The sequence below is a fragment of the Cygnus olor genome, chromosome 20 (genome assembly GCF_009769625.2).
Source record: "Cygnus olor isolate bCygOlo1 chromosome 20, bCygOlo1.pri.v2, whole genome shotgun sequence".
Classification (NCBI taxonomy): Eukaryota; Metazoa; Chordata; class Aves; order Anseriformes; family Anatidae; genus Cygnus; species Cygnus olor.
In genome coordinates, this window is record NC_049188.1 from 3991091 (window position 1) to 5061179 (window position 1070089).

At 46.4% G+C, this 1070089-nt stretch overlaps 25 protein-coding genes and 9 long non-coding RNA genes across 92 annotated transcripts; 17 read left to right on the plus strand and 17 right to left on the minus strand.

The window, feature by feature from the left end:
- The first annotated feature begins 5232 nt into the window (after window positions 1-5232).
- Window positions 5233-15208, plus strand: P2RX1 (purinergic receptor P2X 1). Of its 2 annotated transcripts, XM_040532110.1 has the most exons (13): window positions 5233-5569; window positions 8074-8221; window positions 8687-8758; window positions 9038-9107; window positions 9520-9616; window positions 9964-10044; window positions 11561-11702; window positions 12158-12288; window positions 12603-12693; window positions 13277-13342; window positions 13899-13991; window positions 14414-14461; window positions 14703-15208. In XM_040532110.1, exons 1-12 carry the CDS (start codon window positions 5433-5435, stop codon window positions 14456-14458), a joined length of 1173 nt encoding a protein of 390 aa, XP_040388044.1. In that variant the 5' UTR covers window positions 5233-5432; the 3' UTR covers window positions 14459-14461; window positions 14703-15208. The 2 variants fall into 2 exon arrangements, 1 of the variants encoding a protein (XP_040388044.1); XR_005813876.1 differs by having other exon boundaries at window positions 5249-5569; window positions 13899-14461.
- A 6860-nt stretch (window positions 15209-22068) lies between these two features.
- Window positions 22069-118169, plus strand: CAMKK1 (calcium/calmodulin dependent protein kinase kinase 1). 5 transcript variants are annotated; one of them, XM_040532107.1, is made up of 18 exons: window positions 22115-22180; window positions 23167-23210; window positions 23736-23823; window positions 62522-63068; window positions 72175-72222; window positions 73617-73670; window positions 80788-80839; window positions 81421-81554; window positions 82136-82172; window positions 84526-84547; window positions 86349-86437; window positions 100577-100776; window positions 101494-101547; window positions 103140-103213; window positions 106960-107047; window positions 109943-110071; window positions 111111-111214; window positions 117632-118169. In XM_040532107.1, exons 4-18 carry the CDS (start codon window positions 62613-62615, stop codon window positions 117702-117704), a joined length of 1614 nt encoding a protein of 537 aa, XP_040388041.1. In that variant the 5' UTR covers window positions 22115-22180; window positions 23167-23210; window positions 23736-23823; window positions 62522-62612; the 3' UTR covers window positions 117705-118169. The 5 variants fall into 5 exon arrangements, with proteins under 5 accessions (XP_040388040.1, XP_040388041.1, XP_040388038.1 ...); XM_040532106.1 differs by lacking the exon at window positions 23167-23210 and having other exon boundaries at window positions 22069-22180; XM_040532104.1 differs by lacking the exons at window positions 22115-22180; window positions 23167-23210 and adding an exon at window positions 22211-22450.
- Window positions 118170-126337: 8168 nt separating this feature from the next.
- MIS12 (MIS12 kinetochore complex component) lies at window positions 126338-127498 on the minus strand. The gene has a single exon (XM_040532111.1). It carries the CDS (start codon window positions 127326-127328, stop codon window positions 126702-126704), a length of 627 nt encoding a protein of 208 aa, XP_040388045.1. The 5' UTR covers window positions 127329-127498; the 3' UTR covers window positions 126338-126701.
- Window positions 127499-127660: 162 nt separating this feature from the next.
- On the plus strand, window positions 127661-133169 carry DERL2 (derlin 2). The gene is made up of 7 exons (XM_040532970.1): window positions 127661-127796; window positions 127986-128051; window positions 128320-128393; window positions 128836-128929; window positions 129427-129622; window positions 130242-130332; window positions 132240-133169. Exons 1-7 carry the CDS (start codon window positions 127704-127706, stop codon window positions 132343-132345), a joined length of 720 nt encoding a protein of 239 aa, XP_040388904.1. The 5' UTR covers window positions 127661-127703; the 3' UTR covers window positions 132346-133169.
- A 1303-nt stretch (window positions 133170-134472) lies between these two features.
- Window positions 134473-146638, plus strand: DHX33 (DEAH-box helicase 33). 2 transcript variants are annotated; one of them, XM_040532976.1, is made up of 12 exons: window positions 134473-134588; window positions 135241-135401; window positions 136117-136344; window positions 137020-137190; window positions 138129-138314; window positions 138969-139080; window positions 139452-139611; window positions 140372-140460; window positions 141015-141142; window positions 141706-141909; window positions 142670-142756; window positions 144074-146638. In XM_040532976.1, exons 3-12 carry the CDS (start codon window positions 136186-136188, stop codon window positions 144380-144382), a joined length of 1605 nt encoding a protein of 534 aa, XP_040388910.1. In that variant the 5' UTR covers window positions 134473-134588; window positions 135241-135401; window positions 136117-136185; the 3' UTR covers window positions 144383-146638. The 2 variants fall into 2 exon arrangements, with proteins under 2 accessions (XP_040388910.1, XP_040388909.1); XM_040532975.1 differs by lacking the exon at window positions 134473-134588 and adding an exon at window positions 134741-135018.
- Window positions 146639-148151: 1513 nt separating this feature from the next.
- On the plus strand, window positions 148152-152404 carry LOC121058039 (complement C1q binding protein). The gene is made up of 6 exons (XM_040532977.1): window positions 148152-148419; window positions 148562-148712; window positions 148977-149064; window positions 149618-149713; window positions 150599-150721; window positions 151964-152404. The coding sequence occupies exons 1-6, from the start codon at window positions 148167-148169 to the stop codon at window positions 152111-152113; spliced, it is 861 nt and encodes a 286-aa protein (XP_040388911.1). The 5' UTR covers window positions 148152-148166; the 3' UTR covers window positions 152114-152404.
- Window positions 152405-154018: 1614 nt separating this feature from the next.
- On the minus strand, window positions 154019-156339 carry RPAIN (RPA interacting protein). Its single transcript, XM_040532928.1, has 7 exons — window positions 156256-156339; window positions 155991-156158; window positions 155634-155757; window positions 155007-155121; window positions 154772-154835; window positions 154527-154661; window positions 154019-154063 (listed from the first exon to the last, which is right to left on the minus strand). The coding sequence occupies exons 1-7, from the start codon at window positions 156337-156339 to the stop codon at window positions 154019-154021; spliced, it is 735 nt and encodes a 244-aa protein (XP_040388862.1).
- Window positions 156340-156470: 131 nt separating this feature from the next.
- NUP88 (nucleoporin 88) lies at window positions 156471-166367 on the plus strand. Its single transcript, XM_040532974.1, has 17 exons — window positions 156471-156747; window positions 157518-157687; window positions 157846-157971; window positions 158138-158224; window positions 158803-158979; window positions 159301-159484; window positions 159900-160050; window positions 161078-161176; window positions 161335-161425; window positions 162412-162513; window positions 163125-163283; window positions 163711-163836; window positions 164320-164385; window positions 164603-164683; window positions 165031-165157; window positions 165627-165745; window positions 166141-166367. The coding sequence occupies exons 1-17, from the start codon at window positions 156490-156492 to the stop codon at window positions 166202-166204; spliced, it is 2187 nt and encodes a 728-aa protein (XP_040388908.1). The 5' UTR covers window positions 156471-156489; the 3' UTR covers window positions 166205-166367.
- A 240-nt stretch (window positions 166368-166607) lies between these two features.
- Window positions 166608-219168, minus strand: RABEP1 (rabaptin, RAB GTPase binding effector protein 1). 2 transcript variants are annotated; one of them, XM_040532971.1, is made up of 18 exons: window positions 218947-219168; window positions 200249-200377; window positions 197926-198129; window positions 196544-196704; window positions 190161-190280; window positions 186687-186822; window positions 185696-185874; window positions 184597-184722; window positions 181579-182046; window positions 179506-179610; window positions 178634-178750; window positions 177300-177398; window positions 175730-175870; window positions 174811-175000; window positions 174490-174545; window positions 173441-173539; window positions 172680-172796; window positions 166608-170723 (listed from the first exon to the last, which is right to left on the minus strand). In XM_040532971.1, the coding sequence occupies exons 1-18, from the start codon at window positions 218978-218980 to the stop codon at window positions 170622-170624; spliced, it is 2583 nt and encodes an 860-aa protein (XP_040388905.1). In that variant the 5' UTR covers window positions 218981-219168; the 3' UTR covers window positions 166608-170621. The 2 variants fall into 2 exon arrangements, with proteins under 2 accessions (XP_040388905.1, XP_040388906.1); XM_040532972.1 differs by lacking the exon at window positions 218947-219168 and adding an exon at window positions 217476-217523.
- A 20515-nt stretch (window positions 219169-239683) lies between these two features.
- On the minus strand, window positions 239684-256862 carry IFT22 (intraflagellar transport 22). Of its 3 annotated transcripts, XM_040532128.1 has the most exons (6): window positions 256858-256862; window positions 243152-243216; window positions 242794-242873; window positions 242590-242679; window positions 241694-241896; window positions 239684-240760 (listed from the first exon to the last, which is right to left on the minus strand). In XM_040532128.1, the coding sequence occupies exons 2-6, from the start codon at window positions 243188-243190 to the stop codon at window positions 240612-240614; spliced, it is 561 nt and encodes a 186-aa protein (XP_040388062.1). In that variant the 5' UTR covers window positions 243191-243216; window positions 256858-256862; the 3' UTR covers window positions 239684-240611. The 3 variants fall into 3 exon arrangements, with proteins under 3 accessions (XP_040388062.1, XP_040388060.1, XP_040388063.1); XM_040532126.1 differs by lacking the exon at window positions 256858-256862 and having other exon boundaries at window positions 243152-243288; XM_040532129.1 differs by lacking the exons at window positions 242590-242679; window positions 242794-242873; window positions 243152-243216; window positions 256858-256862 and adding an exon at window positions 242113-242498.
- On the plus strand, window positions 244115-432084 carry COL26A1 (collagen type XXVI alpha 1 chain). 7 transcript variants are annotated; one of them, XM_040532123.1, is made up of 17 exons: window positions 244115-244274; window positions 254704-254788; window positions 256001-256434; window positions 281026-281148; window positions 290775-290878; window positions 385692-385753; window positions 399421-399574; window positions 402317-402361; window positions 405486-405602; window positions 407010-407162; window positions 413029-413121; window positions 414629-414690; window positions 417181-417243; window positions 420981-421025; window positions 422733-422777; window positions 423440-423524; window positions 426961-432084. In XM_040532123.1, exons 3-17 carry the CDS (start codon window positions 256400-256402, stop codon window positions 427131-427133), a joined length of 1359 nt encoding a protein of 452 aa, XP_040388057.1. In that variant the 5' UTR covers window positions 244115-244274; window positions 254704-254788; window positions 256001-256399; the 3' UTR covers window positions 427134-432084. The 7 variants fall into 7 exon arrangements, with proteins under 7 accessions (XP_040388057.1, XP_040388058.1, XP_040388054.1 ...); XM_040532124.1 differs by lacking the exon at window positions 244115-244274 and adding an exon at window positions 249195-249257; XM_040532120.1 differs by lacking the exons at window positions 244115-244274; window positions 254704-254788; window positions 256001-256434 and adding an exon at window positions 257855-258212 and having other exon boundaries at window positions 290781-290878.
- Window positions 303466-310492, minus strand: LOC121057656. 2 transcript variants are annotated; one of them, XR_005813881.1, is made up of 3 exons: window positions 310453-310492; window positions 304114-304281; window positions 303466-303723 (listed from the first exon to the last, which is right to left on the minus strand). It is a non-coding gene; the product is annotated as an uncharacterized LOC121057656 (long non-coding RNA). The 2 variants fall into 2 exon arrangements; XR_005813880.1 differs by having other exon boundaries at window positions 303466-304035.
- On the minus strand, window positions 417252-498043 carry LOC121057655. Of its 3 annotated transcripts, XR_005813877.1 has the most exons (4): window positions 497835-498043; window positions 481345-481474; window positions 421202-421358; window positions 417252-418602 (listed from the first exon to the last, which is right to left on the minus strand). It is a non-coding gene; the product is annotated as an uncharacterized LOC121057655 (long non-coding RNA). The 3 variants fall into 3 exon arrangements; XR_005813878.1 differs by lacking the exons at window positions 417252-418602; window positions 421202-421358 and adding an exon at window positions 464708-465932; XR_005813879.1 differs by lacking the exons at window positions 417252-418602; window positions 421202-421358 and adding an exon at window positions 479237-479606.
- LOC121057654 (3 beta-hydroxysteroid dehydrogenase type 7-like) lies at window positions 436217-449686 on the plus strand. The gene is made up of 6 exons (XM_040532130.1): window positions 436217-436386; window positions 437629-437790; window positions 441072-441180; window positions 445177-445276; window positions 445519-445681; window positions 446707-449686. Exons 1-6 carry the CDS (start codon window positions 436332-436334, stop codon window positions 447153-447155), a joined length of 1038 nt encoding a protein of 345 aa, XP_040388064.1. The 5' UTR covers window positions 436217-436331; the 3' UTR covers window positions 447156-449686.
- An 8111-nt stretch (window positions 498044-506154) lies between the features above and the next one.
- MYL10 (myosin light chain 10) lies at window positions 506155-601255 on the minus strand. Of its 4 annotated transcripts, none has more exons than XM_040532133.1 (8): window positions 600958-601255; window positions 556877-557056; window positions 520410-520496; window positions 517611-517686; window positions 516033-516137; window positions 512351-512429; window positions 507239-507287; window positions 506155-506473 (listed from the first exon to the last, which is right to left on the minus strand). In XM_040532133.1, the coding sequence occupies exons 3-8, from the start codon at window positions 520443-520445 to the stop codon at window positions 506375-506377; spliced, it is 444 nt and encodes a 147-aa protein (XP_040388067.1). In that variant the 5' UTR covers window positions 520446-520496; window positions 556877-557056; window positions 600958-601255; the 3' UTR covers window positions 506155-506374. The 4 variants fall into 4 exon arrangements, with proteins under 4 accessions (XP_040388067.1, XP_040388068.1, XP_040388065.1 ...); XM_040532134.1 differs by lacking the exon at window positions 600958-601255 and adding an exon at window positions 579018-583159; XM_040532131.1 differs by lacking the exons at window positions 556877-557056; window positions 600958-601255 and adding an exon at window positions 528079-528108.
- On the plus strand, window positions 517386-530200 carry LOC121057659. Its single transcript, XR_005813882.1, has 3 exons — window positions 517386-517486; window positions 519274-519381; window positions 529717-530200. It is a non-coding gene; the product is annotated as an uncharacterized LOC121057659 (long non-coding RNA).
- A 25145-nt stretch (window positions 601256-626400) lies between the features above and the next one.
- On the plus strand, window positions 626401-632807 carry LOC121057989. The gene is made up of 3 exons (XR_005814050.1): window positions 626401-626446; window positions 628918-629133; window positions 629824-632807. It is a non-coding gene; the product is annotated as an uncharacterized LOC121057989 (long non-coding RNA).
- Window positions 632808-638004: 5197 nt separating this feature from the next.
- Window positions 638005-640462, minus strand: LOC121057897. The gene is made up of 2 exons (XR_005814006.1): window positions 640374-640462; window positions 638005-638586 (listed from the first exon to the last, which is right to left on the minus strand). It is a non-coding gene; the product is annotated as an uncharacterized LOC121057897 (long non-coding RNA).
- Window positions 638377-908591, plus strand: CUX1 (cut like homeobox 1). Of its 25 annotated transcripts, none has more exons than XM_040532621.1 (26): window positions 638377-638586; window positions 640374-640457; window positions 688687-688797; window positions 746780-746827; window positions 760540-760618; window positions 773874-774011; window positions 777358-777481; window positions 779456-779532; window positions 780348-780414; window positions 812237-812285; window positions 823227-823331; window positions 826436-826624; window positions 831795-831853; window positions 836583-836631; window positions 837663-837759; window positions 838845-839516; window positions 840485-840550; window positions 841930-842031; window positions 844054-844874; window positions 846305-846470; window positions 847108-847164; window positions 863423-863725; window positions 865218-865280; window positions 868175-868363; window positions 873205-873469; window positions 878366-889769. In XM_040532621.1, the coding sequence occupies exons 1-26, from the start codon at window positions 638377-638379 to the stop codon at window positions 879081-879083; spliced, it is 4908 nt and encodes a 1635-aa protein (XP_040388555.1). In that variant the 3' UTR covers window positions 879084-889769. The 25 variants fall into 25 exon arrangements, with proteins under 25 accessions (XP_040388555.1, XP_040388560.1, XP_040388556.1 ...); XM_040532626.1 differs by having other exon boundaries at window positions 839151-839516; XM_040532622.1 differs by lacking the exon at window positions 847108-847164.
- On the minus strand, window positions 760803-768783 carry LOC121057896. The gene is made up of 2 exons (XR_005814005.1): window positions 764432-768783; window positions 760803-762837 (listed from the first exon to the last, which is right to left on the minus strand). It is a non-coding gene; the product is annotated as an uncharacterized LOC121057896 (long non-coding RNA).
- A 9060-nt stretch (window positions 908592-917651) lies between the features above and the next one.
- SH2B2 (SH2B adaptor protein 2) lies at window positions 917652-940106 on the plus strand. 2 transcript variants are annotated; one of them, XM_040532942.1, is made up of 10 exons: window positions 917652-917730; window positions 918368-918493; window positions 926534-927421; window positions 930458-930559; window positions 934114-934205; window positions 936373-936467; window positions 936646-936819; window positions 936939-937132; window positions 937253-937424; window positions 937835-940106. In XM_040532942.1, exons 3-10 carry the CDS (start codon window positions 926561-926563, stop codon window positions 938146-938148), a joined length of 2004 nt encoding a protein of 667 aa, XP_040388876.1. In that variant the 5' UTR covers window positions 917652-917730; window positions 918368-918493; window positions 926534-926560; the 3' UTR covers window positions 938149-940106. The 2 variants fall into 2 exon arrangements, with proteins under 2 accessions (XP_040388876.1, XP_040388875.1); XM_040532941.1 differs by lacking the exon at window positions 917652-917730 and having other exon boundaries at window positions 918193-918493.
- A 3583-nt stretch (window positions 940107-943689) lies between these two features.
- PRKRIP1 (PRKR interacting protein 1) lies at window positions 943690-951851 on the plus strand. Its single transcript, XM_040532953.1, has 6 exons — window positions 943690-943857; window positions 944475-944553; window positions 945994-946094; window positions 946870-946955; window positions 948771-948838; window positions 951119-951851. Exons 1-6 carry the CDS (start codon window positions 943738-943740, stop codon window positions 951232-951234), a joined length of 570 nt encoding a protein of 189 aa, XP_040388887.1. The 5' UTR covers window positions 943690-943737; the 3' UTR covers window positions 951235-951851.
- A 411-nt stretch (window positions 951852-952262) lies between these two features.
- Window positions 952263-957404, minus strand: LOC121058028. The gene is made up of 2 exons (XR_005814061.1): window positions 955295-957404; window positions 952263-953422 (listed from the first exon to the last, which is right to left on the minus strand). It is a non-coding gene; the product is annotated as an uncharacterized LOC121058028 (long non-coding RNA).
- ORAI2 (ORAI calcium release-activated calcium modulator 2) lies at window positions 954285-970234 on the plus strand. Of its 7 annotated transcripts, none has more exons than XR_005814060.1 (6): window positions 954296-954382; window positions 955036-955217; window positions 957411-957651; window positions 963115-963651; window positions 967318-968862; window positions 969496-970234. XR_005814060.1 is itself a non-coding variant. In XM_040532948.1 (6 exons), the coding sequence occupies exons 4-6, from the start codon at window positions 957421-957423 to the stop codon at window positions 967324-967326; spliced, it is 777 nt and encodes a 258-aa protein (XP_040388882.1). In that variant the 5' UTR covers window positions 954296-954382; window positions 955036-955217; window positions 956500-956537; window positions 957411-957420; the 3' UTR covers window positions 967327-967955. The 7 variants fall into 7 exon arrangements, 6 of the variants coding, with proteins under 6 accessions (XP_040388886.1, XP_040388884.1, XP_040388882.1 ...); XM_040532948.1 differs by lacking the exon at window positions 969496-970234 and adding an exon at window positions 956500-956537 and having other exon boundaries at window positions 967318-967955; XM_040532949.1 differs by lacking the exon at window positions 969496-970234 and adding an exon at window positions 956418-956537 and having other exon boundaries at window positions 954298-954382; window positions 963115-967955.
- On the minus strand, window positions 963895-972738 carry ALKBH4 (alkB homolog 4, lysine demethylase). Its single transcript, XM_040532943.1, has 3 exons — window positions 972259-972738; window positions 971415-971612; window positions 963895-970946 (listed from the first exon to the last, which is right to left on the minus strand). The coding sequence occupies exons 1-3, from the start codon at window positions 972721-972723 to the stop codon at window positions 970305-970307; spliced, it is 1305 nt and encodes a 434-aa protein (XP_040388877.1). The 5' UTR covers window positions 972724-972738; the 3' UTR covers window positions 963895-970304.
- Window positions 972739-974484: 1746 nt separating this feature from the next.
- On the plus strand, window positions 974485-988925 carry LRWD1 (leucine rich repeats and WD repeat domain containing 1). Its single transcript, XM_040532940.1, has 15 exons — window positions 974485-974618; window positions 976792-977026; window positions 978066-978185; window positions 979625-979777; window positions 980989-981129; window positions 981747-982088; window positions 982721-982847; window positions 983094-983203; window positions 983669-983876; window positions 985476-985548; window positions 985636-985776; window positions 986100-986197; window positions 986757-986918; window positions 987534-987658; window positions 988556-988925. Exons 1-15 carry the CDS (start codon window positions 974539-974541, stop codon window positions 988694-988696), a joined length of 2256 nt encoding a protein of 751 aa, XP_040388874.1. The 5' UTR covers window positions 974485-974538; the 3' UTR covers window positions 988697-988925.
- A 132-nt stretch (window positions 988926-989057) lies between these two features.
- LOC121058027 (DNA-directed RNA polymerase II subunit RPB11-a) lies at window positions 989058-990881 on the minus strand. Its single transcript, XM_040532954.1, has 4 exons — window positions 990727-990881; window positions 990511-990600; window positions 989991-990165; window positions 989058-989326 (listed from the first exon to the last, which is right to left on the minus strand). Exons 1-4 carry the CDS (start codon window positions 990777-990779, stop codon window positions 989291-989293), a joined length of 354 nt encoding a protein of 117 aa, XP_040388888.1. The 5' UTR covers window positions 990780-990881; the 3' UTR covers window positions 989058-989290.
- A 3354-nt stretch (window positions 990882-994235) lies between these two features.
- Window positions 994236-1003745, minus strand: LOC121057882 (ras GTPase-activating protein 4-like). Of its 2 annotated transcripts, none has more exons than XM_040532601.1 (20): window positions 1003602-1003745; window positions 999498-999554; window positions 999132-999245; window positions 998706-998767; window positions 998491-998620; window positions 998186-998267; window positions 997923-998054; window positions 997742-997833; window positions 997539-997662; window positions 997285-997438; window positions 996881-996945; window positions 996585-996697; window positions 996320-996506; window positions 995747-995884; window positions 995355-995666; window positions 995140-995277; window positions 994928-995063; window positions 994719-994839; window positions 994560-994624; window positions 994236-994419 (listed from the first exon to the last, which is right to left on the minus strand). In XM_040532601.1, the coding sequence occupies exons 1-20, from the start codon at window positions 1003664-1003666 to the stop codon at window positions 994298-994300; spliced, it is 2409 nt and encodes an 802-aa protein (XP_040388535.1). In that variant the 5' UTR covers window positions 1003667-1003745; the 3' UTR covers window positions 994236-994297. The 2 variants fall into 2 exon arrangements, with proteins under 2 accessions (XP_040388535.1, XP_040388534.1); XM_040532600.1 differs by having other exon boundaries at window positions 999498-999599; window positions 1003602-1003741.
- A 1113-nt stretch (window positions 1003746-1004858) lies between these two features.
- LOC121057750 (uroplakin-3b-like protein 1) lies at window positions 1004859-1006605 on the minus strand. Its single transcript, XM_040532335.1, has 6 exons — window positions 1006447-1006605; window positions 1005807-1005959; window positions 1005503-1005734; window positions 1005341-1005417; window positions 1005129-1005258; window positions 1004859-1005052 (listed from the first exon to the last, which is right to left on the minus strand). The coding sequence occupies exons 1-6, from the start codon at window positions 1006490-1006492 to the stop codon at window positions 1004950-1004952; spliced, it is 741 nt and encodes a 246-aa protein (XP_040388269.1). The 5' UTR covers window positions 1006493-1006605; the 3' UTR covers window positions 1004859-1004949.
- Window positions 1006606-1006919: 314 nt separating this feature from the next.
- On the minus strand, window positions 1006920-1008684 carry UPK3B (uroplakin 3B). 2 transcript variants are annotated; one of them, XM_040532333.1, is made up of 6 exons: window positions 1008536-1008678; window positions 1008154-1008303; window positions 1007853-1008072; window positions 1007678-1007754; window positions 1007374-1007494; window positions 1006920-1007108 (listed from the first exon to the last, which is right to left on the minus strand). In XM_040532333.1, the coding sequence occupies exons 1-6, from the start codon at window positions 1008591-1008593 to the stop codon at window positions 1006934-1006936; spliced, it is 801 nt and encodes a 266-aa protein (XP_040388267.1). In that variant the 5' UTR covers window positions 1008594-1008678; the 3' UTR covers window positions 1006920-1006933. The 2 variants fall into 2 exon arrangements, with proteins under 2 accessions (XP_040388267.1, XP_040388268.1); XM_040532334.1 differs by lacking the exon at window positions 1008154-1008303 and having other exon boundaries at window positions 1008536-1008684.
- Window positions 1008685-1011110: 2426 nt separating this feature from the next.
- On the minus strand, window positions 1011111-1045095 carry DTX2 (deltex E3 ubiquitin ligase 2). 5 transcript variants are annotated; one of them, XM_040532336.1, is made up of 11 exons: window positions 1045004-1045095; window positions 1039729-1040101; window positions 1035144-1035729; window positions 1027996-1028054; window positions 1020591-1020722; window positions 1014580-1014666; window positions 1013491-1013561; window positions 1012657-1012815; window positions 1012404-1012565; window positions 1012000-1012089; window positions 1011111-1011474 (listed from the first exon to the last, which is right to left on the minus strand). In XM_040532336.1, the coding sequence occupies exons 2-11, from the start codon at window positions 1040030-1040032 to the stop codon at window positions 1011250-1011252; spliced, it is 1875 nt and encodes a 624-aa protein (XP_040388270.1). In that variant the 5' UTR covers window positions 1040033-1040101; window positions 1045004-1045095; the 3' UTR covers window positions 1011111-1011249. The 5 variants fall into 5 exon arrangements, with proteins under 5 accessions (XP_040388270.1, XP_040388271.1, XP_040388273.1 ...); XM_040532337.1 differs by lacking the exons at window positions 1014580-1014666; window positions 1045004-1045095 and adding an exon at window positions 1040223-1040241; XM_040532339.1 differs by lacking the exons at window positions 1020591-1020722; window positions 1045004-1045095.
- Window positions 1028798-1030752, plus strand: LOC121057753. Its single transcript, XR_005813943.1, has 2 exons — window positions 1028798-1028886; window positions 1029352-1030752. It is a non-coding gene; the product is annotated as an uncharacterized LOC121057753 (long non-coding RNA).
- Window positions 1035739-1039722, minus strand: LOC121057754. The gene is made up of 3 exons (XR_005813944.1): window positions 1038076-1039722; window positions 1036949-1037956; window positions 1035739-1036859 (listed from the first exon to the last, which is right to left on the minus strand). It is a non-coding gene; the product is annotated as an uncharacterized LOC121057754 (long non-coding RNA).
- Window positions 1045096-1051263: 6168 nt separating the features above from the next.
- SSC4D (scavenger receptor cysteine rich family member with 4 domains) lies at window positions 1051264-1061519 on the plus strand. The gene is made up of 10 exons (XM_040532929.1): window positions 1051264-1051275; window positions 1053934-1053966; window positions 1054246-1054498; window positions 1054686-1055144; window positions 1055198-1056193; window positions 1056833-1056913; window positions 1057185-1057262; window positions 1058329-1058640; window positions 1058672-1059262; window positions 1059410-1061519. The coding sequence occupies exons 1-10, from the start codon at window positions 1051264-1051266 to the stop codon at window positions 1059724-1059726; spliced, it is 3132 nt and encodes a 1043-aa protein (XP_040388863.1). The 3' UTR covers window positions 1059727-1061519.
- Window positions 1061520-1070089: the final 8570 nt, after the last annotated feature.

The following is a 1070089-nucleotide window of genomic DNA, read 5'->3' on the forward strand; positions in this document are numbered from 1 at the left end:
TGAATGTCCCTGCTTGGTCCCACCTGGGTTTTTTCTTCTTTGCCCCTGTGCGGTGGCACTTTGTGGACGGATGTGTGGGATGATGGAGCAGAACTTCACCCCGTGCAGAGCTCACAGGGGCTTTTGGGGTTACTGTCTTCAGTGAGGAAGGGGATGCAGGGGGTCAGCTATGCTCCCTGGACCTGCCTTCTTGGTGCCACTCAGCTTTTGGTAGGAGCAGGGCATTAAACAAGCCAAAATCTGCATGGACCAGCAGTGATGGGGGCTCAGGTACCATGGGCTGCTGTCCCAGCCGTGGGTGCTGCTGGGTCCGTGCAGGCACGTGAGACCCAGGGGAGGCAAGCAGCAAGCCCTCGCTGGGTGGCTTCGGGCTGGGAATGTGCTTCTGGGTTCATTATGGGTGCCTGAACAGCCTGGTATAGAAAAATGAGTTCGTGCTTTGTAGCAAAAGGTAAAATCATTCAATCTGGGGTGGGGGGGAGGAGGGGATAGAACTGAGAGAAATGAGGTTTCCTATTTTGTTATACAAGAGATATTTTTCCACTGAATTTCCCCTTCCCAAGCCGTGCCTCATGACCAGCTGCAGCCAGCCAGGTGTGCCGGGAGGCTGCGGTCAGGCTCGCCGCACGCACGCCGTACCCTCTGTCCGCACAATATTGGGCTGTTGTGTTTTATACTTAGGAAATGACAGAAATAAAAGCAATTTTACCAGACAACTCTGGATTTCCTGTTGTTGTTTGCTGTTTGGTTGGTGGTTGGTGTTGCTGCTGTTTCCCCCCCTGCCTGTTCGTGGCGGATTTGGGGGGCGGCCGGGAGCCCGCGGAGCTGCGCGCGGTGCCTGAGGGCATTCTTCAGCCCTAAAAGGAGCTGTGCTCACCAGATCGGGATTTCTTGTGGGTTTTCAGAGCAGCCAAACTAGAAATGGAGCTGAGCTTGTCTCTGGCATCGGACGACAAAGGCGAGATGGAAGGAGTGGCATGATACGACTGTTGGGAATGTTTAAAGTACCAGCTAATTCGTTCGTGGGGCACGAGAATACAAATAACAGTGCTAATTTTGACTGCATCCAGAATAGTCCTCACCTTAGCTCCCCCGGCTGAGTAGGTTTGAATAAGCCCTGCCATGATCTCCAAAAGAATTAATAAAGAAAGGATAATTAAAGCAATTGGCCTCCTCTGGGGAGCGGAACAGGATGCTTGGGGCCATGTGTTTCCATCTCCAGATCAACCACGGCTCTCCCCATGGTCGTATTTTGAGTGGAAACTCCTGCCACAGCTGGGGTCGTGCTTCAGAGCAAATCCGGGCTCATGCTGGCATCTGTCCGTGTATGTTTTTGTGGGGCTGTTGGCCCCACGTGCCCCTTCTGAAGGTTACAAGCAGGAGAAAGGTGCCATGGTGGTGATGGGATCCCAAGATGTGGAGCACCCGTGAAGGCTAGGTTTTGGAAGAGGACGTTGGTTGGCATCATCCCCCCAAACGTGCAGTCTCCAGCCCGGCACAGACCAGCACCACCACCGCTGTGCTGGATGTAGCCCTCGCACCGGCTGCTCCTGAGGCTGCGGCATCACCTCAGCACATACCGGTGAGCACAAAATGCCCTAAATCCCCCTCTTTGCATTGAACCCATCCCTGGACCTTTTACCCTTGAGGTTGCACGTGTCCCTGGAGGCATGGGTCCCAAAACAGGTGCTACACCCGAAATAACCCCATGGCTCTCCGTACCCCGTGTGGCTGAGCGTGTGCCCATGGCTACGATGGGAAGGGGGGCACCAAACCCGCCAGTACCCACAGCATCCCAGCATCATCCATTTGCCTTGGAGCAGCCAAACCCACGGGCAGGGATGCGGGTTGTCACGGCAACCGGGGATGCAAACGCTGCTGCTGCGGGCTGAGCACCACCGAAAACATCCGTCCACACCAGGGCGTCACGGGGCGGGCGCGGAGAGGAGCCAGCGCTGCTGGGAAGGAGCGAAGGGAGGTCAAGGACAAGTTAAAATTGGAAAGAAAGCTGAACATGCCGTTTCGTAGACCTCGCTCGCTCACATCTGCCAGTTTTTGGTTTTTCTTTCCCCGCCCTCCCCATCGATGGCGGGGCGGTGGGAGCATCTCCTCCAGCTGGCAGGGGCAAAGGGGTCCGTGGCAGCCAAAATTGCTGGGAATGGCCACCAGGTCATGGGGGCTCTTCCCAGTGACCTGGCCAACACAGGTCCCCTTTTGCACCCACCATCGTATTTTAAATCTACTTGCCACCGTGTTTCTCCCCCCCCACCCCCCGGCCCCCAGATTTGCAGCGTGCTGCGCATTTTTTGTGCTGAAATTCGGAGCTCTGTGCTGGAAGCTGCCAAGCGTGAGTCTGGATTGTGTAATGAGCTTCATCTATTATTATTCCCCCCTCTCTACTGCAACCCCCCCCCCCCCCAAGATTTTTTTTTCAAAAAGCAGCGTCTGAGAGCCTGGAAAGCCCTGGGAGCTCTGACCCTGGCTTTGCTTTTCGGGGTGTGGGCAGGCTCGTGCCCCGCATGGAGGCTTTCAGACACCCCCTTCATGCCCCAGTGGCTCTCCATCCTCTGTGCCAGGGTCCCACCTTGAAGTGAGGGTGCCCTCGCATTTCCAAATATCTCCGTTAAAAATATAAAAATACCTTTTTTTAAAAATTATTATTTCATTTTGTATTTTTCTCTAGGCAGCCCCAAGCAGAGGTAGAGTTCAAGGAATGGGGAAGGAGGAGCAGCATGGCCAGGGATGCCCTCAGGTCGGTCTTCAGCCCTCGTTGACCCCAGCTCTGGCCCAGCGGAGCTGACGGGGGCGCTGGATGCGGCCAAGCGCAGTGCTGGGGCCGGGCAGCACCAACCACGGGCAGCATTCAGGCCTGGTCCTGGGCGTGAGTGCAGGGTTACTGGGGCTGCACGTGCTCTTGCTGTGTGCACGTCACCTCCTAAAGTGCAGCACACTCTCCTTCTCAATACCTGCCTGTGCCCTCTGTCCCCACAGTGTCCCTCTCCTGCCCTGCTTGGTCCCAATTTTGGGTGCTGCCAGCACGAAGCCCAGCTCGGTGCAGAAGGACCGTGGAGGAAGTGGCCAGGCACTGCAGGAGCTGTGGAGCCGCCCGAGGTCACCACAACCCCTGGGCTGCACCACACCTGCAAAGCACCATTTCCACTGATTTATTCTTGTAAATCTTTTGCTAGCCCTTGCAGCAAGGTATTAGCCACAGGAGACTGTTGCAGACAAAAGCGAGCCCTGGTGTGGGGACGTCCCAGCACCTGCACAGCATCACGGCCCCATGAGCTCAGCATCTTCCTGCGGGCATCCACCTTCCCTGGGCAGGTAGGTCCCACACCTTCACCAGTGGCACACCACTTCCCTGCGGTCACCACTTTGCAGACAGGGCGTTGTTAACAGATCACGGCATTATCATCTGGGGAAACGTCACTGCAAATAGGGGGGGGATGGCACCGGGGCACGCCAGCCAGCTGGCACTGCCTGTGCCACGTTGCGCTGTTGTGGGGCCGGTAGCCTGGCAATGCCAGCCCCCGGCCATTAAATCCGTGCTGTAAAGCAATTTAGTGAGCATTAAGCCCTGGGAGGGAGCAGCCAGGGGAGAGGTGTGAGCGGTGGTGACGTGAGCTGGGCGCAGCAGGAGACGAGGTTTCGGAGCTGGTTTGCAAATGTTGGGGTGTCGCAGGCAGGTGATGCCCAATGCCAGCACTGCCACGGGGTCTGCGCCACGGCTCCAGGAGGGAGTAAACTGGGTGATGCCCGTTATCTCCCGATGGAAACTATTTTAGCTAAATCCATGCTCTAACCATTTTATTGACTCCAAGTACCAGAGGAAGGTTAGAAGTGACTCTTTTACAAGTCATTTTGCTGTTAAATTTAGCTGTCCTATTTTCATTATCCCCATGGCTTTGGCAAGGGTGAGCAGCCTTCCCTAAAAGGCCTCGTTTCATACAGTAAGTTATTTGCTGCTCTCCTGACAGATATCTAAGCTTATAAGGTTTGTCTGCTCAGCTCAATAGCAGGATCAGCCTTCAATCTGACACGATTAGCATCAGCATTTGCTTTTGGCCGCCCATCTGACAGCTTTCCACGTAGCCCCACAGTGGGGAGCTGGGATGGGGCCGTGCCACTGGAAACGTGGAAGCGTTGGAATTGGAGTCCCGAGCTCCTTGGGGCGCCCAGAGGCTGCAGATAAATGTCTCGCCTGCCTCCCCACCACGCTCCCCATCGCCCAGCAGTGCAAGCGGTTTGTTCTGCTGCTTTCACGCTTGTCGGGGCTGCGCCGATGGGGCAACGCGATGCCGAGCCAAGGGCAATGGGCCGTGACAGGTGATGTCAATAGACATGGCCTGGAAAGGGGGGATTCCTCCCGGCAGGTTCAGCTTGCCCACGTTTCCCAAAATGTTTTCCCTGCACGGGGCAGAGAGGAGCCGTGCTCGTGGCTCCCGAGCCCCGTCCAGGCGCTGCCTCCCGCGTGGCTGGGACATGGCGGGGAGCAATGGCACTGCTGGGGATTTTGGGGGAGAGCATCCTCCATTCCCCCCAGCCGGTCCCAGTGCTCCCCAACAAAGGACCCCCCACCAGTGCCCCATTCCCAGGGGTCCCACATCCACAACCTCTGTGCTTTGCCCAGTGCTGAGCCCAAACCCCACTGCAGCGATGTCAGGCCCCGAATTTCAGCCCAGCACGTTCAGCTCCAGCTCCGCTCTGTGCTGGCCACGTACCGCAGTGCTGCAGCATCCATCGCTCGCTGTGGGGTGTGCCCACCAGCCCCGCTCCCAGGGGCCTTTCAGGAAATGCTGGAAATGCTGAAAATGCTTCGAAATGTGCCCGGATCAGCCCCTGGGCAAGCGCTGGGAAGCAGCCAAGCCCCAGCAGGGTGACCTCATTGTGGGAGGGGGCCAAGCCAGGGGTCTGGCTGCCCCACGGGCTTGTGTCCCCAGTTCTGGGGTTCAGTGCCCCCACCTGGGGGACTGGGGTGGCCTCTGGGGGGATGGAGCAGGACATGGGTTAGGGACAGGGACAGGAGATGCACAACCCCAAACATCGAGGGGGCAGAAAGGCGATGCCCTGACCTCACTGCCTAAAATCCTCCTCCGGACCCCCCTGTCCCTGCCCAGACCCCCTCTGCTCCCCGCTCCCTCCCTGTCCCCAGGGAGGGCCCCTGCACCCTCCCGCACCCGTCCCACCCCCGCTCCATGTAGGGCACCGCTGCACCCAGCCCAGCGCTTATAGGAACAGGAAACCCCGTCCCCACGCAGAGGAGGAAGCCCGACAGCCCGGCCGAGCACGGAGCAGCCCCGATAGCATTTTTATTATTATTTATATTTATTTATTTTATCTCTCTGCAAACAGAGGAGCGACGGCGGGCACGGCCCAACCCGCACCGCGGCGAGCAGCGGGGCCGGTGGCGGCACAGCCCCGGTGCAGCCATGGGGCAGAAATGCATGGAGAAGGTGTCCTCCTTCCTCTTCGAGTATGACACCCCTCGCATGGTGCTGGTGAGGAACAAGAAGGTGGGACTGACCTTCCGGCTGATCCAGCTCATCGTCCTGGCATACATCATCGGGTAAGGCTCGCCGGGGCACGCTTTCCCAAATTAGCACTTTGCCACCACGTTAGAAAGGAACAGGGAGGAAGGGGCTCCTGTCTCCCCTATATCTCAACACAAGGGGGTTTTGCCAGTGGTATCACATCCCCCTGCCCGTTGGCACGCATGCTGTGTCCCGCCGTGGGGCTGAGCCCCGTGTCCTCCACATCCCGGCTGCTCAGAGGCACGAGCCCTGCCCAGCCCCAGCGCTCGCTGAGCCGCCTCCAGCTGCTGCTCCAGCTGCTGGCCAGCAGCCTGAGAATCTGTTGTTATTTTTATTTTTCTTTATATGAAATAAGAGGCAGCTGGGGCCAGCGCGGTGATTTGTGAGACCCAGGCGGCTGCAGACAGGGCCATAAATTTCCCTGTCCCCTCCCCAGCTGCTGTGGGGCAGGGACGCGGCCGCACTCCAAAGCCCTGTTTTGCTTTGCTTGTACGAGGCAGCCCCGAGAGCAGCTCAAAAAAAGGGCAGCGAGCCGGGCAGGCGGGCTGGAGCTGCACGAGGACACGTGTCCTTGGGTGCCCCAGGGCTCACGGAGCTGCTCAGAGCTGGCTTCAACCCTTGGGATCCTTCCCGCAGCAGGAGAAGGCACTGGGGCTGCAGTAGTGAGAGGTGGTGGGGCACGGGGTGCTGCGTTATGGGGCTGGGAATGATGCAGAAATCATCGCTGTGCCCCAATGGGCTGGAGAGCAGCACCTGCATCTGGCAGCCAGGAAGGACCCATGGTAGGAGGTTTACATGGAGAAGGGGTGCCCAGCTGCTGCGGGTAGAGCAGAGCAAGAATTGGGGGAAAAAATGGGTATTTGGGGAGCACAGGGTGGCTGGCGCAGTACAGCAGAGAAGTGGCCACTCCTGGGGCTCAGAGCGAGCTCCTGGCAGCTGTAGGGGCAATCCCAGCTTCACTCCAGCTCCCCTAGAAGGGGGGAAAAGCATCCCAGGGGCTGCACCACGGCAGTGGGGTCCTGCATTGCTCCTGCCCAGGTCACCAGGCAGCTCTCAGCCCAAACCGCCAGCTCCTGTGAAGGGGGAACACGCAGGGGCGGTTGCTTGCAGCAGGATTTCCGAAGGAACTATGGCTTAAGTAACCCAGCTAAAACAGGCTGGGCAGCAAGGAGAGATCAGCAGAAAAACCTGGAGGGGTGATGAGCAGGGGCAGAGGAGAAGGTGTTGCCGTAATTCCGATGTTTTTGCTGCCTTGGTGGGGTTGGGATGTCCTGGCCCCCGGCTGCTGGCATCCCTCAGTGCCTGCACCAAGCCGTAATGTTTGAGATTAGCTCTTCTTCGAAAGCAAGCTCGGCAGGCAGATATTGATTTATTTGCAGTTATCTCAGCTCCATGCCCCGGGCAGCAGGCACAGGATGCGTGACCGTGTGGCAGCAGCGGGGACATGAGCGCGGAGGAAGGACCGGCCCCCAGCTGCAGACAGCGCTGCGATAAGGCGCTATCGCTGCCAGCCGGGCAGGCAGTGCTTCGTGGCTTTGGCTTCCTGAAATGTTTGCATGCAAGGAGGCTTAGATGATGGCAGGATGGGGCAGGAGGTTGGGTGACACCGCTGGGGGATTTTTGCCCCCTAGGCAGTGCTTGAGGCGGCGCCAGCAGCACAGGGAGATGCTGCCCTGCTGCCAGGGCTCGGCGGCTGGGATGGGGCCACATCCTGCCCTCCCGGTATAACCCAGTACATGTTTAAGGTGAAAAAGGCGAGTTCTTCAGCAGTGCCCCGTTTCTGCCCTCAGCCCAGGGTGCTATTCCCTTGGCTTGGGACACCCATCGGGCTGCAGACCCCAAAGCACCATCCCCAAAATGTCCGGCAGCCGCAGGGCAGAGCTCCAGGCGGGGACAAAAACCAGACCGCTCCTTTTTTAGTGCCGGCAGTGCTACCCAACATGGTAGCTTGCCCATGTTTATAGGCTCCCTGAGTCAGACTTCATCCAGCGGCAGCTTGTTTATGCCCTGGGTTAAAAAGCTCCAGGAGCTGGCCCCAGCGAGCTGGGCTATGCGGGCGATCAGGAGGCAGCAGCACGAGGGATGCTGCCCACAGCCCCTGGCACTGTGGCTCCCTCGGCTGGATGGGGAACTGGTGGCCCTGGAGGGGCCCTGGGCTCACCCATGTCACAGCACTGGAGGCAGCAATTTGTGGAGAATATTAGTGCAGTGGATCAGGATGGACCAGGTGGGTTGCTGAGTCCAGCAAGGCTTCAATCCTAAATGCCCTCCAGACCCGGCTCTACCTGCCTTTGCCTGCCCTCAGCCACAAAACGTATCCCAAACCCCCAAATAAATGAGCCTGCAGTCAGCCAGGTCCTGCAGCTCCCACACACCGTGAACATGGGGTAGGAGAGCTCAGCAACACGTCCCTGGGCCCTCTAGCAAGAGGAAATTTGGGAAGTAATTGAAGATGTCCTGGAGCACAGGGAAACGCTCGCTGCATCTGCCCTGTCCCGTCCTGTCCCTGCTGCACCCACCGCTCGCCTTCCTCCCCCAGGTGGGTTTTCCTCTACGAGAAGGGCTACCAGTCACAGGACAGCATCGTCAGCTCCGTGTCGGTGAAGCTCAAAGGCCTGACGCTGACCAACGAGAGCGTCTTGGGCCCGCACATCTGGGACGTGGTGGATTACGTTTTCCCACCGCAGGTAAGGAGTCTGGAGGGGCTGGGGAGGCTGCTCTCACCCCAACCCCATGGAGCAGGTCCTGGTGGGGTCCTCGGTGCTGGCTTTCCGTGGGGCCACCCATGGCACAGCTTCTCCCTGCTGGAGAGCACGTGGCTCCTGCCACAAACCTTTCCCCATGTCGTCCCCAGGGAGTGCCCGATGCTTGGTACCCCCCTGGTTGATGGGGCACGTTTGATGCTGCCCCCACAAGGCTGAAGGCTCCTTTGGTGCCTCCAGGTGTGGGCAGCAAGGGCGGACTGGTGACACCACAACTCCCCAAGGCCACCACCAGCTTCCCACGTTGGGACCCAAGGAAACAAATTTGGGGAAGAAAGGAGCCGCCCGCCTGGCCATGCACCGGTGGTTTCGGTGTCCCATGTGGAAGGGGCTCCTCCGCTCCCCAAAAACACTGTGCTGTCTGTCAGCTCCTTGGCTGTGTCTCCGCAGGGGGACAACTCTTTCGTGGTGATGACCAACTTCATTATCACCCCTGGACAGAAACAAGGAACCTGCCCGGAGGTAAACGCCCTGGCTCCCTTCAGCGGTCACCGTGTCTGTAACTCAGGGGGCTGAGGTGGTGGCACCAGTGAAGTAATTCTCCTGAAAGCGAGAAGTTTAGTAAAAGCATGAGCCTTAAAGCTTAAAAAAGAAACCCCTCACCCTTTTCTCTGCTTAATTCGGATGCCTGTGGCTGGGAAGCGGTGTATGGAGGAGGCTGTTGCCCTGTGGGGGGACGGATGGACGGAAACCGTGGGGGGTGATGGTGGGACACAGCGCTGAGCGGCTTTCCCCAAACAGCTGCCGGATGCCGGGCTCTGCACGAGGGACAGTGACTGCAGCAAGGGGACGTACAGCCGTCAGGGACAAGGTACGGCACTGCTGCTCCTGGTGAGCACAGCGAGCCCCAGTGGGGCCACGCAGCTGGGGGGGGCTGTGTGGGGACCTGCCCCGGGCCACCCGCTGGGGGGGCTGCGGGAGGCTCTGGCATTCCCAAAGAGCATCCCACCTGGGCTGGCCCTGCTGTCCTCTTCCAAATGATGTCTGAGCTGCAAAAACATTCCTGACAAAAGGATAATCAAGGAAATTAAATGTTTCCCCCTGACTTACAGCTTTCTAACAACCGATTGGCCACAATTAATCGCCCTTTTAATAAAGGGGCACTGTTTTGTTTTTTGGATGGCCATGGCAGGGCTGGAACCCCACCCAGGTCCACCAAATCCCGGTGTTGAGCTGGGGTTTCCCAGTACCCAGGGACGTGAGCAGCTCTCTCTGCCCCGCAGGGCTCATGACGGGCAGGTGTGTGAATTTCAACAGCTCGGTGAAGACCTGCGAGATCTTTGGCTGGTGCCCTGTCGAAGTTGACTACCACGTTCCCAAGTAAGCAGAGATGCTGTTGCCCCATTTTGCACCTAGCTGGGACTAGAAGCACTCGGTGTAGGGCAGAACAAGCCCAGACTCTGTGGGTTTCTGCCAGGACAGCCCAGGTAGGTGCTGCCTGATATCCCCGGGAGGTTGTGTCCCTCCTGGCCTGATTTTCTCCTGGTGGCTCTCCCCTTCTTTGCCGGGTTATCCAGGCGTGGCCCAGCTGCCCTCAGAGCAAAGTCATTCTCTGCCCATGAGCTGTTCTCCATCTCCAGCCTCCATGGGCCACTGTGAAGCACCTCTTGGCATATGCCAAGTCCTTTCCTCCTTGCCATGGACATGTGCCAATGCTTGTTTTTCAGCCCTGCCCTCCTGTCAGAAGCAGAGAAGTTCACCTTGTTCATCAAGAACAGCATCACCTTCCCCAGGTTCAAGGTGTCCAGGTACGGGGAGGGCTGGGGGGAGGACTTCTGCTTGGCCGTGGCCCTGAGGGGAAATCAGGGGCAGAGCTGGGTGCGTGACATGGGGGTGTCATCCCTCACCAGCAAGCCCAGCACTGGCCCAGCTGCTGCCCCCTCCACCACCAGCTGAGCCGATAGGAACTGAGCCATCTCCCTCCAAACCCATCCCAGCACAGCTGCTGGCTGCAGCTGCAGGGAGGGGGCTGCTGGAACGAATGTCCCTTGAGTTATCTTCAAACCACCTGCATGAAAATGCACTTTCTCTGGTTCTCCGTTTTTCTTCTCCCTATTTTCCCCCCACTACAAAAGCAGTAAAAAATTAAATATGACCATAGGGTGTGAGCAGCCAGGAGGAGCCTGCTGCCCCCCCAAAACAAGCAGCAGTCCCCGTACCCTCACCATTACCACTAGGTCCTGCAGCAGGGCATGGGGCCAGCCCGTCCAGGCAGTGCTGGATGCTGGCATGCATCTAAGAGGATTTATGGCACCACCGGTCCCGTAGCTGATTTGGAGCAAATTAGGAGCAGCTATTTGTGCTGAGCATAGCGGATTCCTCGCTAAGCCAGTCGCATCCCCGCTCTGCAGCCGAGGTTAAATGCCCCGGCAGTGTGGCATGTGTGGGGCTGCCCCCCAGGGGGTGGTGGGACCCTCAGCAGCAGCAGTGTGAGGTGGTGGCAGGGGCTGCAGGGGGGACATGGCAGGGGACAGCAGGGCCTGGGAGGAGAGGGTGGCCGGAGCCAGCCAGGGTCAGGGGGAACTTCCTGCCTTTGATCGCTGCTGCTAATGAACTGCCGAGCAGAAGGGGTGGGACGGGACTGACCAGGGCACGGGGCTTGCAAAACCATCCAGGGCAGGGAGGCTTCAGGGAAAGGCTATTTTTAGGAGAAAGGGCAGACCCGGGTGGCATGCAGGACGTCATCCTTCCCTTTTCACCCTTTCTGGGCAAGATGGCAAAAAAAAACGGCTAAGTGTGGGTGCTGTGGGATGCGCTGTCTGTGATTTGTCCCAGATGGAAACTGTCTGTGCTGGGAGCATTGCTCGTGGATGAGGAGAGGAGAGGAGAGGCGAGGAGAGGAGAGGCAGCTGGGAGAGGTGGTGGAGGCTGCCGGAGGGCTGGCAGGCCTGGGGGACGAAAGAGGGGCTGCAAAAAGAAGTGAGGGTGGTGGGTGTGTGCTGAAACATGGGTTGGGGCTGCATGCAAAGCAGCGAACCCAAAGCTGATGTAGAGACCACTCGTGGGAGAGAAAACAGCAGAGAAGTGTCCTCCACATGGGGAGGTTCAGGAGGAACAGGCCCCTGGTGGGGCGGGGGAAGCCAGGAGGGGCTGGAGGAGAAGGTCTGCGCTCCACGTGGGGATGGAGGATGAGGCCCAGTGCCTGACCCAGCTCTGAAGTGGCCCGGCTTTGGGCAAGGCCTTGGACCAGGGCCATACAGAGCTCCTTTCTCTTACAATTTTTTCAGCTCTTCAGAGTCTTTCTCGCTCTCCTTTCATTCGCAGGCGCAACTTGGTGGAGAGCGTTACCAAGCAGTACCTGAAGAAATGCACGTACCACAAAGTCACCGACTCCCTGTGCCCCGTGTTTGACCTGGGCTACATGGTGAAGGAATCGGGTCAGAATTTCACCGTCCTGGCCGTTAAGGTACTGGGCGTTTGGAGACATGCCTTGGGACACGGGGGGCCGGCTGAGCTGCCGCTGCTGCAACGAGGGGTGGGATTTCCCAGGGGCTTGCATGGCAGCGGCAGAATTAAGTCTCTTAAAGATGATGAATCTCCTTGGACGTGGCCTTTTCTGGTTTAATGACTGATGTGTCAGGGTTAGGCCATGGGGCAGGCAAAACTCATGGGCAAAATCGGACAAGGAAGGGCCACAAAGACCATTGTTGCTCAGGACCATGCCCTGGGCGTAGCATGATGCCCAGGAACAAGAGGGCATGAACTTAGCCGTACATCCAGCATTTAGGACCAAAGCGAGCATCTCAGCATAGGGCATGCAGCCTAATGGGGAGCCAGGGCACCTGGTAGCACCCAGGGGGGCCACCTACGAGGAGGGACGGGGTGTCTCTGTGTCACCCGGTGCTGCTGTCCCCGCTGCAGGGCGGAGTGGTGGGCATCACCATCGACTGGAATTGCGACCTCGACTGGCCCGTCCGGCACTGCAAGCCCATTTACCAGTTCCACGGCCTCTACAATGATGACAGTAACGTCTCGCCGGGCTTCAACTTCAGGTGAGGGCACCCCCCTGCCTCCCCAGGCAGGGTCTGAAGGTGGGGGTTTGGGGGATGCCACAGCACTCAGCGGGTGGCAGTAAATCCAGGACTGCCCTCCAAAATAGGTGCTGGCTTTGCAATGCCAGACAGCAGTGCTTGAAGGAATGGGATAGGAAGAGAGAACCCAGTCCCTCAGGGTGTTAGGAGAGGGTCAGGAGCATCCCCTGACCCCATCCTGCTTCGCATCCCACCAAGGTCCCAGTGCTGTGGGGTGGCAGGGGGTGGCAGACACACGTTAACAAGCCATTAATGTCCCCTATCTCATGGGATAGGTATGCCAAATACTACAAAGAAGATGGGACAGACAAGAGGACCCTGTACAAGGTGTTTGGGATCCGGTTTGACATCCTGGTGAACGGCAAGGTAAGGGCAGCTGTGCACGGGTGTCAGCACCACCGTAATGCAGTGTCAGGTCCTATGGGGCCAGTGATTCCCAGGGGACACGGAGGGGAACCCGTTGTATGGGCTGCATCTATCAGCTGCAGTTCAGCCTGTGGTTTTGTCCCAGAACAAACCCACTTTGGGGGTTTGGGAGGACCATGGAAAGTTGAAACCTTTCACTGACATTTCCAGAACACTTGAGTTTATCTTTTTTTTTAATTTTTTATTTTCCCCTCTCTTTCTTCCCACTGGGAAAGAAGGCTTTCCTTGTGGTACTCCCACTGGCAATATTTAAAGGGTATGCATTCTTTTTTTTAGTTAAAAATACGGGATGCAAAATAATTTCAATTTGTGTCAGCCTAAACCCGAAATAACCATATTTTTCTGTTCGACAAATGAACTTAAAATCAGCTCTTAACCAGCTCCTGTTTCTCTGGGTTGTGGGGAATTTCGTGGCTGGAGCTGCTACAGGGCTTCTCAGCTGAGCCCTACCTGTGGCTATTGCAGCCTTCTCCTGCTGTGAGCTCGTTGCAGCATCTCACCGCTTCCCTCTGACTTCATGCAGGCGGGCAAATTTGACATCATCCCCACCATGACCACGATCGGCTCTGGAATTGGTATTTTTGGAGTGGTAAGTTTGGGTGGTTCCAGCCCCTACTTTGTGTCTCTGATTAGTGCCCTGGTCATGAACAGGAGTGGGAAGGAGCTGCCCCAGTGCCCCGTTAACGTGGGGAGCAGGGACCCATGGCCATGGGCTGGAGGGAGCCAGCGTCCTGCTGGGCGAGAGGAAGGTGGGCTGGGCAGCCCTCCTGACAGCTGCATGTTAGGTTAGATACATTGCTAAGGGGTCTGGGAGGTGGTGAGCAGCATTTCATGCAATGCACAGCCCCGAGATCCTGTTTCGTTATGATCATTAAAGACTTTGGCACGACCCAAAGGGTGCGTACGCTGCATGTACCCAAAGGGGAAGCATTTAATTTCTGTTGAAATTGCCCGGTGTCAGTCCCAGCAAGCTTCTTTTCTGCCCTAAATGGACTTTTGGAGGATTCATGCTCTTCAGCAGCTGCCATCAGTGGCCTGAAGCAGAAGTGACCCGTTTGTGGGAAAAACTGGGACAAACTGGGAACACAAGAGGGCACAGGTGAGCTGGGAGGGCAGCCCCAACCCTGCCTGTGCTCTGATTCAAGGCCTCTGTGCTCTGCGACCTGCTCCTGCTGCATTTCCTCCAAGGACGGGACTACTACAAGCAGAAGAAATTCAAGTACGCGGAACAGGAGCCTGTGAGTACCGGCACATCCCTCCCTGCCGAAGGCTCTCGGTGGGCGAGTGTGGGTGCGTGCGTGGTGATGCCATGCCAGGGACCACGTTCATGTCGAGGAGTGCCCAGGCACCTTCCCGAGCTGCTGGGAGCCCCAAGCCCCTGGGGCTGTCCGAGGCTGGGAGCTGTGAGTCTCCCCTCCAAAATTACTTTCTGCATGACCCGCTGTTTCCTCCCACTGCTCACTTTCCGAGACCATCCTCATGACCACGGGATGTTTCCCGTCCTTTCATAGGAGGCGGAAACAGGTCCCCCCCAAATTCATCTGGGAATATGCTCACATGCTGGGGGTTAGGAGCTGGTGCTTCCCAGCTGCTTGTTCCCCTGCTGTTAGCAGGGGCAGGTCTGTAAAAGAATTATCGTTTTCTCTTCTTTAACCCCCAGTCAAAGTCGCATAAGAAAGGGAAGGAGCTGGACAACACGCAGTGAGAGGTGAGTGGGGTTCCCCAGCCTAGCTGGTGTATGGTTATGGGTCTCAGGGGGTTCCTAAGGCCCTGGGAAGGGCACAGGGTGAGAAATAGCAGTGGGCTGTAATGGCTGATGTGGCATCTATGCTTCCCGGGGCAGGCAGGGTGGGGATGTGGGATGGACACTGGGTTTTGGACAGCAGCGTCTCTCCAGGAGGCGAGTTGGGGGCAGGACACCCGAAACCACCATGCCTCTCTCTCTCCAGCATCCACGCTGACCGACAAACCTGCACCTTCTTCCTCCTCTTCCTCCTCCTCTTCCTCTCCCAAAACACGGTCGTCATCCCCAGCCCCAGCCCCAAGGCCAGCAGGAGCAGCATCCAACGCCAGCTCACGTGAACGCAGCACCCTGCAGCCAGGGCAGGATCTGGCCGGCCCAGTGCCCTGCGTCTGGCAGGGCTTGCTGTGATGCTGGGGTGGGTGACACCTGCACAGGGCACAGGGGTCCTGCACTTGCTACAGCACCCACAGGACCTCCACCAGCCCTGCCTGGGGTGCCAGGGCCATGCTGGGGTGTCCTGCACCCCGAGCCCTGCAAGAGAGCATCGCTGCCTTCCCTTCCCCAGCAGTGCCCCTGAGTGGCTCCAGATTGAGGAGAGGGGAGTGGAAGGAGAGCTGGCAAAAGCCATGCGCAGTCCCCAGCATGGGAAAGAAAGGGTTATTTTGTGAGAATGTATTTTATTAGAAAAATAAACCTTTAGTTTTTCTACTACATCCTTTTGCAAAGCCCATGCTTGCCCTGGGCAGGACGCAGGGTACATAGTGGTTTTCAGCACTGGGGAGTCTGTGCACGCAGAGGAGCCCTGCAAATCGGGCTGGAGCACCGAGCCTCTGCGACAGAGCTGGCGCAGGCTCCCCCAGGCTTTGCCCTCCCATGCAGGGCCCCTGGGCCTCCGGCCGCGAGCACAGCTTGTTATCAGCGTTGTCACTTGGGTTTCCGTCTCAGACAGGCCGGCTGGCGGGGAGCCACGGGGAGCTGCTGCCCTGCGCCAGCTCTGCCTGCTGCTGCCCACACCAGCGGGGTGAGCAGCGCTGCCCCTCTCAGCTCCTTGGCCCCATCTACAAAAGCACCCTGAGGAACCCCTGCCCCTCTGGGCTCTTTGCCCCCAGCTTCAAAACTGCCCCAAGCAGCCCCTGCCCCACGCTGCTGGCTCTGGCCAGGGCTCTCGGGTTGCACCAGCTCAGACTTGCTGTGCTCTCTCTTCGAGGGTCTGACCTCTTTTTCGGAAAAGCTGAAATTTTGAAATTTTGAAAAAGCTGACATTTCGTCAGTTCAAAACTGGATTGCAGCTGCCTTGGGGAAGTCAGCAGAGGGGCCGTGGGGATGCTGGACCCCTTGCAGGATGGGAGCAGGCACCAGCAGCACGCAGGGTACCTGCAGCGCTCTGGCTCCTATGGGACATGGGCTGCAAGAAGCTTCAATTTGGCCACGAGGTCAGCAGAGTTAACATCAAGCTGTCCATCCCCCACTGGGAGGTGATTTGCTCTCAGAAGGATGCCTCAGCTTTCAAAAAAAAAAAAAAAATCTATTCTTAAGACTATTTTTAAGGTTGGGTGTTTCGTTTCGTTTTTTCACCCTTTCTCGTGCCGCTGCCGTGTCAGAGCGATGCCAGGTGCGTGCACTGGAGGTGCAAAGAGCACTGGGGGCAAAGCTGGCCGGAGCCCGGAGGCCTTGGAGCCAACTGGGTGGTGGCAGCCCCACGCAGCGGGTGCGGTGGTGCAGCTTTCTCTCCAGCTAAGCCTCAGCCAGCAGAGGGGACTGGCAGACCGCTTCTCACATCCACGCCTGGCAGAACTCGCTTCCCGGGGATCAGAGGCAGCGAAGCGACAGCGTTCAGGTTCACCTCTCACACCCGTTTAAAGGGGGTCGATCTGCAGGCAAAACTGAAAATAGCCAGGGCAGGGCTGCAGGTGGAGCAGGGGATTGGTTTTGGCTGCTTTATCTTTCTAGCTGCTTGTAATGCAAAGCCTCTCTTCTTTCCCAAGGAAGTATTAAAAGGCAGAATAGGAAATTAGGAGAAATGGTACTTGTACACGTTTCCCTGTAGTTGCCATTCAACACCTCTGAGCTGGGATCCCTAAAAGTCCCAAGATTGCTTTAAAAATCACGGGAGAGTTTATTTTCTTTTCTATGCTTGCTTTTTACAATACATGAGCTTTGGGGATCCTTGCCTTTGCCTTTCCTTCACCAACCACCTCCAGCAGGACGAGAGGCTGTAATTTGAATTCTTTTACCAACACAAGTTCCTTGCCCAAGCCAGCGACCCCAGGGCCTGCGGCTTTCAGGTGGAGACCATACAGAGCAGTCGGCGTCTGGAGGGAATGCAGCAAATGTCTGCTGTGAATGGAAACCAGTCCCCTGTGCAGTGTGAAAAGGTCGGGAAAGCCCACGGCAATTGCTACGGCTCTGCTTTGTGCAGGAGGGGCTGGAGCTGGTGCTCGGGGGGAGAGCGTGGAGGAAAGGCTGGGAGCCCTCCCTGGCACGGTGCTCTGTTGAGCACTGCAGCTCCCAGCCCCTTCTCCCGTTGCCTTTCAGTTTGGTAAAACCCATGGCAAATTGCTGAATGCAGGATTGTAGGGAACAGTTAAAGGTCTGCAGATGTTAAGTGCTGAAAAATGGAACTGATGATAGGTTTCAGGTTGTCCTGAGAAAGCTGCTCCCTGCGGCGTGCTGGCAGCTCGGGGCATGGAGGTGTTTCAGCACAGACCCCAGCAGGGGCAGGACCATCCTCGCCCCTCGGTTCCGACCTGCTTTGTGCTGTTATAAAAGTTCGTGTGCTTGGCATCCACTGTGGTCATTTGAAGCTGTAAAAACATGCCCAGTGCCTCCTGTGGCTCTCTGACCTCTGAGCAGCAAGCACAGCACCACAGAAACCCAACGGGACTTGGTCATCGTGTGAAGACCCCTCAATGACAGCTTGCTGTGTTGCTTCCTACTTGTGCTGTGACAATTGGGGGTGTTGCTTTTTTGTTTGTTTGATTTAAAACGCTATTTACCTGAGTTTGGGCTTTTACAGCATCATTTACCTATTAGAAAAGTCCTAATAGAAAAGTAACCCTCAGCAAATTAAGCACTGCCTCCCCTGAGCTAGGAGTGCAGTGCTGCTACTCCCGAGTTACATAAAGGGAAACTGAGACACAAGCAAATAATTTCTGAATGTGAACAAAGACGTGGTGAGCAGCTTCTGCCTCCGAGCAGTTATTATTACTGGTGAAGGTTACCAGGTTGGACCTGCAACAAATATATCTTTTCCTCCCCTTGGGCTTGGTTACTCTGACATAAATCAAGTGGCACAGCTATTCTGGAAGGGAAATTGCAAAAAAAACTTATTCTGCAATAATTATGCTGGCTAGTGATTCTGCAGAGATGAGGGATGGTATTTCAACCTCTGCAGAGCTGGCAACATTTAATCATTATGTTTGCGCACAATTCCCAGCACAATGAGGCCCTGATTTCCACCTGGTGCTTCTAGACACCGTAACGATGCAAATTGAAAATGATTAACACTAAAGAAAGAGGCGGCCCCTTCCTCTACAATCTCTCCTATCTCTAAGCCCTCTCATTCCTTCTCTGGCAGAGGAGGCTCCCGTTTATTTTTAACTCAGCCCTCCAGATAGGACATTCCTGGATTTTTCCCTAAAAAAAGCACCTGCCTTTCTGGTTACACTAATTCCCATTCCCTCTTGATTTGGGAGAATGTTTTCAGCTGGATAAATCCTCCGACTGACACAAGCGCAGGACCGACAGGATCATTTCTGTCCTCCCAGCACTAAATGATGATTTTATTTCCCTTTGTCCCAATGACACACGTTCTCAGGCCGGACTGTGCCGTGTGGGGAAATGTCCTTCTCTGCCACCGCCACGTTGGACATGTGCAGGGCAGCCTGCAGCCGTACTGCCAGCCACAGTACGGTTGTTACAGCTCATTTTCGCTGCTGCCAGCTCCGCTGTACTAATTATGCCACGCTATTTTCTTTCGCTTTCTTTGGTGAAGTGCTCTCTCCTTCTGTTATCTATTCCTAAATGCTTTATTGCCTTATTTTAGAAAGCATAAAAGTCAAAAGTGGCCAAATGGATTCTGAATATAGCAACCGTGAAGTCGACCGAGCAGCTCTTTAGCAGCGGTGAATCAGGATGGCTGCAGCTAACAGAGCTCTGCTACTGGCACCAGCATGGATCCTGCTCACTTCTGCGGTACTGCAAAGACATTTGGCCTAAGCTGTTCTTAAAAGAAATGCAACTCTTTTTTTTTTTTCTACCTAAGCACACCTGTGAAATGTCTGGGGAAATGTAAAGTCTCCCTCTCGTGTCTGCAGCTCAAGGACAGGTTAACCACCCCTCCGGGCCCTGCACCCAGAAAACACATGGGAAATACTAAATGCCAACCATCCACACCCAGCCACTATTGAACAAAAATACCAAAGTCTTATTTTAACATTGTTACAGCCATTCTGGCCTAAGCATCAGATAAACATTATTCGGGACTCTTTTTGCACTGGTCATTGGTGCTTTGCAGTGCAATCACTTGTGTCTTATGAAAAGGGAAACTGAGGCACGTGGGTTTTGTTTTCTGGGAGAAATAGCAGCTTGGGACTGAGGTTTGTTAACCAGGTTACTGCATTAGGTCAAGTGCTGGCAGTCTTTGCCAGAGGCAATAGTTTCAACCCCTGCTGTTGGTGCTAAAACTGTTTCAGACAACCCTGGTGATTTAAGCTGACTGATGTTGAAGGAGACAGGTCTTATGGGGACAATCCTCATCACTTCCCAAACATCATCATCCAGACATCTCAAAGCCAGAAGTGAAGCAACCCAAATGACCTCTGAAACCCCTGAAAACACTTCTTGGCACTGCTTATAACGGGAAGAGCTGGAGGCTGAAAGTTTCATTGCTCAAGAAAAGCAGAGATCAGTCTTTGCCTGGGGCACAGGGGCTGCACTGTGTGGGGATTTCAGGCTCCAGGACTCAACAGGGCCCTGGCCAGGCGCCTCGTGGAGCTTTGTCTCATCAGAGCAGGATGCCAGGGATGTAACCCAGCTGCATGACTGAGCATGCACGGGACCCTGCAAGGCCTTACGAGAGGTGGATGTCATCGCTGTATGGGCCTTTTTCGTGCTTCTAGGTGATTTGGAACAAGAATTAATGGTGAATAGCAAAGAAAGTGCCAGGATTTGGATGTGAAGCCTGCCTTCATTCCTACCCTGACCCTGGGACCTAGCTGGCATCTCAGCAAGGCCCTGCAGGCTGCTGCACCCCCTTACAGCGGGTCTGTGCTGCCCCACCTTCTGCTCAAGACCACCACAGAAGCAGTCAGGGCCTCTGGTTTTACCCAAAATGAGGCTCCGCTGCCCCATGCAGAGAGCAAGCATGGCCTGGGAGGGCAGTGCAAAATGCTGGAAGCCTTTTGTGCCAGGCTTTGCTGTTGAAAGCAGGTCCTAGACTTGTCTCGCTTCCTTATTTCTGTCAGAAGGGCCTTCTGCACGGAAAAGGAAAAGAAAATGTATTTCCAGATGCTGGTGATCTATCTGAGGGTGGAGAAACTGTCCCAACTGCTTTCCTTCAGAAACCATGCCCTCTCTGCATCGTTTATATTTTTGTTTCTGTTTCCCTGTTGTGTTTGCTGTAGGAAGGAATTGTGTACCTGAAGTGCAAGACCGGACCCAATAATATTTAAAGACACGAAACCACAGAAACACCGGCAGAGCTATAAATAAAATACCTTGAAAGGGACTAACCGTCAAATTGCCAATAGTGAAAACTAGCAAAATGGAAAAGATATTTTTGGTCACTCTAAAATGTCAGCCCTACCACCCTTCCTCTTGTTCACATCACACTGCTGTTCACCAGATCCCAAAGCTCTTCTCTGCCCCAGTGTTTCTGGCTCATGGGGGATCAGCTCCACTGGGTTTTCTCCCTGATGATCCCTTCTAGGTTTCTAACACAGGGATCTTCTAGCTGAATGTAAGAATTCTCTAATAATCAAGCTTACAGTCATGCATGCACTCAACTTCTAGCTTGCTGGTTAAAGAGAAAACAGCCTGGTTTTGTTTGATTGTTTTTTCAAAATAAATAAGAGGGCAGAGAAAGTTGTGGTCATATAATGGGATCCATTAAAATTGCCAACAAGCCAATTTAAAGATTAATAGTAGGCAAATAATCTCTCAGATGTTTCAAGAGAAAATCAAAACATTTCAGTTCAAAATATTTTGACTGCATATTGGCAGATCTGACAAATATTTTAGGTAGTAGTGAAAGGGCATTAACCCCAGATAAGCATATTCATCCGTATAGTGCTGCTCAGCTGCTTGTGGTCTACCAAGGTGACAAAGCACATTTCTACAGAAAATGCAAGACTTTGATGCATACAGTAAATTCTGACTAAAAGACATGTATCCACAGAATGAGTAAGGGAAAAAGTTCATGGTCTTTGCACAACTTGCAGAGAACTTTGGTGTTTTAGTGATTTTGTGCCTTAATTACATGTTGATACTTCTCTAAACACTGTGAAGACAACCTGACCAAGGTCTTTTTGGAACGGGAAACAAAAAGTTTATAGTAAACTACAAGCTGTATTATTAACATGCTGAGTTATTTTGCAATATGAAACATGTGTTAATAAATTAATTCATGTCCAAAGCAGAGGGTTATTTGAAACCCACTGGAAGTAAGTGCAGGACTTTTTCCATCCGCTTGTCACAGCAGGAAGGAACAGCAGTGTGCCACAGGTTGAGTCAGGGTGAGGATTTAATCCAACTCTTCCTCTCAGGCTGAAGCCAAGATCTCCTGGTAGGGATACTGGCTGCGAGTGGGGTCACAGCAGAGCCCAGCCACGAGTCACTAGGCACAAGATTGGCATCCTCACCAGTCCTGCAAGAAATGCACCTCGTGGCTGGCTGCGGGGCTGCAGTGGGAACCCCTCGACCCAGGCGCCCAGGGCCAAGTAGGTAAGAGAGAGCTGGAAGGGGATGGAAATAGAGCCAAAATGTGAGTCATAAAACCAAGGGCATCTGCTTGCAGGGACTCCTCGAGTGGAATCTGTTGACGTGCAGTGTTTCTCTTCATCACCATAAAACTTCAGAAAATGTATATGTGGTCAGGGCTGGCTGTTAGTGGTCTGGAGCCTGGGCGAGGGGACATCTGGCCGTAGTGGGATGAGGGGGAGCAGCATCCCTGTAGCAGCACCCTGGGGTCTGTTGTCCATAGATTTGTGCCCAGTGCTCCCCACCAATAAGCACACAGAGTCAGAATCTACACGAAGACCTTTTAATTAACTACTTAATTACACAGCTCTGCCCCCTCACAGTCCGTCCCTCAGCCCGGAGCAAGAACACCCCCAGATCATGGGGACCCTGCGCTCCCTGTCAGGCTTCCCCTGGTTAAAAACCCCCCAGGTGCTCTCACACCCCACCCCAGGTGTGCTTCTGGTCCTACACCACACGTCCAAAAAAAAAAAAAGGAGGGGGGGCAAAAAACGAGTGTTTTTGCCTCAAAACCCCCGCCGCGCGGGGGACCGAGGGGCGGGCGGCGGCCCCGTCTCGCCTCACCTCAGGGCGCCGCCAACGGCCGGCGGGAGGCGCGGCCGCCGCCAGCCAATGGGAGCGGGCGCGCGGGCGGCTCTGTACCGGCGGGGGGCTGCGGCGGGTTGCGCCCGGCAGCTGCGGGCGGCGCCGGGCTGCGGCGGGCAGGTGAGCGCGCGCGCGTGAGGCGGGCGGGAAGGGCGGGCACGCGCCCGGCGCCGCTCCGGTCCTGTCAGGCGGGGCTGAGGGGCCCCGCGTGAGGGGAAGGGGCTGCTGTCGCCGCCGCTTCAGGCTGCCCCGGCCGCTTCCCCTCGGCCCCAGCCGCAGCCCCTCGGGGTTTTCTTCCCTCCCCAGAGGCCTGAGGCAAGAGGGGAGCCGCGGGTCTCCTCAGCGGGCGGCTGTGGAGGGCGGCGGGGGACTCTGAGGGGGGCTCCTGAGGTAAAGCGGGGGAGTGACAGCCCTCAGTCCGGCCCCGGGGGGCTCGGAGCCGGGCTCTGGGGGCAGCCGGCCCCGGCTCTGTGTGCCCTGGGTGAGGTGCTCCGTGAAGCGCCCTGCGGTGCGGCTGGAGCCGGCCGGGGAGGCCCGGGGGAGCGGGGACTCGCCCCGCTGCTTGCAGCAGGCTCCGTGGCTCCGAGTTGAGCCCGCATCGCTGCTTCCCCTGAGGCGCTCGGTAACTGCTTCCCTGCGAGGCAGCCCCGGCAACTTCGGTTTGGGCTGGCGTTTGACGTGGGGTGGCTTGGAAGCACATTGAAGCAGCAAAAGGCAAGCGCAGAGCCCTTGTCTGCTGTTGTCTCTTCTGCTTGAAGAGCAAAGCCCAAGGCAGGGAGCTGGGGCCGTGCTCCGACGTGGCCCCGTGCATGGAGCAGCAGGACAAACCCCCGTGCATGGCGAGGGTTTGTTTTCCCCGCGTGCTTCCTTGGCTCCTGCCTGGAGAAGGCCAGGTCTTAGCAACCGGGAGCCTGAGCGCCGGCCTCTCCTCGTCCCGGTGAGGAGCTGGAGCATGGCGCTGCTCGGTGCGGGCTGGGCTTTCGGTCACACTTAGTGCTGAGCTGCTGGGTCCCGGTGGTCATCAGTTTTGAGACAAGCTGTGTTCACTGTCTCGGAGTGCTTCTGTTCTGGAGCTGTCTCCAGCTATTTCTTCTCCTTGCTTTCAGGACGTGTCTCACTGACGAGCTGGTGTGCTTAGTGCTGGGCACAGGTACGCGTGCATATCTTGCAGAACAGCTCCTGGCCCAGCAGAGGGTGGGCAGAGCTGCTCCCCAGGCTCGCCCAGCCCTTCTGGGACACACGTCAGGGCAGATGTGTCTGCCTGTCCCAGCATTGCCCCAGAGGATGATGAGGTGCTCCCACTGCTTCACAAAACTTGTTTGTGCCTTACTTCTGGTGTGGGTTTCAGAGCCAGTGCCTTCCTAACTTAGGTGTTCATTAAGCTGTAAATGTCTTGGCCTGTCACAATGTTCTTGCGCTAACCAGCTTTCAAAGCCCAATTTTACTTTGCTGGGAAGGGCTTAGGGGATTTCTCTTCCCCAGGGGCTGTTGTGGGAGAGCTACAGTGGGAATCTCAGCCTGCAGTGCAGGGCTTGGCTGGGGGCTTCCTACTCCCACAGAAGCTGTCTTTTTATTTTATTCCTCTAAGCTAATAAAATATTATCAAGCTCCTGTATCTCTGAATGAAATGCTTCTGCAGAGATCAAAGGATGAGTCTCAGGTTGTTTTTCTTTAGGTCTGGATGAGAGAACGGCAGAGGAGGGGTCCCTGCGAGGCTGCGTGCCACCCTGCAGCAAGTACAGTCTGCAGCAGCTGCCAGCTCGGTGAGTGCAAGCATATTGAATTCTGCCTGTGTGTACACAAACCTCAAGCAAACACCCTCTTTCCTCTAAGAGGAAGAACATCTGTGATATGCTGGGGGGTGGGGGGTCCTCGAGAGGTTTCATTTGTCTTGAGAAAGTTGTGGGACGTGTGTCTTTATCAATAAGCATTGTACACCAGATGCAAAAACAATTCTTGTCCTCAGCATGCCAGCGGTAGCAGTGCAGGCATTGCCTGTCTGTGCACGGTCTGACACTCTTCAACTTCTCTGCATAATGGGATGGGAGGCTCTGGGTGGGGAGCAGCTTGTGTCTGTTTAGGTTTTTTGTTTGTTTTGCTGTGGCATCAGCTGATGGAGCTGGGCAGGGAGCAGTGGGGTAGTACTGCAGGCCCGAGGAGGTCTGACTGCAGTGCTGGCCTGGGCATCAGATGAAGAGTTTTCAGCTTGTATCCCCTTCACAGCACACCATCGCAGCCCTGTGATGGATGCTGATGGAGATCCTTTCTCTCCTCTAGCATCTGTGTGGGTGGTGATCTCCCTTGCAGTTTGAGAGCTGCTGCTAGCCCCAGCATAACTCTGGTCCTGCTGCAGCAGAGGAGGTACTGAAAAGGGCAGCAGAGCAGCGGTGGTTGCTGGAGGAAGAAGTTGGAGCAGCAGTCACCGCAAGAGCTTGTGTGGTTTAGGCGCTGGCTGGGTTTGAAGAGGTGGCACTGTGCTGCTGAGCATGCCCCTGTGCTTCAGCTGAGTCTGCTCGCCGGAGTGCTGCCTGTCGGTGTGTGTGTCCTGAGGTTACCAAACATCGTGTTAATCCAGGTGTGTGTGCCAGCCTCTCGAACTGTGGAAGGAACGCTCCTGTCTGACGGCCGGATCTTCTGTGGGGTATCAGTACTGACCTTAGGAGAGCCTTTGCAGACTCACCGCTACCTGGAGCAGGGGAAGGAAGAACTTCTTTTGTAAGAGGCTTCAGGAAAAGCTGCTACAAAGGTTGGGGGAGCTGAATGGTTCCTTGGGGGGCCATTAGCAGGGTGCGTGGGGTCTCCAGAGTGTGTCTCTGAGAGGATAAATCTGGTGCAAACCAGGGCATCCTGAGCTAGTGGAAGGAAAGGGACGTGTTGGCGGGGAGCTCGGTGTGAGGATAGTGCCTGTGCTGGAGGTGTGCAAGGCAGTTTGCTTGGTAACATCTGAAATCGATGCGTGCAATTAGTCTGCCCTGGGAAGGTGCCTGGAGAGAGCCCCTGCCCTGAAGTGCAGGTAGCTGTTGGGTGGGTGAAGTGTGGATGGGTCTGTTCAGCAGCTGGAAGCCCCAATGATGCGGGGGGGGCAGGCTCTGATGTGTCAGGGGGCACGTCCCCGCTGTGCATGCAGACGGAGCCAAGCAGGGTGAGCAGGCAAGCGGCGGGAGGGCAGAGGGTTTGCTTGAGGCCAGCAGCAGAGGCCGGCTTTGGGCAGCACCAGGCTGTTGTAGCAGCTTTCCTGACACCTGCGAGGGAAGATGAGCAAATGCTGCTTCTGGGTGGTTTTTGGTGCCCTTTAGCTTGTGGGCTGTGTGACTCGTGGCCCGCCCTCTGGCAGGTGCTGGCTGCTGCCACCCAGCCCTACCAGTGCTGCCCAAGTCTGGCAGCGGAGTCCGACCCTTTGCTGAGGGGCCGTGAGGAGGCAACTTAACCAGTCAGACACAGGCCAAAAGCAAGGCTTGGGTTGGCGGTGTAAAAGTGGAGTATAAATCCAGTATGAGGCAAAATGTTCTTGGCTTGTGCCTTAACAGATAGGAAAGCAGATGTATCTTGGGAAAAGTAACAGTAGCCCTCACCCAAATCCTTCCACTTACCCTTTTTTCCTCGTGGCTTCAAATTCCTCTTCTCTGGTTTCCAGTCCCTTTTTTGGTGCAGGATGTCACTTGCTTCTCAAAGCAAGTTGGCCCAACGTGCAGGGAGGTGACCATCAGCAAACTGCAGTTAAACAAGTGGAGTATCCGGCTGTAAACGTGGTGAGGATGAGGAGAGCATGCAGAAGCAGTTGCTGACATAACTCAGTCCTTGTGGCAGACCTGAAGCCTAGCACCGATGCTCAGCAGCTAAAGCGTCAAAGCACTGGCTGCGGTGGATAAATGAATGGTACCAAATAGTCACGTAGTCAAGCGTGCTGCTTTAATTAAGACTGGTTAAGCTTAGCATGTCTGGAGAAAACTGTCTGAAGTGCTCAAAAGAAAATCCTGATAAATTGGGATAGGATAATAGTGGAAAGAAACTGCGGTGACTTCAGAGCTGCGTGGGAGGGCGGTTTGTGGTGCTTGGTGCGGTGTTAGTAGGCATGCAGGCGTGTTCCAGCACCCAGAGCTCAGATGTTCCCAGACTTGTGTCGTTAGACACGGGTGGTGGCTTTAAGGGTTGAGTCTTTTTGGTCACAGAGAAACAGTGAGGGACACTTGCACCAGAGCAGGTTCCTTTGGAAGCATTGCAGAAGGGTCAAGAAACGGAGCCGTGCAGGATCTGGGCAGCGGTGGCTGCCCTGTGCCACCAAGCACAGTGTGACTCATCCCTGGAGCTGCCCTTCCTGCACGTGGGGGCCCTGGTGCTGGGCTGGGGGAGAAGTCACCAGGTGACAGGCACAGGGCGGAGGAGATGAAACCAGAGGTGTGGGAAAGCAGGAGAACCCCGCGGGCTGCTAGGGAAGGCTTCTGCCTTGCTTCCAGGGCTGCTATGAATTAACAGGGGTAACTTCTTTTTTTCCAGAATTAAACTTCAGGCTATCAAAAAATCCATCTGAAAATCTGACAGACTTTCCTATTTTCCTAGTTTTCAGCTACTGAGGTGGTGTTTTCCAGTCTGTTTTTTTCCTGTACCCTATGAAAATACAGTCATCTTCCAGTGCTTACCATTAATGACAGGGTGCAACCAAGCACTTCATAACTTGCATCCGTAACTTGCTTAGGGGTTTGCGTACTGGACTTGGTGGTTGCATTTCTTAGTGGGTCAAGACAAGAAACATTCTTCTGTTCCATTACAGTCTTCAGTTTTATTTTTAGCATAAGTGATATGGGCAGAAACAGATGGAGAAGTATAAATATTTGTCATAAGTGTCAAGTACACGACACTGGAGGATGATTTCGGTGCTTCCATGTGCTCGTGTCCCTGGATGGGGAAGTTCTCCTGAAAGGTCACAACCTTCTGAGGACGCAGCCTGAGAGGGAGGGCTGTCCCGTGGCAGCTGGGAGCTTCGCATCCCAGAAACCTGCTGGTTCAGGGAGTGGACCTGGCTGAAAATAAATCCCTATATTTTATTTCTTGATGGAAGCCACCTCGTGAGCTGAGTCATGCCTTGTGATAAAGGTGTGGTTGGTTGAGGGCTTGTTTCTGTTGGGTGGCTGCCCTGGGCAGGCATTATTTTAGGGTGAGTACCTCTGAGAGAGCTGTGTGTCTTTTTTTTTTTTTTTTTTTTTGCCAGAAGCCACGTGGGATTAATTTAGCCTGTTTGTCTCTGGGGTAGTTTCAGTGTTTTCTGCAGGCTGGTGGCTGTGTACAGGGAAGGCTCTGAAGTGTTGTGATTAATTATTCAGCATTGTTTGGAGTTTATGGTGAAGTTGTTAGCTAGTTAACAGTGACTGCTCTATTTATTCTGGTGTGAGTATAAACAGTGAGCGTGATGTGCCGCTCTGCTGGGGCAGCGCTTGAATAGATGCCTTTTGGAGATGGAGGCATCCTTCCCCTCCTTCCTGTTCCCAAGCTGTGCTCTCAGCAGAGCAGCTTCCAAGCGGGGACGCCCAGAAACCTAGCCCTCTGTTCTGCTGATCCTAGAGCTCAGTGGCAACAGTGTGCCAGTCTCGCTGCCTCACTCCTTCTGCAATCGCCTCTCCCTGGCAGCCTCCACTTGCTCTCACCGCTGTAAGCCAGGAGGATCCCGTCCCGTCCTTTTCGGCTGGCAGCAGAGCCTGGGTTCTCAGCAGGAGCCCTCGCTGCAGAGCGGGGAGGGGTAGAAAAGTCTTCCAGCGGTGGGAAGCACAGAGCTGTGTGCTGAGGCGGGAGGACAAGGACACCTCCCTGAGCCCCCTGGTTCCTATGCACTATTCCGTGCATGTTTCTGGGGTTGGCTGGCTGTTTTTTTCAGCCGAGTGACTCCATAACTGTTTGACAACGTGCTAATGGCATGTTTTGGAGGACTGTTTGGTCTGTCTTAAACTGTACGCGGCAAGACTCCTGGCTCGGCACAGCTGTGCAGATAACATTCTCTTCAACTTCAGAGGGAAAAAATTCTTGCCTCTGGTGCTCTTGCTTTACGCTGATTTCTGCTGCGGCTGTTGAGCTCTACGTGTGCTAAAGAAAAGCAAGGCCTGCAGATCCACAAAGCTCTGAACTGGAGAGGGCTGGTCTGGTTTGTAGGATATTAAATTAACACAGAAGACTGAATCGGTTTCTCTTTGCTGCAGATTTCCTTGGTAACACGAAGCCCCAGCTCAGAGAGAGACCCGAACACCGAGTACATAGCAAGGGTGTTAAACGGGGCGGGCATGAGGGGCTCAGCTGGGGTGGGAGTGAGGAATAAAGATGTGCTGTGGAAGCCCAGGCTGAATAACACCTTCTGAGGATGTGTTAGCGTTGGATTCACAACTGCTGGTGGCTGTGGTGCCCATCAGTCACACCGAGGAGTTTCAGATCGTGCCCTGGGCTTCAGTCCCTGCACCTGCAGCTTGGTGCTGTATTGGGGCAGTGCTCGGCAGTCAGCTGCTGCTCTTCTGGTGGTGGCTGCTGTTTTGTGGTGACACCTGTGGTGCAGAGCTCATTCACAACTTTACCTTGCAGTCTTGTGAGTGCAGCAAAAGGATCAGTAACCCTGCAGTTTGGCTTGGCTTTGCCCTGCTTTTTCGTGGCCTATTTACCAACTCAGACTGAGCCCTCCTAGTCATGGTAAGGAAAGGCTTTACCACGGGTGTCCCCTTCCCTCTCCCACCTCTAGGTAGTGGCTGAGTTTCTGTTCTAAAGAACAGAAGTAAGCCTTAAAAACGCGAAAGAGCTGGTGATGACAGGTTTTTCACCTGCTTTTATGCAGGTAGCTTGGGCACTGCCTGCTGAAGCCCCCAGTTGCAGGTTGTCACAGCTGCAGTAGATAAAGCAGAGGAATTGGGCAGCAGCAGGGAAAAATGTGCCAGTGTATCTTTGCAGAGCGCTGTGTGCGTGTATGCTCACCTGAGGCTGGCTCTAATTACCAGCCCCGTGCTGTTCTGCTGCTGCGTCCAGCTCTGTTAACCTGCTCCAAACTAGCTCCTGCCTTTGTGCTTCCTCACCATAGCAGTGGCAACACGCGGGCATCACCAGAGCTCCTCCTGGGCTAGCTACAGCTGGTGGTCTTAGTCTGGCCTGCTGCTTTGATGAGCGCTCTCAGAAATCGGGGTGCTCAAAGGGACCCCTGCCAGAAGACACAGACACAGACACAGATTTCTAGGTTGGAAGAGACCTCAAGATCATCGAGTCCAACCTCCGACCTAACACTAAGTACTCCACTAAACCATATCGCTAAGCTCTACATCTAAACGTCTTTTAAAGACCTCCAGGGATGGTGACTCCACCACCTCCCTGGGCAGCCCGTTCCAATGCTTAATAACCCTTTCGGTAAAGAAGTACTTCCTAACATCCGACCTAAAACTCCCCTGGCGCAACTTTCGCCCATTCCCCCTCGTCCTGTCACCAGGCACGTGGGAGAACAGACCAACCCCACCCCCACCTCTCTACAGCCTCCTTTAAGGTACCTGTAGAGAGCGATAAGGTCGCCCCTGAGCCTCCTCTTCTCCAGGCTGAACAAGCCCAGCTCCCTCAGCCGCTCCTCGTAAGACTTGTTCTCCAGACCCCTCACCAGCTTGGTCGCCCTTCTCTGGACTCGCTCGAGCACGTCCATGTCCTTCCTGTAGCGAGTGGCCCAAAGCTGAACACAGTACTCAAGGTGCGGCCTCACCAGAGCCGAGTACAGGGGGACAATCACTTCCCTAGACCTGCTGGCCACACTGCTTCTTATACAGGCCAGGATGCTGTTGGCCTTCTTGGCCACCTGAGCACACGGCTGGCTCATATTCAGCCGACTATCAAGCAATACTCCCAGGTCCTTCTCGGCCAGGCAGCTTTCCAGCCACTCATCTCCCAGCCTGTAGCTCTGCTTGGGGTTGTTGCGCCCCAGGTGCAGGACCCAGCACTTGGCCTTGTTGAACTTCATACAGTTGACCTCAGCCCATCGCTCCAGCCTATCCAGATCCTCCTGCAGAGCCTTCCTGCCCTCGAGCAGATCGACACACGCACTTAGCTTGGTGTCATCTGCAAACTTACTGAGGGTGCACTGGACGCCCTCATCCAGATCATCGATAAAGATATTAAAGAGGACCGGCCCCAGTACCGAGCCCTGGGGGACACCACTAGTGACCAGCCTCCAACCAGATTTGACTCCATTCACCACAACTCTCTGGGCCCGGCTATCCAGCCAGTTTCTAACCCAGCGAAGCGTACGCCAGTCCAAGCCCCACGCAGCCAGTTTCTTGAGGAGAATGTTGTGGGGAACAAGGAGAATGTTGTGGGGAATGGACACAAGAGGTGAAGAGGACCTGTAGCTGCTGCTTCGTGCTGGGTGTCTGCCACCAAGCCCTCCCTACCCCTTGCACCACCCTAGCACACAGGGCCTTGTCTTTTTGTGGGCAGGGAGCTGGAAGTTGTGTGAGCTGCCTCCTTGTTAGGAGCCTGGGATGGACGTTGTCTGCGGGTGAATCAGGGCTCCACGAGGGAAGGAGGCTTCCTTGTTGCAGCGTGTGAAAAGCGATGGACGTAACACAAAAGGAGATGGATTTGCCCCTACAGGGCGTCAAGTACTGCCCTGGAAAAGCGTGTTCTGCTGCTTCAGAGCTTCTCTCCCTGTCTCCTGTGAATGGCTGCAGACTGGTGTGGAAGAACTGGGGGGAAAGGAGTAAGAACTGGCTTTGGATAGTGGTAATACGGAAGGCACAGCTGTGTGCCAAAGGGATCAAGCGAGCTGAAAATGCAGCAGGTCCTTGACGCAGCGTTCCTGTGACCAAAGACAGACGCTTACAGTTCCCATGCCTATGGACAGGCGTGTGTGGCTGGACAAGTCAGGTCTCTGTGCTGCACTCCCTCACCTGGCTCTGCTCCTGCTGCCTGGGCAGTGCTGTTCTGTGGCGGTGTCTGTGCTGGAGCAGAGGGTGGGGGTCCTCTTGTGCTGTGTGCCTACAGCGGTACGAAGACAGAAGGCTCATCTACTGTCCTCTTGCTGTTTTCCTGTGGCTGATGAGATGCTCTGGTGCTGCAGTCAGGAAAGACCCCTTCTACGGCTGTCAGGTAGCTTGGTGACAAAGGTTAACAATACCTGAGGCTCCCAGCTCTGCGAGGCAGAGCATGCAACGGACCTGAGAAGGGTTTTTGCCTTGTAATGTAAGCACCTCAGCCCCAGGCTGGCAGGTGGGGCTGGAGAAATGGGAGGTGTCTGAGTGCAGCTCGTCATGGAGGGCCTTGCTGAATGCAGAGGGACCAGGAACGTGTGCCTCTGCCTGAGGACTGGGTTACGGGGTCACTGCGCATGTAGGGTGAGACTTGGTGGAGCTGTGAGAACAAGGTCCTCTGGCTCGGCTTGTCTCGTGTGTGCAGCATTGGCCGAGGAAAGGCTGGGGAAGCGGGAGCATGTGAGGAGAGGGGGAGGCTTTATGCAAACGTGGGAGGGCTGCAGCTTTCCCTCTGGAAGTGCAGGTCAGCCCAGACCATATAAAGGTGCCGTGTGGGCTTTGCCTGCCTTTGTTCTGTGGTAGTGCTCGTGAACCTCAGTGCTTTCAGCTGGCAAATCAGGCCGCGTCACTACTGTGCACTACACATTAGAGAGATCAGGCATCTCTGCCCGCATGTTTCCGTACTCTAATCAGGCTTCTGCCTTTTCCTTTCTCATGCAGTATTGATGGGAGCAGTGCTTGCAATTTGCCTTGAAGCGATAGTGAAAAGGCATGACTTACTCATAGCGATTGCAGGAGTTCATTCCTTACTGCCAGATGGACTGATTGAAGTCAGGCTGCAGAGTGGAGCTGGCCTTTTTTGTAAGGATCGGAGCCTTCGCTTTGCTGCTTCAAAGGAACGGAAAAGTGGCCATCCAGAACGATAATCGCAGATGGGAAAGGGCAGTACGTGATCACACCTCACCTGGGGGAACTGGTTCTGGTGTAGCACATGCTCCTGGCCACTGAATGAGTGAGTAAAGCCAGTGCTGCTTTCTCCATGCTCTTCAAACACCTGCCTGCTTGCCTTGTGGTTTCTTGTGCTAAGAGCCCTGTGGGGACCAGCGTTGTCTTGGTACAGCATGAGGCAGAGGTGGTAACTGGGCTTGAAATACTCTGGCAATGGAATCAGCCTCCAGATCCGAGTTAATGAACCACAGATGCACTCAGAACACAAGGCCCCGGGGCTGTTTGTTAGCAGTAATGTGTCCGGTTTGTCCCCGGGGCAGCGTGTTGCTGGGCTGCTTGGCTCAGCGCCTGCCCAGCTCCCCGGGAAGCCCCTTCCCTCTGCACCCGGAGGGGGCCTGGCCATTGCAGCTCCCAAGGCTGACGCGGGTCAGAGTGGAAAAGCAGAAATAAGTGGTGTGGCTGCAGTGCCGAGGTGTTTTTGCATTTCTGGTGTGAGCTGGATACTAATACTTGGGTTCACTGAGGTGTGTTGTGGCTTCTGCAAAGTGCCAAGTCCATTAGGATCTAATGGAGGAAAGGCAACCTCTCAGAATCCTTAATATTTGGAGTTCTTTAGCTATGAAGAAGTACTTCCTTGCCTTGAAATGTTCTCTTGCTGTGAAATCCATTCCAGTCTCTAGGACAGCGAGTCTCCTTTCCCTCTCTTCCCATGCCCCAGGTTTTATTAACCTAGAAATGTGCTGACACTTCACCATTAAACTGGTTTCTAGCCCGTTGAGGAGCTCTGCAGTTCCTTTGCGAGCTGTCAGTGCGGCTGCATGCAAGGGGAGAGGATGGCTCAGTTTATCTCCTGGGGTCTGCGTTCTTCCTAGCCGATGGCTTTTTGCAAGTCTCTGACGGCAGAGAGCCGTGTCCATGTGTAGGTGCTCCCCTCTGAAGGAAGGGTGTGGGGAAGAGGCATTGAAGAGAATCGCATCACTGTGCTTTAATGCATTTATTTTGGCAGCGCTGTCTGCCTGCGGAGGAGCCGTCTCAGCAGACAAGGGCACTGCTCAGAGCCTCACCGCAGCGTCTGTCCCACCCTGGGGACCTGGGGGCCGCTCGTTGCCCAGGCAGTCCGTCACTCTCAGCAGGCAGCTCAGGACCCTGGCTGCGCCCTTCCAGCTCCGCTCCCCGGCAGCTCGGCCTTGCTGCGGGGGGCCCGAGGGAAGCCCCCGTGGCCGGCAGGAGCAGGCACCGGGCCTGCGCTGCTCAGGGTCAGCACTCGCCAGCAGCCTGCTTGTATCTCTGCAGGTAGCACCTTGTAAGCAAGGTCATCCCAGCCACAGCTTGCTTACTGATGTTGAAGTGGCATTTCAGCATCGATCTGTCTTCTCCAGAGCCTTCTGAACACTTCCTCGGCCCTGGTATCTCCTGGGCTGAGCCGTGCTGGCAGCTGGGAGCTCCAGTGTCCAGGCGGAGGCACCTACAGTCAGACAGTGCTGAGGCCGAAGGACTCTCTCGATGGCCTCTAGCCTCACAGGGCCTGGTTCTTCCTGCCCTTCCCAATCCTGCCGTCCAGCTAGGCAGCCGTGTGGAGGCTCACCAGGGCCAGAGGACTCCTGAGCAGCCCCTGCATGCAGGCAGGCAGCCAAGGGCTGCCCGAGGCTGCTGAGCAGGTGGAGGTGTGGAGGAGGCTGCCCAGGGGGAATCTGAAGAGACTGAGGGGTTGCCCCAAGGGTCTGTGCTCCTTGGGTCTCTTGTCTTTAGACCTCCCTGAAAAGTGCAACCCCAACACCTCCCGGGCACACGGAGCACCTAGTGCTGAGGGAAGGACCTTCCTCACATAAAAGCCAGATGGACGGAGCTGCTCCTTCCCACACAAAGCAGGCAGCTGTTGGGCTGCACCACCTCCCGCAGATGCCGGGGAGCAGCAGCTGCACCTGCCCTTGGTGCCAGGCAGGGCCTGCATCCGGCTCTGCAGCACATTAAATCACGTGCTCTGATCAGAGTCTCTCTTCTGTCAAGCTGTTTGTTCTAGCTACATTCTTGTCTGCTTAGAAACTTGTCCTTTTTCTAGCCTTTTTCAAGCTCACCTACCAGAGAGAGCATGAGAATTATCAGTATTTAGGCATACAATAATGATACAAGGAAAATAAAATGAAGGGTTTTAATTATATGGTTTTCTTAATTCCTTTGATGTAAAGGCTGGTGGAAGCTAAGTGGATTCAGGGCTAGACTGGCATAGGCATCTGGGGGAAGGGACTGCAAACGAGCCTAGCCAGCCAGGAAATTGCACGTTTAAATATAGTTCTCAGTAGGGTCAGCAAAACACCCGGGGGGTGAGTTAAGAACAAAACTTGTGCCGTAATGGGTTCATTTAGCTGCAGACATCTGAAGGGAAGCAAAAAGGGAGCCTGGGAGCGAGGGAAGCAAAGCGAAGGGTTGGTGTCCCATCTGATGGGCAGCTGTGTGCTGCTGCAGCTCTCTCCCAGGCAGCAGCATCCTTCTCATCCTGCGCTGGCTGCTGCACGGGCTGATGGCAAGAAACTGCTGAAGGGATTTCTGGTTTTGGGGTGGTTTCCCGGGAGGCTGTAAATCCCTAGTTCCCGTACCACAGTAAGGCTGTTGGTGCTGCTGTCAGCCGTGGCACGAAGCACGGCCTGGGTCATCCCGTTCACCTGGTGGTAGGAAGGTGGGAGCAGTGGCTGCCTTGGTTGCCCTACGTGAGGTAGGGGACAGCTTTCCCTGGGAGGCTGCTGCTCTCTTCCCAAATGGGTGAGTGGGACGGTGCTTCCCACCCCCCTGTGGGCACAGACCAGTTTCCGTGCCCTGTTGTGCTGGGGCAGTGACTGGAGTTGGTGACAGGAGCCTGATTCATCCTGGATAAAGGGAATTTGGGGAAGTGAAGCTCGGCGTTTGTCCCTTTGGAAAGCTGCAGCCGTAGGTGTTGTCCTGCTGGGACCTGTGATACTTCCAGCAGAGGGACAAGATCAGTGTCCCCTTGGGCACCTGGGTAAAGCAGGGTGTAAAGCAGGCAGAGCCCAAGGTGTAAGGCGCTTCCTTACACCTGAGTAACCCTTAACTGAAAGCCAGCAGTGCTCTTCAGTTTGACTCAGAGTTTGCCAGGAACGGAGCCTGATCCTGACTCGCTCCCTCTGGAGGGCTGGAGAGCTGTTGGCCTCTCTGGTTAGCTGGAATGAGACTTCACAAAAGCTGCGGACCCACACGGGAGGGAAGCGGTGAGCTGCTCGCCTGGCCTGCAGCCTTTCAGAGCTCTGTTTCTGTGTCGTGCTCCCTGGGTGAGCTGCACGGAGCTGAGTAAGGAGCTGTGTGTGCAGCCAGTGCCTCGAGCCCTTCTGAGTCAGTTGTGGTGTGCGTGGTATTTGGGGACCTCGACGACCTGCTGGAGACCCGTAACTGGGTGACACTCGCCTTGTGACTTAAAAATGGCATGGAAGGAATGCCGTGGGGTCACAGAGATGGTTGAAACCTTGAACTTGGAATACGAATGAAAGGAAGTGCAAAGGAAGGAGCAAAACTCTTTTGAATTTGGGAGTATAATTCGCCTATGAGTGGTCTGTTTGTCATGGGTGCTGCGTATTGTCTGACTCTCCTGAACAATCACACCTTAAAAATGGTGGTCCTGGGTCACTGCATGGGGTTTCTGTGCTGCTGCTCCTTAAAGCTAGCACAGACTTGGTAGGTTTGTTTATGCAGGTGCCAGCTGGGGTTCACTCTCAGGGAGTTCAGCACCCCCTTAAAAGAACCGGCCTTTTAGGGACAATTTCTTAAGCTTTCTTTGAAATGCCTGCCTTGCTGATAAGCTCGTAGAGCTGGCGCGTGCCTGTCAGCGTGTCCTACAGCTCTAAGCACAGTGGGCAGCGAGCTCTGCACTAATTGGTGCTGTTGCCACGCTATTGAGAAGTTGTACTCACTGGCCAAATTTTCAAGTGCCGGTCTAGGCTCTCTGCCTGGATGTCAGGAAGGGGAAACTAATTATAGTGTGAAACCAGGAGAGCAGACCGGCCTAAGGGAAATGTCATTAAGGTTCTCCTCAGGCCCTGGGTCAGCCTGTGTCAAATCACAGCTGTTATCAACCTCTTAATTTCTTCCTCCTTCAATTTAAATTACCACCAAGTGTTTTCTTGGAAGTGTAACCACCTTTTATACCAGGAGAGTGAATTCTGGCTGTTTCCTCTAAATCCAAATTAGAGAGGTGGGGCTGGGATTGCCGAAGCCAGCAGGACAGTTTCTCGCCTTGCCTCTCCTTCTTGCTCTGTAGCACTGTGCAGAGCTCTTGTGTTGGCTTCCTGGGGGCTCTGCACTGGGGTCTGCCGTGGGGCAGTTGGGGTTTATCCTTTCCAACACTGCAGGAGGGGTGGGGGGGATGCCTGAACTTGTGTGTGGCCATCACGTACAGCACATAGTGCTCTCTGTGCAACGTGTGTCACGCCGCAGAGCTCACTTCACTCATTTTTAAGCTGTTAATGGCTGCACCACCCTGTCTCCAGCATCTGCTACTGGCCCCCAATGGAGGTAGATACGTGCCCTGACTCAGTATGGCTTGTCCTGTAAACTCTGTCGTCTCTTCTAGATGCTCATGACCCACACCTCAAGCTTAGTGCTTGTTCAGGAAGCTAGAGCAGCCCTGAGTCCATAACACGTGTGTTTTGTTGTTCTCCCTTGCAGCTCCTTCCTGAGATGGGAGATCTCGGCATCAGCTGGGGCCATGAGGTGGGACTAGAGCCATGTAAATCAGAACTTGCTTTATAAAAGAAAGCATATTCCAGTTTTTAACCTAGTTTCCTTCTGAAACCAGACCCTGTGGGGAAGATGAGCCACGCATATGCTGTGTGTCTGTCGTTCCTGTCTCCCACCCCGCCACACAGCAGCTTCCAGGTCTTTGTTCTCCTGAACTCGAGTGTCTGGCGCTGGTTAAGGCTTCAAAGACGTGTCACAAGCTGCCAGGGAAACGCTTGGCTGCACAGACAGGGAGGACGTTACGGTGAGGGGCTCTGTTAATTAGTCCTGCTCTTCCCAGCACAGGGGGACGTGGTGCTGCTTCTGTCATCTTCAGTCTCTTGCCTGCCACCCACACAGCGCCCTCATTTCCATCAGCCTGTGCTGCTCGGCCCTGAAGGCTCCTCGTGGTGGGACCCCCTGGGGCCGGGCAGCTCTCCTGTGGTTCAGGCCTGGGCTGCGGGGACACCTGCAGAGCCGCTGCACGTCCACTGCAGCGGAGCAGAGAGCTCAGGAAGAGCAGGAGGCTGGGAGCCATGGCACAGGTAGCCTGCCCGCAGCCTAGCGCAGAAATCTTAGCTCAAGATGTCTCCTGCCAGCAAGGCTGGGCTGTGTGACGCTGCAGCAGTTCAGCTGGGGTTAACATGCATCCTCTGGATGATCCAACCGCTGCTCCTGAGACCAATTTTTCCCCTTTCAGAGTTCACACTGAGGGTTAATATAGCAAAGAAAAATCCCTAAAACATAAATAATCCGCTAGTCTTCAGCTGGGCGTAGCTCTCCAGCAAAGAGGATTTGCAGTGCTCCGTTGTAACACCTGGTCGTCCTCCAGCAGCGCTGAGCCCCTGTTGTGCAGAGGGAGGAAGGTGCTGGGTGTCGAGGTCGGGATGAGCGGAGCAGGGACAGGTCCAGGCACAGACGTCCTGCCTGGGGTCCGGAGCGACCTGAGGGAGCCAGCAGGATGTTCGGATGTGCTCGTGAGCTGGGCGACTGCACTTCCACTTGGGTGCTGGCTAATAAGGAGTGTAGCACGGGAAATAAAATCCTCGGAGGAGATTTAATGACTGGGGGGGATAATTGTGAAGTGCTTCAGAATATTAACCAATAGCTGAATGCATTTAATTAGCTTAATGAAGCTGGGTGCCTGGGCTCTTTTTTTAATCAAACAGATGGGCAAAACATTATGCACGAAAATGAGTTCCAAATACAATGAATGTGTTTAATTAGCAAATAAAAGATGGAAAGGGTTTGTTTTTCAACTTCGAGTGAGAGATTCTTCTTCACTGAGTGCTCTCAAAAGCAGCCGTACGTGCCGTGGGTTCCCAGCAGTCCCAGGCTGGTGTAATTTGGAGTGGTTTGGGTGTTTGGGGTTGGGAGCCAGGTGCCAGCCTGTGGCTGGCTGTGCCGGGGGGAGCCGTGCCGTGCTGGTACGCCACGATGGCACAGAGCCTTCCGTGGGTGCTGCCGTGGGCTGCGTTCCCCAAGGGCAGGCTCAGCAGTAATGCTGCTCAGCCTGCAGCTCCAAAGCCTTTTGCCTAAGGGTTCGTACGCCGTCACCTCTGCTCTGCAGAAGGGGAAGGGAGCAAGCAGTAACCGGGGCTACGCAGCGAGGGTGTGAGTTGGGTGTGGGACGTGGGGTGCTGGTGAAGGTGCCCTCAGTATTCGGGGCACCAGGGGAGCGTTTCACTGACGGCCTGGGCTTGCTTCATCCGTGCCTGGAGGACGTGCAGCCACCTGCCTGTAACGCTTCTGGCCCCAGCTGAGGGCATCACCTGCTGCTGCTGGTCTCACTGGCCTTGCTGCAGTGCTGGTGGCCGTCCCTGCAGGTGCCAGGACAGCACAGGACGCACCTGCCACCTCTGTCCCACGGACAGCCTCGGTTTGCTCTGGGCTGTGCAGAGGATCTGTCCCCATGCGTACAGCCACGCACAGCTCGCACACACCGTAGTGCCCGTCTGTAACGAGCTGCCTCGTGCCACAGGAGCTTGTTGCAAATGAATGACCTCCCTCTCCCCACGAACCTCCGCACCCGTGTGGGTCTGTAACGTAGCTCTGTCGTATCACCGAGTCCTGCCAAGCCTGCGAGCGTTTCCTCCAGCCTCGTCTCCTAAGCCGAACAAGCCCTTTTGATATTAAGCCTATAATAATAACACCTTGTAGCTAAAGAGTATGTTTTTCCCCATTAGCGGATTACTCAGCGCTCTGTGCTTTTGAGGTAGTGTTTAACAAAAGCAGAGACTTTCCCAGACTATATTTAATTAAACAGGGCTCCGAGATCTCTTCCGCTTCATTTCAGTGCTGTGACTGTATCGCTCTGCGGTCTCATCCCCGCGGCAGCCAGGAGTGGAGTGTGTGCTCTGCCCGTGCTCTGCGTGTGCTCAGGCCAGTGAGGGGCCCAGCGGGACCCGTGGGTTCCCTCTGCTCCCGGTACCTGTGGGGAACGCGGCCCTTGGGCCAGCCTCTGAAATCGAGCAGGTACCTGGGCCGAACCGTGCGCCCTGTTGAAGTGACAGCCCAACTAAAGCGCCTTTAGCTACAAATAAATTTGGGATCTTAAGTTCTACCTGCCTCTTTTCTGAGGCTAGTGCAGGTATAGGAGCGTTTGGAGCATGATGGCTCGGTTGTCAGCAGTTAGGTACAAAGGGAAGCTTCAGTTTGGAGGTTCCTTACTTCTGCCTTAGGAGATTTCTGTGAGCAGATGGTGATAGGCTCTGGTTTTGCTTATCATCGCAGATTATTTGCCAGATAACTGTTGTGACTAATGCTTTGGCCTGTAGACTGTTTGAAATCCCAGAGTCAGGTTTCTGGTAGAAATACTTGTGTTTGCAAATTTTACAATCTGTTCCTGTGCGCAGATGTCACCGCTAGCAGGGGGCTGCTCCCCTGTGGCAGGTGCCCTCAGCTCCGCAGCAGGGGGGCAGCCCTAAAGCAGAGCCCCCTTCCCGCAGCAGGGTCAGAAGTGGCACCTTTGTGCCCAGTTTTGGGTTTATTGGATTTTAGAGCTCCTTATGGCTGAAGCCCCAACCTCGGCAGGGCACTGGTGGCAGCACCAATGAGGGTCCTGCAGCCACCAGCTTGCCTCTCCCCCTCCTGAGAGGCTACTGTGATTTTTTTATCATCTTCTTCCACCTCTCCCTTCTTTTAAAAAAAGAAAATTTCTCTCAGATGTCTCTGGAGAGCTGGCTACAGTAGCTGCTTGACTGATTTATTCTAGTATTTTAACATTTACTGGATTTACATAACAGCCAAACAATCTGTTTCAGGAGTTTAATATAAACCCAACTCCAGTGAGTCACATCCATGTCAGTAATAATGCAAGGAGAGGCAGCTGGGGGAGCGAGGAGGTGACTTTTTCTAGGTTTCTGCATGGGAATATCTGGCTGCCTGAAATATCTCTGACGCCTTGCAGCCGAGTGACGCTGCCAGCTCTCCTCCACCATCGGGGATTTGTTCTGAAACTTTGAAAGGTCAGTGGGTGCGTCACGCCAGCGCTCCTGGCTGGGCTCAGGACCCTCCTGAAGGTACCCAGGCGGTGCTGGTGCCCTGGTCGCTCCCCAGCCACGTTGGGTGGTCGGTGCCAGGTGAGCTGGGCTTGTTCCTTTGGGGCTGTGGGAGTGAGATCCGTCGGGATGAGTAACAGCAGGGGGTTCCTGCAGCACAGCACGTGGTGTGCTGCCTCGAGTCCTGCCCAGGCAGAGTGATTCCGCAGCTCCCCAGGTTGCCCCGTGCGGCCGTGTGAATGCAGCCAACCTCTGGGGCAGCCCTGCCGCGGGCAGCCTGGCCCGCCCTGCTCCGGAGGCTGGTGGGGGCAAAGTGCGGTCAAGCAAACCAGGTCTGCAAATGGAGCTGGCTTTTCGGGGAAGCCGCAGCAAGGGGCTGCAGGAACAGGGTTGCTGGATTAGCGTCCGCATCGCCGCCTGCGTTAGAGGCTGGCTGTTCAGCCAGGCAAGCGCTCCTCTCCCTGCAGCTTGCCTATTTGAATTCTTGTCTTTAGGATGGGAACTAAATGCTGGCTGATGAGATCCATTACAGCACTAATTTTAGAGCATGCCAAACACTAGGAAATTGTTTTCACCCGCCGGTCTCATTTCTCCTTTGTTCCACCCCCCCTCTTTGTGAAAACTGCCGTTGTCATTCTGCTAAATGTCTGGTGATGGATGTCCTGCTCGCTGGGATCTTCGGGCATTCTCCTTCGAGCCCTTTTCTGATGCTTCTTCACTCAGCCACTTGACACTGCTGTTCGAAAAGCTCTCTCGGGGCTGCAGGCACTCCGTGCAGCCTCGGGCAGCCGGTGCAGGATGCCAGCGGAGCCTCCTGCAAGTCCGGGGGCAGCAGGGGAGGCAGCTTCCGAGTGGAATTTCTTATCCTTGGGTGTCCAGGGCTTTACAAGCCCTTCCAGCCCCACCCCAGCCTGCTTTCTTGATGAGCAAGAGGAAAATATGAATTTCCCTTCAGTGTGCAGAAAAGTTTAGGTGGCGATCCCAAAGCTTCAGCACTTCTTCTTGGCACTGATGAAAACCTGAGTCATTGCTCAAGAGGATGGAGCAGGCAGAGAGGGAAATTTAGTTAGGAACTGAAATGCTTGATCAATGCCAGAGGGAACAATAGCGCACAGAAATCTAGATTTCAAATGTGATTGCTTTCTGTTGGCTGGAACCTCGCAGGGGCTTGAGAAGAGCCTGGACGTTTAACTGGTTGTCTTCACTGAAAGGTGGCCGCAGATAGCAGTGCTGCTTTTAGCACTGCTCTGCCTCGCGCTGTTTAGCAGAGTCTTATTGTGCTCTAGATTAAAGCTGGTGGCAAAAGTCCAAAAAAGTGGTTTCAACCCCTCCAATTTTCAGAAGGTCTCTGGAATATGTTTTTGCAGGGGTTTGGCAACCAGCTATCCCTGCCAGCAGCTGCTGCAACCATGAGCAGACAGATCTGGGCCTCTGAAAATCTGCGCGCTCCTGCCCCATCTCCCCAGCCTCATCTCTTCTGGAGGCTGGATCCCTCCACGAGAGCTGTCTGCCTTCTTGTGCCCCAGCCTGGGGGGAGCACTGCCTGCTCCTAGCAATTATTTCATGCCTTCCCCGGCTGTGCTCTGCGCCGCACGGCTGCTCAGAGGTGTCAGCCTGTGGGAATTCGGCAGGCGAATGTCTTCATAGTCGGCCTCTGTGAATGTGGCGGAGATAAACCCTTTACTGAACTAAATGTGGTAACAGCTAATCCCTTGGAAACAGTCACCTGGGCCCTGCGCGATGAAAAGAGGCTTTGCTGCTCTGATTAACAGCGCTGGCAAGAACATTAACTCACTTTTCCTTGGAAATGAAAAGCACCTCTCCAGGAGCGTTGAAGGGATTAGGTACCAGCAGGAATATTAAGGTAGGTTTTTTGCACCTTCCTTCTAAATGTGGCGCTTTAAAAGACCGGTCAGCCCTGATGGGAAGGGTGGGTGCTGCTGCTCGTGCCCTGGAAGAGGGCACTCGCTGCGGTGCAGAGGCCAGCACGAGGCGGGGGGCACCGAGGAGCGCCCACAGGAGGGCTGCACATCCCCAGGAGGGCTGCACGTCCCCAGGGCACGTCTTCTGGCACCAGCCACCTGCGCTGGGGCGTTCAGCTGGGGAACAGGGCTCAGTGCTGTAAACGAGCCCGGTCAGCCTGCGCAGTCACCGCCTGAAGGACTGGAGCTCCTCTAATCCCCACTAAGAGCCAGACGGCACTGACCATCCCCAGCCTGTTCTCCAGCAGGTGCTGGAGGCCTTGGGGAGCATGGTGCTGTTCTGATGGTCTTGGCAACTCTGCTGTGGTTTTTGGGTGAGGTTTGCACTGATTTTTTTAATTTTTTTTTTAATACAACTCTTGCTTTCAAAACCCTGTACTAGAAATCCCACCTACATTGAAAACAAAACTCTTGTGCTTTAGTGAAGGCCACTTCAGGCTGGGTTTTGAGGCCAGGCTTTTATCTTGGTGCTGCTTTCCACGAGGCTGCGTGCCCCAGCGCTGAGCCTCTGCCCTGGCAGGAGGGAAGCCTGCCCAGCGAGCTGTGTTTGATACCGAAGGCTGTTCAGCAGCAGCCCGGCTGGCTGAGGGGATTAAAAGCGGTGTATAAAAGATTTCTCTTTAAAATAATGAGAAATCGAGAAAAGAGTAAACACTTGTATTAAGTATTTGTTGTTCAGAGCAGGTCTGACTACTTAAAATACTTCAAAAATCCCGTTGCCTTTCAACCCAGGTTTCTCCTTCCGAATTTCTATTTTAAGTAAATAGCACAGGGTTAGCTCGGAAGGGAAATGATACCAGCGCCGCTATTCAAAGGCTGCTTCGCTGGCTAGGTATTTATGGGAGACATTCAGAAATGAGCAAACACTTGAAAGTCTATGTATTATTTATTATTGTAGCTGATTAACAACCACTTGAAACCTTTTGGTTGGTGTCACAGCTCTCATGCTCCCCCAGGCAGTGCTCCGGCAACGTATGTGCTGGGACTTGTCTCGGTTAAACCTTGCCAGAGATGAAAGTGCCGCCGTTGAGAGTTGGGGCTCTGAGAGGTGGACGGTGACAGCACGGCACCGGGTGCAGGTGAGTGAGATCTGCACGGGGGCAGGACCAGCGAGACACCTGGTGATGCTCAGCCCCCCGAGCCCTGGCCGTGGGACTGCTGGCCCCGCTTTGGGGAGAGGTCAACGTGTCTGTGTGGTGAGGTGGTGCCAGTCAGGAGTAAAACGTGACTCCCAAGCATCGGGCTGCTGGCAGTACTCCGGCTCCCTGTCTCTCCAGCGCTGATTCCTCCTCGGGAGCGGAGCGGAGAAGTGCAGAGTGATTGCTTGAAAAAAGGAGGTGACTCCGACCTGCCCCAGCCGTGCAGATGGCTCTGAATCCATGGGCTCGCAGGGCTACACGGCCAGCTCCACGTCCTCCTGGAGTCATCGTTAGATATTGCAGGAGGTGATGCAGCACCACCTCCCTCCTGCCCGGTTCCCAGCGTGTGCCTGGGAAACCTCGTCAGCTCTTGTGCAGTCCCCGGCGCGCTGGGTGTGTGAAGCACAGCTCCCGTCCGGCAGGCCCTCCGAAAGCAGCGTGTGCTCCTCAGCCTGTGCTTAGCTCTAACGAGAGCTTGGCAAAGGAGGCGTGTTCTGAGGTAGTTAATTTCATTCTAAGCTGCACATCTGGCGGAATAATGGGATAAAACCCAACTGGAGGGGGAAGTGGGACTCTGTCCTCTGCAGAGGCAAGCGGCAAGCTGCTGTCTCAGGGCCCGAGTGATCCGATGCGACGACGGCCAGGTCGCGATGCGGTTTTATGATGTTGTGCTCGGTGGCAATGGGAAGAGCCCCCTTCCCCTCACTTTGCTATAGCAGCCTGAGGTGAGCCCTTTCCTGCGGCATCAGCCAGCCGAGTCTGAGCTGCCCCACAGCAAGATGGGCATTTAATCACCCTGCAAAAAAGTTTGCAGACTGCTGCCATCAGAACATTTCCATAACCAAACTGCTCCTCCGGGGGGAGAGGAATGAGGGGGCCTGCAGAGAGTCATGAGAGAGAGAGATGTAGGAAAATGCTTTTTATGGATTGAATAATTTTTGGTGCAGAGGCGGCAGTGTTGTATTTAATTCTAATTCGGGGATTTGGGGGAACATGTGATTGACACCCAGCGAGGAGAGCAGGATGCTGTCTCTCATCAGGTTGCCGTTCCCACACCGCGTTTACCTGTCAGCGCTCCCGGGGAGCCCTCTCCCCCTGGGTGCCGTTTGCCTGTTCGCCACAAGACTTCCCCGCAGCCTCTCGCAGCTTCCCAGAGCCAGCAGCACTGGAGGGGCCCCGTCAGCCCCCGCAGCTGCTGGGAGCTGCGTCGGGGTGCCTTCGGCTTGGTTCTCTTCAGCTGGTTTGCCGTGGCTGCGCTTGGGTTTGATTTTCTCCTTCAGTGTGCGCTGGTGGGCAGGAGCCTTCTGCCTTTAAGTCACCCGGTGGCTCGCTCCTACCAAGTACACCTGAGCCACCCGGGCTCTCTCAGGAGAGGAGGGACTGCTGGCTCTCTTGTCATTAAAAGGGCCAGTAGGAGTTTTGTTTGGCTGCTGTGTAACTTTCAGCCAAATTCTTCCTCTTGGCCCTGTCCATTCAATTGGGAGCGCGCCGAGTGCTGTGAGCCTGAGCAGCCTCGTTGCAAAGTGACCGAAGCGCGGGGCACTTCGGGGAGCCTCTAGTTACTGCCGTGCAGGGCTTATGCTGATAACAGCGGCAGAGATTGAGCCCAGTCCCCAGGGAGCTTCCAGGAGTCTGATTAATCAGTTTAACAATGGATCTGGGCTTTGGTATGGATCTTTTTCATGAGAGTCATGTTTTGTCCCTCTCACAGTAGCTGCGGAGCACGTAAGCACAAGCACTGCTGCTGCCCTAACTGGCTCCAGGTCTCTCCGTGTCCGTTACGTTACGGCTTTGCAGGAGCAGCCGTCACCATGGCATCGGAGCGCTTCCTGTGCCAGAGCCACCCGATAAATGCATCCGTACACGTGTGCACGTGCTTTTTTTGGTCTGGTGGAAGCTGCGAAGACATTCGGCTGGAAAATCGTGTTTTTGCACGGTCGTATTCCCCAAATAGTTAGCTGTGCAAATAGCTCTCTTCTGCTTGTGCTGGTTATGGCTCTGCTCCGCATGCCGCTGAAGAGAGGCAGCTTTCCACAGAGCTCTGAACCAGACCCTGTGCGAGCAGGATTTTGCATTTCGTTTGTGGTTCCTATCACAGGGATGGCAGGGCAAGGTCCCGCTTCACCAGTGCCGTACCAAGACAGAGTCAGTGACAGCCTGACTTGAAGCCTTCTCGTCTAAAGGTCAAGGTATAGCCAGGGGAGGGCAGGAATTAGCAGTCCTGTGGTGGGGAAGCAGGAAAGAGGAGCAGGGAAAGAGTGCAAGTGGTTCACCAGTCCCTTGTGTCCCATGGGCAGGCCACAAGTGCTCTGCCTGGCTTTGACTTTCTGAAAAATGCAGCAGCAGCACAGGGAAGCAAGGCACTGAAAGCGAAGAGGCAGACGTTCGCAGTAACAGGACCTCAAGGCGGCGTGGCACAAGGTGCAGGGCGGCGTAGAGCTGGGTGAACCAGGCTGCCCAACGTGCACTCGGAGAAATGACATTTACAGCACGGGCTCCTTCCTCTCATCAATTCACCTCTTCTTGAATGCACGCGGTGATTGCTTCTCATGTGAGTGCTTGTAAAAACGGAGCTCCCTCAACAGAGCCGAAATGTTTATGTGAGTTAATGACTTCGGAGAGCTCTGGTTGTTTAAAGATGGAGTGGCGACCAAGTTGCCTCGGCTGCAGCCGGCAGCACTGCGTGGAGCAGATCCAGGGCAGGGGCAGCTGCTCCCACCTCGATCCTTGGGGAGTTTTGTCATCCTGTCTTTACTAACACGTGGGAGGGAGCCTTCCAGGGGTGAGAAACCCGTGTGAAGTGGGCAGCCTCCTTGGGACCTGTGCTGCCGCAGTGCAGAGGTCAGCAAAACCTCACCGCTGATTTCCAGTTGGAGCAGGGCGAAACCCTCGGCCTGAAACCATGGACTTGGGAGGGCTGGGTCTCCATGAACCGCTTGGTTCTGGGTGGTTTCCTACAGGTTATTTCCTCTCCCCAGCCCCTCGGTGTTCACTCCCAGGCAGGAGCTGCAGCTGTGCGTGAGGGTGGCCCTGGCAGCGGCCCGGCCTTGCCCGCCAGCCTGGTGCAGACAGCCGAGGGAGCATTGCAGGGGTGAGGCTGCCCTTGTATCTCCACAGCGCGCTCCCAGGGAAAGGGATTAAGGTGCCCTGATAAAAGTAAGCTCCTTTCTCCCTATCTCCCTCTCCCCAGGTGCAGCTGTTGGCGTGCTGAGCGGATCTGTCTGCCTTCGGGCTGCTTGCCACCACAGCCAGAGGTAGGTGCTCGGAGCGCGGTGGCAGTGAGGCAGCCGCAGCCCTCCGGCAGCCACTGAGCGCCTTGGGCAGAGGCTGGGGGAGCTGGGGGCTGCTGGGGAGGTCTCGCTGCCTCCTCCGTTCTCGGGAGAGTGGCTTGGAGGGGGACAGGCAGGCAGAGCGGTTATCCCAGCGGGGAGCAGACAGATCTCAGGGTGCCCTAACCATCCAGGAGCGATAATTGCCCTTTATTTTGAAAGACGCCTTGAGTGGGAGAAGGGACGTGTTTGCAGCAGTGAAGTGCAGTGCAGGGGAGCTGCTGTGCGCTCCCCTTGAAGGCTGTTGGTTTTCCCTCCCCCCTCCTTAATGCATCCGATCCGACCTCACGGGGAGCAATAGAAGACGACCTGCCAGTGGGATCTGGGCTGTCAGCTTAATTCTGCGTGCGAGCTCCTGTGCAGGCGTGTGTCAGTGCGTGCCACCCTGTTAGCAGCCACTCTGGGGGCACAGCTGCCAGGCCCGGCTTCCGCAGGCAGGGGCTGAGCCGTCAGTCCCGGAGCCCTCACCCTGTGCGTCCCCCCGCCGGCAGCTTGCGGGCGCTGAGCACCGGCACGTCCCTCACCACCCCCCTACCTGTCCCTCGTGCGGAGTTGCGCTGTGGCCGCGGGATTTAGCACGGGGTGTTGCAAGGTTTCCTCTGCGCCAAAGGGAATAATGGAGACAAAGCAGCCTCGGCTCCGCGGAGGAAAGCCGGTGGGGCTGGTGGCCGTTAACATCATTAGTCTGGCACAAGCAAACGGTGAGTTCTCTGCCTGGTGAGAAATCTCTCTTCTTTTCTATTCCTTTATACCTAAAGTAGGGCTGGCCGGTTCTGTGAAAACCCTGCTGCGTTCATCTGGGTGTCTGCTGAAAGCTTCACAAAACCTAAATGTTGTGTGTCCCTGAATGGCAGCAGAGCTGTGGCCGTGTGGTGCCAAGCCCTTGGTCATGGCGTTCAGCTTGACAGACCAATTTAAATTGTTTCTGTGAAGTTATTCCACTTTTTGGAGGTTTTTATGTGCTGCACTAATTGAACGTGGAGCAATGAGCAGCCCCGTAGAAAGGCTGGACTGTAAAACGGGTCGGACAGACCAGTTGTTTCTGCCGGCGTGGGTCACCTGGGCTGTTTGGGCACGTTTTGCACACTTTGCTTACTCCCTGATGGTGGCCCAGCCGCGCCAGGGCCTTTGGGGAGGGAGCTAGACCCGCTTCTGATCTTAAGCTCACATCTCCACCTGTGCCCGAGTGCTCTGTTTCCCTGCCCGTGGATGCATCCCACAGGATGTTGGTGAGGATGTGTGCATGTTAATTTTTGGGAGGTGCCGAGTTTCCTCCGGAACGGTGGGATGTTCAGGAACCATTTTAACTCGATGCTTTTGCAGCTTCGTGTAAGAGCTGTGTAAGAACAACAGAAGGATGTCGGAAGAGTCTGGCTGCAGCCTTGGCACCTGCCTGCACGGAGCCCCGCTGGCTCCGGGAGCTGGGGCTGTGTTTGTAGGGTGCTGAGCCGAACGTGAGGCTGCTGCCGGCAGCCTGTACACGTTTAACCCAGGCATTAGCTGAGGCTGGAGGCGTCTCAGAAGCGGACTTTCAGAGCACTTTAAAATGCAAGCTCACGACTTGGCTTTCCTTGACTCTGCAGCACAGGGTTTCTTAGCAGTGCGCTGCCTACCTTGGCGTGAGGAGATCAGCAGCAATTACCTGGCTTCTGGAATGGGAGCCCCTGCAGGACCTTAGAGTGCTGCGGCATTACCATACGAAATGGACAAGCGATTTAGGTAATGAAACGATTTGCATTTGGTCATGAATTGAGTGAGACTTCGAGAGCTGATGTGCTTATTCATCAGCTGACTCACGTCTTAGTCACTTGAGAATGAAGTGCTTCTCCTTTTGGGTGCTTCCAGAATGGCAGGGGTAGAGATGAGCTTAAAATTTCCACCCCTCCCTTCGATATTTTTTTAAAGTATCTAAAAAAAGAATGATTGTGGGAGGGAAGATAATACAATTAAATCAAGGCCATGGGAAAGAACGTGATGGGGTGGTTTGTGAGACAGAAGCTGAAACAGCTCTCTCTGCCAAGCAAGGTGCGTCGCAGGACTTAGCCCGAGTTTTGTAGCAGTGCTCGAATTTGGGTCTTGGCTTCCCGGCCAGGCAGAGTGAGCTCATGCCTTCAGTCAGACTTCTCAGGCTTTGTTCTCAGGGCACTTGAGCGAGTCCCCGTTGTAAGTACAAGTCTGAGCCTATTCTCCCGTGCCACCAACAGCACATAAAAGCTTGTTTAGATGGGAGCTGGCCCCTGAACCACTCTGAAGATTGCTGTGCAAATAAACTCTGCTGTTCTCAACTTGTATTTGTAACTGCCTTTTTCCATTACAAGACCATTGACGAGGTTGACTTGAAACCCACTCGTTCAGAAACGTGCACGTGTTTAAGCAAGTGAATAGGATATCTGAGAACCTGGGGGAACAATGAAAAATGACTAGATAAACCTGGCAGTGGGTTATACATCAGCAAGTAAACTGAGGTTTTCCCTTTTTTCCTTCTAATCTTCCAGCTTCTCTTTCTAATGTCAGTCCCCCTGCAGCAAATACAGCACAGGCTACTCCTCCTCCAGCCAGCTGAGCTCGGCGCGGCACGGCGTGGTCTCTGCACCTCGCCTGACCCGTGCAGCTGCTGGCAGCCCAAGTGGGAGAGCTGCGCAGAGCGGCACGGGGCGCTGCTGACGGGTTAGGCGTAGGCTTTGCCAAGCTGGGAGTGGTAAAATTCTTACCAGGGCTGCAGGTGTCAAAAAGGATGCGCTGACCATCGAAACCAGGTCGCTGATCACAGCTCTGGTGCTGATGGGCTGGTTTCTATCAGGAATGATGATGTGGGGCTATAAAAAATGATGCTGACATCTACTCCTCCAGCGGTGTGTCCAGTTAGAGGAAGAGTACAGAGGCAAATAAAGAAGCCAGGGGTCAGTAATGAGAATTTGGGGCTTCTCTCAGCGACCTTTGCAGAGCCGTCTAAGCCAGACCGTTTCACCCCGACTGCTCCCGCTGTTCTCCCACCCCAGGGGAATAGGCAGCGTCTGGAGGATGCAGTAGGGGAGGGCGGGTGGCAGATAGCATGTAAATGGGAATTTCCCAGTGAAATGCATTAGGCCACGGTTTCTAAACCAGGAAGCGGAAGAATGGGGTTTTATTGTTAAACAGAACTGGTGAAAGGAAAGCCAAAAATAGTTTTCTTGTGAGTGTCCTGTGGCAGGTACTAGAGAATAATTCACAGGCTTGTGGGCTTTAAGGTCCCTGTAGCTGTAAGCTAGATCTCCTGGGCCACAAGCGTGGCTGACTTGCCCAGCAGTCCGGCTTGGAGAATTCAAGTACAGAGGAAGGTACCGCTTCCTCAATAAGCTTCCCAGTTTGTTTTGCTTTTAGTAATTTCAAAAGAAGCATCTTTGTGTTCTGTTTTACAACTTAGCTAATTTGCAAAACTGTTCCTAAACCTCAAAGGCAATAGATGATTGTATATGTGATAGTATAATAATAATAATAACAGAGGCAAATGTTAGTGATTTGGTGGTGTTACTGGTCAGAAAACCTTCCAGGTGAGGTTGCTTCGCTTGCAGGGACCGCAGGTAGAGCTGCAGATGCCTCCAAGGGTGGGTTTATTTTTCCTTTCTGCTGAGCAGTTGCTGAGGTTGGCTGTTCCTGGCATCCCTTTCCAAACGGGCGCGTGGCTTCCAGCCATCAGCGAGCGATCGGGACGTCTGGGAGAGCGCTGCGCTCCCTGCGCCCCCGTGCACCTCTCGTGGGCTCGAGCGTTGCAAAGCAAACCAACCCCGGTGGTTTAGGGCCTGAGTGGGGTGGTGGAAGAGGAACTGAGCAGGAGCTGCGTCGAGGGGCTGCTGGAGCATCTGCAGCATCTCCGGGACGCGGGGCTCACGGTGGCTCCGGCCGTGGGTCACGTCTTGCTTGAGCAGCTTGTGCGGGTGGAGGGAAGAAAGCTGGGCAGAGGTGGGCCCCACCTAGGGGATGGATGTATTGAGAATTATTTCCGGTGCTCCTTTGGCCTCAGGAACAGCTGGAAGTGCAAATGGGGAGGCCAGCACAAGTGTCCTCCGCCCCTCCTGGGACAGGAGCCCTGGGACGGCTCCGTGGCTGGGCAGCACTCCTGTTCCACACGTGTGACACACGGTCACCCAGCTGCTCACATGAATCTAGTTCCTCATTTTTGAGGCTGCGTTTTTCAGTGCTGTTCACACTTCAGCACGGGAACGTTGTCCCTCCTGACGTCCTGGGACTGTAGTTAAAGTTCAAGTGTGTGCTTAAGTGTTTTGCTGGAGCGGAGCCGACATCTGCAGCACAGAGACGAGCAGCATGCGGTGAAACTCGGTGGCTGCACCCAGACTAATTGCTCCGAGACGTGTCCTGGAAGGTGCTGAGCACCCTGGCGAGGAGCCAGCAAGGCTTTTAAACACATGCTTTCCTTTTTCTCCGCGTTGTTACCAGTTTTGTTCTTTGATTTCTCTCCCCCTGGCAACCAGGAGGATATCTGAGTAGCTCGAGCTGTGTAACTCATCTCCCAGCGACACGCTGACCTGCGCCGCGGGGATGTCTCCTGGGACGGCTGACGGGAGCAGGTATTGCTGCCGGTGTCTGAGTCCATTGGCTTTAGGTTTTCTTTTCCTTTTCTGTGCTCTCCTGCCGGGCATGGGACAAGCCACGCTGCACGAGCAGTGGTCAGAGGGCGTTTGCAACCCACATGCCAGGTTTCCACGTCTCTGCTTGCTATGAAACTGCACAGACTATGGTTGTTTCCCTCCCTCCCTTCCTCTTAACCTGGATTTGTGTTCTCCTGCCTCGGTAATTTTTGGAGGCAAACTGGGAAATTCGGGTTGTGTTTCAAAGTGGCATTGCCTGCAGTGCTCTGGACAAGGGGTCTGGGGTCAGCTTGCTTGTGAGGTTTTTAGGGTGGTGTTCTTTAGCTTTGCCTGCTGTGCGCACAAGAGGTGTTACGGCCCCAGCTGGAGACCAGGAAGGAGGTTTTAACTCTGCAAAGAGGCAGCCCGCTGCGTTCTGCCATCGCTGTTAGCTCTGCCCCTGCTTTTTAAGCTGTGGCAGCTCCTCGGTAGCTCAGTGTGCTTCTCTGAGCCGGGAGCAGGGCTTGGCTGTGGAGCGGGGCTCTCCTCCAGCTGCCAGCAGGAGGGTGAAAGGGTCCCCCCCCCTCTTGGCTCGGGGTGCGGTGGAGCAGGGGGTGCTGGCTGACTTCTGTACCTTCTTTCCCCGAGGACAGGCTGTGCTGGCTGCGAAGGATTGCAGGCTGCTGGCTGTCTGCGGCCTTCCCCCGGGAGGCAGAGGGGCGGCAGGCTGTCTGCAGGGCAGGCTCATCAGAGCCCTGAGTGCCTCTGGCTTCCCTGAACCCAGCCGCAGGCTTGATGTGATTTGCAGGCGGGATCAGCTCAGACATTCAGGCTGCTGAGCTCTCGGGAGAGCAAGGTACAGCTGTGGCGGCCCAGCAGGTGAAGCAGGCTGGCAGCCTGTGCTGCCTTCCAAAGCACACCTCCCTCAGCAAAGGAACGTCTTCGTACCAGCGGGATTGCTCCTCTTCCTCCTCTGGGACCTGCTGACCCACAGCGTGCCTTTTTTTCTTCTCAGTTGCAGCTCTGTGGAGCCGACACAGCCGAGGGATGGCTCACATCTTCTTCAGATGCCTCAGAAAGGGTCTGGCAGGTCGGGTACAGCTTGTGGTGCTTTTCCTGAGCCACAGCAAATGGGGACACTGCCGTGGTGTCCCAGGGCTGCCGGCACCCCAGCTGTGGCTGCCTCTTGGTCTTGGGCTTGCTGTGCAGAGCCAGAGTGGAAAGCGGGAGCCCCAGGTGGCATTTTTGTGCGTTTTTCCAGGTAAAGCTGCACCTGGAAAATGTCTTGAGTAGGCTGCGAGGCCTTTTTGTGCTCTGACAAGTGCCCCAACTTCTGGAATAGCATTACAGGGACTCAGAAGAACAGCTTTGTGCCGCAGCTTTGGCCTAGCGCCTTGCTGGATAATCTCCAGTCATTGACCTTGGGGCTTTGAAAGTGCATTTTGGCTTAGAGAGCTAAAGCTTGAGGCCTCAAAGGAATTGGGAAAGCTGCTACCCTTCAGATCTCCAAGCAGCAGAGGTTCTGTGTGCACGTGCCAGGGGAACTGACGGGGGTCACCTGGCTGGGACTCTGGTGGCTCTCCATTGTCTCGCATCCCTGGAGCCTGTTCGCCCTGCGTGGGGAGCCTCCCAGCTTCTGCCCTTGGTCTTGTGCAGGTTAACTGGGGCCAGGCTGGGGTTTCTAAAGAAGTGAGGATTATCAAAAGATGGGAGTTACTCATGTGGAAATACTGCAAATAATTTGAGCTCTGGTTTTGAAGTCCATTTGTCTTATAGCTGCTGCTGCTCTTGTCTCGTTCCGTGTAGTTCTCCCTTGATTCACCTCCCGTCTCGGGGCATGCCGCAGACCTTCAGCACGTGGGCGCTTAGAGATGGGTGCTGGGATTATTTCCCTGATTAAAACTCTTTGCAGAGATCACCTTGAATGGAAATCTGCACTCATATTTGAACCGCTGGGAAGAAGAAAGCCTGTTGTGTTCTGTGCTGTATGTTTTTATTGGGGATTGGCAATCCTAGAACAGCTGCAAATTAATGTTTTTAAAATGCTGGAAAGACTTTTCACTGCGGCCTCTCACAGAACTGAGCAACTTAGATACATCCCCTGGAATACCTCCACATCTCTCACAGGCAGCTGAAAGCTTTTTCCTTATCTGGGAGGAAGATAAACCTCTAAGCCCAACATGTATAAATGTGAACTTGTTCTGTCTGGCGGCTTGTTCCGTTTAGTGTGGATGCTTTTTAGACAGCACTGACTTCAGCAGCTGTCTGTGCTGGGAGATCTGAGGCTGCCGAAGGTTTGTGATGCTGAGCTGCTTCACTGCGCTGCTGAGCTGTGTTTATGTACATTTTCCCCAGTCCCACTTTGCTGCTCCTAAACTACCCCAGCCTTGTTTTTCGGTGATTTGCTTTTATACCATTAAATCCTCCCATATTGTGCGGCACCGGGGGATCTGAGCTCTGCCAGCACCTCAAGAGCAGAGGAAACCAGCAGTTGGAACAGGAAGGTGCTGCTGGGGAGGAGGCAAGCAGGAGCTGCTTCCTCAGCTGAGCCTGAGAAAAAACGCTGGTGAGGCAAATAAATTGGAGAGGGGAGGAAAGCAGCGGCCTGGAAGCGTGCAGGCTGTCCCTGCTGGGTGCCGGCGTGCAGCAGAGGGCCGAGACGCCGCTGTCGGGAAAGAAGCCTGTCTGTGCACTTCTGGGTTGCTGGTTCCCTTCTCCCTGTTTCTTTACTTCACCAGTGTGCACCGCAGGCTGAGCTGCTCAGGATGCCGCTCGGGCTCATGGGGCCTCGCTACGGAACATACCCCAGGCAGGGGCACTCAGGCAGGAACACGGCTGCGGTTGAGCTGGCTGCAGTCGTTGTTGGGAACTCCTCGTTTGCCTGTAACCCGAGCAGGCGTGATGCGGAGAGCTGACAGCAATGCCACGCAACCTGTTTGCTGACCAAGACTTCTGTAAACTCATTCCTGCAGGAGGAGGGTGGCGTGTTTTCCTCCCTGCTGCTTCTCTCTGCAGCTTTTCGGTTCAGCTGGGCAGAGGAGGAACCCTCAGACCTGAGCTGCCAGCAGGTGCGGTGACTGCTGGCAGCAGGCAGGGGAGAGGGCTGGGAGAAGCCCCAGCCCCATCGGCACGCTCAGAGACGTGTGCTCCTCTCCCTTGGCCTCCATCAAGGTGAGAGAAAAGCCCGGAGGCAAACGAGCTACCTTGGTTACTTTGCTTGCACAACAACCTGTTTACACATCCTTTCTCCAAAAAGAAACGTAGCCAAACATGAGAGCTCACTGGGAAGAGCAAACTCAGGCCTGGCAAGAGGAAGGTTTCCCTGCTGTGCTCAACCCGTGCCTTTCCCCTTGGCAGGGGAAATCTTTGCTTTGGGGGAACCTACTGCTCTGTCGCACCGCCCAGGGGACAGGGATCACTTCTGCTCTGGGGCTGGAGCGTGGGAGCTCCGTGTGCCTTGGAAAGCTGGGTTTGCCCTGTGTTGCTGGAGGCCAGGGCCCTGCAGGGCTACGAGACGAGCGCGCCGCTTGCTAGTAGCCAGCAGGAGGGGCAGAGAGGGGAACTGCATGGACGTGCTGGGGCAGGGCCAGCGAGGGACCGTAAGGATGGTGCTGGGCTTGGAGCATCCCCCAAGCAAGGAGAAGCTGTGACAGCTGGGATTGTCCAGCCTGGAGAAGAGAAGGCTCAAGGAGATCCCCATGTGTGTACATGCCTGACGGGAGGAGACAGGAAAGAAGCCAGAGCCAGATTCACCTCTGCGGTGCCCAAGGAATAGACTGGAGGCAATGGGCACAAGCTGCAATGCAGAAAACTCCATTTAAAAAGAAAAAATATATATGTTGTGTTTTTTTTTTGCTGTGCAACAGTAAAATCTTTGAACAAATTTCCCTCGGAAAGGGAGCAGGAAGGCTTTTCCTCGCGGTCAGCAGAAGGTGGGCGCAGCCAGGTGCAGCGCGTGGTCCCTGTGGCTCCTGCTCTGTGGTTGAACTTGTGCAAACAAACACCTCCTGCGCAGTGCCGCGGGCTCCTGGTTGTGCTGGCCAGCACGCAGCCCCAGCAGGGAATAATCCCAGACTTCTGCCTACACTGGTTTTCCATTCTTCAGGATCCCAGCCTAGAGCGAGGGAGCTGGTTGCCTGGCTGGAGGCTCCCCGGCTTTCCTGGATCCCTTCCTGGCGGCTCAGCTCCTCAGGAGTGAAAACCAGACCTCACGCTAAAAGCAGGGGGCAGATGCCCTGTGTTGTCCGCCCCTGCAAAGCTGTTGGTGTGCTGCCTTGCTCGGTGCCGTGCGTTGTGCCTTCGGTTCTATTTCTCCCTTATTCTCCTCCCTTTCTCTCCATGCTGCAGGAGGTGATAGAGTTAGACCGTGCCCGTGGAGGCGAGGACCGGTACGCCATTCGGCTCCCCTTGAATTCCTCGTTTCAGTTTGTTCCTCGCTGCGTCTTCTCTGTGGCAATTCCGAGGTATCGTTACGGACTGCAGCGGCAGATGGCTCATCTGAGACAAATCCCTTACCCATCAAACAGCTTTTTGCTTTAACTGCCGTTTACCTTCGCATGGCACAGGCATTTGAAAAGTCATTATTGCAATGAAGACCCTGAATATTAAAGACTCCCTGACTCTGAGGTGGTTATTTTGCTCGTGAATCGATCAGGTCTGGCTGCTGCCCTGCTCGTTAATACTTGTAAAATAATCTAGCCCTCTCAAACTTCATGTAATCTGACATTCTCGGTTATTTTTTGAAGCACCCCCTCGCCGGCTGTTTCAGTGCCACCTCCAGCAAGCTGTGCTCCCCGCCTCTGCTGCCCCCTCTCCAGGGACTCACTCGCGCTGCCTCTCAGCTCAGCAAGTGACAGTAACCGTGACACTTCGCCTCCTCCCTGCTCAGCTTCAGCTCTGAGTCTTCTCCCTTGCTGCACAAATTCTGCACTGACCCTGCAGGTAGCCCCTGTGCTGTGAGTACGCGGTGCTCGTGCCCACCCGTGCAGCCTCGGGCTGTAGCAGCGTGTGCTTTTGTTGGTGGTGGCCAGAGGGCTTTTTTCCTGGGGGTTATGGGGTTCAGCTTTTCCTGTGCAAGGTACAAGTTGCGTTTGGAGTATTTCCTGCACTCCTGATGGCTTTTGGAAGAGGAGGTTTGGGAGTGCAGGTTCTGAGGTCCAGGTCAGTCGGGATAGTGCCAGACGGGAGCAAGAACGAGCAGCTTTGGAAGCCAGGGCCTCCTGAATTCTTACTCTCTTCCGATATCAAACTGTGATTTACGTATTCTTCAGCTGTGTGCATATCACCAAGCCCAACTCCTCTTTACTACTGTCTGTAGGGTCCTGTGGAGGTAGGGCAAATGATCCCGTATGGCTGGGGACAGCTGCTGCGTGGTCACACAGCACGACCAGGCTCGGTGCCCTCGTCTCACACCAGCCTCCTCCCGTCCTTCCTGGCTGCGGTGTCTGGGGCTAACGTCAGGCCCATACAGCGCCTGGGCTCCTTCCCCTGCAAGGCTTTTGTCTCTTGTCCCAAGGGCAAACGGGATTTGTTATAATCTGAGGTCAGCGGCAGGGGTGCTGTGGCTGTGCGGACCTGGCTGTTGGGCTGTGCCGGGGCTGTGCCGCCTCCCAGGTGTCGTAGGGGTGGCGAGGGGAAGCGTTTGTTCCGCACGTTTTGCTCGCAGTGATGCTGTGTGGGCTCGATGCCTCCCACTGGCCATTCCCCGTGCCTCTTCGGCTGTGACTTGCAAACTAACACACCTCTAATGCACCCCGTCGAATGAAGGTCCTGGCAGGGCTCCCGTTTTACCCGCGTTACCTGGGGTGCTCAATATATGTATTAATATGCTTAATATCACTGTCAGGTGGATTTGGCAGTCCTCAGTGTTTTCTTGCCACAGGAATTTCCTTAAGTAGAAACTTTTTTCTTCGGAGTAATTTTTGGTTGATTATTGCTTACATATGCAATTAGTATAATTGCATCTGATTAAGCAGATGTATTTAATCATATAATTAGAACGTGGGGCGAGGAAATATAATGCAGTCGGGAAAGCTTTTGTAAAACTCCCTGAGCTCAGCGCGCCGTGCGCAGGGTGGTTGTTAGCGCTCCTGCCGTGGGCTGGTAGACTGGAGGTTTTAGTTCAGCATCCTAGTTATTTCCAAAACATAGCTAAATGTGCTATCAGTTACTCCCAGCATTGGAATAATACCCTTCGTGGAGTAAAGGCTTTTTTTTTTTTTTGTATGATGACATCAGGAGCCTGCTGTTGAGCTCAACCCCAGCATCTCACATCTGCGTGCATGCCTTGCCCCAGGAACATGAAAGCAGCAGAGCTGGCTTCTTCACCGAGGGGGACTGAGGAAGAGGAGGACGAGGATGGAATAATGTGTCCTTGGGGTGCTTGTCCTTTGTGGCTCGGGGACTGGACTAGTCCTAAAATGCTTCTTGAACCCCCCTGCCTTGTTAAGGCACGTAGACACTAAGAAAAAGGAGGCAGAAATGATGCGTTTCCCAGGCGAAGAAAAGTGGCCGGGAGATGTTTGTTGTCATTCAGGAAATTTAACAGGGGCAGGGGCCTGAACGCTGCTTTTCAAGTGTCTCACACAAGCTGGAATTGCAGAAATACTGTTTCTTGTCATTCAGCGGTTGCTTTTAAAGCTGTGCTAGGAGCTTCACAGAAGTAATCAAAGTGCCTCTCTTTTATGATCTAATTTTCAGCTGTGGCACAACAGCCAGGCTCACTGCCAAGGACTGGGGAGAGGCGAGGAAAAAAGACTTGAATTATCAGAGCAGGATCGAGTGATTTCTCAGCAAGACATGACTGTGCTCTGAAACAAAGGCCTTGAAAAGCACATGTATGGTGTGTGTGTAAAGCACAAACACTGCGCTCCTATTTAGTGTTTGGGTTGTGGGAATTTCTCCTGGTTTTAGTCGGGGTCTGTACCTGAAGCAGTTTACCCTTTCGCCAGTGGGCACGCGGGCTGCTCTGGTGTCCGGCTGTGCTGGTTATCTCTGCAGGGGCTGCAGGGACTTGCTGTCGTTGGCTTCGCAGGTACATGAAACAAACCCCTTGGTTCTTGGTGTCTCACGTGGGGCTCGTGGCAGCTCAGCTGTTGTTCTGGTGCGTGAGAGACAAATCCCCCATCAGCTTCTCCATCCTGCAGGTGTCTGAGCAGGCTGGTTGGTATTTGGGTGTGTGTACGAGGTTGTTGGCATCAGGGTGATGCATGTGCATCTCCCTCGTGTCAGGGTCATGGGCTGGTGCTCAAAGTCCTGCAGACCCAGCTGCAGAAAGGGGAGCTCAGGAGACACTCCGGGATGGAAATAGCCGTAGGCTGTGGTGTTTGGTGTGGAGAGACAGCCCGGGCTCTGAAAGGGACTTGCTGACCTAATATTTCAAAAATGTCATCTGAGGAGCACTTCAGGGCTTGGCTGCCCAGCCTCGGACTCGCCGCTTCTCTCCTTAAAGGGAGTTTCTGGCGCTGGCTGACAGCAGCAGAGCAGATAATTAATCCTTGCTGTGCTGCTGCGGGGGAACACCGGGAGGAAACCTAACACAAGCAGCAGGTGAGGCGAGGAGGGCTGGGTGTGCCCAAGGCAGGGATGGATGCCAAGGGCTGGGGGACTGACCTGGAGGGTGCTGGTGATGGAGGTGACATCCCGTCTGCGGGTCATCCATCCCAGTACGTGGCTGGCTGTACCGTTTGGAAAACTTGCCCTGATCCCTGACCTTGCTACTGTCTATCAAAGGAGCAGACAAAGCCTTCCGTGGTCTTTGGGACCTCTCTTTTGCCTGTGGTCAAGAGGCACCAAATGGGGTCAGCCTTCAGGCAGCGCCGTGGTGCGACATGCTGACATGCCCCACACTGTCCCTCCGGTCCCCACGCTGTTGTGGAGGACACTGCGGGCACCTGAGGAAGTCTCCGGCTCTGAGCAGGGGCAGGATTGCTGCCTGGGTGCTTCCCGTGCAAACTGCAGGTGTGGTTCCCGGTGCTCTCTTCTAGTGCAAGGCCCCTCGGTGCCTGAGCACAGGGCAAGCGTGCGCTCAGGGACAGAAAGGGGAAGTGGGACGGGGCAGGCTGAGCGCGGCATCGTTCCCCTGAGCCTGGGAACTGTGGCACATGAAGCTGTCAAGTCGTCTTTCTGGGTAGTCTGAAGCAAAATCAGGAAATGAAGCTGGAGATGCCGAGCCCAGGGCCCTGTAACCTCCCCGTCCCTCCTGCGAGAACGTTTCTCGTTAGCCAAATGGAAACACCAAGCAGCAAACCAGCTTTACCACCTCTCATTTTTCAGACAATGCTTTGAAATACATTGTGGAGCAGCAAAATTAATTACATTTGCTCATCTCCTGCTCCCACGTACAATACAGAGACATTTTCTCCGGAATCATATTCCCTCTAAAAGCTTGTTTTCTGCCGTGCTCTGCTCAGAGCCTATGTGGGAAACGTGCAGCCACTTGATAAATACACTGCGGAAAACACCGGCGAAGCGGCTGTCTGCCTGCAGGAGAGGAATAGCTGGAGGGAGAACCAGTAAATAAGGTATGTGTAAGTGAATTAATTCTGCTCATATAAGCTTGTTCGCAGCTTCAGTTCCTGTCTGGAGCAGAGTGCCCTGCTCTGCAGCACCAGTTCGCTGTTTGGGATCGGGCTGGTGACCGGGAGAGGAGCGCCGGCCCTGTGCTGCAGCAGGAGCCCCTGGAGGGCAGTCGTGGTGTCCGGCGGTGAGCTGCCGTCGCAGCGAGGTGCGCTCGTGGGGCGGCCTGACCAGCTCTGCTCCTTCCCCTTCGGTCTTGCAGAAAGAAGTGATTGCCTTTTGTCCAGGGCATCCTGCACAGCGAGGCTGCTCTGGGTGCGACTGCTCTTGTCGCTCAGAAACCATTCTTTTCTGATAGACTTCGGGAGGATTTAGCTGTGAAAAGGAATCCTTCAAACCAGTAGAATCCAAACCAAGCCCAACTGTACAGATGAACAATTGTTCTCTCTGAGTCTTGCTGGATTTCTTGCAGAATACTTCTAGCAGCACTGCGTTGTGTTGCAATGCTGTAGGGACCTGTTTGGTTTGATCCGATGGACTGGTTTACGGGGTTGATGTGAAGTTGTGAATTATCCGAGGATTCGCTTTGAAGCATTACACTTCAGGAGGCAGGCAGGTGAGCTGTGTGCTGCCGCCTTCGGTTGGTGCTTCGCTGTGTCCCCAGTTACAGTTCATCTGGCTGAAGAGAAAGTGCAGCGGGAGCTGGAGTGATCGAAAGGGACGAGAGAGACTCGCAGCCCAGCCCTGCAGGTGCTGGAGCACAGGGAAGGTGGCTTGGGAGGCAGTGGGGCAGCTGGAGGCTTGCCATTTACCCTGACCTGCTGGCCCTACGTCAGGCCAGAGGCTTTCCAAGTGCAGCCCTCGGCTGTCTGTTCCGCAGGCAGCAAAGCTCGGCAGGTTTCACACGGGTGTGTTTTGAAGGACGGGATCGGTGCTGAGCCAGCCTGGTAATAAGGACAAGCTAGGGAGGCTGCGGCCTGGTAACGGGAGTTGTAGGGGAACGTGGTGTGGGGCTAGGCGGAGAGGGGAGGTCTCGCAAAGGGGATGGCGCACTGGTTTTTCTGTGGGTTTGGGGGCTGCGTGCTGGAGCCCCCGCCCCTTCCCCTGCTGCTGCTGTGAGCCACCCCCCGCTGCCTGCCTCCTGCTCTGGAAAGGATTTGTGCTCGGGGACTGAAGGGTTTAAATATAGTTTTAATAGAAGCTTTTAAAGCTGATTTCACCATTTCATTACTGCTCTGAGTGACTGACGTTTCTGTCAATTTGTTTCAAACATGCTACGGAAAAGACAGGAGAAGGGGGGAAGATTATTCCGGGATGGAGATGGAGAGGAGGGAGGTGAAGAGCGGGCCTGTGGGGAAGAACATGTTGGGGGTGGATTTTTCCTCCCTGTGGCACTCGGTGCACGGCGTGGTTGGCAGGCAACCCAGGGCTACGCCTGCCATCCAGGTCTTCCTCCAGTTTCTGTACCGACATAGAAGGTTTGCTCGAGTTTGGCTGCCGTGCTTCTGCAGCGCGCTCGGAGGTCGTTCTCTGCAGCAGCATTCAGCTGGAGATGTTTACCGCAGCATCGCTGGGCAGCTCCAGGCCAGGCTCGACCTCTGCTCCCTGCTCCTGCCTGGGGAGCCCGCCGGCGTTCCCAGGCTGGTGGCTGCCCGCGGCTTCCTGAACTCACCTGGCCTCCCCTTCCCTGTGTAAACTGAGCGTAGCTGGCATGAAAACAGGGCCATGTGAGTGTTATCTGCCTTGTGTGGATATTTATGCACCGCCTGCTTTGCTTGTAGCAAACCAGAGGTTGCAGTATCTCGGTGGTAAGCCTGCAGTTCATGGATGCAGCCCGGGGTGCGGTGAGTAAAGCCGCGGGGGTCCCCCCGCTGCTCCCAGAGGTTGGCAGAGCGATCGGGTGATGTGTGCGGCAGCAGGTCATTCAGGGCTGGCAGCCGGGTGCTGCAGAGGATCGTTTCCTGCTCTGGACCCCGCCGGGAAGACTGAAATCTCTGGTTTAGATCGAGACTGAAATTAGCGTGCAGGAAGCGGTGATTTTATTCGGCAGCTTTGTGTGACGTCTTGTGTTGTGCAGGCCTTTTCCAAAGGAAAAGACAGAGCCCACATGCCGATGATCCTAAAGCTGTGGTGAGTTGCAGCTCCGTGTAGCTTTTACGTACGGTGGGCAGTGAGGCTGATGCGTGTTTGCATGTAGGCTGCAGCCATGGGGGCCAGGGCAGACCCCAGACCCACAGACCCGCTTTTAAATCCTGCCTCGGCTGGTGAGGAAGCTGCACGGACTGCTGGGGAGTGAGTCGGTGGCCGTGGCTTGGCTTCCAGGCTGCTCTGTGACACCGCGGGGCCGAGCAGGGCAACGGAGCCTGCTGCGGAGCCCTACATGGTTGTGGACTTGGTGTGCTGCGTGCTGGGTTTGGACGCGTACCAGGAGCCCTTGTTCCCTGTAAGTAAGAATTCAAGAGGCCATCAGGCTGACCCTTTACCCTTGGCTGGGGGAGAAGCCGCACTTCCCTGTACTGTAAACGCGGGCTGACCCGCTCGAGCTGCAGGAGGAGAAGTTCTCGTTGTCTGCGTGTCTGGTCGCACTCAGATAAGATCTCATCCTTATCGCTCGTGGAAGTTTTTGCAAGTAGCGCAGTGCTTGGCGTTGCCTCTCCTTCTGGGTGACGCCGTTTGCTTGCAGGCTGCTCGCGCCTCGCCTGCCCCTCTCGGGGAAGGAGCCGGGGCTGCCTCGGCTGTGTCCGTGCTGAGCGCCCGTTACCGCCGTCACCTCTCTGTGTTTCCTTCCAGGTGTCTCGTGGAGCCGCTCCTCCGTGCCACATGCTGCCGGTGAGCGCTAGCGTCGCCGCGCTCCGCAGTGCCGCCTGAGCCGGCCCCAGCGATGGGGGACTCCCCGACCAGCGCGGTGGGCAGAGGCACGGACGCGTGCTGCCAAGACACGCAGGTGGAGCTGGCGGAGCGGGTCGCAGCCATCGCCGTGGCTGTTAGCCCGGACAGAAGTGACAAAAATGGTGAAGGCAACGCCGAAGAAAACGACGCGGTCTTTTCTGAAAACATAAAAGACATCCAGAGAAACGGAGTCAGCAGTGACGTGGGAGCGAACGAGTTCCTGCCCTCCCAACAGCCAGATGATGCTCACTGGAGGCACGGTTCCAAGAGACCTCTCGCTAGGCCTGTCCTCTCCAGCAGGAAGTTGTCTCTCCAGGAAAGATCATCGGGAGGTTATTTGGCTTCGAGCAACCCTCCAGGTTTTGGTGCTTATGCCACGGGGCCGTCACCGCGGATAATGAGGAGACCGACGATCGAGTCCAATCGGGTCTCCATCTCGGATGCCGAGGTAGGCATGTTGCATGTTCTCCCCCCTAACTGTGCTGTTGGCGTACGGTAAGCTGTAACTGCTCACGGGAGTCTGTAGTCTTTTAAAGGAGTAAATCTTAAAGCAGTGTTTATTCTAAGCGGAAAAAATCCCTGAAACCAGGGATTATACTTGCTTGAAACAGCTGAACACCTTTATATCCATCCCCAAACCTGACACGTGCCTTCTTCAACCCTCACCGGGCTGGGACCCCTGGTGTGTAGCAGTAGCATGCAGGAGCCCCGTGAGGCTGTTCAGAGAAAGGGCTGTGGCCAAATGGATTTGCTTTGTGTCCCTGCAGTGCACGCCCTTTGGGGGTTTATCAGTCAAGGCAGCTTTGCCGCTGGTATTTTATGGATTTAAGCTTCTGGAGATTATGTATCTCCTATTACGTTTTGTCATTATTGAATGCATGATTTAATTTTATAAAGAGCTTAAATGCACTGGTGTTTCCTGCTCCTGTAAGGATTTTCTCTTGTCTCGGAAGCGTTTGCATGGCTTTGTAACAGCAGAGGTAGCTGAGGGCCGTGACCTCGTCCTTCAGAGGGGTTTCTCTGCTGCCTGCGGCCCCTCCTGCCCCCGTCCTGCGGGGCTGTCCCACGCGGGCGGTGCAGCAGGGCCGGTGAGGGAGTGGGTGCAGATGGAACTGAAACTTCAGCAGGGCTTTCTTTGAAAGTCAAGTGTAACAGAACTGGAGTAAATGGGCATTTCTTGAAGCAAAAATGTTAAGTCCTACTGGCTGGGAGGATTTTTAAGTAGGGAATGGGCTGACTGGGGTAGCAGAGAGGGAATGTCTGCCTAGTGGGGCTCGCAGCTGGTTTGGGAAAAAACTGTCTCGTGCATGTTTTGTCCCCCAAGCCAGGGCTGCCCCTGGTCCTGGGCACTGAGCAGGACGGAGGCAGCAGGCGGGCTCAGGAGCAGTGCCTGTCCGACCCCGACTCCTCCTCGCTGCCGATGGGGAGCCTGGTGCCCAGCGTCGTTCTCTGGTGCTGCCACACCGCTGCGGTGCTCTTGGGTGCTGTGATGCCCCTGCTGCGATGCCTAAATCCCACTGCGGGTCCTGCCCTGTGTCCTAAGCAGCCAAAATCACCGGAATTGAGACCTGGAGCCTAACATACACGGCTTAGTGCTTCCTTCCTGCAAGCAGGTGTTTTCCCCCGTACGTCTGAGAGGACAGTGCTGTGCACATGCAAATCAGCCACTGTCCACTGGGAACGTTTGCAAGTCACGGTAGCTGTGAGGTGGGTGACGGCTGGGAAGTGGATATCTGCATAAGATGAGCTGCAGAGATTGCAGCTCCTCTGACGACAGCCCTGTGCTTTAATAAAAGCTTCAGGAGGGCGAGGAGCCAGCTCCTGGGAACGGACGTGACCGGTGTGCCGGCGCTCCCCTCCTGCAGTGCTTGGCTGTGCCAGGAGCGGGGCTTGTCCGAAATCTGCTTCCAAGTATCTGCAGTCGAGTGCGATTCTAGCACGCTCCAGGCTGAAAGGAAATAGAAAATCCTCCTTGCACAGTGTTTGCATCTCAGGGAGCGATCGTTACTGCCTTGGGACGGGAGATGCTCGGTTAGAAATGCAGGTGCGGAGCCCTCCGTTCCCTGCTCCCGCAGCAGTCAGGCAGCTCTGTTTTTAAAGGTCACTTTGCTGTAACTATTTCGAGCCTTGCTCCAGTGCGGAGGAGATGCTCAGCAGTGCTGTGCTTATTAGAAGCCATCACTCGTGTTAATGGGGAGCGCTGCAGCAGCAGGCGGAGGGGAGGCTGGGCAAGAGCTGTGCGAGGTGCTCAGTGGCACTCGCTCCCCCAGCAGGGCCCTCGGGAGTAGCTTGTAGGGCCGGGATCTGTACCCTGTAAGAAACAGCGAAAGGACTGGGAAGATGCACACTTGTTTAGGAATTAAGTCTGAGGCTGACCACTCACTAATGAAGAATAAGCATGAAATTTGTGACAGCAAGAGGAGCACGCAGCCCAGCTCCAGCAGCCGGTGTGCCACCCGCCAGGTGCTGCCGAGAGCCTGCAGCACGGTGCCCGTTCTGTAGCTGTGTGGGACACGGGCAGTCCAGACACGAGCTGCACGGCTGGCCAACATGCAGCGGGAACTCGGAAGAGAAACGGGGAGCAGATCTTAGGTTGCTCCGTGCATTTGTTCGGTACGTTGGTTGTGAGCCGTGAGCGGAGCCTTGCTCGTGAGCTGGGAGGACCGAGCAGAGCCAGGAGATGGGGCAAAGCTTGTAAGAGCTACTGGGGACAAAGTGTTGGGGCTTTCGGTCCTACGGGGAATAAAATAACCCTGCGGTGAGAAATAGAATCACGGTGTGCTTAGCAGCAGCTGCCACTCTGTTTCCTGCTGATCATTTTGATGCTCAGACCCCCAGCGAGGAGGGAGGCTGGCAGGTCGCTGACACCTCGCCGGTCCCGGCGTTGCCCCTGCCCTCCCTGCCTGTGACCCCTTTGCACATCTGGTTCGAGGCAAGCACCACGTTTGTACCCCAGTCTGTCTCTCACCTGCTTAGGGCCCTTTGGGTGGCTGCTTTGTCCTTGCACTGAGAGCAGTGCCTTCCTGGTGGCAGGACGCCGTCGCGCTGGCTGGCAGCTGCAGTTAAGTTTCAGCCTGCACAGAAACGAGGATGAGGTTCGTGAGCAATCAGGCGTCTGTCGGCGGTACACGTGCAGGTACCATCCATGGGCCAAGGCGGATGGCACGGCCACGTATCCAAATTCCCTGTGTGGTGCCGATACTGAGCTAGGGCTGGATCTGCTTCCCCTCCCCGGGAGCGGAGCCTCGCTGCCAGCAGTTCCTCTGCCTTCGACCAGGAGAGGTAACGCAGGATCGTGCTCTGGGGAGGCGGGCTGTGACAGACGTGAATTTGCTGCTGCTCTCCTCCGAATTACAGCAGACCCATGAGTTCATTTAGCCGTGCTGCTGAGCTTTTTACCTCTGATTTAATACTTGTTCACAGTTCAGGAGGAGCACTTACACTCACGGACCCGAGGCCCCAGAGCCGAAGCTGCCTCGAGCCGTGGGCTCTGCCCCCGTCCCCGCACCCCGCGGCCAGCCCCGGCCTTCGGAGGGGGGCTGCTTGTGTGGGGCCTCCTGGGCTGGCCGTCTTGAGGCAGGGCCAGGGCTTGTTGTCTCATACAGACAGCTCATGCTCAACCGAGCAGAGCCACCAATTAGCTAATTGCCCTGGGACGAGGTGTTGGCAGCTGCTGGTTTCTTGCAGCCGCTGCCGACAAGCCTGGAGCTGCGATATTAACTCGGCAAGGGACGTAACTTGTTCTGCTCTCCTGGCAGTGGTGTTGTGCACTTAATTAACCCAATCTGCCACAGCTCCATGAAAATGGATCCGCAATTTTCAAAGCACAGGGTGTGAGGCAGGTTCCCTGCTTGGTTCCCCCCTCTCTTAGGCTCTCGGTGGCCCGTCCCCTGAAGGTCCTTCCAGCCCCGTGCTCCTGCTGGGAGTGCCCATGAGGCTGGCGGGATTTTTCCTTGCTTTTCTCATCAGAGTTTCGCTCCACCAAGGGAGCGGCTTTGCCTTTAGCTGTGGCACAGAGTTATTAGGCTGAAGCTATTAAAGGTGCATCGCTCTGCAGAGCTCAAGCACAGGGCCCAGAATTTAGGTCGCCGGCCCGCACTGCCTCTGCCGAGGTGTGGTACTGGCAGCGTGGTGGAGAAGAGGCCTTTCCATGGGGTTGCTAAATGTACCTTAAGCTTCACTGCTCGGATGAGGGCCCGGCCCTGGTGCGTACCAGGAAAAGGGCGAGAGCCTGCGAACAAATTGCTACAGCCCTACAGGATCTCGTCGCTGGGTCTGACAGAGCGTGGCCTACCTGGAGTGGGTGCGGGTGCTACCTGCTGGGAGCTTGCATTGGAAGGTGCAGTGCCGCTATTTTATTTGGCCATCCCAAGGCAACCTTTTGAGGTAGCCGAGAGAACTTCCATTTGGCGAGCAGCTAGACAGAGCTGTCTTTTTTCAGACTTTCTCCCCAGAGCTGCCCGCACCGTCAATTGCTTTATCCTCCTCCAGTCTCTGCTGAGTTCTCTTTCACACGTTCCCTTTCTCTCCCCTGGATCCATCCTGGCAGCCCGGCGTGGTCCTCCCAGCCCTGGCAGCAGCGTGGTGTCTCCGCCGGGGCTCAGCACCTCGTCCTGCAGCTCCCCGCTGTGTGGGTGGCCCTGCATGCTTGAGCAGGAGCGCAGAGGATGAAACTTTCCCTGCTTGGTGCTGCTGCTGACCCGAGCCCAAGGCTGGAGGGTGAGCTGACAAAGGGAATTTTCCTACACTCCAAGTCTGCAGCTCATCCCAGAAAATAAATCACGGCTCCGTCCTTCCTTCCCTTGCCTTTCCATGGCTTTATCGTGCGCCTCCTGCTTGTCTGGCCGACTGCTTGCCAGCAGCTGGTGTCGAGAGCTGTGAGAGGCGGTGCTGGTGGTGGGCTACACCCAGGTCTTCCCTCAAGTCCCTGGAGCAGCCAGGTTTTCTCCCCAAGGTTGTGATTTCCTTGCTGTGCACCAAGATAACCCCCCGAGGGGCTTGGGCAGCCGTGGGGCCTGGGTTTCGGCACGGCTGGCCTCCCTGTCCAGCCCCACCAGTCCCCGGACTCGTTTCTTGTAGAGGTCTTGCTGTGGGGCTCAAGCTGCGGTTCTCTTGAAAAGATCAAAGATAAGTGGGAAACATTCCTTCAAAGGAGAATCCCCCACGGACGTTGCTAATTTCTTTTCCTAGGACTAATTAACCTTTATTTAAAAGTTACATTTCCGATTTACCTAAAGCTCGGTCTTAAGGGTGTAGGGTGGAGAGGAGGAGAAAGCCCAAAGCCAGAGCTGCGGCGGGGCTGCCTCTGTCCCGCTGGGCTCAGCACCCTCCCTCGGGGCTCGGAGGGGCTGGGGAAGCTCAGCTGCCACGCTGCACGCTGAGAAAATACAAAGCACGGAACTGTGCCGGCAGGTTTGGAGCTGAAGTGTGGAAGAAGACGTCTCTGTTCTTGTGGCCTCTCTCCAGATGAGACTCCGGGCACCCAGCGGGCGCCTGGGATGCTGCCCCCGGGTTTGGAGGGCCGGGTGGGTGAGCCCAGGCTGGTGCTGAGCTTTGGCGTTGTGCTGCCTGCACGGCCCCAGCAGGTCCCGGCGCTGGCTGCGAGTCCTGCGCCTCTTTTGGGTCATGTTTCAAACCTGGCTTTCCTACCTCCATGAGCGCTGGGCCTCCTGTGCGTCCTGCTCTGTCCCTTAACAGCTTTCTGATTCGTATTGACTGCTGCCCCCGATGCCCCCTGTCTGGCTTGTATTTTCACTTAGGCTGTTTTTAGAACTGCTTTCGCTTCCCCTTCCAGCTGGGATGATTTTAAAACAGCGTTGTCATCATTAGTGACTTGTAGTTCCCAGTTTTCCTTCCCATGCTTCTCTTTAAAATGTATCTTGATGAAACTCAACTGTTTGAATTCGGCTTCTTTTAAGGACGGAATTTTTCCCGGTATCTGTATGTGCGGCCAGCCTAACGATTTTTGAAGACGTCTTCCTTTGGACATTAGCCCTGGCTCTTCCTTTCCACTCCATCGCCCCCCTTGGGCAGCGAAGGTGCAGTTCTCAGTTCCTTGGGGTTTGTCACAGCGCTGGCAACAGTGGATTTATGGATTAGGCCCGCACTCTGGCCTCTACCTTGCTTTATGACTTTTTGATTGATTTCTGTGTTCTCTGTAGCTTTGACCTCGCCTCCTTCTCTTGAGCAATACCTTGGACATGCAAACAAAGGGGGCACCTGGTTTTTAAGGTGGAACAATTACTGCACACTGGGGTGGGCACCGCACACTAATTTACCCACAGCTTTCATTAAAATTTCATTTCATTTCACTCATTCATATCGTATTTATCAGCAGTTGCAGTTACACGGACGTGATGCAATCAGCAGGGCCGTACAATGTTATCTCTAAGAACACTTGGCCCAGAGGTAGGGGTTGGTGTCTGATAAAGACGTGGTACAGCTGTCCCGCTCCCAGCAGGAGCCCAAACACCAACACAACAACAACGCTGCCAGTCTGCAGTGACACGTGGTGGGAGTCACCAGAGCTGTGAACTATGGTCTTTCTGCAAGAAGAAAAAGAAAAAAAAAAAGGTAAAAAGCACCTGTAATCTGGTTTGGGTTTTGCTGAGTCGAGCTCCAAGTGCCCAGAGCGTGGCAGAAGGCAGGAGGCTGCTTTGCAGCAGGCGTGGGTCCGGCTGGGGACTGATGCAGAGCTCCGGGGCCGTGCTGCAGAGCCGTGCCCTGGCATCAGCCTTCCCTTGGCCCCTCGCGTGGTGTTCCCACTGCAGTACTTCTGCAATTCTTTCCAAGAATCGTTCCCCCAGTGTCGTGGCATCGCCTGTGAGCCCCGCGTGGCACAAGGGAGGAGCCCAGGAGGTGGGAGCGAGCCCGGTGAGAGTTTCCCCATCTCTGCGGCGACGCCGTTCTGCGCGGGGCAAGGCCGGGGGAACACGAGGCCGAGCACGGGGAAACCAGGCCAGGAGCCATCACCAGAAACTGCTCCTGCTTAGTGGGTGAAAATCACCCCAACGCCAAGCACAGCCCCAGGCTGGGAAGTGAATCTGCTGACTGGGGGCTTTAGGGCAGCTGTCCTCTGTGTGTCTGTACCTGGGGTCCTGCATCCCTCTGGGGAGGGCAGGCCTTTAAAATTCAGGGAGCTTTTCCTTCTCCGTACGTTTCAGTGGCCTTGTGCTTTGCGTCTTGTCTTTTACTCGTCTCCTCTCTTGCTGCTTCTAGTTCTGATTGATTGGGTTTTGCCTTTGGAAAGATTTTATAAGCTTTGCTAGCGGCGGAGTTAATGCACTGCTGTGGCTCCATTACTCACTGTTGGCTCTTTCTCCCTGTCAGGGTGGTGGAAAAAAACTTCCTTTGCTGGAAACAAGATGAAGATTTAAATCATTCCTTGTAGTCCTGACAGGGCACTGCTTGCAAGCTTAAAAAGTCATCATTTCCCCGGTTCTTCATTCTCCTTCACTGTGGTGATGGCTTGCGCTGGAAGTGCTTTCTGCTTCGTGGGGGGGAATTGCCCCAGTTACCGCCCCCTGCACCAGTGCCCTGATGCACCTTGAACAGACCAGTTCACACCCAGTGATGTTTGTAATGGAGAGGATGGGGCTGTGACACCTGCCTGTTCTGACGTGCGCTGGGGGTGCCTGGCACCCCTTCTGCTGTCCCGGTGCTGCTGCTGCACATTGCAGGGCTATTTGGAGGCTTACGAGAGGTCTGACCAACCTGTCTGCGGGTTTTGTCTCAGCCTCGTTCACAAAGTGCCAGGCGTGGAGGCTGGGAGTGAGTTGCCAGCCTGGTTTAATGCTTGGCAGGCCCAGGGAGAGCTATGGTTTCTAAAAACACTGGGGCAGCGTGGCCTAAAGCAGCACACACCGTGCACACCGCTCGGAAACTCTCCCCTTCCCTCCCTCCGTGGCGTTTAGGGCTGTCCCCTCGCTGAAACGCTGGGTTAAGTCAGGACCAAGGCAAAAACCACTGCAGCGTCGCCAGATCTCTCCTCGACTGAACATTTACAAAATGCTGAGCCTGGGGCACCCGTTTTCCCCTCTCCTGAGGGATGGGGGCTTGGTGGTGCTCCAGGGGGATAAGGGGCGATGCCTTTGCACTCCCTGGGTCCAGCTCCTCAGTGCTGCAAGACCCCGGTGCCCTGGGCTGTGGTCTCCGTGCCGCTGCGGGCCCTTTGTGGGCGCACGGGAGGTGTGCAGGGCAGGCGTGTGGAAATACAGGTGCTTGGGCTCCAGCAGAATGGCGTCTCACCTGAATTTTTGGAGGAGCACTGCCAGGGTAAGATGGACTTTGCAGGGTTTCTTTTCTTGTTTTTCTGCGAGACCGACAAACCCCCAGAAATGTTGCGGTGCTGTAAATAATTCCGTTCCTCAACATCTGCTCCTTCTGCTACGAGCTGCTGAAAGGGCAGCCTGACCTTCAGAGCCAGCGGTTCCCAGGGAGGGCAGGGGAAATTGAGCCTTTATTACCAATGTGTGTGTCAGGGCTTCGGTTTTATTCACAGAATATAGCCCCGTGGGCTCAGCTAAATGGTGCCAAGGCACAACCCAGCTGCCGACAAGCAGATAGCAGGAGGAGATGCTTGAAGAAAATAGATGGAGCTGAGCAGACACAGAGCAACCTCTTGGCTGACTCCTCGGCACCCGGTGGTCTGAGCTCTGTGGCCTCCAGTGCCAGGAGCTGGTTGGCACCTTGTCCTCAGCGTACAGACTCCTCGTCCGTGACTAATCTCCCTGCCGTTGTTGCTTTTTAACTCGCTCATGTTTTCAGCTGCCGCAGCATCGTGCAGCCAAGAGCTGCAAGGGTTCACCCGGCACCAGCGCGAAGTCTGATTTCCTTCTTGTACTTAATGAGGACGGAGGGGCCAGCCCCAAGCGCAACGAAGCTGCAGAGCTCTTGCTACCTCGGTGGAAAAAAAACATCTTCCTTTAGGTAGTGCAGTGCTAAAGGGAGCCGCGGATTTAGCATGTGCGTGAATTTTTAGCAGTGCATTAATTACAACCCTGCCAAGGCCATCCGTCTGCATCCACCACCCATCAGCTCCTGGAGCTGCGGAGCTCGGTGGCTTATAAACCAAGACCAGGCCTGCTTCGGGGTGGTTTTATTTCAGTACTGTCAGCTGAGGGGAATCCCTTATTTGTTGCGTTGCAGAGGAGCGTGACTGCGTTTTCTCCTCAAAGAGCAGCCCGCGATTCGCCTGGGGCCTCCGCGGGTGCAGCCAGGCTGCGCCGGGTGTTTGTCCCCGTGGTACGAAAGCTGCTGTCGGATGCGGTCGGGGACTGTAAAGGGCCAGGGTGCGTTGGGCTGAGCCTGGCGCGGCGCCGGTGCCTCGGGGCAGAGGTGCTGCCGGAGGTGCTGCAGCACGGCTGGAGCTGGAACTCGGCCGTGGCAGCTCCGTCCTCAGCCGCCAAAAGTGCCGCGCTGGGAGCGTAGCGGGGAACGGTTTAAGTGAGGCTTAGCCTTCCGTTGTTCAGCACGCTGCCTCTGCTCGGTACTGAATCAAACTCGGTCACTTCCTTTTACCAATACCCTAATTTTCTTCTCCTTTTGATCCACAGGACTGCGTGCAGTTAAACCAGTACAAGCTGCAGAGTGAAATAGGCAAGGTACGTTCCTGGAGCCTGTTTGTCGCAGGCGACCGCATGCACACACGTACGTACGGGTGGAAAGTCTGTGCCAGCCCCAGGGGTTTTACTGGTCAGGCCTTCCTGAAACCTGCGTTTGTTTTCTTTGGGGCTTTTATGTTTGTTTGTTTGCCTTGTTGGTTTGAGCAAGTTTTGTTCAAGGTCGAAGTGGAACCACTTCCTCTGGAATCTGCATTTGTTTCCCTTCCCTCTGGAGGTGGTTAGGTTGGCTTTCTTCCAAGGGATTTGCTTGCCAAATGTGACACTAAGTGCTTGTGATGCATAAATACAGCCCAACAAGGGGAAAAAAAAAAACAACAAAAAAAATCAGGGCAGGTGTTTGGTCCCTGCCAGGACTAGTGCAAGTTTTAATTTCAGTGAACGAGCTGCTGGTTTAGTTGTAGTGCCTGCTTCAAAGACGCGGAACGGTTCAGGAGAGATTCCTCCAAAGTTATTTGGAGGTCCGGGCTGGTGAGCAGCTCAGACACCTGCGTGCGTGGACGCCTGCCAGCGCTGCAGATGGGTCCACCAGCAACTCTGCTTTCTGGAAGCTTTTGCCTACTGCTTTGCAGTCAGCGTGTTGCAGTCGAAAGCAACTGCACGCTGTGCTGCAGAGACTTTCAGCGCGGGTTTTATTAGTTCAGACTCCTCTGCAAAGCAGGAGGCCCCAGGCTGGGAGGGGATGCGCCCTGCCGAGGCGCGTGGGGGATCCAGCAGGGCGTAAGGCTGGGGGCACCGCGCTGCCTGCTGGGGGAACCACCACGAGGTGTGCTGGCCGCTGAGGGCTGGCTCCGACCGACGGCTTTTGTTGTTGGCTTCAGTCTGGTTGAAGCAGAGTGCGAGGCCTTCCCCCAGCAGTAGGCTTGCTCCTGCCTCCTTCCCTGCACCCCGAGGTTAGCAGAGGGCCTGCTGGACCTGCTGTCCTGGATCAGCTGGGCGGCTTGTCCATCTCCTGTGGGACCTGGACCTTCATTCCAGCTCTCCTTGAAGTCAAGAGAGGTGTTTTGAAGGCTGTGGTGTTCATCCCACTCGTTTGTTCAGCAGACATATGTCAGGGTGATACCTCGCAGTAGTCTCCTGCTGAAAATGGGCTTGAGCAGGAAAGGTGTCCAGGCAAAGTTTCCAAACTTGCACCAGAAATAATCTGCTGAAATGATTCGATCTCCTCCCTCCCCGTGTATGACTTGAGACAGGCAGCGCCTTTGTCTCGGGGCAGGAGGCGATGAGCTAGCACGCACCTCCTCCAGGCATTAATCCTCAGCAAATGCCCGTGGCGCCATCAGGGCTGCCAAAACATGCAAGGTGGTGCTCTGCCAGCCTTCAGCAGCAAGGAGACAAGGTGCTGAGCTGACGGTGCAATTTGTTTTTATTTTTAGGGTTCCTACGGCGTTGTAAAGCTGGCCTACAACGAGAACGATGACAAGTATTATGTAAGTGTCTCTCTGCTTTGCTCATTGCTGCTGCCACTGCTCCTCATTCCCTTCTGCACCCCTGAGAGCCACATCCCCCTTGCCTTGCTGCTTTTAGCAGATGCATTTCTGATCTGGGCAGCACGCAAGGCACCAAACATCCCCGTTAGGCAGGGAGCAATGTGCTGCTGGCTGCGCACCTGCTTGCACGCATGTGTGGCGAGAGGGAAACCGGGTGGGCTGCGTTATGCAACACACAGGGACCTCGGAGGCAGGCTGCAGAAGCGTGCTGCTGAGTTGTCTTGACATTTCTGGCTATGAAGCAGGTCACCTGAAATCAGAGGCGTGTGTGGGCGGTGGTACTCAGCACCTGCTGTGCGTCGGAGGCTCAGCCTGCAACGAGCGCGCCTGTTTCCCGAGGACACAGGAGGGTTTAGCAGAAAGATGCTGAGCAGTGCCTGGCTCTGCGGTATCTTACCCCCTTGCAGGATGCCTCCCCACACACTGAACGGGGATGCAGTGCAGAGAGCACTCAAATGCTTTCCTGAGCTGAAGGCAGAGTTGAAGGGTTTGGGCTTCAAAAAGGCTGCTTATGCAGAAGGCTCCTCATCTGTCACTCCCATTTCAGAGGCAGGCAAATCCGAAAGGTCCCAGCTGGGGTTCCTGCAAAATCCACTGGCGGAAAACACGTTCGTGTCCCTCGGCTTGCCCTGCGGCAAGTTTTGTGTGGGCTGAGAGCAGGAGCTGGGCAGCTGGCGAAAGGAAAGCTGCGTGTGGAGGTGCCTGAGGGCTGGGGGAAGCGGCTTGCTTTGAGCAGGTTGTGCTGGGTGACGGGCGGGTGTCTGCTGAGCGGCGCCGGCCAACCCAAACCCAGCTGCTCAGCAACGTGTCGGTGCTGGGGCCAGCACGTGGCAGTCCTGCTCTCCCTGCTGCGATGGAGCAGCCTCGAGGTGGTAAGGGGCCCGTCAGGGTGTCTGGGCAGATTCGTGCACTGCTGCCTGCCCCAGTGCACAGCCGCCGGTCCGACAGGGAGGGGAGTAGCAATGTGCCGTGGGGACGTCCTCACTCCCGTGGGGCTGGGAGTGACTGCAGTCAGCCCTGCTGTTCCCCAGCTGCTTTTTTCCCCCAGCGCTTGGATTTACAGGTGACGTGCCAGGCTGGAGGGCCTGGGTGGGAGTTGCATGCCTGTCTGTAGCCCTTCTGTGCTAGCATCAGGCACGACATTGCAGGAGGAATACCGTGAAACGAAGGATGGAAGAGATGAGACAAAAATCTGGAAGGGGTGCCCTGGAGCTGGCCCAGCAAAGGAACCGCAGTTCTATGATTCTTTCCATCCCCTGTGCCTTCCAGGCTGACTCACCCAGCGCCCTGGAGCGCTGAGGTTGCCACCAACTCCCTTCCTCTGCTGCCCTCCCACCGCTCCCTCTGGTGCCTGGAGCAACACAGCTTTGCCCTGCATCTCTCTATCCCCGCAGCCTGACCAGGGTCAGCAGCACAGAGCGGGGAGCGCATCACATCACATCACATCACATCACCTTTATTGCTGTGATCACATTTTTTCTTTGAAAATCATAACCTTTATGTTTTGGCACTGGCTTTCAGTGGCGGGAGTCGCAGTGCTGCTCAGAGGGGCAGGGCAGTCGTCACACTGCGGAAGGGGAGAGGTGGGTGTGGAGCATCGCGTGCTGCCTCTGTCCGTGTTTTGGATGAAGGTTAACGCCTGGGATGTAGATCTAGCTGGTCAAAGCCAAAAGGGAAAGCCTGTGTCCCGCCTAGCCTGACGTGTGTTAGTTAATCCCCACTTAATCTCCATTTCTTCTTCTAATCTAGACAAACGCTTTGAAGCTGCTGCAGCCGGAGTGGCTCCCGTGTCAGGACACTTCTGTGTCAGCCTCGCCACCCGGTTTGATGCCCAGCCCGGCGCCGCAGGGATGTGCTCTGTGGTCTGCCCCGCTCCTCTTGGTGTGGGGTCGAGGCAGGGGCTGGGGCAGACTGCAGCAGGGACCTGCAGCCACCTGCATTTCATTGCTGTGCACGTAAGCAGAAGGGAGGGGAGAGGGCAGATGGCTGCCCTGCCGCCCTGCAGAGGACAGGCTGCGACGCTAATGCCTGAATTTCGTGTGCTTTCTAACCTTTCGGCTGGGGCAGTGGGAGCTTTTTCCCTTCCCCCATCCTTCCAGGGGCTCGTGCTAATGTTTTCCAGAGGGGGAGCCTCTCCCAGAGAGACCTCCACTTTCCCAAGACGTGAAAGCGGTCCAGGGGCTGGCAGGCTTTTTAAAGCTTCAGAGAAGCCGGAGCAAATTGCATAATTAGCTAACGGTTGCTTAGCTCCCTGCGCCTCCCGGTGCGTCCGACCGACGTGCTGCTTCCAGCGCTGAGATAACCTCCACGGGGCTCTGCCTATCGCTCCTGTCCGAGGCTGCTGCAGCACACCCTGACCCACCGCGACAGGTATCGAATGCAAACGTGTGCTACCAGCCACTGCTAGGAGCAACTCTGGTTCTGGGGAGGGTGTTTTCCCCCAGATCTGGCTCTGGAGGGTTGGTTTTGTCTCAGTGGTGTAAGGCAGTAACAGATAACGGGAGGAAATCAGTCCTCGGTTGGCATTTAGTGAGCAGCCCTACTGGTTGATTCACGTGGCACGAGGCCAGGACGCTGCTGCCTGCTTTATTTTCTTTAAGCAAGCGTGCTGCAATAAAAAGGAGCAAAACTTTAAAGCAGAAGGAATGATTCTGGAGTGTAATTCAGAGCGTGACACCCCGATTCTTGCTGAGGGACAGGGCCCTTTGCTAGTTCTTTGCTTAAATGCAGAATTTGGAGGTACCACGAATTGAATTTAGCTCCTGACAAAGTGAGTGGAAAGATTTCTCTTGCTTTAATGAGTCTTGGGTCTGGCCTAGAATTAGGAAAAACTCTGATCGCCACATCTGGGAAAAATGTAGATGGGCTGTATTTATTTTGTGGGCTGTTCTACCTTCCATTAATGATGAGAAAGTGCTTCCAGGAGCTGCTGCGAACAACCGCAGTGCTGGGAAGCTGCTGATTTACACCAGCGGATGCAGGGAACACGTCAGCCTGGGGAAATGGAGCAGCCAGCACCAGGTACGTGACCGGTGCCCCCTCCGAGGAGGAGACCCCCTGGGCGGCAGAGCTGGCTCCCGGAGCAGAGACCCCGCCACGGCGCTGGATTCTGGCTGCTGGGGAGTGCGAAGCCGCTACAGCAGCGTCGGCAAGGCTCTGCCAAGGAGCTCGTCACAGCTGGAAAGGTTTCGGTGTCACAGTTTGCAGGAGATGCTTTGACAGTGAGTAGGGGAAAAAAGGCAAAAAAAAAAAGCCAAGCTCTGCAAAAGAGCAGCAAATAAAAAGCGAAGGCAAATGTGTCCAGGCGGAGATGGAGTTTGGAGTCATTGTGCTGGTGGAATTTGATTCTGCCATGCCTCAGGTCATGTCTCCTTCCTATTTCCAATCTCTAAATCAGCTTGCAGAGAAAAGTGGTTATGATGGACATTTGTTACGCTAGCTCTGGACAAGAGCAATAGCATGGGAGGTTGTCAGGGAGTTTCCATTTTTTTCCTTTTTTAATCCGGTTTCCTAAGAAACAAGATTTGTGTGGTCGTGCGCTCTGCCTGCCTCTACCTCCCGACCTTTGCATCGAAGGCTCTTTTCTACCGAGTCGCAGTGGTGGGGAGAAGTTCCTCCCAAACTGATGAACCCAGAGAGCTGAATAAAGTGCTGCTGCTGAGGAAGAGTGGCCAACAGCAAGCCTTGAACCTTGCCAGCCCCTGGAGAGCTGGGACACGGAGGACGGTGGACGGGAAGGCACAGCTCCCACGTTCTTCACCTTCGCTCGTACCTGCTGTTGAGCTGCTGCCAGTTCTGCTGCAGGGCACTCAGGACCAGGGAGATCATTTCTGGCTTCCTCTCACAGCCCGTGCTGTTCAGAAGCAAGGAGCTGGATCACCCAGGGTTAAAGGGGGAGCCAGATTTTGGGGGCCTGGCAGCCGAGCCTGTCTGGTTTAGGCTTTTCTTTACCCGCACAGCATTTCTCTCTCCTGGCAGAGCCGCTTAGCCACGTCGTTGTCAGACAGGACAGGTGGAGAAGGGCTGGGAATGTGCTCTGATCCGCTCAGCACTCCCCCAGGGTGCTGGATCACGGTCTAGCAGAGGATTTAGGTGGTCAGTAGCGAGGCTTTGAGCCACATCCCACTGCCATGGGAGCGGCAGGTAAGGACCATGCGTAGGCTTTCTGCCCTTGCACGGGTTTGGGTCCCTTGCAACGCAAGTCCAATTGAAATGACATCCAAGTTACCAAATAAAATGCCATCCTGAGTGTTGCGAGAGCATCACAAGGCACGAGTGGGAAGTTCCCTGAGCTCACTGCTTTGTCACCCTCCTCCCCCAGCTGAGGGACATTTTCCTGTCGCCATCACCAGACGGGGGCTTTGGCTTTGAGGCCTCACTGTTGCGACAGCAGCTGTGTCCCAGGCATCCCTCCTGGGGTTTATTCACGTAAACCTGGGGTCTCCTTCCCCTGGGTGTCCTCACAAAACTGCTTTGCTGTGGCTTCAAGCTGCAGGGTTGCTAGGAGGGAGAGCGGGAGACTGAGATAATAAAGGTACATCAGAGAGGAGCACGGGGTTCCTGCTGCCTCTCGGAGGGCAATGTCACGGCCTGTGCCCACGTGTCACTCGGAAGGAAGGTGGGCGCAGGGCGCGTGTAGGGAAGTCTCTGAGGCTCCCTCTCTTCCTGAGGAAGCCGAAGCAATGCTTAGCAGTGCGAAGGGAAAATCCCTCGGCCTGGCTCTGAGCTGATTCTTTATCAGGAAGGCATTAGCTGAGTAATTAGCTCTGCCTGCGAGTGGAAATGTCACTGGCACTTTGAGACCCGTGAGCCCGAAGGAGCGGTTTGCCGAGCATCCCTGTGCTGTTCCCATTCCGTGCAGCTACAATTAGTGGGGAAGCCTTGCCCTGCCAGCTCCTGCTGTAATTAGAGTGAAGCTTCTCTGCCGTGTGCGCTCGTCTCTGCTCTGGTGACAGTTCAGTGCCTCTGGCCTGCTGCACGACGAAGTTTGTTCTCCGTCCCCTGTTTCTGTTTGGAAGTGCAGGGGGTAAGGTGCTCTCTTCTCATCCAGCCCTGCTTGCATGATAACAGACACCAAGGCTTTGGAGGTGGTGTGAGCACGTCCTGGCGCCTCTTCCCTGGCCGTGGAGGCGGCTTGTAGTCAGCTTGCCCACAACACAGTGACCCCCTCTCGTCTCCCCGTCACCCCTCGTAGCATCCTGCAAGGAGCCCGGCTGGCAGCAGGAGCTCTTGTGCCCTCCGTTTCTGTCCACAAGAGCAATTTGTGTCATCACTGGTGCCCCTCTCTGTCCCTTATGCTTCCTTCTGACCTTCCCCGAGCCTCCCTAGGCAGGACTGGGCTGATGCAGCCGTAGCGGGGTGCTGGTTCAGCTCCTGGGGCTGGATTCCCCACGCAGTGGTGCAGCTGGGTCTTTTCTGCAGCAAACTGCGTCTTCTATTTCTTGCTTCTCTAAAGTCCATTGCCAGAAGGCAGAGAAGACTCAGGTGGGCAAGGGGAGCCTTCTCCTCCTGGGCTGGAGCTGGTTGAGAGAGAAAAAGGCGTACAGCACCCTGCAGACTTCCCTTGTGGGGAGAGAAAGGTAGGGAGTGTGGGAAGTCCTCTGGGCCCGGCCGTCCTCAGAGGAGGTTGTGCACATCCTGGATCCCCTTTCAGCAGACTGAATCACTTGGCTGCCTGTGTTGGACACGGCCTCATGCTAACTGAGAGCTGAGTCCTGAGCCTGTCTCTCAACGCCATCGTTCCCAGCAGCTGGCTCAGGAGCTGTCAGACAGGACCGAGAACCACACTGAGCCACTTTCTGTTACATGGCTGCAAACCCAGAGGGTTTTGCTGGATCAGTACCGAAAATAACGACTGAGTATCACGAGCTGTGAGCCGTGGGAGCACGGGTGGGAGCGTGGGACGTGGGGCACGTGGCAGCGCTGCTGCCAGCAAGAGCAGCTCCAAGGAGCTCTCCAAAACGGCTCGGTGACCTGCCCCTGGCGCGTGCATTAAATATGGGCAGTGTGCGGAGCCTGCCCCCGTGGCATTCATGCACAGTTCCTTGGCATTTGACTGTGTCCTCTGGGAGTCCTTAGCTAATTGTATTTCACAGGGCTCATCCTGCTGGGAATGACAGATTTGGATGCTTAATTAACGGGAGTAACTACCCCTCCTAGGGGACGGAGCTAGCGGCCGTCCCAGCCCCTGACAGCAGACTGTTTTCCTAGGCAAGCCGCAGCAGGAGCTGGTTTCTCCTGACGTACTGCTCTCCTGGGCCCCGCGGGGCTGTCGGAGCGGCCCTCGGGAAGGTTGTTAATGCACGGAGAGGTGGAGGCACAGAGACTGTTTGTTAAACTCAGGCTGCCTTGTGTCGTGCTGTTAATCCCAAGTGGATGGCAGAAAAAAACAACACTGACGCTGCAGGGACCCGTGCGGTGTCTCGCTAATGGCCCAGGGCATGGCGGTGGGTCACGCTGCACGTCCCGTGCATTGCTCTGGGGGTGTGAGAAAGGCCTTGCGGGGCAAAAAAAAGGTCCGTGAGAATGCACGAGGCATCCCCAGGCAGTGCAGAGCTGGGGAAAGGGCTGTGTCCTCACCTACCCCGGGTGTGTGGTGTAGGCTGAAGGGATGTTAGTGGTGTGGCTGTGATGCTCCAGCTCTTTTGCTTCATAGACCTTCTGGCGAAGCAAAACATCAGGTGGAGTAGCCTGGAAGCTGCTCTGACCTGCAGCATGGCCATACCATCATCCAAAAAGCAAGTTACGTAAAGGTCTGCTAGAGGAACCCACCTCTTCCCTTACGCTGTGGCCCTGCGTGCAGAAATTGGACTCCTTTTCCTATGTCCAATTTAAAATAAATCAAAACCAGTGTTTTTTTTCCATGGGAAAAAGATAAATGAAGCGAATAGCAGTGCCTTTAGGAAGGCCTGTGGTGGCCATCTCTAACCAGGAGCCTTCTGCCCTACACCGAGGGCAGACCCGAGGCAGCCTCTGATGCCCAGAGTGCCCCAGCCTCACAGCACCGAGCGTTTGGGCTCTTGGGTGGTCTTAACACTTCTTTTTCCTCTTCCTTCAGGCTATGAAAGTCCTCTCCAAAAAGAAGCTCCTGAAGCAGTATGGATTTCCACGTGGGTATCTCACACTTGGAGGTCTGCCTGCTGTCCTCAGCCAGGCAAACCTCTGCCTTGAAGCGCTGCCTGCCGGGGCTGCGGGACCTGGCCTCGTTCGAAAGCTCCCCAAGTAGTTGGGGGCTGCTTAAAGTACAGGGGGTAGTGAAAGGCCAGACACAGATAAATTCAAAGCGCTCGGTAATTAGGTTCCTGGCTTTGATTTTCGGAGTCTTTGAAGTGCTGGCTCTTCCCCGTTCGCCATCTCTGAAGCCTAACGAAGTGCTGGGAGTTGGGCAGGGCAAGGCAGGCCCCCTCCTCCCAGGGGCTCTTCTACCCCCTTAGCACCCGGCCCCAGTGCTGGGCCAGGGGATCTGGCAGACAGGCCAGGCTGGGCAGCCAGCAGGAGCTGGTCTAAATGTGGCTTGGCAATCCCTGTTCAGGGTGGGGACTGTAATGCTTTGGGGTGATGATAAGGTGAGGAGATCTTCCCGAGCAGCTGGGGGTATCCTGCAGAGGGGCCAGCAGCTGCTCTCTCCTGCATGCCAAGTGCAGTTCTTCCTCAAAGCGAGTCCTCCCTCACTGTGTTATCACATCTGCAGGTCGGCCTCCTCCTAGGGGGTCTAAAGCATCCACTGGAGAGCAGCCAAAGCCAATGGCACCGCTGGACAGAGTCTATCAGGAAATAGCCATATTGAAGAAGCTGGACCACGTCAACATCGTTAAGCTGATAGAGGTGAGCTACTTCTGCAGCCTAAGCCACACTGAAACAGATCTGGTTTGTGTTGTGGCAAGAGGACATGTCTTCAACTGCTCCTACTGCAGCCAGAATTGTTTTAAAACAGGTGTTCAATAGTTAGGTTGGTGATTTTGAGTAAGATCATAGCGGTTGTGTACGACAAACCAACACGCTTATCCTGGGCTTTGGTGCTGTGCTGAGTGAAGGCAGCTGGGTACGCTGGTGGAAACAGCAGCAAGCTCTGACCGGTAAACTGGGGTGTAGACAAGCCTGGGAAGGTGCACACGTGCCAGGCTTCGTTGCCATTTTTGATAATGGCTGAAGTCAGACCAGGATAAGCAGTTTCTACAAATGTAGGTGGAAACCCTTTTTTTTTTTTCTGGTGACAGGAAAATCTGTGTCCTCCAACACCCTCCTCCCCTCCCAGGAATCTCTAAATATCAGCACAAGTCTTTCTTAATGCTCTGCAGCTCAGCACAGTATACAGGGAGCAGTAAAATGTTGTTTGATTAAAAACAACTCCTTCCGTGCTGTTTTTTTTACTCCCTCTCGCCTTATCTCTCTGTTATCAATTGCAGGTCCTCGATGATCCTGCAGAGGACAACTTGTACATGGGTACGTGAGTCCTTACGCGTTAACAGAACTGTCTGGGCTTTAGACCTAGTGGTGCAAGTAACTCGTGCTGGGACTCGGGGTCAGTACCAGGAGGAAACTTGTACCAACTGGAGCAGAGTTATTTCTTTTGAAAAGTTAAACACCTGTAAAGGCAGCTGAACTGGCAGGCCCCCTTGCATTGAGGGTAAGGCAGCCTTGTGTCTGAGCAGAGCTGCACGCATCCCCTTGACATAATGACACTATGACAGCGGCTCTGCCCTCCTCTCTGTGTATGCCAGAGCCAGGAGAGGAGGGAAAGGTGCAGGAGGGCTTCTTGTCCTCTCAGTCTGAGGTTCATCTCTCTGAACTTCTGTACACTGCGGATATTGGTAGTGACTCAAGCAAGCTGTCTCAGGATGTTCCCTGTGACCCCTGCAGACACGCTCACCTCCCTGATGAGCCTTGAGACCTTCTTAGCCTAATCCTTACCTTGGATGTCCCGATGGAAGGTCACAGCTGACTGTGCATTTATGCCGAGGGTGGGAAACTGCCGTCCATTTTGTCTTCCTCTCCCTAAAAGCTTGGAGGTGCCCCGATTTGGGCAAAACCCCAAGGGACAGGCCTGGGAGGGACTAGGGTGCCAGAGCTGCTGAGGTGATGACATCTGCCCCTGTTAAATCTCTGCTCACCAGTAGCGTTCCCTGATGACAGGCTTAAAGGCTGCTTCTCATGAAATAATTATGGGATGCTTTTTAAGCTGCCTGTGCAAGGCGTCTCTGCCTGGCAAATGAAGCCGTTTGCCTTTGAAAGGCCAGTGTTCCCTGTTGTCAGAGCCCCGTGGGCATTCCGGCAGCATCCCGAAGGTGCCAGCCAAGGCAGGCACGTGTGCTGTGAGGAGGGCGACTCCACTGAATGAAAATAAATGCGAGGCAGTTCAAAAATCTGCAGAAAAGCTAAAAAAACAAACGGAAAAAAAACCTCTCCCTGTGGAGCAAGATAACGGTCCCAGAAACGGCAGCAATAGCAGCAGGACAAGTGGGAAGTCTCGTGGTCCCGTTAGCACTCCAGAGAACAACCAGAGAAAGCGGGGTTTGCTCATTGCTAATTACTGCTAGCCGTAAGTGCTGCGAGTACCCTCCTGCTGCATGCTCAGTGGGAAGAGGCAGGGGATGGAGGGTGCTGAGAGAAACCAGAGCAACCTGTGCTGATACGAGATGGCCGAGTAATGCAGCGCTGCTGCTCACCGCCACAGCTATAAGCAGGGCCACTGCGTGCTTCAGGGAGGGCGTTCTGCCAGGAGCTCTTCAGAGGTGCAGCAAATCCCTTAGTAATTTGTGAGGAAAGAGCTCTCCCACCAGGTAATGGCAGATAGTTTTCCTGACACCACTTCTGGCTACACCCTACACGCCTGGCGCCAGGACCTTTAATGGGAGCAGGCTGTGCTTTTTCGGATATGGATGCAGCCCTAGTGTGGTGCTGGGTGTGTTTGGCTTTTGCAGGGCAGGAGCTGAGTGACATTGTGTCTGCTTTAGTTTGTAGAAGGGGGCAGAGGAAGGCTTCCAGCTGGCTCCCAAAGCATTGTTCCCATCACCGCTGCTGTCATGCTCCCTGTGGTTTTGTACCCCAGCTTTTCGGTAGCGGAGATGTCAGGGGCTGCAGAGGAATGTTCCCCTTCTGAGGGAGCAAAGGGGCCCAGCCTGGGGCTAGGAGACCTCAAACATCTTCCTTGTTTTTCTGCAAGTTGCTTCATATCCTAGCATTGCTACCAAGCAGTACTTGGTAAAACCCCAGTAATTGCTGCCAAAGGACCAGAAGAACACCCAGGGCTGGGGCAAGTCCCCATTTAACCCCCCTGCTCAGACACACAAACTCACATGCCCTACAAGCCTCAACTCATGCCAATAAATCCTCTGCAATTGCACCTGCCAGGGGGCATTTACCTCTCTGATAGCAGTGTAGCTGTGCTGCTGATTGACACAGCTGAAATGGAGCAATGTGTTCTTACAGCATCTCGTTTGGTATCAGCAATTTAGCAGAAATATCACACCAAACACCCTTCCCGGCGGTACCGAACGAGGCAGGACTCAAACCAGCAAGGGCTGACACCGGGAACAACAGAAGTGTGGTTGGTAAATTAGCACCTGCCGTCTCCCTGCGTGGAGCTGGCAGGAGGTGGGGATATTTGTCTTTGAAGAGATGAATATTTTCATTTTGCATCCCCTGGTGTCCTTGTCATGTGGGAAGAAAGAAAGGTGAGGGAGATAAATTGATTTAGCAGGTATGGGAATGGATGTGTTTTTATAGGTGCTAAAAAATGAATAAGCCTAGTTCTCTCTTCTGTGATTCATTCATGGTTTGATTTGCTTCCTTGCAGTGTTTGACCTCCTAAGGAAAGGGTAAGTAGTCCTCCTGGGATCACTTGTGTTGAAATTTTTGGTGTTCACTGTTAGCTTCCTGGGTGAAATGGAGATTTCGATCTGCACAGTGGGGCGAACCGCTGCCAGCAGGCAGGTGAGAGGAGACGACCCAGCTGCAGTTGCCTTCGCACCGTTCCAGCCTGGGGGGATGCGGCAGGTTGTAATGGGCTCGGAGGAAATGCCCTGGCGTCAGGCTTTGCTCCAGAACATAAATGTGGTGCCACATCCCTATTAGATGCCTGGGAGAAAAGCTTTTTTAGGGCATACTGTACGGGGGTAGCAGCCCCATCTTGCTCTGACTAGGAAGGGCTAGGAAGTTCCAACAACATTCACTTGCCACCTGCTGCCTTACTTTGCCCCCAGCATGACTCTATCACAGGAGGCTATTTTGGTAGCACATTTCCATAGCAGGAGCAGGGATACGGCACTGGGAGTCTCCTCACCACTTTTTGCTGCACCTGGGCTGGGTCTGCAGCTCTGCAGTCACAGCAAGGTTGGGATTGCTGAGCGTAGGGTGGGGGAGATTCCCCAAGGGCTTATTTCTCTCTCCAGCCCTGTGAACGAGGCTCCCGCACGCTGCCAGCTCCGGCAGGTTGCTGGTGAGAGGCTCCCAGTCTCCCTGGTGACCAGGCTGATGACTCTCCTGGAGGAGAGGGGGAGAAAAAACCTCCTGTGATCAGCCGAGGCCGGGACCAGGGAAGGTGCTGCCTGGCCGAGCGCAGCCTGCCCGCCCCTAGCAGAAGGCAATTAGACCCCGTTAGCGGCTCTGCCAGTCCTGCCGCTCACATTACCAGCAGAAAAATGTGCATGAGGAGGGAGGGGAGGCAGTGGTTAGAGAACTGCAAATTGGAGATGGTCGTCTACCAAACGGCAGCAGGGGGGAAGAGAGGAATGCTGCCTGCAGGTTTTTCTGCTGCTTGCTGAGGGGAAGAGCCCCAGAGCCTGTTTTTGTTGATGGGTTGTTCTTGGCCAGGGTTTGATGTGGAAGGGCGGTGTCTCAGGAGCGCTCGCTTAAATCTAGCCTGCTCAGTGGGCATGTGTCCAAATGCAAGGTCCGGGGTAAAGCTGCTGAGCAGAATTAACCCCGCAGTGCAGTGAAGCCTTTAGCTCCTGCTGTTCGTCTGCTGGGGAGCAGAAGATGCTGACCGGCTCGTACAGCTTCTTTGCCCTCAGCTTTCTGTGGGTCAGGCAGAAGAGGGGCTTCTAGAGGAGAGGATGTGCATCTCTGAGCAGTGGGCACGCCCCGAGGGAAGGGGAGAAGCTGTTAACCAGCAGTTAATCCTGGGGGTAGTGAGGACCTCGTGGCTCACGCTGATGCAGGGCTGTGCAAAGCCACCGCTCACCCCTAGTCCAGCTCACTAGTCTGCGCGTCACAGCATCCAGAACGGGTGGCTACACCTCTGCTCTGGGTCACTGCACTGCTCTGAAGGAGCCGTAGCTGTGACGTTCCCAGTGCATCTAGCTCCTGGTGCTGTCGGCAGGGATTAGGGGTCACTACGAACCTCAGCCCCTAGAGAAGGAGGCCGAAGCACTCAGCGCTGGTGGAAGCGGGTCCCCTCGGTAGCGCAGTGTGGGGGAAAATCCCAATGGCCCCTCCGAGTCCCAGGAACCCTCGGAGCTCCCTAAGGGTCTGAAGTGGAGGCACCTCTCCTGGACCTTGATCCTGGACCTGCTGGGAGCCCACCCCTCAGTGGTGGGGCCGCAATGATGCAGAGTGACATGAGAACCCCTATCCATTGCCGTTTACAAAGCGCTTAGTGCCTCTCCCTCTTTCCAACAGGCCTGTCATGGAGGTACCAAGCGAGCAGCCGTTCAGCGAGGACCAGGCCCGGCTCTACTTCCGAGACATCGTCCTGGGCATCGAGTACTGTGAGTACCACCACCACTGACAGCGCTTCACAGAGCGTGTGGGTCAGCCTCCTGTTTGCCTGGAGAGAAACCTCTCAGCACCAGTGGGCTGTCAAACGAGCCAGCAACGTCCCCTCTAATTGTACGTGACAGCTGGTGGCCCTGCTCAGCTCGGGTTTATCAGGCTGTATCGCTGATGCCAGGAACAGGCACTCCTTGGAAAGGACATTAGGAAAACAGTGGCTTGCTTTTTTCCTCTTTTTATCTCTTCTTGGAGAGAGTCTTTGAAAGCAATGGCAGTGCTAGGAAAGAGGCATTTGTAGTGACATGGGCTGAGTCAGTAGCTTCAGCTGGAACAAATCAATAATTTGTGGGGTTTGTGTCTGGGCTTCTCTTGTGACCTGTGCCTGCAGTGGGAGGATGCCCATTAAGTTGCCAGGAGCTTTCTTTTCTATAAGATAGGCCTCTGCAAGTAGCACGTGCAGCAGAGCTGGGCAGTTATGGGTGCAGGACACATCCGTACCACCCAGGGGGTTGTGGGTCACAGGGCGTAGGTGGCTTTCTACAGTGTTCAATGATCTCACCATTGACTGGTTTCTCTGAACGTCGGTGGACTAAAGAATTGGCTGTGGTTGGATGGCTGAATGTGAGGAGGAAGAGCCAATACAGCTTTTTCAGAGGGAATTCTTGCCTCTCAGATCTGTTAGTTTCCCAGAGGAGTCAGCACAAATGTAGATAAGGTGATCCTGTCACTACAATACACTTGAATTACCAAGCAGCTTTATGAGCTTCTGTTAACAGATCCGGTCAGAAGAAACTAAGTCGTCTTGGTTGGCTGACCTCTTATGGATTAATAACTGGACAGATGATCAGGAAAGTAGGTACACAGTGGAGAAAGGTCACTAGTGCAGTTAAATCTGAATCTGTAACGTGGTCTGGGTTGTTCAATATGTTCCTAATGACCAGAAATAGGATGGAGTGCAATATGGGAGGCTGGTGACGATACCTCCTTGTTGAGGATAGTCATTATTAGAGCTAACTGGCAGGAAGATGCCGTGATAGTGAGTGCTGGTATGGTAAAATGGCAGATAAAAATCCATGTTGCTGAATGCAGGGTAATCTATGAGGGAGAGAAACAGCACTAAAAATATGTACGTCGTGACAGGCTCTAAATGAGCTGTTCTCACTCGGTCTTCATTCTGGAGAGTTCTCTTGGAAATGCCAGCCCATTACTTAGTGACAGTCAACAGAGCTTACAGGGTTTGGGGAATTATTGGGAATGAAATAAAGAAGAAAACAGAAAATATCATTATGCAGTTGTTTGGATCTGTAAGAGCTCTTAGATACGAGCAGGGAATATCTTGAATGCTGTGTACGGTTGTGCTCAGCCTGTCTCGCAAACCGCTCTCTAGAGCTGAGAATAGCACAGAAAGGGTGATCGGGATGATCCTGTACAGAGGGGTGAGATTAAAGCTCTTCAGTTTTGATAATTATCACAGGATACGTACGGCAGAGGCATACAAAATCCTGTGTGTCAGGGAAGAGGTGAACACGGAATGAATCTTCTCTGATGGAAGAACCGAGGGGTAGCAAACAAAATAATTAGGTAGGAAGTTGAAAACAGAAGGAATTACTCTTTCATACAGCGGGTAATTAAACCGTGACATTTATTGCTAGATGAGATGGCAAGTGCCAGAACGGAATGGGCTCAGAAAAGATGAGACAACTCTGTAGAAGGAGAATCGAGGGCTGCTATATAGGAGAATGCAGGCAGTTTGCCACTGGGAACGCGGGTACTGTACGCTTTGCATCTGTCTTCATAATGCTTTTCTCCCAGCTACTGACCCTGGCAGGAGACAGGGTGTTGGGGTGGGTGGGCCCCTGCTTTAGGGGGCTGCATCCTCAGCTCTGCTCCAGCAGCTTTATTACACCATGCACGGGTTATTGCTGCGCTGACCTGACCGCAGGGGTAATTGTGCTGTGCCCAGTTCCCTGAGGCTGGTCTAGGTTAGCTTGGCATCTCTCAGACATGGCGACTGAAAAATCTGGCTTACTTTGACAGTGCGGGTGCATGATTTTGGAGGCAAATCTGAAGTCAGGGCAGCTAGCAGGGAGGGACAAGGCCATTTAATCAAGCAGTTGTCATCCCCAGTCAAGAAGCAGCATGCGAAGCGTGAAAGGTCAGCCACTTGCGAGACAGAGAGCTGTGCCGCATCCCGGTGTAGTTCAAGGTGAGAGGTTTTTTAGCTGGCTCAACCTCAGTAAATACTCGTTTCTCTCACAAATAAGAGGGAATTATTTCAAATGTGCTTTCAAAGAGCCAGCATGCAGCTGCGTCGAACACAAAAGGAACAGTTTGTGCTGCCGTAGTGCCTTGGGCCATGTCTGCCTTCGTTCTGCCAAATCTCAGGTGGCCCCTGCAAGCTCAGCAGTTCCCCAGAGTCGGAGTGAGCCCCTCGCTTTCCCAAGGCTTTCATTAAAGTGTTCAGCAGGTTTCAAACACCTGCAGAGAACAAGATGAGCATGGTGAACCTTGCCAAAGCAGAGGAGGGCGGTTTGCAGTATGCTGGTCCATTCCCACACCGAGACGCAACACCACCTCATTTTGTTTGTCTGACCTCACCGGGAGGGGACCAGCCGGTGGGTGGGAATGCAATCGCTGCTCTTCTGTGACTGTCCAGAAGCTTCCATGTGCTGAAAGCTGCCATAAGCAGTCAGGTCACCCCAGGAAGTCAGCAGAAACGTATATATGAATGGGAATGGGAAGCTCAGGACTGCTTTGCAGTAGAGTTTGAAGGGCAAAGACTGCAGCTTTTTTATTCTCATCAGTATTCACACTGTAGCAGAACCTGTGTGCCTCAGCAGGGAGATCCAGGCTCTGCTGTGCTGGATGCTGCTGGCGCCTGCTGGCACCAGAAGAAAGTTTAGTTTAGAAGACAAGCCAAAAAAAGTTTGTGTTTCCTTCAGCAGAGAGGATGGATCTGGACAATAAATTATAGGATGCCCAAGCACTCACAGCAACAGGAACAATGGGATGCTTCATTTTGGGCTATTGAGTAAGCACTTATTTTATTAGCAAATGAAAGTTAAAAATGATGTTGTGTCAGAACTGCTGGATAAATGCATGGCAATTATTATGTAATTACAGGGAGAAAGTGCACCGTTTGTGCACGCTGAAGGAGAAGTGTTGCCAGGCAATCTAGAGATTGCAAGGTAATTTTAATGTAAGCATACATAATTGTTAGGTAATTTGGGAGAGTCGATAACCATGCAGCTGCTAGAAGCTCGCAGTCGTCACAGCAGCAAATGCATCCTTGCTGGCTGGGTTTTATTAAATTAGAAGCTGCAAAGTGGCTTCCTGTCGGAGCCTGCGTTAATCCAGGCTGTGTGCGGTGCAGGGAAGTGGCTGCAGAGGCCACGCAGGTGGGAAATGTGCGCTGGACTTCAAAACTACAGGGGGTGGCGCACAGTCACTGCGTGTCTGCAGGGAGCGGGCTTCTCATGATGCTCGCCTGTGCGTTCAGCAGCCCTGGGGAGAAGCATTTGGAGTGAGACTGGTCAGCGTGATGAGAGCAGGTGGAAAGTCTGGCGTAGGCTAATAGGCAGGGAGGGATGCCCCGAGCAGCTTCATGCTTCTTGGGAAAGCCCCTCAGCCTGGGGTGGCACAGTGCCACCTTGCTTTATCAGCTGCTTTTCTCTGGGTTTCTATTTTTAGTAAGTTTAATGCTAGGAAGTGCACTCTGGTTATAAACACAGTCTCAGCCTCATTGAATGATCAAGAAAGAGAGGCAAGAGACAAGGCCTGAGAGGAGGGGCGGTGTGCCCACGTCAGAGTATCCCTTCCTCTGGTCCCTAAACTGCTGGGAAAATTTTTTAAGCTGAAGTGTGGTAGCATTACCAGCTCACCTGTTGTGTTTGTGTCCTAAACCTGTGCTCTGTGCAGACTGCTTCAGCAGTCATTTAGGCACGTGCACACTTAATTCACATCCTAGTGAAACGGGCCCAGAGAAGAAAGTGCTTCTCCTCCTGCTTGCAAGACTTTCCCAGTACCAATGGTGTTGAATGCATCCGCACGCAGTGTGGAGGCAGTGTGTTGTAAGTGCCCCTGGAGTGGTAATTTAAGAACGTACTTAAGTGTTTTGGGTAGAAAAGTTTTGCTGGATTATCCGTGTCATTAAGTAAAGCATGTGCGTAAGTGGCTCTGAATTGTGGATACGTGCAGTTACCTCCCTTCCCTCTTGTAACTTGCCTCTCGTAGTGCTTATCTGGGGTTATTTAAGCTTCAGTCTCCCTCCTGGAAAGGCAAATATCGCTTTCCCAATGACACTCAGCAGGAATGGATGTGCTGGGAGGTGAGGAGTCACTGGAGGAGTCAGCAGCCACGGCAGGAGTCAATCCCAAAAGCTGGACGGCGAGTGGGGTGCTCTCTGCAGGGCCGGGCAGCTGTACGGGGTCAGCCGAGGTGCCTTGCAGCCAGACCCGTGCTCCGCCAGGCAGGCGTACGGCTGGGCTTCAGCACCCGTGGCTCAGGCATTTCCTCGGCCAGAGATCGTCTTTTTATCTAATAGCCGCTGATGTTTTTTTCCACTAATGAGTTCAGTCCCTTTTTAAGCTTGTGTAAATCTCCAGCATCTGCTACCTGTTTACGTGCTGTGGGAAGCAGTCCCTTTCTGGGTCTGAGTCTGGTCCTGCAGGTTTCAGCTGATGTCGGGAGTGAACAGAAACAATCTCACCCTGCCCATGCCCCCCTGGTTTTATAGACCTCCATCACATCTTACATCAGGGGTGTCTTTTCGGGGCTGCAGAGTCTTTGTCTGTACCATTGTTGCAAAATCAAGTGTCCTTCCATCCCTTGAGCGTCCATTAGGAAAAGCTGGCGATCCTGAGCCCCCCAGGCCTTATTAATGACGGCACTACAGTATTTCAGAGTTGTTTTCTACAGTAAACGTGGCTGAAAATACTAACTGTAGGATTTCATATCTCCCTCCCCCCATTAAAGCCTACAGTTTTCTGGACAAAGACAGGTGTTCTGCTGTGCTCTGCTTACTCTTTTGCTCCTGATATCTTGGCGGTGGTGATATCCAAATACAGGTTGGACTTCTTGAAGGGAGTGAAGTTTCCTTCTGGACTGACTCGGGGTGACTGGTATTTAATAACTGCATGGTAAATGCGTTTGCTGAAGTGCCGGCGTGTTTGGCGTGACGCCGCTGTGCTCTGGCAGGTGACCAGTGGAAGCCAGTACCAGGTGAAGCGTGTAACGGGAGGGTTTTCTGTCATTGTTAGGCTGCCGTCTGTTGGCAAGAAGTGTTTTTCTTGTTGTGAGCAGACAGTTGGTTCAACACGAGGAGCAGACACCTGAAACTCTTCTCCAGCGGTGGGAGATGGACGCTGAGCTGCAGGAGAGGTACGGGGGAGAAGCCTCTCCCAGGAGAAGTGATAAGGGGTATGCCAGGGGTATCCCAGTTTAGGTTCAGGACTGGGGTAGGAGTAGTTTTATTTAGTAAGAGCCTTTTGTTTAGTGAGGCATAAGAATAAGCAAACAAAAGGTCTGTCTGAGCCCAGCCCTGACAATAGCCAGGAGCAGCCACTTAGCGCAGAGCAAGCACGCAAGCTTGACCCAGGGGAAAACCCTGCTGACTCGCATAGTCAAGATGAAGTACAGAGGCCATCCCTTCTGCTATTTAGCTGCAAGCTCATTACTTTGTCTGGCTCATGAGAAGCTGAAGCAATTGCTGTCAGCATGCCTGAAGGGAAGAAAAAAATATTTTCTCCCATGTTCTGTAGAAAAAGCACAATTTCCCTACTGCGACTGTTCCTAGGGAAGCTAAGGGTAGCAGTTCCGGTCCTGTGTGCAGAGGAATGCTTGTCTCATCTGTATGAGCTACTGGGTTCAAGGGAGGGTTGCATACACAGCTAGAGGCATCGGGAAGTTACCTTTCCGGGATCAGTTCTCTGCTGCACACCCATACAAATGCCTGGGAAGCTCCAGTCCCAGTGTGCTAGGCCTGGAGCAATAACGAGACGCCTGACACGCTGATCAAAGCCGCCTGTCCTGAGATAAGACTTTAATCTACTCAATCATCAATCTGTGAGTATAATTTCCATTGTTTTAAAAGGAAAGTTAAGCAAATAAATCAACAGCCAAGCCAGCACAGGCTTCTCTCTTCTGAAGGATATCGTCTGCAACATGAGCCAGAGGTAAGGGCTATCAGGCAGCAGTGGTGTAGGTGGATTTGGTCTGTGGCTCTTGGCAGGGGTGAGCTCCTCAGGCCTTGTGTTGGCAAGGCTCAGCAGAGATTTGTTCTGTCACAAATCCGTGATGGAGCTCGGATGGGTTCCCAACCTGTTGTGCTCTCCTGTGACTTCTGTTGTGGGTTAGCCCGGCTGGCAGCCAAACACCACACAGCCGTTCGCTCACCCTCCCCCCTCCCTCTCCGGGATGGGGGAGAGAAACGGGAAAGTGAAGTCTGCGAGTTGAGATAAAGACAGTTTATTAAGACAGGGAAAAGAATAACAACAACAATAATAATAATAATAGTATTAATAGTAATAATGTGTACGAAATAAGTGATGCACAATGCAATTGCTCACCACCCGTTGACCGACGCCCAGCCTATCCCCGAGCAGCCGGCCACCCCTCCACCCCGGCTAGCCACCCCTATATATTGTTCAGCATGACGTCAGATGGTATGGAATACCCCTTTGGCCAGTTTGGGTCAGCTGTCCTGGGTCTGTCCCCTCCCAGCTCCTGCTGCATCCCTAGCCTGCTCGCTAGCAGGACAGAGAGAGGCTGAAAAGTCCTTGGCTTGGTGTAAGCACTGCTCTACAACAATTAAAACATCAGCATGTTATCAGCGCTCTTCTCATCCTAATCCAAAACATAGCACCCTGCCAGCTACTAGGAGGAAAATTAACTCTATCCTAACTGAAACCAGGACAACTTCCCAGCGAGCTGCTTAACCCAGCTGTGCCTCCTTCTGTGTGTGAGCTGGGGACCTGCTCCCTCCCCGTTCCTGCGTGGTGCCTCCACAGGTTGGTCCCCCCTTCGTATGCAGTGTGTCGAGGGGGAGCTTCTGACTGCAGCTCCAGCTGCAGGGTGCTGGGTGTTGTGAGTGACACCACCAGGAGGGGGACTGGTTTGTGTTTTGTCATGGACAGGGGAGCTCTGTCTAGATACAAACAAACAACAACCTTTTAATATATGTGTTGTTGATACATGCTTGATGAGGACTATGTGTAAGAGTAATTAGCTGGCGGAGGAGATCAGAGATGTGCTAGAACCTTTTGTGAAGGTTGGGCAATTTGTTGTTTGATGCAGTTACGTAAACAGTTGTGCTTGGGGTTAGCAGCAGCCCAGGGTACAGGCTCTGCGGGGTGTTTTGGCGTGACTCACTGCATGTACCCCGCTTGTGACGTTCCCAGCGGTCCCTTGAACACTGGCACGTGTGTAGCCACAGCAGGAAGCTGCGTGTGTCCTCTGTGACCATGGCGTGCTCGTGTGGTTAGAGGAGAGGTGTAGAAGGCAGCCTGAGTGACTCCGTAACACGCTGTCCCAGCTGGGAAGGCTGAGGATCCCTCCCTCAAACCAGTAAGGCAGTGGGACTCATCCTTCCAGCAGGCTCTACTGAAAGGCCTTGGCCAGCAACACATTCAAGTGACAGAGGAGGGATGGATGCAGCAAGAGGACAGTGGAAAGCGGTGAATAGAGAAAATCAGACCCAGGATCCTCACCTTAGCCCCCGGACAAGACCCCTGAAATGAGCTGAGCGGGGGAAGGAAACAGCCCACTGCATCCATTCCCCTGGCTCAACGAGGAGCACTGCAGACAAGCAGAGAGGCTTACCTCAAAGAGCAGCCTCTGGTTTAGACTCTGGATGGTGGTGCAGCAGTTTCCTTGGGAGGGTGTTAAATCATTTCTTTGCTACAGGAGTGATGTGAGCGTAATACTAAGCAGATTCTGCAGTAGCACCATATGGGTTGCTTTTGCCCTTGGATGGGAACGGGATTCTGTTTTTAATCAAGTATAATTCAGCATCAGCCTCAGTAAATTGCAGGATGTGTCAGTGCATTGCAAAGTTTTATATATATATAATTTTTAAATGGGCTTTTAGCAACTTAGTATGAATGTGCTGGAGCCCTGAGGTTTGCAGAAGGAAATGCAGTGAAAGGCACCTTTTATAAAAAGGGCCAGGGGACAATCTCTTATTTCTCTTTTCACAGAGCTGCTGTCTCTGCTTCCTCCTGGTCTTCCCTGGCTGTTTATAGGCAGGCAGGTCCCAGGTATTTGCTTCTGAAATAAAAGGACAGCCTGTTTAGTCTCTGAATAGCCTGCGGTATCTGGAAACGAGGAGCATTTCTTGTGTGTTGCAAAAAAAAAAAGCTGGCTTGTCCCACCAAAGGCAGCAAAGGGAGTGAGCAAAAAGAGATGATTTGCTCAGCAGAAAGATTTGCTCATTTGCTAATGAGCGGTGATGGAGCAGGGTGGCAGAGTGGCAGGAGGCCTGCAGAGAGCCCAGGCAGGGCCACATGCTGTGCACGCAGATCGGAGCCAGCTGGCCCAGCAGCAGAAATCCTCTCCAAAATCCGCCCCTTTCCCCTGCCCCATCTGCTGTACCACAGCCGCCGAGGGTTTGCCCTCCTGCTGCCTTTTGGTCCAGGTGCTGCAGTACCTCTGGCCCACGCGCTGTGGGTTATGGCCGGGAGGCTGCAGGACCTCGGCCCAGTGCCTTCTGGAGAGGCCGGGGTGCAGCTGGGTGGTGGGAGCCTCCCGGGGGCAGTGTGCCTGTTAACAGCGGTGATGACACTCGCAGTGATGGGCTTCTGCGGGATTTTCGTTTTGTTGTTACTGGCCCTGACGAGTGCAGGTTTAGTTCTGCAGGGATGCTCACCCAGTTCAGAGACACATAAGCCTCTGCTTTCCTTTAACACCGTTCCCATATCACCCGCTGGCTTTTCATGGAGATGATGCTCAGCACGTACCAAAACCGTGCCCTAACAGGGCATGTTTTGTAGCCTGGAAGTACAGATTCACTCCCTGGAGGTTCAGCACCCAGAGCTCTTGCAGGCTTGGAGCCGTCTGATGGCAGAGTACAACCAGGCAGCTGCAGCAGCCTCTTGAAGGAATTTTTTCTTGTGGTATAGGACCAAGGTGAGATACCGTGTTTGTGGGGCTGATAAAATTTAGGGAGAAGTGGGTGCAGGCTGGCTGAAACTGTTGGAAGGCTTTGAGTAATGCAGGTGCAGCTGGGGAGGCTTGCAGAGAATCCATCCTGGGACAAGGTCTCCTGCAAAGACCAGCCGCGGGTCACAGGCACCTTTTCAGGAAGCCCTGGCTGCTTTTTTACTGCTTCTGCTTTCCAGGTTAGACTTCTAGGTGTGATTTCTGGTACCTTTGAGCTCCTTGGGGCTCTAGGGTTTGGCCAAGTCCAGCTTTGGGCTTGTGTGGCCAGGCTCGCTAACACAAGCTGTGGTGGAAGTGCAGTGCATGCTCCCTCCCCTGTCGTGCCTGCTCTGTGAGGCTTAGCAGACAGGTATTTCTAATGCACTTTGGGATCTTTGCCTAGGAGATGCTCTACAAATCCATGGGATTGCTGTCCAGATGCAAATAGGCCTGAAATACTGTTACCTTTCCACGGAAGTGAAGGATGGGTCTAATGAAACCAAATGTAACAGAGTGCTCCAGAATCAGCCTCTGGCCTGAGGGCTCTGTAATATCTTACATTGTTTCATTTTCATTAGGAAGCGGTATTGATTTATTTTTTGAATTGGGTCTGTCAGCACAGCAAGTGCAGGGCATCCTGGAGCTTAGGGAAGTTGGTACAGCGAGCTGCTGACCTCTGCTTTTAAGAGCAAAATCATTTCCAGACAACAGCAACGACGGGGACGGTTTCATCAGTTTGTCGAAGTGACTTCAGTGAAGCTCTCTGCTTTCACCAGTTCTGCATCGATTTCAGCTTCGGGAAGGATGCAGATGAGGACCTGTACGTGGGAACTGGTGTATTTTGGCTGTTGGTGTCCCCCTTGTGCATGGTATGTGGCGTGGTGGGGAGCAGCAACGGGATGGTCCTTACACCGGCCACATGCAGCCAGCACCCACGGCTCAGAGCGCAGTCGCGCTAGAGCTGCCTTCTGCCTGCTTTGGGACCGTTCCTGTAACACTGCAAGCAAAGAAACCAGTGCGCTGCTGGAGCAGGCGTCTTGGGGCAGAACAGAGTAGCTGGCAGTTCCCTCTTGGAGGAATAGGATCAGCTGAGGGATTCCCAGTTCCCAAGGAAGGAAATAAGGGGAGGTCCTGGGCTGATTTAAAAAATAAATAAATAAATAATCCCCAAACTCTCATGGAGCAAGTGTAGGTGCAGCAGTACAGTTATCAGCAAAGCTGATAATCAAAGCTACGTTCCTTTAAAGCACGTTTGGGGTTTTTATTTAGATGTTGAGACTGCTTTTTCTTCCGCACTGTGCCCGATGCAGCCCAGCTTCTGCTTGCTTCCGGCTATGTCAAAACATGTCCTTGATGCCAAGGAGAGACAAGTGGTGTGCTCCTGGGGTCTGCGGTCCTGCGCTCCAGTGACACTAAGCAGCAGTTTTAATGAGGCTGCCTTTCAGCCCGGCTGCTCTTACATCTGCAAGGGGGGAAAGTTGCTCCCAGACACCTCGGGCTGGTGAAATGAGAGGGTTTACTTGTGCTGGGGGTTGCTTTTCACTCTATTTTGTCTGACTGTGGCTTTCAGCAGCCCGAAGGTGGCTCAGCGAGCGGTGTGCTCCTCGCAGCGTTGTCCCTTCTGTGCCGTTACTGGCAGTCCGGAGGGCACTGGTATTTCTTGGGTTTTATTTCTGAGGTGCGTAGCTCTCCGTCTGCAGTTTTGCAGGGATAACGCCGCTGTTTCCTCTGCGTGCTGTACTGGAAACAGGGATCACACCGGTTTAATAAGGACCTTTCTGGCCAGACAACCCCAGGCTCCTCTCACGTTGTGTAGCAGCAGTGCCTGTGTCCCCGCAGGGACGTCCCGTGGTGTGGCTGCTCTGCCTTCAGCCAGCCCTGCTGTAAACTGCCAGAGACTTCGAGAATTGTGCTTCTTCAGAGCAGAAAAGGGATTTTAAGTTGCCTTCATCAGGTTAGCAGCTCCATACCAAATTATTTCCTGGCAGATGTGAGCTGATGCTCTTCATGTTTGTAGGTGTGATGGAGCCTCATTCATTTACAGCAGCTGGTTCTTGGTGCACAATTTCTGCCCCTCTCTCTTCATGGCTCTTACCCTGCACAAGGCAGCCAGACAGCAGAGAGGATGTGTGGGTAGCTCAAGTTTTTCAGGCCAGCTGGCACGAGACCTGCATTGCTGTCACTCACACTGCACGGCGAAGCAGCGTGCTGTGGGTTGGGTTGGGCCCTGCTCCCTGCATCGCCGTTCCTAACCCGGCCACCACTTCCCCTCTGCGCCCATCGCCTTCCCATCGCAGTTTGCTGCTCTTTAAATCGTGTGCCGGGGTTACTGACGCTGCATTGCAGAGCCCTGGGACGTGTCAGGCTGACTTCTGTAAGCACAGCCTGGGCTTCCCTGCTAGAGGCACTTGCACCGCTTTCCTCCTCTAAGCAGTCCAGGTCAGACTGTCCCTGTCCCTAAAGCTCACGACAAGCACATGGAGGTTCTGCTCTGGAAGGCACAAATGTTCGTTGCCCCTCGTGTTCGCCTGCTTTGGTTTTTGCAGAGGTTGGGCTTCCTAGCTCTTCGTTCAACGTCCGTATCGCTGCAGTGCCCAGACCGAGGTGGGCACTGAACAAGCACAGAGCACCTGGCAGACAGCCCACACCTGCTTTCATTGGGCTGCACAAAGGCAGGGAAGGCGTTTTATGAGATAAATAGTACGGGGGGAGGAAAATAATAAAAATTTCGGAGTACCTGCTTCCCGAGTGTAACTCCTTGCATTTTCAGACTTAGCTCCAGGGATGAGCTTGTATGGTCCATACGTTTTTGTGGTCATTTAGAGGTGTTGGGAAGCTCAGCTCTGTGGTACCAGGCATGTTCCTTAGCAGCCTTCACCCAGACGCCTCCATGAAAGACAGCTCACCATTTCCTGAAGGGAAACGTCGCTTCCCCCCCTCCCCGTTTTCTCTTTTTCTTCCTCTCCCTCTATTACCATAACGAAATGTCAGCCTGCCACCAGCCGTGCTGCACAGCAGATGTCTCCTCGTAATTGCTGCTGTTACAGGGTGTTCGGTGTTTATCCTGGCTGTCTAGCCAGGCTGTTACAACGCTAACTGGCTCACGTCACAGCACAGACACATAGCGGCTGCACATCTGGAAGAGGCTGTAGCCACCAATGCTGTTAGCTGAGGCTCTCCAGCGAGCTTTCTTCTGCTGCGGCTCGAGATCAGCTCTTAGGGGATGGAGCAGCCCACTGAACCTGCGGGTGTGCGTGCTGCTGGCGAGTGCTCCAGCCGTGGCACGCTGCTTAACGTAGCACGTTTGAAATCTTGCCCTTCCAGCCTCGGTGTGCTGCCCGGATGAGTTATATGAAGGTGATATATATGCAGATCTCTGCATCTCTTTGAGGCTCTCTGTCGTGTGCCAGGGATGGCACCTATCAGCAGTGCTTCAAACTCGGAAGAGGTCCTTGCAGAAGGTCTGTAAGTGTGCCTTCCCCTCCCCAGACGTGGCTGCTGGAAGCTGCCTTGGGAAGAGCAGAACAGTTAGGGGAAATTAATTCACGCTCCTAAAACACAAGCTGGAGTGCTCTGGAGGGCAGGCTGCTTTTGTGGCAGTGTGCTGGCCAGCTTTGTAAGCCACAGAAGGGTTAGGCCAGCATTTCCCCCCACCCAATTGCATGGTTCCTACAAGATACAAAAAACGCTTATGGGGAGGTGTGAAAGCAAACCTGCTGGATTTGACAAAGGAAATGTGAAAATGGGAATTGAGGCTGGGGGAAAAGGGAGGCTGCAGGGTCCTGTTCTCCTGGGAAAGGTGGTAAAGACTAGAGCATTTCTTTTCCTGTTCTGTAAAGTCTCCTGTGTTTTCTGCACTTCTGCTTTTGGGGCCATTTCATGTTCTGTAAGATTTTTTGGTTTAAATTTGCTCTCTATGTTCATAAGAAGTCAGCCACTTCCCTGCAACTCCCCGCTGCGTCTTCCCCCAGCAGCCCAGACATGGCTTTATTGCAGCTGCAATATTGCTTCCCAGATAGCTTGTAATGAGAGGGATTTTTTTTTTTTCATTTTCAGTGTGTCTTGGCCTCCAAGCTCTTTGCAAGGGTTTATTTCATTTTGGATGTACAAGCAGTTCCGCTGGTGCCTGCAGTTGACCTCCTGAAGCTGGGACAGAGCTGGAGTCTTTTAGGCAGCCCTATAGAGCGAGAGGCAGACACGGAACAGCCTTTGCTTAGGAAGGGCTCCGTGGTAGAGGTTTGGCCATGGGTCTGGGTGTGAATGTGTCCAGAGTGCAGTAGTGATTTGGGATGATGAAAAAAAAAAATTTGAAAAAATATTGAAGTTTATGTGCTTGTCCCACTACAAAGCATGGCTAGAGAGAACCTGCCATTTCTGGCGTGCTGGCACGAAGCAGCTGAGGATTGCTCCGTGCTCAGAGGTATCTTTTGACCTGGAAACACCCCTTGATTTCTGAGTTGTCTAGGCTTGGTGCTTGGCTGCCAGTTGTCATATTTTGCCTAAATATCTCCTCCGGGTCTGTTTCATTCTGCCTGTGGTTCTGCTCCTTTTGCTTAGCTTTACGGCACCGCAGTTTTGAATTAAGTGAATTGAAAATTAACCTCTCTGTCTGGAGCCCATCAGTCTTTAATACTGCAGGCTGCCCGGCCCATCATCTGCTCCAATGAAGCCACACAAATCTGCAAGGTTTGAACAATTTGCTTCTCTAACTGCTCTGCTCTGTGCCACTGCTTGGGTTGTTTCTGGGCTCATGTGTGGTTTTTTTGTACGATTGCTGGTGACAGATGTATTTCTCTGAGCGTCATGCTCTGGTGTACATCCCAGCGAGGTGCTAGAAAGGAATGGCTATAGGAAATGGCATTTGTGGTACATTATTTTTGCCTACATAGCAGCACCTTTCAGGGATGTGTGGGCCTGCACTTCTATTTGCACCCTCCTGGAAAGGTTTCCTGTGAATATGTCAGCTGCTGTTGCAGACCAGATTGCTGTCTCTTTTTTAGTGCACTACCAGAAGATCATTCACCGGGACATCAAGCCTTCCAACTTGCTCTTAGGAGACGATGGGCACGTCAAAATCGCGGATTTTGGAGTCAGTAATCAGTTTGAAGGGAATGATGCCCAGCTCTCCAGCACAGCAGGGACACCAGCCTTCATGGCACCAGAGGCCATTTCAGACACTGGCAAAAGTTTCAGTGGAAAGGTAGGTCTCTGCTCGCAGCCAGCACTTCTTGGGACCCCTCAGCCATGGCACAGAGGGCAGCACCATGCCTGCACCCTTTGTGTGTTGTCCACCCAGGGACTGTGGTGCAGATTGGGGTTGTTATTAAGTTAATCAAAGCTCTAATTCTGTGCTCAGTTTAGGCAAAACTCAAGTCAGTTGTTCAGTGCAGCAGGTAGATGGACTTTGCAGACCCTTGTCGAGACAGGAGGCAGGTTCGAGTCCAGCAGGACCCATTCCCTGCCCAAAGAGGAAAGGCCAAAACTCCCCGTTCCTTACCAAAACAGTCAAGATTCACAGGGGGTTGCTGGGCACCAAGATCATGTCTTGGTACCCTGAAAGTGAGGAGCGCTGGTGAATGCTGTGATGCAGATGTGGGAATAGGGGCCAGTGGTTTGATTTTGGGCTTTTTGCTTTGTTTGTGTGTTTTTTTGTTGGTTTGTTTTGTTTTGTTTTGTTAGTGTTTTTTTTGCCTGGAAGAAGACTTGATGTTCAGCTCCTCATTGAGGTTCAGCCTTGAAGTGTCATATCTCCTGTTTCCAGTCTCTCCAATTTCTGAGAGACTCTGTGCAGTAAGATTAAACATAGAAAAAGCTAAACATGTACAAATAATCTTCTGTGAGTCAGTGGGAAAATCCAGCCCGTTTAGATCGTCTCTGGGTTGCATCTAATTTACTGCCTGCCCTTGCTCTCTTTCAGGCACTTGATGTATGGGCCATGGGGATTACCCTGTACTGCTTTGTTTACGGGAAGGTAAGCTGGCTTTCAGATGCTCCTGGCCCTGCCTGGCAGTGCCTGCCTGTCTGTCTTTTGACTCATTCCTTTCCAAATAAAGGCAAATATTAGAAGCAAAGCCCTACTTTCTGCAAGCTCCAGTTTTCCCAAATCACACTGTCTGTGAGAAAGGGCTTCTAGAGCTTCTAGAGTTAAGGGCTTCTCCCTTAACTCAGAGCAGTAGTTAGTGCTACAAGCCCTGAGCAGCACTGGCAGCACAAACGGCGGTTTGTGGAGGACTGTCTGCATTGCCTGTGTTCAGAAAGAAGCCAGATAAGGCATGGAGGGAGGCATAAATTTAATCCCAAGCCACTGCGGAGCACTTCAGCAAAACAGATTACAGGAAGCTTTGTCTGCCAGAGCTGTGTTGGGCCAGGTGGAGCCTGGTTTGGCTTTGCCAAATTGCATGTTCTGTAATGGCCTTCCCCTCTCCGGTGGTCAGAAGCTCCCAATCCCACCCGCTCGCTCCCAGGACGAGCAGCAAGGCAGGTGTGTGTGGTGTCCATATGCAGGTAGGTTACTGAACCTCCTGTCCAAGCAAGGACAACAGCAGATCACACCACACAGGCAGAAAGCATTCAGCTCAGGGGTAAGAAGTGCCTGGAGAAGGCAACAGAGGCAGAACTATCTCCATTGCTGGTGTGGTACTGCTGAACTAAGCCAGGGTGGAAAATGTTCTCTGAGCTGTGTCTGTAATGTCTTATTTGGGCCAAATCCTGAGGTGAAAGTGTCTAACGTTGTTTTTATATTCTGATATAATCTGTGATTATATTACTTAACTATGTGCAGAGCATTGGAGGAAGGAAAAAGGGAATGTAAAACCAAGCCCAAAGATCCATTTCTGTTCCACGTGATCCTGTCCAGTAAATATTGTACATTTCATACCTATTTTATATTTCATAATTTACTCTGGCCAGGCAGGATGGGAAAGAGTGTGTCAGCATCCTAAAAAAAATACTGCTCTTTCTCCTTCAGTTTGATGTAGACGTTCATAGGGCCTGTGAATATGCTGTCCCTACAGACCCCACAGTATTCAGGTAACTGCCCATCAGTACTGCCTGCTTTGACGGGTAGTAAGAGCCAGAAGGTAGCTCTAGATGTTTGTTTGCTTTTAAAACGTTGGACACAAACAAAAACATGATGATGAGACCTATGCTCTGAACCCATATATCTGAATTTACAATGGAAAACGGTTGTTCTAATAATAATACCTAGCTCCAAATGATGTTTGTCATGCAGGCCACACAGTATCAGTATTTCCATTTTATGGGTAGAAAAAGTGGAGCAGAGAAAAGGAAAACGAGCAGTTCATTGTTGCATGCTAGGCTGGATGGAGGCGGTGTCAGTGTCACAGTTGGGTTCTGGATCTGTTAGGTCCCTCTGCTGCTCTTCTGCATTTTTTTTTTTTAAATGAAAAAATCGATTTGTGCGAGGAGAGGTTTTACTTATTTACATCTCTGTGTCAAGTCCAGGTAATGCACACAGAAAGTGCACTTCTGCTGCATGAACGACAAACACTGATGTGGTGCCAAGATCTGTGACAACAGGAAAATCTTTTGTTTGTTTTGCAGTGCCCTTTTATAGATGAATATATTCTAGGTCTTCATAACAGGATCAAGAACAAGCCTGTGGAGTTTCCAGAAGAGTAAGTAAACTTTCCTCAGGTGCTGTAAAATAAACTTCAGCCTTGCTCGCTGTGCAGCATAAAAGCGGGTGACCAGTGGGTCACCACAGAGGGGCGGACGAAGGCAGGTGGGGTTCTTTGTGTTCTCCTGGGTCCTTCACATGAGTTCTGTGCCACCGCTGCTGTCAAAGCATTACAGCATTACAGGCGCCAAGGCAGCAAGGGGTGAGTGTTTGGGGTCTTGTCAGATGAGCATGGCAGGAGGTGACTACACTTGGTGTGTGCTCAGTCCATGCCGCTGAGACACCACACCTTCCTCTTAATGCATTGGCCACTCCTTGGCATTTCCTCCATCACTGGGCACTCTGTTAGTGATTAATTTGCTTCTGCTGTTCACTATCAGATGAAGTAGCCAAAGCTGGATTTCTTGTATTCCTTCCCAAGTCAGCACAGTAGTCAGGCAAAGAACATTTGACCTTCTTGACCTAAGAGTTCATTCTAATAAAAAATTGGAGATAAAATTACTTAATTTAAAACAAGCATGAAGGAATTAAAACTCTAACGAAAGGCACATCTGGTATTAGGGAGGGAGGGAGGGATGTTTGCAGACAGCCCCAGATAATGTGCAAATAGCCACTAGCTGTTACGTGAATGATTTGCAAGATACTGAATTTTTAGACACCTACAGTGAGGGGCTGGGCCCCTGCCTCAGCAATCCCAGGCTCCCTTCTGAGTGTGCAGAGGGAAATGGCCATGTAGGCTGTCCTATTTTAGACATCTGCTCTGGCTGGATGACTCACAGCCCAGGTCTGTGTTAATTACCTCTGCACTAAGGCACAGGCACTGCAGGGCTCAGGGGAGCCGTCTCCCCTCAGGCTGATGGAGCTGAAGACTGGGCAGTACCCCTCTGCCCCTAAGGACCCGTGGCCTCAAGGCCTGGCCACTTGTCTGGTGGCAAACACGAGCCCCAGTCATTGGTACGGAGCAATTCTGGCAGCCCGGTGCCGTTGGTGAGGTTTTGCAGGAAACCAGGCTCCAGGCCCCGAGAGCACGAAGGCAAGTCGTGCCACGTCGCTGCGTTCCCACCCGTTGGTCTGCAGCCGGGGCTGCACTTTGTCTTAACAACACTAGCACCAAAAAAAAAAAAAGTTTGTTTCTCTGGCAGCCCTGTCTCTGCTTGCTGGGGTGCTGGCGGAGTGCCCGTCCTCTCAGCCGTCGTGTGTTCGGGTTAGCAGCCAGCTTACAAGTAACTGCCCGTCTGTCTGTGCAGCAAGCTATTAACATTTAATGGACTAACGGGGTTGTGCTAAGAACGCTTTCTTCATTCAGACTTTTTCTCCAGCGATAATTTGGCCGTGTGATTTATTTGGATTTCTCAGCGACCTGCTCTCCATCTAAAAACAAACTCCACCCCCATTAGGCTGTTGGATAGCAGAGTTGCTGGGTGTTGTCGCCTGTCTGAGCCGCATCTATTTGTTAGATAAAGGCAACAACGCGGAGGCGCGTAGGGCTGGAATTCGCTGGACTGAATCCAGCCTGACCTCCCATGGAATTAGCACCTCGTTACGGTTAGGAATATTTTGGTTGCGATTTATTTCACCATGGCTACAAAAGCCACGTTCCTTTGTGCAGACAGCCCGTGGAAATTCATTGCCTGTTTCCTGACAACCCACAGGACAGAGATGAAGCTGACTGTACCCGTGTTGTCGTCCCTTCCCTTCCCTTCCCTTAGAGACACGGGGATAAATATTTACTGCTCCAGAGTTCTCATTCACTTCTGTCAGTCCTCGGCATGACACAGGGTGAATGGGGTTAGCTACAGCTCACACCCTGATGATCCTGGCACCGCTAAAAGCAAGCTGGAGAAGTTTCTGTCCAGGCATGTATTGAGAGAGCCAGAAGCTGTGCCTCGTTCCTGCTGGTGAGGTGCTGAAGTTCAGGACAATGTTCTCTGCCCTTGGTGCCTGTGGGCACCCTGCAAAATGATGTACGGGGTTGGCAACCCTCCCAGCTAGGTGCTGAGCTCTGTGGTGCCTGGCATCTTCCTGAGAGCTGTTACAGGACAAATTCTGACAAATTCCAGATAACACATGCTCTTCAAAGGAAAAGTGCTGTTGGGTACAACGTGCACCCTGGCAAAACGGAGAGAAGGGAAAACAGAAGCAGGGTAAGGCAGCCCATTACCTACCTATAACCCACCTGGGACTCGGTGATCTTGTTCACGGGGCTTTTCCTCGTGGCGTCAATCCTGTTGCGTAGAAATCAGTCTGGTAACCAAACCCGTTAGGTGATTATATAATCTTAAAATATAACCTTACGTTGCTGTTAAGCTGTTGCTGTTTTGGCACAGGTCTGCTGTTAAGTGTTTTACAAATGCCGTCGCACTGTCGTCTCCATGCGGAGCCTGTTTATTCCAACCTGCTACAGGCACTGCCGCCCTCCGTGGCTGCTCCTCTGTGCCTGGATCTCATCTCAAGCAGCACAGCTTTTCCCATTCCCACCTAAATTGTCACTTGAGGTACAGCCAAGGACATGGGAAGTCTCTCAGGACTCATCCTGCTGTTCTCCTTGTCTGGGCTATATTGTACCCACCTTCTGCCCTTTTCCACCGAACGAGCAGTGTTCCCTTGGGGTTGTTTGTTAAGGATGCCGTAGCCCAAGTGCACATAAAGTTTTCATAAATTATTAAACAGCAGCTCTGTTTCCATCAAACTAAAATATCCCTTACTGTGATTTGGCCTTCATTTAGGTTTATGGTAGTTTATTCTTTCTTCTTCTTGAGGAAGGCACGGAGGAGGTGGGCACAGCACCTGGTTCTCATCAGTGTTTTGAATCTGATGGTAGCACTGAAATCCAGCCCTGCTGGGGAATGGCATTTCATGCTGCCAGATCCCTTCTCCCTGCAAGTCATTTGTGATACAGACCTTCAACAGCCTAATGTACTTCTGTCATATGCTGGCATTTTATGTCAGTAGCACTTTGATCATACAGACCGCGTGTGTTTAAAAACGTCGCCTGCATCACTAACAACAGAAGTCAGCGAAGTCTTTGGATAAGAAAGGCTGCAGGAGAGACAGTAGGACCAAGGGCTTTTTGAGAATAGGGGTGGCTTCTGGGTTCAGGCAGTCTGTCATTTACTCTTAGAAATGGTCCTAAAAACTCAGATGCATTTCTCTCTCCTAGTCACATTGTTCATTCCCTATTTTGATATCCCAAGGCTGAGCTATAAGGTAGGAAATACTGAGTTACCAAACTGGTTGCCGTCAGTGTTCGTGGAAGCAATTTAACCAACAACCTGCACGCTTAGCTGGGAAGAAAGGTCCCCATTTGACATTCCAGTCCCAGCACATAGTAGCTCATGGTGCAGGTTCTGCAGATCAGGTTGTGCCTTCCTGGTATCACAGAACCCAACTCCAGTTCTGCCTTCCACAACGCTTTGTTTTCACAGAATCTGTCCTCTGAAATTCCCCAATAATGTGCTGTCTTTAAAAATGTCCTTAAATCCGTTTGCCTGATCCCTTGCCCTGCCTTTTGAGAGCCTGCAGCCATGTTAGCAGGCAGAACAGGAGACCTGAACCCCTTAGCAGTGACCATGATGCCTGAGAAGGCACCAAGCCACCTAGACCTTCCTTTCTTGGGCCAGTTTGCAGAGAAGATACCTTCTGATCAGAGAAGATTGTCTGACAAGTAACTGCAGGAAGGGCTATGCATACCCTGAACATTTACACTTCTCTTGTTAACTGTACATTGCTGTTTTATTTTCTCAGAGCACAGATAAGTGACGAGCTCAAGGATCTGATCCTACGCATGCTTGATAAAAATCCAGAAACGAGGATAACAGTCCCTGAAATTAAGGTAAATTGGACATCGATATTATAGCCTTTTGTTTCAGCTGATTTTTTGTTCCTTTGGTACCTCCTAATGAGACAGAGCCATTCCTGGTGTTTGTTTTGGGAGCTCTTTCTGGCAAACTGCCTTGGAAAGGGAGCGCGCTCGTTTTGCAGCGTGTCACTGTTCTGTCGCTGCTGCTTGCTTGGGGAATATTGACAAAAGCTCTCTTGTTTACTTATTTAAATTAAAATTACTCAAAAGCTGCATGATCTTCAGCAAATCCCCAGGAGGATTAGCATTGTCATAGGAACTGTGAGCGGCAGAGGCCTCGCTGTGAGCGTTAGACCAGTGTTAAGGGGCTGGCAGTGCCCTCCTTCACTATTACTCATGGCAGCAGCTTCAAGGCGCACACATTTGCTTCCATCAGCATTACTCGGAGGAAGCTTATTAGCACAGAGGGTGAATAGGCCTGGGTAGAGCACAGTGCTTTGCAGGGTTCAGTTCATTCTGCCTTTGCACGTGCTTTCTGTCCTCCTGTCACCCCTTACTGAGGCCTTGGACCTGCTCAACACTGTGAGATTTTCACAGGAACCCTTCAGCATCCCCTGCTGGGCACACAACCGTTCTGCTTTGTCTCGGGCCAGCACCAGCACATTTGCCTCTAAAGATGGTGGTAGGAAGGTTGAACTTTGAGAAGAAAGCTGGCATCCCTTCTCTCTGTGCCCAGGAGGCCACAGCCGGTGCTGATGGGAAGTGCTTTGGAGCTGCATTAAGTAATTTTATTTGGCAACCCTTGCAGGCACCTTGCGTGGAAACCAAAGCCCCATAAGAACCCCTGGGGAGAAGAACAGAGCAGAGTGCTGCATCTTATCCCCAGCTGTGCGGGGAAGGTGCTTGGTGTGCTTGAGGACTTGTGTTTGATGCTGAAAGAGCACGTGTCCATAGTGCCAGGCTGGGCTCTGGGCTCAGTGCCTCGAGCACTGCTTTTCTCATGTTCACCACCAAGGAAATTGTCCTGTGGGAGGCAGTAGAAAGAGGGCAGCTTTTCTGTGCCATTCCCCCATGTAGGACGATGGCCAAGCAGTTTTGTGGCAGAGGAGGCTTTGAAGTGGAGGGGAGCTTTTCAGGAGAGCATGGAGAAGGTAAAAGGACTGAAGTGCTACATGAGTCCAGGTGAAAAAAATAATCATGTGATGACTGGGGAAGGAACTTTTAAAGAAAAAAATCAGTTTGCATACCTGGTCAATTTTTTGATAGATGAATATTTTCTGGTTCCTTCCTTGTTTACATATCAGGCCCCCTGGGAGAGGTTATTCCTGCAGCTTGGTGGCTCAGGCCTGGTGACGTAGCTGTGCCATCTGGCCACAAGCTGGCCACCAACCTTCAGCGGCACAGTTGCCAAACTGCTACCATCACTGAAGGCCCTGGCTGGTGGGGTTCAACCCCGAGAGTACAGGAGAGCCTGCGTGCAGCTGCTGCAGTCCAGACAAGATGACACACTCCCTTCATATTCACAGATCAATCCCAAGGAGCTTCTTTGCTGTGAAGTAGCATACAGCCAAGCCACATGGCATCAGGGCTCCAGTCTTGGCTCCATGAACAATCAGATGTTTTCAAGCAGCTGCTCCAAGCCTCCTCTTCGTCTTCCTCCTCATCCCCAAGTTTCTTCCCTTTTCCTTTTCCCCTGTTTTCACACTCTTCTCCTCCTCCTCTTTCTCTTTCACCTTGCTTACATGTAAGATAAAATACTAACATGACTGCAAACATTTTTGTGTAGCTGCGCATTAGCTCCGTGTTGCTTCTCATATGTAATCATTTATAGTTGATAAATTTCTGATGTCCACATTGAAAATAAACACAGCAAAAGCCAGAAGGCAATGGTAAGATTCTATAGGGACTTAGGCAGGGACAAATACCCTAGCTGCTCTACTGTCTGTGTTTGGCATTGCTGTTCAACATCAAAATAAATCAAGCAAATTGTTCTTATGAGGATCATCGATCATACGGCTGGGCGTATGGGCTTAGTGCATAGGTTTTGCTTAAGGCTGAATGTGATGTTCTGCCTTTGAAGAGAGTAGTTATGAGCACAATTAATGATCTTTGGAAAACACAATTTAAGTACCATAGAGGTGCTCATTGCTAAGCCCTTGGAGAAGGCACTGGACACCTGCATCCAACTCACTTGAATGGCACTTGGCAGTGAGAATCCGTCCTAATTCAAGTCCGTATCTTGGAGGTGAAGCAGGTCTTTCCAGTAGCTACGCCGCAGGATGTTGTCCCTGACACGCAAAATGCCAGGCCTTGGATTTGCGTAGGAGAGAGCCTGGCCCTGCCCTGCCATCGGCTCCCTTCCGTGGCAGCACGGAGGGGGCAGGGAGAGCTGGTGGGAAACTTCCCTGCCTCCTTTGTGCGGGTGTGTTGAGGTTTACCTGGTGTCCAGGTGACCAAGTGGCTATGTTTCTACTTGTGCAGGCAGGAGAGCACTGTAGTAGCATCCAGATCTGAGTGCTCCATTTTAGGCACTTAAATATTTTGTGCGGATGCATAAATGGTCCTGATTATCCCAGGTAGCGAGCACACACAGACTTAGTTGAAATGTGTGCACACGAGAGAGAGAAAGATGAAAAGGTTCTGGATAGCTCCCATTTTCAAAGCATTTCAGACTTGATTCAGAGGACGCTGCCACTGTGGCACTGGTTGTGACACAGCTGTGCTTTAGGGGGTGCTGTCTGGCCAGCACCACAGAGCAGCAATTTCCAAGGGAGCTGAGATGCGTCACTGTAAGTGGAAAATGGAGCACAACCAGCAGGCAAACTGCCCCTGTAAGCAGTGCTGTGCCCATTACCCTCTCCTTACCAACATCGTCACTGTCTGCTGTAGAGGGAAGACTTAGAACTGTCTGTGTTCCTCCCCACTTAGGTGCATCCGTGGCTAACCAAGAGTGGGGAGGAGCCCCTGCCGCTGGAAGAAGAGCACTGTACCGTGGTGGAGGTGACGGAGGAGGAGGTGAAAAACTCAGTGAAGACAATCCCCAGTTTGCCAGCTGTGGTATGTATAAACCACAACTGCTTCCTCTGCGTAAGTCTAGAGTATGATGCCTTGCTGAAGCTCTCAGTTGGTGAAGGAGTTTTGGAGGGTACACATGTGCTACTGGCATGAGAAACTTTGCCTTTCAACTCCCTGTGAAGTTTCTGGGTCTTTGAATATTGCAGGGGCCTGACCATGTGAGCAATCCTGCTTTCAACCTGCCTCATAAGAGCTCTCGTAAGAGCTGTAGGGTCACACACCCAGCATGTCTGGCATCAGACATCCCAGAACACCAGAATCATCCCAGGTGTGGCTTATTTCATTATCTAGAGGATTCAAGACAGCTCTTTTGGAGCCTCCAAATACAGGCTCCAAACCTGGAGGTGACCTGGCCAGAGAAGCAGGCAGAGGACATCTACCGACAGAGTATGGAGCTGGCACTTACCTGCCAGCTTTGGGCACCATCGGTGGGTGCTTAAGGCTCTTCTGGCAGTTTGTGTGTAACCAGAAGGGGGGCTGGTCAGGTGAGCTCCCTGTGGTTAAGGTGCCTTTGTGGGGAGACCTGGAGTTCCTTGTGATAGGGAGAAAGGTGTTGCGCACAGTGAGCACCCATTTTCACAGCTCTGGTGGTGTGGCATGAAGGTAACTGTCTGGGGCAGCGAAAACCATCCTTTCCCCCTGACAGCAGACCCTTTGTGTTGGAACACGTGGCAGCTGGCAGTACTTGCCCACCCTCACCCTGGGAGGGCAGCCCAGGAGAGCTCTGGTGCTGCCTCCTTCCAAGTTTGGACCACCAGGAATGTCAGGCGGCAGCAGCTGCTTTGACTCTTGTAGGCAATAGTTTGTGTCCAGGGGTCTGAGCTCCCTGCTTAAGGGAATGATGTCAACACTGCCTGGAAATAACTGTTCTGTGGGTTTCTCTGGTTCATGCCCTAGCTGTAATGCTGGTAAATGTCTGTTTAATTATTAAGGAAGTTGTTGTTAGACTCTTTTGAACAAACTTCAAGGGGGTGATATGTCAGTCCTGCTGCTCTCACTGGTCTTTTCTTCTTCCTCAAAGATCCTAGTGAAGGCCATGCTAAGAAAACGCTCCTTTGGAAATCCATTTGAGGTCCAGACCAGACGGGAGGAGAGGTCCATGTCTGCTCCAGGGAACTTGCTAATGTATGTATATAAAGCCTTGCCTGGCTCTGCCACAAATGCAGGTTAAAGGTGCATGGGGAGGATAAGGGAAGCCATTTATCAATATTTCCCTTAACATTTAAGGACACAACTTACTCCTGAATCAAATACTGAGGATAAATTCTGCTTCAAGTCCCCTAGGGTTAAAACACAATGCAGTAAAACAGGCTAAAGACCCTCTTTATAGATGCAGTTCTCTGTGAGATGTTTGGCCTAAACACTGTGATCAAAAATCAGTTAGAGATTGGTGAACTAAAATAAGGTTAGAGTCTAGTTTGGATATGTACTGGATGGTTTAATTCTTCTCTCCTTTTTATGGATAATGGAAAAGGCACCAGATGAGCAGTGTGTGTTTTATAAACTAGAAATGAGATGACGTGGTGTGTCTTCAGTCTGGGGCACGAGTCTGGGTGTCTGGACTGCCAGAGACACCGTGGAGACACATGGGCAGACAGTGGAGAACACTTTCACATTGCTTCTTTATTTGAGGAAACGTGGACAATTTTTTAACGTAGCCAGTTGTGAAATGGTGGAACACATTGCAACGGGACATTTATTTTTGTGTTCTCATCCTGTAGAATCTGTAAGGCTGTAGTTAACAAGTCTGCATTGTCCCAGAACAATCTTTTTCCACCCAAAATCATCCCAGCACCATGCCCAGCAGAATCCCATGAAGGTGTATTAAGTGCCTCACTGTACCTTAGACAATGCAGATCTATCTGAGTCTCTCTCCCTGGTGTGTAGGGATTTAAGGGCCCAGGTCAGTTCAAGGTGAGGGTTTAAGACCCGGCTGGGTATTGGAGACTTCAGTAAAGGCTTTGCTCTTTGTCTCCAGGAGCAGTTAATACCAAACACCAGTTCAGTAGTTAAAACACCAGCCCATACCTTGCCTGCCGCTGTGGGGCATGTATGAAAAGCACCATATTTACAGCTCCTTTAGAAGCTCAGCACAAGGGATTTGTCCTCTCTTTATTTCCCTTGGCTTATTGCCTTCCAGCGTAGTTATCGCTAATTTGACACCGGTCCCTGGCCATATCTTCACTGTCATCACTGGTCAGTGCATTGCATTGCTCTGAGATGAAGAAACTTTTGCTAAGTTCGAAGAAAAACGTGTTGTATGCCTACCACTGTCCAGGCCAGCTACTTCAGAACAAGGCAGGATTTCTTCTTTTCAAATTGATGCCTGAATTGATATTTCAAGGCTGTCTGGTCTAGAAACTTGAGCCTCTTTCCAAAAGAGACTTGTTTCCTTCCATCTTCATTTGAGGTGCTTGAAAGCTGTTGGGAAAACTTAACCCCACCACGCTATGGCTGGTTCCTGTGTGGAGAGAGAAGGGCACTTCACTGTCAGCTCCAAACAAGTAAAGTTCATTTGATCAAATGTAGCTGTGAAGATTTTGATTAGCCACGTTATCAAGGTCTAATCACTTTTTAAAATCTTTTTTTGACCTTCAAGACAAGCTGTATGCCTCCATTTTGTCTTTTGTATCCCTTCTAAAGATAATAGTTCAATTCCTTTCAGCTTACACAAAACCAGCGTCTTTCCCTGTCTCTACTCATTGTTTGGTTTCAGTCTCCTTGTACAGGACTGTTCCAAAAGGCTTTTGAAAACCATATCTAATTTCCCCTGTTGTGCTGCTGTGTCAAGTGCCCTTGGTTTACCAGAACATGTCAGGTTAGGCACTGGTCTGCGGCCGTGCCAGGCTGGCCTCTGCCCAGCAGGATAAGCGCTTAGAGCTGCTCTGAAAAAAACCTAACGTTCTCTGAATGTTCCAGTTCTCTGCTGTGCTAACCCCTGCACTTAATTTCTCAGTCTCATGCAATCAGTGCCAGTTTTTGTCAGTAACAATTCACTTTATCCTAAACTAATTCACGCACAACTGGAGCTTTGAGAACCCATCTCCAAACCCTTCTGTTTAAAAGAAAGGCCTTGGCTGGGTCTCTTCAACAAATAGTGTCGGTTATTAAATGCTACAGCAGGGATGTTTTTTTCAAGGAATGTGGATTATTATTTCAAACCTTGAAAAATCCTAGACTGGTTCAACCTAATTAAGGTGAATTAGATATAAATAGGTTTGTTGAATCTAGTGAAATTGATTTAAAGTGAATTGGGTCTAAATGGGAATGTTCATTGTTCGGTGATTTCTCTTGATTAGTGTTACTTCCACAGGGGCATACCGAGCTAGACGCTAAGGTCGTTCCCCATGCCATCAAGTTCTTAATTCACAGTGGCTTGTTCTGTAGTTAAATCACCCTTACTCTTCATATAAAATCTAATATCAGTGCAAATGTTGCAAATAACTTATTTTAACAAACACAGCACTTTAAGTCTGGATGGCTGTACATTTCTAGGGCCTAGCAGGAACAGATAATATTGTTGTAGCATATAGGATCTGCAGTTACTGCATGTCAGGCACCATTTCCACACACATAGCAGGACAGGTTCTGAGCCCTCTCTGGAGCCCTGCTGTTTCTGACTGGGACCCATACGTTTAGCAGAAACACTGCACTCAGCTGGATGGCCGCAGCATGCCAAAGCCATGCTGGATGTTACCTGGTCTTTGCTATCCAACACTGGTGAGGAAGGCAGGGAAGGCCAAGAAGAGGGTGCAGATTCTCCTGGTTGTTTCGATATCACTGCATTTAGCATCCTAGTTTTGTTGAACACGCCCCCGAGAAGTGGGCCTTGTCAGAATGGCAGCATCACAGCCATTGCTGCTCTCTGGGCATGCTGCTGTCTGCTTGTCCACAAGGAGTTTGAACCAGCTGCTTTCTGAATTCCCTCCACTGCAGAGCTTCTCCTCCCCAGTGACAGTCTCTAGAGAGGTAAATCAGCTCTTGTAATATTGCATCTCCTTCCAGTTACAGGTAGAAAATGACTTCTTGTATTTCTATGTAAGAAAAATCAAAAGTAATTAGAAAATCTCTCCAATTTCACATTCAATTTATTTAATTGGGCTGCATGTGAAATTGTCTGAGCCCCACTCACTGGCACGTCAAGTGTCTCGTATCTGTGCCCACATTGAGAATGTATTTTGCAGGAAATCCTTTGACAGCTGAATCTGCTTTTTGGTGCTTGATGCCTAATGCATGTGTTCCTTAAAATGGATCTAACTTTTAAGAAGATAGGAAGAAAAAGGAGCCAGTTGAACACCTCACTTTTCAGGATTCAGAGAGGAGGAAACAAACAGTAGATCCCTTGGCTGAATTTTCCTTAGTTTCTGCCTGATCTCTGCACTACCCATGAAGCATGTGCCAGGCTCCGTTCTTGGAAATGCTTCCTGCAGAAGTTGCATGGGCAGAAGTCCTGGCAATGAAGGAGGTCTTCCATGTTTGTCACAGCCTTTGTTTCTTTAGAGGACACGATTAAGACATCAGTGATTTGAAATAGTTTTTGAATTATTACTGTCAGGAGAGGAAGCTTTTTTAGCTCTTCTCAGACCTGGAGAATGCAGTCCTCTGCTGGGTGTTGTTCATAGCTTTGTTTAATAGCACTGAAAAGCTAAAAAGGCACCTGTTGGAATGGCGGGTATATAGACCAGATAGCCAGAAGGGAACTAAAACGAAGGTGCCCCCTTTCAACAACTCTTCTTTCACAACATCTGCCTCTCCCACAGGAGTACCCCTGCACACCTACCGGCTGTGTGAGTGCTGCCAGCTCTCACTTTACAGGTAGCTGGGGCTGGGTGTCCAGGCAGCACCGGGATGGGGCAGAGTCACCCCCAGCTCTGCCTGTCATGCAGCATCTCCCAAAAGTCACAGGGATTCATCGAGCCTCGCAGATCTGCAGACCAGGGCCAGGTTCCACCCAGCATCTGTGGAAGATACCTGTCATTTACTAATTTTTCCAGTTGCAGAATACGGAGGTATTTGTTAAGCCAGCTGTTTGGTGTCCAAAGCTGATTCTGGGTTTCTGTTAGTGTTTGCCATATTTCTTCTGCCTGCTCCAGATTTCTCCTAATTGAGTCAGCGCTGGCTTCACTACATTTTATTATGCTCATTTATTGCAACTACTACCTATCAAATTAATTGCGGTGTTTTGACAGACCCAATTTACTTTCCTGTTACGGCTGCTACTGCTATTGATGAAGCGTGGTTGCATGGGTGATCAGGCTCTATTTAAAAGCCTATCCTGCTTCCAGGCTTCCCCAAAGAGTGAGAGAGTTGTCACTACCTATAAGGCCTTTGTGACCACATAGGGTAGGAACAAGACAGGGGGGAAAATTGGTTAAAATGTGGCTGACAGCTGGTCCAGGTCTCAGACCAGGAGTAGCTTCTCCCAAAGCAGCACAGAGATACCTGCCTCCTGGGGGCTTTGTGCTGAGAAGGTCCTGGGGCTTGCTGACATAGGGCAGGTCAAAAATACACTGCAAAGATCCCACTAGGCCAGCCAGGTTTTCAGCATCATCTTTAACAAGAAAACGGCCACAGGCTGTGTTTAAATTTGTCAGGCGTCTCCACTTAAGACAGCGGCTGGTGCTCAATGTCAGGCTCTCTAGTCCCCAGAAGACTTCAGGTAGGTAACGCATAGATTCTGTCGGAACAGTCAAACCCAACCAAAAGCCACATCAGTTTTCGCTCTAAAGAGATAACTGTGCATTGTGGAAGAGCTGTGCCCCGCGGTGCAGGTAGGTATTCTTGCGGTCTGAGGACTGAGGCACGGGGTTTTCCTCTGGCAAAGACCCTCCGCCAGGAGGACCACCCAGTGACCGACCCTGTGCTTGTGTGGCTCTGCCTGCGCTGAGCTCTCAGCCACTGCACTCCCACGGTATGTGTTGGTAACACACAGCCCCCAGACACACACAGTGCCATATGACATGGCCCAGGTAAGCGCTGATGGCTGTCAGCAGAGTGCTAGCAGCAGCCAGGAGCGTTCAGCAGTGGTAGGAGCTGGAGCAGATTTGTTCCAGTGCTACCAGTGCCCATCCTCGTCTCTCCTTTGGGCTGCAAGTGAACTTGACTGCTGCTCCATCCTCTGTTTCACTCTGCTTCCTGGGCTCGTTAGGTGCAGAAATACAAGCTCGCTCGCCTGCTGCCATCATCTTCATGATCACTTTCTTCCTTTGTCTCATTGTTTTGCTCTCAGGGACAGATTCCTCTTAAACACATCTATATATTTGCATCCATCTTTAAGGTAATTCAGTGTTTGTGTTTCCCCTAGGTGCTGTAGAAATATGTGTCCTCCCCTCAGCCTGTGTGATTTGTGCAGTACTGAGAGCGTTTGGCTCCATCCTTCCTTCCTGTAGGAGCAATTTTACTGCCGTAGCTCTCTGTGTGTGTGACACTAATGCTTATGTATACTTTTTTATTATTGCTATTTGTTGTTCTTTGGTGTCTCCTCCTCCTTCTGGGAGGGAGGGGTGAAAGAAGCAGGAAACGGTTGGGTTTGAGCAGGACTGCTAAGACCCATGTACAAGGAGCAGTAACAGAAGGATTTGGGAAAGGCTGAGACTGAACCTTGGAGTTTGGGCTCAGGCTGAATATCTAGTGGTTTAGTGGAGCTGCCCTGCAGCTCCCCTGCGCTTCTCCCTGTGACAGCTCTGGGCTGACCAAAACCGCTCGTTCTGTGTGACCAGCCACCCAGCCTCAGCCAGGGCTTCTTATAAGATCATTTTTCAGACCAGTTACATAGACCCTTCTATTAGCAGTCCATCCAATTAACTCTGTTAAATAGCAAAGTAACCTTCAATGTGAGCTACAACAAACCATTTAAAAACATCGCAGTGTAAAGTCTCAGCCACATTCAGCCTCACAGCATGAGCCCCAGCTCCCATGCAGAATACAGAGCGTCAACACCTTGATCTTTGCTGCCACGTTCACAGCTGCGTGGACATCGTGTCAGCTTGCTTTGTGCCGCATCCCTCCCACGTCAGCACTGACAGCACAGGGTGCTCGCAGAGCCTGGGTGCAAGCACAGCACCGCGCTGTGCCTCGGGAAGGGACCGCTCCTGCCCAGGGCACTATGTTGTTTGAAGAGGGTGATGACGGGCACGGAAGACGGGGCTTTTACTTGGCCTCCTGGCAAGGAAATGCTCTGTGCTCTGAGATCGAGGACAGCTTTGTCACAGGGCTGTCAGAGGCAGAAGGGTTTTGTTGGTTTCCTTCTTTTTGAAAACTGGCACAGTCCTGTCCAGGGAAGTGTAAAGCTCTGTCCTCAGGGTGTGGAGACCAAGCAAGCGAAGTGAAAAGTCGCACAGCACCGCAGTGCATCTAGCTGGAGTATTGCTGAGCTGGTTACACAGTACCAGCACACCAGGCTGGTTCATTGCCATTCTCTCCTAGTATTAATGCTGACACGGGTTGCCTGTTGGAAAAAACACAGCTTGATTTTTATTTTTATTTTTATTTTTTGCATGGATGCATGCCTCTAACCTCTCTGTTTCTGTGCTGTTCGTGTAGAAAACAAGGGAGCAGAGAAGGAGGCAGGGACCCGGAGCTGCCTGACGTGTGTGAAGATGAAGCAACGTCCTGAAGCCATGTGGTGCCGCAGGCTGCTCACTCCCGTGCTGCTGCTGTTGTGCCCATCACGGTGTTGTCTAGCACACATCCGCCCTCATCACCAAGTCTGGGGCCTGCAAAGCAAAAAACAAAACTGACCAACCAACCTAGCGAACCGAACAGGAGGAAAAGAGCAGCAATAAAGAAAAGAGTGGATCCTGGGGTAGCTCACCTGGCAGAGGGCTGGCTCGGCCTCATGGGCAGCTGCGTTCCTCACGCGAGGTGTCCGTGCGCTCCTCCATGTGTGCCTTGCTCTCCACTTGTGCTTCACGTGTCAGCTTTGTAGATGGGTGTCTTGATGAATGAATGTGATTTTATTTGTAATGCAACAAACCAAATGTTGTCTCTTGGGTTGTTCGCCCTGGAGACCTTTTTCTTGCTTTTTGCATTCTCTATTTCAAAGTTCAGGAAAAAAAAATGACATCAAAGTCAGGTCTTATATCAGAGGGCGACTGTTTTAATTAATGCACAGGTAAAGCACTTGTGTATACCAGGACACAGTCCTGCTCCTGTTGGAGTTGGTGGCAAAATATCTGTTGACAGCAGTTGAACGAAGATGAGATCTTCCTTTTGGAGTTTGCACTGTCGATCTCTCTGCCTTTCTTTTTTTTTTTCCTTTCATCCTTTCTTTTTTTTTTTCTCCTTTCATCCCTTAATTGTTGCACAGTGTAAATCCTGACAACACTGATAGCTTCATTCAGGGCAGCATTGTAAAGGACAAGAACTAACGTGATATTCCCTGGAACATGCAAGGAGCCTTTGGATGCTGTAGAGATCTGGACCATCGGGATGTGCTTTTACACATAAAGGCTTCGTGTACTGGGGACATCTGCTAATGAAATTGCTCTTCCCAAAGAGCCGCAATTTCACCCCATCAGCTGCACCCAGGCCTGTGCGCATGCATGTTGTACTGAACGCTGAAAAGAAGTGGCGGGTTTGGCGTTCATGTCATTTAAGGGTGAATTCCTTTCTCACTCATCTCTTAGCTCCTTTAAAATTGCATACCTGATGCTTTTAAACTGATTTCCTGATAAATGGCCCAAACTGGGAGAGCTCTCTAGGATGGAAAACGTTGGTGGAGGGTTTTTAGACTAAGGAAAGATACAGACCACAAATGAGATCAAATCAAAACCTGATCTTCTGTTTCTTAAGGCTTTAGTTTTTAATTTTATTTCAAGACTGATTCTTATGCACGTGCTGATGCTGCTGTTTTATCCATAGTTTGCTTCTAACCTTGGGATTAGAAGCTTCATCTCTACATTTTGACAACAGGTGAGAGATTGCACTCAAAGGGCAAATGCAGTCACTTCAGTGGCTGCTGACTATACAGACTGTGTATAATCAGGAATTTCACTCTTGCACTCCAAGAGTAAAAGCCAGTGACATCCATCCATCAAAAGACATGTCAATATTTTTCCTGGAGATTTGGAGGGTCTGAACGTGCCCCGGAAAGCTGATGGGACTGAATTCTTATTGTACTTAAAGGACACAATTAAATTTGGTTCCTGCATAATCATCTTACAGACGTTTTTTTTAGGTTAACTGTGAGGGCTTGGGACTTTTAGTTCCCTATTTTTTTTTGTGCAAGGGGATATGTGTACAAGGATTATTAGTGTATAGTAGTTTTCCCATTCTGTTTACTGTAATTTAGTCTGTTTCCCAACAACGTTGCAGCTGAGCTTCGCTCCCAGTGCCTTCTGCTTGCTGTCCCCAGCCTGCCACCTCCCCATCCTACCCTCGGCTCGTCCCCATCAGCCCCGCAGTGCCAGCAGGAACCCCAGGAGCAGCCACCAGCCTGGGCTCTGCCCCACGTCCTGCCCGTAAATAGCGGCCAAGCCCCGTGGTTTGGGAAGTAGCATTGTAGGTAAGGTATTTCATCAAGGAGACCTTCAATTTTTAAATCAAGCAGCAGGATTGGATCCTGTAGATATTGCTGCTCCGGGGCTGGATTCATCACATCCACGCACTAAACTAAGCCTGAATTTGCACCTCTGCATGCTCCTACGCTCAGCATCCTCCGGGGGCTGTGGCTCTGCTCCCGCTGAGCGCTGCGCTACGTCCCCGCACATCGGAGTGCTTGAGCATGTGCTTGAACCACGTTGGCTCGTAATGAAGATGTAAGCACCCGGCGAAGGGGAGAGAAGACTGAGATGGAGCCTCGGCAGGTCTGAGAGGGCACCTGGGGCTCTGAAACACAGGAGGGATGAGTCAGGACGGCCTGCGCTGCCTTCGTCGAGGGGACGGTCTCTGTGCGTGGAGTGGGCGCACGCGACCGGTCCAGTCTGGGGGCAAGGGGGTCTTCACGGGGGATAAATCATGAGGGTGCCGGCAGGTCCTGCTGTGCACCTGGGGCCAAGCTGAGCAGCCCCAGGAAACGGCAGGACCACCCTGCTAGTTTCTGCAGGCTGCAGAGAAACGGGATCTCTAACCAGGTCCCTGGGGACTGGCCACAGAGGCAGGAGCACAGCCCCAGGAGAAAAGGGAGTTATCTCCTCAACGTGGGTCTGCTGAGGTTTAAGAAATACTTCGGTGCTGCTCAAAGAGCTCCAAGGCTGCAAATGTGGTTTTATTTATTGTATTTTTATCAGTTGGTAAGAATAATTTGGGGAGGGGGAGAACTTTGCTGACCCAGCTGGTTGTTGGGGTTACTCTAAAAATGCCCATGGGGTGCATTAATGGGGTGAGGCTGCAGGAGGCTGCTCTCAGCCTCGGGTAGTGAGACCAAACAAGTCATAAATTACAGTTTGGCTATGTCCTGCTCTAGCAGTAACTAGAGCGCTGCTTTAGTTTTGGAGGGTGATGGGGGAGAATGGGTGTGTTTTTTGTGATTATCATTGCCCTTTTTGGTGAAAGAAATCCTTTTGGAGGCGTTTCCACAGGAAATGAAATGAATTAAACAGCTGAGCTTTTGTCAGACCTTGTTTCTCCAGCAAATCTGCCAGCCGTGTGGGTTTTCCCTTTATACCTCCAGAAAGCGTGTTGCAGACGGCAGCCTGAGAGCTGCACAGATCAGACAGGCAGGAGCAGCGCTAGCAGCAAGAGAAACGCTTGGCTGTATTCAAAGGCTTGGGTTGACTTCTGCAAAGATATTTTCGTAGCTGAAGTTAAATTCTTGCTCATTTATATGCGTGTAGGGCGGCTAGGAGCAGTGCTGTTCCTACTGTGAGGAGAGGAAGAGACTAAAGAGAGAATTCATTTAACGCTAACATCTCTGGCAAGCCAGCCCGTTTATTCATTCCAGAAAGTTGTTCCCATTTGCTGGGTGTCTGAATATTTGTCTCGGTTCTCTCTCTGAACAAGGGATAGGATTCAGCGTGGCAGGGCTCCTGTGAGCAGTGCGAGGAGCTGCCGTAGGCACTCGCTGATGCTTTAAAAAAGTAAACAATCCTTTTGGTCCTCTCCAAATCCAATGTTTGTGCTGTTCCTGTGAGACCCAGATCCTGACCGCTCTGAGCAGCGTTCGCTGGGTTGTGCAAAGGGCTCCTCTTCCTGAGGGCACGCTCGGCCCCGGTCAGCATTTCTGGCCTGGGGATGGGCCCGCAGCGAGAGACTGCGAGGGAGATTTCTCTTCTGGAGAAAATACACATCTGTTTGATCTCTGCTTTAAAAATCCGGTTTTAATATCTGCTGTCTGGTGTGAAGGAATACCGCAGTGTGTCTCTAACGTTCTGGGCAAGAATACATCAGTATCAATACCACATTTGCAAATAAATGAGCTTTTCAGCTATTTAATGATACACTACAGCGGATGCATGGGTAACAATTCACGGCACTTAGGAAGCTGCCTCAGCCAGACGTGCACGTGTGTGCCGCCTCTGGGGCTGCACAGCGACTTTCAGTGACACAGCCCCGAGAAAGCAGCGTGGGGAACCGTGGTGCATGCACACAGTCAGCCCTTCAGCGGGAGCGTGGCTCGAGCCGGGGAGCAGAGCAGCCTGGGCTCGTAGCTAGCCCCTGGGTGGGTTTTTTGGGAGGTGTCGGTGCTGCTGCGGGCAGGGCTCAGAGGTGCTGGCTGTGGCACAGCCCAGGCAGCCTGAGTCCTGCGGCCACCTCCGGGCACAAGGGAAATGAAATCACCCGCAGCACCAAGCGTGTGCTGTCTTTTTTTTTTTTTTCAGTGCCTTGAGATACAAGAAGCAATCCGCACAGCAGCTGGGTTTTCTGAACAGCCAAGTGCCACAAATGTCTCTGCCGTGTTTCCTTTGTTGCAACGTGGAGGGTAGGTAAGGCCAGGCGTGTCACACGCTGGTGGCATCAGCAGTGTGTCCTGTTCGTGTCGCAGCTGGGGTCGGCATCTCCTGTCTGGGCGGTGTCTCACTCTTTGCATCTTGGAAGTTGCAGATTAGAGACACCTTGGAGTTTGAAAGGTGAAAGCTCACTGGGAAGCTTGTGCTGAGGAAGTGGTGCAGGGTGCTGCTTCGGGTCCAGCCGGGGATGTGACCTGCCGTGGGGTATCACCAGGGGTTGTGGCACTGTCCTCGATGCAGAGAGAGGTCGGGGTGGGTTTTTTTTGGCCACGGAAACCGTGGCAGGTTTGTGTATCTTCTCCATGCATGTCCCCTGTGGTACATGCTGCGGGGACACCTCCTGGTCAGTGTGGGGTCCCCCTGCTGCTGTGCCCCTGCCTGTACGTGCCTGTCCCCTTGGCCAGGGCTGGCGGGTGGGCTTTCTGTGGGCTTTCCTCCACCGAGCAGCAAAGCCAGGTACGTGAGGAGCTGGTGTGTGATTGCAAATGGTCCTTTGCTAGTACAGCTAATGTGGAGCTTCAGAACAAGTGCAGCAAAAGTTGTGCCTCTCCCAAACACTGAAATCTGTCTGGACAGCCTGGCTGTGTGAGTTAAATGGATTATTTATGGTGCTAAGCACCTCCACTGGTGATTTCCAGGAGCAGAGCCCACATCTTCACTGTTTTCACCATCATTCTGCTCAGTGTGGCTGTCCTGCTGCAATAAAAGGGGGTCCTGCTTCGGGAGAGGTGATCTCAGCAGTGTCGGGTGGTGCTGGCAGAAAGGAAGGGCAGGAGCTGGGTGAACAGGAAGGTGCCTGCAAAGGAAGGAGGGCTGTGGAGCCCTGCTAGGAGCACAGCAGGCATCTAGCAGGGGGTCTGGAGACTGGTAACACATGATTTCCTGTGTATATTCAACCTACTCTGGGTACCAAACTTCCCCCCCCTTACCAGGGCATGCGTGCAGTGTTGTTTGCTGAGCAAAGCCCGCAGATGCCCAGGCCCTCAGGCAGTGGCCACAAGACATCGGTAGCACGCCATGTGTTCCGAAAAACTCTGTAAATTCAAGCAAAAAGAGAAATTGTGACGTTTCAGGATGTAATTCCAATCCTCTGTGCCGTAACCTTGCTGCTGTGTACCTGGTTCATGCTGTGTACCTGTTCTGTTGGTATTTAAGTCTCCCGTTCTCCTCGGTGTTAAATATTTGGCTCTGTTCGTGCTCTGCTCTAATTCCAGCATGAGGTATATGCACTCAGTACCGTGATGGCACGTGGCCATTACACTGTAAATATGTACCATGAATAGAGAGGCTATTTTTTGCATGCTTTTGTACTCTAGAACGAAAAAGAAACTGACAATAAAGTCCGTAGAAATGACGCTTGGTCTGTGTGTGGTTCCTACGGGGGCACTGTGCAGCCTGCTGCTGCTCTCTGGCGTTAGAGGCCTCTCTGCAGCTGCATCGCAGAGCTGCTCCCAGCGGTCCTGCCGCTCCTGTCTGTCCTTGTCCCTTCCCTGGATGGAGTTGTCTTGCCTCGGGCGTTTGCTTCCAGCGACTCCTGCCATTTGCTTTGAAGGAGAGCGGGGCTCTGCCAGAGCCGTGCTGCGCCCGGACCTTCCCCCAGGTGATCTCTGGCTGCTGTAATAACAAAAACTAGACATGCCTGCTTTTTTTTTTTATTATTATTTGTCATGACTATTCTGCCTGACCCGGCACAGGATAGACCCAACAACTGCTAACTCTAAACATATTAATTTATTGGTCTATAAATTGGTAGCACCCCGTGAGCCTGAATTTAAAAGGATGCGCGTTACAAGGCGGGTGTGATGAACTGGCTTGCACGGGTTTGATCAAGTCTTGTCCGTGTGCTGCGGTGTCCTGGGCTGTGTTTGCCTTCCTGATGCCTTCGCAGCCAGGTCCCGGGTGTCCCAGCGAGCTGCGCAGGACGAACCGCATGACAGAAAGCGTGCGTCGTGCGTCACCTGAAGGGGCTCCTCGCTCGGGTTGCATGGTGCAGACTCCGCTCCCTGTCCCCTTGAGCCAAGCCAAGGCTGGCAGCAGGAGTGGGGAGACCAAAACCTCCCGGCCAGGACAGGTCCCACGCTGCTCTGGCTCCTTGGCAGGCAAAACCCACTAGTTATTTTGGAAACACTTCGCAAAAACCTTACGTGCAACCAGGGATGTAGCCATCACCACCTTCTAGATGCAGCCCTGTTTAAAAAAACAAAATAGGGGGTTGCTTGGATTTTATAAGCCACGTAGCTTCATTTCTCCCATAGGGATGCGTTTCCAGACACATCCAGTCTCTGCGCTCTCATTACAGGCTGGACCCTCACTGGGGTGGCGGCAAGGACGGCTGCAGCTCTCCCCAAATTAGGCGATGTGCTTCTTCACTCCTTTGTGTTCGAGGCAGCCACAGACCATCCCTTTAAACTTTTATCTCCCTTTTTTTCCCCCGGTTGGGTTTTCTAGCTTGTTTCCAGCACACCAAAGCCCGAGGGAGCAGCTGAAGAGCTGAAGCCAGCTTGGGGCAGGGTCGTGCGGGGCCACAGCCATCCTGACCAGCAGGAGCAGGTAAGGGCTGTGCTGCGAAGCGGCGTGGTATCATCAGGGATGCACCTTGGGAAGCAGAAATGCCCCGTGATGGGGACTGCAGAGGTGTGAAAGAACGACACCGAGAACCCGTTAACGCACAAGGACTTCTGCTGCGCTAATGGCACTGCCCGGTCCCCTCTGCTGCATCGGCACCCCCGTGCCGGTCACTGGTCGTGCTCTCCGTCCTCTCCCAGGCCGGGAGCGTCTCCTTGCTGCGCTTCTGTTAATTTTAGGCTCTCGCTGAGGACTTGGTCGGGGTTTAATTGGGGCATGGCAACGGCCTGAAAGCCGCTCCTCAAACGGACTGCGTTTCCAAATGGCTTTCTCGAGCAGTAAATTATAATTTCACGCCTATTATCGTATTCATTAAGAACTGACTTCTCCTCCAGCACTGTACCAAATACTAATTATTAGAAATTAAGGTGACACGAGGGAATAATAATCCGAATAGTTTAAGCAGGAATGACAGCCTGGGGCGACGCAGAGCAGGGCAGCGGGGGAATTTCCTTTCTGCAGGGAAACGAGAGGCGAGAAAATCCCCACCAGCAGGCACGGGGAGCCCAGGCTGCCCGCGGAGAGGGCTTCCGGCGCCTGCTCCTGCTGCCCCCCCGCCAGTGCAGGTCCACGAAGGGGCCTGCACAGCTCGAGCAGCTCCAGCCCGCAGAAAGCCGCTTGTCAAAGCCCTTTTGTTGTTGTTTGCGCTGCTCCCGACCCACCAAGCTGCCTCCAAGGCTTCCCTCTGGCAAACGCTGCTTAACCCCGCTCCTCTTTCCTATTGTTTAATGATGGGGAAAAAAGAAGGGCTTACATGTGAAAGCGTTCCCTTTGTTTCCAAATATTTTAGGGATTTTTTTTTTCTTCTCCTAGAGTACAGCAGAGCAGGGGAAAGCTGCTTATCATTTTCTTTTCTAAAGCAATTTCCAGGCTTCTCCCGAAGCCCAGCAGCAAATGCCAGGAGCTGCCAGCACCGAGCTCTGACCGAGTTTCTTCACTCGAGTAAATCGGATGTTTGGCCACTAACGCGATCTGAACGCGCGTTTTCTGTGCCCCATTTATTTCACTGCCTTCAGGAGGAAGCCAGGGAGGGTGAGCAGTGCAGACACACGAAGAGGGAGACCCCCTGTCACCCCGTCCGTCCCTGCACCTCTTTGCTGTGGGTCTTGATTTTGTTCCGGCAGCGGGAGTTTCTCAGGGCTGTTTCAGAGCAGGGCTGCTCTCGCTTGTCCTGGGCCGGCCAAAACACCTGTGCAGGAAAATATCTGGCAGAGCAGAGGGCTCGCCGTCGTTACAGCAGTGCGTGGGGGAGCATCCCGCAGGCAGCTCCTCCTTGTCCCGTTTGTCCCTTCAGCCCTGCTGCGGGATGGGGACAAGAAGGGATCTTTTCCCCCCCTTTTTTTCCCCCTTTGCTCTGCACTGTGAAGAATTTCCCCATCCCATGCATGTGAGTCCCCCGAGGACCTCGCTGCTGTTTCCACCCCGATATTACACACCAGGAAGAAGGGTTGGTGCGTGAGCATGCGCAGGAGCCCAGCCAGTTACCTCGGGATGGCAGCAGGTAAGCCGGCATGTTTGGGACCTAGAAAGCTTTTGTTAAAATATGGAAATTTTAAAAAATCTGATGCTGTTGTAAGGAGCAGAAAGGGAAGGGCGTCTGTGGGTTGGTGCTGCCAGAGCCTGAGGCACCCCGGGACAGGTCCTTGGGCTGTCCCAGCTCAGTGCCCTTCATGTTTTACATCAGATCCTTACCTGAACGGCTATCAGCCTGCAAATCACACTTAGACATTCTTATGGCTGTATTTATTTATTTTCAGTAAATATTAAAATAAACAAATGCTACGTTGTATTCAAAGTTAACATTAAGGCCACAGAGATACCCTCTGTCAAGTTATCCCACCAAAAATTCATTTTCAGTCACTACGTTCAGAGCTACATTTGGCAGAAAACCAAGGCTTTGTTCCGCTCCCTACTCCCGAATTTGCTAAGTTGGCACAAACTGACAGAGTTCAGCAGAAGCACAGCAGCTTTCAGTCCAGATGCTGGCAGGATCAGAGGAGTAAAGGCATCGGGGCAATGCTTCTAGGAAGTTAAGCCACTATCGTTTCAGGTGAGCTGTCTACATGCTTTTTGCCGCCTTTTCGGAATGCCCATCACAGTCACTCATCTCCTCTCTTTATTTTTTTGCTTTTCTCTTTGACGTCTTTCAGCACATCTTGCAACTTCTTCGAGTTCTGCGTCAAGAACGCGAAGCTTTCCCTGAAGTTGCTGGTCCCGTGCTCCCTGCAGGTGTTCTCCAGCCCGTCGAACCACTGCAGGATCCTCTCCAGCTCGGCCTGGACGGCCTTCTGCTCCTCCAGCTCGGCTCGCAGCGCCTGCCCGGCAGCCGCCTCGGCCCTGCACCGCTGCCGCAGGCGAGATATCTCGTCCTGGAGCGCCTGGAACTGCTCCTCGCTGTAGGGGTACTGCTGGTGGACCTTGTCCTCGGGGAGCAGCACGTTCGGGGGGATGCTGAGCACCAGCTGCAGCAGCACTTCCTCCATCTTCCCGAAGAGCTGGTCGAAGTGATCCTTCATGAAGCGCAGGAACTTCTCCGTGCTCTTCCTGACGTCCAGGCGGCTCACCCTGCCGCCCGGCGAGGCGTCCAGCTTCTTCAGCACGACGCTCTCCACCACCGCCATCATCTCCAACAGGTAGTCCTGGAAGGCCAGGTAGATGCGCAGCATGCACGTCTGCGGCGTGAACCCGAAGAACTGCGTCTCGTAGGCCATGGGGCTGACCGACATGGCGCCGGGGGGGGCGGGCAGCGAGCCTCGCTGCGACGGGGGAGCCGGGGGGGAGCCTGAAGGGGTCGTGAGGGGCGCTGAGGGACCGCGGGGGGGCTCTGAGGGGCTCTGAGGGACCCCTCAGGCGCCGCTCCCCTCAGGCGGCTCCGCCGCTTCCCGCCTCAGCGGCCTAGCCAATCAGCGAGCGGCACCTGGCCGCGCCGCCCAATCCCCGCCCGCTCCGACTCTCCTGGGCGGGAAAAAAGATCGGGGGTGGGAGGGGGAGCGGCCGCTGTCGGGGCTCGGCCAATGAGGGCGCGGCGCGAGGAGGTTGGGGGAGCGGGGAGGGGCGGGGCCGGAAGCGGAAGCGGCGGCGGCGGGGCGGGGGGCGCCAAGATGGCGTACCAGACGTTCCGGCAGGAGTACCTGCAGGTGCCGCCCGTGACGCGGGCCTACACCACGGCCTGCGTGCTCACCACCGCCGCCGTGGTGCGTGGGGCCGGGGGGGGGGCTGTGAGGGGCCGGGGGGGAGCTGTGAGGGCCCCGAGGGGGATATTGGCGAGCCCTGAGGGGTGTGGGGGGCCCTGAGGGGGCTCTGAGGGGTGTGGGAGGGCTGTTGGAGGCCGTGGGCAGCTTCCTGGGGCGCTCACTGCGCCGCTCTCTGCTCTTCCCTTGCAGCAGCTCGAGCTGATCACGCCCTTCCAGCTGTATTTCAACCCCGAGCTCATATTTAAGCACTTTCAGGTGAGCGTTCCCCGGGGGGCAGGGGGTTTAAAGGTGCCCGCTGGGTGTGCAAGGGCTCATCTGCTGGGGATGGAGCCTCATGAACCACGCTGACTTTTCCTGTCAGAAGCGTACATTTAAAAACCCAAAGAGGGATCGGTGGATGGGAGCCCAAGCCTTAAACTCATTCACTATAAAGAAAATTTCAATTACACCGTTACTTTTCTTTCTCTTTAGGAGGTAAAAATAAGCATCGTGTCTAAATGCCTTGTTTCTGTCTTGTTTCCAGGTATGGAGGTTAATCACAAACTACTTATTCTTTGGACCAGTTGGCTTTAATTTTTTATTTAACATGATCTTTTTGTATCCTTCATCGGGTTTGTGTTCTCTCCTTAGAAAGCACAGCTCCAGAGTGTAGGTCTGTCACTGTACGTGCCCGTAGCCAAAGGTTCAGTTCTCCTCCACTGTGAAATGCCCAGGAGCTCAGCACTGCTGACTTCACCCGTGTCATGGACATCAGCAGCATCTCTGTAACTTGCCAAGAGGCCTGCCATTTATTTCTGCGGCGTTAAGCCTTTGTTGTACAAGCCTGATCCTTCATGGATTTTCCAGCAGGTTGGCTCTGAAACTGGGAATTTTCTCCCCTGTAATGTTTTTCTCCTGGGTCTGACCTCTGCTGCGGCGCCCAGACTGAGCCAATTAACGGACTAAGTTGATACCTGAGCGTAGGTGCGTATCTTGTGTAATTGAAACCTTCTCTTTTTAAATTTACTTGCTATCAAATTTTCCTGACCTGTGACTTCAGATACCGGTACTGCCGAATGCTTGAAGAAGGCTCTTTCCGAGGTCGGACGGCAGATTTTGTATTTATGTTCCTTTTTGGAGGACTTTTAATGACTGTATCCTTTCTGGTTTTATTCCAAGCTACTTTAGGAAATCTACCACGCTGCTAATTTCTCGTAACTCTCAGGTGATAGCATGTTTGTCTTGTAGCTTGCGGAACAGTAGTACTTGTTAAAGGGGTTTTTAATGCGTAGTGACTGTCATTGCTATTAAGGTCTTTTACCTTCTGCTGCTCAGCAGAATTACGGAAATGAGATCCTCAGGTGAGGGCACTGCTCAAGTGCGTAGTCGTGCCCAGGTTACCTAAGCAATGCTATTGCTTCAGTGGTTTCACGCTAAATTCTGTTTTAAAGAGGTTATTCATGCTGTGGGCACTCTGAATCCTGATTTAAATGTTGAATTTGACCATAGAGCCAACTTACTTGAACGCGGGAAGGTAGAAGGAAGAATTGTATGGAAGATGTGGGATTACAGGTCAAGCTGACAAATTCTTTCCCCGCTTGATTTCAGAACAATTACTTGGTGAACTGTTTCCTTTAACCACCCCTCGCAGCTTTTTGGCCTGTTTGTAAACCTGGTTTTCTTGGGTCAGGCGTTCACGATAATGCTGGTGTATGTGTGGAGCCGGAGGAATCCCTACGTCCGCATGAACTTCTTTGGTCTTCTCATTTTTCAAGCCCCATTTCTACCGTGGGTATTGATGGGCTTTTCACTGCTTTTGGGGAACTCCATCATCGTGGATCTTCTGGGTGAGGAGCTGTTAAATCGCAAGGATCTGGTCCTGCTGACGTTTTACGTGAAACAAGAAGTGTGGGGGGAAAAAAGCTGGGGCTAAATGCTTTCTCGTGGCTTACCATTAGTTAATCTGATATAACGATTGTGTATTTATACCAGGCCTTTCTGATTTCTAACTGTTGTAGCACTTTTTTTTTTTTTGACTGCAATAAGGATTAAAAGAGTTTCTGAGGCTTTGGCTCCTTATTGCTAGGAATCAGTGGAGCCTTGAGCTGAAGGAATAATGTCAGCGCAGATAACATCAGCACAGATGCATAATCTAATTATTGATGTGAGACTTTTGGTATAAAACACCTTACAATTAACTAGTCTTATTAACTCTAGTAAAGCCTTAACGTCGGTATGTTTTACAGTGACGACTGTTTTCCTTGTGTTAACGTCTTGCAGTGTAAGTTAAGCTTATCACCTGATGTCAACGTGCTTCATTGTTTTTTGTGTTTCTATATATGTTTCTATATTTTAGTATTTCCTGTGAAGGAATCAGTTGTTTTTTTTCCCCTGAAGACTCTTGTGAAGCTCTTGTAAGTTGTGAAGAAGCACTGGAGAAATAACCGTTTGATATTTCTTTATTAGGCATTGCAGTTGGGCATATATATTTTTTCTTAGAGGATGTCTTTCCCAATCAGCCTGGTGGAGGAAGGCTTCTGAGAACACCATCTGTCCTGTAAGTATTGGTTTCTGATTTGGAATGGATTTACAACAGGGCTGGTGTGAAAGCTGTTCGTAATTCAGTCCAACTGACTCCCGGTAAACAAGGCAGCTTGAGACAGAACAGCAGTATGAGGCACTCGCTGTTTTATTTAACTCCGTTGCCAAACAGAGGAGGGGATGGTGTACAGATGTGTAGGTGGGAGGTAGCTCAAGGGGAAGGGCCGAAGGGTTTCTGTAACCCTTGATGTCTTTGGTAATGCTTGGTAGGCTTTGCTAACCGAGCTCTGCCTGTTGGTGGCACCAAAGGTGCGTGTCTTACTGAGGTGTGAGGAGTACGTTCGGTTAGGTATGAGCAGAGCAGTTGTTAAATGCTGTATAGCTAATGTTTTCTGTCTGTAAATCGCCCTCCTTTCACAACTTTCGCAGAAGATGTCAGTGTTTATAGCACTGAGCGGTGCTGCTCAGGTGCCTCCTGCACAAAGGGCCCTGATTTCTGTAAGCTGGACGGCAGCGTGGGTGGGAGCAGCTGGCTGGAGCGGGGCAGTTGAGACATCAGAAGGTGGGGTCTGTGGGGCTCTTGGAGCTGAGCTGATTCTCTTCTCAGTAATTAAAGTGCCATATTCAGACTCGTTTAACTGATTGGTCGAGTACACTTGCAGTGAGAATTTGTTGTTCAGCAGGGCTTTGCCTTCAGCAGCTGTTCCGGGTGATCATGCCGCAGTAGCTGTCCTGGAACAGCTGCGCTGGTCACTTCGGTAGCTCTGCGCTCCTCTTGGCTGGCCTGAGCAGCCAAAGGCTGAGCCTGGTGCAGGCTGCCTGCCTGTAAATGCAGCCTCAGACAAACGGGGAGCCCAATTACAGATGTGCGACGAGGGAGTGCTTGAGATTTCTCTTTTCCCGTATTCACACCCAGCTGTGTGCAGGAGGAATCGCAAAGCTGCCAGAGCAGTGCATGCTGCCTCGGTAGCTTTCTTCCTCCGTGGAAAAAGTGCCACCCTGTTCTCAGGCTGCCATTTAAATCCCTTTACATGTCTGTGTTCAGAAGGCTGCTCATTACTCGTCTGGGTCCAGATTTGTGGATTTTTTTCCCCAGATTCATTAATTTTCTTTGATGTGTCAGCTGTAATCCTCTAATACTCTTGGTATTTTCCATTTTCCCCACTCTGAAAATACCTCTGAAACGGCCTGTCACTCTTGTGAAGAGAAATAATCCCCTCAGCTGCTCTAAGGACTGTCTTGTTAAACACATTACTTTTCAGATGTCTTGGATATAATAGTTGTTCTTATGCAGCCTGTGTTTTTTTATTCCTGATTTTTTTTCAAAGCATCTACTACACTGTTGTTTCTGGACACACACACACAAAAAAAAAAACTATAAAGAGAGGAAAAACGAAACTAGTTCTGTAGTTTGAATAACCTACAAGATTAAGCATGATTAGTTTTTTTTTGTAAATTGTAAACTCCTGATCTCTAATGCTGTCTCAAACATAAAATATTCTGTGGATTTCAAGTCTGCCTGTCAATGCCTGCATTTTGTCTGTGAAGTTGAGATAATGCCGACTGTATTTGACTCTTACTTTGTCTGCCTCTTAAGACACGAAGAGCACTTCAAAATTCTGTTCATGTTTTTCTCTCTTACCCAGTCTTGAGAAAACATTCTAGCTGTATGAAATTCTGCCTTTCGCTGGAGATGGAAGTTTTAACTTTCAGTTAAATCTCATCAGTCTCGGTTGATTTAGCCACATAATTCTAGACCTCCTTCCAGATGGCTGCTAATTGGAGAGCACGTGTGACTTGGGTGTAAATCAGCGGTGCTCTGGCAGGCTGTTTCTGAGGGAGGGCAGTGTACGCGTGTAGAATTTGAGCAGTCTAGGTTTTATTGTGAAACCTGTATTCTAAAGAAAAAAATATATTTTCCAGGAAAGCAATATTTGACACGCCAGAAGATGATCCTAATTACAATCCCTTGCCAGAAGAACGGCCAGGAGGATTTGCGTGGGGAGAAGGTCAACGCCTTGGAGGCTAATAGGTGACTGTGCCAAAACCCAGCGACAACTGGGAGAGACTAACCTGATGTTCTGTACCGGGGAGTCCCTCGTTCCCCGTCGTGGAAAGAACACTTTTCAACAGCTCAATGGTTTTGAATACAAGCACTTTATGAAATGGCAGTCTAATCCAAGACGCTTCCAGGCTACCAGTGTCTTCCCTTGTCGGGGAATTTATTGTGCTGGTAATGCAAATATTAATCCAGTGGAGCCAAAAAAACTAAAACTGGAAACCATTTCCTGTCAACTTCAGTTAACAAGACCATGAGTACTTGTTTGAAGTGATTTCTAAAGCATTTTTTCAAGTTATTTGATACAGGAAACTATATGGGAAACTTTGCAGGGGACAAAAAAAAACAAACATTTTTTAACTTTTTTTATTCTTGGATAAAACAGCTACAAGATGGTTGGAAGTGTAAGTCCCTGTTTCAATGGCAAAAGTTTCTTAGTCTGAGATGCTAACGTCTCCAGTCTTGTTTGACTTGTAAGAAATACAGCATTCAGCATAATACATACAGGCTTTTTATTTTGCCAGTTGTTTCTGGAACGTGCCTCTGTGTGAACACACTTGCAGGCTGAGACTACATTTTGATGGTTTTTCCCCCAAAGATTGTGTGTTCTGATAACCAGGTCTGAGTCTTACTGGTTTGTCTAAATAGGTAGTTCTGCAAAATTCAGCGTCCCCCTCACACATGCACACTTCTAGCAGTCATTTTATTACTTGGAGCACTGGGGAAGAGAGCTTGTCTGGAGTTGGAACTGCTCAGACATCTCAGATGATGAGTTGAATAAAATGTCTTGTGGATCCTTTTTTGTTACTCTTGTATAATAATCCTGTAATCTTGAGGCAGTTGGTGAAAAAGCAGAGGTGGAAAACCAGGCCCCTGAAGAGAGAACATTAATGCAAGCTTTCCCCAGAAATGCCTCGAAATTGCCAAGACAAAGGATTGTTCAGTATGTTTAACTTGTAGTCCCTGTATGAAGCTTGTTGCAGGAGCACTGAGTGGTAGGAGCATCTTTTCCAGCATGAGTCGGTGACACTGAGTGAGATTTAGCTTGAAGCTGTGCTGATTTGTAAATACCTGTATGAGGAGCCACACAAGGAATTCAGAGCACAGTTCAGCTCGTTGGGTTCAGTCACTCAGACTCAGTTGGCTGTGCTGAGTAGCTCTGGTTGTATCGTAACAGATGAAAACATGACGTTGATCTGCAGCTTCCAAATTTAGGAGGAGAGGCTCACCCTTAACACACATGATCATCGTGTTTAGGTGCAGATTTTTGCTGTTCTTGCGCTTAAGAACAAGGTTACAGGTGTTTGTAGTGTGGGAGAGCGGTGTGTTGGGGTCTTGTGAGGTAATGCTTTGTCCGCAAGTGGTGTGTTAGTCTGGCACGCAAAACCGGTGAGTGCTTTTGTACCTGGATTCCCTCTGTTAAAGTTTATGGATACATAAAGGGAGAGGGAGCGTTTTGGTTGGTTTGCTCTAAAACCGACCTTAAATCTTACTTCCCAGGATTACTAAAAACGCTTTCGGCAATGTTGTGTCCGGCTGCTTTTGGGGCAGGGAACTGATCAAACCCCTTCACTTAGCTGAGCGCTCCCAAACCGCGGTGGTCCGCAGGTGGGACACGAGCAGGGCTGGGGCTGGGATAAGGCCCCCGGAGCCTCAGGGTGCGGGACGAGGCCCCCCCCTCCGCCCTGGGGCCGCCCGCCGTGGGTGCTCGCCGGCCCCTGGCGGTGTGTGGAGCCACGGCACAAAATGGAGACCGCCGCTCCCAGTGGCGACTGCCGCCTGCCCTGCCTTTAATCGCCCTTTAAAACTTCCCGGGCGGCCCGTCCCGCGAAGAAGCGTGCCTAAACCCCCATCGCCGAGCACCGCTTCGGTGCGGCGACAGAAAAGCAACCAGCCGACCGTCGCGACAGAGCCCTGCGTGTGGCGGACTACATCTCCCAGAACACCCCGCGCCGAGCCACGTGACCCCCCCCCCCCCCCGGCGGCAGCAGCGCCGTGCCTGGTGCCGAGCGGCTGCAGGCGGCGGTCCTGGGGCGGCCCCGCCATGCTGCCCGCCGCCCCCGCCCCCCCCGGGCCCGGGCCCGGGCCCGGGCCCGGGCCCGGCCCGCCCCCGGCCCGCCGCCCGCCGCCGCCCCGCCGCGCGCTGCCCATCTGCAGGGCCCGGGCCGCGCTGCTCGGCCAGCTGCGGGGCCTCGACAGCGCCGTGCTCATCGGTGAGCAACCGGGGGGCACCGGGGGGGAGTTGGGGGGGGTCGGGCGGGCGGCCCTCCTCCTCCTCCTCCTCCTCCTCCTCCTCCTCCTCCTCCTCGTCCCCGTGGGGTTGGTTCTGCCGTGTGCCGCTGCTGTCCGCACGGGGAAGTCGTTGAGCTGATGCTGAGGGGCTGCCTCAGATCTCAGGAGGGCGGAGGAAGGCTTGGCGGTGCCCCGAGTGCTCCTCCAAGAGTCCCAAGCCTTAACTCGCTCGCTGCTGCTGTGACAGAAGCTTTGCTTTAAGTTGCTTACAGCTTTGCCTTGGAACTTGCTGGCGGGGAGTGAGAACGTGCACGCAAACCCAAGGCAGTGTCTGTTCCTTGTTCAGCATGGTTATCTCCTGCGTTGGCCGTGCACACAATGAACACTTCAGCAATGTGTTCGTTAACCCAAGTGTGGCTGGAGAGAACCTGGGTGAAGTAAAGGAGTTCTGCTGAGCAGGGGGCGAGTGGCTAGGGCGAGACGTTGGATTCCTTCCATGCCCTGCTGCTGCCTGCCTGTGGGCTCCTCTTGCCTTCTCCCTCCCCATGCTGAAACACACCTAAAACTTAACCTAAAAGTTGAGCTGGGGCCTTTTGTTTGATGGAAAAACTCTATTCGCTGGGTGTTCCTCAGGAGAAACAGGCTCAGGGAAGACCACTCAGATCCCTCAGTACCTCTACGAAGCAGGAATCGGCCGCCAAGGCGTCATCGCGGTGACGCAGCCTCGCAGAGTAGCAGCCATCTCCTTGGCCACCCGAGTCTCGGATGAGAAGAGGACAGAGCTGGGGAAGCTGGTGGGTGCCTTCCCAGGGGCTTTACAGGGCTGCTTTGGCACTGAAGTGCTGACGGGGCTGTGTCATGAACGGCATGGGTATGATAAAAATGTTAGAACCATGAGGCTGGTAGGTAGTCTTTGTTTAATAATATGCTTGAATTAAAAAAATAGCTTTTTGCCTGCTTCTGTTGCTCAAGGGAACTTGTATTTGATTTCAGTATTTTACTTCTTGGTTACTATCCGTGTTCCTCCATTTGAAAAAAATCTGGTTAGTGAATAAAACAAATAAAAAAACTGCATTCCCCTCCTAGGCCTTCTCTCCCATTGCTCCCTGTGCCAGAAGTCGAGGAGAGCAGAATGTGGAATCCATGCAGATCTGTGAATCTGTGGGAGAGAAGAGGAGGAGGAGGACTTTCCCTAAATAAAAGCATTCAGAGAGGATGTAGTAGTTCCTAGCAGGGGGAGGAAAGAGAGAAAACGTGGAGCATTTATGATGGATGGGAAAAAGCTCATTGGAATGCGGTGTTTGGACCCTCTTTTGGTTGGAGTGTTAGATTTGCAAGACAAACTGCTCACAGTCTGCGGATGCACTGTAGGCTTTTTGGCATTCTCCCACAGTTCTGGCTTAGCTGACGTGTTGATGAGAACGCTTTGTGGTCCTCCTGTGAGGTACAACAGCAGTGAGAAACGTAAATCCCGTTGTGTTTATGCTTTTGTAACGGTTGCTTCCTTAGGTGGGCTACACTGTGCGCTTTGATGACCTTACATCTGATGAGACGAGAATCAAGTTCTTAACGGACGGGATGCTGCTGCGCGAGGCCATCGGGGATCCTCTGCTGCGCAAGTACAGTGTCGTCATCCTGGACGAGGCCCACGAGAGGACGATCCATACTGATGTGCTCTTCGGAGTGGTGAAAGCCGCCCAAAAGAAACGAAAGGAATTGGGCAAACTGCCACTAAAAGTATGTTTGGCTGGGATGGCAGCGAGAGGCAGGGATGGGGCTTGGCCTCTGTGCTCTGACTAACTCCTGGGCTTTTCCATTGTGCTTGAAATTTCAATCTTGAATATTTTCCTCTTCCTAAAATGTTCCTTTAAATCTGAATAGTTTAGAGTGGCCAACTTATGATGTGTTCCTGAGAGTGCCCTAGATACAGGACCTTTTTGTCTGTTATCGCAGCTCTGTGACATGCTTATAGTGGGGAAAGAGGTTGCACGTGTGTGTCAGGTTATGATTTGGAGCAAGCAGATGTTGCTCATGTAATGAAGGTGGGTGCAAGCACATGACAAAGCGTGTGAGTGAAAGGCATATAAGGGAATTTGTAGGGTCCCGGTACAATTTCTTTCAAAAGACTCTTGTGCAGTCTAGCTTTGTGGGTGCTCAGCTCTGTTTATTAAATGTCAGAATTTGAACATGTCTCCACTTATTTTATCATACCAACACGTTACCCTTGTGTCATACCAAAGCTGATGGCTTTAACAAGGAAAGATCGCTCTCTTCTCTCCCAAACTCTGTGTGCTTTTGCTGTTCTGAGCCTATATCACAGTCTCAGGAAGCTGGCTTTTGGTTAGTCCTCGACTGGTAAGTGTTCTGCTGGGTCCGAGCTGCAGTGCTAACCCATTTTTGCTCGTATTATAGGTGGTCGTCATGTCGGCTACGATGGATGTTGACCAGTTCTCCCAGTACTTCAACGGAGCTCCCGTTCTCTATTTAGAGGGCAGGCAACATCCCATTCAGGTCTTTTACACCAAACAGCCTCAGAGCGATTACCTCCAAGCAGCACTGGTGTCAGTCTTCCAGATCCACCAGGTACGGTGGTCTCGTCGAGTTTGTGCCTCCCTGGGGCCGTGGGCTGCTGGCTGAGGGGGCTCGCTGGTTGCTGTGCCAGAGGCACCGAGGTGTCCCTGAGATGGCTTGGGCTTGCTGCTGCTGAACCAGAGGTGTCCCTGAGGTGGGTGGGGATCTTCTAGAGCATCCCCGATCAGAGAGCAAATGTGGGAGATGGAGAGAAGCACTCGCATTAGTAGAAAACACGGCAAGTGGGTGTGTAAATGCACAGAAAGATGTAACCCGTGGTTTTGTGTCAATTATAAAGAGCCTTGAGTTGTGAAGGGAAATTCGGGCATGAACTAACGGAAGACAATTCTAATGTACTGGCAAAGCGCAACTACAGAGCAAGTAGGAATGTGTTAAAATGACAGGTCATAGGCATTTTGTGACTGGATGTTTGAACCCCAAACTGCCAGGTAGTTAAATCATTTAATCAATCTGTTTATTACCCTGCGTCTACTGCTTTGAAGATGATCTTGGTAGGATTCTGGGGCTTGTACATCAAGGCTGGAGTTGAAAGCAGACTGCTATGCAAAGCTCTCTGACGTTAATTCCTGCCTAATACCTACGTGTTCCTCTCACCTGAGCTTTCTGTCTTGTACCCGGGTGTCTGCTGGCCCTGTCCCTTGCATGTCCTGGACAGTTATTTAATGAAACCGATATATGAATTCGAGTGATTCCTCCATCCTGTTAAGACTGAACCCTGCAAAATGCTGTTACCCTTCACCTCTGCTGAATCCACTGGGATCTTAAGGCTGATCCGCAGCTCACACGGAATGTGTCTTTCCTTTCTTCTGTACATGCTTCAATGACCTGCTGTCTGGACATCTTGGAAGACTTGCTGTTGTTACATCCTCAATTCTCCCTCCCTCTCCAATCTACTGTAACTTCTCACTTGCTTTTTCCTCTGGCTCCAGGAAGCGCCCTCTTCTCAGGACATCCTCGTGTTTCTGACTGGTCAGGAAGAGATTGAAGCGATGACCAAAACCTGTCGAGACATTTCCAAGCACCTCCCTGATGGCTGCCCGCAGATGATGGTGATGCCTCTTTATGCTTCTCTGCCTTACTCTCAACAACTCCGAGTCTTTCAGGCTGCCCCCAAGGTGAGGCAATGTAAACAGGATGAGTTTGTTCACTTGCATGGTTGTTTACTTCAGGCCAAATGGTTCCAGTGTGATATAAGACAATGCAACTGGGATGGTGTTAACAGAGGCATACAGTAAGTTGTCTGGGATTGTGAAAAGAGGGAATGATTAGGGAGAGGAAAAAAGGGGCAGAGGAATTGAAATTTGCCCCTTTTCATATGACTTTACGTCTATATCGAATAAAAAGCTGTGGCAGTTAATAGGCCAGCCAAATGCTAAGAAAGCTAAACACCTGGCCATTATTTGGCAGGGCCATAAGAAGAGGAAATCTGTGGCCTTGGGCCCTTCTGTCTCTTATTCAGCAGATAACCAGGAATTCAGATTTTGTGCTTGTGCAAGAAATGAAACCAAAATGGTTTAAAGACGTGTTTGATAACTGTTCTCCTGGGTGGTGTATTTTGTGGCAAGACTTGTAGGTGCATGTTTTAAAAACTGATTAGGAACTAGAGGTTATCTTAATTTACAAGAGCTGGCATAGCAGACATGGTGTGTGGTTGTAGCGTGCTATAATGATATGGAGGCTTGGCCCATGCTGGCTGAAAGTGGTGGAATCTCCCATGGCAGTTAACCAAAGATGGCTTTTGACTGGCTTTAGTTTGTTCTTCCTCATAGGGCTGCCGCAAAGTGATCCTCTCCACCAACATTGCAGAGACCTCCATCACCATTTCGGGAATAAAATATGTTGTGGACACAGGCATGGTGAAAGCAAAGAAGTACAACCCTGGTGAGGAACTTTTAGGAACAATGGAGAGATTGTTTGCAGTTCTGTAGAAGTTATTTGAGGTAACTTGCCCCACTGGCAGCTGGTTTAAAACACCCTCTGCACTGTCTAAATTAACCTCCCAGGTTTTAGATGTGTATTTTTTTTGGAGTACCAGCCATGTGGGGGTAAAACCCTATCCAAAATGAGTCTTCTCTTCACAGACACAGTGCATGATAATTAGCTTTGCTTCAGGGTGCTACATCAAGAAAAGGTGGAGCAGCAGTTGGATGGGAGACTCCTGGGATGTTTTGTTGTTAATTCCACAGGGTTGTGTTTTTTCAAAGCCCTGTGTTATGCAAATGTTGACTGAAATGATGCTCTTCCACTCTTAGAAATTGGTCTGGAAGTGTTGGCAGTCCAGCGGGTGTCGAAGGCCCAGGCCTGGCAACGAACAGGGAGAGCAGGGCGGGAGGACAGCGGGATCTGTTACCGGCTCTACACAGAGGACGAGTTTGAGAAGTTTGACAAAATGACAGTACCCGAGATACAGAGGTGAGAACGTGGTGGTAAAATTATTATATCAAAGATTTGAGAGGTCTGGCCAGGAAGTTGTTAATGTCAACCAAAGCTGGCAGTCTGATTGTTCATCCCCTACTTTCCCGTGAAGATAATGCTGGGTGTGCCACTCCAACAGGCTCCACCAGGAGTCATCTCCATGCTGCGATTCAGGCCCCTAACAGGCTACTTGAGTCCATCTCCAGGCGGGTACTTGGTCTTATTAATGTATAAATGATTATCTGGAGTCCACCCTGCCTAAGGAATGCACCTGGCTTTGTTAACGTTAGAATTATTTTCCTTGCTTCGTTCATTTGAAGCAGTATATAAGTCTGGTCTTTGTAGTCATCCTGAGAGAACACGGGCAGAGGGGGGGATGCTGCCTGAGCAGGCTCTTTCTACGATCATAGTTAATAAAACTTCTGTCTGACCTGTCCTAAATTGTGCTTGCATGATATTACGTGCTTGGAGTACTGATGTTCCCTGACAGACAGAACCCTGATACTGTCACGCTTCTTGCCACACCTCTTCTCTGTACTGCTACAGATGGAGCTGTGTGAAAACTCAACAGCAAAACTGGATCTAGGGTATGGCTGTTCAGGAAGTCAGGCTTCACCAGCCAGCATAGGACTGGTCTCTGTCAAGTTGCAGCACAGATCTGAACAGATCTAAGGATTCTGTTTTATTTTATTTTTTTTTCCTTCACTGTTATTTGCCTATAAACTGAGATAATCTCAGTTGTTTTTTGCCCGTGCAGGTGTAACCTGGCCAGCGTGATGCTTCAGCTCCTGGCTTTGAGAATTCCCAATGTACTCACCTTTGACTTCATGTCCAAACCATCTCCTGGTAAGTGCTTATAAAAGCGGGTTTGGAAAAAATGGAAAAATGAGTCACTAAGGAATTGCTTAAAAATATCTTCATGCCAGCCGGAGAAGATGGGGTATGGAAGGCCAGGGCCGCGAAAGGGGAGCTGTCTCTCTCTGCATCTGCTCCTGGTGGTCCCACAGTCTTGAGTCATTCATTCATCACTTGTGCTCAGCCTCATCAGAGCAGCCATGGTTACGGCAGTGTTGGAGAGCCCAGCCTCCAAACAGAGCAAGGAGCAGTTTTGGATCATAAAGAACTTGGCTTTGACTGCCAGGGAAAGCCAGAGAGAATCTCACAGGGCCTCTGTTCAAAGCTGCAGATGGCAGCTTTAGGTCTGCCTCTGTTCTTGCTGCTTCGATAGGAAAAGGTGATTGTTCTGCTGGATCCCTGGGACGTTCATTTCTCTGAATTGATAAACTGAAAGTGCTTGTCCCCCTGCTCAGGGGAAAGGGGTGGTGATGGTAGTTGCTGATCCCTCTGGTTGGCACTGGCAGGGATGTGATGTCACAGCCTGAACCTTCTTGTTCTGACAGATGCTATTCAAGCAGCAATCGAGCAGCTGGACCTGCTGGGGGCTGTGGAGCGAAAGGAAGATCAGCTTGTCCTAACTCCCGTGGGAAAGAAGATGGCTGCCTTCCCGCTGGAACCAAAGTTCTCAAAAGTAACAACTGCAGAAGAACTAGCTCGCTTTTATTTCATGTACTTTTCCCAGTACCATTAGCATTTCTCTTTCAAAACCCTAAAATGAGGTTTAGAATTTGGGGCGACTGCAGCTGTACTGCTGTATTTGCAGTACCTTAATGAGCACAGCTTTCTTTACAGCAGCTGTGCTGGTTTGCCTGTCATTTGTTGCTTAAAGGAGATTTTTAATAGCTATTTTATTTCCTTTGGCACCTCTGAAGCTGAAACAAGGTCGATTCTCTTGCAGTTTCCGGGATTGCTGGTAGCACTGTTTGACAGTTTCATGAAGTGTCTGATACTGTAGTGGGTTTTAGTCACCATGTTTGTACTGACTCTGAGCTGTCTGGTCTCAAAAAAGAGCATGACAATTTCTGTTAAAGGTGCTTGGCAGGCCCCGAAGAGGACTTACAGTTGTCCCTAGGTCCAAATGTTTATGAAATTTCCTTAAACAGTGCTTGGTAACGTTCCTTGGCTGTCAGTGAGCAGAAAAGTCTGCCCATCTGGGGTGCATTTGGTCAATCAGTTTTCTTCTGTGGTTTGCAGACCATCCTCCTGGCCCCGAAGTTCCACTGCACAGAAGAGATTCTGACCATCATATCGCTGTTATCAGTGGACAGCGTCCTTTACAACCCCCCAGCCCGGCGGGAAGAAGTGCAGTCTGTCAGGAAGAAATTCATCTCCAGTGAGGGCGATCATCTTACCCTGCTCAACATGTACAGGGCCTTCAGAAACGTCAGTGGCAACAAGGTAGGGTGCTCTGAGGATCCGGGGCCGTCAGGGGTTGTGGCGGTGAGGGGTTCTTTTGGCATGCAGCAGTGACACCCGCATCCTTCAGAGCTGATGCAATATGCATCCTTCCAACGCACCTGCGAGAAGGGAGCTCTCACTTGTACTTTACAGCTGGGTAATGGGAGAAAGCTGTTTGAGCACCTTCTTTCCCCAGAAGGCTGCAGCAGATCTGGTTATCAGAGTTCTGTGAGACCAGTTCTGTAATCACAGAGCTGGATTTCTTCCTTGCCTGCTTACAGCTGGAAACAGGAGGGAGTGGGAGAGCGTCGTGACTGATAAATACCTGAACATACCCCAGTCATTGCAAAAACACTGACTATATTTAAAAACAGATGTTGATTTATACTACTCCATAAACTTCTTAGTTCGATTTGTAGATCTGTAGGCTAGCACACCCCATTCTGTGCAACATCTGTTACTCTTGGATAATTTGTTTTCACCACCTGTGGGATATCAAGTGCTGCTTTGCAGCACACGGTGACCTTGCAGAGCAGCTCTTAGTCGGAAGGGAACAGCAGTCAGTCTCTCGGTGCTGTGGGAAGGAATGCAGACAAAGGAGGGTAGTCAGGGCTGGAAATCTGACAAGGAAATGGGTTAGCAACTTTTCTTTGAGACAGATTCTGTGTTTAGAGGATTCTGCCTTGCTTGGTGTCCAAAGACTGTTGTGCTTCTTGGGTGAAGAAATGGCTCCTTCTAACTCCTTGTGCTTCTGCTGCAGGAATGGTGCAAAGAGAACTTTGTCAACAGCAGGAACATGTTGCTTGTGTCAGACGTCAGAGCTCAGCTCAGGGACATTTGTGTAAAGGTAACTTGTTGCCATACTGTGTTTGTCTGTTTCATCTGTTTGTATCTTTCTCTTTGTCCCCAAACTGATTTCTCTGTGCACCAAGTCCCAGAAGTGACAAAACGTGGTTGTGTCTTCAGTTTCTCATGAGCAGTCATGTAGAAGTCCTGACTATGCAGCTGCGTCCCAAAATCTTGGAGCCGCAGGGCTCAGAGTGCTGAGGAGAGGTGAAGGGAGAAGCAGAGCTCTGGGAAGGCTTCTCAGAGGGTGGTTATTCCTCATGCCTTTCGCTGCTCTAATGTGGTTGGGCTGTGCTGTGCGTGCCACTGAGTGACGTCGGCCTCTGCAGCCCCCACTGACTGGCTTCTTCATGGAGTCAGGCAGTCGGTGTAGCAGCAGCTTGCACGTCAGCACCGTTCCTGCCAGTCCCACAGCATAAGGCACAGCGTGGGAGCTGCCGCTAGGTACTCGCAGTCTGTGCGTGAAGTGGGAGCTGCCATTCAGCTCCCCTGTCCTGCAGATGCTGGTTGGCCTGAAACTCGCTCCTAGGGGCGGAGAGTCTCAATCTGTTTTGTGATTCATCTCTCTGCTATCAGTCCGGATTAGCTTAACGTCTACCTGGGCTGAATTCCCAACGGGCCTCTTATATTTCACACCCCAGCTGGATTTATGACACAGTCTCACCTGATCTCAGGAGCCCATTAGAACAGGGCTGTGTTTCCCCACGAGGGTGCCCATACACGCTTGCTTACTCTTCAGCACAAGCACACTCTGCGAGAATAGCTCCCAGCTGGAGTCCTTCTGGACAAGCAGATCTGTATGGGAAGTGAGAGCAAATGACGCTTGGCAGCGAGCATTTCCTTGCACTATAGCTATGCAGATGGCAAAGGTCCCTGCGGCACACGATGCCATGGCCTCCAGCTCTCCTCCAAGCTGCCGAGGAGGGAGGGAGGACTTCTGGGGCGGGTTGGATGGGCCCGGTAGCATTGGAGGATTAGGAGCACTCAGACCTCACCAAGGCTGCTGTTTCTCTGCAAAGCATGGCTGCCAGCCCAGATGGAGCCGCAGGCACAGTCTGTCCTCTCCACGCAGCGCTTCTGGGCAGAAAGGGTTTTCTGAAAGCCTGCAGGTGAAGTTAGGGCAGCACCTCAGCTAGCTCTGTAGGATCTAGATCCCCTCTTTGTGGGGAGCCATTGGAAGGAGTATCAGAAAGTGATGCTGGAGCTGGAGCCCCAGCTTGCTGTCTGGCCCTGCTAGGTGTGATGTTAGGGGTCTCTGAGCCCAGGCTGCTCTGTAAGGTGTTACCGGTCACCTTGTCTCTCTCTCGCTGCTAACCAGCTCTCGATCCCAATGGAGTCCTCCCGCGGGGACACTGCAAACATCCGCCGCTGCCTGGCTCACAGCCTCTTCATGAACGCCGCCGAGCTGCAGCCGGACGGCACGTACAGCACCGTGGACTCTCACCAGCTGGTGGCCATCCACCCCTCCTCTGTGCTCTTCCACTGCAAGCCAGCCTGCGTGGTGTACAACGGGCTGCTTCACACCAACAAGTGCTACATGCGGGACCTGTGTGTGGTGGATGCAGACTGGCTGTACGATGCGGCGCCCGACTACTTCCGCAGGAGGCTGAGAACGGCCAAGAACTGAGCTGGGGGTCTGGGACCACCAGGTGCACTGTTTTTAGGCTCACCCTATAAGACCGTTTCTTGTTTTGTAATGAACGTACAGGAATGGTAGAGCTTTGCCTTGCCAATCAGGTAAAAACCTTAGAGGAAAATGGCTTCTCTGTGAGAGCCAGACCTCACAAGTTTCCATGGTTTAGAACAATCATCCTTTTAACAGTTAATCTGTGAAAGGGGAATGTAGTGTGTACTCTGTGCGTGTGTGTACTCTGTGCGTGTGTGTACATGCGTTTGATAAATCCCTACTGCGGGGGGCAGAAAGGGGAGCTGTTTTCAGACTCCTGTTTTTAACACTTACTGAAGTTTAACAGGTTGTATAAGAGGAAATGAAATCCTAAGAGCTCTTCTGAGCAGACTGGGTATTTTTTGATGATTGTGCTTGTATCTTTAGCAGGTTTTATTGACAAAAAAAAAAAAAAAGCAAATTTTAAATGTCTACTTTTAAATCCCTACATACAGGGGGAAAAATGGTGTTTTTTCCTTTTACTATTTCTAGAAGGGAGGTGCTACTGTCTTACCTCATCACACATCTTTCTGTCCGCATGTCACGTTCACCACCTATTTGGGATCGTGTGAGGGCCACTAATGGGGATAGACCCCAGAGAGGTCTTCACTGTTTGTTTCTAAGCCTTGGAGGCTGCTAGTGTTTTCTTGGAGGGGCTGTCCAGCCACCTGTGCATTTGATGTCCTCTTGGTTCTCCTTTTTCCTGTTGGGGCATGTGATTCCTCAGCAAATGCTTCTGTCTTGACTCACTCTTGTCCATTCACTTCTAGCTTTGGAGTCGGCACCCCATCCACAGTAGCTAATCAGGCCAACTTGAGGCAAATTCAGCAAAACAAGAATGAAAATGTGGTTTAGAGACTGGACTTCATTAAAAGCCCTTGATTCAGCAAACATTCCTGTCTTCTGCTCAGGCTCCAGTGCTTCTTCCCCCTTCCACCTTCTCCACCTCCATTAGAAGTTTGGAGCTTGACATTGTCAACAATCATAGATCTGCCATTAGTACTTCTTATTTGTATTTTCTTCCATATCCTTTTGGCATCTACCTTTTTTTTTTCAGTTGGAGAAAACTGACGCTATGAAACTTGATCTTAAATCCTAGAATTAAGAAACTAGAACCGCTCCAAAGGGCAAACTTGTTCTTTAATCTGAAGGAAAGCGTTTATGTTCTACTCTCACTGTGTGCTGTTGTGGGATAAAAAGTAAGTTGTTTTTAAAAGATATCCTTGTAGAATAACCTCTCTGGGAGAGGTAACTTACAGTTTCAACAGAGTCTGTTGATATAGCTTGTTAATTTATACTGATTTTGGGATGAGTTGAACTAAAGAAGATTAGGTTTCTGAAAGGATGGGGGAGGAAACTGTTCTGTACATGCAGTGTCATTTTGTACTATAGGGGGATTAGTTCATGCAGGCTATGATAGGATTTTCTTCTGACTAAAGTGGTGGTTAGTTCTTATATCCTTCAAATATCAAATATAAAAGCTCATGATGTATTAATGAGGCTGCTCAGGGATGCAGTCTATTGGCAAGCCCTTGACTATTTTTCTGGGGAAAGCTGCTGGCTTTGCTTGTGATCTGTGGGGACAAGCTACATTTTGCATGTCACAGTGTGTCCTTCTGGTTACATGCATCACGGTCACACAGTACTTTGTAATATGCCTTCTCTTTGGTCTCCCAGATGGACTTACGTTGGTTGTCTCTTTAAAAACCGGGACAAATACCTCTTTTTAAAACTGGAATTTCAGTTGTGCTGATCTTCAAATTGCTGTCTCCCAAAGTAGTAGTGAAATAGGTACCCGGCGTACCTGGAGTGTCTTGGCTCAGCCTCCTCCTGGAGAGATCTGGTGATACTGAATGTATGCAGGGGTCCGGTGGGAATGGCCACATCCTGCTGTTGTGGTATTGTTCTTTGGTAATTAAAAAAAGGACTGTGTTACAGACAACACTTGTCACTTTTGTATGCTGACACTTTGGGTTGGTATTTCAGGAGTAAACTGTTACTTCAGTTGTTGTAACTCTCACAAACTGCAGGGAATTATCAAAGCACTCTATGTATCTATTCCTTGGTTTTCCAGGCTCTGCATCTGTATGGAAAAATGGAGTAAAAGCACATTTTGTTTGGACAGTCTTAATTAAACAGTCTGAGGGAGGGCATGGGAGTTGATTTAGAAGTAACTGATTTGTGTATTTTTCCCATAATAAAGAGTGATGGCAAAAATCCAGGTCCCGGGGGGTGTTTTGTGAGGCAGGGGGAAGGTGTTTGGCCAGAAAAAGCAGGATGAGCGGCTGCCATACCTGTTCCTGTGGGTTTGCCTTGGCTCTAAGCAGCCTGGGGTGGCGATGATGATCAGCATGGAGCTGGAGGTGCGAAGTTAGCGCGGGGCCGTGAGCCTGAGCCTCGCCTGTGGCCTTGTGCTGGTGCTGTGCCTCACCAGAGGGCAAGTGGGCCAGCTGCCAAAGGGGTGCAGGGCCTTGGTCGAGCCTCCCTAAGGCAAACAGTGATGGTGTTCTGAGTAAACGGGGGTTTGCCCAAAAGCTGGATCTTTTACCACAGAGAGGGGCAGTGCTTCAGCATGTGGTGGCTGCATTCTCCTCACACCACTGGGCACTGCACCAGCCTGCCCCGTCCTTGCTTCCAAGTGACAACAGCAGTGCCCTATCCTTTCTGTGATTTTGTTTTTGGTTTTGTTTGTTTTTGTGGCATTTTTAGATTTTTTCCTTCTCCCTCCCAATCTGCCAAGGGTGGGCCTCTAACCCATACGAGCCCTTCTCTGGGTTCTGTTGTGGGAGCGTGGGTATGGGGCGTTGTGCCAGCATGCCCCGTCCTTGCTTCCAAGTGACAACATTAGTGGCACATCCTCGCTCTGGCGTTTTTTTGGTTTTTCTTGTTTGTTTTTGTGGTGTTTTTTTGTGGTGCTTTTTAATTTTTTCCTTCTCCCTCCTGATCTCCCGAGGGTGGGTCTCTAACCCTTACGAGCCCTTCTCTGGGTTCTGCTGTGGGAGCATGGGTACGGGGCACTGCGCCAGCCTGCCCCTGTGATAGACGACAAGAATGTTTGTTCATTATTTTGCTACATTAAAGGAATGGAGTTATTCGAACAGTGGCTGGAATGCTGAGACATCTCCCAGAGACAGGATATCTCAGGTCCATGGCGGAGAGAACATTGTGTAAATAGTAGGTTGCTAAATCGGTAACGTACTCCCCTGTCTCAAGGACTGATATAACCGAATAAGGAAGAGAGAGGAGGATGGCATCCGTGCGACCACCAGAGGGACAGAGACGACAGGGACGAGACGACCCCCTAGCAACAACTGACGCAGCTGTCACGGAACCCGGAAGAGCTTGATGATAAAAGGGGGAAGGCGCGCGCCGCTTGGAGGAGCACGAGTTCCCCCGGCCGCCCAGCGCTGTTTTGCTTGCTGATCGCTTACTCAATAAATTGACTGACTTAATTCAAAATTTTTTCCGACTAAGAGTAATTTATAACAGCCCCGTCCTTGCTTCCCAGTGACAGCAGCAGCGCCCTGCCCTCACTGTGGTGTTCATTTGTTTGTTTTCGGTTTGCTCATTCGTTCCTGTGGTGTTTTTTTGTGGTGCTTTTAAATTTTTTTCCTCCTCCCGCCCGATCCGCCGGGGGCGGTCTCGAACCCTCGGCGCCGCTTCCAGTTCCGGCGCGCTGGGGCCGAGCCGTTCCGGGGCCGCCTCCGCCTCCCTTCCCTCCCTCACGGCGGCTCCGCTCCCCGCCATGCTGCTCGCACGGGCCCTGCGCGCCGCCGCCGCCGCCATCCCCGCTCCTCGCCCGCTGCTGCCGCCGCCGCCCCGCCGCCGCCTCGTGTCCGCCCTCCCGCCCCGCGCCCCCCCGCCCGGCCCCGCGCTGCAGCCCCCGGCCCGCTCCCTCTGGCAGCTGGGGGGCGGCGGGGGCCGGGCCGCGCTGCTCCGCCCGCGGCGGGGCTCGGCCGGCGGCGTCTCCTGCGGCTGCGGCGGCCTCCACACGGAGGGTGAGGGGGGAAAGGGACCGGGGGGACAGCGGGGGGACACCGGGGGGGGCGGACACGTGCCCGGGCTGCACGTGGAGGGGGGAAGGGGGGGGTCCCGGGGCTGTCGCCTGCCGGTGACGTTTCCCCCCCGTCCCGTTGGCAGGGGACAAAGCCTTCGCGCAGTTCCTGGCGGATGAGATCAAGGAGGAGAAGAAGATCCAGAAGCACAAGGCGCTGCCCAAGGTGTCCGGCGGCTGGGAGCTGGAGGTGCACGGCACGGAGGCCAAGCTGCTCCGGAAGGTGGCCGGCGAGAGGTGAGCGCCGCGGCCTGCCCCCATCCGCCCCCATCCGTTCCTCCTGCCCTAAAACCAGCAAATTCGGTCTAATAAAACCTGAAAAATGCTCACAAGAACAATCAGAGTCCGCTTCGTTAGGGTGTGTCTCTCTGCAGTACAGCCTTGTTCAGGGCATGCAGATTCGTCAGCACTAATTCTGTGCCTGAGGCAAACGTTTTAAATAAGAGAAGCGCAATTGGTGTGTGTGTGTGTGTAAAGTCTTTACTGTTGTTTCTTTTGAAGGATAACGGTTACGTTCAACATCAACAACAGCATTCCACCCTCGGTTGATGAAGAAACACAAGAAGATCAGAAACCCGATGAGCAGGAGGTAAAGTTATGTCTTGGTGGGAGCTTTTGTGATGGGTACGAGCACAGGGGGAAAGCAGAACACTGGAAGGTAGAACAGAAGGAAGGGTAGAACTAGGAGGTAGAACACTAGGAAGTGTTATGTTCCCCCCCCGCCCCCCCCGCACACTTGATATTTGGGAGTATCAAGTTGCAAAACGCAGACTTTTTTCCAGTGGCCCTTGCACGGTGGTGTTGGGCAGAAGGGTCCCAGTCTGGTTTAATAAGACTTGTAGTCAAAGTACTGCTAAAAACTGTAAAGGAGCGATGGAATTTGAGGCTGGTGGCTTGATCTGCAGTGTCTGGTGCTGAGCGAGCACTGTGACCAGTGACTTCTCCCGCTGTGACCAGATGAGGAGCAGAGAAAGAGCTGAGAGACCTCGGGGAGGGGAGGCTGTGCAGGTCCGTCCAGAGGCTGGGGAAGGAGGCTGAAGGGACGTCAGGAAGGGGGCGATGCGCGGCAGCGCTGGGCTGGGCTGCGGTCACTTGGGCTCGTGTTCAGACTCCAGTGCTGATGCAACTTTTTTCTTATTTAGCCTGATATTACATCAACTCCGAACTTTGTTGTGGAAGTAGTTAAAGACGATACAAAACAGACCCTTGTTCTTGACTGCCATTATCCCGAAGATGAGGTGAGTGTCGAGCTGGTCCTGTGTAGCCAGCTTTGGCTTGTGGCTCACTGCATGGGCATTTCCTGCTTTTTACTGCAGTGTAATTAATTGTGCCACTGTTGGGTCTAACTGCTGGTTATAGTCTCTTGGTTTCCTGAATCTGCAGAAAATGCAGTTTCCTTTTACCTGTTTTTTAACTCAGAGGCTTTATCTTTGCAAGGATAAACTCTGGGGAGATGTTCCATTGCATTCCTTATGTCCTGACCTGGCTTTCTGATCAGCTGCTTGTAGGCCAGCTTATTGAGTGAAATTAGAGAAGGGAGGCATGGCTGCTTTAACGGAGTGACACTTCGAGAGGGGTAAACAAGAACAGCCCAGACGAGATAGATTTAATACAACGCAGCAGTAACTTGCAAATCTTACTGGTACGAGGCATCATCGCAAAGAGATGCAGAGATTTGAAAAGAGGGAGGGAGGAAGGGATAAAATTGAATTGAGAACTTGGCTTCAGGCTGATCTCTGTGGTTTATTTTGTAAACCTGAACAGATCTCTTGTGCAAGCAGTGTTAGCTGACAAAGGCTAGACAAACTTCTGAAGACAGATTTAGAACCATGCAGAAGAGACTTGTACATCTCTGTATAGGTCGGGCTGCTGGTTTTCCTCAGGTCTCTCTGGCAGCAGCAGCTGGCAGGCTGACCTCCTGTGGGATTTCCTGTGTTCTCGGGCACGTGTGTGCTCGTCCTCAGGCACACGCTGAGGGCAGAGGAGCAGCTTTAGTACCGGTCTTGAGGTTTTGCCTGGTTTTGCCTGAAGTGTCGTCGTATTTCTAGGCTTCAGGATAGAACGGCTGATGGTGCCCTGTAATTAGAGCTAATGAATGTCTTGCATCTCATTTCCTGTTTCAGGTTGGGCATGAGGGAGAGGAGGAAAGCGACATCTTCACAATCAGGGAGGTCAGCTTTCAGCCCACTGGAGAAGCAGATTGGAAGGACACCAATTACACCCTCAATACAGATTCCCTTGACTGGGTAAGTGCTGCTGACATGGCCGTAGGCTGCAGGGGGCACTCCAGCTGCTCCCCGTTTGCTCCTGATTTACGAATGAGTCCTGGCCAGGATGTGTCACCCTGGAGATTCCCCTGCTTTCTCCCAGCGTGCCACGAGGCAGTAGTTCCGCTGCAAACTGAGGATTGTTAAGTGGTCCCAGCAGTCACACAGTGCTGGGACTGATATGCTGAAGCTAATTCTCTTCCAGGTTTTGTGAGCTGATGACTTCCTAGCAGTTGTAACACACTTTACAGGTGCTTTGACACTTGGTCAAATCTGCTTTCATCTATGACTTTAACAGTGTTGCTTACAGATACCAGGTGTAGATGTCTTTGTTTTCTAGGTTCTCCACGTATGATTTCATAGTAGTGACACTAAGAACTAACATCCAGCTATCTGGCATCTGCTTATCTGTTCGTAATGCCAGGCTTCCAAAAGGTTACAGCCGAGCTGGAGGCCATGTATCATATGATGAAAGCTTTACTCCTCGGGTGCATCTCTTTAGGAGGCATTCATATTCAAATTGGTCGGCGTGCTCTAGAATGTTCCACGCTGCCTTTTTCTCCTCTGTCTGACTTGAGACAGCAAATTAATTTAGAAATCTGTATGATTTACTGTCTACTCAGATTGCAGAAGTCCAAAAGGAATCATTTGCTCGCTGTCACTGGTCTGTTTAAAGGCAGTGTGACAGGAGTTAGTTAGCACTGCACCAAGCAGCAGCTCTTGTGAGGAGCGAGGGGGGGAACACACAAGCATCAAGGTGCTGCAGTTGCAATAGTTAAGGAGGATTAAAACCAGGAAAAAACGCTGATGGTAAAAGATTTGGTCTCTCAAACCAACCATCAGATACTACCCTTTCCAGATACTGCTAAAACACTTTACTCCCAAGGCCCCTACGTTATGCGGATGGGAGAGGCAGAGCTTGGTACGCGTTGCCTTTGACAGCCTTTATCTCCTGGCCCTGCAGGCCGTTTATCAACTCCAGGGCACAGCCTGTGCATGCTGCTGGGTTTGGGTTTATACACCCAAGTCTCGATGACCTGTGCCCTGTCCCCTTCCTCCAGGCCCCTCGCCCTGCTGAGGAGGGGATGGGGAGGTGCAGAGGTCTCCCGAGGGAGGCAGCCTGATCATCCTGCGAGAGATGCCAACTGCCACGGGGCATCCCAAAAGCAACCCCTATCCAGGTGTGCTCTGCTAAGGACATTTTCTGTCAACCTCCTGCAGGCTCTGTACGATCACTTAATGGATTTCCTGGCTGATCGAGGAGTGGACAACACGTTTGCTGATGAGTTAATTGAGCTCAGCACTGCGCTGGAACACCAGGAGTACATTAAATTCCTGGAAGACCTTAAAAGCTTTGTCAAATGTCAGTAAGTTAGGCTAGGAAACTAATCTTCAGCTGTGGGCATTACACTGCAGTGCTCCAGCCAGCAATACCCAAATGTATCTTCTCGACAGCTATGGAGAGTAAGTACCTTTGAGTTTGGAAGTGCGCATCATGGGAGAGGGAGGAATCTCACTTGTATTTTGGGTTTTGTATTTATGTTGCTGCCCAGATCAAGTTCTCAAACATTACTGTGTAGAATTGCCTCACCCTGCCTGGTGGTTTTCATACAATTAAGAACGAATGTGAAGAATAAAGTCTGTTCAATGAGTCACTGAAAACGGGTGGTCTCTCTTCTTCGTGCTGACCAGAGGGTTGCCATAACAATGATGTTTGGGTGTCCAGGAGGGTGACGGTGTTAGTAAAGCTTTCTGCAGAGCTGGTGCTGCAGAGCTGGTGTGTGCTGTCCCAGTTTTCTCCAGGGAGAGCTATTCCAGCACCTTCAAACACACAGCATGCCTTTCTGTCAGCATAGTTGTGGCTGTAGGAGGAATTTTGCTGGCCAGGCTGTGTAAATTATGTTTGTGAATCTCATTTGTGGCAGGTTGTGGTAGTAGGGTATGACTGAAGTCTTGGCTGCCTGCGCTGTAGAGTAGTATTCAGTCTCTCAGACACTGACTTTGAGTTGTTTCAAATAGGAAAGTGCTGCGCTAACCTATTGTATTAGTATTAATACATCTGCTTCAGAAAAATACCACAGGGAGTTTGGAACGCTTCAGTTCCAGCAGAATGATTCAAATTCTGTGGCTGCTAATGGCAAAAGCATTGCTGCAGGGCAGCAGCTGTGGCCTTCTGCTCAAACTGGTGTCTCCAGTTGTTGCCTCGAGGTCACAGTAAGTCCTGCTGGCAGAGCAGAAGAACTGCAGAAGGTGCTCTGCCACATTTGGGAACTGCACGCCGGCTGGCAGTGCATTAAAGAGCTGCTTCTAATTAAGCTTGAGCACATCCATGAACAGAACGATAAGAAGAGACTGTCAGAACACCTACTGTCACCTGACTTGTACCTCTCCATGGGTTGTTTCTTGTTAATTTTATCCAGGATTAGGCTGGAATTGTGTAACTCAGCTGGTAAGGCTCAGCAGAGTTGTGCAGGAGGCGCAGGAAGAAGGAGGGGTAGGGTTAGGCTGCCTTACTGCTGCCTCAGCTTAACCTAACTGTGGCTGAATGAGAAACAAGTTTCTGGTAACTGTTTATAAAGGCCTGGGCAGTACCTGACTGAGCCCCTTGGATGTAGGAGCAGGGTTCTGTCCAGGCTGTGATATTGGGAGGTGATTCTGCCCCCTGCTCTGCTCCTGTGAGACCCGCCCCAGCAGAAGCACTGCATTCCACTGCCCCACAAGGAGCTGCTGGAGCAAGGCCAGGGGAGGGCACAAGGCTGGTCAGCAGTCTCCTATGGAGAGGGGCTGGGAGCTGGGGTTGGTCTGCCTGGAGAAGAGAGGGCTTCATGACCTTAGAGCAGCCTCCCAGGATCTAAAGGGGGCTACGGGAGAGGTGGGGGAGGTTCTTTATCAGGAAGCCTTTAAACTGGAAGAGGGGAGACTTAAGGAAGAAGTTCTTTCCTATGAGGGTGGTGGGGCTGTGAGCAACTTGGTCTAGGGGAAGGTGTCCCTGCCTGCAGCAGAGGGCTGGAACTAAACATCCCTTTAAGGTCCCTTCCAAGTGCTGTCATTGACTAAAAACCAAAGTTAAAGTCCAGCGCAAGCTGTGAAATCACTGATAAAAACACCATTGTTAAAAACAACAAGAAGCCTGAAAATAAGTTAAGTATATTTATTATAAAACCTGTGCTGTGCCATCAAAAGTGCAGGTTAAGGCAGTACTACTGCCACGTTAAGTTTTGACACAGCACATACAAGTGTATACGTTAAGGGATAGTAGCAGCTGTGAGTGGGTTTTTAATCTTGAAGTCCTTCCAGTGAAAAAGCAGCAGCTGAAACAGCCTACAGGAGAACCGTCCAGGAGTCACAGACCTTTACAAAAGGTAAGGTTAAGTTGAACAGACAAGCTATGGTAGTGTTCAAAGCCAGTTATTGATGTTCAAAACTGTTTGAAATGCTCTGCTCCTAACCTGTACCCCCCATGCAGGTACACAGTGTGCACAAGTAGGCTTGCGCAGGGATTCAACTTAAGCAGCAGAGCTGTAAGAACTTGTGAGCTTGAGCTAGAGGGAGCCTTGAAAGATTCCCTAATTCAGCAGGGAAGGTAAGCTGGGACAGTCAGCTCTTTCTTTTACAGTTACTGGTGGTCACAAGTAAAACCACTTCCACAAAGTTTAAGCTGGGGGGGGGGGGGGGACAGCAACACAAGCCCCGGGATCCATGGACTTGTGGATGCCCACATGATCAAGAAATGGATCCAGGCAGAAAGACTTGGTGTCAGACAGGATCCCGATACTTGACTCACCGGACAGGTCATGAGGAGACTTGTTTCCTCCTCCATCCCACCCGTAACTGTGAACTCTGGGTTGTGAAAGCACCTGTAGCTGTGTTCTGTTAAAGTGTTTTCTAGAAGTGCCCGAAGCTTCTGTTCTGTCATACCCTGAGAAAAATTGGGTTAAAAAGAAATTTTACACGTAAGTTCTTGTCTGTAGCTTACTTAAAGCTGCCTCTTCACAGCAGACTTAAGACATCACTCACAGCACAGCTTACCTGTGTAAGGATGTACAAGCCACACTGGCAGAAAACTGAGTGACAGCTCACAGTCAGGGTGTTCCTAGAAAGAGCGTACAATGAGCACCTGAACAGCCAGAACATTGCTCGTTTTTCTGTTTTGTTGAAATTCACACCAACAGCAGCCTGTTTGCCTACTGCTTTTGCCTGTTTCTGAGCACGAACTGCTGTAAGAGAGCGGAGAATTTTGTTCCAGTGCTGAGGGCTTTCTTACTTTCTGCACACCGGGCAGATGATCTTGTTGCTGGCATCCAAGCCATCAAGCATTGCATTGAGACATTCTTCGTCAAACTGCAGGCTTTGCTCGTATTCTTCTATAACCAGTTGTTCTGAAAGATATATATGCATATATATCCTCAGGTATCTGTTACAAGCTCAATACAGCATTGAGGCATACACGTAGCTGCTGGCTGGATGCAGGCACTAGTTTCTAACTTTTCTTTCTTTGAAGCAGATTTTTATGTTTGAGGAAGCTGTTGCTGTTAATTTTTTTTTCATATGGTTCGTCCTTTATCTGATCTCAACTGGGTGACTTTAACACTTTCCAGCCACCACTTTAGAAATATTCTGAGTTTATTTATACAGATGCCTACAGTTCCCAACCACCACAGTGCTGTCTCTGCTAGCCTCTTGATAGTTTCTCACAGACACCTTAAAATGCCACGTAACTCTTAGAACTCTCCAACAGGGTTTCAGTGCATTAGAGAGGCTACAGAGACTTCTAAGGAGGCTCTTCCCCTCTGTCACGTGGTCTATGAGAACCGAGAAGTGCAGTCACAGGAGCTACTAGAAAGGAGTAATGCAATTCAAACAGGAGCCAGAAGACGTGCTGAGAAGTTACCTTGCAAGATCAACTCCTGTTGGATTTCATCCAGCACAGCTAGCTCACGGGGGTCCTCTAGCATCTGAAAGGCACAGCAGTCAGCAGTTGTCCCGTAGCAGCTACGTTCTCCCATGACTTCCACCTGTTACGGTAGCGCAAATCCATTCTGCTCAGTTTTCCGGTTGGTAAGCCTCTTTATTTGCACGGACGTGCACTGGGGAAAGCCAGACACACCGCAATCCTCCCGCAGCGGGCCTGGAGCAGCCCCCCCAGCTCAGCGCCCTGCGGGAGGCGGCTCCGGCCCCACTGGGGCAAGGTCGGGAGAAGCCGGAGGAGGCCGGGAGGGGGGTCCCGAGAGGGGCCCCGAGCACTGACCTGCGCCGCGTCGCCTCGCCGCGCTGCCTGCAGGCTGTGCCACTCCAGCTCCATCACCTCCGGCACCAGCAGCGCTCCCGGCCCCGTGCCGCCCCCGTGCCCGGCCCCGGCCCGCCGGTACCGCTCCAGCAGCTTGGCGCGGCCGCTCCTCAGCCTCTCGGCGCAGCGCTGCGGGGGGAGCGGAGCGCAGGGGGCGCGTCAGGCAGCGCCCGAGGGACCCGGGAGCGCGGGGAGGGGTCGCGGGGTGCCCGTGGCGCTCACCCACCCGGCGGTACACCTCCTTCCACGGCGGCGCGGCCAGGCCCGGCGCCTTGTACAGCGCGCGGTGCCCGCGCAGCGGCTCCTCCATCGCCGCCCGCCTCGCTCTGCCCGCCGCCGCGCGGCACGCCGGGACTTGTAGTCCGGAGCGGCGGTGCGCGATGACGTCGCGAGGCGCGGCGGCGGCGCCGATTGGCCGCGGGGGAAGGGGAGGGAGGCTGCGTGCGCGCGGCGCGGGGCGATGGCGGCCGAGTGGGGCCCGGCGGAGCAGTGGCGCGCGGCCCTGCCGCAGCACGCCGTGCTCGGACGCCTCCGCGAGCGCGCGGCCGCCGCCGCCGGCCCCTCGCGGCCCGGGGCCGGTCCGAGGGCGGCGCTGAGCCGCAACCTGCTGCTGGGCCTGGACGGGGACCTGCTGCTGTGGGATGGCGAGAGCGGCGCCCTGCACGCCATCAGCCTCCGCCGCCTCGGCGGCCCCGAGCCGGGGTTGGGCCATTACCAGGTGGGGATGGGGTGGGGGGGGCTTGGGGTGCGGGGGGGGGGTGTCCGTGAGGTGCCTGTGGGGGTCCCTGAGGTGGGGGGGATCGTTGGGGGGGTCCGTGAGGTGGGGGGGGTGGCTTGAGGTGGGGAGGGGGCTCGAGGGGTCCGTGAGGTTGGGGAGGGGGGGGGGGTCCGTGAGGTGTGGGGGGGATTTTGAGGCGGGGAGGGGGCTTGAGGGGTCTGTGGGGCAGGGGGTGGCTTGAAGTGCGTGTGGGGAGGGGTCTGTGAGGCACAGAGGGGGTCCTTGAGGCGGGGGGGGGGTGTCCGTGGGGCTGGGAGGGGTACTTGGGGTTGCCAGGGGAGAGGGGTTCTGTGAGGGGGGGGGGGGGGGGGAGCTTGCGGCAGGGAGGGGGCTTGAGGGGTCCATGAGGTGGGAAGAGGGGCCGTGAGGCTGAAGGGGTGGGTTTTTGAGGTGGGGAGCAGGTCCATGAGTTGGGGGGGGGACTTGAGGCAGGGTGAGGGGGGGCTTTGAGTTGAGTGTGGGGGCAGCTCCGTGGGGCAGGGGTGGTCGGTGAGATGAGGAGGTTGTCCGTGAGGTGGGCACCCCCCAGCACTGGCAGATTCCCCAGCCCTGACTGAGTGACTGACCCTCCCAGCCCTGACTGACAGACAACCCCACCTAGCACAGACCACCTCTCGTGGCACTGACAGTGCTCCCCACAGCACTAACAGACCCCCCAGCACTGACCACCCACCCCTCCGGCACTAACTGACCCCTCCTTCTCTTGTCAGACGCTGCTGTGCATAAACCCGCCGCTGTTCGAGGTGTACCAGACGCTGCTGAGCCCCACGCAGCACCACGTGGCGCTCGTCGGCACCAAGGGGCTCACGGCCCTGGAGCTGCCCAAGCGCTGGGGCAAGAACTCCGAGTTCGAGGGTGGGAAGGCGACGGTGAACTGCAGGTGGGTCGGCGTCGGCTGGCAGCACAACGCTGGGAGGGCCCAGCTTTAACACCCAGCGCTAACACTGACGGAGCCTTTTGGTTCTCCTCCCAGCCCCTCTTGCCCCCACCCAAAGAGGTAACTCTTGTCGCTAGGCCTGTTTCTGCTCTGTGTTTCAGCACCATTCCCATCGCTGAAAGGTTCTTCACAAGCTCGACGTCTCTGACTTTGAAGCACGCCGCGTGGTATCCCTGCGAGACGCTGGAGCCCCACATTGTGCTCTTGACTTCAGATAACACGATAAGGTAAAACCTGCTTGTGTTCTCCTTTGGGGCGTGCCTGATTTTTCGCTAGGTATTTGTGCTTTGTCCTTCTTACAAGAATCAGCAATGTAAGATAGGATGGGAGGAATTTCTGGCCGATATCAGTTGGTGTTCCTGCATGACCATTACTGCTGTTTCTTTCCTCTAGGATTTACAGCCTGAAGGTACCTCAGACGCCCATCAAAGTGATTACTCTTTCAGATTCAGAGGAGGAGACTCTTACAATCAACAAAGGGTTTGTGTGGCTTCTTGCATTTTGACATGCTTTTGACAGAATAAGCTCTGCATTCTCAGTCATGTTTTTAACGAGTGATAAATCCACCTTAAATTCTGTTATGAATTTTCTCATGACTTACTGGTCACAGACTTCTTCTGTGCTAGAACTTCTTCCTAGCACAGTAGCTGCACTATTTTTTTTTCCTGATCTTTCTAAAAGAGGGAACAAACTGTACAGTTAGTGTTTGTTAGAACAGTCATTTGAAAAATAGGCATTATCTTTAAGGATTAAGAAGGGCTTTTTGAGTGGGGAGTGCAGAAAACAGATTATCTTTTTATTTTCTCCTTGGCCTAATTGAGAGGGAGAAACTTGAGGGCCTCTTACTCAGTGAAACTGTGCTGGCTGGTGGGTGCATTTCAGAAATGAGGCCTTTTAAGAAGGACGTTACCTGCATGCTTTTGCTGCTGAATGCAGCATATATCAAAGGACTGATGGACAGGTGCTCAGAAGTAATTCAACCTACGGGTGGACCTAGCTAAACACTTGTGTTCTCACAGTCGTTGCTGACTCTAGGTTTTGTTCTGACCTGTCCCTAGGAGAGCCTACACAGCGTCACTGGGAGAGACTGCGGTGGCGTTTGACTTTGGCCCGCTGGTGCCAGTCCCAAAGAATGTACTTGGACAGCGAGGGCGCGACGAAGTGCTGGCTTACCCGCTGTACATCTTATATGAAAATGGAGAGACGTTCCTCACGTATATCAGCCTGATACAGAGGTAGGCTTAGATTCATCCTTGTGTTTCATGGGGTGCCTGTACGTTTGTACATTTGGCTGGAGAGCCATCTCTTCACCTGGCTGGGACTCTGTTAATGGATGCTGGGCTGATTTTTCTTGTATTCCAATCTGTTTCATTTCTTTGTGGCAGTGCTAGTAGACATAACTCCAAGAACAGTGTGTTAGAACTCCAAACCATCACGTTTGTTCTTTTTTTTTAATCATCCTTATTCTATAGTTGTTATTCAGCAGACTCCTGCAGGCAGCCGTGGGGAACTCTCCTTCTACACCGAGTGTTGTGAGCACATCTTCTTTATTCCAGCACTGGAAATCTTGGCAAGCTGCTCGGCCCTTTGCCCATGCACCCTGCTGCAGAAGATAATTACGGCTATGATGCCTGTGCTGTCCTTTGCCTGCCTTGTGTTCCAAACATCCTGGTGATTGCCACTGAATCGGGAATGCTTTATCACTGTGTGGTACTGGATGCAGAAGAGGATGATGAGCAGGTACCTTGTCTCGTTCGTTTTGCTTCCTCAGTCACAGTTCAAGACAGCAGTGAATGCCTCGCAGTGAATGCCAAGTGCCAAAGCTGTGTTCTTCTATAACCAAGTAGTGAGTCCTCCTCCTACTCCAGCCAGTCCCCGTGATCCTCTTTCGCTTTTGTTTTAAATGTTGCTTGTGTGTATCCTGCAGGTATAGCAGTTTTTAATCAAACTTGCTATGAGCTGTTTTAAAGAGGATCTTCTGAAGAAACCACGTGTCAGAGAGAAGCTTTTTAAGTGGAAGAACATAAGGGGACTTAAACTAAGTTCTGTAGCGATTAATACACGTGCCTATATTATGTAACACTTTCCTACTGCTATTTGTGTTGGTATTTCTATTTAAGTGCTGACTCATAGAAGAAATTAATGCTCTTTACAGTCAGAAAAGTCATGGGACCCAAGATCTGATCTTATTCCTTCCCTGTACGTGTTTGAATGTGTTGAGCTGGAACTTGCACTGAAACTGGCATCAGGAGATGAGGAAGAGCCTTTGGAGTCTGATTTCTCTTGCCCAATCAAACTGCATCAAGGTAGGGTGGTGGTTCAGGTTGTTGTCTTTTACTTGCTTTATTTCATGAATTTAGGATCAAGTTATTTTAAAATTACTGTTGGTCTCAAACAGCAGCATTAGAATAAGCATTTGCATGATGTCTTCAATAAAGCTGTGGAAAATCTGCAGGGTAAAAGGGAAGTTGCCATAAAAGAATTTAGGAACTGCTGAACCTTGCTTCTGAAGTAGGTGTGAGCATTCAGTACCTATTACCACCATTTGGGTTTTTTGGTATCATTTTTATTAACCACTTGCTGTATTCAAATGAATGGCAGAAAGGTAACTGGTGTTTCATCATCCTTCCCGATGTAAAGTGTATCTACAAGGGGGCGTGTGCTTCTCCACAGATGTGCGAAAAGCCATTTGGTAGATTTGTGTTTCGTAAATAGGACCTGGTAGAGTATGGCAAATATTGCAGATCACTAAAAGAAAGAGCAAGGCTGGGACGCGCTTTATTGTTTACTCACGGGCGGATTATTGATGTTTACAAAATACTGAATTATTTCAGCTGTGGATTAGAAAGCTGAAGTTGTTGCACCTGTGCTGATCTATGCGTGTAAGCAAGTGATATACCGGTGAGGATGGATCCTGAAGGAAGAGTTGGTGTCTGTTTATCAGCCTATCATGTGGGGCAGGAGGTTGGGTAGGACAAAGGGTTGGGGTCTTTCTGAACAAGAAGCTTGTCTGAAAGCTGGTCGGCTGCCATTGACTGATCTTCCCTTGATAGTCTGCTGGATAGAGACAGATGTCGTGTAATACAAGTAGTTCTAAACAATGCACGAGGAGTTAGTAACAGGCGTTGCAAGTGTAATTGATTTATATGCAGAATTCTAATAATGCAGCTGATGCACCTAGCTCATTTTGTGGATAGGTGCTAGTCAGTACTTGCAACGAGATGTTAATGCTGACTGGACAGTAGGTCAATACACATGTTCAACAGTGCACAGCTGCAGAATGAGATTTTCTTCGTTCAGTGCCATTCGCTACATTTGCTGTTTAAATTTCAGATCCAAAATGTCCCTCTAGATACCACTGCACACATGAAGCTGGTGTCCATAGCGTGGGGTTGACGTGGATCAACAAACTGCACAAATTCCTTGGTTCAGGTGAGTGGCGAGACTGTTGCACATAGAGGAAAGGGGGAAAGGGATTACTGTCTGAACAGCTATGTTTTGGTAGTAACAAGCTGGGGAACGTGTGAGTAATAGTGAGAATACCTTATCCTGCACAGTGGATGTGTGCATTCTGACAAATCTCTTTGCAGATGAAGAAGATAAAGACAGTTTACAGGAGCTGGGCGCAGAACAGAAGTGCTTTGTTGAACACATTCTTTGTACAAAACCATTGCCATGCAGGTAAAAAAAACCCTTTCTGTTGCTTCCAAATCAGCGAGTTATTCTGGAAAAATATTTATGATTAGCCATCTGCTGCTGCATTCTTATCGTTAAAAATAATGAAATCAGCTTAACAGAATTCAAATAAATATAAATAAGCATTTCATGTATCAGGATTCTTAATGCACAGTTAGGTACGTGAGCTAAATTTTTGTGTCTGAAAATTACCTGTCAGACCAGCAGAAACTTTCACTTCCATTTACCTATCCCAGTAAAACTCTGGGGCCTGATTAATCTAAGAGCCTTGAGCACCGATGTGTTCCTTTTACCCATGTTAAAAGACAAAGCTGTGCCTTGATAGAACAGCTTGGTTTTTTTTTAGCTCGTAAGGTACCCTAATCAGGGTTAAGAGGCATCGTTGGCTGGGCTGTGTGATACTTATGTTGGCTGTATCATCTCACTTTTATATGGCCTGATCACTTCTGTGGAATGCTATGTATTAAACATATTGAAAATACAAAAAAATACGCTATTAGTAGACATCAGTCATCTAATCTAAAGGGTTCCCTAAGTTAGTACAGGTGGCAAATATCCAGTGGTGTGAATTTCCACCTGAGGAAGTGACATTTAGAGCAGATGAGGTGGTACGCAGAGCACCTGTGTACCGGCAGAAGCAGTCTTTTCCTGAGGAAGTCTGTGCCCTGCACTAGAAGGGGGTGAAGTTTCCAGGGTCACGGCAGATTTTAGCTTCTGATTCACAGTTAAGTTGTACGGTGCTCCCTCTCTCAGGATGGATGAGTTTTTGCCTGGTAACATCTGACTCAGACTGCATGGTGCGAGAATTATTTTGCAGGACTCCTTCAGAAGAGTGGTTCTTAGCTTTGTGACATGTGTCTGGCTTAAGTTGATTGCTATAAATAGAAATCCTCCAAAAGAACTTGCACAACTTTCAGGAACAAAGAATGATTTTTTTTGAATGAGTAATGCTTGTGTGTTCTTCCCTTCAGGCAACCTGCTCCTATCAGAGGATTTTGGATAGTCTCTGACATCCTGGGGCCTACGATGATCTGCATCACAAATACCTATGAGTGTATTACAAGGCCGCTCTTGTACGTGGGTCTTAATTGGACCGAAGTCCATGACTGTCCTATAAAAAAGTCAGATTTTTTTTCCCCCATCTGTTCTTTTGATCCTTTCACCCTGGACTTCTGCGCAATGAAGCACAATGAAGTTTACCTGCTGAACGATCTCTGGCAGAGCACTTAAGTGTTCTCAGGGTAGTTGCTTAGTACTGATAAGGTGGTTAGAGGGGATATAACTAATCTGTATCGCTTTTAATGAGGGTTCAGACAAATATTACATTTTGACATCATTGTTGACTTTTTGTTCACTTTTATATGAGGATTCTGCAAATCTGAAACTCTTCAGAGATTGGGTCATGTTGCCGTTTGAATCCTTGCTTGCCTTGTTACTTTTTTACTTTTAAATAAGAAGATATTTGTGATTCTTGACCTTTTCAGCTATGACCAAAGATGTGGGGATTTGAGCTCCACCAGCCCTGTCTAAAGCTGGATTTATCACATAATTGAAATATTTCCGATTTGCTGCTGTAATACGTTAATCCCGCAGTGGATGAGTTCCTTACTTTGTTTTAACTACTGTTTAAACTCTGGTGCAGTGTAAGCCTTACGAGTGTTCTGTATTTGATGTCCTCTGGCAGAAGTACAGTCCATCCTGCATCCCCTCCTCTACTGTGTACCAGGGAAGACAAAGATGTTGCTGTTTCCCCTCTCCGGATCCTGGCTGACTCCCAGCACTCGTTTGAGAAGCACATCCGAAGCATCCTGCAGCGTAGTACTGCCAATCCCTTGCTCCTGAAGTAAGTAAAAACCATTTCCTAGGGAAGGTGAAGAGGGAGGACTCTTTAGGAACACCACGTGTTCATCATCAGCTCCTGACTGACCAGCAGTAACAGGGATGCAGCTCCTGCAGCAGACCTGTGCCTCTCTACAGACGTGGCATCACATAATGTAGCCCTTTAGGCTGGAAAGGGAATCACTTTGCTCAATGCTGGGCTAACTGCAGTGCTACATTAGGTTGTTCAGGGCTGTCCCATTGGGTTTTAAGCATCTTTAGATAGCTCGTGATTTCCTCCTTGGGAAAACTGCTTTATAGCAGAGGGATTTACTTGTGCCCCTCGTTTCCATATCTGAACCCCCAGAGCCCTTACTGTAAGTGCTCTAATTTAACCTTTCCAAGGAACAGGGAAGAGTAGGATTGCAAAAAAACCTCTCCTGTTTATTCAGATCTGCTGATAAAGACGCTGCTCCTCCCCCTGAAGAATGCCTTCAGCTTCTTAGCAGAGCCACACAAGTGTTCAGAGAAGAATATATACTGAAACAAGATTTGGCAAAAGAGGAAATTCAACAAAGGTAAGAAAAAATCCCTCATAAAAAGTGCTGTGCAGTGTCCTGGTGGAACGATGCCACTAAGTACCTAGCACTAAACCTCCTTTGCTGGACTAACCAGTATAACTGAGTAAAATGTGTTTAAAAAAAAAAAGTAAAAAGAGATGAACTACTGCTTTTTTGGTGTGGATGAAGGAAGTCAGTCTGTCTGTGCTTGGGCATGGCAGAGGAAATCTTTGACCTCAGCAAGAATCCTGACAAAGCTGCTAAAAGGAGAAATTGCATTAAACAAATCTCTGCTTTTTTCAATTATAGTTGTTGATTTATTTAAAGTTGGGCCAGAATGGAAGAGTTAGTTCTCAACACTGCCCCTGTCTCAGTGGCTTTAGGTCTCCCTTCTTCAAGGAGTATTGATTACTTCTGTGTTTTCTTTATGTGGCCTAAATACAGATTCACGTGGATTGTTGTTGCGGGTGGCTTGATTTTATGTATACATTTATTTTTAAGAGTGAAGCTGCTGTTGGGGCAGAAAAAGAAGCAACTAGAAGATCTGAATTACTGTCGAGAAGAAAAGTGAGTATAATCTGTCTACATCTGTCAAGTCAAAATCCAGAATGATGCAACTTCATGCAAAAGGGGCCCTGTATGAAATAATTATCTGAGAAGGGAAGGCAGTATGGCTTTAATTAGGCATTCCCCACTCCAGTTTTTTCAGGCTCTGTCTGTTTTTACATACAGACTAATTTACATGTAAATAAGAAATAAACAACCATTTCTCAATTGCATAAAGGAAAAGTTTGCGGGAAATGGCTGAACGGTTGGCTGACAAGTATGAGGAAGCTAAAGAGAAGCAAGAAGATATTATGAATAGGTGAGTGCAAACTACTCTGTTTCATCACAGATTACTTGCTGTTATGTATGTAAGTTTGCCAGCATGGCAGAAGAACAGAGTAGGCAGGACAGTGCCTCACTGGTTTGTTGCAAGTCTGGGCTGCTGAAATTCTCTTTGCTAAATGGTGACTTTCAGTACTGAGCCGCTTGTTGTTGAGAAATGCTGTGTGAGGCTAGCTGAAAGAGGAGAGTAGAGTCTTGAGCCTCTAAGACTTAGGAAGGATGACAAATGATGCTTCACAGGTAGTTGGAAGACTGTTGGTATCTGAGTGTAACTAGTCTAACAGATGAGTTAATTCAGCAACATTTCTTGCTTTATATATGAAGGATGAAGAAAGTACTTCGTAGTTTCCACTCTCAGCTTCCTGTTCTATCAGACAGTGAAAAAGATATGAAGAAGGAATTGCAGACAATACATGACCAGCTGCAGCACTTGAGCAATGCAATCAGACAGGTGAGATAATATATCTGGCTGGTAGGTTATCAATTACACTTCATTCACAATGATCGTGCTGAATTAGATGCAGTCCTTCTGCATAGAGCAGCTTCGTGCCTTCATTAAATTAGCAACATCATGCTAAAATAACTTCTGAACCGTATTACTAATACAGATAGAACCAACCTCTGGAACCCTGTGTAAACCCTAAGAAAGTCTCCACACCATTCCTCAGTCCTAGCACTAATTTTCTCTTCTTTGTAGAGTCAGGGAATCATTAAGGTTGGAAAAGACCTGCAAGACCATCTGGTCCAACCATCCTCCTACCCCCTTCCACTTTGTGGAAGAATGCAAAAGCAAGCTGATTTTAACCCAGACAGAATCAGAATTTACTGCAGTGTGACACCTCTGTAGCTACAACTTACTTTCACTCTGGCAGGCAGAACCAAGGCTGACTGCAGGTCTTCTTTTTGTGTGTGACTTCTAGGTTAAAATGAAGAAGGAATACCAGCAGAAAAAGATGGAAAAAGGTACTAGCCCACGAAAACCCAGCATCACCCTCAGTGCCTACCAGAGCAAGTGCATCCAAACCGTTCTGAAAGAAGAGTAAGTTAAAGCTTGGATTCTCCCGTAGAATTCAAGCCCTGGCACTTACGTAAGCTGTCCTAGTCAAGTTTGTAGGGTATAGTTTAACCTCGATGCATGGGGGCAGGGGGCTGACTGCTGCACCAGCTGCAGGTTGTAGAGATAGTCTAAAGCATAAAGCATGCCAGCTTATGACAGTGGCACTGGTCCATCTTACGCTACTACTAAACTAAATCTGCTTTTAAGCCTGCTTTTTGTCTGAGTATCTTGTGGCAGTCTGTACAAGGCCTGAAATTAACAAAATCACTTGCAAAAAGTGTTCCCATGCCCTGCTTCTACCACATAAATTATTTTTCTGACTGGTCTTGAACAAAAATGACTTACAGCTTTTTGACTTAAATTTATTTTTCTTGAAGGGGAGAACACATAAGGGAAATGGTAAAACAGATCAATGACATCAGAAGCCACGTGAACTTCTAACATGTCCATGAAGATGAACCTACAATGAAAAGTTGGATGAGCTTTAATTTTCTCTGGTAATTCCCCTTGTATAATTTAACATTTGTAAGATGGACAATATGCCTTTTCTTTATTATTTTGTAAAGATAACTATGAATTAAAATACTTTTGATAAGATTCCTTACATGCTGTGTTTTTTGCTTTTCTCCTGGAAGGAGATTGTGCAGTAGGTTATTTTAAACCTTAAGTTATTACAGTGTAATACTCACAGCTAGCTCAGTAGTGTGCAAAAGCATTGCTGCTTCCTTCAGAAAACTCCCTGGGCTTAGTCTGGGAAGCATCACCCACCCTGGGGCCACGGCACAGTTACTGCAGTGGGAGGCCTGTGGCAGAAGGCAGAGTAGAAAGACGAGAGAAGCGTACACACTTCAGCAGCTTTTTTTAATTTGGAACACTTTCTTCATAAAGGACACACCTTCAGTACAGTTAACAAATGGTTACACTTGAATCCTGTAGACAGCAGAATTCTACATCCACAATTGCACAGGACACCAATGGCTTGGTTCACTGGAATGCAGTATTAACTTCCAAACACTGTTCGCCTTTGTCAAAAGATGGCTCTGAAGTCCGTCTTAACATTAAAAGACCAATTATCTGCTGTAGACAAACTTTAGCGGACAATAAGTAATTGTTGTCCCTGCCCCCCCAATTCCCCTTAGAAAAGGTGACGTGGTCAAGCTCAGTTTTGAAAAGTAGTACTGCACTGCTACAAAAGTGGCACAGCAAGAGGTGCCAAATAAAGCTGTAAGGAAAGGAGGGCTGTTATTACCTGTTAGGTAACGAGGTTACCAGACATGCTGCAAGAACATTTGTTTTTTGTTGTTTTTTTTTTGTACAGATTAAGACTATACAAGTATAGGAATGCATACAAAACTTGATCTCATCCCTTTTACAGTCCGCACGAACAGAATCCAGCTTTCTAATCCACTCACCCTGTGCATCAGAGCTGTGACCTGCCAGGTTAGAAGTAGTGCCTGTTAAAAAAAAAAAAAAGGAGGAAAAAAAAAACAAACTCTCTTACTGTGTGAGGCAAACCTACCACCCCATTCAAATCGAGCTCCAGGACACCAAGAATTGGAGGGAAAAGCATTTAGTTGCTGATTTTTTTTTTTTTTTTTAGAGACACCAGAATCCACTGAGTGAATACAGAAAAAGCTTTTAACTACGCTTAATTGACAGTGGTTTAAATTTGCTCTGCAAATTTGGCACACTTTTTTTAAAGGCTGCTTTGAATTTCTTATATTTGAGTTCAGCACAAGCTTGAGTTACTGCTTCTGAAGCTGTGTTTTCCTTCCCAAGGAGTGAGCTCCCCTCAGGGTTAGCAGAAGAGCTGCTTGTAGTGAGCACATCTCCTACACTCCTGTGGTTAGTCAGGTTTCTAATTTAAAAAATACATTTTTAAAAGGGATGATCAGTGGCTGGTGGAAAAAAAAAGAGTTATTTACCTTCCAGCTAGGAAAATGGTCATAGCTGGTACTTAAACAGGACTAAGGCTGCATGATGGCATAAAATGGTAAAAAGGAAAACCACCACACAGTAACTGTAGACCCTTCCTCTCCAAACCAAAGGAAATTACCCCACTGACTCACGCAGTGCCTGGTTTACAAGCAAGGAACTCAGCAGGCAGCACCACTCCTTTCAGGTGAGTTCTCATTAGTCCCCTTTTCGCCCTACTGCACGTGCCTCCAGCCTCTTCAAATTGCCCCTACCTGCCATCGCTGTCCACTGAGAAAAATACACAGGCATGCATATGAACACACACATGCAAAACTCCATTCTGCGCCTGATAGATTTGTTACTGTGCCTCTGACTGATCAGACTGATTGCCCACTCACCTGTTCCCCTACGGACTGCGGAAAGGCTCCCTGCAGCCACCACCTGCAATGTGACAATACCACACCTATATAAAGCCAGGGCAACAATCTGTAAAGATACGCTAAGGAAACGCCACACAAACCCTGCTCTAGTCAAAAACAACTTAAAACAGTCAGCTAAGGCCAGAGTTGTTTAAGGCAAGAACAGAGAGGACGGTAGGGCTGCTGAGAAGGGGCACTGACAGCTGGACCAGAAAGGGGTGTTGAAATGCCATTAACAGCTCTTGCATTAGGACGCCAGTCCATAAACTCAACTAAAAAGTCTTTTCTGCATAGGTCTTCATGTGCAATTCCTCAAGTGTTCAGCTTGCTGAGAAGATTAGCCACCGTAGCTTAGCCATAAAACAACAGGCTTCCTTGAAACACTGCTGCACACGTTAAGTATCAGTAACCAGTTAAGAGTTAGTCTTCAGGAAGAAAGGGCATACAGGAAAATGCTCTTCATTCTGCAGCTCTTTAACAAAGGCCTGTTCCCCACACACTCCAAAGAGTTTATTCAACAGAACAGTATGCTAACCGTTGGAAAACTGAACGCAAAACATCTCGTATTAGATTTATGCATCAGAAGGCAGGTGCTGTCACCTCACAGTTCAGCAAATTGAGAGGTTAACAAACCCAAAATCTGGTAATAGCCAATTAATAAAGAACCTAAGCCACATTTCAACATCTGCTAAGTGACATAAGGTGTCACCCGGAAGAGGATAACTCCGCTGTCTTCGTCTAGTTGTTACCAAGGTAGGAAAAATGTTGGGTGTCAGGATTATGAAAGGAATTAATTACTAGGATGAATAAAATGCTTTAATTCTTGCAATAAATTACAAGCAATTGAGCTTGTATGCTGCTTTTTGGCTGTTTTTAAGGCAACCCTCTTTGAAATCACCAGTTCCTTCCAATTTTATGTTAGTAGCAGGATATACACTGCTAAAAATACAGTCATGTGCGTTACAGCTTGGAGCATTTTCTGTCACTTCTGGCTTTCTTCATCACCATCAGATCTGTGACCAAGTATGTAAAGAAAACACAGTAAACAACAGAGGCAAGCTTAAGTTATAAATTTTGGACAAAAACAAGCTGCTCTCTCAGCTTTTCTTCTAATTGAGTCTTAATGAGGGACCACCAGTCTAAGAGCTCCATTTCTATTTCCAACAGCCATAAATGAAACCATTGCTATCCAACTGCATGCATGACTCTCCAATAAAAGCAGAAAAAGGAGGACTAATGCTCATGGTACCACCATAGTATTTATATAATAAGAAACCCAAAACTAAAGCCTGTTTGATCACATTTTTTTGCCTCTGCTGTTGTGTAATTTAAATGTATGCTTACAGAAATACAGGACCATGTAGGAATCAACTCTGAGCAGTAACATGATACCATACTTTTAAGAGATGCACTGTACCTTTCAAACTTGAACCAGCAGAATAATACAGTTCCAGTGCACTTGTGCTCTGTGACCAGGTGCAGTCACTGTTTTGCATACGATTAAACTGACCCAGGAGAGGTGGGTCAAGCTGACTTTGCTTTGTTCAGCATCTTACCTTGACCATTTCAGTGAAAGCTAGCGACTTCATGTCTATTGCCACCCACTAGAGCAAAACAGACCTGTAGAAACCCCAAGCCAATATACTGCTCAGCTTTAGAGATGGGAAAGAACTAGTTGTAATTCCATGTTCAAACTTACATTTGTGAGAAGAGATTACAAAACACTACATGTCTTGTGCTTTTTTTTTCTCCAAAGTATCAGAATTCAATATTTCAAGGAGCTAAGTTCTCAGTACAGTTTTTCCAGGTTTGGTGGTTTTGTTTGTTTTTTTGGTTTTTTTTTTGGATTGGCATTCTTTTGTTCAGGAGACACACAGCTCACTCATGTCCACCACATTTCAGCAGCATTCAGATTCTTCAACACAAAATCAATGGTTTAAAAAAAAAAGCACTGAGTTATGAAATAAGATCAATATCCAGTGTCCTGCTAATAAAGTCATATTTTAATATAAAATATTCATACAGCATACTCTACACCTCATTCTCTCTGCTAGCTGAATACTGTTACTGACTAGTCAAACAGAAAAACTTCAACCACTTTGCTCTTCAATGTTTTGGAGGGACAATATGGTTTCCAGCAGCTACTTTGATCACAGTAATGGGGGAAAAGGAAAAAAAAGGGAAAAACGGGGGTAAATGTTTCAAAAAATCTATGTTAGGTTACAAAGTTGGCTGAAAGAGGGGAAGTTTTTCAGAATGTAAGGACTGATCCCACTCAGTGGAACACGAAACACCACACTCATTAGTGTTTCCATTAGAAAATTCTCCTTCCTACACAGCAAGTCACCCTTGTGCTCTCTTCCTGCCCAGTATGAAACCTTTTCCCCTCTAGAAACAAAACTTAGTCATTGCTCCCCTCTGTTGTCTTCTGCTCTTTCGGTTAGAGTTAAATAATAATTAATGTTGCTATAAAGATGAGTTAAAAACCCCAAATGCAGCCTTGGAGCCAGCTCATCAGGGTGTCATGTTTCAGGTAGCTGATTAATGTCCGTCAGTTTTGTGTCATTCAGGATTGCACGGATTCTCTCCAGGGAATCTGCCTGCCGGATCCTCTCCAGCTGCACCTACAGAAAACCAACAGACACAACGAGCTAGTAAAACATGCCGAAGCAAGACCATAGGCCCATAAGCAGAGCTGAGCCAACAGACATATCATTAGCTGAAAGACGCAATGCTTGAAGGAACACAAAATTAATTCAGAACCAAGAATGGGCGGTGGGGGATGACAAAATACAACACAGTTTTGCTTTTAAAATAAAAACCACTCTCTGGGGGGCCCACACAAGCCCTCATTGTCACTCTCTTTTGCCTAATAACAAGCCACTGTCACTGTCCTGGCCAGGCAAACCAGAGGAGCTGTGTAAAGCCACAAACGTTCATGGAAAGAATGTAAAGGAAGTACAGACCTGCCTGGCACATACCTTCAAACCTCTCAAGATTAAAGCTGAAATGCTTTTGGATGAGATGTTCCTACATCCAAGTATAATCCTGTCACTTGCTTGTCTGATAAGCCATTTCATACTGAAGAAGTGCCCACTAGGAAGAACCGCATGTAAATGAACGCAGAGATCACAATATTTTTTGAGAGGAAGGAGGTGGGGGTGCACAGGCAGTCATTCAGCTTCCTGTGCTCTTTGTATCAGCATCTGGGTTTTCTTTTGTAAATTCCCAGCTATTGGTCAATTGATTTTTAGCTCTTCTTCTCCATTGCTGATACCTAAACTCAGCCAGTCGACACCTCACACACAAATGACAGCAAGAAACCCAAATCCTCATCCAGCAGCAACCTCTCCTTTTGTATTCTTGTGTAATGCAGCAGACCTTGTGCTATGGACACTAGAGACAGCACAAGCCATTGCTTTTTCTTAGCATAAAGACTCACTAAGTGCTAAAAAAAAATATAACATGTAATAACTACTTAAGGGCAGAAAGAAAAGACAAAGTACAGAGCTATAACACTCAGTGAGCTCATCACTGAAGGCCTACCACACTACCTGCAGGTTTTGAAACAGCACCACACATTTTCAAAGTGGCGTGTATGTTTTTGCTCTAAGAACTGCATAAACCAGTCCATTCAGTACTTTTAAGACGAGAGAGAGAGAGGCGGGATGATGACAAGCAAGAAACAATTTCACCAGCCAGGGCAACTCAATAGCCTCCCTTGTACTACCTACTCCTCCAGAAACAGCCAGAACAAAAGAGGACAGTTCCCTATTGTTTACTAGGCAGAGCTTAGCTGGATGGACAGTCTCCAATATTCCTGCTTTTGTTTTCCAAATAAACCTGAACACTTGACTCAAAATAATCTGTATCTCTAATTCGACTGAATTTCACTGAGTGGACTGGGCAAGAACCCAAAGGGGAGACCGCTGAACTTCAGTATACCACTTGTGAGCAAGATTTCTAGTAAGCTGGACAGTGACTTTAGCAGTGTTAGGGGGATAAATTCCAAAACCAGACACTTAAGGTGAAACCTATTTAGCCTGGCTACCTGAGGAGACAGCCACCCTGCAAACACTACAACTGCAAGTCCCTCGGCTCTACAGTTAGCATTAAGAGAGATTAAACTGACAAAATGGAATTAGTAGTAGCAGTAAGCATAGCAGGAAGAGGAACAATTCCATATATTCAGATCAAACAGTACAAGTTCCTGATTTTATCCTCAAATATACGCACCTTAAATTGCTATGGAATGTAACATACAGGAAAAATGTCAGGAGATGGACAATGAAATGCTAGGGCCTAAAGTTATCATCACTTACGGCTCCCTACAGTTCAATTTAGCACAATAAACACGTACCTTTGCTGATAAGAACATGCTGGGATTAAGTAATCAGAATAAAATCCCCTAATACTAATATAACACTAGGAATACTCGGTCATTTTACTACCCTAGTAATTAAAAATCATTCATTAATACCAACATAAGGAAATTTTACAACTTCTATTTCTTATTTTAATCAGCCCTGGACAAGTAAAGAAACAAAGAAGTAGCACCTTATGAATTGCACTTCCCTTACCTGAAGCGTCTGAGAAAGCTTTACAAAATCTCTCTGCACTTGCTCACTGACATCTAATTCAGTCTGCAACCGCTGAGCTTTATTCTTCTCTTCAAACACCAGCTGTTCAAGGTTTGCCTAAAGACAAAAAAAAATCTTTATGTTATACTTAAACTGAATTAAAAAAAGGAGAAACTCGTCTAAACTGAATAGAGCACACTAGAGCAACAAAGCATGGTTAATCTCAAGAGGCCTGGCAAGAAATTAATCCAATCGTTCTTTCCACACACCAGTTTTCTGAACTGTGAAATATGGAGCTAGTACCTATCAGACAAATTTTCTCATGATTAGATTGGTTAAAACATGAAAAAGCTTCACGTCTTTTTAACAGCACTATGTCCAGGGACCTCAAAATGAAAGAGCAGGTTTCTGAGTTTTAATGAAAACGTACTGTAGAGGAAAAGCAGTAATCTGCTGGTGAAAATAAAATTCTCTTACTGCCTTTAATTTTGGTCAAAGAAGTCTTAGACTGAAGCCTAACTTTGGAAAACACCCCAAAAGAGATATTCAAGTCAGCAGCAATTCAGATGCAGTGCTTTAAAAATCCAAGTGCAAAGTGATTGGAACGAAGATTTAGACTGTCAGTGAAATCAGCTCCATTGGATGCAATCTTATCAATATTCAAAAGCTTTCTCTTCTGTTCCCGTGTTGTAATATAACCTCTGAGCACAGGTAGATCATCAAAGAAGATGCATATATACTTCACACCCAGACATAGCTACCTTTGCTGCTGTTTCCTTCTTCAACTGTTCTTCAAGAGTGTTTTTTGCTTCCTGCAGACTCTCCAGCTGCTGCAGGTTTTCCTGTGAAGAACTTTCCAACTAGACAAATAAAAAAAACAAAAGCAAAACAAAAAAGATTAGAAGTAGAATTCCTGACACTTCAATTTCTCATAGTCCCTCCTTATGGGAAATACAGTCCAAGGGTCTCCCAGTGATTCAGAAATAAACCTAAATAACTTCTCCTAGAGAGATAGAAAATACCCAAATAATCTCTCTCTCTCTCCCCATCTTCCTTTTGGAGCTGAAGAGAACTGACCAGAGCTGATATTTGGGTTATTAATTGGGTAACCTAATATTAGCTAGGAATTAGCTACACTAATACTTTGGTTGCAGATTTATAAACAGACAAAATACATTTTAAGTAACAGAACTATGAATGTGTCCCTATCCCACACTGGCATCAATAGAGCAATTCTGTCCCTCAAAGTTCCAGGCATGACCTTATGTGTTTCCTTTGTAAAGGTCACAGAAAATACCTACAGCACAGGTGCACGTACGTTCTTAGCTAATATCAAGAGCTGCAATGGTTTGAGAATGTCTAGTACAATGTCAGTGCTTTCAGTAAGAAAATTTGTAAATGCATAAACTGCTGTTCCTTCTTACAGAAAGGAAAGGTTATGTACACAAATAAACCAGCCCTCCACCATCCCACAACCAGGATGAGATGAAGGAACAATAATGTTACATATTTCAAAATTCTCTCCTTAGTTCAGCTTTCTTTCTCTCCCAATGCTAGGCATACCAAACATCACACACAAAAAAATATATTTGAAGTGTTACTGACACCTCTAAGGCAGCTGGAGAAAAAAGTTCATTTCCTCAGATATGAAGAGGTTGATATCAACAAAGACACCAAGACAGTGTCACTTTCAAAGTCCTGATAGAACTAGCAGAAAAAAAAAGAATCTTATTCTCTTTGTTTAAACACACACCAAAAAACAAAACAAAACAAACAAAAAACCACACCCCACAGTGAAAGGACTCCTTACCTGTTCCTTCTCCACTTTTATTCTTTCCAACTCAGCTTTTAAACTGGAAATGGAAGCTGAAAAACAGTAACATTAAAACTTGAATGCAAGCACAAGAAATTGGACAGCTCCTGTTTACTTCTGTTAATATTCAACAGAGAATTAAGCGTGCGCTACACCAAAGGTACCTCGAAGAGAAATAATAGTACTTTTATTTTCAGCTGCACAGCTTTGGTTTATACTCTATCAGAAATGGACAGTTTTAAAAGTTCAGGTAAGTATATTCTATCACAAAATCAAGTCTTCAATTACTCATTTGGACATTGTTTTATCCTTGCTCACCTATTTCCTCCTTGCAATTCTCTATTTCCAGCTGTAGAGTTTCTTCTATGTTTTCTTTCAAATATTGTTCAGCTTGAATCTGTTCTTTTAAGAATAGAATCTCCGCCTTAAGTTTCTCCTCAAGGTGATCTGCTGTTGTCCGCACGCTAATTATGTCTTCACGATATTTTAAAACCATCTCCCGGAGCTCCTGAATTAACAATTAGCAAGGAGTTGTGTTATGATCTTCAGATAAGCAAAGTACCATATTTATAGCCAACACAAAGTTGTGCTACTCCAAGGTTTGTCCTGCCATACCAGATCTTGCATCCACCAAGGTATTAAAACAAAATTGAAAACAGCTTGCTTGGACTTGGTAAATGAGAAGCTTGTAAACATTACTGTCTCCACAGGATTATTTACAACCCTCTACCCCTGATTTTCACTTCCTGCCCTACCCTATCTTTTAAGCTTGATGTGCTTAAGCGTTAGTGAGCATGGCCAGGATGGCTCACACTTCTTCAAGGCTCAGGACTATTACTGGTTTTAACCTTAATGCCTACGCAGAAATTAAAATGATTGACTTTGCTTTACTTAGTGAATCAATACTTGTATTGGAGTCATGGTGACTGGGCAGGTGTGCACAACACAGATTAAACCAGCTGAACCAGGATACGCCTGAACTCCTCTGACAACAAAGCAGCTGTCAGGCCACAGTTAACTAAACTATTATCTATCTACCTATGCTCAGAATCATGCTCATGGAACAGCTCGCAAGCACCAGTTGCAATCAGCTGATTTTGTACATCACAGACTACGGGGTTAAAATCCAGATTATTGTTCACTGTGCTGTTTTGAGGCAGCTTGTTGATAAAGAAGCTTCTTCCAATGCCATCAAGTTCTGCGCATTGTTTGTGTTAATGATTTCAAAGTATTTTACCTCTGCTGCTTCTGGCAGAATGAAATCTTCGGCTTGTTGTAAAGACACATGCAAGCTATGTTTTCCTTGAAGACTTTCATTATCTTTTTGCAGTCTCACCAACTCTTCTGAAACCTGCTCCCTTGACTGTGTCAGGACAGCCTTCCAAAAACAAGAAAAAAAATCTCAGTTAGGGTCATGCTCAGATCTCTTCATGCCCCATTTACTATCACTGCTTTCAAAAGACTGAATTTGTTGTAAAGAAGGGAAACAAAATGGATCAGCATTATCAGTCCTCTCTTTTGCCTAGCCTCGGCACCAGAAACGAAAGCAAGATCAATGTTAACTGTGCAGGCAGATAAGAGGAAGCAAGCAATAAATACAACATTGCTAAATCTCCCAGTTTTCTTCCATATTTATCTGGTTAGCTAGCTGTGCTCATTCAGGCAGGGAAAAAAAAAAAAAAATCAAATATGGTTTCAGAAACTGGCAGAGCTGTTTATTAAAACCACCTAGCAACTCAGCTGTAAGATCAGGTTACTGAAAAATTAAATATTCAACCTAAAATTTTCAGTGGTACTTGTCTGCCTCCCACCATCTTTTAGGAAAACTTCAAAATAGCTTTTCCCTTGTAAAGAACAAGGATTAAGAAAACAGTTTTGCTTGCATTACAAAAGAAATACATCCAGTGAACTTTTTTTTTTTTTGAGAGAAATCTTAGTTTGGATGCACCAAGACAAACTTTGATGCTGCCCTTTGCATTATAGGTGAGTAGTTCTGAAAAGTAAACCCAGATCAATACATTTTCTGAATCTTCTGCATCTCCATTAGGCATGGTCTCACAAAGAAGAGCAAACAGAATGGTTCTGCAAGTGATCTCCTGGTGTGCTACAGGCAATCCTGGATGCCAGAAGTGCAACACTGGGATTCAGGAGAACGAAAGCTTTTCTCCCAGCACTGCTGCATAAGGGAGGAAAAAAGAAACTTGATTCTAATACAAAAGGGAATGGATTGCTCTAAGGAAGTCAGACTTCGTTCTGCCCTAGAAAATGAGGTCCTATTCCTGTCCTCTGGCATAATTCCTACAAGATGCTCAAAATAGTTTTAAAAAAGTAAGTTCCCATACATATCTCTTTCTGGGTGTTAGGGCTGATATTTTAAGTCTGACCTGTAAAAACACTGAGCATTCATCTCAAACTGAAGGAAATATTCACCAGTAATGCTACTTGTGATGAATCCTAAAAAAAATTGTCTTGAGAAAAATCTACTGTCTTCAGATTTGACGTGAAATAAGATACTAAATGGTCATTAAATATACATAATAAATGAGGAAAAAAACCAATTGTCTAGTCAGCTCCCTATTAATCTACATGGATACACGCAAAGTGTGACAGACTGACCCTACAAACTGTTCGAGGGTCAGCACCCATATCAGAGCTCCCTCGGCCACTGTTTACATGTTAAGATTCACAGCTCTCTCCAGCCAAGCTTGGTTTGACAGCAAGACAAACAGTCTTTTACAAACACTCTGAGCCCCAAGGGTTAGACAAACAGCATTGTTCAAGTGATCTCTTGACTTGAGCTGTCTTACCATTTGCTCCTGGACACTTCTCTTTGCTTGTGAAAACGCCTGCTGCAGTTCACTGAGGAAATTCTCCGACTTCTGACACTTAACCATAAGCAAAGAGATCTGAAAAAACAAACAAGCAAAAAAAGACATACAGACAGATACAAAGCATGAAACATTTTGAAGAAGAAACAGCCCCTGAAGCTCTCTTCCCTGTTATCACTGCTAACATACACTTGGAAATTTCAAACTAATCTACTAAAGTTTTTGTTAATTGCTTACTCAGTAAAACAGTAACTGTTCAAATCAGAAAGAAGTGATGCTATGCTTCTATAACAATAGTAAACTTTTTTTCTATTTATCAAACTCTAAGCAACAACAAAACAGTTAATTCTCATCAAACTTCAATGTTAAGACAGTTCATAGAAGAGAAACTGCAGAGCTACAAAGTTTTCAGCATTTCCTTTATGGTAATGGTTTTTAAAAATATACCGTTCTCTGAAAGCACACATCTCCAGATACCGTAAAGCATGTGTTACTGTAAAATAACTTAACTGTAGAGTGAAGTAAGATTAAATACTACTTAATTATGATTACTTTTGGTACACCAAAAAGCCCCCACATATTCACGTCACCTAGGACAGACTTTGTCTCATGACTGCTATTTCCTTAGTAGGAAAAAAATAAAACATTGGGTGGGATGAAAGAGGGAAAGTCTTGCAACTCAAGAGAAGCAAATCCAATGGCTTGTATATCGTATCTACTTAATATTGTAACCTTTAATATGCCCAAGATTTTATTTTATTTTTATATTTTACAGCTATGACTACCACACATCCTATTTGGCTTCACTGTGCCAAATACCCATCTGTGCACATCTCAGACTGAAAAATCTTTTCAATTTTGAAGAAGTTTAGTGCGTATTTCAGACAAACTAGTGTTAATGCCTACTCAGATACTCAATAACTGCATGTCTTCACCACAAGTCCATTAACAGTGTGTCAAGTGTGTGGTATCATAGTTCCACTCATCACACACAAAGAACACAGGGCTACTTTTGCACGTTTGAGTGATTTCATACACAGGTCACAAACTCAAACACTACACAAATTCCAATGATCACCTCTGTACGGGATTTAAAGTTCAGAGATGAAACCTTAGGGCCAAAATTGGGTAACATGTCAGACAGCTAGAACCAGGGGCAGACTCAGACAAAGCACAACTAACCCTAGAAACTGTCACTTTTGTTGCCTCTGCTGCAGGTAGTCCACCCTCATCCAAGAGGAGATGAGTTCTTGCTATATACTACTGAATAATGTTTCTTCATTCCTAGCAACTTTATTACAAAGTGATTATACCTGATTACCAGAGTCTTCAGCACTTTGTTTCATATAATCCTCCAATTCTTGTTTATCTTTCATAGTCTTTTCCAGCTGGTCATTGGCCTGCCTCAGCATCACCTGCAGCTTTTTCACCTGTGTTATTACAACAAAATAATTTAATTTTACATTATTTTTGGGAATATTTATTCCCTGAACACAAATATAACTTGACACATCACACTCCCAAAAAAACAAAACAAATCTCTCAAAAATCCTATGCAACCCAGAAGTTCCTTTGCTGCTCTGAAATACTGTGCACCACAGATTACACCTATAAGGAAACACGGGACATCGAGCTGCACTGGACCTTTGCCACGTAATGACTTCAGTCACTTATTTCAAAGCAGAACATGACTCACGCCTTCTGTACCCAACTGAAAATTGTTCTTCAGAATATGCTAGGAAACAAACCTCTTCCAGTACTTTACGGTCATTTTATGCTGCTAGGATGAGGTCCCTCTCTGTTAAGAACTCTTGCAGTATCAAAGATAATAGAATTTAATGCATGAAAAGCATTTTAGAATATAAATTATGAAAGACACTGACTTCAGCATGAGCACAACACTTTTTATAGAACGGTGACTTTACCTCATGATTTTACAGCACTGGATAAAGTGATTCTCCGAGGTAAATATTTAAGAAATACACATACGTGGTGTTCATGGCCACACACCAGTAACAAATTGGGTCGTGTTAATAAAATTACATAAATTAATCAGATTTCAAGTGTGCTGGCATTGGCTCAATTAAAAGCAATGAATAAAACAGCAAGTGGTTCATCATTGCATGTTTATTCATTCCTAGGAGCAGCTGCAAAAATCTTGCTAAAGCTAGAAGAAAAACCTTACCTGGTCTCTTGTCTCAGCCTCCTGAATCTGGATGCCTTGCAACTGCTTCTCATAATTGGAGCACATATCGCAGCGTCTACCCAGCTTGTTCCCTGCATTCTGCACCTAGAGGACAGAGTTATCACCTCCAATAAAGGCTATAAAATGCAAGGAATGCAGGAGTGATACATACTCTCAGGTGTGTTGTGTGTTCACAGAATATTACTGATAAAAGACAGCAGCAGAATCGAATTGCTCTAGAAGTAAAGGATAACGTAAATCAGCTGCTGTACATAGATTTTCCTGGCACAAATCCCACTATTAGTGAAGAGCAATAAGTCATGACATGCAAGAGTTTATCAGGTCATTCAGTGTGTCCTTTTGAAATATATCACATAATTACCTGCATAGAAACAAACATCTTGGAGAACACTTTTTAACAGCCTTTAGCCTTTTTTCATGCAATTATATTGTATTACAAATCAAATTATCAACACAACACTACTATTTTTTTTTTCTTTATATATATTTTTTTTTAATTAAATGAACACAAGCCAACTAAAAAGCAAATCAGTTCATTGGTCAGGGTTTCCTTTAATCTTTCTCTCCCTGAAACTGAGATTTGAGTATTTTTGCAATGGCATGTACTAATTGTGCTACAATAGCCATCAAACTTTATTTATTTTTTAATATCCTCCTTGAACATAGCTCAGTATCAGAGACTGAATAATCAGCTAAAAGAACAGTTGGGAAAGAAGCAAGTAGAAGAAAAGTTTAAAACAAACAAAAAGAATCCCAACAAACGGGAGGGGGGAAAAAAGTGTTGGGGTGTGCAGCAAGGAAACAAAGAATTTATTAGCCCTTTTGGCCGAGGGGACAAATGGGAGTTTTCTCAAAGCTCCTATTGCAAGTCAGGTCGGAGCTGAAGTCTCATTTGTATTTGCTGCTCCTTGTCCCTCCCACACGGAGCAGCGCTCACAAGTCCCACCAGTGCTCCTGCCCCCAGATATACGTGGGAAGCAGGGTATTTCTCCCCTGAATTCTAGGACAGGGTTGGAGTAAAATGTCATTCAAATGTCATTAGGGCAAGGAAATACTCAAAGTAAAGGACTGAAGTCAGCTCTGAGATTGCAACAGCACAGTTTCTCCCTCTAGATACTACAAGCTAGTAGCAACACAAACCCAGCAATTTTACAATAGGTTTAGAGAAATCCCCTAAGTAATGATTTGCAGATAAGTTGAATTCCATTAAGTTGAGGAAATAAAATATGAACACTTCACCTCATCTGTTCTTTGCCTGGCCTCTTCTCTTCCACCTGCATTCTTACATTCATTTTCCCTCCCCCAGCATCATCTTCACCCATTTCTGACTCCTCTCTTCTGCCTCCCTTTCTTCCCCCTAAAGCATTATTTCTTGGCCTCTCTTCTTCTGAAATCCAGGCCCCAGTAATATTCCTCTTTTCAGCAGGAAACCGAACGCAGGCTTTAAACTGGCATCATATAAAGCTGCTGAAAACCTGCCAGGCAGAACACCCAGAAGCAATATTTCCTTGGTCACCCATACTGAAATTGGCACAGCGTTAAGTCTAATCTGCTGCTCATTGCTCACCAAAATTAGTTTCTGATGATGCAAGTCCCTGATAATTTTCTGAAGCTTCCTTTGTGGTAGCTCTGTGTGTTATGAATATCTTGGTTGCTCCTTTCTAAGTCGCACTCCATGCATAATTCTCAATAAATATCCTCTGCATACAAAACAGCACTGTTAGCCCTGATCCTTTTGTTAAGTCTTTGTCCTTTCCTAGTCACTCCCAGCTCCCCTCTCACATGAAATCAACAGCAACCTCTGCCAGACTCTCCCCTAAAAACGCTCTGCGTTGAAGAAAGCTGACTTTGCCACGAGCAGTCAGTCAATACCCCTTACGTTAAGTCTGCTTTAACTAGAGAAGTATTCACGAGAGAGAAGTGAATAGCTACCTCTGATGCTGCAGATTTTCTTCCACGACTGACCTCCAAGGAAAGCAAAGCAGCAGGAGCTGAACAGCCTTCCCCCGGCAGGCAGCCCACGACACACGTGGAAGCACGGCGGGCACTCACCTCTTTCTGCAGAAGATTCCACTCCGTCTCGCTCACCAAGCGGTACCCGCTAGGAGACACGTAAGCGCTTTCTACCCCTTGTGTAACACTGGAAAGAAGCGAAGCAGTCTCTTCTTGCTCTGGCGTCATTGCTTTGATTGCTTTTTCCTGATCTTTGGTTAACATAAACCCACTTGGCATTTGCAGAGACCCAAGGGAAGCTGTATCAAAGTTCTCAGACACAGAATCTGCTCCAACAAGTGGTCCAAAATCTGACTCATCCAGATTCCCAGCAGATTTTGCTTTGTTGTTGTATCCTAAAGCTTTGGACTGTAAAGATCCAGATGTCCCCAGACTGTCTGTTGACTGTGCTCTCCGTAGTCCATCTTTAAACATGTCATTTTCTGATTTATTGAAAGATTCACCAGAAGACAGAAGCAAGTCTGCATCCAACGAATGGACTGAGCCATGGGTGCTATTTAAATGCACCTGGAATTGGAAAACAAGAAAGAAAAAGTTATATATTCCATTCTAGGAGCACAGTACAAGGGGAATGCTGGACACCAAGTATAGGACATAGTAGAGGGAGGTTTAAGTTGGCTTTGGCAAGAACATCTGATCGCGAAACTTAAGACTGAAGAGAAAAGGACATAGAGCTGAAATGTTCCAGCTGCAATTAAAAAAAGTCTTCTGTTAAGAGTGCTTTTGTAAGAATCTGTCTTCCTGCCAGCTCTTAGCAAGGACACAGTCACCTTACATCTTCCAGTATTTGCAACAAGGCACTTCTTCCATTAGAGAAGAGAGACACTTGCAATGTCGCTTCTAGAACTATAATCAACAACAAAACACAAGTATCCCTCTTCTACAACTAAGTTCAGAAGTCTGTCCATCTGAAAATGAAAAGAGACTTAACACCAACATAAAAGTGAGTGGAGAATGATGTATTTAAAATCTGCTCTGTAGTGACAAGTGAGTATTTTTTCCATTTCTTTCTTCTACTTGAGTGTCTGATAAAACATTGCAAGAGAACAATATTTTCTTACGATATTTAAAATATTCTTTGCAAATAAAATAAAAAATGAAAAGGCAAAAGGCTGGGATTAAACAGAAAGGCATCATGGGGAACGTCAATACCAAAAGCCACAGTAATTGTCCTGTGACCTGTATAAGGAACATTAAGTCTCTTGATCTATTTTTATTTGTTTGTAGCACTGAAAAGAGAGTAGCAATGCTTTATTTAAGCAGCATATGACTGTTTTCAAAATACCTTCCATTCTGGTGCACTTCTGCTTTGCCATTAGACATGTAAAGGAAGCAACACTGAAAATAAGTCTCTTGAGAAAAATACTGAATTCCAAAATAACTCCAGCATGAACTGGTAGGTTGTTGGTACTTCCATGTGTTTATAATATTATGTATTTACTTTAAAATGCAAATATATCAGTTGAAATTCATGAAAAAAAGTCAAGAGAGTACGGACCTACATAAAATTGCATCATCAGACAACTGATTGATGATGTAATTTTTTTTTTGTATTGCAAGCTGCAAAGCCTATTAAATGCTCAACAGAGAAGAGCTCAGAATTTAAATTAGGAGATAAGACATGACTGATAACACAATTTATTGCCACTTGTAAAACACTTTCTGTGCAGCTAAAAAGGCTCTAAGAAGCAATAGGAAACAAATCCATAAATAGCAATTGAAAACAAATCCTGAATTACTTTGGAAACCATATCCTTCCCCAAAATATAAGATTTCGCATTGCATATAATTCCTAGAATTAAATAAATGCAGTACTTAAGGGACTAAAATGTATCCCAAGAACTGTAATTATAAAGAAAACATCAGAAGACAAAACCTTTGTTTGCCATCAATTGTTCTTATTTACCTATCTAGATAAAGAAATGTTAGTATTGAACACTGTATATGAAATAGAAAAAAACATATCCTTGGTGTATTATAAAGGGTACCTCTGCTCCATTTAGATGTTATGATTTTGAACATCTTTCTGCATTGTGAACTGTTACAAAGCACTGATAAACAATGAATGGCAGACTCTGGAATACATACATTTTTTCTCTTTAAAAAGGATAAATAAAATGAACAAAATATCAGTTCACACTGCAAATTCTCAAGTCTCTTGGGGCTTACACAAGCTTCTATAGTGCAAAACATAGTCTTTATTATTTTGTCCTTACTTCGACTTACAAAACCAAAATGGAACCTGTTAGGGTATCAGCTAAGCAAGCAAAATACATTGGAAAAGGAGAAATAATCGCCCATTCTGTTATTCGTTTCTAAGTTCCAACCTGTGTGCTCCTTGGACTTGTTTCTTCACAAATGAAAAGTTTAAGTAAATCTCAAATACAATTTCAGCTTGTCCCAATGTATGACTTCCTACAACACCAAAACGGCTTGCTAACCAATGACATCCTGTAGTATCACTTTTTCTGGCTGTCTAATGAAGCTACTAATGGAGCTCAAGCAGCTTCAGCGAAAACTTGGTGCTAAGCCCCAGCTACCTGCTTGGATAAAAAAACAAAAAAACTAATTTTCGGCTGCAGAACAGATGTGGTCAAAACCCTCAGTTTACACAGTTGGATACATCTTAAAACACACATGCGCATGCACTCAATTGAAGAAGTAGGTTAGCAAATTAGCTACAAAATGCTTGCTTACTGTTCAGATTTAATTGGTTTCATTCTGAAAATTTAGATTTCAATTCTGAATTTAATTAGAATTTAATTCTGAAAATGTGTTAGAACATGGATATAAATCCAAAGAGAATTTAACAGAAGTTAACTGGAATGCAAAAGGTAAATTACAGTTTTTAACAGCATCTCTCAGAGGATTTTACAGTATTGTCTTCCAATCTTTATTTGAATTTATATATTCAAGTGCATCTCCAAAGGTTTTTCATTGCTTAATAAGAATTATAAGTGACAGAGAACAAAGTCACTACGTTTGCATTTCTACTTGTAATCGCCCTGAGGAACGCACAAGTACTCGAAGTTGCTTTGAACTATTCAGTTGTTTTACCTCTTCATTAGAGAGCTGGGTAAGGGATTCCTCATGGGCTAGAGAACATGAAGCTTTCGTTTCATCATCTGAATCTTTTTGCTTCTGCTCCTTTCTCTTGCTAAGTCTCTGCTGATCATCATCTTCCTAGAAATCAACAGTCAATAGTGAATGCATATAAACAGGATTTAATTTTGCCACTGTAGTCATAACATTAGCTTTCATCATACACTAAACTACAAAGGAAGACAGCACCAGAAAGACTTTTTCTTTTGGCTAAATACTCCTGTATTTTGTCTCATAAGGGTTATTTTCATTAAAAAAAATCTAGTGTTCATTTCAAAAGGCACCCAAACTGACTTATTTTTCATGTTCAGTGTCCAACACATATTCTAGAAAAAAATTATCCAAAGAACGTATTATCTAGATCCAAATTCTTATAGGAATTACCAAATAAGGAACAATAAAAATAGCTGCTGCCATGGCTATTGTATAGAACCTGATAACACACACTCATCTAATGGCTGCACTAATGGCCAGTATACAAGCAAAAACCTTCAAGATAAATGTGAAAACAAGTGCTTTGATCACACCAAACAATGCAATAATATATACAAAAAGAATTAAATAAAGACCTCATAGAACACTAAGCCATAAAGCGTGAACACAATCACTTGCATCAGAGAATTCAAAATGAATGCCTGAGCTAGGTTCTGTCTTAAGTAAATAGATAAACAACTAGAAGGAAGTGAATCTTGCTATCTTAACATCCTTAATCTTGGAGTAAGAAACTGTCATCTGTGATGGAAAACAACTAGGTTAACTTCTTGATATTAATACCTTTTCACTTAACAATATTGGCAACATTACTTTTAAAGTTACTATAGGTAACAGTATTAAAATATTCACATAAATGGGGAGTTTCTGTTACAACCGTCAGCTGTCATTTAAATGGAAAACTTCTATTAAAGCTGACAGCTGTCATTTTTTTTTGGAAATATTAGCACACAAATAATTTCTGCCTCCAACGTGTTTTCTATACCTTTCCATACCACATTCAAGTTACAGTACTTTAATTAAATAATAATAATAAAATAAAAAGAGGAAAGCAGCAAGTAACCTGATCCTTTTTTTTCAGTTCTTCAACTTGTCGAAGCTGCTCAGAGGTCAGAACAATTTCCATACGCTGCATGTCTCTCATCAACAAACGCTGAGACTCCAAGAACTGGTCGTTGGCTTTCTGCCATGTGTGTTTCAACTGGTTGTGCTGTTGCCGCTCTTGCTCTAAGAGATGGCAGACTATTCAAAAATAGAAAGAGTCGTTCTGAACCAGCATTTTTTTAACCTGTCTTCTTAAACAAGGCATTCTCACGAATAAAAGTAATTATTGTTCTAATCAAAAACAATACAGCTTTGTTCAACAACTATGTAGGATGAAATAAGACATTTTCTTAATTCCTAAATCTGGCTTGAGACAAGGAATGTATCACTGAAAATGCAAGATTTCCCAATCAGAAAACTAGTATCTTAACTTCATTCATGAGTTCTAATAGTTTCTTTTTTAGCGCTGGTTTTAAAAGACTGTCTTCTAAGCCCCTATTTATTTCAACAGGAGGTTCTGCTTTACATTCCTCTACAGTGATTCTGTGCTGTACTGGCATGGACATACATTCACACATCTATCTGTTCCACCACCAGGTGTTCAGAATTGGCATACCTCAGAGAGATATATCAATAGATTGCATTATGGAAATAATGCTCATAATTCTACACAAATAAAAGACACTAGTAAAATCACTTTAGTAAGAATGAAGCTTGCATTACTATGAGAACCTAACACAAATTCAACGGCATAACAGCATCCCCAGAGAGACCAAGTGGATGTTATTTCTCTCCATCATAAGAGGACTCCGAAGTCAAATCTTTTATAAACATTTCAGGGGCTTTCACATACAAACACACTGCTTCCTCTCCGTCCCATTTTTTTTCCCCCCCAAATACAACTCAGATACAAGATCAGAAGAGAAGTAACAGCTTTACTGGTTTTTTGTTTGTTTGTTTTTAACATCCTTAGCATAGAAGAGTCAAAAGGATTATCAGTACACAGGTACCTTCATGCAGTTCTTTCCGCAACTTCTCTGCATCTTCTTGCAGTACTGATTTTTGCGTGTTGAGAACAGCCACGTACATCTCTAAGTCTGTCCTACATGACTTCTCAGCTTCCAAATAATGGTTCAGTTCTTTAACCTGAATAAAAAGAGAGAAATCCACAATCTCAGTGAGGCAACACTCTCAGGCATTTCTTTTTTGTTAGAAGTCATCGTGTCACCTGTTTCAGTAACATACAGCTGCTGAAGACAGCAGTTTACTCCTAGAAATCAAAAGTATTCAACTATCAGTGTGCAAGTAGCATTTGTATTTTTTTTCTGAATAAATCATTTACTTATAAAATTTCACAAAATGAAACATTTAAGTGACTCGATTTCTAATTTCTACAGATGGATCACAACAGTGGCAGCACTGAGAGGTGGTAAAGAGGGAAATATCACATAGAATCATACAATGGTTTGGGTTGGAAGGGACCTTAAAGATCACCTAGTTCCAACCCCCAACCACCGTCAGGGACATCTCCCACCAGCCCAGGCTGCCCCCAGCCTCACCCAGCCTGGCCTTGCGCACTGCCAGGGCTGGGGCATCCACAGCTTCTCTGGGCAGCCTGGGCCAGTGCCTCACCGCCCTCTGAGTGAAGAATTTCTTCATAGTGCCTAATCTAAATCTACCCTCTTTCAGTTTAAGGACAAGGGGTAATGGCTTATCTCCACATATCCTTGTAAAAAGTCCCTCTCCTGCTTCCTTGTAGGCCCCCTTTACGTACTGGTGGGCCACTGTAAGGTCTCCCCAGAGCCTTCTCTTCTCCAGGCTGAACAACCCCAACTCCCTCAGCCTGGCTCCATAGCAGAAGTGCTCCAGCCCCTTGATCACCTTCATGGCCTCCTCTGGACTGGCTCTAACAGCTCCCTGTCCTTCTGGTGCTGGGGAGGCCAAAGCTGAGCACAGGGCTCCAGGTGGGGTCTCACGAGAGCACAGCAGAGGGGGACAATCCCCTCCCTCGCCCTGCTGGCTGTGCTGCTCTTGGTGCAGCCCAGGATACGGCTGGCTTTCTGGGCTGCAAGCACTCGCTGCTGGGTCTGCGTCTCATTTGGGGTTTCATGCTCAAAAGAAGATGTGAAGACAATTCAAAATAGAGTAAAAATAGTAGTCAGAATACATGACTATAAGGCAAGATTGGATGAAACCTCAGAAGAGAAGAAACCTCAGAAGAGAGAAAACCTAGGAATGGACAGAAAAAACAACCACCACTCAAATCCATGAAGGCCTGCTGCAAAGAGAAAGGAAAATATGTTTGGATGGGATGAAAAACAATTACAACAAGAAAGACTGAAGAAATATATTAGTAGTTTTTTTGTTTGTTTGTTTTTTAAACAGCAAAGGCTAACAAAGAATTGAAACAAATGTCCCACAGAGACTGCAGAACCTCCAGTGAGAGCCTTTTCAGATAGGGTTACATAAACATCTGCCAAACGTGATGCGTGTAGAAACGGATCCCATCTTGCAGCAGGGAATGGGCTGAAAGATCTCTTTATGGCCCTATAGGGTTTTCTGAGTCAGGAATCACAGAGTTTTTTTTATATCAAAAGCAACAAAAGCCTTCAGGCAATTCCTGACTGGCTACACAGAGTTGTTCATCATCGTCCTCAATGCAGTAGAGGAGCCACAGGCACTGACTCAAGAGTTCAACAAAACCCTTCTGCTTTTATTTTCCATTAATGGTGGGGACAGCTTCTCCTGCCCTAGGACAGAAGTTTTCTGTCTGCAAGCCTTTGAAATGGAGAAGTCTGGAGAAGAGCCATTGGGAAGGGCAGAACAGTGAAGGAAAAAGAAAAAAAAAAAAGCAGCATTGTTTCATCAATCCAGTTAAGTACCTGACACTGAAAAAAGTAACATGACTCAAAGCAGACCTGAGGGATTTCACCATGAGCTATGGAAAAGCCAACTGCACCACTCGTTCTGTACAACCTGCCAGTCCTCATACCAGTCTCATAATACAAATCATGCAAATAAATGCCTTGTATTTTTATAGAACCATAGATTAAAGTACTTTAGCAACTTCCTATGTCTATGTTTAAACCCCTCCTTGCTATATACAAAACAGCAATGCTCTCTGATTAGGTTAAAAGGTGCTTGAAATAGGATTACTGGGAACTTCAGACAGAAGGAATAATGAAGTTAAATTGACCACAGGTAAGAATTAAGACCTAAATGATTTTCTTTTGTAAAAATTACCATTTAAAGGGAAACTTCTTTAAAAAAATCCCGCAATAAACTATAAGCATGGATAAACTCATTTTTCTCTTTTTTCAGGAGACATGTGCTTGCATTTTACTCATCCTGTAGAGCACCGTGCTCATGTTTTGAGAGCATGCAAGAAAAGAGACAGTTCCCATTTTGTCACCTTGGCAGCTTGGCAATGAAAAGAAAATATTATTTGCATCAAGAGAACAAGCAGAACTACCTAGAGAACTATTATTCCTAGGCAACATTTCAGTCTCAAAATGTGACCTATAAAGCAATTTGCGTAAAGAATCTATGAAGAAGGAAAAAGCTCAAGCACGGACTCCCAATCAATCTAGTACAATTAATACCCTTAAATGAAGTACACCACTTCCTCAAATCGCAGACAGGCCTGCAGGCTAGACTAAAACAGAAAAAAAGAAGAGAGAGAGAGAAAGAATTCCAGGAAATGCTGAGCATCTACTGAGATTAGTTTCAATGAAAGTGATCCGGAAGACCACAAGGAACGTGTTTGTTTGGATGTTTTAGAAACATCCAAATTGTAGGTTATTTTGCAATTTCAGCCTATTTGACTTAAAAGATAAAATAGTTGTTACAGAAGACATTTTCATGTCTGTATAAGACAGTACATTACATGCAACTATCTTAATGTGATGTAGATATTATTTGCCACCACAACTGATGAGAAAGCTCAATATGGGTTCTGAAGAATACAGGAACATTGGATAAATCGCTCGTACTGATTTCTTATCAGCAAGATCTGGTATCCCTTTCTATGAATCTGAGCTTTGCTTAAAGTTTAAGATACAAGAATTCTGGTGCTATTGCCTCAACTTTATGCCCAGGATTAGAAGAGGAAATATAGCAGATGCTAGGTGGTAGTAGATTAAAAAAAAATCTGCCAAATGCAAATCTCTTGGGGGCTTTAAGCATGACAGTAATCTAAAGGCCAGGCTGTCGGAGAGGTGCAAAGCAGCTATTTTTCTAGAGCTTTTTTTTCCATTTGCAATAGAGCTGAACTTTAGCAGTTATATCTAAGCAGAGATGACACACAAATATAAAACAACCCTGAAAACAGAAAGACAGAAAAACGTATACAGGTCAAAAATGTTACCTGCAAAGCAGTAGAAAAGTATACCTTTTTATCTCTTACAACATTTGCCATTATTTATCTGCATCAAAATAGTATGATGCAAGACACAAATCAGGATACAGTTACAATTCCACCTCACCTTTGATGCTTCTAACTCCTTTATTTTTTCTTCAGCTTCTGTCAATTTCTCTTTTAGTGCTGCAATCTCTTTCTCCATAGGCATCACAACCGAACGAAGCTTCTCAGCATCTTCCTGAGCCTGAAATTAATGCAATAAATTACAAATAACACATTATCATAGTTTTCACCACAACATTTTTCCATTGTGGGAGACATTTGGAGGAAGTTTCCATGACAGTAGAAACTGCTGACTAAACTTCCACTTTCAGCACTTAATACTCTTTATTTAGTTCAGCTATCGCCTCTATGACAACAGGCAGATGTTATTCCCTTCAGAGAAAGCAACTAAATTTTGAATCCATGTATGGATTGGGCCATGAGCTTTTAAATCTCAGTACTCTCAAAACTTGGGGGACATGCATTTCAAAACATGTATCCTTTTCTGTTATTAAAGGCCTAGCTGTACTGCAGCCTGCTGCCACACGGCTCACAATAAAAAAAAAAAAAAAGTATATCACGAGAACTTCATGGTGAGTGATTGACCATTCATTTACTTACTTCTGCAGTTAAAAGGAAAAGGATCTGCACAGTAACACATAGTGCAGCTTTGTTCTGTTCTGGAAGATTATTTTTCAGTTTAAAATTACTACTGACATAGCATCAGTTTTTGGTGTTACTGTACTAGGTATTTCAAAGCCACATACAGTCCATCCATCAAAACCCGTGATATATTCAAGAAAACAGTTCTGCAAAGATCAAAGCCAGGTCAACAGATTGAGAAGATTGATGAGGGGGAATAGAGAAAGAACAAGGTTAAAATAGCACAAATTAAAATGAGAAATAGTATCCAGTGTGCAGGCTTTCTTTCACGCATCCAGCAAAGCTTTTCAAAGTGAGAGCGACAGCTCCCACAGACTCCACAAGCAGAACACTCAGGAAAAAAAAAAGAGACTCAAATATTCACCGCAGTAAAATTCTTTATGCCAGGAAGAATTTAAACCACCTGATTTGGGTTGGTTTTATGTATGGAGGCTGAGAACGCTCAGCTTTTCTCTGCCTTCTACTGGAGGAGTTCAGGAAGGGACAGGGGGAGGGCAGAGAACCGTGTCCTAAAGCAGAGCCTCCTAAGGATGACGCTTCTCCTAGCCCGATCAAATGTGAACTGCTAGAAAAAAATATTCATGTCTTGTTTTAAATCTAGACTAGAACGTAGGTTTCAGAGACTACTCACTGGATTTTCATTTTCTGGTAAGCTTATTGACAACTGTATCCTAAATAAGGCTTTTAAGAAGAGCAGACAATGGAAAGCTTTGATGTTTCAGAGATGAATTAAAATGAATACATAAATACTATTGCAATACATAGCAATCATACAAATGTTACCAGGCCCGTCAAAAAAGGTCAAAAAAGCTACAAATAAAATTCTACAGGCAAAACAAAATTAAATTTCTTCATGTTTCTTTTACTTCTGCTATATTTTGTCACTGCCAGTTTGCTTGTCCAAAGCACACAAATAAAATCTGCGAGGAAAAGCAAGGGACATCACCTGACCCAGTGAATTCAATACTGGGGACATGTGACAGTGTCACACATACATACGTATCCCGTCACTAGCAGCCAGCAACTAACTCATCAGTCACATTTTTCGAACAGATGGGAGCAGAAGTTCAACTTCACAGGTTTTTATTTTTTAATATTTCATTTATTCTGTCAGTTCCATTCACTTGAAGCTACCTATAGCAGGCTCACACAGACAGCCCAACATTTTAAGGACTGCTGAATAAGCTTTTTCCTAATTACTCATGATAACTGCAGGAACATTTCATCACCAGTTCACACTGTTCAATGCTGAATATAAAGCAACAAATATGTCTATGGCAGAACCAACCAGTTTGGCGAAACAGTCAGAAAGTCCTCCTAAAACAAGATCAGACTGCTCAGCAGCAAACAACTGAAGAGACAAAATTGTTTGTATCAAATTCCATGTGATAGAAAAAGTACTCTAGCTTTTACTTCTTTGTTAATGAAGTTTGACACTGTCCTTGCAACATATTGCAAATGCTCTCTTAAAAAATATGGGGAAGGATTCACACAAAAGGTCACCACGATACTAAGAGATACTAAGATACTCCGAGCAGCCTATTTCTGGTAGCAATAGGAGTGCTGCTTGGTCAGTCTGCTTTTGAAAGTCACGTTTGAATGAAATATGCCATGTCATTATTTTTTACTCCACGTAACAACAGCACACACAGAGTTTAACCTACTTGGAGCAGTCACTGTCTGAACAGCTCAGACTCTTAAACCAGGCTGTCATGTGGCAAGAGGTGTCACAGTATCACATTGCCTCTGTGAAAAGGAGCTATTCAAGTCTCCTCCAGAGGTATCATCCTTAAAACGTGCACTTCCTTCTCTTCTCTTTTTTTTTTCCTCCAAAACTGACTGCCACAGGCCTAGTTTTCACATATTACCACCTTGTATTTATCCATCACCTGATGAAAACCAACCAACCAGAACCAAAACTGCTTCTGCAATCAATCCCCAACGCCTCCCCAGACCAGAGCAGCCTGCTGCCCCCCCAGCCCAGCAGAGGACCACGACATGAGGACGACCCCACAGACAGAACACCCTAAAAAGGAGCCCAAGCCAACACCCCAAGGACTGCATCATTCATCTGGCAGCTCGACACAGCAATCTTGCGTCTCCTTTACTGTTACTCCAACCAGCATTTTCAGCTGGAGAAATCTCAGGCAAGTAGCACACCTGACTGCTCCCTACAGATACAGAGACAAATTGAGAATCTCTCCTTAAAGTAGGACTAAGCATTTACAGTTCATCTAAGTTTATTCCACTGTTATCATGAACAACAAAAGCAGCTTATTGGACATCAGATCTTATGGCCAGCTCTGCCACAAAAATCAAATTACCCTCCCTTTCCTATCTCCCCTATCGTGCCCAACAAACACACTTTGGGACAGGTCTGTTCCTTCTCACTCGCTCAATGCACAAAGCACCTGTTTGTTCTGCAGACTTCTGCTGCTCCCAGGGTGACAGCTGTACCAAGAAGGGCCTAGATTCATCATAGCTCCTACGACAAAACCAGCCCCTTGCCTGGATGGAAAGTGAGGTCTGAGCAAAATGGACTAGCCAAAGCTTGGCAGCGTGCGGGATGCCTCCCCACCGAGCCACGTTCCAGATGGAGCCCAGTCACTGCTGAGCACAGAGCTTGATGGAAGCGCACACTGCTATGGCCAAACCTCTTCCAGCTTCTGTGCTACCTGAAAGAACCTACCTGGGATCACAAAGCAACAGGAAGAGAGATTTTTATCAATCAATAATCCATTTTCTCAAAGATTAATCACCAGGTAGGCACATTATCATTAGAGAATGGTATTTACTTTTTCTGAGTTGGGAACGGAGATCTATAGAACATACACAAAGTTTTCAGCACAGATTTCCTAGAAATTGTTGCTTTATCATAAAAATCACAAAATGCCTAGGTTTCCTCCAGACATTCGGCAATTTGCAGCTTGAAATATATTTACATGGAAAAGCAGAACAGCTGCTTCCAGACAACAGCCTGTGCTCCACCAGACATGCTCTTTCTGACAAGGAGACGCTCGAGAATGCCAAACGCCAGGTTTGCAGACTAGACTTGGAGACTGCCTGCGAAGCAGTCACAACGTAGTAAATACAGCTCAAATTAGACCTTTATCAAAACATTACCCACCTGACCTGAGCGCTCCCGAACCAGGATGAAAACCAAGCACATTGCAAGCCTGATAGCACACATATCAAATCTGTGCATTCGACCGAATAAATAAGCTTTAAATTCAATGAGATATTTTCAGAATTTGGAGCAACGTTTGTTATCCACCCTTTATCTCCTTAAGGGCAAAAACATGCAGACAACAAGCATAACCTTTAGCAAGTATGTGGGTGCAGTACTGAATTTCATAGATACTCTGCTGTTTAAAATGGATTTTATAGCCAAACTGAACACAGCTGAACTGAGATATTACCAAGTCAAGAGAGCCAACAAGGCTGGTGTCCTGGACTGAAACACAACACTTGTGACCTTGTCTCTGCGCTGTCCATTCTTCTCACCTCACCTCACATTGTCAATGCTAGACAATGGTGTTGTTTTCTGCTCGTTTTAAGAACTGTTGTATTTTATATGCTGGTATAGGGCCTATTTGCAACACAAAGCAACATTTTTTAAATTTTTGTGATGTTTGGAGATTCCTCGGAACTGAAGATGAAATTATTTTAAACTCTTTATAAGTTCATGCCTTAGAATGAAATAAATCCATCTTTATAATCCCTCATCCTTGTAAGGACAGAGTATAAATACCATCCTGTTGGATGGCAATACCATTTTGCATGAGGAATTGATTCCAAGTATTCAAACAGTACATCCAAATGATCGAGAAAATTCATCCTTCCTCACTGACTGCTGTGGCATGAATATTCATTATTTTGCTAGCCAAACACAGCTTTTTGGGGGCTTGGGATTTGCTTGTTTGTTATTAGGTGAAATTGAATGTCCTTTTCCTGATTTTGATCTAATTCTTAGTCTCCTTGAGGAAAAACCTCACAGGTTTAATGAGAAAGAAGATTAAAAAACCCCATGCAAAGCAGTTTAAGCAATTATTTCAAGCTGCACTCTAAAGACCAGCTTTCCCCCTCCCCCTCTTATTACATAAAGTATATGTTCCTCTACAGGCTTATAAACCTTTCCAAGCTCATATTAATCACAGATTAATAAGCCAATCACCTTTTCCTTCAGGATCACAAGAAACATTGATTTCCCCTTTGAAGAAGTACCGCTGAAATCACTATTTATCTGCTGTCCTAAACTTTTCAGTGCTAACTGGCTCACAGCAAAGCTACTGCGCCTGGGTGAGCTGCTCTGCCACCTGAGCAACTTGCAGCTCTAACTGGTACATGATCACCACAGCCAGCTAGGAAAAAAAAAAAAAAAAGAAATTGCTGAGGTTTTAGTTACTAGAAAACTTTCAGTAGAGAGATTATTTTCTGAAAGTTCTTACCGGCAGTTTGTTGGTAATGCACTGATAGGACTTTTACACTATGAGCTCTGCATTTTCTGGGTTTGTTGGTAAGGGACCCACCACACTGATCAAATTCCTCCAGCTTTAATCAAAATCTTTTTTTCCTCCTATTAGGGCTAAAACCTTCTCTAAAAAAGGTGCTGTCTTTAAAACTCCAGCAGCAGTAGTTCAGCAGATATAACACTGTCAAATGGGCTTTACCCAGACTTCCACCTTTATAAATCAAGGACTTCATGAAGAACTGTGTCACTGAACAGCAAACATCCAATAAAAACTAGCAATATTCAAGAACCTCTTTTATAATTCTCAGAAAAGAAGTTTCATTTTGAAACACTAATACTTATTGCTTGTTACTATACAGTAGGACTAGGTAACATTTAGAACGTTTGTGATATTCAATACTCCACTTCTTCTGCTGACAGCAAGCAGAAACATGGAAATGCAGTGACGTGGCACATTATCAGATGGTTAGACTATTCTTCATCCAACACAGGACTATTTATTACCTTTTAAAAGGACCTTAGAATACCTTAAAGAGAACTGTAAGCATGCTGAGAAGACAAGTTCACTTAAACACGAGTTGTTAATAATACAAAGTATACAAAGATTCAAAACCTATCTATTAGGACCAGTTCATTCTCCTTCCCACCTGAAGGAGAGCAAATAGCAAATCTTCAAACGCAACAAGAAAATCCAAACTCACCCCAAGGCACCTCAACTTACTTCCATGAACTGTTCAAAGTCACAGATCTTTGAACAACAACAACACCACCTTTCCAAACTCCAGGACAATTACCTTTCACCATCTAAGGCCTATTGTTTTATGGCATCAAGGTTCAGTATTTTCTAGGAAAGCAGCAGAATGGTGTTGCACAAACATGGCTAACCTCATAACAAAGGCCAGTGACATTTTAGAAATAGTGCCCATTAAAAACCTCAGAAGTAATAAGATCTGAGAGAAAGAACAAAGGTGCAGAAAGTAAAGGAAGCTTTACAAATCTGCAGTCACTCCAGAAAAATCTAAGGGGGGCTTTATTTGAATTGACATAACAACAAAAGACTTCACAAGGCCTCTTGCTTTTACCAACTGAAGACCAAACCTTACCATCTTCTCAAGTTGAACCATCTTACTGAATCTACATAGTCAGATATAACACCTCTACGGATTCAAAAGCAAGATCAGGTCACGATGACTTCCACGAACAAAGAGCTGGAAGTTGGCAGAACTAGGCTGTGTGTACTTACGGGGAATTATAGCTGGGTGTAGGAATGAACCCATGCATAACACAAATACATCTTGAAACTGTAACTGGAGAGCTAGATCTCAACATACCTTTTTCATTTCGTTTTCTAGATTTTCCTCCTCTTGACCTTCAGACAGACGCCTTCTTAACTCTGCTATTTCCCGTTCCACATTTTCTCGATACTGATTCCACTGAGCTCGTTCCTGCTCCAACCTGTGATGATACTGGAGCTCATAGTCACGAACAGTCTCTATAAAACAGCATTTCCAAAACTTACTTTCAATGCAAGATGCACAACAGAGCTTTATGAACTCCATCTCCAACCAGCCAATGATTTATCATAGTTGACCAAAAGTAGGACAACAGTTAAGCCTTCCTTCCCCTCTCTTCCCTTTGACTCTTACCCCAGAAAACAACTACATAAACAAAAGATCCTAAGGAACTACATTTCAGTTTGGGCCATTGCTAGAATACAAACAAACCAGCCCCCCAAACTGTACAGTCCCTACTTTCAAAACAGCATACATATCTAACATCCTATTTAGCAACAAGTTTTGCACCTTTAAGCACATTATCCAGACAAACTACTAAAACCCCACTTCTTCTAAAATGCAACTATTACTACCCTTCAGGTAAGGAGCTGTCTTTGTTTACATACGTACAGCAGCTGCCACAAGAAAGCCTTGATCTAGGTTCATGTAGATCATAAATAAAAAGAAATTTGTCAACTCAATATGCATGAAGATTTGTGTTCTCTTGGGGAAAAGCATTATCTGGTGATGGAGAAAGTGCCTACAGCCAACAGACTGTAGACTCAGGATATTATGATCTTGTTTGTGAACCTTGAAGAAAACAGCCAGCTATGGCAACAATCCGTCCCCAGTTTACATCCTATATTTTATTCCTTGAAAATAGTTTGTCTCAAAAATGAGAACAGCTGTGCAACATGCAAAGATAATACAGAATAGCTCAGAAGTATCTAGGAAAAAAAAAAAAAAAACCCACAACTGAAAAACAGCAGCACATGCAGTCACTAGCCTGGGGAAAAAGTCCATGTGATGATACTGGAGGGACACTCAACTGTCTGACAGCAGAACTGTGTTTACACAGGAGAGAAGAGAATCATGCTGTCAGCCTAAAGCTGTTTTCAGACTTGCCAAATCACATGTATTATACTTATCTTCATGAAGGATGAAGTATCACATTCCTAGTTCCTCAGAAATGTTTTGTATATATGTGCATGTTCCCAATGCCACAATTCCTTCCAACTTCTATCTCCATATTACCAGAAAAGAACAACCAAGCTCCTTTTGACAAGCTTAGAAATTATGCTTGATCTGTCCCTTCTGTAGCTCAGTTTTGCCAAGCCATGAAGAGCAACTCTCCATACTCTGTGCAAGAGCATACATAAATCACTGAATGCGTGCTAAAGGTGTCTGATCTCAGTGGCAGCAGCTTGTGTGGTTGTTACCTTTCATTACAGCTTGCAGTGAGGCCACTTCTTCTTGCCACTGTCTCTTCACCTCATCGATAGCTTCCTGCTTTGTATTCTCAGATACAGTGGCTATAGCTTTGATGTTCTCCATTTCAGCATGAGCTTCCATCAGCTGTGTCCGCAATTGTCCCAGATCATCTTGAGCTGCTTGAAGCACTGCATTTTGTCTTTTCAGGTCCTCTGAAAAGAAGTATTATTTCCATTTAGCTTGATTAATAAATTCAATCTGAAGAGTATCCACAGTTGCTATGACAAAGAGCAGTGCTCTAACAAGGGCGGGGAGGGAAGCGCTGATACTAGAGCATCTACCTGTAACAACTGAACAAACGTTAGCAGGTATCTTTAGGGAACATTATTTCTTGAATTCATTTGCCCTTGTCTTTTATTTGACTTTTATTTGAAAAGTAACTCTTTTTTTTGCTGATGCAGCCACAAATCAGACAGCGTAGCTATAACCTATGAATGAACATGCCTGGTGAAGGTGAACTATGCTTTTAATTAGTTCAGTATTATTTAATTCATTCTGGCAATGAATTTGGAAAAGATAAGACCAACAGACAAGAAGACAGTTCTTCCCCATTTTTGACACCAACTTGGTCCCAAATTTGGACAGAACACTTTGTATTCCAGACTAGAAACACTCTGTGAACACTACCTGGAGCCCGTATATGAAAACTAAGCAGCCAAATTTGCTCTTTATTGTGCCTGTTTCCACTAGAAAAAGAGATACATTCAACTGAATGTCCACTACTTCCCTAATTGTTGCAACCAGAAGCAGAGATTAAACTAATTTCATATTATCCTCTTGAGGTTTCAGTTAATCTGAAGCAAAAGCTTTAAATGCTACATATTATACAATTCATTCTAAAAGTACTAACAGAGAATATAGTTTTATGCCCATGTAGCCTATTTCAACAGCAATAACTTTTAGTAGAAACATCTGGCCAGCATACAAGAACAACAAGCTATCTCCATTAATCAAGCCTGGTGCCCAAGACCTTACTACTTGATAAAGAATATGAAACTTCAAGCTAATTGAGTACTAAAAAGGACATTAATCCTTGTATTAAAACAACAACAACACACACCACAAAATCCCATAGCATTTATGTTATTTAGTTCCTAAATGACAGTGTTAAAGATAGCCTGCCACTGTCCCACATGTATTTTTAGGAAAGGGTCTCAAAGAACAAAGAGGGGGGAAAAAAGCTTTGGTGGAGGGGGGGAAAGTAATTGCTTGTATATTCTTCTCGGGTATCCTTTCACTCTGGTACATACGAAAGTTGTTTTTTTTCTCATCATAATTTATTTTCTATTTTTTGACTGTTTGGAGAAGAGAGAAGTACTGCTGATCTCATCAGCAGCGTCTTGTATCTCAAATTTCCTTTCATCCAGCTGCTAGAAACAAAAAGAAATAGGCCTTCTGTATGATCTGATCTTCATTATGCCTGTTGTATTTCTGCTCTCATAAGCTAATACAAGCAGCTGCAGTCCTAATGCACTATTTTTTGGGTTTGCTTTCATATGTTAAGGACAGAAAATCATCAGAATTAGAAGTAAACCAATTTGGCTCTCAGAACAGCAACTATCACTACTCTCCAAGTCTTCATTGGATATTTGAGCTCATATGGTTCAAATTTTTCTACAGAGTGCTATTGAAATAAATGCCCTTGGCTAGTATTAAAATTTTTACAATGTTTTTCTGCTTACATTCTAGCTCAGATTGAAAAGTAAGACAAATTAATATTATATGAAAGCAGCTAGCCACAAAGTATGAAAAGCACATTATCTAGACTACGTTTTTCCACTTGCCACTTCAACTGCTGTTCAGAGAAAATGAGCACACTGACTTTAGAGTTAGTATTAAATGCAGGGATGGTGTTTCTAGATGTACAACAAGTCGCTCTGCAGACTCCTGTCTGTGCAGCCAAATTTTTAATTTCATTCCAAAAATTTGTTCTTGTAAGCTAAATAGCCACCTATTGAATTTTACTCCCGGCTCATCTCTTATTTTCTTACTATAACTGTTTAAGACTACTATCACTTTTCCATTTTTGGCAAATCAAAAACAATGTGTTATCTAGTAATGGGTATGTAGCCAATTATCCCAGTATTGGAAGAAAACCCTCTTAAATCCTAACTAGGATTATCCTTAACCAGAGAAAAAAAAAAAGTATGCGGTGTGCATGTGCAAATGGGGAGTAATAGTTGGTATTACAAAGGTTATTCTTCATATAGGGTTTATGTGCAGCTAAAGTTTAATTAAACTTTCAAACAATCCAGGAAACAGGGAACTTACCTTCCTTAGCCAAGTACAGCTCCTTAAATTTCGCTCTCTTTTGATTAAATTCTTGCTCAAGTTGCTGCTTTGTACGCAGAAATTCTGCATTGACCTTTTCCAATTCTGCTACCCGTTGTAGAAGAGCAACTAAAAATAAAACAGAAGATAAGGTACGTCACTAACAGTTAAGGCATCCCATTCTGCAACTTAGAGGTTTGAGGCTTTTGCTTTTTAAAGTATATTTATTAATTATTTCAACTGTTGCCCCACAATACATCAGAACAACTAGCGAGAGTCCTTTAAGCATGGAGGGAAGATAAGTTCTTAGACTGCAGCATCAAACTGCAGTAGGTATCTCCACAGCTAGGTGGCCATGTGGCAGGGAATTCTATAGAAAACAATTCCCCCAAAGAAAATCATACTTCGGTAAATACACCGAAGGAAGAAATTGGGAAAAAAAAAACCAAAACAGTGCCAGAATGATCTCTATTGGTGCTTCTTTCCAAACCATTGGGAATTTAGCCACCGTGCATAGGAACAGCACGTGAAGGCTGAGCATTGAAGCACCAAGTTCTCAAAGGCTGAGGTTGAAGACAACTCAACGACAGCTGCTGAGCTAACAACTACAGACAAAGAAAAATCATAAGCTAAAACACGATGCCTTGATGTCTCCTGCCTTCAGTTCTGCACTTCCACTAACAGGTTTTTCAGTCTACATTCAGCCAAACTGCCAGATGACCGCAATCTATGGAGAAATAACTGATCATCAGATCAAATTCTTCTCATTTCCAGCAATTAAAAATCCTGAAGTGAGCACATACATCTCAGTATTTTCCAGTATTTATCACATTAGCAGATGATCTGGTGGTAAGGCAAACAAAAGGAGTAGTATGAAGTCCACAAGGCACTAAAGACTGTTACAACATGATCATCACTACACTGCATGACACTATAAAGATCCCACAGAGTGAGAAGCACAAGCACCATCCCTGTAATACTGACCATGTGCAATATTAACTACTTCACACCCCAAGAAGTACAGGTCTGCTTTAGGTGCCAGAAGGTTTCCTACTGCACACCTCAGAATTCAAATTCAAAATAGAAAGAAGAGGCAGATGAGCTCAAACAAAACCCATCTCCATGCTGCAACGCACTGAGCAAACAACGTTCCTCTAAGCAATCCTCTATCTGTTCTGCAAAAGCATTTTATGGACATGTTCCAACTCCGTCTGGTAGAAAAGGCTGAATCACTTTGTTTCAGTTATAGTCCCTACAAAGCACAGACTAGATACACAAAATATTGATCCATCAGAAGCGCTTACATAGCCCACCCAAAACACTTACCACTAAAAACAAGTAGGGAAAACGTAGTACGACAGCCACACAACTTCAGCAGCAGCAAACGTTTAGACTCGCAAAGCAGTGGCAGCAGATCTACAGCTTACAGTGGTAAAATGCTGGCTGGTGAACGCCATTGAGGCTGTGTGAGTTATATTTATTTTTAGTACCAGATGACTTAGAGTAACTGCAGACACGAACAAAAGGATCTTTTAAAAGCAAGGGTATGTTTTACTGATTGCTGTTTATGAGGGCCTATGGTATTATAAAATGCAGTGTTTAAGTTACCTGTTCAACTCCATGCTGGATAAAAGGTATATGTAGCTACAGAACCAAAGAAATTTTAGTTTTGCTTTTTCAATTGAACTTTACATATCAAGACATCAGCTTTCCCGGCCACCCTCTCTTATTTGGATTCTGCAAGGCAAACTGCACAGGGGTACTCTCCAGAACACAAAAGAAGCCTGCAGCAAAGACAGCTCACTGAGAGGAAAGCCTCACAGGAGCTCGGAAAGTGGCTGGATCAAAACCAGGGTAGAAACAGCACACGTGGAGCCAGGCCCAGGCTCGAAAGCACTTCCCAAGGCTAAAGAGCTGCCTTCGATCTCTTGCAGAAGGGTAAGCCTACGCTTCCACTCCCTGCTGGCTCAAGAGAGATCGATGATCGATGCTGCAAGCCAAGGCAGCCAGACGGCAGGGCTGGAGGCGCCTGGCGGAGCCCCCACAGCCACCACGCCGCCGCCTCAGAGCATGGACAAGCTGGACTTGTGGTGGTTCTGGTGCCACGGCTTTGGCTCTTGAAGGGATGCGATGACAGGCTCTAAAGCCTAGGGGAGGCTGGATTGTGCCACGGCCGGGCAGGTGTCCAAAGCCATACACACAAATTGAAAAGAAAGCAAAAAGGAACCTAGGCATCGCTCACCGTATGACCGCCATTTTGAAGACCTCACAACAGTGGCTGTGCTACTTCTCCCATCAGAAAGCAAACTTTGGCTGTGCAAAGCAAGCAAATTACATTTCTTCTGAAGAGGAGACTTGCTTCTGCTGAGGACAGAGGGCAGAGGACACCACAAGAGCAGACACTTTAAGCTGAGGCCAACAAGAGGTTCGGCCTTCCTAAACCCTCCCGCCCAAGCAGAGAAGGGTGGCAGAGTCACCAAGCAGGAAATGGAAATGAAACTTCAAGTGTTTTTGTTTTTACAGTGTGGCCTTTCTCTCCAGCCTGCCAGTTGCATGTAAAAAGAAAAAAGTGAATAACCCAGCACAACAGCGCTCTGGCTGCTGCCAGGCCAGCTGTAGGCACTGGGAACAGCAAACGGTGACACATGAGAACTGCAGGCCACACATCAGCGCAACTGTGTGTTAGCATTATTGCTTTCGTTCACGTACTAGGCTCAAAGTGTTTTTACCACCCGTACGAGGTATGTTCAGGACAGATCCTGGTGTTCCATGCACAGAAGAGGAGTTTCCCCGCACCAGCATCATCCACAGTGATTTCACTAACACAAGACACACGCACTTGAGGACAATAAATCATATAATATGTCAACCTCCAGAAATGCGTAAAAAGAAAAGCAGATATATTTTTTTTTAAGACATCATGACAACTACCTTTTCTCTACTAAGTGTAAATGGTCATATTTTCACAAAAAGATCACCTTTTCTGTGGATATGATTTGTACGACAGCAATACAGACGCTCCACTTTCTAGAACGAACTCAAATTCAAACTGCCAGCTGCAGGTAACCACAGGCTACATTACACGGATTAAAGTCTGCCTGGAAAAGCACTGAAGTCACTGGCAGGAAATGGACATTCAGAGATTTTCAATTAGATCACTGTCATTTATAGCTGAAGTCTTGCTCGGAAGTTAGGCCCAAATCACCTCAGTTCTGTAAAAGAGCTGAGAAAGAAAAGTTTTTATTTGCCATCGTAGGCTGATTTGGTTAAAGATGACCAAAAACCCCAAACCACCAAAACCCATTCATTTTTGAATGACAGTGTTCATGAATTTGCTGGAGTCACTGTGCCCGTGCCCCCATCTCCCACACACAGTGGCAGCCATCAGTGGTTGAGGACATCGATGAAGCACACAGCGAACAGCTCTACAACAGGAGCCGCCATTACACGCCAGCCCCCAAGAGGCAGGGAGCACACTGTATCCCCTAAGAGAGGCAATATGGGAGGCCTAACTCCCCAGTTTGGGCCTTAACTTATTAAGAAGCAAACCAAAACCCTAAAGACCCACTTGGTAACTCCCGAAATAGCACTGAGAAGGAGTTTAAACTAAAATTGATAGTCTGAACTGAAAATGAAGCAAGCAAACAAGTAGTCACTTTGGCCAACCATTAGCTGCAAATAAGGCATTTTTCAGAGTATTGGGGACTACTAATGGCAGTCGGACACGCCAAGGGAATTATCAGCTTTGTTTCTAATGAACTACATGGATGTCGCATAGGTACGTCATGTCAGAAGCAGGGATCACCATCTACCTGCTTAACATTATAAAACACACTGCCTGCTACTACGTGACTTAACCAGGCAGAAGAACTCAAAAGAAGGGCAGCAAAATCCACTTACAAGTGGAGTCATCCATTTACAGGAAGACTGTGAGACTATTGGAATACGTAACAAGAAACTACAGTGAAAAAAAGATCAAACTTTCTCTTAAACCAACACACTGCAAGATTTCAACTTAAGGCAAACACACGAACAAGCACGCACGTCTTGTATGAGACTAGTTACTTAAACGCGGCTTCACAGATCAGCTCCCAAAAGGATTAAATTTTATCTATGACAGTTTCCAGTTATGCAAACATGTAGTGGCCATTCCTGAATTAAGGCAGACAAAGCCGATTATCGCTAAGTTTATTTTTGAGTACTAGGTCTATTTATAAAATTAATACCACAAAGCTTTCCACTTGATATATAGAATGTCAAACATGACATCAAGAGTTCAGTCCTACAGCTGAAATCTGAAAAACAGATCAGAAACAAACTACTTGCCTCCAAAATATTTGCTAGACATAAGTCACTCGTGTCACTTTCCACCTCTTCCTTTTCCTGTTATGATTGGGCAGCCATATCTTTTTATTTTTTCCATACCTCTGTCTCAAGCATTTTCTTCTTCTTCATACTTATTTCCTAATAGCCCTAATTTTTATCCACCATGATGTCATATTGGAGCCACATTTACAGTGCTATATAAATTTGCAGTCTAAAAGTCTGCCACCAGTACATGTATTTTGACTGCAAATAGCTTTTCTTAATTTTATTTTCTTTAAAGATTTGATTAAAACAAACGACTTGCAAAACATAATCCAAAGAATGCAGTTGTTTGGTAAGTGGCACCCAAAAGTACGTTTTTTTTTAGTAAGCAAGTTGAACAGAAATAATTCCTGATTTATAAAACTGAAGTGGTGTTCTTTTCAAGGAGCAAAGTTTTCCTTTACGCACTTGAGCAGCAGCACACCAAACTGAAGGGGAAAATAAAAGGGGGTGGGGAGTGGTGTAGAAGGAAGAAAAGAATTATCTGCTTTCCCAAACTTGCATTTGTAAGCATCAAGCATTTTATTTACCTCTTCTGGACAAATGTCTAAAGCTTATTGGTCAGCATACACTTTTTTAGTTTTATTTAAGGACAGAGAACTCATTTTCAGAGGCAACAAAACCCTTTGCATTGTCACAGATCTCCTTTCCCGAGTACTTCACTGCACGCAGTGGTGACAGCCAGGCTCCAGAAAGAGAAGGAAAGAGGCCCATCCTGCAGCTGTGCTAGGGGAGATGTGCTGCTGCTTGCCAATATCACTACCAGCAATTCTGCAGAAGTAACTTTTAGGCAGTTCCCTCTTTTGAGCACTGTGGCTTTCAGAGACCTTGTTACATCTGCCCAACAACTTATAGTTTATGGTACAGCTGAAGGTTATTTGACATCCCTAATTCCTTCTGTACTGACTAAACATTTGCAAGCAAGAATCCAGTACAAATTTAATGCTACATTCATTAAAACTTGGTGGTGGAGTCAAATGCACGTATCATTTAAGATGCTGAATTGAGCCTTGCTGCAGCATATCAGTTATAACAACTTTTTATTGCAGTAAATCAACAATTGCAGTATCAAAAACATTCAACTGAGCACTGCACATTAAACATCTAACCACATTATAAATACATAACATCAAGCAGAACAGCTTGCATTATGCTATTAAAATAGTATCTAACTTTCCACTGTAACTTGTAGTCTCAGTAATGCCTATTCCTATTCTTTATTTTCCTTGTTTTAAGCACTGTATGACATGCTACAGTAAGGATCTCAAAGAAACACAACACTTAAATAATTAAAGTCTAAAGAAATGGAGAAGGTGAGATGAAAATGAGTCTCTTCTAGAGAAAACAAGGGTCCTTTGTGTGACTTCTAGCTATTCAAGGATTAATTAACAACTAAATAATGTTTGATGTGGTACTGTAAAAACCCACGCAGCCGTTTGAATGACCATCTCCACGGCGTTTGAAGTGAGCTGCTTGCATGCTGCAGGTGTCCCCAAGGAACTCGCTCCTGCGCCCACCAGCTGAGGTTGGGACCGCTGCCACCCCGAGTGCAGTGACAGCTGGCACTGCCGTTCTGCAACAGCGCCCAAGCGCACGGCCAGCAAACAACTCTGAAAGCGTTTCCAGGTTCAGGTCAACCACTGATTACCAAAAATGTCATGTAGTACTTGCTAGTACAGCAACTTGTTGTCCTCTCTCTTTGATGCGCAACCATTTTTACCCAAATCATCCTGGAAGCGTGTTTACACAGTGAATGTCGTCATGCAGAATTATAAGGGGAAAAAGAAGCAAAGACATTGTTTCTCCTTCTCTGTTTTTCTCCACTACCACTTCCCTCTTTTTCTCCCCTTCCTATGGGGCACACAACACATTAGCTACTTCCTTGCTTTGTTACTGCCTCCCTCAGCCTTTCTTCTCAGACACAAAACCAGGCAGCTGCTGTTCTGGAGTCCAAACCTCCGTCCCCTGACATTCCCCTCACCCTCGGTGAAGGGGAATCACAACTTACCTCCTCCCAATCTTGATAAGCCCGATTCACGTGGTGAGTAATGCTCCTCACCTCTTCCACACATTTAGTCATTCTGGCCCCAGGTAATTTAAGTCTAGTTTTAAGTTTATGCTTAGCTAAACATTATTTAAATTAGAATGCAATGGAACAGCGGTCACTCGCATCAGGTATCACGGGAATGCAGCTATTTACATGGTTTGTATGCATAGAAGTGGGCTTGGACTCTTTTCCCCAGTAATTTATCTTACATTTGCCAAAAGCACCTTCACCTCCCAAGGGCAGTCCCCTACCTCCATCAGTAGCCTGGTTTTTCCTGCACCCCTCACCACAGTAGCAGATCCTTTTCCTTTACCCTTTAACCAGCCTTTTGCAGTTTTGTGCACACACTTGACCTTCTCCACGCAAGTTTCAACCCAATGAACGTGGGGTTTTGTTGTCCTTAGTTTTTCCTCTAATTAATTCCTGCCATTGATGCTTTGGGAAGTGAGGAGTATGATCCCCTCAAAGCTTCTGGAAAACACTATCAGCATTTTTTCAAGAGTATCACCACCCTCTCTGCCCCATCAGTTAAGTGCTAATTTAAATAGGGCAGCAGTGGATCAATCACAGTGTAGGAAAAGTCAGCTAGACATCACGATGGATGGTAACCCAGAGAAAGTATTTTGGCTGCACGTGGTCATCCTACCGCCACCATCAGCGAATCTGCTCAGAAACACAATGAGTTTGAGTTCCCTGTAAGTCAACAGCAAGCAAGTTACAGTTTAGTGAACAGAGACACTGAATTCACCTATAGAGACCAAAAAAAAAAGGAGGGAACTGAGTTACTAGTCTCATTTCAATCATCACCATGTTCCTTGATCTCTCTCTGCTTCTATCTTATTCTCCCTTGCTTTAACACTAACAATTTTTCACTTTTATAACCGCTCTTTATAAGAGGCTCATTTAAAAAAAAAAGTCTCGGCAGAAATAAAACTCAATGACTTCTTGGGTTTATGGAGGGTCTATTTACTCTACAGGCTGTGTGCATTTACTCAGGCTAGTCACTGCTTGAGCAAACAAGAGAGCATGGTGATGACAGCACAAAACTCAGCAAAGGTTAAGCATCCAAGTATTGGTCAGGTTTCTCTAAAAGGATTCACAGCTTGTGCCGAGTGTCATTGCTGCTACGATTACACCACTATCAGCTTAAAGCTAGTCTAGATCTACATACCCTGCAGTCACAGTCCAACCTGATCCCTTGGCAAAGCTTTTCAAGCATTTAGTACAGTACCTACGCTTAAACAATGCATCTGTCAAACATGTCAGCGTTCACGTGCGCTTTGCCACTCCTTTTATTTCATCAGTCTGTCCTACCTCGCTAAGTGGTAAGCTAGGCAGGCAGCAGAAAGGTGTTTCAAGCAGACACAGTGGAGGCTCCTTCAGCCCATAAACAAAACCCTCCAGCAGCACCAGCTACTCCCCTCCAGTAGTATTTTAAAGTCCCAATAAACAGCCAGGCAGCTCCATTCTTCTTGACCAAAGTAATATCGAAAATATGAATGAGCCTTCGTGTTTGTGCAGGAAGGCTTCTGCCAAGCCTGTCCACGCTCCCAGATCTAACCATCACGTGTACAAAACAGCCACAAAGTTCAGAACAGGATAAGATTACTTCACGTGGCAATTACACCTGACAGAGAGGTTTTCAGAGGATCTTACCTTGCAAGGAAGACAGAATTGAAACAGTGGTTGATATCTGTTTTAGTAAACCACCAGAAATCTGCTGTTCTGACCAAACATTCTCATTTCAGATGGATGGGCATTTAGGGAAAGCTTCTGACACTCACTCCACTATGCAGGAGACCACTTACACAAGCCAGCACTCAGAACACCGCTAGTATAAATGGTTTTTAAGATGTAAACGTTTACCATGCCCAGACAACAAACTCGGTGCTGATTTTCTTTCACAATACTGTAATTGCTGACTCATCTGCAGTGGGAGGAGAAAAAATCCCTTTGACTCCTTCTAACATGTTTGTCACATCGCTCACAGATTTATTAATGGCTGTCCTCTTTTGGGAAAAAAAAAAGTGAATAAAGTGTGACTCAGCTCCCAGAGAAACAAAACAACCCCACTGCATTGTTCTCTGCGATGAAGTAAATGAACGTATAAAACATACCCATTCCTATTACTTCCAAATTCCCCTGGATACCACTAATGCAAGACCTCACGCTGTCCGCTGTCCTGCCATTTGCCGTAGGGCTGATTAAGTGCAGTGTGCCTTTGAAAGCCTTCAGGCTATGTACCATCGCCAATGCCCTGCCACCCTGTTTCTGTGCAGAAGGAACAAAGTAACGATGATATACCTGACTGAGAAACTCCAAGGAAGATAAAGTTGAAATATCCAATTGGAGAGAAACACACAGGCAAACCAACAGGAAAAGACAATGATACAGAGAAAAACAAAAAGCTTCTCTAGTTTACCATTACTACAGGTACGAGGAGACGACCACTGAAAGCAAGTCTGCCTCTCCCTGCACAATTTCAAAACCGACACGGTCAGTAACAGCACGCAAACTCATCCCACCCCTGCAGCTACCAGACAGCACCCACGTATTGTCACAGGTACCAGAAAAGCTTCTGAGATAGCAGTAACTCACACGGGACCCAAGAGTCATGAATGCGAACAAGCACCGTAAGAGGGGTTAATGTCACGTCATTCCCTCTGCGGTTCCCTGTCCCTTCCTACATTTGGTGGCCCAAACGGGTAGCCAGAGAATGAACTGAGGACAGGACCAGGCTAGGACCCGATCTCGAGGCAGAGTCATTTCAGAAGTGTTAGCTCTGAGAAGAGCCCGTTGCAGGCATGAACACATGGTGCCTCAGAGTAACCACTTCCAGGATATAAATCTTGATAAATGGCCTGGAAAATGCAGCTGCCAGATGTATTTATGGAGACACCGTGGTGATAAGTACAGTATGACAACTAATAAAAGATGATTAACATCTTTATTTGATAAGGAACAGGATACAGTCCCTATCGTTCGGAGTAAGGTTTCTGCAGCAATTTAATAGTTTCCCTGAGAACAACAGCCTACTACTCCCCCAAGTCTCCATAATCTATTTCTTGACAGGAAGCACTGCCATCAGTCTATATATTTCTACTTTTTGCTACCACTTGTCATTAAATGCATTTCTGAGCAGTTAAAGAGGAAGAAATTCCTCTTCCAGCATGAACTTTTCATTTACACTGCAACATTTAAAATATATATATATATATGCCTGGGGTATAAGCAAAACAACATGAAGGCTTAACTAAGCCTACAGTTGTTATGATCATTTGAAGTAAACTCAAGCACTGGTGTTCACCCTTTTGGGGAACCCGGGCCCCCACGTCGCCCTGAGTTAGCCCCACCATGGTACAAGGACCCGTGAGGCTGTGCAGTGATGGGAGCAGCGAAGTGATACAGCAAAAAGCTGGGGATGGAGAGGTGTCAAACCACCTATTTTCAGCCCATCAGGAGCCTGCCCACACTCGTCACGTGGCTGAGCATATACCAGAACTGCCACAAACACGGCAGCGAGGCCGTAGGCTGGTTCAAACCGTGAAAAGGAGTCTGCACAGCACATCCATATCGCCACCACCGTGAGGTCTCCACCCCTTCCTTTGTGCCAGCTCTAATACTCACTAAATCAATTAAACTCATTAATCCAGCAGCGAGCAGGTCTCCACCGGGTGGCTGAGCTGAAGTGGCCCAGCGCTGGGTGCCACATGCCGAGCAGGCACAAGGGTGAGGGGGGAACATGACTGTGGGAGCCTGGCTTTCCTTCTGCCCTGCGCTCCCTTCTGGTGACTGAGCTCAGTGTAGGGCTGGGTTGGGTTTTTCCCTTTTTTCTTTCTTTACAAGACTTTATGGCTGTCATTTGTAAGTGATAAATGGCCTGCTTCAAATCCTGATTTCCATTCAGGCCATCCAGGGGCAGCTGCAATGCAACCTGTGCCAGAACACCAATTCCAAAGCTCGCGTTTCCCATCCGTGCTCGTATACACACAGTTTGAACAAACCCAACTGAGCGTGTGTCTACGGTGTAAGCACATTTAGACTGGTACAAAAACGAGAGCTGGAGGTAAAAATGCATGGGAAAACAGCTCTATGCCAGAGTCAGGTTAGGCTCACATTTACTTTTTTTTGAAAGCAAGTACACAAGTACAGAACTGCAGTTAGACTGGACCCTATAATGTGCCATCACAACCCCTCCTGGTGTATCATCAGGGAAACGTTAGCCTCTGTGCCTCCAGCAAATCCACCAGGGTTTTCTATACTATTTAGAGATTTAGCATCTTCACCCCCAGTTTCATCTAGAAGTCAAGCAGAAGCTGTGCAGACCAGGCAGACAGCTATAATGTTCACAGTTAGAGGCGTCAGTCAAGCACAGAATCTGGAGTTTGGCTAATTGCTTTCCCATTAATTTAGCACACATCTCTAGATACACACAAAGAAAAAATGTAAACAGGCATTGTGAGCTGACAATTAAGAAAGTTATTACGTGAAACCAATTTATCATCCCTAAAAGAAAATGTAAAAGATGTAGCACGGGACATAAAGATGTCAGTTTGTGAGATGCTTTGAGAAAACAGAGCCAAACTTGTGTTTCATATTTCACCAAAATAAAGCAAGTAACACCACAGCTCAGTTACATCAGGGATCTTGGCACAGCCCACCGCTAATGTAAGATGGATGTTCCAACTCTTGCATCTGTAGTCAATGGGAGTCTAGAACATCTTCAGTAGGCCTTAGGAAATACAATTTTCTGAAGGGGTACCAGACACTGACATTTATAGGGATGGTTAAGAAAATCAGCTGCTCAAGCACTAACTTCTAGCACTCATCTGTGCCTCTTCCTTTATAGATTAAGCCAGTGACACTGAAAATACAGATGTAAGGAATATCTCTACATTCTGTGCTCGTAGACAAGTTACTGTTTGCAAGTTACTCAGTTCTGTGTTTTTTTTTTCTTTAACGCAACCAACCACGCTGCCAACCTAATCATTTCATAGAGCACTGCTGTAGCAGCAGTTAACATAGGGCATAAAGATCTCTTGCTGAGGAATATTGTAATGGTAACCACGCCTGCAAACACAAAGTTACCCTACCAAGGCATGGGTGCAGTGGGTAAACAGTTCTGCATGGAAGCACTCAGACAAAAATTTAAGGTGAAAGAGCGATCTTTTTTCTTTACAATTTTGCATATTTTTCTCTTTTGTTGCCATTTAAATAGCATTTCAAGCCTTGTTGCAACTGGCTATAATTTAAAAACATGCATCAACAACAGCAGCAATACAAATCACGCAGTCTATTCGGGATACTTTCTTAAAAGCCGTGGCAACACTGCTCAATCAACAAAGCTGGGTTGGTCTGATCCTCAGTTAATCGCTTCCTCTCACCCACAAGCCATGCCCTCAGGAGCATCCCATAGACATGATTTTGTTCTCTTTCAATTATTGATCCTGATTTTCTTTGCCATGTATAGCTTCTAAGGAGCACAAATGAAATAACAGTTTTACTAGAAAGGTTATTTTCAGAAACCACAAAACATAAAGAGAAACAAATACAAAAAAAATTTCCACCTAAATTTAAATTTCTTCCCTCGGTGTGAAGCACCATGGCACAACGAGCCTCTCCTCTTTATTAAATCAGGCTTGGTAGATTTTTTGTTTGTTTGTTTTAAGATCTTAAGGTCTATTTTCCAGTTATGGTGGGGACACAAGGCAACACAGGGCTCTAGCAGCCTGCAGCACGACGTGGGGAGTCGCACAGCGGGCTGCCTGCCCTGCTCCCTACCCAAGCCATGTCTTCAGAACTGCTCTGGCAGGTGAGGTTTGGGGCTCTTGTGTTTCTCTACCTTTCCAAAGGAGATCAGCAGTCAACCTCCAGCAATTAATTTCTGCAATCCGTGACGCATATAACCGCTTTGGTTTACAAATAAAGAAACCAAGGTATTAAAGAATCAGATGTCAGCCAAACTCATGATAAATAGGTGAGCAGCTGAGGTCCAACACCTGCCAAACACTACAGCTGGTTCGGAGAAAACACTGCATCTGCATGAGATGCATAAGGCAGGGGGGTTGAAAAACAGGTGAGTACCTGCTCTGTACCAAGAGGAAAGCAAGAAAAGACCGTCTCTTTTTAATAAAAGCAGACGAGATCTTAAAAATAAACTAACAAAAAAGTCCACAACAACAGAACAGCAAACAAGCTAAGAATCAGCATAGCTGGCAAGCAGTGCTGTCTGGAAAAGAAAAGAGAAGAAACTTTTCATGAAGTTAGTGCACTGCTACAATTTTCTCCAGCAGAAGAATGGAGGCATGGAGGAAGGATACTGAGGACGTCCCAACCAGAGAGCGGAGCAAGCAAAGGCTGGAGCAGCTGAAACAAGAAACAGGGGACGTCCACAGACGGGAGGCAGCAAAAGGCCTGCGAGAGGGAGAGCAGCGTTTAAGGAAGAGGAGGTGTTGGTGGTTGGGAAGGAGCCCTGAGGAAACCGGAGGATGAGCTGAGCAGCAGCAGTTGTCCAGGACAGTCGAACAGCTGCTTGGCCTTGGAGGGGAAGCATCCAAAGGTCACGCAAGGCGACGTTTCAGAGGAATTAACCAGTCACTTAGCTGTGTGGAAACAGAAATTACCAGGGGAGACGGAAACAGATGTGAAGGGTGACTTGAAAGCTTTCATTTTACGCTTTGTTGTATGTGGAAGGGTTTGACCAGAGAAGATGAGCACGGGATGAGGACAGGAGGGAGAAAAGAGGCACCGCAAGGCAGCTGGCTGCCAACAGAAGTCGTGGCCAAAAGAAGCAGACATGAGTAGGAAAAAAGGAAAACAGGAACAAAACAAAACACAGCAATTTGCGAGGTTTTCTCAATAACTGACTTGGGCACACTGTAAGATAAGAAGAAAGCAATTACAGAGACAGACATCAAGTGGCCCTTCTGGTGTTAAGGATACCTAGGGAGATTTCCTCTGTTCTGACAGGTGAAATCAGCGTTTTTTCAGTCCTTTTTTTTTTTTTTCCCCTAGAACCCCCCTGGCCTCCTTTATTAAAAAAACAAAAACAAAAAAAAACAGACTTAAACCCTTCTCACAGAGTTATTTTTTAAGGGGTCTGTGGAAGGCAGCACAGAAGTAGCACCTGAGTGACAGGGGTCTGAAGGCCACAGGCTGAAATGCCACTGGGTTAGAAAGAAAATAGATCAGTCAGGCCATCCATCTTCATTTTGTACTTACAAGCTACTATGCAAATGAAAGACATCATTATATTAACGGATGTGCTGCAGTTCTGCATTCTGAAGGTACGATACGCACCATTAATAAAGAGACACAACAACCCGGCATTTTTCTCAAGCACCAGGTATATTTCAGCGAAGTACTAAAAAGCAACCCTGTATTTTCTGAAAAATACAGAAATCCTACCTAAGGGTACACTCCCCACGTGTTCCTCCTATGCCAATTTATATAAAGATGTCAAATGATTTACATTTTTCCAGAGATAATTCATCATCATGTTAAACTGACTATACCATGACTAAAATTACACAACGCTTACCCTATTTATAGAGTAACTTGCAGAGACTAGTACCAGTAACTCAGACTCCACTAGCGCAGGTACTGGAAACAATTCTGCAAGTAACGACTACGAACCACTCAGAAGCACTAGACCTTTGGAATGAAAGATGTTACTCTTAAACACACACAGAATGGCATTTACAGCTAGTCGTTGTCTTGTTTTCTTTTCCCATCCCAGCCTTGTTGTCAGGTACTGCTTGGAAGTCTGCTTAGTAAGTGCTGCTCACCAGTGCTATCAGTGCTTACCTTGGAAGACTTCAGTCAGAGTAAAGCCATAACCTCATGCTTTTTGTTTTAAATACAAACTTTTATTTAAACAGAATAATATAGATATATATAATACAGAAAACTTCACATCTTACAAGAATTTTTTAATAAAGCGCCTGGAGTGAAAACCCAGGAAGCCTGCCATTCAACCATCACCCGTTATGAAGCCGATGGGATTTGGTCCACTCCCACGCTGGGAGACGTTGTTTGTTTTAGCTTCTTAAAAGTTTTAAAACAAAATTCCTTCCTCAATCACTTTCAAGGGAGCGCACACAAACTAGTTCCGCAGTGGGAATCCGCTCCACCCACAGAGGGCTATGGGAAAGCAGCTAAGCATCTTGAGGCAGCAGGCCAGAAAGGAAAGAAAACATTTAGGAAGGCCATCTTGTCGATGATGATGGTGAACTGGCCAAGAAGCAATAAAACCAGGCAGAGAATTTATATTTTCCAGCGTTTAAAATGCAAGAGAGAGACAGACAGTCCGTGTCGTAAAGTATATTCACTCTGCCTTCAGGCAAGTCAACAGCTAATTTTAACAAACAGGGTCACAGCATTTCTCAAAATTAAGAGAGAGATTTGGGACTTGGCTTCATACGGAAAGCAGACACCCCAAATGTGCATATTTCCACTCCAGAGCAAACCGACCTGCTGAGCTGATCAAAACTTCCTCAGAAATTCTAAGAGGTGTATGTTCGAGGTGTCTGCCTCACTTCCGAAGCCAAATTCCAGACGGGTCCACTGAATAAACACAGAAAACCGTACAACTGAAAAAAGAGATGTGTTCATTTGTGTTGATTGTTTTTAAATTGAACATATTTGTTTAATAACTATTAAATAGCATGCTAAATTAAAAGCAAGCAAAATGAAAGTAAGGGAAGGAATTTTGGGGCTCTTGGAAAGTACCGGCAATTCTGCAGTTAGTACCCAAGAGAAAAGTTTAACTTTTGACAGTTACATCAACAACACAGAGCTAAACTGCAGTGCTCAAAACCAGTCCCTTACCAGCCACACCTAGCTTTTGAGATGAGTAATAGCATATTTAGATACTTCAACTTCATTTTAAAAGTGATATGTATAAGGAAGATAACTAGAAACATATTAGTGGCTAAGGCTTAAGTTTTTATTAGTTCATTTTCTATGTGACGTTCCAGACCCCTCCACTAGCAGCGGCCAACCTCTGAGACAAGTGAAAAGTACACTGACAGCAAGATCTCTGCTCCTGTCGGGAGGATCCCACGTTACTGGCACGGGGCAGCAGCACAGCCCACGGTGCTGCCAGTGGTGCTAAAACCAACATGGCAATGTCCTCCAGCCTCCTGCATACAGCTGAGCCCTTCTCTGCGCTGACAACTGCCATCTGACTCTGACCACAAAAAAGAGACAGCATTTTTACTGGCCTGAGCACAGGAGTAAGAAAAAGTGACTCTGATCACCTGGCTGGTGATTTTTTCTTATAGCGTTCAGTAGACCATGCCACTAACAGTTTCCTTTATCACAGAATATCAGCGGTTACTATTTACCAGGCTGAGTGTACCAACGGTTTAAGTTCACTAGTGCAGTAAGAAGAATTCAATAATTTGCAAATAATAACAACAACAAGGATATGCAAATTAAGTCTTGAAGAATTAGTACTTTTTGTAGTAGCAGCTCCCTCATTGAAGCATTTTCCAGATATAAGAAGGAGCGATATTAAACCCCAAACAATCTGACAGGGAAAAACTATGTCACAACATTTTATTTGGTAACCTTATTTTCAGAGATGGCAAGCATCCAGATCTGAATTAAGCCCAAGGAAGCTGCCCACCTTTGAAAATATGAATTTTTTTTTTTTTTTTTTTTTTTTTTACAAATCAGGCATTACTGTTCCAGTCATACCATCTAGATGACACGTGTTAATAAAAAAATCCACAAAAAGCCACCTTGACCAGGATCAATGAGCGCACACCTACTTGCACCACAGATTGACACAATCAGCTAAGAGTTAACAGCACAGTGCACAAAGCCACATGAGCAGCCAGAGGACTCTGCACTTAGCCTTTTGCGATTGTTATCATATGGAAACTCTATTACCCCATACAAAAGAATTAGAGGGTTATTAACTTCTATACTAAGCCAAAGTACAAAAACAGGGTAGGACCCAATATCCATTCTTCTCCTCTTTCTTTGTGTTATTCTACCTCTCTTTTGGTACCATTTTCATTTCAGTATGGGCTTTAGAATTGACTATATATTCTATATAATATTCCTCTCACGTTGTTTCATTATTATTTTTTTTTAACTAGAGTCTTTTATACTTGCTTTCAACAAAAAAAATTGGAGCCAATGCATCTTGCACAGGTAAAGAATGCACACAGTATTTACAATCAATGTAAGTAATTATACAAAAGCTGTAACTTTTTCTTGAAGCGCCATACTAATCCAGTGCTATTTTGTCACATGTAATCTTAAAACAGAAATTACACCGCTCCTTTAAGCTATGAATTCAGTGCAGACAGCCAAAAACACTGAATAAATCACTTCTATTTTTTCCCCATATTAAAACACAACGGAGAAGTTTCAAGGCACACTTTTTGCAAGTTACATAAAAAAAAGCCCATCAGCCTTGAGAACAGTAGTATAGTGATCAAAGTGGACGAAAAGAACAAAATCAAAAACTGGGCCTATCACTGCCAAAGGAGGATGGGGGAGAGGAGCCATTTTAGAAGCTCTCAATTCTTCAATGCGAGGACACAGCAACAACTTTCAGAATCCATCCAACTTCCAGCCACTTCCCTCTCAACCATGGGTCTTATTTACAGCATCCTCATCTTTCCACAGCTAAAAGACATGAGAAAGACAGCAACCCATATCTCTTACAAGACAGACTTCATCAACCTATCAAATTACTACGTTTTACTCGCACCTTTGTGTCTTTTTAAACAACAACAGCAAGAACAAAATTCTATCCAACTTGTAACTTCTAATACACAACTAACATACAACTACCTTTCCTGGTCAAGAAGCAGCAAACATTTGCTCAGTTCCACTGCACACCTGCAGCCAGATTCTCTGCAAGAGCCAAGAAGAAAAATTGTTGCAAGCTGTTCTGCAGCTCTCACAAGAAAAGGCTAAAGAACAATAAACAATGGTTATTTGCCAGAAAGCATCACAAGAAAAGGCTAAAGAACAATAAACAATGGTTATTTGCCAGAAAGCACATGAATAACCCATACCAAGAACAACCTTACAACCACGAAAGCAAGTAAATTCACCTTCCCCCTAGTGCTCTCAAAGGACGAACATGCAATCATTGACCTTAATGGAGAAAAATAAAATAAAAATAAAAAAAATCCAAGCACCTCCATCATTAACACTTTGACAAGGTAGACTGAAATCCCCATAGATTAGCACTTTCTTGTGTAACGGCACCAAAAAAAAAAAGCTCACACAATTCCCTAGATATGCATAATTAAGAATACATCATCGCCCTTTTCTAACAGAGTACTTTCCCAGGGAAACTCATCTGCTCTCTAAATAAAAAGAAGAAAAAAAGAGAGCTCTGGCATAGCGCCATGGCCAGGTAAGCACCTATCCTTCAAGGTTCTGCACATCTCCCCCCAGCCCTCCTACAGCATGACCAGCTTCAACTTCAATTTCTTGCTCTCCTGCCCTTCTCCCACACATCCCATACAACTCTGGGATGCCCAGATGGGATTGTCCCTTCAATCCCATCTCCCAAACCAAGCACTGATTACAGCTCTTCTGATACGTACGCAGTTCTGTAACCTTTTTTTTCCCATGGGGAAAAAAATAATATTTCCTTGCCTGTAATCCCTCCCAAAACAAGTAACCTTCTGATGACAAAAACCTTCAGGACAGCTTATCTTGCTCCTACACAGGTAGAGAGGGCTCCTCCCGAGAGGCGAGCTGTCATTTCCTTTGTCTCCTCCAGCACAGGAGCTAACTGTCCCCGCCAGGATCCTGACCTCAGCCTTCTGGGGCGCCTTTTGGCTGCACGCACAGGGCCAGGACAACCCCGGCGCACCTGCTGTGGCCAAAGCACCGGGTCAGCCCCGCCCGGCAGCACCCCAAGCACCTCAAGCCCTACCCGACAGAACCCTGTGCACCACAAGCCCTGGCCCGCAGAACCCCGCGGACCTGCAGACCTCCCCCCCCAGCCCTCCGGGGCTCCCCCGCCGGGCCTCCCCCGGCCCCACCACGTTCGGGATCCGTCCCCGCCCCACCACAGGCTACCAGCCCCCCGCCGGACCCCCTCCGTCCCCGCAGGGCCTCCCCCAGCCGCCTCTCCCCTGGGTGCGGGGCTCCCCGCGCTGTACGCCCCCGCTCCGGGCCGCCGGCACCTCCCCGCCGCTGCCGCCGCCACCCAGGCCGGCAGAGCTCCGCAGGCGAGCCCGGGGCTGGGCAGGCCGCGGCGGCCCGGCCCGGCCCGGCGCAGCGAGGCCGCGTCCCCCTTTACCGTCCGTCGGGGGGCTCGGGCCCGGCTGGGCCATGGCTCCGGCGGGCGGGCGGGCGGCGCCGCCGCGGCCTCCTCCGCCTCCAGCCGCGGCGTCGGAGCGGGAACCGCTACGCCAGGGGGCCCCGGCGAGAGACGGGAGCTGCCGGCCTGGGCCTCCGCCTCCTCCGCCTCATCCTGACAGCGGCCGCCGCCGGCGGGAGGAGGAGGAGGAGGAGGAGGAGGAGGAGGAGGAGGTGGAGGAGGAGGTGGAGCGCCGCGCAGGCGCCCACGGTGCCACCACGGGACCGGCTGCCGCCGCCACCGGGGCCGTCAGGGCCGGGGCAGGGCGGCCTCCCCCCGGCCGGCTGCCGCCCGGCCCCATGCCGCGGTGCTTTGTCACCTCACGGCCGGCAGGGCGGGCAGGGCCGGGCCCGGCCCGGCTGGAGGCCCCCGCCCGGGTTCTGCTGGCCCCGGGTTCCCCCCAGAGCAGGGCTCCGGGGCTGCCCAGGCCGGGGAACACCCCTGGGTCCGCTCCTATAAAAATATAGTTAGCTTTTATTATTCGTGGGGTTGGTGTGACACCAACGAAATACTCTTGGTGTTTAATGCGGCGAGGGATGCAGGCGTGGTCTGGATAGATGGAGTCAGGAGTCCAGTCACGGGAGCTCCTGCCCACTGAAAGTCAGGCCTTGGTCTGTGTTGACAGAGGAGAGTGTGGATCCTTCCACCTAACTGGGAAAATATGTCTCAAACCCAGTCTTTTTCAATACAGAAAGACATACACATCCTTCAGGGGCATATAAACCCACAGGAAAAAAAAAAAAAAAAAAAAAAAAAAACATTGGAACGGGTAGTATTATAACAAATCCTGTCAAGAGCAAGATCTTTCTGGTTGTCTTACAGATTGCACATAAAAAAATCAGTCATTTTTAAGCTGGGGCTCACAGGGCTTCATTTCTACCCCTTACTTTTAGCCACATTTCTTTAGGCCTTGCTATCAAACTATTTGGTATGGCAAGACAGGATTCTGCATTTCATATTACATTTTTGTTCACTTAAATGCAAACATGAAATGGAGAAGGAGTCTAAAAATATTCCTTTACTTTTTGCCAATTTTGATTAAGTTGCTCATTTTGCCCAAGTTGAATTAAATCTTCTCAGTCTTTGCTGTTGTAAAAAGTGGTCCCGAAGTAAAGACTTACTTAATCCATGTTTTCAGTGTGAGATGTGAGGCTTTTCTTTTCATTGGAAAACTTGGAATTGACAAATGGTCACAAAATTGCTGGCTTAGTGACAAAATGCTCAAAGGACTGAGTTTCTATCACTTGAGCTCCATTTCAAAAATTTCTTGGCTCCTGCTTATGCTCTTTTAGAAGTAGCTGGATATTATAAGCATTCAACACAATAAATCATTTTGAAAATCTAGTCCTAACTGTGGGAACTGAGGTTTGGGAACTCTATCCTTGTGTGTGTTACAGTAAGTACCCACAACCACCCATATTAACAGCTACTTTGATCTTGTTCTTGTCCAGGCAAAACTCCCGCTCGTGTCAATTGGTCAAGGATCACACTCTTAAACATCACTCCCTGCTGCAAAGAGAGTAAGATAATATCAAGCTTGATAACTGTCTACCTACAAACACTTATGAAAGGATAAATGCCATATCCATTCCATCACTTCTACCACCAAAATATTGACTATTGGAATCAAAACATTTCAAAATCTGCATCAAAACTCCTGAGCTTACATATTAAATGGGTTTTATACAGAATTTTGAAGAAGAACAGACAACTCCTACAGGAGCTCATACTTTTTTTTTTTCCCTTCCTGTTCTCCAGTGTACTAGCTTTATCGGTATAGTACTTACTTAATCGTTCCTCCTTTTTCTGGATGGCAATTGGACTTGACAGATCCAAAGGTTTATGGAGTATCTATTCACAATGTCTTGAAACCTGGGACAATTGGGTAACTTCCTTTGTGCCTCCCAAAATGTACTATTTAGTGCTAATCACTTGTAGTCCTTATAGTCTTGGCCTCAAAGGATTTTCCAACATGACTCAGCTAAACCTGAAAAGCACAAGGCGAAGTTTAACAGCAGTTTGCAGTCATGGAAACAGGCCTGTTGCAGTGGCAGATCCAGCAGAGACCAAAAGGCCCAAATCCCAATCTCCGTGCTGTAAATGTTAGACAAGTGCAGTGTTAATGAATCAATGACACATGAGTTAGTTCCAGAGAGCTGCAGGTGGGCAGAGACTTGTTCATTCATCAGAATAATTTTCTCCAGCGATAATTAAGCTCCTAGAATTACATGCACTTTTATCAAATGTATTTGGCCTAAAAGTCTAGCACAGGCGTTGTCAGCGTCAGTACCACAAGCAGCAGACAGAAAGGTGTGTGCTCATTAGAGCAAGCTGCAGGAGGAGCTGTCACCTTGCACTCTGCCTGAAATTTAATCTTGCAGGCTTACTGCAAAAGATAAGTTCGCAGCTTTTGTTTAAACAGTAACATCCAGTGACAGGCAGCAAGTGTGTACAGTCCATGGTTGTCTGGAGACCCAGAGTAAACTGAAGGGGACTGTGGTTATTTGGTTGGGTAGGGCGTAGTGAAGCCATTTACATAACACATCCAGGAGAGAAGCAGCATTTTTTTTCTTTTTCTTTTTTTTTTTTTTTTTTCCCCTAATAAATAAATAAAAAGCAGAAGAGCTAATTAAATCTGTTTTCCTGATAGATCTGTGTCTTGTGGTTGACTGACTTCAGTCCTTTTGAACACTTAAGTTCAAAATTAAAACTTTTCCTACTTTTTGAGCATGTAAAAAGATCTTTCTCTTTTTGTGGCTTTGCTTTTTCCCTTTTTCTTACATTGCAGCACTTTAATCTTAACTGAAGCATGTATTTTCATTATGCTTTGAAGAATGTAATGATTGCTGCCTTTATCTGTGTAACTAGCCCCAAATCCTAGGTCTGATTGAGTTACCCCGGCTATGTCCCAACTCCGTGTCAGGACAAGACCCAATTACATATGTTTTACGTCCACTTGAAGCAAAGTACACAGCTTAGGAAGAAGTCACAGCAAGTCCCTTCATGTGGACGTTCAGGGGACTGGGACTGTGATCCGACCAATAAGGAATATGATCACAGCAGCTTTATTTTACTGGGAAGTGAAGCTAATAAAATACAGAGCTAATTCCTTTGCTTTCAAATGGTACAAGATACCATTGTTTTGTACCGTAACTAAGCCGATTCTACAAAAAGCACAGACTTTAGAAAGATAAACTGAAGTTCTTGACTTGCAAGGCCAAGTCTACATCTGGTGTGGATTCAGTGGAAAGGGGCTGATGTGTGGCAAATGAGAAGCTGGCTTGTAGAACAGAATCAAAATGGAGATCAAAAAGTTCCAGCAAAGTGTGCTGTTTCCCATTTATATTGCTGTGCTGGCCTGCTGGCCACAAATTAGTCCAATTCCATTGTGCCCTGCATGGTAGGAGTATGCAGCGAATTACAGGCCCTGCTCCCCAATGTAGTTCATCTCATAAACCACCCACTGTTTAATTCAATTCATCCAAGAAAGCTGAGTAACAAGGTAGATTTGGGAAGCTGCTTGCCAAGCTAGACTCCACAGCCATTCCACAGTGGAAGAAAATTGCAAAAGTGAGGACTGTCTGCCTGAGCAACTAGGAGAACTAACTTTGGAGCAACAGCTTGTATCCCAGGTGACTCAACCAGTAGGTGTTACACAGTGAAGATTTTGGTAACAGTCTCCTTCACTGGACAAACCGCAAAAAGACATTGTCTTTAGATTAATGCAACAATAAAGACCTGATATGGTTTGGATGGGGAAAGTAAATATATGACCAGAAAAAAAAAGTGTTCTTATTGCAGGTGAAGCCTGAGAGAACAGAAGCTGCACACATCTCTGAGGAAGCACTCAGTCGTTCCCAGCAGCAAGCCTTGGGTTCATTCAACAGGCAAGTAACAGACTTGGCCTTCTAGGAAAAGAGAAGAGGGAAACCAGAAGTTATTGCTTGTACTTTAAATGTTTCTAGGTTTGCCAGAATTTGTCAACTGTTTTTTTGTTGTTGTTGTTGTTGTTTTCTTACTTTTTTATTTAAGCAAATAAAAAAGCTTAAAGAAAAAAGTGCTCTGAGTTTCCTAATGTTTAAACATTTATTTCCCTCGTGTTGAGATTGATGGGTCATTAGCATTAGGTATTAGTCCTGCAGACATGAGTGTTTGTAGGCTTTGGTTCTTTCTCTTTAATGCAAAGCTTTTGGAGAAAATTTACATTCATCTAAGTATTACCATAAAGAGGTTGGTTAAAAATCCCAAACCAGTCATGCTTTTTGCTTCAAAAGCTATTCTGCAATGCAAGGAATTTAGTCTGGAACAATTACATTATTTGCAATGGTAACTTCTTAGCAAACCCTAGAATAGTTTATGTGGTTAAAAACCTTTTCAAGAGCAATTGAAAAATTATGTTATCCCATCGATCGTTTAAAGGATTCCATGTGGTAAAGTTCTTTGAATATATGGGAAGCGAATGAAGCCAGAAAAGAAAATATGGCAGGCAAAAATTGAAGTGCTTGCACTGGCTCTAAATCTAGATATATGCACATTAATGATCTCATTTGAAAGATGTCTATATCAAGATTCGAAAGCTCTCTGGGTTCCCAAGGGACAAGCTCACTGAATACTGTGATGCACCGTGAAACTAAACAATTTTTCTTATTGCAAAATAACCAAGGAACCAGAAACTCATTACGTGTGCGTAACAAACGACACATTAAGAGCGTAGTCTTTTGGGTAACTTTGCTCAGCGATACTTCATTAGAATTGTCATTGCAGGGAGGCACAAAAACAACACCACTTTGCGCTTACATGCTGCTTCACTGAAAAATCTAAACATATGCCATAAACCATTCAGACTCACATCTGTATTAACACAATCACCTGCCTCTGTCTACAGACACACAGAGAAGGATGCAAAGGAGTTCAGGCAATACTGGCAAACCTTCCCATAGTGGTTTAAACTGCCGGTGTTATGTAGCCTGCTCTGCCCTTGCGTTAGAGAGAACTGTTGGAGTGGAGCAGAGGGAGAAGAGCAGGACTGTGCTTAGCCATGTTTATCCTGAGCCTTCATCAGTGATTTAAGTGGAGATGTTGTATCTCATTTTGCAGTAGTTGGAGTCTGAACACTCGTAGTCCCTCTTGCCAGCCTTGTTATTGTAGCAGGAATTTCTAACAAAAGAGAGAAGGCACCAGCAAGGCCCATGTCAGTCACCACATGCTCATCGGACCTCACCCAGCAAAGCCCAACATGATCCAGCAGCGGGGACAACAAGGGTAATGGAACCCCAGAGAGAACTCTGTTGTTTGTCTCCCTTTCTAAGGGATTACACTTTTCATTAAAAAGCTAAAATAACAATAGCGGGTTCTGCTTTTTGAGGCTGTTTAAGATAGATCTGTTGGAATTGGGAACATTAAAATGGCAGTGTGGCAAGTATCACATGTAGCAGTGTTTTTCAAAACAACAGACCATGTCAACATCTCATTCATTCAACTTCCTGATCTTGAGAAGACCAGTTCATTAACATCAGTGAGTCTTGTCAGATCATCAGGATTGGGCCTTTTATCCCATTTTCTCCCTCTAAGGCACAAGCAGATCAGATATCCCATAAATTCTAATGATTGCCTTGCCCACTTGCCAAGAGAAGGAGAGAATGTTACAAGTACCGTAAAATTCATTGTCCCATGTGTGTTGTATTAAATGGTGTGGCCAAAAGATTTCCGTGTTAAGACTTCAACAGCAGTGCTTGCTTTGGAGTGTTTTATTAATCCAACCACTGTTAACTCTCACTATGTCTCTTTCAGAACAGTCACTGGAGATATTTAGAACATGTTATCCAAGAAGTCTGAGCAGTCTTTGTAGAAGCAGTGGACTTTGCAGCTGAAGAGATGTGATAAGGTTTCACTGAATTACCAAATCCCTGCAAATCCTTCAGCTGAATAAATCCACTGTTCTGAACAGTTTGGTCCAGATAGGATTTCTGGATGCTCCAAAAGTCTAGCTTGAGGCCTGCTTCCAAGTGAGACTTTTCAGTGATTCCTGAGCCTTTTCTGTGGCTCTGCCTGTGTCCGTATTCCCAGAGATAGACTTACCTAAATACTTGTCAGTACAAACTGAAATCACACATGGAGGTGAATGGGCATACCCAGCTAGTCCAACTGTTTCTCATCAATGCCATCCATTATGAATCCTTTTATATCCTATTTTCCCTGATTTCTCCTTGGAGTTACAATGTTTTCTCTACTTGTCTCTTCATTTTAGTAGGGTGTCCTTTCCAGAGCTGTGTCCTTTACATGCCGACACAAAATATTTTGTACTTTTACGGTACCTTTCACTGGAGAAAGTCTTTTAGTACAGCCAGAAGAGAAGGAATTATCTCAAGTTCACAGGTTGGGAAGCTAAGACCCAGAGAGATAGCATGATTTGCTCAGGGATACATAGAAGTTCAGCACAGTGGGAAAAAAATAAAACTTATATCTCCTATCTCCCTATAGTTGTTTTTTTTTCTCCATGAAATATATTTCTTCCCTTTACTTATTCATTACACATTTAAAAATATTAAAAAGCTTCTGACCTTTGAAAATAGCTGAAGACAAACATCTGTTGTAAAATGAATATTTCTTAACACTTAAAGAGATCAAATGGACTCATTTTCTACAAAAACTCCGCTTGATTCTTTCAAAAATGTTTGCCACTGGGATATGCTTTCCTGCCTTACTCTCTCACCACTCATGCAGCATTAAGGAGCTCTCTTCTCCTCTGAGACCACAGGAGGTTTCACATTATGTTGTTAACCTCCTTCAGATCATCTCCTCCATGCAAAATCCAAGTTACATTTACATGCAGACATAATGTCATTCAGCCCACTTTGTGCCACTTAGATTTCTCTTGTTGCTATGGGGAACATTGATAAGGAACCAATTAGCAAATAAAATATTTGAGGAGGAATGTGAAAACCGCTACTTGGTGGATTTGTGTGTAATAGGCAGTGACATTTTATTTGGCATTTGTCCTTACCTAACTGAGCTTCTTCCACGGCAGCTTGAGCTACATTTTATGTAGTCAAAACATGCTCTTCCCACAGGATTTAGAGGCTTAGATGTATAACTGTATCTGACCCTGGGGAATTTTTACAATTCTCATGAGAAGAGGGCGTTCACTTACTTTGAAAGTGCTTTTGCTGGCATGAAAGTGCAAAGAGCACCATCCAGTGTCTAATCAGAGTAAATACATACAATTTCAATGTCATTGATACAAAAACATCTCTGCATATCCCATAGTCAAGCTACACATGGTGATCTAAATAGAAAGAGGCTACAGTCCATTATAGAAGGGACTTCTGAAGGAAGACTGGCAAAGTTGTCAGCCTGTCATGAAAACACGAGACAACCTAGAAGGTCACAACTTCTAAAAAAAAGAACTGGATTTATTGATGATTGAGGGAGTAAAGGACACAAGCAGGACGAGGTGGAGGTAGCAATAGATAGGGGTTGGGCAAGAATAGTAAACAAATTGATTTTATGAAGGGAATGAGGCATGGCAGAGAGAGAAAATTGGGCCAGATCCTTATCTGTAATCCTTCCCCCTTGTAGAGAGCAATCAGCCAAAAGAGGCTGGGATGTTGCACTGGCAGCTGAGAAAGTAAAGGGAGAAGTGACTTCAGCTGCCCCTGCTCAGTCTTGACAGCCTTGTATATAGCTTGACAAATGTAGGTAGCCCTGGGTTTTAAGAATTAAAATGATTCGGAAAAAGATTTTGCACAGAAAGGTGCAATGAGCTGCAGTTCTTATCACAAATGGCTGTAGGATTTGGGGAGGCCAGAGAGAAGGAGCAAATAGGAGAACAAGGAGACTGCAAGGCTAAAAATGGTCAGAAGTCTGAGGAAAAGGCAACAATTAACATTATCTGTGTAGAAGTGACATCCAAATAAATGTCCAAGTAAAAGATTGCAATTTATCTGTGGAATAGTAGTTGTGCAACAGTCTATTGAAACCCTAAGTAAACAAGGAAACAGAAATTTTGGATATACTATGAACAGTATATTTATTAATCAAAGATGCAGACTGCTCCAGTTTAGCACAATGTTCGCAGTAACGTATCAGTAATATATCCTTCCTGAAACCAGACTTTGGGCTGGCATACATTAGAAATACTGTAATCCAAGACTGCCCCTCTGTTGTGTTCAGCATTCCCAGGAACAGCTTAGCATGTGTTTGCTCTTACCCTTTTTATATTGGACTTGCAGAGCAGGACTCACTTCTTTGATTAATATTAAACAATGTTTTGTTTGTGCCCTGTGGCAGAAGTGCCCAGATGGAGTGGCTTGAATGCTGAAAACATGAGAAGCATTTAATGTTCTGTGGAGCTCTGTTAAAGTTGTCTGAATAGAACATCTGGTATCAAATCTTCAGATAAATCAGTTCCTGCAAGTATTTGGACCTGCTCTGGGTCTGTGCCTTGTTCCAGCTTTACATTCCCTCTCTTACTTTCCTGTTTCTGGTGCCAGTAGAAGATGGTTTATTGCCTGGTGCAACCCATTAAAGTCCCTTTGTTGGAGCTTGGCAATTAGTTGAGCAGAAAGAGTATAAAAATCACTTTGGCATCTGCGGGGTTGAAATGGCAAGGCTGACTTAAAGTGTCCCTGAAAGGCTTTTTATCTGCCCGCAAGGTGATGGAGAAGGGAGGAGTGGTCACCCAGACATTGAGGGAAGATACTGCCTGATGTGTCTGCAAAGTGTAGCTGTTTGAGAGTTTTTTTCTGTATAAAACCTCTCTGCCCCTGTAGCGTCCCAGTGTGGATACATCCATGTAACACCTCCCTGGCGGGGGGGGTGGGGGTGAATGGTATCCCACTGCTCAGTACTGCCAGGCCCCACTGCCAGTCCTGCTTTATGTGTGAGGAAAAGTCCTGCAGAGTTGAAGAGTGAGAAGGGGAAATGGGAGCTGTTGTCATGTTGTATGACTGATGCCATACAACAGATGGACGTGCCTGTGCTTTAGAGGTCCTCAGCCCCAGCCTTCCAAATGACGAGCCACTGGGCACAGTGAGGAAGAGGCCTACATGCTTTTCGCTCTAATAACTGAGGTAGCAGAGGCACACTGAGGGCTGATCCATACACACCATCTAATTTAGAGGTGTTCGAGATTAACTCCTTTCACTTTAGGAAGTGTTTAAAGAAAAGCTAAGAAAGGCTGAGCACATGGGGCTCCCATTACCCTTCCTGAGCCTTGGCTCCACACCAGGTCAGATTTTCAGATCGGTGGTGTAGAAGATCCCCAGAGTTTACCTGACCTATGACCAAAGCCATGAAGGAGCATCAAATGGGAATTCCTAAGCTGCTTTTATAATATTACAAGGCAACTGTTTCACATGTAGTAACCAGGAAAAACAGCTCACAATTTTATGCTACTGAGGAAATAAAATATTTTGAATTACATTCCTCTAAGATGTCTTGCTAGGTTTAAAGGGCTGACTTTCTTCTCTTTTCTCCTCTTTGCAGGCTTCGTACATCAAACGAACTTCAGTGGAGTCATTCTTGCCTCACACCAATGGTAAGAGGAAAGAGAAGCAAGTTATTCATGTTTAATGTTACTTTGTGCCAGATGTTTTGCTGGTAGAAATCCATAGCTCCACAGGCACCAATTTCTTCAGGATCTGGAATGTCTAGGCCAATTTCTTTCTCCATTCTGGATGGTCTGTGAAGGAAACCACTTTATTTTGCAATATTGAATATTCATGCTGGGAAAGTTATAAGCAAAAACAAAATAATGAGAGACAGGGTCTCTAATAAGCTTCCTGTCACATGAGGCTCTGGTTCTGTCGAAGCAGATGTGTTTGCTGACTTGTTTCCAAAAGGTTTGTTGAGTGGTGATTAGTTTCTATCATACTGATGTTATCTCTCTGTGGTCTCATCCAATACAAGTAGTTCTGTAAGCAGTGAAACCTTTTTTTCCTATGGATTTATATCTTGGATTGCATTTTGGCAAGAATTCTCTGGTGTTTAATGGGGATTGAGTTCATGTTTAGCCTATTTCTTCAATGAGGGATGAATAATCTGTCTTCTTCATTTGGCCATCTATTTTCACAAAATTTGCTGGAATTAAATATCTTCAATGCCCTCTGTGAAACTTGACTGGGATTTATGAACAAGTTCTAGAGTTATTTGGGGCTGACCGATATAAACAAATATCAATGTGAATCTTGTTTTCTTACAAAAACAAAATGTAAGAATGTATTTTTTGAGTATTTTGTCCTTAGGTATTATCTGCTATGTATTACCTATTCTATTTGTGACCAATCATATAGGATATGTTTTATTTGTAAACCTCTCTAAAATATGGTATTTTTTGCTTCACTGAATGCACATTAAAGCATCTTTAATTTATTCTTGTTATGGGCCAGATGAGATTACATTTTTTTGTCCTTGTTGGACATGGAAAAGAGGTGCCATACATTTTAACTTCCATGTTTGCACAGGTGAGTGCAGAGGAAGAATAGATCGTTGTTCATTTAGAATCAGACCTCTCCAGTCCTGGTTTGGAAAGGAAGGACGGAAACATTGAACCGAAAATGACCTTTTGGGTTGCTGAGTCCAGTCTTGTGCTTCTGCAGGGAGCCAAGTTCCCAATCCTTTTCATAAACAGATTGTGCTATTCAAAAAATGTACTCTTTCCTCCTTGATGTGTCTCCTATCCTCCCAGTTACCTACTTTACTTGGGAGACTGCTCCAGAATCTCCTAGTTTTGATAGGAAGAAACCTGCTAATTTCCGTGGTCAATTTATGCATGTTTGTTCTTATTCCAGGAACATCCCTTAGGCTGATTAGTTCTTTTCTTCTCCATAGAACTACAGTGAAACTGTGCACATGCTCTGCTGTGCCAAGTCCAGGAAAGGAGGCAGGAGCTAGTCTTTGTAGCCAGCCTTCACTTGTTTCCTTCATACCTTAGCTGGTTAGAGCAAATTCTTATCAACAGTGTATGCTAAGCATTTTATGTCATTAAAATGCGCAACATGGTACATTTATGTCATTATGTCATGATATGTCATATTAAGCAAGGAGAAAGTTCTTGTGGATCATAGATAATTAGAGGAACTGGTCAAGCTTCCAAGATAATAGAAGAACTGAGAATGGCAATGGGAAGGCTAGCAGCAGTTTCACTGACTATAGAAGAATGATCTTTTGCACAGCCTAAAGGGGTCATATAAAAGTTATGGACACCATGAAAAAAGTGAGGAGATCACAGCCATTTTAGCTTGTTTATACAAAATGAGAGGCCTGAAATCTTTCCCTGTTTCTTCCATGTTGATCTTTCATATGTTGGTAACACCCGGTCATATGGTTCATATGGTTCAACAGGGGTTTCTTGTGGCCTGATCTGCGAAACTGTAGGCTTCCTTGAGTTTCAGCACAAAACCTTTCTTTCAAGTCCTTCTCAGAGATGAGAAGAGTCCATCTTGATTTTATTCATTTTACTTGCATAACTTTGATTAACCTTCTCATTATCTTTCCAATTAATAAACCTACGAGCTCTTCAAACTGCCTGGTTATTTTTTACAATGGAAATATAACTTCTGCTTCCCCTATAGAAAAAAATGATTCCATTACTGTTAGAAAAGGTGAGTAGGATTTAAGAAAAAAGCTTTAAAAAAATCACAGTGTCTTCTTTCAAACCTCCTTGATACATTAAAGTCACAAAGAGTGAAGAAAAAAGGCACCTATCCAATTTTTTGTGTTCAACTTGAGAACAGCCCTTGCATTCAGCTTGAGAACAAGGCCAGACAGTTCTGGAAGTCTCTCTCACTGTGTTTTTTTAACCTTCTGCAAGGTTAGTTTGCTTAATGTAAATTAACTTAAAAATGAAAAAGAAGGAGGGCAATAATTCAAGAGGTAGGAGAAATAGATCAGACAAGAAGGCAAGAAGTAGACATGAATGTGATATGTTTGTTGTGCCAATATAAAAGGTAGCATCTGTTTGTGATTAAAGAGGAGCTATTACACGGAAAGAGAACAAGATCTGGAGATTAGGGCTCACTCATCTTCCATTGCAAAGTAGCCAGATTTCTTCATTATATTTGATGGTGGCAGATTAAGCCTTTGATTCTGAGTTGAATCTGGAGGGTCCTAAGAAAGACAGCAATGGAAATTTTAAACCCCAGGTCTGGGACTGTGTTCTTGCTGTGGAGCTTTTCCTTCGTGAGACTTTGTCAGCTGGAACCACTGTCTGCTTTATGCAGTTACCCACATTTCGGTGCTGAGCAGCCACGCTCAGACACCACGTGCAGCTCTCTCAGACACTGGGTGCAGAGAGGTCCTTCAAATTCTTCAGATCTGAGTGATTTCTGAACATTGCTCATCCTTGTTCCCCAAACATACCAGCAGCCAAAGATAACTGGAGTGGAATGCAGCTAAACTCATCTTCCACATCAGTTCCCTGCCTCCTCCGAGCCTCACCCTGTCCCAGGGGGCTGCAAGGGTGTGCGTGGTGGCCAGCCCTCACCCAGGAACCTCCCCTGTGCCTGGCAGATTGAGGTTGGAAGGGATTTTTCCTGTTTTCTGTCCCCTTTCAGGGCTGACAAAAGGAAGCCAGATGACCCTCAACTTGTGACAAAGTCTTCCAAGTCTTTGTTAACTGGAAAGACAGTGGATATTGGCCAGCCATGTCTGGGTGTAAAAGAAAAAGGAAATATCAGATGGAGTCTCTGGAGTCTAACAGAAACTGCAGATGATTGAGGATGAATGTCCCAACTTTTTTTTTTTAATATTAGACTTCAGCAAATGACATAAGAAAGAGCAACCACAGGCACATAGCATACACTCATATCACCAGCACAGAAGTGCACAAACATTCTTGATCACCACACAAGTGTTGTTAATGATCTCATTGTCGTGTGATTCCACCTTCATACTTAACTTCGACTGTTAGCATGACTATAAGAATGTGCTCTCTAGCTGTGTGTTCGGTTGTTTATCTCACTTGTCCCTTCTTATTATTTTCAACCCCATCTCACAGAATGGGAAGTCTTGAAGTTATGACATTTCTAAAAAACTCTTGTGTATAGGTAGCCATGTCTGTAGAGAATAAGGGAGGAAGACCTGTCTAAGAAGACAGAAAACCTACACTTGGGTGAATTCTTAAGACAGAATTCTGCTGGAAACTAGTCTTCAATGGCACTTAGGATAAAATGTTTATCTAATACTGCTAGGTTCTTATGGGGATGGCAAACAAATTATTTAGTAATAGAAAATGTGTGTGTATCTGTTTGGCCTCTGTGAGCTCATGTTAGTGAAAACTCCAGCAATGTCTAAAGGGCATTAACAGGTGGGATCAGAACGGCCCAGCTTTGTGTCGTAGACTCCGTATCTTAACAGGCCATGGAAATTCCCATTTAGCTGAGTAGAGAAGGGTGCACGGAGTGCAAGTTTTAGCTTTTGTTGGTAGTGCTTTGTAAAATAACCTTTATGGTTTGCAAACTCAGACACGTGCAAGTCTGTGTGACCTAAGACTTACATCTCTCTCCAGTTGCTGGAGAAATTTAAGGTCCAGAAGTTCAGCTTTATTTTAATAGATCCAGATATACCAAATATTTAACTTCTGTGGGCAAAGGAACTGCATCAAAGGTTGGGTTGGCTTGTTATGTTGTGAAGGTGTCAGCACTGTGTGCTGCAAAACTACATGCAACCTTGGGGGGGGGGGGGGAGCCAATGCTTCCATGTGTATGCTCAATGGAAAACAGATGGAGCTTTCATTAGATATTACTTTTAATGATCTGCTTTAAAACTAAAGATATGCCATTCTGAGCAGAAGAAGGGCCTCCTAATACCTTTGCATAGGACCCAGGATCATTATCTTAGCTACAGATAAGATTGCAAGATCCAGGTATCGTTAGGAGCTCCAGTCAAACCTCTGCCATTATTAGGATTCCAAATGCAGCATAACAATTTTGGGGCCTAAGCAATATTTTTTTGCTTACGACATATCTTTATTTAATGACTCAGAATTATTATTATGGGACTGGCAGTTGGTTACTCAGTTTCTGGAGTATTACCACTTAACCTAGGGTCAGAGTAAAAATCCTTCAATATTCATTGCAGGGCTGATCTTTTGCTCCATTGAAGGCCTGGTCTTCACAGTCAATGTTGGTGTGACTCCTCCAAATTGTCTTACTGGCTGTGAGCTTGAAGATCCTTCCTAAAAAGATGAACCCTGCACTCTGTGCCTGTAGGTACTAAATCAGCTTTTGACAAGCAAAGAACAATGCAGTCCCAGGGTTTTAGGAATAGATGGTTGTTGCCAAACCACAATAAATGCTTTTGTCTGGAACTCATGTAACAGCAACATAGCAATGGAGGGTGTGTCCTTGTCTAGTAGTCCCTCTGAGCGAATTCTCAGAGACATGTTACCAGGATTCAGTTAGATTTCATGAAACTAGTAGAGAAATAGGCTCCCGCTTCCTTACAAAGGAAGGCAGAGACAATGGAACTCAGCAAAACATATGGCTTTTTTTTGTGTTCCTGTCTAAAGGTTATGCAAGCAAACTCTAGTGCCCATCCTCAGACAGCAGACTCTGAAGTGGGACTCATGAGAAAATTTGCATTACCTTTCTTCTGCTATGAATTGATAAAATTGCTTTACTTCTTCTGCATATGTATAAATACAACCTCCGATTTCCAGTTGGAGAATATGAATCAGAACCCAAGCTCCTCAAGGTTAAAGGAACTTTCGAGTGGATGTTCTGGTTCATTGTCATAGTTTATCAAGTTATTAATTAAGTGCCACTCTGAAAACAGGTGTTTTCCCATCTCTTACTGAGATACTCTGTTAGAAACCTTCTTCAATTTCCAGACCAGATTTTTCAGTCACTAGTTTATCCATGTATATTCTTGTGCCAAAATTCTTCTTAGTTAAAATTATGCTCAAATAGAATGTGAGCCTGAATATTAGGTTTCTCCTGTTCTGTTTTGTTTAGTTTTTTTGTCTCTGTCAGGAAAATAAATAAATAAATAAATAAATAAATAAAGCTTAAACATAAGGTTATCCTATATTCAAGGTCAAATTATTTCCTCCTACAATTCAGGGGGAGGTGGGAGGAATGAGCTAAATGAGCAGATGATAAGAAAGTACTTTATATTTAGGTTTGTTTCACTTAGAATGGTCCAACCTTTCAACAACAGTTGCCCTGCTCTGATGATTGTGTTAACTCATGTCTAGGCAAATAGTCAATTTTCTCTCTTTGTGAAATATTTACAGATATTGAGCAGGTACCCTCTCTCTCACTATGTTGCTAGAGTGAAAACAAACAACCAAAAAAAAAAAACAAACCACCAAATACTTATGTAATTGCTTCTTTCTTCTTCAGCCACCCAGGTGGCCCTTTTCTCATTCATTGTAACTTTTCCAAGTGGCCAAAACAGGACATTGTTTGCACGGAGCCAGTTCCCTCAGCCTGGTGATTACAAGAAGTGGTAAGAGGATTCCAGATAATGCTGCTTTTGAAGAGGACTGATTTTCTGAGGATGAATTCTCAGCAAATTCTAGGCGGGCACCTTCATGATATATCTAGTTATGTAAATCTCAGTCACTCTAGGGGGAATCTTGTCCTAAGTAAGTAACATAAGCTGGGGCAATGCAAATATACATCTGACCTCACAACTGGGCTGCTTCCTACACATGAATTAACTCCCTGAGCTGCTTGGCCTAGTAGCATATGGTATCTTTTACTCATAAGTGCAATAGTGTCTGTGTGTGCATGAGGAGTGCTGACTACAGCTATGTGAGTTACTGGCAGAGTGTTTTTCTAGCATCTCAGGAAAGGCAACTTCTCAAAAAAGTAAATGGATCTTTTGAGGAACCTTTGCTGTACCACTGAAGTATTTTAGCACTGAAGACTTTTGGAGAGGGGATAGAGGAAATACTTGCAAGTGACCTCCAAAGCGAAGTACAAAGCAAGTTGAGAAATTGAGTAGTTTCAAGATCTGATTTTAAAAGGGCCTGGATACCTCCTAGAAGTTGCTTCCTCAAGCGTCTGAACATCGACTCCCTTCATAATTTTAGCAGAGCATACAAAAATTCAGTATGGATGTGCACTCTTGAATGTGCTGGCCTACACGGCTTCCTCAGAGTCACTTGGCAGTTCAGTAACACAAACAGGAACATAGGGTTTCTTATGTCTATTGTATCCATTAGAACAATACTGCTGAGAACAACTGAGACCAAAGGCCTGGCCTTCAAAATACAGAACTTGAAAGGAAAGCAACATTTTTTTGGTAAGGTCCAAATGTATTTCATTTGGCTTTGCCACTACTCCCAAAGTTTGGTTGTAAACAAGTAGGATTTTTGCCCTGGAAGCCACACATCTGGATTGCAGTGCCTGTAACTGTTTTCATCATCGCAGTAGTTTTGGGCTTCATAATATTCTGCGTGTGTAGAAAACAGCTTGTAAGAGGCAATTTGAACAGACTCTATTTTATAACTGAAGAACTTGAATGTCTTAAATAAAGTCTTCAAGATAGCCACAGCCATCAACCTCCTATGTATATTTCCAATGTCTTAAAATTCTCCCTTTTGCATCCTGCAGAATTCTTCTGAGTCTGACTGTTCCCCATCAAATTTCCATACTGACTTTTTTGTCCAGACAGGTCAACTGCCCAAAACAACAATGTACTGGCTACTTCAATGGTAGATGAGTGTGAACTTCAGTAGAGCTCACCTTTAGGTATAAACTTGTTTGTAGCTACACAGCAGTAAAACCTTGAAAATCATTTCTGTACATCACAAATATAGTGATTTAAGCTTTCAGGATAATCAATACTTAATGCCAAGTGACAAAATAATGTTGCACCTGAATAACCCCTGTGTAAGTAACAGGCTGTTTTCTTACTTCATGTTTGCCATATCCTGGGGTCTTTGGATGCCACAATGTGGAGACTGTACCTATTTGAATGAATTAATATTTAAAATATTCTGTTCATTAATGGCTTACGATGCCTCAGTTGTATGTCCTGATCCACCCCCAGTTGCCCAGACCACATCAATGCAGGTGATCCCAGAAAAGCTACAGGAAAAAACAGCCACTATATTCCAGTATGGACAAGAAAACACACAAAGGGAAAGAAACTCAGAGGCTTCCAGTTTGTGCACAGTTCATACAAAGTAACAGTTTGGGTGTACGTGGCTGCTGGCATGAACAAGAAGGGGAGACAAACTGTTTGCTCTAAGGGACTGAGGACAGCTAGAGAAGGCTACACTTGTCTGGTGGAACTGACAGACCTCACGGGTTCTCTACCTACCCTTCCGCTTCTTGGAAAGGTCATCCAAAAAGCCTTTCCAAACTTCCAGGCATGGTGGTAAGATCCTCAGTGTGGAAGAGTTAAAATACAGTGCTTTTGCTGCAAGCTTGCTGTTTTGTTCCTAAGTTGCTCCTACTCCTAGTTAAACCTGTGGCTTGCCAACTAACTGACTTCTGTGTAACTTGTGGCTGATTACCTCATGTTCCTGGTTTCCTTAAACTTGCCTGGGTAATTCTTTGCTCTCACAAGCAGAAGTATGGATGGAGCCACTTTCTAACCGCATTGCTTGAGGCAAACAAATAAGGCTGCACACCCCCAGTCTGGATAATGTTGTGCAGTGGAAATGTTTGAAGCTCCACAGACTTACTGATAGCAGTGGACAGGCAGTGTGCAAAGTGCACAGACAGAGACTAACATATGTCTGTCCCGCATTCGAAATTCTCTTACCGCTCTTCTAACTGGGTGTCTCTGTGGACCCCTTTCATAAATCATTAATGAACTATACTTCTGAATAAATACTTTCTCCGTATCTGCTGCAATACTAAGGATTAATTTTAGCCTACACATTTACTCTGTTCTTCAGCAACAGCAGAAATTAATCTCTTGGACAGGTTTCATGAATGGTGATCCATACTTGTTAGATATTATGTCCCCTCTGGATGGTATAAAGTCAAATCCAAGGATCTGTCATTGGTTCTGTTTAACAGTATTTTTCTTCTCTAATGAAGAACGTGTTGCAGTATATAGATATTTGTAATTTACCTCTTTCTTGAGTTTAAAGTAAGGTCATAACAACCCGATGCAGTGGTATTGACTTGGGGAAGAGTGACCAGAAAGGTGCCCAGCAGAAAAGGGCCTGGAGGTGCTGGTTGAGAGCTGGCTGACGGTGAGCCAGCTGTGTGTTCAGGTGGACAAGGCCAATGGCCTCCTGGCCTGCGTCAGAAGGAACAGCATGGCCTACAAGACTAGGGAAGTGGTTGTCCCCTTGTACGTGGCACTGGTGAGACTGCTCCTCAAAAATTGTGTTCAGTTTTTGGGCCCTTCGCTACGAGATACTGAGTTGCTCAAGCGTGTGCAGAGGAGAGCAATGAAGCTGGTGAAGGGACAAGCAAACAAGACTTAGGAGGAGTGGCTGAGGCAAATGGGGTTGTTTAATCTGTAGAGGAGGAGGCTGAGGGGAGACCTCCACCCTCTACAGCCACCTGAAAGGATGTTGCAGTGAGGAGTGTGCGGGTCTCCTTTCTTAGGTGACAAGGGATAGGGCACGAGGAAACATTTTCAAGTTGCACCAGGAGAGGTTTAGATTGGATATTAGGAAAAATTTCTTCACCGAGAGGGTGGTCAAGCATTAGAACAGGCTGCCCGGGGAAGTCCCCATGCCTAAAGGTATTTAAGAGACATGTGGATACAGAACCAAGGGACGTGGTTTAGTGATAGGACTTGGTAGGTCAGGGTGATGGTCGGGCCTGGTGATCTTGAAAGTCTTTTCCAACCCAGATGATTCTATGAATCTATGAAGATCATGGTTAGCATTTTACCTGAAGCAAGGTGGTGAATAGTTCATTGACTTTTTAACCCTGGCATCACTCAAACACTGGGTTACATTTCAAGTACAATTATATTTGCTGGGTTTCACAACAGCCTTATTCCAATGCTGCTGTTGGGAGAAGCTGTATTAAGGCAGTATATTTTTAAAATTGGCTCCAACGCCACACAGCTGGCAGCAAGAAAAAAATAATCTAAGGCAGCATATAAAAGACTTGTTCTCCAGTTAGACTGTGAATTTTCCAATAACTGTCTCCAATAGACCACCCCTATGACACTGATTGCAAACATATAAAGCCATTTCAAAAGTCATATAAATAAAATATAGATGTTGAAATGCCAACCTCCCACTATTTGACTCCAACCTTTTCATCTCTTACTGGTTATTTCACTTTTTTCTTTCACGGTATCCCTCCTCTCACCGGTGTTTTCTTTCAGTACCCCTCCTTTTCATATCAGAACCAAGTGGAGCTTTTAGCTTTAGCAGCACAGTAAGAGCCATCTGACAATGAAAAGAAGCTGGAGCAGCAAATACTGTGAACACACCAAGCACAAAATAAAAGAATGGTGTGGGTTACTGGTACCAACTTCATGAGCCACACGCTTGGTACCAACCTGAGCAAACCAGAATATCATTGGAATTTTAATTTTCTGAAGCTTAGCTCAGTATGTTTTGCTGCATTAGTTTTACAGCTGTTTAAAAGATCTTCTTTTAATCCTTTGACTCCCTTGCCTTTGTTTTAAATAAAAGAGCTTAATAATCAGCAAAAAATACCTGCGGGAGCAAAACATACAACTGGAACGAAGAGGCTTTCAGACTCTATGTGCTTGTTGATTTTGAGCATGACAATGTAGAAATCTTCAAGTGGTATATGAAAAATGAAAAATCATCTCCTACCTGAAAGCAATAAAAATAACTTATTTTGAGCTGCTACAGTCAAATCATTATTAGACTACTGCAGTAAATCCCACTGAAATGGGCTGAGTTCACAAAAGAAAGGGAATTACTATTTTTTGCCTGAAGTGCTGCGGGCTTTTTGGGGTGGCCAGGAAAAGACCTGAGCTACTGCTAACACGTTTGTGACAGGGCTTAACACTCTGACTGCTCACTGAAGTTTGCTAGAGAAAGCCCTGATCACATGCTAAGGCCAGGAGAAAGATATGTAAATGAGTAGATTTTTGAGGCATGTCTTCTTGCTATCTTGGTAAATGGAGAGTATCTGCAAAAGAACAGACTAATTATAACTCAGAAGAGAAAGAACTATGAAAATAGGAATAGTGGACTGATGAACTTGTATCACTGAAAAACCCAAGAAACTCTTACTCCTGTTGTCTTGAACTAAAATGCATTAAGTAATTCCTGTTTTTTAACATACTTTCTGTAATGGATGTTAACTAAAAGGCGTTAGTGAGAGGACAAAGGCTGTAACAGCTGCAGCTCAAATACAGCTGGGTGACATGGAACATACAACAAAACAATCTGTAAAAATTGGTGCAGTGGGTCAGATGTAGTTCTGACAAGCCATTGATCCAACACCTCACAAGGTGAGTTACTGTACAAGGAAAAATTGGATGCTTCTGACAGATTTCTGCAGTTCCAGCTTCCAGGCCCTCTCTCCTTTAAATTCTCCTCTTGAAAAATACAAAAGGGCATCAGCATTGATACATGCTTCTGTTTTTCATTCATCATTTCTTCAGCTATTTGGGTCTGTGACAAGTTTTTTCAAACTTCTCCTGTTAGATCTAATTAGTGTGAAATATATTGAAAATTTATCACAGTTCTTCTCACTAAAAATTAAACAAGTTGATAAGAGTTCCGCAAAAACATAATTAACTTTCCCTTTGAGAGCAGAAAGGACACATTTTAAAGTGTGTTTATTGCTTTAGTATTATATTACAGAAAAAGTCTTCCACAGCAAAACACACTAAGAATAGGGATGAGTGCAAACCAAACAAACCAGAAAGTAAATTATCTATGAAACCACTTATTTCAATGCAATAGGGAACAGTAATATTAGTCTGGAAACAGCTTTTCCTCCTCTGGAGAATGCAGCACTTTCTTCCCCTCTATTGGAGCTCCTGGCATAGGTCAAAGTAATTGCACTACACTGAGACCTCGATTCTTTCCCTCCCAGAGTGTCCTATACATTGTCCTGAACAAGGATAATTTTGTTGGAATAGGAGAAAAGCCTAGTCATGAGAAAGACTGCAACATACTCTGCCTTGCCAAGGCAATAGCTATGAAATGTGTTCTCTTCAGATGCTTGACAGAAATATAAGGAGAATTTGGAACATTAAATGTAGATTCCACACCACAACTGCTCTCAGATCTCCACTCCAATCAGTTTCAACTGACTTCCAAAAGCGTAACTTCTCCAGGAACACAGCTAACATGAACACTTTACTCAGATGCTTCAACAGAACTCCACAAATCTTATGTTCTGTCAGGCTTTCTTCTCCTAGTACCTTTACAAAAAGGCATTTTTAAGTGAGGAGATGACATATACCTTTTTCTTTTGGTCTACACTAATACATTAAAAAATACCTTCCTGTACCTCTGATGCCAAATGGAACCAAAGCACAGCTAAAGTTACCCAAATTCCTGGATGTGCAGCCATCTTTTTGGCACCACAGTTCATCTGATGTCAGCACTTGGTTCTTTTGGTTAAGTCATAAATTGTGCAGTGTTTTCTCTGAAGCATTTATAGACTGATAAATTCTTGTTGTGAGAACCTGTTCACAGGCTAGCATGGCTTACAAAGTGAAAACAACCCTTTCTTTTAACGTTATGAGATAATTGACATTTCTTCCTTCTCTCTGCTCTCATTTATTAAGTTGATAATGCTTCTGAAGTATTTCATAAATTCCATCCGAACATCTTCAGGATCTTCTTCTAAGTTGGAATGTATTAGTTTCAACTTGTTCAGTGGGTGAGCTTTGAAGGTAAAAAAAATAAAATAGTTAAGATATATTCCTTTTAGAAAAGGAGCATTCACGATCAAGGTCATGGGACAGCTCATGTTGAAGAAGTCAGCTGGAATTTGGTAGTATCCAATGTTTGATACCCCAGGTAACAAACAATGCGAGGAAGAAATGTATCAAAACTTGTTGGCATTACAACAAATACAACTGTACTGCTAGATTAAATTCTTCATCATTATTAAGATTTAAAGTATTGGTTTTGGTCTCACATTTGATTAGGGGGAATTGAACAATTCAGCACTGAATTGCAACTTTACTATTGAATTGATAGTCTTTGATTACTTCAAAATTATGGAACGATACATGTTATGTTTAATATGGATTAATACATTCATGCTTATTGCAAATTTTGAACACTGTTTGAACACCAGAACAGGCTGTCCAGAGGGAATATGTATTCCCCTATGTAAGAGCCACAAATAATTCTGCCGTATATAATAACATGCCTATACTAATTTTAAGAGGAAGATCATTAACCTTTTATTTCAAAAAGTTATTTTGATCAATAAAACGTAGGCTTAAACAGCCTCAAAAGTGTCAGTAAACAGAATGTAAAATTCAATGCAAGAAAAACTGCTAGTGATGAATTATGGCTACAGACATCAGGAGTTCTAATTCCTGGCTCAGCTGCATACTCACTGCGTGGCATTAGAGAAGTCACTCAAATGCTGCTTGTCTTTATTTTCCCTTTTGGGAAACATGGATATTGCTTACCTTTTAGCTGGCTTTTGAGGTTCAATATTATTGTGTTTGCAAAGCACTCCAGTATTCTTAGATTGGAAGATTTTCATGAAAAATGCAAGCTATAAGGTATCACCAATTTTAAAGATAAAGAGATCAATAGAAAACTCCTCTGACTGGTACATTATGTTTTCCATCTTCTTACCTAAAGATAGATTTTCTGTGTCCTCTGCACTGCCTGGCTTGTGATGTGCAACCAGGAGACACTGACTATCAAGCAGTGGCTGCTGCTGCACAAAACAGGAGTACCACATTTCAATTTCTTTCAGGTGACTGGGCATGTCAGGATTGAAGATTATTATTACGCCATGAGAGTCCTTCATCAGAGCTGGCCAGCATGTTTCAAACCTTGAAAAGCACATGCACAGAAAATGGTAAGATTGATAGCTGGAAAATGGAAACGTACTCAAACTTCCTTAAGTTTTCTTTTTTTCCTTAAGAGAAAAAGTTCTCTGCAAGAACACATTACAGTACTTTTTCTTTAGTTAGTACTTTTAGTTTAGTTAGTTACTTTAGTTAGTAATCTTGCCAGTGATCTACGACATCCTAAATATTTTTACTTACCTATCATCTTAGTTGGTCCCATGATTTGCTGACAATGCAGTGGTTGGTCAAATGCATATTTTTTTTTTTCCCTAAAAATTGATCTGGCCAGTTCTCAATTGTATCCTTTGGCAATTAGGGCTTCAACCATATCAATACATTGTTTGAAGTCCATCACATAATAATTTCAAACACATAAAGGCAGTCAGTTGCGGACTGGGCCTCTGTCTGTCTGCTGTACCTGTAACTCCATTCTAGGAGCTATGGACATTACTGTTATGCCTAGTCCTTATCCAAAACAAACTGCAATGTCAGTTGGGAGCATCGGATGCTCTACAGGAGAAAGCTATAAAAAAAAAATGTAACAGGGAAAAGAGGCTGGGATATTCCTCATCTTGAAAAGATCACTGGTTTTAGGCCTTAAGCAGGAGAACGTTGTGTAAGCAGAATCATTAGGAATTGAGTAACCTGGAGGAAGTAGCAGCAATACGGGCTTACTTTTGATCGCCACTGCAATCCCACAGCTCAAAACGACACGCAGCTCCCTTGCTGTTACCGTTGAAGTTTGGCTTCTCATATTCCAGGATCCTGTGAAAGCAAGTAGCCACACGACACCTCGTCACGGTGCACAAGGCCACGGCCAGGCTGCCAGGGCGGCAGCGCGATGCCGGCTGCTTCGGGCAGCGCACAGGGTCTGCTCACCTCACTCCTTGTGTCGGGACGTAGCTGCCAATCCCTTCTATGCTCTCCGAGACAAAATTTGCTAGCACGGATTTTCCAGCCTGGCAGAAATGAGCGAGAAGCACACCTATGAGCTTAGCACGCCCCAGCCACAACTACCAGAAGCGTTCACCTCAGCTAACCGCACGCCTGCCCCCGCCCTCCCCTCCCACCACTGCCCGGCCGCAGCCTCCGCGTTTCGATGAGGCCCGCGGCGACCCCCCCCAGGGCAGCCCGGAGGGACCGCGGCTCTCAGGGCCCGGCGAGGCCGCTCCAGATTCACAACGAGCCGCGGGGACAAGCGGCGGGGGGCGCCCGGCCGGGCCGGGGTCTCGCTCACCTCACGGGGCCCCACCAGCAGCACCTTCGCCTTCAACATGGCGGCCGCGGCCGCGCTGCCGTTGCCTCCGCCGCCGTGGGGGGGAGCCCTTCAGGGATGCCGTGAGGGGGAGCCTCGCGGGGTGATGGAGGCGCCGCCTCGCCGCCCGTTCGTGCCGGAGGTCTTCGTGTGGGGTCCGGCTCGGGCTTCAAGGTGCTCTTGTGCCGGATTTGAGGCGGCGTGAGCCGGGGGACCGCAGCCTCGGTGTCCCCGGAGTGTGGTTGTGGTGTCCCTTGCTCGTGTGAGGAAGTGCTGTCCTAGCCTGGAGTTTCTCTGCAGTTTTAACTGCAGATTCTCCCTGAGTGAACAACGCAGCAATCTCTTGAAACTTCTTATTAAGTTTTCTTAGGTAAGCATGAGGCTTTTTTAAGAGGCAACTTCTCAGTAAAAAAAACAAAACCCAGCAAACACCCATCTGGCAGACAGATGTGCTGCTTCAAAGCTGTTTAGTGCCCAGGTACAATAACAGTTTTAGATGAGCTTTCAAATAGGGCCTTTAGGCGCTACCATAATGTAAATGTTTATTACTAGTACTACCAATAAATGTGAACCAGAATAGCTCTGCGCCCTCACTGAGGGGGCAGAGCCTTTTCTATCGCACTGTAGGCTGATTTGGCTCTTTCACTACTTTCATAGGGCTAGTTTAGGGCTGTTCAGTGTGGCAGTGGCATTACGCTTCACGTGGGATTATAAACTTCAGACAGGCATTTGTTTTCAGGCCAGTTGGACAAAGATGATGCAAAAGGTGGTGGTTGGTCCTAGCAGTAGAGATGATTCTGTTGTAGCAGACTGGGTTGTGTTTTCTGTTTGTGAAGATCCTTGTGTGAGTCAGGAGCAAATTCACAATTAAATGGAACGTTTTGTAGTTAATGCTTTCTGCTGCTATGTTGTTTTCCATATTTCAGGCATAGTAATTTCTGAAGAAAAGACAGAAAGGGTGACCCAGACAGAAGAAATTAAGACATCTGTCTTATTAGCTGGCACATGCTATTAACTGCCACGTCCACAAGCACATGAAGAGAAATGTGATATAAAGAAACCTATTTTGGACAGCAAAGCAGAAGAGGAAAATAATGAACAAGAGGTAAGAGTGAAACTAGGTAAAACTGGCTGTTTGTGCAGCTGTCCAGAAAGCAATTAGGATTAATTTTTAGATGAGGTGTCAGATAGCGTCTTTGTGTGTTTATGTTAGCCACTGAAGGGTAAGGAGAGCACAGCTGTCTAAGGCTGCAATTTTCAGATTTATCCATGTGTTTTAAGTTTTTAAGTCACTTTAGAAAGTGGGAATTAAGCTGCCAAGCCACTCAGGGTGACATTTTCAAAGGCATCTAAGTACATTTGATGTTATCAGCATCTGCCGTAGGCCTGAGTAAAGTTATGTTAGTTACTGATGTATTGTTTGCTGAGACTACACGTGTACAAATCAGCAAGGCCATTTTGTTTCACTTATTTCAAACTCTTTGTTAGACTAATGAAGAGAAAAAACTCCAGCTGTAAGTGAACTACTTCCAGACCATACTGGTAATGGTCTATAAGTCTTGAATTTATTAGATGGCAGTTTTTCCACCATAATGTTTGGTAGCAAGCAAAAATGATCATCTCCAGATGATTCTCTGTGGACAGATCCTCCTTCTTCCTTCAACAGCCAGAAACAATTGCAGGCTATCAATAATATTTCACTAAAACTATTCTTCACTCTAGAAATCTCTGTGAGAATTCAAACTGAGACACATTGATTGCCTTATCGTGGCATGTGATGCTTGTTGCCTGAACCGCAGATAAGAGGACTTTGCCTCCAAGTTAGAGGCCCACAGGTTTCACTGGAAGCAGCAGTAAAATGTAGTGCCAGTCACCTTTCAGAGAATACTTTAGCATTTGCAAATCATTCAGTCTTTTGGAGAACAGTATTTTAAATTTGCATTATATTTTGTTTAATGTGGCATACAAATTTTTTTCCTATGAAAAGAACTCAAAAAAATCTTTCATAAGTTTGTGGCTCAGTACTGGTACTTTGTTTAATACACTGTAACAATATTTCCAAACTTTGGGAAACATACCCTGGAGCAGTCAAATCAAGTTGTGTGTGAAAATAATGCCTTGGTTAGAAGTACAACCACATGGCAAGACTTACCATGAGAATAAATGCGCTGCCTGTTTGCTGTGTGTTGCATGACATTGTGTGTGTGTGCAGAAACAACTTTCTAATGGATGCAGGCAGAGACCTGCATTATATATCCTGTTTATTTATACCAATCATTTTGGGGGCAAGGCATAGAATGAAAAAAAAAAAACAACACCAATTCTTGTGTGCTGAAGCTTGTTATTAAAACTTAAGGAGAAAAACAGTATTGTTGTAAACTGGAAGCATGTTGCTGAAGAAGCTCAGGAAAGCGATATCCATCCGAGGTTCAACGGCTGGTTGATTAAGCAGGTAAACTGAGGTAGGCTGTTGAAGGGTTGGATGAAATGTGGCTGTAAAGTTTCAGGAGAGCTATGAAAAAGGACCAAACAGGAACAGGACATTAAGGTACATTGACAGGGGTGTGGTGGGGTGCTGCTCTTTATCATGAGACTGTTTCACTTAAAAGTGGCTACCAGGGAGGTGTAAGCAGTCAGTTCAGTATTTCTCTCTCTGAAAACCTATTCTGGAAGCAGTTGAAAAGGCTCATGCAAAACCTGTTGCTTGGTTCATACTAACAGATTATCAAGGACTACATTAAGAGGAACAATACCAGCTCTGATTTATCTGTGATCTCAAAGTCCTCTCCAGAGGAGATCAGGATCTTCACAGATGGAGAAATAACAGCATAGAAAATTTAAATGACTTGCCTGAGAAGCCCACCTGACTGACAGCAGAGCTTGGTTAAGATGTGTTTCAGTTTCAGTGCAGAGTTTTTTCAGGCAGACTGTGGCCATTCACAGAAGAGGCAGGGAAGCAGACAACTCAGTAGCCAGTGTATTTTTCTGACCAGTGGATGTGAAGTCAGCCACATCTCTAGGGACCCAATTCTCCCTGTGTTCCTTCATCAAAGCCAGTGGCGGTTCCTAAGCATGAATTTGACTTGCACCGTTTATGCAATGATGTATAAACAACACCCAGGGAGCAGCAGTTTACCTCCATGACCCCTCCAAGACAACACACCAAAATGCTCTAATTCTTCTGGTTCACGGTGCGTGAAGCTAAAGGTTTAGCTCTGATGGCTTACATCTTAAGCTAAAGCTGTTTAAGATGCCTCTGATAGATTTCATTCTGCTTATTCTGGTTGCTCTGATCCCCTTCTGTGGAGCAACAGTAACACCTAGTGGCTGAACGTACCAGTCCATTGCCTCCTTTTGTTCCCTCCCTGCCAGAAGCACGAGTCAGAGGGGACGTGGTGTGATTGACAGCTTTGACTTGAGAGGCCAACACTTAGGATCTCCAGGGATTTGCCATTTTCCTTTCAACCCCCCACCATGCTCTGTTTTCTATTAGAAGTGGTAGATGAAATACGAAACCCTTCCTCCCACCACCCAGCCCCCTTCACTTTTCTGGCTCTTGGAGGAGGTTGTTCCAGTCCATCTTGATCTGTAGGTGGGTGGGCTGTGAGTGGCCAGGCCTACAACTTTCAGCTTGGAGGACTCAGATTTCTGTATGGAATCCACACTTTTTTCTTTTTCTTTTTTTTTTTTTTCCTTTTTCTTTTTTTTTTTTTTTTTGTCTGAAAAGGATCAAGCAGATCATCTGATGGAGGTTGGTGACCTTGGTGCATTTAATAATGTGGTGTTAACTTGCCTGCATTAAGACAGACCAAACCGATCTGTTCTGAACAGTACCATTTCTTAAGATGTGGTATGCAAGATTGTTTGCCATGATCTACTGGGACTGCTATTTCATCAGAGGGGGACACCCTAGAAAAATAGCGTTTGAGAGGAAAGAACCCACAGATGTTTATTGTGTTAGCAGAAGAGTCCTTCAGAGGGTCTTCTCTCCCCCTAGCAGGGGAAAGTTTAAATTTTTTCATGGAAAAAAACATTAAGTGATAGTATTTCTGCTTAAACCCAGATCATTTGCATTAGTAAATAGAACTTCAATTCCTTGTGGGAATTACAGTACTAAGACATTATGGTCTTGTCATATTCACGCTGCATAATCTTCTGGTTTAGGCTTCTGGTTTAGGTATTCTGAATTACCCTTCAGAAACATTTGTTTAGGAGAATCTTCATTGCCTGTTGACAGAGCCTGGACTCTTACTTTGTGCTGTGGATACATAGTCTTTTACATCTGGCGTAAACTTGTATCACCACCCGCTCAAAGTAATAGAACTGCCTCTGTTCACATCCGCAAATCTTAGTTTAGGCCTGCTCCAATTACCAGTTTAGAGGGAATTGAGTTCAGCTGAAAAACCCCATCTCCTATCCTTGCCCCCCTCCCCCCCCCCCAAAAAAAAAAAAAAAAGGAAAAGGAGAGAGAAAAGTTTTCAGTTGAATCAACTGCCTGGTGCTACTAACAGAGAGAAGGGAACAAGGACCAGTGGAGGTACAGCTAAGTGGGACAAGGATGGGGCTATTTCCTTCAGCTACTGTGCAGATATGTGCTGAATTAAAGTGGGCATACAGGTGTACCGTTAGTGAGACCTCTTACATTTAGTGTTCTCAATACCTGTTGGTGAAAGCAGTCAAAGAGAAACAGAGCCTGACGGTGAGGAATATTGTGCAGGGATGTGTTGGGCACCCTTTGCTCTTAGAAGAAGGCACGGCAGCCCTGGTGGACTGGGTGAAAAACCTCGCTGCATACGTGGTAAAAACTGTTTCACAGGTGGTAGAGTAGCGGGTGCTGGATGGCTAAGACAAGACAATAAGGGGATAACTGTGATTCACAGGAGCTCTTGCAACATTTTCTATTAGACCCATATGCTTTTTGTTTTCAATACAAAAATTTCAAAGTAAATGTTGTTTCCATTGAGAGCTGTGGTGTCTGCCACCCCTGTTGGTCTGGAAAGAGTCTGCATTTATTAACATTGTCTGTTCTATTTATTCACCCTAGGCCAGATCCTCAACTACTTCAAGGAAACAAGCAAATAAAGGGTGTATTCCTTTTTAGAGGGACTGCCATGTGGTCCTAAAGGAGAACACATCCTCCTGACAGGAAGACTTTGTTTTCTCTCATTTTTATTCTCTATTTGACTTGTGAGTTGCTTTGGAGCTTATGGCCAAACCCAGGAGTTTCTTAACCCCACGGTCCTTCCAGGCATTATGTTTCTGCTAACATTCTGGGCCACATCAGCTGTCTTTTCAGATATCTCACATTCATTTTCATTTAAGGCTCAATTAACCCTTGGCAGGATGCCATTAGAGACAGCAGATTTATACCAGTAATTAGTATGTTTTGAGGAATCTGAAACAAGATCTCAAATCCTTGCTGCTTTGCTTAGTGCAGTGATGAATGCTTAACCCTACACCTTCAACTTAAAAAAAAAATAGCCTTGATAATTTTGTCTCAATTTCCTTTGAAACCTGGGAAAGGTAGTACATTATTTTCCAGTGCGACTCACTTGCAAGGTCCTTCCTAATATCTTAGAGTTATAAATACCCGTATGTGTGAGACTGGCACTTCAACATGATCGTGGCCTGCCACTGTGGACTTGGTGCAATTGAGGATCCTTGCATTTCTGCAGGTGGGAGTGGAGTTAGAAGCAGCATGTTGTACTGTGTGTTTTAAACACCATGAGGAACATCTTGGAAGTATAGAAAGAGAAATAGACTGAGGAGTACCAAAAAGTTCCTATTTAGTCCAGATTGTTGATCATGTAGCATTAAGTGGTTCATTATTTTACTGTTCTCAATAATTTGAGAATTAAAATCTTTTACTTTTGGCTTAGCTAGTGAAGTTATCTTGATCTGGGTTATAAAAATACTATTCTTCACCTAAGCACAGGTTTTTATAGTTTTCATCTTAATTAACAAGCTTCAGATTTAGATGGATTAATACAATCACTCTTTCTTTCTTTTGCTGTATAAGTTCAGAAGTATAATCTGTCACTTGTGAGAACATAAAGAATTGGACTGGAAGCATTCCAGACTCTTTACTGTAAGTGTTCAAAGATTTAATGGAGTCCTCAGTCATAAAATCTTTAATTTGAACTAGACCTTTATATTCTCCATTCTTAAATTCACTATTTTTACATCCAGGGGATTTCCTGTTATCCAAGTATATACGGAGGCCCTTTATTACCCTCTGTGTGTGTTTTTTAATTCAAATCAAATGTAACTGTCAATGGTAGATTGCACTTAACCTCCTTAGGTTCGTATTTCTTCTTTAATTGCATTACATTTTAAGGTTTAGCACTGGATATTTACTGCTGTTAATAGTGCGCCATATTTTAATGAAGTCGTTATCTTCTGCAAATATATACAGAACAATGGAGATTGATTATATGTGATCTTTTGAAGAAACTATGTCTCAAAGCCATTTAAAATGAATAAACACAGGGGGAAGTTTCAGTAAATGTAGTCCCTTATGTAACACAGCTTCAAAATTAAGGAAATGAGTGGTTGGGTTATCAAGAGTGTTTGCCCTCGTCTTCCCCAGCCAGAGACTGCGCCTCAGCAGGTCACTAGCGTAACTGCAGTGAGCCTGGGCATGTGCTACAAGCTGTGGTTGTTCTCAGAGATGCTCCAGAAGTGCAGCACTGCTTTTTCCAAAGTCCACTCACCTCCCCTGTAAGCTGGCCAGACTCCCTCTCCACCCAACCAAAAGCTTAGCTCTGCAAATCTATTGTCAGTCAGTTCAGGGAAGTCTCAGAACATGGAAAATAATTATCTAATTTTCTTGAAACATGTGAAGAAAAGGCAAGTATTACCTAGAGATCATGTACGGAAAATCTGGGACAAATCTGCTGTGCTCTGCTAGAAAGCCAGCCAGCTGAACACCTGTTTTCAATGCAAAATAGTGCATCACCCTTTGGTTGGGGCACTGCAGTGGCTTTTTCACAACAATCTTAGAGTTAAATACAAAAGATGTGAATTGAGCCAAACCATGTTTGCTGTGAGCCACTTCTTTCCAGGCACACAGTGAGGCTGATAGTCTTGTCCTACCATTCCATCGCACCCCAAAATTCTCCTTAGCCTGGTAGAAAGGTTTTACTTCTTTTTTTTTTTTTAGGCAACAATCAGCTTAAACATTTTATAGCGTCTTACAGACTTTATCATTTCCTTTCTGCCAAAAAAAGAACAATTTATCTATTTCTTTAGATTATGTCTCATCTTGCTTCCTTTATTTTTTTCTTCTTCTCTTCTTTCATGATTTCTACTATTTTATACCATGCTGTTTTTTATTCCATTCCCATATCCTTACAATAGCCATGATATGCAACAAAGCACTAAACCCTGTGTCGTAAAGAGAGGCACTGACAGAGAGCTCTCGTAGGTCAGGGAGCTGAACCAAATTCCTTTTTCTCGTAGCCTTACAGCTTGTGTATCCATCCAGCCTGGGACTTGGTGGTATGAGGGGCTATGAGCCTGCGTAAACCCAGAGGATTACTTACGGATTGGTTTTGCATCTGTAGAGAGATTGATCTCTCTTAGGCAGAAGAGAAAGCAGAGAGAGATGAAGCTTTTCCTGTGGTGAAAAAGAGATCTGCAGTCTATGTGAGGAGCTGAATGGTTGCAAAACACAGTTCAGAAATTCCAGTTTGGGTCACCTAGAAATGGAAGCCAGGAGGGGAGGGCAATCTGCGTGCGACTGGTTCAAGAAGGTGCTCAGACTAAAGCTAGTTTGACATAGCCACTCAGGGGCCCTGGGAGAGGGCTGGATTCTGAATACCAAGCCCATTAGGTGTGGTATCCATTAGTGACAATAGAGCATACTTGAACACCTAAGCTAGCATTAGTGTATATGCGCATAGCCAAGAAATACTTGGATCCAGTTGCCTTGCAGTGACTTTAGCCTTTAATGCCTACAACGATTCTTTCGTATTTAGCACCTTAGTGGCCATTTTATTGCTTCCATGGAGGAATCTGTAAGATTCAAGAGAGGAGATTAGGTAGAGCCAGCTAAAGAGTAAGACAGTGCCACTGAGTAGCGTTGGGGTTTACTTACCTCAGAATGAATGGAGCAAAATATTCATAATGGTAAATTGATAAATCTGGAGAATATTCTCTTTAAATAATCCCCCGGAGCTCTCAGCCTAACACACAGCTGTAGAAAAAAGACCTCAACCACTGAACAGGATGTTGGGTTGCATTACGGTAAGAACAGAGTATATATCAAAAGAGGTGTTACTGTTATTACATAAAGCAGTGGTGAGTTCTTGTTCAGAGTGCTCTTTTCAGTAGTGCTCACTCTACCTAAGAAGGATATGATTAAGGGGATAAAGCAGGGAGAATGAAAATAATACTGTGCCTTTCAGGTCTAAGTTATAAAGCAAGACTGAAGAGCTTTGGTATTATCTTGTTTAAAAAGAGATCTTTCCGTGATTCAGTCAATGATTTTAAAATAATGAAGAGGATTAATCACGTTGAAACAGACAAAGCCTGTGAAAACAAGGAGACTTAATTTAAAAAACAGAATCTTGGGAAAAGAATGAGGACAGAGAAGGGAGAGGCTCATGTGAATGCTTCAAGAAATATGTAATGTCAGTTATTGGTGGGGTCCCTTGAAACTAGAAGCTTTAGAGCAGAATAAGGTGAGGGTAGATCTGTAAGGAAAATACGGGTATGATAGCAGCTTGTGGTTGACTGTTTACCAGTAACACACAAAATTCTGAAAGCCATGCCAGGGCAAGCTCTGAAACACCTGCAGCACCGAGGAAGCAGAATGTCCTACAAGCTGGGTGGTGAGGTCCAATGCAGGCAAAGATAGTGCAGGAAGGCATTGACTGGCAGGAAGTTTGGTGTGTGAGGACAGATGGCTGTCAGGTGAGGAATCTGTGGAATAAGGCAAAGGAGAGAAGAGGGAGAGAGCATGAGACTGGTACTAATCCACCTTAACTGCAGACACCTAGGGAGAAACTTTAGGTCATTTTAGGTTTTTGAGGCTTACAGGGGCTGGGAGGAGGGTACTTCTCTCCAGATGCACTTTCTTGTCTTATTTGCCTTTATTTTTGTTAGGAAAGGGGTCAGCCCACACCCTTTTAAGTCACTTGCGCAATATGAAAGGGATCTTGGACTCCCATTCATGGTGGGGTGCTCAAGTCAGACAATCTGGATCCATAGGGAGTTTGAGAGAAGTAGGAGGATTTCAGGGCCAGAGTCCAAAACCGAAACATTCTTTCTTCATGAAAGTCCCTGCTTCTCTGGGATTCAGAGAGAATCCATGAGTCAAGATAGATTTTCAAACCAGATAAGTGTCTGGATACCATTGGATTTGGATATCTTACTGTCAGTGACTCCACTGAAAACTGCAGACTGCCATCTGGTAGCTTCTTCCACCGCATGTTATAAAGTGCTTTATTTTGTGGTAGAAGTTCAAGATTGTCCATGGCTTGGAGAGTTTGTAAGTTCGGTGTTTATGTCCTGTACAGCATCAAGGAAGCAGGCAGCCCTCTGGGACTGGATAATGCTTAATGAACAGTCAATGATCAGGAACATAATTTGAGGATATCGACATGAAGACAGACCTCCCAATGTTTTCTTTAGTGATCTCAGTGATGGGAGAGGGAAAACGCTTATTAAATCTGCAGATGAGGCGAAGCTGGGACTGAAAGCAAGAACACTGGAAGGCAGGATTAAAATTTTAAATGGTCTTAATAAATTGGTGATGTGATCTGAATAGAATAAGATGAAACTCATTAAGGACAACTGCAGGGCACTGCACTTTGGCAGAAATAGTTTTAACTAGCAAATAAAGGATGGGAAAAATCAGGCCAGCAGTTCTTCAGAAAAAGGTAGAGGATCCCAAATTAAACATGGATTAACAATGACGTACGGATGCCAAAAAGGCAAATCCTCAACAGGGCTGTGCAGAAAAGGTATTGCACAGAGGTATAGGTTGCAGATGCCGTGCTATGAGGTAGATGTAGACCAGCTTGAAAGACTAGAGGAAAATAACAAAAAAGGATCAGAAGTATATGACATATGACCTACAGGGAAAGTCTTAAGAAGTTTGGATTGTTTTGCTTCTAGAAGGCAAGGAGAGGTGTTCAAACGTTTTGAAAAGTACTTTGAGGAATTAAAAGTCTGCTCAAAGAGAGACAGGATCATTTTTTATGTCCATAATGGAGAAAGTAAGACATTGAGAGCTTAAATTACAACAAAACAGACTGAGGCTGGATGTTAAGAAAAACTACCCGTACAAAGAGGGAAGCACTGGAATACGTTGTCAGAAGAGCATGGGGAGTTTCTGTCTTGAGGCCTTTCAGAACAAGGCAGACAAATTTGTGCCAAGAGTAATCTATGTGTAATAGATCCTGCCTTCTAGCAGGGAGAAGAAAGAGGCATTAATCAACTTCCACAGTCCTTCCTGGCTTCTATTTGTGTCTGCACTGTGGCAGGTTTGAGTGCAATAGTCCTGGTGCTGCTGTGCATTGGCTTTATCGCACCTGTGTGACTCCCTGCTTTATAGCTTTCTTGGTGAATCCGGTACATCAAGGGTGTGTCAGAGTCGTTGTGCACGTGCAGATCAGAGCGTCACTGCATGGCCAGTTGGGGGAATTTTTGCCTGACATCAAAGGTCATATAATTTATTCATCCCAGGATACAATAATGCTCAGAATATGTGTAAATCCACTCCAACGTGTCTTTGTCTCACTGATCTTTTAAATCATAATTTTCCATCTGCTGAATTATGTTTCAATCTGAGTTATTTTATCCACTATATTGCTCTATAATACCCACACAAGTGCTTCACTCAGGCAAAATTCTTCTCTGAGGTCAATTAATTTTGCCAAAGTCATGACTTTTGGATCAATTCTTGTGCTTCATACAATACCACTGTATATTACGTTTACCATGTGCCAAACTACTTGTGTGACTTTTTTCAGTTCTATTGCATTTTGATTGATTTATTCCAGGTCAGATTCAAGCAATCTTGAGAAAAAAACACACTGGCTTCCTCCTAGCTTAGAAAAAATACACAGTCCTCTAGATTTTCAGTTTGGTTCAGGTTTGGTTTGATGTCTTAGTAATAGACATTTTACAATAAACTTAGTAATCTCATAATTTAACTTATAATAGGTATCTTTAACTCTTACTGTCACTAAGCTCTTAGCCATCTCTTTTGATTTTCCAAGGTTCCTTGATTGCTTTGTTAGATCACAAGGAAATAATCTAGCTTCCTTAGGAGGCTGCAAGGGTTTTATCCAAATTATATTTGGGTTTAGATGGTCTTAATCGCCGACTTCTTTCTAACATCAAAAGGACATTTCATAATTGTAAAACTTCACAAGGTTTTATCAAGTAGAACAAAGCTGCTTTTGCTTTGGTCTCATCTTAGTATACACATGAAAAGTGCACTCACAAAATGCAAGGGATGGGCCTCAAAATTTATTTGCCACGATTCTTTTGTTCTCTAACAACAATCTAACTCTTTTTTTCAGCTTGTTATTGACTTTTGCAATACTGTGAATGATGCTGAACAGTTGAGATGACATTACAGTTCTGGGCTGGACTTTGCTCTTCCAGGTATGACAGTGCTTTGCTACCTTTTTAAGCCACCTTAAGACCTTGTAGAAAATAAATCCCTCTTTTGCTGTATCGTTCCACTGCTTTTTCATTCTAAACTGAACAAAAATCAGACTAAACACTGAGTGTTCCTTTTATTGTCCCCACTTCATTTGTTGTCTGGCTTGCATGTGGTGTATATCTTTAAAGAGATTATAGACGTTTTCACAGAACATTTTGTGATGTTTTATGTCCCAGGTATGCCAAATGGACTAAGGAGCTGAAAAATGCTCCAGACCATGTGAAACCTCATGTGCCCACACATGTCCAACAGATTAGTTCTCTGACACAACGGTTCAAGACTGTCTCCTGCATAGAAAGTGAGCAGCGTGCAAGAGGAAGGCCCTCCAGAGACCGCTTTTTGAAAACCTGGCCTTTGCCTCTTTCCATTTCCTCCTATGCTTCCATCCATTTTGGCTTTCCAGCATGCATCCTTGCCCCTTCTATCTTGAACTGAGTTGGTGAAATACTTCCAAGTAATTTATTTAGCCCTGATTGTCTAGGCAAATCTTTAATTAACATGCCTATGCACAGGCCTAAAAAGTGTAGCTTTATCTTTTGAAATATAGTATGTCTGGTTTGTAAGAATAGGGCCGTTCATATTTTAAGGGTTCTCTTCTCAAAACTAGTCCCTCTGATAAATTGAATGAATTATGTTTTTGTTGGCTGTCTTTGTTACCTCCATCACTGCGTTTCCAATTTATCAACATAGTTTTGAGAAATTGTTAGAATATGTTGCACTCATAAGCACCGTGGGGAGAAAAAATATCCATTTATTACTGCTATCGTGTTTGATTATATTATGCATATCCAAAGGACTAAAAATGAAATGTCATCTTTAATTCTCCCCTTACAGTAGACAATATCACCCTTTCTTCTCTTTTTCCAAAAACAGCTTGGAAGTTAATTCTTCATTTTCATCTTAAATCAGCCATGCAAAATAGAGGCAAGTGTGCATTAGGGAGAGGGCACGAGTAATGTGAGCCTGGAGATCTGAGCTCTATTTCTGGCGCTGTCTTTTGCTCTTTGCAGCCTTCAGCAAAGTCATTAGACCTCTGGTCTCCAGTGTCTCAGTTCATGAAATAGGAAGAGCGTTACCTTCCTACAGATGTCTCTAACGATTTGCCAGAATCATATCTTATCTAATCACCTGTGTTTAATATCTCCTCCTAGGGTCTTGCAAAGTCAGTGAAGGCTGAAGTGGCAAATTTTGCACGCAACCAGAAATAAAACCTTCTTGGACAGTTAAAACATGAAGACTGCTAACAGCTTTCGAAGGGACTAACCCAAGCCAGGAGAATGGGTCGCAAAGCCACTGGTACTATTCAGCTAAATCCCGATAAATGATTGATCCCAGCCTGTCAAGGCAGGAAACTGAGCGAGTTAGGACAAGAGGATGAAACAGGCCCTCAGCACAGGGCCTGGAGCTGAGGTAACCTGCTGGAGTGGGGGCTTGGCACCGCTGCCCCCAGGATGGCTGTGTGCCTGCAGCTGAGGACGGTCACTCACAGATGAGGATGATCACCCTGCTGAACGGGTAGAGGAGTCTTGGAGTTGTGTAATGTCCTAGAAATGCAGCAGTTCCTGAGTGGGCTCTTAGGAGAAAGGTGAGTTTGGGAGCAGTTTGCTCCCCTACTGACAGGGGAGATCAGAGGCTAAGGTTCCTTTTTCACTGCCCTGCAAGTTTCCTGTGGGCTGGCTCTGAGCAAAATGGCTCAGGGTGGCTGAATGCCCTTGGGCAAGTTGCTGGGAGCTGTGTGACTTGGTTTCTCCTTTTTTTTTTTTTTTTTTTTTTTTCTTCAGAGTGGAAGGGAAGAGAAGTTCTCCTTGCTGAGGGGAACTGAAGTAGGGAAAGGTTCTGTGGTGGAAAGGTTCTGAGCCAGGGCTGGGGACAGAGGGTCCTGTTATGTCCCAGCCCCAGGCACTGGGGGAATTTGCAAATAAATGGCGGTTGTGCTGAGCTGCCAAGGCTGCTCAGAAACTGCTGGACCGGACCCACTGAGCTCTCTTTGAGCCCAGAGGGTGCTGACCCGTCCTCTGCTCTGGGGCTCGGATGCCCTGAGGGCAGCCGTGGGGTAAGCCCAGGGAGGCTGTGCTGAGCTGCCCTGCAGCTTTACCCCTTCCTTTTTGTGTGATTTGCTCTAGTGATTAATGACAGCGGCTGTTTAAAAACCTGGTGCCTCATTTGCAGTCTAAACTTGTCTGGTTACAGGCTCCAGCCAGGGGCTATTTATCTCTGTGCAGGCTCTGGAGGTGGGCACTGTGGGGGAAGGGGTAGGTGCTCACCCAGGGAGGGGATGAGCCCAGCCGTTTTTATATTATCTCTCTGGGACCAAAATATCTATTTGGGAACTGGGGGTGTTTAGTCTGGAGAAGGGGAGGCTCAGGGGAGGCCTTATTGCTCTCTGCAACTGCCTGAAAGGAAGGTGTGGGGAGCGGGGGTTCGGCCTCTTCTCACAGGTAACCAGTGATAGGACACAAGGGAATGGCCTCAAGTTGTGCCAGGGGAGGTTCAGGTTGGAAATGAGGAGACATTTCTTCTCAGAAAGAGCAGTCAGGCATTGGAACAGGTTGCCCAGGGAGATGGTGGAGTCACTGTCCCTGGGGGTGTTCAAGGGAAGGTTGGACGTGGTGCTTGGGGACGTGGTTTGGTGGGTGACGGTGGTGGTAGGGGATGGTTGGACCAGAGGATCTTGGAGCTCTTTTCTAACCCTAATGACCCTAGGATCTTATGTTTCGCACATCACCTGTGTAACTCCGTTGCCCCACTGTGGCAGCAGGCACCGGCCTGGCCCTGTCGGGGCGGCTTTCTTCCGGCACCCGAGTGCCGGGGGTTCCCCAGAAGGGGCTCGGGGTGAGCCGGGGAAGCTCGGGGCAGCGGTTTGGCCTCGGGCCCGGGCAGGCGCTGCCTGTGCCCGGGTACCCGGGGTGCTGCCGGTGCCTCCCCCCGGCAGCGGGCTGTGCTGCGAGGCCTGCCAAGGGTTAACGCCGAAGCCCCACGCCCCCTTTGACGGAATGGGGCCAACCTCGCCAAATTTGAAAAGGCAGCCGGGGGCTGGGAGTGCGCCCTGGGCGCCCCGAGCAGCCCCGGACCCTGCGCGGGCAGCAGCCGCCGGGCTCGGCTGGGCTGGGGCAGGGAGCGGGGCTTCCCCCGGGCCCTCCGCGCCGCGGGACCCGCAGTGCCCCAGGAGCAGAGCGGGGAGAGCAGGAGGAGCCCCCCCGGCGGTGCAAAAATGCAGTTCGCTCTCTTCTTGTCCTGGTGCTGCTGCCTGCACGGATGCGCGCTGGGAACGGGCTTCCTCTATCAATTCCCGGCGTCCAGCCTGCAGCACAACTACCCCGAGCAGAGCTCCGGCTCGCCGGGCAGCGGCTTCGCCAGTCGCCGGTGAGTAGGAAGGGAGGGGTTTTGGGGGGGCCGGGGGGGAGCCGGGCTGCTCCGCTCCATCCTGGCTGCGTGGGGAGGCTCCCTACCTGCCGGGGCACGGGGCAGCAGCGGTGAGCGAGAGGCGAGTTTTGGCCAAAAGCTCCCCTCCTGCCTGCCCCTCCGCCGGGGAGGGATGGGGGGCGGTGGGCAGTGCGTCCCCGCAGCCCCCTGCCACGGTGGGTGCCGGCAGAGGGAACTGCGCTAGCCCTCGGCTGCAAGAACTTGGTCAGCTCAACAAAGGAAAGAGCTTAATTACAGAGCTGTCCTCCAGAGCCCCAGCTCTCAAATAGCTGTTTAAAACCAAAGCTCACGCTTCTCTCCCCTCCCCTTCCCCAGCCGGTTTCTCGTAGACAATATAAATCAGCCTTGATTTACTGTATCTTGCTGCTTCAGTAGAGCAAACAATTTAGTCTTCTCCCCCTCCCCTCTGTTTTCTCTGGGTATTTCTCTGGAGGTGAAACAGCTGTTCACATGAATGAGCCGCACTGTATGAAGCGGGAGAGTGGCTTAACCTGACTCCAGTTGTTCTTGAATTTCACTGTTTTTTTCCTGCAATTCCCTTAAATGGGAACTTGGGAATTTAATATTCAGGGCTCGTCCATCCTGTCTCTCCCCCTTCCCCCTCCCTCGTTAATAGCCGGTGTGCACGAGTCCTGCTGCCGTGCAGGAGGGCTGAGGTTCGTTGGCCCTGGCTTTTTGGGCTAGGCACCGGGCTGGGGCTCCTGCGCGGCGATTTGCATCGATCGCCGTGTCACGAGCACAAGAGTGGGTGCTAGCCTCGCACAGCCCTCACATATGGTGCATATTTCTTCTCCAAGTGGGGGTGGTTTTGTTTGCTGGCCTGTCAAACAGGCCTCAGTCTGTAGGGGGTGTGATGTTAAACTACAGTAACTGTCAAAGGGTTTGAAACAGCAGAAAATTATAGGAGAGTAATGGGATAAACCTATCCCAGCTGGATCCGTTCCAAGGTACCCCCTTCCCCGAGCATGAGCTGCAATGAGAACCACATGTCATTTGTCTTACATATCTATTAGCCTGCAGATCTTTGTTCAGAGCTACCACACTTACTTGAGCGAGGACTGTGTTGCTGCTCACCAAAGGCCTTCCCCAATTCACACTCCTGCATCATTTTCCCAGGCCTCAGTTGTTTGGATAGCCGACCCTTTGCCGGGGGAACACATCCCTCCCCAAGTCCATAATGGGCTGTATAAAGCCATCTAAGGCTAATTTAAACAATGATGTTGGGAAATCTTTTAGTGTGTTTTTTTTTTTTTTTGTCCAGTGGAACTTTGCCACGCGAGTATCTCCCGTTCTGGTTTAAAGCAGAGGGGGAAATAAATTGAAGGGAGGGAAAAATCACTGGTGGATGTTTTGAAATAAAAAATTGGAGTACTTAGTCAAATATCACACGTTGAAGCAATCTTTGTGTGCTTGAATTTCCCATTGAGTGGTGGAGTTTTGTTGTTGGCAAATGTCTAACAGCTTCACTTTTCTGCTGGGAAAGTCCGTGTGGGAAAGCTGTACCCAGCCACAGAGCTGGACCTCTGTGGGGAGGCTCCTGCAGGGCACAGCTTCAGGTCGGGGTGGTTGTGCTCATCTGGATCGAATGTGGTGCTGGATGAAGGACGAGGCTTTTTGCTCTAAAATTTGACATTGATCTATGTGGATGTGAAGACTTTTTTTCAGGGGACTGAGTCTGGCTGGTACAAACTGCTGTTTGCACTGTTCAGTGCCCCCTTTGCTATCCAAACGGGTGACCTTACAGCACCTGACTGCCATTAGGCAACAGCAGCCATTCTCACCTCCTTTCTGCAGACTTACTTTTGGCAAACCTCTCAGTGCGTGCCTTGTCCAGTGACTTCTGCTGTGCCTCCTGGATGCCCTCAGCCAAGCGCAGACAGGCCAGAGCACCAAACGGTACTGCTGCAGCTCCCGCCCTGTTTGGTACCCGCAGCACGTACTGATGTGATGCTCTGCAGCTGACGGCTCCCGATGTGAGACCTTCCCTGTTCCTGCAGTTGTCTTTCTGTCCTTGATCAGCAAGCGAAGACACGTTTGAGCTGTTTGGCAATCTGTGGTCACTTTTTAAAAAAATTGACTTGTCAAGAAAGTTGTATCTTTCCAAGGGAAAAAACAAACACAATTTTGCTGGAATATCCTGTCTTTGTAGGAAACCATTCCAAGCTTGAGAGCTGATGTAGGCCTTGGTATCCAGGCTGCAGGCCATCTTGGAGATGGGCTCCCAAGGCTCTGAGGACTGCTGGATGCTTTTTCTGAGGCCCTGAGCAACATGAAAAGTCTCTGGTGTGTGTAGGGAATATTTGGAGGGGGAAGCAGAAAGCATTATGCACATCCTTCAGAATGGAATTATGAAAATGTTCTGGTGGAAACGTTGCTTGTCTCTTTTTTTTTTTTTTTTTTTTAGAAAAAAAAACACGTTCTGGTTGGATTTAATGTCAGATCTTAGTTATTAGTTAAGATGTTTGCAGTCTAACTTGGCACATGCTTGAATTGCTGTCAAGTTCTGTAGGGGATGCCCAAGTACTAATGCCTGAAGTCCGAGCAGCAGTGCTTGTTGGCCTTGTGTAGTGTAGCAGCCTGGCTATTTTGTCTGAAATTCCCATTGAATCGGGCAGTCTCCTAACAGGACACTTGAATGGCTGGCTTTCAAGGTCACGGTGTTTGGGTGGACCTGCCATAGGTCTGCTCTTTTCAAAATATCTGCCGGTGTTGTGCGTGGTCCTACAACTGCGCGTTTGCTAGGAACGGAGTTGGCCCTCCCCAGCCCTATCTGAAGGACTGTGCACAACTAAGCTGTGACATAATGCAGCCTCTTAGGTGAGTTTTTAGTGCTTTCAAGTAAGTGTGGGTCTCTTCCTGTGATAGAAGCCTGTTCTTGACATTAAAAGGTGACCTATAAATGAGTATCCTGATTTATGTAGACTCTCACAGCACTTTGACGACACTATCTCTGGAGTTTTCCTGATGGCTCTCTGTTAATTCTCTCTTTCCCAGAGAAAGGTTGTTTGAACCTAATTTCAGCCCCACATTCTGAACCTCTTGTGGCTCTTAAGTGGGTGTGGAGTATACATATTGGAGAACTGTGTTTTTTTCCCTTTTCTGAGAGAATCTTGCTTTCTGAGTCATTCCCTCCATCACCTAATAGACCATTCATTGCCTGGGGTCGCTGGTTTTCTATGGTTTGCTGCGAACTGTGTGGGGATGTCAAGCAAACAAACTGGGATTTGTGTCATGCTGAGTTCTCAGCACTAATTCCCCTTTGAAGTGCCCTACCCAGGTAACCAAGAGGTCAGAAGGTCCTGAGCTCATCACCAAACCCTTGAACCATCCGGTGTTTGTTTCCTGGACTCTGCAGCCATCTGATCTTCATCTGACTTGCGGGGTTCAGTGCTGGAGCTTTGCAATGCAATTAAAACAGCGAAGCTGATGGAAGTGTAAGGACTTAGCAACACTGGAATGGCTTTGAAATACCAGACGTGACTGTAGTTACTGCAGTAAATTGTATTCATTTAGGAAATCTCCTACTGTCTTGCCTTTCCAGATGCTTGTGTGAATCATTTCCTCTCATGTATGCTTCATTTTCCAGCTCGAGGAAGGAAAAGGCAGCAGAGAGGCAAAGCAATGGGTGGCAGTGAACTTGTGCTCCCCTCGGATAAATTAACAAATGCGTCTCTTTCAATAACCCTTATTTGTTCAGTTTCTCAAAGCTGAGCTTGTTAGTGCACTAAAATCCTAGCTGAAACACATCAGGTTAGAAACTTAACAGCCTTGCTTGGGGTTCTTGAATCTTGGATCCTAGCTCACGTCTTTGTTTTATATTATTGGGCTGTGCCTTGATAAAGAGGAAAAAATAAGAATGTCTTTAAAAATAATGAAGCACTGAAACCATCGAGTGCTTTAGGCCTACAGAGTTAGAATAATGGGTTAGCTACTCAAGCTTTCTTGCTTTAGACCTAGCACGTCTGGAAACATTGTTTTGTAAAGTGTAGGCTACCTCTCCTGTAGTGTGGTGTTAAAATTCATTGGACCTCATTTCTGCAATACGCTCAAAGCTCTCAATTCGCTTTTAATTAGATGTAGGCAGTGCTTAAATTTGCTTTCACTGAAGCGTAATGTTTATTTTGAGGCTTTGAGCTTAAAGCTAGCCTGTGCCAAAGCTATCGCAGAGATTCTATTAAGGGTTATAGCTGCAAAAATTAAATAATGAAATGTTACTAATTGGGTTATTGTCTTGCAAATTTTCAACTTTTCATGTAATTGAACAATATTAAAGTTCCTTCTCAGTGTATTTGTGCACAAAGTGGCACTGACCTGAACTGGAGTCCTTAGGTAGTGTTACAGAAAGGAACAAAGGAGGGGAAGGTGATATTGGTTCGTATGGGTTTTGTTCCTTATTTCCTTTTTAGGAAGACACAATTATTTGTTAACTTGCGGTTTATTACATGGAGTAATCTGGTTGAGATGTTTTGGCTTTTTTTTGGATTTCTTTAACTTTCTTCTTTTGGAAATGAACAGATGAATATGTAAAGAGTGTGCTTGGGTGAAAGCATTTCTTGTAATGCTTAGGCCTGGCTATTTGAAAATAATTGCCTCCCTTATCCTTCCTCTCAAAAATATACAATTTCAGGTTTAAGGCTTGTTTTCAGCTCCCAAAGCAGGGAAACCGTAGCTCTGGCAAAGGAGAAACCTCTCCTATTTGTTTAGAAATGGCTTTCACACTGAGGCCCGCGGTGGATGCTGTTGAGATGAAAGCGGAAGGCAGCTTCCTAACACATAGCGTTTGGGACAGATCAGTCTGCTCTTTCATATCTGTGTGGTTTGTCTCGAAAGAGAATCTGCCTCTTACAATTATAGCAGCTGATCTTGAAACCTCTTTGAAGCTGAGAAGAGAAGGTATCTGTGAGCTGCTTTCATGTAGGACTCTTCCCATTACCTCTGTGCAGCGTGTCTCCTGTCTGTCCTGCGAGAGCTGATTGGGGCTGACGGTACTCGGCTATACAACTTTGCGCTGAGCAAGTAAGTCATTTGTCAAAACATTAACTTCAACTTTAATGCGAGGTACCACTGCCTAGAAACGCATCTGTTCATGTCCAATCTTGACATCAGGTTATGGAGTCAGACGTCCTTTTAATTGCTTCCAACTTTTTCTGCCCCTAGGAACTGGATGGAAGTGATATTCCTTGATAGTACTTGCACTAGATACAGGCACGTGTTTGCGCAGAGCATCTCAGAAACACCAGCATAGTGAAGTCATGGGCTAGGGAAATATCCCCATGGACATGGTCCTGTAACCAAGGTCTACTGAGTAAATTGTTCTTGACTCTGCAGATGGACAAATACTCTTGATTCCTGCTTTCCACTTTGCAATGTAATACTTGAAAAGAGGTTAAAAAAACAAATCAAACAAAAAACCTCATATACATGAGGTGGGAAAAGAGTATCACATAGAGGCACTGGAGAGAAAGGCATTTTATGAAAGATACCTGCTTCATAGGAGGACGGTTCTGGAGACAGGCTGTGAGAAACGGGGTGCAGCAAATATGACTGCAGAAGCTGCGTACTGAATGACTGGTCTTCTATTCCAGTTTCTCTTACAGAGCAGGATGCTGCTGACCTGTTGGGATGTTGGAGCTCTTTAGGACTAAGAAGAGGCAGCAGTGTGGGTGCTAAATGAGCTAGATCTCCATTTTGCCCTGTTGCGATGACCTTGTGAGATGGAGTTGCTCGGTTAAGGCACAAAAACTTCCCTTCTCTTCTTGGCTTCTCTTGTGCCTGGGGTCAGTCTCCATCTGCTCTTCCCCCACAGGACTGTGCTTATTTAGCCCTTCAAAAGAGTGGTGCTGGGAGCTCTCAGCTTGGTTCAAAATGCTTCTTCTCATCACGAAAAGGCTTGGGGCAGATGGGCTGCTGCGGCTGCCGGGATGACATAACGTCTCTGCGCCGAGCCTCCCATTGGCGGGGTGCTGCGGAGCTTGGTGGGGTGTGGTAGCCCTGAACGGAAGGGCAGACGTTTCTCTTTGCTGTGTGCTGCTCAGCCCTTATTAAACTCAGATGTTCCTAACCCCTTCCTCCAGGCTCTCATTATTGCTGTAAACACAGTAGAGCACAGGGAGCTTTTTTGAATCCTTATTTGAGGCAGCAATGGGTGACAGCTCTACCAGCAGCTCTCCAGCACGCCTCTGTGTGTAAAGGGGTTGGCGTGAACGTTCCCTTCCAACACGAGGGAAATGCCGCTCATCTACAGGAAAAGGCTTTTCCATCTGATGCCACTTCTCTTCCTCTTGCCTCAGGTTGCTTGGCTTCCGGTCTTTCTTCTGGCCCGATTCTCTTTTCTTCCCTGGTCTGGTTTTTACCACCCTGCTCAGTGTGTGCCGTTTGGCTGTTCATCTCATCACTGTTACCTTGTACAAACTTGGAGTTGTTTTCATTTTCAGGTGGCAGTGAAAGGGACACCAGCTAAAATGTGATTTCTGGTGCTGTGCTAGGATGACTAAAAAAAAGGCTCTCCTAGAAGAAAAACCTGAATCTGGCTGTTGGCAGCTCCATATCTCAGCCATACCCGTTCCAGTTTAATGTGTGGCTCTCACAGAAAATTTTCCAGCTTTTTAGGAAGGCAGAAAGGGAGGAGAGACTGCCATCGTAACAGGCTCTTAGATGCTTCCTACCTATAAACTGCACTTTGTGCAGTGCAAGCTGTCATACCCACCCCGCACAGGAGCTCAGAAATCCTTGGTACCTCCAGATAACTAAGGTGCGACCAGGCTGTTTCTAGCCTTCTTGCACACAGTTCTCCAAGGGCTATATCCTTTGAAAATCTACTTATGGATCTCAAATTTCTGTCTAATATTACTTGTCTTTGAGTGGAGAAATTGCTGACCCTGTGAGGTACCAGAGCTGCCTTGTACACGGTGTCTGACTCGGTAAAAGCTGCATCCCTACAAGCCTTACAAGATTTCTGAAGATCTCTGTAAGATTACCTGTATGACTTGGTTTTGTGACGTTTTGGCATCTGACTAATCTTGCATGCCTGGTTGTAGATTGAGCAAAAGATCCTGGTTTTGAACTGTCAGGAGCTGAGTCAGACGTTAGGAAGATCATTGCCTTCCTGATGCTGTATTTACCTACTGGATGCTAGGTTTCTTGTAGGAAATCTGAGCAATTTGAAGATGAGCTGCCCTGTTGCAAGGTACTTGAAATATGGCCCCTTGATTCTTCGGCTTGGTCTAACTTGCTGTTTCTGGCATGTTGGAGGTACTGAGAGCTTTTCTTTTTTGGTACTTTACAGCCCCAAGAGAACGCTGATTTAATGGTCATTACAGCTTTGAGGCAAGCTTTTTATGCTGCTTTTAATGAACTTGAAGCTAAAATAGTGTCGATCCTAAGAACTGGGCTGTCAGCTTGTGTCTGTCACTGGCACTAGCAGTACAGGACAGAGAAAATCTGATATGTGTAAGCCTCAGTATTTCAACATGGCAAACCCAACTAACCTAAACAGAGAGGGGGGAGCCGCATTCTTTGTTATGCCTAATCTCTGTATTTTGTTAAACATGCATTCCTGCCAGAACTTTATTGGACAGAACAATGGTGACCAGCTGGGCAAGTGACCCTGGCTTTTCTGGTCGGCAGAGGAATTCGGCATCTGAGGAGTCCAGATTCTCATGTGCAGCTTAAAGTGATCTGGATTTAGTTGCTTTTAATTATCAGCTGGCTGATTCATAAGGCTTTGTTTTCAACCCTGTTTCCCAAGAAAAAGATCATTCCCTTCAATGCTCAGTGTATTCTGTAGAGCAGCACAGAGTCTGGGAACTGAGACTTGTACGTTTCCTCTTTCTGACTTTTTTCTTTCCCCTGAATAAAAAGGGAATAGTAATATTTCCCTTCATGTAAAGGAAGGCTCTGGGGAGTACTTCATGAGGGTGTGGTTAGATCTTACATGGAAAGCTGCAAAATCCAACGTATTGTATGGGAATGCATGTAGAAGTTTATAATAAAATCTATCCATGATAATACTTGGCACTTGTGTAAACTTCCACTCTTACAGAATGGAGGTCGTCGTGCTCCTTGTTTAATGCACCTCTCGGAGCCCAGATGACTGAAATTAGTCTTTGGGAGTTGGTCTGTGCCTGGCTTACACAGAGAAGAGGTTAGTTTAGGGGCTGGGGAGGGAGGTGCTGAGTGGGGCTGGAGTGAGCAGCAGTGGCACAGGCTGTGGTACTTCCTCTCCCCTTCTCCAGCGAGAGCTTTGGAAGCTGAATTAATTACACACCCGTGGAAGCAGCAGTGACCCTTGGGCACGCGATGAAAGCCCTGTGGCCGCTGGTGCTACCAAGCAGCACCGGTCTTTGGGCAAAGGCAGGTCTGGGCTGTGATGCTGCAAGCTTTCTCTGGTCCCGTGCTGCCTCTTACATACGAGAGCGAAAGAGGCAAATTGGCTCTGTAGGATGCTGCAGCACTTGGCCTAGAGCTGTTGTAAATCAGCATAACCTGCAGCAAAATATATAGCCTCCCTGCAGTGTATTTTGGGCTGCAGCACGGAGCCAAATGGTTTGAACTATCGCATAGTAAAATGCTGTCTCTTGGGCTGCTGTTACTGGAAGTCGCTAATGTATATCACAAATGATACAAAAATTTTGGATTACGAAGTTGTAGGAATTAGTCTGTAGGCCTGCGGATAAGCTTTGAGTGCGTGTTGCAGAAATAATAAGATCCTGTTTTGCCAAGCACCAGAAAAATGCTTGAGTCCTGATAGTGTAACTGAAAGTCTGCTAAAACCCTTTCAAAACCTCTGCAACCAAAGCCATTGGAAATTTATTGCAAGGACTGCAGCAGCACGTTCATCTTCTTGGGTAATGTCGTTTGAAACAATCAAGCTCTAATTGTTTGTCAGCCCCTGCCAAGTGGTTAAAGGCGTCTGAACTAGGGGGTTTTCGAAGCAGCTTCTAGAAACCACCATACAACTTCACTGCAAACAAACTTCCAGCGCCCAGGTACCTTTTGGAGGAGTCTCTGCTTGACGTCTGGGAAGGTGAGGATGGAGCTGTGTCTGTCTGCGGCGGGTGGGAAGGGGGGGGAGCGGTGGGAAAGTTGATGTGACGGGATATAGTCGTGGCAACTTGGCTCTTGAGCTGAACGCTGCTAAAAACTAGATGGGTTTGTAAAGGGTGCTTCACCTTGTCTCTTGGAGTCAGGGAGGCACCTTGTGCTGCTCATGCCTGGGTTACTGATCTGCATGTAAGCATCTCTGTGCCTTAAGGAGGGGAGGCTCGCTTTGCAGGATGCCACCATGAGTTCCGTTGTATATTTTTGTGTGTTTTTAAACAAAGGCATTTGTCTGGAGTTGCACACAGCCCACAGAATTTGAGGCTCAGATATTGCCAGTAATGACTGAAAAATTGAAGTGTTTCCACAGACACGTTGACTGCAAGAGGAAATGGCTCAACAGTTGTTCTGCCATCTCGCCCTGTTCCATGCTCTTGGGTTCAACCAACCTTTTTGACTTGCACATGTGGGAGTGCTCTCAATCCAAATTCATCCCGTTTTTTTTTTTCGGCTACAGGATGTGTGTTGTCCTCTTTTACTGGAATGCCAGCCACATGTAAATAGTTCTCCCGAGCTGCACTGAGAGGTGTAAAGGAAATCAGCCATGTATGTGTGCGTGAGGGAGAAAAAGCATGAGCAAACTTCAGCTGTGATGCGCAAAGGCTGCTCGCGTGTGCGCTCTGGCACAACAATAAGCTGTAGGCTGGGCAGTTGCTGAGCAGCCGTGTGCCCTTCATGGGTTTTCTGGTCTGCCTGCAGTAAGTAAAGCAGCAGGATGCTGTTCTTCCCAAATGATGAGGGAAAAAAAGGTAAAAACATGAAATACCTGTGGCCCATCAATCAAATTCAGGTCATAACTGTTTTATTTAAATCATCTTCCACACCTTTGTGTCACCAAATGTCTGCTTCTGCAGAACTCTGTGTGGAGGTGGAGGAAGGTAGGCTGTCTTCTCTGGTTTTGCCTGGAGTCGATCCCAAGTTTTGGATGGTGTGAGTCTAAAGTGGGATGTGTGCGCGTCCCGTGTCAGCTGCTGCAGGGCGAGGCTTCTCTCACTTCTCTCACCAGTAGCTCCAGATGCTTCCAGTCCCAGCAGCCTGTGAGGCCCTTGCTTTAGGAGCACACGTCCTTTGCATGCCTCACTCCACACCCTTCCCAGTTCCTGGTTAAAAGTACGCTGTGGGGTTTTCCCTTGCCTTGGAGAAGACAGCTAGCTTGTCCTGCCTCTCTGCGTTGGCAGGTAACTCTAAACTTCAACAGCAACAAAACCCTACAGCCCCCATCTAATGGAGTTTGCCACTCCTGCAGTTCCCCACAGAGCAGGCAGGGCTTTTCCCTGCCCAGCCCTCTGTGTGTCCCCTGCAGGGCTCCTGCTGTCACCTCGCTCTGCCTCGGGGCCACTTTCTCCCCATCCCCTTTCCTGCGTTCGTCCTGGGGAATGCTTAAGGCACTGTTATCATTCCGAAGGAATCTACTCTGCGTGCACAGGCTATAGGATTTTTTTCGTCTGTTATTACTTGGCCAAATCAAACCCATTTTCCACCTGGATACCGAAATGTAGATCTCCTCCCTCAAGACCATCTCCCTTCCAAATAGAGGTTTCCAAAGTGCTGAGGCACTGAAACGGTTTCTTAGATTGCTCAAGAATTTTTTAATAACAGGGAAAGGTGTTAGTGTTTCTGTTCACGAGAGAAGGACTTTTTTTTAAGACTTTTTTTCTAGTGAACAAACCTGGTTGCACAAAAAAGAGCTAATAATTATTCTTGGCTGGAAACGAGATGTGGAGCCTACTTCAAAAACCTGTAAAAACTTAGAAAGATGTGTCAAAGGTAGAAGATCCTTCTTAACTGAAAATATATTAAAGCACTTTATTTCTAGATGCCTTCGTACAGTCTGTCTGTAGACATCTACGTGCAGCGGGTTGTGTGATTTAACCATGCACCATCTGGTTAAGGGGGAGTTTAAAACCCGCTGAGGCAATGCAGAGCCCTCGCTAGCAGGGATTTGGGACTACTGTGCACGGAAGAGCTGAGCTGCAGCAAATGCGCTGCAGTTACTTTTTACGGTGCCGGACCAACGCAGCTGGCCAAGTGTGAGAGGGGGAGTCTGGCACAAGGTGAGCAGAGGCTGCTGCCGTAGCCGCATATCGTGTGCCTGTAAGTACCGCATCCGCGGTCAGGCGGAGCACTGGGCGCGGTTTCTGCTTTGCATGGAGAAAGTGTTCGTGACTGGCACCTGGGTTTGTTTTAGGGCAGCTCATCGCCTGTTTAGATGGGTACTGGGAATGAGTGGAGAGAAGGACAGGGTCACCTAACTGCCTGTAGGGGTGGATGCGTGCTTGCAGAGGGAATTGCTACTTCACTGCGCTAGAGTATTGCTACTTCGCTGCACTAGAGATGACTTCTGAAAGCTTTTGGCTGTGCGAGTAGGAATCAGTAACTGTAAAGCCATTGAGACATCCTCCAGCCCCAGCTCGCTGTCGGATCGCTCCCCAGCACGCACTGGAATCAAAATGAACTGTTGTAAAGGGCAAGCTTAGCTCTCTGATCACGCAGCAGATCTCAGTTTTGATGTTCCTACTTCCCTACACATGAAACTCCCCTGGGTGTGACTGGAACAATAGGATTATTTTCCAAATTATTTTTTATTGTAGTAACGCCCAGGACAGCCTTGTGCCAGACATGGCAGCCATGGAAGAAAAAGTTTTCAATTTAAATAGCAAATTAACACGCGGGCTTTGGGTTTTGTTTTTCAGACTGATTAACGCTGTGAATGCCCAGCCAGAGAGCGTTTGTGAGGCTTTGCTTCTCCAAAGTGGGGCCTCGCCTGGCTCAGCTCAGGGGGCTCTGAGCTTGGCAAGCAAAAGCCCCCCTGGCTTCACCTCCCCCATCCATTAGAATGACCTGGCTTATCCATAGAGCAGTTACTGGAGAAAAGGGTTTAGTTCTTTAGTTCGAGTGCAGGCACGTTTGTCGGGTACAGCTGCCCCCCAAAAACTTTCCTGAAGCACCAGCAGTAGCCCTGTCTCAGGTCTAATGCAAATGCTGGCTGATGGGCACCTGAACTTCAGTAGCTTGCCTAGGCTGGAGTGACCGAGCTGGCAAATCAAAGGGGAGGCAGGGTTGTTGGTCTTGAAGCAGTATGAGTAGATGGAGTTGTCTAGACTGTCTTACTGCTAACTCCCTCCTCCAGCACAGGAAACATTAGGGAGTTGTAGGGTTTTCTTATAATTTGCATTGAAGGAAAGGCTGTGACTGGTGCTGTTTCTTTGGCCCTTCCAATGAGGATGTTATGTCTGGCTCCTTGTATGGCAGCCACCTGAAACAGAAGCGATGAGGAATAAAGCTGAGCCTGCATGCTCAGTTCAACTTCATGCTAGCCTGGGAGAGGCTCCCTTGGTTCATTAAACCTAGTTCCCCACCGTGATGGGCAGACACACAACAAACTGCTCTTCTAGGAAGGTCTGCCCTTGTGTACAAGGGCCCACAGAAAGCTTTGTTTGTTGCTGAACAAATTGGAGACCTAGATTGAGTGAAGTGGTTGTAACAGCACAGGCAAAGAGGAGGAGGGATGGCAGGTGGAGGAAGTGCTGCTAGAAATGCTTTGGGCTCTGTTTACCTGATGCAATTGTCCGTGTAGATACTACCAGTTGCATCCTAACACCTGTGAGTCTGAAGCTCATGCTCTGCTCTGCCTTTCAGTGCTTTTTTGGGCCAGTCGTGCTGGGAGTTCACAGGACAGTCCTCTGAGTATAGAAACAGCTCAGGGAAACAAATCTGTATCCCCTTAAAGAGAAAAAGCATGCTTTCTTTGTGGGGTCTCCTTCAACATGGTTTTCTCTTTAGCTCTCAAAAGAGTGTATTTTTCCTCGATGATAGCTGTATCTCTACTGTTCAGCCCCAAGAAGAACCTGGAACGTGCACGTTAAATGGGCAGATGAACATCATGCAGTTGATACGGAGCAACAACTTGTTTGTACCACCTTATTTTTTTCTCCTCTGATACACTCGGTGCTCTCCTTTTGACATTGCCTTTTGTTCTCGCTGTAATTTGCGGTTTTTGGTGCCAGTATAATGCTAATGAAAAACACTGCTTCGTCTAGGCAGAGTCCCTGTGTTCCTGTCATGCATGTGGCTTTCATTGCTGCTGGTAAGTGCTGTGAGTTTGGCAACAGAAGGCTGAATTTGAGGGACAAAGATGTGCTGTTGCCTGCTTGGAGCTATATAAGCAAAAAAAATAGATTCAGGAACAGACCCTCCTCAATCCACATGGACTAGCTGTTGAGGCATGCAGATGTATGTGTGCCCTCCATGGGGAAGTACTTGGTTTGGAGGAGACACTGAAAACCAGCTAGTTCACCCCGTAAATGCAGGAGACTGATCTAGCCTTTTTGGTGGATGCACATTGTGCAAAGTATTGTTTTGTTGTGATGTAACGTAGCAAGGGGTTGGAGCTTTATGGGTGGTGGAGGCTCTGTAGCCACAACAGGAGCATTCATAAAGCATGGGACATTGTTACAGGGTTGCTGACTCCTTATGCTGGTTTTCTTAATGTTTTTCTCTCTCCAAAGATTTTAAGGGCAAGCTGGCATACGTCTGTCCTGCATTGTCACTCGTACTCCTTCCATCTCCTGCTGCTTCAAAGTTGATGTTTAATTCTGAATGAATTTCTTGGTGCAATTTAGAGGTACTGACTTGGATAAAAAACTGGTTTTACACTGTAATGAAGATCAGGGCTGCTGTCTTCAGCATTAGCAGTTCTGGATCAGATTTTCAGAGGAGGGCACACAGACAAATGGCAAATGTGCTCTTTATGAACACAGGTATATTTCACACAAGTATTTGGTATTTTACATGCCAGCTTTGTACCTGTAATCAACGTCTTATGGATTTTTTTTTCCCTTAACTTCAACTCTCCCTCCAGGGCTAAGCTTTCTAGGAATGACCGGACCAGTACTGAGTGTGTTGGAAGGCAGGAGACCTGTCTACAGCTGTGTTATCCAGCTGCGCAAAAATGTTTAGGCTCAGGTTCTTCTTTTCAAAAGCTCTATTTCAAGGAGCTTTTATGTTGCTAAAGTGACATCCTAGGTTGTAATTGTGCATGATTTCCACGCTGCATGGATATCAAATGCCAAATTCCATTGAATCAGTCTAATTTAACAAAGACAGATTCCACAGATATTTCTGTATGTTTCCTCTTCCCTCCCTCTGTGAGCACTGGAAACTACTGTCTTCTCGTTGATTGTGATAAGCCTGGGGGAGGGAGCAGCAAAACAGCCGAGTGCTTGTAAAGCAAAACACTTCAAAGGAGTGAACCCCTCTTTTATTTCTGAACGCTCAGTCATGGGCTAACATCTTTCATTTTCATGATGAGGATAATTATGTTTCGGGTCAACCGTGTTTGTTTGATTCAGGCAGAACGTGCCACTAGCAATTGGAGAGGAGCTGGGTGGTGGATATAACGCACAGGGACTTCATGCTAGAGAAATCCTCCTTGAGCCCTTTCCTTGTATGTGCCCATAGACATGCATAGGCACAGAAGTGTGGGTATTGATCAGAGTCTGTGAGACCCAGCTTTATTTCGCATACTGCCTGCTCAACCCTTTCCAAGTCCCCATCTGCGTCTATTATAATCTGTATGAGTGCTGATGGAGAGGGTGGATGCGCTGCACGAATGAATGCAGCATGTGTAACAGGAGTGCTATCGCCTTCTGAGCCCCGCTTTGTTACAGCAGCTGGACGGTGCCTGCTGAATGAGGTGGGACTGGAAGAGGAGAGGGATGGCCTCATGGCTGAGGAAGCTGTATGTTGCTTGGCGGAGCTGGGTTCTTTCACTGTTTCAAAACAGAGTTGCACCCACGGCTCTGTGCTATTTGGCTATTCAGTTTCTAGGCTTTCAGTAATTCCGGCAGGGAGAGGTTTTTTCCCTCAGCCTCTGTAACTTCAATGGCTGCAGAAGGATAAGGCAAAACTTGGTGCGCTTTCCTATAAATTGAAGCGAGTTCAGCCCTCGAGGTAATGCTGTTTGGAAGGTCAACCATGCACACAACAAAGGAAAGAAAGCACAGTTAAATGCACTTGGCTGCAGAACTTGCTGAAGATTAAAGCTGTTGTGCAGACTGAATTGCATTTTCCTCCTAAGGTAAAGATTCCTCTAGGACTGAGCTCCCTCCAGCAGTCTCTGATAATCCACTTTGTGTGGGAGAACTTAAGACTGTTATTGGCAACTGAGTATTTGAAGTGCTCTAAGCACAGAACATATTGGCCCCTGGGGAAGGGTTATGCTATTGGGAGGTACCTAGATAAATTGTCCAATCTGACTCTGCTAGGCAGAACTGATTTTTATAGTCTCTTTTTCAGACTTACTTGGGGGCAGAAAGATTGGAGCTCCTTCCAGTCTTTGTCTGACCGATGCAGCGGAGTGGGAGACCTGGAACTTCTCTTATTCCTGTTCGAGTCTCTGGCTCATATGCTACTTCAAATGGCTGCTGCTGTCTGGCTTCAGAAACACTAGCAATCCTCCAGTTTTATTCATTTCCCAAAATGAATGGGCTGTTATAAAAATCTTCTCCTTTTTTCACAGGAGTCAGGGTAACCTCTATTAATGCCTGAAGCACTCAGTGGGAGTAAGGCATGCGTAAAACATCAATATTGACAACGAGATTACTGTGGCTTGTCATGTCTTCTGATTTGCAGACCCCTGGAAACTTTGTAATGGAAGAGCAGACTCTGCATGGAACTAAACCTTGCCATTATATGCTTGTATGCAGCCCCTGCCATGCCTGCCAGGTAGTCTTTTGTGGATTTCTTAGCAATGGTACATCAGTCTGCAGACCTGAATCAGTTCCTTGACTCTGAACATCCTCATTTCATGGAGACTGGTGCCTACAGCTGAATTCTGCAGCTGGCTTTTCTCTGGATGGCAAGACGAATGACAGCCTTGGATCCCCAAAGCTAGTTACCTAGGGAGAGCTCAGATATGGCTGAGAACAGGAGATGCTTAAACCCAGCTTGATTTTTATCTGAGCTTTCCAGAGGTTTGCGATGGGATTGTCTCCTTTTTAGCTACATCACAGCAGCAAGGAGTAATCTGGTCACAGGACGCTGGGCTAGCTGGTCAACGTGATCCTGATGGGAACCAAAGCGTGTTGAGGGAGGCGTGTATTTGTGAGTAAGAAAGGAATAATGTGGTTATGCAAAACTGGATGGTTCAGGAAGAGATGCCACAGAGAGAGCCTGGCAGCCTTTGAATCTTAGCTTTCTTGGCACGCATGGGGCAACCTGAGCTCCTGGCCTCGGTGGAGTATATAAGTAACGAACCCCTCCTAACGATGGGCTCCAGCACACAACATACGGATTGTCCTTCTGGCAAGGGAGGATGCTGTACTATTGACACAGAGAAAAGGGCACGGTTTGCTTTCATCGAGTCAGAACAGCAACTTTTTCCCAGTGAAAGCCAGTGACCTTCTGATTTTATTGAAATTCCTCTCCATGATTGCAGGGAAACTGATAGCTCCAGTGAAAAATGTTATGAGGAAACTTGGGGAAATCTATCTAGCTATCAAAACACTCCTACTGTTTTCTGTGCCCTAAATGTTGATCTCCGCTAAGTATAACACACAGTGTGCTATCCTTATGGAAACAAAAAGATAATTCAGTGCAGTTGTTTACACAGCATGGAGCTGTAGGGCAAATCACAAGCATCAGAAATGCCAAACTTGTTGAGAGACATCTACAGTATTTATTGGAAATGGGGAGGGCTGATTCATGCCCAAACACATGCAACAGGTGCTGATGAAATAATTGTGCATAGGAAGATATTTATTTTCCCAGAAATACTTCGCTTTCTTCTTGGCTGGTTAAGGCTTGGTGATCTGAGGTTTTGTGTGGCACTCTGCGGCATGTGTTTTTATCGGACGTACTAAAAAAGCATTAAATCTCCATCTTTGTTAGCTCTACAACAGTGTAAGGGGCTTTGTTTGAAGTCTGAGCACTCTGTGCTGAAAGCACAGCACATCGTGCTGGTCGGAGCGCGCTGTGCCACGGGGCCGTGGTTTTCGGGAGCTGTAACCCTGTCCTTCCCTCCAGTGACCGCGTCAGCCAGCAGGTCCCGTGTGTGGCATCGCTGCCTGCTGTAGGTCTGTCCCTAACGGGGCACAGCATCAAGTCAGCTGTGTGCGGAGCCGAACTGTCAAGTGATTAGGCAAGAATGTAGCTGCTTTCATTTTCGAGCTGCATGCTCTTGATTAAACAGGCTACTTGCTGAGTCCCGATCAGTTCAGCCTGGTGGTTCCTGACGTCGTTTAGCTTGTGCTCGCCTGTCCAGTGAAACAAAGCCTCCGAACAACGCGCTGGCTTTTCTTTCGCAAGCCCCTTGGAAGGCCTTCTGGGGACCCCCAGGAGTCCAAGGAGATTGGATCAAAGCCAGCGGCTTGGGCTGGGAAGAAACAGACGTTGCTTTTGGGGATGGGGCTGTCAGCTTGCTGTAGTGCAAATCTTTAAGCATTTACAGTGGGCAAGAGGGTGGGAGCATCCCTTCTGCATCCTTCGGGTGGTGGCCTTAGCAAACAGCGCTGTGCAAATCCAGATGGCCAGATGGGGGAGGAGGAGGCTTGCTGTCTGGTGGCTTCCCGTCCGTAAAATGAGTGCTCTAAGCTAATTCAGTCATGCTAGTCTGGAGTTAAGCTTTGATATGTGAGTATATGGCTCTTCAGGAGCTTCTGTATTTTAGCTTATTTGTTACCGTATGCTGCTCCACCTCCTGCAGTCCCTTTTCTCTTGTGCTGTAGGATTAGAGTCTCTGGGGGAAGAACTGGGCATCCAAATGAGGCTTCTGCTGAGAGGGGGCAGAGGGTTCAGAAAGCTGCTGGGGTGCAGAACACAGCCTCCTCCTTGGCGTCTGCCCACAGAAGCAAAATGCAGCTCAAGCCCCCAGTGCAAGTCCAGTGGCCCTGGGGGAGCCTTCCAGCCTGCTTCGTGCATGCCCTGGGAGGTTGGCCTTTCTTCCTGGGAGGCTGGCCTTTCCTGCCTCTTTGGTGTCCGCGTACCTGAAGCCACGTGTCACTGGTTCTGCTGAGCCAGCAGAGTGGGCAACTCCCTTCCAGCACCTCCTGAGTGTCTAGTTAAGCTCAGAATAGCAATTTCCAGAGTAGCCTCAAATAACACAAGCCACTGAATACATTTCTTTAGTTACCCTGAAACAGCTACAGTAACATCCTGAACCTCTACAGCAAATACCCTTGGATATCTGCTGGCATCAGTGCTTGTGTTCCCTCTGGAGCAGCATGTTGTCAGCTGTGATCAAGACATGAGGTATTGGTCTAGTCCTGGACTGAAACTTTCTAAATTGGTAGCTCACAGGCCATGATCTGCAGATCTTCAATTGTCTGTGAAAGTCTTCCAAGGATTAAATAGGCTGTGAAAGGAGGGTGTCCATTTGGAAATGGCTGGGGAAAGCAGAGCAACTGTGAGACTCTCCTCTCCAAGCAGAGCAGTGGAAGACCAATTCCATGAGGCACTGCAGGGCATTGTGCTAAATAGGTTGGTGATGAGCTTGCATGAGATCCAGCAGCCCCAGCCCTAAATGAGCTGCTGTTTGGATCATTTAGTTTGCTTGGTTGGAATATTCTCTTTGAATAAGCAGTAATATATTCTCTGCCATCCTGAATGCATGCCAGTAAAAGTCCTAAACCTTTCTTGCTAGCATCTGTATATAATATAAAGGGTCATTTATAATCTCTGTAAGCCATGATGGGGCCTTTCGTCACTTGGTCTGAAGCCTGCTTGCGTTCTGGAGGCTGCTCTTGCGGACTTCTGGCTTGCAAAGAGAAATCTCAGGGTAGGTTTGTCTGTCTTTCTCTCGTAGTCACTGTGCTATTACATCTACACTGAGTCCTGAGTTATATATTCCAAATGCATACCATGATTTACTCTGCTCCTGTTCTGTTTCCCCTGCTTCTATGCCAGCGTAGAAACCAAACACCCGTAAGGTGCATTTGTAGGAAAGTGATGCTAGTTATGGGAAGTGAAGGGTAAAGAAATAAGAGAAATCTGCGTTCATGTCAGACCGCGAGTGTCTGTGTGGTTTGGCCATTTCGTTTGGTGGTTCTGCTCAAGGGAAGAGTCTGTGAGTTGCATTTCTCTGTCACTGTTACTGTGCTCCGGTGAGGACCGTGGAAGGCTGTTCCCGGGACCCGAGGGAAGGATGTGTTTTTGTCGTGGGCTGTCAGTCCTGGCCAGCCTAGGTGATGGCTGCAGTGAAGGAACAGAGAGCCTCGGGGAAGGTTCTCACTGCCTTAATTCCCCCATTCCTTCCTTTTCTAACAGGCCCCTGATAGTTCAGCCGAGGAAACGAACCTGGAAATACGGTGTTTTCCCCCATCAGTGTGCAGCCCTCTGTTATGCTCTGAAGGGTGGGAGCAGCCTTTACGCCTCCCTCTGCTGCCCGTGGCTCTGCCATGAGGCTGTCACGAGGTCTGTCTGGTGAGTCTCAGCTCAAGACAAGGCTTCTCCGAAGCAGCAGCGGCAGCACGATCGCCAGATTTGTGTGACCTGTGAGGGATCTTTGTTCCTGAGCAGTTTATTCCAGGGACCAGGTAGAACAAAGGCGCAAGAGACCCCAGCAGTTTTGGGCTGTTTCAAAAAGGAAATCTGCATGCATGCCGGCAGCACCCGCTTAATGAAAAGCCTGGCAGAAACAGCTTTGTTTTTTTCCCAAATGGAACTCGGTGATGGGAGAAGGCCAGAGGGGCACATGTATACAAGCTACAAAACAGCTAAAGCATAGTGTGTATAAATAAATACTTGATTTATTTGGATTTCATTGGCAAGGCAGAAAAATGCTTTTAATGTGTGGAAAGGCCCTGGAGTCCTCGATAGCTGAGCTCTGTTTCAGGAAGCGGTAACTGTGTTCTGAGTTTGTTAGTATCCGTGTCCCTCCTTGCTCTGTTACGCGTTGTCAGTGTGCGAAATGCCGCTTCCTTCTTCCCCTGTGGTTGGACCAGTTCCTTTCCTCGTTGCATGTTAATGAGAAGTTTTGGTTTTCGTAATTTCAGGACATATGCTCCTGTCGTTATCCTGTCAGGTTCTGGGTGTGTGCGATTTGTTTTGCCTGACATGAAATGCTTTTGTCCCAAGGCTTTTGCAGAATGCTTGTGCTGTCCCTCTGACAGCTGTAAGCGCTGTGCTAAAAGCATGTACTTGAGTTAATTGTATAGAGCTGTGGTTTCCTCAGCCCCTCTTGTACTCGCCCCTTCTGGCTGCTGTTCTCCTCCATACTCACACGGCTGTTCCTAGGGCGTGGGGAGTTCTCAGCCAGCAGTGCCCCTCTGAACAAATCCTGTGGGTAGGGCTCGGAGAGATGAAATGAGGGCCAATTGCACCACATGCTCAAAAGGAAAACCAACAGCAACAATAACTTATTTTGAGTTACTGCATTTCCAATCTCATCTTCCTGTCTTCGTGTGTCTCCTGGTTTTGCCCCCTAAACCTTGTGCCGAGCCTGTTCAAGTATCTGCTGTCGTCCTGCGAGCCAAGGCTTCGTTCATCTGATTTTTGGACTAATCATGAAGTAACGCTGCCCGCTGGCTCCTTGCTGTAGATGTTAGCAGAGACACCTCTGCTAGTCCAGGGTTTGTACCCTCAGTGCAGCAGCTGTTATGTTCCATCTGTACCGCGAGCAATCTGGTGGCCTAAGCACTTCTCACTCCTTAAATGTTCGATATGATGTCTGGGGTGGGGAGAAGGTATTGCTCTAGTTGCCTTGCCATACTGCAGTGAAATCTTTGGTCCCCTACTGCACGTGGCAACGAATCCTTAATGCAACTTTCTGCTTAGGGTTTTAGGGACTGCTCCTAAACCTACCACAGACCCTCAACAAAGCTTAGAGAAGCGTCTCTCCACGGCCTCACTGCACAAGCCTGAGAAGCTCCTGAGAAGCAGAGGACTGCAAGTGGATTTTCAGTGAGCAGGAGCAGTACCAGCAGGAAAAGCAGCGTGGCTGTGCCCTGGTGCTGCTGCTGGGCCTGATGGTGTTGAGTAGAAGCCCCCCTTGGTCCGTGTGCCCCCGCTCGCCCGTCTGCCTGCAGCCGAGGTGTGGGTGAGCAGCCCCGGCCGGCCCATTGTGGCGCGCCGTGCTCGGCTGCTGGCAGGCCTGCCTCCTATTCATGGGGACGGAGCGGGGAGCCTCCAGCAGAGAGGGGGGGAGGGATCCAAAAAGGAGGGGGGGAAATGCAACAAATAGGGCAAATAGTAGAAAAATTGGACCACCGCTGCGTAGGTGGGATGGGGAAGAAGGGAACGTGCCTATTGCCACTGTGCGACCACAGGTGGCCTCTCAAAGCTGCTACCTCTGCAGTTACAGAGGCAAAAGTATGATCCAGAATTTGGCGAGCATGAATGATGTTTACAAGGAGAAAATACAAGCGCCCTGATCCTCCCCTGCACTCCCCAAGCACAACATTTGAACCTCAAAACATCTTTTTAAGGGAAGGTGGAAGGATTCAATAGGTGCCGATTCCCAGGGCTGGCACTGCAGTTGCTGCCTTCTCCTATGCTTTGTGGTGGAGTTCTTGCACTTATTTTCTTCCCTTATGGGACAAGACAATACTCCAGTCCCTCCCTCCCCTGTACTTTGTCTTGCCTGTTTTTAGACTGTAACCTCTCCAGTGCAGCCCATTTGTTCGAGCCCTGCTGACAGTGAACCCCACCACACCAAGCAGCAGAATTTTCCAGCTCAGATGTTGCTCGGAGTGCTAGGAGGCTGGGGAGTGATACCATAATGAGCGGGATGAAATTAAGACCAATACAATGGGAGCTGACTATCAGGAGATTTGGAAGACTTTTTTCCCTTTTTCCCCTCTAAAATCCTATTGTTTATGATAAATTACAGAACTAAATTATGTACTGTAAAACCCTGGCCTCTAAGGACCAAGCAAGAGGCATTACTGGATCTCTTGTGGTTCAGGTTGGCAGAAGCAGGGAATCTTTCTGCAGCTATGGGGAGGAGGAGGTGGGGTGGGAAATGAAGACTGCAAGTTGGGCTCGCTATGGCTGGCAGAAGCAGCAACCCCACCCCCAAGTTACTTTGTTTTTACTGCAGTCATAGAATCGTAGAATATCCAGAGCTGGAAGGGACCCACAAGGATCTTCAAGTCCATTTCCTGGCTCTGCACAGGACTACCTAAAAATTAAACCATATGTCTGAGAGCGTTGTCCAACTGCTTCTTGAGTTCTGACGGGCACGGTGCTGTGACCGCTTACCTGAAGAACCTGTCCCAGTGCCCGACCACCTCTGGGTGCAGAACCTTTCCCTAACACCCAGCCTGACCCTCCCCTGCCCCAGCTCATCCAAAAAACTTAGGATCTGACTTCTTCATCCAGATCATTTAGCCCAGTGGAACCCCACTAGTGACTGGCCACAAGTCTGATGTCATCCCATTTACTGTAACCCTTCGGGCCTGGCCCATCAGCTAATTGTTCACCCATCGTGTTATGAACTTGTCAAGCTGAGTGCTGGACACTTTGTCCAGAAGGATACTGTGAGAGATAGTATTGAAAACTTTGCTCTAATAAAAAGGAAATCACATCTACTGGCTTCTCTTAGCCTACCGAATGGGTAATCTTGTTGTAAAAGGAAATTAAGTTCGGTAAGCAGTCTCATATATGTTGGTTTAGCTTGCTGTCTTACTGGAGCTAATATCGTCCTTTCTTTCCACAGGCATTGGTGTCACTATACGGTCACACGGACAGTTTCCTGCCAAGTGCAGAATGGTTCAGAAACGGTGATCCAGCGAGTTTATCAGAGTTGCCGGTGGCCTGGACCTTGTGCCAACTTAGTGAGGTAAAAATCTTCATGTCTCACGTTGCCTGTACACACTTTCCTGCACTTCTCGTTAAATTGCCTAGCTTTTAAGTACTGCACAGTGAGCTCTATAGGTCAGACCATCTTCTGCATCATCGATGGTAGAACTAAGGAATGCCCATTTTATGCACGTGAGTGCAGTATTAGAGGCAAGCTACGTGAAACAGTTTAACTTACATTGTAATGCAAGCTTGTGCATCCACATGCAGGAGGCTGCTGTTAGACACAAAGCAAAATAAAGTCTGTAAGAGAGCAGTGTGACTGAACAGGGTTAGTGGGGATGCTGGCCCGATAGCACTGGTTGGTATCAAGTCCTTGTATCTGGGAAGTCCTTGCATCTGGGTCTTTAAGGGGGATGTTGATTACATATACTGGAAAGCTCTGCTCAAAGTCCTTGCAGACAGTGCTGGACAAAGGCAGCATCGTCTCAGAGTGGAATTCCCATCCAGCACCTCTTACTCCTGTGTCTCAATATTCTTTAGAGACATACATGAAAGCATGATGTCATCTCTCCCTAGATGAGAAACAAAGGTTAGAGACAGTGGCTTGTCAACTTCCATGCAGTCTGCTGTTGGCCTACTTTGGTCTTTCAATCCTTTACAGTCTTAGGATCCATATTTAAAAAAAAAAAAAAAAAAAAGTGCAATAGCTATCCTGAACAGCTACCTTCCTGCGTACAGTGTCTGTGGTGTTGAGTCCTGCCTTCTCTGAAAGGTATCCTCAGAGCAGAATAATGTTACCCACCTATCCGGGAGCTGGCACAGAGAAGTCATTGTCCTCTAAATGTACACCTTGCTTCTGTAAGAATTTCCCATATAGACAAACCTATAATCTAGTCATTTTGTGACTGTTGTGTCCAATTCAGCCACAGCATGAGGTCCTCTTAGTCGACAACCTAGCCAGCACATGGCTGAACTACCAACATAAATACCCAGAGATCCATCTTCTTGGGCTATGTGCCTCCTGCATGCACTGATCTGCTCCTGAGACTCTCTTCATCTGGAATTCACATTTTCCATGTGGCAGTTACCACAGTTGGTTATCTAGTTTCTATTTGGCCACTGGTCAGTCTGAGTTTTTTCACTTGTAATATATCTGCTTTGGTGTCTCTTTGGTCTTGTTTTATGCAAGGCTGTGGTTGAAACACTTAATATTTTACACTGCCATGGCCAAACTTCTGTTGAAGCTTTTTAATTTCCCAGACGTTTTACACACATAATTGTCATTAGAAACTTGTGAGCTTTCACCTTGTCTCCCAAACTTGCCAAAAATCTTGCATATTTTTCCTTGTTAATATAACTGCAGTTTCACGAGTACTAAACAATTGATCATATTACTGGTAAAAATCCTTTTTGCGGGCTCCTGCAGTTACTCTTATACATTGTTTCTTACGTTATTAACCCAGAGACTTTAGGAGTTGTCTGCCATTGTGACATTGTTATTCACAAAATGTTTTCAGTTTGAAATGTATCTTGGTTCGTTTGCTTGACAAGTCCAATTGTTTGGAAACAATGCAGAATGGCAGCAGACTTCTCAATTTTTCTTTCTATGTGAAAAATAACATAAAGAAGCTGAAGTTATTAATATTCAAGTTCTTAGCTGATGAAACCTTAGCTGATGGGAGCTGCATTTCTGGAAGATGATCATCAAGAAGAAACCTTCCAGAAGAGATGGGAAGACGCTAATGCTCTGCTCCCTTTACAAGTGGGAGGACACAGAGCCAATGGCACCCTTCTAAGGGCATGAGTATGTAATTTGTCCTAATTATGCATCATGTGACACAAAATAGAGAGAGACCCTGGACCTCTCATTCCCAAGAACCTCCAGAAAGCTGCTGGCAAATGCTGGAGCCCACCCAGTTATCAACAAAGGTGAAGCTGGAGCAACACATGCCAGCTTCTTATTGTTTACTGTGCTCTCACTGTAAGAGAGAGCAAGCCCCAGGAACAAATGGCAATGAAGTCAAAGCCACAGGCATCCCGAGAGTTTAGTGCGTTGTCAAATAAATTATCCTAATCCTAGACATCTTTTATAGGTGGTTGCTTCTTTTTGGCAGTACATCTGACTTCTGATAGCAGAATGAAAAACAGCCACCGAAACTGATGGATGTTGTGGTGTGCAACTTGTGCATGCATATTTTTGGTCGAAGTCTTACTTCCTGGGCCTGTGTTGTTGCCTGTTTGTGTCACACTGCCAGCACCTAGGGATGTGAGAATAACTGGCTTTCTCTAGTCTCAGTTTCAAGCTGAAATTAGTTTAACAGCTACGCTTCTCACAACCTTCAATAAAATGAATGCTGTGTCTTTAAAAAACACCCTCCTCTCCTGTTTCAGGTGAAACCTATCTCCTGTTTTCAAATGAAAACTTGTAAGGATAGCAATGAGAAATTCTCTGACGTTGCCGGACAGTTGAGTCCCTCTTCTATTCAGCACCACACTTGTTAGTGGAGTTCCCTTAACAGTGGAAAAGTTCTATGTGGTTTCCTTCTTTTTCCATGGAGAAACGGGCTTTGAAGAGACAGGCAAGCTTATACCAGCCTCCAAGCTGCAGGACTTCCTAGGAGAGGTCTCTGAAAGCTCACATTGAAGATGAACAGAATACTCATCAGAGCAGAAAATGAAACTCAGGTGCCCTATGTCAGTTTCTGCAGTAACTATTGGGCTTGAGAGTCATTCTATACTTATTTTTTCAAAACAAAAAACTGTCCCGAATCCCAGAAGCTACCTTCACATGTCTGAAGGCTTTGGGTGACACTGCCGCCCTTCTAAAAGTAGTCTTTTTTCATTTTTTTTCTTTCCTTTGATGAGCCTGTTGTGCAGGGCAAAAGTATCTGTGAGTACTGGCACTGCAGTCAGGGCAAATACTGCCTCTTTTTGTGTTTCAAACCAACTCTTCCCCCAAAAGAGAATGAGAGAAGTGGCATAAGAGTCATGGGCTGTCCACTTAGCCACCATGTGCCTTTAGCCTCTAATGGCAAAGGTCACCTGTGCTCATGTTTCGTCTAATTCCAGAATGCTTCAATTCCTGGTACCAAGGATAGTCTCAGATACGTTCGGCAGAGGAAAGCAGTAAATGGTGTCAAATGTGATAGCGTCCTATCCTCACACTTCCCAAAACTCAGGAGGAAACCTGCACATGCTTCACTCGTAGGGAACCAAAGAATGTGTTGTGTCACTAAACCTATTGCCTTCTGTAGCTCGCCAGTCCTCAAGTTTGTTCCTGTAATATGAAGGAACTTCTCTACTGTATCTACAGTTCTCAGTGCTGGCATAAACTTGCCTGTATCTGCACTAAAAGACAGCTCCAGCAAGAGTACTTTACCCAGCCAATGCTTTGTTCCTATCAAATAGCTTGTTTCCTCCTTTCCTACTCTGTATCAGCACCTCTGTGGCTTCAGCTTTCTGCAAGTCTGGTCTTTGGGGTGTGTCAGGCTTACTCAAAGTCTGTCCATGGCTAGAAGTGATCTCGCGCTCTATAATCCCTGTGGTCGCTCAGGTACTATAAAGATAAGTTTCCCTTTTGCCTGAAGGACAGACTTAAAGACCTTCTGGCCCTTCTCCTTTTCTTCTATCAGCAAGATTTCTGGTGCCTGTGCTTGAAGTGGATGCACAGGCAGATTCATATGGTGTTATGCTTGATTGTAAGCACAGCAAAACATCAGTAAGCTATTGGCATTATTTTGGCTTTATAGTATTTTTCCCAGCTGTGACTTGAAATAAACTGTTTTCATCTCCTTGTTTGCAGGGAGTCAACCGTATCTGGGAGAGCCTTCATTCTGCCAGCACCCGTTATCAGGCTGCTCACTAGCAAGAGGGACGCCAGCCAAAAAAAAGGCATCTCTCAACCGTGTGGTGACAGCTGAGAGGGGCTCTCTGTTAGAGAGACGCTGCTTACAAGCAGACGTCAGCGTGGCCAGGCACGGATTTACTCAATTTCCTGTCTCCCATTCATTCATGCTATGTTTCTTTTCCTTACTGCACAAACTGCCGCTGAGGGTCAGGCATTTGACAGGGGAGTATCTGTGAGATCCCTAGCCCAGCAGCTTTGGTTGCGCGATGTCCTCGCTGTCTGTTCACTTGCTCTTGGGAAGCTGGCAGCTGTGCTTCTTTTGCAGGAGTGTCGTCATCTTGGCTGGGATGGGATGAGCTGCTCTCTTCTTGCCCTCCACCCCAGACTCTTTATTTAGCTTGGGTGCTGAGTTGCTCTGGAGCGGTCTTGGCTGGAGGCTTTCCTTCAGCAGATCTGCTCTTGAACTCTCTCCATTTGTGTTGTGAAGGCTTCAGCTTCTGCATGCCATAGGATATGCCTTTGCTTTGTCACACTACGAAGTGAACAGGCAGCTTTCCAGCAGTCTGGCTGAAGCTCCTAAGGTACTTAGAAAAGTTGCATGCTATTTATCTGTCTGAAGGAAGGGATAAAGTCTCTTGCTTGGTGTTTCAATGGCAATCTAATCTCTGGGAGTCTGCCTTCATGGTTGCACCCAGCAGACAATGAGCCCAGGCACCTAAATGGTAACCCTTCTTCTGAGCAGTCATTCTGTTGCAGCACCTGTAGGCTAACGCACGATCCTACCATACTTGGGACTCAACCCTCCTTGAGGTTCATGGAGAAGGGTGGTCTCATAGACTAGGCAAGGATTTAAGACGTGTTTAGTTACAGAGGTTTTGTGACTTCCTGTGCCTTCCGTCAAGTGATGCTACCTCTCCTGATAGATGAGAACAATATTAGCAGTCAGTGTTTGCTTTGCCTTACTATAGCTTATGACTTTGAGATCAAGACAGCTTCTTGCTGTACCCTGATAGGGCAAAATGAGCCCAATTTTGATTAGAGCCTGTGTGTGTGACTATTGTGGACAGTAAAATAGTATCTCTGGAGTTAAGAGAATGTGAGAACAGCCTGACAGCTCATGCACTGCCTTTGGAAGGCAAACATTTTCCTCTTCAAACTGTTGTTGCTATGAAAATCCATATATCAAATCTAGAAGCCTGCTTCTTCAGATTATGGTAGGGTATTCCGACTCCTCTCCTACTTGATTCATTCTAGAAGAATGAGTGTTCCCCGTGAGGCTGCATGAGACTTTTATCTTTCTATTTTTTGCTGTGCTTAGTGGTCATATAGCTCTGTTTCAATCTAGCCTTTGAGTATCCGTTCTCTGTAGCACTGTCTGGCTTCAGGGAATCTGGGTGTCCTCCTGGAAACCCATAGCTGGCTTGTACAGGGATGGTTTTACCTGGCCCCCATGCTTCAGCAAGAGCCATTGAAACCCCAAACATAAAGTTGCTCACCTGTCGTCTTTGAACATTGCTCAGAGATGGGGAGAGGTGGAAGGGGAGAGTATTCTTGCTGTACAGAAAGTCTCCATGAGCTGCAGTGCCTTGCTGACTGCCAGCCATTGCATCTTTTTCACCCCTCGGCATTCTAACTGGTTTGGCTTATCATACATATGTGCTTTTGATGGTATTTTTTGATGATAAGCAGGCTATATGTCTTGCCTGGATCATTCTTGCTGTTCAGTATTTTTGGATGTAGTTTTTTTTTTAAAAACTTTTATTTAAACTGAGCACATTTCTGCTCCTTGGGGTATTTTACAAGCTAGTTTGCCAAATAACAAAGAAGGAATTCTGCAGGATCATCCATTTCAGTCTGCTCTGCTTTTGAAGACTCTATTGCTACAGGGTCAGTGCTTTGCCTAACTTGGGATGGGAGGTGTATACATGCCAATTTTCTGTGTTTTAGGCTGTTGATAAGTTGTGCAAACCAGATAAGAGCAAACTGAAAATAAGTTCCCTTCCTCCATTTTGGCAAAGGCAGGGCATGTGCAATGACCTCCAACAGTCCTGCAGCTGCAGGTTGTGGTTTTTGTCTGGTGTCTGAAGGAACGTATTGAAACTCCCCTGGTTATGTTCTTACCTGGGGATCCACAGGCTTTGTGCTGGGGAAGCTGGCAGAGCCAGGGCTGCAGGGAACAAAAAATTCAGAGGATAGTAGTCTCTGCCATGCTTGTAAGCACCAACATGATGATAAAGGCACTCCCTGCCCCTGTGTCTGCTGTGGCTCTGGTTTGGGGTGAAGGTATCCTGTTGGTAATCCATAGAGAAGCTACCTGGTGTAATCAGTGTCTGGTAAGCTTTAGGGGATAGTTATGATGCTCTGCCTGGAGTGGGGATGGTGTTGGGAATCGGATGTGTTCTTATCAGCTTCTTGAGGAAATGATTTTCTTGGATGTGTTTCTGGGATATACCCACAGGATACTCTTTTCTATGTCAACACTTGCCCAACCCTTTCCAACCTCCCATCTCTCCAGGGCAGCCAAGCATTTCAAGATATGAGCGTGCAACCTGACAAATTGGAAGTGTTACTTCAGAACATGCTGATTTTCCACAAGGCATTTTAGTTTTTTTGGCATGTCTGTAAATCAGGCCATGTGCCCCAAATATTAGGAGAACTACCAAAAGTTTTTTGTTCTGATCTTTTAATGTAGAGTTAGCACTTGTTTTTAACTCAGAATGATTTTCCTTGCTCAAAAGACAATAGCTACATAACCACGGACAGGGTTGAATCTACTGGGTTGATACCTCATTGCCATGGGAATAGTTGCAGGGGAGGCTGGATGCTTGGATTCCTGGCTTTCCCGATCCTTTCTGATCTAGTAACAGTGGTGGCTGCTGGCTGAGATTTCTGGGTTCCTCTTCGCATGCTGCCCTGATCCCTCGGATTTGGCTGTGAGCCTCAGCAAGAGTGCTGGTAAGTGATGTGTTTCTTGCAGTGGAGCTGCAGGTCTTGGTAGCTCGCTTCTCTGTGCTTAGAGGTCTTCTGCTGAACAGGACTGCACGTGCTGAGTTTGCCCTTCAGCTCCGTGGGAACAAAAGAAGTGCAGGTCGTAGCTCGTCCTAATCTCCTCTCTTACCGTGGTTTTGCAGTATTTCTACGCCAGTGTTTGTGGCCTAGGTGGCATACAAGGGAAAGGCTTTGCTCTTCCCCTACCAAGCCCCTTTTCATACCCATTATGTTTTCCACACATTTTTGTTCTGAGTCTTATCTTTCACAGGTACCTTCTTTTCTTTTTGCATGGCTTTTCCTCTCTGAGTGCAAGAGCAATATGAATGTGAAAGGAATACTTTGGTTATCAGAAGCACTGGTTGTGCTTTGTTAGAGGAGTTTTCTTTACTCCCCTCCTAAAACAGCAGCCAGAAATATGCATGGTGTGATGCGGTGAGATTATGTCATAGCAGACCTTGGTGCCATGTCACAAAACGATGCTCTGAAGAAGAGGGCAACTTCAAAGCAAATTGGAGGTAGCAAGCTGGGACTCCTTCACATGCCTGACTTGCACAACGCTGAACAGAGCTGCAAACGGCAGGACTCTTCCAGGAAATTCAGGGTGGGTGGTAGGCCGTGATGGTTGAGCTCTAAGTTTGTCATGCCCTGAGAAGTCCTCTCTCGTTTGAGGATTAAAACTACAGCTACTTCCCCATCACAGAACTGCTGCCAAGATTCCAGTCTGGCTCAAGCTACTCTCCACACTTCATAATGAAGTTTGAGAGAGCTTTAACATCTTGGTGTTGGCAGAAACATGGTTTTAAAATCACGGTGTGGTTGGAGACTGGCTGGCTCCAGACACTGGTAACAGGGCTGGAGACTTTCATCTCAAGGTCAAATCCAACTGTGGTGTTAGTGACAAAGTCATGAACTTCTGACTGATGGTTTGGGGCTTAAGTGTGGAAAGATGTCTCAAGTCCAACTCCAAGACTGGGAGTTGGCAGTCTTGGGTTCAGTTTCTAAAGTTTGCCAGAGCTGTTCTGAGAGATGCTTAGAAAGAGATTTCAAGCCTCTGTGACTTAGGTCCTTCTGTTTTAAAAGCAAAACCCAAACAAAAGCAAAACACACCACCTACACCAACACAGTGCCAAGTCCTCAGGGTTGCTTGTGGCTGCAGACTCCTGAATGCCATTGAATGCGGAGATGGGAAGTGCTAGGTGGAATGAGCTGGCTCTGTCCAGCCCTTATTAGACAAGTGCCTGGATCACAGTTGCTGGAATTAGCAGTAACTGGTGTGCTTTTTGGCAACTCAGAGGGTGAAGACATAACGTTCAGCATTGCTCTCTCATCCCTGGGCATTCTGTTCCAAGCACAGGCGGCTGCATGCTCAGGAAGAAGCTTGTGCAGATCCTCTTATCCAGTGGCTATGGGAGAAGTTGGTTTCTGTGTTTGGCAGCTGGCATAAATAATCAGCCACAGCTTCCTGAGAAATGAGTTCCCCAAATCCTGTTACCCACGAGTGAGATGCTGCCTGTTTTCCAAGCCATACATGGGCAGCCTCTCCTGGTAAGTGCATGTTACTGCTCTTCAGATTAACGGCACTACTGTCACTGCTGTGCTGTCCCGGATGTACATGTGCCTGCTGCGCTTCACAGAGCGGTTTAGATTAGGTTCATGAGACATCTAGCCCTGTCTTGCCCTTTTGCACAGCTGGGCTAGGGCAGAGCTGTAGGCAGGGCAGGCTGTGACTGTGCTCTGTCTCCTGGAGGCTCTTGGTGCTGCTTGAGGATGCTCTTCCCTGTGGAGACCTGGAGGCTCGGGGTTTGCATCTGCCCAGCCTTGAGAGAGAAGCAGAAAGCTGCAGTCTGCAGCACTGTAATCCCAATGCTTCAGCCTCTCCCTGTGCCTGCCAAATTCCTTTGGCTGTTAAGTACGAGTAGGAATTTTGAGGGGAACTTGTAGAGTACAACTTCTGTGTTTTCTTTCAACTACATGAATAGCAGCAGTGGTTTGTCTGGCCGTATGCAGGAAAAACTCCGATTTGTCAGCTTTGAAGGGCCAGTGTTTTAAAACAAAAGCTGGATCTTATGCAACTGTCAGTCTTGCACTGATTTCAGAAGGCAAGGCTGGTGCCTCGCAGAGATCTGCTCGTGTCTGCAGACAGCCTTCTGGTTTCCAGTGGGGCGTGGCGGTTCTTGTGCTGTAAATGGAACCTTGAGGATGCTGTGTGCTGTCCACAGAGCAGAAGGTGTCCTGCACAACCTCGGCTGTGCTGAGGAAGAGTGTGACCCTATTTCAGATAGGGAAAACAGGCATGGGTTAGCTAACCGGGAAAAGGCTGCATGCAGATCGCTGGTGTAGTGTTGTGGCATGATGTGGCATGCAGGTGTGTTAGTAGGCCCCAGGTCTACGTGGCAAGGGTGGGAGAAAGGAAGACATTTGACAGAGATTTATGCAATTTTTGTGGAAATAATGTCTTGGAAACTCTGAGTACTTAGCAAAGAAAGGTTAAACGTCATAAAATCCACGTGGAGGTGGAACAAGGGAAACGAGTCATATCTCTGCTACTTGAAGCAACTTGGTAGTGATGAGAGCACCTTAAATCATACTGGTGCTACTTAGAGGAAAGGTGTGGGGAAGAGCCAAGAGTATGAGGGCTTAAGGAGAAAAATAAAGGTTGGAGAATCAGATCCACGCTGTGGTAAACACTTTTTCTGTTATTTTAAGTGTCTTTTTTTCTTCCCTGCAGCTGGGGTTGACTGGGTGCTCTGAGGATGTTTCTAGGAAGGAAGATGTGCTGTGACTTGGTAGAAAGGTGCATCCTACTGACTGCTTGTTTGTGTTAGTTACAGGACTCTTATCAGGCCCACGTACAAAATGTCCTACCGAACTGTGACCACGCTGGAGTGGAGGTGCTGTCCTGGCTTCACGGGGAGCAACTGTGAAGAGGGTAAGTCATCCAGCAGTGCATCTGCTCTTACAGAGCCCAAAGGGGCACGTGTGGATGGACGATCTGGGTTGAGATGGGTTTATTCATTTGCTTCATGCCTCTCAAACACAGGAGCAAATTGCCTATTCTCTTCACTCCTCATCATATCTGAGGGCTTGCACACAAGGTCCAAAGGGTGATCTTGGAAAACAGTCCATGCTAAATGTTTGCGAAAAATCCTGAACAGGAGGAAGAGCAATAAAGAAATGGATACTCAGAGGTGCCCTCCTTATAGATGTGTTCGTATTTGGGGTCCCCATTGTATGGTCCTTCAGGAAATGTGCCTTCACCATGTCAGTGTTGTATCTTTTCCACATCCCACTGTCATCACCATTAGTTGCTGTAGCTGATGAGAGCTGGTCCTTGAATGGCTGCCTGTAAGATTTATGCTCGTAAGGTCCAGACACAATATGTGTTTCCAGAGGACTGAATTAAATGAGGCACCTCCTTCTTCTCACCCTCCCCCTGTTTTACTGCTGCAACATTCAGGTTGCACAGTGCATATAAAATAAAACACAGTTTTGAGTTTGGTGCCCGTTCCTTCACATAGAAGAAAACAGGGCTCTTTCTAGAGCTAGAAAGGAAAATCTTTTCCCTCTTTCATCATGATGCATAAAAAGAGCATGATTTTATATTTTCCTTCCTGCTGTTCTCTGCTTTAGCTGTTGCTTCTGGGGCTTAGAAACAAGGTCCGCTTCTCCACCAAAATTCATTTGTAGGCACAAAGCATCAGCTGAATCTCTGCTCATGGTTTATGGATGGGAGAGAAATAGGCTTGAGGTTTTCTGCTCGTTTGCATTAGGTCCCTGCAGCCGGCCTCTGCTGGCTGGCGAGGGGTCACCGGGAGCACCGAACATTTCTAAGACTGCAGTTTGTAGCTACAGCTTATTTTCATTGTGCTCAACACACAATTCAGGCAAATCTCCAAGTAGGAAGTTGTCTTGTTACAGTCGCAAAGATGGTTACAGACAGCAGCTCCCTTCAGGCTGTTGAGGAAACAATAGCTTCCCAGAAGCTCAAGAGAAGTTGAAGGTGTGGCAGAGCTGCCCTAAATTGAAGTGTGCAGGAGAGAGCTTTGCGTTTTAACTGAAATTCAGCATTTCGCACCGCTGAAAGAAGTGAGCTTGGGAAAGAAGTCCCTGCATTCAGCTTGGCTTTTTACCTGTCATGGCAGGGGAGAGGGATGCTAAGGATGGGGGCAGAACTGTTATTTCTCAGGTAGCCGGGGCTCAGCCTGCCCGAGGACCTGACGGGGCACCCGAGAAGCCCGTGTGTGCAGCCCGGTCCTGCCTGTGGGTTTGGACAGGTGTGAGTGATTACAGCGCAGTGGTGCTGCCGGTGTAAAGGAGAGAATCCAGCTCCCTCCCGCTGTGCCAGATCTGTCTCAGCAGAGTTCAGTGGAAATAAAAAGCCAACATAAGCTTGTTTGAGAAAGTCAGTAGTGGTCTTGCAGGAGCAGGTCTGTGGAACGAGGTGACAATTTTACACGGCCGCCTTTCAAGGTGGAACTGTGTGTTTGGGCTTGGATATGGGCTGCAGAGTGTGAGCAGAAAGCCAGTAGCAAGCTCGCACTTTCATGTAGGAGCTCTTTTTTAGTTTTTATTTTTTACCTTTTTTCCTCCATAAAACGTCTGGAGCTACTGACAGTCCCATATTCTTGAAAGAAAGAAAAAAGAGCCCTTTCTAGTAGAACAGAGTTGTGCCACTTTACTTTCTAGCAGCAATATTGATTCTAGCGGTGTGCACGGGACCTCAAGATGTCCAGAGGCAGCAGTTTTAAAATCAAAGTACTTACTTGATCCTTATACAAGTCCTTAATGGTAGTGTCACCTGGAACTGTAAGTAGAAGAGGATGAAAAGACTTCTTTAGGGCTTTTTGGCAGTTCCAGTTGGTACATTTGGCAACCTGTTGCAAAGTGTTTTGTACTCGTTCCTTTCCGCGCTCTCTCCTACTGTGGATGGTGAGAGGGTAGGGTGCTTACACCTGTGTGGGTCTTACTGCAAACAGCAGACAAAAAACAGAGCTGGACAAACAATACAAGAACAGTGCAATTGTGAACCTGCAGCAAATTATCAGGGTAAAGTCTCAAAATATTGTCGCTTTTTTGGTATCAATTAGATTTCATCTCTATATTTCATTTGTGCAGCTGGAGCTTTTGAAGTTGTTGTAAGGTAGATATGATTAAAGGCAGATTGGGCCTTCGTTATTTTGGTCTTGTTTTCTTGCTGCATAGCAAATGCTTGAATTTTCTGGCAGTCGTTGGTGTTCTCCACTGTCAACAGAATGGCAACTTCAATGGCTTTGCACTTCTGCTTCAAGATGCCTCCTATTTCCAGAGACAGAAAGAAGATGTTTGCTTTTCCAATTCTCTCTGGAACAGAAAGGTTGCATCTTCGTGAACAGGGCAGCTTAAGCCAGGAGATAATGGACTGATCAAGCACAGAGTAGTTTGGGGAGTTGTATGTGTGTGGTCACAGCTATGGGGACCCTTCTTTAGGCTGATGGTGTCTTTTGCAGCTTGAGGCATCCTAGCTATTGGCTGCTGCTTTAATCCCCAGAGAGTGGGGCTGATGCTTCATCCTTTTTTGTCCTGTTCTGTAATAGTGTCTTTGGGGGAGCCACTATAGCCTATCTGGAAGATGGATTATTTTTACTAGCTGTCTTTTTAGGAGGCCTTCATTGCCCTTTTTCTTTGTTTTATTTCATTTAGCGTTCTATGGGGGAAGATAAGGTGGTGGGAGGACAAAGCAAGGAAACGGTCGAAGAACTTGCAAGCATTCAAACGCTGTAGTGCAGATATTTCCAAACGTGACAGTACAGTGTGGATGGCCAGCCCCAAATGATGGCAGACTCCTGATGTGACTGGTATGCTGTAACACACCCGCAATAAGAAATCTCTCCTTCCCTGGTAACAGACTGCACACCAACCCAGCAAGCTGTTAAATGCAATTCGAGTACTACAAAATGTCCTGACCCTTAGCTAATAAGTTTAGCTTGAGAAAGTAACCACTTAACTGTCACCAGCTGGCAGGCACCTATGTTAATGCTGAAGGTTGCACGTTGTTTAGATTTACATTATCTTGGGAATTTAACTCTTGCATTGTAGCTGAAGAAGAGCATCATCTGGAGGAAGCCCAGCCCTGAGAGTGGGTGGAGATTTTGCTACTCAGTGGGCTATTAATTTAGAAGCAGCCATCCTCGCCTTGGTAATCTGCTTTCTTTTTAAAGTCAACATTATTCAGGGCTCTCCCCCTGTCCCTTTGCTGCCGTCTTCTCACCCAGGGGTATGCCAACATCTGAAAGGTTTCTAGTTCTTTTGCTGTTTTTGTAGAGCTGTGACCAGCTAGTTGAATAGGTTTTTGACTAACTCACCAGTTGTACCAGGACTTACTGAAGGGTTTTTTTCAACTTTCTTGGACAGAGAAAGATTTGATGCAAACAAGTCTGGTGAATTTAACTGTCAGTAGATGCTAATTTTTATTTTTCAGGTTTTTTTTGTTTTGTTTTGTTTAAACTGGAGCCCAAGCCTAGGACAGGAAATGAATCCACTGAGCCACCCAGTCTGCTGACTGCTGATATAAAGAACATATGGACAAGGGCAGTGCAGAGGTGAAGTGGTTTAGCTATTGCAATCATGCATCAAGCTGATTGATTTGAATCCAAGATGATGCTGACATTTCAACTCAGCCGTTTTTCTATATGGCTGAAAGTTCAAAGGCAAGTGTAATCTCTTGGGAGAGGAAAAGTGTCCCTAGGAAGTTCAGGGGCTCAGCAAAGCCTTAGAGCTCTCCAGCTAGGCAATATCTTATTTTACTTTATGAATATCACATAGATTTCTTTCTTGTTTGTTTGCATTGCTTGAGTTTGGGATAGTAGCCAGTATCCTATTTACCCCAGAAGTAGATTGATGGGAGACAGCTTTGCTATTTGGGCAAGAAGCAGCTCCAGAGTAACCTTGGCACCTCTAAAGTGATTCCATTAGGACTCCAAGCTTTTGTTTTGATGTTTCTTTTTGTTTGTGGGTTTAGTATGTGGTGTTTTTTTTCTTTCTTTCTTTTTTGGTAAAACACCATAGGAATACAAGGAGGATAGGAAATTTGAGTGGTCTTGTTCAAGTAATGTCTTAACTTGAGAATTTACTCCCACACCCCTTCCAGTTCTTGGATTTCTTAATCTACTTTTTAATTAAAACTGTTGTTTGTATCTTATCCTGATACTTTTCAAACCTGTTAATTTCCCATGGGCGTACAGTTTTCGAAGCAGCATAAGAAAATAGGACCTTTCTTCTTGGTACGAGAGAGCATAAAAGCCTTCTGCTGCCTGTTCAGAAAGGTTTTTTTGGTTTCAGGAGGAGAAATGTGGAACAACACTGCTGGGAAAATCTTAGGCTAGCAAATGCAGTTATAACAAAATTTGATGAGGCCGTGAGACTTAATGTTTTTAGAGCACTTTCATGGGCCTTCAAACTTTCAGGTCTTTAATTTTAACGTTGAGTGTGGTGTTGGTGGGATCTCGTTACTCAGGTCTTGGTTTGCTCCCTGTGGACTGTTAAACACAGAACTGTCAGTCTGTGAAAGCACAACATGGTGATTGTGGAATAACGCTGACCATCACAGTAGTTCTCTTCAGGAGCTGAGCTTGTGAGTTTTCTTTGTTCCAGTACATCAGTTCCTTCCTGTTTCTCCCTCTTGGTTGTAGCCACCACCATTTGGAAGCGATCGAGTAAAGTCTGTCTATTGCTGCCATAAAGCAAAAACTTTATTTGAATGGTGAAATCCTCCCAGAGGTTATTAGTGTAGTGCTGTCTGGCTAGCAGGGCAGTCAATGCTGCAAATGTGTTGCAAACTGAGGCTCCTTCCTTTCAAGTTTGGATCTAGCACATATCCTTGCATGTGTGTAGTTCTCTGATAGAGAATGGCTCTAATTCCTTTTGTGAAATGGGACTGAAAAAAAGGTCTCAATATGAGAGCAAAATGTGCTTCCACATAGCAAACCTACTTCTGAAAATACCTTTTCATTTGTACCATTTCATGTTTGTTAGATATGTTTGCTATGTGAATGTTCTGACTATGTGCAACCTGAGCTTCCTAATAATCATCTAATTAATAAAGAGATAAGTAGGTAGTAAAATGTGGTAACTAACTCTGTAGACCTGTCTTCAAAGATTTCTTCATGAAAAAAACATCAAAACACGTTGATCATCCTTGATGGAATTGCTGATGCACCAATGTGGCTTTCTGAGGAATGGTATTTGCATACCTGCAGTACACTGGGGCTGGATAATATCTACTAATATTTGCCTCAATAGCACATATTTCCTACTCCTCCATATGATATACCTCCAATTGCTTGTGTTTCTGGTTTCCTCTTCAATGTAATGCAGAAGGGCCACCAGAAGTCTCCCGACTGTACAGTGTGTCACCTGATTCTTATCCACTCCCATGCCTGCTGACCATGCAGCAACCTCTGGCTGCAGGCAGAACATGTGTCACCCTTGATCAAGTTTTCTGAGGAGTTCCTGGAGTGTGTGGTCACAGTTGGAAGAATATGCAGCCTGCTGAGAGAACTTTCTGGCATCAGTGCTGTGTGACTACTTAAACAATTTCTAAATGTTCATCTTCTCTTTCGATATACAGTCAAAAAAAAAAAAAATCCCTGACAGGTTTCCAAAGACATTGACACTGCATTCCAGCATCTGAGTCGTTTAATTTTTTTGGACATTTTTAATCTGAACAGGGAGAATTTTATTCAGCACCTAATGTCAAAATATTTGGAGTGTTAAATATCTACAGATGTTATTTTAACGTAATTAGAAAAGCTGTATGCTATACTGTTGCGTTGTCCCATTTTTTTAGCTCCCATCAAATTACTGTGGTGCGGAAAGAATCATTTTTTTTTAGTTTGATAAGATATTTGCTTGCTTTCTCAAACATAATGGATGTTTTCTGTTCCTCTTAGTACTATGTATTTCTTAACTCACAAATGACAGACGCACCTATTTATAACTAATGGTTTCCTATTCATTTCTTCCATTTCTAATCAGGAGTGAACGTAACCGTACCATGGATAGGTCTAGTATGGGACCAGGCTGCGAGGCTCTGTCTTCTCTGCCTGGATCCTTTCTCACTGTGCTGGCAGGTTTCTGCTAATTCTTGTCTAGAAAGAGACAAGCAAGTGGGAGAAAGTTTAGGACTTCCTCACTGGAGCAATTTGAACAGCCAGCAGAGCAGAAGCATGGAGACCTTGGGTACTGTATGTTTGTTTGCTTTTTTTTTTTTTTTGTGACCAAAGATTCAGTGATAGTGGACTTAAGATCCTTTAAGGAATATTTTCTGTTAGATTTGTATAAACAATCATAAATACATTTCTAGTTCATCAGTTAGCTATTGTAACTTGTATACCTAGGTAGTCTTTGAATTACTTAAGAATAAAACTTCAGGCCTGGGTTCTGAAGAGTCCATGCAAGGTCTTGATAGTGTTGTCTTCATTGTAATCTCCTTCTTCAGTCCTATGTGTTTTAGGATACAGTACTTTCTCCAGTAGATGCTCTTTTTTTTTTTTCATTTTCTTTTTAAATATTTCATTTTGGTAAGTCACAAATTTCAGGATGATCTGCCTTGGAAACCTGTCCATAGAGGTTATCTGTTATGCAAAATGTACTCCTGCTCTTTTGGAGAAGTTTGAGGTTTAAAATGTATGAGCACACTAATGAGGGCATTCAGAGCTTGGGGAGATGTCCCATGTGGCATATTTGCCACTTCTGCAGGCAGTGGGCTCTGTGTAAGGGCTGGGTCCTTTGACTTCAAGGATCCAAATCTGGAGACATCTTCTGATGGCTGCTACTTCTTGCAAGCTGCCTTCCTCCCCATCCCACTCCAGTGGGATTGATGTCATTGGCTCATTAATAGAGGAAGGATGAGCCTGAGGAAGCATTTTCGTGTAAACAGAGCAGGTTGTTTCTATTGTTAAGAGCCAGGTGAAAAAAGCCAGAAGGCCGTGGGACTTAGCTAAGCCATCGCTTCTGTCCAGGTCAAGGAGACTTTGGACTAATGCAGAGCGTGCTGGGAAGTTCATGATGTTGCTGCCAGTGTTGTCCTCCTTTTGGAAAAGAGGAGGATGTGACATGGAATGCTGTCAGTCCTGTGAATGTGGTGAGTACAAAAATCATAAAAACATTATCCCCCAAAATCTCCACCCTGTTTCTCTCGGTTACAGAAATTCCTGTCCGAGGTGGTGGAGGAAGGGTGGGGTGTGTTTACAGCAGTGGTTTTTGAAGCGCACACCACGCTACCCGTCGCGTATGGAAGTGCTAAAAGAGAGGAATAGTTCGTAATTGGTGTCCACTGTTTGTTTTGATGCCTTTCAAGTGAAAAGTAGATAACAATGAAGGAGAATTAAAACCACCCACTGAAGCAGTATCTGAGCTTCTTTGCTGCTGCAATAACTTGTTTTTATCAGGAATAGGAAATGAGGCTTAGGCCTTCAATATGAAGTGCCTACAGTTGGAAGGGGTGGCAACAAAGGGGTGGTATCTTCTTTCAGTGACTTTCCACAACTATTGCCCATTTAACCAGCTGGTTTGTGTTGTGCTCAAAAATTAAACACTTAAGAAATTACAGCTCCCTCCCCGCTGCTTTTCAAGAGAATAGTTATGAAATGTGTGGACTTAATGTTGCTGTCAGAGTGTTGAATGGGATGGCTCCTTGAGGAAGGACTTGTTGGATTTCTTCCAGGAGAGTACTTGAGGGGCCAAGTAACGCCTGATGTGCAGAGTGCCATCTCTTTTCTTACAAGACCAGTGACTAACCTACCTCTCGTTATCCTGCATATGAGAATAAGGGGGAGATGAGGGGAATGTTCCTGTTTTTTATCCCTGTATGTAAGCTTCACCTCTACGTGTGACTGTGTTCAGAGTCGTGCTGCCATCTCTTACTTCTGTCTTGTCAAATACTGGAGGAGAAATGAGAACATGCTTTGCACCAGAGTTTTTGGATTCCTGTGCAGAGCTGTTCTAATATTGAGCTGTCACTTTGTGTGAGTGATGGAGGAGTATCTTGTGCTGCTGAGGTTAAAGACATGAGAGTAAAGGAAATTCCTCGAGACAAGAGGAGGCTTCATTGCCAGGATTCCACAGACGGCAGATGGACGGGACATATTAGATCATCCGCTCTGTCCTCTCAAGGCCAGTGTACTCTTTTCATGTTTTCTAGTAACTTTAAACAAAGCTGTTGGCAGTGCGAGCTCTTCTCATGTGTAAGTGGTCAGAAGGGTACAGGTGTTGCACAATAAAGCAGAAAGCCTTCAGAAGACCTTAGTGTAGAGGGAGTGGTGCGGTTGGTAGCAAGCTGAACTGGCGCTGGTCTTTGGGGTGAGGCAGATGGGGATCTTGCTGTTTCTACCTTAGGGATTCTTTTTTTTTAACATTGGTTTTTCACTAAATGAGTTAATGCAATCGGTACGATAGTGTTTGTGTCTTTTCTGTGATAACTAATTTCAGTTGTCAGCTGCTTGAAAACACCAAGATACTGGAGAGTGCGTTCAAGCATGGCACCTAAGCAGGTTTAGCCTCATCCACACAAACCTTCAGGCAGAAGAGATTTAAAGAGGACCTGAATTGTTGCAGCTATTCTGGGATGCTTTGCTATGCAAGCAACACCATGTTTTTTAATGCAAGTTAAATATTTGAAACTAATTTTTAAAGAAATTTTTTTTTGCACTGTTTCATGCCTCTGACTGTTTAACTCTTTGAACCGGATGGTACAGTGAAGTTTCTGGTTTAGAACATGTTTACGTTGGTGGGACATCTGTATTGTAGTCCCTTCAGAAGCTGACACTTCTGCTCTTCTGGTTTAAATTGAGCCAGTTGTTTCATGACAGATATAAATAAAATATATATTTTTTTCTGGGGGTAGCTCTCAAAGGACATTGGGAGCTCCTGAACTGAATTTGGCCGTCTACCAGATTCACTCTTTCTCAAAGGGAACCATGCTGAAACTTATTTTCTTCTCAGAGTCCTCAGAAGATGAAAGGTATTACTTTCTGTCCCATCCTCAATGCTGTACTATCTGCAACTTGAGAGAAAGGGATATATTGTGTGTACACCTTAGAAACCTAATCCAAAAGGTTGCTGATTGCATCAGGTCTGGTACAGGAGACTTGTGAGTGTGCTGTGGTAATTGGGAAGGAATCGCCTTCTGAAAGGGGTGTATGTAGGGGGTAAGTGCTGTGTTTCTGCAGTAGAGCTTACAGTTTTAAAAGAGCTCTTCTAAACAGGGACGTTGCAGCAAGTTTTTTGTGACAGCACACATCAGATCTGGTGCTCTCTCTGTGAGGTTGAACTCCATGGACCTGCCAAGCATTTCTGCCTTCTTGCTGTGGTTCTGGGTGTATGTTAAGCTGGTGTTCTGCACTACCGAGGTGTAAGACCTGACAGTGAGAGAAGCATTTTGACCTAGTGGTTTGCTTGGAGTTTCAGGTATCACCTAACAGTGATGATTAAAAGCTACAACGTATAGGTGTCTGGTGCCTTGAAATACGTTTTTACAAATACGTCTCTACATGTTGCCAGAGAGGATATACTGCTGTCATTTAGTGGGGATTCAGGAAAAAAAATCAAGATTCTGTTCTGCCAGTCCCACAAGCTAAAACTGTAATATGTCAGCCACACGAGATTTTGTATTTGGCTCCTCCAGTCACAAAAGTCATAATGAAAGATGGCCTTTTGTTGAAAAAGTTAATGAACTGGGGGTCTGGCTGAACAAGGAGGCAGGCAGACCCATTCAGAAGCCAGGACCCTCTACCTGCAGCTCCTTCCAGCAGCCTGGAGCATCTTGTTTTGTCTGCAGTGGTATGTGTGATGAGTGAGAAGTTTCACCAGGTGTCACCTCACATAAAGGCTGCACTTCACTCCCTGACATGTAGCACCTTATGACAAAGTTCATAAACAGCGGAAATTCACTTGCAGAAGTGGGACTTGCAACTGGAAATGGGATTGCAAGCCCAGGAATAGAAACAGAGATGAATTTGCCAGAAAAGTTTGGGGTTGCATGATTTCATCTTTTCTGTAAGACTTCGAAGTGAAAGCAAGAGGTAAGCATCACATTCCCATGTTGCTGAATCCCAGACTGTACTCTTTCCTCAAGACCTTGTTAATGAAAGGGGAACCAAAGATGTCCATCTGAATAATAATTTCTAGTAGACTTGAATTTCAGTTTACTACTGACAAATGTGAGACCAAAGCTTGCTCGTTGCATGTCATTCCAAGGTAATGTCTTCTCTTTGTGAGCTAGTTAGCAGCATAAAAGTAGGAAAGCTAGTACAGCGCCATCTGGGAAGCTACGGGAATGTGTGTTGGATGGAGCAACTTCAAAATACACAGCTCACTCAGAAGAAACTTTGCACTGTAATTGGTAACAGTTCAGACTGTGTCAGTTTGGGTGGAGGTGTCAAATGGGACTGTTCTCAGTCCGGTATGGTTTGATATTTCATTTAAAAGTTGGTGTGAGGAATGGAGAGAACCCTCTAATCAGTTCTCTGTGTTTCAGGCTGAGCAGTACAGGAATACGAGGAATATGCAGTAGACTAGGATTAAAATGTGCAGTCAAATCTTGATTATAAACTGTGGAGTTGAGCAAAAATCCATAAAGTGAGATTCAGTAAAGGACAGTCACAAAGGCAGGAATAATCAAGTTCACAAATTCTGAATGGATGGAGACTTGGAAGACAGCAGGTTCCCAGATGTAGAAGAAGGTGAAATAAAGCTCTGCTGTAATCTTGAGAGAAGAAATGCCATGCTGGAGCCTGGTGCTACAAATATTCTGACTACATATAATGCCTATAACTAAGGCATCCATGAGACCACCTGACACAGCATTTAAAATGTTAGCTATGTTATGGACAGGGGTATTTGCACATGTCAGTGTTCCTCAGAGGGGTCAGGTTTCAGCGCTTACAATAACTTCAGCCTTGTGAACACTCAATTAGTTAGAAAGTTGGTCCTAATTGGTGTCTCACTATAAATACTGCAAGAGGCCTGTTGCATTTGTAAAGGAAAGTATTTGGTTAGGAAACGAGTATGCCCTTCCTAGTTAATGTTTGAAGATGCCATACTGTTAAATAACTGGGTAGCTTTAATTACTAGCTAGAGTTGTTGGTAGGTGCATGTCACGTATGCAACTAAAAACAGCATCAGAACAAATGAGCTTACTTAGAAGTAGCCCTTCCTGGCTACCAATTATGTTAACTTTTGTTGTGTTTTTTTTTTTTTTTTCCCCAAAAAAGTGGACTAGAAGTAGGCATATACTTGTTCTAATGACTACGTGCACATGATTACGAATATTAGGAAACATTTAATCGGTTCCTAAACAAGCGTAGCATTGCAGGACATCCTGGTCCTCACTGCAGCATGAAGAGCACTTGTATGTGTTTGCAGAAACTTTGCAGTTCTTAAATAAATGAAAGCTCCAAAGTGAAGGCTGGGAAGAGCTTGCTGATGAGCTTTCTGAAGACATCAGCTCTGCTTCTACATACCCCAAAACTAGTTTTCAAACACATTTAAAGGACTTCATCAGAATGCTTGAACACGTAAAACCCCCATTTAGAAAGGTCATACTTGGTTCCTCAACACCAGAGCAGGAAAGACATTAAGGAATGGCATTGCAAAAATCCCATATGATAAAGTTCATTAAAGACTGTGGTAATTTTTTTTTTTTTCTGGACTCTTAATAATATGCTTCTTGCCCAGCCTCCTGATTTGTCTCTTTGGATAATGCATCCAAATCCACAAGTAACATGCAAGTTTGCATTTCATTTTGAGCCCAGCAGGCATACGGCAATGAGGTTACAAGGCCTTTCCAAGTGAGCCTGGAGGGACTTGTTGGCTACAGTTTGGATTTTTGGCAAGCAGCTTACTCCAGCTCTTTTCTGTAATAAAGTCAGGGTTCAGTCCCCGGCCTCTTACAGATACCGAGCACTGTTGCGTGTCTCTGGATAATCAGTCACTGGAAAGGCACAGATGTTTCAAGATGCGTAGCAATGGGTGCAGCCTATAAGAAAGGCAACATCAGGGTCATACTACAGATGCAACCACATCTTACATGTGTTCCTTCTTGACAGGAAAAATTCTTATAACACTTGCGGTTTTCTCGTTGCTAGTACCATCAAATGAATAATGCAAAAATTAATTATGCTTGTGACTTGTTGTTCATTAAGCCTTCCGATGCCACAGGTGGCTGCTGCCTCTACCGAAGGCAGATCCAACAAAAGAGCATATTATGGTAACGAGCAGGGTGAAGGATTGCCCAAGGCACTGACTGGCATCCATTCGGAGAGCAATTCTGAGAAACTCAGCAAGATTAGAAGAAATATGGGGCTCAAGGAGGCCCTAGTCTTTACCTCCAGGCTGTGGAGATACCAAGAGATGGTTGAAGAAATTCCTGTATTTTTTTTTCTTTTCCTGTAAATGTAATGAGGAATGTATTCATGTAGACACAAGCATAAAAGAAGAATACAGGCACAGTAACTGAGGATTTAAAATTCAGTGGCTTTTTGTTTGTAAATTGAAACTTTTGTGGCAGTAATGCTTAAGCTGTCCTTCATGGGTATCCTCTACAGAAAGTGCAGGGGCCTTTGTTGATTACTGGGTAGTCCTTCATTTTACAAACCTTGGGGAATGCTGATCCAGGCCAGCCTGCTCATGGCAGTGGGATCTTAACTGGTCTGTTTCCTGCTGCCAGTGACGGTGCCAAATCTGGCTTCCTAGGTCAAGTGCCAGAGGCTTCTGTCAGAGATGTCGGGCCTTGTTCTCCTGCAAAAGAAGTGTGTCTACAGCCCAAGCTGTAGAAACTGCTGTGGTACCAGTGAGATGCTGATGGAAATTGGGAAGTATCTTGATTAATTAGTTCTTTTCTAGTGGCCAGTTTGGGTGACAGGTACAAAGCTGTTGCTGTTGTCAGCCAGTGTTGTTTTGTAACTTAAATAGTAGAGGCCTGTGTTTAAACAACCAAGGTTCTGGTTTTCTCTTTACTGGTGGTGAGTCGTTAAATCCATATGGCTCCCACTGCTTGTGTAGCGATGGCTCCGAATGCTGCAGCTAGTTGTATTGCTGCAGGGCTTTGCACTGTAAAACATTACAGCCCATTATATAGGGGGAACAAACTTGTCCTAAACTTGGCTTATTTGTTCTTTTCAAACTTACCCTCAAGTGATTAAGCAAACAGCGGCTTTTCCAGCAATCTTCAGTTCTGTTATCTGCTAAATGCATCTCCCACTGTGGTTTGACAGAGATGCCTTGAACGTGGTCCTTTCACTGTGTGCTGGGTAGTTCTCGTGGAAACATAAATAAGTTCTGTCTACTGCATCTAGACTGGGTGAGATGGAGAGCATGGGTATTGGTTTGCCTAACATAAGCATCAAGATTTTTGTTTTTTTTTTTCTTAATAGCACTCATACAGCAAGACAGCAGCTTTCTATTAGCTACGCAGGAAAATAAACCATTCTTCTTACTATGTGAGTAGTTCATATATAGTGGATGCCTACTAGCAGTAGTAATTAGAATGATAACCATAAGTGCCTATGCTCTTTACAGAACTGTGTAAGTAACAAGATCCTTCATGCACGTAAAGGGTAATCTGAATGAAGATTTAGATGTCTCTATTAATGTGTAGTGGCAGATTTTTTTTCTAAAATGAGTGCCCCTTGACACTCAGTACTGGTCTCACAGACCTGGACAAATGTGAATAGTGTCAACTCTGGAATATAAACCTTGGCTGTGGAATATGATTTTTGCTAGAAGTTCAGTTGTAAGCTTTGATCTTTGTTGACTGAAGCATGAGAGAAAGAGTTAAAGTAAGTTTCACTCTTCTAACTCATTAAAAGCTGGAAGGAGAAAGAAGACCACTCTCCTGAAGTATATCAAAAGTAGATGATCAAGCCTTCGTTCTTGGAGTTGTGATGATCCTGGAGTATCTCTTTTTCGATCCATGTGGTTTTTGTACCTTGCTTATTCCTTAAATTTCAAATCATCAGAAACTCAGATCTTTACCTGGCTTTTTATGGCAGCTTGCGGAACTGTCAACGTGAATACGCTCTGGTAAAGCTACGTCAGCCTTTGGTCAGTGCAAGCTGAAACGATTTGAAAACCTGTGTAACCTATTGACCAAACCTGGGCTGATGTTCAACATCTTTAACAAAAACTGAAGCCAAAACAACCCTGCTGACTTCAGATTTTCATTATAAGCCACCTGTAGACCCTAATGTACACTCAGGTTGGGACAAGAAGGATTTAATGGGTCAGCTGCACCATTTGGGCAGGGATGTGCCTGCTCCCTTGAAATCCTGCGAGCAATGGTGTTCTCACCGCTGTTCTCTACTTATCTGGCTCTGCAAAGCCGTGGCTGCTTTCTCCTTTTCAGCACTGCTCGTGAGCATCAGGTATCTCAGGGCAGCCATTACCAATGCCTGTCAATACTTTCCTTTGCTCTCCAGCTCTTGCCATGGCCCTAAGCAGTGTGGCACGGTGTGGGCTGCTCCTTGTGAATCATCAGTGTAGCTCTGCACGCGCCCCACATTGCAATGGTGTATGGGGTTTGTAGGTCCAGGCATGAGTCCACGCTGTACAGGTGACTTAAAAAGGAGCCTGGATAACTGGGAGCCGTACCTTAAATGCCTTGCTCTGGCACAGATTCTTGTGTGACCTGGCATCAAATCCACGTAGATTGGTCCAGGCAGGGATGTGATAGCTCTGCATTTGCATGAACTAGCTGAATAGAAGCTAGCTTCAGTCTGGGTACCATAATCAGCCTCTTATTTACTCCTATTAGTGCAGTAGCATAAGCTCTCTTGTGTTTGCTATTAGCTGAAGCGTTTCCCTGTTCCTAAGTGGGTCTTAGAAGAGCTAAGAAATAATCATCAAGTGTTTTTTTTTATTAATAGAGGAGAGATGGACACTTTATGTCTAAATATATATAGGAAAAATAGTATAAAAAACCTCTGTGGGACCTGTATGGAGGGGAGGTGACTTTATTTTAAAACACCTAAATACCTTGATTTTACCCACTCATGTTCTTGTAACTGTAAGCACTTGTGTGAACTAGAATGGATTGATTATGTGACATGGAGAAAAAGGGACAGTGGCTGTCAAGTCCTTTGTCTTTTGGGTCTTTCCAGACTGGTGTTGACTGCTGGATTTTGCTGTTTTTTTGATGTCAACAATTGTTATCTATCCTTTTGTCTTAAACAAATAAAAAAAACTTGCTTGCTTTGTCCTCCATAACTCCTCACCAGAGCTGCTGCCCATTGTCTTTGACCTTACTTTGATATCTCCAGGGCTACAGTTTGTCTTATCATTGAGATAACAGGAAAAGGAAAGGTGTGTAGTAAAATTCATGCATCTTTCACTCTTACTGATGTTCATGTTTGTGTTTTTAAAAAACAGACAAAAAAAACTTGTGACATACTTGTACATTTTGAGATGCATATTCTGGACTGAGTTACGCTTACTGGACACATCGGATCTACAGGTGCATTATGCTTCGCTTTTCTCTTCTCTTTAGGACCTTTGGGCTGCCTTGGATGTGACAGCATCCTGCGTGCTCTGATTCTAGCTCCAGCTCCTCCTTGGCAGTCTCTGACACCAAACCTGTCTGTGCTTACTATGACAGTTTAAAAAATAAATAAAACCAGAACCAAAATGACATTTAGCATTCAGGTTAGGCTGTTTTCCCTGCATTCTGCTGTTTAAATTCCACTTTATTGATGCAATATAGGATGCTTCAGGCCACTCTCTCCAGGGCAGTGATTGCAGCTCCTCATGTGACTCGAGTCCCTTGGCCAGCAGCCCTTATCACTGCGGGGCTTGTTGCTAATACGTGTTAGCTGTGCTGTGGTTCCAGCTCTCGTAGCCTCAGGATTTGTGTCTCAGTAGTGAGAATGCGCTGGTATTTGTCGTTATCCCACCTGAGACCCCCCCGGCTTATTTCACTGCGTTTAAATGACTGGTTTATCCTGTGGGCATACAGCAGGGTCTGGTGTGCCTGGAGCCATCCATCTCCCTAGGCAGGCAGTAGATGTTTATATTGCCCTTGCTTATCTGGCTGTCCTTCACTCTTTTAATATGAACCATACCAAATAAAGCTGCCTGAGAATTGAAGATTATCTATGGTATTCGTCACTTTTAGGAAGGGGAGTTGGTTTAACGTTGGCTTTTAGCATTTGATAGGCCTTGTCTTCTTGACAGAAAACAACAGACTAAAATGATTACCAGGAACAGCTGCTTAGAAGGGGCTTTGGATATTTTTTCCTCTTTTGCTGACCTGAACCACGGCAATTATAAGTTCTGGTTATTGTAAACTTACCACAGAACACAAGGCATACCTTAAAATGATGTCATGTCTAGACACACAATTCAGGTATAAATTATGGAGAGAAAGTAGCTTGTTCAGTGGTTAAACTGTAAAAATTTAACAAGATATTTCTGTGTCTCTAGCCTTCACTCTTGCATACGTATTTCTTTACCTCTTACCAGGAGAATTCTGTGACTGCCTCTTAATTTTTTTGTGTTGGGAGATGGAATTTCCTCCCTGTTCTCCATTTCATTTCCTATTTCTGCCTCTCTGGGTCTCAGGGGAAGCAGTGTAGCCATCTACCTAGAGCAGAGAACTAGAGAGGAAGACTCGTGGGTCCAGTCATGACTCAGCCAAGGTCACACAAGGGGTGATATATGGCAAGCTTTTCAAAATCAAGCTCGCTATTTTGGATAGATTTGTTTTATGGGGTGGTGGTGGAAAGAGAAGAACTCCACTGTGGTGCCCAGACAGTTGATTTTCAGAAGTATTCACTGTTTATAGCCTCAGCAACTGGTGTCACTAGTGGCATTGCCTGGGCCTTGTATTTAAGAGTAAGTTGGGCTGTGTTTACAGCAGACTTGACTATTTGGTTATGCAAGTTGAACTTCTGTTTAGAGTATCTGTTGCTGCTCTGCACGTGAATTGTGGAGTGTAGATAAGATGTTCTGGGCAATCCTTAGCTGGGGACTAAGGCCTTGCAAGCCCGGGGGATGGCTCTTGCAGGTGTTGCACAGTAAAGCACGTGCTGAAGTCCCATGTCCCATCCACGATCAGTTATTTGGGCAGAATTCCACTGACTTCACGGGGAGTCTTCCCATGTTAAAAAAGGCTTAGCTAGTCTATTAGCTTAAATTTTAATATATATTTCCCCACACTTGGCCTGGACTTAATTTCATGATGGGATCGGAATTGTTGGCTTACCACTTGGTGTAATCTATACCCTTTGGGCACCTGCTATGAAATGCAGACTTTGGAGATGGAAGAGGCCTGTTGGGTTAACCAGCCGGTACAGGACTATTCTCTATAGCATATTCTGTTGTGCTTTTCCTGGCCTAATTACACAGTCCTCAAGTGAAGGAATTTGGCAAGAATGTTCTTCCTTTTTAACTGGTCTTTGGGCTCAAGTTCTCGTGGTAAGCCTTGTCAGTCATCTCCATTATGGCATGCTGCTGTCTAGAGCTTCTTTTCTCTCTCCACATAGATAGCTGTTGGGGATTTTGCTCACAGGCCCAAATCTGATGCCTGCTCTTGCTTGAAGCACACCTCGCTCTCCCCAGGGAGCTGCTCTACCATCTGCATGTCCCCCTGCGGGTAAGGCTTGTGCTTCAGGCCGGTAGCTGTGTCTGGATCTCTCTGTTATCGTACCTGGGCCTCTCATGATCTTTCTTCTCCCATAATCACATTAGTTCATTTCCTGGAAGCTGTCTACACTGCAGGTCTCCGGAGACGATTTCTAATGCTCGGTAAGCAGAGATGGCAGTTGGTGGTATAGAACTTGTTCTGTACATGTTGCCATAGAGACAGGTTTTGATGTATATCGAAGAACAATTTCACCCTGTTTTCAGTGCATGCAGCAGCGCTCTGGTTTCCAAAGGGGCGTACATGTGTGCATCTCATTAATGTGATGTGTCTGTGTTTGCTGTAAAGGACAGACTTCTTTGGTATCTACAAACTTAGGTGGACAAGCCATAAGCCTCAGGGCATTCCCACTTGCCTGTCTTTTGGATAGCACACACACACAGTGATCAAGTCAACTTCCCTGCATTCCACATAAATGTCAGATCTCTCCTGGAACTTTCCTGTCCTGGCCTGATGGTTGCGATCAGAAAGTCCCAATTTGCCTGGGGCCTTTTTGCTTTTCTGCATCTCAGGATCACAGCAAGACTTGTTTTCATTTGGATGCATTTATATAAATTGTTTGTTTTCTGGCCTCTTTGCCTCTCCCAGAAGGGATTCACCTTTTTACCGCATTAACTGCTTTTCTGCATTTGCACCCTGCTGTGTTGTTGTTTGCAAAGGTGAACGTAGCATGCAACTTGCAAGGCACCCGATGTCCTTAGTGGTTAATGCAGCGTGCAGTTAGGTGACGAGCCTTGTGGTACTTATGAATGAACTGCACCACAAATGGTTATAACATCTTCAGAGATCAATAAACAAAATGATTGTGTGCAGCGAGGCCATGAAGTAGATGCTTCCACCAAAACACTTTGGTGTATTAAGAGTACTCAAGGAATTAAAACTTCCAGACTCTGCACCCTTCCAACAGATTACACAGGCTGAGGTGGCCTCAGGGCCCTCTTTCAGTTTTAATGGAGTGATTGTTTTTCTACATAGACTTTTTTCTTTTTATTTTTCCTTTTTCTTTTTTCTTTTTTTTTTTTTTTTGTTATAGCTATTAAACTAGGAGGAGAGTGTTAATACAGCTCTAAATACTCTGTCAGCCAAAGTTTGTCCTCACTCACGCTTCTAGGATATCCACTTGTTCTGTCCCAGTTTTCCCATGTTCGTGGCTTTTTGGAGGTGCTTTTTCCTTTGTGAGACTCTTGACCAGTTCAAGTGCAAGCAGATGGAAAGCAGCAGAGATCCAGCTCTATAGCAGCACCCTGGCCAGGGTCTTAATTCACATGAAGTAATTGGCGCTTAGGGACAGGGTTACAGCCAGAACTGTGTAGCTTGGGGCAGGATGCAATAGATTCCTCCATGTGTTGTCCCCCCCCCACCCCCCCCCACCCCCCCCCCCCCGTCCCTATGTCTTTTACTTTTTTTTTTTTTTTTTTTCCCCACCACACCTTCCCTTTCTTTCTATCTTTCCAATCCTGCAGCCTGGTTTCATATTTTTGTTTGCCCAGGTGGAGTCTGCACCCTTTCCAGGAACGTAGGGATGTCCCTCTTGGGCAGGACAAGGGCAGAAAGCTGAGACTTCGCTGGCACTGGTCACCCCCCTAGGCTGATAGGGACAGGGAGCAGAGGCAGGCGTCGTACAGGAGCTGGAAGAGGTGTATGGAGAAAGGCTGCTTCAGGCAAGAGTCTCCTTGCCACCCTGTTCTGTTCTGTGGTTTTTCGGAAATATTCTGCAGTAGAGGAACATTTTCTTTGGATAAAGGATTCTGAACCTGCTGTAAAATCCATCCTCTGTTTCTGGTGTCTCCTTCAAATGCCTGCAAGCCAGAAGTAAACCTTCTGAGCCTTACCTAGCATAGGATGTGGTAGTGCAGCCTTTAGGCTGCCTGTCCCATTGGTGAGAATCCTGACTAGTGGCCCCATTGCGAGCTCATGAGTCAACCATTGCCTCATGAGTAAGGCTGCCAGTAGAGACTTGTCCCTGTGCTGACCATGTGCCAACAAGGAGAGGCATTCGGTGAGACCACCACGTGTGCTTCTCATGTACAATTAGTGTCATGTACGTTCTTCAGTGTCAGCGTGAGCCTCCTTCAGACAAGTTTCGTAATATGGAAGTTTGCAAACCCCGTTGCTCCAGGGAAAATTAACTCACTCCAAAGCACTGCAAGTGCTTGCTTCCTGCAAGTGATGCAGGAAGCAAAATTTCAGACTGTTCTGGGACGTTGAGTTGTGTGGAAGCTGGAGAGCTTTCCTTCTTCTGCTCCATGTGGAGTAGCTTAGTTTTTTCAGCACCTTAAGGGCATTGACGTACATCCAGGGAAGGGAAAGTGGGAGAAATGCAAAAAATGAAAATGGGAACCAGAGCTACTTAGGCAGAGACCATGGCCTGGAATGAGATTCTCTTTGGACTCATTTTTTTAATAGGATTTTTATGGGAAAAGGAAGCAATATGATCTCTGGGGAGAACACACCTATTCTGCAACCTTCTATTCAGAGATGGCATTTAGTTGTGTGTGCACAGATAATCTCTGAAGGTAGGAAGTTCTGCTTCACATCAATAAGATCTTAAGCTCATCTCTGGAAACATCTTTGCTAGGAGTTCTGCATGGAGGGTTGTGTTTAATTTTAGTACAAATAGTCTCTTTCAGGGGGAAAAAAGGAAGCTGTGGGGAAAAGTAAAGCTGTAAATAAAGCATAGCATAAAACCCATAGTGATGCTGACCTTAAGTAGATGGCTGGATTGATTGACACAGAATAGTGATTTCTGTTGGTATAAAATGGTAAATATACGTAGAAAAATGTATACAGATATGTGGATACACTTGTTTTTCTTGTGTTTTTGCTTGGAGATTTTCATGTTCTGTGTTTGTATGATAACTGATGACCCATGTTGGCATTTTGAGTCGTAACCATGTGGCTCTATAGGGCAGTCCTGTTGTTCTCCAAACAGTGCGTTTAGCCGCACCAATAAGCCAGGCTATGAACGGTGGGAACAGACCCTATCACATTTTTTCATAATCTCCATCTGAGCTCTGAAGTGCAGCTTTGAGTGACTGGTGACAGATCAGCACTAAGGTTGGAAGCAAATGCAAATTATTTCAGAGAAAATCTTTTTTACAGAGCAAGCCTCTGCTGGCTGGGGAGGAAGGATCAGATATATTCACCTAGGTTTTCTCATCTAGCCAGCTTTGCATTCCTTTCTCTGCTTCACTTTTACGCTTCTGTTTCTTCTCTTTTCTCCCCCCCTCCCCCTGTCCCATTGTTCCTGTTCCCTTACATTGGTTAAGGCACAGCCTGGGTCAGGAACAGGCAAACCATGCAGTTTTGGGGTGGGGGTGCTGATGTGGGCTCCAGATTCTCAGCCTTGGCTGCTTTTCTATGCCCAGTCTTTGCTGGCTCTCAGCAGCTCCCACCGGCGCCGTCATTCCCAACTGCTTCTGGGTACCAGTAAGATGTCCCTGTCTGTAGGGTCAGGTATGCCAAGCTCCTCCACTTGTACCCTACACCTGTTTGTTCCCTTCTTCTGGACTGTTAATAGGGAATGATCGCATCTATCAGGCTTCCCTAGGAACAGGGAGGAGGAACTGGAGGTGACTTTGTCCTCCTGGGGACACAACCCCTCAGAGCTCAGGTGCTGCGGGCAGACTCGTGTCCTGCCATGCCGCAGGAGAGCAGCGGTGCCTGGAGAAGCTTCTTCTGCAGCTGGCACATAACAGAGCTTCACCTGCACTGCGAGGATGGCTGGCTAAGCATCACCTCCATCACCTTCAGCACCTCCCTCCAAGTTTCCAGAATTGCAGAGGCTGCTGTCCCGTGCTTGTGGACTCAGGCTGAAGGAAGGTGAGCAAGCAGTTGTAGCTATCACCGTGGTCTGGAGGCTCTGCCTCTAACTCTTCTCCAGCTGCTCCTCGTGGAAAGGAACGAGAGGGCAAATGAGCAGTATCTGCTGTCCTATTTCTCAGCCACCTGAGGAAGGCATCTTCTGTGCATGCTTTCTGCAGCTGCCTTCCCTGGAGGGCTTTATGTAAATGCAGGAGGCCTGCTGGCTTGTGAGGGGGAAAGTGATACTTTGGAAGTTGTGAGGCTCTACGATTTAACCATTTAGCTTCCAGAGTTCGAAAGCAGACTCCCCTCAGTGTGCCAAGTAGTCCTAACTTCCAAAGTATCCTGCAGCTGAGCTGCAAGGCAACCCCCTTCCTTCTCAGCATCCTTCAGATCCTGATGTGCAGGTGGGAGATCAGCAGGGACCAGCGCAGCAAGAGGAGGAGGTGAGAGCAAGGGCCTGAGCTCTGCAAAGGGAAGCTCTGGGAGGGGCTCGTTGCCCTCCCCACCTTTCCTAAAGCTCAGCAGCACTCGTGGAGCTGGAATGGGGGCTGCATTTATCAAATTCCTGTCTGCAACAGCAATGCAGTTGTTTTAGATTAGTGTACAAATAGACATTAGTGTAATACATCTGTTGTTAATCCACATCTTGGTAGAAAAGAGATGCCAACACATCATTTATTAGCCACGTCGATCCTATAATGTCCTTTCTTTTGTCTTTTGAGTATGTAATAGGTTCCAGGATGTCTTTTATTTCATTGTATACCACATTTCCTCTTGTCTAACTTAGCAGGACATAATGCGTTCCAGGATGTAATTTATGCCATTTTGGAACTGGACACCACACAACGTATCCTGAACTTTTCTGAAAATGTTCTGTGCGCTGGTTGTCATGCTCTGCACACAGGTTAGTCTCTGCAGATTTGATGGGCAGAAAAAGCAAGAAAACTTATAGGAAGGAAAACAACTTATTTGTAGTCCAAGGTGAGCTACAGGATCATCAGGAGCTCTGGAAGCTGGTACAGCAGGCTGAATCTCTTAGACCCTTCGTTTATTTAGGAAACCAGACGGAAGTAGTGGCCCACCTTACGAGCCTGTCCATGACTGCTTGTATAAGATGACACTCATAAGTCTCAGGGAAGACCACAGTGAAAAATGTTGGGGAGTAGCTGTCACTGATGTACCTCTCCTGTTCCATGGAAATAGAGGGCTGCTGCTGGAGCCTCTTTATCTGATTGTACCAAAACTCTGTGCCAGCCCTAAGTGGAAGAATGAAAACCCCTTAACTGGCTTTTTCCTGTTTGGTGATATTAATGGGTTTTGAGCAGCAGATGACATTCACAGGTGATGAGGGAAGCAGGGACACATAGCTTGTTGAAAGCTGGGGAGGTTGGCGGTATTTTTTGATTGCGGTATGATTGTGTGGGGAGGAATTGGCAGTGGCTACTTGCCTGATAGCTTCAGCAGGAGTCTATTCCTTTTGCTTTTCTCTCAGCCATGTTTTTAAAATCCCACCCAGAATGATGGGAGCCCAGTCTTACGTACCCTCAGCACTGCGTTATCCAAATGGCAGCTTTGGCCTGTGCCAAGTGTGAACTGTGCAGTGAGGTAGGATGTTACAACCGTAGGCTGGTCCAGCTTCTGCAGGGAGCAAGGAACACCCTGAGCATGGCCTTCGAGTTTTAGGATAGACCAGCTGTTGTGCTAAACCTGTGGAAATGTTTTAAAGAGAAAGTATCTTGGCAAAATAAAATGTTTTTCCTCCTCTTTCTTTTATTCATCGCAAGATCTCACAGGAGACAACTTACCTTGTGGTGTCCCAGCTTCCCTGCGTTGTGCCCCATTCTGTCTGGTTCGTGTCTGGTTTTGGAGGCATTGATCTTGAGGCTTGAGAAGTGGAGGCGAGTAATGACAGCATTAGCTGCAGCCCTGAGCTTCTTGCTTTATCAGTACTTTTTCTTTAGTATGTGCTGGTTTTAAGCACGTGAATAGTACAGGGAGTTTGGGAATGTGTTGCCAGGGTAACCAAGATGTAAGACCAGAGGGAATAATGTTAATAAAATAAATTGCTGACTTGGAGCAGCCTGATAACTCAGACGGGTGAGTTCTTAGGCTTGACATCATGTTTTGCTCCTTTCCTCCCACTCTGCCCCCCATCAGTTGCCTCTCACTTGCAGGCACTCTTGTTCATAGGGTTGTAGTTCAGTTAAATCCAATACAGTGTCATGCAGTTAACACACAGGTCTCTTGTGCCAGGACCTCTTCTTTCCAGAGAACTGAATATTAAAAATTTTAAAAAGGAAAACTGTTGTAGAAATGACAAGCTCTTACCCATCTCCAAACAGCTCAGCACCTTTCTTCTGTAAGAGGAGATAGGGGGGAATATGAAACAGCAAACAGCAGAGACGCCAGTCAAGCAATTAATTTTCGTGTTGAGGCATAGGAAATAGTGGAGGATAAGAAGAAGGAGAGAAAGCAGAGTTATCTGCATCGTGAATAGCGGCATTGTGTCTGTGTTGTGCTATAATCACAGAACAGGGTCTCCAATCCAAAGACGTTACTGTCTGCTTTAATTAAAAGATCACAAAAATGTCGGGAGGTTTCCCCTTTCCTTTCAAAGCAACTGATCCCAGCCCCTTCCAAAAATTCATCCTCCCTGGCACTTATCTCCCAGGCTGGTGCCAGCAGCAGGTAGATGCTGCTGAGGGTCTAGGTGGCCGCCCTTCCGTCCTGCTGTGAAGGACAACATGAGGACAATCTTTTGGAGGAGGGTGTGTGCCTGTACCAGAGGAGGCAGGAAAAGCAAGCTCCAGCATGTTTTATGTGCTGTACGGGTCGGGACACTGAGGGGTACCGTGCCTCCAAAGCCTTGCCATTGGTTAGCAAACAGGCCATCAGTTGAAGATACTAATGGAGTCCTGTTTCTTAATCCAGTTTGTATTTTCTTCCCTTGGAACAGAAAGGGTAAATTTCTGAACACTGTAGGCTGCTTTGTTCCCATGAAGTTATCCCCCCCCCCAACCTTTTTCTACTAGATCAAGCCAACTGTGTGTAGTACTACTGATAATTTAATGTGATACACCTGGCGTAGGCTTGTGCGCCCTTCCGCTCTGTATGTGTATAGCTGTTGTCCCAAACTTTTGGCTTCTGAATTCATTGGCCTTCCTGGGGTCCAGACAGAACTGGCTTATGGTTCACATCTAGTCCTTTGTCTGTCAGGTAGCCGTCCTTGCTCTAAGGTCATCTTTAGAGAACCACACTCTGGTTCAGCAGCTTATAACAGCCAAGTGAACCGCCGCCCGGGCTGTACGTGCTCCTCCCTGCAGGCAGAAGACTGCAGTAGTTTGTTGCCCTTTCAGAGAGCGTTATGTTGCTCTGCATGCCTTCATGTGGTAAAGGACTCTGTAGCTCTAACAAGCTTGGCTGGAATAATCATTCTTTCCTGGCAAAAATACCTCCTGTGATTTGAAGCTGTGTGGTGAGACTGAGGAGATCTCTGTCCTTGCTCTTGGTGGCAGTGCTGGCTGCTGGGCGCTCAGCTCCATCCCTCTCTGTCAGTACAGAAGCAGGTATCTGTGATGTGGGAAGGGAGAAAAATGTGTTTATTTTGGTTACGGAGCCCCAAATTCAATGAGAGTTAAAATGTGCTATTCCCATGTTGATCTATGGGTTGGTCAGAAATGATGTTGCTGCTGACGTGACTTCCAAGAGCACTGTAGGACGCAGGGAATGTAAGTGTATATAATTAAGCGTAGTAGGCATCAGGTAGTATGGAGTTGTACGGGGAAGTGCAGCATGCAGTGGGGAGCAGGACGTGTGTTGGGAAGCGTAGGCAAAGCAACCAAGGCTGGAGCCTCTTAAAATGCCTTGAACATTGCTTTTCCTGTTGCGCTTTCTCAGCTGAAGTTGGTACGCTTTCAGGTACTCTTGCTTGCACATCCTATGGTCCACTGTGTTATATTTGGCTCGCTGCTACCCCTGAAGCCCCAGGAACTGCTCTGAATTGGTACCAGCGGAACTGAGGTCAGACACGAAGTCGATACGAAACTTGGCAAGCGGTGCAGGCAGGAGTCGGCTTTGGGGAGGCCGGGCGTGACTGCAGATCCAGGCGCTTCTGCCGTGCTGGATATCCAGGCTATATCCAGGCAGAGGAGAGGTTTAAAGGGGGTTAGGAGAGAGGAGAACTCATGGCGTGATGCAGTGTTTTGGCACCACTGAGTTATTTTGCTTAATAGCTTAGAGATGATTTAATCTCAGATAATTAAATTGAAGGTGTCATTTCAAAAGATAACAATGTCTGTGTGAGCTCTGTTAGGCTTGGCATAAGGCTCCGCTTGTTTTGTAGGGATTGAGGGATTTTCTTGTGTGGGGGAGGAAAGGCAGGGCTAGTTTGATGGTATTTATTTCCACCCTTCCTTGCTATAAAATATACTGACATAATGCAGAGCAAGGAAGCAGCCCCCGTGACCTCAAGAGGGTGAGAGCGAAATACTCCCCTGGACTCGACTGGAGCTTCTGACAATGAGACCTCTCGGATCGAGCTCTGTCTCCACGCGTCCACTGCTGCAAGCTGCCAAGGGAGAGGAATCATGCTGAGAACCAGCCCCGGGGGACAGGACTATGGGCGTGCAGCCCTGGGGTCCCGTGCCACCACTTATTGCGGCTGGGAAGTCATCCTGTCCTAGCTGATGTGCGCTGAGTCGTGCCCTGTGCCCTGCTCAGCAGAGGGCTCGTGCAGTTATGCCCTGGTAGCAGATTTCCTCCCCCTTTGAATGCTGTATCATTAGTAATATTTTCCCTAGTTGCTGGATGCTGCATTTGGTTTTCTTGGCCTCCATGCTCTGCTACCACCAGTTTAACACCAGCTGTGTGACCCTGGGGGAAGAAAGGCTCTATGCAATATGTGCCTGCATTATTATTTTTTTTCCTCACTTTTACTCAGTTCCGACGTGAAAGGAAAAGTCAGGCCTGGGCACTTTGGTGGTGTGGCTTGTGATTTACACCAATTTATATAGAAGTTGGCAGGGATTTTTTTTTCTTACTGGCAGGGGGAACGAGGGGACTTGGGACCCCCTTCTGGTGAATTACTTAGAAAAACAGCCAACATTTAAAATTACAGGTTTGGAATTGAACTGTATATTCCAGTGAAGTAAAAGATCTATGAATAATGTCTTTAGGCTGAAATATAATTTGTTTGTATGTTTTATGCAGTAGAGAGGAAACAGGATATAATTCCTATTAGTAACATATATTTTCCCCAAGCAGGGAAACAGCTGTCCAGTGGAAAAATTGTGTTTGCTCCATAAAAGTTAACTTTTTTTTAATGGCATATGGAGCTTTAATCTGTCTTAGTTCAGCTGATTTGAAAAATTACTTTGGGACTGCATGTCCTGCACAGCGCAGCTCATCTTTTCAGGGTGAGCATCTCATCAGTTGCAATGGATTTAATGTGAGATTCATAAATCAAGGGCAAGTTTGTCTATTTGTTCTGATTAGCATCTTGAGGATCATCAAATGGGACTTAAAAATGCTGCTTGTATCTTTGCTAACAGCTCAAACCTGACCAAATTGCTTTGTGACTTGGACAAGTCTGGTTAAACAAGAGGAGCTCTTTTTACAAGGCGCTTTTTGCATTTCTCGTGTCCCGTTGGACCCAGTGTAGTCATACAGCAGGTTGGTTTTTACTGGGAGCTATGTCGTGATTTTGTTCACGGCAACAGAGGTCTGAGTGAACTGAATTAATTTATGGGATTCACTTCTGTTTGAGACTAATTGCCACAGATTCCATCCACAGGAAGGTCTTCAGCGCATATCTGGTGCTGTTTGGTGCCTGCCTTTACAGAGAGCAGAGGCTGATGCTGCCGAGGAGTTTGGTGTTTGTCCAATTTTCTTTTCTTATCACCTGTCTCCTCACAGAGACATTGCTATTGTGGCTGCAATGGCTCATCTCACAGCAGGTACCCACAGAGCACAAAGGACTACCTAAAACCATTTACTTTAGAATTACTCCACTTTACTATGGAGTTGTATCTTGTGTTTAAGTTCACTTTGTGTCTGCTTTTGGAGGCTGTATGCATATAATCTGATTTCAGAGAAGTTACGTTGGCACAAAAGTGGTGTATCTCGTGGGTGAACTGGGCTCTCACAGTACTTTTGTAGGAACAGGTCCTGAAAAGGTCAGAGCTTCCTACAGGACTTAATGATCTTTCAGGACTTGGTTGCTCACTTGACCTGCATGAGAAGGATCAGAGCTAGGGATTGACCATGGTCACGTGAAGAAAAACACCCTGCCAAGTACTGGTTTATTTTTAAGGTGTGTGTCCAAGAGCCAAGGGGGAACCTTGTACAGGTCTTGCAGAAGGATAAGTTAGAAAGCAATTTATTATCCCTGAAGTAGGTAGGCAGTGCCTGTTTCAGATGCCCTGGGTGCCTGAGATGTTTGTTGAAGGCTGGTGGATATGATCCAGTGTCTAGTTGATGTAATCTAGGGACCTCACGTCTTTCTGGAGCACCTGGAGGCCAGGTCGGGCCTCAAAGCTCAACAGTAGAAGCCCGTGTGTACGTAGGTGGTTCGATGGCACCGTTGGGGTGTGTATCTTCCAGCTGAATATAAAAGCTGAGATTGGACCAAATTCATGAACAGCGTAGGTAATAACGCTGAGCTGGATTGGAGGGTGTGTCACCCTCTTCTAGGTACCTTGCTTCCTACTCGGCAGACCCATGGTGCTGCATGTGGTGATGGAGCACAGGCTTGCTTTGGGGCACTGTGGCCTCCAGCACCATTTCTTCCCTCAGCTCCACGCCTCAGAAGCACCAAGGTTGGGCAACGTGGGGCAGGCACTGCACCACAAATCACAGAGGGACAGCAGGGAGCTGGGGAGCGTGGGCTGGTACCCAGTGGTCAGGACAGGAGGTGAGCCGAGTCTGCCAGGCACCTCTGCTAACCCTGTAGAAATGCCTGCTGATGCACAGAAGCACAAGTGAGAGTCATTTAGCACTGTTATGTTGGCAGTGGGACAGGGAGAGGACTGAAAGATTTCAAACCACACTAATGATTTTTAGGGTGGGGAGGAAAGCTTGTTTCCCTTGTTTAGCACATTTTTGGTGGAAACGGGTTGTCTGGTTTAAAATTCAGTTTAGAGAGTTTCTGATTTTAACTCAGATTTCATGTTTAATTCCTTTGTGTATGTATGAGAATTAAGGATTTTTACACATATTTGGGCAACTTTTGTTTAGCCTGCAGTCTTTAGAGTTAATGTGATTTTTTTCCCATTCCCCCTCAGAACTGAAAATAACAATATTGATGCATTTGAAATCATAACTATTGGATTTTATAAGAAGCCTTGTCTACATAATCTGCATTAATTAAAATATTAGTTTGAAGAGAATTGCATAAACACTTACTCAGAATTGAATCAACCTTAATTTGATTTTCTTTGGAACTAACTAAAACTGAATGATGGCCACTTAACTGGAAAAAAGATGCCTGTGTAGGGTTCAGTGTGGTTTAGCTAATTCGCTTTTTAGGGTCAGCCTTCATAGTTAACACAGATGGTGTTTTCTGAGTCTGTGTGTGCAGACAAGCACCTTGCTTTTAGAAGGAGCATCAATTTATTTCTTCCACCTGAGTGAAGTGAAGTTGTTCAAATGTGCTCCATGTTGGTACGTGCATAAAATCGGAAGGTATAGCACCCACCCTACAAACACATCTGTGTGCTGCATATCAAAATGGGGGGACCTGGCGTGTTGTCACCTCTCTGCCCCAGGAGCAGCTCAGGTGGAGGTGGTTGGAGAACACGAGCGTAAGGCTGGCATGGCTGGGAGCACGGTGCAGGCCCACGGCACCCCTGGGAGTCCCGGGCTGCGTGAGGGAGAAAGAGTTAACGAGCTCTGTCCGGAGGAGTAAGCGCAGGAGCTGCCCTTTGGTGCTGACAGACAGGGAGTCACTCGCTGCCTGCAGCTTCTATCAATTTCCACTCTGTTGTCAGCAGGTTGTAAATAAAGGAGCTGCTGGGCTGCTCTCTGGGGCCGCTGCCGAGCCGAGCAGGGCTGGTGGTGGCGCGCAGGCCTGGCTGCACCTCCAGCTCCCAGCCGCAGGATGGACACGTCCAGCACTGGTCCAGCTGCGGCTGAATGGCTCTGGGAGGTGACACAGGGCAGGAGGGGTTTCGGTTTGGTTGCTTGTTCGCCCCACAAAGAAATGAACTGCTGTCTGAGGTGAGCAGGGTTGGGTATTTTGGCAGCTCTGAAAGAGAAATGGGGTTAAAAAGAAACGGAGGAATTCATCTTTTCAAAGAGAAAAATGGAAGAAGAGGGAAAGGGTCCAGTTAGGCTGGAAAACTTGAAATGGGGCTGAAAGTTGTTGCCTGCTCTCAGAGCTCCTCAGAAGCCATGCAAGAGCTGGCTTATGTGTGTTTTGAATACACTGCGACCCAGGGCTGCGAGCAAGCTGTGAAGCAGAGGCTCCTGAGCTCTGGTTTGTGGCTCTGTGACCAGCTCCTGCGTGTGCTGTGGACCAAAGTGCTCAGGCCAGCATTTCAAAAGCAGTTAATAACTTTGGGATGTCTGGTTTGGGAGTAGCCAACTCCAAGCAGTTTCCATCAGTGGTTTGGGGTAGGGAGAGCCTTAAACAAACAAACACACGCCACCTCCTGCTGCTGCTGCTGCTCAGGCATCCCGAGCAAAGACACCCAAACTCTGCAGTTCCCAAGTTCATTTTCCACACCAGAAAATGTTGACTTTCATCTTTGTCTGTTTCTTCTTCTGTGAAATAAGAATGTTACAACAAATTGCCTATCCCCACTAGCTGCTGGAAGGAGAAAATGATGTTTGCAAAGTTAGTTTCCTCCAAGGAAACTTAGTTGTGAAGCAGACTTCAGAAATCTGGTGCCAAGACTTTCATGATGGCCCTTTCTCTATGGGAGGCCAAGATGCTGTGTAAATATCTGTTTTGAACTTATTTAGAGCACTTCTTGTCAGACTCCTGCGAGTCTTGTCCTCTCTGAACATGGGTGTTCCCATTCTCCAGTTTATTTTTCACATCCGTGCAGTCATCTGGAACAGGCCTGTTCTCCGGGGGAGGCTGTATGGGGAGTATTGAATTTGAGCAGGATGGTGTTCGTCCCAAGGAAACGGGAGTGTGAAGTTACTCCAAGGCAATAACCCCAGGAGGACGCTGGCAAAACTACAGCAGGGACTGGGGGTTTGAATGGTGACTGTATGGACCCAGGTGGCTGAAGCAAGGCAGAAAGCTGTAGTTTTTGGGGAAGGGGCATTTTAATTTGCATTTGCTAGCTGTGATAAACGCCCGAGCTATTCCTGTCTCCTGCCTCGAGGACTGAGTGTTTGGTTCTGTAACTTTAGCTGTTCAGCGTCTGGTTTGTTACACCCGTGCTCGAGAAGGGAACTCAGCAGTAAACTTTCCAGGTCTGTCTGCAGTTGATCTGCTTCAGTCCTACTGGCATTTTTGATGGGAATTTTATGACTTCTTTCTTGTGAGTTTGGTACATGTTTTGTTTTCTTTGGAGCCTGTATTGGCTCCTCTTGCCTTTCTTTTGGAAGCTCCAGTGATCAATGCCTTTGGTTGTGGGAACTCTTGCAGAGAAGAGAGTTCTGTCATCATTTATGGGGGTACAGGAAAAACAGATGAAACAGTGTAATATATGCCAAATATTATCCTCAGAACTCCTCTTATCTGATATCTACAGCTGTACTTGCTTAATGTTAATATTATTTTGTTTAGATCGACCTTTCTTTAGAGAGAGAGGAAAAAAGCCATGGAGTCCTCTGAAATCAGACATCTTTGTTCAGCAACCAGAATTATCTCTGTTGATATTTATATGTATGATTCACTTCTATTGCATCAGGACTGGGTCTTTAATACTAATTGTCTGTGTTTTTCCCAAGTTACCTTCTGGAGCAAGCCTTCAGCCACCTCTTACAGTTTCTGAAGCTATTTGGATGCTCTTTGCTAGTCAGCTTTAGAAGTTACAACACATTTCTTTTCATCTGGCACTGCTTTGCTCAGGTAAACTTTTCAAAAAAGATAATAATTCATGAGATAGAGGGGCAGATTCTCCATTTGTGTAACTGTCACATCTTTCGCTGACATTTGTGCTGACTTATGCTAGGTGACCGTCTGCTCCCGAGTCCTTTAAGTCACCTGAGCAATTAGTCCAGGGCTCGTTTATCATCCATTAAATACTTCTGCTTAGTTTTGGATCTCTCTCATAGTAGTGCTTGGATCTCATGAAGGGAGTGCAATATCAATGCCAAAGCAGGTAAATGAAATAAGCAAGAGTAAAAGTTTTTATATCCCCCAGTAACTTCTGTAACCAAATAAGCTTATTTTGGAGACAATGCATGTGCACTCGGCCTTTTAAGGGAATCTGTTGTTCTGTCTGGTAATGCAGACTCGCACTTCATCCTTAATTTCTACTGCAGCACTGTTATGACCCAAGGCAAGACATCCCTGCATCTTGCAAAGGAGTTGTAATCCAAGCCCTGACCATTCGTGATAGTAATGATAATACCGGAGCTATTAAAGAGCTCACTGCGTGCAGCCAACAGATGCAGCGATGTTTTTAATAGGTATAAAAGTGCCTTGTTATATTACCTGCCTGCACAAATAAGCTTAAATCAGAGTAGGGAACGGAGTCTCTTAAACACACCATCCTAAGATTGAAAAAAACATATTTTTTTTTTAAGTGAAAAGCTTAAATAATTTCCCCAGAAAGCCAGTTCGTAACTTAAGCCTTCCCAGGGAATGATCCAACGTGCAGTCTAATCATTTTATGTGACTATTTAATCTACTGTTTAACAAACAAAAATACTTGCAGTACCATAGCAACTACTGCACAGTTTGGTGCCCTTGGGACAGAGATCAGCTTCTTGATCCAAAGCAAACCTGCCTACTCTGTACTTTTAAGATACACTTTAAGGCAACCTTGTGGAACCATAAGGAAGACTTTACAAATTCAGGCCCCAAATGGGCTCTTTTTTGGTGGGGATATTTCATTCACCTGTCCAAATATGCAAAAATGCATTCATTGCTTGGGGATAAATAGGCACCCATAATTCTGCAAGGCTTCAAGGACATGTAGGGTTCTGGTCTCTTTGTGGGATGCAGGTGTATTATCTATAGAAATCACTTCATTTGTGCACAAAATCTGCATGTATTGAATTTCAGAGCAATGCCCAGCTATTGATTCCTTATTTGAGATGCTGAAGTCTGTTGTCAGCAGGGAACTCTCTAGTAGTCTTCCACGCTGTAAAAAAAATCTCATTGTAGAGAATAGTGTCTTTGGGGGATGGAAAAGAAAGGAACTTCTGTTCTAATTATGTCTGAAAAGCTTTAAGAAACTCTGCAGAAACATTCTTTTTGATAAAGCACTGTGTCCTGGGTCTAAATCCCAACCCTCTTGATTCCCCTCCATCTTCTAAATGTTTATTCCACGTCTTGATCTCTGCAGCTGAGAGATTTCTGCCCCAGCCTTTCTCATGCTTTGTTCTGATACTGTTGGATCTGCACTGTGCAGAGGAAGCTGTCCTGAACCACAGCACAACTGAAAAATGCGCCTTAATCATGGCCACATTTCATTCAGCTGCGTTTATGCCACCTGATGAACGTGCCCTGGATCACAGGGGATTTTATGGCTTTCATGGTGGATAGCATCTGGTCTTTTTTTCTGGAAAATATAGATTTATCCTGAGGGTACAAATAGTTCTGAGCCTTCCACAATTCATCTTGCATCTAGAGCTGGACAAGAGTTTCCCAACAGAGCTGTTTGCTTTGAGAAAGCGCTGACTCCACGGGATCTCGTTGTTGTTGTGGGAGACCTGTCAAAACTGTTGATGGGATCCAGACAGTCAGGAGTGATGCTGGTGACCAGCCTCCCAGCTGCCTGATCTCCTCGCTCGAGCCAGGGGTGAGCAGGACAGCCATCCGTCAGCCGAATGTCTGATTTGTCAGCGTCTGCAGCACCCTGGGGCAGGCAAGGTTTGGGCATGCTGCGGGGCATCCTTGTGGGTGCATCCATGCCACCAGGAGCTCTGCAACATCAGCGGTTTTCTTTCTTCTGCGGAACAACCACCCAAATATTGGCAGTTTGGAGTTGTCTTTGAAACCCAAATCCTTCTCCAGTCTGGTTAGTGAGCGAGGACGGAGTAAGACGAATGAGCCAATTACTTCCACTATTTGCTATTTACTGCGTGGGACTGCTCTTATGATGCGTTTCGTGTTCCCAGATAGGGTGCCTGAGTCCTGCTATGGCATTACAGCATGGTGGTGTTGTGTGTTGTGTTTTTTTTTTGGGGGGGAGGTGGGGAGGATGGACCCAGAGAGAAAGGAAAGATTGCTAATGCTCTTGTGAGTTTGAGTTGGCATAAAACCTTATGGGTACTAACTGTGATCTTCCTTATGGTAAATACATATTTTTTCCCTTTCTTCCTCTTTTCTTTTCTATTAATCTGCTAACTTCTGCTTTTACCGTTTCCTCTTCTGGGTTCACAGCCCCAAAGAAAGCTGTTCGTAAGCTTGCCCAAGAGAAACGCATTTCTCAGATACATATATGTAAAGTTTGAGAACTTTTCTGGTTCAAAAACACAAGTAAAATGTTAAGTTACCACAATCCTAAAACAATATACTGTACTTCATCTAAAAAGAATCTGTTCCACATTGCAAGATCTCTGGGCACTCTATGTAAAACGATACCCTAAGAAATATACTAAGAAATATAGCTTATTAATGAAAGTTTTGACAGAAGATTTCATTTTGAAAATAATGTTCCCCAAAGCTTTTATGATAATTAGGTTTGAAACAGGGCCGTGCAGACACAGTGATTTCCAGGCTGGGTGATCAGATAGAACTCTTTCCCCCCCCCTTTTTTTTTTTTTTTTTTGGCTCACCCCCCCACCAGAAGCCCCTTCAAAAGTCCCCCTCACAATCAGGCGTGCCAAACATTTTATACTGGATAGTCTCAAGATGGTCTAACAGAGGTGAAAAAAGAAATTAAAGGCCCCCCTCCCCCCCAAAAAAAATCAACTTCCTCCAAGCTTCGACTTCTCACAATATCCTTAAATATAAAACAATTTGAAGGCAAAATGCAACCCTAAAAAAGCTTAGATCGAGGCCTTTCTCTCTACAACACTGTCATGCCCTTCTACCTAATCAGTGTCTTTATGTTGTGCACATCTCATTAGCAGCTTGAAGCAGGCATGCTTGCAAGGCAGCTAAAAAACAATTATGCTTTTTTTGGAATTACATCAGGAATATGGTTGGGCATCTGTTATCATCACTGCAGCTTAGTGAGTTACAGGTCATTGATTTAGCCAGAATAGTTGGCTTTTTGTACCCTCTCTGCCTGCTGCAGACATGAAGTCTGATATTTTGGTATAAACAGGACAGTGTAGATAAATAGCATAGCTTTGGGTGCTGAGTATATAACTTACTAAATTGTAATAAATTAATCTTTCACCATTTTCTATCCAGACCCCCTAGTCAGCTACTGGCTTAAACTGCAGTGGGGACATCCAGCTAGTCTCCATAGCTGCTTTAAATTGTTCTTGATGCTAGCCTTTATGGAACAGCACCAACGCTGGGTGCTGGAGATGGGGTTTGTGCCTGTGGGATGTGGCAGTGCCATCCGGCAGAGAGGTGAGTGCTGAGCTGCAACTGCAAAGGTGAAGTTCTCACGGGTGGATTGTACTCAGGGTAGTTGCATCCTTGCCGGGTGAATATATGGCAGGTCATCTCATTTTTAAGACGGCTTGCTGGCATACTGCTTACCCTCTGGGGCCTTGATGTTAGGATTTATCCCTTACCTTGATACGGGGCAGTGCTATCTTAATTGCTCTTGGCACAGTTCGAGGTAGATGCAGCATCTCGGGCTGGGGGAGGGAGGAGGGAGAGCCTCTGGGGAGCCAAGGGGTGTTTTTCTCTTGTGTGCCTGGGTGATTGAATTGCCTGGAGTTCAGCTGCCTGAGCGGCTGCGTTTTATTGTGTGATTTGTCTCCTGAGGTTTGTCAAGAGGCCTAGATCCTTGAAGCAGCGTTCTTTTTTTCTTTTCTTATTTTTCTTTTGAATTTTGAAGAAATTGAACTAAAAGATGTTGAAAATTTCTGATATTTTATCACGCTCAAAACTTCTCAAATACTAAGCCTGCTAACATCCCAGACAGCTAGGTGAAGAACGCGCGTTTCAGTCTATCTTTTCAGTGAATACGACAGATAAATTAAAAGATGTTTTTATAGTCTGCCAAAGATACTGGTCGCAGAGTTGGGAATAGAAACTGAGACCTTTGCTGCAGTCATCAGACCACCCTTCCAACCATATGCTTGTGTTTCAGTGCGCAGCCTTTTGCAAACACTCGCAATTAGTGATCTGTGCTGTGCTGTTCAAGCTATCAGAGACATCTCCATTTAATTTATTATCCTGCAAAAGATCTAAGCCTTTACATAGTTATACCCTGGCTGTGTTCCTTTGTGAATTATTTACGGTAGTATTTTTGGTCTTCAGTCATCCAGTTTTGGCTAAAACTATTCTTCCTCCAGTTTCCTGCCATTTATCCTTCATGTACGAAGCCAAACTTTTAGATTGTCCGATTACCACATTTCAGACATTGTCATTAACCTCTACCTTGGAAGGAGCAGACGTTAGTGAAGCTGTAGGTTAGCATATAGAAAGCAGATGAGAATATTTGCTCTTTTTTAAAAGGGATGGTGTCAAACGACTTCTTATTTTAAGCCTCCTCTGCTTTTAATAATCCACAGTTATTTTGTAACATTGGGAGGTGACTTGTTTTTTAAACAATTAAATTATTGCTATTGATTTTTTGTTTGCTGCCACTTGAATTTCCCAGCTGGACAATGAAAGGTCCCTATTTTAGCCAGATTTTACAGTAAGCACTGCTTTTGTCTCCCATCGAGAAAAGTTACTTGTGGGAAGGCTGCACAGGATCAGATATTTTCTTTATTTACGTTGTTTCATTTTCAATTCTCATGCTCCAGGACAGTCCTATGATCTTTGCATTGGTAAGCAAATATTGCTGATTTTGTAAAACCCAGCAGCACATTTCAGTGGGAGCTGCAGCTTCTAAACTTCAGAGCAACAGCTTACCTGTGGAAAAGTTACGTTTAAAGGAGAGTTGTGCTATCTTCCCTTTAATTATAATGGTGCCTAAAGAGCTGCTGGAGACATAAAAAGACCAAGGCATTCTCTGTACGCGCTCTATAACCAGTGCAGCTGTAGAAAATAACCTGTTTTTTTACTGAAGGCACAGAGGGAAAGCATTAACTCTTCTGATACTTGGGAGATGCTTTGTGAATGCAAAAGATAAACACTCCTTGCTAACAGGGATTTTATGAGTGTTTTTTACTCTAAATACTACAGTTATAATTATGTGGGAAGTATACGAGTAAGCTAATGATAAGGTTTCAGTAAGAAAGGAATTAGAGACTGAAGGGTCCATTTTTATGCCAGAAGGGCACCAGAGGGAGAAAGTAAGAAGAGACCTGTGTATATGTATGTTTTCCTTTACTTTTGCCCTGTAGCATAAAATTAAACCTGTTTAATCTTTTCTGCACCTTTTGACAAGTTGTGCATGAGTTCACATATGGTCTTTAGCTTGTTGTTGGCATGGTAGCATTACAGAGATGGACTGTCACGCAAGTCTTCGGACACTTTAATAGAGAATGGGAACCTTCTTCTTGCAAGCTAGTTCCAATTTCTTTCTGCTTTCTCCATTGCTGAGGAAGAGGCTCTGACAAGATCTGCTCCTGCTGTTTGTTCTAACCTGGAGTAAGGCTGTGAGAGTTGTGACAGCGTAATCCTCTTCGCAGCACCCCACTGGGACAGCTTGGACAGCTTGGTGGAGCTCCAGGTGGGAAGGACACGGAACAGTGAGAAAAACTGGAGAATGTTCTCCTGCGAAATAGTGAAATGTGAGAAAGATGGCCCCAGTGCAAGATGTGTTTTCAGACAATGTTTAACATCCTTTGAACTCTGTGTTGTCTGGTGAGACCCAGTTACTCTTTGTAGTATGGGCTTACCGTGAGCTATCCTCTTGGGGACAGCTCTTCTCCCCTTCCACCTGCTACAGCCCCACACCTCTTCCATGCAAAACTGTAGAGCTTGGTCTCATTAAAATAACAGCAGGAGACTGAAGGAGCCTGAACAAAAAAGATCTCCCTAGTGAAAGGGCTATGGCTTTTTGATTGCTTCCATTCTGTTGTGTCTTTGGGCTAGTTTTGCTTTCTTGGATTAGATGTTTTGTGGATATTAGCATCGATTCTCATCTTTGTGACTTGAATACTTTGGTACCAAATAGCGCTAACCTTCCATTCACATCAAAAGAAATTTTGCTCAGCTAATGAACAAAGAAATCTGCCTCAGTTGCTTTTTGTAATATCTGCAGGTTACTTTGCAGTTTGCTTTCTTTTTTTCAGTTTTCATTGTCCTAGGTATCATCTGTAAACTTGTCCATGGTTGAGTTTATACCAACGTAACACGCCCCAAAATAAGAGGCTTTTTAAAACTTTACATGCAATAATCCAACCATCCAGATGTGTGCAGAGAAGTTCAACCCTTAAAACGAGACACTTGAAACTTTCAAGGCCAGAGGAATAAAACTATTGTTTAAATCGTGCATTCTTCGCAGCTTTAGCAGAAACAGCTCTATGGACCTCTAGTGGTCTAAGGATCACAGGCTTTTAACTGCTTTTATGTAGGATATAGCCTTAAATTGCAGAAGTTGGGATAAAGTAGTGAACCTGGTCACTACATGTAGAACTGCTTTTCTGAAGAACTGCAGGATTTTGTATTGGCACTTAACTGTCAAAAGCTGAGCAACGTTTGAAAAGCTAATGAGAAAATGTTACCCAGCAAAATGGGAAAAATAGTCCAAACAGTCAAAATAATCTGCAGACATAGAGGAACAATCTAAGGTCAGATTTCACCCCAATTTTAGGGCCTGAGTTCTCACAAAAACATCACGCCACATTTCTCTCAGACTTGGATTCAGAACTCTTTTTTTTTTTTTTTTTTACTCTGAAAAATGTCCTACCAAGAGAAATGTTTTTCCTCAACCAAAAAGAGAATGTGCAGTAGAAAGCGTGGTATCCTTTACATTACAAAACGTGGTATCCTTTACATCCCAGGCACTCCCACGTTTTGAAGGACCCGTTCGGTAAAACAGGCTGGGAGCTGGCAGCCAGCACGAGCCATCTTTTAGAGGGAAGCAAAATCTGAAACCATACAGCGTAATAAACGTGGAGAAGGGAATGCTTTCTAAAACTCTACGTTTTAATAATGTGACTGGATCCGAATTATTGCTCGAAGCATTGTTTTCATTGTTGAAATGATGTTCTCTCTGTTACGAGACAGTTTGCGAGTTCAGCCGGGTGCTGTGCGGGACAGGGGAGGAGCACGGAGCCGTACCATACAGATTGCACCTGGCCTCTTGGTCTCTGCTTTAATACAGACATGATGCTATGAAGACGCTAGGGAGAAAGGGAGCCAATCCTAGTTTATGGTATGCTGTCCCAAACAGTTCATAAAACAGCATTATTTTTTAAAAATTGCGAGTCAGTCTTCACAATAGAGCATTGTATGACCATTTGGTTGTATGCATTTTTTCCTGTGTTCACTTGTCTACTATTCTAAAACCAGATTTTATTGCAGCACTAACTACAGAATATCTGAAGCATCAGGTATTTAGATACCTGAAAGGAGGATGGATATATATATATATATATATATATATATATATATATTAATGTAATTAGATTGTGATGATCCCTACATCTAACTAAAAGGGGAAAAAATTCAGGTCATCCTATTGTTACCGAGCTGCAGCAGATAGAGAAAACGCAGCAGAATCTGACACTGGCTGCACCATTCCTCACTTGTGGTCAGGGCAAAGACGAAGACTGTGGAGTTGGCCTGAGACCATCATTTCATTTGGGAATGTGTTCATAGTAGTTACTGTAATTTTTCATAGACCTGATCATGAATTTTCCAGCAGTTCTTTAAAATGAAGCTGTTGTTGGAAATCGAGGTGCAAGTTGTTTAATGTCAAGTCATGCTTCAGAGAAGACTTGGAAGCAGCGCTTCTATTCAGGTTGCCAGTGCTATTTCTTACAGGTACCAGTTGTTTCACAGTCTTATTTAAATAGGATAGGAAGGGTGAAGGCACAGAACTCAGTGTCGGGATCCCTTCAAACTTTTTGGATATTTCCAAAACTTTTTTTTTTTCTTTCTAATTTCAAGTGTTTTGTAGAATTTTGAAGCAAGCTTTCTGAGGGATCGGATAGATTATTTTTTAAGTCATTCAGAATTGATTGTAGGTGTTTGAAATGAAGACGAGGAGCAGCCTCCCTAATCTCCATGGGCATGTCTGTTTGCAGCTCATACCTTTGTGTTTTTTGGTCTCAGCTGTTGGGACAAGAGCAGTGAAGCAAAGCAAGACAGTCTGAGAATCATTATTTCAGTGCTTCAGTCTAGATCGCTGCTTGCACAAAGAGCCCAGCTACAGACTCCAGTTTTCTAACGTTCATATGTCATTTTGGCTAGGGCTGCTGTTAGCTTTTGCAAAGCCAGATGTGATGATTGTCTTGCTCTTGAATTTTGACTTGCAATTAAAGAGGTCACCTTCACCTTTAGAATCAGTGGCTTGATTCTCTTCATCCTGAAGTGTCAGAGTTTCCTGTGCAGCCATGACCGCTGCCTTTGGATATGGGGTTTGGATCTTGGCCCATTTTTAGCTGACTAATTCAGTGTTTTTGATGTAGAACAAACTCCACAATTAGTAGGCGAGAGATTGCTGTTGGCATGAAGAAGATGAGAGGGCGGCTGAATAATAGGATGCCACTCTGCAATGTCTAAAATCGAAGATAGAGATCTGGTGTGTGATATGTGGTCTCTTCCAGCAGGAAAGTGGGCCTTTGTCTTATGGGACAATGTTACGGCACAAAGCCATCCTATATGCTTTGAGCAGGGAGCTTAACAAATGAGCTCATTTCTACTGAAACTCTAGCACTCTGAGCGTATTACTACTATGGATTAATGTAACTTATTTTTGTCACTGACTGATTCATAGGGTGTTTTCTTGCAATTTGCAAAAGCACCTCGTGAATCACTGGAGCAGAAATTATAAAATTAAATGCTTCTTTCCTTTTCTGACGCTAGCCCTTGGAGCCAGGCTATCTGGGGGAGGTGTGAGGGAAGGGTGTGTGGCTGTGCACAGAGTCTCATGTCAGCAGTTTCTCCCCCATCTGCTTATTTCGGATCAGAGCTTAGGGGACACAAGGACGTGAAGGAACCCGCTAGCTGTGCTTAGTGCGTTCACGTTGCAGACAGGGTTGGCTGTCACTCCACAACTTTGAGTTGGTTGTAGCGGATGCAATGCTACCTCCATTTTATGTGGTTGTCTCCCTTTTCTGCGTGTTTACACCATGAACACCATTGCTACTTGCTAGGTTACTGTGCTCTCCTCTGTCGAACTGCAGACAGCTCGCAGCCCAACTTCCCAAAGCAAGCACTGGCTTTTGTGCTGTTGGTTTTAGGTGTCAGAGTTCAGCAGATAACCTTAAGCACGGCCGCTTCCTTTTGCAGGAAATGGAACCAGGCCGTGGGCACCTTCGCCTGCCCAGGCCACCTATCCTACAGACAGACGAGTGTTATCCATTCCTTGTACGGGACTGTCTTCAAAACTCCATGTTGGTTGCCTTCGTGGTGTTGTGCTGAGATCGAGTAACTACTCCTCCACGAGCTGTTTTCCTTCACTCACCTCTGGAGCCAACATTTCAGGAATTGTTGGCTCTTGTTCTTCCTCTTGCGGCTGATTCTGTCTGTACCCCAAGGTTCTACAGTTGATATTTATTTCCTTTATTTCCACTCGGAAATTTTGGCATGGTGTTTTGGTGTGGGGTTAGGTGGTGCACTGAGTACCCCAAGCACAAAAGCTCATGGGAATCAGAAGGGTCCACGTGTAAATTTTATTTTGAATCTGTATGTGGACAACTGTCCTGATTTAGTCTGAAGGCACAGGTTATATCCAACCTAAATCTTTGTGTCATGCTTAGTACTTGTGGCAGATAGGTGTGTTTTTTTTTAATTGGTACGTGTGTAAGGCAGAAGACTGGATCTCTCAGAAATGTCCAATTCTCTGCAGTATGACAGCTTACCCCATTAAGTATATCTGTAGCTCATGTGCTGAGATTCTCCATTCCTTGGGTTTGACTGTTATTAAGCAAATACCAAGAGCAAGCGCAGATGGAGAGATAGAACCAAAACTTTTTCTCTGGTTTTGTTGCCTTTGGGTCTGATCCATCCTTCACTTGTGATCATCTCAACCCTAAGAGGACTTGTACTGTCCTTGTATTGAAAGACCTAACGGGGTGGCTATTTTATTGAATTAACTGAGATCTAAAGGGTGAGCACCTTCTAACAGGTGGACAAATGATTATTGCTAACTTGTAAAAGAGCCAGAACGCTTCTACAACGTGATCTCAAAAACAGAGAGAGTACTTGACTGACCAGCCAGAAACAGTGAATCTGTTTTACCTTTAGTTTTACCTCCTGCAAAGGTGCTTAGGACATTGAAAACATCAGCTGTTGTCTAGAGGATTCTTAAAATTGCAGGATCCTCTTTTTTTAAATGATTATACTGTAGCTTTAAAAACCCAGAATATCATAAACATATTGCAAGCATATGCTCTCCATGCAGAAAACCACAAAACAATAAACCTAATGTTGAAAACCACATTAAAACAAGGAAAAATCACTTCACTAATGTTTTGTTTCATACAATTTTTTAAGACTTGGAATGGAATGGAGTCCATTTTCTTGGCTGCTAATCAAAGAGCTGGCACGCTTCACATAGGAAAAATGTAAACTTTGGAAGGCCAAGGTTTTTTACTTTCAATGCCCCTTTCAGACAGTGTTTTTTATGGGTTAACAAACGTTAGCCAATACTTCTCTGACAGGGACAATCAGTCCGTGGGTATCTGAGAGTAGCTGACTTCCCTTTGGGGGACCTGGAATCATTTAGATCTTGTTAGTCCAGTGATTAGGGCTGTTGAATTTTCAGTGTGTCACCATTTTTGTAACCTGTTAAGGAAATAAACAATATTTACAAAGGGAAGTAAATGAGTGTGGATTCCTCAGTTAATTGCATTCATGTCTTCCTAAATCAAGATGCTTTATTTGAATTTGCTGGAGGGCTACAATTCTTGTCAAAGGCTGATTGATTTGGACTTTTCTGTACCTTCATCTGGATCTGATTCCCTCTTGGAAAGTTGACTAACAGCAGAAACATCTGATAAAAGGGCTTTTCACTTGGAGCCCTTTACAACTATAATTGCAAATTATCAGCCTGAATTAAGATAGGGGGAAATGATTAGTAAAGAGGTACTTGGCTGAATAAGCTCCGTACATCGTAGTTTTATCTAAGAATCTTCTGACTGCTTTCACATTACATCCTCTGATTATTCAGAAGCATGCCTGTTGGTCTCAAACTCAATTATACGATCTCCTTTGTCCATTGGATCGTCTCTGTTTTTAATGTATTTAAAAACAGTTATAAAGCTTAAGGTTTTAAAACCTCAAGAGGCTGGGGTCCAATGCTGACCGCACGTGCTATGCACTGGTTTCACTGACCGGATTCACACCCATGGGGAGGACTCACTTGGGTGCACAAGAGACTTGGAAAGGCCACAGGTGAGTTGGCTGTCCCGTTTAATACAAGACGAGAATATCTTAAATGCTGTGTTGGAACAAACCATTTCTTACTGCTTGATGGAGAATCGCCTGAGTATCCAGGAATGTGGAGGTATGGAGATTTGTGGTGATTAACAGGCACTGATCTTGTCCATTTACTTCTTGCCTAGAAATAGAATAACAAAACAAAGGCAAGTCAGAATCATGCTGCTGAAGGTGCTCTGATGTGTGCAGTGTAAGAGCAGAGGCTATTGTTGCTCTTCCTCGTGTTAGATATGCCCTGGGGGCCAGGCACCTGATTCTGGCTGCACTGCTGTGTATAGGATCCTTCCTCAAAGGTGTTGAGTCATTTGCCTCGTGTAGGATGTGATCCAGTTACGGTGAGAACCCCGAGCTAGCAGTCAGCAGATGTCAGTAGAAACTGAGCCATTTCTCACCCAGTGGGACTGGGTTCTTCCTGTCAATTCACCAGAGCTGATGGTTTATTTGCCAGCACCGAGTGTGTTCAGTTCCTTTTCTGTAACTTCTTGGCTATTCTTCTGGCCAATATTCTTGCTTGTGTGTGCACTGCACTCATAAGCAAACCAAATAAGCACGGATATCTTCAGTTTGTTGGTCTTATTTCCCAAACACCAAACTTCTGCCTAGCTCTGTAGCTGAACTCCAACCCTTCTGGGTGCCTTTCCTTCATAGGGCCTGCTGCCACAACACCTGAAGTGCAGGCTGTTCCAGGCTCAGGGCTAGAGCTTTGCTCGTGGGTATTTACTCCTCCTGCTTCTGGCAGAGATCTCCTGTTTGCTCCTGTGATGAGCCTGATTGTGGATACCTCGTTAAAGGTGAACATGTGCAAGTTTCATACATACAACATACTGCTCCTCTGCAGCCACAGCAATCTGGTGGAGCTCTGCCTTCCTAATTTGGTTCCTGCACCTGCCTGGATTTCAGTTTTAGCTGTTCTAGCTGTTCCAGAAGGATTTCCTGCTTTTCTTCGGTTAATGCAAGACATGCTGTGGATTCCTTGTCAATATCCTCCAAGGGACTTTGAATCTAGCTGCTCAAAAGGGGAAAAAAAAAATAACACAAAAGCCTCTACACTCCTATCTCAAGTGCATGCTATCTCATCATGAGTTCCTCAGATCTGATGATAAGACCAGAATGCCTCCAAACATCTGATGGACGTAATTATGCCTAGCATGATTCTGAAGATTAGGAACACAAGTGTTTGCTCATGTTGGCTGCTCCGCAAGTCGCACTAGGGAGTTCCTCTTCTCCTGACACATGCTCACCCCTGCCTTGCTGTGCCATTACTGTCATCCCAACCCATGTCTGAGTCATTGGAATTTGGGAATGATCAGACCCTGGCTTCTTCCTCTGTTTTTTTTTTTTTTTCTTTTTATGATGTGTAGCAACATCTCTAATCTATAGCTCAAATTTAGTATCCTGAATCTTTGCCCCAAAAAATGTCAGACAAAAAGTTTTCAGCCCCTTCGCTTCCTCTGCAGATTCTGCTCTCCCGTCTGTGTCTCCAGCAACAGCCGGTTGCTGCCCTTCCTTCTTTAGGGAGTCTCTGTAGTTCATGAGGTGGGATCCCAGGAGGGATCCCGGGAGGGATGGAGTGGTGTTACACCTTTTTGGAGAACGGCGCCAGGCACCCAGCATGCTGGCACTTCTCATATGTTGTCTCACACTGCAAGCGTTCAATTTTCATGGAAGATTTGCAGTTGCTTTCATGAAAAATACTGTTAAACAGTGAATGCAGTGTAACCCAAGCAGAAAAAACTACTGGCCTGTTCAGGGAGTATGTGCTTGGGTGGGAGCACAGGTTGGACCGTGTTGCTGAGCTCAGTTGAGGGAAGTTGCTGAACCACAAACCAGTGGAGGCTGGGAGGGTTTCCAGTGCAAGTATTGCTATGTGCTTGTCCTCTTATACGTTCCTACAGGCAATGGCTATTGCCTGCTGTTGAAATTGGGATCCTAGGAAAGCTGCAGCAGTGGCTGTGTTATATTTACTGTGGCTGGCATCTCAGCTAGCAGGTGGCACACTGAGCCATTCCTTATTCCCTCAGTCCAGCCATGGTTGGCCTAAGCCTTAGTACAAGTCCTGGGGTTTATTTGAACCCCGCCTTCTTTCTTCATCAAACCAAAATAAGGAGTTGCAGGCACTCAGTTATCTCTGCCTGAATGTTCCCATATTTTAACATGTTTGTAGGCAGTGCTTCTTCGTCAATGACTGCCTCCTATTCCCCATTGCAGTTCTTCCTCTTCACTATGAACCAGGTTCTTTACCTGACCCATTGTAACAAGATTGTTATGCAGGAGGATAATTCGTGTAACCTTAAGTAACTCAAGGTGCTAAACCTGGGGTCTTACGTGTGTTGCTTGCATACCTTCAAAATAGCGCTGCTTTAGGTGCTGTAAGATGAAAGACAACTATGTGTTGGAGGAGCTGCAGAGTGGAAGCAGCCTGATGAAAATGTCACGATTCTTGAGTGCACTGGTTGTGATTTGAGGCACACCCAGGTAAGGTTTACCAAGCCAACCCGAGTACTTTGAGTTACATGGCAAGATTTAATCCAGAAGACACAGTTCAGTCTGTCATAAAGTGTACCAGATGTATAAAGCACAGTGGATTTTTTTTCCAGACAGTAAATTTTCCTTTCTATCGCAGTTTTGGGTTGGATGTGTGGTCTCTTTTTTTTGGAGCACCTTTCTTTCCAAGCTGTCCTTGACCTGTGTCCAAACGTACATCCCGCAGCCCGAATGTCTGAAACAAATACAGACTGTGCACGAACTGGGCAGGAGGACTGCGCTCTGCCAGTCCCCCGTTCTGCTTGCCCAAGGACAAGGAAATTCCTTGTGCAAGTCTGGACAGTATATTGCTCCTTTTCCGTACTCCACATTGACTCAGCATGTTTTAGAGGAAGCCTAGATTTTCATCTGGCATGGAAGGAAAAACAGTTACCTTCCTATCACAATTCTTTGTAGAAGGGCTCTAAATTACCATCCCAGCTGTGTATAATGTCCACAAAAACAGCACACATCCTGCCACCGTGCCAGCTCCCCTGCCAGCTGCCCTCGATTCCTGTGCAGATGAATAGGAAGCAAGCAAGCAAGCGACAGCCTGTTGCGTGCCATCACAGATGCTGGAAGCAGCTTTAGGTGCAATATGCCATGTAACTGCAGTGCATGGAAGAACAGCCGTCACTTACTCCCTCTTGGACAGTCTGCTTGGGTCGCTGTTTGATGTGCAGTACCTCTTTCATCTGAGACTTGGCAGTCTGCAGTTTCCTGGTTCATTTAGCTCCTTTTTATAGATAGAGACAAATATATATTTTTTAGGGGGATGCGGAAGAAAAGTCATTTGCAATCCATAATTTGGTTCTCACTTGAGAGCAGCAAAACTTTCCAGGAAAGGATGAGTCCCCCGTTGGCATGAAAATCTGTGGATTTTGTTGTTTCTGGTTTGTTGCCTGACATTTCAGAGATCGCTGAGCATGTGCGGCCTTTACCAAATTCACTGGGATTCAAAAACCCTGAGAATTCCCAAAAATCTCACCTTCCTTGTCTAACTTAAGTCCCTCTCATTGGATCACTGGGGGAACTGTGATAAGTGGCAGATCTTTGTCATTCGTCAAGTGACTTGCATTTCACACTGAGTTTCCTTTTGATTAATATCAGACAATGATTTAATCAGTGCTTTTAGTAATTAACACGTCATTAGTGGCTGAAACTTGGGGATCAGAAATCTCTGCAAAAGGATGTAAACAGAAACCTCCCGAATTAATTTGTCAGCCAAGCGGTTCTAGTCTGTCACAACTGCTGCTCTATCACGAGAACGTGTTTTTACAATTAGAAGGAAATGCTTACTGCAAATGGTGTTTTACATTAAATAGAAAAAATATGCTGTCAGACTGGAACTCAACCTGGGATTAGAATGGAAGTAACTAAATAAACCAACAGAGGCTAAAAAAAGGATTTTGCTGTATATAAATCAATTCAGTGAAAGAGTTGCCCAGATATCCTGCGTATATAATTGAATATACAACAAATGCAAGGTAAACGAAAAAAAATCATAATCAAAATGGTAAGGAATAATATTTAAGTTGCAAAATAGATTGATAATTTGGGGGAAGAATAGCTAGCATAAAGCAGTTTCTGAGGGATGCTTACAATTTCTGACACTGAGTCTGGCAGTGCTTCCCATAATACGAAGGTTTTTGTGTTGCTTTTAGTTACGTGTTTTTTTATGTTTTGACCAAATACCCAGATATTTGAAAGAAAATGAGCTTGAAAGAAAATCGACTAAATTTAATTAAAGAAAGAAGATATTGCCAGACAGAGTTTGAGCTTGTTAGAAACAAGGAATACATTCTTTGGAGAAAAATGACCAAACCCAGACATGAGTGTAACCCTGTTTGAGGGATGCGAGCAGCTCCGTGCTGGTGTGGAAGGGCTCAGGGTGCAGAGGAGCCCCCCCAGGGCTCGCTGGGGTTGAGCAGTGCAACCCATGGGCTTGCAGGAGCGAGCTGTAAAGGAAGTCGTTGCCTGACCAGCAACCGGATTCAGTGAAGTGCTCAATGACTGGAAACAGTGGGAAATGAACTGATGAACCAGGCAGGTAAAGTGATTGCACTTTCTTTAAGGAACTGGTCAAACAGATGTATGAATAGTGTTGTTTTTTGTATTCTCAAGTCAAACTACAGGGTGTAGAATTTATGTTGGCAGTGTGATAAAAATATAAGTGTTTATGCGGAATGAGCTAGAAATTTGGAGAAGCTCCGGGATCCCCCCAGGTTTTGTGGTCCGCAGTGCAGCAGGTTCCCCAGCTGAGGGAAAATCTCTGCGTAATTGTAGCTTTGGGTGATTCAGCCACAGCACAGTTTGCAGTCATTAACCCGTGTACCTGCCTGATCCGTGTGCTTCTCAGGGTCCTTTGACTCGGTTCCTTGGTTTGTAACAGCAGGAGCAACGTGCTGTGATCCTGGGACGCACTGGGGAGCACAGCGTAGGCGGCGGGCACTTATGTGCATGTGCTCTCCAATCTTTCAATGTTAGCATGCATGTTTTAAACATTTTTTTTGGACCTAAGCGAGCAAAATTAAATGTAGCATTCAATTTGAGATGAGCTGCTGATTTATATAAAACACACACAGATTGCCTGAAGTGGTTGTGGAGCCTCCAGCGTTGGAAATCTTTAAGAACCACTTAGGCAAACATGTCAGGAATGATAAGAGCACAACTGATCCTGCCTTGGGAGGAGAGGCTGGGCAGATGGCCTCCCGGGGTCCTGGCCCCGCGGCTGGAGGTCAGGGAGGCATTTCAGAATGAAATAAAAGACAAATCGGACCTCTGTAGATCAGCTCTAGCCAAGAAACACGCCCGTTATTAGCAAGTACAAAAGAGGAATTTGAGCCTTAAAAAAAAAAAAAAAAAGTCCTGAAATAGCATCCAGTTGTTTAAGTGACTCAGATTTTTGCTTTGACAGCGTGCTTGGTAAGCTACATTGTTTTGAATGATTGCTGCTCAGTCCTGTGACATTTATGGCTTTTTGGATGAAAAGGAGAAAACTCCCCCAGGTCTGTTTAGAATTTGTTCATCTGTAATTTCCACGTATGTTTCCTTATTTAGCGGTTGGAGTTGGAAGTGTGTGTTGGCATTCCCTCCTCTCAAATTTATTGAGTTACACTCAGAAGAGCCTCCATTCCTCTCTGTTGGGCAATGTGTACGAAAAGGCTTATTCAGCAGAAGCTAAATAGGTGATAGGTATGTGGGGTTCCTTTCCCTGTAGCTCTCTCTTGTCCCCAGCTTTGCTTAGGACAGCGTTTTGGAGTCACCTCGCTGGGAGTGGAGGACTTGCTTGGCTGAGCTGTCCCTGCAGGACCAGGACCATGCCCGGTGCCGCAACGCAGCCCTCGGGAGGTGTTGAAGCCATGCTCAGCATAAAAACACTGCAGAAGAAGCTCGCGAAGCTGCAGGACGGGCAGCGGGGCGTGCTGGGGAGGGAGCTGCTGGCGAGCCCCAGCTCCCAGCTGCAGGGAAGGGAGCCAGCAGGGGCTGGGGACGTTGATGTCACTGGGTTGACCTGGGGCCCACCCACGCATGTGCCCGGCCCCACAGCGGACACGTGGGAGATGACTGTCATCTCCCACTCACACACCACGCTTGGAGCACCTCCCTTCTGCTCTCAGAGGTATTGTGGCCGGTGACTTGCTGCCTCCAGCCATGGGAAGGGTTCACTTGGAGCTTCGGGAAGGTCAGCATCTTCTGGTACTGCAGTCCCAGGCCTGTTGCTGTTTTCCTTGAGTATTTTGTTGTCTAGAAAATCCTCTTTTTTTTTTTTTTTTTAACACATCTCAATATTGAAGGCTTGCATGTACACATCTTGTGGCACCTGCGCTTGGAGGTAGGACAGAGGCAGCACACTAGCTCTGATTCTTGGCGTGACGTGAGCGACACCTTCCTTGCTGCAAAAGTTTACTGCAAATATTTTCAATCCATTTTGATTTGCAACTCTGGCAGTTGACGGACTCTTCAGTACTGTCACAGTGCAAAGCAAAGCTATATGTGGCTTAGGGATGGAGGGCTTTGAGCTTTTTTTTTTTTTTTCTTGAAGATTCTTACAAAGGAAGAGTTCAGAAGTCAGACTGAAGGTAACACAGGAGGGTTATTGATTAAATCTCAGTTCAGCAACAAGCGTTCACTGTGCGTGCTTTGTCCCATTGACAAGAAGTGAGAGCACCAGAAGCCCTCTAAATCCCTATAACAAGACTTGCTCCTGCAGTTAGAGCAACTCAGGCAATTAATTCAGCAGTAAGGTACAGTCGCTTCAGATTAAGCGTGTGGGTGTATGTACCCACCTTCCAGCTGGCTGGCTGATTGAGGAAGTATCAAAGAACATATAAGCAATAATTTCCAGATAGAGCCTGTGGGCTCCAAAAACCTTTACCAGAACCGTGAGCAGAGGTGTAAAAGTGCCAACATGCAAGTAATTCTTTCCAAAATGCTGCCAGAAATGATTTAATAACGTTCCATTCCTAACAGCTCTTCCTCGTTGCTGTTCATTTCTGGAGAAAGTCCTAGTGGCGTTTTCTGGACTATGCAGACTTTGATTGAGGTCAGGCTTGAATTTCATCTCTTGCCTCTTGTAGGATTCCAGTCCATGTGAGTCTTCATTCCCCACCCTCCACAGCCCAGTGAAAATTTCCATTCTAATCACAGTGGTGTTAGTAATTTTGACATTAGTAACTCATCTAAGCTCTTGTAATTTCCTTTGGGCACTGTCTGTCAGAGCAAAAAATCTACAGCAGGAGACTGTGGTCCTTTTCCATGTGTTTTTCTCATAGGTGAGAGCATGGAGCAGCGAGGAGGACCTGGTGTTGTTGAAGGTTGTATGAGATCTTAAGCCACTTCTATGCCTATGCTCCTGCATTACGTGTTTATAGGTAGATCACTTCTAACACTGCAGAGCTCATTGAAGGAATCTGCTGCATCAGTGAGAATCTGTACACGCGGGAGCGAACACAACTCAGAACTACGAGCGTTGTGCACCGCATAGCTGCTGTGCCTGGGACCTTCCTGCTCTGACGGGATGGAGGATGCTGGGACAAGGCTGTAGGGCAATAGCCTTGAGCGAGCTTTGCTGAAAATTGCCAGGGGTTAGAAGCGTTCTTAAGAAGCTGCAGAAGTCCCTCAAGAAGATTTCAGGGAGGAAGAATGTGGTATGTAAGGTTTACAATTGTGCTCGATGCCCCAGGCTGCCCTGCTCGCTCCTGCCACCCGTGTTCCTCTGTCCAGAGGCTCATAAATGGAGTTGCTGAATCTGTTAGCAGCTGAGTGCTACAGGATTTCAGGAAGGCATTTTGGTTAAGCTGCTAGATGGTGGTCAGAAGAGCCAGGGATTAATCTCAGGCTTTGCCACGTGCCTTCTAAATGACCATCTCTGCGTCACTCTCTGCTCTGTGACAGAGAAGATGAGCATCCCCTGGCATCATGTGGCTATGAAGTTCCTCAGACACACCATTCAGACGCACCATTCCTGGTTTTTTCTGCCTTTGCCTTGCCCTTGTGTGTGGTTAGATTCACCTGTTCAATGAATGACAGGTACTTATTATAATTTAACAGAGAAATACAGGAGTAAGAAAATACACGTCATGTATGGGAATAAATCTCTGCAGTAGTTTGAAGAAATTGTAACTGGTATCATCAAGATCCCACCTACATCACAGCAGACTACTTGCAAACTTTTGAAATAAGTTTGCCTCCCTCTTCCACTCTGCATTTATTTTACATTTTCAGCATGAACACAGAGGAGGGGAAGGCAGAGGTGGACAGAGAACAGTGGTTTTAAAGGGTGAGTGATGACTTTTGGCATTGTCTGCATTGAACCGAGTATCTCAGAAGAGCAGGACTCAAATCCTACCTTGTAATTAAGAGTGCCGTTTTGCAGTGCTTTGAGTTTTTAAAGCCTTCAGCATAACTGTATGAGATTTAAAAAAAATAAACTTTTAAAAAGTTCTTTATTTGCTAGCCTGTGAAAGTAGCTTAGTCTTTACCTGTGACTGCTCAAAAAAAGAGGATACAACCCCCCCGATTTTTGCAGCAGGATATCATCAGCCCTGTCTCATGCCCAGAGGGGCTGTCAGGCAGTGCCACTGAGCAATATGTATTTTTTTTAACACATGGAAGAGTCTCTGGGTGCCTGTTACCAAAACCATGCCATCCTATTTAATACCATAGGGACACCAGACACCAGAGGTTGCTTTGCCCCATCACTGTCCTTACCATGGCATCTTTTGCAAGTCACTGATGGCACTTTTATTTTTGAGTAGCTGCTAATGAAATGAGTGATAATTTTTAGCTTCCAGTAGCTCAGACTGTAGAAATTGACTATGGGTAAGAAAAAAACTGCTTTGAGTTCACTGCATGAAATTCACAGGGAGATCCAGGGAGGGTCTGTGTCTGCGGGATCAGGGAGCCTTGTTTCGGCAGAGCATTGCCTGTACAAAAGGGACCAAGGAGCTGAAAACCTTCATTTGTCTCAAGTGTGCTGAACCCTAGAAGCTGCAGATCTTTGTTCTGAGTGAGCATTAAGGTCGTGCACGCTGGTGGCAGCGATTGCTAGCTTCACCCTCCTATTTCTGATGCTGATTCTTGGATCCTCGAATCAGAAAACTGAACAAAACTCCCAGTGAATGAAGCACTTGTGGATAAATCCTGTTTTCGCAGAAGCGTGTGGGCTGCCTGCCCCAGCCTCTCGGCCACTGCCGGAAAGGACTCGCAGCCCTCCCGTCAGGAACGTCGGCATGAGTGACCAGACCTGTCTACAACGACTCCCTTTCTAATCAGAGCAGGAGGAAAGGTTTCCCTGGGGGTCTGTTCAGAACAGGAGCTGATAAAGATCCAGAAGGTGATTTCACTCGTCTGTCCATTGATCACAGGCAACCTAGGGAGACCAGACCAAACATAGACATGTAGGCTGTGTCCCAAGGTTATGTGATACAAATGCTCTTGCTTAGGAGAAGGATTTTCTCTTTTTTTTAAGAACTGCTCCTCATTATGTGGTCAGCGTGTTTAATTCCATTCTCTGCTGTATTATGAAGTGGGATAAAATCCCCATCTCCCTTGCTTTCAGGGGTATTTCCTGCGTCTCCCTTCCTCCCAAATGCCCCATTTCTACTTGCCTTATGGTTTGAATATGTTGGAACAGGGCTGGGCCAGTGTGTGAAACCACTAATACGCTGCGGCGTTTAGGAGGATCAGTGATCCGTGGTCCAGAACGCGGAGGGATGCTTTAAAAATGTTCCACCGAGTAGGAAAGGAGAGGGGATTAAAGCTTCACTTCCTTTTTATTTTTATGAGCCGAAGTTATTTGTCAGTTGGAAACATGATAAATTAGACAAACATTATTCTTTCCCTCCTCCAGGTTGGATGTTCTGCTTTGCATTTTGCAGTGCAGTGAATAACTAAGCTTCATTATCACCGAGCTGTCAGCACTGAAAGCTATTGCAAAGCTCTTTGCCTGGCTAATTGAATAGAGTGGGCTGTGCGCCTAATTCATCCTCTGTGCGTTTGTCATTCGCCGTGTGAATGGCAACAAAAGATGACTTTGGCTGGAGCATTGCCATCATCTGGTGTTCACAGTTCCCTTACCAAAGCTTTACCAGCGCTGGGTATCTGTGCTGCACAGTCTTGATAATGGTATCGTGAAATAAGTACACCAGGGACCTTTTTGTCAGGTCAATAACGTGATTGAAAGATGTGGGGAGATGCAAAGCCACTGAGGTTAAGAATGCCACGATGTATAAATAGCCTTGGATAAGTGTAAGCATCAAATTGAACGCAGCTGGGTCTGTGGACTTTGCAAACAGCTCGATGAAGAATGTCTACACCATGTACCCAGTCAGGCATCCGTCATGGTAAAGCTTCAGTGTTTGTCAGCAGGTCTGAATTATAATAGGAATACCTAACCCGTACACAGGGTTTTGTGAATTCCTGAAGTGATCTACTGTGAAAGATGGCATTGTTATTCCCGTCTTACAGAAAAACTGTGGCACAGAAAGCCCTGGTCATAAAGGAGGTCATCTGGGAGCTGGGGAGCAAACCTGCTTTCTGGGCAGCTCTGCTCCCCTGCCCAAGAGAGGACGAAGGTCCCGAGGAGCTTCGTGGTGTGGGGATTTCCCTATGGAGCTGTTCCTACAGTGACTGGTAGTAGAAAGCAATCCTTCAGATGGAGGCAGGGAGAATTGCCTGGGGATTTTCCTCCTCTTGAGAACTGCCTGCAGGGTGCTTCCCCTCTGCTCCCCCTCCACAGGCAGTGCCAGGAGCCCTTCCTGGCATTCCCCTGCATGCTCGGTGACTGCCTGGAGCTGCTGCCTCGGGCTCCCTGCATTGGCTATTGCTGGGCTCAGCGAGTTGTGGGTCCGCAGGTGAATATGTGGGGTTTAAAGGCACGTCAGTGCCTGGCGTGAGCAATGTTCCCAGCCTTGCGACGGGGCAAGGTTCCCATCAGCTGCGCCAGGGAGAAGTGGGCTGGGGTGGAGAGAACTTGTCACTGACTTGTGCTGTGCTGAGGTTTCGTTTCATTAACTGTGAGATTTAATCTTTATTTTTGCAGTGACTTAGTCTTCCCAGTGCTTTTGGCAAAACGGTCAGCCTTGATGTTGGTCTCAGCCAGATGCTCTCACGAGATGAAATCCTGCCCATCCCAAGCTTCCCCTGCGGTTCCAGTTAGCGAAGGAATTTCTGAGTGGGGTCTTTGAGCAGCCACTTTCAAGTGGTGAGCGTGGCCCTGAATTTGCAAAGCCTCGCAGTCACCATCAGTCCCACGTTCCTTTAGTACGTGATCACCCTTTCCCAGGCTGAGGAAAGAAAGCAGAGGAAGATGGAGCGTGCTTTGGGATCTCCAAAAATGGGCTGTGGCCATCTCCAGCTTAGGGTGGGCTTGAAGGTCAGAGCTGTAGAGGGATAGGGTTGGATTAGGCTTTGTCGAGAGATGCAGCTTTGAGAATAAATACTAACTATACGTGTTCCTTCTGAAGTCTTGGTTTTAAAGACAGTGGTGTGACACAGCAAGAGGAAGGTCTTTTTGGGAGGGTCCAACCCAACTGGCCCCAAGCAGTGTTGCTCTTGCTGGGGTTTTAATTTGGCTTGTGCCGAAAGGGACGTGCCATAGCAGCACGAGTTGAATACAGAAGGGTGGGGATTGTGGAGTCGCAGATCTGAGCATTTAGGGTAATGGCTTTGAAGCTTCTCTCTCTGAAGTGTAATGTTATTTTTAAGCATCAATAGCAAGAAGTGATCTCAGCAAAAGGAGCTTGTTGATACATTGGCAGCGTAGGCTGCGTAGGTAGGAAATATATGAAAGGAGAAGGGTTTAATAAAAAAAAGGGTGGAAAAGGAAACAACAGGAAACCAGTATGGTAGCAGTTGGGGAGCGATGGTTCAATAACTTTGAGGTTATATCTGTTCTAACTCAGCATTAAAATAAAAAAATCATGGGGCAAGTTCTGAGTTGTAACATTCTCCTGCGGTTCGTAGCAAAGTTTATTCCAACAAGCTGATGGGTTTTTTTAAAGATACCTTTGGTCTTCTAAAATCAAACTCGTGGCTAGTTTAAGGTTTTATGGCTGTCTAAGGTACCAATTTTCATTTTCAGTATATTTCCATACTGTGTAATTTTTATGGCTACACTAGAATTACTGATGTTTGTGCATACTTACCAAGTTATTTAAATATCCTGGTGACTTTCAGCCCAAAACACACTCACGTGCTCTCTTGGGAAGCGCCTGCTATTCGCACACAGTTGACTCATGTGGTATATATTGCAGAACAGATTTGAAGTACAAGCTGAGAACAGAGGCCCTATACTGAGTGACTAAGACAAATTACAAAAGTTGTGTTATTTCTCAGTCTACAGACAGGAAACTCTGAAGTCAGTGAACCTTAGGAAAGATCAACAAATGCAAGATGCTCTTTGTAATTTTCTTTGTGTGTTGTTTTCAGTGTGTTGTTTCCTTGTTTCCTCTGCGTTTGGGGGCTGTTTTTTGTTTTTGTGAGTTGTTTTTTTTTGCTTTACTCACTCCATGTCATAGCCCCTGGCCACCACCAAGCTACCTCGGTGAAAGGCAGCAGATGAAGATGAAAGCTTGGAATGTGTCTTTCCCTTTGGCTTACTGTGCTCTGCTGGGATGCAGAAGAGTTTCTTCGAAGCCCAGAAAAGAGCCACCTATGTTGAGAGGATCGTGTTCAGCCCAGGCACGGGCAGCCTCATGGGGGAAGGCTCTGTGCCGCCGGTCTGGCTTTAGCCCCTCGCAGTCAGCTCGCTCAAGGAGGTGCAAAGTGGGTGCCCCTTCAGAGAGGGCAAGGGATACCTCCTGGGGGTGTTTAGAAGAAGGTCCTTTTAAATGGCTTTTCTCTTTCTTTTGAGGTCCATGTTTAGAAAAAGTAAAAAAAGAAATGCTTGAGTGTTTTTTTTTTTTTTAAATCATTTAAAATAAATTATTCCTGGCGTTCTTGGGTAATTGGTGAACTTGAAGTCTGTTGCATGGCTTATGCAGACATTGGGATGTTTCTCTCAAGTAGATCATAACAGTGAATGTGGCATGGGAATCCTTGTTTCTTTCTTTGATCATCATATTAAAAAAAAAGCTCAAACCCTAAATAAGCCCACCTAGTGGGCTTATTAACTACCTAATGGTAGTTAAAAAACAGGACAAATTTTCATGCTTGTTTTCATGAAAGGGTTTTTCCTGGGCAGATTTCTGAATCTAGGCCTTTCCAAATGAATATCATCTTTAATATTGCAATGAAAAAGATGACCTGGTCTCTAAAGATGTTTTAATTCCTCTGGGTACATAGTTCATATTTTTCATTGTGTCTGATGTCAGCAAACAGTTCTGGGGGCTGCCAGTGACTGATACCTGCTACTTACTGTGGGCAGCCCAGGAAAGCTTCAAAGAACAGCTGGGATTTTCAAAACAGCCGTAAGTTTTGACTCCCGGGCACTAAGAAAAAAATGCGGTTTATGAATTAAGTCCATCCACTGTGCTTTTTTCCCAGGCTGCCTCATTTAGTCAGTAATTTGAGATAGTGTTGAATTAAATTTCATCTTCCAAGCCCTGTATGGTGAAGCTGCTCACCAGCACTGTAATTTATCAAAGGCACTACATATTGCTTTCTTTCTTCATTTTGATTGCTTCTTCTCTGGAAGTCTCTGACCAAGGGTGAGAAAGCATGAAAAAAGTAGTAAGAAAAATAAATAAATAACTTGGCATTTCTTCTTGGAGGCAAGGAGTCTGTGGCTAACGTGCTGAGCCCTTCAGGCCCCAGAAGCTGACCACTAACCTGGAGTCCTGGCGAAAATGAATTCTTTCGTAATGAATTACTAAGGCAGGAGTCCATTTACAGCTTACTCAGGCACGGAGCCTTTCCATGACTGTCTACGCCAGACCACTCTGTTTCTGATTTTTTTTTTTGTTGGATGCATCTCCAAACAATCATTTAGGATAAACAACATGAGAAAGCGAGCTTGGCCAAGTGGCTGAAATTACTAAACCTTTGAAGACTAAACACATGTAGCTCTATCTCCCGTGTAGCTGTAGCCTTTCCTACTGGAACTGAATTGTTTCTTGCTGCTACAGTGAAATTTTCTGGAAATTCCACTAGGCCTTCCTCAGAGACTGGTAATCCCTTACCTGGAGCAAAAATGTGTTTTCCCCCAGCCAAATCTTCAAGCCTTCCTTGTGCTCCATTTATTTTTCTTACCAGGTTAGGTAAAGGCACATGTTAGCCCAGTAACTCCTGGGGTCATCCAGAATCAGCTGAAGCTACTGCTGCCTTTGAAAGCCTCGCTGTCTGAAGCAGTCACAGCCTGTGCACGGCTCAGCTGAGAGCTGCCTCTGTGGTCCTGCTGTTCCTGCCAGGAATTCAGTAACTGCACAAAGAGTGTTCCTGCAGCGACCTTCATCTGGATTTGCCCAGGTGATTTTCAAATTCATACACTCTCTTTAGCCAGGCCACATATATCTGCTTGCCTGCCTTTGTGCATCGTGTTTGAGAAGTGTTGCAGTAATGGCACGGGAAGAGCTGAGCAGACGGTGTGTTGCCACCAGCAACCCGTTCGAGGTCTTCGTGCCCAGAAACTGGAGCCACAAGTTTGTTAGTGGTGTCTTCCTTCATATACCACGCATGTTCAATCCCCTATTGAAAAGCAGTTATCTGTTAGGTGAGCCTCCATGTACTTGTCCATCCTGATTCTGCAGTTGGTGATGCATCTGCGTGGTGTTTGGAGTTACTGTAGCATGTGTGAGTTTAGGTGCACTCTTGGACATCCATAAACCTTGTTTTATTCAGTTGAACTGCAGTTTTCTCACCGTCAGCCACTGTTGAGCATTACTGGGCCTGAGGCAGACTGTCTGCATCTGCTAGGAGAGTCTGGCAGGTCTTGGTCTCACCCTTCACCACACAGAGCCCCTGCTCAACAGCTGCTCTCCCTTTGCTCAGCATGCACTGCCCTTTTTCCCTGAGCCTCTGCCTCCTGCGGCACTGTGCTTCCTTCAGTAACTGGTGTCTGTGGTATTTACACATTTCCTCCCTGAGCAGGTTCATCCCTCATCCCTACAGCAAGTTGCTTTTAGCTGGAAGCTAAAAGCTGCTTCTCTCCCCCTCAGCCTGAATCTCTGCAGAACCTAAGTATAAATTTGAAGATTTGGTGACTTTGCGCATAGGTGGGGAGGGTCTGTTCCAGGCATCATCTGCCGTCTAGAAAGCACTGTCTAAACAGATCAAAGGAAGCAGCACAACGTTAAGGCTTGGCCATAGTCCCAATCCCTGATGGTTTTTGAGCCCATCCTCCTGGAGCAGCTGCTCATGGAGCTTCCACCAGGTGCCTACAACGAGGATTTGACATGATGCCACTTGGCACTCTGCCCCTGGCATTACAGGCTAGAAAGAGAGCAGCAGAGGTTTATTCCTGCTACAGCAGACACTTTCCAGGTACTCTTTCCTTGATCCCTCTGTCTGTCTTCCTTATCCCAAAGAGCAGGGAAATCATGATAGAATTAAAATGGGATTTGCTTGTTGCAAACTCCTTAGCAGCTGTCTCCTCAAAAGTTGCATGTTTTAGGACCCTCCTATGAGGGTCCAAGAGGTCACCGGTAACGTGCAACACTTGCTTCTTGACAAGGTGAGGACTCACCCTATTCCTCTCTCCTTTCCCTTTGTGCTGGCAACCTCAGTGTGCTGATGTCCCTAAAAGAGTCTCTGGAGACGTTAAAAAACAACCACATCAAGCATTTTGTTCTTCAGAAACTTGTGATAAAGAACAGAAATTCCATATCCATTATTCTTATCTTGGAAGCTAAAGATAGTAGATGGAGTATAAAGATAGGAGGATCACGTTGGTCACATCGTATCAAATCAGATATCGGTATAGCCCCGGTTCTTGACTTTGACAGCGGCCAGGAGCTGATACCAATGGAAAAAAGTGAGTAAAAGGCAAGTGTGTAGCAGTACTTCACACTGCTCTGCCAGCCTGCATCCAACACGTGATGTTTCAGTTACTTCCTTAGCTGTGAGCTGATTTCATAGAATCACAGAACCATTCAGGCTGGAAAAGACCTCTAAGATCATCTAGTCCAACCTTTAACCCACTCAAGCCCACCGCTGAACCATGCTACTAACTTCTAAATCTACACTTTTCTTGAAGACCTCCAGGGATGGTGACTCAACCACTTCCCTGGGCAGCCTATTCCAACACTGCACAAATCTTTCAGTAAAGAAATTTCTCCTAATGTCCAACCTAAACCTCTCCTTGTGCAACTTGAGGCCATTTCCCCTCATCTTATCACTTGGTGGTAAGCACTTTCTTTCCATTTAGCACTTTCTTTCCATTTTGCAGCTTTCCTGGATTTTTCTGTGACTTGGTCCAACCCTTTTTGAATCCATGAAAAATGCAGTCAAGTGCAACATCCTTGGCAAGGCATTACAGTCCATCCGTGGTGAGCTGTTTACACAGTTTAACTATATGTTACGTGAAGAAGCAATTTTCTTCCACAGACTCTGATCTTGGTCAAGACATCTTGTTTTCTTGTATATTAAAGGGGGTTTACGTATTCCCATTTCACAGACAATTGGGAGAATAATATGTATAGGTTCTTCAAATGCTAGGGCTGTAAGATTCAGAAATATACATAATGAATTAAACAATCTGTTCTTAATCCAATTCCTTTCTGGGTCCCATCAGGCCAAGCCTTAAAATTACATTGTAATCTCTGTAATCTATTTTTTTATCATAAAGAAAAAAAAAAATAATTCAGATGTCTTTACCATTCCCGACATTTGTGCCAGACTGTCCCTTAAGGTGTGTTTTCCAGCGTTTCAGCTACAAGATGCTATTGTACCTTTCATGAGATACCATTAATAAAAACTGCAGTGGAATACTACATATCGGCTTTGTGAGCAGGGTGCTTGACGGCTGCTAACACACGCAGCAGAAAATACTTCAATTGAGATCATCTTCAAGTAACGTGAGCTTTTAGCTCTGAGGCTCTTCAATGAAAGGCAGGGGCCACCAGAGAGTTCCTGAGGTCAGCAAGAGTACATTGTTGTCCTTGTCGCATTCAAACAGAAGATTCTTCCACAATGGGGCTGAAAAAAAGAAAAGTCTGGTGTTTGACTGTTTAAAGAGCATGGATGCCTTTCCTTTCCTTGGCTGGCTCAGACGGTAATGCTTATCTCCAGAAAGAAGAAAAGAAAGAGGAGGAGAAGAAGAGATGCCCTGTTGGTGTTGGGTCTGTTCCGGCTGATGGAGTGTTCTTTGGGGAGGGTGATGCTCAGTGAAATGGTTTCAAAATGATGAAGTGCTTTCCCTTATTTCAGTGGGTTTTTAATAAGTTCTGAAAAAATGCTTCAAGAATTCGCGCTGTGAAACGTGAAGCTCTTGCCCTGCCTGCTCTGTTCTCGCAGAACAGAACTGAAAGAGTCGCTTTATTCTCGCAACCCGTTTTCTGTAAAAAGGAGAAGGTGTTCCTGCTCCTTTCCATGCGTAACCCCACTGCGCTCTGTACTTGTGGCTGAAATTAGATCATTTAATTGATTTATAGTCAATCAGTGATTGTAAATCCCTTGCATTCCTCTTAAGCCATTTATCGAGGGCTGGGAGTGCGCCCCCTGAGCCGCGGTGTGTGCTTCAGCCTGGCCCGGAGAGTCGGTGGCCACAGTGTGGGACTAAAATCGGTTACAACACCGGACTTGCTGTCCTGTAGTGTCCTGTAACAGTGGAAGTGGGTGGCTGATGAGGAGTTTCCAAACATGAGCACAGGCAAATGCCTGCAGGCTGTGAAACCTGAAATGGAGAGCTCTGATACTGCAGGTGACAGGCCAGCTCTGCGACTGATTCTTTGTAGCTCTGCATTTCTTTTGTCTGATCTACTGTGATAATAGGAGGTGGAGGTTGCAGCTGGCTCTTCTTGCTCCTGTTTGAGATGAAGATTTGGGAATGTGGATATAAAAGCGATGTGAAATGTTCATGTTTATCTTTGTGTCATGCCCTTGGTAACTATAATCATGTTATTTGAAGCCCTTGTTGTTGCAGTTCTGATCACTTGAAAAACTAAGTCATTTAGAATTACGAGTAGTACGTGAGTAGTCTTTGCTCCTTCCCAGATCTGCCCCTAGGAAAATACTGGAGAAGCGGATTACAGCTCCCAGTCCCCAAACAACCTCAAACACATCTCCCTCTGAAAAGAAACAGGGAAAAGGCACGTGTACGTACTGGGGAACCAGCGAGCCTCAGTTTTGGATCCAGCCACACAGATGGGTTTGGTTGCTTTGTGTTCATTCCCCGTTCTGGTTATATCTTGTGAATTTCCAAGTAAAGCCCAGTGTGTTATCATCATCTGCACACAAAACCCTATAACCCTTAGTTATTAATTCCCTCTTCCCACTGCCTTGGCTCTCCATAAATCTTAGGCCTGGAATCTTTCTTCCTTTCTTCCCCCCCCTGCTCCCACTTCTTTCCCTCTTTTTCTCTTTTAAATTAAACACATTCCAGAGAGAGGCCAGGAGCTGTCAGGAAGCTCTGCACTGATGGGGCTTCCTTTGGGATGTGCAGGCTGATGAGACGCCTGCCCGCGCTTCTCCAGCCTGCAGCCATGAGTAAGGGAAGACATCAGCCTGCGTCTTCTGCCTGACAGCCCCTTTGTATTCCTGGTTCATTAGCAGAAAGTCAGTAGGTAACTGAGGGCGTGTGTAGACAATGGTCTAAAATAGGATTGCTGGAGATCTAAGGTACAAACTAATTGAGTAGGCTGAGCAGCACTGCTGAGGTCCCTGCGCTATGGTCGGACAACTCGCCTCTACCAGGCTTGCTGTTCCTGCTGCAGTGGTATCTCTCTAAACAGGTGCTAAATTATTTTCTGTTTCACACAAAACCAAAAGGAATTTGTTTTTATATGGGGTGAAATACCCGAAGCTGCATATAACTGAGGCTTTATCTGTGCTGAGGAGAGCAGAAGCCTCCTTTCTGTCATCTATATGCCTGTTGTCCAGCCCTGTCTGGGGCTTGCTGTAGTCTGTGATGGTGTGGTGTGGGTATCTGATGTTTAATTTGTCATCCTCTATGATGTGAGGGCCTTTTATCAGAACCATTGCTTAGCCAGGCTTTCTTCATCCTATGAACAGACAATGGGTACTACTTGCTCATTTTGAATTTTATTCTTTTTATTCAGGCAACTTCGCCAATTTGTTAGAGTTGTCCTCAGTTTTACTCTTGTCTGTCAGTGCATTTATAGTCCAGTCTTTGTGTAACGTGCAAATAGTAAGCATCCTCACAGGTAGATACTTTTTACTTTTATTGTTTGTAAAATCTACATTTTTGCTTCAGATTATGCTTTGGATTCTTTCTCACTGGGTTTGTTTTGCCAATGCAATCATTAATGTTTGGTCATTAACATGGTATCAACTATTCTAACTTAGTAAGCTTTCCATTTTTGATCAGGTTTGTTCTTTTTCTCACTATTACTAGAAGATGGAGCAGACCTGAAGTGGGGCAGAGCCCTGTGGAGCCTCCTTCACTGCATCCTGTCCCTTTGGCAGGGAAATGTTGCTCGCTGCTGGGTGATTCTCTGCTGCTTGCCCACATCCCACGTAGCAGACTTGTGCAGGCTCTGTATCCTTAGTTGCCTTATGAAGATGCCACAAAAAACTAGGGCTAAAACCATACCAGAATGAAGATATGTGCAAACTACTTTTTTGACTCTGTCCTCAGGGGGCCAGGTATTTCATCAGGGAAGGAAATTAGATTAGTTTGACACAATTTGTTCTTGACAGGTATATGTTGGTTGTTAAGTGATTTGATTGTTATCTTCCAGGTGCTTATAAATAGTCTGATAATTTAGTGTTGTATTTTTCTGCCTATTAATATAGAAATGGCTGGCTTCTCTTTTCCATTTTTAAGGATAAGCATCACACTTCCTTCTGCCCAGGCTTCTGGTCTCCCATTGTCCTCCAAAAATTCTTGAACTTGACCATCAGTGGCTCAGCAGGAGATTCTCTAAGTGCCCTCAAAGGTACTGTAATCAGAATCTTAATTATTCACAAATCAAGGTGATTTCTAACAAGATTTTGTCCTCTGAATAGCATGTTTGTGAGGGACACATTGCAAAGTGTCACAGAAAAACAAAGAAAACTTTCATTTTTTTAGTTTACAACACTACCTTGATCATACCCAGAAACGTCCCAGCTGGGTGAGGCCATACCAACATCCCCCCCCTCCCAGGAAGAAAGCATATAAGAACCTGGGAAACTGGAAAAAGGATCTTAAGGACACTGACTGAAGTCAGCCCAAGTATGGCAAGGGAAAGCCCCTGGGTTGTATGTACTGGAGGCCTTGCTAAAAAATAACAACGAGTCAGCGGATATCCTACCTATTAATTTTGCACTTTGTGTTTGGGTTTACTGGATTCTTTTTACTGTAGCGCTTTAACACAATAACTGGTGCAAAACGTTTTAACTTTCTCAAAGAGGTCCAAATTCTTTTAACAGATGAGTTGATCTTTTGTGCCAATGAGCGTATGCTTTAGTCTCTGTGCAATTTCCCTTTGAAAGAGTGCCCAGTCCTGCATGATAACAGCTGAAGGCACAAAGTAATTTGATCAAAATATTCAAACATCTTGAGGGATCTAAGGTTTGTCTCACCAAGAACCACTTTTCACCTTTCCCTCACTTCTTTGTCTAGAAAAAATAAGGAAAATAAAATCAGTAATAATAATAATAAAAAACACCAACTGTAATTTATATTTAGAAACTGACTTTTCTCTTTGAATCCCTTTCTGGCTCAGCCAAACTCGGAGCCCGGCAGACAGCTGTGAGTTTGTACCATCGATTTCCATGTAAATGTTCCTCAGATAATTACCTGAGGGACCGCGTCTCAAACCGCAGCGTGTGGCCCGCAGCCAAGGCGATGGAGATCTGGCATTGTGTGGGAAGGAGGGTCAGTGCAAATCGAACGTGAGCCCCGTTCCCACATGAAAAGGAAATAAAACCTCCCCATGCAGGCATGTGTAGAAGCTTCTCGTTAGTCCCTTAGCTAAACATAACCAAGCAGGCAAAATAATGCTGACAAGAAAATGCAAGTATTTTTATTAGCCACGCAGTGCCCAGCAGGTCTCAAACTCTTCTGCGTTGCTTTTTTTGTTAACGCTGCATCGGCAATCCTTGCTGCCTGTTTGCTTCAAGAGCTGAAAATCGTTTACGGACTGGAGGCATGCATAAAAAGTTGGTAGCAACGAACATAAAAAGCAAAGGTTAATGTATATCACGTAAAGCTGAGAGCTCCTTGGGTGGAAGTGTGAAAGCTGGAGTTCACGCTATGCTCCTCGCACAGTCCATGCAGAAAAATGGGTTCCTCCTACCGTGTGAGCTGGCTTGGAGGTCTGTCGCAGAGATGGGAAGTACCTGCTCTTTGCCTTTGAGCCTGAAGAGAGGCCAGGGTAACTAGCTCAGATTTCCATGTCTGGCTTTCAGGTGCCCAAATTAGGGCAAATAAATCCTACACTTGCGACATAGTCAGGGATTGATTTCAGAGGCGTATGTCTGTCTGGGGGAAGTAGGATATCAAAGTATGCCATCGTGTCCTGCCAAGTTGGTAAAATCAGAACTGTCAGGAGCAGGTCTAAAGGCCCTGGGCTGCTGGGTGTGATCTCTTTGTCCAGGATGCAAAACCTTCATCTGGCTCCTTTTCTACCAACAAGAGCAAAGGGGAAAACCCAGTTTTCTTAGCCAAATTGTTGGAGTGGCTTGTTCAACAAGCGACCCCTCTGGTCTCAGGTCTCATCTTTCTCAGCATCACTCTGATCTGCCAAGAAATTGCTGAATCTTGTTGTGTGTGGAATTGCTCTTCATTGTAATGGGGACCTGCAGGTGTGGTTATAGAGGTATGCTTGCACTGAACAGGCTGCAGGAGAAATAAAGTTTCAGAAGGATTGCATTACCTGAACTAACTCTTGTGTTTGCTCACCGTAGAGATAGCATCATCCTTTCCAGTAAGGAAAGTCACAGACCCCAACTTAGTGAGATGTCCCGTGAGTCAGCTGAGAACCAGCTCGAGGAGTGGAAGGCAAAAATTCTTCCTATATAACGATTCCAGGCAGTGTAATCTAAATTTAGGCATTTAAGCCACAACTAACTGGGTGCCGCCGCCCGTGTAACAGAGCAAAAGGAGCGTGAGGAAGTAGCAAAGTATTTGTCCCACATGGAGACTAAATATCTGTTATCGGCGATCTCTCTGGCCTGCTTCCTCTGTTGTTTCTTTCTCTCTGGAGATTTGGCAATTGGATTGATTTGCTGCCTGACTCACTGTCGTAGATTGAGATACCGAGAACTGCTGACAGTATTAATAAAATTAGCGTTAGGGAGGATGTTTGAACATTTGCCTTTGACGTTTTTAAGGCAGAGAACTGACATTTAGTCTAAATTAAAAAAGTTACTGAATTGTCTTTTTTTTTTCCATAGTTTTCTTCTGAAAGCTTAGTCTGGAATTAAGAATTTTGGATTGGAAGTTTTGATCTTCCTTTTCACTGAGAATCTCTGGTTAGTTAAGGAAACACTAGATGTTGAACAGAGTTCTTGGGAGAAATATTTTCACAAAACTATAAGATAAATATAATACAAGTGTCTGTAGCAGTATTGTTTTATGATAGCGAGGGTTATTTTTTTTTCTCTCAGGTGACATAGAGGTCAAACTGCAATAATGGTCTTAATGTCAAAGTCTAAGGACAGGCAAAGATCTAGTTTTTATTTTTCAAGAATGGTTTGCATCATTACCTTTAAATGCAGTTGCCTGGTCTTTAGGTTATGTGATTAACTTTTACTCCCTCTGGGAAATGACTGAATTCAGGAGACATTTGTTTCATTTCATAACTGCTCTTTGTCTATACATCTTGCACTCCATTTTCATGTGGTATAGCTTATCCCCAGGTAAAAGCAGCAGGCTTAACTTTGGTTTTGCTCTGGTCTGCAAGAAGATAGCTTTCCAATAGCCATAGTGTAAGCAGTTTGCAGTAGCCCTTCAGGTTTTTGTTCAGGTGTTTGCCCAACACGTGTAGCTGCCTCACGTTGCTGCAAGCCTGCTTTGATGTTCCCGTTCCATAACCTGGAGCCACTGTGACCACTCAGCATCCATGTAAAACGTGAAAGCATTGGAAAAATCTTTCAGGCATTAACACTTGTTGGCAAGTTACGTCCTTTCAGAGGAGAAGGCAAGAGACTGCAGTTTATGGAAGTCCGGCTCTGATGCAGAGCAAGCACGCTGCTGAGTGACCTCCCGTCCTGCCTCTCTCCCTGCCAGCCTATTCCCGTGGCTGGGGAGAATATAAGCTTTTGGGGTTGGAATTGGCATTGCTTTGTGCACATATTGTTTTGAGACCATGTGTGCAGGCTATGCACTGTTATTTCCAGAACTAGATACCCTTCAGTGGATTCTTCTGTGGGGGAATTGTTGGCTGAGCTCACACAGAAAGTCTGTGCCACTCATGGCTGCACACGCGGCTGAGTTCCTCTTTCCTTCGGTGATGGGTTGTGCCAGAATCCAAAGGCCTTCTCCTGCTCCCCTAGAGACAGTGTTGCTTGTTCTGTCCGTCAAAAGATTGCTATTCTCTTTTTTCATTTTTTCCCTTTCCCTTTCTCTGACTGCAGAAAGTATAAATAATTGTAGTGCTGAATTTTTGGAAGCTTTTCTCCCCCTCCCCCATTTCCTGAAAAGCTTACGTACGGAGTGAGACACTCATAAGCTTTTCCGAGATAAGAATTTAATTTATTTACGCTTCATTGTTCCAGGCATGGCTACAGACTGGTTTGGAAATTTGCTGTTCCAACTTTAACAGGTCACAGCATGGAAAGGAGCAGCTGGATTTTTCTCCAGAGCAGCCGTCAGCTGTTGGAAATCTCTTGATACTTCCCTGGCTTCTCCAGATTCAGTGTTAACTTCTCCTTCCTGTAACAGGAATTATGCTACGTGCTGGAGACTCTTTAGCTAGCAAGAAGGAGTAAAGCACAGAGGCCACGCCATTGCTCCTCCCTTTCACCTTCATAAGGACAAAGCATGAGAGAAAAGCACTGTCCAACTCCAATATCTCCCAGAGTTTCTGAAGTAACTTCCGTGGCTTGCGCAAGTAGGCAATGAGGTCAAAGTCAAGAAATGCAAACTTTTTGCATTCTGTTACATTGCTTTTCCTTCTCACCTCTTCTGGTCTTAAAAAGAGCCTTCCCCATTACATAATCTAGTGTTCCAGTCAGATAGCTGAGCTTCAAAGGCAGCAGGCCCATTTCTTGTCTCACGCTGACTATATGGCAGTGTAATTCTGTTGGCTTCAGTGAAGTTACTCCCGATTTACACTGTTAGAATGACCCATATGTTAAATCTATATGATGACATATGTAGAATATGTAATATAGCCAAGTAGCCTTGCCATGAGAACTGTATTCCAGTGTTGCTTGACTTTCTTTAGAACACAATGGGAAAAATGTTACATTGCATTAAGTAATAATTAATGTAAGCCGTGAGAGAGAGAAACTCAAGCAACTTGTCTCTTTGATCTGCATGTTTTACTGAGAACCAAGTCAGAGTGGCAGAACTGGTGACTGTTTCGCAGAAGTTGAGCTGTTGGTTGCCTGTCTTCTGGCCTCGATGCTTACTGTGATCTGCCCTTCCACACCAATTAAAGAAAATATACAAGCAGATTTTCTGCTTCATCTTTCATGTTGTTTTTATCAGAACCTTCATTGTAATGTTTCTCAGTACCAGCTCTGTGCTCTGAGTCACCGGTCTTGAATGTCTCAAGGCTGTGGGCGAAACCATTATAGAGAGGTTACACAATGCTGGAGTGTCCCCATGGCCATCTTACATTCAGTCACAATCAGTGTAAGTTTTTTTCATATAACTAAAGCTCTTTATGGGAAGAAAAAAAAGTGGAAGAAGAAAGAAGAGGGAAAAACTCCATACAGTTACCAGTGGTGGTTAGTGAACTTGCAATTTATGATCTGTGAAAAACATGGAGAAATAACTGGGAGTCAGGAGGGAAGAGTTACTAGCCATGACATCATTAACTCAGTTAATGTAAAACTTTATGTTTGTATGCTTAGAATGGGAGACTTGTCTGTTGAGTTGATGGTAAATGGGGTGGATTCTGCTTTAGTGTAAATTGTCATGGATCCACCTTTGATATGTCAAAATATTCACTACCCTATTGCATGGTTATGTCCTGGCTAGGAGAGTCTCAGTTCTGTGAGGTGTGACCTTTTCCCATTAGCCCTTCAGGTTAAGGTATGAGAGAGAGGATGTAAATTTGTCGTTAGCCTTATAGGCAGCAAGTAGCTGGAAGAAACTCAAATTGAAATTTCTAGGTTCATTTGATGCATTGTTGACTGTTTTCAGGCATTTTGTCTCTTCCCAATGTTGCAGACTCTGAGCTGTTCATTAAAAGGGAAAAAAGAAAACACAGTTTCTTCTAGTTAAGGCACTTAATCATATTTCTGATATCCACAGATGCACACCCCTGAATGGCCTGCTGAATATGAGACTCTTAGCTCTCCCCAGAGGATATTAGGGGATCATCGTTCACACATCTAGCTTCCGTAATGATATATGGGATGATTAGAGAAAATCCCCTTGTGCATCAGCGAATCTAAACTCATGTGGTTCTTTTGCCTATGCATTTAGATTCTAATTCACAAAATAAAACAGCTGGACCAGGATAGGCAAGGCCAAGTTCTCTGGGGGAGTGGTACGTTGTATTTTGCTAGCCAAGTGCTCACAGCTTGGGCAGCGTTTTGTGCTTTGTCTGAACCTGAGGTTGTCTTGGTTCATGTGGGGGGAATATCATTGCAAAACACGTTGTGAAAATGATGGCATTTAAGGTTCCTGTTTGTGTTATCTTATGAGGTGTGACTTCATTGCACAACTTTCTTCCTGAAATTTTTTGCGGCGTGCTCAGAACACCCCATGTCCCGGCCAGTGCTAAACCTACTTGCTTGTTAATTGAAAAATGATGAGGGAAATTGGTAGCCCTCTATAGAGTGAAGTATTCCATAGACATCTGGTGTTAGATGCATGTATCCAAGAGGTGAGAAATAGGAAAGCAATTGTCTGTGTCCCTGAGGAACTATAACCCTGTCAGTAATGGTTTTTATTCAGAGAAAGCAGCAGGGAAGGTGCCTTCACTTTTGAAAAGCATGGACAGTGTTGGTATTGAGGCAGAGGATTTTCCTGCCTGTCCTGTGAGTGGGAGAGAGCCGAGGACACGTTATCTTATGCGAAGGCCAATGCACACGGAGCGATCTGTCCTGTCCGAATGGCAACGGGAGGTGGCTGGGCAGATTCCTTTCAACCACGGACTAACTGAAACGTCAACCAAGCTTTGGAGATGAAAAAATGTAATTTACCCTCCCGTAAGCAGAATGAGAAATCCATGTGCATTCCCATCCTATGATTTTGGGTTAATCTTCCACTGGCTTGTGATTTCTGAGGAGCTATAGATTGAATCCAGGCATGCTTGCTAGCGAACTCTAATTTCCAAGATGGGGGTATTATTTATTTATTTATTTATTTATCTTTCAAATTCCTTCACTACCAGAGGACACAAATGGATTCTTAGACACTAATTTAAAAATACTACTATTAATAACAACCTAACGTGTGCTATTTGCCAAAAGCTGGGAATCAGCAATGATGAAAGACGAAACTGCCCCAGGTTTCTTGGCAAAAGCGATGTAGGCAAATATTTCAAAGGTCATTTCAGTTTTAAAATTTGCTTCCTTGGAGATTGTGCTGTGGCAACGTTTGCCTTCTAGATGTTATCAGAGAGTGCTGGAATTTCATAGTAACTGAAAGAATTTTAGGATGTTAAGTCTGGACGTTAAAGATACGGCCCTTCTGTCCCCGGTCCTGCTGTTCTCATCAGCCTTGCTGGTCTGATGGGCATTTGCTGAGCAGTCCGGTTCCAGCATTTCGCAGTCAGCAGGCTGCATTGCCAGCTCAGAATGATTTGCTTGTCCCCATTCTCCAGTAGCACTCTTGACAGGCCTGCCCTATTTGTCTTATGTTGGCCCTTCAATAAGCTTGTACGGTTTTAAAATAAAAAACAAACAAACAACAAACAACCCCTACTTTGCTCATGCACTGCTTGGCTTTGCAAGCTAACCAGCACGCTGTTATTTAGCAGCAGTGCTCCAGTAGCACCAGGAGAGCATTCAGGCCAGGGCCCCGTGCTGAACGAGCTCCTGCACAGCAGGAGCTGCCAGATGCAGGTCTGTGGCCCCGAGCATTCCCGTTTTTGCATGGGAATAACGGAGGCCTTGAAGAAGTGCTGCACTGATGGATTTGGCAAAACGTGTCTTACGCAAGGAACAGTTACTAACAGCAGAAAATTTTTCTCTCCCTGTTTTATTTCTCCTCTCTAGAGCAGGGCTACCCAAACGGTGTTTTCTGAGATCAGTTGTGTCTTCCTGGAGGTCTGCCTATTTTTTACCATGCTTCTTGGGGAAAGTTCCTGCCTAGTGTGCATGGCCCTGGCACTGCGTGCCTGCTGCACTGAAGGCATGGGAGGTGCTGTCCCAAAAGACTGCAAGAGAGGGCTGAAATGTGGCTCGAGGGCTTGGTGACAAGATGCGAGCTGGCTTGGCTGTTCCAGACCTCGCAGCTGGGAATTGCCCTGCTCTGGTTGGACCCGGGGCTGACTCACTTCTCTGAACTCAGGGCTGCCTTTGGGGGGGGCTTTCTTAACGAGAGGTGATGCATTGCTTGATCGCTTCCCCACATTCTGCACAGTGTATTTCTCTCACTGGGAAACAGTTTGCAAAGCCTTTGAGTCTTCTGTAGCTGAAGGATAGTAATGTAGGAAAACAAGTATCTTCTTTTAAGTGCTCTGAGCACCTTTTGATGCTATCCTAATATTAATGTAGCATAATGTAGTTGCAGAGTATAAAACTTGTTGCTTTTGGTTATTAGGAGAGATGAGTCTAGCAATTCCAACTCTTATTTACTATTTTCAGCCTTATGTTCTGACCTGTAGTTCACTGGGTGAGCCAGAAGGCTGTGTCCCAAGCACTAGTAGGAAATATTATTTGTGCTTTTCGTTACCCCATGAAGCTGCCACAGATCTCCCTGCCACTGCCCGGAGCAGCCCCAGGAGAGCTGCCCTTGGTGTGCTGTGCTCTTGCAGTTTGCTGTCTCTCCTTGGGGCATCTTGTACCTCGGTGAGGGGAAGTGAAGTCTTTTCTCAGTGGAAAAAAAGGGCTTGTATGAGAGCTTTAACTCAGAGAATGGCAGTGAAAGGAGATGCTGTGAGCTGGCCTGCTCTCCTACAAGTCAAGAAGTGGCTACGCTGATCTGGGATCACGAGCAGAGTGCCTGCTTCTTTGAGCAGAGGACAATACCCCAGGGTATGGTCGGGTTTCTGGGAGGTTTCAGCACCTACTCACCGTCTTCTTTCCTTATCTCCCCCCAGCAATCAGAGGGCATGTGGAACACCTTTTTTTCACGGAGTCAAGCAGCGGATTGAAAAACCCACTGCAGTAGATTGTGAGCAGGTTTCTGTTTTGACTTTTCGATTTACATTGTTGAAGACAAATTTTATTAGTAAAATCTTGGGCAACTCAGCAGTGGATTTTTAGGCTCTGACTGGGTGCCTGGAGCTGCATTTCTTTGAACTGTCTTTTAGAGGAACTGCAGCTGTATAAATGGATGAAGACTGTGGAAAGAAACTATAAATATGGCTTTATTAAGGTGGGTTTTTAAATCAAAGTAACTTTTTGAAATGTTTTAATGAAGCTTAAAAACTATTTTCCAGTTCTTTCCAACAGCTATGTTACTTTTCAGCAATGGGGGGCATGGTATTGAGGGGAGCTGTGGTCTCTGTATACGTGGCAGTGGAAGTGGCAGTGCCTTTGCTGTAAGACTTTCTACCTTGACTGGACAGACAACTTAAAATGATCAGAGACCAACAGGAATCTTCTGCTGCTATTTTTCAAGCTGCAGAATGCAAATAGGTTTTGCAGGGCTGTGCTGGGATAGTGTTGTGTGTGCTGGGGGTTAGGGAGTGAGGAACTGGGGGGGATTTAGAGGCATTTCCTGATGCCCTGCAATGTTTCTCACTGTGGGCAGTGGTGGATTGTGCCTTACCAGGAATGTGACAGGCTTACTCAGGATATGTTTTCTTGCTAAAAGTTAATTGGAAACAACAATTTAGCACATAAAAAATGTGCTAGCGTAGCTTAGTGATGGTTAGTGCATTATATTCCCCTCATGTTCTTGTCACAGACAGTTTAGGCTCTCTTTGCTTAAGTGCATGTGGCAGGTATCTGAAGCCCACAAGCCAACGGGTACTTTGAGCTGGCTGTCCTGGGAGTTAAACATGGGTTCGGTAAGTGCTGCTGAAACTCTTGTTTTCTTAGCAGCTGGGAGCTGATGAAACTGTAGAAGAAGCTAGGGCTTTGCATTGGAAAAGCTATGTCCATCCTGATGGCTCCAAAGTTGGCCTCATTGAAAACCAGAGACTCAGACTGAAAATGGCTGGCCAAGAGAGAGTGGAGCAAGGGACAGCAAAGGTGGAGGGGTGATTGGAAAGTCAGCGTGAAACCACTGGAACTTCTGTCCTACAGTGCTTTTTTTTTTTTTCCTGGCATAAAGATATGTCTTTAAGGAGAACGCTAGACAAGGTTCTTCACTGAAGCCCAAGTCCATATCATGAAGGAAATCATTCAGAAAGCTCTCAGTAGTAGTCTGAAGAGTGTAAAAATAGCTGTGATGGAAGTGGTTTTCCTCTCAGCGCGGACACAGGGGCATGTGCACGTGTATACATCTGTGTAAATGAATGTGTAAAGAAAAGGCACTGGAGTCCATCATCCCGAGGTGGTCTGAGCTAGGGTTTCCATTCGGCAGAGCCTGGCACACAGGCCTTGAAGCAGCCACTGTGTTCTGTTTCAGGAGTCAGAGGTGTTCCAGATACACTACCATCATGGTAAAAATGCCTTTGTTTTTGGCATAAGGGTAACTACCCCTTTTTTGAGTGTCACATTTTACCCGCTTGCAGTTTCCTGCTTGTATGTTTTGGCTTTTGACCAGGACCTTGGGCTCTGTGTGCTCATATGGTTTTGATAAAACATTGAACTTAGACAATACATCTTCTTGGACATTTCTTCCTGTTAGATTCAAGTGTGATACAAAGCAACCAGTACTTGATCAGTAGCAGACACTGTTTTTATCAAGCATTGTTGGATGTTCATTAGCCATGAAAGGACTGCAGAGAAAACTTGCTGCAACACAGACCAGTACAGGTAGGTGCTTCCTCTTCCAAACCCTCCTTTGAGCCACTTGAGCAAAGCCCTAGGCTGTAAAGTTTGGTGCACTTTTGAAGTCCATGTTCACATACTTGGCTACAGCAGCTAAGCTATTTGGCTGGCATTTATCTTGCTGCTTTTACAGACTTGTTAGTCTGCTAAGAGAGATAAAAAGCTATGAGATATTGAACAGTGGCAGATGAATGGGAGTAGCAACCTCATTAAAAACCATCTCCTAGTTCCGACATTTAGATACCATTTAATGAACACAAGCCCATTTTTCATGGTCTGCCCAAGGAGCATATGACCTCTATAACCACAGCGACTTTGTCAGCCTCTGTAATACAGTTAATATACTTAATATGTGCAAGGAAAGGACGTATCACCTTTGCATTTAGTAGACAGGGATCTAAACCAGAAGTCTACTCTGCTGATGTGGGCACAACAAACATATATCGGTGTAGTATCCTGCCTGTAACCCTCCCCACCATGCTCTATTTTCTGTGCCATCAGCCAGCAGACATGCAGTGTGCAATGGACAGGTCTTCCAGCAGGAGTGGTCTCTGTGTATTGCTTCATGTGAGCGTGTGTATGGGTGAAACGCTGCAGGGCAGGGTAGGTGACATTTTGAAGGCCTGAAGTCAGCTTGGAAATGCTGCTACACAGTGTGCTTGGCTGCATTCTGCTTACTGGAGTGTTACAAATGACTGGATAGCACGTAGATTGTCATCACTGGGATTTAACTTGCTTTGGGTTTTTGTCCGCCTTGTTAGCTTTAATCCTTCTGAAGCTGTTTGGTCCCAGCTTTTCAGGTGTCACACTTACGAAAACATATAATACCTACATGCATTGCTTGCACATTACACAGAGGAGCACACAAGAAAAAGCAGTGTGCAGAAATACATGGAAGCTATCCAACTGAGTTGTTTCGTGTGCTGTTGGGAAGCCTGTAACACACAGGAAGATAAAAGCCACTCAGCCTTACAGACCGCCATTGTTGGAGGTTTTAGCCTGACCTCTCTTTGTCAGGATCTGACAGACATGTTTATCCAGCACAAGAGAGGCTGAGTGACACTGTGCGGACTTCTTTGTTCTCAGCTTTTTTATCTCTTTACGTCTCCTCTCCCTTCCTTCATCCGGTGGACTGAGATGAAAGTCGCGTGCACCCCTCTGCAAGCTTCCTGATAGATCCAATTAAAATACCTCATTCTTGTAGCATATGTGAGAGTTGAGCCATTGAACCTATTCAGCTGGAGGGTTACAATCCTGGAGCTTTTTATCTGTCCTGGTTCTGGGATTATGGGGATTCAAACTTGAGATTAAACATTTAAACATTTACAGGAAAGGCTGGTAGAACTTAATGTGGTATTGGTTTTTTAATAGGTTTTCACACAACATGGAACTGAGTCTTGCAGATTATACCGTACCTGCAGTAAATAAACGTGGTAGAATACTATTTAATTTGTATGCGTTGCACACCTCTAAAATCTGCTAGGCTATTTGAACAGATGAAAAGCCAAAAAACAGAGCCTTTTTCCTAATTTTTCAGCTGTACAAATCCAGCTTCGATATTAAAAAGACTAAGTCTTGTTATACATTTTCTGTCTGTTGTATCTTGACCAGTTCACTAGACTTATCAAAGATCTGGTTCTCAGAGCGTTGTAAGTGACAGTGGTGTTTTTTTTCATCATATCTCAATCCTCAAAGGCAAGAGATACTCTCAGACTAAGAGTTGACTGCAGTTTTCTCAGTGACAATGAAACACACGATACACCCACACTTGATCTGTTTCTAGATCTTAAGATTAGAAGGCAGCTGACAATGTCATTAATGACACATAGGATGAGGGGGGAATCCTTCTATTCCCTCTATTGATTGTTCTACTAATAATAATCAGATTTTATTTTTGCTAGTACCATACATATAGGGAACAAAAAGAAATGTACAACAGAGGTTCCATTTTTTTGAAGCGTCACTCATCTAAGCCATCTCTGATTTAAAAAATGAAGTTGCTTTTACAGAAACCATGCAAAACTGTTGTCAAGACTTCTATGAAATACTGTAGCGTCCTAATAATAACTTCTAGCTGAAAAATCTTGGCATCCTGCAGTTTAGGAAAGGGTTTTAAAATTCACCTTCAGTTTTTGGGCAACAGGCAAAACATGTGGCTCTGTTTAGGAGCTATTTTCGTTAAAGCTTGACAATACAGGATGATAAAATACAGCTGCATTGTTTAAACTTTCAATTTAATTTCTGGTTTCTGTCCAAGTTGTTTCATCAATATGGCGCCATTCATTTCAAAACAAAGCTCTTGGAAGAGTCTCCATTACCCCACCATTGATCAAGAGGGTGTTAAAATGTGGAGCCTAATTATGTTCCTGGCCTGTTTGGAATTCCAAAATTGGATTTTTATAACTGTCAAATTTGCAATCAGGGTAACTTTCCATGACAATTAGTCAGAATTATTAGGGTTCTTGTTGCCAGGGAGTTGTAACTAGTGGTGGCGTTTCACTTTTCAAGGCTCAGTAAGTGTCAAAGGCAACATATATCATGCAGGATAGCCATTTGACTACAACATTGTCTATCCTTAACTGCACCCAAATGTCTACTACTGTTACAGTCATTTTTATCCATTCTCCAAGGTTGAGTTGTTGCCACAACCTCTACTGCAAGCTCCGAGATATAATTAACTACTGGGTTCTGCCTTGTTGCAAAATGGGCCTTGTGAAACCATGACATGAGAAAGTTTATCCTGAACATTTCACTCAAGCTCAGCTTGGCAAGGGCCAATACTCAGAATGCTGCTGATGGTGGTTAATTATTGCTTTGAATCTTTAAAATAAGCTAGATATAACTATACAGCCCATTTGGATGAATGGATGGATGCTCTCTCTTCTCAGTCCGTCTGTTACCTGACTTGCAGGTAAAGCCATTCCCTGTGTGAGTAATGCTACCCACAAACCTACCTTTTTCACTGTAGAACAGACTTTTGCAGATGCACAGTACTTTAGGCTGAATGCTGATGTGTGAATGTATGTGTTCACAGAAGAGTAAATGCTTACTAAAGCCTTTCTTTCCCTAATACACAACATTTATTTCAGAGGCATCCACTCAAGATGCCCATGATGTGTTGGCCTGTTGATGTCAACAGATTTTTGTCATCAACTTCAAGCTTTAGATCAAGTAGTAACTCATTTATGACCGTGTGTTTATCTTTGCACTTAGTTAAATGAACCACTTTGCAGTAGCAGTGTTTGCTTAAGACGCACCCCTTCCACCATACCTGCCGTTCCTCCCTCCCCTGCTCTGCCCTTGCTGTTCCACTGACTCAGGCATCTGTGCAGCCACATACTTTAAATAATTGATCTTCCTGTAAAATAATAAATATGAGGGGTATTTAAATTGGATTATTTTTCATCTCTCTTTCCCCATCTGATTCACTGTCCATCTGTGTGGTATGCATGCACTCATTATGAAACCGGCGGCAAGTTTTTACACCAGTTAAGCTTAAGGAAGCCAGATCCTGCCTTTTTTTTTCCTACCCAATACCTCGAATGTCTCTGTGTCCACCGACATACATTGACCTGAATAGTCGTGTGACCGCTTTTGACAAGGTCTGGAATACAGCTTTACTGATACAGGGTCAAGGTTGTTCCAGCCCCTAGTCGTGCAGGAAGTATGCCCTGGAAGGAAGAGGGCTTGTAATCAATTCAGTTTAATTAAATCAACCTAAACTAATTGTCACCTAATAAAATAGTGTTGGTCAGCTCATAAAATAGAAATGAAGATTAAAAGAGTAGTTGCCATGAACAGGTGGTAACTCTGTTTCCAAGTTAGACCACATTACTCTCTGGCACAGGATCCCTGAGAATACCTCATATTCCAGTTTTTTAAAAAAATGTTTATGAAACTTATAAAATATAGGGCTCATTTTATAACCAATTTTCTATCTCACCTGCCAAGAGCAGTGGGGGTTGAGCCAGCACAAGGCGGATGCAGAGTTTTAGGCAGCTCTCCAGAAATGGATTCCCTGCGCAGGGCTGTGGAATAGATTTCTACCTTTGAGTGGCCTTTCTTTCTGCAATTCTTGTGATTTAGTTTGCTCTTTCTTGTTGCTGTTACAGAAAAGACCATGTAAATGTTTTTTGATGTCATTGATCTCAGCCTGGCACTGTTGTGCTGAGGGAGATGCTTCCTATGCTGCGCTGAGGATGTGGTTCAGCTCTGATGGGTCTTGAGTCAGTAAGAGGATTCCTCTGGAGTTGGCCCTTGGTAGTTCTGTTGACTCTGCAGTTCTTGCAGAAGGCATAAAACGTTTATCTAATTTTAACTGGAAGGGACTGAACTGGAATCATTGTCTGCCCCTCGAAGTAGAACATGGTGGTTTGTAGCCGCTGTTAATAGTAGAATAATGAAAGAAATTTTATTGCGTACTGGTTATTGTATCACTTTGTTAAGAGTGCAAAACCGTGTCATTGTGCGGATTTTGGTATGGCTTGCAGTTTGTTTGAACGCTCTGTGCTGATACAAGGCTTTCTGTAGCAAAGTGCCTTGTTGCACTAGCCGGGAGTTCCGTCTCATGCCCATTTTCTGCACCCACCAATTCCCAGAAATCTCATGAAAACCTCAGTTGGTTGCTCATATGCTAAGTCCTCAAACCTGGCATAGGCACTGGAAGGCTACATTAATTTTCTCTTCCACATCAGTGGAAGATTACAACTGCTGCTCACGTAAAGGCAAAACTGCCCCTCTCCATGCAGCAGGAAAAGTCTTGCCTGGTTAAGCACTGCGTCTCTGTTGTGTTTTCAGAAATGCTCTGGTCCAGCCCGGTTGCTGCCCTGGCTTAGGGTGTGTCCTCGAACCTGCTCTCTCCTCTGCAGCCAGAGATGAGCTTGCAACACGTGCTGGCATCACTAACGCTTGCAGGAGGGTCCATCTTCTCTGTCTGTGGTTTTTCAGCAGAAGGCATCTCCTCCCAGCTGCCAGGGCTTGAGCTGGTGGGACTAGAAGTGATGTGAGTGGTGCAGCATGTGCTGTGGTCACACTGGGAGCATCCCCTTGGGTTCCTGATCTGATTTGCCATCTCTGTGCAGAGTACGCGTGACTTGAACCCTGCATCTTGGATTAAACCAGGTGAAAAGATTCCTCCCACCGGGCACCCTGTGAGGGACTTCTGTCTCCTCTGAGACAGAATTTCTTTAAGAAAAAAGAAACAAAATAGGGCTGGTTTTCATTCAGGGCAGTTTTCTGTTCATTTGTGTCTCCTGTGCTTGCCCCAGCATTATGGAAATGGCTGCTGGGAGTGACAGCAGCAGCCAAGTCTGCATTTACTTCCCTCAAAAGATAGATTTTGGAGGAACGTAACACTGCTGTAAAGCATCGGCCCTTCAAGGGGAACTGTGTAGGTATTAGTTGAGTATTTGAGGGTCTTAAGGGCCTTCTGGCTTTGTCCAGATTTGCACAGGTGGAATTGCACCGACGTTTCCCCGTCCTGCCAGTGGAGATCGGAGCAGGGCAGTCAGCAAGCCTGCTGCTCGGCTTTCTAGGCACATGTGCAAAAACATCGAGGACCCCAACCTAACCAAAACCATACTCAAAGCAATTATCTGATCTTGTTTGTTTGTTTTTAATGTGATGTTTCTAGACACTGGTACAACAAACACACTCTTGTAAAATCTTGTAACAGTTGTTTGTAGTTAGTATCTTCAAGATGTCTTTGTGTGTGCTAATCATGACTAATGTACGTCGCTTCAGTGTGACCGTCATCCGCCAGGGCTGTGGGAAACTTTTGGTACCAAGACAATTATTTCCTCAGCTTGTTTAGCGTTTTTCTTTTTCCTTTTTTTACCCTTCTATGTAAGAATACGTAGATGCTAATTTGCTCATCTATTGTGCTTTTCAGATGAAAGTGCTTTGTGGCTCACAGACTTAAATAATTAGGTCTTCCCAGACCTCAGAGTGGTTACAAAGGCAGTTGGAGTCGTCATCTCTGGTTTTACACGTGGAGATAGAAAAATCTCTAGAGGCAAGGTAACCTCATGGGCAGACCCACTTCTCTGAAGTTTCCCTGGGTTTTCTGGACATTAAGAGATGCCACTGTGCCTGCACTGCTGAAGCCCTTTCCCCTCCTGACTTGGTTACTTCCCTTCTCGCTGCCACAAATCTGGTTTTAGTGCCCACAGCAGCAGCTTGGAAGGTGCTGGGCTCTTCTCCCCACAGCTCAGCCAAAACAGCGGCTGCTGCTCTCCCTCCTTGAACCTGGGGCAGTTTTTCCCCGGAGCATGCAATCGAGGCAGGAACTGCCGTCCTCAAAACAAAACAAACAAAATGAAACAAAACAAAACAAACCCCAAAGCCCTTGTATGTCCAACCAGAACGGGTTGCTGCAGCCTGTTCTGTTCAGTAGGTTTTTCTGTGGTTGGATATTTTGGAAGCATCGTTTCCAGCAGAGGCATGGGGCTCTTTTACAGGCTTATTTCAGCACTTCGAGAGCACGAGTGTGTGTGTCTGTGCCTGCATGTCTTGCTGTGGGTGGGAAGGGGGGGAAATGCTGGCAAGAACGCAAACGAGCCGAGCGGGGAGAGCGAAGGCGCTTTCATTCCTTACCAAGTTTTGCTCCGCAAGCTGAGTAAACTTCTTCTCTGCTGAGCCGATGCTGCGCAGGGCGAGGGTTTGACATGTTCCTGGTGATAATTGCCTTGTCTCCCCCCCGCAGGTTCATCTGGCCGCCAGCACAGTTACTTTTACAACCAGGACTGTAAGTGGGCAACTTGAACACGAGGGAAAAACAGAGCCTAAGAGCAAAGCTGGTGCACTGCCAGGCGGGGGGCTGTACAGCCAGGGATGCCCTTTACTTGTTGGGGAAGCATGGGGGAGGGTGTCTGTGGGGCTCTGCCTGTTCTGTGCTCTCTTCCTTGCAATTAAAGCTCCCCACCCTGTTTCCACAGACCTCATTGTGTTCCACCTTTGGTGGCGGCATGTTGAGAGGTGCCACAAGGAGTGGGGTCAGTTTGGTGAGGTGATGCTGCAGAGCTCTCAGAGGGACCTAGTTTGCAACTGCAGACTCTCCCATAAGGAGACAGGCTCATCACTCGTTGGCAGCCTGCTATCTCCTCAAATCCTTGTCTTTTGGTGACACGTTGGTGCCCCTGAGCAGCCTCTCCTGAGAAAACTGAGATGGTTTTCAAGGCTGAAGGGGGCCAGCAACAAAGCATTACTTGTTGGTGCACGGACTGTGTGCCTCCGAGCTGACAGGAAAGGTAGTGTAAAAGTGCTGTGGTGCATGTGTGAAAGTCCAGCCGAGGTTTTAAACTTGACTGTCAGTCTCCATCCATGGTTAATCAAAAAGCAGCAGGGATTGATGCGGGAGCCTTTGTACCTGATAGCTGTGTGCAGGTTCTGTGGGCAATGAAAATCGCATCAGCTCAGGAGCAGCACATGTGCTGAGCAGACGAACCACTCCAACAAGGCTGGTTTTGTGAAAGCAGCAGTGTGGCAAGGGTAAGAAGAGCTCATGCTGATCTGCCTCTTTGCTCTCCTCACTGAACGTGCACTCAGCAGAAAAATAAGTGTCCCATAGCCCATAAGCGCCAATGAAGCCTTAAATCAGGCCAGGCTTCTGTCTTTCTGCTCCCACCTCTACTGGAGATGTGCTTCGTGCTCCAACTGTAGTTCCTCTCTCCTTGTATGCTCTGCTCGTGGATGGTACAGAACAGGCCTGATTCCTCGTTAACCGTGGCTGTTCAGCACAAACTGGCCGCTTCTCCTGGGCCCAGCTGGAGTGGTGCTGGCCAGGTGGGGCAGGGACGGCAGCCTGGGAAGGCTGCGCCTCCAAACCTGCAGTGCTGCATCCCTGGGGTGGGACCCCGAGACTGAAGGTGCCCAACAGCCATTCCTTGCTGGCTGCGGATAGCATCAGGTCCTTCTTTGGAATTCTCAGTTCTCATTGTGTCAGGAAAAAAATAAATGTCTGAATAGAGAAGTCAGCCCCAGCCCTTCTGGGAGAGAAGGATCCTTCAGTTCTTGTCTCTATCCTTGATCCTGTTCTTCTCCCCTCTGTAACTTGGGCCTGTCCAGGCCCATGAATGCACCTTGAATGCACCATGAATCACACCGACCCTCGAATTGGTGCTCCCATGTGGAGGAACTAAACTTGTCCAAGGACGTGGGAAAAGTGTTGTGTCAGCAGGGTTTATACCTAAATCTTCAGAATTCCTTATTATTGGTCCTGCTACAGGATAATCTTGTTTCTGGATTGTCTTTTGTAAGTGACTTTACTGCCAAGTCCTTACCTGCTGTGATCCCTTTTTGGCTTTTATCATCTCAGGCAGTGTGTTGCTATCATCTAAACTTGCTATCATCATAATGTTGCTATCATCATAAAGTGCTGTCCAATACTTTTTACTTTATTTCATAATAAGCCCTGCAGAAGAGTTTATTAAATATTAAATAAGCCTGGAGGTGACTGTGCACTGTCCGGCTTCCCACTGCCCTGAGACAATTCAGTCTTCTCTGTCTGGAGATTCCCACCTCATTCTTTGCTTCATTGTCCCAAACATGAGAGTTCATAGCTTGTTCACCCAGCAGCAACAGGGGGTTGACCAGTAGCACATCTCTCCTGCAGGATCCTGAAGGGGCATTTCTAGAGCCTGGCAAAAATGAAATGAGCATCCAGGGGCCTGATGAACCCCCAGAGCCACCTGTGGCTGGTCCTGAGCTGGCGTAAGTTATCTGCAGTTTGATTGCAGTCAGTGAGGTGATGGTGGCTTCTACCTGCTGAGAATTGCACCTTTTCTAGGTGTTCACTACAAAGTTAAAGAATCTTTCTGGTGTGTGGAGTCCCCTGTAAGGTGTCTTTGGCAGACCCTGGTTCAGGTGAAGGTCTTTAGCTTCTCTTCCCCTGCAGTTGTTGTCTGAGGCTGCTGCTTCAGTTCCTTGGTGTCTCCACTTTGTGCTTTGATTCCTCCCTCGAGGCGATCGTGTGCTTTTCCACATCTGCCCTGTTCTGTGGCCATATGAGGCACGAATGGTCCTGCCCCCTGCACATCTGGGACCCCTAAGGAGACTAGTTACTAAATTATTTAAAATGTGGCTTACCTCGTTGCTCTCTTCCAGGCAAAATCTAATTGACACTATTATTCTTCTGATAGCCTGACAATGGGGGTTGGAGGATATTGGCTGCATTTTTGGAGAGGTGTATATATATATTTTTTTGTCTGTGCAAGAAATCCTCCTTATCAGCAATTTGGCCTAGGATTCCTCCAGACATCCTGTGTTTGAAGATGTTTCCTTCTATTGTTTTCTCGTAGTCATTTAGCCTTCTAATGATGCACTGAGTTTTTAGGCTGTAGGCTAAACACTTTGGGAGCATGGGCAGACAGCAAGGCAGGGATGTACTGCTCCTAATGGGCCTGGGACTCACTCAGCAAGGTCTGGGGAGGGGAGATTACTGTTCTGAAAGGGACAATGAAACGTGCAGGAGGTATTCCACAGCTTACCTGTACAGTGTAGGTTGTATGTGGCAGCACATGACATGAAGACTTGCTCTTCTCCTTTCTAGAAGGAAACGTGCCAGATAAGTAGGGAACAGGTATACTGAGCACTGTAAAACCAGCTCCTTCCAACTTCAACATTTGTTAACTTTGATACAGGCAGTACCAAGAGGGAATAATGGAGAGCTGCAAATTAGATCTGTTTTAAATTGCAGTAGAGATCTGGCTGCAGATGCTTTCCTGTCTTTTCAAACTAAAGCAATTGAAATTTTTCTAACCTAAGTGTCTGGATTGCTTGGATTTTTAATGGGCTTTTTCTCCCCGTTGGTGATCTGCAGCCCCACACCTTGGGAGTGTCACTCCAGGCATCTCGCCTGCTGTCTTGGGCAAGGAGGGAAGGGAATGTGGTGTTACACACTTACACGCTGGAAGTGCTTCAGCAATGTGAGTTGCTGCTGTATTTCTAGGAGGTATAGGAAAGGCTGTCTGTTTTCTCTAACACTGTGACGTTCCTAGTAGGCTCATAAGCACTACAGCACGGAGAGATCTGCAGATGCTTCTGGCCACACTCAGACAATGTAAACCCTACCCGAGGTGGGTGTCTCTGCCTGGTGCTTCCCATTGGCTGTCTCCAAGCATTCAGTCCATCAGAAACTGCACTTCCAGGGACTGAAGTGGAATTTAAACTATCTGAATATAGTCCTTTGTGTCAAATCAAATGATTTGTTAAAGCGAGGCCAGATTTGCAGGGAGAATCAATCTTTTTTATTAGATCAACTGATGTGGAAAAAGCAGACAAACTTTCAGGCATATTAACCCTTCTTCTGGTCTGCATTTGTGCTTCGGGAATGGAGGGATCTGTCTGCCAGGGGAGGCTGTGCTTTGGGATATGTGTTCAGACTGATCATTCAGCAACAACTCAGGTCTGAATGCAGACCTGGGTGGCATTTTTGGGCATGTCTGCATGCTTTTTTGGGGAAAAAGACTTTTGTCCCTGTGTGTTTGGACACTAGATGTTACCACACAACAAATAATAGGCTCTGCTCTGCAGCTGACTCATTGTGCAAGTCTGGGGCTAATTACTGAATCCCTCCGTGCCTCAATTTCCATCTGTAAAATGTCACAGATGCCCACCATTCATAAATCGCTTTCAGATTTCCAGATGAGGTGCTGTGTAAGTGTAGAATAGTGTTAGTTTATACATATTGTGCTAGAGTATAATATAAAACACATGCGACAGAAGAGCCTCACAGATGTGTCTCTTTCAACTGCAAAAGGCAGGGCCTTGGCTGATGATTTAGCACAGCACTAATTGGGCTAAAATAGGAGATTGCTCTTATTCTGATGCAATTGTCACCATTAAAGTCCTCATTTACCAACAGCTTTTGGAGATATCCCAGTTATTTCCTATTGAGGAGTGCTGTAGCGTCTTGGGTCTCAAAGCACAACAATTTATAGCAAATGTCGACATTTTTATAGCATACCCCACACTGGCTGTCCTCACACTTCTGGAAGGGGACTGCTCCATTGTTTATTTTGAATGTGCATCTTGCTTGTCCTGTAGCTGCACTTAGCACTTTTTTGCTGCCTAAAACCTTTTGGGCATTTCCTAATCTCAAAGCAGAGGCATTTGACCGAGTCATTTCCATAGCCATTACTGGGTGTTGCATACACAGGAATCCTCATTTATTGATAAGAAAGCTGTTCCCGTGGCTGCGAGCAAACGAGTGCCTGGCAGCTGTTCAAAGTTTAAAGGATTTGTGGCATGTGGTGGTTTGGGTTCAAGCAATCAGCTTTGGTGAAGTGCTTGAGAGTGTCTTCCAGATACCTTTCATGGAGAAGGATAAACTTAACCAGTTAAGAGATTTGGTTTGTTTAAGTACTCTCAAGTTTCCTGATTATGTTGTTGGGGCTAAGCTCTCGGTGGCTATGGAGTCTGGGAGCTCTTTTCACTGCGGGACAATTACGCTTGTGTGAAACTGAGAAGTGCCAACACCATCCCTGTTGCCAGAGGCATCGTGTGGCGGTGGGCACCAGTGACCATGCACTGAGCCTCCCAATCCTCCAGCTGTGCAGTTTTAAAGCCCTGGTCTGAGCATATTTGCCAGTGTGTTGTTGCCTAGGAATAATTACTGATTCTGTTGTGAGAAGAAGGTATGGGGCTGGGGCGGGATGAAGGTTCTCTGGAGATCTCCGATTCCTGCTCAGTGTATTGCAGACAAATTGCACCACTCCGCATTTGTCCATTTTGGACTCGGAGGCTCTGGCTGTTCTCCCCATTCCCCATCAGTGCTCAGGGAGGTTCAGAATTCATTGTCAAATCCTCCACAGCTGTAAGAGAAACGTAATATTGGGGCTGAGTGCGTGGGGTGAATGGCGTGGGAGAGAAGGTTGGCTGACATGCAGCCTTACCCAGTGCTTGCCGTGTTCCGGGAGAGATCTCCCCTGATGCTGGGCCTTCATTCCTGGGTCTAAATGTGCCATTTAAGGCATTTTTTAAGTAGAATTTCAAGTCGGGGGCAACTAGAGCCTCAAAATGAAGCTCTCCTAATTACCACTAGCACGATGTCTTGGAGGAGATGTGATGGTGCTCATTATTGTGTAGGTGTCATAAATGAGAGGAAGCACAAATGGTGAGGAAGGGGTTGGTTCCACCACGAAATAATTGGGTCCCCAGATTTGGGAAGCATTTGGTAAGCTTTGGGTTAAAATAACAGGATGAAGGAATTCTGGAAAACATTTTGATTCAGCACAGTATGATGGATATCTTCTGATTTCTTCATCTTAAAATGAGTTAGAAAAGTAGCCTGGTGCAGCTATTTTGAAGAGTTAAAAATCTGAAACTGAAACTGAAACATGCCTGGCTGACCCCAGCTGGATATTTCCTTTGCTAATTTTTCTTCATCCAGAAGTTAACATGGAAACAAAACCAAAAAAAAAAAACCCTTTGCACAGCCTTGCGCTGATCACTAATCTGATGCAACTGTTACCTTGTTCTTCCCGTTATGGGGACCAGATGATATTGGGGATTTGCTGGGTCTGCTTCTCCCTGGTGTCCCAGAGAGCGAAGTCGCAGCTGCGGAGAGATGTGGAAGGGATTCCTCTTTCTGCTCAGATCTCTGAGGACCATAGCAGAGCTCAGAAGGATTTAGACAAAAGCTAGCAAAAGGTAATTAGCAGAATCAGGCAGAGTAATGATCCTCAAGAGACTGAGCATCCTGTTGGACTGCATCCTGTCCCTGTGGCGCTGGGCGACAGGCGCTAGCGCTGCGCGGAGTGGCGCTGCCTCGAACGAGGGCTGCGGAGCACAGGCATGGCAGAACGGACGAAGCACGCTGGCTCGAGCCTGAAGCTGAAACGTTGATCTGGGAAATGGAGGCTTTGCAAAAGTGCCCCTGGGGCTGATAATAGTGGTAATCAGAGCGTGTTCTCCATAGTAAGTGTGGGCAAACGTGGAGTTTTGATTTTCAGGGAGAAAAGTTCTGAATTCAGATCATTCTTTTCAGCAGCTTAAGCTATGCTTTCCTTATTGGTCTTTCAGCTAACTTTTGTCTTGGCTAAAGGAAGCCAGTGCTAATGTTCTGGATGAAGAAACACTAGTGTTTGACTGAGCATCCTATATGTAACGTGTTTATGGGTTACGGGGACTCTCTGCAGAGAGAAGGCATCTAACCTTAGAGGTGTCTTTAGTCCTTGCAGTCTGAAGTGTGATAAAACAAAGCAGGGGTAGAATTTGATGTCAGAAATCCAAACTGGCAACAAGATGCATATTTTTAACACAGGGGTTAGCCTTGGATGCAGTTTGCTAAAGAAACCTAGGTTGTCTGGCTCTAGAGTGTCTTTCTGAGAGACATAGTCCAGTTAACACACATTGTTTGGCTCGAGACTGTGAGAGATTCTCTGACCTGTGATACACAGGTGCAGAGCTGATATTATAGGAGTCCATCCAGAGTTTATGGTGAGCCTTGATTCCTTTCGTCCTGTCTGCTTCCTTACTCCATGTTACGTTATGCCATATTTTGAGCGCGTTTTTCCCCTGATCACTTCTCCCTGCAGGGAAAAGCAGTCTCCTCTGGAAGGGATGTGGGACCATCTCACTTTGAGGTGAACTTTGAGGCGCAGTGTGGTTCCCATGCACGCTTGGGCTGGGATCGGATGAGTTAGCCAGGCCTCATGAAGTATCACTCCCTGATCTGCAACACGCAGTGCCAGAGGAAAGAGTCTGGTGCAATGACTGTGGGGATCGGACACTGTGTTTTGGCTGCAGTGGGGAGTGGAGCATCTACAGGAGGGTTTTTTCACCTAGGACGAAGCCCCAGCTCCTGGGGGCTTGGGTACACTTGGCTGCTGTGGCAGGAAGGCTTGTGGGTTCCCTCCCTGTAGGTTGGGGGCACTTGCATATAGCCACTTCTTGCTGTGAGAGGTTTGTCCATACATGTTATTGATGCTACCTACATGCCTGTTTTCTGGCATTTTATTTGCTTTGGTGAATTTTACAGCCAGGCAGTGACGGTCAGCAGGGGAGCTGCCAGGAGGGAGGTTTGGTGCGGCACCAAGAAGCCCCGAGCACCACGCTGCCATCAGCATCGTCTGGGAGCGCGTCTTCTGCAGCTCACAGACAGCAAGGCTTTAACAAACCCGTGCTGGATAGGGAAAATTCCTCCTCATAGGGGTCATTTCAGTCTTCAGGCTATATTAGTAAAATGTCCTTGGTGTTTCTAAAAATAATAGATAATACATTTCTAGCAAAACGTGTTGCCCCAAAATCCAGCCTTTCTCTGCTAAACTTTCTTCTGACAGATAAAGACGGATTGAACACGGATCTCACAGCTCATGGTTGCCTATGAATAAATGATCGTGATCTAATTCCATATGCTAACAGAGCACAGGCCTAACCAGCAAAATAGATCTTTGGCACTGTGAAAGAGCACAAATCCCCAGGCTGAGAGCAATTATGTATAAAATTAGTTAGTGGTGTGGGAGTGTGCATGTGTGAAATTTTAAATAAAACAATGTGAGTGATGTGAGCTGTTTAAGAATAGACCTGGGTGAATAATGGAGATTTTTCGGGTTTATTTGCCAAACCAAAAATTGGAAAGAAAAATGATTTGGGACAAACTGAAATGGAAATATTTAGGGTTTCTTTTTGACACAACATAATGACTAAAATATGGTTTTGGGTCAACCTAAATTATTTCATTTGACCCAAAGTGAACCAGTTAGTTTCACTAAGACTATTTAATCAGTTAATTTCATTTTTAATTTAGGTGAGTTTTGAAATAAATACCATTTTGAGACCAAAGACCAAAATGTCACTAAGAAACTGAAAATCATTTAAAAAAATCTAGAGAAAGTATAGCAGAAATTTTTTGAAAACTACACCCCATTTTTTTCCACTTGAAGCTATGTACCAGATTTTATCTGGGTTCTCAGATAGTGGTTGTTATTCCAAAAGTGCATTTTGTGGTAAACTTCCTTTTCACTCAGTTTTACTCTTATATTTATTTATTTATTTTTTTTATTACAGAGCCTTCAAAATCACAGAATTTCATGATAAAAGAAATATTTATTGCTTTTTTGGGAACAAAAAAGTCCCTTTCCTGTTCAAGAAGGTAGAAGAAAGTAGACATGAAAATTAAGTATGAATATTTTACAAGCAGAAAAAGATCAGATAGCAGTTCTCATAAGAAGGGAAATTTGAGCTGCTTTTTAAAGATAGCCAGTAAAGTTAAGGGTAAGGGTTATTAAAATAGATATATATATATATATTAAATGGAGAGAGAGAGAGATCACAAATGGAGAAATTTTGGCAGTGATAAGGGTCTCCTGGTAGGGACAATGAATTATCCATAATGATGCTAAAATTGCAGAAATATTCTATAGATGTTCTGTTTCATATTGATAGGCAGCCTAATAATTTACAATTTATGAGTGAAACTAAAGCTTTGCATCCTGTAAAATCCTGACGTGAAAACTGTGGGAGAGAACAAAACATTGTTATTTGGTCAATGAGATCATCTTTAAACTTCTCTGAGCCTCCTTGGCCTGAGGTTCGTTACCTGTGAAGTGCTTTAATTATGTGCAGGGCCCTGCTCAGCGGCAGTGCTGTGGGACTGGTCGGCGCTGGTGTTGAACACAGGGTCAGAGGAATTGTTTGTTGGAAGTGAGAGGCTCACGGCGTTGGGTAGCTATTGGCCCCAGAGAGGGGGTGAGAGGACAGACGGCCTTAACATGAGATGGGGAGAGGAGGGATGTGGTGAGGTTGGCTTTTCCCTGTTGGTTGCCTCAGCCAGATCCCAGCCCCACTGCCATGTGAGACCCCAGCCACCGCGGCCCCTTCCCAACCACTGCCTTTGCCAAAAGGTGTAAATTCACAATGTACTCAGTGTGTAAATACCATGGCAGTAAGCAGAGAGATTGTCGCAGCTGGGTCCTGTTGATCTTGCATTAAACAAAACGCAGGGTGCTTACCTGGTGAGCAGGCCTTGCTCCAGCCTCGTGGGCCTGTTCTGCTGGCCATGCGGTGGCCAGGCCTGCGCCATCCTGTCAGGATCCCATTCCTCCCGCAGCTCCCCTGACCTTTGATTCCCGTTTTCTCTTCAGACCAGAGGCTACTGGGCCACGCGAGCGCTCCTCCTCCTCTCCACACAGTTGCTGTCAGCCCGTTGCCTTTAGCTTGTTCCAGCTCCATTACAGAGCTAAAGACATGACTGATACCAAACAAGTACAATTAATAAAGTCTATCTAGCCAACATCTGACTCTCATTAGAGGAAACGTGTTGAAAAAACAGATCTCAGGTTGGCTGTGATTTATGGCTTGGGCCTGCTATCCTTCACAAGCACTGGCGAAAGCTTTTGCAAAGGGCCAGAACATAAACTACTTAGGGAAACTCGGTATCCATGTAAAAAGGCTGGAAGGGTCAAATCAGACAAATTAAAGAGGGGTGGAGATGCAAGTCCAGGCTGGCTGTCCCCCACAAAGGGCCACCTAGGTAGGTGCAGGGGGTCTGTTTTTGTGTTTCTACTGTGGAATTGGATTTGAAATTTCTTCTGGTGCCTGCAAATATCACTGCTTTTTTTTTTTTTTTGGCTAAGCTGTATGCATGTGTGTGGGAACAAGTGGTTGGAAGGGGCAGTGGTCCAGTGGTTTATCTTGAAGTGTCCAAGTACAACACCTCTGGTGGGTGTTTCATGCTGAGCCTGATAATGGGACTTGGACAGCCTGGGCATGGTGACAGTGCTGTTGTCACCTGAGTGAGTCACGTTGCTGCATCACTGCTGGATCCTGGATGTCTTTGTCACTTCTCATTCCCTATCTGCTCACAGAGTTTACTGTGAAGTTAGCTATGCTTTCTGCTTCCCTCAGGAGCTTTGAGCTTCATTCTTTTCTCCTTGCAAAGAAACAGTTGCCTGGATTAATTTAGCTGACTTTACTGATGCTCTTCCAGATTTGTCAGAGAATACTGAACAACATTTTCTCCAAACTGGACCTACTCAACTTGCATGTTACAGATTTGTAGCGCAGTGTACTCCAAACCACCCCATTGCATTGCAGGGTTCGGCTTTCTAGTAATGGCAAAATATGACCTTGAAAAAGCTGGCTGCAAAGGTTTTATTTGTTTAAACAAAGACTTTGTGATTCCAGAATTCTCTCCCATTTCATATGCTATAAACGACCTCCTCCGCCTCTCTGAAATATGAATTTTGGAGTAATCTATCAAGAAAAAGAGAGACAGAGCCTTGATCCCTTGACTTCAGTTGAGCTGTGCAATTTATATCTACTGAGCATCTGGCTGTAGGGAAACCAAAAGCCCTTTTAATATTCTGCAGAGACTGTGGGTATACAAATGAGCGTGGGCTGTCAGAGCTGAGAAATGGGGCAGAGATGCCAAGAGGTTTCTTTGCCGTTTCACAGAATGCTCTGACCTGTGGCCCCATGGTGAAAGTTGGCCTGATTTCTTTACTCGCTTCAGTGCCACTGTGATAATTATGCTGAAATCATTAGAGCCCTATTGGTATAAAGCCGTTGTCATGCCTTTTTTGTTAATCTTGATTTGAGTGAGGAGCTGGAAGACTCGTGGGGCTTTCAGCCTTGAGCAGGCAAAATATGCAACTATTTAATCATGAAATTATGTTCATGCTGCTCAAGCAAAGTGGGAAGGGCAAGCGTAGCAAGGCACCCGAAGGAAGACATTCACCGTCGTCAGTCACTTGTCCTAGGAGCATGTCCAGAGCCTGGTGCCTGTTTGTGCAGTGCAGGAGGTGCCAGCTCTCAGCCTTTAATCGAAGGCTGATCAAATGCAGCAGCCTTTGGGTCAGAGTTAAGTGGGTCACCGCTGACACAGGGTATGTGACCTGCTATCTGCCAGCACGCAGAGTCTTTCCCATCTCTGATATGTTACGTCTTTCCTTTCCCTCCAGTTGTACTGCTTTACCCACGCAGCCAGAGAGGGGGAACAGGAGGGCAGGAAGGCAGAGGTGTGCTAGGACAGGGACAGCAAGATGTTCTGGAGACAGACCGGGTGTCACATGATACGCTGGTACAGTCTTACACTTATTATCTCAATTATTTATCCTCCCTGCTGGAATATTTCTAAAACAAATCCTACCATGTGTTTTAAGGTTGGGCTTCATAGGGTGAAATCACAACTCCTTTCTCAGAGTTTAGCTGGAAAAATACAAATCTGCCAGCGAGGAATCTGGGGGAAATAAACTGTGGTTCTGTGTAGCAACAAGTGATGGATTTCTGCAGATATGGATAGCGTCTGCTCTGGTGTTTCAGGTCAGAGAGCATGTGTATTTGCCCCAGCGTTGTATTCATTGTCTGTGGAATAGTGATGTGAGATTCTCAAGCTAGCTTTACTAAAGCAGAATGCTTTGACTTTGCAGTGCAAGCCCTTGGAACCACCAGCCATTGGGATTAGAGAGTAAATATATAAGCGCATAGTAGTAAGGGAAGATATTTGTTAGCTTGATTTGTCACCATCATCCTCAGGCCTTCTACAACGACAAAGAATGACCCCCAGACCTTGAAGGAGGCTGGTCCCTGGTGTATTGTGAGCAAGTTTTGCCTGTAGATTCTGTGTCAGAGGTACCAAGCATTCGTCTCACTCTTCAAGTTTGTAAGCATTGACCATCTGCCAGTTAGCTAGATAAATTACACAAGGATTTGCTGGCAGGACTATTTTCCTCAGTAAGAAGATTTTTTTGCACTAGGACTTCCACTTACTGGATTAGTTAAATGTCTTTTGGGTCCAGGCTAAGTACTTTGGGTGTGGATCTGGGTTTCCAGGTGCTTTGAGAAGAACAGGATCAGAGTTCTGTTATTTTGTTGATTTAAATCTAACGTTTTGTCCAGCAAATGCACATAAGAATACTGCTTGAGATGCTCTTCAAGAGCAGAGGGGCTGCTGGACCGGTGTCCAGCAGAGACGATCAGAGCTCCCTCTCCTCTGAGTTGGTTGATTCGCCCCTGTGCAGAGGGGTAGTACAAGCTCTTTTAGTAAGCTGAGCTCTCCAAATAGAGTTTAACTTATCAATTCATCTCAAAATCTGCCCCAGAGATGGTTTTCAGACAGTCCAAGTCAGTCCCTCTGAAACCTACGGGGTTATTAATATGTGCAAGCCAGCAGAAGGGAGACTAGGACTCCATATTTTATTTGCTCTGTAACACATCTGGTACGCCTTTTGGCTCTTGGGAGCTCTGGATTTATTCAGTCTTATCTTTCTATGGGGATGAGCAAGATCAAAAGCATGAAGCTGGTTACAAACAGAACATAATTCCCCATTTTGCACACCACAAGCAGATGCAGACCAAACCAGCCTCGCCCACTTCCTTCCCTGGGGACAATGCGCCTGTGGCACTCATGTATTCATGGGCCAGTTCAGGCCAAAAATATTGACCCCCAAGATCGATTGCAGAGAATAAAAACAAACAAATGCTGTTAGTCCGAAGATGGTCCATGTCAGTCTTGACCTGTGAGGGAATCCCTCGATCTCAGTGTGCCCAAACCATCAGATGCTTTGTTTGCGAAAGGTAAGGCCCCACCAGATGGAGGCTGAGTATCTACCTCCTTTGGGAAGGTGCACAGCTCCCCATGGAGATTTTCTGTGCCCCCAAGGGGTCAAGGAGAGAATTTCTTTGGAAGGTTTATGCAGTGGGTGATTGGATGCCGTTAGTACTCAGACAATCTGCTTGGGCTGTAAATCACTGAAGGGGAACAGCCAAACTTCCTGGCCCTCCGAGCCACATATTAAAATCGTTGCGTGGCTGAGAGCCATCGGCGCATACCATGTGCTTCGTAAACTGGAAAGTGTTTGTGGGTGAAGATTTGAGAGGTTCCTCAGGGGTCCTCATGCAAAAGGAGACACTCGTTAGGGATGAGAACTGAGTCCCAGGTGTCCTGGGGATGTTTGGTTAGGTCAAAGCCCATGTTCACCTGAACCCGTGTTCATCCATTGCTCTCCATAGGTAGGTACTGGGGTTACACAAATCCCCAGTGCACCCTCAGCCTGAGCCACACCTGGATGGTTGGTTAGTGGCTCAAGAATTAGGGGTCAACCTCCCCAGCCCTATGGAAATACCAGGAGGAAATACTGCTTCAGTGGTCATCACTGCAAACTGGCCCTAGTCCTCAAGGAGCCCAGAAACGCACCCAGAGATTCTCCTCTGTGGTACATGAGCTGGTGGTGATGTGTCGCCTGAGTAAGGCTGGTTTGTTCTCTGTAATACTTCATGCTGCGAGTCATTTTCCCTTTTTAAAAACCATTGCACTTCAGAAGTTGTGATAGGTGAGCAGGCCAGTCTGGAACGCTTCTCTGATAGCTGGGAACAGGCCGTTCAACACGGCTGTGACGTGCTGGGAAAGTGCTTGTTGATTAAATCTCCACTCAGGGCTTTATCCTCCTTCACTCACTTTAAAACTGCTGAAATGAAAACAGAGGCAAAGCAGCAGGCCTCCTGTTTAGATAAGTGATGTCCTTTGTACCAAGCAATCATTTTAAACTGCACTCAGAGCCCATTAAGCTAGCGTTTGTTCTCGGTAAGGCATCCTGTCAAGACCCCTTTGGTGCTTGCTGCCGATCTGTTGCTTCTATGCAGCAAAGTGAGATGGAAACCACTTCGTGCTGCAGGTCTGCTCTGCATCAGCCCTGGGGTCACTTTTGTTTTTTCTCGCTGTTGCTGGGACTGATGATTTGTTGTGGGAGTGGTTACAGGGCCTGGGGATGGAGCAGGGCTCCGCAGAGACGGGCATTCTGTGCAGTCATTGCTCTCGTTGGCATTTGACCAGGACTGAGAGCAGGGGAAGGAAGAGCACCGAGCTAAGTGGAGCAGCGGCTGTGCAGCCTGGTGTCTGCGAGGCGGTACGTGCCATGCCAGCCTGTACCACTGACAGACCATGTCTCGGCCAGTGACAACTGGTCGTGCTGGTTGGCACCAGGAAAATTCTTAAAACTAATTTTTCTCTGCCTGCCTTCTGCCTGTTGGGAACTTGGTTTCACACCGCACCACCGAACGTCCCCAAACAACATTCATAATGTGGCTGTGGCTGTTTACCTGCATAACAGTGTTGAATGTTTATTCCAAATCCCACCCCCAATAACTGATTATCTTAAAGCACTTCCCTGTGTGCCTTGGATCAAAAAGGGATCAGGGCCTGCAGAGTGAAAGCCACGGATTAGAATGCGAAGTACACAGAGATTTTACATCATTCTGTTTTGTTCTTTCCAGAATGCATGAACTGCACGAGACTAGCAGATATGACCGAGAGGCTAAACACGCTTGAGGCCAAGGTAAGGATTTTATTGCCTTTATTCTTCTGTTTGGCAAAAATTTCCAAGCGTTGCCAGTGAAAAAGACAAGTTGACATCCCTGGAGAGAGGAGGTGTCTGTCCGTCTGCACAGCAAGCAGGGACAGCAGAGCTCAGCTGGTGTGACACCAAGTGGTGCACAAGGAGAGAGCTGCTCATCTCCATCGCTCAGCTCGGCTCTTGGGATTAATAACCAGAGAGGCAGCTTGTTCTGTTTCCATTTGCTTTACAGCAAGTGCTCTGTGTGTCTGCCTCAAACGAGCCCAAAGGGAGGTGCCTGGGTGGTGCGGGACAAAACACTTGAAGCAGATACAGGCACTCAGCCCCGTCTGTACTGCTGGGGGCTGGTGAAAGATGGGTCTGTGTGAGCATTAATTCAGCTCCTCCTAAATAGTGCTCAGGTTTTGCTCCAGGAACAGAGGGCAGATGGAGCTGTATGATAAAAGTCTTGCTTTCAGCTGCTTGATACCACGGGGACATAAAGCAGCGATCCCCCTGGCTCAGGAAAGGAGCAGACTCCAGTTCTGGTCTTGCTCACTCCAATGCCTTGTGGAACCTTACCCTTGTAGGGCACAAAACAGAGCAGTAAGGGCACACAGATTTTTCGAAGGACAGTTGTTCAGTCTGCTCTTCAATTGCTGTCCATTCCTGTGTTTTTATCCCTTTTCTGAAGGATGGGAGGCTTTTGTGTGTGCTTCAGTGGAGAAAAATATTAAGGGCAGACCTTCACATTGTTGTTTTTTTTTTTTTTTTTCCTGCAAATTGTTTTAATTTCTGCCTACTGGGATTCAGATGACTTGTTCCAGTCTAGTAACAAAAAAGCTGAGTCGGTCCCCTTAGATCTGTGGTGTCCCTGTGCCAGCCCAGTCCTGGCTGTTAGATGCAGTGCTTTGGTTCCTTTAAGGCAAGTGCTGCTCTTATTATTCATTAACATATGGTTATCAGTGACATAAAAGAATTTGGGGAGAAACCTTTGGTGGGGGGAGGTTGAATGTGTGGTGATTTTGAGGCCAGTGCATGAGATTCTGGTAATTTGGGAATTGTCTGAGCTGAAATGAAGTGAGCAATGTTGTCTGGAACTTCCTCAAAGCCTTCGCAGTTATATTTCACTTCGGGGAAAACGAAAGGGGAGGGGGGATGAAGATGTGGGGAATTCTGTATTGTTCGAGTGGAAACAACTGTTGTAGTGCAAAGGACAAAGATGAGCTGGGCCGTTTCTTGGAGCAGTGGGACCTGGCAGGTGGGTGTTCTTTGGCAGCGGGGAGCTGGAGGCGTTCGGAGAGGAGAGAGGGGCTGGTAACTGACCTCTGCATGTAGTCTCGAGTCCAAGTAAGACATGGACCAGCCTCAGAGAGATGTAAATCAGCCCTCCCATGCTCAGGCTGTAGCCAGCTCTACCTTGCTTCACTTTCCAGGACTTTCTGTATTTGAGTCCCTGGAAATTCATAACCGAAGACTTGTTCCGAAGTCCTGACATCAGAGCACCTGCGCTCTGCTGGCTTGTGCTGCTCAGCACTTGTGCTGGATAACAAAGCCTAAGAGGCAAAGGCCAGCCTCAGCCAGGGCCTGGCAGGACTTGGCTGAGGAGGAGGCAGCTCCCACCTGCCCAAACCCCCTTGAGAAGTCTTCGACCCTGAGTGAAAGTGCCCCCAAGTCAGTGGGTTTGTTGTGCAGATATGCAGCTGGTTTAAAGCAGGTGATTTTAGGTTCTTGTCCCCTAAAAGCAATCCGCTTTCCGACATGGGTACCACCTGCCTGATGCCTGTGGTATTTGGGAAGTGCTGCCCACTCGCCTTGTGCGTGGGAGCTCTAGTGAAGGCAGCAACATGACCTAAGACACTTGTGCAGCAACTGGCATTTGTCCCCTGACTGGCAAATCTGACGTGCTGGTCTCTAGGAAATGCTTTGGGTGTTGGCAGCCACCATGCTGCAACCTGCCCTGCATTCAGAAGGGAGCACCGAGCTGGCAGCCAACAAGCGCCGTGTCGACAGCTGAAGGCTTTGCAGTCCTGCAAACCCTTTGACATGAGGATCAGCAAGGCAGATGTGTGCAAAGCCCAGTGCCAAGATGTGACCAGCCGGACCCCTGAAGGGTTTGGGTACTGGCTTCGTCCCAGCCGTGGCCAAGCAAAGAGCACCTTCTCCCTGCCTCACTGAGCACTTTGGATGACTCAGACTCACAGATCGCAGAGTGACAGCCTCCTGCCAGAAGGACCGCTGGAATGCCAGGACAAGCCGTGGCCCTCCAAGTCTCCAGGTAGCCGCAAAGTCTGCAGAATCACAGACATGATCAGCTGTTGGAGCCTGAACTCAGCAGACGAGGAGCACCTCAGTGGTGTCGATCAGCTCCATCAGCTATCTTGGGCATAGCACATCGTGTCCGTGTGTTTTAGTGCTGCAGCACTCTGCAGTCCCGGACACCTCGTAATGCTAAGCAAGTGCTGCTGCTTGGGGCTTGTCTGGCTTGCAGGAAGAGTGCTTCATGCTCTATTTTAGCCGTGCTAAATGTGAGCATTTGTGTGTGACACCTCGTCCTTGCAGAAGTTTAAAAAGTTACAGCTTGGAAAACTTGTGTTTCCGATTTGACCTTTCTCTAGCTAATTATATTCATTTATTTCTTACCCAGTTCCAAAGGCAAGGAAAACACCTTAGCTCTGGGGAGCTAATGAGGCAATTTGTGTTGTTGCTGTGATGGGTTTCCTCCTGACTTTACTGTGCTCCCACAGACACCCAAGCTGGGAGCAAAGCTCATCAAGAGGTTTACTTTTATGGAGGGCAATGAGTTGTCTGTTTGTATTGTGGCGTGCTAAAGATCGTGTATCTGCTAGGAGAGTATATTCTGCAGCACAGCCTAGCAAGGATGTTCTTCATCTTCAGGCTTCCACTTCATTTGATAAGCTGTGGGTGCTGTGCAAAAACTGGTGGTGTGTAGCAATTAAAAGCAGAGTGAAGCAACATTATATGAGCACAGATGCTGTACACAGGAGAAATGTGCTGATTCACTCTTTCTTCCATGTTAATTTCAGTTCAGTTTGATCTACACAGCCATGTAGTGACCTCAGTTGTTGGAATGCAGTAATTGCCAGCACTCTTGAAAAAGGTGCTTACATTCATGTAGTATTGCTTCTATTCCTGCTCTGGGTTTTGGAGAAAGATGCCTGTTTTGAAACAACTGATGCTCAGTAATGTCAGGACCTGAAGATGCCAGAGTAGAAGCCATATGAGCAGCCAAAGAGTATTTCTATGGTATGATTTCTCTCCTTCAGACTTTTTTTTTTTTTTTTTTTTTTTTTTTTTTTTTGTGGAGTGGTGAATGGAGAAGGTTCACATTCAGAGAAAGACATTTTCTACTAACTCTTGTCATTTCCTAGGTGGGAAACAGACAGTTCTGGGGCAGGATTTCCTTCCACAGCCTTCTTTCTCTCCTTGCTTTTACAGCAAGGTAAGAGTACGAATGGGAGAAGTAAATACAAAGATGGATTCCTGTTTTGTTTTTTTTTTCTGGTTTTTGTTTGTTTGTTTTTTGCCTGTTGGCCCGTTTGCACTTGCGTTGTAGTAAGTAGAAGGAAGTCCATGGTATCTGAATATGCCATTGGTGAAAGTGGTCACAGGATAGCCATAGGATAGCTGTCCTCTGGAAGCTTTCAGTGCTGAAGGGATATGAGAAAATACAGAGCTCCTTTGCTGTGCACGGGCTGTGGCTGGAATACCCTGTGTGGGAAACTTGGAGATAATCTCTGGGTTATTTATGACAATCCCAAATGTACAGGGAGTCTGCATTCCAGCGGTGTGAGGGGGGACTTGCAACTGCAGAGTGTAAATCAGAAAAGGTCACCCAGGAATGACATTGCTGCTTTTGCCCTTTTGAATTTCAACCTGGAATTTAATAGATAGGAATATAATAGGAATTTAATGCTGCTTTAATAGAGCAGGCTAGGCACAAGTGAAAAACAGTCTCTTCCTCACACCTCCGCAATGGGGAGAAGGAGCCAAGAGCCCTCCCCAGTATGTGTGAGGATATGTAAAATGTGCCTTTGTCCTCCAGTGGCTGTGAAGGGCAAGTGTACGTGGAACAAGCTCAGCTGTGGAAGTAGAGGCTGCAAGTCTGTCATCTCTTCTTTCCCTCCTCCTCTTCTGCAGGCTACCGCAGCTGTCCCCATAAAAATGGGGGTGTAACGAGAATGGCTCTCGTCTTTCTTAATGGAAGGATGAGTTGGTTCATCCAACTTGTAAGGTCAGTGTCCAAATGAGGTAATAAAAGGAACCCTCTGATTTTTGTAATATGAAATTTGGAATAGAATCACAGAATCACAGAATCGTCTAGGTTGGAAGAGACCTCCAAGATCATCTAGTCCAACCTCTGCCCTAACGCTAACAAGTCCTCCACTAAACCATATCACTAAGGGCTACATCTAAACGTCTTTTAAAGACCTCCAGGGATGGCGACTCAACCACCTCCCTGGGCAGCCCATTCCAATGCCTAACAACCCTTTCGGTAAAGAAGTTCCTCCTAATATCCAACCTAAACCTCCCCTGGCGCAACTTTAGCCCATTCCCCCTCGTCCTGTCACCAGGCACATGGGAGAACAGACCAATGCCCACCTCTCTACAGCCTCCTTTAAGGTACCTATAGAGAGCGATGAGGTCTCCCCTGAGCCTCCTCTTCTCCAGGCTAAACAACCCCAGCTCCATCAGCCGCTCCTCGTAAGACTTGTTCTCCAGACCCCTCACCAGCTTCGTTGCCCTTCTCTGGACTCTCTCGAGCACGTCCATGTCCTTCCTGTAGCGAGGGGCCCAAAACTGAACACAGTACTCAAGGTGCGGCCTCACCAGAGCCGAGTACAGGGGGACAATCACCTCCTTAGACCTGCTGGCCACACTGCTTCTTATACAGGCCAGGATGCTGTTGGCCTTCTTGGCCACCTGAGCACACGGCTGGCTCATATTCAGCCGACTGTCAACCAGTACTCCCAGGTCCTTCTCCGCCGGGCAGCTTTCCAGCCACTCATCTCCCAGCCTGTAGCGCTGCTTGGGGTTGTTGCGCCCCAGGTGCAGGACCCGGCACTTGGCCTTGTTGAACTTCATGCAGTTGACCTCAGCCCATCGCTCCAGCCTATCCAGATCTTCCTGCAGAGCCTTCTTTCCCTCGAGCAGATCGACACACGCGCCTAACTTGGTGTCATCTGCAAACTTACTGAGGGTGCACTCAATCCCCTCATCCAGGTCATCGATAAAGATATTAAAGAGGACCGGCCCCAGCACTGAGCCCTGAAAGCGAGATACAAGAAAACAGAATGAAAAAATGACTCATTAGGGACAGAACAAAGTCCGCACGTGCCTTGTGCCCTCCTTAACACTGCTGTAAGTTGTCCTTGGGGCTGCATGAGATGTTGCTGCATAAAAGGAGGTGAAGGGAGATGAGTCCGGGCCCATTCTCATCTTTCCCATTTCAAGTTACCCTGTCATCAGCCTGGGATGGAATCGGCCCGCTCCATTTGCTTGATACCAGACCCATTTTGGTGCCACAGGTTTGAAAGCTTGCTTGATGGTGCTGAGCGTGAAATCTACGGGCTTGAATCTACATCGGGAAGATGGCGCTGAGGCTGGGATCAAGGGCAAGAAAGTGTGCAGGGAAGGACAAAAGCTCCCCCCTGCCCGGTATGCCAAACCTTACTTCTCTCCCATGACATTCTATGCAACGTGATTACAGCCTCCCACAACCCACTTTTATTTCAAATACAAGGCTTCTCCTTATGCCAGCACAGTTTCTTAGTGGGAATCGTATACAGTCCTTTCTTTCTGGCCTTCCTGAGCCTGATGCTGCCCTCCTGTGACACAGGACAAAGCCCCGACAAATTGTGCTGAAACTCAAGAGAGCTGCAGTGCCGCTCCCACTGCGTGCAGTGCTAACAGGAAAGCAGGCAGCTGCCTAAAGCTTTCTGCTCATTTTGTTCCCCACAAGCCCCACTTTCTTTTAATAAACCGCACCACAGAGTTATGGGCAGTGTGATATTAATCCCAACTTTCGGTTGGAGCTCGAGCGCAGCATTTGATCTGCGTTGATATAACCCAGCCTTATCTCCTGACACCGCTTTTGAGAAGATTGTGGCATTTCACTCACAGCTTTAAAGCAGGAGATAGCATTACATATCTAGTGTCTGAATGATTCATTGTGTGATTGATAAATGACATGCGTATTTCTTGCATGAAAACAGTCCTTGTAATGTGATTCCCCGTGCAGGAATTTCTGAAAGGTTTTAAAGAAAATCTTTGTACTGTACACAGAGGTTTAATCGATCCGTTGCTATTTCTCTGAAATCACCCCATTTATGTAGCTCAGATTTCCACACAGCACCTTCACGACCCATGTCTTTTGATTACAAAGCACCATTACTTGGAATTTTTTGCTGTAATCATTGTATGAAATGATTTTATATCTGCCTGTTTCTCCAAGCAGCTGTCTGTGATGTTTTATGGGGTTTGTCTTTTCCTTCTCTGATAGACATGAAACAATCTCCTGCTGTAGTGCAGAAATATTTGCAAAATAGAAGATGTTTTAAGGTACTGTAGCATAGCTGGGAGAAACTCTAGGAGCAAAACCCGAGTTGCTTGGCTGTGAGGCTGCTGCTGGTCCCAAAGAGCGGACTGTAATGCTTGCTTGGTATTTCAAGGACTTTCATGAATATTCCATGCTGTATATTTGATTGCCACTAGCAGTTATTTATTTACCTTCTGTTCTCAACAGGAAGGTAGTTTAGTAAATCTCTGAGGTTTCCTGGTGACCCTGTGCAGAATCTGCATTTCCAGTTCCAACAATGCATTGAATTTAAGGAGTATTTAGGCTAGTCAGCAGGTAGCTGTAGCAAGAGCAAACTTAAATCAATCCCTATAAAATGCTTAAATTAATTGGTGAGTTTCTGTAGGTCAGGTTTTGTCCTTAAGACTAAAACACATCTTCAAACTGATGTTTAAGAAGGGGAGATGGTGAAACAAAAGCTGGTGGGTAAACCAAACTTTGTATCAAAGGTCATCTCTGAACTTCAAATCTATCTCCTTGGCATTCTTCTAGCAAGCAATCATCATGCTTCTGCCGAGGACACTTGAGTCAGTTCAGATACTGGCCTTTCTCTGACTTGGGCATGCTTCTATCTTCCAGAATGACACTTAAAATCCTTTTATTCTCAAGTCCGGTAATTGTTGGATCTTATTTCTTATCACTGTTGGATTGAAGGAGAAATTGGTCCCCTAAGGCTGTTCCATGTGTTTGGCAAATGCTGTAAATCATTTGCCAGAACCACAAAAAGGCTTCAAAGACCTCCCTCTCCACCACCCCCTCCTGGGAAGTTTTTTAGTTACAGGTTTGGCATTTTTAATCAAATATGTTCGACATTTTCATAAAATAACTTTGAAAAATTCCATTGTCCTTTAACATGCAACTTAATTTGCCAAGCGAATTCTATGTCTGCATTAGGAAATACTGTGAGTATATTTACTACCTGAGAGTATTACATTTGCAAGCTTTGTTTTTCACAAGAAATACTCTTGTGGCCAAAAAGTAGGTAACAGCAAAGGATGTATAAGTGCTCGGATCATTTGCTAACCCTGTGCCCAAAAGTGCAAACTTCCACTCAGCTCTCAGTCAGGAATTCTGGTGGAGCTTCATAACAAAAATAGGATTGTAAGAGAAAAGTGGCTTGAGGTCCTTTTCTCATCCTGCACCAAGGCAAACAAGGAAAGGACCAAACCTCTGACTTTTTCCAGTTGTGCTGCTCTCTTCTAGCAGCTTTTCATGTGGACCCCAGCACAGGAGGAGAGTGCAGGAGGCATCTCAGCCCACTGGAGCTGGCCGGTGTGAACATCTCAGGCAGAGCTGAGGGCTTCTCACCTGACAAGAAGCAGAGAGCTGATCTCAAAGCCATTGCTGAGAACAGATGTTACTTTCTGGAGACTGACTTCATCTCAGGCTGGCCTGGCTCCACGTCCGTAACACTGCTACATCCCCAGCAGGTGACAAGCAATAAATTGGGCAGAGAAGAATGATGTGATTTTGAGGGTGGAAGGTTATAGCTGCAGTTTATTTTTATCAGGTGTTTTAAAGTAATGGTGGGGAATCCGATTTCACTCTGAGCTCCTTTGTGTACTTCACTCTGCAACGAGCTCTTAGCACGGCACTGGGAGGATTGCTGGATCCTTTCCACATCCACCTCCTTCCCCTGGCTCTCAGGCGTAGGGGTGCCAGTAATGGCTGGCTGCGCGGCCGTACAGCAGCAAAGGTGAACCCCCAGGTGGTGGCAGCAGCAGAGAAGCTCCCCGGGTGCCTCTGAGGGCAGTGACCCGGTGAGCGAGTGCCAGTCCTTGTCCCGCTGCAGCCTGAGAGGCAAAGCCTCAATGGTCTGTTGGTCTGCTGGGCTTTGCCTTGGTTTCACCTGAATTAGTAGGTTAGCCCATGCTCTTGTGTTGTCTCTGCTGTGATTCCCCCATAGAAGACACCTGCTGATGAAACAGTCACTTTTTGCATCCTCTGTTTTTGGAAGTCTTGTAGAACTGTACAAAGAAAGCAAATACTTCAACAGAAAGAGCATGGGCTGCATCACCTATGGATTGGCAGAAGCCCTTGGTCCAAATTTCTGTCTTCAGTGCAATAACTGATGACATCAACCTTACCTTTTGGTCTACGCTGGGTCAGTCCAGTGACATCAGCTATTGCTCCCTACATAATCTATCAGTATCGTGAGAACTCCTCCATACACTAATTATCTTGTCCCCTTTGGCTGTAGCCTCTATGATGCTATAGGGATGAAGTCACCCAGATTCTCTCTGGGTACCCAGTTCATCAGATTGTAGCAAACTCTTACCGAATGTCTGTTGGCTTTTGAAACCAAACAACTGTGTCTGCATCGGAGCTTTGCATTCACAGGTTTCATAATGCTACAAGAGAGATACGGTTCTCCATCAGGCTTTGTAAAACTCCCTGTTTAGCTCTGTGTCTGGATGAATGATTAAAAAACTCTTACATTTTGCCAAATAATTTGCTATAAAGAAAGATATGTCCAACAAGTTATGCAATTACCATTATTAATCAGCTTGTGTCTTTACAAGATCAAGAGAATCTTATTTTACACTGGAATTTTTAGCTGATGAGCTAGATTCATGCACGTTATTTTTCCCTCATTTTAAGAAAGAGATGGAGGGGAGTTCATTCTGTCAATGCTTCAAGACAGCAAATATCCCCTGTTTATCAATTAATAATATCCATCTGGATTGTGTCAAACGATCCCCCTGCATTTCCATGGGTTTTTATCCAAAGAAAAACATTCTGAGCCCTGTTGTATCAATTTTGAAATCGTTGGACGCCCGGCTGTTCTTTCCTCATTTCTAGCACCTACTAGTTACAGGACATCAGGAATGCAAGCAGAGGACAGATGATGGGAGGAGGCTGTTTTTGTGAAATCTTCTTTTGATGTGTGGGAACGACCAAAATAGGGTTCTTGAAAGCCACTGTAAGCCAAAAAAATCCTCAGACACTGAACATCTCAAGAAGATGAAAACCTTCCTCCCATTTCCATTGTCCCTGGGCTGAGCTTTTGATCTGACGCAAGAAATGTGGTATGTGTCTGAAGTTTAGAAAGTTTATGCTGGCAAATAGAAGAGGGGGAGTTGGGTTGAGTAAGCTGGGACCGAGCTTCAGGCACGTAACACTAACGTCCCTGCTGAGGGCCCTATGCAGAGGAGAGCCAGGCTTCGAGCCGCGGGAGAAGGGCGAGCGCCAGATGCTGTACAGAGGTGAGCCCGGTGGCTCTGCGGGGCTCGGAAAGCCCAGGGGTGACTTTTGCAGGCAATAACCTCTGCCTCTGGCGCTGGCCTGCGAGCTGCTCGGCCAGGGCAGTGCGTCATCCCTCCCGCTCTCCCTTTGCCTTCGCACGCCGGCTCCTGCGTCGGGCCCGTCTCCCGCGGCGGTGCTGGCAGGGGATGCGGCCCGAGCGTTTCAGATCCTTCCAGCTTTCTGACCCAGTTCAGCTGCATCTGAGAGGTGGGGTCTGGAAACCAGAGGCAAGCCCTCGTCTCATGCTGGTGGGACCTCTGCTGCCAGAGGCTCCAGTTCAGCGCATCCATTTAGGCTCAGATTTGACTTTTTGCTTCTGTACGTGCAAAAAGACAAAAGCCTGAGTGCTTTGCTCACTTGAGGCCATCCTTCCCCCTTGCACAACGCCGTGCAAACTGGGAGGAAAGGTCTTTGTGTCTCATGCAGCGATCTGCCCCCCTGCCACCACAAGCAGCAGCCACAGGTGCTGCCCCTCGGGAAGTTCCCTGTACCTGCTTCTGCACGGTTGGGCGACTGTCGCGATCCTTGGCATCAAGATGTATGTCTTGGTGTCATTGGAGTGTTTTGTGCCTCACTCTCCTTTTTTTTTTTAGTAATAACATTTGCATTGCGAGTAGTAATAGTAACAGACATGGGCACTGCTGAGGATTCCCAACCAAAGCTGTGAGTTCTTCTTCAGTTGGTGTTAGCCTTCTGTCCATCTAACCCTACTGACAAGCAAATACCAAGACTTTAATACTGGGACTTTAATACATTGCACATTTTGCTAATTTGCTTTCTGGCTGTGAGCCCCTGTGGTATCATTTTCCAGCAGTTTACTCAGAGGGCTAGAAACTTTCTTTTTTTGTTTAATGAAAGTGGGAATTCTACTCGAGTCCCTTGACTACGGCAATGGCAGTTTTAAGAAAAATAGAACGTGACAGAGAATAGATGAATGGCTCCAATGCTATTGTAATAACGCTGAAGGACCCCGGTTGTGCTATGTGCTGTGCTAGCTTATAAAAGGACACTCCTTGCTGAAAGAAGTGTGTATGCTTTGAGATTCTGAGTGTGACTAAATCCCTCGTGCTTTTCCCCCTTTGCTTTGGCTCTCTGGATCTCACGATGTGAGCCGTCCTCTTGCTGTTTTACATCTTCTGGGCACATTTTCAGTCCTGATCATAAAAACTAGAATTTCTCAGCAATTTCAAGTCCAGAGACTTCCCAACCTCTATCACTTTGTGCCCTGGGAAAATAAACTTGTTACGATGGCTCGATGACCAGGAAGTATACATAGTCAGCGTATAAAACAGCACACTACATTATTCTGTGCATGCCTTTAAATCTTTTCCGGCGTTTATCAGCAGAGCACTCATTTAAACCATGTTTTTTTAATGAAAAGGATACCATTGCCACTGTTTAGTGTTGATTATGTGGTAACACGTTTTTATTATCACCCATAAAAATGATCTGGAGCTGTTCCACTCCAGATGCAACCTTCGGCTGAGCAGTGCTAGCTCTGCTCACACTGCCCCCAAGGCCATGGACCCCTGCAGCCTGCTGGTCTCTGCCCAGTGCTGCTATCACTTTCATGGCACCTCTTCCTGCAGCACCACTGGACCATGGCAAAATACCACCCAAGACAGCCTGTGTCGGTCTCTCTCCCCCAGCAGGAGCATCCTAACCCTGGCCTGGCTTTGGCCCCTCTCACGCACCACCCCAAGGCGTAGTTTTGCCTCTCTTGCTGAGTGTACTTTGGCAGCGGCATCCAGGTATTTTGCTGGGGAAGCAGGAGAACAATATAATAGGATAAATTGATCCAGAGAACGTCTTTAATGTTCACTTGAGTCCCACGTCAATGGGAATTAAGCATGCTCATGGTAAGGCACATGCCTGAGTGTTTGTTGAACTGATAGCACACTTCCTTCAAAGCCTGACAAATAAATTACTGGGCAGAAGCACAGCAGTGTGTGAGACACACTGAACTGATTCCTTCCTTGCCTGGCATCAGAGAAGCTTTTTGGATAGAAGCAGGGCTTGTGGTGGCCTAATTCCTCTTTGCCTTCTTATTAGTATTAAAGTGAGGCTCTGGACCCATTAATAAAGAGGAGGAATTTTGTTTGTTTGCAGCAGCTGAGGTATAGCTCCCCTGCACTTAAGCTAGCTCCCAGTTTAATTAGTTTCTGATTCACTCCTGTCAGGCCAGTGCATTCTGCAGGAAGTTCATCATTCCTGGCATTGCTGTAATACTGGCTCTCACCAGGCCTTGTAATAAATAAGTGATAAACCCTGTAATAATTGCAAGTTAAAAACAAATGAGTGGAGCCAAGTCACTCTCATTTATAATTGCAGTGTGACTTCATTATGTAAAGACGAGTGCAGCATGTAAAAGCTGAAACTTCTAGGGATTTAGTGGAAAGTTTGAGCTGCATTCTCTTTTATTTCACTTATCCGTAAATCAGTATTTGGTTAGGTGGTTTCCAAACAGGAAGAAACAGCGCTGTAACAAATCACTTGGTGTACTCCTCAAACCGTTTCCCGGTGAGTTTGCTGGTTAGGTGGGATGTTTGCATCAAAACTCTTGTTCTGGGAGCCTCAGCCCTGCTCTGGGATGGGCATCCCGCATCCGTCCTGGGCAGGCGGCAGGGCTGATGATGGAGCGATGATGTCTAGCAGCTAGATGATGCCTAGCGATTGGGATAAAACTTGTTTGCAGCAGAGCATGGGGCCTTGGCAATCCAGGCCAGCGGTCCCAGTGGGTTGATAATTGAAGGGATAGTTTTGCTTTTTCAGAAGACATCTGCAGACTGCCTCGTTATGCCGTCCTTGCTTAGTGGCTGGGAAGATGGGGGGAGGAAGCATACAGGTTAAAATATAAAAACTATTTTATAAAGAATCGCATTTTGTGAAAACTCTAATAAAAACGTTGATTACAAATGGCAGTGATGGTTCCCACGGGCTTCACTTTAACTGAGGTTGTCAGCGGGCAGAGTCCACCTGCATCTTCCCTCCCTCCACTTCTAGGAGGATTTTGCAGCCATGCTAAAGCCTCATTTCCAGTTTCATACGGGCCACCAGTGGCTGGGGGAGCGCAGCTCAATGAACAGCAGTGTGAATCGTACGGGGAAAATGGAATCGCTCTGCCAAGGAGCTCAGGTTGTAAATGGCCCAAATAGCTCAGGGACGCACATTGGGATGGGGATTTATTTGAAGGTAGTGTGTTTACAAGGTATAGAAGCAGTTGTGAGTTTTAATAATATCCTACTACTGCTAAGCAGAGCTTTTTGAGGAAATTGCCTCTTTTTTATTTGCTTCCAAATTAAAGCACTTCAGCTCTTTAAAAGCTTCATATTCTCTGTCTCGTTTAATTCATTAAGCATTTGTCCTGTGGTCTGCAGCCAGCAGCTGTCCTGAGGCACCTCAGGCTGCCACCCAGGACATCCCACGGCCCCTCACATTGTACCAGCTCAGTGATTTCTGACCCGATTTCAACCGAGCAGTGAGAAGCTGTGTCCTCACTCCAGCTATGTTCCCTGGGTTCCCATTCCTTGCCAGGGACACAGTTGCGCTGGCGGCTGAATCTCTGCGAGCAGCGAAGCCCTCTCTAAGGAGGGCATGCAGCACTGCGTGGGAACCTCTTGCAACGTCACCCGGCTCATTTCTGGGGTAATTATTGCCTCTTCCAGAAAACCAATGGAGCTTTAACACCAAAACCCTGCAGTCTGTGCTGTAGAGTTATCCACAGCTCCTGCTGGCAAGTAGAGGAGTTTCAAGACCTCTCGGAACTGAGACCATGAGTGAAACCATCCCACTGACCTTGCCTGACTTCTCTGCATCCCCTACCTAGATCCTCCTGCTCGAAGCGGCGGAGCGAAGCCCCCCGTTAGAAAACAACCTGCCAATCACTGGGACGACAGCCACCTGGTACGATGACTTGCTGCCAGATGCCTTTCCCCTGCTAAATCCCGGGACCGTCTTGAGGAAAACGGTGGGACCTGCTGGTAAGCATGACCTGCTCTCTGCTAAGTTGGTCAGCCCACATACACGGTTCCTGTAGGGTGCCTATGAAATAGGCCGTGCCGATCTGACATAGTGTTGGAAGCCACACAGGAGAGGGGTTGGAGGGAAAGGCTGCCAGCTCCTTCCCTCTGCTCTGTAAAGGTTTTCTAACTCTAAGGTTTACTAATGGGATTTTTTTATTATTTTTTGTGGGCATGTTTGCTGCCATGTGCGTGACCCAACAGGGAGCCGTTGGTGCTGTGGGATGAGTGTGGGCAGGCAGCCTTGCTGACACAGGTGGCTCAACCTGCTGTTTGCTTTGCACCCTCACCATTGTACCTTTGGCCAGGCTGCAAGTGCTCGCTGCAAGGTGGGATTGTGCTCAGCAGGAAAAGCACCCTGCGGAGAGGCAGCTAGAGAGCCTTCATCCTCAGTGTTAGGGTCAGAACCAGCATTAGTTAGCTCCAGAGCCATGGTTCCTCCGAACCAGGGGCTGTTCAATCTAAGGGTTTAACATTGCCTGTGTCCCTGTGGATCTGGAGGCCTGGATAGATTGAAACATTCCAGAGGAAACTCCAGAGAGCCAGCAGGGGGACAGGGGGACCATTTGTATTCACCTACTGAGCACTAAATGCAGTGTTCCCCCATGGGGAGTTGTGTGGGGCGGCAGAGGACTGGGCCAGGGGTAATTCTTGCTTTTATTAGGAGGAAAAACTTTCCCATGAATAGTAACATCAGTTGCAATCTGCATTATATTTTTTAAATTTACCATAAACACAATGGGCTGTTTTATGATCCCTCTTGTGGCATGAAAAAAAAATACACTTACAAGAAATCTCCCTCTGAGCCCACTTGGCTAGACAGATCACTACGCATTGAATTTCCTTGACCTTGGCATTCTCAATTCAAGATCCCTGCTCTCTGCTTCCAAAGCCCTGTCTGTCAGTTGCTTTGCTTGCTCCCAGAGCAGTTCTTTATCCTCTGTAGGGCCTACTTTCCTTTTTTTTCTCTTTTTTTCCCCCTTTATTTTGTCAGAGCAGTTTATTATGGCAGCCCTTCATGACTGCAGCAGACTTGGAGCAACCAACACAGACCAGATGTCGTCCATGTTTATAATTTGACAGGATGCCACAACATGGAGGGAGGTTCACTAACAATATGTTCAGCAAAGTATTTTCAGAACCACAGTGACGGCTGCCAGGAACTGAATTAAAGCAGTTTCCCCCAGTGTCCATTATGTGCTCACTCTGCCTCCTCCATGTCATTTATTTTTGCTGTTGCAGTATCTCTGCACCTGCACCTGTTGTGCTGAAGTCAATCTAGCAGAAGTACTGACGACTCTGTCCGTTCCACTCAAAGTCCTCTCCTCTCCGAGGCTCTGTACACGCGATAATCTCCTCCTGCTCAGCAAGGAGCGATGAATGCCATTCCCCCAGACTTTTGGCAGTGCTGCAGAACAGAACAATCTCTTGTAGCACTTGCATCGGGTTGACTCCATGGCCTAGCATCAGCACCGTCTACCCTGGCAGTAAATCCAGGTAGCTAGTGAGCACCTCCAAAAGCCACGACATTGTTGTCTGAGCTGTATGTGAGTGCTCTGTCTCCTCGGCCAGACTGCCAGGCTGGGTGCACAGCCAGCTGCAGGCATTACAGTCCTGCCTGCCTGCTTCCACCAAGTTTAGTCCTTACTCATTGTTGCCCTGTATTTTTCTAGCCTTGATTTATTTAACCTAGTGTGGAATAACAACTCCAGCTTAATAACTGGGAATCAGGCATGCACTGGGGCGTTTCAGGTCAGGACGATGTCTTTCAGCAATTAGAAGTAATCAGTTAAGTTGCTTATTGACATGTAATTGCCTCCTCTATGCCCCAGCTGAGCTCTGCGGACTTCAAGTGCTTGCTTTGCTAAGGAGCTGTGGGGATGTTTCACGGATCAAGGTTCACACTTGGGTTCCTTCCCTCCCAACATCAGTTTGTATCTACAATTCAAAGCCAGCCAAAAAATGCACTGGGGATTCTGGTGAAATGGGGGGAATTTCACGCAGTTGGTGTAGGGTGGTGGGGACTGCCCCTTTTTTCATGATTTCAGCATGGTTCTGTCACTTGCTGCTTCAGGCTTGCCCCAGGTTCACTTGCGGTGACTGCAGACCTCAGGAGATCTTTCACTAAGGGTGATCATAGATTAGGTGGAAGTCAAACTTGAGTGCCCTGTGTGATTTGGGGTTGTGGAAAGCTATGCTTCTGTCCCTCCCATCCCCTTCCCCAGCGTGTTTTGTGAAATACTGCCTGCTTTGCCCCGCTTCTACTCTTTCAGCCAAAACAAATCCAAGTCCCAGCTTGCGTGCTGCCAAATTTCTAAACCTGATGGACTGAGGGCAGGATCTTGGTGCCTAGCACAAAGACGGGTGATACGGACTGGCTGCTTTGAACAATGAGAGTGTTTCTGGATGACCTTGTAGCTCTGAGTTGGCTGATGCCTCTCCAGGTTGAGGTCCAGGAAAACTTGCTACTGTTTCTTGGGGTAGCTGTTTCTTTTGTGAGTGGCAGGGTCGAGAACAGACAATCATTTAAAAGCAATCAGAGCTGTTGAGACAGCTGCATGGCTGGCCTTTCTGATCAGCTTGTTAATCAACAGGATATATTTTACTGAGAATTAAGAAAATATATATGCTCTGCCTGAGCCAGTTGGCAGCAAAAGACCTAACTTTTTATTTTTCTTTTTTAACCCTCACCCTCTTAATTAGAGCCTAAAGGACACAGAGGTGCAGAGGAGCAGCTAATACCGCAGGGTAAGTGAATGGTTTTTGCTATTCCCTTTTTCAAAGCACAAAATGTTGCTATGCCCAGTCCCATATGTAATATTTCCCAAAAAGCAGAAGCACCCTGTGGCCAGGAGTCCTCAGGAATTCGGAACCTCACAGACACAGAGGGGCTGGATTTCTTCTTCGGGTTTTATTTGATCACGGGAGGCAGAACACCAGGTTTATCATCTTGGAGACGTTTGGTTCCCCCGGCACATGAAGGCTGGAAAGCGCTGCCCGAGGGAGAGGCAGTGCATTGAGGGACACACGGCAAGAGCAAATGGGGCACACACTGAGCGCAGGGTGAAAGCACCGCTATTATCTCGCTGGGATTGCCTGCCAGGGGCACTGAAAGCTGCTGGCGATGGTCAGGGCATTGATTTGCTGAGCTTTGTTCAGAGAATAACGTGCTCCTGTCTGTATAGACAAGACCTCGGGGAAAGAAGGGGAACAGGTGTTGTGTTGCAGGTTAATGACAGGGCCGGGAAGAAAATCCAGGTCTCTGCACGTCTGATTTGGTCACAAGCAGTAGCATGCTTACCCTCAACCTTTTTTTTTCCCCTTGGGTTTTTCTTTCATTTATTTTGGGAAATGAATGCTTTCCAGGGGCTCCAGCTCTCTGAAAGCAATGAACGTCACTGCAGCAGAGCTGATTTATGCCAGCTGAAGATTTGGCCTGTTTGGTTTTCCTCCCACTTTTTCCCTGAATTCTTCCCTCTTTCTTCTCCATTTTGCACTTGTCTCTTTTATGCTGGTAACGCCATTTGTCACCAGTATGAGCATTTGCCTGACACGTTACTCAGTGCTGCTTCTCCCAGCCTTTCCTGTAGCACTTTCCACCTTCAGGGAAGTAAGTGCCGGCTCCTTTAAAGCTCCTCTGCTGCAGCATGATTGAGGATGCTAGCAGCAAATGATTGCTCCTGGTCTGCAGAGGTTCACAGGACTGATTTATAAAGCTTGAACTGAAGGATTGAGTCTGACTTACACGACTGAGGAAACGTTCTGACCCATGCTCAGCACCACAGTGTGTCACGCTTGCAGAGCACTGTTTCTGCTGTTCTTCCCTCTGTGCTGGGAAGGATTTGCTGTGCTAAAGTTTGGGGGTTTTGGTAGGGTGGAAGAAGCTGTTCATGTTTCGCCTAATGGTCCTGCTCTGTTAAATGGGCTCCTGATCACCTGCCTGAGCTTGCCAAGTACAGCATCCGCTGCGTTGGGTGGGATTTTAACCCAGACCCATTAAAAGAGCCTCTCTATTCATAGAAAGGTCTGCAGTTTGTGTCCTGTGGGTAAGCAAACTGATGCAAATGAAAACCTTACCTTAATTCTTTGTTCAGTACTTGTATTAAATCAGACCTTCATTGATAACAGAATAAAAGAAAAGTGCAGGCATGTGCTCCCACACATAACCTTTGAAAATCTCATTTCCACAGTCTGTCAGGTTCCACCATGGATTAGAGATGGATAGATTTCATTTTTGTAAGAAAAATATATTTTAGTCATCTCTCCAGAATGGCAATAAATGAAGAGAGGAAGGGGAATCTTTCAAGGGGTCTGGTATTTGGGATTTTTGCTTTGCTCTGAGAAATGCAGACAGTTTGGATAAAAGTCGGGGAACAGGGTTTTGTGCCACAAGTAGGCTATCCCACACCTAGGTTGGAAACTGAATCCAAATGTTGGAGCTGCAAATCCCGTGAGCTTTGATTTTTATTATGTAGCCTTGTTCCCTTTGGGGCAGCCATGGAGGAGCTAGCTGGCCAGCGTGCTTCCTTTTCTTCTTCTCTCCCTCCATTCCCATCCATCCTCTTCCACTCCCTACCTGCCACGGGTTCTCCTGGCACTGGTCTCGGACGGGCCAGTACCTCTTCTCATACTAGGGGTGGGGAAAGATGCCGACTAAAAATAAATCAAAATTTGATCTGTGCTCTGCTGGGTTATGCTCATATGTAACATATAGACTAAAACTTGAAATCTGAATGCACCAAAACTTGGATTCACGTCTTCCTCTGGCTATGTACTGTATGTCTGCCAGCACTGTCAAATACTCAGAGCTAGACCAGAAACCAGGAACCTGTGACTCTCCTGACTCTGTCAGTTAATGTCTTTATTGTAACCATTAACCACTTAATCGGAGTAGACGGGATAACTCGCACACCTCTCTGAGGTATTAAAGGCTTTAGTGATGTTTGCTCAGTATTTAAGTATATCTTTCCAAAGCAGCTACTGCTTCTGTGAGCAAAAGACACAGAGTGTTTTTCTGAAAAATACTGTAAAATTGCCAAGTGTTGTTTCTATTTTGATAGTGTAATGAAGCAGCACTAAAGGTTTATTTATTGTCACCAGAAATAGTCACTTTCAGATTACGAACACTGCCTGCACCTCTCTTAGGCTTACAGGGGGTCCGAGCAGCCATGCCAAGCCATTGCATAAGTGGTATTTCCAGGTGGGATTGCTCAGCATCCTGCTTATTGGTATAAATTAATAACATCTAGTTACTTCACAAGCGTGGGTGCATTCATTTCTGTTGGGAATGAAAAATGTTTGTGCACAGCATGGTGCACTCAATAGATAAATGAAAATAGGGGAAAACAAGGAAACATCTTTGACGCAGAATCTCTGGCTGGTCCATGTATAAGAGCCAGACCAAGAGGGAGACAGGGTTTGATTTGCTTTCGTGAATATATTTTGTGTATTTTGATACTTTGGGACTGCCATGGAGCTGACAGACACGTCTGGATGGCACTAGCAAACGAGGGCTTCAGGGACCGGCCAGCCCAGAGCTGCTCTGACCCGGCAAAGGGGCAGCTGCGGCCTCAGGTTAGCTTGGACCAGCACATCCCAGCTGGAGGAATATGTCCTGCTGGCTGGTGGGGTTGGACCTTGGGCGTGGGGATGCTTCTGTGTCTCTAAAGACTGGAGGAAGAAGAGAAGCAAGGTGCATTCTGGGTTTTCTCCTCTGTATTACTGGCTGGCTCTTGCCACCAGAAACACCCCATCTGCGTTATCTGCACCAAGCTGCATTTCTCCCCCTTGCATCTGTGAGTCCCTCGTCTCTGGTTTCCAGGTTGCTAAAGACCTTCAACCTCCAACTAATTTCCTCTCTGAACGTTTTCAGGGCTGCCAGGACAGGTTGGTCCTCCAGGCCCTGTTGGACCAACTGGTCTTCCAGGACCGCCGGGGCCGAAAGGCGAGAAGGGACAACCCGGTGAGAGGGGCCCAGCAGGGCCACCAGGTAAGTCCCCAGGGAAGGCAGTGCCAGCGTGCTGGGATGTATTTCACTTTGTGCAAATTGTCTGTGCAAATAGATCATAAAAGGCTGGGAAACACACAGTGTTGAGCATCTTTGGTTTATATTAAATCCATTCCTGCAAGTCCCCTGGGCACTGAACTCAGCCAGCAGCCCTTACAGTGGGTAAGCAGCTGCATGCAGACCTATGATGGTCCCTGGGATTTCCCAGAAAGCAGAATAGCAGGATCATGTTTCCCCATCCTGCTCAGGAGCTGTGAAAACCGGTCTCTGATCTGTCGGCCTTCGGAGAAGAACATTGCCTGTTCAGCCTTCTCGCTGTGTGCCTGTTCTAACTGCCTTTTTTCTCCACCATTTGTGTCAAGCTGTCAGATGCCAGAATGTCAAACTAATGATGCTATTGTACATTAAGGGAAAAGGTTATGAGACCATTTTTTCACGGTACACTCCATTTCTGAGCTCAGAGACTTTCTACATCCCCAAAATGTTCCTAAATCTTTTGATGAAGGTGATACTGCACAATAGGTGTCAGACCTCAGCCTCTGAGCTTTGCATGCATTTCAAAGGCTGTGCCTTGTAAATCTGAGCTCAGGAAAGATTTGAAACTTGGAGCATGTCTTAAAATGTGAGAGCAGCCTTGAACGGTTTTTTGGCATTTTCTGGCAACCCATTAATGGCTAAAGTCTGGCCAAGGATGTGTCTGCTTTTTGGTTTCTCCATTTGCAACGAGAGCTTTCCAGTCCCAAAGGAAGCAGAATAGATTTGCTGCTGACTGAGTTTCTGTTGTTTGTTCTATGCTTTCCTGGTGGTAAGGTGACATACAGGTGTACGTGCAGGGGAAGAGAAAGAGCTGTGCTTGCTTTCAAGCCTTGCTGCCTGTAGTTTTTTGCTCAGTCTCAGGGAGAGGGGAGATTTTACTCTTTAAGTAATTAAACTTTGTGGCACCTTTGAGCCAAGCAAGGCCGTCTGCTTTGCAGAGGAAGAAGCCAAAGGGAATTAGGAACAACTTCCCAATTTTCCATATTTTTTCCCATGACTCACGCAATTGCAGTTCAGGATAGAAACCCTCTGTTTATTAGTAGGACAAGAATGTGCTGTGAAAATCTCAGGCCATGGTGGGACCAGATGAGAGGCTATCTGTTACTTAACAGAAACAATTCTGAGACTGAATTGTCATTCCTTTCTCTTGTTGCTCTGCATGTTTCACACCTCCATCACATCCAGCAGTGATGGTTATTTTTAGGTAGCATTTCTCCGCTGTCCTGGAGGAATCGTCACAATCAAGACTCTCCTCTCTCCAGGAGTGAATGGGCTTGTTACTGCTTTTTACATGGTAGCATCCATCAGTACATCTTCAAATGCACTAACAGATCCTCTCCTGCTTTTGCACAGGGCTATTGGGACCTCAAGGACCAAGAGGACTTCCAGGAGAAACAGGGATCCCAGGTCCTCCAGGTCCTCCAGGGCCACCAGCCACCCCAAGCCTCCCTCTTACCTTCCAGCAAGGGGTTCTCTACTCACTTCAGCCCACAGCTGAAAAAGAAAGTAAGTCGCTTTCACTGTTCCCATTTTTTTCTGGTACATCAGCAGAACAGACAGGCACGGAGCAGCTCAGATCTTTCTCCTACCTCCCTGTTGGGCTCTGCCATATAGCCCTGCCTTCCCTGGGAGCAGCAAGATGAGCTGCCTCTGTTGTGTAGATCTCTTGGGCGTTCCTGCTAAAGACAAAACATGTCAGAAGTTAGGTGGTGGGTTCACCTCTCCATAGCAAGGGACTAAGTCGCTGCTCTTCTACAAGCATCAGTGAGTACAGGGCTTGGGGGACTCATGTTTGTTCCCTGTGCCTGGTTTTCTGGGTTTATCATAGCTTTGAGGAGGCAACTCGGTGTCCTTTAAGCTTCCATTCAGGTAGCATCAGGCAAGAGACACATGGGTAGAGACATACAGCGTGTCTGTCCAGTTAGGTGCTGGTGCAATGAACCCGCATGATTGTAAGACCTCTTGGTGCTGCTGTTGAAGTGTTAGGGTGCTCAGGGATGCTCAGAAATGCACAACTACTAAATGTTTGCAGCTCTGAAATTATATAATGTAACAAGGACATCTGTTAAGTGCAGCTCTTTTCCTGCCCCCGCAGACACGTCTCCCCACCTGTGTTTCTGGCACAGCAACTTTATCCCACATCCATGCAAAACGCGGAACTGTGGGCTCAAAAGCCCAGACCAGCACTGTAATTTATCTCTTCCCTATGGCTGGAACATCAGGGTTTCTTTGAGCCTATAGTGATTTAAAAATATATTTACTTGATTTGTGTTGTGCGTGGCAAGAAAAGGCTTTCTTGGAAATGCACATCATGCGCTCTTATCTGAGCAATCCTATCTGGGCTTGATCTGATTTCTTCTGATCTGGTGTTGTATTGCTGGCATCTAATAATGATAAAGCAGGACTCAGATGTATCTCTGCTTGACTTGTAAACCCCTGGAGCCCCAGCTCTGCCTGGTCTCCCATCTCCACTCCCCCAGACTTCAGCTGTGCCTTTTCCCCAGCCCTTCTGCTCATGTCCAGCTTCAAAGCTCAGTTGTATTGCTTGCAGCCAAGGATTAGTAAGTCTCCCTGTATCTGACAGTTTTCTAGAGCTTTCCTTTTCCTTCCACCCACTCCCCTCTCCATATTCCTTTTCTTGAAAGTGAACAGATGTATTTTTAATTAGGGAAGAACTTTAACAGCTCTATTTCATATTCAGTTACTTAAAGCGTATGGGCAAGATTAAATTAATTGTGGTTCAATGCAAAGGTTTTTCCCAAAACACAGACTGAGCTGCTGCGTTCACAAGCCTTATAATGGGGAAGTTTTGTGTTAGTCACCTCCCTGCCTTACACCAAGCAGTGGCAGCATTGTTTGGTGCCACTCTGTGTTCAGCCTTCTATTCCAAGCATCCTGGAGTCTTTGGTACTGCCACAGCTCCTTCTCTCCACGCACCCTTTAAATTTAACTCTTTCTTATAAGGTAGTGGATAGACTTAAAAGTGTGCGAAGGTGCTGATTGCATGGCCTTCCCAGCTGATGTGTGAGAAGGGTAACCTCTGTGTTATCCCCAGACGGGAAGCAGATAAATGAGTGGATAAATACCTGTATTAACTCAGCCACCACTGGGCAGCAGCAGGCTCCCAGGGACTCGAGTCTGTGAGTAGATGGTGACCGCTCCATCCTTAGGGCAGCCCTGCGCTTCTCTACCTGTGGTGGATTTCTTGGTATGCAGAAGGAGTAGCCAGGACCCTGCCGCAGCAGTGTGTGCTGCCGAGGCTTGATTTATCTACTCTTGGAAGAACTAGGGAGCTGATGTAGTCTAGAGGTTTCCAAATTAAGGCCTAATCCCGTGTGGAATTAAAATATTGCTGTTACAGAGACTGGCCCTGATGGAACTCTCAAGCTCTCTCTCTCCTGGATTTATAACCCAGGTCATGTAAGAAGCAGAAAGCTCTGTGCTCCCTGGTGGTGTCTGTAGCAGGGATCTGATTAAATCAGTGAGTGTTATATGTGAACTGGTGCTTGGACAGAGAAGACAGCACTGGTCTTTCCCCTTATGCAGCTGCCATGCCCTCTGCCAGCCACCAACAGCTTTATCCTAAGCCTCACATCTGACAAATTTGGAAATCTTTCTCTGTCCCACCCACACCTCCCAGGGTCTCCTCTGCCCCCTCCCATGGGTCCTGGTGGGTGGCTGAGCGCGCCAGGCAGGGTCAGCTCTTCTGCACTGGTCCCTACCGAAGTTTGGGGTTTAGTAACAAGCACCAGAGCTGCCTGCTGGGGTCACGTTATTCATCCAGTTTCTTCCAGGGCATGCGATGTGTGAGGCAGGGTTCCGTAGTGGCCCATGGAGATGAAATTTCCTCTAGATGTGTACAGCAAAGATTGCACTGACACGTGCAGGAGCAAGCTATCTTTGTTGATGTTCTAACATTGGGTGTCTAAGCCCGAAATCTATGGCAAGTCCTCTTGTTTAAAAATAACGTCTTATACAAGTCTCCCTGCCTGTTTAAGTCATCTGCATGGTCATGGTAAAGTTACTGCAATAGTGAGACCATTTTTCTTACAAAACTTACCGTTTTCCTTACACGCTGGCTGATTTTGCCTACCAGAGGTTGGTAGAAAGCTGATCCTCAACAACCAATAAAGCTTAGCCTTGTAAATCCTGGGTAGGTTTTTCTTTGTTTTTATTTTTTTATTATTTTTAATGGAGCACATCTGAAAACTATAAACACAAGATTCCAGCTGCTGACAGCAGAGGGAAGCATATTCCTTGTAATGGGCATGTGCACCCACAGAGATGTGAGAAAGCTGTATTGGATTATTAGCAGTAGTACAGCGTTTGGTTCTGCCTGAACATGGTTAATGCGTGTGCCTTTATTAATCGCAACAAGTTCCTGTTGGCAATGTTTATCAGTAGGCAGAAGCCCAAAATGGGGAGACATTTTCTCACAGTTTCATTGTGCTGCGGTGAAGAAATTGGTCCCAGTTGTCTCCCTCCAGATCAGGTAGCAGAAAGAAATTAGGACAGGATTACTTCATTTCCATCCTGTCTCAGCAAATCAAGCCTATAATGGGGGAATTTATCCCTGAGTCAGAAACATGAGATATCGGCCAGAGTCTGGCCTGCCCTGCCCCACTGCTGGGGCTGCTGCTGCAAGCATCGCTTCTTTCTCTGCCACTTGGCAATGAGCGGCTCAGGTACGTGGTCCAGAGTCAGCTCGGTGTTAAAGCTGAGATGCTTTTCAGGAAAAAGGAAGGAAAGAACAGATCTTTGACTCTGAGGGCTGTGGTTTTCTATATCTCAAAGATTTCAGTTTGCAAGGGACACATAAGATAACATTAGCCTATTTTACAAGGGGAAACTGAAGCGCAGCAGGCTTGCCCGTGTGCCCAACATGCCATTGATGAAAAAGGTTGTAGAAAAGAGATCAGCACCAGTGAGCCCCAGAATCTCCCTGTGTTTTAGGGAGATGGGAAGACCAGAGAGCTGAGTTCTTCCTGCTGCTCTATGAGAATATGGAAAGAGTCCCTTAAACACGAGGGTTGTGTTTTAACATGCTTTAATCCCATTTCATTCACAGTATGTTTCATTCACAGCTCCTGGAAGAAAACTTTAATCCTGGTGAGTTTTTCATGGCCAGGAAACTCAGGAAGGAGCCTCTCAGGTCTCCCACGTGTCCATGCTTCTGTGCAAATCAGAAGCCGCTGAGCTCAGGGGCTGCTGAGCAGAGCTCCCTTCTGTGTCACAGTTACTGAATCACCTTCCATAAATAACTTGAGTCTAATAGGTCTAATGTCAGGATGGGTGGATTTGTGGGAAATAAGTCTGTCGGTGCAGTAATGTATTGTTTAGCTGGAATGTTTTGAAACCCAAACCTTTATCCCCAGTTTACCTCCAGAAGTGATTAAATCCTGTTTGTAGCCCATCCTCTCTCCCTCTCAGCAGACAAGTGTTTGATGTTGTTGACCATTTGTTCTCTTAAAAACAAAAGACTCTGCAATTGCTGTTCAATGCTCATTTCCCAATTTCATCTCACTCCCAAGCCGTAATGGATTTTGACATGGTCAAATAAAACTCAAATTAATTGGATTACACACTTCACTTGGGTACCTTCCCTTCTGAACATGAAAGCAGTCTCAGTTGTTTTTTTGCAGGGCTGTAAAGAAGGGAAGATGGTTGGGTCTGGAAACAATAGTCAAAGAAATACCTGTTTGCATTCAGGCTTTAGGTTGAAATTTGGTTCTCAGAGGGATCTGGGTTAGATCTCGTGCTGTTCTGCTGCCAGGAAGACGTTGCAGAGATGTTCTGTCATCCCTGGCAGGTAAAGAGATTTCACAGTTTTCCCTAGGAGCTGCTTTCAAATACCGAGCTTGAAAGTCTTCTCTATCATTGCCAGCGCTCCAGAAATTGAAAAGGCTTCACGATGTGTCTGCTGACATTTCTGGAGGTTTCACCTTCTGTCGTTGGGGCTGGACTCTGCAGAGTAAGCAAACACCACTCTGATCCTCCTGGTGTTAGCTGATACTCACATCAGCATAGCAGCGGGCCATTTGCAGTCTTTTACACCTGCAAAGAGTTCCCCTGAATTTAAGCGTAATGAGTTAAAGGCATGGGTGAAAGGGAACACCAGTACGTCATGGTAGTACCAGTAGGTCATGGGCAGGAGAAGATGGGCATTATTCTGGTATGGCAGCCTCCCACTGTGGAAAATGGGGACTTTCAGAGGATTTACCATTCCAGTGACCGGGAGTCAACATCTTCATCCAGGTTAAATGCACCAGGAAACCTGCCGTTGGTCCGATAGCCCTGACAGGACGATGGATTGTGAGTCTCTGTAGCATCAGGACGTGGGGGTTCCCTTCCTTGCTTTGTGTTACTAGTATCTTGGCCAGTCATGGAATTTTTGCGCCGTGGTTTCCACAGCTGTCAAATAGTGTTGTGGGATGCTGAGATGAAAGATGCTGCCACACGGTACCCCCACAGACTACCAGCATGCTGCAGTGCAGGTCCACAGGGAATAGGGTTGTTGATTGTGGGTTTGGTGTTGAAGTAAATAATAAGGGTTGTTTTTATTTTATATAGTTCTGTTTTTCCTATTCAGTTACCAACTGAAGTGGTAAGCCCATTGGCTCAAGGATGAGGGAAGATGTGGGCAGCTACAGGCTTTTTATTCCTACCGGGATATGACTGAGAAAGACGTGGAAAATCACAACATTCCTCCAGTTCCTGCTAATGGCTTTCCTCTCCCTGCTCTGCTCCCATCTCTACCTGTTCCCCAGAGCTCAGGGGACCTACACAGGCTGGCCAGAGAGTTTTCTGCTTATGTGGAAGGGGCAGAGAACAGCCTCTCCTTGAGCTTTCCTGCATCCTCAGACCTCAGGGTGTCTCCCAGCAGCTGTGTGGCAGGGTGAGCTTGCCAGGTTGGTGGGCATGCTGCCGACCGTCAGCTTTTCTCAGCAGTTCACTCATGCCAGGCATGAGGGAGCTCCGAATCCATGTGTGATTTCTCAGGTAGCCAGAAACCAGATGCATCTTGGAGATGGCAAATCTGGGGTGAGTTATTGCTGTACAGTGCAGAGTTACTCTTAAACTGCTTTGGCATTCAAAAGTAGGGATGCATGGGTGTGCAGGAACACCAATTTTTGAACAGAAAGGAAAGTTTTTCAAGGGGCTAGCAGAGGTGGGAGGAGGAGGTCTGAGGGATACAGCCTGTGCCCTCAGAGAGCAAAAGGACAATTGCTCAAATAGCCCAGATTTTGTATCCAGAAGCACTGCCTGCCCTTTACCAGCAACAGGCGCCAGAGGATTTAGGAGAGAAGTCCTGCCTGCTGGGACGGGGCAGCTCTTGCTGCAGGGCCCCTAACTGTTCTGCTCTTTAACACAGATGGAGAACCCCAGCTGGCCTCTACCGTCATAGACACCATCATGGCTGGCCTGCCGGGACCACGGGGAGCCCCAGGGCCCATAGGGCCACCAGGTAAAACACTCAGTGGAGCTGCAAAGCTGTACTGATGGGGAAGATGAGCGAAAGAATTTTATGCTGGAGAGTGAAGTAGTCTGTGGGATGCCTGAAAGGAAAGCAAGTGGTCCTCACTGGAAGGGCTGTGGAGCTACGGGTCCAGGAGTGGGAAAGGTGGCAAGAAGTAACCAGTTCTTATCCGTGGATAGCAGCAGATTTTTTATTTTTTTAAACTTAATAGCAATTCCTTACTGCCTTGGCAGGACACATCCTGAGAAGGGAATAATTGGAGTGTCTCTAAGAATGGGTTGTCCAGTGAACTCCTCTGTGAGAGCAGAGCTGTTCTCACTGCTGGTGCAATCCTGTCCTGTTGCTGTGGAGCTCTACTGAGCAGGATCTGGCCAGCTGTCCTCAGTGATATCTGTGCAGACTTTGGAGTTATTTCGAGCCATTCCAGATTTGCACCAGCGTAACTGAGATCAGAAGCTGGGATGAAAATTTAGCAAGTGTTCTGTTTCTCAGTGCTGATGGGTGGCTTAAATGATAATGTTCCTGCAAACATCAGCACTTCCCTGTATGATGCATATTTAGGAGTGAACTCCCATCAGTTGCAGAAAAGGCTTTTCTCTTCATTATGAGGGCCTTTCATTTATCCTTCAGTTCCTTTATTCTCTGACTTAAGCATTTGTCTGGGGCATTAATGATTGAGGCTGATTCAGCTGTACTTTGTGTATAATGTCCACATTGTCTCAAGGGTTGTGACAACTAAAGCAGAGAGGAGTATTGCTAAGTTCAGACTAAGCAAATACCCTGTCTCCCATTTGCAGGTATAATTTAACAGCTACTGTTGGGATATAATTATTTTTCTGAAAGGAATGAATCTGTTACATGACTGTATAAAACAATTTGACCTGTTTAGGCAGTGTTTGACACATCCTGGAAGCAACCTCTTCTGTGGAACGGATTTAAAATGAATTTCTTGCCACTGGAGCAAGCGTGCAAAGAACAAAAGAGCACTTTGCTTTGCCACAGTTGACCTCCTGTTCAGGCTGTGTCCAAACCATGTCTCCTTCATGTTCGTCATCAACTTTCTGACAACACCAGGGAGCCAGACTCCAGCAGGCTTGTAGCCTTTCCACCTATGGGACTCCCTCCATTTCAGAAACAGCAACTATAGTAGTTTACTCTGATGTAGCTGGTTCATGGAACTAGTTTAAAATTTCTAGAGAGTTGTTATTTTAAGCAATGGAAATGCAACATGTTGCTGATATCCTTCCTGCCCTATTTTCACCTTTTCTTCCTCCCAGAGCTCTAAGGTCTTCCCTAGGGCAAAGCGATATATTATATCAGGATGTGGGTGTCCAAGGACCCAGTGTATGATGAAGTGCTTATGCTGTAGTCCTGTGACCGATGAATGGCTCTCACCCATTGAGAGATGAAGAACAATGAAAGGAAGTGCATGTGTTTGGAATTTAGGGTCCTTCCAAGTCTCCTTAAACTTATCTCAAATGCTGATTCCCACCAGGGCCACCAGGCGCATCAGGACCCAAAGGGCCCCCAGGACCCATCGGAGTCCCTGGATCACAAGTAAGAGTTTTAGTGCTTTGGGGCTGGGGGCAGAGGTGGGGGTTAGGTGTGAAGCATCTTCTCATTGCAGAAAGAGAGCGAGTACTTTATAAATCTTGGATCTGATGTCTTGGTCCCAGTGAAATTCTGTGATTTTAATACCTGTTTTTCATCCTGAAGTAGGATAAGAAGTTGAAATGGTTGCACTTTCCAGGCTTTCCCTTAATCATAACAACACATCTTGCTGTTACTCTGTCAAAATGTTTTACTGTAGCCTGAGTTGATGCAAAGGATTTGACATAGGCTTTACAGAAACTGGTAGAAAAATACTGTGTTTCCTGTGGAACACATAAAAATGATAAAAATGTATCAATGAGAATTCACCATTTCACCAAAGTGAATTTCTTAAGCCTAATTTTTTGGAAATAGCACTTTCCATTCAGTAAAAACATCACAAATTACGATCAGTTTGATTGACTAGATATTGATATAAAAATTGTGGAGGGGAAGATAATCATGGAGTGTGATAACCTAAAAAGAATTTATGATAGAAGGGCAAACTAGTCATACGGATGAAAAAAAGGTTAAGAGGAAAGAAGAGAAGTTATTATGAATAATGAACTGCCAAGCTGCTCCAAATGGTGGCTGGCTGATACAAGGGGACTCAAGTTTGGGGAAGAATGTTTCTTACTGTGGAGGTAAACCAGTGACATCAAATATTTCAAAGGTATCTGACCTGCCTAAGGAGGTGAAAGTGAAGAGAACAGAAGAGAGGGAAAGGTTAAGTAATTTAGACGATGGATGTAACTCAGATCCTGATATGACAGGTTTGGGATTGCTAGAAATTAGAGAAAGGAGACTTTTACTATGTATTTATTAATCACTTTGAAGAAGCAACGGAGAGCAGGTTAGTGAAATTTTGCCAGTGTAGCAGAATCATTTCAATTAGTGAATGCTCTGGAGAACGGTGAGAAACTCCAGATAGATATGAACACAGTGGGAAATTTGGCAGCAAAATGACGGTTGCAGTTTAACGTGATTAAATATAAGGTAATTCACAATTCATAAATAGGTTCTGTAATAGAGTCTGGCTTTTTCACATGCAGCACACTTTATTTTTTTATTTTTATTTTTATTTTTTACAACAGATTTGTTTAATTCAGTGCTCTTGAGCTTCCCTCTGTAACCACACACTAAAATTCAATGTTGAGAGATGTCAAGTGCAAAGGTTACTTATGGGCACTTGAGCTCTGTTCATGTTCTGTGTTTGACATGGGGCTAAGTCTGGTTTGTGCCCTACCTCATTTGCCAGCCCTAGTTAACCTCATAAATCAGTTCTGAATTTCTGAATCTTTTGTGGGCCCAGGGGGGACATAGCTAAGCTGGAGGCCAGGTCGCTGCGCAGCTTGGTGGTGAGACGGGAGGACTGATTGCAGGCAAGGAGCAACGTGTTAATGTGGGGCACTGCTGCCTCCCAGATGAAGCTGCATGCTTTGGGGACCCAGGATCTGGACTTGATGATCCTTGCGGGTCTCTTCCAACTCTGATATTCTATGAATCTATGATTCTAAGCTGGGAGAGTGCTCCTCCTTTAGTCCCTGATCTTGTTGGGCTGCATAACCAGATGATGAGGCTCCTTGCAGCTGTGCCTAGACAGCCCATTTCTCTGGCTGCTGGTGGTTTCTGGGAGCTGTTGTTAAGCAGGTTGGCTTAAATCGCCAGCTGTCTGGAATGGAGCAGGGGGCTCTTTTGCTGCAGTCTCCAAGGAGATGTGCAAGTCACTTGAGGTGGAAAAAAGCATCTTGCATATGGTCATGCGGAACTGACATGCAGAATATAAACAAACAATATTGTGCTCTTCCTGCCTGGTTTATACCCGTGGCTTCACTGGGTGTGTAATTTAAGAATTTTGATAGATTTTTGCCAAGCAGTTCAATTAGTAGAAGTCTGGAGACAATGCCCTTCTTATCCATTGGTGACTTGCTTTATAGATTTATTCAACCCAGGGAGCAAAATTATTAGTAGAGATTGGGATTAATTTGAAAATTGTTTATTACGGTTAGCGAATCGCTTCAAAATAATTTCCACTGCACAATCCAATTAATTTTCAGGTATGTATGCTTACTCATGCCACCCACTGAGGCAATTATGAAAAGGAGGAAAGTAGTGGGGATTTTTAGGCCAACCATACCATCTGTTTATTAATTTCTTCTCAGTCACTGAGAACAAGAACTATCCTGCCACACTGACCCCTTACAAAATGCTACATCAGTGGCATGCAGTTCATTAAAAGACCCAAAGAGAGGGGATATGCAGAAAATATAGTGCTTGGGATATCTGCAAAATGAGCTTCCGTTGTTGCTGCTTGAGGGCAAAAGAGAATCCAGCCCTATCACTTAATGGGTATATGAGGTTTTCAGGACCTGAAGATCACTGGGAAATGTTTTCACTACATCTTCATAAAGAATTCACGATAGAAGTTAATTTCTCCTTGTTCTGCATCTCTTCTAGGGCTTACCAGGCTCTCCAGGACAACCCGGGCCAAAAGGCTCCAAAGGAGACCGAGGAGAAAGAGTAAGGTTTTACATATGTGGATTGATTCCCAGCAGGATCTGGGTTAATGCCTTAGAAATTACATACAACAGGTCTTTCAAATTCCATGGGACTGCAGCCATGAGCAAATTTAAATGCAGAGTTTCTAGGTCTTCTGCTAAAAAACACGATGAGGGGTTACTGAACAGATAAAAGGTTGAATTGCTTGCCCAGAGTCTGGTGTTCCTTAAAGAGATGCAGGTAGTAAATCCATGGAATATTCAGCCTGGCAGAAGCCAGCTTTCTTCTGCCAACCAAAGCTCTTTAGTCTGGAGTATGTTAGATGGTCCGACTTCTTCCATCTGTGACAGTAACACGGTAAAAGCCCATCAGACTTTTCCTGAACCAAAGCCATTCCCCAGGTTAAATGATGCTCTTAATATGTTTAGAAAATGTGCTATACCTCAGTCCTTGATGGGCCTTGAAGTGCTAATGACTGTAGCAAGAAGGGCTGTTTGAATTTGTTTCCAAACAGGTGAAGCTTAGGAAATACTGGAGAAAAATCTAAGCAGGATATGTCTGTGTCAGATTCCCAGTCTAGCATTCAGCACCAGGAAGGGTTTCAGATGGCACTTAGGCCTACAGCTGTTTCTTTTAAGCTTACTCTCCAAAAGGCCGTGGTCTTTGAAATTGCCTCATGAAGCACTAGGCACACAAAATCATCTGAGAACTTAGTACATGGTGGAGGGTCATTCAGCAATTAGATCTGCCAAATGTAGCAGTGGGCACAGATGGGCTGTGGACCATTACTAAGACCCTACTGTGGAACAGTGTCAAAGAATTAAAGAAAGATGGAGAGGAAAAATGTTGGCTGGTACCTGTAAAATGTTGTGTCTGCAGCAGTGACTATGTAGTCACAGCCTTGTGCCGTAAGAAACAAATTCCCTGTTCTTCCAAGTGCCACTTTTACTGCCACGTCAATAGATGGATGTGAGTGTGGGGGTCACTGTCTGCAGTGGGTGGCTGTGGGTGATGTGCTTCCTCCATCTGACAGCGTCTCCTTTTCTCCTTCATATCTGCTCTTTCAATCCAAAAGGCAGAGGGAAGTCTGAAAGAGCTAAGAAAGGCAAATACAAATTGGTTAACTCCAGTGTGATGACTTTCCAAATTCATGAGAATAACTAGTGACAGACTTAGGTTACATTCCTCCATCCAGGCTGTGTGTAGGGTGAGCAGGGCCCAGGTGGCTTGTTTCTCCTGCAGCACTTCACGTCGAGGAGAAGGGGATATCTGAGGGTGGAGTGCACAGGCTTTCAGAAAGCTCAGTTTTATTTGAGTATCTTTGCACATTTTTGGGGGTGCTTTGTTCCTGCTCTTGCATAAAAAATCACCTGCAGCCACCTGAAAGATAGAGACCATTTGAAGTGACACTTACTATTATTTTAATAACAATTTCCTTGTGCAGATATCCCACTACAGGCATTTATTTGCTTCACTAATAGATTAGGCTCTGATGCATTTCTGGAACCAGAATTTAAGGTTCTAACAGAGACTAAAACCTGAACTGATGAGATTTCAGAACAGGTAGCTACTACAGCTCATTGCCATTAGATGCTAATTTTCAATTTAAAAAGAAAAAAAAAAAAAAGGAAAGAAATGAAAAGGAAAAAAAAAGAAAAAGAAAAAAGCAAGGTATATGGCAAAGCATCAAGTTCCCATCCAGGAAACTGATAAGAGCTCTTCTTCAGTGATTCATTTAACACTGTGCTTTAGTTTGTGCTCGACCATATTGCTAAGACCATCACTATACTTCGTTTGAACCAAAAGCTGTGTTGCACTGTGTCCATTCAGTACAGGTGCATACTTTAGACTCTGATTTCATTCCCGCCTTGTTCAGAATTGTAACTCTCCTTCTAGGTTGGGACAAATGAGATTTTCAAATGTCACAATGCCTTGCTAAGTAGAAAAAGTAAATTCTATTTCCTGTCCTTTCTTTGTTAGCATGCAAAGCAAAGCTGATAGCTTTTTCTGGCAGAATTTCTGTAGGATGTTCTGTATGCTTTTTGTCTTTTGTGAGTGTGGATTTGAATGCTGGTTTTGACAACTACATGCTGCAATTTGGGTTTGGTGGATACAAATTAGGGCTAGCTTTACACAGAGCGGAGGAGCTGTGCAGCTGCAAAGAAAAGCAGAGGAGGGTTGACAATATCTATTGAGGTATGAGAAAATGTTATTATACATTCTTCCTGCTTAATCTCAGAGAGAACAGATATAGAAGAGACCTGAAGCAGTCTGAGCACATCCCCGGGATGGCACATCTATGTGCATGCTGCTCATGATCAGCCTCTGTTCATCGTATTCTTAAACAGTGCCAGTGAGGGATGCACCACATCATCTCCAGGCAGTCTTCAGAGGTACAGATCTTGAGGGCCTGGGATGAAAGATATATCTAACGTTCAGCCTAAATATCCTTTGATCCACTTTAAGCTGATAACATCCTTCTCTGTTCCTCCTGGACACAGAGAACAACCTGTTTATGCATTTTCAGTGTGTTCTTATGTCTCCGCTCTGTGATTTGCTGCCTGCCTGTGCTTTTTCGCAGCCCTTACTCCCTCCAGTGCAGAATCCGAGCATTTCCCTTTGAAGGCGCTCACAGCACCTGACGAACTGGGCCTTCCTCCTGGTGCTCCTCCTGTCGATGTGGGCCTTTGTGTAGCGCTGGCTAGCTGCGCACTGCACAGGTCTCCACGGTAATGGTTTTGAGATGCCCGAGGCCCATTTGTGTTACGCAAAGCAGCAGTTGGATGGACAGAGGAACAAAAGCAGCTCTCCCTTTTTGGCAAATGCTACAAAGAGCTGCCACCAGCTAGATAGTTTTTTAGGAACAAAAGGATGGGTTTGTTTCTGTGTGTGTTTAGGGGAGAAGAGCCAGGTTAAATACGTGGCTGTTTCATCAATAGATTTCTAAAGATGCTTTTAAATTTTGCCTCCTCTTCCCCTGCTCCTGCTTTCTCATGAAATAAGCTATAACTCTTCTCCTGGTCAGTGATTCTGCCCTGCCCCAGGGTTGGAAACTAAAGCCATGGAGGAAAACAGGGAGAAAAAAGCTGCTCGGTTTGATGGCATTTCATACCACCCCAAACCAACACATACCATTCCAAAGTGCTTCAGTTTTACAAAAAGAAAAAGAAAAAAAGAAAAAGAAGATGAAGCACTGAGAAGAATGTGAAAATTAGCACAACAAAAAAAAGAAACAAATCAACCAAAATACCTTATGTGTGTTTTGATCAGTAGCGGCTGGGGTTAACAGGGGGATGTGTGTGAGCAGGAGGCAGATTAAATCAGCGCTTGGTGGGAGTCCTGGGCTCTGTTTGCTGTCTGGGGCAGCATCAGCCTGTCCGTTTTACTAGAGAGAAGAATGCTGTATCGTTGTAAGAAACAAATCTCCAGCCAAATTCCTTCCTGCTATAATGTAACTGACTGCTGTAAAGTTCAAAAAATTGCTAATCATCTTACTGAGAGGGTATTGAGTGGAGTAGCTCTGTATTGAATCAAACTTCTCCAAAGTGTGATAGGATTTGGAGCTGATGCTTGACAGAAAACCATGACCCTCTTTTGCTGTCTCTAAGTGATAATGTCAAGGGAAAGGAATTTTTTTTCATATTATCCCAAATTTAAGGTCTTTCATTAAGCCATCTTAATTCCACTAGCAGAAATGACACTATGTTCTTGTCAAATGGAAAAATATCTCCTAATGACACTTACTTTATTTCCAACAGGGGCAAGCAGGTCTGACTGGAGAGAGGGGCATTAAGGGATTTCCTGTAAGTGATGCACTTGCGGGTGTGTGCAAGACTCAGATGGTTTTGGTGCCTGCCTGGCACACCTGGCACCATAAACACCACCTAGCTGGACTGCAGCTGGTTCAGCCAGCTCTCTCAGACACAACAATCAGGTCAACTGTCTCCAGCTCAGAGATTTGCTCAATAGGAAGCCTTACCTTAGTGTTGCTCTGCAAATGAAACGTACTCTTCCTGCATGTTAGGCATAGCACTGAATTGCAGAGTGCATCAGACTGATCTGATGGGCTTTCTTCACCTTGGGTGCTTCAAGGGATGGAGCTGGTGCCCTGCCAGCTGCGGGTCTTGGTCCCAAAGCTAGAAGTCAGTAATTAAAATAAGTCATCACAGAGGACAGAGCAGGCAGATTCCCATTGATTTAGTTAGGTGGGGAGAATGCTGGCTCTAGGCTCTCTTAGAGAGAGACTGCACAGTGCAAAGCAAGCTAGCATCTCTGCTCCGCAGACTTACCTGGCTGGCTTCTGCTAATGGTATGTTGTCAACAGGGCAGTCAGTGGCATAAAGTGGAGGAAAGGACTGGTGACTCGAGTCCTGCTCTCCAGAGGTGGAAAGCAGTGGTCATGAAGGCATCACACCAACAGAGGAGATGTGTTTGCAGATCCCCCTCCAGCCAAAGCTTGGCAGACAGAAGCCTCCCCCCTGCCCTGTGAAGGTCCTGGCACTAGCAGAGCCCAAAGGTGGGCACTGTTAACTCAAAGTACATCAGCTGCTCTCAATGCCCTCTTGCACCTTGGTCTGCCAAGCTGAGCTGGAAATCCTTTAATGAGATTAAGAGACTTGGCCAAATGATTCCTTGGCGATAGCTGAACAGACACACACAGAGGTCTGCACAGACACCTGTGACTAGTGTGCAAACAAGCCAGTGGATTGAAGGTTGGCTGAAAGTGAGCAAGTGGAGCAAGTTGGTTGTTTTGACTGACAGCATCCAGAGAGCTGCTTGTTTCTCTGGGAGGTTTCTCTTCACCCTTCCTTAATTCTATCTCATCGTTTTGTGCAACTCCCACAACCTTTTCTTCAGTCCTGCCTCCCATCCCCACTCCCTGCTTTGCAAATATCTCAGGGATGTCAAACAAGTCTGAGGAGCCCAGGCATTTCCACTCTGTTTTATTCAGCAATTTGTTAGGCTTTTCCTCTATGTTTAGCTTGTGGTTTAATCTCTTCATGTCTTTTGTTCTTTGGGAAATGCACGAACTTCCTGGTTAGGGGGAACATCAGACCGATGTTCACAGCACGTAGGGATCTTTGTTCAAGAAAAGCTTAATGAGCATCTTCAGAGGCAGAAAGTGATATGACTAATTAATGAAAGCAGAATGGAGGATTTTTATGGTCTAAACCAAAGATGTGCCTATGCATGTTTGGGGGAGGGGAACAGTGTTTTTATCTCAGTGTTGTGGCCTGAAACATTGCTTGCTGAGATTTGTGGCAGGGCCAGGCCATGGCAGTGAGCCCCTCCTGCAGCTTGGCCACCCCCAGCCGAGTTCATCGATGTCAGAAATAGGCTCCCTGCTGGGAGCCAGGACAGAGGTCATGAAGTGCCAGGCAGTCAGTTTGTTTGCTGCTGCTTCAACTCTTCTGCCTTTAATTTGGTCCTTTGGAGGGAAGGGATGCAAGTAATCCTGGACAGCATCCTCAGTCATATGGAGACAAATTTCTCTTTCTTGTTTGTTTTAGGGTGAACCAGGCAAGAAGGGTGAGGAAGGGGATAAAGGTGCTGATGTAAGCATGTATTTTTATTGTTTTGTTTTTGCTTTTTGTTTTAACCTTACTTTTTATCTCTTTACTGTCTTTTAAGCACATTCCCTCTCGCAGGCTGGTTTGAGAGGGGCAAGGGTCCTGTCACAAAAGTGCAGCAGAAATAATGTGAACCTTGGCAGCAAGAAGCCCGTCAGGATGGGCATACACGCCACTGTTCCAGTTTATAAGACAACAACAGGATGGTGCTTTCCAAACAGTTTCCTGGTGTCCCAATGAAGGGAAAGCCAAAGTAACTCCCTGACATTCAGAGTAAATGTCAGAGGAGAGCAAAACCTGTTTTCCAGGTAGCGCAGTTGGTAGGCCAGGTAGTTATTAACATAAGCTGCCTGGTATAATGGTTTGACACAGATATACACCCTGGGTTTGGCCCACTGCAAAAACATGAACCAAAGTGAAAAGTTTGGCTTTGAGCCAGAGGCTCTGCAAGTGTGGGGTATAACTGAGGAGATTTTCTATAAATAGGAATTTCTCCTGCATTCCAGCTTAATCCTTGCAGCTTATCTCACTTTTTACTACTTCTCTTTTTTTAAGCATTCACATTTAGTTTGGTGTTATTCAGCCAACATCATGAACAAGAAGCCTATTCTGCTAACATGTACTGATGTTAGTTTTCCTTTTTGCAGGGAGAAGGTGTTCAACAACTTCGAGAAGCTCTGAAGATTTTGGCTGAGAGGGTATTGATTCTTGAGCACATGATAGGAATTCATGGTAAGCATCGCTAAAGTTTTCTTTTCGAGACAACTGGGACTCTATTCAGGCAGCTGCTTGATGATGAAATATCCTCCCAGTCTCCTAAGCTCTCTGTCAATGTCAGAAGCTGTCTAGTATCTATTTAAGCAGCCTTCTCAAAACTAGGTACGCAGCATGACTTAAAGGATGCTTCCAACTGTTGAGGACCTACAGTTTCCGCCACCTGCCCTAGTTACTCTGGCTTTACCCCAGCAGATGAAATGACCCCCCCTGTGATAATTTTTATTTACAATTCAGAGTGAACAGTGTCTTAATCCATGCTGCACCCATGATCACCTACCAGCATCTCAGGGAGGCTGCTTGTTCAAGTTGTTAGGCAAGATCTTTTAATGCTGTTAATAGTGTCTTCTAAGTCACCTTAATACCACTGAGGCTCTTGCCTGGTATAGCTCTATAGTTTACAGAGAAAGCCCTAACAGTGCTGCAGGTTATCCGGAAAACAAATGATCCGTGAATGTCTTGCCATTACAACTTACATAAAACCTATTTTCACGATCACAGTTAAAGAAAGTCTCACACGTTCCTCATTCAAATAGAATGTAAGTTTTCTGTTGAGGCTATTTGCTCTGCCATCACTGCTACAGCATGTGGCATCACCCCTTAAGAGTGTTTTCTCCCCTTAACCAGAGTGTGGGGTTGTACAGTCATCACAGGTCAGACTTCTCCCTTCATGGTACTTGAGGATCAAGTCTTGCACAGCTGCCAAAGTTGCTGTGCCGATTTCTTCCCTTCAGAAACACAGCAGTGGCAAAATAATACTACTTGGCTCTACTATCCCAGCCTTTGAGAAACAAGCCTGTTCTTTGGCACTGAGCTGAGCATTTCTAAGTCCCACGGCACTTTTCACACTCTAACAGATCTGTGGAACCTAATTCCTGGCCTTGCTTGTAAATCAAGCTGCTACCACACCTTCCTTCAGATCAGCATCCACCTTTATTATGAAGTGGCCTTTAGATATTTACGTGGCAAACACATAGTTAAACTGTCCAGAGGTTCCTAAGCAAGTGACTTAAAGCACTCCTATTATGTTGCAGTAAGGCAGCAGGCTTTGAGAGCCCACGAGCCACTTCTGGAGCCAGCACGGTGCTCAAATGAAAATGCCATTGGACACGTCAAAGAGAAAATAGTGTCAGTGTAGAGTGCTACATTATGCGGCTGAACTGGCTTGGGTCTCTGCACTGCTCTGCATCGTTCAATGGAGATGTGTCTTTTGGAGGCCCAAAGTACTATTTCCAGAAGCAATGGGCAGCAGCAGCAAGAGCTTTTCGGGAAATCATGAATCACGAGCCCATGATTTAACCGCAGTCACCCTGACCTTATCTCTGCATTACTCCTAGTTTGCTTCAGCTTTTCACTAGATTTTATAGACCAAGGGCAGGAAGAGATGTTTTTATGCTTATTTGCTTTGACATGATGGAAGTACCAGGAGGATGCCCACTAGTTTACCTAGGCAGCAGTCCATGCCCAGCCTGTATGTTCTTCTGGTAAGAGTAGAAGGGGAACCTAATCTGTAAGTACAGTCAGTGAATTTCACAGAGATACAGGACCCAGGGTCCGGCCCTCCACGGTCTTTTTCTTTGTACCTCCATTTATACTACTATAAAGAAAAAAAAAAAAAAACAGCTCTTCAGGCAGCTGATATAGACACTGGGTCTTGAACTGGGGGACAGATGTCAGTTTACCCAGCAGAGCTGCCTTGTTTACCAATTTTATATGTTATATTTGGCAGTACCACAGCAACCAGGTGTGTGGTGCTGCTATTTTGACACAGTTATTTCAGCAAACCATTTTTACTGACAAATACATATTTTCTGTTATTGTTCGGGATGGACATGAGTTACTTATATCCATATATATACACACTCTATACTGATGTAAGTATATCGACAAACGTGGATGTTTCTTTAATTGTATAGTGTAGTTTAGGCCATGTTTAAGCACCTCTGTTGCATGTCTTTATATAAATAGTTCCCTTTTTATCCAATAATACAGTATAGGTAATTATATTTTTACTCTGTGCTTTTGAAATAGTTCCATTCTTTAACTTAAGACATATTGAGGCCCTACAAAAATACCACTTAGAAAAAGAACTTGGAAAGTAAGGCTTTTTTTTTTTTTCCTTGTGTTCATCCCTGTATGTGACTATGGTTAAAAAAATAAATAAAAAAAACTGAAAAGATCTAAAATAACAAATTAGGATTTCCCTGAGCATAGACCTCCCTGCAGTGAACAGCACCACAAGTTTAAATCACCCAGCACCAACTATCTGGTCAGGTTCCCACCGTAGGTGTCAGGAATTTTACCACAGGTTCCTGGGTAGCCCAATTCCACCCAGCTTTAGAAACCCACGCAGAAATGCCAATCGCATGCTCTCATTTTCCCTAGAAACTTCACAATCAACGTGGTTTCCAAAACCACAGCCACCCAAGCAACAAGGCAAAACATACCAGCAAACAAACCTCTGCTCTGCAATGGGAGGGCAGCTTGAGATTATCTGGCCTAGCAAACTGCAGAGAGCAGCCCAGAAGGACACGAGAAAGCCCAAATTGTTTGGCACTGTTTATTTCCAGCAAACACAGCACAAATTCTCCTGCAGCTAAGCGCTCCCTTGAAATAGAAATGCTGCCTCATGTGAATGAACCAAGACTGGGTGTCTGGCTTGTGAGGTTGGACTCTTGGCAGGGAAACACACCCATGTCCAGCTCTGAAGGCAAAAGGAAAAAGAAACTGGGGCATTCCAAACGATGAGGCAGCATCATGCTATCAGCATCTGTTGCCAACTGCTGGGAAAATAAAAGCGTGGCCATAGTCAAATGTATATTTAGCTTTGTAGGGCAGGATGCAGTAGAAAGAAGAGGTGTATGTTAACACGAGGCATGCTGGGAGAGTGGACAGCTAATATTTATTTCCAGTTTTATTGCTAATTTGTCTATAGCCTTGGGTGGCTCAAGCCTTTCAAAATGTGCCCCTTTACAAGGAGTGAAATGGTACTTACACCCCCAGGAACAGCACTTCCTTGTGACCACTTGGCAATGCGTTATCCTTCAATAACAGGAATCTGTGGGCAGTGCTGAGTAGTAGTTGTAGCCCAAGGTAGATTATGATCAATAAAAGAACAGTGCTTTGTAAATGGAGTGACAAACGGGAACAGGACCTGCTGTGCTGTGTGCAGTAATAGTATTTACCCTGAGGAGTTTATACAGAGCAGAGGGAAAAGGCCTAATATTGGAGTAGGATGATGGCAGCAAATATAGAGCCACAGTTCCTTGGTGGATGGAAAGACAGCAGGAGGGACAACACTTCTTCCAGACGAGGCGTCATTCAAAGGCCCATTTACTCTTTCCTTAGCCTCCCCTTTTAAATAGCGCTCTCCCGTGACTTTCTCTCCTTACAGACTCTTTGTCTTCCATTGAGCCAGGCTCTGGACAAGATGTGATCCCGGGTTCCCATCAGCGAACCAGCATCAAGATCAAACGTGGAGGACCCCAGCAGCCGCAAGCCTACCAGATCCTCTCTTCACTGCTGGATGACGGTGAAGCCAAAAGGAGCAGTAATCGGATGAAGTAGGAGCATCTGCGTGTCCTCCGTGCCGGTTCACCAGTTAAAGATACAGTATCCCAGTGCTTAAGTGCAGAGTGCAAATGAAGTGGGTAGGAGGCTGTAGTGCTGGCAGCTGGATTTCCTTACCTGTCCAACACTATGCCCTTATTGCAGGGAATGTCTTATCCATAGCTCAGAGAGGGTCTTATGAATGTTTTTCTTGATTTTGTCGTTTTGCCTTTGGAATACCAGGTGGCAGGTATCCTCAGAAGCTGTCTACAGAAGTGACACCTCCTGACTGTGTCTCCAGCGTTTAATCCTCCCCTTATTTCCACACAGCTCTTGAAAGTCACTTCAGTAAAGCCCTGCTTAACTGAGTGAGACAATCAGTCCCACTAGACTCTAAGCCAAACCTTAGTCTTGTCCGTTGGTATAGTTGGTGGCATCCGCTTTTATTTTATGTGGTGGTGTCACACTGACAGTACCAGTACCGCTTTCATAGGCCATTAAAGCAGTCTCACCTGCAAGGATTTCTTTTAAGCAAAGAACAAGTTGGAAAATTCAAAGAAAATTTTAAGCTGTTACTCTGAAAATTCGGATTATTGTTTGCAATTTACCATCAAAATCTTGGCTTTTCATGTTGCTGATTGCATGTGAATGGCATTATTTCTATTTGTGACAGGCTGAGCAAGGACTTTTGATGAAAATGTTCATGGCGTACATTGACTCTCTATCTTCAATGAGATTAGACTGTTTCTGTGAAAATTTAGAGCAGTATGTATGAGGTATAATGGAATTACGAAAGAATTTTCCCGTACTGTGTTCAGTTTGTGCATACATCTAGAGCAAATTAATTTAAGTAGTAGCAATACCTATTCACAGGAAAGAATACTGCACAATAGTTTCTTAATTCTACATCAATAAGGAAAAGTATTTTCACTTTTTTTTTATTATTATTCTGTGGGTAAATCCTTGTCATTTGAATCTGGAGACAGTGTAATAGCAAATCACAGTCTGTGGAATTAGTCTTGTCAAAAGCTTATCTTGCACTGAGGAGCTAAGTACAAAGTCATTTTGCTTTTTGCAATAACAAGTGTTTGGGGAAAGTCCCAGTGTCCAGGTTTAAGAGGTTGGACCTGCCCTTCAGTGACAAATGAATCACTGCACCTGCTGTGCAAACCAGATTGGACAAGTCATTCATGGAGACAGTGAATTTTCTTAGAAAGGGTAAGACTAATCAACACAACCAATGGTACTATCTTTATTTATATGTATATATATTTTTAACTGTTCTGCCAAGTTTTCAAATTCCGTCCAGAACAAAAGTGAGCAAATTTTGTGTTTTTCATTTTATGGTGTCAGACATGTAAATTGGTCTCATTCTGTCTGGTTCCTAGTGCAAGATACAGATAGCTGAAAAAGACAAACTATACTCCTACAAGTATTTCTGTCAAAAACTGTTGCAGACCAACAACTGTATGGTCCACGAGTTCAGGAACGTTCATCGCCCAAAGTGCTCATCCTAAGGTAAAAACAGAAACACGTGCTACACTGGAAATGAGCCTTAAAATGAAGGAACTCTGCCAGCCCATTAGCCATGCGTTAAATTAACTTTCTGTATACGTTGTAAACATACAGAAGACATCACAACATCCAAATCTTTCCTCTGAAGAGCATTATATTTTCAGAAATAGGGTAAAGGCTACTCCTGAATGACTGAACTTACCAGATGGGTTCATTTGGCCCTGTTCTTCAGAAATCCAACCATCCCTCTCAAAACACGCAAAATGGTGCAAGTTGATGCTGAGCAGGCAGCAGAGAAACTTGTCCACATAGAGAAGGTTTTTACTGCTCTACAGCTAAATAAAAAACAGCCAGGGCTTAAGCTGGCTTGAAGGCTGCAGTACATGCACTTACCCGGCGTTTGAATCCTCACACTGCTTGCCCAGTGGTGGGATCTGGTTCTGCAATAACTCTGTGTAGTTCACGCTGTACTTCTGTGTACTCAAGTTTTCCTTTGGACATTTCAAAGAAACAAGTCCAAAGCCTTGCAAAAGTTTTGGGAGTTGAAGGCAAGGTATAGTCAGGTGCTCTCTTTCCCCAAGACTCCAACTTTTGAAGCGAATGCAAAGGTTTGCCAAGAGCTGATGCTCTGGGCTCCAGTATTCCTTTTTGTACCTGCACTCTGAATTATAGATTGAGTGTGATATAGTCAGAAGATAAGAAAACAAGTCAAAACATCTGAGTCAAGCAGGTTACTGAGCTCAGGCAGTGGTCCTGTATTCATAATCGTTTGAGGAGAAAGTCTCTTGAACACATCTGAGTTTCAAATCCAGCAGTAACTCTAAACCCAGTGCTACTTCTAATGACAGCACGTATATAAACAATGTGGAATTTAATCAGTGCCTTTGAGAAGGCTGGCGACCAGCTCTCAGCCTACAGCTCACAGATCCAAGCAGTTCAACTTCCCAACATTCAGCGACTGACTGAAGTGCTGTTCAGCAGGTCACATCCCTGCATTCACTGTCTTGTGGGCAAGAGTTTGAAGGGGGCTTGGAGCATCTGCTTAGCACAGCTAAGCGTGGTGCAGTCACTGATACATTCCTGGAATAATCTTTCCATTTAAGAATGAAACACACAAAAAGAGGTCTTCCCAGTTACAGGCTGATTGCCATGTGGGAACTGAGAAGTACTTGATTACCTCCTTGTTGAACAGGGACTAGCTTGGTCTTGATCATGTGGCCATTACAAGGCACAGCATGTGGGAGATAGCCCCTTATGCCTCCCTGCAGGCATTGGAAGGTCAGACCCTGAAGACTGAGGAGAAATCACAGTGCAAGGTAAATGTCTATGCGAGGCAGGTTGGTGCAAGCTAGAGGCACTCACTGCATTAAGAAACTTTTCTCATGGCCCTTTCAGGAGCTAAACTAAACCAAAGCAATCTTTAAAAAGGGAAACAGCAAAATTTGTTTCACTGGTCCTGCAGCTACAGGGTTGAATTTGGAGGAGTGCAATGGGGCCTTTTTCATATTTCTGGTATTCTGGAGCCTTCACATTGAATTGAAAGAGAAATTTTTCTTCCTCCAAGTTTGTCTTCATGAATTCAAAGCTATTGCATTAGGTTGATGAGTACTCTCTTCATTCATACTGACTAGAATTCGGGATTTTTAAATTAAGAAATTATTTAAAACAAATCGCTGGCAAGATGATGGGAAATTTAATTGAAGTTGTTTGCAATTATTCCTGCCAAGCTAACTGTCACAAGATTGGATAGGTTTGGGTTGCAACAGTTTTAATTATTGATTTTTCCAGATTTCTGTATGAGCTATGTCATTTTTTTGCTCCCCACACTTCTTGCTTTTTTTAGCTACATCCCTCTTTTATGTGGTACTGTATCTTTAATTTGGGTGACATTAGATTACACCAACTGGACTTTTCTCTCTCAGCTGGGGTTTCATTCCTCGCTACTTACACAACAGTTGGACCACACTCTTGTGCAGTCCCAGTTCAAATATACTTTAAAGGTGAACACAGCCTCATACGCTGACATTAATGATGTTCATGCCTAAGCAAACCACTCCAACCACATTTTCCATCTTAGGCAGGATACTAAGATTCATTTTAGCCAGGGCATATATGCATCTTGCCATGTCTATGTAACTTAGAGAGTGGATTTATTTTGGATGCGTGCTCATTTAGAAATATATTTTAATGAAATGTTTAGTGCTTTATCTTACATGCATACTGTGCAATACCATAGTGTGTTGTTTTCCTTTTTTCTTCCTAAGACTTCATTGAAATTCCTAATGTTTCTTTGAACTCCAATGTGTTTTTGACTTGGCTCGGTTCTGGTAGTAGAAAAGCATTTTCCTTGCCTTGAGCTAACCAGAAGCAGCAGCAGCACATTGCGTAACTGACAATTGCTGCAATCTGTGCACCCTGATGTTCACCAGCAATCTGGTACTCCAGGAGAGGTGGAGAATGCTTGTCTCCAGAGTATCCAACCTGCACTTACTGTAAAGAATTGATAGCGAGCCAGGGAATTAAGAAAAAATAGAAGAACCCTCGTCTGCTCCCACCAAACTCCAAGATAATTTTGCCATCACCTTCCACAGGAACAGGGACAGGCTATAAAAATCAGATCCAATTCTCCAGCTAGCATGAACGGGTGCTGCTTTCAGAGGAGCCGAGCGTATGGCTCACAGGTGGCTTTCTGAAAGTTTGGCGCTGGGATTCAGGTTCAGTCCCAGTCCCTGCAATGAACTATTTTAATGTAAGAACCTAACCACTGTGACAAAGGCTTCCAAAAGACATTCAGCCTCGGGAATTACTTCTCAATACAATTTAGCAGAAATTCATTCTCTTCCATGTTTACAGCTTCTGTGTTATTCAAGACTACATTCCATTCTGGTGTTTGTTGGTATAGGGGTTTAAACTACTTGCTGTTTCTGTGATTGCTTTGAAACCAAGCAATTTAAAGGTGCTATAATTGTCCACAAAGCACATTCCCACCCATAGAAGGAAATGTTAACTTTTTCACTAGTTATTTTACACAGTATTTTTTTATTTATATCAGTGTGTTTTGTATGTGTGCAAACGGTCCCAGCTTCTCCCACTGTAATAAGCTATACATCCATTTGGTCATTAATAGGGCAGCCATACGCAGCATTTTGCAGCCGTGTATGTTCTGAACTTAGGACAAGAATAACTCTTCTGACACGAATTCTTTTATGGCAGGCTCTGTTATAACACAACCTATTTGTTCCACCTCTTGCATGGTTACTTATCTGTTTTCATATTGCTATGTTATTGTTCAAAATATCTATTTCTCTTTATTTGCTATGGGTTTTGTTACTGTATATGGAATGTTTTGTATTCAGCATTTTCTTACAGAGCAGAGTGGGAACAGTATTCAAGAACCCACGAATACCAAAGACCTTTCATGTAATGCACTGAGAAATAAACATACTGTAAATGAGTATGATGTCAGGTGTCCTGTATTTACGGTGTTCACAGCAAGTTCAAGTGAACTGCATCCTGGGGATGCGGGGGAACAGCCAGAGAGAGTACAGCAGTGCTTAGGAGCGGGCATTAAAAATCTGTTGTTACTTGCAACTTGCCTCCCTTCCTCGTGTTTTCCTACAGTTCAAGGAATTCGATTGTTGAATTTGAGTAACAGGTGCCCTCCTCTGCCTCCCTGCAGCCCCCGGTACCTACTGGGCATCGGCATCCTCCATCAACAGCTGCTTTTGCTTTTGTGCCGTCTCTGAATCTGCCTCTGGGTTCATACAGGCACACGCACACAGATACACACACACCCCAGACTCTTCACCTCATGTGACCGTCAGTCAAGGATGTGCTTAGGAACTTCTTTTTTAAAACACTTCCTACTCTGGGAACAGCTACCCATTTAGATACAAGTCCCTGGCTGGTTGCACAGGGAGGCTTTCCCCTGTGAGGGAAGGACCTGGGCTGTTTCTGTCAGAGGTGACAGGTCTGGTTTCTGAACTTGTTTTTGCATCCTAAAGAAAACAAGCATAAATTGCAGCTAATTATTTTTTTCCCTACTGATCAGATTACGTTGCAGATATGCAGATACCAATCCTGTAGCAAAGGCTAAGTCTTGTAAACAGTGGGAAATGTCCAGAGAGTCAAGGCCTCCACCTCATGCAGGTTTTTTTTGCAACAGTGATGAGGACATGCTCAAAGTAACCTGATGCCAAACATTCCCATACAGTGCTTCCCTGCGTTATAATACCCATGTGTATTATAAAGGAAGATTAAGTAGGGAGATAACATGACTGTTTGCCATTTCTACCTCTTGGGATGGTGTATACCCAGTTCAGAAAAACAAAAGGTGACAAGTTGGTTCAAAGACAGATTGGAAGATACCTGACTACAAACTTAAGGAAATAATCTGCTTGGCTTTAAAGAAAGACTGGCAGCTGATGAGGCCCAACTTAGCTACCGCTGTGACTCTGTGCGAGAGCTGGAGAGTGACCAACCGCTGTGCCAGAGGGCAGGTTTTGCCCCCCCATTTTAGGATAAGATCAAGCACCCTTAGACAAACCCAATCCCATTTTTTTTTTTGATCCACGTGACACACTGGATAGCACATGTCCTTTACAGTGTAGTAAGGCAAAGGCATATTGGCCACTGTCTGGCAGACAACACAAAGCAGTCCCTCCGCTCCTTTATCAATGCCAATGATTAACTACTGCAACAATTCGCCGAAGGATGTGCTAGTGCCTTTACTACTAGACATTTTCAAATTAAGTGGCTTTTCTCCTCTTAAATGTGCAAGCATGTGTGTACAGTCCAACTCAGAGAATGAATTCATGGAAGCCATACTGGAGGACCAAAATGTTAGAGCTGGTGCCTGTGACGTTACAAATGCCTGGTCTTGAACCTGCCTGTGTTTTGCACACTGTGGCAAAGCACTGGCTAAATCTGCTGCTGTTTCACCATCTATACAAAGTCATTAGTGCACGCACATTAGATCGTTTTGTAGCTTCATACTAAAAGCTGAATGCCCTGAGTGCATCTCTAGGATATGCAGCCTTTGCGTAGCCCCCAGAGAGGTCTAGGCTATGACGGGCCAGGGCTGGCTAGGATGGAGAACACCTGGCATCACTATGTTGGGCTGAGAATGGCCATGTACCAAGACAAGCTGGAGGTGTCCCACTGATCCCATGCTACCAGGGTGGAAGGGAAAGGCTGAGTCAGAAAGCCCAGAACTGGCCCGTACGTAGCATCAGTATGTCTGGGGCAGTGCTTGTGTGACTGTGCCAACAAAAACCTGGCTTACTGGTTGGAGTTAATGTTCAGCCAGTTACACTTTGTGAGGGTTAAACTTCAGACTTCGTTCAGAAAACACACTGAGATCAACAGTGCATGATAGGATCTTGGCCACAACCTTCTCTGTACTCCTCAACCACAAAAATGTGTTCAGAAATGGATAGAGCCCAGGTCTACCTGGTGACAGGAGGGTGTGGTTTTATTGGCGAAAAGATCGTAGGGCTCCTGTCTCAACAAGACTACACCAAAGAGGTCAGAGTTTTTGATTCAGGAGCAAGAGAAGAAGAAAAATTCATCCCAGGTAAGACAAGGGCATCATCTTGTATTATTGGCCATAACCCTCCCTCTTTCAAGACAGCTGGTGTTATACTGGGGAAGGAACCTGGATTAAACAGACTGCATGGAGCATAACTTCCAGCTTGGGGGTGTTCAGCACTGGATCACATCAAAGCAAAACGCTCCACAGGGAGTAGCAGCAGTTGGTCTATTGCAGGGAGGAGCCAAATCCCCACCAGGGACCAGATATAAGAAGAAACATACTTACTGGGTACCTCACACGGGATCTTGGCTGCCCAGTTGGTTCAGCTCACCCACTCAAACAGCAAAGGGACAAACCCCCATGCTCCTGACCTGCTCCAACCAGTTAGCAATTCTGAGAAGACAACCAAATACCTTACAATAATATAATCAGTGCTCAGAAGCTCAGTGTCTGCTAGAGATATTGTGAAATAAATTAATAATTGAGAGAAACCTATAGTCTTACTGTGCTGTGCAAAAAGTGGAAGAGGTGAGGCTCAGTAAATATGTTCCAAGATACTAAATTAATCCATTTGATCATATTCTGAGTGCTGCCTTCTGAAGTTTCACCAGGGCTGATTACAGCGAGATATGCTGGGGAAAAGCAACCCGTTTTACTGGATTTGAGAGCACCCACCCCAAACAAGCCAACACAGCTCACAGTGCTCTGCAATTAATGGTGGGCGGCCCAAACCCTCAGCCTGCTTCGAATGAGACGCAAAAAAAAGTGACACGGGAGTTCCTATCTGATAAGAGGTATCGATAAAGAGGAGACGGACTTCAGCAAGTTAAAAGATTCTCAGGGAAATGTCACTATCAGAAGTACTTCCTCAGCAGATGAAATCACCATACTGCTTTCCTCGGGCTTCAAGTAACCAGTTGCTTTAAAAGCACCCAAAACTGAAGGGGAAAGCTGTTTAATCATTAAGGAGCTCCTATAATCCCTGCCTTTAGCCCTTAGGCTTAAAAGGACTGATGTTCCTTCTCCTTGGTTCACAGTTCTGTATCTCTGGGCACTGCTCTCTTCTGGAGAGGTGGCACCAAGGGCAAGACAGAAGCCAGGCGTTTTCTTCTGTCCCACAAACTATTCCCCATTTATGCCTGTCGATACAATTATGCCTTTTGCCCAGTTGCACGACTGTGGCAATAGGCAATCTAGCCCAACCTAACCCTTTCATGAATTGGGTTGGGCCCACTGCCTCTTCCCTACTAAGCCCAGTATCTTCTCTTTGTCCCTATCATATTTTCATATTTCACTCTTTTTTTTTTTTGTTCCCTTCAGACTCCATTAGTTACAATCAGCTTGTACTGTAATCCTCCAGCGTACTTTGAGTCCCTCCCAGTTTGATGTTATCTGCTGATTCAATGAACAAATATGCCAGGTTCTTGATGAAAACAATAAAAAGACCCAAATACAGCAATAAGCACTGGAGAGCCTCAGGGCAGCCACCTCCCACAGCTGGCAGCTCCCTGGGAGCTGTAACTCAGCCAGCTTTGTGCTCACCCTCATGTTGATTGCTTAGACCACATTTGACTGACTTGCGTATGAGAATGACACAGAGTTTCCAGAGCCCTTCTAAAATCAAGATAGATGACATTGACCTGTTCCACTACATCTACTCAGCCTGCTAGCTTGTCATAAGAACAAAGGAGATTTATCTGACATGATTCATTCTTGCCAGATCCATGTCACTTGCTACTATTCTCCAGGTTATCCCACTGGTGCTTACACACATGTTGTTTAAGTCCTGAAATTCCTGGTGTTGAAGTTAAGCTGTTCCATAATTCCCTGGCTCTTCTTTACCTCCTTTCTAAGCACAGGTGTTTCATTTGCTCTATTTCAGCACCTCCTCCAAAAGTCCTCTGAAGCACCTGATAAAGCAATAAAGCTGCAGTTACATCCATCACCCCATTAGTAGCCCTGGATAACACTCACCAGTGTTATCAATTTGAAAATTGGTCTTGGTGCTTGCCACCTCGCTCCTTACAGCTGAGCTCTCGTTATTCTCTTGTTGGTCTTAATTGCACCAGCTGCCCTAGGACAGTGATTAGAAAGAAGCTATATAACACTTCAGCCCAACCTCTACCAGGTTTTTCTTCATGGCTAAGTAGGAGCAAGCTGTCCCCACCATGAGGCTGTTGACCCTCTGCTCCCCTGTCAGCGCAGCCTTTCAGCAGGAGCGTCCTCCAGACAAGTGCATCCTCTTTGCTACATGGGCAATGCCTTCCCTCCTTTCCCCTCTGTTTGTGCTGAATCAGCTCTATCCGTTAATATTAAATATCCTGCTGCTATGGGCTAGTTCACCAAGTCTTAGTGATGTTACTTAAGAAATCAGACTAATGCTTTTGTTAAACTTCTGCCTTTCCCTGTGTCCCATGCTTCTTGGCAAATGCAAACCTAGTGCCCTCAGTTTTGTCTCTCCTTTGAATTCACAAGGAATTGCTCTGTTCTTTTATCCCCTGTACTTACAGTAGTTCACTGAGGGCTTCCATGTCATAACACTTCCATAGGTGGAGTCACACACCGTTCCCTGAGCTGCTCCTGTGCTTGATCCTTCAGGAATCACTACCATGATTCCTGACTGCGCGGGGCTCTTCTGGAAGCCCCCAGCCCAGGGCAGAGGAGACATCTCTGTCCCAAAGCATCCCTGGGGCTGCCTGGCTTGCTACAGAAGTCCTGGGGAGCATGGCTTCCTGACCCAGCTTCTTGCTGGCCTATTCCCAACTACAGAAAAAGGGAAAAATCCCACTGAAATGTTACAACACCATCTCAAAGCATGAAAACTAGTAGTAGATGCCAACTATAGCCATGTATGGAGCAGCTATTTTGAGAGATAAGGGGAAGGGAAAAACAACAAACCAGCTTTCTGAATGGCTCAAAGAGAGGAATTTCCTATGAAACTTCAACTGACCTGTTATGTTATTTTCCATACCCACCTATACTATCGGCAATTTAAATAAAGCTTTGTGCAATGTCCCTCAAGCTTGCTTGGTGTTATTCCCACCATGCTCTAGAAGTTTTCTGCCTTAAGGAAATTGCGTGGGACAGCTTCCCCATTCACAAGTCCTGCAGCCAGTCCTGCTGCCAGCTGCAGCTCTAGGCGAGCCGTCTCCCAGCCTTGCTCAGCGCTATCCTTGGCTGCATGTGAGAGATGTGCAATGACAGCTGCAGTTATTCCGACACACAGTTGGTGTAAACTGGCAAAGTGCTGTGCTGAATTAAGCCAGATGCATATCTGGTTTCTTGGGGTTCAAAAAGTGGGGATGTATTTTTCCCCAGTGTGATGTATTCAAATGGTAGAGTTGTCAGCGTGCTGCTGCTTGCCCTGCTAAGAGGAAAGCTTTCCAAGCAGGATCTTCATCCTGCAAGAAGGTGAGGATGCTGTTTTGTATTTTTTTTCCCTGCATTTATGCTTATATTATTCTTCTCCAGCTACCACTCATGTGACAGTGATGAAAGGAGACATTCGAGACTGCAGTCTGCTCCTTGCTGCCATGCGGGCTGTTCACGTGGTTATTCACACAGCTGCTATTGTGGACTACAGAAACACTGTGCCCTTCTGGGAAATGAAAGCTGTCAACGTTGGGGGTAAGCTCTTTAAAACAGGCAATTAAATACAGACTTAAATTCACACGGCTCGGTGTGGAGTCATACAAGAGGCTACAACATATGTATCCTCTCTGACTTCGTGCTCCCGTGTCCCCTGATTGTCACAAGCATCACTCTGCTGTGAGATGAGAAAGGTGCACTTCCAGCGGGGAGGTTTCTGCCTATGCCCTCTGTTGCTCAGGGCAGGCTGTGCTGCTCCTCTGCACAGCTGTAAAGCTACATCTCATGAAGTCAGATCTGGAGCCAGATATTGTGCAAGTTACTCTGATCAGGGGTACAACGTTCACTAATAGTACTGATTCAGAACATACTAAATGGTTTCTTACAGCTACAGGTCTGTGAGAAAGACTGTGATCAAAAATTAACCCCTGTTCTAGATACCTTGTAGCTTTCCTGGGAAGGGTCAGAAAATAGCTACCCTGTACACCCACCAGTGCAAGACTCTATCAGTTGAGCTGCATCCATGCTATAAGGGAGTGATGTTATTTTTAATAGTCACAGAGGTCGCAACTACTACACATCTATAAGCCACACATAGCCAAGATCTCCATGACTCTTTCTATCACCAAGAGCTGATTTCATGTTAGGTGCAAGATCTGCTTAAAGAAAACTTGTTCATAAATCTGTGAAATAAGTACGGGCTATAAAGATAATGAAATCCCTATTACAGCAGCAATTCCAATGGCACCTCAGGCTGTTAGCTACTAAAATAGTCGTTAACCACAAGGAAACAATTTTATAGATATGTGTGTATATACACATACATACTATATATGCATACATGCATGCACATCTCACTTGGTTACTGCTTAGGGCTACTCCTACTTTCTGATATATTCAAGGGCAACATTTAAATTCCATCCATTCATTGCTGTAGTTGTTTTCAAAACCAGATGCTTTTAAGAGCCTGTATTGCGTGTGTGTACCAAGAATACCCAGAGCCTGAGGGTTCCTGCTGCCTTTTAATGGCTTTGTGAGATCTTCCTCTTCATTGTCTGCTTGCTATGAGCAAGGTATTTTAGTGCACTGAGGTTTCCACTGATAACAGTGAACTCAGGCAACACCCCTGTTCAGCAAACCAAGCCTCTTGCAGATGCTTCTGACAACCCCAGAACACCCCACAGCCTGTGTTTCTGCAATGTGACTGGTGGCTGAGTGCCTCTTTGGGGAGCAGTTGGAGGTGGCTCAGCAGGAGCCTCATCTGCAGAGACAATCTGTTCTGCACTTGTGCCTTCCCTTGGATGGCTTCATGTGGGCCTCCCCAAAAACTGAGGTTGCTGCCTTCACTAGGACCATTTGAAATCTTAAATGCTGAGATCAGTCTAAACTTTTCCATTAATCATAGCAGGTAAAATAATAAAACTGAATTGTATTTGACACCTACTGTAAACTTCATAGAAGAAGGAAAAAAAAGTCAGGACAGGTCAACTACATAATCTTAGCTGGCTTCTCTGTGCAGCTCAGGCCACAGAAATTCATCCAATTACTGCCTTAAGCCCAGTAATTTGTGGCTAAATTGGCTATGCCTTTTCAAAGGACTTTTGCCTAGAATTAAGGACTGCAAGTTAATGGGCTATCTATCAAGTCTTTCAGCAAGCCATAACGATGCTTAGGAGTATTAGTGTGGCTACGGCTAATTACTAGTGCTGGCAAAAATTTACACCTTTGTTCTGCCTTGTTTCTCCTCTGTTTCAGCCACTGTTTTCTGAATCGTGTTACAGTCTCGACTAGACTGAGGAGCCCTCTCCTACAAGAATTACTTTTTCCATCTAGTCAGTCTTCTTAATCTGCTTTTTGTTAAGCTGAATGGATTTTAACTTATCTGTTTCCAGTGATATTTATCTACAAGGGTTCTCAGTAAACTTTGTATAGTGACAGGCAAATGAAGAAGTAAATTGATTGTTTTCTACTGGGTCTTCATATTGACTCATGCTCTCTGAAATTATCCTAAGCTCAGGACTTCCTTGATAATTTAAGATCTTGCCTTTAACAACAAGAACAGAAATTGCAAGCCCTCCTGAGCAAGACATGCAGCGTGGCTCAAGGGCAGATCCTGATTAGCCAGGTATGAATAGTGCAGAGACTTCTGGAAACCAGCTCTATGAGCAGTTTCCTTTAAGATCTGCCTGATCAGATTTGAAGGCCCATCAATATGCATCCATGGCTTTGTTGCTGTCATTCAGGTTATTGTAGAATCAGCTTGATTGAATCATGATAATTGCAAAACTCTCCCTGGAAGAGTTGCAAATCATTAAAAAAAAATAAATCACAAAACCACACACTGACCCACAAGCTCAGCCAAAAGCAGCATAGATACTGCTCTCAGTATTAGTTAACCTGACTGCTGTCTGGTTACCACACTACCTGAAGCAAACCAGTTACAAACAGCTTTCATTCAAGTAGCAAATTCTCAGCTCTTTAAGTTGAGAAACTAAGACATGAGTCACTGGGTTGTCCATAACATGTGCAAACTAACGACATTTGGAACATTGCAAGTTAAGATCAATGCTGGATATTACTACCTTTACTGTCAAATCTGTCCTTATTCCCCTAGACAGGTACTGTTCCTATGTTCCTAAAAAGGAATAAATACTTTTTCTGAACAAAGATGACAAAAAAAAAAGGGGGGCTTTTTGGTACCAAATTACTCTGCCGTTTCCTTGTTTCAAATGGGAGACTCAGACTAGGACTATATGAAATGTATTATGAGATATTTCTGCCCTTCTTGAACCAAACCATGCTTCAGTTTCATCTGAATTTCATGTGGATTTGTAAGCTGCACTTACTATTTTATTTAACGTTTTGTAGCTACCGGGAGTCTGTTGCAATGTTTTTCACCCTACAGTCACTTCCATAGAGCAGTATATGCAACTAAAACACCAATTATTTTGCCAGAAGGCTGCAATTCACCATTTGACAGTCTGTCCATGCATCAAAAAAAGATGGACAACATGGAATTTTGCTCTGCCAAGCTGTCAGTTTCTTTTTTGTTAACAACTATTAAGTCAAAGTTATGTCAGTTGCTAATAGCCATAGAGATTAAGCCACTTTATAGGTAAAGATTTAGCTGTGGCTCTCATGTTATGAACCATCCATACCTGTGCAAATATACCTGAGGAACGGCAGCCTTGACCTATGGCTTTACGTTTTTTTTGGCCATGAAAAGGATGGATCTAGTCCGAGTCAGCATCTCAAGCCTGGAAATCTCATTTGACTTACATAACAGAAACCGAAGCAAGGCAGTTAATGTTTGTCCTCAGGTACTGAAAACGTGTTAAGGGCCTGCTGTGTCCTGAACATCCCATACGTTGTCTACACAAGCTCCGTTGCTGGGGTGGGACCTAACACCTTGTGTGAGCCCATGTGCAGGTAAGGTCAAACAAATCTTTTGCGTCACTCTGGATTTCCTGTTAAACAGCAATGAAGCTGCAAACAGCTGGAGATTTTTTGCTGTGACTCCAAAGGACAATGTGTGCTCCTCGTCCTGTTGATTCATTTACTCTTTCTTGGAAATCCCTCTTTGCTCTTCATCTTCAGGAATCACAGCTCTTCCCAGCCAAAACTTGACCAGCAGTGGATGTTACTGATTGAAAGTTGATTGAGAGGTGCAGGACCCAACTGCACCTCCAGGCTGTCCTCTGTATGTATGGACCTGCTCCTCTAAGCCCTAAAATCAGTTTGGCATTAGATCTGAGCTGCTCAGGGTTTGAGCTTGAGTTTTACCCTGCTGTTGGGTCTGAGTTTTCACTCTCCTCCTCATGCTGAGTTGACCCAAAGGGCAGGTGATGCTCTGTCACCAACCCACTTTCCTCTTTTTCAGCTCCACAGTGAATAGCTAGTGAACCTGTACCAAGCTCCTAGTAACAAGAGATCAAATGTATACGGACTATTTTAGCACGACCTCAGAAGAGGGTACATTGGTAACATAGTCTTGGGCCACAGCTGCATTTGGTGTGCAATTGCCTTGCAGTGTTCTTGTGTAGTTGCACTCTCTGTGACCAGGCTCTGACCTGGCACTGGCACCCTGTCCCTCAAAATACCTTTCTCTGGGAAGTGCTTGCCAGGGTTGGCTCCTGGACTTTCTGCTTTTGGGCACATGCTCAACCCATCTCTTCTGCATGTGGCTCCTTCAAGACTAACCCACAGACTCAGAAGATGCAGTAGAGCTTAGAAGCCCTCCTGGGGTGAAGATGGGATTTGGAACAATGTAAAGACAGTGGCCAGTATGGGGGTGGTGGGTTTTTTTCTTCTCTTTGATATTCAGAATAGCCTTTCACAACCACCTGATGTTCCTGCTCACGATCTGGATACCTTTTGTATCCATGGGGCACGAGGACTTGCACCTCAAACTGGGCTGATATTACTGAAGACCAAGAGCTGAAGTATTAAATTAAATTTGAAGGCAGGTGGAGATAGGGGCAAGTCTGATATGTACCGTTGTAAGCTGCTTGCTGATTTCAAGCACAGTTGTATCTACAGACTGCTCAAACCATGGAAACTTGTGTGCGAGGGGAACTGGCTCAAAACCAAGTTTTGTCTCTACAGGCAGCCAGTCTAGACACAGCTGGCTTCAGTCTCTTGGCTCTAGAAATTTGAGCCTAGCTAGAAAAGGCTGCTTAAGACATAACTTAAAATGACCTACAAGCCTAAATTTCATACTTGCAAGTAAACTAAGGCATAACCCAGTTGTTCTGAGCAGCATTTAAGCACCCAAATCCATAGAAATAAATGTCTTATAGAAAAAAAAATCCCTGAGAGCAGGAAACCTCAACCCACTTGGGAGCACGAGCACAAAAAGATCTGGTGTTATTGAAAGGCTATGGAATTTGTCATTAGCATATCTAAATCACTTCTAAAAATGAATGTATGTCCTTGTTTGAATTTTAGTCCTGTGATTTGAGATGCATGTGAATAGGTGATTTGAAAAATCTACCCCAAATCTTGATTGAGAGAACAGTCCTTGGCCTTGTAATGATGCCCAAGCGGGTACAAGTAAATACCCATCCACACTGAGGTTCATTCATAGAGCTGACCATCCTCTTCCCCACCAACTCCCAATCCTTCCCAGTCACAAACACAAATAAAACCACCACCTAGAGCCTTTATCTCATTTTACAGAACACATTCATGTTCTTCCATCATGCTGGCAGAAAGCCTGCTTGTGAGAGTGGTTCTTGTTCTCTGATGTTTTTCACTTTAAACTCCTGGAATTAAAGTGGGAGAAGAGGCACCCAGATAAAAATTACACCACTTGTCCCTGTAGGGAACCCAGTGACGACTGCAAGGCAATGTAATATGTCCATCTCTAGACTGAAAGCACAGGTGCAGTTTCCGCGTCCCCACCCAATCTCTTCTGCTTTTCTCCCTCGCAGAGCATGATCCAGCCTGCCTTCCTTCCTTTTTCTCTTTCTCTGTCCCCTTTCTCTCTCTTTCCTTGTATAATTTTATTTAACTCACTTTTACATGCTGGGGAATTGACACAGACAAAGGATGATTAGTGTCTGGACAGGGTGATGGGTGCAGGGATAATGCTCACACCTCAGCATCCTACAATAATAGAAAATGCCTCTGTCAGTCTCAATCCCTCTGAGACAGCCACTGCTGAGATACCTTCTGACAATGCTGCTCCAGTCTTATTAGCGTTCAGTTATCTGTGATCGTTTTGAAAAGCAAGAGCATTATGCTGAGCTCTTTGTTACTACTAAGCTTCAAAAGGGGTGGGGGAAGGCAAACACGAGCAGAGCTCTGCAGCCCAGGAATGACAGGCAGGTTGCCCCTTGGTGAAGCTGCTGCTTTTTTAAAAGCTTTGCAAGGCAAAAAATAAATTCAGATATAAAAAGAAAGCAATTAAAACTAGAACTTCTAGATAACCCCCCTAATTGTCTTGAGCCTCTCCTGGGCTCACAACAAACTGCGCACAATCAATCTTTTGTCGTGCTTGTTTTCTGGTTTGTCTCCTGCTCATCGCCCGTAAACACAGGGAAGAGGAGGAGGGCTTTGTGATAAAAGCCAGGGGTGCACGGGGAGGCTGTATTTCTGAAGCTCCTAATTTATTTCTGTTGCTGTAGCACAAGACGGCCCTGATCTCAGCTGGGATATCTGACACACAAGACACCAGACTGCCAAACAGGCAGAAGAAAGGCAGCAGCATTATCCGGGTTTTACATGTGGGGATCTGAGCACAGAAAAGAGCAAGCAAGTTGCCCAAGGTCAAAGAGGGAGCGCCTGAGCCAGAGTTTGCTCTGCCGAGGCCCAGCTTGGCAAAAAGACCCGTGCTGCAGACTGGCTGCACGACCTTGTCGCAGGCCACCCACCTCTCCAGGAGTGGGTCTGAGCCTACCTGCAAAAGGAGCACGATGGCTCTTCATTGCCCTGCATGGGGGGTACCCCAAGCCTGGCGTTTGCCTAGCGTGAGTTTCTGTAGGAGAGCAAAATATAGAGCAAAATAATTTAAAAATGTGAAGAATCCCAGAATCCAAATCCTGAACCAAATCCTGGAACAGACTAGTATGCACTACAACACTGGGACAAAATGGCAGCTGCTTTCTTGGTTCTCCATGGAATTATTTCCAGGCCTGTGAGGGCACTTATGTGTTGGATCCCACTGACTCCCCTCCTCACTGCTGTAAGTTAGGAGGCATGGCCAGCTGAGGAGCATGTTGCCTTCCTCCGCAGTTACAGCCAAGGTTCCCCAGCATGGCTCCAAGCCCTGCTTGCCCTAAATTGTGGACCTACATTTTTGTTCTTCCCCCAAGCACAATCTGCTAGGGAAGATGAAGGAATAACCTCAGCACAAATCTGGTGATTGCACGCCTTCCACAAGCCCACCAGCAGCTTTTGCATCACCAGCAAATGTCTCCCATCTCTAATCAACAATATGAGAAAATTAAGCAGCAGCAGCTTCTTTTAGTTTATAGCTCGTGAGAGGCTTCTTGCTACCTCTAATGAAAAAAACAAAGTAGGATTGCTCTCATTTTCCTGCCCTCCATCATCTTGTGCTCTTTCCACCTTGCTCAGCCACTTGAGAGTTGCTTATAAAGGTAACTGCGCTGCCTTCTAATTTGCCTGCCAGAATATTGTTTGCTTCAATCACACTGTATTAGACAAAAGCAAATCCAACTCTCAGACATCAAATCATGCAAACCTGCCCTATGAACCCACTTCTGCCTAACCCTGCAGAATTGCCTGGTACTTCTTGAGGCTTTATTTTTCCCAGACCGCAGCAAGGATCTTAGACCCGTACAATTCACCACCAGAGGTAAGTCCCTGGAGGGCAGGGGCTGCAGAGTAAATCATGCTGTGACAAACATCTCCCAGCCCCAAGCTCTACTCCACAGTCACCCAGCATCTTGCAATCTATTCCAGAGGAAACGAGGACACCAAATACAGCGGGGAAGTGGAGCTTTCTTATGGGAAGACAAAGGCCATGGCAGAAAAACTTGTATTTGAAGCCAATGGGAAAAAGGTACAGAAATCAATGGTAGCACCCCTGGTGTTTCAGCACAGGGTAGGTGATGGTTAGAAAGGTCCCACAACTTGTATCTAAGTGTGTATCCAACTGCTTCCTTGACTGGGTTTACATACCAAAATCCCCAGAGTTTACCAATTTCCCCAGGATTTTTGGTTTCATCTGACACACACAACATCATTGTGGAAGGTTTTAGCTCTGAATCCATCTGTCAATAACATCCCTTCCTGATTTTTCAGCTGAGCAACGGTGGCAAACTCACAACCTGCATCATCCGTGCAAACACAGTATACGGGGAGAAGGCAACATTTCTGCGAGACCTGTATTTGTTTGCCAAAGCCAGGAACAATGTGTTGAACTACCTAGAGCCTGAGAACACCGAGCGCAATTCCATGTATGTGGGTGAGTCTCTCTCTGCTTGTGGTGCTACCAGGCTGTTCTGGTCCCAGGAGATCTTCCATTGCAGCTTACCCATAATTCTTGAAGACAGAAAGATGAGTATGGGGATTGAGCACAAATATTTTTATAACCACAAAACTTGGTCTGGCTAAAAGAATTTTTAATATAGTTGTTTACATATTTAATTTTTTTTTCCTGCATAGGGCTTCTTTTTTTCTTCTCGTCAATGTAGGGAAAAATGTTGTTTAGAAAAAAATAGCAGAAAAGAATAACAGAAACCTATTTTTTCTTTTTCTTCTTTTTTTAGGGTAATGTTTTAAGGATTTTATTGGGGAAGACAAATTCAGGAATATTTTTAAAATGTTTTTTGTTGTTGTTGTTTGAAAAGACGTATTTTCATTACAAGAAATTACATTAACTATTTATAACTTAGGAAAAGCATTCCTTGAAAAAAAGACTGTACTACATAAGTGATTTTTGCAAGCACGAGAGACTACTCATGAAACCTATTGAAATAGTTTGTTGTGGTGTTGAATGCATTACAGGGGAGTGTAACTCGCCATTAAATCACGCAGGGCTTTAGTTATTTCTGTGCAGCTCACTTATATGTCTTTTTTCGAAAGTGCAGATAACAGTAGTTTGAAAATGCTGTAATGGAAGAACCAGGCCTAGATAAATCAAGTGACTTCTTCAAAGGCTCACAGCAGAGCCAGGAATAAAACCCTCAAGCTCTGCCTCCCATTCATCCTGCTCTCACTACAAAACACTGCCCTTTCGCTTCGTGTGAACCGGTATCACAAGGAACATTAATTGTCCAGCACAAAGGGGAGACCAAAGGTTTAAAGGCTCTTGGAGGTCTGGATTAACTGCTCTGTCTCTTGGCAGTACAGCTGAGTAACACGATGAGTGCTTTCCCTGCTTTGCAGCACTGAAGAAGGCAGACCCAATGCACTCATTCATTCCAAGAGGAAACAGGCAAATCTAGCTCCTCCTGAATGCCTGTCTCTCTCCCCCTCTTTTTTCTCCAGGGAATATTGCATGGATGCATGTTCCTGCAGCAAGGCACCAGCAGCTGAAACCGGACTTACTCGCCGGACAAGTGTATTATTGCTATGATGACACTCCAAGAAAAGGTTTTCTGGTCAGGCATCAGCTCCTGTCTTCTGTGGACCCCTCAATAAGGCTAGGCTCACATATCCCTTACTGGAAGATGTGGTTAATAATACACAGGACACAGGATACGCACAGGATAATCAAGGCACTCTTGTACCCCTTCTGGAAGCCGCAGCCGTTCCTAAACTTGCCTTTACTGAACACAATAGTCACCACCTTCTCCTATGAGACAGACAAAGCCTTCAGGCACTTCAGGTACAAACCCCTCTTCACCTGGCAGGAGAGCAAGCAGAGAATGGTGCAGTGGCTGAAAGCAGCTGCAGGGAACGTATCCTGCCCCCATCTTCATCAGGAGGGGAATTAAGCAGCATGTATGGGTAAGGAGCGAGCACGTTGTTGAACTTCACAACATTCTGTGGTCTTGGGCAGCTGGCTGGATGGCTGTACCCAGCTCACACACTCAGGGGGTCTTCCGTGATAATTTTTGGAAGAGCAAGGAAGCCCAGGAAGTTCTTGCTCTGGTTTAGGGTTTAATGGAAAAGAAAAACACTTTTTTCCCTTTTCCAGAGCTATCTCTTTTAAGATTGTTCCTGTTATTCTTAACATATGAACGATTATACCTGTTTTGAAAGACTATTCCTATAAAATAAGCTTGCAGTCTCTTGTATTGACAATGTATAGGCTGACTTACATTCTAACCTTATGCCTGGACATCTGACCAAGCTTAGAGGTGGTTACACGTAGGTTGTAACTCAAATTCTCCTACCTCGTAGCACTCTAGCAGCAAAACAAATTAAAGCTCACGTTCAGCTGCTGCACAGAAGGCAGACAGCAACTTGGGTGAAGGCCTTGGGGGCTGCACTTATGCTAAATAATGCCTGAACTTCGGGCAGAAGAGGGCATCTGAACTCATTGCGTGGTGCTGGAGCTACAGTCCATGGGGGAACGTTTCACAGATAATATTTTCCTAGCACAGATGGGGCGGGCACTTACAGAGGGTTCACAACAAAAGCAAAGCCTGCGGTCGGATCAGTTTACCAGTTCCTCTACCTATAAGGCATGCAGAGGGGCTGACAGACCTACATTAAGCACAATAGATTTCAGTTTTCACCTGAGCTTGGAGGAATGGACCATTTTTACAATACTGGTTAAAATTTAAAATTAGTTCCATTGTTTTGGGAATGTTTAAAGTATTCCTGTGGTCTGTGAACATGTAACCATCTCCTGAGTTTTCCTACAGATACAGTGTACATATGCACAAATAAAAGCTTATTTTAATTACTTCCCTAATCCTCCTGGAAAAAGCAAGTTTCAGCATGATATCTTTGATAGAAATGATCAAGATTTGCTTCTTGTTAGTCATAGCAATTACTCAGGAAGGAGAGCGAAGCAATACCGTGTGAGCTGCCAAGTTAACTTCACTGAAATTCATACTCACGAGAGAATTCTTTGGAAAATGAGCTCGCAAACCCCAAATCATTTGCTCAGGTAATTAATGAATAATTTCAAATGACAAATAAATTTAGGCAAACCAATACAATCTGTTCATAGAGAACGTGGGAAGCTGAACTGTGTAAGTTACCAGTTCCCTACTTTTTTACTCAATCCTTTGTGCTGGGAAGTTTTTAGGAAAGGCAGTAACAAGATTGCTGGGTTTTCTATTTCATTAACAATTGGCTGTGCAGCTTCCTGCTATAATTTAAATAGTAAATGACTTGCTAAGAATTTGACAAGGAAATATATACCCAATTTCTCATGCGTGTTGCCAGAGCATCGTTGCAGTATGACAACGTTGACTGCAACAGGTTTTGATGCTTCTGAAACCTTGGTTTTATCTTGCCAAAAAAGAGCCACTGGGTGGAGCTGCAAGTCTGTGAGACAGGTGCCCTCGCCGTGTGATTTCGAGTGTTGCAACAGCTTTGGCTTGAGCTGTTTTAAAAAAGAATCCAAAGACCTATCCAGAAAGCGAGGCTGATGGATGGGCTGGGGGTACCTGACCATTCAGGTTTGTCCTCACTTTGTGGCATTTGGAGTTTTGGACTTCCCTCTGCTGTCTGGATGCATTCATCTTTTTATCTTCATGTAGTCATAAAGAAACCAAGGAAATTATTTTTCCACTCATAACTCAGAAAAGAATAAAAGTTTGCTTTCTATTAAAAAATATAATGAAATATGGCACTCTGACCTTTGAGAAAACTTGGCTAAGTACAAGAGCTGATGCTGTCAGTCCCATTCAGAGCCGTTGGTTTATTCCTTTGTGGACTCTGGAGTTACTGAAGGTATCGAGTAGTATAATTGCCAAGCCCCAATACTACCCCAGAGACCAGTGTATGCCTGCCTCCTTTCAGAAACCTCGCTGGGAACCTTATCGTGCTTTTCTGCCTATCCTGCTCATCATCACCTATGATTTTGATGCTTAGCAGGATACAGATGACACACAGGATAAGGAGCAGGCATTTTTAAAGGTAGTTAAGGGCAGCGTTTTTCAAAATGACTTGAATAATTTACCTACTTAGCTTTTTTTACACCTACCCACCTCCCAAGCTTTGACAAAAGCAAGCAGAGGATTCCCTTTCCCTGCACATAGTAGAAGTAGGGGAAAAAGTTAGACAGCAAAGCCTCTGTACTGTTTTCCAAAAAGATGAGTAAGCTTCCTTTGGCTGCACTGCAGTTTGGCTCCTCCAAGCTAATGCTGCTGCAGACTTCCTGTTAGATCCTTGATTTTATCAGATTATAACTTGTTTTCTCCTGGCAGTGCTTTAATTCTTTCTACTGCACTGGGTTGTCATTGGCTTTTCTTTTCAGGGTCCCAGCCCTATTATGTAACAGCAGCAGAAGTAGGAAAAAAAATAAAAAGAGGAAAAAAAATATTTCAGATCTCTTTCTACTTCTGGAAAGGAGCCTTTGTGCACAATTACTCATCCAAGAGATTCAGCAGGTATAACTGCTTCCCCCAGGGGCTCCATTATATAATTGGATTTCAGCCATACAAATTAAATCCTATCTTACCCCTTAGTTAAGCCAGGCAGTAAGTATTTAATGCTAATATCCCTGACAACTATTGCAGGGAGAAGCAGAGACGAAGCACAGAGGAGACAGATGCATGCTTCTCTGCTGGAGGAGCAGGGAGGATGAGCAGGGAGTGCACTGACAGAAGGCACCTGCTATTTTTTAAAGCTGGCTAAACTTCCCCAGCGCGAGCCATGGCATCTGCTGGCGGAGTTGTCTGAGCTGGAACGTGGTTTTCCCTCCGTTTTCTGCCTGCCGATGTTCCCATGTGCGTACTGAGCGTTCATCCCCCCAACACACACACACTTCAAAGAGCCGCATGCCTAACCCTGTTTGAGTTTCTATGGAAGTCTCTGTTCTTGTGCAATGTCTGAAAGAAGCAAGTTTAGTAATATTAAAACTCAAGCCAAACACACAAACAAGCAAAGAATTCCCAAATTAAAAAGAAAATCTTAACCGAGTTACTCATTCATCTGCATTTTCTATTGCGTTCTGTCTTCTCCAGGCATGTTTCTTTTAGACAAAGCCCTCTGGGCAGAGACCATCTCTTTTGGTGTCTGGTACATCAGTCACATAGTTAGTACATAGTAATAAAGGAAAATAGATTCATGGTAGGAGTTAAACCAGTCAGTCTGGTACCGTAATTGGAACATAATCTCATATTGACAGTATTTAACACAGGATGCGCTGGGAACAGATGGCAGCACGCCAGGCCTCAATCGTTCAGCAAATATTGGAAAGATATTTTCCAAGTCCAGCTTCTCAACCTCATCTCTGATATCGGAAGCTTCGCTTTCCCCAGCGGGACTAGATATACTCACTAATCCTGGAAAAAGCCCGGTGCACCATGTGCTTCTGAGCTTGCAGGCAACTTGGCTAGCGGCGTTTCTACTGGTAACTATCTTACGAATGTTTAGAGGGAGATTTGAAAAAGCACTGATGGCAAAAGACATCCATTGGTACACACTTGCACGCCTTCCCCTTGCAGACAGAGACCATCATACGTGTGACACAAGACACAAACCCACGTGCACTTCCCAAGCCAGGGACATCCACCAGCATGCCGGTCTGCCTTTCCTTTCATCTCTAAGACCTTCAGTCTTACAATTAACTCACCAGGGGCACAGTGGCAGTACAGAGTTGTTCCCTTCCCTAAGCCTAAAATGCTGAGCAAAGGAAGGGGAAAGGAGAGGGAGCCCAGTTATGGCCAAGACACATCCTGCAGTAGGATGCACGACGCTGTGATTGCAGGAACAAAGTCAGCTTTCCAAGGGTACGGGAGAAGTATACCTTGCTTTCTGTATCTGCTACGGAAAGTTTAAATTGATTTTTCTCTATTTCAGCAATTAATTTCCATTAATCAAGTTACTGTACAATGCTTCACTATAATTCACAAGTTTTATGTATTATATGAATAAAATTGCACATATATTTTTATGTGATTTTCATTTAATTGAATTCCAAGGAGATTTATCTCCTGGGTTATTAATAAATCTTAATATGGCCTATAACACTCAATTGATATTTAATTAACCTGCAATAACTGCCTTGTAAAATGTAAATTAAATGCTTTATTTTTTCAGGCATATAACGTTAAATCAAATTCTTAATTCTACCAGCAAAGCAAAAAGGAGTGGGGGAAAAACAAGACTCCAGGCCACAGAACCTTAGACCTGAAAATATTTGATGTTTAAAGAGGTCCAACATGGAAACTGGATCCATGTTTTATTCCAGTTCCTCTCCCAAGGAAGTGCTTCTCCACTGTCTCCCCACCTTCAAAGGTCACAAGAATCTGGGTGGATTTAGATAAAACATCAAAATCTCAGAAGACTTTAAGAGAAGAGAGAGGAGCCCATTATTAATAATAAGGTTGCAAATTCCCATAAGTATTGTGGTATTTGGCATTTTTCTTAAAGCCTTGGCTCCTAGAGTCACATTATCAAATGAGAATGTCAATTTTCATTTAAAAATAAAAAAGGAAAGACGTTAAAGCCCTTTGATAGCGGGAAAAGTTTGCAAACCTGAATGTCAAAGGCATGAGAACTAAGAGACAAAAATACATAAAATTTGATCCTTATCTTTAAAAGTACCAGAACTTTTTGAGAGACTTGAGATGTTTGAAAACTGGGAGGTGGCAACAAATGATCAAAACAGCTTTTACAAGAGAAGATGAGAACAGTCCAAATTATATTTTAAGATCAAACTGTTCTCCTCCCCCTCCCCTAGCAATTTACATAGATCTACATTAAATACTGCAAACTTCATCAACAACTATTTCTGATTTCAAAACCAGGATAGCTAGCTACCTCTGCAAAGTGATTTGAAAATTTCAGGTGACTGTGACTGTCTAAAATTGACAGGCCTATAAAGTTTTACTGTGATAGCATGTAAACTTAGGATATCTTTCTTTTTTAATGTACAGAGTAGCTAATCTGTCTTCCAATATTTTATTAAATAGGGTATTTCCACCAAAGGACAGTATCCCTTGCCATCCGTAATCTGTCTGCATTAGATCACTTTAAAAGGTATTAAATGAAAATCAAAAGTTAAATGTACCGTGGATTTTAAAGGTGTCACAGCAAGGAAGAATAAAAATGAAAAGAATGGATTCTGACTTGCAACAACTGAATGGAAATAAATCCAGATCTTTGGTAATGGAAAGCTTGTCCTCGCTTCTGTTCATCCTCTCCAGTCACTCAGTCGCCACCCTGCTTGCACAAACAACACCAGTGAACCTCTCTCAGGCAAACCCAGCGCAGTAATTCTGCCCGGGAACTCACGAGGCTGATGGATTCCTTGCAGGGCTCCAGCAGCAGGAGGGTACGTGATCCTGCCACCCCTTAGTTACTCAAGGGCTCGCGTGAATTGCATCGCCTAGAAAAGCAGTGCTGACTAGTCCAAATTCTGCCACTCTCACACTTTGCAAGTAGCTTTGCTGCTTCAGAAGAGGAGTACCCGGAGCAGGGAGTCAGCAGATGCAAGTGGCCTCATGCTCGCAGTAATTGACTGGAATTTTGCAGACCTGGGTTTAATCCCCAGCTCCAGCACAGGGTAATTTATGGCGGGTTTCTTCCTCTCTCTCCACATTTTATGATTTTGGCAATTGATCAGAATTAGCCTCTTCTCCTTCTCCTACCTTTCATCTATTTAATGGAGGAGAACACATCCTGCGAACGTGCTGCGTCGGATCTGCTGTCAGCCATGGCTTGGGGGGAGCTGAGCCCGGCGTGAGCCCTCAGACCACAGCTCCTTTCCAGCACTCGCCTTTTACTCTACTGGATAAACATTGACACAGTAGATTTTTTTTTTTTCCCCAAAAAGTGGGTTTCTAATTGAGCTGAATCTAGCACAAGCTTCATTAAGGGCTACCCGTGACTGACAGTTTGAATTACTTGGGTAGCACTTTTTCTCAGGCCATAGTCGCCTGGGAGCTGCACCAGGAAGAGACAGAGTCCCATCTACCCACAGACTACTTCTAACGATGCTCCCGGGGATTAAATCGCTAACAGGAACAAATGTAATGCATCAAAAATCAGGAGGCTGCAAATTCTCAGAAGTGTTCAGGACTTAAGACCTGATTGGTTCCCCACAAAAATGTTACCACCTAAATTGTTCCCCCCAGCTCTGCCCACCAGACAACAATCCACCTGGCTACCTTATAGGCACACTCAAGACAAGTCCTAGTCCTAAACCCATTTATGATTGTACCACGTTCCTCGTAAATCCTAGCTCAGATCTCCTTTCCTTTGAGAAACACGTCTGGCTAACAATTCCTGACATTTCCACGATGCTTAAAGTCACCTTTTGTACAGGGCTCCTGAAGCAACAGCCTCAGTGGGAACAGAGGGAATTCACCTGCTCTGGCTAGTAGCAAACCTGCTTCACAGCGAGCACGTAAGTGAGAAGCAAAGTGTCTACAGTCCTGCTGCTGCTGACACCACCGGGAGTAATTCCACTTACATGGCGATAGGTACCGAAGATGGGGGATCCTTAACACAAGACAGACACAGTGCTTGCAAGCTCTGCCTTTCTCAAAAATCACATCTGGAAATGAGCAATTGAGCAAGAACCAGCCCCACGAGACACATCTAAATCAGCCCATCTTAATATTGGGCACATGCTCTTAACTCGCACGTTGCTGTGCATTCAAATGATTAATGGCTCAATATAAAACTCACATAGCATTGTACGGTGGTACTGGAGCACATCACCTAGATCAATACGCACGCCTTGCCCCAGGAGAAGATTTGGGATTTTTAAACCAATGAGAATTAGGTGCCTGATTTCTATTACATTTCAAAGGGATTTAGAAGCTCTGCTCTCTCTCAGAAACCTCACCAGGCTACCTTAGAGGCTGCACACATGCTTGACATGACACCAGATAATGTTTGTGGGCTACGGCATAAATGGGGATTACTGTCTCTGAAAAGGAGGACTTGCTGAAGCAGCTGTGGTTTAACGAAGGATTTGAAAGAGGAGAGAAGCACAGAGGGAAGATGTTCTAGACAATAAGTCACATAAGAAAAGGCTTAAAAACAGAGCAGGAGGAAATGAAGGGATATGAAAAGGAAGGGATTTGGGATAAATGATAGGAAAAGGAGGAGAAACGTCAGCTAGCAGCAAGATTACATGGGGCAACGTGCAAGCTCCTTCAGCCCTTCTTCACGGGGTGACTGGAGTGGTGGGAAAGGCAGGACTGCACCAGCGGGCTCCCGGGCCAGCTGCAGGACAAAGCTGGCTGACCACAGCCACGATGGGAATAGAGGGAATTTGGCAAAATTACAACCAAGCTTGCTCAGATCGCATGGTAACTGATGGTGGTAACTTGTGACAGCCAACCCCAGCAGATACAGGGATCAGAATACAGCCGGTGGGCATCCAGGCAGAGGCTGAACACTGCAGTATAGCTCAGGAGGGGAATGGTGTGGGGAGGAGCAGGCAGCTGAAAGATGGCACGGCTGCACCCCGACGCGGCACTGGTGGAGTATAATGGTGTAATGTTCAGTCACCAGACTGAATTAAACAGGACTGGCTCTGTTCATGGATTTTCCTGCACTAGTTTGCACTGGTTATCACAGATAAGCCACGTTAATGCAACTCTGTTATGATGTTGGGAAACCTCAGTAATGGAAATTAACTGCTCTGTATGGACGGATGAATGGAAGTTACACAACCACTGACCTATTTCCGAGAAGCATGGCAATGTTGAGTGAGAGCAGCCAAATTTAATAGCTGCTATCAAAATCAAGGAAAGGACTTCCATTCAAAAGCTAACCAGGAGAAAAGCAAGAACTTGGTAGAGTTGCACAACCACAGCAGCTCTGGACTCACACCAACAACAGTAACTCCGATGTCGGAACAATGTACCGGCTTAGTGATTTGACACGCGGCCAAGGTGCTTACAAAATACCTCCAAACAGTTAATGCAAATCCATATTACTAGGTCTATTAATGGCTTGTCATTGCCTGTCCGTAGATCACTATTTTGTGCCAGTAAGCTCTATAGTTCCCTAATTCTAGTAATGTTATCCTTAACTGACATTTCAAGCACTGGTGGCTTTCCATAGGGACCTGCAAAAACCTGAAATCAGGAGGACCAAGCTCCTTTCTACCCACTGAATCACCATAGTGTCAGACTCATCATTCCCCCACCTTCTGGCCTCAGTTTCCTCTTTGGTAAAATGGGGACGAGGTCTTGTACTTTCACTGTAGCCATGGGGAATCTGTGTCCAAGTGTTTTCAGACCTGAGCATGAGCTGAGTATCTGAAGCATTACCTGTTATTTTGATTTTCTTACTGCCTCAATTAAAATTTTAAAGTCATTTACAGCTGGTTTTAAATGCGTGCAGGACTTACCGAAACTTGGTATTTCTGCCCCATTTGCAGAGGACTTGGCAGGGAGGACAGAAGGACTGCACTTCCCGTGCCTCGTTCCCCTTGTCTGTTAAAGTGAAACCTAAAATGCTCCCCTCCATTTTGGATCAATGTCACATAACCTCATTTCCTCAGCTTAAGAAAAAGCCTTAGATTTTATATGTTGCACTAAAATATGTCAGCACCGTTAGGTTAATAAACAGTGCTAAATCAAAACCAGGTTTCAGTTCGTAGATCATGTGAGCTATGTCAAACACAGGGAGTGATACCATAGAAGAGATGTAATGGACAGCCTCCTTAGCCTGGTTTTTATGGCTGTGAAAGAGAAAAACCTGGTGTTCAGCCACTTTTCATTCACCAGAGGCTGTCACACAATCTCTCACAGCTTTTTGGGTTATGTTTATTTTTCCTGGGGTTCCCAAGAGTCATACCTTCTGATCCCCTTGCAAAACCTCCTGTGTGACTACCTAGAGGACTAACCCGAGTTACAGGCAAAACTTGAAGCTTTTACTGCCCATTAGACCAGCTCCTTACCTGATAAATCAGAATATCCCCCGCCAATTTACACCCACAGAGGAAATCATTTTCACAATTGAGAGGAACAAAAGTTTGATTTTTTTTTTCCATGTTGACTTTTCCTATGTGGCGACTCTGTTAAAGCCAAGAAACTTCTCTCCCTCTCATTTGTCAGTGGGACATCCCAGTGGCTTGTGGGCCGTAAATCAGCACACATGGCCACCCTGACCTGGCAGGTAGCAATTCCCTCCCTGCAACCAGGAGGCCATGCTGCAGTTCCTATGGGGATCCTGCTGAAATTAAATGAAACCCTTAAGGCAATTGCTTCTTCAGAGAGTGTCCTCAATAATGGCACCTCCTAACCAGCATCCTCAATCGTGGGTGAAATCCCATCAGGCATCTATCTTAGTGGCTGCCACACACCCCTGTTCATTCAAACTCCCATGCTTTGGATGACCAGCATGAGCAGACATGAACTGAGACCCCCAAGCAGACATCTACTGTCCCTCCCACCTGAAACACCACCCAGTTACTGTCTACCTTTGGAGAGTAATGGTGAAAATGCCCCATTGTCACTCATTGCTGGAAAGAAAATGTTTTCGGAAAGCTGTTCGTGTCATTTGATAGTGTCCAGTTTTTCCACTGAGAAAAGCAAAACCTGAAACCCACACTCCAGTTTTCTGCTTCAGTTTTTCCCTTGGCACAAACCAGCAAAGCACTGCTCAGCATATATATATATATATATTATATATATACACAGACATCTTGCTGCTGCTTCTGAAATTTGTCACGACTTAATGCAGTGAGGCTGGCAGGTGGCCAGAGCAAGGCACAATCCAAGGCCACCTGAGCAGTGTTTGCAGAGGAATACCTGAGGCCAATCACACTGAAGTTTTGCTCCAGCTAGAAATATATCAGCAATGTTGCAGCGGGTTGACGTTTTTCAGCTGACACGGGGGAGTGCCACCACATTGCAAGAAGTCATCCCTGTCATTGAGAAGAAAAAAATAGCCACCCGAAACTTAGTTTAAGTTCAAACTTTCAGCCTCCACCACAGTCAATGGAGAGAGAAACTGCACCTACGGAGGGCTATTCATCCCATCCCATCCCAAGATAGCTATCTGAGACGGGGAGGGTGAATTGATGCTGGAGATGCCAGTACCTTTCGACAGGGACTATAAAAGGAGCCTAGATGATTATCTTGGACAAGGTACCTAACTTTTAGGCAGAGTCAGTTAAGGTGAATCTTTGTTGAACTGAAATCAGCGGTGATTTTGCCTTTGCCTTTGGTAGGGCCAGGTTTTCATCACGTACATCTGAATAGATTAGAAAAGAAAAACAGAAAAGGGAAATGCATCTATAAGGGAATGAAATATTTATTTCCCCCTATTCACAGAGAGCAATTAAGATATAAAGAGATTAGGGGAATTCTCCACAGACACGAAGTGGGCTCGTATCGAGCAAGAAAGGAGACTTTGGAGTCTGCAAGCCCAACTTGAGCTATCGGCCACCCTGCCTTGCTCGCAGGAAAAGCATCATGCAAATTTCAGGAGGAAGGAATCGCGGTAGACATGCCATCTGGAAGGATGATGGACAACAAGCTGACTAGGAATAAATAGCAAAATATAATAAATTCCAAACCATGCCAACAGCAACTGTTGTGCTATGAATTAACAGTGCTATTAAATGTTTACGCACACACTTCTGTCAGCACCTGTCAGCATTTATGCAATACATACGTTGGCAAATCTGTATTACGTTATATCTTGCAACTGATCTGCATTAATACTGCCCGTGCACATGTTCAAGCAAATTGCTACACTTCTTTTTGACCTATCCATGTGCAAAAGGTGCAGCAGTTCACAGTATTTTATGCCTATGCAGCAAATTATGGCTTCATGTGATAGACAGCAGAGCAAGGCTGGGGGATAGGGGGCAGCAAAGGAAAAAGAAAAAGAAAGGAACAGGGAAGGATGAGAGCCCTGGAGAGCCCCCGGCCGGGGCAGGAGGATGCCCAAGGAGAGGGCGGTAGGCTTAGGACAAAGCTGGGTTCACCCCAAGCCAAGCCAGAGATGAGGAGCTGCAAAAAAAGCCTTCCTGAGCTGGAAGAAAAAGGGGGGAAAAAGCCCCAAAATACAGCCCCAAGCTACAGCCCCACATCCAGAAAGGAAAAATCATTTGGCCAAGGCCCTTGCTAAAATTGCTGCAGGGAATGGAGTTATAGCCAGTAAGATGGACTGCAGTGCTCCTTGCACCCGGGTACTTAACTTTTCCCATTTGATTCCTGCTTTTTGCTCTTTCCTCCCTTCCCCCAGCCCCAAGTGCAGTAGCTGGGGTGGAGGAGATAAAAATGTATAATTAAGGGAGTTGCCACTTGCTAAAGCTGGAGACCGCTCGAGCAAAAGACAGGGTTTGCGGTGACAGAGCTAAATCTGGGACCCACCAATTGTTGCTAATGATGAGAGCCTGTGGTTGCTGTGCCACCCAGGCAGAATTGGTGGAAAGACAAGCTTGTTATTGCAAAAGGAGCACTCATGCCACACCTCTCCCCTGCACAAGCGGATTTCTGAGGCTTGCAAACACAGGATGTTTGCAGGCTTTGGGATGGCTGCACAGACGCGGGCAGAGAGTGGTGGGAACTGCATCAGGGTCCAGCAATGCGAGCTGGTGCCTGATCTGACAGCTGCAGGTGGACGTCCTAGCTTCTTGGACAGGTTTAATCTGAGCACAGGTCTTTTAGGGCAGGGGGACCCGTGCTGCAGAGGAGGAGGGGACATGCAGTGCCTTCCAGGGCTGCTGCAGGGCTTGGGAGTTGTTCCTGTTCTCTCCCCGTGTTTGTACCTATTTGCATAGACTGTGAACTTTTGTCTTTTTACCTCAATTAATCCATGGTAAAAACCAGCAGCTGGAACAGTCATCTAAAAGATCAGACCTTGGAGTGGCTCCTCCTGACCTGACCGGAAGAAATTTTTGTGTTGAAACCAAAGCCACTGAAGTATCCCAACCTTGGTCTGAGCTGCAGCAAGATGCAGGACACGCAGGCAAAGTTAGCTCAAGTTCCTGATGGACGCAAACCTCGTAAGACCCTCGTAAGCTCACCCTGAATCCTAGAGCCACAAAGACCACCTCGGATTAAAACAATCAGAAATCCACTGAACTCAAAAAAAACCCTATTGTTTTTCTTTGTGAATTAAACAGGATTCAGAGAGCAGGGAGTGAAAGGATATACCTTGGCCATATTTACCCCCAGTGAATCAGATTCGTTTGTCAACTATATTCCTATGTCTTTAAAACATGATTTTGATTCAAACTAAAGAGGTTTTTATACTCTACGTTGGAATTAGCAGGATAAGCTATTAACAGGTCATCAAGGACAAGACTTCTCTTAATAATACTAATAAAAAGGAAGGTATTTTTAAATGCAATTCCCTAGGATTAATAATTGCCACTCTGATAAAGTCAGAATTTCCAGCATGAGCCATTCCCTCCATAGCCACAGGTGCAGATGGATGAAGCAGCTCAGACAAGCTGAAGTTGATCACATTTTCCATGTAAAAGGGCACAGTAATTACAACTGATGAGGGTGCTGGAGCCAAAATTCTGGGTCTTGGTAGGGAAAAAAAACAGATTCGTAATCAACAGGGGTAGCCACAGGAGAAGTTTTTAAATCCTAATTTAAAAACACTTAGCAGTAGCATGCTATGCTCCTACAATTACTGAGTACTAGGACATAGAGGAGAGGTAATAAGTGTCCCTGGAAAGTGCTGCTATACAGGGTGATTCAGGCTTCACTGGGATTTCCAGCGCTCACACACGTGTGTTTTTTCTATTTCAGAGTATTTTAATGCATCTCCAAGATTAAGGGGAAGAATGAAGAGGTTGCTATTTAAGATTCAGTTCTGAGGGCTGAAGTCAGTCTTCTGTAGGGATAGCAGCCCTATGTCCCCATCCTGGAGTAAGGAAACTCAGCGAAACAGAAACGTTGCTTAATAAGATGTGTGCATTTGTGCCTTTAAATAGCATTTGCTTTGCTGAAAAGGATGCAAAGATCTTGTCTTGCTGAATAGTAAATCGGCAGCACTTAAAAGCTGAATTTCCAAATGAGTTCAGCCCCCAGTTTGCAGGGCAGCTTTGTACCTCAGACTGATTTTTGTTTGTCTAAACGAGTGCTAAGATCCTTGGAAATCTTCACTCCTGGTTGTGGGTTCTGAGTACTTTAAAACATGCCCTTGGCCTCTTCTAACACACTGAACCCCGAGGAGAAATACCAGTAGGGTTAGAAACCACCACCAGATATATTTTGAGCTTGATTGCCTGTATTATCTCAACACCCTATTGCTCCAAAACCTCTGAAAACTACATATCTCATCTTTCTATTGTTATTACACCCAAAGGATATGTCTACACCGCAGCACCGAGGTGCCCATGCCAGCTTTCAACAAGCTCGCTCCGGTACTGGAAGCAGGCTAGCTGCAGCAGCACTGCAGGTTAATTTACCCGGCTGCTCTTGCCCCGCTGAAGGTGGCTGCAAAAGAAAGCAACGCAATCTTGGCTTGGCTCTTCTGGCAGTGCACGAATGCAGCAGGGCAACCACTCCTGATTAGCTCGCTCCCACACCATCTGTTTTCCAGGGCTACATTGGACTTTTCTGGCACAGAGATTCCTGTTTGAGGATACGAGCTTGTGTACAACAGTTTACCATAACCAGCAAAGCCGAGCTGACACTCCCTCCCTCAGAGACAGCAACAGTTTTGCTTTTTTTTTTTTTTTTTTTTGGTAACCCTTTCCCTATTTCGCACAGCCGGCTACCATGCTGCTATCGCGTTGCGGGGGGCCATGGCTGAGATGCCTGCACTCGAGGCAGGTTTGCTGGCACCGAGCGGGTGTGAGATGTCACAGCCAAGCAGCCATGGGAAGGAAAAGCTGGTCCTGGAAATCACAGCGGGTTTCGGGCTGCCCTGCGACGGCCCCTTCCAGCTCCCAGGGGGAAGGAGGGCTGAAGCCCCCCCAGGCTGCGGGGCGAGGGACCGCCGGGGCAGGGCTGCCCAGCCCCGAGCCTCGCTCACCTTCCTTGCTCTGGCAGCAGCGGAGCCACTCTAACACAATGCAGAACCCAGGCCAAAACCCATAGCCACTCTGTCTGTCTAACTCCATCTGGCAGCGGTGCAGTACATTATTACCTTCTGTAATTCCCCCAAGTTATTTAGGGCTGTCTCCTTATTATCTCGATATCTTGGCTCCCATAATAATTACAGACCCAGTTTTACAAGGGCAATTTTTTTTTTTTTCTTGATTAGTTTCCAGGATTCTGTTGTTGCATCAAAGCTGTGCTAGTTTTTGTGTATTCCTGACAGATGTCTGCTGGGGGAATTACAGAATGGGCATGCAAAGAGGAAACCATCTACGGTGAGATTAAGGAAACAAAGAACAGTTCTGCGACTTTAAAAAATAAAAAGGAAAAAAAAAAAAGCATTTCTCACACACGTGTATATATGCACACATGGCTGGTCAGATGAACACGTGCACTTCTGGTACTTGAATTTCTGTTATTTCTCCCTGGTTCTGCCCATGCAGAATACAGTACGTTGCAGATGTGCTGTAAGAACATCCCCTCATCTATGCAATTATGAGGATGAATTAAACAGAATTTACCCTAATTTCTTAATATTTCTCCACAAACTCAGTGTTTGTAGATGAAGCTCCTAAAGTCCTTAATAAGGGAGCCGGCCGTTAATTCCACTTTTCTTAGAAAGGAAAGTTTGCTGAAAAGTAACAAAGAGGCTAGCTGAAAGCAATGGGGGAATCAGTGGCCGAGCCAGGAATAAAGCAGGAGGCCTGCAGAGCTCTGCTGGCATCACCACAAGCTCACACGGGTGTTTTGCTCTTCTCTAAACTCAGCCTGTGCCACAACGCCTGCTGTGCATCCGCTGCTCCTCTGCTCGCTGCGTGCCTTCAGCTTGCAAGCAGGATTTGGCCAAGAGTAAACAACAACAAAAAAACACCCTGGTTATTTGTACTACAGTGGTGCCTAAAAAAAATCCTAATTATCTATAACACAGCAGTGCCTACACGCCTCAGGTGAGACTGGCACCCCATTGTGCTAGGTGTTACACAAAACAGATTATAAAAAGATGGTCCCTGCCCTGAAGAGCTTACAGTCTAATTATGCAAGAGAAGGAGTGGGTGGAAACAAGTTCAGAGAGATGGAGTAACTGATTCGATAGCTCCCAAAGCAGAGCTAGCTTGCAGCTTCCTGGCCTCTGAACTGGAGCCTAAACCGCAGGGGTTCCCTCCGAACACGAGGGTCTCGGCGCTGTCTCTCGGCTCCTGCCTCGCGGCTCCCCGACACTTGACAAAGGCAACGGCTTTGGGGCTCTGAGGAGCCCTTGGAAAGCACCACCGGCCTCTATTGCTTACACAGAGAGGTCAGGGCTGCCTGGAGCTCGTTGGTGGAAATAGCCAGGGTACCACCAGCAGCCACCCCTGCTTTCAGCAGCCCCTCTGCCTGCCTGCTTCAGCAAAGGGTGCTTCCTTGAAAGGACTTGCTTCAGCCACTACCAAACGCAGCAGATTGGATTTGTTGGACAAATAGCTCGACGTGGAATGGCAAATTCCATATATTAAGGGCTGGTGATGAGTAGATCAAACCGTGTGTCACATAAATCACCCACTCAGTCCAGAACCATACATGAAAATACAATTAGAGATTAGCCCATGGAGTGCATAACTGGCAATACGTCAGCTGCAAATCATTTTAAAAGCATGTAGCTGATCTAGCCTCCTTAATTCCTTGAGTTGTTGATTCCAATTATCAGCAGCCAAGTAGCAAAAGGTTTTTTATCCCAGAAGATTTCTTACTTTTGGATACAATAAAAGTCAATTTATTCGATGATTACTAGGACATGGGCAGTTAATAGGTTGCGTCTGTTCTTTCTCCCCTCAGATACTTCAGAGTGGATCCATTAACACATTTACAGACTAGACTTAAACAATAATAGTGCTTCTCTTTCTCTGGGGGTAACCAAACCAACCCACTTTTTGTACCGGGCTCTGGGATGTTTTTTACTATTACAGCTCCAGAGGAATTTACATAATTGGTTATGAATAATTCGTAACTTGTCTAAGAGTCTCCATGTAGCTATCTGATTTACTACAGCTTCCCACTCCAGAACCAGCAGAAGATTTTAATACAGTTTTTAATTGCAAGATCATAATTTAAGCGTATCAGTGCTGCCTAATGTACAGGGGACGTGAGACAAACTCCTCTCCATTCCCCTGTACCCGGTGTCTAGCTACAGGACTCGCGAGGCCCTGGAAATGCTGCTGAGACTTCCTGCAGGGCAGGCAGCAAGCAGCACAGCCTGCCGCTCGGAGCTCTCTTCTCCTCCTTTTAATGTGCTCGCCTCCAAATTATTTGCTTATTATGTGGAGGAAGGGAAGGCAGGACCTTGTGGTTTAAGCTTTTGCCCTCTGCTAGGGACCGTCTGGGTTCAGCTGATAGCTCTGCCACAGACATCTCTGCACAGCCCTGGGCATTCCTTTAGTCTGAGCACAGGAGCAATAACGCACACCTTCCCCCAGGTCAGGCTGCCGGGACGTAGGTGGGCAGGACCGCAGGGATGGCTGGGTGCTACAGGACTGGGTATAGGGAAAGCACATCCCTTCCCTCGGGGCTGGGGTGCTGGGGGAGAGTGATATAAAGTGCTGAGGACTTGGCTTTGGAGAAGCAGCCTGTAACGGTGCACCTAAACTGCTCGATGCCAGGCGTTGCTTCCAGACACTCTCAGTTGGGAAATGAGGGTCCCATGGGCAGGGATGGGTATCAATAGCACTTTGCATGGGTACAAGTGAGTCTCTTGTCTGTACAAAATCAGAGATCAATGCAGGTGACTATGACAGAGTGCAGGGCAGCCAGCTTGGATGCTGGTGAAAAACAGAGAGCCCCTGCCCGAAGGAGGCATGTGCCCAGCCCTGAGCTCCCCCCAGGGCTTGGCCGTGGCTCAGGCACGTGTCCAATCTGTGCCCCTGTGGCCTCGGCATCGAGGTTCCCATGGCACTCCTTGACCTGGCTAAGGGCACCTCTGCCTGGACACCTCTTCTGACAAAACTTAAGTCAACTGTTGTTTTGTTGTTGTTTTTAAATGCCCACTCACTTTGGAGGAAATCAGCCATCAGATCTAATGCAACTGAGTGCCACAGGCTGATTGCACTGGCTGTGTTTTCTAAGAAAATGGCACTAAAAAGAGATTGCACATTTTCACTCAGTTGGTAGTAAGTATTGAGTGCAGGGCTGCAAGCAGCTCTCTCTCCTTTTTTTCCCCTATATGATGTTTTTGCTTCTGCAAGTGGAATTTAGGCCTGGGTCACTGAATCAAATCCTTTGCTCCCACAGGAGAGCTCCTCATGCAACCCAATTAATTATTAATATTTCTGCCCCCAGTTCAATGAAACCATGGGAGCAGTTACAAATTCGTTTAATTTAATCAAATGCTACTTTTCCACAGACTCCAACTTGTGTTTTATAAGACTGTGCACATGCTGAAGTCCCTTACAAAACATTGGTTTAATAAAAGATGCTATATCTCTTTCTACAAATTTTACTATGCAAAGGGTAAATAATTGCTTAAACTCAGTCTTTAGTCAAGAGAGCATAAGCTTCATTGAGGCAAGTCCCCAGTGAGACTTAGGCATATGCTTAAATGCTTCCTCTGAATTGGGAACGGAATAACTGATTTGCCTTTGCTATGATAGGCTGTATTTTTCTTTAATTATACTTTTCTTAAGCAAATACAAAATCCCATCAAACTACTAAAAGAGCCACCTCACTTTCTTCAAGTTTCTTCCCAGCATTTATAGAAAAGATCGTTTATTGTCCTGAAACCAAAACCATTACAGCCTGTCAAAACCTTTCTATAAGGCGGCAGCTAGCTGAATAATACATTTCACATTAAATTACACAACTGTGTCATCGGGCTAACATTAAAGGTAAGTCATTAATAAAAAGAGAAAATAAAGTGGTCCTTAATTATACAAGGCATTAAAAGGCTGAGTGTTTTGCTTCTGCAGCACACTCACTTTGTGAGAATAAACGTTTTAAAACCAGTGTGAACTTTTCCTCTGTGGAAATTACAGCTCAGAGATAATCCCTTGCACTCACCAGTGCAGCTCATTGCTGTGAGATGGGTCCGTGTGCACCTTTTGACATTTTTGTGCTAGTCCTACAACCGAAGCCAGATTGCAGGCTCCCAGTTTGCACACACAGCTAGTTGCTTTTGTTTTGTTATTGATGGGGGACACTTTTAAAAGTCTCAGGTGAAAGGACTCAACAGCTAAACCCCATTGATTTTCTGTAAAAATAGGCGTCCTGGTACTCCTGACTAACATCTGAATACATGTTGGAAACTGGAGCATAACATGTGCCAAAAGAGCACAGAGGGAAGCCAGACACCAGCCCTCAGCATTCAGGGTCGGATGCTGCTGTAACGAGGATGGTGGCAGGGAGAGAGGGGCACTGGCGCACACACACAGCCACTTTGGGGTGGCATCAGCAGAGGGCTGACCTCCACCCGGGCGGTCGGGGCAGAGGGTGAGAGCAGCACCCTGCCCCTCCTGCTCCCAGGGAAATCCGCACCCTGCTTCAGCAACGGAAACCATGCAGGGAAGGCACGTCTTCCGCAAATCTTCATACGTAATACTTTCTTTACCATGTAACTAAAGGTGGAGACACTCCTTGAAGTCCAAACTGCTAGAGGAAAACCACAGATTTAAGCTTTTAGGAACTGACACCATTTTTGCCTGCAAAATACTTCTTCCCAGCAGAAAAGTAATCCTCTCTTTTATATGTACTCCTTCCTGGCTCGTCCTGTAACCTCCAGCTTTCATAAATGCAAAGCTACCATTTCGAGAATAGGAGTCCTCTTTCGTTCCTCACTGATGAGCCAGCCTTGTGCTGTGTCACAGGACTAAGAGAGGCATTCACAGGGAACAGGAACCCCTGAGGTATGCAGACAAACCTTCGCTAAGTAAAGAATCAGAATCACCTAGGCTAGAAAGACATTCAAGATCATCAAGTCCAACCATCGACCTGACCTACCGAGTCCCATCACTAAACCCTGTCCCTCAGTGCCACATCCACACATCTCTTCAGTACCTCCTGGCATGGGGACTCCACCACTTCCCCAGGCAGCCCCTTCCAACGCCTGACCACTCTCTCCAGGAAGAAATTCTTCCTGATATCTTCAAAGAGCAAACTTTTGAGCAAAGCTGTAACGTGCACATAACCATGGTTTGATGCATGCTGTGCACAGCACTCATCAGATGTCCACAAGTCACCATCATTTGTGATCTGTGGAGCAATAAGTATGCGTAAAGGGTTTAGAAAAAGAAAGGTTAAGAGTGCACAGGAATATCTGTGAGATGCTTGCACTGATGATAACCCTCCTTTGCCCACAGAACCACCTCTAAGTGGAGTAACTTTGCATCAGCTTGCTTTTGAGGACTTGAGTCAGGTAGGCTGGGGATCCTTCCCCTGGTGGTGGTGGAACACGAGTTCTCCAACAGAAACCAACTAAAGAAAATTTCCAAGGAAACATGAGAGGCTGTGAAAAATGTTGGTTTGTGTGGAAAATTTTTGCCTTATTTTTCCTGAAAAACAAAATGCCTAAAACCAAAAGTATTTTGTCTAAACTCCTCAGTTTTTCAGTATTTGAATTTCTGAGCCATAAAAAAAGAACTCTTCTTGGGAACCGTGGATCAAAAAATCTCCCTGAAATGGATTTCCTTGTAGTTTTCGTTTTAATTGTCTGCTTTATTATGGTATTATTTCTAGTTCTCCTTTTTTTTTTTTTTTAAAGAAACAAACTGTTCAGCATTGTAGTTATACTAAGATTCAAAAGACCTCTGTGTTGTTGATATAGCCTTTAATCAAGTGGGCTAAAGTTTTCCACAAAGCTTCAGTGCTGGGGAGCCATCAGTGAAGGCTTTACCTCATGTAGCTAAATTGGCCAGGAATTAGTTTGTAAAGAAAACATGAAGGGTTTAACCGTATGCATGTCCCAAATCAGGAATCTACAACTTAATCAACTGGTTTTCTTTCTGTAAATGCCAATAGAATATTTGCTACATATGAAAGGATGCTAATAAACTTTACAAGACGAAATGTGATTCTTCCCATGGAGCACAGTATCTGCCCCCACTTTGCACTTTGTGCTTAGCAGCACGGTAGAACAAGACACACAGGGTATATTGAAATTAGTCTGCAAACTGGAGGGGTGTTTGGGTGATTTCCTTGCATGAAGGCACCCTCTCTCTGGTGCCTGCTAAATCTTCCTTGCCAAACATTATTTACCCCTGAAGCTAACAAAAATACTTTGAAGAGCAAGTCTCAGCATACCAAGTGTTAAATATTCCACATATGCAGGGATAGCCTTCACATTAAAAGATGTCTTCTTTACCTCAGGGTAATTAACACATTTGAACTGTCCTGGGGTGAAAAAAAATAAAAATAAAACACAAAACAAAACAGAAAAAAAAAGTAACACCGAGAAAAGACCAGCCACCTGAATTTAACCGTGAAGTATGTTCATCAGCATAACCCCAGGAGGAAAAAGAAATAAAGGGCTGGAGTTGGTGAATGTCCCTCACAGCAGAAGTCCAGATTCCCTTCATTATGTACAAGCTTTGCTGAACTCAGAAACAGCCTTTCCTAGGTGAACATAAGAAAAAAAAAAAGTAGGAACCTCAATGGGGGCATTTTCCCCCACTACATGTGCACAAACCAGCAAGAGATGCACAGCCCCAGGGAACCGGTCGGGACGAGCAGGACCAGCCACCGCAGGATACAGCAGAGTAACACCTTCATCTGTTCCTTTTCCAGTGGCACAGCATGGAAACCAGCCCGTGCCAACTCACCTCCTGTGCTCAGTTATTTCGCCTGCCTGCCTCCCCCAGCACACTTCCTGTTCCTCGGGAGCAATCAGCCAGGTGAAAGGAGCACATTTGTTAGGGAGTCCCCTGCTAAAATACCAGCAGCCTGTTCTGGCTGCTTTTCAGGTCAACTTCCTTTCCCACCTCTCAGCCCCAGCCTTTGAAACACTAGGGAACGATTCACTTGCAGACACCGTTGTATCTCTGTTCTTATTATTTTTAAAGACTTATTCCTGTCCGCCCATGGAGCAGTACTGGAATCAGACTGGATGGCAGAGCAGGGGGCTGTGGACTGTGGCAAGTACTCAGAAAAACAGGCTGTGAGCCTCAGGCTTTCAAGTGGAGTAACTTTGCATTAGTGCAGCATATTCCACCACAGCTGAGAAAGAAATCAGGTGGGAAACCAAATAAATCATCAAGGCCCCATCTGGGCAGCCCGACATGGTTCTCGGGGCAGGACATCCAGCAGGTGGACAAGGATGTCCTGGAGCCAGGTCTGCAGAGCAGCTCTGGAGGCCACAGCGGTGCCGAGCGATCGGCGGAGCATCGCTGGAGCCTCGGTGACGAGCGGCTGATCAATGGGGCAGCACTACTGCCTGTATCGCTGCCAAGCAATTACTGGAGCTGCGCTTGGCAGCATTACTGCAAGCTGCTCTACGAAGCGGCGCTGGTATTTGTATTGCTGCCGTTCCATCAGCGAAGTGACACTGGAGTCTGTCTCCCTGACAGCTGATCAATGAAGAGGAATATAATAATCATAATGTGGTGTTTTACAGGATATGGGCCTTTAACCTGATGACCTCGAATCCCCTTTCAGATGTTCATTAAGCCACAAATTCCACATGCACAGATGCAGTCACAAATATCCAGATCACCAAGGTATTGCAAATTTGTCTTTGCTCTTGTAGTACAGTTGGGTGATCTATACTGTGGACAGGTTAAGTGTCCCAATTTAATTCCCAGTGATACAAAGGGTAGGTTGGAAACAGCTCCTCTGTACAAAAAGGCAAAAACAGTCTGGATTCTCCAAAAAGCTTTCCAGAAAACTTGGATAAAAACATCACAGTGAAAACTAAGACACATTGAAATTAAAAAACACCTGAGTCCAGGCTTCTGGGTCCTCCTTTTTACATCCTGAGAAGTCAACGATGAGACTTCAGCACACAAAGAAATATACAGTCCCTTGGTAAGAGCCAGCACCACCAGTGCCTCAGCAGGCCGCGGTTCCATGTTTTCCCTGTTTGCTCACCAGAAAAGTATCCTCCAACCTCAAATTTAGAATGAAATTCAGGTGGTTAAATTCCCTGTGCTCTCATCTGCACCTGCTCTAAAATCCTGCATGTAGATTCGGGGCCAGCCTCAGCACACTGCAACAGAGCTATACCCTCCAAATCTTTCACAGTGCTTTTTCCAGCAAGTCTGTCAAAGAGCTCAGCTAAAGTATTACTTTCCTGAGCTTCCAATTCAGTATCACCATGCCTAAGCAAGCTGCTCAGCTCAACACGATTCTTGTTTCAAAGTTAGAGAGGCCAAGCCTAGCTAATCTTTCTTTATAATTCATTCCCCAAATCCCTGAATAACTTTGGTTGCCCTACACTGCTCCTTCTGCATTCTCAAATGTGCGGCACGCTTCCCATAATAAGGTAACTAAAACTGCACACAATAGCCTACGTGTTTTATTTCACATTCCCCGCTGATTAATGCTGAATGCTTCCATACAGTATATCCACATGCTTTACACTTAATGCTTCAATATATATATAGTGCAATAACCTCCTTGCTTTTACTTTACAGCTGCCAATTTGTGCAGATGGCCGTAGTGTATTAGTCACCACCAACTCTCCCCTCCTCCTCCTCCCAACAGGCTTGTTCTCGGTCAGCATTTCACATGGCATTTCCTTTCAAGGTATCTATGGCTATTTTTGGCCTAAGAGTTCCTAGTATATTAAACGCAACGAGCCACATCCTCAGCTGGTGTAAATCCGCACAGCCCTAATTCAGCCAGCAGAGCTGTGCCAATTCACATGAGTGGAAAGAGTCCCATAAATCAGTTATCAGACCGATACATTAAGGCAGCCTATTTAAACTACCTCTGCTTTGCTTTTATTTATTTACAGATGAGCTGTGGCATGTAAGGATGATGCTCCAGCACCACAAAGCCCAGGGGGTAAGTGCTGACTGACCGGGGATAAGGACAGAAGTACAGACAGGTCTGCTCACTTCGTTGTCACACCACCACTCTGACATTAACAAAAAAGCCTTCTCTCTTTGGTCGCCTTTTGCCTGAACAGCAATTTGTTTCAAGCCTAAAATGTGCAAAAATCATTTCTACGTATGAAGGAAACAAAAGCATAGCTAAAATTGACTCTTGCCACACCTCCCCATCCCGTACAGCTTCCTGGCTGTGACATCCTCTATGTGCTGTCCAGAAGCCAATTTTTAACCAGCCTCTAACCTGGCTTTTCAGAGCAGACTGCTTTCATACAAAGTCTTCCCAAACGCTTGATAATCTGGTTCAGCAGCAGCTCCACGTACCGTGGCTGCAGCCTAGAGAGACAGGAAGAGGAGCAAGGCACGAGGGAAAAAACCTATTAGACTCTTGCCTCAGTTCCTTAATGTTGTGAGGTGAATCAGGCTGCAAGAAAAAACCTCCTGACAACAAGATCTATTAGTGTATGGAATAATCTTCCAAGGGAAGCGATGGAAACATTGCTGCTTGGCACACAGCTAGTGTTTGTCCAGACTAGTTTTTAAATATACAATCCTGAGTTGGCAGAGGAAAAGTCTAGCCGAGGTAGTTGCTCTTATCTATCTCCATATTCCAGGATAAATCAGGTCATCTCCTTTGTTCTAGTCTAAAAATTGAGGAATGCACTTAAAACAATTCATGCAGTTTTAATCAGCTATGATCTCCCTTTTATGATCCACATGGGTTGTATCTTATTAAATTAGATATAGCTAGCTGTTTCTTTTTAATCATCAAGTTTCTTCTAATATAAGGCAGCAGCACTGTCTAGCACAGCCGGTATGAACTGGGGCTGTGAACGTGTTCAGGTCTCTCTTTGGCTATGCCCCAGGCTCCCGGGCAAGTAAATAAGCCCCTCACTGCCAAAACAAGTAAATAAATAAAATAAAGTTAAAAAAAATGTATCACTCCCTAATTTGCTTTTGTCATTCAGAGAGCCTGGGATTGACTTTCAGAGGTTATGAGTGTTTACAGCTCCAGTCAAAGTCACTAGGGGAAGGGAGCTGAGGTAAGTCCATGAAAGAGAAGGAAGGACTCAAAGACATTTAGATACCATACTAAAATATATAGCACTGTGTGATATAGAGACATGAAAAAAGGCCCAGACAGAGACAGGAGGAGTTGAAACTGGAAAACACTGCACCCTGAAACCAAGACTGGGAATTTCAGCATTAGTGTTATTTCACAAGCATAGCTGATAGACATGATGCACAAAACTGAAAAGCAAGACCTGCAGTTCCCTGATAACTCTCAAATTTTGCTTATAGAAGGATAGTTGGGAAAAATAAATGGATAAAAAGGAACATTTGATATTAGTGAATTCCTTCTCTGCTGGAACATGAGGTCTTCCCTTCCATGCTCCCAGTCCAGCATCCCTCCCGCAGCTGAGGGATCACGCAGGTGGTGTCAGTAAGGGCACTGACTGCAAGCCATATCAACACTGCTTGTGCATCAGCCTGCTGGATAAAGCATGGAAACACTCCCAGAAAATGGCAGTTTCCTCTCCTTTGCCTTCCTCAGGATTTTGTATGCAATCCTAGGCATAACACATGACCACATAAAAAACATTCTGAAGTGTACGTAGATATTATTGTCTTTGTTTTGTATAGCAACCAGCACTATGATGCCCCCTCAGGAAGACTTTATATCCATCACCCTGCAGTACAAAGAAATCTCATTGTGACAGATAATAACCAATTTGACTGCCTTTAAAAGTTTTGCCCCCAACAGAAGAAACTGCAGGTAGGAGGCTTTATGAAATTTTGTTCATTTTTTTTTTCCTCCAAGAGTTCCTTGAATTCTTTGGACATAATGTTTTTAGTGACAGAAAATCATTTGAGAAGCAATAAATATGTGTTCAGATGAATGTAAAAAAAGATAAATAAGATATCGAGCAGTCACTCCAGCAACTATAAATTCAGCCATACTTTTCTTTCTGAGGCCTCTATATCAGATCTTATCTCCTGTAGGAGACTAGTTTTCCTTCCCTCAACTCCCAAACATTCATCTATTGCTTTGAAACTGAGGAGTCTGACAGCAGAACAGGCCGTCCTTTTAAGACTGTCTGATACTAGAAAGTCACAGTAACTCTGCTATTACTTAGAATTCATGCCACTGTTACCTAGTTCAGAGTCTGCACCATTACTCAGTGTGACGTACAAAACTGAATAAATGGGCTAAATTTGGTCATATTGTGACTTAAAAGGGTGTAGCAGGTCAGACTATGGTCAGCCTGTAAAGGATTTGACAGAGGGCATAGTCCCATTTGAATAGTTCTCTCAAGCAGGAATGAAGATTCAAAAATAATGCATGTTTTCTTGAATAGTTTTGTAATCTTCTAATGTTGATATGGATTTGTGAGTTTCGTATAAATATGATGGTAATGGGATTTCATCAAATATTAAATCAACTGAAAGTCTTTTTTGTTCTTACAGATTCTACTCTGTAGGTGCTTCTTGTGCAAAAGAACTTAATCACCTAACTTCATATTCAAAAGGACAAATCTACTGATCCCACCCTTCCAGAAGCACTCACTGCATTTGCAAGCATTGCCTATTTGTTCATATTTTTGTATCTGGAGAACTATTGCATTTACCAAGGTATTTTCACCCCTAAAGGTATACATATGGATTTTAAAGTTCTCTGGAAAGCCAAAGTTATTGGGGGCTTCCTGAACTACTTGTTATCACTTTGAAGCATCTGGCTCGTGGTCAGCTGTTTCACGTTACGAACTTCTACATTTACTTCTGAAGAAATTAGCACAGCTTCCTTCAACGCTACATTCTGCAGCGGTTTTGGTTTTGATTGTAACATCTCGTTGTTCATCTTGAAATCAAAGTCATTTATGGAAGCTGCAGAATTTTAATGTTCCTCAGACTCAAAAGCATTTGTTTAACCACCACCAGACAAGGAGATGAATAGGGGAGACTGTCTGCTCTTGATTTAGTGGGACCAGATTTTTAGAAGAGCTCAACAACTAGTGCATGTCTTCAACACACTGACTCTCTTGGACAGCCTGGCTATTTATTACAGTGCTTAAATGAGAATGATGCTCATGAAAACCATGACCTTAGTGAACTGGACAGTTAGTACACACTATACATTCCTATATTTTCATCTGACACGGGTGATTTATTTGCAACTTCTACCTGCAACTTAAAAGCAGCTTTTGATTCTCATTATTTCTGCATCTCTTTTATTGTTCACCCAAAAGGCCTGCCTATACGATTGTTGAGCTATGAGCTGTTTAAGAATCGCTGCCTAGTACAAAATGATATGCAGGACAAAAACAAAGAGACAGCATCTTCTTCAGTTACTTTTGTTTAAGCCCTACACAGAGAACAGAATAGATTAAAGCAGTGGGAAAATAAGGGATCGAGCCTTATGATGTGGCATAGGGTGCTTCTTACAGCCAACCGCACTTCATTTTTCTCCGCTGATGCTTCCAAGTGGTTTTCTAGGATACCCCTGAGCAGAACTCATTGTAATAACTGGAGGAAATAAATTAATGGAGAATTACCGCAAGGTTCATCTAAGAGAAGATTTGATAAACAACACTTCCAGGCTGAGATATTCAGCGCAGCCTAAGGAATGTGGACTTTCCCACTCCCGTCGAACTGAATGGGAATCTGTACCTCTGAGTCAAGCTGGGAAGGTGCTGCCACAACCACTAAAAGCAATTTTGGATTTCAGGTGCAACCAGAGATCAAGAAGTCCTCTTAAACTGAAAACCTCTGACAAAGAAAGAGGTGAAGCAAAAAGCATTTGACCCATCCAACTGGCATCGCTACCAGACTTAGTCTCAGCAAGCAAACTCCCGGGCAAGTTGCAATCTCTGCGCTCCCAGCCTCCGGCAAGAAAATTGCGCAATCTTCAGACAGAGAAGAGACAAAAATGGACAACAGTGGAATCACAGCCCAAACACTGCTGCAGACAGTGTGAGATGTCCCCCACATGTGCAAGCTAGAAAGGAAGCTTATCAAAATCAGGGCAAATTAAATATTATCATGTTGCTTCTGTCTGAGTTCTCCCCAGGCAAAATGCCCCCTTGGCAAAACCATAGTTAACCCCTGGGCATTTTTTAATGTTGCTTTCCAGAGCAAGACTTAGGTAAACCTTAATTGGTGCATGGGTTTTAGGCTGGTTCTCTGTATGGTCAAGATGTTTTCCACTTGAAATGGTTTTGAAACCACTGCTGACACCTGTGCAGTCACATATACATCAGGCACTTCTATGTCTTTAAAAAGCAACACACACCCCTGGCACTTTGAACCCAGATTCTACCTCATTTGTACCCATGGGATGCTGGTGAAGTCATCGTGATCACACAGGATAAACGAAGGTTGAAGTTGGGCTGTTTAAATTAGGGTTTTGTTGGTTTTTCTTTTTTTTTTTTTTTTTTTTTAAACCCTGTATATTCTTCCCATTGCTAAATCTTTTACAGAGGCTACTAAGGTAGAGAGCTGCTGAGCTAATCCTCTTTGACTCCCTGCCATCCTGGCAGGTACTGCAAAGCCTAAGGTAAAGTGGAGCATCAAAAGGAAAATTAATGTCTTCTAACAGCAATTAGAGGAAATTATTTAGATATAAATCTTGTTTTATATCTTCTCATACTTGTTTTTCAATCTTTCCCCTTTGATTTTTTTTTCCTTTCAGGCTTTTCAGAAAGAAACATTTAAAATCCCTCCTGTAAACCAGTGGCATAATTAGCTGCATGTTACACCTGGTACTTTACTCTTCTACAGAGTAATTCCTTTGAGCTTTCTTTTTTTTTTTTTTTACTAAGCCCCGAGGTCTCCCGAAACTGAATCTGCTTGTTGTCTCCTCTGCTGGCCGACTGGGGTTTGAGGGGAGAACCAAAGGGGGCAGGGGCTGTAGGGTGCCCTCCCACCGCCCCCCAGCCACCGCAGCAGGGACGCAGGTGCCAGGCGTGCCCAGGGCCTCCAGTGGCAGGCGAATGCACCTCCAGGTCGCCCGCGCTTGGCCTACGCCGTGAAGCAATGCGTGTAACCTAATTGTACTCCGATAACATCAAACAAAGTCTCTCTGATCCAGCATCTGGCACGCCGCCATCCTATCTGGGGTCCGATCTGACAAGCTTGCCGATTGATCAAATCATTATCTGGTAGTGTAGGTGTATCGTCTAACACGAGCCAAATTCCTTCGGCTGCTGCTTCTCCTTTCTAGAGAGCATACGGCTCCAGCGGGCTCCTTCCCCCGTGATACGTGGCCAATGGCTTCTGTAGCCAAACAAACTGCAGAGTGGATCGTGCTCACTCAAGGGACACTATGCTTTTTGCTTCCCAAATATAGAATTACTTCACCCATAGTGTTATCATAGAGAACTTGTGAAAACAACAAGCCAGCTTTCTCAGGGGTATGGCACAACAATCTGCATTTCCAGAGACAGCCAGGCACAGTGAAAACTGCTGATAGTTCCAGTTCTGCCTGAACTCGCAGCGAGCAAGAAGTGGCACTGAAACTTTTGAGCTCCCTTTCCACCTTCTTGTTACTACTCAGGGCATGACAGGCTAGTAAAATATATATATATATGTGTATATATATATATATATATATATATATCAATTATTGCACCTCTGCAAACCTGACCTCCACGTGCAACCTCACCCTTGACCTTAGCAAGAAGTCAAGCATTCCTCTGGAAACACATCCCTGCTACTGCTAACAAAAGACAAGACGTCACTTTTATGCTTCCCTCCTATGGCAACAGACTTAAACTCTGTGCAGAAATCTGAGGGCAAGATTTCCCTCTGAGCAGGAACACCCAGTAACTACCTTTTTTGAGAACGCAGACTTGCTTGTTTATCTGGAGCTGAACAATTGCACCTAAGCCAACTACGACTAGAAGACTGAAGATACCCATTTACACAGGAGCAAGGCTTGCACAGGCTGCAGGTCCTAGCAAGCCATCCTTCATTTCAAGCAGCTTTGCTTTTGCTCCCATCCCAAGAAGCTGAGTGGAGCACAGTGGGATCCAACGTCTCAGCTGGTCATTTCTCATCACAAAGCCAACCGCACCGCAGACTCCACAGACACCATCAGCAGTTAAGCTCACGGTGAAGCCAGTCTGTTTCCGACATATTGCCCCCATCTAATCAGTCCCAGAGGAATAAAGATGACATAGGTGGATGTTTTTCCTAACAGCCTTTCCCCTTCCCTTTGCAATCTTCAATCTCTGAGTTAAAGTAAGGGCAGGAGATGCTACCCTCGTTTTAGCACCACCGATTTGGGGTCAGCATTTCATTTGGCCACCTCGTGGTACTTTCCGGAGTCCTATTTCAAAGTAAAGCTATCCAAGGTAATTTATTTAGTTTATATGCTTTATTTTATCCACATAAATCATGAAACAAAGTCCATAGGGAACAGGCACTCTATACTTATCATAATATGTAACTTAGGTCCCCAGAGACTGAGTATGTACAGAACAGCTAATAAATGGTTCGAAAAAAAAAAAAAAAACTGGGTCATTAAATCTTGTTTTATATCTTCTTGTTTCCATCAAAGTATGCAGGAGTGGAAATTCTCTTTCTAAGACAGGCTCCACTTTTCAGCCAACTGGGAATAGAGCCAGCTGAAAAGAGAACCCCACATACAGCACTGACAGCTGTGCACAAAATTCATGAGCTCAAGAGACAGACTGCTGCAGAGACAGGTGTCCGAGATCTAAGTTTAGCTTGAAAGATTAAAACAGCATCTACAAAGAATGCATTTATTCTAATCCTCTCTGTGCTAGAAACTACACATGCATCACTGAAGTACACATCCTGGAAACATTTGAGATATGTCTTTCTTCCGTAGGATTTCATCCCATTGTGTTCAGGGATAAAATAGGTTACAGCATTAAGACCACAGAAATGCACAGACCCAGCAGAGGGAGGCTCGTGCTGCCCGAAGAAGGGTTGTGAGCATTTCTGATCAACAGTTACAGACACGGTAGGGTTCAGGCTCGTGTGGCCCTGACTGCTGCCCACCCTGGCAGCGAGCAACCCCACCCCAGATGTTCTTAACACAATGAGGATGTCTTATGTAAATAAGAGCTGGGAGGCAGATCAGGTGTGGCTCTTGCAAGACAAATGTGCTTGGGAATTATGTATGATTCCATGTTTAGCTGCCCTGGTATAAATCCAGAGCAATTCTTTTGATCTTAAAGCAGCACTGCTCTAAATATACATTAAATGGAAGAACATATCCACTATCCTCAAAAGAGTCAAAGGTACAGGAGGACTCAGCCTTTTCACCTTCCCAGCACAGCTCTGGATTTGAGGGAGCCTCTCTTGCCCTCGCTAGTGTAACTGGTTGAAGAATCCACCTCCTTGTGACAAACCATAGATGTAGCACAGCAAATCCTGATGCCTCAAGCTTGTAGTCTAAATTAGAGACAGTCTGAGGAGGCAGGAGACCCAGTTTCTAGAGTCACAAGGAACAAAGGATGAATCACTCACTTATTTACTATCATGTGATACAGTGCAGTTGCATGTATAATTATCTATCAATATAGCTAGGAATTATCATATGCTAATGCAAAGAGAATTTGATAATCTGGGGGACATCAAAGTGTTGAAGTCAACAAGACGACAGACTTAATAAACTTCACCTCCTCCCTGCAATAGAAGGGGCAGGTGCTTAGCTTTGGAAAGCTACAGACCAAAATTTCTGGGATAATAATAAAAGATTTACAGATTCTTTCCTCCCTGTGATAGAGAACATATCGAACCATACTGCCAGTATTTTTAGAACAATTCTCACTCTCAAAGAAGCAAGAACAACAGAGGGCAGCTTTTTTTTTTTTTTTCCTCCTCCAAAGGGCAGACGCACTATTTACAATATTCCTCTAGATATCTCATTTCCACACGTTCAAGAAAATTCCCCAGTTCTGTTCAGGGAATGGAATTTCACCATCATGAAAATTTGCCAATACTTGTTTAAATCAGCACTTTCACAGGGAGACAACGTATCATTTCTAAAATCTCATGGCAAAGCTGCTCCTAAGGCTATCACAGAGATTATTTAGTTGGCGCCAACCGGCACAGAATTATAATACGTGGCTGGAACTGCCATGCGATTCTTGCAAGCAAAAGTAATCTCTACCCTTGCATCATCAGCTCTACCAAGCAGGTCATGGGATGGGTGCTCCAGACGATGTGGGGGAGGACTGAAGGAAGCATGATGTTTTTAATTTATGTATTTAACATCTCTGTAATGGGCACCTGAGAGCTGAAGCTGCAGAGTAACTTCTCTGTGGCCTCTAGAAAAACCTCTTTGGGGAATTGGCTGGACAGAGAGAGGATGCAGAGGAGAGGAACGGGCACATCTGCAGCCGATAGACAAACTTACCTACGGGTGGTCACAATCACTGAGCTTTTAATTTTGAACATCCCCACAACATGCAGAAAAACCTCTTCCCACTGGGGAACAAATCCCCCATGCCCACTTTTTCCATCAGTCAGGATTTGGTCATGCTCTCCCACCACTCCACCATCCCAGCCTCGTCTGAAATAACAAGTACAGCCCCTGCGAAACCCCTGTGCAGTAGGGATGCACTGCCTGTCCCTCCTGTGCAGAGAGGGACATAGGGCGCACAGAGCAAGCATCTTGCCTCGGGCTTCCCCAGTACGAACATGGCAGACTTCCAGAACACAGTGCTTTCACAGCAGGCTCGGCTTTCCACGCCGAGGAATGGTTTGGAGGGGGAGCAGTAGGGAACTCCACGGGCTGTACGTCAAAGGCTCCTCCTAGGGCTTTCCCACAAACAGATGGCAAACTGGCTCCCAGCTAGCAACTCATCACAAAATGAAAAACATCTTCCCCTTCCCTTCTCATTCAGGGCAGACTCATGTGTTAACAGTTTAGCTTTGTTTACAGGCTCCTTGGGGTTGGGCTTTTTTTTTTTTTTTTTCTTTCCTCCTCCTTCAGATTATTGCCCTCGCACAATAGCAGACACCAAGAAAAGAAAGCAATAATGACAAAAACCATCAGTCCAACACTGAATTCACAAGCACCGTTCTGGTTTCCAATAACCCAAGGTTTTTCTTCTTGGCTTTGCTGAGGTTCCTGGGTAATTCAAAGTCTCTTCCCTCTCCCTGGCTTGCCCCTGGGGTTCCAGGCACTCGCAGCCTCTCGCCAATGCTCCAGCATGGGACAGAGCTGGGAGGTCCCGTGCCTGGCAGCAGCGAGACCCTCCAAGTCAAGACCACAGTGATGTATTCCAGGACAAGAAGTGGTTTCCTCAAAGGCAAGAGATTAAAATTTAAGAGAAGGAGCATTAGCATTTACTTGAAAGGGAGAAAACCAGCCTGAGCAGAGAATCTAACATCTTTCACCCAGAATTAAAGCCTGAAAGTCACGTCAAGAGCAAGTGGCAGTTTCTTCCTTCCACGGCTGGGGACACCATTACCATCCTGCTCCACCCATCCCATGTCAACACAGGAAACGAGGACCCAATCCAGCAACCAGACTCATTCTTTTCTCCTCCTACTCAGTAGCATATTACAAGGCCACTAAATTGAAAGGAATGTTGATTAATTCTTGAGCTTTCAACCCTTCCCTTCCCAAGCACTGCTTCTTTATAGATTTCAAACCAGTTTGACAATACATGGTTCTTCTGGTGTACGTGTGGGTTTTGGAGCAATATTTAACAACTAAATCAGATGTATGCATAAAATATACACAAAGGTGTCTACATATTAGGAGGGGTGTTATTACATAAAGACAAGAACAAAGACCATTTATATTACAGTTCGCAAAACCAGCACACAGATTTGTGCACAGGTACACTGGTTATAAGTAAACTAATAGCTCAGGCATTTTATGCAGCATTATTCATGACTTTCATATTAAGCCATCCATATTCTTTTAAATTCCATTTTATGTTACCCATAGTATATTTAATCTGTGCCATTTACACAGTCTTAGTGGAAGAGGTCTGCGGTTATGCTGCGGTGAAGCCTCCGTAGCGTGGCCGTAGCCACGCATGGTGCGGGTCTGCATTATGCTAAGCAGGCAGCAGTGAGCGTATGCACTGAGTACGAGATCATCATTGCTTCAGACAAAGCCTAGCACAGCGTTAGGCAAACAACGAGGACCATGAGCTATGTTCCTTGCAAGTAAGAAGTAGCTCACTGGCCAGAGGCCAGCGCTCTTCAAACCATTCTGCAAATGGCCTAATCAGAGCTGTGATCTGTTCTGTATACTCAATTTGTTGAGTCACATCAATTTGTTGAGCTTCCTCTCCCATTAGAAAGACATGCAAGTGCCGTTTTCTAAACATATTAACTCTCTTCAGGCTATTTTGTTGTGTAAACAGAAAGGCAAGTGACTGGGCATTGCATTCTAGAAACTGATGTTTGCTATGCCCAACTTCTTTACAACTTCACAAGTTCTGTTACACCAGTTTTATGCCTCTCTTACTTCATGGCACCATTTTGAGAATTACGCTGTACCATTTTTCCTAGACAACTCCAGCTTAATTGCAACTGGAAAATAAAATTATATACCATATAGGGGAAGGACTCTTCAATTAACAAGTTACGCCTCTTCAGCCACGCTCAACGACCCACCCAATACCCAGAAAGCCCTTAGGGTTAACCTCAAGGTTGCAAAGCCACGATTTACCAGTGGTCCCACCTCAATCCTGAGCCCTTTGCTCAGTTACACATCAGCGATCGTTCCCACCACTGCCAGTCCTCCAACCTTGTGCTCCCCTGAACCTTGTCTGGAGCTGGCACAGGCTCAGGGCACAGAAGCCAACCCACAGCAGTGCTATCACTCCCACTTCTCCCCAGCTCTGCTTCTCCCTGCTGCCCACAGGGAGAGGCAAGCTGGCCTCAAAACAAGTCTTAGGAGGGCCCAACTCGTAAATTAGGAGGGCGATATAAAGTGGCTTTGGTACAGGCTGCCAGAAGCAACACAGACAGACTGGTTAAGGTAACTTCAAGGTCAACATCAAGTACCGCTGGAGACATACCCTTTTCTCCTGAATTTCCTGCCAGTATCTTCTGTCAGCTTCCCACCATCGCTTCTGTGAAGCACAATCACTACCTTGCTTGCTTGCTCTCCATCCCAGAGCTGGCTGATTTTGGATCGGGCTCTGTATGCTGTTTGTGAAGCAAACCATAAAATAGCATTATTCATAGGCTGCTGCTTTGCAGGATGTTTTCCATGCCACCATGCACACACAGCTTGTAAAAAGGTAAAGATTTTCAGCTTTCTTCCCTCTGTACAGTAAAAACTTAAGGCCAATGTTTGTTCCTTTTTGTGTTAGAAGATCACAACCAAGCTGCCAATCATCTGGCCAAGAGGGTTATGCAAGAGTCAGGTTTACAGTAAAGGTGTACAAATTTTATAGCACCACAAACACTTCAACTACCATGATGCTTAAAACTCGAGAGCATTTGGAGAACAAGGAGGGTTATTCAACCTCCACACCATTTTGGCTGCATGTTTTCCAGGTGTATGATTTCACCACATGGAAAAACACAGCCTTTGCCAAAGTGAACTCATAAAAACCTTTGATGAGTAAAGTTTGGATAATCACAAATCATTTGAACCGACAGTTGGTCCAATTCTCAAAGGGGTTTGGCAGACATAATATAATTCGTGGTTTCACACGCAGGCCATTTCCCCCCTCCCCTTCATCCCTCCCCCAAGATATTCAGAAATTTGGAAGATGTTGTTCTAGAAGGTGCACTGGGTTGGGTTTGCCATGTTTTTTTCCCCTCTCCCCCCACCCCCCCCAAAGGGTTAGGCACTGCACTATTGCAACCCAAAGCCATTTGGGGCTGTGAGTAAGCTAGCAAACAGGTTTTCCAGAACTGTGTTTAGATAGTTGCATGATCTGCCTATTGGGGCGGGGGGGGGGGGGGGGGGGGGGCGGAGAAAAAAATTAAACTCTAGGTCTCTCACCACCCATTTGCTGGCAGGCAGGTAATATAAGGCAAACGCTTTAACAATCTCTTCCTCTGACACATTTGGACATGTTATTTCAAGATGTGTGGCGTCATTTAAGGCTGTGCCATGAGATAACACAGTATTTACTTCTCTGGGGTGGGAGCAATATTGCTACAGCTTTTAGACATTATTGACATAATATTTTCTTTGATAAACAATCTATCAGGAAATTGTCAAACTCATAATTGAGGTAATGCCAGGGACTAAGCATTCTTACATGGTCCAAGAGGCAACTCGAAACAACATTAGAGAGCATAGAGAGCAGGGGGGAGGAATTAGATGATCTTTAAAGTCCCTTCCAACCCAAACCATTACATGATAAACATGGTAAAGATGTTCTGAACAGCTTATGCGAAGCCCCTGCTATGGAGAGAAGTGTTCGTTTACAGCTCACGTGATCTGTTCTCTATCCAAATGGGTAGATCAGAGTGGAGTTATTCCTGATTCACCTCTCTATAAGCAAGAGCAAACACCCCCAGAACCAAACGAAGCTTTCATCCCTTTAAGTAGAAAGTTTAAAATTGCCCAGTAACTTTTGTGTACTTGGATGCATTTGGGCTGTAAGAGCCCTGTTCTGCACTCCGTGATGCAGATTAGGAGCAGACAGAGATTAGACATTTAATTTCTATAACATGAATTATAGTTCTCAATATACTTTATGCACCTCACCTTCGACAAATTGCTATGCCATCTTACACTTCAATGAGCAGACTTAAAGCAAATAAATAGGGTTTTCTTCACGTTATTCAGTGTATGAATTTTTCTATAGTTCAGAATAATTTGAAAACTGATGCATTGGTAACTTCCTAACATACAGACCAAACCTAAAACATTCAAATTGCCTGAGAAGTTTTGAGAAGTCCTGAGATACGTCTGTCCCTTGGCCAGATATATAGAAGAGAACCATCTGCAGCACCACAGCACTTTTTTTTTTTTTTTTTTTGGCTATTTTTCCTTATAAGCTTTTCTAATGAACACTTCTGAAAATTCATGCCTGCAAATTCACTGGATGGGATAACGGTAGTAAGCAAATGCAAAGAGAGAGAGGCAAGCTGCATCGCCTTTTTGCTTGCTTTTTTGAAATTTTTAGTATTTGCATAGTTTGTCATAAACCTCCCCTCCTCTACCCTCTTAAATAAATCAAATTTTGTCCTACAGGAACTCCATGAAGTTGGAGGAAGAAGGAAGTGACGTTAGAAGAGTGCCCGGTGATCTCAGCACATCACCATCGTGTCACACTGGCTTACAGTGAGGTCCAATTTTCCAAAGCAATGTCCTATAAAGGTATTACAATGTCCTTTCTCCTTTAAAATCCCTCCTGTCGCTCGGTCAGTTTGGCACCTCAAGCGCGTCGCTTTAACACGTACATTGTGCTCGTTCGTGTAACCCATGTGCCCCAGCTGGCAAGGCTGCAAATGAGCTGGGCCCTCACCCCTTCCATAGGGCTTACTGCTGACATACTCCCATCGACTTCAATCAAGCCCCTAAGTCGTAACATGCTTCCATGTTCAGCTTCTTGGTTTGTTTTTAAGTGATCAAGCTCACACAAGCCTAACGATTCCCTTCAGTTTTACAAGCATATTCATGTTTGCTGTCAAACGCATGAGTTAGTTTTCTGGAGGCTATTGCAAGAAAGCAACCATTAATTACTGCAACTGCACAAAATGCTTTTTTATTTAGAGATGGATTTCAAAATACATCACTCTCCCAAACTAGGTAGTCACTGGTAAACAGTTTATCTACTCTGAATTTTTAGAAGGCCAGTGTATTTTGATTTCCTTCAGAAATATTCCTCTGCCCTTATCTTTCCCTTCTGCATGAACTGATGTGCATTTTTTAATTTATTTTTTTTATTCTGTGCCTTTAGGGACTTTATGGAAGATTTCCAAACACAAGGAAGTGTCTTAAAGGGTAGCAGAAATGCACGTTTACTCATTACTGAATCTTTACAGCACAATTTGTTTCAGCAGATGTCCAAAGACATGGCTTCCAGTGAGCGCCCCTGGGAAAGGCACCTCCCTTCGCATGCTCGTGGTGGCACCAGAGCTGATGGCTCAGCAGAGCTGATTGGCCTGCAGTCAGATACCTCACAACTACAGTTTTCAGAGAAGTCCCAACATTACTAAATACCACCTAATGTGACACACTTTAATAGCCTGACTGTTATTTAGCTACCTAAATTCAGCTCTGAACTCCTTCAAAACAAAAACAAAGAACAGAAAGCGTGCCTTCTACCTTTCTCAGAGGAGACCCCAACCCTCTAACTTTCCAATAAAGGATTAAAAGTACAGGAACCAAAACCACCAGTTCCAGTTCATTAATTTCATACACACACCTGTATAGTCCCCCAGTAAGTTATCCTTTCCAAGGAGTCCCATGCTTACATTCATGCCAGCTATTTCTTTGGACATCAGTGAAGACCATCAGCATGTCCATCCCAGCATGGTAAATAATTACAGCCTTGAATGACACAAAATTTCACAGATTTAAAAACTACATAAAATCTTATTTCTCTAATTAGCTATTAATCAAGCACCAGCAAGTAAACATTTAAACAGCTGAGACCAGATCCACCTTTCAGAGAATTGCTTCTGCCAACAATTAATGTTGTAATGTTTTCCTGTCATCCTTTTGCGAGGAGAAAATGTTCGTTGACAACAACTAAAGAAAGCCTTGTATCTTCATCCCTGGACACATGCAGTGTCTAGAAGACCCTCTATTTTAGCATAGAATAGGCTCAAAACTTTTCCATTTTGACCAGGCAACAGAGACACCAGTCTCACCACTGCTGTGAGACGACGTGGGACCGGTGGCCGAGATGGCAGGTCTCCTACCTGCCCTGCTGCCCCACGCATTCCTACATACACACTAACTCATTTATGCAAACCTCTAGCTCAGGGGATTTATAGAAGTTCACTGCTTTTAAGGATACCTCAGAGATGGGATAACATCACAGAAGTCACGATACCACCTTACGCAGTGACAGGCTAATCAGAACAACTAGCTTCTTTCACACACGCTATCATTAATTCTCTCTGCGAAAATAAACCTGTAAGTCTGGCTCGCTGAAGGGTTTTAATTAACACCATGCTGTCCAGTTTCTTTCAATTTCACTTTTCGTCAGTTTGTATGAAATTCTCAACTCTGACAGTGCACATACTGACTTCCTGGGTTTCCTTTCCATCCAGATATTTGTCTTTTTATTTATGAATGAAAGTATCCTTAGGCAGAAGGTGTTGTCCAGATTAGAAGCAGGCTGAGTTTCTCAGCTGGAACTTTTATCCCTGCCCAAAGAAAACAGGCATATTTGGGTCAACAAAAACATTGCAAATTTATGTTGGATTTGTCACTTCAGCTGAAAAAATAAGAGTCATCAGCCTGAAAGTGCTCACGTAGTTTCAAACTGAAAATAATAAATTAATTTCAATTAAGAAGAAAAGATTACAGGCACTTTAATGAAAGGAAGCATTATGCATTAAGTCAAACAATATTTTATTCAGCCTATTCCTTTTTTGGTCCTTCCGCTAGTGTCATCATCTTCTCCTCAATCCTCTTTTTGTTTGTTTGTTTTTAAGAAACCTCTTCCTCGCAGCTCTCGGGAGCAGACAGAGCAGCGTGCTTTGTTCCCTGCAGCACGTCAGCTGCCTCCCGCCTCTCCCAGGAGGATCTGTGCCTACCAGCACTAAGAGTGCTGTGAGGCACAAACTGGAGTGAGATTGGGATTCTCGCTGGAGAGAAGACTCTCCCCTTCACTGGTAGGAGCAGGGGCAACCCAACAGGTTGTAAAGGCAGGGCCATACAATACTATGCCGCAGTGCAAGGAGGTTTTTACCTGTGCCCAGCCTGCCGGGACAGGAGCCTGTGAGCGCTCACCCTCCTTATCCAGGAACGTTTTGACTCATTACACCCAAGCTAATGTTCCTTAACTGGAAAAAGGTCAGATCCCCCTCGGCCACTGTCACCCAAGGGTCAGGAACTACTTAAACACATAGATGGATCTGAAGCAGTTTAATGGTCTGTAATGACAGACACAGAGACCCTGCAGCTGGATGTCACAAAAATTAGAGTAAGCACTTTACAAGATGTGGGAAGAGAGATCCCTTCGCTGATTCTTCTACTAGAGAGCCAGCTAATTACCCACCAGATGGATGCTAATGTGCTCAGAGGGGCTTGCTGCACTGGAAGGGGGTGTTCAGCACACCCTCCCCAGACACCAGTTAGATGCCACCCCCTTCTGTGCTTCGTGTTTGGTTTCACACAAGTGTTCAGGCTGAAGATGCCCAGCTCTCAGCAAGGTTGTCATATGGACTCATTGACCACCTCAGCAACGCTCTGGAACATTTCTGCTCTGTGGTTTTAACTCTTAGCCATGAGCAACTGGCCAGTCCACCCAGCTGGGCTCTCCGGCTTAACCAGGCCTCCCTCCCGACTGCAGCCCTTCCCATAGCAGCCCCATTCCTCTGCACAACCATAAACTCAGCCTCTCCTTGTTGGCACAGACTCCAGACTTGGATACACAACAGAGCAGGACACGCGTTTGAGGAGGTTTGGCCCACAATGAGTCAAGGAGGGGGAGGCCAGGCTGCTGATGTCCATTCACAAGCCTTTTCATCTCTTAAACCATGAGAAAACATGCAGGGTGCTGTCCGCTCCCAGCGCTCCGGCGTACCTCCCCACCTGGCTGCTGCTCCTCCCACAGAACGGGTTGGGATCGCTTGCTTGGGAAGAGCTGGGAGATGCATGTCTTTTTTCTACATCATGTAGCAGCTGCCTCTGAAACGAAACCAGCCCCATCTCTGAAAATACAGGGACTGCTAAAGATGTCCAGAACGGCACAAATAGCTCCTTTAAGGCTTGTGACCCTATGGTAGTTTTCCCCATAAACAGAGGCTGCTACAGGGACTCTGCAGCACGGACGATGTGATCAGACCAGATGTGGTGCAGTCACCCGGACAGGAGACAGGAACATTTACACATCGAGCACGGTTTGCAACAAGACTTCTTGCAAATCTGACCTCCATGGCCCTACTCACTGCGTCCCAAGAAAGCCTCTTCATAAGGGAGAAAAACAATGCTCATACAAGAAATATCTGTGGGGCTCATTCTTACCACTTCCCCCTGGCCTCCACGTAACCAACCCATTATCTCCCAGCCACTGCTGCCGTGCGAAGCTGCGCTACAAATTTGGCTTGTGGGATTACAACAGACAGATGTCTGATCACGAAAGAAACCTGATCTTAATAAGCACCTCACCCTCTCACCAAGACAGGGTTTGGACTGGCAAATTTTGTCCTGTTAAACTGAGCAACATCACAAATTACAGTGTGCAAACATTAATCGAGACCACACCCTGAAAGAGTGAAGGGAATTGATGTGCAGCAGCGTGACAGAGCCGGACAGTGAAAACAGGGCAAGTATTTCTATCACATGAAAGCTACAAATCAGAGTTCAACTTGCCTAACCAGCTCCCCTGCATCACATTGAGCACACAAATCCACCACCATACTGGAGTTGGTGCTCCCAGGTCTACATTCCTGGGTTGCCAACATGCGTTGTGCATCTCAGATGGAGCCAGGAAAAGTCCTTGTGAACTTGCTCTTGCTCTCTGAGCACAGACCTAAGGGGGCAATTCACATGGATAATTTGCAAATGGCAGGCTTGAGAACTGGGCTGGCGGCATTAAATTTGCTTCACCAGAATCCACAGATCAAATTCAGATCCTTGTGCACAGCCTACATGGACCCAGGAAAGTCAGTGGAATTGCTGGAGATTCAGGACACAATTTGACTGAGGACAATAAATATTACTATTTCTGGAAGTGGCGGGTTTCCTTGGAAATCCACACAAAGGCTGACCTTGCAAACAGGTGTTGTGGGACACAGGAGGCAGCTTTTCCATGCTAGTTCTACTATCATGATCTCTCTCCTATGGCTACAGTACAACACCCAGAAACACACAGGCAGATGATAACCCTAGTACAGGACAAAGGAAACCACTCCAGCCACTCCACACCTCCTCTTCCGTACCCGAGAGACCCTCCTTTAGCCAGGTATTGCAGACTGAACAGAACTTAAACACCACTGATCCGGGTATGGGCCAGTCTGGCTCGATGGCTCATGCTGTACTGTTGACCCAGAACTAAACCAATTATCCCGTTTCCTTTTAAAGGGTTCTCAAATGCCACTTGGCCACACCACTTCACACCGGAGAACTCTGAAGCCGATTAATTACACGGGTAAATGTTTGATTGAAAATTACGCTCGAGTGACGTAGACTGCAAGAGGTTACCTCCCTCCCAGTACAAAAGGCCTGATTTGGGACTCTGGGGCAGCTCCCCTTTAAAGGCAGTATAATTCTACAAGTACAGAAAGCCTGGAAATAGAGAGAAAACAAACTTATTTTTGGCACCCAGGCCAGATTCATTTTGCTAGCAGCCCCCTCTGACACTGATGCAGCCCAAATGTGGCTGCTGAGCCTGTTGCAGCCTTGGCTAGCTCAGGTGTGGGCAGGAGGAGGGAAGCACCAGCAGTATTCTCCATTGGCAACAACAGCCCAAAGGCACAGCTCGGCAAGAATTTTAAGTAGCTAAAATGCTAAGCATAGGAGCGAGATTCTGTCCCAAAACTTCCTGTGGGTTACATTTGCACCTCAGTTTCTCCACCTGTAAAATAATAATTACCCAACACACCAGTTCTTGTAGGACTTAATTAGCACTTGTCAACCTCTTAGAGCTCCTCAAGGGAAGAGGAGCTATGCACCACAAAGTACTAATTAATGGAAGAATCCTTTGGAACAAAGTATATGACTCTGTTGTTGTCAGATCTAATAGAGTCATAAAAAAACAGGGCTGGAAGGGATATCAAGAGGTAACCTAGGCTGTTCCCCTGCCCTGAGGCATGATTGAGTATATCTAAATCACTCCTGATAGATGAATACCCCTAAATCTTGCGATGCTCAAACTGGGGATTAAAATAGATAAAGCTGGACTCATGTTACATGTGCATTGCACTCTGTGGCTGGCTGAAGGCAGATAAATTTTCCCTCACGTGTGGCACATGAGGCCTCTCTTAAGTGCTCTCTGCATTGGCCTGAAAGAGGCCGTACTGCACCCGCCATGGAAAAGCACTGCGAGATCTACCGAGCTTTCCGCCTTGCTGTTATTGCAGCTCGTGCAATAAAGAGCCCCATTGTAGCATACGATCCCCAAATCTCAAAACCTGAATTAATGAGATGCACAAAATGGGGAAAAAAAGATAAAAAGACATCCAAATCAGGAATGGAGCACAGAGGTGTTAAAAGACCTGCTCACGGTTATGCAGGGATTTGGCGAGAGCCAGAAACCCAGCACAGATCACCCAAGTCTTGCAATTCAGCCCTGTGTCAGACTTCTCTGTAATACCTTCAAATCATTTTCATTATATTTTTCCCACTTCTCTCCCTCCTTTCCAACCCCAAGAGTCCATCTAAAGTACAGTTTGGCCTGGCATGTAATTCAGATGTGGCTACTGAAGCACTGAACACCCTTAAAAATAAAAAATTAAACTTTTTTTTTTAAACTGAAGTTAAGCAGGTCAGACCTGGAACATTAGCTAAGTGAAGATTTTAGGATTTTTTAAAATGCTTTTTAATTGTAAAAATGTGTTGGTTCAAGCAGTCTTTCCAAGACATACATGCAGCGTACAGTAGGAGATACCTTTTATTTGATTAACTTCATACGGGAAAGCTTTTGAAACTTATACGTTCTTCATCAGGCTAGTGGATGAAAGCTAAGCCAGACAACTGATACAGCACTTCAGAAGTTTATTAAATTAACCAATTAAACTGAGGCAGTATACAATATACAGAGGCCAAGGCAAACAATAGAAGGTGGAACACACTCCTGGGGCTGAGGCGATAGTGTTGTGTCAGCATTTCCATTATGAAGCTACTTCAGAGTTATTGTGGGAGGTGTGCAATAAAAAAAAAAAAAAAAAAAGAGCTTAAACCACTGAATTCAGTCATTCTAAGGGATTCCCAGACATGCCCAGGCAGATGGAAGAGCAAGACGCAAACCAGTTTTTCAATAATTTTGTCACTTGAATTAGAAAGCAGGTTTGGCCTGGAGAAAGACGTTGGCATGTCACACAGGAAACAAAGCACTGCTGGTTCTCCGGAGCTGCGCAGTGCCCAGCATAAGGGAGCCCTGTTCTCGGCTGCCTGAAAATACAACCCTAATGAACACGATTAATCAAGTACAGCATGTTTGCGTGGGCTGACACACAAAGCTTACTCAGTAACAGAAGGTCTTTGCAGTAAGACCGGCATCTTGTGTAGCATCTTACTGTCAATCGCAGAGCCCCCACGCAGCAATGTAATGCAAAGAGTGCAAGCCAAATCACAAACACAGGCAAGCTCTGTTCATATCAGAGATGAACCAGAGATGTTTACCCAACTTCAAGATCTGTCACCTCTTTAGACAACAGGCGAGAACCAAAGTGACTACATTTCACATCAGGGAGAGCTGAGCATGGACTGAACTCCCCCAGAATTTTGGGTGCCTGGCATCAGGTTCACATGCCAGCTTTGGAGGATGCTTCTAGCCTAAACTGTGGGGATTCTTTGGATAACAGATTCGCAGCTTTCACATTACATTTTGCAGCACGTGAAAACCTTTTTGTTGTGTGCAAACCTTTTCACGCAGCCCCAGAACAACTCACTGAAGGAGGAAAAAAAGACCAATAATGGAAACACTGACACAACATTTACTGTAACAGCATGATCAGCAGCAACTATAATTCTCCTTCAAAAAGTTACACCCACGCTGCTTTCTTTGGCCTCTATACCTTGTATATTGCCTTGGTCTAACTGGTTAATTTAATAAGCTTCAGAAATATTTAGTTGCCTGGCTCGAAAAAAAAAGTTGGATGCGATTTAAAACCAGGTAGCCTGGTTTGCAACCACGAGTTGTTCTTGGTATGGCATCTCCACGGTTCAGTGCAGCATCCCAGCTCCACTCCGCTCCATGGGCGGTTCTGCCGTGCTCCATTTCCTCTCTGGAAACCAAACAAAGCCAGCTCAGCTCCCAGCAACACAGAGCAGCCACGCCGCTCTGGGGAGGCGAGCAGCTCGACAAACAAAGGTTAAATCGAATTAGCAGGACCCATTTCGGCATTCCAGTTCTGTGGCAGAGTTTAAGAGCGGCTGGGGAGCACTGGGAAGGCACAGGGGTGCTTTTAGAAGAGGTAGGATGCCGCGGTGGGTAGGGACCAGCCTGGGACTCAGGAGACCCACTGCTATTCCTGCCTTTGCCAGTGACCTGCCACATGGCCCTTAAGAAGTCACTTCACTCCATGTGTTTTTCTTTCCCCTCTTGCCCTTTCTCTGCTTTGATTCTAAAGTTTTCCAAGCGATTGCATCATCCTGTTTGCACAAAATATGTATTTGCATAATGTCTAGCACAAGAAGGCCCTGGATCACAGCTGGGACTTCTAGATGCAAGAGTTATAAAGAGAAGTATTAGCAAATTCGCATTATTAAAAAAAACACTAGCAAACATTAGCAAATGTTTTTAAATGCCCATTATGCGTATATTGTAACCAACATCTCTTCTTTAAAAATTCTACTGTGTTGTTTCGCCAGACAACACAGAATAGGGGAAGGTCCCAAGTGGAAGATGTTGGCTGATGCTGTTCCTTGGGGGCAGAACCTGAGGGGTATGTGGGAGACAGAAAAAGGGATAGACTATTTTGTAGGCTAATAGTGAAAATCTAGAACAGCTAATTTACAAAACTGACAAGAATTTACAAAGTTGTATATCTCTGACAACCTGGTAAAGACATTTTTCTATCCTGAGCTTCAGTTTCATTTGATCTCTTTCTAGGATGCTGGTGCCTTCAAATCCAAATTCATTGATTCAACTTCATGTGGACACACAACTCTGTCTTAATCTAATCGAAGACTGTGATCCAAAAAAAAAAAAAAACAAAAAAACACAATTTTGGCTCATTGCCAAAGTTAACATTATTTCTACCCACTGCACTACCCTCCACACTCACCTCCAAAATCACTGAAGATCAAACAAAGAGACAGAGGAGAAAAACTAAGACAAGCAGTGACCCATCTTCCACACCCTGACTTTGCAGCTAACAACTGTCTAACCAGAAAGCTGCAAAGGAGGCATCCAAGCCAGCAAGAGCATCAGCAGGGGCTGAACTGGGGCCTCGAGTTCTGGCAGTAGCAGTGCCCCAAGAGCAATTCTTACGAGGAGTAAGGCCAGCAGCTACTGGGCTGTCCAATAGCCAGGATCCCCATCTCTCACCAGAGGGGGTCAAACAGCAACCAGAAGTCTGGCCTTACAATCTAGAGGGAGGAAAACCAACTATAACCTCGATCCACAAGCACCACAAATCTCCTAAAAACAGAGCAGGGAGAACAGGACTGGCAGCACACCCATTTCAACAACAAAAGAAATAACATCAGAGTAGATGCTGCTTTCCTACACCTGTTACCAAAGCTTGGATTTTTGATATTTGTCTTGTGAACTGAACATGCAAACTGGGTTCAAATGAGGCCATCTCACACAGCCTGGGAAACAATAATGAATATGCAGGTTATCATCATCAATCTTGTAATTCCTGCAGGTCTTGAAGGCTTCTCCTGCAAAACACCCACCCATACAGGGCCAAGAATCCTAGCAAAGTGCCAAAACTAATCCAAAGAGTGAGATGGGCAAGTGCAAAGCAATTTTTCCAAGAGTTCATTAAGCAAGTGACAGACTTGGGCTTCATTAATTTTCACCTGCTGTGCTACACCCCCACCCTTGCTTCTTCAGTGCATCCTGTGGCAAAGCACAAATCCCATGCTTCAGCCACGACCATCGGTACTGACCGGCTTACACAGACCTCAGTAGGAATCCTACCCCGAGTTCTGCCAGACTGGAGAGTTAGGTTCTTGCCATCCAAAAGGTGTCACATTCCCTGTGTGAGTGTCACAGCACAACTGCTGCATTAAGGGCACCTGCTAAGCAAGAGTGGGAACAGTAACAGGTAACACTGTGCAACACGCAGGTACTCCAGCTGTCGGGAATAAACCCCTTTGTGCAGACCATTCCTCCCCTACATGCTCTTGCTGAAGTTAAATGTTCTCTTCTTCAGCCCTCTTCAGGGCTTTTGGTGTTGTTGTTTTTTTCCCCTTGCTATTTGTTTTTGGCTTTTTTTTTTTTTTAATTAAAATGCAAGGATCTCTCCTTTTAAACAAAGGAGAAAAGAGGCTGGAGTGCATGAAACACCCTTTCCCTTTAATGATCTGCAGCACAGCCAGCTGGGACAAAGTTGGCTATGATGTCAGATTGCTGGTGCTTTAACAAAACAGGGCTGTTTCCCCAAAAGTATTTCTCTAACTAAGCAGAACTCAAAGGTTTCCTTCTCCAGCAAACACCTGAGCAGAAATGACTCACCCACCGTGTTGGCAACTGGCACAGATCTTTAAGCCCTAATGCCAAGCCTGCTTATGTTGTTGAAGTACTGAGAGGTGAATTTTTCTTCTGCAACTTCCAAAACTGTTTGTCCACTTACATTTTGCATTAAAACTAGCCCTTGCCTTGCTCTCCTCAATGGGGATGAGTTGGGGTAAAACATATTTGTAAGACCAGCCACAAAGCAAAGTCATTTTTTCAAGCTCGTGAAACATTCAAATGCATCTCTCTCTAATCAAATCACTTTTTTTTTTTTTTTTCTGCCTGACTTCCTTTAAAAATAACATATATATGATCATGGTATGCACAAGCATGCATCTCTAATAACTTTTGAATGAGTTGGTTTCTTTCAGCTCAATTTGATAGAGAGACAGGAGTTTCAGAGCTGTCACGTTGCTACAAGTTTTGTGAAAAAAGGCAGCTGGATAGAAGAGAGCTGCAGGGGCTGGAAAGCTGCAGCATGAGTACACCCAGTGTTAGAAACCAGAAAATGCCATTGTAAAGCCACCGATGCATGGAATAGCCTCAGTGGAAGATTACAGTCGACCAAGAGGAGATGGAAAGCCACAGCATGCCAAGTAATAACTGAATATTTATTTTAAAGGACATCGTAACAAAAGTCACCAATCAAAAAAAAAAAATGAATGGCCTTCAAGAGATAGAACTTAAAAGAGCAGGCAAGACAGCTAAATACTTCAAAGGAAGCCTATAAGGAAGAGTACTCTTCATTTTAACTAAGTCCTAGACTGGACACTCCTCTTGCACCCACATAATCATTAATTTCATTAAGACTGACTTCTAACATACCCCACGGTAAGCCCCAGATAATACAAATCCACTCTTTATTGCCTCAGTAGTGCCATTTAAAATCAATAGGATTACTCATAGCGGTAAAGTTAAGCACGTGTGAAAGTGTTTGCAAGACTGAGGCCTAAGGCCTGGTCTAGGCACAGCTTTTGTACTTGAAGAACTGGTTCACTTAAAGGTTTGTTTTGTTTTTAGTTTTATTTTTAAAGAAAACAACAGAATAATTAAAGCCATACAAGCACTTTAAAGTGGACACGTTTTTACTGCTATAGCGGGAACTTCCAACAGCACAGCCTTGCCCAGGTCAGCTGCGCTGTTCTAACCACACTCGTGCTCTAGGCAGTTGTGTCGGTGCTGCCAAGAGCAGCCCCGAGTTGTGTGCCTTGAGCAGCTCGACAAGGAGACGCCAGTCCATTACTTCTGCTCAAGTCTCTCCAGGTAATTCATCCATGGAAGGCACCCGATGGGATGAACAATGTGGGCAATCCCAGGTTATAAGAACATTTGGTCTGAAGTATATCAAAAAGTGGGATTTTTTTTTCCCATGATTCTTCCATGTGTGTACACACACATCTGCCCAGCAGAACAGAAGAAAAAAAAATAGAGCTCAGAATTTCACGTGTTCAGAATTGAAGGTGAAAGAAGAGCAAGGTTATCTTGTCAGAAGATGGCAACAAGGAGTGTCGTTCTAAGGAAAGCATTCAAAGCTTCAGGAGGATGCTAGGAGGAGGGGGGTGGAACAGTAGACTCACATATTCAGATTGCTAAGAGGTTAAAAAAATTGTCACACTTTCAAAGAAAAAGAGACAAAAGACATTAAGAGTAAACAGGAAATCTGGGAAATCTATTTCATTCAAAGTAGCAAACATCTGGAGTAAATTGTCAAGAACTTAAGACCATCAAAGTGAAGCATTAATGAGGTTAAGAGGCAGCTAGACTGGAGGAGGAGACTGATGAATACAGTGACAAAGGAGAGAGGTGGAGCCAAGATAAACCTGAAGGCAAGGGGCTCATTAGCCTAAGGGGTTTTGTTTTTCTCTCTGCCCAGTACTTCCTTATCTTCTCATTGCTCTAAGCTTAAAATAACTTCTACCGCTTTTTGGTTTATGGAAACATGGAAACAGAACAGTACATTTTTTTCTTAGTAATTCTGTACTGGAATCTGTGACATGGTATTTGATTGTTGAGCCTCCATATTTCTAAGTTTAACTCAGAAAAGCACAAGGAAACTGAATGCACGCTACTCCCTCCACCAAGCAGAGCTTTCTGAAGCCTAGAGTCCTTGTTCTTCACTTTCACCCTCCAAATTAAGAGCTATTTTTAATTTTGTTACAGAAAAGAAGAAAAATCTGATCCCTTTAATCACAAGAATTTAGAAAATATCTCCATAGATTTAAAAGCTGTTTTTTAAAAGACTTGTTTGTTTTAAAGTAATTCAAAACAGGCTAAACAACACCTTTAAAGATGACAAAAAAACAGTAGGCATAAGTGAATAAGGAGTCTAAGAAGGAAATACTTAGTATGACTTATCCCTTAATATCCAGATCCTTCTCTAGAAGGGATAATCAGAAAGCTATGTTGGCCTTTAGTCAAAAGAGGAGAACGGTCTTCCATCTCTGCCTGGACTGTTATTAACTATATTGGTTACATTCACAGTCATTAACATCCTTTAAAATATGATCTTGGGATTTCATTTTCCACCTCCCATTATTGAGCAATGGAACATTCATAAAACAGTAGATGGAAACAAGTCAGAAGAAAAAGAAAAGAAAGCCTCCAAGTTCCCATCTCTGCCAGTTAAACTAAATTGAAGATTCAACATGAAATTGATTCGGGAGTGGCAGTATATATGCACACACATTAAAAAGTACACTGGGGGAAGATACAGAATAATAAAACATGCACTTGCCTGTCCTCAGCTGTAATAGCCACAGGCAAACTTCAGCCAAGGCTGACAGAGCAGGAGAGGTTTCAAAGACAGGAAGCTCCTGTGGGTTTCACAGGATAGACAGCTAGGTAAAAGATGAAGATGCTCTTAAAAACCCCACTGCAGTAAAGCGTTTACTAGACATGAGAGAATCCACACCAGCCTTTGTTACTTGTCTCATATTACAGGGGCCATTCACACTGTTTGCTGTCAGCCAAGCACCCATAACTGAGGGGTCAAAGTTTTACTGGGAATATTTGCTCTTGTTTTTGCAAAAGGCAGATGAAACTTTGCTTCAACCTCCACACTTTCTCTGTTAGATGGTCTCAAATGCCTGTCTGCACCTTTCCAGCCTGAAAGGAGCCAAAATGGCTGCTGCGGGGCCACCCCAATGGCTGACCAGCATTCGCTCACACAGAGCCCCACGACACTGGGATTTTATTTTTAACCCAAAGCAAAATGTGTCCTCCTTAGTGCTTGCAAAGTGCAATGTGTTAGAACAGTTTGGAACAACCGGAGATGTTCAAGTTACTCAGCCCTGTTGGTGAATTCAGCCACCAGCTCCTGTAGCAGGGTTCTCCTCAGGGAGCCAGATCGCACCCGGCTCCTAAATTAGGGCGTCTGAAGCATCCTCTGGGAAATCCCTCACTAGGCTGACTAAATACAGAGTACCAAAAGCCTTATTCCTCATCTTAGCACTTGCATTACATGCTACAGACACCAACATGAGTTACACAGGACAACACCTCTACTGGGAGAAATTAGTGATAGAGGGGCTTCAAGGCACTCCACTCCATTTTTCTCCACTGTTTCTACCTTGCCATTAAAACATAGCTACAGGGAGCCATCTGGAAAAAATAGGATTACAAGTTTGCGCTGTTTGGGCCAGGTACAGCAACAGGCAGCCCTTCAGGGGAGAGCACGCTGCCCAGCGCCTCAGTCACCAGGGCCTCACTGGGCCCGATACACACAGGCACAAAACACACATCTTTAACACTAAAAGCAGGCAGTTGTTTTTTCAGCAACTGAGGGGTGCTTTAATGAGCACACTGTGTTGAAGCGGCTGGAAAAAGGTGATAAGCTTTATATGTTATACAAAAAGCCAGGGGGTTACTTTATATAATCAGACACAGCTGACTAAACAGGGCACTGAAAGTCATTCACAGCTAAGGTAAAACAAAACAAAACAAAACAACAAAAACCCCACAACCTCCTCATCCCGCCTCTCCCAAGAACCGGTTCCCCAGGCACAAGCCCAGGGTTGATCCGAGGCCTCAAGTACCCTAATTAATATGCTCCTTGGAAAAAACCTCTGCCTTACCTTGGCATGCCAGGGCCTTGCCTCACCTCCATATCAGCCATGCAGGAGCAGGGAGAGCCAGGGCTGTGTGCAGGCCCACAACAGCTTCTTCTGTCCCTCATGGGCCATGGTTCCAGCGAGGCTGAGAGGAGCCCATTAGCATTAATCCCCCACACTGTGGGGCTGCAGTAGCACTCAGAGCAGCCCCACACAGGTGTGGGAAAGGTCCCAGGTGTTGGTGATGCTCAGGAAGGGCCCTGAACAGCCTCAGCAAAGCCCCACTGGCATTTGCAGAGCAGGGCTGAGGGAAACCTTGGCTCCCCGTGCCCAGCCGAGCCAAGAGAGTCTCTGGTGTCTGCCTCACTATGGTTAGCGTGTTTGTATGTACATATTTAACCCAGCAATAAAACTAAACTTTTCTACTTTTTCCAGGAGAAACAGGGTGGCATGCAGCATTACCTGCATGCTGCTGTTTGTACAAGCGTGGGTGAAGTTTAACACCACTTTAAAAAGACGTGACTGATCATTTCCTTAAGTCTTTTCACAATTTTAGACAAAATATGGATACTTGTACCACTTCAGCACTTGAATCACCCAAGTATTATTTTTCCAAGCATTAAATTCTGTCACAGCCTTTACACTCGGAGCCTGGTTTGGAAGTGCAGATCCTTGCTGAAACCAGCTAATTCCTGTTCTACAAATAACTTTTTGGATGCTATTTAAACCGCATCCTTTTTACATATGATAGCTTAAAGGCACCAGTAAATTCATGGAGATTTATCTGTTTCTGGCTTGCTAGAGGAGCCCCCCTCTGCATCTCCGGTAATGAAATTTCTACTCATTGCAGCTGTGGTGGTGCTGGCATTTTCCAAGACTTAAAGGGAAAAGGTAGTAGAAATAATCTGCCATTCTTCCCAGTTTTGTGTAAAACAACTTGTTTTTGAGGCATGTGAGCCTGTTACACAGCAAGCAACACCAGTTTTTAGTGATGTGTGGGCAGGTCCATGAAATACGCCAAAATCCATACAAAGCAAGTATCAAAAGGGTTCCAGCAACACTATGTGAGTTAGCTAAAGGGGAACCAGCTTCCCCCCACCCCAGGTGTGGAGCAAGGTGTGGTTTGTGTGTTGTGCAGGTACATACGAACCAGCTGCTGCTTGAGCTCTGTGAGAGCCAATCACATGAGCAACCTCATTTGGTCTCCAGAGATGGCTTTTTTTATTTTTTTTTATTTTTTTTCCAGTATGTAACAACCCTAGCAAATACCTGACCAACTCTATCAAGTGACTTATTGGGATTCAGCTCGTACGTACAGCTTTGCAGGATCAGCATCTAGAAAGGCAATGTAGCTAACTGCTGCTGGTCATCAGGAGACCTGGCTGGTTCTAACTCTACTGACTTGCTGTGTGACCTCAGCCAAGATGGTTTGTATCTTACATTTTCCTCCATCTCTCTGGCTATTTGGATCTCCCATCACTTGTGTACATAGGGTTTCTTACCCCATGAAGGGACAGCTACTGTCTTATAACATTATTTCTGTCATTACAACAACAAAAAATTCCTGCCTGGCCTACCATCTGAGCTCTGTACTCCTGCTGAAGCAGCTGACCAAATGCTGAGCTTGCCAGTATATTTTGCCAAAAAAAAAAAAAAAAAAAGTTCCTCAAGTCAAAAGGCATACTAAGCAATCATTTAAACTGAAAAGGCCAGCAACAAGTGGCAACAATTCCCCAGATAAGGACTCAAGGAGGTATGGCTATGCTTGACCTTGAATACCTGAGTTAGCATTCCTAGGCCCCTGCTTTATAATCAGCAGAGTCAGATAGATGCTTGCAGAGGCTGAATCAGAGCAGAAATGAATTTAAGTGCCCTGTAATGCCTATTCAAGGACCTCTTTCCCTTCACTGAAGAGAAGTCCCGCAGAGATAAGCCTCCTTGAATACACACTAGATTTAAGTGGCCAATGTTAAGTGAATGTGCAGGAGCATCTCCCAAATTATGTAGTTCTAGCAAAAAAATCCAGGTTTGCATGTCAGAAACCTGTGCTACTTCAAATACTGTGCCACATGTGCTTCAAGGATCCAAGGTCCAGCTCCTTCAAAGTGAAACCCCATCTATGCCTTCCAAAGTCCAGAGTTTGGAAAAGAGTAATAGCATGTTGAGAGACAAGCGACATCAGCCACAGCAACTGTGCCAATGGCTTTGCACAGCATCAGCATGCCCAGAAGTGTTCCTTAGCGAGCTGTGAACCCAGCCACACAATCGGAGCTCTGGAAGTGGAGTCTTTTCTGGTGCAAGCCATAGGCTTGCCTTTAGGAATCCAAGTGGATTTGATCTTGCATATAAACTAGCTTTGCTCAACCTGGTTTTCCCCCATTTGCAGTGGGAAATCAAGTTTGATTGGGTATAGGAATTATCACAGGTAACTTAAGAGAGTTATGGCTGGCTGTTGTTTTTATATAACACCTTGCTGGTGACCACCTGAATTTAGACTGATTGGGAAATGAAGCAAGGCCCACAGGTGAGAAACTTCTCCTGTACAGTTGCCCACAGGCAGGTTGAAGACCAGTGACCTACAGTACTGCTAAAAAACATGTCCTATGTGAATTACCACTGCTAAAATCAGAAGACATTTCAAGGTTGTCAACAGAGAAGGAAGAGGAGGAGGAGACTGTCCTGGGGTCAGATTCAATTCAATATTAACAATTTGAAGGGCAAAATGGAGAACATGTATACAAAATTTGTCAATGATGGACAGAGCTAAGGCAACTTATGAGGAGTTTGGAGGACAGGTATGGAATTCAGAACAGCTTAAATTGAAGGGGAGAAGGAAAAAAACAAGAAGGAATTAAAGACTAGTGCAGATCATTACATGTTAGAAGAAAGACACCAGTAAAATACGGATAGTATTTGGCTCAACTGTAGTTCCTCAGGGAAGGATCTGATGTTAAAAGTGGGGCACAGACCAAACATATGTCAGCAAATGGAAGCAGCTGAGTAAAAGGCAAGTGCCATTGGGGCTGTATTAACAAGGCTGCCCTATATAAGATCATAGCATCACAGGTTTATTGAGGTTGGAAGGCATCTCTGGAGATGTTCCAGACCAACCCTTCTGCTTAAAGCAGTGTCAGCTAGAGCAGGTTTCCCAGGACCATATCCAGTTGGGTTTGGGATATGTCCAACATTGGAGACTCCACAATCTATCTGGGCAACCTGTTCCAGTGTTTGACCACCATCACAGTGAAAGAGTTGAAATGAAGTTTCCAGCACTTCAATTTATGTCCCTTGCTTCTCGTTCTGCCACTGCACATCACTGGGAAGAGGCTGGATTTGTCATCTTCACTGCCACATATTGGGCATTTGTACACACTGAAGTTCCCCCGTCCTCTTCCCAAGGCTGAGTAATAGCAGCTCTTTCAACCTCTCCTTGTATGTCAGATCACAGAATCACAGAATCGTCTAGGTTGGAAGAGACCTCCAAGATCATCTAGTCCAATCTCTGTCCTAACACTAACAAGACCTCCACTAAACCATATCACTAAGGGCTACATCTAAACGTCTTTTAAAGACCTCCAGGGATGGCGACTCAACCGCTTCCCTGATGTTCCAATCCCTTAATCATCTTCATGGTCCTTTGTGGATTTGCTCTAGTACGTCCACATCTTTCTTGTACTGGGGAGCCCAGAACTGGACCCAGCTCTCCAAATGTGTCTCACCAGTGATGAGCGGAAGACTCACCTTCCTTGACCTGCTGATAATGCTCTTCCTCATACTGCTCAGGATGCTGTTGGCCTTCTTTGCTGTAAGGACACACTACGGGTTTATATTCAACTTGTTAGCCACTAGGTCTTTCCCTGTACTCTGGTCTCTGTACTAGGTCTTATTCCTCCTCTGGGGAGGAGTTATTCCTCCCCAGGTGATGGGCTCCACATTTTGCTTTGACAAACTTTGAGATTCCTCTCTGCTCATTTCTCTACTTCACTGAAGTCCCTCTGAACAGCAGCACAACTACCTGGTCTGCTCCATCCAATTTTGTACAGTCTTCAAATTCACTGAGGTTGCACTCAGTCCCATCATCCAGCTCATTAATGAAAATGTTAAAACTGTATTGGTATTGTATTTTTACACAGAAAACTTATACTTCAGACAATCTGCACCTTTTTAACATTAGTGAAAATTCAAGACGTGTCCTCAGATAACCCATGCTGGCACATTACCAAGGTAACAGAGACAGAGGGGAATCAAAGCTAAGGAAATTTCTGGGATAGGAAGAACAGGCTACAGGGGATCAGAAGCAAGCAGCTACTAAGAAAGAGAGGAATGGAATAAACATTTCCCCACATTGCCTAGAAAAATACATAAACTTCACTGCTGCTGCATCACAGGGCTCTTTTGTTTTGTTTTGTTGATTTTGTTTTCCTTGTTTTTTTACAGATAACTCCTACAATAAATATTCCATTCTGGCTGGTGCTGGAATATTTGTCCAACTTGATATATCATGTTTTAAGAAAAAAATATACACAAAGTTAAGGTAGTCATAAAGAGAAAAAGAATTAGAAGTGTAGAAGAGATCATTGAGAGGAAAAGTTGGAAAATAACATTGAAAAATAGAAAACTAAGCAGTCTTCCAGTGTGCTAACGTTCATTACAAAGAGGGTAGAAAGGATGAAAATGATTTAATTTGCAGACAGATTTAGGTTAGATGGTTTGGGGAAAAATGCTCATATAGATAGATAGATAGATATGTTGTGTTGTTTTTTGTTTTTTGTTTTTTTTAGTATGCATATATATTTAATATGCATATATATATATATTTATATATATTTATATATATAAGGCCAGCACTTGAATAAGGCTTGCTTTGGACGTGAGGCTACCTACTTGGAAAGTTTAGAAAGATTAAACAAATATTTCTAACAACAACCATGCCTCCAAGCAGAACAACAAGCCAGAGGGAATGCATAAGAATCTTTCTTCCTCTTCCTTTCATGACAGTGTATTTCAAATGTTGCTGCACCCTTCCACAAGGTTTCAGAAAGGCTTACAGTGTTAAACTTTTAAGTGTCAATAAAGCAGATTATCAATTCTTCACCGTTTCTTTGTTTTCTTCCCATCCAAATAGTAATTGTTTGTGAAAGGGCTGACACTAAAGAGCAACTGCCGGAGTTCACACAAGTTCAATTCCCATCTGATCATTTTAATGATGCTTTGGTGAGAATCTTGGTTTTTGTGGAAATAACCTCAGCTCTTTGTTTCCTTTACTTAGTTGAATCTGCATCCAAAACCTGTAAGCACAGCTCCATTTCCCCAAATGTGGATTAAAATGAAATCAGGATTGATGAAGTTTCTTAGAATAAGTCCATAATGATTTCATCACATTAATCTGAACATTTGTCCTTTTCCCTTATAGAAGGGGAGGGTTACATCTTCAAATTCTGTTGTGTGATGGCCCAAGAGCCCAAGGTGCAGAAGCCCAAATGAACAACAAGCTTAATGGTACAATCCAACCCAAAGGTCTCTTCAAGCAATCTGTTAACAGGCACGTGTCTGCTGTACTGACTAAGTGCAGTTATCCTTGGGCAAAAGACAGAAAAAAGAAGAAAAAAAGAAAAGGTGGAATGGATTTTGAACAAAGAAAAGTGTAATGAAGAGGAAGGAGAACCAGGGTCCTAAGGAACCTGGGCCCCTATGAAGCCCAAGAACTGCTTCAGAGTGTCACAAGAGCTCTGGGTGGTTGAGGGTACTGTGGTGGTGCATTAATGTTTGGTATCTGCTGGAGGACCTCACAGTGTACAGCCCGCACCTTGGTTTGGTCCCCTTTAGGAGCTGGAGGACATTTGGACTGAATTTCAGAAAAACTTCTGCTTTAGGGAAGTCATCAATGGAAGGGAAGGAGAAGGAATCATCATGGAAGTCTACAATGAGAGGTCCAAGGTCAAGCTGAGAAGTCAAGCTGCAGGTCAGGATCAGGTCCAGTGATAATTCTAGGGCCAGACACAGTTCAGTGGCTGGTGGGAAGGCCCACGGTGATAAGGAAGGTCCAAGGAGAAGCACAGGCCCAACAGTGTAGTTCAAGTGCTGACCTGAAGGAGAGGAGGGGTGCAACCTGGAAAGGGGCAGAGTGCAGCAGACTTTCATCAGTTTAAGACACTCCAGAGCTGCACTTGAAGAAGTCATGTAACTAGGTAATAACAGATGAAAAATGATCCATCAAAAAGTGTGTATGCTTTGATGGAAAAATATGTGACCTCATCTTTCAAGAGCACTGTCCTCAAAGTTTTTGTCTACCAACTCACACAAGGAAAAATAAATACTCTCTGGATAGAAGGCAAAAGGTAAGCCCTAATGCCATTTTATCTACTCTTCAATCTCATTCTGAAATCTTTAAACAGAACAAAAAATGTAAGCACCATACGACATCTGATGCCTGAGTGACTGCAGCTCCTGTTAGTGGAACAGTCAATATTCACTCAATGGGGTATATCATTTTGTGGAGCTCATACAATGCAGCACTAGATTTGTACATGTTTGTGCCATAGAAGAGCATTTTCCAGACTCACTGCTCAAGCAACTTCCATATTAAATCTGCAAAGGAAACATCAATTTCTCTCTCCTATAAGCAGCTCCTTTCTCTGCTGAGAAGTGTGGTCACTTGTTTGGGTCCACAAAAGAGTACAAAGCAGAAGCTTACAAATACCTTTATTTCTACTCTGCCACTGAAAATACCTCCATGACCTCCCATTGCCTAGCTATAATCTCATCCCATAGTGGTGCTCCCACACTTATAAAATAAAAACACATTTTGGGGAGAAAAGTGTCATCACGTGAAACAGAGGTAAGAGCTGTGCCTGTACAGGAAAGCCTAGCTTCTGGCAGATAAGTCAGAAGGTGGAAAAAGAGATTATGCATTGCATTACATGGAGTTTCACTAGTCCCAAAAACCCAGTCAAGGTGCACACCCCGTAGGGAGGACCTGGAGGAGCACACTGTTGTTTTAAATGTTACAAGAATATATGCCAAGAAGTGTCAAAGCCCTTTCCACATCTTCAGCAAGACTCATGCATAAAAGGGTCAAATTTTGGTTCTAGTTGGGTCCACCAATATTTGGCAGCAATCTAATTCTTCATAGACACAATTAACTCACCTACTTTCACTAGAAAAACACTTACTACAGGAACATGTGTGGTGCTTCCGAACATAGGTGCGAGGGGGGAGATTTATTATGCCAGCTCTGGGCATGTCCTTGCCAGGAGCCTTTTTGTTCTAGTTTTCCCACATTACTGATGTGCACTGAGTGCAGGGCTTTGCTAGAACAACAACAACAACAAAAAAAAACACAGGTGGGGCTGAATGTCACTTCCTTAAGTCATGCAGATGCTAAAGCTTTTTCATTTAACTTTTCTGCCTTTCCTGATGAGGGCAGAGTTTGACCTCTTGTCCTCAAGTTCTCTTTCTAGAAAGAGTATAAGACATAGAAAAGAAGCAGCTTGTTACTCCATGTCTATGGGACTGTTGTGCCAACAACACTGATGCAAAAGGAAACCATTTGCATTAGTTGTTAAAACAGCAGAAGCTTGTTTTACTTTGGCTGCAATGTCCTTCTGACTCCCACGCAGGACGTTTTCGTGCAGTATTCCACATAGGCAGAATATGTCCAATTCCTAGAAGTCCAAATACAAGAAACTGTAGCCCATTTTAGAAGCTATGCTATCTTGAATTATAAAAGTGATAGTTTCCTTTTATGTGTAACCCTGGGCTACAGTTCCTGAGTTTTCTTCTTGTATTTTCCCTAGACTGTGTGGCAAAACACATCCTTCCAATGTGTCCCTCACCTTTAAAACAAGGATCATGACCAACTGGTGAATGAACAAGCCCTTATTATTCCATGGACAACTTCCTACAGATATAAAGATACCTCTGAAGGGGGAAATTCCTTATTGCTGGTTTCTAAGAATGCCTAGGTAAAATTTGCTATGAGAAATATAGACACTGTTCCACTATTTCTGTTCTTTTGCACAAAAGCAAATGAGAGAAGTGGCTTATGAAACTGGACACATCACTGAGATGGTGAAGGCATATGGTGTATTCGCAAGAGCTTAATATTGTTTTATTTACACTTTCAATGCATGGGGCTGTGAAATGGAACAGAATTCTATTTACCAAATGCTTTTCCCAGTGCAGTAAGTTAGAGGATTTCTCAATTAGCACATGGAGCTTATGTATAAAAGACAAGAGGTTAAGCAACATTGCAGTGCCCAGTGGACCATCTGGTGAACATTAGGATTGTCAATAAATCACGAAAGCATCAGTTCATCAAGAAAATTCCATTTCAAACCACTGACACAAAAAAAAAAAAGGGATGGGAAAAAACTCACAAAATTGGTATTTTCGTCTTTTATAAAAACAGGAGCATTAAATAACTTTAATCTAATTTCAATTGTTTTATTGGTTCTCTTCTGATGACCACATGACTTCACATACTGAATGTTTAGCCCTTAGTCTTGCACAGAAAAGTATAATGAAATAACTTGGTGCATCATCGCAGGAGCTCAGCTTTCATTTTAGTCTTTCTCCTCACCATGGGTGATAACATAACAGAGGTTCTTATAGTCAAGATTACCAGAGACATCTGGAGGGAAAGCAGCAAACATCTGGTTGATCTGCCAAGTGAACAGGAGATAAGTGTTACAAACGTAGGACTGTGAGACAGCAACATGTACTGCTTTTCATTTTCAACCCAGTTCAGCTCCCTTCTGGCCTGATTCATTAACCATTAGGAAAATTTTTCCCTAGTTTCATTAAAATTGAAATAGGAACCAGGACAAAACTGGTTAACACAGTCCTATTAGAATCCCCAAAAGTTCCCTGTCAGAAAGAGCTTTCCCTAAAGTCCAGGTAAGCTCTGACTAAATATTGTATTCCAGTCTGCACTCCAGTCTGTTCCTGCCATGAACAAACTCCACTCAATCTCTTCTTTTGAAAAGAAAGTCCCTCTAAATTCCTCCCAGCCAGCAGAATCCATGTTCAATCTCACACAAACCACAAAGTCAGTACCTCATTTCAGAACTCATTTCGGATTTCAAACAAAATAACTCTCACAGAAATGGAAAACAGATCACAGTCCCCACCCAAACGCATTTGAACTCTAGTAAATTCATTGCCCAGTTCACCATAGGAAAGAACAGCAAGAGATAGGCCATGCTTACACTTGGATGGAAGTCCAAAGAATCTGTTTGACTTTGATTTAGCCATGGAGCTATTCAGAAGAGATGCTTTGAATTGTTCCTAATTGCTAGAGCTGGCATCAACCTTCTCTCAGACTGGATTTGAGCTGATTTCATGCATTTAAAGAGGGGCAAATGCATATGGCTGAGGAGTAGCTGGAGATGCATTCCTATTTTGAGTAAGGTAGAAAAGGTCCTTACCTCTTCTTGACTGAACCGGTCTGCCTGTGTCATAAGCATTTCTTTGATGCTGTTCAAATAAAATGAAATAACCTGATTAAAGGGTGATAATGGCACATGACAATTCAGAAGGCAAGATCCCTCCTGAAGTTGCATGAAAGAAAATCTGTGTGACTGCATAAATTAGAGCTGTTAATCCTTACATGATATTGTAAGAGATTTTCTGTGGGCACCCATCGGTGTCAATGCCTCGCTCTGCCAACTTATTTTGCTTTTGTGACATTTTATAGAGGTTTAAAATTGTTTAAGGTTATTACCCTAATTGTAATACAGCAATTTTGTATGCTTATCTTAACCTAAAATGGTAGGTTTTCTCACTTGCTGTTTAAAGTTTGGATCACTTAACAAAACCAAAAGAAAGAATATTTTCTGTAAAATCGGAGGATGAAAGGAACGGAGCATGAAATGAGAAAGAGGACTTGAAAGAGAACTCCAACAGCTATTCCAAATCATCATCTGAGAATCCCTTTATTTGCATGCAGTCATTCCCAGAGGAGACTGTGAAACTGTGTGAGACCTGTTGTATTTCATGGTACAACATCTTGATCTGGAGTTACAGAACTGTAACAAGGAGCTTATCCCACACACAATCTCCATCTTATGCAATTACATCAAAGAGAATATTTTTGGGACAGATCCTCAGCTGATTTACACTCTATTTTCAAACCCATTGTAGGAAGTCAGTATAGCATGTATTTTTTTTTACCTAAGTGTATAGGTGAATAGAAAAGCCAAGAAGAACAATTACTGCTTCCAGTCCAACCCCTTTACATAAAATGTCTTTACGTTTCACCCCGTTACTCACATACTGAGGGCAGTGTATGTACAATCTGTGAAAACATCCACCAGTATCAACTCACTGATACCACATAATCATCCCTTCCACTTGCACTGATAATTTCTCCTTTCTGTAGGAGAATTCCTATATTAATTCAAAAGATTTTGCATTCACATTGCAGACACAGTTGTTTTTTGTTGTTGTTGTTATTATCAAAGGTATTTACCAGGGCTTTTTCCAGATCAGTAAAACAGATTATAGATCAGTGATGACAAATGAACAGCCTGATGTACAGAAACAAAAGCTGAAACAAGTACAGAAATCTGTTTTAGTTTGTAGATTGGAAAAAAGGCCTTTTTTTTTGAAGAATTGGTGTGGGGAGAGTACAATAGCTCTTCTGAAGACAGCCCTTTCTGTTTTTTAAAGTGAATATTTAAAAATAACTACTTAAATAGAAATCATGCCTGCACAGGAACACTTTCATACAAGTAAAATTCACCTACTGTGGATGCAGATATTCAGGCAAAATAGTAACGCTTCCCTTCCTGCTCCCATCCAGCACGCATCTTGAGTGAAACAAGTCACACAGATAAAAGTGTAATTTTGATGGCAAAGCTACAACTGTACTTCCTCATATCTCTAACACATATTTTTTTTCCAGTAAAAAGCTACAACAAAGACATTTGCGTAAGAGGCATATACACTTCTGAATCTCTTTCTTATTGATGTGAAGTACTCACTTGGAAGGACACAAAGGGAAAACTGAAAAAGGAAGTTTATGGGTAATGAATAAGGACCTTACCCACAAGGACAAGCATGGAAATATTCAGGCAAGTTTGGGGAAATAGTCTGAACTCACAGACAGGGCTTAAGCTCTCGTATATGTTTTCCTTGCACTACTTTCCCATACTCTATACTTAGCAGAGTCTTTCTTCATCTCTTTCTCTCATATTGCCATTTCTGTCTTGTTACTCTGGTCATTTGTTATGTGACTGCATTTTTTGAAGTGGAATTCTCAGATGCTCTCTGGTTGGGGGAGTAGAGAGATCATTCTCATCAGCATAAATTGATTATTGGATGTATGTGCACTGGGACAAACATCATTAGCAAATGTAAATAGGAAGTGTGATACAGGAAGGAGCTTGGTGAATAGAAGGAAGCACTTACAGCAATTTTGTCAGAAGTCACAAATAAGCTTCATCAGAAACAGGACTGAATTAAAAAGAGATCTGGGCGCGATGTGTCCTCTACTCACATGCTTAAAGTATTTAGGGGAAAAGAAAAGATCAAATATCTAATTATAATCTTCTGATGCATATCCCAGTAGGCTCTGGCACACTCACAAGGAAGAAGGACTGAGTTAAGGATCTATGCACATTTTCCATTATTTATTTTATAGGGAAATGAACACTCGCTATTTCCAAAGCTAGAGATTATGTGTTTTTTTCTTTCTTCATGTATCTTTTCTTTTTTAAAGACTATTTGTTTCTCAGACAACAACAACAACAACAACAAAGTCTTCTGGGCAAAAAAGAATCATTTGCCTTGATGTGGGTGTCTAAATGTTATCTCTTGTCCTGCCTGACATCAGTTCCTTCTACAGAAACAAATATTTTGTTGCCTCCTTGTATTTTCAAAACATTTTTAAAATTATCTGTAAAATCTCTGGGACACTTTGTTATTCCCCTGGGATTTCCCTTCATACATTGTTTTCTCAGAAAAGAAAAAAAAACACCACAGGTGAGTTACAATAAGCAGTTCTCTACAGCTATGATGAGAAACATCACTAGCTCAGTCAAACTAATCTCTAAAAGTCCAGAATGCATTTAAGCTCTCTGGATCCATTTTCCTCCGGTACAAATCTGTAAAGTTTTGTTGGCATCAGCATTAGACACAGTTGATGTTGGCCTGACTCACTTTGTCCAATGAATGGCATTTAGGACTGAATCATCTAACCTTTCCAAAAACTATGCCAGTTTACACCAGCTGAGAATCTGACCTAAAGCATTTTCTCTTTTTGACATCATGCTATAGGAAGAAGTTTATGTGTGGTATAATGATGCAGACAAACAAAGTCTGTCATTGAACTTGGAATTAAGTTATAAACTCCTGGAGCTTCTGGAAAGGTTAGAAGACTCCATCACAGCTACCATCAGATGGACTAAGTGAGTCATTTCCAGACTAGAGGTGAAAACACGCAGAGGGAAGAGACATAAAAATCCCCAGAAGGATGTTAACTCCATGAACATAAAAAGAAGTTCTGATTAAAAGGTCAACATGACTGGTTTTGGAGAGGAACGTTCCAGGATTTTTTAATACGGAGAAATATTATTTATTAACATTAACTGTCATATTGAAAGGGCTGCATGAGCCAACATAAAAATTATTTCAAAACCTTCAAATGCCTAAATTTTGGAAACATATGAATAGAAGTTAAACCTCAAAGACATTCACGGAATTGATTTAATGGTTTGTTCTGTAATGATCAACATTACCCTCGGGTCTAATAAGTAAACATTATGCTCTGTTGTGGTGATGAACTAAAACAATTGTCTAATGTTAGCAGTGCAGTGGGGGTGGGAACAAGGTTGACCTTTTCCATCAAGGAAAAAAAAATGTATTTCTCTCTCATCTTTATTTTGGAGTGTGATACTGCATTCCTAATTTTCCCCAAACTCCAACTGGATTCCAGCATCCAAGGAATGTAGAACTGGACACAGGGTGGCAAGCTGGCAGATTTTGTATCTGGTGCGATGTTACAGACAGTGGTGGGAAATATAACATTTCATGGGTTTTGTATCATCAGAAGATTGTATTTCATGGTTGTGATTTCACTACCGTGTGATCTGGCCTATTAGGCAACAGGCTAAACTTTATTCTGATAATGTTTGAGTCACTTTTGATGTATTATCCTGAGTGTTCTTCCCAAGCTGTTTGGACAGTGTTAACCCCAAAGCAAGCAGAAAAACTATTAACTCTCTATTCCTCCCACTTGTTTGCTACATCCACTTGTTGCATCTTGATTTAATTAATTTGGAAGTTCTTTAGTGAACTTGGCTTTTTTTTTTTTTTTTTTTGGGGGGGGGGGGGAGGGGAGCATCTTGCTTACCATAGTAGGACTCTCATACCCACTGGGAATTAAGTGCCACTGCCATAGAAAAGCAAATTGGTAATGGAAAAATATATTGTACATGACTTTCCTATTTTTAACTAACTTCATGAGACATCAGTAATTGCAGATACTGTCCTGGAAAACTCCACCTCAGAGGTTCTGGTAACAGGCTTAGTATTCCTTTACCTTATCACAACATTAGCAGAATTTCTTGATGCAAATACAGCTTTGTAACTCATGGTTCCCTAATAAGCTTGCTATACGTACTATGCTTTAGAAAACTTACCTGAATTGGCTGCTACATTAATAGTACAGACCCCAAATTCACCGAGGAATTTCATCATATGCATAAATCTAGGCACATAAAGCATTTCATTGGAGCCATAGGTCAGACCTCCTCATCCACTGCCTTGATTTAGTATCATTTATCTCATTTACCTGAAGGCCTGCTTACAGCATTTGGACAGTATAATGAGGATTTACATTTGTGCAATTAGCTCTTAAAGTCTTTTTACCCTGCTCTGTTGGTGTAACAAGTTACGAATACAAATTAGGTCCTGCCTCCTTATTTAAAGAATAGCTATATTGATAATAATTGTCATATTATTAATAGCATTATTTGCTTTTGCTCCCACCATATCTAGTGGAAATTTACAGCAAATTGTTGTCTAGAAGCATAAGGCTCAAACAGTAAACATGTAACAAGGAAAATGTTCTTACTAAAACCATGTCCCCGAGTTAATTAAATTGATCACTTTTTTTTTTTTTTTTTTTTTTAAGGGGAATAGCTTTCCCATTTTAGTCAAGCTCTCTGAGAGCTAGGCACCAGACATTCATTTTAATTTTACATATGGAGTTAATCTACAAAGAGTCATGTGTTGATTTATATCCAGATCTTCAAAAAAGGCTATCTAATGGCCTACATGTGATTATATTTCCGTTGCCTCTTGCAATGTCTGAAGACAATAACATCTCTTTTTGGTATACAAATACAATCATACAATGGTCTAGTCTTTTAACTCTGGCTTACAAAGCCTGACAGTTCCTCTGTCTCTTAAAATCCTATGAAAAATATAGCTTTTAAGGAGTTCATTAAACTTGTACAATTACAACTACTACTACTACTACTACTATTATTATTATATGATTATTGTTATTATAAAAGAATTTTAGGTAAACTTACTAGTCTGCCTTTATGTGGCCTTTTCCTTCTGGGTCGAAAATCTTAAAAGCATTCAGAATGGTTTCTTCTGGGTCCGTGCCTAAAATTAATGAAATATAATTTAGAAGCCAGGGTGTATTTCTGTAGCTGGCGAATACTTGCTATGTAATTGCGTTCACTGGAAAACAGAGCAAAATGGAGAATTCTGCAGTTGGAGGTTTGAAGACAAAGGTTCCTTAAGTCAGCAACATTTGTCATGTCAGATAAACAATAGAGGTGAATAGTTCAATGCTCAGAAGCTTAAAAATAATAACTCATATCTATTCTGTGTCTGCAGGAGAGAAAACTTCCAGGAACTGGTCTCCAATATCAGTACCCAGAGGATTAGTGGCTTTCAGAAATGAAAATATAACAAACTGTTTCCCTCACTGGCTTCCTCTAATCTTGTACTGTACGTTCCTTGTAAAAACACTTTTTGATGTTACTTGTTCTTCGCTATATAGAGAAGAGGCTATTTCCCTCACTAAAGGAAATGGAGCTCATCATAAAAATCCGAATGTCAATGGAACACAGTGGAAACAGGATGATCAATGTAAAACGGTGATTTGCGCTTATATTCTGTAGCACACTCCCACTTAAGTATATGTTCATTAAGTAAGTGTTACTTATAGAAACAGAATGGTTTAAAGCACTAGATTGTTGCTTCAAGAATTTGCTTCTGCTCTTAGCTGGGCCACAAACTTTTGGTATGACGTTAATTTCTCTGCTCCTCTGCTCCCAGCAATAAAATTATAGTAACAGTCTTCTTTTTATTCCATCCTTTATCTGTCCCATCTATTTAGACTGGGAAAAAAATTGGGTCAGGGAATAGCTTTCACAGTGCCTTTGGCTGGGATTTTTGACTATTCTGTAATACTGCAGATTCTGCGTATTCTTAATCACAATCAGTTTCTACCCACACCGAAAGATACCCTATTTACTCTCTTTTTGACTATTCCTCAGTATTTCAAAACATTATGGTACCACAATGCAAACCATTATTATATAACTTTAGGAAAACAAATTTACAAGCAAGTATATTGACCCATGAGGTTACTTGGGATGCTGAAGTGTTGAAAGTGTGACTAAAAAAGGGTAACTATTGGAAGAATCCCATTAGTATTTAAGTTTATATTCCAACGTTTGACACAGAGAGAACCAGAACAGAACCCAGGCAAGGTTCTCTGCTCTAACAAGTATATACATTCTTTACACCTCCTTAGTTTTCTTTGTAATCATAAGGATTAGTACTAGTATCCTAGGGGGTATAATGGTCAATAAACCAAAGACTATATGGCCTCCTTCTTGTTATACACTGGCCGTGTATATTTTTCTGCCAACCTGTAAGCAATGTATTCAATCTACAATGAATATATGATCAACACAATGAGGATTGGTATTTAATGACTGTTTTGATAGTCCTTTGAACAGAAACTTCTCCCAGCTCTGAGGAAAGGTCTGCATTTTAAATAGTCACCACTGTGTGGGGGATTTTTTTTTCTCCTTACTGTGTTTTACATTTTCTACTCTGTCATATCCTTGGACTTTGGCTTTGAAGAGAAGCAATGCAGCAGGCATTCTTTATTGATTAGCTGGTAAATAAAGTGGTTTCTTTGATGTGCGGCATCTCTGTTTTCTGTACAAATTGTATTATTCTGACTCCCTGTAGAAACAGCTCCATGTGGTTGGCATTAACATAAACTGAGTTTTGTTAGCTGTTCATCTGGCATCATAATCTCCATATACAAAGCTAAAGCTCGCCCCAAAAATCCCAGCTTCCCCTTTATGACAGAAATCAATTATAGCACAACAAATTTTACTTAGAAAGCACCTTTCACCAAATTCTCTGAGTGGTACTTAGCTAATAAAGAGTGTTGCAAAATTGCCATATCCACTTCCTCTAGCCTTTTCTCCTTTTCTAATTGCACTACAAAGGCTCTTCATCCCAATTAGTTTTGATTGGGAATGTGCAGTCTTTTGGCTCTGCTTCCTTTGCATGACAAACCCAACCAGAAGGGCATGACAAGCACAGCTGTGATTTTCCCTTCACCAAATGGAAATTAAAAAAAAACTCCTCCTCTGCTAGTAGTCAACTGGAAATCTGCAGACAACAGGGGTATGCTTTACCATTCACCTTCTTGTGCTGGCACTGGTTTTAGGCCACACAATCGGCAGGTCTGGACTCTTTGCCAGCTTCAGCAATCATAAGAGACAAGAGGAAAGATGGGGATGGAGGAACAGCTCATTTCCATGCTCTGTGCAACCATAAGCAACACAAATAGACAGCAGTATACAGCAGGGCACTCCTTTAGAAACCCACAGGAACACCCATCAGAAACAGAAGAGCATGGAGAAGGACATTACCTACTTTGCCAGATGATATTCAGAATGTAAAGGTGCAGGTACCACTATGATCAAGACAGATCAATGTCTGGGTAATAAAATCTGCATCTCAATGTCAGTCTAGAACCTTCCCCGTCACCTCCCAGACATGCTGTATTCCTTATCAATAGTGAGTTTCTTTGAGGACTAGTTACATCAGTTCTTCCTTTCAGACCTCTCTATTTTCTATTCCAAGGGTAAAAAGCCCTTCTTTGAAATTGTGCTTAGGAGTATAAAGCCAGAGGCCAGCAGCAATACAATAAATGCTTTTTTTTAAGAAGAGGTGATCAGATTTTTCCTTTTTTCTATTCATTTTTATTTGTGTTATCTTCATAATTTTTACCCCAGGAAAGAGTAAAGAGGGAAAAGAGAATCACATAATATTAGTTGTTTTAACAGTCTTCTGGAATGTGCTTGGCTAAGGCCAACTACCTTGCTCTGAAGGTCAAGGCTTTCACCTATCTCTAATTCATACAGGAAGATGACTAGAGGGTTCTTTTGGCTTCACACTCCCTGTTTTGCAGTTTCCAGCCATATAAACGATATAACTAAATTACTAGCTTCCACACAGAATTTAGTACCTACAATTTCTGAACTCCCTACAGTCATTTATATATATTCTGTGGCAATGGGCCAAATTCCTCTCTGTTATCATTCTAAATCCACTGAGATTAAATTAGTCCAATTTATCCATTCATTAGGAGTTATTCAGCAAAATCTTCATTCAACTTAAGCCAATAGCTTAATTACCATTGACCTCAAATGAAACCAACCCTGGGTTACTGGGTTACTACTGTAACAGAAAATGAGGGAAGACCATGCTGCTTCTTCATGGCCTTTAACTGCAAGGATAGTGCAGAGGTCATGTTCGCATGAGTCACAGGAGTTCAGAAAGATTTTCACAGAATACTGAAGATAGTTTTAAACCAGTTAACACTGGGAATAATACCAGCACTGCATGAGCGACAGACTTCGGCCTAGAACCGGCAGATGGTGAATAACTCTTCTGCACTGAGCTCCAGGCTGCCATGATTTCATTACCTTCTAGACCTCAATTTGCCACTTTCATGTTGGCTTATGCAAGCTGAAATCACACCTTTGAATTGTCCTCTGGACTGTCTCTCAGCCGTTTCATGCTTCATCTCTGTCTGCAAAAATGGAGATCACTCCTTGCCTTTAAGCATTGTTCTGTGGATACATTATTATAATTTGCACGGTGCTGAGATATTTCTGTGCTTAGGATCTTTGACAGATACCTCTCCAATCCCCCAAAGGTACTTACCTTTCAGCTTTTCCCCAAACATAGTAAGAAAGACAGTGAAGTTAATAGGACCTGGCGCCTCCTTTACCATGTCTTCTAGCTCTTCATTCTTGACATTCAGACGACCTGCAGCAGAGATCATTTTTCATAATAAATCACAAATCGTGTTTCAAAAAATTATTCCCATTCATCTCCTCCCACTGGGGAGCTCAGGGCTCTGTGCAACTTTGCTAATAACAAGGTAGAACACAACTCCAGAGTACTCCAATGTATTCTGAGTTGGAATACAGAGTTGGCTCTAAGATCAAAGGGTGACTGAAGGAGTAAGAGGGATAAATGATACAGACCTGGCCAGCAGCAGACCAAAGAAGGGGCCACTTCCAAATAAATTGTTTTGCTGTTTGTTTTTGGTTTTGTTTTTGTTTTTATTACCTCAGGTGAAATACAGACCCCATTGTTATTAATATAGCAGAGTTCCAAGTGACTGAAGTGGATCCAAGGTCTCAAACTTTGCCCTCCTGTATATTGAGATGCCTTTGTGCGTAGAGGGCAGATGGATGAGCTGAGTAGTCCTATCCCCTCCCCATCCTTGTGTTGGACTACTGATGAGAATTTAGAACCTGGCATCTCTACTCAAATTGAGTGGTAATTTGCTGTGACTGTACTTTATAGGCATTGAAGGGCTTCACTGAACATGAAGGATAGCAGAACTTGGCCTTAAGAAATAAATATTTCAGGGTAACAGTAGCTACAGGCCAAAGTTGGCAAACTCCTTTGTCACAATAAAGAGTTCAGGAGCTTCTGCTCTTTGCACTGACTCTGCTGCAGTCTGATTCCACCCCAGGGAGCACTAGAGATTCTTATCAAACTCTTTTTAATAAGATCCAGATGGCAAAAGCCCAAATGCCTACATCACTGTTCAAGCCTCAAATGTTGCAACATGGATAGAGCTTCAGGTTTGGGCTCCTGAGCATTTTGATTTTTCTTTTTCTTGGGACGATTTTTTTCAACCTGCTTGATGTTATCACGATTATAAGGCACATGAAATGGACAATACCTAATCTCATGACATGCGCATTCCACCCCACATCAATGCACAACAGCACAGAACCTCACATGAAGTCTTCCTACTTTTGTGTGGGCAGAGGGGCAGCTAGTCCATGACAAGAACGTTAATTGGTAGATATTGCATGGCTCCTAGATAATAAAGGTGCAGCTTGTGAAGCGTGGATTCAGAGGCTAATCAGAAATGCCTGGCATGGACCCCTACTTGGGTGGGCTTTTTATGAAATACTTGCAGGGGAGGGATCAGTGCCTTTGGACAGCTGCCAGCTGCATAGCTCTGTAGCACCCGCCAGTGAGTCCCAGAGAGACCTTCATTCAGCATCTGAACGAGGCTGCTCAGGAGACTTCCCAGCTGGACCTATGTAGTCAAGACAGCAACTACCATAAAGGAGGAGGATCAAACTGAACAGGTTTCCTTTTGCCTTCTATGTATCTCATTACTTCCCTCACTGTAATTCTAACACAAATTTTTGTTATGTGCTTGAAATTTAAACTGCATTTCTTTTTGGTATTTCATTATCACTACCAGCTTACCTAGGGCAGCAAATGTGTCTCTCAAGTCTGCTTTGTCAATAAAGCCGTCCCTGTTCTGATCCATGATGGTAAAAGCCTGTTGGAAGAAAAGGGGCAATGTATTGCCATTGTCATGTTGCACTGAAGAGTGCTACAATCACACATACCAATACAGAGGGGTGTTATATTCATGCTGTAAAGAATATTTAACTCCCTTTGATTCTTCCATAACATGCCACATCATTGCACTTTCCTCACTTTCAACACATTACTGTATTTTGGCAAGGGGCTTAATTAAACCCACCCAAACTTCTTACTAAATTAATGCTCAGTGCAGCATGTATCTGGGCTGAAGCCAGTGCTGGCAGCTCCAGCCATTCAGGCCTTAACCCATAAAAGCTTGAATTAGGGAGGTTTTAGTCCTTTCTCATATCTCATTCCTTTGTGCAGCTATCATATTTTGTAAAACATTTAATTACTGTAGGTATCTCTCTGCTATTGAGCAAAATTCAATTTCTTCTGGGCCTCAGAATGATCCTTCATACAGAGATAGCTCAATTTTCAGAAGCACAGAGAAATGTATGTTTCCTAGTATTATTTATTCAAAGTTTGTTTCCCTTTCCAATAAATGGTATCCTTCAGATTGACCTTGATGTGTTGACCTTAAGTACTTCTTGTCAGGCAAAATTTAACTTCTTATAGAAAAAACAAACAAACAAACATTTGTTATCCAGCCAGCTAACTGCCTATCTGCCTGTCTATTTACCTATTTTCATGCCTGTCTATTTGCTGCTATCACACTTTTAATGTTTCATTGATTTTGAAAGATTTTAATGACCTAAAATTCCCCTGTATATACTATGGGAAGTATTAGTAGAACCAGGTATGTCTCTGAAACTGTTATCTGTCGGACATGCACATCAATAGGAGACTGTATCTTTACAATGATCAGGAATTGTTTTTATTTCAGGATTATTATGAAAAACAACATTCTCCTTAGAATACAGCTAGTCCACTGCAGCTATAGTAACTTTCAGAGCTTTAAAATCCACTGCTCTATAGGCTGCACTTCTTTCCATGATCACATTATATCAACATATCTTCATTCAGTTTTACCTCCAGTTTCTTACAAAGCCCCACTGCTCACATTCCAGTTTGCCCATGTGATTACTTGCAGCATGCATGTTCATAACCCTCCATTTACCTGCCAAGCCATCACCTAATAAAAAATTAAGCCCAACTCTTTATAGTTGCTTTCCTTCCTTTTTGGGGGGAGGCTTGCTTTAAACAATGATTAAGCATCCCCACAATTTGGAAGCAAAACAGAATGAAATATGAAGAGCAAAGCAGAGCCCAACAAGCTCACAGAAGAGAGGAAGAGTTTTAGCTCTGTATCTTAATGAAGGAACTTAAAATAACATAATAATGGCAATGCTGATACATTTTCTAGTGAGCTGATTGAAATCTCTAAGTAAAACTGTTCTGATAAAAAACAACTTTTTAGCCAAAATTTGTTCCAAGTAGGCAGTCTTTAGACACAACATGGTCTTGGATTTCATTGGACCACTCCACTGCCTTGTGACTTTGCCATCATTCTGCCTCCATTCTCCCAGAAATGTTCTAAGTATTAGCTTATTTAGACTAGTTCAAAACCAGCATTCTGACCAATTTTTTTTAATGGTAGGTCTTTGAACAGTAGTCCTTGAAGAGAATAAATCTGGATGTCCACAGGATGCTGGTAAAAGGTGGGAGAAGAGTGTTAATAAACATGTTCCCATTAACTTGGGAAAAGGTTAGTGGTTTCAATTAATTTACCTGGGCCATATCTACAATGCCTTGTATGGGTTTTTAGTCTCATTCACCACTGAGCTTTACTGGTGGGAATCCTCATGAAAAGTAAATTTGAAATTCACATGCACAAAATGAAACAGTGTGTATCACATTGAAAATTGCTTTGGAGATGTGAATTAGCAAAAAATGAGGAAAAAAAGTGTAATTAAAAGGACAAATCAGTGGAAAATGTGATAGCCTCACAGATGTTCTAAAATGCCCACTCAAGAATAGAGCCTAAACTCATCAAGCAAATTATCCCTCTTCAATTATGCATCAGCTTTTATGCCCATTAGATTGGCCTCATCACAGGTAACTGATCAAAGAATCCATAATGCATCGTAATATCAAATTTTGGGGGAGCCAGAAGATGCTTAATTAGTTAACCTCAACATGTTGTTTTGGTTTATGGGCATTTATGGAGAAAGTTGGCTGAGGGCTTCTTGGTATTTTTGTTTCTAGTTTGTGGGCAGTATTAGATGGGCACAGAAGAATATTTCTATTGCTATTGTGGAACAGTCCACTAATTAATGCCCTGGTTCAGTACAACATCTTCATTCAGGATTATACTTAAGCACGCAAGACAATTCTTATTTAAAATAGCACTTAAACTTAACTTTAAAAATGTGCTCAAGTGTTTTCCTGAATTAGGGCTAAAGTGGATTAGATAATAATTTTCTTTTCTTCCTCTTTTTCTTTTTTTCTTTTTTCTTTTTTTTTAGTGCTCAGGAGTTTCTCAAATAAACCTAGAACTTGAAAAAGGAGAGGGAGGGAGGGACAGAATGAAGGAAAGAAAGACTGAAAGAAAGAATGAAGGGAAGAACAAACACAAGGAAAATGATATACTAGCCAAAACCACAGAGATGATTCAGAAAACAACTGTGTGTTCTATTAAAGCAGATGGAGAACTGAATAAGGACTACAAACAGAACCTATGTTATTCATTAGCAATGACAGGAGACTATAGAGAACAGCAGAACAGTGACCAACCTCTTTGAACTCCTGGATCTGGGTTTGTTCAAACATAGAGAATACATTGGAACCACCTTCTATCTTCTTCTTTGCCTTTTTTGGAGCCTGTGATACAAATAAGATCAAATATACATTACCTTGTCTGTTAAGCACCCATGAAAACAAATTCCATTTTTAACAGAAGGTAAAATATATGCAGGCAAGTAATACAAGAAGATTGTGTTTTGTGTTTTTTTTTTTTCTTTTTAAATTCAATCCACAACATATATATATACATAAAAAAATGGGATAAAATATGCTGCTTTAGTTACAGCTGAATCTCTCACTGAGGGTTTTTGCCATTTCCGTGCTCTTGCCTGGAACCTGAGAGCTTGTATAAGCAAGGACAGCTTGTCACTGTGCTGCCGTGAAAGAGGTGAGGGACCCAAAGCGTGACTCTGAATAACACAGCTGGGCCACTGCTTGTTCCTTGGGTAGTGCCACCTGCGCCAGCCCATTTGACATAGGACACTACTCCCTCTTCTGTACTGGTTTTGCAGAGCTCCACACTATGGGAGGATTGATGTAAGCTTATAGGCTCCCATGGAGATATAAGGTAAATTCCCAACCTGCTGTTCTCAAGAAATATAAACAGTTCAGGTAAGTCCCCGTATGAACTCCTTCTTCCCAATTCCCATGTGGGGACGAGCAGCCAGACTCAAAATTAGGCCCTGCATGAAGAGTCACCTCAGGGACAATAAAGGGAAATGATATCGATTCCAACTGACAGAAAAGTTTAGAAGTCTGCTCTGTCTGGACCAACCCTGAGCAAATTCTTCCTATGTAGGAACGCCTTCTGCACTTGGAGAAGAGTCTATATACTTGCACCAACCTACGATACTGCACTACATTGCCTTACTAGCCCATACAGTTATACTATTTAAGATAGTTATCATCAATAAAAGGTAGGGCTTGCTTTTATCACTGTTCTATAGTCAGAAGACACAGACACGGAGAGACTGGGGAGCCCTACAACGTTATCAAAGAATCTAATGCTCACTAAAAATCAGTCAGAACCAGACATCATTATGTATCTTTGAAAAAGGGCCCAACCAGCTTGCCTAAGACAATACAGTTTTTGTTTTGCAGAGAAGAATAAAACCTGTGATTCCTACGGATTACAGAAATGTTTTAACCACAGCATTATCCTTACTTGGGGCAAGATAATGAACTACACTGCCTTTTGAATTCCCTTCCAGATGGATTATTCTTTTCTTTATCATTCCTACTTTTAAACTTCATCATCATAGTCCCACCTGGTTCTCTTGTCATGGAAAATTAGTCTTACTTAGTTTGGGCTATTCTGCATGAAACAGAAGGGAACTTCTACTGTCTCCTTTCATCAAAATAAAAAAGCCTGTGAAAGTTCAAATTCAATACTGATTTCAAATATCCTGAGGAGCACAGCAGCTCAAGGAAGTATTCCCACCTGACTCTGTTTGAAGTATACATTGTCTGATCAATTTAATTTGCCAGGCAGATTTCCGCACTCAGCCATCCTGCTTTAGATCCCAGGTTGAAAATTAGGGCTGTGGTAGACATTCACCCACAAGTCCACACTCCAGACCTGTCAATCTCTAATCAGCTAATGCAAAGCAGTAAAATCTGGAAATAGGAATGGAAATTAAAAAACAAACAAAAAAAAGTGTTTGTAGTGAGGATAAAAATAAGGATAGAATGCCACCACAGACATGGAAAAAAAAAAGTGGATACGTGGAATATTTAATGAACGTAGAAATATTGATTTTGGAATAAACAGATTCCCTCCTCCTCCCACACATGAAATAAGTGTTATTCTGAGCAGTAATGGGCAATCATCCACATAACGTGAGGTGCCTACTGGAGGTTTTCAGCACTTCCAGATTGACTGGAAATATTAAGGACAATCCTAAGTATTTACAATGTATTTGTTCCCCGAGGTAAAAAGGAAGCAGATGTTACCCAGTGAAATGTATTGCAAGCTGTCTGGGGGAACTGACCACATGGCACAAGGCTGGCCCCAGCCTTTACAGATGGGGTAGTAAAACCGCTTCTCCTGTGGTCATGTAGCTGGTCTTTATGAAGACAAAATATGCTGCACCATTCTCATGCTCTGTTCTGCTGTGACCAAATACAGCATCCACATCCAGCACGACAAACTCCCCGTGACAGCAAGCAACCTGCATCTTTTTAAACTAGCGCTGTGATGAAGGACAGTGAACTGCAGCTCCGGGTTTTGTTAACTTGAAATGCCAAATGCTGGTAATACCTCCATTATTCCTCAGCTTAATGGGTTCTCTCTGCTGTAAGGCTTTAAGCAAGTATTGTAGCTGTAAGAAAGGATCAGACAAACCCAAAAGCTGTGGCTCATTATCTATTAGAAACAGACTGCCAAAAACAAAAAAACACCCCAAAACTTTTCTAAATTAGTTAAGTCCTATTCAAGGCAAAAGAGACTGAAGATTATTTATCCAGAGGACAATCACCATACCCAGCGAAATTCATCCCAGCACGATATTTGCTCGTTGCTTCTCTCTGGTTAGTCATCTCCAGGGATGATAAAGGAGACCAGTGCCCATGTGGCTTGATCTATCTTTAGTTTTTCTGTTGAAGCTCTGGGCGTGGATCCTATTTATGATCTACTCACTTGTGGAATGGGGCTGAGACCACCAATACATTTCACAGGAGCCAACAAACAGCTGTCAAATGGGAATGGCTTTCCATCACTGGTTTCAAGCTAAGTATTTTGGTATCTTGGATTATCAGTCTTCTATCTTTTTGTATATGCAGTGTCGGGAATGTAATTTATCTGCTCTAAAACCTTGGGAGTTCATAATCACAGAAAGAAACTGCAACTTGGTTTTGAATGACTGGTGAAGGTGGCATGAAGAGGAAGGTTGAGAGAGAAGGAGGTGGTACAGGCACAGAGAAGAGTACATTGCCACTGCTGCTCTGGTGGATCAAACTACAAACAGCTCTAGGAGAATGGAAATAGCTCTGTTCTGCTGCCTGACAACTCCAGACACTCCAGAAATTTTTAATGAATAGAACCAGGATTCCGAGCCTAGAGTATCTCTCTTAAAGAATTATATGGCAAAAAGGACAACACAGAACTGAGCAAACAAGGTTTCTAAACTGTCAAGGATTTAGTAGGTGACCTACAGAGGAGCAAGTGGGTTACTGATGCATGATTGCTGTCTGCCTTGATTTCCCCATTTGTAAAATGCAAAGTGTACTGAGCGGTACTTTGTGATGATAGCTGCTCTATCTTTGCAACATGTGCTTTGAGACTGACATACAAAATGTGCCAGATGAGAAACTGAAGAGCTGAGGGTCCCCTGGGCTCAGATTCCAAGGCCTCAATAGCACAGCAGTGGGAAGAATGTTGCAACAACTGAACAAGCCTATTAATATTCCTGCCTGAGTGTATTAATCATTCCATTGTGAAGAAAACAACACTTCACTTCAGAAGAGAAACCGCAGGCTTGTCGCATATCACTCATTTGTCTTACTAATGTTAGCACTCTCTCAATTAGCCTGGATTTTAAAGGGTCTTTTTTTTTTTTTTTAATGTTTAGGGTTTTTTTTAGAATACTTAAATGACAAATGGAGCCATACCAAAATTTGGTCCCAAGAAAACTCTTTTTAACCAGGCACTGGCTCTGAGTGGAGTTTCCTTCACTCAGGTTCTTTACATTTCTCCTGTCTGGCAGTGCCAGGGAGCTAGGCAGAACAAGGACAGTGCAGTGACACGGGCAGGCAGAAACAAGGAGCGCACACTGCCTTTGCCTCTGTGGATAGAAGAGTAGGGATTCATTTTATATTTGTTGTTGGGAGGCAAGGATTATGTTCAAGTGCATCAGAGTGAAGAAATCTCTTGATTTCAGGGTAACCTACAAAGAGAAGCTGACAGAGAATCACTTTATGTCTCTGCATGAAAAGGAGGAAAGAGCTGAAAATACTTGGTTCTTACTTCAGAACATGAGGCCTTGTTTACCCTGATATATTCACAAAAGGCTGGAGCTATGGTAAGTTCACAACACCAGAGATACAAGGGAAGTGACACTGAATTACTGCAGAACTTTACCATCACAGCCCCTTGTGACCTCTGATGAGGTCAGCTCCTTGTTTCGACCACCATGCCCTCAAAAACTCAGAAAATAAATAACTAAAGACGACACAGCTTCATAGTCCAGACAGCCTAAGTTCAAAAAAAAAACAGGCAGAAACAGTTCCCCACTCAGAAACTTACTGGGTTATTGTCTTCTTTTTTTTTTTTTTTCCTTTTTTTTTTTTACCAAAGAAGACACCAACCCTTTCCACTGGTGGATAGGCAGGTCTCTTGGGAGGGAGTTCTTCAGAGAAAACCAGCGGCTCTCTATTAAGAGCCTGATTCTGTTGTCTTGTACCTTTATGGGCTCATTCAGCGCAGGGCAAACTAGACTTAAAATATTAACAGCTTTAAATTGCATTGTTTCTCATTTTATACTTCCTTCCTTGGCAACTACATCCGTGACTACAGAAAAGACAGACTCATCCATCATCTCGCTCAGATTGCGTCCCCCACTGTGATCCACAGTATGATGTTAACTCTGAGTTACTATTACTTTTTCATCCATCATGATCTCGCCTTACTTTTCATCTGCTCTGGAATCTCACTACTGACATTTCCTGTCTTTGAATTTTGGTTATCATTGAATACAGATTCCGAATCAAAAGTTACATTTTAAACCCATCTGAGGGATCTTTGCAGCGCTGGACAGGATTGTTGTCATTATTGTCACACCAGTTTGCTCTGCAGCAATAAGTTACATTGCATGTGCACCAAATCCCCAGCCATGGCAAAGCCACCTTTTTTTTTTTTTTTTTTTTTTTGTATGGTTTAAGTCCTTTTCATGGCAGGTGAGCAGCATATGGGCAGCCCAAGTGCATGCCTTTCAGGGAACAGTCTAGAGGAGTAAGCAACATAAACTGCTCTAAGGGCACAATTTGCATTTCAAACAGGCAACAGCCTCAGATCATTCAAATAAAAACCCACGTTATCAGAACTGAGAAACACAAGATCTTTTTATTGCCTACTCTGCACTGGCAGACAGAGCCCTCCCTTCTCATCCTCACTCCATTGTGTATGTAGTCCCGGCCTCCCACACACCCACACAGACACACACACACCTTTGATCCCTGCTAGATACAAAAATCTGTTGGACTGCATCTTCCCGGCTTCACGCTCCTGCACACTGAAGCATTCTCCTTTGCCCCACATAAAACCCCTTTCCAATCAGTCTCCTTTTTCCCCTTGCATATATACACAGGGAGGATGTGGCGTGTCCCAAAACTTCTCTGTGAGCAGCAGATAACCTCTCCAGCTGCAGACTGCTCAACCTCTGCGACCCAGAGTTCACCAACCGCTTTCCCCACCCTACGAATTTTTCTTTGGCATACACATATCCCCCTCCTGCACGTAAACAGATAGCAGTCCCTCCCTACCACGGTCCCCTGCGCTCGCAGGCACACACAGACGTGCACGCACGGGAGCGTGCATGTGCAGATGCATACGCACACACTTCAGCAGCTAAACAACAGGCCACATTTCCAGCTAGTGAAATCAGCATTGCTTTGCTGAGGTCAGTGCTTGTTTCAGTACAGGTGGTACGTTCTAGACAGCAGAGCAAGCTGCAAAACACATTTGATCAGAACGCAATCTATTTTTGGGTACTAAGTTCCCTTCGGCATACTGAATTTGCTGCAAGGTGTCACTTGAACTGAATAAACACCAGAATGTTTCAGGAATATGAAAAACCCTTCCCTCTCCCTCCTTCCGTCTCTCTTCTTCCCTCCTTTCCCTCCATCAGCGCAGTGCATGTGGAGACATTACAGGCTAGACTTCACTGAAATTCCCTGGAATTAGCGGAGAGCAATAGACAGTTCTCAGAACTCCATTCCATAACACTTGTGTGGTCTGCTCTTGTTAGAAATTATCTCCCTGAACCCTGCCTCTCTCATTCTCATCAGCCCTGTATGTCAGAGCCTAGTAGCACTGGCTGACTTGTAATTATTTTTTACTATGCTGCTTTGTCTGCACTAATCCTTTGAAAGTAGCTTTACTACACATCTGAAATATTATGATGCTATAAAACCTCTGTAATATTTATAAATCCCTTAAGACATCATAAAGAGAGAAAAAAACCTCCCCACAGAGTTCATCTAGCATAATTACATATACATTTCCCTCTGATTAATAAAAAATGATCACTTCCTTATGTAAAGATATTCTTCAGCTTTCTTTCATTAAGGCTATTTTTTTCTTTCCATGTTAAATCTGTTTCATGTGTCCCTGTATAGTAAGGTACCTCAGAAGATATTTTCCCAAAACAAAAGGCACAATGAAAGGAACCATCACAGAGAAACATCAGTTGAACTGGGAGTGAGGAAACAGCATAGTCTTTCACTGCATTTTGACATCTCCCAACTTGAGCAATTTCACCACAGAATGTCCTGAAATATCCTAAAACATCAAGCAGTGTGGTGTGTTGTTTCACTGAACAGGAGGGAAGAGAACTGGTAAATAGTAAAAGAGAAAAAGAAAGAAAGAAAAAGAAGGGGAAAAAAGACCCAGCACTTGCCCACCCCCACCACAAAGTAGACGGCATAGACTTTACCAAAGATGATTAAAAGGAAACCTGTAAATCCACAACTGAAGAAGAAGACACTGTCCACTTCTAAAACAGTGGTAAAAAACATGATTAGTGACTGGCATAGTCAGCGTGAAACCATTTATACCAGGATTGCACAAATTGAACTTGGATCCTAGTTTTGTGCGTGTATGTCAGAAATAACTTTGAACGTGGTTTTATCCTGCTCAGAACAGCACTTGGATCACATTTGTCACCTGTTTAAATAGGATCAGCTTTGAACTAAGCTTTGAGAAAGCTTTTCATATACAGCTCCCTCTCCAGTGTTCTCCAGAATCAAATACTCTATGGCCTGAGGGAGCCACTGGGCAGCACTACTCTAAGACAACCTGAAAAGGACCTGCAAAAGGAAGAAAAATAAGAGAAAATCACTTTTTTTTTTTTTTAATATTGTAGTCATTCGTCTGAATTTGCAAAAGACAAAGATTGAGCCCAGTCTACCTGCTGTCCCTTAGGCAGGAATCTTTTGCTCCTCGGAATCACATCAAATGCACCTTTGGTGCAGAGGTGACTGCTAGAGTCCGAGCTAAAAGCCAACAGTGAGCAAAGCAAAGATAAAACAAAGAAATCTCTGCAGTACTTCCTATTTCTCCCCGCCTCAAGAGCAATACAATTAAAATTATAGAGATATCCCTCTCCCTTACTCCCCATCACGCCGTAGCAGACCTTAGCACTAATTAACACCAGCCATGACAATCACTGCTTGCCCTAGTGAATTAGTCTTGGAAAGAGATGCACAAACTCTTCCCTTTACCAAGTGCATCTATGTTCCCTACCTTGCTCATTTGTTAAACATGTGCAGAAAAGTCTTTGGAAGTTCACAGATCACTCTATTGGATGTACCTTCATTGTGGATGCAATACCAAGTGTGAGATTTCACAGAGCCCAGTGTGATCATTACTGCTCTGGTAGAATTGCTACAGTCAGAAAGAAATACAAACTGCTAAAATGATAGACACGGAAAGAAAAAAACCTACCATGTTGCTGCTGCTCCTTCCGTTCCTTCTCTGCCAACTAGTCAGCCAGCAAACACAATGCCAATTGTCTCTTTATATAGTGTCACCAAGGAACAAAAATATGCCTGCTCCAAGTTTAGACAATAGATGTAAGATTGGAAAAGTGCAGTAATTGGATCCCAATACCATTCCAAGCATCTGTTCCATGCACGGCTTTAGCTTTCACAGAAATAATGCAGCAGATAAGTAGAGTAGGCAGTTGGGATACACTTGTACAGCGCTTACAATAAGCTACAGCTGAAGGGACTTTCCCGTGTACTTCTAAGTAATGAGCACAGGGCATGCACTGAAAAGATCTTAAGTGGACACGGCATCCTGAAAAAGTAGAAAGAAAAACGCACACCTTGAGAAAATGCAGAAGAAACTAGTAGTAAATCCTGGGCACTACGATACCCAGGTGCTCCAGAGCACGGTGCACGCACTGAGAGCTCAAGAAAAACGACCGAGGTTCTGTATAGGTGCAGCTGGAACTGGGAGGTATGCTGGAAAGCACGGCTCTGCAGGTGCCAATAAAGAGAGGCAGATCAAGCCTTTTTTCCCTCAATCTATCATACAGTCCAAAAGTTCAGGGTCTAGATCTTAAGCTACTACTGCAAACTGATGGACAGTCGTGGACTTCAAAGCATGAGAAGAAGTTATGTAGCAATGCATATGGAGTTGTGAGCAGGAGAAAACAGACGGCAGCAGAGGAAACACAAGGGCTGTGTCTCCCAGGGAATGCTCATGGCCATTAATGCATACACATTCCATCTGATTCATTAATCCTGTTTGATTTATATATGATTTCTACATAACAATGAGCCAGAACACTAACCGGTACAAACTGGCATAATCCCACAGAAGTGAAATCGTATTTCCTAAAGGTTTAATATGTGTCTGTGAGAGTATCTAAACAGGACAACTGGTCCATTAAAAACAGTAGCGATACCAGGTATCTCAGGAACATGCACTGGCATCTGAAATACATGTCTGCATCAGTCACACTGACCTTGATTCAGGAAAGTTGTTAACCAATTAACTGAACTTTGAGACAGACATCCGTTTAAGTATCTAGCTGAACAAAGACCTTGTTCTTTCCCCAGGTCCAGCCCCTTGCAGTGCTGTCATCTCTAATCTTAGATTTGACTGCATGCTCTTCAGGGCAAGGACTGTTTTAGCTGTTGTGAAGTACCCCGAACACCTACAGGGATAACTAAGTAATAAATAAGCACAACACAATTCCTTCGGCTTTAGCAAAATTGTCTTGGATGCAAGTTGGAAGTTAGCCTCGTGTTCGTTGTTCTGACTTCAGTGGCAGTATACCATTACCTCGTGTAATGCAGCACAAAAATAAACCCCGCAGTCCACTTGCCTGCAACTGCCCAGAAGTTGTGTTTGTATATTAGATTTAGTTTGGTAATCTGAAAAACTGAAAGGGAATTTTGGGGAAAATCTTAGGGAATTTGATGGGTTTTGTGTGGGCAGGAAAAGACCCACCATGTTCACTTATTCAGGTGCTGATCCAGGCCTGTGCTTAACTTTAAGGAAGAAATAGACCCGCTGAAATCAATCTAATAGCTCATGTACTTACATTTTATAATATGGTTTCATCTTTTGCAGGATCAGTGCTGTAAACCTAACAAGACAGGCAAATGAGCAGCAGCTTTGTCATTGAGTTCACTGGTCCCAGGACTCCATCCTGTAAATTTTGTGCCCTTTTTTGGAAGAACACTTGTCTTTTCATCCATCCATTTCATGAGTTTGTCCTAACAGCTCTGTTAACAGATGCTTTGTACTGTTTCCTTGGGAGTTTTGCTTTCTCTTATCTAGTGTATCATCAATCATCATTATTGTCATCAATTTTCTCCTTAGTTTCTAGCTTGATCTGCAGGCATTTTCCAATAGTGCATGTATTTTCTACATTGATCTTTGTCTTTTCACAGAATTTCTACATTAAACGAATTCTTCCAAGCTGTTTTTAAATGACATGACATGTTAGGATAAAACCCACACAATACTGTGTATTTGTAATGCACGTGTGCTGAGAGACCAGAACCCTCTCTGCTTAGTCTATAAAACAAATCCACAGAGGAATTAAGGGAGACATACATCTTGGCTTTAAAGGTCTGCTTGCTTCTGCAACTGCCTCCAAATTATAGAAAGGCTCCAGACTGGAAAGGGGAGGGAGAGAAGGGGGGAATAACATAAGGACTGAAAAAGAAAGGCTTGAATTTAATTGCCCTAAAAATTTCAATCATTCAATCTGGTAATTAGAGAGCTGGTTGATTCAGAAGGCAATTTCATCTGAAAAAAAAAAAAGAAAAAAAAAAAGGAAAAAGAATCCAACAAGATAATTGATGCTAAGTGAATATTTTACCTGAAATATTAAATACCAAACTTAAGTCTGCCTCCAGGGCCCTTTCTGCTACCCCTTTTTGATCTGTCTTTCTACTTCTTTGTATTTTCCTCTCACATGACTCAACAGAACAGGACACTCCTTTAGAAAATCAGATTGTCACAGGGACAGGTTTATTTGAACTCTGTGTGCTGTGAAGGAGACAACATAATGATTTATTAGTAAAGAAAATAATAATAGGAAGTCTCCTGAGATCCAGCCTGGCTGCAAATCTCAGTGAGATTTTACAGTGTTGAGTCCCTGTGTCTCTCTGGCCGTAAGCAAGGTTCGATGTCCCACCAAGGGTAACAGCTTTCTTTACAAATTTAACAAGGAAAGGCTAACAGCTTTCTTTGTGATCTTAATGATACTTGCCAGAATGTTTCATGTTTAATTCTGGAGTCTCTGATGTTGCAGAATGATACTTAAAGGTAGATCCCTGCGCTCATGCAGAGCACTGTGGATGTCAGTGTCACAGGGGTCTGATTGCACAGATCTCTTTGCAGGATGGAGAGCAGAGCTGGTTTATTGCACACTGCTCAGAAGAAATAATTGCTAATCCTCTAATATTTAATAGCCTAATGAACAAGGACAGCATCCCATACACATCCTAAAGAACTGCTACAGGCCTGGAAATTAAGTAGATACTAATTTAAACTACATTTATAGAGGGAGAAATGATAGCGAAAATGCATGTGACTCACATTGGATTCTGAAATCATGTGCTGTTCTAACTGCTCATCTGTGAGCCTTCTTCACACACAAAAAAAAACAAACCTCTACACTCTCCCCCTGTCAGCAATATTAATTTTTAACCTTAAAAAAACTTTTAAAATCAGATTCCACATTTATTACTGCTCAGGAAGACCACATCAAATATATTCAGGTGCCTCTGTCACTTATATCTTTAAAATTGCTCATGAAAATGTTTCTGCTCCTTATATCATTTACTTCTTAAAAAGACGCAGAGGGCAGGACGTAGTGACAACTCTTGCAGTGAGATGGGAAGCCAAGTGGAATACAGCCTCTTCTCCCAAATCAGTGAGGTGAGAAAAAAGCCACTAATTCTGGATGTTATAGAGGAAATGTGTAAGTACCTTTGTAAGTATTCCAGCTATTGTAGACTGAGTTTTGAGATCATCTCCACTCCACAGCATTTCACTTCTCATGCTGCACACAGATAGTTTTATTTCCTGTCTTTGAATGGCATGCCTTACAAAGAAGACACGTGACAGCTAATCATATTTGGGAACCCAGCTAGTCATATTTGGGAACTGAAACCTCGCATATGCTGCCAGTAGATAGGGACGATTCCCAACCATTTAGAAGACACGTATCTCAGCCTTCATGCCAAAGGACTCCACTTCCTATGCACTGACCATCTCTACGTCTGATACCTAATTTGGTGCTGAGGCTAAAGGTGAGGCCAAGACTTGCGTAAAGATAGGACTCATTTGAGCCCCATCCTGACACTGTGCTCTGGCAAAATGTGCTTTGAGGGACTGCCAGCTACTACTGCTCTCTGCCCATGTCATCTGTTTGCTCTCTGCTATGTATTCCTAACATCCTCTAAATCACAGATGTTCATTTATTCTGCAGGTGGGGAACAGATATGCTCAGTGATTTATCCAAATGTAAATAGGAATTAACAGCAAACCAACAAGCTGAGCATTGCCTCACCAGTTGTGGTAAGTGTGCCAACCCTGGATCAGGAGTACAGACCAAATGCCTCTCAAGTAGGCACTGGTGCAAGCACACGAGCTTCTTCCAGCTAATCCACCAGCAAGAACTACCAAGTTAAGGTAGCTTGGTTCTTTTCCTTTACTACCCTAAATTAATGAGGAGCTCCCCTTCCTTTCAGAGCCAGGATGATTCCCTTTTCTTTTGTCCCTACAGAAGTTCTCGTAGCAGCTGATTAAATTCTTGATACAGAGGACAGGTTACACAGTGCTGCCCAGAAAGTCCATTGGCTGAGCTTTGTCTGATTTCTGTATTTTGGAGCCTGGCAACACTGTGAGTCTCAGGAAAGCTAGTCTTATGTCCAAGGTATATGCAGTTCCTATAGTTCAGGTACAGAACAGGAAGAGCTATTACAGATACCTCTGCAGAATTTTAAATAAACCAAACAGTGCAAGTCCCACTGAGAACCATCTCTGTCTGTTGAGCAGAGACACACGGACCTATTTGGAAACAGCCAGGGCTGCTGTATTTGTTAATTAAGTTCTGTGCATTTGTTCAGGACACTGAATCCAACCCTCCTTCTCTCCTTCTCTGACTCCCCCCTCCCTTCCTAAGAATTCATAATCACTATCTAATCTGACAAAAACTGTGTTCTCTTTTATACTTGGAGGTCACTTTATGTTACTTACAGTGTGTTGCATTATGTCAAAAGGCATAACACAACATAATGAAAAGCAGACTAATATAACTCAACATGACATCAATGACATAATATGATGTGGCTACTGAAAAATGCACTGTTGTCATTGTTTGGTGTTTTCATCTGACACTTACTTGCTATTCCAGCATGGAGCATTTGTTGCAGAATTCGGGGAAGGAGGTTATGGACTGAGCATGTCTGATTCTGCTGTGGCTCCCATCGTTTTTGCAGTGGGATCACTTCATTGCCTTTGCTGGGGTGCCTCCTGATTTACACTCGTAAGGATCAGGCTCTAAAAATCATCACATGAATGCAATTACATTAGGAAAGCTATCAAGTAGGAAAGTGCAGCTCCTGGGAGTAAGGAAATGACAACACTGTTATAGTCCCTGTAACCTTAGCTCTGCCCTCTTGGGTAGTAAATGAGCCTGTACTATTTTTCCTTCAGGATGTCATTTCATTTTGTAAAAGTGTGTAGCAAAGCAGCTGTTCAATATTTCTTTTAACTTCATTATATAGTCTGTGGTCCCATATCTCATTTGCTGCACATCAACCAAATCCTTTTGTGGGTTAGGTACTTTTCTTCTTCCTGTTTTTATTTGCTTTTGTATTGTTCTAATTACCACAGTATATGTGTATTTCAAAACCAAGGCTGAATCTGTCTTCCCAACATACCCGCAAGGTTGGAAAACACTGTTATTCCTTGCTTCATACACAGAGAGCAGAAGCACAAAAAGGACTCTTACTTTGGGCCCAACAAGGAGTCTGCCACAGGCAAGGCTAGAACACAAGGCAGCAGAATCCTAGCCTCCTTTTGCATTATGTCCTAATTTTTCATTCCCTGGCTACTTTATCCTGCCCAGTTCCCCAGTGGAAAAAAGCAGACATAAGCCATATTTGTGTAAAGCTCAGGTAATAATAATAATGAAGCTGGAATGTTCTGGTCCTGCACTGAATCCCTGTGCGAGAGCTCTGCCCTGTTCTCCATCCAAGAGAACCAAAAGAGAAGAGACCAAGACCAACAGTAACCAATATAACCAATCTGGTGGATTGTAGTGAAATCTGCCTTAACTTCCACTAGAGTTTTATACATTAAACAATCAAAGAACCATCGCTAGCCTCTTCTGCCTAACAGAAGAATATCTACTTCAGGCCACAGCATTTTATATGCCAGTTGCTGTATCAAGCACATGCTTTTTGGTTGAGCTAAAACATACTTTTTGATGTTACTGTTATTATTATCTTATGCTGGTAGTAATTGGCCAAGGCAACTCAAGCCATGGCATCTTCAGTGACAGAATTCAGCCCTGTTGTCTCCAACCCAGTCTGGTTAATGGACTTGTCCTCACTGTTCTGCACTTAGAATCATAGAATTGTAGAATCCTTAAGGTTGGAAAAGCCCTCCAAGATCATCTGGTCCAACCATCCCCCTAGCACCCATGTCACCCACTAAACCATGTCCTTAAGCAGCAGGTCTGACCTTTCCTTAAACATCCTCAGGGATGGTGACTATCCTCCACACCCCTTTAGACCACTGGTCACACAAGAAGTGTCACCTGTACTGGAATTATCTGGGAGGGACTGGAAACAGTGGGAAAGATCACACCATTTTTGCTGCACGATAGTATTTGATGAGAAAGTAATTAGTTTCCTCTGACAATGCCTGCTCTGTCTGGCAGGAAGATACTTCTGAGAAGTTGGGTTTAACAAAGCACGAAGTGAGGTAGGCTGGAGAAAAACTGAAGAGCTCTGGGAAGGCAGGTGAGGTTTCGACACCCACTAACATTTTGGTCATGTACATTCAGAGAGAGAAAGGCTATATTCATTTAAAATCTTGAAAGGATGGAGGAGCCAGCCCAGCACTTGACAAATGGCTCTCCCTGTCAGAAATTTTGTTTGAATCTTTTATTTAGCTTTTGCTGGCATCTACCGTGCCTTTTTCTGTTAGGCTAAAATCAACATTTCTAAATTAATCTGATGTATTTATAACTTCTACTTGTACATACAAATGTGTAATTTCTGAAAAGTTTTGTAATATGTATGACATGAAGCTTCCTAAAATTTCAGAAGAAACAATACGATCTCTTCACCTAAAACCCAACTATATCAGGATGTGCTAAAATATAACGTTCTGCCTCCTTTGTCAAAAATCCAGCATAGCAAAAGCCAAGGTCATAAGAGATTTTTGTTTACAGAAAATAATAGCTGAATATTGACCCAGTGGCTAAATTCATGCCAGGTATTTGTAGTTTAATTGCAGATGAATCCCAGAGTATGTTGGATCACATCATACTGAGGTTTGGAGCCACTTATGTTCCATTGCGGGTTACAACACAAACACACACATCTGAATGGAAGATAGGCAGAAACACCACCTCCGAGTACAGCATGGATTTTAGGCTATGCCACCCATAAGAGCACTAGAAAAAACACTGCCAAATGAGAGACGATTCAGGAATTTAAGTCAGTGACAAACAAGCTGAACTAGTCACTTTCACTGGAAATTCTGACTAGAACAGCTTGGCATTGCCTTGCAGACACTGAGTGTAGGACGTGGTAATAGGGCCATATTCCACCAGCAAAGTAGCTATAAAAGCTATGGCCCACAAAGGCATTTAACAACTCCTTGTAAATATCACGAGTCCCTAATTCAATCCTTTGGCACTTTTCTAAAGCATCATTAGAGAAGAATCATCGTATGGCATAGGAGCAACCCCTCCTGTTTGCACTAAAGAAACAACCCACACATCACCCAGGCTTAAAATTAAGAAAAGCAATAGGAGGGCAGCGCAGCAGAAAGCTGCCATATTCTGACCCCCAAACAATAGCAAAAATCCATTTTTATCTCTCTAGAATGAGTGTGGTTATCTGGGATTTACTATCTTATGGCTGAGGACAGAATCCAGGCCAACATATTTTTCTTTGTAGCGTTCCAATTGCAGTGGGTGACAGCACGTCCTGGCAGCACAGGGAGTCAGGGTCAGACCCAGCCTGGCCAGGCGGTGAACACTTGTGAGACAAGCTGAGAACCTCACGTACCAATTTTATTAAAACAAGCAATGAAACAAATTCACAATGATGGCTAAGCAACTTGAAAACGCAGACTGGGTCACTTGGGACTTAGGTCCTAAATATTTTGGTGACACAGATAAAGCCTTGAAGAACTGTGACCCTAAGTCATGGCTGAAGGTCTCCACTCCTGACTTTGCCAGTAATCTTTACCCTGAGCTGAGACTAATCGTGTTCTTTTAACTCAGGACCCCTCAAGCTATGCTCATTCTGGTGGCTGACTAATACTGTTGCGACATGTCTCGACCTGCTGCTCAGCTCGGTTAGCTCGCTAACCTGTTTTACATTCCCGGCACTTCAAAACAGGCATTAGTTATGTATGCATGTGAGCCAACGTACTCAGAAATGCAACACAAAACCCCATGGTGGCTTGACAATACACAGTACAGGCACTCAAACAGGAGGAAATGCAAATGCCACATTCAGACATATCATAATATTCCAACCTATTCCACTCAAGTACCCTGAAATCATGAGTCAACACCACAAAAGTCATGTTTTAGGGGACAGAAGTTTTGAAGAATAATGCTTAATTGTAGGAATTGCATCTCAGGTGGGCTGAAACACTCCTTGAGGTGCTAGTCTGTGAAGGAAATACCTCTAATGAGCATTTTTGAGGTTTAAAAACACATGAAAGAAATGTGGGCCATGAACCCAGCATCTTGGCCATAAAGAAAGACTCCCTGCAGCATGAGGTCTGATATCAAGCCATGAGAACAGACAAAACCGAAATGCTCTGAATGCACAGAGGGGTGAACTCGTCTAAGAAACAAATTCAACCTACATTTTACCTTTCAGCAGAACTCAAGCCTCAGGTTTCTAGCAGAAAAAAAATCTTGCTTGAAAGAAAGAGCAGCAAACTGCTCATGGTACCTCCTTTGCTTGGTAGTTGCAGGTCAGTGTATGCATGTGGAGACAGTGCTCTACAGGCTCTGTTGTACCCTTTGCAGACATGAAAGCTTCTCTCTATGAAGGTAAATAAGTACAGGAGAGACTGCTGTTGGCTCATTTCATCCATGCTGAAACCCAGGCAACTGCACTGTCAGCTCAAGCCAGGTTCCTACAGAGGGCTGACACCAAGCATACAATCTATCCCCAGCATGAACTTAGGTCTGACATTGCTGTGATACTGCTCAGCATAATTGCGGACATGATGCACCATCTCGCTGAAAAAGTACAGAGTGATGCAGTAAGGAAAAAGTGCACTGGGAAGGAAAAAATGTCTGGAATCTAAACTGGAGGACCCTTATCACTAATAACAATGGCTCCCAGCCAGCTCTCAGCCTAACTTCCAGGAACAAATGGTATATAGGTAATAGCAGCAACTGCAGGGGCAGGACCACGACCTTCTACAGCAAGTCAAAAACAAGCTTCTCAAAATGCAGAAGCAAGGAAAAGACTTTTTTTTTTACTTTTAATTCTCTTATGAAGACTGAGTAATGCTCCCTCACCAATGACAGACATTGAATTAATGCTCTATTAGAGAGAAAAATGCATTATAACCCAGGAAATTCTCTGCGTTGGCTTTCAGACATAAGGATACCATTCAGAACTTACAGATCACATGTATGGCTCAGTCACGGAGAGCACAGAAGAAAATAAAGTTCCTCAGGAAAGACTGTTGTGAACTCCTGGCCTAAGTTTTTTTCTCTATTATGCCAGGCAAGAGGAATCCCGTTTTCATAAGCTCATTAAGGCAGACACTATCTTTTGCCTACCAAGTGCGCACTTCAGTGAGGTGTGCAAGTGTACAGCCATTCTAGACCCTATTTTAATCTATTGTTTGTTTATATATGATGATGTTCTGTTCACTCATTTAACCACGGTGGTTTTGCACTGTGCAGAAACTCACATAGAGAAGCATGGGTTAGTAAAGGGACATCATCATTGAGATGGGTATTTGTCAGTGGGACATGAAAACAGTTAATATACAAGGAAGCGTCAGCTGTCTGTCATCCTGTTATTTCCCTTTTAGTATTTATTATTTTTTCATATAAGGAAATACACACTCTAATATTCGAGGTTAACAGAGGTGCAGAGAGAAGTAACTTTAGTAAATCCAGTCAACACTTTACACGTAAGGCTCACTTCTGGACAGCTTGCCTGCTTCTTACCAGTAAGCTGACAGACCTTGGAAGATAAGGACCCCTTGAAGACAAGGACATTATGGGTAGATTATTCCTGTTACCCTATTCCCGCCTTTAGGTCAAGGAATGTCTTCTCAGACTTCAGTAAGAGCTCATGGCTATGAAGATTTTTTTAATTAACTCACTTATCTATTTGACAGAATGTACAATTTAAGTTTCTCGTGTATAAGATAGGATGTCTAGGTGTCCTGCAATGTTAAGAGGCTAAAAAAAAAGCACCTCGGAGCACTTCAAGTAGTTCTTTCTCAGTGTAAACCATGCTTGACTTCCTGATTTGTTTGAGGAAAAAGCCACTGAGTGTGTAGACGTCTTTTATCCCTCTTAGCCACAATTCCTTTGAGAAATCCAACAGTGAAGGTGGATACAATTATTGTAAATAATGTTGGATAGAACCCAGAGCAAATGAAGGTAGGAGGATACAGCTCAACAAGAACAGAAGTGGTTTCTAATGAGAGAGGGAATATTTCACTCTCAGCATGGCTATTATTATGTCCTACACATTAATTCAGCCGAGAAGTCTTGAAGTAGCAGAATGAGTTTCTGTTCGCTAAAGTGGCATGCACTGGAATAGATGCCTTCATTTTAAGTCTTATAGTTGTTACTTTCCTGATTCTTCAGTGAATACTATTTGATGAGTTAAACCCTTTGAGGCATTGGACACCTAACAAACTCCCAGAACTTGCACTGAAGGCAAATATTCCTGCCTAGTTCATTCAAAGCCTTACTTATTTCCAGTTTTATTTTGATTATTTTCTCTACCTATAACAGAAATATGGGACAGGATTTATCTTCTTGAGAAATAAATTCTAATAATTCTAACAGATTTGTGAACTCAGCAGCCCGGGGATACCCACTGTTGGGTAGTTTCTTAATCCTTCCTTTCAGTTCTCCTGGAACCGTCCACTTTGCCCTGAACCACATGGTTTTGCTGGTGAGTGACCAGCACATGAGCTGGTGTAGTTGTTTACCTTAAAAACTTGAGGTCTTTTCACCTTTCTTTAAATCTCTCCCTCTTCATTGTTTATCAGTGCTCTAGACCTTCCTGACTTGTGCACGTGGAGATCACCAGTCCTTCCAGCCAAAGCGTGAATAACTTTCTGTTTTCCTTTCCCTACTCAGAGTGAAGGGCTGAGTTCCTGTGCTCTTTATGAGCAAGTCTTCTCATGCTGTTTCCCAGACATACAGCTGACAGAAAAGTGCCTAATGAGACAAAATGAAGTTAAATATGAGGAGGAGGCCAGGAAGGGTGAGGGGGATTATTTCCATGCTGACAGAAGTATCCACGAGTAACTTACTTGGCAGTGGGACTCTAAGGCCTCCAACTCCATATAGGAACTTTGGATACCCAGATCAGCCAAAATCCTTAAAGGTGAATCCTTTATGTTATGGTATTATTCAGGAGTTACTCTTTAAGCCTAATACAGCCTGAATATTTGATTTCCTAAAGGAGTTAATTCTAAATCATAAATCCTTGTGACATCTCCCATATCACAGGAGAAGCAAAAATGTCCCACACTGCTTTTTTGGTATAGTTTTCTTGTCACCTGTCTCACGCATCCTTCCAGCTCGCTGCGGCAGGAACTATTTGTTGTGCAGTTGTACAGCACCTAATAGGATGGAATCTGAGCCCACGATGGTGCTTTCTAGGTGCTACTGCAAGGCTGATAAATAAGTACCTGCAATTGGCAGAACAGGCTGCTGTTAGGCAGCATACCGCTGAAGATGAGAGCAAAATTCAGGCAAGGGCTTAGTGCCTGCAGTTCTCCACGACTCCAGCCGAGGCTGTGGTAGCTCAGCAGCTCTCAGCATCTCTGAGGATTTATTCTGCAGCGTGTTTGCTTTTGCCTCCAGTGTGCAACGTGAGGAAGCCAGCAGTGTGACTCTGAAAACCACAGCTCCCAGCCACTTCTGCCCTCAGTGCTGAGTGAGAGAGTGAAAGCTTGCAGACCAGCCGTTACCTTTCTCATGCGGGTGTCGCAGCGGGAATAAAAACAAAACATGGAGCTGAATTTATTTCTAGCCAACGGAAATTTCATATTGAGGGTTACAGGCGTCCTGTGCCTCTTAAAAGAAAGTAATAAAATGCTGCTCTCAATTACAAATTGTATTTACATTTTAAACCCCCATATGGTTTGGTGAGGTAGGGGGAGGTTTCAAATGCATTAGCAGCAGCACTGTGCCATGATCGGTTACAATTTTTCACTCTTTGTAATGAGCAATTAATGCCTCCCCTTTTTTCTTCTCTGTCTTGCAAACTAACCCTGTGGCCATGCCAGGTCAATAGCCAGTAGACGAAACACAAATTCTGCCTGATGCTATGAACCAGAGCAAGCAAATGCATTGAACTGACCACCTCTAAAAAGCCTCCTGTAACGGGATTCACGTGGTAAGAATAAATTCAATAACAATTGATTTTTTATGTAACTTCTTGGGCTAAACTTTTTAAACTGTAGGGACATTTAACAGGGAAGTGCAAAAATGCACACAAACGTGCACAGCTTCATTGTCCTGCATTAGAAAAGTCAAATTCCCTTACCTCTGTCCCCAGGCAGTGATAGAGGCAAAGTACTCACCATCCTAAAGGATGCACAGCTCTTGCGGCTGCCCCTCTGCTTTTCAGAGCTCATGTGTGTCCCACAGTGTCAGCTGCTCAGGTGAAAACATCTTATCAGGTGCAATTTCTGAATAGAGAGGTTCAGCACTGCCTAGAAGGCCTGAAATATTTACACACTCTACCCAACATCTAAAAAAATCAGCTCTAGATCACTGCTGTCACAGCGTTTTTCCTCTTTAACCAGGCCAAGCAATAGAGATTATCTCTAAAGATCCTGGAGACTACCAACCAGCTGACGTCACAAGGTGCCTTCTCAGCAGCCTGGATTAGTAACAGTGACAAAAGGTGTTTTCACATCAGTAGCACTTCTGTAGGAATAATCAGCAGGTCCTGGGCAGCTTCATTCGAAATCTGACGTGGATCTGCTAGAGCCACCCTGCTCCAGGGTTTGGAGGAACTCCTGATGTGAACAGGGATGTTTCCCCTCAGTTCACAGATGTAGGTCCAAGTCACGGGTCCAGGCCAGTGTTACCTTTTGCACCTAATGATATCCACAAAGTGTCAGGCTATTTCAGTGGATATAAATGGCAGCAGTGTCCTTCTTAGCTCTGAAGGCAATCTGCAGCTCTGCTGGGAACAGGTAAGGTCCCTGAAGGGAGCAAGGCATAGAGAAAAACTGGTAATAATGCTATAACATAGAGAACAGAGGCCCAGTTTTTATTCCAGGGGGGTTATTGATGACGGGTAAGTAATGGTCTCCCAGGTGAGACATGGGAGATTTTAAGGTAGGTACGAGGAACATTTTCTGCCTGGAAGGATAGAATAACAAAAGAGATCCTCCTGAGAGGGTGTGGAATTCAGAGGGTTTTGCTAAATGTTAGCTAGTGGTTTAGCAGTCTGATTATGCTTTGGTTGTAATGATGCTCACACCCAGGTATTGCTGAACAAGCCTGGGGCCTCAGAGGTGAGAGGATGTTCCAGGCTGGAAGTCGATGAGAACCTGTGCAATACTGTACAGGGATGTCTTTTCCGTGAACTTATCTCCAGAGCAGGAGTGACAGCCATGCTGGAAAAGCCTGGGCCAGATTCACTGTTGGTGTAAATCACCGTTACAGTCAGCGGAGCTGTGTCAGTTTACCGTGGCTAACCTGCTTTGCTTTTATTTATAAATAATGCATTTATGACGCCGTGGTTATAAATAGTATTTCATTAATTTTATTACTTATTTAGATATTTCCCTACAGGGGTAAAACAGAGGTACAGTTGTGTTACTATTTCTGCTTCTGTTCTTCCCAAAGTTTAGGTTGCAGCTCAGCCGGACGGTCTGCTTGGAGCTGAGGCTAAGCTCAGCAGCTCACCTTTGGATGAAGAGCACATTTGATGTAATTAGATTTGTGGGTTTAGGTGTTTTGGGTTTGTTTTTTTTTTTAGTGTACAACAGAGTAATAAAAAGAAATGGCTGTAATTTATAGCCCAGCATTTGGCAAGTGGCTTGTCTGGTCTAGGAGTTTTTTAATGGCAGAAATTTAAAATTTAGGTTAGAATTTCAAAAGAGATTAGCACCCACAACTAAGGCAGATGTTCAGTGTTGCCAAGGTCAGGCATTTAAAAATCATGAATCAGGCATGAAAATACTAATATTAACTTTAAAATAATCAGAAGACAGACACAAACTCACACCCATGTGCACACATGGATATACAGGTACCTCTGAATAAGGCTTATATTTAATTTTGTATCACATTCACTCTTGCTGTAAATTTAGTCTGTTATGTTTTTCATACAGAATATAACGTTTGTGACACTGAAAATGAATCTTAAAAACATCTTGATGTTAGATTAAATATCCTTAAGGCAATAAAACTAAAAATATTTTATTTAGCTTAATAAGCAGCAATTCTCAGTGAGAACCTGGAACTAAATTATTCTGTATGCCACAGTATTGCACTAATTTAGCTTATGAATTTGCGTTCCTTTTTTAGCTTTCTGAGATTTGCTTTCTGTGTGCAGTTATTTCCAAGCAGTTCTCTGCAACAACAACAGCTCCAAATTTCCTATTTTGAGTATCACACAAACTGAGATTCTCTAGGCATCATCTAGCTCCGGGGACTCTAGACTTAGGAACACTAAACATGATAAGAATCACAAAAAATCAGAACTGTGAATAAGGTGTGTTGCTTTTCTTTATCAAGAAGGCTCAGACTTCGCTTTCTTTGCAAGAGTTCAATCCTCGGCATAATGAATACCTACTCATAAAGAGAACTTCTAAGTCAAGAGCTTTCTGAAAAATATAATTGCACTTTTAGGTGCTGAGTGCCTCAGTAGAGCAAATATGCATTAGATGGTACAAATGGCAGCATAACAAATGGAAACATTTAGTCAAAACTTATTACCTGAGTTACCGTGTACACTGTGCTCTGGTGCTGTAAATGCTTACATTCCAACACTGTGAAAGAGGGGCCCCTTTCAAATGTAAGTATTGACCCAGTGTGATCCAAAGCCATCCAGAAGCAGTGAAACAGTGTGCCACTGAACCTTGGATCAAGTCCATGGAGTGCAAAGGCAAGCACATGAAGAAGGCTTTGCAGGACTCAGAAGCCTTTTGAGATCATGTCTTGCATTCAGACACAGTGTGAAAAGTGCTGATTGTATCCCACTGTCCCAGTGCACACTACTGCACAGACTGATCTGCTCTGCTTTCTTAAAGCAGAAGTCCACTTGCCTGTGTTATTGTAATCCAAAGAAGTGATACCTTGGTGCTGAAATACAGAGCAGCAATTGCACATTAACACCGTGTTACTGGAATACATCAGAGCAATTGTGCTTAGTGCTGTGTTACTTACTACAGGGCATCTCAGTAACAACCCTCACAGAAACGCTGAATACTCCTGCTGAGGTGAAACAAACATCTTAATGGGAGACCCTGACATTTCTGCAGACCCATCTACATTCCTTCAAATCAACACAGTGTTTGCCCTAGCATGAGGTCACAAAGAGCCGCGTAAAAACTTTCAATCACAAAAAAGTCCAAACCCCAAGTCAAAACATAACTCACAGGAGTATGTGAAATCATACTGGGCTTCGAGCTCACTGCGTGAGCTGTGGAAATAATCATGGGTAGTGAAAGAAGGGAATTTCAGAGCACTTCAAGAAAAGCCTTAACAATATTCTATTCTCATGATTTAAACACTCAGAAGTCTATAGTGGTCACAGAGCAATTCATTTGGAAGAATTCATGAAAAATGTCATTTTTCTGGCTCCTGGACCTGAAGCCATGGAGGTGCCTCACTGTTTATTCAGTTTTTAAAGCAACAGTGATCCTCTAACCAGTCCTGGGAAAACTTCAGCAGACCCTCCAACAGAAAGAGCTACCTATACAAGAGAAATGCAAGCATTAAACCAAAATATTTTTAAAAAGGCATGTCTGTCATGGAGATTTTCTTTCCAGTTCCAGTGACAACCTGCTGTTCATACCAATTTTGTATAAGTATCATCTCAGCTAGAGATTTCACCTGGAACCCCCAGGTTTATAACACTACAAGTCTTTCTTTTGTCTCAGTTGAAGCTCAATCGGTGTAAGAAGTCTGCAATGGAAAGTTTGTGCAAAGTAAACTAGAACATAAGTACACAGCGGTCATCATGTACAAATTCAAAACGAAAACTCAACCTACAATAGCCTGTTCTACTTTCAAAGTTTGCATTTCGGGAAACAATGTGTGCTAGTCAGTCCAGCTGCAATTCACATTCAAACCGAAATCTTCACCACAGAAGATTTCCAGTGACCTGGCCTTCAGATAAACTGCAAAACCCTTTATATGGACAAGGTCCACCTTTCCCCTGCAACAAAAGAAAACACAGATTTCATTCAGAACTTTACATGGAGGATTTGGATTCATTTTGGTTTTACATTCATTCCAACCTACAGTCTCAGGGCTTGATTCTTGCAGCTCGTGAAGTCATTTACACCTGGGCAGAGCGGGAGTAAGAAGCTTCCTACTGAGTGTGTAACAATCCACACTCACCTTTGCATGTGCACGATAATTATACAAGGTGTACACCTCTGTGCCTGCAGGTTACTGACCAGTGGCTGAACGTAAACCCACCTTCATCGGTAACGTGGGCTAAAATGCTGCACTGCGAACTTGAATGGCTAATGTGCCGCCACGGCTCCTGTGCCGCCACACCCACTGCAAGGCATGTAACTTCTTGCAGACAGCTGGGACAGACGATGCAGAATGGTAATGTCTCAAACTGCTTCAGCTGGAGCAATCAGAGTTCATCTGACGAATGAACGTGACCTGCCCAAGGTCTCAGCAAGCCAGTGACAGTGACTCTGTCTTCTAAGTCCCAGAGACCAAGCTCTTGCTGCTTGCTAACATTTTATGCTACTTCTTTTCATTAGTATTTTTAAGTGCCCTGCCCAGCACTCAGTCACAATTCAACCCTCATTGATCATCAGGTGAGCAACTGTGAGTAGACACCTACCTCTAGCAAACTCAAGGCAGTCTCACCCAAGCAAACCCATGACATTCACAACAATCTTTTTGTATTTAACTGTGATTTCAAGGAAAAGTTGTGATTTCACTAAAAAATTGCAGAATATTGTACTTGCAGTGTTTGTCGTGCATTTGGTTTGCTGATGGCATTTTGCTGGAAAAGTGAGATTTTTATCAAGTAAAATCTGATTAATCAGAACGTTCCTGTTTCTGAAGGAAGATTTTGAATGTTTTCAGATTTCCATGCTAATTCAGAAAGAGATTGAATTTTGTGTCAAAGCATGTAAAAATATCACTGTTCATATTTCAATGTCAAAAATAAATATTGTGTCAGATTGTGAAGAGCAAAACACAAGGCAAGCAGCAAAATGTGAAAATCTTATCATGAAACACATAAATATTACTTTTTACTCAACTTGATCTCTGATAAGAAATCAGGGAAGAGCTACACAGCACAGTCAGTAGTTGCTGTAACAACAACTGTTCAACAAATGTGGGAGAATCCCATTAGCAAGATGTTTAATCCTTAAATTAATATTAATTTAATTTAAGTAGCCTACCTGGACTTGTGCAAAGCATTTGACACTGTCCCACACTACATCCTTGTCTCTAAATTGGAGACACACGGATTTGATGGGTGGACCCCTCGGTGGGTAAGGATTTGGCTGGATGGTTGCACTCAAAGAGCTCCGGTCAACAGCTCAATGTTCAGTGACGAATTGTGTTCCTCAGGGGTCAGTACTGGGATCAGTGCTATTTAACATCTTTGCTGGTGGCATGGACTGTGGGATTGAGTGCACCCTCAGCAAGTTTGGAGATGACACCAAGCTGAGTGGTGTGGTCAACACTCTGGAGGGAAGGGATGCCATCCGGGGGGACCTGGGCAGGCCTGAGAGGTGGGCCCACGCGAACCTCATGAGAGTCAACAAGGCCAAGTGCAAGGTCCTGCACCTGGATTGAGGCAATGCCAAGCACAAATACAGGCTGGGAGGAGAATGGATTGAGAGAAGCTTTGAGGAGAAGGACCTGGGAGTGTTGGTTGATGAGAACATGAGCTGGCAATGTGCACCTGCAGCCCAGAAGGCCAATTGTACCCTGGGCTGCATCAACAGAGAGGCGGCCAGCAGGGCAAAGGAGGGGATTGTCCCCCTCTACTCTGCTCTCTTGAGACCCCAGCTGGAGCCCTGCGCTTAGCTCTGGGCCCCCAGCACAAGAAGAACAGGGACCTGTTAGAGCCAGTCCAGAGGAGGCCACGAAGATTATCAAAGTGCTGGAGCACCTCTCCTGTGGAGCCAGGCTGAGAGAATTGGGGTTGTTCAGCCTGGAGAAGAGAAGGCTCTGAGGAGACCTTACAGTGGCCCTCCAGTGCCTAAAGGGGGTCTTCAAGAAAGCAGGAGAGAGACTTTTTACAAGGGTATGTAGAGATAGGACAAGGGGTAATGGCTTTAAACTAAAAGATGGTAGATTTAGATTAGTTATTAGGAAGAAATTCTTCACTCAGACGGTGGTGAGGCACTGGCACAGGCTGCCCAGAGGAGCTGTGGATGCCCCAGCCCTGGCAGTGCCCAAGGCCAGGCTGGATGGGGCTGGGGGCAGCCTGGGCTGGTGGGAGGTGTCCTGCCCATGGCAGGGGCTGGAGCTGGGTGATCAACACAAACCATTCTATGATTCTATGATTAGAAATACTTAAAATGCCAGAGTGAAAGCATAAAGGGCAAACAGATTTAGCAAATCGTGCTGATTCCTCTTTCTCCTGAAAAGGTTGTAACATGACCTGCAAAGTATCCAAAAGAGGAGGGTTTTTTTTGTTGTTGTTGTTTTGTTTTTTTTTTAGTGAATGCACAAATCTTGAACTGTATTTTGCTCTTTTGTGTGTGTGTGTGTTGGAAACTGTTCTGTTCTATATCTAAAGGGCGATTCCCATCCAGTGCCCAACACACAGCAATGAGGTTAAATTGGTTTGGATGATATCAGCTACATGTAATTAAACCAGCAGCCCATGTCTGATCCTTTCTGTGACCATGTTAGGTGTTAAATTAAGGTCTGATTAAGAGTGTGCTGCTGCAGTTAAGGTCAAGGACTAAAGATCACAAGCTTTGTTTCATCTAATAACAATAAAGACTGTCTGGCTGCCAAATACCACAACAGCCCTTGTTCTCCTATCAGACTGCTGTCCAGCTAGAGGGATCTGATTTCACTGGTATCCCTTTTTAAACCCTACTTCTAAGAGGGTTTGTAGCTATTTCATCTGTGTTAAGCAGCACTGTGTTACCTGAGGCTATATGGTACGTTCTATATGATCAAAGCAGAAATGCAGCAGCTTCTGACGAAGAGTTATCGTGGCTGAGGGGAAAAAATATCAAGGAAGGAGAAAAAAGATACAGCGCTACAAAATACCAGGTCATGCCACCAAAGTAAACACCCACAGGTAAGTTCATACCATGAGACCACACAATGGTGGAAACTGCACATGTGTTTGCTTGGAACAAATCACAGGCTGGCCCCACCAGCAGCCAGCAGGAGAGATGTGTCAAATAGGATAGATGAGAGATAAAAGCAGGGCGGTGAAGAGAAAAGACAGCAACTTATTTGTAGGATGTAGACAAGAATCAGTGCACAAGAGCTTCTGCCTGCATAAGTGTTTTCCACAAAGGCAGGTCAGGAAACATTACCAGAGCAGTTGTCTGTTGTGAGAGAACAGAATTCCTAATAGCCCAACAAAGTGTTCTCACAAAGCATGCCCGTATTAATCTCTAACAAATTCAGGGTACTGGGACGTGTTCGCCTCAAAAAGGGGTGAGGAGCAGAGTAAGAAACCACATGGCCCCAAAATAATCTCACACAGCCACATCGTATTTTATGTTTCCATCCTTGGGGTCCAATTTCATAGTAGATACGGATTCATTTTTCAAGAGTCATCTGAAGTGTCTGTCGTTCACTGCTTTTACAGGCAACTGATAGAGTATTAATAGAGTCCTGTTGATACCTGGGAGGACAAATCTGTTATTCTATGAGGCTGCACGCAGGAAAGTCATCATAGGAACATATTAAACACAATAAAACCTCTACATGTTCAGACAATTATTTGTAAATTTAATTGTACGAGTCATCCAAAATCTTAGTTGAGGTATCTTGGTGCTTTGGATTTCAGGATTTGAGACATAACCTGCCTGTTTCCTAGTGAGCACTGGGTGAATCCCAAAGGATTCAGTGGTACAGTTCAACATGGATTAGCCACCAACAGCTTACTGTAGCTGCTGAGCAAGAGCTATTTGCAGAGGAGGCTGTGCTGTGGGAGTTCCCATACTTCCTGGAATCTGAGTTGCGTCAGAAATACAGTGAGCACTACAGAATAGGCAGGTGTGAAAAATGACCTCTCCTTGACAAGAGAAGTGTGCCCACTATTAGGAGCCAGTGCCTCAACCAGAAAGCAACCTGTTATCGAATTAAGAGTTCCTCTACACCTTGATTCCCTGTGACATTACCAGTGACATTTCCAGTAAAATGGTGTGCTGGTCCTGGTAGAGTCTATCTGGCAAATGAGAAACTTTTCATGTGAACACTTAAATTTCAAAACTCCAAACTTAAAAAAATCCAGTCAAAGGGTTTGGCGTGATTTGATTCACTTCCTGATCATTCTTCTTACTAAATTTTACAAATAAATATTGTACACAGAGAAACACAGTTTTATTTAAGTGCTAGAAAGACGGAGCACATATATAGGTATTATCTAGATGGCAATGCTGAACCATCCTGACTGACTTCTGCTAGTTAAAGGAAGTTGCTTTTGAAAATGATCAATAGTTTTGAAACTTGAGTCACTGTTAATAAGCTACTTCACTATCATTTTAGATACCTAAATTTAGGCACTGCAGTCTGGATCCAAATACAGTCAAAGGCAAAGTTCAGTGTAGGTGGCAAGTCAGAACAGCGCGGTTCAGCCACTCGCTCTAGTACGAGAGCAACGCGATCGTGTTGTGTCCTGACGTCTTGGCTACCCAGGCTGGATGACCAGGGAGCCAGCCACATGAACATGGACTGGCAATGGCTCTTACCATAAATCTGGAGCGAGCTCAGAGTTCTGCTTTTGACTCTGAAGCTGCTGATAGAAGGATTGCTTCTGAAAACTTTCCAGCCTTGTCTTGGATAGCTGCATTACGTTATCTCAGTATCTGCAGTATTCCCCAAACTACACTTAAGCTAGTATAAGAGGGATTGTTGCACGTATTATGGTAATGTCATTTATTTATTTTACAGAACTGGAAAATTTAAGGGCAACCACTTCACTTCTGTGCTGTGTAGATTAGAGCATTCACAGTAACACCTGCTTACCGGACAGATAGGAAAAAGCCCTTATATTCCTTCTGTATTGCAATTTATTATTATAGCCTGAATGGTTCCTAGTGACTTCCTAAGATTAATGTTAATATTCTGATCAGAGTCTTCCCTCTGGGGTTTTATTATGGGTTTTGAACATTCATTTCATTTAACATACACATGGGAGCAAGTCTGGTGGTTCCAAAAATATTTGTAGTTGGAAATCACAGTGATTTTTTGTTAGGCTCGGTGCCAAAGAAATCACAAATCAGAAGTCTGTTATAGAGTAGTCCCAATTTCTTGGCATCAGAATTTCTCTTTATGTATATGCATAGTGAGATATTTTCCCTAGCCGTACGGCACTGAAGATTTACTCGGATACACATTGTTTATCTGCTTTTTAAGGTTTCTGGTGGAACTAGAGAGTTTGTCTAGCTGAATGGGGATTCACTGGGATTTTATGGACTTCCTGTGTGAGCCAGAGACTGCCCATTGGGTATGCATCTTTCTCTATCACAGCTGGTGTTTTTGAACCAAAGTGTGGAGTAGAAATTTCATCCCTGATTTTTTTTGGCTGGATCGATTGTTTAGTCTAGGAACTCTAAAGTAGACTTTCTAGGTGCTGGAATTCCTCTTTTTCTTCAGTCAGCAGCTGATGTAGTATGGTGTACATCAGAGTCTAGATTCACATCTCAGTGAGCAAAGATTTATGTTCCTCCTAACGCTTCTTGACGTTAATGAGTATTACAGACATGTATCCCCATGGATTAAGTTGAGAACATACCCCAGAGTGTGTGTGGAGTTTGTCATTAGGGCATCACACGATTAAAACCAACAGAGAAATTCCAAGGGTAAAAAAGCAATTGGATCTCTTCCCTTCTCTCTGCTGGAGCACATGTAAGAGATACACTTTAAATCTTCTCGTATTTCCAGCCCTCTCACACCAGTTCCTGCATTCATTTTTGGTTGTTAATGACTTCAAAGAAGAATTGACTGCCACTTTTAAGACATTTCCCATAACAACATTATGGGAAATATTTTGCTGGCAGAGAATGTTTCTGTAGCTCTCTAGTGCTCTCTAATTAAGGAACTTTTATACAGCTGGGGGAGAGAAGAGAGTACTTTTTCTCTCATCTAGCCATTTCAGGGATTGGATCAATACAATGGGATGACCCTGTACACAGAACTCTCCATTACCTAGGGATCGTGACTCCTTGGTGAGACGTTATGGATCCTACTGGACATGCCAGAGACTGTGGCACAGACAGGCCTGATGCAGTGTAGTGCATCAGCTACCATCCAAAAGGGCACGGTAACTCTGAATGCATCAGAGCAGGCCAGTTTCTGCAGACGTACATGGATGCGTTCACTCTCCATTGCCCATTGTTCTGGGTTTGGGGCTTATTTCAAGTGCAGTGCTGCATGGACACGTAGTCAGCTGCATTATCTGTACATCTTGGGGACAATTTAACTGCAAGACAGATAAACTATACACAAATAATAAAGTCCTGGATGTAATTTCAGTCTCCCTTAAGGCCCCACGTAAAGCGGACCTGTGGGATGGATTCAGGGCAGAATTTAACCCCCCATGATCTACTGACTACAACAAACAACTCTGGAGTCAGGATTCTTAGATTTTCTTCATAATATCCTAGCCATAAAGTAGAGATCATTGCTGTGTATCTGGTCCATAGGAGTTTCGTAGGCTGGCTATTGTCACACATGAGAGTTATTAGCTGATATAGGCAGGATTACACAAGACTAACTGCAACATGGAAATAAAAACTGTGTTTTCCCACACTTGAGATCTTTTTGAGAAAATTTCCACAGGAAAATTCTGATTTATCTCACTTGAAAGCAATGATTCCTGGCTCAGTCACTTCCCTTGAAACACACCTATTTCTCCCTCAGTAAAGGAGGGATAACAATGCTTACAGAGATTTTTAAAATACTTTGAGATCTGTGAATATAAAGAGCTGTCTGTAAAGTGTTTAGAAAACTTCAAAAAAGGTGCTACATAAATGCATATTTACTGCAGCTCTCACACTCATGTGGCAGCTCTGAATGCAGAATCAAAAGCAGAGGGGGCAGCATATAAGTCAGAAAAAGAAACTGTCAGCCTTTAGCCTGTATCTTAAAGTACTTTGAAATGTTGCAGACATTCAGAGAGTCTGGTTTGCCAATATCGTATGTGCTACAGTAATTACACCAATCTGGAATATAAGTTTTCCTCCCCTCTCCTCAGAGAAGGCAAAGCTCTTGGGAGTATACACAAATGGAGCCCTAATCCTACAAACTTTAATGCATGTACCTAATGTTAGGCAGCATAGCTGACCCACTGATTTCAACAGCACTGCTCAGATGCATGTGTGGAAATGTTTGCATGATTAGAAGTTAATACTAATAAATGCACAGTTCATACAAGATCCCTATATAAACAATCTATTTCTGCATCCAAGTGATGATTTTATTGCTGTTCTGTAATTCTGCGGAGTGGTTTTGTGAAGAAATCTTATATTCTCTAAAGCAGTAAAATGCTTCTGATAGTGTTTTTCATTGCTAGCTCTTTGGGGGCTAATTAAAAGAAATATCTGTTAAATTTATTCAGCGTTTGGTTCCTTGATAGCAAGAGGCACCTGGTATAAACATTAAAAAGAAAAGCAGGCAGCAGCTAGACCTTATCAAATATTAGATGCATTAGGACATCTTATTTATAAATATGAAATTGGTTTTAATGACTTCAAAAGGAGGAAATGCCAGGAAGAGCATAATATGTGCAAGCTCAGTAAAGCTGTCATGAAGATGCCAAAACCCACAAAAATCTAGAAATTGTACTTGCTCTCCCCTTTTCCCCTCAAAAATTAAGTGACAATTCCAGCTGCAATTGGCAAAAATGTACATAAAGAACTCCAGGACTAACCAAAACAAGCTCCAGATGAGATGGAGTATCTAAGAGCAGGTCTGAATGGAAAGCGCCATCAGTGGTTGATCAGCAAAGAGCTAATTTATACTGAGTTGACTGCTTCACTGAAATGAATCTTGAATTTTGACCCACATGATTTAATGCAAAATGCTTAAGGAGGAGAAATCCATCCTTCTTTTGGGACAACAGTTAAGCAGGCACTTAATGTTAAGCATATGCTTTACATTCTCTTGACTTTACTTTCAAAAATGCTTAGCACTGTTTCACTCTGTTGCGACTACGGACATCAATAAATCAGTGATGAAAAGTGCCTCAACACTTAATAACTAAGTATGCTTTCAGCACTGTCCCAAATAAAGATGCAATAAATTCATGGTCAATAGACTAACAATGCAATTGAGAAATAACAACAATAATTCTTCTGAAAAAGTTCTTTCTTCATGAGTCAAAATCTATCCTAAAGATAGATTTCGTCTTAAGGCACTTTATTGTAAGAAAGCATTGAAAAAGGTGTTATTTCACATGAGTAAATTTGATGTCTGTAAGATCATTGTCCAGCTTTAGAGTAGGATGAACCGCAGCATCATTTCTTATATTGAGAACTGCATTTTTGAGCCAGATACATGGCTGGGTCCAAAGAGGTAGCAACGTATATGTTACACGAAGAATTCTCATTCGGTGCAACTCAGAAACTTAGGAGAAGTTCTAAGCTCAAAGGAATTTTGACCCAAATTAACTAAAGCGCAAACATTCTAACTTAATGAGAACTCCATTCTAAGATAACCTACTGTGTGAAAATCTGACAACAAGACTGTACCACAATGTACCAAGCCTATAAAAGACTCTCCTACTTAATTTGACCTCTTGCAAGAGACACGTGGACACAATTGTCCACATACATGGAATAGTTGTCTTAATTCTGGTTGGGTTGAAAAGCCTTCCAGTAACTGTTCTCCTCCTTGCACGTAGCAGAGAACAGTATCTAGAAAAACTGAGTGAGGAAGGTAGTTAGAATTGCCCCACCTATTTTGAAGCTTCTTGCGTTTTCACAGTTTTAGCACTGTACAGAGTGATCGTGTGGACAGGGGATGCGACTACCTGGTCATAGAGGAGGAGAGAAATTAGGAGACCTGATGCAAGTTTTCTCCAGAGAAGCAACTTTTCTTTGCTCTGCCCTAAAGAGGCTTTCACATTGTTCCAACAGAAAGTGTAAGCCCATTCATGGGAGTCTTGGGCTACCTATAGCCCATAGTATTATAAGGATTGTTGTAGCTCATGCTGTTACTGTTGAAGGAGCACGAATGGAGATGCTGTTACAGCCAGCATTCTTTAACTTTCTGGATGTGTTTCACCTGTAAAACGGCTCTGTGCATATCCTATACGGACCCATCCTGGTAATGGGGCTGGTATCTTGAGCGTGTAAAGGAGAAACATTTCCCACACAGAGAGCAGGACTGACCCTCTATTGGCAGCAGGGCTGTAAAAGAATTGGGCTCTTGTACATCAAGGAATAGTGTTTCAGAGCCTCCTGGAATACCATCGATGTGATCTTTCCAGAGGGTCAGTTCCCAGTTTTAAAGAAGCAAAATTCTGTTGATCTTTTAAATCACATCAGACGTGCCCAATTGCAGGGCAGGAATTTTCTTTCATGTTCTTGCAAACAAAACAAAGAGACACCAGTTTTCCATCCTGCCCTGACCTTTGGAAGAAGTCATCCCTGCCAGTGCTGCACTCTCTGGCACCAGAGACACTTAGCATTTCGGTCTTAACTCTGAGGGAACCGAGCAACCTCTGAATCACCATCACACTTCCCGCAGGCTAGCACCTGTGTTTTCCTTGGAGGTGACCCCATCCAAGAACTAACCAGGTCTGACCCTGTTTAACTTATGATATCCAAGCAGCAGAATTGTTCAGACCTCCAAAATTAAATGTGAAACACCCTATAAAGCCTCAGAGGACTCTGAGAATAAGCAAATGTAGCCAGGGAACACAGTCCCTGCTCAGAACTGCTGTTTGCAAGATACAAGCCCAGTATGCCATAGCATGTATTCTCCATTCCAAGTTTTAACCGACTCCAGTGACAAGACCTTGCTAGGTTTAGGACGAGAACAGGTCCAGATGAGGGGGAGCAGCAGAGACTGTAACTTATAAAGTGACTCATTCCTACCAGCCCTATATGTGAGCCTTCTGCTTCCACCAAGCCAGGTGACATTTAACCACAGAAATATTTAACCTACTTTTTACAAGGATGTACATCATTGACCATGATAAAATACAGGGATGTGGGAGAGTCAGGATGCAGCCTTTTCACTGCAACTCCATATAAAGAAAAAAAAGGCAATAAAAAGGAGGTCTTGACATAAGGAAAGCATCCCAATGAAATCCTGCCTTTTAATCTTGGCCACAATCTCTCTTCTCATCATCTTCCCTGCTTTTTAATCCTTTGCTGCACTTAACATTTTTATACTCATTCACTTTATCAACTTCACCTGTCTCAAAAGTCAGTAAAAGCAGAGGCCATAGTTTTAAAATACAGGCAAATGAACTGAGGCATCAAACTTCTCAACTTCTCCAGAGGTGCCAACTATTCAAGCTGTCAGAACTTCAAAGCAATCTATGGGTGATCAGTGCCTTTAAAAATCACTTAAGTGCTCAAAGAGGAACATAATGCAAAAACACAAAGGATAATAATTTCAAACGCGTCTGATTGAAGAGTCAGTATTTTCAGAAGTGATTTCAGCACTTGGGAATTCAAGAACTACTTAAAAAAATCAAATGTCTTCTGAAATGCATAGCTATTTTTTTAAATGGTATACAAATACCATTTTTGATAACATATTTACCTAGGCCCTCCTCAGAGAGGGTTGCAACATGGTACATTCAGCGTACCTAAAAGTTACTCCAAGTTTGATCACATTCTCATCTACACAAGCTCCACCAACACTGTGGTGGAAGAATAACTTCCCATATTCATTGGCATGAATCTGACATCTGTTCATCACTAAGCCAGCAATAGATTCAGAGTCCTGCCATATTGCATGTGAGCTGACAAAACACTTTGAGAAGAAGGAAGAGTTTGCTAAGTGTACAGAGAGATGGGCAAAGCCAAGCATGTCATGGTTTAAGCCAGCATGTTGATATAGGAGGTTTACAGCTGTCATTAGGGAAATGGAGAAGGGGGCCAGTGTTGTAAACTCACACCAGTGACAGCTATAGATCAGGAAAAACAATTTCAACACATGACAGCATTTTACTGTTGAACTGTTTGACTGAACTTCTGTTAATATTTATCTGATTTGCTGATCTTTAACATTTGGTCTACTGCTGGTAGCAAATAAAGTCAAACCAGCCTGAGGCCTTCACAAGATAAGTGTGTTAACTGGTCAGAGTCATCGATTAAAGCCTAGCAAGTCTTCCTACCAAAGCCATCTAGACCTAAAGGGGTCAATCATCATTTGAGCCCTTTGGACTCTTCTGTAGATACTAAAGGCAGTGGGGAGGCCTGGATGCAATGGATGTGGTTTGCATGTATGATATACCTACACTATGAATTTGCCATTGACAGATGGAACAGCTTAATTGTGCAGACTTCTTGGTCACTGCTTCTCAAGCTCCCAAGAAGCACCCAGCCACCATCTCTACCCCCTTTCTACGCATTACTGTACATGCAGCTGAAATTCAAAGAAGCAACAGTTAACCGTGAGCACAGTGGAGTTAACATTTTTGAGACATACTGGTTTCAAGCCTTGCTTCTCCTTGGCAAGACACATTTCGAACAGAAAGATACATACCGGTTTCTCTGTCAGTGTTGCTGAGGAGGATGAAGGTTCTCCCCTCACTTGAGACAGTTTCACAATAGCCTAGCTCCTTTGAACCTAATGAAGCTTTCCTCATACCTTCTCTAGAAGGAGAAAAGATTCAGAGCCACTAGGAACTTAGGATCCTAAGAATGTTCTGTATTTGTAGCCTTTTGTAGCTTTAGTCTGCTGTAGCCTTTTTTGCTTGTAGCCTGTTTTGTAGCCTTAGTCTGCTGTGTGGTGGTCAGAAGATTGAACTCTTGAACTGTTTGTTGTTTTTTAAATTTTTGTGAGTCTTTGAGTGGGCTGAATCTGGAAATGGTAGCAACATGCAATGATGGCATACCAGACAGTGCCTAGCATACCAGACTATAATATTGGTTGGAATATTAGATACCATGATGTACCTAGAGAGGAACAATTTCAGCAATTGTAATTGATTTTGCAAGGTAAAATTCTCATCGCTGTAACCATGTTAAACTACAGACTATTTTTTTTAGAATCTCTTTTCTTTGATTGAGTTCAAGCTCTTTCTTTGGGATAGCATTTCAGTTTGCCTTTCTTAAGATAGATAAGATTCCCATGATATATTTCACTGCATTCATTTTTCTTTGGTTTTCTCTTGCACAGAGAAAGGAAAACCTGTTGGTTTTCTCTTCTCTGGTACCACATGCCACTTCTAATATGATTCAAGCAACCTACCTAGCTACATCCAAAAAAGGTTTTTCTCAGTTTGTCTCCTGGCCTGAAGTGCTGCTCAGATCTCTCTCACTGCAAGAAACCTTCCCCTCTTCTGCTATTCATCATAGCAATTTCACATGCTCTCTTCAGCTGTTCTCTCCATGGGTTGGTGAAGCTGGTACGGTTATTATCCTCTTTATCCTGTACAAAGTAAAAAAAAAGATTATTTATGGATAACACTGGAGACCACCCATATAGCAAGAAAAATTGAGAAAAACCAGTTGTTTTCATGCTCAGGGCAGTTATAAGCATACATAGCTTGGATTAGACAATCTTTCCCATTGAACTTCTGTTCCTCAGTAAATATTTGTAACTTTGCTGATAAAGCAATGCTGGGTTTCTCAGCTGGATTTCCATGTGGACAATAAGCTGTGGGACTTGAGTACGGGATCTCATTCTATAACACGATTTCTTGAATAGTCAGTTGTTCCATTCTCTATCTTGGTCATGAAAAATCTTTTCAGGAATCAAATGGCAGAACAAAGTCACTAAATACAGCTGCTTTAACTGCGTTATTGATTGCTTGTGAGGCCCATAGCAATAGATGGTAAGGGCTCAAAGGCAGTAAAATTTCTTATTGTGACCTAAATGCAGGCAATTCACGTACAGGAAATTGCAACATTGCAAATTTAAAAACATATATATTGTGTGGTTTCTATTTGATGCACAGTATCTTGCTTTAGTCCTGTTGTACTCATGAGCAAGGCACATTACTTCTTTTTGCCTGCCCTATCTACGCAGACTAGAAGCTTCTGAGGACAGTCACCATGTGGAAGTATGAGCTACCCCTTGTGTGGCCAGCTTGGGGCTTTGAACTACATGAAGTTGAGAGGTAGTTTAAGGCTCCCCAGTGAAGCAGTCACTGCACCAAGCCTGTCTGAATTTAAGAAGAGATTGGACTGTGCACTTAGTCACATGGTCTAAACTTTTGGGCAGACCTGTGCAGTGCCAGGAGTTGGACTTGATGATTCTTATGGGTCCCTTCCAACGCGGGATATTCTATGATTCTATGATTCTATGACAGCCTTCATGCCAGGACAAACAGTGACCAGCACCAGGAGAGTTCTGGTGCAAGACTGCTGATGGATCTGAATTCCAGCTGGCCAAGGATGCTAACTCTGAGGTCAGCACCAGCGGCTTGCCTCTGACCCAGCTTTCCATTCAGCCCAACACATTTTGCAACAGGACACCTAGAGAATTGTCACCATCTGCCACCTGTAAATTGCTTTCCAAATACTTGCAGCTCTTCAGTGCGCACAATCTGCGTCCAACAACTAAGCCACAGGAAGGTTTGATACTTGGCTCAGGGGTCAAGACTGTTGGCCACTTCTAAATTCACCAGTTTGCAATCACTAAGTTCTTTCCAACAGAAAAAAAATAAAAAATAAAAATAATAAAAAAAATCCCTCTTTAAAAGAAAAGAAGTGTAGGAAGATAAGGGTGATTTCAAACTTCAATTTTACAGTTTTTTTTCCTTACTGAATTAATAACAACCCTAAGACAGCCCTTTCGCCCACAGATCTGCTTTACAAAGGCAACAAAAACGTCACTGACACCACTTTACAGCTAGAGAAATGAGAGCGCAAAGGGGAAAGTTATTTGGCTGAGGAGCCCTCAAGAGACCAACAGCAGAGGTAGGAACATGAACAGTAATCTGCCGAGTATGAAAGTTGCCCCACATACATGCTGCCTGTAATCATCACATTTCTAATGCCAATAAAATCTTTGTTTAGCATTCTTTGTCCTTCTGCTATGGACGGACTCATGCAAGAGCTGTTTAGCCCTCTCTGACCCCCTTATCTCTCCTTCTCCTCCCTCCCCAACATACACATTCCAGGTTAGTCTTCATCTGACAGCAAAAGTCCTGTTAGGATGGACTTACAGGTTATACTACTGAAGTTTCTTTTTCCAAGGCCTCTTTCTTGCAGTATTGGCTCTGGTATTTAAGAAAGAAATTTTATGTTTTGTGCAAAGTGAGATTAAGCTTGTGGGAGGTTCAACGTGTTCAATAGGTAGTTGAGACAACATCTTTTATATAAAGATTATTTCAAAATTGCACTCAGTGCAAGTTACAGTTGAATGCACTATTTAAATGCAGCCTTGGCTTTTTTGCAATTTCCTGCCCAGAAGAGCAGTTCTCTAACTCTTTTGAAATAAAAAGACATAAACATTGGAAGGATGTAAGCAGTCAATTGACCTCAACAGTGCTCAGCCCTGGTGCTAGTCAGGAATTTTCCAACAACTTTTTTTTTTTTTTTTTGACAGAAAATGCTGATCTCTCAGAACTGGAAATCTTTGTGGGAAACACAACAGTTTCAGCAAAATGCTTGCTGGGAAGAATCTTCCACTCCAACTTGAGACGGATGGTCAAAACCTGATTGGGAAAGGATCCTCGCGTAGCCAGCAGCCCAGCGGTTAGCACATTCCCCGATGATGTGGATTTATACCATCTGATACAGGAAAGATTGACACGGCTCCAAATAAAGCAGAGCAAGGATTTAACATAGTCTTCCCACAGTCCTTGCAAATGCCCTAACATCTGGGTTACGGAACATTGTCTCTCCTCTGCCCCAAGGAATGGGATTTTATGAGTCAAAGCCAATCCACCAAGAGCAATTTTGCATAACAGATTGATCCTAGCCAAGGAGATGTTGTAGATCATCGACTTGAATCCTGGTTTCCCACATCTTACAGGAATGGCCTCAAAAGTCAGAGCTGAACCTCTTTCTGTTCACTTGCTCTCTCTGTACCAAGAGGTCCTATTTTTACTTTGATGAGAAAAAAAAAATCTAAAACCTCCACATTTTTCCTGAAACAGATGTTTCACTTTCTAGCCAGCTTTACTCAGCATTTTGTGGAAGAGTCCTTGGTCTGATACCAGATGTTTAACATCTGCCTGACTTAGGGTTTTCCACTGCAGCCATTTCTTTAAGAAGTGGCCAACACACAGAGAGTGAGAAGTACTTTCTATTGACCACAATACACTGTAAATCAGATGCCAAAGTTTTTGACAACTCCCCAAAACTGTTTGTATGTGTTTTCAACAACAACAAAAAGATACGTTTTACAATAAAGCATCATTTAAAGAGTCATAGCAGGAGCCCACATTGGAAGTGAAGGGGTCTGATGATTTGCCTTCTGTGCAGTGCTGGTCTTTAACGCCTGCTTTGTCCGTTCCTGGTCTCGGAGATAACTGGCAGGATTTGTGCAAGACTCTTGCATAGCTCGAGTCAGCTGATCTTTTCGCTACAGCTCTGCAGCTACCGGAGAGCTGGTTTCTACTACCTTCAGCTAGAGACTGCTCCTCACTGTGGTCTTAAATATTGCAAGGTAATGTGGAGAAAAAGGAGGAAAGGATAATCTGCTAAAGAACACCGTGACCTCCTGCTATTGAGGGAGGCAATGAGCGGTTTTCTCAGAGGGCCAGAGAGGTTCCTAGGTGTAGTGAAGGACTGTGAGATACAGCCTTGTCTGTTCCTCTCTTGGGCCAAGGCCAGTTACTAGAACCCTCTTTCTGAAAGCACTTGGGCACACAGGAGGAGTGACGCTGACAATTGTTTCTTTAACCAGTCCAACAGTTTCCATCTGGAAAAGAAGCTCTTTTCTAACCCAACAGTATAAACTAATGCTTTGCTCGGAGCTAATCCTTCTTCTAAATTAGGAACTGAACTCATCAGTATTTACATAGAAGTAACTGGTAGCTGGATGACAACCTCAAGGAGCATTAGCTGAAAGGTGCTGAAGAATAATAGCATTATTCTATCATTACTACAAGAAGAAAAGGAAACTGTACATCACAGGGAAGGCTGACCAGCTGCTAGCATTACATAATAGATGGGTTCATTGTTGATTCAATAAATGCTAAGAATACAGAAATTTATCTAGAAAGCCAGATACTCTTGTGTCCACATTAAGGATTTACCAAAATGTATGGTTCAAACATACTATATATTTCTCGGTTAATTCTCTTTGCATGCTGGCTTACTTCATATCTTTTTTTCCCCCAGTAGTATTTTTTTCAGAGAAATATAAATTGGAGAGGAGAAAAAAAAGTATGTTTAAGCAAACAAGCACCTCATCTTACCAAAATAATTGGGAAAAAAAATCATTTCCAGACTTTACAAGAGCCCAGCTCTGCACAGCACCTACTGTATCTGAGGGAGATTTAAAACTTGAATACAGACAGGAGGCACATCACAGCCCACCTTCAGAAAGAGAACAGCTGCAGCTGAAGGGGAAACTGGAGGACTAATGATCGTTTAAGTACTCTATTGCTGCTGTCAGGATGTTTACAACATACCACAGCGAAGATGCACAAAAGGACTCCTTAGACAAATGCTGAGTATATTGACAAAGGATGAAACATATCTTATAAAAAAAGTCACCCTTTGTTAAATAAAATAAAACACGGTGCCGAGACTACAGCTCAATTCAAAGTGCAGCCAGGCAATTTTACAGGTAACTGGAAAAAGTAGTGGGAGAGGGAAAACTTGTGCTTCTGACAGACGCCTGGTGATTACAAATTAGAACTGGATATTTACTGAGATAATATGACCTACTATTTGTAATTTCTTGCATCTTTGTTTGCAGAATGTGGTTCTGGTTGCTGGGGATGTAAAATACTGAACGCTTGTATCCTCATTTGGAAAACAGAGATGAGGAAAAAGAGTCACATCTGTTGTGCAGGTAGGCATGAACATACGTAAGAACACGGACATAAACATGTTTGGCAAATACAGCGTGTGGATGGAAGCTTTGGGATGCTGATAACAGGAGCAGAGCCCTGGCAGCCCTTTCGCCAGTAGAGCCTCTACACTGCAGCTGTACAAGAGACGTAAGGACAAATAAGATAACATGCGGTAATCTCACTGCGCTATCTAAACTCTGGTTCCAGCTCCTCTGCAGGAGGAGCAGACTTTCCAAGAGTTTAGCTGCCATTTAAATAACAAACCAGGTATCTTGGTTTTTCAGAGAGCGTAAAAAATCCTGACCATCACCGCTCTATATCCTGGAATCTATCAGCATAGCAAACTGTATTTCATTTGTAGCTGCAGAGCTACATCAATTTACACTAGGCAGGGAGCTTCTGTTTCCAAACAGACCATGAGAGAGTTATGACCCACAAATCAGTCCAGAATATCCTTGGCTCGGTTTCAGGATGCAAATACTGCTTTTTCTCTTCAAAATATTAAAATTGAATGATCTAGTGAGGACGCCTTTTCTACCTATTTTGGTTATGGGTCTTTTGAGAGGTTGTTTTGACTATCAAGTAGCTTTTAGTGGTTATCAGTGACCACAAGATCAATCTACACTCTTAGAAAATAAATACAATTCTTGTTTACAATAAAAAGCAAACGTGCAAGTAGAGAAGAAAAGAAGAGAGAACAGGATTAATAAATTACAATTGTTAGCAAGCACTAACGTATCAAAAATGGCAAATCCTCTGGAGTACGGCTGAGCTTCTTTTATTCAGGTCAATGACTCCTTTTGCGATTCCCTTCTCTAAAAACGAGCATTTTTCAATGATTTATGTATAATAATCTCCACATCAGCATATCTTATTTTTCACTATTTGTTTGTTAAACATGCAGCAAGAATCTCATACTGAAGCCCTTAGCCTTGAAAATACAATTGGGACAAAGGCATAAAAATATACATATAAAATAGAAATATTTATTAGTAAAGCTCATGTTTATGTTTTGACATGTAGGTAAGGGAACAAAAAACACACCATTTTAGATTGCTGAGTAGTTCAGACTTTAATGGTGTGGGTTTCAGACAGATACATGAGGGCTGGTTATTAAGCAAAGAAAAGAAAATCATCCATCATAGGCCACCCGAGCAGGAAACTGCAGTAAGCTTTATAGGGGCACCTTTTCCTTGGCCATCGAAGCACGTCTCTCTGCAGCCTGTAGGACTTGGAACGGGACACAGAAAAGATTGTTATTTGCATTAAGATGACTCAAGTCAGTTTAAACAGATCCGCAAATTCTCCAGCTCAGGGTGGGTTTCTCATGACCAAGAACTTCATCACAGAAGATTTTCAGCCACCTCTGCTCCTGCTTGGTTACCTATATAAAACCCGCATTCTCCCAAGTGCTCACCCACCTCTGCTTACCTGCCCCAAGTGCCTGTTTCAAGGTCAGGAACTGGCATGCTGATTTCTTGAAAACAATTCAGACCTCTAAGAAGCGGACACCCCTTTCATTACAAAGACTTTCGCCATCCAATCAAACCAAGGAAGAGCCCTGTGACAAAAAGGATGTGATTTTCCAACAGTTAATCTAAAGACTGAAATATCACCTATGGTGAGAACCAAGACCACCTCTTACCAGGCTAGAAAAGTCAGAGCAGGTCTCAGGTGACCCCCACTATGCATGCCCCATTGGATTATTGTACTGGTAATCCCATAACTGGATTAATTCTCATTTCCATCCTGAAGACTAGAAAAATGCAGAATTCACATATGGGAATACCACACTGGGCAAAATTGCACTGCATATGAGACGTGACAGCACTTTGGAGGTTGTAATTTCTTATAGGAGCTACTCAGATAATTTTGATTGAATACAAGTGACAATCCCAACAGATTCCTCTTGCAGTACAAATTACCTTTGTTTCCAGCTCTGTCCGTGCCCTGCTCAGGAGCGAGCCAGATCTGAACAGAGCATAAAGAGAAGCCTTCCCCTTCGCACCTTTTCCAAGGACTATTTGTAGGCACGGGCAGGACGGAGCACAAAGAAAGTGTCCTTGCTCCTGCTTGTACAGTACCTGTCCCCCAGCAATAAGGAAGATTTCATTCTCTGCGCTGCTGGTACAGAAAGTTTCACCAACATGAAATCCATTTTTAAAGTCCCGGGGCAGGGAGGGGGGCGGAACTGATAGATGAAATGGCACATTTCCAGCACCTTCCAGCTAACAGGCCTGTCCCACTCGGCCAATCTCTGGCCAAGGCTTTAAAGACAACCGAGCCTTCTTACTAGAACTGTACTCTCAAAATTGACTGGGTACTAAGTAGGCACTGATGTCCATAAATATTTCACAAGGAAAAGAATGCATTTCCCAAGCATTGACTAGCTACATATATTATTTATATAAAACCATAACTTAAGTTGAAAAACAATAAATGCTTCAACAACATACCTACTCACAACCTACTCCATTACTAAGTAAAATGGACTCTGGCTCTTCCTCAAGACCTCACAACTATGCAGAAATACAATGAGACCTGCACATAAACATGACCTACAGAGGTGGAGCACGCGATTGTGGTCACTTTACCAATACCAGTTAGCTATACAATTACATGGGCAAGGGATCATAAAAGCCTGACATTCATTTACATGTTCTATTTGTATTATACTTTACACTCCCGTTTGAGATCAGGTCTCCCACTCTAAATAAAGGGCTGACGATGCACAAGGAAGTAGTGTTATCTTCTAGTTCATAAACAAAGGGTTAGAGCTCAGGGAGATAAAGGACTACATTTTCCACTGCCATTCACCCAGCAGAGCTCACTGATAGCCTTTTCGAGAGGAATAAGTTGCTACAAAAAAAGATGAAGGTCAGGAAAACCAGAGATTGCACATTCCAGGGTCACGCCAAGAGACTGCTAAAGAGTTGGGAGCTGAATTTAGCCTTCCCACTTCCCAAATGACTTAGCTACAAGACTCCCCTTTCTTGGTAAATGATCGTCAAACAGTTTTTAATGACTGCTTTGTCATTCAACCTATTCAGCTCTGTAAAGGAGGCATCCCAGAGGAGGTGCAACAGAATAAAGCTCTTTTGCCTGAAGCACTCGTAACATTAATGGAAGGAAGTTAATTCTGCTGCTGAAAAAGGGTTAAGTGAGTTTTGCTCGCTCACAACCACAGCTAGGGAGAAGGGAAAAGCTTTTTTGGGGGGGAGAAAGTAGATCTAAGATGTAGGCAGAGCCACCACCATTTATGTGTTTACCACTCAGCTGGCAGCTAATGGCCCATGTATAAACTCAGGATGAAAGTGGGTAAAATAAATTGCATTCTTTAAAAGAGCCATCTCTTCTTTCACTGGCACTGAAAAGCATCTGAAACAAACCCCAGAAAGCTATTTTGAGTTTGTTTTTTTGGCAAGACACAGAAAGTGCCAAGATAAAGTCAGTCAATTCTGTATTGTGAAGAAAAAAAAAAAAAGGCAATAAAAACAGTGGAAGCTCTGGAGACAAGACTCACCTCAGTGCAGACAGCAAGAAGGATATTTATGCACTATTTGTACCACACCAAGTGCAAAGTTTGCCTTGCATCGATTATAATGCACATTTCAAAGATCCTTCCAAACTTTGGCATAACACTACTAATGTAGCAACACCAGCAGGCCAAAGAAACAGGGCAGCCCCTCTGGACAAAGTCAAATGGCACGTTCCTCTCCGCTCGACACTCCGAGACACCACACTAATCCTGATAAGCAAGCACAGGGAAGGAGCAGGGCAGGCAGAAAGCTGCAACATGACAGAGCTGTGTTAGTAAGGGACCGTTCCCCGAGCATCGCCTAGTTGCTTCCGAGCTCTTCCTCCACCCCTTTCGCTGCCTGGAAGTGACAGGACTTGTGTGCTGCTTGGTGTTACAGTGCTGTGCTGGGGCCAGGCGTCAGCCACTGTTAGCAGACACAGGGGCGATTGGGATGTTGGGGATCTCTTGGAGATCTTCAAAAGCCAGCCGGATGTGGTCCTGGGCAACCCGCTCTGGGTGTCCCTGCTGAGGACCAGATGACCTCCAGAGGTCCCCCACAGCTTTAACCTCCTGTGATTCTGTGATTCTGTGATTTTGTGAGGCAAACCTGACCACTGCACTGCCTCCCCCACCATCACTGCTCAGTGGGGAGGGAAAAGCAGCAGGTTTGTGAAGAGACAGGGAAGGAAGTTGTCACTGAGAGCATCCCCGAGCACTGCACAGCACAGCAGGGGGGAGGCCTGAGCCTGCCCTGCTTTCTCCATCACCGAGGAGCAGAGAAGGGCACGGATCTGCATCCCACCTGAAACACAGCTCTCAGGAGCGAAGCCCACTCACTTACTGCAGTATTACTGGTTTATATGGCAGGTGTGAAGTAATTCAATTCGTTTGGATCCAAGAGCTCTCAACAACAGACAGAAAGATAAATAACCTTGGGAAATGGGGTGTTGACAAGCAGAGACTTGTGGAAAGTGACAGGAAGGATCAGGAACCTGCACACCCAGCTCTCCCCGCTCCCTCAGCAGCCTCAAAGCACCCGCTCCATCAGAGCCTTGGCTGCTCTCCGTGTTTCCCTTTCCATTGACAAGGCATTTCAGGGAAGCTCTGCTACGGTTGACATAGGCAATCAGCCCTTGCAGCCAGCCCTTCCAAGGCTTCTCCTCACGAGGATTTCTGATGGCAGCTACCATGAAGATATGCCCAGCCCTCTGTTGCCACCTCGCCAGTAAGGCCAGGCTCCATTGATGTTGCTTCTTTGCCCCAGGACCGCTTTGCCACAGCAAGCTGGTCCCACCAGCTGAAAGTGGAACCAACCAGCAGGAAGTAGTGAGCAACCCAATGCCTTCAAAGTATTTTTCAACCATGTGATTGAAGATCTGAATGCATCCCCAGCTTGGCTTCAAGCCCCGGCATCCAACACACCTCTAGGTAGCTATTTGCTCTGATTTCTGCAGCAATAACATTTCAGTGACCATCTTATAGAACCGAGTTAGACCCCTGAGAGGTTCACACGAACATCCCACGTGCACAATGTCTGTATCCCCTTACAGCCACCAGCAGTCCACAGGTGATGCAGATGCCTCATGCACATCCTCAGCACAGGAGAGCCAACTTCACGCCAAGTATAAAAGAAGACAGAAGGATCATGTCCATTCCAAGTCCCCTCAACACCGGTCTCAAGCAGATGTGAATTTGTACAGGCTGCTTGTGAAGGCCTGGAAAAGGAAATCCTGACACAGCGGTGTGAAATCACATGCAGCTCTGTCACTCTAAGGGCTCACACTATAAAACCTTCATTGCTCCAATCCGTGAAGCAAAATGACAAATGACTCCAGTCAAAAGCTTGCAGTCAGGACCTAAATCTTCCACCACCCCCTTTCTGCATGAATTAATTTTAGGTGTTCTGTGAGATAAATTGAATTTTGTACTCTTCCAACTGCAGAAATAGATTGTTCTAGTTATTAAAATAAATATATGAAAAAAAAAAGTAAAAGAAAAAGGAAATGCTAAAGTAGTCAAAAGTCAAACAGTCATTCCAAAGAATCACAGTGGTACTCAAACACTGGTGTTACACTTATGCAGGAGCACCAAGCAGAAATAAAAATAAAATAAAACCATGCACACACCTCTTTTCAGAGAGTCTTTTTCGAGGCAGTTTAAGGTTAAAATAAACGGCTGCCATTCAGCAGATGTCATCGTTTATTCTGATAACGTGCACTGCACTAACGGATTGACTTCAGTGAGAGCAAGAATGGGCCAAGACGTTTTGCTCTTCTGCTTATACCTCCAGCAGTTTCAGTGCATACTCTGATCGGTACGGGTTTTTCATGCCTAAATTACAGATTTTACCCATCATAGTTATCTTCTTCAGCCTTCCTCTGCCCTCTTCCTCTAGGCACCATTTTTCTCCAACTGACTGAGTTCAATGCTACACAGAAGACACTATAAAATCTTAATTGTCCAGGCAGCTGCAGTTGGACTTCCAGGCCACAGGATGCAAAGTCCTCCTGAAAGCTGTCTTGGTCCCTCAGGTACCATTTACCTCCTTCCTCGTTGCATTACTACACATCTGGTTAACATACCTACCTTCTACCAATATTTCAGCAAGGAAAAGCCCTCAGGCAGTAAAAAGGAAAATAAATGCCTACATGGAAGCTGGGGAGGGACTCTTTGTCAGGGAGTATAGTGATAGGACACGGAATAATGGCTTTAAACTAAAAGAGGTAGGTTTAGATTAGATCTTAGGAAGAAATTCTTTACTCAGAGGGTGGGGAGGCACTGGAACAGGCTGCCAAGGGAAGCTGTCGATGCCCCAGCCCTAGAGGTGTTCAAGGCCAGACTGGATGGAGCCTTGGGCAACCTGATGTACTGGGATGTGTCCTGCCCATGGCAGGGGGCTGGAATTGGATGGTCTGTAAGGTCCCTTCCAACCCAAACCAGTCTATGATTCTAAATAAATAAATAGATAGTTAGATACCAGATACTAAAGCCTCATAGATTAAAATTAAGATACTGACATCTACACATTTGTGTATTTGGGACCCTGAGACTATTAAGCAGGGATTATCACTTAAAGGGCGTGAGTCTTCCAACATCCAAGCCACCCATCGGACCAGGAGCACTCAGTGGGCCAGTATGACCCAATATTTTCAGGCATCTGTTTTCTGACAATTGCTGATCAAGATCAACTGGGACTATTTGCTAGACTTGCAGAAAAAAATACTTTTGAGTGAGAGATGAGGACATTTTATTTTAAAGTATCTTTTTTAACTGAACAAACTGAACACAAAGGTTTCATTTCATCTCAAAATATTTCATTTGACTTGAAACAAAACTTTTCTTAATTTTTCGATTCAGCCAGCAAAACAAAAAAAGATCAATTATTTCCACAGTGCTGCTTAGATTTGGGCTCTGAATAGATTTCAGTACAGAAGAAAAACAATCAAGTGCTGTATTGCTAACTCTGACCAATTAATTCTTAGTTCTGCAATAGTGGATTTTTTCTTAAAGCTCCAGCTTCTCAAATCATGTGATTACATGAAAATCTCAGCTTTCATTACCACTGAAAGTAAATGTCTGATAATCTGGGTTGCAAAAAAAAGCTTGTAGAGTGTAGTGTAGCTCTAAAGGCTTAAAACCCCCAAACAAGCAAAACGTTTATTTTTCCATCCTTCTAACTTAAAAAAATAAAAAATAAAAAAAATTGAACTTCATGATTTGGGATGGATCTTATTTGTGATTGTTTAACTCTTCAGGCAGACAATACTGCCAATGACTTTCCAGGAGCTGTCGAGAAAGATACCTCTACCCTTTGGGCTTTTTCCCCCTCTCCGCTGTCAGTCCCTCCCGCAGCGGTTGCCCTTTGTTTTGGGGAAGGAAACCATCAGCCCGCTAGCTCCAAACCCAGCAAACAGTAAGAGTTAATTTGGTGCAATGTATCTCAGTGTAGTAACTGATTACATTTTTTCCCCAAAGGAAACTTCAGTTAATTTGGTTAGTGACTCATATGCCAGGCTGCCAATTACAACACAGATGATTACACACATAAATTCACGTCGGAGTGGCTCAACGATCACAGGGAAAAAAAAAGAAAAAAGAAAGAAAAAAAAAAGAAAAAAGAAAAAAAGAAAAAGAAGAAGAAAAAAAAAGAAGCAGCAGCAGAAAAAAAAAAAAAAAAGGAAAAAAAAAGCAGGCTCCCCTCTACCCTCCCAGGAACGGGGTGGGGAAGCTCCCCACCCTCCAGGCGCTGGGTGCCCACCAAGGCTGTCTGCGAGTGGGTGCCAAAACCTACGAGAGCAGGGCACACCGCCTCCGAAATGGCAGTGTCTTCTAGCTTTCCATTTGGGATTTTCATTGCATAAATGTGTTGCACGCTCTCTAAAAGATTGTTTGCCAGTATCATTAGAGGAATCCATATACAAAGAGAGCAGGAAGGAGGTTAAATGAGCAGTGCTTGGCAGTACATCAGTAAATCATTTAAAGATAACCTGTGCATACCAATACAAAAAAAAAATCCAATTAAAGTAACTTATTACAAACCTAGTCTTCTTTCTGAAGAGCTTTAAATTTTATAAGGAGGAGTGGGAGAGGGGGAGGGAAGAAAGAGGACAAGGAGTCGGAGTCTGATACTACAACAGGAGGAAAGCCCAAGTTAGGCAGTAGGAAAGAAATCCCTCCATGCCTCATCAATTGGCCGTGCAATCAATAGCCAGGGAGCTGGCCAGGCTCCTGAATACATACATACAGAGAAAACTAGACTTTGTACTTAAGAGCAATAGGAAGCTCTGATATTTGGTGGAGTGCATAGGAGGAAGGTGTTCTTTTATCTTCAATGAAAGATACTTCACCGGCCTAAAATGTATTTCTATCTAGGCATTCCTCTAGATAAACAGCTGCAGACGTTCCCCTCACTCAGGGTCAGCAGGCTAGCTATAGTATAACTCACGCAGTTCCTTGCTTGAGAGGTCAAAATCCTTTACAAACAGTAATTAAGCTTCGTGGCACCAGGGTATTATTATACCAGTTTTACAAGGGAATAAATAAAAGGATGTAGCGGCTAAGTGATTTGCCCAAGGTCATTAAGCAAGGCAGTGGCAGAATCAAGGCTTGCACACCAATGCCTGGTCTCCCATCCTTACCTCTCACCGGTAGGCAACTCCCCTACGTTGGCCTTTATTAAATAACCATTACAAAATATATTAATTGTAATTTGGAACTGTGTAAATCGACTCTTTCCCAAAAGACAGCAATTGGCTGTTAAATAAATACCGAGTGATTATTACAATCATATTTGCTGAAGGGTGGATCATCAGCGTAATGTGCTGGGTTCAATAAAAAGGTTATTGCCTGTCAAATAAACATGATGAGCAGAGCCTGGGCTGATGTGGAACATATTCTACAGTCACCAGCTCTGGTGGGAACCGCAGCTGCTCAGCACCTTTCAGAGTTTGAGATCAAGTATTTTTTGCAGTATGTAGGGAGAAATCCGGCACTGCCAAAGCAGAGATATCTCCATTAGCAAAATAACCCCAGGTCAAATTGTGGCACCATAAGCTTTACCATAAGAATAGTTAAGTCTTACTGATTTTTGTAAAAACAATCCGTAGTGTGAGGTGCTGTTCTTAACAAGGATAAAGACAGTAGAAATCATTCTTGCAGTATAGAAGAGTAGGATGGTTTTAGTGTTAATGCTAAATTAAGTGCAGATACAGGAAGCTAAGGATCTTGCTTCTGTTTTTATTATAACTCACCAGAAGGGGAGAGCTGTAAATACAGTTGAATGGTCAGATTATGTCTTTCAGAGAGATGGTCTGAACACAAAGGAAGCTATTTTAAATTGCCAGTTTCTTTTATGTTTTTCCAAAGTGTGAGCTTATAAGAATAGTGTTTGTTCTCTGCCAGACGATCGTGGAAGCATCAAAAAAATCTTTGTACCCTGCAGAACTGACCGTCATTTGCAGTTTCACACTAAGGCAGCACCCTGCTATAAATTATAGCCATCCATTTTCAGGCTGCTCCACTGCCAAAGCAGGGTAAAGGGACAGCACTGCAATAACTCCCCTGTTCCCATGTACTTTGTCTGCACAAGCAGCACCTTCCCCTGGAACAAGTACTGCTGCTCGTCTCAGAGCAAACAGTGCTCTTTGGAAAAGCTAAAAGCCAAGCAGTCCATGCATGTAGCAACTGCCACTCCTGTTAAATAAAAAATTTTTAAATCAGCTTTTCCAGCACCAAGTCCGGGCAAAAGGAAGAGAAGAGCAGTACCGAAGTACAGCACTAGGTGGCAAGCCTCTAACAAAGAAGTAACTTCGGGGAGAGAGCCTCAACCGAGGCTTTCAGCAGTCACCTGACAGAATTTGGCGTTGTGGAAAAACGTTCTTGATTTAAACACCTAATGTTTCCCATTAAGAGCTAATGTCCTCCCTATATGCTGGCACGGAGCAGCAGCTAAAGCATACAGGACATGTTGTACTGCAGACAATACTCGGCGAGAACAATTCTTACCATTCTTATCTGTAGACCTTACCAAAATGTTCTTTTCCTGTTAATGTTTCTTTATTATAGTTACTTTCTTCCCCCCTCCCTTCACATTTAGTCTGCTTGGGGTTTTGCTACTGGAAGCGGCAGAAGGTTAGGAGATAGGGATTGCAGCAGCCATGAGGCTCTGCTGGGTTCAGGGGGAGCCGGTTGGGCCGGGAAGCACGGGATGCAGCTCCTGCCCCAACGGCGAGCCAGGCAGCGCAGCTACGCACGCACATCCGCACTCGCACAGGCCAATTAGAATGTTAATAATAATTAAGTGTCTTACTCCTAAGACGCTCCTACACAGGGGAACGCTAAAGTGCCAGTCAGCTCATTTCATTACACGCAGCCAGACACCTCTCAGACCTCGTGTGTTTGCTAAGGGAGCAGAGCAGAGCGATTCCAGCCCCAGCCAATCTGATTGCAGATGATCTGCTAGCAAACAAAGTAGAGCAGGCTACAGAAAGAAACGTGGACCAGAAAAAAAAAGGCCAGCTGTGGCAGCTGAGCTGTACCTTTCACCCCAAACTGAGCCACAGCAAATAAATACAGGGTGAGACCTATAAATTTCCAGTTTGCAGGGGTTTGTGGGAGTCTTTATCTAGCTTTGGTTCACACGCTCCAAAGCAGCTCCATTTCAGATTGGAGCTAATCTCCTAATTAAACACAAACTCGGCCGTAAGCTGCATGTAGTTTGATTTCTGCCCAAAAAGCTCAGAACTGGACCCAGACATACTACGAGTTGTTCAGCTCTGAGATTACGTTTTGCTGGACAGCAAGGGCTGGCCCAGAGGTCGCTTTCCATCTGCTTGAGCCACGTGAGTCACCCACCTTCCTCATCCTTCACGAATGCGGTAGTCTGGCTCACAGCTAACCACAATGTGCTGCTTATTCGCGAATGAAGCCATTTCAGATGTTAGTCTGCAGGCAGCTATGTCCTCCAATGGGCAGCAGGACCGAAAGCCAGCACGAAGGAAGAGTGGGCTTGCTGCTGGAAGAGCTCTGGGCTTCGAGGCCTGCCCAGCTGGTGGCACGCAGGAGGGGCTGGAAGAGAAGCTTGGATATAAATCTCATGAGCAGAACCTCCTGAGTGACCCTGAGAAGTTTTGGAGTTTCATCATCCCTGGCTTATGAGGAATGAATTTAGTGCGTTTCTAGTATAAGAAATGTTATGGCTACTTTTCACCCAAGCCTCTACTTTCAGCAAACAAAAACAACAAGTGAGGCAAGAAGCAAAATCTACAGGAGTACAAAGCCAAAAAGCTCTGTTTAGAGCTCACTTTCAATAAAGCAGATACAAAATATGTTAAAGCTAAACTGAACTGTTCACATTTTCAATAAATTAAAGGAAAAAAATCCCATCATTTTCACTCTATTTCACATCAGAGCACAATCGTAAGAGAATACTCACTTAATGTGATGATGACTTTACTCCTGCTCCCAAGGAGTTTCTCTGCCTCTCTCACACTGCTCTTAAAATTATCACATTTGCCCCCATTTTTCACCTCTCCCCACATCCAGTTTGCCCCATTTTGAACACTTGGGGCTGACACAATTGCCTGCTTGCAGTTTCTTTTTACTATCCTTTGATTTTTACCAGCTGCAAGAGAAAAATCAAGAGCAAACAAAACCACGAATCTTCTTAGATGTGCATAACACATAACTGTGAAGCTGGGTACAATTCTGGTGTCGTTTTCCTGAAAGATCAGGAGTCTGAGCCAAATAAAGCCAGTCCAACATCCCAAATCCAGTAGATGAAAGCACAGATGAATATCCCCTGGATCCTCTTTCTTGCCTCTCCACCTCTAACCAGAGCAGATGCTGCTGGATCCACTCACTGCTGCGGTAAAAGCCTTGCACCCCCAGCCTCAATTTTATCTTCAGCCTTTGGAAATACAAAGCCAAATGAGGACTCATCTTTCTGTTGAGCTAAAGCTCTTTTAAGCCAGTGTGGAGACAAAGTTTCCTTAAGCCACATAAGGGCACTAATGACTTTTATTATAGAAGAAGAGTGAAAAGAATCACGGAACTTGGGTTGGAAGGGACCTCTGGAAGGGACCTCCATAGTTCAAACCCCTGCTCACAGCAAGACTAAAGTCACAGGGCTATATACAGCACAGGAGCTTAAAAATGAAGTAAGATGTTGGGAAGTTTCTAGGTAAAGGTCCTTCTAGAGCTTAGAAGAAAATTTCATCAAGCTCAGCAGTATATAAATAAACAGAGTTGTTCTAGAGCAGAGCAGCTGCTCTATTACTCAGTAACGTGGTTTCTGAGCTTCTAAAAACATTATAAGAGGTGGAATCAGAAGTATATGATGAAAAGCAAACGGGAAATGGTTGCATTTGAGTTTAGCACAAAGAAATGAATCGTAATTTCATAGGAGAACTGAGGCAGAATAAACTCCTACACTGAGCTTCCTGCTTGGAGATCCTGCCAGAGTGAGGAAGGGAACCAAGAACAACCTGGAGACTTCACGTGGATATTCACTCCCACGGGGACACTGCTGACTTCACTGGAACTGTATTTGAGGCAGACTGCTTTATATCTTCTGCCCACTTTGTGTGAGATCAAATTCCATCCACTCGCTCATAAACAAGAACTTCTGTTTTCTCAAAAATGTAACTGAAATTTTAAACAGAAAACAGCAACTAAAAGGGAAAAAAAAAGTTTGAATAACTCTAGGTGGTTTGCCCTGTATGTGCTCTGCACATATAAGCTTTCAAACCACAGAAATAACGAAGTGTTCTTGATAGTCATTTGTCTCTTAGCCGTGCAGTAATGAAGAAAATCTGCTTTCTTGTTATTGTAAGGCATCAGTGAAACTGTATGAGAATACCTGAAATAGTAAGAAGTATTAAAACAGCCAAATGGTCTGAACTTTGTTACTCACATGCAGCTAATAAGACTAATGTTAGCTTTTGGAGGCATCGCTGTCTATAAATTACTGGAAAATGAGCTGGGCAATTAGCTGGAAGCAAAATAAGCATCCTCATCTTCTGTAAAACACAGCAAAGTATTTTATAAATAAGTGTTTGATCAAATAATCATTTGATCTTGAGGGCTGTGTAACCAAAGTTTTCAATCACTTCTCCTTAGCTGCCAAGAGTTTCAGAATTACGGAAGCTATATCATTTTGTCAACCTTCAATGCACGGAAATGTTGAGGCATGTCCCCACGAGATGATTATCCGTCTGACTTGCAGTTGAAAGCTATTAGATGTTACTTTTTACATTAGCTGAGAATTACCCAGTTGCAGTTTTTAAGTTTGTTAAGGATGACAAAGATGGGCATGACAGAGAGGCTTGCAGTGATTAAATGCTTCTTGAATTTATTTCACAATGTGCTAAATGTTTCTTATGATACAATCTTAAAATTAGAACAAACTGATCTTGTACCTACTGAAGGTTATGACACGATGAATTCTTTAGAAAGTAAATTACAATGAAACATTGATAGCAAATTACTTGGTTATAAATGTAGCTCATCCAAAAACACATCATTACAAGAACAATGCAAAGGATTTTATTCGGCAGTATATGTCTGCTCCCATATCTGATTTCACATTCTGATTACAGCAAATAAGGTTATTTTCACCTTATACAATCACTTTCTCTGGGGAAAAAAGCAGCCTTTACAACCATCGTTGAAGAGCTAATATTTTACAAGGAGCTGAATAGGGATTGTTTTATGAGAAATATTGCGTATATCATGCACGAAAAGATTACGTGGAGTGTGTGTGGATGTACTTCACAAGCCTTGGATATGGCCATGGTATATTTATCTATCTTCAGAGTCCTAGTTCTTTCAGTTTCTTAAAGTTTGTGAATTTGGAATTAACTGTGTCCATTTCTACCTCAAATGCAGAAGTGGAACAAATAATTTCCTTGGATAAACAGACCCGAACAGATTGCAGAAGACCACAAAATATTGATTATGTTAAGTTTGAACTTTAAATTAAGGCACAAATGAAGGTTAATTTCAGTTATTCATGTAAAGAGTCTTATGAATTGCTTTAAAATGTATTAAAATATCAAAACTGGTCATAAATACTACTTTCAATAACACATTTACAGGATTGAATTGTATATTCAGGGGTGGCAGATGTGAACACAAGGAGAAAAAAAGAATAATACAGCATTTGCTAACAGAAATGACATTTCTTTAAATTGCCCCTCCAAAAAGGGTATTCTGCCCTTAATCATACAGCTCTTTCCCACATGGGTGGTCATCCATCCTTGGATGTAGAAGAGGTCTGTGGTCAGCCCAGCTCTGTATTTTAGCCAGTCTCAGCTCCAAAGCATGCTTGGTTGTTAGTAGTGAGCAAAGAGTGAAAATGTGGATAGGACAACCAGGCTAAACCTGGAGACAGGCAAGGATGGTTTAATTCCACCTTCCTAACTCTGCTGTGAGCTGCCCAGGACACAGCTGCTTCCACCAGCTGCTGGCCCCATCTCGGAGATGTGTACTCCCTCCTGCAAACAGCCCGAGCCACGTGCTTGCTGTAGGCACCTGGAAGTGGCCGGTACCAAAGGGTCAGGAGGGCTGCCTTGTGGTCTGCTTTATCGCTGCACTGTTTCTGTCTTCCACCCAGGTGCCCTTTGGGGGTTTGGTGGTGTATTTTATTTTATTTTGCTAAGTGGTCACTGTTGCTTCCTTTTGCAAGTGCTAAGAACATTGTTGCTGCAATTGCTATTGAGTGTGTGCTCGGTCTGGAGTCCTTGCATACACACATCACTTTGGGAAGCTGCACCGAATTCCGAGTTCACAGGGCCACAGAAACTGACCCTGTGGTGTTCGCGCTTCCTCTGGACACACTGTAAGTTTAGCTGGGGAAACTGAGTCTCTCTCTGCAGTAAAAGCAGAGAAAACACCAACCTGAAGACAGTTTGGATGAGCTGGGATCTGGGGCTTAGCTGTCTTGACACCACTATTGGAATTCAGGCACCTAACAGGCTCCAGCACCTTGAAGCAGCTCCCTGGTGTGGAATTAAAACCTCGCAGTGTCACAAGGAGCTCTCCAGCTGTGACAGCGTGTCATTAAGATGGAGTGACCCACAGAACTTTCCTGCTTACATCTGTGTGCCCTACTGCTTTGAAATGAGCCCATGAGAAGTTTCTGTCTTTAGCAGCAAAGTGGACCACAGCTTCTCCACATACCTCTTTAGCCCAGTGCTTTGGAGTCAAACACTTCTGGTATTTTAATATAAGGCTTTAGGGAGCTTTGTATGGTTATGTCTTCTATTTAGTATTAGCACATATCCACACCCAGCGCTTCATTTTCTTAAAATACAAATAGGTACATGTATAATAAAAATGCTGACAACAAAGAGATTAAGGAGATTTAGACCTGGAAAACCACGCTCCCTAAAAAAGGATAAGATGTACCCCTTGCACTCATTCCTAACTTCTGTGGCCTGCCCATCACTGTGGTGATGCAGAACAACATTGCAAGGGGCTTGTGCTACAGAAAGTCAGTTGGCATCAGCAAAGGTGCTGTGGATACTGCAGAGCTCTACTGCAAGGCTCCTGTTTTCATGGCCTCACATGAGACACAGAAATAACTAGCTCCTCTCCTGTGATCACAGCATGGAAGTTTTGCTTTGCTGCCTGACCCTTCCCATTAAAAGCATAAAACACAATGCGGGATAGGAACTAGACACAGAGGCAGGCAAATGCAACAGAGCCACAGGGAAGAGCTGAGGGAGCAAAGCACTGGCACGTGTGCCAATGAAGCCAGTCCCGGTACCAGCTCCAGGCTGCACCCTCACAGGTCACAGCTGAATCTCACTCACGGAGCAGGGGAACAGCAGGCACAGACCACACAGCCCCATTTCCTTCTCCCGAGCCTCTGCGCAGGTGTTAAGAGAAACCGCTCCACCAGCAAACTGTCACAAAACTGTTGCTTGTTCTTCTCTAAACTCCTCTGAAAAACAAACATGCACGCGCTCTTTTCCTGTGAAAGAAGTTTAGTTTTTTTTCCTATTTAAATTACAAACACATCAGAAATCTTCCTCACCACAGTGCATCCTGTCTTTTCTCCGTCTGACATTTAGAGTACAAACTCTTTAGCACAGGGTCTGTCTTTATTTTTTAATGTCTCACACAGTGCCAAGTCGTAGTCTCGGTGTTAAAAAACAAGTAGAAAAGGCCCATAGTCCCGTACAAGTCTATACGTTATATGATAGCTTATGTATGATATACACAATATTGTCAGTAAAACAGGCCTGTACAACACACCTGTCTACTTATACACACAACAAAACAGATCCTGACTTACGTGCTGAGGTATACGTGCATGGTGCGGTACATAAGGGAGGCCCTTGCAAATGTGTACACGTGCATCTGATTTAGAAAAACCTCCAGGATCCATTCAGGTCGGGAGAAATAGAGAAAAAAAGGACTGCAGCAGGAGGGCTTGTTGTCTGCAGGTCACCTCTGCCTGACACTCACCCATGTGCGGTTTGGGAATGGATGGCATGTCTCAGGGAAGGGGGAGAACCACTGCTCAGTGTGACCCCTTTCCTGGGTGAAAGCAAAGCGAATGCATCTCTTTCGCCAGTTCCCAAGTACTGGCTTCAGTCAGGTGCCATGATGACATCAACCTCGCTTTCGCAATTATTTAACCTCTGTCTTTCAGATCAGCAGTGAACCAGCAAGGGTGACTAATACACACATCAGCTCTGGAAACTTATCAACATACCGAACAGGGTGCCGGCCCTCAGGAATGAACTGTTCTTTCATGAGTCAATTTGTTTTGTATTTGGGAAAAGAACATATGAAACCAAGTGTTATACGTCCAAAAGAAGCTACAGGCAAGGCTTCGTGCCCCGCAGAGAATTCAGATGCAGATATGGCAGAGATAGCTGCTTTTTCTCATTTCTGTGGGTTATTTTGTACCACTCCCCTCCAGCTCTGTCTCCCACTCTCGCTCTGCACACAAGCACAGAAAAAGTAGCTGCTCTTAACAGACATCTGCAATAAACATGCCGATACTTGAGATGTAAACTGAGAGGCTGGCATTATAACAGAGCCTCTAAATCAACCTCAGGACCTTGTTAGCATAATTAGAGATAGGACAGGTATCTTACAAGATCCAGGACAGAAAGTAGAAAAATAGTAATAACAAAAAAATATATAGTTCTACACCCCAGCAACTGCGGGGATGATTGCTGATGGTTCAAAAGCAAGTCAGATCTTGCGTGAGACAAATACGTTTTATATGATGTTTAATCTCACAGGAATTCTGCCGGAAATACTCAGAAGCTTGTTAGAGGAAAATATGAGAATTTACTCACGTGGACAGTAAAAAGATACTTGTGTGGAGGAGCTCTTGTGACTCCCAACCCCACACTAGGTGCACAGCTTGCACTTACAAGTATACTGAAAAATAACGCTGTGTTCGCTGCTCCCTTCTACTGATTTGAAGCTTCAGAGAAGAAGATAGTACTGGTGTTTCTTCCAGTTGAAACTCAGGTAAGATGGGAAAACACAGGGAGGATTTGTTCAAGACCACCAAGAAATCAGAAGCAGAGACAGGAACAGCATATGGCTGTAAGGTTCCTGAGAGCACTAACCGGACTTAATGCTGTAACCAGTCTCACCTGGAACCTCTGTCCTCTGCCCATGGCCCAGGAGCCCCATGTTAGCTCAGCCCTGGCTCTTCAGTCCCCACATGAGCTCTGCTGTTAGCAGTACCTGCCTTCAGCCCACCCATGCCATGCCTGTGCCTGGCCATGAATCTTGTTAGTCTCGACCCACAGACTGATTTCCTTGCTTGACTTCAGGTCTACCTCCTCACTACAGACCTGCCTGATTGTTGGATGGTGCCTGACCCTGGTTGCCCTTACCGTTCCTGATCCTGACCTGTGGATTGACTTTCTCTCTTGGGCTTGGAGCTGTCTTGTCACCACAAACATCCCTGATGATCTGGGCTCCTTGTTGAAGCCTGCTGCTGCTCCCAGGCCTGCCCTGCTTGCCTCACCTGGGGCTGTGGGAGAGGGCCCCTGGCTGGCGAGGCCCCTGCCCAGCCAGCCCCATTATCCCCTCCAGCCCCCAGTCTCTTTGGGAACAGCTGGTGCTTGCTGCACCCTGACTTTCTGAAGGTAACTCTTCTTTGCTCACTGTCTTAAGCATCTCCTTCCTCCCACCTCATATTGTAGAGGGCAGCATCACCTGCCCCAGTGCAAGGTAGCAGCAAAAAGACGTCAAGGGGTTGTATGAAGAAGGGGTTCATGTTCTGCATTAATGTCCCTTGAGAATAATAAATCTTGGCTGACAAGAGTAAAAGCAATGGGAACCAAGCTTTGGCAGCGAGAAGCGATCACAGCAGAAGGCTTGAGACCACGGGAAGGGCAGGCAGAGCCCTGGGAAGGGGAAGCACTGTTCAGTCATCCATGTCTGGGGGACACAGATGCTGCTAGTGGGAGCAGATTTGTTTGGGGCTACAACACAGCGCGGGGGCAGCCCTGGCACTTGGAGCTGAGAATGGCAAATGGGGTAAGCACCCGTTGGAGAGGATGTGAGACACAGAGAGCTCACAGAGGAGAGGACCGGGTTGTCCTGTGCCTGATGTTAGATGCATTCCTGCTGTTAACTGCAGCTGAGATCTGGCATGAGTGGTCTTTGTTTCAGAATGCAGCACCCCAGCGAGATTTATCTTGCTCTGGCAGACCCGGATATCTAGAGCCCTGGTTCCACTTGGGGAGGGCAGAGCAGCTTATCCAACAGCTTAGTCTCCAACTACCATCTCACTTAAGCTCATCTTTTCACGTACAAGAGGAGGAATTCCACATGTGGCTTACGCTGAGGGTATAAGGCAGCAATTGTCTAAATCTTTGTACACAGGCAATTATTGGCCTTTTAATTTGGAAGCAGAAGAGGGTGACTCAACATAAAAGGATTCAGGCTGAGTCAGCAAGGTCTTTTCCTTGGGAGTTAGATATACAGCAAGACAGCAAAATAACTCGGAGGGAGACAGAAAAAACTTTGCATCGTGGAGGTTCAGGGTATGGAATGCAACTTTTCCCACAGACAGTTTCCGCGCTTTTCCCTCTTCCATTCCTGAGACGTCCACGTGCAGCCTGTGGAGTGACTGCAATTAAGAGAGGAAGAAAGAAGTTAACCCTTTGTACCTCTATACCAGATAACACCTAAGCATCTACAAACCTCCTCAGCCACCGCTTATCTAGCTCAATAGTACAGCTCCTTTACTAGAACCGGACCTTGCTGGAAGTTTATTTTAATTTGGAGATTAGAAATTCTGTCAGTCCTACCACTCACAGTGTCGGAGGAAAGACCAGGATCCAGGCTTTTATGGGAATGGATGGAGGGAAGAAAAACAGTGCATTACACCTCTCTGGGGTCCTGCAAGTGGCTAATTAGCCTCAAGAAGCACAGAAACCCTCTTAGTCTCTCCCCACTGGAGGCAAGCCAAGGGAGTCTGCCTTATTTTACATGAAGTAGTATCTGAAGAAAGATCAAAGGAAAAGACCAAGATTTCATGGGCAGTGAATCAGGCAAGTCTGCTGAGGGTTTTGATATGATCTTTACAATAAAGGGAAATATTTTCTGCTTAGTGACACATCAGTTATGGGACGTGCATTTTCTGCATTTTACTGATATGTGCGGTAAGTTCCTTGGGTCAGTCGCTGGCTCTGTAATTTCGGATTCTTCACATGGGAAATACTAGTGCACATGTTTTCAAATGTTGTGGGTGCTCAGGAGTATTTTTGAAATGTAATGTCTGAGACTCTTTTACTTTCAAAGGGATTTGGGAGACTTACTTGGATGCTTTGGAAAATATTACCTTAAGCAATTGTTTCCTGAAGGAGTTACCACTAAGGCCAGTGAGCAAGCCTCAGTCTCTAAATAAATGCTCTTAGGAACGAGCTAGCAGAGCTGAATGTGATCTATTACTGTCCCTTTGCCCTTTCACCAGAGCACCTCAAAGCACTCTGTAATCATAAATATAGGAAGAATTTGCTTCCCTTCCGTCCATCCCCACCCTGCTATGGGAAAGAAAAGAAGAATTATGACAATTGAGCAATTGTAGAACAGAGTAATTAAGTGACTTGCCAAAGGCCAGGTAGCCAAAGTGGGGAACTGATCCTAAGCGTCCCAGTTCCTGCTCCTCCTCTGGAGCTGATACACGCAGACCCTGCCGCTGAAAGGTCAGAATACTTCTTCCCTGGGGAAGATTTCATTTCCTCCTTTGAACGCTGAGGGAGGGGCACCTCTAAATCACAGGTTAGGCAGGCACTCAACTGAGTTAACACAATGTACTTCCCTACACTATGTCTTGAAGGTGTAGTTAGATGTTATTACATGTATTGCTCTTGCTCCTAGAGGTCTCTGCCAAGAGCAAGCCCCATTGTGTTGGACACTGTTCACACACGGTATGAGACAGTCCCTGCTCCCAAAGAACTTTAATATTCTTTGATAGTTCTGGGAAAGGTTTCATGAGAGAATTTCAGCATAGAGTACAGGGCCTGTTTCTTCCTTTTAACCTGGATTACACCAGCATAATTCCACACACTTCAATCCATACCTGTCAGAGATGAGACTTTGGATTCTGTATGTTGCAGTCTCTCGTTTTAAAGCCACTGGAGCATGTATAACAAATAATCAGGAAATGAGTGGGCAGTTGGCATTAATTTCCTCCATGTCACCATCTTTGGTTTCTGTTGTGGAAACACAGCAAGGCACAGCAATTGCTATTTCAGTGCACAGAGCCATCCCCGAGCCCCAGATGGTGACCATATGATCTGTCCCTCTTATGGACCACGGACATGTTTTTTTTCTTTACTATTTGACTTCTGCATGCAAGGAGTGCTCACCTAAATCTGTCTAACCACCACAGCACCTGGGTGCAACACAGGTCCCTTTAGGAATCCAGTAAAGACCCAGACAGATGGTAAACAATTTGTGGAAAAAGCACAACCTGACTCAATTAGAATTTCCTCCATGAATAGCTCCCTATGTCAGAACTTAAGGCCCCAATTCACAGGGAAATCTGGGACCCATTTCCTCAGGAATTGCTAGCTATTTACGCAGAGAAAGTACTGCATTCTGATTTTGTTTTCTGGACAGTCTGGGGTGGGCTTTGCTGCTCTCTTGAATAGGCTGGATTTATGCTGAGCTGCTAGCAATGAGATGACAAGAGATCTGTACTTCTAAATGCTACAGCTTGTGTCCTTCAGCACCCCATCTCTCCTCCTGGCAGAAGATGTCCAGGTATCTGGAAGAGCTCATCAGCTGCAACAGATGAACACCCTAACACCTGTGCTGGCTTTGTCCAAAGCCCAAGAACTGCACTCAGCTTGTACAAAATGCAGCAATTCACTGTCCTCTCCTGGGTAAGGAGCCCACGACCTCCCAAGACCCAACATGCAGCTCTAGCCACGATCTGGGGGATGTTGGCATTTAGGGGAATAGTGGTCCCTATGTAAGAACTGTCTATGGGCCAGAGCCCCATACAACCCATAAAGCACACTCCTAGAGCTGCCCTAGGAAAAGTGACAGCTATCTCTAACTGTGTCCTTTACTCCAGGCAAATCAGACTTGTCTGTGGAGTAAGACATTATAAGGGGAGAGAGAGCCTGGCACGGTCTGACCCTCAAGCAATAGTTACGATCATCTTCCAAAACCTTCGGAGTGTATAATATGCCCTTTCAAAGGCCCAGCCTTAGCCACACACTCCTGTGTAAACAAAATTGGATCTAATTCCAACTCCTATGGCCTTTACTAGAGTTAAACAAAGCCTTGTAGAGCTGAATGATAACAAACCACAGGGGGAGGGAGAAATTACATGAGAAGGAAAAAAAAAAAAAAAGCAAAATATCTGTCCCTGACATTTCGAAAATTCTCATTTGCCTAACTCCCCTGATTTCAGCAGAGCTGCATGACTTTACACCAGCTTCGAAGTTAGTCTCCTCTTTTTTTTTTTTTTATCTTTCTTCTGATGAGCTCTGAAATCAGCAGAGGTGTTCAGGCAGACGTGTGTAGGCTGTCTCAGACAGCAGGGGCTTCAGGCAAGAAGAATCTCAGGCCAACAGTGGCAAGAAAAAAAAGGTTGGTGGTGGAAGAACAGAAGATGAAGAGGGAAGCAGTGAGAGGCAATTCTTGTGGTTTGGAAGTTCCTGTGGCTCTATGTACAGTCAGCATTTCTGTCTGCAAACAGAAACATTTGTTTGCTTTGCAAGCCAGATTTCTCAACCTTTGGCCTTCTGACCTTCACTGTATCTGGCACTACAATCAGGTGTGAGATAGTAACTCACTGCTTGGAGCGGCAGAGCTTTTTCACTTGATCTACCAGCCAGATAGATGGGGCCTACCCTGTCCGTCATGAGACAGAATATGGGGTGTAAGACTGCACAGGCAGAAAGCCCTCAAAATGCTCTATTCAGAAGAAAGCACAGAGCTTACCTGAGTTTAAATAATGCCACATTATCCAATTCCAACAGAGATGGACTTCACACTTAAGGAAAATCTATGTAAGAGCTGCCCATTGCTTTTGCGTGGTGCTAAGGATCAGATGAGGTTTCCACCTGCTTGAAAATGTATAGTGCTATCTCTGTTGGACTCTGGCAGGAGAAGAGCAAAGGGGTGTCCTTATCTTTGACCAGAAAGGTCATTCAATTTGTCCTTATGAAATTAAAATAAAATAAAGTTTTTTTAAAGGCAGTACAGTTTCTTTATACCACATGCCCATGTTTATTGCCATATAAAATTCCCTGTTTGCCTACACCCCACCCAAGCTCTTGTACACACCTGCATAAGTCTATAATTTTATCCCATGAATCATTCTGTACCATCGGATCACACCCAAGTTACCAGAACTCTAAGGAAGTGGCAAGTTCATTACACTGGTTTTCATCTTTCAATTTTAAAATAAAAGGGTTTTTTATTGCCGCCCTGAATCCACAAGTATTTCAAAAAAAAAAAAAGACAGGCAAAAAGAACATGTAAAATTAATTAATTAAATGCACCGAACAAAAGGGAGTACAAAGGAAGGGAGAGCTAATAAATGATTTTTTAAGGGACTGTTTGGACCTGTCCTACAGTGGTTATATCTACCTCACGTGGTACTGCAAATCTTAAGCATTCAAAATTCATGAGTCAGGCTCACCAAGAATCATGAGGCTGAGGAAAAATCATAATTTTCAGTTTAAATTAAAGGTTTTTGGCTCATTTGCCTCTGGGTTTTACAATAGACTATGGTTTTAAGCACTTAAGCAACCTTTGAAGGACTTTTTTCCCAGGGAAGTGGAGATTCGACTAATCGCTTTGTGTCCAACAGCTAGGTGTTTAAGGACACTACCAAACAACACAAGAGGTTGTAATCCAAAAGAAATCAAAGTGCCGTGGTGTACAAGAGCAATACTGAAGTGACACAGGCTACTTTTAGAATGCTCTTTGTTAGAAGCATGAAACAAAACACAGACAACATGGAGAGAGGTATGTGGGCAAATATTGGCAAGTTGTATTTTTTCCACTTTTGTTAAAATGTAAAGGAATATACTTCCATCTTAGCAGACATTTCTCAGTTTTAACTTGTTAGAATTATCTTAGGGTTATCAAATATGCATTTGAATCAATTGGCTTTGTAGTTTCTAGGGTTAGGCTCAGTATGCTTCTTGACTTCCAGCCATTTGGTGGCCCCTTCATTGTTACACTACTGTAACATGCAGCAATGACACAAACTTCTTGCCATTCAATTCAAAAATGCCAAGCAGCCAAAGAAGAAAATTGGACTGCCTCCCGGGCAACTTAAGTTCGTGTCATATTGTCATGGGGTTGTTTCCTAGCCAGCATACTTAATTGCTGAGAAATGTGTTTACTATGTTGTATGTACATCTATCCATTTGGGACCAAGATAGGTGTGACGGAATCATAACAGCCCAGGATTGGGCAAGAGGCTGCAACAGGCTGCCACCAGCGGGCAACTCTACCACAGTGCAAAGAGTAAACATCCGCAGTAACAGTTGTCTCTCATCCAGCCAGGAAAGAAAAGAAAAGCATAGAGTGGTTGAAGTCTCTTATCCGCACTGGAAGGGTCTAGCTTTGCAAAGATGATTGGGCACTTTAGATCTAAGATCTATTTTCCTTCATACACATTCATTGTGCTTTATTGCTTGCTAATGGTACGACAAAGAAACGGGCTAAATCTAATCATGCTGCAGTTGACTATAGCTGAAAAAAAGAAGTAGGAACATGAAGTATCAGATACCTCACTGATTCTCCCATATATATGCTCCTTCTGCTTAATGGCTTTCTGTTTTATGACCACACAGTCCCCCTGACATTTAAAACTGTTGTCTCCTCACCGTTTCGTTCGACACTCTCACCACAACATCCACCACTCCCAGCGTTGCACACTAACCCACCTCTCTGTGTACTTTCCGATGCTTTGTGATTGGCAGGGAGGCTCAGGCTAGCAGACAAGGCGAATCCTGTAAACATGGCAAGAGATAAGGCAATACCGTGGGGAACAATAACCACAAGACTAGCTTGCAGAGTTCAAGGGATGGAGGTGTATGTATTGTTTATTTTCTGTGCTCTTGGATCAGCTGCAATTCCACATGTAAGCTAACTTCTTCAGCCCAAGCTTTCAGACCTGGAAAGTCCCTTAGTGCCGAGCATTATTTAACAAAGAATATATGCTTTCTTTATCTTTTATCTATATAGGAAACAAAACAAAAACAAAACAACGGAGACATTTGAACAATGCCTACAGCTCTGACTTAGGCCGTGTCTCTGCCCTTGTTTGCACTGATGTAAATCAGAGATCCCTGTAAGAGATTTAACACAGGCCTTTACATTTCTTATCACATCACTCCTCTGCTCCACCAGCGATCTGTTCTCTGTGTTTCTAACAACAGTGCCCGAGCCTTTGCCAAGCCACAGTTACACATGGAATGCTTTCTCTCTCCAGGCCCACATAGCGCCTGTCCCTTCTTTATACTTCCATATAAAACACGCATCTTTCATCCTGCTCACAACAAGTACGCTACCAATTATACCAATCTCAAGGTTTTTTAACTCATTTCCCCAGCATTAGCTCAGCTGGCTTGCCCATCCCGTTTGTTTATGATGAATGTTTTACGACAATTACATATTCCCAGGTGCATTTAACCAGAAAAGCAGGAACAGAAAGAAGTAACAGACTTGAGACTGCCTGGGCTTGCATGGTGGCAGCAACAAATAAGTTTGCATGCTTCAAAGGCACTGATATAGCTGTTTCTGCACTTGGGGGACTCATGACTAAAACTGGGTGGTAATGGGTTTTCCATTTCTACTCCACAGCAAATTTCTTCTTTTGGTTTGGTGCAGCTTTAGGCCAAAACGCCAGCATTTTTACCTGAGAATTCCAAGGCCATGGCTTGCACAGCCCAGTTGTGAAGCTGGTGCAATTCTATCCGGTGGAGGGCATTCACACCCACCCCACACTGCTGTAGGCACCGTAGGTGCCAGGCCACAGGACCAGGGCATGAGGGGCAAGACCAACTTTTTTGGTTTTCTGACTCCCTGTGATTCCCCTTGACCACCTAATGCTCTCAGCACCCTCCCTGCTACTTCAGTAGCTCAGCTGCTTCCTAACCTCTGGAGTACTTGAGGCAGAGATCGCTGGATTAAATTCCATATTTTGGATCATGCCATTGACTTCTTCATTTCTTCAAGAAGGGAAGTGACTTATTCTGACTTTAAAACCCCCATAACTCACGCTGTATTATCTAGCATTGCCAAGCACCATCTTTGTTAAGGTCTTGAGAGAAAGGGTAAATAAAGGCATGTCTGCTCTTCTTGTGAGTCTGGTAACTACTTCTGAGCTGCCAGGTAATATCATTTAAGTCATATTAGCCCTTTCTACCCTTGTTTGCCATAATTACTGAAGAGAAACTGATACAGCTGATGGTGACACAAGGCTGAATCTGCATCAGTCTGAAAACCTGGCAGCAGTGGCACTGGGTACCATGACCAACTACCCAACCCTACCTGCACTGTGCATTACTCCATAAAATCCAGGCAGTGTGGATTGTATGGTTTTCAGCTTGGATTGTTCAGCAGAGAAGACTCTTGATAAAAAAAATAAATATATAAAAAAAAGATTAAGAGACAGGGTCTGAAACTCTGTATCAAACAGAAATAATCTGCAGAGTACATGAAGATCTGACAGACTCCATTCAACTAGCAAAGTGGGAAACAGCTGTCTGTCACTGTCTCTTCCTTGAACACAAACACATTCAAAGTCAATCCAAATCTTTCTGTTTCATCAGCAGGTTTATCCAGTTACCTGCAGGATGCAGAACAAGTTTAAGTACCAACGAGTACAAGTCAATAATGGGCGCAGCGTTATTCTCTCCCTCTGCTTACTGTGTCTGACAAGCTAGTTGTCAGGAAAGAGAAACCCCCTCGCAGACACCATAGCTCTGGGACTCAGGTCTCCTCCTCCTAGATTTGCCATTTGTCTGCCCCCTTTTCTAAGCACAGCTCAGGGAGCTCTCAGTGAAGAATAAGGCTCTTTCTCCTAGACCCTTTGAGAGATTTCCTATTAGTCACTACGATAATTAAAGGTTCCAGTTGCATTGCATTAGCACCTTTCATGTCATTAGAGTCCAGCTGCAGTGCGAGAATCACATATTTGCTGAGACTCCTGTGCCAGCCAGCATGCCGGGAGCAGAGTTTTACATTTCATCACTTTGTAAAAGAAATACAATTAAGCAGTGTTCCCTGATCATATTGCAGGGCAGGTTGCAAGAGGGGCTCTAAGCACCAATCACCGGAATGTCTGGCCAGGATTTGTACTCAAATGGTGTCTTGACAAGGTTTCATGAACACATTTTAATAAATCCATGGCCACCTAAGACTCCTTATTTGCCAGTATACTGCACACCAAAGCTGCTCAGGGTTTCACAGTGAAAATGCCAATTGCACTTGGGCACTTGCTTCACGCTGCACATGGTATCTCCACTTGGCTTATAGGAGAATCTTCACCCTTTATTAGTAGTGCAGGTGTTGTGCCACAGGGTTTGGGAGTTCTGAATTCACCCTCCAAAGGCTACTGGTACAGAGATTTACTTCATTATAACATTGTTAATTGACAGACTTGTGTGCCTGTCTAGTCAATAACAGCCTGTTAAAAATATGCATTAACCAGAGAGAATGAATCAGCTGCTAATAGCAGTCTCCCGATTGTCAGCTTCTATCTATCTTCGGTATTTGTCGGAACCTTGTCACTATTGTACTCCTGCGGCTCCAAGCCTCTAACATATTTATCCTCCAAACACCCCTCTGGGGCAGGGCGGTTGTTGCTCTCACCAGTTTACAGATGGGAAACTGTGATACAAAGAGGGAGAGTGATTTGCCCAAGGTCACACAAGAAATCTGTAGCAAAACAAGGAATAACACATCAGTCTAGCAAACCCAGGGGGATTAACCTACCCCCAGCCAGGACATCCTTCTTGTCTCCTTCCTCTTTCAAGTCAGCAGAGCTATTGCAATTTATACCAGCAGAAATTCTTTGAGATTCTTTGAGAATGCAGAGTCTTCTATTTATGGGTGGATTAAGTATTAACTAAATATCCCCCTGCCACATTCCCAAAATGCTGACACCCCAAAGTCAAACTTTAAAATATGAACTATGCAAACTTCAAAACTTGTTTAAAATCAGTGTCTCCTTTAAACCAAGTCCCAGCCCTCCTTCTTGTCTGTCTGCATTTCTGCTAACAACCAACATCTCTAGCTCCAGGTGTAGGCAAAGAATGGCCACCCTATGCTTCTGTTGGAGGTCTAGAAAGAGCAGCAGTGTTAGAAAGAGAAATGTGAACCTGTGATCTGGCTTAGAGTCTTGGCAATTACATGAGTCCTTTAGTTCATGTACCAAATATGTTTGCTTGTAATTCAATAAGCTGACATAGGATCTTAAGGGACATTAACTCATGTGTTACTGTGATTGATTATAATACTGCTGTTACATTAATGTTTCTTATGTGCTATGCAGTGAGCAAATGTAAGACAGACATGATCCTTCATGTGAAAAGTCTGCCTTCCAAATAACATATGATAAAGGAGAAAGAGAAGACAAGGAAAGAGTGGGGCAGTTGATCTCAAGAACATAGACATAAGGTAATTAATAATGGGCTGGAAACTTGCCCAGTTTGTGTGAGCCATGAATTCAGGCAAGGAAGCTAAGCAGTGCCAGTCACACTAGAGGGGAAAGATGGTGTAATCAGGTGAGAGAAAGCAGTGCCAAATGCACATTACTGCAGCATGGCTCCGCGTGTCTCGCTGCACCAGCTACAAAAATCAGCCATGCATGAGAAGCCTCTTGAACAGCCCTCTCCTATTGCTTGATGAAGCGGTGAGTGTAGCTCTGTTCCTGAGTGCGCAGGAAACACAGATGAGAATGTTTAGTATGTGGAAAATCTAGAATTAAGATGGTAAAAACAGAAATTTCTAGTCAAAGAAAAAGTTGTTTCATTTTCATATCTTCATTTTTTTCATACACATTTCCAACAAGAAGCACACACACACTGTACTATGTCAGGGGTACCTCCTATTTCTTCCTGCAGACAACTTCAAAACCCGTCTCTGTTACTATTCCAGGACCTCAGTTGGACACAAGGAGGCACTGTCAGAAGAAAAGCAGCATGGTTTCTCTTGGGCTGCGGGGAGACCCAAACCACCAGTTCCAGTTCCTCTGCCTGCCTTTCCTCCCTGTGATTTCTCTTGCTCTCCACAGTACCGGTAAGGCTGCTTCAGGAAGTCAACCCCCCCACTCTACTCTTCTGTGTCTTGCAGGCAGTTGTGGCTTCAGCTGCTGCAGAACGTGATGACTCTGCAGGTTTCTCCTTCCTGTCCTCAGAGTCTATCAACCTCTCCATCAAGAGGGGCCACTCAAGTCAGTGCAGCTGCAGTAGCTACCAGCCAGCTGTAGCTACTGGGTGGCATCATTCAGAGGAAAGGAGAAGTACACAGGAAGGCCTGCCCAGCTGTGCAATAGCCACAACAAGCCCTTCCTGGAAAAAAAAACGAAGGATTTCAGCCTTTTGAGAAGCCCCAAGGATTTTCCTCCACCTTCCTACAGGTGGAGCGGTTGGGCAGACACTTGCCTGAACCCTCCTGGAGCCTTCCCAGCCCACTAACAGCAGGCTTTCTGTCCAAAAGACTCATGTGCAATTAGGCAAAGCAAACTTCAAAGCCGTCTAGCCCACTGACCCAAGATGGGACAACCTAATTAAAAGAATTAGCTACAGTGTCAGCTTTTACTGGGACAGACCTTGCTGGAGGTAGAAAAAAGTCTGAACTGGGTTCTCAAAGCTGCAGGTTAGTCTCCTACCAAGGAGGAACTGAGATCAGGGCTATGAGAACAGTATTAGTTGAATATCTGACATGTCCATTTCCAATTCACTAAGGTCTGGCATTGATCATTTCTAGTTCTCATAAGATGGTAAAATATCAAAGGAAAGCTCCTTGTGAAATGGATGAATGCCGTCATTGCAGGGAGGGTTCCCCAGGCAGCTGATCCTCAGTGAGTGTGAGCTACGCAAGTGACTCTGCCTATCTGCACCACTCCAAAATGGACACAGCAGCTAGGTCTGGAGGTGACACAACCCTGTATCTGCCTGTACCTGAAACCAAAGCATGATATGCAAATGAAAGGTGGCTCAGAAACTGCAGACAGCACGGTAATGGTAAACAACAGTGAGTAAACTCCCTTTGTAAGAAGCTGGTAAACTGTATTTTCCAAATGAGAATTGGGTTAACCCCATTTATTTGCTTTCCCACTTGTATGCCCTGCTGGCAATATTAATTATTAAAGAGGTGTAAGTCCATTCAGAAATAAAAGCCCTAACAATCCATAACAGTCCCATTAATTAACACCCTGAACTTCCTTTGCACTATGCAAGTACACGTTTAGTGCCAGGCACAAAGCCACTAAAGCCAGGGAAAGTCTCCAGAATGTGGGCTACTCAAACGCTCACAGATATTGGTGAATTCACAACTTTTCGGTGAGATGGGTCAGCATTGTTAACCCCATTTTACAGACAAGGATATTGAGGAAGAGAGAAGGGAAGTGACTCACCGAAAAAAAAAAAACCACCCTGTATTAGAGACAGGAATAGGACTCAGATCTCGTGACTTCCATTCCTGAGCCTTAATCACGATTAGATCGAAGCTGTAGAGCTTCGCTTCACAAGTTCTGCAGACTGGGAGAGAAGAGGGGAGAAACAAGAGGTGGGAAGGGTGCGGAGCTCCTTTGAGTCAAAACGAAATGCAAGTTTCCTGGAATGGAGCCACCACTAATTTCAATAAATTTACTTAGATCTTGAGCTTTGGGATGGCATGAGCAGCTGTGAGTCATCTTGGCCAGTCAAAGGAATAATTAATTGTTGTGGGCAAATCTCAAAAGGTTTAGGGGGTCAGGTAAGGTAAGCAGTTAAGCTTATCCTTGCCTGCTCTTTTCTGCTCTGCAGACTATGCTGGAGACACTCACCAGAACACTCACCCCATGGTTTCCTTATGCCAGATCTATCCATCTGCTGCACACACTTTCTGCCTCGTCTTATATTTTGATTATAAACTATTCATTGCTGGGATTGTCTCTTTTTAAGAGGTTTTTATAGCACCTGCCATGGCACAGCTCTGATCCATATAAGGATAAAGCAGTCTCAGACGTTCAGCCATCACCCAAATAGTAATAAAGGCTGAAAAGTTTGGCTCCTGAGATTTTTCATGCTTCCTGATTAGAGCAGGAGTGGTTTCCTTGTGGAGCTTTGATAGTTTTGCTCCCAGCACAGCTCACAACCAGGAAGTACAAGAATGCAGAGCAATGATAGCCAGAATTTGCAGAACAGCTCAGCATGCACAATCAGAAGCAGATTTGCAAAAGAGCTCAGCTCCCATTTAGGCACCAAAATCAGTATCTAGATTTTCAAAAGTGCCAAGCTGGCGGGCTACAGAACTCTTTAGCAAATACAGCCCTCGTGGCAGCTTCTGAGCATTTGAGGATCTGGCTCAACTTTTCATGCTGAAATGGCACCAGAGCAATGTGAAAAGTCTCGCCTTGACTCAATGTTGGGTATTCTATTTTTTTTCCACAATTTTTAGCGCCTCTCAGTGCTGTAGGATGAACCATGTAAGAAAAGTGTTGTCTTCTTTGATAGCTCTTCATTCCAAACAAAAATGCAAAGCTAGGAGTAGAAAGATGCCGTTTCTGCCTGTTGTGCTGCCCTGAAATCTCAGCTTCTCTCTGGCTCCAGTCCTTAGGCAGTGCCTGAGGTTGGTGACTGTACTTCGGTACTCCAATGGTCATACCCAGGCAAAAGAAAATCCCATAGAAAAAAAGAGAGCTAGCTCTGTAGTTTCCTCCCTGGTGTCCCTACTTCATGTCTCATCTCTGAGTCAGGGAGGCAAGCAGCATCCTACACAATGGATTGTCACTTAGGGCTCCAGCTTGCTCCTTGAATGGGGCAGGACAGGAAGCTGTAACTGGGTTGCTGACAGCCTGTTCCAGCTCCATCCCGGCTTCACCTCACAGTAGAGCACCAAGGAACATCTGGCTGTGAGGGTGGCTAGGGGGTCCCGTCTCATGCCAAAAGCCATCAAGGCTCCTTGCAAGTATGACAGGCTGTCAGCAGCTGCTTGGTGATCGCTGGCATGTTTGCAAGGCACAACTGTTGGCATTTAATTACAAGGCTGATACCTAATAGCACATCTCCTCTGAGCTGGGCTGGCACTGCGGCGCTAAAGGGAAAGGGGACGGAGGAGAGGAAGGAAGAGAAATCCACACTGCTCTCTGAAATCACCAGAGAGAGTCTGCTGCACTGGGGGAACAACTCAGCTACTGGAGATGTTCCTTACAGCTGGATAAGAATTCACTATTGAAAATTACTTGTGCCCAAAGAATGACAGCATCCTTGAAATTCAAGAAACTTAGTGGCTTGTTAGACTCAGGAGGGGTCCTGACCAATCCTGGCCACATTTCTGGACAGCTTGCCCAATAAAGTCCTATGGAGCACAGGTTTCCGGGATGTGCGGCCTGGGGACAGCCTCTCCACAATATCACACTGGTCAGGGAGCCATGAAGCTGGCAATATTATGGCTAGTGGGAACGTTCCCATTGCGGATTTGGCCCAGCAAGTGTTTTTTGCATGTCCCTTGCTTCCCATCTGTGCCTGCTGCCTCACTGTGTGACTGCTCCTTTTCTGTTCCAGAGCAAAGACAAACAGTTATGCCAAGCTATTGGTGGTTTGAAATGAGTTTGATTTTTCACTGGAGTACAGCAGAGGCACTCCACAGCCCGAGCCGTGCTCGGGGAGGTGACGGCTAACATACCTGTGGAAGCCCTGAGAACCTCACTGAGAGCCGATAGGCATGCAGGAATTTAAAAGCCCTGAAGCCACGTCTGAACCAGGAACTTCAGAGCACAGACTTTCAGGTTCAGTTTCATTTTGAAACGTCTGTAAAGAAACATTTTGATATTTAAAAACCATTGTAATTTATTTTCCCTTCCATGGGAAATTTCAAATATGTCATTTTTTTTTTGCTCTGAAACAGAACCTGTCAACTCCCACCTTCAAATTTTCCAGGAATTTCCCCAATTTTTCAAGTTCTAGGATTGCCCATAAAGACATGCTGACTTTCAACCCTCTCTAGTGCCATTACTCCACAGCCTTTTTTCCAATTATGATTACATTTTAAAGAAAGAGTTTATAATCCCCTGCCAAAAAAAAAAAAAAAAGAGCTTCTTTTAGGTTCCAAGTCTGGAGAAAGGTTCCCTTTTGTTCCTACTAAAGAGATATGTTGCCTGGTGCTGACTGGGAGCGGAGACACTCCTGCATTCCCAGCCCTGACACTAACTGCCCCTGTGGCCCCAGGCTAATCGCTTAAATGCTCTGGCTCAGTCTCCCCATTGGTAAAACAGAGATAATGATACTTACCATCTTCTTCGCAGGGGTGTTGCAGAGAAATAATTAGTTTGTCTCTGTAAAGCACTTTGAAGATAAAAAGCACAATACAATTGATAATAATTATTGCTATGCAGACTGGTTCTCCCCTCCCTAACAACTTACTGATGCAGAAAGGTAAGGAAAGCCCTCAACTGAACCAAGTGTCTCTCCTGGTATAGCCCCAGTTTCAGCAAAAGTGCATCTCAGCCCAAAACCATAAGCCAGACACCCCAAAATTTTGTAAAAGTCAAATCTGGTTTAGTGACCCTAGCTTTAACTTACCAGAGTTAGATTCATCACTGCTCGGAAAAGAGATTTGTTTTTCACTGTCTCTTTTTCTCTAGTCCCTCACAGTTTTTAATAGCATTCCGTGCCTTCAAAAGCTTCCACCAGTCCCTGATACCTCTGCCTTTCCCGGCATGGGGCAGCAGCTTATTATACACCAGTTTGTTACAGCCTCTGCTTCAAAGCCCCACAGTTCAAAGGGTCCTAGAAGTGTTGAACAGGTCAGCACTTTAATGCTGATCCACACATCTTTAGAGGGCAGTAACATAGCCCCAGTTTTGTTCCTGGGGGAAACAGAGAACAACTGGTTTGTAGAGTTCCCTTTGGCCTTAAAACTGGCCAAAGAATTGGATGCTCCTGGTGGTAAAGATCAAGCGTCAAGGAACCCTGTAGGGGCTGAGCATGTAGGGCTGTGATGTAGTGAATGAGGGAAAATGTATCTTTATGAGTCACTGACTTGTTCCTAATGGGAGCTGCAGAGGAACAGCGGAAGAAAAAAGGGAGAGGGGAGTAAAAGAGAAAAAAAGTACCAGAAAGGATAAATCAATCTAAACTAGTTCTTTCCATGCACTTATTTTTCAAGGCATGTGACAGAGTGATGGCACACCTAGAGATCAGCCAAACCGGACCAGAGAAAATGCTACCCCAGATAAACCCCCAGCACAACCTGAGCCACATCCTCTTCTCAGATTTGGTGAAAAAAATATAGATATGGAATACTTGGTAAAATATTTTTCACTTGCACATAGACTTGAACTTCCTGCACACTGGGTCAAAGTCTTCTGCAAAAGGCCCCTCTTGGTGCGTTTATGGCCCAAGAGGAAGCAAGAAAAAGCAGAAATCATCCTGTTCTGCTGAGATCCTAAAGACTGTTTTCCAGCCAGACAGTTTGAAGAAGTAGTATTTGAGTCACTGGGCATCTCTTTAGGCTGAATCCAAATATTGAAACTAAATGTCAAAACTTCCTTTCTGATATCAGCCAAAGTGGAAGAAGCCATTTTTGCGGTGGGTATTATTTGTTGTCTTCTAAACTGATGTGAATCAGATATGGTATCAAGCCCTGGAAGAGCTTTGCTCTTACCAGCTTTATATGCATATATATATACCAACTTTAATCAAATGCAACATGCATGAGGGCAGAATTTGCCCTGCAGTATCTAGTTGGGAGATTAATATTAGCAGATTCCTTTGAGTAACAGAAACAGAGAGGCTTCAAAGAACAAAACAACACAGAAAGGGGGGGCGGGAGGGGGGTCTGTCTGCGAGGATTTTACCTGGGGAAGAGCTGTATACTGTAGCACATGAATTAAATGCATGACTGAAATATACCACAAACCAACTGTAGGAGAAAACTGCAGCATCTCCTGGGTGCAATTTTTTGCAAAGCATCATTTAGCTACAGATGCTCATAGACTGTAGACATCTAGACTGTAGACATCTCTAGGCAATACCAAAAAGCCTATTTTGATGGCTTAAGTAGTGGGGTCTTGCCCTTGGAAGGGCTGAGTTTCCCACCAGGGGAATGATTCAGGTGATCGAGAAGTAGATGAAGTTTGGGCTCTAACAGAACAGGCTCCATCCCAGCTGCTTCGACTTCAGTTGGTCGTCAGAAAATCCAGTGCACGATCAGGACACAGCTCATTTCTTACTTCTCTTGTTTCATCTCTTTGTTTCTAGTCCTTGGGGGAAGGGTGTTTTCATTCACTGCAGAGCTGGTACAGCACAAGCCTGAACACCAGTACCTAGCAGAGATGTCTGCAAAGGGGAGCACTTACATTTCTGAAAGGCTTTTTTCCATTGCCCATCCAGACCCATGTCTGTGCCCAGACACCTGAAATTCTGTTTGCCCAACTGTAGAAACTGCTGTAAAAACCTTCATTTTTATAAGCACGTAGAGCTACAGGAAGCATAAAAACTGCACAGGTGCCTACTGTAAACAAACATTTCATATGGGAAGGGGGGGATGTTGCATTTGACCTGAACTATGGAAGTATAGTTCTCCTTTGTCTCAGGTGAAACAGTCTGTAAAGCCTCATCCTTCTGCTGAGTTTGCCTTAGGCTCAGCCATTCTTGCACCTTCAGAAAAATACTCAGAAATATGTTTCCTTGCTTCTTTTTCCAGGGCCTGGGTGGCATGATGTCTTAATGCATCTGCCTGTTTACGTTAGCAAAATGGAAAGCAGCTTTGTTTATGGAAAAGATCTATTTTTGTTTTACTTTTTTTCTCTCAACTAAACTGACTTTTATCCAGGATTGTGTTTTGCTTTGGGAAAAGAAATGTGCTGCAATTCTTAGCCCTAGCTTGAAAGTCAGGTCAAGAGGAAAGGGGGAAATCCTGATCATATTATTTAATTTTGTAGGATTACACTGCAGCTTGGAAATCTAAAAGAGCGGAAGAGTTAATATCCCCCTTGTCTTTGCAACATCTTGTGTCCCTGTGCAATGATATTTGCTATTCTCCCGTACACATTTAGACAAGCCAGACCAGAAACAAAACCAGTATTTCCATTTTATGGGCAGGGGGACAGCGTGTGGAATCCAGGAGAGAAAGAAATTTCCAAAGTCATCGTGCTCCCTTGAGGATAAATCATGTCACTATGTCTTTCAACTTCTTCAGACTTTGATCTTGTAAGAGATCAAACAGGGTCAGGACATGGATGGTAGGTTTTGAATGAAAACCCAGACAGGGCATTGACGTGGTGAGGTGAGGAGCGCAGCACGCAATATTCTCCCTCTGCAGACACTGCTGAGTACCTGGAGGTATACATGTATACCGATTGGCTGCTGAACAGGGAAGGGTCCCATCTTGACTTAGAAGTCAAACTAAAGTCTGGCCAGTCTTCATCTTGAAAGTTTGCTGGACGGTTTTGACAAAACTTGATACTTAAGCCTTGGGTTCTAATCTTAGCTGCAGTTCTGACTCACAAGCTGCATTTAGATAATTCTCTGCATCCTCCTCAACAAAATGGAGCTCGTACTCTCCTGTTTTGCAGAATTGTACCGAACTTTTGGAATGTGTGGTATAGAGTTGGAGTTTGTACAGATTATGGCCACCACTTTATGACACGTAACAATTCAAGGTGATACCTGTATATAAGGATATAATACAAGTATATAATATATCATTAACACTCTGTGACATAGGAAATGGGTTTATCCCTATTTCAATTACGAACATTTAAATGTGTGTGTGTGTTATGGAAAACTGTGGTAGCATTGCCTACTATGACGGTTGTCTGACTTTCCATAGCAATATATTTGTATACATGTGTGTGTTTGTATAATGCATATATACATAACTGCATTAAAAAACAACAACAACAACAACAACACTGTGGAAATGCAATGTTATTTTTGATTGCAAAGCAAAGTGCTCAGAAATGAAGGATATTACAGTCTTGAGGTGGGCCGTGCAACTTCAGCTGAGCCCCACTGTGCGTATATCTTTATGACACAGTCATTTAGCATTTAATCACACAGTTTTCATTCAACGTTCTTCCTCTTTCCATTTTCAAAACCTTGTGCAAATCACAGTACTGGATACGCCCTTCAGAATAATAGCCAAAGGAATTTTTAAATACAAACTGTTTAAGTGACCTAAACGTAAGAGTTTGCTACTACTCTCCAGTAATAACATGATACAATAGCCAGGGTATGCACTATTAAAAAGGATAATGAACAATGATAATAATCCTTAATAAGTCATAAGAAATAATAAAGTAGGTAATGAGGTGCCAGTTTTCACAGTTAGCTGTGAAATGTTTCTCAAGTTGATGCGAGAAAATCCATAGAAGGGGATGAAAATGACCATATCTGTTGATTTACTCTCACTTTTGACGTTTCTTCCTAACATCAAATTTGTGAACTGGAACAACGGAGCTTAACCATGTACTGATACATGTCTGGTGCAGAGAAATCTTTCCAAAAATGCAAAATCAATTGAAGAACAAGGAACAATCAGATATCAGCTAGTTTCTGGCTGGTTTCCCATCTGACACTGTAAAAGCATCCAAGAGTATTTGTTTAATTTGAAATAGAATAGTGAACCATGCCATTCTGGAACCCCTCCTAGCACATATGCATATACGCAGACCCAGCAACAAGCTCCCTACCCACAGCCATCTGTCGTATGTGCCAACTGGAGTAACACACTAATATTACTCAACAAGGAACTCAGTATTGCTTCCTTTTCATATACTGGGCTTCTGTAAAAGATCACAGTCTTTGGGAATGTGCAGCAGGATTCTGGACTGGGGTGCAGTCTATGCCTTTCAGTAACAACTATCATTATCATCACTCAGGGTAACATCCGTACTTCCTACAGCACAGGCCAGCTGCGGAATCAACCTGAAAATGACTGGCAGCCAGTCCACTCTGACCTTCTCTGGACTGTTTCAGGAGTTTATTTCATTTTGTCTATCTGTAAGTCTTTTTCAAATCACACATTTATTTTAAATTTTTCTCAGTTTTCCATCACCATAATGGAAATATTCACCGGATTTTCAAGAGATACTACAGCTCAGTTCCACCATCACATACTTCATTCCCTGTGATTTCATTGTTGGTCAGTCCCTATTTAACACTTCAATGGAGTTTCCTGCCCTTGAAATTCTATAAACTCTTTGGGACAGAGATGATTTTATTACATCACAATATTCAGCACCCAGCACAGCAAGTCCTGAGCACAACTATTGCACTATAATAAAGAAAAGGGCAAAATTACAGTGAAAAACTCTGGCACACAATCAAATCCCTTAACTTCTACCTGAAGCAGATGCTGGTGGTATATTTAACGTGTGGGGCTTCCCTGATTTACACCCTTGTAAAAATCAGTATTCAAAGCTCCTTTTCATGTGCAACTTTCATCTAAGTAAAGGGGATACCACATATCAAAGGCAGCTGCACCAGCCACTTTAGATTTATTAGTAAATCCATTGAAAAAACATTTCCAGTGAAATAAATCTCAGCCTGCTGACTTCCTCCTATTCTTTACTTATCCTCTTATTGATTTTTGTCTCGGAGATTTAAACCTCTCAATTTGTTTTATGAGACACTTGTCGAACAGATGACAAGAAAAAAGACAGTGCTGGATATTTTCCTTAGCAGTTTTAAGTAGAAATAAAGAGCATTTCTTTGAAATTAGTCTTGCTCTTGTGACACAGTAGGAAGAATATATCTGACAAGCCCTTTAGAAGGCTTTAGCTCAGTGCACAGAGAAAGCTCACCGGCTGCCACTGACACAGCTTTGTGGCAGCAGTGCCCCAGAAGCTCATTGACAAGTTTGACATGTAAACAAGCTGTTGCTAAAAATATTTAACCTAGGGGACCCCAGCTAGTTCAAGGGGCTAGTAATGGAATACAGATCCTTTCACCTCTAGGCATCTGTTCAAAGCTACAGCGTTGACTGAAAGTCATTATCGTCTGATGGCTGTTCAGAGGAATGAGTAGGTGGGCTCCACTCTGGGTCCTGGGAGAAAATAGTTGCTTTACTAAACCACTCTCTGAATCTCACCAGAAAGTTGGGGCCAGGTACCTGCTGGTAGCTGGGGCAGCTACCCAGATGAGGGTGTCCTCAGCTTCCTCCCCTCGAGCTCCACGCTGAGGATGTGACACCTGGCAGGCAGTTGTGTCCTTGCAACAACCCTCCTCCTGAGTTGCTACTGCTGCTGTTGTGGAGGTGAGAGGAGATGGAGGAGCACATCGTTCCCATCAGCTCCTGCCACCTGCCCCACAGCCTAAACCTACCCCAGTCAACGAATGCCAGCAAGGTGCTGCTCTGAAACTGAGCTGCCATCTGCAGCCATTTCTAAAGCCTCTCTCCAATCCTGGCTGTACAGGAAAAGAGGTGACACAGGCTGAAACACTGTCTCCATCTTGGAGGCCATCCTTTTGGGGCAGGCACCAGTGACAGAGCAGCACCAGGGACTCAGGCCATGGTGAGATCAGGTCCGTGAAGCACTGCCCACCGAGTGCCTCTTCCTCCCCTCAGCTCTGCAGGAGCCTGCCCACAACACGGGGGGAAGCCAGGGAAGGAGAATTTCTATTCCCACACATTTTAAATTGCTGTTATTTCACTTACTTGCCTTTGCGCTGGGCTGTGTGCTCCGAGATGACTCTGTCAGCTTTCCGCCAGTCTGCTACCACAGGAAACAGCTTTCCCCCGACTGTTACTCAGCTTGAGGCCTGGCAGCGTCTTTACGCCTAAAATCAGGTCCTGAAGAGACCCAGAGGCAGGCAATGAGGCACTGCCACTACCACCAGAGACAATGGGCTTCCCCATTTCTGTAACATCCACTAATCCCGTTTTGTTTTTCCTCACGCTGTCCTGTGCCGTAGGGCAGCCTGGCTCCTCGCCTCAGCACCCAACATGGCGGTGACAGCAGGCCCAGTCAGAGCCCACCCCACCCCCTCCCCTCACAGCCTCCCCAGAGCAGTATCCATCAGGGACAGGGGCTGCATTTCACCTGATGTCACATACTCTGTATTAAAATATGTACCTATATATAATATGTGTATGACATAGGTGGGAGAGATTGCTGCCAGGCTCTGGGATTTGCATGCGATGAGGGCTGTGGGGTTTGGAAGCTCTGTCTTCCTGACAGGCAGAGAAGGCTGTGATAAACAAGGCTTGGAGAGAAGAGGTTGGAGACACTGGGACAGTTTCTGTTTTCTGGAGAAAAGTCACTTTCCCAGACTGACTGTTTCTGCCCCAATTGCTTCAGGTTGGCAGAGGATAACGGGTGCCCTGATGAGAGGATTGAACGCTGCGCAGCGGGCCGTGAGCCACTCCTGAGGTAAATTTAAGGTTGGTGTCCTACTGCACACAGTATCATTACAGGTCCTTCAGCCCCCAAAAGCAGGAGGATTTAAATCCATTATTTTTTAAAAAATATATTAATCTGGCACCTCTCCTACTTACTTTCTTCGTTGTGAGGCTTTTCAGTTCCCATTTAAGAAGAGACATCTCATCCCAGGGGCTCCAGGGCAAACTCCATCTCCACACACAGAGGAACATGATGTTGCTAGGCAAGGTTGGTGTTAATTTAACTTTGGGAATAGCAGGAACAATAGGACTGGAAGGGGCCTTCTGGTTCATCAAACTAGTCGTCTGTTGTTAGAGGCAACTATGTTATATAATCCCTTATGCAAATGAAGCTAGTGCTATCCTAAAGCCAGCTATGTTATTTTTGTCCCCCTGCACCCACGGGAAGGCCCTTGGAGAACCTCACTGCTGAAAGGACGTCTCCAGCTGAGGAGCACCTTGCTCACTGTGGAGTGTTGCTGTCATTAATCCCAAACTGCACAGCCTGAGATCTCATCCTATTACATTTCATCTTGTCTCTAACGCTCTAATGCCCAGAATCATAGAGTTCTTCCCCTCGACTACTCTGGCCCTCCACATTTACAGTACTGCCCTTAATTTGTATCACCAGCACAGTCCTACAGCAAGATCATTGATCCTATTTGATACTTTAGTAATCTTAAGGTTTCTCCTTGAGAAATTTCAAGTTACATGCCAGTAGGATACTCTCTGATGCAGCTATCACCTCCTTTTTTGGATGGTATGCATTGGGCAGGGCTATCTGACCTGGGTAAATCTATCCATTCCCATACAGTTTTGTTCAAATTCAAGAATGTATCTGCTACTTATGTTCTTCTATCATATAACTGTAAGGATGATACATCCCATGTTGGCTGAGAGATTTGTGAACTCCTGCCTTCTGGAGAAAATTTGTATGCCACATCTTCCCGTGGCTCTTACTGGGATCTCAGCATAGATTTCCCACATTTATAACCTTCATTTTCCTTTGATTTAGCTCTGTGAAGAGTTTTAGACAAAATTCGTGTTTACCCTTTCTACAGGATTTATATTCATCCAACCTCTTGTCAGGGCAGGACAGAACAGGAAGAGTGCAAGACCTTAGCCACTTATTGAAAGAAAATCCAGACAGTCTACTGTTTTCTTGTACCCTAACTATCATGCTGAGTGTGTAGGCATTTTAGAGAAGGAGGAGGGGTCCTGTTACAAAGAGACCTGCTTCCCACCCTCTTTTTTTCACTTCTTAGAAGGCCTCTTTGGAGGGGACTAATGGCCCTTTGGGACAAGCCCCCTTCTGCCAATAACTGTAGGTCAAAAGTTAAAATGAACAGGGAAGAATGAAAAACGGATAAAATACACTATAAATCTTGACATTCTAATTGAGAACTGTCCAATGCAAACTGCAGTAGTGTGTCTGTTTTACCTCAATGCTCTACAGGAGGCCAGATCCTGCTTTCCTTAATGGCTTGAAGTATCCTACTGATTTTTACTAGGACCTCTCATTTGACCAAGAGAAGCAAGATTTGGGCTTATATGCCGTCTCCTTGAAAAGACTTGATGTTTGATTGTTAAAACAATTTCTGTTCTGCAGTTATAGTAGCAGAATGATGTTTTTGATTTCACAATAAAAGTGTGTTCATCTGATCTTTCCGGCAGAACTGACATGACTGTGTATGTATGTGTCTGGGGGCAGAGATTTGCAGGACAAAAAGATCTGTGGACAAATATAGCTTGTACAGAGAATTTCTTACTGAAGAAAAATTTGCCTGAATATTACATGTCATCTCAGATGCTTTATAGATATTTTTGCTGGCTGAGGTAAATGGGGGAGGATTACACCTATTTTACAGACTGGTGAAATCAGCACATAAAGAATTTAAATGACTCACCCAAGATTACACAATAACTCAGTAGCAGACCCTAGCAGACATTTCAGGAGTCTGGAGTCCCTGTGCTTGGAACACTAGCCTAAATTGTCTCCTTGGTCTCATCATCTCTGTCAGACACATCGCTTTCAGACATTTAGAATACATACAGAGTCAAAAATAGAAGAACGGAGCTTGTTTATTCTGATTCTTATATATTAAACATTAGTTTGCTTTCAGTGAATAGTTTTGTTGTTTACATTTTCATAGGAATTCTAATTATTGAAGCAATTCATTCCAGACTTTTGCTATTCCTTTTCACAAAGGGACATTATAGATACTGAAACAAAACTACCACTACTACAAGCAGACCACTGTGGTTCCCATCCTGGCAGCTCAAGAGAACAATCCTGTAACATTAGAATAAAGGAGCTTTTTATTAATGCTACACCTTGGAGCTCTTCTCTGAATAGGAAACTTTCCCCAAAAATGTATTTGAAATTACATCCCTACACCCCGAGCTAATTTTTTTCAACCTGGTTAACGTCATGAAATGTATCATGAATATGTCCTTTGAAAACGATGCCAGTCCTGTGTAGCTTATACAGTCTGTATGTGTTGGTGCAAAGAAAATTGCTTCTACTGTATAGAATGTGTGTGCCAGAGAAGAGAGAGAGGGTTAAGGAAGGGAAAACATATACTGGAATGTAGTGGCATAACAAATCTATCCCTAATCTTGAAAGCTCCATACTGCATGAGTAATGAAACTAAAGATGAATTATTACATCTTGCACTAATAATTTACAGGTATGTGTGTATTATCTTACAGCATAAATATTCCATTTATGCTTTGTGACGATGTTTTTCTCCATATAGGAAAATAAAAGTAGTATTAGTCACATGTTCATAGCTTTGTTAGTGGTTGCAAAATGTTTTTTTTTTCCAAAAGGAAAGCAGACTGAATAATGCAACGCTTATATTTAGGCTGTTGTTTTTTTTTTATTTTGTTTTAAATACATTGACACTTTCAAAATCTAGAAATGGTTCTTTTAATTTTAAGGGCTACAGTGTCTGCTCCCTTTATTCCTGCCCTTTATCATCTTACACACCATGTTCTTATAGACAAGGGGGGAAAAAAAACATTCCAGTGTCTAATAAATCTGAAATCCATCAGGGGCCGCAAAGCGTTCATTCTCCTTTCTTGGTTCAGATCGTGTTACATTCAGCAGCACAACAAATGCACTTTGTGCACAAATGCCAATGGATTAAGCACTTTCGTTCATTTTTCCAGGGTGGGAACTGATTCCATTTTTTTTAGAGTTTTGAAAATTTACAACAAAGAAAAGAGCTCCACAATTGATTTTCAAGCTAGGAGAAGGAAAATTTGTATTACAATAGTTGTTTCCAAGCAGGACTTTAATATTGTTAAAGGACTTTTAAAAAATATTTTATGATACTAGCCTTCCATGGCACGCAGTGCTCTACCTTTGGTTTTCTGAGCTAATTTATGAGAATCTCCGTGTGTGCAGATCTCAGTATTCCTTTTTTTGTTCTTAGACCTTTTGCTGCCTGTTACAGAAAAGTTGCACATGCTGTGCTTTCTCAAATAGGAATTTTACTCTTGTTCTTTCCTGTTGCATTTCCCTAAAATAAAATATCTGGGGGGCAAAAATAAGTATTATATTACTATTTGTGTAGGGGTATGTATTTTGGGACCAACTTTTTGACACACCAGGACCAGTTTTCTAATACGTGATCTCACAGGTATGAGAGATTTTATTTCAAAAGAGCTCGGTTCACAGTTACATACCTAAAAGAGGAGTAGATTAATAGGTGTCGGGCATTTTAATAGTTTCTTTCTGACCCTTGTAGACAGATTTTTAGAAGAACTGAGCTCTCAGCAAGCTGAGTTCTTCTACATGGTGAACCTTTCTAAAAATAATAGCCCTTCTTTCAGATACCCACATCTCAGTTCTGCTTTTGTGAAATGAAAGCATTAATAACAAGCTAAATCATTATTAATGAGTTGATGAGTGAATGATAGCTATGAAATGCTTTTAGATTCATGGATGCTAAATAACATTAAAACAAATAAATAATTTGCTGGAGAAGTCTCCCATGAAGTTTAAAAATGTGCATGAAGATAATCTTTCAAAATTTGTTCCACACAAAAAGTAAGTTGCATTCATCAAATCCATGGCAATTTACAAAGTGGATAGTAACCGATATATATGTTTTTAAGGAAGAAGCAGTAGTTAGCTAATGTAACTAGAGCTTTTTCACATAACACAAGTGTTGAAGTCTTCCAGCACAAAAAAATGAAGAGCAGTAGCAAAGAAAAAGCCAAAGGACAGACCCTCAAAGACAGACTTTCAGATGGGCATGTGCTAATCCGAATGATCTGCTGAACTTGTGTGTACAGACTTGGGGGGGAGGGGAGGGTGTTATATTCATGTGTGAGCATTTTCATATATACCAAAATTAAGCACTTACATATACACAAATTGGCAGATTTGAAAACATCTGCATTGAGTGGCATGCAGATAAGTGGGACATCTGTAATAAGGACTGGATCTCAGCAAGGATTCTCTGTTGTATTAACTTTTAGTCTTGTCCTCAGCTTAAAGAGAAGAGAAGGCAGAACAAACACTCCAGCCTGCCACATCATTGGCTTCTGTGCGGGATTAAAGAAAGCCAGAATTCAGACCTCTTATAGCAGGTAAGAAATATAAAGGATGTCTTCCATGTTACTGCTGTCAATCCACTGCTTTCTTCTTTTCATTGGTCAATAAATGGTATTGTCAGATCTGGAAGGATGCAAAAAGTTTTTTTTTTCCTATTATCATTAGGTCTGATATTTTGAGCTTGCAGTGGACACCTGTGCATTGTAGAAGTGTTCTTTAGTTCCAATCAGTTTTCATCATGAGTGGCTTATCAAACATGAAAAGCTGTAAATGGTTGCTAGTGTTTCAAAGCAGAAATTGTGCTTTGAAAAAAAAACACGTTCCCAATGCTGGCATGAAATACTTCCCTGGACAAAAAAAAATAAAATAAAATGTTATGGTCCTTAAGAAATCGTAGACAGTAACAGTAAGGCAGCAGAGGGAGAAAAGCAGTGTGCAGAGATATCTTAAGGAAAAAGGTCTGGTGGTCACGCGGTTCTATGGGTAACCTTCAGCGTTCTGCCAGCAATACCACTGCTTTATTTGTAAGAAGCCATCCATTTCAGCCAAAGAAGGTCTTATTTTAAAGCAGAAGCATCTGTTTAAAGCTGCAGTCCCCAGTAAGTATTTCTTAAGAAACGGTTGAAACTGTCAGCATTTTAGGAAAGCTAGAGGTATTGCAGCCATTTCCTATCAGATGATGTCTCTCTAAGTATGCAGGGTATAGGACTTTTTTGAGCAGATTAGGTTAAATACTAAACCTGACTTCATTAATGCTGGTGGAAACACAGAGCTCAGTATTCTGTGCAAAATTATGTTTTGAAGGAAAACCCCATGTTAAGTAAGTCAAAATGTACCAGTTTAGACTGTTAAATTTGATACTGTTTTAACATAACACATTTCAAAACTGAGTCTCATTCTGAAATAAGAAGTAGAAATGTTCCAGTCCTGTAGGAGAAAATTTATAAATGTTGACATTATTGGTGTTCTTTGCTTCTACATTTTAAATCAATTTGCATCAGAAAACTTTGTGTGGGAAATAAATTGGGAGAACTACTCTCAAGGAACTTGAGGCAAGTAATTTTTATTTTTATTCAGATTTTTTTTTAGATTTGTTATTCTGATTAAATAGTGAATAAAGTAATCACCGTATATCTATCACTTATTTTGCTTTGCAGTACAAAACTGCAACAGAAAGCTTAGAAAGTAACTGTGTTGCTTTAGCAGTACTGGCATCCCTGATGATTCTTGTACACTAACAGGGTAATAATAAACAGAAATGCCTTTTGAATTACAAGTTCCATCGGAATCATAGGGGAAAGGTCAGTGTTTGCCAAATTGAGGAAGACAAAACTGGCATGAAAGGAATTGTATGTTCAAGCTTCTCAGAGGGGATTAGAAGTGCTTTCCTAATAGTGACTGAAAGGAAGCTGGAATGGTGTCACTGAACATACAGACATTGCCCTGCTTATGTACGTATACACACACAGTTACCATATACAGCAGCTCAAGATGCAAATGTATAAAGTTGCCGCAACGTTTGAGGGGGGGGTTAAAATACATTTTTTTCATCCTTCATCTCCACATACTAAATATATAATAAGATACCTTGTTTTCTTGCCCTGTAGACCCACATGACCAAAATGAGGGACATTAGTAAGTGTTAGAAAAAGTATTCAAGTGTGAAATGAATTTCTCAAACATTAATAAGTATTTCTAGAACCTCAGTTTCATAATTTGACAGTTCCACAGTTAATAAATCACAGGAAAAGGAAAGTGTGATAACAGCAGAGCAAAAGGAAGCCTGGATCTATGAAGTGCAACTGAGGGATAAGTGAAAGAACCATGCCGATGACCCTGAGTTTACTTTTGGGGTTTCTGAGCTTTCACTCAATTAAATTCATTCCTCTCCTCTAAAGACCTATTATATGCCTTTACCTAGGTTCCTAACTGATTTTTCTTGTAATTCAGCTTCTTTGCCAAGTTATTTCCATGATTTAAAGAGCACTGATTAAAAAAAAATAAAAAAAATGTAATGCTGAGATGAAAGGAGCATCTACAGTATATTTGAAAGGGTTTTCTAAAGAGGTGGGTTGATTTTAATTAACTTCCTGAATGAAACAATTCAGGTCTGGAGCTGGCAATCTCCAATAATCACTCTTTGGCCTCTGGATGAAAAAGGGAGTCAATTACACAAAACAATGCAACAAAAAGGCAGTCAATGGAAGGAAGTAGTTATGTGTATTATGGCAGTATACACATTAAGAGAGGCCCAGCATCTAGAGGCCTAAAATGAGATTAGTCCCCACTGTGGTAGACACTAAATACACATTGGAAGAGACAGCCCCCTACTCCACAGCTTATCTTCTCTGCAAGACTAGTTCCTGTTTATATATTTTGAGCATTTCCCCTAATTCAAACTCTATCTGCACACAAAAAGCTTTACATTTAACGTGAGTTGCTGTCCCAAGAATACCTCAAACTGCAGCCCCATTTACCCAATGACTATGTGCCAATGTGACCATTCTGTAATATCGGCATTGCTTAACATCACTCACCTGCTCCCACATCTCTAGTTCTTTCCCTCTATCCCCCCTTTTGTGTCCTGAAAAGAGGTGATTTAGACCACATTTTCCCTAGGAAGAGTTAATACAGAAACTTGAGGAAGTACCCAAAATCTTCCAGTTGCCGTTGAACAAGAAAGATCAAGGAGAGAAAAAGAGTGGCTGGGAGAGAGAATGGCTTGCCAAAGTTCATGGCAACAGGGTAGCATGCAGATTTTTGTCCAGCCCTTGTCACAACAGAGCCCTGGTCTCTACTGGGACCGCTATCTGCTGCCATAACTTATGTAAGCCATGGTAATAGGAAGGCTGGCAAGCTTGTGTGAAAAGGGAGCATCAAAGCAACATGAACATGGGAAAAAAGCATTCAGTTGAAAAAATGAAAAATATTCCCAGGCCCTGCCCATCTCTGACAAACACGGTTTCCCATAAAAGGCCCCAGGATTTGATGTGTCACTGTAGCAGGCTTTCCGATTCCTGCAACTTTCCATAAATTTTGGAAAGTCCTAGGTCCTAGTACTAGACACTCTGAATGTTATATATATGTAACATATATAAGAGCTATACCTATTATTTGGTTTTGTTAGATATTGAGGTCACCTGCTAGGCATCTGTAGGCTAAGTATGGTATGAGGTTGAAAAACTCTGGCTCCTCTGTCCTGTGTTGGCAGAAGGGAGCAGCACTATTTTCACCTGGGTAAGAGGGAAGGTGGAATAGCTACTAAAGGCCACGAAAACCAAGGAGAGACAACGTGAAAACCAGTTGACTTGAAACAGTGTTCTTCCTGTTGAATGATGGTAGGGGGTGTCTCTTTTTTAGGGACAGAGGTAAACATTTTGTGGCTGTTGTTCTCCTTTGACTGGTGTTCAGAGGGTCTTCCTGTATCCATCTATGCTGCAAGGACGGTTCATCTTGTGTCCACTCAACTTCTTTTGTGTTACTTGTAGAGACAGAATCACAAGGAACCTGTATTAACCACACAGTGATGGGCTTACCATACTTGTCTGGTTTCTGCAGGAAACTAGCATAACCCCAAGACTCGAAGCCCTCCTTCCAAAAATTTCTTCCACTCTCCCATTAGAAACACCAGTTTACCTCCCCCAGACATCACTGTCCTTTATAACCCGAATATTTACTGTGAAAAAAAAAAAAAGGAAATGATGGCAGCAAATCCAGAGACATAAGCCTAGTTGTCTCCTCTCAGCACTTTACCTTTACCCCCCTTCTCATACTCTAAAAGCCACAGCCCAGAGATATTTGAGTGACCAAAAAGATCTTGTCAGGGTCAAGTATTTTTTTGTCTCTCTTTGGTCTTAATTTTCTATAATTCCTAGTCAGAATTTAATACCATGCTTTGGTCAGCAGTGCTTTAAGGCAGATTTAGTTCAGAACAGCATGACACATCCTCACTTCAGACACATATCTGTTCCACTACACCTTCAACCTACCCAGCGAAGCTTCTGGGCTTCTCTTGAGCAAAGAATGTAAATCAAGAAACTGCTTGGTGGTTTTCTGCTGCTGGGAGAAAGAGAAAATTCTTGTGATGGAGTTCAGAGTCTGAACTCTGTCACCTGCCAGTTCCACTGACATTAATGTGGCAATTCTGGGTTAGGATTTGGTTTGGGAAGACATCCTTAACCAGGTGAGCTCATTGGTTTAAAATGTACTTATAAAGGGTTGCCCCAAAGCAGTAGCTTTAATTGATATAACTCAGATCTGAGCCTGACCCACAGACTCTTAAGTCCAGAAGACAGTTACTGCATAGTTTAAGCAAGGCAGCCTTTATGATAAGAAAATAAAATTGGCTTTTAAAAGTGAGATTTACTGTTCTACTCCTAGTGTATTTTTCCCCCTGCCAGCAGAATTAGTGAATAAAGATTAAGCAGAAGGAGGTGACAGGAGGAATAGTGAGGCTGCAGGGTTGTGCTTTTAGCAGAATGCTACATGCAGCACCACTTCGTTCTGAATCGCCCAATCTATGGATTTAGCAAAAGAAATTTGAGACACTTGAAAAATGAATGAAAGTGATCCTGAATGGGAGGAAGAGAGAGAGAAAAGCTTAAAGTAAATAGCTTAAGTCAATCTGTCCAAATGTCACATGTAAGGATGGCTCTGCTCTGCCTAATGACAGGAGAGCAAGAAAGGTGAGGGGGAGGAAGGGACCCTTTTGAAGGGCTGTTGTTCTAATGTACCTGTGTTTATTTTAAAAGCTTTTCAAGGAGGCAGGGAGGGAAGCTACTGTCTCTCAGTGATAAAAGTTGAGTGATTGAAGACACCATTTGGGGGCAATCTGTTCTCTGTCTCTGTAGTGGCCCACAAAGTTCCTGATACGCAGGTAAAACAAGCTCGGAAGAACGTGGTTGATGAGAGAAGACTACAAGATAGGACTCTGGGCTTTATTTCTAGTTCCAACCCTGACTCCATGTGTAGGCAAGTAACGTGAAACTTCAGTGAAACCACCGATCTGGCAAGCAGTGGCAGTAGTCTTTACTCCTCTCATAAGACAGGGATGACATGAGGTTTAAGAAGTGTCTGCCACACAGATTGGTTTCATGGGTGAAAAGTGGCACAGACGTATGAAATATCTGGTAGCTAAAACAGACCAGTGAGTAGGACTAGACCCTTACTGAAGAAATTCTAATTTCTCTAACGTATCTGTTCTAATTAGGTGTCCTATGTGAACATCTGCACCCACCATCTCCCTGGTATGTGGCAAATAATATCATGGTTTTTGGCTCCTCTGTCGTGAATGGCTTCTTGCTCAGTGTCTGATATTAAATGGGTTCAGGCTGGAGTCTACTGTGCTGTATGCGAACTAGTCTGTTTTAAAAGACAAAAGCTTTTGCTTCAGTTGCTGTCATATACAGACACTGTAACCTGGCTCTTGTGGAGAAAGCTGGCTGTGGAACATCTCCCGGCAGGTTGCTGAAGATGAAGGTATTCTTGGTTTTAGTTCCAGGAGATTGTTCTGCCAGAAGTTCAGAGTCAGTTCCAGCACTCACTGACCCCCGCTGTCCTCACACACCTCCAAATGGCCCTTATTTAGCAGATAAGAAAAATCTCTTTTTCTCTCTGCCTCTCTCCTGTGCTCTTTCTCATATAATGTTGTCCTTTACTAACAATGACATATTCTCACTGCTTCCTGTATGCCCTTCCATTAGGTGAAAAGCTAGGTCCAGATTTGTTTTTGCTGTCATTCCAAATGAAGCCATTCCCATTATTCTGGGAATCATCTGCACTCTGCACTTTACCTAAACAAATTGGGAAGGACAGGTTTTGAAGGCAACTGATCCTGCAAGGTATACAGGGTCTTTAGTCAGTGAGAGAGAAAGACACAGCCACAGTGCCAAGACTCGGCTTTTTTGTAGCGCATGGAAACTGATTTGGAGATTGGTTTCTCCCTATAGTAGTAAATGAACACAAAATTTCCTAGAAATAAGCCTGAGTGCTGTCTCAAAACCAAGACAAACAGCATCACCCCAACAAATCTTCAGGTACATTTGGATAGTTGTAGCACCAGTCTCAGTGCAGAACTCCTGTCCAGGCTCAGCATGGCAGAGCAATGGGGAAGTTTTACTTTGGGTTAGGTTTTATGTCCCAGCTTCATCTTTTTCTAGCTCACCATTGGAATTAGCTGCAAATGGCAGAGTCCCAGCTTCTGACCCCTAAAATATCTGTCCATGTGAGTTCAGCCCTTTGTCCTTGAGGATCTCTGGCTCTGGTTTAATGGAGCTGTAGCCCAAGAAGGGAGACAGATGGTACTGATGGGCTGAAATTATACTCGGCTAAGTGCAGAGCTATAACTGCTATTTGTCATTCTAACATCACTGATTTGTCTAGAGAGAAAAGCAAATAACTTATTGGGGGAGTAAGCAACCGACTGGCTGTGGCCAGGCCAGATTGGGAGTGGGTGTAAGGCTCGGCACACAGAGACCCAGGTGCCATCAGCACTCAAGGGAGGCTATTAGGATGTCATTTCAGTTTCTTTCTCTGACTGTCTCTCTCTCTCTGCTTGCTGTGGAGGTGGAAGGTGCGTGTGTTGTGAGGTGAACTGGGGAGTGAGATAAAAATCTGTGGTAAGGAAATGCTACAGCTTTATCTCTCTTCTTTGATGTGGCAGGACAAATTAATTGATAACAGAACCAGCCAAAGCAGATGTGGTCATGGCCTCCTGAACTGCCCTATTGCAAGGAAAAGGCCCAGCAACATCAAAGACAAAGGTCAGCCAGCATTCCTCAAGCACAAAAAGACAAATCATGACAGGCAAATAGCTCAGGCTGCCATTGGAAAGGGGTTATTACCACAAAAGATGATGTCTGGCACATGGCCACTTTCCCAATCAGCTGGACTCGGTAGCTTCCCTCCTAAGCCATTTCTTTCTGTACCCAAAGGCAGAGTTTGGACATAATATTTTTTCTGTAAAAGTGACTGTTGTTTTGCATGTAGTGGAGCAGGAGAATAAAAGAACAAAGCAGAATCCAAGGAGCAAGGCAAAGCCCAGACAATACAGTTAGAAAATCATCTTCAGTTACTTTGAATGCTCTCGTAGCCATGTCTTTGAAACTACAGTAATCCTATCTTCTCCCTTTCTATTAAGAATGAAAAAATTTGGATTCTAGTCCCAATTCTACCATTTGCTGTCTGCATGTCTTGAGCGAATCAGTTCCTCTCTTGTGTCAGAACTTCCCTGTAAAAGGGAGGTGGCAAAGAAGGCCACTCTGAGACCTCCAGCTCTAACAGAACTCCAGATGATATTAGTATTTTATATCTAGTATTGCTTGTTTCTACCATTCCCTTTAGTATTGTCTCATTAATATCAATATGTTGATGCTTTTCTAACATGCTCCCCATCTATAACAAACATTGATCAGTGATCAGAAATCACTGAACACATAACGCCCTTACCAAAAAGCTGACTACACAGCAGTTCTCATGTTTATTTTCTTTGTTCCCTCTTTCTCTATCTGGGAACAGAAAAATATGTACTTCAAATTTTATGATCTTCAAAACTGAAACCCTCACTCCCCTAGCAAGTAGTTTTTAACTAACACGGGGTGTGTATTTTCTCCTTGTCCATACTACTAAATTCCTTATATTCATCCTTGCATCACCAAACAGCACCAGCATGGTATAACAACATCGACATGCCATTAATACCTTTTTCTTCAGATGCTGCCCAGGTGTTTGTCCAAGCTATGTCTCAGCTGCACGTCAGAAAGAGATCCTGGCATGCATCTCATGCCTCTGACCACCGGCTTTCTGCTGGTGAGAAAGCCACCGGGCCAGAAAACGCCTGCCAGCAGATGCTGGCCAGAAGGGAGCCATGAAACTTTCCAGCATAGCTCCTGGATGTCCCAGGGCCCAGGGTCATGCCACAGAGAGCCACTGCCCCACAGCTAATATGTACTCAGAGTGCCAAAAAGACTGATCCGCCCTCACCTGGAAAACCTGCAGCATATTGAGCTCTCTGATCACTTGAGCCAGAGCTCTAGGTACTTTCTGTCATTCACACGGGCAGAGTTGCTGCCCAGGATGTGTGCTATGCCCTAGTCCATGAAAACATTTCTTCTCACTGCGGTAAGAGTCCAGCAGCAGACCTTGGAGTTCTCAGACAGCCCTGGAGAGCTGCGCAGCCCTGGCTACCAAGAGATGCTCAGTTGTTCCACTTTTAGGTGTCCTTGTGCCCATTATAACACTGTAACAAAAATAACCAGAAGCGGGTATGTGTTCCCAGCAGGCATCAGTGATTCATAGCAAACTGTAAAAACCAACGCGTGACATAGATAAAGGCATATGAAGCCCCAAGACACGGTTCTGATGTGTGCGTGCACCCTGCACTACGTCACCAGAAAGCAGAGGATTGCAAAAGCTTCTCTCCTGTGTGTGTGATGGTAACTCAGTGGGACAGGTCACATTGACAAACAGCCAGCTACCGTCCTTCTCCTGTGGAGAAACTTATAGGAGAGATCACAGAAGGAGAAAAGCTCTGGGAGGCAGCCCGGACAATGTTCTCCAAAGCTTTTCTACAAGGAATATGGGAAAGGTTAAATAGTGGTACCCAGGGCATTGCAGAAACAGAAGGATGTTAGCTTCCCCCTGCAGACCTGTGTCTCCCTTGGGGAAAGGAATGTTTGGTTTTCTGTGGGCTTTGTTTGTTTGTTTGTTTTCATGTTATTGTCCTTTTTTTTTGTTTGGGGGGGTGCTTGTTTTTTTGTTTGCTTTTTTTGTTTGTGTTTACTGGAGACAAGGATTGACTAGATTTTGTCCCTCTTCTCCAGGGTAACCTGGACATAGAAAGTTACACTACAGGGACAAGCTGGTTGAAAGAGGTTAGTAAATGTGCCTCACAGGAGGAATAAAGGAGCCAAAGGGATGTTTTTAGACATGACAGCAGCTGTACAATTTCAGACCTAAAACTGATACTGACTGGTTTCAGGGGGAACGCTCCTGTTTACAAAACTGAGAATCTAAGCCACCAAAGTTATTTCTGATTTAAACCCAGTGTAACTGCAGGAGGATTAGATTCAACTAGTGTAGTTCTGGCAAGTCGGAGAAATAGGGGAACTAGAGAAAAACATAGCTGCTGCTTGAAAGGGGAAGGCAATACTCGTCCGGGACATGAGTATGCACACCAGGAAAACTGGTTGTGAGTCTCCAGGTGACCCTCGTTCACCTGCAAGTTCTTTTTGCTGTGGTTTCCCTGTCTGTCAGGGTAGGAAAGTGACATTGACCCTCTTTTGGAAAGTGACGTGACAAGCACTAAGTCTTAGATTGTTAGACAGCTGTGGGAAGCATTGTGAGATCTCTTGGAATTACAGATACAGAAACAAGGAAAGATTCTGTCAGCTGGATACAAGGACTGAAAAAAAGACATCCTGACATGCTATTGCTGCTGAAGTAACCTCCCCAGAGAGGTCTGGCGAGGGCATTTCTCAGTGCCCACTCCTTATCTGAACTCCTCCACATGCCTCAATCCTAATCCAGCACAGCAGAGACTCATCCTATTGTGTTAAAATCAAATGTACTTACAGGTAAATGTCACTCTGCCATAAAAAGAAAGGAAACCACTTAACTTTCTGTTTCTTTGTCTACCTCCCTCCATAACAGTTCTTGTCAATTTACATTATTCATGACTAGCAGAGCTAACTTAAAATGTATCTTTCAATAGAATATAATGCAAACAGTTTTCTGTGTGGGCAGGGTAAAACAAAATAATAATTACAATACAAGATGATAGCGCTTGTAATGAACTATTATTTCCATAAAAAGATTTTTTGTGGCAGGAAACACTCCAGCAACAACAAAAAATACTGAGAAAGAAAAACATCTCTGCTGGTATATTTGATTCTATCAATGACACTGATGGTTGCATTGTCTAAATAAACATTGTGCGTAGATAAGGTATGACCTGAAAAGTAAATCCTGAGATTGACAGGACAAAGCAAATCAACTTTCTTCTGTCTTTATGCCTCCCACCAGATACATAAGCAGACTTCTCCCTATGTGGGCACTCCAACTGCAAGCATCTGTCAGGATCAGCTATTCTCATAGCTGGGGTTTGGTAGTTTATGATAATCTGACAAAATTGCATCAGTCCATTTCAGAAGGTTTTTCCTCTTTTTTTTCAGCAATACGAGTACTTAATATTTTGTCTTTAAAAGAACATTAGACCTGGGCAGGTTGATTTTGTGATTTAGGATAATGAACTGCAGTGTCTGTGTGTGTGTGTGTGTGTGTACAAATCACATGTATGGAATTTAGTTAGAATCATAGAATCAGAGAACAGCTTGGGTTGGAAGGGACCTTAACGGTCACCCAGTCCCACCCTCTGCCGTGGGCAGGGATGCCACCCACCAGATCAGGTTGCCCAGGGCCTCATCCAACCTGGCCTTGGGCACCTCCAGGCACGGGGCACCCACGGTTTCTCTGAGCAGCCTTGTCCACTGCCTCACCATGTCATGTAAAAAGATAGCAACGTAGCCACCCTATTGTAAATCAATAAATGGAAAACCGAAAGTGGAAATTTTTCTGCTTTCTAGCTGAGCTTCTGCTAGCTTCTGCTAGCTTTTCTGGTAGATTTTTTTCTATTTTAAAAGTGTGGATTAAGGTATATCAGACCCCAGAAGCTGTGTGAAACACTAAGAGGATACACAAGAGCATCTAACAAGTTAATTCAGGCTAACTCTACTGTCCAGGGCCAGAGCAATATTAAGATGATAGAACTGGCATAAAATAGCTAAAGCAAAATCCTACCATAACTCACAGCTCTAAGTGAATCCAAAAGACGGCTGACTGAAGCCAGAAGATAAGATGACAGGGATATATTCTCTCACAGCCTTAAGCAGCTTGCCCCACAGATCACGGTCCACACAATGACAAACTGCAAAGAAAAACTGTTAGTTAAAAAAAAATAATTCACCTGTGGAAGTGATGGGATTGTGTTGCACTTTGTGAAAAATAATAACTTGTGACAACACTGACATACCTCCAGCCACTCTGAAAGCACTGCTGTGAAGACTTTTTGTTAATATCCTTATGCTGGAATGCTATTATAGAGTCCTTGTGAACCCCTGTTTATACATCTTCCCCAGGACTATGGTGACCTTTTCTGCAGGGTGGAAATGCTTTCAGAAACTATTAATCTCTCCTCTGGGGTGGGTAGAGAGGACCCGTGGAGAGAAAGGCTTCCATGGTCTTCCTCATCCTTGTCAACAAAGATCAGAGATAGGAACAAGGTTTCGTGTTTGGCAATATACAGCAATAAGCACAAAGCTATTACAGAGCAGGGCTTTGTAAAGATGAAGGGCTGAGGAACATGAAATGGAAAAGCAATGCTGCTCAGTAAATATTGATAGATGTTCCCTGTACTCCCTCTACCTCTGTTGCACAGTGATCCCCTTCACCACTGCCTTTCATGCTGTCACTCCGTAGACTAGAACATTACTTCCCTTCACCTTCTGGCTGTTTAATTTAAAGCAGGTCTCTGCGTTTGCTCTGAAAAGTGACGAGGTGAGGGAGATGATAGGAAACTTTCCGCTCAAGACATTCTGCTCAAGGACAGCAGCACAAATGTAACCCCAGTTTATTGCATGAAATGGGGTGAAAGGTTTTGTCAGTGTTGATCAGTGTTCGTTTCACTGGTACTGATTGCCCATTTTGGTAGAAAAATCAAGGGCTGAATGCTGAATGGCAGGAAGACTAAGCTAACCTTTCTTCCCAGGAGATGATCATTGCGGGTCAGGCTTGAAGCATATTAGCTAGGTATTATAAGGGGAAGCAATGCTGAAAATCCTGCTGTGCCTGTTTGGCAGATAAATAAAGAATTTCAAGCTCTGGGGCAGACAGATCAGCAATAAATTCATATTAAGAAATGTCTGTGAGATTTGCTAACAAGACTTCAAGTACCTCGGGGCAGGGACCATGGCCTTTCATGTGTTTATAAAGCATGCAACTCAATGGAGCCCTGGTCCTGAACAGGGCAGCGACATGTTACTGCAGTACAGGTAAGAGCTGTACAACAGTTCTGTGGGCATACAGGTGCAAAAGAGGAACAGTAGGAGTTCAACAGTACAGCCTCTAAGCAGGTTTCAATGCTAAATGTTCAATACATTTTCTTCTCCCTTCTTCTTCCAAGCAAGGCAGCTTCCCCCTTGAGATAGCCAGAGAAAATGTCCTGGAAGATAGACATGGGTTGAGTTTAGGTCTGGCCGTAATGAATTCCAGAGTGATCAGCTCCAAAGCAAAAGTACTTGGGATGGGATTCTCTGAAAATATCTGGATAACTTAAGAGCAAGAGAAGTGACTGGATCCTGGTGCGCTCCTAAGTCTCTTGCTCTTGAAGCAGTGTTTCCTGTCTCTGAACAACATCCATAAAACTGAAATGAAAATTCGGCATAGAAAGGTGCTGTGAGGTTGAATTTGGTGGCTTTTGCAAAGCTCTAATGTGAATGCTGAGTGTCATTCTGTGGTAGCAAGATAAGGGGAGAGTTTTGTGAGGTGGAGGAGCGAGGTTCTCTCACTGGGTCGCTTTCAGTCAGCCACCTATGCTTTTGCCATGCAAAGTTGAGGTACAACTCCGTATTCTGCAACCCCTCCCTATTATAATGCCATCCTAGATTCTGCCATCTTCTCTTTCAAATTAAGCAGGATCAAATATGAAAAATTCCCTTGGATGGGAGATTCATGCATTTAGGTTGGGCAAGAGTTGAGTCTAGGATGCTGCCACGTACAAGAAATGAAGCGGAGGAACACATTACTGCTTGGAGTTTATATGGACAGCAAATTTATCCTGGCTTCAGGAGGTCTTGCTTTCTCTGCCCCCTCTCCATCATAATTAGACACATCAAAGAGCTGATCTGTCATCTGAAATGGCAAGATGCCTAATATTCATATTAGAAGGAGTCAAGCCTCAAGCGAACAAAGATCAAGAACATGATGGTGAATGTGAGGGGGGAGATTGAAAGTCTGTCTGTGGACCCCAAGGAAGCTAAAATGATGGAAAGTGTACAAGAGAAGAAGAAAAGGCAATCAACCTTCCAATTAAAATCCCCAAGGACGAGAGTTTTGTCTGGGTTCGTAATAATCAAGGGTAAGAAATCAGACAACTCAATGAGACAGGAGAAATTGTACTGAGAAGCAGAGGACAGGGAGGAGCTGGGGGTCACTGGGGGTTGGGCACACACAGGAAGAAAGAAAACAATGACTAAAAGTTTAACTACAAGGTGCTTAAAGGAAATAAAAATCTCCCCAGGTGCCGGGAGTGTTCTAAAGGCAAGACTGGCTTTACTCACCCCTCGACCTAAACAGCAGGCTTTCTTCAAAGTGGAGACCTACTCAAATATGCTTATGCAAATAGGTTTTAAAGCTTTTATTGACAGCACTTAGCAACTATGGTTTTCCTGTACCTCAGCTTGCCTAAGGTGAACATTGTGTAGGTTTAAATTCTTCCTCCGGCCAGGGGTACTCTCCCTCAGTTCAGGGACATGCTGGGCACAAGCTGGGTGCAGCGGAGGGAAGGATTCTTTCTTGCTTCCATAACTTTGAATCAGGAATTCTGCAGCAGTCCCTGCCTCTTGCACCCACAAGGAGCAGATCTCAGTCAAGCCCGTACTGATTAGCCTAAGGCAATAGATGGTGTCAGTGTCAGAGCCAGGATTAAAACTCCAGTGGTTTTTGGCTGCCAATCTGATGCTCGAATCACTAGACCACACCTCTCATTATAAAATAATTGTCTGATTTTCCCTTTGAAATCAAAGCTGTTTACAATTATATGGGAGAGAGCTAGAAAATGCAATCTGGGACGGTTCTGTTTAAAAGCATTTATTTGCACCTTTTTATGTAAAATTTCAGCTTAAACCAGCCCTGTGCATACAGTTGTTAGGGTACTCTATTTAGTCCCTTATTTTGTCTTCAATTTGACAATCGGAGTCTTGTCCTATTTGGAGGTTTGCAGGAACTCTCCAGATTGAGATGAATTCATGTATTTTTATCTTATTGAGAACTGCTGATTGTGATGAATGTAAAGTGTTATACTTTAAACACAGCATAAGTATCTACCACTAAATGAGTAGCTGAAGACTTTGGTTATGGATAGCTAACAAATTTATGAGTGTTGCATAGGACCAAGCTTTTTCTGAAATGATTCAAGACAAGCTTTTAATACCATAAAAAATAAGTATTGAATATGTGTTTCTCAATGAATTAGGTAATCTTCTATGGTAAACTAATATTACTGCTAATGAAACAGTAATATTTCTAGCAATTAAACACTCATAAGTAGTAGACTACCGAGTAGACTAACCTAATGAGTGTCGTCAGCTTCCATAAAAATCCACAGAACTACTCCGGCATTTCAAGTTGTGCAAGTATCTGACTGAATTAGGCCTTATTTAGTAACAGAATGGGACGCCACCTTCGGAGGGTTTTGACAGAGTTGCACTGAAACTTACTAATACCGAATATATCCCTGTTTTCTTGTATGGAGTTTCAGGAGGTTTTGTTTGTTTGTTTGTTTGTTTGTTTGATACTTTGGACCTAAGCTAGATACAACTAACATCAGTGGGAGTCTCTCCTTTCGGTTTAAGGGGCTTTGGACTGGATCCTGGATACTTAAAGAGCTGTAGACAAGTCTGTATTGTAGTCAGCCTTCTTCTGTAGATGGTAATGTACATTGCTTATGGTTATTATGAAAATGATTCCAATTAGAGATACCAGATGCCGTGATATGAGGTAAGCTAAAGAAGCTGTCTTTAGCTAAGGAAACACATCCAGACCTATCATTAGCAAAAAAAATGGCTGAAGCTGTTGATACTTAAGACTGCACATAAATATTAGTCACTAAAAACTGTGCAATATGTTTTCCCTAATATTTTATGACTAAAACCAGCAAGAATCAGAAGATGTAAAAATGGTATTTTCAATATTGTTCTTCCTTCAGCCGAACTGCACGTTTCATGGCATTTACTTTTTATAGACACATATTAGTTTATTAAGCTACCCATTTAACTAGAAAATCAACAGTAAAATGGTATGTACTCAGTGCAATGCCACTGAGTTAGCACTGTTCTTGGAACTTTGAAGGTCACTTCCCTGTGGAAATGGACTATAGACATATGCAGATAGATTACATTTTTATTATCTTTCAGTGACTCCACAGTCATTGTACTCACTGACAAGTGGAAGTCTGGCTAAGGAAGCATTGTGAAGAGGAAGGGTGAAAAGGAAGGGTAAATTTAACCCCAAATAATCAAGGTCCTGTGTATTTCTTTTTCTTCTTATGCCATATCTGCAGGAACAAATGTTTTTTTCAGGTTCAAATAGGGCTTGGGTGACATGTATATAGCCTCATCTTCCTGGGTGGCATATCACAAATGTGTTGACACCAATCATGATAACCACATTTTGTTTTAGTGTTAAGCGTAATGATAATGATGTAACCTTAGATAGCGCTGTATTGTAATTACACAGTTGTGCCAGTTATTACATAGTTGTAACACAGATCAGCTTCTTGATCAGATATGCCCAGGAGCTTCTTTTGCTTTACTCTTAATGTAGGAACAGAAAACTAGATCCCTAATTAACTTTGATTGAACCTTGATTAGATAAGGGAGTGGGGCCAGTAGGCACCAAGCGGGCGGGGAAGTCAGCCCATATGTAGATATGTTAAATGTGTAGGCACCATCCTGACTAGTCATAGGAAAGAGAAAGGAAACTCCCTTTTCAGGAATTGATACCTCCCGACAAGCACAAAGGAATTGGCCCAGACTAGCCCTCAGAAATTCAAGAAACTTCTTACCTTCCCCATCCAGCATTGCCCCCACCCTATTAAGATGAGATTCTCAAGCAATTCACCTTGGGAACAGATAGATTTCTATCAGTCTCTCCTGCCATCACAGAAGGGAATTTCAGAGAGAATTTAGTACAAAACACAATTATTCCTCCTAAGTACTCATTTCTTACTCCTTTTTTTCTGCTAAAAGTGCTGAATTGTTAGTGCTCTACAAACAAAGTCCCTTTGGCCTCTCTGAACAATCTCATTGAATACATGATTTAATAATTGAGTGAATGAAGCCAGACTTGGTTAACTGTCTGGTGGACAGCTGAAACCTAAAAAGCAGCAGATGTATCTGAGGAGAACACAGTAATAATTTTGTGTATGAGACAGGAGATGTGCAGATGCCATTTCACTTTTCCAGAGCTGCACTGGCTCTACAGTAGCCATTTTTTGGATCCAAATGTTGGTATATTTGGTAATGATACTGCCATAAAATGAAACTTCAGTGTAGCAGGATATAGATTATCCCCTTTTCAAGAGTAGAACTGCATGTTAAAACTCTGTATTTTTGCTGACTCTATTCATTTTTCTAGGGATCACTAATATGTAAACTCAACAGGAGCTCTAGGATGCTTAGTGTCCCGTAAAATCTAACTACTACTAATCTAATCTACTTTGAACAAATAAATCAGTACAACTTGAGACACCCTTGATAACCTTTCTTAATCAATCGAGGGTGATTTTTTCCCATGCGTTAAGCTGCCATATTGATTCCTTACCTGTTTTACAGAGTTCTTCTTGCCTAAACTCATTACAGAGTGTGAAGGCTTTTAGGATCCGTGGCCAGAGTATATTAGAAATGTGCAAGGATTAGCTAAGAGTGCTCTCAGATGACATAGCATTTTGTGCCACCCTTAACATGGAAGGGAACATGAAACAGTATTTTGCAGAAGCATTTATATCTGAGCCCTACTTAAGCACAGTATATAATTACTGTTAAGTGAGTATCATACTGACTTCTGGGGCAATACTAAGCACTGTACTCTTTTGAAAGATTTTAAGTTATCTTTGGCCCAAATTAGCCTTATTGAACCTAGAGAGGAAAAAAAAAAAAATCTCAGAGAAAAGGTACTTTAGTAACTGTCCTATAAATTGACAGTACACCATCCTCTGTAGATGTTGTCACTCAGACTTTTCCAAGGCACTGAAATATTTTGTTCCATTTAGTATCCAACTTTCAGGCATTCAGACTTTAATACTATCCAGACAAGACTTTTTTCCTATAGGGGCTGTGGACATACCCCTCAATGACAAGTATTTACGTACAAAGTATCAGATTTCAAATTTCTTTGATATATGAATTGTGTGTTTGGTGGAGAAAAGCATGACATGGGTAGCTGGGCACTGGAACAGGCACTTCAGGGAGCTGGTCATGGCAGCAAGCCTGTCAGAGTTCAAGAAGTGTTTGGACAATGTTCTCAGACATAGGGTTTGATTTTCAGGTGGTCCTGTGTAGAGCCACAAGTTGGACTCAAAAGTCTTTGTGGGTCCCTTCCAACTCAGGATATTCCATGATTTAATGATTTTATGATTCTGTATTCTACGGCAATGGTTTTCTTCCAAAGTGGGGATAATGTGCTGATTTCACTTTTGCAGAACTTAGAAATGGCAAGAGTATTCTACTTTACATACATAAGTGTGTAAGTAGGAACACACAGATATGGATAGAAAGTGAATACGGACAGCTTGCCTGCAAGAGAGAGCTTTGCAGAAGTGAATATGTGAGCTATACGGAACCTGCCTGCAGGCACAGCTGTGGACAGTCCTATCAATTTGTTATCATCTAGGTGAGGGAGTCTCAACATTTCCTAAACTCTGGCACCTTTGTTACTTCCTAGCATGCCTTTTCCCTTCCAGCACCTTCTTGATGTACAGGACAGATCATCCAAACCTGAAACTTTATCTCAAGCTTCATTCAAACTTTGAAAGGAACTGAATCAGCAACTTTGCTGACTGAGCAAAGTACCAAGCACATGCTTAGCTGTGAGCTGGTGAGCAGCCTTCCTGAAGCTGGTAGAAGACCTGTATGTTTAAATTCAGTATATGCTTCCATGTTTTGCTGGATCAGAGTCAGTATCATTAGAATTGAGCCATCTTTGTGATTTTCCTGGTTTCAGAGCAAGGGAGATAATAGTGACGTAGCAGGAAAGGCATCCTGTAGACCACTTAGGACTTTGTAACAGTCACAGAGACTCCAGTGCAAATAAACTATCTGATGATACTGATTTGGTTTCTGCTGAGTAGGACCTTAAGAGTGTGAGGCTGAGATAACCAGCTCAGACCCAACGGAGAGCTTGGCTCTACATTTGTCCCTCTCCAGTCATACTCATTTTGCACAGAAAAAAAACAGCTTAGCAGTTTTGCCTGCTTTACAGCCAGCAACATAGTGACAGAAAGCTGTAATAAATGGGGGAGAGAACGTGGCTGATCTGTGCTTCCAGCATTTGAACCTCTGAAAAAAAATTATGTTTCATTTAGAGCTCTAAGGAAGGGCTGTGGGTGTAAGTACAATGCTGTCTTTTTCTCTTTGCTGTGGCCCGGAACTCTTTTGCCAGGGTTGGCTTCTTTTTCTCCCTTAACAAATCATCACAATTTCGGCAAGCACTTCATTGACTGCCAATGCTGCGCTACCAATAATCTACCAGAATTGAGAAATTGTTCTTTCATTCTGCACAGCTAAATTATCTCCTGCGTGCCTGGATTTGTTCAGTTCTGAATTACGTACCAGAGGCTCAATCCTACCCTGATACTGGGCACTGTCTCTAGGCTTTTAAGAGCATGAGCACTCCCAAGGATTTCAAAGTGAAGATAGTGGTTGGATATTTTGGTTCAACTGGGGACACTCTGCTGTGCATCTTGGAAAGGAATTAGGGACTTGCATGAATGCTGTAAATTAGAAAGCATAAGCGCTTTTTCACAGTTTATCATATTTTTAAGGCTTGCGTGCAGTTTTATGATTCCTGATATGTTGGTACCAAAGAGCACCTTCTGCAGGATGCTGCACCAACACAGATTACAAATGGTCCCTTTTTAAGCAGTTGGTAAAGTTAACATAAAACAAGATGTGACAGATGCAGAAAGATGGGTGCAAGAGCACAGAGTAAAAATGAGATGGCAGCTGGCCTATGCAGGACTGCAGTGGTGCCTTCTTCTAGGAATCCTTTTGGGGGTGAATTGTATGTACAGTGAGGAGATGTTGCATAAAGCTGAAGTGAAATTTCTCGTATTAGCCTTAGATCTTAGACTCAAAGTTGTATTAACCTGGGAAATAATATGAATGCCATTAAAAAGCCTATTCTTGTAACATTTCTGACCCATTTCAGACTCCTTCTGGTAATCTGGGAAGGGACCTTTGTTCCCATGGCAGCCCATAATTTCCTGACTGAAACAGCTCAGCTGAGCTCTGAATGACACAGTCAGACATTTGGATGCTTATCTTGCTTCCAAGTGTTCTGAGGTTCCTCATTTCTCACTTATTGCACAATGCCCCGATCTCACTGGGAAGGTGAGAACTGGATCAGAAAGAAATATAATTGCTTTTTTTTTATTAGCTTATGATACAGTCCCGCCCTTCTGTGTTGCCAGCTTACCCAGTTATTCACAAATGATGATATACATACAGTGAATTATATAATTATCAGCCTATAATTACAGGTATATAGATATATACATCCCCCTGGAGGAGAGCTGGGCTTGGCACATACCTGCGTGCACCTCTGGGTCTTTAGGGAATTCATGCCCATTTTAAGTAGAAGATTATTTATTTATCAAATGCTTGAGACATTTTATGAAAAATGAACCCAAAAGAATCCTTTGATTCTTTTTAATAATGTTCATAAAGTATGTAACTGAACAAATCCAGGCATGTAGGAGCAAACTCACTTGTGCAGAGTGAAAGCAGAGAAGTTTCTCAATAGTAGTAAATTATTGGTAGCACAGCATTGGCAGTCAATGAAGAGCTTGCAGGAGCCATGCTGATTTGTTGAGGGAAGAGAAGATGCCAGTCTTGGCACAGTGATCAGAAGCCAACATTGAGAAAGAGGAGTCAGTGCAGTATTTCTATAGACACCTTTTTGAAAGCATTAGACAAGAATTAGTTTATCTTATGATGATGCTTTAATTCTGTAACCATAGATAAACCCTATTGCCTTCCCACTATGTTTCAATGCCTCATTTTGTCATTGGGGCAGATAGTGATTCTCAGCTGATATAAATCAGCAAAGCTCCACTGATTTTTAACAAAGCTGTGCCAGCTTCTGCTAGCTGAGGGTCTGCCTAGATATTTCTCTGCTTGTAAAGCAAAGAATCCAGCAGGCAAAGCTGATGTAAGTTGGATATTTTTCTTGGCTTGTTTTCCTTTGTTCTGTCTTTCAAATGCTGCTCTCATTCATAACTGCTTGGGTGCTTTCAAGCCTGTGTATGAGAGTTATGGAGCTTAATCTGGCTCCTACAATGGTGCAAATCTAGGGTAGCTCTATTTAAATCAAAAGCATTACTCAGAGGTATTGCACTGCTGTAAAAGCAGCATACTTGTGCATAGCAACTGATCTGTAAATCTCATAATGTGCCCAGTATCTTTACAAGAGTTTATTTGCAAACAAACAAACAAAAAGAATCATTGTGGCTGAACAGACCTGATTCCAGCCCATGAAAAATGGACTGAGCCTCTGCCAGAAATAAACTGTAGACACTTGCTAATTACAATTTGTGGCCAGCTTACAAAGTTCAGTAAAGGAGAAAACTACCCCATTCAGCTCCTCTTTCCCAGTTTGATGACATCATTCACATCATTATGTTGTGATATGCCAGATGGGAAAATTTGAGGTGGGGATGAAGTGAAAATCCCGGTTACACCTTTTCTCCAGGCTATCTGCCTCTCCATCATTTTACAACATCACAAGGAGACTCAGACAGTTTGACTCTGCCATTCCCAGCTGGTTTGGACCAAAGAGATAAATGCTGAACCATTAAGAATCAATACGTGCTTCCACTGATGTGACAGGTTATGCTGCACATAGCTAACATTAATTTAATTGGTTTATTTAAGCTCACTCGTATATTTAAATAGAAAGTGAAGGTAATGGTATAAACTCTGTAATTTCTATTCCTTGGGACGAAAAAAAAAAAAACAACCACCAACAGCCCTGCATCAAATGCTTATTGAAACTGAAACATATGTATTAACATATGGCAGAATTTCACTTACTGTATGTTTTAGTGCAGAGCTGATGAGGAAAGCATCTGTGCCGAGAGCATCTGAATGTAGGCTCCGATAATGAGCAGAGCTCAAAAAATACAGTCTGAAAGGTTGGGATGTGTCAAAGTGCCCTGCAGTTGATTTGTGTCAGAGCCAAAAGAATGTACTTAAGCTTCCATGCAGGTACATTGCTGTACTTTGCTTTTGCTCTGAGACCGGTTTGAACCTTCGTGTGCTACTTTGGACACCTGCTTTGGAAGTCCAGGCCAAATTTTAAGCCCCTGAGAAAATGGTTTCCCACCAGAAATGCTGACACAAAATCTACTTGGCGCTTAGGCAAGTGCAGTTACAGTATTGCCATTTAACAAAGGAACGATTATTAGAGAAGATCTTAAAATCAAGCCCAAATCTGGATCTAGATTTGAGGTTCCCTTAAGGACAGCAGCTCTGTAGAGCTGAGGTTTTGTGTTTGCACTTTCTGCAGATGTGCAGCCTGGTATAGTTGTACACATAATCTCTGTCCTCAAACAAGAGACACCAAGAAACACCAAGAGCAAGCTTTCTCTGTGGAGATTCTCATCCCAGCCATGCAAACTTGTAAGGCTTATACAAAGGAAGGTATTCGGGCTCTGAGAGGAACCCCTGATTACCGTGAATATTAACCATTTCTCCTGCCCGCAGTGATGCGACGTTTCAGTAAGCTCTGTAAAGACTCTCAGAGGCTCGTGCTGCCAAGTACTAATATTACTAATGGGCACTACAAAGCCACATTGTTCTGCACCTATTTACTGGAAGCAAGATATGAGGATACCAGGTGTAATTACTTTACTGCCTTAAGGATAGAAGTCTTTCTTTCTGATTTGACCACAGTTGAACATCTGCATCGCTCAACCACAGTTTACCTCGCTCCTGGGAGATGCTTTCAAAGCACCCAGCTCCTGCCTAGTGACCCAGAAGAAAATTCACCACCTACTCACAAAGCCTCATTTTGAAGTACTGTGCCTCTTGTAAAAGCAAGGAATCTTAACCTTCTTTGGAGCATGGGCCACATGTTGAATGTGTGAACTGCTTGTGCACCATTGTACAAATCGTGGCTTTTCATATGAAACCGTACTCCCGAGGTATTTCCTACTCCATAAAGAAGTGATTATTGAGACTAAGGAAAAGTATTTGACACATATACATTGCTTCTTATGGAAGTTTGCATGGAAATAAAATAGGTTGGGGCTGCTCAAACTGTTTGTTTCCCAGAAGCACCAAAGAGAGTAAAATTGTGTTTATTGAGAAGGTCCAAATCTTTGTGTTTCCCTTATTCCCCTATGTTCCCCTTGTGTTTCCCTTGTTCCCTTATTCCCCTATGTTTCCCTTATTAGCTGTATTGAGGAGACTTTTGGAGGTCTTGGCATAGTCCTTGTGCCACAGGCTGCACCCACAGAATGGAGTGTGTCCTGCCACGAAAAGATTTCAGTGTGTGGTCTTAGAACACGAATATTTTCCATGTATTTATTGAACTCCACCCAGGTACAAGCTTCTCCTTCACAGGAAGGACAGGTTGTATAATTAGGGGCAAAACAAACTAAATACAAAGGGATGTCTCAGTTCTGCAGGGTAAATGCTGACGTGCAAATGCCCTGGCTGGAAGTACAAGCATGCCGAGCTCCCCTTCGGTTGTCGAAGATGTCATTACTCCTACTCCTCTGCTCAGTCTCTGCGCTGGAGGTTACCTCCCACAGCAGCATTATAGGCAGGAGATGCCTGCCTGCATCTCCACTGCTTTGAGACAAAATCAAGGCAGGTAATTTCAGCTCTTTGAAGGTAGGTTTGTGCTAAGGACCTGGATTTTATGTTGAAGTGGCTGACGCTAATACTATTTGGGGGATAAGGGGTAGCCTTTGGCAGCAGACAGCTGACAGTTCTATCATCTTCAGCCAGCGTAGGAAGATTTTCCAGAGCTTGTCTGTTAGCACCTTGAATAAGTCCCCAACTTAAATCCACCTTGATTGAGAAAAGGGCAAAAGAGATTATGTATGCACACAGGCATATGAAAACATATTTGTCTGTTCAGGTATCCAAATAACACTGTGAACAGAGGCTCGGTGTTTTGCTCTAAGTGAGGCAGGAACACTTGGCACAGGCCTGGATGCTGAACTTGGATCTCCTGGGTCCCAGCCCACCGTTTCAATCACAAAACTATTAGTCTTTCCGAGTATGGATTTGTCTATCCCCTATGTCTTTTCCATCATCTCTAAACTTGAGTGACTCCTATGACTAATGTGATTGTAAGTCATAAAACATTAAGTTATGACACAATCAAATCAAAGCCAAGAAATTCATAGTTAGGGTGTAGGCTACATTCTTAACTCAAAACCAGAAAAGCAGCATTACAGGGTAAACAAAAGGATGAAGTGTCAGCCCTCATTTTTCATTTTTGGGCTCTTATCAGTTTGTATCAATTTAAGCCTTTTTTAAATATGTAATTTCTTTGACTTATTTTTTTCCCTCTAGGAACTGAAAATTATTCTGCTTTGAGGTCTGGAACCTGCCATACAATAAACACTACTTAATTGGGACATGCTTAATAGGGATGGCCACTTTAATGGGACATCTCCTAGGGAACCTATTTATGCTAATGAGACTGAATGACAATGACTGTTTCTTAAGTGGGGCAACAAAAGGAAAAAAACCTCCGCTTAACAGGGATGCGCTCAGCTGTTACTAGTTTAAGTGTTTAATCAGGTGTTAAATAGGTCTAAAATTTGGAGCTTCCATCTTTTAATTCAAAAATGGGAAATTACAATTTACCTCATGATGAAATGTGGTGTTGGTATTTATACAGTGGCATTTAGTACAAAGGAAGGGCCGGGCTGTTTTCAAGGAAGCCAGACATAGAGGTTCTCTTCTCCAAGCATGGAACTACCTGTAGATTAGATTTGTTCAGAATCATTGCAAGAGCTAGAAATAAAACCCATCCACCCTAATTCTCAATCCTATATTTTATCCTCTCCCCTCAACTCTTCCCACTTCTGTATTAGGACAGTAACAAAGAAGCAATAAAATACAAATAGGAAAACTTTTTAAATCCAAGTGATCCTTACTCAGAGCCTCTAAAACCCCTAAGAAAAGATGCCTGAAGACTTCCAGGAGCTTCCAGAAGCTGTTAAGCCATTTAGAAGGTTATTCTCCTCCTGAAGATCTTTTGTGTTCTGTGGTTTCCTCTGAAAATATGTATGCTTGTCTGAGGGATGAACAGGAGACCACGTTAAGAAGTTGTGTTAAACACAAAAATCCCGTCTTAGATGACAGCTATATAAATGTGGGGACTCTCCCAGGCAAACCAAGACATCTGATTATGCCATTGTATACTGTTTGGCAAAGGAGAGAGTGAAGGAAAGTGATAGACATGAGGGGCAGATGGAGTTTGCCTAATGTGTCTGTTCTTTTCTTCGCTGCCTTTTCAATTTAAGAATGTAGCAAAATAGCAGCTGCTCATAATTTCATGAATCAAGAAGTATGTAAATTTCAGCTACAAAATTTGTTGCATAGTTAAGACACACACAAAGAAGGAAAAAAAGAAAAAAAGATCTTGCTTGCATCTACAACTTTCTTAATCTTGCATGCAAATTTAGCCTTTCAGGCCTGGTTCTCCTCTTGTTTCGGTGCAAATCAAGAGCAGTTCAGTCAATTTTGTCATTGTCGTGTAGGGCAAATGCTGTGGGGTTATCCTCCGCTAAGGGTTCAGCTCATCTCTACTCATTGCCTCAATGCTTCAATGGAAGGTGAGCCTGGTGTGAAAGGGTCCTTTCATACCCCTGAGCCACAGAGGGGCTTTATGCCCTACCTCTGCTCCTAGGCTGCAGCTGGAGGTGAGGAGGAAAGGCGCCTTAATGGGAACGTCTTCATGAACAGGAAAGCCGTAGTGGCGAACAGCTACCTGAGGATGCTGACAACCGCTTCACATTGAAATGGAAATCGCACTCCTCGCATTTCAATCCCTAGCCATCTCTGAATTAAAAGATGGAAAAAGTGACTTGAAATGTATCATCCGAATGCATGAAACACTGCTCAGAAAGAGCTGGGGATCTGGGCCTCCATATACTATACAGCTGGTTCTAGTTTTCAGACAAGATTTACTAAACACATGTAAACCGTGCATATCTGTTTGAATACTTTTTGTGCAAATAACTTCCTCTGTGGTCAAGCTGTTCCTTTCAGATCCAGGCTACAGATTTGTGCTTTATGCTCACCACTTTTTTACCCTTGGATTTCCACCAGTATCAGTTCACACTCAGAGTATGAAACTGTGAAGAAGGGAGCTGAGTTTGGCAGCAAGAGTCGGGAGAATTTACAATGCAAAACACTGAGCAAACTCATGATAAAGGGCAGAAATCATCCCTGGCGTAGCTCCATCCAAGTCAGTGGGCCAGATCCTGAGCAGCTATAAACAGACACAATACTACATATTTCACAGGAGCTGCCACCGCTTGTATCATTTGGCCCAACAGTCTCCTACACAGAGGCAACGTTTTACTGATTCTGGTGGGATTTCTCCTGATTTATACCCCAGAGTGAGCAAGCAGAGCATTGGTCTGTCTTCACCAATTAAAACTGCCCCACAATTATATCTGCTGAGTGTCATGAGTTCAAACTTTAAACACAAAGCAACAGCTGAAGCTGAATATAAAGGAGCAGGAGGGCAGAGTTTTATGATCAATGTTTTATTCGAATCATATAAAAAAGAAAAGCATTTCACATATTTCACGGAGGCATTTTATGTGCATATTTAATATGAATCCTTTTCTTGTTAAACTCTTACATGATCTATGTACTTCAGTATATAAAACACGGTATAGGACAACTATGAACAAGTTTATTAAAACAGCTTAGGTTCCTGTTGACATCACCAACCACACAAGTGCTTGCTCAGGGTTGGTGTGATCTTATCAGTCTCTCCTTATATTTCAGGTTACCTACTTGTTCGTTTTCCCAATATATCTTTCATTGTTACAAGAATTCAACTCATGGGCAGATCTCTAAGATAAATCTGTTTGTCTGTTTTGGGAATATGGCTCTAGTTCTAATTTTGCAGACTTCGTTCAGGCAATACTCCCTTTGACTTCAGGGATTTTTGCCTGAGTAATCCTTTCAGAATTGGACTCTCCATGATTTTCATTTACTTAACAACTTGGCATTACATCTGTAAAATATTAGCCCAGTAATGTGAAATATCAAATTAGATTTATGCATTAATCTAATCTATATATGAAGCCTGATAGTCAGTTCTCTTACACTGCATTATTGTAATTCCAGGCATTCTGTGTCACTTCAGATTTATACTGATGATGTAAGAGAAATAAAAAGTGGGATTTATAGATCAAATTCGGTAACCCACGTATCATGGAATCACAGAATATCCTGAGTTGGAAAGGATCCACAAAGATCATCGAGTCCCACTCCTGGCTCCCCACAGGACTACCTAAAAATTAAACCATATGTCTGAGAAAGTCCAAAATTAAAATAAATTCCCATTTTCAGGGAATCCAGGTAAACGTTTCTCTATCAATCACAAGTGAAGGAGTGCACACAAAAAATTAGAAGAAATCAACAAAGCAGTAAGTTATTTAAAAGGAATAAAAGGTCAAAATAAATATCTGAACTGCAATGCACTCCCTAAAAATCCTTGGAAAAGACAAATAAGCAGTTATTTATTTTCTGTGTGACAGTAGCAGTCTGAAAAGTAAAAAAATTACTTTTGCATACATGTTCATAAACTGCATTTATAAACACTTCACATAATGAAATTATATTTGTTTCCTCCAGGTTGGCTGCCCTTGAACATTCTTCTCCTTCTTGCAGTTTTTAATTTTTTTAATATAATTCTTCCGTGAGGACAGGTCTTATGCATATGGCCCTGGATCAGCAGCCAACCCCACACAGCAGGGCATTTAAGAACATGTTAAACTCCAGTTTTGTATGTGCTTTGGTACTACTAAAAACTGGGTACTTGGAGACGACCCACCAATATGGTATTCTTACATCTTAAACCCATTTACCTCTTCTCTTTGTGAATGCTTTCAATTTGTTTTACTCTTTTTGGGCCAAATCCAGATTGTTATTTACAGAAGGAATGCAACAGGATTAATAGGTTATGGTCTGCACTAGTCTATACCCATGGAAATTCATTGTGATCCCATCAATTCCCATATAATTTCTTTGGATTTGTATCAGGTTAAAGCCCCAATCCAGGATAATGCCAAGCAGATGCAAACAAGGGCCAGGGTAGAAATGTGGAGAATCACGACCTGAATAAGACTGGATCTGTTTATTCCAATGGAGAAGGTAATCTTTAAATATATTTAAAAAAAAAAAAAGTGAGAGAATTTTAAGGATTTTTTTCCTATTTGGTAATTTATCACCACCCAAACACCAAATAGGAAGTGAAGCAATGCCAAGGAAAAAAAAATCAATTTATTTCCTACACATTACTAAAGAAATCCTAGACTGAAATGCAATCCTGAGCACTTTGGTTCACTTTCAAGTGTGCTGTTTACCCTTACGGATATTCACCTAAACGTGGCCTTCGTACAGTGTACCTGCACAGAGACTCGTGCTGAGCTGGGAATCGTGTTGTGCTTTCCATTCGCTTGGCTCTACGAGACCTGGCTGAGTGTCGCACAAAAATAGGGCAGCCCACAGGTTATCCACACTAAAATGCACCCTGTGGAACGCCGCGTCAATTTGTGCCAGTGTATGGCAGCTGCAGTGAACTTGTGGCTTACTCGAAGGGTGTCTGTTTTCTCCCTTTCTGCGTTAATCCAGAATTACTGTTTCTCCTACCCTAGCATTCAGATCCAACAACCCCAAACACAGTTGTGTTTGCAGAAAATCACAGTTGTGCCAAGCAAGTCACAGTTGTGTTTCTAAGAAAAGACGTGCTTCCCAAAATGAAATTTCACACGCATTTTTTGAAGAAAAACCACCTCGAACATCCTCAACATCCCTCCCCAGCAGGCGCCGCAGCCCTTGCAGTGTGCAAGGATGTGTTTTACACCGGCGCAGGAGGCGGACAAGTCTGTCTGTGTCGGTATCTCCCCATCTCCGCACACACCTGTCTCTCCGTCCCCGTACACCCGTCTGCCTCTCGTCTCCCGTCCCTGCGTGTTGCAACAGGGCCCAGGCGCGGATGCCTCTCCCCTTGGCACCCGTGCACTGGAGCCAGCCGCGCCGACATGGGGCTGAGCTGGCACCTGCAGGGGACCCGGCACGAGGGGTGTGACCACCTGGGACATCCCCAGTGGTGTGGGGACAGCCCAGAGCCCGGCTGGTGGAGGGGAGCAGAGCGATCTTCCCTTCTTCCCTCCCCAGCAAGAGGGAGCTGCCACACCAAGCCTGAGTGACTGGAAAGTGAAAGAAGAAGCTTTTCTCTCTTTTCCTTTCCAAGATAGCATCAGCTTTACACTCACCTGCTTTACGGGCCCTATCTGGAAGGGAATGAAAGGGAAGCCGGTAGGTGAGGGAGCACCCTCCGAGCTGGCTGACGTGCACGCTTCCCTCCATCTCCTTCCTGCAATCCTGGACCTGCAAGGTGCAAGCACCTCACAGTCACCACAGGATTTTTATCTCCTGGTGACCACAAGCATTTTACAGAAACTGAGTGACGATTCGGTGAATTGTTTCATGTCACAAAAAGACCTGTGACAGCAGCTGAACACAGCTCCCAGCCCCAGTACAGCCACTAAGGCTGCTCTCCTGCCACGGGGGAGTGGCACAAAGCAGGCAGAATACAATCAGCCCAGCTGAGGTTCAGAAAACAGAAAGGAATTTAAACTGATCATGCTGTTTTTGGCTTTTTATTCTTAGGTAATATGTGAAATATTATGACCTGAAGGTTTTGCAGAAACTGGAAGAAACGTCTGGTGGGGGCAGAGGATTCCTGACCGAGCAGGAGGGACCTGGAAGGGCAAGAGCCCAAAGTGAGGAAGGGGCTGTACAGAGTGGTTGAGGAAATTCATGATAGGAATAGCAAGACTTAAATACTGCTGAAAAAAGATGTTCAAAAACTAACAGAAACCAGTAAGAGGTAAAGAATAAGTGAAAGGTTCCAAGTGAGAAAAAAAGGTGGGAATTTTCCCTAGGACCATAACCTACGAAGTTATCTCCCAACCCTTGAAGGACAGAGGCGATAAATGCCCAGGTGAACAGAGCAGCCTAAGGCAGAGGATGGTGCCAGAGGGAGCACGAGCCCTGCCCAGCCACAACGGGCACCTGTGGGCTCACCGCACCTCCCGTCCAGCACAACGCTGCCTCTGGTATCAGCCTGTGCACAGGATGAGGCAGTCAGGCGAGGGCAATGCTGACAAATTGATGCTGGTATGAGCCATTCACTTACGTAGGTTCAGTATGAAACTGTTATTCCCTGCCAGCTCCAGGGAGGGGATAACCTGATGGGTCCTCTTCTTCTCTAATTCTCTTGATCGCCTACGGGTGATGTTATTGGTTACGTTGGCCAAAACATGAATATGCATCTGGATAGAATATACCATGAGAAAAGCAGTTATTTAACAGAACTGTTGCAAACATAGCCAGCCTGGGAAGACTGACTCAACTCACTAGGCAGACTGATGTATTTGTTCTTTTGGGATCTTCAATAACTCCTTCTGTGCGTGGCAGAGAATACCACTACAATGCCATCACACGCTCTTGTTGGTGTGGGTTAATCCACAAATCCTCAAAGAAGATCTGTTGTGGGTTATGCTGGATACTTATGAATGTCTTCAGAGCTAAAGAGCAAGTAACCACGCTGCCCAAATTTACTTTGCCTTCAATTGTGGCTGTTTTCCCTGACCTCTGTAAGAATTGCTTTCTTCTCTTCCATCTACCAGTGGGCATCTGTGACTAGGTACTACTCATAGGATGTCATGCTTAGATCATGTTTGCCACAGTGTACGTGATTTGTGCCAACATTTCCAGGAAGTACCAAAGAAGGTGGGAACCACCATGCCACTTCAGAACATGGGTCTGACCAGCTCAGTCTCCTGTCTCTGCCACTGACTGCAGGTGGACACTGAGGTAAGGGCAGGCAGGTGGCTGTGGGGCTTCTCCCCAGCTCCCAGCCGCTTGGCAGCCCGGGGAGTTCCCCAAGCCGATAAACATCACTGTGTCCACACTGTTGTGTTCACATTGCTTGTCAATTTTTCTGCAATTTATGTGCTGCAAACCCCCTGGCTACTATGACAGACATAAATCAGTGTGGAACCAGAGTTACTAACAACGACTGGGGAAAAAAATCTGTGGTGTTAAAGACCTATGAGTTTTGATCTTAATGTGGGCTAAATCTCCCAGCATCATAAAGTACCTGTCTGCTTGTCTGTCTCTATTCCTTGTCATTCCTTGGACTGAGGGATTTTGGCATGAGGTCCTCCTTTTCACAGGGAACAGGCACGTAGAGCCAGGCAGCTGGGGACAAGAAGCAGCTGAAGAAAATGCAAAGATGAGAGCCAGGAAACTGAAGAAGGAATGGGCTGGAGAAGGAGCAGGAAGGGGTACAGAAAAGGCTCTAGAGGAACTCTGTGATGGGAACTGACATTTGGGAGTTAGTTAAGGTGAAAAAGATGCAAAGAACACAACAGAATCAATGGAGAAGAGACTCAAAGTTACAGCCCTGCTGAGCAGTTCGCAGTTCTCAGAGTCCTGGGCAAGGAAATAAGCTAGATTCACTAAGGCAAACAGAAGCCCAAGTCCAGTGATTAGGACTGGACTCATGGTCCAAAATGTCTTAATGAATGCAGACTGCTGCCCAGAGGAGCGGCTGTGACAATGAATTGTTTCTGACAAGTTTGGGGCCCTTGGAATAAAGGTCCCTTTTCCTCAATATTCTGGACAATGACACGTGAAGCATAACGAGACCGATTGCCATTGATGGCCCAATGCAGGTGGTAGAGCAACTGTGTTAATTAAACATCTGTATTAGTGACATTTTCTGACATGGTGACATTAATGGGAAACGAATTTTAATTAAGTATTTGATTCCTAAAATGGTGCCTGTGTGTCTATACCTGGAAGAAAATAAAAAAGAAATCTGTACAACATTCTTTCAAACACTTTGGACGTAGCAAGCATGACTGAAGCACTGTTAGTAATTGCCATCATTTTAGATTTAAACTGCAAATACACTGTACTTACTTTTTCAGTACTCTATTAGTGCATGTTGAAAGAAGTTAGCATTTACACAGATCAAATCTAACCTTAAGAAAGCCTTCCTCAGATGAACACACGGGACCGATTTCTGAAAAACGTAGTAATCCAAGAAAACTTTATTCTAACCGGCCTCTTGCCAGGGTGCACCAAATTTTCCATGATCCTTCTTCCGTCTGACACGGGTACGATTCGGCAGAAACACGAAGCAAATTACCTCTTGCTCCGAGGAGCTCTGTACCCTGCAGGATCTTTGCAGAATCCAGCCCGAAGAAATACAGCACTTTCAGAACACGGAGCTGTCAAGCAAGATTTCCTCAGGCTTGTTGCCACACAAAATGGCAAATAAGGGACCTGATCCTGCACTGAAGGCAACGGGAATTATAGGTGCTCAGCATTTGTCTGCTGGCAGAGCTAAGGTTTCTCAGTACTTCCTAAAATCAGCCGTGCTGTTTATTCCTATTGAAAATTATACAGCTAAAAAGCTTTGGTATCTAGCCACAGAGCTTTTATTTCAAATTGGCAATAATGTGACAAGATGTAACTCCTGCAAAAAGACTACAATAATGTTAAAAATATCATAAAATATTATTTATATCAGGATACATTTGCTACCCCATATGACAATCATTCATATTTCTTGACAGATATAAACCTCTGCTTAACACATTAGTATCATAAATATTACCAGATATAACACTGTAATTTAATACCTACCAAATGTATTTTAAAATATTACTCAATTTAAAACTTTGGATTTTAACCAGATGTGTTTCCAGAAAATGATTCAGGTCAGATGCTTTTTTCTTTTCCTTTTTCTGTGCGTGTGCGTTCAAAGTGGAACATTACTATGTGATTTATTGTACTATGACTGTATGCCCCAAACCTAAAACAGCACCACGATACTTCATCCTTGAGGCTTACACACCTGCAGTCCAAACTAACAAGAGAAAACATCTACATGGCACGGCAGGAGTCTTTGAAATGTCTCTTTGCAGTTGCCTGGACACAGAACAGACTGGTAGAGCAGGGAGGCAGCGGAGAAAGGGTGAAGACAGGAACTCCAGCCTCTTTCATCTAGAAAGGGGGGACCATGGAGAGATTAGAGGAGAGGATTTTGATTAGATCACTGGAATGTGAAATGATGCTTCCCAGGATTAAAATCCTATTTTAGAGCTACCAAACCGGTTACGTTGTTAGTCAGAATCTGGAGGCTCGCAGGGCTCCATCCCTGCAGACGCCCGCCGCGCCCGACACCCTCTGCCTGCAGCAGGGGGGCCCCGGCCAAGCCCCCCGGCCTCCCCCCGGCCTCCCATTCGGCAGCCCCCGCTGCCAGCCCTGGACACGCTTTCCGGAGGGCGAGGGGCTTCATTCCCCTACCAGCCCCGTGACGGCCGCACGTGCTGCGAGCCCGCAGCGTGCCCAGCCCAGCTGGGCAGGCAGAGGCCCGGCGTTCTCGTACCCTAGTGCCATTAGTTTTATTCCCGGTACGGCCAACCAAAAATGCGAAGGTCTACAGTTGTCGGGTTGATCCTTAGGTGGGACTCGTTAACATAAAACCCGCCGTTGCAATTAGGAGCTTTGTGAGCAGCAGCCTCAGCAAAAAGTGGAAATGGAGGCTGAAGCGATGGTGCTCCTCCAAAGGAGGACGGCAGCAGATTGGGAAATAGTCTGCAGCAGCCGCTCCGCCGCTGTCAGTGCCGTAACTTCTCCAAAGACAGACAGAGCCATTTTCAAGTAGTCAGCCCGCCGACTTGAGCGAGCACTAAATTCACTTGATGATCAAATACTGTTTGACGAAAAATCCACCGTCGCTTACTTTCCTGGAGGAAGATCTATTTATTTGCCTTTTGATGAGGCAGTGCGAGGCAGCGGCAGCGGCAGCGCTTGGGGAGTGCGATGCAGCGGGCTCAGTCCCACGGGGCCACCCGCGAGGCATCAGGCACGCTGCAGGGCCACGGTGGGCGCGCGGGCTGCCCACCCAGAGCTTGTGGGGCCGAGCTGTGCCCCAAACCCACCGTGCTCATCGGGGTGGGCGCAAGGGGGAGGGAAATAAATCGCGTTTATGGACGCGTTATTGTTTAGAACAAAATAAGTTATTTCATCCCTGTGCTCTCCGTTTCTATGGCTATGCCGCACGAAGCTATGAGCTGATTTTCCAACCCCGGTGTTAGCCACCCTCTGCGAGCCGGCGGCCAGGGGCAATGGCCCCATGGGCGCCTGCCCGCGCCTCCATGAACCCCGCTAACGACGGTGCGGCTGGTGGGGATGTGGGGGTCCCCCTGCTCCCCCCGCCACCACCAACACACTGGGGGGGGGGCCAAGCTTGGAGTGGGAGGGCTGTGGGCAATGCCCCCCTCCCCAAATCCCCCCCAAATCCTAAATCCCAAATCCTAAATCCTAATTCTCCCCCAAATCCCAAATCACCCCCAAATCCCAACTCCCCCCCCAAAACCAATACCTCCCCCCAAACCCAAACACCCCCCCCCAAATCCCAAATACCCCCCCAGCCGTGCCCCCCCCCCTCAAGCACGGGGATGGGGGGGGATGACACACACACACACAAACACACACACACATTGGGGGAGGGGGTCTCTATGATCGCACCGCCCCCCCACCTTCTCTCCCCCCCCCCCCCCCCCCCAGCGCACGGGGCTGACTCCGCGTTCCGGCCGCCGGCGGGCTCCAGGCCGGGATTTGGGCGCTCCCCGCCCGCCTCCCGCCCCCCTGCCCCCCCCCGCCCCTCCTCCTGCCCCCCCCCTCCCCCCTCCCTCCCTCCCTCCCTCCCTCCCTCTCTCCCTCCCTCCCCCTCCCTCCCGGCTCCCGAACTCCAGCCCCTCTCTCTCCCTCGATCAGCCGCTCACTCTGTCTCAATATGTCTCAAGATGGCGGCCAATGTGGGATCGATGTTTCAATATTGGAAGCGCTTTGATTTACAGCAGCTGCAGGTCAGGCTCCCCCGCTCGCCGCACCGGCCGGGCCGCGCCGCCGGACCCCCCCCGCCCCCCTTCCCTTCCCCTTCTCCGCCTTCCCTCGGGCCCGGCCTCCCCCCCTCCTTCCTCCTCCTCCTCCTCCTCCTCCTCTTCCTCCTCCTCCCGCAGCCGCCCGCAGGATCCCCCCGCTCCGCCCGGCCGCGCCGCTCCGCTCGCCCCCCCAACCCCCCCGCCCCCGATCGGCGGCCCCATCGGAAATCGATCCCCTTTGTTCAATTCATCGATCAGCCCAAGATGGCGCCGGAGCCGGCGCTACCGGGGCCGCCACCGCCGCTCCAGCCCGCTTCGTCCCGGGCTGCCCTCTGCCCGCTTCCCGTGCGCGTCCCCCCCCCGCCGGTACCCCGGGGCCGCCGCTCTGCGGGGCTCCGCTCGGCCCTTCCCCGCCCCGGCTCCCCGCCGCCTCCCTCAGCCCCGGGGGGCGGCCGGGGGAAAGTTTCCCGAGTGCCGGGACTTTGTGTGGGGTGTGCGGGCGGGGGGGCGCGGGGAGCCGGCCGGGCTCGGCGGTGCAGGCGCGGAGCGGCGGGGGCTGGGGGCGCTGTGGTGCCGGCCCAGGGGTGCCGGGGCCCCCCCCCCGGTGCTAAACCCTCTAGTGCTTCCCCCCTCGGTCCTTACCCCCGCGGTGCAACCCTTCGCCCGGTACTCCCCCCCCCACCGGTGTCACTCCCTGCGTGCTTCATCCCTCCCCGGTGCTCCCCCCTCAGTGCTTGTCACCCCCCCCGGTTTCACCCCCATCACGGTGCTCCCTCCCTGTAGTCACCACCCTCCGGTCCGCACCCCCCCGGTGTAATCCCCCCGGTGCTCTCCCCCCTCAGCCGCCGCCGGGCAGGGGGCTCCGGCCGGCCCCGGGGGGGCAGTGGGGAGCTGAGGGAGGGGAAAGAAGAGAGGGACGGGGGGATCCGGGCTGTTTTTTGGGGGTCACAGGGCTGGGGCAGCGCGCCCCGAGGGGCTGGGGGCGGCCCGGTGAGGCGGGGGGGGGGGGGCAGCGTGACGGGAGGCGGGGGCCGCTCTCTGACAGGAGAGCGGGGGGCGCCCGGCCGGGGGGGGCTCAGGCGGCCGCTTCCGTGCCCCTGTTGAGGGGACGAGGCCGGACGGTGCGGTTTGGGAGCCCCCCACGGGCCCGGCCCGAGTGGCATCACGGTGCCTCGGGGCCGGGGGGCAGCGGGGCCGGGCCCCCCCCGAGCTTCCCCGGGCAGTGCGGAGCCGCTTGGGGTAGGTGCTGGCCCCGGTCCCTGCCGGCTCTCAGGTGCATCGGGAGGTGGGGTGAGGCGCTGCCTTTCCCTCTCCGTCTGCCTTTTTTTTTTTTTTTTTTTTTTTTTTTTTTTTTTTTTTTTTTTAGCTGCTTTCGTGTTTTATTGTTTCTTTTAAAGGCTTTGGATTAAGGTAGACTTGGCTGAACTTTCCTCACTTGAAAGGATTCTTAATAGCGACCCAGAATACCTACAGGAATACAGAAAATGAGGTCCAGATGTAGAATTGTATAAAATAAAATGGATTAAATTAAGATGTATTTAAACAAGGTCTGACATCTTTAATTGTGGACTTTTGCCTCTGTGTATGCGTGGTTGTACTTGCTTAGCATAGAAAAATAAACACTCGGAACGTCACTGCTGCGGCGTTACATTTAACGGCGGGGAACTCTGAATATTTCCTATAAAATAAAGCCCTCAGAAATGCTTATTGATTAAAATATATTACGCTAAAGTATCTATCATGTAAATTAAATTCTAAAATGTAATGAACGCGGCCAAATGGCATTTTGATAGATTGTTCCATTCTGTTTTTAGTTTGAAAAAAAAAAACCACTCACTTTTATTATAATTTAATTTCTGTGCATACTGTAAAACCTGTTGTGGAGTATCACTCTACAAACCTTAATCTTATTTTTACAGGCTCGATGTGACAGGCTGACTCGAGCAGCTTGTAGGCTCTCCTTTGAAGCACGCCTGTAGTGCCAGCTCTGAGCTGTCTGAGCAGTGTTCGTTACCTGGTCCCGAGAACTTGCGATTATTTGTACGGGTTGTGGATTGGGGCTGCTCACCTCATGGCAGATTCACCAGGCCGTCCGTACCCAACAAACTTTGTGCTCAGCCTGCCTGCGGAGAGTCCTGGAGTGACCAGAGAGGGAGAGAGGACCTTTCATCCCTAGGCAGAGTAGTTAATTTGTTTCAAATTAGCTTTTTATTTTTTTTTACCCACCCATCTGCATGAAGAGGTAGTGTAATATTTACTCCCACTTGCAGATGAAGCAATATGCTATTAAATCTATCGTTACCGAGTGTGAAGCTCAGTCTTACAGAGCTGTTTGTTCCCCCCATTCATTTGTAATCATGTCTTTTGAGTGTGGAATTACAGACAGTAAAAATTGCCCTTTTCCGTACTTTCTTTACCCTATTCCAGGGCAAAAACGCGAAGGACTTGTGCTTAGCGTAGTTCCGCCTGTGCCCTGCCAAGTCCAGCTCTCCCAGCTGTGGGCTCGGTGGCTTCAAAGCTGTCGTTTTGCTGCGCAAGAAAGTTCTGAGGAGCTGAGGATGAGGCTGTGCCCGTGTTCCTGGCAGCGGCGCGACGTGCATGCTGCCTGCTCACAACTTCCTCTTCTGCCTTCTGTTAGAGGGCATTTAACTGTTGATGAGCTCCGACCTGCCTTGTAATATTAAGCAGCAGGTTTCTCGGGATTGTGTCAATATTAATTAAAAACGGAGCCAAGACCACTGTAGGGTCTGACTCTTTTAATTATTTATTTCCGTTCACTAAACAACCTCTTGTTTGTAGGAGGAGAGATTTCAAGAGTTGGAGGCAGGGTTAAATAATTCAGAACTCGGATTAAAGAACAAAAAGGTCTGTTCACAAACGGAATATGACGTGCAGAAATGGCGGTTTCCTAAAAGTACCAAACACGGCTCTTCGCTTGAGACTGTACCTCAAACCCATGCATGCAGACTTTTATTTTACAGCGAAGGTTAGTTGCATTTCCTAAAGAAGTGATGAAATTGGCATGGCATCATTTCTGCGTGAGTTTGCTGCGGAAGGTGGATCCGTGTTTGATAACTCATGGTGAAGGAGTTGTAGAGAAAACAGACCCTCGCAGACGGTGAATGCTGTGGCCATAAATGCGAGTTAAAGCACCGGGGCAGTGCTGGTGCCCTCGAGATAGGAGCAGGTCTCCTCTTGGGAGGTGTCGTGCTATCCCAGTCGGCTGGACCTGCGGCAGAGTGAAGCTTGTTACCTGCTGCTGGCCAGGTCCTCGCTCACGGCTCTTGTTTTTTGGTGTCTCTTGCCATCACCTCCCCCATAAAAACACCCCTCTGCTGGTGAGCAGGAAAACAAGCCTGTGGGTGCTGCATGCTGTCCTGTTCCAGATTCTGGTTGGTGTTTCTGAGCGTGCGTGTGTGCCTCTGTGTGCCTGTATCGGCAGACGCAGGCGGGCAAGCCGTACCTCTCCGACCAGCAGTACTGCTCGAGTAAGCCTAGCTTGCCTCTCAGATCTAAGCTGCGTCTGCAGGATGAATGGAAAAAGTTAGTACTGCTCGAAAACCGAACGCACTGCGTGTTGAAGCGTTCTGCAAATAAGCACGAGTCTCAAAATCTCAAAGCTTTTTAGAGCAGGCACGCATGCTAGTGAAAAGTACAGCTTCTTCAGTTTCTTGTTGCTTTTGAACAGAACGGCATAACTTGTTACCATCAGGCTACAGAACTAAAATCTAACCCCAAGTCTTGCTTGTGTTTTTTTTTCCTTTGGTAAATCTCATCCCAGTATCGCATCATATATGATTAATATGAGGATAGAGTATTAGTTTTATGTCTGCTGTGACTAAATGTTTAAGGTAAACCATTGATCTTACTATACCATTACAAAATTTGTAACACATCTGGAAAAACTAAGTAGTAATGAGTAGCGTTTAAATAATGAAGCTATTGAATTATTTAATTAGAAACAGGTGGAGTTCTTGGCATCTTTTCCTTGGGTCTGATTGTACTGGAGCACGAGCCGATTTGCTGTAAGTGAAGAGTTGCCATGCTTCATCAGAAGTGGAATTAGCATCTTAGCATTAATTTTGTTTACCCATACAGAGCTCTGCAGAATTTGTATCTGTCCTAAAAGTAGTCAATTCTCGGTTATTTGTGATGGTAGCTAAACATGCAGTAAGAGGAGTCTTTAGCTGCTGAAAGTGCATTCCTGTTCCCCCACCCGATCAGATACGGGTGCTGAAAGCAACTTGGCAGTTCTGCGAGAAGGTGCAAGAGAGAGAACCCAGAGGGCTGCGGATACCTGAAAGACAGGACGCCGCTGCCAGTCGACTCTGCCAGCCCTTGTTTGCCTGAAATAGGCAAATTTGGCTTTTTGTGGTGGTCAGAGCAGCATCCCTGGGCATCCAGCATGCATGACGTACTAAGGGTCCACACCGTACTTCTGGCTTGACAGTTTGGCCTCCCTAGGATTCTTGAATCTGTTCCTCAGAAGGAAATTTCTGAAAGCTTTGCTAGCCCTCTTTCTTGTTCCTCAGATGAAATAATGCCCATCTGAAGCATGGCAGAATTAGGGCACGTTTCAGTCAGACTGCTGGTATGCCAATTTTGTAGTTAATTGGATAATGTATCGAGAAATGCAGTAGTGGGGATTTGGAATATGGCAATGGTTGGGATGTGTTGGAAAAAGAGATTGTGCTGCTTGGCTCTGTGTGACAATACCAAATAAGTAATGGGCGAAATGTTTGTTAAAGAAAAAAATACATGCAGTCTAAAATTTCAGTGAACAATTATTCTTTATTTGCGAGCTGATTTGTAATGCATGGATGTAGAGAAGTGCACAACCCCAAGTTTCAGTTTGATCACACTGAGGCTGCGAATGAAGGCAGTTTATCTATGGGAAGAGGAGATGCATACGTGAGTGTCTGCTGTTATTTCAGACACCCAGCAGGCAGGGCTCGTTGGCTTGGGGTGTGAGCGGGGTTGTGTGTTCCTGTCTTGGATATCCAGGTTTCTCTTGCCTGTGTTCTTTGCATTTTGCTGTTTGCTTATCTTTTTGCTTGGCTGTTTCCTGTGTACTTAATGGGCAAGGTGGTGAAAATGTGATGTTTTCTGGAGCCAGAATGTGGTGATGATATTCCTACACTGCATGCCTGAAGGAGTGGGGACGAAGATCTGAAGCTGAGCAGGAGAAAGCTGAAATGGGGTCGTTAGCAGAAGCCAAGAAGTCTGGGGGCAGACATTTGTACAAGAGTCCCCATGCACAGGCTTTCAGTGTAGGGTTGAATTTACCAGGAAAGATGAGAAAAATTAGGCCTCGTGATCAGGATAGCTGATGTCCTTAAAGTGCTAAAGATGAGTCTTACTCAGGTTGTGGGATGTATGTTTGCAACTTGTTTTTGTTTTCTCTGCTCTGACAAGGCAAATACATCTGTCACTTCTGCTTTTCTTGTTAATTATACTGAAAAAATACAGCATGTTGCATTGCCCGGGTTATGAAATAGGTGGAAATCCAAACAGAAAACTGAACGTTAACAGAGTTAAGTTCTTAAAAAAATGAAATGCAGAGCCTACGGATGTTGGGTGTAGGTTGCTGGATGTAACAGTGGTCTCCCCTGTTGTCAAATAACACTTGGGTTTCTTGGAAAGCAGTAGGCAGCAAAGAATTTGTGCTAGACCCACAGCTCTTGCCGGGTGGCGCTTACGTTGCAGCTCTCTCAAGAGCTCTGCAGCAGTTCAGGCTGCGTTTCTGTGGCTTAGCAGCGTTGGGTGTTTGAGCATGAGTAACTGCGCTGCTGGGTGGGAAGCGTCGAGGCCAGGGGGTGACCCGATGGCTCCGTGCGGGAGAGCCGCAGCAGACGGAGTCTGAGGCCGGAGTCTTTCAGACGGATGCTGTCTGATGGCTGCTCGCCTTGCTGGCGGCTCGCTCGCTTCCCTGCCTTGCAGTAATTTAGTGCCTTTGTCTGCAGTTGGGGTAATAAGGAAGTCTCTTGCCAGGGCCTGAGGTGTGCTTCTGTGGTCGGGTGGAGGGCGCTGTGCTGGGGTGATCAGCTCTGTGGATCACGGGGGGGCTGCTCTGGGGAGGTGGAGGTAGAGGCAGCCCTGCCTGGGGAAGCTGGAAGCAGATGCACAGAGATCTAGGAGCTGCCTTCCTTCGAGGCTTTACGTTCCCACGTGTCTGTGCCCTGGCCATGAGCTTTTTAAGGCCTGTGCGGATGTAGGCCGGGACTGTCTCCAATGCATGAGCTTGTGCCTCAGTGCTGAGCGGGTCCTGTTGTACCTTCGGTTTGTGAAATGTGCCTTAAGGAATCTGCAAGCACCTGGAAGTGCTGCTGCGAGGTTTCTGTGAAGAACATGAAAGTTTAGGCAAAAGCGTTGGTAAACGAGATCTTATGTTTGGAGATCTTGTGTCTGGCTATTGGTCAGCTGAGCCTGGAGCCACACGAGCACGCGGGTGAGCCCAGACCGTGGTCTGATTCCTGCTAAAATTGTAAAGCAGTGCTTGAGCTGTGGAGATGAGGGGGTCCTGTGCTGTGGATCACCGCGGAATTCCTTCCGTGTGTTTTTTTTATGTGTACAGGGAATCCAGATCCCCTCTGCTGCTTTTTGGTTAGTGGTGGCTTCAGTCTGTGGCTCTCCTGTGACGAGCTGAGGTCTGTGACACTGCAGGGACACAGAAACAGAAACAAGTGGGGTGGGGGAAAGGACGCTGCTCACAGAGGGAAGTGGTGAAGGGAGGAAGGAGTTAAAGAGTGAGCCTAAGCCTAGGGCTTGGAAAAGAAACTTTCCTTACAGCACAGCTGGGAGGAGAGGGAGCGTGTTTCAGAACGTGCACAGGACTGGGGCGGTGCGGCTGGGGAGCACGGAGGGTCTCCCAGCAAGTGCCTGGCTGCCGTGTTGCAGCCAAACCCAGCTCACCTGCGCTCGCCCGTGTTACAAAAGGATAGCCTGGGGTTTACCACCGTGCCGTGCTTGTGGGAACACCCTGGGAAGATCTGCGCCAGAGATACCAGGGCGGTGGTACAGCGCCGGAGCACGCCGACAGATTTTAGTGCCGTCCTGTAACAAATAGGGCTTATGTTCCTGGTAGAGCTAAGCAGTTCCTTAACCACTGAATGGTATTTTCAGGTATTGTGAGTAACAGAAGTATTGTCATTGTTCTTACTTCACAAAATTTGAAAGGTGATTTAATAGCTGTTGACTTGCGAGTCTTCGTTTCTAGAAAACAAACAAACAAACCTCCAGATGTATCTCAGGCACAAGAAGATGATTTGTTTTGCATGAGAATGTCCTGGCTTATTTCTCTAGAAACTGAACTGCAGAGCTAAAGCGTAGCACTGCGGGTGATGACGTGCAGTGGAAGTTTGGTTACATCGTGCTCCTGGGCGCTCCGGTACCTCCGCTGGGTGCTGGAGGCTGCGGGGTGCTGTCGGTCTCTTATTTTAGGGAAAACAAAGGGCTTCCCTTACCAGAGTGGTAACCTTAAGCTGGTGTGTGTCAGTTCATCAGAAGTCTATACACTGTGAATATGTCGGGGAGTAATGCTTGGGGGCTGATGCTGGCTCGTAGTAGGTGAGTGGCCGATAGCAGGTGGTGGTGGTCTGGTGTAAGCTGGGGGTCCCAGCCCTGCTGGTGGCTCGTGGTGCCTGTGCTGTGCTCTGCGATGCGGTTCTCCACCTGGAGAACATGAAGCGTGCTGAGATGGAGGGCTGTCAGCCAGCGCGTGTGGTTCTTCATGGCTTCTGCCGAATTCTGTGCTCAGCATAAAGAAGAGTTAATGGTGCATCTTTCTGCGCCTCTGTTTGATTTCTGTTCAAAGAGATTAAACAGAGGACATACCGCCGTTGGTTTGTGGAGGTTTTTCAGGCTTGTTGCTAGAAGCAGTGTCTACAGGAACGAGTGTGGAAGAGGAACTGAGTTGTCAGATGTCCTAAAAGGTCGTTGTTAGTGATTGGTACCAAACCACTGGGAAAAAACCTTTCCTGCAAAGGGTTATGGAGGTGCAACCTGGAGTTACTCGTACATACACACATTCTACCTCACAACACACCAGCAGGTGCTTTGGCTTAGTGTTTGAAGGCAAGACACGCAACTTAGCAACTTTCCCTTCAGATTCTCTGTTCGTTAAAGGCTGCTTAAAATTTACATTATAGGCTCCCAGTGGTAGAGATGTCAAATTTAATGCTCAGCAGCCTGTGGTTGCATCACTTAGAAGTAAGGTCCTGAGCTTCAGCTGGAGGCAGCACCACTCTTGGGTGACCACCGACTCATCCCGCATGCCTTCACTTCCCGAGGAGCTGCTGGGCTGGAGGGGCGCGGTGCTAGGTTGCCGAGCCCCTGAGCACCGCTCTGGGTCGCACTCGATGAACTTTGCAAAGGTGAATAAGCTTTACCCCTATTTAGCCTATCACCAGGGCCCTGACCCAGTAAGCATTATCGCATGTGCTTAATTTTTAACACATGCGTAGTCGGAGTCTTCTGAGGTCGTCTGGGAAGGAGTGCCCTTTGCTGCCACGGCCGGTGGCTGAGTTGTGAGCGGAGGAACCTCTCCAGCCTCTCCCCACGGTCTGCTGCAGTATCCAGGGTCTTCTCTGTCTCTTCCTTTATCTCAGGTTTCTAATCAGCTTGAATCTGTTTCTTGTTTGGTTCGTTGATGTCAAATATAAATGTCGTCGGAATAGCTCAATAAAATTTATACTTGTGCTTTGTCTGTAATTATTTTTCATTTTATTTTTATTGGGCATTTACAGGTTTTATTGCATATGCATGTCAAAGTAAATTTATGTCATGTTATCACTTAAAGATGTTTGCTTCATTTTCAGACGTAAATAAAATGTACCCTTTGTCTGTGATCTGAAATATGATCATGTTAATTTTGTCAGCAAAATACATATCTATTTTTATGTTGCAACTTTTGTGTGTGCATGTTAATATTGATAGTACTCAAATAACTTGGGTTTGGTATGTCTGGTATGAGCATAGTTGCTTTTCTAATACTAATTGTGGAGATGGGATAATATTAAACATTTAGTAACAAGGAGCCAGTAGTCTTGCAATTGATTTTCTAGGGGGAGACCTCTGTACAGAGCTGCTTGCACAATTGTAACCTTAGTTTCTTTTATGTGAGCACGAGAAGCGTTTGGTGTATTAAAAAAGAAAAAAGGGGTGGGGGGACCTGAGTACAGTGATTTGTCCCTCCCTTCCCTTCTGCCAGCTCTATCCTCTTCCAGGAGCTCTTGTTTTCTTTTGCTTATAGGTTTCTGCACGTTTCCTTTGGCATGGAGTCTGGCTATCAAAATTCTTAGGATGCTGGAAAAGGGCAGCTTGCTAATATTGTGTCTTCAGCTCATCTGTCCATTGCTGGGCACAACACCCTGCTCGTTTTCTCGAGCAAACGTTCTTCAGGCTCGCAATTACCGTGTGAACTCACAATTTCTATCATTTTGTTGTTATCAGAACTGAGTCGATGCTTGCTGCTTTGCTGGGGTGACCCTGGGAGGCTTCCACACAATGAGAGGGGCAGGAGGGCTTGGTAAGGCAGATGATCGGAGAGCAGGATCACCCCGAGGATTTGGGCACTTGGTAATGAAGGAAGCTTTCCCCTGCGAGCCTGGATCCTGTGGGACTGCGGGTACTGCGCTTCTTAGAGCCTGCACGTCTGGGCATCGTTCCCCTGGCTACTTCAGACCAGGGTTCAATCAAACGAAATTGTTTTACAATGCCACACTCCCAATTCTGTGCATAAAACACATTTCCCTATTTTCTGTGCTCATGAGGAGGAGCTGTTTCAGGCTTTTCATGTATGTTTGGTCAATCTCCTGCTTGGGAAGTTGTGTTGTAAAGCTGTGTTCTTCGTGTAACCTCTGATACTCGTTTCTATCAGCCCTTGTAAGTCCTTTGTTGTGCTCCGTGCCATCAACTCCTGCAACTAGAACTGTTTTTTTGTTTTTTTCTTGGGTTGTTATGGTAAGCATAGCACAAACGATTAAAACTGCATAGACACTGTGCTGTGACCAGCTCATTTTAGATAATAAATTAAAATCCATTAGTATCTGAGATGTCCTGGCATATCCCGAGTACAGTTAGTTCTTTAATGTGCCACGTCTTACACCAAGCTAAGTAAAACTTGATTAATGTCACTATCTGGGATTTTCTGTCCTGTAAATAGGACTTGAAGTCTAAAATTGGAACTGTGAAAACCTACTTTAAATAGGATTAGAAGAAGAACTTAGTAGCTCAGGTTGTTTTCACAATCTTAGAAAGTGGTCGCCAAGGCCCCCGAGCTGCTGCACGTGCTGTCTCTTTGACGTTCCCCTGAGTGCAGGGACTGAAAGGCTCCTCCGGTCCCTGCCTGGTGCTGGTGCTGTGCTCACCGCGGCCTTCCCCTGGGGTGGGTTCACAGCTTCTGGTGTCTGCAGCACCCTGCCCAGAGCTAGGTGCTGGTGGGCGGCGGCGCCTTCTGCAGGCACCTGAGCAAATGTGGAAGCTCCTGGCACCAGGGAGTGACAGCTGCACGCCTTGCTGCTCATTTTCCAGGTGAACTTGGGTTTGGTACAGGCAGATTACGTGGAAGCTGGCAAGTTCGCAGGTGTGCCTGGTTTAAAAAAAAAAAAAGCAAAAACTTTTTTAAGGCATTCACTGCTCTTTATCTTATTTGCTTCTAGATGTGTCACGGCAAAATGAAGTCATATATTGTAGTGCTTTTACGCCCTCTTCATTTGCTATAATAATTTTACCAACAAATTGTGAAGTTAATTTCAGCAGTAAGAAGTTTTCATTCTCTAGCGAGTTTTTAGATGGCTGACGGCTGGCAGCAGCCCCTTTGTACGGTTTCTTGATTGTCAGCTCTTCATTAGAAATTTACTTTCTAAATGCTGACTTAAGGCCTGACACTTTGTTTGTTTAACTGTCAGTTACACTACTTTGGAGACCTAATAAAAGCCTCTCAGATCTTTCTGTTGAATTAGGCCATCCTTTACCACCCCAGTGACTGAAGTAAAACAAGCGTAACGTTATCTTTCTGTATCTACCCAGTTTTTGCTGGATCCCATCTTCGGGTGCCCTCTGATACTTTATCCTCAACGCGACAGTAGTTCAGTTCTCCGGTAAAAGGTCACTGTGATGTTTTAATTGGATTTTTCAGCTGCGAGCAATATAAAAACACAGGTTTATTAATAGAGCGGCTTTGATCTCAAAAGATTCCCAAACATTTGCCATGTTGCGCACGCAGGAATGGTTCGTGCTTTAGTTTCACTGCTCGGTCGGGGTGATCGGTTCCGCTGGGGAAGCTGGACATAGCATCCCAGCTGGAGGAGCGAGGAGCACGTCCCTGTGAAACCGGGGAAAATCTTCGAAGGCAGAACTTTGTTTCCTGAACTGGAATTTCCCCAGGATACATCATTGAACTGCTCTTCCATTGGAGGTGCCAAAAGATCTTTCCCAAATTGTTTTGGTTTTGTTTTCCATCTGAAATCTTTGAAAAAGGTCACGGGCAGTATACATTTAGAGAAAAGCTTAAGTGACCTTGTTAGCTTATTTTTGTGGAATTATTGTGCTTTACAGTTATTGCTGCCTTACACAGATGGTTATTGCTGGTTTCCATCTGTTCATTAAGCAAAAGTAAAGACAGAAAGTGGCATCTTTAACTGGGTTTTTAACCAGAACCTTTAGGTTTTACTTCTTCGACCTGTTGGGTACACAGCGCCGTGGTTTCAAGGAAAAGAGATCAAAGCGGGAACACGTCTGCGCAACGTGGGTCACGATAGCAGCTTCCTGTGTTTCGGCACCCTTGTCTCGTGCGGCCCGCAGGTACGCAGCATGGCGTCGCCATGGCAGGGGGCCAGGCCGAGGGCCAGGCCCTGGCCAGGCCTTACACTGGGCAGGGGGCTTCATGGCCACAGGACCCTTCTGTCATGTTGCTGCTTGCTTGTGGATAGCCTTGGTGTTCTCCCTGTGACTGACCCCAGTGGAGTTTTCCCTGGTTTTGCTCAAATCTGCTCCCTCCAACTACTGCGATGGTTAAATCCTGTTGAAGTCTTGCTGGTGTTGGAGCTCCCTGCTGGCTCTGGTGCAGTAGGGCTGGCATCGGTTTTAGCATTCGTGGAGGTCTTCTGTCCCTGAGTTTCTGCAGAACTGTGGGAGAAGGAGCCCCAGAAATACAGAGAGGGATTTGGGTTTTCACCTGGTGAAGAAGATCAAAACAAAAAGAAAAACTTAAAAGTCCCATTGTCCTGATGCTGGCACTCGGGGTTTTCCTTCACCTGCCTGCTCCCTTTGGACTGGTGGATGATTTGGTCTTGCGAGGCTGTTCTCAGTCAGCAGAAATTTCAGGTGGGACAGAAAAGTCGGTCTGTCCCTGGTGGGAGAGCTGCTTCCAGCGGTGCTGAGCAGGGTACAGAACACTTACTGTACTTCTCAGGCTCCTTTGCCAGTTGCTAGAGCAAATGTCCTCAGCAGTTTGTGCTATAAGATGTTAAGTAATTAGATCATTCAGATTCTAGTTAAACATAATTAGAGCCCTGTGTAAACTGAGTGAAGCTGACAGGTTTTATAGGTTGGTCATAGCAAAAATATCGGATGATATAGTTCAGCATTAATACAAAAAGATTTAAGCCTCCCTGCTCTCAAATAAAGAGGTGTTTAGTCTCCAGATTTAGTCCTTAATTAGAACTACAGTTTATGGAACTTACTAAAAATGTTTTCAGGATCTTGGAAGTCTCACTCAGAAGTACTCCTGAGCAGTGTTTGCCAGTTACAGTTTCCGTCCATGCTCCTGAATTTGAATCTGAAAACCTATGAAGCACTTGGTGGTGGGTGAAGTGAACAGGAAGGTAACAGAATTTCACCCCAGCTTTTCTTCTTCGTGTCACCTAACCCAGAGGGACAGTTGGCCGCAGTGGTGCGTGTGGATTTGTGAGGAGGTGTTGAGCGAGGAGTCCATCTGTCCCCTGCCTCGCTCATGCCCGGCTTGCCTTTTCGGGTCGTGAGCGCTGCGACACGGTGCACGCACCCAGCGTGGGGCCTCAGTGGACTTCACTCTTCACCAGCTGTCCCACTGCCACCTGGAGCCGTGGCCATCGTGTCCCTTTGGTGGCCGTTCAGCAGCAGAACTGGGGAGAATCCCTGTGTAATGTGACCACGAGTGCAGGTACTGGGCTGTAAGGGCAGCAAATGCAAGGCTGTGAGCACGGGGCGTGCGCGTTAGGTCTGCGCTCGTGGGTGATCTCAGGCATTTGATTATTGTTATTTTTTTACAGCACTTTGAAGCTAATTCCTGGTTATTTCTCTCCCTCATTTTACAGATATGACACATTATTTTGTTGTTTGTTTGCTGGCAGGCGAAACATATTTTCCGAAGGAAAGTGTTAACAGATAGGCTGATAAAATGTCTGTCTTCTAAAAACTGTCTGAAGACAAATTGAGTTTTTGTCTGCATGTGGTGTTCACACTGTTGTTGTGCTAGCTACCGAACAAATTAACAAGATGATTCTTGTCTTTTATGGGATGTAAACTTTCTTTTTAGATGTTACAGGACTCCCGTATTGTGAACTAGACCCAGGGTGATTGTTCTGCTGAATGCACTGGAAGCCGATTGCTGGTCATTTTGCCACAGCAAATAAAGAAAAATTAGGTACAGAACGTTTACAGAAAAGTGAAAATATGTTGGAAAAAATCAGATTCAAATAATTAAGGCAATTTTGCAGTTAGGCTTAGTTAAAAAAAGGAAAATCAGAAGGAGAAAACAGCAGTTACTTCTTGGTCACCCTAAATGATGAAGTTGTCGTGCTTGGTACAGAAAACAGCTCCTTTGCATGCCCTGCAGAGTTGTTTTGTGCAGTAACTTCCCATGTCCCCTCCAGCCTCTCCCCACCATGCTCAGTTATGTCACTTCTGTGATGCTCCGAGCCTTGCTGTCCTGGCTGGAATCTTGAGACTGTTTCCAAGCTTGTATTTCTCACTTGGCAGCACATGATGCGGCTGGTGGGCAATCTGCCGTATCCCTTTTTTGTCAAACATCAGAGTTGGTGTCTGACACTGAATCCGGGAATAAGAACAGGGAGAGTGAAATGTAGAGTGGAACCGACGGTATCTGCTGGGTGTTTTTGTGGGTTTTCTGCTGCTATTGCTTGTGATTGATACTCAGTTCTGGTGGTGATATAATGACAAAGATTTTGTTTTTTTCCCTTTGTAATTTAAGTGATTAGCATGACCTGGTAAGTGGAAGTTTTTCACCTACCTTTCATGTCAGGTACCATGTACTTAGGAGTGAAAAAGCTCAGTTTGAGGAAAATCCCCTGAAGTTATATGGAAGCAAAACAATTTTAAAAAGCTGTCTGTGTGTGTGTGTATGTGTATGCATGCATGTATGTGTGTTTGTGTAAACACACAAGCTCACACAGGCACAATCTCTTTCCTGGATCAGCTCCCACCATGCAAAATACAACCTGAAAGTGCTATAATTGATTATGTGCAATAGGAGACAAACAACCGAGATTTTGGGAGAGGGCAGGGTGTGGTCCAGATCTGGCAAAACATTTAAGAACAGAACATTATTTTTTCAAAGGTAGGGAAACTTTAAAACATCAGTCCAAGAGTTAAGACTGGTTGGGAGAAGGAAAAGAGTACAGTAAACTGAGACGTGTTCTTTGTAGGGGGAGGTGTTGGGGGGAGGAATTGGGAAGAAAGAACATGCAAGTTTAGGTTAGTACATGTTCATGTTCTTCTGGTTTTTTAACTTCATTTGTTTCCTTGGCAGATGTCCCATGGCTTTGAGGCCTTTGTCTGTGTGAGAGAGAACATGAAGGAGGGCTTGGCAGAATGCTTTTGGGTTGTGTGGAATAGCTGGTAGTCATATTTATAGTGAGTGTTGTCTCTTGGCATGTGCAATTTTGATAACTGGCAATTGTTCTATAAAGTTACGTGTTACATTGGCAAGTAAGCTTTCCCTGAATTTCCTCCACTAGTTCTGTGTTGTAGATGGATTTCACGTACAAGTTCATCTAAGTCCTGCGTGGGACTTGTCAAAGCACAGTGCAAAGTACTCTACTCGAGGGCTGTGAGCCTGCCCCTTCCAATCTTTCCTCTGTAAGCCATCTTCGTATAATCTATTACACTTAACCCTGCTTAAATTGAAAATAATCAGTATTTGTAGTAGTTTAAAACAGATCTAGCAGTCCTTAGGTGATAAGATTTTCCTGAGCTTTGTAGCATGTATGTGTGTGCTGCATCCTCCTTTGAAAGCTCTTCGTGCACTTGTAATGCTGCTTGTACCTTACTGCTTAACGCGGCGTACTTTGGACTTGCTAAAATTCGTAGTGGAGTTGGTCCTGTAGGTGCTGCTATCTGCAGGGGAAGGATACAGGAACAGTATTGGGCTGCCGTGAGGGTTTCAGTCTTCTCGTAGCCTTTTACTTTTTCCATATCCATGACTCTAAATGGATTTATAACAATATAGCTTTATGCCTTTAAAACACCTGCTATAATTGCTTAGAAATATACTCCATGTCAGCCTTTATTGCTTACTGTGATTATGTTTCTGGTAACCATCCTTTTTGGCAGACTCATAAAATAAGTTTCTCATAATAGGATTCCTTACAGACTTAAACAATATGCATAGCTTAAAGTGCAAATATGTTTTATAGGGGAAAGGAGATTATTCTGCTGTTCTTCGATACCTTTAATTTGAGACAACAGGAGGTGCTCTGTTAAGTATATGCATAAGTTTAAAAATACCTTAACTTCTACCCATTTCATCGAGGGGAAGTACGTGGGGGCCTTTTCTTTGCACGGTAGGTTTAGAGTTGAGAAGAACGTGCAGACAAGTTCTTGAACTTCTAGACGTGATTTTTTATCAATTAGCATGGTTTATATATAAGCTGTACAAAAGGGTGAAAAAATGTTGCTTAACATTGCTGATTTAACACCTCGGTGCTGTGTGAATACTGAAAAAAAATCCGGCACCAGAGGTTTGTACGTTCAGTTTAGGGATGACCTCATGCACTCTACTAAAGTAGAGGGTCCTGTGAAGCTTTATGTAGGGTGTGATGGACGAGCTCTTCGTATGTTTGGTCATAGTTATACGTTGTATTTGAGTATTTTACATCCCAGAAACATATCAAGGAGTATCAGATCATGTATTCTCACAGCGAAGGTGCAGAAGATTGCAGACAACCGAGGCTGTTGGATGCCAAGTTGTGCTACCTAGATGGTAGGTGCGTAGTACATCTTGGCAGTGACATCAGCCGGCCACGGGAGGTTGGGAAGTTCCGGCTCAACCCTGCAGATCAAGTTAGGATGTTGGTTCCTGTAAACTGTTTCTAGAGATTGCAGGATTGAGGAGGTGTTATTTATCGTCACTTTTAGCTAAAGAGTTCCACCCATGCAAAATTCTTTGCGCTAAGAGAATGAGACTTTTTGGTAGGCGGGTTGTTCTCAAAATCTTGAGTAGAGGAAAAGGTGGTGAATAGTTATTTTGGGGCCCTTTTAAAATATGAAAATAAAATTACTGGGGTTAGTCAATGTTCTTTACATCAGCACCTTTATCCTCAAGGATATTTTGGTATTTTTGCCTTTGAAATTTAGGCTAGACTTCAAAGGGCAGGTGGAATTTCCCGGGAGAAGCAGGGCGCTGTAGGGTGGCAGAGGCAGGGGCTGGAGAAGACGAAGCAAACGCGCGTGGGCCGCTCCTGCGGGCCCGTGAAGGGTCTCCGCAGAGGAAGCCAAGAGGCCTCAGACGAGTCATTGTGCCTCAGTGGCACAAAGTGCTGCTGAGGGTTCGTTTTGTGCTGCAGCTCCCTGTGTCACCCATCTGCTGAGGGGTTTGATGTGCTTGAACGCGGCTGTGTGCTTCTGAACCGGCTGATGTGATGCACCACGGTTGGTGGTGCCATGTGCAGGTGCTTCTGCTGCTCAAAACCTGCTCGAGTGGTTTTAGCCATTTCCTTGTGGGACAGGGATAGTGAGAAGTTTAATCATTTTTTTTATTATTTCTTTAAGCATCGAGGATATCAAGCAAGCATAAAATTAAATCCTGTGGGATGGCAAATACTGTTTTTAAAACTAGTTGGCTTGTTGTAGCTGTGATAATCTGTGTTGATCAACCCTTTTGGTGTTTGCTACAAAATTTATTCTAAAAGGCATGGTGGCTCATTCTCGCTGGTGGCAGTCCAAATCGTCTCGGCTGCCAAACTTGGCACTGGTGCCAGTGGTTTGCTATTGCTGATCTAAGAATATAATACAGATGGTTTGATACGCAGTGCAGATATATACAGATGGTTTGAAACTTTTGCATTTCTTTTTCATTCCATTGTTTCTTCTCGGTATATCAAGTATCTCTGGATATATAATTGCTATTCTTAAAACATTCTGAGCTGTATTGGGTTTAACTTCTGCCTGTTGTTGTCATAAGAATTTGTCAGCAAAAGGCATCTGTTTCATACAAGTTCAAATGTTCTGCGTGTTGGTACAGGTATGCTTATTTAAAAAGCACGAGAACATTTCTGTCAAGCTGTTTGACCACCACACCTGTATATATCCTTCAGTTACACAGGATGAAGAAAGCAGATTCCATAAAATAAGCTTGTAGATCTAAAAATCCAAAGGCTGTGGTCCCTGGCTTTGCTTCAGATTATTGCAGAAGCTGGTAATGACATCTTTGCAGTCAAAACAGTGAAGCTTTAGCCTGGTGTAATAGTTCAAGCAGACATCATTGAGGTCTGGCTAAGGGCTGGATCATTTGTTTTCAGTGCTCATTACAGCCTGTTGATCTCTTGCCAGCAGAAATTTCTAGGTTGTGAATTTGTTTCTGTTGTATACAGGCATATGACATCAGTTGCCTGCTAGCAGGACAGGGCGTAAATAGTATCATGACAGTGTAACTTCAGTACTCTCCACATTGCTCCATGCGTACAATATATTGATGTTACAGTAGCTGATGTTGACATAGTTCATTGCCTGGGCAAATGGTAAAAGTAGCCTCTGCTTTGATTTGCTTCTGGTCTGATCATATATGAGAGGTCCTCGTTCTGCTCTTCAGGGATATCGACAGCTCTGTCCAGTGCATGGAGTTTCAGAGGTGCTTATACAGACGTGCTTTCGAGCAGTGATTTACTTAGCTTCCTTCGTAAGGTTGTTAAAGTGCTTAACAATGCAATTAATGTAATTTAAGAACAGTTAAAGGCACTAGTGGTTCTTTTCAACTTAATTTTAAATGCTGAGACAGATTAAGCAGTTTGAACAATGACAAGATTATGTTCCATAGCCATCGAGCGTATAAATAAAATATGCCCTAGCACTTGGTATTTTGAATCCAAAACTTATGGACCACTGCAATGACTGATTATGGATATATTGCATTGTTCGGGGATCGTCAGACATCTGACAAGTTAAGCATGATTAGTGCAAATCAGTATTTAGATGTCAAACCTGTAATGATTATTTCATTGCTGTGGGAAGTACTGCTGGTTACTTCAATACGGTATGTGTCTTGAATTCATTTCAGTTCCGCCGTAGATACTGGCATAACGATAATTCCTGAGATGAGACATAAAATAGATCTATGTGTCTCTGAATGCTTTCTGTTCTATTTGCATGGAGGCATTAGCATTTTATCCAAATATTCTCTTAGTTTTTGTGCGTGTAAATGATTTATGGCCTTTTTTCCCCCTATAAGTTTCATTAATGCTTTAAGTTAACACTTCATCCTTTTAATACAATTTGTATTTGTAATACAAAGCAGCTCAGACTGTATTCAACAGGAAGGAAAGTTTCATAGGATACCCTTACGGCAGTGCTGCCAGACAGATCCATCACAACCAGCCCTCCCTGGCCAATTGATGGTTGGTTTAGGGTAGGGTATCTCCATCTTTTAATGGGAAGAGAGATGTTGACTGTTTGTAAGCGTACCAAGAGTTGTGGTAGTTCCTTGGTGGTGAAATAAAAGCCATAAGGGTAGGTGGGAGGTTGTGGAAAAGTGCTTTACAGTGAAAGCAGTCAGACATTCGTGCCTTGAGAATAAACTCAGTGGAGGTATGCGCAGCATGAAGGGAAAAATGAATCTAAGATTGAGCGTGGACTTCATTAAAGCCTCATTTGTACCTTGAAAACAAAGTCACCTAAATCATACCTGGATGTAGGTACTGACTTCTAGTCCAGTCCACTTCAAAATTGGTGTTGCTCCAGAGGTGGTGTGACACTGAGAGCAGGCACATCTTTGGACAGATTGGTTGGGAGCAACATGCGTTGTGAAACCAGCCTCACTGTCTGGTCATTGAAATGCTTAAGTTGGGTTTGAAAAGATGGCTCGTCTTTGGAAAAAAACGGGTGCTCGTGCTGTTTATCTGCTTCAAGAACTTCAGTTCTAATTCAGCCTTATTTAAGAAAAACTAGTTCTTCAAATTTAGCTTCTATCCTTCCTTAGCCAGGATAGAGCTTAACTGGGGTGTTTCCCAGAGAGCTGGTTTAGGAGTGACTGACGGGTAATGATGAGTGACAGAATTAGCATAAATTCAGATTAATGGAGATACGGTCGACTAGTGCCAACTGCCTACATGGGTATAAAGCTCTGCTCTCGGTAGCGATGACAGAGGCTGATTTTATCCCTCTGCCCCACCGCCTTCCCACCCAGACTGCTGAGCATCCGGCTGGATGTTAAATACTTGAAAATCAACCTCCTGTGCAGGCTGGAGCGGGCTCTGGGGACGGGGATTTAACAGGGAGGGCTTGTTTGGGCTGATTTCTGCCCATGGATATCTGGGGGCACACCGCTGCCTGGCATGTTGGGGATGTCCGGGACCCCTGGTGGAGCTGCAGAGCCATGTCACCGTGGCGGGCAGCGGGGGCCGCTCTCCTTGGCACCCTGAGCGATTCTCCAACAAGCGCTGCTGCCGGTGGCGCCCGGCCAGCTTATCATGTCGTTGTTGAAAACTCTCCTACGCTCCTCCAAACGTTTTGAACCTGTCTGGATCTGCTTGGTAAACCTCGGTGTTCCCGCAAGCTTCACGTGCAGAGCAGGACCTCTCTGACCAGCGGTGACACTTGGTGGCTTGCCGATGGCCAGGCCAGGCCATCCCCACACAGCATGTTGGCGGCGCGCACGGCCTGGCGTGTGGCGGAGGAGCGAGGAGCTCTACGTGTGGCTGTGCTGCGTGGCCCAGGTGACAGCTGCTGTCTTTGGGGACAGGCTTTAAATTAAAAGAGGGGAGGTTTAGATTAGAGGTTAGGAGGAAATTCTTCACTCAGGGCGGTTAGGCACTGGCAAAGGCTGCCCTGAGAAGCTGTGGGTGCCCCAGCCCTGGAGGTGCTCAAGGCCAGGTTGAGGCCTTGGCCAACCTGACCTGGTGGGTGGCGTCCCTGCCTTGTGGCAGGGGGTTGGAGCTGGGTGATCTTTAAGGTCCCTTCCAACCCGAGCTGTTCTGTGATTCATTCCTATGGCAGGGTGCCAGCATCAGGCCAAGCTGGGCTCAGGGCTTTATCCCAGAGCTGGGCAGGACAGCGGGTCTCTCCGTCCCTGTCCTGGCCCTGGAGCACTCCCTGGCGCTGCAGCCCTGGCCTGGGAGAAGCGGTGGCACGGCCAGGGAGCGGGTATGGCGGTGGCATGGGGCTCAAGGAAGGGGCTCCCCAGGGGCTGGGTCTTGGCAGAGCTGCAGCGAGAGGTGACCTGAGGGAGCACCGGCACTTTCTGACTTCTTGGCCCCTTCACGGCACAGTCTGCCAAGTCTTGTTTGTTGTCCGTGGTTTTAAAAATAAAGTAACAAAGAGACGAAATGCAGCACTTGGGCTGTGTGATGCATCGCCAGCAGAGCAGAGATGTCTTTACAGAAATCATCGCTCCGTGTTTTGCTGCCTTGCTGCTTTCGGCATCCACAGTGTTGGACCCTACCTGCTGATGCTCCATGTGTGGTGAAATAGGGTGAAAGCTGGCCAGCACTCTGCTCGTGCCCGTTGTGGGTCAGCTGGGTCTGGGCAGCGTTTGGTAGCAGGCTCCAAATGCACGCCTGCTAAATGCACGCCCTGGCAGGCAGCGCTGCCTCTTTTCCCCACATGTGCTTAATCAACTGGATAAATAGAGTGGCTGCTCAAAGGGGGCTACTAAAAAGCACCTGCAAAATCAGTAGTCGCTGCTGAAATCCTAGTCCCTGTATGCTGATTAGGCTCTTGTTTTTAAAAAACTCCTAGTGAATATGCTTAAATTCTGAAATGAAGATATTTTCCCCAATTATTTTCTTTTAAAACACACATTTTAAATTGTTTGTTCTTACACTGAAGAATATGTAATGCTGCTTCCCTCTAGTTACTGGTGTAAATGCAACCCTGGAACATTGTCAGCATTTTCTGATATTATTCAGGCAACATTTTCTTTTCCTTTTTTTTTTTTTTTTTTTTCTGATGAATTCCATGACTGCTTGTAAGAATGAAAGACTTGGTAGTATTCCTATTACAAAGTATTTTTTTAATTGCTCAGAAATATTATCCTGCTTGCTTAGTGCAACTGTACTGGCTTCTGAAGGTGGATTTTTCATGAAATTTCAGGGGTATTGCTTTGTTTGACTTGCCTGTTGCCCCCTCCCCTCGTTACACGTTGGTTTGTGGAGTTTTCTTGCAGTCTGTTACTGCTTTGCTTGTTCGAGTGAGAGAAAACTTGTTGAACTACTAAAGTGGACAGAGTTTAAAATTACAGACACATTACTTTCCTTTGCAGCCATAATATGTTTGTTTTGGCAGTCTGTCTCTTCACCGTAACATGGAACAGTTCCTTTTTTGCGATTATTCACCGTTTTCAGTCGCCGTTTTCAGTCGCACCGCACGAAGTATTATTCATGGTCCTGGAAAAAGTTACTTTTCCACAGAACAAAAGTATAGGAAGTATTCTGAGCTACCTCGTTTTCATAACTGATGGGTATTAACAATAGGTGGGCACATTTTGCAGTAACAATATGCTTTAAATGAAGTCATGGCACAGGGCGTTTGAGGCTCTTGATCCCCAAGAGCCTTCCCCAGGTTGTGAGGAGGTTTGGGTGGTTGCGCAGGACCTGCAGGAGTGATGCTTTGGGGATCCACCAGTGTTCACCTGGGCTAGTGCTAAGCTTCTCCCACATGGTGGAGCTTTTACCCTCGACTTGACCACAAAAAGACATTTATAAAGTGCAGAGAGCCAGCTTAGCGAAGGAGGACTCTGCTTACCTCCTCTTTGATCCATGAAATTTTTGTATCTCATCTAATGATGTGTTTGAACTGCACAGGCGTGGACACAATTGCTGTATTAATGTCTGCAAATCGATTAGCGTTAAGTAGAAGACAGGCTTCCTTGATACCTTTACAATCATGTGGCAGTTCCTAAATGGTATATAGCTGTAATGTGCATTGCAACTTCTGCTGAAAAATGAGTGTCTGTTTTTTGGCTAGAACAGGCTAATGGGATTTGCATCACGTTCAACAGGTATCTGGCCTCTTCTCCCACCCAATTTTCCCATTTCCAGCTGCCTTATTTTGAAGCATCTTGCTGTCCTGTTTCTCCGTAATACAGGAATAGTGCTAATTATTAAGATTAATGATCCTTAATAATCTGGAAGTTGGTGTGATTTGAACCATAGGTACAGAAGAAAGTGTGCTAGTGAGAAAAACTGCCTGTTTTGCAGAAATGAGCCATTTCTTTCTCCTTGTTTGTAGCATTGTGATGCTGTATGGCCTTCTGAAGGTTGAAGTGAAGTGTGATTCACTTTACTCCAGCACATATCTGTTTTCTAATAATACTTAGAACAAGAGCCGACCTTTCTTTCTTTTTTTTTTTTTTCCCCAGGGAAAAGGAAAAGAGTAACTTCAGTGTATCTTTTTTTCTTTTGAGTAAGGAAAATACCATTTCCTCCAGTGGAAATGAGTAATGGTGATGGGGGTCAATTTAGATTTTTACATTAGCCACTTGTTTACATAAAAATAAACGGTTCTTCCGAAAATGGGTACTCTTCCTGGGAACTGTGCGTTAATTTAAAGCTCACCCTGCTCAGACCACAGTAGCGTGTTCACCTATCATTTGCACGGGTGGAAATAGGAACCATTTTTCCTGCTGTCCCTCTATCTGCTAGGAAATTGTTTTTCCTGCTGAGATCCCTTAATGCCCGTGTGCTGCCCTCTTTGCACGTTGTGCGGCCTGCCCAGCTCCATACGTCTTTGGTCTTGCTCTCTGCTGTCTCTGAAGCAAATCCCCGAAACACTTTTTTCCAGTCTTCCTCTGCCTTTCTCTTTTTAATTTATACAACTAAATTGTAGAGCTGATCTGCTGCCTATCGGCCCAGCTGTTGGTGAAATCTCCCGTTCTGCTGGGAGACAACTGCTAACCCTTGTGCCTGTTCTTACTGCTCCTCTGGCTGCATGCTTAGGTTTTCCTTGCATGTAAAAGATTTAGGTAGTTTTATCAAGTGACGAGTGAGTTAAGTTTTGTGTTTTGCAATGCAGGAATAGATGTCTTCAAATGAAAACATCTTGCAGCGAACAAAACGATGCTTCTGATCGATGGATTGGGAGCTCTCAATGTGCTGTGGTAGTGGGAGGCTTGGTTTTGTTAGTTGCTGTTTTCTAGGTGAGAGTAAGTAATGGCTTCTTCCCATAATCTCAGTAATCTTTTAATTTTGGTGATTCAGTCTTTAATATAAGTACAGTAACATGACAGGCTTCATGCTCTTAATTTTTAGGGGTTTTAGTCATCTTTTGAATTAATCCAGGTTTCAGTGGAAGCATCTGTTATTAAAGAAAATACAGAGTCAGGTATTTAATTACTTTATTTTCCTTTTCTGACAGATTTTAAGAACAGCTGCGGATTCTAATGAAGTCAGTGAGACTGAGTCCCTAAAACTGCCCAAATTTTTACAGGCATGTGGGAGGAGGGGAAGGACTGGGGTGGAGGGCAGGGTACTGTGAAGACGCCTGGCATGTATTTTGAGAAGACTTACTGTATTTTTAGCTAACGGGTATGTTTAGAGTGTCATTCATTTCAGAGAGTAAGATTTGTTCGAGGTTGTTTGAATTCCTAGTCCTTCTGTAAACTGCACCAGAGTTTTCTTGTGGGGATGATTTAGAGCTGGATGATTCTCAGCTGTGAAAGGAATACTTAACATTGATTATCTCTGCCTCACTGTGTTCTTTTAGGTTTTAAGAGGCTGTGCTTCACATCTCAAAATTAGAGGACTCCTTTCAAACTGCTAAATTATACCTACCAGAGGGCTGCAAAGCTAGGTGTGTGTGCCTGTCTGAACTGTAGCTGCTCTCAGCTGCACTGCAAATAAATTATATATGTTAGCAAATTATTTTGAAAGCAGTAGTTTCCAAATTGGGATGGTGCTTCTGTGCCTGTTGATATGTTTTTTACTGTAGCTGGTTAACAGGTGAATTTTCAGATAAGTATAACACAAATAATTCTCCTCTCTGTCCTCTACAAAGAGGAAGGAAGGAAAAAAAAAGCAACAAATCGATTTCAGTATTTTCTCAGAAGCTTGCTCTTACAAATTTCTCTTTTTTGATGAAACTGTACTTTAAAATCAGCCGAATTTATTGAGGACTACTAGGATATCTAATTCCGCTTCGTAATCAAACATAATGACTAATTATTCACACTAACGAATCTGTCCAGACTTTTCAAAACAGTGGCTTTTTATAAAGTATGTAACAGATGGCTGCTCATAATTTTGAGTCACTTACATATATATTTTTTTATCAACATGGAATTATCAGATGGTTTTGTGTGTTTATGCAGGGGAGTGTACATGCTGGTGGCTTTTAAGGCTCCATCAGTGAGGTTTTTACTTTACATTCAGCTCTGTACCGACCTAAGAGACAAACAGAAAACCTTTGTTTCACATAACAAACGCAGACATTACCGGGTTTAAGAGCTTTGCCTTCTAGTCAGTTTTTTTGTTCTTTGTGGTCTCGTAATTACATTTTCTTAAATGCAGTTCTCTTCACTGTTGTGGTGCAGAAGACTTTTAAGGAAGGGAACTGTGCATGTGCAATAGTTCGTGTATGGTCGGAGTGTGTAAGCTAAGAAGAGAAAAATGTCTCTTATCTTTTTCCGTTATCTCTGCTTACCTCACTTTTTTTTGTTTCGGTTGGTTTCCACCTTAACACGGTGCTGCAAAATGAATCTAATGAAAAGCATAGCAATAATGCTTGGGGCTTCGTGGTGATCTGTTTCACTTGCAAGTGAAAATATTTAGCCGTACTCTGAGGTCCTGTTTGGCTCCAAATAAATCAGCACGTAATACCAAGTTAACTTCATTGTTCTTAGAGAGCTTTTTATTATAGGTACTCTGACTTGGGTGTGGTTTTCCAGACTTTGCAGAATTTTGTTAAAATCAGGGAATGTCTTTTGTATACTTAAAATAATCAAAAGCAAGTGTTGACCTCTATTGATACTTGATGAGTGTGGAAGCTGCTGGCTCTGTGCTCAGATACCCTGAGTGCATGTCTAACAAACTGGTACGAAATCTGCTAATGGAGCTTGCACTTTCCTCTCCCAGCTGAGCAGCAAGGTGGCTGCCCTCGAGTCATCGCCTGAACGTTGTCCTCTAATCTAAGTGGCGTGCTGAAGTTTTTTGCAACAGCGTTGAAGGCAGCAGTGCAAACTGATTTGACTGATGGTATTTGTGCTTTATATCGTCATCAGTGGATTATCTGCCGGAGGAGGAGGAGTGTTAGAAACGAGGATGAATAATACACTAAACAATGAAGTGGCTAATGAAAAGGAAAGTAGAATTACAGACAGTAGGATTTAGTTTTATATTGGACACCCTTTTGGTAAGTTATATAAGAAAGACTGGAAAAATCTCATGGCAGGGTGGCAACAAATATTAGGTAATTTATTGAACAATAGGTATTGTCCTGAGCAGGGAGTTGAAATATTTGGTACGGCTGCTTAAGTGAGCAGGAGGTGGGTTGTTTGTGACTGAGGGGGAACATTAACCACAGCTGTTTGTGTCTTGAAGGGGATGGGAAACGTCTGAGCAACGTCACTTTTATCAGCAGCGTCTTTGCTTCAGTGGTTTGCTGGTAGCCAGGGGGAGTAATTAGTGAAGAGCAAAAAAAGTGGGGGCAATTTTGTACCTGTAATCAAAATCCATCACTGTATTAAAAAACAACCAGCTTAAAAAGTGGTTTTACTGAACATCATTTCTGTAAGCTCGAGGCTTTGATTCAAAATAGATATGGCAGCACCAAGTAAAAGCCTCATCTGTATTTTAAAGTATGTTTGGCTGCCAAACATGGCATTTAATTGATGGGAGTGTGAGTCGTTGTCCTTTAGCCCTGTTGTAGGAAGCAGAAGAATCTGAACCAAAAATTAGAAGTCATTCTGATCCAGAAATTATCAGTGGTAGCTACGTTGTTAGCTTGCTCTTCATATCTACTAGCATCCTTGGTGTCTAGAAACCTGAATCTGAATGACTTAGGTATTCTGAATGCATATTTTAGAATGCTTTAGCAGAAGACATGATTCCAAAAGTTGTTTCTTTCTAAACAAAATCAAAAATAATTTTTAAACTTTCATGTGTGCAGTATTTCTAGCTATATTTATCATAGGCCTAAATTATTTAAACCGTAAAGCAGTATCTTGCAAGAAATTCCTATTCCTATGATCTGTTTTAAAAAAAAAATAATCCGTATAAATATTTCAAGTCCATACAAAAGGCAAACCTTGTATAAAAATACTATATCACCCATGAGTAAGAAAAGCTAATAAAGGTAGGCACAGACTGAGTGGTGAAGTGGGAACGTCAGATTCCTCAGAATAGTCTGTTACTAAGGGATGCTGAATCCAGGATAAAAGATCTCATTTCTTCTATTTTCCAAGAGTTTTCTCTGACCTATTTAATTATGCCTTGAATATATCCAATCTGATGTTGATGAGGGTAGCTGTTTTGTATAATGATCAGCTGTTGCAGCAAGAGGATTCACTCAGATTTGTCATTTAGGAAGGAGAAAGCTGTTTTTTGATAAACCTGGTCAGTGAACAACAAAGTATTTCCTAAGGTGACAGAGAAGTCTTGGATGTCACTTTAGTTTTCTGTCTAGTTTCTCAGGAAACAGCTGAGTGCAGTACCTAGAGATGTACCTTTTTTTTTTTTTTTTGTCAAAATTACCTTTTTCAGCCCTTACAGTCCCATAGTAATTCACAAATCTGCAAATAGTGTTCTGCTCAGAGCTCAGCCAAAAATGAGTGATTTCCTTTTTTCTTCACAGTATTCTGGTGCTAGTCTGTAAGATTCTCCCCCAGTGGAAGAATGGGACACATAATGTACTGGAACTGGAGCCCATAAGAGAATCAAATTTAAATTAAACTGATTCTAAGGATTCCTTTTTTGCTTTACTGTTTATGTGCATACACAGAGTAGTCTGTGAGCACTTCATGTGCCCAGCTGCCATTTTAACAAGCTTTTAGGTGTGTATTAGCAAGCGTGCCATTACCTTGCATCTGTTCCTCTGTAGGAAACGGGCTGTTATCTTCTGTTTGCTTCCTAAAATCCTTGTGGTTCTCTGTTTGAGGCTGTACCCCATTAAATATGGTATTAAATATGGTGCTGATGGTAGGCAAAGTCAGCTTGTGACTGTTCTGTTTTCCTGCTGTTGCTGCAAACAAACATCAAGAACCCTTCCAAAAAGAAAAAATCCTCAAGGATCCTTCATTAGGTATACTCATGGGAATTGGTAATAGATACTTGAATATCATTCATTTTAGGAGCAAGGTTTTGATGCCTATTAAAATCAATGTGCATGCTAAATATTTACTCTGTTTGTTTTGAAATGTGTATTCCTTTGAAAACAGCTTCTTTAGCATCTGCACTGGAAATGCAGAGCTCACCGATCGCTGGGGAATGGTTCTGGGGCTCCCAAGGATATATAGGTGTTTTGGCAAACGAGACCTCAGGACCTCAGTTCCCCAGTTCCTGGTAGATGCTGTGCAGGCGTTTGGCTGGCCTTGCACAGAGCAGATGGCACAGCAAGGAGAGTTCGTAAGTTCTGCGGGCCGAGGTTTATAGCAAGCTGGAAAAAAAAAAAAGGAAATGCTAATATAGAAACTTGAAAAATCCCCTGATAAAGAGAAGGGAGAAATGCCAAAGGGAAGAAACAATGGTATTACTCTGAAAGTTGTATTCTCATCCGAAGCATAAAAACTAAAAAGCTATCCTGATCTCACCCGTGCAAGGTCTATAAAATCCAATTACTCTGATATCTGGAATTTAAATAACTAGAAACTTTTTGTCTAGTCTTGTCTTGCTTTTAGCTTTCTTTTCAGTGGGAAAAATTGTCCAAGTCAGTGATAAGGAACCATTTTATTTGGGGAGGAGTTTTAAACAACACCCAAGGATGATGTCATTCCTGACACTGTGCATATCCTGATTCTAAATCTGTGATGGTGAAAGAAAGAAGTATGTATTGGGAATGCTGTGGCTTCATAAACTTATGAGGCATTGTTTCAGATGTTTTAAAACAAGTCTTGGCATATAGAACAACTTACTGGGTTTATGGAAGACTGATCTACTTTTTAACTGAAAAAAATCGTTATTCAGACAACATCTGATAAAATGATAGTGCATGGATTTTAGGCTACAGTAGTGTTTTTTTGGTTTTGTTTTTAGCAAATGTGTTAAAAATGGAAAATGTGCTTAGGTTTTTTGCAGGTAAAATATTAAACATGACTTTAAAACATTAAAGGAGAAAAGACTTGGAAGCATCTGAAAAGGAAGTGGATTGTTAAAGTTGCTTGAGAATTTCTTTTGCTGTCTGTTTAGGTAATCATAATTAAAAAATGCCTGAATGATCTTAATAACACATGATTCAACTGACAAGCACTAATTGCTCTCTATCAGGCCAAGAGAAGATGAATGTTGTCAAGAAAACCACAAGTCAGACAAGCTGATTCTCTTCTAGTCTGACACCATGTTCCCATGTACAAACCAGTTTTTACTGGAGTCTTTCCAACATCAAAAGAAAATCCGTGCCTTCCCATTAATTTTCGTTGCTGGCAGGCTTGAGCTGTTTGTGACGAGTTACTTTCGATACTACTGCTGGCCTGCTAATGCACAAGATTGTGCAAAGACAAAAATGTAAACAGGTTTCCCAACTTCTCTTTATCTTCTGTAGCTTAAACTTAATACATTTTTACTTTGGAACATGAAGCATTAGGGGGAAAAAAATATTCTTTTATAATAGTCACAGCAATCCCTACCCCCACCCCCGGATTGTGCAGCATGCCGGGCCAGGTAGAATAACATGATTTTTTTTCAAAGATTCTCTTTCTTTAAGACAACCTATGCAAATTATGTCATTGCTGTGAAAAATCCCTGTTTTATATAGCAGATGTTATCTGGCAGGATTTCCTGCAAGGTGATGTGTATCTATTGTTTTTTTTTCTTTTTTTTTTTAAAATACCTTTTCTGCCTGTGTTGCTTCTGTTCGAGTTGAAAACCTGTCCTTAGCTGCTTGACTTTACTTTATTCCTCGATTCAAATCCAAGTAGTAAAAGATGCTTTGTGTTCTTTCAGACTTTCCATTTAAGTTTGGGAATCTACTAAGTAGTGTTGGGGGCTATGGGCCACCTGGGCAACAGTATTCCACTATAAATCTGATGACATCTTTCAGTAAACATTTTTTTTTTTAAAGGTGGTGGAGGGACATGTTAAGTTTTAATTTAGTCCAATGTTAATGGGATCGTACTGTGTTTCAGTGTAGGTTGTGACTCTTGTATAAAAACAAAAGAAAAAAAAGAATCTTTCTGTAAACGAAATATCTCCTTTAACCAGGCATTTTAAATTGGATCTGTTAAACCTCTTCCCAGAGCTCTGTAGAGCCAGTTCATCTTTTAATTAGTTTTTCTGAAGAACAGGAGTATTCAGTGGGTTGTGAATACAGCCGTGCACTCTGCAAGAACTTTAACTCCATCCGATTAATGTTATTATAGAGAAGGCAGAGATCAGCTTTGTAGAACTTTACCATCATTCTCAAACTTTAATTCTTAAACGTCATGTCAGTCATCCACCTCACATTATTTCCCTGCCAATTTTAATTACTGTTTTAACTATTTGATGCCCACCTTCCATGGCTGGAGATGGGATGTCTTTAAAAGGACTTACTACTTTGTGCAAAATGAAACTTGGAATTCTCTCTCAAGTTGGGCAACTAAAACATCTTGAAGTGCTAAACCTGGTGGTTTAGCATGGAGTAGTAATGAACACATTTTCCTTACCAGCTTCTTTTGCTGGCAAAGAAAAAAACAACTGATAATGGGTAATGGTCAGAAGCAGAGGGAAAGATGGGTAGAGAACATGGGAAGAGAGGATTTCCAACATCCTTTCCAAAAAGATGCCGGTCCCTCCGGTGTGCTGGGTCATCATTGCAGGTATTGTTCCCCAGTTTTTGGCTCACAGACAGTAGAAGTAAGTGAATAAATCGGAGTAGATAGGCAAGACCATGAGCTGACAGTGGGTTGATTTGTCATTTCAAATCTCCTGAAAGCCAAGAAGTACCTATGTTTTAATGTCAAAACTATTACCAAATCTATCTGAAATTATAATAATCTGTGACAGTTTAACAACATGCCAGGATATAAAAAGCATAGTGATGAGGTCCTGTTCTCAGTTTTTGCATGTGATGGAGAACAACAAATTCCAGCTCTTCTTGACTGGTGCCCTGGGATGCTGTTCTGTTGTGCTGCTGCTCTGCACCTAAAATACGAGGGGGCTTGTTAAAATCAGAGGGCAGAGCACCGCCTTGTCAGCTGGAGCCGAGCTCCTTTCGGGGCAGCAGCAGGAGAGGTCTTGTTTGTTCCTACTTCAGAGTTTTCTGTAGAAAATAATGAGAACCCTAGAGTCTGTCCTGAAATTGTGAAATCCTTTGCTTCTGTAGAAAAGTGAACAGATATTAAAAAAAAAAAAAAAAAAAAAAAAAAGGCTGGGGGATGGGGTTTGGTGTTTAGACCGTGGTAACTGAAAAGCACCAGACGGTCATGGGGTATTCTGAAAATAACCATTATCAAATCTTGTTTTAGTAATTTGTCAGTGATGTTGATGTGTAATTCTATCTTGTATTTGAGTAAAATTGTTCAAAAATCTGATCTAGCACCTTCTGCTGTACAGAGCTGTGCTCTAGTATCAGAGCTCACTGGGTTTTTTTATTTTAATTTTTTTTGGTGGTGGTATCTTTTGCAATGCATTACTTAAGGAAATAGCTTGGGACTTTATTCACTGGGTTTATAGAGTGAGGCATTTCCATCAAATCCAGATATTTGCAGTTACCAGGTTGATTTTCAGGGGCAGACCCATGCTGCAGGTTGGGTGGGCTGAAACTCACTTGTCCCCGCTTCTACCCTTGCTTATTCAGACAAGCGAGGGCAGCAGGGTGGTGTGTGAGGACATGGTGCTGTCCCGGGGGATGGATTCTGCCACGCTGCCTCACTTCCCAGGAACCTTGCGGACGGACAGAGCAGCCTTGGAGGTTCTCTGCCCTCATACGGGGTGGCTGAGGTTTTAATGTATACCTTTGAATGTGTAATTTATGATGGGATGAACGCGTTCCTTGGCGCGGTTCCCCATACGCAGTGTGCCAGTGAGCGATGAGCAGTGCCATCTAGGGTTGAGCCTGGCCTGGGCTTCTCACTGTGTCTCAGCAGCCAGCTGCAGCCCTGCGGTGGAAGGTATCCGAGGGCAGAGTGTATCCTTAATCTTACAGACATAGGGTTTTCCTCAGATGAGAGCCCAATTTTAAAGTACTGAACTGAATCTTACGAAGAACCTTGAATCCTGCTGTTGTATCAAAAATACATACCTGTGCCAGGAAGACTTGTGGGAGGCTTTTGCTGGGCCTGTGATTTTATGGGAAGCACGGGAAGTTCTTGGCTTGTAGGTGATAAAGCGTTGGGATTATTATTGAGAACCGGAGGACATTGCCTTCTGGCTGATTCATGCGGGAGAGCTTCAGCTTGAGGAAACATTGCTGCATGTGTTTGAAAGGGAATAATGTAGTTTGATCATATGGTTGAAAAACCTAAGCAAGCCAGACGAGTTGCTCAGAAGTAACTGGGTATCCCATTTGGATTTTGATATCACTGCAAACCTTTTTAGGGGGGTGGGTTGAAGAAATAAAATAAATAAAGCACCTTTTCCGTGGAGCAATATGTTTGAAGCCTTGAGTAGCAGTCCCCCCTGACGGCACATTTATATATATGGCATATATCTCCATTTATTTAGCTTTGTAGCTGAGGCATCCCTTAGGGGCAACGTCTGAAAAAGTCAATTAACTCTATAACTGACCCATACCCAGAAGCAAAAGATTTTGTTTTACAGATTTATCTGAGGCTTGTGTGTAGCTTTGGGGGAACTCATTAAGCTTGACAGCAAATGCTATGGTCTTGTTAGTACCATCCAGAAAGGCCTTGTGGTTTAGGCTTTGGATTACAGTTTTCCACAAAGAACCACATCATTTTAGGGTAAGTAATTGCAGAAGGCGCTAATGTTGAAGTTCTGTCCTGTCCTGCAGCCTGTGGCCCACGTTCTGGTGGCGGGACACCTACACAGAGCCGTGACTGAAACTGCACGGGGCGAAGCTGCCCAGGGCCTGGGCCTGTCACCCCAGCCTCGTCCCGGCGCGCTTGGCCTTGGGGCGAGCTCGGGAGCCAGCTCCCAGCTGCTGCCTGTGGGCAGGCGTGGGTTTGCATTATTCTTCAGTAATATTTAAGTTCAAATGACTATAACGTATAATAGCAAAACCATAATTTAGTAAACGCAACGATTTATTTCCCAAAGTGCTGAGCACTCTATGCCTTCTTCCGTCGCCAAATTATAACAGGATGTACAGTGGTCTGTGGATTATTTTTCCCCAAACTAGATGATTTTCCTAGGCCAGTTTACTACCTCTGAGGAAGGTAACATGGGCTTCTGTGAGCAGAGGGACTGATGGAAGGGAGGCAGGCCTGTCAAGTGCAACTTCTGCTCAGCGCTTCTTTCCAGGTCTGTGGGCTTGAAGGGCAAAGCTGATAGGTCCCTCGACCCATTTCCTAAACCTTTCTTCACCTTTCATTTCTTGTACAAAAGAATTCATTTTCTAAGGAATTTACTTACCTTTTGATTGGATGTGTTAGGCAGGAGATTTGTCTGTAAGCTCAAACTACTTTAAAGGTAGTTATTTTGAAGGTGCCCTACACCCCACCCCGAAGCAGCAAGTATGGTTTGCTTTGACGTTTCAGGTCCTTGCTTCTTCCTGTTTGAATTTCTGTATTTGCTGGTTTCATGGTTGCTGTTTCCTTATTATTATTATTTTTTTAACCCTTGCTTTTTTTCCTGAAAGTACCAGTGGAAACTTCAACAAATTCTTTCGTGGCTCTCCTGATTGAATGACTAAAGGCTGGGGTGGGAAGAATGTCTGGCCTTCAAGTTTGTGATCTGCTGATTCATAGATAAGTATTCTATAAAATGCATAGTTGGGCTGCTCTGACTTTAGGGCTGAATATTCTTTGATGATCTGTTTGGGAAAACAGCTGCAACTTGACTCAAACTTTCCAGTTCAGTATGTCCTGGTTTCAGTATTATGAAGTTCATCAGCCTGACTTAAAGGGAAATCCTGGTTCTTGCTCCCTTGCATTGTACTCCTCTGCGTGCAGAACACTGTCGTGAGCGAGGTAAGGCCGTGCTGATGTCCTCCTAGCAAAGCTGTGTTGCTGATAGCTGTGGGGAAAGAGGGAAAACAGCAGACTGAAGATGAGGAGTGCTGGCACGCAGTGTTACGTAGTCGCTACTTGGTTTTCTGTGGAAAAAATACTCAAGTAGCAAAATAAATTATGTACAGGCTGAGAAGCACTTCTTTTCTTTCTTGATCTTGTTAAAGCATTTCTTAACACAATGACTTTTTTTTCTCAAGTATTAGCATTAATTACTGAAAATGTTAATAGGTTTTGTGGATTGAACAACTGGGAAGACTAGCAACAACCTGGTATTTCAAAAGAAAATAATATTCTGTCCTCTAGATTCAAAGATAATTCAGGAAAGTAATAAAAGCTTGTGAAATCATATGGAAGAAAGCTTTATGTCACTTCACTCCTTCATCAGATAGAAAGCAAATACTTCATTTCATTGTCCAAAAATCTGTGTCTTGGAAATGACCCTGTAATTTTTTTCTTTTGCAAGTCACTAAGTTTCATACATCTCAGTGTGCTTTTTCCTCCCCTTCTCAAATTGTAAGCTTAAACCCTCCAAAGTCTTGGGGCATTCTGGCAGTCAAGCCTGCTGCATATGCTTCCTGGAGTCAGCGTGCACAAATGATCACTCTTTAAATCACATAGTGCAAGATTTCATTAAAAATTTGGAGAACCATCTTATGACTAGGTTGATGATCTCATTTTATCCATACATGGTACTTATTAAGTAAATACCTTTGAAGCATAGGAAGCCGTCTGGGAACCGACTTGTGTTTCTTCCTCTGTTGTGTTATCTTAATTTGATTGGTGGTACAGAAGTCCTGAAAATATTTTGTAAGGGAAATATACGTTGGAAATAATGCAGTGCTATTCTTAGCTCTTCTTGCAAACTTCCTACTTTTTTTTTTTTTTCCTTGGGACATTGCCATACTTCACGTACTTTAACTTTGCATTTACTCTGATTTCCCTCAAGGGAAGGATTTGGTGAAGTACTGAGCACCTTTCAGAATTCAGAAGAGAAGACTAAGGCAACAGGACCTTCTCCAAGAACTAATTCTGGCCTTTTCTGTGAGAATCCTTGTCAGCGCATTTTTGCTGTAAAGAAACGGTGAATAAACTGTAGCATTTTTGGTAGCAGTGGTACACCACACGTCTGCAATGCCTGTCCACCGAGAATGCGTGTGCTCTGGAGACTTAGGAATTGCACATCTTGAGCATGTTTCTGCTTTAGTTATGAGGAAGTATTTATGCCGACAGGCCAGGACAGAAGCTTTCATGAGTGATCTCCTATTGTCTCACCGTGGATAATAATCGGCCTCTCACCTTCTGTGGTTATTAACTGTTTAGTTGGAAGTATGAGCCTTTTAAAAATTTGGCCAAGGGTGTCACATCATAATAAGCTGTCTCGTTTGGAGGCATCCGATACTGGATGCTGGAACTGTTGGTGTCCTTTATAGCTCTGGAGAAGATGGCAAATATGGTCCTGTCCTTGGCTCCCAGCAACTGAGTTGTCAGTTCTGTGTGGTGAAGTGGGAGGTACTGTGCGCACAGTTGGTTCTTGTTAGCAAGAAAAATCCTAGCATTGTAGAAACACTGGATGGGAGGGACCTCCGGACTGCCTCCAGTCTGACGTCCTGCCTGACATGGGACTGTCACCCAAGTCACAGCTCTGCTGTGGGTTTGTCTCAGCAGAGCATTGTCAATCTCCAGGGATGCAGACTGCCCTGCACTGAGAAAAAAGTGAAAATGGACACTCTGAACCTCCCAAGGAACAATTTTGGCTGTTCGTCAGTTCAAAATCTCCCACTTAAGACTGGTTTCCTTTTTTTGCTTTAGACGGCGCTTGCTTGCAGCATGAAGTGAGCTCCTCTGTTGTTGGGGTTAGGAGCAGGGCTTCTGCGTTAGAAAAGCCAACAAATTCTTTTGAAAGAGGATGTAGCTATTCATCTAAAGCCTTAATTTTCATATGTTAGTGTTGTTATCTGCTACCGTGAACTTCTGTATTTGATAGAGAGCAGTAGTCAGAAAAGTCTTGATGAAGAAGAGGAACCACCCAGCATATAGCTGGCACTTCTCTGCATTGTTCTGGACTTTCCAAATTGGATTGAACGTTGTGATTGAAAAGATTGTCAGCACTATGTAAATGAGAAAGAGAAGTGAAAGTGCATCTCATGCAGATAATTTCTATGTAGATAATTTGCCATAAAAATTTATATTGCAGTCCTTAAAACCTTCAGAGATTTATTCTGTCTAGGGAAAGGTGATTTATATGGTATTAAAACACTTTTTATGTTCCAGTCCTTTAGATTTAATGTTTATTGCCTATAAAAATGAAATCTTCCTGTGGATATTTAAAAGTTTTGGTACTGTGTGAAATATATATTCAGCTTGGAATCTGAAATGCTTTAGAGACGCAGTAAATAAGTGACGGAGGGTTACCTCAGGTTCACTGGCCTCGACAGTCCAGACTCACTCCAGGGTTGAATCCATTATGTAGGTACCATTCTGCTTACCGTAGGCATATCGTAGAGGAGGGTATACTGTGATACAAGTAACATGTAATTTTGTGCTTCTTGTTTTGGATAAATATTTATACATATTTATACTTTATACAAAGGTTTTCGAAACTGAACTTGGCCTGCTGTGTATAGTTGGTATTAAAATACACAGGCAGGCTTACTCCTTACCCATAAAGGGCTGGATTAAAGCACAAGGTTAAGGTACTCTGCAGGAGTATCAAAGAAGAAAAGGAATTCTGCATCGCTTCTCCGTGTGGTGGTCGAGTGAACAGGGCAAGGCAGTGCTGGGCTGCTGCGGTCTGCGTGGATAGATGGGCAAGGAGGAATCCGTTCTGGGTGGGTTTCTGGTTCAGCTGTGGGTTGGTTTTGCTACCCCTGCTATTGTTTGGGCAGAAACACAGAAGAAACTGTATTTCTTTTAAAGCATAATTTGTAACCCTATGGTGTAGGTCTCTTTCCCAGCCAGTTTCTAGAGCCTAGTCAGCCTGCCTAGAAATGCCTGAAATAGAACACGTGAGAGAGAAGGAAATAAATCAAATGATTTTTTACACAAAAATAAGAAAATGTGTGTAGATGATAGTTTTGCCATCTAACTTAATGGTGGTGTCCTGAAAAAGTAAATGACACAGCATGTTTTGCTTTTTCCCAAACGTTTCTCGTAGTTCTAGAGTTCATCCCACAGCAAACATGTAAGTTAAGCTCTAAAGCATGCATCCCCTGAAGATGGAGATCGAGAAAAGCTTAGCAAGTCCTTGTGAGATTTTCTTGTGGAACTGCAAAATCCTCTGTGTTACTGCAGATGAAGCACAAAAACTGAAGGCTGATTCGTAGTCACATAGCCAGCACAACCAGAGACATTGTGGGAAATAATTCTGGGGGCTTACAGATAATGCTTAATTTGCAGTGGTACATCAAATAGCATCCAGCAATTCCTTTCCAAATCATTTTCTTTTAATAGGAATTTAATGTTACTGCGAGTTCCTGGACTGATTGTACTGGAGCCTGAAGTCCTGCCTGTGGCAACAGCGAGTCGGCAGCAGTGCAGGCTTTCTCACACTGCTCCGCAGCTCTGCCTCCGTCCTGGTGTGGGAAAGGATGCAGTTCGGATGTTGCAACAGCAGACAGCCAAGTGAATGGCACTGGTTCAAGGAGGAATTTTGGTGAGGCTTCCCAGGGTTGTAAGTCTGCACCTTGGCACATGAAAGCCGAGGAAGCAGCCGAGTGTCGTAGCCGTAAGAGGCGAGTCTGCGTTGGTAAATGCAGCCTTTGGTGCAGCGTGTTTGGCAAAGGTGGCTTGTGTGCTGTTTGAACAATGAAGCCATCCAGTCATTGAGACAGGGTGGGTAAGGTGGCTTGCAAAATGTGAGGAAAAAATAAATAAATAAAATCCAAAGCAATATCAGGGTAAAACTAATAATAATAATAATAAAAAAAAAGGAACAACAACAACAAAAAATGCCAACAACAAAACCTTCGATTTTTATTCTGGTCTTTATAAGGGATTTTGGAAAGCCAGGATCATATTCTACATGGCTTTTTCCTGGGTAATGTGAGTGAAGTGGAGAGGCAGGAAAGAAGAATAAATGTGCAGTGGGTTAAGAAGACTTTTGCTTATAGAATTGTAGAAGTGTAATTTAGCTAAAGTTAACCAAAAAACAATAGCTGAAAAAATCAGGCTTCAGCTGAAGGGATTTTGTTCTTGGTTCCTTCACTGTTCAGGGCAATGTCTCTGGTGTGAGGTGACTGCCATTCTCCAGCCCTTTTCCTCCCCCAGTGCTGTTTGTGTGGCTCCAGAGAATTTTCTGCGAGGTGTTTCCAGTGACCTGCTTCGAATGGCTGTCTTCATAGTGCAAAAATTAAACTCCTGTATCTTTTGTATGTTGAACTCTGAAAAGCATTGAGAGGTTTTAGGCAGTCTGTGATGTTGCTGTTGAAGCTGATATCTGTAGATGTCTTCGTGTGGAAGAAATATGGTTTTATTTAGTTTATCTTTTCTACTGCTTAGCCAGATACACTGTCATAAAAACAGCTCTTGTGGTCTGATCATTCCATGATTTTGTGGGGCTTTGTATTTGTCCGCTTGCTTCTACTGTAAAAAGCTTACTAGTTAAATGTTCATTTCATATCAGATATGTGCTTTAAATATGTGGATGATCTTTGACCAGAACTTTTTCTCCTAATCATGTAAAATCTCCCTTTCTTTCTCCCATGATTTAAGGGAGAAAGAAAACCAGTCTCAAAGTGAAATTTGTATCATTTGACACACCACGTAGCACACTTGTCATCTCAGTAGTGGTGTTTTGGATCAAGCTTCCCTATTGTCAGGCCCTAGGCTTTATGGTATTTCATCAGCTTTTTCAACATAAGTGTTTTCTGGCATTTGGAGGAGAGCGTCCAACACTCTCATCTTGCATATATGAAAGTTAAAATTTGGTGGTTCTTCAAGAGCGAGATACTGGAGGCAGTGAATCTCCGTGAGCAGATGAGAGGTAAACCAGCTAGTTCTGGTTTGTCTGAAAAGGGATGGAGAACGGTGATAAAACCTTTAGCTTGCTGCTATGAATCACATACTTGAATGTTTTTTTTGGTTCAAAAATATGATACTGGTTAAATACATGATACAACCCACAACAAACAGCAAATTATTCATGAGGACCTGACTTCATTTCTTGAACTTCGTTTCAAGAACTTGGGGTAACGTTGGATGTGCTTTCAGGCACTGCAAAAAAGAGGGAATGTAGTCCCACCATGTCTGAAAGTGTGGCTGTTTAATTCCGTTTTCTTCCAGGATATATATCTATATGAACTGAAATCGCTGTATGACAGAATGCCTTGACAAGATACAAACCGAAATGGTTTCTTGGTAGAGAGAGATCACGTCTGTGACTTTGCCGGGAAGCAAAAATTAGTGTATTGTAGATAACTGTATTTGTAGAGTTTTTCTGTGTGGGAAGGGAATGAAGTAATCTGTTCCATCAGCTTGTAAAACTGAACTAATTAACAGACAATCAGCATTGATTGAGACAGCTGCATTCTTTACTGAGGGGTTGTAAACACACAGTCTTCACAGAATTGTTTTTACTGCTCTAAAGTGCAAGAAATTGAAATTGTATTTGATAGCCAAAATTAAGGACTTTTAAGTGACAGTGTATCATAGCAAGGTTGACAGTGCCACTGCAGCTAAATCTGTTGTTTTCATAGCAAACCTCATTTTAGTGAGATTTGTCACAGTGAATAGTGGCGGAATTATAGAAATTATTATTGAAGATTTTTCTTTAAAGTCGAAAAGGTATTTTAGCTGTATTGAATACCTTAGTTGCATTCATGGAGCAAGTAGATGCAAGCTGTCCTTGGTTCAGCGGTCATCCTGGTTGGCCCACCTTCCACCGAATGCCAGAGGATGCCGGATTTCCAGTATTTAAGTGTGAGTGGTAATGCATGACTTCTAGAAGACCATTATAACAATTCCTTGCATACGGTTTAGGGAGTGCTACCAGAAACACTGATCTTAACAAGGGGGGTGGCAGTACATGTTAAAAGTACTGCATGAAGAAGAGGACTTCTGGTACTAAATTAGCATGCAACATTATTAACATCAAGCATGTTATTCTTTATGTGGTGCTACGTGCGCTGTCACCTCCAATCCAGCCTCCTCGTGACTGTACATCAGCTAATTTTACCTCGTGAGTCAATTCTGCTATTTTCCTTTTCATGTCACAGAAAATGAGCTCAACTAAGTACCCCAATATGTTGTTGGAAAACACCTAGCCAGGAAAGGCATTCTGCATTCCTTAGCATCTCCATCCGGATTTGAGTTCGGTGAGATCTTTACGCTGCACTGTCATCATGGTCCAGAAAAGAATATTAAAAGCTATAAAGAAAAAAATTCTGAAAGGCTTCACAGTCCAACATTGTTTAATTGCCCAAAATATGTAATGCTTGCTATCAGTGTTAAATGCCAGACGTTCATTTTAAAATCGTGTTGTTGTCATAGCAAGCTGAGTCTTATTTGGGCTTTAGATATGAAAGAATACTGAGAGGTCTAAATGGGACTTCAGTAATGAAAATCTAAATAAAGAAAACGTTACTTTCTTGTTTCCTATTTATATCTATAATTTTTTAGAAAACATCCACCAATTGCATTCACAGACAACTTCACAAAAATGCTGTATTTTTTCCATCATGGGAAAATGCATAAACCTTGCAGCGTGCCCAGAAAGTCAACAAACTCAGACCAAGGGAGGAAGCGTGTTAGTCAGGAGTCAAGGACCGTTCTCCGAAAACCCTCTGCCAAATACTCTTCCTGCTTAAATTGTTTATCAAACAACAATTTCATTTGCCAGTAATTTTCTTCTGATGTTGTTTTTGTTACTACTGATTTCTTAATACAAGTTCCCCATCCAGCTTCCTCTGTAAAATGCTGCAGTCACCGTCCTGTGCCTGATGTCAGTCTGTCCGTCTGTCAGTGCAGCCGTGTTGTGAACCCAGGTATAGAGCTCTTCTGCGGAGGAAAAGACAGTCTGTGAAGGACCATAGCAACGTTTAAATGTGTCCTTTGATCAGAAGGGACAGGTGAACTAAAGCCTATTAGAAGGGGGTCACCAGACAATATTTTCAAGATGTATTTTGTAGTTTTTCTCCTATTTCGTAGCACATACCTGCTGCTGAGGTCTTTAGTAACAAGAAATTCCAAGTCTAACCTCATCTTTCTGAACCATATTTATTTGGAAACCCTCCTACCATACAGATATACTACTAGGATAGTTTATTCTCATGCTGTACCACTTCTGCAGTGCCCCAGCATCAGACGGGAGCGAAGGCTGAGGTGGTAGGTTAGCTCAAGGCCTGCTCCTCAAGGAATTACTCTGTTGATGTGGTTTAAAAAGTATTTGTAGGCTGCTTCTTCAGTGTGTATTTATTCTTTTGTTGGTAAATATTTTATGTCCAGTATTTATTGTCCATATTTTACGTTAGGAAACAGCTTAAGTAGCTTTCAGATTGGTGATTGCATTTGGAGACTAAAAGATTATTGAGTGGTTGCTGTGATGGACTTCAGGGCAGACAGTTGGTCTGTCTTCAATGGTTAACCATGTTAAAAATCTTCCAAGAATAAAATGTCATCAAAGGAAAAACAATTGCGACGTTGTGTTCTAAATGACAGTGTAGTGAGGATTTGAGTGAAGTTAAAATCCAAGCAATGAGTTAGTTTGTGTTTAGAATAGAAAACAAAACAAAAAAAGCTTGAGTTTATTTCTTTTAAATAATAAGTGTCCAGAACTCACGTTGAAACAAGGCTGTGTGTGTATGTATTATTGATTTATTAGTGGCGGCCTTTATAGCAAGTTATAAATCCTGATCTGTGTTACAGTATGTGTCTAGCTTAAAGCATGGTCATGCTTCATTTGCCAGCAAAGCTGAGGCTGAAAAGAGGAGTAACTAAATACTTTAAATGATGTAGCAGAGCTTAGGTAAAGGGCTGAACTTTTTGTTATTTGAACCACTCTTTTAAGGCCACGTTTTGCTTTGATCTGAGGTCAAGAGAATTAGTTAGTGTAACGCACGAATCTGATCTTGCTTGGAAGTAGGACATGAGCTGAAGTTTATGAAGGTGTTTTATTACAAGATGGCAGCAGAATCCCTCTTCACCTGGACACAGTGGCTGCTGCAGGAGTTAGCTGAAACAAGAAGAGAGCATTAAGTAGTTTGTAATTAGTCATTAGTTAATTGTTTTTTTCATGTTGTTTAAGGGCCACAGCCCTTTAAAAAGTCCCAAAGAACTACAGGGACAGCCCTGGGGACCACCTCGTACTCCAGCCTGCTGTGTTCCTGCATCCCGTAGGGCAGTGGGGTGGCTGTGCGTGATGCACTTGTGGTGGTGCAGTTACCACATCTCTGCCGGCCCTTGGAGTCTGTGCAGGGCGAGCTCATGCTGCATCTCGGTCAGTCTGTGCTCATCCAGCAAGGTAGGAGGTCAAGCAGGTGTGTATCACTGCGTCTTGCCTGGGGAAAATCTTTGCAAGCGACACCGGGTTTTCTTTGGTTCCTCGTAATTTATTTTATTTGGCAGAAGGTGATGTCATTTGATTCCCCACCACCGTGTAGTTGCTGTGAAATAGCAAGTATTAAACTGAGGCATTTTGTGCTTCTTGCGGAGTAATTAACTAACATGGACGTGGTAGGCTAACGAATTCCCTCTTGCAGTGCAGGCTGGGGGTGATGCTCCACAGGCCAGCCGGAGCTGTGCTCGCTGCTTAGTGCGTGCTGGCTGCCTGGAGGAGCCTGTCCTGGGAGGCCCGACCACAGCCCCGCTCAAATTCATGTTACTTTTTCTTTTTGGCCTCTTCTGCTGTAGCTTTTGATGCAACGGGTTTGTACTTCTGCTTTTGAGTGCAGGAGTGTGAAAATTAATGTGTGGCAGGTCGGTGAAGCCCTGAGCAGCACTCCAGCAGCATGGGAGCTGGAGCCTGGCAAAGGCAAAAGGGAACCCTCTCCCCAGCAAAAGCTCACGGTTTCGTTTTAGGAAATTTATGTCATTTGAAACTATAATGAACAGAAATGCAGGACCTAGCAGAGTGTTAAGTAACTGCTGGAGAGGGTTTGCTGAAAGGTGTTTTTTTATTTATTTTTTATTTTTTTATTTTTTTTTTTATTTGGCCAGGATTTGTAACCAAAGGACAAGGTGAAGTAATGGAAGGTGGTGGTCTCACAGCGTTACAGGGACGTCTGTGTGAGAGCCTTCCCACAGAGCCCCAGTGGGGAGCTGGGGGTCGGCCTCTTCTCGCAGGTAGTGATAGGACATGAGGGAATGGCGTCAAGTTGCACCAGGGGAGGTTCAGGTTGGAAATGAGGAGACATTTCTTCTCAGAAAGAGCGGTCAGGCATTGGGACGGGTTGCCCAGGGAGGTACCATCCATGGGGGCGTTCAAGGAAAGGTTGGACGTGGTGCTTGGGGACATGGTTTAGTGGGTGACATTGGTGGTAGGGGGACGGTTGGACCAGATGATCTTGGAGGTTAGCTCGCATGGAGAGCGCGGGGCCTCTGTCCCAGCAGTCGTGGTGCAGCCTGGCCTGGTGACACCTCGCCCAGCAGTCGCCTGTGTGAAGGGACTGGGCCCTGCGTGCATGGCGTGCTGAGGAGGGCATAAACAGTGCCACAGGATGAAAACTGCCTTTTGGAACGAAGAGCCGGTGTTTCGTTATCCCTGAGTGGGAGGAAAAGCTCGTTAAATAAAACCTACAGACCTTTGACATTAAGGTCTCTATAGCTCTGGACAGTCTTTTGTTCTTTGCATTTAAAAAAAAAAATGAAACAAAACACAACAAACTTTTGAATTCAAGGTGTAGATGAAAAGACAGGCATAATCCCGTGTTGGCTGTGGCACTGGCAGTCTGTTCCAGTAATAGTGGTTTTGTTGCTGGCGTAGATATTTATGCAGCTGGGTTATGCTGATAGTAGCTCCTTTTGAAAAGCCAGGACTAGCTTTCCCCTCTTGCAAGATTTTTTGATAGGCTTTCCCTGCATTTGTGGTAGTGCCTGGTGTTAGGGTGAACAAAGCCACTACAAACTTTTTTTATGTGACCTTTCTTTCTTTTTTGTAAGAGCTTTTTAGTTAAGCTATCTTATTGATAGATACATTAGCACCTCCGCTTTTGTTCTCTATTTGCTTAATGCGGTGGCCACCGCACACGTTGACTCACTGTCCAAAAGTACTGCACAGAGTACAAAACTGGTTCCAGTTAAAGCTTGTTTAAAAGCTTACTTGGAGTCAAATTACTTGAGTATGCGGAAATAAAATGTGTTTATTGAAACTTCCTAATTCTGTGTGTGAAAGGTAGTTGCATCAGTTTGCCAAGTGACAAAATTATTCTTAAGAAACATGTTTATTTTAATGCTTTTTTTAATTTTTATTTATTTCTAAGGTAGGAGACAAGCGATTCTTGAGATGTTGCACTCTTTGGACTCCGATCTTTCCTTTCTTGTGTGAAAAAGGGGCTTCACTGCACAGCAGGCATGAACTCATCTTACAGAGAAGAAACTTCATCTGTTATTGCATTCTTATAACATGTTCTACCTTTCTGAGCACTGCTAGACTGGAATTGGTGCTTGCTTTTTACAAGCAAGGACTGTGAAAATAAGTGTTTACAAAAAGTACAACTTTCCAAACGTCAGCTCTGTGGTTACTTCCCACGTAACAATCTGCAGCTCTGTCTATGAGCATGCGTGTTTGTTTTTCCAGAGAAACACATCGAGCTCACAAAACAGCTTATCATTTCTGAAATACTTCTGTAATCAGTACGTAGGCTTCTGAACAGGTGAAGACTTCGTGGTTTTTCAGATTGAGAGATTACATAATATATCAGTTAGGGAAACGTAAAATGTCCCTGAGACAAGTAGGCTGTGGGTACGCAGGGCTGTGTCTGACACTTCTGCCTTGGTGTCTTCGATGCTCTGAGAAATTTTCCTTTAATAGGAAATTAAAAATTACAGAAAGCTACATTGGGAACTTTGATAGATTTGACAAATGCAATACAGAGAAAGGATGCAAACAGAAATGAGACTACTGAAAACTCCTTTCCGTAGCAGGTTATCATCTAGACCGGGCAACTGATTGAAACGATGATAAAGGGAAGTACCTGAACTACACAGAAACAGGATTTCGGTGGAAATGGTTACCAGTACATTTACTGGTAGAAAATTCCTAATCTGCATGCAGTTGTGATTTGTGTCTATCTTTATTATAAGTAAAATAAGGTTTATGGTGCAAACATGCTGCTAAGATCTGCAGCCGTGCCTGAGGCTTTTGAAGGCGCACCTGTGCTTGGGAGGCATCGCTGCCCTGAGAGGTGTCTGCCAGCAAAAATCAGTCTGCCTTGGAGTTTTGTTCTCTTTCTTGCTCCAGAATAACAGCTTTGCGAGAAACGCAGCAGGGATTAGACACTTCAAAATGGGGGAAGAACAAAATTTTGGGGTATGATTATATCACAGTGTTTGTGGATGATTACCAAATGTTTTTGTAACTCATTCTATGATAGAGCTGACGAGTGCAGTCCTGAGAAAGGATTGCCGTTGTGCATGTCCCCTCCTTCCTGCCGGGGTGTCTATGCGGCACAGGATGCTCCTCGTGCCTCTGCCTTTGCTCTTCACCTGAAGTCTCTTGTTGGTCCTGCTTGACCAACTGTCAGGGCATGCATCTGTGGACTGTTGTTGCCATGGGTAGCAGACTGACCTCCTCATTTTAGATTATTTTTTTATATAGCATGAAATAAACCTTTTAATGTTCGTTTTCTGAGGGTTGCTTTTGATGACTCCTGCACTTAAGCACCTAAGACTTTCCTGTCTCTTCTCTTCCCACTGCCTCCCTCCCACCCCCAGTAAATTTCTTGAAATGGGTCAAAGTAGTAACCCTGGGGAGGGGGTTCCTCACTCATCTGTGGCTCAAGCAATGAGAGCTGGCTGCCCGAAATTGACCGTACTGTGGGGCAAAAGGAAGGAAGCAAGAAAGATAAGTCTTTTTATTTTGTTTGAAGAAATGATGCTTGTAGTGTATGTGGTTGAGATCAAGTAAGGAAGAAAAAAATAGCAGTTTTTCAAATAGTTTTGATTTGGGGCTTGTTAACTATGACATAGACTATGAAGACTTAATATCTCTGCAAGGTCCTTGAGCCCTGGTTTCGAACAGCTCAGTGTGGCTGCATGCTGGCATTTTTCCTTGGTGACATCTCTACCTGAGATGTCCCAGAAGGAAACATCTTGTAGTGAGAAATTACGGTCCCTGTCCCAGAGGGTTTCTGAAGGAAAAGGGAGGGTTCCTGCAGTAAAGGCACCGTGGCACTGGTGTTGATCAGGCAGTGAGGGCGATAAGGGTATTCTTTATTCGCCACCTGACTCTTCATAATAGCACAAAGTAGGACTTATTTATTTTTTGAACCAGTTCTTTTTCTTTCTTGTCTCTTAGCTTGGAAGTATAGGTCCTAAAAAACTGCTTTTCCATTTGTAAAGTGCCTTGCTAGCCCTCTGTATTGTAAAACAAGCATTTGATTCGTTGGTCTACTGAAATTCTCTCATGCTTCATGATTAGTGTTTTCTTTGCTTTGCTTTAAATGTGTGCTTCCTTTTTAAATATAGTTTTCCAAGTTGCCGGCCGTACCAGATTGTTTATATTTTTTAAAAGCCTTCTGCTTAGCCGTTATATTGCTCTTTATAGTACTGCTTAACCACATTGGTTTCTGTTGCTCTTTTTTCTTGCATAAACTTAGCTGGGATGAATTTCAAATGTGGTTTATCCAACTGTTAAGTATTTCCCACTTTTCTGCAATAGATTTCACATATGTTACAGAATTCCAAACCAAGATCTGGTGGACATATTGCCCTATTTTTTTCTCTCAAAGTCAGAAATGCAGTGTTTTTAAAGCCTTACGGTGACAATATTTAGGTCACTGGCTCCAGCATGCTGCCTAGCTTCAAATCCATTTGTCATATTTAGCTTATTTCCAAGGATTAAGATAACTGTGGTCCATATACATAGTAGAAATAAAAGACTTAAAGGGGAAACAAGTACGGATTCTCTGGAGTTGGAAACTGCAGAAGGGATTTTTTTCCTTCCAGAGGTCAAACTGTGGAGCCACGTAAAACACATGTCCATCCAGTTGGTGAAAGTTACAGGATTCACCCTCAATAAAAATAACAATTTGGGACCAGTTTTTTTCAGAGTATCTAGAAAAACTGCAGCTGAATTGCCTTTTTAAAAAATAAAAAATAAAAAATTTGTAGTGCAAGGGATTTTAGCAGGTGTCCTGTGGATCCTGCTTTCTGTGCCTGCTTCCAACACCTCTAAAGAGTAGGAGGAAGTAAATCTTTGGTTTCCCATTTTGTTTCCCTCCTCCGGCTGCCTGGTTCCACTGGCAGGACCCAGTGCACGGTCAACTTTTCAAACATCTCAAACAAACAGCATCTGCTCTATTTTTACCACGTTTTTTTGGTGTGCGTGGAGATGACCGGGCTGGTGGCTGTCAGGCAGCGGGAAGGGAAGGCAGGCAGAGGTTTTCGGGCTGCTGTGTGCTGCTGGCTGGGCTGGCGGCAAGAGGCTGTGGGGGTCCGGTGGTGGAGGTGGCCGCCAAGAGGACCTTCTTGGTGTCTTGCTAGGGCAGGTTTCTCTCACTTCTCATCTACTTCTTTCTCACAGCCAAGTTGTTTCTTCATTTCAAATAAATAAGGGGTGGGGGGAAGCAATGCCCAAATTCCTCTTACGGCTCCTTGCTTACAGCTCCGAGTGATTTGGGAATGATGTCCATAGCTGAGTCGAGTTGTTATTTTTTTCCTGCTATGTGGAAATACCTCAGAAAGGGAACAGCCTGACAGGGAAGGCTGTGTTGTTGCTTTCTGTGCTGATAAGTGACCCATTCAATCCATTGTGGTGGCATCTGGAAGCGTGGGCCTGAGCAAAGGAACTCTGGTGGGGATTACACTCTGGGCTGGGCCTACTCAGCCTGGTAGAAAGCCTCGTTTCTGCTCAGCCGAGAAGAAAGCTGTTGGAAGATACTCTGGCATTCACCAGATGAGTGACTGAAGCATAACCAATGTAGGCAGAAGCACAGGATTAACCAGTAGCCGAGTTAGTCATAACTTTTTTCACAGAAAAGCTCACAAAGGCAAAATCCAGTATCTGCAGGCATGTGAAAATAAACCTGGCTTGAACGTGTTCAAGCTTTGTCATCTTCACTGGATTTGGGGAAGTATTAGGAGGTATGTATTGCACTCCTCTGTTAGCATGCGTAATGTGATAAACGCATGAATGCTTTTCAGGAAAAAAGGTGTTTTGGTTGCAAGGTGGAATTAAAAAGGTTGCAGACCTTCGTTCGATGTTAACACAGGAGTCTCTTTTCTGGAAGTTTGGTGCTTTGTTCTGTACTGCTCTACAGCCCAGCCGCCTCGGTATTCCAGATGATGTGATGGACATACAAGCTTTTATTTTTATTTTGGTGATAATGAGAACTCTAACTGTAGTCCCCTTTTTTTTGTTGTTTTTTTTGACAGAGAGAACTCGATGCCACAGCAACAATATTGGCTAACCGACAAGATGAAAGTGAGCAGTCTAGGAAAAAACTTATCGAGCAAAGTCGCGAGTTCAAGAAAAACACTCCAGAGGTAAGGAGAAAAGCTATTCCAGTCTTTGGAGCTTCTTGGAGTAGTAGGCATATTTAAGAGTTCTTTTCTCAATGTGTTGTTTCCATAATTTTCTTAGCTAAGACTTCTTAAATTTGATGGCTTTCTCTTCAGGAAGCTTCTGTATTCTTTAAGCACTGAAATATGAGTTGACTTTTTAGAGGAAGTATGAACATTAGACTTCAAAAAGGCTTGCTCTAAATTTTGTAATAATCTAAAACCTGGAGAACTGCAAAAAAAATCTTCTTCAGTTAAACCTAACTCTTTTAGCACTTGGATGTAGCAAGTGACATTTTGCTGCCTAAATAAATCTATATCAAGGGCATAACTTCAAAGATGCTCATTTTTCCACCAAAACTCAAATGAAGTTCAGCTGTTAATTTCACTGGAAATGCGACAAGGTCAGTGCTGAGCTCTTTACACAGCTCCACTCAGAGGATGCGCATCGCATGCACCAGGTGGTGTGTAAAAGGTGTCAGAACCAATGCTAGGCAGACCTTGGAAAGGTGAACGTTGCATGGAGGGAGCTGATAGTTTTCAAACTCTTTCACGATTATGATAACTTGTGCAATGTTTGTCTGTGCCTGTGTATGCATAATTGTATAGAAAATGCATATAAACTCATTATCTGTAATGAATGCATAGCAATGTGTAGGGCTTTTTTGTTCTGTGTGTTTCCTGTCTCCCAGTGACTGCCAGCAATTTGTTCATCCAGGAGCGTTCTAGGGTTTCAAAGCCCCTACCAGATAACTGATACACAAGTATGGGTTCCTTCCAAGAACCGTCTGGGAGAGAAGCAGCAGGCGGCTCTTTTAACCTTTACTGCTGCTTCTCAAGTAGCAAGCAGATGCTGCTTTGCTTCCTCTTGGTACAGAGGGAGAGATACTGGGGGAGCCTGACCCAGCATGGGGAGAGGGAAAAGGGGGGATTGCTTAACTGGTGCCCTGAGGAGGCTTCGTGGGGCAGAAAGCAGTTCTGCTTCTTTGAAAAAAAGAGAAGATTTGGGGACTGCAGCTTTAAAAGAAGAGGAGCAACTTTAAGTAGGTGCAAAAGAATATGGAGAGTAAGTGAAATCTCTGGAAGGGTAAGGAGTTGGTTGATTCCCCTTATAGATGGGAAATGATTCCCCCATTCTCTCTAGGGATGGAGAGAAGTAAAAGAATAAAGAAATTGTACAAAATTGAGAAAATAAGTAGATTTGTGGGGCCACATTTTCAAATTATTTGCTAGAAGCTTAAGTTCATTCTTCAAAACTTATTTGAGTTTCCTGCTTCCTTCCTTTTCTTCCTGTAAGGAAAACGACAGATTCTTCAGGCTGGGGCTGCAGCTGCCAGCTCCGAACTGATAGCATGCTTACAGATTTGTCTCAGAATGGTTTCTTTAGGCCAATTTTATTTTTATGGAGCAGAAGGTTACTGGCGGGGGGAAAAAAAAAAATCCAACACTGCAATTCTAAGAGCATTGAGAGAGGGCCTCGTAGCTCAGTGGGAGTTGATGTGCAGAGGAAAATTATGCACTCTGTATAGTCACTTCAAGAGATATCATGGGGAAAACGGTATGCAATTAGTTCTTTTCGGTTAGCAAGATGGAGTGAATGTCCTCCACCACTAAATCATTTGATGGTAAAATTAAAAAAAATACTTTTATAAAATATAGTTACGTAGCCTTTCATGTAATATTTTGGAAGGGAATTGAGTTGTTTTATTCATTCACAGACTAGGTTCAAAACAATGGCTCTGAACATCCCTAACATTTGGGGAAATTTGGATCTGTGCTAGATTCTACATCTTGATCCTGCATCATGGGATTCCTAGGAAACCACATTCCTTTATAAGCTTGCATGGATTTTTGGTATTTTCTTCTTTCCTCTCTGCTGTGATGTTTTTTTCTGCAGCCTTGTTTCTGAACAGCAAACACAATCCGACTCCTCTTCTACTTTCTCTGACAGAATTCACGAACAAAAATGGGATCAAAAGAGAGTATCTGAACTGTAGTAACAGCCAGCTCTAACAGACTGGATATGCTGGCATTGCTCATAGCTCAGCTGAGCTGGGTCTGACAGGGCCTCCCTGTCCCATCCAAGGTGATTGGTGTGGTAGGTACAGGTGTGTAGGAGGCAAAAACTGCAGTACCAGTGGGATAAGTGAGATGGTGTCCAACTGGCCTCACTGGAAAACTTCACTTCTACACAGACGTTTAACCTTGCACACTGCTGCATTCATCTTCAGCTGTTCTCTGTCCTCCCAAAAAAGAAAGTCTACGGATTGAACTCAAAGCATAGACCATTTTGGAGGACAAGAGAACATTTAGGAGGCAAGGTTATAACTCTTTGAGCTGATTTTTTCCAAAATTGCAACTTTGTCTGAAAACTTGATGTGGTGAAAACATCCCTAACGTTGGTAGGAAACACATAGTCAGCCACTGGCATTTTCAAACTGATCCATTTATGTTACTAAAACATCAAGCATGCTTTTTTTTTTTTTTTTACTAATGAAAGAATTTTGTGATAGAAAACCAGCCTGTTTGCAGAAGTGTTCTTTAGATAAGTAAGTAGCCAAGTATATAGCTTTATTTAAATTTCCAAGATGAAGAAACACATTTCTTGGTATAAAAAATGTGGCTGGAAATATTAAATGTAATAACCTGTTTCAGAGTCCTACTTTCCATTTTCTTTTTCATTCTGGATGCATCCCTGTTGGTGCAGTAGTGGTTTAGTCTGTTCCAGCATCTCTTTCCCTCAGCCGTAGCCAGTCTCACCATAAATCAGGAAACAAGTGTCAATTGCCTCAAGTTTCCTATCCATTGCTGTCTGAGATGTCCTCTAGACTTTCCATAATGTCTGCTGTAAGCAATCTCCTGAGTAGCAGAAAAGTGAAGTTGAGGATATTTATGCTGCTGTTTCAGAAGACTTCCAGAAAGATGTGACAGATCTGTTTGGATCATTTCTGTCATCTTTGCAAATGATCAAATTGCTGCAAATGAAATATAATAATATTTTAAGTTTATAGGAATGACTCTAGGGCTTGGTATTTAAATATATTAAAGCACTATTTCTGACTTGGCATACTGGGACATAAATCTAGGAAGAAGTATTTCATGGTTTGGGGACCTTATGAACAGAAAGTTAGGTGGTGGCTGTTACATGCAGAAACTTTAAGAAAGAGTTTGTAATTCCTGTTATTCCAAAAATACTTTGTACCCGTCACATCTTTTAAGCAGTCGTATCAGACCTGCTTACCACAGATGTTTTGGGGTATTTTCAGGCTCATTTTGTTCCATCTTGAGCAGCTACCGTGGAAGGCTCAGACTGGCCAAGAGATTACTTGAAACATCAATTTTACATGACTGTTATTTGGAAGGCAGCTCCAAATATGTCATGTGAATTGCCACACTGCATCAGATTATTTTCTTAGTGATAATTCCTGAACTGTTGGGAGTAACTGCATTACATTTTGAGTATTTTAACCTCAGTGAGATTCTTGGTCTAATTCATCATGTCCTTGTATGCCGATTCTGGTGTGAATACAGAAGCGTTTGAGTGACAGTCTTTGGCTTTGTTTTAATGTCTCTCTTTCTCTGAAATAATTCTGGTTGCGCAGGTTAGTAGTTTTTGGCACAAAGTGAAGATACTTCCTAACGTTGATAATTTTACTTTGGTTTCTACCCAGATTCCTAGTTGAGTAACTGCTTTTTGCTTACCTCTTGCTGTTTTAATCATTCAAAAGCTTATGTAATACTTCAGGCAGGGCATACTTTTAACCTTGTCAACAACAATAGTGAAAAATGCCAGAATAAGTAAATAAGTAATTTGTTAAACACTTGTGGGGAGGGAAGACAATAATATTTAAACTTGATTAATCTATGACTCTCCATGCCTTTTCTTGTGTCCCTCTGTTTCCAAATAGGAACAGGAAAAGAAAATAAATTTTACATCAGGTCCAAAAGACTAAACGTTTTCAAGTTTTACTAGTGTATTAACTGTTGATTGCCAGTCCAACGTCATTATGTAGCTGCACATTTGATTTTGATTTCCAAGGCATGATGTGTTTCAGTGTGGAGAATGGCGCATGGCACTGCCCGTTCTTCATTCTTGGAACAGAAAGTTATTTCCACGTGCTTAGGTGTGTCCTACAGCTCGCAGCTTCTCAGTAACCAGGTCTGGGTGTTGGTATGGCCATGTAATATGTGGAAACATTTTAAAGTGGAGCAGGTGATTCCTGTCCAAATTTAGAGCTGGGGAGTGGAAGACTCAGAAGCCCTTGAAGGCTGGGTAAGGATGAACACAGCTCTGCACACAGCCTTACAGGATGAGGTTATGGGGTTTGCTGGCACCATGACTACCTGAGTGCACTTCATTCAAAGAATTTGAAATCAGAAAATTAGTTTTCCCTTTGTTCCAAGTGTCTTGTGAACACCTGAACAAACACTTCTCAGCCTGTTTTTAATATTGATTCCAACCGAAAACTTCATTTATGGTTTAGCCATGTAAACTAGGTAACTGCTGAGCTATGTTGATTATTACCAGGCTCACCTGCAACACGGGTGGTTAAGTCAAGTCCAGGAAAAAAGAGCAGCCAGAGAGGTCTGAGCCAGCTGCTCTTGGGAAATGCAAGACAAGGCGAGCTTTCTAATGGGAGAGCGTGAGCTCTGCAGAGCTGGGCAACTTGCCGTGCCCGCAGCCAGCGTCCCCCTCGGCTGGAGGAGCTCACCCTGCAGGCTTCTTGCTTTGGTCACTCTGGTTTTTCCTGATGAGAACTTGCACTGTTGGTTCCTCGTTGTTGTTGCTCTTCAGTATTTCTAGGTTGTGAATGTACTCTATCAGTGAGGTTTAGAAAGCCAAGATTACCTTTAAATGCTAAAATTGACACCTGTATTTTGCAAAGCAGATTAAAGATTGGATGAGCAGAGTTATGATAGGACACAGGGGAACCTATAAGCATAGGCAGCACAAGTGTGTTATCAAAGCAACTAGCTTTAAAATGCCCTGCAAAATGGAAAGTTGGAAGGTGCCAGGAAAAGAAAGAAATGAGCATATGAAAAGCATGTCTTAGCACTGCATGAAGCAACACAGCTCACCCTCAGCGCTGTTACAAGGACAAGCTCTGCGGTGTGACAGTGATGGTGCTGCTCAGGACCATCCAAGCTGACTGCTGTGTTTTAATCCTGTAATCGTGGACACATGTTAGTAGGTGTAAAATGTATTTACAGCACACATATCATTTTACGTGGTCAGTTCTGTGCTGTCTCAGTCGGTCTGTAAGGAGTGACTTGACCAGTCCATGTAAAACCTGGGCTTTCCTTGCTGCCCTTGTTCCCTGAGCTACCACCACCGACCCCATCCTGCTCTGTGACCTCCCCACGCTGTCTCTGCCACAAAAGGGAGCGAAAGAGGAGCCTGCGTAGTTTAGTCTCCTTGAAGTATATTCTTTGAAGTTTTTGTTACCAAAATAGTTGAAGTATAGCAGTTGTAGTAATTTTATTCATGAGGTTACAAATGAGGGTGATGCATGTTTTTAAGATCTCTCCTTATTTTACAAAAATAATATTGTAATTACAACTCTAACGAAAGGAAATGATCTCAGTTATTAAGCGACGGCCCAATTTTTTAGAATTTAAAATTCTTAGTATCCAGTGTTTCTGGATCGTTCTATTGAGTTAGCTAGTCTCTGCAAAAAAAAGATAATCAAATTAAACTTTAAAAAAAAAAAAGGAATATTAATTCTGCCGGTTGAATAAGTTATTGAAACGAGAGGAGTCTTGTTCTAATTGTTGGTAGTGAAGTGTGGTTGATTCCTAACAACTTTGCACAGTCAGCTTTCGTCTAGAGTGTAATGAAGTAAAAATAATGACATGCCTAGAAAAACTGCTGAAAATACACAGCCTGTCTCAAAATACTTGATGCTCTCAGTTTCTGTGTACATAGGGGTGAATATTGATTTGCTGCCATCTAGAGCTGGGTTGTTCTACTCTTTTTTATTCTTTTCTTTTTTTAACTTTGATTTTCTTTTCCAGCATGCCTGAGAGTGCGTAGTGTGGGGAAGTTCCCTCCTCCCCTTCCCTAGGGACATATGGGAATCCTGCTAATTTTGGGTCCTGAGTAGGAAAGAACATACATAATGTTTATGTAAAATTTAGCTACCATAGTGCAACTAAATGTACTTAACACAATTTGAAAATAGTAGATGTCTCAGTATATGGCAGGGAATAAAAAATAGCACCTTTAAACGTCTTTCTGTACTTAAAGGTTATTGTAGGAGAAGATGAGTTGAAATGCTTCTTAAGTTCTCCCTTTCTTCTCTCTTCTCATGATTTTGAAAAGGAGAGTTTAAGCAATTTTTGCGAAAAAGAAAAGAATTTGCAGATGATTCTTTTTGAACAAACTGCTTTTTTCTATTAATTTGTATGACTCAAATGGAGCTATCAATATTTTTTCAATTCTGTTATAAACTTGTTTTATATTTTTAAGATCCTTCACATATTTAAAACCTTAGAGAAGGTTAAATTTAAGATACTCTCTGTATTAATTTAAAGCATTACCATTTTCTTCTGTAAAAAAACATGATTATAAGAACAGAGACCTATGACTTGCAGGTGTGGAACTTAGATGAATACCTTACATACGGGCTAATGATATTTAGGTGCAGTGTCCTCCCTTTCAATATTTTTATTGATTATTACCATTTTCTGAAGAATCTGTTTGCAAGGCAAATGACATTCATGATAATTTTTACTACGTGGCTTGCTGTTTCAAAAGCTAAATGAAAAAGTATATTATTATTATGAATCTTCTTGCAGAAAACTATTGTAATATAGCCCTATGCCTTAAAATAAAGTCTAAAATCTAGTCTGGAGGAGTCAGTAAGGTTAAATCAGATCTAACCTTATCCTGGAGATCTTTATTCTTGAGTTCTCAATAATTTTGTTGTCATTATTTAATACATATTTGACTTCAGAATATTCTAATTGTTAATGGGAAAAACAGCAGTGTTTCTGACTTGTTTTTCTATGTGATTATCTCTCACTGCCTTTTCACTTCATTGGGAGTGAGGGAACAATAAAAGAATTGTAACTCACAGTTGTATTTTTCTAGGATTCTCATAAAACTGACCTCCATTTTTCTGCACGTTGACCATTCTCACCACTATAATCACAGGACATTATTAAAATACAAAAAGAAGTCTTTATCACCCCCAGAAAGCTCGGCCAGCATCTCTGCAGACGGTGTTTGCTGCACATGCATTGCTTATTGCTCACAGTGGTTCTTGACACGTCTCGGTGTGTTGGGCAGCAGCACAGCCCGGCCAGCACCAAGCCTTCGTAACGCCTGCAAGCCTTTAGTCGCTCTATGTGGTATGCCTGCTGAATTCTCCTGTGTTCAGTGCAACTCCAGGACTGGTTTCTTTTCCAAAAGCAAGTGGTTTTGCTTTTCGCAGCAGGGAGAAGATGGCAGCGAAGGCTGCAGGTGGGCAGGCTGCCGAACCTTTAGTTTATTTTGAGGTAACAGGCCTGGAGAAGATGCTTTTGCAGAATGAGTATGTATTTTGAAGGTTGCTGGTGTGTGGGATTTCAGGGATAACAGTGTAACTGTACAACAGCATTTGTGAAAGTCTGAAAGCTAGGAAAGTAATTCCCTTCACCTGCAGAAGTAATGGTCGTGCATTTTATGTTACTAGGCAGAAAAATTAATTTGAAACATTTGTCTGAAAGCATGTTATGTAGGATACTGAGATACCATCTCTGTCTCCATTTCCTTAATAAATAAATAAATTCTAAAATCAATTTTCTACAACACATTTACCTCAAAAGTCTTTCCATAAAGCTGAAAATAAACGGGTGATTACTTTATTCAAGAGCTCCAAAAATACTCAAGGAGGACACACATCTGATTCAACTGAATGTGTTAGCGTGGTTCAAGAAATTAATTACTCTGAAGTCGGTTGTTCTTGGTAATTTAGATTTACACTATTTAAGCATTTTTCTAGTTAAAAGTGCTTGACAGTTGAAGAATGCATTATTCTTGTAGCAACATCAGTTGCAGGTATTAGATTTCAGTAATGTCAAGAGTGCTGTATTTTCCATTGCAGAGGAGGGGAAAAGGAGATATTTTTGATATTTCTGTAGTTTTTAAGAAAACATACTTGTAAGTAAATAGTTACCGATTAATCTCTCTGGCTAAACATGCCCTGCTACTTTTTTCTGCTGTCACTAAGAATGAAAATGATACAAAGCAAATAATTTGTTTTTCTTGAGTTGTGCTTTCTTTTGCTAGAAGGAGGAAGGGGAAGGTTGAGTGGAGGTTTAAGAGAAGGTTTTCAAGGCCAGAACTTGAAGGTGAAGGAAAAAACTTGATCTTATGGGCCATTTCCTATAGGGCATCATCCTTCCTCCTAAAGAATGGTTGTAGTTTAAAGAAAGGTGCATTAAGAGGAATGACATGATTTACTGAATGCATCACTGGCTGTTCTCAAAGGGCAAATATTTGAATTTATTTAGCTGAAAAAGCTAAGATTTTTCTTATTGTGTTACCACCAATTAACAGCCATTCTTATGGTCTGTTAGGCTGTTTCTAAAGGTAAGTGTGAAACTTATGTAACCTATATGTGTGTATATATATGCATGAAACAAAAATAAGGCTGAATACTTACAGCAGTTATGAAATTCAGTTCCTAAATTCGCTTTGAGCCATTTGAGCAATAGGTGGACTTATTTTCAAGATGCAGCTTATAAAAATAACAGGCAAGCAAGATGCCTGCTCTTCCTTCCTATGCATATTTACCAGAAGAAGAAATAATTAAACATCTTCAATTAGTACTCTTCCTTTTTACTTTGTGAACAAATATGCTGTAAATCTACTTGAGTTCATCCACTGGACCACCTCAAAGTCATTCAGGTGTAATTAAAGGAACATGTTGTTCTCATTAAAATTATTATGTTGTCATGAATAACTCTTTTAATAATAGTTGCCAGTTACGAGAGATTCTTTTCATTGTTCTGACAGCGGATAAGTGAAAAGTTGGATCTGCTTGAAACAAGAGCAGAAACGATTAATATGTTGAGTGAAAATGCTCACAAACAATGACTAGGTTACAGATGACAGTTGTAAGCTCTTCTATTAACAAAACAACAACAAACAACAGACTTTCTGCAGAGAATTGCTCTCTTATGGTCAGTTTTGGATGAAATCTTGAGGCAAATGTTTAGGAGGAGAAATACTTGTAAAATGCTTTTAAAACATGTTTGCATTCCCATATTTTTAGTATGTTTTGCTTGCTTAAAAAAAAAAAAAAGCTTCCTGGTAACCATTTTTAAGTAAATTAAATGACATATGAGAATTAGAGCAGTTGAGAGTCATTTTTATTTTAGAATTCTTTTTGCATTAACACATCTGCAGTGTTGATGAATATATGGAAAAATGAAATTGTGCTTCTATCCTGCCGTGTCTCCAATGTGACAATAAATCAACTTTTTTTCCTTTTAAAACGTCTGGCCTTGTAATTTATGTTTGCATAACCCATTACTAAATTCATAGTAGGTGTTTTAGTTGGCAGGCACAATTCCAGGGATTCAGTGGACCTGTTTTAATACTGAGCTTTTGTTACTGTTCATAATTATGTGTAGAAATATATGTATTTTCTTAATTATAAAAACTAGCTTGCTTTTAGTTTTGGATTTTTTACTTCCTCAACACAAATTGTGCTTTAAGCCTTTGAAAGAATTAGTATCTTCCGGACTTGAAAAGACAAATAATAGGTTTACCAGGTTGGTTTTTGTTTATTTTTGGGGAAAAATAAAGTCAAACAGTATAAAAAGTAAAGTTATGATGCATCCCTGTTGCTATTTATAATTGTTGAGGATTTTTTAATTTTATAGTCAAGTAGTAAATATTTAGGCCAGCATCAAGACAGTATGCAAATAAAAGCAGTTTTATTAATAACCATTATCTGGACCCTGGTAATAAATATGTATGAGTCACATAGGAGTAAACCCACCCAATAAATATAAAAGCCATACAAAACCATTAAAAAATTTTAATGGACTTGCAGATGGAATAATTTAATGCAACCGTAGTTACTCAGGTTCCAACTCCTGTTACTATTTCTCATCTGCTTGAAAGCTTTCATCTGAAATACATTGCTACCATTCACCATTCCACCTTGTCTCTGTTTAAAACCATAAAATTGCGGTTTCACCATTTGTGAAGCGCTAACGCTAATTTATGGCAACTTTGGTGCCCTTTTTTTTTTTTTCTTTTTTTTTAAGAATAGGGGCAGCTATTTCTCTCTTGAGCACGCACTGACTTTTCAAAAGAAAGTTCTGGGAAGCCGCAGCACAGGACCTGTGTTTGCGGTAGATGCCAGGGCAGCACAGGAGCCCTGCGTGCCCCCTGGGTGCTGATAAGTGAGATGCTGCTTGAGAAGGGGGCTTGGAAACGTTCTGCAGTTCTGGAAGCTCATTTTAAGCCACAAAGCTTTTATTTTAGTGCATGACTGTGCCCGGAGTACTTGTCGAAAGTGTCTGAATGAGTTAGGACTCCTTGGTCCTGCATCAGCGGTGGTTTGTGCACCGAGAGCTGGGCTCTATTGTGTGTGCTTAGGGCATGTCCGTGCCTCCCTGTGACCACTGCTCCCACTGTGGATTTTGGACAGGGTTCCCATGTTTCCCAGCTGCTTCAGGCCCCTGCTGCATCACCAGAGCTTGAAAGGCTGGGTCTGGCAAACAGACCTGTTGCTGATGGTCCCATGTGCCTCTTGACTCCTGGTGGTGAGCAGCTGGAGAAGTGGGGCGAGCAAATGAGATGTGCTGAATCTGTGGGGAATCAAGCTTGGGGCTGCAGTCACTTCTCTGCAGGGACTCAGCAGGAGCTGGGGTGTCCAAAATGCATGCATTTTCCTCCGGGACCGTAAATCACTGGGCTGTTTTGAGATGTTCTCCATGGCCAGGTGGGGCTCAGCTCAGAAACTCATATCGGGTCTGCACCATCCCCATTCTTTGGAGCCCTCGGCTCACGGGCTGTTGGACAGAGGTCTGGGTGATGGGTGGCATGCGCCGGAAGGCAAACCCTTGGCATTCACTCTTCTCAGTGGTACAGGTAGGCAGACAAAAATTTCTTCCAGCTTACAAGGAAGAAGTGGCAACAGTAAAAGTGAGGCCTGAAGATTTCCTTCCTCACCGTTTTGCTCCTGTCATCACATCATGCCCTTCTGTGGAGCTGGTCCCTGTTCCAGCAGGGCTGAGCTGACAGAGGGGATGCTGGTGAGATACCCCAGTCACCGAGTGCCAAGGTTTGAGCTGTAAGTCAAGGCTTGAATGTGGACATTGGCATGCTGCAGCCGGGTGCAGTCCTGGGGAGTGATGTGCCTTTAAAGCAAGCCGCTTACCGCCAGCGGCACATCCTGCTGCCTGCAGTGTGCTTGGTTCATCCATGCAGTTAGAGTACGGGCAGCAATAAAAGAACCAAAGTGATGCTTTGTTAGGAAAGGAAGACATTTTTAGTCCAAAAAAATGAGGTAACTGGTTGAAGTAGTTCTTCAATTAATGGTTGATAAAGCTATAGGCCTGTTTAAAATGCACTTTCAGTTACAGAAAAAGGAATATATTAAGCTCACCTGTTGAGAGCATTATCTCAGCTAAATGCACACATTTTATGTGAGACCAAAATAGATCCTTAAAAAATTAATACTGAAATAGGTTTACAGCTGATAGAGAGATTTCTTTCCAACCTGTTTTGTGGTATGCTCATCTGCTTTTTCAGGAATTTTAAGCATTGAAGGAATGAAGTCAAAGCTGCTGCTTGTCTTTGAAATGGATGCCTCTTTGATAAGCCTCTGATCTCTGTACCCGGAGTTGTAGCAGCAGATTCAAACACTGATTGTAAAATTGGGAGACTAAAATGTAGCCACGACAGCTTCAAACGCTCTGTCTCTCTGTCAGATTCAATGCACAGGACATTGCCAGGAGTTAAAACGATGCAGAATTAAAGTAGCCTACTAAATTTACCTGCCATGGAGAATCCACAAAAGAGCTGCCACTTCTAATCCTCAGATTCGTTTCAAATTATTATTTTTTCAAATTGGACTCCCTGATCTCTTCAGCTCAAGCTGTTGTACAGATTTGAAAAGCTGTCTCTTCTTGTCAGATCACTGGTTTAATAATAATAATATCTTACGTTTATATAGTCCTTTTCATCCCACAGATTCCTAAAGTGCTTTACAAGCTTTATATATACAAAATCGTGCAACCATCTCTTGGGTGGCTGGTGCTAGTCAGCCGCAGGAGTGGCTGGCAGCTCGTTACACTCGCCTTCCTCCTTCACATGAAAGCCTTGGGGAAGAGTAAAAGACACGACGACGGTCCTGCTTTGTCCCAACGGGATCACGCCATTATCTCCTGCAACGGGGAACTAGCACCAGTGTCCAGCCCAAAGCTGGGGACATGGTGAGGAGAGTCCATCAGTGCGGCCTTACAGACCTGGTCCTATTTTTGGGTCCTAGTTTTGGTCTGTGATTATTCCCCTCCCTACCCTACTGTCAGTCTGAAAAAACACCTTAAGTCTCACTTTGGAAGTTTGGGGAGCAAGAGGAGTAATTTTGCATGACTCCTTTCAAAACTATGCGTGTGAAAAGTGCAGGTAACTTGAATATAAAACAGTTTTATTCATTTCAAAAAAATCCAAGCCTCTATCCAAATACTCTTACTCATCTGTTTCTGGTGGAGACTGCTTGGACAGCCAGTCCTGACCTGTCAATAAATGCATTGTAATGGTTTCTTTGAACTTCCAGAAGCTGGGAATGATTGCACAGGATAGATTTTTGTCAAATGAGTGCCAGCTCCTGAGGTCATCATGTCTGGGAGAAAAGAGGTACCGAAGTGGGATGTGCACTGCTCGTTAGTGGAAGAGGCACAAATGACTTAGCCGCTCAGTGTTGGCTTCTGAAGGCAGAAAGGGCACGAACACATTTACGGAGGTTCAGACACCATTTATAACATGAGACCGGTTTTCTGTGATGATTGATCTGGCTTATTTTTTTCCTGTGTTAGTACTTAATGTTACATTTTTGTTTGGTTTCAAGCTTGCCCTTTTCAAGATTACTGATGCTGAAAGATAACTATTTAAAAAATAAAAAAAATCAGGCTCTTTTGTTCTCAAACCGAGCCACTGATGTGTCTGAAGAGCGAGCATACAGCTCCGATGCCTTCCTACAGTTTGGATTGTCTCTGACCTCATAACTCCTTAAAATTATCCTGAGTTTAGTGTACTGGATACCATTAGAGATTGTTTGCTGTGTCCAGATTCACATCAAATAACCTTGCCTTCTTCTTCACCACCATCTGGGGGCACAGGGGATGCAGAAGGGGAAGGCTCCTCTTCAGCGTGAAGGGAAGGGGTCTGGAGAGCCAGGAAGAGGGAAAGACAGAGAGCCAGACTTGGTCTCAGAGGCCTTAAAAATGTGGAACGAAAGAAAGCGTGCATCCGTAGACACTAATGCTAATGGACACTTAGCCTGTCTCTGGCTGTAAATTATTGAGCTCCTGCTTCTCTCTGGTAATGCAGCTTAATAAGAATCAGTTTTTCTGCTTTGACCCCATAGGGAACCATCTGATTCCATGTCTCTGCGTTTTGTCTAGTCACCGTACTGGGAATCTTCATATTGGGCCTCGTGGTGCCACGTGCAGGCAAGGTGCTGCTCGCCTAAGGACAGCGTTTTGGGAGGCAGCAGCTCAGCACCGTGTCTCCTCCTGCAGCCCTTCGGCCGGCATCCAGCACTGCACAGGGCTATGCCATCCTGCTGCTGAGGAGGACCCGTCCAGTGCCCTTCCACGCTTCCCCCTCCTTGCTGCCTTTTCACAGCATTGAAAGATGACTGAAAACTGATTTTTTTATATTGTGCATCTCTGTACATAAGAGGCCTGTGGCATCGCACGGTGCCTCCTCGCAGCCTCAGCCTGTGCTTTTTCCCAGTCTCCCCACGGGCTGGGGCAGCTTCGTAGGCAAGAAAACAGTCTGAAAGGCAATCAGCTCTGCCAGTGGCTTTTTCATTCGTGCCCGTAAGTTGAAGGTCAGTTGTTGGGACTGTCCAAAGGCATGAGCGTGGTGCAGCTCTTCGCTCCTGGGGGAGGCTTTCTGTGCCACGACGCACAGCCACGGGTGGGAGGCACACACTCGAGCCATTGCCTGCCATAAAGACAGGTGGTTAATTTTACACCAGGCCAGCCCGAAGAGAAGAACTCCCCTGCTGTAGTGCAGACGATACGGGGGGGTCAAGTCTGAAGGGCTTGCACTGTCCTATCCAGCTGCCCGCTGACCTGAAAGACAAAGCCTGGGTATAGTTCCCTAAATTCGGTGTCAGCAGGAACCAGTGTGCAGCAGCATGTTGGTAGGATACCTGAGAAGATGGGTACTGGATGGGGGATCCTTTACTCTTGCTGACTGCAGGCCGAGCAGGGTTCATGCATTTTTCAGCTCGGTTCCCACTCTCCCTTTATTCTCCTAGCCTAGTCTGCAGGTTTCTTAAAGGGATTACACTCCCAAGCCTGGGACTTAAAGATAGTTTTAATGAGTTTGATGAGGCTGTGTAGCAGACTTCCATAGATGCCCGTCTGTCTAAATAGCATTTTAAATAGCAATTCCTTCTGCTCAGGAGATTAGTAAGCTTAATGCTTCGAGGGCTTCTTCCCCACTGGATGGTGGCACAAAAAGGCAAGCTTGCCTGAACGGTAATATCCTTCACCCAAAAAAGAGCATCTTTAGGCCTGAAGTTGTGGTTCACTAGTGCTAGAGCCTTGCTCTTTGTCAGCAGCAAAGAAGCGTAGAGAGGTGTGTGTGTAAGCTCAGTGTTGTTGGATGCTTCCCTGCAGATCCTCACCACTGCCTTTTGTGGAGGATATTTTTTGCTGATCTCCCATAAGAGGTAATTGGCTCAACCTCCCCCCCCATCCCTCACAGTTACTTCCTAAAGGAAGTGATCTGTGAATTCATGTTAGTTGCCTAAACTTATCTTGGAATTCTTTTGGTGGAATTTCTCTAACCGAGTTAGAGCAAAGGCTCTCAGATGCTGTGTGTGCATTTGTGTCTATCTATTTTATATATTTATACATATAAAAGTAGTTACAGGTGAAACCAGTAATGTCTTAGGGCAGGAGTGCTACAATACCCCTCCAATGGACATGGTTTTCCAGTAAATTCTGTGTCTCGAGTAGTATCAGCACATCCATAGACAAGTGAATAAATAAAGTCTCAGAAAATAGATTCTAATAAGGAATTTTTTATGTGAGGTATAACTTGGTAAAATAGATATGTTTAGACTGTATGTTTTAGAAAGTATTTGACTCTTAAAACCTGTTGCTGGTCCAAAATTAAATACTGCTGTGCTGTTTTCCAGGTCAATGTAGTTTTGGAGCAAGGAAAAAGATTTCTGCATTCCTTTTTTTTTTTTTTTTTGATAAAAGAGGAAAGAGACACAACATGTTTTTGCCTGTGAACTTTTGAAATGTTAGAAGTATTTTGGGGAGATGGCTTAGCTGGCAAAGTTCACGTTGTTGAACTCCTGTTCAGAACCAAAAGTAGCTTTCGGTGGGTATGAGCGTTCTGTTACCTGTTGCTTATCTGATCATACGTTCATTTCTGTGACCTTAAAAAGGGATTGTCTTGTAACAGACCTGTAATGAAGAACTTTGATAACTCCCAAAAGTCGTCATGATGTTGATGATTGCAAATTAAGTTCTTAGACATTCAGGTTTCTAAGTGTAGTATATGGTGAAGTAGTTGCATATGATACCTTCATGCTTCAGAATACAGTTATGAGAGGATGTCTATATTTTGGGGGGCTCAGGGTCATCGTTGTCTGTTTTCTGCACTTCCATTTCCAAATCAGATGTTTTTATTTATTTATTTGGAATTTAGCTTTTGCTTTTTTAAATGCACCACTATGTTATGCCTATAAGTATGATCCCATACAATGGGGGGGGGGGGGGGGCACTTGGAAAAATATATGCTAAAACGAAGTCCGAAGAATGAATGAACTCACAAGTTCGATCATTCTCTGTGGTAGTTCTTCTCTTGCTTGTTTTATTTTGTTTTCGTTTCTATAAAAGAGGATGAAGAAGTGTCTTTTCCTTGTCAGTACAAGTGAATGCTAAGTGCTTAGATATAGCATCATCTGCAGCATTTAAGGATAAGCAGACACGTAAGTGCTAATAGCATCTCTAGGTTTCTTTCCTCCTTTAGTAAGCATGGTGATTTGAAGGAAAAGAAGATGGCTTGCAAGTCCTGACTTGCTACTGCCAAATAGGAAGGTCTGTAATTGAAACTTTGGCATTAGTTGCATGCCCCTTTCATGAGTATTTGCGTTTTACCTTGCAGGATTAAAAAATTGGAAGTGAAACACAATCAGGTGTAAATGATGTTATATAAGATCTTGCTGCCATATCTGTGCTGTTGAGAAATAAAGTATTTTTATTGAAACCAACAATTTAATTTTACCAATGTACTGACTTTTCCTTGCTCTCAGAGGAGGAAAATTGGCAATTAGTATTCCAATGACCCAGTCTTATGGAAAGATTTATCTGTTGTCAGCTAGATTATATTTATAGAACCTAGTGTGTTCCGTGCTCTGATATTCTTCAGTCTGATCTCTTTAAATTTGTGCCAGGAATCAGAATTTAATGTTGGAATTAATTAAAATCCAGAACATTGAACAGCTACATTTGTTGACTGTATAAAATAATAAAGGGATAACTAGTAAACAAATACATTGTGCTTGAAATGTTCTAGGGTTTAATTCAATTATCTAAGACCTTGGACACGCTAATATTGAAGGTTTTATTAGTAAAACTTGCACGTTTTCCCTTGTGTTGACAGTTACTAAAAGCTAAAAGATTGGTTTCTAAGTGTCAATGAAACATGATGGTTGCCAAATGGTAAATAAATGTACTTCTGGCCACTAACCTTGCTGCTTCTCTCCCCCTTCTTCCCGTCTTTGTATTTAGGAGCAAATCCTCTGTTTGTTTCATGGTTTTTATACAATGATACGCAATCAGAAGTGGTGCTGACAGCAGAATGATATTAGTGGGATAAAAAATTGAGTGAGAAGATTCTTGATGTATGGTCTTCAATGCATTCAGCTTATAAGCTTAACATTCTGGAGTCAAAATAGGAGAAAGGTATGTAAATCTATGAGGAAAAGCTATTTCTGGGAATTGTAACGACTCTTACTAGATAAAAAGGAAATATTAACCATAATATCAGTGGGTGGATAGAAAAATGATGCTTAGTGGCTAAAAATCACAGTGTTTATCTTTTTAAAAACAGGGTCTTGCAGGTTGGGATCTTTGGCTGGAGGCTTTCCAAAGCAGAATGACTAAGTAAGAAAAGACAACTCCCAAAGCTGCTGGGTGGAGTTCCTAGGCTGGTACCAGCAAATTCCCAGAAAGGAAAACAATCGCTCCTTAATGGGAATTCTTTAAACGAAAGATTATTCACTTATCAATACCCTAAAAATACCTTAAATAGTTTTCCAGAAATTTCAAGTACAGTAGTGTTTTTAATCAGGATATGCTCGTTCTGCTTGTACAGTGATGGTAGACATGCTGTAGGATGCTTTTAAATATTTCTTTAGTGTATAAGAGCAGAAGGGGAGATGAGAGTTGAAAGAAAGAAAATTAAACAAGGTGATTCTTGGCCTGTAAGGAAAGACTGCGAAAGGTCAAAATTCTATATCTTTAACTCAAAAATAAATTTTTAGGGGGAAAGTATACATTTCTAATATTTGCCCTTTTGTATTGCTGGAGTGTATAAAGTTTCATTTTTGTGAAGCAGTCAGATAATAGCAACAAAAAACATTTCAGTCTAAGGAACATGATTTTTCTGGATAGCTCTGTGGAGTGCTACATATTCAGCTGAAGCTGTGGTAGGTGTCAGATTTTTGTATACAGTGTGACACAGCAAGTCTGCGTGAAGGTGTAACAGCAGTATAGATTGCTTTAGTATTGATAAAGTGCTTTGTAGATGAACACTTGTCAGAACAGACTGGCAGAAATCTGCATCCTTGTCAGTAAGTCTTCATGCTTTAAAAATTTCAGCTGCACTTTTCTGTCATATTCCTCACACATGAGCTAATTGGGAGGTAGTTTGTGGTAAGTTAATGAGAGCACCAAAAGTCAAAGATTGTTCTCTACACAAAATCAAAGGAAATTTCCAGAGATTGATCATTTATAGTATTCTGAAGGTGGTGTTTGCTTGCCTTTTTTTTTTTTTTTAAACTAGTCTTTAAGCTACTTTTTTGTTGACTGCTTGAAGTATAGTGTAGTACTTTCATACAGGTTCTGGGTGTATTGGTTTCTTTTTCCATATTTAAATCCATAAATCATGTGTACTCAATTTGTCAGCAACTGGAATAGGCTAAAGAAACTTACTTTCCCAACACCTACAAAAATAATAGGTGTAGAAATACTTTTAATTATGAAAAATGTCTTAAGAATTACTTTGAGCAGACTTCCTAGTTGCATGAATTTGTTACCTTGTTGAACAAAATCAGCTGTTCTGTTGCTTGTTTTGTATTTACTGTTACGTTTATACCTTAAAACTGGCTGCCAGCTTCTTAGCCATTTATGTTGATTTGTTTCAGATCCATCCTGAGCTGTGGTAGTGAAATGCTTTCTGTTCTACTCTCTGGCACCTTCTTTTGGAGGAAGGAATCATTGAATCTGCATCATGAAAGTCGAGGTTGGACTTTCTGGACAGATTCTTCTGCAGGGGCTACTTGATGCCTTGCAAACACTCCATGTTTATTCTGTCTCATTGGCTGGACCTGCTGATAGGCAAGGCAGGGGCTTCAGGAATTCCCAGAAAAAAACTCCCTGGCTGTGAGAGGGCAATGGTTAGCAGGGCGCTGGAGCTCCATGGTGGAGCTGTTGGGAGGGGGGGAAGTAAGGGAGCTGGCTGGGCATGAGGGTTCACAGCCAGAGCTCAAGAAGTGGTGGCAAGCAGTGTTGTATGTCTGTAAAAGCACCTTCTGTGCTTGCTGTTGTATGACCACCGAAACACCTTTTCTTAACCGGGAAAAGATTGGAGCACGGTGCATTACTGATCGCGTGCTGGTGTTGGACAATATGTAAAACAGTGAGATCTTAAAAGGCAGAGATTTCACGTACAAGGAAGTGTAATTTTCTGTAGTTCATGGGACAAGACAATACCTTCTCTGCTAGGTATCCCACGTGGGTTGAGGGTCTCAGTACCACTGCTGCTCAGAGGCAGGAGTCTCGTATGGGTTTCTGTGTTCATTCTCACCAGAGGTTTCACTGCTTTGACTTTTCTTCTTCTTCTTTGGCAAGATGGATAGGGGTATTTTCTTTCCACAGAGAAGGTTAAAGTTTTAGTGTCATTTTTGTCAGGTTGGCAGCGTGAGTAATTTTGGTGGCTTATTTGTACAAGAAGTTAGTTTCTATACTCTGGTGCTAAGGCTTGTAGTTATTCTTGTTAGTTCTCTTAAATCCATATGAAATAGCAAAGTAGAAATGCAGAGTACAGAAGTAACTGGAAAAAACAAACCTCTGGGGAGGAACCTCTGCTGGTTTAAGCAGGTCCAGCTGCAGAGCTGCTGAAGGACGTGGTCTCATCCTGCACAGCCCACGTTTTCTTACGCCCTTGCTCATGGATAGTTTTTCCATCAGTGTGATTTTATTTGTCTTCACGCTTAAAAATAAGTCATTTATTTAAAGATGGGCAAACTGCTCAGTAATCCTAACGTGTGGTTATTTGCACACACTCCTGCAACATGTATCTCAAGCCTCAGGTCTTGCAGGATAAAATTCCCTATTAAAATTTAACAAAATAAGTAGTGTTCTTGTGCTGGGATAATTTTTCCTCTTGCAGCAAGGACATAGTCACTGTCCGCTCCTTCATCTGAGGAGACTGTTACCTCGTAGTTGTGTTGAAAAAATCAGATGACCTCACAGCTTCTCCTTTCCCCTAATTTGACCCCATCTAAAGAAAGTTGCCTGAAGTTCTTGCTTTTCTCATTGACTGAAGCAAGCAGGTCCAAACAGGACTCTTAAATTTCACCAACTTAATCTGGGTTCGCTCCATCTTATCATGTGTAAGCCTGTTACTGGCCTCAAACTTGGAAGTGCAATATTCCCCCGGTAGAGGTATTTGGGAATGTTTCTCATAAAAGAATTGAATTGCAGTGCCAGTTGATCAAACCAGACTTCTCATGGGAAGATGTTTTGATAAAGTTTTAATGGGAATGGCTGCTCCCAGACAACTCCACTAAGCGGGGAAGGAAGTCATCTGAGAAGAGGTCTGGGTTGGGAATCAGACAGTGTGCCTGAAACAAGGGGGATGCATCCAGGGCCCCTTTGCCTGCCTGACATGGTGGATCTAAGCAGGGGTCGTCCATGCCCTGCACTGGTGATTCAGCACTGACCTACTGAGGCAGTTGCTGTTGTGAAGGCTTTCTCACATACCATGCAAATAGAGGTTGTGGCTTTAAGGTGAACGGCTTGTTTCCTGAATATTTGTTGTGAGGACTTTTTTGGAAAGAAAGTAATCCCGAAAACACAAGGATTTGTGATAAAGGCAGTCGCTTTTGGTTTTTGACAGTGACAAAGCAGGTACTTGAACACTGGCTTCCTCCTCTTTCCTTGTGCTTTGCTCAGTTCTGGGTGACCAGGGAGAGGGCTGGTTTTTTGCCTTGTTAATTTTTTCCTCTTTAATACCCAAAAGTTCTGCGGAAAGGGAGAATTACCACACGTCTCTGCCTTAGAGCGTGCAGCAGTGCTCTGGAGGAAAGAGGGGATATCGTGAAGTGGTCCATAATGGCCTCCCAGCCCGCGAGGCCTGGTCGTGGCCACAAGGCGACGTGCTCGAGGGAGTCCTTGCCCCACGCTTCGGGCGGGACGCGTGGAGCAGGCACCCTGCATGCAGAGTCTTTGAATCAAAGAACAGGAACAAAGATGAAGAAATTCCAGAGCAATTAACTTGTTGTGCAATATTTAAATTATTTTTAATCATAGTTTTACCTCAAATTATAATTTAAGATATATCATGTAATCACTGGTAATACAAAATGAAAATGGAAAGGGCATGTTCTCTCTTCTGAACGTTCTCCATATAATAATCAGCTAATAATGCTGTCTGCTTTAATTCAAAAGTTCCACTTGCTCAGTTTTTAAGTTGGCAGGCTGCTTTTTAATTCTTCTGTTCTAATTTGTTGTAACATGTATGAAATACATGTGTTAATTTGTGTAAATACAGTAAAGTTAATCAAAGGAAATGATTACAGAAGGAACGCAAGAGGGTAGCTAGTTATCGCTTAGAAAAGAGTTATGTAGTTCTGCCAAATTAATTAAACTCTACTAGTTAAAGGCAAAGGTTATGATAAGAATCTTGTTGAATTTTGGATGCAGGTGACTTGTTATAATGGATAAAATGATGACCCTTTGGTAGAACAGATTCTTTCTTCTTTCCATGTAAAAGCCTAACAGGTTATTTATTCTCAACGTCCTCTTGCACTGTATCTGCACTTCCACAAGGATTTCCCTTAATGGGATCAGCGGCAGAGTTCTGCCTCCCTCACCCAGTGCTCCGAGGTTGCTTCACTGGAGGCCTGCGTGCTCCTCGGCTCCCTGCGTCACTGCCGAGTGTCCCCACTCTGCTAGGAGAGCTATAATTACCTCGCGAGGCACTAGTCAGAGGATTCGGCAAAGTGCCAGGAAATCAACCCCAATTACTATATTCACGTTGTCAGTAATGCCCACTTCATGGTTTCTACTAATTTGAAATGGCAGGTCCCAACTTCCCATAGCAAAATTACCATTTTTGCACTGTTCTTCTATTTTCTGCTTCTTATTCTGTTATTTTGACTCCATTAAATTACTGTTGTAAAGAGAATTACAAATAATCTCAGAAAATTCTCATCAGGTAATTGCAGTGACACAATATAAATATAGCAGATCCAGAATTATAGACCTTGTGTTTAATACAGTTTAACACAGATCCAAAAAAGAAAAAAAAGTGTATTACTTGCCCTTAACAAAAGACGGTATTTAGGCTTGATCAAAACTGTGTCTGCACTTTGAAAAAACATTCTTGTAGGGGAAGTTGAAACAGTAATGCAATTTAAAATACATTCAGAAACTTGACTTTTTCTTCTTTTACATCACTTTGCATAAAGTTGTGTATACCAGCTTTCAGACTGTTGCCTTCAATCTATTGTTGATATCAAGTTTCATATTCAGATGGTTCTTCTCTTTTTTTTTTCTCTTCAATAGGTTTTCTCAAACATTCCACAAATCAGAATCAAATGCTACAGGCAGATGGGGCAACAAATTCTTAATTTACTCTACTACAAGACAAAATAATGTGTTTAAAACTATTTTTCTGATTTCAGTGTCTGTAATGCAGATGATGCAGGACTAACCATCTGTAACCCCTGGTATTCTGGTCAGTCTGGAGGAAGGAGCCTGTCATTGTTAGCTGTACCCCGAAACACCTCGAGTGGATGATGGCTCTACCGAGGAGTTATTTCTGTGATCTGTTCTTCTAAGATCCTGCCTGGCTGATCTGATCCAGCTTTTGTCCTTCGATACTCAACGAATGTGATTATCTCATTGTAGGCTTCGTTCACTTCCCTAATGAGCTCCTGATAGTGTCACCTAGTAATAATCTGATATGGAGAACTGAATTAATATGTTTCCTTGTATTTCTATAAACATTAGCTTAAGGGCTAGATCATTGGGTAAGAGAGATTTTAATTCAGTGGCTTCGTGTTCCTTGGTAGATAGTGGTTTTGACAAGAAGATTGGTTTTGTTGGTAGTTCATTGAAACACATTCACTGATAATTTATTTATTTTTTTATAGTTGTAGCTTTACCTTGGATTCGTATGTAACATCCTTAGGAGTACTGCTTTGGTTTAACTTCAAGAGCAAAAATCAATTTTGCATTTTGATTATAACTTCCATTAACTACTGTTAATGGAACTGTCATAACTGCTGTAACTACCATGTTTTTCACTCGAGTTGATGAATAGAGTGGGCATGAAATGCAAAATTCTCACCCTGGAAAACTTTCCAAAATTAAATCTTTTTGCTTTTTTTTTTTCTTTTTATTGGCACCTTAGCAATACCTTATAAGGAAATAATAAAATACATATATTTAAAAAGAAACCAGAACCTCTTCCCACCTCCTCATTTTTGCATTTGGCCCATAGTGTGGCAGCCAGGACATTTTTCTGGCATGTAGCAGACTACAGTTCAAGCTTTTGCCTTGCTTGACTTGGAGTAACTTCCTGTAAAGCACCGCTTCCTTTCAAGCAAATTTTAGAACGGTGGTGTTAAAGATCTGTTTTTAAAAAGATTACAGTACAGGGGTTGAAGATCTTAGCTTTAGTAAAACTAACTTGTTAGCCCAACTTGGCCATGGCCACTGGTACGTTAATTGGCATTTTCCTTGTTAGCAAAGCACTTTTTTTGAATTAATAGGATAAGATGCAGGGATTATCAGGAGAGTTTGCTTGCAGCTTTGTTCTTAGGTTTTGGCACTTGATTTTGCCTGTATGGAAAATTCTAGATGGAAGTAATGACTGTTTCCACACTCTTCTGTCCTTTTTAATGCAGCAAGTATGTGTATTTTGTCCAACAGTTGTTTTCTTTTGCTATTACTATCATTTAACAGTATCTTCATAATTTTGTTCTTGTTGATTAGATTAATCTTTTTTGCTGATAACTAACATTTAAGAGGGGCAATATAGAATTTCCAGGAGATAAATACACATACACATCTGTGTTTTAGCCTCCCGAGTTTCACAAGTCTAGGAGGTCCTGAGATGGCCTGTTGAGAAGATGACTTTTTCCAAGCACGGCTTTGCCTGACCAGCTGCTGTTAGGGAAGCCATTTGCTTATTTGGTTTGAAAGCTTCCAACACCGGTGATTGAGCTCCTGCAGCGGAGCATCGCTGCTCCCCCGCCGTGTGATGTCCTGAGAACAGCAAAGAATGTCGCATGCTCTGTAAAACAGGGTAGCAGTATTTCATACTGAGTGGCTGGTGAAAGGGTCGTGATTGAAAACGTGAAATAAGTTTTAAAGCACCCGTTCTTTCTGCTGTTTTCTTTCTGACCTGTTTTTAACAATGCTTCAGAACGGATGGCTCTTATTGGAAGGGAGAACTCGCAGTAGAAATACTGCATATTGTAGAAACGATAGGAATTTTACATAAAAGATTATTTTTTTTAAATAGAAAAGGGTTGTACCTAAGATAGTAATGAGTGATGCAGATGACTAGCATGCCTTTGAATGGGGGCAGGAATGCTTTTTCTTCAATTTCAGCATCTCTTGAGCAGTTTTTGCACACTGACGATTGTGTTCAGTACTTCACACTGTCCTGTCCAAATCCTTTTGAACTCCATCATGGTTGCATCCAGTTGGAAGAACTTACATGCTAGTGGTCAGCCTGAGGTCCTGGTCATAGTTTGGTGACGATTCAGATCAATGCCAGGGCCACTTTCCCTTCTGTTTTTAACTTGATGTATTTAAAAATTGAAGACTCATTCAGACACGAGGTATTTTACATGGTGTTGTATGACTGCAAGGTGTGATGCAGGTCCTCCTTGAACTCTTAAAGCAGTGTTGATAGGTTCCAGGGTGTGCTTTGTTTCTCTGTCCCGTGCCTGGTTTAAGCAAGCCAGTGCTCTGGCTGAGGATTAGAGCTACTGCTTGAGTTCAGATGAAGAACCATGGTTGAAGAACTCCTCAGAGCTCCCAGGCAGCATGAGGCAGGGCCCCGGGGTGCATATGGGGGGCTGGCGAGCAATGAGCAGGCAGAATTCAGAAATACAGGGTTGTTATCGACTCCAGCACGTAGACCCACTGCTGCATGGGTGTTCAGGGGGTGTGTATGTCGGGACAGATCGGTTTAATGCTGTTCGGGAAGCAGGGAGTAGGCTGCAGTGGCGTTTGCAATGCGGCACTTGCTACCACTCGTGTTCTTGAAGGGCTTTGGTGGTGCGAGTCTCAAGTTGTTTTCTCTTCCCTGATTGCAGTTTGTTCAGAAAGTGAGTTTGGGTATCTGGGATTTATTGTGACTGTCATTAAAATCAGTCTTATTTTTCAGGATCATAAAAACCGTTTACATTGCAGAAGATATTTTGGGTAGCAAGTAACGTAGCTGTCCCCATCTAGGAGCAGGAAGCATTTTACTGTCCACAGCAAATCTTGCTTCACTTTTTTTTAAAAAGGAGAGATTTATCTGCAGAGCAGAAGTGCATTTTCCAGAGGCAAAGCTAAGCAGGCAGAACATCGCCACCAAGTCTCGCTTAGTACCGGGGCCAGTCCGAGATCAGGTATCAGTCCGTCACATTTATCCAGCTCCTTTAATCCAGGCCTTGAATGATTGCTGGTGTTGCTGACTGAAGACTTAATTTAGCAAGCAGGAGGTGAGCAGATACTTGTTGACCATGGTACATGAAGTGAACCCTGAACAAGGAATCCAGGCTTTTCTCCACAGGGCCGTGGCTGTTGCTGCTCTGAGAGGCCTCGGGAGGTGCCACATGCTCCGTCCAGAAAGCCGTCACGTCCAGCTAAAAAAAATCGGATGAGAGATGTCCTTGTTTATGGCGAAATTGCCATAGTGTGCAGCATGATGGGAGTGAAGTGTTGCTCTTTCCTCTGAAACCAATTGTGATGAGGGTGGAGTTCCTTGCAGTTAATTTTATTGTTTTTTTTCAAACAAGTCATACTTTTTTTTCCCCTCCCCTGTTCGTTCTTGGTTTTTGGGAGGATTCAGTTTTTGCTACTTAATTAATAGGGAAAATATTCTCCTTTTTAGTCTTGCATCATATGGAAGATCCATGTTCTGACATGGTGGAGCTTGTGGACCCTTTTAAGTATAGCTTCATTATTTATAAGGCACTAATCAGATTAATTTCGTAATAGTTTCCTGCTAATCCTGCCATTGTTCCTTAACTCAGAACTAACGAAAGCACAATTTTAATACTCTTTTAGTTGCTACAACATCCTTTCATTATCAGTTATATTTTTATTAGAGAGTACTTTCAAACAGTTGTTTAAAATCTGCAAATGATCATGCAACACCTTAAAATTGTAGCCCTAACTAATTTTACTACTGATAAGAGGACAATTTATCAAGCAAATCCCCTTTTTATTAAACTCATGTTTCTTTGTCAATTAAACTTTGTAGGAGTGTTCCAGCTTTCTGTGTAATCCCAGTCCTTGTGCCAGCTGAATTTGTTCTAGCAGCGATAGTGAGGCTTACTTAAAAACACGTTTCTTTTGTGGCAAACTGTCCTTTTGGAGATCCTGATATCAGTTACAACTGAAGTACTTCAAATACTGATGTGCAGGTATAAATGCATAAATCTTAATTACTTGTATATTATTTTGTTATCGAAGAAACCTGTGCTCGAACGTCACTTCCTTAACTTCAGTTTGCGAGGGGCCTCATTCATGAGATTTTTTAATGAGATTATGTGTTTTTCATGTATTTTTTCCAGTTCTGTTTTTTTCTCTGTTATCTAATGTTGAAATATGCCATTCAGGATTTTTTGTGATATTACGTAGCTTAGAACAGAAACCCTGTCTAGTGGTAGTCTGAAAAACAAAACAACCCCCCAAAAGTTAACCAGCCCCCTGCCGAGGTAAGTCTGGTTACCTGCATGCACAACCGCATGGGTATCAGTCTGTCTTAACTGCTGTTCATCTCGTCTCCAGTAGCATTTTAAATACTCTAATATAAATGTATATATAATTACAAAAAGGCTATTATAATCAAAATCAAAAGGTCATCAGGCAGATTTCTGAATTGATGTACCTAAGAAGCACATCATTTTTAATTATGATGAAAATGTATTTTTTCTGTGCCAAAATGGATGATGGGGAAATGCTTGCACACAGTCTAAGAACAGATTTTTGCTCAATAGCTTATCATGATAGGGTCATTGAGGTGTCAATTACATATTTTATATTTATAGAGCACTTCTGTTCATGAAAGATTCCAAAGTGTCTCCCAGGCACTAACACATGCATATGAGGAGATTAATATATTATTTTTCATCTTGAAATTGGAGTGGTTCAGAAATAGTAGGTATGCTCTGTTATAAAATGATTACTATTTTCACAAATAGACTGATCAAGATACAAGGGGTTTGTATGAGTTGCCTGGAGTAGTTGTGTGAAGGTTTTTTCTGGATGGTGTATATTGGAATAATTTTCTTTTTGAACATGGGCTTCTCTGAGACAGTAACCGTGGTTCTTGATTTGACTTATTCCTGTAACTGATTAATGAGAGAATGAAAGTTTAAAAAGCACCCACAACTCATTTCATTAATAGCTTATCTCTTTTTAGAAATTGTGTCTATGTACTACTTTTGAAGCACCAAATTAAACTCGTTTTACAATCCCATTATTTGTCATTCCTAAATTAGAGTGTGTTTAATTGCTTTGAGGGAGCTCCACAGAAATGCATGCAATTCAAATGAAATATTTTTTTTCTGATTTTGGGGATAGACTCATTGTATCAGCAGTAGTTAGTGATCTATTAGTTTGTTTTATGTGACAGACCTACAACAGAAGTGCTGATCTCTTGCAGTCATGCAAGTTTCCAATGCTTGCTGTGAAGAGCAGTTGAATTGATGATGCTAGGGTTGGTTAAGATCTAGATCAAGCCCATCTGTTAGAAAGTGTGTGGTTTTTTGTTTGTGGGTGTTGAGTCTTTGTTCTTTAAAGTCTGACTGTTACAAGTGAACAAGTCTTCAGTGTCCATCCTTTGGAACAAATTCATTATCAAAGAGTTTTTGCACGTTGCATTTTACATGGTCAACCAGCTCAAGTAGCTATGTGCGGTTGAACATGATCCCATTAAAGTGTGGTTGTGTTACACTGGCAAGTAAATAATTTCTGTACACATGGAGGAGATGCATATGTATTAATATTTTGTAAAACTTATTTGTTCTTGAGGATCAAAGCTACCATGTTAGTGAAAACTTGAAATCCATGTCTTTTAACCTGCTGTTTAGTTCATACGTATGTATTCTTTCTTGCTTAATAGTGGTGAATTATGTGTATCTCTCATTTTAAGATCAAATAAGCATCTCAAATTGGTTTCTTAGAAAGAAAAAAACAGCTAAATTAGTCTTCTCCACAGCGGTGCTGTCAGCACCACTGGAGGTGCTGTACCAGGCTCCTGGGAATAGAGAAAACCCAGTTAGCAAGAGGTCTTGGGAGAAAGGAAGAAAGCAGGTAGTTATGGGAGACTATAATTAGGGCAGATTTTATAAATATTTTTGTGTTCCTAAAAATGCCATCATGTATTATCTCAGTTAGTCATGACAATAACCAGCAGCATGGGAGAGAGGAAGGGGAAGTGGAGGGAATTAATACACAGCCCAGTAATGTGGCCATTCCTCTTTTTAAGAGGAGATGCTGTACGATGGGCAGCTTAACTAGAGCAGCAATAAATATCCCAACCTCTTGTTTCTTTTTCCTATAAGTGAGAAGGAAGTAGGAAAAGGCACCTTCAGATAGACAGCCTCCAAAAAGCAGCATCCTCACATTTTCATGTTAAATCATGCTCAGAATTTTATAGTTTGGAGCAAGTTCTGTGCCAGAATCCTAACTGCTTCGTTGTGAAAGCAGCTTTCCAAAGTAAGAGAGAAGCGCGGTCCCAGATTCATTATAAGACTGTTGCAAGGAATTGCATTGTTTTTATGGCTTCATATATGTTGGCTCAAAAATGTAGAAATCAAACCAGAGATTCTGCTTCTTATTATACAGGTGCATGAGTCAGCTTCTTGTCTAGTTTTTTAAAGCTTTTTCAATTGTGTAATAAAATCATGTTGAAATGCATTTTAGTACTAAATGTGTTGTTTCTCTGAAAGCTTCGCTGAAGTTGTCTCTAGAATTATTCAATCTTCCATCCACATGACGACAATTATCTGCAGTAGGAGCTTATAGCTTGGCACCCAGATTTACCATAGCTCGGCACAAGGCAAACTCTGCCTATGCAGCTTAAGGTCAGATTGTGCTAATGAAAACAGAAGTGACCAAAGGAGACCTTAGTGCAAATATTGCTGTTCCTAATGCTGGTCCCCAGAGATATGAACACTTACTGGAGAGGTCTAGGTTAGAAGCAGGGGAAAATTAGGTTCTTGCTGTTGGGCTGTCCACAAACTCTATGAGGAAATGCACTACTCACCGTAGAGTTGAAAACTATTTTAGTTAGCGTAGGAGATTGGATTTTTCTTTCTTTCTTTCTTTCTTTTTTTTTAAAGTATACCTTGTATTTTTTAAAATAAAAACAACCACTTTTATTTTTACCCTGAACAGAATATTCTAGAAAGTATGCCTGTCTCTAAATTATGCTGTTAGTCTTGATTTTCTTTTTGTATGACTGAAGCAATTGTTGTTTCACCTTTAATTCAGGTTTATTAAATGTAGAAGACACAGAGCATGAAAGAAAGGTGAAGCTTCCCGTTCCTTAATGATCTTGCTTCCTGCCAAAAGTGCATATTCCTCCGCTGCGTCTTCCCTGTATGTGACTGCAGGTTCAAGTTCAAATTATCTGGTGCTTAGCTGAGAGCAGATAGGTTCAGAGAGTTTTTCTTGCCAGATTCAAGAACATTAATGCTTTCACAGCAAACACATTCATTTTTCTTCCAATTAAAGAAGTCATTCCTATTTGAGGGAGGCATGAGAAATTGCAACCCCAGCATCGTGGTGATGAATTTTAGGACACAGAGCCTTCCACCAAGCAGTATGATACTCTTTAAAAAGGAGCATTTGGAAGAGAACAAATGAGCTTCATATTGTACTGGAGGAATTAACTTTCATTTTAGAGGTGGAAATTGGAAACACCAATATAGGGAGTCAGTAGTAATTAAGTAGAGAAAACAGGACATGGCTTCATACCTCTAGATATTTAAGCATTGCAGTTTCTGTGGAAAGAGGGAAGTTAGGTGTGTACTTCTGTTGCACTTTTCTGCAAAGCCTGTTAGCAAAGTGCATTAAAAAGAAAGGTCTCTACAATTTGGGGGCTACTTGGTTTTACTGTTAGTACAGAATGATCTGCGATGGGATTTTAAGTGTATACGGAATACATGGCTTTGGTGTGGAGCAAAGAAAAAATCAGCCATACCTGACAGCTGTTTGCTGAACCTCCTCTTAATTCCCGTGTTGGTGGCGGGTCACAGACGGTTGTTTCCAGTGCCTTTTGGTCTTTTCCTTTACAAAACAGCCTGACTGGTGCTGTCCAGTTCTCTGTATTCTGCCCACAACATGGAGAAGAAATTATTACCATTTGCCTCTCTGCAGCAGTATTTTACATTTTGAAAACACCATCTTCCCAGTTTCATCTCTTTCCAAAACCAGGAGTAGGTTCATTTATGAACCAGGCAGGCCTCAGAGCGCTCCCGCTGCTCTGTGCTTTCTCAGATTGAGCTCTGTCGGGTTTGAAATGCAACATGCAAAGGCAGCAAGGCCTCAGCTGGAGTACTTCGTCCAACACTCTCTGGGGCAGAAGGATTATTTCACATCTTGTTGGTTCTACGTATGGGTTTGTGCTTCACAGGTGTGATGCCTTCCTCCTTTGGAACAGCAGGGCACTGGCTGAGTCCTTGCCAGCGTGTGATCCAGAATTATCCCTCCGTTTTCCTTGCTGATTACTCAGTAGTTCTGCTACTAAAGTGTAGTCTTTTACAGTAAACATATTTCGGTTGAATCTTGGGGTTTGGGCTTCCCCCCCCCCCCCAGTTTGTAAAGTTCACTTTGAATTTTGATCCTGCCCTCTATCACGGTTTGTGTTCCCTCCAGCTCCCTGTCGTTGCAGACCAAATAAACTTGCCCCCATCCAACAAAAGGTTGTTAGTGACAGCTGAGCAGGACCAAGTCCAGGTCGGACACTGGAGGAACCTCTCTGAGCACCTCGGGTTTAATAAGCAGCTGCTGCTTCCTCCCCTCTGGATGCCACTCGGTGGATGGAGCCCCCAGCCCACCTGATGCCTAACCTAGGTAGGTGGGTCCACAGCAGGTTTCCTTAGCTAGTTTGAGTGTGCTAATAAGCATTTGTTGAAAGCCCTCCTCAGTTCAAACTGTGGCATTTCCTGCTGTTTTACTTCCTCAGTCCTTTAAGCTCCTTAGCATCTCAAAGAAGGAAATCAGGTTGCTTTAACAGGGCTGGTTAGTGACAATTTGAGCTAGTTGTTGTTCATCTGTTGGTTTTCTTCTAGGAGCTTCCAAGCAGGTGGTTATCTGTTTTTGTGATTGCTGCTAAGGTGTTCATCCTCCCTGTCGTCTCCTCCTTTTTTCTGCCCCTTTAAAAATGGGCTATATGTTTTGCCTTTCTAGGTGCTTTTTAAGGTAGCAGCTAATTTCTCAGATTATCTGTCAGGTTTTGTAGCACACATAGCAAAAACATTTATGAAGCTAGGCCAGTTTGAAAATACCTAAAGCCTATAATTGACATCTTTGTAATCTGTTCCGAATACAGCTTTTAAACCTCCCTAATGTTAGCCATCTACTGGCAGGTCTGAAAGTTGATGTAAAAAAAAAAAAAAAGGCAGTACCTGTTTTTGGCCTCCCTCGTGCTCTTGTTGATGTCCTTTTTCCACTGTGCGGTAAGCCAGCAGCCTCTTTGGTTGTCATTCCACTGTTCCTTTATTTATAAAATGTATTTCTTGCTGCTTATTGGGTCTTTTGCTAGTTTTCTCCCATTCTGTGTTGGAACATTTCTGATTTTATTTCTAAATGTTTATGCTGTACTTTTATACTTGTCTTTGGCAATCTCACCTAAATCCTTTCATCCCCCAGGCTTTTTTCTTTCATTTGAGGTCAGCAAAGAGCTTGTGATAGAGCCGCTGGGGACTTCAGACACTCTTCTTTAGGAGGGCGTTTGGACCTCTGTCCTCAACTGCAGTTACTTGAGATTCTGCCAAGTTCTTTTTAACTCCTTTTTTCCTTAGGTTTGTGTCCATTCTGACTTCTACCAATTACATGAATTTGTAGATCTGTCGCCTTTAATTGTGCTGTGTCTCACAAAACCCTCCCCTGTAGCTAATCTTTAGCGTTGGGAATAGATTCCTACTATAAAATCTACTGTATAGTCTTCTGCTTCGGTCACCAGAAGACTTTTGGCCAGTTTTTCTCTTACAGGTGTCTGAGTCTCAGATCAGATGCATTGAAACCCTGGTGTTGGAGACAATCCTTTCTTTTTTTTTTGTGGCACCTTTACTCCTTCCCTCCCTCCATCTCATTGTGCATTGTGCACCATGCATCCTGTCTGAGCAGAATCCCAGGGGCTCTCAGTTCAGCATTATGCTCGAGTACATGTTCCGAAACCTGAAGGCAGCAGCAGTAACAAGGTGTGACAGAAGTTGATTGCCCTGATTTTTACTCCTTAAAAATGTGCAAAGTCAAGTCTGTGGTGGTACTACTGACACTGTGATTGAATTTACTGAACCACTGATGTAAACACATAGTGACTGTACGTATTGGAGACCTAGTTGGGGGATGTATGTATATTCAGAAGCTCGTTGATAGTAATGGATGAAGACAAGGGGTGGGAGGGCAGAATTGATAACTTTCTGGGGGATGCAAGTAATAGATATTGTAAGGAAATTAAGTGTCTTATTAAACTTGGTTAACTAGATGTCCTGACAAGTGCTGAAATATCATTTGTTACTGGAAGCTTAAAGAAAAGGTGCAGTTAGTTAGGAGGCACCTTCACGAGAAATTTGATAAAGGATATCAGATGTCTCAGAACCAGGAGTAGTTATCTGGGAGAAAATCCCAGCTCCCAAGCAGTGCGTAGCTGTCATTTCTCCCTGTGATAGTACCACAGTTATTTCTTGGATTATCATGCTGTGTTTTAACCCTATGGCTGATGCACGTGGTTAACAGTAATTAGTGAATCCAAGCATAATTGTTACTTTCCCCCGATAGCCCAATTTCTGAACGTTTGGGAATGCAGTAGGGAAAGCAGCTAAAGAGGTTATCACCTTCTGCCACTGGTGCTACACATTTTTTGGAAGGCAGGTGATGCTGAGGTTGATAGAAAAAAGCAAGCTCTGGAGTGAGCCTCATTAGCAGCCACAAACCAGGGCATTAGTGAAAATCCATCCTCACTGGAGCTCAGTCCTGCTACTGGCAGCTTGGGAGCAGTGGAAAACAAGAGGCAGGTATGTGGAAGGCAGCTCTGCACATGGAAGGAAGGCTTAGCTCCTACTTACGGGTTCCCAGGCATCATAAATGGGGACAGACCTTCAGAGTTAGAAACAGGAGAGGGTAGTTAAAACTGAAAGCAGAAAGAGGAGGCAGTAGCCATTTGCAAGATGACAGAAAAATGATGAGATTAGATGGTAACTTCATAAAGTTTGGGGGAGGTGAATGGAGACAATGGAATGTATCTGGAAGTTAGCATCTGCACTAGGGGTTACCTATATCAGCAAACATGAAAACTGTGCTCTTGGAGGTTGCTTTTTACCAGTGAATGTGGAAGCTACTGGTGAACGTGGATGCTCCTTGTTGTTTTGCTCCAATTTTGACTTTACAGTCCTGGTTCCATCTTCACAAAGGAACTTCAGAAGGAGGAGAAAGATGCTTTCATGTTAACCACAGTGGCAACTGTATTTTAATTATGCTGATTTTTTCTTAATGTTGGCATGATGTTTTTTATTGTATGTGGAACTGTAAGAAATCGTACAGCAATGTTGCATTAAAAAGATGAGCAACCCTATAGAGTCCCTGGATTCACTGCTAAACACTCGCATAATTGTCCATTACTACTCTTTAAGAACAGCTCTTCTGCTCTTAGAACTGCCAGCATGGGGTCCTTAAGAATACCATTTTGGGTGGAGGGAAACACAATTGTAATCAAAACAATGATTACCATCACAGTCATTTAAATGCAGAAGGAGAAACTAATGTGTGCTCCAAAGGGATGTAAAAAATTTACAAGTAATTCCTGGTTTTGAGGTGAGGTTTCTGATGTCCATGGGGAAAAAGTTAATTTCTTACCTTTCACTTTCAAGTGAATATTTTTGTATTCATTTCTCACTCTGCATTTAAATGAATGTGATAGTAATCATTGTTTTGATTACAGTTGTGCTTCCTTTCCCCTATAATGGTGTTCTTGAGTACCCCATGCTGGTAGTACTAAGAGCAGGGGAGCTATTCTTAAGGAGGAATAATGGACAATTATGTGAACATTAACAGTGAATCTATGGACTTCTTAGGACTCCTCGGCTCTTACAGAACACTTCTTTTGCTCTTCCTCTAAGATGTGGGGAACTCCTGAATAGACTTACCTAATCATAGAAAGTTGAATTTCACAGTTCTCTATCAAGCTCTTGCTAACAGCAAATGGAGATCTGCCTTGATTTGTCAAACAAAAGAATTATGAACAGGTCTTTGCATTCTCTGTCCCGCTCAGTTGGACTTCAGTATTTTTGTGTGTAGTGCTTAAAAATCAAACTGCAGAAATACTCTGTAACTGTCAACATAAATACAGACTTTTTTGCTATTAGTAATGGGTGATGACATGCTGTAAGAAGAACGCATTTCCCGTCGCTGCCATTCTTCCTTTCTCCTGCTCTCCATCCACCCACCCTCTCTTTTAATATTATTACTACTATTATTATTATTTTTGTAGCAGACATCATATCTGGGAGCAGGAGATTAAAAGAATAATTCCATTTGGCAGCAGGCAAGCAGCATCAGTACTGGAATCCTTTTTGTCCTTTAGCAATATTAATGTTGGTAGAATATTATCGGGAGGTAGTTGGGTGACTGGAAACTTGCATATAAATAGAGGGGGGATAATTTTGTCCATGTTGTTTCTTAAAACATTTAGCTATACAGGAGTAGCAACACTGCAAAAATATTCTATACATGTTTTTAAATGCTTTTAATCCTGATTTTTACTTTTAAACCAAAAGATACTGGAAATATAGTGCATTTTATTTAGAATTATGGTGCTAGTTGGGGTGGCTGTCAGTACAAAGGCTAATGCTATTTATTAAGGTCCTGGTTTTATTTAATAGCCAGATGAATGGAACAGTTAATAAAAGAAATATTGCTTTATTCCCTGACATTTATGTCCTTGGTTTCCAATAAAGAATTGAAATTATGAATAGTTGATGGTTTAAATTGATGTTTTATGTTGAACGCTAGCTATAATTTCCCCTCTGAGGATTGTAATACCGAGAAACAGATGGTTTTTCACAGTAACAAATTGCCGTGTGTACGCCGTACATAGAGCTGGCTTTCAGATGCCTTCACCTCCAGCGCCGTGCAGCCCCTGCATCGGAGCGCAGCAGCAAGCACGCGAGAGCGTGCCGTCACAAACCGCCTTCCTGGCTCCGTGCGAGACAAAGTCGATGCCATAGGAAACACGAGCTATTTTTTCAGGTGTGAGAGCGATATGAAAGCTGCTGCTGAAATGACTCTGTTGAAGCTCAGCCTGAACAACACGGTGGTATAAACACACAGGTTGCTGGCTGTTCGTCCATCGGGCACACACCTCGAGCTGCCAACATTTTGGTGCGCCCTGGCAGGCTAGTGGCGCGGTTACGGTGCTGTTGGAGGTGGACTTCTGGGAAAAAAAGCTGTATAGGTAGGGAATGAACAAAGAAGCTTGAAGTTAAACAGGCAGCTTGAGTCCCGGCCAGTGGCGGCTCTGTGGTGGCTCTTGTGTCTGAGGACAGCGTGCTGCGCTTCCAGTTTGCCTCTCCTGAGGTTTATTGACACGCAGTCTGAAGTAAATGTGCCCTAAATGCTCTTGTTTATGCATTTTTAAACTGCTCCTCAATGATTGTTACTGTGGGGAAGTAGTGCGAGATGATTAGTGGAAAGTTTGGCAATCCATGGTAAAAATGTACTTTTTATAAGCTAATTACCTAGGGAAATGGCTAGTAATTATCATTTTTTAAATGTTCTCTGCTAAAACGTAAAGTGACCCAATCCAAATATTGCATGTAAGACTTCACTTTAAAGCAGAAAGGGAAAGGAAGCAGCGTGGCGGCGAGCAGGCTGGTGCCCCGTGAGGCCTGTGTGTGCTGCCATGCTAGGCTCCAGCACGGCCCCGCAGCCGGGGGCATCCGGCTCCACAGACACATCCCTGATAAGTCATGGTGTCGGCAGGCATTTAAAACATACAAGTTTCAACTTGAAAACAGCAGCTTTTGAGTAAGGCGTTAATTGTTCAAAGGTGAATTGCACAGATCATATGATAATTTTAGAATGGAATTGAATGGTTCACATGGAAGGGACCTACAGAGATCATCGAGTCCAGCTGGCTAGCCACTTCAGTACCAGTTTTCAAAGATCTCTTGTTCTAAGAATTGATGAAACTACTTTCCAGATCCTTTCCTGCTCCTCAGCCTGAGATCACTACTTTGTGAATCTCAGCATCCTCAGACTTTTATATTTCCTACAAGATTTGGACCTGAGCATGGCTATTTGTTATACGTTGATTGTAAACCAACCACAAACTACGATTTTTATAAAGCAATTGCAGTTGCTGGAATGAAATGCCATGTTAATAATCAGACTTAGTTAACTAAATGTTACTTACTGTAATTTTTCTGGTTATTCTGCTGATGGCTTGTATTCAAAGTAGTGAAGAAATGCATCAGGAATCCTGGCCTTTACTGTTTTCCCCTTTTGGCTTAATGTCAGGAAATGGCACATTACTGCAATTTGTCTGGCTCTGCGCTGTTGCTAACAGATAAAGCACTAAGAACCCCAGGACTCGAAGGCTGGAACTGAATGTGGCCATTGACAAGGACAGCAAAGGTCGGAAAAGGTTAAGATGGTTGGGAAAGCCGTTTTACATCTATCAACTGTGTTGTTTAATAAGTGACCTGGAACCAGTTTCTAGCAGTTTGGATCACAGAGCTTAACCAGGAAAATTCAACAGAAATCCTATCTAAAGTATCCAGAATGTTGGTTATAATTTAAGAGAGCGCAATATGAAACTTGCTGGGACCAGCTTTTTCAAGCTTCTGAAATGAGAAAGTCGCAATCAAAATACTTAAAAGTGATCTTTTGTCCACATTGTCCACAGCTTCTAGTTATTGCCTGGTTAAAAAAACACAGGACACGATTGTCATTGATCTTCTAATATGAAAGATTGGCTAGGTGAAGTTTTTTATTTTTACAGCTGCAGAAGGGGAATCAGCCCACAGGTGAGCAAGAGCCTGTAGTGTTTTGAATTCTGTGCTGAGGGATGTCAATACACTTTACTTACTAGCTCTTACCTTGAGGTATTTTGTCCTAATGCTGCTGAGTTTAAGTTTTGGGTGAGGGGAGAATGGGACAGAAACTTGAGGGAGGATCAGGAGATCCGTACCTGCAGAAAGAACAGAAGTAACCAGCACTTGCGTGCGTGTGGTCTTTAATTTAATTTAATTTAAATGGTCTGGGTTGTTTCCTTTAAATTCATGTAAATTGCATGAAAAAGTTAAAATGATATTTTTAGTAGCATGAAGGGCTAAAATAAGCCTGAATTTCTCCAACAGGGCTGTCGTCCCCCCTCCTTTTGTTAATTCTCCTTTTTTTTTTTTTTTTTTTTTTTCCTTCTCCTTCTGGCCTGGAAATGTTGTCCGAGCAGAATGGGAGAGCCCTGGCTCTCTGCCCAGGATCTCTGACTGTCTGGTGCCCCGGTCTGAACAGGAAATCCCGGGCAACGCCGAAGCGCGCAGGCGCGGGTCACCCTGATAGTGCACGCACCCCGTGCCCAACATGCCCCTCGGTGCCGGAAGCGCTGCGCGCTCTGCAGCATGGTTTGGGCGTGAGCCACGTGCTCCCAGTGGCAGCTGCCCCCAGCATTGCACATGAATGGCAAGTTTAGAGCAGAAATACAACGTTCCTAGTGATGTTTGCTTTTTTTGATTCGTATAGTCGGGCTGTAGCTCTCTGGATGGGCAGGATCGTTTCGACCTAGTGCTTGCTTGTGACTTGAGCAGTGATGGGCATATCGGAGCTTAAGAATTGTCTGAACGGGGAGTATTAACAAGAGATTTCTTAATCCTCTGTCTTTTGCTTCAAAACCATTCAATATCTCTTAAAGATAAAATTTTGTCACTTTAAGTCAGTTGTGGCATGTCTTGGACGCGAGTAACTGGTTTTTTTTATTTAGAAGCATAAGTGTTTATGCCAAATAAATCACCATTCCCTTTCTTCCAAATAGTTACATCTGGTGATGATTTATTTACTTAGGAAAAAGCCCAACTAGTAACAAGTGAACATGTCTTGGATTTGCAGGTTATCCTTCCCCCAGAGGTCAGAGGTGCAGGGGTCTCCGGCTCTTGCTGAGGAAGCTGCTGTTTGCAGGGCTCCTGTGTGGGGATGCTGAACAAAACGTGCCCAGCCCCACAGTTGCACCTAATAAACTGGAGCTGTTAGGCAGCCATACATTGTAAGAAAAAAAGTGCACTGAATTTCCATCTCCTAATCCACTTGTCTTTTTTAGTACGTGTTCACAAAATATTATTATAGCCCTTTTTAATAAATGGAATAATAGTAGTCTTAGTGTTACATACAGCAGATTATCATCTTCCGTGATTGTGTGTGCACAGCTTGTGTTATCAGAAGATTAAATGAATCTTAAGGAGACTGCTTCACAGCGAGATTTGATTTTCCACTGCAAGAAGGCTTGTTAAATTATTGAGCCATTGCACTCGCACTGCAAACAGTCTTTGGCAGCCCAGAAGCCAGAAGGAAGAAAGTTTTGAACCAGCTTACCTGCCCTGTCAAATCGCTCACCTTGACTGAGTAGGAAGGGCCCTATCGCTTTTAACATATGGGATGAATTAGGGGCAGATTAAACGCTTCCTCATCGACTTAACGCAGCGCAGGGGGCGCGCGGCAGGCTGGGTGCCGGTGCCGGCCCCGCGCCTCGCTGCCTGCTCGCGGCAGCCGCAGCCTCTCGCGGTGCTGCTCACAGCTCCTCGCTGCTTGTTCGTCTCTTCCAGCAACCTTGGCACAAGGGACCATGAAAACTATCACCTTACATAAATCCTCATAAGCTATTCATGTTACTAGACAACTTCGCTCATGCTATTTGATTCACAATCCTCTGCTCCTTTAGTTCTTTCACATATTAACGAGTTTGATCACTGCTCCATATAAATGAGGCATAATCTGAAGCTGTCAGACCTAAACTGTGTCTTGAACATACACTAAGTGAATTTATTCAAATTTCTCTTTAAAACTAGGAATATTTATAATAAAACTTGTCAGAGCTTCAGTTAACAGTTTACAGTGGAAGTATTTTTGGTTGTGAAATACAAAAACAAGTCCAAAAATGACTTTGTGAGCTGATATTATTATATTTGCCTTGCATATGGAAAACTCATGTTGTGATTTCAACAACAAATGAGAAAATTGTCAAACTTCTATGAAAATTAATTAACCTCAAACTTCTATGAAAATTAATTAAGCTTAAACTCCTATGAAAATTAATTAAGCTCAAATGAAAATATGTTAAAACACTCCACAAATTTATACTAATGTGACTTGCAACAATTGCAATAAAAGAGCAACAGACTCTGTTAGGAATGCTTTTAATTCTGGTTGTGCTGCTTCTGTCATAGACTGAAACTGGATATATATTGAAGTGAAAACAGCAGACTCTTTTTTTTTTTATCCTGTGATGTTCCCAGGGAAGTATGCTGCGTAAAAATGTCTCCTGGCTCTCGGAGCCGCAGACTCTCCCTATTTTGTTTGACTGCTATTCGGGTTAGTACCTCTTCCTCAGACTGCATTTGTCTGTTCTCCCGTATCCTGTCTGACACAGGGCTGTGTCCTCACTGGGGCAGAGGCCAGCACAGAGGGAGCTTGAGTCTTGTCTGGGTTTTTCTTTGTGTTCCCCTAATACAAATATGTAAAATTTAGGAATGTGCTTTATATGTTTGAGTGGAGGAAGCGCAGAAATAAACAATATATAAAGATGACTTCTGAATTCCGAACTGCCAAGGCTGGCTGCAATAAGGAACTGTCAAAAGGAACAATAGTAGGAGCAAATATGTCTTTTTTTAGCTACGAGGATAATATTTTGGAACGGAATGAAGGCTATAGCTTATGAATCTCATTTCCCTCCTTAGCCGTATCAAATGCAGAAGGGGAGTGTATATCCAAACGTGTGTTGCTGTGTGAATGAAGTTTAAACCAAAACTCAGAGTTAGGGAACTCGTACAAGGAGTTTCTGTTCGAAGCCCTCGGGCTGGGCTTGGCCAGACGGCCTGGAGCATCCATGAGCTCCTGCCTGCAGCCTAACGGCAAAGCTGATAGAGTTTAGCCCCCAAATTCAAAACATTATCTTACCCAGTCAAAAGCATTATCTTTGTCTAGTTCTGTGTCCAAGGCTAAACAGACCCTGGAAATGTAAGTTGAATCGAATGTGTGGAAGATTTCCTTAGCAGCCTTGATGTGAACAGGAAATTGATCCTCCAGCACAAATGTCCAGAGTGCCAAAAGCTCATTCTTCAGAAAGATAATCAGGCACAAAATGTTGCAAGTTAATCAGTTCTGTTTCAGTTTAGTATTTTCGGTCAGTTCAGTTTTAAATAAGCATTTAATTAGTTCTTAAAGTATATTTGAAAGCCTTCGTGCTGGACCTCATAGATAATGATGCCTGAGATTTTTGTTTTTTTGTTGAAAAGTGAAACCAGATGCAGATTCGCCATCCAAGTTTAGATTCTGGCTGACTGAAAGCTATGGAAGATAGGCTTTTTTTTTTTTTTTTAATCATTTTGGAAGTATTTCATGTACTGCACTAGGACTGGCTGTTATGTTGTGGATGTTGATTCCACGCAATGTTTTAAGATGTTGGAACAAAATTCAAACATGTAAAGCAGCAGAATCAGATTGTTCTGTTCAAAAATGGAGGAAAAAAGAGGATTTTTTAGTTAATTTAATATTCAGGAAGTTGTCAGTACCATATAACTCTATCAACTTCCATATGCATTGCGCAGTTGTACTATTTAAGCCTCCTTTCTTTCCTTTGGGACCGAATTCTTGTCCCAAGTGCGAAACCACGGTCCGTTTTTCCAGTGAGAACCATCGTGGGAGTTGAGAAGCACGCCTTGCCCTGCCGCTGCCGACTCGCCACAGCACCCGGTGTTCCCATGCTCGGGGCTCCCCGCAGTGCCCCCGGGCTTCGCCCAGCTGGCTGCTGCCCCGTCCCGCAGCGCTGCTGCTCGCCCTTCCTCTTCCTCTGAAGCAGCTCAGGAGAGGAGCTGCCTTTTCCATCTTCTGCACCCTGCCCTGCAGAAGCCGCACTCGTGCTGTAGTTTTTTGAACATAACATTTGTTTTTCACTTGCTCAAGGTTCGCGCAGTGTTGACAAACGACCACTTGTGACGGCCATGTAAGAAATGCCCGTTTTAGATTTACTTGTTAAAGCAGCCCTATCTGCTGTCTTACTGCTTTTGTTTCATGGGACAATCTGTTAAGGGTCCTCCCTGAGGGGATGCAGAGGGAAAATCCTACTGTGTTTGTGATGCACTTAATCCACAGCCTGTCGATGGACTGAAATAAATACAGCGTTCACCTTTCTGTTTGTGGATTCCTTTCAAATACAATTACAGTGTCACCTGTGGCATCCCGATTCATCAAGATCTGCACTAAGCACTTCTGAATCTTATTGACCACTTGTTTTAGAAGATGATAAATCCTTGTTCTCCCAGAGCAAATAGATTTAATAGACCAGATTTTTTTCTTTGATTTATGTTTGCCATGACCAGAAAGCAGGATTTCAGCATCCAGTCGTCAGTGCTTCACAGCTACAGAGTCTGAGGCGGGCAGTGTCTGTTTTGCTGTTGTATGACAAATGGGGTAAGATGGCCCGGTGACAGTACATGATATGTTCATACAGAGCTAGAGCACTCGTTGCAGTGGTTATTTCAAGATTGAACTTCCTTGAAACCTCGCCTTGAATTTAGAGGTAAGATGTAAGATGATATAGATGCATCTCTATAAGATGATATAGATAATAAGTAATTATTACATAGTAAGATGATATAGATACATCTCTATAGATGTAAGCTCTTCAGCTTACTGGTTAGAAAATGAAGACAGGCAAAAAAAAAAAAAAAAGCCCCATGTGTTAGATTTGAAAACAAAGACGAGATGTTTTTAACCTATGTAGAATCTTTGAAAAAGTGAAGGTAGTGTGTACTTTGCAGGGCTTGGAAGATTACTGTAGACATTTGAAAATTATTTTCACCCCTCATTCTGTAACATAGATAAGGGCATAAAAAGCAATCCTAACTGCATTTCAAAAAGCCACAATGCTAGCACACAACAGCCGAAGAAATTAAAGAATGACATGTTAAATTGTGACTATATGATAAAATTAGATAAACAGAACAGAATAACCCAAATGAGATTTTGGCTGATGGAATGTGAATGTGGTTACAAGTCTGTGTTTGTGTGTTGTCACAATAAACAGTCATGTGAGTTGCAAGCATTAGCGATGCAGAGTGGCATTGCACTTCATGGATCATAAGCTGGAGTGGCTTGTGCAAGATGCTGTCCCCAGCTGCTGCCTACCCCTTTCCTCATCTGCTATCAATCCATATGATTTGGAAGGGGTGCTATACCCCATGGTATTTATGGGGTACCTGGGCCTATGCCTTATCTAACAATTTCATCATTAGTAGTTGCATCCATGGGATTAGAAGAGCACCAGAAATAGTTGTGTTTACTTAATGTTGTCAGTACATTAGAATGGGACTTGTCTAAATAATGAAATCCTAGTATAGCAACACATCACTTGAAAACCATATGTCAATAGGGCTTTAACATTGCTTGAATATGAAGAGGATGTTACATAAAATAGAAAGATTCTGCCAACCTACGGATAGGAATTGGCATTTTTCAGAACAGATGTCATTGATAATTTATAGATGCCTTTAAAAATTAAACTTTATATAGAAGCCGGCTTCAAAATGGAGTGTTGTCAATGTTCTAAGTGCATTAGGTACATTAAGCGAAAGCGTACACTTCACTCAAAGGTATTTAAATACTTCAGAAGTCAGTTGCAACCATGTCAACCAGGTCTGGTTGTGTTCAATATTAAAGGCTCATAGCAGTCTGCTGGATTACAGATAACGTGGTTGTGCTCCCAGGAAGTGTTTGGAAAATAGTAATTATTAGTTTTATTTCTTAGGTTTCTGATTGAAACTTGAAAATGAAATGCATGCTTCCTGGCAAAAAAAGACACTTTTACATCTAATAATATTAACTCAGCTTTCTCTTTCAGTAAACTGTAGAAACATCATATTGATGGCCTCCTCACTTTAAAAATGGCTTCATGGTGCACTCACAAAACAGAAGGCATCTGCTCTCTGCTCTCAGGACAACACCACAGAGCTAGGAAAATTACTGGAAATCTTTCTTGTGCTTTTGTGGAATTAGGCTTTCCTTTTTTTCTTTTATAAATTCACTTCTTGTTAATGATCCGCCTAAAACTAAACAGGGGTTAATACACTCTTTGCTAAGTAAGAAAAATAACAAAAAGAAAAGTAAAACTGAGGTTCAGCCCAGGAAGATGGGAATTCTGAGATAATATTCAATGTGCCCAAAGGGACAATGCTGTCTCTTGTTGTTGCTGTCTATATTTAGATACCATGCTCATAGGCAACTTAAAATACCTAGAATAGCAAGAAGAATTTTTTTTTCCTTTCATTTGAAGTGGCACAGGGTAGGGTTGTTAATTTTGGCTTATCACAACTGACACTTGAGTAGGGGGAAAAAAAACAGTGGTTTGAAGCTTTAACTCTCTCCACATGTGCGCCTTGTGAAAAGCCCTCTTGACTCCTGTGAAACTTTCTTGGCTGACTTAAATTATATGCCCCTCATTTAGGAGAAGTTCACAGGTCGTTTAGTTGATTTAAAATCCATTGTTGTTTGTGCAGCTGATAAGGAGTAAAATAGCTATTAGTTAACAGTCTGATAGTTCAGAAAAATGTTTTAATAAGTTTAGCTTCCTACTTCCATCAGCTGAAATTCTTCTGATTAGTTAATGGGAGCAGTATGATTTCTACTTGAATACTCCAGTTTATATGAAAATGAGCAATTTTTTATTTCTGTTGCAGCATAATTCTTTATGTTTCAAGATGATTAAGTATTTCTGTATGATGATCTGGTAAATATTTATGTTTTATGAACATATTACATACTTCAGTGTGCTGGTTTTTAATGGGTAACACTCAGGAGTGTCAGTTAGAGCTGTCAAAAGTATTGAGCAGAAAAATGGAAGAGAAATCGCTGCTGTCCTTCCCTAAGTTCTGTACTATTAAAAAGCACGTGGAATATAGCTGAAATTAAATCTTTTCCAATAGGAGCTAACAGTTGTTTATGCTTCCATTATCTGATAATAGCAATGAAATATTTCCTGGCTTTTATAATTATAACTTCAAGAGCAGTATCAAAAACAGCATGTTTGACGCTGTTGTTTGCTTTGATGAATCCCTTGTACAAGTGAATTATCTCAATCCTCAGATCTGGAGGACTCTGCAAGAGCTGCTCTGTTCCCTCCGTCACTGCCACTGAGGGGGATCATTTCACCCCAAAAAGCTGCTGGAGGTGGGCTGTGCTCAGGGGGCTCCTGGGGAGGGCTGAACAGGCCTGGCTGGGTGGAAGAGGCAGTCTGTCTTTCAAAAGCACAAAAGCCTGAGGCTGGTTTACATTCTGAAGTTGTATAGAAAGAAATGTCGGTTAGTGGTGGGAGGGGATGTGGGTTTGGGGTTGTTTACCAGCTCACTATACACAAGAATATGAATGCAGTTACAACAGCGAAAAGATGTTTATTTCTTTTCCTACATGGGAATCACTATTTCAACTTGCAATTACATCCAGAGTGATGAAATTTCCTCATTTTAATGGCATTGGAATGAAATAGTACAGCTTTCTAATTAGAAAGTTAGTTGACTGTTTCTAGCCATCTAACTTACATGTGATGTGGTGAAGATGTTTTATATACGTATGTTATAAAGGATGTGAGAGAGCAGGGCATACTATAAGCTTTTTATTTACCAAGCTCCTTAAGTGGGGTGATGTAATTACCAAGGATGACACAGGGACTTTGTGGGCAGTTAAGCGTTAACAGCTGCGTGCTCACTAAAAAAACACAAAACGGTCATTTTGATTTATGTGAATGTTTTAGGAGCCCAGTTCTTGTACCAGTCACTGCCCAGCAAAAGGGCTGTAGAGTCAGGATTGCCTCTTTAGTCCCTGTATTACAGCCCAAGTCACTGAGGTTTTCACCGTGCAGGTGAGAGTTAGACAAAGGAGAGCTTGGTACTGGGCCTGCCTCCGAGTCTGTGGGACTCTGGCTGCTTTTAAGACTTTTTCGCATCAGCTTCTTCAATAGTAGTGTTGAACTTCAGAGCAGCAGTTCCCACTGCCTTCTTAAAAACAAACTTCCATGGGCTGGAACTTATTGTGGAGTCCATTTAACTTTTCCTTCTTCTCATGTATGAATGGCTTACATAAGGCATGATCTCCGTAGCCCCTTGTGTGGGTTATCCGGTATCAGTCTGTTTTCTAGCACTTAGACCTGCAAATATGCAGCTGTATTAGGTTACTGGAAGTCTTTTTTATTGAATGAAGGAAAACAGATTTAAACATGCATTTTTCTGAAGACTTAATAAGGTGAAAATTCAAAATCAATTTTAAAAATTAACTGTTATATCTTTTTATAAGCATGGACAATCAGGATCCACTAAGTAGAAGTTGTAAAGTCAAATAAGTTGCTGAATGACTATTGATTAAGGTAAGACAAACAAAGGGGAGAGAAAGACAGTCCTCGATGTCTCTTGCCCCATTTGGCTTTTTGTTGTCTGTGGACAGCCTGCAGTGTTAGTCCCCGCTCAGCTGAAGAGAAAGATCACATTTAAAATACCATCTTTGAACTTCATGGTATTAATAAGCAGCTGGGCAAGATACAATCTCCTCTTTTCCTCTAACTCCCCTTGTCTCTGTGTTTGAAAGGCTGTGACATGGCTGCATGGGGTTTTGGGCCTTCAGCTTGTGGTGACCAGGCCATCCCCAGGGGGCTGTGCCCCTGCCGTTCTGCCCTGAGGTTTCAGAGCAGCTCATGGTCGTTAGGACAATTAACCGGTGTGTGCTTTTGCACAGGAAGAGGCTGGTTGTGAGTCTTGGCTTTAAATGACATTCAAAAGTGAGCCCCTGTGGCATTTTGAAGCAGCAGGGCTATGTATCAGGACGGTTTCTTACTGATGTTCTTTCAGGCAGCTGTATGCCAGACAGAGGAGAGGTAGAAGTTCAGAACTTGCAGCAAAATGAGTAAGATACTGAAAATATGCAACATGAATATCATGGAGTTGAACAGCTCAGTAGAAGTGTTTCAACTTCCCTGTGGAAGCCCAGTGAGCAGCCTTCAATCAGGTGGTGTCACTGGGCCTATAGACACCACCAAAACCCTGAAGCATTTAAAGTTACCTTTCTTTGTGTTCCTGTGACTCTGAAGGTGAGTGTCAGGGACTCAGCAGATTACTAGGCATTGTAAAATAAAACAATAATACCGTTCTGAATCTCTGAGAGAGAAGGATGTAGTTTTCTAACTGAGGCCCAGATCTTTCCCTGGGAAACATGTTTTGGATTTAGATGCTCTGCAACCTTACCAATAAAAGATGGTTTATATATGTGTGTATATATATGTATGGAGGTATGTGGGTGTGTATGTATATATATATATATATATATATATATATATATTCCTTTCTATATATATAAAGAAATTGAAGCAAGGCTACAGTAAATACAGTTGTGCCTATAAGCTAAACTGTCATTTATGATATTATTTTGTTATGCTTTTCCTGGGAGAGCCCAGGGCTGTGATTACCAGTTCTGTGTTGGTATGAACAGGTCCCCAAAACAGTCAGAGACTGTTGTTCTGTTTCTCATTCAGTTCTCTGATGTTGCACTTTGACAGTGTTACCTATTGGTTTGCTTTTTGGAAGGTTGTCATTCACTTTTTTTCACTGTGTATTTTTTGTGCATGTGTATATTTTTCTGTATAACACTTCAAAGGAAATTGTTTAATAAAGCAGTTTCTAAGTACATGTTTCTCCACATGGCTTCTCACTTGAGCTTGTCTAGATGATACCGTCTCCTCTGTCTGTCATACTCTCATATTATTCCATCCTGCATACAAAATTTAATATTTACTTCCAGTCTTTCAGCCAGTATACCCAGGTTTTGCTCTTTGGTTTAAGGAACTGTAGTCTTAGCCATTTTGAGCCCTCAGTGGCACTTAACGTCCCTTTTGAGGCGTGTTAGGAACATTTACCTTAAAGCCATTTGAACTTGTTGTATCTTTTGTTTTTTGTTTTAGAATGCACAGAGCAACTTTTGGATCCAGCTAAAAGAAGGTTTCAGTACTTTATCACATACTGTTGTTTTTTACTTATTAGTTTAACCTTTGTGTAAAATTAACATATGTATAAAAGATGGTCATTGCAAGAAGTTAAAATACAATATTTTTCTGGATTTAAGGATTGTTGCAAGCATTGTTGGAATTCCTTTGTAAGTCCTTGTGTACATCAGTCAGTCAGTTTTGACCTCCCCTACGTTTTTTTGAGTGCAAATTTCACTTCATTTACCAGTTTGTGCTAGACTTCTCGTGACACTTGGTGGTAATTGATATTTCAGGTAAGCTGTAATGGAAGACATCTGCTGCCTGGTGAGGTGCATGTCTCCAGTAGTAGTAGTGTAAATGAAAATGTGAACTTCACAGCATCTCATTCTGGTTCACTCATGTATATAGATGTATTTCCGAGAAGCACAAGTTGTTAACAAAGTTAAGTTTTACTGAAGTGTATCTTAATTCCAGTATTTTTGTACTTAGTTTTTACAGTCTTGTAAAGAGTGGGAAAATGCTTTTGAGAAAAGTATTTGACAGTTTGTCTAATTTAGCAGTATTACAGATCAAGGAAGTTTGCCACTAGGATAGGAATAAGGTAAAAAGTTTGAAGCTTAGGTTAAAATGATTGTAGATAACTCAATCTGCAGTTGCCATATATAGTCATACAAGAAAAAGTCTGCACAAATCCTCCAGACGTTTATGGACTTCTCTGATTCATCTGTCAGAGCCAAACAGCTCCAGCCAAGAGATAGGGAATTTGTTAAACTGCATTAAGTTCCTAAATTGCTGTAGCCCAAAGGAGCAATTCTGCCTTTTTAAGGGGGAAGAGTAGGAGGGAGTAGGCTGGGAGGATAGTGCATTATGAAGTCTACTTTTGGTAAGAGGTTCAAGAAGATGAGTAACATTCTAGAGCTCTTGAGGAAAGAAAAAAAAAAGCTACACAAAAAAACTTGAATTAATTTCCGTTGCTATCATCAAAAGCTGTCTTTCTAAATTTAGCAGTCTCCTATAGACGCTCAGCTTATGCTAGCAACAGTGAAACTATTTTTCCTTAAGTGCAATTTGTCACCTCCCCCTTCTAAGTTAATAGAAGATAAGCTTGTATTAATTCTGTTGATTTATTATTACACAAGTATGTCTCATTTTAATCTGCTATTGAGTTCATTGTGATTCAGCACTAGGCTTGCATGCGTTCAGTAACGGAAAAAAAGTGCACAGGAATGGCAGACTGAGCTTGTTCTGTCTCCGTCTTTCTGACTCTCTTTTTTTTTTTTTTTAATTTTCTTTCTGGTCTTTTTATCCCCCCAGTATACTGGAATGGTTCACAGTTCAGCATATGAATTTGGGAATTGGTCCCAGCTGAGACTATATATTATGGTTGTGAGGAGATGCTGTTGTTCCAAAGTGCTTTATGTGGTTTTTTTTTATTTCTTAAGTTCAACTAACAGGCAGTAAACATACTGAATAAGCCTGTAGTGAGATTTTACTTTCTCCCATCCTGATGATTCATTTATATCTACTGTGCACTACCGAAGCATAGGCATTATAGGCAGTGTGTTTCAGCAGGAATTTTGCTGAGAAGCATACTGGTAGCAAAAGTTTGTTTTCTCTGAATTGCTTCGTTTATGGGAGCAACATGAAAAGATCTGTGTTTTTTTTTTGATTTAGGTCAGGAGGATGACAGTTATATTAATTTTGAGGTGTTTGTTCCAGATGTGGTAAATTAGACGTAATAAATACTTTGGGCCCATAGACAGTGCTTTTGAGGTTGTCATTTTTTTTCTTTGAATTTCTCATTTTTGTGGGGCTCTGAAGTTATGACTTCAGCTGTATTTGAAAGTGCTGCCTGCTAAAGGCATGGTAGCCTGTGAGCAGCAGCAGCAGGCAACTGGCCAGTGGCTCCCTGAGTAGAAGAGGTCACAAAGAACACAAAGACAATGAGGATGATGCTTGCAGGAGTTTTAGCAAATGTAGGACGTGGATTTACAGGACAGCTGGCTTTTTGCTCTGACCCTCATGAAACAACTTGTTTTCTGTAGGAGCAACTGGCTGTTGAATAAAATGGTCAGAATCAAGATTAAGCAAGCAAATCTTATAAACAGATTATTAGAGGATTGCTTAGTATTGGATTTTCTTGCATTGGAATCATAGAAGAAGGGTGACTGTAATGATATAAATCAGTAAATATACCTGTGTTCTTACACGCAGGTATGTCAGAGTACGATTAATAACGTGGTCTGTGCGCAGCTAGGTTTTTAACATGTATTTGAAAGATAAGCAGAGAAAAAGGCTTGCGGTATCTGATGTCTCACAGCCTGCCCCCTAGTTCACATGTAGTCAGTAAGGATCTGTGAGGATAAAATCTGATTCCTTATTTTAGTATTTAGCACAGAATTACTCTTCTTTCAAACTTAACCTGGCTCTAAAGCAAGATACTTGTATTTTGGAAATCTTTCCAATCTACCTGATAGCAGGTTTGGAACATTTTTTGAGTAACCTCACTTTCCCTAAATAGGAAACACATGTTGAAATGCCTGGTTTCTCAATAGCCCTACCTCTCTTCTCCATGAGACCAAGGAGAAACCCCAGGCTGGTGAGCGCAGCGCTGCCACGCAGCACCCAGGTCTCTGGTTTCTTGCTGCCAGAAGGCGCAACTGAGCGCTCAGGTAGGGTGTGCACTGATTCAGACACAGCTCTGCTTGTGGTGGAGGGAATAGGGAAAATTGCAGGTGCAATTATGGTTTCACATTAAATATTCGTCTTTTTACATCCACCATGTGAAGCATTAGTCCGTGTTTGAACTGGTGTTGTTAATTGGACCACAGTACTTAGATGCCTTTTCTGCAGACTCATGGCCCATGTCATTAGCTTCTCATTAGACACGTTAATTTTTTAAGACTCATAATAATTACCTTTTTTCAGAAGTTCCCCATTTTACACTGAAGAGAAACCTCTGTTCTGCAGGCCGTAATTCTGAATAATCAGGGCAGCATTGTGAACTCTTTGGCTATAGACTTTCAAAGTGGAAATGAGACTGCTGGAGTGGATGGAGAAGGATTTAATGCAGGATGTGCTCTGGGAGGAGTATTAAGGATGTTTTTTACAGGAAGCCTCAGCTGCAAAGGAAGAGAGCTTGTGGAATGATGTGTAGGTTTGGAGGGACAGAGAGGTTGTGATTAAGATTGGGCAAACGCAGGTGAGGCTTCTTATGGGGATGCACACAAAGTAGTCAGTTGGCTTGCGGTTTTATTAGATAGGTGTACACAGCTAAAAAAAAATAATCTGCAGGCACTTAGCAAAGCTCGGTACCAAGTAATTATCTTCTGCATATGCAGAGATACTGGCCTGAGCCCTAAGAACGGAGGCTCCTGGGTTTCGCTGACACGTGGTTATCCTGCTGGCAGGAGCAGTGCGCTTCAAAGATTCTGAAATATTTATTTGGCTAATCAAATTGTGTTTCATTACGCACAATAAGTAGTTCTGCTGACCTGGGATGGTAGGGACATGTGGTTATTCCCATGACAAGGGTCTGGCAGGGTATGTTTGGTATCGCCTGCAACCTTCAGCAGGGACTATGGGGCTTAACAAGAAAGCAGGACAAACTGTTAGCAGGAGGAAAATCCTCCTGGGGCTATTAGCCAATATGCAGCTTTCTAACTTTGTAAGTTTGTTAAAAATGGTGGTGGATTTTCTGCACTTATTGGCGACCTATGAAAGAAGCCATCCATTTTTTTCTCTACTGTAATTTTAGCGGTCAGGCTTTCATTTGCTTAGAATTAGCTCTTTCCAGAGCTCTTCTACCTCAATCATTTTTGTTTGAATGATTTTTTTTGTTTCCTAGCAACTCCAGTTTTTAAGTTCTGAATTGTTTCTGTTCAATGTCTTTTCTAGCCAATGTTAACTTACTGGTTTATAAATGACGGCAAGGTTTCAACATGATTCTGAAATGCATAGTTCTCTACATTCGTTTGTAAAGTTAGTCTAAAAAATCTTTTTTACATTATGTATAGCATATGCGTGTGTATATATACATAGACACATATATATGGGTGCAACAGCTCTTCTTTTGCACAGTTGATTCTTTAAACAGTTGTGAAGGTAACCAGTCTGTTTATACGTTGCTGCATAGGCACAGAGTAAACTTGTTAGCTTTATGTTTATTTTAGCTTGGAAGAAGCCATAAGAAGATTCCATTAAGATTTGCTCAAGTGAGTAGTGCCATTGAAAGCACCGTGCCAGTCCCAGACCTTAGGAAGCGCGGCGAGTAGACACCTTCACAGATGCTTCATTTTTCTCGTGCCTGGGAAGAGCAGGCTTTGACTCCTTGCCAGCGAAAGGGACCACAGGAGCAGCCCCAAAACGCTTGCTCGCCTTGGGTTATTAGGGCCCATGTGGCCTGCAGAGTTTGGTGGGAATGAGGGTATTTCCACAAATAGTCTGAGACTTCTCTGTATGTCAGCTGTCGAGGCTCGCTTCTTTCGGGGATTGTCATGTGGCAGAGGTCTGAGGTGGTTAAATAGCAAAGATTCTCTCTCTTTTCAGGGAGTCTCTTTTAGTTTTAATTCTGTAGACTGGTTATGCCCTGCTTCGTAACCTTTCTGAAGTGCGAGCTTCTCCCCCTGAATTACAATGCGTGTGTTTTTGCTTAATTTTCTACTTTCAGCTAGAAGCCTGCTCTCACTAAATCAGCCTTTCGCAAATGGAATATTTTTTCACTTCATGCTGGGTGGGTCCATACACTGAAAAATAGGTCAAGAACAGTAATCTAAATCTACTGCTAATAAATAATTAAAGCTAATGGAATTTGCACAAGATCTGTGAGCTAAAATATTTCAGAATACTATGGTGTACATTTGGCTACTGTAAATCAGGATTTTTTATTTATCGCTGTGCTCGGTTGAAACACATCTATAAATGTAACTTGAAATAATTTTTTTTTGTACAGGGAAAATACTGGCATGTTAGTATATTAAAATAACTGAAAAGTCATAGAAAATTGATAACATCGTGATTCATTCTTTAATGATCAGATTTCAAGTAAATACTTTAGCAGCCTTAAGCAATAAGAGGTTTTATATCTCATTAAATCATAGTGTAAATTGAGCAATAAATTGTTTGCTCATATGATTTAATTTGCCTTATATTTTAGGAATTAAGTAAGTCATCTAAGCTACTGCATAATACCTGTTTGGACAACTGTCTGGGTCTTCAGTTTCATACCTTTCAGAGCAAAGCTAAGTGGAGCCTGCTGAAACTAATTACAGATAACGACTTCTGTGTTTCCCTTAGTACACCTCCAAACGTGTGCCCAGGATCTCTGAAGAAGAAATCATAAATTTGGTATTGCTTCATAATTGTGGGTGCAAAGAAATAAATATTTAACCGTGGGTAGGTGAGCATCTGCCTGAACGATCACAGCTTGTGCACCAGTTTGCCCATAGCAGGGCGAAGCTTATGCACACATTGGCTCTCTCTAATTAACCAGCAAAACTGATTGCTAGTAATTATAGTTAACTTGCTGATTCCTGTGTTTCACAGTGACAAGTTGTCCTGTAACTATGTTAAAACCAAACAGCTCAGAAGCCGATGCCAAGGTTCTTCCCAAATCCTTCCTGCTTGGCGGCTTTTTACCTCTCCCCCTTTCAGCTCCATTTACACAAGAGCAATGCTCAGCGACGTTTCTGAGATGATTGCTGCGTGGACAAAGTGTAGGGAACCCTGCCTGCAAGGGTACCCTGATAAACGCCCCCTAGGCTCCAGAAATGAGTATGAGTTGAGCCAGCACGCTGCTCGGTGGAAGAGGGGCTCCAGCCGGCTGGCAGGTTGGGACTTGAGAGCTCCTTGCGGGGCCGTGCCCGTCCTTCTTTACGTGCGGACTGAGCTGACAAATAAATACCTTCCCACACAGCAAATCCGTCCCGGTTCTGTTCTGGGTGCTGGAGATTGTTTCTTTCTCCGCAGGCTCTCACATGAACGCGGAATCTCGCCAGTCTGAGCGCGGGGCTGCTCGTTAGTTCCTCCGTACGTGTGGGCTCATGAGGGAGGAAACGCGGAAGGGCAGGGTGGCAGGAAAGCCGGAGCATCTCGCCGGTGATAAGGCGACTCAGAAATAGATAGTGACAGCTGAACTAATGATGTCACCGATGCTGATACAAGTGGGCTGCTGCTCATTATGATTCCTCTGCCAGACACAGTGACATTCGCCAGCCAATGCGTGTCTCAAGTAGACAATATATAGAACAAATCATAGGAAGGGTGGCACAGGAGGGATAGGAAAGAACATTTGCCCATTTTTTTGTTTTGTTTTATTTTACACGAGTGCAATACTTCTGCAGGTGATAAAGGTGTACAGGTCAAGCTTAACTCGCTGGACCACTTTATCAACCCAGGGTTGTAGGTCTCTTGTTGTGACATTTAGAGATAAGCATTTGGGAAGTAAATGAGATCGAGCAGTCGGAGAGGAGATCGGGAGGTGCTGTACAGCTTTAGACCTCAACTGAATTACCAGTACAGCATTGGTAGCCTGACCAGTGATATGTCCTTTGTACTGCACGCAGTGTATTAAGATAGAGGTAGATAAATAATGTAATTTACTTGTCAGAAAGATGAATTTGTCGCCCAGCTTTTTACGATGGATTTATTCTTGGCTTATTTTCCATAGAGTTATTTTTAATGTGAATGGAAAGGGAGTTAAAAATTATTTGGATTCAGATTTCATTGTGTAGCCATTTGATCAAAATATAAACTAGTTGTTTATACTCCTGTAAAGAGGAAAATGCTATATTAGCTTTCAGCTTTCAGATTTGATTCAGATAATGATACAGCATCCTAATTCATAGTCTCTACTTCAGCTATTGAGTTTGTCTGTGATAGAGCCTTTTTCAGAAAACTGCTCCATTCCGATAAATCATCCACAGAAAGACGGAGCACGTTTAGATGGCATGGAAAAATAGGCCAATAATGTGATTTTATAGGAGTGCTCGAATATTTCAATGCATTTGTGCTGATAAATTGTCATTTGTTTTAATGTTCAATTGCATGTACTCTTTTTAGCTGTTCTGCTTGATCGCAGTGATTTGCTAGCTGTATGCGAGTGCAGGAGTTGGTTGCTTTTCCTGTTTTGATCAAAACCCAGGCAGTAAAGGCCACCACACTTTAAACAGATAATAAATCATATGGTGTCCTTGCTAACCAACGCTACAGATTCCCCCGGGTCCAAACCGAATGTCCTTCTTTCTGTTCAGTTCAGTGCAGAGAAGGTAAAATTCTATTTGATGTTAATACAGGCTTTTGAGACAAAGTCTGATGAGGAATTTTTCCGAACTGCCAAAAATAAACCTCACCGGCAGAGTTTTAGCTGGTGACTTGAGGCATATGTAATCCTGACTTCTGTGTGTTTATTTTCACTTCCTTTTTGTTGTGAACTGTCGAAAGTTTTGATGCTGGTTAGCCAAGGAAGGAATTACAGAAGTAGCCTAAAAGCACTTTGGGGGGGGGAGGAAGGGGGAGGAAGGGGGAGGAGAGGGAGACAACCAAAACTGGTGTGAGGAAGGGGTGTATTCCTTTTGTTATTCTGCTTGCCATTTACCCACTTATCTGCATGGCATGTTTGGTTGCATTTAAAACACTGGAGCAAATTCCTTCTGGTTACTTCCCTTAGCCTATCTGCTCTGGGCAGATAATGGAAAGGGGATGCTTTCTCTGCATTGTTCAGCTGCAGCAGATCTCAAGTTATGGCTAAGATTTTGAGTTGTCAAAGCATTTTGCGCTGTTAAAGTGTGCTGTACTGATCAGCGTGTCCCACCACTGCCCCGGATTGATTACTGCTGTACAAACAATTGCTTGCCTGTGAGACTGAATCACTTCGAGCTGCCTTCTCCTCTGTCACGAAATATTTTTAAAACAGTTTTACCAACAACAGAAGCTGCTGCCTACATTTTCCATAGCATAAGCCGTTTTCCCATTATGCCTACATTTCCAAGCATAATGTTTTGCCATTATGGCATGAATTTTGCTCAGTAATGTTTTGATTGCTGGGATGAGCCTTTAGCATCCTGAATTTGCTAAATGAAGGATGTTTGGGAATCAGATTTTATACTCAATGGCTTTTCGCCCCTTTTATCAGTTTGACCAGCTGTTTCTTTGGCTTTGGGATGCTCCTCATATTTCCCCTCCTTTTCCTGCTCCTCTCTTCTGTCCTCCATAGCCAACGAACAGCAACATCACTCGTTATCAGAAGTGAATAGGAAGGCAAAGTCCGGACATGGTTTATGATCATGAAATAAAAAGTTCTGCACGTTCAGAAGTTAGTGCGTGTCAGATACAAGATACACGGTTCAATAGCAGGCTCTGCTAGGGCTCACCATGCACACAGAGGAGCAATGCTTACATCTTCTGCCTCCACAACCAGCTGTGGTTTGTTTTCCTGAATGTCACTGCGGCGCTGTGTCGTCTGCAAAAGTATCTTGGGTGATTTCTGGTGCTTAGGCAGTGGGGATAATGTTCGACGCTTACGAGCTGTGCAAGCACGAGGCTTGGGGCTGGTGTTGAATTAGATCTCCTACATTTCTGCTTTCAGCTTTGACATCAGTCTGCTGGCTGGCACCAAACCAGTTAATAATTTCAGAGGCGATACCAGGAACCATGAGCCTTAAACCCGATGATTTCCTAAGAACTGAGATTTTTGTTTCATGAAATGTTGCTTTGCTTGAATGGTGTAATTTTCCCTGATTTTATGAAGTTTAAAAGGATACCAGTGTCCTGATTGTAAGTCTTAGGTCTCAGTTTACAATTTCACTGTGCATTAAAACCTGGCACGCCAGATTTTGGCCCTGAATGCAGACATTTATTTTGCCATTGATGGTTATTGTTTTTTTCTTCAATGTCATCATCGTCGCGTTACGAGGAAAATAAGCTATAAAACGTGCAAAGCCTTCTGGGCTCCCAGCGTAGTCAGGAAGTGGGAAAAGCTGCTCAACCTGCCAGCTTGCTTTGGTAGAGGCATAATTTATCGATGGTCATGGTACACAAGGACAGTATCTACCCTTTTTCTGTCCAAAAATAGACGACAGAAAAGATCAGGAAACGTTTAGGTGACTTGGTCTAAGAAGAGCAGCGTTGTTTGGTTTAGTACGGAAGAATGAGCTTATAAAGCTGTGACATTACCCTCATCGTGGTGGGGATTAGCTGTACGGTATGCAGTAACCATGGAAGAAGTGTAATTTGGCTGATCATTTGTCTTTGATAGCTCCATTGGCATTTGGCCCCCCGAGCCATTTCTCAGGGAGAACTCCCGATTCTCCAACTCCCTCTGTGACCTGTCATTTAAATGACAAAGCCCACTTCTCTCAAAAGCCTTCTTTTCCTTCAGCAAAACAGATTAAACCCAGGGCTGAGGGTATTCTGGTGTGTGGTTTAATGCCCAATTTGTTGTGTGACTCGGGACGTAAAAGTATGCATTATTGCATTGGAAGAGAGAATTTCCCAACTTTCTGTGCTGACCCTCTTTTCTGAAATGCCCAAGGCTTCAATGGGCACTTTTAATACAGAGAGAAAATACTTCAAAGATGTCTTTATGACCCTATTGCATGAGCTTCAGTCTAGCTATGGGACTGTGGGAAGCAAGGAAGGTTTCACGGCCATGTCAGCAGCTCGTGACTGCCCCGGTTGTGTTGTTGGGGCGTCATGGGGCTGGGCTGGAGTCTCCTGCTCTCACCTGGCCCTCAGCAGCTCCTCAGCTCCGGGCAGCTGGGCCTACGAAACCCTCCAAGGCTGGGAAATCCAGCCCCATCTGGGGTTTGTAAGTCCCAGCTGGGAATTAGTAAGTAAATTCGGCCTACATTGGTTTAAAAGCAGAGCCACTGAGAATTTTATAAAAGGTAGATGTATACCGTTGTCCTAACTTACCTTGGTTGGTAAGTCAAACTATGCTATGAACTATTAGGGTGCTTCAGTGGACAGTATTTTAATGAATTTTGTGGTGTGAAGTGTGCTGTAATTCTGGAAAAAGAAATTTTGAGTTATACAGAAACCAACAAATAATGCTCCCATCTTCAGTATGGCTATCTCCAGTTCCTCAGTGACTGAAGTCATAGCACTCTTCAGAAAATAATAAATAAGATAGTCTTTTTACAAAATGACAAAACTCTTAGCTGGACTGGTGGTCCAGAGTCATCTTCCTTCAAGCCTGGCTTCCATTTGTGGAAATTTCTTCAGCATAAGTTCAGAGGTGTAGCTGCTGTTTGGGAAGATAGAGGCATTTACTTCTAATCGTATTAGTGTTTCAGCTGAATTATGAGCTGAAGGCGTTTAGTGCTTACCTAACATCACTACAGTTTTCAGTTTTGTTAATTAATGCTGTTTGCAACAGATACAGGTGTACATCAAACTGGAAATTCAGACTTGTTCAAAATGAATTCTGGATTTACATTTACTTTAATCAGAGCTCCCATAAGGTACAACGAAGTCTTACGCAGTACTTAAGATCTGAAAACAGGCTTGGGAAGAACTTGACGACGACACAGCCTTTCACACTTTCTGATGAAATATTTTGCTTCTGTCTTCTAGGACCTTCGCAAACAGGTAGCTCCATTACTGAAGAGTTTCCAAGGAGAGGTAAGAGTTTCTGCTTCTCTTGATGCTTTTGATCTCGCTTCATGTGAGTAGCGTGCCCGCAGTCTCTCAGCGTGGCCGGGTGGGGATGGAACCTCTGAGCAGGGAGCATTGATGGGGTTCAGCTTTTCTGCATTTGGCTGTGTGCTGGATGTATTTGTGATGCGCTGCGTTTGTGCTGGAGAAGCTCAGCTGGTCAAATCACTTTGCATTTGGCATACCTGAGCGTAAACTTTTGCTGTTGTTGTGACTCAGGTGGCACACAATAACTCGGTATGCCTCAGCGACTCGACAGTTCGAATGCTTAACGAATGCAATGTAATGTGTGTATACAAAAATATGAAGGATATTAAAATAGTTCTAGTGTAAACCTTTTCAGCTGTAAAAGACTATTCTAGGGGAGTTGTTGGAAAACCTTAAGTTAGCAGGTGTTTGTTAGAAAACCAATAGAAGGTGTTCAGAACTTTGGTGCTGGCTCTTTATTTGGTTTGTCTTCACACTGCTCCACTGAGAAACATGTGATTAGAGTCATCACAAGTTTAAAGGCCAACTGTTGTTATTTTTGAAGAATTTCTATAGGAAATGGCAGCTGGGCCAATTGCAGTATTGTGGACAGCACTGAGGCACTCACATCACATGAGCGAGGGCCAGCTGGGAGCTGTTGTACTGCCTCTAGGAAAAAGCCATGGATGAAATTTGCAAATTATTTTTCTCTTTATAAAGATTAGTTCCTGGGGGTAGGGTGGCGGGGTAGGTTTAGGTTTTAGCTTGCACTTTCACATTGCAGAGCCCTACTTTTAAGGTCATCTGTGTTCCAGCAGCAAAACTACTTAATTTCTCAGTCTGTAGTAAGTTGTGAGCTGATCCTGTACTGTTACAGTTCCCATCAGAGCACAGGGAAATTCAGGAGCATGTTTTCAGAAGTCTGCCCAGGGAGTTAAGCGCACAACTCCTATTATCTGTAATGAGGGTTGCATTTCTGATTACTTGTACTTCCTGCTAAATACGTATCCCAAATAGACAATAATTTTTCATCTTAAAAGCAGTATGGTATTTTTTAGTTTACTATCCAATTTCCCACGTACTGCTAGAAATAAATAAATAAATAGGAGAACTTTGTCCTTGATATATCTAATAGCAATTTGTGAGAACAAAGAATGACTTGTGTGAGTCCATTTGCCAATAGAAATTTACACTTTAAAATTGTTCCAAGTGAATTGCAGTGCTCTTAAAACCTTTCCACTTTAGTTTCAAGCTTGCAAAGCACTGACTGAAGTGTATGTATGCTTTCAGCACTGTTCTATAATGAAGGGAATGTCTGAAGATCAAGTAAGAAACATAAATCAAAATTTTGCTTAGTGAAGGAATATTATCCAATTAGATCTTGCCCATTGGAGATAGTTCACTATTACCTTGGTGTGGTTCATGCACACTCCTCTTGTACAGATCTGCTTCACTAATGTAAAAGTGAAGTTTATGTTGGTATAAATTCAATCTCATAAATTACAAGGGTAACATCTGTTGGTAGAAATCCCCTCTTAAGTGAAGCACGAATATGTCACAAGATTGTGCTGCTGAATCTCCTTAGGCAGTGATTCCAGTTTCTGTAGTCTAGACAGGGTTTTAGAAACCTAAAAGAACTGAATTAATTGTGATTGAGCACATAAATGCAGAACAGCTAACTGTCAGTTGTGGTATTTCATTATAGATTTAATTACTGTACCTTGTTTTGGAGACAAATAGGATAGAACAAAGTAGTTCAGTTGGAAGGGACCTTCAAAGTTCACTGAGTCCAACTGCCTGACCTCCTCAGTGCTAATCAAAAGTTAAAGCATATTACTGAGGGCATTGTCCAAATGTCTTTTGAACTGACAGGCATGGGGCATCAACCACCTCTCTAGGAAGCCCACTCCAGTGTCTGACCACCCTCACAGCAAAGAAATGTTTCCTAATGTCTATTCTGAACCTCCCCCGCCTTTCCCATATCAGAATCAAAATACTAAGGGTATCAGTAATAATACTAAGAATGCTAAGAAATCAGAATACTGAGAATATTAGCCTGTTCTGTTGAGTTATAATTTATTGTTCAGTGTATAGATTTGGCCTCTGTTTCTTGTAAAGACTGGCTTTCTGAAAGATCATGAGATGAATGCTCCAGGTAGGTCAAGAACAAATTGCCTTCAGTGTATATAGGCTTTTCTCCATTCCAAACCCACTGGAGTTGCCTCGTCTTACTCTCCCAAGATGGCTCTGCAAGCCATGTAGTTGGGGCAGGTCTTGGTGTCACAGCACAAGTGCTCTAGAACATCTGCAGGGAGGAAGAAATTGAAACGGCGAGTGATCTGCTGGTAAGAGGTTCCCTGCTTCTGCTACAGACACTTCACAAGTTGCAGCCCCAGTGATGCATACAAAAAAACAATGACAACAACAAAACCATAAGTAATTAAAATAAAGAGAGGTGAAAGGAAAAGTAGTGAGAATAGATGCCTTCTGCTGGAGAGGAAGTGTTCTGGAGCAGCAGGTAAAGAATATTCTTGGAGTGCTCTGGTTCACACCCCTGTAGGCATTGTGGATGTTCCTATTGAACTTCAGGGCACCACCTTCTCATCGTCTTTTTCTTGTACAGAAGCTAGGAAAATACGTTCTTGTACGACACAGCTTCTCCATCAACCATGTGGTCTCCACTGCACTTTTGCCCCTCGCTTCTATCTCCACCCTGTACTGCTGTTGTTCCACCCTTTTCTTGCTCCCTACTGACAGAACTAAGTAGGTGTTTTGGCATGTCAGAGCAATATTAAGTTAGCATTCTGCCCCAGAAGGGAAGCAGGCCTTTGCAGGTGCCACATGGGATGACTCCTTCCGTGGGCTCAGGGCACTGGGGAAGGCCAGACAAATCAGTGAAGGTGCAGTTCCCTAACGAACAGAGGTATTTAGGTAGCTTTACATGGCTATCGATGTCTTCCTGCCTACTTCTGGACTGCCTCCCCACCTCCTGCCTTTCCTCCACACTTCTGCTTATATGATCCCACGGAGACCACAAAGTTTTCTGTTTTTCCCCTCTTTTTTGCTGGCTTACTTTTCTGCCAGGTTAGTCACTGACCCAGCTCGCTGAGGCTCCTGCTGGCCATGGGAGAGGCCAGAAGAGCAAAGCCAAGGGCAGAAGGAGTGCAGCCGTGCCAGTGTAGGTTGACTTAAACTGTCCTTGAACTGTACCCTCAGCAAGCCCGACGTGACTTGGAGAGAGGTTAACTTAAGCTCGCATATTTAAATATCCTCCCAAGCATGCTTTATGGGACATCTGCTTGTAAACCTGTGGCTAGTTCACTTTTTAAAATAAATACACTGATCACTTTAGCCAAATTTTCTTCTCAGCTTGAACAGATATTGGTACCTCGTGCCCCACTCTGTATAGTCCCTTTGTATAATATGCTCACAAGTAAAAAACAAAACAAACAAAACCTGTAACATTCCATATTCCGTGGATATTTATCTCAATCAAAAGAAATTGCAAATGAAACTGTTCCACTTATCAAATCTGCAGTTTCCATTAGTTGTTGGAAATAACTTTTTTTTTGGTACAGATTGTTGGTGCTTTAAGTAAGTGTGGATTTTTTATGATGACAGTTAAAGTAAAGCATTATGAAATGAATTTTAACATGCTACAAATTTAAAAATGCATTCCGAGTGCAATGTGAAACCCTGCTAATTTGTCATTGATAATTTCATTATAGTACTTTTTCCTTGTTTAGGATTTTAATGGAAATTGGATGCATTTTTTTTTCTTTGTTCTTTTTTAATGAATAGACTGTTGTGTCTGATAGAAAGCTGGTAACATTGTCCTTTTGATTTCTGTGGGTAGCTTTTCTAACTTTCCTGGAAGGTTTAAGGTATAGAGGGTATAAATAGCTTATTGGGAGCAAGACAGTTAGAACTCACTAACTTGAGGTGTAAAATTCCTAACATTTCTGTCTTGAATCTCATTTTTTGTTTGCTTATCATTAACCCGAGGATGCATCTTATTAATGGTTTGCTCACAGTATGCTGGGCTAAATGCAGGACAGAATCAGAAAGGCTTAAGGGCTTTATCATTCAATCATAAAATCATTATTTATCATTTCCAAGTTGGCAAGCAACCACCTCAGTAAGCTGTGCTCAAACCCACTGGGTCATTGTGCATTACCACGTTTACGTGAGCCGTTGGATATTTGTATGGGAAATCTTAAAAATAAAACTTTATGTTCTTGGGCTATGTTAATTCACAGAGCTGAAGCTGTGGTATGGAAATCTAATGTCTGAATCCATATTTGTGAAGTCATCAAATAGATATTTTAAGGCTGGGAAAGGATTTCCTGAGGTCATTAGCATTCTTTTCATGTGGCATAGCAGTACTGTCCAACAGTAATGCAGTAATCCCTCATTTGGAGAACCCTTTAAGGCACATACTCCGAAACAACACGCTATGCTTCGTTTCTGTGAAATCCATTTCTCATTTTCTTCTCACAAAGCAAGTACTTTTAAGAGTGCTCCCGTTCTGATGAGACCACTCTGGCTCCCCACTTAGCTGAATTGCTCTTTAAACTATTAATTTGGTCAGCAGAGTAATTTAATAATTTTCCATATGCAGGCAACAGAAGCTGAAAATCTGTTTGGTGTGCTGGAACTACTAATCATGCCTTTGAAGGAGGGCTTTAATAATGCGTGTGTGTGCCTGAAGAACTTTGGACACGCTTTCCTTCTGCATTTTGGAAGGAGTTATTCCTGAGCTGATACCCTGATACCCCCTCTCCCCCCTTTAATTTCCTTATGTTAAATTTACAAACCTAATTAATACAATTTCTTTCCTGTAGGTTCACTCCATGATGGCTCAATTAGAGTAGCAGTAGAACTGTGGTTCAATATTCAGGCCAGCTTCATAATTGAAAACACATTTTCTTCTCAAAAGCTGCAGCTGGTTTGGTTCTGCTCATGCAGAAAAGGATATAACCTTGCATAACATAGGAAATGAACGGTTGAGAGAGAAGCCAAATTCAATTTCAGTCAGATATTTTGAGGATAAGTCCATGATCTATGGAAGCAAGGGAATGAAAAGTGTGTGTATGTGGAAAGCAGCGTATTCAGCACTCTATTAATCACGGCTAGCCTGGGTGCTGTTGTGTGCTGTTGCGTTAGCGCTGATTCGAGTACAGAGGCTGGAGAGCAGCCAAGCACTCCAGAAGTTAACCTCTTAAAGACCCTGAGCTGCTTTCTGTTGAATAAATGTAATTTTGTGGTCAGAAATAAATGCTTGTGATGTAGCAGGAGCTTTGAAAACAACAGCGTGGCAAAGCTATTACAAATTGCTCTGTGTTGTGGAAGTCAACAGCATACATCAAAATTCAGAGCTCGCATCAAGCCGAGCCCGGCCCGGAGCCTCGCCACTCTTCAATGAAAGTCCCATTAAACCACTCCATGTAACAAAATGGAGTAAATCTGGTCTTTTTGGTGGGTAATTGTTATCTTTCAGCATCCACTCTGCAGGGTGGGGGTGGTAGGTAATTTCCTTTGTATAAGGGGAGCACGGGGACTGTGCCTCCATGTCAGTGCTGCTGGGGAGGGCAGAGGCGTGCCCTCCATGCTTTTTGGGGTATCGGCAGCTCAGCAGCATTTCAACTCTGTTTACATGCGTGTGCAAATACTTATTTATTTATATTCATCTGGCTTGATTGCAGTTTAAACAACAGGAAGGTGATTTAAATATACTTACTTGAGCATCTCAAAGGCAGATGCGCTCTTCCTGGTGAGCATGGAGGGTGCCTGCTTCCACAAGGGTCAGAAATCTCCCCAAGAGAAGAGAAGTTTTAACTCCAGAGCAAGGGGCAGAACTGCAGAAACTCTCAAACTGCAGAAATTCGGCTATTGGGATAATAGATGAAGTCCCAAAGCTAAGGAATGCCAGCCAAACACATACCAGCACCAGGCACCTTTCCAAAGCTCTTGCAGGTTCATCTCCATCCCGTCTGGTGTGCAGGCAAGTCGTACAGAAACAGCCATCACTACTGGGGTAACTTTGGGGGGGGGATCAACCCAAATCCTCTTATTTTTATGTAAGTGACAATGTGCTGAAATTCCTGTTGGCAGCTGGTGGGCTGTCTATATTAAGGCCTGCTATGCCGCTGCCACGCATTTGGGTGAAATGCTAACAGTGGTGGGAAACTATTTATGCAAAATTCAGATAGGCAGCACTGTTTCAGTTCGCAGTGTCAGAAGTATCTTCTCATCCTTAAAAAAAAAAAGAAAAAAAGAGAGTTTGAAGTGTGCTGGAAGGAATGGGGATGGGAGCGCTGTGCAGGGCGCGGTATTCTGCTGAGTGTCATCATAATCCAGTCCCTGCTTCTCCAAATACAGAATTATTCCTGTATTTATTGCAGAATTACTACAAGGCTTAATACAGGTCAGTGTCTGTTTCTGCCTTGCTGTAATAAAGCAGCAGTGATTTGTAAGAGGGCAGCTCAGTATAAAATATGAGCAAAAGATTGCATTTTGGTATTTATGTGCAGGTAGATTTGCACAAAGGCAGTTAATGAGCTCGTGGCTGCAAGGATTCCTCTGCCCTATTTTTAAAAATACATGAAGAAAAGGTTGGGTCATTTCGAGGGAGAAAAGCGATTGTGGGGTCCACGCCACTGCTTATTGTAGAGGCAGGAGGAGAGGCTGATGGGCAGATGAAAGCAGCCACTCGCTTTCCTGCTGGGAGGCTGGAGGTGAGGGGGGATGCCACAGGCTGTCACCGCTTTCTCTCCTTCCTGCCCTGTCCCCCTTTTCTGTGTCGTGTGCCGAGCTTGCCCGTGTGCTCCTCAGGGGCAGCTGTCCTCCATCCCACCCCATGCTTGTGCACAACATTGAGAATCAAACACAGCAAGTTCTTCTCGGGTTAGTAGCATGCAGTGAATAATTTGTTGATCCCTTTGCTAGAAAGGTGTTGTTCTTTTAAGGTGTGCAGGCTGTAAGGAAGCCAAAGTCCCCCGGTTGGAGGTTGTGTGGTGCTGGCGCCCCTTCCCCTCCCATTGCTCCCCAGCTGAGACCCAGACAAGCACAGCTCTGGTGCCCTCAGCAGCAGCTCAGTGTCCCCAGGGTGCCCTGGACACAGTTACTGTCCTCGGGGGACACGTCCCCTGGAGCTGCTGACTGCCAGGGCTGAAGGTGCTCGGTGTCCCTGGGGAGTGCAGCACACAGCTGGTAATTACGGCTGCTTTATTGCCTCGCCTTGGAAGAATTGAGCTTCTGTCACATTCACCTGCAAAGTGGCTTTTTTTTCCTCCTTGCTTCCTGACGTTTGGCTTTTTTTCCAGCAATTTGACCCTCCTTTTGCCACCCACGTTTTGACAGTGTGGTTCCGTGCTGTACCAGCCCATGGCAGCACGGGGCTGCCGTAGGCAAGTGTCCTCGCCCCAGCCCGGGGTGCCCACCTCCTCCTTGTGCTGAGTCTAGCAAACATACAGGATGAGTCAGTTCAGCTCGCCGACACGGTGGAAAATAAATTCTTTCTCTCCTTCGTTGCATCGAGTCACTGAGCTGAATCATGCTACAACACTGTGATCACTGGATCTGATGCAAGAGGAGCGGGAGCTGGTGGCCCGAGGCAGGAGGAGGGAGCCGGGCTGCTCCATTTGGTGCTTGCCCGAGACATGGATGAGGAGCAGAGTGAGAGCATAAACTGAGAAACGCTGCTCAGAAACGCCCAGAGAAGTGTGGAGGAACACATGCAGGTTACAGAAGGATCCAGGAGAGGTTCGGCAATCGTAGCAGACCCACCACTGCAATGATCTGAAGGCAGGGTGGCAAATAGTAAAAGCTATTTAAACAAAGCTGTCGTTCTTCTGTCAATGTCTTGAGGCACATGTTGGGCTGGGCTGTTTTACTGGGAAGGAAGATCAAAGACTGGAATAGCAGCAAGAAGCTGTCCTGTGAGAATGAGGGAGCTGAGCTTTCCTCAGGGGATGGCAGCGTTGTTTGTCTGGGAAAATCAGGATTTATCTGGGCACGAAAGGAAGAAAAGGTTTCAGGGGTTCAAGGTTGCAGCTGTTTCACAGTAGAGGGAAGTAGAATTGAAAAGTTGAAGGATTTCAGTCCCTCTTGAAGCTCTCTTGTTAACTTGAGGTTAAACCAACCAGCTGGCGAGGTGGCGTGCTCTTCCCTTGCTCTTCCCAGGTAGCGTAGCTGCGCGCGGCACCCACAGCTTCGTTAAACAGATTGGAATTGTAGCCGCTGTAAGGCCCTACTTTTGTTAAAGAATTTATAGCACAGCTAAAATACATACCATATGCTTTAAGCAGCCGCACAGGAATCATTTCTTTCTAATTTTGCTTCAAAAATTTTTTAATTGTAGCAGAGAAGAAAAACAAAATCATATTTTTAATTTTTCTTCTGTCAGCTGCAAAAACTCTAACCGGGCTCTATTTTTACTAATTTTCTGTGTAGATACCTGTTGGTATAAAGAAAGGGAAATCAAGCCAACTGCAGATATACACTGCATGCTCCCTAATACGCACTCAGTGTGTTGTAGAGCTGTTACTGTGCACCACCTTAGCAGCTGATGTACTGTTTTATGTGAGGGAGCAGCTAAGCTCTATTGTAATGGCTTAAAAGAAAGAATTATGTCATTGTGTAGCGCTAATAATGCTTGCTATATCCACCACTTGATTCCAAGGCAGCTATTCAAGAATATGGCTTAAAATAATGTTACGTTAATGAGTTGTTATCATGCTTTTCCCTTTGTTTAATATGGTTCTTACAATTCTTAATGGCACTTAGGTAGCTCAAAGAAATTGAAGACAAATGAAAAAACTTGGCAATGCAAAACAATACAAGGAAAGATGTGTAGGGGAGCTCTGTGTGCAAAGGGGGCTGCGTGTCTCTCGTTAAGGCATCTATTTAGTTTAAAAATGGAACGGCAATATAAATGCCTGTTTAAATTGTTTATTTCTTCTTGGTAAGTTGGTTCCAGATTGGGTGCAGGACAGTACAAGTTAGTATCTTCCATGTTGAGGTTGTTAATGAGAGTGAGAATTGCAACTGAAGAGCAATGATGATAAGTAGAAGAGTCAGGACTACAAAATCCATGTTTAGCACAGCTGCGTGAATGCTTGTGTTTGAGACTCGTGCTGTGTGTACAAGTTAATTGTGCTTCAAGGAAATCGCTATTTCTTAGGTAATGCCATACCGACACCAAAAGCAACGTGATCCCTTCAGTGAGCAGTTGGCATCCTGAGTAGTCTAAAACCAGAAGAAAACCCCAGCAATGCAGAACGATCCAAATAGAAGGAACTCATCGTGGCCATGTGCTGGTCACATTGTCTGCAAACGTGTTAATATGCTGATACCCATCAGTTTGGAGAATTGAAGTGTCTATGCAGAACACGTTGGCACCTGGCAGCTCCACCTTCCTTGCAGAGTTTGACCTGCCTGCTTCGCCTTCGCTCCGAATGCAACCGCTCAGCCTGCCTGGCTGCGGTGGTGGAGCAGGAACCGTGCAGCTTCTGCAGATCTGCCTGCTGAGTCCAGGTGATCTGTGGTGCAGTAGGCATCAGATTTTAATTAATGTTGAAATTTCTTGGCACACGAAGCGTGACAGATTCCAAAATAAAGCCACGGGTTTTGCTTTCATCTTTTTGAATTTGTCTGTACAGAGCTAAAACGGAAGGAGTTAACGTTAATATGAAACTGCATTCGGCATCTTCCCTGACACACGTGGCCAGATTTACGATGCTTACCTGAATGTGGAGACAAAACTGCTGATTTCATTGATGATGATTAGATTTTAGCCAGGTGTAGTAGACAGGAGACTGACCAAGCCACCCTGAAATGCGCTGTCCGTGCTATCAGAGCAGCATGGCAGCAGTGCTGGGCAGCCTGCTGCTGTTCTGCCAGTGGAAAATGGGAGCAGAGCAAGGAGCTCCTGGCACACAAGCTGGAGAGAGATGGTTTTGGAGGGGAAAGTGTCTTTCAGCCTCAGGGAGCAACTCGGTACTTAGGGCAACAACTCATGAAAGCACTTGACCTGGAAAAATAAGGTGGATGAAGGGAGGGTGGCTCTCAAACGAGCGTCTTGCTGCTCTGGTGAGATTGTGAAGATGAAGGGTGTGCGAAGGAGGGAGGATTCCTTGTGTCTCATTTCTGTTATCTCAGTGTAGCTCCAATGGTATTATCAAGACAAATAGTATGCCAAAACTTAAAAGTGAACATATGTTTATGGGGGTGGTGGGGAATACAGAGGTCACTGTTGTTTCTTTCTGGTAAGAGAAGACATAATGGGGCCTGGTTTAGATAAATTAAGATGTGGAGCTAAGCTCGTGTCAAGACTACCCTAGTATGATTATAAGTTGACTTCTTTCTGGTTCCCTCAAGTTTTTAGAGTCAAATAAAAATGTTCAGCGAGAGTTTTATAATATATTCACTGACTGTTTTAGTGTGATCTGATTGCAGCTGATCCTTGTTGGCTCCTGAAACAATTTTACTTTGATTTGAAAAATTTTCAGTGAACTCCCAAATGCTTATTTCCATGTCATTTCAGCGCTCTGTTTCCTTTGTCTCTGGACTTTATTTATATCTTGCTATTTTGATGACCTTCTCATCCCATATTTCCTTACACAGCTGGAAACTGGCATACTTAATTCTTTTTTATTCTAGTTAAAGTCATCATAGTGCTTTGGTTAAAACTATTTATTTTAAGGTACAGAATAGCTGCAGAGCTCATTTTTAATAGAACTTTAAGCCAGGCAGCTTGATTGATTTTTTTTAACTACTTAAACAAAAAAATCTTTCTGCCTGGTGGGGTTGTTTGGGGTTCTGGTTCTGAATTCTGGGAGGAAAAAAAAAAAGGTGTGAAAGTTCAGTGATTTACAAACTGCTGCCAGCAGAGCATCTCTGATGTCCTTGGAATATGGTGTTTCAATTCTGTTTTATACTTCAATCACAATATAACTGGCGAATAGTGAATAAACCATACCTTTTGTAATATTTAGGGAGAACATAAGTACAAATGCCCTTTATTAAAATGTAAGAAGCTGTAATAGGAAAACAAATCCATTCAGTTATTTCACAGAAATAGAAATGCGTTTATTTTAAAAGCCTTGTTTTTCCTAGAAGGGGCAAATGAATTTTTCAAAATACAGTACAGAATGAGTTCTGTGATGCTAATCGTCTTTAATAATAGTAATTTAAATTCGGCTGTACTGTGCTGAGCAGCAGCGAGAGAAAATTGTACGTGGGAACGCTGAAGTCCAGAAGTCTAACATATGGTGTGCTTTGGCCTTCAAAGTCTGTCTTCATGTACCCATGAAATATCTCAACTGCAGAAGCCTTTCTGATGGCTGCCCCCTCCTTTCTCACCCGCTCGCGAGCGGTGGCTGATACTCTCAAGCATGGTTTGCACTACCCGGTGCTTCTCCAGCTCTGGCAGTTTGTTCCACATTCTAATTTCAAATACTCTTTGTGTGAAAATGTTCCGAGTTACTTATGTTCTCGTTCCCTAATGAGCATTGGTCCATCTGTGATTGCCTGAATTCCGATTAATAAATGGGTTATTCACAACCATCAATCCCTCACTGTCCAGCACGTCGCATCACACGCCCGCTGAGATCCCGGCGCCTTCCCACAGCCTTTCTTGGTGCACTCTGACGGAGAGCACAGCCAGTGTGTTCTGGGACCTTGGGGCTGCTCTCCAGATCCACATCGTTTTGGCCTATGCTGCTTGCTTGTCACCTCCCTAATACTTTATTTTTAAATTTATAAGAATAGGTCATGGTTCAGTCATGGTACACCTCAATTAAGTTGCCTAAATTAATCCAGATTTCGGGAGCTGTAAGTGAGGAAGGAATTTGGTTTGCTTCTCCTACTACAGCCTCGTCTTGTGCTGAAGTAACTCGTCCCTTCACAACCTCTCTCCAGATTTTGGTGGGGCTGCCAAATGCTGTGCAGATGCCTTTGCCGTCCTTATTCTCCTCCTTGACCTCTCTCCTCAAGCCTTTCCTCGGTTTATACGTTGTGTGTTGTGCTTGTGTGTAATTTTACAATTGGCCTCCTACTTTAGCTTTTTGGCCTTGATCCCCTCCATGCCGGTCTCCACAGGCCACTTACAGCCACAAGACTGATCTTAAGCCACATGGAGGTGCTGCACGCTGCTCCTGTGCACTTCTTCGCACCCATCTCCTCGATGATTTTCATCATCTGTTTTGCAGGCTTCTCCCCCCGGATCCTTCCCTTCCCAAGGCGCTCTGGCAGCAGGCAAACAGCCGCGGCACCGGGCTGACCCAGCAGCGCCCTGCGCTTATCTCTCCTCCTCCCCGCGCCGTTTCCTTTCCCTGGCACCCTGTGCTTCCTGCGCCAGAGCTCCCCGCGAGCCGGCGCGGCAGGTCGGGCTGCAGCCTGCCTTCCAGCCCTGCAGCCCTCCCTCCTGTATAATAAAATATCAGATACTTTCCTGAAATGCAAATACAGTAGACTCTGTCCATTGTTCCTGCCTTATCTACCGAATCAATAAAGTGGTTAAAGAATTCAAGGACGTTTTTCAGACAGGACCTTCCTTTTTTAGTACATGTTGACGTACGCACCTTTAAATGGTTTCATAATATTAACTGCTTTTCGAATACGCAGAAGAATTGATATCAAGCCTTTGTATCTGTAGTTCTTCAGATCCTTCCTTGCTTTTTATTAAAACATGGGAACGATAATCTGCATGCTTTTAGTTTCCTGATTTCGGTAAACTGCTGGAGAGCTCTGCCAGGCTTTCCTGCTTCCCTTTCTGTCTCTTTCTGCTTTGGCATAGTAATTCAATGGGCCAAGTCCAGGGTGGGTTTATGTGGTTTTTGTCAATATTTAGTAATCGTAAATCCTCTGTTTTCCGGTACGTTAGGAAAATACTCTTGCCAAAAAAAAAAAAAAAAAAGTTGCAGTGGAATAAGTATTTTATTCTCAGAGCTATAAAGCTGCCTTTCCTTTTAAAATGAAATTTTTAGAGGAAAATACAGATTTAGAGAAAATAATAGCTTGTGGGAGGCAGTATTTTCCCTCACCTGGGCAGGCAGCTTCTCAGATTAGTACTGTATGTATTAATACAAAATAAGAACAGAAACTAGTCAGAGCAGCCTGTCTCCAGCTCAGCAGTGCAAGGCAGCACAGCCTTCATGGTCTGTGCTTTAAGCTTTAGCAGAAAATGCATTTGCATGTAGAAGATTCAGAGATTTAGTATTAAGTATCAGAGGGTACCCAAAAGTACAACTTTTCATCTTCTCACAGGCTTAGTGGAAATAAGAGAAAAATATGTTTCCTACAATAAAGGCAGAGCGTGATGTCCAAAGTACATGCGGTTCCCATTTGTTGTGTTAGATCTTAGTCAGTGGTAAAAGAAAAGTTTCTGAGAAGAATGCTTGTCTGCCAAGTGCCTGGCTTTTTTTTTTTTTTTAAGATTTAAAGTAACGAATGATAATAGGCAATAGTGTTAATAAAACTATTGATGCTTCCTATTGTGCTGAAAAAGAGCTTTAAATTACATTAAGTACAGACATACCAGAAATACTCTTATAAGGCTGCTTCTATAGGAGCTGTACACAGGAGACTCAAGTTCCCTTTTTATGTATTAACTAGTTTTATATGAAATATTTTCATTTATTTTTATAGCTCAGACTACAGGAGTTGTACTGGAATAAATCTAAAGCCTTCTTTTCTCATCACCCCTTTAGATTGACGCATTGGGTAAAAGAAGCAAAGAAGCAGAGGCAGCCTTCTTGAATGTTTATAAGAGATTAATTGATGTTCCAGGTAAGCAAATTATTTATGTATTCCAAGAATCTCGTGGTTTATGTTGGTGTGAATGCTGCTTGGCATTTTTCTACCTTTGCTAAGTTAAATATGAGTAATGTTTTTATTCTGAAACCAATATGCTCTAATATTGTTTCTAATGGAAGAAACTATAACTAAGGCACGCTTCATGACTTCTTAAAACTGTTCATTGACTTTACATTTTAATGTTTGTATGAATCGATTAATATTAATACAGTATTGTGTGATTCTGAGTAATTCATTTATTAGAGAGTCCACTCTTTTTAACAAAATAGATACATCTTGAAACTTCATCAGGGTGAGGCGATGCTTGTACCTTGAAGGACAGAGAAAATTCCTCATACCTTTGAAGGAAAAAAAACAAAAAACCTTATAGTTGCTTGCAAAGGCCAGTTGCTCTGCTCCTATTCATTCGTGAAGAGAAGAAACACTTTGGATACTGAAAAGTAAATCACTACCAAAAAATTCTGTTCAGCCTAAGCGTGATCATAAACTTTATGCAAAGGCTTTTCGCGTGTGTATTTTCAACTTTGCTTTATGTTTGTCAGCACAAGTTTCCATATCATTTCTTTTTGCATTCTTTGGGATCTGATTTTTTTGTTTGTTTGTTTTCCCCAATGTTAGAGACATTGCTGTCTGTCAAAGATGAGAGGGAGCTATGAGCCCAGGTCCTCAGGTCTAAATCCTGCCTGGGCTGAGCTGTTGGCATATGGCAGAGTCTGTGTATGATTCTGTACTTTCATAAAATGTGGACATTATATATCTCTCTTTCTTATATGTGTTATATTCAATATACTTACCTCAAAGAGGTTTTGAGGTACAATTAATACATCTAAGGGCTTTTAAGTTCTCATTGCAAAGCACACACTGGTCTTTACCTTTTAAGGAACGTACTTCATGCACACTTCAAACCAGAATGATTTTTTTAATGTTTTGTTTACAGCTTAACTGGTTAAAAGGTCAGTGTTTTTCAGAAGCTAGTCAGCACTAATGTATATATTTTCCATACTTTTGCCCAGTGGCCAGTACCTGCTGTGCTACGTGTGGTGTACATGAAGCGATGCAGAGGCTTATGATGCTTGTCCTAGACCACAATTGCCCCAGCAATGTTGATTTTTAGGTTATTTGGCTATGGCCTGGAGTTTTCATTGACTTGCTTCCTGCTCGTGGTAACCATTCTTAGGTGAAAAGCTCCACTTGCACATCTGCCTGTGCCACAGGAGGTGGCTGACAGCTCAGAGCAGCTCCGGGCATCGGACGGCTCATGCCAAGGTGTGCAGCAGGGCACAGGATGGGCTCCTACAGCTGTGCTTTATGCAGGAAACTCCTCCATGAAAGCACCCCTAGCAGGCCTGCAGCCTGCAAACCCACCATGCGGTGCTGCAGAGAAGAGCTGTAGCTCCTCCATCTCCATCTAAACCCACCCAGGATGCTTGTTTGTTTCCTGCCATAGCTTGGGAGCCGGGTCAATTTGATGTCTAGTGCCCTGAGAGAGGTAACGTCAAACCAGAACTGCGTGGGACTCTGTGGATGCTCTCATGCAGAGGCTTTTTTTCTGAAGCCTTGCGTCATCACAGGTGCTGGGATTTGAATAGCAGAGTCAAGAGTAAAGCCTGGTGGGGAAAGCAGGACATACATCCCATGTTGTAGGATCTGAGTTGTGAGAGGCGTCTTTGTAAGAGAATTTTCTCCTTTCCTTCAATTGCAAGAGCAAAATTTGCACCCCTTTGTCCACAGTCACAATCTCTCCCTTGTCCAGCCTTCCCCTGTGTGTGCCTTATGTTAAGTGTCAGAGAAATATTTCTTTGATATTCTGACTCCATGTAAAAATTTCAGCCTTGCTAAGTTGTGAGTGCAATGGAGTCTGTGGGATTAGAAATATCTACAGGTCTTAGTCCCACGTCAGGGCTGCAGGCCTCAGAGGCACACGAAGAGCATGCCAGTGCTGTTAAAAGCAAATTCCAGATTCTCCAGAAGTCCGGCCAGTCTCCCGTAGCTGTATGCAGGGTAGCCAGTACTCGCAGTTTACAACAAGGAATGCAACAGAAAGGAAAATCGCCATTAGGAATGGATCGCGCCGGTGTTCATCACAGCGTGGCGGGGCTTGGCCATATGCACTCACGGTGCGTGTGGTGGTGGCTTTTTCCTTTCATCATGTATAGTCTTCTGCATTCGGTGTATCTTCATGGTGGGCTTTCCTTTATAAGAGACACCAGTATTAATTTATCACACGTGCTGTTCTGCCTCTCTGTGGCTTACATATCTTTTGACTTGTCCATTTGGTATTTCAAATATTTAGGTACGCTTTTAGCTCTGAAATCCTGCGATGTTTTCTTTTCAGTGCAAGAAGGGAGCTATGATGTTTTGAGAAAGCTATGACTGGAATGCTGCAGAGTGGTTATTTAGCATTAAGCATCACTGTTACATGACAAGGGTGCAATTTTATCAGACGTTCAATATCCTTTATAGGACCATATAATAATTGCAGCTGAAGTCTAATTCCCAGCAGCCAATTTTATGGTTCTTGAGGAAAGCATGTATTCCCCTCTTCGGTAATAATGTGCACACTTTATATAATTAAAAAGGACTTCTATTTTAATTTTAGTATAAAATGATCTGTATTGAAATTCTGGCTACGGTGTTTTGTGGATTCAGCTAAGCTTAATGATTTTCTTTCCTGACTTGACCAGAGTTTTCACTCAGGCTCTCCAGTGAAGAATTTGTGGGAAGGCTGGTATTTTGTGAATTTTCCTGTGTACATCAAGTGGTTTTCTCTTTAAAAGATAAAATAGACCTTTTCATATCTCTCCCCAGTTTATGTCACTGTTAAAGCATTATCATCGGCGTGTTCTGCAAAATACATCCTTCTGAAAGGAAAGTACATATCACAGAAAACACTTTGGTTTATGTGCATTTATACAGTTGTAATTCTCACTCAGATCATTCTGTCTTGCTGGAGACTGAACATTTTTAATTAATGGAATTAATTTTCTCATTTAATTGCCTTATTTTCAGTATGCAGTAGAGAGCTAGAGAAAAGTGAATGCTGCCACATGAATTGCACTAATCAACAAGGTTGTCACAACTTACCTTTAAAAATAATGCGAATGTATTTATTTTGAGGTAAAGGGAGGTTCAGTTTGTATTTTGAGGAGGCTTTCTTCCATCTGTACAAGATTTCTTTCTCTCTAATTTTATAAAATAAGCGCATTATGCTATCACCCTTGGCTTTCAGGGCCCTAATCTTGCAAACACTTCAAGTGAAATCGGAGCCCTATTTTGTAAGTGTTTGGAGGAGCAGTTGCAGTATATACATAATTCTCTTTTTCTAAAGCTTTAACAGAAAAATATTAAGCATGAACAATATTAAAAATTAAATATTTTTCTCTTAAAAAGGAACAATGTTCAATGCTTGAGAAGTTTAATTGTTTTTTTGTTAAACAAAACTTCACTGTGATTTTCAAGTAAAGGTTAAAAGAGAGACCAGAGCGAATACCAAATGACGGTATCTGCATAAACTGCTTGAACAGAATTTCACTTTACGCTACCTCGTTATTACTGTGCGATTACTGCACAATGCCACACTTTCATTTTCTCGGTTTTCAGCATTACTCCTGTTACAAATGGCTGCTGCGTAGGCAAAAAGAAACAACTTCTGTCTTCAAATAGAAAATTTTCTATCTTGCTGTGGCACCGATTAAACCAAATTTGGGTGCCAGCACTCATTTCCTCTAACAAGTGACGGTACATACTTTGCAGTACCGCTAAAAACTTTTTAGCAGAGAGGAGTACCTGTGAGTTCGCCTCCTCCTGCGACTCCCTGGACTCGGGAAAAACTCGTGCCGTCGCTCCTGGGCTCGGGTCCCATCCTGCAGCCTGTGCTCTTCCACCGAGGCTCAGCCCTAAGCTGGGCTCCTTCCTCCCTGCCGCCTTCCTGCCTCCGGCACGGCTGTGCCCTGCACCAACAGAGTAAGAAACTGTGTGGAGGCTTGTCAGCATACACGTTTTGAGAATCAGGATAGGTTAACAAAAAGTACTTGCTCTCAGTTCGGTGGGGACTGTGCAGCTCTTGTGGGTTTAGTCACAAACGGTTGAGTCTGCTTAACCTGGATCTCAACGAGAAGGAACTGAATGACTCTTACAGTGTGAAAGGGGATGTGCTTGCGTTTTTACTGGAGACTCTTCACAGCTCTGTTGTGGTCAGACATGCCATCACTTCAGTGCTATTTAATGTGCATGATGTATTTTTTAGTTCAGAGAAGCCCCTATCTAAGGGAAGCATAAAATAACAGAGAGGGTAAAAAGAAGAAATGCACAATTCTTTTAGAGTGCCCTGTCAAAACAATTAAAAGCAGTAACAATGAAAGATGGCTGAAGTGGAAATTTTGTCTTTCCCTTGTTCCTTACCGTCATAAATTGCGTGCCCGGCCCCAGGGGCTGGACCTTGCAGAGGGAGGGGAAGGAGGGACGGGCGCCTTGCAAGAGTTTTCCACGCACACATGGGACGCGTAGCAGTGGTGCTCGCAGTCACGGTTCTGCCCTGCCCGTTCATCCACCCTGCCTTGCGCAGGGCTATCTTTTCCAAGGGAAGATTTAGCTGGGGAAACACAAACTTCATTTAAAAGAAGTAATCAATTAAAATAAGTGTTAGGGAATTACTTCTACGGGCAGAAATCTGTTTCTCACCCATAAAGAAAGCTTCATTCCTTTCCCAAGAAGCACAGGCTATCGGCACTGTGAGATGTAGTGCTTACATCGCTCCATTTCCCTGTGATTATTTACAGTTTAGCAACACTCTCCAGACTTGTATTGCTGCCTGGGCTATGAAAAGACTTCCATTTAAAAAGCGGTTAACGCTTGATCAGTGCTCTGTGGTCGAAAGTGACATAAGAGAAAAACAGGTTAATTTTTTTTCAGAAAAGTTATCTTTTGCTTCTGCTGGAGGTGATAAATGTGTATGAAGTTGTTGTATCCGTGTACATTACGCGACTCATTTGGGTTGTTCTGCAGAACATAATGTTAAGCAGAAGGCATAAAGGTTAATGCCAGCCGATAGAAGAAAGGCAGTACAGACTGTTATGTACCCAGGTGAGCAGAAAGCTGCATGACGTGCTTAAATTGTGGCACAAGCGCACACACGGCATTTGTGCTTGCAGAGGAGAGGTGGCTGAGTGCAAAGAGGTGAGAAGGAAAAGAGGCTGCTCTGAGGGATCATGTTCAGCACATCCTGAACTAGAGCACTAAAAACACGGTATGAAAAAGTTAATTATCAGAGTACTTTTCATTGGGCTAATTGGTAATTGTTTTGCAAAACTCTGTCTAGAGAGCATGATCGGGTTGTAATACGCTCTGAGTTTGTGGTGTGTTGAGACTGATCAGCACAGGTAAGTTTCTGAGGAATGTTTCCTATTGTTACGTACAGTGCAAAAAATTTTAAGCAGTTCTATGTTTGATAAACGATAATAGGTGTCAAAATAGTCCCCCCTTCTTGAATAAAATATACATAAATCAAATTGGAGATAGAAGAATAAAATGAAAGGGCTTATATTTCTGCTGTCCCTAACTTTACAATAGAAATGAATATTCATAACAAGTGCCTTTTCTCAACATTAGAGGGAAAACAAATCAGTATGACAGAGAGTAGTCCTAGGAGGAAAGGAAGCAAAATGAACTTACTCACGGACAACACAAGCAGTGCATACACCCCCTCAAAGAGAGCAGTAGGGTATCTTTTTAAACACACTTGAAAATCGAATAAAATTAAGCAGAAAATTGAACGTAGTTAATACTTGAAAGAGCGAAAAGCAGTAAACGCATGGGGCTGCAGGTAGTGATTTAGCTTGTGACTGTATCCCATCTGAAGGTACAGTCTTTGAAGCTTCACCAGCACATTCAGGCCCGTTAAAAAAAAAAAAAAAAAAGGGGACTTGTGTAAACATATTTAAAATGCCCCAATTCTGGCTGGAAGAGAAGTCTATATAATAACAAATTAGGGAACGTAGGCACCGGTGATTTTTCTGCAAACCATTCTGCACAAAGAAATGCCTGAGCTGGGGTGAAAGGGATGGTTTACGTAGCCCAGGCTGCAGAGTGGAGGTCTGGAGAGGCGTTTCAGTGGGGTCAGCCACTGCTACTGTGAATTTTTCAAAAGGGTCTGGCTCGCCTGGGATGCTGCTCCAGCCTTCGGGCAGCCCAGCACCGAGGAATGTGGAAGTAGCTCGTAATCACTTCAGCCTCCTTCCCTCCGGGGTCTGAATTCTGTGCCGTGCCTCTCGGAAATACAGCATGAAATACAATTTTGGATCTGTGCTGGCTGAGTGCGTGCTGGTAGGGCATACTGTTAGTGTTACATAGCTATTTTCAGATGAGGCGCAAAGTCCTGGCCGATGCTAGTCTTTTAGTTCTCATTCACTTTATCCTTATGTTTTGAAATGGATGTCACAGTAACTAAAAATAGCTTTGTTACCTGAATATGTGGCTTCAAATTGGGCTTGTCTGATCACATTTTTTTTCCATTTTTCATGTTGAATTAATAATTGGATAAATTCCTTTGTAAAAGCTGGATTAAATATTCGAAGGAAGAAATATCCCTAAAGCACACACTTTAAAAAATTTATTGTGTGGTTGTCAAGCCCTATTTTAGTTGGTAGGCTGGAGGCACGGAAGGAAGAGGGGAGGTGCAGATAAGGGGAAGGATGCAGTGAGTAGATGCAGGAAGAATGTGCCATATAGGCAAGCAGACAGCCCTGCTGCCTTGGGCACGTTCACCTGGAGGTGCCAACTGCAGCACCCTTTTGAAGCTCTCGCTTTAGGGACTGGGGTTAGAGCAACCCTAACCCCAGTGACTGGAGCAGCGTTGCATATTCGGGGAAGAAGAGGCAGTATTTGATTCATGTGGGATGGGATACATTGCACTTCCCTTCGTCAGTTGCAGGAATGTGAACTGGAATTAGAATAAACCCCAGCCTGCTGAGGGTTTAGGGCTAACTACATTCAGCAGTGTTCAGGAGAAAGAAGGGTTGATTGTGGCAGAAATGCTTTCAAATACAGTGGAGGGTTCTCTTTTCTTTTTATAATCTCAAAATAGGAGAAATGAAACTTCTAGCATATGAATGATTTTCTGTAACTGTCCTTTGCTTTGCATTGAGCTCAGTGTGCAAGCAGTAAATTCCACTGTCTTCAGCCATTACTAGAATATTAATGTTCAAATTGGAGCATTTTCAGTTGCTGGGGGTTTTTCTTATAATTCACTAGGTCCTTTTTTAGCTGGCATATTACAGTGCCATAAAATACTGTATCACCTATTATGCATGCCCACTTTAATATTAAAAACTTCTCTGAGGATTAATTTTGGTTACTTCTTTGAAGGTAAAGGGAACTGCAACACAATTCATGAAGGAATCAACCATCAACATTGCCTTGCTTGACTTTTTCTGGGATACTAGGGTAGAGATGCATCTCATAATGTGGTGCAGGGCCAAAGCAACTTTTCAGCAAGTAGCCAATCTAGAATTGGTAGATAAATAAAGGATGTTTTCACGTAACAACCTACAAGGCCTAAGAGCCACATTCCAGCACAGGGATCCTTGTGATTGTGGTCGAAGTGGCCATATCCCATCTCACATCATTTCACTTAACCCTGTGAGTGTTGCAGGGTGCTGCCACTGACAGCTTATGGTGATTAATGGGGAGCAAAGCCGCCGTTACGCTGCGGCTTCCCGTCCCTGCTCAGAGGGGTCGCTTCAGAATTGCTTTGCTGCTTTAGTGCTTTTGGAGGGCGGCAGAATGTGGCATTCTGCTTTCTTTCTGGTATGGAAGATGAGGGTCCCTCACCCTCTTGTGGGTGCTTTGAATTCCCTGGCACAGCCCTTAGAAAATGCTCCGATGCCAGGAGGGCAAGGAGAACACTTTGAAAAATGGAAAAAATAAAAGGAAGAGAGGGATCCCAGTCCTGTGGGATGGGGGAGTAAGAAAATGTGTTTAATTCTTGATGGAAGGGAGAACCTTTTCATGTTTTTTATGAAGTGAGGAGTTGGAGAGATGATGAGCTTTGTTTCAAACGGAATTACGGCTATAACTCTTCTGTCCCTGGGCTACCAGAGTCATGGGGGAACAGGAGGAAAGTTATCATTTATTCCATGAAATCTTTGTCTCAGTCTCTCTAGGCTATTTCAATTTACCCCTGAAATTTCTGGGGAATAATTAATGAATTAATTAAGTATGCTGTGAGGTGTTTGAATATTCAAAAGCTACAATGTAATTATTATTTTTTCTAAAACACATTTTCAGGTTATTTTCAGATATGCAGCCTCCCAAGGAGGCACTTAGTGTATCACAAGCTGATGGAGCTGCCTGCAAAGCAGGCGCCGTGTGCCCAGAGAACCACTCGCTGCACAGTGCAGCCTGGGCCAAAAGCTTCACTTGGCCATGACATGGCAGAGCTGAACTTTTTTCCAAGAAGTTAACAGCTTACAGTAACGAAGTCCTGCTAAGGAGGGTGGATTTATTATTATTATTATTATTTTATTTTTTCCCCCTCCCTTATCGTTTTGCGTGGGTGTTTCTTGCGAGCAATCGCTAAGCTCGGTTTGCTTACAGCATGGTTTAGGCAACACAAACAGTCTTTTTGAAACAATTGCTGTGCCTTCAGTGCATTATTTTTAGACCCCAACCTTAGGAAACACATTCCCCGTGATATAAAATATTAATTGCCCCTGTAGTCCTGGCACCGTTTCATAACTTGCTTTCCGTGCGTTTCCAGCGCTACGGGCCTGTCATGAAGAGGGAGGAGGGGATTTAGGAGAAGCCCTTTGTTTTGGAAAAGCCTTCTCAGGAGCTCCATTTTAAGACACCGGCCGAAGTATTAGGTGCCCTTTCCCCTTTTGTGAATAAACCGAGCCGAGCCCGCCGGCAGCGCCTCACACCGCAACTCGGGAAGCACATTTCCCTCAGAAGCGTGGAAAAAAAGGGCGCCTTTTTTATTTTATTTTTTTTGGTTAGTTTCCCCGGCCCGGCCCGGAGCCTTACGAGGGCAGCGCTGCGCTTCCCGGCTCCGAGCTCCAGGCCGGGCATTGCCGCTCGCTCCCCGCGGGGCCGGGCCGGGCCGTGAGGGGCCCGTCCAGGAGGGGCCGCGAGGTGCCCGGTGGCGAGGCCACGCCAGGCCGGGGCTGCGCAGGCCTCTGCCGGCCGAGGGGACCCGGCCCAGCCCCGCGGCTCTCGGGGGGCTTGAGCGGGGCTCTGCCCCCCCCCCCCCCATCTCCGATAAACGAGGGTGGTCCCAGCATACTCCGTATCTAGACAGCTTTTCATCAGTCGCTCATCAGCATGCTAATTGCTGTATGACTAATTATGCCCTGAATTCCAGTTGATTTTCTTAATGAGACAGCTGGGTTAATTATGTAATCGTATGATTACATTAGCCTAGAGTGCCCTGGCGAAAAGCGAGGCAGGCAGGAGCGTGATGTCATTGCGGGAGCAGCGCGCACAAGGGGGTGCATTCATCTCCGCTAATGACAGGGGAGGGCAGCGTACCCACAGTGCTCTTTGTGTAAACACTTAGATTGAATTATTAAGATCTGTGTCTTTTTCCAGCTCACAGAATGAGCGAGGGATTTTTCCCCCCCCACACCCTTTTTTTTTTTTTTTTTTTTTTTTTTTGGTGAAACCCCGTTTGGAAATTCAGCTGGGCATTGGTAGTGGGGTTTTGTCACCAGGTTTGGGTTGTGCTGGGGCTGCAGGTGGTGAGGTGCTGCCTCCAGCGAGTAACATAATGCGCTCTTTGGTCCAGATCTATCTCTAGTTTTCTTTTCAAGCTGTTCTGAAAATGCGTGGTTTACATGCACAGGCAGCAGCAAAAAATTGGTTCTCCTGCACTGCTGTTCGAAAATAATTTGTCCTTGGGGCATGTATATGGTGCGAGAGTAGCCTGAGAGGTTTACTGCTGCTGCCTTGCACCGGCTTGTTTGATGTGAAGTGTTGCCTACTATATAAATAACGTTACACTTGTAATGCTAGCTAATTCTGTTCACCTCTTCATTTGCTGGGACGTGTCCATCCAGCCCCTTCATGAGCAGAGGAGCTGTCAGCAAGGGGACTAGTGCGGTGCGTGACAGCTGTTAGCACCGAGCTGGGCACAGGGAGCCCCATGTGCACTGTCCCCAAAGAGTGATCCCTGGGGAAGTGCCAGCGGGACCAGGCTTTGGGATGCAGGTGTGGAGATGCAGCAGGTTGTTACTTCTGCTGCCGGGTCAGGGCCAGGCCTGGACATGCATGGCACGCACAGATGGGTGATGCCAAGGGCTTCCTTGGGGACATGGGGGGCTACAAGTGGATAAGGGAAGTAGAACAGAGTGGGGAGAGATGGAAACAAATCTACAGAACTTCATGTAAGAATGGACATCTCAGTTTACTCTTGGGCAATAATGATCCTGCTAAACACTTTTTAAGTTTTGGATGAGCAGATTCCTTTTGTCTCTGTTCTCATTTCTTATTTATCTTGTGCCTAGCAGGGATGCTGAACTTCAAGCTAGAGAAGATTCAAACCAAGAGAATAATTTGCAATGAGTTTTTTACGTTGAAGTGTTAATTGAGATTATTTTTCTCTTTTACCAATTACAGAAAAGGCATTTCCTTTTTTTGCTGCTGTCTATAAGCTAGTGGCGTTTGATTTTTTTTCAGAATGCATATGCCTGTTGTTTGTGTAATGAATCGAAAGTTTTGGTCCATTGCTTGTATAAAAATTCAGTGACCTCCTGTTAAATGACATGAAACATACTTTGTAAGTCTGGTTAATATAAATAGGAATGCTTTTTCATGCATGCATATGTTGGGAAAAGGAGAGTATTCTTATTTATTTTTAAATCCAATCTGTTCAGGTAAGAAAAGAGTTGCACTGGCTGTATGGTTTGTACGGGTTTCTGATTAATTGATGTTTATAAATGCTCCAGAAATCATGGTCCTCCTTTAGTTTTTTTGAGATAAAAGAGCATGTTGGAATTTGCCATGAGAAATTAATTATTTCTGTCTCTGGTCAGAATGTCTCGGTTATCTTATTGTCATGCAGTGATTAGTTTTCTTTAATGCAGTTTATAAAAATTAAGTCTAAGAGGTGCTTCAGCCATGTTTTTTTTTAACATGTCCTTAAGCAGTATTTAGTGGCTGCAGGCCATTAGTCCTTCAAATAGGCTCTAGTAAAGTTTGAAGTTTAATGCACAGAGACTGTTTTTACATTTTGTTTGTTCTGCAACTGTTTTGCTACTTGAACATTAACCTTTAATAGAGCTAAATTAAATATACATGTCCTGATGAATAATTATGAGATTGCAAGTATTTTCATTTTGAGCATAAAGCTTCTCAGGGATCGCAAATTTGACTAAAGGCTTAGTCATTATTCACTTTATAATGCCCATGTTATTTTTGTCTCCTAATTCCTTACCAATTTAAATTTAAAAAGCCATGTGTATTTGGAGCAAAATATGTTTTGTGGGTGTCCTGGCTTTTTACAATGGACATTCTAAAAAGAGGGGGCAAACGTGCACTCACAGTTTTTTAAAGTTCAGTTTCTTTCATCGTGGCATTTTAACACTCTTTTATAGAAATACCATAGCTGAAGCAGAAGATCGCTGTTTGATATATTTTGAGGTTCCTTTAACAACTTAAGACACGGGTGGATTGAGACAATCCAACCTCTTTTTACGTTCAGCAGATGAATGTCCTGGACTAGCTCTGTCAGAGAAATGCTGAGCTGCAGAAGTGTGACAAAGCGGGTAGTCCCGCTAAAGGTCGGCGGACCTACATGGGAGAAGGGTGATGTTGTGACAGCCTGTACCTTAATTGGACCATACATAAATATTGTAGGGACTTTAACTTGTGCTACTGCTGTGACTTAAACTTTGTATTTAATTCTTTACCTGTACCCTCTGTCTCTGCCACAATAACATTTTAAGTTTGATTTATTATAAATATTTTAATATAGATAATAATAACGAAAAGTATTTGGCCTAAAAAGCATAAATGAAAAAGCTATGTAGTCATAAACTATGTATGTACAGAGAACAGATGACAAGCAACCTAGATTTTGTATTATGAACAGGGTAATGCCATAAGCTGTTGAAGAACTGAAGTAACAAAATGCAGCAGACTGCTACTTATAATGTCTCTGAGCTCAACATAACCCAGTACTATTCTTTTATAAACTATGAAACAACGCTGGCATATTGAAAAAACACACAGGCTCATGCTTAATGTGTTAACAGAGGTACAATAGACTTATTATGTGTTTCCAGAGACTGAGGGTGGTCTGAAAAATTAATGACTGTGGCGGCTGAAAATTAAGTGAACTCCCTAATATATACTGTTGTTGATCCACTGAGTTTGGTGTTTAGCATTCCTCAACAGGAGACTAAATCTTTGCAGCCATTTCACAAGAGATGCTGGCGCCCATAACAGAAATGTATTCAATAATCTTTTATAAGTCCATTGGACTCCAGCATTTTCCTATTCTGACTGGGAAGAAATCCCAGAATAAATCACGCATGTGTACATGTCAGGTGTGTGCTAGGGACTCTCTTCAGTGGAAGGGAACCAACATCGAAGAATTAATTTTGTGAGAACTTACAAACTAATTTCTTATTTTTATTCGATTAGTAGTATGCGAAAAATAGGGAATAAAGGTCACAAAATCCAAGATTCGTAGAATTAATTAAATTTACACAATACTTCAGATTGTTATTGATCTGTCACTCTGAAAAAATACAGCTCAGATCTCTATAATCAAATAAACTTTTAGTGCTCAGCTGTGCAGGAGGACACAATTTTCATCAGAAATTCACTCCTGCAAAAGTGGAGGTATTTAAGGGACACCAGCTGTCAGTGGGTGGTACTTTTTGGATTACTTTTTTCCCCCAAAGTTCTCATTTTAAAAACAAAAATTTGAAACTTCAAGCTGTCACATACCTTCGCATCATGACTGTCTGCACCCTGGGCGAACTGCCCTGTGGATAAAAGCCACAGTGAGGAAGGCACACTTCAATTTAAAGGGTAGCATAGGTAAAGTTAACCATCCATATTTTTTTAATTATATAGGATGTGGAGTGATGAACATAGTAATTTAAACTAGGGCATTGACACGTAAACTAGGTATTAATAGAGAAAAAAGGATGCTTGAGCTCTGAGCTGTTTGAGTCACAGAAGCGTTACTGTTATCTTACATTTTATTTTACTGTTTCTTTTTTAGATCCAGTTCCAGCCTTGGATTTAGGACAGCAACTTCAGCTCAAGGTTCAACGTATGCACGATATTGAAACAGAGAACCAGAAACTTAGGGAAACTCTAGAGGAATACAACAAAGAATTCGCTGAGGTGAAAAATCAGGGTAGGTTGCAAATGTGTGTTTACCAGCTTTTAATGCATACTGAAATTTGAACGCTGGGATGAAATTCAATTTTATTTCATACAGGCAGAGTTGACAGGAGCATTGAAAGTCAGTAAAGAAAGTACAGTAGTCTATTATTGCCATTTGTGCATATACATATGACTTTGGGTTAGACTCTCTGAATTTCTTTAAAAGTCTTTTGTAGCACCACGTCAGAATGTGAAGCTGTTATTTAGTTGTAGCCTCCAGCGCTGCCTGGAAACAACACCATTGACTGAAGTTATATGTAGACACTATATGATAGACCATACTGCTACTGACATCAAGCTGAATGTGCATGTGGGTGCATGTAGTACACAGACACACACACGCAAAAACAGCAGTATTTCATACATGGATACAAACCTGTACAAATGGGACTTTCCCTGTACTCTGTTTTTCCCTTACGTAAATCTGAAATGTGTTGCTGGAGTACATTCAGCATACATATTTTACATTTACTCCAGGGACTATCCAAAGAACAATGTAAACACAAGCTAATACTGTTTAATTAAGTAAATTTTAATGAGACCAAAGATTTAAAGCCTGTTGTCCTTAAGACTGTTCAAGTTTTCTTGTACTTCAAAAGAACATGTTTCCTTCACCAGGAAACAAAATTTGCTTAGTTGTACACCTGCTTCCCTGTACATGGGACTCAACATTTCCATATTCAATACTAAGTTCTGGCTGGTAGAAAGGTAAATCTTCAAGGAAAATGTGGAAAAATAGAGGTTTTCTTATGCTATGGAACCATTGCACTGAAATGGGTAACATTTGAAAGCAGCATTAGCGATTAGGTTGGATCTATTATGTCTCATTTTCAGCAGAAGAAGCACCTGTGCGCCCACGGATTTGCTGTTAACATAGAGGGTATGGGCCTTGGGGAGGATAGGTTCCAGCATGCAAAGATTCAGGCTGCACTGCACAAGATGAGCTGTAATGCTCTACCCAACAGTCTTTTGCTGGAAATGCACAATAATTGCAGGTTACTGTGCAGTTTTCCTGAGGCTCTGCATCCCATACACTCAGATATGACATAGGGATTCATCCCAGAAAGCAGAAAGATCTCAATTTCCATAGTTCCATGCTGCAACTACATGTAAACTGGTTTTTGTTTTAGTTTTTTTATTTCCCCAGTGTGCACTAACTTTCTTTCTGTTTTGCCACTCTAGTGTTTGCGTTGTTTTTGATGCCAGTGCAATAGTTTTACGCTCTATTTCAAACAAGGTTTAATAAGATATCCAGGGAAAAGTGTGTTGTTAGCTAAGGGTGCTTTTATCAGTTAATCTCTTTGTTTGGAGGAGGGCTGTATACAAGCTGTACAATGCCTTTAAGAAACTTCTTCCAAACCTGGTATAAATGGCAGTGGTAACAAGCTGCAGCTGACCTGAACAGTAAAGAAGGCACTTAGTTCTTCCAGCAGTGTAGGGGATTAGATTGTGCCTAAAGGTAAAAACAGATTTGTCACAAAAGTCATATTTTTTCCCCATGTTTGTGCACTTTTTGCATTAATTTTAGTACTTTTGTTTCCTTTTTAAAATGAAGTGTTCAGAATTGGTAAGGTGCAACTCTGTGCGTTTCCTTGAGATTGTTAGAATGGAAGCTACTTATTTCGCTCCATGCTTCTTCATGTACCTGAATACTTTTGTACAGCTCACATGTGAAAATACTAGCAGCAAAGGTACCTCCTGCACAAATAGTGCATCCTTCATCTGTATGAATGAACATCCTTTTGCATGTGTGAAGAGCATCCTTTGCTTATTCATGAGATGATCAAAATTCCTATTTCCCAGATCTCAGAGAAGAATTTCCCCTTGCTCTTTTTTTTTTTTTTTTTTTTTTTTAAGTCATGTCCCTTTCATGGCTTATTAATCTGTAATGAGACTCATCTGATTTTTGCATGGCTAGCAAAATCCCAGTCCTTCATTTAGAAGTAGCTGGTTTGCTGGCAGTCATGTTTTACCACTCTCCCCCCGTTCTTGTGGTCTCTGTGGTCCCAGCTGCCTTTGGTGTAATTCCCAGTCAGCGGACCTTATCACCAGGTATCTGCTGCCTGGTGTGACAGTTCTCTAGTCAAGTCTAAAAGTGCAGGCTTTTAAAGGATTATGCTCGGTTTTGTGTGTATTACTGAGATACTTTTTTAAAGTCGTTAGGCTTTACTTTTCATAGCAAAGTTTGTCTTTCTCCCATATTTCTGCCGAATGAGAAACAATTTGTATCCAAAGGTATTTTTCCTAAAGCATCGTTAATGGCAGCTGCTAATAAGCTGATGCCTTTAAACCACCCCATCTCTGTGTAAGTACATTGAAGTATATTGCTAGCTGTGAGTCTTCTGGCAGTCTGACACTTTTTCCAAATTCCATTATTGTTACAAAGCATACTCTGGTGAATGTCCTGCTTTTCCTCTTATGAGCCCTATAAGGATCTGGTCCTTTCCTGTGGGTGGGATCAGAGGGCTTTCATGTAGGAGCGGATGAGGGCATGCAGCAAGACACTGTCCATCAGAGGCTCCGTGGTGACTCTTCAGGTTTCCGCCTCTTCTCTCATCCGTTACCAGGCACAGTTAATGCAAGAAAGCTTCTTTATCTGAGAGCAGGGTTTTTTCAGATTTCCTGGAAGACTGCAAGCACACTCACCGAGCTGTAGCAGTTGATGCTTGTGCATAAAACCCAGCGTGGATGACAAGGCAGTCAGAGCAATGGGAAGACGAGGGGCTCCAGAGTGTCTGTTGCATCTGATCTACTGTTAATACAGCAGTTAAATCTTAACTGCTGTATTTGTCATCAGTTGTGAAGCAGAACATAGCTATATCCCAGATATGTGTTCAATTAGTGTTAGATTGCATCTGTGCATGAACCATAGTAAAACTGCCTCTTTTTACACGATCACAGTTATGTGAATTAACTGTCCTGTGTGTAAATGCATACTTAAACCCGCACTGGGACTTCATTAATCTCCACTCAGCAGCGGGCTAATTTGAGACTAGTCAATAAGGTGATATTATATTTTACAATTGATTTTTTTTTCTTTTCTTTTATTTTCTTTTTTTTTTTTAAAGTCATGTTAGAGGAATCTTCGCTCTGCTTTCCAGCAAACTCCATTGATTCTTCTCAACCTAAACGCTTAAAGTTCAATTTAACATTTAGGGAGTAAAAGGTCTCCAAAGGGACTCATATCCATTGATTTTGTGTCAGAGTTGAAGAGCTAAAGTTTAAAACACACTGAGCCTACAGGGTAAAGAAAGCTGTGTGTTGTGGAGCCACGTGGAGCCATGTAAACTCATTCTTTCCCTATTGTTTTTCTGTAGAGGTTACAATAAAAGCACTTAAAGAGAAAATCCGAGAATATGAACAGACCCTGAAGAACCAAGCTGAGAATATAGCTCTTGAAAAAGAACAAAAATTACAAAATGATTTCGCAGAGAAGGAGAGGTGAGTGTGCATGTGTGCTCTGTAGGTATTGTAGAGAAGCAGAGATGTATTTTTCTGTTTAATCCTCCCAGCCAGGATCCTTTCTTTGGTGTGCTGAGACAGCTCATATATTGAGTGATTCTGGTGATTTATGTGTTTGACACAGAATCATTTGATACTCAACTTTGCACAGAAAAACAATCGTGAAAGTGTAGGAGTAAAACAAGGACAGATTGTTGCTTGGCGGTAGTGTTGTGTGGGGGGTGTCATGTTCAGAAGGGTGCAAACCTGCTTTTATTCTTCACTAGCTGCATTGTCCTTTGTGACACTAATCTTTCTCCATTAGCCGACAGTGTAATTCAGTCCACTGTGTCCACTTTGTGTGTCAGAGTATCACTGTACAATCTGTACAACCCTGAGCTATTTCAGATGAAACACTGTACCCAAGAGGTGCATCACCCCTGCCGGTATGGTCATGTTTAAGAAGGGGACTGCGTTCCTGAACTAGAACTTTATCCTCAAAATAGCTTGCACAGTCCTGTGTTAACGAGTATTTTAATTTTTACATTACTGATTTTTTTTTTCCTTGAAGCATCTTGGATGCATTTCTAATCTTTTGCAAATGAGTAAGGAATGTTTGAATCTTGTAAGCTAGTGGGCAAACAAATCTGGCAGAACAAGACCAAGGGTCTTAAAAGGGAGTGCTTTTCAAGTCAAGTTTCCTACCTTGAGAATTTATTTCTCCTGTGGAGCAGTAACACTGAAGCTAACATGTTCAACTTAGTGTGAAAGCCCGTGAGTTTACATGAGCTTTTTAGTTGGCACATTGGTAGTTTAAATTCATATCTGAGTGGGAAAAACCTACCTGTGAATGCCAAGCTTTTTTTATTCATCGATACCTGTGGTTACTCTCTGATAAGTAACATGCAAACAGTGACTTTAAAAAGCGCAGTATAGAAATGTGTAAATATGAAACAAAATGACAGGTCATGGAATGCAAATAACAAAAACAAGCATGTATAAGAGAGATTTTGAGTTCTCAAAGCATATAATTTGGTATGAAGGGAACTGACGCATGTTTCTCGGTATAAATAGTTATCAACCTGGTCAGCAGTGTTGGAGAATAAATTTATGTACCCTATAGACTGCAAGTAGGATGCTGGTAGTTTTATAAGCCATTTCACAATTCAGAAATCTGCAGGATATCTTAAAAGCGGTGTCATAAAAAGCAATGTCTTCTGGGAGATGTCAGACAAGCTCCCTTCCAAAGATGAGTTTTTATAATTCCTTTTGTCCACCCTTTAGCAAAGGGTGTAGTGCCTGTATGGCAGGATGGTGTAAAAATGTATACTGCTGACACAAACAAGAAGATATTGCCTGTGGACGTAAGAAATGTGAGCATACTAGAGGTCTGATCGTGTTATATAGAAAATATCAATGTGAAATTTGTTTTGAAATATGCAGATTTTTTTTAAAAAGTAGCTAATAATGTTACTGCATTTGGCATCCATTACAGCTACGATGAAACAGCTGCCACATCTATTCAGTATATCACTTAATGGCAAGAAATTTCTTCATTATGACAGTAAAATGGAAATGTATCATTCTTCTTGTACTAACTTTGTACAACAGAGGGTGCTTGGTGACAATTTTCTTAATGTGTGTGACATTTCCAAAACAAATTATGCTCAAGAAAACCTTCCACCAAAGTTGTCATTTATATAGCAGTCAACTCTTGTATAATGTTCACAGCTTATGTTATGAGGTGGTTACACTGCTAAAATTTTAATAAGTGGGACTGCAAAGTATGAACAGTACTGCAATATGACATGATTTATGGGTCCCATTGAAGCACCTTGTAGTCTGTGTGGTGTTGTCAGTTGTCTGATTACAGTTGAGACAGTTAATCACTCTATCTTCCAAATTTGCAAAATACAGATAAGTTGTTTAACATGATTACGAGCTATGTTCTCACCTCTTCTTTTCCCTTTATAGAAAATTGCAGGAGACACAGATGTCGACAGCCTCGAAGCTGGAAGAAGCCGAACACAAAGTTCAAGCTTTGCAAACAGGTTTGGCATCGCTATTCTGACCTATACCAATGCTCAGGCTGGAGGTGAGAGGACAGAGATCGTTAGCTGAGTCAGGACTGTGTGTGATCCAGCTCTTGCAAGTACAGAGAGATCCAACAGAGCTCGAACGTGCTTCATAAATCAGAGCTTCTTTGGGGCTTCACACCTTAAGTGAACACTTGGGTTGCAGCCAGTGTGTTGGTAAATACAGTGGACAAGGCCAAGCACGAAGCACATACAGCATTAGAACAACACAGCAATTAAAACAAGCTATGGAACTTTGCATCCATGTTGTGTTTTGCTCTGGTTTCACACATTTCTGAACTATGATAAATATTTATAGTGGTCTGAGTTCAGTATGAGCCCAATTTCCGCTAGTGTTCCTTGCCTGTGACTTGCTTGCCGTTAATATTTCTGTTCATCTCTGCAGCCTTATATATTCCAGGTTGGGATACATTTGTTTTTGTTTCCTTTGAGAACACAAGAAATGTTATTCCCTGAATTACTGCAATAAATATTTCCAATGAATAAGCAATTTAGCCAGTTTAATAAGAAATGAATAATGTCTAGCTTTGTTTAAGTAGAATAGAAACTGGAAATTTTTCCAATGTAAAAGTAATACCGTAAGAAATTGTGAAAAATCAAGACACGTTTTTGCTAAGTCATAATGGTTTGCCTAGGTAGAAAGATAAAGCAAGGTATTTTTCATCAGGAGGTATACAGCTTTATTTATGGCTCAATAAAAAAAATGGAGTAGTCTTTTTGCTTTTCACTACTGTTACAGTGCTGTAATGCTTCATGTTTATGCCTTTTAGCCTTGGAAAAAACCAGAACAGAACTATTTGATCTGAAAACAAAATATGATGAAGAAACTACTGCAAAGTAAGATTTCACTGTTTTCTTCCTATTTCTTTCTTCAAGGTATCACTGCCTTTTTTTCTTTTTTTTTTTTTTTTGTATCCATCTGTTGAAGACAAAAGGGGTGGTGGAAAGAGGTTCAGGAGTCCAAATTTTTTTCGAAGGCATTTTCTTTGGCCTCCTGTAGAAAGATTAGGAGTCATCTTAGTTTATTCCACCCAATTCCCTGGTTGTTTCTGGTTGTGGCATGACAGTCATCACTCTCCCAGATACAAACCAAACTACATGGAGTGACATTTTTGGCAGGCTTTTGCCTTTTTTTTTTGTGTGTGTGTTAGAACATGCAGGTAGTCTCAAAAATGCATATCCTCATCTTCTTTATGGCTACTGTTTTCACTTACCCTCAGTTTAATTAACAGTGCAGGAAACAGAAAAAGTGAGACAGACTTCTGCTGTTTTTCTTTGAACCTTTCATATTTAAGGAAATTTAGTAATGAGAAGGAATTCTCATGACCAGCAATAATCCCAGTACTAAGCCGAAATAGTAACTTTTGGAAATGGGATGGAAAGGAAGAGCCCATTTCAGATGGGAGCCCTGGCTTCTGTAAGGGCAAGGGGTGGAAGATGCACCACACATCCCTGTGCCGACCGCCCCCATCACGCTGGGAGGAGTGCTGTGGTCTTGTTTTGCTGGTAGGTGAGTGCTTTCTGGTATGGCTCATGGCAGAGTCAGGTTTGTCAAGACCACTCAAATTGGCAGTAAGTTTTAATTTCTTAGTGTATGATTCTGCAACCACAGAGGATTCAGTTCTTCACTGAGCATCGGGAGAGCTCGGCGATTACAAAATTCAGTCCACAGTGGTTAAGAATCAGTGTCCAGGGTTGAAACACCTTTTACATCGTTAAAGGTAAACTTCTAGGTAAATTTTGGGCTTGCTCTATAACTCCAGTTTCATTTGAGTTCCATGTAAGGTAATTAAAAGTGTTTTTTTTTCCCCCCTCGATTTCATCATTCTCTAAGAGACACATACAAATGATGTTTCTGATGGAGCCTTAAATTACTGCAGATTGCCTTTATTTCCTTTTCTGCGCATAGCTGATGCTGGCAGATCTGTTGCTGTTATTTTGTCTTGCTGTCAATTCTGCGGGAACAGTCATAGATCAGGGCTCTGTGGTTGTAGGCACTGAGCCTTTTAACCCCTGACCCTTTTCACTGTTTGTATTTGCAGAGTGTTTGCATCGTTCGTTTTTTCAATACTATTTCCCTAAGTACCATAATTTATACTGGGCAAAAGATGTACTCTTAAACTGTTTGTTTGCACTTGTAATGTATTTCATTTTTTCAGAGGGATTCACATTGAGATGTTTTCATATGATCTTGAATATGATTCTTAGCTAATATATAGAGAATTATATCGAATTAGTAGCATCTGCAGCAACAAGAAGTTTACTGTGTTCTGTAGCAGAATGATTATGGAGGCTGGTCTGGGATATAGAGATCATAGAGCTGAATCCTGAAGCAGACATTAAGGATGTACTTTATCTCCCAAACTAATGTACTGTGAAAACAAACTTGTAGAACCTAATAACAGCAGAAATATTTTATCATTGTTTTGGATATTTATGGCAGGAATAGTTCTTGCATAACAGCAGTCGTCTGTGGTGGTTGTAGCCCAAATTTTGCAATATGGAAATCTAGAAAAACATGAAAAGGGAACTGAATATAGACAGTGAAATTGAATCATTTATTTTAATTGTAAAAGCTGGGAGAAATGTTGAAAAAACACCAATAAAAATGGTGAAAGACAGTTTGATTCTTTTCTAAAAAGAAACCCTCTTTTGATCTAAGTCTAAAAAGCTACTTGTATTGCCAATTTTAATTTTGTGTTTTAAAAACATGTGATTTTTATCTTAGGCCAGAATTGTTAGTTTTACAGACACTTATTTGATGCAGATGAATTGGAATGCCTTTAGGAAAAAAAAGATAATTGTCAATTTTTTTAAGCTAACAGTACTTTTAAGATTTTAAATTTTGGAGTAAATCAGTCTCTTAACTGTTTGTAACTTTGAAAAGCTTTCAAAAAAAAAAAAAAAAGGAAGAAGAAATACACAGTAAGAAGTCTTCAGTATCAGCATTGAGGAGTCTGGATTTTGTCCTAGTGGCCGGTGGTTGTGATCTTGAAGCTGGAAATCACTTTGTCAACTTGTTTGTTTATCTTTTGGTGTTTTTTTCAAAATGTCCCAGTTCGAAGCGCTGTGTGCAGAACAAGGTATGGAGGTAACTGTCTGAGCCTGATGCTAGCAAGGCATCTTCAGATGAGATCAGTTTCTGGACTTGAAATCTTGGGTCATATTAGCTCCTGTCATCCCATTTTATAAAAATCCCCCTTCCCTTTGCCAGTGGCCAGGTACCCCGTGTGCAGCAGGAGCGGGGATGCTGCGAACGCCTCCTCCTTGTGGCCCCCCATCGCGCAGAGACTGTGCTGGCAGGGCACCGAAGGTGTTAATGACAAAAAGAAGTTTGTTGTGTGCAGTCATCGCAGCCTGTCAGCTGGAATATCAGAAGCTGAATTTGACAAGATGGCAGCAGAAAAGTTTTCCATGTGTAGGCTTGAAGTAAAATGTAATTAGCCTTTATGTGCAGAACAAGGATCCATTGATGAATACAGCTGGTCTTTGTTTTCTTCTGTCATTGAGTGTGGGAGGTAAAAGTGTTCTTCTTCATGTTTATTAATACAGGATTCCTTAGACAAATGGCAAGCACAGTTTAATATTTGTTGGAACACAGAGGGGCTTGCCAAAACAGTTGTTGTGTAAGAGGATTTCAAGGTTTTCAGATTATAATCATCTCTGGGTTAAATAAATGAATGATTACTCTGCCTTTTTCAATTAAAGAGGCACATCCTCTCTCGAGGCCTGATACTGATTTTGTTTGCTGTCCCACACGTTTCTATCAGCAAACCTGGATTTAACCAGCACTAATGAGTTTGATCTGGAGATTCTATCAGAGCTGAAACTGAAAAGCAAACTCAGGCTTGAGTTTCATGAAAATTAAAGATTTTTTTTTTCCACTAGTGCAACAAAATTATTTTTCTTCTTCACCCTCTGTAGAAAAGAACAGGACAAAATTTGCTTGGGGATTTCCTTAGTTTTCTGGGGACAAACTGTTCTCCTTGCTAACATGCTTTTTCACTACTGTTTCACTGCAGAGTCCTAGCAAGTGTTTGAGGTTCCCAGCTGAGCTGTTAATGCTCTGAGCCAGAATGGTTGAATTCCAGTTCTAAATAAATTCCAGAGCCACCTCTTTGCTCCTGCCCCTTCTCTCCCCAACGTAAATGATTTCTAATTGGAAAAGGATCTTCGGTTGTAGCACATGCAGTAGGCTTGTTACATTACTGTTAACATGTGGGTTGAGGCTCCCTGCCTTTGATGAAAGAAAATATCGAATTTCACTGAAATGCTGCATTTTCACCAGTAAATGTTAAATAGTCTTTTGAGGGTTTTAGGTACTGCACCCGATTCTGCAATAAAAAACCTTCATAAATAAGACAGAGCAAAAAAATGTTTAGGTTTTGGTTGTCAGTCAAAGCAGCTCTGCCCCCATTTTTTGTTCCTGTATGATTTTCTGGAAGATGCTGACTTCTTGATCTTCTAAAAGTAGTGTATGTGTAGAAAATTAAGTGGAGGAAAAAGGTTTTAATATTTACTAAAGGAGTCATCCTAAAACAATTCTTCTTAACAACTTACTGAAAAACTACTTTCCAGTATATGAAGCAGGGAACCGTTGTCCATTTATAGATCAGACTGATTATTATTTTTTTGCAATATAGTGAAGGATGGCACAGGATGGCATACTGGTGTAGCATCACTAAGACTGTACACTAGTGCAATATTGCAAATTACCTCCACCACATAGATCCAGCTGACTTGTTTTAATCCTGGACTACATTTTAATGAAAACTAAATCAGGAAACGGCAAGACTGCAGTTGATGAAAATGTGGTCTGTGAGCTGGCAGTCCCTGCTTTGCGATAAGGGAGAGATTTTCTGATGTTTCAGGGCCTGAATCTGTAAACTAGACTCACAAGATTTCAATATCAATATTTAATCTTACTTCTCCTGTGGTGGTCACAGACATCAGCCTGTGAGGCTGGGGACACTGGGGTGGGCACCACATTATATCTCTTACAAAGACTGTCTCTGCCCTAAAGAGCTTACGGTATGATATCATGACACCGCACAAGAAGTTAATGAAACAACTAGGTAGACGCTCAGGAGCGGGAGGACAAAGTAATGCCTGTTTTCATCCGCATATCCTGCTTGAAAATAAATCCTCAAGTAATCTGCACAGAGTCAGAGGTGGGTGACAGATGGGGACTGCTGGGAAGGAGGCAGGCAATGCTGTAACACAGGCAGGAGGGCTGCTGGAGAGGTAAACATCCCCTCCTGTTACCTGCACGTTAGTGCAAGGTGCTTGAGTCACCACTCCTGGGGACAGGAAGCATTTTTGGGGGATTAGATGCCAAAATACAGGAACAGAAAGAGACACTTGTGTTTCCTCACTGTTTGGGGTGAAGGGTGCTTCTTCTACTGGTTATTGAGTGGACCTGTTCTTCAGGCATCGATGTAAAATAAAGTTTTAAATATGTGGCTTTCTGCACAAAAGGAGTGCAGGGTTGGGCTCGAAGGCAGAGGAGCAGTAATTTTAGTCATGAGAATTATTTCTGCTTAAAGTTACGTGATGGAATTGGAGTTCAAGTATTCATATGAAATCTTCTGTTACATTGGGGCAAGTCTCAGTTAACTTTGGCTTCAGGGGAATAATTCCCAATATATACTGAGAATTGAATTTGGCCTATGAATTATTTACTTTAATTTTTTTAACAAATCTTTCTTGTTTAAGTACTAGCTCCTACCGATATATCACTTTTCAGATGTTTCTAGTCTTCCATTTTGACAGTGCTCAGGGTCAAACTGAATAAAAAATAAAGTCGTGCTCCCTCCAGCATTACATAATTACTGTGATAGATGTCCTCAAATGCTGCTTCCCCCCATTGAGCATGAAATACTGTAGTTAGGATGGTTGTGTTGAACATGACATGAAATAGCTTCTCTTTGCTGTGCCTTTAAGGTCTTAAAGTTTCCTATTTCCTGTTCTTTTGATGAGTCATTAACTTCTAATGCTCGTCTCTGGAATTATTGCTGTATTTAAAGTGATTTCCCTAAAAACAGGAGATGGAGAACTTCATTGGCCATGCGTCTTACAGCCTTTTCTCTTCTTAAATTTCCTAGTCATACTGCCATTGGTGAAACCCCAGGAGTAGTGATAGTGGGGGGATGAGAAAACAGTGAGGATGTTAAAAAGAACTAATTTTTAAAAAGCAAGAACAAGTGAATGTCTTGAATCTTACAGAAAGCTCTGGGTGCATTTTACAATCTGAGACATTCGTTAAAGGTTTCAGCTGTGCCTTATGCAAAACTTAACAGTCACTGTGTAACGTTAATATATTTCTTAAAGCTAGAAATAGAGATTAATGAAAATGCTTAATGAGATCTTCATTTCAATTTAAAGCTCTTCTGTGAAGCAGGGCTGGAAGGCTCCTGTGCAAACCAGCTAACTTTTTTTTTTCTTCCAAATTTTGGGTTCAGCCTCCAGTCAAAACAGAAAAATTGCAAGATAGTTATGACAATAAAACACTCACCTGTGTAAAGTGCTGAGTGCTTGCTTTCCAATGTTGTCATTAGCCTTTACTTTTGGGTAGGGAAACTGAGGCACGAAGAGCACGTGTAATGCTCAGAGCCAACAAGTCTGGTCTTGGCTGGAATCTAGAAATATGCAGACATGAGGAACATAAACCACAACTGGCAAGAAGAATTTTCTTGTAGTCTTTAAGTGTGCATTTATGAGAACTCCATGGAAATGGAGTATTTAGAGTTTGTAGGAGTTAGTACAGGGCTGTGTTGTCTCTTCTGCTAGGCTTGTAATGCTTGCAAGTAGTTAATGTAACTTTTCGACAGCACAGAAGTGCCCTAGGTCTTTCCAGGGTTTTTATTTGTTTGCTTTTTAACCTCGAGTGAGACTGTTCAGATCCTTTTTCTAGTGTAGCCTAAAAGCTGGTGTTATTTAACAGCCCAAAGTAGAAAAAAAAATAGCCTGAGGGTATTCCAGCATATTCTAGTCATCACCCTGTTACGTTATCTGTAACCTTGGGTTGACATGAGATCCTAAGCTGCAAATCTTTAAATAAATACAGAATATTGCACCAAAGGGTCTTACCCTACTGTGCTTGCCGTGCTGGTGGTCATCCTGACCACAGCAGCTACCGCAGCTCTGTCTTGGGTGTGAAATCGCAGGGAAGAGGCTGGAGTGTCCTTGGTTCATGAGTCTCCACGAAGGTAGAAGGGGCAGAATGGGCCCTGTCCTGGCTGTCCTCACATGCCCTTGCTGGAGCCAGACCTCTTCAGGCTCCTGCAGGCTGCGTCCTTCTGTCGAGCAGCAGAGACCACCAGTGTCTTCCTGCAGCCCCAGCCTGCCACCAGGGACCTGCATTTCCTGTGAGCCTGACAGGAGGGCAGCCCAGTTATTTGGAGTGGTCTTGTCAGGGCAGCTTATTTTTATCAGGAACAGCTGGACTCTGTGAGGTCCATGTGGGGGCTTTGTGAGGAAGAGGAGCAAGTTACAGGGAAGCAGCCCCCTTCTCGAGGTGAAGGCCCATCTGCACCCAAGCATGGACAGGGTTTGGGCCTCCACGTCCAGGTCTGCTGGGCTTGGTTGTCATGCAGCTCTCTCATGGAGGTCTACAAATGATAATACCTATTTTTTTTTGAATGCAGAGTACCAAAGCAAGAGGGTAATTTTGGTGTAGTACCACTCGTGAGGTCTTGTCCTTGAGAACAAGGAGGCTGTGTGGTACTGCCCTGGCTCCTCGGCACAGCTGCTGCTAGGTTGAGGCTGCGCGGAAAGCCATCAGGAGAAATCCTTCAGTCATCAGAAGTGAACAGTTCATCTGTTTTCGATAGGGACCTGTCCTGTATGCTACGTGGGATGGCCTATTTCCAGTCACAAAGCAAAGTTCTCCATCAGGCTCTCAGTTAAGCTGGCAGTTCTTGTGGTAGTCTCCACCTAGCTATGCATTTAATAGGTAGGCTTTCTGTACTGGCATTTACTTGAGCCTCTTCTCCTCGCACTCAGAAAATGGATTCCAGCTGTGTTTCCCACTCCCACGCAACAATAGTGCGGGCGAAAAAATGAGTCACGTCGTGTGTGTGTTGTGCTGCCTCATTTAATGGAAAAAGATGGCCACCCTGAACGAGAATGGGTGTTGAGGAAACTTTGCGAAGGCCTGAGCACCAAAACACTGGGTCCTAGTAAACGGACTCTTTCTCTTCCCTTTGTCTTCTTTCCCTTTGGAAAGCCATGCATTTGGCGTGGGAGCTGGGGGACCCACTCTCCCATGTCCTGCATTGTTCCACACAGGCAGCTCTTGCACTCATCCGTTGTTTTCATTTCACTTTTTTGTTTGGCTTTCTAGAATGGGAATATGTTGATAGTCACTGTCAGTGGCTGTATCTGGCCCAACCTTCATTAAAGTATCCATATGCTGTTTCCTCATTAGACAGGTTTTTCAGCATCTCATTAAATGTGTACCTAAATGTGTTTCATCCCTCCCCTGCCTTAAAATGTTACTGCGATGCCACAGCTGTAAGCCACCTTACTACAGAAACAACAGTATTATACTCTCCACAGTTGCTTTAAAAATGTATTTCTGTTTTGTTTTTGCCACCTTATCTGTTAGTTCTGTTGATATTGGAAACTTTTAGGTGTTCACATTGCTTGGGGTAAAGTCTGCAGAACAAAATCCTACAGCTGCATAGCTATGCACGTCATCTCTGCCACCAGTGCTGGCTTTCAAACTTCTGACAAGTTTTTCCTCTGCCCACCTCATGTAAATCTTTGACTTCCATTTTAACCCTTATCCTTAATGCGTGTGGCTGAAGCACAGCTCAGGGAGAAGTATCTGCATTGGACATCAGGGAAGCATGTCCAATCTGGTTCAGCCTCTTCTAATCATCCTGGAGACATCACTTAATGGGAACTAAGAAATATTGTCTCATTTACGTATCCTCTGATCTCAATTAAAAGACAATAACACCATGTGAGATTGCAGTTTTGTATGCCACAGAAAATATCTGATATGATGAAAATGAATTTCATTATCTTGAAATTTTTAAAGAATGTTTTAATGAATGTGATTTTTAAAATAGTATCTTTGAATAAGAAGCTGAGAATCCCAAACATAAGGAGCTAGGAACCAGGACCGAGCACTAATTCAGGGATTTGGAAGAGAAATGTTGGCCAGCTCGTGGAGCAGAAGGGATAAGGCAGTATGGTGCAGACAGTAAAACCAAGAAAAACAATAGACAGCATGCAGGCCTGTTAATAACTTCATTAGCATTCATGTAAAGCATTAAACAAACAAATGCATTTACAATCCTGTGAGCCTGATATTATTAACCCTTAACATTTATCTAGTGTGTTTCTGGAGGGGCAGATCACAGCAAAGGCTAATTAACAGCCTTTCTTCCCTTTTTTGTAACATGTTGGGAAACTGAGTCACGAGGAGTTTGGTCAGGGACGCAGAGGGCAATCGATATTGCAGCAAGGATCAAAAGTAGGAAATCAAATCACTGGCTAGAAGGACGGGATGCTTCTTCCCATTTTCACTTAGATACGTCTTGATGCTGATTGAACACTTGCTGATTGGATTTCACGGGTTTTAAATGCTTGTTAGCGAGAAATTTTGAACAAAAAATGAATTTGACTGAAGTACTACCTTAGTGTTACCAGTCTTTTGTAGTAGTCTTTCAGTGGCTCCTAACAGATGGTCTTTGGTTACTTGTGATCACCGACTACACAACCTGTCTTCATTCCCTCCCTCAAAATAATGAACTTACAACTGAATACGGGATCCGTCCCCAATTAGGTGCTTTGTCCTGCCAGATGACAAACCTGCCCTCCTGCACCTCCTCCTGAATGAACTCCTGGCTGGACCACTCAAACCCAGCATTGCTGGGCTGAAGTCAGCCAGGTTCCCAACTGAGTATAGGCCTGATTTAGTTGGACACCTGTAACTGTTCCCCTTCAGGTGCATGTGACTGCATTGGCAGTGATACACAAGTCATAGCCTTCAGGACAAAGCAGTATTTATTTGTATTACAGAATAGGAAGCATTCTAACAAAGGATTAAACTTAAGAAAGGCTTGAAAATGTTGTTTCTTAGAGCTTTGCTAGTTCGTTTATCCCACCTGTAGTGGTATTCCTGGGCTCGGTTACTCAAAATGAGTTGATGTTCACATACACACACTTACCTATGTAGCACCAGGGCAGCTTTTGTCCTTCCTTTTCCTTCATTTGATTCAAACTTCAACGCTGGGAAGAGTCTGCAGAGTTGGTGCAGGGGAAGACTGTGAAACAGGTAGCTTTCTTTCCATGGTTTCCTCAAGAAATTGTATTTACTGATGTTTCATTTCCTGTGTATTTCTCCACTTATGATGTCTGGATTATTAACCTGCCTGAATACAATGGTTACATCAGATAACCTGAGGGGCACATCTGCCTTTCATAAAAATATAACACCCATTTCCATCATAGTGAACTATGTCATCTACCAGCTGGGTTGCCATAAATTGCTGTGAAATGCACGCAGCCTTAACCAGCAGTGAGGAGCACATAACTTAACCATGGAGTAACTAACCATCTTAATAAATCTAAACTCACTCTTTGCTGGAGACACTTGAGGGAAAGTGGCAACGATTCCTACAGCCTGTGTATCCCACGTGGTCACAGTAATGGAATGGGTAAGTAGAGTTGTTCTGCGGAGGGGTAGCTGGACCCTGCTCCGTGCTTCCCCCTCAATGGCTGGGAACCTCTGTCTTGTGTAAAACAAACAAAAAGCACCGCCAAACAGCCGGTTTTGCAGCCAGAGTGCCCAGCATCCTTGTTCAGGGCCGTCATTAAAAGATTTCATGAAACAGCCTTAAAAATGAAAAGTTTCCTTTCTGAGAGAGAGAGAGATAATTGAACTCATTGATTTGTTTCACGGTTTGTTTGCCCTTTCATTCCCTTCCTGAGGTGCTGTTTGTTGAGGAATGTCTCCAATTGCCAGAAAGACAGTGGGGTGTCTAATATTTCCCCGCCAGCTCTCCTTTCAGCCAGAGCAGAGTACTGTGGCAAGCCTCTGATATGAATTTTTAATGCAGAACTTTATAACATAGCCCTTGCAGCACGGCTGCACTACTCTCTTGAGCTTTCAGATTTAATGCTCTGATGAACAGAGCACAGACTTGGGGCATTCGGCAGCAGTCAGAATTAACCCCTACATTTCCGACTGTTGTACCAGTTAATTTCCCTGTAGATTAATACCGACGTGGGTGGAAAAATTCCAGACACGCCTACAGTGGAGAAATATCAGAATAACTTGGAATTTGACTCCAAAAACAATCTATGAAATGTGTTTTTAGCTTTTTCCTCTTCCTCTAAGAATAGGAATTTTTAAGGCTATTTACTTTTCCTGGGCTCAACAGTAATGCAGTCCTTCTGTATCGGTTGTACCAACACTGTCCTGCCCCCTTTGATAAAGACCTGTGCTGGTATGCTAGATGTCCAAAAAGGGGAAAAAAATTGAAATAGCTCTGTAATTCATAGTCATAGATTAATTTACGGTAGGAATGTTCTTCCAGATTGTATTGTTTCGTTGTTTATGCCATGAATCACGATGTTTTATCTGAGGGGATTTTGCTTGTTTTGGAATATGATCTTAACTCAGTGCGGATGTTCCTATTAGCCCATCATCTTATTCAGGTCTTTACTGACTACGAAGTGGAGAAGCCCAGCGGTGTAGATAAGTAGTCTGAATTATTACTCTTCAGGGCATTAGCGCTTGTTTGTCAGTGTTGAAGCTCATCTGTCATAAAGCTGCCCGTTCACCTGGTTTGTTTTAGTCTCTGGTTTTTTTACTCTTGCACAGCCCTTGCAAACCTGAATAATTTTGCTGTACTGCGGTTTGTGCCGCTGTGCCGTTCATCAGCTTTTCTAATTCATCCCTTTACTTATTAAACAATAGCAGGCCTGATGTATTATCTGGAGCAATATTGCTCTCCAAATCCTTTAAAGTCTGTTTGCATAGTCTTTGGATTTTGTAGCCAGTTCTTTTGGCAGCAGAGCATGTCACAGCCAGGACTGGCCTTTCAGGGACTTTGGCAGGATTTTGTCAAGAGAAAAATGCTACATTTGTAGGTTTGACTTTGATAATGGAAAAGGAGTATGATGTGTTTAAATCGTGATAGAACTGGTGTAAGCCAGAGAGAATTAGATGGGATGCAGAACATGCAGAGGTGTTAATGGCATTCAGGAGAAAGACTTAGCGAGGAGTTTGTACTCGGGTGATGTTAAACTCTTTGCCTTAAGCCCTTGCGAATGAGACATGCATGTTGTTCTTAACTGATACCAGAGAAGTACATTTACGCTTTTTAATCATAAATCAGCATCTCTGCTTTGGTGAGACATTTGCACATTTACTTCAGATGAAGTCTTTTAAGCAGCTTGTCTTATTGATTATAGACCCAAGATTGTCTTTACTTCCTCCACTGTTATTACTGACTCACGAGATTAAGGTTTTCAAGGCTTGTTGCTAAATGTGGAGAAATCCCATCATTTCATTCAGTAGTTCTAGGCATCTATTAACTTTACTTCTATAAAAAAAGCCGTGTATTTTGATAGAAAGCTTAAGATTTGTGGAAAGGACACTCCTGTTTTCATGTACTGTACCGGTAATTAGCTCCTACCTCTTATTTTTGTTGTGTCAAGTATGCTACCTAAAACAAGGCTGATGACTCAGTTTTGCCATATGTGAAAAGGGCACACGGGGTAAGGCAAGGCTTTATTAATGTGGATAGTCTTTCAGTCCTTGGATAGAAAAGTGGAAGTGCTCTTCTGACGCTTGCATTGTAGCCTGTAAAAATAAATGTACATAAATAGAAGCACATAAAATGCATTTGCTGACCATTCATTTGAGCATTGCCATCCATTAGATCATGCTGTGATGAATGGAAATATTCTTCTTTCCTGGAGACCACACCAAAGGAGAAGGTGCATATGGCATCTGTCATAATAATAATGCAGCAATACCACTGACTACCCCATAGCATGGGCATTATAACTCACTGGAACGGGCGACTTTAAGCGTTACAGCATTTTTCATTGTTTTACCTATGTGGTGCTTTAATGTGGGAGTCGTCTGCTCTTACTGAGTCGAAGTGGAAATATTTATTTAATGAGTTGTAGCCGATTTTTATGTGCATAGCGGCAAAGTTGAGGAACATGACTCATAGGAAGTAAAAAGATCAACAAATTCGGTGCTTTCAACTGTTTTAAGTTCCTTGCCACTGTCCTTCTCATTTGGGGGAAGGGAACAAAGACGGCAGGGGGGCAAGAAGCTGTCGCCCAGCCTGAATTCCAGAGGCGCCTCTGCCTGATGCTCACTCTTGACCTAAATTCTAGCGATAGGCAAACAAGGGTCTTCCAGAGCATCTCAACCTAGGCGCTCTCAGTGCTGCTCAGTTTCTGTGGCTTTGAAGTTTGCCTGGGTGGCCAGAATGATCTTTTCCTGTTCCTGACCCAAGATAAAACTTTGATTTATTTTTTTTAATTGCATGTGATCAGAGGAAAGTAGCCGCTGCAGTAATTCATGCTTTTAATTAAAGATTTTGAAGTTGAGATATGCAGGATCTGAATCAGAAGATACAGAATCTGTATCTGGACTTCTTACACTGGGGAAGTTAAGGATGTTGGCTTGAACTTGGGGCTCAAAGCCAGAATTTATATAAGTTCTACTTTTAAAAATGCAAGTAAATGACCAGAATGGCTTACATTTTTAGGACAGAGGTTGAAATAATTAAATTGTAGCTGAGTGCATAATATTAGTGTCTTTGAAGATCATAGTAAGGAAGTATTCCTCAGTAATACACAGCAGCACTTTTAATAACTTCACAGTCCTGGGTTGGTTTAGATTTGTGGAGCCAGTAGGGAAATGTGCATTAGCATTGCAACTTGCCATCAGAGTGTGACAACAAACAACTCCTGCTATTTGAATGCTAACAACTGACAAGTCATTTGGTATAGCCATTTGCCAGTTGAATGGCTTAAGCAGCTTAGTTTTAATTAAACAGAAGCTTCTGTGTATGGTATCAGAGAAAATAATGTTCTACTTAAAGCTCAGTTGTTTACTGTTGTCCCCAACTTGCTGAAGATACTGAGTTTCTCTGTTGTGGCATTCATCTTGTGCAGTGTCTGCCATTTCATTGCAGAATTAGTAACAAAGGCCCTTTTGGGCTATGGCAGAGCCTTAATCTGGTAGTTAAGTGCTAACTCAGCATTGCCTCGTGGCAGCATTTGTTGCTTGTGCAGGAAGAGCTCCGTGCACAGACCGCAGAAGTGGTTTTCATCCCAGAAACACGCAGCCTGGGGCATCCTGCAGCCCTTCAGGGCAGTGGCCAGAGCGCCGTAACTGATGGGAGTAGAAGACTGGGAGCTTGTCAATAAATGGGTAGAGGTCGTGCCTCCTCTCAGGAGGTGCATCTAGCAGGAAGGTGAAGTGAGTGAGAATTTGTGGTAGGAGGAGTATTTTTTTGGTGGTATATCTGAAATTAATTTCATAGGGATCAAATGACTTTGTCAGGAAGGGGAAGTCATGTCCTTTGCATTTCACTCCCTAGTACCTGGAAACTAGAAACCAATTCTGTTGGAGAGCTGTGCCGGAGGTGATAACCCTGTCATTCTGCTGCTGCCAGAACGAGACAGTTCGGTGGTGAACGGCAGAGAAAGGTCATGTTGCCAGACACAGTTCCTTTTCTTAATCACGCTGCTTTTCAACTGATATCTTTTTAAAATGTCTTTTTTTTTTATTTTACAAAGAGTATGTGGAGTGGGATCACTGTATTCTTTGGCTGATATTCCTTTTCTTCTCAAAGAGAATGGTGTAACATGAACTTCTGCACGACAGATGAAGACTTAACACTTAGGCTACTTGAGATTAGACCTGTAACATCATGCATAGACAACTGATTATAAACAGCCTGGATTTCAGAGTTGTTCTTTTTGATTTCTGTTATCTGAAAGTGTCAGCCACAGCACTGGTTTCCCGGTTACCTGATCCTTCTGTGTGCTAAAAGCCGTGAGCTCCAAATAAGTCAAATTACTTTGCAGGAATTTTTCCATCCTCTTTCTTTTTTCTTTCAATTTCCGTTCCCTTCCCCTTCAGTCCTTAGATGTTTTGAAAATCTTTGAGTACATGTGGCAGTATATGCAAAATGTGTAATTCTGATGTAACACCCATGGTAATAAGGAGATAGCCAGGGTACTTTGGCACTTAAGAAAGTAATAAAAACCCAGAACGCACAAGGTTTAGTTCAACTTGTGCTTATTAGGGCAAGTATTTCACATCTTGAACTAGAACCTCTTGAGACTGATACAGCCTAGCATTGTCTGATTTATTTAATCACATTTACATGGAATCAGATATATTCATCAACAGAGAACATTGTGAGCAAATTGAATGAAAGCATTACTCAACAGAATTTCCTTCTCTGATAATAGAAAATATCCTTTAAGTTTCAGCTAGTAGAGCTGCTGCTTGTAGCTCAATAGCAGATCATCTACTAAGGAAATGAGGGCCAGAAAGCTACAGCTATCTGTGATTTCTCTGTTAATTCCCTGCTTGATAAATAGGTGTCCAGAGCTCCTGCCATTGCGCCTTAAGGACGTTGTTCATCAACCCGTACGTAGCACTGGGAAATTCCTAACCGGAGGCAGGAAGGAGTGACCTGCGTTGCTGTTTGTTTAGAGAGATAAGTGATGGTCTCCATTTGGGCATGTTTGGAGAAGGAAATGCTTCGGTGTTCTCATTTGCTCCAGATTGGGGCTGGACGCCGAGCTGTCTTGCAGGCTGGGTCCACCCTTTTGCACTCTGGTCTGCACTGCAACATGCGCAGCTTGAGGCAGAAATGTCCCTTTATAACAAGCGACTTGAACCTGTAACTAGTGGCAACTTAGTTATGTGTACACAAGCTTCTTTTAGTTGAATAAAATCATCATTAAATTAGTATTTATTTACAAGATGTACGTTGGGGTAATGGATTGATTTTCAGGCTCGTATTCTTTTAATTCTTTGGGGGAAATGCTGGTTGTTTATTAAATGTAGAAGCAAGGGGGTTTGGATTTAAGTTGTATTTGTGACTGTCACTGGCAAAAAATGTGCACACAGAATGGCATAAAGTAAATAATCAGCAGAGTTTTGTAAGTTTTTCTTGTTTGTGGTCAATTAAATTTATTAGTAATTTTTTCTTGACTTCAAGTATGGCTGTCTTAAATATGCTGAAAGTTAGTGACTTTTTGTGTGGATAGGAAAAAATGTCTCGTTCTTCTAAGAACCGTAAGGATGCAGTGGTTTTGCTCTGATCATGCAGGTATCTGGAGTTCCCAAATTGCACGTTATTGGTCTTCTCATCGTCTTGGCAAATCAAGGAGATCTTGCTGCCAGTCACAAAAGAAGGATAATACAAGAGACTTTCTCAACGTCATGTGCTTCAGAGTTTATGTTATAAAACAGTTTATCCTTTTTTTCCAGAGCTATCTACATTTAAGGGCTTTGTTTTGTACACTGTTGCGAATACATTTGCTGCATGCATTAGTCATTTACAGTACTTAGATCCTGTAACTATTAAATTGTTAACATTTGGAGCCAGCTATAATTATCTTTTATTATTATTATTTTTAATGGGCATAGTGCTTTCTTTCCTCTCTAGCTTTCCTAAACATTGGAGGGATCTTTAAGGTATCTGTTACACTGTAGTAGTGGTGTTTGACTTCTGTTTATCATGCTTGTTTTCTTATCTTTCTAAAATACTGGGACTGCTAAGAATTTTTAGTCTGCATGAAGCGCTTTGTTCTTCTGAATGTCTAAAATGAATATCACAGAGCAAAATATACCTTAAAGACATGGCTATGCAGAATCAGCAGAACTTCTATGAAGTCTTTGCATTCGGTGTCTCTGATGGCTGCTGTGACATGGTGTCCACACTTGGCGAAGCTGCTCTGTAAACCTGACCCAAATATCAGTTGACGTAGGTACTTGTTGCTTTTGATATCAAAAACAATACAAGAAGTGGATAGTGCCAATGCTGATCACTGGCTATTCTGCTAAACATTGTTTTTTCCATGCTCCACTTATTTCCAGTTAGGAATACGTGTTTTTCTTTCACTTCTATTTCAAAGCCTGAGTGGCCTATAAATGAGCCCATAGTTTAATAGTTGGTTTTTCTAATTCCTTTTTTGATTTTTCTTTATCTGAAACCATTAAATCTGGAAATGCTTGACTTCAGGACTAATTGCACTCTTTCTCTAGTGTTTATTGTTTGATGGGGAAGGACAGACGATAGCACTGATGATGCTGTTCTCATCTTGGGGGTACTGTCCACAGGCAGGTAATTCTTTGAGCTTTTAGTTAAGAACCTGGGGGTCTTGGAAGTGATGGAAGACCCTTAGCTATGTCCAGTCAGGCAGCAGTACTGTTAATTGAGCTCTGTGTTGATGGTCTAGATCAGCGATTTTCAGTGTGTTCTGCGAATTCCTGAAATTCCAATGCTTATTGCTAGGAGATCACAAAAATAGCTGTGAAAGTCAACCAGTCGCTACATGCAAATGTGCTGTACTGATGCTTCATCCTTTAATGGAAAATGCCAGGTAATCCAAAGATTGGAAAGGCTGGAAATAATCTTGTAGATCCACTGGTGTATAAATTTAGCTGGGACTCTTTTACAATCTCTTGTGATCCTCTGCCCCTGCTGGATAACTGTCCATACAACAGCAGTGACTTTCTTGTCTTTTCTGTATTCATCATACTGTCATAGTTGTTGTTGAAGTTTTATATATACAATATCTCGATGTTGAGTATGTTGGACCAGCTTAACTCAGCAGAAAACCATTTCTGTACAGGGCTTGTAACTGATAATGGGTGTACTTTCGCCCTCTTCACTGAAAGGCAGTGGCCACTAAATATAGCCGAGTGAGCTATTTTTGATTATGTAACATCTCTATCTGTCTGTACTCTGATTAAATAATCTATTTTCTTGGCAAAGGAGTAGGACTTCATTTTCTATTATTGATCAGAAACATATTTGAGCTGTGATACAGATGACTTATTTGTCTTGCTGCCTGTTGGATTGATTTTTGTCACCACCTTGTCGTCGGTGATGCTGTGGCGCAGTGCTAGCGCAGAGCTGAGCCAGGCAGAAAGCTGGCAGTGGTGAGACGTGCCAGGTCCCTGCCAGCTCTCACCCAGGTCAGTATTAACAGTCTTTCTGTCTGGTGACTGTGAATGTATGGCAGATAAGCCATGCTCTTTCTCTTACGCTTTTTGTTACCATTTTTTGGGGGTGAATATATTGTCCGATATCTAGACTAACTAGGCTTTTTCATTTAACCTCTTTTTCCCCATATTTTTTTTTCTAGTTCATTCCTGTTCACTCATATCTTCTACCTAAACAATATAGGTGTCACAGTAAGGTTTGCTGTACTGAATACTTTACAACCCTGAAGAAAGCTACATGGCCTGGGCTGTGCGCAGTGCAAGGGGCCGGCAAGTCTGGCCCCATCCTCTCTGTTTGTATAACAAACACTTCAGAAGCAAAGTAAGGTTCCCTGAATTACTGATTTACTACTTAACGCCATAAAAGGAGCTAAGCCTAGGGAAAACAGAGGAAGACTAGATGCACTTTATTTGGAAAGTTTAAAACTCTTTTACACGTACTGTGCAGGAGCTTGCACAAAATGTCCACTTAGGGTAAAAGAAGGGGAAATTCCCCTACTCTGTAGCTGCCCTTGCGTGAGCTCGTGGGACAGAGAAGTTCCCAACTGATCCCAGCAAACTGAGGACAGAGAAGCTGCGTCTTTGCAGCTGGTGTGTCTTCCCATGGTGTCCCATCGAGCATGGACCCTGGTGTGTAGGTGCACCCCTAGCTCGCACACAGCCTGTGAGGCCGGCTCAGCAGCTTATGGATCAGGCCAGCTCACCAGGTGAGACCACAGAGCCGGGGAGAGGATGTCACACCTGCAGAAACGCGGGTGCCGCAGCAGGAGGGGAGGCAGTGGGGCAGAGGTCTGACACCTGGTGGGGCTGTAGGCTTATCTTCACACCTCCTAGGGCAGGTAGCAACCAGGAAGGGTGCTTGGCCAGTGAAGGTCTAAATGGAGTGAACTTACTCATTAACCAAATGCTGGTCGTGTGACTCTGAGATCCTTTGGGTAATAGTTAGAATTGCGTTAAAAGATAGGCAAATCCAAAAGGAAGATCTGCGTTATCTTACCTCCTTTCTGTGCTACAGCTGTTTGTTACATTTAGGAAGGATGGTTTTCATCCACTGAAGAGGTTTCTGACATCAGTGTATCTTTGGATGTAGCAGAAATGTTGAGGAACTATCATTAGCAACAGAAGACTTTCCAGTTCAGACTTCCCTTTTCTGTAGAAATACTAAACCTGTTACATTAGCTGTTGAAACAGAATAATCAAATAGTTCCATACCACAGACTACAATATTAGTCAGGCCTGGAGCTATTTTACTTTAGCTGTATTTTAAAGGCTAACAACTGTTGAAAGGGAAATAGAGAATTGGAAAAGTGCTTCTGCAAATAAAATTGTAAAAGGTTAAATTAGAAAATACTGCACTGTTGTCCTCCGAGGGCTTGCAGTAGTACCTAGTGTTGTTTTTTGCCAAGGATTATTTAAAGTAATTTCTCTAATATATATCTAGTTCAGATTCTGTGTAGACAGGCAATCTGTCAATCATATCAGTGAGCATCTCGCATAATATGATACAGCTGGAGACTTAGCTAGAAAAGGACTGAGCAGCTTTTATATATTCAGCAAAGATGTAAAAATAATATATGCGAGCTACTCTGCTGGTACCAGCGACTGGAGTGAAGCTGTGCTGATCCATACCCACACAGCCGCTAATTGGGGCCAGCCTATCAGACAGCAACTCGACCCTGGGAGGCTCCTGAGGGCAACTGGAGGCTGAGTCTGCCTTTCCAGGTGCCCCACTGGGGTATGAGCAGGTCCAGAGGAGGGAAACGAAAGAGAAGGAAGGCAGTTCTGCCATCTGAAGACCGGGACATTGTTCTGTGTCCCAGGTGATGGGTTTCTGTTAAGTAATAATGAACTGGTGCTTGTTGTGCTGATTCAGAGAGTCCCTGCCTTTTCTTCTTCCTCCTGTTTGTTTTCTCAGTTCAGTGGGCTCCCTCTGCCTCCTTTGTTTCTTTCTGCCTGTTTTTTGCAGCTTTGTCACTCAGGTCAGCCAGATTCGTGCTACTGATAGCAAAAAAACGAAACTGCAGAATGGTGACATAATTGCAGTTTGACAGAAGCAGTGTTTCCATTCAGAACAAAGCTGGAACAGATTGGGAAGAGAGAAGACAGTATTTGTAATTGGATACATTATTATAAAGATAGCAATCATCCTGATTTTTAATCTTCAGCATAGCTCATGGGAAGGGTAAAACCTACTCAAAATGTTCAGTAAAACATGTCCCCCATCATGGGTTATGCTATTTTCAGTCCCTTTATTGAATAGAAGGACATCAGTTGCTTTTGTCAGAGACCATGTAATGCTGTTTTCTTCAATAGCCAGAGGGAAATACTTGTTTCAGTAGCTAGCAGAGAATAGGCTCAATCACCTATATTCACTCCTACAGCCAAAAGCACTAAAGCAATCCCCAAATACATCTTCCACTTGAATGCTGTGTTACTGCAGAGTCAACATCTAGCCTTTCCTTTGCACAGTGTGCATGTCTTTTACATAGATAAAGGAAAAAGATAATAAAAATAAGGTGTTTTTATCTAGATTCTATCACTAAATAATGCTTTTTTGGTTTTGTGCTTAATGATAAAGCAGTGTCTAGATGCTACAGGTGCAGTTGTCAATGCAGGGAAGCAGGATATTATCATATTTGGGTGGCTATTAGTAAATGTGCTTGCAGGGATACACAAGGAACTTGATAAGAAATACAAAGTTGGAGATTATTTTGCCTACTGGACATGTTTATCTTGTTTCATGCCAGCAGACCCTTCAAAAAGTCATATAGGATGTTGTCACATACTCCATAGTGCCAGTTACCAAAGTCAGACAGAATAGACAGTCCAGAGGAGGCAGATAATCAAGAGAACTTGAGTTTTTCAGGTAAGATTGAGACGGGTGTGGCTTTCTCTTCTTTAGTCCGTTACATTTACACTAATACATGTTCAGGCCACTGGAAAATTACCGTTTTCCACAAGGCAGAAGCTGATGTTCTGTCATTGCCGCAGTGGTAAACAGTAATTTTCCCTTGATATATCCCCGTGGAGTGACATGTGTACATAAAATTGCCTCACTGTACTGTTTTATTTTCAAACTGACATAAATCTGTTTTACTGAATGTAGAATAAAGTAAGTTAAAGAAAAGCTTTTTATAGGTTCTTACAGTGATGGACAAAGATGCAGAATAGATAAGGGGAGAAATTAATAGATATCTAGATTTTCCAAATTACTGAGCTGCCCAGCTCAGCTCTTTTTGCAGTTAAGGAAAACAAGAAATGCTGAGCCTCTCTGGAAAGAAGCTCCTAAAGATGATTCTGGTATGTTACTGTAGTAAAAATTGTGAAAAGTGTCCAATTTTTGAAGTTATTTTTGTTTGAAAGAAAACAAACATCCAGACATATGTGATAGTAGCATTCATGTAAAATGAGAGAAGATTGTTCATTTTGTGATTGCAGCTACTCAGAACCTAAAGTCATTTTTCAGGTGTGACATGGTGATTCTTAAAATAAAATAAAAACAAACAATCAAGCAAACCATGACCTTGCCAAGACACATATACTCATTTTACATACTGTATCTACAGTGACATTGTTGAGTAAGTTAAAGTATTTGTGTGTATTTTTAGAGAATCTTTAATCAAAGCCCAGACAATTCTTCCTGCTGATTCTTCAAGGTTTAAAATACACCATTCTGTTAAAAAAGAATGACAACTAAGATGCCTCCAATTAAGTTATCTAATTTTAGGTAATTGATGTGCTTTAACTCCATCACTAAAAATAAGAAAATGTTGCAGGTGCTGTATTTCCAAAATCCCAAAATGTCCATTATTATTACTATTATGTGTTTGGAGAAATAATTATAAAACAGCTTGTGCAAGGTGTAGAGCAGCAGAGGTAATCAGTTAAGGCTTGGTCTTTAACAAAGTTCTCATTCTATATTTGTTGTACGTTTTTTTCAAGCCAAAGTAAAAATGACAAGTTCTGCTGTTGTGCAGCCTGTGCATGTCCGTGGAAGGCATGTGTAGCCAGCAGTCGCGCTGAGTGAGCACAGCTTTCAGCCCAGCTTCTGAAGGAAATGAAGCTGCTATCAGCTTGGGGTCTGTTTTACTGCCAGCCTCCTCGGTGCTCAGTTTGCAGTTTATCAGCTCTCCTCCTAAATTAACTCGTAAGCTGATGATTGACTTCAACAGAAATTAACAGCATTAGAGATCCCCAGGACAGCGAGCTCTGGTGACTCTTGCAGGAATGGGGAGTGGATAGAAAAGACAACCGAGTAATCCATTTGAGTGGAGGGCTGCAATTTGAGAGCAGCAGTTACCTGTCCACTTGCTGGTTCATCAGCCGTGTACATGTTTCTGGAAAGCATCCATAATCCCTATTTCCATTTGTGGGCTGGGAAGGGAAGAGATGACATTTAGGAGATAAGGGAGTGACCTAGAAATATTGCAGGAGGAAGTAGCAATGGGGGGCAGTTAGAAAGCACAGATGGGACAGCTGATACTATTACAATAGGTACTGTCCAAACAACATTATAGGAACAATCGGTAGGAAACAGTACTTTATTTGTATTCAGGCTTACGGGAGAATGTGTTATTTTAGCCACTGACTCAGCTCTGTGTAGAGCATCGCAGGAAACAGCATGCAAGATTTCAGGGTGTCAAATAAAACTCTGGTCCCGCCAAATCAGGTTTTGTAATAGTGCTGACTTGTTACTTTATATTGACGATTTTGCTCATTGTAAACTCCAAATCATGAAAAAATACCTGAGAATACACATGACACTCCTTCAGAGGCTGTTGCTTTTCTTCCATCAGCCCAGTGCAGAGCACCTTTTTGGATCAAGCTAGCATTGACCAAGTCTTGTAAAATTTTGCACAAATGATTGCTACTGTTTAATTCTTTAACAAATTAACTGACATTGGTAGCTTTGTGAATAGACTGCGGAAGTGGCTAACTGCTGGCAGCAGAAATAGGCAGCCAGAGAGTGGGGAGTGGACCTGGAGCTTTAAAGCTCCCACCAGCCCAGCAGGACATGTTCTGGAAGTCAGTGAAGTTCGTGGCAGATGGGAAGGTGTTCAGGTTTCTGAGTTAAGGAGCAAATTGAATCGAGTTACCATTAAGAAAACAATCACTTCTCAAAATGGTTTGCAAAGGATGGTTTAGATCAGGATTTCTCCACATGCAGACCACAAACCTATTAGTGGAATAAGTGGGCAAGAAAGGGGGTCCTCTGCATTGTCTGGCATGAGAAGCACTCTTCTTCTGCTTCTGTTGGGATCAGACAGAAATGAGAGGGTGGACAAGCTAGGAGACAAGGAGAAACTTGCTTTGTTTATGAGGACAGCAGCTTTTTAATAGAAGGACCTCTAAAGTTCATGTTTAAATCCTTGGGAAACAATGATTTCATCATCCAATCTAACTACAGAGTGTACCCAAAAGAGCCCAAATGAGTACAATGCAAGGACCATAAGGTTTAATAATTATGCAATCTTCATGTGATTAATAAGACTGCTGATTTCCCTCATCTTATCATCTGACTGTAACACTGTTTTGTATATTTCTTATCTCCATTATGTGTTGTAGTATGGGTAGATAAATAGAAATACCATGGAGGCAACAGGAAACAAAACAAAAATAATCAAACATGTTTATCACTAGAGCATTAAAATGGCTGCTGTGGCAGACACCAGATGAATTATGCAATACATAACTTAATTCTCTGGGCCACAGATGTTTCATTTTTCCTGCAAGAAGATGATTGAACCTTGAATGACAGTTTCAGGCAGTCTTTGATTGCTCTGTGGGTCACATGCTTGATATGACCTGCATTTGAGTTGCTTTCTACATGCTGTTGCTTTATAAAACATGTAAAATTGACATCATGTTGGCTGCTCAAGGCCAAGTCAGAAGTAATTCCATGCTTTTGATATGCTTTGTGTGTGAGCGAGGGAGAGGGAAGGGTGCCTGTGTTTAAATTCTGATACGTTATTGAATCAACTGGAGTCAGGAGAGGGGAATTGCAGCAAGCTCTTTCAATTTGTAATAGGAGGCACCAGGAAATACAGAGTTTGTTGCATCTGTGTCATCTTGTATTGTTAGAAAATCCTCAGAGCTGTAAGTAGCAGATCAGGCAGTGCCTCCTGCTACCCAGGGCACAGCACAGTGCAGATTGGCAATGGCCAGGAGGGCGAGTGGAAATGTTTGTTTGTCTAAATCAGCTCCTCTGAGCATGAATATTCTGCATATTCTGAACCTGGAGATTGTGTTCCTCACCCTGAGGACTTCATCCTGCAAATTTAGTGGATTTGTACTGATATTGGTGCAGTATGTCAATCACAGTGTGTGTGTCTCTGGGTATTAAAGCAGGTGGGATTCAGGCATAAATACATCAAAAATTAAATATCCAGAAGTTCTTGTTTTTTACATAGCCTCTAAAGGCGGGTCCAAATGATTGCACCAGAACTGAATTGCTGAGATGCCTCGCCTTGCCTGCCGGTATTAGAGCCCGCAGGAGGATGAGCCCACACCTCCCACGTGAAGTCCGAGACTTCTTGTCGGCTCCCCCAGAAGCTGGTGGGCACCAAGTGTAGGTCAGTCCGAGGAGGTCATTTGTTTCTGCAGGTTTCAGGTGCAGAAATGATCTCGTGCTTCAGCAACCGTCTTCGAATTCCCCTGTGACACAAAGGATTGTCGCCAGTAGCCTGCAATGGGAGGGGACCCAGAATGATCCAAATCTGGACATTCCTAATAGCTGATTTTAACACTGCTCATAAGGCTTTGTGGGGTAAAGCAAAAATACATTGTGAAATAAGACAAGTTTGATCATGAGACTTGCAGAAAAGAGAGAGATTGCGTTTCTTTTCCTGTCTGATACTCCTTTCTGTAACAGGCAATGTGATGGCTGGGCACAGATCACAAAAAGACCTGTTCCTGTGGAGGGAAAACCAAAATGATAGTTGAATAGGGGGGTATTTAAATGGAGCAATGAGCAGTTTGGGGAGTTCAGGATTCATGTTGGCTGTGGTACAAAATATATCAATATGCAGTACGTAAGAAAATAGTATTGTCGTTGAATAAAAAAGATGTGCCATCTATTTATAGATCGGGCTAGTTTTTAATGCAGCCAGGATGCCTTCACTCTTCTTTATTCCAGCTGCTTACGTTAAGCATTCTTCTCTGGTTTGGGAAGTGTGCCAGGGGCATGTGTGTGTAAAACTATGGGACTTACAGCTCTGGGATTCCATGAGCTGATATTTTCTCTTATATATAATTCGTGGGGGTTTTTTGGTGTGATATTGGGCTAATAATTGGTGTCATTCATAGCAATTTTTCTCTGTAAAAATGATTAATAAAACACTGCTGATCTTTAGAAACTCTGCTCCCTAGTGTATCGCTGAAATAAAGCTGATTTCTATTGTATATAAAACTTCATAATTGTAAACATGATTTTCTTATCCTTGAAAATCCTGACTTAAGCCATGGAAGAGAAAACAAAGTGATGTAGGGGTTTTCTTAGAAAGCAGCTCTTCTACAGACTAACAGAGGTTTTATTCTGTACAGGCGTTTTTTTCCTTCTAACAATCAAGATGATTTTTGTATTGTCCAAGCATTGCTCTGTATCTTGAGCTTTATAAGCAGTTTCTTTAACCTCAATCAATATTTGATGATCACTTGACATCTTTCAAGCACCTAGGACATCATTTATTTGAAGATCATACCTACAGCTGGTGCAACTGCTTGATGCTGCTACTTATGATACTAACCCGGCGTGCTTAATGAGAAATGCTTGCATGAAATTTAGTTTATTTTTCAGTTTGAAAATCTGTATGCATCGCACTACATCGATACAAGGCTGACAATGAGAGGAAACACAAATTAATTCCACAAAATCAAAAAAAAAAAAAAAAAAAGCATTGAATCTCTCCTTTTTGCTAGGGGAAGAATTTGATTTAGTATAGGATAACTGCATGGGGGTGTCTGGACAGTGTACACTGGACATTTAACCATTCCCCAGATTAATTCAGATGACGTATTGTGTAATCGCTGGAGCACCTGAAACCAGCGTTCCTTTGATCTCTCAATTTAAAGCCTTCAGTGTTTCACTGCTTAGCAGAGAGAGGATTTTTTCTTCAATTGAGTTCCTAGGAAAGGAAACACCCAATTCATTACTAAAGTTGGTGGATTTATGAATCCCTGAACAGAGAAATTCTTTTACGAGAGGCCTGGATTTATATGACATTGGAAAAAGTATTATCTGATCTGAAGATCCTTAGAGGGTTGCTGTGAAAGAAAATATTAACCTATAGCTCTTGCAATTTGAAAAGTAGATTTGAGAACTTACTACTAAAAAGTGTGTGAGTTCTTGCCTTTTGATGTGCTATACAGGTTATGCTGAAATAATTTTTTCTTTCTTTGTACAACCTTTGTGTCTGTGACTTTTAGAGGCCCTATTGGCAAAAAATGTGGATTTATCTAATATGGTTGTTTGTTGGATTAGAGACATTATGAATTCTAAAAAGGCCTAAACTATGTGTACAGCAATGTTCCTAAGATGCAAGATGAATGGAATTGGTTGTGATTTTCTATTACATCCTGTCAAAATCTTTTTAAGATCTTAAGTGTGTTAAGTTCCTCATAAGGTGCTCCTAGAAATGAAGCAAGCCAGCACTACATGCACCTTTGCATGGTCACCGACGTGCAGCAATTAAATAAGGGAACCTACCAGCAGAGTCTTGAACTTGGGTAGGAAATTTGTTAGTATTTTTTTGCTTAGAGAAAAAATAAAATTTAATATTCAAATGCTGGAAATGCTCATGTGCCCGGAGTGAATGCTCTTATCATTGGACTTCAGGCAATTCTGATGTTGTTTAGTGATCCGAAATTACCTCCTAGACCCAGAAACTTTTCCTGATAAAAATTTTACTGAAACTCTAAAAAATAATAATAATTTTAAAAGTCCAATACACTGCATTTTTTGAGTGTTCTGGCCCTTCCTTCTTCTCTTCTTCCCTCCCATATGTCCCAAATAACTTCCCAGTTTGCCTTGTGCTAGCAGTGCTAGATTACACTGCCTCTAATTTTAAGAGGGTAAGATGTTTACCTAATTCTGCCAAATTCTGCTTTGTGGTGACTACCAATACATGTTAGTAGTAGGATTTTTCTTCCCCCCATCCCTCCTTTTTTTTTTTGTTAAACATAAATGCACATTAGTTAATAACGTATGCTTTTAGTTTGAAATTGACTGCGTAAATGTTTTAGTAATTAGAACATTTTAACAAGCCCCACTGGCTCCATATACCGTTTGCTTTGACCAATAAACTTATACATGTTTTTAAAGAAAACAAATGTGTGGGAAAAAACGCTGTTTGTTTTTTGCCAAACCAAAACATTAATCTGCCCTGCTAGTGAAGTTTCTTGGCCGTGCCGTTGACTGCAATTTCAAAAGTGTCATCTGTGTTTTTCAGTTCTTCCATGTATAAAGAATCCAACAGCAGTTCCCTTCAAGGTTCAGTAAGTTCAAATGTTTAGGGGGCTGTAGCCACAAGATTTGGCAAACCACTCACTTGTCATGTTGATAAAAAAGGAATTGTTTCTGCCTCTTTAAGCTAGTATCTAAATGAAGGAGTCAGATCAACTGGATTTTAATTATAAAGTCCACATTCTTCTTGCTTGCAAGTGAATAGCTTCATGGTGTTTAGAGTTTTCATATGATTTATTTAGAAGATGAGATTGAGCTGCTTCCATTTTACCAATACTTGAATTTGCTTGCTTGTTGTGCTGTTCAAACCTAATCGGTTAACTTGATCTTAAAAAGAAAATTGAACCTTTCTGTGTTTTTGACTTCCCATAAGCAATTGAATTGAATAAGTGTTGTTGTTGTGTGTTTTGTTGTTGGTTTGTTGTTTTTTTTTGAACTACTTAAGTTGTGGAGTGTTTTTTGTTTGTTTGTTTGTTTTGTAGATGGCACGTTAGTTTTGAGGGCTCCTTCATAAATGGCAAAAACTTACACCTTGTAAAATCTATACCTTTTAACAAGCTTGTTTTTTTTACTTCAGATACAGTTACAAAAGAAATAGTAGAATATTTTGTGGTCATGCTGTTTTAACAGTTCAAATTCCTTTTATTTGTTCCCACTTACTTTATAGCTTCAAATGCTTGAACTTAAAATTTGATTTGCTACATTGATTTGCTAAGTTCCTTAGCTTGAAAGTGTTGAAACTTAGAACAAACTATCTTTAATACAGACTGAAACTGTCTTGTTTACATGATTACTTTTGCTGTAACAAAGTGAGTATAAGGACCTAGATCAGACTAACGATAATACTATCTGTGGAGTGGGAAAACACAGGATAGATAATATTCATTCCTGAAAACAGCTTTTACCCATTCTCTTTCTCATTATCTATTTTAATGTTAAGAAAGAACCACCCTTGACAAACCCTGAATACTGTTGGTGTTAATCTTGGCCATTGTGATGTGGAAATCTGTTCTAAAACACCGTAAATATTAGTGTAAAAGATTCTCTCACTTCTAACTACCCTCATTTTCTGTATTCGTGCAAAGAAGGAACTTTGTGGTTTATTTTTTTTCCCTTGCCTTCAGCTCTTGGGTTGATGGGGGGTATCTAGGCACTCAACAAGAGGCCAAGTCATCTTTGCTTCAGGAATTGAGAAGGTTAAAAGTAAAACCATCAGATCTGTGACTCTTGTAGGTGAGTGTAACTCATCTGCAATGACTTCGGTCAGAAATTTAGGATTGATATAACCACATTTGCTAAACTTGGCCGTTGTTTTCTGTAAGGTTCCCATCAGATTTTCAATGAAAACCTGTAGGACATGATGCCATTAGCCTTGAGCTGGATGGTGCTTTACCTGTCAAATAGTTCCACTGAAATAAAGAGAAATACTGAAATCAGAAGGTCTGAAAATGAGGAAATGTTATGGATGGTGGATACATCAAAAATGGTCTGTGTGGGCCTAATCCACTGATCCGGAGTGGGATTTCCTCATGCCTTGCAGGTTTGAGTTCGACACAGTGCTTTGTAAACAATAAATCAATGCAAGTTGTTTCTGTGAGTGCATAAAAGGTGTAAGAACTATAATTTATTTTATAATAAATACTTCTGCTCAGCAAACAGCGAATGTAGCTATTAGAGACTTTCTCAAATAAGTGATTTTAGACTGCTGAGTGCCAGCTACCGATGTGGGAGTTGAGCTTTTAAAATGAAAAGACTGAATTCCTTTTGAAGATTCTTCTGAATGCTGTTGACACTTGTGCTTGGAAAGAATACAGAGTAATTTAATTCATTGCTTCACTTAAAGATAACGTTTATGGTTGCAGCATTAACCTTGGTTGGTGTGCAGACTGCTAGGCTGGAGGTGTTCCGCTTGAATTTTTTTGGAGATGTCACATCCTGTCGTTAGGTTTGTGGAGAAGGATTGCGTGGGGAAAAGCTGGATAGAAAAAACGCCTGGGTGAAAGGGAGCTCAGGACCAGGCAGCTGGTTTGTCTGGGTGCAAGGACAAAGGGACAATTTTGCCCTTGGCTACAGTTTGACACCCTACCGGATTCAGTCAGAATTATCTGCGGACGCTGAAGGGCAGAAATGTCATTTTTATGGCATGCTATATCCTCAGTCGCTTTTTTTTGTAATTGACTGCGTATACCAGTGCTGTAATAGAGCTCTTAAATCCTGACCCCAGCCGAAATGGCATACAAATACCAGTATTAATACTTGTGTCCGTTGTAAATAGAGGACTGTCCTGGGGCCTCACCCCGCTCCTCAGGCTCCAGCCTGTGTGCCAGCCTCCTCCCTGAGGCCTCGCACCCCTCGGCCGACCCTGCTGCTCTGCTGCCCGTCATTCCCTCTCCCTTGTTCCTCTGACCACAGACATCCCTCTGCTTCTCCTCCTGCCTGCGCAAATCCTCCCCTGGCACGCTTCTCCCACAGGCTGCCAGCAGCGATGGCAGTTCATGCGGGCAGGGCCTTCCCAGGCCAGCTCTGGTTCTCCAGGAGTTGGCGCTCAGTTTTCCTCGTTCCCTTGGAGTCTAAGGGCTTATAATTTCCATTTACAGCTGTATGCCCTAGACATACATTTCTTAAGGTTTAAATGTTGCTGTAATGCGTGCAGAATCTTGTGTTTCCCTGCCCTCAGCTTCCTTCACTTGCCTCTGTGACCTTTACAGGTGGCTAAGGGTCCTCTGGTGAGTCCAGACCCCCTCATACACCTCTTTTCTGCATCAGAGCCTTTTTCTTTTCTCTGCAGCCAAAACTCTCCCTTGGCTGGACTAAAAAATGGCCCTTTTGCTACAAAAGCAGAGCACTTTTCTTTTCCTCGCCCAGGAATTTGTGAGTCCTTTGCTCTTCTTGGGCTCTGTAGTTTTTCAGACCTTTGGCTGCTACCTGACACCAGCGTTCCCCTGTTTTGGGGGGAAAGGCAGGGATTTTATTGCTCTTCAGACCCTACAAAGAAGCAAGCGGAAACTGGGCTCACTCGAGCTGCAGCCGGCGTACTGGAGTGGGACGCTCCCAGCTCTGGTCCGGGAGGCGTGTGACACAATCCAGACGTCGTTTACTGGCTCCATATAACCTGAGGCATTCACACATAAATTCAGCCCGAATACATAAGCTTATATAAAGAGGATCCTTAAACTATCCCAGCTAAAAATATTTGTAAAATGCTGGGAAACGTGGTGGGTTTTTTTTTTGCGTTTGGATGCTTTCTTCCCTCTGATCTCTGTTACAGATGCATACTGGGGTCATCTGCATGTTCTTACGGACATTTTGTTCATGAGATGTAATTTCCTTATGGGGTATACAGGATGGACAAGCATTTTGGGTCTGGATTCTAAACAAAAGGCTAAAGAGATCAAAAATACTAATGTAGGCTTATCTGAACCTGTCTGGGTTGGTCTTCTTGTTAGTCCCTGCACACTTTAAGTCCTTACTTGTCCAGAGAGTGATTGTTCAATTCAGTAACTAATGTCTATTATTTATTATTAATTCAAAACATCTTGTGCATGATCTCTTTCCAGTGTAACAACATACTAGCTTCTCCTGCATGAGGAAATACACATTAATCTGTTTTTCATTATTGTCCAAAAGATTTTTCAAAAGGCAATTCATGTTGCCTCAAAATTAAAGGCTATAATTAATAAATCATTTTCCATTTATTTATATACATACACATTTGCTTATTGTGATCTTTTACTGCATTTCCTTAAGTGTGCATGCAGAAACCTAAAAAGCTGTTGAAGAGTAAGTCAATGTTCAGTGTAATGATCCAGTGTCAAGTGTGCCAGTACTCCTGTGTACTTCAATTAACCATCTTTCCCAGCAAACACGTGCACAGAAAAATGGATTTTCTTTGGGATCAGCCAAAAAACAAAACCTGACTTTTCTGCATTGGCAGGGGAAGGGAATTCCAGTATTTCACAGCTTTTACTGACAATAATCTGCTGCAGATTAAAAACAAAAAACAGACATGATGGTGTTGGCAGATTGCAAAAGGACTTGCTGGTTAAAGCTGCTGTTCATAGGAGATGAGGATCGTGTTTATTGCATCCATATGGTCCACAGATACAAGACCGGCAAGTGTCTGGGGAGAAGTAATATGTCTTAATATACTGATACAGAACATACTTAGAGCTATGTAGGCCCTTTGGCTGGTACCTTTTGCAGGTGAGAGTATCACTGAAATATTTGCCCATGATTCAGTGTGATGATACAAATGATTGCTTAACCATCAGATCCATTTGTGTGAGCAAAGTCTTAGAAATGCTGGAGTTTGTAAAGGGTTGGGACTGGTAGTTGGCATCTAGCACACATATATGATTGATCTATTTTGTTCTTAACTGTATAGTTTTCAATCCTTTGATTTCCTGTTCAACTTTGTAAAGTGCATTAAAAGCCTGAGTCTAAATTTAGTTTCATTAATTTCTGTCAAAAATCTCTCTTCTCTATAATTTAAAATCCTAGGTCTCTTTGACTTCATGATTTTTTTTTCTAAGCAGAATGTAGAGCCAAACTTCTAGGCACACTGAAACAGAAGAATACATGTTGTGCACATACACAGGTAGTTGACTGAAGAGCTATAGCCTCGGACTTCTCCGTAATAATCGTTTTGAAGCACTTTTATATCTAGGAAAGCTGGCAGCCCTTCTGCAGAAGGTTTGGGAGTAAAATCTAATAAATATGCTCAAATATCGACATGCCACTTCACTGGTAAAAGGAAACAGGCAAAAAATTTGGAGACTTGCAAAGCAGTCCAGAGCTGAAACCCAAGAGGATTTCACTAGTCAAAAGCTTAGCTGCTCAGTCTTCACTGTGTCCTTTAAAAAAAATAAATGTATTGTTTGTATGAATGTTGCAATTGTACAAAGCATGAACTCATGTAACATTCTTCATGTGATAACAGCACTTCTGCTCTCTTGTTCTCCCAGGGCTGATGAAATCGAGATGATCATGACAGACCTTGAAAGAGCAAATCAGGTAGGATTTAAAAATTAGTTTCTCATAAAATTCTGAATATGACTTTGTTTTTTCCTCTCTTCTTTAGGATTTCATGACAGTTCTTTTATATGCACTTAGCAGTTGTAACTGTAGAATAAGAAAATACTCAAATTTAGAGAAAAATACAGATCTTTGGGGATACTCTTTAAGTATTATATGCACAGAGGATTAGTGTTTGCCATATATTTACCTTCTAATAATTTAAATTTGTTTGCCACTATAGTTTTTCTTGGTTTTATGTTTCTAATACCATTTTACTTGTCCCTACCGAGATGTAGCAGCTAACTGGTTTACCCAAACCACATCTCAATGATTTATACACAATTTTTACATATTTTGAAGAGTGTGAAGTGGCTTGCACAAGAACTGTGAATTTTCAAATACGTCATTTTATCCAGGTCAGCTTATGTTCACCTGCTGGTCACCAGCTGATCATCACATTGGAAGCTTTACAGAAGGGATTAAAAGTAACTTTCAGGCTTAAAAGTGTTTGTTGTATGTATTACATTCAAGGTGCATTTTACAAGGATTTGTTTCAGAAATACTGAAAAAACATCCTTCAAAAACCAAGATCCCCTAACGGTATTAGTGGGATTTTTTTTTTTTGAGCCAGACTCTTGCTACTGTAGTCTTTTCTCCTTGCCTGAGCTCCTTCCATGCACCTCCCATCTCTGATGTGTCCTTTCTATCAAGAACCAGGATAATAGGTGTGATGGGGCTGTGATTATTGATGCAAGGAAACTGGAATTGCACTGGTGTGAGGGCAGGTTGATCACTGGCTGAGCAGAAAGGGTAGCAACACCTTGGGTTATTAAAGGCAACCGTTATTTTTGGTTCATCCTGCTGCTTATCTTCTCCTCACCTTTCCTTTGCTAGAGGAGCATCAGCACTGTCAGGGCAGCCCTGAGCTAGGGAGGCCTGACCCCTGCCACTGCTACAGCTTCTAGAGGCTTCTCTGGACTTCGCTTTTTCCTTTCTTTTCTGACATGTTTTATTGGCATGTTAATTTTTAGCAAGGGTCAGATCAGACTGTGCCATGCAGAATAAAGAAACTCCAATTTGTTCCTGCAGTGCTAATTTGTTGGACTGTGAAATGTCTGCTGCATTCCCTAGCAGTGCACACTCCTGAGAAAGTGGCACAATTGTATAGAACTATTTTAAAATAAAAATTGGGAAAAAAATAAATTACCAACACACGAGCAAAGTGCCCTTTTGGTCCATTCTATACACTGAGTAACTGTACAAGGTGATGAGGAAAATGCGCATGGACATGCAGATTCCCAGGTGGTACATGAAACAGGTGATGGTTTCATAGAGAGAAACCTCAACCAGGCGTTTCTTAGTCAGAGAGCTTCATTAATCCATCTGTCAGGTAAGGTCAGAGATTGCAGATCATAAGTCGCTCAGGTTATGGTTTTATAATCCAATTTAAGCTTACCCAAGAGCAGCTTGCTTCCAGTTGCACAGAGGGAGGGATGTACAGTCATGGGTTGGGGTTAAGTGGAGGATTCTCTCTTTAGATAAGTTAACCAGTCATGAATCTTAGCCTCAGTCCTTTTATTCCAAACCCTGGCCTGCATAATATCTTGTTATGTGTGATTGGATAATCACAGCAAGTATATTATCCTTTACATTAGTTCTGTATAAATTGGAAAAATATGAATGAGGTAGAAGGCAGATTTGTAAGTTGTTGGGTTGATTATACAGTCAGTAAAGGAAAATTGAGTTTTGTACAGTGGGTTTTTAGTTCTGTCAAAGATCTTTTGTAGACAGCATTAAATATTTATGAAAGTGCTAGTAATTATTTGAAAATCCGTAGACTTCTTAGAAATGATGTAGGTGTTAAAAGATGTTTTGGTAGAATTATTTTGTAATTTCTGCAAAGGCAGCACATTTTTCAAAGTTGTAGCAATGATTTACCTAGTAGTTTTTTTCTTTTCTCTGAATAGAAAGATTGTTGTAATTAAAGAACAGGTATTTCTTATTTCCTCGTTGCCATACTAAAATGGAAGATAACCATTTACATAGAAATGCTGAAGATATTTTGCTACCTTACTGGAACAAACCTGTAATGATTGTTTTTTTGTGTTGTTTTTTTTTTTTAACTTTATTGGGATTTTTTTTTAGCGAGTTGAAATTTGTAACTGCTCATGTGCATAATCCTTATTTCTGTCATAATTTGGTAAATTCTGGATTTGTACATAAACATCAGTGTGCAATTCATCCAAACTGCTGTAATGCCAGTAGAGGTGATTCGTTCTCCTCTTTCCCCATTTTCCTCTCCTGTCCTTCCCAGTCGGGGCTGCGATTTACCCGTCCCCTCCCTAGCATCACCTTTTGCAACTGGGGACCTTTCACTGAGTCCATTGAGCTCACTGACTGCAAAAGAGCATGAATTTGGGGTGAGAGGGGCAGGTTCATTTTCTGTGGGATTGGGAAGTTGATGCAACTCACCAAAACCTGGGACAAGCAGCAGCAGCAAGGGGAGGAACACGAGGAGTGTGTTGGAGCAGGGAAGGAAGGGCGAATTCGCTGGTGGGGAGCAGCCGCTGGAGTAGCACAGCTGGTTGCCAGACCATCCTGATAGTCCTTATTTGTGCAATGCTTTACCTTTATACAACACTTCTGTAAATTATACCTAAGTAATCTTTGCAGCAGCCTCACTTTACAGTTGGAAAAAAAAATGAAAGAAATTAAATCAAGTGCACAGGCCAAAAAGTGAGTTTGCATCAGACTGAAGTGTTACAATTGCAGAAACAAGTACTTAACATAATTATGCATTTAATAGTTAAATTAACATTTCCTTTTACCATTTCAGTAAGTACTTATTCCCCATTATTAAGGCTACCTTTAAAGAGTAATGCTCAGCATGACTCCTACTCTGAGGCTAAATAGACTGCCTTGCTGATTTTGATGTGATACTTTGCTGTTCTGGAATTAAGACTGACCCAAACTGGACTGGGATTCACAGTAGGAGTTTACAGAACTGCAAAATGTTTCTGCTGAAAACATGGAATATGTTTTCTCTAACTTCTTAAATATCAGATACTTCGTGAAAATCCCCTTTTCCTTTATTGCCCCTTTTAAATCCAGGGTTGATATTCATGAACTTCCTTTGCTTTACACGAGGACACCCTCCTGACTTAAAGAGAGGTGGGAAATGCTGCTTCCCTCTCCAGTTGTACAGAGATGAGTGGGTGGATGTACTCACACTCATCCAGGTTTCCATATTCAGGCTGATGGAAGCTGTGGGGACTGAGTTAATGTGATTCCTACCCTCGTGTCCTGTTGGGTAAAGCATTGCACCTGCATGGACCGTCCTTGGAGTCTTTGGACTCCATCACCTCTCTTCTCCCACTGTTTTTTCTTCATTTAGATCCTCAAATTGTTTCATGCAGGAGCTTTCTGGGCTTGTTTGGGTGCTATCACAACACCGTCACCCCCAGAAGAAATGACTAGCTCATAGAAATAATTACCTTTGAATACCAGGAAGCTTTGCAATTTGCTGCTTAGAAACAAAAAGGGGTAGTGACCAAAAAATTATATTCCTCTTCACTGAAATTTGAAGTATAAATTGAATTTTGCCCCAGACCGTACCCCTAACCAAAGAGAAATATATCCCTGGCTTGAGCAGAGTGAGCTGCCTGCTGGGCAGAGGAGTCTGGAGGCGGGTGCCCTGGTGCTGGAGGTAGCGATGCAGTGGCAGCATGGCTGTTCAGATGACAGACCTTCATCAGCTGCTAATCCAGACACTCCGTACGGGTAATCTAAGAGCTCGAGTGGTGTTCTGCAGCAGGGATAGTCTTGCTCAGGCTGGCAGAGCTCAAAGAGAGGAACTCAAGTACAGCAATTTGCACCAACTGTTAGGGTGAGGCAGGTCCTGGCGAGGACGCGGGTGTCAGTGGTGGTCTGCTTTGAAGTCTGGAGAGGTGTAAATCAATACAAAAAGGACAAGACTGGTGCATAAAAGTGGCTTCTTCTCATGTGTCTCCCTCAAGAGGAGCAATTAAGTAGCTCCAAAATGAGTAGCTTTAGCAGGGGTGTAAGGTCTGAAGGTGTGCACCCAGCAGTCCCCTCTTGCTCGAGCAGTGAGATGCTACTGCATCGTCTGCACAACAGCAGGAGGGCTGAGGGCAGCAGCAGCTGGCTCTGCAGGATCTCTCTGTTTCTCTCAGTCCCCGAGGTTGTATGACTTGGGTCTATGAAGAAACAAAGTCAAAATATAACAACATGCAATAGGCGTTGCTCATTTTCACTTTACTAACCAGCCAGCTCAATAGCGAAAATAACCCTGAGAGCTCACCCTCACGTTTCCATGAAGATTTAATAATCCTCTAGTTTGGGGAAGGGACTCATTTTATTAAGATTTCATTTTGCACAATAAATCACTGCATATTTTCTGATATGCTACGAAGTATAATAGTAAATAATTAAAACTAAACTACCCTTACTTGTCAAAATAAATGATTTATCATAGTTTGGGATATAACATCGCTGAATTTTTTATTGTTTGATTCCCAGAATATTACCTTTTTCAATCAGTGAAGTTAATGAAGCTCCAGTGTACTTTCCTGCATATACAACAGTTACAGTTGTATGAATGTATATTTTGTATAAATATTTATGATTAGCTCTTTTCTGTACCTTTTCAAGTTTATACCTTGCTCATAAGTGTTTATGGCAGTAAGTTGTAATATTTGGGATGACAAATTTATTCAAATGAATTATCCTGTTTCTATATTTTATCTAGCAACTTGGAGTCACCCAGTTGCACATGAGAAACACTGAAATTTCTGCTATAAACAGTCACTGAGGTTTCTGTTAAAAATAATCATTTCCGGGGTGTGAAAACAGAAATGCTTGGGAGTGTTTCATTTAAGAAAAAGATGAGTCTCATTTTAATGTTTTAGTATTGGGTCTAAGTTTGTAGTTTCATGTCATTGATGTATCCACATCTGCTGACTTCGTACACTCAGTTCACATTATTTAGAAAAAAAGAGTCTTTGGACTTTGTATTTTTTAATCCTTAGGAGGAAATCGACTTGCAAAAAAGTCTCAGATACAGGTATTCTTAGATTTTGAGAGTAATAACAGAAAAAGAACATGAGTTATTTTTTCTGTACACTGCATTGTGGAAGTTATAGAAAAATAATTAATGGTGTTCTTTTTTTCCTTCTGTGTCTGTGCCATGTTATCCCTTTGGAAAAGCAAAATGTTTCCATTGATTTTTCTTTCCGTATTCACAGTGCTGATCATGTTCCCAGATTTCTTCTGCTTATTTTTTGGAGGGAAAAAAAGCAAAATACAGGAACTTCTGTTATCAATAAAACAAGACCAACTGCTCTTTGTAAAATACATAACCATTTTTTAAAGAATCTGGGCTGAATCAGTAGCATGTATTCCAAAGAAATAGATTTTCAGTTCTATAGGGGAAAAACTAATGATTTTTAACATTTTTTTAATCAAACTATAATTACTATAAGTAATCAAACTATCATTACAATAAGTAAAACAGCTGTAGAAGAAGAAACAAAATTGTTGTAGAAGTAGAAACAGTCTCACTAGGTCAGCTTTGCAAGAATCCTGTTCTCAAGGTGTTTTTTTTTTATCTCTTTTTCATTGGTTACGGTGCCTTCCTATCTCTAACAAATCACATTGGCAAATGGTTTGCAAAGAGATTCCCACTAAGTGAGATTGCTATAAAATATGTATGTTTTCAAGCAGCAGATGGAATAAATTCTCCTCTTTCATTTAGCAACACAAATGCAGCAGAATATAGGTGGTGGAAGTACTGCACAGGGGAGTGATGCTCTGAACCACCAGTGGTAGCAAAACCGGTGACAAGGCAGTCCTTTTTGCGTTCCCATGAAGATGGGTATTAATCTTGACACGATTCCTTCATCTGCACCAAGGCGAACACAGATAGTGCCAGAGTATTTGCTTTTTATTTGTGACTGCCTTTGCAATGAGCTAGAGCTTCTGCTGACGTGGTATGCCACAGCTCTCCTGAATTTGGTGAAGCCATGCCATTTTATAGCAGATGAGGTCATTCACTTAATTCTGTGATTTAATTTCACTGTCTGTAAAATGGGAATAATAACATTTACTTTATAAAGCGTGTGGAGATCCTCGCATGGAAAAGGACTGTATAAAGGCAAAATATGGTTAATATTATTTTCATACAAACACGGGAGTTTCCTGTAAATGCTTGGCTTTCAGTTGGGAATACATTTATCTGGCAGCCTTTCAGTGTGGAAAGAAAAGCAGAATAGCCTGGAGACAAGAATGAAGACAACCCAACCTCTTCTGTTTGTTGGTTGTTGTTTTGTCTTGTTTTTTTTTTCTTATTTAATTCTCCATTGCTGAAAAAAAATAGGTGCCAGAGCCCTGGAGAGTCTTTCATGTCACAGATTTTCTGATAACCTTCCTGTTGTTTTGTGAAAGCTGGGGAGATTTAAAGGTTTTGAAATAAATTTGTGTATCTCAAAAGTGAGAAAAAGTTTAAAGCACATTGAAACAGTGTGCCTTAAATGATCTTGTACTCCAAGAAACATGGCTTTTGTGGTGGCTTGCAAGTAAGACGGCATGAACTTCAAGCACTTAAAACTGAGCATGATGATTACTGCCATAACTGGGCTCATTGATTTCAACAGATTTACTTGTGAAAATATACACCCCTAGCCCATAGGAAGATTGTGCCATGTACAGCCCTGGATTTAGCATGTAATAAGAAAGCATAGTTTGCCTCATGGAATTTTAAGGGAAAGATTATACTTTTTGCTTGTAAGTATCTCATTTTCCTATTCACACCACTGGTCTTTGATCAAATTAACATTTTACTGTGAGTAGAAGAGCACTCAGTTCATGCTATTCATTATCTTGTCAAGAAACAATGAGAATAATTTAAACAGAATATATTGTGTAAGGCTTTTTTTTTTTTTTAATTGGAAAGCACACGGCAACATTATGATCATGACCTACTGGCTTCACTGGGAAGAGTGTAATATTTACATACTATATTAAGGAGAATGAATGTATTTTGAAATATTTTGTTACCAGGGAGGGAACTGTAGGCTTGAAAATGAGCAGTATAGAAATTAGGAGGAATTGCTTGATTGAGGTATCCAGAAAAATGGCATTTTCTAGATAGTGTTGAATTTGAGTGGTCTTTATCAAGACCAGGACTGTGGCTGTCATGGACTTCAAGGTTTGTCTAGGCTCATCATAGATTCTGAAGTAAGAAAGAGAGTGTTTTAGCACTGGATGATGAAACACAACTGTACTATGGAATACATATTTCTCAGCTAAAATAGGATGTTTCACACAAAGAGAAGGTTGTGTGAACTTTCCAGTGGCTCTGAGTTGTGCAAGATTGCTAGGTTTTAGCCATTTTCCATACTGGGCGTCTGTCTCTGGCTGCATACTCTTTTTTTTTTATTCAGGAAAAATTGTTCAACCATTTCTAAGGACAAGATTAGGAAAAAAAAATCTAGTTTTTCCCACATGTTAGGAGTCATTCTTGCTGTTTTGGTGAGGAGCCTGCTGTGCCCAAATTTAAGAGAAGGGGCTTGGCACTTGATGAGGGAGGGTTTGCCTTTTTCTCAGGGTTGTATCTTCTGTTGCTTCAAGTAGCAAGGAAAAAAAAAAAAAAGCCCCAATTTTGGCCGGTCTGTAAATGCCTGAAAAAAACAGAGTTCACACAAACTCAACGGAATCTGGTTTGAATTTGTGGGCTTTGATGTCCGTGTCTGTCCCAAGCACACTGCTGCCTATAAGTGCGCCAGCCGGGTGAACATTAACCAGCCAGGTTTCATTTCTTTTTGGTGTAATGAGCCGATGCCATTTTGACGTGGGGCACTGGGCGGGAAGGGGGACAGGAGCAATGTTGGGGTGAGAGCAGGAGGACCACAAGGACCAGGAGGTAGAGAAGAAAGAGGCTGTGCTGGGGAGGTTGGAGTGAGAAGGCGCAGGGAGGAAGGAGAAGGACCAGGACAGGGCTGCTTCGAGGAAAGTTGGAGAAGAACCAGCGAGGGAAAGAGGAAGGAGGAGAGCATCAGGGTAAGACAAATTTTGGAAGTTTGTGTCTGTTTGTTGGGTCGCTCAAGGCACAAGCTTGCTTTGGCCAGCTTGCAGCTAAAGGCACCATTAAGTTCTCGGGAGACCAAAATACCACTTGATTTTAGAAGGGGACAAATGCCAGAAAGACTTTAGAAGGGGACAAAATGACAAGCAGAGAGGGGTGGGAGTCAAAGAAGCAGGATGAGGATTGCAGAACACAGGGTGCCTGTCCTGCCTGGTGGGCAGCAGCAATACTCAGGGGGTGAGAAATGGGGCAAAACTCAGGAGCCGTGCAGCGAGGTCTGGAGGAGCCAACGTTGGCACCGCCACGCCGAGCACCTGGCTGGAAATACACTGGGGTCTGGGAAACCCATGTAGCTCAAAATGGGGCTTTGTGACAGCACATTCATTAATGTTTCTGAAGCGCTTAGGTCCTGTAGTGGGGAAAAGCGGGGTAAAGCCCAGGAGGAAGCGATTAATTCTGTCTGCAGAGGGGGGTAGGATTAGTTTTCAGTAAATAAGCCACAGAGGTCACACGCTGAATGAGAACAAAACAAAATATTCATTCGCTGAGCAATATACATCCTGAGAGTTGTATGAAGTAGGAGGTCTCGTTGGAAAATAGAAATAGCATCGTAGTGGGGAGTTACCGATGCCTCGCAAAGCTGTGAGCACAGGGGAGGCTGAACATGCAGGCAGTCTCGAGCTGGGCTTTTCAAAACTTCTAAGTGCTCCATTTTGAAACCATACCATTCTTTTAATAGGTTTTTGTGTGTAATTTATAATTTATATTGCAATAGCACCCAAAAGTGCTTCCCAGACGCTGAACACATCTATAATTCTGACTCTAAAGAGCTTAAGTTCTGGGGGGGAAAAAAACACAGAAAAATGGACCAGTATTTCCCAAACAGAATTGCCCAAAGTTTCCGTTGATGCATTTTTAACAATATGTAGTATGAAATCTTGTCTAATATTATTCACAGGATTACAACAGGTGTTCTGAATTGGCTGGGGAGGCTTTGCAGAAAGGGCAGCTGACAGCTTACTGTATATGCAGATGTAACATCTATTAGAAATATCCTCTGTGGTTTGCTTGCATGCAAGCTGAATAGATTCTCAAAACAATGCTGCTGTGAATAGAAGCCATCAGCAGAATTGCTTAAGGCTGCAAAACCCATTACTTATACAACAGTAGATGCAAGAGCCAGTACCACAGTGCAGTAACTTGTCCTGCTTTGCTGTAGTTGCTTAGCAGTTATTCGATCAATATATTCACGTCCATATCTAACAAAATGCAAGAAAATAAATTATCTCAATCCATATTGTTAGCTCAGTTTTTATCCTAATCTTATGCAGTTGCATAAACAGCATAAACTTACTCTTTTTCCATCTTTCTTGTTAATGCTGCTACCATTTTATTCATGCCCACAATAGGTTGCATCCCGTGCTCTGATTATTAGAGCCATGTTACTGTACTTTTTACAATTACATTTTAATTACAGCTGTAGAACCTATGCAAAATCATTTAATATAATGTTGTGAGCAAATAGCGCAGATGATGTACTTAGTATTTGATTGCTGTTAGTTTACTGATTGATTAAACATGCAGGCAGAGGCTCTGCTTTGACTAGTAAGTCAAAGACCATGCACATACAGAAGGGTATACAGGTTTTTATACTCACTATGTTTAAATGACTTTGGTTTTCAAAAGGATCAGCTGAAAAAGAGAGGAGTCCAGCACACAGAAATACAACAGTTTTGGTGGTTTAAAAATAGAAGTGTGATTTTTTTTTTCAATTAAGGAAAGGACAGGACCCATCAGTGTAAAGGGCAAAAGCTAGCAAAGAGAAGTTCTGGCCTTGATTGGGGGCGATTTGTGGGTTTGGAAGGTTGATGATACGTCTTGGAAGTGGAGATAGCTGTGGGATTTTAGCTGTTTTCTGGTGAATGTGTGGTGTGATTTGCATGCAGCCCAGGTGGAAAGCAATGATTACTCAAGGAGGTAAGCAGCGTGTTTTGAAAAAAGAGTGAAGAGACTGGCCAGAAGGAATATATACTGTAAAAACAACCAGGTGTTGTTCCACTTGTCTTAACAGAAGCTAATATGCAGTTATGGAAAAGACTTTGCTATTTATTGCCTGAAGTTACTGATCCATCTGTCTCTACCCAAACTCTTGTACAGATAATCTTTCCTCATAATTCTGCATTTCTCCTTTCAGTTATTACTCAATATTTGTATGGCAATTTCATCTGGTGGCCAAGTCACAGGCTTATTAGATGCCGTGTAAATCCTCAGCAGTTCGTAACTGATCTGTGCAAAATTGTCAGTTTAGGGTTAAATATTATTGAATAAATAGACCTGCTGAAAGAACAGAATCTAACAATTCATGTTTTGGGAAATAATTACTGAAGAAAGACAGCCCACAACATTGTATGTGTGTTAGAGAGAATGGTCAGAATATCTTTTAATTCAGCATTTACCCATGAGAATTATTCCCATGAGGAACCTTGCAATAAAATCTGCTTGGTCTATGAGAATAGAAAGAAATTGAATAAAAAGACTCCATTTCCACTTGTATTTATTCAGTCTGGGAAATTCAGTGGGCCGCAGCATTAGTATCAGCAGGGGATTCCTTGCTCCTAGCGTTAAATTACTGTCATAATCGCTCAATTATTTCTTCCTTGTACTGTTTAAAATAAAAATCCATCACATTCTATGTTTTTTTCTAACATTTATTAGGTTGAGTGTTTAGGAAAATCAATTATATTCAGTCAGGCATGAATTGATGAATGTTCTTGTAATAATTGTCAGTTGTTAAACTGAATGTACTTTCTCTTTTCACCCCTTTTCATTTCCTTCAGAGGGCAGAGGTGGCTCAGAGAGAGGCAGAGACCTTAAGGGAGCAGCTCTCGTCAGCTAACAAATCTCTCCAACTCGCTACGCAGATCCAGAAGGCACCTGATGTGGTGAGAGAAAATATTTACTGACTCTTACAGGTTTCTGACATTCCTGCAGTACAGCTCTTTCAATTTATGCTCGCAGCTATAAAAATATCTGTTTGGAATAATATTTTAACTGAAATGGAATTGTGTTCTTTTGGGATTGCAGTTTTGTTAGACTTCTAAGGGGGCTGGTAGCTGCAAAAGACCATGAAAAGGACAGAAATCGTTCTGCTCCATGGTGACCAGTATGATGATCTGCTGCTGCCAGACCAGACAGATAGCACAACTCTTAGAAATTATTTCATGTTTATAGGAGCTTCAGCAGAGGAAAAATGAAGCAGCAATGCTGTATAACAAAGAGTGTCCTGATGGGCCATTAACACATGCGTGCCTTGAGCACAGAGCTTTAGGCCAAGGGGCTTTAACCAGTTTTTTCGAAACGGCATTAGTGGGTCTGGTTGCATGCCCATGTCTGTGTTTTCTTATTCTTAGCGTTATAGGCTGCCAGAGAAACTGGAAATGAAAGTCAGTATCACTCTCTTTTTTACTGATTATACCTAAACTGAAAAACACACACAGAAATCCAATAAAAGAAGCTAGGAAATTGAGAATATATCCTTTACTTCTGAAGGTTGGGCTGACCCGGTGGGCACGGAGTGCTGTTACAGGACCAGCAGGGGAGGGAGGGGATGGTCCCCCTCTGCTCTGCCCTCCTGAGGGCCCACAGGGAGTGCTGCGTCCAGCTGTGGGGCCCCCAGCACAAGAAGGATGTGAGGCTGTTAGAGCGGGCCCAGAGGAGGCCATGAGGATGGTCAGAGGGCTGGAGCACCTCTCCTGTGAAGGGAGGTTGAGAGAAATGTGGATGTTCAGCCTGGAGAAGAGGAGGCTGCAGGGAGACCTCATTGCGGCCTTTCAGTACTTAAAATTTAAAACTAAAACGGTTTTAAACAGTTTTAAACTAAAAGAGGGGAGATCCAGGCGGGGTGTGAGGAGGCAATCCATCACCTGCGGATGAGGAGGCCGGAGCGGGCTGCTCTGAGGGGCTGCAGGTGCCCTGGGCCTGGAGGTTCCCAAGGCCAGGCCAGGTGGGGCCCTGGGCAGCCTGGGCTGGCAGCAGGGGTCGTGCCCATGGCAGGGGGTGGCACTGGGTGGGCTTTAAGGGCACCCCCAACCCAAGCTGTTCCGCAGTTCTGTGACTCCAGCTGATCCTGGGTGAACAGGTATCACAGGTGAACAGGTATTCTGATTTTTGTTTGCCAAAGGAGAAATTGGATTTAGATGTAACGATGTGATTAAATTAAGTTTGGTCTACTTCTAAGCAACAAATTTAACAAACAAATCATGCTCCTTATGTCGGCTTTTTCTTGTGAGCCATATATATGCTTGACATTGGTATCAGAAAAACACGTGGTTGCCTTTAAAATATATTTGGAGAGAATGAGTAACAAACTATAAGTCCTCCAGGTATGTTTGGTCACCTATTAAAATGACCCAGTATTTCCTTAAAGAAGTCAAAAGATAGAAAAGCAGGCTGCAGAGCAAAAAATAAGAAGCCTGAATATCATTTGTAACTCTGAATTACCTGCCGCTTCCTATCTTGTGTCCTAGTCTTATCATTATTTTAACATTAGGTCTTTCTTGTATTTAATAGTACTTCTGCACTTCATTTATATTTAATATGACAACTACTGCAGGATGAAAATGATCATTATCTATCTTATTTCAGACTCTACGTTCTAGTCTCAATAGGCACAAGCAGCAGATGATTATACAACTTGTGATGTTTCATGCAAGCAAATTAGAGGTTTTTTCAAGTTAAAAGTATAATTCAGTGTAATAGGAGAGCGTTGTTAACTGCTGTTCGTACACGCAGCTTTCTGTGAGGCACAATGGTATGTAGTCACTGAGAATCAAGCTAAGTGTTTAGCAGATATGGAAAAGGTATTTTGTTGTGCCTGTATTATCCAGAAAAGAGGGTATGGAGTATATTTCTATCTGCTGCAGTGTCATCGTGAATTGTAAGGAAAGTGCCTGGGTGACAGCATTGGTGGGTTGAAGTTTCAGCTCTTTCCCCGTAGGATCTTTGGCATAATGCTTACAATCATTGTTTCTCTCTTGGTAAATGGATTCGTTCCTGCCTCACTGGTGTTTTGTGAGGAACAGCCATTAACCTTTCTAAGCTGCGTTTTAGGCTTTTTAATGGAACAAGCGTTCAGCATTGGGCTGCCTCGTGCTCCCTGGATCTGTACAGGGGTTTCCTTGTGTTCCTCGTGGAAGAGAGGTTCAGAGCTCTCCAATTATAGCTATTGATCTCTTAACACAAAAGGTGACAAAAGAGCTGGAGCAATCAGTCTGTGTTAACTTTTCTGAATAGATCTATCTTCTTTCCTTTTCCGCCCTTTCTTACTTCTTGTCCTACTGGAAAGTCAGTCTAGCGAGGATGTTTCAGGCTTGAGGACAGATTTTGCAGCCATGGGAAACTGGAAGAAGAAAGATTCTGGTTTAGGGAAGGGAATTGTTAGAAATGGAGACCATAGGCAGGATTGCCTTGTCTTACAGGCATCACATGTAACTTCATTCCTGTGGAGAACAGGCTTCAGTTGCTAGCAATAGTGAATAGTGAATAATTTTCATGCAAAGAGCAAGTTCATTGGAAATAGCAGTTTGGGGCAATTTTTTGACAATTTCTCTTGAAATGTGTGGCATACATATAAAGAGCCAAAGGCACATGCCTCTGCTGTTCTTGATTAAGAAATTCTGTTCCATTACTTCAGAATATTTTATCTGATTAGTATTTTGTTAGCACAGATTTTCATAGTTGTCAAAGCTCTTGGACTATTAATAGTAAATAGATATAAATAGAGTCCTTTGACTTTCACTACTGCATCTTTCCAGTACACTTACAAAATAGGGAGATTTATTTTCTGTATTTTACCAAAGAGCTGTCCCAGGGAGTAGAAGGGTCCATCCTCTGGATTCATGCAGTCACAGGAGTACCAGGTTTAGGAGTTGTTTCTGTCACTCATGCTGTCCCATGCCATGCTTGGTCTTTACCTAACTGGCCTGAATTCAAGCTTGTTGCCTTTATTTATTTATGTGATCTATTTTATTTTTTTTTTTCACATCAGGAGCAGGCCATCGAGGTGCTAACACGGTCCAGCTTGGAAGTAGAATTGGCCGCAAAGGAGCGGGAAATTGCCCAGCTCGTAGAAGATGTCCAGAGACTACAGGGCAGCCTCACCAAGCTGCGGGAGAACTCCAGCAGCCAAATCTCACAGCTGGAGCAGCAGTTAACCGCCAAGAACAGCACGCTTAAAGTAAGGCTCAGTTCTGTGCTCAGCAGCTTTCGAAGGATATGGCTGACATACCGATATTGGGTTTTACTAATGTAAGCTTTCTGTGGTTCTCAGAGGCACCATAAAAGCTATTTACTTCTCAGGATACTGTTGAATTCATGTTTCTGTGATGTTTTATTTTAAGTGATCACAGTTTTGTAGAAATTTAATTTGCCTTTTTCTAGTTCTCATTGTTTTGAAATTTGTTTTTGCAGAACATGGAATTACCAATGGAATTAAAACCACCGCCACAAAAAAAAGGTTTACCACGGATAGGTAGTGAAATAGCTGAACTGAAAAATTAAAAAGGCACAGGAAATCCTTCTTGTGTTTTAAAACTTAACTCCAGTTCCAATGGTTGGTACTGCAGATTTGCCATGGCTGTTTATTGTGCTCTAGTTGAATTTACCTGCTACTCTCTTTGGCTCTCCTCCCATTGGAAAGGGGAAGTGTGTCATTTAGAGCATGAAAACAAGTGAAATTAGGACACAAAGAGAAGGCTTTTTAGGCTTAATAAGCATTTAAAATTTTTTTCAACTGTTGTTTGCTGCACAGTAATTCCCGTTTATAATTAGCAATCCAGTCCTACGCTCGTTTGCATACCAGTAGCACTGCACTAAAACTGGAAGAGCAGAAACATTTAACAGTTTTGTGAGTGACCTCTTTACCTTTTGCTTCAGCAGCTTTACTTTCTTTGTTGCTCTATCCCACACAATTTTGATCTATCAGTAAGCATGAGAAATGTTTCCTGACATCTGTTATGAATCAGTTTCTTCTAACTCCTGTCTCTTTCATTGTTCTACCATCTCTGAGCTTCAAATTGTAAACAAGATAAATTTATCTATTCCATTAAAGACTTCATAGTTTTGTAGGTTTTATAGTCTGAGAGTTTTTTGAAAGCAGGAGGCTGATAGTACCCACTTAGCTCTAACTGGCGTGGGTAGCTTTCGTCTATCAGAATGATTTAATGCTCAATTGAAACTCTTACAAATTGTTCTAATTCTGACATTATTTAGAGGTTACTAGTTTTGCTCTGGTGTAGTATAATTTATGTGGAGGGAAATATCTGCTAGGGGTGAAAGTTGAAGTGTTGCATTTAGTACACTTTCTACATCTATTAGACAGCTTTGCAGAATTTCTGTGAAAATTCAGTAGAGCAAAGGAAGTCTGGGTTCCTGTATCGATGGTATCAGTCTCTGCCCATCTGTCACCATGTGGGCACACTCTTAATGGGGGAGGAAGGAGCTGGTCTGGTACTGAGGGACAGATTTTTCTGGCTACACCCATGTTATGGGACTTTTTTATTTTCTCATAAAGCCTGATAGAAAATATCTTGAGACCTTGCACTTGACAGATTTTCTTGGAATAAAGCATGTTCCTGTTGAGGTCAGTATCAATTTAGCCATTAACTTCAAAGGGAATAGGAACATAGAAATGACAGAGCAAGTCTTTGATTTCCATTTCGGTAATCTCCTTCCATTTTCTCATAGGTTTGCCCAGCTAATGCTCTGTATTTAGGTTCCTGTTGATCGTGTCTGATGCAATGACTCTATTGATAAAGGTTTAGTCATTTCAACCCTATTTAACCTTACTTGTTGCACTATAAAAATATTTAAAGCGTACATTTTTTTTCCCCAAAGCGCTAGGAAAGCCTGTGTCTGAGATCTGTTGTACAAAGAACCAAATCTCAGTGGTGATGTGTTGATCTTATGTTTGATTATAGAGGAATTGCTTCTAAAATAGCGAAGATTGTAATGGTTGCCTCCACAACAAATGAATCACAGTTTCACAAATTGAAGCAATGTTCTCAGACCATATCTTGGGGGAATTCTTTAATACCCTATGACTTAATGAAACAATACAGAAATTCTTCCAAAATTATTGCTTCTTCATCTTCATCTGATCTAATAATCAAAATATGTCCTCTAGTAACAAGACTTTTCTAACTGTAATTATGTTAACCCTTTGTTGCTGGGAGTTAGAGCTTCCTTGCTATCCAGTTAAAATAGAGCAGTGCTAGTTAGCAGAGATGCACCAAATAACTTTGGCTAATTGAATATGGCTGTTTTTGTTTATCACTCCAGACAAAACTAAGACATTAGTCTAAAGGTTTATTAAATGTTTTAAGTCCGTTTAGTAGAGTCCATGCTGTTTTACCTAAGATACTTTAGTTGGTAATACAGTAATGATTATTTATTTTTTTAAAGTACAGTAAGGGGGGGGGCCAGTACATGCATGCTCTAACATGGGTTCATTCATACAACAAATGCAAGACAATTCCTTAACAATTCCTAATACTTGCACATTTAGTGTGCAGAAATGCCACCGGTATATTCTTTTTGTCCTCTGGCTCACTGCATTTTGGTGTGTTGGAGGATGGTAGGATGTATTTTGTCTGAATTAACCAGGTTGATATTTAGTGCAAGATATTAGTTCCTCCAGATTGTCTCACAGCTTGAACCTTTGTTATCCTATGTTCTATGCATTTTAGAGGGTTCTTCAAGACAATTACCATACTAATACATTTTAGAGCAGTCATTGACTGGGAAAATGCCAAGTGTCTAAATGGACTCCTTACATACAGGCATTGCATTCTTGGGTGTTGGTTTGTATTGTTTAGTGAAAGTATACATTTAGGTGCAGATTTTCCATGGTAACAATCTCTGTATTAGGTACTTGGGGAGTGATGGATGTATATGTGTTTTTTATACAATTCAAAGTAAAATATTTCTGGTTGCCATACTGCTGTAACAGCATAAAAGTGGTCTTGCACCCTGAGAGTCCGAAACAGCTTCATTCTATAAATATCTTTTTTTTTTTTTTTAAGAGGTGTTTTATGCCTAAAATTTCCTGGAAAAATTACTGGATATGACATAGACCTATACAGAAGTACGTTTAATCGAGGTTGCTTTGAAATGGAAATCATCAGTTTTTCTGTATTTCATGTCTGTTTATACAAAAGGCTTTTTTCTTAACATATCCTTGTGTAAGTAATTTACTTAATAACTCAGGATATGGTTTGTTTTATATTCACTTGAGTATTTTTTATACTGAGGCTAGCATAAATAGCCAGTTATCCCTGCTGTAGACCCAAATATGATGTCTTAAGAGCCCAAGATTTAAGGGAGAGACGAATTGTAGAGCATCTTTGCTTTAAACTGTAGAGCAGCAAAAAGCAGTTAGAAGTGGCCAGCGGAGTGACACGACCAAGGATAGCTGAAAGATGTTGTGTGGCATTCAGGAGAGTCCTCCCATTGCCTGCATCGAGTCGAAAAGCTGTGAATTGTGGTGCTGAATCACCTCACCTGTACTAAGGGCTCTCTCGCTCACTGGCTCCATTTAAAGGCTCCCTCTCCACTCTCAGTGAGCCTGACCTGGTCCATAAAAATGTCTGTCTGGGTTCCTTGTTATAGTAACTGGGTTTTGTGCATCGAGCTGTAGCTTGAGAAGCTGCTTGAACTTGCAGCGTGTTGTAGCTGGCCCTGCAGAAGGCTTGGAACTAACTAAAGTGACATCTTAGGCCCTGAAGAAATGACTAAAACTTGCTCTCTGTTTTGCCAGGTGAAGAAATTTGCTTTAGCTCCAGTACAGGTGTTTTTTAAACACAATCAGATTGACTATGCAAGTTACCAATGGCTAAGGATTCTAGGACACAAGACCTCTTAAGGGGCTCTTCATTTCATAAGTGTCAGGGTGCAAATTCCACACTTAACAGCTATTTCTCCTGTCCTGCAATGAGCAGTGGTGGTGATTTGTTAGAGCTGCTTTTTGAGCAGCTGCCAGAGCAGCAGCTTCTTGTGTCCGTTAGATAGCTTTGAGATGGGCAGTATTTACACCCTGGGTCACCTGGGAATACAGCATGATTAAGGGGTTCCCACTTCTCACTGTGCTGTCCCAGCCCTGCTGTTCATGTACCCACATCCGTGCTGCTGCAGGACATTGTGGGGCTGCATTTTAAAGGAGCTTGCTAAAAATGCTCCTCGTTCACGTTAGCCCCTCCCTGCTGTCCTCCTGCACTCAAACAAGCAGCCCAGGAGCAGTGTAGGATCTTCTTGAATTCCCATCTCCAGCCAGCCTCGCCCACTCATAAAGCCCTATTCTTTTTCATGTCATTCATTCCTTTCCTTTTCAAAGCAGATGCTTTTTCACTGAGGGTGGTACATCCTTGTGTTATTTACGAGACTTTTGGGATTCTGTGCCAATTTTACCACCAGAAATCCATTGAAGCAGAACTTAGCCTGAACTTTTCCATGGAAGTTGCAAGGCAGTGAATTCTGTTCTTTCTTTGCTTAGATCAGGCATGCCTGTACTAAGCTAAGAAATCATTAGTGGGAAATTAACGTGGCTTCTGCAAGCAACATAACCGGCATCAATTATGTATCACTATGTTTTAGGCCTCCTGAAGCATTTATCCAGTAGTGATGAGCACTGTTGTTGGGAGCAGGGGCTTTGGGGTAAGGTCCAAATGTGTGGCGTTGCGTTCTGGATTGTGTTAGGAGGTTTGTTTCAATGTTTGTGGCATCTTCACACTGATGAGAAGCCATTGAGACCGCCCCAGCTGAGGCAGACCTGAGCAAAAAGACCTGCTGAGTTGGTCTCAATGCTTCATCTCCGGTGTGTAATCATATTAGTTACTGCAATAAGTAATGCTTGTAAAATGACTTGGTACAGCTGTTTTGTTTGGGCATGAGGCATTGTAGAAGTCTTACAAGCCTAAGGCATTCCAGTCAACAGCAGCTTCTTCAGTCTTCTTTTCCTGTGGATAAGGTTATCGGGAACTGTCACGTTAAGAATACAGTACGTGCCAAAGCATCCTGCTTGTTTACTCGATTTATTAGTTTTGTAAAAATTTCAACTGCCCCATTTTTAATACCTTCTTCACTGATCCCTTTATTGAATGTATCACGGTGACGTTACAAACAGCCAAATTGGGACCTACTGTAATGCTTGGCACTCTGTAAACAAAGGAAGAGTGAGGTATAATTGTGTTTACGTTGAATTGGTTATAGTTTGTTTCCTAATATATGTAAATTAGGTATGAGTCATTAACCCTCACTTGTGCACTGCTGCATATATGGAATAATTTAAAGATGATTTTTGAAAACCTGCAGGAAAAATCTAAATAACTAAATCCATGTTCTTTCTTTTAAAGCAACTGGAAGAAAAACTGAAAGGACAGGCTGATTATGAAGAGGTTAAGAAAGAATTAAAGTAAGTGTTAAATGCTCATATAATTATTTCACAAACTAGTTTAACGATGCTTGTTAAATAAAGCCACAAATCTGTGTTCTTGGAACAATAAAGAGTTCAGTCAAAACCACAAAGACAGGGAAATAGGCAATATTGGCTGAAATTGCATCCAGGACCAGTGCAACTGCTGTATCTGAGAGTATTCCTTTTTTGTTGTAGCAGAGTATCACAACACCAAATAATACAAGTGTTCATGAAGAAAAGACTGAGATTGTTAGCCATCAAGGATAAAAAGTTGGAAAATCTGTGGTATTTTAGGTGGACCACTCTTCAAAAATCCCCAACCAACAGTTTGATGTAGTCTGGACCAAGAATTTAATGCAAGGCCTTTGGCCATAATACCTTTTCTCTGCTTCTGCCAGCCAGCGTTCAGCACTTACCATTTTAATGCTGTGCTTGTTTCACTGTATATTTTTGCTAATATACTGTGGTTTTAAACTAAAGCCACAAACAGCCTCTTCCTATTTCAAGGGTATTTTTTAAGAGACTTAAAAGAGCCTCATTTTAAACTATAACAAGATAAGCTGTCAGGTTCAGAAGAGAAGGTTCTTGACTAGAAATATGTTTAGTGTCAAGGTTTAAATAACTGCAAGGAACTCCACCTCTTCTTTCATCACTCCGGCATTTCTGTGTGTATTTTAAGAAGATTGAAAAAATGTTACCTTGTTTAATGAGGTATTTCAAATGAGGCTGGAGTCATGTGCTTTTGTTTACACATCCCTGGAGAATATGGAAAGCAGGTTTGGTTTCGCAAGCCCAGTGACTGTCCAGACCCTGGTGCTATTGTATTCAAACCCTGCTGGCTGCACTTCTGGTTCATTGCCAGCTGCAGTACGCACTGATGTGGGTGTATAGTTTAAGTAAAGTAAAATGAGTTGTCCATTTCTTTGGTCACTGTGACTGGTCTCAAAAAAGCTTCATTTTAGTGATACGCCTAAATATGTCCATGTTCTCTCCTGAGTTAAATAAATGCAGCTTCAGATTTCAGCCAGTTAATGCACTCTCATATAAATTAGTGAATGTGAGTTAAGCCACAACCTTCAAATTTGCTACATGTTCCTAAATGTGAATGTACAGAAACAGCGAGTATGTCAGACATCTCACCACTTCAGCACTTTTTGGTGCTGTCAAATGCAGCCTTGCAACCGGAAGAAGAGCAGAATTCATCCCCTGTTCTCTTGGACTTCTGTTTATTACTGGAACTAAAAAAAAATCCTGGATCTATGAAAATTCAGATGCTTTTGTTCTACCTTTTACCCTTGATTTGTGGGTAACGTCTCTTATCTGGGCAGCATGTCTTTGGAGGGACAGCTGGCTGGTTTGTAGGTGGCCTGGGGTTCACACACCATCTTGCTGGATAGGGCTGGAGGTTAAGGCCCTCCACAAGAACCCTGAGGAGGTTTACAGTGCTGCATTGTCACAGCAACTCATTCATGCCACCTTCCCTGGTCCCATCTGGTCCAAAAGATGTTACAAAACCTAAAAGTACATCACCTGACGGTCTGATCTGAAATGAAACTATAAAAAGCCTACAGCTTTAAATGTATTATCCCATACACTGAATCCTACTGTGCCCTGAAACAGCGGCAAAAATAATCTGTTCATAACACACATGTGCACCCAAAAAAAATAATCTTGTCACTAAGGAAGAAAGAGAATATATTTCTCAGTCCTTTGGGCACTGATTTCTGTTTTCCTTAATCGCCCCAGAGAAGTTTAGAGGTATTCTAGAGTGAGGGACCGCAAGCATCAGACAAATTCTAACCTTGGAGGAACTTAACTGGGTTCACATCAAGATCTGAGGTGGAAGAACTCTCTGTGCTCTGCATTGGCTTTTGTGCCAAGTGGCTTTTAAATCTATTTTTGATATGTGAGAGCTCTGTGTGTCCTTTCGGTTCCCTCTTGAGTAACACAAGTGCTAACCCTCCTGCCTTTGCAGTTGAGATCATAAAAACAGAAAGCTGAACTGTCCCAATGCACTTCTTGCTTTAGAGTAAGATCTTTCAAGTTGTCTTAGATGTGCAGATTCAAGTGACAAGATCATTCTTTTAAAAAGCAGATAACTGATCTTGACGAGCAGCAGACTGAGTTGAGATCTCATGGGCAAAGATATTCCCAGAATCCAAAGGGGAAACATTTTGCTTCCTCATATTCCTGAGAAAATATCTTTCATGACACATTAGGAGAATCATTTTTGACATGTTTAAGTTTTACATGATTTGAAAAAATGAACCCGTTGTACTGAATATCCCTCCAAGGGCAATTCAAGATACCATCAACCTGGTTTTTAATATATTTTGGCTTCTAAGAGAAGGAAATTACCTGTGAAATTGCTAGTAGGCTATTTCAGGTAGCAAAGAAGCCACTTCAAACAGGCAAAGGTCACTAAGTTTCCAGCCGAGGTTTGAATACGCATGCCTGGTCCGAGCTCAATGAAAAATGCAGCTGCTGCAAGGTTCAGGATCCTCTCTGGTCCCAGCTGGCTGTGAGTGCTGGGAACTGAAATCAACTGGTAGAGCAGCCTGTGCAAGTGGTCGGCCACAACAGGAACAGGGTGTTAAAGCCCACCTGTTGGTGCTGAGAGCCCACTGCACGCACTAAATACGTCCAGGCTTACTTTGCACTCCAGACTGGTTCCAGTCTAGTGCAGAGGTCGGAGTGCATCATGCACACTCCTCTGGGAGCGTGCAGCTTCTGGTTTGCTTTCGCCAGAAGGGAACACGGTTGGTGTGCTCCAGGACTGCTCGGCATGGCCAGCCAAAGCGCGGTAAGTGGGGAGCACTGGGAGATGTGTGGAGCGAGCGTGCTGCTGATGTGGACTGAAATTATAGAAACAACAGCGATTTTCCATGGAAAGTTTGCCACACGATGAATTGCTTCTAGGAATTGATGTATTTTTTAAATTCAGATGGGTCTCCTTATTTGACCCTTGTGAGGACATAACGTTGCTACTTGCTGACCTCTCAGAGGCCACACTCTGCAGCGTCTGTGGGAGGAGGAAAATACTTGCTTACCCGTGCCTGGGGCTTTCCTGGATGGGTCTCCGTATATTTTCTTCCCCAGCTCTGTAGCATCCTGGTAGACAGAACTGTGCCTCTGCAGAGGTGTCTCAAGAAACACTTGCTTTCAGCAGGGATTAGCAACCTGAGTAAACATGTCTGTAATGTCAATATAATGTCAGGAGCTTTAACAGCTTGAGCCATTAGTGCAAAATCTCTCTCCTTGACTGGCATGACTCTCTCAATGGCAGGAAAGAGGCACTTTTGCACATAGGTGAGCTGTTGTGCCCATGTAAAGCAGAGTCTCAGCAGCATTGCTTTCTGTGCATGTGTGTTACATGACGGACGTAGCTCTACGGTGATTTTTGCTGGCAAGGGGCATCACCCGATGATGCTGTATCATGAAGCTGATGGCCAGAATTTTGTCATTTTAATAATTATTATATTTGCAAGAGTGCCTGTCAGAATTACCGCTGTATTCAGCGAGTAATGCACAGATGCAAAATATGCAAGGTTTCTGTCTCAGACTTTTTCTTTCTTGGATTTGCTGTGAGTTTGCCTGAGTACATCACTGAGACCCCTGATTGCCTGAGTGTCGCTTGATGGGACGTCTCATTCTGGATTAATACACAGACAGATTTATAGCGGTGCTGGACGCCACATGGTCAGAGGCTATTAATTAATGAGCGCTGGTGCCTGGCTGACTCCTAGGGGCATCCAGAACTAGTACACACTAATACTGGCCTTCTGCTTTGCTTTGACTCAGTTTCCACATTTGTTACATGATTAAACATATTCTCCCTGCCTCACAAAGTTCCCAGTGCTTTATATGTGAAAAATGCTGTATAAACACTATCTGTATCTGTTTATGTATTTTTCTTCGACAAATGAATGTCGTTGTTGTACATTGAGAAGCTGAAGTAATTTATTGCTTCAGTCTGAGGAACTTCACACCCTGCCTGACCAGGCCTATTTAAAAAAAATTATAAGACAAAGCACAGGAATAAGTTTGTGTTCTTGTAAGATTCTCATTTACAAGGCAACAGAAGGACTTTGAAGGGAGATGTCCTTTGACAGCTCAGTATTTATGTAAAATATTGACAATAAGACTATCAGATTCTTCTCTTAATGTACTTATAAATATTTGGATCTTTCATATGTCTTAAGAAATATTGTGCCATTGTGCCTTCCCTTTGCTATAGAGCTAGGAGGTTATTAAAATGAAAAACTGCCTTTTAGCCTGTAGTGTCTTGGTTGGGAAGATTATTTGCGCATATTTTCCTTGATATGTGAGTTGGTGTATATTATATAAAGTGCTGTAACTGTGGCGGTGATTCCCTTGTTTTGTTGCTTTGCTGCAACTTTTTCATTCCCTTCAAGCTTCACAGATAAATTAATATTGTTTCTGACAGCTTAAAATGTTATATCCTTATTAACCTTTAAATTTACGCTTTAAACTGGCCTTGTGGGATTGCATGTGGAATGATTTAGATGACGCTTGAGAAAATTTTCTTATCCAATAACTAGTTTGAATAGTTATTCTGTATTCATTATCAGCTTGTGTTCCTGCAAGGAAAGTTGCTACCATTTGTACTGTTGCTGGAGATTAGGAAATGATAATGTTAATGCTCATTAGTGGAGATGTTATGAAAAGAAGAAATAGAAGATAATTTCTTTTCTGCCTTCCACAGTATATTGAAATCCATGGAGTTTGCACCATCTGAAAGCTCTGGTGCGCAGGTACTGAATCTACTTTTGTTTTCTTAATTATTTCAGCAGTTCAGTTTGTTAACAAAAATTTCTCTTAAAATTCTCTTACAATTTGTTCATGTTAGCGTGGACAGTTTCTTGTTGATGTTGAGACATATGAGTTGATCATTGCTTTCCTGATCTTTTCTTATGTAAAAAGCTGAAGTGAACATTTTTTGCCTGCTAATTTCCTTTAAGTGGTCAAGGACAAAGAATGATGTTTCAGCTGATGCTGCAGTGGATAGCCATAATGTTGTGAAGTTGAGCCTTTTAAAGATATGATTTGATATACAGCTAACCTGAAATGTGCATGTGTCTTGTAGTGACCAAGGATTTTAGCATTTTTAAATCTTTGTTAGCATTGAAAGTAATGTTCACAAAAGAAAACAAGCCTTTGAGTATTGAGAAAGCAGGAAAAACCTCTGCTCATCCAGCAAGTTAATCTTACTTAAGTTTGAAGGTTTTGAATTAAATTCCTGCTTCTGAAATCTGAATTGAATATCAATATACCGGGATTAATTCTCAATATGCTTTTTAATGATCAAGGCTTGGATGTTTAGTGGAAAACAGCTGACAGGTTTCTGTGACTGATTTTATTTCTGAACAAACTGTTGATGCTGAAACACGGCATTTCAAGGAAATGCTTAAGTTGGGTCAGTTGACCTAGAAGAAATAATATCACTTTAACTCCTATTATAATCAGATTAGAAGTCTACAGCTCTTAAATTGTGAAAGCATGCCAGTACCATTTTAAAGTAAGTAGGATTAAGAAATTGTTCCATTACACATTTCAAAATAATGCAGAATTGATGAGTGATTTACACTGAAAATGAAACAGTGCATCTTTACTATAGCTCTTGTAGGAGCACTGAGTGAGTCCTGCAAATATATGCATGGTGAATTCCCTAGCCGTGTACATAGCAGAGATGAGCACTTGTTTTTCTCTTCTGAAATCCTTTTTAGTGCCTGAGTGAGACTCTTAATTCTTTTAGAAACAAACCTCCCACTTTGGTTTTCTTTAGGATGCATCTAAACCGCTGGAGGTGCTGCTGCTGGAGAAGAACCGCTCCTTGCAGTCTGAGAATGCCACGCTGCGTATCACTAATAGTGACCTGAGTGGTAGGTTGACACGATTTTCAGCTCTTCTGGTTTGTTTGCTGTCTTGTAAAGGGAGGGAGGGGTGAATGAGAGATGAGAGTGTGAGCTAATGCATGGCAGGAAGATTAACAGGCAACAAGAATGCTGAAGAGTGTTTGATTTCTGCAGTTTTATAGGCTGGATAGTAAAATAAAACTTGGAGACCTTGGAGACTCTTTAAAGGTTAGGAAAGAGAGGCATTACAAGATGTACCAAGTGGTAGCGTTTGAGGCTGTCTTCTGTTTTGGGAACAAATTCATCCGTGGCACCAGAAGTCTCTTCCCCCACGCACAATGTTATGCAAAATGTTTGCATGCAGAACACAATAATCTTCCTGTCTGATACACTTAGATATATTACCAGCAGGTCAGCTTGGAAAAACAAAATACTTTCTTTTTAGTGAAGTGTGTTTGCCGTTTAGCTTTCCTAATGTGGGCTTTTTACATTTTGTGTGCACATTTTTTAAATGGCAAGTCATGGAATTTCCAGATACTTGAATGCTTATGGTTTTTGCAGCTGGAAGAAAGTTAAAAGTTGCCACTGGCACTGGGATTACTGAATTCTGAAGCGTTTTATGACTTAAACTGAGTGATCTTGGTGCATCCACCTAATGGTGATTCCTTTATACAAATTGGTTTGTTCCAAAATGTAAATGTTTGCTGCATTTGGGTTCAGTCAGGTCCAATGAGTAATGTCTTGAATGAGAGACATCAGAGGGACTTGCTGTCTGTAACTGCCTTTATTTTAAATGTATAACTGCACTTCATGTAATTGTTCTAGTTTTAATGTTTGTAAGGGGGATTCTCCAGGCTGCAACATACAAGAAAGGTGCAAACATGAAATGCATGTTGTTTGTTTTGGGGGCCTTGTTTGGCTTATTGAAATTTGAATTATGAAAAAAAAAAGAAAACGAACCAAAACCAAAACAAAAACAAAAATCCCACCGCCACTTCATTGGCCCTTGTAAATCTGCACTTTTTCCCTTTGCGGGGCAAACTTTGCATTTTTTATCTTGGTTTTTCCCTCTTTAATCCCCCATAATGCATTATGTTTGACCTTCCTTGTAGGGTCAGCCAGGAGAAAAGGGAAAGACCAGCCTGAGAGTCAGCGTCCTGCAACCTTGCCGGCCTCCCCTCCTTCTCAGTTGCTCCGCAACGCGGGGGAGCAGGCTTCCAATACTAATGGTACACACCAGTTCTCACCAACGGGTTTAAGTCAAGACTTTTTCAGCTCATCCCTGGCAAGCCCCAGCTTACCCCTGGCCTCCACAGGAAAATTTGCACTAAACTCTCTCCTCCAGCGACAGCTAATGCAGTCCTTCTACTCCAAGGCAATGCAGGAAGCAGGAAGCACAAGCATGATTTTTTCAACAGGTCCTTACAGCACAAACTCCATCTCTTCCCAAAGTCCATTACAACAAAGTCCGGATGTAAATGGCATGGCCCCCTCTCCCAGCCAGTCAGAAAGTGCTGGGAGCATCTCCGAAGGCGAGGAGATAGACACAGCCGAAATTGCACGTCAGGTGAAAGAGCAGTTGATCAAGCACAATATTGGACAGCGGATATTTGGACATTATGTGTTGGGACTGTCACAAGGGTCTGTGAGTGAGATACTAGCCCGGCCAAAGCCATGGAATAAACTGACTGTGAGAGGCAAGGAGCCATTTCATAAGATGAAGCAGTTCCTCTCGGACGAGCAGAACATCTTGGCTCTTCGCAGCATCCAGGGTAGACAAAGAGGTAAGCGCTCGCCAGCCGAGGGTCTTGCCACATTTTCCTATTAGTTACAAGCATAAAAAATTGAAAGTTTCCATGTTTGAGGCCGTTTGTGTGTTGATGCTGTTTTCACCTCAATCAGACAAAAAGTGCGGAAAGTAACAGCTTTCTAACACTGCTTTTCAGCACTCATGCAGGTTAGTATCTTTGCTGATGCTGTAGTTAGCCACTGCCTTGTACTTGTCAGCCAAGGAACAGGGACATTTACATCCCTTACTTCAAAACACTGAGTAAAAAGGGTCAGTGGCTGCTATGGGTATCAGCCATCAGAAATACTTGGCGATTTTTATTTGGGGTTGTTTATTGAGACCACATTTTTGTTGTGTCTTGTGTGATTTTTCCCCAAAGTGTTTTGACAAAGTATCGTAGGTGATACATGAGATGACTAATTAAAAACCAGTCCTAATTTAAAGCAGCTTTGCATATTTAGGGTAGTGATTTTTAAAAATAACATATGCATTTCGTTGTGATTCATCTTAAATGAAGACTGAGATTTACATTTAGAGAAACTGAAAAGTAAGTTGTTTACAGTCTAGAAATATTGGAAAGGACAGGCAGGATTTGTCTAGATTTTGTTTAATTGAAAGTGAACACTGTTAGATTTATAATCTGTTCTTCCTTTTGATGATTGTACTTGAGGGGATTATCTGCCCATCTTTAACCTCTTCATTTTTGGTATCTCTAGACATTTATTTATATCTGTCTAATCTCCTTTCCGAACGTAGCTGTAATCTTTATTAACAAATCAGCCAGCCTTGCTTCTTCCAAAGTAGCCAGCTCCTCCAGCGCTCAGACAAAGACTCGAGGGTTTGAGGAACGCTTGAACCCTCGTCTCTAGAGACAGGCTGCTATCTTCTCATGTCACACAGCCCACGATGTCAGAGCAACCATCCCCTGATTGTTTTGTTCTTACCAAACTTGTTTTTCAACAGAGAATCCAGGCCAGAACCTGAACAGACTATTTCAGGAAGTACCGAAACGAAGAAATGGGTCTGAAGGTACGTCACAGGCAGGTGTTTTTCTTTGCAGTCAATACATAGGAAGTGGAGTGTGCTTTAGCTGTGTGTTTCCTTAAAACTGTGCAGTTTGATTCTGGCCTGGAATCTGATAGAAAAACAGACAGTAAGTATAAAACAAACCATGGGTTAGACCAACACTTTGCTTTTTCTAATTCTGCTGCTGCTGTACTAACTTAACCCTGTTTGGATACTTCTTCCACTCCTATCCTCAGTAGATATGCAGATAAAGAGAATTAAGTGATAGAAGTGGCTTTATAAAATCATTGCATCTACGGAAATGCTCTCTTTGCTGTTTCTATGATTTTAGAGCAAGAAAGCTGCACAATTATGTGTAATCCAATATCAGTTGCGTACTGCTTCTGCTCTAGATTTTACTTCTTTCTCCTCATGGGGCTTATGTTGACAAATACACTTTAATAAGCTGTTAAATTAGTGTGATGCTTTCTGCAGTATGGTGTATGGAAAAGACTGAACAAAAAGATAAGGGAACATCAGATCAATAAGTTATCATTAAACAGGAACTATGAACATTTTAGTTGCAGAATTTTTCTTTTAGCAAAACAAAAACAAAACCAACAAAAAAAACCAGCTACCCCAAAACTCTGTAGTTACTTTGATTCCAGTCAGAAATTACACAGCTCACTTACAAATGATAATCTCTTAATGAGCAATGCGATAGCTTTCACAGTCACAGGAATTTTCCCTCCTTTCTCTCCCCTTAGTGGTTAAAACAAAAACCAACCAAAAAACAAAAACAAACAAGTAATAGTTCTTAGCTGGAGAGTTCTTCAAATCGTATCATTCCTTAAATGATTGTTTCTCTTAATGTATAAAACTTTAGAAAGGCAAAAATTATTTTTGACTTCCTGCATCTAGTCATTTTTTAATCTGTTTGGGGCTGAATGTGTACTCATCCTAGTTTGCCTAGTAGCTGATGCAATTTTTAAGGATAATTTCTGGTCTTACATTTTTGTCTTTGTTCCTTTCCCCTCCCGTTCTTTTCCCTTCTGTTTCCTCTCCCCCTCCAAAAAAAAGAAAAAAAGAAAAAGAAAAAAATGTCCTGTGTGTGTTATACTAGAAAAGGAATGTATAAGCATGTAGTTCTTCCTCTGGTGATGTCAGTGCTGTCATCATGCAGCACAGCTAGTGGACAGGCTTTCATGCAACGAGGATATTTTTCCTTTATTGTGTCATTAAGGATGTTCTTCGTGTTGTAGATGTTGGTAAAGGTTCTATGTAAACTATTGTCAGGTTATGCTATCAGCGTATCAGTATATATACACCGTATGTCTTTGTATTAAAAACAAACAAGCAAATAGAAGCTTTCCAAGTGTCATTAGTTTTGTTTTCCTCTTCAGGTAATATAACCACACGAATCCGAACCACAGAGACTGGCTCTGATGAAGCCATCAAATCCATTCTTGAACAAGCCAAAAGGGAGCTGCAAGTACAGAAAACAGGTACAGCCTCATTTCGTCTCTTGCTACTTTTACTTCAGAATTTAATTAAAACAATTACCATGAGCTTTCTGGTCAGTTAATTATATTCTTAAAACCTTGAATGTAGGTTTGAAGAGCTTTTTTTAAATTATTTATTCAGTGGAGTGGTTTCTGTCTGTAATGCAGCCCAGGATAAGTTAATACACATCACTGCTTGACGGGGTCTTTGTTCAGTGCTCTCCAATTCAGGCCCCAGGGACACAACTGCGTGGGAGAGGGAACTGAGTGTATTTGCCTGAGTGAAGGTCACAATCCAGCCAGCAATTACTAGTACCACAGTACCATCTTACTGTGGACATCGTGTACTAAAATTAGAACATAGGCAAACTCAGACATGACTTTGGTTACAGAATGTAAGGGTATAGGTTTTTTTTTCAGGGAGTGAGCTGGCTAATCCAAAAAGCATTTCCTTTTCCGACAATTTCATTAATGTTTAACATCTTAGCCTGAGATAAGTTTAATTTCTCATTGTATGCTGTCATGTAGTTAACATTTCTGTCTACTCCACAGCCCTCCCAACTTTAAAAGAGTTTCCAGTACATCTAGAGGGCTGATATTGAAGTAGAGAGTACTTTGCAATACTTCTGTTTCATTTTTCAAAATAAAAACTGATTTACAGTTTTGGATAGTCATCTTTGAAATGAAAACTACGCTAATCTCATGGCAAAATATTAAAGACTAGTTAATATATGATGTAAATAAATAAGTTTATACCAGCGATGATTACATAGAGACAAATGTGGGTTGTGTGCAGGAAACTGCAAGCACATTGTTCAGTAGCATGTTTTATCTAAGAGTGTCGGACTTCCTTTCAAATACTAACTCAGCCTCAAAACTCCCTATGAAACCAGTAGATAAAACAGAAGAGATGGTCTCACCATCTTTTCCCATTTCTCAGTTTTTCACATATCTTACAGTGTGTGACAGGAAGGAGTATAGGGAGACAAATCTGGAAATGTATTCAGGTGAGGTGTATCAGTAGAATAATACGCAGAGTGTTTCAAATCTTACTTCACTTTGAGGTCACTTCTTGCAGCGTATAGGTTCCCTGACACTCCCCAGTGCTTCACTTTTCCCAGTCTTTGTAGAGCAGCTTTCAGAGGAACTGGTTTTCAAGCACTGGGGTCCTCAGTGGAAACTAGCTTAAATGGAAACAGATGCCATTGCAAAAAAACCTTCTTATTCTGCAGAGATAAGTGTACACCCATGTTACAGTCTCTGCTCATCTCCTGAATGCTGCAGAACAGCCACATGGGTCCTTGGTTCACCACTGAGATACCTCATTTAGGTGCTGTCTCTCCTGACATGGGGCAGAGTGTGATGGCCAGGAGTCATCCTGGTTTCTGTAGAGCTGTTTATTTCAGTGATTGGAACCACGGAACAAGAAAACAGGAAGCAGGAGCACATTTGGCTTGTCAAATTAAATAATGAAGCCTTTTACTAAACTTCTTGCTTTGTTGTAATTTGTGCGCTTTATTTTTGGAGTTAAAAGGACTCACCTTATTTATATTGTAAGTGGGTATTAATAGTCTGTCCAGGTGGATACAGCTGTGTTCAGTGTGTGCGTTACGATTCATTTGTGGAGATAAAAGTGAAAGGTTAAATAACTTTGTAAATAGAACTATAAAATGTTATTGACCACTTGGGGGTAAGGGAGGAAGAGTTGAAGGCTTGATTTTCAAAGGCATTTATTTGAAAATTTTTACAACGGTGGAAAACTTGCAAGTAGTAACAGACTTGTGCAGTTGAGTCAGTGTGTGCAAATGTCCAGCACTTTGGCAACGATAAAAATTTTCCAGTGAAGAACTTTGGAAATCTTACCTTATTTTGAAAAGTGAGAATCTTTGCTTAGTTGAAAACTCCTCCCTCCCATCCAGAAATGTATTGCAGCCCGTTTTCTTGCAGGGAAATATTTACAGTAGCGCATGTTGAATATAAAGCATATTCCTCTGTTGCATTTAGTCTTTTGGTTGTTTTTCATAGCTGAGCCGGCTCAGCCGCCTTCTGCATCTAGCAGTGGCAATTCTGATGATGCTATTCGATCCATTCTGCAACAAGCCCGACGCGAAATGGAGGCACAGCAGGCTGCCCTTGAACCTGCCTTAAAAACAACACCTTTATCTCAAGCTGACATTTCTATCCTGTCCCCCAAACTAGTATCTACACCTGCAATGTCTTCGGTTTCCAGCTATTCTCCTTTGGCCATATCCCTGAAGAAACATTCATCTGTCACTGATTCCAGTATCTCTGCATTGCAGAACCTCTCTGGGCTCAAAAAGGAGCCTCAGGAGGCACCTGTTTTAGAGCTTCATGGAATAAGTGATTCTGCCCAGGGTATGTTGAGGCATGTTAAAAATGAGTTGGGACGTGGTGGTGTTTGGAAGGACCATTGGTGGAATACTGTGCAGCATGAGAGAAGAAATCTTCCCGAAGATATAAAAGTTGAGGAAGCCAGTGGTGGAAAAGAAAAGGTCAGCAATCAGACTAGGCCAGATCGTAGCCAGCTCCAAGGACCATCTTCTTCAGAGTATTGGAAAGAGTGGCCAAACGCTGAATCTCCGTACTCGCAGAGTTCTGAATTGAGCATGACTGGGGCGAGTCGCAGTGAGACACCACAAAATAGCCCCCTCCCTTCATCCCCTATCGTGTCCTTGTCAAAGCCATCCAAACCTTCAGTTCCTCCACTGACACCTGAGCAGTATGAGATTTATATGTACCAGGAAGTGGATACAATAGAACTAACGCGTCAGGTCAAAGAAAAGCTAGCAAAGAATGGCATCTGCCAAAGGATCTTTGGGGAAAAGGTAAAGAATTGGTTCTCTCTTGTTACCCCAGTGTTTTGTATGTGCATTATGCTCCTCACATCGGTACAGAGCTCAGTTTAACACAGCCATGCGTACAGAAGAGGTGTGCCACACGTGTCTTATGCAAAAATGTTTTTGCTTAGTATGTTAAGAACTTTAAAAATAAGCTCACAAAGGAAAGTATTAGTTTCCTTGTATTTCATGAATTGCATAGATTTTACATAAAGATTGGCTTCAGTTGCTTACAATTAGAAATGGGGCCCCTGAGTTTAGAAACACTGAAAGCTGAAGCAAACATTACTGAGACTCAGTATTTCATGCTTAATGTAATGAATTCATGGAATATTTGAGTAATATCATTGTTGTGACTGGAGAATCTTAAATTTGTTTTGAGTGAAGATTATGGACATGAGAGCATTTTTCCTTTTTTTTTTTAATATTTGGAAAAGTGCACAAGGGTATTTAAACAAACACAAGAAAAATCCCCTACATCTCCTTAGTCTTAAGTCAAGAATTCACAGTCCTTTCTTATACCTGGTGCTTGGTATCTCAGTGTGGTTTCAGACCTTTTTAAGCAGTGTTTGATTACAGACACACGATGCGTGATAAGGTCTCGCATTCTGGGCTCTGAACACGTGGGAGCTGGGGGGTCCCCGACCACCAGAAAGCACCTTCCAGGCTGAGAGGAGTGCTGGACATCTGGTTTTTCTTCTTCCCATAAAGAATTTTAATCAATCTAATAGCATAATAGGAGCTGGCATCACGCTATTACCTTTTCAGTAAGACATAAAATGAAAAGCCTGACCTCTCGGGGTCATTAAGGATCCCGTGGCACCTTTCATTAAGTATGAATTTTAACCCCTGCACCTGTGCTGAATTCCAGCAAGTTACTGAGTTCTGCCCATCTGAAATCCCCCTTTGCTGCAGTAAGCTGTGCTCCGAAATATTTACTTACATGGAGCAGCTGCTGCTACAGGTGAAAACACACCTCGTTACAGTTCATACCAAAAACAAATCAACCAAATGAAGGCCTAGTCTCAGAAGTCCCAATTATTTTTGTTTGAGAACAAAATACATGACAATCATGTCCTGTTTTATCTTCTTCTGTGAGCTGGTATGCTGTGTTTTTCCTGTTAGGATCGATGAAACTGTTTGACACTAAATATGGAAAGCATGCAAATCTCGAGCCATCCGTTTGCTGTTTGTGCTGCCACTTTGTTCCTGCAGGGAAAAAAAAAAAAAAAAAAAACACTCTCCAGAACGAAACTATGGCAGGAGAAAAGCATTTCAATCCCCATACATGTATCTGTCATTTTGAAGTTTTGCTAATTGACTCGAGCAATGTAGCAGTAAAGGAAGCCGAAGTGACTTAAATTACCCCCTTCCAAACCAAATGTGTTAACGTGCCATTCTTGGTTGCTTCACTTCAGGTATTGGGGCTGTCCCAAGGAAGTGTCAGTGACATGCTCTCCAGGCCAAAGCCATGGAGTAAATTGACACAAAAAGGCCGAGAACCATTTATTCGTATGCAGCTCTGGTTGAATGGTGAGCTGGGACAGTGTGTCCTGCCTGCACAAGGGCAGCAACAAGGACAAGGTAATTAAAATTCCACTATGTTGTTTGAGTTGAGGAGGAGGAGGAGATCTTTTTAAAGTTGCAGTAAGCAGGACTTCCACCCTGCGGCAGCCCAGGCGCTGGTGGAAGGGGAAGTGTCCCGCCTTGCATCCCAGCCGGTTCCTAGGGGGACTGGCTGGGAATGTTTACACAAGAAGCGCTCGTTTATGTGCAATTGATAAGCAGCCGTTATCGAGTTCCTAATGAGGGAGATATTATTTAGGCATGAAAATGATAAGTAATTCCAAAAAATTTGGCCGAAAAGCTGGAAAATGCTGTGTGCTGTTTTCTAGGGTTGCATAGGGGATTTTTATATTGTTCCTAGGAGAATATCGATTGTTTTCTCAGGAGGCGAGCTAGAACTCAGCTGTAAAGGGGGAATGCTGTGTTGCAATTATGCTTTTTATTGTGGCTCTCTCTTATCCTAATATCCATTGATACAGAAAGGCCAGACTAGAGTTTGACCTCAGTTGTACCCTTATAATGCCACTGACTTAAATGAGCAGTGTGCCCTTGCTGAGATCAGCGGTTTGCTATTTGTTGAGCCTGCTTACTGTTTAGTTTGTGGTTTGGCATCTCCTTTTATTGTTCCCTGATTTTCCTCTCCTCTCTTATCTAGTCCTTCACTCTGTGACATCATTACAGGATTCCCTACAGCAGGGATGTGCAAGCTCAGGTAATCAGCTGGTTTCAATGATTTGCTCTGAAATAATTCTCTGTGCTTTTGTTACGTTTCTTTTGCTTTGATGCCGAGAGGTTTCTCTTGTTTTGTTGTATCATACAGGAGACCCTTCAGGTTTTTTTATTAACACAGTTAATTCCTCCTTCTCTCCTTGTTGCTATGGCAGATGTAGGGAGTACACATATTTAGCTGCATATATTAGGTAAAGAGACTCTGTCTGATCTTAGAGATCCTTGGCTCTGTAGGGTTGTTGTTGTTTTTTTTTTACCATAGTTCAGCTTATCAACTTGACATGTGACAATGGCTGTAAAACAAGCCTTTCGTTTGTAATGTGATCTACATACTCCAGCTGCCTTATTCACTGGCATATTTTTCCACTTTCATTTGCACAAAATCTGCTTTGTTAATTTGAAGGTGGGGAAAAGACCATGTTATGCGTTTCTGTTTCAAGCTTCGTTAAATATTCCAAGCCGACCTTTTTCCTCCCTCCCCTTTCCATTTGCAAAAAAAGCAGATGCAGCAAAGATGAGTGTCAATGAGAAGTGAATTGCTCAAGGTTTGCTGAAGATGGCCACAGTATAGGAAGGAGCAGAACAGCTGTGTTCCTGCTGTTAGATACCAAACTCTACCCACACAGACTTTTTACCAATGATATGCTTAACTGATGTAAAACACTCAGGCTCTTTCCTACTCTAGAAAAATACTTGTGCCCTGCTCTGTACATGCAGCTAGTATTTGAGAGTGATTGCCTTTCAGGATACAGAGAGAAGGATGAGATATGTTCTACCTTCCTGCCATTCTGAAACACTCTTCTCAAGTTTGTTAGCTTTATTCTGACTGTCTCAACTGAACTGTTTTTCCGCACTGCTGGGAAACTATTTTGCATTCTGAAAGATTTTACTAGAAGAAAATCCGTGATGATATTCAATCCACGTTTTTCTTAAGAAGAACAGTGGGAAATAAATAGATAAAAGCAAAAAATGCCCCTGGTGAAACAAGCCATAAAAACAAAACCAAAATGGGAAACATTATTTGCAATCATAGAGCTATTGTTACTTATAGGCGAGCATTTAGCAAACATGGAAATTTCATGTGACATTTTATATGCTGCTGTTCGTTAAGAGTGTGCCATTGACTACTTTTTGTAGCATCAATACTGTGCAAGAGTAACCGTTGTAGTTATAAATGCCTAAGACAGCATAGAAAATATGAGTAATTAATTATAGCCACTTTAAGAGGAATTTGAAATCAGAGGAGCTGGGAAAAGGCTGCATTGTTATTGCTAATCATCATATTTATGACTAACTGTAATTATAAAAGATTGAAAGACAAGCCCATAGCATTAAAATTCGACCACCTTAGGGATTCCCGTGAGGATCACTGGTAGCTGAAAGTGATTTCCTTCAGGAAGTTGGGTTTTGCTGCCGTGATATTTTGCTCCACTCCCACACTCCCAACCTCGTTTGTCAGCTCCTGCCCTTGAGCTAATATTGTGTGACGCGACATGTTCCTATCAGCTAATAAAATCATATTATTGATGATCGCTGTCCTTCTTTCCTTAAAGCAAACTTACAAATGAGAAAATGGGTTCGTGCCCTTTTCTTCCTCTTTCCTGATGATTAGGAACAAAATTGTTTTACAAGGCGTTCTTTTCTCGGCACCTCTCTCTGGATGGAGGAATAAGGAGGGTTGTGACACCACGCAGAACAAAAGAGCAAAACCAAGATATTTGAATGAGGAAGGGCAGTTTGGTAATTTTCTTTTATTAGCAGCTGTTCTGTAATTAAAAGCGCAGCAAACAGTTTGGAAAAGGGTAAAAATAATTATGCATTTGTGAAAGATCCTCTACTCGAGGGCAGAAAAAAAAAAAAAGAAAAAGCTCCCATTTTCTGGTCTTCTGAGACATTTCCCAGGAAAATCAAGGCAGAAAAGGTTGCATACTTGTAGTTTTAAAATAGAAATTAATCAGACCAATTTTAAAATGAGAAAAGGTCTGAAGCCTTTTCCACGTAATATAATTGGCTCAGAACTTGTTGAATGCATGAAGGGAAAGAAGTGAAATGAAACTAATACATTCAGTGGCTCCTGAGTGCTTTGCCAAGAAGGTCTTCAGTGTACGGAGTGTCAACATGCATAGTAACGTCTCAAACTTTTATTAGCCGTATTTTCATTACTGTTTGGCACTATTATACCAAACTAGCAAGATTTTCTGGATTTCTGACCCAGTTAGTTACGCTTCCAGATCATAAGGTTTTGATTAACACCTCATTCATGAAAATCTGTTCTTTTGTCCAGTAGTTTTCCACTGTCACACGTGGACAGATGGACCCATCAGCCTTTTATACGTAAAGATGAATGGATAAGATGGATAAGCATCATATATATATATATGTATATGTATATACAATTTATATATATAAATTGGAGATTGCAAAGAGAAGCCAGGCTCATTTTTCTTCTTTGCAAGCAGTATTTATGACTTTTTGAAAAACACAGCCTGTACCAAAATTACAACCAGGTACATATATCTGTATTTTGTGCCTGTGACCTTGGCCAAGGCTCTGGCGATTAGAAGAATTTTGTGCAAGTTCCAGCAAACGTGTTTTACACAAAAATGGTGTCTGTACCCTAGGTGGTCAAAAATAGTATCGCTATGCCTTTTCTAACATTTTTTTCGGTGTATTTCTTTCCACGTAAATGCTCTAATGCCCTTGGGTAAATCTGCCTTTTTAATGATTTATGTGTCAAAAGCATGGACCAAATCACATGGAAAAAAAAGTTGAATTAGTGTCACCCAAGTGCATCAGCATTTTTTCATGATGAATTTGGCCCTTATTTAGTTGCATTACTGATGATCAGAGCTGGGTTGGGCTTGGAAAGTAGCCATGTGTCAGGCGAAGGTTTATGTGCTTGGATATTTTTCTAAATCCTTGTACTGTATATAGCTCGTATTAGTTTGTTTTATTTTGGGGTCTTATATCTTTAGTGAGCATCTATATGACATTAAGACCAAGTTTCTTTTTCGGTGCTGCTGATTTCATAACTACTCCCAGGAAAGCTGAATTTTTATTCACTTTAGTATTTATCCTCTGTGAAGGACATATACTCTCTATATACTACATTAAAGACTTGCAAATACTCAGTGGGAGAAAGACGTGCCTTTTTGGTGTGTGTTTCTGTAAGGGTCGTCTTATGACCTAATGTGGAAATCTTCATTTGCCGATACAGCTGCGGGTGATCTCAGGGGATTTTGAATTTCCCTTTTGTTTGTCTTCCTTTCTGGGTATCATCCATCATTCCTAACCTCATGCTGCTTAGCAATAGTAATGCTCATGGGAGTTGAAGAAAGGATTATAGCAGCATAAAATGGGGAGCTAATTAGAGCTTGTTTCAAAATCAGAATCTAGCTTGAGATAATTGCATATTATCTGGTGATTTAAAAACCCAAGATCTACTGTATTTAGATCAACTAAAATATGCATAAAAGCCTTATTTTCAAAATAAAACATTTGTAACAACAGGGAGATTACTTCTTATCATCTCTTGGGAAAGAAATCTGAAAAAAAATCAGAACGCAATCTACGCTTGCTGTAGTTAGGATATTAGCAGACATACTGCGGAATGGTGACAGACCCAGGTATCCCTTATATTTTTATTTATATAATACTCATTCCTGTAATAGCTTTCAGTCCAGGAGCTGCCAAGTGGGCAGGTAGTTGACGGTGTACAGGGTAGATGTCTTTGTTTATCTGATAGCAGAAGGGTGCTGTCACATCTACCACTCCGTGAGAAGTAATGGGGGGAGAGCGTGCCTTTCGGGCTTGCGACTCGTGTTCAGGATTACCACCCTGACATGCTTACCGAGAGCTTGCTGGCCGTGGGGTGGCAATGGAGAAGCTCTGACCTTCCCTCCCCATGGTCCGTGATGATTTTGTTCATTGTACTGTTTTGTGTTGGGTGAGAAGAGCTATCTGATGGTGCTCCAGGTGTGCTGGGATCAGCACGTGGAGAACTCAATCCGCAGTACCTGGAGAGCACAGGAAGGCTTGGTCCAGTGATGCTGAAGGATCTTCCCAGATTTTAGTTGTTTTTTACTGGCGAATCAAAAAGAAGAGGGAGATTGTTTTGCAGTCCTTTGCTGGCATTCTGAGTTAACAAAACTGTGCCTGGCATGGAATGGTTCTGGTTAATGTGGCCTGTAGTAGGAAAGAGAAGGGAGAACACGTGGCTTTTTAATGGCTCAGAACTCCTTGTATGCATAGGTTATGTTCAAAGACCAGTTTTTGAGTCTGTGTGGGGTTGAGAAGGTTGTCTCCTTTTGTGCTAGGTACAAATGCGTTTGTAAAGTTCGGAGCTGAACAACAAAGTCAGCCGAGCAGTTATCTCCGTAAAACCCTAAAACCCACTGGTGCATACTGGGGAGGTTTCCACATTCTTTCTGTGTGGCTGGAGATTGCAGCGCTGCAGCAGTTGGCCCTGGCTGTCTTGATTTCAAACCATAGGATATCAGTTGGCTTCTCATAAGGGCAGCTGTTGTAGTCTGTCTGTAACGTGTGTGATCATATTCTGTGCCATTTCCCTGACATTTGGACCATGAAAACCTTCCTGGCAGCCTTTATGGTATCAATAAAGCTGGGAGAATCGCTGTCAAGGCACCTTACTGGGACCTGGGAATGCAGCGTGAAGTCAGTGCTTCAACTTCGTTCTTAATATAACATTGGATATCATTGCTAGGCATCATCTGGTCATTTCTGCCTGTTGCCTCGGCCTGTCCTCCATAGGCTGTGCTGGAGGGCCGTAGTCCTTTGTCCATCAGCAACGCTTTGTAAGGAGTCGGTATTTGTAGAGAAATTCCTGTCCTAGTTATATTCTTTTCCTTCCATTGAACCACCCAGTGATTAAACTTGCAGAAGATGACTCCGTCCTCATTGTGGTCATAGCTTTACTATTATAAAAGTGCTAAAATAAAATACATAATCACAGAGTGAACACTATTTTCTAGGCAGATATTCCTTGCGACTGAATTATAATGACAAAGCACCAACACACTTTTCATATTAATATGGCAAGAGGAGATTCACGCTGTATTCTGAAGACAAATTTAATTCACTCTGAAGCGTGGCTATGAGTTCATAGCGTTTGTTTTGAAGAAGTTCCCCGGTCAGGTGGCAGCACTGCTTTATTTCTGTGGTTAATTTGGGAGTGGGGGTCCTTCACCTTCACCTGCCCTTGGTGTGTGTGGCAGGGACTCCAAGCAAGGAGCTTCTGTGCCAAGTGTGCTGCTGCCTCTGTCGCAAAGTCTTCATTTTAAAAAGCAGAGCTCATTAATGAATGTTTGTTTTAAGCTCTATAAAAAAAAAGAAACTCCCCTGGCCATTGTTGCTGCTACGCTTCTCAGGTAATTTGGAAGAGTGTCAGTTTGCATAATAGTTGCTAAAAAGTGGATGTAGGTCGTGAATTACTTTCACCGTAACTGTGGTGTCAATCTGAGCACGAGCCTCCTGTGCACTCTTCAGGCATTTTTTAAAAGAAATCATGGTCGTTGAATATGAGAGCTGTGTAAGTTCCACTTTTCATCATCTGCTTGCTTATTACTTCATTTCATTAATTACCAGCGTTCGCTGTCCCTCCGTTGCTCATTTGGAAAGGAGCAGGCCCCTTTGGGGAGCGGGCCCACGTTGCCTCCTCTGCCTCTTCCTGGGCGCGGGGGGATTCTCCTGCCAGCTGCCAACCACAGCGGAGCTGCCTGGCAAACGATGAGCCGATACGTTTGAAAGCCAAATACAAAAATAACTGGAGCAGCACTGAAATGCGAGCGAGGCCATCGCAGCCGTGCTGCAGCTTCGGGGGGGGTCAGGAGCTGGGGTGATGGCTGCACTCTGTCCCCCGTGGGCTGGCAGCTGCAGAAGGGGTCGGGAGGGCTCTTCTCTGAAGGGCTCAAGCAGTTTTCTGTCGGTAATGGGAGGTTCTGGCAGCTGGCAGGAGCTCACGGTGGTGGCTCGTGGGAAGAGGAGGCGCGGGGCCACGGAGGTGGCTGCGGGGTCCGGCCGCCCGTGGCTGCCACCAGCGGGATGGAGATGGCCATCGCATCGGGTGCCAGCCCCACTGCTGCTTGAAGAATTACAAAATGCTCCTCCGGTGGATGAAAATTACCTTGCTTTCAATTCAAAGAACACATAATGGGCTATTTTCCTCCCAAAATACTGAAAAGAAGGTGTGCTACCACCGAATGTGCAGGTTGTTATTTCCTTTTTATAATAGGGATGGAGCTACGAGGCAGCTGCCTTCTGCTCAAAGTAGCTCTGACACAGGGAAATAAACAGCCTGGTAGACTCTGAATCCTCTTCTGATTATAAAGAGTTATGTATTACTTGAGAGCAAATCATCCCCAAGAAAAAAAAAACCAGAAAATTAATATCTTCTAAGCTACCTTCTAGCCTGTCCTTTGCATTAGAGTGCAGCAGAAAAGAGGAAAAAATTATGATTTTGTCTCCCCTAATTTGATAGGTATTGGAGGTTTTTAAATTTGCCAACAGCTGTTCAAAGAAACAGCAAATGAAAGAATCCAGTGATTATTTGAAATCTGTTAAGAACCACAACTTGCACTGAAAACACAACAAATTTGAAATCAAATTTAAACAAAAGTGAAAATAGGAAAATGTCCAATTAATTAGCCTCATGAACGGAAAAAGTCTAGTGGCAAGAAGAAACAAAAGGTGAGTCTACCTGTAAATGTCCCACTTTTGTACTTCTCAAAGATTCTGCTAGAAACAACTTACAGATGCTTGTTCCTGGGCTCTACGTATTATGCCCCACAGCGTGCTTGAAAAGGATGGTTGTTCCGCAGAAGAATCTTTTTGATACTACCCATTGGCACAGCCTGAGCTTGCCAAAATATCCTCATTTTGATGTCAGTGCTCCAGATACCTCCAATGAGCCTGGCCGAGGACAGTGAGGTGCTTTGGAGGAGTCATTTTGTCCTTGTGAGTTACTCTCAGTAGTCCGGCCTTGCTGCAGAGCCCAGGCCCTGCTGATTTTTGGGGTGCTCCCCGTTGGGTGCTCCCCTCCTGGGCCTTCTCCTGAGGCCCCCAGCCCCACATTTCTGCCTCCGAAGGGAAGTCAGGATGGGTGCATGCGGGAGCTGCCCCCGGGTGTTCCCCAAAGAGGCGAGGTGTTAGGTGAGCTGCCTTGTGCCTGCCCTGGTGGTTTGCATTTGTTTCTCTCTTTTACCCCTCTGGAACTTGGCTCCTAAAAATAGTGCAAGTTTGAACTGGCAGATGTTTCGTTTGTCCTTTACGAGAGGACCAAAATTAGACTCTCATTCGGCACATAAATAAAGCAACTTTAACTGCCTTTATACGAACTTTGCAATTACTGTCTATTGAAGTTGCAACATTTTGTGGGGTTTGGTGGGGAAGGGTATTATGTAAGCAATACCAGTACCTAAAAAGCCACTAGAGCCTGAAAGAGAGGACGAACAGGAGCAAGCCCAACTGTTGTTTGGGGGTGGTTTTTTTTTGTTTGTTTGTTCATTTTTTCTTTTTTTTTGAAGGAAAAAAAAAACATTTTCTGATCTGTGGCAGATTTTTTTTTTTTTCTAACGAAGATTTCATTAAAAAAAAGGCAAAAGTAACTTGGAAATGCTCAGAGAGCTGCCTGTTGTAAAGTTAAAAAAATAATAATAATAAAAGGACAGCAATGGTTTCTGTAATTTTCAGAGAAAAATCTGCACAGAATGCCTGAAGCTGGGTTAGCAGTGGGACTCCCCAGGGGCAACAGAAAGATGTTATAATCAATTACCACATCATAACACTGATGTATGATAATTACTGAGTGTTCCTCCTGAGATAGTGCAGCATTTGGCTGGGATGCGGCTCTTTCATGGTCCACTGCCTGATTAATATGCAAATAATAGGCTGATTGCATGATGAATGCAGAAAATGAGTTCGCTGATAACGTGAGCACCGAAGCGGGAAGATGATAAATTACTTTTACTGACTGTCCTACATTAAGTACCCTTTCTCAACAATTTTATCACAAATTAAGTAAAGCAGTATGGAGAGATTATGAGGACGTGTAAAATAATGTACCTTAATAGCTTTTATAATATTGTTGCATACAATGAAAATGTCATTTTGTTTCAGTACTTTTGCCAGCACTCCTCCCGAAGAGGAGAGCATTAGGTATAGCAATGTTCAGGGTCACTCTCCTTCAGCTGCTTTCTCTTAAGATGAAGAACAAGCCCCTGCTGTGGTTGTTAGATGGGACTTTTCTAGCAGGGAAGGAATCCAGTTGTTAGCCTCGGATCCATCCCATAAGTATCTCGCCCATAGCAAATAAATGTCCACATTGTTTAGAGGGGGAAATACATATAAATGCAAAATGGGACGCAATGCACATACACATTCTGCTTCTTACTCTTGTCTGGAGCAGACAGATGAAAATCTCGAAGGGCGGTCGGTGTAGGTACACCTTCACGCTTAGGCTTACAATAGAGAAGGACAACAGACAGTCAAAAATACTGTAAGGCTTCAAAGTTAGTGTCTAATCACAAGGTCATCAAGTCAACAACGACACCATAAATTGCCACAGAGCCTCTCTAAAAGCTCTAAGTCTGTTTTCCAAAAGGTATTGTGCACGGGTTTGTTTTGATTATACTAAAAATGTAACTGTGTGGGGTTGTGGCATCTTGATTGATTGCTTTCGTGACATATTTGTTTTAATATTCAGAAAAATCCTTAACAAAGCTTGTGCACACAAGCTGTTTTAATAATAAGGTTATTGAAAATATTTTCCAACACTTATTTCTAAATATTGACTTCTGACTTAAGTTACGGAAACCCAGAAAAATCTGAATATTAAATAAAGATTAACAAAGCAGAGCAATGTCTTTTAAAGCAGCCATGGTTTTGCCATTAATCATCTAAATTAAAATCTGATTTCGTAATATAAATGTTTTTTTAATTGTTTAAGGGTGATACCAGAGAAAAATTAAAAATTAAAAAAAAAAAAACATTCAGCACTTTTCAATGCAAATATCCTACTTAGGAACCTATATGCAAGCCAGCAGGTATTTGAGGAAATTCTCCCTACGTGCTTGTTGCATTGTTTACCTCTTCCATAGACATCTGATTTTGGCTAGGGAGACTTGGAAAGGATTTTGGGGCTGCTGGTCTGACCCAAATGGTGTTCTGATGTTTCTGATTCTGTCTCTTCATCCAACTAAAAAGAATTCCCAAGTTCTTTCTATTTTCCTTCATTTGATGTAAAACAGCACATAAAATCATGAGATCTGCTTCCCTATGGGCCATTGCAAGTGTCCCTTAATGGTGCGTATTTGAAAGCTGTCTCAGATGGTGCACTTGTGCCAGGGGTTGGTGTGTCCAGCCCAGCACCGGGTAGATCTCAGTGGGGTTTTTCTCTTTAATTAACTCAAGTTGCATCCTTCTGCACATCTGCATATCCAAACTGCCCCTCGTAGTGATCTGTAGCCCCTACTCGAGCCCATCCGCACCCCAGCAGACAAATCCCAGAGCCCTCCTAATCTGGTGGAAGTTGGATGGTTTGAGTTGGTGCCACCCTACGGTTGTTGAGCTCTCTGAGATGTGGCTTGGCCATTCCTCCTGTGCTTGTAGCTGAACTTGCCTCCCTGCATCCAGCCCTACCACGGTGCTTATGTTGTACAGACCAGAACTTTTCAGCTTATGAGGCATTTTGCATCAGCAGGGCACAAAGTACCTCTCTAATAGAGTGTAGGTGCTTGCTGGTACGGGGTGCATTCAAAGGGCTGCCAGCACTCACCACCCAGGGCAGGGCGCTCAGCAACGAAGGCCAGAGAAAGAGGAGTGAGCCCCATGAGAGAAGCTGCACTGTTAGCACAGTTTGGGGCACAGTAGTGCGATTTCCAAGACTGTCTGTGAGGCATTTGTGAGTGCGCCTTCATTGCAAGGAGAATTGGTCACCTAATTTATCTAAGAACTTGTAAATGTTCAGCTGTAAATTTTTCTTCGAGTCTAATGCCAGTTCTTTTCTGAACTTCGTCTTATTTCTCTAGCTCCTTCTGCTTTCTAGAATGGCTAAAAACGTATGTTTTTTAGTATAAGCACAGAGCAAACCATGTAATTATTGAAAATGCAACATAAAGTTGCAGCTACACCCTGTAATTCTCCAACAATACTCAGAAGCAGATATTTTCAGGTACTTTTAACATTTACTCTGATCCTTCAGCTAGATGTATGTGCTTCTGTCTTTGACGTATGTTATTCCTATGCAGAATGGGGACTTTTATTGTTTATTTTCCCCTAGTAAACTCTGAGTTAGCCATAGCTGGTTTCCTCCCCTTTCAGTGCAGACACACATACATCTGCATGCTGTCCTGAAGGGCTTTTCTTTTGATCCCTTCCCCCCTTCACATAAAATTTCCCTGAGCTGAGACCCAAAATAACGTTTTCCCCAAAGTTAAAACATTTGCAAAACAAACAAACAAAATCCCCTGGGTCGTGGTGGAAATCTATAATCATAACTATAGCAAGCACTTGCAATCATGAATGCATGGACCTACCTACTTCATATCATTATATGTGCACACTGGAGGGAGGTTTTTATACCCACTACAAATAACTGGGGGAGTTTATAACTATAGGGAGGATCATATTTTCATAAGCCACATTAATTTGCACATTGTAAATAGGCAAGATTCATTCACTTAAAGTAAATCCACCAAAAATGCTACCTGCGAGGAAGAGTTCAGCTTTCGCGGGTGTTTTCGTTTAATTAGTCAGAAGAGGGATGTATTGCGGTGCTGTTCAACAAATGCTTACCTGATTTATTACAGAGATCAAACTCGCACTGTATGGCTGTTAACGTGGAGAGCTGTTGGGGTTCTTAAGGAGATCCCGCAAAGACAGCGCTTCTGGAGTTAAAATGAGGCAGAAGGTTGGGAACGAGAACTCTGCCTGGAAGTGTCAGACCCTGGAAAACAGTAACTGGGTTGTCCTGAGTACGCTGTCATTGATGAGCTGGGTGAGGAGGGCCTGGATCTCAGGACAACACACCCTGGGTTTTGGTCTACAAACTGGACAGAGTGGGCAGCCCAGTGACCAGGGGAACACAGAAACCTATCCAGTCCCAGTGTGCGACACGTGGATCTCAGGCAGCCTGCCAGGCCTGTTGTTGTCCATTAACTGATCTGTATGAGGAGGTAAATGCAGGCCCTGAAGTACCAAATGCTCTTTTAAGAGGTTGCCGAGAAATCTCCTGTCCGCATTTGTCTGATTTCATCTTTCGTACTAATTTGCCGTAAAAGCAATGAGCGGAGCACAGGATGCTTGGTTGCCTCTCGCGCTGCCGTGCGCAGAGCATCCTCTTCTTGCTGTCCTGTGGTAAGGAGCTGTGGGTTCCACTGGTCTGCCGTGGACCTGAAGCCCAGGCTTGGGACATCACGAGAAGTGGTACATCAACCCAACCGCCAGATAAATCATGTTTGGGTTCCTGTCGGAATGTCACAGAGCACCCTGTCATTTTGTTTTAGCAACTTGTCCTTCCAAATGCGCAGTTCGCCTTATGGCATGCCAGCAGTAAAAATGTCACTTACAATAATTACTTTTTGGTGAAAATGCTTGCTGACTTCCTACCTTCAAGCTGTTTTTTACACAGTGGGGAGATAATAAGAAATGACTTTATCCTGACTGCTCAAATGAACACTAAATGGAATTTAGGTTATTATTACTGCAGATAGAGGACTCTGTATTGAAATTTAAATAGTGGATCAGATAAACTACAGAGATTTGTCTCTGAAAATTATAGTGGATCTGCTTTTTCAATCCACTTCTCTGTGAAACTTAAGGCAGCTGTTGTCTGCCTGCTGTCTTTAGAATATAATATTTTTCATAATCCATTTAGAGGCCCATGAATACCTTCTGTGTTTTGCATGGTCTTCCCCCAACTTCTCCATGTACCTTGATTCCCCCAAGTCTTTTTGCAGCTTAGTGGCTTGTGCTAGCACCCACAGTTGGGCAGTTTATTCCTCCTGCAGTTCCTGGGCTGCTGAAGTGCAGGATGCTCCTTGGGGAAGCGGAGGGTCCTGACAGGGGAGGCTCAGCACGCTGAGCTTGTGTCGGATGCTTGTGAGTTCAGATGCTCTTGTTGCACGCCCTTTAATTCACAAGAGGACATAAAGGAGCTGAGGCAGGGTCTGAGCAAAAGTGGCAAACCTGCAGCTCTCAAAATGTATGCAAGAAGTACCTGGGGAACCTGCCAGTGCTGGCCGGCAGCAGCGTGATGCTTCTGGACTGGTGAAACCGCACCCAGGGCTCCGCAGCACGCTGTTATCTGGATACTGCTGTTAATGGAGTACATTTGAGGCTGGTGTCAGGTCATGTAGATGTCTATGATTTTCAGGGAGGGGTAGCAGACATGACCTGGAAGTCTTTGCATCTGAGGTGAGCTTCAGTAGGAGGCTCCAGCTGCTGTGTGCTGTGGGTCTGAGCTGTACCGCTGCTTTTTTACCAAGGGATGTGGTGAAGGTGCTTCCTGCAGGTGGAAGAGTTCTGGAATATGATCATGATAGAAACTGAGGAAGGTGTAGAGAGGATGGTTGGAACCAAAGCATCATATGGCTTCATCCATTGCAACAAGGAAAGCAAGACCACAAAAGACTTTCTGCATTTGTATAATTAAGGCCAGGTCAATTTGTTATAGTTCTCAGCCAGTTTTATGATACGCTCAGCCAAACCCTGGTCGTACACACTAAATGGTCTGCAAAGTATGTTGACTTTCTTAACTGTTAGGTACTAAACAGATGAGTGGAATGTGGGTAAGCTGATGTTGGGTTGTATAATGTTGAGTTTGTTTCCATTTGTTGTTGTACCTTTATATTAGATTATATGTCCCTCTCTAGGGTTGTGTCTCTATGATGACACTTGTCAATGTCAACCAGTACTTACGTAAAATTTACCCCAGTTTCTTGATCATCGAAAGTCATCATGTTGATCCATATCTTCATCACATACTCGGGCCCTGACACACACCATCTTCCCACCAAGTTAGTTTGGAGGGGTTTTGTTGCAGGTCTTTCTCCCAGCCTCTACGAAGTGTGAGGCATGGCTCACTTCTGTGGCTACCCGAGGCTTCAAAAAATGAATAAAAAGTAAGAAATTCCTAGGTGATGCAGAGAGTGTGACACCAGTGATACTCTTGATCGCTCTAGCTCTTTACTTCACCTTATTTTTGAAGCTTTTGGGCTTTTGCTTCAGGTTTTAAACTGCATACAGGCTGCTGGGATGCAAAATGCAGAGTACCCTTGGTATTGCAAAGTTTATCTGAAATTTATTAAAGATACTTTGTCAGTAGTGTGGGATTTGCCAGTTGTGCATGATGGGATACCCAGAGCCTGATATAACACAGTTTTACACCCGTCTGGACAAATGACCTCCTCTTCTCTAAATACATGTGTAAATGTTCAGCGAGCATTGCTTACATGCTCACAAGAAATCAGATTGTTCTTAAGTTAGCACTATTTTTCATTTAAGTCTGGGGTTAGAAAAACAGAACGTGTTTTTAAAAAATATGCTTTCACTATTACTTTCATTGGAAATGTTCAATTGCTGCTTTTGAAATCTTAATATCTATTTTTCAGATGTCCTGAATTTGTTTCTTTGTCCTGTGAGGAACTTGAGAGAAATGAATGCAGACAAATTATTTCATAAAACATATGAAATGACTGTAGATTGACAGTTTAATTTGTAATAGTGAATACATTCAATTTTCCCCTTTGTTCTGTCAGCAATCACTTGTACTCTAAATGTCTATTTAATTTTTTAAGTAGATTAACGGGAAATGTTTGCGTTATTTGATTATTGAATTGACTTTTCCAAATAATGGATCTTTTCCTCCAATATTTATATCATCTCAGAAATGTTTTTCCATAAGGGAAAAGTGCTAAGAATGAGTGGGGAGCATATTTGGAGTTATTTGTAGTTGATGCGCATAATGCCTCATCTGAAATCGCTGTACACTTGCTTTCGTTGGGAGAAAAAAAGCAGTTTGTCATCTGTACTGCCTTCCAAAATTAGATTCAGATAATCCTACCTTTTTTGAGTCAATAAGCAGCAGATTGGTCTTAAAAACAAAATTCAAGTAAGCTCTCAATGTGTGATATAAAAAATAAATAAGCTAATATGTGAGCACCGTGGAGCATTTCGGTGATAGATTATAATATAGATTACCTCCGTTGTTTACATAATTAGGCTGGGCAGGGAAGGGAGAGGGAGGAGGAAGCATCACTACATGCTTTTGTTGAGTCCTGCATGGGGGGGGAGGTTGTTTTGGTTTGGTTTGGGATTTTTTGTGCTCTCCGTGTGTGCATGTGGTTTACGGGGCTCGGATGAGGAATTGTATAGGAAATTTGCAGCTGCTGTAGTTACTCGGTAAGATTTGTATAAGCTGGCACAAGGGACAAAATTAGAGGGAACTTGAACGAGTGCCGTGCAGTTTATTAGATAGGCAGCCATAATTTTGACCTTGCTGTGGGTTAAAGGACACAGACCTGAGAAGAAATCTGTTTATCATGTAGGGAATTCATGCCATCCCTGACAGTGTACAGTGAACAAGATGGATGATCTGCCAAATTGGTACCTCGCATGGGTGAATCAGGGCAAATTTACAGTACAATTCCTCCGCTGCTCCTGATACAAAAATAACATTTGCTGGGTTTTATATTCAGTTGTATGGTGACCTGGGTTGAACAGAGAAAAGAAATAGGATTTATAGTATCCTTCTCGCCTTAAAGATTTATATGCACCTTGCTTTCCTTGTATGTCTGCCTATTTTGCATCTTTCATAAAGCACTAAGAAATAAGTCCAATTGCTTGCTTTGAGAGCAGCTCGGTGTCAGGGAACCTCTCTTAAACTGCAGGATCGAGAGAGCTTCTGTTGCCTTGAACACCACAATTACACCGTGAACCCTGCTCCATTTGAACCCTACTTTTAGTTACGCGGCGTTTTCCTGTAGTGCCAAGGATATGCCATCCGTGCTGCATGAGCTGTGTGCTCTGTGAGGACTTGCCTGTATTCTGAATAGGGAAAAAAGGGGAAATTTGGGGTTAGCCGTTACCTTGGTAGGGATGGCTGCAGAGTGAGCCGCTGCCCCAGCAGTGTTGCAGATCTCAGGAAAACACAGTTCTGTGCAGAGACTGGGATTTTCATGCAGACTGGCCTCATCCTTGCATGATGGTGAACATTGTAAGCTTCCTTCGGAGATCTTGAGGTGAATCTGCTGATGTATGAATCTGAGATACCTATAATTAACCATGTCAGCTAATGAGATGTAAGAGAGCAAGGAGAAGGAAGCAGTACCACGAAAATGGAACTGTAAATGGAGAAATTGAATGTACTCTTTATCTTTTTAAAGGAATTGTTCTTCTAAAGCACATCGTTTACATGTTGGTGCCCTAAAAAAATGTTTAGACTGTACCCTTAGATGTCTGGATTTTCTGCATAAGCTCGTTGGTACATTCCATTAGAGATAAATGTGAACTTAGAAGGGGAAAACAACATTTTGTACAGAACCTATTGTTGGCAAATTAACAGATTCAGAAAGCTTTCTTTCAAAGTGTCAAAATAAGAGATTTTGGTGTCTCCTGATCCACTAGCCATCTTTTTGTTGTATTCTCAAACACATTAATTAATACAACATAATTAGAAACTGTATTTTAATCTTGTTAATTCTGGGCAAAGAAAAGTGCAAAAACATGATGCATGTGATAAACAATATGAAATCAATAACAGCCTCAAGATACAAAGTTGTATCAATTGTAGAAAATCCCTCATTGACAGTAGCATATAGTGGCTAAGTGAGTTTCTTATAAGTCATAGAAAGAGGCTTAAACCAGGCTATAACAGTAGATTTAAGAGCATCCTTACACAAAAATGTTGTAGAAAGCAGAACTATAAGATTTCCTGACCAAGGAAATTCCATGCAACCTTACAAGTGGTTGCACTTCATTTATTCCTGATTTTTTTTTGTATATTCTTGTCTTTCTATGAAAGAAAAGATTACTCAAGATAAAATTAGAAAATAATTCTGTTTTTAAAAGGAGGCTTTTCAGTAACCAAGTCATAAGAAGTAGCATTTTGCATACTTAGGCATTTCTTTAAGTAGGTAGAATATAAATGAGAGGAAAGTTAAATATCCTGCAATCAAAACATTACAATTATGCTAAAGTGGGGACTTTTTTTCTTTTTTTAATTGCAGAAAGCACTCCAAAGACTTCTGCCAGTTGCAGTCCTGCTCCTGAATCTCCTATGAGTTCCAGTGAATCAGTGAAAAGCCTGACTGAATTGGTACAGCAGCCCTGTCCCACTATAGAGACAAGTAAGGATGGCAAATCCCAAGAATCTAGTGAGCCGCCTGCTTCTGAATCCCAGTCCACAACACCTTTGCCGCTGTCAGGCCACTCGGCACTCAGCATTCAAGAACTGGTTGCTATGTCCCCTGAGCTGGATACGTATGGCATTACAAAAAGGGTCAAAGAAGTGCTAACGGACAACAATCTTGGTAAATCGCTTTATTCTCATTGCTTGGCTGAAATAAAATGAAAGTTTTCATGCTTTTATTTCTAAGCTATATTTCAGTAACTGATGATTACAAGAGTACTTGGTTTTGACTCTGGCCTTAGCTTTCACCTTTTAAAAAGATACTTTTAAAGAGTAAAAAAAATGCTTTCATATTGTCATACTCTACTTACCAATATATGATGATACCCTTGCTCTCCTTAAGCTCTGATTCTGGCTCACCAGCCAGATACTGCTCCCACCTCCCTAAATGCAGTCCAGCAGGCTGTCAGGATGACCAAAATCCCAAAGCCAGTAAGGTCTCCACTTGAGAAATGCTGATTTCCCCGTGCTTGTAGGTTCAAGGCATCAGCAGTTCAGGCAGAGGTGAAGTAGAGGAGTGCAGCGTGATTGGAAAGGGAGATGCATCACAAGGGAAAATGTAGTGTGCCTGCAGAGCTAGGATGGTAAATTCAGACTCAGCTGAGGTTTATATGAACCTGTAGGTAGGCATATGGGGCCATTCAGTTATATTGCTTAGAGACACGCAAAGCAAAGGCTGCTTTTGCCTGCAGATGAGTTTTTAGGTATCAAATTAAGTGTAATGTTGATATGGCTGACGATATTTGGAATAGTCAAAGGGAATAACCCAATATGAGTGTGCGAAATCCATGCTTAATGCTGCCACTGTGCCTCTAAATCAGTAGTTCTTATCTGTTTAACACTTGCTTTCCTCACAAGGCATTGGGAAACTTTTAGGAATCCTTTGAAATTTCTAGGTAGAAGGCAGGAAGGTTGCACCAGCATTACCTATACATACATCTGGTGCTGAGCATGGGATTCATCTCACCTGCATTTAGATGTTCAAAGTAGTTGTCTGAGCTGGTGGAGACAAATCACTCTCCAGAGGTGCCAGTTTCTCACTGTTCGCTAGAGATGGGTCCAAAAAGATAAGTTTAGGTTTAGACTGCTGATATGTACGTGGGAAGAATTTCATCCATATCATCTGAATGTTATGACTGTATAAGTAAAAACTCCTTTATTTCGGTACATAAGGAAGCCCTTTTTTCAGCTAGACACAGGATAACAGGTGTTACTGTCAGAGATTTTTTTTTTTAAGGGGGAAGAATACTGGGGTGGGGGAGGTTGCAAGTTCTCATTTAATATAATTTGGGGAAAAAAAAGGAAAATGGCCCTGATCCTGGGCATACTCTGCATGAGAGTGTTCCACTGAACCCAGCAGAATTACTTGCTCGTGCACATTGACATAGGCAAACTGTGGTTGCTAGTTCAGTGGACCTAATGTACAGATAAAGCCACAAGTCACGGGAAGGGTTTACAAGTTCAAGCCCCTAGTTTTTAAGCAAAATACTGTTGAGTGCTGTACCTGCTCTGGTGTTCCAGAGAGGTTTGAAAAAAGTATTTTTGTTTACATTTGCTTTGATGCCATTTTTACTTAGTCTTTTTTATTTCCCATGATTTTTGTTTTCCTACAGTGTGGCTGACAAGCCTAAAAAGCAGCAGAAGAGCCAGGAAATGTGCCCCAAACTCTGCATTAGGTGTGGAACCAGTTTCAATGTCTCCTTTTGCGCCCTCAGTGTGCTAGTGCACCAGGCTGACTTGGTGCACAGGTTTCTCTGTCTTAGGCCACAGGGCCTTGTGAACCTGTCTTAGGCAACTGCTGGTGGCTCCCTTCAAATACCATCGGCCAGTAAAGACCACGATTGTGTGAAACTATTCCAGATGGCTCAGCAAACCAGGCTTGGGTTTGACGGGTCTCTCCTCCCGTGCTTTTAAGCATTCATTCAGCAGTCACCATTTTAGCAAACGATGCTGGCAGCGTTAACGCTGAGTTGTTGCTAGTGTTCCTACCCCCAAATGTCATATTATCAGTGATTCCCCGTTGAGCAACATATAACCTGGATACAGAGGGAAGTGAATGCAGTGAGCTGTTGAAAGATTGCAGTATTGGGGATTTTGCAGGAAGGGCTGGGACTAACCATGAAAGCAGCATAATTTGCAGGAAGTTTCCTCCATGAGCAGCTACATCAGCAGGAACAGGTGTGAAGAACATTAGGCAAAAAGATGGGGAGAATTAACAGGAGTTTTAGGAAGCCTGTGCTTAAAAATATTTAAGTTATTAATAACACTGATGAAGACAGAATGCGATACATCTGCTACCCCAAGAATGATTTCTAACACATTCTTCATTGGCTTGTGAGTCTTTCAGGTGTTTTATCCTGCCCTGCTGTGTCCTAGGATAAGATAAATGACACAAACATTTTTAGCTTCTTCCTTAATACCTAAAGAATGTGATGTTATCTCCTTCCTTGGTTGTTTAATTCCTGGGCTGTAATTTGAAGGTCATTTCCTTCAGCAGCCTTGCTAGGACCTGCTCCAGGCTGCTTATTTCCGCCCCCTTTGCACATTAGTGCCAGTATTCCTGTCTGTATGGCTGCACAGTAAGCCAGACCAGCTGGTGTGAGTCGAAACTGCCCATTTTACTGGTGGCGGGTTGGTTTGACCCAGGTCAGGTCCCCTCTCCCATTTACGTGGCCGGTTGCAGTGCCTGGCGCTGCTGCACCGTGGCTGTCAGAGCTCTGCTCACCCCGCTGCAGCCAGGGAGCAGCCAGAGCACAGAAAGTGGGGGCAACTCTAAAGGGAAGTTATTTACTAAGGCAAATTAAAATAGTTTTGTAGAAGCAGTCCTAGCTCAAAAGTAGCTGGCAGTTTTAAAGGTAAATGTATAAGGTCTTACCCATCTTTTTAAACATACAGAGAAACAGGGAGGCAGTAGGTTAACAATACAGAGGCTCTGAAGGTGGCCCTCAATGACTTCTTTCTTCTGATTTTCCTGATAGTGAGGGAAGTTGAAAATCACTTATTACTTAGGAACCTAAGTAAATTCTGATTTTAGGTTTTTGTTCAGTCTGCAAAAACTATTTTCAGGGTTAGTTCCAGTGCTTATTAGCAGACTCGCTTGCTAACCCCGTCCTTGCTTCCCCTCTCCACCTTTCATAATCTCAACTGCTTCCTCCAAAAGCTTTGCAGAGCCACCTGCCCCGCTCATCCGCATGGGATGTTCTGCATGGGTGTCTGCTGTTAACTGAGCCCACCATCCCTCATCTCCCTGTGCAGGCAAAAAAATCATGAGGCCAGAAGTTTTGTGGGGTATTTAAAGAGGAAGAGGAGATTTATGGAGTCTGGCACATGGGAGGGGGCTACAGAGCAGGTATTTTCCACGTCCCGTTTGTGTCAGGAGCAGATGAGGCTGTGTAGGGAAGAGCTGATGGTGCTTTTACAAGTGACAAGGACAAGCATGTCCTGCACTGCTGCAGGAGGACAAGCCTGCATCTGCATGGACCCCTCGGGATCTGTTTGCTGCCACTGGCTAACGCCGCTGGCACTGCTAGGATGTGAAGGAAAAGCGTTCTGCTTTGTGTTGGGGTGAGGGCATTCAGAAGCCAAGGATCAGACACAAGACCCTGAGGCCTAAACATGGTCGGGATGGGAAGATCTTTGGGTTACCTTGAAAATACATGAGAGCTGCACTGCCATCAGAAATCACCAGTGGTGACTCAGATGACTTCAGGCTTTGTCGTGTAACAAAGGCTGTTGCATATCAAGGCAGTTTAGCTTAAGAACAAAACTGAAGTAAAGGTTTGTAGGAAAGCAGCTGTATGGTTGGGTTTGAGCTGCAGGGGCGTTTTCCACAGTCCTCAATAACTGAGATTTTAACCATATAAAACTAGTGTTATTAATGCACTTACAAATGCTGTACATTGAAAAGCATTTTTAGTTTTTACCCTGCCAGACAATAGCATTGTGAAAGAAGTAAAATTAATTATTAACTAGAAGTACTGTAGAGGCTATAAAAACTGGAAAAGCTGTTATATTGTAAAATGTGATTATCTGCACTTGCTAAAACACTGTTAGAACACCATATATAGTACAACACAGAAAATATTTACACATGTCTTTGAGGACACTTAAATGACTATTGCTGAATGGGGGTTGCATTGGTTTTGGTTCGTTGATTGCTTGAAATGTTTGGATTGCCCTGCTGGAACGAAGCTGTTGCAATACCCTCCTGCACAAGAGCTAAGTAGCCTCACTGCTCTTAACTAGTTGCCTGCTTAGCTGCAAGTTTGGTTTATTTTTAATCTCATTAATTTTAACTTTATGCACACTGTTTCCACTGTAAGGTCCTGATCCTTAAAGGTGTTGAGCTCCCCTCTTTGCCACGGTCAGATCCTAAGGATTAAACTAAAGCTCAATATTTACACCTTTAGTGGGTGGGGAGAGCTTTTATTCTTCTAAATGTTTCTTTTGGGTTTTCAAGCAATTTTGAAGTAAGAATAATTGATGAATGATCTCGTAGATGTGTTCTGTCTTTTTAGTCTGCCTTGTCTCTTAGCTGAATGAATTCATGCCATTTTCAATTTCATATTAGGTCAGCGTTTGTTTGGGGAGACAATCCTAGGGCTAACACAAGGCTCTGTCTCAGACCTTCTGGCTCGCCCAAAGCCCTGGCACAAGCTGAGTTTGAAGGGACGAGAACCCTTTGTCCGCATGCAGCTGTGGCTGAACGATCCCAACAACGTGGAGAAGCTGATGGATATGAAACGAATGGAGAAAAAAGGTAACTTGGAGCTGACTGCTGACTCATGTTTTCCATTATTTCAAAGATGACTGTGTCTTTTATAATTCTCCATAAAGAGTATAGAGGCAGCATTGATCCAGTATTATGAAGGTTATTCAAACAGACTTCATAACAGCTTTTTCTTAGTTTTATTTGATGCTAGCTCAAGCAGATACATCTCAAAAAAAAATTACACACAAAAACCCTGAATATTCACCAGCTGTCATGAAATCGTTGCTATATTCTCCTGTAGATTAATTACTGAGGCCCTGGTGTATCACTGATAACTTGCCTTACCAAATGAGAAATGTGAATTTGGGAGCTGGCTGTGGGTTATTAGTTAATGGTGCTGCAGCTGGTCACAGATGTTGGGCTGAAGGAGCTGTGTGTTGATTCCTGAGAGATCTTCTTCCAGTCCTGCATGGATGGTTACTAAGAGGCAAGAAAAATGCAGCATTTATGAAAGGGTGTTTGAGAATAATTCAGTCTATAGCCTTTATAGGGTTGGGGAAGGTGATTTTATTCAGACACACTTGTGTAAAATGGCTGTGTCATGAGCATGCACCTGTGAGAGATTTCAGTTATTTCAGGTATCTTAGGAGGGAGCATATCCTGATAATCTTAGCCTATTCTCTATATTTTAAATTGATTACTAAAAAACAGTGGTTATTCAGAGCCCTGGTTTTAGTGTGTATGTGTGATTTTACGAGAGGCTTATAGACTGCCATTATCAGCAGTTAACTAATTAATGATATATACATCTCTCAAGCTATCCCTTAATGATATTAGTACAGACAGCATTAATCGTGTGCACTGAAAGCACTGCTGTTGACTGATGTCCTGAAAGCATTAACACATTTGATCAAGAACTTTGTGATTATATTAAAAATTACAGCAAGGGAGCTTCTGGGAAAATTGTGGTCTTGCATGCTTTTAAGAATATAATCAAATCCTTGTTATAGTAACCCATGTAATACCATGCAGTGCGGGATCTTATCTCAGATTGTGTGTGATCTGCCACTGGGAGCACGAGCCACTGGGGTTTCCTACTTACAGTTGTGAACCAAAGGGAGCCATGATGGTGTTTTGCTGTATTAGAAATACAGCAGAAATAAAATTGTCAACTAGCTGGATTTTTATAGCCTCAAAGAGAATATCACCCATAATGCAGGAAAATAAAATAAAAATAATTTAAAAGTAGTACTGACAATATCCTTTCAAAACTGTTTTCTAAACTGGATTCTTATCAAATACTGTGCAATACATATGCTGTGTAGATGGCACCTGAATAGAGATAAGGCTATAAATCATCTGAGTCTCTGTACTGAGCGCCTCAACTGTGTAAGAGCTGTCCTCATGGCAGAGCACTCCAAACTGAATTCAGCCCTGTATTTTCAGCAAAATCCTTTCATGCAGGTAAGGATCCTGTGATGTAACCTTTTAAATTGCACTAGAGCCACATAAAGAATACAACTTTCCCTTAAGCTAATGGCAATTAGAGGACAATGCAAATGTATCTGCTACCAGTAAAACATTATTATCAATTATTTCTCTGCCTCTGTTTATTAAGAGAATAGATTGATAATTATGATACAGGTGAGCTGCATGTATCTTTTTTTTTCCCTTTCTGCCAGTCTGAAGTTTATGCTATAAATGCCCTGTTAAGAGATTCTGAAAATTTGTAACGTTCATTAATGAACCTCTTCGGAGGAAGCCAGGGGTTCCCACTCAGTAGGCTGAGACACTCTGCACCACTTTTTCTGCCGAGGAGGAGTTCATCCCTCTTCCTTATAACCTCCCGGTGTGTGTGCTGCTGGCAACGTCACACTCCTCACTGAACAGTACTGAAGCCTGCTGTCAGGAGAAAATTTAATTCCCTTTATTTCCCCATTATTTCACTTTTTAATAATCTTGTTCAATACTGCATAAGATAAAAATTGTATTAGAAGGGGCTCTGCTTTACCTCAGTGGGCAGCCACTAGTTCTGCAATGGTGTCTGCATCATCTGTAGCTGAGCACATGCTGGGGAGTCTTCCCAGAGGGACACAGTGATGCTGGGCTGGCAACAGCAGGGGGAAAAGAAGAGGTAGCAAGACTGCAGAGAGAGCTGGCCTTGACAAGTTGGTCTCAGACACACATCCAGACCTTTGCCCACATGACATCAGTGGTGTTTTTTTTTTAGGTCTCCTGAGAAGTGGAGACCCATCACACACAAAAATCAAACGTCTCCAAAAATCAAGTGTGTTTGCAACTTGGATTCCAGTTTGAGCCTCGCTGTCACTGAAAATGTGCTGAATGATCTCCTTATGTTGTCTACAGGCAGCACATATGTTTAAAATAAGAATTAGAAAGGAAAAGCTTTTATAAAGTTTCCAGAGAGAGACATTAAAGCCTGGTGCTTAGGTACTAGTTCTTAGCTTAGGTACTAGTTCAGCACATGGCCACATGCCAGGATTGTGCCTTTGGCCCAATAGAAATTTGTTCTAATAATACATTATCCTCCAGGAAAACAATTGGTCATGACATAACAGCAGGACTTTATTTTTATGTTAAGGAAATATGTACATTTGCATGGTTTGTTCCATTCACACGAGAGACCCGTATAAGTCCTTGCACCTTTTGTGAGGTTACAAAAGCAGAGGTAGGCATAGGGCACGAAATTCTTCCCAAGCTATCGCAGCTACGTGCTGTCTTTAGGAGTCTAAAGCAGGGTGCTCTGAGCTGCCAGAAATGCCATCCTTTGGAGGGCAGAGAAAGGAGAGATTCAGAACATCCCAATGCATGGGTGTCTGGTGTTAACTCAGTCGCCTGACCAAATTCCAGAAACTCCAGTTAGAGATAGCCTAAACACGTTTTACATCTTCCACCCAAGGCTCTGTTTTGTTTCAGGGACTCCTTTAAGTTGCTGCACATTGCTGAAGGGATAGATGTTGTCTTTCAGCCCTCTTGGTTGTTTTGCCAAAATAGACGAGGGAATCTTGCCTATGCCAGCGTATCGATGCAGATTTGAAATAACAGCTAAGAGTCTTTGAATTTAAAGGCCTTATATAAATGTGAGCTTTTATCACTGGAACCATTAATTCTGTGGTTGAATTTTGTAACAATTCCGTGAGCACTGCAAAAATGAAGCCAATAGGTCACCTTGAAATAATTCATTTACCTGTAATCACGTCACAGTTCTACATCTGCTTTGAACAGCTTAAATAGGTGATTTTTAAATGAAGTTTTTTCTTAAAAATTTAAGGAAGCTAAAACTTTGCTTTTTATAGTTATTTCAAACACATGCAGGAGTGTATCGTGGCAGAGTGATGGATCACGAGCAACTTGCGCTCTGTTCCATATCAGTGATCTTACACAGTAGGCAATCCACAGGTAATCTGTCATATTCAGGAAAAACAAAATGTGGGCCATGCAAATACCCCCTAAAGGTTACAGAGCATGTTCAAAATTCAGTTCAACAATAGTAAGATACTGCGTAAAAAGGTCCCACTGGACATAACACGACATAGAGGACAGGATGCTGAAACCCACAGGAGACAGAAGACCTGGCCAGACCTGTAGGGAGCTCTGCCAGAAGAAGTTGGCTTGCATGAGCAACGCTTTCAGTATTGCAGTTTGTTTGATTGCATTGAATTTTTCTTCCTTGTGCACCCGCAGCCTAAAGGCAGAGCTGTGGAGAGAGAGAAATTTATTTTTTTGAAGAATTCAGTTGCTGGCTGGTGTGACCTGCCCCACATTGCTCCCTGGCTCCAATCAGAGCTCCTGGCTGCTGGAGATTTAGTGCCTGCTTGATTGATGTCAGGCTGGTGTAATCTGGAACATAATAGGCAAGGTTATCAAATTGCAGCTCTTGAATACCTAAACTCTTAAAAATCTAGAAGGTATTTAACAGGCTATTAAATATTTTATTGACAAGATTCATCTATATTTGCTGTTTTCAGCCCCCTCATTAGCAATGCTTGTGCATGATACTGCCAGGTGCAGTAAATCCCACCTCCCTTCGCACAGTGTAAATCAATCACGTCAGTGACAGCATTTGCTGGGACTCCTTCCTCGCTGAATTTTGCCAGGATAATTCAGTCCCTGCTGGGCAGGAGGGTCAGCGGTGGTATTGTAGGCTGCTGCCGTCAGCCTTCCTGAGCTGCAGTAGTGCAGCGAGAGATGTCTTCAAAGTACAGGCATTTTGGAAGGAGCCTTGTATAGGGGAGGAGGATGTTGTGGGCTGTTTTTCTTTTATAACCTGTCACCTGCTATAGTGAAGATCTGTAAGAAAAAGCAACAAACGCCTGATGGGTTTGTTCAGCCCGGTGCTGGGATGGCCGGGCTCTGGGCGCCATCGTGTGTTAGAGATGGAGCCTTGGCTGCCTTCAACTTCCAGAGGCGTATTTTTAATTCCAAGACCTTAAGTGTCAGGGAGACCTTAGTGTACGCCTTAAGTGTTTAACAAGCAAGACCATTTAAGTCTAAATGAAGGGTAACTGTCCTAATCAGGTGCTTATGTGGCAGTTCACCACCCTTGAAAGAGTGAATTTAAAATCAGTCCTGCTAACTGAACCTTGTTACTCGTGTCCCATATTCATTGAAAAAGCAGAAAACTCTGACAGGTTTCCAGTTGATTCACCTTCTTTTCTTTCCCTTCTTTCTTCTTTTTTTTGTCTCTTGCATCCTCCCCATGTTTGCTTTGCTCTGATCTCTGATGATGCCCCTTCCCTTCTGTTTTCTCTGAATAGCCCATCCATGCATTTACAGCCTGTCATCTTCACATTTATTCCACAGCTCATATATTCATTGATTTTGCATTTGTATTCAGCTGGGGCTGATCTGATGCACTTCTCTTTCAGCTTACATGAAACGGCGACACAGCTCCGTTAGTGACAGTCAGTCTTGTGAGTCCTCATCCGCTGGCATAGACTACAGCCAGGGGGCCAGCCCGCAGCCACAGCATCAGCTGAAGAAGCCCCGGGTGGTGCTGGCACCAGAAGAGAAGGAAGCTCTGAAACGAGCCTACCAGCAAAAGCCATACCCATCACCAAAAACCATTGAGGAACTGGCTACGCAGCTCAACTTGAAAACCAGCACCGTGATCAACTGGTTCCACAATTACAGGTACGACATCTCCCAGGAGCCCTACTCATAAAGTATTTATTTTATTTGCTTTGGCAGGGTGCTACTTTCCTTCAGCAGACTGTGTCTGTTTCTGCTAGCACTGAGCAGTTGTACAAAATGAACAGTTTTGACAGCAGGGAGGTTCTAACAGCAATGCTAATGCTCCAGACTAATTTTAAGTCATCCCTGAGGAATAGCAATATTCACATACTGATGTAAGAAGTGCTTTTAAACACAAGTCTTGCTTTTGGGGTGGGCATTGATCTAGAGATGTCCACTGCTGTGTTGAATATTTATAAATCCCATTGCTATAAGCAAGACTGGTCTTTTTTACTTGCATATACAGACACACACAGACACACACTCGTATATATATATACATATAGGTGCGTGTTGTGCATCTTGTGTCTGGGTCACTTGGCAGAGATTGCTTGAAACTGTCCTCTGCTGGATGGTATCAGAATTGCACTGGTTTTATTGTACATTTTTCTAGCATAAGAGCAAAAAGAGGATTTTTCTTCTAGGTCTTGGGTCACTGAGCTCTGAAAATACGCATGATGTGTGCGGTATTTCTGGGAAGCTTGCACAGCCATGAAGGACAGAGAACCGATAACCCTGAAGTCAGATGTTGCCACAGATTTATTTTGTTATTATGATTAAATCATTGAGTCCCACTGAAACGAAATAAGATGTTGGTCTGTTTGGTTCCTTTTTCATATTAGAGGGAACCTTCTCAACATTTGAACAGTTGAAGTAGGTTTTGGCCTAGAGACACCAATAAAAAGAAACAATGCTGGAATGGCATGTGAGACTTAGAAGGATTTGAATAAACATATTTTCAGCTGTGCTTGGGATTGGGAATCTTAATTAGTTCAGCAGACTTTTCTCCAAGAAATTTGTTCTAATGAATATTAAACAGGTACAGTTAAGATACCAGGTTTAATGCCATTCTGCTCCTTCACTCAGAGCCAGTAATGTTCCTAATTATTCTAACAGCAGCTTGCTAAACTTGTTTGTTTTCAGAAAACTGCTAACATTTAACGGGTATTTTCTGCTTTAGCCCTTCTCAGCTTTTCACAGGGAAGTTGCTGAAGCAGAAGAAGAATAGTTTAATGAGATATCTCAGAAATATTATGTACAATAGTAAAATAATGTTTATAGTAAACAATATAAAATTTAAAAATTATAACCAACGAGTAATCATATTTACAGTGAATTTCATTGACTTGAATTCGCTACAGATGCAGCCTCTTTCACTGCTCAGAGTTCTCCAAACACAGGCCTCTATTCCAATTCCCACTTCTAGGCAATTATACACAAGTTGGAGGAATGCCTATGAAAATATGTTCGCTTGGGCCTGACAGCAAAATGTGCTGTTCTCACTTACGCAGACGAGTGCGGGAGCACTGGTGGCATGTGTCATCTTCCTCATTATCATGAGATCTCCTGCTCAGGCGTGCTGTGAGAAAGCGTGACAAGTCATGACTGATCAGCGTGTTTAGCCACACGAAGCTATACATTAATGTAGACTAGGTGCTGACAGTTGTATACAAAATAAAAAACGTATAAACAAGGTGCTATAAGCTTTTGGGTAGCACCAGCTTCACAGCACTGAGTGATCTGGACCTGCTCCCAGATGTGCTTCTGCTGAGTCTCTAGGCCTTTAAAGGGATGGCGTAAACCTGTTTGGAGCAGCACTGAAAACCAAACCATATGCCTGTTCTGTTCCTTAGTACAGTAACTTTCTTAACTTTTGTCATGAAGTACTCTTAAATCATTTGCAGGACATGGCAAAAGAGGCACAAGTTATGAGCCCTGCTAGGGGAACAGGGTCAGACTGCTCTGCAGCTCGGGTGTTGTACGTAATGGGTAGTCTTTCTCCTCTTCATCTTCTTCAGGCCACACGATTTTATTTCTCTCTTTTAAACTCTTCCCTCAACCATTGCTCTTCCAAACTGAAGACTCTTTATACAGAAGCAGTTCCAACCCTCAGACCATGTAGCTGTTCTATAATGCTAGTTTTTCTTTAAAGAAGCTTTACATGAGGGAGGGACAGATTTGGACATGTTAGTCTCCATTCTCTTGGGAATCCCGTTACAGTGATGCTTTTCTTCCGGGATTCAGCCCAAACCTCACTTTCCAAGGGACGTTGCTACAACACAATCTAGTTTTATATCTACCAGATGGGAAGTCAGCAATAGCATTTATCAGCCACAGTAGAAGAAACTTGAAAAAAGTCCTCAGCAGGCAAAGAAGTAATCCACTTCAGAATATGAATAGATATAAAGGATTTTGCTGCATTTGCAAACTTGTCCCAGTCTTTTGCTTTGCATCCATAGCAATTGTAGAGCTCTGGAAACAGAAAACATAAGAATATATCTTGAATTAATACTTGCATTAGTGAAGCACTTACAGGACACATCAGTCTAATGCTCCGTTATCTAAGGAACTCACTTAGAAGAGCGAGTAGGAAATGGGAATTTCAATCCAACTTCATGTGGTGAAACTGGCACAGAGACTCAGTAAGGTCATGGGGATGATACTACAGAAGCATCAGGAACTGAAATCAACTTTCCTGAATTGTAATCTAGTGCTCTTGGATCCTAAATTTTGTTGCTCTTACTATGGGTATATTTTTCAGTGAACTGTAGCATTGTGCTTGGTTGGATGAGTTCCAGGGGTTGTGTAAAGGCTTGTACAGGAAACTTCAAATCTCTGATATTTTTGAGTTACACTGACAAATGCCAACGGGATGTGTTGGTGTCAAGGCCAACACCTTCCACGGATAGGAACGCTCTCAAATTTCCTAGCTGCTGTCACCAGTTCTTCTTTACAATAGGGACTTAATATGAAATTAGTCAGGAGCCAGATTAGATTTCAGAAGCAGTGGGTTGGATGTGAATTAGAAGGATTTCCACAGACACTGAACCTGTATTCTCTAGGGCAGTGGTCAGTTATTCAATGAGCATGTCATCATTCTGTATCTTGCTGGAGTTGAGGTATTTTAAATGCTATGCGGGCATGAAGCTCTTACCTGTTTCCTCTCCTGACTTGGTGAATGTTACAGAAGCAGCATGTTTTGTATCGGCATCCATGCAGGGAGATTGTAGGCATGAATACAGCCTGATAATCCAGGCTGCATGCAACTAATGGTAATAGAAAATTAATGCTAGCACCTGTGGTCTGCCGTTAGGTGTATAATATTCTCCTAGGGAAAATTGCGGACCCCCTAAATCCTTCAAAAGTGTAGAGTCAGCAAGTACTGCAGAAATAGTCTGTTGCATTTCAAGCAAGTCAATAATATCATTAGCTTCAAAAGCAGTATTCAGATGGTGTTTTGCATTCATCACATTTTTTCCATTGTGTGCTGTCTTCTGTAGCAAGATCAGGGATAAATGAAAAATTCTTACAAGCCATCTGTGTTGGGACGGTGTTTTACTTGTCATCTGCAAGACCCTTAGCAATTCTCCCTGGTTAAAACCAAAATTGTTGCTTCCACTCTGACAGATAAAGTTCTGCTAAACTCTCCCTTTGTAGTTTCGTCCTTGATCACAGGTCTTTGAGGCTGCAGACTGGGACCTGAACAGTGTTCGTAAGCTTTTACTGCTGATGGGGTGCTACAGAGAAAGAGTCGACTAGACCCTAAGATGTTTTTTCATAAACTGTTCAGTTGTGCTTGTGAGGATCATGGAAAATCCTAAGCAGAGAAGGAAGAAGGAAGGACCTGAGTTAAATGGCATAGGCAATGTGTTTATGGGATTATTACATGCTTCCAGAAACAGGAGGCACAAGGTGAAACACCAAGTAGTTTTAGCCACACATGGAGTGTATTAATTCCCTTGAAATGCACTGCTTGCCTTGTCACTATTCATGTTCTGAAATCGATTTTTCAAATAAAAAATAAGACAGAAGTCAGAGTAGCTTCTAGACTGACAACCTGTCAAAAGGCTGTGCTTCCCCGGAGGGGTTTCACAGTGATGAACTTTCTTTCATCTTGGTTTCTCCTTGGTGGCTGTTTTTTCTCGATTTTTCTTTTCCTTGTTTCTTTTTTGTTTAAACAGATTGTGGTTCATTTTTTAGTAAAGTCTGGATTCTTTTTCATTTATAAGCTATTTTCCACTGGATCTACTAGAAATATATTCATATTTTTTAAAATCATCCCTTCTGTGGTCCAGTGTATTGTAAAGTTTCGTGTTCCTGATGTCAGACATCCTGTGGGAATAGGAGACTGCAGAGCCTTTCATCTCTGTCCATGAAACCAAGTCCAGAGCTGTAAAAATTCAGCATAAAATTATGAATGTTACTTCATGTGAAATCATAAAGGAAAAACACTCTCTCGTTGGGTTTTCGCAAATCATATTATTACGAATTGATTATCCACATAAAGTTTATATTTTTGCTTTGTTCCATAATGTCTGCTCTGGTTATTAAAATGGATAGTCATTACCATAAGTATGCTGGTTAAGGTCAGATGGGTCACTCTCAAAAACTAAGCGCTGAACAGGTTACCAGAAACGGTATTCTGCTGAAAGTCCTGGGTTTGACCAACCTTCCTCCCACCGTGTTTTGGAGGAGTCAGAGTTTTGCAGCCTAGGTCCTTCCGTGCACAGCAGGCTTAGAAGTGGGTGTGTGGCCAGGGAGAACAAAATTAGGAGCATCTTGACAATATTCCACATTCTTCCGAATGCCTTTTGCGCCAGTCCTTTGAATTGGAGCATGTGAGCTCTTTCACCACCCCAGCTTGTTGCAGCTGTCCTGTAGCCAAGGCAAACTGGCTTCTTAGGGAAGGGCGTTGCAAGTTTTTGGTGTTGGTACCCTGGGAAGGTGCGTGTTACGTGGCAGCGAGGCTTTGTGTGGCCGCCAGCAGCCTCACCATCCCTTTCATCTGTCTCCTAGGTCTCGCATCCGCCGGGAGCTGTTCATCGAGGAGATCCAAGCGGGAAGCCAGAGCCAGGCCGGGTCGAGCGATTCTCCTTCGGCGAGAAGCAGCAGAGCCACTCACAGCTCGGAGGGAGACAGCTGCGACGGTGTGGACGCAGAAGGCCCACCTGAAGGAAAGCCGAGCGGTCCGGAGGCGGACGAGTACAGCAATGCAACCACAAAGTCTCAGGGAGGGCAAGCGGAGTCGGCTCTGGAAGCAGGGGAAGAGGCACTGCCTGGCGCCAGGCCTTCGGAGAGAGCAGAGCCGTTCCTCTTGGGAGCGGAGAGCCTGGAGGACACCGACGATGAGGGCAGGCTCAGAGCGCCGCGCCAGAGCTCTCCAGCGGGGTCTCAGCGTTCAGGAGAAGCTCTGGAGACACTGCCCAACTCCGCCACGGAAGGGGATGCCTCTACCTCAGCTGCCTCCACCTCAGTCCTTACAGGGGAGAGCTCCTACAAGTCAAAAGAAAGTTCAGAGAAAATCTCCAGCGTGCCAAGTACGAGTTCGACGCCGGCCGCAGGCTCGCAGAAAGCCAACTCTCTCCAGAGCTTGTTCAGCTTCTCCGAGGCCGCGAGCTCCAGGAACACGCGAGACAGCTCCTTGAGGAAAAAGAAAGCAGCAAACTTGAACAACATAATCCACCGCTTGGAGAAGGCCGCGAGTCGAGAAGAGGCTGTCGAGTGGGAGTTTTGAGATTAAAACTCACCCAACTCTGGAGAGCTGGGAAGTGAAACTGGACCTCTACTGGTTTTATTGTGTTGCGCACTTAACCGCCCTGCGGGCCACAGGGCAAAAACGCCATAGGCCAAGGTGCATATAGAAAACAAAAGGAGCGTTAAGCCCAATTTATGTTTGTGTTTTCGAGGAAGAAAACTGAAATGTGTAGTCGAGCTTTTTTGTACCCTGAAGTGTTTTTATTATTGCCCTAAGTGATTTCCACAATTTCTGGAATAACTCATACAGCTTTGCCTTGTGCCCTCCTCTTTGGTGTGGGCTTTAAAAAAAAAGAAAAACGTTTAAAAAAAAAATCAAACCCACATATTAAAAGGGGGCTTTTTATCTGCCATCTAATGGCTACAGAGCGATAATACACTATTATCTTCTTAAACCAGGAAAAAAGGGGAGATTTTTCAAAAAAAAAAGAAAAAAAAAAGAAAGTTTTTTGTAGCTGTTCAGTTGCCACTAAGAGATTGCACAGTCAACCGACTCTAAACACACTAGTTTGGATTCCTACATATTTTCAAGAAAAGAAAAGAATCTTGTTGTTTGAAACTTTGAATTAAAAAAAAGAAAAAACACATTTACTCCACATATTTTTTAACAAAACAAAAAAAAAGTCACATCAGGAAAATATCTTAATTTGTGGTAGCTGACTTAGTGTTTTCTTGTAAGTGAAATAGAATATTGACACGTAGTGCACATTGTTTCATAGCTTTAACTGATTCTGGTCTTTTGCAGACCAGAATTTGTTTAATACACTCCATTTTAGGCCAAATCAGGACAAAAAAAAATCTGAATCTAGGTATTTTATAATCTGCTTTTTAACCTCTAACCACAGAGCACGCTGATCAGACCTCATATCTAGGAGGTTTAGGAGACAACTTAGAAACAGCATGTACTTGATCATTTCACTTGGTTCATAGTGTACAGGATTTCCTTTCAGTAAAGTCAGATAGCTCAAAAAAACGTTGGCCAGTAACATTTCAGCCTGCTACTTCGGGGACGTATTCTGTAACCCGAAATGTTCAGCTTACCTGGAACCGATGAAAGCGTAGTTCATGTGTACGACTGCTGTCACACACCACTAAGAGGGGACTGGAGCTGCCTCAGATAGAGAAGTTTTCCTGCTGTAGGTGGCCATTTACTGACTCTCTTCCCACCACAAGCACTGATTTTAAATATGTTTTAGTTGTGGGAAGCTTATTTTTTACGTGGAATAATAGTACATGGCAATGACCAGATGGGCTCTTACCAAGACGGAAGCAGCCCAAACTCCAAACCAAAACGTTCATGCTCTCGAGTCCCAGTCTAGCCCATTCTGCCCTGCAGAAATACAGCCTTTTGCCATTTTTTTATGCACAGGTTAGGGCTGATCAAAGTACAAATCAAATTCTAACTTGTCTCTAACTCCTCCTGTTGTCTATATGTATATGCGTGAGCATAGAGGTGTGTGGAAGGATGTGTGTGTGTGAGTGTGTGCGTGCAATTTTATACGTCTGTGTATTTTCTTACGTACTTGTGCACACATAGAGTGCATTACTGCCACCTTTTTTCAATAAGCTGTTTTATCAGTTATGGCTTCTACAAGTTTGCTAATTTAGACTCCTTTATTGCCATATCTTTAAAACTAACAATAGATGATTTCGGAATATATATATATATATAAATATATATATATATAATTTTTTTTTGCTTATTTATAGGTGCTGTATTTTATTATCTGATTGTTAGGAAGGGATGAAAGGGGGCAAATATTCTTTAGAGGGATAGACTGCCGGCAGTATTGGGTATAATTTACAAGATGTAGTTGTCATACTGTATATTATTGATTGAAGACTTTTTGACCGTATTGTGTATCATTGAACTTTTGTCTTAGGTCAGCATCTTTTTGATGACACTTTAATGGTGCATTCATTACTTCTTAAGTTTAATTAATATTACTTTTCTGATTTTGGGGGAGGGAGGGATGGGGAGAGGAGTTCCGACTTTAAAGGTATGTTCCCAATATTACACCTCAGTGTGCTTGTATTAATTCATTAGTAGGATTTTTGACTGTAAGATGTGAAACCACATTTCTTGCATGATGTTTTAGAACTTATGTATTTCATTTACAGTCTCTTAACATGCAACAGCAGCACTTAGCGCAAGTTTCACAAATTAAGAATCAGTACACTAAAATCAATCCTTTTCATGATTAAGAAAAGAAGGCTCTAGGAGGCTGAAAGGCAGGGATTTGTTTCCTCTTTTTACTGCTAGCTGTTTCAGGGTACCTCCTTGGGTATTGGGGACTTGTGATGCAAAACTAAAATCGAGGAACAGAGAGAGCAACGGCCCCTTTCTGTGATGAGCTGAGGAGATGGTCTGTAATAGCAAACACCAGTGTGTGACAGCCCGTACTGGAAGCGATTTTGGCTTCTTATCTGGAGTGCAGTTAGTCCACAGGAATGGCCAGCAAGGGAAATAACGTGGTGAAGCAAAGTGTTACCTCTCTGTATCTGTACAATGGTCTGGTTTGACGTAAAAAGCACAGCACCATCTATAAATGCGCGTCCTGGTAAAAGTACGCCTACCTTAATACAAGTCATAACAAGATGCGTCTTCAGCCGTGAAGCAAAACTTCTGATGAGAAGACAGAGATATTTTATGTTCTGAATTTTTGTCTTTATTGTTCGGTTCAGGTTGTATTGTGGTTGTTTGTTTCTTTAGGTAATTCTAGGCAGTACATTTGCCGGTCTGTTTCTACTGTCCTTGTCTGCTGATTTGAGATCCAGGTGCTTGATGCAGTCAAGTGGTTACTCTCGGCTTTCTCGATAGAGAGGTTTCGTGTTTTTTTTTCTGTTTGATCATTTTTTTAAAATTAATATTCCCCAAACTGTTCTTGTGCCTGTGTCGATATAATTGCATTCCATAATGCTTACTGAGAGCTCTTGCTGCATTATCCGACAGCAGAACTGTATTCACAGGTTGAACACAAATGCAGCATTTAAGGTCGATCTCTCTTCTTAATAAGCAATACGTAAGTGCCTTGAAACTTGTATCTTTTTTTTTTCCTGTTTGTTTTTAGATAGTTTTTCAGATTTCCACTAGTTCTTTAGGGTTCTTTAGCATCTGCCCAGTTTTTAATGCTATAATGGTTTTTAAAATGCATATCTGTAGCTTGCCCTAGAGGAAATTTTTCTGTTATAACACTAACTGTTAATTCTAAGCTCCATCATTACATTTGAATCTTGTAATTTTGCTGGATAAAGACAGCATTCACAAGTCAGAAGTCACTCCATCCTGCCAAGGGTTGTCATTGGCATCTATTATAAAATTAATCAAATCAAATGCTGTCAGTATTTCCTGTATTTTTGGCACTTTATTAATGGCTTAGCTCCTTTTGTTGTTTCATATTTAATGATCTGCGTTGAATGTGGATTAGCCTGCTGAGATGCTGTGGGGGCAGCCCGGCCGCCCCGCTGGGCGTCACTCGGGGTCCCTTGGTAAGCGCCTCGTTCAGGGCACGGGCAGACGGACGCCCTCAGACCGAGCTTGTAGAGTTGAAGTGATGCACCCAGCTGTTTGTTCCCGATTTTTAGCCAAGGTCACAGCTGCTTTTCTGTTCCATTGGAAAGCAAAATGGATTAGCTTGAACTACTGCTGAGATTCTCTTGTTGGAGATGAGCTACCTACTGGCTTTCCGAACGGGCAGAGACCTCCCTGGTTCAGAGACTTAACTTCAGCAACACTGAAAGATTTTAGCTGTATTTCTGTTCTTGCGCGGCATTTGAAAGTAACGCTTTTCAGAAAAAATATGTATTGGAGTAACTTTCTTTTTACTTGATTAACAGAAAAGGACAAAAAAGTTGCAGGAGAAGAAAAGCCAGAGAGTAGCACTGGGGCTTTTTATATTCTTCGGTCACTGCGCGGGAAGGCGAGCGGTGTTACAGAGGCACAGGGGACCTGGGGCTCATCCCGTGGCATGGTCACTTTGCAGAGCACGGAGCCTGGGAGCAGAGCACTCACTGATGACATTTTTCTCCCAATGGATAAAAGCACAGATAGTTTTCAGAAAAGATGTAATGCCAGAGTCTATTTTGTTCTGATTTGTTTCTCGAGGTTCTTTAAAAATAGTTTTATTTTCTCTTTCTATGTCGAGTTCTATGCTGTTCTAAAGCTGTGGATGAAGGGCCCAGGCTATTTTAACAAAAATACCTTTATATTGCAGCAAAAAATTGTCGTTTTTCTTTCTGGATGGTTAGGAAAGGCAAAAGGTGTAATACTTGTTTAGGTAAAAGTAAGGGAAGAGTATCCCTTGGCAGAGGGGTCATCCAGTGTGATTTTCAATGCACTTCCATATTTGAGGATACAAATTTCAGATGACAGGTTTGCACATTACGATTGGCAGAAATGGTTCTAATTACAGTTGTTGTTGATGCCGTAAAATTTGACCATTTTATTTATTCATCTGTAAAATGTCTCTAAATAGAGCCACATTTTAAAGGAACCTTTATCAGTGCGCTCTGTCCTTATCATGAATTAGTGAATATTCAGTAAAAAACTCTTTGCTGTAATAAGAAAGATCAGTCATATAGTTAAAGAGAAAAATATATATTTACATGTGCCTTTCTCATTAGGTGAAAGATCCTCACAATAGTTTTATCAAACTTGTTCATATGGGAATGGTGTAGAGAAGGGGGTTAATGAATGCGACAATTCTATGCAATATTCTCTATCCAATTACTTAAAAGTTGCTGGTTTTCAGTCCTTTAATGGGAGTAATAGTAAGCTATAGAGGTGCATCATTCTGGTGGTAACTCAAATTAGAAAGGTGATACATTTACCTAAATTAGGGTTGAGGGAGATCTGACAAAGTAATGTACTGAAATAATGGAAAATGGTAACAGTGATTGCAGTCCCCACTCGCACAGTTGCAGTCAGAAGTCTGTCGTTTTCCATCTTAAAATTACTAATTCCAAGTATTCTTAAAACTTATAGGAAATAAAAATGCTTCTGGCAAAAACAGCGCTGGTTAGAAACAGGAAAAAATAATATTTTGACCACGTATAAATTATGAGAATACATGAAAAAAAAATCCCTTGGTTTTGGACACTTCCTTGCACTTAAATCCAAATCAGTTTATTTAAACTTAAATGTTGCAGTAATCTGGACTAGTGCCTTTAGCAAGGTTGCAAAGAGATCAGAAATCTTACTTAGCAATTTGTTGCAAGCTGAAAGAAAAGCAGTTTGTTGCATGCAGATGGAGGGCACTATTTTTGCTTCATTTGTGTCTTTTTAACACGTGAGTTTCTTAAACTCTCTCTTCTTACTTCTTGACTCTGTGTACATATCCTAGAGTATTTTCTGTCCTAGAGCCACCCTGTGTGGCTGAGTCCTGTGCTGTGAGTGTTTCTTGAAGACTATCAGAAACACAGGAGAAGAGAAGTTGGTTCTTACGTGGGGGGGAGGGTGATTTCACATTCACTAAAACCAAATCATGCCCTTCCCGGGAGTGAATTGGGTTTTGACCCTGCTGAGACAATTTGCTCATATCTTCTTAATCCTAAATGTGACTCACTCAGACAAAACAGCTGTAAAGCAGTATTCAGTTCACACATACATTGGCCTGCTGCATTCCCCTTGCACTTTCTGTTGCCCCACTACTTGAACATCAACATTTTCTTCCTTTGTGTTGCATATACAATCAACTTATTGAAAAGAAAAAAGAGAGAATTTAAAAATTCTGTACAAAAATATATTTTTTTTCCAGTGATTTAAAATCTTGCTGGATGGTTTTAAATTGCAAGGAGAATCACTGGCTTGGAAAGCACAAGATCTAGGTTTCTTTTCTGGCTTAACCTTCTCAGTTTGAGAAGTGACCTAGTGGTCCCTGTCTCCTTCACGTATGCGTTTGAGCTCTGAAATGTAGAAATATTATTTCACAAATAAGTTCTTTCCTCCCCATCCCTTTTGTGGGATGTATTGACTATGCCATATGTAAAATATAGTTAATAATGAACTTTAAAGCAAGACAAGCCCTTTATGCTATGCCTAGGGACTAATCCTACATGACCAGGTCATGTACCCTACCCCGTTAATATGCAAGGATATAAAGTTTCTATGCTCTGAAGGTGAAATTTATCCTTTTGGAGAAGGTTAGCATTAGGCCTGTGCACTTAAGTTTTCAAAAAAGCCTTAAAATAGGTGTGTGAGTGGTGCCATCTCTCTCCTCAGGGATGATTTTCCCCCCAGTCCACTGGTACTGTGGCATACGGGATGCAAGTTATTAGTTGTAAGGTCATTTCCCAGCTGAACGAAGTCATTCATTGAAGTTTTATTAGTGAGAACCTCTGGTACAGCCAAGGACCAAGGGCACCCACTTTTCCCACAACCTCTGTGTCAAACCCCAAACCCTTGGCTGTCCAGGGAAGCATGCATTTCTACAACTAGTTTATGAATGAGAAAAAGATGGTCTGATGCACAGGGTTGGTTTTTCATTACTAGTCACAAACATGTTGAGACACAAAAGTGCTTTAAAAGGAAATGTCCCCTTTTAAAAAATTAATGAGATTATTGTATTTTTCCTTGTCCAGCTGTTCTACAAAGGGCAATTTCTGCCATTGTTCAGGCTTGCTTTACTCGTGTGATGCTAGTAGAAGGGTTTTGCCACAGTTCTGTTATTTCTTATGACCAAAACCGTTGGTTTCGTAGTATCGTTTCTGGTTGTCTGTTGAAACAGACACATGCCAAGAATGACTGAATTCCTGACCATAGCAAAATAACGTAGGAAACAGTACAGCAAAAGTAGACGGCTAAAGTCCCCACAATATCACGTCTTTGACTTTCTGTTTGATTCTTAGAGACACTTGTACAACGTAGTACAATCTTCATCCAAAGATCCATGGAAGTGGAGAGTCAGGCCAGGAGTTCCCTGCTGCTTAGGTGACACACTTGCTTGTGGCATAGTTACTGTGTAATTCTGTGGTAATGTTCATAACAGCACCATCTCTCTGTTGGTAACAGGAATCATGGCATTAAGTCGTGTTACATCTTCTGTCGATGCGGGTAATGAATATGCATTTTTAGGAGTTGTTAAGTGTGTATGTACATGATTCCAGTATGGGAAGCCCCCTGTATGTATAATATTTACATGCTTGGTCTCGGTGGGGCAGTAGAATTGCTACAGCCAGAATCATCAAATCATTTGGGGCATAGGTGAGTGGAGGCTTAAAACTACTTTGTATCTTAATGCATAGCATGCTATTTTCCCATTTGTCGGATGAGTTCCGTGTTGTAAATGCAGGATTATTCATCTGAGAGGTCGGATTTCTTGAGATATGCGGGTTCAGCTAACCTGGGGAGGGAGAAGATCATGTTCAGAATACATAAAAATAATTCCGAGGGTCTGAAATGTGCAAAAGCCAGGTAATTTGAAATTAAGGGTCAAACTTTGTCTGTAACATCCCGTAACAGTTGGTGTGAGGGGTTTGCTATGATGTGGCCTAGGAGAAGTTAATATGCTAGATAGCTGCACAAGTAAATTATACTGTGCTATATTTATGTACAGTGGGAAGATGGAGAGTAAAGAATTTTGCCATGTATTTAAACAATTGCAAAAACCACTGATCGGTAAATTTAGCCAAGTAACAAGTACAAGCAAGTGGTTTGTTCTTGCTTTCCCTGAGCTGAATATTCAAGTATTCTTGGGAATGAGATTGAAATTCTCTACTTCACAGTTCCTCTTGGAAGACAAGTGCTGTGTGTTCAAGAGAAGAACTAAAACTTGGCACTTGACTTGCTCTGAAGTACAATCCTATCTCCAAGTAACTAAAAAAAAAAAAAGATGTTTTCTACAATCAGTCCTTCAGTCAGACTTCTCTGGCTTTTGTTAGTTTACATTAGACCCTTAGTACTATTTTGATGTATTATTTATGTGAGTAAATTATTACTAGCTTTAAAAGTGTTTCCAAAGTACCTAGTTACCTCTGGATGCTGGTACAGGCTCTGCTGCAAGTGCTTGAGCATCTGGCTCCTAAAGGAGACGTGTGGGGAATAAGCAAGGTCACCTCTGTGTTGTCCTTTTCTTTTTCCTTGAGCAGGGCTTCCATTTCCTTTCACCTCCTCAGGAGGTGGGGATCATGGAAAGGTCTTTTATGGGGGAAAGAGGTTAGTTTAGTTTGAAATGGTTTTATTTTAATTCAACAGGCATGTCATCAAAATCCTGTACGTTACTGCATTTCCCATTAAGTTTTTAGTTCTCGCTACTTTCCTAAAATGTAGTCTTTAACAAACTTTCTATACTTGGAAAGCTATGTGCCTTATTTTCTAATCTCTTCGTGGAGAATAATCTAAAGCACAGTGATCTAGATCGCAGCATTCACAGCTTTTCACTTGGGTGGGGGGAAAGCAAGCGCCAACCAAGGAGCACTTGCGTGGCCCAGCGTTAGTTGCCCCCTTGCTACTGAGCACTTCAAACACTGTGCGTTAAGTCTTCGTGCAATAGAAATTCTCACTCTGCATCTGGAGGCCCCGTCCACTGAACACAGGCGAGCGCAAGCACTGGTTTAGAGAATTCGGGTTCCTGACGAACAGCCCTGCCTGGCTTGGCTCCAGCAGCACGGAGGGTACAGGCTTCGAAAGCCCAGCATTGCCCGGTGGCGTTAACGCTCCCAAGGCCCGTGCTGTGCCCGCAGGTCTGTCCGCATTCAGGAACCGCTCATGGGCTCCAGCCCTCGCTAACTGCTACGTGTCCTTCGTGCCATTGGGAATCCATGCTGTCTGTCTTGTCTTCAGGGCTGGCTGGGGGGGCCGAGGCACTGTAGGGTCAGTCCCATCGCGTTGGGTCTGGCGAAGCTCGGGCTTCCTCCCACCTGCATCCTCAGCCCTCAGCAGCACTTCTGTGTCACGCTCCAAGCTTGCTCTCTCTACAGCATCATAAGGTGAAATATATAAAGGCGGTTTGTAATTAGGAAAACAATCTAACATTTCCTATTTATGAGATTAATTTTAACAGTTTCTTTTTTTTTGAGGTTTGTTTTTATTTGATACGAACACAACAGGAGTATACATATCCCGTGAGCAGACACTGGAGAAAGTTGGATGGAGTGGGGTGCTGTCGGCTCGTATCCATATCATTGTGCCCCTGTTGTGTTTCCTAGAGCAATCATTTTTTTAAAAAAAAAAAAAAGTATTTTATCTAAATGCCTAATAAATAATATTATTTAAATAGTTTTAAAATAATTTAGGACTGAGAATAAGAAGCCTCAGTTGTGAGAGAAGAGACTTAAAATATACAGAGAGAGAAAATACCCTTAGCCTCCTAGAGCCTCTACTGAGAATTTCATGAAGATGCAGTGCCCCTTTGTCAAAGTACATTGTGATTTACTCGCGTGTTAATTTAAAATGAGAGACTGGTTTCCTGTGATGTTCATCTTTGTTGGCATATGTTTGAATTTCTGAATTCAAAGCTGATTTTCTTCTCATTCAAAGTTGGTCAAGATTTAAAACAAAAAAAAAATTTAAAAAAATCAAAAAAAAAAAGGAAAAAAAAGAAAAAAAAAACACCTGGTGCAGCAGCAACTTTTCCTGGTGTGAACTCTGGAAATGCACATTGTAAATTGATCTTTGTCACGGAGGAGTTGTTTAAGTTTTCTTGCGGTGTGGAAACACGTTCAGACAGGCTGTCCCTGGCTAGGTAACATGTCACGAGTGAGCGAGAGAAAAGCTGCAGAAGCAAAAATGAAAACCGTTGCGCTAGAAATTCCCCCTGCTTGCGGCAGGGGAGCACGTGTCTGCACGAGGGACGAGGGACAGGGCAGAGGGCCGCCGGTGAGCACCGAGCCGGCCGGCCCCATGGTAAGACCTTATGGTGGGCAAAGGGGGAAGGTGCTGAGCTAGTTGCAGGGCACATCACCACTTCTGTGGATTTGGAAGCAAATTTGCACTTTGCCTTTCAAGGGTGTCCCACTAAAAACCATCAGATGCATTTCCCACGCGAGGTTTTTTTTTTTTCCTTTGACGTAGTCTGAAAGAAAAGAAAAAAAGGCCCTATGGTAACGATTGGATAACCTCAGCAAAGAAAAAGCTTGTTCCTGTCAGAATACTCTATGCATTTCTGTGTTGCAAAGCGTTTTCTGCCGTTCCTTTCACAAAAGCGGGCACTGTGCGCCCCACTCGCTGGAAATGCTCCGCGAATGTCAAATGTACGAATTTGGACTTTAATTCCAAAGCAGATGGAGGCTGGCTGGGGTGGGGGGGATTTCTTTTTTTTTTTTTTTTAATTGTTTCCCTCATGTCCCTTTTCATTTTTTATTAAAAAAATTAACTCTTTGCATTTGTGCAATAACTACTTGCCATGATAATGGGCAGACCTTTGAAATGCCCCGACTACTAACACAGCACAAGATGAACTCAAACAGAAAGTGGTGTACTTTTTCCTGAGAACTTTTTTTTTTTAAATAATAAGCTCAGTTTTTACCCCAGTGTATTGTGGTGTCTTACATTTTTAGCAGTATTTTATATTTTTTCTGTAACGCACTAAGTCTTAGATGTTTTTAGAGCTTGTTTGTTATATTCACAATCACAGATTAAAAAAAAAAAGATCCTCACAAAGACCCAATTGACCAAAAAAGTGTCATTTTTTGTACAAGTAGCTTTGAGAAGCCCACATTGTGTTGCTGTGACTCATCTTTTGTAACATTTTATTTCTTGGTATTTGTTTAAACATAAAAAGTAAGAGTTTATATGGCTGGCAGTAGCAGGGAAGTGCTCCCTCCGTCAGCAGAATGGCATTGTTTCTTCTGTCTTTGTTTGGTTAGCCATATAATGTTTGTTCTCAGCACTGTACAACGGTCCCTATATGATATGGAGAAGCAATATCACTGTATGAAACTCACACGATGTATTATTATTATTATTATTCACTAGCACCCTAGGTGTGATAATTGAAGTAAATATCTTTTATACAAACACAATTACGCGTGGGCTGTCTTTATTAAGGTGAGACCTGAGTCCAAGCAGCAAACATTTACATTGGTGTTCTGACTCTGTCAGTAATGTCCAGGGGAATGAAGGGGCTGGATTCGGTGGGGATTTGTGTTTACCATGGGGACGAAAATGTACATCCCGTGTATCAGTTTCTGAGGGGAGGAGGGAGTTGTTTTCAATACTTTCTTTAAGTGTTGGACTTCCAAACCGTATCCTTTTTCAGTGAAATTCAAGTGTTGTCAGTGAGAGGTGCACACCCAGCTTCACGGACAGAAAAGATGTGTTTTGAGTCTGAGACTGCAAGGGGGATTGTGCTGAGCACCAGAACAATATTATTAGCTAATTAAAAAACAGACAAAAAACAGATTAAAGAAATTGAGGTCAGAAGCGCTTGACATTCAAAAATGAAAATGGATACTTGGCTCACTCTTTATTTTTACAGATACTTTATCCAAAGATGAATTCATCTTTTAGTGCCTTGTAAGATGTTGTTCCTTTAAATATACTGAGTCGTTACAGAGAATTTAAAGTTTGGTCTTGGTAAAGAACTGATATTTTAACCCATCAGTTGAATTACATTTTAAAAAAACAGTAGAATAAACCTCTAGCTTGAATACTCTGGTTTTCAGGTAGCGTGTGTGTGTGTGCGTGCCTGTGTACTGCTCTTTTACCTGGCCTGCTGTGTCTGCTTTTTGAATTGTGTTTTTTGAATTGGAATTTATTTTGAGGGAACTAAGTTTACTTTGTCTCTTCCTTAACTGCATTAGGTATGCACATTTCCTATGTATTTTTTGCACCAGGCTGTAAGCACATTTGCTGTGTCCTAGGCTGTTTCCTACGGAGTAGGACATGCTCAGTGTTGCAGGAGGAGTTTTGGAAGCCCAAGTTGGAAATCTGCTATAGTTTTATCCCAAATGTCAAGCTAGCTATCCCGGAGATCGGGGAGCTGGGACGGGCTTTCCCCACATGCTCCCTTCCCTCCAGGTACTGCAGGGACCCAGCCAGCTGGTTTCACTCTCAGCCCCGTGGTGCAGCATTGGGTGCTTGCTTTTGCTCTCCCTCTTTGCCATCTTGAGCTTTGATAAATCCTGCAGGAGTGGGTCACTTTAAAATGGATCGAACGTACTGTATAATGCCTTCATTCCTTTGTAAACGTGTGCTTTCTGTTTTTGAAATGTCTGACAGGTTGTTCCACAGGTTGTAAAGGTTCTGGGCTTAACACTTTTTTTTTCCCACTGCTTAATGACCAGTCACACTGTTGATTGCTATAAATGGCATTGTCTTGTATAATTTTATCCTAATCACTTTAAGCTTGATGCTGAACACCTACACTTTTAAAGTGTTATGACTCAAGTTGGTTAATATGCATATTTATAAGTCACACTTTTCTTTAGGTATGGCGGTATTGGCACTGACGTACTAAAACCACATGTTATCATTAAAAGATCGCTTATACTTGTGAAAGCACAGACCTGGTAGTGAAGAAGGCGGAGGGGGTTTGGTGTAGCTCAGAATCATGCACACAGTATAAAACCAGACTGACCTCTTCAGCTTGCATCTTCAGAAGTTTATTTCTGGAAACTCAGAGGGTAACCAAAACCACAGGGACGCATCTCAGAAGTCAGGAGCAAATACCTGGGGTATTCCATGGAGGTAGCTGGATCTTAAGCCACAGCTTCATTTGGTAGCCCCTCAGAAGGATGTTGAAAAGCCCTTTTCAGAAGGAGAAGCATGTGGTGCATGATCCCACAGGCACTTCATGTCAGCACTGTGGCATGCCTGGGTGTCACTAATGTTTCTGCTGTCAATAGCTGCTTCTGGAATTAGGTGCTGTAGCAAGGGTGAGATTTTACACTGGAAGTACTACAAGCATTTGCTGAGTTAATGGAAGAAAGCCTGGTTTGTAGTATCCTTAGGTACGGGACTAAGTTAGCACCAGGGGAGCAGATCAGGGCCACGGGTACTGCCCATGGGCCTACTCCTGCCCTGCAGCCAGCCAGAGGCGGTCTGGCTTTCCATGACAAGGGGACATCCCAGCAGGTGAGGGCCATGCAAACAGCTGGCATGGTGCTCTTGGGCCCCACTTATTTCCATTTCAAGCTGCTATCATTTTCTCCTAAGTGTTTCTATTTTAATGGAAGTGCTGAAGAAATTGTGTACTTGCCAACAGAGGGTTTCAGAAAACATGATTTGATTATAGTAAAGCATTTTATTTTCTTTTTGCTCCAAGCTATGGGAAACTGATAAGAAAATTCAAACTGTTTTCTTGAACTCTTCCTAGTTACCCATGTAATTATCTTAGTACCCTTGGAAATAAGCCGCTCCTCTATGAAATCTCTCTCCTTACAGGGTGAATTTATTAAGTGGCACTGTGTTTCTTTTCTGGGGGCTGTTTATTTTGGAGTGGCTGGGCCAGGAGGAAGAGAAGGAGAAATCCCTCAACCCTTCCCTTCCCGGCAGGCCCTCAAAATTCCAGAGACGTGGTAAAAGGAAAGGGGGAAAAGGAGGGGAGGGAGCAGAATTCGTGCCTGCAACTCCTCCCCCAGCAGCTGGCAGAGAAAGGCCAGAAGCTGGTGAACAGCTCCTTAATGACAGCCTAGGGGCGTCAAAATGATCCATCCCTCAAAGTGTGGGGCCCCTCAGTTTTTCAGGAGCCATTTTTCCCACAGGCCTTTAGGTTTGTGCCCCTCTGTGTGCAGGGAGAGGTGGGCATTGTGGCTGGCCAACTTGGGCCAGGCCGCAGAGCAGTGTAGAGGAGGCCGCCTTGTTTTGCTGCGTTACCCAGAAATCCGGCCTTGGGCCATGAGGTGCTGTGAGGTGGGCCCTCATCTCACTCCTCTTGCTCTTCCCCAAGGTCACCTTCACAGTTGTGTCTAAGGGCACTGATGAAGTCTGCAAGGGAGTCTCCTCCAGTGTAGTGAGCATAGCAGGTCGGGTGAAGGGCCTTTTCCCTGTGCTCCCAACCCTTTGTCACCTGGGCAGAAGAGGTCTCACACTTTGTCCTCAGGCTGTTAGGTGTGATCTGCTTCCTACTGTGCCTATTTTTATTGTCTTTTTGACAGTACATGGAAGTAAAAATAAGGTTTGTTCTTCTTGCCTTGGCTAGTGCCAGTCCTGGCCCTTGCCAGCCAAGTCTGCGCACCTTCTGCATGCAGCCCCAGAGGACATCGCTGAAGGTTCTTGATGTTTTCTCCTGTAGCCTCTGCCTCTGAAGAGCAATCATTGTACTTTATCCTTGGAGTTTTCCCAGGGCTGGTAACAGTGGCTAAAGATAAGGTAGATGGTGCCTAATAGTTTCATGTGGCTTCTAGAGATGTCATCATCCCTTTCTTTTTGTCATCTTTTTTCTTTTTTGTCCCTTTTGAGAAAATGTGCAAATCTTGTGGCAGGTACAGAGGTGATAAACGAGGACAGCCTGATTGCTTCTGGTAAGCAAAACTGCAGGCCAAGATGATTCCCAGACTAACATGATCTGGGCACGCTGGCTACTACAGGTGCTCTCAGAGTTGACTGAACTTTCTTCCCTCTGGAGATTTCTAGAGAGGTTGCTTCAAAATGTCCCAAAAGACCAATCCTTGTGTGACTTCTGTCGTGTTGGGCTTTCTGGAGCACTTGACTTGCATCTCCGCTATCTTTATTCACTCTTAGGAGATTCTTGGAAGAATATATACCCTTCGGGTGTTGGTGATGTTCCTTCTTTGCCTTATGAGGTGAGGTGGACCTCAGGAAACAGCTTGGCTGGGCTCCTCTGCTCCAACCTGCTCATTAGCATTTACTTCTGAGCAGATTTGCACCACAGAGGACCCACTAGATTTGAGAGGCAGGGCTCTGATGCCTTGCAGTAAAGAAATGTTAAATCATCCCTGCCTTCTTATCCTGTTTCTCGGCCTGCTGACAGCTCACAACAACAGCAGCTCCAAGGAAGAGACTTTGCATAAAGTTAAGACCAAATAAATGGTCCCCATGCAACTGTGGACCGTGCAGAAATGTTGTCCCACACTACAGAAAGGCCAAGATGGAACTGGAACTGTTGAGGTGTAAGACATGAAAAGGCCTTCAACAAGACTCTATTGTGAGAAGGATTTTGGCTATGATCTTTTGTTCTTTGGCATCTTCATAGACCAGAAGAGGACACAGAAAATCATCCAGGACAGAATCTGCAACATAGGGACACTGCCCTCTCATCCCTTCAGCTACAAAACACAGAGTCAAGTCATCTCCCTGTGACTCGCCTGGAAGGGGAGCAGGACTTTGGGCAATAATAGTACTGTCTTTTTCAGACTTCCTTAAAAGCCAAATGCCAAGTATTTTAAAAGCCTGAAATTGTGCCTTAATTTATGTATAAACCTGGGAGCTCTGGCATCAGGTAGAAGTGGAGCTGAGACTTTGTTGGCTTAGAAATTTTCATGGGAGACAAATGCCAAAAAGCCTTAGCATCTGTTTCTGCATGGGTAGTAATGACTATTTCAACTTCTGAGTAACTGTCCTCAGCAACCCGGTCATTAACCAGAGCGGCCCAACGCGGGGAAAGGCTGAGCGAGCTGGAAAAATCAAAGGACCCAGCTCCTGCTGCTTTTTTTGGATCTCGCGCCTCGTCCTGGCGCACTCAGACACCAGTGTTTGTGTTGAGCGAGTCTCCGGCTTTGAGCCTGGGTTTCTCAGCCTTAAAGTCAAGGCAGTCCAAGACTTGGTTATCTTACCATCATCTTCCTTCCAGTCAATAAAATAGGCTTAAAACCTTTGAAGTACTGGATTTCAGTGCACTACAGTTGACTTCTGAGAGGGTAGATTTCAAAGAAAGCTTCAAGCATGCCACATCATTTCTCTTCTTGTTTTCTTATATTTTTACAGTTATGTAAATCCAAGGAGGCCAGACAGTAATGGAGGCAGATTAAAAAGTTACCACGAGGCAAATGAGGGTGTGAACGTGCAGAGCATCAGCTAATTTGCAATAACTGCCCATGTGTGTGCTCCTACCCTGCAGATCCCTTCAGCAATATCACTTACCTCTCATTTCCTTCAGGCTAAGAGGATTCACATGAGCAGTTACTGCAGTCTCTTGGATGTGTAGCAAGTTACAGCCTATCTCACCCCAAGGTGATTTATTCATCTGTCTGTATCCTCAGTAATCAAGCCACCATCTTATGGAAAGATTGCCTCTCATTTATTTATGTCTGGCCTTATAACTTCAAACTAAGTTGCTAGTATGTCTTAATTCTCTCCATCTGTGAAAACAGATGCTGTTTATTTTGGATGATTTGCCAAGGGAGTCCGATTGCTGGGGCTTGTTACAGGAGTCAAAGTTGCTGTTGCTCTGTGGCAGCACTGGGCTCGCTGGCTTCGGGTGCTCCCGAAGAGCCCCTGCATCTGCCGGGCCTGGAGCTGCCTGCAGCGAGCTGCAGAGCCTGGCGCCTCGGGACTTTTCCTCGATATTCGCTACAAGGATTTTCACTTGCAGCTCCTGGAGGCACGCAAGATTGGCCATGTTATCCAAAATGGAAGTGTGAGAGGCATCTAAATCTTTTATTCTCAACTTAGGACCGTTTGTTTTGTCTCTGCTTGAGACGCCGCATGGCCTGTCTGCATGGACACTTTGCGTCTTTCCAGAAGCACGCGTCTCTTGGCAGTGTCATCTGTGGCTAAGCTCCTCAGGAGGCTGGACCTACAGGAGATTGCACCAGACAGATATCGTATTTAGAGCATATGGACTCAGCCAAGGCTCTTTTTAATCCCTCGTTTGGTTTTGGTCAGGATATGATGCATTTCAAGAGCCTTATCAATATTATTCTTCCTTCCACACAACCATTCTTTTGCAAAGGGCATGGTTCATTGCAGAGGGCCTCATCACCTTCCCCACTGGGGTTAGGTATTTCATCAGGTCAGATGCTGAGTGATGCAGAAAAGGTTTGAAGAAATCAGAAGTCTCCCTTCACCTATCCTGGGGGAGCTGTGGCATGGCAGAAAGATCTGAAGATCCAGCAGCTGAGAGATGAAGAGGGGAAGGCAATCAGGGTGATCAGGCAGGAAGGGGACCTGGGCTTTCCCATCCTTGCATCATATGTCTTCATGATTTTATTCTAGTGTCTGCTTACTGTAAGCTCTGTTCAGTACCTCTGTTCTGTGCTACTTCATAAGTTTCTTGACAGCAACAGGGACCCTCGCAGCTTCTCCAGGTCAGTTGTGCAGGCTGTGTGGGAGGAGGCCTGTGGCTGATGGTTTGCTTAGAGGTGCTTCTCTTCGAGTCCAGGATTCCCAGGATGGTCCTGCAGGTGTGCCTGCAGGGCTGCGGTGTTCAGGTGGTAGCCTAAGTTCAGCGGCACGTAACCAGAGGTTCATGGATTTGCTCAGCCCCCATGCTTGTGTCAGCAGAATTTCTGGGAGTGTGATTACAGAGACACCATGAAACTCTTTAATGACCAATGTGTTACTGGCCAGCCAGGCCAGATGAAAGCTCAGGACTTCTGGATCAGCGTCATGGGGGTTTCGGATTAGGAAAACCATGTCCCAGAAGGTTCCAGTTCACCCAGCCAACTGCTGATACCATCGCTAGTGCCCCATGCAAAACCCATTCCAGCTCCCATGTGCTCGGCCACCTTGCCACGGACCCCAGGAAGGTGTGAGAAGGGTTTCAGCACTACTGCCACCTCGGGTACTTGCTTTCTGGGTATCGGGTGGAGCTGGCAAGGAACAACCAGACCTCCCAGTGCGGCACCAGGCAGGGCTGGTGACTTCTGCCCACACCGGGCCGTCCAGTTGATGCATGTCAATGCTTTTATTTGTAAAGCTATGTCAGGGCGAGGCCTGGCACGTTGGAGATGACTTCTCTCTTGCCTGAAAAGTCAGGGACGAAGAATTTTGAGGATAAAGATACAGGGTTTTAAAATGCCGGTTTCCTCAGGTCTGTCACCTGCTTTGTCTCGTTATCTTCTGCAGCACCACTCTGTCCTCCACAGCGCTGGAGGTATTTGCACATGTGAAGGGTCAGAGCCAGGAGGAGACAAAGGCAGATGCTCTTTGCTCAGCCTTGAAGCCTGGCGTGACCTGGGGAATGCCTGCTGCTGCTGGAGGGGAGTGCTGGTGGCCTCTGCCCTTCCAAGCAGAGAAAGTTGTGATTTAAAAAGCTGCAAAGAAAGATACTAGGGCAGGGGGGTCAGAGGAGGTTCCATGCACTTCTGTATTAGACATGGTTCCTATCTTTTCTGTTTTCATGGTCCATTTGTGGAAGAGTGGCCAAAGCCTTGGAAGTGAACCCCGGGGGAGGAAGGACGCAACTTTTCTTTACGAGTGGGAGACGAGTTTCTGTGCTGACCTTTTGCTCTCCTAAGCAAACTGTGAAACTCACTCCATGCAACCCAGAAGCAAAATGACCATTTCAGAGAGAAACCAGGGAGCTGGGCACCAGGGCTGGGTCTTGCAGAGGGGTCTGGGGCAGGGTCCTTGCCCTGCTCGGGCACGGTGCACCCACAGCACCATCGGCCCCGTGCGTGCCAACTGGGGCTGCCTTCCGCAGCGCTGGGCCCCACGGCCCAGGTTTGGCTAGGGAGAGTTTCCCAATTACATTTTAATGCAATTTTAAGAGACAGTCAATTAAATAATTAACCGTAGGGAAGAGGTTTTCATCTTTCCAAATCTTGTTAATGCAAGTATTTCGCATCAGGCCACCCATGCTTCGGGGGCGCGGAGCCGTTCCCCATTGCTTGCGGAACACTGACCTCCGGTGGGGCTGCTCGGCTAGTGCAGCTGCCGGGGGGCTGAGCAGGGCTTTTTGCCTGGGCCTACAAAAAGCAAACATGCAGGGGAAAAAGATGAAAAAAAATAAAATAAAATCGTGCATTGTATCTGAGGCATGTGACCTCTCCCTTTCCCTGAGGACAAGCTCGGTCCCTTATGGATAACGTAAGAATTGCTTTCTGGAGAAAAAGGGGAAAAAATTGCACTGGCAGAGCTTGTGTTTTTCAGGAAAGCAGCAGTTGCTTGGGCATGATTTCATCCAAGCCCCATCGCTAGTACCCTGAGCCCAAATCCACCAGCATCTGCAGGGCATCGACCCAGCCCCTTGCAAGGACCCCAACCTACAGCTGGTTTTGGGGCTGGCAGCTGGCAGGATTGGCGGTGGTGCCAGCACGGAGCCACACGCCTTCCCTCTCAAGTCTTGGGCACGGGCAGGCGACCCCCAGGCACAGCCCTGCCCTTGCCCCCCCCAGCACAGCGCTGCCTTCACTGCCTGGCTGCTGATAAAGGAGGGGTTTTGCCTTCCAGCTGCCTGGAATCCAGGCTGATAATTACAGCAGGAATTATCAGGGAGGGACTGGCAAGGCTGGGACCTGAGCTTTCACCCACCTGGAAATCCAGGCACCGAGGGACGTATCCTGCATCCCTGCAGCAGGGAGGCTGCTTAGGGCATGGGTTTTACTTGGGGGAGCAACTGGAAGGATGGTCCTTCATGGAAAATCAGATGGGCAGGGACCTGGGGGCCGTGCAGCCTTCACCTGTGCCATGGGGCAGGGTTGGTCCCCTCTGAGCCCAGCCCCGGCGCCACCTCCTGTCCTCATCACACTGAGACAGGCCGGGCGATTGCCCTTTGGAGCACACCAGGGATCGCTGCCGTGCTCCTGCCACCCCAAGAAACAGGGACAGAGCCCTGAAGGAATCAGGGTCACTGCCCGCATGCTGGCTTTGGTGCCCCAGGCAGGGATCTCTGCCCCCTTCTGGAGTCCCCTGGGTGCAGCGAGTGGCGTTGGGGCACCCCTGGGTGATGGCCCCGGCTCTGTTTTGCAGTGCGCTGCGCGGAGCTGCAGATCCAGCTGACGGAGGCCGCGGCCACTCTGGCTGGCCAGAAGGAGCTCGTCGCCAAGCTGGAGCACGACCTCAGCACCATCCAGGCCCTCTCCGCCGTGCACCGCCCGGATGCGGAGGTAACCTCATCTCCATCAGCCCCCAGGGACGGCTCAAGGTGGCCCCGGGGGTTGACCACCTCTGGTGGCGGGCCCATAGCAGGCATGTGGGTTGTTCCATCTCCTTTTTTTTCTTCTTCTTCTCTTTTTTCCCCTTTTCTTTCTTTTTATCTTCCTGCCCCTTGCCCAGCTGCATGGTGCATTGTGCCCATGCGCAGGACAGTGCTGGCATGGGAGGGGGTGGCATTGGGGGACCACCCCATCCTTCTCCTCCCTGGGGACAGGGCAGGTTTGAGGGTTGAGCATCACCTCTCCGCACTGTCTTGGGCTTGACCCTTGCTGAGAGCCCATCTGGCAGCGACACTCCCCATGGGTCTGCTGGTTCCAGGCGGGAAATGCTGAATCCTTTCTGCTTGCACCCCCAGGGCGCAGCCGTCCCCAGCCTGGAGAAGATACCGGAGCCCATCAAGGAGGCCACCGCGCTGTTTTACGGTGAGAGGCAGGCACAAACCCACACAGGATGCCAGGGAACCATCCCAGAGGGGTGGGCAGGGTGGCAGTCACCTCCAGGGGATGGCAACACGAGGATGCTCAAGGCGGGTGCAGACATGGCCTTCAGCAGGGATGGTGATGGGTTTTCCATGTTCAGCACGGTTTGCTGGTCCTCCTGAGACAGGGCAGCAGGCACATGCCAAGATGTTGAACCTGGGCTAAAGCACGCACCCCGTGCTTTGGATTTTGCTCTTTTCCTACCAAATCCCTTCTGGAGCCAGTGAGCTAAATGTTTCCTTTACATCAGCTCCTGCACTGAGGTCTGCAGGATAAAATGAATCAAATAAATAACGACGGTTGGCTCTTCTGGAAGAAAACCCCACTTCCTTTCCTCTTTTTTTTTTTTTATTTGTTTCGAAACGTTTTGCGAACCCACGATAAACAGCATCACGGCAGCAGTCCCACCAAGCCAAACGACCTGCAGCCACCCATCCTGCGCTAGGAATAGCTGCTCTGCACAGCCGTGGAGTCACAGCCCTGGGGGACGCAGCTCTCCGCAGCCGCTGGGGCCTCCTGCTGCTGGGAAGGCAGGCGGGGAGGGAGGGGGCGATGGGCACGGCCCCCCCCATGGGGCACCCACAAACTGGGGCACGGCAAGCCGGTGGTGGCTGCGGGCGAGCAAGCCCTGCTGCTGCAGGGTGGGTGGCGGGTGTCCGCCGGGTTGTCTGAAGCTGAGCGCTGTCCGCAGGTCACCCGCCGGTGCCCGGAGCCACATTCCCCGAGGGACAGGTGGACTCACTCCTCTCCATCATCTCCAGCCAGCGGGAGCGCTTCCGAGCCAGGAACCAGGAGCTGGAGGGGGTACGTGGCGAGGGGATGGTGGCACCTGCATGCTGGCACTGGCTGCTTCAGTGGCCTGCAGGGGGTTTATTATCAGCACAATGCCAGCAGCACCGCTGCAGAAACTTTACCCAGCTGAAGCACAGCTCAAAATAACCAGCTGGCAGGCTGGCTCTGCACCACCCATTGCCCACCTTGGCTGCCCCAGCCCTTCATTGGGGGCCCCATTTGGCAGCAGCTGGGGCCATTTTAATTAAGGAGCAATTTTAATTGAAAGCTGAGGGATCTGAATTACTGGGAGGGGAGAGCATGGTGATGAACGTGGTGCTGCATCGGGGGTGGCAAAGCCGAGCGTTTACTCCTGGTCCTGCCACACCTTGCTGCATGGTGGCAACAAGTTGTGTCCCAACGCATTTTGTCACCTGCCCTCGTCTCCCCTCCGTGCTGCCAACCTCATGGCTGCCCCTGCACCTCGGGGTGCCCCCCACCTCCCCTCGCCTCCCCGCTGCTATTGTTGCACGACTTTGTTGAACCAACAGTGGAGCCGTGCAGCTCTGCTGCTGTGACACTGAGGATGCCCAGCATCTTTAGATCCAGGGAGCTCAGTTCGGTAAGGATTGGCCCCTGCCAACCTCAGCTATCCTGGGATTTGGAGGTTCAGCGAGCTGCCCGCGTTTGCATGGTGAGGTGACACCGGTCTGGCATGACCGTGAGCACCTGGTCCTTCCTGGGGCTGCACTGAAGCCCCAGCTCAGCTTTGTGGCTCTGCATCCCACATCGGGATGGGGAACTGGTGGGGCTATGGGCGTTGGGCTGGATCCTGGTGGGTGCACCAGACAGCCCCCGTCTCCCTTCTTCTCGACCTCACTGCTAACAGCCCCCCTGCTCCCCTCTGCAGGAGAACCGCATGATGCAGCACACGGTGCAGGCGCTGCAGAGCGAGCTGGACAACCTGCGAGCTGACAACATCAAGCTCTACGAGAAGATCAAGTTCCTCCAGAGCTACCCCGGCCGGGTGAGTGGCTGTCCGTCCGTCCATCCGTCCTGCGGGTGGGTTTGCACAGACAGGCAGACCCCAAGCGCAGACCGTTCCCCGCAGTGCACGAGAGCAGGGGGAAGGTGCACATTACCCGTGTGCATCTCATGTTGGAAAGTTGGGGATAACTGGGGCGAAGAAGGATGCAGAGATGTACCTAGAGGAGCGGACGCCCAGACCACCTGCTGGGCCAGCAGTGCTGAACTGTGCCGAAGGGTGTCAGATTCTCACGTTTCCTCCCCAAAATAACCCCTACAATGTCTTTGCTGCTCACTGCCTGCAGCATGATGCTCTGGCAGGCACGTTGTGGATGCTCCTGCCCAACCAGGCAGCAGGCAGTTAAATCGGGCTCTCCTGCAAGAAATCCCCATAGTTGGAGGCTGAGAAATCATTCCTCCCGCAGTGCGGTGAGTCATTGCCGACCGCTGGTGTGCGGGAGGTTGGCCCAGGCCATTCATCTGCCTCTGCAAGCTTTCGGTCGCACAGCTGAGCTCAGAGACCTCGGGGCTGAGCACGGCGCTTCGCTCTCACCGTGTGCCAGGCGGGGGAATAGCTGCGAGCATCGGCTGCGTGCCTGAGCCAGGGGCTGTTCCGGTGGGGTTTTAGCCCAAATTTCTTGCAGCCAGCAGAGAGCTGCTCTGCTTCTGCCCTTCTGGGCAGCCAGGGCTGTCCCTGAAAGAGCAGGAACTGGCCCCAAACCCTCCCACTTACCCCAGCAATGCCAGGAGGAGATGGGAGTGGGGCCAGGCTTTGCTGCTCACGCCGCACCCCCTGCGGAAATGCTGCCACCCCAACAGCTGCTGCCTCTCCGCGCTGCCTGTGCCGAGCCTGTTTTATTGATGGACATTTTAACAGCGTTTGAGGATGGGAGACTCCCACAGCCATGCAGGGCCTTATTTGGATCTCGTACTTCTGCCTGAGTGAGGCTGGCCCCTCTGACATTTTTGCCAGTGTCTCCCGCGGAAGATCATCCCCGTGTTTATCTGGTGCCACAAGGCAACCCCTGGATGCCATTCGTGTGAGCTAAAGAGCACAAGCCTCCCGCGCGTCGCGTTGCATAATTCACGACCTAATCAGGCATGTGACAAGTTAAAAATAATCATCAAAGATCATTCAATAAGGCCAGGATCTAGTGACTTCATAGCCCCTAAATCGGGATCTCAGCTCATCGGGGTATCGCATTGCGGCACGTAAGGGCACATTTGCTAAAGGTCTGCTGGCAGCAGGGTTTGCCCGCCTTGAACCCGAGCCACCGGTGGCCGTGCAGGATGAGGGGCAGGACGGGGGCACCCACAGGAAGCCCTCCTGGCATGGCAGCGTTATGGGGGTGCTGCAGCAGGGGAGCCTCCATCCTGTGGGGTTAAAACTGAGCGTCTGAACCCAGCCCCATCTTTCGCTTCTGTTAAGGGGGTTCCTTAATTTTCCTCGCCCTTTGCCCTGCTAATAGTAGCTGTGGGGTTAACAGGGATTTCCTCCTCATAAACCGCTGTCTCCCTCCTACCTGATCTGGCAGGAATTTGGGGTGTGATTTGCAATAACACATTGGTCCTGCCGGCCCTGTGGCCAGTTCGGGGCTGCGCTGCTCCATCCATCGGGGTCGTTTCCTCCAAACGAGGCCAGGGAGGGCAGTGCAAGTGCCTGGGGGGGGACATGGGGGCTCCAGCCCTTGCTGCCCATGCATACATCGGTTACACGGGGATAAGGATGTGCAGCTGTGCCAGCCGAGGTTCTCACCCTGCCTTCACTCCTGCAGGGCAGCAGCAGGGACGACACTGAGCTGCGCTACTCCTCGCAGTACGAAGAGCGCCTGGACCCCTTCTCCTCCTTCAGCAGGAAGGTATGGGCAGCCCTCGGCACCCTCCCTCCACACCAGCCCCTCCGGCACCAAACCTTCCCTGATTCTCATCCCTCAAATCAGCCCTTCGAGCCCCAAACCCAGCTTCTTGTACTTTGTGCTTGCAGGAGCGCCAGCGCAAGTACCTGAGCCTCAGCCCCTGGGATAAAGCCACGCTGAGCATGGTGAGTGCGCTGCGGGGCGGGGGCAAACCCTTCCCTGCCCCGGGCAGGGGTGCAGAGCGTGCCAGGGCCATGCTGCAGTCCCCAGAATTTTACATCTCTGCTAGGGAGTGCTGGCAAGCAGCAGCTTCTCTATTTTCCCTCTGCTGAAAGGTTAATTTTTCTGGATGTTTTTCTTAAAACACTGCCTCCTCCTGGAGCCTGGGTGCAGCTCACAGCAGTTATGGGGTGCTGACCCCATGCTACCTCCTTGCTGGCAGAGGAAGGTGGGCTCTGCATCCTCCCTCAGGGCAGTAGCAGAAGGCTGTTAGAGCAGAGAGGAGGGGCGAGACTTCGCTTTCCTCACTCGCCCTTTCCTTTCCCCCGCTCCTCCCCAGGGACCTGCTGGGATCGGGTGACCCAGCCCCAATGCCGCAGCCCACCGCGGTGTCATGGCTGGGAGCTCGGGGACAGCTCTCACATCCCGCAGGGTCATTGTGAGTCGCTGTCAGCCACCCATGTGCATGCCCATGGCTCTGGAGCCTTTTGCTGCCTTCCCAAACCTCCCCCTGAAATTACTGAGGAGGAGCCCACAGCTGGCCCCAGCTAACGTTGTACCCTGTCCTTTACATCACGTCTAAGTACCTGCAGCCCCATGGTCACCCCCAGAAACCTCCAGAGATGGGTGCAATAACCTCTTCTCGTGCCCTGAGCCTTCCTGCTCTCTTTTCTTCCAAAAAAACATCAGGGAAAATACTGGGGCACTGTCGGTGTCCACAGCAGCAAAGGCTCGTCATGGCGGGGCTTGGCTGCCATCTCGTAGGAAGGAGTGCTGCTTTCAGCGTTAAAACGGGACGTGGGCATCGAGACAATCTGACTTATACTTGGATTTGTGACATTCAGGGTCGGGTGTGGGATGTTAACCCCAGATATCTGGCACAACAGAGGTTAACATGGGAGCGCTGGTCTGCAACAGCCACAGAATACAGAAATATCTCGTAATAAAGGCAAAGTTGTCATTTGCATAAAAACTAAGCAAATGCCAGCATGAATATGGATTGGGTGGCGTGCCAGCACCACGGAGAATTAATGAAAGGCATTTACAAAAAACTGACTTACGGGAGTTACTCCTTGGGAATATTTAAGAACATAATCTTGTTTGTTACAGCAGCCTCCGCCATGGCTGTGAATAGAAAAGACGATTTCAGCATGGGGTTGGTTTGCTGGGAGATCTGTGGGTTTTAATGCCAGCCTCAGAAATCCCGCATGGTGTTTTGGGGAATTTGCTTATGTCCATAATGAATCCCTAGCTTTTACAGCAAGAGTAAAAAGTGGCGATGTAGGAAGGCAGGATGTGTGTTCTTCACAAGCTGCTTTTCTAGGCTGTGGGTGCTCCTGAGTTTGGCTCTTTTGATGGGATGGGCACACAGATTTTCCCCTTGGGATGTGGTGTCATGGCAATGCCACCAGCTCCAGCCATGGGCCTCCATCCATCCTCAGGCACGCAGCTCCCCTAGAATCAATAGTCTGGTGGTGCCCAGTGTCCTCAGGAGCTTTACGTGTTCTGGGGTGCTCGGACGTCGTGCACCCAGGCGCAAAGGGTTTTAATGCAGCCCTCAGAAATACCCATGGAGCATGTGCCCAGGTGGCTGGCGAAGGGATGCTGCAGCTCACGACTTCCACCAGCTCATGAATTAAAGATGTGCGACACTTAATTACTGCTGGGGCTCCTCTGTGGCGCGTGCTGAGCTGCAGGCAGGGCTGCGCGGGGCAGAGCTAGGCAGAAAGCTCAGAACGAGCCCTCAGGAGAGTTTTTGGCAGGGGCGGCCCAGCAGGAAGCCCCGCGGTTCACAGCCTTGAATTCCCCTTGATTTCGGGCGAATCACCCTGGTCGTTGAGTCCCCTGACCCGTGCTGAAATGGGATTTCTGCTCTCGCTGCAGGGGCGGCTCATCCTGTCCAACAAGACAGCTCGCACCATCGCCTTCTTCTACACGCTGCTCCTGCACTGCCTCGTCTTCCTGGTAAGCGTAAGAGGTTTTAGGAGTAAAACATGGCAACGTGCTTCCAGGCCCCATGCAACGCCACCTCCCTGCTTGCTGGGTACAACCCTGGGTGCCCGGTCACCTATGTGGGCACTGAGTTCTGCATTTCCCCCTTGCCCTGGGGCTCTGCTTCTCTCCAGTTTTTGAATTTCCCCCGCTGTACATCAGGGTCAGAAGCAGAGGTTTGGGTTAGGAATAGGGGTGGCTGTGGAGAAGGCTCCCTCCTTGCTGCAGGGGCCAGATCCTGCAGGCTGTATCCACAGCTGCCTTCCCTGAGCCCTTCTGCTTGTTCACTGTCGGTGCTGGGAGTGATGCTGGGGCTGCAGCCCATGCTGCCAGGGCCGTCGTGTTCCTCACGATGCAAGCTCCCATAGCCTTGCTCAGTTGCTGGGGGTTTAGTTAGCTTTCCAAGGAAAAAAAAATCTAAACATCAATAATTAAACAATGAAACAAGATGAAAGACAAGTCAGAACAATATTTTTATCCTGATCGTCTCAGAATAAATCCAACCTCGTGTTATTTTGGTGAGGAAAGGAGCAAAGAAAATAAAAAGTTAGGCATCATTAAAGTTTAAAGCTCTAACCTAAAAAAAAAAAAATCATAAATATTGCATGGTTGGGATGATCCAGCTTCATCCAGACACAGAAGGGCCTGGAGCCCAAGCCCAGAACTGGGCAATCCTGCAGCCCTGCTGCTACAGAAATGTCTCTGCGGCAAACCCAGGGAAGGAAAGTGGCTGTCGCCCCTTCCCTGCGCTGCCTTCTGTGGTCTCAATCACGAAGGAAAAAGAAGCCAAACCGAGCCGTGACCTCCCCCAAGCCAGTGCCCAAACCACGGCTCCAAAGGCTTCACCATCCACAGGCAACCTCAGACATCTCCTTGCTCCAAACCGCTGCAGCACGCTTCCCCGGCAAAAATAACGTGCTGCAAAACATCAGCCCGGCCTCCGGGAGGGCAACGCCACAGCCACACGCTGGGTTTCTGCTCCGGTAATGTGAGGGTGCAGAAATGCTTGTATCCATCCTTTGCTGTGGGGCTCTGATTGATGCGGAGGGGACGGGATGTCGCGGGATGTCATGGTGGGGGTGGGATGTTGTGATGGGGACAGGATGTTGCGGGGTGTCACGGCAGCGACACGCCAGGCAGAGGCTGCCACGTGAGCCCGCACCTGACTGCATTCCTTATTTTGCAGGTTCTCTACAAAACCGCCTGGAGCGAGAGCGTGGGCAGGGACTGTGCCGCGTTCTGCGCCAAGAAGTGGGTGTGAGCGGGGCCCGATCCTGCGCGGGGTCGGCTGCGGTGGCTGCCCGGGTGGGGGGTTGCAGCGGGGTGTTTGAGCACCTGTGCTGGAAGTGAGGGTGGGAAATGGGGGTGGGAAAGCAACTAAAAACTGGTGTGAAGGCGGAGATCAGGATCAGGCCCCTGCCTTGACTTCCCCCATGTCTGGAAGTGCTAATCGTTGCGGCTAGCACCCCAAAGCGAAGCGCCCCACGTTAACCAGCTGTGCCCTTTCCCCAGGTACGCCGACCACGTGCACAAGTTCCACGAGAACGGGGACGCGGGCGACATGTGGCAGTGACGTCGGGCTCAGCCCCGCCGCTCCTCCCGCGGCAGGATCTGGCCCCTCGTGCCTGCCGCCCGCTTCGCTGCAGCTTTGCTTTCTGCCTCGTCGGATGGAGGCAATGCTTCACCCCCCGGCCCCAGCTCGGAAATCAGCAGCCTCGCTGTGGGAGAGCCGTCTGCAGGACACGGCCCCGATGTCCCTCAGTGCTCAGTCGTCACCGAGCGATGTGGGAAAGGCGAGATAAAAGCTCCTCTCTTCAGCTGCAATAGCTCATTCAATACTGTTTCAAGTGCAGCACAACATGGAGCGGACTAAATTTAGCCAGAAAACTGGGGGGGGGGGGGGTTACGACTCTTAAGCTTGCATTTCAATGTATTCTGCTATTTGAGAATTCCCATTTTGCTCCCGTTTATTGAATTATCCGAAAGCAATCAGTCCTGCTGGGCTTTGGCAGAGCGAGCAGATAACGGCGCTCAGCCAGAAAGCCGAGCCACTCGGTGCGCTGCCTTCTCCCCGTAGCTCAGCGATGCGCTGGGTCCGCAGCATTTCTCGGGGCCCTTTCAGACGTGTGCCACCACCACACCGCTGAGCTCCGGCACACGGTCGCGTTGGAGCAGGGACCTCGGCCTGAAGGCAGCATGGCTGGTGCCAAGTCACCTGGCGTGACGTGAGGTGCTGCTTTTGGGGCTGAGCCACACGGGTGCTCGGGGCTCTCCGCCCTGCCCTGCCTTGTGTATTTTGGGCAATCCCCGCAGCTCTGGGCTCGGGGTCATTCGGTCTGTTCAACCTCTGACCCCTTAGGAGGCTGAACGAGCCAAACGGGCCTATTGCTGGTGGTGGGCATGATGAATGGGGAGCTGCTGGTGGGAAATTTAGGTTGATTTGGGGAAAAATTGACGGGAGGAGAGGCTGTGATTCGGGGAGCAGGTTCTGGCACCCCTCGTGCCCACCCAGCTGCCCGGTGCTGGAAGAGACCAACGTTAGCATGGCCTGCAATTAAAATTCTCCTCCTAAGACAGGAGAATCTTGTGGCTTCCAATTAATGTTTCATTGCCGATTCAGATCTGTTCTGCTGGGAAGCTGGGACCTCAAACTGCATGTGCAGGCAGCAGTCGGCTTCACATCTGCTACGGGCAGCAGAGGTTTATTTATAGTAGCCATGGCCCGCGGAAAAAATGCAAAATACTCATAAATGGAAGCGGAGAACAAACACAGAGGGACCAACCCACGCCTGTCCCACTGGGCACGGGGTAAATCAACCCACAGCATCTTGGGGATTTTAGGATGGCTGTGCGAAGGATGGAGCTGGGGCTGTGGGATGCTCAGCACCAACAGCATGCGCCCAAGGGCCAGGGAGATTTAGGGCTGCTTCTCCTACCTCTTCATAAACTAATCAACTTTAGATGTGTGGTAGATGATGTTTTGCTCTCTGACATGGGTAGCTCAGAAACGTGATCCGGGGAAGGGTGCGATGCTTGCTGAGGCTTTGCTGGGAAGGCTAAATTTGCTTTTTTTAGAAGCTATATATGGTGTCTTGGAATTGCAAAACTTCTGCAGCTATTCACACTTGTACTCTTCATAAATGATTTCAAATAGATGTTGAGTTCTGCGGGATGAGTGATGGAATAAACTTAGATACGCATTGACTGGATCACTTTTGTGCTTTTTTTTCTTTGACTTATGGTGCTCAGCAACTGCGAGGAGACGTCCTGCCCCAGTGCCAGGGCAGAGCGTGCAGGTGATGCTGGAACCCCATCCCCATGAGTGCTGCTGTGGTGGTGAGGGGGCTGACCATGGTTTCACCCATCCTCCTCCTCCATTTTTTCTTGCTTTTTCATCCCAAATGTGCTCCAGCAACCTCAGCCTGGCATTTTGGTGGTCCCCTAGCCCCATGTTCCATCCCTGGTGCAGCGAGGGGTTGCAGCCCCATGTGCTCGCATCGTCCCCTGCAATTTCGCAGCAGCTGCCGGACGTCCGGGCGGCTCGCAGCGAGGACAACTGCCGCTCCCCGGCGTTCGGCTTTGGCTGCCAAAAACCATCTGACCGTGGGCAGGGAAAGCCCAAATTCAGGAGGGTTCTTGGGTCTCAGCCTGCCTGCGTCTGGCCGCAGCCTTGGCCAAGTTTTCGGGGCTTCCTCGGCAGCCGCTGCTTTCTAGAGACGCTGGGGAGGCGGAGGGCACGGCGGGGGGGCTGCAGCTAGGCACGGGTGCGTCTCCCCAGCACAGCCCCCTGCTCTGTCCCATCCCTCCATCCACGCAGGTGACCTCGGCTCTACCTGCAGGGAGGCTGGGAAGGTGGGTTGGCTTGTTCTTGTTTTATTTTTTTCCTTTATTTTTGGTCATGTGCATCAGTCACCAAGCGCTCACGCATCCGTGCCAGCCTGCAAGGTCACCAGGACCCCCCCTTCAGACAAAGTCGTCCTTTGGTAATGTGTGTGTGGGAGGGAGATGGGAGTGGGGTTTTTGCTAATTTGATTTGAAAGCTTCTTTTATCCCTCTGTGGCTTGAAAGAAAAGGATTTTGGTGACCCCTTGCTCTCCCTCACTGTTTTAAATTTGATTAGGGGAAGCAATCTTAATTAGTATCGACAGATATTCAAGAAAATAATTAAAGGAAAACCCATGCTTTTTATATCTGTTTAACCTGCAAAGCGTTCACCCAGCCTCAGAGACCCAGGCTGAATTGCGGGGGGGCTGGAGGTCTGTGTGGCAATAGAAGGGGGAGCCCGGTTGGCGATGAGACAGCAGCCTGCTCGCATCTGGGTCACAAGTTCAGGTTTCGCCCCAGGCAGAGGAGACGGAGAGAGAGAGAGAGAGACACCGCTGCCAGGATGGAGCAGATCTGTCTGGATCATGGCCGCAGCGCCCCGGCTGCCCCTGGCAGGGAGAGCTTCGGGGGCCTGATCCTGCACCAACCCCACAGACCCCACACTGCAGGCTCAGGAGGTGCGGAGCGATGCGGCGGTGTTTGCAGGGCGATGCGCTGCAGCAGCCGGTGCAGTGCTATTAAAAATGGGGGAAAAAAAAAAAAAAAACACAAAACGCGGGTTTTGTAAAGGTCCGCGGCCGGGCGCCTCGCCCCACCGTGCTGCTTCACGAGCGCGATGGGTCTCCATAGCCACGAGCGCGCAGGCTGCAGACGTGTTTGCCCGTGCTCTGCAAATGGAAAAGCAAGATCAATAGCGTTTCAGCAGCGCTGAATGAAGGCCAGGCGCTGCCGGGCGCACAGGATGCGAGCGAGACTCCCACGCAGACAGGAAAGGCACTTCACAAACACAAACACACGCAGAGCCAGCGCCGGGAGCGGCGTGCCTGTTATTCCAGGTTATTTTAAGTTCAGGCTGTACCCGGTGAATGCGGCAGGCTCCCGACGACACCGCGGGGTCGGGGTTTGTGGAGCCCATCGGCAGCGGGGCTGCGCATGGATGCTGCTGGAAAAAGGGGAATCAAGGCACAAAGGGGTTAAACATCCATGTGCAGCCTGGCCACAGGGATCGATTTGTGTTTATTTTTGGAAGAATGGCTCTAACAATCCGCTGTAACCCAGCGGGGGAGCAGGGTGGACCTCCACCACTTGGTACTCCCCATTTGCATGCCTTTCTACAAGGGGTCAGCAGGAGTCCTGGCCAAGGGTGCGCAGCCTTATGGGGTGAGCACGGTGGCTTCGCGATCCACCAGCCATCGTCCCTCTCGTTTCTTCCCAAGTTGCTGGAGCAGCTGGGGCCACAGATGAACCAGGTACAGCTCATTTGTCTGAAAAACAACAGCAGAGCTTGAGTGCTCCAAAATCCCATGTGGCCGTCCCTCATTGCACCCAGCCAGCATCCCAAATGCCCCCCAAACCGTCCTGGCATTTTGCACGCACAGCCCTGATCTAGGAGGGCTTGAACACCATGAGAGCCCCAAAACCCTGCCTGCAAGGGAGCTAACGCCTGGGGTTTGGGGCGAGCAGGGGGCGAGCAGAGGCTGGGAGGTGGCAGTCCCAGGTTTATCGCTTCCTGCAGTGTTAGCCATCCGACAGCAAGCCGGGTCCAAAAGCTGGCACAGCATATGGAGCGGCCCCGGCCCCCCCTCTGCCTTATTGACAGAGTCTCCCTGGAGATGGGCCTGGGCCACGCGGGCTTTTCCAGCACGGAGAGGAAGTGGAAAAATATTTACTTCGCCCCCCCTGAGCCTGCTCGCGTGAAGGCAGGAGGAGGCAAAGCGAGCGAGGCGCAGCAGGCGGGCAGGCGCTGGTGCCGGTGTGGGGACACTGGGGTGGCACGGGGACGTTCAGGGCCCCCACTGCCGCCCAGGGCTCATGGTGCAAGCAGAGCAGGGTGGTGATTTGCAGGGCAGGGGGCTCACTTAGGCACTGAATTGGTTGTTGGTGGGGGCAATGGGTTAGCAGAGGGAAAGGACTGGGGGCAGCAGGGGACAACTCTGTGCTTGCCCGTATCCTGTGTTCAGCGAGGGGGCAGAGCAAAAGCTATCGGTGGCTGCAAACAAAAATAAGGTGAAACGATGGGGAGGTGGGCAGTGTGGTGCTTTGCGAGGTGGAAAAGCTCAGCCATTATCTGTGTGCAGGACTGCAGTTGGAGAGATGCCTGATCCTGCCCCATTTGCTTTCCCCCAGATCTGGTAGGATCTCCCCTACACTGGGAGAGACCCACGTCCCCAGTGGGTCCCGCAGGTGTCACCGCTCTGCTGGATGTGCTGCGGGGTTCAGAGCAACCTCCTGCTCCTGAAAAACAGCACCGGGCTGGCACCGCAGAAACGCCTGCAGTTGGGGGGCAGATCGAGGTCTTCTCCAGTGCCACCAGCCCAACTGAGCGCCCAGCTGCGGTGACACGGGGATGGGCCACAGCTGTACCCGGGCTGCCTGCCCTGAGGTTTTTCCCCAGGAATAAACCCCCTCGAAAGGCACTTGCACAGGGTTACCCCGGCTCACTGTAAGCCACTTGGCAAGGCAGAGCATGTGCCAGCTCCTGGCATTGCACAGTGACCACAGGGCGAGGGAATGTGCGGGGTCTAGGACATGGGGCAGGAGGGACACGGGGGACACTTGCTGCTGATGCTCCCACCCTGCCACCTCATCCCTCGGTTTGGCCAAAATGCACCTGGTTTTGGGGCTGGGCTTAGCCAGGGGTGCCCAAGAGGGTCCCAAGAGGGGCACCCGCTGCTGCTGGGGTGTCTAGGGGGGGGCCTCGGGCACGGCACCTGCAAGGGGATGGGCAATGCCACATTGCACTGAGCCACTCTTGGCACCTTGTCCCCATTTAATGGAGCTTTGTCCCCATTGCATTAGCGTTTTTTCCTCACTTTGTGGTGCACTGGTGCTTTGCCCCCACTTCACGAAGATTTGTCCCCATTGCGAGGAGTTTTCTCCCTGTTGCATCAGTGCCTTGTCACTATTGCATAAGCGCTTTGTTCCCGTTGCGTGGAGCTTTGTTCTCATCGCACAGGGCTTTGTCCCCACGGAGTGGAGCTTTGTCCCCATTGCACAGATGCCACCACTGCGAGCTCAGCACCGTAACACAAAACAGGTGAGAAAACCAAAGCTAACTGCAGCTGCGAGCGCAGCTCTGCTCCCCCAAAGGCATCGCTGAGGCATCGCCGCTTCCTCCTGCCCCCGGTAACCCCACTGGTGCCCACAGCTGCCAGGGGAACAGCCAAAAATAGCTGGGGAGGGTACAGGGGTGGAGGGGAACCCCCCCATGGGCCGCAGCAGGGGGTGGCTGCAGCAGCTGGGGGCGTCCCAGCCACGACGGGCACCTGAGGCCACGGGGCCAGAGGGGGGGGAAGCAGCCAGCAGCAGCACCATGTGCCCCCTCAGCACATCGTCCCCTCCCCAAATCCTTGCAGGAACAGCCAGGATCTGGGGCTTTCGGGTGTCTGTCGCTATGGAAACCCCTCCTGATAGTGCTGGGCCATGGCTGAGCCTGCTCAGCGCTGCTGCTGCACACCAGAAGGGCGATGCTGCGGGGTGACGCTGCGGGACGGGATCCTGAGGGTCCCCAGACATGGGGGGATCGGGGAGGTGCACCCATGGGGGCCTTTTAGGGAAAGAAAGGGAGTAGTGGTGTGGGTTTTAGTACCCTCCTGGTGGTTATATAAGTTCGAGAAAGATGCTGAGCGCAGGAAAGGCTCCAGGATGGACCCACATGAACCACCGTGGTGCTGATGTCCACAAAAGGTTTCGCCCATGCCTGAAATTTGGAGGTGTTTGGTGTAAGGCAGGAGGGAAAGCCGTGATAAGTGAGAGCCTGGAGAGCTGGCAGTGCGGCTCTGCAGCACCCAGGGGAGCGGGACAGCAGGATTTAGGCCCAGACAGAGCCTGGTGGGGCTGTGGGCTTCAGGGTGAATATCTCCAGCACCCAGGCCTGGAGAATTTGGGTCCTGAGCATCCCTGAGCAGCAATCACCAAACAGATGTAATTGCAGGAGGTGGCTGGGGGCTGATGGAGAGGGGAGGGAGCCCTCTGGGCATGTGGAGGGTGTGGGGGAAGCTTTTTGAGGCCTTTTCCTCCGGTGTGCCGGTGGAGGTGCTAGCTTCCTACACCATGACCTGCGCTAGCAAAGCATAGCCTCTGGAAACATCTTTCAAGCGTGGCCAGAACAGAACAACACAAAGAAAATGGCTATTTAGGAGAAACGTGAGGGCAGCTAACTGCCTCTAACATCACTCCAGCAATGCCCCCAGCCTGGAAGAGGTGTGGAGAGCTCCTGGGAGGGACCCAGGCACCCAGCACAGGCACGGCTTGGCGGGCCGGGAGAGGAGCAGGGCCTTCCAGAGACAGCAGAGCTGGTGAGAGGAGACAGGAGTGATCACAGTGGAGTCTGAGGTTTTTTTTGCTGTAGTTTCATCTCTGCTCCCCCAGGTGTGGACACACTCTGTCCCCCCGACACAAGCACTGGCGCTGCCGGCTGCCTGCGAGCGCCTGCACGCTTGGCGAGCTCCCCACCTGCTGCTGTCTGTGGCGGGGAAGTTTCAGAGCAGAAAAAGCCTTGCTTTTCATTTGCATCAGCAGGAGGAAGGGCAGAACTGGTGCTGTGCTCCTCTGCAAGCCCCCACAGCCCCCAGCTCTCTCACGAACCTGCTTAGGACACAACGAAGGTGTATCCCTCTCCAGAACCTGCCCACTAGGGCCCCTGGGCTGCTGCGCACAAACAGCGCCCTGCTCCTGTGGGGATTTCTCTCTCCTGCAGCCACCAGGATGGGGCAAAATTCAGTGATTTAGGATGGGAAGCCCTCAAGCCCTGGATCATCTCAGCTGCCACTGAGGGGGACGCCCCAGCTGTGCCCCCAGCCCCGCTGCCAGCAGTAGGACACAGCACTGGGGCCAGGACCCTTCCCCCCGTCCGCTCAGGGGCTGCTCTCCTCCCTGCTGGCCCACCTGGGCTCTGACTGCCAGCCCTGAGAGGCTGCCGGGTGTGATCCTGCACGGGTGCTGGGAGCATAGAAGAGTGGATGTGATGGGAACTGGGGGAAGGAGAAGCTCAGGGACGGGCTTTGTGCTGAAACCAAGGGGCTTTCCTCCCTCCTGAGGAGGAGACGCGAGCCTGCACGTCAAGGACTTCACGTCAAAGCGACCCCGAGAAGAGGCTCCTCCAGCCCCAGGGCCAGGCTGTCACCGGCTGTTCGCCTTCCCTAACACGCCAGAGGACATTTTAAAGTGATTTCTCCTGCACCAACAGCTAGGAAAACAAACAGCTATTTCTCCCGGTTCCTTTCCCCTTCCCCTCCCGTCCCGGTGACACCGTCCTGCAGCGAGCCCCTCGCTGACGTCTCGGCGGGGACCTTTGCTGGCCGACCTGCAGCTGTGACAGCCCGTCACCTTCCTGCAGAGAGGCATGGGGCCGGCAGCTCCCAACCACCGGGGTTTGGGGCCATGCCCAAGCCATGAAACAGCTTCCAGAGCAGCTTGGTGGCAGCTTTTTGGCGATAAAACCCACTGAGCATCGCAGTGCCCTGGAGAAGCACATGCTATGGAGGAGCAGCCGGGCTGGGATGCTCCGTGCAGCAGCCACAGCTCCTCAGGGATTGCTGAGAAAAGTCGCGGGCGAGGTTAAACTTTCACCCCAGCAATTCTTTTAAATCTCTTCGGGCAAGGCGCAGACCTAAAATTAGCCCTCCGGTCCTTTGGAGGGTTTGGGTTTTTCACTCAGTTTTTCAAGTGATCGACCAGCAACTCTGCAAAACATGCGTGTCCCTGCTCTGAGGCCTGATTTTCTTTCTAATTGCAGCCCCGCCAGGCTCCATAGTGCTGTACCGAAAGCAAGGACAGGTTTCCAGCCTTGTACACATACTTGTAAATACAGGATCACACCTGAAATGAAGCTGGGCTGGCGGAGGGCATGTACCCAAGCCGGGGGCCGCGCGCCCAGCCGATCGCTGAGCCCGTGGGCTGGCAGAAGGCGCGGTGCTTTCCGCATCCCGCAGCTGTGTGGGGCACAATGGCTTTCCCCCCTCGAGGGCAGGTGTTAAAATAGCGCATCTGCTCTTGAGCCACATCTGATAAAAGTGGGGAGGTTGGGCTTTCTGCCTTTCTGGTTGAAGTCCAAGATGGGGCTAAGAGCAGGGTCGCAGCGGCATGCCCCAGCATGGGAGCGCACACAGGGGGACACAAGGTGCCCAAACTGGGTGCCAGGAGAAGGCACATGAAGGATGAGGCTCGGGAGTACATCAGCTTTCGAGAAACCATGATTCTCCATCCCTGGAGATGGAGATGCCCCGGATGGTCCACGGGGCATCGACGGGCTGCATCCGCCGGGGCTGCTGGTCCCACGGCGCGCCGCTCGCCGCGCTGCTGGCGATCGATGCCGAGTGCAATGAAACCCTTAATGAAATTTCAGCCTAAGAGACTATTGATTGCGTATTTTCTTTAAAAATGTATATGAATGGGAGAGAGGCTTTTTGGAGAGGCCGGGGAAGGGGGGGGGGTGAAGGAAACCACGCAGGGCTGCCGGAGATGCAGAGATGGTCATCCCCCCAAGCAGCCTGGGCTGGGGAAGGGCTGCAGGCTCCCACGGGACCCTCACACCACCCGGGGAGGAAAACGCAACTCCCTGAAGCAGAAGGTTGGGCATTCACCCAAAACCATCGCAGAGCCAGCAATGATGAAACCAAGGAGAGAAGTCGCGAGCCCGTGCCCCGGTTGTGCTTTTGCAAATCCCCTTTGCCCCACGTTTCCCGTCACTGCCTGAAACCCAGAGCAGGAGACGCAGAAAAGCCCTACAGCCAACCTCCCTCTGTGGTTGGCATCCCCCAGGTTCCCAAATCTCACCGGGTTCCCCCTTGCAGGGTAAGGGGACGGCAAGGCAGCATGATAAAGGCAAACAATAACAATAACAGTAACAAAGCACCCCCTCCCTGCCCCTTACATAACCGGCATTGTCTTAATCCTACAGGTGCTTCGCAGAAGTAAAAGGGATTTGTTCCTCCTGCAAATCCTTTTTATATTTTTTTGGTGAGTCATCCTTATCCGCCCCGCCGGGGAGGCCCCTGCCGTAATGTGACCCCTGACTAAATCACTTAAACCTCCCCGGGCTTCGGTCCCCCCGTGGTGAGAGGCGGATTATGACTGTGTCCTGACCCCCTTGGCAGGGCCGGTGCTCGGCGATGGGCCCTATAAATATGTCAGCAGGGCAGCGAAAGCGAACGCCAGGGCTTGGCCCGCAAACCTTGACCTGGAGCCGAATCCGGCCGGCACGGCGCCGCCTGGCAAAGCCCAGGGCTGGGCCCGCTGCTGGGGGGCTGGTGTCACCCCAAATCCCTCTCATAAGCAGGGGAAAAAGAGCTTGGGGTGGCACAGGGGACACAGATGCTGCCCCTTGTTGGCCCATGAAGGCGTCCTCCCAGCGCTTGGGGGACTTTGGGGGAGGTTTGGGGGTGCCACAGGGGGTGTCCAGCAGGATGTGGGGTTGGGGTTTTTCTGTGGGATGTGGGGTGCCCTGTGGGATGTGGAGAGTGATGTGGGGTGCCCTGTGGGACATGGGGTGCCCTGAAGGACGTGGGGTGTCATGCAGAATGTAGGGTGCCCTGCGGGATGTGTGGTGCCCTCTGGGATGGAGGGTGGGATGTATGGTGCCCTGTGGGACATGGGGTGTCCTCTGGGACATGGGGTACCCTGCAGGATGTGGGGTGCAGTGCGGGATCATTGAATGGCTTGGGTTGGAAGGGACCTCAAAAATCATCTAGTTCCAGCTCCCCCTAAGGTGTAGGGTGTCATGCAGGATGTGGGGTGCCCTGCGGGACGTGGGGTGCCCTGTGGGACATGGGGTACGCCATGGGATGTAGGGTGCCATGTGGAATGTGGTGTGTCCTGTGGGATGTAGGGTGCCCTGTGCGATGTGGGGTTCCCTACGGGATGTGGGGAGGGATGTGGGGTGCCCTGTGGGATGTAGGGTGCTGTGTGGGACGTGGGGTGCCCTGCGGGATATGGGGCGCCCTGCGGGATATGGGGTGTCCTCTGTAACATGGGGCACCCTGTCTGATACGGGGTGACCTCTGGGATGTGGGGTGCTGCCCCGCAGGACACCGGGTGCCCCCCCAGACCCCGGGACACCCCCCCACACACACGGCAGGACCCCGCTGTTTGGGGGGGGTTCCCCGTGCGGAGCGGGGCCGGGCGGGGCCCTTTAAAGCGGTGGGAGGAGCGGGGGGGGGGGGCGGCGGCGGGGCCGGGCGGGGCGGGGGGGGCCGGGCAGCGCTGGCCCCGCCGGAGCCGAGCCGGGAGCCGGGAGCCGGGGCTGCACCGGGGCTGCACGGGGAGCCGGGCCGAGCCGAGCCGGGCCGGGCCGGGCCGGGCCGGGTGAGCGCATCCCTCCGGTACCGGATCCGCGGCTGCGTGGGGCGGCGGGGGCGGCGCCGCTTTCCTGGTCCCCCCCCTCCCTTCTCCATCACCATTTCGGGGCGCACGCCCCGGAGGGACCCCCCCCTGCACCCTCCCCCCCCCCCTTCCCCGGGTCCATTCGGGGTGCGGGGTCCTGCGGCGGGGGGAGCCGGGCTGGGGGCTCCCCGGGAAGGCGAAAGTTGCCGGCTGGGGGGGGCTGCCGGGGGGGGGACACAGGGTCCTGGGCACGACCCAACGCGCGCGACCCCTTAAGGACGGTCTATTTTTATTATTATTATTTTTTTAGTGATTATTATTCCGCCCGAGGTGTGCGTGCTGCCTGGATGGATGCTCTGCGGGCACCTGCGGCCCCCCCCCGGGGCAGCCCCTGCCCAAGGGCACGGCCCCACCGAGCTGCCCCCCCCGCAGCCCCCCGGGAGCTGCTCAGCACCGTGCTGAGGCCTCGGCTTGGCGAGGGGCTTCCCCTGCAGCCCCCTGCTCCTGCCAAAGCAGCCGCTCGGGCTCATGTGCAACAGCCCCATGGTTTTGGGGTGACACCCAGGGAGGTGCCGAGCACCCTCTTCGGGGCTTGACTTCTTCAAACTTTGCCTTCCAGGTCCCTCCGGGCTGCTCCGGTCCCTCGCTGCGCCGTGGGAGCTGGGCGCTTTGAGCGATGAGCCTGCACTGGGAGAGCCCCGCTGCTGGCACCTCGGGGACCCCCTGAACTGCACCGGGAGAGGAGGTAAAACCGCTCGGCTCCCCCCAAACCCTGCCCTAAATCCACGGGAAGCCAGCAGCTGCCTGCTGCCCACACCGAGCGGATTGCTCAGACCTCCCCGCCGTGGCGGTTGTTATTATTATTGGGATGATTATTTGCTTCGCCCTGTTGGGAGGGGGGCGGAGGAGGAGCGCCGTTGCAGTGCCGGGCGTTTGGGGCCGTGCTCCTAAATCACCCGGGCTGGCCCCAAGGGCCGGGGCCCTCAGCCATCGCGTTGGCACGGGTGGGTGGCTGCATGGCTGGGAGATGTGCTCGGGTGGGACTGGGAGCGCTCCCAGCTCTGCCCCTTTGCATCCCTTGGTGGTGCCTGGTGGTCCCGTAACGCTGCGGCGCACCCCAGGGTGGCCATTGGAGAACTTATTTCTGAAAAAAAAAAAAAAAAAAAGTTGCAGAAACCTCACAGAGGTGCTCCAGGCCATTGATGCGTGTTTGAAATCAGGGTGGTTTTGCCCACTGGTGTCTCACCGAGCGCAGGGCAGCTGTGCCATCGGGGTGAATGTGTGCTGGGGGCTGTAGGATGGAACCTGCCCTGCTCCGGGAAGGTCTTTTGGGATTTGGGTGCTGTCTGCCTCAAGCACAGGGTCCTTGGTAGGTGCAGGGGGGCTGCTCGCCTCCTGTTACCCCTTCTGGCTGCTTGTCTTCGCCGTCGGGGCTGTTCCTTCCTCTCCCAGGCTGGTGGGAATGTGTCTCATGTGCCCTTGTGGCAAGGTGGCCTTGCCCAATTCTTGTCTCAGCTGTCCCTCTTCCGAGGTAAATCGCCATCTGTGCACCCTGAGGATGTTTCTGGTTAGAGCCCTTCCTCCTCCTCTTCTTCCTCTTCCCCAGAGCGGTCTGAGAAACCCGATGATGGTTACACATCTGCTGCTCTTGCTGAATCAGGCTTTTTGGGGTGCCCTGGGGCAATGCTGCCTCCCCTGCTCTTCTCCAGCCTGAAGCCCCCTGAGCCCCACACAAGGCTGTGGGGCAGGAGTGAGGCTGCAAACGTGCAAATGGGGCCAGGAGTACCAGGAAGGAGGGGAGGCAGAAACATCAGGCACAGGCTAGATGGGAAACGGCCCCTCTGCAGAGGGAACCCCTCCTGCACGCCTGTGCCCGCTGCGCTGAGTATGGAGTGCTGTGTGCCTGGGAACATCCCTGCATAGCAAAACGGGGGGTAAAAAAGGGATTTTGGGGGGAAACCCCAGCCAGAGATCCCAGCTGCAACGTGGTGTCTGGGCACCATGTGGTTGAGGGGCACTTGGAGCCTGCTGGAGCTTGCACAAGGTGTTTTGCCCAACGCACACCAGAGGAGCTCAGCAGTGAGCACGGCGGCCCCGGTAGCAGGGCAGAGCTGAGTTTTCCCAGCTCAGACACCATTAGGCAGCGTCAAACGCTGCTGGCAGGCGGGTACGAGCCAGGGATGCATGTGGGGAATTATATCCGCAAAGTAAAAAAGATAATGGGAAAATTTAATACGGGCCTATGTAACTTTATCCCGTGTTTGTTATGAGCCGTAATTGAAAAACAATCTTGGGGTTTTTCCTTCCTGTCCCTGAAGGATCGGGGGGGGTCCTGATGTGAGCAGGGCTGTGCCACCTCGGGTGCGCTCTGCTGGGTGCTCTGCACCACGGACCCGTGCAGCTTGTGCACCAAAACCACCCCAGGAGCCCCTTAATGGCAGAGTGATCTGTAGGGCAAGAGTTTTTTTTTTTTTTTTTATTTGGTTGGTTTTTCTCCAAGCAGTTTGCGCTTGTTTGGGGAACTATAGCTGGTTTTGTACAGCAGGGCCTTTCCTTTAAACCCCTTGCATTTTAGGTATGTCAGGGATGTTGAGCAAACCGTGGTGGCTGACCTACCCATCATTTCGTATGTGTGTCCAGCACGGCTCTGCCCTTCGTGCCCCAGGCCCTGCGAGAGCCGCTGCATGGTGGTTAATGTGTAACGCCTGCGTCGCACCCCGCTGTGAGCGCCAGCCCTGGAGGTGGTCGCATGAATTCGCTTTGACCAGGGTGGGAAGGCGAGAAGGGGAAGGTTTTGTTGTGGGCCGAGGGGAGGAAGGAAATCTAGGCTTAGCGAGGGAAATCTGAGCTTGCTTGGTTGGGGACAGGGCTTCTGACGCTCCTCGCGGGAGGCTCTGCTATTGTGGTGGCTAAAAATAGACTTTGGACTAGTTAATTTTCTGCAGAAAGCTCCCAGGTCGGAGCCCTGGCCAGGTGAGGTGGCTCCCATCGAGAGGGAAAGGACAGCGGCTCCTTACCTTCTTCACCAAAAGCTCTATTATTTTAACGAGAAATAGCCCGCCCTTGGTTTGGGGTAACAAAGGGGTGGTTTGGTTGGCTTTCCAAGCCTCTGCCAGGGCAGAGCATCCCATCACTGTGCCCTGGGGACCCCCAGGTCTCCCACCACGGGCGATGCTGTGGCCATGCACCACAGGGACCTGCCTGGAAGCACAGGGAGGAGATCAGCTAAGATCCACTGGATCTTCTCTGTTTAACTCATCTTTATTTTCCAGCAGCTGTCAGCACGGGGGTTGCAGTGCACGGCGGGGCAGGGTTTAGGAAGCAGAGAAACGACCCTGCGAAGTGAAGTTGGTCAGAGTAGTGGGAAGTGGAGAACGCTGTGGGTTTGGAGACGGCCGTGACCTGCGCTCTTCCCGAGCGGGCTGTACGCAGGGTGTCAGTGTCACATCCTCCTCAACGCGTGCTGGGGAGTTTTGAGGGAAGAAGGAGCCATTTCTGGCCCGAAGTTCGCTTTCTCTTCCAAAGATGTCTCTTTCTGAAGAAGTCCTTCCTCAGGGCTGTGGTGGCTCCCATCCTGCACAGCAGTGGAGCACTTTCCCGTAATCCATTGGGATTTTGTTCCTCTGGACGCTGAGATGAGAAGCCACCTTCCTTTCTACCCTGAGAAATGGTCATCAACATCTGGTTTGTGCCCGTGAAGGGGACAACGTGCCCATTCCTTCTGGGGACAGACCAGGCCCATGAGGCTGCCTGGGGTGAGTCATGAGTTTGGCAGCCCCTTAAAGCCCTGGAGCCCGCAAGGTGCGGTGCTTCGTTTGCAGAGGAAAGCTTCGTTAGGGGATGCACAACTGCTTCCCGTGATGGTGTCTCAGCCGGAGCAGCCCCTGCTTGGTGCAGCATAAGACCCAGGAAGGCTTTGCACACCGGACGAGCGTCTTCAGCTGGCAGGAGGGCCCTCCGGTGCGTCTGGGCAGCGAGTCAAAGCGTGCATTTAATGGGGGAGTGAATCGAGGAGGGTGGCTTGACCATTAGACTTGAGGCCAGAATGCTGCTCAATTAATATTTCAGTGGGATGGACAGTAAATGAGAGGAACAAAGATTGTTTCCATTTCTCTCTAATTCCAACAGCCAGTCTGATTAAAGGGCTGTGGAGTATAAATAGTACATGGAGCCATAAAGAGCACGGAGAGATGACCTACTCCCATCCTACCGCTATTTTATGTATTTATGTACTTTCCTATGGCTTTCTGTCCCTTAAATCAGCCTCTGCATGTAGTTAGAGCACTGAAGTCTCAGCCTTGAGGGCTGGGACCCTTGTGGTGGCAGAGGAAGCCACCAGGAGGAGGTGGCTTGGTCACTCCAGCCTTCGGGTGCCAGCTGCAGGTGTGGGTCCTCAACGCTGTGCCTGCTGCATCCCCTGTTCTGCTGGGCTTGAATGGTAAATGCAAAGGTGTTGCATTTGTTTTTCCTCCTATCCATGTCCTAAATGTGCTCAAAGCACCCTGCCACCCCCCAGAGCAGCCCCTGCCATGTTTTTTTTGTTGGTTTTTAGCTGCTTTCTGCAGCACGCTGGGGCCATGCAGGCAGGCTCAAGGCTCCCTGCGGGCTGCCAGGCATGTCCTGCCCGCCGTGCCAGGAACGTCACCTTCTCCGGGGGGGGCCCTGCGGGGTGTCACATTGCTCCAGCACCCGCTCGTGACCCGGGGATCTCCCCTGTCCGAACACGTGGGGACGGCTGAGGTCAGCCTCTCTTCTGGGGCGAGCAGGTGCCTGGGTTTCCTCGCGTCCCGGGGTCTGATTGGCATCGATCTCGCTGGAAGCCGAGCAGCGGGACCCTGCCAGCCCCATCCTTCCCCAGGAGCGTGGACCCAGGACCACCACCACATGCGTGCCTCTCCCTGCAGGATGCTCCATCCTCCCCGTGCTTCCATCAGCCCAGATCTGCGTGCCTGTACCCCTGGGAGCGCTCCTGTGCAGGCAGAGATGCAGGCATGCGGGCTTTCGTTACTACTATTTTTATTTTTTATTTCCATGCTGAAAACCCCCAGGGAAGTGGAGGACTGCTGGTCGTCCGCTTCGTACTGAAAGGTGTTTATCCTTTTTAAAAAAAAAAAAAAAAAAGGAGGGGGGTACAAATCTGCCTCCTGCAAGCTCAGCTGGACGCAGGTTTTCCTCCTGTGGCCCCAGCCTGGCTGTGCTCCGCGGGGCGGAAAGGAAACATCTCTTTATTAGGGCTGTTTCCTTAAATAAAGCCCTTGGAGCAAGTGCTGGGCTGGCTGCTCTGGCTATCCCATGACCAGTGTTGTGCATTCGGGTTATTAACACCTCATTAGATGTTAGTTCCTCCCCGCTCCTCTGGTTCAGCAAATCCTGGTGGCTTTGTTGTCACTCCCTGACTCCCACTGCACCGGAGACTTTTTTTTTTTTTTTTTCCATGGTCTCTTGCACTTCTGCTGACGGCTGAAATTTCATTTCTTCTTGAGGTCAGGAGCTCACTTCAACTTTCAGATCTTTCGGCTTGTGTGTGCCGACACGCGTCCCTGCCGCGCAGGGGCCATCGGCGTGGTTTATCGGGAGGGATTGGCATAGCATCGCTGCCAGCAGCTGGCTCACGCCTGCGATTGCAACCTGGGCTTCCACTTGGCCAGGCCCCAGAAATCCGTATTTATTTATTTATTTATTTCCCCTCCTTCTAAAACCTTGAATTGTTTTCCCAAGTGACAGCAGCAACAGCAGCAGGGCACGGTTGTGCCTGGGGAGGTGTTTGGGGACCAGCCAGTGTTAGGTGTTAGGAGGAGCCCAAGGGTGCTGATGTCTCGGCTGCCTCTCTGTGGCCACGCAGCTTCTCTTTAGGGACAAACCTCCTCATTTCCATATTTCTGTGCCTGTCCTGCTGTGTAACCCAGGCCAGGGAAGCGAGGCTGTGACCCCTGAGCAGGCAGACGCCCCCCACAAAAGGGCTCTGCCTCCTTCTGAGGTGCCCGGCCACATGCTGCAACCCTTGGTGAGCCTGGCTGGGAGCGAATTGCCCCTGCTGGCCAAAAAGCAGTCATGGATTTGCTGCTTATTTTCATCTTGAGCTTATTTTCATCTCGACTTCCACCGCCCTGCCCGGGGATGCTGTCTGTGGCACGAGGAGTTATTTCAAGAAGTGGGGCAGTGCTGTTGGCATAGAGGGGAGCGGAGGCACCGAGATTAAAGGTAAAGCTGCAGAGATAATTGGGAGCCTGCTTCCTGCAGAAATCAGGTGAAGGCGTACGTGCTGGGGAGGGGGGGGATGTTGCTGCGGTCCCAGGGGGCCTCCCTGAGCCCCCCGCTGCTCCCAGCCTCACCAGTGGGGTCCCCATGGGGGGCTCACAGACCCACTGCAGGTGGGGGGCGATGGAGACGCCACGCAGGGCTGCCAACCTCCCCCCCCCTCCTCCTTCAGACCTGCCAGACATCTCTCCTCTAGGCTTCATTTTTATAAATTGGCCTTTTAGAGTCTGTCATCCCCGTGCAGATGAAAGGAAGACGCTGTGATGCCTCTGTGTGCATGTCTCCCAGCTTGAGGCTTGCTGCAGCGGCTGGGTGGCCAGGCTTTTTGTTTGGGGTTTATGGGTTTATCTTTCTTAAAGTGTCTTCTTTTCTTTCCGCCGCCGCCCCTCTTTAATCTCCCTGTTGCATCTTGGCTTCCCATCGCTCATTTGTGGGCAGGCTGGTCCTGCTCCATCGTGCCTGTCCCTCCTGCTCCATCCTTCCTGGAGGGGGCAATGGGGGGAAGCATTTTCCCTCCTGTGCATGGGGGGCGAACACCAGCAAAGCCCTGGGGCTTGGCCCATGGGGTAAAACTAACTGCTCCCTTCTGGCACGTGTGACAAAATCAGGGCCATCACCCATCGGCGTGGGGATTTCTCTTCCCTCCTGAGCCTCTTGCTGCCCTTTGCACCTTTTTGCCCTTCTGTTGTTCTTGGTGGTGCCGGCTATTCCCGCTTGGGTCAGTAGCAGGAGACCCCCTTCCACCTCCCCGAGCCCAAATATTCCCCCTCCCTTGCTTTGTGCTCGGGGAGCTGCGGCTGTGGATGGTAAAGTTGAAGGGCAGTAGCTGCCGGCGGGAGCTGAGCCTTTAAATTCTCTGCCGGGTGATGGATGGGTAAGTGAGAATTGCATTTGCTGGCCTGGTAACAAACAGCTTTACATTTTCTGCTGCTTTCCCGCTGTCTCTTGGGGAAATTCAGCCTTGTTGTAAACCGCGGGGACGGGGCTTTCCCTGCTCCGGGCTGGGTTGCGGCAAGCAGGGCCGGCTCAGTGCGGGGCAGAGAGGCACCCAGGGAAAGCTGCAAGGCCCTTATGAGACGGCTGGGAAGCCAAGCTCCCCCGGATCTGGCTCTTGTCAGCAGCTTGGGGTTTCCCTTCTCACTGAGGGCTTTTATTGCCCCTGTTTAATGAGGGAATTGGGCCTGTCTGGTTGTGTCGTTCCGGTTGCTCCACTGCCTGGGCCTCCCTTGGCTGTATTGGTTTCCTGCAAAAGCCCCTTGGGGAGCTCCAGGTCCAGCCAAGCACTGGGATCCCCTGCTTCAGGACTGGTGAGCCAAAAAGGGATTAAAAATATATATATACACATATACTTTTAACTTTTTATCTTCTGGGGCAGTTTACCTGACCGGTAATGAAGTACTGGCTGTGAAATCTGATGGTTAGTTACTGTGCCTGATTTATTAGCAGCAGAAATCGCTCATCAGCAAAAGAGATTTTGTGAGCGGAGAGCAGCCGAATGAGGGGGGCTGTCCCATTTTTCCAGAAGCCCTGGCGTGTCCCCAGGCCGGTGAGTGCTGGGCAGGATGGGCTGCAGAGGGCAGGGGTCCAGAGCAGAGTGTTCCCTTCGTGCTGTTGAGGTGAAACTGCCCTCGAGGGGAAAAGGATGCTTCTCTGGACACATGGGTGGCATGTGGCTGAGCAATGCCTGAATAACTCATGGGGCAAGGCTCGCTGTCACCGACAGGCACAAGCAGCCTTGGTGCTGGAAAATGACAATTTAGATGCGAGCACTGCAGGAATCTCCCCTGTGAGGTCCAAGCCTCACAAAATTAGGCAGAGGTTTGGGAAATGCATTGCAAGCAAAAAGACAAGAGACATGTGAGTACTGCAGAGGCTGGGTGAGGTCAGGTACCTCTTCCATGGGTGTGAGGTCAGGTCTTCACCTCCCTGCAGCTCCTGGTGGCTCCTGGGTCTGCAGCCTTGTTTTTTTTCCCTTTTACCTTATCAACTCCCTGGTCTCTGGGGTTATCCATTAAAGCCATGGGGTCTGATGGGCGGTGGGGAGGGTGCTGGGCTCCTGCTCATCTGCATCTGACAAGGATGTAACCGAACTGAGGTGCTCAGCAAAACTGATGTGCCAAATTTCTTCTGTGGGTAGAAATGTGGACAGAGCTGGAGCAGCTGCTGGGGACAGTGGCAGTGGATGTGCTGCTACAGGCCCGCGGTGCCCAGGCCACGCATGTGGCAGCGTCAGTCCTGGAGGCGAATCCCCCCGGGCTGCTCCGGTCGGGGACTCCTTAGTGGTTTTATGAGAAATCGATAACACTTTTGCATGGTCATAATCGTAAAATAAGTACGATTTATGGCTGTTGCCAGGGCCAAGTTTTTTTCCAGCACGGCAGAGGGAGGGGAAACGGCACAAAAATGTTTTCCCACTGTGTTTCCCTTCGCATCCCACTTCATGCCAGGGCTGTGGACCCGCTCTGGCAGCGTTGGCGGACGGGATCACTGCCACCGAGCTCACCCTGTCTGTCCCCTTGCCCCGCAGCCCGCCGGCAGGTGGAATGGGGCAGCCATGAACGGCGATGCCCTGTGCCAGGAGCCCTCCTCCCCGCTCCCCGACTGGCGCGAGTTCTGCGAGCTGCACGCCCAGGCGGCCGCCGTCGACTTCGCCCAGAAGTTCTGCCAGTTCCTGAGGGAGAACCCCCACTACGACACCCCCGGCGCCGAGGCCTCCTTCTCCCACCACTTCGCCGCCAACTTCTTGGACATCTTCAGCCTGGAGGTCAGCCGGGTCTTCGTCTCCGACTCGCCCACCAAGTACAACATCGTGCCCTTCGTGGGGCTGCAGAACTGCCACGTGCCCTACGGGCGCGAGGTGGCCCAGCGGAAGGAGGAGACCTCCACCGAGTCCCTGGACAGCATGGAGGCCCCGCTGGGTGCCGGCCGCTACCTCAGCCCGGCGCAGCAGGCCCAGGCGCGCAAGGTGTCCTCCTACGGCCAGTCCCGCAGCTCGGAGGACGTCTCCGTCCACGCCGCCGCCAAGCCCAAGTTCAAGAAGGGCTTCTCCTTGAGGAACATGAGCTTGTGCGTGGTGGACGGCATGAAGGAGATGTGGCACCGCAGGTCTTCTCCGGAGCCGGGTGCCGAGGCCATGCCGGGCAGCAGGAGGGCTGAGAGGGAGCCGTGGGCGGCTGGGGGCAAGGAGCCCAGCGACCCGCGGGAGAAGTGGACCCACAAACTGCGGCTCTCCAAGGCTCAGTCCTCCAAGGTGGAGCTGGTGGACATCCAGCGGGAGGGGACTCTGCGCTACATGGTCGCCGACGACACGAACTGTGTGGGGAGCTCGCAGTGGCAGAAGTGCCGCCTCCTGCTCCGCAAGGCGGTGAAGGTGGAGGGGGAGAGGTTCCTGCTCGAGTTCTACGTCCCTCCGAAGGTAAGTCCTGTCTCGTCTCCGCTGCCGTCTTGGTGAGTGTTGGGGTGAAATTCGAGCAGCTGGGCTTTGCGTTGTTACTTTTAATTTCCACTGCGGAGCTGGGATGAAATCCAGCCCTGATCCAGCGGGAGGTTTGTTGCCGGGAGGCTGAGATGTGGGTGTGTGGGGGCAAGGCGGTCGAGTCGCATCCACAAACTGCTCATCAGCGCTCAGCCCACGGCCCTCGGGTGAGATGCTGAAGGCCCTGCCTGTCCCTCAGCCCCAGATATCGGTGATCATAGTGCAGAAGCTCATTGCCACACTGAGATGAAGTATGTCCAGGACACCAGGAGATTTTTCTCTTCCGAGCACATTAGAGTGCTCCATGTGTCACCAAGCAACCCCACGCTTGGTTGCAGCACTCGTTATTTTCAAATTAATAATTCACGTGGAATAATGTTGCACCCAGCACAGCTTTCTGGTGGTGGGGGCAGAAGCCCTGGGGCTGGAGCACCACAGCTGCTCATGGGTTTTGCAGCGCTCCTCACCGACAGCCCCAGCTACTTGCCTTATGTGCAGGGGAATGCTGCTTGTTATCAGTACCGATACCCATGCTATCACTTTCCCTTGCCTGTGTCTTCTCTGCATCTGTAACGCCAAGGAAAGCTTCAGAAAGAGGAGCTGCTTTTTGTTTGGCACACCTTTTCTTGCATGCCTCCCCTCTGCACATGGCACAGGGAAATATTGCCCCTCTTTTCCTGGGGCAGAGAGTGGAGCAGTTTGCTCAAGAAACGCGGAGGGCATGTACAGGGTCCACCTTCAGTCCCTCCTTGCTGCAGGACCCCTGTTCCTCCTGGGAGGAGCAGAAGGTGCATTGTGCTGACAGACCCGCACTGACTGAGCCTCATCTGCACTGTGCGCTCATCTTTGACAAGCATGGGGCAAATAATAGGCTATTCCCGGGGGTTTTACTAGTTGCACGGGTTAGAATAGAAATCTCAGGTTACTTAAATGCTTGGGGAAGAAAAACCTCATTTACTTGATTTTCTCCAGGATTTTTCCACTTGTGTTTGGGTCCCTTGCAGCGAAGCTGGGCCAGCACAAGCCTTGCACAGGGCTGTGGCTCCCCTGGGAGCTGCTGGGAACCCACTGGTCTTGATCTTTGCACCCCTATTAACTCTGGTGTGATCCATACAGGAGTCACAGGGATGGCAGGAGAGTTCATATTTTTAAAAAGCACCTTCTATTTTTCTGAGGACAAAATGAACCATGGCACTGTTGGTGTTGGTCTGTGCCTTCTTTTTTTTTTTTTTTTTTTTTTGCTTTCCTAAGCTTCACACCTCTCCTGATAAAATATAAAATCTGAATTTGAACTCAAGCATATCCCTACAGCAAGGCTATGAGCTGCTGTGCATAGTGCATGTCCTCGGGCTTGGGGATTTCCTCAGCTGAGGGAATTCCCAGAATTTGGGAAGCCCCTGGGAGCGAGGGCTGCAGCACTGCGCCGAGGTGGCCCCAAACTCAGGTTAAAATCGAACAATTGCTGCTCTTAAAATATTTAGGAGAGTGCTCATAGAGGGATTTTTTTTAGTGCATCTTCATTTGGCTCTAAAAAAAAAAAATCAATTTCCAAATGATTTCATGACAACTTTTATGGAAATAGTCTGCTCTTCTGTTGTAATTACACCCCTCTGTCTTTGGTTTGCGTTTCATCTCCCCTCATCCCATCTTGTATTCCATCTGGCGTGCTCCAGCTGCAAACGTGGCATCAAGCTGGCACAGCTGGAAGAAAACTGCTTTTTGCTTTGGGAGCCCCCAGCTTCAGTTCTGTGTAGGCCCTACAAAAACTGTGGTCATGTTTTCAAATCTCCTTAGCGAGCCCTTTCTTCTTAACCGCTGCTTCGACAGGAAGCGATAAGCCAAGTTAGATGTTTGTGCCGGCACGCAGCAGTCGTTTTAGGTATCCTGGGGTTTCAAGGGCAAAACAGATGTAGGGGGATGTCCCCAGAACGTCCCCACGGCCATTAATAACGCTCCCCGTGGGCGCCCCGGGCTGCCGCAGGAAGACCCTCCTGGAGCAGACCCTCCTCTGGTTCACTGCTGAATTAACACTGGTTTTTTTTCTTTTCTTAGGCAGCTGCATCCCCTTTTCTCACCTCCTCCAGTAGAAAAAAAGATGGAAAACTTCAGCAGGGCTGAGCCCGGTGCAGCCCGGGATGCATGCAGAGGCAGCACAGGGGGCTGGGCTGGTGGAAATAAAACATCCCAGAGGGGAAAGGACAGTTTCTGTTCTCATGCTTGGATTATTATCTTTTTTTTTTTTTTTTTCCCCTTAACTAAAAAAAAAAGTCACTGAACCCATCTATTGGTAACCTGCAGCCTGGTGCACATCACCAGCCTCGTCTGAGTGCTCCAAACCCTGGAGCCACGATTCTAAGCGTCCCAGAGGGGACCAGCCCTGGGAGCATCTCCGTGTACTCCTTTGGGCTGGTTTGCTGTAATTTAAGCAAATATCTAGGGAATTTGGTGCTCAGTAGAGACTTTGAGTGGGAGGCAGCGGGTCCTGCCCCCACACAGAGGCTCCGGCGGGTGCCGGGGGAAATTCTTTTTTTTTTTTTTTCTCCTTTATTTTAATGTAATTAAAATTCCCCACACAGCTCTGGCTGCCACACCGTAACTCCTGGGCTGGGTAAACAGGGCGCCCGTCTGTGCTGCTGCGCGGCTCTCAGGAAGGAGAAGGTGTAAAGGGAGAGAGATAAGTGGGCTTGGCAGAGCTGGAACAAGGAAGGTTTGGCAGATAAATGCACTAACCTCCCCATCTTCCACCGGGCCTTCTCTTGGTTTAATTAAAAGAGCTTAGAGTTAGCAGGCACATGAGGGAAATCAATGCTTTTTTTTTTTTTTTTCCACCCCCCATAATAACCGTGCGGCTGAGCCGTGATCTTGACTTGCTGAGAGCCACGCCGCGCTGTCCCCTGGGACAGTTTGATTAGATTGAGCGACTTTTTTTTTTTTTTAATTTATTTATCGATTTCTCTTAATTTTCTCTTTTCCTAGGCTTCCAAGCCCAAGGTGAGCATCCCGCTGTCAGCCATCATCGAGGTGCGGACCACCATGCCTCTGGAGATGCCCGACAAGGACAACACCTTCGTCCTGAAGGTGAGGGCAGGGTGGCAGCGGTGCAATCCAGCCCTGCTGCAGGGATGCTCTGACCCTGGGGACGTTGCCTTGGATTTGGAGCTGAAGCACCAGCAGTGCTGATGCTCCCCACAGGGTCCCTGCCTCCCCTTCTCGGTCTGTGCTTCCCTTTGGGGCTCCCAAAATGATGCAACGTGTGGGGGTCGGGCTGGTTGCCTGGCTTTCACCATGGGGTTTTGCTTCTCCTTGTCACCAGGACAAGGTTAAATTAGCGTCTAGAGACAATTTGCAAGGGTTGCAAGCAGAGAGACAAAGTCTATCTCCAGCTAGAGACCTCGGAGAAGTGTTTTCCATACAATCTAATTAATTAAGGTCATGCTCCCAGCAGCCTTTTGTGGCAAATCCTGGGCTCGAGCAGGAGCACTGGGAAGTTCCTCTGGGGCTGGGTGGCAGCAGGGACCTTCCCGCTGTGTGCTGCAGGCTCTGGCTCGGGGCACGCTGTGCCGATCCCCTGACAACAGTGGTGGTGGTGGTGATGTTTCTCTCTGTCTGATGGGGCTGTGCCTCCCTGCACACGTTAACGGGCTCACACTCTCCATCAGAGCTGTTGGACGTGCCCGGCTGGGAGGTGATGTGTAACAGCAACGTGTGGAGGGGCTCCGTGTCCCACCCCTGCTAAAGTTCACCTCTCTCCCCAGTGCTTCTCCCTAAAAGCACATGGCAAAGGCAGAGCGGAGAGGCCAGGCTTCACGGCTGGGTGAGCCTGCTCACCAGCCGAGAGAACTGTGAATGCAGAGGGGGGAAACTGCCGTGATTACAGCTGCTCTTTGTCTTCAGCCCGGCATTGGGAGAGCCCCCATGCCTCGCAGCCTGCCTGACCCCAGTGCTCATTCCCATGGGCTTCTTGCTGTTAACCTCAACCTTGGCTGCGGTCTGTGTCCACCATGGACACAGAGGCTAACTTGGCTGTTGTCTTCTGTACTTGAAAACCAACCTCACACGTCTTTTCCTCTCTGGACTGAGCAGCCTGTGCTCCTCCCCACGTTCCTTTTGGGCTCCGGAGTGAGCGTGTCCCAAAGTGAAGGCAGTGCCGTGGCCAGGAGTGGGTGGGAAGGATTGCTTCTCCTTTCTTCTTCCTCTTTATCCAGCCCAAGTACATCCAGTCACTGTCTTCATACCCTAACGATGATGCTGACTCACAGGCAGCTTGTGAGCTGCCGTAACCCCGCTGTGCTTTTTGCAGAACCTCTCCAGAGCTGCAGTTCCTCAGGCGAGGTGCCTGTGGTGTCAGCACGGGCCTGGAGCTCGCCGTGCCCCTGAGGTGGAGCCTGAGCTGGGCGTTTTCTTTCGAAGACTAATTCTCAGCATCGAGAAGTTCATTTGAATTCTTGCCTCATCTTCCAAAATGTTTACAACGTGGTGTCAGCCATGAATTGATCAGGCATCCTCTCCTTGCTTTTGTCCTCACTGCTGAATGGCAACACGTGCAGGACAGCATCCCTGACGCGAAGGAGCTCAGCATCTCCTCCACATAGACCATTAACCAGCAGCAGCCGCTCTTGGAGTGCAGCTCACCAGCTACTTCTGATCATGGTTTTCTGGTCCCTTTACAAGTCTCATCTCAACTCCGTTCCCCTGCCCTGCGTGCTGCAGCATTGCATACGGTAGCACCAGGCGTACTGCTGAAGCTGAGGATGTGGCACTGATCACTGCTCCCATCCCTCGCTCTGGGGCTGTGGCAGAGCACAACCAGATCACCGTGGCCCCACTGGGGCTCTGCAGGTCCCCACTGGCAGGGTTTTGGCTGTGGGGGGCTCTTGGTGCTTTGAGGAGGGCTCAGAGGCCAGGTGTGCTGCTCTTCCGCTCCACTGCCACGGCTCTGCCCTTGCTTCAGCCTTTTCTGTAGTTACCCCCAGCCTGAAACCGCCGCATTTACCAGGTACCCTCTAACCTGCTCCTGCCCTGTTCTGGCCTGAGCGCTTACCCTGCCGCAGGGTTAATTGATTGCAATCGATCCCTTTAATGAGGCATGGCACCAAGCACCGCATTACCCCCGGGGGCTCACTCAGCATCATCTGCTGCCCCGCTGCTGCCGCCCTCCCTCTCGCGGCTGTGGACACGGGGAGCTTTTCCCCTGTTCCTGACATCCTCTATTGCTCGTGGCTCACTTTCTGCCCTGGCCCTTCTCACTGGGCCGTGTTCCTGCTGCTCTGTTGTGTTCCGCCCTTGCAGGCTGGATTCACAGAGGGGTGGAGCACCCCTTGATGGCAGGGTACGGATTAGGTGGGTGGGACGGGGATCTTCTTGCTGGACTGGTGTGGAGCCACATCTTGCCCCTCCTGGGCAGTGTGCCTTGCTTTGGGAGGTCACTGTGGGTGGAAAAGCCCCTGCTTTTTGCACAGAGGCCGCACTGGAATCAGTTCACCCAAAAACTGACAGTCGGCGTGTCCTCGCCACGCGTCAGACACCCGGCACACGCATTTTTTCCATTGCACAAGCTGGTGCTTGCAAAATACCCGAGCCCTGCACGTGCTTTGCTCGCTTTCATGCTCTGCATGAAGGAGCACCCTGGTCTCCCAAGCCAGCTCCATGCCTTCCCCTCGGAAAGCCTGGCTAAATAAAACGGGGGGGCTCTGCTGCTCCCCTGTACCCGCTGCGTGGCAAGAGAGCTGATCACTGCTCGCCGCGGCACCGGGCACTGCTCCTGTGCTCCCTGTTTATTTTCAGGACAGTGATTCAGTTGTGTGCGATTAATTTAATTTGCTCAAAGGCTGTCTCGGCTGGCAACGCGATACCCTCCCGGAGTCAGGGCTGCCTCAGGGACACGCTGTAGAAGGGGTCCGGCAGGGATGGCATGGGGAAACGGCCGGAGGCAGGCAGCACCGTGCCGGGTGCTCTGAGTGCTCTGTCCTCCACAGCCCCAGAGCAGCCCAGCTCCTTTGGGCTTGTAAATTTTGCATCCTGATCTCATTTTTTTTTTTTTTTCCTGTTAGAGGGCCGTGGGGGGTCTTTTTCTCTCTCTCTGATGCACTGAGAAATTGGAAGCCTCGTGGACCAGCAGGCAAAGAAAACGAGGAGAGGTTTAAACTCCTGGTTTTAGCGGTCTGGTTGGATTTCAGGGCAGTGACAGAGGGCAGCATGGCCTCTGACATGCCGCCTGTGCAGAGCTAGTTTTTGGGGGATGCTGTAGGCAAGGGAATGCTGTCTGCCCTTGGCTGTGCTGGTGCACAGTGACACTCAGCCTTGGTGCTGCTGGCCAGGCACTTATACCCGGGTGTGACCACACAGGCTGTAAAAACTTTGTGATGCATTTGCTGAAAAAGGGGTGATTTTTTTTTCCTCTGGGCCTCAGCTTTGGTCAGGGATCATCCCTGGGGGTCACTTCTCAACACCCCTGTGCTGGGATGGGAACATGCAGGTATCCTTCAGCTAAGGCACTGTGTGACAGTGGCAAGTGAACGTGGGTGTCCGGCCGGTGTCCTGACAGATTATGGGTTTTGCTTTGCCTGGTGGGGGGCAGCAGACGGGTGGCAGGACCCCGGACGTAGCCTGATGCTGTCCTGTCTTGCCTCCAGGTGGAGAACGGTGCCGAGTACATCCTGGAGACCATCGACTCCCTGCAGAAGCACTCCTGGGTGGCAGATATCCAGGACTGCATCGACCCTGGGTAAGGCTCATGGGGCATGGTCAGGTTTCCCCTCCAAACCCCAGCCTCCATCCTCTCCAGTAGGTCAGGGCGTGACCTGGGCAAGGTTCCTGCGCTGCTGCCCTTCACATCTGTGTCCGTCAGGTCCAGGGGTCCCAGTGCATCCAGGAGGTCTGGGCTATAATGTGCTTGTTTAAAGGAAAGTAAAGGAAACTCATCGTGTTCCAGCAAGTGAAAAGCTCCTCTGAGCACCCCGGAGAGGGCAGAGGGCATGCCTTTGGGACTGGTGGTCAGCCCTTGCAGACCACTAGGATGGAAGAGACCCCAGCTGATGCAATTTTCACTGCTCAGCTTATTACAGGAAGTCTCTGACTTGTTTTGGCAGAAATCTGGCAGCAAAGTTAGCAGCCGTTGTGTGTCAGAGGTACAGCCTTGCAGCGTGCTAGCCACTTGCTAACCCTTTCCTGCTCCGCATCGCCTCGACTAGCCAAGGCAGGTGACCCAGGGATGCTCCTAACACCAACTCTCCAAAGCTTTCATATCATCTCAGAGCTACTTCCCATGCTTTTTTTCCAGTCCAGCACCCACGCTATATTCAATGGTCTGCTGGCATGCTCTCCCGCAGCCCCACTGCTACCCTTCTTGGCATTATTTCGGCAAAGGGGGGGATGCCCAAGCTCGCAGAGGTGAAAGCCTTGAGCAAAACTGGGACAGGGGCTCTTGGAGGCTCCCTGCTGCCCCTCATGCCACCCTCCCCCAGGATGACGCTGTCCTCCAGGGCTGCGTCTTGCAGTGAGGACGCACCGTGCACTCCTTCTGCTGCTTTTTTTAATACATAATTGATGAAGCAACACCGAGGCTAGGCTGCGGAAGGAGATGAGGCGGGGAAGCGTGGCCTGGCAGTTGAGGAAGGGCTGTTTTTACCCAAAATGGGTGTTTCGGTGCCGGTTCTCCAGCTGAGGCCAGGTGCCTGTACCAGCTCCTCGCTCTGCCTCCGGCAGCCTCGTGGTGTTCGGTGTTTGCCTAGCACCCAGCACAGCCCCGTGCTGGCCTCCGGACACGACCGTAGAGCAAATAATAATGAACTCTACAGCAAATAATAATGAGCTGCTTAATACACTGACACGCGTGCTCTGTGCCAAGAATGAATTTTCATTCAGCTCCTGCACGCGGTGCTCGGTCCTCCTGCCAAGGATCCGCGCTGAAACCTCTGCGTAAGCGCCCTGGCGACGGGTTTTCTGCAGAGCTCTGTTGGTTTTGGTTTCTTTCCCCCCTTCTTTTTTTTTCCTTTCTATTTTTTTTTAAGTGGCTGCAGTTGAATGACTCCCAGTGGCTGATTCACTTACTGGCCACTAAATAATTCAGCAGCTCCCTCGTGAGCCGTTACCGCTAACGCAGCCGCTTCCTGGCTGTCTGCACGCACGTGGTCGCTGTTAAGCAAGAGCACCCGAGTGCCACGAGCGGCTCCGGGCTCTCGCTGGCGGCCGGGCTAAAAATAGGCCGTGAGCAAGCAGGGAGCTTGTGCAAGAAGGATGCTGAAGTGCACGGGCAGGGGGGCAGCTGGGGATGTGAGACGCAGGGGCTGCAGTGCAGTGGATGCGCCTCTGGTCTGCAGGACCTCCTGGTTTTTGGGGTGCAGCGCCTGGGGGTCGGTTCGAACAGCCCCTTTCTGAGTGGGGGTGAAAGCGAAACCGGCTCTGGGTGGAAGTTGGTGATGGGAGTGTGTGCGTATGTCTCGCATGCAAAGCGTGCGAGCAAAAGCTCTGGAAGTCACAGTAAGAGACGTGTCCAAGCCGAAGGGATCGCAGCACAGCTCTGCAGCTGGTCCCAGCCAGCACGACCCAGGCAGCGAGGGCTTTTCAAGGGCTCGTACCCGCACGCTGGTTTCTCAGCCCAAAAAGCCACCTTGTTTTGATGGCAATGTTTGAAGCAGCCCGTGGTGCGTTGGCTGCTCTCCATGCCTCCTCCCGGCACACTGCGGCTCTGCCAGCTGCTCGGCCTCTGAGTGCTGCGGGCACCTCGCTGCTCTGGGAGGAAGCGGCGAGCACCGGGATGTTCTCTGTGGACTTGGGCCAGAGCTGGGATTTCACCGGGGTGGTGGTGGTTGGATAATAAAGCCCCTGCTGCCTGCGAGGGGTGATGCTGTGCGTGTCTGTGTGTGGTCACCTGCTCTGTGCTCGCCCCCCAGGGACAGCGGGGATGACATCGAGCTGGCCTCCTGCGCGCAGGGAGCCTGCCTGCCGGGCAGGGCGTCCTCCTGCAGCTGCGAATTTCTGGCTGACGGTGAGAAATCCTGCTGCAGAGGGCGGGGGGGGTCTCCTGGTGCTGGCTCTGCTTTTGGGGGTCCAGATCCTGCCGGGGACAAAGGCAGGGAGCCTGAAGTGAGCGCTCAGGTCCTCACACTTGTCCCTGTCACGGGGAGATGCCCACCCTTGTTGAAGACACTGACGTTGCCTTCCAGATGTGCACAGGCCACCAGACAGATGTGCCCTGCCTGGTGCTCACAACGCTGCCACTGCCACCACCGTGTCCGTGCCCCATGGCCGGGGCAGGGACTCCCTGGGGGAGCTGCTGGCCCATGTCCCATTGGAGAGCTTTCTGCAGACGCTGGAATCGCCCCCCACCACCGGCACAGGTAGGCAGGCAGGGCAGGGGTGCAGGATGCAGCCCCATCGCCTCACTCTTGGGGTGCACGGGGTTGGGAGAGGGCAAATGTTTGGGTGCTCCCTAAAATCTGGCGGTGCTTGCGGCCAGGGGAGGACAGCGAGGCGGAGGCAGAGGTCAACCTCTCCGACTTCCCCTGGTTCCACGGGACTCTCTCGCGGATCAAGGCGGCTCAGCTGGTGCTGCTCGGCGGTGCCAGGAGCCACGGCTTGTTCGTCATCCGGCAGAGTGAGACGCGGCCCGGGGAGTACGTGCTGACCTTCAACTTCCAGGGGAAAGCGAAGGTGGGTGCCGCCTGCTTCGCGAGCAAACCTTGGCTGGTGGAGGGGCCTCCTCAGGAGGGTGAAGGGAGGCAGGGGCTGTCTGATCACCTCCCGGCTCACCCCCTGCCCCTGCCCTCGCAGCACCTCCGCCTGTCGCTGAACGAGAGCGGGCAGTGCCACGTGCAGCACCTCTGGTTCCAGACCATCTTCGACATGCTGCGCCACTTCCACACGCACCCCATCCCGCTCGAGTCGGGCGGCGCGGCCGACATCACGCTCCGCAGCTACGTGGTGGCCCAGAGCCCGCTGCCCGGTAGGTCCCGGGGCTGTGCCAGGATTCGGGGCTGCTGGGTTGGATTTGGGCTGGGACCTTGCACAAACCCAAAAGGGAATGGGGCCCTGGGATTTCCCCACTGACAACTTAATGGTGTGCCCGTGTTGGAGGGTTGGTCCCATGCTGGTCTTTTGAGGAAGGGTGCGTGTGGCTCTGAAGATGCACCAGGATGGGCGTTAGCCCATTTTGGATGGGGGGAGAGCCACAGCAAGCCATGTTGGGGTGGCCTGTGTGTCCCTTGGTGTGGGGCAGGAGAGGATCAGAGGCTGCGTGGCTCGCTGGGGCATGCAGAAGGTGGGTGAGGAGGGTCGGTGGGCACAGGGTGAAGGATAGGGTGGGCATAGGAAGCAGCCAGCCTGCAAGGAGTCAAACCCCCGTCTCCCTTACAGATGCCGGCCCCCCGCCAGCCATCGTGCCACAGCCACCGGGCTGCCGAGCCGACCTGCCGCCCCCGCACTACTTCTGCAGCACAGCACCCGCTGCCCCACCGGCCCCACCACCCGCCGAGGGGGTGGCCACAGCCCCTGTTGTCCCCGTCCCCGCACCCTACCACCGTCTGGAGGGTGCCCTGGGCCCCCGGAGCCGCAGCGACAGCGCCGAGCGCCGGCCGGAGCCCCCAGCCGCCGGCGCCGAGGACTACCACGATGCCGACGGTGCCCGCAGCCGGACCCGGGCGGTGGAGAACCAATATTCCTTCTACTGAGCCCCCCGGGGGCAGGATGGCAGGGGGGGCAAGGGTCACCCACACCTCGCCACCACACCAGCCTCGCTGCCACCACCGCCACCTCCTGCCACCACCAGCACCGCGGCCAGGACCTCCTTCTTGCTCGCTGCTGCTTTCGGGAGCCGTGTGAGCAGCGAGCGATGGCACGGCCAGTCCCAGCCCTGAGGCTGGGGTGGCGCTGGGGGCTTGGGAGGCTGAAAGCATCAGTGCCATTTCGGAGCTTGCAGCATTTTCCCTTTCCCTCTGGACCAAGAGCTCTCCCAGGACCGAGTCAGCATGGGGCTCGGGTGTTTTGGGATGATTGTGGGGACAGCAGGTGCCCCCCAGGGGCTGCTCTCCCGCATGCCCATCCGTGTGCATCCCAGGGGCATGCCTTTCGTTCGCTCTGCCAGGAGAAGGCATTTTTCAAGGCCAAACATCTCATTGGAGGAAGGTTTTTTCCTGCTGTCCTGCCACTTCTGTTCCTTTGTCCTTTCTCTCCTTGTAGCTGGAGACTCCCTGAATAAGCCCTTTCTTCCTCCCTCTCTTCCTTGGCTTTTGAAACCTTGGCTGCCTGCAAGGGCATCAGCTCAGCCTGCTGCCTCCTTTCTACTGCAGCTAGGCAATCATTTCCAGTGCTCAAGGCAAACCTTGAAAAACACAACATCCCCACTTGGATCGGCTGTTAGTCAGCGGGGATGTGTCGGGGGATTCAGACAGAGGCCAGGGGCTTGTATGCAGAGGTGGAGGCAGTCTCACCTCCACGAGTGCTCACCTGGACTCCCCGGGAGTGAAAACACTACAGACCTTCAGTAGATGCTATTGAAGATTTTTATTTTTATTTTTCTTATAGAAATTGAAATGCCCGGAAAGAATGAAAGGAACGGGGCTGCTACCAGGTGGAGAAACAAGTGAATCAGAGGGGCCGGGTTAGGCTGACAGCACGGGCTGCCAGCATTTCCCTTGCTGGTGGCTGAAATGCCACCCTGACCCTGCCTGTGTGTGCGGCAGCACAACTGCTGGCAAGGCCCGGGCGCTGTCTCTGCCTGTTAGCAGCATTGTGGCTTTTGAGCAGCCCCCAGCGCAGGCACATGCGTCTCTAGCTGAAACAGGAGCTCCCTCCTACACCACTGAGACCTGGGAGAGAGCGCAGAGCAGAAAACCACCGGGGCCAGGCTGCTTGGTAGGATTGTGTGCTTTGCGTAGGGTAGGAGCCAAGCCACAACCTAGTTCAGAAACCATTGAATTTGCCTGGAGAGTTGCTTTGGCATCTGGTTTTGGTTTGGGTCAGTTTTGTGGTTTGTTTGTGTTTTTGTTTCTTTTCTTTTTTTTTTTTTAAAGGTGCCTTCTTTCCTGAGCTAGCAAAGTGTGTCCCCAGCTCCGGAGTCACTTTCTCCCCCTTCACCAGGTCAGGGGGATGTCTCCGAGGCTCCTTGCCTCCTCCAGCCAGGCGGGAGCTGCCTTTCTGGCCGATAGGTGTGTGGGCTGAGAGCTGAGAGATCTTCCTGCGGCCAGCTCCCCCTTCTCCCCAAACTCGTGGCCCTTCAGCCCTGCCACAACAGCAGCCACCTCCAGCAGCTTGGGCAGTGGGAGCTGTTTGGTGTGCTGGGGTATTTCTCCTTCCTCAGCGCAGCTAAACACAGCCCAGGCAGGGAGAGGCCAGATGCTCTCGGGTTTAACATGGACCTGCTTCTTTCACGCACACGGTGAATGAGGGGGAACCTCCAGATGCAGCACAGACATCGTTGCTCTTGTTCTTCCCCGAGGTCCGAGGTGGCTGCAGATGGGAGCACTGCCTTAGAGCCCTTCACACGGTGGCTGATTTTTCATCTTCTGTGCCACAGGATAGGAACAGGGTGTGGGGGGGGGAGTGATGATCTGCAAGCAAAAATGTTGATTTGTAAATAGGGAAGAGTCTGGAAGAGTTTACTGTTCTGTAGAATAAATTAATTTTATTTTAAAAAAAAAGACAAGGGGACTTGTTAAACAAATGGAGAAGCTGCGTTCTGGTTTTAAAATAAAACCGCTTGCAAAAAGGACAGCACATGGACATGAGCTCGGGGCTTTGCTGGGTGTGCTATATAAAGAGAGGATGCTGTCATGTCGCATGTGTGTAGACCTTGTTGCTGTCTTGAGGCGGTTGTGGCTGGGCTCAGACTGCCTGACGGAGCTGGTCTAGCACACCAAGGAGGGAGGAGGGGGGAATTTTTTATCACGGCTGAGCAGAGGGAGGTGGAGGACTTTTCCAGGCTGTGCAGGGCTGGGTTTCCTCTCCTCCCAGTCGGTCGTTTTCTTTGTCTGGTTTGTCACTGGTGTAAGTCGAACCGCCTCCAGCCCTGGAGCAGAGCAGATAAAAGTGAAGCGAGAGCCCAGGGGAGCGAAGATGTGCCTCCCTCTCCGAAGCCAGCGCTAGCATCTCCTAGCAGCCGAGGTCCCCATAGCAAGTTTTTCCCCCCTCCTTTGCCACCGTCTCTCCTGGGAGGCAGTGCCTCATGCTCTGCCATTGTACATCTTTCTAGTGTGCTCTCTTCTGGTGAGGATCCCGTGGGAAAACCGGTACGTTGTCCCAGACTGTGCTGTCACAGCTAAGCAGCGTGACAGACACGGCTTCCAGACGCAGCGAACACATGGCTTTTGGGGGTGGAGGGAGCTGCTCAGCGCCGTAATCAGGTCACAGTTGCATTGTGACCCATTCACAAAAACATTCCCTCCCCAAATTCTCCAGAGCCTGTTAACCAGCCCTGGGTGGCTCATCCATCAGGACCCGGCCAGCTGGGGAGATGACAGCCCTTCTCCTGCATTGCCTGCAAGGCAGGCAGCGAGGGCTGTGCCTGCAGGACAGCTGCTCCTCCTGCCTCACCATAAGCTGTTCACACCTCAACATTTTAGCAAATTGACTAATTAAGGCATTAGTTTTGCTGGAAAATGTGCTTTTCTTTCCTTTCCTTGGGTTGCCCTCTATGTTGAACGGGGAGATCTAGCAGTGAAACAGGAAAGTGGCCGCAGCACGTGGGCCGGACTGGCTGGTGGCATGCTGCATGCTGGCCGATACTGTGAAGAAGGCAAAAGATGTGAGGGACTTGCAGCAGTGTACCCTCACGTGTTTCTTCGGTGTTTGTCTGTGGGGGTTCCTGCATGCTTGATGTGCAGGGCTTTTTTTTTTTTTTTGTGCAAAGGCTTAGGGTGCTTCCAGAAGGATCCCTTTAGTTAAGAAAACACCTCAGAATGCCTTTGCTTTGGAACACAAAGGAGCTTCTTTGATACAGATCAGGGAGTTCAGGTGGTTGGTTTGCACTGAACTGCTCATGTGCAAGTCCCCTGCCCTGCCCAGATCCCAACCCAGCAGTGATTTCATGGGCTATTTTTTAATGATGTGATGAAACACTTCCCATTTTGCTTTTGACCTGAGTAAAGTAACAGGTGCATAAGACATCAAGGGTCTGCACTAATTCCCTAGGCATGTTGTTTGACAGCGAGATGCTCCCAGGTCTCTCTCCCCACACTGTTTGCGTGGGCTCTGTCGGATGACAGGCAGCTGCTTGTCATTCCCCAGGGCTGTGAGTTGCTGCCAGCAGAAGACACCTTGGGCAAGAGAACTGAGCTGCCCAGCTGCTCCCCGAAGCCCTCGGGCTGTAGCAGTGTCCATGGTCATCATCACTGCTCTGCCGCTCTCCAGCGGGGACTGGCACGACAGCACTGTGGCCTGACAGCTCATTGCTCACGCCCCCGCGTTCAGAAGCTGTGGTTTGGGAGAGGTGGCCATGGCAGCAAGGAGGAAGAAACAGGGTGACACCTTATGGGCTACTGAGTGAAACTGGCCCATGTTGTGTTCAGGGCTTGGCAGAGGAAACTTAATGGATTGGCAGCAGATCTGCTTCTAAAACACATTCTTCAGTGACTGAGAAGGGACAGAGGCATGTATCTGCCCCAGCCTCTGCGGATAGAACTGCTGTGTCCTGATGGAGGCTGAGCATGGGCTGGTGATGCTTGGTTTCTATCCTGGCATGCCAAGAAGGACCTGTGCTGGGAGAGCTTTGGGAATAGGAGATCACAAGCTGGGAGACAGCATGGGGGGAAGCTGTTTGCATTGATCCAGCCAGGGCACTGACTGCAGGGATGTCTTACAGGGCCAGTGCGCCAGCCGGGAACTTAGCCAACCCTAAATTCACACCATTCTTTTACAAATCAGGTTGGTAAGACAAACACGAGACATAAACTAGAGTGATTTCCATAGCAACCTCAGTAGAGGTTGAAAAGTCTTTTGTAAACAGAGAGAGGACTGAACCTGAGGAGCAGCTCCAATTTTCTTCATGGAAGAGGGAAAAGCATGGGGGCTTAATAAATTCAGGTCAATACAAATGACCCATAAATCTCAGACAGGGCCATTCCCAACTTTGTGTTCCTTTTTCTGTCCCCCTCTCCACATGCACAGCACGAAGCTGTCTGAAACGCAGAGCCAAGCCTCGCTGCTCCAGCTTATCTCCATAAACTACACAAAGCCTTATGCTCCTGTTCCACTGCAGCTGACCTTTACTAGCTAATTCTCTGACGCACGCACAGCCCAAGTACATGCCATGCCATTTCTGTATGGCCATAGCAGCTCGACAAGCAATTTGGCTTGCAGAGGAAGCTTGTATCACAGCCAGCTCTGGCTCCTCTTCCTCCAGCCCCGTCGGGCAAGCACGGCTCTGGGTGTATGAGTCCTCAGCTGGATGAGGCACTGCTCCTGCAAAGCCCAGATGTTAATATAAACGCAGACAGCGCAGCATCCCTCCCCGATACCTGCCCTCCCCGCTGCCCCGTGAGTCTGTGCCATGGGGAATCACGCTGCTGCTCATGGCTGCCAGCGGGCAAGGCCTGTTAATTACCAAAGTGACACGAGCAGATGGTGCCGGCAGCCCTCCAGGGAGGCACCAGGAAGTCCTGTATCGCTTACACTGTCACGGGGCACGGATTTGGCTGGGGCCAGGGTGCCTGTGTGAAATACTCTGAATTCCCTGCTCCGCATTCTGCTGTTAGGGGCTGAGCCCAGAGCTTGGCATGACAGGTTTTGGGGTTGCTAACATGTCCCATGGGGTCAGCTTTATAGGGTCAGCCTTAACTCGGCACAGCTGCAGCCTGGAAAGTGCTGGGGGCAGCAGAGGTGATACAAGCCCTGGCAAACACTGCTTTGGGGGAAGCTAGCTTAGAGGTGGGCAGTGGGAAACACAGCAGTGGCTCGGGGAAGCCCCCAACAAGGCTCCACCTGGGCCGGGAGCCGCCGCCTGCGTCCTCCTCACAGCCCTCACCGTGTCCGGGAGCCCCTGAGATGTGTGTGGGGGTCCCTAACATAGCACGGTTTTCCTCCCCAGCAGCTAACAACCGGCTGCTGGGAGGCTGAGGAACGGCTCGGGCAAGCCGTAGCCCTTCCCTTGCCTTTTCCAAGGCCTCAAGGAGACGGGCTGAGGACCACAGACATAGCTGAGAGACGCGGCAGCGCTCAGCCCCGGCGCCATTTTGCCGGCCGCGCCCGCCATGGCGGCGCCGCAATCCCGGCGCGGTCGCGCTCAGTGACGGCTGGAGGCGGGCGGGGCGCGGAGGGACGGCAAAATGGCGGCGCCCTCGGCCCCGCGGCCGCCCAGGCCCCGCAAGGAGCCGCAGCCGCTCGTCATCCCGCGCAGCGCCGCCGAGGAGCAGCGCCTCCGCCTCGAGAGGCTGATGAGGAACCCGGTGAGGGGACCCCTGGTCTCCGGGAGGGGGAAGGGGGCTCGGTCACCGCCAGTTTTTGTGGACGCTGAGGGGGAAACGCGACCCCGGTGCCCGTAGCCGGGGGTCCCTGTCCTGAGGTGAGGCGTTTGGGGAAGGGGTCTCGCCCTCCCTGCCTGGGTGCTAGATGAGGAGACAGCTCCCTGCGTGGAGTTATTCCACTGACCTTGCGCCCTGGCTTCTTCCTCCCTTATCCTCTGTAGATCTGTCAGGGAAGCTGCACAAACGCCTGTCAGCTCTTCCCAGGCTCTTGGTAATGTATTCAGTTCCCACAAGCGTGGAGGTGCTGCCTTTCTTCCTCTACTTTCCATGCTAAAAAGAAGCACAGACGCTCCTAAATCCTCCCAGGGTTTGTTGACCCGCAGGCCTGAATTTGAGGGAAAGAGAGGATACCTTTCGATTCTCATTTTCTGCCTGCTCCCTGTGCATGAAGAGATTTCTACAAAAGTGCTCCTTCTGGGATCTGTCAGCTGGTGGAAGAGGCTGTTGTCGTGCATATACCACCCTTCAACACCGTGTTAAAATTGCAGACTTTGCTCCTAGAAGAGGATGACTGATGACTGGTTGGTTTGTTCTTACAGGAGAAGACCGTACCGATTCCTGAGAAACTGAACGAATGGGCACCACGACCTCCCCCGGAGTTTGTTAGAGATGTGATGGGTAAAGATCCTATTCTTCAGATAACTGTAGGATCATCCACATTAAGCTTAGAAACTGTTTAACAGAAAAGGCCAGAGGTGATTGTTTGTTGTTGCTCATTTTGCTTGCTAGAGAAAAGAAGTATAAAATGTGCTTTTTGAGCTGCTTTTTCAAGTTTTGTTTGGTTCTTGGGTTTTGCTTTACTGCTGGTTGTCAGAACATGAAGTGAACAACACCTGTGGCACTCCAGCACGTGGGCTGTGTGTAAAGAAATAATCCGTTGCTGTACTGATGACAAAGCATAAGTAAATCTGGCTTTCCCACAGATGTGAGAGTGCTCTGAAAACTTCTAATTATGAAGTCCCTCTTTTGATTGCCTTGAGTCTGAATTTCAGGCAGTGAGAAACAGACATGTGCAGTGGATGTGATTTTATGTGGTCAGGAAGGGAGCTAACAGCTGGACAAGGAACCCAGCACAAGTATTCTGCTTATGCTTCGCTTTTATCTGGAGGGATTAGGTTTGGTATTTGTGGTGTAAATTCTATCTGCATTTGGAAGTTCTCTTTCTTTGGAACTTTTGTCCTTATTAATGATCCTTTCCAGAGTCTGACTTGTTCTTATTTCAGAATAATTGATCGAAGACTAAAGGTTTTATACACTTTTGAATAAACTGTTGTACTTACTGTAATTCTCTCATGGCTTTTCAAAATAGTTTTGCTGTGTGCTGTTGGACTGTTTTGTTTTTCTGGGAGCACTTGACATGCTGGGATTCTGTTGGTATCAGGAGCACCCCTATTGCAGCCTCAGCTGCCATGTTTTAGTTACTAGGTGTCTTCTTTTGAGCATGTTTTTGTGTGCTTTGCATTGAGAAATAGCTTGGGAGACAGAGAGATAGAATGGAGTGCAACGTTGAAAGCTCCTGTGAGGCTTTTAACATGCAGATTGGCGCCAAGAAGAGAGAGTTATAAGGGTTTTGTTCATGAAGGAACAGATAAAAACTGTCGGTGGTATCTGTCTTGCAAGGAAAACTGTAACATGATGGGGTTTATCACCTTTCTGTTGACCTTTACTTTTTTGGTATGAGATGCTGAAAAACAATGAGAAGCAGCGTTGGTAGGATGTTTCAGTTCACCTCTGTCTAGAAGACCACGGGGTGTGTGTTTGATCTCTAGTTCTTTTACTGCCTTGGTGTCTAGCTAAGACTGGATTCTCTGTGGGGAAGATAGGATGCTATTTGCCTTGATCAGCAGAAACTGCAGTGAACCATAAGTATAGGGTTTTGCAGCTCAGTTTGGTTTTTGGTTGTGATTTGATCTTATATAAAATGGAGACACGCTCTGCGTGTAGATTTTCATCTTACAGTGCCCTTTTGTTTGTTCTGCCCCTCAGCATCTAGCCATAGTCATATGTGAACATCTGGTATATTTTATCTTCTGTCAGACTGACCCCTTTTTATCGTAGGTTCCAGTGCTGGAGCTGGCAGCGGGGAGTTTCATGTGTACCGGCATCTTCGTCGCCGAGAGTACCAGAGGCAAGATTTCATGGATGCCATGGCTGAGAAGGTCAGCAAGACACTCTCTGTAATATTTTTCCCGTGACTATTTGGTGTTCATTGCATTTTTTTTTCTTGTGAAATCATGTGCAAACAGTTGAATTCTAAACCACCATCAGTGCAAAACAGTGCAGGAATATGTGATATGTGGTGTTTTTGTTAGCATTGAAACATTTGGTGTTTTGTGTCAGACTTGCTTTATCTTTCTCTGTTCAGTGGGGGTCCTAGCACACAGTAAAACAGCATATGAATGTTTGTGTTCTCATGTTGGATTGAAAATGTTTTAAAAAACTGTTAGAAATGTCTCTAAGAATGAAAGGAAATCCCTAATTTCATTGTCTTTCACAGACAGCATCAAAGCAAGTGCATGCACACAGACTCTTTTAAGTCTTGGTCAGGTAGAGGATTGCTTCCTCCAGAGAGATTATACTCTCTATTGGCCAAGATGAGTCCTTTGATTCATATGTTAATGTTTGTGTCTCAAATTATTCTCTCATTTTTATTGACACATTCTTTAGGGCAGAAGCCCAGTGTTGCTCATCTGTTTTGGTGAGGATTCCTCCCTCTAAAGCCTTCAATAGTTGGCTCAGGCTGCAGGTTAAGAATGCCGTCTGTACAGAAGTCTTCCTTAGGATTACGGCTTTTGTATAAAGAGAAAGCCAGATAAAAGCTGGCAAAGCTCCCTTCTGTATTTTGCGAAAAGACTTCTCCCTAAAAGGACATGATTTTGAAAAGAAGTACTTAATTTAGGTTGTGACCGAAGTATAACATGTGATCAATTACAGCAAAGACTAGATGAGGAATTCCAGAAGAAACTGGAGAGGAATAAGATGATTGCAGAAGAACAAACAGCAAAACGCAGAAGGAAGCGGTAAGGGCAGATTGTTCCCGGGGGCTTGACGTGGAAAACCTCATGCCCTGTGCCTCATCTGTAGCTACGTACTTTGGATAGATACTCTCACTCTATTTCTACATCTGTCAGCCAAGAAGTCTGGCTGTGGAAATTAATTTTGTAGATGTCATTGTTTGGTTTCTAAAGGCAGTTGTAAACTTGACAGGCTTTGCTGGCATGGTTTATTTTCAGTGCCACAACTAGCAGGATAACTTCGACTGGTTGAGCAGCTTTTGCTGACACTTGTGTTGACTGCAACACGCCATACTGCGTATTTGTTTTAACAATGTCAGAAAAGGTCTGTATGTACGTCTGGCTTAAATAAATGTCTGTAACAGCTGACATCAAGCAGCTTAAGCGCAAAAACGGATGCTGCTTAATGGGTGTGTATGTGGGTTTGGAGTAGCAGAGCGTGATGGGGCATGATGCTGTCCTCTGTACGCCATGTGACTAGCCCAGTTCAGTCAGTGCACGTGGAAATGGCTGTTTCTGAGTGCAGCGTTGTTAAAATCAGTAGCTGCTTCTACCTACCTCGGAGGTAAGTCTGGTAGGTTAAGTCTACTAAGTTAGGTGGAAAAAATAAGAAATATGAAATCCTTCCTTCTCTTAAGTTTTAGACAAAGTAAAACAGTTACAAGATCGGTGCTCTCAATTAATGGCCTGAGAGTTGTTAATGCAGTGATATAAGAATTTAAATTCCACAGTCTGTGCCATCACACCTTTCAGAAATAGCAGGATATCATGGCTTGCCTCTTTCAGAGGGTCTGACCCTGAGCAGCTTCTCTTTTGTCTCTCTGAGCATTTTACATTGTGTAGCTGAGAGTTGCTGCCGAAAGGCCTGTGCAAAGTGACTCACTGGCATATTAGCACAAATGTTTGCAACACCAACATTGGTGCCATCTTACTTTAGATGTAGTGTTGTCCAACAGATGGCCAGCAAGTCAGATCTGGCCTGCTGCCTTTTCCCTGGCTGAGAAGGAGAACAACTGTTCAAACAGCAAATGCTGCCTAAACACTTAAACACCTCCTTTCTCCCTTCTTCCGCAGAGTAGTCTAATGGTGTAGGTATCAAGCAACTGTGCCCTGTAGGAGCCCCCTGACTTACCTCACCACCCTTTCTCTTCTGTCCCAAGTTCACAGATATGGTACTTGGCTCCTTGTAAAGAATCTGTTTATGGCATGAGAGGAGTGTGAATCCAAGATTGCTCTGCCCGCTCTCTGCCATTAGACTGCCTGGTTACCTTGAGTAGGCAAACAGAACTGAAATTCCCTCTTAACCCCTGTGTTACTTCTGGGGCCCAGTGTAATGGTTAAGCATAGCCAAAGATGAAGATCAAAGAATATGTTTTTTTGTTTGTTTTTCTCAGTTAAAGCATATATTACTGTTGTTTTTTTTTTTATTGTTGAATTCTAGCAGTCTGGGGTTTTGACACCACTTTCTGTTTTTTTATTAGGTTAGGTAGCTAAAATGTAGGGGCATCTTCATTTTTTTCTTCTTTCTTGTGTTCTTGGATGTTCTTGTGTATCATATAGTTTTGGCTGTAGTGGCATCAGGGAATAGACTTCAAAAAAAAATTTCCATAGAACTAAAACCAACATATAAATGTTTCTGTTGATCCTATGTGTAATTTTGCTCTGACTGAATTTTTAGTTGAGGCCAAAGTTAAATTGAACTTTTCTTCTGAAGTCTTTTTCCAAGATGTCTGTAGTAAGTCCTTAATCAGTATATGATTACAATGTGAAATAGCTTTACAATACTAAATTTTCATGAGTCTTTTTTTCATTGCTTTTCAGCCAGAAGTTGAAAGAGAAGAAACTGCAAGCTAAGAAAAATAAACTTGAACAAAAGAAACAGGAAAAAGGTCAGTAAGAGTTAGTTTTCTTTTCTCAAGACTCAGTTCTGTTCCCTAATCGAAGCCTTAGAAGGGTTTTTTCCACCCCCTGTCCCAAGCATTCTTGATAGATGGGTAGGAAGACTGAGTCTCAAGCTTGATATTTTTGTTAATATTTCGAAAGTACTCTTTGAAAACCCTCTAGGTTGAGATTTAATATTACAAATAACGTCTCTATTTATGAATATTTTCCCCTTATTAGGGAAAATTTTGGACAGCAAATGCTGGAGTCTGATTTCATTGATTGTGGGTGTTTTACCCCAGCTATTCTGACAAACTGCAAATTTAGAACATGCACTAAAAAAGGCGGTATTGTTAAGGGCTGTTCTTTTGAAATATTTTTAAATATTTATGGGAAAATGGGGAAAAATGCACAATTTCAACATCAAGAAACTAAGTTATGGTTTTGTGTGCAAGAAATTGAGACACTGTGGTGTCATCTGTTCTACACAACTATTTCATTTCACATAGAAACAAACATGAAAAAATCAGACTGCTGCTGTTCTGCCCTAGTCTTGGAAATGAACATTCAGCAATGCCAGTATAAATGTTTGTTCAAATTTTTGAATACTCATTCAAATAGTTGTGCTTTATGGATTAGCACACTGCCTCTGCAGTAAGTCTTGGAGTTAACACGGCTCCCGATAAATTCTGCTAGAACATTAACTTGTCTGACAGTTCTACCCTATTTCTGCTTTGCTTTTCAAACTTGGATGTATTTCAGCTGAACCATTGCCAGCCTTCCATGTAAACATGGGAGGGTAAATTAATCAGCAGGTAGATTATACTTGTGACAGCAAGTGAGTGTAGCGGAGTGCTTTTGTTTTGTTTTTAAAAGCTACTTGGTCATGAACTGTGACTGGGAGGAGAATTTAAGTGTGAGGCTTAGCAGAAGAGAATTATCCATCCGTTCAGAGCATTGCTGGGAGAGCGGGGAGCTGGGCAGGGACTGGCACTGTGGTTTGGGACTGCCGTGTGCAAGTTGTTGGGCTGGAATGTTCTTGTTCGGCACAAACAAGTCATCTGGAAGCCAGGATTGAAACTGTCTTTAGAACAGTTTTTAGCTTTTAGCGGTTTTTGTTTCTTTATTTAAAAAATAATAAATAAATAAATAAATAAATAAATCGGTGGAGCTAGAAAGCACTTACAGCTATCTTTAGGCTACTGAGAACAGACTTGTCTTTTGCTAGTTTTGTTTGCCTTGGGTTGAGATCTGAGAGTTCTTTCTGAAGCAATGGAAATGTATTTGTTGGGCCTGGTAGGCAAGCGTTTATCTTTTTTTTTTTTTTTTTTAATGAATGAATAGATAAAACTTCTGAGTTGCCATCTTTCATCTTTACTGAGTGAAAATCTTTAGAATAAAGGTTGGCACTAAATTTGATAGTCGCCTAATCTAAAATGACAATATCTAACTTCACCACGTGGTGGCATCAGACGGCTAATCCTAAATGCTAAGTGTAAATGGTCAGAACCTGAGCTGAGTATGACTTGGTCTGAGAACCAGTACAAGAGCCACTGGGAGCAGAGGGAAGGCTGTTAGGTCTAGGTCCCACTTCACGCCATTTCCATACCCATTATTTAATTTCTAGTAGCTGTTTTCTCTTCTGGTCTTTTAGCAGGCATCGTGAGTTTTCTGTGATCCTAGTTAATCTGGCACCTACCTTAAAGGGTTCCTGTATTTGTTAATAATCTGAACAGTCTGTAAAAGCTCTTGGCACCCTATGGAGTTTCTGTAAAATTGGACAGGCATTGAAATATGCAGAGCCTGGCAGGTGGCTTCCTGGTGTTTGCATTCTTTGACAATACTCTGTGATACTTGAAAGTTCATGCCGACATGCAGAGGTGAGATTGGGAAGGAGATAACCTATCACTTCAGCACTTGACTACCTCTGATTGAAATAACGTTCAATAGGAGGTGGAGTTGTTTAATGATGTCTTGGCACAGTGGTAATGCAGCTTGAGTGGTGCAGGCGAGGGAATATTTCTCCGAGGGAGAATTTGATATTCAGGGCTCTACATCACTCAGCAGAATTACTAACGCCTAACACCTTTCCTTAGTATCTGGGACTACTTTGTTGTGAGACATTTAATGTGGAAGGCACAAAGGCACACGGGACGTGTTAACCATTCAGGCTAATTAGTGTGATCTAATACCTGTTCGCTGAGCACCTGAGACTATTTTATTGTGAAATATTTAACAAGGAAGACACACGGGAATATGTTACCAATTCATACGGTTTCTGTTTTTAGAATCTGATCAATCTCAAGAGCGAGTCAGCAGTGAGGATGATGAAGAGGATAGCAAGGAGGAGGAAGAGAAGGAAGATGATGCCGAAGAGCCAAGTTTTGTGATGGGAAGAGGATGAGGCCTCTCAGGGAGAGCTGGAAACACTGTTCATTGCTTTATATCCAGGAGCATGAAGCCTTTCATCTCGGCCAAGCGGAACCCATTGGCGTACGTTCTATCTGCTTAACGGTGAATGACCTTCACGTCGCAGGCCCAAGAGATACTGATAGAGAAATGCCAAATAAGAGATTTTTTCCTTAATTGCTTGTATAACTGCTGTGCAGTCTGCTCTGTTTGCTCTAAAGAGTCAGCTGTAAGTCTCTGTGACCCTGGAGTTAATTCTGACATGGCCCAGAGTGTTTTTCTGAAAGCTAAAACATATCCATTACTATTTAAGGAAAATATTACTGTGAGGACTACGTAATCTACTTTTGTCAAAGCTGGTAGCAATTGGATACCTGAATCTAAGGGCAGAGTTTAACCTGAAATAGAAAAGTGGTCTGTAGCCAGACTGTCTTGCACTGTGAGTGTTCTGAATGTGGGGGTTTGTATGGGGTCATCTCTAACCCAAAGAAATCAGTTTATGTTGCTAGACAAGTTGTATAGATTTTTAAGCAGGATCCCTTTTTTATTGCTAAAACTTTCCCTATTACTTTTCTTCCGTGTTTTTTAAATTAATAAAAGGGATGTGTCGGATTGTTCTGTCTTCTTTTATTTGAAGAGGATTTCAGTAAAATGAAGAGGTGCTTGCCGTGTTGCAGGAAGGGACAAAAAGACCTAGTTACATGGCACACGTGAAAATACAGCAAGAGGTGTTAGCTGCGTTTCATACCCTTTTTGCTTTTTGATTGGAACAAATCAAAGTTTTCCAAAAGATTGTGTGTAAAGCTTCCAAATCCTGTGGCAGAAAGGCTTGGAATGGAATAGTTGTGCTTGTGCTAAACATCATGTAGTGACGCCTGGCTTTCCCTCTGCCTTGCTCTCTGCTTTGAACTTCAGGTTCCCTGGTAAGAATCACAGTATTCACGTATACATTTACTTGTCGATGCCTAAATGAAAAGCATATGCAGTGGTGGTTTTATTTGTAATTTAGGTTGTTGTCTTTTCGGTGTATCTTGAGCTAGTAGTGTCTGACGTCTTCCAGATGTGCTCATCCCAAGGCCTCAGCCTCCAGAATGCGGTGCTACTTCTCGAGCTCTAGTTAATGCCAAATAATTTAAAGCAAAAACAATGAAAAGGGAGAATCTCTTGCTGGCTTTAGTCTTTGAACAGTGCTGCCAGAAATCAGACGTTTTGTCTGAGCTGGCTTTATGAATTGGCTTCTCGGTGGTGTTACTGGCAGTGGGGAAGCAGATGTGATCAAGTGCAAGTGACGTTTGTGTTTAGGTCCCTTTTACCTCCCCGGGGACTTCAGAGCTGGGTGATCTCTGAGCTGCAAGGTGTATTTCCCCGCCAGCGCCCTGGGTTGGAGATCTGCATGGAAATGTTGTGTGTTAAATCTCTGTAGAGGCACATGCTTCAGAGTAAGCTGTGAATATTTCATTCTCTGGTGCTTAAGGTACAGAATGGATGTTCTGCAGTTGTCATTTGCTCTGTGGAGAGAGATGAGTTACGAGAACTGTTTCACTTGAATCCCCCTTCGGGTAGGTAAGCCCTGTTGATACATCTGTGTCGTAGGACGAGCCGTAAAAACATTGTGATGTTTCTTGGCTTTTGTGGACGGAGAGGAAGTGAGAGTCTCGCAAATAAACAAAGACTGTTCTGCCTCTGAGCTTGTCAGGCTTTTGAGCTGAACAAATAAGGGCTGTTTTGCATTAGGAAGAGCAGATGTGCTGCGTGAGGACACACTTCTCTCAGCTGGGAAGAAGATGGACTTGAGCTGGTCTTGGTAAATGAAATGAATTCGGGTTGTACGGCCTTATCCCGGCTCCTCAGGATGTCACAGTACCCGTGCTGAATTATTCATCCACTACATTTACGAGGAGCGCTTAGTTTGTGTGTGAAATCCATAAAAAGCAAAGAATGTGTTGCTGAAGGTGGTAGCTGCCTTACGGTCTTCTCTGCTGGCGTGGCTGTATTTAGCAGTAGGATCTGTATGTGGTGTGTGTTGCTGTGAATTCTGAAAACTGCTGTGCCATGTTGTGGTTGTTTGTTGGTGTCGTGTCTTCCAGAATACAAAAACGCGTCCGACTGGGCGGCTCGAAGGGTGTTTCTTCGTTAAGACAACGTGCGAATGCTGTGTGACCTCAGAACGGGGAAAGCATTGTCTGTGGAGCAGAAACAAGGAAGTGTAGTAAAAGGAAGAACAATTTTACAATTGCTTCCTATCCCCAATATAGCACTGAAAAAGCAGTAGTAACGTGGGGGTTTTAAACAGCCCAGGAGCGTGACCTGCTTCAGTTAAACTCTCGTTCTAGAGGAGTCACTCCCCAGCAGAGCAGGGAGAGGCATCTCCTGGGGCTGGATTTGCCGCTGTTCCATTTCTGCATGCCTTCGTACAAGCACCAGCCCTGAGAGCGGCGTTGGCGCTGTAACCCGGCAGAGATGCTCGCGATGGGAAAGGTGAAGAGTACGCTCAGGAGAACAAATGCTTGTCTCTCGAGTAAGTTTTTGGGAATTGTTTCCCTTTGTCATTTTCCCCCGCCTCTGCAGGCGGGGCTGAGCTCAGGAAGAGGGATCGCTGTGTGATAAAGCTGAGTCTGTGCTGCCTTGGAGCGCGTTGTCTCGCTCCCGGGGCAGGAACTCCTTCCTCCTGTCCCACCCGTGCCCTGCGGTGGCTTCGCGCAGGATTTCCTGCTGAGTGCATGGAGGAAGGCGGGCGGATAACGGAGCCCAGGGGAGGACGTCCCGTGCAGGGACGCGAGGACGGCTGCGAACACAGCGCAGTGACCGGCGGGGGCCGCGCCCGGCCCCCGGGGCTCGGGGCTCCCTCCCCGGCGGGGCCGCTGCGGGCAGCGCGGGGCCGGATCGGGACCAGGGGGCGGGGCTTCCACCGGAGGGGGGCGGGGCTGTGGCGGAGGTGGGCGTGGCTCCCCGCGAGTTAGGCGTGGCCTCCCGCCGGCCCCGCCCCCCACCCCATCTCCGCGCCCAATCAGGCGCGGGTCACGTGCGGCGGGGCGGGGCGCCCTCCCGCCCCCTCCCATTTCCTGCGGGTCACGTGGCGGGGGCCCCGGCGTTGCCTTGGCAGCGCGGCGGCGGCGGCTCCGCTCCGCTCCCGGGGCTCCGCGGTGAGCTGGGGCGGGCTGCGGGGGGGGGGGGGGGGGGGGGGGGGGTGCGGCCTCACCGGGGAGGCCCGGGGCTGGGCGGGGAGCCGGGAGGTGCAGGGGGGCCCCGTTCTGACCGGGGGTTACCGGGGGGGCACCGGGGGGTTACCGGGGCTCGGCCCGGGCTGCTCGGCTGAGGCATCCCGGGGGGGGGTCCCGGGCACCGGGGAGGGGCTCAGCAGTCCCGGGTGCTGATGGCATGGGGGGGGGGGTGCCGGTAAAGTGGCCCCAGCCGCCACGGCCGCGAGGTATTTCCGCGATGGCTCTGCCCCCGGTGAGGCAGGGGCACGGTATTTCCCCGGTAACTCACCCCCCGCGCAGGTAACTGAGGCAGGAGCGTGGTATTTCCTGGTACCTGTCCCCCAGTGCAGGTAACTGGGGCGGGAGTCTGATAACTCGCCCCCCATGCAGCTAACCGAGGCAGGAGCGCGATATTTCCCCAATAACTCTCCTCCCGTGCAGCTAACTGGGGCAGGAGCACGATATTTCCCTGATAACCCCCCCTCCCCATCCAGTTAACTGAGCCAGGAGCACGATATGCCCACGATAACTCTCCCCCCGTCTAGCCAACTGAGGCACGAGCGTGATATTTCCACGATAACTCTTCCCCCATCCAGCCAAACGAGGCAGGAGCGTGTTTCCTGATAACTCCCCCCCCCGTGCAGCTAAGCGGCTGGGCAGTGCCACCAGAATAAAAGCCCACGGAGGTGAAGGTGCTGTGAGGAGGTGAAGGTGCTGTGCGTGGAGCTGCTCTCCTCGGGTCTCGCCGCCCGGCCCCTCCATGCCCGCGGCCACCAAGGTGAGTCCGCAGCCCCGGTGCTGCCCCCTTGGGCTCTGCTCACGCTGAGGGGTTTTGTTCCCGAGTTGTTTACTTACTTGGGAACAGCTCTTGAGCTGCTCCAGAGTCAAAAACCATCCTCGTGGTATTTCCAGTTTGTTTTTCTAAGGGAAGACACGGATGTGATTGGGCGCTCGCGCTCTCCCTCTGTAACCTCTGGATTTTTTATTTTTTTCTTTTTAATGGAATTTGTCTCGGGTTGAAGTTTCCAACGTACTAAATTCCTGTGCATTTCGTGGAAAATCAGCGTCAGGGTAGAGGCCGTCAGCGTCCCAGCTAGAGGCAAAGCCAACAAACTCGCCCCGCATTATACGTTGCAGAATTCACACAGGATGTCATCACAGGAAACAGCTTCATACTTCTGCTGCTCGCAGGATGTTTCTGCTCGTCCCAGGGGGCTGGGGGAGAGGGGGTTTTCTGCCATAAGTAGGTGATTCTTGTCTTTTCTGGAAAGGGGCCAGGCAGGGAGGTTTCTCTCTGTTAGTATGTTCTGCGAGTTCCTTTGCTTTTTTTCCGTTCTATAATTTGAAAGCTCTTTGCTCCTGAGCTTTTGAAGAGCCATCCAGGACTACTATGGGGCTATAATTCTGGCCTTGTCAAAAAGAGCAGTCTTGTGCTTTTGCTGCCATCCTTACGATGTCTGAGGAGCTGAAATCTGAAGGTTCACAGAAATGCAACTCTCTACGGGGACGGACAATCTTACGTCTTGCAGTGCTTTGTGTTCTGCTGCAGCCTAATCTTGGTTACTGTGCCTGGGACAGCTTTGTTCCTTTCCAGTCATGCCATTCAGAGCTGTGGGCAATTGGTGCCCTCTTATCTTTGCTGCTTCCTCAAATCTCGCAGCAAACATTGATTTATTAGCTGTCTCCATATGGCCCTCGTTTGCCGAGAGCTGGGTGGAGCAGGGGGGATGCGGGCAGGGCCGGGGCTCCTCTCAGGCACGCAGCAAGGTGCTTGTGACCTAGAGGTGTGGTGCTGAGGCTAATTAGCGCCACGCCGTGTGTGACTCTGGGCACCCATCTCCTCCTTCCAGGAGCTGGTAAGTATTTATAGCCAGCAGGGTCTCACGTGCTGTGACTCGGTGTTGCTATCTGCCACCGTGGTCACGGCAGACCCCAGGGTGTGAGGATTAATCAGAGGATCGGGGTTTCCGTTCTTCAGACGACTGAGTTAGCTGCTTTCAGATGTTTGTTGGAGCTGAGAAGTCCTTGCCCAAAACATAAAGTCTGTTTCGTATCTGCAGATGATGCGGAGATAGTGAGCCAGTCGGCAGCAGCGTGGGTAAGTTGTGGTGTGAGGAGGGGATTGCTGGGACCTAGCGCTTGTTTCTGCTGCCAGCTGTGGCGTTAGCCACCTGAACAGCATTGCTGGCCCTTTACCTATCTCAGTGTAATCTCTGGAATCTGAAGACACTCATACCACTTGGAAAGCAGTCCACTTTTCTTCCTGGAGTTGCCTTTTCCTCTCCGTATGCTAAGAGCTACCAGTGGAAGTAAGGGAATAGGATTCTAGGCCAGATGTGGATGATAAGCGGTGTGTGAATAGTTTAGGAAATTGAACTTTCCACTGCAGGAGCTTGGGAGAATCAGTTGTTAACCACGCACAGCGTTCAGGCCTATGCCTATTTCCTGTCTTGTGCCCGTGTGAACTGAGCAGTGGTTTAACGGGAAAACCTGATTTCCAAAGAAAAAGCAAAAAATGAGTCCCTGGACAGCTGGAGTTACCTTGGTACTCCAACAAGATTCACTTGGAGATGGTGCATGATGCAGTGGGAAACTAAATTGTCAGATTACAACGAAATGATAAGATGGGGAACCTATTTCCAAAGTGTTATGTAAAACAAATTACTGAGGAGGAATTAAAGGGGAAAGTTGAGATGCCAGCTTTGAAATAAAAAGTTGGGCGCTGTGCAACCTTCCTGACCCCCTGCTGGAGCAGTTCTCAAGCTTACTTGTGCAGTCTTGCCTGGTTCTCATGGTCACTTTTAGCATACAGATGGTCATTTTCCTGTGTGGCGCATTGTAAGTGCGATACAGTTTGCTCCATCGTATGTCTACTGACCGAGGATAGCCGTGTTTAAACAGCTTTTGCAGTGGCTGATGCTTGTCCTTTCTCTGCTGCCTCCTTTTGAACGTGACTTTTGTTTCCCCTCAGCACTTCTCTCATGATGAGTTCTGAATTAAACGTTCCGGTGGACCCTTCCACTCCCGCTTGCTGCTCTGAACCTGGCACCAAAGGCATGGATTATCGGGACTGGGTGCGCCGCAGCTACCTGGAGCTGGTGACATCGAACCACCACTCCGTCCAGGCCCTGTCGTGGAGGAAGCTGTACCTGAGCCGAGCCAAGCTGAAAGCTTCCAGCAGAACCTCTGCGCTGCTCTCTGGATTTGCGATGGTACGTTTGTTTTGTGGGCACGCTTTTCAGATCATGGAAGTTGTGGTTCTGTAAAATCCCCCGTTAATCGGCGGTGGTTTCTCCCTGCCAAGAAGCAGGACGTGCTGTTGTTCTCTGAGGAGCAGGAGGCATCTGCCTGTGGGCTTCTGTTTGGCTGTTGAAAAGTTTGAGGCTGGCTCTCTCGAGGCAGCGTGCATACGTGAGCTGCCTAATGATCCACCCACGCACTCCCAAACCAGACCTTTAAAGAAAATGGTCCCCTTCCTGCAGACCATCCTGAGCGTTGCCCTGGTGCTGCTGAGCAGCACGGGAGCTGGGCTCTCTGTTGGCCCCGAGGCCAGGCACCGTTGGCTGCCTTCACGTGAGGTTGCGCCTGGTCTGGTTCTGGAGCTCCTCGGCCCCGGTGGTCCTCAGCGTTATCTTATTTTCTGTATGTGCTTTTTTCAGGTCACGGTGCCTAAAATAAGGCTGGGTCACAGCCTGCCAGGGAGGAATTTGCATAGCGTGAACAGAGAGATCGTGTTGTGAGAGGCCCCGCAGCCTCCGGCGTGGCGTCAGAGGGCTGTGCAGCCTGCAGGGAGCCAAACCCGGTGTATTTTTGTCAGCGCTGTCTATCGGGAATAATCCCCAGTCCTTTCTTTGCTCTGTGCGGCGCTTGGGTGTTATCTGGAAGCTATTTGCATAGGTCAAAACCGTGTCGGGGAGCGTACAAATAACACAGAGACGGTCTGGTGTTCGGGACTGAGCCGTGGAATTAGCAGAGCGCTGTCACGCTGCGATGCCAGCAGCCTCTTTACCTCCCCTCGGGTTCTTCCTTAGCAGCAGTGCGGGCTGAAGCCTGCTCTGAGGAGGCTTTCTGCTCAGGAAACGGGCTCGCTGCTGAGGTCTGCGCGCTGAGCGCGCCCACGCGGAGGGCAGCGCGTGGGAGAGCGGGACGTGAAGATGCTACAGCCTGCGGCGCGCGAGCTGCAGGGGGGCAGGCAGGTTTTGGGAACGTTCCAGGTAGCTGGGTTTGTTTGTTTGTTTGCTTTAAGCTGCTCCCACGCCTGCTTTTCCACCCCCGGAGCATTGCAATGGTGAGTTCCCTTTTGGATGACGCAGTCGGTCACCCAAAGCAAAGTTGGAGGAGCGTGAGCAGGGAGATAAATGGGGGCAGCCTGCAGGGCAGGGGCGCTCGGTTGCTTTGCGGTCCCTCTCTCCTCACCGTGTGTATGTGATGCTCGTAAAAGCTTCCCGTGCAGCCTGTGCTGGTTTGTAACCAGGCGTGCGTGCTGAAATGGCAGGAGGTGCCTCCCCGTCCTGAGACGGCTGGGTTCTCCCGTAGGTCTCTTTTCACTGAAGCTTTCTTACTCTTAAAAAGCAGTTTGTGTGCTGGCCCCCCGTGCCTTGAGGTTCCTGGAGTAGTGCAGTAGCCGTTCGTGACTGTGCCCTTTAACGTGAGCACTAAATTGATGTTTTGTAGCTTTGTGAACCCTGATGCATCGCGGCTCGGCTGCACGAGCAGATGGCTCTGCCTGGATGCCGGTGTCGCTGGGACCCCGCAGGGGCTTGGAGCGCCGCTCCGCAGGGCTGGGCTGTGTCTGAAAACAGAGAGCTGCTGGAAGGGCTCAGCAAACACACACGGTTAACCGTTTGACTTCTATTTATGAGGCACTTAGCCACCTGCTAAGGTTATCTCGTTTACTTCGTGTTTCCAGATCAATTTTTAGAGGAGTCTCATGCTGTGGTGGGCATGCCAGAGCTGGTGCCCGGGAGTGCTGTCTGCTGGGCACTTAGCAGCTTAAAAGCTAATTATCAAGTAGGTATAAGGATTGCGAATTCGAGACAGCCACTTTAACATAAGTAGATCCAAAACTGGTGCTTTTCAGAAAACAAAACATTTTCTGGAAGGAATTCTCTTCTATTAGCAAGCTTTTCCCTAGCTGACTGCATCGGGCCGTCCAGTGAAAGGTGACGTATCTATTGCTGCCTCGTTATTTCTCTGCCTGTAATTTGCTAGGCATGTGCTATGTGGATGTTTAGACTCTAATAAGAGCATCTCTTTGGCTATGATGAAAGCAGCATAGTTATTTAGAGTGGAATAGTTTCCTTGAAGCCCTATGTGCACTTAACTATGTAAACAAATGTCACGGAGGCCTTGGCTATTGCTTTATTTACTTCCCTGTCAGCGTGTGTGATTCCAGCCAGTTCCATATTGGCTGGAAATTATTCCAAGCTGATGGGTATTTAATCAACAGGCGGTGGCTTTGATCCAGCTCCTTCTGGACAGGCTGCAGAATAATGCGAGCCTTCCTCGTTAGGCGATGCTATCTGCGGTATTTCTGGCAGGGAAGCGGGCAGGCCAGGAGGACGCGGGAGCCTCTCAGCGCCAGGTCTGGCTGGAGGGGGGCCGTATGGCTGCCGGCATCGTCCCGGGGAGGCCGCAGGTGAAGGAGATTTGGAGGGAGCTTAGGAAATCTCCGTAATCGTTTTCCTGATGGAAATAAGAGCTGTTGCTGCTAGCCGGTCTTCTCAATGCTTGTCCAGTTGCTCCAGGATATGTATTTGATTTAGAAAAGGGGGAAACAATCCAACAGATTGACCGGAGCGATTGTTTTTACAGGCTGCCAAACCATCTGTGTGAATGTAGCGTGTGTTATGTGAAGCCATTTGTCATCCTCTCGCCTGGTATTATCTGTGCTGGACCAAATTTCTCAAGATGAGCATCTTCTTTATGGGCAATCTGGACTACGGTGATCTTGAAGGAAAAAACCCACGCAACTGCATGTAATTTAACCACCGTCTAACTTAAAAACGTTCCCAGCACATGCTTCTTCAGCGAACCTGTGAGCCTGGAGTTCAGCAGGGCAATCCTCAGGCTTAAAATTAAGCCTGCGCTGAAACAAGCGGCTGCTCAGCGCAGTGCTCAGCGCCTTGCAAAGTCAAGCCCTCGATACCTTGCCCGCCGGGAAGAGGTTAGCATAAAAGGGGCTCTTGTCACAGAAGAGCGTAATTGTATCAAACATGACATATTAATAGTTTTACGGGCGAAGCAGCATACTTAATGATTTTTAAATGGGTTATGTCAGCTTGTCCTCCTTCTCTTATCCCGGTCAGACAATGACATGACAGTCTGTGTGGGGTAAGGTGATAAAGCTCACTCACCTTTCCCGTGCTCGTTCGGGTTAAATGATCTGTTTTTCTGCCTTGCTGCCCTCTCTGGATTGTTGATGTTTTCCTGTGAAATACCTCTTACCGAGCCATCAGTCAGCGTTAAAAATTCATCACATTGCACAGCTGAAGCTAGCCCTAGGGAATAGGTTAGTCTGGGAGGAAACATCCAATTAGCTGAAAAGTGCTGCTCATGCGAAGGATAACAACTAGAAATTGATATGTTGACATCAGCCGGGCTTTCAGCTTTAATATAAAGCTATAAATTGAACATGCAGGTACAGTTCCTATTCAGCTCGCTGAATGCTGTGTCTCTGGGTATTACAGCACCCAATAATGAACAAAATACCTGCAGCTTTTCCTGGCTGACGCGGGGTGACTGACGAGCGCAGCGCTGTGCAAGTGAATTGTACAGAGCCGTGCAGCAGAAGGTAAGTCTGATCCCAAATCAATGCATAGGGAACTGCAAAGGGGACGTATGCAAGGCAACGTGTACGTTGTATTCAGACAGACCTTGCTTGCAGTAGATGGTGAAGCCAATTCTGCATTATTTTCCCCGCTATTTGACAAGATCTGCAGACAGGAGTCTTAAAATAAAATACCATGCCCACATTCATCACCAGAACAAATGGCTGGGAATATCCAAGAACTGTCACTATGTTTTTGGTGTCTCTAATACCACATACAGTTGGCGTAGGTATAAAATCCAGACGTGTAGAGGCTGACTGTTTTCTACCCCAGACACGCGTGTTATTTCTTGGTGCTAACAGAGGCGTTCAGGCTTGACCGTGATCCCCCTCCTTCAGGCTGCTGATGGTTTCAAAGTAAACACAGGTGGGACAGCAGTCGTGCCAATGTAGTGCTGCTTCCACCCTCTTTAATCCTTCTCAGGGCTACCAAAAGTAGGACTGTGAGTGCACCCTGATCTCAGTGCATAAATAACATTAATAACATCAAATTAACATTAATTAACAAGTAATGCCACAGCGAATGGTGCGGATCATCATACAGAGCCCGAAATGGCTGCTCATACAAAGTGTGGATAAAGCGGTGATGTCTGTTCTGCAAAATCCACCTACCCCCTGGAATCCAGCCGCTTGTGCCAACTTTCCCTCCCCATAGCGGCTCTGAGAGGCGCTGGCCTGGGGCAGGCATCCTAAATCAGCTTCTCCTTCCCCTAACACACACGGTGAGCTGTGGTGTGCTGGAGCAGCAGGCCGCCTGGGGTCACCAGAGGTTTTGCGGGCTGCACGAGCATCTGTGCGAGTCACTAAGTGATGCTGGAGAGTTATCAGAGGGCAATGTTGGGTATTCTCGTCCACTGGCCTGTAGCTTCCCTTGGCAAAAGGTTTCTGCAGCCCTGTCGGGGCTGACGCCGTGCAGCAATACACATGCTGGCTTGCTTCACAGACAGGTGAAGTATTTTAACAAATTGCTAAACCAGCTACAGACCCGTAGCAGGACTGCAGTTCTGGTGCCACAAGGGCGCTGCTCTCCTGCGTTTACTGTTTGTTAAACATCACTCGACTGAAGACGCAGTTGAGGTTCTTTTGAAATGACCAGCTTCAGAGACTTGCTGCGTGATGTGAGCCTGCTTTCCTGAAACGAGAGCCGAGCTGTTAACATGCCCGTACGCCTGTAGCTGTCCACCTCTGTTGAACGTATCAGTAAGTTATTAGACCCCAAGGGAGAAATTTGGGGATGTAAGTGACTCGTATCTAGGCATGTTTGTAATAAAAACGACCGCCGTGTTCTGAGAATAGAAGGCAGCTATTTTTACTACGGAGTAACTTAAACTATAAAGTAGCTTGCACGCTTCCCTTGGGAGGTGGTGTAACCTTGCTGGCGGCTGGCCAGGCGGGCTGCTTGCTTTTTGCTTTTTACACCCGTGAAGCTGAAACTTCCTGCGCCGCAACCGCTAGCGGTGAGCGGAAGAAGAAAGTGTGGCAGGCGGGCGGGCTAGCAGGCTGTCAGCTGCCTCCGAACTACGCTTCTGGTCTAATGGGTTCCTTCTGTTGTGTGTTCGGTTTGAGGCAGCTCGTATGGCTCACGGTTGCAAGGAGAGAGCTGTTATTTTGGAAAAGTGCAGCACGGAAATGTGTGCGTGAGCCTTGCGACAGGCCAAGCCGCAGACGGTGCGTGCATCATCACGGGGAACTGGGCTGAGCCATTTAGGCTGCTCTGAAAAGCTCTTGAGTGTGCACTTGACCTTACGTGGTCTTCCTGAATAAAGATGCTTTCCTGGATGAAGGCCTGGAAAAGAGAAAAACCAGCAGCTGTTGATGAGCAGTTTTTTCTTCCTTTTCCCCCCAGGTTGCCATGGTGGAGGTGCAGCTGGAGATGCAGTACAAGTACCCCCAGATGCTGCTGATCGCCTTCAGTGCCTGCACGACGGTGCTCGTGGCAGTCCATCTCTTCGCTCTTCTCATCAGCACCTGCATTCTGCCGAACGTGGAAGCAGTGAGCAACATCCACAACCTGAACTCCATCAGCGAATCCCCCCACGAGCGCATGCATCCCTACATCGAGCTGGCGTGGGGCTTCTCCACGGTTCTGGGAATCCTCCTTTTCCTCGCAGAAGTGGTGCTTCTGTGCTGGATAAAATTTCTGCCTGTGGACTCCATCCTGAAAAATGAAACCACCACCATCCAGAAGCCCAGCGGCCACGCGGGTTGGCAAGCAGCGCTGGTCTCCACCATCATCATGGTCCCCGTGGGGCTGATTTTTGTTGTCTTCACCATTCACTTCTACCGCTCCTTGGTGCGGCACAAAACGGAGCGCCACAACCGGGAGATCGAGGAGCTCCACAAACTGAAAGTGCAGTTAGACGGGCATGACAGAGGCATGCAGGTAGTGTGACAGAGGCTGAGAGCAAAATTCCCGTTCTGCTAGTTGGTGGGACACACCAGCGATGGATTGTCCTGAGGCTTAAATATGTAAATGCTAATTGCCTGCCATATTTAGCTGTGGGTTCTAGTGCTGTTTCAGATGCTGGGGTCTCTGGTCCTACACACTTCTGTACTTAAGTAGACACTGCCGTGGAGTTCGAGGTCAAGTCTTGATCTACATTGGTACAAGTAGCCAAAAATCTGCTCTTTTTTTTCTTTTTTTTTTTTTAACAAATGCAACATTCAGTTGTCAAAAGTAAAACTGCATCAGCTGTCCAAAAAGGCTGTGTGTGTGTGGAACCTGTCTTACGTGTCAGAACTCCCTGGCTGTCAGTGCAGCAGCAATTAATTGGCAGTTTATTTCTAGAGCTGTGCTGGTTAACGAGGGTATCTGCTTCCAACCTGAGGACCTCCAGGAAAGCACAATAGAAACCGAGTGTTCATCACCTCAGTTCTAAAGCAAGCGTTCCATAAGTACGTAACCAGGAAGAAACCAGCCTTAGCTTTTATGTTCTGTTCTTGCTATTCCTTACTATATTTTTATGTCTGGGGAGGTCGAATCCCTAATTGCAGGGGACTGAGGAGTTCCGTTGTAATTTCTTCAGCAGCGTCTGTCACTCTAGATTGAATGAATGCCAAGATCATGTGCTTTTTTTTTTTTTTTTCCAGTAAGAAACAAGAGTACCCAGGGAAGGCTTACAGGTGTTTTAGTTTTAACAAGGACATTCTTAAAACAGAACAGTGACAGGGAATTTAATGAGACAAAATTTTGAAGGACTAGAAAAGCAAGTTTCAAGGAGGTAAAGAGTGACAGCAGGCTGTAGAAATCTGTCCCTGTGTTGTCTTCAGTTATGTACCGTTGCAATGTCTTTCTCCTGGCTTGCTGTAGAGAACAAGCCCCAGTCCTGCATTTTTCATCAGTGTTTGTCAGCAGTACGTTCACCTGTCCAAACGGAATGCTTTCTTCTCCCTCCACCAAAGCAGGCAGCTCCTCTGGGGGAACCTGGAGCTGCACAGGCGAGTCTGGAGCTGGATCCGGCAGGAGATCTGTGTGCCATTGAAGAGCTATCACGTTTCACTTGAGCTGACTCCTTTTCAGCAGCAGAAAAAAAGACACTTGCACGTCTGCTTTGCTTAGCAGGGGAAGCTTGTGAATACTATAGCATCCTTTTGGGGGAAAACTTCTGTAAAACTTGTTTTATGATTTGTGGTAACCTTGTGGAGAGAAGTGCTTTGCAATCATCAGCTCTTTGAAGGGCAAGTAAGGCTTTCTGGTACAGGGCTGCAAGAAGCATAAGCGCATTTTCTTAGCCCTGATCCTTTGCCGATTTCCTGCTCTGCACTCAAACATTGCAGTTAGGCTCCCAGGCTGTGTAGGTTTCTGAAATTGTTACGGATGTTTGTAATGTTCTATTTATCTATGGTCCCTTATTCCACTGGGATTTGAGAAATCTGATGGCAGCATATTACATGTCAGCTGCCCAGAGTGGAGAGTACACACAAATCCCAGTGAGACTATCCCTGTATTTCTCTCTGACGAGGGCCTTGGGAACCCAACTCCAATTTCTCTTGTTTACATGCAAGTTTGAGCATTGCTGAACGAGTTGCTTAGCACTGTGTCTGTGCCTTTCATCTGTTGTTCTTGCCGCAGTTGGCATGTACCATATTGGCTCATGTGCAGCAAAGAAAATAGTTTGTGTGTGTGAAATGACTAGCCTGTACTTATGCACATATGCAAAAAATGAGGAGTGTCCTCCAGGAAGTGGGTGGTCATGAAATTCATACCATCTCCCCAGGAGCCTGCCCTCTCTTCCTCCTCTTCTTACCAAAATAAAAAATTAAAGGTTTACGGAACAAAATCAGAGTTGAGTTTTCTGCCAAGTATTACACGCGTAGGCTCTTCTACCAACAGAATTTCTATTGTGAGGCCAGAGCCAGGCCAGATAGGATGAATTTCTTATCTGAGCTTTGTGCTTTCCTTTAACGTCAGTAAGAATAGGGCTCTGTGTGCACTGTGGAGCCCACGGGGCTTGAAATTAGTTGTGGAGGGAAGTATCTTGCCATTTTTTTGTAGTAAAGAGTCATCAAATTTCACAGCATGTACGTGATGCTGTGACAGCAATGTGGCTCATTTGGAAACAGCCAAGTCGTCCATTTCTTTGCAAATAAACTTCAGCAAATGGAGAAATGCAGCAGAGACTGTGCTTGGACTTCGTAGAACAATTAGAGGCTTTGGTGGGACTAGGTTCAAAGTAGTCTCAAGGCAGTGAGCAGTGACTGGAGAGGGATCGCCTTACTCCAGCAGGGAGTCTGAGAGGGTTTCCCATGGGTGAATACGCTTAAATCAGCGTAATCGTGTGCTTGGCCAGCTCTGCTCCCAGCTTTGCTTTTTGTATCTCTCGTGGGAGTATTTTTGCTCCTTGGTGTCTGGGATCTCTCCAGGTAACCCATCTAACCCATCACTTCGTGCTGCAGCCCCTCTCGTTCTTCCTTCCCAACAAGAGTGCTTTTTTCTCTTGCCTCTTCCTCTAACATTTGTACATGTTCACTGCTGTTGGGTCCAGACTTGTGTTGCAGTAAGTTCACCCGTGGTATCAGCAAGCAACAGAAACTTAATCCACGAAGGAGTGGGGATGCTGTACTTGTCCAGACAGGAGTTTGCTATGATGCCAGAAAATCCTCCTTGCTTCTGCTGATATCCCTGTGGTTGGCAGCAGGATTCCCAGCAGTTAAGCATGGGGATGCTTTTCTTTTGGCAGCACCACGTCTTGTCTCGTGTCTGCTGCCAGTGCCTGGCCTCGGGCACCTTGACACTTGTGTCCCTGTGGTTCCTGGGGTATCTGTTGCTTTTGGGGTCTTCCGGCCTTGGATCAGCTCCGTGCCCTGGGAGGGTGATTTTGTTCGGGCAAGGCAGGTGTGGGTTCCTCTCTCCTCTCCTCAGCAGGGGTCAGGACTGGGCACGAGTGCAGGAGGGAGCTGGGGATGCCCGGGGCAGAGCCGGGTTCGCCCTTTGGCTGGGGTTGGTGGCAGCTCCTGCCCCCTGAGCTCCCTGTGTTTCACACTGCTCCCAGCCTGTCCCTTGTTGCGGTGGGCAGCAGGAGGCCTCGTCACCACAGGGGACGAGGCTGACGTTAGATCTTATCGCCTGGGCATGATCCGCCTGACGATGGAGGCGATACTGCAGGAGAGGCCTGGGGTGGAGCACGCCGCGGTAAGCACTCAAGTACCTGGAAGTGTTTGTAGAGGGCTGGTGGTGCGGGTGCAGCAGGGGACTGTCCCCGGTGTTCCTGATGCCAGGAGAGCAAGGGCAGCTTGCCGTGGGGCCAGTGGTGGCTGGGGTGTGGACTCTGCCTGGGGATCGGGGTGCCTGGCCAGCTGCAGGACTGGCTGCTCACACTACGTGCTCTCCTCTTGCCTTTCCATGGCTTTACGTGGGTTTTCGCCCTGTCCCTCCTCTTCTTTCCCTTCCATAAACAAACAGAAAGCCTTCAGGATTCCCTCCTTTCATAGCTTCGTTATCTTCCAACTCGTGCAGCTTCCTCAATAACCTCCCCCAGAGCTGCAACCTCAAATCCGCATCCCAGCACAAATGGGTCAGCATGCTTATTTTCTGATTATCTTCTCACAGGGTGTTTGAAAGTGGTGCAGAAGAGACCAGAAAATGGCTCCAGTGATTTCTTACTGGCTGAATTTAGAAAAGTTCCTGTGAGCGCCCGTGCGTGTGATTCGGAGCTTTCCTCAACCACGATGAGCGCGATGGTGACTCAGTTAAGTGCTTGGAGAGAGCAAACCTCTGTCTTTCTGTTGGCCTATTCTTGTTTTATCTCTGCATGAGCGCTATTTAATATAGAACAACGCACGTATCTCAGTTATCGGTAGTGAGTGAAACTGGATAAACATGCTAAGTTTTACACTGCTTGCTGATTTCAGACTGATTTTTTTATTCGAAAGACAGCTGAAGTCCTCCAGCATCCTCTTTGGGTTAATCTGTGCTTTACTTTTTTTTTTTTTTTAAAGCTTGCACAGATATTACCTATCTTCTTTTAAAATACATAAGTAGATATCAAATTGATGCACTTGTTTTTAATAAGGGCCTGGTTCCTGGTATGTGTTTTACAAGTGCTAATCTTGGTTAAGAAGATAAACAGCTGTGATAGCAGTTCCTATAACATGAAGAGTGTTAAAGTTTGTCTTATGTTAATGACACTAGCACAGTGGACAAAATTATTTTTAATGGATGATTAAGATTAAAACCTCTTCATACTCTTCTTAGACTTCTGTGATACTTGATAATCTAAATCAATCGTTAATGTTCTACAATGCTGTAGTTCTGGCTTTTTTAGGAGAGAATATGCATAAGGTTTTAGAAAGTAATACAGAGCCAATGAGATTGTGATTGCTTTATGATCTCTCTGAGATGATGCCCAAAAGACAATTTAACGGGTGAAAAATGTTGAAAGATAGACATAGCAATGACTGAGGAGAGACTACGTTAAGTGTTGGGCTTCAGAAACCATCTAGACAAAGCCCTCGGTTTTTGGCTCAGAAGATAATTATGTGCAGGTTTTAAACTTAAGATATCAAGTAGGCAGAGCTGGAACTTTCTAGCAAGAACGGCAGCTTTCTGTGTAGTTTGAACAAGGCAGAAAAACTCAGCTAACAAATGCAGAGCACAAAATGAACTAATGTTGTTTATCTTTTCATTGTGGCACACTGATTCATCAGAAGCTATCATCTGCTTTCATTGCTGGCAGAATGAAACAGCAGGTACGTGTAGACAAAGTATTTTAACAGGCTGGGAGCACAATAGAAATGTGAAAGTGAGCGTTGGAAATAAGAGCCAAACGTTAATGGAAATAGTTGATTGTCGTGTTTTGCCATGAGAAGAGCAGATTGATGTGGAGGCTCGGCACTGAAAGGTGGTAGGGTGGTGGCAGGATGTGGTCTCAAAGCTTGTTCTTCCTCCAAAAGGCTGCCCTGGGTTTCCTTGTGGCTTTGTGCCGAGGTCCAGCAGGCTGCCAGCTGTGTCCTCCTGCTTGGCTGAATGTTCTCTGACCCGATGGCAGTGATGCCCTGAGGCTGGGACACTGTGGCTCTGGCCGGGGGACAGCACGCTGTGAAGCCCATCGGCACAAGCAGCAAAGGACTGATCGCCCCAGCCTGCCACAAAAAGGTTAGGAACCGTGATTTTGAGATTTATTTATTCTGGTGGAGCTTGGCTGCCTGTTGCACAACTGTCTCCTTGCAGTGACAGCCTTCTGTCAGAGAGGGCATGCTGGAACTGCTGCTGGAGAAGGTGATGCTGTCAGCAGGTCTGGACGGAGGTTTGTGGCTCAGGGCAGCCCATGGGAGTGGCGCTCACTGATCCCTCCTGCAATTATTCTGTAGCCCTGTCCACGACTGTTTAAATACTGGGCTAAACTGAAACTCTCTCATTGCAGCGGTGAAGCAGCATAGATGTAACTGTTAAAAACATCCTGATTCACCAAACTGAATTCAAGTAAAATAGTTTTGTTGGGCTGAAGAGCTGCCTTCTCTGCAATGCCTGCAGCAGAGGGCAGAGTCCACAGTGAGAATGCGTTGCTGGTACATTAAGAACCTGTGCATTGTGCCATGGAAGTACTTCTAAGACAGGATATGTCTGTACAGGAACGCTGAAATCCCATGTAATAAACCTGTCCCTCTTTTTCTTACCAACAAAACCAGACAGCATTGCAAAGTGTCATTTTATTGCTGTAGGTGTGACTGTGCTGAATGGTGTCAATGACACAACAGTGTTTGTTAAAGGATCACGCTTCTTCCACAGCACAGCTTCATTTTCAAGAGCACAGAAGTTTGTTCTGAAGAGACAGATGGCCTCAAATCAGCTTCTGCTACAAATGACTACTTGAATCTTAGGTACAAGGTATGATTCAAATCTGACTGATGGAGGTGCCAAGAAAAAAAATTATAGCTGCTGGTGTTGCAGTCTGTTGCCCAGCTTATTCTCAAAATCTGACTCCTGCTACTGAGAGCTGACAGCAGGGTTCAGAGATGACAAACGATCAGAAAATAACACAGTCTGTGCAAGCCTCTGGTCTGAACTCTGTCAAGCTGTCTCTGCGGAAGAGTCAGCATTGGCCCTCTGCAAATGCAGCTCTCTGGTCCCAGAAGATATAGGTCACACACAGTATTTATGATTTATTCTCGCTGTTAGAGCATGAATCTTCAGCAAAGGATAATTACTTTAATTAGTTCTCAGCATGTTGTACTGTCTGTGGAGAGATGCTTGCTTACCTGCCCCCACCGGAGAGGTGATCTCTAAAGGAACTATCTGGAGTGGGTGAGAAGATGCCTGTGCCATAGGGATACAGCTAACTCTAAACACCGAGAGATGTGATGCATGCATTTTGTCTAAGAGCTACCACTGCTCAGGACAGTCTTCACAGAAATAAATGGCCCACCCCTTCCCTGCACCACCTTGTTTGTGTTAAACTGCTATTTGATTGAGCTTATCTCGGTACATACCTGGTTCCTTATGCACACTTCAGAAATAAATCAAATTGTAAAAATACTGTACTTTATTTTTCAAACCAAATTTCCTAACAAGACGCAATTCTAGCCTCCCCTTGCTGATCACACTGGTGTTCCTTGAAACGAAAGAGCTATTTCTAGCAGTTCTTTACCCAGTTCCTCATGCCTTCCTCCAGTGCTGAACTCCGCAGACAGCTCCCTGAACGTGACACAGATTCGCCGGTGCTCTATATGCTTGCGGTAAATCGCATGTTTCCACTTGTAACGTGCGTCACCGTACAGTACCACCAGAGACCTTCTGGGTAAGTGAATGGCAACGGTCACCTCTTTACTTGGAACAAGCCTTGGGGATAAAATGTAGTCGGTTCCCTGTTTGCTTGAACTTTTGCAGGCTGACGTCTCTGTAAGAGATCCAGAGGGACTTAATTCCCCGTTTTCTTTACTGAAAGTGGGAAATAATTGGATGCTGTCCTCTGAATCACAAGACATGGAGAGCACGGTTTTTGAGAGCAAGTTTAAGCTAACCAGACGCTCTCCCCAAAGCCACCAGTCATCAAAATGTGGGTCGATGGCAGAACCTCTTTCTGGCCTGTAGTCCAGATTACATTGTTCAACAGGTAAGAAACCACCTAGTACAGAGCAAGCCTTCATTTGTGTCACAATTTTTTTACTAAAACTTGGCAAACCGGTAAAGCTACCAGCTTTCAACCTCTGTTTCTTGAAGTTCACTTTGGGTCCATAGTCCTGTTGGAAAAGAAGAGGGGGAAAAAACAATATTAAGGAAAGATCTGGGACAAGTCTTTTTGGAGAGGCTGTCATCCCTACGGGCTCGTGGTCAAGACTTTTGAGTTCTGCTCTCATCTAATCTGGTGACCTGGTCACCAGTTTGGAAAATGACTCAATGAAGCTATATTAATCTATGGAATTAGATTTCTCACCTGTAAAGCAGAAAAAAAACACACAAACAAACTACTACTCTCACTTAAAGATTGCATGAACTTTGCCTGAACACGCAACATGAAGTACGAATTGTAACTCTCCTATACTTCTGCAAGAAGCTGATTTTAATCACAAATAATTCTTGCAATTGATTTCAGAAAAAGCTTCTGAAGAAGAGCTTTTAACGAAATGTGTAAGTGGTTTGGGTTTTGAATGAAATCAACTTTGTTCTTAGATCCTTCTGGAAAAGGAAATATGCTTCTAAAGTCAAACCTGTTTCTTTCGGCCAGACTGTGATGGCTTCCATTCATCTTGGTCCATCAGTTCAACCATCTCCGATTCTTCTTCTTCACTAATGAACTCCTCTGTCAAAAACACCCCTGGAAATGGAAATGCCCAGCCAGCAAATTCTGAGTGCTCATTTCCTTTAGCTAAACCTGTTGCTGGACAGTAAGTGAAATTATCTTCTCCCTGTGGAAATAACAATAGAGATGAAAAAATGAGTGGAGGGGGAAACTTATCAAGATAAGGTATTTACCCTGGAACTGATGCTGCTGCATGTGGAACCTGTCTGCACAAGGCTCTTGTAACCACGAGGGATTTCACAGCTGCTTTTTGGGAACAACTCCTCCCTGGGCTGGATGTGCTAACAGCTCCAGCATTACCACCCTGCTGAAAGCTGCTTTTCTTTCCTGGTAATGTCTTTATCCCGCAAAGACGGGGAAGCACAGATGATCCTCGGTGCCAGGCGTATAAGGAGATTACAAACCCTTTTTCCTCAGCCCTGCACTGAGGGATAGGGCTCGTCACAGCTCTTACCCTTGACTGAGGAAAGTTGCCCGTAACTGCGAGGCCAGGAGGCCAAGTAACCCACCCCCACCCTGCCCTTTGTTCTCGGGCACGGCCCCACTGGGGCCTGTCCCGGGGGGCTCCTCCCGCTCCCGGGGGCTGCTTGGGCCCGGGGGGGGGGGGGGGGGGCCGCGGCCGGGCCCTGCCTGGGGGCAGCCCCGCGGGGCTCGGGCCTTGCGGGGGGCGACCCGGGGCCCTATTGCCCCCCTCCCGGTCCCTCCCGCTCCGCCCCGCCGCCGGCCCCGCCCCGCCGCCCCCTCCCCGGTACCTGCGGGGGCGGAGCGGCCTGCGCGGGCCCCTCGCAAAGCAGGCAGGAGCGGATCCCCTTGCAGCCGCAGCCCGGCCCCGCGCCGCCGCCGCCGCCCGCCGCTTCCTCCTCCTCCATCACCACCATCATCACCACCGTCCCCGCCCGCGGGCCGCGCGTCAGGATACGGCCCCTCGCCGCCCTCCTGCTCTCCTCCTCCGCCCGCTTCTCCCCGCCCGCGGCCCGGCCCGTTTGCAGGTGAGGGGGGCGGCGGGGAGCAGGGGGTCGGAGCCGGGGCCGGGGCCGAGCCGGCGGCGGGGCACGAGGGCTCGGTGCAGGCCGCGCTGCCGGCCCGGTGGGCTGCTGGAAGCTGGAGAACGGGGGGGGAGCGGACTCGGTTTCCCAGCAGGCCACGCGGCACAGTGCAGCGCTCCAAGGCTTGGAGGCGCCGCGGGGGCTGCTGGGAGTTGTAGTGCCGTTTCCCATCGCACGCCCCGCGGGGGCGCCTCAGGCCGAGGCCGGCGCCGGTGCCGGCCCTCACGGCGGCCGGGCTCGGGGGGAGCGGGGCGGCGAGGGGACACCGCGAGGCCCGGCCCGCGGCGGGGCCGGCCCCGGCCTCACCTGGGCTCCAAGCCGCCGGCCCGGCCCCGGGCGGTGCCCATCGGGGTCACCTCAGGCCGCCTCTGGATGGAGCCGCGCGGGCAGAGGCACCCTGCGGGCACCCCCCCGTGTCCCCCGTGCCCGTCCCCGGCGGTGGCCGGCGGCGGTGGCCCCCCGGCAGCGGGCCTCGTGCCACGCCGTGGCCCGGGAGCGCGACATGGCGGTGGCGAGGCCGCAGCATGGCAGTGGTGGCTATGCCAGGGTCACCGCTCGTGGCCCAGGCGCAGAGCGAGGGTCCCTCGTCCCCCCGGCACCCGCACGGCTGCAGAGCCAAAGCTAAACTTGTTCTATTCGCCACATCGTTTGTCCGGCCCGAATTGGCGCTGCCACAGGACCGTGGCCTCAGCGAGGTGTGGCCGTGGGGACGAAGGGCCTGGCACCATGTCACAGGAAGCAGATCTGTGCACGATGCCAGCATAGCCAAGCGCAGGGTGATCAGGAAACCCACAGTCATTGGCGTCGAGGTTTTCTTACAGATATTCGAGCTTAGTGGGGTTTGTTGGGTCAGCAGGGAAGGGTTTGGCTTTCATTGACAGTTCTGTTGCTTGAAGGATCAAGTCCTTGAGCAGCTGCTGTTCAAACGCTTCTTTCAGGCTCGATTTTCTTTTTTTCCCATATAAAACCATGTAATATTTCATATATAAAGGATTGTCCTTACTTACAGGTTTTAACAAAACATCACCCATGATGATCCAGGCATTGTAGGCACCTTACAGTACTAAAGTCAAGCCTAAGGACTGCTTACGTGTCCCCCATGATTTACCAGATTGGCGTTTAGGCAGAATTGAGACTAACACAAAAAGACAGTAGAGAGCCTGCCTTGGAGCTCTTTTCTCTTTTATTTCCCTCTCTTGAAATCTATGTCAGAAATAGCGGTAAACCATGAACCAGTAATTTTGTGACGTTGCTTTGGCCTTGTCAGTGTTACTTACTATTCTCGATATCTGTATCTGTGTGTGCACACGTAGGACAGAATGTATCTGCAACAATGCATGAAAACGTCTGGTAATCACCAATAGGGTACAGAATGCTGCTGTTTCTATTTCCTCAGTGAAGAAACAACGTTACTGAGTGGTGGGTATTTACATTTCTGGTAATGAATCCAGTGTACCAAAGTTGTAGGGAATCCAGAGGTTGTCAGCCAAGAGTCTATCCACCTGGTCAGGCCAGCGAGTGCTCTGTGTCATTTCCTTCAGAGGAAGAAACCCACGACAGGTGTATTTATTCTGACTGTTGCTGTTTGTTTGAAAGCATGTGGGAGTTCTTGGACCAGAGCCTGGTTGCACAGGAAGGGTACATACTGGGTGAGTGTCCCTAATCCTGAGTGCCGTCACGCTGCAGACAGTTTTCATTTACAGACTTTCACTTTAATAGCCAAGGGAGGTAGCACCAATGTTTTGGAGATGGGTTGGGTCAGCGTGTTGGGAGTACGTGCCCAGATTTATAACTATTCCTGGTATTTTCCTTTCAACTGTGAAAAAAGGCTACTTCAGAAGCAGCAGCTAACCTCATATCTTTTTTTTCTCCCTTTTGGAGTCAGTTGCAAAGGACTTGGCCTCATCCCTGTTTGTTTTACCAGGAAGGCTACAAGAAGAGATCCTACAGCTGTGTAGTGATTGCAGCAGAGGGGTGAAGATAAAAATGTCAAAAATTACTACAGAACTTCTTTTGGAAAGAGCGGTTCCAAGATCTACAAGACTACGAAAGATCGAGACACTAAAGTAAGTGTAGACAGGAAAATTCCAGATGAATTCAGCATGGGCAATCCTTTTTCAAGCGTTTTTGCTGAAATAGGAGAGGCCAATTCAAAGTACAGAATTAGAGATGGCATTCTCAATGCAGGGTTAGTGAGCACTGGTGGAACTGCAGCAATTACCACCTCTCTTCACCATACAGGTTTTATCTATGCCACATTCTTTCTGTAAAACTGCTCAGGGCTGGATTCTGATTTCCTAATCCTAAGAAGTGCTCCCTCCCTGCCCCCAAAACAGTTCTGTCCTTGGTAGCAATTGCTCAGTGTAAATAAGGGAATCGCTTCTGGTCTGGATCTAGAGGATTTTCTTAACGTTTTGGCATTATTTTCCTTCTCTTTCCTTTCCCCTCCATCACTTTTTATCTGTTCTACATCCGATTGTATTAGTACCTCAAACATGGCAGAAAGGGAGAATAAACTCTGATACACTTAGAAACCTCTAAAACAGTTTTGTTGGTCAGATCATTAATAGAGGTCATTGAATATAATAAATGTATTTCCAAATGTTTAATACGGTGGAATTTCGCTATTTGCGAACTGGTCACTCCGAGTGACTCAGCTAGCCAATATCTGGCTGGCACCTGCGTTGTTTTTGTTGCTGATGTAGGAGTTTGGGGTTTCATATGTAGTCTTTAAAGTTATTTCTTTTGTTTTGTCTTGTCATGAAATATTTGTTTTCAGATAGAAACTCAACAGTATATCCAAAGACTATAGGTCCCAGTAATCTGGGTAACAAAGTGATGGTCAGGTGTTTGAAGTTGTGAACTTCTACAGGTAGTTTTCTCCATATGGCTTTGTACCATGATTTTGAAGGGTCATAATTCAGGAAGTCTGTTTGGGAAACACTGTGCTTAGTTTCTCCCAAACTTTGTCCATATCCCAATCCCAGCTAATGTTCCTGCTTGAAATCACAGTGACACAGTAGTCACGCTCAGCTTTGCAGCCGGCTGAATTCTGTTCAGCTTTTCTCATATACTTTGACTGGCTAGTTAGGCTTCTGAGATGGCAAGCGAATGAGATGTGATCTTGCTTTCTAAATTTATTTATCTGTTTTATTAACATTTTGTATATATGTAGAGGGCCTTTTTTTTTTTTTTAACTAATCATTATAGTTGGATATTCTGTTTGTTAAAGGAACTCAGGCTTACGTTCTCAAGAGACCCTGGCCGTCAGTGCTGAAAGTTCCCTTTGGAGTTCAGCTCAATGGTCTAATCAGATCTAAATGATCTTCCTTATGCAGTTTTCTGTTTCTCACAGAGAAGGGATATTTTTTCTCCCTTCACAAATATTGTATCACTTCCATATCCAAGCACAAAATGCTTTAATTTTGGTTGCAGCATTGTGATTTCTTAGGTAGATTTGCATACTTGCCAGTGGAACTATTTGGAGCAAAACTTGCTGCGAAAGAAATGGAAAAATCACTTTTTTTTGGATGAATTTCGCTCTTAAAAACCACCTAAATGATTTGGGAACCTACTCTATGCATGCTCTGAGCTTACTTGTAATGCAGAAAAGTTTTAAGCCAGATGAGCAAACCGATCCGATTTGCCATATGGATGTGAGAGTGCAAGTGTCAACATGAAGGGAGGGGAGCACAGGACCAGCCTTTTTGGGAGCCCTGCAGTCTTGTAGTGCTTACACTGGTTGTGACACTGTGATTTCTGTAAGGGAGGGAAATAACGAATCTAGAGCATTTTATGGAGAATATAGACTGATGGCCTAGTGAAAAAGTATCTTGTATTGTCACAGCTTGTTTTGTTGAATTTACATTGCAAGGGAATAAAATACCAAAACTGTTAGAGACTTATTAATTTTTCTATGTACAAGAACATTTTTGGTAATTCACTGCTGATAATCAGCTCTGTTACCCATAGGAAATTGATCTGAATTGCAGGTTAATTGTACCGCAAATACTTCAGCAGACTCTGATCATGCCTGTTAGCTCAGACACAGCATCTTTTCCATATCGGCATGCCTGCAGTCCAGAATGCTGCAGGCAAGAAAAAGCAGATTTGGTCAGATCTACCCAGTGAGCTGTGCTAGGCTGAGAGGTGCCGCCAGGTATGGCCTTGTGCCTTGTGAAAGTCAGCACTTGTGTTTCCAGTGAAATGCAGGTAGTTCATGTTCTCTTTTTCTTTCAGCCTGTCCAAGCTGCAGTTGAAGACTGGAGACTTAGACCCGCGTTTGTTTTCCCGTCTGAGGCATCTGCAGAAACTAGATCTCTCCGATAATTTATTGGACAAATTTCCCAACAGTCTAACCCTGCCTGATCTGCGTGTCCTAAACTGCAACAACAACCAGCTGGAAGATGTAACTGCTCTGAAACAGTTCCCTCTGCTTGAGGAGCTCACTTATGAGAACAATGTGTACTTGACAGTGAGTTACTTCCCATTCGTACAAGCTATTAAATAGAGGGGGCAATAAATAGCAATTATGCCTAGTTCTTATATATTATTCTTAGGCAGCAAGTGAAGATATCTTAGAAAGTAATTAGTTCTTCTGCTCACCTTAACCAATTTGTGCCACAATTTCCCAATCTGCAGAAGTGACTTGTCCAATACTACTCAGAGGTGAAAAATCTTGAATCTCCTGATTCTCCAGGCCAGAGTCCCACCTTGAGTTGCTTTTCAGACAGGATGTCTTTTGTTCATGCTTGTGTAGAGCTTCAGTGGTGTAAAATTTAGTAACAACTGTGTAGAAATGTACTCCTCCTTATACGTTAGTTTTAGTGCACCTGGTGGTGCTGCTTGTCCAGCAGATTTGGTCCTGTGATGAAGAGTTAAACTTGGTGATTACTGTAATTTAGGTTCCTGATTTGTCCCAAGAGGCTTTACTGACTACGTACGGAGAGCTGAGGCTCTCAGTTTAGGCATCTGAAACTGCAATTTTCCATGTGCTTTAAACTGGCATCAGCCACCTCTGGTGTCCCCAGGTGCTTGTTTGCTGTTGCATGCTGGCAGAAGTATACGTGCAGCTGTATGGTGAACAGGACTGGGGGACTGCTCTGGCCTAAAACTGCCCTGACCCAAAGAAATCCTGCTGGTATTTACTTACTTCAGGCAGGGCCTTCCTCTGTATTAGATGTTCAGAGTTAAAGGCTGTGAACAGAACTCCCTGCCTTGCATTCAGGACAGAGCCTGGTTTCACCACCACCACCTTGTGTTGGATGTCCGGTACTGCAGAAGGCGAGGCAGTTTTTTTGTCTGTGTTGCTGAAGATCCCAATTTACAGTAGAACTTACAAGTAAAAGTTGGTATTTGTGTCGGAAATGCTGAGAAGATTTTATGAAATGTCCTTTCCTTAGTAAATACATTCTGCTACTTCTTGGCTGTACTTTAATAAAGAACAGTGGACATACAACTGAAGCAAGTAGCACGTGTATGGTTATTGTGACTCTAATGTCTTCTCCTTCTAGCTCAACGATGATTATAAAGTGATGTTTCTTTTGCAAAATCTTCGGCTACTGAATGGCAAGGATATAACCAAACTGGCTAATCATGTGAGGCGTGTCAATAGTCGTAAGCTCACCAGCAAGGTAAGATGTGTGGTGTTTTCTGCATCTGTGAACACCTGAGAAGTACCTAAATACTTTGCCACAGTATGGGCTGTGTTGTAAATGCCTCATTACTGCTTTCTCTGATCACTGCTTGCATTTGCTCTGCTTGTTCTGTGTTGGCAACTTCTGCCTTCAGCTTCAATCAGTGTGAGGCCTCATTCTGGGTTTCTATAGCACTGCCATGCTGACTCTGTTGGTGTACCAGGGCTGCAAAACCAGCAGGAACTGGCGACCAAAGAATTCTTGTTTAGCAAAGAGGATTTGTCAGGAGTGTTACACAGGAGCAGGACTGACACGGTCTGTATATGAGCCATCGGTTTTCTAGGTCACTCAGTTGCTGTTCAAAAAAAGGGAGAAACCTGGTGCTGATATAACAGCTGCATATACCTCTCCGTCTAACTGATGTTACTGTCCTGGCTCCAGGACTGGGGAGCTGAGAGACAGGCTCAGGATAATCCTGAGTTTTCCAGCATGCACCAGGAACAAGGATTTGTCCTTTATTTTTCCACTCTCCGTGTTTGGAGCTGTACTTTCACTTACATGCACCGTAGTTCAGCTCTTGACAGATTCTCCCTGCAAAGCATGTTGTGATCTTAAGCACACATATTGTTTTATTGAAAAAGGTGTGGTTTTTGTTGTTTTATGCAGTCCAGCTCTTACCATCTGTATTCTAGTTAGCTGATCTTGTTAATTGCTTCTGTGTAGCAGTGGTGGAGAGATCAAATACTGAAGTCTGTGAAGGCTTGCTGTGCTAAGTTTTGTCTGTGTAATGCCTTGCACTTCAAAAGGTCTTGGTGAGGGCTGCTCAGCCTCTCATCCTCCAGGCAACTGGGCATGCTTGGCTGTTGGAATGGTTAGTAATGAGACACCAAATGCTCCCCCATGCTGTTCATTTTGTGTTGGTAGCTGTGCCCCAGATAGCTTTTCCTGATGTTACTGAATTGTACCTGGCTGCCCAGTTACTGCTGCTGTGTGTAAACATAGGCTGCATTTTGTTAAATCTAAATATCTTTATCTATAAGTGGCGATGGCGTGTATACCGGTCGTGCTCATGAACTACAGGAAAACTCCCCATTGTCCTCTGCCTTTTATAAATAGTTACCTGCCAGGTACACCCTGTCAGTAGAGCACAGTGTGAGACTTCTTCAGACCACTTGCTGTGGAGCTAGAGGCATGAAATCAGGGGTTGGTTCACATTGACAGTATCTTCTTAGCCACGCAAGCTTGGGTCAGAGGGACTGTGTTTCCTGCTAGCTGAAGTTGTGGTTTGAACACCGATCAAATTGAAGCAGTACCATCATGTAGCTAGCGGAGCCTCAGGGTTAGTAACTTCTTAGGTGTTTTCACAAGTACTGTTTTGCTTTTCTGCTCTGGTTTCCTGTAGTGTTTTGTTGAACAAACCCAGTCTTTCTGCCTAGGTTACCGCTCACTGGGAAAAATTCTTCCGTGACCAGCTTCCTGAGAAGTATACAGCTGAGCAAGTGAAGTCCATCAAGAAGAAGTTCCTGAAGTCAGTACAAACTAATGTAGTAGATGGACCCAGCTCACTCAGTGAATTCACCCGCTGGCGGGTAAGTTCCATTTCACTCAGTCTTGTTTTTCAGGCAAGGACTCTACATTCTGAGCAGATTTGGTTAAAATGCTGTGTGGGTTTGAGTTCAGGGGACTTTTTCCAGAGGCATGATGTCACTTTTTCTGCTTTTCTTTTCTGGTTTGTTAGGCACTTACAGGAGCACTGACACCAAATGTGCACCAAGATGCAATGACTGTCATTAGACATTGTTTTTTTAATTCATAAGCAATGATGATACTTTTACTAATTGACAAGACTGCAGCATCCTTAGTACTTAATTATTTGCAAACAGCAAATCACTCTAATGGCAGCCTTTAGTCTTGATGGAAGGTGCATGAAAGGAGAAAAGTTAATGACAGAGGTGTAGATACTCCCAGTGGAGAAAGATACTATTCAGTTTATAACATTAGATTTAATTGTATGTATATTGGCTTCCATCCCTCCTTTGTCTTGTGTTATTGCTGAGCTGTTGTTTTCTCATACACATACCCTAGAAATGCAAGACAAAGTGAAGTTCTTGGATCACATAGCATAGATCTAGCCAGCAATGCAAGCCACCACTGATGTCATATGTGGCGGTGAAAAGTCCAGTCCAGCAGGCTGTTTTTGTTTTCTTTTTTTACCCTACCTGATGCACTACAGGGTGGTGGTTGTCTCCAGGAGTCACTGTAATCACTCATTTCCAGTGCAGATCTGCCCCAGGCCATTTGCAGCGTCCAGGTGTTCTGCACAGTTGATCAGCGAGGCATGGTGCTGGTGCACCAGTCTTCCATGTTTCAGTGTGATCATGATTTCATTGGGTTCCTTTGTGACTGCATGTGCTTTCCTGAAGGGACAGCCTCACCCTTCGCATTTGTCCCTCTCTCTACATGGTGGTAACTCTATCTGGCTGCTGTCGATCAGAGCTGAAGTGCTGTGGACTGAGTATGTCTGCACGCCAGCCTCTGAACGACCACCCTTTGAGATCAGACCGAAGCACACTGTAGAGAGGCAGTGTGAGGAACCTCTTTGCTCTCCCAGATCTGTCTGTAGAGGACTCGGCCTGCCTGGCTGTCAGCTGGCAGTTACCCCATCGTTTGTGAAATTCACGTAGAATAGTGGAAGCAGATACTAAAAATCCAGCAAGCCAGCTCTTGTCATTACACATCACAGTTTGACTGCTGCTGCTTTTTGTCTTTTTTTGTACATACCAACTTATTTGCTTCTAAGGTGAAAATGATTGCAGAAGAGTTTCTGTCTTACTCACTGGGTCTGGAGTTAAACACAGATACTGAAACAGAGGAAAAGATGGATGAAAATGAGGAAGAAAGTGCAGAAGGCCCCAAGGAAGATGCAGAAGATGTGGGTAAGGTAGGTGATCTTCCATTTACATTAACAATTCCTTTTTTTTCGTTTTTTTTTCTTTTTTTTTAACAAACTAAGTAGCACTTGTCAGTTTACATGTATGGTGCTGTGGTTACTGGAGGGGCAGTCTCAGGCTCCAGCCTGTACTCAACAGCTGAGGCTTATTCTTTATGGCCAGACTGAAGCTTTCCCAGGAATGAGAAGGTTGGGTTGCCATCCGAGAGGAGAGAGCTTCTCCATTCATAGGAGACCCAAAACATTTCATGAGTATAGACCTACCCACTCCACCCATCCTTTTGGGAAGGGATATTTTTAATGAGAGAACTGGGCTGATACATGGCTGGATTGTGATGGTGCTTGCCCTGTTTGAAATGACTTCAGACTAGTCCATGGGCCAGGTTTGTTTTTCCATGTCGTATGAAAATCGCAAGTAACTGGGGCAAGGGAAGCAAGTTGAAAATCAGACTGTCATTAGCCTCTAGGAACTCTGCAGCTCTGGGCTTTCTTGATTCTGTGACTGTGGGAGGGTACTGGCATTTGAATAAAGAATCTCTTTTACATGTAATCTGCATGTCTTGGGGAAGGTAGAAATCTTCTGCAGAAACTGACAACATGCCTTACAGGTCGTGGTAGCACCCAGGAAGAGGAAAAGAAATCATTCCAAATCAGGCTCTGGAAACAAGAGGTCCAAGTCCCAGGCAAACACTGAGAAGGAGGCTGTACTTAATCCCAAAAAGTCCAGTCAAGTGCAGGATGACCCAGCTCCTGATAAAGCAAGAGCATCGAACCAGCCAGCCAAAGAGGCAACCCCTGATCAGGAAGCTGAAGGGACACAAAAGAATGGAGAGCAGTTTCCCAGGGGGCAAAGCAACAGAAGATCCAGCCAGCTGACAGGGGAACAGAAAAGCCAGGAACAGGACAACGGGGTCGTTAACTTGACCCCAATAAAGAACTCCAAGGGCAAGGTATGTTCACCAGCCTTCTCAGGCCAGGCTTTCAGCCTCTTGGTTTAGTGGGAAGAGCCATATTCAGATTTCAGCAGAGCTCGACAGATCTTGGAGCTCATGATTGGCCAGATATGTTGTGAGTTATAGTTTTGTTTTGTGGTTTTTTTTTGTTTGTTTTAAATCTCTCAGAGGTGTCAGGGAAGCCCCCCCCCCCCGAAGACAGTGAATTCCCTGCAAGGGATGGATGGACCAGCGCTCTGAGGTGGTGCACTGAACGCTTGTTCTTAGAAATGGGACTGTCATGACTTGCTCTCAGGTCAAACTGATGGCTGCATGGGGGAAGGTGTTTCCCTCTCAGCTCAAACCAGTGGGGATCTAAAGGGTTTTTCACATTTCTCTGCAGCAGAATATGAAGGTCAATGCTGGGGTCTGATGGGCACATCTTTTCTCCTTGCTGTTTTGGGAGTCTTGAGCACTGGTGGCACCTTAGCCTCTCCTGTTCTCTGTAGCACAGAAGGGCTGAAAATACTTTGGTTTAACTGGAATTACTGTGTTCAGTAGAGGGTTCTGCCAAGGCAATCACAGGCATGCCGTTCAGACAAACCACTGTCAGGGGAATGAATTGTCTAAATGTGGATGGTTTATTGTAGGAGGATGTCAGTGCAGAGCCATTGCATTTTCTCCAGTGTCACAGTAAAGGCAACAGCCGTGAGGATTTTAAAACGCAGCTCTGGTCCTGTGTCTTCGAGCCATTGCTAGACTGTGGAGCCAGGAAAGGTGAGCTCTTAAAGAGGTTTGCAGGATTTCCAGAACCACCTGGCTCTGGAATCCCAGCGGACTCCATGCGTTAGACCCCAGCTTCTTCAAGCTGTAGTCTCCGATGTCAGGATGAGACTTGCGTACACACTTCTTCTTTGACTTTGAAAACAGGAGTCTGGGAGAGCACCAGGCAGTGATAAACTGCACTCTTCATGTGTTATCCGTGAACCTGGGAACTCCTCACCTATTCTTTTCATCTTTCAGATCCCATTGTGGACTCCTCCAGAACTGTGGCGACGTGTGGAGGGGAATCTGTCTGTCTGATTGACTGTGAAACAGGGATGGTGCTGAAAAAATATAAGGTGGCTACAGAGGTATGTTGCAAATAGGAACGGTAGAATTAGATGGGAATACCATAATCTGTTGTAATTCCATAGGTATATACATGTTATAAACAATTCTGAACGAGAGTTACAAGCATTAGTGTGGACAGGTCTTAAAAGGCTCAAGATAGCTAGTGAACATTTCTTGCTTGTCGTTTTAGTCTTTTTTTCTTTTATTTTATTTTTATTAGTTTAAAATATTATTCCGCGTCTTTTCTTCACAAAGGTGTGTGTGTGTGTATCCAGGCTGCTAAGAAAGCTTGACAACATGGAGTAACAAACATCCTGTTTCAAAAAATTGTGTTCTTCTGAAGGTTTTTTGAGATACAATGTTCAGGCTTGAATTGCTATGTAGTTTCACCTGGATTGCTCTGTGACAGTTACCTTTCCTCTGAGCTAAGAGCCATCCTGCCAACTGTTCTCTTTCATGCTCTTCCTGGTTTCTTTCTGTCCTAGGAGTTTTTCAGTGTTGCGTGGACAACTCTCCCAATGGTAATCAGCGACGGTCGGAAGAAATCTCACAATATCTTGGCAGCTGCAGGGAGGAGAGGGATTGTCAAACTGATTCATGTGGCGGCTGACTTCTGCTATGGAGAAATAAAGGCTCATAAAAAGCCCATTGCTACTGTCTGCTTCAGCCCAACTCAAGAAACTCACCTCTTCAGTAAGTCCCTAGTTCAGAATCTCTTTAGCTTTAGTACCCAATCTAGAAACGGCTGGGCTTCCTGAACAAGGAGAGTTGTCACCAGTGGAGGCAGGTGCGGGTAGGTGAATACAGGGACCACACACACATACACAAAGCATGGCCAGATGTTACACACAGAGTACCGTTAGTCTCGTGTGGCACTAGTCTGGAGAAGTTACGAGTTGTTTCAGCCACAGTCTGACTCTTTAGCTGAGGTGCAGCAGCTCCTCTTTCTCACTCGGTAGCTCCCTGGTATGCCAGCTCTCCGGCTGGCTGTCACGCAGTAACCACAAACCACCCCAGTAGCGGATCCGTTCCGCAGGGACGAGTAAGAAGAATGATAGCCAGAGTGGTGTGCTGGGGGCCAGGCAGCAAATGGTCAGCTAGCAGGGCTCTCTCTCATCAAGCATGGCAACGGGGGCAATGCAGCATGTAACGGCCTGTTAGGTTTCATTTTTTTCCAGTGATCAAAGCTGCACAGTGAATTGCTTTTGAATAAATGGAAGTCTTTTGAGTTCTGTGCCTTATCAGAAATTTCTGTCCAGGTCCTGAGGTGGAAGTGAGCTTTGCCACAGTAGTTCCCGCAGAGGCTTAAGGAGTGGTGGGAAGTGAACCATCATGTTACAGGTTGCAGCTGCATTGTTGGGGTTGTAAAGTAAGCTGTTACAGAGTCATTCAGACCACACCTGCACCCCATAGTACATTGTTTTTCTTGCCTGCAATTGCTCACATCCTGGACTGGTTAGACTGCTCCATGAGCCATTAAAAGTGAAATTCCTTCAAAGCCTGGGCAGCTGTAACAGATACTTTTCGAGAGTAACCTCAAGAGTGCAAAAAGCAGAAACCTAACGGAATCGGGAGGTTGCTACCACATCCATATAATGCTTAGTTGTGAAGGGCTGACTGCCTTGGCAATGCTGCTCAGGTGTAGACAGCGAGGCTTATTTTATTGCATAGAAAAATGTATTATAATAACCTGAGAATTTTGTATCCCTCTTTGGGGACTGGACGCTAACCTGCTTGAGTGATGCCACCTGCTCAGGATCCCAATTACTCTGAGTACTCTGCTAGCCTTCTTACTGTTGCAAGTACATCAGCTTGGTGACAAAGGCAGTAAAAGCCTTTTTATTTTACAGTCCCTACCTTACCTAATGGGAGCTGCTGTGGATGCAAATACACATAAATATGTGGAATACAGTGGAATCTGCCTGAGAATAGGGACTGGAGCTCACCTTTTCGGTTCGACCAGAACCCATGACCAGAAACGCGACCTTAAATGCGCACTAATTAATGACCTTGTGAAGCCACAACTTAGTAACGGACACCAGGAACCAAACTTCCCTTTAATCTGCTCCTCTTAGAGCACAGGATAAGAATTACTGAATGTGCATGTTTAACAATGTCTGTGAAGTGGTGTTCAACCAGGAGCTTCTATGACTGCTGCTGTGCTTTAATGAGCTCTCTGATGCCCCAGGCTTAGAGTGTTACAGTCTGTGACACAGGTAGAATTGCCAGCTAGCACAAGAAGAGCCAGATGAGCAGCGGTGTCACTACCTGCTTCTCTTCTGTGTCCCACAGCTGCATCCTATGACAAGCGAATTGCACTCTGGGATATTGGGATTCCAGACTGTGACTACAATTTCAAAGCAAGGTAAAGGTTCAAAAACCAGATGTGGCCAGTCCAGGAGCCTATACCTATCACTTTGCAGCACCACTTAACTGTTCGTTCTCTTTTTAGCCAGCTGCTGGTGCTGGAATCTTTCTCTGTACCATTACGGATTGCCCTGGTCCCCACCTGCCCAGAGCAGTACCTGCTGGCTGGCTGCGAAGAAGGCTGCTTTACCTGGAATATAAAACTGGAAAAGGAACAGAAAAGCAGGTGAGAACCAACAGGTCAGGGGCATATGTTTGCTTTCCATAACAAGAAGAGGTAGCCCTAGCTTTACTTCCAGCTGAGGAGGTCTGAGCAGGGAAAGCAGCATGGCCTACCAAATGTAAAGGAAACAAAATAGCAGTCCCTTAAGCAAACAAGCTCCTGCTACATTAAGAAGCCCAGGTAGCCAAAAACATAAGTTCAAGTGGGAATTCATCTGCTCTATCAGGCGAGAGAGTAACAGATTTCTATCTCTTGGGGTCTGTATCTAAGCATCCTCCCAGTGCTGTCCTTTCATGACCTGAATCACGTCACCTTTCTTCCCCCAGGCCTTTCGAAGTCATATTCCAGTTTCCCGATGAGGAGGGAGAAATGACGACATCTCACAGGGTTGACGGTTTGGCTTTTTTAAATGATGATGTTGTAGGTGAGTGTAAGCACAATAGCCAGATCCACAAAAACAATCAAGTGCCTCAGTGGGGAATGATGAAGCAGAGGGAGTGAAGGGAGTGCAGCTAACACTTTGTAGATTCCGGAGGGCTACGCTGAATGGCGTTGCCTCTTCCCATAAAATATGGTTGGTCATGTCTGAGCAGAGATGGAAAAAAGACAGACTCATCACAGAGGGAAAACTTTGCTTAGCAGCGCTGAAGTGGAAGGGAAGAGAGCCCCTTTGTGTTTAAGGGCTGGTGGAAGCAGCAGTTCTTTGCAGAGGATTTGGGGTTCCTACATCTCAGAGGCTCCTAAAAGCATGGAGTGGGTCTTTCTGAATAGCCTGTGCTTGTTCCACAGTTTGGGAACCATGTGGAAGAGACTCCCTCTGAAGCCTCAAATTATCTAGAAATAAGGTAAAGGAACTGGAAATAGTTGCTGCTGCTATCAGGTCCTGTGTCTTAAAAGCCACCTTCTGGATGTACCACCTTCCGCAGCTGTTCTGAAGCACTGCACTCCTCAGCAACTGACAGTCTTCCATCTTCCTTCCCTAGCTTCCAAGAGCTCCAAACCAGGGTGCATATACTTATGGAGCTGGAGTCGGTCTTTTGACACAAAGGGGAAAGGATGCCAGCGGACGGTATCTGCAGTTATTCTGGCTGAGCTGGAGTGGTCCACAACAGACTTGTCCTATCTCACGCTCAGCACCTGCCCAGGTAGGCAGCACCCTTCCTCAGCACAAGCGGCGAGGCCGTGCCAGTCGCTTCAGCAGGGGCAGCCACACTGGTCAAGATTTACTTTTAACAGTTGTAAATGCCTCCCCTCCCACCCTGTAGTTGCAGGCAGAGGGCTGGATTTCATTCCCAGGCCAAGAGAGCGCGCCTGGCCTGCTGCCTTTGCACGACAAGAGCTCATAGCATGCAGTGCTGCAGCTAGCAGACAGGCACGTTGCATATAAACACACGACTGTTCCCTGGTTGTTAAAGGCAGAGGTGCTCTGCCCTGACGTGATACATGTCATAATGCAGCTTAGGACCAACAAGGAGTAAAGAAACTCTGAGCCCCACTTTTCAAACCTAAAAATACTAACTAAAGTCAGAAGAAAACACTTATTACTGGCTTTTCTCTACTACAGTAAGATAATTCTCTCTTAATAAATTGAAGTTTTCTCCAGAGCTAGGGATCTTACTTATTTTGTGCCAGGAAGAATTTTGCTGAAGTGACATCCTCCACAGGGATGCTACACACCAGCCTGTGTAAAGCCCCACCTTACAGAAGAGGGGACGCTCAGCTCCACTCTAGTTTTCCAGCTTCTTCTTTTGGTCTTACAGCAAAAGAGCACGTGTTCTGTGGTGATGAGAAAGGAAGCGTGTGGATATACAACCTCTCAAACTACACCACAGCTTGGAGCTCTGCAAAGGGAAAGCGTTCAGACAAAAGAATCCCTCCCACACAGGTAGGTCTCATTTATCCGCTGCGACTGAGCTGTGCCTCCCTTCCTTCCAGGGGCAGCCCTCGAGTTTCTTGAGCACCTTTACACCAGAACAGGCCTAGTATTTTCCCTGCTTTTAATTAGTTGTGAATGTTAGATAACCTCCAGAGCGTGACCAAGGCCACCTCAAATCTCACACAAACAATTGTGACAGGAATTACGAGCTGTAAAGCAAGTCTGCTCACGCCCGTGTTCTCCAGCTTGACAGCTTCTCATAGCAAAAGACCTCTCTGGAAAAAAAAAAGTTGGTGGTTAACCTGTACAGCCCAACACCACAGGCTGTTCCTGCACCCCGTTAACTGGCAGGCAGCTGCTGTTTCCCTGCCTGGCTGAGGGGAGGGTAAGTGCAGCAGCTGCTCCCCAGCAAAACTGCACACAGGAAAGGGCAACCTCCTTGCGTTTGTTCTTGCCCCCCTTTTGCTCCCTGGCCTTTGAAAACAGCTGTGTTTTGGTTGAATGCTGTTCCCTCACAGATATAACTGAACGGACTATAGCACAAACAGCCACAGAGGCTGTGAGTCGAGCATGGTCTTGAGCTATAACCGTATGTAAGTACGATGTGACGTAGTGCTCTATACACTTTGCAAACGTACTGCTCAAATCAAAAGTCAGTTCCTCCAGGAGTGAGAGGTAGCCGCTTTCAACTCCTCCATTCTGATTTTAAGTCCTTCTGCATTAAACCCTGGTCCTCTGGGAGGCCTAGCATAAAGGTGCACCCTGTGAAAGTGGAAGAACCCTTTTATTCAGCTCCCCCATGTTGGCAGGGACATGAGAGCACTCTGTTCTGGACCATCATCAGTATCATCCAGGTTGCAGAGACAATACCCTTCCTTTTCTACACAAACTCTGTTCTCCTCATAGATTCTCAAGTGGCCAGAGCTTCAATCAAACGGGGACCATCTGAGTGAAATCCTCATAAACAATGTGATAACAGACCCTACTTTCACTTACCTTGTTGCTCTAACTAGTGTGAACATAACAGCAATTTGGAAGAAGTCATAGTTACTTGTACCTGAATTTCATTCCCGTGCTTTGAAATAGTGCAGTATTAGTGACTGTTACCCATGTAATCATAAAGTTTTCTAGACCAGCTATTACATGCAAAAGAAAAAAAGGTAAGAGTTTGTTAAACCCATCAAGTCATTGTAAACATCCAGTTTCTTTTACTGTAAGTTCTCACAATTTGTGCATTTGTTTTATAGAAATGACACTTAATAAAACAAAATGCAGATCTGTTGGCAGTGCGTAGACTTCTTGAAAGGGACAAGCAGAGATCTACTGCAATCACTCAGCAACTCATCGTTCTGCAAGTACAGTCAAAATAAACTCACCGACAGCCTAGTACAAATATTTGCTCCAATTAGAAAAACAGAAATCATTTTAATGAATTATTTATCAAATCAAACACATTCATCTGCTTGGCAAACTGCCTGTCAGGTACAAAACCCCCTCAAAATATCACTGCAGCTGTGAAAAATTAAAAATAAGTGGGGCAAGCAGGGGAATACTCGCCACAAATGAGGTTTAAATAAAGCACTCAACTAACAGACACATCATTCTTCATCAGAAGTACAGTCCACTCTAAACGTGATGATTTCACTCAATTCCTTCCTGTTTGTCTTTGATGGCAACCTGTAAAATACACAAACAAACACACGCTAAGACAAGAACTGTCACTGAGCTAAGGAAGCTAGTTTAAACATTGATACCATCAGTCTTCTATCAAACACAAGGACAACTGCAAAACAACAGGCTGAAACATCTCTGGAAATCTCGATGCCATCCAGGCAAATAAAACTTAAATTAAAATCAAAACACATTTGTAAAACGGCTTCTGGTGCTTTTACCATTTACCAACACATCCAAGGACATTACACCTATGCGAGCTAGTACCCTATTCACAGTTGTCCCCCTTTCCTTTGTCTGAATACCTTTCAGGCAGATGAAGACCCAAGAATCACAGATTGTACAGCTGATCATGATTACAAGTAGTCAAGAAAATGAAAGTGATTAAAAAAAAACAACAGAAGATTAGCAATTTTTTTTCTACCCTAGTAAGGCTGTGAGCCAGCTATGGAACTATTACAGAGTACCCGTTTAACTCTTGCAGGGCACGTAAATAACCCTCAGGAGCAGCCAGGTCTCACCATGCTCTGAAAGGAGTTGTCTGAGTAGCCAGACCCAGCATGGCTTAGACAAATTTACTGCCATAAAACAATAGCAACTCTAGCAAACACCAACACTCCCTTTGGTTAAAGTGTATGAGCGGGTTACAGTTAAAAAGAAACAAACGTACCCTGAATCTCTCTTCCAGGAGGGACAGCTCACTGATCAGATCCGTGATGGCATTGGTGAAAGCTTCCTGGGGGCTGTAATCAGGAGTGGTTTGGACGCGGATGATGATTTTGTGTTCCAGCGGGTGTGGGACCTTGTACCCTGCAAATAACACCTGAGGGTCTTTCAGTAACTGCCTGAAAGGGAAAAGCAGCAGTGAACAAGCACGTAGCACAAATACAAACATTTTCTATTTAAGAAAGAAAAAGAAGAAAACACTTTTCTGTAGGCTTTGATGGCACACTTTCAAACAGGGCAGTATGAACAGCTGAGGCTGCTTGCTCATTTGTATGGGCTTTGATAGTACATTTTTAAACAGGGCTTGGTGAATATTACAAAAATATTAACAGCAGAGCTGCGTTGCCTTCACCTAACATATCACAACGTGCCTTTTCTGAGGTAAATTTTAATATTAAAAAAAAAAAAAAAAAGAAAAACACTAAACCCGCCCCAAAATGACCCCCAACCCCTCCTCAGCTCACGATTTGATGATGTTCCCCAGTGTGTGGTCCTCCTTGTTGATGGTGAAGAGGCAGGCGTTGGGTACCTTCGTGTCCTTGTTGATGGTGATCCTGCACGTCAGACGGGGCCGTTACCTCAGGGCACCGTCCGGGGAGCCCGTCCCCCTATCCCCCCCCCCCCAGCCCCCCCCACCCCCCACTCCCCCCCCCACGGCAACCAAACCCGGCCCTGCTCACTTCTTCTCGCCCTCGAAGAGGAGGAAGGACTCGAAGGCCGGAGGCGCGTTCATGCTGCCTCCACCGCCGCCGCCACCTCCTCTTCCTCCTTCCCCGCCGCCACCATGGCGACCAGCCCTTCACTTCCGCCCACAGCGGCCCCTGGAGGCCGGGAGGTCCGAGCCCCAACGGGAGGGTCCCACAAAATGGCGGCCGGGGAGCGCCGTGGGCAGCGACTTGTGCTGTGCAATCCGCTTCCCCTTCCACACACACACCCCCAAACACACACCCGTGATGTCCCCAGTGCCACCAGAAGGGGCATTAGTGGTGGCACCAGTTACACAGTGTGCCACCGTCAGCACTCATACGGATAGTATGGTTGGAAAAGACCACCAAGATCATCTGGTCCAACAGTTCCCCCCTACCACCAATGTCCCCCCCCAAACCAGGTCCTTACTGTGAGAAACACTCTGTAGCCAGTAACACAGGCTCAGGCGAGGCTCTCAGTGAAGCAGCATTTTTATTTGCGATTGCAATGGCGGGTGTCCCACAAGCAGGAGCGCACCTACTAGTTCCATAACACAGTTTATATACTTTTTCCTCGACGACTGGGATCCTTCCCGTTTCCCCAATTGACTGGGTAATCCAGGTTCACAATCTATCCCATGCTTCACAGACAACACATGGCTTTCAGTTGCCAGCCTGTTATAAGTCAAATTTCTTTTGCCTTTTATACTCTTTGAGGTGGTAATGTTTCTTACACAGTGATTTCCGCCTAATTGCTCTAAGGATTCTGGTTGTCTGCATTTTACAAGGTCATCTGTTAAGCTTTCTTATCACTGCAAGCATATCTCAATACCACATTCCTTCCAAAGCCAAGGGTTTTATTCCCACATTAAGCACCATGTCTTCTTTTCTTGCTTGTGTCTTGCGCCTTCTTCCTGGGTTGCAGGTGCCTGAGCTCTTGCAGGTGGAGCTGGTAGAGGCACTTCAGGCACCTCACTGTGAAGGCAGCGTTGGCCTCCATCCGGCAGAGCAAAGCGTAATCATCCACAGCATCCTTTCCCCAGCGGTCTGTCCCTAGGGAAGCTGAGGCCGACCGGCCCGTTCCCTGGAAGCGGCAAGTGAAGCGGTACAGTGAAGGGCATGGATGAGGGCTCGTGGGGTGGAGAATTGTCTTGCTGAGCTCGGCTTCCTCTGGAGCGTCCAGCCTCATAGGACTGCTCCGGGTAGCAATTGGGGCTCACAACACCACCGGCAGGCCCCGGGCTGTGCTAGGGGCTCCCAGCAGCTCTCAGCCCTGCGGCTGGGCATGTCCCTGGGGAAGAGGCAGAGGGCCTCTCGGGGCCTGCTAAGGCTCTTATACCTGCTGGGTTTTGTTCTTTCCTGGGAAGCCTTAGTGGCCAAGGTCCTTGATGGTTCCCTGCTGCCCACAGGCTGGCCCTTTCCTGCACGCTGCATCTCTGTCACTCACCTGTCTGTGGGGTCTCTTGACTTTTCCTCAGAGGCCACGCCAAGGAGGCAGATGGCTTCCCAGTTGCTGCAAAGCATCCAGACTCTCCTGCCCTGGGCAAGGTAGCCCCAGAAGTGGCCCAGAAGCTCTTCTCCTCCACCTTCTCAGCTGCACAGATGTCGGCCAGGGCGATGGAGCCGATCCTCTGCTGGAGGGAGGGGACACGGTACTCAGTGCCATCCCAGTCATAGCAGGGTTCCACCTACACGTTTGTCCCCCTTACTTCTGCCCCAGGACTCTTGGCAAAACAGGGCCTCCCCGGTGAGGTAGAAGTGGAGCTTCTTGGCAGCTCAGGACAGCAGCAGCACCTTGCACTGCATCTTGTGGACGAAGAGCAGCCCCTCCTTCACCACGGCAGCAGGGGGGTTCCGTGGTCCCCTACTCCTCCTCCGTCCCCACCAGACGGACTATGAAGGCCTTCATCTGGGTGGCACCGTGCTGCAGGGTGGGCTGCAGTGTGGCCAGCCAGGCCTCCTTGGCCCGCCGTGCTGCCGGGTCCATGTTGCTGCAAAGCAGCCATCTTTCCTGCCCTGGGCAAGGTAGTCCCAGAAGTGGCCCAGGGCGTAGGGCAGGTCGGAGGGCTTGTGCTCAGTGCTGAGGCGCCATTGCTTTGGGTCCACAGTGCTGAGCCGGAGCCAGCTGGGGCAGCTGGAAAGGCCGAGGCTGCAGGGCCAGTTGGAGGCCTGGCACTTGGTGCCACAGCTCTTGCTGACCCTGACCCTCTCCCAGCAGCGGTGGCTGCAAAGGCCAATGCCACCTGGGATGGATGAAGCAAGGCCAGAGCCATGTGCAGGAGGAGAGTCAGGCTGAGCTTCGTCCTGCTCTCTCCCAAGGAACAACACCAATATTAGAGGTGGCTTTCACGGTGAGCAGAGCTCCGGGAAGGACCACCAGGACTAACTAGCAGCTGTGGCCCAGCCCCATGATGCCGTAAGGCCTTTGGTCATGACAAGGCTGGGGAGGACGCGGGCAGGCAGTCTTCAAGGCCTGCTGCCGCCACTGCAGTGCACACGGGGGGACTGCCTGCCCAGCAGGGCGGTGGGCCTGAGCCCCCTGTGTTTTGGGCCCTGCCCTGAATTTCTCAGTGAGAAGGAGCCGTGGCCAGTGCCACATACAAGCTGGGCAGCCATGGCACGGTTCTCCTCAAAAGCCCCTTGGGGGCAGAGTGGAAGCCCCCATTAAGAGGAAAACCCCCAGTTGGCCGTTGGTTGGACAAAATCATAGAATCATAGAGTTATTAAGGTTGGAAAGGAGCTCCAAGATCATCTGGTCCAACCATCCCCCTACCACCAATGTCACCCACTAAACCATGTCCCCAAGCACCACGTCCAACCTTTCCTTAGCACCCCCAGGGACGGTGACTGCACCACCTCCCTGGGCAACCCGTCCCAACGCCTGACCGCTCTTTCTGAGAAGAAATGTCTCCTCATTTCCAACCTGAACCTCCCCTGGCGCAACTTAAGGCCATTCCCTCCAGTCCTATCACTGGTTACCTGTGAGAAGAGGCTGACCCCCAGCTCCCCACACCTTCCTTTCAGGTAGTTGCAGAGAGCAATAAGGTCTTCCCCGAGCCTCCTCTTCTCCAGACTAAACAACCCCAGTGCCCTCAGCCGCTCGTCACGGGACTTGTGTTCCAGAACCTTCACCAGCTTTGTAGCCCTTCTCTGGGCACGCTCCAGGACCTCGATGTCCTTCTTATCCTCGATGTCCCCACGGCCTCCCTTGTGGCCGCTGCCCCACGCCCCTTGGTACTGAAAGGACACGTTCCTGGACAGATGTTCTTTCTTCATCTGGGAGAAGTGGTCTGCTGCCAGCAGAAATTTTCAAGAGTCCCATGCAGCAGTGGCTGCAAAGGTCAAGGACACCTGGGAGGAAGGAAGCCATGGCCAGAGCCATGGCCAGGAGGAACACAGTACTTGAGCAGCACCGCCATGAAACAGCTCCACCCAGTGCTGCCACAGCACTACCAGTGCCTGTCCCTCTGACCAGCAGTGTCCCCAAAGAAGAAGGACACGGGTGCAGGGAACAAAGTGCCTTTATTGCCACCACCCAAGACAGAGGTCTCCCTGCCCAAACCCCTCACGTCTGCAGCTCCAGCAGGGCAGGGGATGCGGGGGGACTGGGGGACAGCAGGCGGTGGCAGCCCTCCAGGTCTTGCAGCACCTCAAAGAGCTGGCTCAGCCCTGGGGGCACTGGTGCACCTGTGGGGGGGACCAAAGGGCAGTGATACTAGATCTCCACAAAAACACGCAGGAGCATGCCCCAAACAGAGCATCCCTGATGGGGATGGGGAGCTGGGGGTTCCTCCCTCTGTTTCCCCAAGTGTCCCCCTCATCACTACCTTCACCGCAGACCTGGGGGCTGTTCTGGGGGTCCTCCATCTTCACCAACTCCCAGTACTTTTCCCTGGGGAGAAGGGTACAGGGGAGACAGAGCCTTTGTGGGGCAGGGGACACACAGGGGATTGTCCTCCCTGTTGGCCCCGCCATGAGGGACTCACCTGAGGGGCTGCTGGAGGCCGTGGAGGTGCTGGAAGAGGCGCTGTGCCTCTGCGTCAGGATCCAGGGGGTCACTCCAGTCCTGCAGGGTGACACCGTGCCGGGTCCGGTCGCACCCCAGCCCTGTGGGACAGAGGTCTGGCGATGGGTTTTGGGGGGAGGCAGGCACCCCACCAACACCCCCACACCGCATCCTGGCCGCCCCCCATACCCGTCCTGTCCTTCTGGTGGCAGCAGGTCCACTTGTCCCCCCTGAAGACACCAGGGTGGTAGGCGCAGAGCATCTGGGGGTTGTTGCCACACACCTTGCGCAGGGCGGACAGCCACTGGTTCAACTCGTTGACGCACTGTCGCAGGGGATGGGGTGGAGATGGGGTGTCCTGGGTGGCTGACACCCCCATCCCCATCCCAGTCCCATCCCACCTTGCACTGCAAGTACGCTGTCTCCTGCTGCCCATTCTCATCCACGTAGACAACCTGCATGACGTGGCAGCTCCCAAAGCTCTTCTCCTCCACCTTCTCGGCCGCACGGATGTTGGCCAGGGCAATGGAGCCGATCCTCTGCCAGAGGCGGGGACACAGTGCTCAGTATCACCCCAGTCATGGTGGGGTTCCACCTCCTCCTGTGCCCCCCTCACCTCTGCCCCAGGACTCTTGGCAAAGCTGAGGGCCTCCCCGGTGAGGCAGAAGTGGAGCTTCTTGGCAGCACAGGACAGCAGCGGCCCCTTGCCCCGTGTCTTGTGGACGAAGAGCAGCCCCTCCTTCACCACGGCAGCAGGGGGGCTCCGAAGCCTCCCCTCGCCACCATCCTCCTCCTCTGTCCCCACCAGCAGGGTGATGAAGGCCTTCATCTGGGTGGCACCGTGCTGCAGGGCGGGCTGCAGTGGGGCCAGCCAGGCCTCCTTGGCCCTTCCCGCTGCCGGATCCATGTTGCCCACCATCTGGATGGCCTGCAGACCATGGGGACGGTGGCATCACCACCAAGACATCGCCCCCGGTGCCATCCATCCCCTGCCGTCCCCTGTCCCACCTTGGCCAGGAGCAGCAGTGTGCGGCTGGTGCGCGCGTCGGCGTGCGTTTCCCGCAGGTGGAAGAGCTTGGGGGTCATGATGGCCGGCGAGAAGAAGCGGAGGCAGAGGAAGCTGGTGACGGCCACGAACTTGGCGTGCTGTGGCCACCAAGATGTGTGAGGGCGCATCCCAATGTGGGACGTCCCCAGGCACTACATCCATTGATGCTGTGGGGATGTGTGGGCTGGCTACCAGCACAAGGGACAACCCCATATTTATGTGGGACAGGAGTGACCTTGCCAAGATGAGAGCTGGAGGAACCTCACCTTTTCAAGGCTCTGCTCCTCGCCCCAGGGCTGGGGTGCTGCCTGGGGTGCTCTGCTCCCTGGGGACCTCCCCAAGGGCCCTGCTCCACGCGCGGGAGCAGACCCCAGCAAGCAGACTGGAACAGCCCCAGCGCACCCTGCCTTTTGGCAATGTCCCTTCTTGACCCCCAAAGAGACTTCCACCTTCATGGCATGGTGCGACACCAACCTCCATGGCCCTCCATCCCCACCACAGGTTTTGGGAAGGGTCCCTGCGCCAAGCCTGACCTGGTGCTCTGGAAAGCGCTCCCCGACGCGCTGGAAGAGCTGCCGGAAAGCAGCGCGGATGACGGGGGGGCAGGTGGGGGCTGACTTGCTGATGGTGTCCAGCAGCTCCCTGAGGTAGGACTGGAGATGCTGGCGGCCCTGCTCCATCACCTCGCTCTCTGTCTGCACCCGGTGCAGCCCCGAGCACCTGCGGGCACCATCGGAGCCCATCAGCCCCACACTGGGGGCAGCCCCACCCCACCACCATCCCCCCTGTGCCCCTTACCCAACGTCTTTGATCTCCACCTTGCTGGGGTCCAGCTCCACATACTTCTTCTCCTCGAATACACGGGTAATGATGGGCCCCAGAACCGCGTGCAGGTACTGCATCCCTGTCACCTGCCGGGGGACCACAGCTGTGTATTTGGCACCCTACACCCCCATCCTCAGGGCCACCCAGGGGATTTTCTTCAACTCCTGGCCCCAGGGGAAGAAACAGCCCCACCAGAGCTCCCCCTTGGTGACCTGGCATGAGCAGGGTTTGGGCTGAAGCTCCCTGTGGGTTTGGGGACAATGTGGCACCTTGAGGAAGGACTCCATCGATTTTGAGGCCAAGGAGTTGCTCCGAAACAAAGTGTTGGGCTCGCCTGTGAAAGGGGAGAGGGTCTGTGGGGACAGCCCTGGGACACCCCCCAGGAAGCTGCAGCCATGGGGGTGTTCCCAGGGGCTCTGCCCTCCACCCCCTGCCCGTTCTCACTGCAGTCACAGGGGTTTCCCAACCTCAAACCATCTGCTTCCTCCACCAACTACAGCCAACATTGGCCAGCAAGTTCCTCGGGATGAACCCAACAGGTTCCCACCCACAGCACAGCACGACGGCTGAACCTCAGCTGTCCCCCCAAGAATCACCACACAAGGTTCCAGAGATTTTGCAGCCCCAAGAGAAGGCTGGGAGCCCCCAGCACTGCTCCCCACCGCAGTCTTACAGGGCTTGGCCAGCTCCAGCTCAAAGAGCAGGTCCAGGAACTCCTTCACCAGCCCTTGGCCCAGGAAAAGCTTCACCAAGTTGACGGCGACCTCCTGCCGGCACTCGGCCGTGGTGGTTTCATCAAGGAGGGTGACCAGGTGTACCCGGCCATCCTGGAGGGGAGAGGCACGAGGATGTGGTGGCCCAAGGGAGACGCACACCCAGCCTTGGCGAGGGTCGTGGGCGCCCACATCCCCATCCCGGACCCCTCACCTGGCGCCCCGACTTCACCTCCTGGCAGAGGAGCTGGACCAGGGGCTGGTAGCAGTGCGAGGGCAGCACCGTCTCGTCCCGCAGCCTCACCTGCAGCTGCAGCGAGCCCAGGCTGCCTCGGCGCCTGCAGGAACACGGCGTGCACGTCCCCACCACGTCCCCCCTTGCTTGTCCCTCTGGTGCGCCCCGCTGCCAAGACTCACCCGTCCTCCCTCGGCTTGGACCTGTCGGGCTGCAGCCTGAACCAGCCCTCCTCCTGCCCGGCCGCCCGCAGCCCCTGCACGCTGAACACCACCTGGGTGGGAAGCGAAGGTTCGGGAAATGCCCGTGCCTTCCCCCCAGCGGGGGGGACAGGGCCGGGTGGCGGTGCTTTTTGGGGCTCACCTTGCCCAAGAAGTCGTTCTTGCTGACGAGGTCCCAGTCCCACACCTCCACGCACAGCTTCTCCCCGGCGGGCTCGGGCAGCTCAAACTCAAAGGATTCGTTCCAGCGCGGGTAGCAGGATTTCTTCACCACCTGCAAAGGCAACGGCTTCGTCCCTTTGCCACGTGGATTTGATCCTTCTGGGGACACTGAGGGCTCCCAGATGAGGATTTTCCCTGCATTGCCACAGGCTGCGGGAGGGGATAAGCTGGAGCTGGACTCACGGTGCTCTCCTGTGTCTTGCCGTTGTAGCGCACACGGACGAAGGGGTCAGAGGCACCGTTCCGGTCCTTCTTGGCCAAATCCCTGCGGAGAAGAGAGGGGACGTTTCAGTTAAACCCCAAAACACCCATGTGCACTCCTGCTCCCCTCCTTGGTTCCCCTGTCTCAGGCACAATGGGGAAACTGAGTCACGGAGCAGCCAGGACTCATCAGACACCAGAGAGCAGCAGGCAAGGAGCTGCCCATCCCAGCCTCCTGCCACCCTGGGAGCGGGACGTCCCCATCCCCATCCCCGTCCCCTCCTCACCTGGCCTCCAGCACGGTGCAGCGCAGCCGCCGGCCACCCTCGCCCTCCAGGAGCTCCACGCGGAGGTGGATTTCCCCCTGCACCTCCTCGTTGGGGTCCACCTCGCTGAGGCTCACCCAGCCGCTGTATCCTGCGGGGACAGCAGGCACTGTCACAGGGGGACCTGGGGAGGCGTCTGGGACAGGCTGGCTGCAGGGCTGGGGACAGTCCCCTACCCTTGGGGTGCTCTGCCAGCATGGCACGGGTGATGCAGACCTTCCCGATAACGTCGTCGCGGCTGCAAAACACAAGCAGGGAGGTGTCAGCGGGGGTGGCACGGAGGGACAGGGGATGAGGTGCCCGGGGGTCCCGGGCTGGGGTCCCTGCGGTGCCTCTGTCCCCACGGCGCACCTCAGCCACTGCTCGCTGCCAGCTGGAAAATAACCTTGGGCTCAGGACACCACATCCAGCACCATCCCCGCCCAGCCTGGATGCTTTGCCTGTTTGTGTCCCAAAACCCACACCTGCGTGGCCAGGTGTGGATTCTCTGGTGTCTACTACAGGGTTGAGCAGACTGCCTGTCCCCTGCAGGCAGCCATAAGCACTGAGCTCCAGTTTCCCAGCCCAAACCCTGCGTTGTCCCAGGAGCGACCTGCCCATACCTGAGCGCATCCTCATCCATGACATAGATGGAGACGCTGTGAAAGGTGGGCTGCAGGTGCACCTCGTACTCCTCCCCCCAGAACGGGGACAGCGTCTTCCACACCGTGGCAGTCCTGCGGGGCAGATGGCACCGGTGATGGCGGGGACACAGCCCCAAGAACATTTGGTGACACCTGGCTGGGGTGCAGCACCCACAGCAGGGCGGCTTACAGGGTAGGGGTTGGCCATGGACTACTGGGCATCGTGGTCCATGTCTTGAGGAGGGGCTCAGCCCAAAGCAGAGAGCCATAAGGAAAAAATCAGCTCGGCTGTTCTGGGGACCCAGGTGGGCATGGGGAGAGGGCAGAGGGGCCGGATCCGCTCACCTGACGATGGCCTCATTGTCGATCTTCACGATGCAGTACGGGTCGCTGCTCCCCGTGCTGGAAGGCAACGGCACGGCCCCGTCAGCGCCGCCGGTCCCGCGGCTGCAGGCACACGGTGAGCCCGGCTTCACAGCCCTGACCCCGGCGTCCTGCTGGCAGCCGAAGGCAGCTTCTCTTCCAGATAGGAAGGCAAATAATAAACAAATCCCACCCTTTCCCTAAAGCGAGTGTTTGCAGCCCTCTTTGGCACACACCAGGAGCCACAACAGCCTCCTCCAGCCCCGAGATGGACCCAGAGCCCAGACATCCCTGGGGACACCCTGCGGTGATGCAGGGCGTGGGCAGTGCGTGCCACGGCCACTGCAGGGTGTTTACGGCCACCACGATGCTCTGAGCCCGCATCCTCCCCAAGGATGGCCCGAGTCACCGTTCCTGCGTGCCGCTGCCAAAAAATCACCACTTTACAGCCGGGCCGAGTTCCTCAGAAAGGGGGTGACTCATCTGCAGGCACGGATGGGGCCGGAGGCGGAGGAGCCATCAGGACCCGTGTGCTAGCCAAGAAGGTGGAAAGGTTTCTGCTCAGTGTGCGTCTGGGGGCTTCCATGGGTCCTGGCTGCCCTGAGCGCTTCAAAATGACTGCTGGGGGACCGCATGGGTCCAGGTGTGGGTCATATCATCAAACACGGCTGCTAGGGGATTAAAAGGGTTTGGGATGCTCCCTGCCCTGCAAAACGCAGCTGCTGGGGGACCGAAGGGGTCCAGGAGGACCCACACGGCCACGTGGCGCTGCCGCCAGCATCAGGGACCTCACAGCTCGGACACGTGGCCGTCCCCGCGGAACACGGGTTTGCTCTGGAGACCGACAGGCAGCCGGAAAACAAAATAAACAAGCGAGAGCAAACAGCTTAAATCTTCCCTCGTCATCTCCCTTTCAACACCCAGGGGACCTTGCCCCCACGCTCCGTTTCTGAGGGCTGCACGCCCTGGGCACCGCGCCGGTGTCCCCGTCCCACGGCGTCCCCTCCCGGGGCACCCCCGATGTCACGCAGGTTGCTAAGAGCCGCGCTCTGCCCGCTCCCAGCTGCAGCCACCCCCTGGACAGGTTTTAAATGAAACCAGGGGATTAAGCACCATTAACCCGAAACTATTGCCGACATTCCCTGCCTTATGCAAACCATTAAGCGGGCAGCGAGTACACAGACGGAGAGCCACCATCTGCCCAGCTGAGCTCTGCCGAACAACACGGAGCGTGTTTTAGGTGCTGGTGGCTGTAGGGACACCGCGCAGAGTTTTCCTGCAAGCCCTGAATTTTGGGGAGCTCCCAGCACGGTCAGCATCAGTGCTGCAACACCCAACCCACAGCCCCAGAGCAGTGCTGGGGGATTTGAACGTGAGCAAAGCACCATCCCCGACACGGGGATGCTCTGAGCACCTGTGCTTGCACATCGCTTGCTCCTGGTTGGTCCCAGCCACCAGCAAAGGGGATTAAAACCCAGGTCTGCCGAAATCTGCTGCTTCAGAGCCCGCGCTTTGCAAGGGCTGGGGATAAATCCCCTGGGCAAAGCCCCCTGGGGGCCCCGCAGCCCAGGCAGGGTTACGCAGCCGAACACCCCGGCCAGCCCTGGATGATGTCGTCCTTGCAGCATCGCCACCAGCACTCGTGAAATGTCAGGGAAGGCGATTTTGCAGGCTCTCAGCGGGTGCTGGGCATCCTGCTGCCGCCCACGCAGCTGGCTCTGTCCGCCCGGCCCCGCTCACACGGCGAGCGCAGAGCCCGAGCGTTGTGACGGAGGGGAAGGAGACGGGAAGGGGCAAGGTCGGGCTTTAGAAGGAGAAAACAAAAAAAACAAGGGGTACGGATTGATAGCACCACACAGCACTGCCTGGCCTCGCACGCGGCACTGGGGAGGGGACTGAGGCAGCGAGCTCTGCAATTAAAAATTCACTGGCTTTGGCCAGCCCTTGGGGAGGCGGGGGAAAAATCCCATAAAGCAGGCAATTTTCCTTGCTTTCCTGCACTGAAGATGCAGGGGGGGGATTTTGCAGGGCTCCGCTGGGGGGGCTCAGGAGCCCGCCGGAGGTGCCGAGGCTTTCCCGGGCTGTGCAGCCGGCGACGTGCCGGAGGGCAGGAGCTGCAGCAGGCTTCCTGCCTCTTTATGGGCAGCTCCACGGTTTCGTGGCTGCCCGGGGCCCCGCTGCCAAACCACGCTCTGGGCGGGCGCTTGCATGAGGAACAGAAACAAACAGCAGTGTTTCTGCTCTGGGAAGAGGGGGGGAAACCCACAGGAACAGCGACGGGGGAAACTTTGCATCGCAGCGGCGCCGGGCTGGGGTAAAGCCCACCGAAACCCCGCTGCTGCTGTGAGAACGGGGCTGCGGGCTCCTGGGAGCAACAGGGCACCAGGGGGGGCACCAACCACAGCAGCATCAGCCAAATCCTGCTGCTGACCACCGGGTCTGCAGTAAGGAAGGACTCCTCCGTCGGATTTAGACAGAGAACCCCGCCGGTGCAGACCTGCCCGCCCTGCCAGAAGCAGGTTTTCCCCTGGGAGAGCGCAAGGTGCTTGCAGCACGAGCTCAGAGGCAATTAATTGCATTGCGCAGGGTTACGGCTGCCAGCAGCATGGCAGAAACCTCGAGGCTTTTGTTTTCACAGCCTCCAGAGTGGTCACGGGCAGAAATGTCAGGGTGCCCGGGGACTTGCTGCGCTGCACCCACGGGGAGGGAAGCCCGGGGGCGTTTGTGAGCGGGCTCTGACCCGCAAACGCCCCGGGGCTGCCGGTGACATCCCGGATTTCCTTAGGGAAATCCCAAAGGCTGCGTGCGACAGGGCAGAGGAACGGGATACCATAAATCATTGGCAGGAGCAGGGGAGGGGACGGCAGCGGTGAGACGTGGCCAAGGTCAGGCAGCGGCAGGTGAATGTGCCGGGTCTGCGCTCGGGTTTCCCTCCCAGGGCAGTCGCTCCCCCTGCCCTGAGCCTCGTGCCCACGGGTCTGGAAACCTCTGCTCCCGTCTGGAAACCTCTGCTTACGGCAGCGTCATCCCTCCCGCAAAACGTCCTCCTGAAAAGCAGAGCCTCCCCTCGCTGGTTCGAGTTCCCAGCAGGGATTGATGCCAAGGGATTTTAAAAAAAAAAAAAAATCAGGCCTTGACACATGGGGTTTAAAAAAAAAAAAAAAAGGGCAAGAAGAAAAAAAAAGTCATATTTCTTTCCTTGTTTATCCTCTTTTTCCATGACGGCTGTAGGGCTTTTTTGCTGGTTTTCCAGCAGCCCCGACCCTGCCAGGCTGCAGCGTGCTCCTTGATGGCATCCCGTGAGCTCCACGGCTGGGTCCCCCCCGTGCTGTCCCCACGTCCTGCCCCATGGCGATGCTGGGACGCGTGGACAGCCCTTGGGGGGCTGCCAAGGAGGGAAAACCCGACCCCATGGGGACACTGGCGGAGCCCCCGGCCGGGTGCTGGGAGATGAGCGGGGACAGAGTGATGGAGGCACCTCCTGTTGGGCGACAGCCGTACCGGGATCCCTGCGAAGGACCCAGCTACAGGTGGGGGTGTATGGCCGGGGCAGCCCTGCCCCGTGGCAGCACATGGGGAGTCATCCCCCCCCCCCCCCCCCCGGTATAGGGGCTGCTTGGGGCACCATAAATGTCTGTGCTGGGGACGCCCCCAGCACTGGGTGCTCCTGGGAGGGAACCTCAAAGACATCCCAGGGGTGTCCCGAAAGCAGGGGGGGCACCAAAGCACTACGAATTGCTGGGGGCACCCCAGAGCCCCCCCCGAGAGGGTTCCTAAAGCACAGGCACTGCTGGGGGCGTCGCACCAAAGCCACCTTGGGGGAAACCCTAAAGGAAGGAGCACCCCAAAGCCATCCAGGGGGGAACCCCCAAAGCACAGGCACTGCCAGGGCGGTCCCAAAGCCATTCCGGGCGAGCACCCAAACCACGGGGGGCGCCCCCCAGCCACCCGGGAGGGATCCCCCAAATCACCGGGGCTCGCTGCGGGGTGCACCCCGAACCCATTACGGGGGCGGAGCGGCACGGCAGCGCCCCGGCGGCACCCCGAAGCCCTCCCGGAGCCACCCCCCGGCCCGGGGGCACTCACATGTCCTTGGCGGGCAGGTCCCTGCCCTCCACGATGCGCACGGACAGCGCGCTGCGCAGCGCCATGCCTGGCGGCGGCACCGCCCGGACCCGAACCCGCGGCCCCGGCGCCCCGAGCCCATGTGCGGGCCGGCGCCGCGGGGAGCCAATCAGCGCGCGGGGCGGGGCTAGGGGGCGGGGCCTGGAGGGGTGTGGGCGGGGCCACGTGGGCGGGGCGGGGCGCGCGCAGCGGGGCGGTGCCCAAACCCCGGGTTTCGCCTGGTTTGGGCGTTTTTCCTTTTTTTTTTTTTTTCCCCTTTTTTTTTTTTTTTTTTTCCTTTTTTTTCTTTCTTTCCTTTTTTTCCTTCTCTCCCTTTCTTTCCTTTTCCCTTTTCCCCCTTTTTCTTTTTTCCCTTTTCCCCCTTTTTTCCCCCCTTTTTTTCCCCCCTTTTCCCCTTTTTTCCCTTTTTTCCCCCCTTTTTTCCCTTTTTTTCCCCCCTTTTTTCCCTTTTTCCCCCCTTTTTCCCTTTTTTCCCTCCTTTTTCCCGTTTTTCCCCTTTTTTCCCTCATTTTCCCCCTTTTTTCCCTCATTTCTTTTCCATTTTTTCCCCCTTCCCTTCCTTATTTTTTCCCTTTTTTCTTTTCTTTCCCTTTTTTCCCTTTTCCCCTTTGTTTTTCCTTTTTTTTTTTCTTTTTTCTTTCTTTTTTTTTTTGGCAGGGTTTGGGCTGTGCTAGTGGTGTCGCAATGGGGTGGGCTCGGTGCAATGAATACACCTTTAGCAATGTGTAGGGTGCAGGGAAAACCCTCCTGGAGGACCTCTCCTCCGCTAAAGGCCACCGCCGGTCCTTGGCATTTGTGCCCAGCTGCTGCGGGGACACCGTGGGGACATTGCAGGGACATCGTGGGGACACCACAGGGACACCGCGGGATCGCGCTGCCCTGTCCTGCAGCTGCGCAGGGCGTGGGGGCGATTTGCAGACCGGGGGCGAGGCGACTACCGCTGCCCTTCCAGAAACCCCAGGACCTGGAACTCTCCCGACCCCACAGAAGCCCCGGGGGCTCCCACCGCCCTCGGGCTGTTCCTTCCCCAGGCTCCCTGGGGTGAGCCCAGGCGCTGACTCGCACCAGGGGGAGATTTTCCCACCCACGGCCAATGCAGACCAGGCACAGGAACGCTTCCCCCTCCCAAAACCCCTGCCGCATTACGGGGCCAGGACAGGCAGCGAGGCTTCAGTGGGAGCCACGAGGCCACAGAGGGAGGCAGAGGCCAGGCACGAGGCAGGCAGAAATCCCATTTATCTTGATCACTGCTCCCCCTCAGCCCAGGGTCACCCCCGGTGTCCCCTCCGGTCCCGGCCGGTGGCAGGGCTCAGAGGCGTGCGGCCGGCTGGTCGTAGACGTGGTGGGTGGTGTAGCGCCGCACGGATGCCACCTCTGGCTTGAAGATGCCGCCGCGGCCGCAGGGGTCGGAGCTGGGGGACACGGGCATGGGGTTAGGGACACGGGGTGCAGGCATCACCCTCCCCCTCGTGTGCCCCCCAGACTCACCCGCAGAAGGCCAGCATGGCCACCAGGCCGGCCAGCAGGACGGCGAGGAGGATGGAGAGGATGGAGGTGATGGCGATCATGTCGGCGCCGCGCTTGCCGCCTGCACCAGGGCCGCTCGGGGGCTGCTGGGCTGGGGGAGAGAGCGGGGTGTGGGGGGCGGCACCTCGCTGGGTGCCCACGGCAGTGCCCTGCCTCAGTTTCCCCCCCGGTACCTGTCTTCAGTTCGATGGGCTTCGACCACTTCGTCTCAGCCACGGGCTCGAAGCCGTTCAGGGCGAGGAATTTCACCCTGGCGGAAGAGGGCAGGTTGCAGGATGCGGCCGGCACGCACGAGGACCATGTCCCCCCCACATCCTCCCCAGTACCAGGCTCACTTGTAGGTCCCGGGGCTGGGCAGGGGGCCGTTACAGGTGGGTCTGGACGTGTCTTTGGCACAGCTGGTCTCACTGCCCACGCGCAGCACCGTGATCTCCTTGGGGTCTTTGGGGCAGGGGTAGTTGAGGAGGGTGGCGTTGAGCGTCAGGTAGGCGGAGGTGTTGGCGGGGAAGCTCTGGAAAGCCCACTCGGGCATCCCCGGCTGCACGCTGTTGGTGAAGCTCACGGAGGCTGCGGGGACGAGGGATGGCGGTGAGGGGGAGACGCTGGGACCCCCCCCCATGTCCCCACCACCACACCTACCCGCGGCGTCGGCCACCACCAGCCAGATGCTGGTGGTTGTTTGTATCGTGCTGTTATCGAAGGCGCAGCGGGGCTGTTCCAGCACGAAGGTGCTGCCGGTGATCCGGCCGCCCAGGTCCCACTGGGTGAGGGTCGGCTCATACGTGAGCTCCTCTGCGATCAGAACGCGATGAGACCGGAGCCCCCGGCCCTGGCCGGACCAGGGGTTGGTGGCTCAGGGCAGCACCAGGGGGTTTGGCACAGAGGGAGCTGCCGGGGGGATCCCGGCTGTGTGGCCCCCACACCTCCCAGCTCCGCCCCACCACTCATTTTGGGTTCAAATGCAGCAAGTTTCATGAAAAGACGCAGCAAAGACCCTCAGCGCCACCACCCGTGGAGAAACAGCACAGCCCAGGGAGACCCCAGAGGCCGCTGTGCCGTGCTGCAGGACCCAGCTGGGCGACACCGGCGAGGGTCCCAAAGCGGGGATGTCACCCAGAACGGGGGGTGTCCTGCACCTCCTGCGGCACCCGTGCTCTGGGCTGGGTCCCCGTGTCCTCGCAGAGGGGACACCCACGAGCAGGGACATCAACCCCCCCCCCCGCCCCAGCCCATTTCGGGGGGTGACGCGCGGTGAAGCCCCCGCAGGGCCCCCACTCACGCAGGCCGTGGGCCGTGGCCAGCAGCAGGAGGAGCAGCGGGAGCATGGTGCCAGCGCCTGGGTGCCGAGGGCCGAGTGTGGGCGGCGGGTGGGGGACGCGCGGGTTGTCCCCGCGGGACCCGCCTGCGGCCTCCAGCCTCCCACATTCCTGCGCCGGCCGCGGCCCCGTGGCAAACAGGTCGGGCCCGTTTCCCCGGGGAGCATTTGCTACGCCTGGGCGCCCGCCGGGAGGCGCGCAGAGAACGGTCACGCTCGTGGCAGGGGTGTGCCGCAGCCCGCACCCCAGGGTGGGACCCGCCTCGACCCCCAGCTGCAGCGTCCCCACCAGGGACCCCCGCTTTTGGGGGCCGGTACCCCCCTTTCTCCTTCGTCTTGTGGCTGCCTGGTGAACAAAGCGCCGAGCTGGCGCGCGAGCAGCGTGCGCCCCGCGGAAGGCCGGGCGGCGTCCCGGCGAGGAAGGACGAGGAGGGGAGGCCGTACTATGAGTTTACTCGGCAGCGCACGGACCGCGAGGCCGCGGGGCAGAGCAGCTCTTTGCCGACCTGCAGCACCCGCAGCAGGGGGGCTGGGGCAGGGCGGGAGAGATGTGGTGGGTCCTGTAGGACCGCTGGGTGAAGGCAGTCCCGAAATCCCGGCCGCACAGGAGTCTCCACACCTCGGCGCTGCAGGGAGACAAGCGGAGGCATCAAGCAGGGTCCCCACAGCTCTGCTGGCCCCCTCCCCGGACTGACCACCCCTAAGGGACCAAACCCCACAGAAACCACCCCGTTCTCCTTTAAAACCCCAAATTTAATTAAAAGGGAAGGTCTTCAAATCTTAAAATCCTCTCTGCTCCCTCTCTTTGCCTTTGGGGCCGAGGAGGGGATGCTCTCCCAGGACACCCCACGGACGCATCCCCCTGAGCAGGGCCCCGCTCAGCCCTCGTACCCCATGGCACCGAGCGCTGCCACGGCCAGCCCAGCGCTGAGGCTGGCCAGGATGGAGGCGATGACGACCACGTCGCTGCTGCGGCGCACAGGCATGGGGTCAACGGTGCTCAGGCTGCGGGCTGGAGGGGCACGGGGTGAGGGACGCAAGGGGAGGATGGGGGGCACCCAGGAATAGGGCGAGCAGGAGAGCTTAGGAACCTCTTCTCCCCTCTGGGGTTTGGGGTGGTGGCGCAGAGGCGATGCCGCACCCCAGGGGATGCAGGGGGAAGGCGATGCTGCGCCAGCCCCGCTCCCACCGGTACCTCTCCGCAGGAGGATGGGGTCGGACCACCTCGTCTCCGCTTTGGGGCCGTGGCAGTCCATCACCAGGAACTTCACCCTGTAGGACGGGCACCGCCGGCACAACACAAGCCCTGGGATACCCAGCGGTCCTTGGGGATGGGGAATTCCCCGGGGTTCCCAACCCACCAGCCTCACCTGTACGGCCCCGGGGAGGGCAGGGGCCCGTTGCAGGCTGCCTGGCCGTGCTGGCCCCCGCACGCCGTGTCCCCGCCGACCCGCAGGACGGCCGGGCCAGGTGCCGAGCAGGCGTAGGCGGCTGCCGCCGTCTCCAGCGTCATGTAGGCGTGGGCGGTGGGCAGCCCCTCGTAGAGGGGCACGTCAGCGCGGGACGGGGGGTTTCTGAAGGTGGCCGAGGCTGTGCGCCACAGACGGAGGGGTGAGTGGCCATGAGCCAGGGCAAGGGTCCCCGACGTTCCCCGCTACATCGAGTGCTCACCATTGGCGAAAGCCACCACCAGCCAGACAGCGTCAGAGGTGTTGGCGAGCCGGTCGAAGACGCAGCAGGGTCTCTCCAGCACGAAGGTGGTGGCCGTCACCTTCCCCAGCAGGGCCCCGGGGGGCACGCGGGGCACGTAGGGCAGCAGGGCTGGGGGCACAGCCATGAGCGGCTGCCGGTGGCACGGGGACCCCAGCTCATGGCTGCACCGGGGTCACCGAGTGCTGGTGCCAGCACAGCAGGGCCCATGGGGGTCACCCCAGTGGGATGACAGCAACACAGAGCCCCCCCAAAACCACAAACAGCCCCATAACCCCCTCCCCAGCACAAAAACCCATGGGGAAACCACCCCGCAGCCCCCGTGTCCCCCCTGAGGATTCACCCAGGCCAGCGGCTGCGCCCATCCCAGCCAGCGCCAGCAGCACCCGCGGCAGCTCCATGGCGGTGTCTGTGCTGTGCTGGCCGCGCTGCCTCGCTCCGTCCCACTGCCGAGGGGCTGAGCAGCCCCAGGTGCTCCCCCTGAGCCCGGCCCTCCCAGCCCCACATTCCTGCGATGGCTCCACCAGCACAGCCAGACCCCGGGGGGCAGAGATGGACAGGGCCCCTCCCAGGTCACCACGGGTCCAAAAAACACCCAGGAGCCATCAAACCCCAGGAACGATGCACTAGGGATGCGGGCACCAGCCTGGGCTATGAGAGGGGAAACTGAGGCACAGAGGCAGCACTGGAGGAGTGTTTGAAGGGCAAGCCAACGGGACTGGGAGGCTTTGGTGGGGCTGCTGGGGAACATGGGTGAGTGGTCCTGCTCTCCCGCTCACCCCAGCAGTGCCTGGACCCCACGGGTGCCCTGTGCCCACCTTGGCACCCAGAGCCACGCTGGTTTGGCACACAGCTGGCCTTGCCCCACAGCTACGGAAGCACCTGGAGCCATCACACCCAAATCTTACCCAAAACCCAAAGCATTCCAGTCCCACCCAGCACAGAGGGCGGGGAGGCAGCTGAGCTGCCATGTCCCCATCCTCACCCTTCACTCGTGTCAGGGCTGGGCCATCAGCCCCCTTCTCCCCTGGGAACAGCCCCCCCCCAGGCTCCCCAGCCCTTGGGACGGGGCCAGGGAGCTGTGCCAAGGCTTTGGGCCCCCACCGGCTGCTCTCCAGGCAGCAGGGCTGAGTGCGCTTCGTGCGCTGTTTGCCAAGGGCTGTGGCTGCCGTTCCCGCGTGGGAAAGGATTTCCCCCTCCCTCCCAAAGGGGCTGTGGCTTCTCCTTCAGATTAAGTGGAAATGGGGCATCCGGAGATTACAGGGGCAGGCTGGGGAGGGCAGAACCTGGCACAGCTGCAGGCACCCTCCCAGCTCAGCAGCCCCCAACACGTTCCCCATGCCAGAGCTGGGAAAACTGAGGCATGGCAAAGGCAAGAGCCCCCTCCCCAGGGTGAAACCCCAACCCCTGGGGGGGATGCCAAGCTCGCACCCTCAGCACGCATCTGGGTGACGCAGCACAGGGACACTGAGTCACAGTTTCAGGTACCCGTCCCTGCCCCACGGCCACGGGGTCAGCATAGTTGTGGGGTCAACGCTGAGCTAAGAATAACCAGCGTGGTGCAAAGGAGGCAGCGGCAGGGGGAGGGGAGGAACCCACACCACAGGGCTCCAGGGGCCCCTCATCCCCCTGGGCCCCAGCCCCGGAGCAGCCCAGGGGCAGGGAGGCTGCAGCTGATTCAGGCACAGGAGCATCTGCTGCAGGGAGGGCTCCAGCCACACTCTGCAGGAAATTCTTGCTTTGCACAGGGCCAGAGCAATTTTCATTTCAATTCTGTTTTGTTTGCTGGGACAACATGATCCGGGGATAGAAAGCTGAGGTCTGAGCTAGAAACCTCTTGTCTCACAAGCAGGGTGGGAGAAGAACAAACACGACCCATTTCTGTGCAGCTCAGAACAGACACGTACCTGCTGCTTCCGAGTAGCTCCTGTTTCCACAGCATCCCCAACTTAGCTGCATTCGCGAGCTCCCTCCCCAAAGCCTTTAGCAGAGGGTGGTGGCTGGTGAGGAGAGGGTTAACCAAGGGGATACAAACACCACCAGACAGCAGGGAGAGCTCTCAATAGCTCCAAGAGCTCTTTCATTTTTATATTGATGTGACAGAAGGAGGCCCCAGCAGGAGGAACATCACTGCTTGCAGCAGCCAAAGGGCCACGATGCTCACAGCCCCGCACGCTGGGGAGCAGAGTGGCACAGGGACCTGTCACCACCTCATGGCACCGGCACTCCCTGCAGCAGCCACCTCCCACAGAGACTCCCCTGGGCACAAAAACCCCAGCAGGTGGCTGCAGAGCTAAGGAGCAGCCCCCAAACTGCTGCTGCTGCTTCCTTTGGAGGACACAGGGAGCCAGGGGGTGACAAGCTGCAAGCCTGGGATCAGCGCCTGGTGTCCTGCCCCTGCAGGGAGCCACGTTCCTCCAGCAGAGCTGAGCTTTCCCTCCTTTCTCCCGGCTGGATCGAGCGTCCCCAGCTGCAGCGAGCAGGCTGGTCCCTGGGGGAGGGACGCAGACAGGGGAGGCAGCCCAAGCCGTGAGGCAGGGTGAAGGCAAAGCAGCGACTCTCCCTGGAAGTGAGGTGTTTATTACAACCAAGCAGAGATACAGGCATCAGCTACAGGGGCAGGAGGGAGGGGGCTTTGCTCCAAGAGGTGCCTCAGACAAGGAGGTGCAGTGTACAGGAGGCTCTCCTTTCCTTCCCAGGTGGTCTCTTGGAGAGCAAGGTGCTCCCCTGTCCCCCCCAGGCATCACCAGGGCTGGGGTCCCTGAGGTCCTACCTTCCCAAGGGGGTCTGTCACCTCACCACCGCTCCTGCGGCCGGTCCTGGCTTCAGCCACCAACCCCTACCTGGAGATGCAATCGCGTTTTCTACAACACTAGCCTTCCCTCCAGAAAAAGGAGACCGCACAGAGCAGGCAGGAGTCCTGCGTTACAGTGTTATTGCTTAGTGTGACAGGCAGTCAGACGTAGGAACTTAAGGCAACAGGAATAAGTGCACTGGGTGGGCTCCCAGGCTGGGGGCCCGGAGATGTGCACAGCACAACCGCCCCCCAACCCCAGCTCATTTTCTCAGGCAGTCCTCAGTGACGCCCTGGGCGGCCAGCTCTGCCAGCACATTGTCCAGGTAGTTGGGGTCAGGGTAGCCGTGGCCGCTCAGGTTTGTGTCCATCTCCGTCTTGTGGTGGATCTCATTCCACACCACTGTATTGCTCTCACCAGTGGTGCTGGAGGTGCCCACTGTGAAAATCAGGCGTCGCTTCCAGGCCACCTTCAGGAGCTCCAGGACCTGGATGGGGAAGGAGAAAAAAAAAGGAAAAACAAATCAAGACTGTCCTTCAGCAGCTAAAGCCACAAAAGCTGCTTGCCAGAAGCTTAACAGCCCAAATCCCTGTCCCAGATGGGAAGAACGATTCCCTGCACTTTGAAAAACACTGGCACAAGCTGAGGCAAACAGGTCCACCCACAGGAAGCAGGGATGGGAGGAGCCAGCAGGCAGACCTTCCCAGCTCAGCAGCTGCAAGTGCAAACCCTTATAAGAGCAGAGCCCAAGACAGGCCAGGAGGGTTTTCCCAAATCACAGGGGCTTTTGTTTCATAAAGGGTTGCATTTGGGGAATGTCTTTGCTTCTTCACAACTTTGACTGCAAAGATCTTTATAGAAAGAGGGGCTACAAATGCACGGGCAGACTCCAAGAACAGGGGGGTTAGCATCACATAAACAGCTCCTAAAGCAAACATCATGCAAATCCACCAACACAGGGCCCCAAAAGACAACCTGAGAAGAGCCACATTGTCATGGCACAATACCTTACCTTTCTGCCTTTCTCGTTGTCTGGTAGGTAACAATAGCGAGGAAAGCCTCTTGCTGTGTAAGGCATCCCAGGGTTGGGGTGCTCGGGGCCCTGCAATAGATAGGACATATTTGGCACGCTTTCATCTTTGTAAGTGATCCCTCAGCAGCAGGATTTAGGATAAGCAGGAGGATTTGACATAGGCTCATCTCAGTCCAGCTCTTCCATGTAAAAGGAAGAAGGTGCTGCTGATTGTAATTGCCTTGTTCCTCCAGGATGTGCCAATATCTGGCGGGCACAACCCCAAACCACACGGTATGATGATGCCCTCGGAAGAACACGTGCACCTTAGGCAGGCTGCTCAGCGCTGGGCTGCCCGCAGGTGCTGCAGTGGCAGGAGCCACTGACGAGCACGCTGTGCTCACCTGAATGCCTCTGCTGATGTGGTACACGATCTGGATTGTCCCACAGTCCTTGTGGCCAGGGAGGGACTGGGGAAAAGTGGAGACCTCCATCTTCCCTTTGGGCTGAGTACCGGTTTTCTCTCCGTAGATGGTCTTACAGGAGGGGCACTGCAGGCTGCCGTCCTGCAGGGAGAGAAGCAGGCATCAGTGCTCCACAGCTGCATCGCCTGGACACGGGGCGCACAGACCTGGTGGTGCTGGGCCAGCTCAGTACCTTGTTCCCGTTAGAGTACATGGCCAGCACGCAGAGCATGTGGAAGGAGTGCTGGCAGCTCGTCAGGCGTCCGACCATCTCCGGCTTGATCGTGCTGCTTTCGCACGCGTCGCCGTAGCCTGAGGGGGAGGCCAGCTTCTCCATGCAGATGATGCAGTCCTGGAGCCCAAGACAGAAGCAGAGAGCCACCATGTAGCGCGAGCACAGGCCGTCACAGTGACTGACCCACCAAGGAAGCACCCAGGGATGCTTCAGGAAGATGTGCCCTCACCTTCAACCCTTCTCTTTAAGGTTTATCTTTAAGGTTTAAAGGCACCGACAGGTCTCGTCTGGGCAGTGCCACCCCACTGCTGCCTCCCTGACAGCACAGGATGAGAGCCTGCCAGGGGCAAGCAGGAACTGGGTATGGTTTTGTCCTGCTCCTCTACAGAGCAGCTCCAGCACAGGGTTCAGTCTGCAGTTTTGATCTCTATGATCACAGAGAGGAGACCGAAGTCCCTGCTCCACCCCACATCCCGCAGCCAGCTCCAAGAGGAGCAGGGAGGCGCCGTCAGGGTTACCTGTTCAACCCACACGGTGCTTCCTTTGTCACAGGACCCTGGTGAGGGCCAGCCACCAGTTACCTCGTGTGGGCTTCAGAGAACCCCAAGGCCTCTCTACCGAGTGTCGGTGGTGCCAGTGCAAGCAGCAGCACCCAGCACAGGGGGTGGCCAGGGCGATCCTCAGGCACCACCTTAATTTTCACAACGCCTCAGGAAAGAGGCCTCTGGGCAAGCCAGACTTTTTTTATTATTTTTTTTGTTTTACCATCTTCTCTTCTTCCTCCCCTCTCACCTCATCAGCAGGAGTGCCCTTCAGCTCCTCCAGGTACTTCCTCACCACCGCTTCTGGCTCAGTCAGCGTCGCTGCACAGAGGGGGGAGAGAAGACAGCAGAAGTCAGACACCCCACGAGGCACGGGCAGGGTGAGCTAAAAGAAGGGGGAAAAGCAAGTAACTGGCCAGGACGCCAAGGAGAAAGGTACGGGTTAGAGGGGGGGGGGGAAAAAAGGCTGCTGCAACTGATCCACACAAGCCCCACAAAGGCCTCCTCCCTGCCAGCAGTGCCAGGGCTGTGAGCTGCAGATGGGAGAACCCAGCAGGCTGAGCCCCCGCTCGCTCCCAGGATCCCTTCAGGAGGGCAGGAAACGCCCCGCAGCCGGGGGTGTTTGTGCCCTGAGCTGCACACTGGGGAGCCAGCTGTAGCTGCTGTGCTCTGGGTGTCCCCAGGTACCCCAGTCGATGCCAGCCAGGTCCCAGCAGGGCTTTGTGCAGCTATGATCAAGCTCAGAGACACGTCTCAGTGGGAAAGAGCACCATGTCGTGTGTCGTTAGTGGAGAAGAGATTCCCACCTCACCCAGCTGACACGGGACCTTCTTACACCATGGGTGAGACACAGCCAAACCCTGCAGCTGGCACATAAGGAAAAATCCTGGCACATCAGGAAAAACCCAGCCATACTCTAAACATCGGACCTTATTTTGGGTACAGCAGAATGAGCCTTGCATCCTTCACACAAGACAGGGGCTTTTCTCCTGAGCTTTCACATACTTAAATCCAGCAAGACACAGCACAAGTCACACAAAACACATCAGCTTTATAACAGGTGCCCTACTTGCAGTAAAGGACATGGACATTTTCACATTTCCCTAAATACAGCCCCGATCCCGCCCACCCGAGCACAGCCCATCTCCCAGGGCAGCGTTCTGCTTCTCAGAGCAGGCCAGGCAGACGCCCCATCCCCTCGTTACAGGATTAAGCAAACATCACGAGATCCTGAGCTGGGTAGGGCCGAGAGCTCAGCCGTCACCTCAGCTCCCCGCCAGGTTTCGCTGCAGCCCGAGCACCTCGCACGCCTGCACAGCGCCCAGCTGCAGCTCCTTACCCAGCCCCAGGCCCATCACGGCAGCAGCCAGGCTCTTCCACCAGCCTGCAAAGGGAAGCATGTGCACGAGCGAGGCCACGGCTCCACCTGGCAGGAGGCAAGAAGACCTGTCACTCGCCATGGGGGCTGCTCACCCTGCCTGCTCTGCTCCAGACCCGCTGCTGGGGGAGAGTGGGGAGAAGCAGCACAGTGGTGAAGGCGGTGGTGAAGGTCGTTCTCTGTCCCGGGCAGCTCGGGGAGCAAGGTGGATGCTGACAAAGGCTGGGAAGCCCCAAGCAGCAGTGCCCAGCTGCCTGGGGTCATGAGGGAGCTGTACTCCAGCATTTCCCCGGTGATCTCTGCTCTTGAACGCAGCTCCCACTGCCTGTGCTTCAGCACGGAGACGTACTCCCAGCTGCCACGCTCACAGGCAGGCAGCATCAGTGCATCTGGCACAGCATTCGTCTGGCACAGTATTACCACATGCAACAGCTGGGCATCAGTCCTGTGCGTGTACCTGCACACCCACAGCCCACCCCATCAGCTTATTTTTCCCTAAGGAAGACAGAGGGATCGCAAACATCGCCTCCGCAGGTGGAAGAGCTGTGCATGAACAGACAGCCCGACTGGAGCCAGCACCATCTTCCTGAGCTGTTCTGCCACCCCAAAAAATAAAGCAATCTCCATCACCAGCAGGAAAGGGTGGGTGCTATTCTCCAGATAACCACTTTTCACGGTGCCAGCGTGGTGAAGGAAAGGACTGCTCACGTGCCACTGCTGCCATTAAGCAGGCAGAGACCTGGATGGCCCGGACCCTGCATCAGGCAGGAGCCCTGTGCTCCCCTGACGGCCAGCTCCGTGCTGCTAGCTGCAGAGGTGGGTGAGATGCAAGCAAGGAACGCACCTTCTCACTGCAGACCAGCTAGCTGCAGGGCAGCAGAGGAGCAAGGCAGAAAGCTAATGTGGGTGGAAAGTCATTTAGCTAAGGAAGCCTGATAAACAGGGCGCTGGACTCCCTTCAAGGAGCGCGCAGTCATTAAGACGTGCTATTTTCAGAAGGGGATTCCTGGCCGTCCTGAAACACTCGTTTTCCGGCAGCACGAGCAGGCCAGAGGCATGACCAAGCACACAGAACAAGAAAACAAGCCCACGATGTGAAAGGATGCTCCCCGAGAGCTGGCGCCAGGCAGGAGATGCGTGATGTCTCAGGGGCTGTGAGATCACTGTCCTCGAGACCCTCAGCCAGGAGGGTGGTAACAGGATACAACAGCCATTAAGCCAATCACGGGAACTTGGAAACAAGGGTTTTCCACCTCAGGGACGTGCCAAGATCCCCTAAAAAAGGATTTCCAAGAACTGCCACAAGAAGAGCAGGAGACAAACAGGAGCCTGGGCAAGCCCCTGTTTTCCAGCGCTCGGGCCAGGAGAGCAGCAGCGCCAGGAACTGCTCCAGGGCCGCCTCAGCAGACCTCCTGGAGAACCCCCTTTGCTCGCCTCACCACTTCTGAAGGTGACAAGTCCCCAAATCCTCTCTGCCAGGACCTTGCTCAGGTGCAGTGGATGAAAAGGTGGCAGCAGGAACAAGCCACACGGGGATGCCGTGGGTCTGAGCCCAGCTCACTGCCTGCCGTGCCTGCAGCCTCCCAGCCGAGCTCCCCGCGATGTCCCTGCTCCAGGTACCAAACACCAGGTGGTGCTTCTCATGCGTGGCAGTTGGAGCCAGGCTCTGGTTTCTAAGTGAAAGAAACCTTCACCATCACAGGGCATACAGAGGCTTCAGCTTCTGCTCGGCTGGTTGTGAAGGAGACCGTGTGAACAGGGCTTGCTGCTACCCACAACTCCTTCCACTTCCCCAAGCGCCGCTCACAATCACCGTGTCCTCATTCGCAAGGATTTCCTGCTGCCCACCAGACCCTCCTCCAGCCGGCTGGTTCCTCGGGTGGCTCTTTTTGAGGCGACCTCCCTTCTCCTCTCCTCTGGCCGTGGGCTGGAGGGCAACGCCAAGAAGATGCGCAGACGAGGCGGTGAAGACAGCAAGGGCAGAGAGCAGGGGGTGTTAAACCAGCAGCAGTGCCCGGCACCTGGCAGAACGCCCCGGCTCACCTGCTCGACAGATTTGATCAGCTTTGGGGCAATTCACCTCCGCCAGGAGGGCGGAGGATGCTCCCTCTCTGCAGCCCTGACCACGCATTGCTCTCCCTGTTGAACTCCCTTCCTCCAGAGCAGCTCAGAGAAACAAAACAGGCCACGTTCATCCAAAATGAATCAAGAAAAGGTGACAAAAATCATGGCACAGAGCTGGGCAGAGTTCTTGCAGTTTGTGGGGTGCAGCAGGGGTTTGGGGCAAAGCAAGTGGCATCAACCCCTCACCAACAGGGATGAGCACAGAACTGGAGCAACCCTACAATCCTCAGCCATCATCAGATCTATGCCTGATGGGTTTGTGGTGTCACATCCCTGATGAGGGCACAGAAAGCACCCCGCTCCCGTCCCTTGGTTGGGATAACGTTCTGGTGCGCTTCGATCCACCGCGGATCTTAGCGAGGCAGACCTGGGGACACCGGGCGCTCCTGAAAAACCCATCCCCAGCTGCGACCGCTCGAGTGCCCGGCCCTACAGAAGCAGCTCGATGCCGATAACCATTTTCATCAGGGGAGCTCAGCCCACGCAGCCGTGCCCCGAGGAGCAGTGTGTCCGGCCGGCCACCTCCCAGCTGCCCAGGGGGCCAGAAGGCGGCCGGCAGCCGCGGCACGCTTCTGCGCCAACATTGCTTCCGTGCTGGGCCCTTTGTGCTGCAGGAACGTCTGCCTCCAGCCCTTTGTTCTCGCCATCCCCTGGGACCAAAGCCCCACAGTTTGCAGGATTCAGTAGGGGACTGAAGAGGCGATGCAGAACTGACCGGCGCTGTTTATGGCCGGCTGGCCTCACGCTGCACCGTGGATCCGTTGGGGATGTGGGGGAATGCCTGCCCTTCCTCCGGGTACAGGGAGAAGAACAACGATTTTCCTTAACGCTTCCCCTTCCCCCCTGTAGATAATAAGCTGCTTGCTGAACCAAGGGCTTTCCACGGGCAGCATTTAACAGATGCGTTTTGAAGCCTTGCTCAGCAACCAAACGCCTGCAGCAGGAACGCCTCCTGCTGTACCCCCAGGAGCCATCCGGGTGCAGCACAGGGTTTGATTCCCTCTGCGGGCCAGGCAGGTTGTTCCTAGCTAACGCCAGGGACCGGCACCCAACCCTGACCACATCTGCCCTCCGTCCCCTGGACCGGCAAGGGCTCCACCTACTGGCCTCAACCTCAAAGGCAAGGGGAGATTTGGTGTTAAAAAAGAAAGGTTTCTCCCCTTTTAGCAGTTCAGGAAAGCCAAACGACCAGGCCACTCCGGCCGTGACACGGAGCAGCCCCGTTATTGCAGCCTGCCTCCCTCCAGGAGGCCTGGCACTGGATGTGCCATCGGTGGCAGCAGGACAAGGACACTCAGGGACCAACGTGCCAGCACTGATAGCGTGGGGACAGCGGGTTTCCCACACCCACACCCCTCACAGCACAGCGCTCACCCACACCAGACATCACCGCCAGAGCAGCAACACCATTATCGAGCCCTGGCTGATTAGCGCCTTTGTTGAGCATAACCCAGGTATTCAGAAAGCTGCCTGCAATGCTATCAACACCGCCTCAGCCCACACACGGCCAGGCCGGCATGCAGGCACAGGCTCACCGCGGGGGGTGTTCGGGGTGTTCAAAGCACCCAGGTCCGCGGGCGCCTCTGCGGCGCCAAGCCACAGACCCCCTGCACCAGCCCTGCAGGACTGACTTCGAGGTTTGGTACGGTGCCACAGCAAAGGCTGGGCAGGGGGGTGTCGGTGGGGTGAACGCGCCCGTGCTCCTGCTACAGCCAAGAGGAAGGGCTGGGGGCCTGCTGGAGGCAGCCAGAAGGGGCTGGGCAGGGGCACACTGCACCCACCGCCAGGTATTTTGGTGCCAGCCGCTTGTAGTCGGCACACCAACGTGCCTGCACCTGGGTGCGCAGCTCTCGCTTGAGCTCCTAACAATGGAGAAGTCTGGAAGAGAGGAGACGCAGGAATTCTGGCCACACGATGGGCCCCATCTCTGCCTGTTACAGCTCCGGGGTCTGTAAAGAGACAGAACAGTCTGACCACAAGTCAGGCTCATCACTGGCGCTGCAGCACAGCGCTCCTTAGCCAGGAGGGCACAGACAGAGCTCGCTCCCGGGTGGCGCCAAGACCCTGCTCATGCAGGCATCTCGCACTCAGCACCCTGCAGGACCAGCCTTCCTGCCCCCAAGGGCAGTCCTGCTTTCTAGAAGACGACCTACAAACTAAAACAGGAAAGCTCCCTCTCCTCAGTGCTGGAGGTGGCAGAGCTGGCAACGCACCTCCTCTGCGGCACATCCTGAGCAGGACGGGGGCCAAATCCTGCCGGCTGGAGGGAAGGAGCCACACGGTGCTCCCAGCACCCACACTGCCCCTTCTGCACAGGTTCTCCACTCCCTGGGTTTCTGCTCCTCAGCCCAGAGGTTTCGCAGCCCCAGCAGGTGGCATTGGTGAGCTGCAGCAGGGCACTGGCACCAGCCCCACGCTGACACAGAGCACAGCTCCTGCTCAGTGAGCCCCATGGCCGAGGCTGGTGCTGGGCTGCACGAACACAGAGCTCAGCAGCCTCTGCCTGAGCGAGTCTGACCTCTGGCCAAGGCGCAGGCACTGTGCAAATGCCCCTGGTGCTGTGCCGAGCACCGAAGAGCCCACATCTCGTGCAGGAAGATGTGCTGCTGGGCTGGCAGGCCAGCTCCGTGATATCCCCTCTGCTGGCAGGGGGCTTCGGGAGACCAGGACCGCGTGTTTGTGGCCTCACCTTGCCATAAAGGCAGCCAGCTTTGCGTCACGGACCTCCAGCAGCTCCCTTCCCGTGCGGCTGTCCCTGGTGCACAGCCCTCACCCTGCCACACCAACACCGAAGGTTTTTTTGGTACCCCAGCAGCCAGCCCCCAAGACACAGTTCCCATGCAGCCCCTCCGCCACAACCTCCACTCAGTTCTTCTCCTTCACCTCCCTTCTCCTCACTGCTGCTTCTCCCACCGCCCCTTTTCTCCTCCCCCCTCACACATCCTACTCCACACTTGCTCTCCCTCCTTCCTGCCGCTTGCATCTCCTCCCCCCAGCTCTGTCCATGATGAATTTCTATGAGACGCCTCCCTCCACATTTAATTTCTGGTCCTCCTCGCCCCCTTCCTACCTCCTTTGGAGGAGGTTGCACCTTGCGTCAAGCCTCCTCCCTGCACTGACTCCAAGGAACACCAAGGAACCGAGACAGCCAGGTGCCTCCTCTCCTCCACCACAAGGCTCCTCCTGTCCAGGAGCAGGGACAAAGGTCCTGCCCTGCAGGTGGCTGCGCCTGGCAGGGAGCTGGGGTGACCTGGTCCCTCCTGCTCCCTTCTGCCCGAGGCAGGCAGGGAAGACAAACCCAGCCCAAGGCAGCCTCAAGTCCCCTGCGTGACTCAGGGGCTGCTCGCCTGGGAGATCCTCCTCTGCTCACCTCGTGACTCAGCGGTGACGAGCCAGACCTTCTGGCTCACCAGCAGCCCTTCTCCTGAGACAGCGCATGGATAAATGCTGACCTTGAGGGTTCCTCGGCTCCCAGACTCGTCCCAGCAGTGAGTCAGGGAAAGTCCTGGTACGTGGACAGCCAGGGCTCCCCGGGAGAGCTCAGAGGGACGCCGGGGAGATCGCAGAGATCTGACATGCACAGAGAACAGCCAGACAGCTCTAGTGACTGATGGAAACAAGCAGAGCTTCCAGGGTCTACTTCATCATCTTATTTTACAGCCTGGCAGAGACCAAACAGGCCAGAGAAACGCCCTGCTTCTTCCCTCTGTGGGATGAATATCCCCAGTCAGTCGGAAGAGCCGAGAGGGTTGAGGGGAGAGACAAGAGGAAAGGAGGGAGGCAGAACAAGTGCAGAGAGATAAAGAGAAGGAGATGGAAGCAAATATCAGAGTTTGAGCAGGAACTACCTTTCTTGGACACTTTCCTCCCCTCCTTAACTGAGCTGTGTTTTTTAGTGGCTTTATGGGTGCTGGCAGCTTGCGGCACACAGGTGAGGTGCACGGGGAGTCCAGCGGCTGACATCAGAATAGCCGTCATGCCTACAGCGGGTACGAGATCAACATGCAGGAAGGAAACAACGGGGAAACACATTAAAAAAAACTTCAATCTTTCAAATTAAAAAGATAAAAACAAAACAAAACCCAAGCCCTTGATTCAGAGAACATAAAACACCCGAGAGGCAAAGGGGTTGGAGTCACCGCAAGGACAGGATCCAGAGGACTTCAGCAAGGGGAGCTCGGGCAGCAAATTAAAACGGGGAAATGCAGGCACCCTCTAAGCTGGGGTTTGGACAGGACCTTCCTCTCTGCCTTGGCTTCAGGGCTCCTCAGGCGTTTCATGTCTGTCGTGGTGCAGAGTCCTCCAGCTCACCGAGCCCTGCGGGCAGCACTGCCCCGGGGATCTGCGGTTACCTGTAATCCCTACAGCTCCTGCTCAGCTACTCCCCCGTAAAGCAGAGTGTTTCAAGGGCATCGCACCAAACTAATCCCCAGAGAGCAGCTTGAGGGCCTGCAAAGCCTGCAGCTGCCCTGGGCCGGGCACAGGCTGGAGCTGCCCACCTTAGACCCTGCCGAAGGAGCCCCGTCTAACCGGGCTCCATTTTCTGCTGGACCCCATGCGCAACTCAAGCCCGAGACTTCTCTCCCTCCCAGCCAGCACCGAGAAGCGCTGCATTCACTGGATGCAGTTGGTGAAAGCTAATGAATCATTAAAAAGGACAGCCATTCCCTGAAGGTAGAACTGGCACGCAGAGAGCCACAGGGCTGGTGATGCTGATCTAGCGCGATGTTTGCCCGCGAAATACAGGCCAGTCACAAGGCATAACACTCGTAGGGTGGCACACTGCTCTTAAACATACGTTCCGGGGAACGCCTGCTTCCGTTTTTCCAGGAAGAGACCTCCCCCTGCCGCAGCTATCAGCACAGCCAAAAAATAATTCAGAGATGCAGACTGACAGCAGGCAACCTGAAAGCCCAGCTTACCTCTTAGAGCAGCCTGTGCAAAACCACCTCCTAATACTACGGACATTCTTGCCAGCATCCCCAGCTGCCTATGCAGCAGCTCATGGCCAAAACCAAAGTTACCAAGGCTTTTCAAGCCTATATTCTACTGGGCTGGGAAAAGATAGAAAAGCAAATCGTTTATTCAGGACAAAGTGAGGAGCCTTGCCCACACATGACTAAAAATGGAGTTATGACAGGAAGCAGCCAGCTTTGTGCGAGTGTTAACTAGTTGCGTGTTTCAGGCAGAAACTAGTGTTAAGAACCCACACCCCGTAACTCACAATCCTCTGTGCAAAACCAAAGTAAGTGCCCCAGGGAGAGCCACCCCCTGCAGCCCCGACTGCGTCCTGCACCAGCTTCACGCGAGCTCCGAGCACAAGCCCCACCCCACGAACTGCCCAAGCCCTTTCTTGATCCAGGAGCTGGATGCTTTTAGTACAGCTCTCATGTAAGGCCCAAAGACTTCCAGAGAGACGGAAAGGACTTCACAAGATGGGGTACGGGGCAGAGATGAAGCAGTTTGCCCAGGGTTACCCAAGGACCGTTGGCAGAGCTGGTTTGGCCAGCAGACCGGGTTGCTCCGTGACACATCGCCCAAGCACGCGCCTCCTGGTCTGAGGGAAGCTGCAGACAGCAAGAAGCCAGTCCTTCACAGCACCGAGAGCTCCTCTCCGGACCGGCACCAAGGCAACAGGCATCGGACACATGTAATTGTGCCAGAAATTATGGGGGAAGGAAAGCAGGGCAGGAAAACAACAAGCAGGAGAGTTAGAGATGCACAAGCAGCAGGTGAAGCAGTTGTTTGAGCAATTCCAGCCCCTGCCTGCTGATTACGAGGTCTGTGATTCAGCACCAAGGAGAAAACACCTCCCTCCAAGAGCTCCTGGCAAGTCTGGCGCCAGAAGATCAGGAACACAAGCTTGGAAGAGTCTCCTCACAGCACATCCACGTACTTCCCGAGGGAAGCAGGTAACACCACACCACGCAGCACCTTCGAGGAGCTGGATTAACGTGCAGCCCGCTGCTCCCAGGGAGCATCTTTGGAAGGTGCAAACACCGAGCGAGTAACCATCACCCCAGCAGCACCACACTGCTCTCAGCAGGTCCAGCCGAGGAGAGCCCCCAGATTCGGGGCAAGACAGCATGAGCATCGGGTGAGCAGCATGAACAGCAGCTGAACATCAGATCCGCAAGATTCACAGTCAAAACAACCTCCTGCAAGTCTCGAACTCCAGACCAGAGGACTGCTGCCTGCTCTCGGCCCCGCTAAGCCAGCAGTCCTGCATCGCTTCCGGGAAGCCTGGAGCAACAGCTCAGTGTTCCCATAACAAATGGGAGCGAACAAAGCTGAGTGCCTGAAGCCCAGTGACTGCACCCAAGCTGCCACCCCCTGCGCACCAGGCAGGGACTTTGGTCTTTGGGAGCCTCACCCCAGCAGGGCCATAAAGCGCCGTGCCCCGGCCTGGGGCAGGAGGAAGGGGTGAGGCGAGGCTGCCTCCAGCACCCGCTCCCCAGCGCTGACTGCGCAGACCGACATCTGCAGAGCAAGCCCAAAGACTGGCGGGGGTTATGGCCACCTACACGCAGCTGGCTGACACGCAAATGCGAGATGAGAGCTCTCTGCTGAGGAGATCGATACCAGCTTGCTGGTGTAACGTGCAGAGCCCATAAAAAACAGACACAGAAGGAGAGGTTGGAAGACTGACTTCAGACTCCACGTCAGAGGACGAGATGTCTCCTTCAGAAGTTAGACTGAGGGAAGAAGACGAGGCACAGAACCTCGGAGTTCAGTTGCCTGCTAACGCGGCCCTTCCCATCCCCTGAGGAACTTATCTAAAGTTGCCTGTCAGCACCATGAGTCACTGCAAAGGAAATAGACATTTATTTCAGGAGCTCTCTCTCACTTCATGAGTTGAGGGCATCTACAACGCCGTGCATGCATACAGGCAGGTCAAGCGTGGGACCAGGACAGCTACCCCCTGCCAAGCATCCTCCTGAAACCAGCAAAAAAAGGTCATTTTCTGCTTTTACCTCCTGCTGCCTTCAGAGACACGCAGTGAATCATCTCCTTCTGCAGCTTCAAATCAAGAGAGCATTCAGAAAGGGGCTGTTCCCGTGCTACACCGCTCTTCTGGCGCATCTCACCACCCAGCAGTGATTCTTCCTTTAGAGCACTAATACAATATTGGAAGTCTCAGCATCCAGCAAGCCTCCCACGAGTCTGGTGACAGGAGTCACCAGCGAGGGATCTCCCCGCATCCAAGCCTTACAGGGGAGCGCGCCTTCACGCGGAGTGCCGGAGGCACACCACACCTGCAGGCTGCTTCTCCACCTCTGACCCGTGGACAGTTTGAATTCAGCAGCCACAGACATCAGTGGAGTTGGGTCAGGAGCAAGTTCGGCCCTGGATGAAGTCCCCCTTGAAGACACAAGGGCCACGCTGCAACAAAATAAGCTTACCCAGACCGAGCCTTAGATGCCTTTGTGTTCCTGCAAGAGCTCCTGCTGCTCGCCGGCCACCCCTGGAGCTCACAAAAATATTCGTTAATATGTTCAGACTTTCCATTGACCACTGGTCTCTTCCCCGCCAGCACTGCAGAGGCAGAGAGGAGAGGCAAAGAGCCTTGCAAAGCATGCTTTGGCACCTCATCTGTTCCTGCCCCTGTGTGCAAGAGGCACACACACACACACCTGCCTCTTCTCTCTTCCTCAAAGCATTTATTTGGCTGCAAGTGCAGTGTCAGCAAGGAGTCGGTAGGACTCCTCGGGGTGGAATTATTTCTGCTGCAGCTATGACAACATCCGCCAGCTTTTCTTAGCCTCCCATGAAGTCAGGCACTTTTGTAATATCCTGTACCGAAGCTGAGCACGGGGAAAGCACCCTTACATAACGCCGTGAGCCTCAACCAGGCTCTTACTCACACATCCAGCCCTACGTGCCCCTGCAGTCACCGTTCTGGCTGCTGAGCTGTATTTACAGACCTCAGACTCGTGTGTGCTTTGTTCCAGCTCGAGATTTCAGCAGGTGGAAGGAAGGGCAGAGCTCGCCTTCAAATAACCTGATGTCTCAGAGAGAAGCACTGAGAATTTGCACAATTATACCCATCAAAGTTCCTATGGTGAGTATATCCCCAAACATCCCAGCTATGGGAACCATGTTAGTGAGAAACCGTGTTAATGAGAAACACTCAGCTTAATTTAACACGAAGCTCACTTCCAGCCTTTTGTCTCCCAATCCTAGAAGGGGCTCCATACGAGCACCCAGTCCCCCAGGCAGCCACGAGGCACACCCGAACTAGGTTGTTCCCCCCAGATTTCGTCCAGCTGAGCCTTAAACACCAACACCATGGTTTAGCAGTTTGCTGAGACCTCTCCTCTGGCATTTCTCCGTACTAGCACAATTTGGGGGGTGGGGGGAGACGTTTCCACACACACCTTGAAGCAAGAAGGTAACAAAGTCAAGACAAAGCCTGATTTTATATGGAAGTTTAAACCAGCTTCACGATTTCTGGGCTCTGGAGTTGTGCTGCTGGAAGGTGTGGGGCTGCAGAGTTATGAATTCCTCACCCAAAACCCCAGGCACCCATCGCACGAAGCCCACTTCCTTCAGACCAGCAGGACTCCCCAGCTCCCGGTTATCCAGAGCCACCTCCTGCGCTCAGACACATCTGGAGCATTTCTGGAGAGCGTCAGTACAATTTAGGGGGTTTGCTTCTCCTGCTTCAACCAAGAACCAAAGCTGCTGAGAAGCACCTCAGGATGGAGACCGAAGGCTGTAAGACGTGCGGAATAAAACCCTTCTCGGGTCACACCTGGGACCTCCCTCTCCCCATGTCACCAGAGCCTGCCCTTCACCACCACTGATGCTGAAGAACAGAGCTGTGCAGCAGGACTGGGGGAAGAAGGGAGGCCCAGCCTGCACATCACAGAATAACCCCAAGAATAAGCATTGCCAAGACCATCCCCCAGATTTGAAATATGAACAAAACAGCACTTCCCAGAAGAGGTCCTAGAAGCAGAGAGCAGAGCACAGAGGGGGAGGAGATGTGCCTGAAGACCCAGCCAACAAAAATCCCAGTAAAATTTGGCCTTGTTACCACAACCTCACTGCTTGCTGTTTACCATAATCATTCCCAGACATTTATTTTCCTTTCACTCGCTAATTAACTCATCCAGATCTTCCCTCTGCTTCTACTCCATTTTAAAGACAGACACAAATTCAGATTTTTCTCCTCCCTTGCAGCTCCGACATCTGTTACACCTGGCAGGGAGCAACCCAGGGCTGATCAGAGCCATGCCCAACAGGCTCAGACCCGAAGGAGATGCTGTCCCTGGGGGCAGGTGATGCACTGAGCCCTCAGCCCAGCCTGTTGCAGCCCTGCTGCAACTCAGCACACCTCATGGGGGGCTGCAGATCCGAGGAAGAACTGTTCTTGTCCTTTGCATCCCCAGCCTCCAACAAGAGCAGAGCCGATTACCAGCTTCACCTTCTCATTGTGGTTTAAATGGTGCCAAGTGGGTGATTCCACCGAGCTCTTCTGCAGCCTTTTAGGTCTAAAGGTGGCACTACAGAAGGACTGTGCATGTTCACCTCTTCCAAGTGAGCAGGAAAACTTGCACATCCAGAACGAGGTCATGGTTAACAGTATTAACGCAGCCTGTATTCAGCAGGGCTCTCCAGTTCTTTGCTGTGTTTACCTTTATGTGATTAAGGAACTAATTACACAGCCAGTGCTAATAGCCGGAGGATGAAATCGAGCTTTCATAAGCAAGGTGAGCCCTGCTCAGGTCATCCATCTAGGCAAGGTCTGAGCTCGGCCCTGCACCTCATTGCCACAAAGATCGATCTGCCGACAGGGAGATGGACTGCGTGCTGCCTGCTTGGTGTTAGGGACCTGCGAGGCGCAGTCTCCACGGTGGTTTTAGCACTGGATGACCAGAAACAGCAGTCCCAGGGGATTGTTTTGAGGCAGGGCAGAGCCTGGCACCTAGAAGGGCACCAGCTGCCACCACCTTGGCTAGAAAGAGCTGGTGGCCACTTTGTCCGAGGGAGAGCCCAACTGCCTCTGCGTGCTCAGGAGCAGAGCTCAGCACCCAGGGAGCTACTAACCTGAACAGATCACGCTTGGACAGAGGAGAGAGAGGGTTAATAGATATTCAGGGGGTTTATAGATACTCCGTTGTGTCCAAAATGGGTACAGCAGCCCCCAGAAAATGCCACACGCCAGGTCTCTTCCACTCACCTACCCAAGTTACTGGGTTAGGACAGTTTCAAGCGCGCACGTGGCCTTTGTATGGGGAAGACACCAGCTCCCAGCAGGACACCCGGCTCCTCAGGCACCCGAGTCCCACTGCTCGCAGCCAGCACACAGCAAACACACCAAGAGGTTTTGGCCCCCCGACTGTAAGCACCACCACTAAAAGCTGCGAGCACCGGTTGCTGTTTTCAAGGCACCACCATTTCACGTTTAACAGGCAAACCCACTCTGAAGAGCGGCACATTGAAAACTGGCACTCCTATCCCTCCCAGACACGCTTCTCAGGGATGTTCAGATCACATTCACAGGTTTGGATGGTTACAAGCAAGCCTGCGTTGTGCTGCCACAGCAGACAATGCCTGATTCAATGTCTGTCTCTTCCTTTCCCCAAAGCAATGAATCACAATTGTTTTTTAGGCTAACGACCACCTGAGCCTCTGCAATAAGATCACATGAAACAACCCCACACACCATCCTGTGCTGCAAATTTCCTCCTCAAAGGGAGGAAAAAACAAACAGGAAACACCAGCTAGCACACAGCCTGGCCCATGTGCTCCTATACACTACAAAGACAAGTACCCAAGCCCCAAATACACCCCCAAAAGCCAGCTTGCGACGGTCTATTTATAAACTACAGGGGCAGAAAGTGCTTCAGAGCCTCACCCACAAAGCTCCATCTGCCCCTCTCTCCTGCTCAGACTGACAGCACACCAGATACGCCCTGCTCTCGCATTAGAAAGGTGCTGAGCTACAGCCTCAGGTGCTGAGCAGCATCAAGACCTCACCTCAGCTAGGATGGGAGCACAAAGCCTCAGGACTAGCACCCGTGAGAAAACCAGTTACCATGGTCTGACCTTCCTATTCTCTCTCAAGCTCGTCTTTTCTACCTTTTGGTCTTTAGGCCTAACTAAAACTTTTCCACTGCCAAAGGTGTTTCAGAGATGCTAGAAACTAAAAAATAAAAAAAAAGAAAAACACACGCCATGGAAAAGTAGAACACTTGCTCACATAACCCTAAAGAGAAAGCAGATAAAGCAGAACAGAACCGTTACCTGCCAAAGCCTGGTTCACTTTGCTGGGTTTGGACATCTTGACCGGCAGGCTCGGGGTGCTGGAAAGAGAGCAGAAACACAGAGACATCAACCAGCACAGCTCAACCACTGGACACACCAGCACCAATCCACCACCCCCAAGCCCTGGGTATATCAACGGGCTCTAATCGCCCAGATGAGCCTCATCTGGGACCCCCCACCCACACGTCCTTCACCCACTGGTCCAGCTGCTGTATTTAAGGAGCCCGCCCCTGGCCAGAGCTAGGGAGGTTTATTTCTCTGCAGCCCTGTCCTGAGCACAATGAGTCTGCGCTATGCCCAGGTCCCTGGTGTGAGCGTGCAGCCAGGAGCTACCAGAACAGAGCAAATAACCTTAAACCTTCCCGGTGACTTGCTCTGTCAGCCTGTTATGATGGCCAGAAGAAAAAACACTCCCCAAAGCTCAAACCCTGATGCTGCGTGAGATGTTGCAGCTGTGGGGGCTGGAGGAAGCGAGCTGCACCACCCAACAGCTTTCCACGTGGGGAAACCGAGGCAGAGAAAGCTCGAGCCAAGCACTTGAGCACGTGCAGCTGGTCCTTGAGCAGAACCGAGTCCTGACTCTCACTGCCCGTCCACAGGGTTACTGCAAGATGTAGGAAGGAGGGAGGAAGGGCTGAAAGAGATTTGGAAGAGTTTGGTACCCTTCTTCCCTTGGAAATCAATGCAGACCCTGTAACATCCCTTTCAGGTTCCTAACTTGCTCTGATGGTGTTTCCCAGAGCCGGCAGCTCACGCCTACCAGCTGCTGTTACTTCCCAGTGCCAAGCTCCCAAATGCCACCCGCTGTCTCTGAGAACCTAGCCCTCTCCAGAAGCTGCCGCCGTGCCCAAAACAGCCCCAAGGACAGCGGTAGGTCCCTCTCCTCGGCCTCCCGAGGTTCAGCAGCGACACATCCCCAGGTCCCCATCTACCTGCCGCCGCTCGGAGCAGGTCCCTGCGCAGGCGCCGAGCTCCCGAAGAAGGCAGCACCCCGGGCTTGGCGCTGCTCTGACAGCCTGGCCGCACGAGACTGGGGCCTCCAGACCTTTAAGAGGTCCTCCGGGCTGCGGAGGTTTCCCTTCCCTCTCTCAAAGGCTGTGGTTTCCCCTCGCTTGCCCCTAATTTTGCAACGTTTTCAAATGATGCAACGGGCTGTTCTCACCGCAGCCCGGTTCGAACCCCGCTGGCAAATCTTCCCCTCGCTTTTGGGGGGCTTTGAAGCAGGCGCCGTGTCCCCTCTTTGCGACCTTTTTCTTCCCTGATTCAGCTTTTCATCGCTCTTTCCCACGGATTTTTTTCTCCCCTCCGTTTTCCCTCCTGCTGTGCTCCCCCCAGCAGAAGCACCGCGGGGTCTGGGCACCCCCAGCCCAGACACCGAAGAGTTTGTGCTTTGCTGTCACCCCCCCCGGTTGCAGCAGCCACCGGGGGCGCCTTCGTTTCCCCTTCCCCACGGAAAAGAAAGCAAAGAAAACACAGCAGAGCAGGGACAGGGCTGAATCCTCAGTGGGGGATTCACCCGGGGCGCACGGAAGGGCTGGAGCGCAGGGATTTACGACGCAGGACCCAAATCCTTTTTATTTCACGTGGCTCAGCAGCAGCTCGGCGAGCGAGGCCGCAGGACGTGCTAACCCATCCGCTCGGCGCTGCGGGAACGCCTCGGCCGGGCTGCCACGTGCTGCCGTTTCTCTTACACCCGCAGAAACCCCTGGTGAAACCGAGGGAAACTCACGCTGCTCCGCGGTGCCTCGGCCGCCTCGCTGCCCCAGGAGGTTCGAAGCCGCAGCGCGTGGGAGGAAGAAGCATCGTCACGCCGCAGAAGGGGCAGAAATGCTCCTCCGGGCCCGAAGAGGGTTTTTTTGGAGGAAGGGGAAGAGGTAACAAAGGGTATTGCCACGGCAGCCTCACACGTGCGGTGCCTTGCACCTGAGCAGCCTCGCCAGCGGCACGAGCTGCCTGCAAGTAGTCCATCGGCTTAGACCCGAGGTGCTCCGGCACCGCCACGGCTTTTTGGGAGCGGTGCCGCCGATTTGCAGGCTCGGCTATGGGGGCAGCGGCCCCGGCGGGCTGGGGAGGGCTCTGGTAGGGGAGGTTGGGAGAGCAGCGATGCCAGAACAAGCGCTGCAACGCAGAGAGGGGCTGGGTGTCCACCACCACATCAGCTCCCACCACCTCTGCTGCCCACTGACGAAATTCCACCCGGCGGTACCCGTGACACCGAGCCAAATGTTCCAGCTGAGCTTGTAGCACCTGGAAGTCAGCGCCTGAAATCTCGGATTTTCTGCCGGTACCGACTCCTCCCCGGGCTGATTTCGTCCTGCCATGCCCTGCAGGCCCTGCTCGCCCCCTTGCTCAGTGCCGTAGGTACCAGGGGGTCGTGGGCTGTGAAGAAAGGGGCGCAAAGCAAGGCACCGTCCTCACAGATCCGGTGAGAAATTCCTGGTGGAGTTAGGTTGCCGTCAGTGGATCCCGTAAGCAAAGCGTGGCAACTTCTTGCTTTCCCAGACGTTCAGGTGCTGCAGCACCGGTGAGGTGGCACTCGGTGGCCAGATCCGAGCTGAACAGCCCCATACGTGATTTCCTCACGGGGCACGAACGGAAAAGTCCGTATCAACTCTCTCCCTTCCCAACAGAGCCCGTTCTTCCTTCTCTCCCCCACAAAAGCCGCATTTTCCTGTGCCCCGGTGCCTTTGTACCCTCTGAACAAGCAGCCAACGCTTCCCCCAGGTCCCGCCCTGCCTCAGATTCGCACACGTGTGCCCAGGGGTCTAACCCCTTCCATGGAAAACCTCCTGGGATGCTAACAGCGGCCACACAAGAGCTTCTCCCCTCCCTTCGTTTTGAAGAAGACATCAGGACCTAGACCAAGTCCCCCCCCCAGGGACCTTTTCTTGCGCTGCACTCAGCGGCGTCGATCCACGGGGCTCGCTCCCGGCACCAGGACGAGGAGTGGCAAAGGGGTGGGGACAAGTCACAATGGGCCCGGCGAGGGCCGGGGGTGGCAGAGACCCCCTCGGTCTGCTGGAGCCCAGCAGCCTGCTGTTCTGCTGGTGGGCAAGAAGAGCTGAAGGGGGGGGAGGAGGAGAAGGAGGAGGAGGAGGAGGAGGAGGATGGGGAGGAAACACCCTGCCTGGGGTCTGGTCACTTGGGTGCATCTCCTGATCCGACAGCGTGCTGAGCACACGGGAGATGCGGGGCTGCGGCACTTCCAAAGAGCACCCTAACACTACAAAGCTTCCCTCCCCAGCCCCAAGGCCCCCCTCCCAATGCTTTTCAATAAAATTTCCGCAACCCGAGCCCCCTGCCTTATCTGCAGGCAGGAGCTGGACGGGCACCCACGGCCACGCGAGCCCAGAGCAGCCAAGAGAGCTACCGCAGGGACTCTCCTGGCTGGGGCACGAATTTATTCCCCCCCCAAACCGCCTCCTGCAGCTTTCCTTGCCCTTGTGCCAAGCAGGACACCCCTCAGCAGCGCCCTTCTCTGCAAGGAGCCCCCCCCGGGGCGGGGGGGGCGGAGCTGGGCGGCACCCGGAGGTGGCCGGAGCGCGGGGAGCCGCACGCAGCGGGGCACTCCTCGCTGCTGCGGGCACGGCCCCCACCGCGGCACGCTCCGTCTGCGGCTCTCAGCGCGGCCCGTGGAGGAGGCCGGGTTCATTATCTGCCTTTAACACACGGGAGGTGACCAAGGCACCAAGAGGCAAAACAACCTGCCCACGTTTACTTAATATTCTTGGCTCCGCTGCCAACGTGTTAACGTCTGGTTAGGCCTCGGCTCGCTCCAGGCGACGCTCGTCTCTGGGTTTCGCAGACTTTGACCCCCTTGAGAGCAGGGGGAATTGAAGCCGCAGCTTGCGGTGCCCGAGCTCCACCCTCTCTCACCCCTGCACCCGTGCCCCAGCCCGCAGCAAGCGGGAAACGCTTCCCGGTGCTGCCACGGCTCAGACATGCCCGTGCCGCCTGCCCCGGGGGCTGTGCCCGCCCGCGCCTTGGGAATAACCGTCACAGCCACCCAGGGAGGCAGGCAGCTTCCCAGGAGGAACTACACCTCTTTCGGAGCCCTGCAGGAGCGAGGTTTTCTTCTGCGCTGCCATTTTCTGCCGTGCTTCCTCCCGAACTGGGTGTATTTAACCGGGCGTGTGTAACTGCCCTGTCTTTCAGGTTCCAGTAGCATTTGAGCCGCCAGGAACAGCTCAGCTGCAGCGAGGCAGGGGCTGGGGCAGCCCTGCGATGACGAGCAGCTCCGTAACAGCCAGCAGCCTGCCAGGGGTGCTGCGGGGCACGCACAGCACAACCTGTATCAGACGCTGGAGAATCCCCATCCAACCCCGCTGCTCCCTTCCCCACAGCCCAGGCCTTGCTCTGTCACTGCCACTCGTTCCGTCGATGAACACTTGCGCGAGCTGCGGCGAGGGCCAAGGAGCAGCGGCAGCAGCTCAGTGCCACGAGGCTCCTGTGCAGGCGTCCTTCCAGACCACAAGTCATCCGTCTCCTCTCGGAGCCCCGGGGCTGGAAAGGGGCTAGCTGCCATTTCGCTGCCATTTCCAGGCAGCTGGAGGTGCTGGCAGCCAGACAGCCGCTTCCAGGGCCAGCCCGCGCAGCCCCGAGGCCACGGGACAAGGTTTTGTCCCCGCACGGGGCTCCCGCCGCTGGGACGTGGCCCCGCTGCCAGCTCTGCGCCCGAGCGCCGACCGCAGGACCTGCACGTCCCAGCCAGGAGCAACCCCAGCAAAGCTGCAGGCTGGACACAGACACAAACCCTTCCTGGGGTAATTAGCGCAGGATAATTAGCACCTCGCCTCCATAGCCACAAAGCTCCCCATGCAGCGAGGAGCAATGGGAGAGGAACGAAGCACCCCAAGGAGCACAGCCGAGGGGGAAAGGCAGGGAACCCAGTGGATACAATAACTCCGGAATGTTCCGGGCTTTGGAATTAAATGAAACACATTGTTAGAGCGTGCTACTCAGGTTTCCCCTGATTCACAGAAACGAGGGTATTTTCTGCTGGAACACGGCTCCACGAGCCTGGGAACGTAACCCCTGCCAAGAGCAATCACGCCGGCCCCGCAGTATTTCCAGCTCACGGCATGGAAAGAAAGGGGAAGAGCCATCTCGAGCTGGCGCCGAGTCCCCTCCACGTACTGGAACGGCGCTGGAAGACAGAGATCATCCCCCCACATGCATTTGTCTGGCAGGGGAAGGGACAGAGCCCGCGGGAAGGTAACGCTGCAGGACTCCAGCTCCCCGCTCAGCACCCAGCGGGGCACCACAGCGTCTTATCGGCTCCAGCCAGAGCCTAGCAGGGCAACCACAGCAGCATTTTGCTCTTGTTTTGGCCAGCTCTTCCCACCCCAAGAGTTACTCTGCAAGCCACACGGGTGTTTATGCTCTGGGGACAGACGCTGGCCCCAGGCAGGGTGACGGCACCGCGCACCAACCCTGCAAGAAGCGGAGATTGGCAGCTGCTGCGGGAGGCAGCAAGAGCCCTGCTCGGTGCTGAGCTCCGGTTCTGCGCCCCGTGCAAAGGTGAGGGGAGCAGAGAAACACCGCGGATGCACGAGATGCCACGCACAGTCACCAGGTGCAAAGGGAGCACCGTGAGAAAGAAGAGCAAGGTGCGGGAAGTCGCTGTATTCAGATCACCCCCGAGAGGGAAAGGCCTGTCATGCGCTGAGAACACCGCCTGAAGATCAGACGCAGAGAGGTACAGCATGGCTGGGAGCTCTGCGGGTCACCTGGTCCAACGCCCTGGCCAAGCACGGCCGCCTGGAGCTTCTTGCACAGGTCCCGTCCTTGGCTTTTGAAGATCTCCAAGGAGAGAGACTCACCAAGGGAGCACGACTTCAGCCTTGCTTAAGATACAAACTTGTTCAAAATAAACTTGTGCCGCATGCAATTAGCGGAATGAGCTTCCACCGCCCTTCTGATCCCTTATCTGTGCATCTCCTTGGGCTGGCTTGGACAGGTAAATCAACCCTGACAAGTTCGCCTCTAGTTTCTCAGATGCTCAGCGTTGCAGGGCCTGACTTATTTCTAGCAAAGCGCGTGCACTGCTCTATACCCTGACGGTGGTTTACAACCAGAGCCCCCTTACTGCGGCCTCAGGTTGACGTGACTGTAGCTGGGAGATGCTCGGCGCACGCGTTATCACCAGCTCTTGGGAATAAGACAGACCCCAAAAGCCTTGAGCTAGAAAAAGCCCTGCGTGCAGAAAGAGTTAAGACTGAAAACCTCTTCGTGAATATCCTGCTTGGTTTGGGTTACAGAGGCCGCCCCTACCAGGTGGAGGGAAGGGCCACTTCGCAAAGGAGACGCTGACAGCCCCGGCTGGAGCTGCTGCCCCCGGGGTAACCCACCGCAGCCCCCCCAAGCAGCCCACACAGAGGAGAGGAGCGGGGCCGCAGGGTGAGCCCAGGAGATGTCGCTTTTCTTTTAGCTCGCAGCACCCAAAGGCCCGAGGAGAACCGAAGCCCTGCCTCCCACAGCAGCACGGCGCAGACACAGCCCTCCTTCGGCTCCAGCCGCTTGCCAGCAGGAGCTAAAATCCTGTGCTGCGAGACGCGTGCGTGCTTCAGGGCCTCTAGTGTGGCAGCGAAGCCCCACAGCACCCTTGTCCCCTCTTTGTTCTCATTAGAGACGTCAAACGTGGACTTCCTAATTGTGTCAGAGAACGTGGGAGGTCTCGGCCACGTGCAGCGAGTCCTGCAGGGCCTCCTTGAGGGGGAAGAGCTCTGAACAGGGCACTTTTCCACTCCACATTTGCCGTGCATTTTGAATTAAATAGGAACGTTCACAAACCCCCTCTTCATTTGCTCGGTCTCCCCTCAAAATTGCTTTCAGACGAACAGAAGTGCTACCAACCACCTGCGTTTCCTCTAGCATCTCCACCTGACTACTTCCCCCAGCGGCTCGGGGGACTTTCACGGCTGACAGGGAATAATTTTGAGTGGGAGAAGAGAGAAAGCAGAGGGGAAGCCTCCTCATCCATCGGACACAAAGGCACGAAGATCTCCCTCGCAGGGAGAAGACCCTTGTGCGGTCCCCTGGGAGAGAGAGGCTCCTAAACGAAGACCTGAGCACAGCGGGGCTCTCGGGCACGCAGGCAGCATTTAAAGGCGAACTGGGGGCTGTACCTGACTCCGTTCGGTGCAGACAGTCCTGTGCTGGGGCCCCCAGCTTGAGGCAAAGCCCAGGTGCTCTGTGCGTTGAGTCTCGGCGTCGACCTCGCCGCCGACAAAGTCGGTTTGTTGTAGGGCACAAAGCCCACGCCGGAAGAACTCGCGGACGTCGTCCTGCCGGAAACCTGATGCGTGGCGGAGGAGTTGGGGAAGTTTGTCCCGGAGTGCCGGGACCGCGTGGTGATGGGGCCAGTCCCCCCGTTGAGCCAGCACTGCTGGCAAGAGCAACCCACCCCCGCGTGGCCGGGGGCCGAGGCGGACGTCACCGGGTACGGGGAGTCCAAGCGCCGCTGCACGCTGCGGCGGAACCTCGTGGTCTTGTTGGTCTGGACCTGGGCCACCAGGTCGACGTCGTAGTTGTAGCCGAAGGGCGCGAGATCGACCCGCTGGTGGTTGGTGGCACGGGCCTGCTCCAGGACCTCGCAGACGCTCATCTCGTAGGGGGACCAGCCGCCTTCGTCGTTCTGCCACTCCCAGACGATGCCCTGCCCGGCCGCCGAGCTCCCGGGGAAGAGGTGCCTGCGGACCGCCCGCATCGTCCCTGGGGGGAGAGGGGAAAGTCAGCGTGAGCGGAGAAGTCAGGGGGAATCTCCTTCCGTGACCCGTTCCTACACAGGGCTGCGGTGGCTAACTGGAGGCACGAATGGACTTTCTCGCCCCGGCACGGGATGAGCTCAGAGAAACGCGACGCCTCCGAGCCCTCTGTCCCTCGGCCAGATCTGATTGCGGGCTGGCAGCGGGTTCAAACGCTGCGGAGAGGAAGGGAGGGAAGGGGAGAGGATCCGGACCCCGACACACCCAAGCACAACGGCGCAGCAATCACAGATGCTTCGCTGACGTTAAAAAAAAAAAAAAAAAATCAGGCTGAGGCACAGATCTGGTAAAAAACCTCCCACAGCCTTGACAACAGAGTAACTATAGAGACGTGACACCGTCAGCGAGCGCTCTGCAGAAACACTTGAGGGGCTGAACGCCTACCTCCCGCTGCTGTGCAAGGGTCTGGGGAGCGGGTGAAGTCCCACACGGGCAGGACGCGGACGTCAGAGCGGGGAAGGACAGGGCCAGCTTCTCCAGGCTCCCGCCTGCCGGGCGATAGAGCAGGAGCAGGGAGGAAAAGCCAGCAAAGTGATCTGGAAGCTGCAGAGAGCAGCTGTTCACACAAAGGACGAGGAATGAAAGCAGACACGCTGCTGTTGCGAGGCTGCTCTACGGCAGCAGCACGAGCTCGAAATCCCCTGGAAGCCTGGCTCTCCGGGGTGACTTCGCGCTTGGCTGCTCTACAAAAGCAGAGGGCGGCAGGAGGAGGAGGTGAGCCGCCCAGCAGGACAGGAGCCCTCACCTCTGCAAAACCAGGTCCCTGCAGCAGGGGCAAAACTGCTCCTGCTGGGAAAATCCTCGGCAGCCCCTCCGCGCGGAGAGGAGCAGGGACACCACGGGACAAGGCTGGGGACGCAGGAACGCGGGCAGTCTTCAGGCCAAAGGAGGAGCTCGGAGAAGAAGAGCACCAGGAGGGGCAAAACAAAAACAAAGCCCCTGAAGCTGTCATGAGGGCTGTGACGCCGAACTCCAGGAATGGAGGTGACAGAGGGCACACCTCCAGACGAGTATCTGCACCTCAGCCCCGCAGAGAGCGGCCCCAGGACGCTGCCCGTGGCCCTGTGGGACTCCGCGCTGCCTGCCCCGATTGCTGCCCGTGCCGGGGCTCTGCCTGGCTGAACGCTGGCTCGAGTCCCCCTGCCTCACACCGTGCTCATCTCCACCCTCACCTGCAGGCTGAACGCTGAGAGCTCAGCCCCAGGGCCCAAAGACCCGCGTGGGACGAGACCTCGCTCCGGCAGAAGTCGGGGCGGAAGGTGCCAGCGGACCCGAGCCAACCTTCCCCAGGCAGCAACCGGCGCTTTACAGGGGAAAGCAGAGAGCACGGCCAAGGGCAAACTCGAGCAACAAGTGCTCCGAGCCGGCAAACGAGGCCTGCCAAGCGTTGGAGACGCACTAACCACCGGGTGCCCGGATCCGCGGCCTCGCCAGGCACAGCACGCCGGGGGAGAGCTGAGCAGGGGGAAGTCTGAGGGTGATGTGGGCTGGAAGTAGGACAGCGAGAACAGCGCTGCATTTCGAGGGGAGTGCTGGGAACCAGCTCCCAGCGGAGAGGAGACCACCACGGGTAAAGCAAGGCGTCGGAAGGCCCGGCAGGATTCACGGGTGGGAGATCAGCCAGGCAGTCCCTGCCCCGCCGGCCGGTCAGAAGCCAAGAGCAGCACGGGGACCTGTAACTTTTAAGATCTCCAAACAGCAGCGGGAAGAGGAGCCGCGAGGAGTCCACAACGAGAGCGGAGGCACGTGCTTCTCGGAAAACGTCCCCCTTCCCCGGGGCTGGCAGGGAAGCTGGCATTCCTCTCCCGGGTGGGCAAACAGCTGTGGCGAGGGGACAGCTCCCGCTGCTGCCTCACCTCGCTTCCAGCTAATCTGCCCAGAGCAGCAGCTGAAGGCTAATCCTGCCCCCGAGACCCCCCTGCACAGCTGTCGCTCCCCGTCGGTGGGACGCGGCCCCGTTAACACTGCCTTCCTGTTATTCTCCCTGGCTTCCTTTGAAGAGCCCGTTTGTCTGTCTGGTAGCTAATGAGCAGAATACAACAGCCTATTTTTTTTTTTTTCGCTCTGTTTAAAGATTTTTCATGGGGATGTTTCCTGCAGGGATTCTTTTCTCCAGCACATGACAAAGGTCAGCTGGCTGCTCGCTCGGGAAGGTTCGTGTTTAAGGCAGGGCCCTGCAGAGAGAAAAGGCTTTGCTTAGAACTGGGCCATAAAACGGGGATATGAGAGCGTTTTCAACAGCCACGCTGAAGAGCACGTAGGAACAGTTGTGCACGGAGGGGAGCTCACAGACCTGGCCACTCTGCTCAGCATCGCTCCGAATCGGTGGGGACCCCTGCGGGGGAGCTGGGCAGTGCAATCGGCCCGTTCGTTACTGAAGTCTGCCGCAGATCTCGTCCGAGGAAAGAGGAGGTCACGTCATCCAGCATCATTTCCAAATCCACGCTGTGCCGCCCCCCAGACTAAATCCAAACCATCCCCCAGCGGCCAACGCTGCTAGATGTTTTGAGATCTTTCTCAAGGGACTGAAAAGGTGCGGGACGTTTGTAGAGAGACAGCTGCAGCCAGGAGGAAGGACGAGGATGTCCCTTTCGCACCGGGACACCTCTTCCAGCCGCCCAGGCTGAGATCTCAACCTCACCAAGCCGGGCTGCGTCCTGGAGGATCGCTGCCCAGGTGCTGGATGGAGCACCAGCTGCAAGGTTCCTTCACCACGCTGGCATTAAGAACGCAAGGAACAGCCGCTGGCGTCAGTTCTCGTGACCCACGCTGTATTACTGGAAGCCCCAGCCCTAGCAGGGCTTCCAGGCCATGCCGAGCCAGAGCTGCCAGCACACTCACCTAAAAGAGTTCCTCACCCAGCACTGTCCTAGGAAAAACTAACCTCGAGGTCACTGGTAAGCGCTGAAGTTCCAACAAAAACACGGATGCAGCTGCGATGAGCACTCGCCACCCCAACCACTTCCCTTTCCTGCAGGAACTGCCCGATCCTGCGGTTGATTCAAGATACCGCTCGCTTCTTGCCTCAGTTGGCAAGAAGCCCGCGCGCTGCCAACCTCTAAAGCTTGGTGGGGGGTTTGGGCAGCGCGGTAAAAAGCTGGCTGCGTCCTGGGGTGATGGGAGAGGAGCTGGCAAAAGGGGGAAAAACTGATGCATGGAGAATTTTCCGTTGGTTTGGGGTGCGTAACGCGGAATCTTCCTGGATTTTCAGGAGATGAGAGCATGCGCTCTGTCCCTGCTTCCTAAGCTACAGCTGCTCGGCACAGCTGGAGCAAAAGAGGACAGGAGTCACCTCGGCATGTTCTCAGCCTCAGTGACCTCAAGAGAGTCAAGACGAAAGTGAAAATTAGGCCTTAGACCTGCGATTAGGACCAACCCACCCCCGCCTCCCCGGGAGGAAGCGAGCAAGCCTGGGACCGCAGCGGGGGGGGGCGGGGGGTGGAAATATTCTGCGGCAGCATCGCAGCGGCGTGCGGGGGCTGCAGGCTTTCGCGGAGCAGCTTGCGCAGGGCGGCGTGCCAAGGTAAAGCAGCTGGCACTCCCACCGCAGGGGGAACAAGGGACGCAGGCGGGAGGGTCGGAGTCGCAGAAAGGCCTTTTTGTGCCGGTGGTCTTCGACGGATGCCCTGGGGGGGGGGGGGGGGGGGGGCGGAAGAAAGTTGCCAGCTCTGAGGGGTCTGGCTCCCGAGCTCTGGGCTCCGAAGGTCTTGGCGATGAGGCTCCTCGGGAAGTCACCTCCGCCTGCCCGGCACAGCCCCGCGGATTCCCAGCGCCAATTTGCTCACGTGCTGGGTGGCAGGCAGCACCAGGAGAGCAGCAGACGTGCCAGCCAGCAAATAACCACCTGCAGCAGCGGCAGAGCTTCGCAGGGCTCTCCTGCCCCACCTCTCTCCAAGCACGCGAGCGGCCCTGCCGAAATCCCGGCGCGGGAGGGGAGCTCCCTTACCTGTGTCCTGTCGGAACTGCGTCAGGCTTGGGATGTCGATGACGTAGGGGGCCAAGACGGCATCCGCGTGTCCCAACGGGATGCTGCTGACGAGGCCCGACCCCGAACGCCGGCCCTTCTGCTGAGAGGCCTGGAAAACCTGCTCGATGTAGCTGCACACGTTGCCTCGGTACGGCCTCCACCGGCCGAATTCGTCCTGCCATTCCCACACCGCCACTGCCGGGGTGCTGCCGTGCCCCGGGACGGAGGCGGGGGCTCCGGACGGCCCGGCCACGCTGCTTCCTGCTCCCTGAGCCGCTGCCATGGTCCTTCCTCGGGTCTGGGCACACAGCAGCTGCGCTGGCTGGCTTTACACCATCTTCTTCTGGGGGATCTGCAGCAAGAAAGAGCACAGGGAGCTGAGAACGATGCCCCAAATCCACCCCGCCCTGAACCCAAGCTACACAAGCCGTTTACGAGGGAAGCGAGCTGAGCCTTTCACAGAAGATGCTTACTGTGCATTTAGGAGAGCACAGAGGAGTGGATCAGCCTCAAAACCCCCTGGTCGAGGGCAAACGAGGTACCACCACCTACACCACGCCAATGCTAGCAACTTCGTTTGCTGATTCGGAGCGAGGGCTCTTTGGAAGGACTCTGCTTCCGACCCCAGACACCAGAGCTGCTGCAGACCTGCCTAAAGCCAGCTGCTGATCGGTGTCGATGTAGCCGTAAGCCCTGACCCGAGTTCGGATGCCCAGTAGCCAGGAGCCAAGGCGAGAGGCTGCCCTGCACCGCTGCCTGCCCGTGCTCGGAGCCCGTCCTGGCAGCCGCACGCTCCGAGCCCCGCCAGGAGCCCAGCGCTCGCGCACGGCCGTGCCTCGGTTACGCAAGCAACTCCAGAAACTCTCCGTGCTGATCTGAACTCTGGGAACACAACGCCAGCTCCATCCCAGCTTCTGAGGGGTTTTCATCCAGGATCAGTCCCTTGGTTCCTCCTGTGCAGCACTATAGGTGCGCACAAAGCCAGGAGCTGATCCTTTATGCAGAGCCCGAGAGCCTGCAAGGCACAGAAAGACAAACGTTAAGCTCCGTCTGGGACAGGGACGGATATGGAAGCACCAGGAGGAACAAAAGGCACAAGGAACAGCCTGCGCCACCGAGGGCGGTGATTCAGCAGGTCACCAGGACTGCAGCACGCCTACCTGCAGCTTCTGGGGGTGGAGAACCAGGGTCAGTCCGCTCAATCCACTGAGAGAGGATTTGGGGAAGAACAGAGAGAGGGGTAGGAGCCTTAAGACGTCCAGATAAAGACGCAGAGGACAGAGACTAAACCCTAACGACTAACCCTAACTCAGAGCAGGCACGGGATGCAGACACCAAAGACCACCACCACTCTTCGCCCCCGGGGGATATAAAAAAGCAGCCCCAAAGCCATCGCATGGCGTCACCCACCGCCACGGGGACACGCGGGTCGTTCAGGGACCCTGGGCGGAACGGGGACACGTCCGTCCCGGTGCCTGGACGCCAGGCAGACCGCTTGGAGCCCCCTGCGGCGGTGCTCGCGAGCAGCTGGGCACGAGAGCAGGAGCGTGGACGAACGAAACTCATCCCGCTGTAAAAACCAAGTCACCTTCTCCCCCCTAAGGTCTCGCGCTGTTGACTGCTCGCTTCGGTCCTGCCAGCCGACGGGGAGCTGCGAGCTTCCTTCCCGTCGCACGGAGAAGCCGAGGTCCCCCGAGAGGCGGCTAAGGCAGCGGGTGGCTTCCACCGGAGGATGCCATCTGCACGGGGAACGACAGCCCTGCCGGATGGGGGAAGATCCCACGCTCCGCGGAGCGTCCCATCCATCACGCTCACGGGGCCCGCTGGCTTAAAAAAAAGAAACAGGATAAAGAGAGCAAGGAACAGACACGCCCACACGTCTGCATCTGTCAGAGGAAAGCAACGCTTCCTCCCGGAATTCGCTGCCGATTCGTCGGAGCCGCTCTGAGGTTTTCGCACCACACCCCCGGCTCGACCGGGGTTGGGGACGAACGGCTCGGGGTCACCACACGAGTCCCCGCGCGCTGTGACCCATCCTTTATCTTTTTTTTTTTTTTTTTTTTTTTGCTGTCGGGCGTTCTCACCCCCCCCCCGCCGTGCACGCAGAGGGCTATCTCGCTGCTCAGAGCGACAAATTTAAACGCGAGGTGTCAAAGCCGACACCTGCCTCCGCCCGTGCGGTCGATGGCGGGTTTCACACCAGCACATCCACGCTCCACCTGGAGCGGCGTGCGTCAGAGCAGGGCTCGGGGCTGCCTGTCCCACCCGCCGCCCCGAGCCCCCAGGAGCTCCCTATTTATGAGGGGAGAAGTTCGCCAACGCCACTTTCCCCCGAAGCTGGTGCCAAGTGCTCACCTGCGGAGCCCACAGCCGCGAGCGGAGCGAGGTTTTTTTTTAGGGAGGCAGCAGCTTGTTTTCCTTCCTTCCTGAGGCACGGCGGCAGGAAACGGAGAAGAGAGGACAGCCACCACGCAGAAGGGCACCGAAAGCCACCTCCCTCACGCCCCACCTCGTGCAGAGAAGGGGGCAGGTGCCACAAGTCTCTTCTCCTCCCCTGGGCCGGCGGCGACGCTCTGAATCCGGAGCCACGCAGGCAAACCCAACCCCACGCAGCGAAGGCACCTGCCTGGCCGCCCGCGAGCACGCCGGGCTCCGACAGCCGCTTCCCCGTCAGAAAGGCCAAATATTTTCCTGCGCCGGGGCTGCTGGGGCGCAGGAGGAGCCAGGGGCACGTCCCAGCCGCCCGCCCCCGGGTGCTGCACGAGCTGCAGCTGCCCACAGAAGGGGGGGGGGGGGGGCAGGACACGAGTCCTTGAGCTGGGGCAAACACCGGCGAGAAGAGGCCTCGAGTTGCATTTCCTTCCCCGCAACACCAACTCAGCAAGGCGCAAAAACACTAAAAGCGGAGTTGCTGTACTTTTTTCTGTGCCCCCCCCCCCCCCCGGGGGGCTGCGCTAAGGCGGAGGGGGCTCGGGGCGCTGTGCTAACACAGCCTGGAGGCGGCTGCCAGGGCTGGGGCCGCGGCACGCAGCTGACTTGCCTGGCGCCACATTTGGGACGCTCGCGGCGGCCACCGCATCCCTCTGACCCCACTTGCCTGCTGCCCCAGCTCCTTCCTGGCTCAGTCCCGGCGGGCACCAGCAGCCCTGGGGGCACCGCGTGCACGTACCGGGCCCCTCGGAGCGACGCCTCCCCCGGGAAGGCAGAAGTCACACCGACCGCTAAGGGCGACGCTCGCTCAGCGAGCGCTCCCGGCTCCAATTATAAATCCCACGGGACTTTTATTTAAGCCCCAAACGAAACCAAAATCCGACAGCCGAAGACTTAAACACCCCCGCCGACCGCCCCCCGCTTAGGAGGCGATTCGTAACTGGGGTCTGTTCGGTTTGACCTGGAGCTCCAGCGCAAACGCTGCAGCGCTTGCCCCCGAGGCTTCAGCTGGGGACTCCTCACCCAAGAACGGGGCGCCTTTCAGTTGTTCCCCACGGCCGAATTCGCTCCCCCCCCACCTCCAGCCCCAGCCAAACACACCGAGAAAGGCAGAGGAGGAGCAGGTGGGGGCGAGGGGGATTAAAGCATCCGGGAGACAACTGTAATTCTCAATCCTCCGTCCTCAAACGGAAATGTATTTTGCTTTAAATGCAGGATCTTAAAATTCACGAGCCTCAAATGATTTCTGAAAACCCCAAGTCCACTTGTAAGCTCCTGAACCGGAATTGCCAACGCTGTTAGAAACCGAAGCGATACGTGAGCTTGTGCCACAGCTGGAACAAAGCCCTCGAGCTGGGCTGCGGTTGCAAAACGCATTTTAAAAGTCACCAGATTGGTAAAACTGACTTCTCAGCGGGCTGCTCAGAAAAGGGGGTGCCCGGGGGGGGGGGATTTGTTAGGGGCCTCTAACACCAGGTGAAGGACGGGACTGGAAGGGCCGCAGGGAGCCCACGGCGAACTCTGACTACACGGGGACAAGAACACGCAACACACGGGGAGGCAGCGGGGCTGAACGAGCCTGGGACCCCACAGTCCTGTGCCACCGTAACCCCAAAAGGAGCCCGGGCAGCACCCCTGTGCCCCCCCCTCACACGCACACCCCCAGCACCAACACAACAGCCGGCAGCAACCCAGGAGGGAGAGGGGAGGTCGCCGCCAAGACCCCGGCCACGCAGACGGACCCGACGGATGACCCCGTGGATAACCGCGGTGCCCGGGTTAACAGCCGAACACAGGGGAGAAGTAAAACCCGACCGCCCAAACCTGGACTCCGTCCGCTCAAAACAAGCCCCGAGAAAAGCCCCTGAGCGAGGAACCACGCTCGGCTCACCCCTCGCTCGCTCCAGCGTCCTCCTGGGGTGCGGGGCAGGGGATCACGGATCACAGAGAGACTTTATTTGGGGGGGGGGGGGGGGGGGACACGATCCTGAGCTTCAGCCAGCACCCAGCGCACTCACCCACCGGTCTCACGGGCCGAAAGCCTGCCCGGTGCCTCTGCGGGGGGATGCCCCGGCGGCACAGCACCCGCAGCACCCCGAGGCCGCCGGCTTCTCTCCTGCCCCGGTCGTGTCCTGGCAGGACGGGCACCACGCACCCGCCGGCGGGGCCTGGGCTGGCCTGGAGGGCTCCGGCTGGACGTGGCAGGGCACGAAGGCAGCGGCGACCACCGGGACGGCTCAGGGCGCTTCCCCGGGGGGCACCCAGCACCCTCCTGGGGGGGGACCCAGCACCCCCGGGGGGCACCCAGCACCCCCCCGGGGGACCGAGAGCCAAGGCAGCTGCCCCTCACTGGGGCTCCCTCTCAGCCCCCCTGCCCCCAAACCAACCGGGCAAGCGGCGGGGGAAGCAGAAATGCGAATTAAAGGGTCATTTTTGAAAAAAAAAAATATACATATATTTTTTTAAAAGGGAAACGGCGCCAGGGCGGCTCTGGGGGAGCTGCTCCCCGCAGCCAACGAGGCGCTGCCCGTCCCGGCCCACCAAGGCCCCAGGGACACACGAGCGGCCTGGGCCCGGTCCCCACGACCCCAAACCCGGTGCCCAGCCCCCAGCCCCGCTCCCCCCGACCCCAAACCCGGCCCCAAACCCGGTCCCGGGCCGCACCGGAGGCTCGGGCCCAGCAACGGCGGGGCCCAGGGGAGCCGTCTGCCGGCCGGGCAGGGCTGGAGCCCCCCGCCCGCCTCCTGCCGCCGGCCCCGAGCCCGCTGAGGCCACGACCGGGGCCAGGACCGGGGCCGGGCCCGCCGCCCCCCCCGCCCCTCACCGTGGCTCCCGGCGGCTCCCGGCGCTGCCGCTTCCCGGCCGGCGGCTCTGGCACTGCGCGTGCGCGGCGCGGGGCCCGCTGGGAGATGTAGTGCGGGGGCGGGGCGGGAGGCGGGGAGGGGAGGGGCCGTGGGGGAGAGGGGAGGGGCCGTGGGGTGGGAGGGGGGAGAAAGGGGGGGGTGATGAGGGGGGGTGATAAGGGGGGGCGATAACGGGGGGCGATAACGGGGGGTGGGGGATAAGGGATTGATGCGAGGTGGGTGTGCGCGACATGGTGTGAGTGTGATGGGTGTGTAAAATAGTGTTGGTATGGGGCAAGTGTGTAAAACAGTGTGTGATGTGGGGGGGTGTAAAATAATGGGTGCTATGGGGGGGTGTAAAATAGTGTGTGATATGGGGTGATGTAAAATAGCTTGTTCTATGGGGGGTGTAAAATAGTGTGTGCTATGGGGGGATGTAAATAAAATACCGTGTGTGATATGGGGGGGCGTGGTACAGGGTGAGTGTGTGTGTAAAATAGCGTGTGATATGGTGTGTGTGTGTAAAATAGCGTGTGGTGTGAGTGTGGTGCAGTGCGAGCGTGCGAAATAGTGTGTGGTGCAGGGTGTGTACAATAGCGTGTGATATGGTGTGCATGTGGTACAGGATGAGTGTGTAAAATAGGGTGTGATGTAGGGGGTGATATGGTGTGCATGTGTAAAATAGGGTGTGATGTGGTGTGAGTGTGTAAAATAGTCTGTGATATGGGGGGTGTGCATGTGTAAAATTGTGATGCATGCGTAAAATTGCGATGTGGTGTGAGCGTGGTACAGGGTGAGCATGATGAGTGTGAGTTTTTAAAACTGTGTGATACAGTGTGCATGTGTGCTATGGTGTGTGTGTAAAATAGTGTGTGATGTGTGTGTGATACACTGTGTGCACGGTACAGGGTGAGTGGGTAAAGTAGTGTGTGATAACGGTGTGTGTGTGATGTGTCGTGTGTAAAACAGTGTGTGTATAAAATAGTGTGTGATATGTGGTGTGTGTGGTACAGAATGAGTGCGTAAAATAGTGTGTGCGATGCGGTGTGGGGGGGCTGATCGCAGATTAACTTCCCCACAGGACAAACCCGAAGTGAGGGGAGTCAGGGAGAAATTCCAGCCGTGTGGGCCTGCTGCGGCCTGCCGAGGAGCGGGGCCCTTCCCAAACCCTGCAGGCGCTGTGAGCGCTTCTCACTGCCACCTAGTGTGCCACCTAGTGCTGCATGGCCCCCCTCAGCGCCCCTGTCCCCTCAGCACCAGTGTCCCCACAGCAGCGGGATGCTGGTGCAGGCCTGAGGCAGGCGGCACGCAGGCCATCCCATTTCTGTGCCCCATGGGTTCGTGCACCAGGGGAGGCAGCGCCCACCACCGTCTGCCTTCCCCGCACCCTATTTTAGGGCTCCGCTCCTAAATCCCCAACGCCAGCCGGTCTGAGCTGTGCAGCCTGCGGGTGGGGTGCTGCGAGCTGTGACTGCCCTGCGCAGGGCCGGCAGCGCTACACCAGGAGCAGGCCGCTGTGCTCCGTGGGCTGGTGGATGCAGGTGGGAAGTCACCCGGTCCCCACGGCCACAGAGATAAGAGGTTGATATAGAAATGTGGAAAAGACCCTTTAAGATCATCAAGTCCAACCATCGATGCTGGACCCTGTCCCTCAGTGCCCCGTCCATGCGTCTCTTCAGTACCTCCTGGCATGGGGATGCCATCGCTTCCCCGGGCAGCGTGACCACCTTCTCCAGGAAGAAATTCTTCCTAATATCCAATCTAAACCTCCCCTGGTGCAACTTGAGGCCGTCTGGGACTAGATTCACATAGGGTCCTGCTGCCAGGGGCCCGATATCCCACCCAGAGAGGTAACCTCATGAGAGGGGACGCAGAACAGTGAAGGACTCACATCTACTCCCACAGGCTGTAGCATGGACACTGGGATCACCCATGGGTGCTCCAGGGCACCTTTGTGGGTCTTGCCCTGCACTGTGCAGGGAAAAGAGAAGAAGCTCTCGCCCTCGCTGCTGTCACCAGTGGAAACACATCCAGCAGTGTTTGGGCACCCCGATGACACAGCAAAATGCTCGGATAGACAGTGGCCCAGCAGCCGCTCGCTTTGAGCACCTTGCTGTGACCACCCAGAAGGGACCCAGCTCCCCGTTTCCCACCCCTGAGGCCATCGGAGCCTGTCAGCGGGGCGTCCTTGGGCTGCTCCTTCTCTCCGAAGCGGGTTCCCCGGGCAAACAAAGGCCGTTTTGTGCAGGGCTGGGTTGCTCTCCCTCAGCTCCACCTCGCTGCAGCCCTGCGCCAGTGCCGAGGCTCCCCGGGGGCTGCAGCCTCCCTTCCTTCTGCCCTCCACAAATGTGTTAAAATTAAACACAACCGTCAGCTGGTGCACAGGCTGGCCAAAGATGCTCTCGTACTGGTTTCGCCTTCCTCTGTGAAGGTGGGTAGAAGGGCTGCTTTCCTCTGGGGACAGCAAAGGGCTGTGGGGAGAGGGAGCAGGAGCAGCGGTGGATGGATTCCAACACCTCACAGAGCTCCTGGGTCGCTGGGACCAACGGGGTTTGGCTTCCCGCTCCCTAGGGAGCCCCCATCCCCGGCGGTGCCAGCAGCCCCCAGATCCTGTGCAGGGAGACGGAGGGAGGCAGCAGGAGGAGAGGCAGCAGCAGGGCAGGGTGGGCAGGAGGGGTGTTGCGTCCCCTCTTCTTGAGCATCAGCAGGTCTCGCAGCCATCAGCCAGCTCGTGCTGTCCCTTCCTTCCCCATCCTGCTGCCGGCAAAGCCTCCTCCCAGCTGAATTCTCCCCAAAATGCAGATGACAGCAGGAAGCAAGCTCCTGAAAGCCTGCTAGTGCAGCTCAGCAAGCAGCAGGGTAAGCCTGCAGCTCATCAGCACCCAGCCCGTGGCTCACACCTCCCCGAGGAACAGACCAGCCCCAACCTTTTCTCCCCTCAGCCAAAATACACCTGGGGTTTGGCCAGCTCACTGCCGAGGGAAGCCTTTTTTCTCCCCATACCCCTGCAGACTTGTGAAAATCCTGGACAGGGAGGGGAGCATCTTCAGGCTGCCCAAACGGAGGCCTTGCTTCGCGGTGCCCCCGGGCTGGATGCGGATCGCTTGTGACAGCGACCATCCATAGCTCGGGGCTCTGGCAGGCAGCCAGGGTGCCTGAAAGTTTTTCAGAGTTTGGGCAAAACAGACCAAAAAGGCACCTTTGAAACTAGCATTTATGAGCAGACTAATTATAACTTTGCCGCTGCTGGGGAATAAAAAGTCAATGCCTACTTGCTAATTACTGCAACACCAGAAGGAATATCGGCAGGTGGGTAACGGCGCAGTCACCGGTGGTTGTCGCTGCTTTGTACCGAGGTGAAGCACAAACGTTTGGGGGCACGGGCTTCCTGCAGACCCACAAAGAAGGGCAGCGAGGCACCCGCTGCCTGCACTGAAAGCCGGAGCAGAAATCCTGCTGGTTGTGGCTTCAGCTTGTCCAAAGCCAAAGGCAGACCAGCGTTCCCAAATCACTGGGGGGGCTTAAGAATCCGCAAGAAAACCCAGCACGTTTTTGCGGTCCTTTTCAGTTGCCCTCAAGAGTGTTGAGACTTTCGATGGGCTTTTTCTTGCAGCAGCGATGGTTGAACAAGCTTCCATTTAAAATAACGCGGGATGCCCCCATGGCCATCAGCTCCATCGGTCTCCAAGAGGGGAGCTGGGACCCACGGGTGTGCAGCGCTGTGAGGCTGGCCCTGGCTGGAAGCTCAGGGAGATGACCCAGACATGAAGCACCTGAGGAGGGGGGGAAAGGTTTCCCCTGGATGGGAGACAGGGTAACACCACCAACCCAAATCTGGTGATTTTTGGAGAGCCCGGAAAAACCTTCCTTGACTTCGCCCTTGGGAAAGAGGAGCACAGGTGCCACCGATGTCTTGTGCGGCGAGCAGAGGCTGGGGGCCAGCAGGGGACCTGCTGGGGATGCCCAGGGACACACGGGGAGCGCTGCTGGTTTGGGACCTGTGTCTTGCCCGCACAAACAGGCCCGATCCAGGCATTGCGGGGTGCCAGCAGGATTGGGACTGTGTCCTCGCTGCCTTCCCTGTGATGAAGGCCTTGCTGCCTTCTCCAAAATGGGGCAGGAAAGCGGGGAGGGGGAAGCGAGGAGCCCAGATGCCCTCCGCCCGCTCCCGGAGGCATTCAGCCGGCTCCCGGTGCCAGCCTGAAACCCGAGCCAGTCCCACCCCATCCCGCCTCGCTCATCGTCCCCTCTTCCTCTCCTCTCTCTGCTTTTTCTCGTCCTCCTCTTCCTCTCCTCCCTCCTCATCCTCCCTCCCCGGGCCGCCTCCCCCAGGAGGGGATGGGCAGCCCCACAATGGGGCGACGTGGGCACCTTCCGACCCCACAACCGTGAGCCTTCCTCTGCCAGCAGCAGCATCCAACCCCAGGGTGGCACGGGATGACAGGCTGGAGCTGCTCTGTCGATGGACGAGATTCTTTTTCTCTTCCTTCTTTTTATTTTTTTGTCATTTTCTAAAAAAATTTGCACCTGCCCCCGCGCTGAAAGAAAAGCTTCCTGCCTTATCCCCACTGCCTCCTGCCTGGGATAAGAGGCAACATTCATTTCATCAATTATTTTTTATTTTTGTTAACTAACCAGCCAGCAATTTTCTTGACTTCAGAAGAGAATCTTTATTTCTGGGATTTAATATACCCCTTTTTATACTGCAAAGAAAATATCGAACAGGTATGTGGATTGATGACACTACTTTTGGAAGAGGGTTGGTCCAGTAGCAAATGTGTCTCTTCTGGTCTGAAGGAAGGAGTTTTTGTGGTTTATTTGCCGGGATCTGCAGGGGAAGTGGGGATTTACCTTGATGGGGACAGCTGGGGCTGCGGCTCGCATTTCGGTGGTTAATGACTGCCAGGGCACGGGGGTAGCTGGAGCAGGAGGAAGGGTGGATATGGGATGGATGCGGGGTGGATATGAAGTGGATGCAGGATGCATGCGGGATGAATGTGGGATGGATGCAAGGTGGATGCAGGATGGATGAGGGATGGATGTGGGATGGGATGCAGGATGCATGCGGGATGGATGTGGGATGGATGCAAGGTGGATGCAGGATGGATGAGGGATGGATGTGGGATGGGATGCAGGATGCATGCGGGATGGATGTGGGATGGGTGTGGGGTGGATGTGGGGTGGGTATGGGGTGGATGCTTGCCCACAGCAGGGCTGGTGCAGGCAGCATGCCGAGGGGCTGCTGGCCCACAGCAGCGTGCCGGCCGTCTTTCAGCCCCTCTCCGCCGCAGAGCAGGGAGGGCCGGCAGGACAAAAGGCGACATTCTTCAGAGCGGCATAAGCATGAATGGAGTATTGAGAAATGCGATGTTAGGGCCTAGATTGATTTCCGTGCCCCGTAACTGAGCCGTTGGTGTGCTGGCGGGTCTCCTCCGAGCGCTGGGTCGGCAGCAGCCCCACAGCAGGAGCAGGGGTGTGTATGGGGCTGCACCCTATGTGGAAGGTCCATCCTGCACCCGTGGGAAGGTGCTGAGTCCCCATTTCTGACCATCAGCAGAAGTGGCAGTAGCAGCACCCATCGCTCCAAGAAGCCCCGTCCAAGCTGCAGAGTCTAATTTTAGGCCTCCAGCTATCCAAGATTTACAGCCTGGCTTTACAGCCACCGTGAAATAGTGTCCTCAGGATGGCACCCCTCCACCAGGCCCTGGCAGTGCTGTCCCTGTCCCCGTCCCCATGGTGAGAGCCTGGTGCTGGGGACGTGCTGGGTGCGGGCTGTCCCTGCCAGTGCGCACCCAACAGAGCTAATGTTTACCTTTTCTACAGCAGCTTTTGAACCGAGCAGCAAATGGAGGGGGAATTGTGTCTCTTTAATAAGAGGAGAGCACCGAGGGAGGGAGAGGAGCTGCGCGATGGAGAGGGAGAAGCATGGATGTAGCCAGCCCGATAATTCAGGGAGGGTTTCTCACCAACTGCGCGGTGGGAGCCTGGCACAGCCTTGGAGGCTTTTTGCTGGGTTTCCTGCTCTTGTGAATTCTTCAGCCCCGGAGGAGCAATGCCAGGAGCCTCCCCAAAAGAGGGCTGTGACTTGCTGGGGTGACATGAAGCACCTTCACGTCCCAGAAGGGGGCTGCATGGCGTGCTGGAGTGCCACGTCGATGCGGTGGTTTAGGGATTACCCATGCGGACGGGGAGCCTGTTTCCACCTCTTCCAGCGGTTAATTTAATGTGTGCCTCATGCGGCATGGTGTATGCGGTGGGTGTGTGCTGCGGAATCTGCCTGTAACCTCATGCAGAGGACAGAGAAGGACGAACTCCACGGGGGTGCACAGAGGGTGCACCTGGGGCGGTGGCACCGTGGCACAGCCCAGCGGGCAGGATTGTGGCCCGCTGCACGGTGCCGGGGCAGCAGCCCTCAGGGTCCTGAGCTTTGGTTTTGAGGATACAAGGTGCCCCTGAAGCCACACAGGAGAACACCTTGTTCTCAGCAAAAGCCAGCCCGAGCCCTGATTTTGATGCGACTTCTGCTCCAGCCGCCCCCCCGCCATCGCTAACGCTGGTGTCTGCGTGTTCCAGGGACAGCAGGAACCTCGAGTGGAGATGAGCCCTGGGCCGTGCCCGGTGTGCGGGGCACTGCCTGCCTCCCTGCTCCTCCTCCTCCTCCTCAGCCCCACAGGTGAGCTCTGGCTGGGACTGGGGTCTCAGGCACCGAGGTTCTTCCTCCTGGCTTGCCGCGGCAGGCAGATCGTCTTTGTGCGGAGAGTGCCACCACGTCCCTGGTGGCACTGAAGGAGGGAGCGAGCTTGGCTCTTATCTCCCACCACGGATTATGTGTGATAGCAAGCCCAAGACCATCCGGTGGCTGGAGCAGGATGCTGCCAGCATCCCCGGGGCATCCCCACGGAGGTGCTGGGGGCTGAGCACGCAGCCCAGGGCACAGGCTGGGCTCCTGGCGGGTGCTCACAGCCGGGGTATCGCTGCTTTCGCTCTCCTTCATGCTGTCGGGAAGCATTTCAGTCGAAACTGGTGAAAGCGATTCCTGCTCCAGGATGAGCAGGCCCACACCAGAGCTTCAGCAACACAATTATTCCAGTTTGACAAAAAGCCAAACCACGCCAGTGCCGTGCTGGTGCGGTGGCACCACGCTCTGTGACACCAACCTCTCCACGCTGTCCTGCTCTTCTTCATGAGTGGGCGCAGCAAAGTCACTAACGAAGGGCGATGTGTCCTCCTGGTTGGTGGTTTTGTTTAGAAATGTGCCCTGAGAGGGGCTGTGTTTACACAGTTCCTTCTTCTTTCTTTTATTTTTTATTTTTTTGGCTTTGTGAGGCTGGATCAGAGAGAGCTGGAAGCTGCGTCTGTTCCCCAGGAACACCGGTTTCCTCATTAGTGTGGACACACCGCGCGCATTTTTTCAGGCCTCCCTTGACTTTGCTGGAGGATGCTCTTAAATGAATGCTTCAGAGCTTTGATCCTGATGGATGGGAGATGAATATGGAATATTTAACAAAGCCATTCTCACACGCTGCTTGGAATAGGTGGCAAAAACCCACCCGAGCCAGGATCAATCACTCCTAAAAACCCCAGCACCTCCACCCACCCTTTGGCATCTCCCCCCAGCCTTTCCTCCCAGGTGCCAAGACACTGTCACAGCGCCTTGCTGTCATATGGGGGGCCTCCAGCTCCCCCCTTGGCACCCCTCCTGTGCAGCACCCACACAGGGGGGCACCCTTGGGACACGGCAAGTGCCCGGTGCTGGGTACAGGCAGGCCAGCATCAAGCACCCCCAAAGCAGGCTCCTGGCCAGAAAACGGTGAGAGAAATGGGCTAAATGCTGCTGCAGCGACCCAAAAGAAAGCCCTAGGTACCGTGTGGTGCTGCCCACGTCCCAGAAAAGCATTTCTGTTTAATTGGGCAGACAAACGAGGGGTCCCCCCGCTCCATCCCCAGCCTGGCAGAGCTCCTTGCAGGCTGGGGGGGCGGGCGTTGGTGAGGCAGCCCCTTGCCGGAGGCCTGGCAGCATCCCCCGGGCTCCTGTTTCCTGAAGGGATCAGTTACCAGCAGGTGAGCCCCTGCTGTGTGCTCCTCCCTGCCCACCCCACCAAACGTGCCCCATCTCCTGCCCTGGCACCCGCCAAGGGTCCTAAGGTTCCCTGTGTTTTGGGGCCGCATCCTGAGTTTTCCCTGGTGGGGATGCTGCAGCAGGTGGGTGTTTCCCAGGTGCTTGCACCACTGCGAGGTGGAAGATGTGGTTGCAAGAGGCGGATCCGCATGGACCTGCCGTGCCCTGCAGCAGCAGCACCCTGCAGCTCGCCCGGCTTCGGGGCCACCCTTGGCGTGGCTTCATCCCATCAGCTGTGTCGGTACACGCATCGAAACACACAGCTTGCAAAATGCTGACTGCATTGTGAAAAAAAATAAAAAAATACAATGCATAGAGAGCTGCCCAGCGCAGCGTTTTCCATCAGGAAATCACCAGCAGGCTCCCCGTGGTGGCAGGCAGGACCATTTCTCTGGGGGCTGCTGCCGTCGCTCGCCGTGCCCATAAAGCAAAGCTGCTGGCAGCGAGACAACGCGGGGAGCGGAGAGGAGAGGCAGCAGTGAAAGGCTCCTTCTGTCTGGAAGCTACCAGCTCCCGGGCGCGCGCCAGGAGAGCAGCTTGGTTTCATTAGGCTGCTAACAGCCACCCTTGGCACCTCTCTGCCGAGCTCCATCCAAGGGTTTCGGGGAGCTGTGGGGACCCGGGGGAGCTGAGAGCGAGGGCGGTGGTGGGCGAGACGCAGGGGGCTGGAGCTGCCAACTCCTCTGGAGCAGAGCCGAAATAATTCCCAGCACGTGCAGCTGGTCCCAGCCCTGCTCCCTCCATCCCTGTGCGTTTATCCGGGGAGTCCTGATCCTGCCTTCTCTGTTTCAGGCACCTCCAAGCCTGCTCCGCGGCCGTTCCCAGGTGAGGTCCTTCTCTCCGAGCCGCTTTTCTCCAGGTTTTGCAGCTGAAGAAAAAAAAAAAAATGCGGTTTTGTTACAAATGGGGCTGCAGATAGGAGGCATGTTGGTTTGGAACAAAGAGCGGCAGCAGAAAGCTAAACTTCTTTTACGGAGAGGAAATAGGGATCCTTTATTAGCCCCACGCTGCTTGTTATCAGGCGAGGAAATCCTGCCAGCCCCTGCCGGCTGCCTGTCCCCGTGTCACTCACTGTGCCCCCGTCAATAAGTCCCTCGAGGGCAGCTTACACACGCGCTCCCCGCCGCCAGCAGCCTGGGGAAGCGTTTCCCTGCCGCCAGTTCCCACTGGGGACCGACTGCGGCCGCGTTCGCCGAGACGAGCAGCAACCTGCTAATTGCGCCTCGTCACCCGAGCCGCGCGGTGGCACACGGCTGGGTTGTTCCCGGGCTGCCAGCAGCCAGGAGGACAGGTGATATTGCACCTCGCGTGATCAAAAAAAGGTGCAGGGGTGCCCGTGTCCCCGCCATCGAGCTCAGTAGGTGTTAGTAATGGGGTTGGCATGCTAGCGGCTGGCCCACGCTGTAGCCAAGAGTCACCCATTTGATCCAAGGAGCGGCGATTCGGGGCAGAATGGGCCCAAAACCTCCATAATGGAGACATTTCTGGGTGTCTGCTGCCTCCTGGCCAGCCCGCTGAGCACCTCGCTGTGCCCGTCCTCGCAGAGCTGCGCCTGGCCAACGGGCCCGGCCGGTGCCAGGGCCGCCTGGAGATCCTCCACAACGGCTCGTGGGGCACGGTGTGCGACGACGACTGGGACATCGTGGACGCCAACGTGGTGTGCCGCCAGCTGGGCTGCGGCCACGCCATCGCCCTGCCGGCGCCCATGACCTTCGGGCAGGGCAGCGGGCCCATCTTCTTGGACAACGTGGACTGCAAGGGCCGGGAGGCGGCGCTGAGCGAGTGCTGGAGCCACGGCTGGGGCATCCACAACTGCTACCACTACGAGGACGTGGGCGTCATGTGTAACGGTAACGGGGATCGGTTCCTCCGGGGCGAGGGGTGCGCGGGGGGCTTGTGGCTCCACGGACCTCCCGAAGGAGTCCTGGGGTCATGTCTCAGAACCTGTTCCTCTGAGGTTGGGTCAACAGAGCCTCTGCATCCTTCCTGCGACCCTTTTCTTGGCCCCGGTCACCTCCCTGGCAGGAATTGAGGCCGTCTCTCATTCCCTCTCCAGAGCTCTTGCCCACGCCAGCAAGCGAAGGACCGACCAGCAGGACTGCCACGGCCTCGGGGCGCAGTGGGGAAGGTGAGGGGCTGGGAGCCCGTCCCGGCTGGGGGCTCTCTGAGGGGCGAGCGGAGCAGCACCACCACCACCCACCACCACCTACCGTCACCCACCATCACCCAGCACCTACCACCACAGCCCAGTCCTTACCCCCCATGCAGCCACCCCGGTGGGTTGCCCAAGAGGAGCAGACCCCCAGCAGCTCCGCCTTTGGGGCCAAATCCTGTTCCAGCACTTCGTGCAGGATCCCACCAGTCGTGCTGCCCCAAAGCAGAGCCCCTGCCGCCCGCTCAGGTGGTTTCTTCCCCACCAGAGCCCAGCTCTGTGGGTCGGTGGCCTCGAGGGGACAGCGAGACGCTTGTCCCCCGTGCTGTCACCCTCCAGGTGACGGCAGCATCCGGCTGGTGAGCGGGGCGGACGCCTGCCAGGGCCGGGTGGAGATCTTCTACGGCGGGAGCTGGGGCACGGTGTGTGACGACGACTGGGGCCTGAGCGACGCCGGCGTGGTCTGCAAGCAGCTGGGCTGCGGCCGAGCCCTGGAGTCCAAGAGCAACGCCTATTTCGGCTACGGCACGGGGCGCATCCTGCTGGACAACGTCAACTGCGAGGGCAGCGAGCCCGTCCTCTCCGCCTGCTACAGCCTCGGCTGGGGCATCCACAACTGCGGCCACCACGAGGATGCCGGGGTCATCTGCACGGGTAATTGGGGGAAAGTTGGGGGGGATAGCCCCGATGTGCCCACGGGGCTGCTGGAGCATCCTTCTCCTCTCCTGGGGCTTGGGATGGGGCCCGACCCCAGCTTCGGGATGGGACAGCAGAAATCATCTCCCTGCCCTCGCTGCGGGGCCAGGAAGGGAGGGAAGGAGCGGTGCCAGCGCCGGGAGCGCTGCCAGGCTCGCCCCCCGCCCCTCTCCCATCGCCCAGCCCCACCATTATCCGCTGATTGCCATTCATAACGTTAATAAGCCCCTTGAATTCCCTCGTTATCGTGGCTAATGACTGGAGCAGGAAGCGCCACCGCTTTCCTGCTATTAGCCGACAATGGGGCTGATGGGGGGAAAGGGGAAATTTTCTCAGGGTGTCCCTTTGCGCCTCAAACACGGGCCATGTGGGGGCCAGGTGGCAGCGCTCAGAGCCCGTCAGGTGGGGCAGGACCTCGAGGAACCCGGCTTTGGAGCTGGCGGTGGGGCTGACTGCACGCTGCCTGCCTCCGCCGCGCTCCCCGCTGCTCCTTACTCTGCTCATATTCAAATATTTTGTGTATCGAGGCTCAGAAATGTCCTGCAGCACTTCTATGGGGCTTGGAGAAGCTCCATCTCCAGCATGTGGGAAGTGGGGACGAAAGAAGTCTATCTCCAGCTCCATTTCCATCTCCATCTTCATCTGTCATCTCCATCATCTCCTTCTCCATCATGTCCATCATCTCCATCTCCGTCATCTCCATCATCTCCTTCTCCATCATCTCCACCATCTCCCTCCATCCTTTCCATCCTCACACCCTTGCACCACTCTGCTCTGCGTCCCAGCCCAGCTGCTCTGCAGCTTCTCCCCGCTTGTCCCCTCTGTCCCTCTATGTCCCTGCAGGGCTGGACACGTCCACCATCACGTCCTTCACCACCTCGGTGGCCCTGGACTACCAGGAGACGCTCACTGCCACAGCCACAGGTATGGGGTCAGCAGCCACCAGTGCCATGGCGGGGTGGGGGGCTCCAGGCGCTGGTGGCTCCCTGGGCTGTCCCTGCCCAGGGGACAGGGGACCCAGGCGCATCTTGGTGAGGTTTTGGGGCTCTCCTGGGTGACCTTCCCCATGACACATCCCTGGGAACCTCTTGCTGGCCCCTCAAGTGACTTTGCCATGAGGCCACCATGGTGCTGGGGGGCAACGGGAGCCGGGGCCGGACCCCCCAGTGTCCCCATGTCCCTGTCCTTGTCTCAGCGGTGACAGACGGCCGTGAGCAGCCCACGCCGGTGACCGAGGTGGCCACAACCGCGCTCCTCACCTCCCAGATGGAAAGTAAGCGTGTGGCTGCCGCTGGTGCCGCACGGGGTCTGGTGCGGCCCCCACCCCGAGGTGCCCCTGCCCCAGCCGTGGGAACACGACCCCGTAACCCCAGGGCTCGACCCATACGCCAGGGGCACCCCAGGGCTCACTCCGTGCTGCCGGGGGCTGCCCCATGTCCCCAGGGGTTCACGCCCCTGCCCCCCCAGATTCATCCCATGTCCCCAGGAGTTACCCGATGATCGCAGTGTGCACCGCTGCCACCAGGGTGTCACCCCATCTCCCCAGGGGGCTCCCCTGATGTCCTCAGCCCCCCCCACCCCCATCCTTCCATGGTGATCACCCCATACCCACAGAGCTACCTCCTACACCCCTGGGGGCTCCCCCCATCTCCCCACGCCCCCGACATCCTTCCATGGTGTTCACCCCATATCCACAGGGCTCTCCCCATCTCCCCACGCCCCCCCCCCCCATCCTCCCATGCTGTTCCCCCCATCTTCCTCTGCCACCCCCCATTTCCCCATGCCCCCCCCCCACACTCTCCCATGCCGTTCCCCCCATCTCCCCAGTGGCTCCTCCCATCTCCCCACGCCCCCCCCCATCCTCCCATACTGTCCCCCCCATCTCCCCACGCCCTCCCCATCTCCCCACGACCCCCCATCCTCCCATACTGTCCCCCCCATCTCCCCACGCCCCCCCCATCTCCCCACGCCCCCCCCATCCTCCCATACTGTCCCCCCCCAATCTCCCCACGCCCCCCCCATCCTCCCATACTGTCCCCCCCCATCTCCCCACGCCCCCCCCATCCTCCCATACTGTCCCCCCCATCTCCCCACGCCCCCCCATCTCCCCACGCCCCCCCCATCCTCCCATACTGTCCCCCCCAATCTCCCCACGCCCCCCCCATCCTCCCATACTGTCCCCCCCCATCTCCCCACGCCCCCCCCATCCTCCCATACTGTCCCCCCCCATCTCCCCACGCCCCCCCCAACCTCCCCACACACCCCCCCCCCCCCCCCCCCCCCCACCCCCCACCCTTTAGGGTCCCCCCCCCCGTGGCTGTGCCGGCGCCCACCCGCAGGTGGCGGCGTGCGGCTGGCGGACGGCAACGGGAGCTGCCGCGGGCGGGTGGAGGTGCGGCACGGCGGCACCTGGGGCACGGTCTGCGACGACGACTGGGACTTCGCCGACGCCCAGGTGGTGTGCCGGCAGCTGGGCTGCGGCCACGCCGTCTCCGCCACCGTCCTCGGCTTCTTCGGCTTCGGCAGCGGGCCCGTGCTGCTGGACAACGTGGGGTGCGGCGGCGGCGAAGCGCGGCTGGCCGACTGCTTCCACCTGGGCTGGGGGCGGCACAACTGCGGGCACCACGAGGACGCCGGGGTCGTCTGCCGAGGTGGGTCGCACGAGGCGCCCCCGCCGCGAGCGGGCGTCGGATGGGGCGGGGGCGGGAGAGGCCGCGGGGAGGGCAGGGGGGCTCGTTCGGGTGGGGGGTGATGGGGTTTGGGGTACCCCGGCCGGGCGCCGGCGCGCCGAGGTCCCCAGGGAGGTGGTCGCGGCACCCAGCCTGTGGGTTTGGGGGTGTTTGGACGGGGGTCTCAGACACGCGGTGTGGTTTTTGGGCGGCCCGGTGCTGAGCCGGGTGATGGACTTGACCCTGGTGGGTCCCTTCCGATTTGGGATGTTCTGCGGTTCCGTGGTTCGGGGAGGACGGCGGCAGCGGGATGCTGGCAGGTGGCGGCCGAAGCGTGGGTGCCGCCTCTGCTCCCATGGGTGCGCCCTGCTCCTGCGGCTACAAGCACGGGGACCACGTTTCCATGCTACGTCACCTGTCCCCAGCTCCTGTCCCCTGCCAGCCGCTCACACGGGGACTCTGAGCTGGCCCCAAAAAGCATGGACATCCCCCGAACTGCCCTTCCCACCCCTTCCCCCTGCTCCAGGTGCTGACGACTCAGGAGACCATTCCCAAGAAGCCACCGTTACAGCCACCACGCCAGCCCCGGCCCACCCGGAGGACGGTAGGTGCCCTGTGGTCCCCGGGGGGATGGATGCCATCATCCGGAGGTCCTTGGGACGGAGGCTGGGAGAAGCGAGGCTTGTTTTGGGACGAGCCCCACCTCCCCCACCTGACGGGGAGCCACCCCACCCCGACGTCCTCCCCGCAGGCTCCCTGCGCCTGGTGAACGGCAGCCACCGGTGCGAGGGGCGCGTGGAGATGTTCCACCTGTCCCAGTGGGGCACGGTGTGCGACGACGCCTGGGACCTGCGGGACGCCGAGGTGGTGTGCCGGCAGCTGGGCTGCGGGCGCGCCGTGGCGGCGCTGGGGGAAGCGCCCTACGGCCGGGGCGCCGGCTACATCTTCCTCGACAACCTCAAGTGCAAGGGCAGCGAGCCCTCGCTGCTGCGCTGCTCCCACATCCGCTGGGACGTCCACAACTGCGACCACTCGGAGGACGCCGGCGCCGTCTGCAGCCTCCTATGACCGGCCACCCGCAGGGACCCTCGCGCGGGTACAGCGGGGAGGGGGCTCGGGGTTCAGGAGCTGGGGAGGGATGGGGGGCTCCGTGGGGATTTTTAATGCAGCAGGGTATAAATCAGGCGGGCGGGAGCTGGTGCCAAGCACGCTCAAACGAGACACGAGGTGTGTTTCGAGCCCAGCTTCCCAGGGAAATGAGGTTGGGCAATCACGCTGGCTGCGCGTGGACGTGTGCCTCGCCGGCTCGTGAACCCGCCGGCTGGCTTCACCCGAGTTGGGCAGAAGGGGAGAGGTCTCCAAGGTGATGCTTTCCCATTTAATTCTTTAAAATAGACAGCGGGGGGAGGGAGAGGCCTCTACAGGGGGGGAAACCTAACGAGCTCAACACCATATGAGCCATCAGAGAATCCACCAGCAAGCACTGCTGGACGCCAGCCTTTGAGAGCAGAATTTGTGCCCCAGCACCACCCGCTAGCACACATGGGGCCAGGCAGAGGTGGCTCCTGGTGGCCGGTGTCCCCAGCTTGGACACAGCCAGCTCCCTGCCTCCACGTCCCCTCTCGTCCCTCGGGGCACTGCCTGGGGCTCCCTCGGGCGTTTGGGGTCAGCGCTGGGTTTCCTCGGCTCCTAAAGTCTTGGCTGAAGCTTCTCCCCCCCCCCCAAACTGCCCATTGGAAAGCAAAACAAAACACAAAAACAAATAAAAAAAATAGGTTTTGGTGTGAAATCTGGTTGGTTTCAGCCATTTTGTTTAAGAGATGAGGGGAGCAAAATGGATTTTCTGCTGTGAAATTGACTCGGGATTGTACCTGGGAAACGTAACCCAGGGCTGAACTCCATCCAGAACATTCCAGCTGCTCTGCAGCGAGGTGCTGCCGTTCTTCCCTTTGCTTTGCAACCCCCCGTTAACCCATGCACGAGGTTTCTCTCCCCGTGCCGCCAGGAGAAACACCAAGAACCCTCCCAAATTCTCACACAGGGCCACATCCCGCAGCTGCCCCCTAACTTCCCCCTGTGCCCACGTCGTCTCCTCTCCTCCTGCTCCTCTCCCGAGCGCAACCACAAAAAGCTGGGGAGCAGGGCGAGACGGGGCTCCCTGCAGCCTCCCTGTGTCCCCCGTGCCCCCCGTGTCATCCCCATGTCCCCATGCCCGCTGCCACCCAGACCCCTTGCACGGCGGTGGCGCCCAGCAGCACAGCCCCTTTGTCCCTGCAGAGCACGGGGACGCACCAGGCACCATTTCCACCAGAAAGCAGAGAAAGACTCGTCGGGTCTGTGTAGGGCATGCGAAGGTGTTTATGGGGTGCCACGACTGCTGTGTAACGCAGGGGGTGCCGGGGTCCCCCTCCTCCCCACTCGGTCCCGTGTTTGTACAATTCTTTTGTTAATAATAGATTGCGCACATTCCCATTTTTTTCCACTTTTCTTACGTGTTTTTTTTGGGGCGTTGTTTTGTGAATAAATAAAATCCCTTTTCAAGTGAGCGCTTGCCTCTGTGCAACCCCTCCGAGACTCGGCGAAAGCGAACGGGCTCGGGACAGGCGACGCCCCCGCACCACGCGAGGGGGGCTCGGGTTTGGCCGTGTGAGGTCGGCACAAACCCCACCCGTGCACACAGCGGCTCACACCGAGCTGGGAACCAAGCTCGGACCCTCCTGGGCTCAGGGGAGGGATTTGGGGTCTGGCTCTGCTCCCGGCTGGCTTTGGCAGCCCCGGAGGCTGCGGGGTTGCTGCTGAAGCGGGCGGATTGCTGCTGTGCAGCTGGACGGGCTCCGCAGTGCTGACGGCAGCAAATCGGTGCTGCTCGCTGACGCCGGGGGAGCAGCCGGGCAGAGCGGCCGTGCCGGGAGCTGCTGGGGCCGCAGGCTTCTGCAGGGGGCTGGGGGTGGGCATGGGGGGGGCTCTGGGCTCAGGCTCCAGCCCCCAGCTCGATCCCACAAGGGTTTTCTGCACCCAGCCCACCAGCGTCCCACGGCGGTGGCCCCAACCGTGACACAGCCGCTGGACCTCCGCTGCCATCAGTCCCAAAACTGCTCCCAGCCTCCTGCAGGTGCCCTCGGGTGCCTCTCGTCCCCTCCCCGGCATGCTGCTCTGGGTCCAGTGGGGAAACTGAGGCACGGAAGCGACCCCCAGCAAAGCCATCGTGGCACAGCCGGGTGCGGGCTCTGGGTGCCCTGACCCTGGCAGGACGCAGGAGCAGGGTGCGCAAAACCCTTCCCACGTCCCTGCTGCCCACCCCGCTCCATCCCCTCTCCTCCCGCGTCCCTTCCCTGCTGTCACCCGCTCCCAGGACAGGCGGGGAGGAGGCTGGAGGCCAGGAGGCCACGGGGACCGCGGGGTACCGAGGGCTCTCCTCTTTTCGCACTACATCAGCTGCTTCCCCCCCCTCGGCCGGAGCAGCTGCGGCCCCGCACGGGTCGATGCCATCGATTAGTTCCTGCCTCCGTCCCCAGAGAGGGGATGGCGCGGAGGCCGGGGAGAGAGAATGAATATTTCACAAGGTCCGGGCAAAAGCCGGGGTTATTTTGGGGCCTGGATTTATGGCCTATTAGGAATAAGGAATGAGTCTGTGCTGGGGAGAGGAGACCCATTAATCCAGGCGGAGGGAGCACAAATGAGCAAGGGGAAATGGAGGAGGCTGTAATTATTTCACCGTGTTCCAGAACAATAACTCGGTCCGGCCGGCCCGGGAGCGCTGGGAACTGGGGCACGGGCACCCCGAGAGCCCTGTGAGCCCCAGGGGGGAAGATGCCCCAGCAGGGACCCGGGCTCACTATGTGCTGTGGGGCAGGGGTGCTGAGCTGGGATTTTATCCCCATCATCAGTCTGGGGCACTTGGGGTGGACGGGGGTCCCATTTGGGGACCAGCATGAGACCATTTTTCCTGGTGGGGTGGAGGATGTGCTGCCGGCGGGGTCACCTCACCATGATTTGGGCTAGGTGCGTGGTGCAAGGCTGCTACCCCCCAATAGCCCCCGTGCCCCTTTAGGGCAATCCCACACGTGCCTATAACCACAAGTCCCTGCAGGGCCCCCACTTGCTCAGCACCACCTGGGTGACCTTGGGCTCTGCTCCCAGCCCTCCGCGCCTCCGCCCCGCAGCCCTCCCGCCTGCCTCAGTTTCCCCAGGATCATCCCTGCCCACCCCGTCCCCTGCTGTGGGGGGCTCCTGGGGACAAGGGGACCCGGGCAGGGGGGGGCTGCAGGATGCAGCCGCCACCGTGCTGCTGGCCGGGCCTCCCGCCCGCGCTGCGTCCTCCTTCCCCGCGCCTCCCGTGTCTCACGGTGACGTCAGCCCGGCGGAGCCAGCAGCTATTTCGGGATCTGCAAAGTCACTGGTGCAATTAGTCCGCTGGCCAAGGCACACAGCGCTGGGGGGGCCACAGGGCCGGCTGCCCCCACTGCGCCGGGGGGGGTCTGCACGGCCGCAGCCCTTGGGTGCCCGGAGGTCGGAGTCTCTCCTCGTCCCTGCAGGCCCAAGGGCTCCCTGCCGCGGCTGCAGATCCTCCCATCTATCATCTCCTCTCTCGTGGGTTGTGGGATTTAATTTTTTTTTCCTTCCCCCCCCCCTCCCTTCCCACCCGTTCCCCTGGCGGGAGCCATCCCACGTGGGCTGCGGAGCGCTGGCGACATCCAGCCCGCGGCCGCCCCGCAGCCTGCGCCGGCATCGCCTTCCTCCGGGGAGAGGCGGGGGAGCAGTGAGCTGGTGGCAATGTGGGGACGTGTCCCCCCCAGGACGATGTCCTGGCACAGCCTAAGGGCAGGGGGCTGCGGCTGGGAGGGGACTGGGGGGGCCTGGGCTCTGCCTTCAGCTGCGGTGGGGTTTGGGGGCTTGGCACCGGCCCCAAATTCCCCCCCCCCCAGTGCTCTTGTGCTCCCCGTGTGTTGCAGGGGTCCTGTGCCTTATTTCAGCTGATTTAGGGTGGTGGGGTTATTTAGTGTGGGGGGCTGATTTAGGGTGGGGGGATGATTTAGGACAGGGGGCTGATTTAGGGTGGTGGGCACCCCCCTCCTGTGCAGGATCAGCCCCTTCGGAGCTCCATCTCCCCCACTACCGCGGCTCCAAGGGGCTGTCCTTGTCCCCAGTGGGCTGTCCCCTTTTGTCACCTTCATTAGGGACACCCGCAAGGCTCCCTGCGGGTGACAGCTGCTGTCAGGGTCAGGCTGGGCGCTCGCCTCTGCCTTGTGCTTTGTCCTGGGGACGTGCCACGTGCTGCTGTCACGGCGGAGGGACGCCCGTCCCCGGCACACAGCACAATGAGTGAGCAGCTCCTGCCCTGCGAGGGGCTCCGTGCTTGGGGACACGGGGACATTTGGGGTGCTCGGCCCTTCTCCACGGGGCTGGGTGCTTTTTCCAGCCGCCCCCCTGCTGGGTGACAGCGAGAGGGGACACGCACATTGGTGCCGTGAGAAGCTGAGCCTGGGGGGCTCCATCCTCCCCGAAAGCAGGGCTCCAAAATCACCAAATTGCTTTAAAAACCCCAAGGCTTTCCCATGTGACCCCGGCATCCTTCAGTCCCATCCCCCATGGAAAAAAAATAAATAAAATTAAAAATACAAAATAAAAATCCTTTCTCCTCAGCCCTGCAAGATGCTAGGGAGCTGCAGCGAGGGGAGCCGTGCAGCTCCCAGCGGGGGGCACACGGGCAGGGGGGGTGACTCCGGGCGTGGGGCAGGTGCCAGGGGAGGGTGGCAGCGATGTGGGGTGCGTCTGCCCCACATTGTGTGGGGCACGGGGCTGGGGGGGCTGAGGGGGGGCCGGGCGCCGGGCGAGGCTGTGCTGAGTCACGCTGCAGAGCCGCGCAGCAAGACTGCAGCAAGCGGCTCGCCCGCCGCCACCGCCGCCTCTGCCGGGGATGGATGTGACAGCCCCGTCCTTCCCGGTGGTCCTCGCCCCGCCGGCAGCGCGGAGGGGCTGGGGGGGGGGTGTCGAGGATGGGGGGATGCCTGTGGGGGGTGATGCCACGGGGGGGCTAGGGGAGGATGGGGTCCTGCTGCGCGCCGGGTGCTGGCCGTCCCCGTGCTCCTCCGTGCAGTTCTGTGCCCCTCTCCTCTTCAGCAGGGATGGGGTGGCTCTGGGACCCCCGTGGGACCCCCAACCCGCTGCGTGGGGACACCCGGAGTGGTGCAGGAGAGGTGTCCCCAGGTGTCTGTGACCAGGGGGACAGCACTAACAGGAACCCCGCAGCAGCAGGGATCCAGCTTTCCACCTGGCACTGCAATTTTGGGGTGCAGAGACCCGCTCTCAGCTCCCTCCCCAGTGCTGACCCCCCCCGGGGACACGGGGCCAGCCCTGCTCTGGGTCCCCGACCCTGCTGCCACGGCACAGGACAAAGGGACACGCTGCAGAGGGAAACTGAGGCACGGGTGGGCACGGTGGGGATGTCACCCAGGTGCTGTCACCTCTCACGCAGCGCCCTGAGCCCGAAGGACACCCTGCCCCGCGCTGCCCACCGGCCCTGCAGGGCTCCAGGGTGCTTCTGGAGGGACCGAGACAGCCAGGGTGGCTTTTTTTTAAGGCTCCATCAGCGCTGTCTGGGCGGTATTTATATCGGCTCCTTAAATAAGAGCTGCCATCCCAGCCTGCTGCGCCTGCTTAATTATTAATGCCCCGTGGGGAGGCGGTGTGCCGGCTGGTCCCCGTGTCCCCATGGGGTTGGGGGCCGGGTTCTGCACCCCGGTCCCCCCAGGTCCCCACCAGGGCTGGTGTCCCAGCAGGAGCCGAGGCCACCCCAGCTAAAATCGGGAACATCCCCGTGCGAGCATCCTCCCGGGGGCCACGGAAAAGGCTCACGGGGGGGGGGGATTTTCCGAGAGGAGAGCATCATGGTGCAGCCACCGCTGCATTTCGGGGCGCTGCAGGCCTCCTGCTAGCACCGGGGATAAAAAGAGGGTGGGAGGCGCGGCGTGGCTTGGGGCAGCCACAGGCACCGGGACCCCCGAGCTCCTGGGGCTGCTGCAGGGCTCACCCCTGGGTCGCTGCTCGTGCTGCAGGGTGCACCGCGCCGCCTCCCGCGTCCGCCAAGGGCCGGGACCGAGAGCCAGCCCCGCTTGTCCCCGTGCCAGCGCCGGTGGCGCGTCAGCTGGCAGGGCCCCGGCCCCCTCCCCGCCTCGGCTGGTGACTCAAGTCCCAGCGTGCTGCTAACAAGCAGATGCAGGCAGACGTGGGGAGAGGGGAGGGTCCCGGCTGCCCCCTTTCCCATCCTCCATCCTCCATCCCCATCCTCCATCCTCCACCCTCCATCCTCCATCTCCAGCCTCCCCGGCTCTTGCCGCCGCCCCTCCCGGCTCCCCGGCCCCGTGCCCTGCCTCTGAGCTCCTTTTCTGCCTCCACCCCGCGTCCATTCCTGCCCTGCCCAGCTGCTCTCAGCAAGCAGCAGAAAACCCCTGCCCCGAGCACCCCCGGCGGGGAGCAGGATGGTTCCCCAGGGATGTGGGGTGAGGGCTCCGGGCGGGGTTTAGCCCCGGTTCCTCACGGCGAGCTCGGTGCAGGCAGGCGGCAGGGCCGGCGCTGAGCAGTGCAGGAGGGCAGCTGCTGCAGCAGAATTAATTTGGGCTTGGGAAGCACTGAGAAAGCCTCGGATGAAAGCCTGGGGCTGAGCACAAAGCGCTGCAGCTCCGCAGACGAGGAGGAAGGATGTTCTCCCCATGGCTTCCTCCGGATTGTTGGGACCCCCAGGTTCAGCGTGTGACAGAACAGAGGGAGAAGGCTGCGGGGCTGGAGGATCTGCCTCCTCCGGGCAGGTAGCGAGGCTGGAGGCTGCCTGCAAGCACCGGGAGCAGTGTGGGAGACCCCGACCACAGCTCTGCACATCGGCCCTGGCTAGTGCCACCCCCCTGTCCCCCTGCTCTGTTGTTCCCCCGGGGGTTTCACCGTGGTGATGTTCAAGCCTACCTCCAGGGCACTCTGGCTGGAGCCAGGGATGTGTCCCCGAGGAGGTGTTGTCACCCTGAGGGAATGAGCATGGCATAAATCCTTCATAGGACCGCGGCTGCAGGGTCAGACAGGGCTCCTGCCGGTGGGGACATCCCCTGAGCATCCTTGCTCGTGCTCACCGCTGCTGGGCACCCCGTCCCTGCCACCACCACGGAGGACATACAGGTCCCCAAGCACCAGGGTGCTGGAGACACCGCTCAGGGCCGGAGGCAGGTGCTGTGGCCCTGCCCCTATGCCCACTGCTGCCACCCTCACCCAGATGCAGCCCCCAGCAAGCTGGGGTAAGGATTTCTGGACAAATTCTTGGAGTAGTCGGCAGCTAAAGCAAGCGAGCCTCCAAGTGTAAGACCATTTGCTGTCTTCCCTTGCAGTGTCACAAGGCATTTACAGCACGTAGGAAGGCAGGAAAATGCGAGGAGAAGGACTTGTCTTCCAGGCCACGGGAATGAACAAAGTGGCACATCTGAACACTCCCGAGTTATTTTAATACTGCAGGTGGAATAAGGGTTATCAGGTTTTTCAGGGACATCTGCAGAACAGACCCACATCCTCTGGGTCTTTGTAATTTCCCAAACCTGCAGCCTTCTGGGATCGTGCTCGGGTGTGTATACACGTCCCAGGCAGAGGTAGAGAGGAGAAGGGTTTTTATTGATGAGCAAACAGATCACACACACCAGAAGCACCAAGCTCAGCACCACGTAACCCTCCCCACGCCGCCTCCTGGTCTGTAAAACAGAATAATGGAGCGGTGTGAGGAGGGCTGATTTATGTGTCAGAGCAAAAAGGGGACTAGATACATAACAGATAAATATTATGGCCTGATCACTATTCTGAAGAATTTACAGCATTATGAATATTGCATTCTGATCTGTGACGGGGAAGAAAATTGTCTGCTTTGTGAGATGTATTTATTGCTGTGGTGCTTCGACAGGAATAAATCAGTATTTGCTCGGTCTGGGGCATATACAGAGTCACCATAAATAGGAGAGCTGCAATGATTTGGACTAGCTGAGAATCCGCCATATTCATGCAAATTACTAGATAAGTGTCATAAGGTTTGCATGGAGAGGCAATATTTTTTATTAGGCCAGCTGATATATTTGGAAAAACAGACAAGCTTCCAGGCACGCAACGCTTCTTCAGGCCCAGGCTTGTGTTACATCTTACCTGTGAGAATCCAGGGCTGGTACCCAAGGTCTAATACTATTTTTTTTGCAGGTTAGAGGAACGATGTATTCGATCCACATGTGGAAACATCACTCAGAAAGCCTTAAAGCCCGAGTGTCCAGGAAGAGCACACAGCTCTGGGCTGGTCCGTACACGGAGACCTGACTTTGTTGTGGCACATCGTCCTGTTTGGCTTGGGTAGGCGCCCTGTGGCTGTAGCAACACCTGAAAAACCACAGAGGATGCTTGAGACCCACAAAGTTCTTTAATATTCTCCTACATTTTCCACTCTTTTTTCGCTCAAATTCTATCCCCAAAGCTGGTGTCATACTGAAAACAACACAAAAACCGTTACTGAGCTCTCTAGAGGCTGCGACCCTTGCTGGAAGAATGAAGGCGCCATTATCATAAAAGAGGAATAAACTGCTGTTGTGTACGGGCGCTGTCCTGGGGCAGCCGCAGTGGTAAACAAAAGCAGGGCACAATGGCTGCTTTCACAGCCAAGCACCGCGTGTGCCGCGGGGTGTGAGGCCAGAGATGCAGGGGACGCGGGCGAGGGGATGGGAGAGCACTTGAGTGCTGATGGAGCACGTTTGTGGCAATTGACTCAAGAGTCCTGAGCTGTGCTTGGCTTCACCAGGCTTGCACGAGAGGAAAAAATCTACTTTGTAAAGGCAAGAACCTGTGTGGGCTCACCAAAACACTGAGCTGGTGCTGAGGTTGGCGAGAGAAAACGCCTTCAAGGGGAGAAAGGCACAGCATGGCGCATCGCTGTGGGATTTCCATCCACTGATTATGAATGCTTGGATCTCGGCCTGGTGAACGTGAACCCGCAAGGAGCCTTGAACAGCCTGAGCTGAAAAGCCGCAGGGTGTGGGGAAGGTTTAACGTCGGTTTCGTTAGAAACCTGTCCGACCTCACCCGCGAGCTACGACGTGAGTCGGTCAGCTGTTGAGCAAGATGGCCAAAGGACGGAGGGTGGAGGGGAAGGAATGCGATAGACAGTGGTTTATTTCAGGAAGGAAGTGGAGAGGATCTGCACGTATTTCTAGTTTTAGGGAACTATTTGTCAGAAGAGGTGATCTCTTGTTTCAGAACCTCTATACAAAGAAGTAATTCGTGTGAGTGAAACAAATCCACTCAATAAAATTTTTGTTACTTGTAAAGCAGTGCTAAAAACACAACAAAGATGGAGAACTTAGCAAAATTTGTGCTGCTCACCATTGTAAAGCACTATCAGCATCTCCAAACCAATTTGTCTCCACCTGGGTGAGGCCATCTCCACAGGTTTGGGACAGGCACAGTCACCTGTGGCTGGTATCACCCCAGGAAAACCAGCACACTGCATGCCCCAGTGCCACAAGGGTTTCCTGAGGTATTTCAGAAGAAAAACCACTAAAACAGGGGACCGGCAGGTGATTTGGATGAGTCGCCAGGTCCAACTGTCCCTCCAGCTTCAGCCATGAAGGTGATGAGATCTCCACGGACGGTGGCATCGGGAAGGGTTGGGGACGAGCAGAGCTGCTGCAGCAGAGGTAAGATGGCACTTGCCAGCACCAAAATGCATCAGGGATGAAGCGTTTCCACCACGGTCAGCACCTCTCGTTAAACCCTTTTCCTTTTCCACAGTGCTGGTGCATCCTCTAAATATGGCATTCTCTATAGGCTTTAGGAAAAAGGACCCAATAATGGCTTGTTATGAAGCTTCTAACGCACAGCAGCAGCTCTGCTAGGTGCCGAGCAAAGGCGCGTTTATACTTCACTCAGAAAATTGTAGTTTTTATTTATTTTAAGGGTGACGGACCACTAGGACAGGTTGCCCAGAGAGGCTGTGGCGTCTCCTCCTCTGGAGACACCCAAAACCCGCCTGGGTGCCATCCCGTGTGGGGTGCTCGGGGTGACCCTGCTCGGCAGGGGCTTGGACTGGATCCCTGAAGATCCCTTCCAACCTCGGCCATTCGGTGATTCTGGGATTCCCTACGGACGAGCGAGCGTCACGGGCAGGCCACCAGGCATTACTGATGTCCTTCCCCGTGGGGCTGCTCCCCTCGGTGAAGGGACGGCGGACGCGGGGCGCCAGCCGCGCAGCAGGGTGACTCAGCACCACCGCAGGCCTCGGCACCGCGCCGCCATCCCGCTGGGGACCCCAGCGTGAGGGGGACTCGGGGAGCGGGCACAACATGGCGGGGGACTGCGTGTGTGCTTGGGGACACGGTAACAGCGGGGCCGTGAGGGGCCGGGCCTCGCGGCCTGGCGGGGCCCTCCC

Excerpts from the sequence above, each read along its gene's own strand:
- CUX1 (XM_040532621.1), top strand. The coding sequence starts at position 638,377 with ATGACTGTATGCCCCAAACCTAAAACAGCACCACGATACTTCATCCTT. Across the intron at positions 640,458-688,686 it reads TTGATTTACAGCAGCTGCAG|AGAGAACTCGATGCCACAGC; the intron begins GTCAGGCTCCCC and ends TTTTTTTGACAG. Across the intron at positions 774,012-777,357 it reads CGCTGAGGTGAAAAATCAGG|AGGTTACAATAAAAGCACTT; the intron begins GTAGGTTGCAAA and ends GTTTTTCTGTAG.
- RPAIN (XM_040532928.1), bottom strand. The coding sequence starts at position 156,339 with ATGGAGGAGCCGCTGCGCGGGCACCGCGCGCTGTACAAGGCGCCGGGC. Across the intron at positions 155,758-155,990 it reads GGCGAGGCGACGCGGCGCAG|GTGGAAGTCATGGGAGAACG; the intron begins GTCAGTGCTCGG and ends CTACCGTAACAG. Across the intron at positions 154,836-155,006 it reads ATCTGCCCGGTGTGCAGAAA|GAACACCCTGACTGTGAGCT; the intron begins GTAAGAAAGCCC and ends CGCTCTTTCTAG.
- ALKBH4 (XM_040532943.1), bottom strand. The coding sequence starts at position 972,723 with ATGGGAAACGGCACTACAACTCCCAGCAGCCCCCGCGGCGCCTCCAAG. Across the intron at positions 971,613-972,258 it reads AGGCCGCTCCGCCCCCGCAG|GGAGAAGATAATTTCACTTA; the intron begins GTACCGGGGAGG and ends TTATTTCCACAG. Across the intron at positions 970,947-971,414 it reads AGTCTGGCCGAAAGAAACAG|GACTATGGACCCAAAGTGAA; the intron begins GTTTGACTTTAG and ends CTTTTCCAACAG.
- DHX33 (XM_040532975.1), top strand. The coding sequence starts at position 134,955 with ATGGTTATCTCCTGCGTTGGCCGTGCACACAATGAACACTTCAGCAAT. Across the intron at positions 137,191-138,128 it reads CAGTCTTCCAGATCCACCAG|GAAGCGCCCTCTTCTCAGGA; the intron begins GTACGGTGGTCT and ends CTCTGGCTCCAG. Across the intron at positions 138,315-138,968 it reads TCTTTCAGGCTGCCCCCAAG|GGCTGCCGCAAAGTGATCCT; the intron begins GTGAGGCAATGT and ends TCTTCCTCATAG.
- LRWD1 (XM_040532940.1), top strand. The coding sequence starts at position 974,539 with ATGTCAAAAATTACTACAGAACTTCTTTTGGAAAGAGCGGTTCCAAGA. Across the intron at positions 985,549-985,635 it reads GACTACAATTTCAAAGCAAG|CCAGCTGCTGGTGCTGGAAT; the intron begins GTAAAGGTTCAA and ends TTCTCTTTTTAG. Across the intron at positions 986,198-986,756 it reads TTTAAATGATGATGTTGTAG|CTTCCAAGAGCTCCAAACCA; the intron begins GTGAGTGTAAGC and ends TTCCTTCCCTAG.
- NUP88 (XM_040532974.1), top strand. The coding sequence starts at position 156,490 with ATGGCGGCCGAGTGGGGCCCGGCGGAGCAGTGGCGCGCGGCCCTGCCG. Across the intron at positions 162,514-163,124 it reads TGTATTACAAGGCCGCTCTT|AAGTACAGTCCATCCTGCAT; the intron begins GTACGTGGGTCT and ends GTCCTCTGGCAG. Across the intron at positions 164,684-165,030 it reads CAAGAAGATATTATGAATAG|GATGAAGAAAGTACTTCGTA; the intron begins GTGAGTGCAAAC and ends TTATATATGAAG.
- IFT22 (XM_040532128.1), bottom strand. The coding sequence starts at position 243,190 with ATGTTGAAGGCGAAGGTGCTGCTGGTGGGGCCCCGTGAG. Across the intron at positions 242,874-243,151 it reads TGCTGGTGGGGCCCCGTGAG|GCTGGAAAATCCGTGCTAGC; the intron begins GTGAGCGAGACC and ends CATTTCTGCCAG. Across the intron at positions 242,680-242,793 it reads GTCCCGACACAAGGAGTGAG|GATCCTGGAATATGAGAAGC; the intron begins GTGAGCAGACCC and ends TTGCTTTCACAG.
- LOC121058039 (XM_040532977.1), top strand. The coding sequence starts at position 148,167 with ATGCTGCTCGCACGGGCCCTGCGCGCCGCCGCCGCCGCCATCCCCGCT. Across the intron at positions 149,714-150,598 it reads GCCATTATCCCGAAGATGAG|GTTGGGCATGAGGGAGAGGA; the intron begins GTGAGTGTCGAG and ends TTCCTGTTTCAG. Across the intron at positions 150,722-151,963 it reads ATACAGATTCCCTTGACTGG|GCTCTGTACGATCACTTAAT; the intron begins GTAAGTGCTGCT and ends AACCTCCTGCAG.
- UPK3B (XM_040532333.1), bottom strand. The coding sequence starts at position 1,008,593 with ATGGAGCTGCCGCGGGTGCTGCTGGCGCTGGCTGGGATGGGCGCAGCC. Across the intron at positions 1,008,304-1,008,535 it reads GGGCGCAGCCGCTGGCCTGG|CCCTGCTGCCCTACGTGCCC; the intron begins GTGAATCCTCAG and ends CTGTGCCCCCAG. Across the intron at positions 1,007,755-1,007,852 it reads CCCTCCCCGGGGCCGTACAG|GGTGAAGTTCCTGGTGATGG; the intron begins GTGAGGCTGGTG and ends CCCGTCCTACAG.
- COL26A1 (XM_040532119.1), top strand. The coding sequence starts at position 258,061 with ATGCAGTTCGCTCTCTTCTTGTCCTGGTGCTGCTGCCTGCACGGATGC. Across the intron at positions 402,362-405,485 it reads GGAGCAGCTAATACCGCAGG|GGCTGCCAGGACAGGTTGGT; the intron begins GTAAGTGAATGG and ends GAACGTTTTCAG. Across the intron at positions 417,244-420,980 it reads AAGGAGACCGAGGAGAAAGA|GGGCAAGCAGGTCTGACTGG; the intron begins GTAAGGTTTTAC and ends TATTTCCAACAG.
- MIS12 (XM_040532111.1), bottom strand. The coding sequence starts at position 127,328 with ATGTCGGTCAGCCCCATGGCCTACGAGACGCAGTTCTTCGGGTTCACG.
- P2RX1 (XM_040532110.1), top strand. The coding sequence starts at position 5,433 with ATGGGGCAGAAATGCATGGAGAAGGTGTCCTCCTTCCTCTTCGAGTAT. Across the intron at positions 8,222-8,686 it reads ATTACGTTTTCCCACCGCAG|GGGGACAACTCTTTCGTGGT; the intron begins GTAAGGAGTCTG and ends GTGTCTCCGCAG. Across the intron at positions 9,108-9,519 it reads GTACAGCCGTCAGGGACAAG|GGCTCATGACGGGCAGGTGT; the intron begins GTACGGCACTGC and ends TCTGCCCCGCAG.
- LOC121057654 (XM_040532130.1), top strand. The coding sequence starts at position 436,332 with ATGAGGCTGTTGACCCTCTGCTCCCCTGTCAGCGCAGCCTTTCAGCAG. Across the intron at positions 437,791-441,071 it reads GAAAGCTGTCAACGTTGGGG|GTACTGAAAACGTGTTAAGG; the intron begins GTAAGCTCTTTA and ends GTTTGTCCTCAG. Across the intron at positions 445,277-445,518 it reads TTGAAGCCAATGGGAAAAAG|CTGAGCAACGGTGGCAAACT; the intron begins GTACAGAAATCA and ends CTGATTTTTCAG.
- RABEP1 (XM_040532971.1), bottom strand. The coding sequence starts at position 218,980 with ATGGCCCAGCCGGGCCCGAGCCCCCCGACGGACG. Across the intron at positions 190,281-196,543 it reads TAGAAAACGAAATGAAAAAG|GCTCAGGAAGATGCTGAGAA; the intron begins GTATGTTGAGAT and ends CATTAATTTCAG. Across the intron at positions 172,797-173,440 it reads AGAAGGAAACAGCAGCAAAG|GCAAACCTTGAACAGCTGGT; the intron begins GTAGCTATGTCT and ends TTTTGTCTTTAG.
- ORAI2 (XM_040532948.1), top strand. The coding sequence starts at position 957,421 with ATGATGAGTTCTGAATTAAACGTTCCGGTGGACCCTTCCACTCCCGCT. Across the intron at positions 957,652-963,114 it reads TGCTCTCTGGATTTGCGATG|GTTGCCATGGTGGAGGTGCA; the intron begins GTACGTTTGTTT and ends TTTTCCCCCCAG.
- CAMKK1 (XM_040532106.1), top strand. The coding sequence starts at position 62,613 with ATGGGGGACTCCCCGACCAGCGCGGTGGGCAGAGGCACGGACGCGTGC. Across the intron at positions 86,438-100,576 it reads CGTCCTGGGCATCGAGTACT|TGCACTACCAGAAGATCATT; the intron begins GTGAGTACCACC and ends TCTCTTTTTTAG. Across the intron at positions 103,214-106,959 it reads CCTGTGGAGTTTCCAGAAGA|AGCACAGATAAGTGACGAGC; the intron begins GTAAGTAAACTT and ends TTATTTTCTCAG.
- MYL10 (XM_040532131.1), bottom strand. Across the intron at positions 516,138-517,610 it reads AGACACATTTGCTGCCCTAG|GTCGTCTGAATGTCAAGAAT; the intron begins GTAAGCTGGTAG and ends TCTCTGCTGCAG. Across the intron at positions 507,288-512,350 it reads GGCCACATAAAGGCAGACTA|CATCAAAGAAATGCTTATGA; the intron begins GTAAGTTTACCT and ends TTATTTGAACAG.
- LOC121057750 (XM_040532335.1), bottom strand. The coding sequence starts at position 1,006,492 with ATGCTCCCGCTGCTCCTCCTGCTGCTGGCCACGGCCCACGGCCTGC. Across the intron at positions 1,005,259-1,005,340 it reads GCCCATCGAACTGAAGACAG|CCCAGCAGCCCCCGAGCGGC; the intron begins GTACCGGGGGGG and ends TCTCTCCCCCAG. Across the intron at positions 1,005,053-1,005,128 it reads GCCATGCTGGCCTTCTGCGG|CTCCGACCCCTGCGGCCGCG; the intron begins GTGAGTCTGGGG and ends CGTGTCCCCCAG.
- SSC4D (XM_040532929.1), top strand. Across the intron at positions 1,054,499-1,054,685 it reads TGTCCCCGCCATCGAGCTCA|AGCTGCGCCTGGCCAACGGG; the intron begins GTAGGTGTTAGT and ends CCGTCCTCGCAG. Across the intron at positions 1,058,641-1,058,671 it reads CGCCGGGGTCGTCTGCCGAG|GGGCGTCGGATGGGGCGGGG; the intron begins GTGGGTCGCACG and ends CCCGCCGCGAGC.
- DTX2 (XM_040532336.1), bottom strand. The coding sequence starts at position 1,040,032 with ATGGCAGCGGCTCAGGGAGCAGGAAGCAGCGTGGCCGGGCCGTCCGGA. Across the intron at positions 1,035,730-1,039,728 it reads GCAGTTCCGACAGGACACAG|GGACGATGCGGGCGGTCCGC; the intron begins GTAAGGGAGCTC and ends CTCTCCCCCCAG. Across the intron at positions 1,013,562-1,014,579 it reads CGTGATGGGCCTGGGGCTGG|CGACGCTGACTGAGCCAGAA; the intron begins GTAAGGAGCTGC and ends CCCTCTGTGCAG.
- LOC121057882 (XM_040532600.1), bottom strand. The coding sequence starts at position 1,003,666 with ATGGCGCTGCGCAGCGCGCTGTCCGTGCGCATCGTGGAGGGCAGGGAC. Across the intron at positions 995,064-995,139 it reads CAGCGTACTTGCAGTGCAAG|TGCGTCAACGAGTTGAACCA; the intron begins GTGGGATGGGAC and ends CCCCTGCGACAG. Across the intron at positions 994,420-994,559 it reads CCCCCAGGTCTGCGGTGAAG|GTGCACCAGTGCCCCCAGGG; the intron begins GTAGTGATGAGG and ends TCCCCCCCACAG.
- LOC121058027 (XM_040532954.1), bottom strand. The coding sequence starts at position 990,779 with ATGAACGCGCCTCCGGCCTTCGAGTCCTTCCTCCTCTTCGAGGGCGAG. Across the intron at positions 990,601-990,726 it reads CTCTTCGAGGGCGAGAAGAA|GATCACCATCAACAAGGACA; the intron begins GTGAGCAGGGCC and ends TCTGACGTGCAG. Across the intron at positions 989,327-989,990 it reads TCCTGGAAGAGAGATTCAGG|GTTGCCATCAAAGACAAACA; the intron begins GTACGTTTGTTT and ends TGTATTTTACAG.
- PRKRIP1 (XM_040532953.1), top strand. The coding sequence starts at position 943,738 with ATGGCGGCGCCCTCGGCCCCGCGGCCGCCCAGGCCCCGCAAGGAGCCG. Across the intron at positions 943,858-944,474 it reads AGAGGCTGATGAGGAACCCG|GAGAAGACCGTACCGATTCC; the intron begins GTGAGGGGACCC and ends TTGTTCTTACAG. Across the intron at positions 948,839-951,118 it reads ACAAAAGAAACAGGAAAAAG|AATCTGATCAATCTCAAGAG; the intron begins GTCAGTAAGAGT and ends TTCTGTTTTTAG.
- DERL2 (XM_040532970.1), top strand. The coding sequence starts at position 127,704 with ATGGCGTACCAGACGTTCCGGCAGGAGTACCTGCAGGTGCCGCCCGTG. Across the intron at positions 127,797-127,985 it reads TGCTCACCACCGCCGCCGTG|CAGCTCGAGCTGATCACGCC; the intron begins GTGCGTGGGGCC and ends CTTCCCTTGCAG. Across the intron at positions 130,333-132,239 it reads CTGAGAACACCATCTGTCCT|GAAAGCAATATTTGACACGC; the intron begins GTAAGTATTGGT and ends TATATTTTCCAG.
- SH2B2 (XM_040532942.1), top strand. The coding sequence starts at position 926,561 with ATGAACGGCGATGCCCTGTGCCAGGAGCCCTCCTCCCCGCTCCCCGAC. Across the intron at positions 937,133-937,252 it reads ACTTCCAGGGGAAAGCGAAG|CACCTCCGCCTGTCGCTGAA; the intron begins GTGGGTGCCGCC and ends CTGCCCTCGCAG. Across the intron at positions 937,425-937,834 it reads GGCCCAGAGCCCGCTGCCCG|ATGCCGGCCCCCCGCCAGCC; the intron begins GTAGGTCCCGGG and ends TCTCCCTTACAG.